General features: G+C 39.5%; 18 protein-coding genes across 39 annotated transcripts; 9 read left to right on the forward strand and 9 right to left on the reverse strand.

Annotated features, from left to right (window-relative positions):
- Positions 1–108,365: 108,365 nt before the first annotated feature.
- Positions 108,366–231,581, reverse strand: fstl4 (follistatin-like 4). The gene is made up of 14 exons (XM_072375608.1): positions 231,509–231,581; positions 229,618–229,860; positions 180,216–180,406; positions 175,762–175,882; positions 140,931–141,097; positions 135,476–135,596; positions 131,205–131,366; positions 127,141–127,275; positions 125,932–125,958; positions 124,655–124,773; positions 123,274–123,423; positions 117,138–117,245; positions 112,333–112,442; positions 108,366–112,135 (listed from the first exon to the last, which is right to left on the reverse strand). The coding sequence occupies exons 1-14, from the start codon at positions 231,579–231,581 to the stop codon at positions 111,433–111,435; spliced, it is 2,430 nt and encodes an 809-aa protein (XP_072231709.1). The 3' UTR covers positions 108,366–111,432.
- Positions 197,279–716,710, reverse strand: cdkn2aipnl (CDKN2A interacting protein N-terminal like). Of its 2 annotated transcripts, XR_011909376.1 has the most exons (4): positions 716,454–716,710; positions 715,810–715,915; positions 715,651–715,728; positions 197,279–197,297 (listed from the first exon to the last, which is right to left on the reverse strand). XR_011909376.1 is itself a non-coding variant. In XM_072375212.1 (3 exons), exons 1-3 carry the CDS (start codon positions 716,663–716,665, stop codon positions 715,720–715,722), a joined length of 327 nt encoding a protein of 108 aa, XP_072231313.1. In that variant the 5' UTR covers positions 716,666–716,710; the 3' UTR covers positions 715,404–715,719. The 2 variants fall into 2 exon arrangements, 1 of the variants encoding a protein (XP_072231313.1); XM_072375212.1 differs by lacking the exon at positions 197,279–197,297 and having other exon boundaries at positions 715,404–715,728.
- Positions 566,689–574,633, reverse strand: cunh5orf15 (chromosome unknown C5orf15 homolog). The gene is made up of 4 exons (XM_072374537.1): positions 574,495–574,633; positions 571,310–571,519; positions 568,880–569,712; positions 566,689–568,349 (listed from the first exon to the last, which is right to left on the reverse strand). Exons 1-4 carry the CDS (start codon positions 574,613–574,615, stop codon positions 568,215–568,217), a joined length of 1,299 nt encoding a protein of 432 aa, XP_072230638.1. The 5' UTR covers positions 574,616–574,633; the 3' UTR covers positions 566,689–568,214.
- On the reverse strand, positions 577,949–586,179 carry vdac1 (voltage-dependent anion channel 1). Its single transcript, XM_072374393.1, has 9 exons — positions 586,101–586,179; positions 583,932–584,001; positions 582,816–582,865; positions 582,236–582,388; positions 581,992–582,044; positions 581,583–581,810; positions 580,616–580,766; positions 579,284–579,341; positions 577,949–579,064 (listed from the first exon to the last, which is right to left on the reverse strand). Exons 2-9 carry the CDS (start codon positions 583,996–583,998, stop codon positions 578,973–578,975), a joined length of 852 nt encoding a protein of 283 aa, XP_072230494.1. The 5' UTR covers positions 583,999–584,001; positions 586,101–586,179; the 3' UTR covers positions 577,949–578,972.
- Positions 618,301–679,447, forward strand: tcf7 (transcription factor 7). Of its 9 annotated transcripts, XM_072375202.1 has the most exons (13): positions 618,301–618,791; positions 619,124–619,193; positions 620,537–620,643; positions 654,403–654,529; positions 663,614–663,701; positions 666,740–666,829; positions 668,768–668,887; positions 669,118–669,280; positions 669,600–669,707; positions 670,534–670,581; positions 672,434–672,482; positions 674,339–674,411; positions 677,402–679,447. In XM_072375202.1, the coding sequence occupies exons 1-13, from the start codon at positions 618,609–618,611 to the stop codon at positions 677,775–677,777; spliced, it is 1,602 nt and encodes a 533-aa protein (XP_072231303.1). In that variant the 5' UTR covers positions 618,301–618,608; the 3' UTR covers positions 677,778–679,447. The 9 variants fall into 9 exon arrangements, with proteins under 9 accessions (XP_072231303.1, XP_072231305.1, XP_072231307.1 ...); XM_072375204.1 differs by lacking the exon at positions 666,740–666,829; XM_072375206.1 differs by lacking the exon at positions 674,339–674,411 and having other exon boundaries at positions 677,402–677,562.
- On the reverse strand, positions 679,532–684,913 carry skp1 (S-phase kinase-associated protein 1). The gene is made up of 6 exons (XM_072375211.1): positions 684,789–684,913; positions 684,031–684,130; positions 683,814–683,887; positions 682,494–682,637; positions 680,374–680,514; positions 679,532–680,218 (listed from the first exon to the last, which is right to left on the reverse strand). The coding sequence occupies exons 2-6, from the start codon at positions 684,125–684,127 to the stop codon at positions 680,183–680,185; spliced, it is 492 nt and encodes a 163-aa protein (XP_072231312.1). The 5' UTR covers positions 684,128–684,130; positions 684,789–684,913; the 3' UTR covers positions 679,532–680,182.
- On the reverse strand, positions 686,815–695,025 carry ppp2cab (protein phosphatase 2 catalytic subunit alpha b). Its single transcript, XM_072375009.1, has 7 exons — positions 694,727–695,025; positions 689,034–689,243; positions 688,745–688,918; positions 688,506–688,595; positions 688,194–688,355; positions 687,712–687,830; positions 686,815–687,553 (listed from the first exon to the last, which is right to left on the reverse strand). Exons 1-7 carry the CDS (start codon positions 694,826–694,828, stop codon positions 687,481–687,483), a joined length of 930 nt encoding a protein of 309 aa, XP_072231110.1. The 5' UTR covers positions 694,829–695,025; the 3' UTR covers positions 686,815–687,480.
- ube2b (ubiquitin-conjugating enzyme E2B (RAD6 homolog)) lies at positions 706,548–714,484 on the forward strand. The gene is made up of 6 exons (XM_072374764.1): positions 706,548–706,737; positions 710,559–710,639; positions 711,346–711,371; positions 711,958–712,047; positions 712,664–712,752; positions 712,939–714,484. The coding sequence occupies exons 1-6, from the start codon at positions 706,694–706,696 to the stop codon at positions 713,065–713,067; spliced, it is 459 nt and encodes a 152-aa protein (XP_072230865.1). The 5' UTR covers positions 706,548–706,693; the 3' UTR covers positions 713,068–714,484.
- Positions 716,711–725,757: 9,047 nt separating the features above from the next.
- Positions 725,758–901,236, forward strand: jade2 (jade family PHD finger 2). 2 transcript variants are annotated; one of them, XM_072375200.1, is made up of 14 exons: positions 725,758–726,661; positions 748,139–748,202; positions 753,686–753,771; positions 778,529–778,686; positions 819,963–820,111; positions 824,271–824,482; positions 827,745–827,912; positions 830,503–830,619; positions 835,682–836,173; positions 837,108–837,272; positions 871,829–871,946; positions 882,858–882,980; positions 893,625–893,770; positions 893,971–901,236. In XM_072375200.1, exons 2-14 carry the CDS (start codon positions 748,139–748,141, stop codon positions 894,748–894,750), a joined length of 2,778 nt encoding a protein of 925 aa, XP_072231301.1. In that variant the 5' UTR covers positions 725,758–726,661; the 3' UTR covers positions 894,751–901,236. The 2 variants fall into 2 exon arrangements, with proteins under 2 accessions (XP_072231301.1, XP_072231302.1); XM_072375201.1 differs by lacking the exon at positions 882,858–882,980.
- Positions 901,237–920,690: 19,454 nt separating this feature from the next.
- Positions 920,691–928,995, reverse strand: sar1b (secretion associated, Ras related GTPase 1B). Of its 3 annotated transcripts, none has more exons than XM_072375773.1 (7): positions 928,833–928,995; positions 925,324–925,399; positions 923,894–924,013; positions 923,655–923,720; positions 923,409–923,512; positions 922,914–923,045; positions 920,691–922,363 (listed from the first exon to the last, which is right to left on the reverse strand). In XM_072375773.1, the coding sequence occupies exons 2-7, from the start codon at positions 925,379–925,381 to the stop codon at positions 922,247–922,249; spliced, it is 597 nt and encodes a 198-aa protein (XP_072231874.1). In that variant the 5' UTR covers positions 925,382–925,399; positions 928,833–928,995; the 3' UTR covers positions 920,691–922,246. The 3 variants fall into 3 exon arrangements, with proteins under 3 accessions (XP_072231874.1, XP_072231876.1, XP_072231875.1); XM_072375775.1 differs by having other exon boundaries at positions 928,941–928,963; XM_072375774.1 differs by lacking the exon at positions 928,833–928,995 and adding an exon at positions 927,677–927,770.
- A 1,579-nt stretch (positions 928,996–930,574) lies between these two features.
- sec24a (SEC24 homolog A, COPII coat complex component) lies at positions 930,575–949,821 on the forward strand. 4 transcript variants are annotated; one of them, XM_072374303.1, is made up of 24 exons: positions 930,575–930,929; positions 933,483–934,079; positions 935,680–935,841; positions 937,807–937,884; positions 938,411–938,473; positions 939,051–939,214; positions 939,504–939,691; positions 939,904–940,018; positions 941,291–941,417; positions 941,696–941,805; positions 942,459–942,571; positions 942,731–942,849; positions 943,036–943,091; positions 943,294–943,500; positions 943,861–943,984; positions 944,242–944,400; positions 944,673–944,846; positions 944,938–945,048; positions 946,385–946,560; positions 946,812–946,949; positions 947,232–947,336; positions 947,677–947,769; positions 947,851–947,954; positions 948,556–949,821. In XM_072374303.1, exons 1-24 carry the CDS (start codon positions 930,869–930,871, stop codon positions 948,668–948,670), a joined length of 3,459 nt encoding a protein of 1,152 aa, XP_072230404.1. In that variant the 5' UTR covers positions 930,575–930,868; the 3' UTR covers positions 948,671–949,821. The 4 variants fall into 4 exon arrangements, with proteins under 4 accessions (XP_072230404.1, XP_072230405.1, XP_072230406.1 ...); XM_072374304.1 differs by having other exon boundaries at positions 939,904–940,006; XM_072374305.1 differs by lacking the exon at positions 937,807–937,884.
- A 2,398-nt stretch (positions 949,822–952,219) lies between these two features.
- camlg (calcium modulating ligand) lies at positions 952,220–957,146 on the forward strand. The gene is made up of 4 exons (XM_072375167.1): positions 952,220–952,536; positions 953,424–953,887; positions 954,057–954,122; positions 954,530–957,146. The coding sequence occupies exons 1-4, from the start codon at positions 952,395–952,397 to the stop codon at positions 954,740–954,742; spliced, it is 885 nt and encodes a 294-aa protein (XP_072231268.1). The 5' UTR covers positions 952,220–952,394; the 3' UTR covers positions 954,743–957,146.
- A 460-nt stretch (positions 957,147–957,606) lies between these two features.
- ddx46 (DEAD (Asp-Glu-Ala-Asp) box polypeptide 46) lies at positions 957,607–968,056 on the forward strand. 2 transcript variants are annotated; one of them, XM_072375436.1, is made up of 23 exons: positions 957,607–957,749; positions 957,937–958,101; positions 958,188–958,310; positions 958,564–958,651; positions 958,913–959,081; positions 959,286–959,527; positions 959,792–959,902; positions 960,010–960,175; positions 960,537–960,657; positions 960,820–960,995; positions 961,230–961,351; positions 962,135–962,213; positions 963,160–963,242; positions 963,606–963,770; positions 963,927–964,089; positions 964,542–964,735; positions 965,078–965,215; positions 965,543–965,692; positions 965,825–966,052; positions 966,318–966,536; positions 967,099–967,243; positions 967,466–967,539; positions 967,661–968,056. In XM_072375436.1, exons 1-23 carry the CDS (start codon positions 957,715–957,717, stop codon positions 967,706–967,708), a joined length of 3,204 nt encoding a protein of 1,067 aa, XP_072231537.1. In that variant the 5' UTR covers positions 957,607–957,714; the 3' UTR covers positions 967,709–968,056. The 2 variants fall into 2 exon arrangements, with proteins under 2 accessions (XP_072231537.1, XP_072231538.1); XM_072375437.1 differs by having other exon boundaries at positions 957,607–957,731.
- Positions 968,057–968,119: 63 nt separating this feature from the next.
- On the forward strand, positions 968,120–975,595 carry cunh5orf24 (chromosome unknown C5orf24 homolog). 3 transcript variants are annotated; one of them, XM_072375440.1, is made up of 2 exons: positions 968,120–968,725; positions 970,652–975,595. In XM_072375440.1, the coding sequence occupies exon 2, from the start codon at positions 970,671–970,673 to the stop codon at positions 971,286–971,288; it is 618 nt and encodes a 205-aa protein (XP_072231541.1). In that variant the 5' UTR covers positions 968,120–968,725; positions 970,652–970,670; the 3' UTR covers positions 971,289–975,595. The 3 variants fall into 3 exon arrangements, with proteins under 3 accessions (XP_072231541.1, XP_072231542.1, XP_072231543.1); XM_072375441.1 differs by having other exon boundaries at positions 970,665–975,595; XM_072375442.1 differs by having other exon boundaries at positions 970,668–975,595.
- A 1,008-nt stretch (positions 975,596–976,603) lies between these two features.
- On the reverse strand, positions 976,604–978,347 carry LOC140279816 (tripartite motif-containing protein 16-like). Its single transcript, XM_072375012.1, has one exon. It carries the CDS (start codon positions 978,345–978,347, stop codon positions 976,683–976,685), a length of 1,665 nt encoding a protein of 554 aa, XP_072231113.1. The 3' UTR covers positions 976,604–976,682.
- Positions 978,348–978,947: 600 nt separating this feature from the next.
- txndc15 (thioredoxin domain containing 15) lies at positions 978,948–982,942 on the forward strand. Its single transcript, XM_072375244.1, has 6 exons — positions 978,948–979,146; positions 980,147–980,466; positions 980,781–980,927; positions 981,474–981,637; positions 982,157–982,287; positions 982,638–982,942. The coding sequence occupies exons 1-6, from the start codon at positions 979,050–979,052 to the stop codon at positions 982,832–982,834; spliced, it is 1,056 nt and encodes a 351-aa protein (XP_072231345.1). The 5' UTR covers positions 978,948–979,049; the 3' UTR covers positions 982,835–982,942.
- Positions 982,943–983,463: 521 nt separating this feature from the next.
- LOC140279769 (pterin-4-alpha-carbinolamine dehydratase 2-like) lies at positions 983,464–1,004,924 on the forward strand. 2 transcript variants are annotated; one of them, XM_072374936.1, is made up of 4 exons: positions 983,464–983,732; positions 984,445–984,576; positions 995,714–995,794; positions 1,000,720–1,004,922. In XM_072374936.1, exons 1-4 carry the CDS (start codon positions 983,619–983,621, stop codon positions 1,000,813–1,000,815), a joined length of 423 nt encoding a protein of 140 aa, XP_072231037.1. In that variant the 5' UTR covers positions 983,464–983,618; the 3' UTR covers positions 1,000,816–1,004,922. The 2 variants fall into 2 exon arrangements, with proteins under 2 accessions (XP_072231037.1, XP_072231038.1); XM_072374937.1 differs by lacking the exons at positions 983,464–983,732; positions 984,445–984,576 and adding an exon at positions 987,223–987,495 and having other exon boundaries at positions 1,000,720–1,004,924.
- Positions 1,004,925–1,016,006: 11,082 nt separating this feature from the next.
- On the reverse strand, positions 1,016,007–1,027,348 carry pitx1 (paired-like homeodomain 1). 3 transcript variants are annotated; one of them, XM_072374647.1, is made up of 5 exons: positions 1,027,209–1,027,348; positions 1,026,185–1,026,239; positions 1,021,264–1,021,413; positions 1,020,016–1,020,218; positions 1,016,007–1,017,332 (listed from the first exon to the last, which is right to left on the reverse strand). In XM_072374647.1, the coding sequence occupies exons 2-5, from the start codon at positions 1,026,228–1,026,230 to the stop codon at positions 1,016,784–1,016,786; spliced, it is 948 nt and encodes a 315-aa protein (XP_072230748.1). In that variant the 5' UTR covers positions 1,026,231–1,026,239; positions 1,027,209–1,027,348; the 3' UTR covers positions 1,016,007–1,016,783. The 3 variants fall into 3 exon arrangements, with proteins under 3 accessions (XP_072230748.1, XP_072230750.1, XP_072230749.1); XM_072374649.1 differs by lacking the exon at positions 1,021,264–1,021,413; XM_072374648.1 differs by lacking the exons at positions 1,026,185–1,026,239; positions 1,027,209–1,027,348 and adding an exon at positions 1,021,522–1,021,540.
- Positions 1,027,349–1,137,755: the final 110,407 nt, after the last annotated feature.

The raw sequence follows: 1,137,755 nt of genomic DNA on the forward strand, positions 1-1,137,755 counted from the left end.
CTAAATCTAACAAAGAGAACGATTCATCAAACTCTCGCCTGATTTTAGAGATTTTTCAGTCTGGAAGGACTAAACTTCTAACGTTTTGACCTGGACAAATTCAGTTAACAGTAGTATTTTGGGTGTAGTTTCCACTTTCTTATGCTTTCATATGCTGAAGCTTCACATAAAAGAGGAGGAGCCTAATCTCTGCATGTATCGTTTAGATGTCTTTGCCGTATTTCTGCCTTCTGCTGCGATCAGCACTTTATCAGATCTGATCGGAGCTGGAGAGCATCACACGGAGCTCAAGGTCAGCCTGCTTTTATTACTCATTAAAGGTTTACTGTCACATGGGGAAGCAGGCTGGTTGACCTCCCTCTGTGTGCGTGTGTGTGTGTGTGTGTAGGCACCACAGGCTGTGCTGTTCAGCGCATTTCCAGTGTTGACAAATGTGCGCAGGCTGAACCGAACATAACAACTGTACGACTGCATCTGAACAACCGCAGGCTTGTGACCGTTCTCAGACCATCACTCACTACGTTTGTGTGCACATAATCATTTCTAACTTTCCTGTAAAGTGTTATAAAAACACACAGACTGTATATATAAGATGAACATAGCCACATTGACACCACTCATTGGTGTGTGGACTATAGTTTAAAGCCTTTAGATTTGCATTTCCTCATTTTGGGCTTTAGCTGCCAGAAGTAGAAGAGGATGGATTAGAGAAAGGACACTGAGCAACCCATTTGTCATTGATAAAGAAGCCAGACAGGATGGTGTATAAGATTAAGTTTAAACATAATTTAAATGGTTGACAGCAGCAGGCCAATTGCACTGCACCTCTTTTTTAGACGAGACAGGCTGCATCTGAATAAAAGGGTTCCAACTCCTTAGCAGTCATCACTCAGTTCACCATCCAGTCTCAGCACAGTGACTGAATATTAACATTGTACACGTGTCTCTGCCTCTCCCCCAACCCAAGGATCCTTCAACTAGCGCCCCCTACAGTTTGCATGCTGTCACACCTCTGCTGCCTCGTCTTTCCGGTCAAACTGTCAGCTCTGGGAGAGCTCCCAGGAACACCCATATAGAAATCCTCCCTTCCATGGCTATAAACTCCTCTCCCACAGATTACGTCTACATCCCAGTACATTGGTATCCTCCATTTCTCCCAGCAAACATGAATATATTGCAGGGTGGGATGGGGGCTGACAATTAGTTTGCTTCACTAAGCAGCTGTGACCGGCGCATACACCAACAAGCCAGATGTTTACGTCCTGTCCCTCACCAGTCAGATGGTAGGAACCCTGACCTATCGCCATCTATCCGGACTGAACTACTCGGTGTTCGCTCCGTTACAAACAAATCTTTCACATTTAATGAACTGTTTACCCGGGAGAGTATGGATTTTATGTTCCTTACTGAAACACGGCAACAGAAAAGAGATTTTGTACATTTTAATGAACTGTGCCCTACCGATTGCTCCATTATTGACGCGCTGAATCTATCTTTTCGTGGTGGAGGTTTTGCTATGGTTTTTTTGAGACGAGCTGAGTGTGTCATACTTTCATTTTTTGGTATTTATAGTGAAGCCCTTTGTGATTGTTTTCTGAGAAAGGTGCGATATAAATAAACTTTACTAACTCACTTCACTTACTTAATCTGAGGAAATATTTTTACCACAAAAGAAGCTCAGTTAGGCGTGGAAATTGAGTTGGTGAAAGTAAACACAACTTTGAATATACATCACAGAGGGGCCCCACTGGATGGCAGGAGAGAAAATATGGAAAAGCAGGAACACTTGGATATTCTAATGTGAGGGACCTGAAGGCACGTGTGTGTGTGTGTGTATTCAACACCTCTAGCCTGTTTTGACTTTGAAGTTGTGACTTTGTCAGGAGCAGAAGCCAAGAGCAGGAGGTGGGAAAACGGAAACCTTGCCACCTGAGGGTTGTGCACACATGGGGGGGGGTGGCTTTTAACATATTCTTGTCTAAATGAAAATTTGTGAGGCAAAACAGTTTGAAATATATTCTGTCACCTGTACAATCTTAGCAGTTCTGCCCTTGAACAGTGTCTGGGAGTGTTCATTTCCTCTGACAAACATTAATGCAAAAATAAGTTGGTTTTATGTCATTCACCTTTTATGTCTTATTTTCTGCGTCATCGTGCACAGAAGTCATACGAGTACATCAAACTTTTGTTTAAGTATCTCTATCTTGAGGAAGCCATTAATGCAATTAAGTCCATTTTCATGGATTTAAGGAAGAAATAATTCTCCAGACATTCCACATTCTTTAACCTCCCAAAGTATTATGTGTTTTTTTCTTCACAAGTTTACACACTTTCCTGAGGTCTTCATAAAACCTTAATAAAAAATAAAATAACACAGAAAGACTATGTTTGTTGTTGCCTCTATCTCCTGTTTTCCTCCTATGTGGTGTTCCTGCTTCCGTGTGGGGGGGACAGATGGTGTCGCCTTGATTGCCCATTTTACCTACCAGTGGCTGACCCTGCTGTGTCTGTTAAAAGCGCCGATCTCCTTTCCTCTCATTGCCAGTTTGTTCAACCAAGCTAGACAGATCTGGCCTAAGATCATGTAAATCAAGTTCAGTAAAGTTTGTGTAAAGCTCGTTCCGGAATTACCTTTTGTCTGCCTTTCAGGAAAACATCCATCCAGACCTTTCAATCCAACCACAACGCCTACCAATAAATTTGCCACTCTGCACTGGAAATCTCTTTAGGAACTCTTATCACCACGAGAACCAATATCTCTACTCCCAGAGACCCAAGCTGCCATCCAGGATGATTCCTTTCCATCCTCTTCTAGTATGTTGCTGTCTGCCACCAGGCTCCTGTGTTTAACCAAACGTTTTACTTACCTGCCTCTCTCTGCTTTTCTGGGCACATCCGTGAACGAACCTTAACAGAGATACAACTTTTCCCTTTTAAATCATGCATTCACACCTATATTTATTACGACTGGTTTGAGCATGGTGTGTGTCTTAATTGAAAAGTCCCACAGCTATGAACGACAATGCAAACTTAAATTGGACACAAATTGCAGTAAGTGACTCTTAAAGCATATCATTACCATATTAGTAGCTAGTCTGAGAGCTAACACTTTCAAACCCGGCTCTCACTTTCACACACCAAAGTGTCAGAAATACTAGACTGGCAGTTTTATTCTTTAATCCATTTCCTTTAACCACTGACAGTTGGTATATATCCCCCCTAATACAAAATATCACAATGTGTTGCACTCGTTCAAATAGGCTGAAGTCATGTACCAGTCAGCAGTCAACTTTAATACTAATATGGGCTACTTTTAACCCTGACTCCCTGAATGACATATTCTCACACTTAGGGGCCCCCAAACAAAGTGACAGTGCTGTCTGTTTTACGTTAGCAGGGATTTCAGACACCCAAATATATGCTCTGAAGCACAGAACAGTGTTTTTTTTTGTCTCCTTTAAAACTCTTAGTCTTTCACCACTCGAGATTTTGCAGTGGTTGGGGTTACGCCCCCCTCCCCCATCACTATACACAACTGATGTAAAGCATTTGGCATATAATTGACACAAACACACAAATGCACAAGCATTCATTCAATTACATGCTTACCCCGCTATTACAATGTGACCTTTGGCTTTAATGATAATCAGTAACTACAGTGGCTTTCCTTCTCATATACTTACTGCTGGTGATGTCGTTTCTGTTTGTTTGCTACGGTTTCTCTCCATTTTTGTTTCTGCAGGTGCTCCTTACGATCCTGTGATGGCCGCAGTTTGCTTTCTTTTCTCTCCACTGATGCAGCTGTTGGTTACCTTTTTTTTTCAAGGTCTGTCCTTTCCTCATTCTTCACTCCCCCTCCTTTTTTAATTAATCCTTTCAAGTATTATTATGGGGGGAAAGGAGAAAAAAAAAGAACAATTGTGCTGCAAACTCTGATGAGAACACTAGCACTGTGGGCTTCGGCTTTGCTGATGCCTGTGCCTCTGAGTGCAGCAAGAAAAGAATAAAAAGTATAGCACCATGCAATCAAACTGCTGCTTTGTCCAGTGGGTGTCTCTTTTAGTTAAGCTTTTGTAATGTCAGGCCTACTATAGAGAAACAGAGGAGACAGGGTAGGCTATTTTTATCTGATGGTGGGCAGAGATGTGGGTGGCACCAGATTAGCATATTCATAGATCCTGATTCAGTGAATTAGGAAAAGATATGTCATACCTCGCTATTTTGAGTTGTTTTTTTTTTTTCCTTAAGCAAGGTACCATTTCAAGAAGCACATACACGTTTTTGGGGTATAACCATTTTACTGACTGCTGCAGAGAGACTTTAACAGTAAACAAGTGCAACTCATTTTGGTCTTGGATTTATTTACACCAATCTGCTGTTGCAATTAACAGAAATTAACCCAAAATTATGACACTGTGTGCACAAGTATATGCTTTATTTCTACTTCTCCAAAAAAGGTGAGATTCCTGTTAATTAACAGCTTCAGTTGACTGTGAGGTTTCAAATTGAAAATGTCAACAAGGTCTCACAACTAAAGTTTTGTGTTATTTTGAGAAGCAGATGCTCCGTTTGTTAGTTTGTCAGCAGTGCTGGTGAAGTGTTGGTTTTCATTTTTGAAAATCGAAGCCAAAAGCACAACATAAATCACAATATCTTTACAGGTAAAATTTGAAAACAAATTTTAAGTGACAGTACGACAAGCTGACTAAAAAATGGTGTTTAGATGCTGGATATGTAATTGTGTTTGTGTCCAGGCTCATCTTCAGCCATTTTCAAAGCCCATAGAAATATTGATTTATTGCATGAATGTATTACTTAAAATTCTCAGCATGTAGGAGCAGACAGAAGAAAAAACCGACATCTGAAGCCAACAGAATATCAAAAGCAAACATGTTGTGGTCAAGAAAGGAAAGCATTCAAATGTGCCACACGGGGTCCCATGGATCAATTGAGTGGTCCTCGTATGTTGAGAGAAACTCCAGCACAAGAACAGCACTGCTGTGACTGTTATTACTCATTATAAGTCATTTTTGCTTTCTCGTTTTTTTCCAAATACAATTATCATAGATCTTCCCTTTTATCGCAATAAGGATGAATTTAAAGGCTCAAATCAACAGCGAAGGCTCGGATGGCAAAGCGTGTTGCGGCTGTTCCACTAACAATCATAAGGGGGCAGCGCTGCATCATATGAAACACTGCCTGCAGAAAAGCTCAACCTCTGCATCTCTGTCCCCTGTATCCTTTAGGCAAGCTTTGTGAAAGAAGAGTATTTGAGGAGCACCCCCCCACCCCACGCCAGAGGCTGACCATCTGATTAAGGTGCAAATTACAGACACGTTGTCCATGTTGGAACAATGCAAATCCGGCTTTGTGGCGGTGATTATTACATCTCCCTCTATTGTCTTTGCCCTCTAAATAAAAAGTCTCCCCTAATCCTGTAACTCATAAATGCTGGTTCCTGAAGGGGTCTGCTGCTCCTCCATACAGGGTTGTAATTTTTGTTTTTAATGGGTAGGCACATATGTGTGAGGAGACTGCATTAATGACTTAATGTGGGTGTTTGCAGAGTTTTGTGGGTGCATAAATTAATGTCATACTATGTGTGTCATTATCTCTGTGTGCTTGCCAAAGTATGGCTGTGTGAAAGAGGAATCATTAGGGAGTGTTATCTGTCCTCCCAAACTAGAGAAGGAGTGGAGGTGGCTGCACATAGGTGCCTCATCATCAGCAGCATCACCATCATCAGTACATCATTAACTTTAACCAGCATAATGAGATGCCTTTGAAGAAGAAGGTCCCATATTCTAGTTAAAAAGAGTCACAAATTCAATCTTTCAAGTACAAGCAGAAACCTCCGTTCATTGTCTTTGTTCACAAAACTGATTTCATTCTCATTTAAAATTGTGCTCACTCACCACCGCCTTTCCTAAACACACTCTCACACACAAAAGAATGAGAGGTTTAGATTACAGTAGAATGAGAGGTAAGATACACTTCACATCCCGTGTTCTTTTTAAGCTAAGCTGACAAAGGATCCCACCAAAAAAGTGTGTGTGTTAGCGAGTATTTAAGTGTGATTCTGAGCCTACCAGGAGAAAGGCCTAATCCCAATTCCTCCCACTGGCCTTACTACTGGGCCCTATCCCTCTGTGTTCCAGATGTGTGGTTCCCCTTTTCTTTTAGGGATCGAGAGTAGTAGCCATCCAGCCCTTCAGCTGGAGTGTTGGTGGCGTTAAGTCGACTCATTTAAACAAATAAGACATTTATACATAATATGTCTGACTGTGGATTGGTGGAAACAAATTATAGATGATTTTGTAACCATTGCTAGCAGTACGAGCAAAGCCAACTTCTTTTCCTGGTCATCAAAGCTCAGCTTTGGGTGTGCTGTGATATATTTTGAGAAACTTGTGCAGGTAACATGTTGATAGATCTCAGTGCTTTAGATAAAACAGGGCAGTCAATTCCACCTGATAGACATGACAATGATTGAGAACACCTGACTCCAGTTTCATCTTTAAATCAACTGCTAATCCAAGAAGCGTACATACTTTTGTCCTTCATGGACTGCTAACTCCTAAATTATTAGATAACTAATGTTTCTGTCCCCCTCGTTTATTAGAGTTCTCTTTAATAATTATTGGGCTGGTACACTGTTGGATTAGAAAATCGACTTATATTTTAATTTTCAAGTGACCTGGTATATTTCTTTATATTCTTATATATCCACTAACACTAACTTTGCACATCTCATGTGTTTGTGAGAGTATGTAGATGATGCATTTTCTTGACTTTCTCCTCAGTGATCTGCTCTATCAGCCATAGCTCCTTCCACTGTGTGAGAAACTGTTGGAGATGTTTCTACCTATTTTCTTACCCTTTAAGCTCTCTGTAGAGATGAGGCTAGCGTTTTGACATACCAAAGAAGAGATTTTCAAAAACTAGGAATCCCACTGGAAACTGAGATCAGCTACTCTGGCATTTAAAATGTGGATAAAGAAAATGAATTTGAGCAGACCAAAGAATGTCTTAGCTATCCTGTCATATATAGCTATTATCCTTTTTTTTGCAATTTAAAGAGTATATATTACTCTTTTTTGGTTTTCCCGTATCCTTCAGCTTGTTGGGCTAAGAGGCTTTTGCAAGTTATACAGCCCAAAATCCACAGCAAAGATAGTTATTACTGCTCCAAAACTGTCAGAAACGCAGTAGTCCAGCCTTTTTAAAAAAGATTTACATTACTCATTAACATCACCATGTAACACACTTGCATACTGCCTTCTTTGTGTCTGTTTTGGCAAGCCTCAAACAAAGATGGATCATCTGCCTCATAATCCAGCGCCTTTGACCCATGGGAGTAGACTGAGAGAGGAGAACACAGATCTAGTGCTGCAGTTATATTCAGCAGGAAAAAAACATGTCTCTTAAACATTAGAGCACGTAGACCTCACTGAAATATTATACTGAAGCTGTAAATTAGCAAATATATTGTTGGTAGTGATAAGAATTGAAAAATCGCGTGATGGCGTTGATACACACATGATCGTTTTTAACACACTGACAAACTTTTTGGATTCAGTCAGCTTTGAGTGGATACTGTCATGAGCCATGGGTTTTTGTGTATTGCTTTTTCTATGTTCTGGTTTTGTTGGATCACTCTTTATTTGCTCACTTTCTTTGCCTGACTGAGTTCAGCATTCTTTTTAGTTTTTTAGTCCTTGTTTTAGTCAGTTTCACCATTTATGCATCGCTATCACAGATGTTCTCAGCTGCCTCTTATCACTTAATCACCTGTGGGTCATCTTTGTAACTCACCTTTCTCCAGACTACGTCTATGTAAACATTCAACGAAGTTGGTCTTTTTTAGTTAAATTTTTATGGGGTCTTTTCACCATGTTCTGATGGGAGTTTGTTTAACATATTGTACCCCCACCAAGAGCATCAGCTCAATGTTGTACAGTTGCAACTGATGACAAAAACAAACAAAAATACTTTTAGTTTAAAGAAATACAAAAGTAAATATCTCAAAATTAACAAAAGTTCCAGCAAATTAAGGGTTACTGAAAGTGAGAGTGAAGGAGCCCAGTAAGAGATGAAGAAAGAAAAGGAGAGATGGAGAGGGTGTCAGAAGGAACATCTATGAAACCCCCCACTGAGGAAACTGGGGAGAAGGCACAGAGAAATAGATGAGAGAGGTGAAGGAGGGGGGTATGCTTGGTGGGAGGCCCCTTCCTTTGAACTACATGTCAGGAGAGAGAAAGAGGGACCAAGAAGAGAGGGATGGAGGCATCTCAGAGCATATCAGATTGTAGCAGAGCACATTAAAGACGTAGAGATCACAACAGTTACAGATGGTGAGAGGGAGTAACTAGAGAGTAGAACTTCTGCAACTCTAGCAAAATAGGAGAGGAGAGCTTTAACAAGTCCTTTGATAACAAAAACAACTTAATTACAATACAATAAGAAAATATCTTCAGAAACTCAGTGTTTTATGTCTTACTGTAAGTAAAACTTTTCCATCCAGCCAAACAGAGACAAACTGATTTAAATCGACGATGATATAACAAACAAACTCAACTTTAAGACGAGGGACAACCAGACCTTTAAAACTTATGCTGCAAATTTGATTATAATGATCCTTTAATTTAGTTCCTTCTTGTAAGCAAGAGTGCCATTGTTGCTTGACCTATAAGAAAATGATTCAGACAAACACACTTACAACCCTGCCAAGAGTTCTTTGCACACTGACAGTTGAACATTCTGGACTGAATAAGTGGTTTAAAGAGCCGAGGCTTTGCCCCCATGCTATCACATAGTCCAGAGCAGTCTCTTTTAAAGGCTAAAACAGTTTTCCATGCCATTGGGACAGCCTGATAAAAAGGTGTAGTTATCTGCAACCATGCCGGATGATCCCAGAAGAAACAGGTGTTTGTCATAGCCAAGATCCACTCTGCATAACAAAACAGAAGCTATTTCAGTCCACATCTGTGACTTATGGTAAAGGAAATGCTAAACTATCTGTAAACAAAGTGCTGTAACCTATTTGCAGAGGTTCCCCAACCCGTCTGCCCTCAGTCACAGGCAGGAACAGAACTGCAGACCTGACCCACTGGTATCCTACCCAGAATAAGTTGCCCAGTCTCTTCAGTATTTCTGTAGTGAGTGGAGCTAGAGATTCCACAACAGTGCCAGAGCATCGAGGCAGCCAGGTTATTCACAACCAAACAGGTCCATCTGGACTATCTAGCATCAACCTTCTTTACCAGACCTTGTGAAAGTCATCCCTTCCCTGAAAAACACACCTAATCCCTTCTCTGCTCCAGTGCTGGTTGCTGTCTGTTTTTCCACCTGCCTAATAAATAACCCCCCACACTTTTAACAGTTTTCATCCAAAATATGGATGTCATTTTGACTGGAGACAAACACAGTGACATCGTCAGCTGACAAGCTATCTGATGTATGTGTGTGAAAGAAAAGTTCAACCAGTGAGACTCTGCCCAACCTGGTTCAGGAGGGGTTTAATGGTAGCAGTATAAAGCTTCCAGATAAAGGCCAACCCTGCCTGATGCCTCACCGTACATGGACTGGTTTGCTAAGTCCACGAAGCATGGCCACAGTTGAGCTGCCAGACATCTCCAGAAGAGAATGGCTTCGCCTGCACTGAAGTTTATTCCAAAAAGGTCCCCTATTCAGTTAATTTCCAGGTCAATTCTATTGCTATCCATGCAGTGTGTTTTCTGTAGGAACAGCATATCTATATGTTTATTTCTGACTAACTCTGCCACCATCCCTCTGTCAACCATGTCCAAGAGGAAAACATCCATAGTTTGTCACCCATGTTTTATTTCTTGCTGTTAGTGGGCTCTTCCCTCACTTCTCCTGTCTTACTTTAATCAGCATTTTATTCAACTGAAATTGCTTTTGCTTGCTGAGGTTTTTGTATCCTGCTGTTCTTTCAACCTCACAACTGAGCTTATAAATCAACTTATAAATAAGCTCTGTAGAGGCAGAACCTGTAGCCTCGACTGCCACATTGTCACTTGCCTCAGTTAGCTCATTGTCTCCCATTTCTTGTGCCGTTTGTCCGTTGTCATTGTTCCCACTATTTTCACTGTTCATGCTATTAGCATGAGTTCAGATGACCTTGGGGGTTTTAGGTTACGATTTGTCAGGAAGGGGAGCGGACCATCCACCGCAGTCTCCTACTCCGCTCTGAGGCGGTCTCTGGCGGTGTTTCTTGTCAGCCGCTGTTCACCTGAGCTACTCCCTGCTAACTCATCTTTATGTAGGCATGAGGAACGTTTATGGCCAACATCACCACACTCAAAGCATTTCGTGCTACCAGAGCTGGCGTAAAGTGTGTCGAAACCCTTTTCATACTTAATTTTAAACAACATGTCCACAGTTTGCGTATGGCCTGTCAAATACATAAACGGCCTGGACGGACAGTTTTTAATCCGCTGTAAAATTTACTAAAACGGGTTAACTCCTTTTCGATGAGCTTACTGGGGATGAAAGGTGGCACACCTGATACAGTAACCCATGTTGAGGGCACAAACACCAGGGAGACATGAGTAAACATGTCATCTAATATCAGGCCTTTCTCCACCAATGCATCTTTACAAAGGATACAACGGCCTTATTCATGTGAGAGCTGTAAACAACGTTCTCATAGCCAATCTGTTTCCCAAAGGAAAGGAGAACCTGCTCCGAGGCGTACTGAGGGTCAACCACAACTCCAACACCATGTCTGATAAACAGCGGAGTCGAATCCTTAGCCGGGAGGGAAGCTGTGACAATCAAGGAAAAACAGTTCTGTATTTTTCTTTTAGAAATAATGAACTACCGGTAAATGTTCCTTACCTTCAAATATTATTGGAAATCAGTTTGAGAGGGAATAATCCCCAAAAAACTCCATGCACTCATCTATCACCTCCACGTACTCACTCACGCAAACTCCCAGCATGAAGTGCAGAGGAGAGGAGAAGGTTTAACCTCAACTTGTGCTGCAGCCAGACCATTGATGCTGCATTTCTCTTAAGTCCACTGTAGGAGACTAGTACCAGACCCAGTCTGATGCCCTGAAATAAGGATCCATTCCAGAGTTTGTCAGACACATGAATTATTATTCAGACAATTAAATCTGAGGGTTTTCAATTCTGCCATGACAGCAGGACACTCAGCTTTCCTCTAGAATGGGGATTCATTCCGATTCGATGCCAAGTAAAACCAAAGATGATTCAGTCGATACCGATACCTTTTACAAAAACTTGCACATGTGTTAAAAGATGGGAATTTAAAAAAAAAATTGTGTTTCAAAGTCTAGCCACCCAGTGACACCAAAACAGATAATCTTTCTTATTCTTTATTCATAGAGCATTTTCAGTTGTAATAAAGATAAGAAATGATTACTGCAGAAATTAAAACAAAATGATCTGCTGAGAAAGTAGCTGTTGACATGAAATTAGTGCAGGTTTGTGAAAGTATCAATACTTTTAAGAAAGTATCGATCCTAAAATGGACATGTTTGTGATCGCAAATATCAATATTTAAATGCCGATCTGCACAACTCTAACAGGGATGCTGTTCTGTGCTGGCACGCCCAATGTTGACTTTAAAATTGTTTCCTGCCTTGAAGATGGTATTTATTATTTATGCAAGTCGTGTACGTTTTTTTTGGCTAGTGAAAGAGAAACTTGATTTAACAAGGGGGACAAAGCCTATAATTTGCAACTTCCGCTTTCTCCGCTCAACAGAATTTATTCAATTTATAGTAAATCAAAATTAAGAAATGTGACACATAAAAATTCAAGTTGGAAATCAGAAGTTCAGTCATTTGATTAAAAATTTAAATAGGATATACTGGAAGAGATGTTGCCAGTGGCAATAACGCACACAGCAGATTCTTGTATTTAGACCTTGCTTTCATGAAGATGTTTAATTCAATTATTTGATATTCCTCTCTAAACTACTTTTTCTCTTTTTCCCTTGAAGGGGAAAAGGATGTGTGACTTTGGGCTGATGGATGACACCTTTGTCCAGAGGCAACCAAGTGTGTCTGTTTTCAATCCAGCACTCATACAGTTTTGAAGAAGAGAACCCTTCATCCACAGAGTGATGGTGATGGACTTTAATCTTAGTTTCAGCAGTAGTTTTTACCACTGCACTGCACTGATTGCACCTCCCAGGTAGACAGTGACTGTAATGTGTGTGTGTCCAACTAAATTAGTCTCAATCATGGTCCCCTCCCTGGGAAAAGAATTATATTGTCAGTCATGCAGCCTGTGCTGTTAAGATGCAGCACAGGTGCTTGTCTTATACACCATAGGGTTGCAGAAGAGGTCATCTCTAATTTGGAAGAACTCCTTGACTTCTTCAGAATGCTACTCATACCTTAATCACTTGTGTGCGATAGAGACCGTGTCAGGTTTCTTTGCGTCTGTATGCATTATTTACTTTTGTTTTGGAAACTGACAGGAGGGAGGGAGTGGGGGGGGTCATGGTTCAAACCTGGGAACCTTTCTGTGTGGAATACAGTAGGCCTTGTTTTGCCTCTTATTCAGGGTGTACCATGTATTTCACTCAAGAGGAGTGACATTCAGTTGAAATTAGTTTTGAGTTTTAGTGACATAAACAGAGCTCCAGGGTGGAACCAATTCTGTGTCTAACTGTGTTTCTTGGTTGCACTGGAGAAACTAACTTGCATGCATATCCTGTGACGAAAATTATCAAATGCAAACAACTGTGATCAGAACCTGTAGAGAGTACATGAAACAAATGTGCACAGCGCAGGGTATTTCTTGTTAAAAGTTCTTCCAAACAGTTGGTGATGGTTATTTGCACTTCTGTTTCTTCTCTTGCTCTTGCTTAGTGTGTGTGCTCGTATGTGAGATCTTTGAGGGGCAAGTGAAGGTGAACGATCACCTCTCACTGTTCTGTTTAATCCGATCGAGACTATATGCCTTAGGCTAAAACAGCTCTCTGTTACACACAATTACTGCACGCACACACACGCACACACACACACACACGTGCACGAACGCACACATACAATGCCTGAGAGTAGTTTCAGTGGCGTAGTCACTTTCTTTTCTTTAGTGCAAACAGTTCTTTCTTGCAAAAATGAGTGAATTACCAAGAAACTATCATACACTTTGATCAATTCATAAGGAAGAAATAACTCATTTTGAGAGCCACCTTCTTTGTGATTTATGTGGAAATATGTAAAAAAAAAATCAATTGGCACCACATTGCAATTAATCAATCAACGACGCTTTGCCTTCTGTTATTTAAAAAACAAAGAAAAAAACATGATCTTATTCCAGCCGCATATTTTGGAAGAAGTTGCTGATTCATTATCATTTCTTAAAACATGTTTTACATAGTTTTAATGCGGTATACATATTTTCTTCTATTTTACTGTACAAATAATCTAAAATAATCTAAAAAACAAATCAGTACAACAAATAATTGGTTGCTGCTGCCCTAGAAATTCAACATTTCTGGATTTGGCACCATGACATTTATGATAATTTATCAACGGTATAACACAGCAAAATTACATTTAATGGATTAACCCACAATGAAATAGATCATTAGGTGCATCTCATTCTGAGATAAAACGATTGACATGTCACAGTAAGAAAAGCACAGGATTAAATAATTTAATTAATGGCGGTCTTGTTCCTCCTGGGTCACATTCACACTGTCAGGTCTCACTGCAACACCTGAATTTAATGGAGCCATCATCAGTGTTATTAGTAACACCTGTGCTCTCTTCATGACAAGTCACAGTGGCCTCTTCTTGACCTTGGAGACTTGGAAACAGCTTTTAACACAATTCTCCACACACCATCCAAACATATTCTGCACCTTTCTAAGTGCAGATTTCTTGATGTTATTGAGAAAATGTCTGTTTTTGTCAACATATGAGCTCAAAATGGAATTGTAGTTGTGTCATAACAGGTAGTTCTACAGTAATCATAAATAAATGTTTAGGGAGGATGATCTGACGTTGGATGGTTTCCCTGAGTGCCTTCGAGGTGCAAATTGACTTGCTTGACCTCTTCCAAACTGATGTTGAGCTGGTGTTGTGGAGTTTATTGTTAATGGTACAAAACATGCAAGAAATGATTAGATTTTGTAATTTAAAAAGAGCTCTAGGACTGAGCTAATTAAAATGCAAACTTTGTTAAATTTGATATATTTGTGATCCTGTGGAACATGGAGCAGGTGTAAGAACTGAGTTTTTAAAGGCATATGGCTTATGGAGTGTGTGTGTGTGTGTGTGTGTCCACATGCATGCCCATTCCTTCCTCTGCTTGTTTTTAGGGGTACTGTGTAACAGAGTTCGAGTGATCATTAAATGCACAATTACCAAGGATCCATTGGGAAACTTGTGCTGCTGCTGTGTTTGTGTGTGTGTGTGGAGGAGTTTAGGTTTTACAGTGTGTTTAAAATGTTCCTCCCTGTGATACCAATGCACCGATTCACGTCTACTTCACTTGCTCCTGTTATTGTAAGATTTTTCATCACAGTGTTTTTTTCATGCTCATAAATCTGACATTGGTGAACTGTGGGATCAAAGCAAGATTCTTCTACACCCCTACTGCTTTATTTGCTAGACAGTAACTGACCTTAACCCACAGGAGAGTCAAGGCTGAGCTCTTAAGGCTTTAACTTTGCTTCAGATGACCTACATCAGATGAATAACCTCAACTGAAGTTCCTTTAAGGGTTTATACTGTACATTCAAGAGCTCTGCCAGTTTATCTGTATACTTTTAAATATAGCTTGAAGTCATAAAAATAATAAATAAAAATACAGTACTATATTGTGGTGTAAACGACATCAGAGCTCAAGGTCCTCTGCGCTCACAGGCTCTGACGTCTACTGGTCTTATGTGACATTTTCAAACAATCAATATTTGTTTGTGTGTGACATTTGCAAGAACTTTATAATTTGGTCTGGCTGCAGATTTAATAGTTTTGCTCAGAGGTTGAACCAGTGATCCGGACTCTGCTCATGACATGTGCTGATTACACCCCATATAAGTTTCTACTCGCTTCAAAAAACTGTTTGCAGCCATTTAAGATGGAGTCATGAAGCAAATACCACGAGGCTCATGGGGTTGTGGAAAAAAGGAAATTATTTCATGACCTTGAGTTCTAACAGTTTGAGCATTGTCAGGCTTGTCATCTTTTGCAGGGGTGTGGGGTCGCAATCTTGTTATAAATGGATCATAGATGTATTTACAATTACAGGGTTTTTTATGTCAAACCGTAGGATGGGTCTTTATTAGATCAATTATTTTGTTTGACAATAGCTTTTAAAGAGCATTGGCATGTCTCAAACTGAGGAAGATAAATCCTCTGTTCTTCATTCCTTTTCTCTTACAATTGCTGGTTCTTACGTTACAAATATGTCAAAACACAGAAACTTTATCCCCAGTCTTCGCTATAAAAGTTATTCAATATGTTTTGATTCATTTAAATCAATGTCTCCTTTTATAGAGCAATCAGTGCTACTATCTCCTGGCATTATTTGATAGCCTGTGTGCATTTCCTTGAGCAGAGACAACACTTAGCGGGGTTCCAAGTTTCTTAGATTTTCCTGAATCAAACTTTAATTGGGAGATTATGAAATGTGCCATATGTATCAGACTGCTAGAAATTCTGACGCTGTAGAGAAGGCTTCTTGGAACTTGAACTCTTGTGCATGATGAAGACTGCAGTGGCACATGTGTGTATTTTATGAGGAAATGTTGCAATATGACCTTTGCTGGAAAATATCCACATCACAAATTAGATTCCTGGAGGTGCTGTCAGTCAGATTTGTTGTTACTTTGATTAATTACTTCATGGTGTGTAGGTGGTTGGGTCAGACTGTACTGCTCAGGGTTGCAGCACCTTAGTTTTACCAATTAGGAGACAGTGGGTTAAGGTTTTAGAAAAGAAAGCAAGTGAATGGAAAAGAGGCAAGACCAACTGAGAAAGAATGTGAGGGAAGGAGAATAAGTTTTTGGTGGGTAATATTTCAATAGTGCCACGGGCAAGAAGTATCATGGCTGAACTGAAATTGTGGTTTTATTGAATCTCGTATGTTGGGGGTTGTTACTTAATGGCCACAGAAGGTGCCCTCTCTCCCTACTCAGACCGTTTTTTCTTTTTTTTTTTTAACCAAGCAAATCGAAGCTGTAACTACAATGACACATTATTCACAAATGCACACATGCATTATAAGATGAGAATACTAGAGTTCATCTCCCCCTGCAGTGCCTACAAGCCCTGTATTGCCTGTATTATTGGAATATGTCTGACTCTGTCAAAGTAGGGAGCAGATGGCAGGCCAAGATCAAATGGCAGTAAGTGTGACAGAGACAGCAGGAGATCCTGTCGAACTGCAGTGACCTAGTTTGCAGTCGGGCTGTGAAATTTACTTTGGGCAACAGTTGTCGAGGTAAAGGGAAAAAAAGTGAACTGAAAGTTACTCATTTTTAAGTAAACTCTATGGAAGTGTTTTTTTGCCAGGTTAAAAGGGCCCAGACAATTGATCAGCTCATTTCCACACAGTCCATTGTAGAAAGTGACTTTTTTAGGAAGCTAAAAATGGAAATGGGTATCATGGCGTTTAAAAAATCTAAAGAGAGTTTAGTGACACATTTCAGGTTGGCTTTTTATGGTACCTTTTCTACAGAGTTGCTTAGATAAAGTCTAAAGAAGAAGATAAAATCTTTTGAACTATCAGGGAAAATGCCACGATGAAGCCATGTCTGTGCATTTGAGGGTTATGACATGAGGATAACAATAGAAAGTGTTCATATTGTGGTATGATTGATAAAAGGAATATTGACTAAAGTCTCAATCAGAATATTACCAGAATGACCTCTTTTGGCAGTTCTAGCACTTTTGGAATAAATACCCCACATTAAACAGAACCTGCTCCCTTTTCTTGTGTAATATAATTACTGTGTAATCTTTAATTCCTTGTGCCTGTAGGTGTTTTCCTAGGTTGTTGTGAAATAGCTGGATTTACATTGCTTATGTAGTAGAATATAATTGCCAAAGGATGTTTGCTCTGGTAATTCTGGTTGGCATTTACGTAGTACTGCGTTCAGTCTATTATGTCATAGTAGTAGTATTAGTCATACTTTGTGAACTGAGGTAGGGGCTACCACCTAAAAATTTTTACTGAGGTCATTCCAAACTGGAATATTGGGTGTTAACAGGCTGAAAATAGCATATTTATTTAAAGTATATATATATTGCTGTGAAGTGTTATCTTTTTATTTAACTCTAAATCAGCCACACCAAGGATTTTATGGTTTATGGCTGTGGTCTCTTGGTTTCCAGTGTCGGAATTCAGTTTCACGTTCTTCATATAATATTAATAATTAACATTATGGTGCTCAATTTGTGATGGAATATTGAGTTTTATGCCTCACACATTTCAATAAAAGAAAAACAATACGGATATCTAATTTTACTGTTGGTGCTGCTGCATAAATAAGATCAATTTTCATTTTCCTAAGGCCTCTGTTGAAAATTAATTTATAGTATTTTATTTCACTTTCAGCTGCAGCTGTTGAAGAGACTTTGTGCCACAGACAATACAGGAATGACGGTCCCTTATTTCTGTGGGACTGTAAGTCATAGGTGTACATCGGATATTCAAAACAGTAAATCAATACACTCTGATACTCCTAAATTAATACACATCCATACAATGATTATCAGAATCAGAAATACTGAAATAAGATGAACTATAATCTTACCGTAGCAGCACAATCATGTACACAATTGCAGGTTGGTGGTTTTATTTGTGTCATGTGATGTCAAATGATAAATACGTGTTGTGTTGATTTGAAAAGATTAGCAAATACATACATTTGTTTGGTTATGCTTTAATGTGTATTCATGTAGAGCTAACTGCATAAACTCATGGACTCATGCCATACCAATGTTAGCTTGATAGCACATATCATTAAACAAACTGAACATCAGAGCTCCAGAAAAGTTTTTCCACAGAAACGCCAGGCAATCTTTATGACTTCTTACTCATGTATGACTGTGTGCACTTTTGAGTACAAATGTATGTCAATTTTGACAGTCTCCCGTATAATGTTGGTCTAGTGACGAGCAGAAAGGACAAGATGATCAAATTTGGGATGTGAGAGACCTTAATTTCTTCTCCATTGCCTCAGTGATGCCAACACAGTGACTTTGTTTTCAGCCTGGCAGGTGACCGCAGCTGTTCACCTTGCAGACTGCTGTCATCACACACAGGTTTGGAAGGTGCGAGTATAGGCGGGAAGAAAGACAAAAGTGTTAAGAAAGAAAAATGAAGTGGAGCAGGAAAACTGAGTGGCAAGCTGTTAATAAGAGATGAGTGATGCAGAGAGGCCAAGTTTTATTAGAAAAAAACAGAGGACAAGATAAAGCTTTGCCATCAGACCAGAAAGAAAAACAGACTGAAAGAAAAGTAAAGAGAACAATGGGTGGAATGTGATAACATGAATTTGGTGGGGTTATGATACGATGAGTAAACTTGATGTTTTGGCAGAGGGATTCCTTTATGACAGCTATGCTACAAATGACAAACACATCATTCACAGATGATGTGTTTTTTTTACTGATCAATTTATTCTAAATTATGTCATGTCAAACTTTTTATAAAGATTCAGTTGGCACATGAATAAAAAGAGAAAAGACTTGAGCAGCAGGTAGAGATGTCCAAAGAAAGTGGGAAGCGGCTGATAGAGAGTGACAGAGCTGTCTTCTCCTTGTCTTTGGCTTTATCAGCCCCTGCCAAGTTCTCACTAGACACACTGTACTGTACGCGACTGTCTTTTGATTTTTAAGAATTAATTTTCCAGCATCAGTTACTGTCAGCACCGTATTCTTTCTTGCTTAAGCACATAAACTCACTCATACTCTTTTATGTGACAGATATCCTCTCTTCTGGTTTTCTTCCCACATTTCATCTTGGTGACATTTTCACTGACACCAGAGCACAAGACACACCTGAGACCTCCTCTCTGTTGTCACACTCATCCTTCATCTCAGTGGGGCTTTGAGGGCACAGTTCTTTGTTACAGTGTGCTCTGCAGAGGAAGAGTGAGAGGTAGAGTACAAAGGTGAAGTGTGGAGGCTAGCTCATTAACCATAGCTAGAAGATGAGGTACAAGCTTGCCTAGGTGTGCTAAAGGTCCCCGAAAAAGCCAAAGCCAAAATGTCAGTTGGAACCCCATAATAGATAAACTCAGTTAAATTATTGTAGAAGCAATATTATCCAATTTTGAATCCAAGTTCTACCTTTTCCTCTGTGGTTTTGTGTGTGTGTGTGTGTGCGTGTGTGTGTCTGTGTTTCATGTCATAGTGCAAAATCAGGCTTGTTGGATTTATTGGTGATTGTAAATTAACTTATATATGAGCATGGACGGTTATCCATCTCTATGCTTGCCTTGTGTTGAACTGGCAGCCGGTCCAGCGTGAACCCTGCCTTTTGTATGATGACAGCTGAGAAAGACTTTGACCCACCGTGACCATGAAATGGATAAAGTTACTTTGAAAATAATTTTTCCTCAGTTAAGGCTGCTGTCCAGTCTGTTGATTTATGTTGCTAGCTATGTCTGCAATGCCCTTAAAGACTACCATAGCCCAAATATTTGGTCTTACAATATAAATTCATCAGTTTAACCCCTCTGCCCTTCAATGAGCATATGGGGAGCACCTGAGGCAGGGAAAGCAGCGGCAAAGACCCCCACCTATAATACGGAACACAGCAGCCATCAGTAACTACAGACGTGACATTAATTAAATCAGAAACAGCATTTAGAGTAAAAGTGGGTTCCAGAGGAGGCAGCTGGGGTTGTACAGACTAAAGAAACTTCAGTGGTGTGTCCTGAGTCAACTTGGCAACTTTGTTTTTCACAAAAAGGCAACTGGTTTTGGATATAGTGACATATTTTACAAACCTCAGCTAACTTCTGTGAAAGCGTGTCACCTAAACAGGTCCATGAGTGCTAACCACATTGCATGTTCTTTTGCCCCCTCATCATTCTGAGCACAGCTACAGCTTCCAGGTGCACAAGTAAACTAACATTCTGAGAGTCATCTAAGTATGCAAGTACAAGTACAACTGAGAAAAACCCCAATGCTGTTAAAAGACCAGACGAGGTGATACTTGTGATACTTGAGTGTAAGCCTATCCGAGCTATCGCTGGGTGAGAGGCGGGGTACACCCTGTACAGACCGCCAATCTATCATAGGGCCACACAGAGACAAACAAGACCGCCAATCATACACACCAGGCTCAACTGAGACACCAATTGATCTAACATGCATGTTTTTTGGACCAAGTACCTGGAGAGAAAACCAGAACATACACATGGAGAACATACGAACTCCACACAGAAAGGCCACAGCCTGGATTCGAACCAGAAACCCTCTTGCTGTTATCATGTAAACATACAGTATATCATACAGCTGTAGAATTGCAAACTGGGAAGGGATATTCTTCTTCTTCTGCACATGTTTGTTTGCACCGATGCACTTTGTTGAGCAGGATATCATATTGGTAGCACTGACATAAAAATAAACATTTAGCCTAATTTGTAGAAAACATCAGCATACATCAACAGTCAGCCTAGAAATACATGTATAGGAATAAGCTCCCATGAGCTCATGCACAGTTTTGCAGCTGCTGCATGCAAGATTTGGTAATTAATCAGCCAGCGTTCTTACAAAAATTGATCCCCTTTACAATCTACATCCCTTTTTCCGCCTAATTGTAAAACTTCCAAATATTTGTCTTTTCATACAGTGGGTTCTCAGTTGCATTGATGAGGATTTGCTTTGCTTTTGTTCTTTTCAAGCTTGTTTAAATATATGTTTGACATTTGATAACAGTGAGTAGATCTTTGCTGAGATAGGACTTAAAGGTTAGTCTTTCAGCGTGTACCTAAAATCTCAATCCCTAAGGTTACTGTGTAGTATCTCTTGCATACAAAATTCTTTTAAACTGTTGCAGTGCAGTGCAGATGCAGTGGCAAACATGTAAGCAAGATGTTTATTTTTCAATGTCATGCTGAGTAAGATCCAAACAACCCTACTTCATGATAGAATTGCATCCTTTTTCAGTTTCTTCCTCAAAATATTCCCGGAGGGAGGTAGCCAAAGGACATCTCTGTGTTTACTCAGATTTAACTGGTTTCTTTTCAGTATAAAAGACCAGTGGCTTCATATCAAGGTTCTGCAAAATCACTTAGCTCAATCGCTCCATCAAATAGAATGAGACTAGCCACTATGCGGAAAAATATCTTGGCTGCTTGTCTGTGAAATCATTCTTTCAGTCACTGCCAAAAGCCAAAAAGCCCATACGTGAGTGGGTTCAACAATTTGGCCAGTGAATTGCAGCCAGAGTTTCTAACCAGCAGTCAGTTGTGATATTTTTTTCCTCACATCTCAGTAAGATGCCTTAAACTGAATTTTATTCACTGATATGATTTTAACCTTGACTGATTTTTCCATATATAAAGTTTATTGCTGTGTCAGTTGTTGCTCTCCTACTTGCCTTTAGCCTACATCTGCATTAAAATGATGAGAAAGACGGTGGTGATTACTTCTCATGTCTGCTATGGTATGATGGGATTCCTTTTCAAAGGTTTTTTTTTTAATCTGAATGTGTTCTATATAATTTTCGAGGGTTACCTGAAAGACCTGCAGTTGATTATATCAGCGAACTCTGCCTATTGACTAAGAAAATAGGTACAGAGGTTGAACCTGCTTTTATACATTAGGTGTGTATCAAAAGCACTTCCAGTGAATGCCAGATCTAATAAGTAACCAGCTGGTGCTTGGAAACCAAATGCCTGAAGCCTTGTCAGGGAGCCTGCAGTCACAGTCTAGTACCTGGTATAAAACAAATTTCTGGTGACAGCATGACACAGGCTCAAAACTGAGAGAACCACAGCACCTCACTTCTGTCCTCTATTAATTAGCAATAGTTGTGTCGGTGCCAGAAGAGGGGATGGCTGACAAAAAGTGCGAGCACCTGCACATTATTAGTTTTTCACTGAGGTAAGGAGAAATGTCAAGCATTGGCAAGCATCCGTCATAACACTCCTGTTACCGTACAAAGCAGTACCCAAGAAGTCAGATTTAAAGTCACTGCCATACCTCTCATTTTATTGATAAGAAAATATAATTAGCCTGACTTTAATTTATCACATCACTATCAATAGATAGTGAAATAATTTATATAATTTGCATAAATTATTTGATATTATGTTGAGAATATATCTATAACAATCCAACCTTGGTTCACATCAGTATATGTAATGTTTACTTTTGCTCACATTGCAAAATATTTTGTGATACAATAAAGACTGCACAATTGTGAGATGCATACATTTTGGTTGTTTAGTTGTGTGTGTGTCTGTTTAAAACCAAGCCTTTTTCTAAACCAGAGTAGTTTCGTTGCCTTAAGAAAAAAAAGACATAATAGAGCTTTCAAGAAAAATTATAACAAAGAAAAAGTATGGGTCAAATGTACCATTAAAAACAAAGGCTTCAGATGACACACAAACCCCTGTCTCTCGTTTTAAAGTCCTGATGCTGACTCATACTACCACCTCCTACCCCCGTGGCAGATTTCTGTAATTTTATTTGTCTGCATACAACAGGGTGCTAAAGTTGATGCATGATTATGCACGGATAACTCTTGGGTTTGCTTTCAAGCAGAGCTGGGTGACATTTGTGTGAGAATTGTGATACTTTGAATTGTCTTAAACCTTTATTTCACAGGATTATTATCAAGTTATCTTGTGATTTTGAAACAACCTTACATTGACCAGAGCAGTAGTAGCATCATGACCATCTGCATAATATTTCATTGGTCCCCCTTTTTGTTGCCATAACTGCTCTGGCGAGTTAGGGCATGGAAAAATAAATCTAACAGTGTCCTGGATAATTGTAATAGATTATTTAGGCCCTGTGGGTTGTTTCGTGGGGTCTTTGTGGACTTGGATTGCTTCCCACAGATGCCATTGGATCCCTATTAGTATCTGTAGAGTTATGAGGCTGGATGAACACCTCAGACTTTGTTGTGTTGTCAGATTCTTTCATCAGCAGTTTTTGAGGGGCCAACTACTGACCTGCTGGGAGAAGCAGTTACTTTAGAAGAGGGCTATTGCCATAAGAGAGAGATGTGAGTGGCTCTGCAAAAATATTTGTTGGTGGCAAGTGTCATAGCTATATCAATGTGAACGCCAGGATGCAGATTTTCCAGATGGAACCTTGTATTATGAGTAGTAGAAGAGATTAGCATTGCTACTTACATTATGTGTCAGTGGTAAGGTTATTGACGTACATATTGACTGGAAAAAGTTGGTGTTCTGTTATTGTATTTTGTTAGCATGCTTTTAAGTATCCAATTCAATTCAATCCAGTTTCATTTTTTAGCAATGGCCGTTTAAGAGAAACAGGAAGTGGAGACACATGTCAGTAACACAGCTAGTTCAGTTGCATGTTTCCATCTAAAGACATCTGCCTACATCTCATGCCTTATGAAGCATCGTCGGTACGTAATCTTATAATATGTTCTTTGGTCGAATTATAATGAGTTATTTGTTGTTTTAAGACTTGTTTGGTGCATCTGAAGACAATATTATTTCTGTGAATATTGGTGCGTAAAATGGGTACTTAGCTAATTCACAGATTCATTTACAGTTTAAATTATGTTTATTAAACAGTAAACAGTATGAGTGAGAACACATTTAAACTCAGCAGGTTACTTTGTTGATAGATTTACACAATAAGTAAGCAGTTCATATATAAGCAGGAAGGAATTAAAAGTTAAAGAAGGAATAATTTGATTTCTGTTTAAAGTATGCTACAGTGTATTAACCAGACAACATATTGTATAAGAAACACATTTTGTAAGCATGTTTCTTTTTTGTCTGTTCTCAGTTTCACCCTTTTTTACTCAATAAACCTGTGGACAAACTGATGACTGTCTTCAGAGTTTTGATGAACGAAAGGTGTTTATCTTACTGCCGAGTTGTATTCGGAACATATAACGGTGGCGGCACAGTTGGTCCCCTTAAGCTACCATGAAAAAAGTGTTAGCCCACAGCAGAAGGCTTCTTCCAACATGTTGCAATGCCTCATCCATCCTTGGAGATTTAAGTCTTTTGATAAGCTCAAGCTTGCTCTGGGGCGACACAGTGGTGTGGTGCTTTGAATGGTCTCCCTGCACATGTGTGGGTTCTGTCCGAGCACTCCGGCTTCTTCCCAAAGTCCTAAGACATGAGTGGAATAAGCATAGGATTAAACGAGTATTAAAAATGAAGAGATGGAGACCAATCTGGCATATGATGAGAACTGCAGTGAAAAGTCAAGATGGATGATTAACAATGCTGTTACCTCTGTAGTGCCACAGGGACAAATATTGACAATACTGAAAACAATCACCATATCATTATGTACATGTTACATTACCAACGTTTTTCTTAACAATCATACTAAACCTATATTTTGATATCCATTTATAATCTTTGTTGTATTGTAAGTAATGTTTAATTGAAAACTAGGTTGGTTGTTTTTATGTAATGAATGTGTTACAGGATGTTTTTAACATAGCACTGACGCTAGATTGGATTCTTACATGAATGTTATGTTTCTTCTCTTTCTACAATGGCATAGATAATACTATGTTATCTGTAATATTTTCTCGTTGCCTTCAGCATATGATGGAGATGAATGTGTGAAAGTGCTCCAGTTATATGTATATGAAAAATATCAGGGAAGCATTATACTTTGAATCATGCAACACATCATGAAAATCCAGATATTCAAAAGGTGTATTCATCTCTAAAAAGCACATCAACATTCTGTGAAGCTAACGTGAGGAGCCTAAACTTTCCTGACCTCAGTGTAGCCAAATTATATATCGCCGGCACACAATGCACCAACAATATATATTTATAGCGGACACACGTAGCGTGATGTGATAAGATATAAGGATTTATCCGAAAGTTCTCACTATCTGAATAAGCCTTATTTAACCTCGTTTTAGGGCACCACCTTCAATCGAAGGAAAAAGACAGAATCTTACGATTCTGGTATGTTGAATTAATAATCAATGATTAATTAATAACTAATAAATTCCAGTCTCATATTGTCGCTACTCGTGAATTCTCGTTTTGTTGGACTCACACATACGTAAAGAACACATACACAAAAACCGGTTGATTTTATATATGTATATATATATGAACCATTTATTACAATGATATGACCAAAGACATGAACCTTAAGACAACAGGAGAAATGCTTTGAATATGGATGATTATATAAGAAACACTTAGTGAATTGAAAAGAACTAAGGGGAGGGGATGGATGGATACCGGAATCATTCAAATAGTCGAGCTTTGTTACTATTTGAATTTAAAGGCTATCAACTTGGGTTAGTTTATCATTTTAACAGCAAATTCTCTCGACACCCACCGCATACCGTCTGAAATGTAAGAACAGGGCAGACCTTACGGTCAGGTCAGCTCCGAACCACAGGTGATCGCAGGCGGGTCCCACTGGGTCTCTCTCGGTTCTGTGTCTCGCGGCCTTCGTTGTGGTTGACTTTCAGGGACTGGACCGGTCACTTTCCTGCGCCGGAAGATGGCTTCCTTCTGGTAGCTCGGAAGACGAACGGGGTGGTGTGTCGGAATTCGCCTCAAATAATGATAAAACTGTCCAAGGGTCGAGTTGGTTTTGGTTGCTGACCAACTCTGATGAGGTGAACTTAAATTCACCAAAGATTGACAAAAAGGTTGACAAGCTTAACGCTGGCTCCTTTTTCTGATAAAAAAAATAGGTGAGGAGGCTGCAGCAGCAGAGTTTAAAACGTGCTATAGAGAGGAGACAGGATGACGGACGAACAAAAACGCAAAATGTATCTTTCTACTACATTCTTCTCTTTCTGTCTTTGTTTGGACCATCTTCTTCCATCTCATCTTCCTCTCCTGCCATTATCAAAGACTCTCCGCCAGACTCTCATTCCATCAGTTAGAGCTCTCTGCTCTTCATCTTCTCTACTGATCTGGACCTTCAATATACTCTTTCAATATTCCGTCCATGTTCTATTTAAGAACTTATGCAAACTGGGCAATAACTCTTATGCCATTAACCGGACAATAACTAACTTTTCCTTGCGGGTTCCGGAGTTTGATTCGCGGAGGCGGGGCATGACGTAGACCTACGCTACACTTTCAGCCCATGGTATGCCTGAAACTGTTGTGACATCTGCCTGGACGTATTTTGTAAGGCGACCTGCAAAGAGGTTTGCCTCAAAGCAATTCGACTCCTGCATTCCTCCGTCTCATAAACATTTGTTCAGAGGATTCTAAAACACCATAACTTGTTAAGATATAAAGTGAAAGATATAGCATAAACTTAGGATATAAAGACATAAAAACAACATAACATAACATAACATGATGGTTATGAGTCTCAAAATTCAGATGGATATCTGTAAAGTTATGACGTATGAATAACGAACCAACCAATGTTATTTTCCTGTGTTAAACACAGAATACAATAAGAAACAGCTGAAGAATTGGTTAATAGTTGCATTATTTCATATAAATGTCACATGTCATATGCAAGTTGTTGACTTACTTTTGGGTTTAACTATTCAGTTCTACGGACCACTAGGGGGCAATGTGGCTCCATAAGCTGATTAGTCATTTTCCAAAATAATATCTCCCGTATCGTTCCACGTACGATCATGAAAAAGATATTAAAATGCAGCTTGTGATGTCACTGAGAACATGAAAGAACTTGTACAAAGATACAAAGCACATTTAATACAGTTTCAAGATTCAGCTAAAAGTGATTCTGGGTGAGATCCTTTTGAGAGGTCCGTGCTGCGACTGTCTCTGTTTTGAGTCAAAGTCAGGGCAAACTGTCACCATTGTTTACTTTGAACCATATAGGGTCGTAAGGGTCCTGTTCTGGTTTTCCCCAATACTCTCCCGAAAGGGTCCGTTGTTTGTTCAGCTTCGTTAGCACTAAGCTGTTAATGCATCTACCTAAATTTATGGCACAGGTCTGTGGAAAGAGGGGCTGAGAAAACTCCCCCAAAATGCTTTTGTGGGCAAAGGTGGTTGTAAATTTCTCTTCTTTGATGTAGAGATCCCCCATCTGGTATTTCCACACTGACCATCCCCACAAAAGAATGTTGCAGTCATTTAAAATCTTAAGTTTGTATTAAATTCCACACTTGAGTTCGCTACATCAGATTGGACTTTACAGTGCTTCTGCAAGTGTGTTTTTACTTTCCTCAAACTACCAGCCTCAAAATCTCAAACTAATAAAACCCTTTCTTATCTTTCTTCATGAATTTTAATACAGACACACAGATTACATTTCTGTAGATGCTGCAAAACCAGAGGAAAAGAAATTGCCAAGATCTAGATTGCATGCATTCTAAAAAACACTCATTGTTTTCCATGAATATGTCAGGAAGTCTAGAGATGAATAAAGCAAAATTAAATTCCTCCTCTAAAGATTAAGGGATAAAAATGTTTTTTCCCTTTTTTTCCTAGATTCAAGGAACATCATAAATCGATTTCCAAACTTTCACACCTCTATGTGATCTATGTGTAATGTTTCTAACAAAAAGAATCATAATTACATTTGTCTAATTTTCACGTTATTGTAAAGTTTACTCTATCATTGTCTATTTTTGTGTTAAAACTTCTTAAAAACTCTCAGACCATTGAACATACAGTCACTCTGTTATCCAAATGTCAGACTTAATATGCGTATGTGTGTGCACCTTTTAGTGTACAGTATGACATCCAAAAATTCTTGCCCATAATGTCCTTTGGTGGCAACAGCTGCAGACTGCATCAAAAACTCCTCTTTGTTGCCATGCATTTAAGATGATGCCTGTTTGTCTCGTTTAATATTCCCAGAAGATCATATGCTCTCAATTTTCCTTTTTTTTTTGTGTGTCAATGGCAAGGGGTCATCTTGTCCTTGAAGATAAAATCAAGTTGCACTTAGCCACCAAGCTGCAGTGGTGTCAGGAGATGCTCTGTTCTACTTTTGGAAACCAGCTCAGGGACCGGTGAGAGCATCTTTACTAACACAACCATAAATGACAAGGGAAATGACTGCCGATCTGCACTCAAATGCAACATATACACTCTTTGTTTTTGAGCAAACATAGAAGACATAAAAGATTGTGACTGGCGCTGTCATCTGTTCCCTGTTGGCTTTTTCTAGCTCATATATAACTGAGAAAAAGGGTCCTTAAACTTTGTTTCAACTAGTGGCAATTTTTGGAATTTCCAGTGCTCAATTACTGACCCCTGAGAGAAAAGGATGGAAGATTGCAAGGAAAGGCAGTAACCCGTCCCCCATCTCAGTGGAGGTTCAACTAATTTTCGACAGTTTCCCCCCCTTTGGAGTAATGGTGTTCTCTGGAAAGGCCCATATGCCACAATGGGTGTGTGATGATATGATTTGCCATGTGAGTGTATGTGTGTGTCGCGTGCTACCACTGCTGCTCAGCACACCATTTAGATTACTTTCACCTCATCAGCCCACATACACTCGGCTAAGACCTTAGGGACGTTCTCTCATGAGGATAGATGTTTTTGCTGCACCACACGAATATGTGCCTCACTGTGTAGGTTTTGTCTGCATGACGTGAGATAAGGAAAGAGGAAGAGAGTAAAAGGGACACTGAGGGTAAGGAGGAAAGAAATAAGTGACTTAGAGATATGGAGGATACTGCGTAAACACAGAAAATTGTGGGCATGTAGTGTTCCTGTGTCTCACTTTTTTCTTACAGTGGAAGTGTATACAAATTTGCTAATCTGACGTTGGGGGTCTTTCACAAAACTTAAAAGATACATAAATAAACTGGAGCTCCAGCACTGCCCAGTGACCATGAGAATCACCAGTTACATGAATAACATTTTAAAGAGAAGATTACAAGTCAATGCTTGTTTATGAAGTAGCTACCAGCCCTAATCTGAGCATTTGTCGCCTAAATTCTTGTGCATGAAAAGGTCACAATTGACAAATAAATTAATATGAATAAACAAATTCGATAGAACTTAAAGTCAATAAAGTAAATAGAATTTTATCAGGCAGACTTCTGTTGTAGTGTGGCCATGCAAATGAGGGCAGTTTGAGTTTCCTCTTTGGTTGATGCGTCATAAAAGCTGTGGCAGTTTATGCACGGCAGCTGTGACAGTTTGAATTTCTCTTACCTACTTAACATCACATAACCTGTATTGTAATTATTGTGCATGTGCACACTGCAGTGTCACTGCTAAAACAATATGTCGTATGGCCCCAATTATAATTGAAGCCATTTTTTTCTAAGACAAATAGCCCACAAGTAATTTCTGGTCTTTTTTTCCCTCTCAGCGAAACATTGACAGTTCAAACATCTTAAATAGTTTGGATGCCTTATCATTCTTATTCTACCATGCTCAGGACTGGAGATTAAAACAAATTGTTAAGAATTGACATTTCCTATGTACTGCTATTCTAATTTGGACAAAACTGCATTGATTTGGATTAAATTGATTGAATTAGACTGTATTTGATTAGACTTGAATAAAACTTGTTTACTTTTCTTTGTAAATTTTGTTGTGAAATTGCACTACTCAGATAAATCTAATTGTTCTGAATTAAATTGTTTGCTCTACATTACAGTAAACAGTTATACATAATGAATACATGAATAAAACACAACAATTTCTACAGAATCTTTCCAATAAATTATTAAATTCTAATCAGCTCAATTAGTCATAAGGAATGTTGACAGATGTAGTCCTGGCAAGGACAACAAAGGAGTTTGAAACAAGCCAGAACTTTTTCATACTTTTTTCTATTGCAGGCATCAGGGAGACTCTACAAAACATGTTTTTTTTTTTTTCTTCATTTATAAGGTGTCATTTTACTAATATTTAGTCAATCAGTACAGTCTATATCCCAGAGGTATCATATGTCTCTTAGTTTATGTGAATAAATTGTATCTAATCTGAAACAAAGCACGGTCAAACCAGGACCTGCGTCAGTATGGTGCTTGACTACAGTTTCTCGCTCACACAAAGTACTAACTTTATTCTAAGCACCAGTCCTCCAAGGTCAAAAGCAGAGCCATTCGAGGCTGTCTCTCATATCATATCCATTAAATAAAAGTAATCTTTTCTGTTGCGAGCTCATGCTGCTCTCACCTCTAAATGACACTGAGCCCCTTAGTGGCTGTCCACTGCACGCACAGAAGAGATAGCTGATTATTAGACGTATTAGACATTTCGAGCATTTGCATGCATTGTTGCTTCACTTCCCCTCATTATGTGTATTAATTCAACCTGAAGGGAAAGACATTTTAGATGTATCAAAAGACGGGTTAACAGGCTGAACACACGTCATACGCTGAGCAGCTCAAACAGTTTTTATGTTCAGTCATATAATCCAGAAAACACTTTATAGTTGGCAATAAACAGGAGGATCCCTAATGACCTTTTCTTGTTTACAGCTAAGCAGGTTAATTTATATCCAGAAATGCATCAAGCTCAAATGTTTTCAGATTCATTCAACATTTACCGTTTCTTTGGCTGATTTGTAAAGGATAACACGGAGTGTGATTGTTATCAGAACTTATTAACTGATTTCACTTTTGAGCAATTGATTTTATCGATAATGAAATAGGAAAACAGATTCACCCTTAGCCTTACGCGAACCAATGAACCACTTCATGTCTGCTTTTTTTTAGAAAACACATTCATGTCTGCTTTTTTTTGTTTGTATTTTCTGTAAGAATATTTCCAAAGACTTTATCAGACCAAGTACATTTAGCAAGCCCTTTAGATATTTGTTTAGGATTTGCTGTTGACCTTTTTAGCTTCTCTTCTTTCAAAAAAGAAGCCTTTCAAACAAACTTCAGTTTTTTTTGTGGAAGGTAAAGAAAAAGAAGACCTCATATTGGTGCATCCCCATAATGATGAGAATATGTTGTGTGCTCCTCCTAATCATTTGACCAAGCTGATGTGACGGCTTACTTTACAGCAGTCTGTTCTGTCAGAGGCTGAGAAGACACAGAGCAGTGTGATAGTGAGCACAATCCAGTCTCATGGCAAAGCATAAAATAAACACAGAAAAACATAATCTTTTGATTTGTGATTTGCTGACTTGTGTAGCATCCATATTAACTTTCGTAAATTTCATCAGCCCAAAGCTGGCTGCTTCACGTTTTTCTGTGATAACAGGGCTTGCTGACAAAGGTGGAAATATAAATGAGAAGGAAAATTTGGAAATTATTGACATTAACAGTGTGCACCTTAACATCTTGTTGCATGTCTGTCCATCGCATACAAGAAGGGACATTTTGCACAACCCTCAAGCTATATGTTCTGAAGCTCACGTCACTCTAAAAATGCAATATGCAATATCATCTAACTGATATATTCAGTGAAAAGGATATACAATAGTTTGTTGTATCAGATAATGCTGCTGGGTGGAAGCTTGCTAAAGAACGATCCTTTGTATCTTCTTACAATTCTATTGCAGCAAGTAGCTTACTGATAGTTTTGCCAAATGGAAGTCCAGGAATATTTTCCATGTAAAATGTTGTATACCTTTTATAGAGCTTTCCCATGCTCTAGAAAAACCTAGTAGTGAAGACATGTTGATGATATACTGGGTTTGACATACTCTTAAAGGTCTGAGTCCATTAAAAACCATCTGTTGCCCCAGCTTCTTTCAGGAAATCTTACGTTCCATCTCTCAATCTTTCCCACCCTCTTATATGCATCCCTTTTATCCACTCTTTCAGCAACTCAGGGGAATCTATGGCCACAGCCAACCTCATTAAACTACAACCATCAAGATAAAACTCAATTACTGTGAACCTCTGGACTGGCATCCAAGATCAATATTGAAGTAAAAAAAGAGGGACATCTAATAGTGTGATGTGCATAATTAATACAGTGAAGGGAGTGAGAACGGGTAAAATGAAGAAACCAGTCTTCCAAGCCTCTTCATAACATAGCACTCTGGTTTCTTATAGTGTGTCTAGGTGATGGCTCAGCCACATGCATGTTTTCTTTATCCGGCTTGGAAAGGTTTTACTTTGAACAAGACTGGGCTTTGAGAGATGCTTGACTATTCAGTCAAGTGGTGGGAGTATTTCCGTACAAGAAGAATATCTTTATTTCTTCTATGTGCTTTTATGTGTGTGTGTAAGTAAGTAAAAAACAGCAGGCAAGATTTTAAAAAAGGAGTGCTATGTGTTAATTGTTCTAACCACACCACAATACCGTCTATATAAAAAAAATACAGATATGAAATATAACAGCAAAAAATGTTTCAGTATGTCAGGCACCCTGGTGACTTTAGTCTCATCCATTTTTAGTTATGCAACATCTGTTTGTAGTGTATATTTTCTCTTTCTTTCATTGCTTTGATACTCCTATTTAAATAGGATTTGCTATAAGCGTTACAAGGAATGATTTTTTTTTTGTCATGCCACTAGCAGTTAACAAATATTCTATATCCATTTATAGTTTGCTTTCAAGAAGTATAAACTTCTGAGTGGTACATACTTCTGGATCAGAGTCACCTCTCTGGTATTTTCAATAATGCCACAGATCAACCAAGATGCATAATTAGCAAGCTAATTGCTCTCCATACTGCAGTAGTGTTGAATATAAATTTACATGCAGTGTTTCACATCGGTGTGTTTGCTGGATCATGTGCATGTTCAGAAATCAGAGTTTTATTTCTAACATGATTACAGGTTACTGAAGGTTAGGGAGGCAGACATGCTTCGGGTTTCGGCAGGAAGGCACTGTTATCAGCTGAAGAGAAACGAAGTAATGAGGACACAGATATATTAATGAAATGGAAGTCAGATATTGTACAGTGTGCAAAGTCAGACAGAAGGTGAGGTTAAGAGTGAACAAGTGAGCATAAAAACTAAACTTTTTTTAGTTCGTTCTCATCCAACAGGATGGATGGATGTTAGTTGCATGCAAATGTTGGTTAAGAGATGTTGAAAAGAAAAACACAAGATGATGACTTTGATAGTGGGATTACAAAAAAACCTTCAAAGGCATGAGCTGTGGGTGGTGCCATGGTCCTCACAGTCCACCATCCTAAATGTCATTGTAAAATCTTTGGATAGATCTCAAAGGAGCAGATAATCCAAGAAAGTCCAGTGATGTCACAGAATGAGAAGCCTTTGTAAGCAAAGCTTGGCAAAAAGGAATAAATGAAAAAAACCCAACAAATTTGATTTGAAAGAAAAGTACAATTATAAGGTGTGATACTTTCCAAAGGGGTTGTTGTTCAGCATTCATCATGCAATCTGCCAAAACCTTTGTTTTAGACCCATTTCCCTTTTTACAGAAATTTTCAAAATATGCAAATGCAAAGTATCTTTGGGATAAAGATATGTGTCATCAGAAATGCCATTTTTTCACACAGCTGTTTACACAAGACTGAAGATTTGCATTCTGCTGTATGTATTTGACTATGGGAGCCAGGAGTCTTTTCGTTAAGTGTTATGGGTTGTACTCACATTATGTTAAGCATAAGATTAAATTAAACAGAATCAATGACAGGAAAGAAACACTCATTTTTGTTATCGGTTCCATCCTTATCAGGAGTTTATAGGCTCACCCAGTCATAAAAAGACAAAAGAAAAATGCACTTGATCGATGATTTGAGGAGACAAGTAATTGCGACTATGTGCTGATAAAAAGAAATGACAACATGAACCATGATTACTGAACGAAATGGCCTACTTATGGCATTCAAACAATGTAAATGACTCAAAGAATGCCAGTGAGCTAGAATGTGCCAAATGACATCCAAAACTGTGTTATAACCAGTTGAAAGCTGTGAAGTCTGGCTGAGTTTCAGTAAATCCCTCTTCTGGAATGTCATTTATTTTCTTGATGTTTTTATATATGTGTTTCATTTTTCAGAAGTAATTAATCTCTTGGTGGCACTGCAGGTATCAAAGTATGCCAGTCATTTAACTGCACAATATGTGTGCTGACTGAAGTGACAAATTGTGACTGCTCTGAGGCTCTGCTCAAGCAGTGCAGATTTGAACATTAAAGTAATTTAGTTTGACTTTTTATATTTTGTTATAATTTTCTTTAGGCAGGAGGAAAAAAATATTTCTTTCTGACCTCTGCACATGGAAAAATGGACCCAAATACAGGACACCATTAACAAAAGTCCAAACCTTTACTCCAGGGTAGAAAAAGGTAGATGGATAACTGGCACAAAGGTGAAATTAAAACTGAATCCAACATGTCCAAATAATCAGGAGCAAAACAAGATAGTAAGGAATAAAGCGTGTACAGGGAAAGGTAATCAACTAACAAAAAATGCCTATTTTCTGAAGAGCCCTTTCGGATGAGAGGTTAAATGTCATCATGAAACAAGAAAAAAGAAATCAATTTTTCTTTCTACTTCAGCTCTGAGGCCTACCATGACCTGGACGACTGAGAATCTACAATCAGCCAATCGAATGCAGGTTTAGAACAAAACATTGGCAGGAAGCAGAACTCAAAAGAATGCAAAAGATGAAACATTTAGTAAATAAAAGAGAAAATGACAAGTCCCCACACCAAGAAACTGTATCTGCTGTCTGCACAAGCAAACAGTGGTGGTACGGCAGGACCAATTCAAGATGTGACACAACATAATGTCAGTCATGTGAAACAAAATCAGAATTAAGACTTCAGATATATTTATCATGCTGATGCATGTCCTCATACTAAAAAGATCAATTGGGAAAACTCAGAAGAATGGTAAAAACATTCCACGGCCTTTAATGTGAGGTAGTGTATTGCTTGACTCTCTAAGGTCTCCCAAGTGTACACAATGGCAATTACAGGGTCCTTATGCGACAGCAAGGTGAGAGCAAATGACACTTTTGGCTCATCAGAAAATGGGAGGGCGGCCTGAGTGAAACGGGACCCTCTGATTATTTAGTTCACAAGCTGTTTGTGCGATGGCTTTTTAATCGTTGCTAATGGAGTTCCCACTAACATAAGCACCCTGTGGGAGTTGAGAGAGTGACTTTGGTCCACTCCTACCCCACAGTCTCTCAGTGCATCTATCACTTAATGATATCGTGCCTCACATCTTCCTTTTTTTCTTGTCTCCCTTTTTTCCCTTTCACTTCTCTCCCCCCTTGGACAGCAATTATGTTGTGGAAAAGGAGTGGTTGTTATTTTTAATGTGGTGCCAAATCTCTCGCCTTTTAAAAGCAAACACAATATAGCACTCAGCAGCAGCCAGACTCCCCCCAGGGCAATGTATTAGCTGCTGAAGTGGCTATTTAGAGTGAGAGTAAATGAGTTGAGGGATGACAGGTGAGCTAAATGTTTTGAGTTTGTAACCACCAAGGACACTTCACTCCCCACAGATCCTTCTTACTTGTGCTATAGAAAGTCAGACAGGATGATTGTGTTCTCCTTTGCTAGTAAACTTTTTTTTTCGAAATCTGACTTTTTCCTGCTCTGATACTCTCTACAACAGGAGTCTGCCATTGTGAAGGGCATCCTGCTGTGTGACTGCCTTTCCTGCCCGCCCTCCCCTGTTGGTTCCCTCCACCTTTCCACTTGCGAGCGCTGACAGTGAGTAGAAGCACATGAGAACTAAAAAGAATTTGTGTTAGAAAATTGCAGTGCATTTTGTGCTGCCCCACCCACACCCAAATCACTCCCGCTGTGCTCCAGGTTCAGCAGACCTTATATAAATAAAACCAGGTTAGGAGCAAAGAAATGTTTAAAAAATCATCGAGGTAAAACATCTTTTATTGAACAGAGACGGGAGAAACAGAAAGTCTACTCCAGCATTTCTCCTACTTGTTTTCCTGTTGTTGTAAAATCCTTCCTACACAGCCTCACCTGGCTCAAACTTCCTTGGCAGAGTTTTACCAACGAAGCCTTTGACTCGTGGCTCTCAAGTGTGTCACCATTCACCATTGTAGAATGCAGTGGAAATATACGGCTTCTGTTTGGCAGTGCTAAGTCAAAAACAAATCTGCTTTCTAAGAACTTGAATTGTTTTATAATTTGAAAAATATATGGAGAGGGACATGAAGTTAGAATCCCAAATGTTTGGGAGCAGCGAAGTCTGAATTCCAGCTTTGTTACAAAAGCAGTAATGTTTCTTATGAAGCATATTTGGAAACCGTTAAAGTAGGAATAGCTAAAGTTATCCTTTGAACCATAAACTGAGGTGAGTTTATTTTTGGAAACCATTAGATGCTATTTTGTTTCTCTGCTTCAAAACGACCTGCTCCACAGCAGACTACAAAGGTAGGCATTTATATGAAAAGCTGACACAGTTCCACTTATATCACGATCAGCCTGTGCTGTTTCTAAGAGTTAACATTTCTGCGCAAACATGTCAAAAGACATTTTTAAGGTAATCTAAAATAACATATGCTTTTTTTCCCCACTGAAGAGCAATAACAAAGCAATAGTCCTCATTGGCACATTATTTTTTCAAAATGGCCATATAAAGGGATCCTTGCCATGAACCTTTATGTGAGTGAGTGACCACCATCCTATTATGAAACTTGCATATTAATTTAAACATTTATAAAGAAGTCGACAGCTTGCACAACTATATTTATGAATCCCAAAGCCAAATAACATTATAGTGAACAACTTGTTAAATTCTATATCTTGGTTTTCCACTTAATTTGCCCCACATCTGTAGGCTGTATGAACACTATAAACACTGTTCCATAAAACCAACAATTCATCAGTGGTCTGTTGTTCACCTAACTGCTGAAGCACAGAGGGCACTGCTGCTTCTGCTCACACGATCATGAGTTTACCAACAAATGCAAAATGGTGTGCATTCACACTGAAAGGTGACTTTTTTTTTTTTTTTTTTACAAATGCTGTCCATCTAACCTCAGACAAACCTGGCTTCAATGCTCTTCTACTGACTCAGCACTATGTTTTATATGCCTCAGTGAGCCTTTCTCCCATGACGCCACAAACATTTGACCACAAAACAAAGTCCACCTAGGGCAGTTTGAACTTATGCACCATCACGTGCACTTCAACCAGTTTGTGCTAGTTTGTGTGTTTTCGGGGACATAGCCACAGCTTTAACAGCTTCCTGCAGCCTTCAGGAGTGGCAAAGTTGACATATTGGCAGATTAGAGGTGAAACTGTTTTCATGTAATTTGTTTACAGATCAGGCGCTGCAATGCATTTTGAGATGCCTGTGTGGTGGCTAATAAATAATGGTAATGAACAAAGTCATTTATTTTCCACAGTACAATAATTATACTGATGAATATAACCTTTGGGGTGCATTGTCCACTTTATTGTGGAGAATGGCTTCATGTTCATGTTTCCTGGGAGTTGTGTTGTTGGGGTCATTAGCTCCTGATAGCCTCCCAATGCAAATGGTTCCCAGCTGACCAATTCAAACATTATCATGGGGAGATCCATCTTGTCCACATGTTGAGAAACATGCAGCCAAGTCTGGGAAGAGAGTAATGTCTGATGTTCACTTGTATCCAGGAGATTGGGCCGGGCTCAGCCTGCAAAAAACTGTTTAAGACTTCCACAGTGTGGCCCAACTGCCAAGCTGGAATATGTGTACAGATCTTGTGCATTTGCTTGCAACACAGCCCTGGCGTTTAGTCTTTGATGTTGAACTGGAGCCAGGTCTGAAGAAAATTAGGCCATGTCAGGCTTTTATTTCCTTTGTGCATTATAACACAGTGACAACAAACAGACAATAGCCAAATGTAGACATGACAGTGTAAAATTCAGGTCCAGTTAATGTAGCTGGAATCTCTCCTTTTTGTGTCTTGCTGTTTAAAGGGAAAAACGTGATGCTTAGCCACATTGCTTGTGATGAGTTCTGACAATCTGGTAGCTTAATGAAAATAGTAATTTGTCTTGTATTGTGTGTTGCATCTTATTGAATTTGGCGTTGTGACTTTATCTTGAATTTTCCTGCTTGTAAACTGTGGCCTCTTAAATTCTGACTTGTTACCTGCTACAATTAACGCTTCAAATCAGAAGTCCTGAATGCTCTTATCATTTCTTTTCTAACCACTTTATCCGTCTGGGGACTCTATTGTCCTATGATTGTAGGGGCAATTTTCAGTACAACTTGGAACGCAAAATGATAACTGTGAGAGCATCTCACTGAACCAGGTGGAACACTCTATTTCTCTTTCTTTTCTCTTTAATAGTCCTGAACAATGGCACTGCACCCCTAAGTAACCCCAGCTGTACTTTTAAAGTTGTATAATTCAAGATATATGCTGTAATCTATTTTAATAATCCACCCAAATGTCTCATGGCAGCCATATTGAATATCTTCAAGGAATATACTTGATATGTGCTCAGAGTCCATATCTGTTACATCATCTTGACTGCTGTACCGAGATATTAGAAATCCATACACTCAAAATATGATGTATGACTCAGCTGCTATGAAATTGAGGGGGGCTTTGGTGTGCTGGAGTTTTCTTTCCTATAGAGGAGAAAAGAAGAGGAAAAAATAACAGCCCACAAAATCATGAATAATTGACACATTCCATATGGTGAAAAAGGTCAGACCTATAAGGCAGCTTAAGAAAAAGACTATTACTCTTGATGAGAGCAGGTAATTAGTATTTGTGGGCCACATATGGAAGTTAAGAGGCTCAGATGGTGGTGATGTGGCATGTCTGAAGTCAATTTGGCAAAATTTTTATCATGTATATGTCACCATCCCTTCACAGCTGGAAGGAGTTCCTCGGGTCCTATTACTGTCATCCGAGTAAATTAGCCACAATAGAGCACATTGATGAGGGCCATACACCTGGGGTTTATTTGATCTTTTTCATCCCTTGATACTAAAGATGTAATTTCCCCCAATAGAGTCTAAACAGTGATCATCAATCTGGCTGAAAGAGGCAGAAAATAATTGTAAAGGATGATGGACAGACATTTACTGAAATTTGTGTGACAAAACCCTTGATGTACCAAATATAAATTCAGGTTATTATTGCATATACTAGCAAACTTTTTTAAGCAAACTGCAAAAAGAATCGTGATTAATGTATTTAGAATTTACCACAAAAAATTTAGTTGTAGAGTTGTATTTGTCTGTATCCCTCAGTACTAAAGCAAAGCTCTGTGCTTAAATCCCCTTTGGAAACACTTTGGGAACTGTTGCAGTTGGTTGTATAGCTACACACTAATGTTTTATTTTGAGTAAACCATTTCCCTGTGGCGCAGTCTTTTTTCAAAAAATATATTGTTTATTTTCAGTGTTGAGTTGGTTAAGAGATCTCAATCTCCATGAAACATTTTTCAGCAGACGAGGTCCAGCAAAAAGGAATAAAAAGGAATCAACAAACAAACAAAAACAAGAAAACCCTTAAAATAAACCTATAAATACTAAACGTTAATTATTTGGTCATGACAATGAATTCAGCATTTTGTTATGTAATGACACTGAATGGGACAGTCTATGTGACCCATTTTTCTGGAACATGCTTCTGTGTCTTCATCTCTCATCTCTTGCTGGCACCATGTCTCAGTAATTGTTGTGTAATGCATGCGAGAAAAATAAGTTCTGTGTGTATATTACCAATGACATTCAATATAGCTGTAGCGTTGAGAAATAGTTTAAATCAGTACTATCTGTATCCATATGCTAATTAGCCAAGTGCTTATTAATTTATGATGAATATCTGTTTCAAGATTCAGGTTGTATGTTTAAAATCTTTGTGGGATCTGATCTCTTTAATGATGATGAAAACACACACGAAACAATAGAAAATTCATCTCGGCACATTTCCAAGCAGGGGAAAAAAAGCCCTGCTAGAATTTAAGGCACTTTTATCCTTCCAGACTGCTCAAACTTAGGCGAAGGCTTGTCTGTTGATCACAAGAACTTCTATTATTTGAACAGGGAAGTAGATGTCAGTTTAGATTTGAAATACTGTGCCAACATCCTCTAGATCAGCTTATGAGACTGTATGTGAGTTTGTGTATGTGTGCAGTTTTAGAGTGTGTAGACGAGATTACTTCATTGTTTTACTGCCCATCCCAAGATAGACATTAGTGGAGGCCATCCAGTAACTGCTGCATATGCCTTCCTAATCTGTTTCCCCTGCTGTGCCAGGTGTGCCAGCAGGAGGCACTTCTGCAAGGACAGCCAACTATGTGTAAACTCTGCACTCAAGGTAGAGCTTGGGGATGGTGGTGGCATAAATCTTTTTGTAATTATGTCATAAACATAGATAGAACAATAAAAGTTTGTTTAGACTTGTGATGAAACAGAGTGGGAGGCTTAATCCTGCACAAATCGCTTTATACTGGACTGCTGGCTTCCTTTCTCTGCACATTATTTTACTGGATGTGAAAATGATTGAATGCTGGTAGTAGTTGTTGCTATGTGACAGATTGGTCCAGGACCCTCTATCAGTTGTCCATTCAACCTAACCAGCTGGAGTATAGTAAGTGACCACCACTGTTTGTCACCCAATATTTAAGAAAATACGACCTTGAGACAATTGTAGTTTTAAAAATCTTATTTTAAGGATAAAAAACACAAAAGCTGCATGTTGTTGTGGTCATTGCTTAAATATGCCACATTACTCCACAACATTGCTGCCCAGTTGAAAGCTTTGTGAAGCTGCTTAAATAAGTATCTTCAGTAATGTGCAATAACTAAATAATGTTTGCACTTTCCTTTTACTTAAATTGTATAACATTTTTTCAATCGATTTTTTTTAATGTGTGCCCTTTTTAATTTGAAGTGTAAATTATCCTTTGAAATACCCTTTAGTATACATCTAATACAAATCTGCTGAGAATGCTCTATAATAATCCACTTATCACCTAAACATCAGGCAAAACTCTCCTCACTTTTCACAGAAACCAGTCATCTTTTCCTGCTTTCAGTAGCATTCAGGCTGTAGGGGGTCATCTAATTTGGGTTTCTTCCACACTGACCTCCTGTTATAGATACCATTCAAGAAAAGGATGGAATACAGTTCTCAGAATTCATAGATCTCAGCTTTGAGATCTCCACTTTTTTTGATACACGGTTTTGATACACTTTTAGGCTCTCTTGTTGATTATCTCCCCAAGATTGTGTCTCTTTATTTTGCTGTCATGCCTTCTGAAGTGACCAAAGAGCTTTCTAATGTAAACACTGTGACTCTGTGCCGTTATCTGACACATCTATTACAAATAGTCACCTTCCTCTATAAGATAAAGCTTTGACTTTGATCTGATCTAGGCTGAGTCTATAGATCCAAACAGTGGTGCTTACATACAAACAGGCACTTGTAAAGACATGTGCTTGCAGATTCAACTTGTTTAATATTAGATATTTTTCTATCTATCATGCTTCCACTTCACACTGAACAAACAACATCTGTGGACCTACAGACGTAATTGATACCGTGTATGTTGGTCCAGGCCATGACTGGAACATCTGTTGATGGTCAGAAATAATCAATAGACTGAGAAACACTGAGAAAAGCTGTTCAGACAGGCCAGCTTTGTGTACATTGATATCTGGAATTGGTCCAAAAAAATGTTCTAACTGGTCAGAACTGGTTATCCATTGACAGAAGAATTTGTTCTTCTTTTTGACTTATGTTGCATGTTGATGACTTTTTTGGCATAGTTTATTTCCATTTCCCTGCAATAGTTCTGGAGGTTATGCTTACAGTGTCTTAATTGTTTTTGTTGTTTTGTGTCAGCTACTGGAAGTTTCGATATGTACAAGTACATGTATATGACCTCAAGCTGTATTGCATGATTGAACAAGAGATTGACTCTCTGACATCAATTCCACCTCATCTGGATATACAGCAATGACATGCGAATGTTATTTAGACTGCATAAATACGGACGAATGGTTTTAGAAAAAGGCAAGATGATCACAGCTGAAGGGATTGAATTACTAGGGCAGTTACAAATACCTTGGGGTCCTACAGGAAAATGGCAACCATGAAGAGGCAGCAAGGAAGTCAGCCACAACCAGTACCCACAGAGGTCCAGAGTTCTGAAAAGTCACCTCAATGGGAAGAACAAAATCCAAGCCATCAACATAAATGCCTTGCGAGTTATCAGACATCCTGCTAGTATTATAACCTGGCCAAAGTTGGAGATAGAAGCCACTAATTAAAACAAAAAAGCCCTTCACAGTGCATGAAGAGTTTCACACCAAGCCCTGCTCCCTGAGACAGTACACTAGGCGGAAGGAGGAAGGCCGGGGGCTTGTGAGTGTCAGAGCCACCATCCAGGATGAAAAAACAAAGATCCAGGAATAGATCAGGGATAGGCCCTCCAGTAATGAACTGCTAAGCTATTGTCTCATGGAACTGAAACAAAGCAAGGGAGAGGGAGAAGTAGAGAACCATTTTTGAAAGAAAAAGAGATTAATGCAATGTGTTTTCTAGTATCAGGCTGTTCATATTCATAGCAAGTGAATTTCCAGTTTCCCTCATTGAATAAACCACATCCTCTTGGGGAAAAAGGGAAAAAAAACCTCCCAGGAAGCTGGTGGTAATACCAGTGGTGACCATACTGTTTTTCCTAAGAGATCTAGGACTACAAGTTGGTTTCTTTAATGGGTTTGGCTCAGATTGTTTTAGTCTCAGAATTTGTTGTTCTAGCACAACACCCTGTTTTTAAATGAACAAATTGGAATTACCTTGTTGACAAAGCAGAATGGCTGTAATTAGTGGTCATATCTACCACTGTAAGGTAGGTCAGGTTTTCTCCAAATATGCTTTTTCATATGTGAACATAAAAAAACAATGATCCTTAACATTTCTACAGTAAGGCGACATTCACTGAAATGCTATACTTTGTTAATTCATTTGTGCCTCTCTTGATATGGCTATTTTCCATATTAGGGCAGTAACATTATTTACAACTGCAGCCATCTCAACCTGAAAGCTGAGGTTCTTTCTATGGGTGCTGTTAGGCTCAGAAACAAGTGTCTGTGTGCAGTAAAGTGATTCAGAGCCTTTCTCCCCTTCTTGGAGTTACTGGAGGGAAGCTAATGGGCCCAATGCAAATTATAGTTGGCATTTGGTTCTTCTCGGTAGACCTGAAAGGTGAAGTGAAAGGGTCAAGAGGAGGGGTGACCATTATCACGACTCACACGAAGACCACATCTACATCAATCTTCTTCACATTTTTTGGCCTTACTGCACAAAGAGGTTAAGGAGCAGCAAAAGGAGAGAAATCAAGAGTAACGATGTGTGATGATGAGAACTTGAGAAATTGCGAGAAAGAATTGGAAGAGCCAGGAGTGAAAATAAGAGAGCTGAAAGACAAGATGGAGCAAAGAGGAAAGAAGGCAAATCATTAGTCTGTCCTTGCTATTAGTCACTCAGTCACAGCTCTCTGGCTTTATGGCGAGTTTCCTGTCATGGTGCTGCTTTCTAATTGACATTAAAGAGCACTGACCGGTATGACGGTGTTCTCCCTCTGCCTCTATATAGTCTCACTCCTCCTTCCATTCTCTATCTCTTTAACACTCCATGCCTGACTGATGTGGGCTGTCATTTACATACAGTGCGGTGTGACAGAAGGCATCCTTTCGTCACATCTCTCCCGTAGCTGTGATGACCAGCGGTTCCTTCCTGTCAGAACAGTTAAGCCTTTAAAACCTTGTTCTGTATTCTCTATCTGAGGGATCTGCTTCTGTGTGTCAGTGTCATATTCCATGGCCTTGTCGTGTGCGGAAAAAAACTTTCCCCATGCCAAGAGAACAAGCCTTCCAATAGGAATGTGGTGCTGGCTCCCATGGGTGCAGATGAGTTCTCAGATGCTGAGAAGGGGAAGAATATAAAGAGTAATACCCTTTAAGGTTACTGGGATGAAGAAATATGAAATGGAAAGTTTGTGAGAATAAGAAGGAGTTAACGCCTTGCACAAGCAATGGAGGCTTACTGTGAAGAACTGCACCCTATTAAGATCCAAAGATCTGTTTGAAGTGGGAAAATGCAAGATCCGTTTTTCCTTCCTCTATAACAATAATATTCAAGGTATTTGTTTATCAGTTTATTTGCACTTGCTCAGGCACTATCTGTGTCAATCTGAATCAGGCCTGCCAAAAACATATTCCTGTACTCGACATGCATTAGTTATTTTTAGAACCAAGGAGAGTCAGACCACATCCGACGATAATTGAAACCCAGCCTGAAACATGGGAAAGCCTAAATGAAACCAACAAAAAAAATAGTGGGGGTAAATGGCAATGTACTTCATCCTTTTTTCTTCCACCTGACAGTTAACATTTTCCACTGCTAAACAATATTCTCTTTCCTTGTGAGAATAGTGACATACCACATGATCAGAGCTGATGGTGAGTCAGCCATCACCATCTCAGATATAGGAAAAGCTATGTCCAGACATCATGAGATGTAGTTTAATCTGCCTACGGCTAACCTCAGGTTTCAGATCAACTTGACCAGTTTGGAGAAAAAAAAAAGGATGCGAGTGCCTTCAGTACGGCACGTAGTTCCTCTCTTATCATTTTTCTGTGCTCTTTTTAGTTGGGTGCTCATATTTGTGAGGCATGTTTAGTATATTGAACAGAGTTTACATTGAATGGGCACACCCTAGCATTTTACCTTTTCTTCCCTTCTGCTCCACCTCCTAAAGTTACTGAAGTGATAAACTAAGAGGACAGGGTCCCTTTCCTAGAAGAAAAAAATATATGCATATATAAAAGTGTATTTTTAATGTGCACGTGTTAATGTGTAAGGATTTGTGCAACTGGTTGGGCTGAATGTGATCCTGAATATAGGGGTCATGTGTTTCTGTGGCTTTGATATAATCATGTGTTTGCATTTGAAATAGGTTATTAGTCAAGTGAATGTTTCTGTATGAGTGTGAGTGTGGTTGTGTGTTTGTGTACTGAGAAGACTGATTAGTGAAAAGTTTGTAGAGGTCAGTAAGTGCAGAAACTTCAACGGATTGTTGTTAATGGAGAGAAACAGAGAGATCAGGAGAAAGATGAATAGAGGGAAGGACAGAAGGAGACAATCGAGGATAAAAGAGGTGACATGGGCAAATATATAGTAATAGAGAGCAAGATGACACAAGGAGAGTGTGTGTAGGTATCATACATTTCAGCCAGTAAGTCAAAGCCATTTCAAGGATACATCAGTCCTTCTGGCCGTCCTGCCGGTGGCAGAGATGCTTCTGGAGCCAAAGTTCACAGGTTCAAGATTTCTGCTCTGCTCCGACTCACCTGCTCATGCTTTGTCTCGATGACTCATGCTAAACACATCTTTCTCTCAGTCCATCAACAAAAACACACAACTACAAGGAACATGCATTCACAATCACACATACATGATGACACAAAAGCTGAAACATGCTTATGTTCCACCATCTGTCTCTATGCAGACCTACCTGTTTGCTCAGTCTAGGTGATTTGCTGGTTTCTTGATGCTTACAGCAGTCTGAGCCAAAATCATAGACAGGTTTTGGCAGTTGGCTCCCCATGCTCTTAATGATGATGATAATGGCCACGGCTGAACATTAATTAAGAAAAACTTCCTCTGCAGCTGTGCCCCACAACACATGTGAGCCTGATTTGACGGATGTTTTACCGAGTAGTGTCAAAAAAGACTACATGACCTTCAGTCTAATTTGTTCTGCATTTTAAAATACCTTACAAATACTTTTTGTACAGCAGTGCCAACTTGAATTCAATAATGGCTTCCAGATCCTTTAAAAGTCGTTTTCAATCACACAGGAATCTTTTAAAAGCAGGTAAGGATAAAGATTGTTTTCAAACATATCATTCATTCTATTTTGTTGATATCAAATTTTAAAAACCAATATGCTGATGCCTTCTCGATCTGATTATATTTGTGCTCTCACCTGAGTTTGAATATTGCAGCTAAGATACAAGTGAATTTCTTTGGATGTTGATATACATTTTAATGTGCTAAACACAGTGTTGAGATTAGATCTGGGTAGATTTTTCCATTTGGTGAGAGAAACTAGAAGCTGTCTGACCGACCCTGCTCTGCCTGTGATTGTCTCAAACCCAAACGTTATAGTCAAAACTTGACCATATTACCATCTAGCTTAACAAAACTCCAACCCAACACAAATACTAACCAGTTAGAAGCAGAGGCTCGTCTTTAGATAACAGAAAGCAAAGGAGATTTTACTTAGTTAAGATGACAAAGCACCCAAAAGGTTTACAAAATCTTCAAATTTGTTCTTAAATTTGATCTTTGGATACTTTTATTGGGGAAAACAACTGAAAATTTGAGATTAAGACCAACATTTTTCCAGACTGTGAACTTTTTACAACAATTTTGCTTTAAATTTTCCTCTTCTTTAAATTTGTACTCAAGATAACGCCTTATTATTTCAGTGAGACGAACTCAAACGACATACAGGGCTCGGAAAGTCAAGTATTTATTTTGTACAGTTGAAAAATATGCTACTGATGATGTTTGCCAGTGAGTCAGAAAGTTAATATTCATCTCTGGTGGACTCCCCACTAACACAGTATGGATTACTTTTAACTTCATGTGACAATGCAGTATCACTCCAGAATATATTGCTTTTCCGTGTCCACAGTGAAGAGCATATCTCTTTCATTTTGATTTAATTTAATTTATTTTTCCTCACTATCACTCGTGATTGAGCTATTTAAAACACATGCCTGGGGAAAAAAATTAAAAGGAAGGTTTTATAGTTCACTATCACGTGGCATCACGTAACCAGCATAAAAGTTTGCCATCTTGCAGTTTCTGAGCCTTTGTTGTGATACTATTACCCATTGTGTAGTGAGTCTTGGCTGCACACACTCAGGACTGAAAGCCTAATCATCCCCTAAACTAAGCCCTGCATGTTTACATTTGAGAAGGCAAACTTGTGAAAATATGCTAAAAGAACAGTTTATATGATGAAATAGTAGCTTTAGGATATGACCACCAAATTTGTACTTTGACAACCGCCATTTTTTTTTATGCCATTAAAGGCTTGAGTTGAAGGGTTTCTATGTTTCAATCACATAATGCACTGCACTACTACTGCTTCTGAAATGCTCTTGCATAGATATTTACTCTGTGCCAAATATCCAGATTAGTTTAAGAATATTCTGTGTGTTGGCAGATGTATCCTTTTTAATGGTAAAATCATATATATACCAGTTGGTTTATTGGATTGTTCAGATGAGCTTAAAACCCCTTCAGGTTTTTCTTTTTTTTTTACCATTATTTTTTTCAACATAACTATTTAGCCAGCATCATTGTTCACATTGATATTGATCCAATGCAGTTTTTTTTCTCTGCAGCACTCATAACAGGCCCTGGTGTCAAAGCTAAACACCCACTTCATTGTTTGAATAGTTTTAACGCTTCCACTAGCTAAGTGGGTGAAGCTGGAAAGCTACAAAGCTTTTTAAATAAGTCAAGTGCATATTTGAATAGATTTTCAGATATGCTGCATGTTTTTATAGATGGACAAGTGTTTTTTTTTTTTTACCCCATACACAGGAGTCAGAAAAAGCCTTGGGTCTGTGTGGGTGATGATGATATTGAAATACTGAATTGATGTAGAATTTTTCTAAGGTAAAAAAATTGTGAGTTTGATATTAACATATTGCATCATATCATATATCTGTCCTGTCCCAATCAATTTTAGAGCTAGATAATAGATTGATTTATAAAGAAATATAAAACAGTTTATTTATTGCATAATTAAAGTAATAATTAAAGTAATTAAAGTAGTGTCTTCAAACAGATCAGAACATCCTTTTCAAACCAAATGAAAAGGGGTTTTGACAACTGGGGAAACAGGCAGATTAGTTATTGTCTTAAATGCTTCAAGACAAATAACTAGTTTGAAAAAAAAAAGTTTGTTTATAATCTAAGAGGTTCAAATCCAAGTATCACCTTAGTCTTGATGTTGTCGTAGTTGTTCCACCTTGATATCCCATCAGAATTTCAGCTCTGTCAGGAGTTTGTGCTGTTTCTCTGGGGACTGGAGGCTGATTATATGGTGCAGCGGAAACTGTATTTTGTTGATGCCAGCATATAATTGGCTTTGTGCAATAATCTGTCACTTGTTGGCTCATGCACACTCACACACATGCACACTTTGGCAACTTCATTGTTTTATGATTTGAGCAACCAGCCCTGCAAAAGCAATAATCTGTGACATTTTCAGATAAATTCCTTCCAGTTTTGTTTATATCCTCTGTCACCTATTGATAAGACACAGTTGTGATTGAACTTTCAAAGGTTTATACATTTATTGTTCTCAATATCATACATGATTTTTGTCTTTGGAAATATCCTTGTTTGTTTTTCTGTACTTCCAAGAAATAAGAGAATTCTTGAATGAGTGCATCTACTGTACAAACTGCTGACTGATGTGTTTTCTATTAAAACTGTATACCTCACAGACATGTTCACTCTTGACAATAAGACCAGCAAGCTTATGCAGGGTCCTGAATCAAATAGCATGCAGTGCAGATGGCCTGAATGAGCAAATTCCATATATGGAGCCACAAAAAACAAACAAACAAAAAACCCCACTGTAGATGAGACAGTTCTGTTGCACTGTGTCGGCGTTTACACGCTGATTTATGCACCGATTTACTCAGTGTTTGGAAAGAAATGATGTATCATTTTACCTATGATGTTTGTATATTGCATTTATCAAAGGAATTATGACTGCTGAACCTCTATATTTTCAGCCTGAAATACACTGAATACCTCAGCTGTGATGATGAGCTTGCTGAACCCCAAGCTGATTCACTTTCAAAGAAATAAATTCAGGAGAATGGAAGCAAAATTTTGGACAGGCAAAGGACATGCTGCTGCACCCCGACTGGCAAAATAAGCTGTTGTATCCAGGTTGCTCTCTCATTCAGCACTTATGTCCTTCTCGACACCATTATGAAAAAAACCTTGACAGGATCTTGGAAAACACCACACCTGACATCCCACCCCAAGCCAGAGGTATGCAAGCTTAATATTTCTCAAAGTTGTTTATGAATCCATCCATGAGTTGGACATGTTTTTTTTTCTTGGGGGTGTTTGGTCACCAATCAATAACTGAAGATTGAAACATTCGTGTCACATTAGTATTTTTGGTTGAATTAGAGATATCAGTTCAAGACGATAGATTGAATTTATTCATATTCATACATCACAAAGATTGTGTAACAAAAATGGAAACCTTGTCTCTCTGTGTGATATGAAAGAGCAATCGTGTCACAAAGAATAAACTAAGACTAAAAACTACTGTAAATGATAGCATCTATCAGCTGAAAGAAAGTTAGGAGAAGCACAGCAATGTGTCCTGATGCACCAAAATGAGGATGTGAGAGGGCTCTGAAGCTTCCAGAAATTTCCTGAATTCGTCTTCCTCTGGTGGGATTGTCAACATGCAGATGGAATTTAAGCACAGCACTTTTTTTGTTCTTCTTTAAAAATCACCAGCAACAATAAAAATACAAAAACAATCCTGCCAATGACCTCAGAACTCCTGGCATGCCTTTTTATAATTTATATCAGGAGGAATACGAACAGCAGGAGACACACTGATGGACTGACATTACAAAAACAACATTGTTGTGTCTTGTCTCAATTGATAAAACCTACATATGTTTGGACATGAAGGTATTTTAAATCACACAGCATATGTTATTAATATTGTAATCTAACAATTAGAGTAATTAGCGGTGCATGTGTTCCAGCTGCTGATGTATTCATTGTAACCTTTTTTGGTATAAGAGCAGTAAAAAAGGGAACTTAATGCAGTCCATCTATATGGATCTACTCAAATGAAGAAAGCATGATTTAATCTGACAAAGGGCAATCAAATTCCATTGTTTTGATTTCTGGTCCAGAACAAAACCTTTGACACTTTCTCTTCTGCCTTACTTTTTTTTTTTTTTAGCTTTTTCATGTCTTTTTCACCTCCAGTCCTTTCTAATTCATTGTCATCTCTCCTTCCTTCCATTCTCTTTTGTATTTAATCTATCATATTTTGCCCTCAGAGGTGCTGCCAGTGTCATTCTCTTTGTTCCCTCTTGCTGCAAAGATGATTTTAAAGCTTGTTTGTACTTGCCTACCCCAGCTTTGCTTCATTTCAGCTTCCCTCTGTAGTGTGTTGATAGCCCCTGGTAATTGGCAAATATGACATTTGCTGAGATGTCAGATTATGTGTTTGTGTGGTCGGACAAACATTAATTTACACATCACTGCAGAATTTGCTTATCCATTATACTTTTTCACACTATACATTGATATTTATTCTTCTTCTTCAAGATAAAGTAACATTTTCTTGTAATAAAGCCCTGTTTGTGACTCATAAATTGCATAGTTTTTTTGTAATTAGATTTTTTTTTCTCTAAGGCTTTAAAAACAAAGCCATATTAAGACTTTTTAATGTCACATCCATATAACCTAAGCCATCATTATTCTAATAAGGGGTTCCCAATAATAATTATTAAACCAAATAAAAAAGCTTTGTAATTTGTGAAAAAAACTGAATGCGAGTTCCGTCCTATCTCGTCTTTTTGCTGCTTGTACTTGTGATTTAGCTGTTTAAACCACCTTCTAATTTTAACAGTTCTTTTCTCTCCTCTCAACCTTCCCAGTCTGCACTGTTGTCAACACGTTCAAATACAGCCCGAGGAGGTGCCACTTGATAATGAGTCTCGCTTGCCCCTTCCTGCCATAATGCTCCACATCACCCAACATTATTTTCACCTTTACTCATGCCTCCTATCGTTTAATACCACCTTCCCATTTCTTGTGATGCCATGGTTGTTGGCGATGGGGATTGTTAGAAATGCTGAGAAATGCGATAATAACAATTAGTGATATTTGTGTTTTTTGTCAATTTGATAGATCAGTCTAAGAGAATAGACTGGATAGATGTTCAAGAAACCATCAACTGTCCCCCATGAATTTTCAATAATGCAAAGCACAATGCTGGATGACCTTTTCTGGAGAGTTTAATCGGCACGTTTGAGTTCTCACATTGAAAAAAGATTTTTGCGTGCTAATTGGCCTCAGTGGAAATCCTCATTAACAATCAGACCTGTATAATCTCACTGTAGAAAGGTGAGAATGGATTCAACTGATGAACAGAGCCTTTTGGCAGCACCCACTGACCTTTTACTTTCATTGATCTACATCAGGAGCTACAGCACTAATAGAAGGGACATCTTCCTACACATACAAAAGGACCTCCTCACACCGGGTCAGCTTACTAATTGAAGAGTAGGTCAGTCTGTTGAGCTGTAGAAAGATTTCATGCTGAGAGGAGAATTAACCCTGGTGTTGATGCATCATAGCTGGATGGATGCTTCCCTCATTTGGATGTGGCTGCACATACAAGATGAAAAAAAAAGACAACAAGATTTTATTACACTGAAAGCAGTAGTACTTTGATGTCTTTTAATATGTAGCAAAATTATAATCTGTGATGGTGTATGTAAAAAGACTTTGATCTGTATAATATAACAAGGTCAAGTAAAGGGCGTTGAGTAAACACAGATTTCAGCAATTTAACAGAATCTTCCTCTAACTGAATGAATACTGAGGACACTTTGTTGCAAGAAATAGGTTTTTAAAAGCTTTTGCATCTGTATTGTCTTTTGTAAGAGTCTTAAAAAAACTGACAGACACAAAATGTGAAGACATTAAATAAAGTTGTTATTGGCAGGTTGTCTAAAAGCTGCCTGTTTATTTCTTAGACTACATGAAGAACCATTAGCATTTAGGAATGGTAGAAATACTACAAATTTTCAAATATTCATATTCATATTCAAATTCCAAGAAATTGAAAAAAGATATGACTATTATCTTGATATAAGACTGTCTGAGACTCCTCCCCAAAATGTGCCCAGGGTCATATGTTTATGCAGGTAGATACACCCTAAAGTTTGTGAGCTTAGAAACCAATGGTGTCCAAATCAGAGGAACCTGCAAAGCCAAATACCACAGCCGTTAAAACTTTCTTTATGAAACTCCTTTAAAAAAATTAATTAAGATAAATACAAGCACAAACTCTACCAGGTAAAGCTAGCATAAGTCGACCACAACTATGCACTTTTGTGTAAGAGCAAAACATGCTGTAAACATTTTTCCTCATGGTATGAATGAGTGTTTTGTTATACTCACAGATTTAGCTCTATACTATATAGCCTTGCATCACTCAAGAAAGTGATAGCAAGATACGATAAATGCAGATCCCTGTTTGTCTTTTGCAGTTGTGTTTCTAATAGACATTCAGTTTGCTCTTGTCATGTATCTATAGAATGAGGTTTTTAATTCTTGATTAGTCTACTTTGCAATGAAAGTGATCAGTATGACCCAAAATAATAAATTGGAAGGGTCTGAAAAGGGGCCGCTGGGATAGGCTCCACACCTCAGCGACCCGACCGACAGATTAAGCCGGTACAGAAAATGGATGGATGGATGGATGGATGGATGGATGGATGGATGGATGGATGGGTCTGAAAAGCTCAAATCTGCAGAGCAAGGTCTTGGTTTTCTGTGGGCAGCTATTTGAACACACATATTCATTTGTGTCAAGAAAAATTGATTACTGCAGTAGTAAGGTTAGGATGAGGTTTCATCACTCTCCACAGTACATGAAAAATAAAGTGGCAGTCTTAAGCCCCTCTGCATACCCACTGGCACTGCAGTGTCAGTACAAGAAACAGTAGATACTATAATTGGACTTGGAAGCCATTGCCCTTGGTGAAACCTTTCCCCTACAGGTAAAACTCATCAAACCACAATCCCTTTCTAGATCTTTCTCGTCAAAGTGCTTCAGTGAAGAAGCATGACTTCTCTCCCACAGTTTCTGCATAATGATTAGTATTTTAGGATGATGCTTATGTTTAAAATATTATATACACCGGGCGGTCTAATCAAAGTGAAACCACTTGGGAATAATTGCTCAGACAACCATAAACTTAATGGAGGTGTGCCACAAGGGCATAGAGTCATAGCTTTTTGTCACGTAAATGAAATCTTTAACCTAGTATGTAGCAACCTCGGTGGGAGGACAGAGAAAGTTTCTGTGCTGTAGGTACACAGCAGTGCACAGCTATTAGGCAAAGCAAAGTTGCAAAGTACCACCCACATGTTCACATTCAGCCCGAAATATTCTTAACTCTATTTAACATAAATCAATAAACCTTTTCCTTTGCCTTTGACATCTATAGCTATGTGGACCTGCATGTATTTACATATATCTAATGTAGGGTTCCAGCAATATATCAGTTTCATACTTAAAATTGACAATATTGGTGTGTATTTGCTTATTTAAAACATTTGGTAAAGATTCTTTCCTTCTTGTGTTGCACACATCATCTTGAGCCAAAATAAAAAAAACTCCAAGTTCCATTTATGTGACTTTCTTCCAAAACAATCAAACAAACAAAAAGCCTCTGTTGTTTTTCCTTTAAGTGCCATTGTCCATCCATCCATTTTCTATACCCGCGTAATACAACTCAGGATTGGAGGGGGGGCTGGAGCCTATCCCAGCTGTCATTGGGTGAGAGGCAGGGTACACCCTGGACAGGTCGCCGGCCCATCACAGGGCCACACAGAGACAAGGGTCATTGTGACTGTTTCTAATAACAATAATTGCATATTGGCATATGCCATGCTAATATGTATAATTTCTGAAATGGTTATTGTACTGTAAAAATGTCATATCTCTGCAATCCTAACCTTGTTATGAAAAGTCCCTATTCAATTTAATTAAATTCAGTTTTATTTTTATAGAGCCAAATCACAACACATGGCATCTCAAGGCACAATGACATGTTACACCTACAGTATCTCAGATAAGTTCTATCTAAAGTCTAGTCTCACCAGGTATGAATGCCGCCTCCCATGACCGTCGGAGGTGTAACCAGTTAAAGTGGTTTAGGGTGTGCCTTGTTCATTCTCACTGTCACTAATGACTGGTGGGGGTGTAGAGGGTCATTTAATTTGTTGACCAATATATTAAATCAATACAAAGTTCTTCAAAGCTTATTTGACGTTACAAAAAGCTTTGGTCAAGGCTCTGTGTAAGTGCTTATTGAAGATGGCCCCGGTTTGAGTTCCAGCCTGTGGCCTGCATGTCACCCACCTTCTCCCTGTTTCTTCTTGTCTTGCTACGCTCAAAAAAAAATGCCACTTGTGCCAGAAAAATAAACATTTTGACACTCTTGTTTGTGAAGGACTTACAATTACTACTATTTGCTCTGCTTCCTGTTTGATTTTTTAGTATGTTTGTTTAACTGTGTTGTATTTAGTTGTTTCCTTATTGTTCTCAGTTCTGTCATCAGTCAGTTTTTTGCCAGTTCCACTGTAGTTTTCCAATTGTCCAACTAGCTGCTTGGTCTATTAGTTGCACATATGTCCATGTATGTCCACACAGAACCTATAAATAGGGTATCTGGTAAATGTCGCTGTGACATGTAAAAATCCATCATGGAAAATAAAAAGAACACATAAATATCTTTTTAATACCCCAAGATCTTACTTTATTTATAGTATGTTTTTGCTGTGTAAGGGCTTTCAAAAGTTTTTAATTTGAATCCAGATAACATCAGGCACTGAAGATAAAATGACAGTTGAAATGTTCAACGATTGGATTTTCTTAATCTACATTCCTTTTTTATCATTTCAACATGTTTGCAGTTACTTTATCATCATTAGTTCTTAAATGTCTAAACAGTTTGTGTTCATGTGTATTTTGCCATTTTTCTGCTTGTACAAGGTCAAAAAAAGAAAGTAAATTAATAACAAGTAGTGCAGAAAGGATCAGTGAGTTAAACAAAAGCTCTTTCGAAAAGATAAGTTTGAACTTAGTCTTAAAAGGGTTGTTGGCGTTTTGTACCCTCACTGGCAGCTGGATCCACAGGAGAGGAGCCTGAAAACTGAATGTGCTGCTTCCCATATTGGACCTGGAAATTCTGAGAACCCCATGTAAGCCTGTACTTGCAGAGCAAAGAGTTTTTGTGGGGTTATAGGAAACTAGATTATCTTTAACATAAGATGAAGCAATTCCATTTAGAGATGTATATGTGATAAGGATGTGATAAGGAGGATTGTGTACTTTGGCACTGGTCAGTGCCCCAGCTGCAGTGTTTTGAAACGGCTGAAAGATTTTCAGGAAATTATTTGAACCAGCTCAAATGGCATTGTAGTTCAATGCAGTCACCTGCCTAGATGAGATAATTGCATGAACCTCTCATTATCAATTTGAGAAAGGATATTCCTGATTTTGGTTATGTGCAAAGGAAAGAAAGCCACTCTATATACTTGTTTAATACACATATTAGGACAAATTCCTGGCTGAAAATTACTCCAGGGTTCCTCATAGTAGAACTGGCAGACAAAGTAACGCCATTCTGAGTAACTATATGGTTTGAAAGTGTAGTGAACAAATACAAAAGCGCATCATGACTTTCCGATGCAGTCCTGTAGGTATTCTCGTTTCGATAAGGGAGAGCAGTTGTGTGCTGACCAAGCAGACCTGGGCAGCCCACAGAGAGAAAATGTTTGGTTCAGTGACCTCACATACATCACTGAACAGTCAGCATATGAGTAAGCACAGACAGTACAGTGTTTGTGTGTCTCAGTGTGGGTGGATATAGATTTCTGTATGGTCACTGTAAAACAAATGCTGAGCAAGACATACTGTGCTTCCACTTGTGTGAGCAGGAAAAAGTATCTGGATTTTTCTCTGTGTGCAGCATGTAGTGTTGGTGCTGCAGCTGTTGTTGCACTGTTTAAGTGTAATGATAGTGGTTTTAACAACCCTGTAAGAACAAAAATTAGGTTAGGCTAAGTGCTGGTGGAACACTTTCAAATTTGCAGCACCACAGACACACAATCGATGACATTCTACTTTAAAAGTACTAAATACATGAGATTATGACACATAGCGCAATGCTAAGTTGAAACAGTGGCTGGTTTCATTCTTGCAGTATACTGCCAGGCAAATTCTTTCTTGAATGGACATTATTGTGGGTCGTAAACCTTGAGTTAAACAAATAAAAATGGTTATTTGCTTGTCATCCCAAAATTATTTTATGATGTGACTTATTGATAAATAAGTCACAATAAAGACAACTAAACAAACATGATTTTTATAGTTTTTATTTTTTTCATTGGGTGGATTTTATTCACCATGTCTCTTCTGGTTTACTTACTGATTAGAATAGAAGTTATATTCTTGTATTTTTTTCAAACATCATATGAAACTATAAAAGAGTTAAGTAAAGGTGTGCTCTCTGTAGATTTATTTCTTCAAAGCAGAATAAAAGCAATAAGTAAAGGAAACTTTCACTTTTGCTGCCCTTGCATCAGCTCCACTCAGACTGTGAAATGTTTCGATATACAAATGAAAAAGTAAAAGTTTGGTGGTGAAAAAGATGAGCTATGTGACACATATATGAAAAAACAGTGCTTTTTATTAAAGAAAAAAATCTCAAGATTTAAATAAATGATCAATAAGTGATATGCCTCGGGGTTGAGATTGTGTGTTTTAAACATGAGGTGTTCCAAAGGGGCCATGAGGCAATGCAGAGTAACTGCTGCAGCATGCATGTGAGACTTCTCCATGTGTATGTTGGTGTAGAGCTTCTCCCTACTGAACTGACCTCACATGCCAGCTGGACAAACTTTCATTGGAATCATTATGTCAGTAGGATATGTTATGAGCCACAACTGAATTACAGCAGGGCATGTATTTTTAAGCATATTTAAGTATTCTGCTCAGTTTCATGTTTTTTTTTTACTTTGAATATTATTCATATTTTCTTTGAATATATTTCATGCTTTAACATCTGAAACCATGACCACATACTGTGTTCAATTTCTTACTTCTCACCTGCAAATATGTTGAAAGGGATCGCAGTTGATACGTATGTTCATAGTCTTAAAATTATGCAGGCACAATATTCACCTTTAAAAAAGACTCGGTAGGCTCTTTTTAAGAAGCTGATGTCCTGATGTCTGTCACATGTCTGGTCAAATTAACACAGACTGTACTGAAGCCACTTTTTCATCCATCAATCTACACCTCTTTTCAAGTGGATCATTTTAGTGACTTGCGGTGACCCACTCAACTTCACTCCGCCCCGTTCCTCCTCAAGGTTTTTTATATTGATATTACTTAATAGCCCTTGGAGAACATTATTATGGTAAAAGTGAACGTAAAATGAACGGCCTGAGAGCGCAGACCACACATCAAACTGACAGAAAAATACTTTGACAGTTTTATTCTCAATATTTCCTTGTCTGCATTTGGATCATGGACAGCTGGCCACCGATCTCTTTTTCAGGTACAGTCTCATCGCAAGTTGTGTGTAGAAATGGCCAAAGTTGTTAAAACAAAAACTGCAGAATACAACTGCTACTGGCCAGTTAATGATACCAGTGAGAATTTATGTCATAATTGCTCCATCGTATATCCTCTTCATAAAACCTGAACTTTCCTGTCTCTCCATTCCTCTGTGTTTTGAGGTTTTAAGTGGCCAACATTTCACAGATGCTTGTTTTTACAGTATAACAACGACAACAAGAGTATAATTTCACTCAAGCAAATGATTCATTTCTTTGTATTTTTGATTTGATGGTTTTCTTAGTAAGGACGCCCCTGGAAACCAGACAGGTTACAATATTCAAAGTTTGTTAAATTGTGAGGATGGGGTTGAGCTCAAGGAGGTAGTAAAGCAAATAAAAGAACAAATCAGGCAAGGAGCAGGGTAAAAAGAACAATAAGCCCCGAAACTACTGAAGGAAACCAGAAAAACAAAAACGCGCTCAGGTATCACAAGGAATAAGGAGTGATGTTCTGCATATTCATGTAAATATTCAAATAATCATGTAGATGTTGAAAATGACAGCCTAAATATTAACTTTAATTCTATATTAGACTCTATTGGATTTGCTCAAAGTGTTCACAAACCTACTCACTGCCTTAATCATACCCTTGACCTTGTGCTGACTTATGGCATTGAGAGTGAACAGTTAACAGTGTTCCCTCATAACCCTGTCTTGTCTGACCATTTTTTAATAACTTTTGAATTTACATTACTTGACTATACGGCTTCTGAGAAGAATTTTACATATAGAGGGTGTCTGTCAGGGAATGCTGTAACCAGATTTAAAGAGTTGATTTCATCATCCTTTTCTTCACTGCCATGTACAGATATGACAGAGGACGGCTACCTAAATTTTACTCCAGTAGAACTTGACTTTCTTGTTGACAGCACTATAGCTTCAATACGTACAACACTGGACAATGTTGCCCCTCTGAAAAGGAAGGTAATCAGTCAGAAGAGGTTGGCTCCTTGGTATAATTCACAGCTGCGTGCATTAAAGCAGACTGCAAGAAAGCTGAAGAGACAGTGGCGTTCCTCTAATTTAGAAGAGTCTCAATTAGTCTGGAAAGATAGTTTAATAACGTATAAGAAAGCACTTCGTAAAGCTAGAACTGCTTATTATTCATTATTGATAGAAGAGAATAAGAATAATCCCAGGTTTCTTTTCAGCACTGTTGCCAGGCTGATAAAGAGTGTTGAGCCATGTATTCCTTTAACTCTCAGAAGTGATGATTTCATGAGATTCTTCATCAATAAAATTGTTTCTATCAGAGAGAAGATTAATGGAATCCTTCCCACTATTATCACTGATGTATCATCAAGTAGAGCAGCTTTAGAAGTATCTTTCGAACCTGAATTGTATTTAGACAGCTTCTGCCCAGTTGATCTTTCTGAGCTAACAACAGCAATAGTCTCTTCTAAACCATCAACTTGTATGTTAGACCCAATCCCAACCAGACTGTTCAAGGAGGTTTTCCCCTTAATTGACACTTCCATATTGGATTTGATCAATCGATCTTTGTTGATAGGATGTGTACCTCAGACTTTTAAGGTTGCTGTAATTAAACCTTTACTTAAAAAACCTACTCTTGATTCAGAAGTGTTGGCTAATTATCGACCTATATACAATCTTCCTTTTTTGTCTGAAGTTCTTGATAAAATAGTTGCAGCTCAACTTTGTGATCATTTACATAGAAATAATCTGTTGAGTTTCAGTCAGGATTCAGAGTGCATCATAGCACAGAAACAGCACTGGTGAAAGTTACCAATGATCTCCTCTTAGCCTCTGATAGCGGACTTGTTTCTGTGCTTGTCCTGTTGGATCTCAGTGCTGCATTTGATACGATCGATCACAGCATTCTGTTACAGAGACTTGAACATGTTATTCGGATTAAAGGAACTGCATTAGGCTGGTTTAAGTCATATTTATCTGATAGATTCCAGTTTGTTCTTGTAAATGAAGAATCTTCCTCACACGTTGGAGTAAGTCATGGAGTTCCTCAGGGTTCTGTGCTTGGACCGATTCTTTTTACTTTATACATGCTTCCATTAGGTAACATTATCAGACAGCATGGCATAAATTTCCATTGTTATGCTGATGATACTCAGCTGTACTTATCTATGAAACCAGATGAAACCAATAGGTTGGTCAGACTACAAGCCTGTCTTAAAGACATAAAGACCTGGATGACTCAGAACTGTCTGCTTTTAAATTCAGACAAAACTGAAGTTGTTCTCTTTGGACCTGAGCGCTTCAGGGAGAAATTGTCTAGTTATAAAGTTACTCTAGATGGTATTTCCTTGGCTTCTAGTTCTACAGTGAGTTCTACAGTTATTTTTTTTACCAGAATTTATCATTTGATGCACATGTAAAACTGGAGAATAAAGGACTGCCTTCTTTCACCTTCGTAATATTGCTAAAATCAGGAACATCCTGTCTCAGAGTGATGCAGAGAAACTAGTTCATGCATTTGTTACTTCAAGATTGGACTACTACTTTATTATTGGTCTGTCCCACATATTTTCTGAAAAGCCTCCAGCTGATCCAAAATGCTGCAGCCAGAGTTCTGATGAGAACTAACAGGAGAGATCATGTTTCTCCAGTTTTAGCTTCTCTTCATTGGCTCCCTGTTAAATTCAGAATAGAATTTAAGATTCTTCTCCTCACATATAAAGCTCTTAATGACCGAGCTCCATCATATCTTAAAGATCTCATTGTAAAATATTTTCCTAACAGAGCACTTCGCTCCCAAACTGCAGGTTTACTTGTTGTTCCCAGAGTTTCTAAAAGTAGAATGGGAGGTAGAGCCTTCAGTTATCAGGCCCCTCTCTTGTGGAATAAGCTGCCAGTAAATGTCCGGGAAGCAGACACCCTTTCCACTTTTAAGATTAGGCTTAAAACTTTCCTTTTTGATAAAGCTTATAGTTAGGGATGGCTCAGGTAATCCTGAAACATCCTATAGTTAAGCTGCTATAGGCTTAGACTGCTGGGGGACCTCATCTGTCACACCTTTCCTCACTTTGCTCTCTTTTTCCCCCTGTTTAATTTCACAATTGATTTTATGTACATGTGACATTATTGTGGTTATTAACTTGTGTTTCCCTGTTCCAACAGATATCCTTTGAATGGCGTTATGGTGTTTTTCCCCCCTCTTTTCCCTCTTTTCTGTCTTCTCAAACCCCAGCTGGTCGAGGCGGATGGCCACCCTTCCTGAGTCTGGTTCTGCCAGAGGTTTCTTCCTGTTAAAAGGGAGTCGTTCCTTTCCACAGTCGCCTCAGACACACTCAGGACGGGAGATTGGACTGAAGACAAGTTTCGGTGCAATCTGTTGGTTTCCTTAGCTAGGATATTAATTTTTTAATTGGCTCTATATGAATTAATTGGATTATGATTACAATTAATTGAATTCCAATTGGCTTGAATTGGACTATATTACTTAAGTGCCTTGAGATGACAATTGTTGTAATCTGGCGCTATATAAATAAAATTGAATTGAATTGAATTGAATGTGTAAAATCGACATAATAGTATGAAGACAATCCTTGGGCCTGTACTACAAAGGAGGATTAGTGGCATAGAGAGGCAACTTCAGTTTCAGCTCAGGATTTTCAGGGTTATAAAGCTTGTTTGCTTCTTACCAGGTTGTACCACCCTGAGAAGTTGCACTGGAGACCTGTCATGGAGCAGTTTAGGTTCTGAAGTAAGAGATCAACACCACCTCCTGATCAATCACTCCTTTTAGAAAATTTTAAATAAAAAAAACAAAAAACACAGACATCAGTGAGAGTCTCTGTCCAACTCTGACTGGAGTCAAAGACCGAACTGGCTCAGACTTTAATGTAGAAGCATCTTTATTGGAAATGTATCTGCCAAAATGCATGTTTATGCAGCCTAAAACAGCGATTGATTACTCTAGAGCTTGTTCCTTTTAAAGATTTGGAACTAACATTCATGACTTTATTAATTAAAATCATCATTAAAATATTAAAGATTTCCATACCTTTTTACCATGAGTGTGCAGTGAATCAAATTTGCAAAATTGCATCAATTGATATCTGCACATTCATACTAACGTCCACAAACATCTTACTAAGTGTATTAATTAAACGTTAATTAAAATCATTAGACAACTGAAAGCCCTTCTTTTTTTCTTCGTTTTCTGTTGACTCACTTTTCTGTCTGATCACAGATTGAGATTGGTCAGCTGATGCCAGCTCCACCCGTTTTACACAAATACGCAGATATTCAGAGTTTGACCAGCGTCGTAGTACCACTCAGCGAAATCTCCATTGTTAGGGTTAGTTAAGCAAGATCCCATAACGATACTCTGAATATTTTGGGCCTGCTTCATAGTACAGGCCCCAGCAAAGAAAGTCATGGGGTGGAGTAATCAACTGTACACAAGGGGGAAAAGAAATGTCAGAAACCAAAACTAACTGGGAAAAACATTTCAAAATAAAACAGGCATGGACAGTAAAACATGTTGATTTTGAAGTTGTTTCAAATCACTGAATGGTTAACATAATGTTTTATACTGTTGGTTAGCTTCTTCAACAATAAAATGAGAATGTTTAATTATGTTATAGCTTTCATTATGGAATTAAATCTGCGCAAAATGACCTAAATAGTTCTGCAGTTGTTTTTGAAGAAAGAGCAACACATACAGGCCAGTTTCCAATCAAAAATCTTTCAGTGTGTGTCGGTCAGCATGCCGTTTAGTTGTGAGAGATGTTTCTTTTTGGGCTGTAACCCAATAAATTTCTAAAAATTATAAAAATGTTATAAAACGTGGGGATATTTTTCAAAGAGCTTATGTAAATCCAAACCACAATCTTTTCATAAATTTAACCAAATGTCTCAAAAACATAAGCAAACAGCAAGTAAAAATAGTAGAAAACCATGGGAAATCTAAAAATGAAGTGAAATTAAGTCTTAAAATAAATAAAAAAATACAATTTTGCCATAGCAACTGAAAAAATTACTAAATTACTGAAAACATGATTAAAAAGTGTTTCGTGCACAGTTTGAATTGCACTGCATTCTGCAGGGTTCATCACTTTATTTATAGGCTTCATGGACAGCAGGGCAGGGCTTTCTGAGAGGTTTTGTCGTGGTGAAGGTAGGACCCAGATGCAGTTCTTTCAAAAATAACGTGATTTATTAACAAAAAACGAGGAGCAAGAACAAAAGGCGCAGCTGAGCAAGATAATCAAAAATTCTTAACTATGAAGAGACAAAACAAAACAAGACTATGGCATAGAAGCAAAAACAAGACTATGATTAAACAAGACTATGGTACTGTGGTTAACAAGGCTGTGAGGCAAAACCTGACTTGACATTCAGTGGCTGTGGCATGAAGGGTAGGTGAGGATTCCGCAATGAACATGAGTGAACCAGAAAACTAAATACTGAGGAGGGTGATTAATGAGTGAGTGCTGCTGATGAAAATGAAACAGGTGACATGAGTGAGATTAAGTGACAGGGGGAAAAACATGACCAGAAACTTGAAAACATGACAAAAGACCTGAAACAAGATCATCAAAACATAAACTGTGACAGGTTTCCCATCATGGATACAGTTTTTCATCCAAGCTCTTAGTGCCAATGCAAGCTTGTGTCATTATTTTGCTAAAAAAAAAAAAAAAAAACTTCATCGTGCTAGACATTTAATAAGTGAGAAAAATATTTATCTGCCTCTTGAAAGCAGTTCTGGGGTTATTCCACAGCGACCCCTCCAACCTCCAGACAGCAGCCAAACGTCATTGGGTTTTCTTTCTGCAAAGTGAAAATAATGTGAATGTAACATCACCTCAATCTGAAGGTTGCTAGTTTAACTGAAAACTTCCCAAGCTAACATGTTGCCCCCACTCTGCCCCCACACAAGTTCTGATGAAGATGAAGAACTTGATGAAGATGTTTTCTTTTGGCGCAGAATATCCATCTCAGTTCTGTCAAAGCTTGCTCTGAAGGGGGTTGATGGTGTTATTGATCAATACCAATCACTGAACAGATACTTGTTAGAGGATGGAACAGCTGGGGGTCTCTGCTAGAGGCATCTCTGCTTTTCTAATTCCAAGTCCTTTTCTCTGAGCTGTAGAGGTCATGTACAATCTATTTATTTCATTCTAAATTAAACCACATGGTGTGGTGTCGAAATTGATGACTCAAGAAAATAAAAAATAAAGTTTAGTTAATCGGAAATCCATTAATGAAAGACGCATAGAGGAGGAACAGCATTACTAGTCCAATACAGCTTTTCTGTCACAGTAAATGCTTTTCAAGTCTCTTTCTCCACTCTCTTCATCCTTCCCACTCATTTTTTCTATTTATGTGCATCTTTATTTCCTTTCATTCCACTGTTTTTCAGGTCCTATGAATGTTATAGAGACAATCATAAAAGACTGGAGTGGTGTGGGGTGTCAGCAGAAGATGCATCATCAACCCAATGCTGAAGTTTAGCTGTTAATGACAATGAAAGCGTAATCTAAATATCACGTCATTACACTAAAACCCAGTGTCCGTAAAATAGACAAAACGCCAGAAAACAAGCAATATTTAATACACTGCAGAAGCATAGACAAACATACACATTTAATCATATCCATAGAAATACACATATATAATATACATATATAATATACATACGTTCACATACACACATTTATTTTGATGGCTGTGAGAACAGGAACAACAAGAGACTTTTCAGTTTAGTGTTGAATGTAGATACAGATGTAACCAGTCTTAGCTCAGCAAACAGATTGTTACAGAGAAGGGGACCATAAAACTGAGACACTCTCAGCAGACTTAGATTTATTCGGGGAAGAACTAACAGACCTGCATCTAATGACCTGAGAAAACTGATTGGGTGATCGGCAGTGCGCAATTCAGATATGTACTGGAGGGCCAAACTATAAAGTGCTTTATGGACTACAAAGTGGATTTTATTGGTAATCTATGTTGAATAAAGTGGCTTCTGTGGAAGAAAGATAGCAGAGATTTGTAGAAAGGAGTTCTGGTGATATCGGTAATGTGATTATCAAAACTGAGATTGTTGACCAAACTGATTCCAGGATTTCTAACTAAACACACTTTCTCTGTGTTTCAGAGACAGTAATGATGATGTCCAAACAGATTTTCTGTTTCTGAGTATGCTGAAAACCAAACAGTATTTCAGTTTTATGTGAGTCACTGTTTATCTTAAGATCATTGAATACTTTGAGTAGAGCTGTTTTTAGGTGATCAGTGGACTCACAAACCAACTGATAAATATCAGAAATACTGGTGTTTAAAAGAAATTCATCCAGTTGTTTATGGACAATTCTCTCAGGTTATTTTATTTTATTGAGGAAAAGGAAGACTGAATCTTGTTCTAAAGTCATTAATTGCAGATGAATCAAACTCTATTTTCTTCAGAGGAGGTGTGATTACAGCATGGTTGAGAGATACTAGGAGGGATCTTTTGTAAGAGCTTTTGATTATATTTTCTAGCTTAACTTAAAGAACAGTGAAATACATATTTTAACTCTGTAGTAGGCATATGATCAAGTAAACATGTGCAGGTCTAGGTGAGGAATAACATCTACTAGCTCTCTGGAATTTACAGATGAGAATTAAGGCACTAAGCTTGAAGCAGGGATTTGGTATGACTATGAATCATTGCTCGATGGGTTACTATGGAAGATGTACAAAAACAAACTTATTACATTTGTTTTTAGAGAGAAATTCAGCCAGTGTCCAACTTGAGGGATTCAGCTTTTGAACAGAGGAAGAAAGAAAATAAGAGGCAGAATTACACTGATTATTGTTAATCAGTTGGGAGATGTAAGATTGTTTGGCTGATTTCATTTCTATTTTGTATGAACAGAGCTAATTTTTTATATGTGACAAAATTAATTCTGACTTCTTTTTCTTTATACCTCCAAATATTCTTACAGCTATTCTATCCTAATCTTTTTACTGTTTTCCAAGGGACTTTTGGTGGACCATGTGTGTTGACAATTGAATACGCTTTTACTAGCTCTTTTGAATGTGTGTCTGCTGGAGACAGAGCATTTGTGTTTATCATTTTATCTGCTGTGTCTGACTTATGAATTGTGTAAGATTTTTCAAAACAACCAGGGTTAAATCAAACAAGGCCCAGCAGGAGAGAATCCCACCTGATTCAAAGGCCTGGGACTTGCTTCCTTGAATAAATTGTTTGAACAAGTGACAAATACGGTCGTTGAGGTTGGAGGCCATGTCAGTTTAATCTAGGAGGTAATGGTTAAAAAAGGTCAAACAGTCTTTTTTACATACTCAGGTGCGACAGCCATATAGAAGTTTAGTGTTTATGTAAACCTTGATTAATCAAATGAGATCAGGAGCTGCTTCCAAATAGATAAGATCATATGCTCCTCTGTTGGTATTTTCAGTTTTTTTTTTAATTTTAGGTAACATAATAAATTGCTTAGAACCTCTACTAAACACATAGCAGTCTTTAAACGTTGAAGAAGAAAACAGCGAAAAAGAGAACAAAACTGGACACAATAAGACAAAAAAAATATATGGTCTTACCATGTCTTACAATGAGGTAAATACGACTTCAAATGACATTTTTCATGCAACAAAAACAGCCAAAATTCAGAAGCAGTGTGTGAAAAACAAAAAAGCAGCCCATGGTTCAATTGCATAGAAAACTGCCTTAACAGAAATAACTTGAACTAACTGTTTTCGCATGAAATATAAATCAATCAGGTTACTGTGTAGGGATTTTGGTCCACTCTTCTTTACAAAAATTGCTTCAGTTCCCTAAGTTTTACAGACACTGGTTTATGCTCTTAAAGTCCCACCACAGCAGGCTGATGTCTGGACTTTGACTGCACCATTGCAACACCTTGAATCTTTTTTTTTTTTTGAAAGTTTGAAGGCTTTGAACTTAAATATATTAACTGAAACCTGAAGAGTCTGGTACAGTCTGAACCGTGATGTCACATACTGCTTCTGCATGTCGACTAAGTCATTGTTAAAGAAATAAATGTCATGTATTGTTGTTAATCCTATTTTTTATTTACCTCATGGAAATACAATATCAGATTCTTTCTTTTGACTGTAGTTCTGAGGAAGTACTTTCAACACACATATAATGAGAAGAAGAAATTCCACTGTGGCGGCGTTTATCCATGTACATCTGAGCCTGAGTGTGTGTAACAAAATAATGAAGTCGGAGATTGACTTCCCTCCCATAACTGCAGACCAAAGCATCATGGTGGATTGGACACAAATCCATTGTCCCCGACCTCAGCCCCCGTTCTCTATCCCATTCTTTGTCTTTCCAAATCCCTCTTTGTTGTGTGAATATGCCTCAAGAACACAGCGTCATCTCAAACAAAAACAGACAATGACAATCGCCTCAAGGGAAAACTTAGTGTTAACACAAAACAGGAAAAATGGAGCTGGAAGTCAAGAGGAAAAAAATCTGAGTGACGAGCTTGCCATGTTTAGATTAAGAGGGGTGGGTCGAGGTGGGAGTGAACTCTTTGAGATGATGCAAGTTGAGAGGAGAGAAATGTTTTCTTCTTACAGTTTTAAAGAAACTATTGAATACTATTGAATTTGTTTAATTTCTTTAAGTACACAATCAGTGTGTATCGAGTTGGGTCATTTTAATCCTCTTCAAGAATCAGTCTTGTGTAGCCTGCTGTTGAGGGGAAAAAATAGTGCTATTCAAAAAGTTTTTTTTTTATTTACATCAGTCTACTGACTGCACATGTTTTTAGAGAAGTAAAATGAATGCTTGTTTTTGTATTGTGTGTTCTGCATTGTAAATCCCTTAAAACAGGCTGTCTCTATATGCTGCAGTATGTGTGGCCCATTTCTGAACATTTCTACCCATGATTATAGCGTGTATAGGTGTGCAAGTCTATTGTTTTGTGTTTGAATTCACAGCCGTCCACAGAGGTGCAAGGTGTGATGTTGTAATTATTCTTGTTCTAGAGGAAACGTGAAAAGATCAACAGTAAATTAAAAGCTACTAAAATATGTATTGGCAACGCTAGCCTCAGTCAGATTTGTAATCAGTAAACTCAACACAAAGAAATTTAAACTACAGACACATTTCAAATAAATATTGATAACACAGCTACAAAAAACAAACAACAACAAAAAATATATATCACCAGAGGCAGTTAAGTGGTAGAGGGGAAAGTTGCTTGTCAATATTTGTTGAGTCACAGTTCTGAGGAAAAGCTAAATATCACAAGGTCAATTAAACAGTAATTGCTCTGTGTGGCTACAGGGCTTGCTATAGCAAAGGAATAATGTTAAAGGACACTAACTGCTGGAAGCATAATAATTATGACAGAGGAGAAGCTTTGGAGGCAGCACTCTTGGTTTGAAGCAGCTCTAGGATTAAGTTTTTATGGGAATTAGGATTTTGACATAAAAAAATCAAAGCAGTAAAACACAGATGAAGTTTATCATAGCTGAACTGGCCTCCCATTCACAACTGCTGATTCTAGTATAGGAAACAGCTTAATTCCTTCAAAGCTTCACCAGAACCTCTGCATCCAATTACAGCCTATGCTCACATCCAGCCTGTCTATATTTAAAGTCTATCCATCTGTCTCTGTTTTCCCCTTCATCCTCTGTATTATTTGGGTTGATTTGCCTTATGTAACCCTTCAAATGATAAGCATCAGTGTCTCTTGATGTAATATGAATGGCTGGCATTGTGTCTGGGGAAGGGGGTGCTGGTGGTCACAAAGCACCCTGAGAAGACATGAAACTAGACAGTAAAAATCAAAGTATAACGCAGGGGAAAAAAAAGATAACAAGGGGGGCGGGCAGGGTTGTTCGAGATTGAAGGAGAAGGGAAAATGAAGGGAGAGCAACAGTGAGAAGAAGTAAGAAGTAAGAGTGAGACAGCTGGAGACATGTGACTGAGTGTGACAAAGCTGAAGGGAATTCATTTTTAAAGTAGACACGAGCCACTTGTGATTTAATCTTTTTCACTGGAGATCTTGTGTTCGTTGTCTGACTTCCAGTCATCACCAAAGAATGAACCTATTGAGTTGATGACAGCGTATACACGTGTTGACATAAGAATGAAGCCAACACACACTTAACCTGTCAGACAAGTACACAGTGAGACAACAGTGAAATTGTCTGTGGGAAAATGCATTTACTTTTCATTAACCACTAATTTGTGCTCTGAAAACCATAATACTGAGTAAGGGAAGTCCTCTGGATTATGTAGATACTTTGCAGTCAAATATGAATCAAAGTGGACAAAAGAGAATAACATTAGAATTGAGGTTTTGCAGGGTTTCTTTTTGCAAATCTTTTCTTGGAAATTAAGAATTTGATGCCATCTGCTTAACTCAAATACAACTAAACATTTCTCTTATACCGCACATTTCTGTCTTATTTTATAGAATATATGTGAGCAATAGGGAACATTTTCGCATTGGATGGTGGTCTGCCCAGTCTTATTGTCTTATTCTGACAATAAGTCTTATTCTTGCTGGGTTTGCTTAGGTATCACATTGTATTATTTGCTGTTGGTCCCTGTTGAAACAATTTTACACTTTAAAACCGATGCATCATTGTGGACTGTGTGTACATCTGAACAAGCTAAGAATCATTGGAGAGAAGTTGAAGTCAAGTCACAGCACACACAAAAGGTCAGCTTAATTTCAGTTCAGCAAAATTCTATTATCCCAAAAGGGCAATTCAGTTTGATTGCCTTCCCATCTTATACTGTTGAACGGAGCACAGCACCCACAAGACTACTTATGATGAGAAGTTTATCTGCTACTTTCTTTTCATGTACTCACAGTTTACTTTCTTTGGAGAGATTTATTAACCAAAAGTACTTGGTTATGTTCAGGAAATGATAGTGAAGTTTAAAATATTGCTACGGTGAATCCACAGTGTGGTAATGGAAAATAAGAAAATGCACTGTTAAATCAGCAGTGTTGAAAAGTGGTCCTAAAGGCCGTCTTCTCCTTTGGTATGAGGTTTTTTTGCTGATATATTGTGATTGTTTTTTCCATAATTACTGCACATTATGGCAAAACATCTTCACTTTAGTCTCATCTGTCCAAAAAGAAGTTTTGAAGTTTTATGGTTTGTTAGTTGTTAGTTTTGAAATCTGTCTTGAAATATTTCTCATTTTGCAGCAAATTTCCTGGCAGCAAAGTTGATTTTAGTGAAGCTGATTGACTTCAAATGTTGATTGACTTCAAAACCTTTTAAAAGAGACTATCGATCTTTTTATCCATCCAGTTTTTGTAATTTGTCCCATTGGTTAATTCTTAAAATGAAAGATTCTCCACATGACTTTAATACATCCCCCAACCTTTTAATATCAGATACCCTCTTTATTCTTCCTCACACATCTGTTGCCTCACCTCCTCCCCAGCTTTCATGGATTGTATGAAATAAATAAATAAACCCACATTATCATCTCCATCACTTTGACAACATGTTTACCTGCAATAAAAAAGTACCCACAACAAATCAATAGTTCCATTATGAAATGCTTATTCTTGCTTGACTGTCTCCAAGGTGGCATGGAGAAAAGTTTCACTTGCACGCCTTTGACAGGCGGAATAGGTAGAAATATACTGTTGATAGAGGGATGGATGGAAAGATGAGTAGAATAGATCAAAAGATCCACAGGGAAGGTGGATAGTGATTTCTCCCTGTGGATTGGTTACTCGTTTTTGTTTCAAGTTTGTCTTGATCTTATCATCCATTTGGGACAGAGACATTCACTGGCATTGTTCTTACTGTAAAGCGTGTTTGGAACTCTGAAGTTAACAGCTGACAGACTGTTTTAAAGTGCTGCTTCAGTGTGAAATGTTTTCAGCTTTTTTTCCTGAAGGAGATTTATAGTGCTTTATTCAACCCCCATTTTTGCTATCTAGCTGTCTTATGACCTGCAATTTAAAGGTATATGTGGGGCGATATTACATATTGGACTTAGATGAAACGTTGCTGTTATGCACAGAGGTGTGCTTGTGCATTTTACAAAAAAATAAACAAAAGGATAAACTAATTATTGAAATGACACAATCTACACCTGTAAACACAACAACATTTTCCACAGTGGATGAAACAATCCAGTGGCAGATATTCAGAAAGATGAGCATGCTTTGGTTGTAAATTAAGTCTGATTTTACAGATGTTGATGCCTATTTGTAAACAGACTAATGGATGTTGGACCTCTGCATCTCCAGTGTAGATAATGCAGAAAACCTTTGATCTCTCGTGCAAAGTTGGGGAGGATTCCCTCTGTTCTTATGCAGATGAAATCAGATCAGTCTTTTTCCTCTATGTCTGTAATCAAAGTCATGCACACAGCTAATGTTGAGTGGGAAACACTGAATGTATCTATCATAAGTATAACAGTATAATAACCAGGAGGAGTTCAATCGGGGGTCAATCCTAGTTGTTCAATAAGTTCAATAAGCCACAGTACCCAGAGCTCCTGTTGCAACAAACCATCTCTAGATACTAGCATTGTTCATTAAAAAATGAGTAGTCCTTTATGTAATGATGGTGAAAAGTCTTCATTTTCAGTTAAAGAAGGAAAAAAGGTTCTTTTTTCACGTATTTAGGACATTTGGACAGAAAGTAACACTGCTTATCATAAACAAAACAAGGACAGTGTGCAGTGACTTGTGCAGTCCTCTCATTGAACTGCTTGTTTTTTACAGCTGGACAAAATGAAACTCTCTTCTGACCATGTTAGGCCTTTATTAATCCAACTTGACATTTTTAAAAACAGGATTTTAGAGAAAAGCTGGATTACGTTTTCATTCTTTAGCTGTCTTGTAGCTTGTCTTCCATTGACTGCAGCTCCTTCTTCCTTGTATTTAGAGAAACCCCCTCCCTGGACTAAACAGTGCTCTGTGGGAGAGAGCATTAACATTTATATAGAAACATGAGGCAATTGTTTGACGTGCGATAAATGGAGTATTTTCCTAACTCTGTTTCAGATGGAACAATGGGGACAGAACTTGGCAAAACATTGTCCACTAGCAAACAGTAACCCTGCCTAATGGCTACATACATCAACACAATTGCCTTTATTAGTCTGTCTCGCAGAATTCATTGTTGGATTGTTTGTATGTTGGAGTTTGTGAGGCTGCGAGGGGGGTGAGGCATGTTTTAGCGAGGATTCTGATGAGAGTAGAGTATGGATGTGTGGGGTGGGTATGTGTCAAGTCTGCTTAAGGGGCTCAAAGTTGAAGGCAGCAGCAATTTAAAAGTTGCACACATGATAAATACAATGTGAGAGGACTGCGAATGGGAAAAAGCACAAAATCCCAGAGCAGGGACAATGCAATAAATCATATGAACAAATCCGCCAGATGACCACTAGGGAGCACTAATAATCTGAACCCAACATGCCCCCTCTCTTGCTCTCTGTTTTCTGCATGCCTCAAACTGTTTTTTATTTCTTTAATTTTTGTATGTACTTTGTCCCTGTTCCTCCTTCTCTTTTGCCATCTCCTCCCTTTTCTACTGTTTTTCTCTGTATTCCCCTGCTCGGCTCCACACACATTACACACAAACACTGGCCCTGGGATGAATTAATCAGAGCTGGGGCAGCTGTGTATTTGAACAATGCCACCCTGAGAAGTTGGTGTAACTTTGTTGAACAAGCTGCAGCCGTTGTCGTGATATTAAATTCTTTTCTCTTAGTGTTTTTTTTACAGTTCGATATAACAGCAGTTCTTGTGTTTTGACCTGAAGACCCTTACAAGTAGAGGTCAATGGGAAACCAAAGGTGCATTAAGACAAATTTGCTGCCTTTTTGTTCTCCATTAAAGGAAGAACCACTTTACACCTTTCCAAACCACATCTACAGACATAAATCTAATTTGCTTTCCAGCACCCTGCCTTTGCAGCTGTATCCACATCATCACTATTTTATTCCATTTAACACGTGGGAATACAGTGTTTTTGTGTTAGTGTGACCTGAATACATCCTGTACTTATATGGAGCATTGAAGCTGCAGCTGCTGTTTGAGCTATCATTTACTTTATTGCAACCTGTCCAATGTGGGGAAGTGGCTCAACCATTCTGTCTTGATGTTCCAAGCAAATGGTAGAGACACAGAATAATGTTCTTCCATTAGGGCAGTGACAGAGTCTACTCTACTTTTTTAGATTATGATCTGATTCCAATATCTAGATTTGAATATATCCTGCTACTATTAATTTCCAATTGCAAACCATTTACCACATTTGTGATTATTTTTGGTGGTGGTGGTATTATGTTAGGTTGCATCAGGCTTTAGGTTCAAGTTTGTCTTGATCTTATGAGAAAAAAAACAAAAACTAATGAAATTGTTTTGTATTCCAAACTAATTTATCTATTAAAAACCCTCAAAAGTGTGAGATTATATATATTATCTATACAAATAATATATAAAATGGAATTAACACAAGCAAAGGAGAACTGAGGCAACAATCTGATCAAATGCTAAAATGAAATAAGAATGTAAGTTTTTAAGTTTTTGTCTCCCCTCCATAATTTGTTCAGGTTCAAAACACATACATCTTCGCAATCTCTTGTTTAAGGCTATTCTTGTCATCTTTGACAGTCTTTTCTCCTATAAAGTATCTACAATAAAAAAAAAATAAAACACAGCAGCATCAGCCTATAAAAATCAACACATTTACTCTAATATCACTAATTCCCAGAATCATCTTTATTTTTTTTTATTACGCCTTCCTCCCCCTCCTCTTCTTGTTCTTCTTTGTTCAAGCTCTCACTCTTCTCAGTCTTTCATGCTCCTCCCTCACTTAGAATAATTGCTTAAAAATGAACATGTATAGTACAAAAAACAAACAAACCATTAAACTGTTATAACAATGAGACCAAAACCTAGTAAGGTAAAGAAAAAAGTACACTGGAATATGAAGGAGGAATTTTGGCCAAGGAGACAGGCACACATTCGCTTCCAAATTATTGTACAATAGTTTGTCAAGTTTTGGCTAGAAATCCACATATTTTTTTCTGTAGAGGAAGTTGCTGAGCTGATATTCTGAGTTAATTCCTCGGATACTTCCAACCCTATCACATCTTTTTCTAACGAGGCCCAATGGCTGACGCTCTTGCAGGCTTAGTGTTGTCCACAGTGTAAGCACAGACGGCACGTTTCCGTTGAAGAAGGTTTTGTTCATGTTGAAACAGCTGTTCTATTTTGTCTGGCACTTGCTATGCAGTTGATGAATGTGAATGTTTAAAACGCTCCATGATTTTCCACATATTTGTTAGAGCATCGCTAACGCTGCAGTGTGAAAGAAGCCCTTGTGCACAACAAGCTGTAAGGTATGGGCAAAAAAACAAACTAGGAGCTGTTATGTCTTCAATTGTCTTTTTCACGTTAGCCACATTGTCACGTGAACTTTAGCCAGCAGCACTTTCCAGTCATCTTGCATTCCTTTAAGTGAGGCTGCAATGTGATCGCGTTGTTGGGTATATGTACAGTGACATTTAATTGAGACATTGGGCTCTCATCAAAGGTTCAAATATCTGTTGTGCACCCCATGCTGCTAACTGGGATGATACTCTAAGATATAATGAGAAAATAATTTTCATGGTAATCTATATCATGATTTTAACTGCTCCAGCAGGCTGTAAAATGGATCTCATTCAATATTCAGGGTGATTCATTGGAACAAATTCTCTATAATCTTTAGCCTACATCTCTAGCCTGTTTTGCTGTAACTTTATCATGGCTATAAAATGATGCCCTACCTGTGAATGACATCAGTATCAGAGCTCAACAGTGATATTGGATCAGATCTGTTCTGACATGACTTGGGGTTTGATCTCATATGTACACAGTTCTGGGAATCTGTTTAAATAACCCAACTAGACCAATACTGTAACCTCCCTTTGGTTCACAGCTTGGATCAATCTGCTACTTTTGCTGCAAGTCATTTATTGAACGTGTAACTTACCTAAAAAATAGATTTTCAAAATAGTAGTTCAACTTGGTTCATGATCGTTTTGTGCACTGTACCAAAACTGTTTATGTGTTATGATTGATATGAAACCACTTGTGCTTCACAACAGAAATTCACTCATCACTAATACCTGCAAAAGAAAAAAGCTATTTATTTATTCCCTTTCATTTGCCTTAAAAATTCCACCCAACAAGTATAAGGAAGGATTATCCATTGAATGAAAGTGGGAAGCAGATTTCTTCTCTGTGCACTCACTACACGATCATGGTTACTTAGTTATCTCTCACCTTGCTCTTGTCCTGGTCTGATCCATGGCTTGCTAGCCTGAAAGGTGTATCAGACTCTAGCTTCAGATCTCCCCACCGTTGCTTGGGTTTCTTCGTCAAAGGCTGTTCTTTCCCACATTTTATTGAACCGGGTTGGTGAGGAGGATTTCTCAGATAAGTTATCAGATGCCATAATCACATGGAGAAACCATCAAGCGATGAAATAAGCTGTCTGACTTAGAGTCAGGATGTGGGTGCAGCACGAGGAGTGGAGATGAGTGAAATACCAGCTCTCAGAATTAATAAACTCACTTAAATAGACACATTAACATCCACTTTGAAGACATTGTGAAGCAACACAATTAATTGTACTGTTTGTACAGATGTGTAAATATATAAGCTGGGGCAATTTTTTTTTTCACATGATTATTGTTTCATCTATAAACACGGACAGGCACGTATTATCGCAGAAGCTCGGTGTTGAGATGCAAAATCAATGTTTGTGGTTTTAACCAACACATTGATTTTCACCACTTCAGATGAAATTATAAAGAATTTGATTGATCACTGTGAAATACAGAGGCCTTAATAGCTTTATGTTTGCAGATGGCATATCTTAAAAATCAGACAAAGATATCCCCCACTGTTGTTTCCAAATGTGAACTTACCACGTACATTTGTTTAATCCTGCATTTTTCATGACATCCCTGTCAGTCTCAGCTGTTCCTTGCTTGCTGTATATTGCACAATTAGAAGAGGAAATTCTACCAGCAGTTCAAGGACATATACTTGAACACATTTATGACAATTTCCTTTAATTACGGTTCCATGTCCTTGTTTTGTTTAGCATAGATGTGTAGTTGTACTAATGAACATTTGTTCAGTTCAAACGCTGTGCAGGGATTTAGTTTTTGAGGCATGTAGTCTATTTTAGTAAACTCGACGTGATGTTGCTTTATGTTTTTACATTGTTTTTGTAAAGACTTTGTTTTTCTTATCATTTCTTGGCTCCTTACAGAGGCACGCACAGGTCAGTCAACCAGAAAAACACCTTATTTTCCAGATGGCCAATTTGCACGTTACAAACACATACACTCATCAGAAACACTGAAAAAGGGAAATTTATGTCACACATGGTGCTTGACACACAAACAGAAGAATCACAGCTCCAATAAAGCCAGTAACAGTCACACAAAAGCTATATGAAATGAGTCTCTCCCTTCTCTTAACACATACATTGATATTTAACCCATTGCACTATAGGTATTTGCTATAAACATTCATTTCTCTGGCATTGTACAGACAGAGAAGTTATTATTTAGTAGTATAGTTAATATGTGCATATTAATCAAATAACAGTTGAATATTTGGTAGTTGGTTACTTAGGTATTGTATCAACATTTGTAAATAAACTATCCCATGTAATGTCCCATGTAATGTAATTGTTTATCAAGCTACTGGAGTCTTGACATCAATTTGAAAATACCAGACTTTCAACATATACCTTAGCCCACCCAAATTCTACTCCCTGTCCTTATACTCCCAAAAATTCCAAATGAGTGTATTTTTACTTTTAATGGATACAATAAATCAGACAAAAACATGTTAATTAGTGACTTGTTGTGCTATTTAAGAAGGTTTTGGACCCAGGCTGGCTTGCTGGTTCCTGTCTTTGAGCTGTGTTAATCTTTTTTTTGTAAAATAATGACTATATTAGATGTTTGGCAAAGTATCACTAGTCGCTGTAATTACAGTGTTTAATGACAAAATGCGTTGACTAAATTTGACCAAAATCTGCAGACTTTTTTGGGCAAATATGCTTTTTCAGATTGACTCTAGCAGATTTGGATTAAATGGGACGATTGTCTTCTAGTTCTAGTTCTAAATTCTAGCTGAGTCTCTTTATGGACGTAAAGAGTCCTTCAAAAAATGAGGTTTTCTTTGAAGATTTACATATTTCTTACAATCTTGTGAGTAGAATTGGTTCTGATAAGGTTAGAATAAGATGAGACACAGTGACTATACTCTCATTCCCCCATACCATCACCAGCTCCCCCTCTTGTTTGCCCCTCATCTTCTCTTTGCAGTGTAAGCACCCCACCAGGCCTTTAAGGAATGAGAAATAGAATAAAAATATAATATAAATAGCATAATTCAAGAGAAAGCTCCACAACTCCAGGCTGCTGGACTATAGCAAGCTTATTTTTTATTTTTGTAATCTGGCTTCAGATGAATGTGTAACTACACAGCAGTATGGCCACAAAAATGAAAAACAAAGGAGAGACAGTAAGAAAAAAAGCTGGTGGGAAAGACAAACAGATAATACATAAGCAAACAGCTAGAGAGAAAGAGAAAACTAGTTTGTGTAAGTTGAGATGAAAAAAATAAACATTGGTTTGATTGAATAAGCTTTAGCTTGGTTGTTGTACCAAAAACACTTTCTACTCTTACCTTGTCTGTAACATTTTCCTTTAAGGGACCTCATGATGAATGAAAGACTATTAAAGAAGGGCAGTTGCTTATTTCCCCACCCCCACCTCTTTTATACTGAGAGGTAAACAGAAAATAATGAAATGAAAACACACTGATATAGGTTTTGGGTGTAGGCATTGTAAAAGTGTGCTGGAAGAAGAAACCAATGCTGAATTCATGTTATATTTGCAGCCACTCTGGTAATCACGTCACAAGTGCAACACAATTCTGCCTCTACAATAGTTGATTTGTAAGTCAGTGACATACCCGTGTTCTTTAAATTGTGTTCATACAAAATTTCACTTGCAAAAGGCAATTAATCACCTGGGGTGACATTGTTAGCTGCTATTTAGTCCCAGCTGTTAAACACACTGCAACATCTCACCTTTATTGTGAAAGGATTTAGCAGAAAAACTGGAGCACATACCAGACATCATGAAAAAGCCTTTCAATCACCAACTATTAAATGTTGTAAGCTGACAGAAGAGAGCAAACATAGTCGGAGCCTGCAAAAAATGTTTGGAAAATTATACATTTTTATCATCAGTGAAGCTGTTTTTTCAGAATTTTACTTTACTTGTCCACATTTCAGTTACTATTTAAAGTTATAGAGAGCATCCTACCCATTGCTGTTAAATCATCACCTTTCTCATGGTTTTCCACAGCTTTGTAACATTTTATCTGTGTTTGTAGAGTGATCCATAATGCTTCCTGCTGTCATCTCTTGAATCAGAAAACAATTTTAAGAATCAATTGCAAACTAAATGACCGATGATGGACATTTTCGTGCCATACACTGATTCAGCAGGTTGGTTTTTTTTCGGTATGAAGTGATCCCCCATCGACTACTTCTGTACAGACCTTATCATACGTGCTAATTTGACATTTCCTCTTAAAAGGCCACAGATAGATCATTATTTGTGGACTGAATGCAGGATGATTGCTATATAAAGAGTAATGAGCCTTGCTGTAATGGAACCAGCCATTCTGTTTCTGATCTTGTGTCTCTTGTACTAAATAATATTTGTGATATAATACATTAATATTTTTATATTAAAGGTACATCAGTAAAGTAAAAGTACATCTCAAACCTAAAGATTTCAAGCAAGCGTTATATCATGGACTTTAACACTGTGTCAGTTTTGCATCAAACAGTTGTCAATACATTTATCTGGTGCAAAAAAATTGCTTCTGTTCTGAGTAGCTGTTAGCTTGGCTTGCGTGCCATTAATACTTTGGTTTTCTTCAAACAGTTAGCTCTCTGACCACTGCCTCATACAGGTAAAACACTGATGTCTCTTAAATACTTCACATACAATCTTAATTCAAAGAGATCCAACTAAACACCAAAAATTTCAGTTTCAGGACATTAAGTTTGGTTTTAATCTAACCCTGCTCCTTGAGAGCAGACCATGGAGCAATCCTGGAAACATACGTATTATGATTATCAGTGATAATAAGTGATTGTAATTTTAAGATAAGCTACTCACAATGTGAAAGACAATTTATTTTTATCATATTGGAAGCATTATTGTGCACAGTAGGAAAGGTTATGAAGCCTACAGAGAATTTGTTCAATTTGCTCAATTCAGGCAGCTCCAATCTCAGAGACTGCAATCTCAACTATATTGAGCGTCTTATCTGAAGGGTTAAAAGGAAATAATTGAAGGAAAATAACTAAAACAGCGCAATAGAGCTCTGTTTAAGTTCCAGGCAAAGATTAACCATGGCAGGGTTGTTGGTAGAATTCTTTTTTCAAACCATTTCCTTCAAATCATCCTGTCAGTGTAATTTGATAGGTTTTTAGATTGCTTACCATCCACAGATGCACATCTCCACAAGTGTGTTGACCTTGGCTCCTCTGTAGTGTGCTCGTACTCATGGATAAGTGTGTTTGCGTGTGTGATATAGAAGGTAGAGTGGGGGAGTAATGATGGGAAAACTGTGACGGTCAGTGAGTGTAAAAATAGTGAAACACATTATTATTATTATTCAAGACAATTTGATTCAACCAAATGTGCAACTCAAGCACGTGAAAAGAATATGTTGCTAAGCAGTTCAATATGGTACTGATAGCAAATCAGAAATGAACCTAAATGGTTAATTTGACTTTATTTCGCTTTACTTTTACCATTTCTACGACAGTTAGATCCAGAAATACCTGGACACATCTGTTTGTACATTAGTTTTGAGAGACTGTTATTGTAAACCTACAATATAGTCTTTAAGGGCTCTTAATGCAAGTGAAAGAGGCCATCCTTAAGCTGCAACAACCAAACAACAGGAGGTACATAAAGATCAGCAAACAGTTTGGCACCTACCAAGAAAAAGAACATACTGGCTGGCTTGTCACCATTAAAAGGTGTGGACAACCACTGAAGACAGCAGTGGCGGATGACTGTAGGATCCTTAGCAAAGTATAACCCTTCACCTAATCTATCCAAGAGAAAACACTCTCTAGGATGTAACATTATCATTACCTAAGTTTACCATAAAGAGAAGACTTTACCAGAGCAAACACTGAGGATTTTCTTTTTTTATTTGAAAATTAAAGATGAGAGTCTGAATGTTAAAGTAACAGTGTGTAACAACTTCTGACAACTAGTGGTCAAACTAGAGATGGCAACCATGCCACAATCTGCTCACCTGCTATCTAACAACTTTGAAAACAAGCAGTTTTGGCATCACTCTGAGAACTTTTGTTCTTCATCAGTGATAACCATTTGGGAAAACAACACTAATGTTTGTCCTTGTATTCTTCCTTTGGTTGTCCAGAATTGGCTTCACTTCAGCACTTCTCATCTGCCAGGTAATAGAAATGTAATTCATTTATATAAGGAATTCAATTTGAACTGAAACCATTTCAAATAATCAGGTAGTTTTTATTTTCCTCAGAAACATTATTATTACACTGTTACTTTAACAACATGTGTTGATAAAAATATTTCTAAATCTAACTAATAACTTTAATATTTTTGTGTTGTTAAAGTTAAAGTTAAACTAAGTCTGGGTCTGGCATGAAATACATCCTTTTTCCTCTTTTCTGTCTCAGTCACTGATTTACACCATCACACACATATAACAGTTCACCTCAATTTACAACAATTTAGTGATGCTCAGAACTGAAATGAAGCATTGTGCAATGTGCTGTAATTACTGCCAGTAAATGACGTGCTTTAGTAGCAATGTGCACAATACGCTGTGGTGCTGTTTCTATATGAACACAGAATATTGAGAGACAAAATTTGCAATATGTTGCTTGCCAGTCTTATTGCTTGAGGCTCTTCTTGGTCAAGTCAAAGCTGAATTCAAGTGGGAGGCAGACACCACCATGCTCTGCGCTGTGTTTCCGCCTTATGTAAGTATCAATGTTTGTTGAAGTGTCTGTGTACATTATTGTGGCATGGCATATTGCATGTTTCTTGTCAAATTGTCTGTCGCTTGGAAAATCTAAAGTCTTGCCAAATATTTAGTTAATCCTCTCAATATATTACCCGTGACTCTCCCTGTCAGAGGGACTTGAGGCCCAACGCATAACACTAAGCCAAGAGATTTTGAGAATGGCCCCTGATAGCAGCTTGGATACGTGAGCATGCCTGGGAGAGGAGAAACCATGCTAAATGTAAAGTTTTTGATCACATCTCTAAATGAAAAAGGCACAAAGCTTCTACTAATAATTGTTTATAAATTAATCAGCTGCGATTTCAGCTGCGATCCATCTTTAGTGAACCATGACTTGTATCATTGGTAAGTCGCTTTGGATGAAAGCGTCTGCTAAATGCATAAACATAAACATATATGGTACACACTTTTTTCAGCTAAGGGGACATAGCAAAATTTTGTTGAGTTTGAAAAAGTTGTGCTTTTTACTATTTTCCAAATCCATAACAAGTTGTTGGATGCCTAGACAAGGAATACTGAGCTAGAGCAGAAGTGTTTAGTTTAAAAACAAAAAAGAAGTCTCACACTAAATTAAAACTTGGGTAACTTATTACATTAACACTCTTGAAGTCCCCAAATGTAATTTTTTTTCACTGGTTAACAAGGCCAATGTGTTACAATAAAAAATAAATACAGTAAAACAAAGAACATAAATGCACATCCACATAATTTTAAAGCTGTGCCCACTTAGGAGACCGAAAGTAGATACCATTCCACACCATTAGCTCCGCCTGAAAAATGTAATCTTAGCTTTTGAGGATCTTTGGCTGCACAGAAATTTGAGAAAATAATTTCACTGGATGCAAACTTAACATAAGCCACCAAGTACCAAATGACTCATGAACATTCTGAAACAGTTTTCCCAGAAATGACAAATTCCAAAATTCCATTAACAATAATGGCATAATGAATTTTGATAGACCAGGTACTGATGTATTAGCTTCGTATAGTACAAGACCAATGATGTTCAAACATTTAAACATACGTTTGATTTCGTGGCAACTTCAACTATCAGCATCATGAATGAAGAAGTAGCTTTGTTACAGTACCTTCATTCTGATCACCTCTCTATTTGTTACCCATGACTGCTCTCATTTTCTTCTCTCCTTTATCTCTCCTTTTTGCATCAGTTTACAGCAATGCATGGGCTAGTGATGTGTTAGTACCTTGATTTGCCTATTTCCAGAAGTAGGCTGCTCATTTCTAAAGGACAGCCATGTGATGGGTTGAAATGTGGCTGAATTCAAACAATAAGTCATGAAGCTGTCATGTTGTCATGTCATTTTATCATGTCCTTCAATCATCTCATTATGATGTCATGTAAAGTACCGCTTCTACAAGCAACAACAAGAAAAAGAGGATTTCTACACTAGAGGAGACATCATCATCAAATCTTGCATTTAAAAGCCACAAAGTTCTCATCAGGAAGAGGGAGGGTGGACTTTACAGTTAAGCCATGGGCCTCTGTGAGACATGAAACTGAGACCAGTATGCCCTCCAACACACTTCTAGAATATCTATATAACTTACTGTTTGGGTTTAGAAAGGAAAAATACTTCAGCAGGATTAGAAAACAACAATCAATTTGACTAAAATATTGTAATTTTTCAATGCAACTCACTGTCAAGGACGGTATTTACCAATTGCATTGGTTACATGTAAACGGAACACATTACCTTGAAAATTTGTCATATCCTGGTTAGCTTTGGAAAATAACATCACTTGGTTAGGATTGATAAACAATAAGGTTTTTGGCTAAAAATCAATCTTTTTACAATACAATCATCAACATGATGGTTTTTCCTTTTTTATACATCATATGTAGTTGCTTCACTGGATTTTAAGTGTTCTTTGAAACCTAATTATCTGCTTTCATAAACAAATGCCAAATGGCCACATTTGGGGAGCAGGACAGTATCAATTCCTGTGATGTGATTAATTTTTATTCTTATAATTAGCATTTTATCATTGGATCCTTGTGGTTTGTTATATGGTAATGTGCTGAATGAATGAATTAATGAATCACTAATGGAAACTGCAGCTGGACAGCAAACAGAAAATATCCATTATAGCATTAATGTGTTGTCTCATAAGCATTCAATTGTTGCCTAAATTTATTGTGATCAATGTGGAACCACCTGCCAAAAAAGGTTGCGAGCCCCTAAAGGGACCCATGCCGAGGTCCGTATGGAGGCAGACTTGGCCCTGTGACTCAGAATGAACTCCAAAGCCCTCACATGCACACAGACACAGAAAGCTTGGCACACAGCAAGGTCCTGGCACAAAGTGAGGTTTGCTTCTTGCAAGTTCACCTCCCCCTCTCTCCATTCTGTCTGACTCTCTGCTGTCGTGACCATGCAGCTAAGGCTAAGAAACAGGTGTAAAGAAGGAGGGAAAGACAAGTGCATCATTACGAGGGAACTAAAAGGTCAGAGGAGGAGAAAGGATGAAAAATTATACAGGAGAGGGAACCATGGAGGGAGATGAAGTGGCAGAAGAAGAGGGAAAGCTGTCAGTTTGGCTTAATTGGAGAGAATGAGGGATTTGGGGTTTGGAAAATTTGGAGAGGATATGGACATGTACAACATCAGGTCCCTGTTAGGCCTCTAAATCATACTTTATTCAGACAGACTTCAACCCTTCTACTTGATAAAATAAACCAACCTAGAAAATGTGCTCAGATTTTTGCCTACTTACAGCACAAGCTGTAGTGGAGATCTGTTCTTCACATGCCTCTGGAGACCTCCAACTTTGGTATGGTATCTATATTTATACAGTTGATATAGTGTTATAGCAGTATTCCAATTAAGGCTGTGCTTGTGAGCATACCAGTGATAATAAGGAAGACAGTTTCCCTAACCCTGTTGTGTTCATCCATGTGATTTGCCCCCGAGGCATCACACAGGCATTCTGTGATTGTAACGGAAAACCTCTCAATCAATCCATCTTGTTCTTTTTGTTATTATCCTTTGAGTTGACAAAATGGCCCCATTCAAGACACGTCATTTAACAGTATGATATTCACCTGCAGTGTAATAAAACAGTGTAATTGTACCCTTCACCTTTTAAATAATGAATTAATTAGATATGGAATGCAGATATATGGAAGTTTCCATGTAGCTTTTATATATAACTTATCGTAATTTTGATTATGCAGCTGAAAATGTCACACAACACGTTTTCCTGTTTTAAATTGGAGGCTTTTCTTTTTTTGCACCATTTTGAGATGTCCTTTGACAATATATATCCACAATTTATCCAAAGAATGCATCTAAATGCCCTTCAGTGTTTTGCATCTTTTTATTATTATTATCTAACTCCACTCGCTTTAACTATTAAATACAAACAGTCAGATGAGCCTGAACTTTTTTTGTCATTTAAAAGTCAAGCAAAAGAAAAGTGTATCATCCCACCTCAGCACTGTATGTAACGTTTGTTACAAGTCACTCCTTTGATGTCTGCAAATCACATGTAGGCTCAACCAGCTTTACTTGACTTTTATTTCACGTTATTCACGTTTGCATCATGATGCATCACGGACACGCCTGTGCACATTCCTTCCAGTGACACTGATAAGTTGCTTTGGATCAAAGTGTCAGCCAAATTAATCAATATAAATTTATTTTTGGATGTTGGACAGTTTGAACAAGACAAACTATTGTACTGAAAATGATGCTCTGCAGAATCCATTTGTGATTTGTCTTACTAAATATATAAAAAAGCTTTTCTAGAGCTAGATACTATGGTTCCTGTGTCTGTCCACTGGTTACATTTTGGTATGACTGCTTTGAAAATTAAAAAGTAACTTTGTAAAGTCTGATCAATAGCTGTTCAGATCTATGTTCAACAGCAGGCACATTCGAAGATAACAATGGTGGAATTCATCGACCTCAAATTGTGAAAGAGTGATTCAGGGAGCACAAGGAATCGTTTTAATACGTGTCCTGGCCACAGAGTACAGCCCTTAATCCCAATGAGAATCTTTGGAATTTTTTGAAGAAAACTTAGCACAGCTGTCTGAGTCTCCCATCATCAATTAAATAACTTGGTGAAAATCAATGCAACTCTGTATGGAAATAAAATTGGTAATATGATGAATGGGTGCGGCAATCAAAAGGGAATTTGTAGTGTGTGAATTTTTTTCTCTTTTTACATCGAAGTCAAAGTCAGGAATTTATTTCCCTGCACAATTTTTTTTCTATAAAAGACTTCTCGCTGTACATTTCTCATTTGTAATTGAAAAAGACAAAAAAAAATGGCAGAAAAGGAAATTGTCATCAGCAAGAATTAAGTAGAATTGAATGATGTCCAAATTTCAGTCAATTTCATCATGGAAGAACTGGGTCAACATTATGACATATAGAAAAAACCAATGGCGACATCTATTAAGATGTTGGTTGGAAGCCAGCCAATATCACCCTTACAGCTGATGTTATCTTATTTGTCGCTGGAATGAATATTTGCACAGTGGCAGCCACAGACACTAATAAATAAAAAAGGCAAACTAGAGCATAGCACTAGAAACAGAAAATCCTCTTTAGGTTTTTCCCCTGTTCTGTGATAAATGGATTTGGCTGAGTCTGTGATAAAGCTATCTCTAAGCTAACCCTTGATAGAGCTACGGTATATTTGTGGTCACAGTCAAGAGAAAATGGGTGAAAGGTAATTTCGTCTGCTATGTTTGTTTTTAAATGATCCTGGAAATGTGCTGTTGTTCTTTTAAAATCCGTACAAATCTCCTGAATTTTGCATATTTAGCTCATGTTGATTAGCTGGCATTAGGTTGGAGATGATGTATAGTGCACACAGAGAATTTGGAATTATATAAATTTCTAGAATTGTTCTTTATTTCTCAAGGGCAATATCTAGTATGTATAATACTGTTACTGGTATTATATGGTTGCATTCTGCACTGTAGTAGCTTTGTCTGTACTTACCTTTGACATTCACAGGTCGTAATATTAGTTTTTTTAGCAATTGTACAGGACAAGGAACATGATTTGTTTGTTTTAAGATGTAGCTTTTCTTCTTTTTATCTTATCAGCACCGATCAAAGCCCATGTGGATCCCTAAGCGACACATCACTGTCACCACATAAAATCAAAAACTGCTATTAAAGTTAGGTAATAAACAGGGTAGGCTACCACACTGGATATCATAAGGGATCTTTAAACAAAGATATGAGTATTAGCAGGCATCTATGAAATAACTATGTACATAATATTTATGTGGTTGTTGCAATTTTTGATATTATGCATTTATAAAGACAAATGTTATTGCATTAAAACTACAATAATTTGTAATATTCCTACATGGTCACGGGATATTGAAATACCACTGGAAAAAATTAGTGATACAGATTATCTATGTAAAAAAATATAAGCCATCATCTGGCATGGAAAATGTTGCAGTTACAGCCTACCAACCACATTTCATTACTCTGGTGCTGTAGCTTCCAACTGCATTTGAATCTTCTTTGTAAAAAGTATCTTTTTCATCTGCTTAGGAGACTCAAACTATTTTGATTGTACAATAGGTATCAGATTTACAGGCGATGTATAAAGTTACCACCTGTCAACTGCCAGTCAGATTAAAGAGTGTCAAGTTATTTACCCTACATGACTATGAAGTAAACATTTTCTTGTCTGTTTTTATATCATGCTTTACAACAGCAGAGAGATGACACATTTCCTTTTTAACATGAACAAAGTACTGTATTTTACCGCATTCAGGTGAGTGATATTTCACAAAATCTGTGCTTGTGACGCTAATACACACTTGCACTGACACATCCATCTGTCTGTGTGCATTTTAAAATATTTGCCACTTCATCTGTGATGTGCAGTAGATTGATTCTTCCCCGTTGTCTTTTGCTTTTGATAACTAAATTGCCTCCTCCATGTTCTCCCAGCATTAGCTTGACAACACTCCGAGCGGTGGCAGGGATTGTTGGAAGGCTGTCGTGACATACATCATTCAGTAAACCCGCTAAAGACACCAAAAATCGACAGGGGAGGGAAATCGGATAAAAGGCAGAGAACTGCATTCATCATTCAGACCCTAGACAAAGCAAATGACACCTGTACTTATTCTCTGGATCCTTTTTTTCTTGTCTAAATTTTCTGATTTTCCTGTAAAAAAATAGACTTCCTTGTGGATAACATAGGATGAAACTGCTGTTTTTCAGTGTTCATTTTATTGTCTACAGATGCCTTGTGGAGTGAGAAAAACACAATATGAATAAAAAACATTACATTATGCATGCATCCAAAACCTGATTTTACCTTTGTATTACAGTTGCTCTGTTTCTTCCTATTCAAAAACAAATAGCTGAGCTCAGCAGTTGAAGTGCAATGTGAAATGTTTGTACATGAGGAAGAATATGGGTCCAGTTTATTTAAAAGCAGCTCCAGAGACCAGCGGTTGAGATCATTTCACACTCTTAAACCTTTAAGACATAGGCCTTGTGCATTATATGGAAGAGGGCATGTGTTGTTAACACTGTTTCTACTGTTATACTCAGCATTTACAAAGTTTATTTAAAGGATGTGGGATTGTCTGAACCAAATGCTATTCACATTTTTTAACCCCATAAAAAGTTTCTGAGCAGCAAGTACAAGTTAAAATGTTCAAGTTGAGTTTATCCTGGTTTGTCTCATCTTGTGGGATCACTGTAGAGGTTTGTTAATACCCCCAGAACATTCTTTTGTTTTGGGTTTTGTTCCTTCTTCATCGAAATATTACTAACATTTGAACAACATAATGTACAAACGTTGAAAAAGAAAATGGGTTGTTCTCTAAAATGTTTCAGTTTGAAGTATCTCTGTTAGGAGCTACCTGGCAGTGGGATCTCTGCTGGGTGTGTTGTAAAAAATCATCTCAAAGGAAAAACCCTGAGAGCTGACTGCTCCTGACTGGATCTTTTGTTGTCAAACAGTACAAGTGAGTCCTTAAGGGAAGTTTACATGCTCCCTCAATGCTGTCTGTATGTCAGATGTAGCAGCGTTTTTATACTGTATTTAAAGATGCACAAAATGACACATGAGTTATATTATTTGATGGTCACTGCGCTGAGTGCCAATCAGTTCTATTACTAATCTGCACATATGATGAATCTATTGACTGTTTTATAATAGAATCCATCTGCTCCAGTTTGTTTTATCTGACAAAACGTATCCTAACTCAGATATACTATAGGCAACATAATTAATTTAAAGAAAGAAATAACAAACAGTGTTAGTTTGAGATGTGATCTTGATAAAAACAACCCTAAAGGGCTTATTGAAAGAGTGGCAAAGGAGGTGTGAAAACATAGAGCAGACCGAGAGGAGATGTTTTATAATTTCCTTTGTAGGATGCATAACAAAGGAAAAACCTTTAACCTGTGAACTACCACTAAAGGTAGTTATTTCACGCTTTAGTTTAATTGAAAATGTCTGAATGATTTATGTTTTTCACCAAAACAAAACATTTTCTGCACTCTGGTATAAAGATGTACTGATTACAGGTGTCTTGGCCAATGCCCATGCCTGTTTTTTAATTCTGAAAACAGTTTTAAATTCTTTTTTAAGAATTGACCTGCTGATTCCGATTTTGGCCTGGCACAATTTTCTTTCCAAAAACTGTAACTGACAGTGTGTAAAATAGTTTGGTTTTTTTTAAATGGAAAATTCAGCAGTGTTCATAATCAAACACTGACTATAATTATCTGTCATGGTTTCTATATTTAATATGTAACAAGTTATAGAATCTTCTCTTTCTGTTACTCAAAATCTCAACCTCAAATTTCAGTAATCTGTGCTTCAGGTTACTGCAGATATATCAGAGATATTTGTACAAATAAGGTTTCTGAAAAGGAATTATCCTATATCCCCTAAATGTCTGTTGTAAGACTGACAAGGGCTTTTGGAGTAGCGTGTTGTGTGACACCAAATGGGATCATACCATTCTAGTTCACCCTGCAACTGAGAAGAATCTCCTGCTAAATACGGCCTATTCTGGACTCAGGTGATGCATCAAATGTCATGTTACTGACATACACTACATAGTAATTCCAACAAAGCTGTTTTTATTAACATTCATTTCTATTGTTAGACAACATCTCAAATATAACAATGGGACTGAAAAGAGAGCCGTTAAGAGACTATGTTACCCCACAGTCATTTTCTGATTGCTGGCACTGCTCTGATAAAGACATTTTTCACCACAGCATCATCTGAGAAAATTCCCATCCACTTAAGTGAAAAACAATGACTGTGCTGTGATTTCAGTCACAATTAGATTTACAATAATCACTGGGAGAGAAAGGTGGAAGTGACAGAATACCTCAGCTTCTTAACAAACCAATAGGGCGATGTTGAATGTGTGCCTCTGATGTTCTCAGAGAGGAAGCAGGAAGAGGTGTTACTGCAGCAGGAGAGAGACGTGACTCTCTTGGGACAGTACAGGTGATGTTAGGAGTAAAAAGTTGCTAATTAGTATGTTTTTTTAAAGTTACAGAGCAGGTCTGAAAAAGGGCCAACCTTAGCAGCAAACTTTGCCTGCCTGTCAAGCTGCACATAGTCTGATGAGCCAAGCAATCAGTGCATTAGTACTCTGCGATTTGATGTATGATGTCAATCTTTACCTTTGAATATTTTGTCTACATACAGAGCAGCAGCTGCAAGATCATGTGAGGATTGCACTTGGTTTCTCATGTGTGGCTAGATGTATCTAGTTTGTTGTCTGGGACAGTGTGTAATTATGTTTGAGGGTAAGGAGTGTGTCAGTTTGAAAGGATGCGCAGCTGTTCTCCTGTTCACAGCTGACTGCCTGTTTGCATTTGTTTGCCGTCACTGCTGATGAGTTATTGACTGCTGCATTCAAACCCATATAAGCTGACACATCCTCTCTCTGGAAAGCATCCAACATCATAAGCTATTGTAATTACAAAGCAGGGAGGACAATATGGATTGTCTTTGTTCTAATTAAATTACAGAGGTCAAATCTGGAGAAAAAGGGCAATAAGCAGTGCCAGTACTATTGTGTAGTCCACTCATAGCCTTGTGATCTGAGCACTCTTGTTCTGTTTGGGAATCTTTTTGACTGCCTGTCTTCACTTCAATAAACCAATGTCACTATGGTCAGTGTAAAGTCTCTCACACCTCCTAACAGCAACCACACCATTCCACACACACTTTGTATAAGCAGTGCAGATGGTGAGACCATAATGCCAGGAAGGAGACACTTTACATGGGCAAAATGTTATCAGTAACTGAAAATATGCAAAGTCAGACGTTAATAGAGCTGCCTTCAAGCAAACTGTAAAACAGTGTGGCACAAGAGCTAAGTGCATTACAGTAAACACACAAGAAAAAGGATTATATAATGTCAAAGGCAGAGTTGACTATCCCTTGCAGTCTTTCACTCTCGACATCATGCTATGCCACCCTATCCAACTCGTCGTCTGAAGCACTCAGTGAGGAGGTTAAACTGGATGCAAAAACTGTTGTCATTACTCAGGTTTAATGATTCTCACAGTCAGTGTGATTTCTTGATTTGTCACAGCCATCTCCTTAGGCTCTAGATTCTCTGCCTGGTCACTTCATCTAGTGACACATTCAATCTATCCTCAACACAGCACAGATGCAGCTACCCAGTACTCTGGCCTATCTATTTATCCTGTCAGCACACATTCTTCACCTTCCTCTTACTGGCTTGCCTTCATCCTGCCCTCACTCCATCACAGCACCTTCTTGGCATGATATTCCCCTCTTGTTTACCCACTTTGCAGTGATTATGACTGTTGTCATGCTTCATGGTAATGGCTCTCCCCTGATAGGCCCTCAGCTTTACCAATGTGCTCGGGCTGGCTGTCTCAGCTTCATTGCATTCTCTTCATTTTTGATAATTCCCCCTTTTTTTAGGAAGGGAAATTACCAAAAACAATGAAGATGGATGAATCTCTAGTTAAAGCAGGTGGTGCTAAAATGCAGGATTGAAAATTATTACAAATAGCATGAAATAATGAAAATGCATAATAAGTAAAAAAGATGATTGATAATAAGTGATGCAGTTAAATCTCATCTAACTCAAACAGCGATATTAGGATAAGATACATCTAACTTAAGGGTGGGTTGATAATTATGGACAGATATTCTTCCTAATTTATATGCTTTATGGTCGCTGAACAGGCTGTGTATAAGGGCAGATTGTCTATTATTGTCATTATTATTTTAAATGGAGAAGTGAGAACCATCTCAAGCAAAGCCCGTTAGCGGGCAACCTGAATCCTCAGAACCCCAGTTAAGTCAAGTAACTATTATCCATCTTGGTGGTGTGGTGGTTAGATGTGACCTCATTGAAAGACGGTTTCTGGATCGAATCTTGGCTGGGGCCTTTTGGTGTGGAGTTGTGTGGATTCCATGTTCTCCACTGTGCATGCAGGCTTTCTCAAAAACATGCCTGTTAATTGTCGTTTATTTGGTTAATTGGTGTTTTTGAATTGACATTTTATCCCGCCTTTCACTCTATGGCAGCCGGGAATAGGCACCATCCCCATTCCCACACCGTATTAGATTTTTTCTGAAAAAAATGGATGGATGGATGGTTGGATGGATGAAAGATATTGAGGCTTTATATCCAGGTTAGATCTCACAGACACACATTAGTAAATAGCATAAACAAACATCACTACAAGTCCTTGTGTTACAACAAGTGATATAACCTTTCCAAACAAATATTAATCCGTCTAAGACAGCGATGGTCACGTTGAGCCTATGTTTGACAGTAGGGGTCTATTACTTTTTAGTTAACACACTCAACCTGAATTTGGGAAAGACACTGAACGCAAAGTAACTAGCACATGAATAATTAGCATATGGACACAAGCACTATCACCATCCATCCATCCATCCATCCATTTTCTATACCGTCAATCCGTTAATCGGGTAGCGGGTGGGCTGGAGCCTATCCCAGCAGTCATCGGGCGAAAGGCGGGGTACACCCTGGACAGGTCGCCAGTCCATCACAGGGCCACATAGAGACAAACGAGACAAACAACCATACACACTCACACTCACTCCTACGGACAATTTGGAGTGCACTATCACCAAATCTTTATGAAACAAATGCAATACATTTGTATAAAACAAATGCAAATTGTCAATATTGCTGAATCACTGGGGCATGGTACCATCAAGAAGTGATAGACAATGACACAACAGCATGTTCCAGCATAATGGGTCAGAAACTATACAAACTATACTACTTTGGTAGCGAGCATGACCTTGAAAGAGCAATCGCCCACATGGGGGCATGTGTGGAGAAATCAACTATATGTTAGTAAATTATGTTACATTATAAACAAAGGCTCTCCATGTGATCAATAGTTGACATAGGCTGATTTTGTGCACCGCAATCTGTGAACGGCTCCAGAAGTCCTAACACTAACTCTAAAGAAATCATGACAACATTGAATGACGTTCTTTATTGGCAGATATGTCACGCTGTCAATCAGTTGAAGAGGAAAACAAAAACAGCAGTGTATACCAACTTGAACATGTCCCATTGATACATCTGCCTACCTGTGAATGAAGAACCATCGAATAACAGGTTGATTTACAGACACACAAATGCCTCTTCAGCACATCTCTTGAGCAAACAGAGTACAGACTAATTAACTGTCAGTGGATATAAACTCGCAACATAACATTTTAAGCAATTATAATCAACTGGCAGTGATGGCTCACAGTCGCTATAAGAACCAAACCCTGCAAGAGGGGAAAATGAGACCCATTATTATTACTGTTGTATTCCAATTAGCTTCTGTCCTCAGTGCACAAATACATGCCTATCTACTATTAATAATACAGCCAGCAGCATCATGACACAGGAAGAAGGCAGTTTTCACCCACACCAGTTAGCTCTTCTTGTCAACTTGTTTAGCAGCCACATATTGTCGCATCCAGAATTTTTCTTTTTTTTTTTTCTATTTCAAAGCATTCTGTATGTCTTAACCAGTTTGAAACAAAGTGATAAGATTGATTTGCTGTCATTTTCAAGGCTTTAAATGCATGGACGAGCTGGCAGGAAGAGTTTCATTCTCTGGCAGATGAAGTGATGTCCAGTCAAGACACGTTTGTCTTCTGTAACACAGCAAAGGAGCGTGAGTCTGTAATTAATAAACCAATTATTCTTTGCTTTGGGATTTATCTATTAATGAACATGTACATTATATATTCTGTTTTAAAGATATATCATCTTTACTGAATTAAACAAACTCAATTTAACCCAATGAGCTATCTAACTCCCACTTAATACCACAACAAATATGTAGCTGTCACAGCTTTGCAGAAAGGAGCTAAAAATGAAGTTTAATTAGTTTGCTCAGTTGCTCAAAATAGTCTTCTTAAACAGAAAACTTAAGCCAAAAGCTTGAAAGCTTGAAGTCATACTTTTCACTTTCTTTTAACTTGCTGGCATGTTATTGCACTTACAGGTGTAATTGCAACCTTTGAAGATTTCCACCTGCTTGTGCTGAGTTGTCTGAACAGAAACATGTGGATGGGATCATTCTGACAGGGTCACCATTTTTCTCAGTTGCTACACAGCCATCAACCAAACATTCCTGCTGGGAGTGCCTTTGTGGAAGAGCTCCTGACAAATTCAGGAGTATGTGATCACCACTTCATCCTCACTTTTTAGATGTGGCTCATCCAGCTGCTGTTAAGAGTTCCTGTCTAGAGACAACATCATCATCAGTTATCAAAATAAAACAAAAGATTTCACCAAAACTTTGACAACTCCGCACATCCTGGAAAGATGAAAAGAACAGCAGTGAAGTCTTTGGGTGTTTGATGCTTGATTTCCATTGTTCAAGCTTGTTGAGGGTTGTACATTTTCCCAGATTCTTACTGTATCCTTTTGAGAATCTTGATGCTGAGTGTGGATTTTTTTTAAGGAAATGCTTTAGTGATACATATCTAAAAAAAAACTCCATTTTCTTATACACAATTAAGTGATCACATCTTTTTTTCTTCTGTGTAGTTTCAGTACATCCTCGTTTAAGTTTAATCCCTGTAATTCCACATGTTGTTAAATGTACAATATATAAGTCTCTTTTGTTTCCTCTCTTGACAGCCCTCACACATAACTTCAATTATTGAGACCTCCAAAGCATGTCTAGGTCACTGTTTTCAATTTTTCTGCAGACCCTCTGAGCTTACCTGAATTACTGTGCTCAAGCAAAGTCTTTGGGGACGTCTAAGTGGTGCGCCTCAGTGTGCCCCAAATACAATTCTTTTCACAAAATCCATTAGAGGACATCGCTCTCTCTTCCTCCCTCCTCTCAGATGTCTATTTCTTTTTCTTCTGTCTTGTTCCTCTGTCAGAACCACTGAGATTAGATCTGAAAATGCATTTTACTGTTTCTGTAACCGTCAGTATGTGGCAGACAGCTGGTATTTGCCGGGGCTGTGACTGATAATTCTATGATGCAGGTTATTTCTGACGCAATTAACTTATTTCTGGTTGGTGCACTTATCCCAACATTTATTTTCTCTGGTGTTTTATCTGTTTGCAGTTACTCCTACTTCATACACCTTGTTTAATCTCTCTGTGTGACTGCTCCATAACAGTGTTTATCTCTCCTTCATTAGATGCACAAATAAGTATTTAGTTCTTTGGGATAGGAAATGATTGAATGCTGATGCATTCTTACAGAAAACTGTTCAGTGTAAATGGATTCCTTTTGATGCTTGGTTGCCTGACAAGTAAGGGCAATGACAACACTTTTTTGTAAAAAAATGTTTTATATTTTTTATGCAAAGCACTGCATACAAGTGCTGGAGCGCTCAGAAATAGGGAGTAGCGTGCAGCAGACATACAGCTCATAACTGGGAACAGTTAGCCAGCGTTATATATCCTTTTAATCTTAATGTTTCTCCTTGTGGTCTTGTACATCTGTACTATTTATGATGAGATTGTAGTTTGACTGAATATCAGATTGTGTAAAATCCAAAATAATTCCAAACTATTGACTCTCAAAACATTTGGTATTTTTTATTTTTTAGCAAAATAAGTACACAAGTTTAGCTTTTCTACTTTATGTTAATGGGGAACATATTTGGTCAAGCTAATGCTAGAACCACTGCTGCGTCTCTCACAGTCTGATTCATCAGTGTATACAGCCTGTGGTCTGAAGCAGGGTTTGTGGATTTTGGTGGAATTTTGGATTGGTTTTGGTCTTTATTTGTGATTTTGTTTACCAGGTCATTAGTCTTGTTTTCCTTTAATTCATGTAGGTTCTTGTTCATGGTTCTCTCTCATAGTCTCCTCAGTTTTCATGTCTGTTCATTAGTTCCACTCATTTCACCTGTGTCCAATTGTTTCAGCTGCTGCTCAGTCACTCTCCCCTGTGTTTAAGCTCCCTGGTTGTTTCAGTCATCGTCAGATCCTTGTCGCTATTACTATCCATGGTTTTCTCTTCTTGCTTCATGAACATGTTCATGGTTATAGTTTGTTTTTGCTTCAAATAAATCAAATTCAGTTCCTCTTCATCCTCCTGCCTATCTGAGTCTGCATTTGGATCCTCTCACCACCTCACACTAACCCCAACAATTCCTCATTACTTATGGATTACATCACCATTTCTTTAGCCTGCTGTTTATCAGTGCTGTAAAGTGAAACATCATACAGATTAGTTATTCAGTAAATCCTTATTACCATTATAATAAGTTTATGTATACCTTGAAGTTGAGAGAAACATCATGTGGACATGACAGCAGAACTTTCTTGCCTCTCCTTTTATTCTACTTTGCCACAAACAGCAGTAGCCACCAAAAATCCATCAAAAGCTTCGATTACATCCTGCTTCATGAGGATGGGGCATTGATGGTTTTATAACAACTGTTTATAGAATGTTTTAGGAAGAGGTTGTGCTTAGTGGTTTGGTATCCATAAGGATCTAACTTGCGACTAAAGTATAGTGCTTTGTTAATGATGCTGGCAATTCTAATTAGGTATTAGATATTTCCTAAACTTTATCATTTCTCATCATAAGAGCCATTTATCTGCCTTTGCTTGCATGAATATATGTTGCCAGACATATCTCGTCCCCTTCTGTTCTCTAATCCCACGAGACCAGCAAGGGGTACAGCTTGGAGACTGCCATGCTGTCAGCACGTTGATGAAAACATAACTTTCATTAGGGCTCATTATATCACCACAGACATCCTTGTTGAAATTTCATTCGCTAATTCCTTTCAGTGCTAATTTCCACCCAGCGGTCCCGGCAAGATTAACATGTCATTTATTGGGATGCGAGAGAAAACAAACCCAAAGCTGTTTAGTAATAAGAAAATAAAGAAAGAGAGCAGGGTTGAGAGTGGTATAGTTTGATTGCTGAGCACATGTATTTTTAGCAGGTCTGTCAATACAGGAGACACAAAATTGCCTGTTTTTGGTGTATTCCTAATATGCTTGAAGCACAACCTTCTTCCTACATGAAACAATCCTGGAGTCACTATTCTGCAGCAAAGTTACAAAACATACAGTTCTGCTCTACAAATAAGATCTTCCTACTAAATAGGACTAAAAGAAATTCTTAATTTACGAGTTTGAAGACAGCTAGTGGCTCTGTCTGTCTGAGGCTGTCTGAGCACATTTGTGCTACATAATCACTGCAATGATGCAATGTGCTGATGTTCAGCAGGTGCAGCAGTCATTGTGTTTACCTTCATAGTTTAGCATGTTTATGCTTATAAATAAAAGTATTTGACAAGATGATGGCGCTGGGCAAAAAGTCAATGTATCTTGAATTAAAAGAACCCAAGTGTGAGCCTAATGTTGGTACTTGAGAGAAATTCAAAGGGCCATTCAAGACACATGAACATACCAGCAATTTCTCAGATAAAAGCCAACTTTGATTTCTGGAATGGAACATTGTGGAAACCACTTATGATTTGTGTCACAAAAAGGAAAAAAAACTGCTATTTTTTTAATTATGTAGAAGGGATGGTTCACAGACATGCAGCTTTGATTGCAAAGAAGCTTTCCGGGAGAAATTTTGAAGATTTTTAGACTTTAAAAATACTACACACAGATGAAGCCCAGATTTGAAATGAAGGGAGAACTATTTATTGCACAAAAGTCTTTTGTACTTAGTTGCACTTGAACTAAGTACTATGTTAAGAAAGGCACCATATAATCAGCACTATTAATACATTCTTTAAATTTACAGAGGATTAGATTAGTCTGTTCTGGGTTTCAGGATGCTTCTTGTGGCTACACAGGTTTTTCAAGTATCTGTGTTTGTATGTATTAAATCCTGCGTGCCCACCAGTGACACACACAGTAGACTGCCTGCTTTCTGGATGGCTGCCTACTGAAGAGGGATAAGCCTGAAGCCTCAGTGGTTCCAAATCGGTTTGGGCCATTGCCAAGAGTAGAGCACATTTCACTGTCTGCAGGAGCCTTCAGTGTACTGTTACTGCTAGTTTTTCTGCCTCGAGTTTTACCCTAAACAGAGAAACCAAGACTGAAGAACATTTTACATCATCTGCTGTCAATTTGGAAATAATTCTTTTTTTTATTTGCTTACACTAATAACCCATAGATTATATATATATATACTCATATAATACACCATACCACATGCCTAATCCATAAAAGTCATGATAACCCTTGACAATAGATTTGAAATATAGTCATAAAATATAAAGATAAAGTAAAACAATAACATGAAACAATAGGATCAAATGAGGACAAAATGCTGGGTCAGGGAAACAAAAGAATGGGAAAGTTCAGTTATGTTAAAGAAAATAAAAAAGGTCGGCTTGTTCAATGTCTCACACCTAATTAGGTCAACTGACAACAGGTTCGTAACATGATAAATTATGTAAATTCTAAAAATGATAACAATTACAGAATATGGTTTATCAATGTATAATGGTAAAAATCTGAGTTTCCATTATGTGCTTGTACATGATTCTATAGTCTTAGAAAGATTTTAAAAAAATCTTTGAACACATGACGAGACTAAAAAGACCAATCTGGAATTCATTAAAAACAACACAAACAGCTGATATCCTTCCTATTTTATTGTTTGGAGAAAGTTTTATTTTTCTGTGTTCAGACATTTGCTTTTGATGAGATATTAGAGATCATTAGAGATCATTTTCATTGTGAGTGTTTTTGTTTTTTAAATATTCAGAACTGTCAAATTTGAATTAGATTTAGCACATTCTATACTTGAAGAGGAATGTATTTTTTTTTACCATTAGAGATTATTACAGTTCTTGTTTGTATAATGTGACTCAGACTCAGAAGTTGCAGTTGTAACAAAGCTTAAAGTTTTCTGGAAATTTGCTGAACTTTTCATGTACTTGATGCCCTGTTTATAGACATTTAGTTTTTTTTCAACAATGCATCATTACTTCACCTCACTTAGTTAGATTTACAAAAAACATACAGTTTGGGGAGCCTTCTGCAAAAATAGTCCCTGGTTCATGTTAGTACAGGTTAACATCAGATGAGAGCTGTGACTCCTGAGATGAAACATCTGAGAATAACTATCGGTGCTAACCTCGTGGACATTGTCTGATCATATATGTCTCATGGCCTGAATGAGAATTTTGTGGTAATGCGCATACAGTTAAATGATAAAATAAATGAAAGATTACATAGTAAAAGAAAACAATCTTTTATGTCCACAGACAGTTCTATAATGCGCTTAACACCATCTTATAATGTGTAAAGAGGCAGAACAAATGAACATGATTACATTTTGTATAATACATTATGCCCTTTATAGAAATGCCTCAGACTCACATATATATAATATGTGGATACGTAGATACTGTAACATTGCTTACTACTAAATTGTGTCAGTTGGGTATTTTTCCTCTAGTTGTTATAGTAAAAATATTTGTTGTACTTGTTATGTTGTGAGGGATAAGTGATGCAGCTTAGTTTTATTTTAGATACATGTCCAAAAAGTATTTTAAAAAAAAAAGTCATCACAACCTCGCATCTCACATTCTTTAAGTGCTCAAGTGTGCAGTTTAATCACCTGGGTTACTGTGAAACAGAATCAACAGGCTGAACTTGACAAACAACTTTCTTGTTGAGGAATAGTAAAAAAATAAAATAATGCTCCCATGTCCTGTGATTTAACAGCTGTTAGTTATCTTTGTCTGTGAAGGAAGACCGAAAGATAAACATAATGCAGCATTCCACTGGTCCATTAAAAACATGTCTTGTAGTGAAGAGAGATTGCAGTCTCGGTGGTTGCTCAGGTTGGGTGCAAATTTTACTTATAGTGCCTTTACTCACCTTTAGAAGCCAGCGTTAGGAGGTCCGCTCCGTCCTTTAGCTACTGCTGAATGATTTTTAACTGAACTGCAGAGTTGCATGTCTTCATGTGGAGATTTACATAGCAGCGGAAGACAGCATATCAATTATTCCAGTCCCATTCTGGAGGTTCGGATATCAGAAACTGATTGGTGTCCAGAAGAGGGGGTGGGGGTGGGAGGTGTTCTTTAAAGAGGGGATGGGCTGGAATACTTGCAAATAAGATCTTCACCTTATTCTCACCTTTAAAAGTCACAATAAATAAATATTTAATTTTTGTGAGATATATAACCTGTTCTGACTTGTGAGCATATTGCCAGAAATAAAAGATATTCTAAGCAGTTACAGGTTCAGTCTCTGTCCCTTCTCCCCTCTGCTGCAGTGTAACAACTGAGTGAGCACAGTCTCTCTTTCACAGAATGACTGAGACAGTGATCTGAAGTGTTTGCTATATTTCCTCACATATAAGTCCTCACATCAGCAAATTGTCATTGTCTCCTGTCCACCCACTCTCTGCTGAAAGGTTGCAGACCTAAAAACAAATTGAACAAAGCAAAATAAGAAGAAACAAGGGGAACATTCTTTCTCTACTGGGAAATCCATTATTTCCCACATCGATTGGTGCAGAAGACACGACTGAGAGGGAGATATGTGATGCTGGATAGTTAACCTACACACACTTTTATGTGTTTTTGAGTAAAAACTCTACTATGATAAAGTATTCATTAAAATTTAAAAAAAATTATAAGAAAACTGTGTAGAGACTGCACTACTATGTGCATTGGGGATTTTGTGCTTTTTTTCCCAGATGAATTATGCTCCTGTTGTGGTCGTGGTTGCTTGATTGACAAGACCCATCAGCTAACATCTGCTTACATAGCCTTTGCAAGCATTGAGCAATGTTTCTGGGCTTGTGATACTGCCAGCAGATATCTGGGTGACAGATTTTTTTTGGCCCACACTTCCTGTGCATTCATTATATTAATGAAGATAAATGTAGTTAAAGAAAAGTCTGTTTTGGCAGACAGGTTTTATTCTCTTTTGCACTTCACATGATGCTTACCTTCATGCAGGTAAAGCTTATTTCTGAAGTACAGAAGACGTACAGAAGAAGTACAGAAGAAGTCCAGAAGAAGTCCAGAAGACGTCCAGAAGAAGTACAAGTGTAAGTGTGCAGATTCACTTGGACCATTTGGGATCACTTTGAGCCTACGGGCCTCTCTGAGCAAGTTTATAATATATGTTTGCAGCATGACAAACCATAGAATACCATAACTCAATTATAAATACAACAACATCACATGATGAGTTCCGAACTACTTAATGAAACATCAGCAGCCTTAGTGATTTAAACAAAATCAATTCTGTGTTTTTTTTATTTTTTATCCAAAACATCTAAAACGATGGCGGGTTTGGTGTCAGGTCACATCAACACAGATGCATGCTCCAAGCTTTGAGAAATTTCATGATCAATCATGAGAACAGAAACATTTAAGATCAGCTTGATTGTTAATCATTTCAGAGATAAAGTCCTTACAGGAAAATGTGTGCAGAATCAAATATAGTAATTTCCGATAAGCTGGAGGACTACACCAACTCATAGTCTTTGGCTTGTCAGTGTTGTGGAAGTATTTATTTTCTCTCTCATGAATAATATATGTTTGGCACATTAGTTGCTCAGCACACCTTGATTTCTGACACTCTCTTTACCATAACCATCATCAGATAGACCACTAATACCCCTCATTATCATTACTTACAACTCTCCTGCAATGATTTGCTCACGCTGTCAAAGAGAGGCCAAGTTCGGTATTATTCCATATCTATGGCCATGGTTACTATTATTATTATTATTATCATCATCATCATCATCATCATCATCATCATCATATTTTTGCTTTAGCTCTAAAGGCTGACATTCTGTTGAAAAGTGCCTGTTTGTTTTTTACTCTGTCATTCATCACCAACCCCATGATGAAGGTGCATCGGCTGTGCTGGTGATCTGGCTTTGTGTAACATCAGCAAGAAAAGACAACTTTGCCTCTAGCAAATCATGTCTTGAAATGGTATTTTCTATTGCCTGCCAAAATACTTTTTGGTTGGCTTTGTTACATCAACAGCATCTACTATGACCCAGCATGTGTTTGCCCCACGGCATTAAAAGATGTCAGTGAAGATGTTTTCAGGATGCAGGTCCCACATTAGACAAGGGTGAAAGGAAGGCTTTGAATACTTACAGCACAGGTCGGGCAGCAGGTTATGTCAGCAGCAGTGGAGCACCTTTTTTTGCTGCCAGTGTTGGAGAGGACCTTTCATGACAATTTCATGGAGCACATAAACATTAAAATGCCCACGTCACAGGGAAGTTATTGCCTTGGCAGTGGTTGCCCAACCATCAAAACCACATAAAAAGTTGTCCTGAAAATGATCTTGAAGTGAATAATGGCGCTTCGAAGCTGATTATATTACATCCAAGTCTATTTCATATGCATTAAACTAATGGCTTTATCAGTCTGTTTAAGCAACAGCATCTTGTCATTCAGACATTGGACACATATATGTTAATGTTTCCCATATGTCAGTCAGACATGAGGCGATTCTGCAAGATTTGACAGCATACCAGTTTAGATTTGAAGATTTGAAGCCCAAGTCCAGTTTTCTTACATGTTGCCTAAACAACTCATGTTAGTATGACACATGGTAGTGATTGAAAATGTTGCTTCTCCAAGTTTAAGCTTTTTTGTTGCTTCTTGGCTGCACCTGGATTGTCATCACATTTTATGACGATGTGGCACACCAGTTAAAACACAGATGCTTGCTTATTAGATGATGAAAGGCTTTCTGTATTTTCTCTTTTAGATCTGTTTAGCTCCTGAGAGATATTTGGTTCTTGAATTGTGAAATGTTCCACCCATTAGTTAGTTACTGTGTCTGTTTGCTATTTGTTGAGCTAGTTATAGGTATTTTCTAAATGCCTGCTTTGGCTGAATAGGTACAGTTGGTATTAAATAGAAACAGATGAGCTAACGGTTCAACAACAAGCTCAAACTGGCTATTAATTTAAGCAGAGGAGCAGATTTGAGTGATAATTCTGTTGCTGTTCCCCAATTGAATTGTTTACATTTTGTGGTTTGATGCTTTGTTATATACAGTAGCTATATATTGAATACATCAGTTTGGATTAAAATTTAAATCCCCAAAAAATATTTGCAAAACGCCTACTAGCTGTTATACACTCAATTTTTTTTTTGTTTTGTTGCCTGAATTTCTAATGTATTGTGAGCAGATGCCGAAAAGAAGATCTTGTACCTTGATATTTGGCACTCAGTGAGTTGAATCCGTGCTGGTAAATCTCTCCTCCTGCTGCTGACATCTGTTACCGTATCTGTGCCCTAATCATCACTGTTCTGCCTGAGAATGTTGTATCAGCCATGAAGCAAAGAGGATGGTTCTATAGGGCCTCGTTGTATCTACTTCTAGTCATCACAGTGGTTTTCTATTCTAGTAGCAATGAATGATGATCTAATGATAGATTTCTCGCAGAACATGCCTTGATTTCTAATGCAGCACAGTGACAAGCAGCCCTAATGATGAACACATTGTTCTTGTCTCCCTCTTTTAGTGTTTACAATGTGTCCGCATGCTGAAGCATTAATGCACAGAAACTGACAGTGAAACAGCTCTGTGTCATTGCATGTTATCTGTAATGAGTGATATGTGACAGGTGAGCAGTGTGGTGTTCACCACAATCAGCCTGAAATACCAAAGTTGTTGCTGACAGCACTTTCTGCTGCATCTTTATAAAAGATCTCAACAACTACTGGATAGATTACCATGAAATTTAGTAAAAGCACCCAGAGGATGAATTTTTCTGCACAACACGTTGTTATGATTGTGGCCTCTTTCTTTTTGTGAATGTCTGACAGTGTGCCAACAGGGCACGCACAGCCCTGCTGCACAATAAATTTTTCTTCTGCTCAGGGAGGATTGACTTTAGCACGCTCTGGAGTTGTTCTGTGTCAAATCACAATTCTTTTTTCTCCCTGGTGTTTATAATGGAGCATTATCTTCCTTGTTGTTCATCCTTCACTATTTTTGCCATTTCATAGACAAAATGAGTCATCTATTAACTGCGAATATATTTGGTAGATAAATGTATGACGAAAAATATTATCTATGCATCTAAATTACTGTCCAACTTTAAAGCATATATACTATTAAAAAAAGAAAATGAATGAGGAAAAAGAATTGTTGACTCAGGTCTCCTTTCAACAGACAACCAAGGCCGTTATCTTAATAAACTTTTGAATGTCTGTAAAGCAGTGGGCATTAAACACATTACACTTACTATATCCACATGGGGTTTGCAACGTTGATACCGTTATTATTATATGAACAGCTACGCAGATTTGATGTTTTCTAATATTTGTGTCACTAATTTGAGCTATAAACTCAGTCTCTACCAGTAATAGTTCACTTTCAAGCTTCTATTTATTCTGAAGAAGGAAGTGCTGATTTGGTTTAAATTACATTGCTGTAGTTGGCACATGAATAGAAAGAAAATTACTACTTTCCTGAGGCTCATATGAAACAATAAAACCTGGTGGGAACAGATGCAGCCTTTGTGCTGAGCTCAGGCTCTCTGCCATCCCAACATGGACTGTTTCCCAGATTATTCAGCTCAATCTTTTCCCTTTTCCACACGCTGATTACCAAGGCTCACAGGCAACGGTCACATTGCAGAATGTGGTCACACCCGAATTTCTGAATTATGACTTTGAATAATGTGATTTTTTTTAAACACTGTATTAACTGAGTCAGATCTTGGTTACACAACCTTTCATGGGCACAGTGAATGGAAGGTTAGTTGGTTCACTCATCTGATCCAGGCTCTCGGCTCATGTTTTTGATGGATTTCTGGGAAGTTGTGTACATGTCATCCTCAAGATAAATGCTTTTAACTGTGGTGACACCCAGACTTTTCATTCAGTGCCACCATCAGGTCAAGACAGATGGACTGAGCTGGACATGAACACTGCTAAGTTCTGATAGGCTGGTTGGTGTTAAACACTTTACTGTATCCCCTCTTTGCAAATAGGTCCCTCTAACTGCAAGTAAACATAAAAACAAGTAAAATAGAAATAAGATAAACTTTATAACCAGATTTTGACTTTGTATCCTCCCGTAGTCTAATTCAGTGTTCCTTAATGTAGAAACAATGTGCTTTATATACCTGGTATCATTTTCAAAAGAAAAATATCTGTCATTTCCCTTTCTCCTTTTGTATCACTCACTTTTGTAATTATGCTCAAGAAGTGTTCAGACAGATTAAAATCTGCTCGCTTAGCGTGACTCACCTTAAACTGTCAAGGAAAGCCATAGCCTCTAGCCAGCTGAAGAGAAGGTGTAAATGCATCAGTCTCCTCAGGCACAAATGCGATGTTTATCAAAAGGCCATCCACACATAGCATTTTTATGTGAGTCAAGTCACTGAACAGACAAATGTTTCATATTTTTAATGTTGCCCCATTTACACACTGATTAATTCTTATTTTAAGTGTGATTGGAAAGAATTGACATGTGGTCATTCATTCTTTGAGTAACAATGCCATACTCACATATCTGTGAGTGACAAAAATATGTGAACATTGTCTTTCAGTGTCCAGTTCATTAGTTTGGAGAGATTTCCTGACATTCCTCTGCTAAAAGCAGCATAATATCCATGATATCTTCCTCCCTTGAACTGCTTTCTGCAAGTCCTTCAACAGCTAATTTCTCACTTTGCCTGACATTTCAAAACATTACCTTCACTTTTCTTTAACCTTTCACCGGTGAAACGTTGCGTCTTTAGGGTAATTTTACTTCATGACTCACTTTCAGTTCACGAATCAATATCCCAACATATTTCTTTACAAAAAACTGCTATAATTACGAATTAATTTCTGCTCCTTGCTATAGTGCAGTGTTTCTCTTTCTTCTTCTCAGTTAAAATCAGATTTCTTCTTTTATTCAGTCCACAACTTTTTTTTATTCCAAAAGCTCTCTGGTTTGTTGTGATCATTATTAAAGAAGCAGCAATGATTATTTCGAAAGTCTTTCATCTCGTTAAGCTTCTACTCTTGGAGCTTTGAGCCAGTGGGACAGAAGTAGTAACTTATACCACCCTGATTTTCTCTGTTACTTCTCTTACTATTACACACCTTACTCATGGACTAATCTATTGATTAAGCTCTCCTGAAGAGGCATTAATGGTCTTGAATTTACACCTATCTGACTTTGGACTGGTGGTGGTGGTTTTCTAAACATTTCACAACCTGAGTGTCAGCTTTTATTGGTTTTAGATAATAAATTCACGCATAACTGACTCGTTTAGCTGCTTTAGGTGGAGCCCAGGACATAATGCCTCGAGGCCTGAATCACGTTGTGGCCTTAGTTAGATAACAGATGGAGGCTTCCTTTGTGTTCTGAGTCGTATGGAATTGAAGCAGCCATGAACAGGATGGTAATTGTCTGTGTGATCAGGCTCTTCTACCTCACTGATGTTTGGCTTCAGGAAGCCTTTTGTTCTCCTTCACCCTTCTCGGTCACTCTGACACTGATTGAGGCTGTATTGACAGCACCTCTTGGTATCAACGTGTTGTAAGTAATGGTCATGGATTGTTGGAGCATGTTGAGCCCGGGAAGACAATAGGTTTCATTAACTTCTACAGGAGTGAAGGCTAGCTCATCAGCTGGCTGTGGCCATAAAGGCGGACAGGGACGAGGGCTGGATGTCACGAGGAAGATGGGAACTCATTACAAATATCTAGCCTAGATGCTAAAATTGTCACTATGCGACCTTGTCGGCTACAGTATTTTTCAGGTTAGACTGCCAAGTGTGGCTTGAGTCTGTACTCTTTTTGCAAGTTTCTTTAAATGCTCTGGACAAGAGCCATGTAATTATGGTTTTGATGTTGCAATTGATCACTGTATGAGAAATAAAGTCCCAGAAATATTTAAACGGAGCAAGACTTTTCCTGTACCAAATTATATACTGTGAATATTTCTAAGGAAGTATCAGGATATTTTCTCTGTGGGTGTAAAAAGCATTGTTGCAACAACTAGTGATTTGCATAAATTAACTGTGTATATAAAATTACCTGTCAGGGCACCTGTGATGTCTTGAAACTACTTGTGTAAAATACCTAAAATGCTGCTCCTTTTTAAAGATTAAAAACATAGGCAAAGGAGCAACTCTCACATGAAAGAAACCAGAACCTACAAAATTATTAGAATCATGCAATGGATCAGTTAGACAACCTATAAAGTTGCCCTCAAGTCAGAGAAATTAGAGTCTGGTTTTTGTCAGCATACCTGAAAAGATCAAGTCAAGATTGAATAATCATTTCAGATCTCTTCAAGCAGCAAAGCCACAAAGTCTGTTTAAACATTGCATGCCTTCCTTATATATTTCAATGACATCAACCGATCATTATTGGGAAATTGAATAGAATGCCTTGTTGCAGCTTTGGGCATCAATAAAAGACTCTTTAACACACTGAAAACTGATTTTTACAATATATTTAATTCCATTTTTTTCTTACAAAACAATTCCCTCATAAACCAGAACACACAAAATGCATAAAGAAAACTGTACAGTCAGTTTTGTCATGTCTGAACGTGTTCTAAACATGAACAATGTTATCTACAACAGTGGTTCCTATCAAGGTCTATCAAACCAAGCAGTTCAGCTCTGCAGCTCCTTACTTCAGGGTGAAAGGAGAAGTTCAGAAATAGTCATGTGACACCGAGGGTAGATCCACACAAACAACATGAGCTAGCCAATATTATCAGCAAGCACAGGTGCAGTGTCTTTGCTCTTGCTCTCCTTGGCTCTAGTAGCGATGTTTTACTGCTGCAAATGTGTGACGAAAAGAGGGCAAAAAAAGTGATTTTTTTTCACAAGCAACTGTAAACTGTGAGTGACTGTGAGAGATCACTGGGAGGTCAGTGGTAGTCATGTTGAAGATCGGTTTTCATTACATGCATGTCTCGGCACTGGCCGATAAGGTAGGATACTCATTCAGAGTCACAAGGGTGCGATTTTGAATGGAGTTGTGATTTTAGGAAGCCTCGGGGACCGAATCTTTTCTATCAAAACAAGATTAACGGCTCAATATTTTCTCCCAGGTAGCATTAATGTATGTCAGATATATATATATATATATCTCCTCAGTGCAACAGTGGTCTAAGAAATACTATCAACAATGCTGTCTCAATACCCTCAAAAAGCTCATCAGACAAAGTTTCAAACCAGAAAGGTTTTCATGGCAGATTAGCAGCAAATACTAAAGTCACAAACAAGAACGACAAATCTGCTTCACTCCCGTGTTTACTTTTCTTACACCTTGGTTTCTACCCTACACATTGCATCGTGTTGTGGAGCTACTGGCACAATCACGCATTAGGAAACAATGATTAATATTAATTTGGGTTGTTGTTTGTGAAAGGGGGTGACCACGCACTAGCAGATACAGTACACTCCAAACTAAACACTCTAAAGCTGAACTTTGACATCTTATTCTGTAGAGATAAATATGTCATTTATCTCTCTACTTTCAAACATATTCGGCCCGCCAGAACCAGCCAGCAAAAATCTCAAAGGCTGTGAGTATTTGTGCTCTCATTTAGTTTTCTGCATATCATAATTAATAAGCTTTGTTTCTGGAGCACTGCGATTTATAGAACAAGTTCACACTGGGCTTCATGCAAGGCTGTTTTCATTCGAAGCCGGATTCACCTCAACTCTCAACTACACGCTGCAAATGACTTGTTCTACGTCTCAATGAGGTGTCATTACCTAAGAAAGTTATATTCATAAATGTTACCAGATTGTAAAAAAAAAAAAAAAAAAAAAAAAAAAAAGCTTCACACAGTTAGAAGAAACCTGCTAATGTAATTTGCAGTGTTTTAAATCATCAAGAAGTAATTGTGCATCTGTCAATGATGGAATATTAAAGCAGCAGGAATGTCAGAGAATGAGCCGAAGTGAGAAAATAAAAAACTGTTTTTATAAAATAAAATTGTCTTTGACTTTTGAAAGAGAAGTTGATTTAAAACATGATCTCATCTCCTACTTCACTGCACTAATTAAATTCTCGTGAGGTTCTGACCTGTCATACAAATTAGGTAGACAATTTTGTTCTGATATCACAGAATGCCTTAATCTGCTTGAATTTGTAGTTTGAATTTATTAAAACCAAAAGACTGATCAAAGATGAACTTAATGTTAAAAGCTCTTATCACTTGGCCATAAAATCATCCTGGCTAAACACTATTACCTCTTGTATTTGTGAGAGAAACAGTTGCGGCTGTGTGTACAAGAAGCGACGACATCAGCTGTCAATCACCGTCAAAGTAAAGCCAATGCCAATGTGCCTCTAAGTACAGCCGGTGCTGTCTCACAAAATACAACATTTGTATGACCATAACAAGTCATTATAATGCCATTAACTAGATTTTTCTCTTCCTGCGCAGTAAATTGGTGCTAATTTTTTAGAACAGTTCCATAGAAGTTCGTGGACGACACCACTCTCATCGGACTTATCTCTGATGGTGACGAGTCCACCTACAGGTGGGAGGATGACCATCTGGCGACCTGGTGCAGGGACATCATCTTTTAGAGCGTCAAGCAGGAGCTTGACGCTCTAAAAGACAATGGAGATGGTTGTGGACTTCAGGAAGAACTCAGCCTCACCTACATCACCCTCCACAATTGACACTGTGGAGTCTTTCTGCTTCCTGGGAACTATCATCTCCCAGGACCTCAGAGGATGTACTTCCTGAGGCAGCTGAAGAAATTCAACCTGCCAAGGACAGTGATGGTGCACTTCTCCTCCTCCATCAATGAGTCCATCCTCACCTTTTCCATCACCATCTGGTACGCTGCTGCCACCGCCAAGGACAAAGGCAGACTGCAGCGTGTCATTCGGTCCACAGAGAATGGGATTGACTGCAATCTTACATCTCTCCAGGACCTGCACACCTCCAGGACTCTGAAGCGGACAGGGAATATTGTGGCTGATCCCTCACACCCCAGTCACAAACTCTTTCAGACACTCCCCTCTGTCAGGAGGCTGCGGTCCATCAGGACCAAAACCTCACGCTACAAGAACAGTTTCTTTCCATCCGCTACTAGCCTTATCAACAAGCCCCGGAGCACCCCTTGACACAGACTCTCTCCCTCTCCCCTTCCAGACCTACAAGCTACATTACGTAGCATCTTTAGACCTTCTGCGTTACATTAACGCACAGTCTCTATTTGTACATACATTTAGATTCTGTATATATATCTATATGGTCTGCACCAACTACACCAGGTCAAATTCCTTGTAAGTGCAAACCTACTTGGCAATAAACTTGATTCTGATTCTGATTAGTGAGCGGCTTTTATGTCTGAAAAGGGAGGTATATTTTTTTACTCAGTCAGGTTTAACTAGTCACTGTCCAGCTCCTCCCTGTTGTCAAAATATTGGTCAATTCTGGTTTAAGAAAGACCATGATGACAACAGCTGTATGCTGAATTTCAGGCATCAAATCATCTGTTAACACACAAACGGGTGACGTCATGCTGGGCTGGACCCTGTTCTTAAAGACAGTCTGTGGTTCCATAATGAAATCACTGTTGATACGACTAGTCTTTGCTTGTGGCCCATTGTGTTGGTCTCAAAAGTCTTTGTATACTTTTTTGGTTCTCATCTTTTTTGCTGGTGAGGTGAAACTCAACTGAATATAGCATCGTAAAGGCTGGCTGTTGTTAAAAGCCAGCAAATGTTAGAAATTAAACGAGTTATTTGCGAATATAGCTTTAAACATGTTCTTTCTCAATTCCTACCCAGGAAAAGTCAAGCAGCTGAACATTTTAGGATCTTCTCACAACTAGAATCAGCATGTTTGCAAATCTTACAGCTCCCTTTTTTTTCTTCTTTTTTTTTTGGAGCAAGAATAGAAAGAAAAGGCCATTACCCCCAAACCAGTAAAAGCTTCTGTGTGTCGTCCAAGCTAAGCATTCATGTGTAGACGAGCACTATTGTCAAGAGGCAGAAGTGCTTAGAGAGACATTATGGTTCCAGTCATTATAACAACTGCACAGAAGCTGCAGTGCTGTCTTGCTGCTAATGGCTCATCATTGTGATGATTAGTGCCAGTGGAAAAACACAATTACAGTGAGAACGATGCAGTTCAACCACAGAAAGAAAACATGTGCTATTCCAGTAGTTGAAAAGTTGCTGGTGTTAATTCAGTTATTGTCTTGAGACAGTTTTTCTGTATGTACACACTTTCAGAATGATTAAAAAAAAAAAAGAAAAACTTGGACACTTGTTTATATTATCTGACAATTAGCAGCCCACTACATATTACCTATGACTAAATGAACAAATATAAATAAACTAAACTCATAACTAGTTTTGAAACAGCTTCTAAGCTTCTAAAATTTCTTATTAATTACCACATGTCACGTCTACCTGACTTGAACGTTTGATATTGATGCGCGGCTCTCAGAGAGGGTGCACAAATGCTCACAGCCCGCCAAATAGTGGAGTTGATGCTGCTTTGGCTCGGCCTTGGCATATGGGTCAGTATAAACCAAAGTCATTACCCTGAGGGAATCTGCTAAGTGGTATAAGTGGCATTTTTCAGGCTTCGCAGCACAGAGCTGTGCTGCAGGTTCAGGCTAAATGTGAGAGACAGCAAGGGAACATTATACTGTTACAAGAGACCAGAGGATGGACTTTTCATTTTGTCAGTGTCCGAAACATCCATTGTCAACGGCTAATGGACCAATTGGGCTCTTTGGATAGATAACGTAAATAGAGGGTTTTACACATGTGCATAAAGCCAACCTCTGCTGGTAAGAGGAGAGTGAAAGCTTTCAGGAGGAGAGTACATTACAATACCATGACAAAGGCGAGTAAACATATGGTGTTGGGAGCTTTTTAAAAAGACTCAGAACACATATACACTAACGGCAGACAGGACAGACAGTTTGTGGTGATTATATGCAGCACTGGTGAAAACGACAAACATTGTTGAAACAAATAAAAACTTGAAAGCTTTTAATTCTAAAAAAAGTGAGCATTGTGCATAGTTCGTAGTTCGTTAATAACCCCTCTTCAGGTACCTATTTGCTGTGATAACATGGAAGGAAGTGCAATAATGTACAATTCTGTATAGTTAAGTGCACATAGATCACTGTTGCACTGAACGGTATTGACACTTTCTCCCAATAGGAATATCACAACAGGGTCTCCTAATATTTTCTCAATTACTCTATTTTTAAGTGTACTTTTGTTACAGCAAACCCAGGCATGTTTCCCTCTCACTCTCCCAGGGTTGAGTCCACAACGTATGTTCACATAATATATCTTAATATTAGGTCATTTGGCCTGATCTCCCCTCTTCATTTTTTATTCATTTACTTCTTTCACTAATTCTAAGTCACTTTTTTTTTCTTTTTCCCCCCTTTTTTCACCTCATACCTCGCCGACCCAGACAACTGTGTTTCCTCTATTGATATCTGATACCTCGCAGTGCGGCGTTCTCTGTTTTCCGTTCAGGACAAAGAGGGACTCGACTGATGGAGTCACCAGGTACTGTCCAAACAAGCCACTGGAAACCACCACTCTCTTAGGGCCTGCCCATGGCCAGGCTTGTGGGGCCAGGGGCTCCTTGAGGCTCCGGAGTACCTCTGTGCGGCCCGAGGACAGATCAGCAAACAGCAGGTCCGTGCCTGAGCCTGAGGTGGCTACAACTACATGCTGGTTGGACTCAGTGAAGGAGGGCTGAAAAACCAGATCAGAGACATCTACAGGCTCATCTACTTCCTGGTTCAGACCCAGCTCTCCCTGGAATGACACTGTCTGTACTATCAGCTTTGAGCTCTGCGGGTCAGGTGTCACAACGTAGCGGCCATCTGGTGACACGTAAGCTTGACCTGTGATGTTCAGGTTTGGACCAATCACGGTGTCGGTCACGCTGTCAATGAGGAGCTGCGGTGGAGGGTGCAGAAGGCTCTTGCTCTGACACTGGATGAAGTAGAAGCCGCTCAGGTGTGTGTAGGCCATGCTGAGCGGTATGCAGCTGTAGTTCTTCAGACTGATGGTCTTGATGCGGTGGAAGGTCTCCAGATCAATCTTGTGTACGGCAGGTTCATTTTTGAGGAAGACAAAGGCAAACCTACATTGACAAAGTTCAAAAGAGAGGTTAATTGCCTTTCAAGGTTTTTTTGGGAAGAGATTAATACACATGTAGATTCTCATTAGAATTCTCATTTGCTCTTTTCTCCTTTACTTTAGAAGGACAGTTGTGATGAGCGAGCATTAAGGCTGCTGGTGATTTTAAGGCCAGAGGTGACGTAATGTGGGCTGCTTTACCTCACATGAGTGATGATGAGGTTAGTTGGAGGGATGAAGAAGTCGTTCACCCTTTGGAAAGTTGTGCGGATAACACGATGAACTTCCCCAACGCTGGCTTGGAGAATTACCTGTTAAAGAAAGCGAAGGACAACGACATTATTAAGCACTGACATACAAACATTTGATTATCACTGGGATGTACATTTTTGATGCTTTGGATTTAATTCCTTAAAGATAAAAAATGATGGGGCTCAAAACAGATGTTGGTGGCAAGTGTCTTGCCTGTCACAACACAAAGTTTGGAGTTCAAAATTAAATTTAATATATTGATGTCTTTGCTGCTCCTCATCACCATATTTTAGTGATGTTCTTCCAGCATGAAAAAACAAAGCCATTTCTTCCTGAAGTATAGGTGAATCATCCATTAATCTAGAGATGGCTTTATCAAAGACTATATATCTATCTATTGATGATAGATTACAAAACCCACCCATGTCCAGGTCTGTCATCCTGTAGTTGAGAAGCTACTCCTTCAGGATTTCAACAGCTTGTCCTTCATTTGTAATCCCATTTTCCTCTTGTTATCAAGTGCTTTTAATAGAGCTCAAGGCCCTCTGTGAATACAGATACATTTTTCAGTGGCATGTTTGAAAGAAACTTGTCTGTTGTGTATTTTTTTATCCATACTCAAATGATTTATCTACAGAACTCTACACCTGTAATTATCCACTACAGAGAACTGGTAAGTTTAAACGTTTGAACAATACTATATTTTGAAATATCAGCCTCAAAAATCCAGTCATGATCTGGTGTTGTACTGTAATGCTCAAAGTTGCGTCTGATTCGAGAAGCAACCAGCCTCATCAGCATGCCATGCAGATAGTTTCTGTTCACAGATTTGAAGGCTCATATGTCAGGTCCTAACCACCAGAGCTTGTTCAGGTGACAGCCCCATATATCCCAAAACAGATAAACATCTGCAGTGTATGACCTGAGCTGATGATATGTAGCTCTGTTTCAGTTCTCTGTACACCATCTCACTCAGAAATGGTTGTCTAAGAAGCACAAACAACAGTAAAAGCCTCATTTCTCATGTCACAGTTCTGGCACTGAATCAGCATCTATATGAAGTGCAGGGGGGGGGGTTCATCCACTCTGTGAATCTTTACCCTGTTAGTGACACACTCTTCATCACGGAGGCCTTCATGATCAGATCTGAGTCAAGGACGAGTGAGATGTTTGATGGGACTTAATTTATTCAAAGCAAAAAAACCAACTTCTGCCCTGTAATAGCATCAGCGTTTGAGCAGTGACACGCCAAATCAAGTAGTTCTGAAATTTCAGCTTTAATTTTACCAAGTGAAGCTGCTGGATTCTCATAACATTCCTGATCATGAAAGAATTCCTGCTGCCAGGCTCCAAGCTGTCTGTTTTTCTGGCAAAACAAACATTTGGTTAAATCTGTTAGCTAGGAGCGGGTTTTTGGTGTAACGACAATACAACTGAATTGAATTGAATTGAATTTTCTTTATCTTTTATTTTCAAAATAGCCTATTACCACTTACCATTGAAAGACAGAGGAATTATTTCAAACAGTTGCAGAATGCAAAGATAGGAGGTAATGAGGCTCAATGTATAGTCTCTCATGTATTATAAGACCACAGCCTTATAATACATGCTGTGATCTTCCGGGCTGCAGATGCTCCCCACTTAATGCCAAAGGGTTCCCTTTGTTATTTCACATCCTTGAATTTCATATCCAAACCTTCAGCAATGAGGCCCAATTGAGTTTTTCTCTGCTCCTGCCTCATTGCACAACCTAATACCAGAGGGAGGTCTGGCTCTGATTGTGTAGTTTCTCTCTTTCAGTATTATTCACTCTACAGAAGAACTGAGTAGGATGTTTTCTGAAGCTTGAATACATCTAAAAAGATGGAATTCTTTAAATGATCCCATGTATTTGTGTCATTTTAAGAAATCAAATATATCTTACAATGTATTTTAATATTGCCTCTGGTATTGCATGTTAAACTAAATGTTTGAATTAGTCATTTTGTCATGCCTGGTGAGCAATACAGTTTAAAAAGGATTCTTTCTAAACTCAGACTCAGAGGCTCAAAGTCAGTGCTTGATGCAGAATTTACCAGCTTAAATGAATATTTCTTCTCCCTGAGGCGTGTATCACACAATTGTAAATGAACGCTCATTTGCAGATCAGATATTTGTATGACCTGTGATGTGTCAGTGATGCCCTGACTACTGTGTGTGCTGTCGATGCTATCATGCAGCCCTAGTGTGTGCATGCACAGGGAAACAGCAACATGCCTGGGAGCTGCATATCTTCCTGTCAGGCTGATGCAGATTGGACTGACAATCTGAAAGGCCAAGTCTCTCTCTGTCTGGCAGATTCCTCCATTTGTCTTTCCTAATGAATTGACAATCACACTCCCTCGGATATTTACACAGAACTACTGCACCTTCCTTAAACCCACACTCAGAGGAATGCACACCTACACACATTTACATCCAACGAGTGCTCGGAGAACCACACTCATACACATGTATGATCCGCTGAAGCGAAGCGGTGCCTCTGGTAGCGACAGGCTGCTGCTGAACAGGTCAATTACTTTCACTCCAAATGATAATGACATTATCAGACCATTTATTTGCGGTGTGATCCACGTGGCCTCCAATTCATTATGCGGCTTCCCTGCAATTGCATTTTTGATAGATTCATGCCCTTCTCACTAATTATTCATTACTTCTGAACCAATGCAGGAAAGAGACGAAATTAATAAAATGGAAAATTTCTGCAAAGCCGCTCTCTGCGCTCGGTTCAGATTATAGGAGCAGAACATTGTTTTGTCTCCAATTAAAAACATCCTTTAATAGAATTTTCTGCTTTATTTAAGATTACAACTGGCTTAGGTGTAAAACAACCTCATTGTAATCACTATGAGCTGTGACAACTAAATAGAAACAAATCTTGCTGGTACACATTTTGTGAAGAAAAGGTGTAAAACAGAGGAACAGGGAAACTGAAGCCTGTTTTGCCCCGCAGATTGGAAATCAGCAGAAAACTGTTAAAACCCACACACAGATGGCTGTTTTCACTAGTTATTGTTGCCAATTTATAGTGGCACCTTTTCTGATCCAAAACAATTTTCAACCAGTAAGTATATATCTTACATTGTACCTTAAATAAGTATGAATATGTGCCACTTTTAAAGCTATTTGTCACAGGATGGCAGGATATTTAACTGCTAAAAAACTGCTGATTTAAAAGAATATCTAACCAGTATTGCTCAAAACCAACAACTGCACTGGGAAAAAAATCACTTGCAGTCACTTGAGTCATTTAGCTCAAAACATTCTTTCAAAAACAGAACAATAATAAACTACTGTGTATTATCCCTCTGCAGTCTTTGTAATGAACAGGCACAGCATGTCCCCAAACCATAAAGACTGAACACAACATCTCACATGATTGTAATGGGACCCAGCAAAACAATACACATGTTTGTGTCTATTTCAGAGATTACAATGACATCCCTCGGTGGGGCTTTACTCATGGAAGCATCCTATGCCACTACACAAACAGGAACGCACAAGCTTTTTCCACTTTAAAAACAGCATCACACCTCTCCCAGAGGTACCAGTTCTGGTCCCTTTCCTCTCCCCTCCAACTCCTCAACACTCTTTACATCCTTATCTCTTCTCCCTCATCTCGCCTACTCCCCTGAGGAGGATTAAATAAAACCACACCTGTGATCATTTCTCATTTGTGAAGCCTCCAATACCAGTGGTCCAAAGGGAAGCGGACAACATTGCAGCTGTGAATTGCTGTTTTGCTGGCTTGGTAAATGCTCTAAAACATACATAGATTAGATTCTGCCACACAACATACTTGAATTACATATACAGGGATATAGGTGCACAAATAAGCTCAATTAGTTATGAGGCAGTTTTCCGCACTTGGCGAACAGCTTAAATAGATTATATCCTCCAAGGTATATAATTGTTCATCAGTGTTAGCAAATATACACAGTGCAGAAGTCTGTGTAGAAAGAAGACAGTGACAAAAGAGAGCTATTTTATAGTTTTATAGCTGCTCTAAGATGGATTTATGTGGCATAATCACCTGCTTAATTTTAAAGATTACACTACAAGAGTGCATCAGCACCCAGTCAAACATGTTTGTGTTCAGCTGTCCCATGGAAATATCTATATCGCATATATTTTTTGCATCTGAACTGACTACCAGCTAAAAAAAACTCATAACACATAACACAACTCTGTCACTTTGTTTGGGGCTGCCCACATAACTCTTTCAGTGAAAGAGTTTTATATTTTTATATTTGCAAGGTAATGTTATGTTACAGTAGCAGCTTAGAATATAAATATACAGCCTCCTTATCCCCCATCTCAACTTCAAATCAAGCTGCATTCACTCCACCAACAAAATCGCATCAACATTTGGTGTTTGTGCTAGTATGAGCTGTCAGCCAGGTACTGTACGCTTACTTATAAGCTAATATTTATCCTTTAAGAGTCACTAAGTGTAACTTAATTCCAAATCTATGTTTGAATGGCTTTAGGACAGATGTATAAAGAGAAAAGTTTCAGAAAAAAAGGTGGGTCTGAGAGGAGTTTGAGTGGTTTTCTCCACCTCTTAAAATGAGCTGCTGTGAACGCAGGTGTAAAGACATGGTTGAAAAGGGTGCAGTGGTGATGTCTCTCTGTGGTGTTTTGACCAAAGCAATTCACCGGATTTAGAGGTAATTTGTAATAAAATGAACATAAAATTTTCACTTTCCACTTACCTGAAGTGTTGGATGTGTTTTGTCCATGTCTCCCCATGTTAAAATCCACACCTGGTCATGTGATTTGTCATAGAGCACCTTCACTGGAAAAGGATCTGTTGCTACTACCTGAACGACATAAAGAGAGTGTGGGACAAAGTTTGAATTAACTAAGCTTTAAATGAACACATCACATCATGCTCACATCATGATAGTGAAAACTCACAATAGTTTAACAGAAACTGGAAAAGCTCCAGGTATGTCTAATGTTTCTGATATCTCTGAACAAATTACATCATTACCCAGTTTGTCCATTAATGGGCAATTGTCCTGAATAAGTATTTACATTTATCCGCAGGTGGTGAAAACATACCACAAAAAGCATCAATGCTCCAGAAAAGTGAGTGTAGAGAAAGAAAAAGAAACACATGGGAACGGCTGTAAACAATGTAAAATACTTAAAAGCTGGCCTTAAACATTTCAGAAAGAAAATGCTATACTATACTCGCCCAAAATAACGTGAAGTGCCTACAATATGAAGCTGGATTTGACGCTTCGTGAAGGATTCATGTTTAATTCAGAGACTGTCTCATGAGTTAGAGAATGTCTTTCTTTCCGAGCATCTGTCAACGACAGAGAACACTGAAACCTGTTTACCAAATACTTTGATTAAAAAAAGTGTTTTCCTTTTATCAGAATTACTGGGCTAAAAAGGAATCCCTCTCTGCTCACTCAGCATCAGTTTGGCACTGCTTTAAAACAATGTTGGTGACTGTTCTCTAAGTCATGCGAGTTCTTTTAAACTTTTAATTCACAAATTTGACTCTGTAGGCCAGATGTCACAGAAAATTAACTTCTACAGACATTTTCTTACAAGCATGCAGGTTTGAATTGTTTTTTTTTTTTTTTGCTCCCAAGACTGTTTACAACTGCCAGGGCAGCAGTGAAAAAAATGATATGGCACAAACAGTCTTACCTGCCTTAAGAATATACCTTCAGTCCATAATTTTTATGGAATACAGTTGCTGTGCATCATAACAAACAATGGAATAATAAGCAGAGAATGTGTAGAATTGGAAGTGTGTTGCCTGCATTTCTACAGTGTTGCTGTAGGAGAGGTTTTAATGAAGTTATCTGGCAATAAGAGAACAAAAAGAATAGGCGATAATCTACAGACATACAGTAGAGAGGACGGTGGGTGAGAATGGAGAAGTGGGGAATACACTCAGCCTCAGATCTGCTGCAGTGTCAACAACAAGGAATAACACAATCCATTACCCTGCTTCTGGCTGAGTGGACGGGGAGCTGCTGACACCCTCACCAGTGGAGCGAGACCACAAACTCTGTGTTCAGTAATGGGAGGTCCAGCCCTCTGCTCTGCACCGGTCAGCCAAGTGTCAACTCAGCATGTGCCTATGTGTGGTTCGAGGAGATGGTGAACTGTGTGTTTGTGTGCGTTTTCCACATGATGGGAGCAGAGGTAAAGCTGAGGCTTGGCCCTTAGTGCTACAGCAGGGGAGCCAGCGGACCTTTAAAAGTCCAACACACTGAAAATGTTTGAAGGAATTCAGGAACCCTTTGTACAAAGAAATGTTTAAGCAAACTTTTTTTTTGTATTTTGGGGAGAGTTATAATAAAAGTTTGTTTAAGTTTAAGTTTTGATCTCACTTCAGATTGGCAAAACAAGAACTAAGCTATGGTGCTAAGAATGTAGTCAAAGGTGTTTTCTTTCTCCTCGCCCACTTTATGATCATGGAACGACATGTAAAAACATCTTTTTTTTTTGTCCTGATTGTTGTTTTAAGTGTTTATGATGAACATCATTTGTGGCAGACTGCCTCAGCTGTAAGTTACAAATGAATTGACTGGCTGTTGTCTGGTTAACTACAGGCTTGCCAAGGAAAAGGAACATCATGTCAATCTGCGACTGCAAGTGTTTTTCTAATTTAACATGACTAACATAGCAATTATTCTTGACTACATTTGATTTTTATGTCAGGCTCAGTTAACAAAAGTGTCATTTTATTGCACTGTCAGTTCTTACCTTTCTGTTCCTAGTGCCTGTAAAATTACTTGGGATCTTTTAGGTTGTTTTTTCTCATCAGGTATTAACATTTGTCCACAGTCATTTGATGGATTGAGGACAGATTCAGATCTGAACTCCCAAATAACATCTGGAGGTAGTGTAAGGGAGGGAGGGAATTCTGTGTAAAGCAAACATCAAATGCATGCGATGGTACGATCATTTACAGAAAATACAAAGCTTTTTCATGTTTGCTGAAGTACTGAATGATGACACGTAAAAAAAGAGAAAGAAAGCTGCATTAATCACAGCGCCTGGGTCACAGTGGTGACCCTGAAGCTGAGCTGCAGCCCCGTGTGGCAGTTAAAACTGCTCCCGCTGGACTTCTGACCATTACTACCCGCCCTCATTAGGTTTGCATTAGGTCACATGGTCCATGTGGGATCTTGATCCTGATGCAACGTTACAGTCTACCAAGAATCACACTACTGTTTATAGCAGCAAAATGCTGCAGCAATAACGAAAGGCACCAAACTGTTAAGAAATCGTCATTTAGATAATTGAGTTGTGTTACACCTCAGCATGAAGACTCATTTTTTTTGGATTAATGAATCACAAGCAAGAAACAGCAATCAATAAAGGGTGAAAAGTAAGTACAAGTAAAACTTGCTGTTAATTTGTTAAAACCACTGATTGTAAACCAACTCCTAATATTGCATAACTTCTTTAACAAACCCAAATAAAACAAAACTGAATGAGTGGAAACAAACCCAACACTTTGACAGATTCACCTTGGTTTGAGTTTGTACTGAAGTACTGCTGTAACCTTCCTCTCAGCTTGATCTAATTCCAACTCTGTGATTAAAGCTAGCTCAGTAGCGGAGTCGTTGTCAGTGCTGGACCCAAATTATTTATCTGACCACCCACGAAATAAATGCAGCAATGCGATGTTACAACTGCACACTCCTGGAAGATTTGCTACCCAGTGCAGCCCTCTACACTGAGCTCTGCAGCATCACAAACAGATCCCGTTACACTTGTTTTCTCTCTCATTTTACATATATTACAGAACAAAGCCTATAGAAGTAAGCCAGAATATAGCTATTAATATGAATCAGGTGAATTTAAAACATGGAAACGTCTCAGCCTGTAGAAAAGTTCAGGTCACTGAAGGTTTTCATTAGAATATAGAGGGAGGAAGTAACATGTAATCACACGTGGTAAGTTTGAGACGGATGTGGAGACCCACTGTAATAGCAGGTGTAAACTGACATATTTCAGTCACAAAGTTACATGTTAATTTCAGGTGTTAATATGATTTTTTTTTTGTACTGGCTTAAATGTGTCAAAGACAAAATGTGATAACATTGTATAACAGATCTGACTGCAGTAACTAGATTCAGATAAAGGAAATAAAACAGCATCCTGGGTCTGAGAGGAGTACCCTGAGGTAAACAGATTATATCATAAAGATCTTAAGCTGCAGACACACAATAGAAATTCTGAGGTGAGAGATATTGCAATAATGGATGTGGAGTCTGTGGGAGATGAGCTCCTTGAGGTCACCTAAGATTATCCATTGCCAAAACAGAATTAGAAATGCAAATGTGTGCCATGTAGGGCGACTTTTATCCTTCGGGAAACCAGCAGGTTTCCAAATGCTTGTAAAAAAACAACAAAAAACTGCCTATTTTGGCTCCTAAAAGAGAAAGAATGACTGAATCCAAAACATCATCTGTGGGGTTAATTTCTGATTTACTGCATCCTCAAAATGAAGCACCACATAGAAGTTAAAGTAACTATATAACCAGAGGTTTTTGCCATCTGGCTTTCTTTTTAATTAGCTGAAGTGCAGTTTGTTTTCAGACCCAGTCGGAGGCTTTGTCAGCACAGGTCTGACACATCAGAGACAAGGTTAGATCCCACTGTTGGGAAAAATAACAAAGGTGCTATTTCATTGTGTGGAACACTATGAAAATGTTTTATTGTTAAAGTTTTTTCATGCACTTATAGCTTACAGTGTCTTTGGAAAGTAAGATTTCACCTGAACACAAGAATGAATGTAAAACAAATAATCAACGTCATGAGAAAAAAAAAAAACAATCTCAACATTTATTTTTCCTGGATTTAAAGGACAACTTCAAGCTACTTTTTGTTTCTGGACTCACTCAAATAAATGTTGTTCATTGTGTTTTACTGTGAGTATTTCTAGTTCCAGCTTGTGCTTGGACTAATAATCTGGATATCGTTCTCATCTAGAAAGTATTGCTCATGTATTCTATTACTTATTTGAAAAGTGGTGTTATCTTTCTCAAATATGTGGTCATCGAATAATTCTATATATTTTCATTGACTTATTATATATTCTAATATCTATGTTTTTCACAATTAAATATGGAGATCAATATATGGCGGTTTAAAGTGGTTTAAAGTGTTAGCTTGAGTAAAGGTGACAGGTGGTGACATTACATCAGATGGTATCAATAGTATAGCTACATATTGTCAAAACATCTTACTGCACATATAAGCCACCTCAACGTTTTGTTCTTCCATTGTGTGGCCTTAAAAAAAAAAAATATGGCACACAACAACAGAAATTTGATGACACTGAATTGGATAAAACTTCTGAATGAGACACGAAACAACTGAGCAGATACAAAATTATCAAAGAAGATGTAAGATGACATGAATGCCACACAAAATGGCCCCAAATAGAAGGGCTACAATGACCAGAAGAGGAGAAACTTTAAAAATACAGTAAAAGAAACAGTGGCTACAGACACACGTAGGACAAATATGACCACAAAGAGATAGTAACAGAGAAGAGACTCAAAATGCCTCAAATATCTACAAAATACATCTTGAAGATGCAGAATAATCACACTTTGCAGTTTCATTGTTTGTGGTTGTTCTGTATTTCTCTGCCTGGATCACCTTCTGGAGGACATGTAGGGGGTCTTCTACGTGTCTTAGCCCAAAGCTCATCATTTTATAATTCCTCCAAGCATTAAGTCCCATTTTCCTACCTGGATAACAAGGTCAAGTAACAGGTTTATAATGACATTTTGGTTCTGCTATCTGCTCACTGTGCTGTCTCTATCTGTCACATTCTCCACTTAGACTTTCCCCCCCTTCTCTCTCTAGCCTCCTTCTCCTTGAGTTAGGCCTATTTCCTCTCATCCTGCACCTCAGTATAAATGATGCTGACCATGGGAGGGGCCCTGAGGGATTCAGTCTCTAAACAGCCGTTACAGGCAAGATAAATGGCAAGGCAGCCAGCACCCACCTGGGCACCATATTGTTTCTAATGCTTCAGGTGCTTTTGATTTATTTTACCTTGCATACGGCTTCTTGGATAGGTGGCAGCCCGAACTGAGTGCATCTCAGAGTGTTTATATCTGACACGAAGCCTAACAATGGCTACAACTGACGAGATGACAAGATGCAATTGTTTAATGTGTTTAGTTTAGTCCCCCCCCCCCATGACTTTTGACTTGAAGTTTAGTTCAGCCAAAAAAAAAGCTTTACATGAGGTAAAAGGTAAAACTGCACTAGGCAAGATGCTGGTGTAAAAACATGCAACAATTTTAAACATCCTATATCATAAAAATGGATCTGCATCAGTTCCATCTAAATGATCCACATCTAACTAAACCGTTGTAGCTGCTCAGAGCTTTTGCAGTGTCACAGAACATAGTATGAGGGTTAGTAGGAAGTAAAACGGGTCCATGTGTGCTCTGTAAGTTCAGTTTAGAAGTTGTACCTGCAATTTAATTCAACCCTTCATATACAAATTGTTAAAGTGATTTGATGCAATCTTCATACCTGTCATAAAACATCCAAAATGTGGGATTGTAGGCCATGTATGGTTTCTCTTTTTCTGTACACTACCAGGCCAATGTCCCAGTTATCACCTCTAGCTTTTGTCAGAAGGAAGAAAAGACATAAGCTTACTCTTCCCCTCATTTGTCATTATTAGTGTTGAGCTTTTGCACATGCTCAACATTACCAAAATGCAGAGTTCTCAACAAGAGCTTTAAAAAGTCCGTCTCTAACTTTAAAATGAACTATGTCTGATGCCACTGCTGCATTCTCATGTTTTGACAGGCCCGCCTGGTAACCTGTTCCACCCACCTGAACCACCTTCTGTGCTTGAATATCGACAACCAGCAGCCGGCTCTGTAGGGGCTGGGTCACGTAGATGTACTTATCCCTGACGTTGACTGCTGAGGACCACACGCAGCGCTGAGATGACGCCCCCTCACCTTTCGGGCACATCTCCTCCTGAGAAGAACCCACAAGCAACAAAGGGGATGATAGGAGGAGAAGAGCAGTCATAAGGTGTTGCTATGAACTCTTACATACACTGCCAATATCTGTGTTTTATTTTCTTATGTGCATTTCTTTAATATTAATACAAATTGCCTAATTGACTAGTGATATATCAATCAACTAATAGTTGCAATATGATCTACTTAAATCAGTTTGGAAAGCATATGATCACATTAGTTACCAGTGCTACTGGTACACACAGGCCCTGTAGCCTGCTGCATTTGCTGAGATAGCCTGATCCTAAAACAATTGTAATGCTATCCTCAGAGCCAACTTTTGGCCTTTCCAGCAGCACTTGAAATATGTTGGTTTCACCTTATTTGGGGCCAATAAAATCATGAGAACCCCACAAGTATAGAAAAACAGGACCACACACACACAGACTATGTTTCAAGTGTGTCCACCTCCACTCCGCCTCAGTAAAGTGGAGAAACTGCTGTTTATAGCAAGAATTGGCTAACACATGGCTTATTGAGTTTGTATTGATCTCTAATACAATTACACCCTCCTGTAAAACCCAAATCCCTCAAACAAACAAGCAACTTCTACCATCTAAAGCCCCTTACTGTTGGGGATGGATGTTCTCCAGTGGATTAAAAACCCCAAGGTCTGTGGTATAGACTTATACACTCTATTGTTGTGAGCTGTTGAATAATGGACACAAGTAATCCCATTACATTTACTGAGTTGAAGAGTCAAAACGTGACATCAGGAGGGAGGAAGAGGAGGACAGATGGGCTTGATTTTGGGGACAATTTTCCCTTTTCACTCTGCCCAGGGCTGGGATGAATATAATACAGTATATTTACACACATCTGGCAGAACAGATAAATCTTGAAGATTGTAAAGGCTGGAAGATTCACTCTCTGTGATTAATGTTCTAAGGTTTAACAAAGTCTTGCAATTTTACTGGATAAATATTTTCTTCTCTTTGACTTACATAACAGTCTGTATCTTAAAGTCCTTTGTGTTGTGGTACAACAGCCTGAATAAAAACTTTAACTAACTCAAGAGTGGGATGCTCCAACCAGAGAAGCACATGAGACAATGCATGCCATAAGTGCATGCCATGGTTAACATAAAAGCATACACTTAGTGGCCTCTTTATCTTTCATCTTTCTCTTTTTTTAAACACTTTATTTGTATTTTAATATAGTGATTTAATAAAACAGCATGCACTTACATAGGTAGCGACGATCCTCTCTGTCTGCTTCATGTGTCTGCGTATTTCACATTCACTGGGCTGAAGAACAGTGATGCCCTCATCAGAAAACACATAGAACATGTTGCCCACACTCAGCCCTAAATGACAAGAGAGGAAAAAGTTGACAAAAAATGCCACTTGGAAAGGAACAAATACAAATTGAAAACAGCATTAAGTCTAACTCCCGTCTTATCTGATGGACATTTCCATTTCAGTTCCTGCCAGAGGGGACAGAGCCAGGCATCCGTTCGTATGTGTTCATGTTAGCAGGGTTCGTTAGTGTGCGGCTGCCAGGCGCTTTGATGACGCCTACAAAGGGCCCTGTCAACAGGTCCACAGCCTACTGTAACAACAGGCATCAAATTATCAGCTCTGTCTGCACATCTGCTTGGTGTAAGCGGCTGATGTGACTTGACTGAAAGCATCACATGATTGGAGATAAGCACAAACTCACACTTGCGGTTTACATAACCATTTAGAGTGCACACAATAACTCTGGAGGTGATTGATCTGTCAGGCTGTTAAGTCTTTATTTTGCACTGCTATATTGTCAGATAATGTTGGAGTAGGTGGTCAACAATCTGAAGCTTGCTATCAAGCCAATATGCAAAATGTACAACCATGCAATCCCTAACAAAACACTGACAAATGTATGCATACACACAGAGGAGCCCCTCTGCTCTCACACAGTTAATTAGGTAGCATTGTTTTCAAGGGTATATAAACACCAAAAATGCTCAGCATGTTTACACTGTAGCATAAACTGCTTTGGCTTATTTAGCTCAGTATTAAACCTACTATGCATACGTATAGAAAACAGCTTTCATTTCTCTTGGTCTCCAAACTGCAGTGGTTTTGCAGTGCAGTGGTAAAACTGGTCTCGTGGTAAAAACTATTCACAGCATAAAGAAAGGATAGATTTTTAAACTGCTGAAAACCACAAAGATGTTTTTTTTTTGCAAAACACATCAAGTTCCTGTTTATGTGTGACTCTTTTCTCCCTTTGGTGATACAAAAAACGGATTAGAAAGCACAAAAGGATGAAACATCCTGGGCACGCAAGGGAGGAGAGCAAGACTTGAAGAAAAGCTGCTGGAGAGTAAACAACTTTGTGGTTCTTCCGGACAGCAAAGCAAACAACTTGGGAAGTGGTACAGCAAACATCCAGCTGCAGGCTCTGAATGCTACAAAACATGCTTGATAGAATTTTCTTATAATAAGAATATAAAAGCTTTTTGAGAACTCTTATGTATTACCTTCTTCTCTCCAAAGAATGTTTGCAACTGCAGAGTCAGTGGTGGAGCAGTAGAGAGAGAAAAAAAGAGGGGTGGAAGAAAAATGTTAACGTTAATTCATTCATTCATTCAAGATAAAACATATGTTGCAGCTACAAAACATTCCTCATTGGTGAGGACATTCCAAAATTTCCTCCGACATCAAGACATCACTCTTTTCTTATGGTGTGATAAGATACTGAAATTTCATATCCATCACATGTTTAAGTAAATCTTTCTCTAAATCTTTCTAGGTAGTGATCATTATCTCCTCAAAATGATTTCATCTTTTGAAAGACCAGATAACAAAGAAACATAAATATATGATGAATACTGATGAAGAATCTTTATTTTTGGGTAATATCATTAATAATATTGAAGAGTAGATTAAAATATATAATGTTCCACTTAGGTGGTGATCAAGTGGGGACTTGTTAAATTTAGATCTTTAAAAAAAACTAATTGTGTTCTAATGCACAGCTCTGCTGTGTGGGACAGATATATGGATGTTAAAAATGGTCTCAGATGCCACTGCTGACTCAAAATATGTATTTAAAACAAAAGAAAAGAGAAAAGAAAAGAAAGAAAAAGGGATGAATCTTGGCCTTGCGTAAAATCGTATTGCAGCCGCTGTGTACATGTTTGGCTAGGACATGACAGAGAGGGTGTTGTGTGCTGTGATCTCAGCGTTACTATTGAAGACGCCAGGCTTTAAAAAGTGTCTTTGCTGCCTCACTGATGGTCTAATTATCAACGCCTGCCTGAGCTGTTTAAATTTCCCTAATTTTTCTGACATCTGAGGGCAGAAAAAAATCAATTCACTGTCACTTGATATAAAGCCGTTTTTGTGCTTATTTGCTTGAGTACTTACTGGATTAAAAATGCAGGAGATCCATGGAACATTTTCAAGACCTCATCCACACAGAAGCCATCTCATTCATGCATTATGTTGAATATTCCAAACAATACAGCAGTATATTTATTCAGATTTTATATGATTAACCACAATGATTGGAGCACATTCAACCAAAAACAAAACCTGTCAGTTATGAACTGTAATGACTTTGTGTATAAATGGATACATTCCTGAAGCTGCTGCTTTGCTTGGGTTCCATCCTCATCGCTGTCATCTTCATCACTTACAACAATCAAATTTGTACAGTAAAAAAAGGTAAGTACTGTGAGACTTACGGGTCTTCTTTGCTGAATCTTCAACAAAGAGAGAGGAGATATCCTCATCCACTCCCACCTCATTCTTGGCGATGCAGGTGTAAGCTCCGGTGTCCTCGTACCGGACGCTGCCGATATAAAGCTCACTACCATTCGCTACAGAGAGAGTTAAGTATAAGACGTATTAAAAATGTGTTCTTGCTAACTTATTTGACTGTTTATATCTCACAGACAGACTTCTTTAGTTCAGTGTGGTTGAGAGAGATTGTCAACCTTGGACCGTCCTATTTTCTCGACTAGATTAACTGAAAATTGAATGTTGAAAAAGATACATATGTATACACAGACATTTAAATTCAGTGTACTATTTCAGTACTGTGGTTAAAACATTTCTGGTTGAGCCCTAAATGTGGACAATTCTTATTAGGTCCTGCGGAATGAATGGTATAAACAATAAGAGGGGCACGTTAATAAACTGTGCTTTGCTAAAGTCTGTAATATGCACCACCGGATGTCACATAAGTGCCCCGATGTCTTTGTTTGAAACAAACCAAAGTGCACATAAACTGAAACCTATCTTGGAGTTGTTTAATAACTTGTAAGTCTCACCATCGTCGATGGAGCAGGCCAACACTGACTCTAAAAAAATCTATAAATTCAAATGCAGCTGCATGACCTCATGAGAGGAGACCACAAGCACCAACGTGCACACATAGCTGCAACAACATCTGGGAGAGAAGCTCAGATTACAACTCAACAGTTTACGACTATGACACCATCACTCATCTGTCTCTTACATGGCAAAAAGTTGTTTACGGTGAGTTGAAATGTTAAATTCTTTAATACTGAACCATTAAGGTTATGATACTTGTGTCCTTTTTTTCTTTTTTTACAATGCTGCATTGTTTTACTGCAGTTGCTGGCTGTGCTGGCAGGTGATGCTGAACATCAAAGGTGAGCTCTCTGCTGTTAGCTGTAGCATCCAGCTCAATGATGTACTGTTCAGCTGCACTCTGATCTGTCCTGTAGATCACATGATGTGTTTGAGCCACAGTGGAGCACTCACGAGTCATGTTGTGTTACAAAAACATTAAAGACAGTCTTAGCTCTCATCCCCTTCTGATGAAAGTGATGATAGCAACAATGAACCTCTGTAACATCCATCACTGACTATACCCTCCTCTCAGTGTCTTTTATGTTGGATTTCTTCTTCTTTTATGTTCTACCAATTCTACCCATAGACTGTTTGTGATTCTCCTATAGAGCAAGGATTTTTTAAGTCCCATCTTCCTGCAGAAAAAAAGATTAAGCAAACCGTTCTAAAGCACTCTTTTGGAAAACAAGCCGCATTCAATTTGTACACCAAAAAACACCAAAAAAATTAAATATTTCTTGCATTCTCCTGATAGTTTTATTTTATCAGGGAGAACTATTGCAATGCTTTTGAAGTGAAAGCTATAGGACTTTATAGACGAACACACTACAATGACTGCTTCTAAATCAGAGTTATGTCCTCATCAGATCTCCTGAAAAACCAGAGAATCAACCACTCCTTTAATTAGTCTTTATATCTGTGTGGCTCTTTGTGGAGACGGATACTTTGACCGTTTTTTAAATTGAATAAAATTAAATCTGCAAAAATTGTTCCCCCAAAGATGGATTACTGAAGAATCGAAGTGGACAACAGCTCCTGTTGGATCTGGTGAGAGTTTGCTCCTCAGCCCACAAATGAAAAAAAAAACAATCAAAGGCTTAGATACGATACACAGAGGATCCATACAACCACAAATGCAGCTTTGAAGGGAAATCATAATTTTCAAGGTTCAAACAAGAATCATCAAATGTTCACACAAATCACACAAGTCATAAACCAAGACTTTCAATGCCCACATAAAGGCCTACATGAAGTCAGTCTACAACACCCTGTTAAAGGCTCCATTTTAAAATTCTCCTTCTGCCTTATACAGCACCAAAATGTCTTTTGTTTAAACACAAATGTGATCTACTTGTACTTTAGAGGAACCCATAACCCTTAGGTCCTCTTTTAACTTGGTTAACTGAATGTGGATCAAAAATAAGTAAGCCGAAGCAGCTGTTAGCTAATCATACTTTCCACCTGTGGAAAGAACTTCCTGAAAACCCTGAGGACTACAGCTGTCAGTTTATCTAAATCAGGGCTTAATAGAATTTTGTGGCTTTGAAGTTATTTGGACATATATTCTCCTTGGAATGCTGATGACATTTCCACACTTAAATCTGAAACTACTGTCTTTTAAAGGAAATGTTTTACCTTGTAACTACAGTATTTTTCAGTTATCTTATTCTTTTATGTCCACTTTTAGTTTGTTCACTTTTTATGCTTTTTGTCTTTAGTTTTTATGCTGAAGTAAGGTCATTTTTATATCCAAAGCATATCAAATTTGTCCATCTGTCAATTGTCTGTACACCTTATCCATCTAAGGGTTGGGGAAGCTTGACTTTATCCAAGCTACATTTGGGCGAGAAGCAGCATACTCTTTGGACAGCTCAGCAGTCCATCATAGAGACAAATGAAAAGAAATATACAGCAGACTCACATTCAAAAGTACAGTAACTTTTGAATCACAATCGACCTAAAATGCATGTTTTTGGATGGTGTGAGGCTGTTGGAGAGAACCTATGTAACCACAGGGAGGCAATCAAGATGAGCAACATTTTTTCATGGAAAGTTCAAATGTCTCACTTTCTTCATTTGATACGTGTATTATGTCCTGTTGTCTCCATCACTGAATCACCTGTTAAAGTGACCAAGAAAAAAGTTGAGGAGTGCTGTTAATTTCTGCGTATTGAAATGTTTCCTGTGAAAACAGAAACCAGAAGTCCACATCAGCTCTTCCAGTGTTTATGTTTCATTCTTGAATCTGGGGAGGGGACTATGAAATTACTGCATGAATTAGGAGTTATGAACCTTTGTCCCCAGGAAAATGACCACTATCAAACAGCATTAAGTGTAGTCACATAATAACATAACACAATATCTGTTGAATAAAACTGTTTGAAATTAATTTGATAAGCAAAAAATAAGCTTTGTTTAGCAAACTAAACTACAGGAAATATCGAGTCGAGTTCTCCAACAGGCTTAAGTGGTTTCAGCACAATGGTCAGCTCAACATGGTCTCGTTCACTCTGCTACGAAAAGCTGTTTTTGTTTGCTTTTTTCTATCGCACTCTCCACTGACTGTCAGCACTGCATGTTATTCAGACTACAGAAATCTGAGATCCAAACGTAAACAGCCTGTGCATTATACTCCCCGTGTGAGACATGTAAATGAGATAGCGAACTACATCTCTGTAGTTTAATCCCTCTCATGGTAAGAAAAAGTGAAAATCTGCTAAATGTACTTTATTGGCTTTTCACAATGTTTTTTTTTCCACTTTCATGATACTGATTATTTCTTTGACTCATCCCTTCTTCACATCAGTTGGTTAAATCTGAAGCTGTGGCCATCGCAGTATTTATGTGATGGTAAACCTCACGGAACCTCCCAAGTTTGAGTGGCTATTACAATAGGTAATGATCCACACTCTGTCAATAAACTCTCCCTTAATGAGAAGTTGGCCATAAAAGGAGAAGATGCTCTCCATTCTGCTCCTTCCTGATCTGCATCTTTACATAAAAAAATAAATAAATCCTCTAATTTAGATAAGTAACTTCTGTTTTTCTCACACTGCATATTTATTTTTCATCTCTCTTGATCTGTTATCTCATTTACTTCACGGAATTAATATGTGAATGTTGTCCGTGGAACAAAATGAAGACAGGGCAACAACAATCTTTTTTTTAGTTGCCCTGGTTTAGAATGCAAATTCTTGGGAAGCACAGCAAAAATATTACTGCTGAAAAGCGAGTTCCATAAAAGAAAAAAAATATCATTCTTTAAAAGAGCACCAGCTTTGTTCTCATTGCTCTCAAGCACCATCTTGGTTTATAAAGATTTATGCAGCCCTGCTGCAGTCCTATACGATTTAGAAACTCTGCATCGGAGAGAGGTGACACACTGCATCTGCTGAGACACAAAATCTTCCTGGAGTCAAGAACTCCTCACCTATCAGAGAGAGCTGTTTTGAGGAACTGGGCTGCAGATCCATGCCATTCTTCAGCCAGAGGAGTTTGGGATTTGGGATGCCGTCGGCATGGCAGTGGAGGCTGGCAGATACACCGGGCTCCTGGGCCTGCGTCTCTGGGTAGACCAGGATTACTGGAGGGACTGGACACACAAACACAAAGGCGAAGACGCAAACAGGGAGAAAGGAGAGGGACAAGTGAAAACATAATTATGCACTGGTTCATGGTACACCGTAACTCCTGGGGGGACAGAACACAAACACCCACACATGCAGTGGGCAGAGAGGAATTTGTCTCAGCCCAGCATGGAATATTTTCACAAATAACAGGCATCCAAGAGCTCTGGGGGTGCTTTATTGCAGCTCTAGTCCTGCATGAAATAGATGTTGGACGTATGTGCCACTTACTGCCTCCTCTGGGGAGAGTAACGTAAATGCTGGGAATATAGAGGGGGAAATGAAACGTGAGGTAATAGTTTACACGACCAGGTAAGGTGTAGTTTACGGATTTTGATGCTGGGCAACCTTGGAGCAGCTGCAACATACTAACTTCCCCACTTTGTAACCATACCCCTCAATAACTATACAATATCTTATTGTTGCTCCCTGCATCTGTGTCTTTTTTTCCCTTTCTCTAGAATCCCTTTATTGCCCTAATATGACTGGTTAAAATGTTTTCAATTACTTGCTATTAGTAAAGGAAAGTATAGGTAAGCATACAGTATTAAAAAAAATCTGAAGTCTTTACATTTTGTTTCAAAGCAGCCAGACTTTCTTGTCATCTTTTAAAGCAACACTAGATATGTTTGTGAACCGTAAAACTATTAATGAATCTAGTATGCATTAAAAGCGTACTTAACTCAAGGCATGAACAACTGTTGTGTCTAAAAAATAGACAATTTAGCAAAGAATACATTTTAACTTGTATCTTTAGATATTCTTGTCACAAGTAGTCTTTTGCAAAGACACATAATATGTTCCTTCCCTTTTGGTTGCTCCTACAAAACAAAAAGGCATCTTTATTACATCTTTACAGACATGAAATATCATTTTTGTACCAAAAATGTGCTGATAGCCAAAATCTTGGCATATCTCAGCACAAAAAAATGAAGTGGCAGGTCTAAAAAACTATCCACTGCAGATGAACAGTATCTGAAAGCAATGTCCTTAAGAAATAGAGAGAAAGAAAAATCCTGCAAAGACCTGACACAGGACCTGAGAGATGCATGTGGCCCTTCAGCTGTTCCACTTTAGTGTTCACTGAAGCCTCATCAGAAATGGTCTCCATGGAAGGGTGGCTGTCAAGAAGCCATTCTTAAAGAAAGGGAAACAGGGGGAAAAGGCTGGGCTATGCCAAATGAGACAAGAAGTGGACTGAAAATCAGTGGCAACAGGTCTTATGGAGGGATGAAGCCTCCCCAGAGCCCGGACCTCAACATTATTGTAGCAGTGTGTCATCTTGACAGAGAACGGAACAAAAGGCAGCAGACATCCAAAGAAGAGGTTTGGATTGTCCTTCAAGAAGCCTGGAGAACTATTCCTGGAGACTACTTAAAGAAATGACAAAACAACTCGTCCTAGAGGGTTCAGGTTGTGTTGCAGAATAAAGGTGGTCACACAAAATATTGACTTTCAGATTCATTAAAATTAGACAAATTCATTTTTCCCCACATATAATGTACTTTCACTTATGTTTGCACAAGTTTTCATAAAGCGCAGCACCTATTTCCTGTTTTATATGATACATTAAAAATATATATAGAACGACTTTTGCATGGTGGGGTATTTACTAAAGAACTGTACTTTCCATTCTATCTCTCTTTATATTTGCTTTTCATTTTCAGAAGAATATCTTGTAATATTCATTCTGCTAAATTTACAGTACCCCAGAGCCTTTCTAACTATCATCCAACAGAAAAGACAATGCACTGTCATGGAATAAAGCACTGATTTGTAACTTTTTTTCTCTTAACTATTGCATTATTGCATTTGGGACTTCTTGTTATTCTTCTAGTTTCTGCATATAGATAGATAATCTATAGCTTAAACACGGAAATGCAGCATGTGTCTCTTTATGAAAGAACTGTTACAGCAACTATTCTGTTTGGGAATAAAAAACCCTTTCTTCCATTACTTTCAGGTACTTACTTTGTATTGCCGACACATTTTTGAACAGCATTGACATCTTACACCAGGGTACTACAATACCATAGACAAGAGTGTTATATTGCAACTATGGGTTCTTTGTGATTTCTATCAGCACGGCATAGAAAAGATGCTGTTGCTTTAATAGCACAATGGGATGCAAACCTCCCACTTGTATAATGTGGTCCTTGCCTCGACTCCATTCAACCTTATCTAACTTTGTCTTGTCTGATTTGAAATACCATGAATACCAAAAACAAACATTTGGCAATTTCCTTGTACTAATATTTGGCCCCTACAGGCTTCTCTCTGTCTTCATGACTTCTGTCACATCACTACCTCTCCTTTTTCAGTTTAAGACCTTTTAATTAGTTATGCAGAAAAGCCAGACAATCACGCCTTCATTGAAAGAGATTTAATCGATTTTGATTCCTTATGCTTAAAGGCTATGGTAGGATTAAAATGATTTTATTTTCTTTTAAAAGGTTTCCTGTTAGTGCTCACAAATCTAAAGAAACCAGAGTTGAGCGATCCAATTCAGAGGATTACTACGAACAAATCAGTGCTTTGAGTTCAGCTTGTAAAAATCTGTGCCAGCTTGCGTGTGTAGTTTTTATCAACTGCAAAGAATCAACTAAATATGCTACATGCAGTCATATTTAAGATTCAGTTTATGTGATGATGCTGTTTGCAACGGGAAGGGACTTTAATTCTGTGACAGCCCTGATCCTATAAAATACTGGTATGAACAACACTACTTAGTTATTGGTCATTTCCATTGGGGAAACTATTTCTTAAGTCTTTTAAAGCAGCACTGCAGACATTATTTTCTCTATAACTGTATGTTATAGAACATCTGCACAAGTGTGATAAAATGATCAACGACTGACAGAATTTTGTCATGAAATAAATTAATTTGGGTGTTTAATGCTTGCTCAATCATTTTTTCAAACAGCTTGTAAACTTGATACTAATTTATTCCAGAAATAGTGGGGAGATTAATCAATGACAAACTCAGACAGTGATAAAAACAGACCAAGAGAAGTGAACTGATGATTAAACAACTGAACCACTCACTTAATCAACATGTAATTTGGTCTTTAGAAATTCTGCAATCAAAATTTTATGTAACAGCTTTATATAATGTATCATATGCACAGCCTTTACAATTAAAGTTACAGCTAGTCTTGGGAACATGTGACAGGGGAAAATCTGCACAACTGGTGGAACCCCATGGTTAAATCCCACTCTGTGCAATATATGAGCTCAGAAAAAGACTTTGTACTCTTCTGCAGAAGAAGTCCAAATTGGGGCCAAAAACAAAGTTGAAACCAACTCAGAGACCTGCAAGCACATTGATCTTTAAATCTCATCCTTAGGCTGTGTTTGCGTAACCCTCTTCCTCCCCTTCTCCACCTCTACATGATGTCGAAGAGCCACCTCAACTATCCTCCACTTGCAAACTTGGCAAATCCACTACTGACATCTAGAGAGGATCAGTGAGATGATCCATCGTGTCTAATCGCCAAACAAAAATGTTTTAAATTAATCCATCAATAAATTGTGCTCTTTTGTTTTACTTCATCTCACCATATTGATCAGAGTTTATTGATAGGAAGGAAATCTAAAACTTCTGCCATGATAAGCTGCACAGCAGGGACTCCTATGCACCAGAATGCTGCAGCCGCCACAATATAAAACACAGCTGCCTGACGCATGGCTCGCACCCAGGGAGAGCTGCAGGATCTCCTTGTAGATGTTGGTGTTGCAGATCATTCTTTATGACCCGGAGTCTACTTTCCATGTTCAAACTGCAGAAAAAAAATCAGCTCCACACTTCTCTAACAGCTATATATGATTAAAGCAGTTGCAGTTATGCATTTGAGTATATCACCAAATAGAATCCAATACAACTTTGCTTCCAACTTTTTCCAACTCAACCAAAAGGCTGAATATGTGCAGACCTGCCAATTGATGTGTTCTTCATTTTAAGCACAGCAGACAACAAGAAGAAACATTTTACTGAGGAATCAAAGAGTGGAACAAATAAAGAAAAAGCATTTCTAACATTTCTTCTTCTGTATGTAAGAAATTAACCATTACTGACCATTCACCTGCAGCACATGTGTCTGATAGAGCTCTTCATAGCCATAGGCATGGCAACTGTAGTTCCCCATATGGATTGTTGTCACCTTGGTGATGTACAGGGAGCCATCGTCCCCAAAGTCCTGTATCACAGGGAAGAGATGGAAGAGGAGCATTATGTAAAGAGAGAAGAGGCAGTGGTGGCAAGAAAGGAAGAGAAGAGAAGATGAAGAAGAAAAGAGGAACAAGAGGTGTTGCAGTGGAAATAGTGGTGCAGAATGTGGTGCAGAAAGCATCCCCAGGGATTGAGAATAAAATGGAGGTAGCTTGATAGAATACATAACGATGCTTGAGAGAAAACAGAGAGAGGAGGACACGCAGCAGCAGGGAATGATGGGATAAGACAGGAGAGAAAAAGAGTGATGGGAAAAGGAGGCGAGACCATGAATCAAAGGTCTCCCTGTTGAGCTGAAGCAGGCGTTGGGGAATTTGATCCTCCTCTCTCCCCTCACCACACTGCCTCAGCCTGATAAATGGCAAGGGTTAAAAATATAAAGCCCATTAGGTTGATGAATGGAGCCGGTTGTTGTTGGTGCAGCATGCGGCAATCACAGGGGGGGTTCCAGACACAGCTTAGGGTGGATTAAAGCATTAAATAGTTGCTGTCCCACCAAGTGGCAGAGCTCAAGTCCTGATGCAGCTTTGTCATGACATTTAAACCACAAAAACGGCAGCTTTGTTTCCTGAAGGCTCAAGAAATTAATGTGACCCAACGGGGAGTCACTTTGTGACGGGGAAAATGCAAAATTATTTTCTTTAAAGATAGACGAGGGAGCTTAGGCAGTCAAAGTTCAGAATGTACAATTAACATGATAGATGCATCTACACAGGCAAGGACAATTAAAACTGAATGGGTTATTTGGACTACACCTGGCACTAAAATGTGAGCGCAATTCGTAAAAAATAAGATTTGTTATGTGGCCTGTGCGGCTGCTTCGATGATGATCAAGACTGACAGTGGTGGGACTGGGCAGAAACCATGATCTCATCCGTATATCATCTTTTTCATCAGGTCATATTTATTGGAAATAGACAATGTTGGAAAACCTAAAATAGTAGGATGAAGATTTTGGCCTGATAAACCATCTTTTAGTTTGTGAAATATACTGATGATGATGATAATAATGATGATAGAACATTAAGATGGAAAAATCCCTGGCAAATGATAGGCTTCTCTACTGGAAAGGAAACAGTGGAAACAATTATACATGAGACTTAAATCACCCATTGAAGTCCTTCTTTTCAGACATAAAACTAAATCACTTTCCCGGCCAGCACATTTTTTCCAATAATAATCATTGTTTTTTCATCTTACACAGAATAGTTATGACGGAGTAAACATCTACTTGCACATTTAAACAAGTGAGCAATTCAAAGAGGCATGATGAAAGCACTACAGTGGAGAACAAGGTGAGCTGGAAGAGAGTGATTAAAATGGATGAGGTTCAGTCCTCGGGATTGGGGTGGAGGTGGTTGTGCGCGGAGACCTCAGTCAGTTTCAAACAAAACTTCAGCAAACAATCCTGTTTCCATTAAGCTCAGTTCAACCGAAGAAAACAGTACTCTGAAAGGACTTTGACAGGACAATAATGACCCCTCCTTCGTCTTACTCCGTCACCTCTCTGATCTACAGTGTTCCAAGTGAACTTGTATAAAAAAAAATAAAAAATGTTTTCTTCTCACTGAGAAGAAGGAAAAGGAAACACACTCTTATTCACCTTATGCTGCTGCAGTTTTGCTGTCTTATACGAGTCTTAGAGCTGAGTTTATTGGAACATCGTCAGACAGCATCTTATCTGCTGATTGGTTAACCTTTAGTTACATATTTAAGACATTTATGTGCTCTGGATTATATACAGAGACATTAACAATAATTATACCCACACGGTTGACTTATGTACTTCAGTTATATAAAAATATTATTTTGCGTTACAAACGGAATGTTCACTGTAAGTGGTCACGTAAAATTTAATTTCTGCAGTTAGCGCCATAGATAAACTTAGTTAAGTTACTATTTACATTAAACTTGTGTAATATAACTGGAAAAAAGTAAATTCCATTACATTAAAAACATAATTACATTTTCTCAGTGCACATCATGTGCCACGTACAATACTCATGATGAAAATTAAACTAATTAAATATTCACTGTATCAATATGAAGCACAATCCGAGGATTACTTTGGTGTTTATCTTTGGCCCTGCAATGAGCTCATTTATTTGGACATCTAATTATTGTATGGTTTATTAATTTTCATATTTTCTCAATTAGTTACTGAACATATGGAGTCTTTTGTACAAGATAAAGCTGTCCAACCTCACCAAATCGACGACCTTGTTACAAAAACTTTGCGTATTGCTGTAAATGACCTGCATTTTCCTGTTCTTGCCATTGAAATCTTGTGCACACAGGAAAGCACTGAGGCTATCTCTGTCATTAATTCAGTCGTTTCTTAGTCTCTTTGATTTATCAGAATGAAAAGAAAGTCAAACACAGCAGGTACTCCTCTCTCCCTCCTCTGTACAGATCACTGAGTTCTGTGAAAATCCATTATGTGCGGTCAAGAGCCTGAGGGACCTCTGATGCCATCACCTCTCCTCCAGTCTCCACCTTAACACTTGACATTGTTTATCAGCTCATCACCACAGCAGATCAACAAGGCTGCTCATTAACATGCAATTAGTGATTTGTGATCTGGCATTGGATAAAAACTAAGACTCGCAATGTGCTGTCACCTGTTCAGATGTGTCTAAACAGGAGACTCATTGCATAGGTCATTAAGCACTGAGCAAATATTAATTGTACTGTTTCACAGAGGGTGCTACAGAGGCATTGTTCCTCAGCTTTAATCTTTCTTTGGCTAGTTCTAATCTTGTGACTCGTCTCCAGCCACTGGGCCTTCCTCTAGCCCTCTCCTACATATTTTGTTCTCGACTGATCACTGAGTTTGAAAAGTGAAAGGGTCCTTTATATACAAGTACAGCAATGAAAGTGCAGACAAAAGAAATAAAAAAATGTTCTAAAAACTTTCTCAGAAATAAACTGAGAACCATGCAGAGCGCTTAACTCTACGTAGAAATGTAATTTTCAGCTTTCAAAAAAGGTGCTAAAAGACTTTTGGTTTTAAATCAATGTGAAAAGCCCCCCACTGTTCCTCCTTGCTGCTCAAATTTGGCAAGTATTAAAAAGACAGCAAACTGTGATTAGAAAGAGGTTTTACTTGCAGTCACAACAAATTACTATTTTCACTGCAGGAAGTACAAACCCTTTTATTCCAAGGTTTTCAGTGTCAAGACATGATCAAAATGAAGTGTTTATATAGCTGTCTTAAAATTTGGTCTTCACATAGACAACAACAGACATACTGTTCCACATCATTAAATATTCAATCCAAACTAAGCCAAAATGCAGAAGCATTGTATGAAAAACTAAGAACATCACACGATTCAGCAGCTTGTCGAACCACCTTTTACAACAATAACTTGAAGTAAAGGTTGTTTGTCATTCATGTTGTTCTGGTCCACCTCTTGCTTAGTTTATTCAGTTTATTGAAGCCTGCAGGTATTTGCTAATGCACATCTTTCTTAAGGTCCTGCCAGAGCATTTAATTTGGGATGACATCAGGACTTTGACTGGACCATTGTGACACCCTGATTATTTTGCTTTTCAGCCCTTCTGTTGCTGCTGTGTTTGGGATCATTGTCCTGATGTGTGACATAATTCAAGGCATAGGGTGTCCAGGTCCTGTGGATGCAAAACAAGCCCAAATCATCATGGAAATTGCCCTATAATCCTTCTGAGATAGATGGGCAGCAACTATTGCTTCTCCAGGATAATTGCAGATGTCTTTCCTCCTTGTTATTGCGTTAACACAAGCCTGAATGCTGCAGAAAAGCAAATAGACGAAACTTTTGCAGGTGCTCACACTTGCTGATGATCAACCAATTTAGTGTATTTAATCAGCAGCACCTGGCTGTTACTTGTTAACCATCTTAATTCTTAAATGTAGCACTTCATACACGGCTTCTGCATGTAGGTTTAGTTTCTGTTAAATTCAACAGTCACAGTATTTTTCATTATGTGTTGTTGTTCATTTGAGGTTGTATTTATTTAATTTTTAGACTTTATAAGGACCGAATAAGGATTATTTTGTGTGACCAGATGTCTCTCTCTGTGATTATCTGTCTATCTCTATATTTATAATGAAAATGCACATATTAAACTCTTTATTTATAGTTTAAATCGATCTAATTGTCATTATTCATCAATAGTGACAAAAAAAAATCACACATTCACTACGACAGCTTAAATGTGTCAGAGTTGTGTGTCTAAAGTCTATGTTTCTGCATCATGGACCCCTACGCCGTAGCCTGACGTGCACCTCCAAAAAATTCTAAGTACGTGTCGACTTGACACGGACCACAAGGGTTGTGATTGGTCCGCTCAGAACGTAATTCCCGGCAGTTGCTTTTTCCGGTCTTAATGGCTGTATACAGCGAAGAAGCTCGTCAAATCGGCATGTTGACAGTTGAAAGTATCGAAAGTCCAATGAACCAGTGCTGTAAAGCCTCGACTGGTTTAGTGGTCGTACAGACCACCTCCGCTTCAACATTTGCAATTTAAGCACTTGTTCTTCAATATTGATGAGCTCCAACAGCAAATACAGCTGCTCCACTTCAGTTGCCATTGTTTACTGTTGTTAACTGTGACTGGAAGAAAAAGCAAGGCTCCGGCTATAACCCCTGAAATCACACAAACACACAGCCACACACCCCTAGCAGCGTGGTGAATTGCAGAGCAACGCGTTCCCTCCAGAAGAACTTTGAACGCTCAATGACGACGTCACGTCCTACGCTGTCGACGTGACGCAGGAGAGGTGTGTGTGTAGAATTACCTCCGTTTGCTCTCCTACAGCCGCAAGTAGCCACATAACAGCAGCTATGAGCTAACAGAGCAATAGTACACGTTCATTCGTCCTAAAGTATTGGTGAAATAAAGACAGATAATGCCTTATTTAGAGGCTGCATCGTCTTTGCCTCGTTCACTCCGCTATTTGGATCGCGAGTTATCTAAATAGCTTCCGAAGGACGCCGACTTTCGCCAAACTGTTCTCGTCAGTAGATAAACATATTTCATGCCAGAAATAAGGTCTAGGTTTAAAAATACCGGAGTTCCCCTTTAACAGTTTGTTTTTTGCTACTTTTTTGCCATAATTCAAACATTATGGCATTAATAGAGGTTTAAGATGACTGGACTTAAGTAATAATGCTGATGTAATCAGAGGCTCTCAATGGGTTCCTTTGATTTTATCCTTTAAAGCACAATCAACCAATGGGGAAAAAAAAATCAAAAATAAATAAACATAGTTTAATGTAATAAGTAACAAACAACCTGTATATGTAGGTTTTGCACTCACGTTAATATCCTCCAGATCCAGGAAGTTTAATATGATGCCATTCCTCTTCCAGATGATTGGTGGACGCAGCGTCCCCTGGATGGCACAGGTGAGGACAGCACTGAGGCCCACTGTTACCGTGGAGATGCTGATTTGCTGGTCCTCTGTGAGGCTCAGCTGGACAACCTCTGTCAGTGTGAAAGTATGGAGAGAAATGATTGGTGGTGTAGTAAGGGAACAGGACAGAGGCAAAGAAAGAGGCAGTTGTGTGAGAAAAAGATTGAGGAAAAATGAGAAGATGGAGAAAGAGGGATAAAAAAGGTGTCAGTGAAAAACACAGATCTAAATGAGTGTGCTGATGTAGTGGAACTGTAGCCAAGCTTAAAACATTTCTAAGCATCGGACTCATTACTGGTGGAGCGTAGAGGATAAACAGCTGTCCGGGAGTGAAGGATAATCAGTATGAAAAAGACACACAGCAAGGCAAATATCATTTCTCTCATTGAAGGAAATTTATGTTAATTGAAATGGCCATTCAGTTCAATTCACCTTTACTGGAAAAACAAGAATTATTCTTCCCTGGTTCTTGTTGGCGCCATAAATAGTCTCTGTGGCAAAGATGTGTGGTCAGCCACCAGATCTACACAGCCAGAATTATGGTCTGAAAACTTTCTCAGGCACTGTTCCTTTTCTTATAGGTCTTTCCACATCTTTATTTGGGAAGTAAAAGTTTAACTGAGATTAAAAATGTCATTTACGAATATATACTGGGTTCTGTAGTTAAAGTAGGCGTGAAAAAAGCAGACCACGTAATACGCAACTTTATGTACAGTAGCTATGACATGTATTCTCACTGCTAAATCTTTCTCACGACCTTTTATGGCACAACACCCAATCCTTCCTCTTTCTAACATTTTTCATCTGTTTCTCTCTGTAGACACTGTTTGCTCACACAAAGGTGACATTTCTGTGTCAAACTGAAACTGCATGCTGATGTCAGTGTGAGGCCACTTGCCACTGACAAGATATATGTCAGTGTTTAACCCTTTGTCAAAGCAGTCTAGTGGCTGAGGATATATTCGGCATATAAATAAATAAAGAAACTGATAGAACTCTGTATCTGTATTGTGTTGCAGCAGTCTGAGTCAGGACACTCTTGTACGAAATAATCTTTTCTCTAAAGAATACTTTTCCTGGTTAAATAAAGGTTATAATGAGAACAATAAAAATCTAAATGGAACTTGACAAATGCATTGTCACTCGAAAAGTCTTATAACAATCTTATTTTTTAAACTAAAGTGAATATTGGTTTACATATCGAATATTTTTACTTGTTCTCTCAGTGAAAAAAGCTCTGACTTTATGGCCACAGTTCACACTTCTTAGTTATCCTAGAGCATTTTCTTATGAGAAAATGACAATGTCCTCAAAAGGAGAGGAGGGGAACTGTGGAAAGATCACAATGATCAGAAACACAAGAAAACCTTCCACTGCCTTGTTTACCAAGTCACGTACTGTTTAAGCATGAAAAAGCACAATTTCCTGGTTGGTTAAGTTTAGGAAAAGATCACGGTTGGTTTAATAATACACTGCTTTAGGATGTTAATTGGGCCATTCGGATAATATAAAAAATGACAGATCTCCTACATCAACTCTAAATATTGAAAATCGCTGCTAAAAGTCTCCCTGAGTTGATTTGGGATATACAAAAAGGCATCATCATTCAGGAAAGAAGCGGTCCTGAATGTGATGCCGTCAGAGTTAGATTAGTATTTTCTCCCTCTGTACTTCAGTGACTTTAAACCTAGTCAAGCATTGCTTTGTCCACAAGTATGTTTTGAAAACCTTCGTTCACTCTGACCTACCTTAAAGACTGACAGATATAGATTGACCTCAGCCGTGAGCTGACAACAGTTTTGAGCCTGTATGGCATGCTGCTGATGCTGTTGTGGGAAAACACAACAGACCTGTAACTGGAAGAGCAGCGAGGAGCAGATCTCTGAGTGTTCTCAGGAAATGTTTTAATACTAATAACACGTTTAATAGTAATCATGAAAAAAACGGTTATTCAAGTTATGCATGCTTTGCATGAAAAGTGATGACAGGCCTGAATGCAAGATCAGCATTGTCCACAGAAAGAAATTAGGATCTGAAAGGGAACTGACATTATGTATGGAATAGGGTATTAAAAAAAAAGAAAAAGAAAATAACCTTATTAATCATCCTGAATGTCATTTTGTCAACTGGCAATCTTCATTCTGTCAGACTTTAAACCTGCACCTGCTCACTTTAATGTTATCTCCTCCAGCCTCTGAAATGATAAAAGCAGCAAAAATGTGAAAACTCTGGCGTAACGTAACATTTCTCCAAGGTACCTGATAAAGTATCTGAGTTGATGAAGAATAGACAACACTTACTCTCTTGGTATATTTTTCATGAATCTTACAAGATTCTACTACTGTCAGCCAAATTTTTTTATTTTTTTGAACTACCTCAGTTCAACCTATCGTAATTAACAAATTAAAGACAAAAAATTATTTTATGAAGCTTATGGTTTATGACTCGAAGACGGTGATATAGTCAATATCACAATTGATCTTCATTTCAACAGCCACAGGAGACAATTCTTTTTTGTCCAAACAGACTTTAAGTAAACTGTGAACAGACTGAAATGGTCCCGTCTCGACGCAGACTTTGACATACGCTGTTGTAAAAGACTCCAGGATATTAGCTGTCTGTTTCACAAAGCTCTCTTGGTGATAGATATATCTGTGTTGACAGCCTGGTCTGCCAGTGATTTTTCGGAATGCCTTGGGTACAGTACACTGCCAGGGCCAACAAAGTTATAATTCAGCACATCAGTAATTTGGATGGCAGAGCAGACTTTGAGTGCCATGTGGACAGATGAGAGATGAAGTGCATTGATCTGACATGGCTTGGGGGGCAGTTTTAGGTGGCACTGTGAATTTCAACGAGACTGCTATTCACGTTGAATTTAATACAGCGCATGGAAGCAAGACCTCTGCGCTTCGCAAAGTCAGCAGCAGTTGACTGTTCAGATGGGCACCCAACACCACTTTGTATTGATTCCTTTAAGGGAGAGGAGGAAGACTACAGCTTAAAAGTTTTCAAGTGAGGAAAATCACTTCAAAGTTCACTCTGTGCAGATCTGCAATTAATAGATTGTGGAGGATAAACCAATGAGAGGGAGAGAGGTTATTTAAACAGAGGCAGCTGCTACATGCAAGTATGTACTGATGCAATGGAGTCTCATCTTCATTGCAAAACTGAAGCTTGTTAATAACAAACTAGAATCTAATTGAATTCTAAAGAAGATTATTGCTGGAAAACTAATCATTTGAAAAGAAAAAGAAACCTATGTTTATTTGTATTTTGAACTATTATATAAATTTCACCTTTTTTGTAAATCGGTACCTATTGCAGTGAAAAAGATAACCTTGAGTTTATAGCTTATGATGCACTACCATAAACACTGCTATGTACACCCTATACCAAGCTGAAAATGAGCCATCCATCCAAAGTCAGCAGATGTGTTTAATAATTATACCAAGGCATCAGATGAGGTCAGCTTATACTTTGTGACCTCGTGTGATGATCATTACAATAAAGTCAGACCAGTTGTGAAAGGAATCCTGAAATTAAGGATTACAGCTGTGAGACCAACAGAAGACAGAGAAACATATTCTGCCTCTTTAATGGAATAAAAACTAGCTGGAAACGAATGACATAATTTGGTGGTAACTGTGAATGTCTTTTTTTTCTTTTCAGCAAACTTAGCACACTTTTTTAACTGTTAAATACTTAAAATGTTCAATATGGACAACTACTGTAAATGTCACACCTTACTGGATCTATGAAAGTAGAAGAACTGCGCCTCAATAATGATTCTGACATTAATTTGGAAAAGTTTGCTGATCAGAAATGAGAACTAGAGCTACAAGGTGTTCCTTATGGCCAATTTTAGACTGGTGTTTTCAGTGAGGGGACTGACCTCAATTAGCTCAGCCGACAGGGAGGGCTGTGACAGGAATAAATACAAAAACAGAAATCCAGGTTGTTGGCCCCTTACCTAGTTCAGTCAACAATTTAGATTTTCGACTGAAGGTTTTTTGATTTGGAAACCTTAAGAAAAAAATGTGTAAGCACATATTTTACATAGAGACTGTCCTCCTCAAAGTGTGCCCATTGTTCATGCAAACAGAAACACAACAGCCTATAATCACGTTTGAGTGGTTACGAGATCAACTGCATATGAAGGATAAAAATGGTGTCCATCACAGTGCTGTTGTGCTGTGAAAATGATTTCTTCTAGCTCTAAACATGATTAAATTCTAACCTTGCCTAATTCTTTTTAATTTCTAACCCAACCCAAGTACAGCCTAGCGCCAACCAGGAAGTGACAAAGTTTTATCATGTGTTGTGTTTACATGTAACAAAGGCAGTCAATGACAGTGAAGGCTGCATTGGAAAAAGAATGTATTTTAGCTGAAAGCATAACACAGTAATATCTTTGTCTAAACCCAACCACGAAGTGACAAAGGTGTTTTCGTCACTGAACATAATTAAACACAAAAATATTTTTTTCAAATCTGCGCCTTGATCTCACATCACACAAAGTATCATGTTTTTCATTGAGCACTGCATATATAGATCGCTTGTTTACATTCAACCAACCTGCAAAAAGTGTGGGATAATCCAGTTTTATACTTTTTTTGTGGAATGGAATGGAAAAGTGTTTTATGTTTTTCTGTAAAGAGCATTTCTAAAATGATTCTTTGCTTGCAAGAGACAAAAAACACCCTTTCAGAATATAATAAACTTTTAAACTGAATGACTTTAAATAAATGTGCTGAAAAAGAAAAGTCGCTGTGTGAGATGCGCTCTCACAACTGGAAATACTCTGGTGTGCAAGTCATAATGACAAACGCACACCGCCGAATCCGAGTTGCTTACAGCACAATAAAAGATGAGCCTCCATACTTCCTCAGAATGATGGCTCCCCCTGTTTCAGTACTGATGAACTAATGGAAAGTTGCGTTCACACATAGCATCTGATGCAGACGTTTGTGTTTACATGTTGGAAAACGTTGAAGTATCTGACCCCACATTTACTGCAGTCTTAAAAAGTGCTCGATTACAACCCTGTTAGATACATTCATGCTCACCCTCCATGAACCTCTTCCAACATCCTCCGTGTTCTGTCTTGCTCTCAGCTGACCCAGACAAATTGCATATCCACAGCCTGGCTGGGGAAGGTTGTCATGACATTAGCTGCTTAATGAATCCTACAGTTTCCTAACTTCTTCTAAAATAGTTCTTATGTGTAAGTTAGTAATTGACTCTCGGAAGAATTCGGGAGGTCTACTAATTGATCAGCCCTACTGACTGAGCTATGGAATGGCTGACAGGGTCGACAGGGAGGTTTCCCGTCGCTAGCTCTAAAGTTACACAGGATGAGTAACATAAAGACCAGGAAAGAAAATGGGCTAGAGTTAGCGAATGAAAAAGAAAAATAAGGCCAATGAACTAAACTATTGTGGAAGAAAGATGAAAACATCAGAGACCATTAGAGAAAGAAAAGATCTGAAAATACAAGCAAAAAATGTGTCCAAAAAAGAATGAGAGAATGAAAGAGAAATATACGGACAGATGGACTGACAAAAACAAGAATTAAAAGAGGGAGTAAAACATGTGTGTCCATGATTCAGGAAAAGATATTAGATGCAGAACACGTAGAAGATCCTGCTGTGAAAAACTAATGTGGCGGGCTCCAGACAGCAGCTCAGAGAGTTGTCCTTCTACCTGCTTGTATCATACCACCACTCATACCATGAGTTACAGTAAGACATCAAGCCTGAATGCAGAGGCTTTTTAGAGGGTGAGGCAGATAACATCCTATAGCCTCTAGACCAGAAAAAGAATGAAGAGTGGTGGTAAGGGCCAGAGCAAGAGGGTGGAGAGACCAGAAAAAGGGGTTAAAGGTGGAGTAGTGGGATGTGAGGAGCCGTGTGAGTAGGGCAAAGAACCAAGAAAACAAGCTGAACTGCCGGCACGAAGCAAAGATCTGCTTAGATTTCTTGATCTGTAGGTCAACCAAGCATCATCTTAACCCTTTAAGCACTGAACATCCTTTGCAAACTTCACCAACAAAGCTAGCAAAGCTACCAACAAAGCTCCTAAATTCTAGGTGCAAACTGAAAAACCTCAGTTGATATGGTGTCAGAGACACATGGGATGATTCTCAAGTTAAATAAGAATCCTTATCTTCATCAGCCTGCCAGAGGGACATCTGAAAAACTTACTCTTTCTGCAAATTAAGTCTTCCCTGCCATGGGCTGTAACACTCTCAGCACTCCAGACTTGAAAGCCAAAGTGATTCCTCTCTTTCTCACTGCGCACAGGCTGTGGAAGGTGGTGGTGTTCGTACTCTGCTCTTCCTGTATCTTGTATGCTCAGCACACTGTCATTCATATTTGACTGTCGTGAAAAAAAGTGTCCTCATTCAATCTAATTTGGCATGTAAATACTGAGGCATTAATCATTAAGCCCATCGCTGAGTGAAAAGCAGCTGCTACAGCAAGTGGGCTTGTATTTGCCAGCTTTCACACTTCCTACATGCTGCCAAAGCTGCCAAACTGGCAACAGATCTGTAGGATTCAGAGTATTCAAAGAGTAAGGATAACCCCTCTCCTAAAATCTAATCTTTAAAATAGATGTTTTCATGTTAATTGTTGCTATATAAGAGTATTGACATCTTAAGAACAGGCAATCTTGGACCACCAGGCAATGCATCGCAGTAGGTTTATGTCTGAAACACATGCTCTTCATGTGCTTCTCATCATATGCACACGTCTACAGGAGTTTGTTATCATACTGTATTAGAAAAAAAATGCATGGAATCAGTTAGACGTACACACAAATCCTTGATGTGTGCAGAATATAAAGAAATATGGTGTACTGAGAAAATAAGAACAAGGCAGCAACTACAACTATTTCGAATATCAATGTTGGTTATTACATGAATAACTGAATAGAAGTTTGATGGAAACAAAGACTAAATCAAATTAATTGTACTTGTACAAGTCTCTTTCAAACACCCAAAAGAATACTGTGTTGTTTCAGCTAATGTTTACTGATGTACTGTGTAAAAGGAAAGTAAAGAACAGACTGCAGTTAAAATCAAAGATATAAATTGGCAGTGGAGAAGCAATGACGCACTGGCATCAAGAGGCAGGGATAACAATAATTCAGCAAATTTGACCAGATACTGCTTATGTTTCTCTTCTGAGAAAATAAAGAATCATTTTAGACCTTTTCAGATTATCAGCATGACTCCTAAAACTCTACTTCGTTGTTCACTCAGGTCAGGGTTTTATCATGTGATCTGCTCACTGCTTTCACTGTATTAGATGTTGCCACACTGCTTGCAATGCATCATGACACACAGTCACATACTTAAATAATCCCTGATGAAGTTTTTTGTCACAAGTTAACTGAATGAATTTTAAGCATTTGACTTCGGTAGTTGTTACAGCCTCCAATTTTAATCCTAAATTCTAAAGCATGTACATTTGAACTGAATACCTGACATGCCACATAGAATGTCTCTAAGTTCAAGCTACCGGTAATATGGGTAATCTTAAGATAAATGGGCAGCACTTACATGGTGCGCTTCTACCTGAATGGACACTCAGTTTAATATTTTTCTCTCTCAGCCATGTACATACACACACAAACACATGAATGCAAATACACGACAGCGATGGTCGAAAATGCCTTGAAAGATGCGGTCCTGCCTGTTGGGAGGACTGTGGGGCTCAAGGAAATGCTTGTGACTAAAGGAAGATCTGTTCTAGCTCCTGATTCACAGCTTTGGATTTACTGTGTCATCAAATTTAAGTTCATTCTGTGAAATAAAATGATTAATGTATATATAGATATACATATCAAGTTTCTTCATAGCAATTTACCAATCTCTGAGACTATCAGATATTAAAAAGACCTCAGCATCAACAATAATGTTTTTTTAACCTAATGACAGCAGCAGGTTTGTATAACACGTGAGGAGACAGAACTTCCACTGGGAGCCCACAGCATGCATAAAATTGTCTCGATGTGTCACTGTGCATTTGTCATGAGGGCTGCTCTCTGCAGGTGGGCTGTTGCTATCAGTAAATATATCAATATTTCAAACACACTGACACTCTAAATTTATGTCAGGTTGTAGTCAGTCAGTGAATAACAACATACACTGTCAGTTAATTCTATGCATACAGTGTATATGTTGTACATACAAGCTGATCATTTACTGACTTTCATGCACACACTTGCTCTTCTGCATCTCTTTTGAACACACAAGCACTTATTCTTTCTCTCACACACACACAAAGAAATTCATGCTTTCTCTTTGAGAGTGCTAGCGTGGTGATTATTCATGGAGGGATGGGGGGGGATGAGCAATCAGCGACCAACTCATTAATCACACTGGCTACAGACCCTTAATCTCCTCCACAGGTACAGAGGAATTCTCCACTGCCACTCCTCATTGCTCCTCTACCCCCCCCCCCCTAGTTTTTTCTCTATCTATCTAACTGTGCTTCCCTCTCTCTTCCACCCACCATCTCATTTTCTCCCTGATGCTGTGTTTGCATCTTTGGCCATTCCTCTCGCTCTTTGTCCTTCACAGAGCCTCTCACCCTTTTGATATCTCCGTGACTGTGACTGCCCGTCTGTCTTCCTTTCTATCTCACCTTCTTTTGTCTTTCTCTGTGGTTTAAATTTGCTTCTCTCCTTCTCCTGTTGTTCGGCTTGATGTGCTTCCTTGTCTGGCTGTCTCTCAACTTGCTAGCGAAGCCACAGTGGTGCTTATTTTCTAGTAGCTAGACAGCAAACAAGCCTCATTAGGATCACACACATAAAAAAAAGAAAAGGCACGTATATAGAAGTATTAGACATATATAGTTTTAGTCATGCATGCAGTATTTCAAGACATGTTGCACTGTATCAGTAAACCAACTCTAGCAGTATGGTGGGAGCTATCGCTCTGACTGGAGTTCCTCTGCAGCTGCAGAAGCTTTGGACAAAATATCAGAACTTTTGGTCTGTAAGTGCATGACAACTTAGTAGAAAAAAGTGAACAAGTATGAAGAGGTCTTTCCCCAGTACTTGAGAAAGACTCTTTGAGTTACATATGAATGAATAGGCCTGCTAATATTGTTTTAATTGGCTTTGTTCTTAGACATTATGTATTCATATTCTGTATTTTACTAAATAACTAACTAACTGCACAATAAATTACCTTAAAGAGTCCAAGACTTTAGGATGACATAGCAAGACAAAACTACTGCGTCAGACAAAACAGCTCTATTGGAGTAGATAGGTGTGGTACATTATTGTCAGGCCTAAAACAGCACTCACAAACACACACATTGTTTATCACATCCAAAGAATCGCTTAGCCCACTAAAAACTTGCCAATTATACTCTGTCAAGTGTGAGTACAACCTCTGTGAGATCAAACTGAATATAAATATGGAATGCTTCCAGATATCGGGACTCAGTCTGACGGATTTCCTGCGAGAACCCCGAGTCCAGCGCTGCAATATACTTCACATGTGATCACTAATAAATATTTTGTTTAATAAAATATTTCTCCAGCTTGTTCTTGGGCTTCCAATGAAAGAATCGGGCTAGCAATATTAATAGAGTTTTTCTAGTTATCTACCATAGTCCCTCTACAGCCTCACCCCCTCCAGGCCTATTGTCACCCCCACATTATTCAATGACCATTTTAACAGAGCATGCTGTTAATAACAGATCCCATTTCTATGTGGTCGTTGCTAAGTACCTGTGCACACTGAAAGGCGACAGGAGATATCCAGGGGAGGAAACCCAATAATGGCCTGACATCAGTGTGCTAATGACAGGGCAGAAATCTTTTATTTTTTCTTATCTTTTTAACTGTTGTCCATAAGGCAGTAGTACTCAAACATTTTCAGGCAAATCACTGAGAAAGATAGGGGAAGCAAAGATGAGGAACGATCCAAGTTCACTTTTAGTAAAATAAAGTTCTGCACATTAGTATCTTCACTCCTTGATTACTGGATCGTGTTCAACTCCGTGTTACTCTTCTGTGTCGGATAAATTAGTCTTGACCAGTCCCTGTCTGTGATTGGTTGATTTTCTTATCTCCAACCTGCCAATCATCTTTGCTGACTGGACCAGTTATCCATTTCCATTATCCATTCAGGATGTCAGCTGCTCTTCACTGCAACTGCCATAAAACACAACCAAGCTATCATTCAGAGGGACTGTGGTCTAGCATGAGCAGCTGGCCCCCATGCCTCTGGTTTTGTGTGAAATGGTGGTGGAGATAACTCAGAACTGGTTCTGTTTTACTGTACCTGAAGTCTCTGCATTCCATTGTGGGCTTATCAGTAAAATATAAACCAGTGTTCTGTTACTTTTTGCAGTTTTGTACAAAATACCTTGTCTGGAAAAGCATCTCCGGGTACAAGTTCTGTTGCTTATCTGCAAACTCAACAGCTTTGTTGTTTGTGTTTGAAATACTAGAAGTAAGAGTTCCGTTTCCTTTTTATTGTTAGACTCGTTCAGTTTTTGTTTAGAGTTTCTTCAGAGCACCCACAACCCTCTTTCCTCTCTTTTGTTGTAAGTTCCCTTAATTTTCTTATTTTCTTTTTCTTATTCTGGGAGTAATCTTATCATTACTCCCCACGTCTCAATATCTTAGCTGAGCTGGTTCAAAAATGCAATTAAAGACTTAAAGTCTGGCTTTTATCAGTTTGCACTGATTGGGATGAATGATTGACAGCTGCCATGTTTCATGATGTCATAGTCCATTTTCTGTCGGAAAAAAAAGACCCTTTAAGGTTGTTCAATCCTGAATTTTCATATTCTGTAACTAAATAAAAAAAAAATTATTTAATCTACGTGAAAATTCAGCAGAACACGGAAAACAATCAAATCAATTTTAAAGCTTGTACCTGCTAAAGTATGAGTAAGTTTATCTACCCTTTTCATTTTCATTTGCTTTCATTTGCTCATAAAGGGGCTTGTATAATATTCTGTTCCATCAGTTTAAAAAAAGTGAGATGCTAAAAGAAAGAGAAAAGATATGAAGAATTCTAAGAAAAAAAAGTTGATATAATACGGCTTGGAAAACAGCTTATCTTTATACTCTATGGTTTGATATAACTGAGAACACTTTAAGTCTCAGAGGCCAAAAAATTCATCCTGCTCTGAGAGGCTTAGAGGAAACAAGCTGACAGTCTGGAGCTAATCTCCCATACTTCATTTGGCCAGATGAGACCCAATTCATTAAAGCTATACTCTCATCTGATAGCAGTGTCAGATCTCTGACAATCTTGGTAATCTTTCATCTTATGGAAAGAAAGACCCCCTCCTTCTCTTCCCCAGCTATGTCTCTTACTGTAAACTGCTAAGGCATCTTATGACAGGGCTGGCTAAGTGGTGTTTCTAGTTTCAAACCCTTTCAGCCTTGTAGAAGAGAGATTAGTGGCCTGCAGCACAACCCTGCTCTGCAGGAGTCACAGTTTGACCTGACCCGAGGGCCCACTTACACTGAGACAGAATGCACAATGAGATGCACTGAGAGCTGTATGTGTGAGTAGGGGCGCGTGCATGAGCACAGAGTAGTATGTTTGTAAATGTGCAGGCATGCGTCTTCAGTGATACGCAGTCTGCGTGAGTTTCCTATGAATGTCAACACTTGCAAGCATTTACCAACAATATTCTGATTAGAGCTGCAGGGCAGAGGAACACAAAGACCAATAATTTGCTCCCAAGAGAGCATCTTGCCAGAGAAAGTACTCCAGGATTAAAGAGGTCAGTGGTTTCGTAAGTTCACACTGGTGAGGAGCACAACACTGTGTGCTGTATTTTTTGTTTGATTAAATACAGTACAATTTGGAGAGGTTACTTATACATACGGTTTTCTTCAGAGGGAAATGAAGAGGTCTGTATTTGATGAGAGAAAAGAAAAAAAGGTTGAGCCTAATAATGCATCTATAGAGACAAAGAAAACTGTCAGAAAAGAGCACAACTTCTCATTAATTCATCTTTTCTGCTCATATAATAAAGTAATGGCACCCACTTACTGTCTATATTCTATGTAAGCAATATTAAGCGATAAGTAAGTATATGTACAAAAGTAAAACTAATTAATAGCTTACATGTAAGTTTATGTCAAATTGTTGTGTTTAAAACCCCAACGATTAGAGAGAAGTATTATAATCTGTGTTCAGCCATGTGGCCATTCCATTCAAATTCAATGTCCCAGATCAGAAAGTAGCATGTCGGCGCCCTACAAATCGTAGCTCAGTGGATTTCTTAGAAAGATTAGTAAACTCCCCGTGTGCTAAAGTGTGCCATACCCAAATGAAGGACTCAGGAAACACAATGAATCTGAGGACACCCTTAACAAGATGTCATCCTGATGTATAGGCAAGAGAAAGGCAAACAGCTAAGGTTAAATCAGAACAAAACAAAAAGAGTCAAAACCAAAAAGTTCCCTGATGTGAAACCCTTCAAATAGCTTTTAGATCTCTCTGTCTCAGATTTGATCCCAGTCTTTACTAAGAATTGACAATGATTTTAGAATTGAAGAGTTTATGGGGGTATCGTATTGCTGTGGATGTATTCTGATTTAAACAACAGCTGGTAATAATTCATTACTATCACCACAAGCATGTGATTTGCAATGTATTCTCATGAAAGGGTTCGTGTGGAAACGTACAAAAAGTTATGTACTGATTTTCGTGCATTATCCTACGAATATCCAATGACACGATTGATTAAATAGCTGTAGCTCAGGAGGAAGAGCAGTCGCCCACCAATCGCCAATCGGAAGGTCAGTGGTTCGACTCTGGCTTCCCCAGGCTACATGTCGAAGCGTCCTTGGGCAAGACACTGAACCCCACTTTGCCTCCCAGTGTATCACTGGGGTATGAATGTGTGTATGAATGATTAGAAAAAAAAAGCACGTAGTTAAGAATCTTAAGACGTGCTGTATGAATGTGTGTGAGTGGGGTGAATGCGGCATGTAGTGAAGTGTAGTTAGACTAGAAAAGCGCTATACAAGTACAAGTCCATTTACCATTTACCAGTGCGCATGCGCAGTTCCCTGCAGTCAAAAATGGCTTCCATTCGTTTCAGCTATTGAACACGCCCCTTTCCGTCGGCAAAACAGAGTGGTAGGAATCAAAATTAGCATTTGATTTTTTATTTTCATAACATAGCTTTAATCACACCATGAACGTACATTTTAGGATTATACTTTTTCAGTTGAAGAATATGTCTTTTAAACCCTAATTTCGCAAACCCTGACCCTAACCCGGAAGCACGATGTAAAAACTACAATTTGTACTAAATTGCCCTACACAGTGGTGGGAAGCGTCATGTGTTTTGTAGTTCGAATACGTTTCCTCTAATATGGGAAATTGTGGCCAGGGAACTTTCAGATTTATAATAGGTTTTGGGGTTGATAAGCACATCTGTTTGGTCAGATTTGATTTTGCTTATAGTTAAAGGGGGGGAAATCACGTTTTTTCTGGGTTTTGACCCTACTTAGTGGAGCCCCCTACAGGTCTCCCACAGGTGATGTAGTATAGGTCAAGAGCTTTCCAAAACTGTTTACAACTGGTCTGTGGCCCATTTTGTTGCTGCTCTGTAAGCCTTCAAAAGTGTCTCAGGTTCAAGGTTCAAAGGTCACATCTGAGGAGCAGGAGCTGCCCACAATTTTCATACGGACATATGTTACTCCCTAGGTTAAGACCTTTCCAGTGATGTCTTCACTTTTGTCCTATACCAAAGTTTAATTTTCATCTTGCTCCAAGGCAAGGCCGTTTGAGGTGTGCTTTCTCAGACCCTTATTAAGTCCAAGCTGGATGAAAAAAAATATATTGATGCCTGCTTAATACGCTGTCAGACTTTTAAATGTGAACCAGTGTAGACCCGGTTTTCCCCATAATTTACAATGAGTTTCACATTATATTTTCTAATGACCTAATATGGCCAATTATACCTACTGTATCCCTTTACCCAAGCTGACAGGATGGTCCTAGATGACCACAGTATATTGTAGTGCCAATACGTATCTGGATATACAGTTTTAACTTTTGCATACATAGCTTTACAATGGTTGTTTATTAGCGATGATGTGAATATCATGAAGGGATTTCCGTACTCTTACAATGTTTCTTAACATTTCGATCTTGCAGTAAACTCAGCCAGCCTGGGTCCCATTTTATTCCACCCTGTCCAAACTGTGTTAGTTTAGTTCAAAACGGAACTGCTACGGGTGTGTGGTGTCTGTAGCTGTTTATTTGTTAGAGCACCTATTTAATGATAATTTTTATTCTCTTTTATTCCGGACCATTTTTATCTGTTTTCATTTATTTATTCATGTTTGCTTATTCATTGTTGAAATTAACTACACTGATCTCCAAATGGTGGATGTGTGAAACACAATTTAGTTTTTATGTGACGCATAAGAATGACAAATAAAACCTTTATTTTATTTGTCTATATATTATCTGTCCGTGAATACATCCTCCTGTAAATATAATTATTCTGGGTCTCTCCATTTGCCTCGGCGCTCTGATTCGATGCAGGAGATGTCAGTGGGCAGTGATCTTTCAGAGTGCGCTGTTGTTCATCTAAAACAAAGTTATTTCTCCGTTGCCTGCGTGTAATTTCTTTATAGCGTGTTTCAGCAGCAAAGCCGGAATAAAAGCAAATTAAAACAAACAAACAAAAAAGTTGCCTATGGTGATTAACGTGACGTTCACTGAAGCTACAGCGATAGTAGCGTCCTTAGTAACCACCATAGCAACGTTCGAAACAAAAATACATTTTACAGGTTAATAACTAACAAACTCTCATGCTTGCATACATTCCCTGAAGGAAGATTTTAAATATAAAAAGTTAAATTTTCACTTTCAACAATGTATTTAAAATGTTTATATTCCTCTGTGAATGAAAGGCATGTCCGCCCTGACTTCAGGCTTTGCGCAGGTGCACTGGCGCTCGTGTTGATGGAAATTCGTAGGATTATGCACGAAAATCTGTGCATAACTTTTCGTATGTTTTTGTCACGATTTAAGTTTTGATTCATGTCTTGTCCAATCATTTCCTGTTTTATTTTGAAAGCACTAACCTGCCTCTCGTTCCAGGTACCTGCCCTTCTTCCTGTGTCAAGTGTGTGATTGTCTTCCCTGATTCCCAAAGTCTTTCCACCTGTTCCCCTTGGTTCCTCATGTGCTCAAATAGTCTGCGTCTCCCTGGTATTGTGCCAGTGTGTTGTTTCTGTTATGAGCTTCATTACTCGCGTCTTGTTCCACAGTTTCCACGTCCCTAGTTTCCACAGCCACAGAATCCTCGAGCCTCCAGTGAGCGAACCTCCTGCAGAGCATATCCTTTTGTTGTAATTCATTCTTTAAGCCATAGCTTTAGTTTTCACCACGGTAAGTTTCATAGCCTGGTTTTGTTCCTCTCGTTGGAGAGATTTTGAGTTTTTAATAGAATAGTTTTCATAGAAACCTCCGCTAGTAGAGCGATTATTTGTGTTATATTCTTAAAGATCTTTGTGCCACCGTTATAGGTGTGCTTATTGATAATTGTTAAGGTTTCATAGTGTCTCGGTTTTTGTTTAAGTCCGCCTCACTAGGAGAGTGTGAGTTTATTTTGTTATCTTTAATAGCCTTTTGTTTCTCTCTTAGAGTGGAGAGGTTTTGTTTGATCATTTTTCATAGCCGCACCATCCTCAGACACACTGAGGAGAGTGCTCAGGTGTTCACAGCCTCTTCTTTTGCTCTGTGTGGAGATCCTCAACCAACCTGCTGTTTATATGAATAAACATTTTTGACATTGAACTGACCCTACATCTGTGTCTTGAGGCCGTGACAGTATTCATAAAAACTGTGGGTGAGAGCAGCCTGGTGGTTTGCCGACTGTCATGAAAACAACAGAAGAGCGCTTTAAAAATTGCTAAGTTCTGTTACAATGTATCTGGCATTGTGAGCTCAGATATTAATGGTGCTCCATCAAGAGGAAACATGCAACAGGAAGAATGGTGTCCAGAACAAACTCTTCCAGCTAAAGCTAGCATGTCTTAAGTTTACTGCAGCACCTCACTCACAATTATTCTTTTCTTTTTCTTACCAATGCAAAACACTGTATGTGATAAGTATGACAACATTTGTATTATATTGATTATAGCATTGCATCACTTAAAAATGTGATTGTCCAGAAAAATATTGAAAAGGAAAAAAAAAAATTTTGGTGCAATTCTAGCTTTTTTTTTTCTTCTAATTGAAGAACATGGCTTAGTAAGTTGAGGAAAAACCCTAAACCCAGCTGGGTCTGACAGGTTGTCTCATACAAACAAGCGCACAAGGCCGGACAAGCTTGATTAAAAAGAAAAGCTACTGCTATGGTAATAACTGCTATGGTAATAGCAAGCCAGAGAGCTAATATTAGCCCAAACTGTACAAACGCAGTTGATAGAGCACACACCAAACAGTTTTATCCTTAGATCTTTACATTTCCCTCATCAACCACAGACAGTTGTATCCTTCTGTTAGGCACAATGGCTCAACAAATGATACATTGTCAGACCTACGAGGATCCAAACAAAGTGATAGGGTTGTGTTTCTTCTAAGGTTTTGAGATGGAAGTGGCCACAGACACCTAAATATAGGCTATTTTTTTCATAATATGTCCCCTAATTCCTCCGCTCAGATTGCACATGAAGTAGTGCATGATGCTAGAAGATAAAGTAAAAGATTTAAAGCATGTGGTAAGGTATATAGATATTAAAATATGGTATATTTCCTTTTTTCCACAGTATCACAATATACTGCAATATCATAACAGCAGATCCTTGCCAACACACAACCCTTTTAGCACAGTATTCAATTTGAATTTATGCTGATTGACAGTGATACAAATTGGAAATGCCTATCTGAATTATAGTAGGCTACCTTATAGACGACAGGTTTTTATTATTTAACTAAGCTGCTTTGATACACTCTACAATTTTGGATACCCCTTTGAACCCAATATGAAATTAGCACACCAGACTCCAGCTACATGTATCTATCAACTGGCATCTTGGTAGCTAAGTATCTTGGTCAGGAACATCCCCATAATCTGTTTATATTTAAGTTGAAGACTTGGAAGATCTTTAAATAGGCAAAAAGTTGAATCACATCTGAATTGCCCCAACAACATGTCCAAGGTTACTTTCCACTTAGAAACTCTCAAAACTCTTATCTGCTTTCAACTAGAGTGTAAACTGTTACACATCCTCAGACCTTGAGATCACTTTTAATAAAAAAACTGTATTATTTATTTAGCCAAATTACTGCTCTGACAAACCTCATTTCCCAATTCTAAATAAATACATTTATATTCCTGCGTCAGACCCTTTAGTGAAGACAAGCCACAGCATTTACATTTCATGTATTTGCCCTTCATAACATATTCTAAAAAGGTTTGACAGGCTTTGTGATTAATGGTCACAGTAGTGACGGTGTGAGTTAGATGTTCTCAAAATAAATTCTCAATATTAAGAAAAATTACTTTAAATAAAGTGTCAAGGGGCTATTTTTACAATGAGAAATGCCAGCAAAATACAAGGCTGAATCATGCATCATTGATCTATTTTGACAGAGCAATTTAGGTGAGAAATGGAGAGGGTTCAAGCGTTGTCAATAAAAATAACAAAAAGCACATGTGTTACAAATGCAAAGCAGCAAGAAGCGGGAGGTGGGATTTTTTCAATACTTAAAGCCTGACCTTTGTTTTTTTTTTTTGTTTGTTTTTTTTAATTATAGATGCAAAAAGGTTTGGTGAACATACATTATATTTAAACATCATAATTTGCTGCAAGCTGAGTTACTGCACTGTCTATGTTGAGTCTGAACGTTTTGCTAAACAGGATTTTGTCTGAATTCACATCCAGTCATATCCAGAGATATGACAAAAAGCTTTGAGAAAAACTAACAGCTTCTGATGTTGCATCCCCTAAAACCTTTGTAGACGTGATGATATGTTCCGTCAGATATAAAGTCGTCAGCCGTCTCATTGTTTAAGCAATTGCTGGGATTTATTTGGCTGTTATGGGTAATGTTGCAATATTTCATTTGTCAACAACAACTCAGACGTTTTTTGCTGGACTCTCCCTGCTTCTTAAGGACTTGCATCCTTCCGACTGTGTGGCTGAAACACATGTATTCAAGCCGAGATACTCCATTTAAATGACACTTGAATTATTCTAAGCAAAGGTCATACAGCACATTATATCTTCCTAAAGGCTGAGTAGTCTATATGAAACCTGGTGTTGTGTCTCTTTGCTTAATCCATCCATCCATTATCTGCCGCTTCTCCGGGGGTCGGGTCGTGGGGGCAGCAGCTTGAGCAGAGAAGCCCAGACGTCCCTGTCCCCGGCCACTTCCTCCAGCTCTTCCGGGGGACGCCAAGGCGTTCCCAGGCCAGCCGAGAGACATAGTCTCTCCAACGTGTCCGTGGAGAGCCTGAGCCACCTCATCTGGCTCCTCTCAATGTGGAGTAGCAGCGGTTCTACTCCGAGCCCCTCCCGGATGTCTGAGCTTCTCACCCTATCTCTAAGGGAGAGCCCAGACACACTGCAGAGGAAGCCCATTTCGGCCTCTTGTATTCACGATCTCGTTCTTTCGGTCTCATTCCCGACCTGGAGAGAGCATTCCACCCTTCTGCTTGAATTATGAGTAAATAAAAAATAAACCCTTCCAGCATGAGCCAAGCAGCAGCTACACATTACAAAAAAGAGGAACAATTCTCACTAATACTAATAGGATATGAAAATGCCTCCTTGGCTCAGGATGGGGTCTCTCAATCATCTGATGACAGTGGATTCACTCAATAGAATTATAACATTTGTAGAATAATACTGCTGAGTACTGGTTCATGTTTGCTGCATTTTTCAGTTTTAGGAATCATGCCCACTGTTTTTCTCAACTTCAAACTCTACTAGAGGGGTTTTTTTGGACTGTATAATTACTCTATACAAAAAGACTCTGAATAGATGTAACATTATGTTTATCACGTGTCTCTGAACTGGACACTTGTCCTTGTTATCTATGTTCTTGGTTGAACTGGTTTACCCTATCATCTAAATCTTTGACAAAAGTGGGCTAATTAATGAGGCAAAAAGTTAACTAAACAGGCACTGCAATATTGCTCCTTCATAACCACTAAAAAGGTTTTTAAAAGCTGCTGATGAGTTGATGAAGTTGATTAACTGCTGCATAAAATTAGCCCCAGAGAACTCTACCTCCCTCTCTCTATCATCTAATGAATTAGGAGAGAGTAAACTTTGTGTACAGCTTGTGTATACCACCCTACTAAATTATTATGGATCTTCCAAGCGTGACAGTGGTCTTGCAAATAACTACGAGAGTTTCAGACTAAATTCCTGCATGCTTACTGATTAAATTATATGTAAGTAGCACAGCAGCTGGAGGGTAAAAGTGTCTACTCAAAGTGAGAATGACACGGGTATGATCCCCAAGAGGACTTTTGCTCCAAGAACCCGACCTATAGTGGCCTGTGTGTGTTTACAGAAGATAGTATGGTAATTTTTGCACACACTGACTGTCACATTAACCAAGCAGGTGACCAAAGGCATATGCTGAAAAGTGATTATGGTGTAGAGGCTAAGCTTATGCGGATTCAGATCTCTTGTGATGGCAATTTAGAAATCAGTCTATTGTGACATTTTAAACAATTAGGCATGGCTTCTATAAATTTGTCCAGATTTCCTGCGAAGCTTCATTGTACAATAAATATACAAAAAAAATTCTGTGAACAGAATACTTAATATGGTCCCAGGCTGTCCCCTCAGGAACTCTACTGTCTCCTAGATGTGTGTAAAACTGTCAAACATTAGTGCCTCTAAAAACTATGTATGGGATATGATTCTAATATGTGTTTTTATCTTTGAGATGCTTTGAGCCTGCTAACACAACAATCTAGACATTAAAGCATTAAGCCAGAAAGATTCTTCTTGTTGGAGCTTTATTTGTAGTACATCACCTCATTAAAGTGGTCTGTGTGTGTGGCTTGTGACTAGGGTATGGTATAGAAATATATAAACAACTAGAATAAAAATTAAAAATGTTTTAACCCCCGAGCAACCTCAGCAAATATCGTTTCAGTAGATTGGGTTGAATGGCAGCTTGTTATCACAGGAGATGCTGTGTAGTAACACTTTGTGCCAGAGAATCACAATGCACTCCTGAGAATAAAGACTTTGGAGATTTGGGATTACCTTCTCCCCTATCATCCACCTCTCTCTCTGTACTGTACTCTCACGCTTCAAAACGTTTGACTGCTTCAGCTTCCTGAACCTGTCAAAGCAGCATTTTCAAGGTCGACTGAATAAAAACTCTGGCTTTAGAAAATCTTTGAAAACCACTAAATGGTATTGGCAGCTTGTATGTGTGCTCAACAGAAGAACTGTAATTCCTTTTAACAGTTAAGGAAAGGCTCGGGCTCACTGAAAGAAAAGTTCTCTGAAGAAAGCGTTTCCCTCAAATCACCTTCCACTGAACCACATGAGGTCATAAACAGTGCTTTGCAACTGCTCTGTCATATGTGTAAGAAATCTCAGTCTACAGTACTTTAGTTAAGCTGTATTTGGTGTCATATAACAAAACTACAAATAAAGAAATCTGCTTTCAATCAGCTACTATTTGAGTGTTTTTAAAAAAAAAATATGATGCTTATTGTTTACCTTTTTTAACCTAAACAGAATGGTGAATATGCTACCTTTAACAATGATTTTCTTCTAAAAGTTCTTCTAAAATGAGGAAAGACTAATAATTTATAAAGCTTTGCCAACAAATATGACCCATGACTGTAGTGTGAAATACACATTTCAGCCATCCACAGCTCATTTCATATTGCAGCTCTCAGTACAGGATTGTGTCAGGCTCATTTTCTTTCTAGCATTAACACTTTACTTACAGAAAGAAAAGAGACAAAACTACTGAAGAACAAAACAAACAAAAAAAAAACCCAACCCAGCCCCAAAGAGGACAAGAAAACACGACTCAGCTCGAAGCTTAACACGCACTGACAGACTATGTCATGACTATTCAGTCTGGCACAGGCATGATGGGAAATGAAGGCTGTCACAACAGCCTACACTTATTACACAACTGACCTACTGTGTCAAACTGCAGCTCACTCACAGGCTACTGTCAGGTCAGGAGTGACAACCTGTGGAAAGCTACTGGTTGGATGGTATCCCGCTTCACCTCACCCCACCACATATGTCAAATAAATTAAATTCCTTGGCATGCCGCCAACAAGCAGAGAAAAGTACATTTTAGGGAAAATTATTGTTTTTCTGTAATCTATTGTACCTCAGCAGCAAACAAGTAAAATCTGTGTTAGACCAAAGCTTTGATGTCATGTGCTTATTATGATAAGTTATTCACAGCCTCCATTCTTAACTCACATGTTTATCATCTATGATGTATAGTCTTTTGATTGTGTCAGAGTAATAAAAACTGTGTGCAGTTTATGCATGTGATCCCAAAAGAGTGTGTGCTGCTGGTTCTGACAGCCGCACCAGACAGCAGGCGAGGATGTTGTTCATATTATTCTGCATAATTTTGACATTTTATAATTTATAGCCTCATGGAATATAGCTAGAAACAAATCGGCCAACAACATCAAAGTTACAGGCCAGTTCAAGTCATTTGTGCCTCGGAGAACTACGACTTTTACAATTCAAATTCTGTCTACTCATAAAAGCATCATTAAAAACACTGGGTGTAAAGCACAGCTGTGTTTTCTCCTCCCTATATATATTATGTGTTTGGATACCTTCTGCATTCCACACACATTGAAATATAAGCTGCTAGCTTCCAATACTGCATCTGGACACTTTGTCATTAGGATAAACTTGACTGAGCGCATTTCTGAGCGAAACCTGTAAACATCCAGCTGTTGACAAAATATTCTACTGCTAGTTACAAAACTCAATTGCAGCTCAACACTTGTTATTCCTCCAGTCAAGGTGGTTTGCGGCTCACTTCCTTCAGACCTCCTGTCTCCCTGTATGTGAGTAAGATTGTACAAAAATAAAAGATGTATCTTATCTTCTATGTCTGTATCGTAGTGTTCCATTTTCTTCAGCAGTCTTCATTGCTGCCCCACATTTTTTAAGCATGTTCTGTAAACTTTACCTCTCTCCTCACACTGTTTCTCTTTTTGTCCACATGATCCCTGACCGACACCGGTCTCAGAGATACAAAATCATCATGACTTCCTAACGCTACATTATCTGGCTGGTGGAGGCAGGCAAATGTGTTAAAATGAGGGAGACAATGTGGAAAACAATGAGAATAAGTGTGTGTTTCTGTAAGTATGAGTTTTTCCCATTTTTTTAGTAAGCCAGCGAGTATATTTGGACGGGGTCAACATACTCTATTAGGGTTGATTCAACTTATTTTCTGGGTTTGAGTGAACACATCTAATGTTAGTTATTAAATTAAACAGCATTGCTTTTGTCAGTTTTAACACAACTGACATGAATAACATAGGCCAATCACTCACAAATACAAATAAATTTTTTGCCTTCCCTAGTTGAAAACAGAAATGGTGATAAATTCTTGTTTTGTGGCAAAAAACCACACTTTTACAAACGCTAACCAAGTAGTTTTGTTTCCCAGCCCTAGCCTAACTGAAAATGAACCAACAACAGTGTAAATAACAAAGAATAGAGCAAGGGAGGAGCAATTCACCTCACAAATTAAACCAGCATCAGTCATAGTGGAGGTCACGCTTGGTATCTGACTAAAGAAGAAGAAAAAAAAAGAAAATGGGAATGAGGCTTGGCACACAGAGAGAAGCAACACACATATGGAATGAAGATAAACTGGCAGTGAACAAAGCTTTGAGAAAATTACACATAAACAACAGGTGTGGCACAGTCAGCAAAGTAAGACCATACTAAACAGAATAAACTAGGGACACTTTGAAAAAAAACAAAAAACAGGAAGTAGAGGCTAATGAATGAGCAACAGACTCGCAAAGATACTGAAAACCCTAAAATCGAAAGACAAGGTCACTCTAAAACAAGGAAAGAGAGAAAAACCCAACATGTCATGATACAAAGAACATAAAACCCACAGCCCATGACAGCATCTCTTGAATAAATTAATTTGTGGGTATTTACACTTCCTGATTTTAGCGAGATGAACCTTGTGTCCACTGCAACAACTTGAGAATTAATTTTTCTGTCACAACAAAACAGCTTTTTTTTTTTTGCACACCACCACAAAACCATTAGATTTCACGTCATTTCAACATCACATGCCACCACCACATATTACACTGTGATTTCTCATATTGCTATGAGAACAGGTTGCACTGAACACACCTTTCCATGCAGCTCTTGCTCTTTATCACTGAGCTGTTCGAACATGTGAAAACATATAATCATGCAGCACATACATTTCTAAATACTTGCTATCTTTCCGTTCCTCTTCTACTTAATCATTTGTAGCTTCCCTCAAGATCCTATAATCTCCTAGCTCCCAGCTTATTATAAGTAGACAGACGCATCGTTCTGCAGTCTTTGTTAGCCTTTGAATATGGAGGAGCTGACATAAAAGGACGTTAAGGTGTTTGTTTGAGTCTGTGATGTCTGCATTTTGTGCCTTGCACTTTCATTCGTCTCCTACTGATTCCACTCTCTTGTGGAACAAAGCGTTTGTTGTTCTGCTTGTCCAGTTCAGCTTGGTAATGTCAGGGTTGGCCTCCACAATACAAGCTCAGAAGAAATGATCATTAAACGAAACCTTCCTGGTGATTTACTTTGCCCATTTCTGTTTCTACCATCTTCTGAAAGAACATTTCTTAAGCCAAATATGGTGGATGCTGGAGGTGATTTTGTTGAGGAGATGCGAAGAGTAAAAAAGAAAAAGAGAACCTCCATATAAGGATGCAGTAACAGTGTGGCAGACTCACACCCATACAGATTCACACTTGTTTGAAATTGAAGAGGGGTGTTAAAATAAGAGGAAGAAGGGGGTGGGGTGGGAGGGGGGTATTCCACAGCAAAACCGAGAGAAGGACCAAATCAATGGAGACATGATAATGAATTATATCCTTGCCAGAGAGGAGTTAGAGGAGAGAGATAAAAGCAGACCACATGCTGTGCCACTAACAGCCTGAAGGCTGCTGCTTCTGAATTATGGTGTGCTGGAATACACTTGCTACCCTCGGGACCCATTGGTTGCAAACAAAAGAGAAAGGAAAAAAAATAGAAGTAACAAAGTCGCAGAGAGAGGAGGCGACTAGAAAATAGATGTTGGTGAGGGTAACGGGTGAAACCAAAGCCCCTTGTGGTTCTGCAAAGCATGGATTTACATCTCTTTGGTTAATTAGAGACATAACAGTAAAATTAAAGAGGTGGAAATAAAAAGACAGATGGATAGAGGAGGGATTCTGTGAAACAGGGGCAGTGCTGAATGGGATTCATCAGTAAGTGTAAATGTCTGGTAAAACATTGAGAGTAAACAATAAGAAGTCATGACTTAATGATTCTTAAATGATGCTTTGGCTGTACTGTGAAATTTTAGCATGAGAATTTGTCCCCCAACAGCAATATTATCTCTACTCAGAAGCCCAGGATTACTAAACAACTGTGAGCGGCAGAGATTCACACCACTTTTTCAGCAAACATTAGTCTAACTGCTCTCTTTGTTCTTCCTCAACAAAAACATCCTGCTGAGATGGTTGCAGTTTAGGAACCTGATTTAGATGAGCCTTTTCACATAGAAATGTTAAATGGACTGCATTTATTAAGTACCTTTCTACAATTGTTGACTAAAGTTATTTTCAGTGCGAGCCAGACTCAAACACTCACACATCCAGCACTTTTTTATTCAACAAATGGAGCACAGTTCTCTGTTATACACACTCATGCCGATGAATGCATCGGGGATCGCAGTATCAAGACACTTTGTATTTAATGTTCTTTTAGATTTACTCAGCAGACAGTTTTATACAAAGCAACTTACTACTGCGGAGCACATTTTGGGGTATTGTGTGGTTCAGTCTAAACGCCTCAAACTGAAGCACAACTACCTCACCTACAGAGATACGGCCACCCCAGGAGCACTCAGATTGGACAACCAACTTCTAGATCAGTGATGACTCTTTCTAACTCCTGAGCCACAGTTGCCCCAGATGTGAGCAAAGTGCATCAATATACTCAAAATATTGCAAAATGATTAATATAAATCCAAATATGGGATAAAGCTTAATTTTTAAGCCGCAGGCTGCTGGTGGCTTATTATCCTTAATGCACATGCGGCACAATGGTAACCTTAACCACACTTGTTATTTAATTAATGTCATTTTTAATCGTAACATGTGTCTGCGAATCTTACACTTTTATACATCATCCATCTCTGATGTTAACCTACTTACTTTTTGCTTTGTAATTTAGATTTTGAGAGTACAGAGTACAGAGCCCCCCCCCATCTCCATTAATTTACTAATTCATAACATTTCCTAAGATTACTTGCATCCCCCACAGAACAAGTTAGATTTCTCACATTCAACAGTCTTTCTGTGACTGTGTGAGAAAAATAAAGTTAACAGTTTAGGTGACTGAGTGAGTTTTGACCAGTTGAGCAAATTAAAGCTGCAACGGCCCCTCATTTCTGAAAATGTAACACATCTTACATCATATTTAGTTTTTCTAGCTTGAAGCCAAAACTCAAAAGCTTTCGCTTTAGCTTAAATGTACTTTCTGCAGTGGAAGCCTTCATACAGTTTCCTCTATGTAAACTGGCCTTGTAACCAGAGAAAAAAGGGGAAAAAAGAAATCAAATGAAAGAAAAATAAACCCTTCACAAACATGTTTGTGCATTTCACTGTGATAGTATGGTGTGAGATACTGTCTTCAGCTTTGGCTTGTGTCATTGCAGTTTTTATCCTAGAAAACATGTCATGGTGCAAGATTCACAACTGCTAATGATGACATGGAACACTTAAAGTTACCATGAACAACAGCAGCATGGTGTAAAGCTAAAATCTGAGGCATTAACTGGCTATGTGCGTCTATATCAGACCTAACTCAGAGTACTTGGTGCATTTCTTCATGAAACTGATGTCCTGTTAGCCTAAGCAAAAGCATTGCCATCATTAGCAACATCATAAATATTTTCACGTGTCCCTCCAAGTGTGGTCTCTGCTTTACAATTCTGCTGGTGAACATGTTAAAAAAGATGCTCATAAGTGAACTTTTGTAGGTCTAGTATCAGGATTTTAAATCATTATTATCATTCTTTATTTAGACAATGCCCAGCCGCCTGTTTCCTAGCTTCTGGTTTTAAAAATAAACTGGCCTAATCCCCACATGGGTATGGCTCTGAGACATGATAGCTGCATTGATCGTCTCTAACTCTCTAAAAGCAAGAGGAATGTTTGTAATGCTATATTTGTGCAGTAGTTTGGGCTCTTTTATTTTGAAATTTTATTTTTTTTATTTTATTTTGAAAAATTGAAACATTTTACACCCAGAAGCCCTCAGGAGTCTCCACAATCTGGAGTTTTCAGGACTGTACTGTATAAATTTCCTCTTTGACGAATGGAGCTATACCAGAGAGGTGAAATGCCGAGTACAGAAAAGACCATCACACTCCACTCGCATATAAAGACAAGGAGTGTGCATTTCTTCTGTTATTAAAAGACTCCAATAAAGTTAGCCTTTCTCTTTTAAACGTGTGATTTCACCCAGAAGTACAGCGATGAAAATACTGTACAGTGTACGTCAGTCTGACAGAGCTGAGGGTTTCACTGAAGAGTGCTACACAGGACCTCGGACGCCGTTCGCTTAAAGTACATTTGTAATATCATAAAGCAAGCAGATGGCCCACTGGCTCAATTTACCCTTTGAGCACACACCTCATGTTGTTTTGCCTTGATGCACACAGTACGTCTGCGCTTGTTGTGAAGGAGCTCAACAGACACTTTCAGAATGTCCTCTTATGTTTCATTGTTGGCGCTCCCTCTGCTCATCTCTCGTTCTGCTTGTCCCATTGTTAAAGACGTCCACCTGTCTGCAGTGTTTACACTTGGGGATAAAGCAGTCCTGAATCTCAAACCACACGCAACTTTAATCCTTAATTGTTGAACGTGTGGAGAGTTCAAATTGTCTAATTTACTGTACGTCTGGCTGTATGTTCCTCTGCTGTTTTACCTTCTGCTCTGCGGGGAATTAGCTGCATCGGGGAAGTGTTGCACTAAATAAATGATTCAGAGATTAAACAGACAGCCACAGTTTCCATGGCAACAAACAGAGCATCTCTTGCTATTGTCAGGATACTGCTAGGTGACCACTGGCTGTGAGGGGTTATTGAAGCATTTGTGAGCATTTCAGAGTATGTGAGGTGCATATTTATTTGTGCATACGTGAGTACACGAGTGCCTGTATTTGTGAGGTAGTTATACGGACTGAAGAATTAACTGGCTGCTTGCCATGTTGCTTTATGCCAGAAAGATATATTACATTCCTTGTTTCCACTGTTTTACAAAACCTTTTCTAAACTTTTTCTGTATTATATTTGTAGCGGGATGTGATAAGATATAAGGATTTATCTGAAAGTTCTCACTATCTATAAAAGTCTTATTTAACCTAATTTTTGGGCACCACCTTCAATTGAAGGAAAAAGACAGAATCTTACGATTCTGGTATGTTAAATTAATAATTAATTAATTCCAGTCTCATAGTTGCTACTCATGAATTCTCGTTTGGTTGGTCTGACAAATATTGAATATCTGATCCAATATTCTCAGAAAGAGGGTTGTTTGTTGGTTCAGCTTAGTTAGCACTCATTAAGTCATTAATGCATCCACCTCAGTTTATGGCACAGGTCTGTGAAAGAGGGACTGAGAAACTCCCCCAAAATGTTTTCATGGGCCAAAGGTTGGTGTAAATTTCTCTTCCTTGGTGTAGAAATCCCCCATCTGATATTCCCACACTGACCATCCCACAAAAGAATGTTGGAGTCATTTAAAGTCTTAAGTTTGTATTAAATTCCATACTTGAGTTCGCTACATATAGAGCAACCATCTGACGACCAACAAAAGTTTCTCAACTATGGGATAGAAATAGCTAGGGTTTAATTTAGAGTCACCAATCAACCTAACATGCATGTTTTTGGACAGTACGAGAAGGCCACAGTACCCAGAAAGAACCAATGCATACACGACGCAGTAAGGCCCCAGCCGGGAGCCGACGGTGCTAACCACCACACCACTGTGTAGCCCAACTTAATACTGCTGTTAGCTAAATATGGCTAAAGGTTTACAGATTGCAAAGTAACTGAATGACTTGTTAGATAAATAGTTTTCCAACTTACTGGTACACAGAGAAGTCTTTCCAAAATTCAGACCAAAAGTTTGGTACCCAATGCAAAAGTTCACACTAGGACAAATGTAACGGAGATGATGGTTCCACAAAGGAATGAGTAGAAAATCAGGAAAGAGACATCAAAGGAAGCAGCTAAGAAAGTAAGTGATGAAGTTGCAAGTTATGTAGGAATACATAATCAAATAACACTCTAATATCATCCTGCATGATATATCTGTGAGGTCACTGTAAAGAGTGCATGTAGTGCTCTTTTACAAGACTTTACAGCATACAGGACTGGCTATAAAAGAGGTTCTCTCAGTGCAACATGTAAAAAAGTTGGATCAAAGCCTTTAAAGTCCCTTACCTGTGACTGGAACTAGTGGACAATGGGTAATTATCCAGGAATAGACAAGGCACTTGGAAGGCACCAAAACCCTTTAGACACACTAGCAATTAGCTGTTAAGGTCCACTGAGCAGTAATGATGAATTAGAAATAAACTAGGGGTGGGAAGGGAAGGTAAGGGACAGGAAAGGAAAGGTGTGCAAAAGAAGAGGAAAACACAAACAGGACGAGAGGAGATAAGATAATGATATTGTTGAGATAATATGGACAGGAAACAATAGAAAGCAGAGTAGAGAAAAAAGGTGCAGGGGATGTTTTGTAGAGGAATGCAAAGGAAAACTCAAAGACCTCCACTTCAAAGTCACTTCTGGGTTGACAGGTTCGCTGGAGGTTTCTCACCCACTTGGCTGTCAAAGGAAAACAGGCTCCCCTTGTAAAAGTGATATCTGATCTCAGCAAGATCATTTGTGCAGATTAAGGACAAACTTGAGCAACATAAAAGATCAAACCTTGTCAGGAGCTGCTGGGCAGCAACCAAGAGATATTATCTTGCAATACAGGTATCAGGACTCTCTTTGAGCCTCTATGTACAGACAAGACAACATGGAGAAAGGGATGAATATAATCATGGTCTACAGATATAGATGATACACATTAACTGGAAACAACAAAAGAACATGTTTATACAGAAGATGTCGAAGATTTTGATATCTCAGTTCCACACCGTGATTGAATGGCAGAACAGGTCTTACATTTTGAACACAGTTACACAAATGCAACCACAAACTGGTTGCTACTCTGAGTTAACACATCTGACAAGTTGTTTTAGCAAAATAAAGGCAACACTTTGTGCTATCTTTCCTGACACAAGTTTTGTTTACAGAAGAGTCACGTTCTGACTTTGTCCCCATTACTTTTAAGAAGGAAAATATTCGAAGATACTAAATAATAACTAATACTACTCAATACTAACACTAACTAATACTAACTTTTAGAAATGTCTATTTCCACAGTAGGAAAACATGCCATGCACTATAAATACAGAATGAATACATTTGTATTGTCTGAATAAAGGAAGAGGGAGACACAATTAATCATCACTGACTTATGAACTCTTATGACTTATGAAACTCTTTCCTCCAGTGATTAAAAACTGTGCGGCTTCAACACACCAAAGGAGTTTATCCTTCTCTGCACATATAGGTATTGGAGCAATTGCATTCTCCAATCTTAATTTTACCACTTAACAAATTCAATGCTGTCAAACGGTCCAAATGTGATATCACTGCAGGACTTAGATGATGCTGCAGCAGTGGGTGTGAGTTTTTTACTATTGTTGACTCCATAGTAACCCAGGCTGCGCCTTTTCGATGCACTGTCAAGCAATTTTTCCTGCTGTCATTACCGGTTCCTCTACACATGAGAAAAATCTCATTGGTAGAAAGATGATTGCACTTTTTTGCCTTTGAGCCTTATAACTTTTATATGACTCATAACTCATAACTTTTATATGAATTAAATATTGTTCTGGTTTATCAATGGCAAGGTATGTAACTTTTAATTAAACCCTTAAAGCCTCTCCTCAGTTTAACATGCTGCTACCTACAAAGCATTTCTATGTAACTAAGAACCCAGACACAATGCAGCTTGAATTCAAACTGTTTTCATTTCAAGTTTTCTTTTTCTTCCTCTTACTGTTATCACTTAACCCTTCTACATTATGTGCAGCAAAAAAATATGACATGGAAACATTGGTCAAATGGTCTGAAATCCTTTCCACAAAGTATTTAAGACACTGATCATCAAATACAAACACATCCAAAAACCTCTGAAACCTCTCACCCAGAGACGAATTACATCTCTATCCAGTGAGGAATTATAGCTATATCAGTTTTCCCTCCATTTCCACTTTTTATCACATCTCCAGCAGGCCTCTTCCCCCAGAAAAGAGGTGCCTTTCTCACCTTCCTTAAAAAGCACTTTACTGATCTTCCTTCCAACTCCCTTCTCATGATTCCCTCCTCCCCTTCCCCTTGATAGGCCTCTTTCTCTTCTACCTCCATCTCATCCTCCTCTCATTCTCTTCCTCCCTCACCATCTCTACTTAACTCTCTTGATTAATTAGTGAGAACTGCTGAGAGGCAGAGCTAGCACAGCTCAGGATCTCCATATCATTCCTCTCCTTATGAATCATGGAAAATAAAAACTCACAGCAGAGGATAAGCTTAGACTTGAAGATCTGCATGTGGGAGAGAGATCTTCGGAGAAGGAAAATCAGGAAAACTGTCCTGGTCCTAATTAGAGGCTCACTCTCTGTGTTATTCTGCAAAAAAAAAAAAAAAAAAAAACATCTAACCACTAGCTTACTGCACTTCAGTTTGACAACTAATGGGTTGACAGCACATGTATCTTATTCTCACCCACACTTAGCTTCTAATTCTCTCTCTCTGGTGCTACCCCGCTGCTTTATTCTAACATCTTGTCTTTTTTCCTGGTAGTTTCCCCCTTCACTCCTGAGATGCTCTCTGGATGATCCACAGTCCGTCATGAAGATTTTATGAAACAAGCAGGCTTACACGAGCTCAGCAGTATTTGCCACAATCAGACCTTTCTGCTGCAGGTCTCTGCAGGATCTGGAGGCCCTCCAACATTCTCAAAGCCTTTATATCATCTTTAAATTGGTCACAGTCCTGATGTGTGTAGATCCTGATGTGTTGTGAAGTTCCCTTATGGCTTTCGTCTTTGACAGAGTTAACAGATAAATCTCCTACCCATTTATCTATAGAGCCTCTACAAGTCGACGGTGCCTTTAATGTTACACCAGCATCATCTGGGACAAATGTAAGCGCCCTCTTGACAAGCTACGACAAAATGTTCATCCCACGGGCTGGGCATGCTGTGGTGTGTGTCAACTTTTCCTATTTTTTAATGAAATTATATTGTTACACAACTGGATTTCCTTATTTGAGAGCAACATATCACCACAATATAATACAATAAAGTCTGAATAATACTAAGGTATAATTCAGCGCAAATTTTCCAAAGCTATCTTTGTATTCTACCCAGCTACCTTGTGAAAAGATATATTGACTCATACCATGCTGAGGACCAGGCACAGTAGTGAAGCTAGTATTTTAGAATCTAGTACAGATATCTCAGACTGAATTAAAGCTCACGCATTCTACATGATGCACATGCAGCCCATGTGATACAACAGGGCAGTTTTATATATTACACATGTAGCAACAGAGGAGCTCTGACCTTCTCTGACCATATACATTACATCTGTACCTGACAGATATCCCTCAGTAAGCGTGCTCACTTATCAGCTCTAATGCTAATGCACTGTAGCCTTTTGACGAACAGTTACTGTGATCAGGCATCAGTGGTCGTGTCCGTGAGGGAAATTCCTATACATTTACTAGTGTATAATTACAGTGGCTCTAATTCAGAAACAAAGGGCACATGTACAAGGCATCCTCTCCTGCCCAATGTTGACTCTGTAACAGAGGTAACCCTGTGAAACCGCACACCATTAGCACACCTTAGAGCTAATTTAAAGCTATTACGTTGTTATCTCTACTTTGAAATGTGCTCTATGGGAATGCTGATTCCCCAGTTGGACTGAACAATAACTCAATTCTTTTTTTCCCTTTTGCGCCGGCTTTCAGATAAAAAAAAAACAAAACACAGAATTATTGGTGTAAACTGCAATACAGGCGACTGTACAGAAGTGCAGCCTAGTGCTGAACCCCAAATTGTTGTTGACAGACAGATTCGGTGATAATTAATTACTTGTTTAAGTAATTCATGAAAACATCCCCTTTCACTTGGTCTTGACACGAATAATCCCAAGGGATAAAATGTTTCTAAAAAATGCTCTGTATCAGTAAATCTTCACTATAAGTCTCCCCAGCTATTTGTAATAATAACCACATCATAAACTCATGTAGTACTACCTACATGTATGTATATATATATATATATATATGAATTATTAATGTATAAAAAAATCCCTGCACTGCTTGAAATAAACCTAATTCTGAATGTCTGACACACAAACGTAAACAAGATTGGCGTCTGCCATTAATTATCAGTAATCTATTTGAATACATCATTACAATTCAGTTCAAAGCCATATGCTTAAAGAAAAAAATAAGGTGTTTAAGTGGAATCCACTTAAGAGAGGTGACATGGAGGCAGACAAGTAATGTGATAAAAAAAAGAAAGTCAACAAACACAACCGGCTTGGCTTGTAAAATGTAAAATAAGAGGGACTGGATCGATAAAAATGTAATCAGGTGCAGTCTCTGACTGTATTGTTTTCTATTCAATTTGTTAGAAAAAAAAATAAGAGATGTACAAGGCAACGGAACATAGCTTTGTAAAGTTATGTGCCTGTCAAGGTTTATACGTTAAATAACGAAATAATAGGCCAATATTTTTAGTATGAGATGAACAGTGAAGCTGAGTTGTCCTCTTGGGAAACTGGTTGGGACTCCTTTATCAAAGCTACAGCACAGAATGATGGCATCGTCAGAAGGGAACCATGAGAACTAAAGGAGGATTGCTGAGAATGCTCTTTCACATTTGTGTGCTGAGTTATAAGATCCCCACAATACACGATGCGGCCATAGCCGGTGATTTAAATGTTCACCTGAAATCAGGCATTTGGCTTGAAAAAAGGATATCAACCAGGGAAACATATCATCATTTAGGTCCATTATTGGTATTCTCTATTCCAAGCTTTTATCCATATTGTGAATTTCCACTCTGCTAAGCACACCTGTGATTCCTGGCTGCTCTGTTTCCCAGACCACTCACTGGAGAGAGCACTGACTGCATCCCAGGATACAAACACACACACACATACACGCTCACACAGTTATGCTAAGGCACACAATTCAAAGCCATTAACACTATCCAGAACACCAGATGTGCCACTCAAACATAATTACTCCCCCTTGGTGTTGCCTTTTTGCAGTCCAACGGTTAACCTTGAGCTTCATCTGATCAATAGCTTGTTATTGCTCCCAACCCACCTCTTCAGCTGCTTGTCAAACATAAAAACATTGACAAATGCAACTTAAAACCCGTCAGGCAAATCTGTAGGTAGATAAATACCTTGCAATGTCTGCACACTGCCCATCTGGAGGGTGAAACGAGAGTAACTGAATAATGGCGGGATGGTTTCTATTAAAACCAGTCATTAGGAGGCTGAATTACTGGTGAGGCTTAATAGACCTGAACAAGCTAAAAGCAAAGCTTTGGAAATGGCCAGCTGCCATTGCTAACTGCTATATTGATAAATTCTGTCAGTCTTTATTGCCTGGTTGGGTTCAGTCCTCAGTTACTTCACTGCCAGTTAAGGAAACATGTGGAGGACAAAAAGACAGGAAGAAAATGAAAAAAAAAAAGGGATTTTAAAAATGACAGTGGGTCGCCTTGGCACATAGCGATTTTCATGCCAGTTCTAGGGTTACCCTAGTGGTGATGGAACTGATTATTGCTCTTAATAGGGGAGAACCTGTATTGGCTCTTAGCCACCTGCCGGCTTAAACCTCAAAGGCTATTGCAGCAGTTCCAGGAGCTATAATCAAGGCTGGCTCTGGACACACAGATTAGTGCACAATTATTAATGCATCTGTTTCTGAAACACTTTTATCCTGTTGGCTGCAACGGAGAGGATCAGAGCTCACCGGGTTCTAAATGCTGGTGACAGTAATCTGTGTTTTAAAGATGTGCGTGACATTTGTATTGCACTGTATGTCAACTAAGTGGAAATAATAATCTTGTGTTGGCAGAACGGGTTGATAGGCATTAATAATTCTAAATTCATTTACAGGAAAAGCTCAAAACTTTATAGCCTCATTAAAAAAATATTTTATGTCTAATAGATACGATTTTTTACTGCAAACCATTTTCTCAGCTCTTTTTCATCCTTGGATTCTGACAGAAATGGGGCAGGAAAACCTGCCAAAACAAGAGAAGGAAGCCGTTTAAAAACGAAGTGAAATAAAACTTACGAAAAGCTGTGTAGAATTCGTGTAGGCTGAGGTGTCCATCGTTGTTGTAGTCATCATAACGCAACAGGTCTTGCATGGTGCACTCCAACAGGCTGTCCTCCAGATGCTCCTTCATTGAGATCTGATGCCCACAAACAAACAGAATGCACTGAATCATAAAGCAAAGGGCGGGTGGGGGGTTCAGTCTGGAGAGCATGAGAAAAAGCTCAATACATAGCTCCAGAATTTTAATTATTGTGTCTCTCTCAAGTTGATCTTTTTTGATTCTGTGTTATCTGCTGCAAGATTATGCACATTCAGTATAAATTAGAATAATTGTTTTAATCCTTTTTTAAAGCAGATACCATACAGTTTAATTAGATTAGTCCAGGCAGGAATCACAGATTCTTCCATTTAATTCAAATAGCACAATCGTACTCTTAGCATTTGACATGAGTCATTGTATTCTATATTGATCAATGAAATCACTTGCCTGAATACACTTAGCACTGTGAGTTTGATTGTTGAGAGTGTGCCTTTGTATCCAGTAATAATTAGGATAAGATTTCCTTTGAAGGAAAATGTCCTACTGAGTATACAAAAAAAAAAAAACTAGAACCAGCTCAAATGAACTGATTTAGTTTGTAACAAGCAAACAAATTTAGTTTATCCAAAGGGACAGAGGGTAATTTTCAAGTTGAATGAATCCACAAAAGTACACTGTCATCACTCTACTTTGTATGAACTATGTCTAAAAGCTGGTTTTACAGAGATGAGTGAATATATTAGGGGGGAGTAAAACAATGATTTTTAAATCACCTCAGTTCTGTTTCAGGCAAAGCTCTCTATGTTTGTCCTGTGAGGTGTAAATATTTAATCTCATACTATGGATTATCATACTTTGTGCTGGTCCTTCTTCCACTCTTGTAAAATGGTTCAGGTCTTCCTTAATTGATTATTTTTGGTCATGGAAGAACTGGGTCCTTGATAAGGTTTTTGCAGCATCTGATTTCCTTCAAGGTTTTACCTTAGGTCAACTAATTTTCAGTCGAAATTAGAAGAGATCATAACATCGGTTTCCATAATTGAGCACATTCAGTATAAAGGCGTAGATGACTGAGCTCAGGTAACAACAGCTCTAATAACAGCTTGAGTGAATGCCTCTATAAAAAACTGAAAACAGCTTAACTCTAACCTAAAGTTTCAGGGTCACACTGGTGTCTTTCTGTGACTTAAAAATCTGCCAGAGTCAGACTATATTCTCTCCCAGGCAGACACAGAATAGTTGATACATCCTTTGATCTGAAGCGAGCTGGACTACTGTAAAAATCTATTGTCTGGTGTGTCTATCTGAAGGTTATCTGTCACACACGGCTCCAGCAGAGCAACAGAGCATGTTCTGAAGAAAACCAGGCTGGTCTGTAGCAGAGTCAATTAAATTGGGAATAAATTCTCACTGTGGTTAAGGTAGTGGACACATTGTACATATGCTTGATAGGTACCTTTGATTGTTTGGCTCAGTCTTCTTGGGGCTCAAAATCTGGGGACTCTTTCAAATTTTGATACTATGAACCTTCTTTTTAAAGATTCTTCTTTCATAAAATGTTTATACTCTTTGGTTGATTTATTTTCTTAAGTCCTATTTATTTTATTTTCCTAGATTTTATTTCTGCTTCTAATCATATCTGCTGAGATAGTTTTTATACCTTTTATGAGGATATTGTGTCATATATATATATATATATATATATATACAAACAAAGTTCATGGTTATATTGTTTTGCCATTTTCGGGGTTTTTCCTGGTGCATTTCACCAGTAACACTATACCTACTCTGTAAATTCCCAAGATGTTCCTCTGGGAAGACACTCCAGCTATTCTCCATTGTTTGTCAGTAAAGCACTGTGCCTTTCTCAGGGGAAGCATCATTGAATAGATGATGTTAAGCATTTTCATGGAGATAAACACAAGGTCAAGCCTGTGTTCAGTATCTGCAGTTGCTTTATTTTCTCTCAAAGCTGGCTCTTCTCTACAAAAGAATAGCAGTCACTAATAAAAGTGCCTCTCATTGCAAGTCTATCTCCATCAAAGGGCTGCTCATGCTGGAAATGTGGATTATTTCTCGAGTGCTTGTGAAGAATTTAAACTACACAGACCTCACTAGAATTTTTCTGTTAGCTCCCACATTTATAGTGTAAACAAACACGAATACCAATGCATCGAGGTAGTCTAAAATAACTCTAAAAATAAACATCTCTATTCTGCCCCTTAGCTTGTAACATTACTCTGCTTTGCCATCTGGTTGATTCAGTAGCACATAACAGACTGCAAATAAAAACTCAACAAATATATCTTATTTAAATGCAATTTTTCCCAGTTCTCTCATGTAAGAAAACATAGTAAGCGTTGGGCTTTTCATAGGACCTCTCAAGTTAACACTCCTGGCTGTGTACAATTAAATAGAATAGACAGTCAGGACTACAATTGTTCTTTCAATTATAGTGCTTTAATAAGGGTATGGCTTTCCTGTATTTTCTCTAACTTTACCAGACTCGCCTATATAGTTTCCCAGTCTTTGTTGTAGCTGCATTTTCTTTTCTTAGTTGTAAGAGTCGCGCTTTCCTTCCTTTCCGACCATATCTCGTGCTGCATGTCGGTGCCGATCTGAACTGATTTGCATTGTTTTTTGTTGATGGGCGCGCCCTTAACCTGCATCCGCGTTCCTGTTTGATTGACGATGTCAAACAGCCGGCCCCGCCCCCTGATGGAAGCCCTCCCTGCTTTCTCAATACAGCCATTTGATAAACGCCAGATTATAAAACATGCAGGGAGGGAAAATACACAAGTACAATAATCAAGAGTCAGAGGAAGATCCATGCAGAGAAAATTTACATGCAAAGTATTTTATAAATTAAAAAAAAAATTAAATAAACAAAAAAAAGCAGATTAATATTAAATTTAACTTAACAAGCATGAGCTCAAAGGCAGTTAGATCCACCTAAACCCAAGAGATACATGGTACCAAGCCACATAGCTACTTTTTGACTTATTTATCTTATCTATAGATTTTATGGTTTTTTAGAAAAACAATTTGATATTACAGTGGGATGCAAATACATAGCAACCACAGATTTGTGTTGCTGTTCACTCCAAAAAGCTAAATAAAGATGACAGATTCATTCTGAGCTGTGGTATGCAGCTGTATTTCTGTTCTTTAATGTAAAATGTGTTTTTAGCTCAACATGCCACCAGATTGTTACAATTATTATCATTATTTTACATGCTTTATTGGACTAGACTGGAGTCTAAAAGTATAACCGCACTTCTTGTTCGTCTCCAGCTGATACTGTATGGAGCTGCACATGTGACATGGCAGATTAAAGGATGTGACAAACTTTTTTTTACAAGTTGCTGCCTGCAGCTGACTGCAACCATATGCTCACTGTCAGACAGTTCTGCCCGTGGGCATTTGAATAAAACATTTTCAAAACCTAAGAACGGGGCTTTACCCGCTAAGCTTATCTGTGACAATAGACGGATCCCAAAGTGAAGACAGTCCAGATGAATGACTGGAGTTCCTTTAGATTCTTAAAAGCATAATCTGTGTGAAACAGAATTTATAAATTCCTCCAGAGTAAGAAGTCTTATCTTTAGATTTGTCATTGACATGCCAGCTTTGTTAAATCTTTTAATACTGCTCTACCATAAAAGGCCAAAGTCACTCAATCTTTTTTTTATTTCAAAAGAGGACAAAACTTGTCAGAATTTACAAGCAGGATAAGCTAACAAAAGATAACAGTTCTGACAGTTACTGTGGGACTTTTGACAGTATATTTAGTAGCACTTATAAATGTTCAGCTTCGAGTGAGCTTATTTTTTTTAGTTACATCATGCAATGTCTCAGTTTCTACATAACAACCAAGAGCTATACAGTCAACTCAAAATGTCAGACATTAAGAAGCCAAAATCCTGTATATGACATTTTAGTCCTGTTGCAGTCTGCTCTCAGCAGTGACATGGTTCACAGCACCCTGGCAGACTGACAGTTACTGAAATTTCAGGCATGACTGGGAGGAAATGAATTAACATCTCTGATGCTCATTTCCTGATACCAGATGATGCTTGCAATGATCCTATTTCCTCACCATAAAAATGTCAATGCCAGTTCTTTCTATGTTTTCTCCTATTTGTCCCTTCAGACACAGGTTGGAGATAACCTTTGTGAACATTTTTCATTATCTAACAAGTTAACTAAATGTTTAAGCTAGATGACATTGAATCCACTCTATAGTTAGGGTCAATAACATGATTGGGTACAAAAAGATCACCCTAGAGGTTTTTTTTAGGAATCTGTAATTTTGTAATTGTTGGATGATAAATATACCCTCTTTTCTGCAGTCATGTCATCTGTGTATACTTTTTCATGAAATTGCTCTGATACAGTAATAATCATGCTGTTTCAGCTTGAGACCCACCTTCTCCAGTTCGTCACTGACCAGCCGGCCATCCTGGTTCACATCCAGGTAATTAAACATGGTGTCCACCAGCACTCTCTTTGCCTCCATGTCCCTCTGCTGGTTCTGCTCTCCGGTCTTCAGCACTTTTGGCTGCATATCCAGCAGCATGCTCTTCAGCTTGTTGTACTCTGACATGGTACATGAACTACCTGCAAGGGTAAACACACAGATATGGAAGAAAATACATTGGATATATTTCAATTACACGAGCCTTTGGATTGTAGCTGTACATTGGATTTAATTTAATTTGCTGTTTAACAGTGGCATGAGAGGAAAAAGAGGGTTAGGGTTATCATGTTTGTATTTGTGCTTGTATGTGTGACTTTGAGCATCTACTCATTTAAGAATATCAAGTTTTTTTGTTTTCGTATTACATCTTACAGTTTTCTGGTACACAGGCTCAACATTATTACAAGTAACTCATCAGTTTACATGAAAACAAAAAGCCCATTAAGCTCAGGGTCTAAATCATGTTAGGTCTCTTATTCATGATTCTCTGCAAGTCTGTCTGATGAAGATGTGCAGAGTGAATAAGATAACTCAAATTAACCAGGTGAAACACTACATTTATTCCTTACACTTAAAAATAAATAATGATGCATGCACATATGTGATATGTGCTGAAACAACTAATTAATATTGGAGATTAGGTTGCAAATAAGCAACAGAAATGGTGAGGGTTCAGACACAGGTTTCTTTTTCTTTTCTTGAGTTCATCTTTTGGATTCATACCACAGTGTCCTGTCTGATGGCAGCATGAGAGATGCTGACAAGAGTTTGAGTGGAGGAAAGACATGTGAGCATGTCAGAAACATTGAGACAAGAGCAAAAATTAGGGAAGGAAAAATGAGAAAAACTAATATTAATGAATAAATCATTAGGTGACATTCCACCCAGAGCAGAGCAGGAGACCCCCATCTGACATCACATGTGAGAGGATCTCACTGTCAAAAGTTCTCAACAACCATGAAAACTAACCAAAACAAAATTTTAATGTTGGAAAACTCGGGAGCTTTACGTTGGAAAATAATAGATGAATACTTCTATCCTAATATCCCTTTTGGATTCCACACTAGTGGCATGATTCACTGCTGTCAAAGTATATCTAATACTGATAAGATGTCCCTACACCAGCACCAACAAAGGTCCAGCAGGGCTACAGCAGAGAGACAGCCTCCTCCTGTTTAACTCCATGTGCGAGTGTACATCAAAGATGCACATACTCCGGTTCTTATGCATATGTACACATGCATATGTGTAAATGCTTCCTGGTGAGCGAAATGTCTTTTCATATCAAGAAAAGCTCAGGGTCACCCATGATTAAGTGCTTAACAACCTCAGAGACAACATGCTCTCCTTTAATCTTGAGGACTTTTTCCTCAGTATTTTACTGGCTTCAGTGAAGAAAAATAATAAATCACCTCTTAATATATCCATGTGTGTTATGAACATTGGAATTCAAATTGAGGATTAAAAAAGAAAAAAGAAACTGTTGTCCCAAGCTTAAGAATGGAATAACAAAGCTGTTGCCTGTCATCAAAGACAAATTTGAATTTCAGTGGCTACAGTTTATTAATTCACTTACACATGCTTGCAATGCTGTCTTACGCTTATAATTGAATTGGTCCTTTAAAGGAGCAGTGTTTCAAATCCCACTCTGCCAGTTATTAATACCTTTAAAAAGCTCATCCGTGTTGCTAATAACTGTACAGTTCAAAGTTCTGGGCAAAAATTTAATTTAGTTTAGTTTAAGCTAAAGTCTGTTCAACACTTCCTCTGTTCTATTGGTAAATCAGCTGTAAACGTCTAAACCAGAGAGCGATTCTCAAGAAAAGGAAGCTACTTTATACAAAGTCACATACAAGTGGAAGCATCAGAATCTATTAGAAAAGGTGCATAGGAAACTCAAAGGGAGGTTTTTTTTTAGTTTTTGTATACTCAAATTACAGGTCACAAAATATCCAGGCCTGAATCAGGAGTTAGATTTTACTGCATTTCTTTTAAACTGTTATCATATTGGTTTGGTATCATACAGTTTTTTTAAGTGATTTTTTTATGAATGTTCTTAAAATAAAAATGATTATTTCTTACTTTATTGACTATTATGGACACAATGATGTTATCTCCGGTAATCAAATACATCTGTCAAAGTGTTTTATGTAAAGGTGATGATCAAATAAGAAAAAAGAAAGTTTTAAAAAGGAAGTAACCAGTCTAATGAATCCTGTTACATACTGTTTACCTCCTGTTTATTTCCCGGAGGCCCACATTAAGTGCAACAGGCACTCAGTCACAGAGGAATGCATATGCAGAAACAAAGCTAAATGAAACACACACACCTAAACAAATCACTGGTGACCCCTCTACTGATTACTACCTGAAGACTCACATCTGGCCAGGAAAGACATGTGAACTCCTCTTAACAAGCAGACAGTCAAGTCAAGGTCTTGGCTAAATCCCTGTTCAATGTTATTCCTGCAAGGGGAATGAGGCGTGAGATGGCTCAGACATGAGGGATCATCACCTGACCATTGTCTCTGTCCCTGCTCTGAAAGGGCAGATATTAATTCCCTCCCAAGTATTTACACCACAGCATGGAAAGAGCAATCCTCCTATTTAGACTTACTCAATCTCCACAAGTTTCTGTGTTGCAGATAGCAAGAACATTTGTAAGGAAAACGTTGCACATGTTGAAAAAGACCCAACATATCTTATGTTTGAGACAGAGGTGGATTAGAGGAACAAATTATCGTCACGACCTAAAGACCTTCATGTCCCTAAACAGAGACTAAATTTTACACCTGAACGTTACCGTGAATCCTAATCTCTTTCTTTGCTGCATACAGCTTGTCCTTTGATTCAGTCTCCCTCATTCTGCTGAGCTCAGCAGCTGCAGCACTGGCAGAGAAATATCTGTCTGTATTACAGCGCATCCACCCCTGACTCTGTTTTATTGTACTAGAGGGACTAGGACTCTCTTTATTGCCCGTTTGAAATGTTAGCTGCTTAAGCGAGTGATCCGAAGCTGCTCGCTGCGTGGACGCCCAATGTCCCGGAGACGGAGCTAAACTGCGCTCTTCAAAACATCCTCCAAGCTCCAAATTCATAAATGCCAGGCAGAGAGAAACAAACAGGGATGGAAATTAAATTCTCTGCCACGCTAAAGGGAAAAGGATGGTATGCAAGGACAAACAGCCACAGAAAATTAAAAAAAAGGAAATTAAGGAAGGCTTGAAAGACAAGTTAGACAAAACAACAACAACAAAAAATGGAATTGCAATGAACCTGCTGGTGCATCACTGCCTGGAGAGCAGATTATTTACACTTGCCTTCATTCAGTGCAGTGTGATCAAAGTTGGAGGTCACAGATTGTCTTGGATTTCCTCTAATAAATTAATAATGATGTGTCTTTGCCATGTGTTCCTTTGGCACACCAAACAAATAACATAAGAAGAAATTCTCTTCCCCTGACCTAACACTCTCTGCCTCCTGCAGCACCACCTCCCATCAAGCCCAAAATCTGAAACATGTTTTTTTCCCTGCTGTAAATAATGGTGCAATCTGCAGTAGGTTGTCTCACACACATGTTGATGAGTCACATCGCAGGATTCATTTGAATACACTTTCCCCCCGAAATTTGGGCACTGCAAAGAAAACCTTATATAAAAATCCTTGCAATGGTAGTTTTGTTCAACAATAAAACAGACAGAATTGAGGAAGGTTCTGTAGAAACGACCCTAAAATCACTGTAACATAAGTGTGTGTACAGTCTATCAGAGTGGGAGATTCTGCCAGGTAAAATATGGAATCTTTTCATAAAATTAATCCCAATCTGCACTATAGTTTAATGTGTTCTTCCACTGCCCACACTGCAGTTTTCAACATGACAGACTTTGTGTTTTTTTGTGTAAGTTGCTAACAAACAAACAGCAGTCACAAACCTTTTTTAAGATGCAACAAGCAGCTCATTTGCACGTCCTCCACATTTTTTTACACACCTTAATTTGCAAGAATCATTTTCTCAGCTTTGCACTTTGCAAGAGGTCCTAATTACAATCTGTCCAAAAGGCAGATTAAAGCATATTATTTTCTTTCTTAAATGTAAAAGGAATCAAAGCCTTATTTCTTTTATAAAAAATTATTCAAGGCCAAGAAATGCTGAGGAGAGTTGTGCTTTTTTTGTGCTTTTTTGCTGGTTCGATTTCAAATACACTGAACAATTAGTGGAGAATTTCAATGGAGAGAAATAAACAGGCCACATCAGTCATACAGTTGATGCTAGCTAGATGTGTATGAACAAGAGAAAAAAAAGCAACTCAAAAACTTCTGTACTTATTGGAGTTCTGTGGCGAAAAGATGTAGAGAGGGACGGGAAATCCAATGCATGATTCCTTCTGATGATGAAACCTCCCTACAATGCCCTGCAGCATGTAAAACTGCTCTGTGTTAAATTTATGTCTGCCTGACCTCCTCTGGCTGAGATGATGGGATTATTTACTGCTGTGCTGCCAGTGTTCTGCGAAGATGCAATAGTGATGGACCTCCCTTCCAGATAATTATGGATATGACGGACACTCTCTGCTCCAGAGGGCAGCAAGGTCTGTGAGAGCGGAGCCAATCTCGGAAGGGTGACACAAGTCACAGAAGAGCCTCATAATGCATAATCACAGTTGGCAGCTGTTTAAATTGGCTTACTGTGAGCTCCCGAGTTTATCCAACATTTCTTCGGTGACTGTTGTGACAGAAAATACTTTAACCTTTAATGTTCTTCAGTTGGATATTCATCATTGTTGGCTTTTTTAAGTTAGTAGTTTTTCTTATAGAGACTTGTCGTACAAATTTGAGACAGAAATACTAATCTACTATACATAAAATGTCTTAAGTTAAAAGATTAATCAAAATTACATTTGTAAGCTTCTGAAGTGTGACAAATTTTATCTGTGCTTTGGTGCCACTACAAATTGAACATCTTTTGAACTTTAGACCAGTTGCTGGACATGGAAATATATATAGAATGGAATTGAGTTTGGCTTTTTGTCAATATAATCCCTGAAAAAACTGGCTACTTAAAAACGCAGATTTATGCAGCTACTGCTATTTCATTGCTAAAGGTTGGCTCACCAAGATAAGCAGTAGGCGGTGCTAATTGTCTCACCTGAGTCTCAGGAGAAGATGGTGCAACGAGTTGATGCAATTAAAATAAATAAACAAATAAAAACATTTCTTTCATTTGCTCGCATTTATCTTAGCAGTTTGTGAAAGCTTGATAGTTCTTATGAACTCTTTTCCAATTTCTCAATCTTCAAATGCCTACGACAACACCTGGAGATATAACTAGTATGTGTATATCGTTTGGATTTCAGGAATTTGAAACTTTGCAGATAAAACACATCACTAAGTAGCTCAAAAGCAACAAAAATTTTGAGATAAGAAAAAAATCTTGTGCTTTGGTGAAATAATTTCAGCTTGACTGAAGAACTGTAAAGGAAGAAAGAATAATAACTTGCTGAGTCATTAGTTGGGTTTAGGTAGTCAGTTAGAGAAGTACTTACAGTATGAGACAAAAGCCAACCTCTCATAGATCAAGGAAATGATGCTTATCCTCTAACCACAGCGACACCAATGTGAGAAGGGAAAGGAAATCCAAGGCATGGTTCCTTCTGATGAACCCTCCCTACAATGCCCTGCAGCACGTAAAGCCGCTCTGTGTTAAATTTATGTCTGCCTGACTACCTCTGGCAGAGATGGTGGGATTATTTACTGCTGTGCTGTAAACAAATTGTTGATTTAACAGCTGGTTCTCAATTGTTTCTCAAAGTCAAGTTGAGGCAGATCAACAGAAGTAAACTTGAGGAATCATTTAGTGACTAAAATAAAAATATCTAAATATGTATAAAGCTTTGCACTAATGAGGAAACAGACCTCTGGGCAAAGTCTGAACTAGACAAAAGATTTGTAGGGGCACTGCATCCAAGCCTGTGGGGAATCTTGCGTTAGCTTTATGAACAATGTATAATATAGAGTTATACAATAGTTTAATATCAGCCAGTGCTTTGTATTTCCACTCAACATGCTGTTGTCAGCTAAAAAGTTTGCTTTTCTTCTTTGGTCTGTGGCTATTCCTGACTAAATTTACACTCACGCTGCCATAACTTGACGAGGAAACACAACACAGATGCTGACACATTTGTTGAACCTGGGTTTTCGAGATCACAGGGACGGCAACATGATAAAGATGACGATGCATGCATTTACGACAGTATCAGTTGTCATCGCTACCATTTGGTAGAGCACATTCTTTACTGACTATACTCTGTGTCATTAAAGACTAGTGAAAGTGAACCCACCTAAATCATTTAAAGATTGGCTAAAGAGCAAGTATGTATTATGACGTGACTTTTTCATGTCACAATGTCATACTTTCATCATAAAGTACCACCCCAACCTTTTATGAAAAAAGTTTTGTTTCTGATTATTATTCCTCCAAGGAAATGAAAAAATGCAAAGAAACTTTTGGAGGAAATTTGGATATACAACTACAAATTATTTGTTCATTCAATTATCCATCGTCATATATTATGAAATACTAGGAGGTGGTATATGACCGGAGAGTTAACGTGGGCCTGTCTCAACAACACCATAACCACACTGGTGGGGACAACTAAAATGATGTAGGTCATCATCTATCTCCCTTCACTCAAAACCTTTGAACAACCATGCAGCCCTGTGAGGGTTCCTATGAGAATAGGATATGGAATCGGCCAGAAAAGTTCTCTTCCATCTGACGTCAAAAAGTAAAGATATGGCACCGAAAGGAATGCCGCGCAGTTCATGGAACATTGTTGCCGTGGCCGAACATCTGCGGGCATAACTTGTGCGCCAACTTAAACACAAACCTGAAAAAAACTCCTGTAGTGCAACAACAGGATGACACAGCAGATCTGTCTGTATAATTTAAGGGGAAGGAATCAAGTAATCGGTCTGTAGAAGGGACTGAAATGACAATAAAATTCAGCTGAGCCAACTACATTGTAAAGGAAGAGCTGACAAGCATGTGTAAGACTCTCAGAAACAGCACAACGTGTGTGTGTGTGCATTTATGTGGAAGTGACACTGATGTGTTAACTAAGTAATTATGCATCCCTCTGTGAACATAAAAAACACTTTAAAATGATAGATTTCTTAACTTATATATATATATATATATATATATATATATATATGTGTGTGTGTGTGTGTGTGTGTGTGTATAGAGAGATATATAGATTTTGAATTCTTTCTGAACTATTTTTCTGAATTATTTTTTGCTTTATTCTGTGACATTTTCCTTTTAAAATCCAACTGAAATTTGGCAGTTGTTATATGTGATGAAATTATTAATTTACTCGTAATACAGTTAAGATTAAGAAAGCTTGAGCAGAACAGCCATTTGTGCATCGTTCCCCAGTGGTGTTGACCACGCTATAGTAAAATTACGACCACGCTATAGTCGACTAAGCAAAATTAATACAGTCAATTAAACTTTTTTTCTCTTTCTGTAAATTAAGCCCCGGAACAACACGAACTGCACCTCTAAAGTCAGATAACTGAGTGTGAACCCAGTTAACTAGCATCTTGGTGCCAGATGCCACTCAGATGTACTGTTGATGCCTTAGCAGGACGGAGATGTAAGGCATGCAGGTAACCCACAGCATAACAGGGATGTTAAAAATGTTTATGTTTAAAAAGGTGTTGAAGTTTACTATTCTTACATATTAGATATCTTTGATAGAGAGAAATCTGCTCAGTGATGCTCACCAGATAAAGCCAAACAGCAAACACAACATTAGCTATTCTCTAGAAACAGCTTGCAGTGCATTTACGTGCGCTAAACAGAAAGAGGAGTGTGACAGTGGGGGTGATTTTATGGTGACCTGGGTCAACAACAACAGCAGCATGAGTGACTGAAAGAGAACCTCAGAATATGAGCTTTAAAGTTATGAACATGTCACCGACTGCTTGAATGTGATTGTGGACTGAAGGAGTCAGCTGATGAGCTGAGAGCCATCATATCTGACTAATGAGGAACATCATATCTAAGTGATCGACAACACAACATTTCTAATTTCTGTATCAATATCTCTTACAAAATTGCAATTGATAGTGTGATCAATAATCCCATATCGAACCAACAGAAAGTGGCCATTTATAGTATAAACTGGCACATTTCTGAGATAAGACAGAACTCACATATGACTAAATAAAATGACACCCCTAGATTTCCAAAGTACGGGCAAGATGTCTGCGTGTTTGCCTTCCCATACATTCAGCAGAGTGGATCAGTATGTGCTCAGGAAGTCTTATCAGAGTCTGTGCAGCTTGGCGCTGACTAAATGAGAAATCTATTGCAAGACCAAAGTTATTGGTATAGCTTTAAAGGAGAACTAGTATAGGAGCGTGCACCACCTGCTTGCCTGCCTGCCTGTCTGCAAGATATCTAAAACTAGCTTCTCAAATTGCACATCATTTCTATACACATCCGCCCTGTATCTCTGTGTCACAGGGAATTCCATTAGTCTGAAGTCAAGTATGACTTGGACAGCCACACATGGGTTCAAATGCTTTTTATCATTTTAGCGCTTTACATCAGTTAAATAATTAACATGGTAAATACTACAAATATTTTCTTCTTTTTTGGTTCTGATGTTGCTGTTTTTTCAATATTTAGTTCTATAAAAAGCATCCTGAGCCACTGTTTTACAACATTCTGCAGCGTAACGCACTTCTCTTCTTGTCTGAACTAAGCAGGTACAGCTGTAATTCTCACATTTTCTAAAATTAAGGTTATGAGAGTGCTCTCTGGGATTGCAACAGCATACTTCTTTATTGTCTGTTGAAACTGTCTTTTCAAAAATGTGATTATATACAGTATCGCGGGGCTAATGAATATATTCCAACACAGTATGCTGCATATCGTTTACTGATAGCGTCTGCCGATATAGCTGCAAAGCAGCAGAAAACAACTGAGACATTAGAACTGAATTATCAGCAACACACACGGGTATACTAAGGCATTTTATTTCCAGGTGAGTCACTGCCTGTGGTTTGTGTGTAGTATTATATTTCTGGATTTAGAACCAAGCTCTGTACTTATGAAATGTGCGATCATGTGCCCCCATGAAAGTGTTCAGAGTAACTGACCAACTTTGATCTATGAAACTCTTCATTGGATGTTTTATTTGATTATGTACATCATTGTCAGAACCCCAAAGGGAAAAGATATCCTCACACACATTAGTTGGTCATTGTTTACACATTTAGCGCTTATCAACAATTCAGTATTTTAGCATGAACCCTCAACTTTTTAACAATGAAGGTAGCATTCTGCTATATGGATCACTAATAGGTAGGTACAGTGTTTTTTTATGTACTGATTGTAGACAAGCATATAAATCTGACCAACATTCAAAATACTTCCATTTGTAATGATAATGTAGAAAGAATAATCAGAATCCCAGCAGCACGGGTTCATTCTAAATACAGTAGCACCCTCAGCCCCGGTGAAGAGGATTTACCCAAAGAAAATAATTACAAAGCTCCTGCTCCTGCTAATAGATTAAGAATGGGAACAAGCTCCGGTGTTGATTACATTTTCAGCGTCCTCCCTCTTCTTTCCCTCTCACCTACAGTAATCTCCAGGCCTTTCATACTTCTTGCTGAGGCCTGCAAGCTGCTGCCTGATGATCCCACGAGTATACATTTTAAATTGCCTGGATGAGGGGACTGGAGGAAATGGCTGCCTCTGGCTCTATGGAGCCCTTTGACAACAGAGAGCCCAGAACTAACTTATCATTTTCCCCCTCGCAAACAATGCAGTGACCTTGTAGGGAGAGTTTTAGAGACAGAAACAGGTGAAGGAGAGGTATGATAAAAGTATATTAAAAAATTTAACTATTTATTTCCATTTCCATTTGTGGTGTTCTTTTAGTTTGATGTGTAATCTACAAGTTTTTTTTCTAGTAGTACTATATACATGATTTAAATGTTTTTCTTAAGTACATAAAGGCCTGGATGGTGTGTAAGTTTCTGTTTTAACATTCTAAAATCCTTTAATATGTTCTACCTGAATTATCTCTATTATTATTATCATCGCTGCAGCATAGATAATTGTGAATAAAAATGCGGTAGATAACTAAATGAAATGAAATAAAAATTGGCTGACACACTTGGGATGTTTAAGAGTAGCAGAGAGTGGTATGACTGAAATCTTCAGAGATCACCCTGAGTGGATTGCATTTTTTTTGTAGCACAGGTGAACTCTCGTGACAATCCCGCCTCCTGTACTTTTACCCCTCTGTCTGCAGTCTTTTGCGCGTGTGCTCTTAAAGCTGGGTAAAGACGAGTCATTACAAATACTACGTATTTTTTTTGTAGAGAAACTTTGTAACCCTGCAGTTATTCAAGGTAACGTTAAATTAGCTTCCACTACTATAATAAGGAAGAGTTGATTTTGACTCCTCTATTTCTCTCTCACACACACACAAAAAAAATTAGCCCCTGCGCTTGTTACCTCTAGGCTTGATTTTTGTATTTTCTTACTTTCAGGACATCCTAATGCCTCAGCTGATCCAAAATGCTGCAGAGAGATTTCTGACAACAACTACCTGGGGAGATCATGTTTTTACAGTTTTAACTTCTTTTTAAAGGCCCCTTGTTTAATCCAGAGCAGAATTTAAAATGTTCTTTTCAAACAAATTCAAAACTCAAATCATAACAAAAAATGTGATTGTATGACTTTCTAAATTTCTGATGTTTAAAACAGGATCTGTGTACCTGCACTAAGGAATTTTAGACGGTGCATTTGTTTCATTGAAGCACAGCTTGCGTTCCTTTCTGTGGTGCTAGCTGTGACATCTTGTGCTCACTTGCTAATCCATCCAAGGACGTATAAAGCTGCATTTGAAGGTTATACTTATCAAGGATGAAGTCTGAGGTTTATCGTCTATACATCATCTTCACTACTTGATCATCAGATAATTGCAAATAGGATCATTATGTCAGATAACATGACTGCTAACACAGCAGATTGTGTCATTACAGTGAAAGCCATCATGAAATGTCTCATTTTGAGATGACCACACATCACATAGAGAAGAGCAAGCGGTTTCAATGGAGTTGAAACTATAGGACACTTTTAAAAGATAGCTCATGATTCAAAAGTCGCTGGGAGTATCAAGCAGAAAATAATGAGAATGCATCTCGTCTTCACCGTTTCATCAAGTATGCAGATGGCAGGTGTGAGTATTTTTTTCCACATCTGTTAGCGCACATCAGTGGTGCATAATGCTGACACCTAAAAAAAGACAACAAAAAGGAACAAGAGAAAGAGAAATGTAAGCCTAGAGCAGTCAAGAAGAAAATGATTTATTCCTTTTATCTGAGTTTTTCCTTTCATCTGAATTCTGTCAGTGAATGCATGACTTGAGAGGAATTCATCTTTCACACTTTTTTCTTTTTTCTGTTCAGTACACAACAGGTCAAAACTCTGCGTCAGTGGCAAACGTTAAAGTACTGTGTGTGGGAGTCTCTTGACAAGATATTCAGTCTCTTTTTTCCCCCTTATGAACGTAGCAGCATCAACTACTGCTGCCAAAAGTACTATGATGACATTTTTTTAGATCCATAGTTCATCAGATTTCCATTTTCTTTGTCACAGAGAGGAAAAAGTTTTCATAGGTCACTCTATCTTCATTGTGAGTCAACAAGGAAACTAAATAATGGTTTAAATACTGGTATACATTCGATTCACCATAGTCATTGTCTTTATTATCATCTCAGGCGAATACATGAAGGAAATTAAATTAGTTTGTTATGTTTTTCCAGGAGGAAAGAGGAAGTGGTCAGCAACGTTGGAGTCTGCACAATCGTGCAATAACAACAGTGTTTTCATTACCGTCAAATGAAGCAAACATGGAGCTCATTTCAACTTTTATGACATCCCTCAATTAAGGAGCACAGTTTCCCCTGAGTTAACAACAAGAGACGCTGTAAATCAGCTCATAATCTAGCCCTTTATTTTCCTCCCTGAAATCACAGCACAGTCATTTGCTTATTGTTGCATTTAAGTAAAGGTACTCTTTAAATTCTCTGGGTTTATTACTTGATCACTGGGGAAAGCTGACTAGATATTCAGCTGTATCTCGGATTGAAAACTTCTCATTCTTAGGAAGCACTAATTGAAAAGAATGCGAGAGTGGCTTACATGCATGTAAAATGTATGAAAGGTGTGCAGAGAGTCTCACATTCATTTTGGTTTTTACTTAGGTTAAAAAAAAGTATTTGCTTTTGTGTTTAAAGTGAATCAAAAATATCCTTTGAATTTAGAATATGTAAGTGGAAAATGGTCCTTCAATCACTATAAATGTAATTTTGAACACTTAAATGTAATATCGACTTGTATTTTTCATAAAACCAGCAATGACCATGTTTAAAATTTGACCTATTTTGTCAATCTGATGTGCACAGCCATTCACACACAGCAGTGAGTCAGTGAAATGGCTCTGTGACCAGCGGCAGACTGATGGCGACCTGTCCAGAGTGTACCTTGCCTTTTGCCCGTTGACTGCTGGGATAGGCTCCAATATTTGAAATAATACACTATTTAAAAATGAATGGATGGATGGATATGGGGCTTGGCTCTATCCCTTGTTCCTAAGTGCGTGCTTAAACACATTTTGTGGATCGGGACGAGAGAACATATGAGGAGTGGGACCTTTAAATCTCCTCTCCCTGTCTGGTTCTGGTCAAAAGGCCAATTCATGAGCACATGTGTCTCATCTGTGTGGCTGAACATTTAGTTTGTATGCATGACCCCGTCTATGTGGACACCTGTGGAGACCTGTCCACAGGTCCCAAAGAACAAGCCCACCTGACCTTCATCCCAGCAGGTCAGTTTAATAAGAGAGAGAAATATACTTCTGAGGGATGGACACTGCATCTATATACTTGTAAATCTCCTTCTTGCTGACTCTCTGCTCACTTCAGCCCTGATCCTCCTACTTGTTGCTGACATATGTGTCGCAAAGCTCATGTGACATTTTCATCATAGCTCGAACCATTTCCTATTCCAAGCTGTTCCCCAATAATCTGCTACAGCCTTTTTTTATATTACGCCTCCCTGTATCTGTTGGTCTTAAAGTGTTTTGGGCTGAGAAACTAAGTAAATCAATTAGTCGGATGCCATGTTGGTTCGTGTAAAGTCGTTCTGAGTGGTAGTATATAGCCTGTTTTGAAAACTTTAATGATGGGCAAACGCTTCAGAACCCCTCTGAATATGAATGACATCATTTGACATTGTTTTTGTAAGTGTGACATAATCAGATTAAAAAATACAGACTGGGTATGCAAAGGTCTTAATACCAGGGACCAAATGCATAAAAGTATGTCAACACAAAAGACAGGCAGAGTTTTTCCTACAGAAAGGTTGACAAAGACTGTACGGTGAGAATACGAACATCCTTCAGACCATTATTATACGCACATTTTTTAACAGCAATTTGAGTTTTATTTGGTGATGTAAAAAAAGAAAAAGAAGCAATATATTTTAATATAAAATAACACACAATCTCACAGAGCCGTTCCCTTATTGCGTTTTTTTTTACTACCAGGCTTCCTCTAAGGCTCTTCCTGTGTCTGCACTTTCTCCCTGAGGTAAATGAAAATGATTTGCAGACCAAAGACCCATGTTTGTCCATATCCGGTTGAATGGAAGTGTTTTACTGAAGAAAAACATTGCGATAAAGGATACAGAAACTCTTATTTTCTTCATAACTGTGATAAAAGAATCCAATCTCTCGAGTTTTTATGTGAAGTAGCAAAGGTAGAAAAGGTTCAGTTTGCACTAAGTAAAGTTCAAATCTAAATAAATTAAGTCAACATGAGGCTGCTGTGTCAAAGTATGGACAGGAACTCAGGAATAAAACTTATCCAGGTGGAGGGCAACAGAGAGATAATGCAACATGTGAGTCACTTTAGTACCAAATATCACTCATCAGGTTACACTCTGATTGCTGACGTTTAGTTCTAACCATGTTGTGTTCAGTGTTCCTTTTTAGAGAGAAGAAATACAAAAAAATTAGCAGATAAAAAGAGCAAACTCTCAAAGTGCATTTGACTGCAGTGCATCCCCAATTGTTTGCCCCAAGGTGCACCAGCAGCAATGGACTGTTATTGACTCATTAGAGGTTTACAGCTGGCATCCTGCTCTCTGCCAGCAGGTAGAAATAGTAGCAGAACAGGCCATTAACCAGAAAACAGAACTAATGAAGGGAGAAATTAAGAAAAGACAAATAACACATTTTTTTCCCCTGAAATTCCTGCCTGGGTTATGTTGATATAGCTTTCCTTTTTGCATACTGCCTCCTCTCTTTATTGTTTGAGAATATCTGGGTCACACATCTGCCACCACTTGGGGAAGTTGTCAAAAGCAAAAGCAATGGACAAAAAGACAAAATAGATATATGGATAAATAAATTAAAAAGAACGTGTGTTGTAAAAGTTGTAAAATGCCATTAAAAATAAGGTGACCTGAATTGACAGAGTTATTCAGACATTTCTGCCCAAGACTATTAATGGAAATGACCAGTGTGCGGAACAAGTAAATATATCATTGGGGTTAGGCAGTTAAAAAACATTTACCCCAATTCAATTCAGTCTCTTTGGAGAACACATTCTAAAATCGGAAATGTTTACTCTAGTTGGAATATTTCCTTCATTCAACCCCTTTCATACTGTCTTGACCATCAGGAATTAACTATCTGACCTGACAGTTTTAGAACAATGGGGAGCTCGTCCTTCAGTCTGCCACTTGTCAACTGGAATGACACGTTTCAGAGCCTGGTATCCTGACTTATCTATGTTCCTTTTGGCTCTGCGGCCTCTCTGGATCCCGGGCCAAGCCTCCGTATCTCTCCTCTTATGTCCAAGAGTGTCACTCACCACAGGCATAAGGGATGAGCTGCGTCTGACCTACCATGTGATGACTTATTTTATGTCATGCCATGCCATGTAGTTCTCAGATATATTTTCTCTCCGGTCAAGAAATAGTCTTTTTTTTTTTCTTTAACAGAATACATCAAGGAGTCAAAATGAAAGTGGTTTAAGTTTTGTTTGTGGTGCAAGAAAATGTGGTACAGGCCTTAATATTCAGTGTTACCAAATATTAATACTCCAATAGCTACAATATGCCTGAAATGTAAAGTAAAAGTAGACATGGGCCTGTTTCCAGTTTAAAATTCATGGTTTCAAAATCGCTCAAATTTTCCATCGTTCCATCTTGTGGTATAAGCTATTTTTCTGTTACTCTAAAGAAAGGCCAGAGTGTTAACTCTCCCCCTCTTCCTCCAGTGAGTACAAGCTGTCAGTCAGCTGTGAATGATGGCTGAAGCAGGTGTACATCCAAACTTTCCACCCACTGGAAAATACTACGTTGGATATTTTGGGAATTTTTAGGTTACTGAAAAAACACAGATGGGTGTGGCTTAGAGGAATAACGTAACTGATGTGTTTGCAGAGAGACAGGTGCCGTTGAAATGAACGTTTAAAACTAGCCCCGACAGTTAGTGTCCATCATTGGCTAATAAATAGCAAATCACAGATTTGCTAATGAAGCAGATAACATGGCTAATTAACCATATTGCAAATGTCAGCTATATACCGTGGTGAAGTTGCTCAACAGAGCAGAGAAAACACAGTTAGTTTATGGAAAATAAGTATGTTTACTTCAGTACTAGCTGCTATCACTTCTATATTTCCGTGTCAGTCTTTAACATTTTGTTGAAAATCACTTTTTTAAAAGCAGCCTTCTGGCTCTTTTGTGTCTTTGCATGTCGGAGAGAGCTCCAATGTGTGTGTGTGTTTGTGTGTACGTGTGTGTGTGTATGTCTGTAAAGTAAACACATGTTAGCGCTCTGTGTTTGTGTGCATCAACACTGAAATAACAGAATCAATACCAAATCATAACAAAGACTGAAAAAGAAATGTATAGAAAAGTGAGCATCTCTCCAAAAGCCTTGTGGAGTTGCAGGTTTAAACTCACTTAAATGTGGAAGTGTCCGTTTTAACATAAGTAATAAACGATTCACGTTTTGAGGTCATGTTATGCTCGTATTTTGATATGAACATTGTTTCGCCTTTAATAAAATGACATTCATTTAGAAAAAATCTCAAATTTTTCCTGTTATAACTTAACATACTGCACGTTTACTAATGTTGTTAAGAATACCTTTGAATACCTTCAGATTGTCATACCAACTCATTCTTAATCTAAGTATATACATGTCACAGGCTTTTATGTTTCAGGAAAAAACAAGATTTATTTGATTTTCCAGTTTCCAAAACCATGGCAAACGACATACTCAGGGCTAATGTACGACAGACAACCCAACCTTCACTGTGTTAATACCTGAATGAATACTTAAAGAAGGAATGGAGAACAGAGTATAATAAAATATATGGAGGAAGTTGAGTAGATTTTAGGCCAGTTGGTCACATGCACAGTACAGTATGCTGTAGCACTTTACCCTGGAGTCCTGCTTGTTGAAGTGACTAATTGTAGAGCATTAGAGAAAATTGGTTCATCACTGTACTTTCTTTTAATTACCCCTGCGCATGATGAATTATGTAGTGTCATCTAAACTTCTCTTGAATAATGTCGGAGCAGTAGGGAAAGTTAAAGTGACAAACATGAAGATTTTTGTGGTTTATATGTGTGAGCGAGATGTCTTTATAGCCCACGGAAATGAAACACGTCAGGGTATCTGAAAATATGAGAGAAGGGTGTTTCTTTCTAATCATTTAAGAATTGGTGAAATTGTTGTAAAACCAAACTGGAGGTTTTACAACATTGTTGCTGTGATCATGATGTGCAAAGTTACCAGATTCATTCGCAAGGAAAAGGGTCAACATTTTTTGACACCAATAATAATCTGTACACTAAATATAAGGCTACGATTAGCAGCTGGTAATCTTAAATTAGCAGATACACTGTAAAACCGTCAAAATCTTCCAGCCAGCACCACCAAAGTCTCCATCAAATCATGTTTTATATGCGTTTACTGTTACTTTAGAATTCATAGCTTCCTGAACAACATTTAGAAATGTTTATTTTTTTGTTCAATTAAATGCTTTCTCGAATTCTGAAATTCCACAGAGCTGACGTGTCATTATGGGCGGTGCTTGCTCTGCCCACTGGAGCTGGTCAATCAGAACATACAAAGCTCTTTTGGAGGGCCAGCCTTCTTAGACTCCTTTTACAAAAAACACTAAATATGTACGAGGAAAAAACCCTTCACTGGCCTTGTAATTGGAGCTCTGAAGCTCACAAATTGCATCTCATTTGTTTGTTCCATTTAAAAAAATGTAAAGTAAAAACAGCAAATTGATAAAATGGATCCAACAGTAATTATACCAAGTACACCAAATGTAGAGTTTTCACAAAGTGATTATTTTACTAAAGCAAAATGCATCTATAAATCAATTAATTGCTCAAAGCCAAATAGAAGACATTTAAACGAGCTAGTTCACTTTCTTGCACATGGTGTGGTCTCTTTCCACAACCCATCACAAAAGCATTTCCAGCATCTTCCAGGCAAATTCTGTGAGGGGAGAAAAAGTGGCAGCGTTGTTTTGCACACTTGTCCTGATTATAGAGCTCCCCATAGGAATGAATGGATTTACGCTCGAGTTGCATATGAACACACAGGCACGTGAAAACAGGAGCGAGTGTTAATGTGCACCATTGCAAATTTCTTTTCGAGGCATTTAAAAAGGCATTGTAGAAAAATATGTCAAGTCACACTAACGACAATAAGAGTTTGAAATAAAGGCCTTGCACCCTGAACTGTTGAAGTAAATAAAAACCTCGGCCTCTATTTGAGGAATTAAAGTTATCAAACTAATGGTTTGCAGGAGTCTTCTGTTACTTTTCACTTTCTTTCGTTCATCATTTCTTATTCCTCAATCTTATCCTTTCTTCTTTCACTCTTTTTAACTGACATGAAAGCTGCAAAACACCGACACACTTTTAAGCTTCACTTATTTCACACACCAACAAACATTTTGTGGTTTACTATTATGTTTATATTATGTGCTTGAATAGAATTCCTATTTTTTTATGATATTTCACCCCTTCATCGGACTACCTTCTTTTTGAACATTTAGGATTACCATAACTTGAATGACCGAGAGTCTACACATATCAGATTATGATTACTTTTGCATTATCAAAGCTTTCACCATCGGGCATTCCTTAGAGCTCTACCACTTTTTGGACAAGTTCAGTACTCGTTATAGGTTATAGATAAAGATGAGATATAAATACAGTAAAAGATTATTATTCCATAAATTCAGCTCTGTCCCAACCTACAGTATAACTGCAGGGCCATAAAAATCCACAAACAGAGGCCTTGTTAAACACGGTTTTTGTGGCATATTGTACTTTCAGCAGCTCTCGCAGCAGCAGCGCGAAGCATCCTTCGTTTTAGGAACTGCTTTGGCATCAGTTTACACAGATATGACGTGCAGTTGGAACAAACTCTTGTGTCTCTGGAGATTTTTCATTATCTGCTATAATTAATCAACAGGGAATAATTAGTGATTAATCAGCAAAGAAAATGTAAGCAATTACGAGCCCAAACAGTGGATTAACTGCCATTGTCTCCCAGGAGCAGAGGACAGGAAAGCATATCAATAAAAGCTTCAATGAGGAGTTGAAACATTTAGAAAACGTAAATGTTGGTGGACTTTTGTTTCTCTCTTAGTTAATATCATTTTTGTTCTTGACTTCAGCAGCGTCTGTCTTCATATTGCATTAAGGGCCAAAAATTGCATTAAAGCCTCACTGCAAATTTGATCTAATTTCCACAGTATCCAGTAAATATATTCCTAAATCACATTACACAAACAATGTCAACTATTGATTCTCAGCATCTCTGATAAAATCCAGTTAATTGGACAAATCTTTGTGGCAGGATCAATAAAAATCAGAGGCATGCTCGTTTTTCAGCTTTTTATTTTGAATAGTGTTGTTCAAAGATGAATGTTTCATACTTGCTGACAAACTGATGAACAAAATGATGCAACAATGCCATTTTTTTTACTGAAGATCCATTGTTTAGTTAATCATGTTCACCTCAGATTTTTAAAAGCTAAATCAAAACAAGCAGGTCCACAGTTGGACAGATATTATTTTTGGTAGTACATGTGGCACAGAAAGTGAGAGAAAAAAGTTATGGAGTTCGACAAAGTGAGAAAATCTTATTGCTTTAGATCATTAAAAATCTTGCTGACAGCAGTTAAAACCTAACTAGCAGTTCTGTGCCTCCTGACTCATATTTCACATGAAACGGGAAGTCAGATTTGTAATTTTTGGTGCATATAAATTTTGCCCCGTTCTGAGAAACCTTCCATCCCAATGGATATGTTAATAGTAGCTAAAGGAAAAGCACAGCAACCACATCATTCAGGACATGCTGCTTCCCTTATCACATAGAAAGTGGCATGACAAGGATCTTTTAGACTGGCAGTGATAAAATTAATAGGGGATTTATGAATAGCTAATCTGCCTCACCAGCGGATGACACTGCCCTTTCCTGTTTCTTTTACTACCAAGAAACACGGCTTGAGTGTGGGGATTGTGAATAAAACAAGGACAAAACAAATTAAGAACATAAAGCTAACAGCTGATGAACAGGCCATTTTGTATCAGCAGCATCGCTCAAATAAATGGTTGGAATTTGGTAAAGTTTAGGGACAAAACCCAGCTATTTTGGGAAGAATTAGCTCAGAAAATAATAATGCACACCTGTGTCCCTTCTGGTACATTTGATAGGACTTCTCTGACTATCGAAGAAGGTTTACAGAATCTAATTCCATGCCATCACATTACAGAACACGTCAGCTCTGCCATCTTTGCAACAAAATACACTGAGTAGCTTTTCCTCTTCACTTCTATTGTCCTCTTCTCTTCGCTTGTGCTACTTCTTCTGAGATCTTGCCAGCTTCTCATTTCACCAGTTTCTCCCAGCAAATTCAAATGAGTGAAAGCTTCGCCTAGCAAGTAGTTCATCCAGACTTTACGCAGAACACAAGTGCTGTCTCATCTTTCTGTTTTGACTGCTGGTGGTGCTTGGCAGGTTTAATGCAGAAATCCAAAGCCTGTCAATTGATACCTTCGCCCTTGTATCATGTAACAAATTAGAAACATCTTATGAGCACCAAGGTGAAAAACTTGATTTAAAGTGGGACTTAGAGAAAAAAAATTGCTTTTATCCAGGGAACTAATGTGTTTAGGTCACAGAATGTATTGAGCAGTGCGTCCATCAAGCCGACGTCAAAAAACAACTTTTACTTTTTGAAAACATGTGAAACTCAACACTGATGCAAACAAAGGACATTTGACTGACAGTTTAAGAATTAAGGACACAGACGAACTGCCACCTACAGCACTTTGTTGCTCTGCAGTAAACACCAAACTCCCTTACGTCACAACGACCTTGAAGGCACCAACAAGGACAGTTTGATTACAACGGGATCAAAGACTGGACCTTAAACACCTGTTGCAATTTTCAGCATCTCACAGGAATTACAGCTCCCTCCCTATAGCCAGGGGGAAGGTAAACATGTGTCTGGTTAAATTGTATCATAAGTGGTGGGGCCTCTTGCACTGCTGTGATGAGAAGCAGCATTAGTGGAGGTGAGGCGGAGTGATTCGGTCTGAAAAGCACCTTGTTTTTTTTGTATTTTTAAACAGAGTGACCAAACACGGTCACAGTGGCAGAGTAATGACAGTTATAAAAATGAACCTGTAGGCTGCGGGTGCAAATCCTCAGGCTGGCTGGGAAATTCTGGACAGGGGAGCAAATGAGAAACAGGATTGTGATGAGATGGTTGTTTAGTTCAAATCCTCTAGAGAGAGCAGGAAAGATTGGTTGGTTGCAGAACATAATGAGTAATACCTCCCACCGTTTCTTCAACCAGTGCTGTCAAGGTGTCCTTGTGTGAGGAGGTTACCCCACCTGTTCCACAAGATCTGTTAAGTGGATATGAAGGAGGTTGTGCTGAGCAGCAGTTCATGTTCAACATGCCACAAAGTCTGAAGCAAATTAACTGTGCATGCATCAAAGTTGTGTCTGCTATCACTTGACATCCATTTTCTACCAGACCAATTTCGGGCTAAATGACCAACCAAAGCACAACAATATTCTTGAGATTTGCCAACAGCATTTTGCACTAAACCAGAGTTTAATTACCACAAAAAGTCAGGATCTGTTCAACAAAAGTATCTTCTGATAAATGTGGAATCAAAATGGAAATGTGCTGCAGTTTTCGGGATGTGTGCATAATGAGATAAAGAGTCAATCAGCTTTTGGTTGTTTTGTTTTTTGTGGGTGAGGCACTTTAACTGTTGAGAGCTTGAAGAAATCAGGACTATAAAAACACACACATTTCTTTCACACAATCTGTCTATTGATCTGTCTCTTTCCCACCTCTAATTTCCCCCTCCACGGCATGTGTGATTTCTTTCTCCTTGGAGTGCTGCAGTGCTCGACTGTGATTGGGCATAGGGCTTCGACTGCTGATTCTCCTGCAGCCACTTCATGATTTAATCAGAATGAGAGACGCTTTGACTTTGTCATTGTTTATCTGTCTGGTCTGCTGCTTTCTTTCCTGTACATCCCTCCTTCACTCCCCCTGTATTACTCGGTGCTGTTGCTCCTCTCCGAAATTTCATCAGTGTGTTTCGGTACGTAGGCTGATGACAGATCCTTTACCACTGGCTCCTTATAAATAATGCAGGTAACTCACATTCACATCACTGTACTCAAGCACAGACAGGCACTCATGCAGATTCTAATGCAGGCAGAAGAACACACATATACACTTAGCTAACCCCTTAAGGGAATCTCACAGATGTCTTAGCACCTGGTGATCCATACCAAGATATTCTTCATGCCCAAGACCTAGTTTACAGCCCAGGTAAACAGTGTTTGTTGGGGAAACGGAGACCAATCTTGGGTAAATTGTATGCAGCGTGTTTTTGTGCTGAAGGCTCAAAAACAACATAACCGAAACCTGAAATATCATTCTGCTTGTGATGATAATGTGATGACTAACTGCAACAGATGTGCAACATTTAATGAGGTACTTTAAATGTGTTTAAAGCCTTAGTTTGGCATCATATGTAAGCTGATTTAGGTAGTGGGAACTTCCATTATACTATATCACCAAATTGGAACAAGATCCAAGATGAAACTGTCTATCAGAACCCATCCCTGTACTGCCAATGTATTTCCTTTTTAGAAAATGTATCTCTTTTTCATGGTTGACCGTATTCACTCAAGCTAACTAAATGAAAGGCCAAAGCACAGGAAAGTTCCAGTTTTCACTATTTCCATAACGACTGGCTCTTCATTAGATCAGCTATAGGGCCTCTACATTTCAATTATGTCTCAATAGAGAAAATTTCAGCCGTTGACAAATGGAGATTTTGGACAAGAGTTGCACTAAACAGTACATCTTGAATAGCAACAGGTGTTGAATCCCCAAATTGTGTATTTGAGTAAACTCGGGATACGCCCAGCTTAATCTTTGCTTGTATAGACAGCTGTGCAATGTGTAAGTAAGCCATCTGAGTCACGCACTCTGCAACAGTGCAAGGATCTCAATGTTAAACCTGGCATTGTGGTGGATGAGTAGTGTTCGTGAATACAAACCATATAATTGACATTAATATGTAGCTTGATCTACCTGAGAATCACACATGTAACAACTTCCAAGAAAATAAATGTATTTAATGTCATAAAATGTTGCTTTACAGCTAATTCCCCATTCTCATTTCAAGTTCAAGACTATCAGTGCAGAGGGGGCACCTTTTGGCCCGGGGGCAACATGCAGATGCCAATAATTCTGAGTGGAAGATGGTGACAAAAAGAACAGTTTTTGGCAAGTTTGTGGGATATTCTTAAGGAGTTGGACGGTGGAATATAGTGAATGGGAGTGTAACTTCCAGAAAATAAGGGATTGTGAATCACTTTGAGAGATAGATTAAGAGACTCCAGTTTATTATTTATTCTATTTTGTAATTACTGTGCTTCATCTTACTAAGAGTCTTTTTAATGTTACTTGTGAGTTTGTCACATTTGCATTCCATTCTGCACATATCATGTACTTTAGAATTACAGAGGCTTTGAGTAAAGTAACTGTAGCAGGAAACGACCTTGATCAGAAAATGTGATCCTGGCATCAGTATCTCTTACAATGGCTTTATTTAAATAATGACAAAAAAATTAAGATTTTATGTAACGCAAAACATTTATAAGGGCAAAAATTTAGGTGTGACTACATTATCAATGATGGCAAGCCAAAGTGCTTTAATAGACAACACATTGTCATTTGACCTTGGAGGACACCAAATGATTATGTTGAGTCAGTAAAACCTTTAGTTTGGTCCTGTTCCAATCCAACACAATTCAGGGAGCAAATGTGCTGCAAATATGGACAAAATTGCTTTCAGAAAAACATTAGCCTGGGGAAAACTTAAAGTTTCGACCATTAGAGCAAAGAGTCCTAGCAGTATCTAATTATACCATACCTCTTTCACGGCAATTCAGATAAAAAAACTTTTATATTAAAGTCAGGAAGGACAAAGAGACTTTGTACATCCTGAGTGTTTGTGAGAGCAGCCATCAGTCTTTGAATTGAGCTAACATCTAATGAGTAAGGGAAAACAATTTCTAAAATAGCTTCACTTATAAGCTATTGAAGCTACAGACTGAATATGGCTCTAACTGTAACTTTTTATCAATGTGGTCACTGTAAAGTGTCATTGTTTCATGAATGAAAGTCTTTTTTCACACTGGCAACACCTTGAAATCAAGGTTGAGAAAGTGCGACATAAAAAAGAGGATAAGTGTGAAGTGACTAAATTACTAACATCAAAGCCAGCCATTTTCATTAATAACATAACATTAACAGTGTAATCAGATCTCAGACAGAACAATACCAAAGAAAGAGGACAAGATGGTTTTAATATCTCGTGAACACACGAACACACTTCTTCACACAAAAGGCTTACAACATCAAAGTTGTGTCTCAGTGTTTTCATCATGTGGAGAGCCAGCCGCTACCCTATAACACCACCACGGTTCTTTCTTTGTTGAGATGGGGGAGATACTGGGAGGAATATTAAGACAACAGTGTCCTTCAAAAATAACCTGTCTAAACAAGTCATTTTTGATATGCTGGCCAGAAAGAATCCAGCAGTTTTCCTCTGGAAAAAAAAAAGACGTGGCAATTCCCTGTTGATCTGAGATTTAGTCCTCCCACAGGTCTGTCTCGTTGCAAAGACCCTAATGAGTAAATAAATCCTTCCAAACAAGAAACACTAAAACACAAACATAGGCATTTAAAATTCAGATGAAAAATGCTCAGTAGAAACCATCAGTTGCCATCAGTGAATCACTTTGAGTTAAGTTACTTGTCATAAAAATGACCTCAAGAAAGGCATTGCTGTTTTAGATTTAAGATAAGATGTAGAAACAACTGGATGATAAACATATAAGCATGCTCAGTTTTTAAATCCCAAAAGTCTAATTATAAGAAATTGCTGTGGACTTGGAAATATCTGCTATTTTAATGTGAAAACTTTCATTATTATTAAGAGTGTTTAGCATTATTAAGAAAACTATGCTAAGCTATTCAATTCCTGTCAATGTAATTTAATTCTGTGAGTACATATGAAAAGTCTGATGTTATCTCACCAATATTCACCTAACTGCCTAAGAAAATAAATCCTATTTTCACAAATATAGAAAGATTGCAGTTTAAACTGTAAAAACACACTTGATAAGAATCAAAACCATAATCCAGAAACTAGTTCTTTGTAAAACAATGAAGCTGGAGAATACAACTAGTTTGTGTAAAAGATGTAGGAGAAACAAAAAAAGAAGCCACTGCAGCATCTTCTCTGCCGAGCTCGTCCTCGGTGGAGCCAAACAGCAACACAAACAACAGCAATGCATACAACAGTCCGCTGGGATACACACACATACTGGATCATGTGCATACGCAAACTAGCCCCCTCTGTCTCTCTCAAACCCATATGACTACCCAGAGTAATGCTTTCCAAATATTACCAGTGCTCTATCTGCTTGCCAAGGGCTCTATCATGATGAACGGTGTTTGCCTGGTTGGAGCCCATCATCAGATACCTGGGGAAGTGTTCCGAGCTCTGAGAGGCTGTGTCCTCGAGTCCCACCTGCTCTTTGAAAAGGAACATCCTAAGGCGGAAATCACCACCGCCTCCTCTTGCAACCAAGCGGAAACCTATTCATCAGCTGATATAATGAGGCACGGCCATGCCTGCTTTACGTGTGGACCACTACACACACACACACACACACACACACACAAGCGTGTGTAGGCACACATGCACTTCCAAGCAGACCATTGCTAAATCCAAAGTGAAGCTGCATTCAACTCAAAGCGGGAGAGCTATCAGTGTGGTTTCTGGCACTGTAAAATGTGGCACAGATGAGCTTTTGGCAGTTCGCTGCAAAAGATTTTTTGTTTTCCAACAAAATTTAGTTTTGTGGCAAAGAAAACAGAGGAGAAAAAAGCTTTTAAGGACTTGACGGCCATGGATAACATTCTGAAAAAAAAAAAATCTGATTTGATTCGATTTGAATGAGGAACATGGTTCAGAAATGTCTCACTTGATCACCAGCAACAATAAAACAACATCCAGTTATTTATTTGTGTGACTGCTGATGATTTCATACAGAGCCCGGATGAATCTCCATCTGGAAGAATGTAATCAGTAGCAACAACAGACATCAAAGTACTTCTTTTCAAACGAAAGAAGTAAATTTTTTGGTCTCTTCTCGTGTACCCCCTTATAATACCTGACAAATGCCTGTGTAGAAATAGAAATTTACAATGATTGTTTGATTACAATATGTTTCTTTATTAGTAAAACTATATGGCGACGTTGCAACTGATGTATTGCAATATCAAAAGAATGTCACAAAGGAGGGAATGAATGGGTACGAGACTGGGTGATATATACCACTATCATATATTTTTGGCTGAATGGTGTTATACAAGCTATCTTGGTAGGGTTAAATGTTCACTTGTAGTGCAAACAACAAATCTCAGCCATTTTTAAAGCATTTGGATTCTTATTCCCACGAATGTATGAGCATACAGAGCAGAATACGGCCTGCTCTAAACAGAAACTATATTGTAGCCTGTATATCTAGGAAACCGATGTACCCTTCACAGTTAACAGCTGTAACTACAACATCGATGCTCCATATTAATCCAGTAGCCTAATACTTGTGAGAACTACAGCCGTCAATTAATCAGACCAGGTCAACTCAAAGTTAATCTCTCCACGTAACCGTGTACATTCCCACATCCATGCGCTTTCCTGTAATGTACATATAGTGAAGAATTCTGTTCAAATTTTCTTTTTGGAATATCTGCTTTACTCAAACACACACTCCCCCTTTTGTCAGCGAGTCATGTGTCTGTCTAGAGCAGTTAAATAAATGTTTGCTGTTTTATCTGAATTTGTCGTGCTGGGTGAGCTCTACAGACGTGTAAGCATCTTAATGATTAAAAGAACCTTTACATGACATGTATGTAAATGTAGGGCAGAGAATACGTATGTAAGGATACAGGATACACATCCACAAGGATGTGGCAGGTGGAGCTTAAAGTATGCTGGACAGGTTAACGCTGTAAGCTGCGAGCTGTGCCTCACAGGGGACAGCAACAATAATCCTTCATGAGCAAAGCGCAAAAAAGATAAGAATTATCCAGAGACTTCACATTATTCAGTCTGGAAATCGATCTTCAAAGAACATCACTCCATGCTAGGAGGCCCCAGGTCACTATTTCATAGTGGGTTTTTTTTGCGTTAAGCAGGGCTCCGTGAGAGCCACAGAGTTTTTGAGGCCCCACCATCATCCTCCCAAGCAAATGGGACAGACAGACACACCGTCCCTGCATGGCTGGCTTTATGGGTTGGAAGAGAACCTCGAGCGGTCCAAAGTTCTATAGGACTGAATTCTTAATGGATTCTTTTTATTTCCTGCCACTTACTCTCAGCTGGGTTCAGTTTACAAAGAGATTCCCTCAAGATGAAAAAAAAAGCAAAACACTGGATCAAAATAGTTTAAAGCGTTTTTTTTTTTTTTTTACTGTTATTACCATTTTTTTCTCCATTTGAAACTCCACAGCAACCTTAAACGACCTGCAGCACAGGGGCTGACTGACATTAAAACCTTCCATCTTGGGACTCCTGAATCTGAACATGACAAAGCTGATGCCACATATGAAGACTTGACCTCATTTGAGACCCATAAAGTTGACTGAAAACTGAGCACTGCAAAGTGAATAAAAGTCAAGTTAATGTCATCAGTTCTTGGTTTCTCTTTAATACACCTTTTTTTTATATTTATATTTTGATTTTAGAGAGTCTCAAGAAAAGCATTCTTTTTTTCACCTGCTCAGCTTATTTATATTTCATCTACAAGGCTGCTTAGCAAGTTTGGCTTTTTGCAGTGGTCTTTGCAGGAGTTGTTAGGCCTCTATCATGTCTCACTTTTTGGTTTGACATCATTATAAATGGACGATAATGTAATAGTGAAACACGCTACACAGGTCATTTGTGGTTTGTATCTCATTGATCTACACGCAGAAGCAAAGACAGGAAAGATTTGGATTGCTAGCAAGTAAACATGCATGTTATGTAACGTTGCAAATAATTTATAAGAATAGAAAGGCATTAAGCACTTTTATTGGGCCTTGAAGATACACAATGTTTTCTTATACCGTTTAAGGTAAACCTAAAATAAAAAAAAACTCCATAGGACACCTTTAAGCGCTCAATATCAAATTTTTAAAACCAAATTTTTTCTGTCTGAAACATTGCAAATTAATAGAGAGAAAAATAAATGAGCAAAAAAATGAGTAAAAATGAGTATGGTTCCCCTCCTTACATACCGAGCACCTTTACACATCAGCGCATCAGATTTTTCCTCCATGCAAAGGAACGTGACACAAACTGTATGTTAAATTTGTTCTCTGTCTTTACTCATGTCCCACACAGCAGGTATACAGGAGCCTTGAGCCTGTATCTGGAATGCTTTAAAGAACAGGCAAAGTATTCCTTCTCTGGTGTATTTGCATCTGTTCTCATGTCAACAACCTCATACTAACAAAACACAAGGTCAGCAGATAGATATTCTTACAATCCCAATTTTATTGTTAGCAGTCAACTGTATCAACTGTATCTACAAATAGCCATAAATTCAATTTAATGACACTACAGCTGGAACTTCACATTGATCTCTGGTGATGTAGTGAGTGTGATTTTAAAATCTATTGTTCTACACGTGTCACCCACTGTTTGCTTTTTATTGAACTGTCTGCATGAAAACCACTTATCCTACACTGTTCCTGGATTAAGCTTGAATACAAATTTCCGCCTGAAGCTGCAGCCACATCGTCAGCGTCTGGATAAATATTGATGATGATATTGACACACTTACAACACCAGCTCACATCATCCAGATTCATTTTACAGTGTAACTCTCTGGAAAGGGTGGGAATGAATAAAATTAAGCATTGCTGTGAAAATCATAAACCCACATGTCAGGACTGGTATCCATATTAGCTTTAATTCTAATCCTGATGCGGGAGTTCTGGAACCTCCAGGCAGAAGGTCTATGGTTCACACCAGCAGGGGAGTCACACCATGAGGCCGGGCTTCTCCTAAAGGCAGTTCAATGATAGTCAATGGTTGGGCTCTAGGATGCTTATGGTGTAGTGGATCAAAGATGTGGAGCTGAAGGGGCTCTGCAGGTCCCCTGCAGGGGCTGTGATGGGTTAGTAGAAAGGATTTGGGGTCCCAATCAATGAAATACCACATTGCTTTTATAGCTCCAATGAAAGCAGAGCATTTTCTCATGAAACTACTTTTTCTTCTAATGTTCCTTCTAATGTTTGGTATAGTCTTGAATATTGAATATTTTCTTTTATGTTGTTATTGGCTTGTCTTAATACAACGCTTTTATTACATTCTGTGAGAAGGTTGATTTCACAACTTTATGAAATGCCGAATGGCGTGAAAATGAAACTAAAAGTTGACTAAAAGCTGAATAAATAAATCGTTATTTGATTAATCTTAGTGTTGCTTCAAACAGTGATATGTAGACAGCTGGAAAACATTTGTTAATAGTACATTCACTCTTTAAGGCCTGGATGCAAGGTGCTCAGGAGCACTTCCTGCTTACCTTTCCTGAAAAAGGTGCCATGACCCAGCACTTTTGCTAATGTTTCAATGACAAGAATATCTCAAAAGCACATTTCTACTTTGACCACTGTTTTTATATAAATCAGCTTTACCCCCTTACCTCTGTATTACCTATTGTCAGTCTACTACTTGTGTGACATTGTTTTCCCACCATGAGCACCAAATAGGACACTTGCCCTCATGTTGTCAATGGATGAGCCTGTCGCAACTTTTTCTGATAGCCATACTGCAGAAAGAGGTCGGTGTACGACACAGTCTGTCAGTACAAGGAATATTACAGTCTTGTGAAGGCGCTACTATCAGAGGATGCCGAGTGCGAGACCGGTTTTCTCCTTTCAGGAGGTTCAGGGAGACGATTTGCCCAGCAAAGCTTCTGAGTAATCTGTGGAACTGTCTGTGGGAGGTTTTCATTCTATCAGACTGCCTGAGCTGTCCCATTATTCACATAATCACAATCAACATTTAGTGCCTGGCCGATCTGTTCATTCAAATGGGCTTTCCTGTCTTTGCCCTGATCATTCCTGTTTGACACATCATAGCCTACAGCTCAGGAAAGAGCAGCATTTTTAACTTCAAGCACTGGGTGCAGCACTTTTCTTCTAGGCTGCCGCGTACACTTTCCTCTCATTGAGAACAATTGAAAAAAATAAAATAAAATGCTGGTGTAGATTTATGTTGGCACAAGCCTAGACTCAAGTACTGTTTCATAATATTCTGCTAATCAAACATACCGTCCTGCTGTGCTTGCCAAATGTTTGCCAACACTACAAATGCCGGAGCCAGTCTTCCACAGTCAGCCTCAATGTTTTCTCGTCTCTCATTCAACGATCAACATAATAATAAATTACACTCTAATAACGTTAAAGCTGTTGCATTATCATACAAACACTAACCAACACCAAGCAGTCTAGAGTAATGGAGATGGAAATACAAACATGGGAAACTATGAGAAAACCTTTGTGAACACAGGGAGAAATAGCCATACTATTCTGAGATTTTAGGAGTTATCCTGCTGTATCCGTGAAGCCACTGTGCTGTCTCACAGCCGTCATATTGAATATACCTTGACATAGAGCCTGGAGGGCACTTAGATTTAGTTCTATTAGCTGTTTAGCTTAAGAGAGGCTGACTTGCAGGCTGTCAGGCAGAGCTGCACCTCCCACATGTATAAATCTGACAAATGTCAGTCGTAGTTTACTGCCGTTATGTTGTCAGGTGGCTCTGCTTACTGGGAGATTTGCATATATGGGTTTTATGTAGGTTGGAGATTTAACAGAGAAAAGAGTTGGCTTCTGTATTTCATCTCCTTGCAGAGCAATTGGTTTAGAAAATGAGTTTGTCCACAGCCTAGGTTTAATTGGAATTAAACATAAATGAAATGGTGAACCTGTCTTACTGTTAGATCAACTGAATTTATAAAAGTCTGTCAAGGTAATCATATTTAAAAAAAAGGTGTCATGTCTATGTAAATGTGCAAAATGGCTGATGTGTAGATGTGTGCAAAAGTCCGTTGCTGCTGGCTGTAAAAAAAACCTGTATGTGCACATCTGCTTAAATTCACTCATTCTGCAGAAGGTCTGTGCAAACATGTAATTAGCTTTAGGACAGAGGACATCATCACCTCATTTTTCACCATACCTGTTGCTGTCTGGAATTATCTTTCACATATGCCCTCTTAAGAGAGGCATGGAATGTATTATCTCTTAATGCAATATCGTTTGCTCACGCAAATGACCTCAGTCACAAACCAGAAAGTAGATAAAAGTCATTGTTCAAGGAAGACGTGATAAATTAATTGCACCAGGTGCTCACATTTATTTCTGATGTCCCTGCATTCTTGTAAATCTCTAATTAACACTGTTGATCCCTGTGCGTTGCTGAATTAAATCAGAAGATCTAAGGGACGATTCCTAGCCTGTTATTGATAATGGGCTTCAATTAATTGAGTGCTCTTGAAGCATCAATCTTGCCTCGGTGGCAAACACCTGTGAGTAATTAAGCATCTTGTGCTTTCAGTCAGAAGTATGGCTCCCCTGCTGACATATTCAAAGATCAGAAATACATACTGTAGAAAAAATACTGAGAGGACAAAGCTTTAACACAGTTTCTGCAACAAAGATTCATTATGCGATCGTGCATCACGTCTGAATATCAGCTATTCGTATGATAATCAGTTGAAAAGGAATTAAACATCTCGATGTCTAAATACGTGTATATGTACTTTATGTAAAAGACTGAACAAAACTTAGCAAGATACTATTCAATGCAAAATATGCCAAAAGAAACATTAAAGAATGTCTGCATCTATTTTGATAGGAGCCATGATATTTTTCTGTCCTTGACGAAGAGCAAGCCATGCCCCATATTTCAAATGGTCATATTCTATGTCAGCTTCACTACAGTTTGTTTCGAACATCATGAACCATGATTCTTCATAACATTCTAAACCACACCTAAGGCTGAGCAATATGTCCAGTATTTCAGACAGGGTGGCAGTATTCAGGATATACTGGTGTTTTATGTGTAGGCTGGTGTTTTATATCAATATTCACAAGGACTATAGAATACACGGGATCTGTATTCTACCCCCTATCACACCATCTCTGGGCTAAAATGATTTTTCTTACTAATAAACATTTACTTTACTTTTCTGTTACTGTTGTTAGTCAACAAAATGAGTCAAAAATATTAACTAAAACGGTACCGGTTAAGACGATATCAACCAGCAATCACTGTTTGAGTTTTTGATCGTTAATGCGTGTTAGATGAGAATATCAATTCACATGCGCAGTTCACAGAGAACTCACCCCCCATCACCCCTGCAGCTGCAGCAGAGCTCGTGGGGCTGTTCTGGTGACAGTCTTCCATGGAATTTAGCAACCATTTGTCCAACAAAAGACTACGAAGAATGCTATTTGCTTTTGTAAGAAGAATATGCAGACAGAGTCACTAAACTGGCAGAAACAAGGAGGAATTGTGAGCATGTGCAGCTCAGCTTGTTGCTCACAAACACAGGAGGAAAGGTGAACCATGATTATGAAGAAATAAACACACTGACACAGCTTTAACGGGGGAAAATTAGTGTGAAATTACAATAGTATAAACAGTATTGTCTGATTTCATATCTCATAAGAAAATAGTGATATTGAAAAAAAAAAAGAAAAAATGAATAAACTGCCCAGCCCTAACTTCACCCATCTTGAAAAAAGAATATTGAACAGAGGTCTAAAGTGAGGTACGAGCTGTGAGCCCCTTGGTGTCGCTTATACAGGCACTATAGATGGGACTATGACCATTATCCAACTCTTTTTCATTTTAATACCAAGTACAGAATTCCACAGGCAGACATCCTGCTTAAGTGCTTAAAATGACCTTTGAGGTAGTTTCTGCAGTGTGCTTCTAGATTCACATTTTACCATTATAACAGCAACATAAACCGATCCTGAAAGAATAGAAAACATGCTGTTTCTTATCCACTCGACAGTATCACCATACAATGTTTGTTGATATAATTTCATAACAAATAATGTACTTTTAATCCATGAAAAAGATTAAACAAATCAAAATGTCTTTGTAGCATATTGTGCCATTAGAAATGTATCTGTAACGTGTAGCTGATCACTTTCCAGAGCCACAGGCCTCATTTCTACTCCTGATCATTGGCTAGAAAATTAAAGTCCTAAAAGCTGACTTCCATAAAGGTATACTCAAACAGAGACATGTCAATCCACTTTTCTCTGCAGCTGGGAATCATTTGAAGAAGCAATGCAGTGGCCTGAATCACCACCACAAACCCCAGGAGATGGAGTGTCTCTTTGAGTTAGGCAGATTATTGTACACTGGTTGAGAGATGGATTGGGAGGAACAGTCATATTAAGCCATGGTAGAGGTTTGGGGAAGGAGGGAGCACTCAAAGCACCAAATGACGTGACAGGGTTCGCTTTCAGGACGGCAGGAGAAGACAAAAGGATACTGAGGGATAGAAAACAGTATAGCCAGAACAGAAAATGGAAAAGGACAGAAAAGTACAGCAGGATAACAGTATAAAGTTTAAAAAAAATCTAATTTAACACAAGACCTACATGAAGAAGTGAATCAATTGAAAGGACATCTAGAGAGAGTATTACATTTTAGAAATACAAACTTTTTTGATGGGGAAACCGCTTTGAAAACAGATAGAGTTTCAATTGGTGTCAAGAGAAATTAGTTTTTTCCTGAATGAGTTATTTCAGATTTAGGCCTGATTAAAAAGGCACATATTAATGACAGGCAGAGCATGTGATTCACTTCCCTGAGGTGTCACATGAGGTGTGACAAAGTGTAATGAAACAAAAAGCTTGGTAGGAAGGTAGACTGAGGAGATGTGCGATTTTTTAAATAATGCAGGCTTTTACAGTGGAAAAAAAGATTCAGATGTCAATTATCCTATTCTGCATTGTAAGATTTGTTTACATTGGCACACAATGAATAACATACAGACTGTTGGGCCCTAGTAGAAACAAGACAAGTGGGGTGAATTTGTCCAAAAGAAATGAAAATGAGAGGACACGAATGAGCAGCATAGGAGCTAAGGGATGGAGAATGAAGCGGATGAGTGAATAACTAGTGAGGGCAGAAGGAGGGAGGAGAGGGAAGACAGGGAGACAAAGCAGAGGAGCAGAGGGGGAAAAGGAGAAGAACATGCAGATGGCTTGGAGAGCTAGGTTGAGGCTCCGGGGACACAGTAGAGAACGGGCTGGGAGAGGTACTGTGTAGCTGCAGGGATGGTTGCTCCATTGCACAAGAGATGGAAGTCACTTTGTGCGCTCTGAGGCCTAAAATCCAGTGTGTGTGTCAGTTGGGGAAGGAAGAGTGTATATTCCCAGTCACTGAAGAGACCCTGGCCAAACACTGGTGAGAGGATCCATGGCAAATGACCCGGCAGGAAAGAGCTGCGTTTGAATATGGTCTCCCAGCATGTTCATTTTTGCAAGTGTGTGTGGTTTCTTTTTTTTCTTTTTTTTGCATAATACCACTGTAGCTGCTCTTCTGAAGCAATTACCGAAGCTCAAACAAGCAGTGTTTGTTTACCATGAAAGTGACCTGTCACTCAGGATTTCAATTATCATCCTCTCTCCCAGTGAACCTGAGCTCACACACTGAAGAACAGCACCCTGTGCCTCACACAGATAAGGCAGCAGACGTCACCGGCTCCGGCCACAATGGATATGACTACTTCAAACTAGATAAGACGAGCATTAAACATACGATACCGCAAGAGTTGCTGTTATCTGTCAGGGGAGTTGACATCTTTATACCAGGTAACAAAAACAGAAAATAATCAGAACAATGAGTAAAGAAGTTTGATATATGTGACAGTATTATCTTCATAACTCACGTCACTGTCTGTAACTCTATTATTGGTCTATCTATGTGTACTGTCCCTCTTTTTTTCAAGTTCAAGCTTTGCGTTTTGGCTCATTACAAGGGATTTTGAGACAAATTTTTAATGTCAGGCAATTTCAATTTATCTCAGCCAGCACTGACAGTTTACTGCTTAACTCTGTTAACATGCTTGAAACATTTACATAGACGGGGTGGAGCATGTACTCGGATCCTGAATTAAAGTAAAAAACATTATTTTATCTCTGTAAAAAATACTCCGTTACAAGTAAAAGTCTTGCATGAAAAATAAGGACATGGGTATTAAGAGCAAAATATAGTGTAATTCTAAAAGTAAAAGCACCGATTCTTTCCCAAACAAAAATAGATGAATAATTTGTAGTCCACATGGTTTCTCAGAAGTTAAAGCTACCTCATGATGGACAGTGTTGGTTGCTAAAAGCACATCAGCTTTTGTTAGTTTCACTATGGAAACTCACTTTATGGGGAGCATGCTGCTGAAGTCAAACTTGGTAGATTGTTTGTCATCTAGACATAGGGGTTAAGTTTATCCAAGTCAGCCCAATATCTTGGGATGTGTGTGCACTCTCATTCTGTGTGAACCCAAACATAACCAAGTCCGTTCCGTGTCCTCAGCTGTTGAGCATTCTGCGGCCAGCTGCACCATAGTCACCATTTTATATATACAGCATTTTTCAGGGTGTGATAATTGATCATGAAGATTTGCATTCCCCCCAAAATGTCAGTTATTTTAGTTTTTTTATATAATTACACTGTTTCTAAATTACACTGTCAGATTATTGCATTAACTTTTATTTTATAGGTGGAATTGGTAAAGGTGACTTTAAGTTTTGGATAATTACATGCAAGGACGGTAGCAATTTTTTCTTAACCTTTCCATCCCCCACCTCTTGGGAAGAGAGAAGAGGACAAAGATCTTGGAGTCACAGTTTGGCCCTGTTCTAACGCCGGTGATAAAGTGAAGGAATACAGAACAACAAGAGATCAAAAACTCACTAAGTCTTTCTTAAGTCAGATAATTACACCAGGGCCATGCATAGTGCATCAGAAGGGTAGGATCTCAAGGTTAAAAAACAAATGGCCGTAGGGAATAAGACTTTAAAATGCAATATCTCAGTATCTCCCTCTTTCACTCCTTGGTGGGTCTCCATCTCCCCATCTGACCATTCACTTGCCCCTCCCTCTTCATTTGGAGAATATAAAAAATATTCTAAATTTGAGAAACAAATACTAACAACCCCTGTACCTTGTTACCAATACAGCAGACATGTCGTAAAAAAGAGAAGTAAAATTAGGCTATAGAAAACATTAACTTGAGCTTACTTTTGTGCAAATTAGCAAAATTTGCCAACTTTGTATTGCAAAAAACATAAGTGCACATAATACTGTGGTAATCCAGTAATAATAATCTCACTGACAAGTAAAAGTCCCTTCTTTGGGAAGTTAAAGAATTTATGGCATACTGTTTGAACCGCAACAACCCAGATGTGAGTGTCAGGAATGATGAAGCACATCACGGATGCCGCCAGGTGACAGGTCATCAAGCCGCATAAAATCACTGATGGCAGGCAGGTGAATTTATTTTTAGACTGTATTTAAAGCAAAATTATAGTTAAACCTAAGTGTATGCCATCATATCAAAAGGAACCAATGAACAGCAAAGCTTACCAATAAATACAGTGGAGTAGAAAAATGCATAATTACTTTTTAAAAAGAAAGAGGAGTGGAAGCACAAGATGCAAGTCCTTAGTAAAGTTTCAAACTTTAGCTTATTGGACAATAGGTCACAAACTGCACAAATACATCGTTTTCAGTATACCACGATGTGTGAAGAATTCTACCAACATGCAATGTGAATTTCAGAAAGCTATACCCATGTCAAGGGAGTGAGAAGAGGTTTACTTGTTTTGTGATGAGCTCCTCATTAAAACTGAGGACTACCACCAGCTGCCTGTGAAACACTAAAGAAGTAGGCTTCATTTTCAAGAAACGTGTCAATGCCAATTAGCAGTGTAGCTATAATTTGTACATACACACACAAACATATTCAAGGACAAATTAAGTAGAACCGAGTTAAGTCCTAACTGCAGTTCCACTGCAAGCAAACAGTTTAGCAGCGTTAAGTCATTAGTAAGTAATTTTCTTCACAGCGAGGTCGCATGTTGACCATTTTAGAAGACAAATGCTCCATAAAGTGGCCTTTAGTGCGAGATTCTAATCACTTGCCCAGACAAACGCTTACCGTGTAGGAAATGACTGCAGATGAGTGAGCAGCAAAAGGGGCGAAACAAACAAACGGCAGAATTACCAACATGAGCAATAAGCAACCCGCGCCTTCCAACCAGCTGTAAGTAATTCACTTGAAGAGCAGTGACTAATTCACACAAAACGGTATCCATCGCTGAGATCTTACACTGCTATGCAGCACACTTGAATAATTTGACTGTTTTGCATGAAAATGACTGAGCCCAGAGAATGCAAGACAATCTCCCACAAACTACATATTGAGTGTTAGATAAAAATGTAAATGATTTGGATTAAATGGCGTGGATGTAATCACCACATCAGTCTCATCTAAAGCAGGTCAACTCAAGCAAAACACACTCTTGTAATCCACCTCCGCTTTTTATAATACAAACATTATTTCACACAAGAAGCTGTTCTTTTGGTCTCTACAATAAATTCAAATTGGAAGGCATCTGCGTCTTTACACAATTAGCCGATGGATTCCTTATACATTAAAACTAGATATTTCATGAACACATTCAGTCTTCAGGTGGAAGTAAGCCACTTATCAAGAGAATAATGACTGTTGGTCCCCTACATTTCCATCCTCAATGGCATGGAATGCCTGAGCTGTGAAGATCACATCACTCACTTTCAGCTGATCTTTTTTTGTTTCAAGAAAAACAGGCTATTCAGCACCATTCAGCACAACATCTCTGTCAGGGACAGTCGTGAGCACCTTGTAACAACAAAAACAAAAGCTGGCAACAAGCTGTCACAAACATTACACCTGACATTTCGTCCCCATCCAGAAGTATGGCTTTTAACTTTAAAAAAAAAAACGAAAAGTGCGGCCAGTTGTTCTGGAAAGGGGTGCCAATAAATACGTGGAGATCATTCTTTCAGTGAGCACACACCTGGCTGCCTGTGGGGGCTTGACAAATGGGGAATAAAAGACTGGACACATACCAAATGCATCAAAAGTTAATTTTCTGATATGCTGGTGAGGTTGATCATAGCTGTGGGATTACTCTGAGATGCTAAAAAGTGGCAAGCAGCGGTGGAGTCTTCAAGTAGCAGTACGAAAGAGCAACACAATGAGCGCAGTTCAAAGATGCCATCTGTAATGTGAACAAAAATGCTTTTGCAGAGAGTATATGTGAAAAACATTAGCTTTTCATGTGATGCTGTGATCGCGAGAGTGGGACAGATGGAGGACAACCTGAGAACATAACGTCTCTTGTGTGTGATGGCTGCAGAGCTATAAAACCCCAGCCCCAAGATACAAACAATCTATTTAAAGAGAAAATTGTAAATAACAGTAACAGAACTGGCAGCATTGCTATGCATCATGCCAGCAGGCGTTGGAACAGCGCTGGGACCAGATGGAGTCTCAGATCAAGAGAAAGCTCTGGGTCCCTGCTAGCATCAGTGACACCTGTAACGTAGGTGCTAAAACAAAAAGGTCAGCAGCATCCATCCATCCGCACTGTTCTGGTTCTCCGTGGAAATCTTGTGGGATGAGTTTGAAAACAATAACACGGCTGATAACTTCCCCGAAGCAGCTGTTAGGGTCGTTACTCCCTTTGGATGTTAGAATTAAAGCATTCTCCATAGTCAGCGACTTATGGTAGAATGGTGACTCAATGATGCAAATAGGTCCTGTTGTGCTGAGATGCTAATCATGAATGCCAAGGGCACCGTGTCACTCAATAAATCCAAGCTACAGGAGCTCCTTTTTGTTTTGATGGTATGAAATGACCATGGAACATTAGAGGGAAAAATGCTTGTTTCTCTCAAAGGAATATATCATGTGAAGGACATCTTGCTTTTTTAACCAGTATGTATATTTCCTTCACTGTTGCTGATGTTGTTAAAAAAAAGAAAAAATTTAAACGTCAGCAATTCAGAACTGCAGTTTATAGTTCACAGCACAAAGATGTTTACACTGTAGATTGTCACTTACAGCAAGTCTTTTCAGGGGCACTATGCACCAATAGCAATTAAATTGCCCACTCTTGCTTGGAGACGGATATTTGTCAGATAAAAGGAAATGCTATTTAGAGCCATTTATATAAAAAACTGATAAGTATATCTCATAGATCTGAGCTGAAACCAGTCGGTAATATGAAACAAAGACATCAGATCAGTCTCAGATCACATAAAAGTTTCCTCATTTCTGAAATCCGAACAAAAAAACTTGAATCTTAATTGGGTAAAAAAATAAATCTGCCAATCGCTTTGCCCTGGCATAAAGCAAACTAATGTCCTTGAAATTGACAAGGCTTTGAATAATACCAGGTTATTGAGAAGCCATTTCTCGTTAAGCTGCTAGCAAACCTTGAGGATTTATGACTAGATAAAGAAAGAGAAGATGTGATATCTCACAATAAAGCATATGATGCAAAGTGCATTTTGTGACTTCATGTTTTCTGGTGAGAACAGTGATCAGAGGGTGAGCAGCTCGTGTGCCTCGGTCAAACAGACGGCTGCGAGAGAGGCTGGACTGTCATTCAGCCGATCATTCAGTCAGACAGAAAGCTGGCAGCACACTGTGTTGTGCTAGCTGTCGATCTGAGCTCATTCTTCACCCTCTGGTCAAACAGTTGAGCTGACAGAGTGGAAATGTATAATCTGACAACTCGCATGACACAGGACAGAGAAGGGGCTGCTCGGCTATCTAATCTCAGTAAGAGAATAGTAGCAGAAAGAAAAGATGGTCTGAGCGGAGTAAGAGAACATGAAAAATGTAGCCTGTCCATAGAAAGTTTGCATGAGTGACTCAGCATCATTTAACTTGTGTGATTAATCAACAGTCAGGCATAGAAGCATGGGTATAGAAAGAAGATGATTCACACTGAGCATTTAAAGTGCCAGTTGCTATTTAACGTCACATTACCATCCAAATTAAGCAGTGATTACTGCATATACACAAAGAGTCCGGCTTAAATCTAATTAATGGGATGGTTCTAATTATGAAATTGCTTGGCTGATTATATGGTACTTATATTATCATTAGTTTATTCTTTTCTGAGGTGTCTTTGCTGGTAGTGGTGATATGAAAAGTCCAATTTGATGTAGAGATAAAGTTTCTCAGAGAATCTTCCTGAGTCATAGCTAAAGCATATTTTCGGATCTGTTTTGTAACAGGTATATTTATTTTTTCAATCTGGTGACAATTAATCAGTTTCCTGCTGTGTTTACTTCTCCTTTTCACTCACTTAGGCCTCTTGTTAAGATTAACCTATTAAAACAACTTAGTTAGGGTCTGGAAAACATTCCGACTCATCTCAAAATTGATGATCCCACGACGTCTACTTCTCGTTGGAAATCTTTTCAAGTTTACAGGGTGTGAAAGATATGAAACAGTGTGCGGGCACAAAGAAATCTCTAAATGAAAACCAATTACCGCATCCATCTGCCCAAACAAAGACTTTGTTGTGTGCCTATACCACGATTTACCACACTGGAGGCTTTATCAGGACTATGGCATTCAATTAGTTTAAAAACAAATGAAATGCCATTAAATGAGTAGCTAAGAGTGGATATGAAGGGTGAAGTGTGCAATATTACAGCCATGTACTCGTGGAGCTACATTTGCAATTTTCATGAACAATGCTCAGAAATATAATTTGGTGGGCATGACGTGCAAAAAACTCTAGCATGCAATGACTGTTTTACTTGGTGTCCTCATTTCCAGGACCCTTGGTGTAACACAAGGAACAGGGCACCACTTTGCTTCATTTCATCTCAGTAGTTGAGGTGCCAAAGCCAAACCAAGAAAATTAGGTAACTAAATACAATAAACTGTGGAACCAAAACCTAAGAGTGTGTAAGACTACGTGAACTAACCCGCCCTTACCTCCTGAAACATGCTTTGAAACCCCTTTATGCTGCCAAATTCTTTGCTCTTAGTGTAGCCAAAGTCACGGCACCAACGCCAAAGGACACGTGTGAGAGAAGCTGTGGTATTTGATGCCCTGGGAACAAGAACAGACTGAGACCACACACAGTGACACATTAATTTTCTTTTTACTTTCAGCTTATGAATGTGTGTCTGTGTTTGAGTATACCAGGAACATAGCCGAGAGTATATGTGACTTTTTTTTTCTACTCAGGGTCACTTTGCCTGAAGATGTTTGTATTTTTATTTTATTATTTTTCTTCCAGGCTCAAACTCTACTTAGGCTCTGAACCAATTTAACACAGATCAGCAACATAGAGAGGAGCTTGACAGAGTCACTCAAATCCCTGTCTGCACTATATTGGGGACAGTGAGAGAAAAATTAGGGTGAAAGATGGAGAAGAGGAAAGCAGTTTGTGAGGAGGGAGTGAGAGGTATGGGGGGGGGGGGGGGGGGGCAGGACTGAGGGTGAGCAATGTGCTCCTACCTTTTCTGGAAAGGGGTGCCAAGAAAAAAGTAGATACATTTTTTTGTTGCTATTTGAAATATATCCACAGTGAAATCATTCATGATCTCACCTGTTAGCAACTGGAATCCATCTTTGAGAAAAACATATTGGATCAGTGAAGTTCTTAAAGTTAAAGCCAGAAGCATTGGCAGCCACATGTGCTATATTTTCCTATCATGCACCCATTAAGCTAATGAAGTGATTGCATAATAAAGTGGATGGACCAAATGACTCAATTTGTCACCGGTCGATTTTTTTCAGTTCTTCAGATGCCTTTGCCAACAGCTTTTTAAAAAAGTTAACAGTACTAACCTCAACAGTGTGAATAATGAGCACCAAAAAAAATGCTGTGACATGTGTTAACTCCACATGAGATGAGCGAGAGTTCAAAAAGGAACCTTAGATGTTTATTAATTACTTGAATAACAGGGAAGAGAGATCAAGTTTGTTCATTTTCGGGGTAGAATGAGAAGAGGCTGAATCCTAAGCCGTTTTGTCATTTTCCATTATCAATACAGCCGGATGCGTCAGACGGGCAAACATACATCAAAGGCTAAAGATCCAAGAGGCTTACTGTGGCGCCACAGAGTACAGCTCATCGCTGAAAAGGCAAAGTGATAGGCAATGCCAGTGTTTTGACAAGCATGTCAAAATCTCTTATTCAAGAATAAGCATCCTCTTTCAGAAGATATTACTTTGTTTGTGTCCAGACAGAATTGTGAGTGTTCTTTCCCGTTAATGTATGTACGTCTGTTTGTTCAGATCCGATTGTTTGGTTTTTTGTGTGTTTAAAAGTCCTCTAAATAGATGTGTGGGTGGTCTGATAGTGAGGTGAAGTGGCAGAGAACAAAAACCAGACCAGTGAGAGATTAAGCCTTTTCTATGAAATTCAAAATGGAATCACATATGCAGGATACTGCAAATACAAACGATAATCTAAAGTCTATTCTATCCTTCTAAACAATAGTCTGACACAGTCTCACTACAGCTCCACAAAAGCGGGGGGGTGGGGGGTGGGGGGTGGGTGTGGCAGTGGCCAAAGAGAAAACTGATGTTTATGAGGTGCCGGACCGGAGCGGGACCAGGGCGGGACATCTCTATCTGGGACAGGGCATCCATTTCATACAGAAAATACATCCAAAGTAATGAATGTGTAGGGAGGAAATCAACTTAATGAGGGAAGACCCACGTGACCACTGAAAGGGAAAATGAGTAAGAAGGTGTTGGGGGAAAAAAAAAAAAGAGAAACTGGAGTAGTAGTAGTGCTCGTTAATAAGCCCAGTGTAACAAATAAAGGGCTGTCAGGGGAAGTCTGGAGGATGTTAAGAGTGTGTTTGTGTGTGTGAGCGGATGTGTCACACCTGGCAATCCAGCCTGGCTTTAGTTCTTGTTAACCTAACAGAGAGTTGGATGCCAACTTCTGAACCAGTGATGCGTTATATGACCCGAAATACTTTACAACCTTGCTGAACCGGTTCAGTTCAACTGTGTGTTTTCTTAAATGTATCAGTGTCGTATGAAGCTGATTTGTGTTCCTTAAAAGAAGAATAATTACAAAATGTCGGTCCACATTAAATTAACACACACGCAACCTCTTCTATGATTTTACTCCAAGGATGTGGCATTGTAGAAATACAAGAGTTTCATGAGCTCAAATGAAGGAATAATTGTCACACCATCACAACACCAAACAGTCACCTAAATTCTGAGGGAATGAAATTTAAAACAAAATTATATATTTTTTCCTTGAGGTTTTGCCCCCCAAAAAAGAGAACGACTCAAAGACAGAGATCATCAACACTCAGGCAGGCACAAACACATGTTTGATCTCTCTAAAAGCATCTTGCTGCGAGTCCATACTGTACAACCCCTGCGTGAACTCAAGTCAAAAGTTGATCTTCCTTGTAAGTGCCATGTGTTTGTGTGACCGAGTTAATGGCTGCAGTCACAGGAGGGAGCAGAGTGTTAGCAAGCAATAAGATGGACGGTAGAGGGTCAGCGCAGCCAAGCTCTACTCACACAGAGTACTGCAGAGACAAAGGCAAGAGGGGCAGAACTGATGGCTAAAGCAATAACCACAGCTGCCACACAAAGAGTAATCTGACTGGCTGAGGCAGCTCTTAGAGGGAGAAACAACAAACATAGAAGTTGAAATGATGGATGGCAAAAAGCGATAGATAGAAAGGAAAAGACAAAGGAATGCATTTCAATCCTGATTCATCTTTCTTTCCTTTTTTAATCGAGCAAAAAATATAACGTTTTGATTATGTTTTATCATGTTTTTTCCCCTGTCACTTAGTTTCACTCAAGTCACCTGTTTCTGTTCCACAGCTGCATGTCATCACTAATCACTTCCCCACAGTATTTAGTTTCCAGGTTTCCCTCACTCGTTGCTGAATCTTCACCTTACTCCCATGGTTCTTGTTCATGTTTGTCAGGTCAGGTTTTGCCTCTTGTTTCGTTCCATAGTCTTTGTCTAGTCTTGTTTATTCATTTGTTCACAGTTTAGTGTTTCTTGTATCTGGCTCAGCCGCACTTTTTGTTCCGTGTTTTGTTAATCTTTTGTAAATCTTGTTCATCGAAGTTCTGCATCTGGGTCCTCCCTTCCGCACCACGAACCATGACAAAAAAATAAATAAAAAATTGTTTGCATTCATTCAGGAAATAATGATACTTTATGATTTTAGATGGCTTGTCACAGTCAATAAAAACAGAGACTGTGACCATTTTGTATGTTTGTTAAAAATGTTTTTATTCACCTGCATGAGACAAGATGTCATATTGGTCTCTTCTGCTTGCAGTCCTGTCACCTGCATTGTTTTAATGACACCAGATGTAAATATTGAGGCCTATAACTTGTAATATTCAACTGAATATACTTAGTTGAGCAACAGTTGACGTCAGCGTCGAAGCCAAGCAACACAGCCCAACTGTGGGCACGTTTTAGTTTTTAAAAAAAATAAATTAAATAATTCAATACACTCTGCAAAAATCTTCTGCGCACCAAACTGGTTGCCACTGGTAGAGAAAGTGGAAGAAGAAGAATAAAGTTGGCTTTGTTTTAAGAAGAAATTGGATTAATAGAGGAACAGCCCAACAGATGGATGGATAAATCTGTACCCTGCTTCACCTGGAACATGGCTCAACATGAACCTGAGGGACTTCCAATTCATTTCTCTTTGAGTGCAGAAAGACTGCCAATCTGAGCTGAAGGTCGGTGGGCCCTTAACCTAATATCACCAGTAAGATGCTCGTACCTAATTAAGTGGTTATACCTGGAGTAACCAAAGACCCCCCTGCCGAGTGCCCTGCACAACCCAGTGGGAACAAAAGTCTCTCTACTGCCTGTGCTGTGAGCTTGCTATTCATCAAGACGATGAAAGCAATTAATCAGCCGTGTTAGTTCTTTTTTGGAATGGTTCTAGAGGAAAGGGTTTGTAATCAAAGGCGGGATCAGAAGCTTGGATGTGCCCCGCACTCACCACAGGAGAAAAGACGGAAAACATCTGTGATTATGATGCTAATTTTACAAATTAGCACCCTGATTGCTAAAAGTAATGAGATTTTTAAATCTGTAAATGGAATCTTTTACAAACACCATGTCCCTCTTGAAATGGTTAGGTGAAAACTACGTGGAAAAAAAAGTAATTTAATTTTATGAAATTAGGGCTGTGTTATTGCAGGTTTCAACATGTTTCTGATTCTGCATTATCTCCTTTGTCTCACTTGTTAAAAAAATTAATAGAAACTCGTAAATAACACTGTGTAATAAAAAAATTTAAAAAATGGGGCGCTGTGGGGCACAGGAGATATCCTCAAAACCTGTCGAATGATGACTTTTGATACTTACAATCTTTATATTGCGAGGTTCAGGAGCAGTCAGTATTTTAATCCTATTTACTGAAAAGGTGGCTCTACAGAAGCCATTTGAATTAGAAAAAAACAAGCTTCAATTGTGAAGCTTATCATCAATTTTCAAGTTCACCAAACACACATCCTGTGTGAGTTAAGTCATCTGTTGCTTTTTTGTGTCTTCTTTAGCAGCTTCAGCAAGGTTAGAGTCATCTTAAAAGCGCTGCAGTAAAAACAGAATTTAGCTTATTGAGACCATGCACAATGGAAATCCTACTATCCTCTTTTGGTTCCATTTTACTTGTATGCAGTATTTATCCATTTATTGCACATGTGGCATTTTATACTCCCACTGTTATACTAATATCATTCCCCTCTAATTATTTTTACATGAAATGGACCATGGATTAAAGCACCAGATGAAGAGACTGTAAACACAAAGAAGCCGGTCAGAGGAGTGAACAAAGGCCCCATTCCAAGGTATATACCCTTCATCTCACTTCATTCTCAACCCATCGCCTCTCCTGTCTGTCACAAATCTTAAGTTCTCAAGTGATGCAGAGTCAGAGGGAGGCTAAAGGCTTCATTTAGCATCAAAGAGAATATTTGGTTGCCCTCAGATGGCCGAGTAACTCCTTCATCTCTGCATCTATGTTTACCTTAGCAGGTCTGGTTTAAAGCCTCCATACGTTTCATCCCCCCACGAACTGAGAAGAAAAATAGAACAACATTTTTTTAAATAAATAAACTAAAGGTTTCTCTATGAAAAAAAAAGTCGACTTTGTCCTTTTGTCTGATGCTACACAACACATATAGTACACAGAAAATACAAATGAGAAAAAGAATAAAAAATAAATCACCACTTGGACATGATGTATCAAATGTGGGTCATCCTTTATGTGCCTATAAAAATGGTGCCAGAATGACCAGGTTTCTCTGGCAATAGTTGTTTTGTTTTTTTTCCGGCCAAATTCCAAAATGAAAATATTTGGATTCATAAGGCTTGAATTTAGAAATAGCAGTTCAGAGAGCATTGCACATCCTTTTTCATACACTGAGTGCTCATCACAGAGTCCAAACTGTAACACTTCCCCGCTCCCCTTTAAGTATTAAAGAACATTGAGAAAAGAGTCGTGACATACATTCTGCCCCGAGTTTCATCCCAGAGAACATGAACTAAAGAACATATTGAAGAAGGCAGCCGGTGACCCATCTCTGGTGCTACTGGTTAACTTACCATATCTGCTAAATATGGTGATTGGCTACTGACGCGATGTGTCATAAATATTAAAAATAACTTGTTCTATCAGATAAGTGTTAAAGACAGCTATCATTCTGCAGCCTTACTGTTCACTATTTTCTCTGATAGTTGAACTGTGACAAAGTAAGTTGTAAAAACGTGCAGACCCACTGACAGCTTTACACATAAAACTAAATCTTTGATCAGCTCTTTAGGTGGGAGCCAGTAAAGAAGGCTCATACCACAGAAATGTCATCTTTCCCCAGAGGGGAGCATCATGGACAGGCTGTGCTGAGAGAATCACAATAATCCTGATATGATGAAACGAAACTGCATAACTACTTGCCACATTTTACACTGTGACTGTGGGCCATGGCCCTGAGCTGAAGGAAATAAGCTTTCATAGCTCAGCTTTTAGCTTTATCAAATGAATTTTAAAGTAAATCTGCCCCTGAAATTTTTTTTTTTTACCATGTGACTTTAAACGCAGCTCTTGGGATGCGTGACATCTGTTTGTAGCTATGAAGTTCTTGGTTTCAGTTTAGGATACTTTTTTCAAAGCCCTCAAAAATTCTGTTCTAAAATGATATAATCAACAAATGTGTTGCGAGATATGGCTATAAAAAGGAGCAAAAAAAAAGAAATACTCCTCAGTCACTAACACATACATGTATATTGTTCTTGTTTTACCATGCAAAACCTATAAGAGTAAAATATTGACACAAACAGAGTAAAGCAGAGTTTGGACGAGCTACAAAGACAAAGTCAAATTTTCAAATTGTAAAAGAAAGTGGGAGAATGAAACCCTGTACACAAAATTAAGCTGTAGATGAACATGTGAAAGTGAAAACCTAAAAAACGCATCTTCTTTCCATTTTCTGTGCCGTTTATACCAACAAGAGGGATTGTGAACAGGCACAGCTGCGCCTGCCAATGACGTCTCCGTTGCAATAACTACTTGCTATTTACAAGTAGTTATTGCTTGAATCACATTTGAGTGATTCCCAACGTTTTCCATATCTTGCTGGTTTGCTTTCAAACATCAAGTTTAAGCCTAATGTGCTGACTGAATATCCCTAATGTGGATTAGCTATGCATGGTGGTATCTGCCAGCAATCCTTCCCTCCCTAATGTTACGCGACAAAAAGTGCTGCCAGTTTTGTTCTAGTATGTAAGCGTCTGTGTTTTTTGGGTCGCGCTGACTTGAAATCAATCTCCACGAATAACTATAGCTTTACTTTCCATTTGAACATCTACACTATCATAGATTATACAAATCTGTTTGATACTAGTATGACCCAGAAACAGCATTTGGAAAAGAGGATGTGTCAACATTGTACAATTTTAGCATTTTAGTATGTGCATGAATACATTGAATAAGTAAAAATTCCAATCAAGGCCTGGTATCTGTGAATCAAAATTATGATGAATTGCTGATGAGTTAGTCAAGGAGTGACGGTTACAATTATTTATTGTAGAAAGCTGCTGATCCTCAGTAAACTAGTGGTGAATGAGCAGAAGTAGTAGAGGGAGGAATATACAGTATGTGGACATACTGGGTATTTAAAGTCATTGATGAAATCACAAATACAAAGCTGTTGATGGTGTTTACACTTTAGCCTAATTATGTTGTATGATGCAATCTCTCCTTTAACATTCTACAACATTTGTGGTGCTTAAATACTGATTGAGATGTCACTGTTTGAGTGAGAGCTGTGACCAGCATCTGATAAAGATACCGCCTGCCATACGGTTGAGGTACTATAGGTAGCTTAGCTGCCACTTCCCAGACAAACTTGACCCGGTTCCAGAGTCTTCAGCATCAAACGACAGCGGACCCCATTCTTCAGGCAGCTGACAGAAACTGCGTGGTTTTCCCAGTGACTGATGCTTGTGACTGCAGCTCGACAGCTGACAACACGGTACAAAACAATAGCTTTTCACGTCAGCACAACTCTTTCTGTTTAAATGGTTCAACATCACACTGAAGCCAAAGCCCCAGTTTAGCCTTGAAAATTGTTCACATATGTGCCTCTGAGGTATCGCAGCATAATTTGAGGGCAATTCTCACTCAAATTGCATCAAAAGCATCAACATGTATCATACTCAGTGATGCAGTGAGACATCAAAGATGCAGCTGCTGTGCAACACCACTGTGCTGTTCCTGAAGACAGTGAAATTGTTACTGTAACAACCGAGATGATGTCTTTTTTTAAAGGCATGTTAAAGAAGAATACTGTAATCGATTATTTGACTAAATATCACTTACTCTCAGATTCAACATGATAGGGATGATTTATTTATTTATTATTTATTTTTCTTAGCTACGATGAAGAACACTTTAGTAGTGGCGGTTGTACCAGACATTAAGAGATTAACACGTGATTTTTGTTTTCGTCTTGAAAAATATTTCACAGTCAACTAGAGTGAGTTTAATCATTGCCAAAAAAATTACTGCCACCTAACTGGAACATTGACAGCATTCCTAAAAGTTAACCCAAAGAAAAACAACGCTTCTAGAGCTCTCCAGTAACAGATGGGTGAGCAAATGAAGGACAGTCTGGAGAAAACAAGATTAATTTAAACACACAGGATGAAATGCCAGGGAGTGCTCACAGCAGCATGCTGTTTGTCATCAAACTTTGTGGGAACCGTCTTAATTTTGACAACCACCTGCAGTAATCACTGCAGGGCATGAGATGAGCATTTCCTATATGTCATTTATCTTAATAAAGACAAATTACACACACAAACTGGTCTTATTTTGATTTCAAAAACTTTGCTAAACTTTACTAAACTAACTCCTGAAACTTTTTTCCATTTCCTGAAGCAGATTTGTGCCATGTGAGAGTACCGCACAAGACTTACCTTTGAAGAAGCAGTCCTTGCTGTGTACCACGTAGATCCGTCTCCTTTCTAGGCAGGCAGTGCGGTAAACCTCACAGTGGTTCTCGTAGAACCTGCCATCTGAGCCACAGACCGGCACAAAGGAGGGTCGACATTTTTCCTGACAGATGCACTCCGCGCGCCCAGTTTCTGCCATCAGCACACACTGTCTGCCCCGTCCACAGTAAGTCCTCCGACACGGGCCTCCATCTGGATCAGAACGGGCTGGAAGGAAGAGAAAGAATATTGCGTGCGATTTTAGGAAGGGTGCCAGAGGAAACAAGTAGGTTTGTAAACCTTCATTGACTGGGTATGGCCATGAGGAAGGAGACAAGGATCCACAACAGCTACAATATTTCCTTAAATAAAAACCAAGATTCAATTAAAAGCAGGGCCTCATCTAATGACCAGGAGGGAAGCTGATGCACACAAATAAAGGCCAGGCATCTAATACAGAGTGGGAGAGAGTAAAGAAAACAAAATCATATATGTCATTACAAAGCATGTAGCCAAGATGAAAAATGTCAGGCTATACCTAATCAATTCAGTGAAAAAAAACATGGTGATGGTATTACATTTTATTGTTCTGGATTTAGCTTCTGTCAAAATAATTCCTCACTTTTAAAGTTGCTAATATCTTCGAACAAAAGCCATGCTCAGAGCTGGGCTGTTTTCTATCCCATTCATTTTCACCTGTAATTTCAGTTTTATAGAAGTTTTAAAGGTGTAGTCACACCTTGTCAAGCTAATAGTTTGTTAGCCAGCGTGCCACTTAGTTTATTCAACATTTCTGGCGCACAGTGCGGCATCTTTCTCTGCAAACTTTTTCAAAGCATCCACAGCAAATTCTAGAGGGAAAATTAACAACAGTAGTATTTTCCACAGACTCCTCCTGATTACGGAGCTCCCCCTTAGATATTAATTGATTTTCCAGTGACTCGCATTTACCTGTACTACTCCAGATTTAGTCATTAAGGAATAAAGATAAGGTATTTTAGCACAATGTTCTAAGCAATACTAATAACAATGGTAATATGAAATAAAGGCTTGCCTCTTTTGAAGGTCTGGTACCCTGTTGCAGTAAATACAGACCTCAGCATTTATTTGAGGAACACTAGTATCGTCATTAGCAGGAAAACCTGGCACATGACTGAAAGTACAAAATGCCAGAGGGACCTTTCTGTCAAAATAATACTGGAATCCACAAAAGAAAATCTTTAATACACTACTAAGGAGGAAAATATAGACTGTAGAAGACATTTGAATTACTTTGAGGAGCACCAGAACTGTATTGTAAGAACCGTATCCGTCTTCTTTAAATGATGTCAAATGAGTTTGTTTTTTAATATAATAAAACAAGGAAAATTGTATGATTCATACGGTGTGCACTAAAATTAGAAACAGTATAAACTCAAGCCTAACACCTACAACCCTCGCTGCAGTTTTAAGACCTTCCTAACAAGGAGAAACTTTTTAAAACACAGCCTTTACTAATCAAAGAGCAAGGTGTCCTTATTAACACCTTTCTGAATCATTCGCACAAACGTGCACATGTACACAAATACGAAGAAATTTTCATGCCGTGAACTCGAAAAAACTGAGGCAGAGCTTACACTTCTGCTTTTCTTTTTTATAGCTCTTAACACACACACACACACACCCACACACAAAAAAGTGCACATGGGAGCAAAGGGCACACAGAATTCTCTATCTTCATAAATACAGTCTGTGCCAGCCTTTGCTTCACATACACACACGAATGAGTGTCCAAGAGTATCACTGTCACCACCTCTGACTGCCTACGACACCTTGTTTTTCCCCCCTGTTTCAATCTATAAGAGCTCAAAATCAGTCAAAAAGCTGCTGATCCAACCAGATGCTCCACCTTGGACTGAACTTTCCTGTTTGACCAGCTCCCTGCTATCATGCTGTGATCTGAGGCCCATCTGTGCCCCGGGGTTACAGCAGCAAAAATCAAACTCTCATAAATGTACAATTAAAGAATTTGCTGCCTCTAACCCATTTCATGCAAATGTCTGTGTTAATACATCAAACACTGCTCAGACATTACTCCTAAAAGTGAAAAGGCACAATCGTTGTTAGAAAATACGAAACAGGGATTCACTGGCAAAGAGTCAACTCCAGAGTTTACACGCTATGATATGATGAATATTAAATACAGTGGTGTACTCCTTTATTACATTTTACAACATAAACTAAAATTATATGTATTACTGCACTGTGCTTTTTTGTATGGAGACCAGAAAAGTCCCAATTAGAGTCGATTAGAAACTCTCAGATAGGGCTGGAGCCGAACCCAAATACAGTATTTGGAAAGGCACGAATAGTGTTTTTGTTTTTTATATAATTATTTCATACAAATATTTTTCTAAATTATTTGTATTCAAGAAGAAGAAAAACATTAAAAACATGTTGTGGCTCAGTTGGTAAGCTGCGGGGCATCTGAAATGATTGACTATGGTCTACGTCACAGCCAGTTAAGCTTTTGTTCATATGGATTTGTTTCTATACTAACAGAGTCATCCTAATACTTGATCCCGCTGTTGATAGAGATCAGTAGCCAATGCACCTTCAAATTATTTTAGCTTTGTGGTAAAGATAAAATATATATATATATTTTCATACACTTTCAAACATGGTATCGAATTGGCCTGTAAAGTTTTTGATGCACTTCTACATAGTAAGTATGGGTGGACTCCTGGAAATTTGTAGGTTAAAATTTTATTGGATGAATTATCTACCGAATATAAATCCTTGATGGATGGTTTGTGCAGCTGCTATGCTTTGGCTTTTATTTGCTCTGTAATTTATTTATTCTGCTCAAGGGCTCCATAGAGGGAGCTACTTTATAAGAGCTGAACAGGAAATAGTCATTTTGAAACTGTGATTCAATGGCTCATTTTTTGATGTTCTGTACTAGCAGAAAAAAGACCTCCAACACGTTTTGTGTGGTGACCCACCAGTCTGCTCCTGGTTACAATGCTATTTCACTAGCTGTGCTCAGAGCTGCGTGCTAACAGTTGTGTACATCAGACGAAAAAAGTAGATCCAGTTTTAAACTTACTGGTTGCTCAGTTTATGAAAAACACGAACCAATATTATATTTAAGTAATCAAAATCACTTTCATAGTTATATTGAAGGAGAATTGTACACCTACGTATCCTGAATTTGAAGTGTAGTGAAAGCAAAAACTTAATTTGAAGACAATTTTCAATTCTATTTGAATAAAAATGCAAATGCAATCTCTTGCCTCAATAAATACAATTACAAATACTGTGTGTCCTGCACACCCCTACCCCAGACATTCTCTCAAATGTCAAAAACTGGTTGAACCGTCGAGCTCTGTAGCCATAGAAATGCCTGTGGCTGAGTATTTATCCTGTAAAATCTTCTGTTTTAGGATCAATTACGAGACTAACGTTTTAGAGTCAAGTCAAAGTATCCCTCTTATTGACCCTGTTGAGTTGAAGCCCTGTTTCTTCTTTTAAAATTTCAAGTGTTCCTATCTTGTCTTTGATGTTAACAAGCTATGTTATTTGCCATGGAAACTAGGGAAAACATAAAGGAAATGACTGCTGGCTGCATCACACTGTGAGAACCAAATTGCACAGCATGAAAAACTGGGTGGAAAAGGAAAACAGCGTTTGAAAATGGTGAAAATGAAACCATGATTTTAGAACCTAAAAGAAAAATACATGCACAACGACATCTAATATCGCTGCTCGTAACGTTTCATTGCAGTTATGAGACACTGAAGGATGCACGACAATTACAGGGAAATAAACACACTTCCCAGAGGGGCTTTGTGGCCATTGTGTTGGTCCTGCTTTGAGGTAGAGTTAGTTAAGATGCTGAGACAGGGTGAGCGCTATTATCCCTTTATGGAATGAGGCTAAAAACCATACTGGCTTAAAAAGAAAAAAAAAAGAAAAATAAACACTCAGTCCATGCTTTTATAATCAAACTGCTGAAAACAGAAATTGAATTTGCCTGGACTAAAATCATATCTCAACTCTCAGTATATTCAGAGGTAATACGCTGCTGTTGGAGGACAAAAGACCTGTAATTGCATTAAGGTGATTTAAGGGCCGATGCAAAGGGACCCACTGCAGCACACACACATTAGTTCTGTTGTACCCTCCAAACTCACTTAAGGGTGTCAGTATGCAGGTAAGCATGTCTAATACACATCATCAGGCACATTGCCAAAAGCAAACGCATACTGTATATTGTGTCGAAATGATTAGTCCATCATTCAACAGACATACTGATCAATTTACAAAACCTTCGATGACCGTCAGCTACCTCTGAAGACATTTTCCTGACTTTTACATGTGATACACTAAACCTTTAACCAATTAATATCAATAACGGGTGGGAAAATAATTATAGAGGATAATCGATAACTACAGCTCAACACAGCCTGGAGGTATGTGGGGTCTGACCAGACGTGGCAGCTCTGACTACTTTATCATAATTAGGTATCAAGAATCAAAAGAAGCCGTGGTTTGGGGGTGTGCCAGGTAACTACCCCGATGGGAGCACGAGTGAGACAAGGAGGATGCTGAGACTAAGACAGACTCAATTCCTTTTTATCCAGTTTACTAATTGCTGTGCGTGTCTCGGCAAAGCATCTGTGGGAAATGCAAAACAGCCCAGCTCCCTCGCCACCTCACTGTTCATGTCAAGGTCGGGGACGATTACAAGATCGTTTGTATTCTCCAAGCATGAGAGATTAAACGCTTAGCAACAACCATCCAGCGGCTGTTACCCACCGGTGGTGGTGCTTACTTCCTCTTCCTTCTCTTGCTTTGTCCCAAACTGTCTCTGCCTTCACTCTGACAGTCCCTCTTGCCCTCTTGCCTTTTGCTCAGAGAAAAGAGTACATGAACAGCAGCCACTCAAACAACAGCAACAATAGCGCATAGAAGTTACATTTACAATGCACAAGCTGCCTGACATTTAGCTAAGTCTCTGTGCTCACATTTATCTGCAGAGAGTCCTTTGTCTTCCACTCTCTTGGACCATATTGGCTGCAATTTAGGCTTACTTAAGAGGCTAAAAGTGCTGTCTGATAATCCTTACTGTCTAAGCTGCTGGCACAGCTCTTTGAATGGCATCCAGTGGTGCCAAGACAATGTCAAGCTGACCCTACAGAGTCAAGTGTGCGTCCTGCCGCTCTAAATCTTTCTCCTTATTCTTCCCTTTCTTTTGTGTACTGTTCATGTTATTGTTTGGACTGAAGAGAAATTTTGACCAGAAATGGTCCACTGTTATCCCAGATGTCTGGCTTTGTAAGACGCAGTGCCGATAACTACACAGAACATAAGGGACCAGTACAAAGCGTTTTGGCTCACGTCATGTCATTTTTTTGACATAAGTCAAACTTTTCATACTCTGCCGAAGTAGAGAAGAGCATAACTAGAGGCACAGCAATCCTGACTGTCTTTTCCTTTGTCAGAGGGAGCTACAATCATGTCGCTTTCAGCTCTCACTGAGTCATTGTGATGAAGCAATTGAAAATTCGACTCCAGAATGAGGCATACAATGAATCTGCACTGCACACTGTCACCTATACCTATACTGTCACATATTGGTACGGTCGCACAAGAACACAACACAGATTGACTCAGGATATGTCGCTTTCCTCTGGAAGTAAAGCGCTTATGTCTGAACACCTAACTCTATCTTGGAAATTTAATATACCTTTACATATTTATACCTAAGGCTAGACTCTTGAGCTGCATTAAAATCCATTTAACATTTTAAGGTAGTCATGAGAGGCCTTATCTGTTTTGTTTTACCAGGCTCCACAGATGTAGTAGTTTATCGTTCCTGATAGATTTTCCTCAGAGAAACCTGAGGACAACGCTGAGCTTCTTACTAATTAGACTGGAAGAACATTTGCCCTGCTGATGTGGGACTCTCAGCCTGAAGCATCGCCATGTTATTAATCTCCCTGATCCATAGAAATGAAGAGCACGCAGTCACAAGCCTTTCAGGATGTCAGAATGTGACATTTTGTGAAATAGCGTTTTTTTTTTTTCTTCCTTTGCCAGAAGATAGCTATTGTTATGTGTGGTGTGTTTTTTTTCATTTCACATCCTGTACAGTCAGGCAGCGAGCGTGTGAAGGGCACGTGCATCCTCTGTGTATGTGTTCTCCAGCCTGAGAACAGCTCAGTCACGTCTGCATATCCTACAGATCATTTTATTTGCTCTATAGCAGCTGTGGATAATTAAATATTGAGACACGCCGTCAAACACTGTCTTCCCTGAGCTGCACAGTTGGACAAAGCACTTCTGACATGCACACTGAGCTGGAATATCAATGGACACCAACGTCTCTCAGTGCTAGGTGTGATATGCCAGGGCATACACACACAGATAAGGACAAACTGTCATTGTATACCAAATAATGTTATTTTTCTGAGTAAACAGAGGAAAGATACTGGAATACAAACGACCAATGGCAGAATAAGGTGCGAGTCTTTTTTTTTAATACTTTGGCTCTGTTTAATACTTGAAAATGATACCCTCTGATCTAGCAGTAAAGACACTAGGAATTGATTTTTACCAACCAGAATAACAGCAAAGACAATTAAGTGAGTGAGTGAGTGAGTGAGTGAGTGAGTGAGTGAGTGAGTGAGTGAGTGAGTGAGTGAGAGAGAGAGAGAGAGAGAGAGCGAGAGAAAGGACACTCACAAACAACAGAGGCGCAGATTCAAGCACACACACCAAAATAAAGATATCAAATGACGCTGTGTGACAGGAGGGGCCAGGATTTGTCTGCTGTCTAAATGAGAGCTCCAACAACGTTGCAAAACTTTTCCATGTCTGATGCAAGAGGAAGATGCTAAATTTGAATGCAACAGTGTGCACACTGCTGTCCACTTCTACTTTGTGTTCCTGCCATCGTATGCAATGTAGACTATTTCCAGGCATCATAATTTGAAATGTAATGACAGCTACTGGAACAGAAGGCAGTTTAAGCTCTATTCTTTGATTTATCCAGGACACCAAATGCTTCAGACAAACAAACAACACATTATCAGAAAAGGAGAAGATACAGCCATTTGAGTTTGGGCTGGATTTTTTGTTGCCACAAAAATACTAATTGATAAAATCAAGAATTTATGGCTGTTTTCCTTAAGAAGAGAAGACAGCCTTCAAAAAAACTGAAACTGTCAAGTGTGCTGACAGGTATTGATGTAACAATTTGTTTAGACAGTGAGGACTGCATGTTAATTATTGTGCTCACAATAACAACACACTGATGTTTAGCATGTTCCTTCAAATTAGAGATGTCCCTGTAATTATCTGGGTTTATTTTAATTTGTTGGGTCTACTATGGTAGTTTGATGTAACATTGTTATAGCTCATCATTTTAATCAGACCACACATGCAAAACTGTGATCATGAGAAATTCAATTTAAGATTAAAAAATGGATTTGCTCTATATGGCTGCAACTAGTCATTTGTTTCATTGCAATTAATTGCTTATAGTATTGGTATCAAATCCCTGTTTAGTATAATCCAAAAGCAGCTCATTTCATTTCAAAGGTTTGGAATGTCTGGAAAAGGAGGAGAACTGAACCTCTGAATTGATTGTAGGTTTCATGCTGAGAAAGAGATAAGTATGCAACATTTCATCTCAATCAACCAAGCATTTGATATGTTTGATAAGCTGTTCATATGTTTCAATCTGGACCAAAGAGATAGAAAGGGAGCTACAATAACAGTGATATGTGACGCATCATGTAAAGGTGGATTAGATTTATCATTAACTTGCTACCAGAGACATCTCTCTCCATCAAAATGTGACAAATGACCCGTTACTTCCATGACCTCCTCCGTAGCGGCAGGATAGCCATAACCTTTGTGACCCTTATATAGGACTCAGTGGATGGATGCTGGAGTCATCTCATTCAAACAACTTAGATGAAATTGTTTAAACGTTATTGGTGAATAGACTGAATGCACCAGTGATGACTGGTGACTGAGCTTGGACCCGTCTGGTCTGTGCAGAAAATGTAAGCAACTCAGATAAAAACTGCAAACACACCAAGAAAGCTAGAAACTTGTATCAGAGTAAATCCTGTAAAGATTAAAGGTACTGTGGACCTTAATGGTAAAAAAGACCCAACAAAGCTGACAATTATCCCCCTTTTTCCTCTCAAGTAGTGAACTAGTACTAGTCCTAGTCCTAGTAACAACCTCAAGATATAGTATCAAAATTGGGCCGATTGCTTTTATATTATAAAACGCTTACAGTGGAGAAACTTTTACTGATTACTGAGGCCACATTGCTGATGAACATGCAACAGAAAGTAGTCATAGCTGATTAATTGCACTTGTCAAGTCCCTTATTAAGACGTGCTGACTATGCTTTCTTCTCTGTCTTGATGTTTGTGTTGCTCTCTGTCTCTTCTTCAAATTATCGATTGAGAAAGATGCAAATGAAAGAGGTAATCAAATGAAAAGACGGGCAGGCTGCTGCCAGTGTTTCTATAGTTTTGCTGCCTCTTGGGACACATGTAATGCAGTTACTTCTTTAGCGATGAAAGAAAAAGATGTCATTTAATTTGAATAGATGTCAAATTCTTATTTGTTTTCTCAGCTATGAAGAGCTACTTTTCCCATATGTATCAGTCTTATCTGTGGACACTGTCACATTAAATTTGATTTGGACATGAGATAAAGCACTTGAGCTTCAAAAATAATCGGTAGGAACGTTATAATTGAGTGATGAAGCATTCTAGCAGACAGTAATGGTGCTAGGAGGAGAGAAAGGTTGACTTTCCATCCATAGAGCAGGTATATCGAGTCTGTACCTCACAAAATGTCACAGGGCTTATCTGGCTGGTTCAGCTGATGGGTCTATCTTCATCCTCTGATCCCCATGTATGGGCGGCTGCTCCCAGGAGAGCTTCAGATCTCACGAAAGAGCGACCTCAGAGAGCCAAGCAGCAACTGCCACTGCTACCTATACCTGGGGCTCCAACGAGATCCTTTACAGACCAGAGAGTAAAGGATTTCATATGGATTTGATGGTAATTGTTTGTTCATTGCAGACTTGTGAGATAAAATATGATGGTCTACTGCTATCGTTTCTTTATTTTTTTGAGAATCCATATGTTTTACTGGACCAGCTTCTATAGTTGCATTATCAGCAGAGATGTGGCTTTATCTTACAAATCTTGAAACTCCATTAAGTGAACATCTTCAGGTCATTCCAGCATTGTCCTGTGGAACTTTGGGATACTGGACCAGGTCTAAGATCTCACTATTTCCTTTATTCCTGGTGATTAGATATTTCATATAACCCAATATCTATGATGTGACGATGCGTCAATAACACACACTGATAGTGCTGATAGTTAAAAAGGAAATCAACTTCGAACAATCTAAAAATAAACGTCATTGTTCAAATATATTCACATATTCATATATGACGTGCTGCAGGGGGAGGACGGATGATGCTGTGGGGAAGGCATTGGTGGATAGGGCCTGAGTTGCCACTTTGAATGGTTTCAGTCAGTCTTTTAGTTGCTCAATCACCGACCACTCAGAGGTGCCGAGGCAAATGCCGAGCTCCAAATGAGATTAAAAAATGACTGCTTCCACTGCTGTTTGTTGCTCGGATGCACGACATATCCTGTCATAGGTGGTATTCTACCTGGTGACACAGTCATTAATCAGTCTCTGATTTTTTTGTAATCCGAGGAGCTCCTTCCTTGCTTGCTTTTCCTCCAGCAGGCAGGTGTCGGACGGAGACCTCACAAAATGAGCTGCAGTTTGCTTTAGTCTGGAAAGCGCCGTGTCAACAGCTTTGGCATCAAGACTCTTTCACACGGCCAGGTTCAGTGTGTGGTCCAAACAGGGTACATTAACAAGCCCCAAAATGTGCGCAGCGTTGACGTAGTTCAGGGCATTATCCGTGGTGATGGCTACAGCAACCTCGCGGGAGATTTTAAAATCATTCAGGGTGCTGATGCTCTCTGCAACGTGAACGGCTGTGTGGCTTCCTCTCAGTTCTTTAGTGCAGAAAACATAATTGTCAAGTTCCCATGAGTCTGACATACAGTGAGCTGTGACTGTCATAAGCTTGTGTGGCTGATGACGTCCACCCGTCCGTTGTAAGAGCAAGTTTTTTATCCTGTAATATAGCCTTTATATTTTCACGTGTGGTGTCATACAGCCACACTATATTTTTCAGAGAGTGTGGTGCGGCTGGTGATTTTATATCGTGGCTCCAGTTCCATCATTAGATCCCGAAACCCCTCTTCTGAGACAATATTTATGGGGCACATATCCTTGCAAATAAACCTCGTTGTCTTATCGGTGATGGCCTTTTTAAGAGCCTCTGGCATTGGGCCCCTTGTGGTCGAGTGTGCTGAATAATATACCGTCAATCAAAGCTGTGCATTTGGTGCTGCTTTGCTGGTCTGTGGTGCCTCTGCCTCCGCTGCCTCGGTGGGATGATAAGCTAGCAGGTTTGCCCATAGATTTGTTGTTGTTGAAGGTAAAATAGCTGCTTTTTGCTTATTATTATTGTCCATTTGGCAAATAGCAGATGAGCTTACCACTGCGAGGGTCCAGGTCAAAAGCGCGGTTAAAAAAGCAAGGCCCTTATAATAGGTCAATATGATAGTAGCACCATCTACCGGAATACAATGCTCTACTACTTCAAATGGTGTGATGTGCCTAAGGAGAGCCTACATTTCAAATGGGTAATTACAATTCGAATACGAACTTTTCACTCCTCATTCGAACCATGTTCGAACATCGAATAAAAACTGACAGCCTTACACGCTTCTCATGAATAACTCAACATTTTTCAAAAATACTTGATAAACAATTTGCTACTTTAAGTTCACGCTGTGGACTGAAGACAACATTCTCCATCTTTGAGTCTTAATTATGACGAAGTGGTGACAATGCGTTTCTCTGGGAAACATTGGGTATTACTGGCGTTTAAATAAGAACAGAAAAAATAAAGTTATGGTAAAACTGAGGAAGAATAAGACAGATCATGTAAATTCGTAAGAGCAAAGTGAGCTGCAATTCACACCTGGTGACCATGAGTCACATGACCACACTGGTTAAAGCCTGACTGGTATCTGTTTCTCACTCCGTGGGCTGCTCACTGCAGAGGACTGGAAATGATTAGTGAGAGTGGCGGGGCTTTGTCATGTGAAATAATAACTTTCTGATGCAGCCTCTGAACCTTCACTTGTAATTAAATAGTAGCAAAAGCCGAGAGAGGGCAAAAAATAATAAGAGTTCTGTATAACAGCTCGACAAACATGGGTGAACTCAAGTCAGGTGTAGTCATATGTCTGCTAAACAAGCTTTTGCAATTTGGCTTTGGAAACCAAGAGAGTTTAGGTTTTTTCATTTAAGTCTAATATGAAATTGTTTATTTTTAAATTCAATAAGTTTTGAATTCCATTGGCAAACTCTCTCATTTTAATAAAGCAACTTAACAAGATTCAACAGGATCAAATTATATGTTAGATTGTATGTAAAAGTATATTTTAGCATCCATTCACAGAAACATTCATACAGCAGAATACCACACTGAATACAAACTAGCCTGAGTGTCACGCTTTGTTCAGAAAATAAGTGACAATTTTAGACACGTGCACATCACACCATCTGTCCCAGAGGCCTCAGAGTCGTGCTACAAATATGCTGCAAAGTTTCAAACAAGTGGATAAATGTCAAAACCCCAAGCTTCACAATTCATTAAAACTAGCTTTTTACTGTTTTGTGTCTTTTAGCATTCATTTCTGTATGTGGTCAGCTGCACAGCATGCCCACAAACTCAAACTGACTCTTCTTGGTAAGTGTATGCACATATTCTGTTGTATGGTGATGGCAGAATGACATTTCTTGTGCTTTGTGACCTGTGGCGCAGCAGATTTTTTCTAGAGTCAGCATTTTAGCACATTTTCATCACATACTTTTATTAGCAGAGAAATATAAAATGTACATACAGCATGCAATAAAAAGACTAAATCCACATTTTTAATCAAATAATAAGCAGGAAATGAGCATAAAATTTTTAAACTTTTGTCGCCGTATAGCCTCATATTTTAGATCAGATTCAGACTCAAACACGAGATACGTGCAAGCGGATTAGAAGAAGTGCTTTAAATGTCCATGTGCATACTGTAGAAACGTACTCTTAAAGAGGGCTCGTAAAGGCCCGATTGATTGAGCTTTGAGACTTAAAGAGGCAGATTTCTTTTACTGCTGCAACTACAGGGGAAATTACAGTAGTATAATGTAGGTCTGAACATTAGTCCTCTTCAGCTGCCATTCTCATACTTAAGTATTGACAGCAAGACCATCATGGATTAATAAGCTCTCAAATGTATTTTACTAAAGTAGATTTAAACCTACATGTGAGTGTGGAAGGTATAATCTCTGCTGTTAAAGAAAAAAAAAGCTGTACATGTCAGGCGTCTGAATGGAAAATGTTTTAAAAGAGGAAACATGCCTCCTGCGTTCTTTACCCGGAGAACCATGTGTTCTCAAACTTCAATACCTGAATTAGATTTTTCATCTCCGTGTTTGTGTTTGTAGATGCACATGTGGAGGTGTGGAGCAGAAAATTAAGTGATTTTCTCTCCTATGTGTGCAAAAACATTTGTTTCTCCTGGATAAAAATACTGTTGTCTCCCATAGCTCGGGAGCTTCCTCCTGGTATGCTCCCTCTCCACCCCACCCCTTTATTATCAACATCATCTTAATCTCTTTGATCTAACTTCAGTCTCATCTTGCTTGCCCCTCTCACCATTTATCTCTGTATTTATATGTCTCTACAATATAGACTGTATTTCTGCTGACACCACACCTGCACCTCCCTCGCTGCAGGGCTCTGGGAGAACAGAGACCAACGAGTCACAATGGACTCGCTCCCAGAGCCAAGATGACTAATAACCCCTGCAGGACAAGAGGCTGCAGAGCTAAGGCACAAAGGTACCTCCTCTGTTGGGTGGGCTGTGGACATGTGCCTGATACTGTCTCCACACAGAGATAGCTGTGTGAAATAAATGTGCTGTGTCCATTTAGTGGGAGGGTGAACATTTCTGGCAAGTACAGGATTCCAAACAAAGAGCTACTTGCTCACTGGATGAGGAGAAATGATTCCTTTAACTCATATAAAGAAGGGTTGGATCATTGTTCTATACATGGTTTAGTGATTGGCTGAATTTGAATGTCAAAGTTTAACATGGCACAACACAACTGAAAATCCTTACATCAAAATCCTAAGAATTCAACACGTAAAAAATGTTGCTCTGCTTGTGTTTAGTATTACAGATACACGGTCAAACAGCTTGGGCCACTGTGTTTTCAGTGGAAGAATGAAAGAAACAGCAAAAATCTGCATTAAGCAGTTGGTAAGAGCAATGCACATAGTTCTGTGCTGATATCCGGCTGTCTGTTATCACGAGAACATATTTGAAAATAGACGTTTTCAGCTGAAACTCTTTAGTTCTTTTGCCTCTTGAAAAAATTGCCAGAGACTTTCTTAGAACCCACACCAGATAGATCCGGCGAAATGAATAATGAATAAATTTGGTTCTCCAAAGCTGCCACCGAACACCTTCATTGTTTGGCTGATCTTGTGTAAAGATTAAAGAGGATGAATGCAGTGCAGAAAAGCACTACATGCAGCCCTGCTGGGATTTAGCAGTTTTCGTGTTCTGCAGCTTTTTGCATGACTGCCTCACCCACCTCAGCAGCCTCTTAAAACCTCAACTGTCACAGTACACATACAGTAGCTGCCTGATTACTATCCCAACAGTGCACACGCAATTCAAACCCAAGTGAGGGGGTCAGAGGTAACTGAAAGGTTGTGCATGTCTGCTTGTCTGTGTATTTCTTGAATAAACATATTAATGTTCCGACGCTGCAGGCCCAAGCTGACAACCTCTGTTGACAGCCAGAGAATGATGTAAACTCCTTTTATCATGTTATGAATACAAAAATCAGACTGCTGGACCAACTCAGCCCGTTTTCAAAGTGGATTCACTGACACTGATTCTGGATCCTTGAAGGTTTTAAGATGGAACATTTTCATGTTCTCTCAATGCAGCTTATTTCAAAGATACACGAGTGACATTCAGACAGTAGCATGTACTGTATTTATTTAACAACTTTAGATAGCATGTAACCAATTTTTTTTTCATCAATATGTTTTTAGATTGTTGCGAGTCTGAAGTTGAGGAATAGTCGCCATAGAACTCATCTCGTAATGTCTTCATTCTCACCCTATTATCCTCTTTAGCAGACGGTGAAAGGGGCTTTAGTCAACTAAAGTTAGCCCCATCTCACATCTGACATCAGATTAGCAAAGGCCAAAATTCATGGAGAGAAAGAGGAACCCTGACGACTGGAAAGTGACATACTGGAATTGTAATGGAAGTTTTTTGGTCAGTCCATGATTTGAATTTATAGAGAGAAGAATCAGTATTTTCCCTTAAGTTTGAATATTTACTCTCCTTAATTATCAGGATTTTAGTCCAGACATGTGGCTGGAAGAAGATAGAGCAACTGTGAGATTTTCCAACCATGGTTTGCACTGAAGGCTTTTTACGGCACAAAGATGTGAATATCCTTAATTTTTGCTAAGATAAAACATAAAGTAAGAATAGAAGAGGTGTTATTATTTTTTTTTTCAAATCTTGGCAGACACAGAAGAATAAATATATTAACAATATATTGTCCACTACTATTGTCTGCTGTGCTTAAAGTTATATATTTAACTTCACAAACACAAATGTACCTCATCAGGTTGTGCATGTTTTAATCACTGAGGCTTAAGATAGGTACAGTCGTGCGCTGCCATCCAACAGGATTCTAATAAAAATTAGTGCACAGCATCATTGATGTATAGACGCAGCAGCATTATGTTTGAACAAACTGTATTTGTTGAAGATGAAGCAACGAAATGCAAACTAAGGGGAAAACTGAGGCAACGTTATTCTGACAATAACGGTATTGTTATGGTATAAGTATGTTAACAAGCAGGACTTGTTTGGAATTATTTTGCTTGTGTATTCTTGCAGTTATTTTGAGCCACAAAATACTCCATCGCCTGCAGATTTACACTGTGAAGCACTAATCTTAAGCACCAATTTCTTGTATGCCTTATTGAAGTGTCTATCAGCAGCAATGTTGTGACCTTCGACTTTCCCATCAAGACTTGTTGTGTAACACACAATGTAAAATAATGTGCTGCCAGTGTTTGTGTGTTTAACTGTGTGGTAATGGACACAAAATAGTTTGGTTGTGTAAAATATGTTGCGATGTGAAGTGAAGACAATAAGTTTCAGGAGTTTTACACTTTACCTGAATAATTTTAAAGGCACCGGGGTTTTGAAAGAGTTCTCAGTGAGGGTTTGTTGAAAATAAATAGCTGCAGATATGTGCTTTTTGTCTTAATGAAACTGGAGATGGTAAACATACAGAGAGAGAAAAAAAAGAGAGAAAGACATAGAAGATCAAAGCTGAAAGATCTAAACTTGGTATTATTTTCCATTTATCCAGGTCAAATCAGGCGACTGTTCAGATTTATTCCAAGTCTCATGGCATGTTTGTCACAGTAGGCTTTCTTTTTTATCTGTGCATATTTTGTGGCTGATGAGATACTTTTTCAGTATCACACAATAATGGAACAATGTTTGCAACGGCCAAAGTAAATTTGTACAGCTAAATCAGCTTCTCAGTGTTACTGTCTTTGATAAAGAGCTTCAAGCTGTTTAAATACGTAAAAAAAAAGTAAAAGATGGCGTTGGATTGCAGTCACTTGTCACACACATTAGGCAAGTATGGGACATATGGCTCAAAACACCATTATTGTCTTGGCTCATTTTGAAGTGTGGCACTCGATCGTGAATTCTCAGCGCAGAACTGACGTGGTGCATGCGCCAATGACTAAGTAGTGAGACAATTTATTCTGTTCACACGCTTCCTGAAGGAGGTTGCAGGTTGCCAGGCTTGTTTGACAGATGGGCTGAAATTGAAAATTGAAATTGTATGGAGGGCAAGCATTGCGTGTGCAGATATGGACTTACAGATGATCTGACAATCTGTGTTTTCAAACTAATTAAAAAACTTTACACACATTTTTCATGGGAAAGTTGGAGACTATGTAACTACGTAAATGCAGGGTCCCAAGATATTACCTTTCTAAATGGGAGGCACCCTGAAAAAGGGAGTGCTTGTGGGTGAGCTCCCTGGGAGTATAGCAGCTGCTGGAGACACAGGGTTGTCTCCTTGCTGAGATATTTGACGCTGAAAACCGTAATATGCATTACTAGAAAGGAGGGCTATTGGATGTAATATTGGGTATTTTCATTTTGGAAATCATACTTTCCTTTCAATAAACGCTGTGATTCCTTTATGATATCACTGTTTTGATAGGTTTACCTTCGCTTGCTGTTTGGTTTAGACGGCAAAACTACTTTGCCTGAAGTTGGGTATCGTGGTTTGGCCTTCCATTAGGTTCCATCAAAATATTAGCCTTGCATTTTGAAAGAAGACACTTTTTATAGTCTGATGAATGAAAAGGACCCTCGGTGAAGAGACTGGTCTCAACGAATCAAGAAGCAATGGAGAAAGGGGGCTAAACTTGTAAATAAAAGACATTCAGAACAGGGAGAATCTGTCAGGGCATTCAAGGCTTAATAGACTCTCTGACATAAAACAGGATCTGAAAAAAAGACCATGACTCACAGTGCTAAAAGCTTGGGTTTAAAAGCACTGCTCTCTAAGCCTTTCAACACTGAGGACCATGTAAGGACACAGGCATCTGCTAACTGATCACAATGTTCGTTATTGAACAGCTGATCTTCAACGGAATAAAGAGTTTTGTGAGGTTAGCAAGCTCAAGACAAATTACTGATTGTATTTCAGAAAGTGCACACCGCAGCTTGGACACTGAAAATAGATTGAAGGATTCAAACATAAAATCTATTAATGATGTGACAAGTGCAAGCAATCCAATGGAAGGAGAGAAAGTAAAGAAATACATTTTTATTTTATTTACCGCCAAATAAATATTAATTAGAGGAATGATGCTCAGAGCATGGAAACATTTTATGATGGTTTATTTCCTTGGCTTATCTTACTCCTTTTAAAATCAGTAATAGATTTTTTTTTGGACATGATTCAGTTCTCACAAATCTACCAAGGCACTGGTTAAAAATGAAAGTCCCTGAAGATGCAAAAACTTTAATTCTACACGTATATTAATATGCTGTTCATACCTGATGCTTTCAAAGCGAACACCACATTCATGTCATGGAATTACCTCAGTAGACACTTGCTACAGACAATATTGCAGCAGGTTGAAAAAAGGCAAAGTCTTAACAGAACAGGACAAATTTTGAAGCTCTGAATAATTAATACTTATTCCACCTTTTAGGTCTCAGGTTAAAATGATGATTTTCCTCAAGATACCCAAGAGACATCACAGAGAAAACAGTCATTCGTGTACATTTATATATTTGAAATATGTGGACAGAAACAAAGCATGAGTTAAGGTTAAGGAGGAGTCAGATATGCACACATGAATAGACGCACGTAAATCAACACACAAGACACAACCTAAGCTCAAAACAGAAACTTATGAATAAATAAAGAAAAAGCGACATCTGAAGTAGCTCTGACTGAACTTGACCGGCGGGGGACATTCTGTGAGTGAGCTCATCAGTGCTGCTGTCCGATCTGTTTGGTGGTCAGGAGAGCCGGCATGGTGTTGACAGCTGGCTGTCACGGTGCCAGGACCGAGGAGAGGGAGAGGGACAGGAGGGAAAGACGGGAGAACAAAGAAAGAGTGCCAGGAAAGAGGTGAAAAAGAAGGAGAGAGAGGCGGAGGAGGAAGCGGACAAAGACAACAGAGAAATGTAAAGTGACCCCTTGGCCTTGATGTACTTGGGCCTCTAGCCTAACTCCTTGATGATGTGTTATCAATTCAGCTTCTCATCTCTCTAAATAATAGCATGTCACATATGTCTCGTCTGTTAAAGTTCCAAATTTAGCTTCATAATGGGTTCACTGAGTGAGCCAGTGTTTAACAGATTTTCGTTGATTAAAAATTTTCAGGTGCAGATCAATATTTATAAAATTGACTGATAATGTCTTTTACATTATTTATTTCTAATAATCTGGTAAGCCACATTCTATAGATGTGTCTCTAGTTTTAAGATGAAAAGGGTAATATTAAACGGTGCACTTTTGATTCATAAACTCATCTTGTTCTAATCATTTTTTTGTTTTCATAAACTGCTTCATTGTTTAAATTGTGAATTCTATGCTTTTATTGCCATTACACCCAAACAACAGCTCTTAAGTATGATTGTCTGTATATAAGTTCTCTGTTCTATATGGAAAAACGTGTGTCTTTTATTAAATCATTACTACATATTAATTAGGTATACTGGGTTCAACACTGGCAGCAACTACCGTACTAATCTTTGTCTCTACAGGATAGGTCCATTTAAACTGGTTTGACTCCTGCAGGCAGGAGCATCACGCAGAATTTTCCACATCATAAAAAGAGAAGGAGAAAACAAGGAAGGGAGACGTGGAGGACACATGGTTGGGGCTGCTTTAGAGTTAGATGAGTGACACAGGTAAGAGATGCGGGAAAGCTGAATTAAAATCCAAGACTAAATGATCACACAAAGTGACTCGTAGAAACGTGGGAGGCATGAAGGTGGCAGGAGCAGAGAGGAAGATGGAGAACAGGCAGGTAGGCAAGGTCAAGGGGTGGTGAAATGAATGAAGGTCAAGTCTCTGAGGGACTACCATTGAGTGGTCAGTGTGGGTCTGTGCTGTTGTTCTGACCGTGTGTGTATGAGGCACAATCTGGCAACTGAAAGAGTTAGTGGGTAGGAACAAAAGTTTAAGAGTGGGGGCAAGACGAGGTGGATCTAGCCCAGTATAATCAGAATTAGGGTTTCAGGGCATTTTGTTTACATGAACCAAAAAATATACCACTTGCCTAAAGATGTAGATATTGTCTGAATCCAATCTGGATTTAGATTAAGGTGTGAAATAGAGAACAAAGTTAACACAAGCAGCTAAAGACATTTTGGTAGAAATGCTCAGGGCATTGTTTGTGCTAACATAAAGCTCAGCACACGAGTGTGACTGAGCTCCCAGAGTTTTAATCCACAAAAAAAAACAGGATAGTTTGTTTTTTTGTTTGTAGTGAAGCCGCACACACATTTACCAGTGAAAAGGTTTGTCAAGTAGAACACAAGACGGCAGAAAGCAACAATAGAAGTTATAGATCCAACACACTGGCTTTAGGTTTGTTGGTTTTAAGAGAACAAAATGAGTTCAGCTTCTCTAAAAACCCAGTGTTGGCTGGTGAGTTCACACAGGGGCCAAGATGGGAACACTCAGCTTCAATCAGATCACAATCCATAATAGATGGGCATGTAAATATCTTATGAGGAGAGCAATGGAGAAAATGACTTGTACCCAGGAACACACACATACATGCAGACACACGAACACACAAAGAACCACAAGTGCAGACAGCAGAACCACAAAGAGTAGACATCTCTCTCTGCAATGGAAAAAAAAAAGTGTAATAGAGTGTATTTATCTAATATTCATGCATGATCTTAATGGATCTTTTGTGTGAATGTATTCTTGTTTTTTAAGTTGTCTGAGAGCTTGCTCAACACAGACAAGACTGTGGAAAACTATGGCTCCTACATACATCTAAATAAGAAATAAAACTGTCCACTGGGTCTACCTTCAACTGTGTTATGAAGCTAAATGCAGTGAAAGGTAAATTTTGTTTACAAGAAAGAAACCGTTACATATAACTGTACGAACTCAGCATACTGTGTAATATCGGCGTAATATAAATAATAGAAAACTTGAATGTACACCAACACAAATAGTCTGGCATCATCCTGGACTAGGTTGCCTTGTTGAAACTAATATCTGCGTGCAAAACGAGCGCCAACTACTTTTTGGTCAGCGATTTGCAAAGCTGAGAGTGTGAGCCTCCTTTAAGAGAAAGTCAACAATGAATATATAGAATATGTCTTTCCTAAGGCATTTACCAGGCTTATGACTATGGAAAGGTTTGGAGAAACACAAACTTGACTTTGCTGTCAACTTTTAATAGTTAATGTAAAGAGTTACAGAGGCTCTATGGAAGCCCCCACATAACCTCATTATCGTGTCATATTAATGCAGAAATGAATAAGATCCTAAAAGATTTGCAAACCTTTTTAAAACAGTTATGGATTGGTGCAGGAAAAATGGCTATCATTAAATCAGCTAGTTTTACAGTAATACTTGTAATACTAAAATTTATGAAGTGAAGATACTAAAGTGTTTAAAGCACTGTGTATTAACACCATAGAGACTGAAAATTAGGTTTAGATTATTTATAGATTAATTTATAGATTAGCAGCAGTTAAATACTGTAGCTGAAACAAACAAAAGAAAAATATAGGAAAAATAAAAAATTTAGTAAAGTTATCAACCCATATTAACATGCAACCATACAAACACCCAAATTGAAAAAAAAATAAAAATAAACTGAGAAGATGTTCCATCTTCCCTCAATTGAAAATGATTCAAGGCGCTACTTAAATCTACTCTTCCAATCCTTTTAGTTCCAAAACAGAGGATTAAACTTGACTGACAAAATGCGCTTAAAAAATAAAATAAATAAAAGCTTGTACAAGCATGAAAAAAATCTAAATTTAGATGCATGAATGGCATCATGCACAATCTCAGTATTAATTAGCACATCCATTAACTTGGTAACATGGAAGTTTGGCTGCTTCTGAGAGTATGTTCTGTGCCGTCTAGGTGATGATGATATTATGAGTGCAGATGTTGTGCTAAGCCCTGCAGTCCCCCACAGGGGAGCACTAAAAGCCAACCCTCGCCCTGTTGACCATCAATAATTCAGTAGAAATCAGGGTTAGAGTAAGTGCATCACCAAACGACACATCATTTCTACAGCTTGCAGAAGAGCCAACAGTCTCAGGCATCATAAAGTTTGCATAAGGCCCAAGCTTCTCTGTTAGCTGTCCACATTAGCTCCATTACGATGAAAAAGGGATTGATGGGTGGAAAGTGTGAGGAGAAAGAGATGGTGAATCATCGACTGTGTTGGGTCTCCACAGAGATTCGCATGGCTTGTGGAAAAGCTGGACACTGCCATAGTGGATGTAGGAGAGTCCTGCTGAGAATACTGTCAGCCATGTTAACTTGAAGCTAAACTAAGAGATGAGTCTGACAGCAGTTGAGTTTATATCAAAACCATATATCAAAACCATCAAATATTTGGAGAGTTCACTCTTGAGTTCCAAAATAATACCTAAAGACATAGTGTAGCACAAATTCCATAGAACAGAGAGTCTTCTTGTGCTAACATCACAGCAGGGTAACTGTGTATTACCCTATATTGTAGAAATTCAGCAAACAGCACTTTGATATAATGATTACTGGTTCAGTTTAGCTGGTTAATTCTGTGTCTACTCAGCGTTACAGAAGAGAGCCCATTTGAAATGAGACACCATGAGAAGTCGAGACTGTGTGGCCTTTTCAGCTATGCATCTTTTAAACATTTGTGTTAACACTGCAAACTAGTGCAAAAATGTTAATATAAAAAAAAAAAGCAGTTTTTGCGTGAAGAGGTTTAAATCAAACTGGATTCAAGTTTGGCTCTGTGGTAATTTGCATTAAACAGGTGACTGAGATTTGCATTTTTATCGAGTTCCTGTGGCCTTCTCTTGCCCTTAACTCTCTCTGAACAGGCGAAGAAGGAGATAGGGATGTTAATTATGGACCAAAAGCACCACAATGGGAATGATCTCAATGGCTTTATTGTGCTATCCCAGATAGGATTTAATTGAATTATGGTTCCGGACGGTGGGAAACGGAGTGGAGGGGAATGCTAAACACAGCGGTCCTTCTAAACAGTCAAATTAACCCAGAACAGGGCAGTGATTTCAGATTTATATACAGTATGAAATCTTTTGTGTGGCTAAAACAGAGACAATGCAGTCACCCGTCAAGATTAGGGACATTTCTTACCATCAGAATAAAACACCAAAAAAAAAGAGTTTTCTCTTTAATTGTTACTTGATTTTGGACAGCTCAACAACAACAACAACAAAAAAATCATCATGGCACCTAAAACATTTAGTCATATCCCATTTTCACTATGTATCAGTAACTATTACAAATACTAAACTTTATTTAACTTCAAAACTAACATGAGTAATTCCACCTCCCTGCTTCCATTTATTTTAAAGCCTTCATCTAATATTCCTCTTAAGTTTCATGGAACAGTTTTTTGTACTTATTCTATTGTACTTATTTTATTCTTATTCTATCCATCAAACCATTTTCTATATCACTTAGTCTGTCGGTTAGGTCGCGGGGGGGCTGGAGTCTATCACAGCAGTCATCGGGCAAGAGGCGGTGTACACCCTGGACAGGTCGCCAGTTCTTCACAGGGCCACACAGAGACAAGCGAGACAAACAATCATGTACGCTCACACTCATTCCTAAGGACAATTTTAGAGACACCAATTAACCTAACATGCATGTTTTTGGACGGTGGGAGGAAGCCAGAGTACCCGGAGAGAACCCACGCATACACGGCGAGAACATGCAAACTCCACACAGAAAGGCCCCAGCTGGGAGTTGAATCTGGAACCGTCTCGCTGTGAGGGGACAGTGCTAACCACCACACCATCGTGCAGTCCCTATTCTTATTCTATTCTGTCCTCAAAGGATACGGGACAATAGTGTTAGTTGATGATAAAGTGTGATGGCACCAAGTCAGGGAAGGCATCGAAGCTGAAACTGGATGTGAGATGACATTGCTTTCTATATTTTCCTGGTAAGCAACCACAAAATGACAAAAATATGGAAATAAAATATATAGATTACAGCGGCTTGAATGTGAGTGCACTAGACAGATCCTAGAGGACCCGTACACCAACTTCATCACATTTGTGGTATGTAAAGCACAGTGCAGGTTTTCAGCCAATGAGCTAGTGTTTCAAATTCATTAACTTTACACAAAATGCAGTTAAAACAAAATGGAAGCCATCTTTTACCATCAAGAAAGCAGAAACTCTCTACAGTAAACTTGCTCAGATAAATAAGCAAAAATAACACAAAAGCAGCCACATCCACAGGCGCTCATAAGCATAAGGATAACCCCTAAGTCCCTGCAGTAACAGTGGAACGAGGACTCACACAGGATGGCAGTGGGTGCAGAGGAAATGGAATATCGAAGTAAACAACACGATGGTATGACACAAAGTAATGTCCATTTCCACTTTCTTTCTCAGTGTCTAGAATTTCTTTTTCATTCTCAGCTGTATCCATTTCCATCCATCCACTTTCCACCTTTCTGTCTTCACTCTACTATTGGCACAGTCATCCATGGAACGTATTCATGCATGGATAAAAACGTTAATTGTTTTGTCTCTCTTCGTCAACAGTTGACAACGCTAGCAGCATGAGAAAGGCATGACTTATGGATATGAAAACATGATTCAGCCCCTTGAATAAAATCAAAGTGACACAATACTCTGCTGGAATCAGAAGTTGAAAGCAACCATAGCTGCTTATTGAAGATGACAGTCTCATGCTACCACGGGCGGTGCAACAGATAAGAAAAATTGGCAAAGCAAGAATGAAATGTCAAATACTGCTCAACCATGTTGGCATTATTTGTCTTTATTTATGTATGAATTTATTTATTTGAGGCAAGTCTGCCTTAAGAGAGGAGAAAACTAAAAAGTAAAGTCAGTATGTTCCTGTCAAACACAGTTTGACAGTTAATTAAAGAGGCAATAGTTACAAAGAGGGTCATGACTCATCAGCTGTCCCAGGTAGATATAGGAGCTGTAACTTTAGAATCTCCCCTTTCCCACAGCAGCTGTGCACTCGTTGCCTTTATTGTTTGAATGCTCTAATTAAGCTCATTCCACGCCAGTCCAATGTGGTTGAGGTTGAGTGATGAAGGTGACCACAACATGACTGGCAGCACACTATCGTTCGTTTTCTTCTTCAGGTGGTTTCTGTGCAGCCGAGAGGTGTGCCATGGTCATTATCGCACTGCAGGAAAATGTTTGGGCCAATCAAACAAGTTTCTGAAGTCATGGCCTGACACAGAAAGCTGGAGTGATGGACGTGTTGGTCAAGTTGGATTTTATAAAGCTCAACAACTTTGCCTGAAACACACACACACACTAAAAAAAAAACCTTTACTGATCCTTCTCTGTGGTGACACTTCTAAAAATGCACCTCAGTGTCTCCCATTCCTAAAATCACTTTTGTTACCAAACTTAGCTAGTTTTCCTTTGATAAACAGGATTAGTGATAGTGATGATAAATATGAATTCTCTCATAATTAGGTACTTTCAAAAATCAGACAGTTATTTTAATATAAGAAGTGTTTACAGTATCAGAGGGACCAAACGCAGCTGTCTTTTTCATGTTTTGTCACAATAAAAAAAAATAAAAAATCAGGTGCTTGTAAAGTCCATAAATCACATGCACATTTTACCAATCTAACATACTTAAATGCCGTCACTTAAGACAAGGACTTGCATGTTAGTGGTACAGGTAGTGCGAAGGCATTCAGTTGCGTGTGTGATGTGAGTATAAAGATAACCGTGAATGTTGCTGAAACTGAATTAATTCAATTGCAGAGTGAGTTCCTTCTGAACTATACCTAATGACGCTAAGAGATTTTTGACAGTTCTATAGATTTGTTAATTTTGCCACAAAACTGTAATTGACTGTCTCGCTTCTCAGAGAAGTTCTTTTTGTTTCTTCATTTCTTTGAAATGATGTTTGAAAGTCTGGCCCTAAAAGTCTTGGAAATAGCTTTTGCACAATGACAGAATATGAGAGACCGTTGACTCTGACCCTTTTGAAGCTGTTAAATCATCTTTCGTGTTCAAATGCAAGAACTGTTAAGACCTCAAAAGATGCAACAGTGTCTGTAATATTAAACCTTGGGTGGTTCTCTATGTAATGTTAAGAATATGTGCTTTAGAAATCCTTGAGTGTACATCGATAAAACAGACGTGTTCAGGTGTATTCCTACTTTTTAAAGGTACTGTACCAATCAATATTTCTGTAGGGACGTTGTAATCTTGCTTCACATATCAGTATAATCAATCATAAATCACATAATTTGTCAAATATGTCTTTTTTGACAAAAAAGGCAGCATTATAACAATAAAATACACCTTCTTTAGTCATGTCAACCATCAAGTACTCTGAAACACACAAACTTAAAACAACTTGTCTGTTGTGTCCCATTTTAAATAAATTTCAACAACACAGTGAGAGCAGAAAAATCACTTGCTTTTGTCATCTTGGCAAAACATTTTACACACCTCTCTGTTTCACAAGCTAATACTGGAAGTAACGTTCACACATTTACTTTGGAACTCATTCACCTTGAACTGCCCTTTGTGTAGAGATTACAATTAACCATAGTGTCAGACACTTTGCTCCGAGTAGTATGTCCTTACAGCAGAGTTAAGTCAGTCTTGACATTGGTATATGAAGGTTTTTCCACAACAACAGAGGAGATAATGTTCAACTGCCGACACTTCAACAGAACTGAAGTCATACAGGGCAAATAATAAATGTAACGATATCTCGTTAAAATTCAAGTTCATCCTCTGCATCATTTTTTCAAGTGGCTCTGCAAGAAGGGACGAGATGTGAACCATTACACACTTTTAAATACTCCAAATAAACAATGGCATGGAGTTAAACACAGTTAATGCCACTTAGAATAACTAATTTAAAAAGGCTTATACAAAGACTTAACATGTGTGAGTAGGTACTCCAACCGGTGAACAGCACAACAAGCTTTTTGGGAAACTTGTACAACAACACGAGTTCTTATAATTATCGAGTTCTGATAATTATCATTGTTTATATAGACTTACCCAGTGGTTGTTGTACAGCAGACTGCATTACATATGAACTTTTTCCCCGATTTCTTTCTCTTTTTTTTCGTCCACTCTGTTCACTCTCTTTTTTTTAATCATCTATGTGAAAATGTCTGTAACCTTCATGGAACGCCTTAAAATCCCTCAGACTTGAGACAAAAACTTTTTTGCCAGTTTATGAAGGCTTATCTAAAATCTTTATTTAGATAAACTTTATTATTATTATTATTTTGTTTGCATTGTTTCTGCAAGTGCATCTACTCCGCACTCTGTCAGCTGTGCATTTATTCAGAACAAAGATAAGCATCAACTGAGTCAATATTCACTGTTAAGTAAATATTCAATTTTCAGTGTCAAAAGCATTGCTCTGTGACAATCACAGTAACAAGGTTGCAGAGCACTGCAGAAACAACCAACAAGTGATGCAGGCAAATCATTGGCTAAAATAATTGACAGACCAATTAAGTGTCTTCTCTAATTTGTACTTGGTGGCGTCAATGTTTTCCATCTCTGTGTGATGCCAGAAGAGGACGTTTTTCACTCCCTGGAGGCAGTTACAGCTTGCAGTGACTTAACTTGTTGCATACTTCATAGCTTCATCTTACTCCATGTGTCTGGATAATACATCTGTCAGTTAACAATTTAAATGCACAGATCATTTTTGCAATATTTGGCAACATTTTGCTGATAGCATTTGAACTTCTTTGTTTATTGTTTGGTATTCAGATGGTAAGGAATGCCCCCCTTATGATATAGGCTTCTTATACATTGTGAAGACCAATACTTCAAACCAAATGTGTGTGATCATAGTTCTATAGTTATAATTTTATAAATCACCTGTGTTATTCTTGGCATGCCCTGTGAAGCCTCACATATGAAGACAAACACAGGGTTTAAGAGTGGAACATGATCCATGAAATGCTCCATCATTATTCACACTGAAACTTCAGAATCAGTATCATGCGTACAGCTGTGAAACAGAATTATGTTCCAACATGGCTGAAAATTAATTGATTAAAAAGAACTCCACGTGCATAATCACACTTCTTTTAAATGAAGTTGCCCTGCAAAGTTATGTGATCACTAAAGTTTAATAAAATCATATGAAACTACCAACACTTTATTATTCCTCTGCGGCTTTTCATTAACCCGCAAAGCCACACTTGCAGGAAAATATAATTAGAATGTTCAATTACTGAAAACACAGTGCACACACATGCAGTCTGTGCTCATAGCTTCACCAGCAGTTTCATCTATTTTACTAGCTAACTTGTACTCTGTGATACACTGGCCCCAGCATCCACAGAGCATAATTACGTGACTCCCAGCACTTTTGCTCCTCATAATAGCTAATCTAAAGATCATTAGTAACAGTATACGCTTGACTTGTATTATTTATTAAGCTGTTCTGTTTCATATTAAAAACTCTGGCAAGAACTTGATTGATGCCAAGGTACCTCCATGCAAGTGTGTGTCCAGACCTGCTGCTAACAGGTGGCATGTATGACTGTATGACGCCAGTCTGGGTTCTCACTCACAAATTAACTGCTTTTACGCAGATATTATATTTGGTGAATTTTGAAACCTCGAGGTTGACTTTCAGCCATTAAAGGGAAACACATTTTCTCTTGGTGACTACAAAACTACAGTGCTGTGAAAGACATGCTTTGCAATTATGGCACCTTAATAATTCCTGTGCAAGCTTTGTTGTCTTTCACCTTAATGCAGGCAGTTCATACATTTTCAAAAGAACAGTGTTTTCACCACTGAACAAACATAGCTCTTCCATTTATTTTGATTTTAAAATGTAGTTGACATTCTGTCTTAAGGGATTTAAGGACCGTAAGGCTGAGGGCATAAGAGAGAAATGGAAGGTCAAGGTAGGCTCTCTAGAACTATTCTTCTCTGTGGTAGTAGCTATGAGACAAAGAGGACGTTTTCCATGATTTCTTAAAGTGCATGATAGGATTAATAAGACCTCATAATTCAGTGAAAATTACATTCCCACATGCTGATTTGGGTAGAGGAGGCTATGTAATAACTTCAGAATAACAGGCTAGTCTTTAATTAAAAAAGAAAATAATAATAATTTCACCCTTAAACACCACTTGAGACAAATTATTTTAAAAGTGTCTGCCTGCAGGGAAGTAAACCGTTTGATGTTGTCTGGCTCATAAATCAAACAGCACGGTCAAAATGATGGAACATGTAAGCATTACAGTGAAACAGATTTAAATTAAAAAAGATATATATACATCTTTCTGTTATTAAAAGAAGACCTTGTTTAACAGATATGTCTGCTGAAGAAAACAGAATTCCATGAATGAATCAATGAAGTGGGTGAACTAACCTTACTCTCTAAGGTTAGTTCATCCACTTCTTTGATTCACCAGCTTTGGACCTCTCTGTCAATGATTGGTGAATCATTGTACAAGCATGACCAGTCCATTAATGTTGCAGCCTTTGTTGCTGCCGACACCAAATGAAGGAAACATATTGTTTTAGATTGTTTCTAGTGCATATGTAATTTTACATTTTTATGAAACAAGATCACATAATTAAGAATTGTGATAGTAATTATAGACACATAATCGTCACATTACTGAGGTCTTGCTGCGATGTCCTTTCAAGAAATCATACCAAATGATGCGAAAAAAAACTGTAAATGTCAAAAAATAAAAGAGAAACACATGCAATTATCTTCTCAACTCAACTTCAGTGGGGGGTTTTTTCGTTTCTACTCCATTTTCTTGTCTGCAGAAAAGCACTTCACTTGCGGTATTTCAACAGTCCCATTGCAGTGGAAGGGGACACCGAGAAAGAATCTACAATAACAGCAGCAATTCTCCAAAAGGTAAATGACCAACCAAATCACCCTGACATTTCACACTGATACTCTTTTCCCTGATCCACAGAGCTGCCTACTGTATGAAAGCCAATGGAGATGGATGGGTCTGCCTGTCCCTGAACAATATGGGATGCAGTCAACCATACAAGTAGTGATAAAAGCCGACGTTATCACCCTCTAGACTTCTCCCCTGGGTGAAGCTTCACATTGCTGACTTCTTTCTCCATGAATAGGAGCCCCTCAATATGCTATTGCCTGTAATATTCTCTGAAAAGCCAAACACTTTTTTCAGAAATGTAGGCTTGAATGATGATGACATGGGCAAAAAGTCGATGGGTTGAAGCAGTTTGCCAATTTCTTGTTGCCAGATAAAGAGTCACTTCAACTACACCCAGAATATATATGTCTCACCTCCAATTATTCTTTCACAGTATATTTGTTTAGAGTTGAACGTATCTATTCCTTTAGTTTGTTTGGCTTTATCCTCAGCTCAGAGTAAGTCTTACTACTACAGTAAGGGCTTACTTTGACAATGTTAGACTATACTGATGCCACAAATCAAGTAAGAGGCAGAGTCATTAGGCCTTTTCATATATGCCTTTCAAGTTGGGATTGATGCACCTTTGTCACACATCGGCGTCCTGTGAAAGTACCAAGTTGGCAAAAGGGACAGGGGGCAAAAATAATCCACAGCCTCTGCAGGGAAAGTGGAAAATGTGTGTAAGGGCAAGCCGGCGTTGATGAACATTCTAACCAACAACACTGTCGTCACTCAGCTGATTCCACTATGCTGACTTGATGTGTGTGAGGAACACTAATCCAGGGCTGAGCTACCAGTCTCTGTCTGGTATGTATAAATTAGCAAAGCAGAACATCTGTGAGTTAACGAGGATGTCGCTTTTGTACCGAAAAAGCTAAAACTGATGTGTAAGAAGGGTTATTTTTTCATACATATCTAAGTAGTTGCTGATGGTCACTGATTGACTGCAGGATTTAAGGCTTTGCTTTTGACTTACTTTTTCAGATGGGATTATTCACAATATAAGGAGAATAAAAGCTGACTATGTCTCTTGTCTGTGCGTGGCAGCAGCTGTTTAAGTTTTTAAAACCACCGTCAAGTCTGCAAGTATTTCTTAATTAAAGCATATACTGTATCTGAGTATTGTTTGATCAATGATTTAACTACAATTAACTTAACCAAACTACCAGAAGGTAAATTAGTGTAAATCTTGGTTACATTCTTCTTCTTGAAATGTTCAGATTGCATTATTGACTAGTTTAAACGGTCTTCTTATTTATCCATCTATGCAGTACAGAATGTGTTCTTCGTGTCCTCGTCTCGGTCTTTACTGTTGGTAGGGTGTGATTTCTATCATTGGCATCTCATCACCTTTAAATAAACTGATGCACTGCATTACAAAAGAGCTCTGCTTTTTCATTTGTCCATAGAATATTATTCAAGAACAACTGTTGCTTCTCTTAGATCTTTTTACTGACCGTTAGTACCTTTGCTTCTTCAGTGGCATCCTGCTTATACCTGCCTAACTGGTTCAGTGTGCAGCATTTTGAGTTTCTTCTTAACATCATGTCCGGGAGGCATCTTTTTGAATGTAAAACGTCTTGATAACTGCCTTTACAATTATATAAATACATGTTTTTTAAATTGTATTTGTAATATTCATGACAGCTGTCTTGTTTGTGAAAAATATACTGAAAACAGTAAGCTCCTTTTTATCCAGTAAAACCATCATTCACTGCTGAAACCAGATCATGTTCTCACTGACAATTAAGCACAGATCCTTTTTTTTATTATTATTATTATTATTGTTAAATTGATTTTAGAAATTAATTTAAACTCATCAAAAAGTCGCCCCATTATATCCACTGACCATTCCTGTTTATTTTCTGTGTATTTTTTACTTCTGTCTTAAATAAAGCCTTTCATCAAGTTTTTATTGCTGTTTGATAACTTTGGGAATAGATTAAAATGTTCAGATTTTACTGAATTCATATATTTCCATTTATCCCTGATGAGATCAAAAATGTAAACCCATGAAGCAGAGGTGTTGATGATTCTAGTACAGTGACTCATGAAGCTCGTTGAGAGAATGCCAAGCGTTTGCAAAGTAGTAATCAAAGCAAAAGATGGCTATTTTGAAGACTGATATATAAAAGGGTTATATAAGGGTTATTTCACTTTTTTGTTCACTACATAATTTCATATGTGTTCATTCATAGTTTTGATGCCTTTAGTGAGAATCTACAATGAAAATAGGTATGAAAATAAGGAAAAAACATAAAATGAGAAGGTGTGCCCAAACTTTAGACTGGTAGTGTATATGCTGTACAATTTCACACTCTTGATTAGTTGTTGATTTAATCTTTATTCAAATAATGAAGTAAAGGAAACTGCAGTCATTCTTTTGGGAAAATGAGAGTCCAAATTCCAGAGTGAGTAAAACAACAAATACCATCAGATTTATTTGGAAAAAACCTTCACTTTCTTTGGATTCTTCTGTAGTTAAAGTGGAACAGGAACAGATGACAACATCTCATTGTTTCAGTGACTTCAGGTTTTGCAGATGATCAAAGGTGAACCACCAGCACAGTGGCATCACCCAAACCCCCCAAATTATTATTAGACCCTCTGTCATCAGGATTTGACCATCATTCCACGCTATCCATTATCTTCAATCAAACCTTCTGATTGTTGCTGATTAGAGGTAAGGTCAGCCAATCAGTTACTCTCTGAAATCAAGGTGGCCAAGATGGCTTAAGCATCCCTTACTTTTAAAGAAAACAAAAGTTGAATTCCTTTGCGAAAATGTATCCTCTAGTATTCACACAGAGTATGTTCCAGAGGAGTGATAACAGCAGTTAGCCACATATTTGTCCTTCAAGCCTGATCTGAAGAGAGGAGCTCTCATTTGAGAGAAGGACAGTAACAACGAAAGCAATTAATGAAAACGAAGCCCTCAGTCCTGGATGCCTTTGAATCGTTCACTTTCCTGATATGCTCCTGCATTTCTATGCTGTGCGTGCGCTCCCCAGCTGCCATCAAGGCTATAAATATCACTTATCACACTAACTGACTTCTCTCTTGAGAGGCAGTGTGTGTGTGTGTGTGTGTGTGTGTGTGTGAGAGAGAGAGAGGGTGAGAGAGAGAGAGAGAGAGAGAGAGAGAGAGAGAGAGAGAGAGTGAGAGAGAGAATGAATGAATGAAGGCAACCAAAAATACTGGCACAGGTATGATTGCTTGCCAAGACAAATGGCATCCATCAACTTTAGCTGAGCTCCATATTCATCCACAATTGGAATCCAGCCATGCAGATACAGGGATGGGAGGAGGATGATGATAGTTGGGCTGGTCTGCTTTACTCATATGTCCTCTGCATGCCTTCTGCAGACATCTATGAGTCCAGTAAAGGACTTTCTATGCTGGTCAGTATTGATTTTCTGGTCACAATCTCTCCTATTTTCTCATAAGCAGTTAGAAAGTTGTTTTTACACTCATAAAGGAAAACTTAACAATAACACTTAGAAATATTAGAATATTTTTCAAGTTTCAGAATGTTGTGGAGTTATACGAACACTGGCAGGCTGGTCTTTTTAACACTCAAAAGTTAAATCAACATTGACGATTTTGCTGTGCAGCAGTGCCCTTGCTGTGCTAATCAATGCAAGCAGTGAGAGAACCAGGGGCGCAATTGGGGTGGTTTCGTATGTGAGAGAGGCTTTGCCCTTCGACACACAAAACTCACGTGAGCCTGCACATACAAACGGAGTGCATTGTGCATCGTTTTATGTACTGTATGTCACTAAACTAACTGCAGATAAAGAGCAGTTCTCAGTTCCTGGCTTGTTTCCCAGAGAGAACAAAGTCTCCCTGCACAGACACCTCCCTGCCCCATCCATGGTGGCTCAGCAGAATCTGGCAACACTGCTGGGTCCATAAAAGTAGGCGTACCTCTGCATGAGCCCAGCGATAAGCCAAGCTGTAAATCTGGCCTCTGGATCACAGGATGACATCTGTGTGGGTTCTGCCTTCCCCCTCTGCTTTAGCTGAACCACTTTGATACAAGTAAAAAAATATTCAGGAATACTTGCTCTATGGATTGACCGCATCCCACGCATAAATTAATCTCTGCACACTCTGGCTTTCCTCATGTCACGAGTCAGTCAGTCGGTAGCACAGAAAAGTAAAGAACAAATTAATGTTTACGTTTGAGTGAAAGACAAATCAAGCCAAAATATTGACTTTTTAATAACAGGAATTGATACAACTCAAAAGAAAGAAGTAATTCTGCTGTATAAGATCAGTAAGTATACTACCGACATACTTCACAAAGAGTTCAGCCCAACAGAGTTTATTAACACAAATGTTAGTAGAGATATTTGACAGTTAAACAACCTTAAGAGCGAAAAATAGCAACAAAAATATGCTTTAAGAAAGAATGATGAGCATCTGAAATAATCAACTATTAGATTATAGGGTAACTGTCAGTATTACAGTGATGTTATTCTGCTATGTTTTGACTGCTTACATAGCTTTGAAAAATCACACTGAGCCAGTATCTGTCTGTTTTTTGCTAGATTTACTACCTGTACACCCTGCATAGAAGAAGTCTCATGAGGAGTAATAGGGAAAATAAAAGGAAAAAAACATGGAGTCAGTGCTGTGGAAGTAGTGCAGTGTGATTTAGCTAGGCTGAGGTTACCTTTGGGTACTGAATGAACCATAGCACAATTCATTCTCCTTGCCTGAAAGAGTCACTATAAACTTCAGAGAGTCTTTTAGCAGCCTTTGGGGGTTAACTTCAGGGTGAGGTGAGAGTATGCTGTGGACCAAATCCAATAGAGATCAATACAGCTTAGAGATACAGCTGAAGCAAGCAGTGAGCCACTTTCTGCGGCCAAGTTACCACTATCAACACTGAAACAATGGAAGTTTTTCAAGTACCTCCGACAACATCATTTCCCAACATATTATGGAAACAATGAACACGCTAATGACCCTGTAATATATTGACTTCATATTTCATGAGAGACATTGATGAATGGGACTCTGTTGGATCAAGTGTAGATTTTTTTAGAGTAGTCTTAAGGTTTCTGAAGCAAAATTTACAGTGTGCTTTCATTTTTGTGATAAGTTTAAATGTTGATATGAAATGTGCACAAAGCCAGGTCTTCACAACAACAGAATGTAAATGACCTGGCAAAGAGCATTGGCCTTAATTTCAACTCCTTTGAAATGAGCTGAAACACCAGCTTGACTTTGTGGGCCAATGGGTGTACCAGTCTCTCCAGTGCTCTTGTGGCTGTATCTGATGAATCCAACTTCTACATTAATGTAGAGATCTTTCTAAGAATGATGGCCTTTTTGCTCTCCATTTAACATTCTTAAATGCCATTATAATAGTGTTAGAAAAATTCTCTCAAAATTAGGCTCAGAGTCGCTGGATACAATTAACACAAAACATTTATTTCTTGCAAGAAAGAGACAAGTCCGCACAAATTCACACAACCTGTCGGGAAGATCGCTCAGAGTTGTCTCCCCGACAAAATGGTGCTCCAGCTATTTATGTTGTTTATGCTTGCTGATCACACAATGTTATGAGAAAAGGCGCTTTTCTCACCATTCATTATTATGGGAAGGAACATTCAATGTTATGGGAAAAGGTGCTTCTCCATGTGTCTGCATGTGAAACACAATTTAACACATTGTTTGTACTTTGTTTGACTCCTCTTTTGTTAGTGGTGCCTGTAAAAACATACTTTTTTATAAATGTTAATTGTTGTAATAAAGGCGTTTCAAATAAACTTGCATGGAAGCTATTTTTGGTATGGATGCCACAGACCAGGTTTCACCAGAAGAAAAATGTCTGATCTTGTGAGAGCTATATGCAGCCTTAAGTTTTCATCTGAGTAACTGCAAATGCTTAATGTACCATTGCAGTATACAATATTAAGCTTTGTACTGAACAATTTTCTGCGCTTCGAGTTTCTCGATTTCCTTTCAATCTCATCTTTAAAATGTGTGACAGACCAAAGAACCAAGACACATGTAAGAAGGCTCTATACTGATGTTTCTGAGAAAAATAAGGAAAAGCCACAAGACAGACAGTGTAATGTTTAAGATGGGCTCCATTCCATACTAATGCTCACAGGTTACAGTTTTTATAGTGAGTCCAGAAAGCCTTCATGAATACAAAGTATGAAGTCAGAGCAGATCTGAATGAAGACGTGTCCCCTAACCCTTTATAAGAACGGTTTTGTCAGAATGGAAAAATTTTTCTCTCAAAAGCTAATAATGGAAGATGACAAATGTCATTCTCGTATCTACCACAGCTTAGTGTGTCATATCTACTTTCTTAAGGCAAATATCTTCAGCATCTCCAACTTTATTGAAAGATTATGTGTGTTAATCACGCGGAAGCCCCTGGTGAAATATGCAGTGGCGTGCTACTACACAATTCTTCGTTCCACATCAAAATAACAGCAAGATATATATTTTTAACAATACAAGAATGCAATTACATTTCTCACAGTATTGATGCCAAACATGCTAAATGAATGGGGATATAATTTATAAGAACACTGCAGGCATTAATCGGCTTCATCCATGAAGAAAAAAACAACTTCTATTTTGTAAAGAGGCAATGTTATTGCTTCAAGTTAATACAAAAGTGGTGAAAATAAAGGACTTCAGATGCATCGTGGTGGTGATTAATACAGGTCAACATTTAATGGGTTTCTCCAATGCAGGAAAAAAACAAAAAGCAGGGATCATTACGTTGTTTTTTACGGAGGTACAGATGTGTATCCAAACCTGAATGGTTTTGAATTTAATTGATTCTTTTTTCTTTCTTTATAAGACTGTGATAAAAGAGTAGCCAACAGACCAACAAATGTCAAAAAGCAGTATGATATAAACCAGTGTTTTCCAGTCCTGGTCCTCAAGGCACAACGCCCTGCATGTTTTCCATGTTTCCCTGCTCCAGCACACCTGATTCAAATGCATGGGTCATCCTCAGCCTTCTGCAGAGCTTAAAGACCTGACCCAGCATCAGCAATTCATCTTCATCAACAAATGAACAATAAACCTTTATACATCACATACATAAACTTTTATTCCTTTGTTTTTAAAACATTTCACTGCTAATCAAAGTGGTTCACATCATTTTGCCAATACCATATGATGTAAAATTAGACTGGTCTTCGAAAAATAATTAATTATCAAGTATAATATACAATTCTAATCATTTCAAGTGGGTCATCATTTGGGCATGTGTGAAAGTCTGATGATGCTTTTTGTGTTATTTTATAAAATTCACAGGGCTTACAAGAGTTCCAAACTTTCAAGCACCACTGAGTGCTATTTATGCTCTTTCACAAGAGAGAACAAAAGAAAATGTCAAACAAAGAGGGAAATTAGGGAAAGGTAGAAGACCACAGACAATAAAATATGTAACAGACACTATGTGGTTACGATGTCCCACTTTATTCATCAGTAATGTCACTTGACAATATTGCTCATAAAGATGGGTGTATCTCAGTAAGGACACAATACAGATTCATATATTTTAAATCAGTTCAACCACATGAGAGCAGAGTGGGGTGGAGTGTGTGTGTGTGTGTGTATATAGTTGGCCATTGTGATGTCCATTTATAATACATGTTACAAATTAGATTGTATGTCTGTGCAGGTTCAGGTTCAGGTTAGAAACTTAGAAATACTACTTGTGTAAGTCTACTGGCCATTGCTTCAAACTAATGTTTAGCCTTTGAGAAAGCAGGGAAACTTAAAACTGACTTGCATTTTGCCAACACAGCAGAACCAAAACGTAAAACTTTGCAGTTCACAGTGCAGGTTTAGTGTTTCCATTAGGAGTGCGTTTGTGTTTTCAAAATATCTAAAGGGCACATGGTCAATATATATAATATTCAATATTCATAATAATTACTATTATTAAGGTCATAATTGTAAATTAAATTAAAATTCTACTTAACTGCAAAGCCCTAATCTACATATTCATAAACAGGGACTTACAGGCCTGTATACACACCAACAATAGGACTCAACTCACTGTAATAAATAACTAAGCATCTGCCTCATTTTGAGCTCAGTGTTCTTCCATAGCCACTGTGCTGCTGCTGTCAGCCATTTCTCTTTTGCAAAGAGGGCGGAGCACCATCTTTTAGGTTTCTGAATAAAAATACCCACATTTTGGATGATTTTTCTTCGAAGACTTTTCAAATAAAATTTTTGCACCAAGTTTTTGCACATCTGGAAGCAGGAGCCACCATTATTGGGGATGGACATAACCAGAGCAGTGCTTTGACATGTGCTACGCATATAAACAATACAACGTAATCAATAATGGTAACGCGTTGCTGCAGACAGGCCTGTCTTGGTCACCTTTCAGACTTTGTTACAGTGACAGTACACCTCCAGTTACTTAGACTTATGTGAATTAATTTTTATTGATGAGCTTGGACTTGGTAGCTTTTTACAATTGGCTCCTTTTCTTAATTTTCTGACGTTTAATTTGTAATTAACAGGCGGCTGTAGCTCAGGAGGAAGAGCAGTCGCCCACCAATCGGAAGGTTGGTGGTTCGACTCTGGCTTCCCCAGGATACATGTCGAAGCAAGACACTGAACCCCACGTTGCCTCCCAGTGTATCACTGGGGTATGAATGTGTGTGAATTATTAGAAAGCACGTAGTTATGTGTATCTTAAGACGTGCTGTACCAGTGTGTGTGAGTGGGGTGAAGTACAAGTCCATCTACCATTATCTTCCACATATCAGCACTGACCATAGTGGCCAACCCCTTTTTATAACGTTATTAGCTATAGACAATCATAATCCCTGACAATAAATTAAGAGGCCCGGATCATTGTTTGCAACTATTATGATTACTGATTTTATAATGTTTGGGTATTTTATCAAAAACTTCATTTCATTATCTATCTATTTTAACTGTGAGAAAACTAGAACTTTAGAAAACTGAAAATAAACCAAATCTCCACCCATAAAAGAACAATCATTGAATGAATAATGTTGCCACAAACTGTAAAACTCTTATTGGAACCCTAGGACCTCTAAAACATGAAGGTACACAAACTTTAAAAATCTTATACAATCTTATACAATCTCACAACAGTATTTTGAATTTTCCTCTTGGGAAAACAAACAAGCAAACAACAAAATAATATATAGTGGATGCAAGTTAGATGAATCGCATAGTTTTTCTGTCAGTGTTAAAAGGAAGCAAAATGGGGGGTGATTATTCTGACTTTTGTCCAACCATAAGAGAAATTTGCTACAATCTCCTCCCACTCAGAATGACAGCTGAATTATCACTTAGCTTGCTGAGAGACAGCTCATTCTAACACGTCAAAACAATCACTCTAGCCACAGCCAGCACTATCTGATTTCACACAATACTTGCTGCTCCTGCTTAGTATGGCAAGTAGCAGTTTCAATATGAGGCTCTCTCTCCATCTCCCTCGCTTTCTTCTCACTGATGTCCTTAACCAATGACACCCTAATTCATTCGCTGCCCTATTTCCATGGTCCTGGGCTTTCATTGCTGATGCATTTGGGGTAAAGAGCCTCTCCCGTAGGTCCAAGCCGTAGCACACACACCTGGGATTCTGCCCCACTGCTACACTTGCTATTTGCACAAATTGCTCCATTTGTGTTTGAACATGACAAGCATTTCCAAAAGATGAAGACAGCATCTATTCCCTGCTGAAGCAGCAGATATGTGTTGATGATATTCTAATATTTCATTCTTAAGTGAGATTGCCTCTTTATATCATACATGTCATTAGCTGTTAGGGAAGTTTGAAGAATTTCGTGCAAAAAGTCCAGTTGCTGATTTAAGGTATTTCTCAGTGAAATTCTATTGTTCTTGTGTAAGTGGTAGGAAAACAGTGAATCCTTTGAAAATCATTTGTGAGCATACAAAGCACTTAAATTGATGACACAGGCCATAATAAAGTCTGTAAATAATATATTATGTTGAGAATACTTAACTGAATACTCTGTTTTTACAGGTGTAGTTAACTGTGGTCAGTAACTGTATATGAATGAATTATGATAAAAATAATGATGTGACTTAAATATTCTAATACTTAGTATGGGCCCCTTACTTTTAAAGTGAAGTGAGTCCAGAGAGAAGGTACCATTTTTTGCACAAACAGGGTATTTCTATTCATCAGATATGATAAAAAAAAATAAAAATATAAAATCAATCGTTCTTCTTCCTCAATAGGGTATAATGCTAAAAGGGTGAATAATGTAAGAGGCATGACTTAGAACAGTAGGAGCACAGGCAGACCCTCAGCAGGTTGGACTGTAAAATTGTGAGATAACTCAAGAAATGCAGGTGAGAAACAGCTGCAAGAATAGCCTCAGAGATCAACAGTAATTACGAGATACAACTCAAATCAGACACTATGTGAAAAAGGGATCTAAGTGCATGCCTACAGATGGAGTGTTACAGCAGAAACCATTTACAAGTTCAAAGCAGAAGACCGCTCTGATTAAATTAGCAAAAGAGCATGCACAGGGAGACATTTGGAGTTAGAATTCAGGCTACATGCTTCTGTTAGAAAGTTTGTGTGGAAAAATTGGGAAGAAGAATTCAATCAAGACTGAAATAAGGCATTGAGTTAGGGTTGTGATGTTGGTGGACTTACTTTTTGTTGATGCAACTGTGCAAAGAGGAGCTGTGAAAACCTAAATAGGCCAAATAATTATTCAATAGACAGATTAGATCCTTAAGCATTTTTTTCTTTTTGTTTTTAAGAGTAAAAGTGCCTTCTGCAACCTAAAACCCAAAGAGCACATAAAGGATGCCACGAAGGAGGAAATGTTAGACTTTATAATAACACAAAACTCTTTTATTAACACTATTTGATTCCATCCCTACGCACTGCTCCCTTGAGAAAGCTAAATATGAGATTTAGTGGAACAAGTGTTGAGTGTCACAGTGGTGCTGATTTTACAGGCGCTGGGCTGAAGCTCTCACCTTCATGTGCCAAGTTACAGTGTAAATGGGCTGGCTCCACCCTATTCAGAATAACTTTTATGTCATTAAACTTCACCTAGAGGATGGAGGTCAATGAATCACATGCTTTTAGATGTTCCAAGATCCAGTTACAAAAACAGAGGTGGTTGTGCCAGCTGATCAGTGCTTAGAAATGTGAAAGAGACTCCTGGAGACCCACCTCTTCTCTTCACCAGCTCTCATTTTAGATAGAGCTTGTCATCTTGATTCTATCTATTGTGTTTTATCCTCAGTCCTCTCCAAGCTACAAATGTCCTTTGGCAACATAATGAGGCCCTAATTTCTCCCCAATGTGGTGTTTGTGTGATGTATATGGACTCAAAAAGCATGCTATGAATGTGTGGGTGAAAATTAGAAACGGTCTGTCCATCTGGTGTTCCTGATTGATCAGTGACTTTTGCCTGGTCTTCGATTCCATCTGAACCCATGACCTTATCACATTGGTTATGCATGATTCTTGTCACTTCAATAGACATTAGAAACATCCTTCACTCTTTAGCAGGGAGAAAATTCCCTCCTGTTAGGTTTATCATTATTGCACATGCTATACTACTCTCTCGGTAGCCGGCTGCCATTCTATATTTAAATTTGTTGAATGATAAATAATTCAGTGAAATAATTCAAAAGAAAGTGGCAAACATTTTTGAGAACAAGCGACCCGCCTGTCTAGCCACCGGTGCCATTCTCTCACGGACATGTTTCTGAATTACACAGAAGATAGGTGTCTTTATAATGTGTATGCCTTGTAATAGGATTCAGTGATCACAGACATCTTTTAAAAATAGAGCCGTGTCACTTATTAGACAATCTCATGATTGTTTGACGTTATTTCTGGAAGCTGTGTATACTACGAGTATACAGTAGTTTGCTGAGATCACAACGTCTGTGACAACTGCTGCACTGCTAATATGTGTAGTCTGTCACGGACAAAAAAAATAGTGGATGTGGAGAGAGGGCTTCAGACAAAATATCAAATTGCATGTTGTATTCTAAAAGAACGTCCTCAAAGATGGAATCTTGGCAAGACTTCCCACTCCTGCTGCCAAAACCTCAACAATGGTAACTGCTTTTCATATTTGGGAGATTTATGTAAGAAATTCAAATACCTCATTAAAAGGTTTTCTAAATTCCATTCAAGCCAATTCAATTAAGTTTAAGCTCACTTTATCCTGGCAAGGTGTGCTATTGTGTTAATCCCTCATAGACTCATTGTTTTTAATGTTGTGTCATCTGCTTTCCTTGCACCAAGCTTTTAGTGGTGCTACCCAGGTATCTCAAACAGTGCTAAAGTTAGTTTTGTGGAAAACTACTGTACTTGTTGCTCAGCCAACTTTTACTGTTGTTTTTTAGTTGTTCTCATGCAATCCCTGTCCATTATTTGCTGATATTAAAGAACATCTGTCAAAAAACATCTTGAATCTTAAAATTACCAAGCAAATGTGCTTCCTGGTGACACTTCCCTTTACTGTACACTTGGAAGGAGGCTGAAAAACTACAGGGATTTTCACTGGATTACTTGGGTATAGTTTTTTTTGGGGGAAGAATCATTTGCATTTTCTGCTAACCAGCCTTTAACTCAATATAATCGAGAGGTTCCTCTCTTTGAGGAGCCATAATTATTGCTTACTTATTGCTTCTTCTTAAGTAAACACTCCAGGAGGAGGTCGGCTGAATTTGTGTCAACATCCAATTGTAGCGGTTGTTGGGTCAGGGCACCTTTTGCACATTGTAGAAACTCCCACAGGCTTTGTTGTTTTCTTTGCACCCAAATATTCTTAACAATACCTCCAACTCTTGGTTACGTATATATTTGTATACCTTGTCTGTTCTGTTTTTATTGAGTAATTTCCTCAGTATTGATAAATATATTGAAGGTTGATTGACTATGTTAAATTACATTATGAGCAGGTGAGTCAGGTCCGAGTCTCATTTCTCACCAAACATTTTTTAAACCGGATTAAGCCACCTGTTGTCTGAGTCGCACGGAAGGTTCTGTGCTAACAGCCTGTTAGGTCTTACACAACACTCATCTAATAGGAAAGATGGGAGATAAACTTTATCTCATGCAAAAAAAAATAATAAAAAATAAGAATAATAATCTATCCTGACGGGACTAATCTCTTCAGGATGACAATGCTCCTATACATAGGGCACGAGGCATGAATGGATGTTTTAATGAAAAATGTAATTGGTGTCAGTTTCAGGCTGTGGCTTTCACAGTTGCCAGATCTTAACCCAAATGAACACATATGAGTCATTTTAGATGGTGCTCTCCTCCACAATTTCCAGAGCAGCATATGAGGGAATATCTCGTGGAGGTATGGCATTCCATCTGTCCAGCAGAGCAACAGAGACTTGTAGAACTAATATCAAGTCATATTAAAATGGTTTTGCTGACATCTTAAAGCTTTCTAGGCACTTTATGCTGACTTTTCACCTTAATTTGTTACCCATTTGCATAGGCACAGCTCTAGATATGAATATATAGACAGAGGCAGAAGCAGAGAGACGGAGCTCCAGGAAACGATAAAGCTGAGCACAGAGGCATGTAATCTGAATTCAAAAGCAATCATTTTTGTTCTCAGCTCATAAAGCCGTCTATGGTTGATGTGTAAGGCTGTAAAAATCAGGAGGATGAAGGTAAGGAAAAGATCTGAAGGGCTTGCAGTGATGCTTGAACTCTGGGATCATTCAGTCTTTGACCTCCACTTAGACAAATGTAAACAAGCAGGGAAGCACTCACTTATGGTAATTATATGACATAAAATATAATTAATGCATGATTTGATTTGTCCACATTAAAACATCCTCTTAATAAACAAGTAAGAAATAGTATGTCGGACTGAGATTTGTTTTGACACAAGCTCTCAAAAGATTAGATGAATAATGCATAGAAGATAGTGGACAGTAAAAAACCTGCATGGGAAAATTCACTTCACTTCACAAAAAAAAAAACTATCACCAAAGAACATATCATCTATTCAATTGATGATCATTGGTTCATCATTATCTATGAAAATACTTATCAGTTGGACAAGATTCCGAGCTTAGCAGGGTCAAATAACAGCACCGGTGCTGTGGGAGTGCTTAACAACTGAAATGGGTGTTTTTCCATGACATGAAATGGTACAGATTGTTACACTTCAACTCAGCACGGCTCTTCCATGCCTCATTTTCCAATACAAACAGTACCCCCCCTACACACACACACACACACACACACACTGTGGGTGGGATCAGCTGTTTATCATGGCAGCATGTGTGAAGCTATGGCAACACAAACAAAACACACAATTTTGATGTGTGTGTGTGTCTGCATGCACTTATTACACTACAATGACTTATACAAATTATTATTTTATACAAAATCAACATCCAAGTGAGGAGTATAGAGTACTTCTTGCCCTGGAAAAGTTTGCAGCTGGCTTTTAGTTCAGAAGAGTTTGAATGTCTTTTGGGAGTGATGGTGAAGACCGAGTGCGACAAAGCTCAGTTCATCAGAACGGAAACAAAGGTCAATAGTCCATTGTCACGGTTAAAAACATGCTAGTGTATTCATTGGTCATGTACAGAATATGTGATCCATGCACAAAAAAGAAAGAGACTTCCAATCATTTGTGTTATAAATTGTCTGCTGGACTTTCAAATACGTTCAAAAAGCAAGGAAGTGTGCGCATAGCTGCAAAGAGCTGATGTGTTTAGAGATCCTAATTTAAATGATTATTTTAAAAAGGGCGCATTACCACAGTTTTACCAAGTATGATACAATTCAGGGTTAAACAAAAATGACCTGTGAAACATGAGTCATGTCTTAGGTTCACTCTTTAGACGTGCAAATACTGGCCCCACTGGTTGTCTTTTCATGTTCCACATAATGCAACGATACGTCTCAACCTCATTAAATGCGCTGTAAAGGGGATCTCTAAGAAAAGTTCACAGGTCTCCAAATAAGTGCCTACCCTTTGCTTGCTGATTCACTCAATATGTCTGCAGTCACATAACCTAAGTCTGTTTTCAGTAAATCTGTCTGCACACCAGAAGGTGTGTTTGTGTGCATCCAAATGGACCCACTGCTGCAGCTTGTCCCAGTCAGATTAAAGTGCTATTCAGAGTGCCACTGTCAGTCCCTCTTACTCCCCTGAGAGGCTGAATGCCCTCCTTAAGCCCTTCATAGTTATCTGCTGGCACGCTCAACATGGAGCCAGTGTCGTCTCTACGATACCCTTTTGTCTTTGACTTTCACACTTTCTGGTAATAATTATGATACCATGGAACTTTGCCTGTGAATTGGATCAAAGAGCCCCAGCCTGATCAAATTTATCTTCATGAGCATGTGAAAATTGTGAGATTTATGGTCATAACTTTACCTGAAGGTATTCTAATTTTGTATCCGTGTCTATAAAGGGTGGGTCGGATTTTTAGCAAAGCCTGTTTCATTTTAGAATTTTGATTAAGTCCTCCGTGACTCAATGAACTATTCGCTAAGTAATTTTTATTGGTTTACAGCTAAATTAAATCGTATTTTGCAGAGAATTAAATGTGAGTAAGATAATGACTGACGACTTACAATAGGAAAAGTTCTTTTTCTGCAAGTTTTGATTGCCTAGGATGATGCTGGGAGAGAAAAATATATGTAACACTATCGTAATACAACATGTAGGAGTGTTTTTGTGTAGAAATTTATCTTCAAGCATGAACATTAAGGCTGATGTGACCAAAAATAGCATAATGATATTTCTTTCTATATTGAGTTATAACAATTTGTTAACAAGAGGGAGGATGGACATGCTTGATGTGTGTCATGGAGTGAAGGATACACACAATGTGTCCTGGTGCGGAAAACTGAATGTAAAGGAAAATTAAAAAAATAAAGGTTGTAATCTACTGCCCTATGACAGGTTGAGTATGTCCTAGCTCCCCATGACCCTGAATAATGTGAAGCAGCTATATTAAAAAAAAAAGGGATAGCATGCTCTAATCTATTTATAATGTTTTAATCAATGACTTATTTCTCTCTGCCGCCCAACACGGTCTAACATTTAAGTTACATTATGGCAACAGTAGCAAGGCAGTTAAATGAAGCAAATAATGTTCTTGTTTGTTATGATATCTCACAAACTAGTAAACAAGTATTATGTACTGAGATGGCTGTCCAATCTTATTTTCTCATAATCTTACCAACATTGCTTTACAAAGTCGTGCCAAATTGAAAGTGTTGTGTACAAGTGATACAAGAAAAAAAAAATTTTCAAGGAAGGCATTTTCAATCAGCGATTACTTACAGCAAAAGTTACAGATTAAATGGATTTCTTGAAAATGTATGAAAAGGCCGGAAAAAAAGCCATTCAAAGCACTAACTTGTGGGATCTCGATAAATGCAAACATTTAAGAACCTACAATTAGCTTTTTCTTCAGCAACTTCTCAGCAAAAGGCATTTATTTCTGAATGAAACAACATTGATGAGTTTACTTTTAGTACTTGACAACAAACTGTCATAACTGCTGCCAATGCAGCAAATTTTGGAGGTTATTTATCAGAACTATGCAAGGGTTTCTCAGGGGATATGGTTTCTTTACAAGGCAACTTTCTTTTAGTTGAAATGAAGTGGTTTTGCATCCTGACCTTGAAAACCATGATTTCCTTTCAGTTTTATCAGGTGTTTTCCATTACTTTTCGACAGACAAGTTGAACCATATACAGCTTCTATGTCTGCGAAACAAACCAGAATCAGATTTACATCACCAGCTGCCAAAGGAAGGTTATGTTCTATTGAATATGTTAGCCATTAACTCACAGCAGCATCCATCAACATCATTGGCCCGATTTATCGTATTAGTGAGAATTTACTCCACTTCTCCATGGACAGGGTCATTATTAATTGCTTATAGCAAAGATTCATGTCAAGTTCTTAATTTCATATGTCTAAGGTTTACATGAAATATGGCTGGTAAATGTCTGCAGTGAGACAGCAGAGGGAATTTTAAGCAGTTAAACTGCAAGAATTATGCTGCACCCCATTAAACTGACGGTCAACTTTGTTGACCAAGGACATAAAGTTGGAAAGTCAAGGTACAAATGTTACAAGTCACAGTGAGGGAAATTAATTAGTGTAAATCTCAAATTTCAATTGACAAAAAGGGACAAATGTCAGGTTTTGTGCCATGTTAAGGTTAGTGTGTAGCTAGTCCTCTTGTCTTCATCTTTTCAGTTTTGGTCAAGTTTACTTTTGCCTTTGATTCCCCTTCTCGACAGTTAAACAGACACAAGGAGAGTGTACGTGTCATTATGACAATGAGTCAGAGCATGGTAAATAAAAGACACTAAACTCTACACATGTTAACTGGCTGAATAAGTAAACCAGGAGATGATTCTGAATCTGTCACATTTTCTTTTCCTTACCCCTCCCTTATCCCAGATTCTCTCCGCTTCCTCCCCCGTCCTCTCTCCTTGTCTCCTCCCATCTTCTTCCCAAGTCATTTGCTGCTTATTAGAGTCTCTCTGCAACCTTGTCCCATCTAATTCTCACCCAATTACAATCTAAATGAACCACAGGACTGCTTAACTTGCTTTGCCTCTTTCCATTGTTTAATTTGTGACGGTAACAAACTCTGATTAGGCCTCGGCAAAGGTTCATAAATTAAGCACTCAAGAACGAATTAATCACTATTCCCTGGGAAGATAAATGGCTAGTATTCAATTTTTCCGTATGGATCCCACTTACAAGAATAACACCATGTGAAAAGAATATTCAATGACAATGGCTGTGTATTTTCCAGGCAGTGACATTTTGACTGGGAATGGCTCACCAGCCAGCTGACCCTCATATGCAATGTATGCACAGAAGCAGGTTTCACTCGTGGCATGTGACATCCACAGGTAAAACTGGGCCAATTTGATTAATGTCATCGTCTCAACATGAGGTTTGTAGACACCACTATTAAAGCTTTGGCAAAGAGTGAAATGATGGGTGGAAAGAAAAGTTAAAATAAGGTAAGGAAAAAATAGAAATTGAGCCTTGAGGTGGTTAAAAAGAGATTCAGGATAAAAGCAAGAGGGGAAGAAAAAAAAAGTAATTGTGTGACATCCCGATAAATTGAAAACGAGAGAAGCTACTTGGCAATGACAGTAAAATCCGACAATCCCAAAGAGCTCTGCTGATAATCATCCAAGAAAAAGGAGAACAAAACAAGAAAATGAAGTGCAATAGCAACAGTGGATCTATTTTAGAATACAAACAGGCAGCAGATAATTAGTCTCAGGGGGAAAATCAGGGAGGGAAAGAAAGCTCAAAAATATTGAGGAGCCAGTCTTTAAATGACATGACATTACAGGCCTGTCAGAAAGTTTTCCGCTTCCCTCTTTTAACTACTGCAAGTTTTGTATGTGACATATACAGTTCACAGTTCAGAAAAGATTCACAATTTATGGCTCCAAGTGGCTTACTTTATTTTGTTGTCTCACACAAGGCGCAGGCCTACATTTAAACCATATAACTCTACTTTTTTTCAACATGTAGCAGGAGCTGTGACACCACAGCTACCCACCCTGTTGACTTGATATGTGGGACCTAGTGTTTTAACAGCTTCGACTGTATGAGACGGATTCATCCACGTAAGAAAAAGTGCAGGTGCTTAGCAAAAAGAAAGGTTATCTAGAAAAATACAAAGATCAGAAATATGTGGGGTTACATTTTTCTGAGTAAAAAAGCGACTAACTGTGCAAAGAAAAGATTGTCACCATTAATCCAGTTTTGTTTCCTGTAGCAAGCTGAAGCTAAAATCCTTTTTAAACCTGTTAGGTCATCTACTCATTAAAGTGTGATTATTAACTTTTTTTGGGATGCATTCTAAAATGTATCTCCTTCTGTAATTCTTTAATAAAATCACTTTGTTTTAATGGTTTAGAAATAATCTATTTACAAAGATGCATACGTATAAATACCATGGAATACTGCAAAATGGAGCTGCTTTTATGTTGGATATTCAGCTCACTAATTATATCTGGTGTGAAAACAAAGGCTGTTCACCTCACCATGGGAAACAACCTCTACAGACAACATTATAATGTCTTCATTGATAGCTGCTAGTTAATGAATCCTGCTCAGGTAATGCGTTGTGTACAAGAAGGAGTGCTGACTCGAGCTATCAAATGTTGGGTATTAGAGCGACACCCCATTGCATCTTGGTACTTGTAAATGTAATGCTTGTGAATATCAGTATCTTGTTTAAGCAATTCACTGAACCTTCTGCTTTTTTGTCCACACTGATGGTGTCGAGACAAACACAGACAAGAAAATAATCTAAATATTCCTGAAGAGGCAGGTGCTTATACATACTGTAGATACTGTAATTGGATTTGATATAGATGCTGTCCATCTATCAATCTATCTATCTACTACACAGAGGTGGCAACAAGTCACTGTTTTGCAAGTCACAAATAAGTCTCAAGTTTTTCCAATCAAGTCTTGAGTCAAGTCCCAATTAAAGACATGTGAGTCCCAAGTCGAGTCCAAAGTCAAGATGTGGAAGTCCAGAATAAGGTCTAAGTCCTAAACAATGAGTCCTTATCAAGTCATCAGACCAAATATCTAATTCAAATGCGGAACAATAATAGATGATTTCCAAAAATAATAATTGTCTCTTAAAAGCTGCATTTAAAATAAACAGCTAGTGCAACTGAACTTGATCAAAAGTAAAAAGTTCTGGGGTTGCATCTAACAACAAATTATAACCCAGGAACTAGAAATCACGCTTAGCCATTAAGCTAACGTTAACTAGCCACTAATCACCATGACAGCCTTGACTTACCGCTCTCTATGTAGCTTCAAATGTGGAACGAAGTTGGATGTTGTTGCCTCCACGACTGTAATTGTTGACCTGCAAGTTTTGCATACTGTAGTTTGCTTCTTGGTAACCACTTGGTCATTTGTGCAAGGCAGAGATGTCCAAAGTCGATCCTCGAGAGCTTCTGTCCTGCAGGTTCTAGATGATTCCCTGCTTCAGCACACCTGATTCAGATCAAGGCATCATTAGCAGGCTTGTGCAGAACTTAACAATCTTTTGAAGAGACCCATTTCATCTGAATCAGGTGTGTTGAAACATCTAAAACCTGCAGGACAGCGGCCCTCGAGGACCGGCTTTGGACATCGCTGGTGTAAGCAAACAAAATGACCTTAGATATCCTTTTTTCCAACTAGGACCCAGTAACGTCACAGTAAATCTTCGTAAATCCCTTCTGTCACTTCACTGTATGTTGTGTGGGCTCTGGGAATTCTGGGTAGACAGTGAAAATTAATAAAATTTATTGATTTGAGGGCTGCTTGGTGGTGTGGTGGTTAGCACCATCGCCTCACAGCCCCACCTGGGGCCTTTCTGTGTGGAGTTTGCATGTTCTCCCTGTGTATGCGTGGGTTCTCTCTAGGTACTCTGGCTTCCTCCCACTGTCCAAAAACATGCATGTCAGTTTAATTAGTGTCTCTAAAATTGTCCTTGTAAGTGTGTATGTGGTTGTTTGTCTTGTTTGTCTCTGTGTGGCCCTGTGATGGACTGGTGACCTGTCCAGGGAGTATCCCGCCTCTCGCTGGATGACTGCTGGGATAGGCTCCAGCCCCCCCGCGTCCCAGTCGACGGATTAAGCGGGTATAGAAGATGGGTGAATTGATTTAATTTTTTAGTTAATTTGAATAAGGCATTAGAAACTTTTTTAAAAAAAACGACACATAAAGTACGGAGCCCGGCAAGTGCTGTCAGAAAAGAAAAACCCAGTAGCTATCTGTGCGCATGGATTATTAAACTGTTTTCCACCGTTTTTTTTTTCTTTTTTCCCTGGTGGCACTTACCTGGCTCTGTAGTAAAGCTTGTTGTTTGCTGTGAAAGTCAAAAGACTCAAGTGTAAGTTAAGTCGCAAGTCATTGATGTTAAAATCTGAGTCGAGTTGAAAGTCCTTTATGACTAGCAAGTCAAATTTGAGTCTGACTCGAATTTGAGTCCACACCTCTGCTAATCCATCCATCTTTTATAGTGTGAGTCATACATGTAGGTGCGGGCTGAGAAAATCATTGACAATCACAGTAAACAAACTTGTAGACACAGAGAATCAACTTTCAGCCAGTCTCCTCTATGCACTTATGTCAGCATTAACATCTGTGAAAACACATAGAGAGCAAGATACTATGTTTATGTGAATGTTATTTCTAAAGAAAGAAAACGAACTGTGTGCTCCATGATGAGAATTGTAAGAGGCATTTGAGTAGTGTAAATGCAGCCAGAGAAGCAATTCTTGTGTAAGAAATTGCAATGCTTCACTTGGCAAAATGTTATAAAGAAATCAACCCACAAACATCCAGAGGTTAAAAAAATGAAAAGAGGAAGAGAAAAAGTGCTTGACTGCAAAAACTAACCATGTACAAAAGAAATCCTCTGGGTAGTGCTTGGGTCGGATTGAGGCAGGCACAGAGAACTCAGACTGCAAGCAGAAATACTGAACTTTGGAGATGAAGACAACACATCATAATGGGCCTTGTGCTTACAGCTTAAGTCACTTGTCAAGTAGGAAGCAGTCTGCTCTGGAAAAATTGCCGCTACAGTAACTTCCCAAAAGCTGCTCAGTCTCTCTGTCTCAGTGGCAGTCTCATCGAGCCCTACAATAAAAAAAACTGCAGTCCAAGAAAAGCTTGTGAATATTAAGCCATATGTAACACTTCATAAAGACTTCATCTTCATTAGCACTTCTAATGCAGCTACAATCATCCTAATAAGAAGAACACTTGCAAACATTCCTCTTACAACAATTCAGCTGGCAAGTCAAATTGAAAACAGTAAAGCCATCAGGAGTGGGAAAGCTGAATAAGTCTGTAAAACAAACATTGACTGGCTATTACAAATAAAAAGCATATTCTCAAACAGCTGCTTGAAGCAAAGCTTGTGAGTCTCTGACATCTTTAATCTTTACAAACAGTGATATTTATTAATCTTCATTCATTCATCTGACAACAGAGAGGTTTTTGACTGAATGACTCATTTCAGATGTCTCTTTGTCTGTTGAGTTGCACTCCTGATCTTACCAAATCTAAACTACACTTTTCATTTTCAAATGGTGTTTGATGCAATAAAGTGATGCCTGCAAGTCCCACCACGAGTTGATATATTATCTCTTGGCACGCACCCACTGAAATGTTTCCCAAACTTAAACTTTAATCAGATACACCTTCCCAAAAAGTCGAAGGACTGTGGAGAAATAAATGCTACATGGTAGCAACTGGGATTTCTTATTTTTGTCGCACTTTATCATTATTAGAGCTTTCCCCGTGGTCCATTTTATGGGAGCCATTTGGAGTTAAATTACTTGCTTTGAGCATTTCCCGGTAATCAGATGACCAAAGCGTATGCCAGACTAACAGCAGAAGGGGAAAAAAAATAGTAATGGAGCACAACATGGCATATCTTGAAAAATGCTGTTTGGTTTGAACACAGTAAGTGTACTCACATTGATCGATGTTCCTGTCTGCTTTTCCCTTTTCCTGCAAACAGAGAACACACACAAAAGTGGTTATTGCACAAGCTTGGGAGTGAGGAGGAAAACATAAAAGAAAACAACCCTTTTTGCAGCTTTTCAAAGACCATTAGCTACTCAGGCTTTTCCTCTTTTCTGGACAAAAAGACAGACGATGGCAGAAAACTAAACTAAGCAGATGGATACAGTGTTAAAACAAAAAACAATCATGTAGGAGAAAATAAATAGTTGGTGAATGACAGAATATAAATAAGAGAACTTCTGCAAAAGAACAGGTTCCAGAGTCAATTCAATCATCCTGATGGGAAATACACTCGTCAACATCCTACAAGATGCCAGTTGTCACTATATTGTCCTGGAATGTTTATCAAGATGTCAGCCAAGTGATCCCAGTAGGATAAACTGTGAGTCATATTCTGTTCTATCTGTAAGTAGGATATTGACATGAAGTTTCAAACTAATGTCACATCACTGTCATCCATGGACCCCCAAATATTTACATAATAGCTGGTATATGATTGATGGAATGGATGACATGCAGGGTAGATACGTAATATTCAAAATTCACAGTAAAGTGAAATGGAGGGAGCAGAAGCTGGAGGTTAACTTTTCTTAGGCATAATTGCAGTGTTCGAGATAAAACTGATAATGTGCAAGAACATGATGGTCCCACCTTCATAACAAGATATCACAGGTAATGAAGACTTCAAGTGACAAGCAACACGAGTGTGTAGCAGTAAATATGTGGTACTAAATAAGTGAAATTTGCAAAAACCATCTGGTTTGTGAATATGAATTTAAAAAAAAAACGTTGCAGACATCTTCTGTAGTTTCAATCAGTAGCAGCTGACTAGTTTATGTGTAGTGCCTATCTGTTTTTTTATGCACAGGGTATAATCGTTTTGATGTACACTGTGTACTCATTAGTGCCTGTAACACCATAAGGACTTGCATAAATGTATGTCAACTGTAGCTGCAATTTATTAACATAGACAGGGAAAACAAGCAATCGCCATGCTGTCTAAAAATAGAAAAAAAGATGGCTATTCAGTCCAACACCACTTTTAAAGAAGCCAATATGTGGCGGCATTGAAGTGTTGTGACATTTTGCATTCTCGTCCCTCTGTGTGGATGCCAACGGTAATGAGGCTCAGTGATAAAACATGTACGCGTTTGCGAGGCCCCCTTTGGCTTCCCAGGAGACCAAGTCTCATAAGACACGCAGAGGTTTTAATGCTCCCTGTCATCGCTCCATCTTTGCGTCTACATCTCTCTTCACTCCCTCTGCCGTCTGTCCATCTTAATTGCAGACATACTTCCTCATGATGGCAGGATAAAACAGAGTGTGCTCATCAGCACCGTCTTCCATCATCTTGAGTGCCGCTGTTTGATCAATTGATTAAAGAATCAAACCAACCATTGAGGTGAAGAAAGGCTATGTGCTTCTCTCTAAAAATACTTTCCGTTCTGTTCTACGACTTAAAAGAGTCATTTTTCATTGTAATTCAGGCACTAATATTTAGGGGATCTTCGTGGCACAAAATATTTGTTTAGCTCTATTTCATGGCAGCCACTGCATTGTGCATAGATATCAGGAGGCTGTTTGTATGTTTTTCCTTCCTGTAAGAGCTGCAGTGTTGCTCTCAGAGGATGGAAAAATTTAAATAGTTCCCTCCAGAATTTCATCAGAGCAAATAGGACAAACCCACTGGGTTTCTATAAGGGTCTTATGTTTTCCTCTCCCATATTTTCTCCTTGTGACAAAGGGTGACAAGTTCTTTCTTACGTAACTCTTGCAAGTTACTTTTTCTTTACAATCATATATGCACAATAGGAAAGATTCAAGATTCAATACCTTTTAACCTCTGCAGTCTGAGGCTATTTGCATGACTTGAACTGCTTTTAGTTCAGGGTTTGTCATGGTCTGATATTACAGAAACACATTAAATGAGCACAGCCTCTTAACACTGTGTAATTCAGTGAGCCTTTTTAATGTGCTAATGTTACGTGTCAGTACCACAAAAAGTGACAAGCTACTTCTCCCCTGACTTGGTTAGCAGGGTGATAAGTCCCGCCTGAGGCAGCTGAGACGACACCATTTCTGAAAAGGTCAGAGATTTGTTGAGCTCTGTTGTTGTACATACATAGGACAAAGGATTTTGACCATGTTATTTGTCAGTTCAGGATCATTGGGAGGGAGAGAGAAGTCTTTTTATATTCAGAGGCTACACATTTACTTTTCCACAACATTAGATCTTCTTTTTAAGTACTAAATACTCTTTTGTAGCCTGTTTCTAGTGACTCCTTCTGAGATGCCACTACAACAGTAGTGTGTTGCCAACCACACCCTATCTGCATTTAATTTGAAAGCAATGTAACATGTTTTTCTACTTGTACTGGTGCCCAGTAGATACTATATCCCAAAAATGTATCTGAACCAAAGAGAAATTCAGTCCCACAAAAAAGAGTTACAACCGAAACAGCAAGTCTATTGAAAAAAAAATGCAAGGAAAATCCCTTTGACCACTTTGTAAGAGCCTGGCAGGAGAGAGTCTGAGGATGTGATTAAAAAGAACAAGCTACAAAAAATGTAGGTTTTACATGCTATCCTTTTACAAAGGAAGGGCGTCTGTTCTAACTGCATTCTATGTTAACATATTCAACATTAACAGACTTTTGAATGAGCTGAGGCAGAAATAACTTTCTTAACTTCTGAGCAACAACTCATATGCCTGGAGGGAAAAATGTGCAAACTGAAAAAGTGAATGTTTAACTACGAGACAGTGAGACTAAAAGACAATAAAATATTGAGTATTTTGGCCTTCATATTATAGTCACCCACGATAAGAATAAGCCTGGGCCATTCATTTTTCTTGTCACCCAGAAAAAAAAAATAAGCTCCACAGTTTCACAAAGTCAAAGGTTCCTTCTTTATGAATAAAACTGCAAATATAAATGTTCTTAGATACAGTTTTGCACACTAACAACAGCAATCATTTCAACACTTTCCTTCTTATAATAACTTTTTGGAGACATTGAGGTATTTTTGTTTTTAATATCAGTTTGCTTCTGCTGCACATAATTTGTGGGAGTTCACTGTTGAGTAGTTTGGTATTTTCAAAGCAATTGTTTACTATAATAAACAATCCAAAACAATCAAACAATTTATCCTTAAACTAACTGGTGTGCCACAGCACTACAGAGCCAATCAGAAGATAATATTATTTGGCTTGGCAAGAATTGGAGAACTTGGCCCGTTATAAATTAAGATTTTCATCTTTACCGTTGCTTCACATACTGAAGAATGAATTATCAAACTGTGAGCAGATTAAAATGAAAACATACTCCAAATGTCATGATATTGTAGTGCTACCGAAGTCACGGTCTACTTCAGATTCGACTTTTTTAATAGCTTAGGCAGCAACAGAGTTTAAGTGTACAACCTCAATAAGTTGGTTACAACCTTTTGAAAAACTACTACAAATAAATCTCTGAATGCTACATGCTTCCATCCTGGATGCCATTTGAACACCTACATGAAACAAGACTCTGACTCTGTCTCCTCAGAAAGTGACATTTTGTGTGAAAGCAATTTGAACAACCACAATTCAAGCCAAGCTGTGTCACTTACGAAATGTGCCTGAAAATGCTCACTCTTAAATGTGTCGCTATGCAGACACCTTTCTTTCATAGACCAATACGGCTGCATATGCCCACCTACTCTCTGTACATCTCCCTCTAACTCTTAAGTCTATAAGCAATAACAAGATGATCTGCTAAAATAAGATACCTATATGCCAACTAGAACTGTGATTTGAATAAACAGCCACGGTTACAGTATAGTCCAGGACAAAGAGCATATTGATGCTTGGTAATTTAGAAACAATGGTCAAAGCAAGAAAGGAAGGTCAGATAAGTGTCTGTGTTTTCACAAGATGCATCTATCTACATGTGACACTGGCATTAATGTCTGCAGCGTAGGAGAAAGAGATCTGTCTTATCTAACAGCAATTCACCAAGGCACTGAGAAGCTACTTAATGAGCTAAATGAAATGGACAAAAATTAGAAGAAAAAAAAGGTAACACATGAAATATTCTCTTGGGTTTAAGTTTGATGATCTTGAAATAAACCTACAGTCTGACAAAACCTTAAAAAAACTGAATCTGGAATAGTTTATTATTCAAATGACAGTATTCTGTCCCAAACGCATATTTTTCCCTATCTTTGAAATGCAGTCATGAGCTAAAGTTCCAGCAAGTTTTAAATATCTTACATGCTACCAGATGTAGCACTTGGTAATTAACATGCTCACTACCTCCCTACAGATAATGCACCAGAACAGGTGGAATCCATTTGCCGCTGCAATGCATCCACAACTTCTTTTATGAAAAAACTCCAAACCAATAATAGCAAATCACTGCCACAAAAAATCAGAGATCCTGAAGTTAAACGGAGCAATAGATTTAATGGGAACAAAAACTCTGAAATAACAAGAAAACCATTCACTGCATTATATTTATTGTATTTGGCTAGTTCTTTTATGGGCTGCATGGTTGTGTGGTGGTTAGCACCGTCACTCACATCATCTCACAACAAGAATCCCAGGTGGATGGTTCTTTTAAGCCCATACATTATACATTGTATTATACTTGGGAATTAGTTGGGAATTGTGGACAAAGCTATGGAAAAAAAAGTTACGTAACCCTTTCCTTGATTTGAGTTTATAACAGTTTAATAAATTATCATGACAATTACAATCTATATGTTATTGAGATCTTTATTATTGGAATCTCGACACTAAGAAGTTTTTTAAAGTTAAAAATTTAACATAAAAAACATGATGATGCAGAGATAACTGAAGGAACTGTGTGATTAATTTTAAAATGATAGGCTTCCAAGTAGGGCCAAGGGTCTTCTTTTCAATCATCCCCAATAAGGAGCGCATACATGTAGCCAGCAAGACATAAGACAAAAATGTGTGTGTGTGTGTGTGTGTGGCCAATCTTGTCAGAGTTCTAGACTATGTGTTTCAGGTGGGGCGGAGCAGGTAATAGTATCAGGCGTCGTTTGTGGAGCTCCTGCAGCACACCTGTTGCTAATCTACCATCATCAGTCACTGGCTTTATAAGGACCGGTTAGAGCCATAGATGACACCGGATTGTCTCACTACCTTTGTGGTAAATCAGATCAACGGCAAATCTTTGCAGCTAAAGTATTTGTTGCTTATTAGCTTATGCCTTCCGTTTCAGTTTACTCTCCGTTGAAATCCTTGTTCCTGGAACCCTGTTGGATTAATACGCCATTGCCGATTCACTATTCAAAGACCGTTCCTGCTGCCTTCATTTACCTGCTTGCCCTGCCTACGCCTCGGAACAGCTTCACAGCCATCTACAACTCCCGGTACCCCTCCTGTGCCAAACCGCTCCTGGAAATCGGTAAGCCTCTCGTCTATATCACATTACGGATTCTCCTTGGACTCGACTGACAAACACACTCGGTGACCCACCGGACCCATCTCCTGGAACCTCCTTACCATCTAATCGTTATAAATAAACTATTCTCCGTCTTACGCTGTCTCTGTCTGCTGTTGGGTTCAACCTTGCTTGTGTGCGTGGCTACCAGCGGCCATGACAAAAATGACCCTTTTAACTTAAATCTCTAAACTTCTGGTGTCATCACCATCTCTTCTTGGCAGACAGCCAAATGGAAAGAACTCATCACCCTGGTAACCAAAAAAAAAAATATGAAAAAAGAAGCGCTGGTCGTGTCTGTTTATCCCCAGACTAACTTGTATGAAATTTGGCACAAAAAATATTACAGCAAAAATAGTTCCTTTTTGGGAAAAGCTTGACCAGATTCTGAATACTGCTGCTAAAAGTTGTACATTTATCATTGTATGCTTTTATGGATTTTAGGGCGGCTCAAAATCCTACACAAAACTTTTACGGTGCACCGCAAACACACAAATGCACACCATGAGCAACAATTTCCTATGTCCACATTTGTCGTTCCCCGCTTAAACACTTCTGTGTCAGCCTCAGCAAACGCTAAGGGTGATCCAATCACCCTCCTTTTCTATTTACAGGAGTTATCTATGAGCTCCTCTACAAACACGTTCAATAAATGTTCAGCTGTGTTAATCCATCTAAAACGAGCAGACCGACAGTCAGTGAACCTAAATCGGGAGACATAAGGTAAAGTAACCAGCACATGGCTAATTAAAGACAAGATGCAGCTATTTCTTATTCATTATATATGCAAGGCTTCGATAACATACACATAGCTCTTATTTTTCTTGGCTGAATAAGATGACAGTAACTTGCTGATAGGGGACACGGTACAATTGAGAGGATGAGACAATTCTACAGCTCCATGTTCTAGTTCCAAACAATGCATTTTGTGCATATCATTGGGAAATAAAATGCTATATTCAGTGGAAAATCTCATTGTTAACGTGCTTTTTTTTTTTTCTTTTGTTAATTACAAAGCTTTAATTCGCAATGATTTTGTTTTAAACACTAATGAAGTATACTAAAGGTTAATTTGGCATTTTGTGGACCGTGTTGTCTATGGAGATTTGACAGATGCTGAGCCTAGTGTTTTTTTTTTTTTTTTTTTGTCCTTAATTGTAAACCACTGATAAATGAAACTAACATATGAACATGAGTTCTTGCCCACTCAAATACTGAAAACAGAATCAAGATTTGATTTTCAAACATTTTAAGGAAAATTATTACAAAAGGAAAACAAAAAAAAGGAAATGTGAATTAAATTAACAACCTTGATAAACTTTGGGTCACACTCAGTATTTTTCTAATTTGCAGTATCCCTTTGTTTCTAATCAGTATTAAGCAGCAGCCTTTTGAAATGAGTAAATAATGTACATACAACAAATGCACCATGTAACTGGTGAGTGGAACACCCTTGACAAACATCAGATACAATCGTGTAACAAATTGTCTTGTGACAGAAGCTACATACACAAAATGACTGATATATTATAGAACTGTGAGGAGCTAAGCCAGCATCCCCTACAACTACAATTATAGTAGAGAAGACTATTACTGCTTCAAATAATGGCGGCCACTGCAAATGTTCAGTCTGCCTTCAAGGTTTTTCTTCAGCTTCTAGTGGAAATTATGGCAAAAAACCCTGAAAAAAATGTGAACTTACCGCCTGGGGACTGCAACAAAATAAAAAGTAAAGCTTTTATGGGTTCAAGTAATATTCAAAATGTAAATGCAGTGGGGATAGCCCCACAACTGAAAATGAAAATACAAGAGAGGAATCTGCCATCAACAGGGGGCTATTTTCTTTCTTTTTGTTTTCATTGTTCACACAATCTGTCTCCGTTCATCCAATGCAATAACCCTTTTACTCTTAAGCCTTTAATCCAATGAGGACAATACCATATTTTCCTATGCTTTTTGCAAAATCACTTAACTACTCTTCTCTTTAAACAAAGGCTGCTCCAAAACAAAAATCCTAATCTTCCTTTCAATTATGTGGCATATAAAAATCCCACATGCTCAACATTTCTTCATAGAATATCACAGGAATGCAGGACCAGGCACCAACACAGCGGTATCTTCCTGAAATCTTAACACTCAAAGCTGCAACAAGCCTAATATGGATTTCAGGAAACTTGATTGGTGATGCATGTATCCACATATATGAAAAGAAGCTAAAATCAGAAATCCGCAATGCTTTGTTTGATTATTCACGCTTTTGTTTTGTTTTTTTTGCAATGTTTTGGGGGCAAATTTGTAATAGAAAAAAGCTGTCACTATTCATTAATTCCCAAAGGCTTTGCGAATGCATCATCCATAATGTGGATTCATGGATTCATATGAGTCACCTCGGGGTGACTTTAAATTCTGGCACCAGTTGAGTTCCAGCTCTGGACAGATAAACAGATGGTGAAATGCATAGAAATTTGTTTGTTGTATCAGGGGATTTAAGGGGACAAAATGGCATTCAACAGCAGACTGCCAACTTGGCAAAGCCCAAAGTAGCCAGACATGGAACAAAATAGGCGGTATAGATGGCTCATTTTACACATAATTAGGATGACTGGGAAGCTGTGTGGTGTGGCTTTGACTGTCTGTGCATAAGTCTTTTTTTGACCACTTATTAGGGTTTTATGTTTCTGTTATGCACAGAAAATTATTCAAAATGTTCATTCATGCTGGCAAGGACCAGTTTGCCCACAGGGCTAGTCTTTTTCTCCCCTTTATTTTTGAATTCATAAATCTAATGTATGCCAGATGAAACCTGGCAGATATATTTGGAAACATGCCAGTGAGTGTTCAAGTAATTATCTCAAAACTGTTGAAAATAGATGTGCAAACAATAGCTGGGTTTAAAAATTGAATGCAGACAGAAAACGTTTTTGGGTTTTTTTATGTTTAAAGTTAGCACACATTTATCCAACATTGTCCTTTAATTAATCTGACTGTTGAAACTAACCCTATGATTCCCAAATGGGAACCAGACTGATCACTGACAACTTAGAACATCTTTTCCAGTAGTGATCATCACTCAGTTAGCACAAATATTTAAGTAACCTCACTTGTCCGGCACTCCTGGCAGAGCAATCTGACAAATATTTACATCACTATTCTCTTGATTGTTGTTGATGACTGGTCCATTTTAACCAGACTTACAGCTGAAATTCAATTGTAAATATAACAAATTACAATAAGTTATTGACTGTTGGATTCCTTAGGATTTATTTTAACATCTGACTGGTTTGCTGTCTCGATTAGTATGGCGGTCAAGTGTCAGATAACTGTGTAGCCTTCAAGTGGACAAGATTTTAAACACTTATCCTGTCTTACATAAAAACATTATTAAAACTGCCACCTACTATTGCTTAGACTCTAATACATTTGTCTAATGACATTACAAATCGATATCACATCTGACACGTGTCAATGTTTCTGTGACTTTCTGTACCCAATGAAAATAACAGGAAAAGTTCCTCTTTGATTTGACCTGTTACCTTCCCTCCTACTGAATGGGAAGGCAGACGGTTCAACGGCTGAAAATGATAATGTTGGATTTTGTTAGCTAAATAAGTAAACATTTAATATCTAATGTTCCAGTTCATAAATTGATGCTATAAAGCTCCACACAGAGGTTAAACAGTTAAAAAATTAAAATCATAACATTTCGTTGGTCTTTATTTTTCTTTGCAAACTTGATTTGATCCAAGATGGGATTTGTTTACCGTGTTTCACCTTAAGTGTTTCCCATGTGTGATAGAAAGAAAGAGGGTGGTGGCTGAAGTGGGACCGTTTGTGTGCATCTGTGTGGGGGTCACAAAGGATATTTACCATTGAGTGTGGTTCCTGGGAGGAGGTACGTGACATGCTTCCTGCATCCACGCTGCTTCCCCTGCTGCTCCTGTGCCCTTCAGTCAGCCAGCACCCTGACATTCCCAGCAGAGTGGCCACAGCCACGGCCCAAATACCCAGGCTGCCCATGAGTGTTTATCTGAGTAGAGAGTGGAAACACAATGCAGATAAGTCTTCAACAACCAAGAACAGAAGTCCTGTCGGATCACCATGACCTATATTGTCTAAGAATCTACATCAAAGATGGTAATGCTTACACCCAGAATTTGTGGCACAAATACTATTCATTTGCAAGCTTGTGCACACAGAAACAGACACATACACACACACACACACACACACAGCATACTGAAGCTTTGTAAACATCACAGGCCCAAACTGATGGGGACAATTATCTGTATTACAAAGGACAAAAAAAATCTTTTGATGTCTACAAAGACAACCCTCTAAAAGCACGAATGGAGGAGTTGCTTGGGAGTTCAAGCTATAAACTCAGGATCAGTTTGACTGCCGTGACACGTACACACTTACTCCTACACACCTACACAGATGGACACATAAAACCTAAGTAAAAAAGGTACACCAGGACTTGCAACAGTGTTGTTACACTTGAAGTATTTAGTATTTCTTACAGTAAAACAGTCAAGCATGCATTCAGTAAGTCTAAGTAAGTGAGTTTAAAATGCGTTTTAAATATTAGTGCTTTGGTGGACATACCGGTAATCTTAAGAGTGAAGGAATGAGAAGTGTTTAATTTAAATTAGAATCATATCATTAAATGATGTACAGAGGGGGGAAACGCTGTAATTATAGGGTGCTCCAAAAATAAAATATAATACGGAACACTACTGCAGACAGATTGAATAGCAACGAAAATTAATTCCAGCTTTGGCGACATTCATATTATCTTATAATAATAGTGTTCATGTTAGTATTGTAATGCACTTATGTGTCTGTTATTGTGTCCACCCAGTGGGGAAACTGTTCCACTTTGCCACTGTTCAAAGTATCTCATTCTGTCTTATCAGCTGATGTGGCTCTTAAAAGCAGCACAGCGGCGTGTTTATGTGTATTTTGCTACTTTCAGGTAATGTGTTTATTGCTTTTATCGTGGCCTTATACTTCATAACGTTATTTCATTGGGAATTTTATAGCAGAACCTGCCTGAAAAACAAATCTCCCTTATGGGGCCATAAAGTTCTGCACTCAAATTGCAACGCAGGTGAAAAAGCACATGCATCTCAATCAGTGCAGGTGTTTATGGTGTTAAATGTCTGCAGCTGCTCTTCTCTGGAATACTGATTACTGCAGAGTAGTTGTGACTCACCTTGACCTTTAATTCCATTGTGCTGAGGGCCAAAAGTTTACTCTGTTTGAGATACTTTAGCTGTAAATAAATAAATAACCAAACCTTTTTAAACTTCTATGCAAAAATCTATTTTTCTACTTGAAACAAAAAACATACTGAGTTTATAATCAAAGTACATCCCAGTGGCATGAAAATTAAAGCTTTGTGACTTTTTGTGAAGCACAGTTGTGTATTATGCATTATAGTTGAGCCCAGTCATTTATGGGTTTATTTTCTCTGCCTCTTGCCCAATGATATCTGGGAAAGGCTTCAGCCTTTGCTTGATTAAAATTTAAGGGTTTTCGATAAGGCTAAAAAAGGCTTTCATTGTCACCATTGGGATGATCGACTACTGCATGTGCACACATGCACACTTACAGGATATCCATGTCTTATATTTTGCTATCCATGTCTGAACACTTGTCCAGTGTCACACAGAACAAGAAATTGTGACAATGTGTGCACAACATTGCTGATGCTGTTGTTATGCTCACAGGGGTGGATCGTCTCTGAACAGCAGTGGTCTGCATTGTTTTATGTCACCTTTTAGAATGGATTCACCTTGACTTGAACCTCAGCTGAGACAATAATAGTATTAAAAGTGTCTATTACAGGTACCATAATAGAAAGAAAAAGTTTAGAGCAATAGCAGCTCTTAACAATGGAAATTATTAAGATTTTGCTCATATGTAATTCTCAGTAAGATATAACTGACAGGTAGAATAAATGTTCACTATATTTCCTGCAAAGAGAACTACCCCATCAGCCTAAATAAGAACATTATAATCTCCTATGTTTCCTATGTCAATGTCTTTGTCTCAGTGGATGGAACAAAATTAGGTTGAAAGGAAGTGAAATATGCATGAATGATCCAAAAAAGTGAGGCCAATGGAATTGTCATTATATGGTCATACATATTTCCAGAGGAATAGCTGTAAAAACACACTTCACTTACTGCTAACTCCACACAAACTGTGGCCCCAAATAAGCCTTGTCATTGTAGACATCACTTGGAGAAATCACGGGCATTATTCAGCTAGCCCACCAGCCAGGGGCTAATGGGCCTTCATAGATGAGAGCTCGCCCCAGCGAAATTAAACACCAAATGAGATCTGCCAGTCACTGTCTTAATGTGCTGCCTCGGCCCCCTGGCATTGGCCCACATGCTGCCACACACATTCAAAATGAGTACATTTGAGCACAGACATATAAGCAGAGCGCTGTTGTGGAAACTGAATGGTCTTTTTTTTAATTCATCAGAAGGTAGAAAATCTAGGTGGCAACTGTTATTTATCCAAATTAAAAAAGCCTGAAGAAGGAGAGAGAAAAATAAACCGTGCAACCTTCAGGAGCTCATATATTCCTTGTTCACCATGGCACATACTATGCACAGTCGTTGTGCGCTGAAAGTTAATAACATCTATTTCTATCCCAGCCCTCCACATCTTGTTTTTGAGTGTTTTCCCGAGACAAAAGTAAAGACCTGAAACGTCCCACAACTAACAACTGAATATGTCCTTATTCAGTTATTTTTTCATTTTTAAAGAAATTTGATTCGAAGCTTTTTCAATTATAAACAACCACAAGAATTTAGTTAAACCACAAGCTAGAGAGACATCTAGACAAATTTAAAAGAGAAAAATATGAAAATACAGTGTGATTTCCCTACTCCCTAAAATGTTGCTCATTTTGCAGTGCAATTTTTGTCTGGAAGAGATAAATCTGCATGATAACTATAGCAACCAGAAACTGTCTGAAAGTACATTTGCACATACTATTAAGATAGGGACTACTCTTTTGATTAGTAGGACCATTTTAGTTTGTTAAAAAGAAATATAAACATATTTACTAGAACTGAATTTAGATTTCAGTGGCTATTAGTGATGCTTCCAGGTCAGGAGCTGGCACTTTCTTTCTGTTGTGTATATAAATGACTGAAGGAATGTCCCGCTTTAAGTCCATAATGAGAACTTGCTGGGGTAAATATCCTCCTATCTGCTGCATTCAGAGGAATATCTCAAATGCCTTTGAGATGCATCAAGTTTGTTCAACAAGAAGCTGCTTTATTCTGGGTTGAGGTGAAAATATTTATTTTCACTCACTGATTAATTCTGAATGGCTTCAAAGGCATCTAAATGCAAGGATGATCATGTCATAAAATGTACATAAACATATCAAAGGCTCAAGTCCAAAGCAAAACCTGATCTCATGAAGCCAGTATAGGATGTTAAAGACTTGGCATGGCCTGGGAGATTTAACATTTAAAATGGACCATAATTAACCATAATAATGGTTAATCGTGTTGTTGTGTTTCTTGCTACATTGTTCAATATAAGTAATAATGTTTTGTTTTAACTGCCTCAATTTGAAAACAAAAAAACCCCTCTCAGCTTGCTTAGGATGAAATCAGGTGTTTCATTTAAATATACACTATATATGAAAATGTTTCTCTACAATTCAAATCCATTGTGCCTCATAAGTTTTGGGCTATCAAAATGTGAAAAGTTTTACTTGTTCATCTTCTCTCCTCAGCAGTTTTAGTAAAAAAAATAAATAAATAAAAGAAAATTAACAACCAACAGACATAAAGAACAGTAACTACAGGATCTAAGACTATATAAAGTTTTACTACAATGATGCTGAGTAATGCTGTTTTAGTGCTAGTTTTTAATATTAAGTATGAATGTAGGGGGTCAGGTTCATTCACAAGTTTTTCATTTTCTACTTGATCTATTTTCATATTCACTAATGTTATTCAGAATATTGGAGCAGCACTGATAACAAGAGTATAATTCCCTGCAGGTGTGCTCAGTCAATACATTTGAGTCCATCTTATACAGTGAAAATATGGGAACCCTAAAGTCAACATTTCTGCTGCTCAATACTTCAGAGAGAAGAGGAACTGATTTCCAAAAACCTACATGTCCTGAAAATCCTCAAAAGATATAGATGAAACATTGTCTTCAGTATTTTGAGCAAGATGAGCCTTTTATTTTAGCTTTGTAGAACTTTAGACAGACAGGAGCAGCATAACTGCTCAGAGAACCTAAGCAGCTGTAGCTCAGGTGGAAGCTCAGTCATCTGTCAATCGAAAGGTCAGTGGTTCAATTCCCAGCTTCTCTGGACAATATGTCATAGTGCCCATGGGCAAGACACTGAATCTCACATTGTCTCCACCAAGGAGAAAATGTACTGTGAAGCCTTTAATTCAGTTTAGGCTAAGAATTGTTGTGGGTCAAATAGCTTCTAGTATAAAAGTGATTAACTAGGCTAAAAAAAGTACAAATACAGTACCTTCATCCTATGAGAAATGGGCTGCCATGCAACTTATACCAAGTTTCCTGGCTTTTTTGGACTTGTGTGTCCACTTGTGTGAGCTTGGAGCAACTAGTTGCAAAAGCCCCATTTCACTGGGAAAGGGGAAGAATGAACTCAGTTAAAAAACAGCTATTCAAGAAACAAACATAGCATCTATAAAATAGCTGACGAAGGATGATGAAAAACTATTTCAACATGATAATGTTCCAAAACACACTTTCAAATACCCAATGGGCCACTTCAGCAGGCACAAGCTGAAGTTTTCTACATGGTTCTCACAGTTACCTGACCTAAACATTATTTTAAAACCTTAAAAGAGCAATGCATGCAAGACAGCCCAAACAGTTAACTAATCTAGGAGCTTTTTGCGGTAACAATGGATGAAAATTCTCAGGCATCTTAACATGCAATTAATGATCAGTGGCTTTCTAACCTTTGATTCACAATATTTCACAAGCAGGCTGCATTGCATAAAAGAACACCTGGCACGGCAGTTTAAAGTGGCCCAAATGAGCTCATGGTTGACCGATAAAACATTCCAGCAGCTGTGGTAACTATGACAAAAGTTAAGGAGGCAGTCAGATCAATTCCTGACATTGTTACTTTAGACAGCAGTATATTCACAAAACTCAATATAATCCTTAAAAAATCGGACTGACTAAAGTAGCATGTAGTCAAACTCCAAACTTCCATGCAAATCAGCCCTGCCTGCAGCCATACAGCCTCTCTGTTTGTCTCCGTAATGCCAGTGGGAGAGAGGCCTTTCTGAGCTATGAGGTGATCAGGCTGAGTTCTCCTTCCTGCTCTCTGTCCCAGCTCTGCAGCACTCCAGGTAGGTTTGCTGTCACAGTTACAAATGACACATGCAGTTCCAGTGCGACAGTCATTCCCCAGTCGGCATGCGTCTTTCCTCCATGCAAGTTGCTGAGTATTTAAAAAGGATTGCAGTGACAGAAAAAGTAACACCTGCGAATGCTGGAACTGTATGATATGTCTCTCACCAGCCTCAAGTAAGATGTTTTGCATATGAAGCCTCGCTTTAGACTACGTTTGCTGCACAGATGTAATTTCAACATTTTTACTCGTGCATGTCAAAATATCGTTCTCAGTAATTGAGGTGATGTTCTTCAGCTATTCAGTGTGTCAGAATGGTTAACCTACTACCTAATGAAAGTAGGATATAAAGAGGAAATGGCTTCCGTCAATCACTGTAACAAAGTAGGTGTCACATTTTTCCTGAGTGGTGCATGGCCCATTTTGGAACAAATCTCTTTGCACGCTGTTGCTCTGAGTGCTGCCACAAACTGATGCTCATCTTCTGTAAAATCTCTGTTATCAACCCGCGTCTGCCATCATGTCTGCCCACTCTCAGCTTTCAAACAACCCCCTCCACAGATGACTGTCTATGTAGCATGAAATAGAGCCACCAAGAGTATCGCCTGTGCCCAAACTGTTTTCTCAATTCCCTCGTCTACATTTCATTCTCCTTCCTGTGTGGTTGGAGAAGATACTGACAGTGTCAGTCTGTCAGCCAGCTGTGCATCAAGTTCTAACCACGGTTGTTTTTGACACACTGGCTGAACAGGATCCCCTTTATTATTATTATTATTAGTCTTTTATTTCCCAATTTGATATAAGTCAGGATAGTCTGCAGTGGTGTTTTCCAGAAAGCACTTATTTAACACAGTACCCTGGTTGGGCTCAGGAGGAAGAGCAGTCGCCCACCAATCGGAAGGTCGGTGGTTCGACTCTGGCTTCCCCGGGCTACATGTTGAAGAGTCCTTGGGGCAAGACACTGAACCCCACGTTGCCTCCCAGTGTATCACTGTATCACTGGGGTATGAATGTGTGTGTGAATGATTAGAAAAAGCACGTAGTTAAGTATCTTAAGACGTGCTGTATGAATGTGTGTGAGTGGGGTGAATGTGGCATGTAGTGAAGCGCTTTGAGTGGTCAGTTAGACTAGAAAAACGCTATACAAGTACAAGTCCATTTACCATAAATAGTTACTCATCATAAACTGAGAGGCCTATAAGCACTGCCTCTTGAATCTTTATCAGTCCAGCAGCCAGACACCTCAGTTCAAGAGATCTGAATGGAATAGAAAAGTTGGAAGCAATTATGAAAGAAATTATACAATTACATATGATTCCTCATTTGTAACAAGGGAGGGAATAATTGGATTTTTTTTCACTTTTATCTCTCTGCTAAAGTTAAACTTATTACAGCAATCGTCCTCTTCTCTGCCTGATCGCAGCCCGCAGGCAGTGCCTTTAAGCCCTCAGCACTGACCATACAGCTATCTCCAACCTTTAGTTATGAACTTGGTTTTCCCATAGTTTCAATCTAAACAAAAAAATGTTTTTGTTTGTTGTTTTTTACTTTTTTCACTGTTAGAAATGAATAATTTGGCCATGCACTTTTCCCTGAATGCAGTTCCCTTCAGCTCTATTGAAGTGGTCCCAGTGGAGTGCCTGTGTAGAAATCCCTCCATTAGCTCTCCTATAGCCGCAAGTAGCCACATAACAGCACCTATGCGCTAACAGAGCTATAGTACACGTTCGTTCATTCATTCGTCTAAAATTATTGGTGAAATAAAGACAGATAATGCCTTATTTAGAGGCTGCATCGTCCCTGCCCCGTTCACTCTGTTAAATGGATATACGCTGATCGCGAGTTTTCTAAATAGCTTCCGAAGGACGCCGACTTTCGCCAAACTGTTCTCAGTGAGAAGATAAACTTATTTCATGCCAGAAATAAGGTCTAGGTTGTCTTTAAGATTTTTTTTTTTAATAATTTGTTGTCATGGACGAAGGAGTTTTAGACTTGAAGTCTGGATTGTGAACTATAGTGTATTGAACATGTGGACAAACATCCAGTCACTGGCATTTGATTCCATGTCCCTTTTCTACACTTGTTTGTCTTTTAATGTCACTTTATGCATTTCTGCATTGTTATGTAAATGAGGGGGGTCTGGCTTTCATAGTGGTATGGGTTCAAATTCTCACCCTTTATTTGGAAATCAGGGTAGACAGATCTTGTTCCTCCAAAATTTGAAAGTTTTTTTTATAAAGATGGAACAAAAAGCTACACTGCTTTGCGGCTATTTCAACTTGCAGTCACAAAATGGCCTCAAACGGTTTTTGCCTTGTCCAATTCTGGTCTCTGTGGCTGTGTTGCAAAACAGACTTCCCATGACACACTCTGAACAGCCGCTCCTGTTATTTGCATTTGGGATATGTAAAAAGAAAACATTGACATAAATGGGCTTGGGCTGAGAAATGTAAAGAGAAAATTATAGAGACATGCTATTGAGAAAAATTCCCAATGATTTATTTTCCGTCACATATGTCAATGATTACATTAATTTATATTTTTTGTCTCTGTGTGGCCCTGTGGTGGACTGGTGACCTGTCCACGGTATATCCCGCCTCTCGCCCAATGACCGCAAGGATAAGGTCCAGCCCCAATGCAACCCGACAGTTGGATTAAGCGGGTATAGAAAATGGTTGGATAGATGGATATTCTGACATATTCTGAATAGTCACAACATTAAAACCAAACAGATGAGGTCAATAACAATGATGAATATTCAGCTTGCAAATATTGGCTTCTGCTACTCATGTGGATGATATTTTGACACTGACAGTTCAACTAAAAAGCTTGTCAAAGTACATCCTGTCATGGGAACTGCACCCCCCAGTGACAGCAGCCTCCTTCAGCAAGAAGCTTCACCTGCCACAACACAAAAAGTGAAGCTCAATAAATTGACCCTACCTCCAAACTCTTTAGATCCTAATCCGACTGAGCAATTATGGGATACTCACACCACAGAACTCAAAGGGTCCTTTGTCAACATCTTGATGCCAAGACACCACAAAACATGCCCAAGTGTCCCTTTACATGCCCTGATCAGTCAGCAGCATTTTGATGACATGACAACTTGAGCTTTTAAACAAATGTTAATCAAACAGAGGGTAATGGTATATTTGTTGGGGATTACAGCCACACATTTCGAGTTATTATTTCACTATGGGGAGGTCTTACTGTAAGTGGTACTGACTACAAATATACTAGAATGCCATGTTCCTAAACTCATAGTAAAGAAGAGACTGTGTCACTGATAGCTGGGGAAAAAGTCTACATTTTAAGCACAGGCAAATAAGCTGAAAAAGACATTTGGTTCACAGAGGAATAGCACCTTTATGTGTCTTGTAACTTCATGCAACAATGTATATTTCAAGTAAAACAGAAGTTTTAAAAAGTTCAAAACGTGCCAGTTGCCAGTTTTCGTACTGTATTGTAATGAATGGAGAAATAATGGTTGGCTTTTGCTCGCACAGTGTAAAGGAGAGTATATTTAACTGGGTTAAAACATAGATATTGCCCTTTAATTTAAGCAAACAAGAAGAAGGAAACATAAATCTTGTATTCAATATCTTCATATGACCATAAGTTGTTCCATGTAACTCCACCAAATAAATCAGACAAACAAACAAAAAAGTGAGAAAAAAGCAATTTTTTGAAAAGTGCAACAGTTGTCCCGAAAAGGCAGAGATCTCAGAGTTAATGCAAAGCAGATTGTGGTGCTTTAAATCCAGATACCCTTATCAGCTTCCAGAGCTTCCAAATTAGCCAATGTCTGACACCTTCTCTTTACCACTTTCTTTCTCTGTAAAAGAGACAGAGCCCCAGGCTGTTCGATGGCAATAAGATCCAATCTTGACACAAGAGAGACAAAAAGAATGAACAGCGACTTCTTCTTCTGGATCATATTCTATTCTCTTCCTGCCTCACATTGCTTTTCTAATATCGACTTTTCCCCTGACAAGTTTCCGTGACCAGATTGGCAGCCCCTGGGTGTTAAAGCCCACATCCTGTTTGTCAGGTGTGTCTGAAAGACACACAAACCGAGAGTGACTTGTTAAATCTATAAATCCCCTACAGGCTGTATGACAAAGCTATAAGAGCAAATCGGATATCGGGGGAATCTGCTGTGCCACAACAGGGTGGCCTGCCTGGCCAAAAGGACTGCATCTGCCAATTATACGGCAGCAACAATGTGCAAGCAAACCTCATGAGAGAGGTTGGCATTGGAAAAATCATAAATGGCATCTCTAAGGCACTTTGTGGTCTGTATACATAATCATGGCTAAATAAAGAGTAAGTAGATCGCTATGTGTTGTCATTTGAAACTTCATGCATCACTGAAGCAACCAGAAAATGATGCATGTGAAGAGGCAGAAGATTCCTCCCAAATATCAATATCCCTACATACATCATTGACAAATTTAACAATTCATTTATCAGTGCCTTTCATACTCACTAGATGCTGCCTGCATGAAATTACAATTGCCTTCATGTTATACATTTTCTCCATTAACCAAGAATTAAGGGATTTTATCCTCAAACTGAGATTTTAAGGGGCTTCACATACATTATTGACAGGCAGTAATGCTCATCTCAAGTTAGTACAAGCATGGGCTTGTACTGTTGCAGCTCCAATGCTTCACAATTCAGAATGTGACATTTTTAGCCTAAAATAACAGCAAAGATAACTGAAAAAACAAATTAGCAAACTAAAAAACCTTCCTTTATCGTACCATTGGTCGGATTTAAAACTTTCATTAACTTTGTTCCAAAAGATCAACCTTGTTTCATCAAAATCAAGTGATACCCTTCTTCTAATAAACTCACTGTAGCACAGGTTGTGAAATACAGTGTAGAATCACAGCAACAACCATTCTAAATCTTTTAAGAAAATTGCATCCTTATTGATTATATCCTAAGCAACTGATCTCTAACAATAGTGGTCATTGCTGAGGTGTAAAGAAGATCTTTATCAGCTTTAGTTAAACCTTAAATGAAACACAGTTGCTAAAACAAAACTACCATTTAAAACTACAATTGTTAGAAGATCTTTTTACTGCTAATGGTCAGCATGAGATCCGGCCACACTTGAATCCTTCAATAATTCTATTTAATGAAAAACTGATCACAAAAGAAGTTCAGTGAGTAGAACTAATTGGGCAATGACTTACCCACCTTTCCAAAACAGAGGATGTGCTGTTTGGGAGTTTTAAAAAGGTGAGTGAGGAATAACTGCAGAAAGGACTCGGCAGCTGCCTGACTAAAGTCGATGCTGAGAAGGGATACGCCAGGTGACCTTTCTGTAACCCTTCCACACATTCCTCCTTTTCTGCTGACTTTTCCATCGGTTTGCTCCATTCAGGCAGAGGAAGCACTGAGCTCTGTTTGGTCAGAGCTGCTCTGCTCGTGCTCTGTGCTCTTATGGGATGCAGCAGCAAAAGGTCATTTCTAGAAGTTCAACACTGGTGATCGGAATTTCAAGTGAACTGTGTTGCCTACAGTTTGCTGCCCTGCACTCAATGGGGAGTGCAGGGGACTTATGAGGACAGACGACAGGCACAGTAATGGGTTGTGGAATGAAACTGTGCAGAATGTAATGGAGCAAGTTACCAGCCTACCTCAGTTTCAGAGTCATTCTTCTTAAGTGCTTTTCATTGTCATGGGCCTCATGTTAATCAGTATAGGTATGAGTATGTACCCTTTAAATCCATGGGGAAAGTTTTAATCAGTTCAATTGAAAGCTAATCTTGTAAGCCCCATCTCAATATGAGCACAGACTACAGCTCTCATCTTGACATGCATTTGGACCTTTGTTTTGGAGTATGGCTCATTACACTATTATATTTCTTAGAAATTTGGAACGTAAAGCCATGGGATATATAAATGAAGGGACAAAACATTTATATGGCTAAACGAAGGGGATAACTTTGTTGAGGGGAAATAAACTCCTCGCTATTGATCAGGCAACTTTTGCATCGTGCTCTGATAATGTGATGTCGTTTTTAGAGTGGTGAATTAAAATAATTTTGAGAATATTACTTTATCCTCATGAAATGTTAATGAAATCCTCATCAACAGCTATTCCTGTGTGATTGTTTAGAGACTGAAGTTCCAACTTATCAAAAAAGGACTATTTTATGCCTACTCAGTATATGGCACCGACAAGATAATAAAACAAAACCTGCCCACAACTCATAACCTCCACCAGCAGCATGTAACTTTAGCATGTTCTGCCATAATAAATGTTATCCATGTGTGGTGGGAGTTTAAAATATAGTTTCCGTGATGGCGGGGACATTCTATCTGCATAGAAGACTTTTAGTAATGAGAACTTTTTGCTTTGACTACTTGACCAGCTGCTGCATGATATGAAATACTATGAAAATGAAGTACAGAATCAGATTCTGGAACCATGAAAATCTTTGTCCTACAGCCAGCTAACATTCTGTCCAAAAGACCAAAATCAACACAAAGTAAATCACTTTGATCTTTTTGAGGAACTCTTTAAACTAAAGAATATAAAAAAAAGTTATTTGCAGAAAGAACATTATAACACAGGCTTCCCTCTTTTTCATTATTTCGAAATATGAACAGGTGATCAGTCAGGTAGAGAAAGATTAATTTTTAATCAGAACCACCATAACTCAAATTCATGTGTCAGCTGCATATTGAAAAAGAGCCCAGAGCAACTGACACTAAACTCCAAAGTTCTGTTCTGTTGTTGAGTGTAAACTCTGACCATTTCCAAGCTAGTATTACTAGTATTACTAGACCGGATCAATTACATGTTCCTTGTATAATTATACTGATTCCTAATAGAACTGGACATTGGTTTCTTGGTTACCTAATGTACAAACTATATTTGTTAAAGCAACTCGAAATCAAATCAGCCCATAACTGCAAAGCAACATAACAATTGTCACTGTGTAGCCATTTACCGGAGAAGGAAAGCTCACTGTAGCATTCATTTGGTCACTATCACTCAAAAGGTCAATTACGATGATGATGATGCTTATACGATGCTTATGATGATGTATTTAAATGCGGTCCGGAAGCCTGGATAAATAAGCTACCAGGTGCATAGCAATATCATACAAAAACTGTAGAAGCATGTAAAAGCTCTGCATGCACAAAAGCGTATTATACCTCTTCTGTTATCCTTGAGATTCATTAATAATCCCCACGATTTATAGCACACATGCATTCACTGCATGCACGTATGCTGCTTTAAGCTGCTTTTGGTTTTGCAGAGTTTAATTGGTTATCAGCTGAGCCCTCCAGAAGCCTAATTCAACTCTAATGATTGGATTGTTATTGTGGGGATTTGTTTGTGTGCACGTGGGTGTGTTTGTGTGTGTGTGGATGCTGCGGTGTATCTTCATTGTCAGTGTGTGAGTCATCCCACTATTAAGCCGTCTCTGAAGCAACAACCAGCTATAATCTGCCGGACTCTCGGTAATGGCTCTCTGTAAGACAGCCAATAAGTTACACACCAGATTACAAACTACAATATGCCTGACTGAGTCTCTCTTCTGGGTTACATCTTTATTTTTCAAGCTGACTTGATTACTTGTTTAATGACGGGTGGTTAGAAGTGGTTTTATCCCAGTTCTCGTGCCACTTTAATGGTCTTATTTGCTCTCACCAAGTCTTTACTGATTTAACATACACATCCTAACTGAGTTGCTTGTTTCTTTTCCCCACCTTCAAAGAACAACAAAACGTAAATCTAAGCGCTGCATGTAGCGCACGCAGAATCGACTAAGACCATTATCATTCGCTCCTCACTCAGGAGCGAGATATTGACCCAGGTCTCAGCATAGTTTACACGTGTGTTTACTGTTCATGCACCTGGGTATATGTTCCAGGTGGGAACGACATCGGGAGGGGAAGGTAAAAGGCAGGGAATGGGAGTCTGGAGCGTTTTCAGCACCGCGGAGAGCTCCTGCGCTGTACACGCTGTATCACGGCAGTGTGCGCGCTGAGCAATCCTTATTTCCCACTCCGCTGGCCGTCACGGAGGTTTACTGCTGCTCTGTCGGATCCCTGGTGACACTGATAGGATTTTCCCATAAGAGAGTGCCGAAGCAGCTCATTTAACACTATCAGATACGGAAATCTCCTTAAGGCGTTCCTTCCCTTTCACTCTTAAGAGTTTTGCGTGCTAGTGAGCCAATGTGCCTCAATTAGATGAAGTCTTGCCAGCGTCCTGCCAAATGAAGTGACCGACAGGAGAGAGCGTGGGAGGTGAGGGGGTGATGCGACCGGGAATCCAAGCCAGAGTGTCCAGCGAGGGATGCGCGAGTCCCAGTGTTATCATTCAGTTCTTCTGCTGCTTGAGGGAACCTGGCGCATCCGGACAGTGAAGTCCAGTCGGAGCCATTTATCGAACACCGTCATGTTGTTTTCGAGCAGGTAGAGCCGCTGCACGGTTATGCGAGGGTACCAAAACTGGCATCTGGTCATATTAAATGATTAATCACAGTCCGGTTTGCGCCAGACACAAGGCGACTAACCAGGCAGTGTAGTTAAACACTGTCACAGATTGTCATTGACATCGCCCTGCGCTAGAAGGTTGCACCTCACATCCCTCTCAGGCTGGAATTTCTGGCAGTCTCTATTATTGATGGCATTGTCCTCAGATAAAACTAACTCAAATTTAAAGCCACTCTCTTCCGTTCCCTCACACTACAATTGCAATGCAACAACATGCATACGAAACAAGCAAACTTGTGAGGAAATAATAAAATCGCCGTTGTAAAGACAGCTTCCTCCTTACCTGTGATATTCCGAGGCAAGAGAAAGAAACGAAAATCATGCAAAAACGCTACAGGCTTCCACGCAGCGACTCGTCCAAACTGTGCTCAGTAGTTCCACCCCTCTCCTCCCGCTCCGATCAATTATGGGCTGGTGTATGAGTAGCAGCTGCGTTAGTGGCGACGGGTAGCGCGTCTCAACTCTTAGCAGCAGCTTGTCATCCTCCGGCTCCACTGGCTGGTTTCCTCTCAGCGCTCGGCTCCTGCTCTGCCCTATTTCAACTCCTCTCGCTCCGCTCCGCTCCTGACGTCAGCCGCTGTACGCCAAACGAGCTGCGGCTGCAGATTCATCTCACAGGAAAGCGACACCTGTGTGTGCGTGAGTGTACATGTTTGTCTGTGTGCTCTAACATCCGTGCAGACAAGACACCTTGACAGGGATAAAGAAAAGAGTAAAAAACAGCAAATTGGAGGATTCTGTTGAAGGAGTTTTTGTTTAATTTCAGGATCGGTTTAAGTTGAAGCTAAGCATAAATATGACATAGTTTCAAGGTACCCTAAAGTTTAAGAAAATGTAAAAAACTTGTGTGATAGGAGTCAAAATAGAACGTTTGTTGCAGTGTCATGTTAGGATTATGCGCTATGTAATAGCCTTTGGTAAGCACTGAAAACATTTAACACCACTCGGCGGTTGAACATCAGAACGTGAACATGATAATTTAGACAGGAATATAAACACAATGAAAACAAGGTGACGGATGATAGGGATGTTGCTGCACCTCAATCCATCAAGTGAGAGCGTCCGGTAGATATTGTTAAAGATATAATATGCATTTTTAAAAGTATTTTTTCTCTCTGACCCTGTAAGGCTGTTTTTCAGCTGTGACAAACAATTGCAACATCACTGACTGATCAACAACAGATGTTAGAAGCTTCAAGATAGACGGACCAGAACGGGAAAAAAATACGTTGTTGTTGAAAAAAAGCAGTTGTTTTATTGAAAAACACAACTGCTTCTAAATTTCACATTCATAACAGCTCATACCAACTTCTGCGGGTTGATTGATTAGATTTTAAAACACAGAGTTAAGAATACTGATGTCACATGGTACGAAAGACTGTCCTCTCTTCACCTTTTTCCGTTCAAGTGGAAGGGAAGAAGGATTAACTGCGCATGGCACAATTAGTCCTACATACTGTATTCTAAAGAGACACTGGAATGGTGGCGCCCCCATCAAAATTGCATGTGGCGCTGAAACATTTATGCACGATGTAACATTTATCAAGACAACGACAAAAAAGAAGAGGAGGGGAAGCAAGAATCAAAGGAAAATAATGAAGGCGGGATGAGGAATAAAGTAAAGAAGGAGAGTCGGTCATGAAACTGCAATGCTCTTGATATTCTTACAGTATGGTGCTGTAAACTGAAAAAAGAAAGACACTATTGTTTCTCATGTTGCTTCTTTTACAATTAAGCAGCAAATAAAAACACACCTGTGTCCCTCAAGTGTATTCTAACAATGGAAAAATACTGGGCACTTGCTTCAGGTCTTAATTGGTTAAATGTTCTTATACCATTTGAACTCATCTGGCAATGAACAGAGATTTGCGGGAAAGTGGACGGATGAAAGTCAATTAAAAGGCTGTTGTTGATGTGGGCCAATTAGAGAAAAAGGCAGCTATCTGAAGTGAGAGTCACACAAAAACAGAAATCGGAAGTAATTTTCTCAAATACAAAACAGTAAGTAGTTCACTCTATTGTTACTTAAAAGTACTTTTTTAAAACGTGAAAGACACCACCAAGCAGAGTAATGGTAAACCTCAAAATCTCCTGAAATCGCGGGTGAAATTGTTTTGTTTTTTTTGTGGTTCAGGGAAGGATGATTTTGTTTGGCAGTTTCCATGTGGCAGGTCAGAATGTCTACAGTTGGTTTTGTTGGTTTCAAGGTTACCATTTGATTGACTGTCAGCACCAAATAACTTCCATACATGACAGAACTATTTTTATTTTAGAAAAAGTGTTTAGCAAAAGACGGAAAAAAGAAGACATAGACAATAACTGTAATTGCAAATTATCTGCAGGATTTTGTGAAAGATGTGTTGAAATTCTGACTCAATCTGCTGGAGGGAAAAAAGATCTGGAGAAGCCTAAAATAATCATAGGTGCAAGAAGGGTCCTGGTTTAAAAACAATTATGAATAGAAAAAGTATTTTGAGACAAATGTTGGGATTTTACCAGGTCCTAAGGCCAACAAAAGATTTAACTTGAATTTTCTTAGAGAAGATCCAAGGTTAGGTGTCATTGACGGAGACTCATGTGGAGTTGGAACAGTGCAGACAGCTCTGGGTGTCAGCACCACGGACAGAGATATAATGAGAAAGCAAGCAATTGGTAAATCTGTCCACATGTGTAACAATGTCTTACTAAAAGTTGTAAGATGGCCTGGTTGGTAAAAATGTATACTTTTATAACCTTGAGTAAGAATATTTACCAGTTTACCCAAACTATATATGGGCAAGATCAAAGTAGAAAAATACAGTATCCTGTGAGGGGTAAGTAAACCAGCAATCTCTTGCATGAACATCAGTAGAGAAACATTATCTACCACCCTTCACCCTTTTTATAAGTGAGAAAAATCAATGTCTATAGTATTTGTGCATTGTCAGGTAGCAAGACATTGCAGACAAACAATGTCATCATGAAGCAACAGTAAATGTGGGTGGATGTTATACATCTCCATTATCACATACGCGTGTATGTCCATATAGATGAAGCAAAATGAAAGTGGAAAAAGTAGTCCTGGTTCAATTTTAGAACTTTTTTTTGTAAGATAGATCATTTAGCAGGTGGACTAACACAAAACAGATACAAATTAGCCTTGCTCTTGGCATAAAAAAATGTTTTGCTACTTATTTATGAACTTTACTTACGAATATAGTTGGTTAACTTTATTTATTTGTAAGAGTCCAAGTCCAGTAAAGCAAAACACAGGAAGCTCCTGACTCTGGCTTCAAAATTGTTAAACTAGAGCTTGATTTGTTATACCTTTAGTATGGTGTAGAGGGCTGCATTGGGATTGGGTCCAGCGGGACCCGGCAGGACCCAACTCAAATCTCGCGGCAGCGGGCGGTATGAACTTTGCTGCGGGCGGGAGCGGGCGGTTAAAAAAAACAAAACACTGCGGGATCGGGATGCAGTGTAGCCAAGTGTACGATAATTGTCGTATTTGTATGATAATTTTGCCCTGTGTACGATGTACGATTAATAATCCCAAAAAAGGCCACATATATGATCATTTGACCATTCTGTGAATGCGTGGTTGTAATCGGTTGTAATCAGCCTGTCGCAACTGTCCGTCAGATTTTTTTTGTGAACCCTGAAGGCATTTCCATTTCCATGTGACAAGTTTCAAGCCAGTCATGCTTTTATATGTAAGCTACAAGTGACGTGCATGCTTTTACGTCAGAAGTTCCTCAGGGTAGATGGACTCTAGGCCTCATGATTTGGCTCATTAGTTCCCGCTCGTTATTGTTTTCGGGGACATTTAGCCGAACGCAACTGTTGGGTTGCTGATGCCGTGAGTGCCTATTTGTTGCAATTCAACACTAGAGTGACTATAGCGCATCAATAGACTTGTTATTTTGGTCATGACGGTGTACAATAATTTCCCTCAAAATACGATCATTTTATGTCTCTGGTACAATAATACTACATTTCCCACCTGGCAACATTGTCGGGATGTAGCCTAGCGACAGGATGTCAATAAATGTTGTGGAAATGAAGCTCAAATAAGGTCTTTTCAGCACAAAGACAAAGCAAGACAAGTTTGACATTTGGAGAAGTGACTCAATTCCATGAATCTCTTTATTAATAGCCTATAAAATGACGTCTTTTCTTCTGCGGGACGGGAGAAGACACAAAATCAATGCATTTCTATTATTGTGCGGGCATAAATTCTCAAAGTTTTGCGGATGCAGGCGGGAGTGGACATACACGTTGTGGGTGCGGGCGGTAATGGTAAGAAATTCACCGGGAGCGGGATGAAGAAAACAGTCCCGCGCAGGGCTCTCGTATGGTGTACAGTTCTACAATAGGTGCATCATACTGCTATTTACTCTACTATGTAATCCATTTAATTAAAAATCTTTTCTGCAAAAAAACTTTTCTTTTCATATTGACAAACAACCTAACAATAAACAAAGTACTGACACTTTTTTATATATATGAGGACATTGTTTATACCCCCCTGCTTTTCCAAGGAACACCCTGAGAAAACACACAGACACGTACAAGTTGTGCACGTACACGCATTCCTCAACCCATCTCCATTTCACTGAAGTGGAAGTGTTTGAATCCATATTATTGACAAATGCAAACCAGATCTATTCATAAAACCAAAAGGTCTCTGGGTACAGCAGAGACGAATGCAGTCTGCAGTAAGCGTCGCCTGAGTGCCTTATCAATCACACCTAAATGCTCCAAATACAAATTAACCCTCAAGGGGCTCTTATAGACCACAGCCTATGCATGGAATTGTAAATGGATCATCAAGCGTATATTACCCACAACTAAACCCATGTCTAGGCAAACTTGGTTTTAGACTAGCATGTGTCCCTGGAGCAGCCATCATTATCTCTGTCATCATTTGCTCTGAGTGTTTGTGCTCGCAACCATACATCACAAACATAATATCTCCCTCCCTCAACCTTGCAGGCGATCAGGCATGTGTCAGCACTAAAAGGTCTGTCTCACATAGGTGCTCCCTCTGAGACAGAAACACAGGGAGATAGAGCCTTGACTCTTCTTTATGTGCCTTTCCTTTGTCTAACCTCTGCTACAATTGATGCAATTCACACACATACAGTATTCTGTACACAGAATGTCTGGATCATTTACTGCACGAGAGACTCCATGTAACAGTTTTCAAAAAGTGCCACTTAATATATTTCATTAAGTAAAGATTTTTGAATCTAGAAATTAAGTGAAAAAACTTGCAATATATTGCTCCCTGAGGAGTCTACCATTAATTTTATCTGGGAAGTTGGGAGCATTTTCCTAGTCAACATCAACAGCCATTCAGGGTGTGTGTGTGTGTGGTTGGGGGTGGGGGTCTCTCCTTTCTTAGGCCTGCAATGTTTTGCAGTACTGCACATGCAGCAATAGCATCAACCTGTCCGGGGATTGGACTAGCTCAAAAGACTCTGGAGTCATGCACTGAGCCAGGCCAGCATCACAGATCGTCTGAAACTTTAAATTGTAACTTGATCAAATTAGAAACTAATAGTTGCACATTGAAATTGAGTTTACCTGCAATCTTGTAAAACTCCTCCTTGATGTAGAGGTCTTCTGTGGCGAGAGAAGGTGATGAATATGTTGCTGAATGACTTCAGCACCAGACAAATGCATCTTTTTGCGCGGCAAATGGTTACTTTGAGGTTCTCTGCATCCCCAACATAATAAAGGAAGCTCCCACTTGCAAACCATCTCAATGTAACACAGACCATCTGTGGTATCGTGAGAGCATGGCTTTGCGTCGTCTGGTGCTGTATTTTTGGACCCAGCAGCATACATAAATATCTTAGTCCGTCACCTGAGAATCTGTATCTCTCAATAGTCATCTCCAAAGGCCAATAGGTCTGACCTGTCTTGGAAGACTCTTTCATGCCTAAATGCTCATCTGAGAATTAAGGTTTCCTCATCCAGTACATCCTCCAAAAAAAGGCAAACCATTATGAAATGGGAACAGGTGACTGAGAGGAATGACTTTTATATACGATATTGCCTCGTCACAGATTTAATTAAAAACACCTTTCCAACTTCATCAGCTGTGTTTTCAGCTCAATTACTGCAAAAAAACATATTTATGAAACCTCTGACAGCAATTTGACAAGCAGTCTTCATTATCATATCAATATAACACTTGGCCTGAGTAATAATACTACCACTTGCATCAATATAAAAAGACTGCTGCAATTACAAACAGCCAACAGATTTAAATGAAATGAGAAACTACTATATATGTAATATTTTGCAGGATAATTAAGATAATGCAACATACTTAGTAAGACAATGGACATGCTGTAAAACACATTAATTCCTCAGAGGATTGATGGTAGAAATACAGGTTAATCACTAGGATTAATCTTAGCCTAGCTGTTAGCCTGGCCTGGAGCAGGTTAAGTTTGAGCTGCTTTCACGCAACCGACTTGAGGCTAAACTCAGTCAGGTTAACCAACATATCCCGGCTTAATCCCATATCTTGAGTTTGTGCAATACCCCTCAGTACTTGACATAAACAGAATAATCAGAAGACTTACGATAGCGATTGTACCACAGAGGTACTTCAACGATCTAGCACTAGGTGGAGGTGAGACCAGAGTAGATATACAGTGAGATTAATGAGCTTGATGGAAGACAGCAGTACTGGGAGAACCTGCTAGAGTACAGAGGAAGCCACATCCACTCTACACAGACACTCACACTACAATTCAGCAGGAGGGAAAGGGGAAAGTGACACAAAGGGGAAAAACACCTGAACATGGAGAGTCATGACATACAGCCATTTCAATGGAGGTTTTGAGGATGACCTAGGATTTACTGGAGGTAAATCTCAAATGATCACCCAGGAGGAATTTTTTGGAGATTGGACAGCCTGGATGTATCTTTTCATACTGCAGCTTGCTATTATGAAAATGAATTAGAGTAAGAGTTTGGAAAATGGATAAAACTGGACACAACCAATTCAGTTAAATTAATTTCAATTAAATTATTTTCATCTCAGTTCAGTTTAGTTCAATTCAATGGTACTTAATAATCCCAAAATAAAAATGATTATACTGATGCAGTGTAAATCATTAAATATATGCTATTGTTATATATAGATAACACAATTAGATAAAAGAGAAATCAGCTGACAAACATTTAGAAAGTTGAAATGTAGATAGATGTGTGGTAAAAGATACCAGTGTCTTCATAGTGTTTTTGAAGATACCAGTGTTTTTATAGTTTAGCAACAATTAGCTGGGGAGTGCACATAGTGCTGGCAAGTAACTCAGGCAAACTCTCTCTGTAAACAATGTTGAAAGGAACCCATGTGCAACAGCTCAACATCCATGATGAAGAGATGCTCCTTCTTAGTGCCATGTCCAGGCTAACACAATCTATTTTTAACAAGTACTGTAAACCCTCCTCCTTGAGTTGCTCCTGCAGTCAAGTCTTGGTGAGAGAAAAATAGAATTGCCTACTTGATATTCATGTTGCATCCCTATCAGGGCTCCAATTTTATCTATCTTATCAGCCAGTGATCTTACACTTCCCATGATGATGAGGGAAAGATATGCTTTAAAGTTACTCCTCCTTTTTTTACCGTTTTGTTCCTCTGAATGAATGAATGAAGGAATTTATTTCAGACAAATAAAAGTGATTGGTAAACAGTTGTTACAAAAAGAAGACCAAACAAAATATACATATTCACCAGTATTAACTCAACATTGCACGACTACATATTCATATATAAATTTGAACAAAAATAGAAACTAATAATATAAACCACATTTCCAATTGAATAAACTTGTAACTATATACACTTCAGATATGACATTAATTAATGCAAATTGTCTCAAAAGCGGTAGGCACCTTAGACGTTGCGTCTTCAACTCATCGAGATTTGAGGTCTTATTCCAGGCATTGCTTGGGCCTCGGAAAGTTCAATCAGCTGCATCCACATGCAAACAACTTTCCCTTTGCCATGGTTATGCATCAAAAGAGATGTGAAAAAAGGGCCAGAGTTACCATCTGAAGAAACTCCAGCAGCACAACATCAAAACCAGGATAGAAAAATGTTGTAAAAAGTGGTGATTTTGACACCGGTGACATACAAAGACATTAAAATCTTTTCTTCATACTGCACTCTGCTGAGTGAAGCTGCCGGGGCATCCTGCACTGTTTCAGCTGTTGTGCTGCTGCTCAGTGAAACAACTTGCTGCTGGAAAGCAGGAGGCAGTGCAGACAAAGTGTTGTGTTCGGTTCTCTTTGTGGCCTGCAGTCATATAGCTTCTTATGGACCAACCAGGGCTTTTGATTTCTTATGCTGCCTCTCTCACTCGTGTGTGCTAATGCGCACACTGAGAAATGCATGTGTGTACCCTTGTGCCCAGAAACACACTGTGGCACTTGCATAGAACTATATTTCTCACTCTTGCTTCCACGTCTGTGCCAGCACATACACACACTCGCCTTGTATAATAGTCTTTGTTTCCTCCCTCCTGCCCTGCTCCAATTTGATGGCAGTATGGCCGCCAGGTTCCCCAGATGACCATTGAGATAGAGCTAACAGATGAAAGCAGCAGTAAGACGCTGGCGGTAATGGCGCTACAGCTCCGGATTACAGCCCATATTTCTCAGTGATGACTGTGCTGCCCTGCCTCCCTCTGACACCTACAGGAGAGAGCTTCTTGGAAGAGTTGTTAGAATTAGAGAGGTGGAGACATGTAATAAAAACAGAGGCCTGTATGAAACATTCACGCATGCAGGAAAATACTTGTGGGTTTTGATGTGAAAAGACATTTGACCGGTTTTACCTCTCCTTATCTTCTGTACTTGAATAGCTGATGCGCTTTCATTTTATTGGATTTCTCATTTTCATTGTTTGTAAAGTAAGTGAGCAGCTCAGCATGTACAATAGGATATGCTGAGGTGATGATAAGGCCAAAATTTATTCTGACTAGATTAATGCAATGCCAGGTTAAATTAAAGTACCAGAACAGATAGGATCCCTTTAGTCACATTGGCTATCTGGTAATGTTAATCATTTCAAAATTGTAATGGCAAAGATAATAAAGGGAAAGGTTATTTATTTGTTTTTTTTACACCTTTGAGATTTTATTTAAGTCAAAATATTTAATCAATAAAAAGGCATGATTAGGCAAAAGTAACTCTGGCTTCCTCCCACTGTCCAAAAACATGCATGTTAGGTTAATTAGTGTCTCTAAAATCGTCCTTAGGAGTGAGTGTGAGCGTGTGTGTAGTTGTTCATCTCATTTGTCTCTATGTGGCCCTGTGATGGACTGGCGACTTGTCCAGAGTGTACCCTGCCTCTCGCCCAATGACCGCTGGGATAGGCTCCAGCCCCCTCGCGACCTGACAGTTGGATTAAACGGGAAATGGATTGATGGATGGATGGATGGGCAAAAGTAGAGAAACAACAATTACATTTTCTTTCCCAAAGCTTGTATTTCCTTCCTCATCATAATCTGGACCTATAAGTCATTTTTAAGAAACACAACAGTTGTGGATCTTTGTGAGTATTAGCATTTTTACTAATGATTTTTTTTTTTTAGTATATAATATTGGATCAAGCCATAGAAGCCCCCACTTTTACTTTTTTTGTTTATGGCATTTTTCACCTCCTATTTCCTCTTGACAGTCAACGCCATCTAAAACCACTTTTACTAACCCTAAGCATGTTCCGTTGTGCTCAATCTGGAAACCCATCACTTACAGGCTGGTGACTTAGCCTCCGAGGGCAACGGCCAATATTTCTGGGTCATCAGATGTCCAAATAATGGATATCAAGGCCAGATGACTGACAGTAGTTTAGGATTGTATTTCGTCAAATCCAAAAATATTATCCTTTGCCTACAGATTCTGCTTATTCAAATGAAGATTGATTTATACAGGTTATTTTCCCGAAACACAGTAGTGACACGTGAGAAAATAGATTAGGTTTAAAGAGGTTTAAACAATTAGAATTTGGAACAGCTCTGATGAATCTACCTTTGTCTCTAGTTAAGTTGTTATAGATGACTCTTACAGTCTCATCTAATATACAGGATATATAGGATTTGTAGATCCTGTGTGTGTATCAGGCCATAATCATTTATATTATACAGATTAGGCAACAGCCAGATGCAATATCTGATGTCCTGCTGAAATATAATTGCTGATAAAAAATCATATTTGGTTAGAATGAAAAACATTATAGGGCTTGAGCACCTCAGCAGAGGTGTTACTGCACAGTCAGCTACATGGACAATATTTGTTAATATTAGGTTAATCCTAGGTGCTAGGAGAGGAAAGCAACTGGACTCTTTTTTTTTTTTTTGGTTCTTGAACATGTTTGACCTCTCATCCAAAAGTTCTGACTGAGTGGTGGGGAGTTTGATAGACTTCCATCAAAGTTCCTCTGTCTTTCAAACCATAGTCGTATTTTTTTTCTCCAGGCGACATTACTACCAACGTTCATTGTTAAGTTGTACTTGAAACTTGAAAAATTTCTACAATTAATTGTCACTTATTCTTGGCCTTTTTCCGCACATCCATCCATTTTCTATATGCATGGATGTAGAGATGGATGGGGGGCAGGTAACACCCTGGAAGGGTTGTCAGTCCATCACATGGCCAAACTGAAACAAACAACCATGCACACTCATACTCACACTCACTACTAGGGTCAATTTAGAATGCCATGAAACACGATTTTGTCTAATCACTTTGATAATCTTTTTAGCTGACATTTAATGACATAACATAAGCTATATAAGGACATAATTTCAGAAATCATGTTTGAAATAAAATGTCAGGTTTTTTTCCCTCCAGAAATAGAAGTCTTTTGAACAAAAAACATTTATTTTTAGATGGTAAACAAAAGAAAGAGAAGAGGTGGGTTGCATTGTTCAACATGCATAAAAAAGTGTAAAAGGATGTGTCCTCCCACAAATCACAATGTTCTATAAAACCAAACAGACTAGTGAAAGATCGTAGAAGAAAAACAAATAAAAAAGTAAGATGAAAGAAAAAGAAATGAAGAAGAGAAGATCAAAGAAAAGAAGGAAGAAACAGACCAAAACAAAATGAAAAAAAATATGTCCATGCAGGCAGATACCTTATGACCTTGAACTATGTTAAAAAATGTCACCCCTCGTTGGACTCCATGTAAATTGTAAAAATGGCTTCATATTTTAGCTCTAATATCATTTTCCTAAACCTAATCTAGTAACTTTATCACCTATACCTTACCAGGAAGAGATAAAAGTGTTTTTAGTGTTAGTTGCTCCAGATCTTGTGTCACATAAAGGCATATGGCTCAAAGCTCTGCTCTTAACTGTGCCATCCACAGGCCTTCCTCACTCCATATAACGTCATCAACAATTTAATTGAGAATGATATATGCTTTAGTATGGAAACATTCATTTAAGTTGTGTTTCCCGTCGCCACTTGTGGCGTTGGTACTTTACAGGATGCTGCAATGGGTCATTTTCAAGGGGATGAGCAAATGACTTACTTCTGCACCAGCTCCAGGTATCTTTGCTGGATGTCCTGGAATTGCATCATTTAACACTTCATAAACCTCTAAAACTCTTAACTGGGCAAGATGCAAATGGTCTTTAAAAATTATGTTACAGTGTTCAAATGTGGCCAAGGGCTTCTGACCAAGTGTCAAAATGTGAAGAGTTGGGAATGGAAGCGTTGGCAGGAATTCACAGTAAATTAAATACATTTTATTGACAATGTGACATTTGCTCCATTAACATATTCGAATTTTAATAAGAGTACAACATTTAGACTTTTATTTAATAATGGATGAGCGTGATAAAATTCCTCAGCTGCTTGTTTGGCTTACAAATAAAACATTATCCTATCAGAAATGAGTTTTATCATTGCTGTGTCAATACGAATCCTCCTCTGTCAGTATAGTTTCTTTCTAAACATTTCTTTCTCTTGTCAGCTGTTTTCTGACTTACAAGTGTCCACCACGACAATATTAAAGAGAATGAGGTCATATGTTTGAGCATGTTTACCCAGATACAACTAATTTGCAGCAATACTGAAACACAGTTTATACTGCATATGATACCACGCAAGAGTAGTTTCATCTTTCTAAACAAGTATCAGGAGGTCTGACCAGTTCTCACACACATTACCCTTGTCAGAGAATGGCAGGACACAGGTCACACTTGCAGGATAGGTTTCAAAGTAAGATAGTTCATCTCCGTTCAGTGAAACAAACACTGTGAAACGATCTATGACACTGAACTCTATAATTAAAGCAGAGACAGTTGTCTACATAAAACTTTATCAAAAATAACTAAAAAAATAATAAATCAACTCTACTCAGGGAGGAAAACGAAAAATCTTATAAAATGTAATACTTAAATTTACGCTCTTTTCTATAGAGGCAACAAAGAAAACTCTCTGTCAAAAGGAGGAACTAGAATTGTAAACTTCAAAAACTCTCCCCAAATGTAGGTACTATAAACAATTACAAAATAAACTCTCCGAAAGGAGGAAACCAAAATCAGGCTTTAGAAATTTATCCAAGGTAACTAGATGTACTGAAAAAACATTAACAAAGCAAAACACTGAAGGAGTAACGCTAGACTTCAGGACTGAATACCAGATTCAAAACTTGGAATTTCACAAGGTCGGAATTTAGAACACAAAGGATCTAATAAGGTTTTCGGAGGCTAGTAATGTAGACTGTAACGTACAACACACTGGCAACGAGACAGGGGGAAGACACAGACTATATACACATGAGGATGCAGGGAATTCAGGTGGAAACACTTGGGTAATCAGGGAAGACACGAAGGACACGGGAGGAAGGGCAAGTTAGCTGAAACGAGAGGGGAAGTTAGTATACAAAAAACCGGAAGTGACAAGACAATGTGCAAAAACCAAAAGTAACCATGGGCTATGACAACCCTGTTTATGCATTTAAGTGCATCCCTCATTAATCCAGATAGGCTGTGCATCGTCATGTATAATCTTTCCTCTTTTTTTCCATGTTTTCTGTTATTCTATCTCTGTGCAAAGCTAATACTATTCACCTCTGAGGTCAAGTTGTGAATCTGTTTCCCTTTCTACATGTAGCTCATAAGATATATTCTCTTCATGGTTTTAATCATACAATTTGGCTCATGTCTACATTCAACACTGTACTTACAATTGAAAACTGACACACAAACTGACTGGGCAGACGTTTATCATTGATGTTAAGAGCTAAAATAACCAAGAGAGGCCTCAAATCACTGTGGCCTGTGTGAGACCCCATCATGCAATCAGGCAATACTGGCAAGGGACAGTATTGCTGTTTGCCTTTCTGCAAAAGTAAGAACAACCATTCAGCTTTATTCACAATTCACAATTTCCTATACGTTTTCATTTCAGTGCATTCATTTCCATATTTTGGCTGTTGAATTTCTGTACTAAAAGACAACATTTGAATAATCTGGACAATTACTGCTGGAAAATCAATGCATTGGTGTGAGAGACCACCACATGCTGAGTATTAGAATAGATTTCTGAGCCAAATACATTTTAAAAAGAAATAAAACACCCCAGCCCTCATAGATATCGACCACAGCCGTTTCTCTAATAAGATTATGAGTCCTTATGGCATTTGACTGTGTTCCCAACATTTAGAACCATAATTCCCCGACTGAAATAGTTTGTCTGAGGGGATTTTCCATATGAAAAAAAATGGTTTCCAGACAGCAAGGCCAGAGCATGGCAGAGGGTATAAACACAGATAATAGACAGGCCGAGCCCAGGGCTGACGGTGAGAAAGACAATCAGTGGTCCCCATGGGGGCTTGTTTTAAGTCCACTAAAATTCCTCAAAGCTTTTGTGCTGGACTGATCAACAATTGCCTGAAACATTTAATTGCAGTTACTGTTGTATATATAGGTTATAAATACAACCTCAGATGGATAACAACATATAACATATTTAAGTTTTAAGTTTTTGCTCCTAAAGGTGGTTCTACAAGCTGTTGAATCATGGACTGTACTTAGTTTTTACATACTGCCTCTGCAGTTTCTTGAATAAATGACTTTATTGAGTCCTAATGAGTCCTAATGAGTTCTGAACAGCACACACAGCACACCTCTCACGAGTTCAAACACAAAATACTAAAATAACCTGATATTTCCATCTAAATTACTGCAATCTCTGATATTTTGTTTATGAAATCTTCATAATTCATGATGGCAGCATGTAACGTATGGGGCGGAGCGAGACTATGGGTAGGGTTTTCAAGAAATCAGAAAGCTAATCTGTGGATTGCACAGGGACACCTTCAAAGCTAAATCAAAGCTTGGTATAAGGCTATAGCATCAGTGGGGAAATTAAGTATATAGCAAAACATTAAAAGAGTAATGACATGGTAAATGAGTAATCTCCGCCACAGGCAAAACAAACAGAATAAAGAGCTGACAATAAAACATAGATTTAAATTAAGAAGGGTTGAGAGTCAATAGGACTCATAAGTGATCCAGCTTCAGAGAGATAACTAGAGGCTAGCCCATGTGGAGCCTTGAAGAGGTCAATAAATTGATAAAATCAGTTTTTCAGTAATTCTTTGGGCCCTTTTTCTTTCTGCTTAAGTGTTTAGCAGGCTTGTGAATAATGATGAATGAGACAAGAAACAATGCCTTTGTTTCTGTCAATGTTTATTTTTAAAACCTTATTCAATGTAGTGCAGAAACTGCCTGAGAATAGGTTTAGCTCAAAGCCAGAACATTCAGCCAACATCAGGCTTAATGCCATGTGCATTAAAGTTATACATTGAAAAACAAAATAATCTTTCAGGGCTGCCATAATGACAGAAAACCAACAATCAACTGTCATTAGATAGAAATGAGAGCTAAATTAAATCAACACAAAACAATCACTTTATCTGAGCTGCACACTAACAAAGATGGTGGATAATGACTAAATGATGACACATTCCAGAAATCATTTGCAGAAGCACCAACAAAGAGCCAAATATTTGTGTCGAAATGTTTTTAGTTTGTGCTCATTGATATTACACGTTTACTCCGACACTTACTACAGTTTGAGTTGGAAGCGCAGCCTATGTTCTCCTACAAGACAAATTTACGAGAAGAGTAATTAGTATAGTGAGTGAAAATGCAAATGTCATTCTAATAAGCTGTGTAACAGGGAGAAGAAGAATAATGCGTGTTATGAGCAGTGTGATTTTTGTGTAAATGACAGCTGCCAGTATTTCTCTAAATAGGCTAAACAGAATCTTTGTTTTGCTGTGCAACAAATTTTTCCAATTGTAATTCTCAACCCGATTAACAAATTCTACTACAAATCCCAGAAAGAGTACAGTGGAGCGGACAATTTTTATTCCCTGAGAAATGAAACAGTTCCACTATTTTGTGTTTGGTTTTTAACAGATAAACCTCTTTTAACAGAAGCGTAATGTTATAGCAATGATGGGTTCATAATTCTGAGAGGCTCAAGCGATTTAACAAAGAGGAGGGAGAAGCTTGCAGTAGCATCTGAGAGGGATTATAAATGACTGGTGGTTCAGACAAAACCCGGATCCCAATCAATACTGTAGATGTGATCTTAGTCACTATGGCTAAAAAGAGAGCCAGTCTGGCACAGAGAAATTGGTTTCTGCAATGTTGCTGCCTTTGTGTAATTAATATGCTCAAATCAAAAGTGACTGCTCTGCCTTCACTTGTTGTTTTAATATAATTTGCAAGATACAATGAAAAAGGTCAAATTAATCTGGACCTCTTCAAATTGAGAAATGACTCAAACACCTGTTACATATTAGGGGTCATTTATTTAAGGTAACGTAAACAATTTGGTTTTGCAAATGAAAAAAAGTATGAAAACAAATGCAGCAATAAAATCAAGTTGTTGGCTTGATGTGTGAAAGAGTGAAAGTATGAAGTATGAAATAGATCTTTCTCTTGAAACTGAGATAGAGGTTGGTGGATTTCAGCTTCTCAACTCACCAACCTGGTGCAAGACATGGGTATAGCAGTTCCCATGGTTGGAGGGCACCACAAATTGAAGTTAATCCCTTATTTTTAAGGGCCCTTTTATTCTTGCACAAAGGTATCCATTTGTGAGGACTGAGGGCAATGCAATTGGATAATTGCTGCCCTCTGTAAAGCTAACACTGTACTGGCTTTGGAGATGACGCGACATACTGATCTAACATGAACTGCCTGAAAGTTAGCTCACGTAAAGTGGAGCCAAAAACAACTGATTTCATAACAAAGAGGATGAAGCACCAAAAAGCATGATGCCAGAGAAACAGGAGAAAAGCATAAAGAAGATTTGTGTACTTTGACTTCTGTCTTTTCTAAAGCAGAGCAAAGCTAGGACCAACAGCCTTAAGCAGCCCAGAGGCCAGACTGCAAATTTCTGATACTGACCCCAAGTGACAGCAAAATGCTATGACATGTAGCTTTACATTTGCGAGACAACAACTCAGAGAGTATGTATGCCCAAAGCTTGAGTCTGGGTGCCAGGGATCGATGGAGAGGTAGGACCCAGATGCAGCTCTTTAGGTTAAAAAAAGGTTTATTCACAAAAAGACAAGGAGCAAAAACAAAGCACGGCAGAGCCGGATCAAAAATACTTAACTATGAAAACAAAACAAGACTATGACTGTGAATAAATAACTGTGAACAGGACTATGACAAAACAAGGAAACGTGACTATGGCTATGAGGCAAAACCAGACTTATCTCTGTGGCAAAGCATGAAGGGATAGTGAGGATTCTGCAGTGACTGAAAGGAAACCAGGAGGCTAAATACTGTGGAGGGAGTGATCAGTGAATGAGGTGCAGCTGTGAACAATGAAACAGGTGACATGAGTGAACCAAACGTGACAGGGGAAAAACATGACTAGAACATAACCTGAAAACAAGATGATTAAACATAAACTGTGCCATTAAACCTAAACTGTGAGAACATAGACTGTGACACTAGGGTTCAAAACATTGCTGACAAAATGCAGCTCGCAGCTTGGACTCAGCTCAAGACGTTGCATTAGAAGAAAAAAAAATCATATTATATATTATATTTTTATTTATGATATAAATGCTTGAATTAATGATAGCTGAAATTTTCCTTGCTTCGTTCATTTCATTGTCTAGATACTGTGGATCTTAACTCATGGGCACATGGTCAGAGTATGGTGGGACATATGTAGCTATCCTTAACTTTGTAAAAAAATAAAGGTATTTCCAAGTGTGAGAAAAAAAAAACAGTATGATAAAAGTCTTGGGAAACCTGTACTTTTGATGGCTCTTGGTCATACCTCTATCAACACACATATCAGTGGAGGATATGGATGAAAATCAAGAGAGGAGCTTTTTTTTTTTCCCCACAGTGTCAGGCCAGATGTTTGAGCCCTTTGTAGAAGTAACAGGCAGCCTCCAAGATATGTGCATCCAGGTGTTTTCAATCACTCTGGCTGAGTACACATCCGGTCTAGAATGAAGTTGCACGGAGCTTTAATGGGAAACTCTATATACTAATAAGAACCAGGTTTTTGTAGGGTAAAAGCCATCATTTGCCACTCACATGTTTAAAGTACTTTATTTCAGAGGCCACAGAGTTTTTAGGGGTATTTGTAGCAAATTTGGATGATTGATGCCACTGTATGAAAAAAAGACACTGCTTTGTCTCCTTTAGCACTGGTACTTTTTATTCTCCAAGCACACTCACAGTGCTCACAGTCTCCAAAGTACAGCTACAGTACATGCAGTACAACATGAATATCTGGATGGTATGCTCATAGTCGTCAAAAGTTTAGTGAGAACTGTATAGTTCTCCACCTCAAAGGATTCACCATTCAAGACAATATCAATGTTAAAGCTAGTTAGCAAGCAAACAGAGTTTTATCAGAGAGAAGTTACAAATATCATGATGTTGTTTGTGTTTCAGCTTGTAAAACTGTTGTATTCACTGTGGAATTAGATCTGTGGTCAATTCAAATTTTCAGAAACTGCGGCAGTCAGTGCCACCACAGAGGTCAAGTGTTGTTATCTGTATAAATGTACAACTTATTGCATGTAATTTGAGATGATTTCATGTAAAAGTTTGCATTAGCCAAGTAAGTAGTGGACAAAGTTTACAGCATGGAACTGTTTTAACAACAAATTCCCATTTCCTACTAGTTAGTGACACCTGGACAAGAACCCTTTACATTAATTTTCAATACATTTGGAACATTTCAGTCACTTTCTGATAAACAAGGACTGCTGGATGTGGCCAGTTTTCCTTCTGTAGGTGTAAGTTATGCCCCTGCTGCATCACTTCTAAATGCAGAGCTTTTGTCTTTTATTCCAGTCTTTATTTTTAATTTCCTTCCCTTCAATACATATCCAAAGTCTTTAATAAGGTTCCCAAAACTGAAACTTTAAATGTTAAATTACATAAAACAATACATTTTAATGCATAAAGCTTCGTACCAGTCATCTATCAGTCAGTTTGATTTTTGGATGCACCCACTTTTCTTTTCCCAGTCACTATTTCTGAAACGAAGAATAACTTCCTTGAAAGAAGAAGCGGAAGTGACACGGAATAAGGGAGTCAGAGGAAAAAACTGTGCATATGTACAACATGCCTTTGTGTCCTTGTTTACACATCTTCTTATTTGGTGTTCGACCCATCTTGAATTTATAAACAAGGTTATACCTTTATCATAGCCCCTCTATCTCTGCATAAGCAGACCTTGAAATGGCATCCAGCGCGTTCATCTGACACTTTCGGTTATAATGTCAAAATGATTGTCCTGTGTCATCCATCATTTTTGCTGCTTGCTATCATACACTCAAGGTAACCAACCAAGTCACAACACTGACCCTGAAACTATTGACCATTGTACATTTAATTAGCAATAATCTCAGGATTCTCGTCATTTCTTTGTAACATTTTAGGAATTCTTTACAGCACCCGATGAGCGATTATCTTTATTTTGGCACTCACATTCTCTTCAATAATCAGTAAATCTACCCATATATATCCATCAGCAGAATATATCCTGTCAAAAGTGTCCTTGAGCTTTCTGCCCTCCAACTAAAAACTGAAAAATTCCAGAAAAGGTAGATAAGAATCACAGAATCTTCTGAAAAAGCCATTTCAGAGTTATATCAGACAGAAAGGGCCTTTAAATCACTTCTCCACTTCATTTATATCTCTCCCTCCATTAATGGAGCACATTTAATCAGTTGATTTAATAAAGGATCAGCACTTTCACTCACATTGTAATGGTCATTCTATTACCTGAAGGGAGCAGGTGTGTAGTCAATGTATTATCCACCATGCTGTAAAATTAAGGATTTTCATCAAATACCACTGATTGCTCGTCCTCTGAAAGTGACCCCTTCTTCCTATTTTGGCGGATTAGTGGATTTTTTTAGTGGGCGGGGGGGTCTGAAGAACTGAAAAGCTGTCAACACCTTTGTCATACACAGACAAAAAGATACTCACTTAATAGATTGCCAGCAGCTGCAACAATTTCCAAATCATCAGGATTATGTGGAACGTCTGGCTTTGTTCCTGAGAGGATTTCAGTCTTTCACAGAATCTATGATCACAGGAAACATAATGCATCAAGCCATAATGCACAGAAGCACAGACACCACAGGACACACGAAAAAGGCCAAATATATGAAGAAAAAAACACTTTATTTTGTGATAATGATAACCTTGCAAATAAACTGTTAGGACTTTTTGTTTTAAGTCAGTCATCCACCACTCCCTTTAGAATGTGGTTATTAATTTTTTTCACCTTTTGGTGACTGTTGTAAATACATGAGATTGTGTGCTCAGACAAACATATAGCCCACCTCACACATGTCCAATCTGAGCAGGGGCAGACAGCAATGCTTTTGTAGCGCAGTGGCAGATGAGAGGCCATCTTCCACATTGTGTCTTCCTCCATCATTGAAAGTGTACAATCCAATCTTGCAATGGGGACTGTAGGTTTATAACACACCATCAGAATGGACTGTGCTTGTATTTCAGCTACTTGTCTCACTTCTCCCCTCCGGGGAGGAAAGAAGAGCAGAGGGCAACAGAGACAAGGCGGCTCTTTAAATGCAACACCAGTTATTTGGAATGGACAAAAGCTTGTCTGGAAGATATCTCTGTCACCTGTCTTGCTCTCAGCTGAGTACTGTGTCATATAAAAATGGAACAAGGAGGAAAATGTTTTTTTTGGAAATACAACTAAATTCTGGCACATTTTGTGATGAAAATTCAATTGTTATTGTTATGTTTTTCCACTCCCCATTTGTCTCTAAAGAGACAGAAAATGAAATGATGTGCTAATATTTCATTCAAGAAGAATAATGTACTCAAGTAACCTAATGTTTGACAAAGTGCTTGTTATGAGGGAATACAGGAATGCTACAAGGAAGATACATGACTATATACCAGCCTATCAGTGTTCATTTAGGATGACAAAAATGATTTGGGTATGTCGACAAAGCAACCTGTCAAGATGATGTCTCATGTCAAATGTCATGAGACATCATCATGGTTAATTTTAAGTTACTAAAATTTTATCCTTCTGACCATCAGATTGTATTTGAACTTCACAGTTATAACACAGACCTTGGGAAATCATAACCTTGAAATTATGTCGCACAACAGTTATCATTACTTTATTTGTAAACACAGGCAGGTTAATAGTAATACTTTGAATTTCTAACCTCTAAAAACATCTGACTCTTGAGCTTTTTCTGTAAAATGCAGTTGCTAACTTTGATTTGCCGGTGCATGTAATGTACACCAAATAAATCCAAACTTTTTACATAAAAATCTGTCTGTTACAGGGTTTACATAATTTCTGAGAGCGCTGGATTTTCACGAGAGGGCAGAGAACTGATATAACAGCAATATACAGTAGACACTATTTGCTGAAATATGGATAAAGGGGGAAAAAAGACCACTTATACCAATCTTTCTTTAAGACAGACATGAATCATGATTGCTTTATACAAAATTATATGACAGCAATCAATGTCACTTTGCTGATGGATAACTGGACTGAAAGAGGAAACTCTCATCTCCAGAAGGCAATAACATTAAGTCGTTACACTGTGATGAATGACAAGAACAGTGAAACGCTCAGAAAAGTCTTCATGTGCCAGCTCTCCTACCTCTCACATCATTCCCCACAGTAGTTTGGTTTATTTGCAGAGTAAAGCAGCCAGCTGGCTCTCTCGATACGGCTCTAAACCTGTGTCAGCTACAGAGTCGACATAAATCTCTGTGGCCACTCCATGAGGTAATAGAAACCAGAGACTAGTCCAACAGGTGAAACAGTGAGAGACTGATCCACAGTGAGTTGTTTTCTAGCTGGCAGTAAACACAGACTCACAGGGGATGAGAGCAGAAAAGATAACAAAACCACTGCTCATGACTGCAAGAAAGGAAACATGTAAATAAAGGGAAGTTTGAGAGTGGAGGTAAAAGTTTTTAAAAAAGGACAAAAGAAATAGTTTGTGTTTTAAAAGTGATTAAGAGCACAATTTTAGAAAGTGGGAGTTGTTGTTTTTTTCTTTTCAACCAGATGGAAAAAATCAGAGATTAGAATGGATATACAGAAAAATTAGGTACATCTAAATATTTGTGTGTTTAAAAACGTGACATTCAGTTTTCCTCCTGCGGATCATTAACCTTTTTAAGCTAAAAATAACAAAAAGCTTGGAAACACTGAGCTCATTAGACTCAGACAAAAAGCAAAATTAACTGTGGCCGCAAAATAACATTAAGTCATGTCACATTAAGTCACGACATGCAAAGTGCATGCAAGTGTCCAAGTGAGACAGAAATCTCTGTGAAAATAGTCATTTTAATTCCAAATAATACCCAATACACAAATGATTTGCTTTGTTGACATCACCAGAAGCGAGAATCAGTTGATTTCTTTTATGAATGAATGACAGTGATCTGATGATCAATAGAGGACTAAAGAGCTGTCTGTGGGATCCTTTAACAGCTGTCATTTACCAAGATAGGACTGAGAAAAGCAGGCTTAGAGAAAACCAAATTAAGTTGCAGAACTTCCAGGTAGATTTTAAAAATGTGTTTCAGTGCATTTACCATGGACCGACTTAGCACCAGTGTTACCTAAGTCAGTTAGTTAGCTTATTGGCAGAATTACAGTTTGCTGGACAAATGCAGCCATGTTAAATATGTAAATACATGACTATTCTCTGGTCTGTATGTTTACTTACTGAGGAGTGCTTTTCTGCATCTGCTATCTTCTGGTAATGACCAAATCACTGGCAAATTTTTCTGTTGTGACATACTGCAAAAACATTCCAGTTGGGTGAATTTGTGTGAGAAGAGCAAAAATTTTTGCTTCACATTCAGTCTGAATGCACCATAACAGTGACAGTTTTGAGCAGTACATGATGATTTAACAGGTATGCACCTCTTAGAAACCACCATTTTACCACAGAGTAAGAAAATATTGTTGCTGGGAACTTAAATAGTTTACACAATGTGATATTGAGGCTGTGAAATTTTAAATAACGTATAGTTTGTGGGATATAATTCAGAAAGAGTCGATGACATTGTGTGTCACAGCCTGTTTTGAGGGTTCTTGTTGAAATAATCTGACTCGCCATAAAGCAACTCTTTTTATAAGTCTGCCCCTGGCGGAAAATTTCAGATGCGCCTCCACTATAAATATGTCAACATCTAAATCAGTAAAAGGAACAGCAACCTCTGAGCCATCGGCACAGTACTCTGAAAATATCAAGCTCTCATCTTGTCCTTTGTATTTTGATTTATTTATTCAGTCTTGTTTTCCATTCTAACTTGTGTGTCGCTGGTAGTTTTAGTTCTTCCCCCTGTTTTATTCCTTTCTCCTTGATGTGTTTCACCTGTAGCTTTTTAGCCTTTCTAGTTTATTTAGTCTATGTCAGAACATCTACAAAAATTATTTGGTATTGAGACAGTCTGTGTTCCCGATTTTCTGTTTGCAATGTTTGCTGTCTGATAGCAGTCCTTTTACTATTGGTATTTTCTCTCTCCTGACCTTTTTTCCCCTCTCTCCTCCTTGAATGCCTTGGAAATATGACAAGCTATGCAGTATTAAAGTTAGCACGAAGTAAAAGATAGAATGTAGCCCACTGCAGAATGAAGAGGTACATTGGATAAACATTTTAAAGCACAAACTTACACTGTGTCACAGTTCAATTACTTCCATTATATGTAGTAGACTGTACGCATTATGTACTTACTTGTTAGTTGCATTCTCAGTGTCATAGAGTAAGCACAAAAGCTGTGCTCTGCAATCGATTTGGCAGGCAGCAGAAGTCAGAATACAGGTTTCATGGAGTTTTTTTATTAGTAATGAAGGAATTGATAAATTTGTTTTTTTCAGCAATTCACAAGAGAGAACCAATTAAGACATTGCTGACAGACGGCAAACCTAAAGCTAACTGAAGTTGTGTGGCTAATAAAATGCAAGAGGTCAGTCACGGTGTTAAGATGCATAAATCTAATGCACTAGTTTACTAGCTAGACATTCCCGTCCGTATATGACCCCCCTCGAGCATTAATAGGAAAAAGTGCATTCAGCTCAGTTTAGGATGACAGACGTAAGAAGCTTTTGTAATAGTTGGAGTTAGACCAACAAAACAAGCTCCCCATCAGTAAGCTGCTGTACTAATGCAGTTCAAGACAATCCTCTTACTGCTAGTATCTTAAAATATTAACATTTTCCTAACTTTTTTTTACTTAACAGAAAAGAGGAAAATCATACTTTTAAAAGTCTACCACTCCATCAGTTCTATATCTTTTTCACCAAAAAAAGTTACGAATTTTGTTTTGGATGGAATTATTTTCACTATGGATATATGATATTTATGATACTCACAGTGATGTAGCATTTTGTTCAGCACAGGTTCTGCTTTTTGTTGAAACAACAGTATTGCTTTTTTCCCCCCAACATTTAACCTTGTGTTTTTATGTATTTTATTTGGGTATTTATAAATACCCAAATATTTGAAGACTAGTCTTCAAAAAGAAAATTGGAATCTTATTTTGTACACAGTTGATATAGTTAGGTCTACTTATAGAAAGATTATAAACTTAGGTTGGAGTTCTTGGTTCCAGGCAAGGTAAGAAGAGCCCCCATTTAAGTATTGCCTTTAGGTCCAGCTATTTCCAGAGCTGGCCTCTGGATATAATGTGTATGCATGAGCCTGTCAGAACATTTGGTGTAAGATTTGTTATTATTGTTATTTTGTGAGTTATCTTTCTTGACTTTCTATGGCTTATCTTGGATTGTACTAGAATTAATTCACCTCATAGGCTTCACAAACATTAGGATGTTTTAAAAATCAGCAAATTTATGAAAAATATTTCTGTAGGACAAAGGAGGCTACAGATGTGTCAGACAAAGTACAGACAAGCACTGCTTATAAAAATTAGCTGTGTTCAATTCAGCTCATTTGGATATTTGTATTCTCACATACAGCTTCTGCATATAAAGTCAAGAAAATGTCAGGTCGACAGTGCACAGCTCAACACTGAGGTCACATTTGCTCCAATCAGTCCATTAATATTCAGATGAGGGAGTTTCTAGCGTAGCAGCTGGAGACTGAAAGAAAAGCCCACTGATTGTGTTGGGAACAACAGCTATACTTTGTTGGCAAAATTAGATGTAAGGTCACTTTGGAGTGCCAAACACTCAGTGGTTGTGGGAGTTTCTCATGGAAAGGAGAGAATGGTTAAGGACACCAGCTGAGGTAAGATGGGTACCATCCCAACTCCCAACTCATTGGTGCAGAGGAAATGATGTGATACCATCCATCCCAAGGTCATCCCATGGTACAGTGATTCTCACAAACAGTTTCCAGCATCAGCAATGCCCTGTTGCATTGCGAATCAGAGAGCTGATGATTTCATCCAGTCAAGCTGTGGCCATTTCAAGCCATAATTACATCATTTTTTTGGTTGAAGGAATAATTGAGGGTAATATGTCTAGATACTGGTAGAGCATTTCTCACAGTTTTCAAATTACTCTCAAGTTTAACTCCACTCCTTGTTTTTATTTAGACATTTTTAGTATAAATGCTTTTTTTTGCGTTTCCAAATTCTCAACTTGCCTCAATCCCCGGTGTTGCTTTTCCCATTTGGTTACAAAATTGCGTTGTCTCTCCAAACAGCTGTAACTGTTCATCTTCCTTAGCTTGTTTGCATATATGCCATATATCAGAAAGGGTCTGAAAACTACCTTCCCCACACTCTGAGAATAGCTTCGTTCATTTATTCATAAGCAGCTGTTTTCTTCCCTGTTTCCACAGTTTTACTGTGATGGATTGAAATCCCAAAAGGTCGAGAATGAAATCCCAACCAGAGCAAAGATCCAAGCATCCCAACAATTTCTGGAGGTGGGCAATGACACAGTTGGACTTGTTAAGAACAGAGAGCGAGGCAACGCATGTCAAATCTACACACATAAGTAACATAAACATAGTTTTCTTTATGCTTTTCACTGTATCTGATACATCAAACACACAGCAGGCAGCTTATGTTATCAGGGTGTAGGCAGACAGTGAGACAGTGAGCTGAGCTACTTACTCTAGATTTGAAAAGATGTAAACATTATGAAGATATAATGTATATGGCATTTATGCTGCAGGTGTTTAAAATTTACCCGGATAATAATACTCTAATAATACGATAATAATACTACTTTTTATCTGAAAGTCACCCTGTTAGATTATCAGCAGTCATTAAACAAAACATTTAATGTGTTTTTTTAAACTTATCTAAACTTGATCGTATCTAATGGAATTAGATATTGTAAGTCGAAAACACCTGTTTTCCTGTATGACATTAGCAGCCAATTTATAGAAATTTCTGAAAAATGTATAACTTTTAAAAGATAGTAAGTGTATTATTTTCATCACGTTGTTGAATCTCTAGAGCTACTTTTGTCAATAAAAACAAAATGGATCAGATGTGTTGTACAGGTGCAGTTTTACAATAAATTAATGAATAAATAAACATCTGTCTAAAATCATGACGGTGCCTTGCAAAAGGAGTCTATCACTGCTGCCAATGGGTGAGAGATACACCCTGTCTCCAGTCATCACAGGGCTAACACGACAAACAGACTTACTCCCACACTCACTTAACTGTAATCAATTAAGAATCACAGCTAAACCAAACATGCATGTTTTTGGACAATGGTGGATAGCTAAAGTACCCAGAGAAAACCCACACATGCACGGAGAAAACATGCTTTCTCCAAACAGAAAGGCAGAACTTCAACCAAGAGCTGTGATGAGACAGTGCTGACCACCACACGACTGTGCAGCCCGATATGGATGGTTCAGTTGATTCAGCATGTTGAATTGGCATTAGGTCTATCAGTGAAGGATATCATTCTGATTGGGTATTGAGTGTAATCCACAAGGATTGCCAGCACCACTCCAGTAACTATGTGCACACCACTAATTGATTAGTCAATTAGTCAGAACGACACACGCAGTCGATAACTTTATATTTTAAGTGTTGACTACTTTTTGTTTGGGGCAGGAGGTGACTTCTTTTTCTCTATACAGAAACAAGGAAATAATGTTTACGATGCTGTTTCTGCCGGTGTTTGTACCTATAGCGGAAGCAACATGTCGGAGCAGATGTCGGCAAAGGCAAAAAACAAAATGAAGCATGGCAGCATTTCACTCAACTGAACAACAAAGTCAAATGTACATGTAGCTAGCTTACCATGGTTCTACCTGCTCGATGAAGATTCACTTACTAAACTGTCACAATAATGTTGCACTTCAGGAGCAAAATGACCATCAAAATATGATTGGTTTTGTTGTAGTTAAACACTCGTGTGGCAGCAAACACAGGAACAAATACCTGCTTTGCTGATTAATTCTAGTTGAATAATTATGTCACAATGACACAGAAACTAAACAACATTAATAGCTGGGATACTAGATACTAGGAGCTGACATACTCCAGCTCCCAGTATCTAGTCTAGTAGAAGATTTTAAATGTACTAAAGTTACGACAGAGCTCCTGTTACCTGAGAGTAAAGATGTGATAGTTAGTAAGGTGGTTCCAAACCCAACCAAGGGAAGGAAATGGAATCCAAGAATGGCAGCTTAGGAGGCAGAAGCAGGTCTTAAACATACAGAGATTGTGGGTAATGTTCAAATAAGCTGGAGAGGTTTGGGACTTTGCCCAGGCATACCGGTGTGGAGTAGAGCAGGTCCCAAGAAGAAGAATAAGCAAGTCGTTGAGCAGGTTCGTAGACAGGAGGAAATGTTAAGGGATACAAACGCAGTGGCTAAGCAGGGACAGAATTGGGAAGGTGCAGAGAAGAAAAAGTTTAGTTGGAAAGAGCTGTGGAGTATGGAGGAAAGGACTATTAGATTGTTGATAGGGGAAATATCTGATGTATTGCCAATTCCCCAGAACCTAAAAAATGGAGACCCGCTATGTTCGTTATGTTCAGGTATTGCAACTCTAAGGCATATTTTGTCAGGCTGTAAGGGTTAGTCTGTCTAAGGCTGGTATACGTGGCAACATAACCAAGTATTAAGAAGCTTAGCTGCAGGTATTGAAGATAAATGAAGGCAGGTAAATTTAGGAGGGTCTAAGGCAACAAAAGTGGCAATTCAGTTTGTTCAAGAGGGGGAGAAAGTTAATAAGGCAATAAGGAGGCAAGGCAGCTTAGAGGATGCTTGTGATTGGGAGATGCATGTAGATTTAGGAGGAAAGCTTGTTGTTCCCCAGGAAATAGTGTCTACAAATCTAAGGCCCAACATAGTCTTGTGGTCTAGGAGTACAGTGAGAATCTATTTCATAGCGCTGACTGTTCCTTGGGAGGACTTAGTAGTAGAAGCATATGAAAGGAAAAAGCTTATATATGTTAGGAGCAGAAGCAGAGCAGCGAGGATGGAAAGTTAGGATCTGTCAAGTGGAAGTAGGATGTAGAGGATTTGTTGCAAAATATGTTGTCTCATTGTTGAGGGAGTTGGGTGCAAGTAGAAAATAGTGAAGGAAGTGTCAGATGAGGCAGTAAGGGATTTTGACTGCTTCATCTGACTTGGAGTCAGTTAGTAGATTTGGATTAGAAAAGCAATAGTAGCTGGGGGGGGGGGGGGGGGGGGGGGGGCAGCAGGGGGAGCACTTAGGGTAAACAGACTCTTTGGAGAAGCAAGGAAGAAATCCAGGATATATTTAAGTGGAGGGTGTGGCCCATGTGAGCCTTTTGAAACCAGGTGGCCATTTCAGGTGAAATGGTCTGTATGGCCTTGTATTAGCTTTCATTCTTAGTGACTGTAGGACTGTTTAGGTGAGTTTGCCTGCTGAATCTGCTAATGTGTCTTGTCCTGCCTCCACCTCTAGCACCCACTTTACTTTCATTACCCCCTACCCGAACCAGGGTTTGTATCCCCGCTCTGCTATGACTGGTGTGCAGTTGGTGAGAGGCTGGGGTAGGTTGTGGAAGAAAAGATGATTGTTGTGGTGTGAGGAGCAGTGATGTCTGGCATTAGGGGAGTGACTCTGGGATGCCAGTGATCACTGTCTACCCTCCTGGAGGTGTCGTGGGCCCAACTAAACGAAACACAGATGAAAGGAGGTTCCCACTTGATGACCCCAATGACATGCTGGCCAGCACTGCTCACTGGTCTATATAGGGATTATAGGGAATTATTCACTGAGACTGGTCCATTTTTTTTCTTTAGCACAAGTTTCTTGTGTTTACCTTGAATTGGTGTATAGGAGCCTTCTGAGTGACAGACGCCAAATCCAGATAGCCAGGCTTCAACATGCTATATCATTACCTTAAGGCTAGATGTTTTCCTCAGAAAGTATATTCCCCCCCCCAGATTTTTTATTTAGTTCACTTTTGTCCTCTGTAGTCATTTGCAATAAGCTGCCAGTACACACCTGCACTTAGAAACTGCTTAATGCACTGGCATCTTGCTTCAGTAATCTCCTCTTCCAACACCTGTCTGAATGTCAGAATGAGCCTTGTTTGATGATTTCTGTGACTATCCAAATGCAACAGGCACACATTCACACCCACTACATGCAGGTTTTTTACAGCTGTGTAGAGAAACGGAAGAAACCAGTCTGTGAACTACCTTTGCCAGTTTTTTTCTTCTTTTTGGGTGGTTCTTGCCAGTTATTTGTGTGACTTTTCACTTGAATAAGTGACAGCTAAACTACTGTGCTTTCCAAGAAAAACAAGAAACCTGTGCACTTTAAGCCTCACATTTGAATAACTGATGGAATGATCTGTTTCCTCTCTGTGATTGTTGCCTTTTTGCTGTTTTTGAACATGAAAGTTGACATCAGGTATAAATAATGACAAACTAGTTCTAGTAAAACATTAACCAAGCCTTACCACTATTTACTTTCCATAAAAAAGCACAGTGCAGGATGGATTTTTTTAATCTATTTAAATTGGTAAGAGCACACTCCAATAAATTGCAGGCCTAGGAGTTAGATAAGATTAAACAGCCCATTGACTTTCTAATTCAGAACTTCGGACAAAATAGCTACAGTTGTAGGAGAGGATCGATATCTGAATCACATGAAGAATCACTTTATTCACAGACAGTGGGGAAGCGGCCTGGATTTGTCTTGGTAACATTAATGCAGGAACACTTTGACAACTTGTGCTGTAAGATGAATATGTAAAGACACACCAGATATGCATGTTCTCTGATCGACTGCAGAGGTGCAATACATAAGTCATGCATTCCACAACGTGCAGGTATAAAAGTACATGTTTCAAGACCCTGGATCCAAGTATATTTTGATTTCAGCAACAAAGCAGTGTTACACTAAATAAAACAGAGTAAGCATGAAATTATAAACACCCAATAACATTTTAGCCTGAGATCAGACAGAATCACACAGACTTTTAGAGTCTGATTCTTCCTTGTGGCAAGCCCCCCTATTGGAGCAGTCTGGTCTCAGGGCCACTTAGCTCTAATTACTGCACTCAAATGCCAAGGCCAATCACTTGCAGGTTAATTGTTTGATCTCTGCCATATGTACAGCCTGCCGTCATGTTAATCCACCTCTCCACACATACAGGAGCCTATCATGCAGAATCCCACATGACCCAGCTGCTCCTGTCAGAGGAACAGTCTGTCTTGGTACTGAGCACTGAAAAGTGTCAAGGAGAGTTCAGATGGGAGGTCAAATCGCACTCAGGAATCAAAGCATGGAATGTATGGGTAAGTGCAGCAGATGGCATGGGATGCAACAGCATTAGCTGTAAAATCTGGAGCGTCTCCACCACCATACTGACTACAGAGGATGTTTTGCAGCCTTGTCTGGTTCAAAGTTTACAGCAGATGCACGAAGAACACCATTTATATGTCTTGTTCTTGTACAACGTGTGCCCACTGCTTTGTGCTGAGCGTAGCGGTTTATTAAAGACTTTAATTAAAACAACTACCTGATGCATCTCAAAACAATGCTGATGAGAGCACTGAGCATGACCCGAAACAATAAAGTTGCAGGCTTTAAAAGCAAATCAATGGGTTGGAAGATGATCAGAGGAGCTGCAGCAGAGTGATAATGTGGATTTGTCATTGCAAGAGACCCCTTTTAAAAGCACAAATATGTTTGGTAGATTGTTCAAATATAAACATTGATAAGAGCACCTTTGGATAGCTGAATTTTGTTTTATTTATTTAGTTTGTTTTGGTTTAGTTTATTTTCATCTATTCATTTATTTTTTTTAAATATCTGTCTTTTAATTATTTGATTAGGGCTGCATGGTGGTGTGGTTAACATTGTCGCCTCACAGCAAGAGGGTTCCAGGTTCAACTCCCGGCTGAGGCCTTTCTGTGTGGATTTTGCATGTTCTCCCCGCGTATGCGTGGGTTCTCTTTGGATACTCCGGCTTCCTCCCACCGTCCAAAACCATGCATGTTAGGTGAATTGGTGTCTCTAAAATTGTTCTTAGGAGTGAATGTGAGTGTGTGTGTGGTTGCTTGTCTCTGTGTGGCCCTGTGATGGACTGGCGACCTGTCCAAGGTGTACCCTGGCTCTTGCCTGATGACTGCTGGGATAGGCTCCAGTCCCCCCACCACCCTACCGACGGATTAAACTTGTATAGAAAATGGATGGATGGATGGATAGATAGATTATTTGATTATTTTCTTATCATATAGTTATTTATCCAGTGTTTTTGGGGGGGTTATGTGTCTGGGTGGTTGTCAGTGTGATGTTGTGTGTGAAAAATAGAGTGTGATCAGATGTCACACACTTATCTAAATTTAGACAAGTGTGTGACATTTAAACTTAGATAAGTGTGTTTATGTATGTATTGATTTTACTATGTAAAACACTTTGTGCTGCTTTTGTATAAAATGTGCTATATAAATAAAGTTAGATTTGATTGGAATAGTTTTAAATGAGCCCAGCAAAAATTTGTTGAAAAGACATTGAAAAGACGTCATGATATGCGTCCAAACAACATCTACATGTGGTTGAAAGGGGAAAAGCCGTCATTTTCAGGTTGTTGAAAATACATTTGAAGACGTCATTTCAACAACGGGGTAAACACAACCCAATTTTCAACAATTATTCTTGGACTAAATTTGGACAAGATCGGACAGACCAAACACAGCCCAATTTTCAATGATCTAATCACAGTGGCAGCTCAATTAAGAGAACAGCAGCACGTTTCAAAAAAGTGTTATTGATGGGATGTTATAACCCTGATAATGTAAGCAGATACAGATCACATGTTTATACCAGGTATAAGACAAAAATGGTAAAAAATATATGCAACGATTTAAGGAATTGTTCTTCTGTTTGGAGCTTAAAAAGAGTATGTACTTTTGTCTCCAAATTGTGTTGTTGTTTCAGAGGGTCATTCATATAATTTGAACACTAGATCACATATGCACGCACACACACACACACACACACACACACACACGCACATACACACACATATTCACAGGCCTCAAACAGTATCCAAATGGCAGTGCCTTGATGGAAAACAGCACATCCGGGGGGAAAGGACAGATATTACACGGATCATTAGTTGCAAATATAAGAAGGGAGCATCACAGCAGCCTAATGACGCTTTGATAAGCCCTGTTCTGGAAGTAAACATAATCTGTTGACTTTCAATTCTTTTGTCACACCACCAATGATAGTTGAGGCAGAATGAAGCATTCTGCTGTAAATCGGTTGCTGTCGTGCAGAGCGAGGAAATGTGGGACCCTCTGGAAAAGATAAAAGGAACTGGCGGAAGAAAACGTGTAAATACCTTTTTTCACGTTGCATTTTCTAGCTGAAGAATTCAGCCAAATGTTTTCAGCTGTTTCTCATCACATTTGGCATAAATGCCTGCAGTCTCCCAGTCTTTCCATTAACATTGAGTAACTGTGACTTATAACGCCTTCTGGTAGGATCAACATTATTTATCAGTCAGAATCTCAATTTACCTACAAATTACTACTACATTACTCTCAGTAGATGTGTTCTTCTTGAGAATGAACATGCTGAAGAAAAAAGACATGTGGATATGCAGATCTCTTGGTACATGTCAGTATATGGTGAAAGCAGTGTGTCATGTGGATTATATTCACCAAAATTTATGTACATTTTCCTTCCTTTACAAGTCCAAAATATTATCAAAAAACCTGTGCATGTTTAACCTGCTCATTGCATTTGAGTTATTAATGAGTCAAGGTGCTTCAATGATACAGTCCAATTAAAGTTCCAATTCAGTGTAATCATAATACAATCAAATTCAATTCATTAAGTTCAAAATGAGTCCAATTAATACGTACAGAGCCAATTTAAAAACAATTTTCTAGCTAAGGAAACCAACAGATCGCCCCAAAACTTATCTTCGGTCCAATCCCCCGTCCTTAGCATGCATGAGATGTGTGGAAAGGAAAGACTCCCTTTTAACAGGAATAAACCCATGGCAGAACCAGAGTCAGGAAGGGTGGCCATCCGCCTCGACCAGCTGGGGTTTGTGAAGACAGAAAAGAGGGGACAACCAACACCATATGATAATAATGCCCCCCCCACACACACACACAGTCTAGGCCTACAGCAGCTTAACTATGGAATGTTTCAGGGTCACCTTAGCCATCCCTAACTATAAGCGTGATGTAAAAAAGTAAAGTTTTAAGCCCCTCATCTTAAATTTAGAGAGGGTGTCTGCTTCCTAGACAGACTGGCAGCTGGTTCCACGAGATGGGGAATCTGATAGCTGAAGTCTCTGCCTCTACTTTTAGAAACTCTGGGAACAACACGTAAACCTGCAGTTTGAGAGGAAAGTGCTCTGTTGGGAAGATATATAACAATGAGATCATTAAGATATTATTAACCTTGGTCATTAAGTGATTTATATGTGAAGAGAAGAATTTTAAATTATAATCTCAATTTAACAGGGAGCCAATGAAGAAAAGCTAAGACTGGAGAAACACGATCTCTCTTGTTAGTTCTCTTCAGAACTCTAGCTGCAGCATTTTGGATCAGCTGGAGGCTTTTCAAAGACTATGTGGGACAGCCCAATAATAAAGAATTACAGTAGTCCAATCTTGAAGTAACAAATGCATGGAGCAGTTTTTCTGTATCACTCTGATGCAGAATGTTACTAAGTTTGGCAATATTACAGAGGTGAAATCTGTTTTATGTGAGTCAAATGATAAATTCTGGTTAAAAAAAAAAAAAAATTGTCCAAGGAAATGCCATTCTTGAACCTAAATGCAAATCAGGCTCTAAAGATATTTCTAAAGCTGCTGTACTTGATGATACTTTAGTGATAATAGTAGGAAGGGTCCCATTAATCTTCTCTCTAATAGAAACATGAAAGTATAAACTAGAACCAATGAAACAATTAAAACCTGACTGCAACGATGACATTGAACCAGAACTGACAGAGAAAACACGAGGTGGTAACGGCGAGGATCTGGCAATGACCGAGCGAAAACGGGGTGCTTAAATTCCAAAGGTGAGCTGATTAGTGAGTGTCAGGGTCTAAAGATAGTAGACAGGTGAATTCAAACGAAGATACAATGCAAGACAAGGCTGGGAGTACATATTTGGCTGGTTTACATATGAGCTACCATTTCATGTAGTTTCAGGGTGCTACTTTCAGTTGGATACTGCTTGACTTCAAGTTTGCACAAATTTAGTTAATATATTTAATAGTTATTATGTATACAGTATATATATTTAAATTTAACATAGATTCACATAGATTGTGCATAACCTGCAAACTACCTTTACTTTATTTTCTTCATTCTATATTTGTGTATTTGTATATCTGTACATTTGACAGCTCTAATAATCTATTAAAAAAAATAAAAATAAACTAAAAAAAGTCCTTGTGTAGTGTTTTTCCTCATCTCTTGTCAATTCTCTCTCGGGATAAGAGTTCCCAATCTAACCAAAGGCCTGATAAGATAAAGATGAAAAAAAATATTGTTTGATCATGGAGTGAAGGGTTCACAGAAGCTACTCTCTAATGTTACGGGTATAAGAAGTGGTTGTTCCTGTAACATTAGAGCAGGGATGTCCACATCCGGTCCTCGAGGGCCACTGTCCTGCAGGTTTTAGGTGTTTCCCTGCTTCAGCAGACCTGATTCAGATCAATGCATCATTAGCAGGCTTGTGCAGAACTTAATCTTTTGAAGAGAGCCATTTAATCTGAATCAGGTGTCTTGAAGCAGGGAAACATCCAAAACCTGCATATATGCCAGAATATGATGCCGTTGGACTGAGAAGTCTTAAATGGGATGTGAGGATTGCTAGATAATATTGCTGAAGGTTTTTTTTATTTATTTTTTTTTATTGAAAATGGTTTACTTTAAAAAAAAATTTACTTATGGTTATAGATTAGTAGACATATTCCAACTGTCTTCTGAACAAATCTATACTGTACTATTATACAAATTGACATTCCTTTTGTTAAATAGTTGGACAGGAGGTGTCGTGTGCAACACTTCTCAAGCTTCTTCATTTCATGCTTGACTTATACCATAATCTATATTATTTCAAGTATTACAACTCTTTAATTCTTTCTCTCAGTTGAATATCGCCTACAGTGCAGACAATTTATGATCATGAACTCCATTGGTCCTTTGATCAGGAAATAATGCAAGATGGCTTTTTAATCTACAGAAAGGGAGGGAATCATTTAATTTACATTATTATTACCAATCAGAATTATCAGATGGAGAGTCAAATAAAATAGATAAGCAGTCAGTTAAGATTGTAATGATTAAACTTCACCTGCTCTTACAAAACTGGACATGAAACAATAGTTTGTTTGGGGCTTCATAGTTCATAATCTTCAAAATACTTTAATACTTATGCAGCATTATGAATCTTTTAGACAGTTTGCTACTCTGATTAATTACAGGAGCTGAAGTGATGTTGAGCAAAAACTCTAGTTGATACTGAGTAACCAGCAGTAGAATGCTGTAGCCATAGTGCCTCACCCTGGTCTGTTACTGAATGAGTGAGAAGTAGAGAGCTGCCTAACAAACAGACAAAACAAAGCTCCTTAGACCAGCTACCCAAACTGGAGATGTGTTACTGGTAATTGATCACTGAGAATTGAGGTCATAAGGCATCAACAACATTACTTGTAGGGCAGAATGTTTTCAGAATTTATTTATCTCTGTCTTATGATTCATAAAATAAAAACTTTTGAAAGGAGCTCTCGACTCGTCCCCACACGTTAATTGTTGTGCCTTCCAATCATATAATACTGTATATTTCCTAAATCCACTTCACCTTATTACTCAGTGACAATTATCCCCAGAATAATTTAAATGCATCAGGAAAATTGCCTTGTGGTGAAAGGATGCTTACATTAAGAGAGGGTCAACTAAGGCCTCTCTAGTTTCTTTATACAAATTTCCTGTATATTCGCTCAAATCCTCAACAGCTTTTGGAGACAATCCTTGCCCACAGCGGTGTTTACTTTGAACACAATCTAGAGAGTCTGGTGAGAAGAGAGGAGGTGCAAAAATACTGCTTCATCTTAAATTCTCTCTTTGCCTTTGAAGAGGCCTCACAAATACTGGTATAGTGAGTTTTGAGAGAGTCTATACACTGCAAACTGAGTAACATATTCTGTTAGAGTAGGATTAATATCGTATGTATTAACTTGTCCAATTGCTAGTAAAACATATGTGGTCTTAGCTCTAAAAAACCCTCTTTAGAGTATTCACACTTTAAAATGTATAATTCAAGGCAAATAGATTCTTCTGCAGTGACACACAAGACTATGTTAGGTTGAGATGCATGACCGACATACTTATTTATTGATTCATCGTCATTGTTTTTTTTTGCTTGGATGAGATACAGTTTAGCTACCATAGCAGCGTTCTGTGATTAAGTGATCCAAGGTATAAATATTTTATTGTGCATGTGCATGCATACAACTGAGACACACATGGTTTAGCACATGATTGTCTCAAAGGGTTTGTCACTGTGTTAATGGGATTTTGCATACTGACAGTCATAGATTGCATATAGTGAAGGATGAAGCCACTTTGATGTCACCCAGTAGTTTATTGGCTGTTGTTTCTAAGCTTTGAGTTTGGCATTTATTCATCACCATCTTGGGTATCTAACGCCAGACTTGACACGAAAGGGTGGATGTGGGTGAGAACATCAGCTGAGTACTACACCATGCATGACCATTTTGTAATTCACCACTGTCATTTCATCCCATTCTCACTCACAATACTGGTACACTGACTCCTGTTCTGGAGCCCTTTGTGTACACACAAATAAAGGCCATATGTCATGTTTTGACTTGTAGGGTATTTCCCAAGACAACTTTAAAAATGTTGGGGACACTTTCCGTAGAAAAATTCAGTTTTAAATGCCTAACAGGAATGTTTTTCTTCCCCTCACAATTGAATTTTAATGACTAACACCGAACAGACTCATTAAATGTATAGAAAATCAAAATACTAAAAAGAGATAGGTGAAAACCAAGATCAAATTAATGTAAAGAACGAAGTGGAAAACAACGGGCCCAAAATTGATACTGAGCTCAAGTACAGTGTTTGCAGTTCCTGTGTCTTTTGTTTATCCCCAGTCAAACTTCCTTACAAGTAATGTATTAAACTAAGCAATCTCTGTAGATTTAAATTTTCAGTATTTCCCCATGGCATTTATATTTGGTGCAACCATTACAACAGTTTTTGGCACGAAAGGACTCCTGGCAAAATGCAGCCATAGAGCAGTTCCTTTTGCATATATATAATTAAAAAAAAGGGTGACCAAGGTCACCCAGTGCAATGAAAAGTGACAGATAGTGTTCTATGAATGGTAAATGGTAAATGGACTTGTACTTGTATAGCGCTTTTCTAGTCTAACTGACCACTCAAAGCGCTTATGAACATAAGTTATCAAACAAATTCACCAGCTTCACAGTTGTCATAGATAAAGATCTTAGTTACAGAAACAAACAATTTCACAACAGGCTGGATATAGAAAATGGATGGATAGATGGAAGGAGGGTCTATTTGAAATTGATACAGATATCACAAAGTGGCCATTTCAGGTATTGCAGTTTTTGGCCCTTTCACTATCTCTTTGTGTTTCTTTCATTAGGGTTGCTGCCACGCCCGGCTGGAAAACCAGAACGCATAACAAATAGAGACTCCCTCGCTTTCCTTGATCCCTGGGAAGACCAGTGTCACATCAGTCTCTGCAGTAGCTCAGCAATATTTCATTGTACATTGTAGATTTAATCTTCAGGGTGAACATGGTCAAAACAACAACAAAAAAACTAGTTAAAGTTTAAATAAAAACTGTCTTATCTGAAACATAAGAAAAATTAAGTGAAAATACTGGGATCTGGGAACATAAACAGGAGAAAACATTTAAAAAAGAAATCAGCTTCTCACCCCTACCACTAACCAGGCTGCTCTCCTTGTTAATATATTACATGCTCACTTTCAACTCTGGTTTAAACGCCAGCAGCGTCAGCATAGCATTGCCCATCTGTCACAATGATCTCTGCAGGGTCTGGTTTGGATCCCAGGGTCATGATTGCAAAATCAAAGTCAGATTGGGCTAGTTATACTTAACAACAAGCCACTGAATGTGCAGATTTAAACTCTGAATGCACATATTCAACAATATTTCGTCACATCCCCAAAATACATTTACCAAAGACGGAAACCAAGAAAGTATGAAGGTTATACAGGTTAAAGGCTATCAGCTATCACTGATTCACATAGCCTCAGGAGACAACAGTTGATATTTCAAGTCTTGCAGTGCTGTCAGCTGATATGTGGATAACAACAATATCCATGACATGACTTTTTTAGTGTTATAGCCATTGTGCTCTGCTTCCACACTTGGTTTACATCCATACAACAAAAGCCCACTCAAATATGATTGGTCAATGCATCTTGGACAACAAACAAATTAGAAAACATCCAGTATCCAAATGGTCTCTCTCACTTACAGATTATTTTCAAATACCAATACGAAAATTTAAAGGCTGGTTAATAGGCCTCGCTATGAACTACAAATCTTCACATGTGCAGTTGGGTTCAGGTATCCTGATCCTGGATCAACTTTGTTTAATCACACATCTTTTAAGTTCCTTCCTTTTAAAAATAAATAAAAAAGCAACCCAAGAAACATGTTGAGTAACCAGTTTTCACAGAAACTACTTTAACATAAATGACATTAAGACCGCCTACCTAATGATTTATAGGTCCCTCTTGTGCTGCTGAAACACTGATGATCCTATGGGACCTGAAAAAAGAGATGCTGGCAGCAGATCCTTTGCGTTCTATGGGCTTCAGACTGTGGTCTCCAAGGACTAGGTTTGTTCCAGTGAGCCCTGTAATTGAACAATGACATTGGGATATTGGAATTTAGAGGCCGAGTCAGACACTTGAGCTCTTTATTGTGTTCCCTGAGCTGGTCCTTTACAGTGAGGCAGGGTACATTGTGCTGCTGGGAGAAGGTGCTGTCATTAGTGAATGCCATTGCCATGGTGGGATTTATTTGGTCTGCAGCAATATTTAGTTGAGTGGTACTTTGAAAAATATCTACCAGCTCCCAAGACTAGCCTCTGGCTGCAACCTGTAGGAAGGTGGAGCTGGATGTGGGCAGAGTTGGATCAGTCAAGGTTTGACATTTATTATGACAATTTGATACTAACGCAATATTTGTAACACATGTATAAGCATGAGAGTCCATTGAACCTACATTTTGTCTTTATGCACAGGTCACACACTTACATTTTCTAAACGTAGCGCATTGAGCACTCGTGTTAAATATTCATTTAATGGAAATTTATTGAAGCAGAAACCTTAAACATCAAATGTCTGTGATACTAAGTGATAAACATGAATTCCACTAGATTCATGCTAAATTTTGTTATTTGAACTGACTTTGTTATTAGTTAAGTATAACCATCTCTATGCATGACATATAAATGAGTGAAATGGTGTAGGAAGGTAAAGTAGGATGTTTCATTCACTACATTTCCGTCCAAAGTCAAACTTGTAACACGGCGCCGCCTCACAGCTCAGAGTTTGCCTCTGTTAACCTGTGCTGTGTTGTACACGCCCTGAGGCATACTGTCAGAAAACCTTGCCTGATGACAACCTGACAACTCCATCCATCTTATTTACCCGCTGGACAGCACAGATCTGCTGCAGCAATCAATAACACTCACAATTAGTTTCCCTCCTGGGTGCAGGCAGAGGGAGGTACACATCGGGGGAGGAGGAGGGAGGGTTTCTGGGTTGGCTGGTTATCCCCAGCACAGCTGGACAGTGTTTATGTGGCCCAGGTCCATGCCAGCCACATGTCCTGACATTAGCAAACATCTCTTGGGAGGTGCTGACATTTCCATATGTCCACCAGAGAAGATGGAAAGGTGTGACACAATTCGTCCATGAGCATTTGTGTGTGTGTGTGTGTGTTTTTCTGTGTGACGATTCATGCAGTTTTTTTTGTTTGTTTTTTCACCTTGGCTTGCTGACCTGGAAAATCTGTGGGGGGAATCTCCGGAGGTTGCTGCTGGATCTATATCAAGCTGTGAAAATAGATAAGTGTCATTCATCATCGGGGTGTCTGAAAGTTAACCCTGACCAATAAGGCTTAACCACACAGAGCAGCCACAAAGCATACAAGTCCCAGCATGCCTTTATGTCATTTGGATGCCCTTAGCAACCTGCAATGGCTGTAGACAGGTGATGATTCCAGGTTTCCTCTTTGTGATTATATCTTTATGAGATGAAATAGATTAAATCAGGAACAATATAAGGAGAAAAAAAATTATAAGAGAGATTTATTGTCCGAATCCCAGTGATTTATTAATCTGAACAGGTGATAGATGAAAACTATGCCCCATCATCAATGAAAGATAAGATGTCCCTTCTTGTTCTTGTAGCTGAGGGCAAGTCAGCACTGTTAGATTGGGATGTGTTAAACAATGCTAAAACTTTACATTATGTCCCTAAATCGCAATTTTGATAGAATAATTCTAACTCCAGAATTACAATGATCCCCTTGGTAATGAATGATATTTACCAAGTGGCATATATGTATATTTTTAAATCAGTTGTTGTCATATCTTGCCGTCAAATTTTAAATTAATTAAGATTATTGACTTCAACAGCTTTTAAATTGTTGCATTTTAAATGTACAACTAAAGAGTTTTATTTAATTTGTAATCAAAAATACATAACTTTTTTCTCTTATCTCTCTTCCTTTTATCATGGGCTCAGTAACCATCATGACAAGTTCCCTAGAAACAATATATCTTTTTTCGACCTCTTCTAGTAGCAATTACACTTCTAAACTCATCCAAATACTCATCTAACAAAAGTACTTGTGACGCAAAAAAAAAAGAAAAAAAAAAAGAAATGTGACTTTTTCTCTTTCATGTTTTAAAAAATTATTAATGTTGCTCCATCCTTGTAAAATCCTACGGGAATAGCAAATACATATTCGATTTTCCCTGGAGGGCAGTGAAGAGATTCTGCACAGGCAAGATGTTCATTGGGAATACTGCAGAGCTGTGAAAAATGTATTACCTCAGCATTATAAAAAGCTAAACAAATAAGAGATGTACACCCCTTTAATAAATTAGGCTTTAGCAATTAGAAGGAAATGCCTACTCAAGACAGAGACAATACTCCAGGCTGGAAGAACAATGTGCTGCTTTGCAGTACTTAAGAGAGAATAATTTATCCATGTTCATTATGAAATAAAGTCTATTGGTTGTAATTAGAAATAATAAATATTTCCATCTTCAGTGTTCAGTTCAAGAAGGAAAAAGGTGAAATAATACATACACATCTGACAAATAACATTAAAACCAAGTAAGTTCAAATGTACAACTCATATGTTTCATTAACCTAGATCTCTTTGAAGGTTAAAGGGCTCTCAGCAGCCTGTGGCGCCATTAAATCACTTTGTGTCAGCGTTAAACTTTGATCATGACAAATAATGGTGTTTTCATGTGAGCCCACGCATTGGACATCAATAAAGCCTAATGGTGTGTCAGACCTATTAATGGATTACTGCACAGAGCTCATAAAAACACAATATCCCATCAAGTCTAAAGGCTCTAATGATCCTGCAGTGTCTAGTAAAGTCACTGTAGGTCCCATCCCCTGATGGATATCTGCTCTTAGTTCATTTTATCTTACTGCTGGTTAACAGAATAGAGGATGTAAAGAAAGAACAAGCCAGCATAATTACCTGCTGAAGTATGCAAGATGGGATACTCCAAGTGTAGTCTTGAGTGCAATTCAAAATTGTACTGAACTGGCTGCAGGAAAGATAAAAAAAAAAATTGTTGGTGTAGGGAAGAGAGAGTACCCTTTAAGTGGGTGGAATTTTGTAGTGTTGAGGAAAAAGAGCTTCCTAAGAGTCTGTATGTTCTCTGTGAGCCCATGTGTGTTTTGTCTGGGTGCTCCAGTTCCCTACAACAGCCTTAAAACATGAATGTTAGGTAAGTAGGAGATAGTGATGTCACACAGAGCTCCATAACCATTTACAGCTGTGCTTGAGACACACTGGACTCACTGCAGTCTTCATCCAAGCTAGTAACATTATAGAGAAAATAACACCACCACACCACAGAAATAGCAATCAAACAAGTTTTACAGGAAGTTCATTATGCATATACCACCAGTAGCTCCCAAGAAGGCAGAGCCTTCTCTGAAATATAAAAAAAAAGAAAAGAATATGAAAATAAATGTAAACATTTAGGTTGTTTATGTAAATTTATTAAATAAAGAATTATTATTTCGCTCACGCTGCAGGTGTCGTACAGCTGATACAAATCAAGAATGATGGAAAACCAACTCCTTTCATGAACATAATCCAGAAGGTTACAAATTCAAATTGGCGCTGCTTCAGCAACAGAAGCAACTGCTCTTCCGGATTTGGTCTGCATTTTCCTTTCTTCACTAAAATAAAAACAACTCATATCTGTGTTGGACCCCTTTGATCAGTCACTGTGATTATCAACTGGACCAGGTTGTATTCTTGCTTGTGCGCATTGGTTGGGCAAATACACGAGCTGTATGATCTTTATTCCACTGTGTAAACTAGCTGAGGTCCATGTATGAATGTTTGAGATTAATATTCTCTTTCCAATTCTTGACATCAAGCCGATGAAATATTAAAGTTCTTTGACATAATACTTTTGCGTGGAATCACATTGTCATATACCAACCAGATATAATCAAACATTTGATCATTGAGTTGATTTCAGTTGATTTGTTCATTTACTTTTATGATTTAATTATTCATGTGCCATAATTATGTTGAATCTAATCTCCAAAGATTTGTCTTGCTGCTCTTCACAGAGGAGAAGAGTGTGCAACTGGTTTGTGAACACACAGACATACCCTCCCAAAGACATCTCACCTTTCATTCAGATAAAACTACGGATTTTCTTATCTGTTCATGTCAGAAACTAGTCAAGTGTTTTCAAGTCTAGTAAAGCATGCCTATCTTTCTGGTAATCAGCCACATCATGTAGCCTCATTCAGTTTCCCTACTTTGATATCGAGCCAGTTCCTCATGAGAGAATTTAAGTTATTTCATGTTGTAGTTTACTTCCAAAGTTGTAGAATGTGTTTGTAAGGAACCAGAGTGTCTGATCAAATGTGATATAATAAAATACCCTTTATTTGATTGAATAATTAGTGCTACTCTATTCCTGTACCAAGTGTCTCTGCCGTGAGGTTTGTCTATTGATTCCAATCACTTAAAACTTTCTTGTGCAACAAAGCAGATAGAAAGGATAGTCATAATAGTAATGAGAAAAATTATGAATCAGGAAAAAATTACTGTAGAGTCAGTTTTGATAAAGGGGTTAGAGTAAAAAAGGAGGGTGGACTTCTACAAGTAACTAGTGAGTCAGAATAATTTTTTTTCTACCCATTTAGCCACTTTCAGTGGCAATGCCTTTCTTAGTCAAAGACTGGACAGTTTCAAGCCAATTTCAGCCAAAGACCTTGAGAATCAGCTGGAAAGTCGATGGCCCATGCATAAAGCAGCAAGCCACCATAAGTGGCTCTATCTGCACATTACAATGGTCTGCTGCTGCTTGATGCGTTACTTTTCTTTAACATGTTCAGAGAACAATGAGAGGTTTAATTGTGAGAGGTTTCTTTGTTACATAATCCATCATTTGGATTTTTATTTTGGTTATTTTTGGCTTTTATTGACAATTATCCTTTAAATTGCTGAGGCCAGATGTATGTGTGTTAAGTGTGTGGGTCTGAGTTGTACAAGAATTGTTTTGAAAATTATCTAGAACCTGTTAACATTAAATTGAGCCTCCAATCATTTTTATCCTGTTGTGGGACGCACTTATTAGAATTCAATTCAATTCAGTTTTATTTATATAGCGACAAATTACAACAAATGTCATCTCAAGGCACTTAAATAATATAGTCCAGTTCAAGCCAATTGGAATTCAATTAATTGTAATCATAATCCAATTAAATCCATTTAATTAATTTAAAAATAATCCAATTAATTCATATAGAGCCAATTCAAAAAACAATATCCTAGCTAAGGAAACCAACAGATTGCACCGAAACTTGTCTTAAATCCAACCTCCCGTCCTGAGCGTGCCTGTGGCGACTGTGGAAAGGAACGACTCCATTTTAACAGGAAGAAACCTCTGGCAGAACCAGACTCAGAAAAGGGAAGCCATCCGCCTCAACCAGCTGGGGTTTGAGAAGACAGAAAAGAGGGGGGGAAAACACCGTAACACCATTCAAAGGATACCTGTTGGAACAGGGAAACACAAGTTAATAACCATTATCATTTGAGAAATTAAACAGGGGGGAAAAGAGAGCAAAGTGAGGAAAGGAAACTGTTTGAATGTCAATGCGTGCATGCAACACATTATGCATACTCTTCTCAGTTATAATAGCCATCAACTTCTACTTATAGACACAAATGTAACTACACAGTTTGAACTCTTCTGTTTTCATTTAAGCAGAATGTGATGTTTTTGTGGAATTTGCAATTCTACAAGCATGCATAATAATCTTTTTTGGTTTTGATGGGTTGTACAGATGTCTTACAAGATATGAAAACCTACACATGAAGTTCGTGGTGACAAAATGAAGTTGGAAAAAAGAGAAGAAAGATAAGTTACAATAAACATAGTCCCAGCATGTGAATATAATCTATATTAGAGCAAAGATATTAAGTGTGTGTGTGTGTGTGTCACCTTTCAAAAGAGGGAGGGTTGTGCAAAATTTTGTCATCATTCTATCTGGCAGGTCATATTCACATTTTCCTGTGAATATCTCCAAGCCTAAAATGACTGTTCAGAAATCTGTTCCAGTGATGAATACACATCTCACTACAGACCTTTGATATAGAGCTTATTGAATAACAGTTATGTCAACTTTTGAAGTGATAAGACAGAAAATTTGGTGTTTGGCCATCAGTTTTTGTTTAGTTTTCACACATCCATGGTTGTTTAAAGATAAATCCATAAGCACTGAACAAGCTTGAAGGTTCTAGATTTAATTTGATTTAGTTTAATCCCTTTCTCACTGTGCAGAAGTCATCCTCTCAGGATTAGTCTCAGGATTAGTCTCACTCATAGTCACGCAGATTGATAAGTGGCTCCATGACCACTTGAGTATCCAATCTAAAAGTGTCTCCAATGACAGGCAAATGCAACGTTAATATCAGTAATAACACACTCTAGCAAGCAATCTACTACATTAGCTACATGAGGCTGTTGATTGGTAAGCCATGTAAACATTATTCAGGTTTATCATCAGAACACACATCACAAGCTGCAGCCATGATTCTCTTTTTTCATTCTTCTATTTCCAGACATTTTTCCTCATTACAGCATATTCAGGGGGCAAAACAACTGGTAAGCCAGCTCTCTAGACAATGTATTTATCAGGGAGTCTTGGTCTATGGATTAATTTCTGCAAGTACAAAACATAACGAGATGAGCCATTTTTTTTTTTAAAGATTTTGAAAAAAAAAAATGTCTATCTTTTTTTCAGGTAAAGTAATCACCTCACCTGAGCCCTGGAGCAGAACAAAAACAAATGATAGAACACATAGAGGGTTAATTCAATTCAAATCAGTTCAGGTCAATTCAATTAACTTCAGTCCCATAATACTTAATTAATCCTTGAAGAGAAATTATACTGCTGCTTTATTAATTTTATGAAAGATATGTTATTGTTATAGGTGGATAACAAAATAGAAATATAAATCAGCTGACAAACATTTAGAAAGTTCAAGTGTAGCAGAGAGGAAAGTGTGGTAGAAATCCTCAGAGGTTGCCATCATTTGGGTTGGGTGGTGTTTTTGTAGCCTGGCAAAACATAGCTGATGAGTGCACATGCAGCATTGGCAGGTAACAGAGGTGATCTCTCTCAGTAGACAGCATGGACAGGAACTCACAGCAAACATCTTGGGTGCAGAGATGATGACAGTGACATGCCCAGGATTATACCATCTGTTATTAACCAAAACTATTACCTCTCTGCAGCCATGCCTTGATGAAAAAAAATAACATTGCCTTCCTGAAATTCCTGCTGTGTCCTCATCAGGAGTCCAAGCTTGTTCATTTCATCTGCCAGTGATCTCACACTTCTCATGATGATCAAGGGAAGAAATTGTTTAACCCATTTTCACCTTTCTCTCCACTCTGTTCATGTCCAAGATGTCTCCCATTCAACTTTCTTGATTTGAGGTCTTATTCCAGGCTTTACTTGGGCTTTGGAAAGCTCAGTTAGCGTCTCCAACAGGTTAACAACTTTCCTGTTGCCATGGTTATATATCATAACAGATTGCCAGAGTTACCAACAGAAGTCCTTCCAGAAGCACAGCATCCTAGCCATCATAAAAAACAGCTCAGTAAAAAAATCTCAAGAGCTTGCAAAGAAAGATACAGCACGTATCGTCTAATATCATCATAGATCCAGTAAAATTGAGTCAGCTAAACATAAAAGGAAATGAGAAAAAGAAATTAAGAAAAGAAAAGAAAAGGTAAAATGACAAATAGGATCACAAACTACTGTTTGAACTCCTATTTTGATACCACGTGGTTATCAAGGCCCACTGGGAAAAGTGGTGATGGTGTAATGAAATTATGTTACCTGACTCAAATCAACTTATTATCCAGTAGGAGCTGTAAAAGATAAAGCAATACAATAACAGTCTCAGGCTTCTGGGAATATACATAATGACTACTTCATTCTGTGTGCACCGTACAACCTTTTTAGATACACAGTCCCTCTCATTTGTGTTGATGTCACAGAAAATGCATCAAACTACCATTTTTTTTACTTTTTCGGCTAGGTAATTACAGCTTTAGAATTATAGCCTTTGATGGGTTGATCTTTCCTATAGAGGCAAAAGTAGAAGGCATCATTTTATCATCTGAGCTATTCGCTGGTGATTGTTTATTCTCTATTTGTTATTTTTTCATCAGTGTACCTTAATCACTGAGAATATTCTACATCATCAGCTTCTGGAGTGATTGATGATACTGGAGGACACAAATACTCTGTTAATTGTCATTGTTTGGTTGAACATCTTTGGTTTCTTGAAAAGGGGTCAAGAAAGGTCTGGAAAGCATACTTTGATGTATTTATGAAGTACTCCTCGTAAACTCCTTGTAAATGGTAAACTACATTATGAAATCTAATGTTTCTACATGGTAGTCTACAAAAGTATTTGATGTCAGGAGGATGGCATGACAAATAATTAATGTAATACCATGAAAATCCCTCGGTCATGCTACTTCACTCATTACAAGTGCTGCTATTTTTTCTTATGTCTTAAATCTGAAAGATGACTTTGTAAATTACCAGACTTTTTTTCACATTTGCTTGTTTATCCTGCCTTTTGTGGTTTTGCTTTTTGTGAAGTGGCCTTGATGTGTCTTTTGTGAATTGAATATGGATACTTACTAAAACAATAATTGATTCCACAGTGCACCTGCATTGATCTTTCACCATGGTGTAATTGGCATGTTCAGCTAAACTCCCCAGACATTAAATCCCTTCATCGCTATGATTACAACCTTATCTGATCATTATTAATTTAGTACAAAAACCCTACTTGCCTCATCCCCTCAGGTGTCCCTGCCACTGTTGCTGCCACCCTCCTGCTGTTCCATCTCATGTAAAGAACCCAACCGGGGATTTAAACTCATGTCTGTAAATGTTAGCCTAAATGAAATTAGTGTTGTTCAGATGGTGTCTGTGGAGCCTTCACACGTGGGCATCTAGCCACAGTGGTAAACATGTGTTATGATAACTTCCCTTGTGCTTGTCTCTCAGTGAGAGGAACTGGGGATGCCGTTTCGTTCAGCCACCAGTATCAGCTAATTATTTCTGGCTCCCTGCTGTTCAACATGCTCAGTTTCTCCACGTCCAGCCCTCCTGCCGGGCAGCACTCCGAGGCATCCCCCGAATCACTCACATTAGAGGCCATGGATATGCTCGTCTTTGTGTTTGTCTCTTGAGCTCTCTTTCTCCAAGATGTTTTTATTTCTTAAAATCTGTTTGTTACTCTTTTATTTTTTATGAAGAGCTTCTCTGAACAGTTCATTTTGCACTCTTGCCACAAGAAAACCCAAATTCAGTAAGAATTGTAAAGACAAGCCTTACTAATGCCTTCACTGACACTCATTCTCATTACATTACACAGGACAGAATTTCTATGTGCATACAGATCCAATGCAGTTGCCTACACATACACAAACCTTTATTAATGTGCATGCGAAAACACAAGTCTTCAAGGTGAAATGCAGAATGAGCAATTCTCGTTGAATATCACCTGCATATTTCCTACTGTGGCTTTATGAAAGACATCACATGTTTACAGTGTTGTTTACGCTCAATAATACAGCAACATCTTGTGCTTCAACATTAATAATTCTCCACAGGCTAATTTAAAAGGCTCATTAATATTGTTGTTGCTCTGCTCTACCAATCATTTTCCTCCTATAAGCTCATTAATGAAAAGTTTGTCTTTAGTTTATTAATGAAGTAGCAATGCAAAATCAATATTCTTAGGATTGTTTGGTAATCTAAGTACTTTGTGTAATAAGGAGAGGGATGCACAATATGCTAAGGGTTTTTGCATAATAAATATAACACTGCCTGTAGCTAAAGTCCTGGGGCTTTATCTGTTTCTTAGAATTTATCCTTTTTAGAGGTTTCACATATTCACCCACTTCCATTCTAGATGACAGGAAGGCATTTGTTGAATGTCTACCTGGTAGACAACAACAACAAAGCTACTAAATGAGTTTCCATTGACATTGTTTCCATGCTGCTGACTGTTATGTAATCAGATAAGGTAGATTTTTTTGGTTGTTGGGAAAAAAAAGCTAAAATAACTTTGTAAATGAATGTAAAACGTTCAATACTTTCTAACTTTTTAATATAAAACTTTGATTTTTTTTCCATATATATATCTAATCTCATGAAAAAAAAAAACATTTTTATACAGCCCTTGATCAAAGACAAAGACTTTAATGGAAAAGTTACAAGTCCGTCTACAATGTAATAATAAATGTAAGAAAGGAACCAGGAATGATAGTAAGAAGCAAATATCAGAAATGTCAAATGTCTTGTTAACCACAACTGTCACGACACAGCAGGACAAAGAAGCAGGGTTATCAAAAAGAAAATTAACTTAATTCTCCAAGAAAGAGAAATAAATATGGTCTATCAAAATTATCTCTAACACACATCTTATAGTAAATAAAGAGGAAGAAGTGTGGCTATAAAAATCAATCAAAACAATAATCACTCCACTCTAGGAGGAAAACAAAAATATTAATAAACTTTATCAATAGTGGGTAAGCACTCTCTCTACGGAGGGAACATCAGATAAAAAAAAAAACACTCCTGAAAACTGGAGGCACTATCACATGTAACCAAACAAAAAGTCACTCCTAACGGAGGAAACAAAAGACTATGAAAAATTCTTAGCAACTAACTAAAATCTATAATACAAAACTTACAAATAAAAATCTCTCTCTTGAAGGAATTAATGGAACAGAACAGAAATGACTATGGTTTCAAGGCTTGGAATTACTGTGGCAAGGCTGGAGTGAACGCTTGGATGGTAACGAACACACTGGCACAGGACAAAGAGAAACACAGACTATAAGTACACATGGAGGGAAGTGGGGAACAGGTGGAGACAATCGGGAATCAGGGAAGACAATCAGACTGGTGACACATGAGGAAGAGCAAATGACCTGAAATGAGAGGAGAGTTACTATTTCAAAATAAAACAGGAAATGACAAGACAAAATAAAACAAACGCAGATGACCTCACCGCGGCATCACAACATTCATATTCAAAACGTTTAACATTTATATTTATCACCTGTGGAATTTAAATTTGTAATAGTCACACTGAAGAGTCCATCTAATTCATAAGCATTTGTTCCGTCTTGGGAATGACTTCTGAATGAATGGTGCTCCATTAGATAAAATACTGCTATAGAGATAGTTTGTACTTGGGACTTAAAGGTAAAGTAAAGGCAATATTGTATTTCTTATCATTCAGCAATATAAATCTTTTCAGCTACATTACACATTTAATATCCACTGCTGTAACTTTCAGCCCAAGAAAAGCATTTTATTGCAAAGATAATGCAACACTTCGTTTCAACACACTTATACTCAGAAGTCTCTCCATGCAGTTGCCAAAGTTTTTTAAAGTCAAACTAAACACTTGCTAAACACAGTTTATAAAGTTTTCCTTACTTATGAATTCATTTAATATCCAGGTAATTTCATTCATTTGGCAGCCTTTCCTTTGTTCAGTAACTACCCTTGCATGGTGATTCTGCATATGGTTATTTATGAAAGACAAAACCAAAGCGTGATCAAAGATTCTTATCAATCATCCACAAAACTACTCCTGTATGTAGAGCCTATGTCGGTATTACAAGACAATTAAATTTTTCCTCAAAAGCCGAGATATATATGAATGATATACTGTACATTTTCAAAGTAACATCATCATGGCACAGTCAAAAGTATTTTGGGGGAATTTGATTGATAGATATTGTAAAATACCCTGAGATACTTGTGAATAATATATGTCCTCTAACTATTGGGGGTTCCATAACTATAAAAGCAGTTACTCAGACACTTTGGACTGTATCGATCTATGCCAATTTGTCCATTTGTTTCTTGCTGATAACAATAGCTGGAGGAAGGTGATAGCAATGAGCAGCTCAGAGGTATGTTTAGCACTGAGCAAATGTAGCTAAGCCCCTTTGGTGGTAGCAATTTGTAATTTCACCACTAGATTTCAGTAAATACTACACACTGTCTATTTTATACTGTGAGGGTTACACACCAGGGCTTTCTTTCACATCTCACAAATGAGAGAAAATGTACATCTAAACGCATTGCACACTGTACTGCTGCTATACACTGTGCTGCTATGCCCCCAACTTAAAAGTGAAAAGAATACCAACCTTTGTTCTGCACATTCCCTAGGACTGCCCAAGAGTAAGTTGGGGTTGAGATACTAATACTCACAAATTTGGCTTTTAGCCGGGCTTGTCACTTTTTTACTTTACAGTACCACATAACACACAAGCAATTAGGTAACAACACACTATTGCCATAAAAAATAAAGTAAAAATGACACCTTGTAATGTCACCATTGTCATTACAAGTGAAGAAGTCTCAAGTGAGAAATTAGATAAATGTAAAACGACAAGAAAAAACAGACAGAATTTAACTGTTGGAAAGAGCTAACAGGATCACAGCTGCAGAGTAAGTTCAATTGGTTTGTGATAACTAATTGATTATTAAGAAAACTACCTTTATCATCTCTCCCTCTGCTTTGTGTAGACTGTAAATCAGAGGAGAGTGAAACTGATGTTGATTCCTCTAATTAAACATGTTTATTTGCTCCAAACATTTATTCTAGTACTCTGTATAATGACTAACATGAAATACACTACACTGCAACAGCAGTCTACATAACCTTAGAATGAGTTCTTGTAAAATTGTACATCTAAACATAAATTTTTGCCGATTTTCCACCAAAAGCTTAGAAGTTTTCAGCCTTTCCAAAGGTTCTCTGTTATCTTACAATAGATTGCACTGTAATATATACAGAAAATGGCACATAGGTTGATTTCACACATGTGCCACATTCAAATCCATCAAAAACGTAAATCAGAAAAAGAAAACTGTTACAGATAAACAAAAAGAAAAGTTTTTTTGTTTTGTAGTTTCTGCAGGTGTTTTTTGACATCCTGCAAAATAAAAAAATCATATCACAACATGGGATAGGCAGCAATAAGCTTCTCTCCCCCAGTCTATATCCCATACCCCTCTCCCTTCTGGCTCTTGTACACAGCACACACTCACACATGTAGGGTTTTGGGGGCGTGTGTGTTCTGTGTGTAATCTGCAGTTCTCCGCCCTTTTTTTAATTACACCTTAGACATTACTACTTATCACACACACACACACATTAGATCTTGTGGGGTGGTTGCACTGAGTGGCATCTGGTGGGCGGGGCTCTTTGGGTATGTAGGCTGCCCAAAATATTGCAGAACCAGAGGGGTGAGGAGAGGCTCTTCCCACACCCCTGTTGTCTGGTTGCTGCCTGGGGCGGGCGGGGCCAGGAGGATGAGTTATTCTGCTGGTTCGGGGTCTGTGGTGGCTGGGGGGCTGCTGGCCCCCAGGTGTGCCCACTGCACCACAGACCCCAGCGGAGTTGAGAGAGGGGGGACATGTGCGGATGTATGGGACGTGCAAGTGTTTGTAGTGATGATTGGGCCTGGGTCTGGGACTTGCTGTCCTCTGGCCTGCTTGTGCTGTTCCTGATTGCGGGGTCGGTGAGCTGTTGCCCCTGGTTCCCGGGGGGCCTCTGCCCTATGCTTATGGGGGCTCTGTCCGGGGGCTTCCTCTGCAGTCTTCTGGGTGGATGCGTGGTTGTCCCTGCGGTGGGCTTCCTGGGTTCTGTGCTCTGTGGGGGCTGCTGGTGGCCTGGGTCTTGTGGCCCTCTCTGCCTGCTTCTGATTGCTGGGGGGGAGCTGTGGATTGTGGCCCTGTACACTTATACACTCATAACTAAGCATGGTTAGCATGTAGGTCCTGTGCCATGGGTGTTGCATGTTCTTACGCACACACACACACATTTATTAGCCCAGTAGCATGCTCGCTAAGCAGTTGATGTGTTATCCTGTGGTTTCAGGTCATCTATATTGACAGTTGTGTTGTATGCGATTGCCGCTTCTTGTGCTTGTTTTTGTTTGTTTGTGTGTTTGTTTTTTCACTGCTTGTCTGCTTTCAGGTGGTCCTGGTGGCGCTAAGGCTGGGTTCACAAAGAGGCCGTGGATTGTCCTCTGTTTTGTTTTTACAGGTGTAGCAGCTGGTTGTCTGGTTTTTCTTTATATTTTTGTTCTGTTTCTTCTTCTTTGCTCTTCCTCTTTCCCTGTCCCCCGGTCCGGTTCGGCACTATTACATGTTAAATATTGTAACAAAAATAAATAAATGGGCAGTTAAAAAAAAACAAAAAACAAAGACTGCTTCAGGTATAACCCACCTGTCATTCTTCAAACACCCTCTCTGACTCACCTTTATTAGAGCCATAGGGGTCTTTGCTATGTTTAATGTGAATAAATGCTTGATTTAGTCCAGATGCAATTTTTTGCAGCACAGATAACTGTCTGCAGGCATTCTTAAAATCTGATAGTTCATCATTGCATGGCCTTTTATGACACAACATATTCCACAGGACAAAACAAGATGTGCATTTAGTGAGTGGGCCATATTTAGCACCATCATCTAAAAAACAACTTTTTATATTAATTGAGGATAAATAAATGTCTGCTCTCTTAGACAGCTGCGGTTTCTCAAACAGTAAATACAGAGCAAAGAAGAATGTTTTTTGGAAATTGTATAAATACCCTTATTAAACCCTTATTAAACCCCTGTGATCGCTACATTATCATATCTTTTATTTCATGCCAGATCAAAACACCATTCCAATTGTTCATGTTTATGTTGGAGGGTTTGTGAATCTTGCATTTGCAACACAGAGTAACTTCAAATTCCTCTCTTTGCCACAAGATGTTTACATTTAAAAATCTATCTATTGTGATGTGATTATGCAAAAATGAGTGAGAACATGGGCAGTACTTAAAGAAGCATGTTAACTTGGTGGCAGAAAGCTTCATTAAGCCCTTACTGTCATGTCAGGAGAACGTAAAGTGCTGCCGTATGTGCATCATGAATCAAATTTTGAAGTATCTTTTCCTTTCTTCCATCAACCAAAAAAGACAGAGGGGCGTAGTGACTGCAGTTCAGACAATGATAATAACATAATTTTCCACCACATATTTCTTTTTACTCCCTGTTTGGTTATTCTCCAGCTTAAAAAAAAAGACTTAGAATATTAACTATTTGAGTGAGAAAACATACTAAATCCATCTTGTTTCTTTTTTCTATTTTCTGTTTTTCTTTTTTTTTTTTGCAAATGTCCTGTAATTTCGTACAGGAAAGAGAAGGAAAGAAATATCTCACTGAAATACATTACTACACTAATAAATACATAAACACGCAATCTGCATGACTCTTGATTTGAAACTTGGTTTTAAGTGTTGGGGGACTTCAACTACTGCTGTAAATCAGCAGAACTTAAATCTTAAAGCAGTTCTTCCCTGAAGAATATATATAGACCCTTAAACATATCTCTACGTATATTGTGTACAATTGATATTTTGCACTTTCTAAGTGGTTGGACAAAATTGTGAATCAATACTAATACCCCAAGAATCTTTTTGATTGTAGGCCACGAAGGGACAAAGTAGGGTGAAAAAAAGACTTGTAAGCACTATTTGTAGGATCTTGATGTTTGAAATAACAAATGACAACATATTCCAAAGGTAAGGCTCACTACCACAGTGTGTGCCAGAATATGCTTGCAATATTGATGTGTCCTTCTCTGGGATGTGTAATAGGGTATGCTATAGTCCATTCAATTTCCAAATTGCTCTATTCCTCAAGTAAAGAAGATTTACATCGGTTGACAAAGTCTAGAAAATCACAATGCAGATCAGAGAATGTTGAGATGGGTTTTATGGTAAGTGGTAAGTGGGAACTGATATTTCAAAGGGTGGAAAATAAAAAGCTCAGAAGTAGATGATATGAAATGGATCACAGGGTGAAAGATTTTCCTTACACATCCCAACTCATATTTTAGAAACCGTGCCCTGAAGTGCCACAATCTAAAAGTATAGCGTTGATGCATAAAACATGAAACTACACACGACACAAGCATTTTTGTCATTGTATGGCAGAGGGCAAAAACACAAAGGAAAAATGCTGATAGTATAGAACATGAGAGACAAAGTGAGAAAACGAGAAAACATTTAAAAGCCTCAGAGCATGTGAAGAAGGGAGTGCAGTGTCTCAAATACACTAAGTGCATTAGAGTCTGGAATGACATGCATCTCTAGCTCTGATTTCTGCCACCAGTGTTTGTCACTAACAGGCTTCGGCTCTGCAGTGTGAAACACTCACAGCCAGAAGAGCAAAAAAACAGCAACAGAGTCAGACAGGCTAAAACAAATCACACGCATAGAAGCGCATTAGGATAAGTGCACACACACATACACACAAAGGCAAAGGACAGCCTGTGATAGTTTTGATTGGAGTATGTGCACTCTTACACACTCTCACACATGTGCACAGACAGTCTTTAAGTGCTAAGTGACTCAGACAGTCTGTGTAACAGCCTGCCTGCCTGCTCTCAGCCAGGGCTCATCTTGCCCGAGCTGCTTGCTCACCTCTAAATGAGGGCTGTCAAGCAGAGCCATAGTGACGCCTGCCACCTCTAATTGGCAGTGCATTAACAATCAAATCAGACTAATTAGCCAGAGCATGGCAGCGAGGAATAATAATCTCAGTGTATGCTATTGTGGCACATGGCTACTCTGCTGCCACTGTCCCATTTTGCATATTCTCATTTCCAAGGAACAATTGGGGTAAATGAAAAGACTGGAAGAGTAGAAAAGATCTGAAAGTGACGGGAAGTGAGACAGAGAAAGCTCAGCTGAGATAGAATATTTGAGCAAAAGTTGGAGCACGTTTGTTTTTTTTTGCATGTTAAACCAGTCATGTTTCTTGGAATAACAGCAAATGACCAATGAATTATGGTGTCCTTACCGTGGAAGAAAGACACATTTGGTTATATGTTGTTGTGGTTGATCTCGAGACCTCAATGCACAATATGTAACATTAAGCAGACGTTTCCTCAATTATATACACACAAACAACCACCCTCTATCCCACAGCATCTCATATCAGGTTCCCCACAAAGAAAATGAATCTCAATTGCTCCTGCTTTCACTGTAGCTACATCGTCAATTTGGACCCCTCCGCCGTAGCCTGACATGCACTTCCAACTACATGTCGCGTAGACGCGGGCTGTAAGGGCTGTGATTGGTCTGTTCAGAATGTAATTTCCGGCAGTTGCCTTTTCCGGTCTTAATGGCTGTATACGGCGAACAAACTCGTTGACATTCGAAATTATCGAAAGTGCATTTGTTTATCCAGGTTGTAAAATCACTCCAGTGAATTCACAACCAGTGTTGTAAATTTACCCGTTCCCAGCCTCGGTCGGTCGTACAGACCACGTCTTCTCTGTCGCCTGCGCTTCAACATTTGCAATTTAAGCATTTGTTCTTCAATATTGATGAGCTCCAACTGCAAATACAACTGCTCCACCTCGGTTTCCATTGTTTACTGTTGTTAACTGTGACCGGAAGAAAAAGCAAGGATTCGGCTATAACATCTGAAACCACATACAGCCACACCTCCCTACTGGCATGGTGCATTGCACAGTAACGTGTTCCCTTGACGCAGAACTTCAAATGCTCAATGACGACATCACGACGACATCGTCAACGTTCTGGAAGAGTATAAATTAAGCTTAAGGATCTGCAGGAGCAACCAGTCTTCGCCAGATTGTCTCACTACTTCAATGGTAATTAACACTAGCAGGCCCAGAGATTTTCACTTCCGCTGCATGCGCCTTCTCCTCTGCAAAAATTGTGTATTCCTCTCAAGGTGCTAACTATCTCCATTGTATCGTGAACAGCCACTCCACCCCCCACTGAGGTTTCTACCTGAAATGACAAAGGCCAAACTGTTATTTGAATGAGCAAAAAAATCTCAAACTTTGTGGTGGAACCACACAGAGCCATCTGTCGCCTTCTCTGTGGATCCAGGTGTTATGCCCACATCTGCAAATTTTTGTTTTTTATTACAAGGGGGGTTGACATGCATTGTGTCTTCCTCCTCGTCTGATGTGGCCTCTGTGTCTGAATTGTCCTGCTCAATCACATACTTGACCACCCGTCTCCTGATGCGTCTTTGTAGGGGAGGATTTACTGGTGCAAGAGCAGTCGCATCCTCATCACTTGACGAATCGGTGACAATGCTTTCATTCTGAAATGCGATGTCCACATCTCCACCCTCAGATTCACAGTCTGATATGCACTGTAGAATTACTAAAGCCTCCTGAGCACTGATCCTTCTTGGTTGACTTGGTTGTGACATTGTGAATTCTGGGTCTGCGTGCCAGGCATTCCATATTTATGGTTGTTTCTTGCCCATAACATTCATAGCTTTTACGACACTCCCTTCCCCCTCCCTTCCTTCATCGAATCTGAATTGTATGATGCCCATTGAGTCTTACAAAAAGGCACATCAGCTATAATCAAACCAACATAGTCAACTTGAAAGAGGCTATTTCTCAGGTAACACAATTTGTCTTATGCCCTGGTCAGATGCCAGCACGGTTTCTGTTACGAATCTTATAGTGGAAAAATGGCTAATATTTTGGTTATATGCCTTTTATGGCCAGTGATTCTTACAGAAGGGCACATTGGAGTTGCTGGCCTGCAGAATATCTTGTGTGTGGAGGTGGGGTACTTGCAGGGACACAGCTCAATAGTTAGGCTTCTTTACACAACAATGGGAGGCAGGTAATGGTATGTTAGACTTATTCACACATTTGGGGGGGATTTCATTGCACTTTGGGACTTCTAGTGTTAGGCTGATTCCTGTGATTCTTCAAGATTATTACGTTCGAGTACCGTATTTTCCGCACCGTGAGGTGCACCTAAAAGCCTTAAATATTCTCAAAAAACTGCTGTGCGCCATATAATCCGGTGCGCTTTATGTAAAATCTGTAACGGATACCGCCATTTTGAATTTACCGCAGGTAGCGCCGAGCATTCATCGGGGCATTAATCCCCCTCCGCATCACTCACCGTTCTCCCTTCGCGCAGCTCACCGCCATGTTCACTTTTGCCGTGCCTCTTCGCTCTCGTACATCGGAAAAAAATGGCAACTGGCCACTTCCGTCGCTTGCTTTGCATTCAGTGTGAATCCAGGGTTAGGCGGATCCCAGCCATTCACTCTGAATTGGGTGAAGATTGTATCGAGCTTGTACGTAGCGATTGAATCGTGTCATCATTAATGCTTTTGCCCATGTCCCAGTGAGTGCTTGTTCTTCAGTCTGAGATGCGAGAGGCAGACCAATGTGAAGTTTATAAGTGTAAAAACGACCAACGATTGTCCTTGACCATCAGACGATTTCCCGCTGACACAGGGACGTAATACATACACTCTACGTTTGCTGGCAGCGATAAACCAATCAGAGAACATTAGGTAATAAGTGTGCCTTATAATCAGGTGCGCCTTATAGTGCGCAAAATACGGTACTTACCTTGCCTTCCTGTGGTCCTCGGTGCCGTTTCCTTCCTCACTCTGGATTCCCAAGTTAAAGTCTTAGCATTGTAGCAAACTCAAGTGTGGATTTAATATGAAACTTAACCTTTGGGAGGCCCCAGCAACATTTCTGTGTGGTAATGTTTGTGCAAAGACACAGATGGGGGATTTCCACACCAGGAAGAAACAGACATCTACTTATTTACCACAACCTTTTGTCTTTTGGAGATGATTTGGGAGATTCTCTCCCACCAGACCTGCCCCATAACTTAGTTATGGGTAAAGCATTAACACCCTGATGCTAACTAGCCTGAACAAACAAAGAACCCTTTAAGATGATGACTGGAGAGGCCAGAACAACTGTTGCCTACTTCTAATCTAGACAATGCAAATCAAAGGTCTGCTTTGATCTGCTTTGATCAGGCAAAGACAAGAAACAGATGTCTCACACTTATACAAACTGCTTTCTTCAGACTCCCTTTCAGTTGAATTAATTTTCAATTAAACTGTGTTAAATGTGTGATATATCTTTCTACATTTTCTTTAAGGTTGTCAGTGATATCACAAGCTGTATTTTTGGTAACTTTTTCACGATAGTACTTGGTATAATAAGGAAGAAATCATTATCTACGATCTAAATGAATTCAGTAACTAGACATTTATATGAAGTAATGCAACTGTTAACCGATATTTCCTGCTGTTTCTTAACACAGGATGGTTAACACAGGAAATTAACATTTTGTTCTTTATTCATATGTCATAACTTTACAGATATCCATCTGAATTTGAGAGGTATTCAAGATCCACAACCGTTATCTATGTTATGTTATGTTGTTTTTTATTTCACATGTTTATTTCATGTCTTTACTATCTTAACAAAGTGTGATGTTTTCCGAATCCTCTGAACAAATGTTTGTTAAGACAAAAGAATGGAGAAGTTGAGTTTTCTTATCTTATCAAACTCTTAATACTAGCATTAAAACTTCTACTTTACACGCCCAGGCGAACACCATAATGGTTTCAGGCATATCATTGGCTGAAAGTGGAGCGTAAGCCTGCGTCATGCCCTGCCTCCGTGAATCAAACTCAGGAGACCCGCGAGAAGAAAGAAAAGGAGAAGTAGGAAGAAGAAAGAAGCAAAGACAGATGAAAAGATGAAAGGATAGAGAGATTAGGAAAAATGGAAAAGAACAGGAAAGAGAACCGAAAGAAAGCAGAATGAAGTAATAGAAAGATATGCATTATTTGTTTGTCCATTGTTATCTCGTCTCCATGCCTGTTTTTCGTCACACATTTTAACCTCCGCTGCTGCATAAGTTATCACACAGTAATAGTTTTTCCTACAATGAAAGCCAGCGTAAGCTTGTCAACTTTTTGTTAATATTTTTGTGAACTGAAGTCACCTCACCAGAGTAGGTTATTTGACCAAGCAAGCAAGCCAACTCCAACACTCAGGTGAACATCTGCAGTTGTGTCATTTTTGACGGTGAAGTCTTGATATCAGCCTCCTTATCAACGAGAAGCCTCCGGTGGAAGAGATAGACCTTTCCAGGTAACTTGAAAGTCCGCAGAAATTCACTCACAACCAGCTGACTATGGAGAAAGGCCCAGAGACAGCGGAACCGAAAAAGAGCTACTTGGATCGGGGATTGTGGGCTGCCGTCTGCCTGATCTGGACTCTGTTTACACCTCCAGAGTCCAGAGGAGGACTGGACACATTGCTAAGGATCCCACCCACCCGAGCAACAGACTGTTTGTACTGCTGCCATCAGGAAAGCGGTACAGGAACAGTCAAACAGGCACTACAAGGCTCAGGAACAGCTTCTTCCTCAGAACTGTGAAAGCCATCAGCCCCCTGTAGAGACACACATCCCCCTGCAAAACACTCACTCAAGCCCCCTCCCCACTTCAGTCACAAACATCCTCCCAGACTCACACCCCCCTGCTCACTATCTCACACTCACTTCCACCCCCAAACTGGGACTCGCACTAAGGGCACTTTATTCCTCTTTATTCCTCTTTATTCTATTTTATGTGTACAGTTTTTTACTTTAGTGTACAGTGTTTTACTTTTGTGTGCAGTTTTTTATTTTAAAGTTGACTTTAAGCCGTGAGTTTGAAGAAAATTTCGTAATCTTGTATAATGACAATAAAGACTCTTGATTCTTGGACACCACTGGCCATCAACTTGGTGTGTTCAAAGCTGACTAAAGGGCCCAGTATGGTCGCTGCAATGGCTCGCACGAGCAGTGTTGATGACGTCACGGTGTCGTGCCGGCCATATATAGTGGCACGAGTCGATGCACCAGTAGTTGCAATCTTCTCCGTCACAGAGGTGTCGCTGCTACGTGAAGGTTATCGCAAACTACTCTACAATGACGAAAGTGGAGAAGAAAACAATGCCCCCGTCAAGAGCAGGAGGAGTAGCACTGTCATCAATGATCAGCATTCTCACCTCTGCTTACATAATAGCTGATGAGCCTGCAGAAATTGAAATTTCAATAGGTCTGTTATCACCATTATAGTCTGATATAGTACTTAGAATATTTTTATAGGACTTTTAAGTGTATTATGTTACCTTTTATTTGTTTGTTTGTTATGAAATAGAGCGCTTCAACACACTTGGGAATTACTGTTGCCTTTCAGGCTTTTATGTATCTGTCCCGTAGCTTCTTCCAAGCACTCTTACAGAACTCTCTCCCTCTTTCCCCAAAGTTCTACCAAGCTCTGTCCACAAGTTATGGGAATTGACGTGGCCCTTATGCTGTTTCAGTGCAGTCATACTGGTGCCTGTACAGACACACTTCCTCGCTGAGTCTGTTTTCGAATTGGTCCATCCGGTTTGTCGTTCTCGGTGCACGGCAAGTTACCAATTTTCAGTGTGCTGCGCCGCTTTTTCAGGCGGAAATACGTCATTTTGACGTCATGCGCCGTGAGCGATGGGTAAACTATAAAACGAGCTTAACTGGGCTAAGTGCCAACCAAAGTAAGGTCTGCCATCTTCTTCTCCTTTTCAGACGGTACATTGGTGTCGAGAGAATTCATTGCTAAAAATGATAAATGATTCTGAAGGTATTAGCCTTTAACTGTAAATAATAACTAAAATTAAGACAATTTTAGCAATTCAGGTACATTTCTCCATTCTCCATTCCAGAGCAGCACTTTGAGACTGATTAATTTTAACATACCAGAATCGTAAGATTCTGTCTTTTTTCCTTCTTTTTAAGGTGGTACACACATATATAGAGGTAATTAAGGTTTATTTAAATAGTGAGAAAACTATTTGTAAACCGTTTATATTCTGTCAGGTAATACTACATCAATCACTGGTGGATTCCGTGACACCTTCCTGCTTCACCTACCGGCCTGCTCGCCCCTACACTGACTCAGAACCACTACACCACAGCCAGCATCCTCCTCTCCACTCTGGAAACCTACCTGGACTCAGTAAGATCAGGTCATTACCTTTTCCTGGATAAATCCCTCTCTCTGATCCACACTAACAGTCTGCCTCTTCTTTGAGTTTCCCGATTACCCGAATCCTCCCTCTGGCTTCCCACATCACCTACCTGTAGATAAACTAGAGACTAATTAGAGAAATTAGGGACTAAAAATCTCTAGCAAAGTACCAAGAAAATAGTGGCGTACAGGGCAGAGTGATCTGCTAACAGAACACAGGTAGAGCAGTATTGAGCTTATCTGAAACCAGTGAATGCAAGTGTAGGATGTGAAACTGGCACAATGTAGAATAATTTCCAAATAAAACAGGCTGTATATTTAAATTTTACTTAGAATAAGGTGAAAGTATTTCAAGCTGTGTTGTATGATGTTATGGTAGCGTCGTCCTTGGAGGGACACTTTTCATTAATTGTTAATGATGTCTTTGTTATCTTTGTTACGTATCTTTTGTTTTAGTTTGGCTAAAAAAAAACTGATCGAAATCAGTTGAAATAAAGAATGAACAAGTTTGAGATAAAAGGAACTACATAAACAACATGGATCGATACACAGGACTGGATTACTGACCCAGAGCCAGAAACTGCTGTTATAGGGCCTTTTAATAAACAAGCCAGTTATAAAAACATTTGGATGCTTACTATACCATGAACGTATGCAAATACTCACTTGATCAGTCATTTGCATTTGAAAATAAACTCTGCAAAACTAACGAGCAGAATGATGAAAGCAACAATAAAGAAGAAGTGCAGTTTTACCAAATGGACACTGCGATATTCATAAGTGAAGTAGAGAAAATGAAATCCTTTCATGTGCTGTCTTAGCTTTGGAATCTTGCATAGAACAGTTACTGAATGAAAACAAGAAATATAATCATATCTGTAATGTCAGAGGAAAATAAATGGTCGGATTATAAATTAGAGTAAAAGGGCATTAGGTCACAAAAGGACAGCATCAGGGCTATAGACAGAGGAAGAACTTCTTCTTAGTCAGCAACTGATATAGGCACTGGCTGTACAGTATACAGCTATGGGTAAAGACGATCAGGAGCAAGAGACAAATGTAGCGATGGATCATAGTGTGTTGGCTGTTTTCTTATAAAGTCTTGGGACATCAAAAAACAGAGCATGAACCACTCATGAGTACTCTCCTTCTTTGTAAAATCTCATTTGCGAGATTTTCCTTGTCCGATATGTAAAACAGCATCCTATGGCTGCAGAAATGAATAGCTCTGATTAGCTAACAGTATACAGTAAAAAAAAAAAAAAAAACATTACCATTATATTCTGGTGAAATTGTACTTCTCTAAATTATGCCAGCTCTTTTTCCACTTCCTCTTATCAGGATTTAGATGCTCTAAAAATATCTTTAAGCATGGTGTGTTATGTACACACATTCTAACCAATCTTCCTTTATAAATGTCAGGTTTTGTGTCGCAAATACATGCTTTTTGTGTGTTAAATGCATCTGGCCCCAGATATTGCGTCAAATAAGCAACAAATTATTTACCAGCTAAACTGAGCTCTTTCATGGGTTTCTTTTTGCAATAGCTCCTTCAAATTTAAAGGTCAGTTTACCCAAATACACAAAAGACAATTCAAGGGACAAAAGGTGTGAAACTATTGAGTTAATATCAAAACTTCCTGTCTACGTTACCGGCAATGCAGTCTGGAAACACTATACTCAAACAGCTGAGAGAGAGAATACAGAGATCTGGTAAAAATCACTCCCTCCGGAGACCTTTAGCACATATAGAGTTGTTCTCCCCATAAGCACCTGTAGCAACAGTAGAGTTCCTGTTTAAAATGACGTATTAAAATAGACTGTGTTTGTGATGGACAGATGTGTGCGTCTTCTCAGGGACAAATGCAGTGATGTAAATGTTGATGCTACTTTTCACCACTGCAACCCTAATGCATTTACCTGGCATTAGTTATACTACAGTGTGTGATTCATACTATACACACACACAAACACAAATTCTCAAAACATTTAAAATGAGACAAAAAATGGACACACACTAGCACCAAATCCAACACTTACCTAAAGCACAGAGACACTCACAAAAACACTATGACGGAGTGACCCCGTCCCTCATTTCCCAGGACCTGATCTGTAGTCTGCAGGCTATCAGGGGTGCACACCTACTAGTCTGTGGGTTTGGGGTTGGATCAGTACAGTATGGAGACTGGGACATCACTGGCACTGATGGGTGCTAATCTAAAATCTGTTATGTTGGTGGTTGTGTATGAGTATTTTTGTGTATTGGGGGAATCTATGTCGGCTGCAGGTGATAAGGAGCACCTGTTACCCGGAGGTTGATGATTATGGGGGAGGAGTTTAATTAAGAGAGGGAGCCCTTTAAATGGAGAAAAGACGAGTGGAGAAGGGAGCGAAAAATGGCTGGGAATGATGTAAAAGCTGGAGCTGATGTGGGCTTGATTGGTAAAAAAGATATGTACAGACTGTAGTAATTTGGGGACTGAACACACATGTGGGGAGCAAAGGGGGCACAATAAATAGCTCCACCAAGAAACCAGCAAGGAAAAGTCTGTGAGTTATTCCGGAGACACTGAACCCGGTCACCGGGAGGTGGAGTGGCGGACAGCAAACACCTGGGCCCGTGATGAAGAGGGCGATCGCCATTCGCACCTCATAACAAACACTCACAAGTTTACTACTCTATAGTATATTGCTTATTCTCACATGCATGCATATACACAGGTATATCAAATGTCTCAAAGTGCTAAAGATGGATGAGATGTTTGCACTTATGGTTGTTTTGTGCGACATTCCCCTATTCTTATTTATGTTTGGCGCATAGACTTTGGGAAGCTGTTTTTTCAAAAGAGTAATTAGAGAGCTTTGAGCTTTGTTTCCTCCTAAAGTGCCTGATAAAGAACTGAGAGAGAAAAAAGAGTCAAGGTGGAATCAAGGTGATAGACAGATCTTGGTCAGGTGAAGGTATCAGCTATCAATGTGAAAATAATGGAGCCAGATGACAGACGAAGATCAATGTTTCAATGAAAAGGTAATAAAAAAAAACATTACCATATATCAAGGTTAGTTTTTAAAATTTGTTAGCCAAAAAGTCAAAAGAATTCTAAAATCTCAAAGAAAAGTATGTGCGAGTGAAGCAGATACCCTTGATGGACCAAGTAAGACCTCATTTGGCAGATTCATAGCTCGTAAACAAGTTTTTGTAACCAAGGTTCTTGTCTGTCAATTCATCAAGAAAAATTCTTTAGTTTTGTGAGGTTCATGTGCATTCTTGGGTGCTCTGATGTGTGTGGGATTGTGTGAGAACCACCTACAAGAAGTCTAGTCAACTAGTGACCCATGACTAAGTCCATTTTAGGTATTTGAAGAAACCATCCACTCTTTATTTAAAAAATGTGAAGATTGCCTTCTGTCTAATTTAATCAATTCTCTCATGTAGTAGCCAAGTAAAGTCAAGTTTATTTGTATAGCACATTTCATGTACAAAACAATTCAAAGTGCTTTACATAAAATAAAAGCAGGGAGTGGAAGAAGCATTAAGAATACCTAAAATAATATAAAGAGAAACAAATAATATAATTACAATGATTAAAGACAAGCAACAGTCTAGATAAGTTAAAAGATACCATGCGGATTTCATGCATAGACACATGAGAACATTTTTTTTTTTTAACCTGGATTTACAAATGTCTACATTTGGTGAAAGTCTAGTGGTGAAATACTGTATATCCCTGTGTCATGCTTTGCTATCTTCTCACTTTTCTTCTCTTCCTCTTTGTGGACACTGGTTACTCTAATGTTCAAAGCGCTTAGCAGCTTCTTAGAGCAACTGTTAAAGCAAATGTTGAAGATTTTAGGAGTCAAAGTAATTGAACAGCTTTGAAAATTGCATTACAAAGGATTTCTTAACTATAATTGCTAACAAAGTTCACCAGCTAAATCCCCCTTAGATAAAAGTAAATGTTACATCTTTAGCTTTTGCCTTTTGGAGATCAGTTCATCTTCTCGTAATTACTCGCACTCCAGAAACTTTCACAATGGGGCCTAAACATATATGTTTGCATGACACTACGTTTTCCATGTAAGTGGATTAATTATTGCAGACAACCTTCTGGTTTATAATCCCAGATTTATACCACATACTGCAGAGAAATATACTTTTAGGCTATTACAAGACAGATTATCAAAACTATACATGATGTTTCTGAACCTAATTGAACTGTAATCGGAACATGATGAGGCTATCTACAGAGACAGTTCTAACTTCGCAAATTTAACACCTCACACACACTCAGACCATACACAGCAGGCAATGCTGAGGATAAGTAAACAAACTATCATTTAGCTGATGGCCATCCTTGGCTGAACTTCACCGTACACTGTGCTCTAAATCAAAGTCTTGTTTCCTTCAGTTTAGAACGTAAAAGATCATATTTCTCATTGTCACATTATGCACCAAGCATGCCGTTCTCAGAAACAACAGTATTAATTAGGCTGTCAAAATATTTTCAAGACAGTCCAGACCTTTTCCAATCAAAGCAGCCATGCATTACAATAATGACAACAATGAGTCCACTTTTTTGACAAGTACAAGAAAAAATTATAGTACATAGTAAGAAAGAAGTGTCACATTACATAATGCATATATAAATACATTTGAGAATCACCTTGGTGATGCAAACATACCATTTCATACCTGTCCAGTTGTGTTATTGTTGATATTTTTCCCTTTACACATCTAAAGAAATAGGGAAAAAATTATGCGTCTTTGCTGCATGCTGCTGGTAACAGAAAAATGACCAGGTTAAATGATTGGCTAAATCCAACCTGAAAGTAGCAAACTTTCATTGTAATGAGTATTCTTCATATGTAAGCACAGCAACAAGTAAATTGTGTCTATGAGGGTTATGTCATGTTTTAATCTTATCATGTTTTTAACCCTAAGTAGTTGTTCTTGTCTGAAGAAGTGACAAATGCTTTAGTAAAGGGTTGTTGATCAGAACTCAGAATGGAAAAGCTCATTATCATAGTTAGTCTTGAACTTGTATCATGAATTACTGCACCATCCAAACCCCCTTTCCACCTCCTTATGAGGATTTTCTTTCTTCCTTCAAGGACAAGCTTGAGAATGAAACTGCTCTGACGTGATATGTGTCATATTTCCCCTCTGCTACTTGTAGGGGCTGTTATAAGTCATATATAAGGCTATGAACCAGTGACTTGTATGATTATATCAACTGAAGGACTAGGTGGGCTTAACATTTGTGGGTTTTTATATATCGTCTTTGAGGTCATGCATTGCATTTCCTAAAAGCTCTACCTTGGTTCCTTTTGTTCATAGTAGCCAGACATATTGATCTCAATGTCAAACATTTATCTTGCCTTTGTGTTTTTGCATGTGGCATGAAAAACTGAATACATTTGAATTTTTTCACTACCAATTACTGCGATAAATCTGCTCATTTATACATACCAGCACACACACACACCTTACCTACTTTAATTTGCTCACGCTTTACCCTGACATACAAATTGACAAATCTGTTTACCATCATTACCAAAGCTCGCCTGTGCCTCTGTATGCCCATCAGCACAATTAGCGACAGGAGAGTAATCACAGCTCTTTACCTCACCCAGCACAGCTGTGAGCGAATAGAACACCAAACAGAATTAACAAGTCCTAAATCCAATTAGCAAACAATGAAAGGTAACACTACCTGATGGTGCTAGTTAAACCGCAGATGAGTAAGCTGCTGACGACATGTTGGAAGAGAGAAGATGAACGAAAATAAGGGCAGAGGTGTAAAAAGGACTACCTGGAGGAGGATGCAGGATTGGTTATTTATCAAGATTTTGTCAAAATACACATCCTGTAAACCTGAAACTTCTGCTGCTTGATAGTTAACAAACAAGGGATTTTGGTCCTCCAGCTTCTTTCCAATTATCCCTAATGTGTAAATAAAATTCTGATTATTGGTTCATCAACCTGAGGATCCTAGGAACCTTGGATAAAATTAGATGTGTGCACCACTTTGAAGTTGGAAGGTAAAATTCCCAGTTGAAAATATATGATTTTGCCCTACACTCCACTCCAAAAGGAGACCAGTATATTTTACACCTTTGTGCAACTTAATGTTTCCACTTTTAACTGACCATCTTTTACACCTCTCCCCACAGTTAACTACTAAACAAAACTCACTGACTATTAGAGCTGCTGATGTGAAAAAAGTGCACATTCTAAAAGTTACACAAGCTCTAATCCCATGGGGTAATCTCAAAGTAAGAACTCTGTACTCCATATTTTTGATTACAGGAGGCAAGTATCTGATTAAAATTTGCATAGATCTTACTTATTGCCATCCATGATGTTGAGGGTTAGGGTAGGTTTAAATGATCAAGTATTTTTGTTCCAATGTGTAGGAGTGAGGAGGACATTTTTAAAACCATATATTCATTGCAGTAGAAGTATGTGAATATAGGAAGTTTTTGTCACCTTTTAACGATTCATTTTTTTCTACAGACACTACTGGGTCTCTCACAGAAAGTTAAGCTTTCACTTCTTTTTTTCTTTTTTTGTTAAATAAGCAGCCACTGTACTTTCTTTAAAGTATAATGAAGGCAAGGATTAGGTGAAGGTTATTCAGTTTATTGCATTATTGTCAATGGATAGCTGGTCCTTCAAATTAGACTGGTGAAGGCTCTGCTCCCAGTTCCCCACTGAAAGTAAAGAATTTGTCATGATAACTGGCACAAGACTTAAAATACAATGTCAGGGACACCAGACGAATAGCCTGGCCCCAAAGGAACTTTTAACAAAAGGATCACACACTTTCACAGATATCAGATGAGTGAGTGGAGAGAAAGAAAACTTACTGTCCGTGCCAAGATTTTAATGTGATAATGTGATGATTTGATAGTTAGATGGTGCAGTGGTCAGGTGTGGGACCGCAAAAACATAGGCATAGGGAGAGGATGGATGTGACAAAGATTAGAGAGGTGGAATTACACTGTAGGGGAAGATAAAGGTCTAGGGAAAGAATGTGAGGTGATTAAAGAGGATATGACTTGAAAAAGAGTAATGTAGGAGGTGAGAATACAAGAGGATAAGAGTGGCATTGATCAAGAAATGTGGACAGGTGATAAGCTTAGAAGAGCGAAATTCAGAGATATAATGGAAGAGGAGAGGAGAGTTTAAAGGGACCGAAAGGGTTTCGTGTTTAATGAGCCATAGATAGTCAAGTAGTTCTTTTAATATTCATCTAGAGATGATTCTTTTGAATGGTTAAACTCTGCTCAGACGAAAGACATTTTCAGTGAGAGAAATTTTAAATATTCTTGGCAGAAATCCTTTCTTTTTTAGACAAAAGCAGGGTCTGAAAACTACAAGACTCAAACATGCTCTGATATGTTAAGTTTAAGCGCAAAGATTCATTGTTTGCTATGAGTGTAATGTCACAATGTGAGGCTTTTATCATTTCTATAATTATATCTAAAACAGAAGAAAAGACTGTGAAATATAATCACAGGGTAACAATGAAGTAGTGGGAACACAAAGTCAAAAAAGAAATTTTGTTGACGCTATATTATCAAGTTGTCACACACACAGATCAACACCAACAGTTATTTGAAGTTCTGTCAGATAACTCGGTGTCTCTCCAAGTCCAATATCCACACTCCTTTTAAGTTCTCTAAGATTAAGTAAAAATCAGGCTCTTTGCCTGCTAAATACACCAGATTCTACACCAGGTTCTAGACTCACAGGTATACTTTTAAGTCAAAAATAAATATCCTGGAATAAATATCACACATAATACCACAGAAATCCTCTCAGTCCTGTCCATTTCTCTGCAGAAGCGCTTTACTTTCTTGGTAAACACCACCCAATGACTGCATGCAGATGTGAGACTATGATGAAATCAGTTCATGTTGCTCTTTTTGTGTGTCTGTGAATGCTTTATAACATAAATAATGTTAAACAATTGTTAAAAATCCTTTCATTTCACTAGTTTACTGCTTAATTCTGTAGTTGGCAGCAGTCTCTTCCTCTTTCTGAACAATGCTGCTGCCAGGTTTGAATGTCGCATTTACAAAATTATCACTTATAATGATTTTAAATTGACTATCCTGCCTTTCACTTTTCAGCTGAATGCAGCTGGGAAAGGCACTGAAGGCAAAAATCACAACATGGGACTTAATTGCCAATTGTGCATGCACATTAAGTTTTTTCTTTTTTCTTAGTGAATCAAGCATCAGCGGTACACATACAAATATAACAGCAAGACTGTGTGATTTTTAAAAAGGAATAGAAAAAAGAACACTGATATGGTTAAATTAAGGTTAAAGAGATGTACATATTTATATATGTGCAGATGATAATGCAACTGAAGAGTATGTAATAAGTATAGGCAATATGAATACATTTAGAAGAACTGAAGTTATATTATATTTGACAGTGTGAATATTGCATTAAGAGGCCCGTTCAATAGTTTATGAGAGAAATAGCCTATGGGGAAAAAGTTGCTCTTGTGCCAAGACGTTCTGGATGCGAATGGTCTGAAATGATTTATTCCCTGTTCCTCATTTTGGAATCGAACAAGAACCAAACTAGACAGTTACTGAAGTGCCTAGACTAAACTACAACCTCTGCAGATTGCAACTCCTTCATAATTAACTTAGATGAATGTTGCTGCAGAAACTGCGTTAGGTTTAATAGCAGGAGGTTTGGGATTGTGGCGTCAAATGACAAACTGAAATCCACACACAGTATCCTGAGACAGCAATGCTCCAGTAATCTGTGCAAAAAACTGGTTTACACAGACTTTTGGACAGGTTAAATTTGTCTTGATCTCTTGATCAGCCATTTTGTGTTTCTCTGCAAAGCAAAGATATCTTGGTGACATGTAGTCTTACAGAGGTTGCAAGGGTGGTCACCCTCATTCCTACAATTTGACTGGTCACTCCAGTTGTAAGTACAATAATTAAACAGGAAAGTTGTAAAAAAAAAAAGAAAGTAGTCAGAGCCACCAGTAAAGGAAAGTGACAGTTCATTATTGATCTGTTGAGAGCTGCAGCTGTCATCTCAAGGTGAATTTAGAACTGCTCCATTTGCATTGAAGCTATCCACTCTGTATTTAAACCAAGTTAAAATGTGCTTAACATACAATAAACATGACTGTTCATCTCAAAATGAGACCTGGAGAAGAATGTTGTTGTCTGTGGAGCTTATTTTAGTAAATATCAGAGTGCAGCATTGATAGAAAGTTGTAGGTTCAGCGTTTAACACAGGATGCAACTTTATTGTCAAAACTAGAAATATACGTCACATTGTATGGTTAAAAAGAGCCAAATACAAGAAGCATCCAGATAAAGAACAAAAAGATAAAAAAGGCACTGCAGGGCAGGAACTCCAAGGGAACAAAGTTCACAAAACTTGAATCCGAAACAACCACACAGGCTACAACAGATTGAAACTAAGCAGATGGCACAGACCAAAGAAAAGCAGTAGGTATCTATACTTACCCAATGAAGGTCATTTAATTTCAGTGTAAAACAAGTTTTTCTGGTATGTTAAATAGGTTCCAGAGGGAACATACATAACCTCACAGAAAGTGATGTTGAATATCATTAGTGAGCTTGTGCAAGTCCTTGACTACATTTCAAAAGACTAAGTCACTTTAGTTAAATCAGGTTTGTAGCTAATATTTTCCTTCATAGTTCCACCTCCCAACAGTCCTGACTTCAAACTTCGCAGATTTAAGTTTTTGCTTGTAGGTGAGCAGGGTACTGATCAGAGATCACCAGGAAGCACATCAACATGATTCTTTATTCTTGTGTGACAATGGACAAGTTTAGTCTGTGAGTGATGGGACATGTAGTCTTTATTCAAACAGTTCACATGTGAGATTTGCACCGTTAAAATCTCAAAGAACAGTCATGAAGTGTGATTCCTGTGTGTTCTTATGTGTCTACAATTTGAGTAGTAAATTGTTGTATCTCCACAGTTGTGCAGGCTTCTAAAAGGATGCAAACACTCACCAGAGTAGATGAGGAGAATTCTTGCACGGATTAAAAAGGCTTGTAAAGCATAAGGAGTGTTTCTTAACTAAGAGAACACATCTTTCACACTCTAATCTGTGCCCCAACCTTTATTTAAATGACAACATCATTTTTCACCTCTTGTGTGCCCTAATGCTACTACAAGGGGATCAACACGGAACAGCTGGAAACCGAGCAGGTATAATACTCTACAACACATTTTTTTTTACCCTTGTGTTTATGATACATAAAGCCCCTGAGTTAGAAAAGTCCCTGTTTTTCAAACAAGTATCAGAATGCCTTAAAAAGAACAGCTGTGAATCTACAGTGATGTTACTGTTTTTCATAATAATTTGTAAATTAATAGTTACTGCCATTAGTTAGCCATAACAGGAAATAACAGTAATCAAACAGCATAAAACGGTAGTTACTGGCAAACAGATTCTGTCCAAACTCATAATGAGACAATCAGACAATGTTTGACAATGTGGGTTAATGACAATCTATGCTGTAACTGAAATTAGTACTTTGATGATAATAAAGAGCCAACGAGTAGGTCTGTATACTGTTTGAGAAAAGCCAATTTAATCTATTATAGATTTAAAGTAGAAATGCTCTATTCTCAAAAGAGAAGCTCTGTTCAAACTAAGAACAATAACAATAGCTATAATGCTAACGATGCATGAGAGTATCCACGCTACTGAGTGGTAAAGGTGACACCAAGAACGAGATGTACGGTCCAGCTCTACCCAGCTCACAAAATTACTGATGACTTATTGATAACTGTTAATCACAGATTTAAAAAAAAAAAAAGAATGTTGTGGATTAAGACAATTCTACAAAGACAAGAAAGTATTTTCATACTTTTCATACTGTCAATATGATTTTGTTGATAAACTGTCAATGTCCAAAGAGGATATCAGTGAGAAAACAAACTTGAGAGGCTCCTGAAAATTTGAGCCCATTTTGACTTAGATTGGTGAGTGTTTATTGCACAGCTCAGAAAGTAAAGTTTCAAGTGACAGAGACAACTTGTAAGCAGAGAAACACCCATCCATCAATCTTCCCTGGTCACACTGAGAGGTCATTAGTTATGAATCTGTTTTTCACTCATTAGAAAAGTGACTTGAAGCATGAGAGATTGTGAAATGGGTCAAATCCATTTCACGGTCAATATGTGAGAGCTGGCAGCTCTGTCAGTTGCCAAATTGCATGTAAAGGAGCTGTCTGGTTAATTTACTTTGCAAATGTCCGATTTCCACCGCCAAACCCTGTCTGACCAGCACGCAAACGTTTGGTGGCTGAGCTGACAAAGCTAGCAAAGGTTAATTATTCAGTTTAGCATAGCTGCGACAGTACAGTCATTCTTTTTAGCGCAGACGTTTGTTTGGAGGCAATTGGCCATGAGCCAACCAACTCTAACTTATCTTTTTCTATTTTCAGACAGTCAACACAGTTTAGCTAAATATGTTTTAAAATATGTTTGATTTCTGTAGAAACAAAAAGGTGTTGAAACAATCAGTTGGCTCCCCTTGCTTCCATAATGGAGATGCATTTGTTCACTGGCTCAGGCACCTATGCCCCAACATTAAATATTTCATCAATATTAAGTGATAAATCAGTGAAACTTTTTAGTATCTTACTACATACTGGAGTTCTCTTCCACGCTGTACAGTCTTTGTACAGCCGGGGGATAAAATAGCAGCTTGAGCCTGTCAAACACAAACAAACAGACAGAAATCCGCTCACTTAACACGCCATGTCATGCTGGTTCTTCATCTTTCCATGCTCCAATGATATTGTTATGGCTCCTGCTGTGTATAAACAGAATGACGTATCTAATCCTGTTTAAAGTTTAGATACAGTGTATCTGATGTGTTATATTTTAATAGCAATACATGCTGTTACCACCGGAACATCAACTTGTAAACAGACCTGTTTCTCCATCCTCAGCCACAGGCTCTGCTCACTAATCATATTTCCAGAGAAAAGACACTGGAACGGGAGGAGCATTAATCTGCAGCAGGTGTCTGATTAATACTGCAGCCTGCTTGTTGTTGTTTGGGGGGGGGGGGGGGGGGGGGGGGGGGGCAAAATAAAATGTGAATACTGCTGACTAAGAAATGCAAATATCAAGTAAAAAGACATTTAATTCTGAGTCTGGCTGGAGAGCTTAACTGTCTGATGACACGAGAAAATGCAAAACCGTTATGTTTGTCCATGGTTCAAAATATTGCAGTGATGACATACCTTTGACGTCCACTCTTGTTCTCACTATGCAATACTGTACTCACACCTGTCACTGCATAATGATTTTTTCACTTGTGGTGTCTTGCTATGTTACAAAATGTGCACGTTCCACTTTGCTAATTGATCAAAAGGACCACAGAATCCAGACTAAAACTACACTCTCAATTGCTGATGGTTATGGTTAGAGGTTAAAATCTCAGAAAACTAAATATGCGCATGGGTTATTTGTTTATTATTCATGAATTATGATCATGTGTGCACATGTGTATAAAACTTTCATGACATGTTTCCGCCAGTTTGAATATATTTTGATTGATATAATATAATTATCACATAATATAATTTCTCTTTGGGAAAAAAGGTAATTTTTCAATTAATCTAATTTAGTTCCATTTTCAAATAAAATGTGAATAAATGTATTTCATACCAAGATTATGGGAAAACTGAAGTGAATAGTAAGTGAATAAACAGAATTTGAGCACCATGAATAGATTAATAATTATGGCATCAAAAATATGTCAGAATGAAATGAATATGTTACAGTGCCCTGTGGGGGATGTGCTGGGAGGTCTCCTATCTTTAACAAACTGTATTTTCTTTGAAGCATCATCATTATTCCATCCATCCATCCATTTTCTATACCCGCTTAATCCAACTCAGGGTCACGGGGGCGCTGGAGCCTATCTCAGCTGTCGTTGGGCAAGAGGTGGGGTACACCCTGGACAGGTCGACAGTCCATCACAGGGCCATGCAGAGACAAATAAGTCAAGCAACCATGCACGCTCACACTTACTCCTAGTGGTCAATTTAGTCATCAATTAACCTCACATGCATGTTCTTGGGTCGTGGGAGGAAGCCCACCACTGGGATCTTTACTGGGATCAATGATGATGATAGGCTGGAGATGGTGTGTAGCCTATCATCATCATTGATCCCAGTAAATTTTCCCAAGCAAAAGGTTTTGTTTTGAAGACAATGGCGAGCATCTTATTTTGTAATTTAGGGGGGGATTATCTGTTTATCCACTTGCATTTCACAAAATATTTGTCTGTAGAATTAGGTTAATCTTGGAGTGTGTTTCTCTGTAACTCCTATGAGTTACAGAGAAAACACTGTAAGACTTACATTCAGACCAGGCAATGTTGTCAACACATAGTTAGCATGAAGCTGACTCAGTAATTGTTTCTGTACCATCAAGGTCACAAGAGTAATAAGCATGACAGTGTGCAGTGGTGTGTGTTAAAGAGGCAGGCAATTACAAGCTTGGTGGCAAAATAGTGAGATTACAAGCACAAATACTGGGACTGAATTGTAAAGTTATTGGAGTGAATATGTGGGGGGTAAATAAAGAGAATTAGGAGAAAACTGGAAAAGAAAAAACATGCAGGAACAAAATAAATCTTAAACTGACTGAGAGAATGAGGGGAAAATTTTTTAAAAAATGTTAAGAGTTGGCTTTAAGGGACAGAGTCTGTCACATAATTTAATGGCCATCTATAGCAAGAGTGAATTAGAGAGTTTATTCAACAAGCAGATGTTATCTAAATCTCATCCAGATGGAGGCAAGTCTTTACTGCATCTGCAAAGACCAGCATGAGGTCTGCTGGGAGAAGGGGAGATGCAATGAAGGGAGAATTAAAAAAGAGACACACAAAAACAAGAATAAAAAAGAAAACATAGGTGAATAGGATTGGTGGGGTGACAGGGAAAATAAAAAATCTTTCTCTGTAGTTTAACTTTGACATTGACGATATAACTTAATAATAACTGATTTTACGGTAATTTCAGCACTTTTGTGTGGCTGCTCTCAAATAACAGCTTGACAACTTTTTGCTGTCTCGTCTACTGTGAGCAGAAATTGCATATTCACTTGAAGTTTGCAGATTTTTGTTTTCGTTTTGGCTTAGATGTAATGTATCACACTTATCAATGAGTACAGCCATCACCATTGTTGACCTTATGACTAAATGTGAGTTTAGGAATCAATGAATGTACAAACACCAATTTAAAACATTCAATTCAATTCAATTTTATCTATATAGCGCCAAATTACAACAATTGTCTTCTCAAGGCACTTATATAATATAGTCCAATTCAAGCCAATTGGAATTCAATTCATTGTAATCATAATCCAAGTCATTCATATAGAGCCAATTGAAAAAATAATATCCTAGCTAAGGAAACCAACAGATTGCACCGAAACTTGTCTTCAGTCCAATCTCCTGTATAGCAACTGCCTGTCATTTGTAGAAACACAGATCACTTAAATTCAAAGGTTCGGGGTCTGCTTACTTTTTTTTCTCTTTCCTCTCAGGTTGCCCAGACATCCAGTGCTGGTTCTGACTATCTTTGTTTCTACTGTATGCTCATTCCATTTCCATAGTCTTTACAAAAGTGGCCTTTACAGTTAATAGCTTGAAAGAGAATTATATTTCCCTCTTTTGTGTTCTTTTAATATGCTTCCACATAGACAATAAGATGGTGCTCTTAGTCACCATTAAGTATAAGAAAAGTGTTTTTTCATCGTATGTTGTATGTGGCCATATTTTGAATCATCACCTAAAGTCCTTATGACACGAGCACTCATCTGTTAAACTGCACACAGTCAATGCATTTACAGTCAATTAAATAACTGGGTTTATGTCAGATTTCTCCAGTAGGCTGATGTATTTCAGACTACACATAATGAGTCTGATGATATGATGTAGAGAGACCTCTCATTAGTTTATCCTCAACAATGCATCATAAAGGACAAACAGAGATACAGTTTTGTTACAGAATCATTACCACTATGCCATACAAAGCATGGAGCTCTGGTTATAATATTCATTCATGTTAAAAAGGAAGTACACCCTATTTTATTTCCAGGGTTTTAAATATTGAATCATTTAAAAAAATCATCTGGTTCTTACCAAGTCTTAACATTAGGTAATAAACAACCCAAGAGACCATCTGACTCGGGAATACTTTGGTATACAGAGGAGTTCATGGACGCTTCAATGTCCAGGTCCTGTGGCTGCAAAACAAACCCAAATCATCACATCCACCATTATGCTTGACAGTTGGCATGAGGTGTTTGTGCTAATATGTTGTTTCAAAACCCGGTAAAGACCTGATTATCTATCATTATGTCCCAAACCCTAAAAGAATTGAAATAAGATGTACTTTCTTTTTCACAGAACTATAAACACATCAAATACAATGTGCAGATTTTGACATATTATTACACAATAGTTTGTATAGTGCATTAAGAAAAGGGAATTTTTATTTCAGAACTTGCATGTCACAGACTTGCAAGGTTGCCACTGAATTCAGAATGCACATATTTATGAATTATGTATAAATCATTTTTTTGATGCAAGAACAAAGAATCAAAGGTATGGTTTATTAATGCATGAAGTTTACTACTGTCTCCTACATGTCTCTACTGTGTGAAAACTGGAATGGAAATTTATCAAAATCCTTTCTGTTTGCCCTTTTAATGGAAATAATGCATTCCGCTGAATACAGCTTCATGTATTTATTTATAACCGTATTGAAAATGGACATTTTACCACAAGTTTAGCACCATGTATCCTGAACCTTCATTTAAAGTTTATCACATGTGGGCTTGATATATTTTCAGTGAATATCTCTCTAAAGAAATGTAAGATCAGAAAATTATAAAATCTGCAGAGGATTAAAATCCAACATGTCAGCAAGTTAACAATGTGCACAAAATGTATGCATTTCTGATATGAACCTGCTCCTGTGATGTTATTTTCTTTCCTAATGACACTGAAAAATATGTCTTCAGAAGTAACTTGAAAAAAAAAGTAATGCACAAGAAACATTTTGTTTCTTTCTTGCTGGAAAAGCTGTACAGTAAGTACACAGTGGAGCGCTGATTAAGAGTCTCTTTGACCCAGATGGGGCAGGCAGACAGGCCTTTAAAGCAAGAATCAGCCTTTTGTTCAACAATTGGACCATGCTCTCCAGAGTTACAGTACATTCAGTGACCCTTTCTTTTTGTGTGGCCTTAATGAGGCCAACAATTTACTTTCTGGATATGACTTTTAAAGATGTTATTGGACAGCCTGAGGAGCTGGTCCGGGTTCAGAGTAAAATGCTGGAGGTGTAACCAGTGCAGAGAAGTAAAACATTCTGTTAGTCTTGAATGCAAACTGGGCTGTTTTCTTGTTTTTTTTTTTCAGTTGGAATCTTCAGAATTTCCATTATGAGGGATTTGGTGATGTCTGTAGTAACTGGTGGTAAGAGCATCAACAGTTTAATAATGCAGGGGCCTGTTCCACTTTCCTTGTTTAAAAGGTCTGTGATCAATTTGATGATTCAGGACCTGTAGGGCATGGTTACACTTATGTTGTTTGTTTGGATGAGTCTGCATGAGTCTGACTAGAGTTGGATTTCATTATCCAAAAAGATTTTGGGTATTAACAAGGCTCTATCTATTCAAACTCTAAACCATAATGAGCAACACCACAAATTTCAATCCATATGAATGTAAAATGTACATATTTCTGCTACTACTTGCAAATAATTTTATTTCTATAGTCTCAATTTACAACAGTAAGCTTATATTAGTAACCTAATATATTAACGCTTTTATTTTCAGTCGTATTATACAACAGAAAATTCCACAGTGACGTTCATTTAGGAAGGGACTCAGTCATGATCCAACTGTCCATATAAGTCGGGTGTACTAAAATAATCAATTTCTAACTGTCTACCTGTTCACTAGCTTTTTTGCACTTTTAATTGACTGCTACTTAAAATGCCATTCAAGCAGTCAGCCATGTACAAAATACTAGAGTCACAGCAGCTTGTAAGGTAAGGTAAGGTAAGGTTAGGTAAGGTTTTGACAGGCTGCTGGACAGAACATCTCATGACTTTACAGTTTGTCACATCATCACTTACATATGATATGTGTGTCTACAAAGATGTTTTGTGTAAAGATGGCATGTCAGTTTTCATTTATCTTGGGTACTGTAGTCCTTTTTTTTGTTAAAAACTACTACTAATAATGATACAAATGTCATGCTCAGTGAAAAAGAAGGTCAGTGTTGTGGAAATGTGTGTACATTATACATATCATGGCAATCGCCCGTGTCATCTTCTTAACCTCAAACATAGAACTCCAATACAATACTAATGCAAAAATAAAAGTTTTAACCTTTCAAGTATGGACAAAAGTCATTGTATTCCCTTTGAGGTAAACATCCACATTGTGCTTCCCTCAACCCCACTCCCCCCATGTGTACACACAACACATAATTTCATGGTCAGTGACTACTCCTCACAAACTGTTCCACAACTTTTTAATATTTTATCATTTCAATTTTTCATCTGTACTGACATTTTTATATGAAGTTTTTCCAGATGCCAGAGACCTACTTCTCTTCAAGCCAATATACACTAATTTTTAATCCAAAATGCAACAGCCTAACATAAGTACAGGGGGGTTAAAGTGGAACTTACACAACTCTACAATAACCTGCTCTGTTCTAGCACATGGGGCATAATCAGCAGCATGTCAGCTGCACTATTTAAATTAACTGCAAAATGAATAAATGAATAATTAAACAATTGATCCAGCTAGACCATTCTTGATAGGCAGCAAGAATTATGATATTGGAAAAATATTATTTTTGCTTTTCATTTTTATTACCCTGCTGACAATTTAAAGTTTGATGGAATAAAATTGTGTATAGAACTTAACCATGGCTAGAAAAAAAATAGAAAAAAACTGGGTCATCCAAGTCCAAGTGGAATAAAGCACTTCATGAATCATGTAGATACTGTAGAGTTGTGCACTGCCATACATGCCATACAATGTGTGACAGTAATTAAGTATGCCTGGAGGCAGTCTTGTAGGGGCTTAAAAAATAAAAAATAACTGCAAATGCACAGAGGGTGATCTACAAATATGCCTTGAGTTGCATACGTGTTTTGCTATCCACAAATACAAATTTCCTAATTGTAACTTATATGTATTTGTAAATATATATATGTGCTGCCTTAAGAAATAAAATGTTAAGTTAAGTAAGTTAATAATTGAGCAGGTTAAAAGTCTCAAAAAGTCTATATTCTTTGGTTTATGGAAACCGCGTCAGGGTGAGCGCTCTGTTCTTAAATTACAAGCTATGTTGTGTTTTTTCCTGCATGTGCATACAGAGTAGAGCTCAGAGGAGCTAAGCAGACAGCTTGAAGTTTTGACGCTTTTGCTTTGGGAAACAATTATCTGTAAGTATTACTGCATGTACAGATAGTTGTTAAATGCTTGTGTATTTTTGTGAGCAATGTGTGATGGTAATTTAATACATTCATGTATGTTAATAATTCATACATGTTGACGAAATGTCTTCTCCGCCAGCTTTCAGCAGATGCTGACGCTTTTCATTTTTATTGATTATGAATGCTAATTGAAATGTGCTTATACAGTGCTTTGTACAATGTTTAACAGATGTATTTCTATCTGTAGTCATTTTCATTTTTAAATATGGGACGATTCTGCCAAATGAATGGACTTCAATGAAGGAAATCCCGTGAAGTTGTTATTGCATTGAAATGCATGGCAGTTTAGCCTTTCATGGCATTATCAATTCAAATAATTGTTTTGTTGTTAGTGAAAAACAATATTATCCTTGTATTTGACAATTGAGCCACATATAAGAAACAATACTAAAATCAAAAGCCGGAAAAGTCCATTCACTCGGCGATCGACTGTTGGACTACAAAGATGGCAGAGAGCAGAAACTCTGACAGCGAGAAGTGAGTTGTTTAAAACTTTTATTTCGATAGACTTTTTGTACACAAAAATGTTACCCACATTTGGGTTTGCGTGTAGAGACCCAGGTCTTTACATATGGGGAAAGTTTTGTGTTGTGTCGAGCCTCCGAGTGTTTTAAAAGTAGCAAGTTTGACACTTGAGAGTACTCTATAATGTCCCAGGCAATTGCACCCCAAAAACGTATATGCTTGATCTCACAAATGGTGCTTCCATCATAATTATGCTTTTAAATAGAATGTTTGACTCGCGTACATTCAATTGAGCGCACATGTTGGAATACCCCACCCCTCCCTGTACACGCCTCATCTAAATATGCAATGAGCCCTGCACCTGAGATTCCCCTCTCTGTACGATCAGAACATTTAAAAGAATGAGTAAGTAAGATGATGGGGGGAGGTAGGAGAGCCTGTGTGAGGCTGTTAATGATGTGGGGTCAGAGAAGTGCACACAAGGAGAAGGGACAAAATAAGTGGTCCAATATTAAGGTGGATGTGAAGCGGAGACGGGCTGCCCAACGCCAAGGTGTGGCCAAAACAGGTGGGGGGACAGGAGAAGAGGGGCCCATACTGTTTGAACAGAGAGTCAGCGCAATTACGGGTGACACTGGTCTCTCAGGTCAAGGTCAAGGTTTCTTTATCTGTCGCCATTGGTGAAATTTGTCTTGAATAAAAGAGCAGTGCTGGGGTGGTGGGAGCACATGTGGGTGACTCCGATTACCCCCGAGGTAAATACCTTCAGATTTACACAGAGATTCCTGATGAATGATGCAGTGAAGGAAAATAACATCCTGGTCAGGGTTTTCCTCTCTCATTTTATCCTGGATTCTTTTCAGCAGCCCAATGTTTTTTCCAGTTAAATTTGTTGACCCATCCGTGGTGACATTGGCAAGTTTACTCCAAGGCAAAGGCACAAATGCACAATCTTGGAAAAAGGATCAACAATGGTAAGAATGATGGTGTTACCTGCAGATAGAGGTAAACTGGTGACAAAATCCACTGTGATGTGACACCATGGTCTAGTGGGGATGGGGAGAGGGTTCAGCAAACCGGCAGGACATTGGTGAGAGGCTTTTCGTCAGGCACAGACAGAGCAAGCTGCCGCAAACTGACTGCTGTCACGGGCCAGCATCGGCCAACAGAATCGCGTTCCTCCAAGTTGGAGGAATGACCCCACTGTAACACCTGAGACCTAACACCCTCTGTGACAAACATTTAATTAGGGGGTCCATTATCACGGGAGAGGACCTCCTTAACCTGTTACTCGACCTCCCAATCGGCTGCCCTCACAAAACAGCTAGCAGGGAGAACAGATCCAGACTGGGTATTGATGGGCTGGCTCTGTTTAGTGGGAGAGAGCATCAGGCTTGAGATTATGGAAGCCGGGCCCGTAAGAAAGGGTAAAGTTGAATTGGTCAAGAAAAGTGCTCATCTGGCCTGTCGAGAATTAAGTCTTTTAGTACTCTGAAGGTAAGCTAAATTCTTGTGGTCAGTCCAAACAACAAAGGGAGTTTCTGCTCCCTCTAGCCAGGATCTCTACTCCCCCAATGCCAGGATGACTCCCAACAGATCCTGGTTACCCACAGCATAACTGTGCTCTGCTGGGGAGAGATGATAAGAAAAATAAGCACATGTGTAATTTCTGGTTAGTGTATTGAGAGAGCACCACTCCCACTCCACTGTCAGAGGCATCCACGTCCACAATGAATTGTTAGGTGGTGTCCGGGTGGATGAGGACAGGCATGGAGGAAAGCAGATTCTTAAGTCTCATGAATGCCTGTGCGGCCTTAGTAGACTAAGGGAACGGGCAACAGGTAAAGGTGAGTTAGGTGAGTGGCGCTAATAAAGCGCTGATAGATATTAGCAAAACCAAGAAAATGTTGGAGCTGTCTGCGGTTCTCAGGTACTGGCCATTCAACCACTCTGATCTGTCCTTGCTCAATGATAAACCACAACAATGAAACAGACTGAGCATGAAACTCTGCTTTGACAAAGAGTCTGTTTTCGAGCAATATCTAGAAAACTAGCCTGATGTATGCAATGTTCCTCTATGATTGTGAGAAAAAAAATGCTGTCCAGATAAACAAAAACAGAATGGTTTAGCATATCACAGAGCATGTCATCAACTAGACTGAAAAACTGCAGGGGCGTTAGTCAAACGAAAGGACATAACTAAATACTCAAAATGGCCAAGAAGGGTATTGAATGCTGTTTTCCACTCATGACATTGGGATGCGAATCCTGCCACTTGCTTCGGGTTTGAAGAGTGGAGAGATATTCTTGCCTCCATCTTTCCCAAAAGGCATTTGCCAAGTGCTCAACGCGTTTCCACTGCTGACGATAAAGATCTGCATTTACAAAAGATCCTGGAGGAGGAAGAGGGGTGCAGACTTTCTGCGTCATCATCATTGTTGGAACCAGAAGACAAGGTGAGTCTGCATCCTTCGAGATGGGTATGAGAGGTCTTGCTTTTAGAATTGCAGAAACCTCAGCCATGAAGGTTGAAAGCACTTTGTGAGTGAGATGTGAACAACTGATTTGAGACAGCATAGAGTTGAGGATCCGTCTCAAAATTCCAATCATCCTCTCCCATACTCCTCCCATGTGGGAAGAGTGGGGTGGGTCAAACAACCATGTGCATCCTTCCTCAATAAGATACTTTGAAATGTCACTCTCATCTTGTAGGAGGATTTCCGGCTCTTTGCAGGCTCCTTTAAAGTTTGTGCCGCAGTCAGACCGAATCACCTTTACAGGACCATGCACAGCAAAGAAGCATCATAGAGCATTAAAGCTTGATGTGTCCATTGACCCTATAAGCTCAATATGCGCAGTACGTATGCTAAGGCATGTAAAAAGTACCACCCAACTTTTACTGTTCACTGCCCCTCCTTGGGTACGACAAGTGGAGATGGTCCAGTGGCCGAACACGCCCAGGCTTACGTTTGTAAAAGGGGGTTCCATGCTGAGACAATCAAATGGTGGATCTGCCATCTGCTGTTCTGATTGCTTGCTAAAAAGTCTGTTGCATGTGAAACACTTGCGCGGAATGCTAGTGATGCATTTCCTGACAGCTGTGCGAAGGGCTCCCTCAGTGAAAACTCTTGACTCTTTCATGGTCGTGGTTTATGAGTTAAGCAGCAACATGGCTGTGGCCAGGAATGACGAGCGGATGTTTTACTTCTTCTATGCATGTTGGAATCGACCCCCTATCTGTAGGAGTTGTACTTTGTCAAGGATAGTGCTGAGCTTTCTCAAGGAGCTGTTTTTAGGAATGACTTCTCCTTTCTCTTCAGTTTGGTATGCTTCTTTTTGCACACATCCAATGATGACAGCCTTTGCTTGTCAGCTGTATGAGGCTTGGTACGATGATGCCAACCTCTGCATTCTTGTTTTTTGTATTTTTCTGACCCAAAGGACTGAACAACATGGATGAGAGAGGCCATACCTCTGAGAAGAGATTTCCATGTGGGAAATCTTTTAAAACAATGCAAACCGAGGCCTCTGTGAGATTCTATAGCTGTGGTTGAGTGACCCAGACCACTGTCTGGGTCTATGAGGTCACAGGCATCCTCAGTGGTGTTGGTCTCTACAGAACGTGTCAGAAGCACCGGACCTGTGAGGCAGATGGTGTCTGTGAGTCAAGCTGCAGGTACTGTTACTCTGCAGGGTTCTGGGTGGTCAGGACATAATGTCACTGCTCTGGACGTGTGGATTTCCTTATTCGTTCAGCTCTGTTGCTGACATGCACATAGAACCTTCTGGTTACATTGTAGATATATCCCAACACTACCTTGCTGTCAGTATAGAATTGAAGATTGTTGGGGTCGATGTCCAGCTCACTCACAATAAATTCAGCAATCTCCACTGCCAGAACGGCAGCACCTAACTCAAGCCTGGGAAAAGTATGGGCCGATGTTGGGGCCAACTTGACTTTCCCTATGATGAAACCTATGTGGCACCTTCCTTCACCTTCAGTCACCTTGAGATATGCCACGCTGCAATGGCCTTAACAAAGGCATCTGAAAAGACGTGGACTTCTGTATGTTGAGCAGAAGAGAGGCAGGCTTAATCCAAGACTGCATTGCACAGGAGGTGAGTTGGTGTCCAAATCAAATCAAGGTCTCTCAAAACCATGTCATGGTCTGTTGATGGGAATGCCTACATGACAGTTGGGCAGTTTGATGCTATTTTATGGAGTCTCAGATTGGAGATGGCAAGCATGTCTTGGCCTGTTTTTATTAGATCAATGGCTGCACTTGCAGATGGCAGTGACTTGAGTCCATCGTCAATGTAAAAACCTCTGTATATGAACTGCTTCGTATCTTCACAAAACTTGTCCTCCCCATGTAGAGCCGCTCAGCGTAGCCCATAGATAGCGACAGCCGGAGAAAGATTTTTGCAGAACACATGGACTCTCATTCTATATTCCACAACTTCTTTGGTGGTATCGTTGTCTTTGAACCACAGGAGGAAGTTCCGATGATCCTCCCTGACAACGAAACTGTGGTACATTTGTTCAATATCTGTCATGATGGCTATCTGCTTGCTCCTAAACCTCATTAGCACTGTCAGCAAGCTGTTGTTTAAGTCTGGACCGGTCAGCAGTTCATTGTTAAGTGAGACACCTTGATGTGAAGCGCTGTAGTCGAACACGACTCGGTTTTGGTCGGGCTTGCGTGGGTGATACATGCCAAAACTGGGAAGGTACAAGCAGAGGTGGCACTAATTCAGCAGGATCTTGGTCCAGAATTTTCTGCATAAGAGCCAGAAAATGACTCTTGTCGGGCTTTCTTGCAAGAGTGTGGCAAAGGCTGGTGAAGTGGATGAGAGCTGGTTATCTGTTGTTGGGGAGTCATGGCCTTGGTGTGCGAAAGAGAAGTGGAGCCACCCAACTGTTAGCACAAACACTGATGTAAGGAGGTTCCCACCTGGTGACCCCAATGACATGTTGGTCAGCACTGCTCACTGGTCTAGATACGGAATATAGGGAATTATTCACTGAGTCTGGTCCATTTTTTTAGCACAAGTTTCTTCTGTTTACTTTGAATTCAGATTCAGATTTATTGTCATTCAACACAACATCAGAGATGCACTGCATAACAAAATTACGAAGCATTTTGGCCACGACAAAACAGTTGAATAAATATTATAAGGGAATATAAATAATAGAAAATAAAGATATAGATTGAAAATAAAAAGGTGTAGGTGTCAGCTACATGGACTTGATGTGTGGGACAATCTCCACAGCACTGTCTTCGATGTAGAGCAGGGTGTGCACAGGCCATTTCCTCCTGAAGTCGATCACCAGGGGCCTCATGTAGAAAGACTTGCATGGATTTCCTACTGAAACATGGTGTACACTCAAACCAAAATGCCCTCCAACGTATGAAAAAATCCAAATGTATCAATGTGTGCGCACGCATGAATCCAAGCACATTTCGTTTGTACCTCCCAATCAACGTGGAATTGAGCGTACATGTCAGAGTACCCGACCCCTCCCTTTCAACGCCCCTATTTGAATATGCAAATCATATTTAAATGAACCCTGCACCTGCGATTCCCCTCTCTGCATGATCAGAAACGAATGAGTAAGATAGGAAAAAAGAAAAAAGTGAGATGGAGGTGCTACTTTCTGAAGTGGAGGCCTGCAAAAATGTGCTCTTTGGCATTCTGTTCTCCGACATAAGCACAAACTTAAGAGGAGTGGGTGGGAGAGTGTGTGCGAGGCTGTCAATGCTGTGGGGTTTGAGAAGCAGAGGTGAAAAAGAAGTTGTCCGACATAAAGGTGGATGTGTGGCCAAAACAGGGGGGGTTATTAACATTTGCACACAGAGACAATCAGGGGCTTGTTAGAAAGATCGTAAACTGTAGTTTAACCAGCAAAAAACAGCAAGTTACTAACTTTAACCTCCAACTAGTAATGATTCTGTGAAGACGGGATAGAAACTGGAGGCGCACATGCTCAATGCACGTCACGGGGAATAATATTAGGACAATTACATGAATAAAGTTACTCACCAAGAAGCCACCCATTGCGCAAAGTGCCACCTTGCACTCTGTTCCCAATAATGCTGTTACTCAGAATGTATGAATCGTGCATTGAACCAGGCCACCTCACCACATGTTGGTTAATGCATTTACACATCACATATGATCAGTACATTGATGGAATGAAAATGTTTCCTATTGATATATACAAATTCATCATGTGATGGCTCTTTTATAGCAATGTGTATGAAGGGGATAGCTCCGATTACATTAGGAAAACTGGCTCTCACTTCAAATTGCGCTTTAATTGTGGCCTGTTCAACTGCTTTGTGGAAATTTGATATACCTGGCTGAGATGCGGATAATTCTTTCCCACTCTGCTGGCATGACTCGGCTCCGGGTCAACTGTCCCAAACTTTTGACCAGTTCCCTCTGGAATGCTCCGGTTGCTAAGAACCCCAGTGTGCACATCACCTGTGGCACAAGCAGGGCATGGCTCCTCGCTTTTGCGCTCCAGCGCCGGCCGCAGCTCTGTACACAGTTTCAGGAGGATTGCCCTCAAAACGGCTGATGAGCCAGTTGCCATCATGTGCCAGCAAATCCTCTCTGTGTCTGAACACATGCTTTCTTCCAATTGCACAATTTGCAATGTCTTCCAATACCACTAAAGCAGCCATTGTTTTTAATAGTATTAACACCCATTTTCATGGGTATGTTAATTGTTTATGTCTCAAATGTGCACATCACTCAATCTGGGGACAGATTGTGTTCACATTTTCCCAACATCACCTCTAAGTGTCGCCAAAGAATCAATAGCTGAGTGTAAAGTAGAGGGCTGAGAACACACCCCTGTGGAGAGCCTGTGCTCAGTGTGATAGTGTCTGACCCGTTATTCCCTCTCCGTACATAATGAGACCTGTTTGTTAAAAAGTCCAGTATCTAATTTTGCAGGGGAGTGTTCAGCCCAAGTGGGCCCATTTTGTTGGTCAGATGCTTTTGGATTATGGTATTGAAGGCCGTGTATTCTTATTTTCCAGGTGTTCCATGGACAGGTGGAGTGCAGTGAATATGGCATCCTCGTTGGAGCAGTTACGGTGATATGCAAATTGAAGTGGGTCGAGTGAAGGGTGGAGGTGATGTGACCTTTGATCAGCCTTTCAAACCACTTCATGATTATGGGTGTGAGTGCTACTGGGTGATAGTCTTTTAAAGTTGTTACTGTGGGTGTTTTAGGAACCAGGATGATTGCTGAGGCTTTGTAGCAGGATGGCACAATAGCTTGGCACAGGGAGATGTTGAATATGTCTGTAAGGACATGTGTCAGCTCTTCTGCATACTCCCTGGCCAAACAGCCTGGTATCTGATCAGGACCAGCAGATTTTCCTGGATTAATCCTCCTTAGAGTCCGGCAGACTCTAGAGGGCTCTAGAGGGGCACAAATATAAAACACTGCGGGATCGGGATGCAGTGTTCCCAGGTGTACTATAATTGTCGTATTTGTATTATAATTTTGCCCTGTGTACGGTGTACGATCAATAATCCCAAAAAAGGCCACATATATGATAATTTGACCATTCTGTGAATGCGTGGTTGTAATCGGTTGTAATCAGCCTGTCGCAACTGTCCGTCAGATTTTTTTTTGTGAACCCTGAAGGCATTTCCATTTCCATGTGACAAGTTTCAAGCCAATCGTGCTTTTCTATGTAAGCTACAAGTGACGTGCATGCTTTTGCGCCAGAAGTTCCTAACAGTAGATGGACTCTAGGCCTCATGATTTGGCTCATTAGTTCCCACTCGTCATTGTTTACGGGGACATTTAGCCTAATGCAATTGTGGGGTTGCTGATGCAAAGCCATGAGTGCTTGTTAGACGCTATTCAACACTAGAGTGACTATAGCGCATCAATAGACTTGTTATTTTGGTTATGACGGGTGTACGATAATTTCCCTCAAAATACGATCATTTTATGTCTCTGGTACAATAATACTACATTTCCCAACTGGCAACATTGTCGGGATGTAGCCTAGCGACAGGATGTCAATAAATGATGTGGAAAGGAAGCTCAAATAAGGTCTTTACAGAACAAAGACAAAGCAAGGCAGGTCTGACATTTGGAGAAGTTTCTCAATTGTACATGAATCTCTTTATTAATAGCCTATAATATTATGTGTTTTAACACACACATTGCGGGTGCATGCGGTAATGGTCAGAAATTCAGCGGGAGCAGGATGAAGAAAACAGTCCTGTGCAGGGATCTACCTCAAACAGTCCAAAATAATTGTTGAGTTGGTTCAGAAGTTGGTGTTCACATCACAGGATTGGGGAGTGGTCTTATAGTCTGTGACAGATTGAATTCCCTGCCAGTCTCCTGCTGTTCCTGTGGTCCTGAAAATGGTCTTGGATTTTGTGTCCATAGGCCCTTTTAGCCAGTCTGACTGCTTTATTCAGTCTGGCTCTTGCTGTTCTGAGGGCAGCTGTGTCTCCAGATTTGAAACCAGAGTTTCTTGATCTCAGCAGGGCTCGCACCTCCGTAGTCATCCACGGTTTCTCATTTGCCCTTACTGTGATGCGTCTTGTAGCATGGACATCTTCGGTGCATTTCTGAATGTAGCACGATACAGTCACAGTATACTTCTCAATATCAACCTCCTCGTCCTTGGTGGCAGCCTCTCTGAACACGGACCAGTCAGTGCATTCGAAGCTGCCCTGCAGTGCTGTCATGGCTCCCTCTGACTATACACTCACCAGTTTTGAGGAGGGCCTTGTTCTGGTGAGTAGAGGTCTGTATGACCGAGCTTGACAGAGATGCGGTCTGATGAGCCTAGGTGTGGGCAGGGGGCTGCTTTGATGTTTGTGTATGCGTGGTCCAGTATTTTGTCACCTCTGGTCACAAAGTCGACATGTTGGTAAAAATGATGGAGAACTTTTCTTATGTTGGCCTGGTTGAAATCCACAGCAGCAATGAAAACTCCCTCAGGATAGATGCTTTGCAGATCATTGATGTGGTGATAGAGGATATGCAGGGCAGCTTTTTTGTCTGCGTCAGGGGGGAATACAAATTATGAATATGACTGAGAATTCCCGTGGAAGGTAGAAAGAGTGGCATTTGACTGCCAAAACCTCAATGTCCGGTGAACAGTATGAGAAGTCTTTTTTTGTGTCCTTGCACCATCTATTATTGATGTAGATGCATAAACCTCCCCCCCGCGTCTTGCCACTGAGAGTGCTGCTCCAATCAGCCCAGTGTGTTGTTAGCCCTGCTATGCAAATAACGTCTTCAGTAACTGTGTTGTTCAGCCAGGTCTCCGTGAAAACTATAGCGCAACAGTCTCTCACCTCCCTTTTTGATGTAATGTCCAGCCTAATGTAGTCCAGTTTGTTCACTAGTGAGCGGGTATTTGATAACAGAATTGATGGAAATGGCGTTCTGCAAGGGTTAGCGTCCCGCTAAGTGCTTCCCACTTCTGCTTTCGCATACACCCCTGTCTTTGTCTCCTCTGGAAGCGGGCAGCACTGGTGGAAGGTGCCGGCGTTGAGCAGGCCTCACCCTGTGTGCGTAGAAGTCCAAGAGTTTCCAGTAAATCTATTTCATGCATAGAAATGGTGTGTTTATTGCTGTTTTTGTCTGTTTTTATCTCATGCAGCCGCAGCCAACACGGGCCCCGCCATCTTCTTAGGAATCGAACACTGTCTGTTCAGTTCGCTGTCCAGGTTGCTGCTGGGGGTCTCTACAGATTTGGTGGTCGGAATTGGTGTTATCTCTGTTTTGTGTGATGACACTTGGCCTCAAGATGTAGCATACCTCTTCACAGGGCTGTCTGTTTTCACTGATGCAGTGCTAGATGAGCTAAGTGTTTATTAAAATGTAACAGGATTGGCCATAATAAGTGCACATCCTCCCCTGAAACCTGTGCTGGCGCTCCGCTGGGGTTAACCTGGCCCCTGGACAACGGCCTTCGTCTAGAGTGGAGACCGCTGCCTGTTGGACAGATGCTGCACCTGGAAACGGGGTGAGGCCAGAAGTGATGCAGCTCAGGTCAATTTCCCGGTGTTTCTCCCATATGCGTGCGAGGGCAATAAACTCAGCGAGGGACTGGAACTCATCCCGAGCCGCTAGTCCATCTTTTAAGCCCTCATTCAAGGAGTGTAGGAATATTGAATGAATGTATGTGGATGAAGTCGTCCCAGTAGTGGTGTGTGTAGAATTCCCTCCGTTAGCTCTCCTCGAGCTGCAAGTAGCCACATAACAGTAGCTATGCGCTAACAAAGCAATAGTACGCTTTCTTTCATTCATTCGTCTTAAAGTATTGGTGAAATAAAGACAGATAATGCCTTATTTAGAGGCTGCATCGTTATTGCCCCGTTCACTCCGTTATATGGATATACGCAGATCGCGAGTTATCTAAATAGCTTCCGAGGGATGCCGACTTTCGCCAAACTATTCTCGGTGAGTAGATAAACATATTTCATGCCAGAAATAAGGTCTAGGTTTAAAAATACCAGAGTTCCCCTTTAAACTTATGTATACTGAATACTTTTATGCTTATCTGTCATCATAAAATACAGGAATAGGCCATAACTATAGACAGATGATGAAGATGTGGCACACATCGTATTTAAATGATGTTACCATACAATGACTGCCCCGAATTAAGAATGACAAATATTGTTAGATGCTTTTTGCCTCAACTTCTGATGTGTTATCCTTGGCTCTTCCTCAAGCATTGGACCCGGAAGGGACTTCAACATGTCAAAAGAAGGCAAGAAAATTAATCAGGGATGTACAGTACAAGCTAAGTGATGGCATCATGATACACAGTGAGGTCTGCTGGCAGCAAACAAAGGCTTCAGAGAATTCCTGCACCAGAAAATATCATCCAAGAAGCTGCTGCATAAAACAATTTGAGTCTGGAGTTGCTATTTAGTGGGCTTTCATATTTGCAACCACCTGTTTTCCAGTCTTTTACTTCAATAACATATGCTGATTTTACCTTTGACATAAGACTTGAAGAATTTGATATTGCTGCCAAAATGGAGAACAGGTTTGTGCACTATAATTTATTTTATATTCATAGACATTTTACTCATTACCTTCAGAAAAAATAAGGCATGTTGGTGTAATCTGTGCTGCTTATTTGTAATGCTTGGTCATAAATTCTTGTTTGATTAAAAAAAGAAACGTAGTCAGTTAGACATTGTCAAAAGCTCAGAAAAGGTGTGGGCTGATTTTGAGAAAAATTTATTAAACTACAGCCTCCTGACTAATTCCTCCTCGTTTTTCTTTTTTTTTGTCATATCCCAAAAATAGACAGAGACAACATTTAGCATGCAGAATCAAGCTTTTGGTCAGGTTTAATTCTACAGACCGATAAGGAAATAGATTGGATATTTTTTAGCACAATAAAACCTTCAGGAGTGACCCATGTCCCATATGGGAGAAACTGTAAAGCCTTTGTCCTCAAACTGTATCAAGGTATATCCTGACATGAGGGGTGGTTCAAATTTATTCATGAATTTCTGGTATACATCTGCAGAGGTTAAATCCCATCCGTCTGTTCTTCCTGTTATCTTTCAGACAGTCCTGGGAGGCTGCACTGAGACGGATGTATCGAGGCATGAACAGAAGTCTCTAGAGTTGTGACATAACAAAGATGTTAAGATTACAATCACACTTCATCCCCCCTGCGTTAGAGAAGGGCAAGGGAATTCAGCTTCATGGTTGTAGCTTGTAGCGAAGGGGGGGGTTATCATGCAAACAGTTTTCCTTGTAAAAAACAAATTCATGTTTTCAAATCATTGCTACTCATCTAATTAACCTCTGCCATTCCGTCAGAAGTGTCTAACAATGTAATTAAGCCTCTCCGTATGTCCATGCTGTGACTGACAGATTGCTGACTGCTTCACAGAGAAATGTAGCAAATAAAAACAGGAGACGTGAGCTTTGATAACAGTGGCCTAATTATCCAAGATCAGCACAAGCTGTTTGTGTAATTTAACTAATTTCAGAAAGATTCTTGCAGAATTTTATGATGGCTCAATACCTGAGAAGTGTCATGTTCCTGTCATGTTTGGAGTCTTATGTTTTGCATTTTTTGTCATGTTCTGTGTACAGTTCCACTTGAAAATTTCAGCACCCCTGAAATGTAGAAACATTACTCTAATGGCATGTTGAATGCCATTAAAGTGCTTTTATGACTTTCTGTCAAATGAACACAAATGATGTATACTGCACTTTTATATTTCATAACTTGAATACCTTTAAACCAGGGATGTCCAAAGTCGGTCCTCGAGGACCGCTGTCCTGCAGGTTTTAGGTGTTTCCCTGTTTCAAGACACCTGATTCACATTAAAAGGACTTTGGACATCCCTGCTCTAAACACTCCTGCACAATATTTCTTATTTTAAAAAAGTACATAGATGTTCTTTGGATACACTACATATTCTACTCTTTTTGTAATATGTCTTTTATACTTTTGTCTGACTGTTGTCATTATGTGTATTATTGTCTGACACTAGCACACAGTACCAATAGAAACTGGTTGGCAAATACTGAAACAGAAACAGATGACTCTTAATGTGTCTAAATAAAACTGATTTGGTACTATGAAAGATTATTGTGCCTGTGAGGATAACTTCTTTTCTTTTTTTTTTTTTATTTAGTAGATGATCACTCAAGGAATTTAGAGGTCTGTTCTTGTAAATTAATCTGTTCTTGCTCGATCACTCCTTTTTTATTTAAGTAATATTTGTTCCTAAAAATTGTATGTTTTAAAGTTGTTATTTTACACAACATAACCTCTAATACCCTTAACACTGAATGACGCATGACTCTCCAACTTATTCCTCATTCAGTGAATGGGATTTGTGAATATGCTACTCTGGTTCCGCTCATGTCTCAGCCTTTTAGGACTTCCTTAAAGTCTCCTCAAACTCTGCAAAATTCACTCTGCTATGCTAATATTGGACACTAATTTGAAAAAACAGGGATCAGGGCTGTTAACTCTCTTACATTGTGTGCAAGAACTGCAGGCTAGTGATTTCCCATAAGCAGTAGTGACAGGATGTTTTCATTTCATATTCAGCAGCACGTCGGCAGAGCTGCTCTGGAAAAGAGACTGTTTCTGTCTTGGGCTCATTGCAAGAGAGGCAGCTGAATGTATTTTTGTTCTGGAGAAACAACTTATGGCCTGGCCAGGCAGAGCTGGTAGACTCCTGGTCGAGCTGTCATGACTTGTTCCCTGGGCAGCGGTTTTACTAGGTGGCAAGAATTGAAAACAAGAGCAAAGAAGAAAAAAAACAAATAAAAAAAACAAGCGTACAGATATAACATCTCATACAACTTGCAGTATCTCTTGGATAAATACTGGGAAAAATATTAGTCTTCATAATCAGTTTAGTAGCAAAAGTTTTTTGGGTCAAATTTGAGAACAGGTGAAAGAGTGAGACTGCAGAAAAGTGGTCTCCCAGCAGGGGCTGAGACTGTCTTCCCCACAGCAAGACACCCCTCTACCTCTCCTTCCACTGCTCAGCCAGATCCATCAGACCCATCATTACAGAACGAGCATAGCAGTCAGTTATTGGGAACTTTCTTAGGGTTCAGTGGTGGACAGTAATCAGGGGACTCACAGCTTGAGTGCAGGAAGTGCAAATGAGAATTGGACACAGAGAAAACACAATAAAAAAATAAACAGTTGAAGGATATGCCCACTCACAGCTTGCTGAATCTATCACGTAAGACTGAGCCTCGTTGCCTCAGTGTGTGCCCAAGCTTCTTGACAGAAAACACATGGGAAGAAATTAATTTACTATTAACAGATAAAGGTCTGTTTGTAATTAAATTGTTTCCTGAAAAAAATGCTGAAACGTCACACTTTATAATTACTTGCAAAACCCATATTTTCATGGGCCAAATTGTAAAGCAATGTTCTGACAAAGACTACAGACCGATTTTTCTCCAAATAAATCAGATCCACTTCTGTTGTAGTTTAACATCACTGGATAAACCACAGAGGCTTATAAAATCTGACCTGTTCCAACCACTAAAGCAGGTATCCTCAGCCAGCGTTGAAGGCTGTTTTTGCTCATATGTCTTGTAACACAAAAAATATCATACATATTAACAACATGAAAAACTTTTTATGCGGCAACACTCAATGACTGTCTGCATTTTGGTGTGTCTATGTGTACATGTCTATGGATATGTGTATTTGAGTATGTGTATGCATTAATGTATATACACTCTATTGCTTATGCTCTCATGTTTTTCTGATGTTAAGCATATTGAGTTTACAGGTGCTATATAAAAAGGTGAATTGCTATTGATTTTTAGTGGAGGAGGACAATAATTCAAATATGAAAATACAGCTTCTATTTTATGTTAATTTTATCAACACTCCTTAATGATACAAGGATGTTTTTGCCTTTAGTTAACATTTACAATTAAAGCAGCGTGATTTCTGAACAGAAATCCAATCCACAGGCATTAGGACGAGATAAGAGTCCAACTGTCCACCTTGTTTTACTGTCACAGATCCGGTTAGTTCTGCTGCAAGTGAGCTTGGCAGCAGCCCAGATCATTATCTAACTATCCATTGAGCAGTGTCACAGTCTTATTTAAACAAATGGCCCTCAATGAACCGTTGGCTTTTCTCCAGTTTACTTGTGTGGAGTCAATCTCTGTAGAAAGAAAGCAGTTGCTTTTATAATTGCATTCTGATTTCGGAAATGTCCAACAAATAAATTTTCAAAACTTGACACTTAACAAAGAAATCAACAGAGCAGCAAAGAGAGTTTATATTCTATGAGCAAGAACAGATAGAACAGTCTATCTTCGAGAGACTCTTGAAGACCCAGCTCTTCAGAGAGCATCTCCTATCATAGCACTTACCCTGTACTTCCCTATCCCATCTACTGCCCTTTCTCTTTCTGTACTTCCCTCTATGCCTGCACTCTATCTGTACACTGTCACCTCTGACAGAGTCTCACTCGTGGTTTCCCTCTACGTAGCTTATTGTTAGCTTGGATGTTAGCTGTAATGTTATATCCTCATCTGTAAGCCAGATAGATACAAGTGATAGAACTCAATATAAAAAAGTGCTGCTTATACAATTCTTAAAAACACTTTTTTTCCATGAGAAGAACTTCAGTATGTGGTGGCCCCAAGTGGTAGTGGGAGATGTTGGAACTATTGGGAGATTTCATTACAGAATACTTAGACATAAAATCTGTGTTTTTAGTAGTTGTGATGACAGTTTGCTTCTTTTATTTTCTGTTTTTGCATCAAAAAAGAGCTTGAAAGAGTGCCATCTTTACTTGTCATTTTTAGGCTAAAGTCAAAAGCAACATTCCTGATGAAAATTTCTATTAGATGTTTAGCTCATTCACTTTGCATTATGGTCTTTGAGGTCTTTTTTAAAACAAGTATCTCAAAAATGCCTCCTTATGTCCAGGTTTCTTGCAAACAGTTGCTGGTGTTACTAACTAAAACTTCTGTAGTTTGTCACTTGCATGTTGACTTTAAATTGTCCCTTGGCGTGAGCGTGCTTGGTTGTGTGGCCCTGAGATGAACTGGCGACCTGTCGTACATTTCCTCCTGCCCAATGACAGCTGGGATAGGCTCCAGACCCTCACGCTAACCCTAAATTGGATTAGGTAGGTATAGAAAACGGATGGATGGAATTAAGGTAGATTCCCAATGTCCTTTTTTTTTCTTTTTTTTGTCCTTTTTTTTCATAGAGATGAATAAATTAAAGAATTAATGTAGATAAATTTACTGGTGCAAATGTATACAGTTTAAGCCTTGTGTTTTAGTGATATTCACAGACAGTGATAACTCTTCAAGACCTAATGTGGCCTCAAGAATCAGTATGTGTTGCCTCAGGTCTTCATTGGTTAAGTAAAATGCCATGTGATGGATCTGGGAGTATGTTTTATGTGTAGCATGAGGAAAGCTCTTTCATTTAAGCACCAAAAAATAAAACCCACATCAGATAATCTCCCTAATATCCTCTTAATTTGTATTGGATCCTGAAATACAATGTTGTTGTTCAAGCACCCTGAATGTTGACCAAATCCTCTTTCACCTCCAAAGTGACTCATTAAGTTAGTATTGATTGGGCCCTGTTGAGATGACTGTGAGCCATGTTCTGCTATCAGAAATCAGTGAGATAAGAGAGAAGCAGACAGAGAGACATGTAGAGAGAGGTGAGAGGAAATGAAAGTGATACAACAAAAGATACACAGAAAAATAAAAAAAACAACAAGACTAACTGAGGATGACTTGCATCTCTTAGCTAACAACAATATGCTTTGACTTGCACTTAGTTGAATAATTAAATTATTGTCTTGGGAAAGATATTTAGAGGGGTAATATCTCACTGAGCAAGTAAGGATATTGTGGCAACAGTTTGGGGACACATGATCAAAATTTGTTCCCATTTATAGCAAACTGAGCGAAAGTTGACATATTTTCCGAAGGCATAACTTAAAATTTAAACATACTAAATACAATAGTCACTGTGTCCTTACAAGCTGGCATCAGCTGAGTGACAACAGCACCATTGGTCACAATAATGAGTTCCACAAAGCCAGCGCAATGTGTATAATCACACACGAGATGGGCCCGTTTCGCCTCTTTTACCACTACCCTGGCTGGATTAGAAGCGTATCAGCAGTGGATCACCCTCAACCTTGTGTTCCACCTCTATACTTTTACACATGATTCGATTCACAACAGAAGCACATCTGCCCCTGCTTAAAAAAAGTATATGTGTAAGAGGCTAGTGTTTACCTTTGAAAAGAATCTCATACACTTTTACAAAGAAATCGAAAAAATTCAAAGATATTCATCGATCTATCCATCCAACCATCCAACCAGGCATTTTTTAAATCTGGTATCCAAGTAAGGGTCGCTTGGGGGCTGGACCCCTTCCAGCCACTATTGGGTGAGAGGCAACACAGGGCCAACACAGAGACAAAAAACAAAACAAACGACCATGCACAGTCACTGCTATAGCCAGTTTAGACTTCTAACCCTAATGATAAGTAGGTTGGAGCAAAGCAGAAACATAAGTAATTGAAATAAAGAAGTGAAAGGAAATTTCAAACATTGTGCAGTTTGAGACTTGAACCACTGATCTCATGCTTGAAAGCCAAGGGGTTTATTACTACCCACTAACCCTTCCCTCTTCCTTCTGTGAAATTCTACATGTAATGAGGTAATTATGTGGTAAATGTTGCGAGTGTCAACGTCATGACGTTGCGACAGGAGTGAAAACTTAAGTACAGCAACAGGAGCTGTATGGTAGTCGAGAACTGACAAAGAAATCATTGTACAATTTTCTTAACCTATGTCATAAAATCATTTCACATTTTTTCGTTGACAAACATATAATATATTACCATATGTCAGGAAATTGTGTTAAAAAAGAAAAACTTTGTGACTCAAAAATCCAACTGTCACATCTACAAAACATGCATCTAATTTCCTCATCCTCCACCATTTCCACCTACTCCCTCATACAAATGCACACAAGCACTTGTTCTCGCTCTGTATCGCACGCTCCTAACAATAGGAAGGACAAATTTGTCTGTTTGTTTGCTCCTCATCTCCTCCACATTCTTTATTATTGCAGCCTTTTGCTCAAGTGGCTGTGCAGACACTCTGGATTGGCTTCAGCCCTAAACCTCACAGGTCCAATATCCCCTGCATGATTGGATTGGCCAAGCCTTATCTCCACTCGGTCAATATCATACACCTGCCGGTGCTAAGCGATTGCTCTTCTCCCCATGTAGATGCTTGTCAAATTGAATGAAAGCCTGAGTGTATTGATTGGGTGATAACAGAGGTGGCAATTGAGGGATTGGATGAATTCTGATTCATCAGGGTGATCCTGGGGGCTTCATTGAGTCCTTTAGCAGCAGAGAGTCCTTGTATTCATGAATATTTGGAAGTCATGTGATTAATTATGCCTATGTTTTTATGTGAAAAGAAATATTCATTCTTGTATTGCACAGCTCCCTTTTCAACTTTTGAGGTCCAAATACAGTTGCTGATTCTGGGCTGGTCTTCAAGATATAATTTTTAAAACCAATTACACCCATTATACAGTTCCAAATAGCCCCAAGATCACTAAAATAGTATTCTCACCTCTTCTACGTGCCCATGTGTTTATCAGTCACTAGGTTTGCAGTTATGGCTTTACAAAAAAGCTAAAAAAAACTTCTAGAGTCACACATATGCAGCGTTAGTGGAAAAAAACAATTCAAACATTTATACTGGCAACATATTGTAAAAAAAATTAATAGAATACAAATTGAAAATTTGTATCCCTAATACAGAGAAGATTGTTAGCTCCCATTTAACATGAAGCCAGTAAATATTTTAATTGATCTTTGATTGGCTTCAATTTACTTAGAAGCCTGCTTTTTGTCTCCTTGTCAGCTTCTACTAGCAGGAATATTGCAGTTACTAGTATTCACAGTTAACAGTGACTTTAAATGTTCTTTTGATGGTTGTCGTCACAATGAAAAAATGCTCAATGCAAAAGAAAATGTAAAGAAAAAAGTTTCTTAATGTTAGATTTCCTTTAATTTGCTCCTACTATCCCTTGGAACAGCATGATATCCAGCACCACATCTGGAACAGCGCATCCACAAACAGCTTTGTAATGGAAAGCAAATAAACAAGTGTGCTGTATAGGTATAACCAGTCCAATCTTTAGCCACACGGCCTGTATATTTTTATAAATCAGTGAACACTTGATAAAGAAGTGTTTGCTCTCCCCTTTAATGCAACAGGAAACTACACAAACATGAAAAATGTATCCTGTTTATAGACAAACCAGTTGCTTAGTTTGATGGTAAAAGTGCTGAAATTCATGTTTCACATAACAGAGCAAAGGTGACCATTTCTTAGAGTTTCTTGGCACATTTAAGAGGCGTCTTAATAGAGTTGATGCACTGACATAATTCCTTTCACTGACACACCAATATTTTTTTTTCCTTCAAGAATGCACAAACATTCTCTCTGAACTTATTGCCAGTCCCTTCAGCTGCAAAAAATACATTTTCATGCCACAGCCTTTTCCTCAGCATGTACATGAGCTCATCTGTATATAGAAGCTCAGGAAACAGCATGGTCTCCATCTGCTGCCAAAAACCAGAACGTTGTTGTGGCAAATATTTGCAGCAGTAGAGAGTAGGCCTCTGTTAGCCCGATTCTTTCATTGGAAGCCCAAGAACAAGCTGGAGAAATCGTTTATTAAATAAAGTATTTATGATACCCACAAAATAAGTGTTTTTGTTGAGATATTGTTTAATTTCCTCTGAGAGTCACTTTTTAGTTTATTGCTATTGTATTATTTTATTATAGTCTGTCCAATTCAGAATTCAGAATAAGAAGTCATCCAGAGAAACACACAATAACATGCTGTTGCATGAAATGGACACTAGTTGGCAGCACTTACCAGCAGCGTCACCTGGGCTCTTTGAAATGCTTCGCTAGTGAGGCTCCGATGAATGGAGAATGAGCAACAGTTGTCCTGCTTCGCTGATTTCTGCCTGATATTTCCAGGTTGGTTACTCATCTTTTCTGTGACTAAAGATGTTTATAATCTAATATGAATCCCTGGTGATGTGTGGTCCATAAGCTAAAAGATCGCTAAGTGTGTAAATAAAGTAAAGTGTCGCGGTACGTGATGATTGCATTGGAGCAAATGGCGTCCGACGCCGTAGCCAAACGGTTACTTTCTTTTGTTTCTCCTGAGCATTTGTGGGTTATTATTGTAAGTGTGTAAATTAGTTGTGTGTGTGGTACATTGCTCGGAATGTTGAAATAAATGCTAATGTGAAGTTAAATACCAGCTACGACTGTATTCTTGATGGAGAGCGCGCAGCTAAAATGGGAAACCATGATAGAGTTCGAGTTCACGGTTAAAGCGGCAAGCTATGAGCCAGCCATGTTTATTATTTTAGTTTGTGTTCATATAGAGTAAATGTGAAATAGTTTAGCTGCAAGAGAGATTCATTCTGTTATATTAAGTGAGCGCTTAATGTACTTTGCGTACTTTATGTACAGTTATATAAAGAGAACACTCTTTTAAGGAGAGGACAAAGAGGATGTGTGTAAGGGTGAAGTGCATACATGGTTGACGATAGACTGATGACATGATTAAAAGGGAAAATGTTTGTTTGGTGTAAAACTAATTTTGATAAGTCTATTTTGTAGAAATATGTAAAAGTAGACATTTAATGTGAATGTGATCTAAAATGGTTAATCCTAATGCTGTAATGCAGACAAAATAACAGAAATAATTCATGATTGCAGTGAACAAGTAAAAATGAATGTGAGAATAAATATAATCCGATGAATAGAGAATGAACAACAGTTGTCCTGCTTGGCTGATTTCTGCCTGATATTTCCAGAAAACTCCTATCAGAGGGTTATCTATATATCTGTCAGTGGGGACCAAGCCGGCACCCGCTACAGTCACATGTAAAGTATATTGCAGCGCTGGACTCGGAGTGCCAGAGCTCTCGCAGGAAATCCGTCAGGCCGAGCCCCGATATCCGGAAACATTTCATATTTATATTCAGCTTTATCTCACAGAGGTCGTACTCACACTTGTCAGAGTAAAATTGGCCAGGTTTTAGTGGCATGAGCAGGCCAACCACTGTCCTCGTTGTGTTCTTTGGTTGTGATAAACAATGTGTGTATGTGTGAGTGCTGTTTTAGGCGTGGATCTAATGTACCAGACCTATCTGCTCCAACAGAGATGTTTTGTCTGACCCAGTTGTTTATGTCATTCTAAGGTCTTGGACAATTTTAAGGTCATCGATTGTGCAGTATGAGCAGAGTGGAAAAGTACCAGGTAGGAACATAGGTTATTTAGGAAAATACAGAATATGAATACATAATGTCTAAGAACAAAGCCAATTATAACACCTCTCACAAGGTACCTCACCTCCTAAAATGAACCTACTAAAAAATAAAAAAATAAACTATTACATTAATCTCACGAGGAATTAAAATTATAAATATTAGCCTGGGTTTCACATTGCAAGCAAATTCATTGTATGGTACATTCAGTGGCTGCGGCCTTGAGTGTTGTCCCATTGCATTTGTATCATGTTATCATTGCCTGTAGCTACTCAAGTTTAAAAGTGCTCTTTGAAGAAAAGAAAAAAATCTTAATCATAAAAAATTTAACTTTACCTAAAAAGCAATATTTACAATATTATTTTGAAAAATGTGAATGTACTACACAGCTAAAATACTTTATGGAAGGGCTTGAAAGTTATATAATACCACTTGGTGGGAAGTAAGTCACCATAGAGTATTTCCCGTCGCCAACAGAAAAAGATTAAAGAAATGTTTTTGTCATGTGCTAGGAGAAGGCTTTTTTTCATTACAATAAAATTATTGCTTTACTTTTTTCCTTTACACCTGTCATGCATGAAGATTTTGGGGGGGGGGGGTACACATAATAAAGAGAAATAAAAGAGATCAGTAAAAAAATACAATTTTAAGAAAAGAAGTAGTCCTGATTTGTTTAAAGTGCTTTGTGCAACAGTCAGTGGGAGTGGGGGGGCAGGGTAATTGGTGCTCTATTCAGAAGTCTGATGGCCTGTGGGAAAAAGCTTTTTGTGAACCTTAATGTCGGTGATTTCACACTTCTATAACGTCTCCCTGACGGTAGAAGTGTTAAGAGACAGTGTTGTGAATGTGTGCTGTCTTTGATAATATTTTGGGCCCTCTTGACGATAGTTGATGTGGTAAGTGTCTTGTAAAGCTGGAAAGATATTTCCACAGATGTATGGGGCAGTCTTTATCACCTGTTTGAGAGCCTTTCTGTCCTTAGCACTACAGTTTCCACACCAAACTGTAATGAAGCTGGCGATGACGCGCTCCACTGTACAGTACAGTCTCTACTGTGCCATCTTCTAAAGCTCTCAAGTGTTTTTGGCCTAGGTGAAATCCTTGCTGATATCCCAAGAAATTTGAAGGTTTTCACCCTCTCCACCTCTGTCCCATAAATGTGTAATAGGGTGTGGTGCTCTTTCCTCTTCCTAGGATCAATAATCATCTCCTTGGTCTTCTCTGTGTTCAAGGGGAGATTGTTTTCCTGGCACCAGGCCACCAGTGCTGCCACCTCGCTTCTGTAAGTGATCTCACCACTTTTGATCAGACCTATGACTGTAGTGTCATCTGCAAACTTTACGATGCTGGTGTTGCTCTCTAAAGCCACACAGTCTTAGGTGCTAAGGGTCAGTAAGCAGTCAGTAAAACGTCAGCCAGCTCTGATACGCACACCCTCAGTATCCACCTAAGGATATGATCTGGTGTTTTATCTGACTCATGTGTACTTCCATTGCTGTCACAGAGAGGGGTGTATCCGGTCTTCCCTCTGTGGACAAAGTCCTGGTGTTATGGTTGGCGGGCCTCAAAGCGAGCATAGAACTTGTTCTGAGAATGTTCTTGAGCTGCTTATGACACCTTGACTCTTCTGCCTATATTCTGTTATGTGTTGCAATCCTTGCCACATGCCAGGGGATCTGCAGTGGTGTAGTATCCCTCCAACCTCATTCTGTAGTCCTTTTATGCCTGCTTGATCTGTTGTATCTGGCCCTCTTATATTCCTCAGCATGTGGATTAGAGTGGAGTGGGTGCGTAGCATGGACTCGACCTCCCCGTTGAACCATGGTTTGTTATTTGGGTAGGAGCTGTAGTGCTTTGTTGGAATGATGCTATCAGTGCATGTGCTTTCTTGAGGGATTGTTTGTAGACAGGCTACAGAAATAGTGAATTGTGGTCTGACTGTCTGTGTGGCCTAGACACAGCTTTGTAGGATATCCTCACATTGCTGTACACCTGGTCAAGAGTGTTGTTGTCTCTTGATGAAGAAGAGGAAGCAGTGGCTAGTACTGGCAAAAACAGACAAACGTGGCTGTGCTCGTCTCATTTTTAGTCTGATTTTTTTAATTATTATTATTTAGTACAAATCAAAGGAGCCAGTAGTAATCAATAGTCAACATAGTTTATGAGTGTTTCCCCCTTTTGTTAGCATCCAGTTGGCAAATAAATAGTAAGGTTAATACATCTCATCTGGTAAAACTTTGACCCTTGTGGTGATTGTGTCCAGATCGAAGTTGCGAAGGGAGGACCCAGATGCAGACTTCAAAAAACTCAAAAGGCAAAAACAGAGGACGCTGAGCCAGTTATCAAAAATACTTGACTATGAAAAGGCAAAACAAAACAAGGCTTTGGCATGGAATCATTAAATAACCAGGACTATGAATAAACAAGACTATGGAGCTATGGCTCTAAGGTGAAATGTGACTTCAAACATGGAAAGGTTGAGTAAGGATTTGTGGGGAGGTGATTTGTGATGAGGTGCAGCTGTGGAACAGAAAGCAGGTGACTTGAGTGTAGCTAAGTGACGGGGGAAAAAAACATGACAAGGAAACAAGACAAAAAAATGATTTTAAAAAAAAAAACTGAAAACAACAAATGACCTGAAAACAAGATTAATCAAAACATAAAACGTGACAGATTGTTTTTAAAATCTTATAGCAATATTTCTTTCAATTAGGTTAAAACCGGAGGGGAAAATGGGGTAAATTGTTACACTGTTCATTTCTACTCAAAATAGGTGCCATCTCAAAACTCGAATATCTGTTTTAGATTACTATGTTCTATGACCTTCCTGTTTATATGAGGAATTATATATTTGTACTGAGTAAACAAACCGGTTGTCCTCTAAAAAGTTAACCCTGAGTTATAGCTAATGATCTTAAAAGAAAGAAGCCAGTTGGAATAAAGAGAGAAATCTAAAACAAGTCAATATCTCACCGTGGGGGGTGGTTCTGTCCCATCTGTGTCTGAGGAATTCTCAAACATCTACATGAAAGAAGGTGCTATTTATATGTAAGCAGTTGTTTGTATTTGTTAATAACCAATAGGATGACTTATTTGATGTGGTGTGGCAGATTACCCAATGATGGGGAAAGTTGTCACAAGTGAGCACACTGTGTTTAACTGTCCACAGCTACGTGCTAAAACTAGACGTGATAATATAATGAATACAAAATTAGAACCAAATTCTTTAATTTGGTGTGACTATTCTATTGCCATTTGTACAACTGAGACATACCCAGTATATGTAAGAAAGAATGAGAGGAGTGACAGCCTACCCCTCTCTCCCTAAACTCACTTGTCTACTAAATAAAATTGCTGTTATGAAAGAACATGGCAATATTATTGACTTTTGGGATATAGAGCACTCAGAAAAAATGGCAAGTTGTGAACAAAACAAGAGTTAAAATGATCCTAATCACTTTATCTTGAGCTAAAATGTACTGTGAGTCGCAAACCTTTAGCTGTGAATAAGCCCAAAATGTCCAGGAAAATTATACGCAAATGACATGCAGTACCAAAACAGAATGTGATATCCAGGCATGGCTTTTATGCAAGTAATTTTTACTGAATAAAAAGCAGAAAACAAGACTGGACATTAGCTTCCTTAAATAAATGAATGGAAAAGTTAGGATAGATGGCTTGTGGCTGATTTTTGTTTAGTTTTTTTCAGCACCAGAAAAATGGACAAGTAAAAGGTCTTTGCGCCAGCTGGTTGGGTTATTTTCGCACAAAGAGTGACCAGTTTAATTAAAATCTCCTCCCACTCGTCCATCATGTTCAGTTTGAAAAAAGCACTTAATTGCAAACAATTAACTTTCTGCCAGTAATTTCATGAAAATGCCTTTGGATGCCATATTTTAGTGTCCACTGGTCTCTTTGGGATATGATCAAAAACAGATGGTAATAGCTTTCTGTACAAAACAAGCCACTTGTGTGTCTTCCCTATAGGCCAGCTGAAAGATGCCACTGACCATACATACAAGATAATTCCCGATAATTCACAATAATAAACTACACCTTGTCACTTAAGAAGAAGCAGCAATACAAGAATGGCAAAAATAGCTAAAACCCCAAATCAATATGTCAGCAATTAGTAAAGTATTCATCCAAGTGTAATAACTGTTTCGTCAGCTAAGTGTGGAAATATGTCCTTACTACACAGATAAAAAATGTTTGAAATAATAAACTTGGACACATTTTCAGGGCATTGATTGGTGGCTGAACATTAAAGCTGTTCTGATTGGCCAAGTTATATTTTCTTGAGTTGTCTGCAGCGTTTAACCCTTAGATGCATGAGTGACAGGACCCTACACTCTTCCATAAGTGGGTCATCAATGTGTTTTTATGCTATTTTTGTCATTTTGGTTTAGAATAATCATTTGTAATATATTTTTCATTATAATTTGGTCCTCACAAGGATGATTTCATATTTGAAATAATTTTATTTTTTAACGTTTTTAAAACACGTGAAACATTTTTAAAATTGGAAAAGAAAATTGCACAACAGCAATAGACCAATATCAATATCCATTTTGTATGTGTGTATGTGAGACAGTATTCGTGTGTCTTGTACCCTCACTGTATGCATTTGTGGCAGAATACTTTGGTTCTGGCTGTGACCATTGCACACAGGTACACTGCATTTCCCACACTGACTGTTGACCTTATGGTCTTTGTTACTTGGGCAGATCTGACACCTCTTTCTCTTTGGTCGGCCCTGTCTTTCCTGTGGCTGAGTTGTGGCTCTTGTCACCCCACACCTTCCCACTGCTTCAATGATCGGGGTTTGCAGCTGGGGGCAACTTTCCACTCAACTTCTCACATGTGGTGTGACGAGCTCCTTTGAGAGCTCAGTGAGGAAGGGCTACCATGCATTGGTGATACCAACACCAATTCAATACAGGGTGCTGAGTTGTGAAAAAGGTTTATGTCAAGGATGCTGTACCACAGCACCATGGGCCACCTCTGCGTTTAACGCTTGCAGGTGTAGGTGCCAACGATCTGCTCCAGGGTGTCGACACCTCCTTTGGTCTTGTTGTAGTATATGATGATTTCAGTTTTGTTCTTTCTGCTATTTTCTTCCATCACTGTACTTTTATGTTTTGTGCTCAGGAGCACAACAGCCATTCATTTTTGACCATGGTAAGGCTGCCATTAAATCCGAATTCTGTACTGGGAACCTCCCTGTATTTGGAAGCCTTCATCAGAAGAGTCTGACTTGTTTTACCATAGAGCCCTAACAATAGTGAGATCCTTCTACAGGAGGTGCTATGCAAGAGGCACACTGGTAAAAAAGTTTGGTGATGTTGCATCCTGCTGTGTTTCTGAATGCTCTGCACAATAAGTTTTCTCCCAGATTCTTCTGAATTTCCTCCCCTGGTTGTCTCCCCATGTAAGCTATTTCATCTATTGCATAGGTGATACATGTGTCACAAACCCAGAGTATCTTTAGGCTATACTTGGCAGGCTTGTTTGGCATGCACTGTGGAAACTTGCACCTCCCCCTGAATGGCAAAAGTTGTTTGTCTACAGTAAGACAATCACCGGGGATGAATCGCTGTCTGCAGTTGACCAGGAACAGGTCCCATGTAGCTGAAGGCTGCCATGTGGTCCGTTTCCAGTGGAACGGTTCTGGTCCTCTTGTCATCAAAGTGCAAGACACGGCGAATAACTTCAAATCGTCCAGCAGCCATGTTTGCCTTATACATGGGATTATGTAAATGGAATTATGTAAAGAAAGAAAGAAACAGTTAACAGACTGATATTTCCCAGTTCTTGTATCACATTCTTCATGTATCAAATGTTGCTGTGTACAATAGTCTTTAGATGTGACACTTGTGATATAGTCTGTGTGGTCCATAATATATATATATTGCTATCAGTCACAGTTGATCAGAATCAGATGTTCCACTGAAATTCCATAGGAAATTAATGTGGGTCATTTTTGTATAGCTTGGCAAAAATTGTTGGACCCGGATGCAGATATTGGTAAAGAAAACTTGATTTATTTAAACACAAACAAACAAAAAGTGCGGCTGAGACGGAATACCAAAATACTTAATAAAAACAACAAGACCTTAAATGAACTATGAAAATAAAATGAACAATTACTTGACTAGACCAACCTGACAACATGAATGGTGGTGAACTGTGGTAAGGATCTGGCAATGACATGAGGAAACCTGGAAACTAAATACTGTGGTGATTGAGTGCAGCTGTGAACTAAAACAGGTGACAAGGATCAACCTAATGATGTGCAAGCGTGACTGGGGAAAACGTGGCAAGAACTAAATACTAAACAGAAACCCGATAAACCTAAAGCCATAACAGAAATCAGACACAAAAAACCCACAGATGTGACAAATGAAGAAAAAAAAATCACAATAAATAATTCAGTTAGCAAAGCAATTACATAAATATAGTTTTAGTAATATAATTATTTCTCACTAATGCATCTATGTTATTCTTATACACTGAAATAATCACTTTGCAGATCAATGGCAAAGTAGACTGATTAAAATAGTTCAGACCTTCAAATCAAACCACAGTCGACAGTCCACTTCACGTTATTGTAAAAACACATCCAACATGGAATTTCAAAATTTTCTCTAAAGGTCCAAATAAGAATTTTAGCATGGAGCAAGTGTAAAACCCTTCTGAAATACACACAAAAGAGAACGTGAATAAAATGATTATGATCTATAAGTTTCACTTTCCTGGATGTTCGACTTATGTATAAATTTCTTCGGTTCGGCCCAAAGTTTAAAATCTCCAAGGCTTCAGCTAAAAGAAAAGTGATTACCGTAAGTCTCAAATGGCATAGAAATATTTATTTATATCTTATATAATTCTAAATATTTAAAATAATTATTATTATAATTACCGGTACTTCAATTTAGGGGCAGTGATACTTACTTATTTCTTTTGGAGATACAGTGATCCAAATTGTTCTCCAAATGATCACGACAAGCTTTGTAAATATCATTCAATTTAGGTAAATTTGAAAAATCATCAAGAGACCTTTAAAAGTAATTCCACGAACATATAACAATACTTGGCATTGAGACAGCTTTAGAGACCACGGGGGTGTTGACCACAGTTGGTCTCAACACCCCGGCTGTTGGCATCTGTCCATGTTGTTAACTGAGAGAGTTTAGCAGTGTTACCTACCAACATCTCACTCTGCTACACATCAACTTTCCAAAAGTTTGTAAGAAAAAACAAAAAAAATGTTTTATTTCAATTTTTTTTCTTAGCTATTTATCAAGTTATTTTTCTTCCATTCTTTTTTTTAATATTCATATTCTAGAAATGTAATTTCCTCTCAGGAAGAGATAAAGTACCATTGTGTTGAATTGTGTGGCGTTTGCATGTTCTCTCCAATGAAGAACTGAAACTGTCATAATCCAAAACACAAATAGAAGCATGTCTAAATAAACAAAATTATACAATAAAAAATCGGTAACAAAATAATTTATACTTAAATAATCTAACAGAATATGAAATAAATGTAATTTTCTCCTCTAATTTTTCAGAACGGTCTAAGTGCATACAGTTGCAGAGTTTACATTTTTGTTCAAACTTTATAAACAACTGCTATATCTTTAGCAAACCCAGTCAATGACTTGGAGAATACAAACTATCTCAGTCTTTCATTTAACAACCTATCTGTTTCATAGCATCAATACCAGAAATACAGTTTCGCGATTTTTAAGAACAATCTTTCAAAACACGATCTGTGCAGCCCAATAATCAACCAATAGGTGAGCAGCTAAGCCCATGACAGATTTTGAAAGTCCACCCCCTAATTTGCCTGATAGGTCATGAATGCTGACGGAAATGTAAAATCAAAGATAGGGAAATGTAAAAAAAAAACCTTGAAAATAGATAGGCTTGGGGAAATAAATACAGGGAGAAAATGCACTTGGTAAATAACAGGGAAGTAAGTACATCTATCAAGTCAAAGTAAATAAAAGAAATAACATTTTTATGTAAATAGATCCAATGTAAGGGAAACTAATACAGAAATGAATATAGGAAGACAAAGAAAGAAATTGAATTAATTCCAATTGAAATAATAAATAAATTTTAAATTGAGTGGCAAAATAAAAAAAAAAAACTAACTTAACAGCTTAAACTTAAGTAATTTAATACAGTTTAAAATTAAAGCAGAAAAATGTATTGTCACATTCTATTCTTTCAGTCCTCCATACTCCCCGTGCATGAATGGGTTCTCTCCGTACTCTGGCTTCCTCCTGTCATCCAAAAACATGCATGTCAGGTTCATTGATTATTTTAAATTGTCCCTAGGAGTGAGTGTGGGCATGCATAGTTGTTTGTCTTCTTTGTCTCTGTATGGCCCTGTGATGGACTGATGACACACCCAGGGTTTACCCAGCCTCTCACCCAATGGCAGCTGTGATAGGAAAATTGATTGATGATTGCTAAATGATCACCAGGAGGTGATCAGGAGCAAATTTTATCTGGCTTTGATTAGGAAATTGTTTAAGAGAGGAAACAAGGCCAAGCTTTGTTCACACCATTTTGCATGACTAGGAGCTCATGTGGTCTTAGGAAGCATTTTCCAACAAATCAGATCAAAGGACTCTTGAAAAAGTTTTTTAAAAAAAAGAAGTGATTGGACTAAGAGAAAGTCATGTCATGTCTACAGTTATTTAAAGTAAGACAAACAAAAACATTTTAATTTAATATAGAAAATACAAATTAATTTAAATATTTCTTATGCAGTTCGTGAGCTTCAACTGATATGAAAAGTGAACAAAAAAAAATCTTGATTATAGAAAAATTCTATCTTGCCTGGAGGGGATTTAGGATGTTTGAATTGTTTGTCTTGTGTGTTATGAAGTATGTGTGACGTACACATACTCCACATAATCTAAACGGATCTAAAGATCCCCTCCTGTTGTTCTCCGGCAGAGAGAAGCTGAATTAATTCAGGGTTTGTTGAAACATATGGAGTATTTGGCATCTTTACAGTGAAGGGCAAGTATAGACACTGTGATTTAAATTAGTGTTTTTGCTACTGATTAGTTCACATGACAAGATAAAGCCTAGGAACAGATTGTATATTCATAATTACCAGTTTTTAATTTCCTCTTTGTGAAAACATGTCAAAATGATAAGAGAACAAAGACAATTTAGCTCACCATTCTGCTGCTTGTATCCATTTTTGTAAGTCTCAGTGAACTATGACAGAGTGTATCTTTTCATGGAGATTCAAAGAGTCCAATAATGTCCCTGCCATTACTGAGACAAAATATTGAAGAGCATTAACTGCCTGTCAAGAAACTACAATTTCAGCATCAGAGGATCAGTGCACATTGTCCTTTTATGGCTATTCTAGAGGAAGAAACCAATAATACTATTCCTCTGCTGCATTATTATTCCACGTTGCTGGTCAATTTCTCTCTAAATCAAAACACTCTCTGCAGATTGTGACAATGCAGGCATTTATTCAAATGCTTCTATGGGCAATAACATTTTTATTTTCTTGTCAGGGATAAGCACGACATCTTTATTTAATTTAGTACTCCATCTTAAAGGTGACGCTGATTGATTTTCTGTCCTTTATATTGCACTTGAAGCATTGGTCCAGAATCGGCCCTTTTTTTTAAATTCATTTTTGTGCCTCATGAAGCTCATAAAGGCTCCTTTTTTCTGTTTTACTTGTCTATTACCTGCTTTCAGACTGTTCAAAATATTACCAGAGAGAAATACAGTGCTAACGATGTAAGGAAAGGATGAAAGATACAAATATGTGGCTCTAAAAGTGTCAGGTATGAGGTGAAAAGGGTTATTTGAGATGGTAACTAGGGGAAAAGGGAGGCAGAAAGAGCAGGAAAAAAAACAAGTAACAACAATGAGAAAAAGAGAGTGAAAGGAAAGACGTGAAAAAGAAAGGGTAGAAGAGCAATTGAGAGATGAGAGACCGCTTCCAGGGTTAATGGAGAGGCTTCGGTGTAAATGACTGCGCGTTGCTGGGGCAGCTACCTGAAAACGAGAACTGGTAGAAAAGAAAAGGGAAAAAGGAGGTGAATCAATGTAACAAACAGGGTGAAGGAAGGAGCCATGAACTATTAATGAGAACCCATTTTGCCTGATGGGGGTAGAGACAGGATATAAAGGTCAGTGAATTGCCAGGCTGAGATGGTCTGGAGCTGAAACATATCAGAACACTGATGAGAATCGTACTAGTGGGAACATTGACTAAACTACCCTGTGGGCTTATCCAAGCTAGCACTGTGCTAGCTGTACGGAAATGATGGCATAGGAGGATACACAGACTGGCAGGGAGAGACAGAAGTGAACAAGGACGTATGGGTCAGTGCATCAGCAGATGTCTGAACTTGTGCTTTTGTTGGCCCCCTTTTCAGTGTAGGGATTGACAAATGACTGTGCAAAGATGCAGAAGAGTGTAAAAAAACTCATCCATCTCAAAGTTATCCTTTAAAGAAATGAGGCAAATCACCTGACATATGATTTCTACAAACGTGAAAGAAATGACCGAGACTACACTGCAGCAAATTGAAGACAATAAGCAACTTTACTCAGATAGATTTTTAGTTTCAGAGAACAAAACCAAAACAGAAAACACAATATTGCAGAATATGCAACATTTCAGACAACAAAACCAAAAACTTGTTTCAGAAAAAAGTAATTTTTTATTGAGTTACCTTTTATATTTATTAATCTTTAGAAACTCACAGAACACAACATGGTTAAACCAAAGCATGTGAACATATGAGAATATTTATCAGACCTAACAGACCTAAAGGAATGTAAATGTAACTCAGACTTGTCAAATAGCCCAACAAGACTCCAGTTGCCCAGATTTAGAATAAATTAATGAATAAATACAATTTAATTTCTCCTTGTGGGCCAAATGAAGGTCTTATCTTATCTTATCTTGGTTTATCCTAAAATAACTCCCCTTCATTACACAAATAAATAACCACATGTACTTCTTGTGCAAAATGTTGATAGCTGGTGATATCTGGTGACACTATAGTATTAACTGACATTTGAATTTACCTCCACAGTTTATGATATGAATCATACGGACACAATAGCCATTGTTTTGACTGAATTCAAGTTTTCGGACAAGTTCATGGAAATGGCATTTAAGCCTTGACCATTTTAGGAGAGTCAAAACTGAGAGGCTGTGTTGCTAGGAGACAAGCTGTCAACTTCTGTTGTATCTTGAGCAGCAGACTGTAATTTAGCCGACTGATGAAAGGCTTTAGTTTTTTTGTTTTGCATCAATAAAACACCATTAATAAACCTTGATAAAACCTTTGAGGCGTTAGTCAGTTTTTATGGGAATAGCATCTTTTAGAGAGTTTAGTCAAATTCAAGCACAATGAGAATGAGAAATATCAATGGTGGGAAAGCAGAGATGATGACACTAACACTTTTAAGATAGTTCAGGCAATATTTTCAGAGTATAAAAACTACAAACTTCTCAGCCAAAAGTTACTCTTTTATTTTTGGCTATTTAAAAAAAAAAAGAAACTTAAGAGGACCTAAAGAACCCACAGTCCAGGAGAACTGTCATTGCTCATAGACTGGAAGCATGTCAGTGATGTTGTAAAATAGTAAAATCAATACAGACGCTGACAGGTTACCAAATAAAAATCCAAGATAATGAGATTAATGTGATTTCTTCCTCTGGTCCTTGACAGCACTCAGGCATCAGAGTTCTGAATCAATGGTAACTGATTTATATATTTTTTGGTTGGCCAGATATGAAGATATTAAAATAGTGTGGTCTGCTTGATATGAAGGCCTGCGATGGTGCCTCTGAGACGGAAATGTCAGCTTATATTGTTGATCAGAAAAAAAACTAATTTGAGTTTGTTAATAATCCCAAAGGGAAATTATAATGTTGCAGTACACAGATACCTCAGCTGTCTGTTATGGTATTCAAGTTTTTGTGTTTAGGTTTGACTTTATCTTTTGCTTTCTTGATTTTTTTGTCTTCTAGTTCAGTCTTCTTCAGTTTTATTCTTACACTTTAGTTACCTTGATTTCTGCTTTGTGTTGTATGGTTTGCACTCGTGTGTATTCTGCATTCGCCTCTTGAGTCACACCAGGTTTTCTGTTACTGATTCCCACATTTGCTCCATGTCTGTAATCATCTCCATCAGTATACATTCTCCAGGTTTTCCTTTCTTAAGTAATGCTTAAAGTCTACTTCGAGTCACAAATTGCCCAACTTTTTTTTTTTTTTTTGCAATTCTAAATAACTTGGGCTACGTCCTGGAGAATAAAATTTTGTGCCTAATTTTCCACACTGACCTTTTTAACCTGAAACTGTTTTCTTAATCCGAGTTGGACTATTAGTGTTTTTATGATGTCCAAGCATTTATGAGTAAAATGCACCCAAAAAGACCATTGGTCCAAGCTGAATTCTGTCCAAGGAGACATTTAGATTCAAATTAAAAATACTTTTATCAACTACAGTAATTCAAAATTTTCCCAGAAAAGTTATTGAGTTATGTCACATGTTGTGTTTTCGAACAAATGAATAAATTACTACATTTCTATTTTGCTAGTTTTTAACTGTAACCTGTTGACAGGCATTTAGGATAAATTGTAAAAAAACATTTTATTCTTAGACACTAAACAGCTTGCGCTTGATGTAAAAATTTAAAGGAAATAGCACTTTTAAAAGGTAAAGTGTGTAGGATTTAGTGACATCTAGTGGCAAAGTTAAAAACTGTCACCAAATGAATACCTCCATACACACCTCAACCTCCTTTTTCAGGTGAGAAAGAAAAAAATAAAGTTTTATGTTTCTCCGGAGAGAATTGACAAAATGTAACCACATACACTTCAGAGAGAACTTGCCAGTTCATATCATCCTGTCACTGAAGCGTTTAAAAGGATTCCCACCTGTAATTGAGGAGGTATCTCATGGGTTTGAAGGTGGTTCATCTCCTCTGGTCATGTTTCCTTTTTCATTTGCTCTAGATCTTATGTTCACAGGAGACAGTTTATAAAAGGCCAAAAACCTTTGGTGTGAAGGTTCATTTGAATAGATCCCTGAGATAAGGTCAAGGAATGATTGCAAGGATTGTAAGTTGTTATCCAACCTTGTTTTTACTGATGATAACACAAAGAGAAAAGAGGCTAAAAAGAACCCCAGCTCCTTGTCAGCAGTGATGGAGAAAAATGTGGCTTTATGATGCTGCTGGTTTTCCTGAAAATTAAATATTGGGATTGTCTGGGGAGTTAAAGGACTTGTTCTGAATGGATAATCCTGTTTTTAAGCCAAGAGAAAAGGAAAGCTTTTAATACTATATCATATCTTACAATGGATCCACCCAGGGTATTATGTGATACATGAGTAGGATTGCAGAGACTTGAAAGATTTCTCTATGTGGGTGAAATGTAAAGGAACGAAATTGCGATTCTCTTCTGCCAGTCCTCTCATATTCAATAAGACCATTTCTGGTGAATGAGATGTGAAATTGCGAGCTATCAATATCAGGCCCCTTGGTAAAAGGCATTTTTCAAACCTTTCTGTATAGTCTTATTCTACCATTCATTTTTGGTCCCAAAGTTAATGACCATTATGAATGCAGAGCTAGCCGGGCAGCGACCATGACTTCAGTGGTGTTTAATAGGCCTGCAGGGAGAGCCAAGTAAGTAATCCAGGACTATCCATGTGAAAGAAATGTTTCTGTTTGATCCCTTTAGAGAGTTTCAAAGAGTGATAGGAAAGGACAGAGGAAAACATGGAGTGAGCTGCAGGCAAACTGACTTTTTTCCAAATATCAGATTATTGATTGTTTCTCTGAAATTGTTTGGTGGAATTATCATAATAAAATGTAAAAAATTATCATGTCAGATGTAAAGTTCTTTGTTTTTGGTGAAATATTCTTTAATGCAATGTTTTACTGACTGTCAAGAGGTCAACAGGTGTCTCAACGATGCCTTGTTGGATCAGCCATTTATCCCGACCTGCTCCAAATGCTAAATTGATGTTCTATGATAACATCACTCTACATTTTTTTTATTTATTTACATCATCATTACAACAGCTGTAGCAGTATTTAATCACTTTCACATAAACATTGCATGTTGTGTTATGGTATTTTCTCAAACACCAGATAATGTCATTTTTCTGTGTTTTAATTTTTCCTTTAATTTTTTAAATCACAATTTCAAGCCATTCTGGGGATTTCCCCATATAAATTATACTAAATTTACAATAGAATTTACAAGTTCCTTTCTTTTCCCACAATCAGGCAACTGCATCCAAATACATGTGATATACCTTTTTGAATTTCTGAAATTTAAAGTTTGTTGTTTGTCCTAGTTTTACTAAATATGATGTTTCAAATAAGTGTTATTTATTGACATGTTTCTATGAAATCTCATCAGAGATGGTGGCGCAACTAGAAAGCTAAAAGGTGCGCTTTTTTGGTATGTCCAGCAGATCGTGATAGAGGTAACAGTTATCTTTTCAAAATAATGTTCACCCCACCTGCATGTCTCTGAAGGCTGAGTCTGCCTTTGACTTCTAACCCAACACACACTTTGACAGATCTGGTTATTCATAAATATTGCCAGCCTAAACTTGACATTTTTATGGTAAAACTCAGCACCATGATACAGTGTATTTTGCCTGGTTGGTTACAACCTAGAAACTGGGTCATATGAAATTGTACTACAGTACATGTCTCTCCTCTTTCTGTACATAAAAGTAAAAGTTCATTTCTCAGAGTTTGCAATGACAATCTCTCACTAGACATTTTTAAATATTAATCTGTATAAATAAAGGCCAAAAACTAATTTCATCTGTTGTTTTCTGTGTTTTGCATCTTCAAACATGGTGTCAAATTTCCAGGCATCAGCTGTGCTTGGCCCTTTATTGAACTGATATCTGTTTGCAGTCATATGTGCACATAGTAGTGCATAGTGACTGGGGAACTGCCTGATAGTTGATATGATGGAAACTCACTTCTGGTGATGTGAAAATTGTGACTTCTGAGGCTCGTAGAACTCCCTCAGGTTTGCTTGCATGTCAGTGACGTGAAATTAAGGCATTATTTTAAAAGAGAGAGCCTTGGAATTTTTTTTACATGTCTGCTACATAACAGCAGCAGCCATTTTCATACATGGTATCAAGCCAGTCAATTTCATCTCATATTCTTCTTTGTTTCAAATCATTATCCCCTATTGCCTGTTGATCATTGCATGTTTTAAAAGAATATCACTGTCTTGCACTGAGGTGCAATATGTCACAGAAAAGGATTTGTGCAAAAAACAACAATCGGCAACTTTAGAGAGATGAATACCCAGGAAACACATAATGAAATCATTAAACAAAGGCAGCTGACAAACAACTGCAGGAAATATAAAAAAAACTGAAAAAAAATTCAGAAACCGAGATAAGAAAGGGTTCGTTTCTAAAAGAAAATAATCTTTTTAAGTTTATACGTTGCAAGTTAAATATTGACAGAGGGGGATGATTATTTCTCATTATTGCCTTGGGCTTACTTCTAGATAAACAAGACAATAAAAAGGAGGATGTCAAATTGAGATCAGTCCATTATTTGTTGACCACAAGGCCTGAGATGAAAGTAGGTGCCACCCCAGCTAATAAATGTTTAAAAAAGATAAACATTAGCACAAAGAAATCTTGATTACTTGATTAAACTAGCAAGGCAAAGTCATTATGTCTGTAGTTGCAAGTAAAAGTCATGAGTGACATGTTGAAGTCACATAGCGGTCATATACCTTCCTCCATAATTTGATTAAACCACGCTTCTCCTGCAATGTGTCGGTTATGTCTGTGTTGGTGAGGAACTATATATGTTCAGACTGCCATGTGTATTCCTCTGTATCCTTGTGCCACTTATGATGGAGGGTCAGTGCTTTATGCTGCTGTTGCTGAGGAGCCTTATTTGAGTTTGACTGAGTTACATGTCTGCTGGAGGTGGCAGCATTTATCTGTCAGCATGACAACACCACTTGCTCTAGTATTCCACACAGCTCTGCAGATTGATTTGCCTCAGTTCTTCCTAGCTTTGGCTTCTTCTCAAACTGCATTGATTTCGATAAGCAAATCCATTTTTATGCATTACTCAAGAGTCTATTCAGGTGCATCATCCAAACGCAAACTGAGGGAAAATGCCATTTAATCGCATCTGCCAAGTTATATAATCACTTTTTCATAAGTTTTCAAGCACTTTATCTACCATTTTGTGGTTGGCATTTTAAAATGACAAAGATAAAAATCATAGCTTATATGTTCCCCCCAGAGCAATGTCATTATTTTTACCTACGTCAGATGATGGTACTTGTTGCAGATGCTTTTTAAATTGCAGCCTAAAGTGGCTCCATAAACTCCTTTTATACTTAAAGAGAAGAAGTAGGTTTTTTCAAAAATAAACCTTGTCATTCTGAAAAGTCATTCAGTCTCATGTTAGGTTTCAGAGAACAAAACAAAACATTACAAAACAAAAAATCCAATTATGTAAAATAAACTGTAGTAACTCCCTTGTAAGAAAGGCTAGTAATTTTATACTTTACCTTGTGTAGTCATGAATGTATGATACTTGGGTGGGGTCAATCCAGAAATGTGGATTAGCGTTACATGACTTGGACTTGAGTCATAATTTTGATGACTTTAGACTTGACAAAATTGAAGAAGAATCTGCCCGATTTGGGCTTTAAGACTAGTGACTTGAGACTTCTCTTGGACTTGGGCCTAGTGACTCAAAAGTCCTTGATACCATAGGCCCAGCAGTCCTCAACCAACAGGCCAAGGGTCAGTTGTTGGTCTCAAGTGGTAAGAAAATAGATACATTATTAAATACCTTGAATATTAAGCATATGACAATAGATGCTAATTGTGCTTCATGCAGAATCTTCGCATAACTGTATCTTCTGGGTTAACTAGCTATCAAGTAGCTTCAGTGCCCACAGAATGTGTCATCCCAACCACAAGAGATCCAAGAGGAGCAAGGGAATCAATAAATTATCTTTTTGTGATCAGGAAGATCCTTGCAACTGATGGCGGACAGAAAAGTTTGTTTGAAACATCTCTGCCAGAGTTCTAGATCAAAGACAACCCTGACTATTGAGACAGACATAAGACGACTAGAAAACTTCATCTGTTTGCAACAACATATTTCTGTGAAGCAGGGTTTTGTGCATTGATTGAAACTAAACTGCCTGATAGACGTACGGAACGTGCAACAGGCATTGCTGTCTGCCTTAATGGGAGCAGCTAACTGGAGGGACATATGCACAGTGCTTCGACTTGATATTGATGAGTTGTAATGTTTTCATTCATCGGAGAAAATATGTGTTGTTTGTATGTATCAAACACCACTTGAAGTTTATGATGATTAGTTGATATGAATATATAGCTATGTTGATCACCTTACTGTGTGCTTTTATCTTTCAATTTTACTGTTAATGCACATCAGGACACATAAGGTTGAAGCTTATCAATTCCCAGTATTTTTTTATTTTTCATGTATCTATTTGTATCAAAAGCTTAAAAATAAAGGTACTAGGGAACAATACAAATTCTGTCAAATTTTCAGACAACCTGAAGGTTTTAGGAAGTCATTTTAAAAAAAATGCTTAGTTTTTAGATTCTTTCTTTTTTGACAGCTGCATTCAGATGGATGTCAGTAGGATAGAGAGGACTGAGTCAAGCTTAGCAGCCTGTCATGCAAAATTTGTAGATTTCCTCCTGATGAGTCTTGAATCTACCCTCAGGTTCCTACAGGTAAGGTAGTTTTTTTCTATTAAGCTGTTTCTTGAATTAAACCACCAACTTAGTGTGCATAAGAAGGATGTGGATTTACCTCTAATATGAAACCACTGCTGTTGTTGTTGGGTTTTTTTTTTGTCTTTTTCTTTTCAGTTTCAGTTACACTTACACTGTTTGATTATTGGGTTGCTCTATGTTGCCCTCACCAAAATGACTTATTTAGGGTCAGGAGAGCATCATTGATAGGGCCTTTCAGTGTGTAGCACATTGAAAAATTACACCAAAGGATACCCAGACCCTTACTATGTAATGGCAAGGGGTCATGACATAGCAGAGGTGTGTGACTTAGACATAAACTACTGAAATGTTTAACTTTTTCTCTGGCTCACGAAAAGACTTTAAAAAAATAAACTGCTTTTATCTAGAGATACTTTTGATCATCATATTTATAGAGATTCATGTTGGGTGTGAAACTTGCTAAGGCGTTACACCTTTAATTTTAGTGCTACATTAATGCTAATTTACCTCACACATACTACATCTGTTTTGCACTTTCACCCTCTGAAGCAATTTATGTAAAGTTGGAAAGACTTAACTGGTTGCGAAACCTAATGGTGGATTGAGTTAAGATTAAAGAACAGAAGGGAGAGTATAAAACAGAAAAACAAAGAGCGAGAAGCAATAAGAAAGTTTAATAAGAGAAAAGTGGGTGAAATAATCATCAATGGACAAGAAAAAGGGACAAAACAGCAGGATTAGAAAAGATAGAAGACACAAAAAATGAGGAAATTAAGAAGGAGGAACAACTAGGTAAAAGTAAGGGAAGCATGAGGAGAAAGTGAGGAGGAGAAGAATATGTGAAGATTAATAGGAGAAGAGAAAAGGAGATAACAAAAGTGGAATGTCACTAAAGACAGGCTCTATGCAGACAGACAGGGACAGGAGAGTGTGATAGCTTGGTATAGAGAAGGGAGAGATGGAGTAAGACAAAGAGAAAGTGTTATACTGAGGTCACCATTTCTCCCAGTTTGAAAGAACCATTAGTGGTGTCTGCCTCAGATTTGTGCCTATTCCCATTACCATCACTGCTGGAGGCATCCAAGTGTGAGACCCGACTCAATCTGAGCAGCTACTTCTCTTCTGCTGTCCTTGCTAACACAACCTCACACATTTAGGGAAAATATACACAGTGTATAAGATATTTTTCACTTGCCTTTGATGCTCATTCAGTTTTATTTTATACTTCATGTCAAACATAAGAGGCAAATATCTCTGGGGTTAAACCCAGGTTGGGTGCTGACTCCTGTGCTGCTTAACACTTCCTGCTCTGTCAAGTACAATGTCTTATTAAATGACATGCCAGTGAAAAGGAAAATGTAAAATAGAGGCCAGAAACAGAGTCTACCCTCAAAGCTGTGCTTTGCCATTGGTGTGTCACACAGCCAACTGCATTATGAATGATTTGCAACTTCTCAATTATTGACGAAGCTTCAGAGATCTGATGAGGTGCTCGGAGCCACTCAGTGGGACGTTAACTGGTGGGTGGAATAGTTTCCAGAAACCTAACAGTTGCATGTGTGATTCCAGCACATGCACAAATGTTTCCCCTTGGTGTGGCAGATGCATGACGAAACCACAGCTAGCAGTGGAATGCGATGAAAGTGTGCTAATATGCGTATGTGTAAATCAACTACTCCAGGGTATAGAATATATCTCAAAGCAAATGGATTGTATCACTCTACCAAATGTAATAATAAAGAAGTTATTTGCATACGATTAGGATCAAGATGTGTGTTTTTGCATAGAGATCATTATGATCATGCTGTGCCTCAACTGTTCTACATAAAGTTATCTAATTGGTTTACATCAGTACCTGTGGGTTTGAACTCTGCGTCCCATGTGTCTGTGAAGTGTGAATTCTGCTAATGAATGATGAGAGGTGCCTCAGTTCAATTACCTTTAAGGGCTATTATATATTTGCCAGCTTTGATGTTTTACAACTATTCTGCATTTTTTTTACTAGACAAACCAACTGCAGTAAAAATGACATCCAGTGATCCCCCTCTGCCACTTAAAGAGGTTCAAATGTTGTGGTGAAGACAAGGGAGGGGAGAAAGAGTGGGAGAGGTTGAAGAAAAAAGGAATTTAAAGAAAGGAGAGAAAAGTGAAAGTCATACAGAGAAATGCTTTTTAGTTGCCAAATGGCAAATGCTTGAGACAGAATAATGAAAGTGGAAAGTGCCAGGAAGAGATAAGAGAAGAAGCAATATTACATTGTGACAATATTGAGCACCTAACACTGCAACTTAATTCTTCCTTTCACACTACTAGCCTAATCCTCTTTAAGTACTCGTTAAAAAAAAATAAATAAATCACTGTAACCCCTATCACATTTGACAAGGGGAAAAAAAAGTGGCTTTTGTCTTTAGTGGGTACAAGTACATTAGCATTCATCCCAATAACTTTTGCTACTCAGGTACAAATCTCCAACACAATCTGCATCCATCTCCATTCAAGCTGCATTTGCAGATCTTTTGGTGGGCACTAAGTTTTTAAGAGACTGAAATTAATAAGATAAATCATTATCTGTTTTCTAGGTTTATTGGGGTCACGGTTCGATAGGATTTTGTTACAAAGCTCAGTCTGTGATCTGTTTCTGCCTCATTCCACTAATTGCATTCTGGTAATGCCATTGTAAATGACTCAGCAAGGGCAGCTCGTGTTACCTCCTATGAACCCAAATTTAGCAGAACAATTGTATAAAGTTTGAGCTTGGCTAATGTGACTAATGATGTAAGCATAAGCACTGCCAAAATGTTCAGTGTTTAAGATGCTCTATCTAAAAATATGACAGGACACCTGTAAAGAAGAAAATTATAATGGTCATTTGTTCAGTTATATTACTTGTAATTTGAAGTTGACATTGACATGACTGCGCTATGACAGTTTGACAATCAAGACAACTTCATGAACATCATAAATATGACATAACAAGTCCATCACTGACCTCAGTTAATTAATGTCAACCCTTAATGTAAAGTTGTTCCCACCATACATCATTGCAGTGACAAGAGCCCAGCATTAGCTCTGCATTCACTGACAGAGAGATACATTGCACACGTGCATATATAAGCACCGAAATAAAGAAAAAATCTCTACATCCACCCTGAGTGAAGAACTAGTCATAGGCATTTTTAAAAAGTTTTCCAGAGAATCACAGACACTGACATACCATCAAGAACACTTAGAAATGAACAGTAGTGTCAGACAGATCACAAAACAAACTGTAGATAAGACATATTTCTTTTGCTCTGTTTTAAATGTGCCTTTCATGGAACAAAATCTTAGAAAGTGATCGTATTTATTCAATTCAATCTGCATAATCCCTGAAATAGTGGCCAGCAGGTTCACTTGGGGTGGGAAGTAAGCTTTTAGCTATTTGTGCCATGTTCGAGGGTGATTATGGACCCAAAACCGTGGCTCAGTAGGCAGCAGATAAGCAATTGATGAGCTAAAACTTCAATTAAAAAAAAAAAAAAAGCCAATGCTAACACACAAAATCCAAGTAAGGAAACTCAAAACAGATAATAATCAGAACAGAGGTGAAAACACAAGACTGACTGACTTGAGGGAGGTACAACAGGGATCGAGCACTGAATGAAGAAAACAGTGTGTAAAGAGGGAGTTATTAACAATCTATGAGCAGGTGTAGCAAGTGGCAAAAATAATCCATGTGTGCAAAGAGAGCAGAAAGCGAGGCTGAGGGGAAATACCTACATGGGTATCCTTAAAAAGGGGTTTTTTCTCTCCTGTGATTCCTGTGTTAAGAATCAAGTCCACATACCATCTTTTACAAAAATGATTCTGTTCACTTGAAAATGCATTGACAGAATGAGGCTAAATAGTACAGAGTGGATCTTTTTTTTACCAGACTGACACATGCTCACATTATAATTTCCTGCCCTTCAATGCATGGGTGAAGCAACTTAGACACATGCAACAGCAATGTTCAGAATATATGAGAATTCTCTTGCCAGTCTTCAGTAAAAACCACCTTATTCTCAAAGTTGTCCGACGTTCTTGAGGTTGGATTGGGGGTGGTCTGAAACCACCAACATTTTCATTGGGTTCTGTGTTGCTGGAGTGTTGATTTTGCATATCAGTGTACTCTGTAAGCTGTGCCTCGATTCATTAATATAGTCGACTTGTTACCAAATATTTAAGTGCAAACCCATAAAAGCTAAACCTATTAGCAAGGTCAACTAAGGAGAAAAACTGACACTGCAAGCCCAAAACTCCCCGGTTATCCAATCTACACTTGAACGTTATGTCAGAGCGAAAATATTTTCCTTCAGGGGTATTTCCCAAAAAGTGAAAGGACATGAAACAAAACAGAAAACCTAACATAATCTTAACCAAGCTAACACAGGAAACATGTAAATTAGAATGACTGCCACATGGCCGTGGCAGTCAGTTGCCTGTGTGTGTAGGATGTGGACACGCTTTAAGACTAAATCTAAAAACCTTTTCTCTTCAACACAGCCTATATTTCATTGACTAATCTTTTGTGCACCTGTTTTTATATACTCTTTTACTATTTTTATGCAATTTTAACTTTCGTTGCTTGTGTTGCAATTTGACCAAAAAAATTTTTATTGAAGTTTTGAGCTTCAAAAATACTATATGAATGAAGTTAGGTTGAAAAACAACTCAGAACTGAAGAGAGTTTTTAAACAGCTTCAGCAACAGATTACTGCAAAACAGTCCAGGAACTACTCACCGACAAATGAGTCCAGAAGACGCCGAGAAGACGATCAAACTTGACTATCTAGAGGAAGTAAAAGTCGTAACAAGGTTTCTGTAAGTGAACCTGCGGAAGGATCATTAACGTGCTTGCCTGTAATACCGAACTTCCACCTCTATGTTCCATTATTATAAATGTCATCATCCGTTAATGATTACAAGCCTTTGTATCTACATGTGGCAAAAACAAAATTGATTCAAATCTACGTACATTAAAGAAAAGTGTATAAGTGTAATACAATTGTAACCCTATGTGCATTTGCTCTCCTGATCAGCTTTGGTACAAATCTAACTTCAAACCAAATGAACAGTAGTGATAGAGATACATTTAATATATTTGATGCATGTAATCAGAACATTATCGTCTCTGGGAGATTGCAAATGAAATGTAAATTACCAAAAAGCTAGAAACGGTTGCCTCTGTAAGACCTAATGTGTGTTCTAAATTACAAAATGCTTGTTTGAAAATGTACTACTTTCCTCAAATGTCCTCGAAACCCAGATACAGTTTTTAAGCTCAGTTGGCTGATCCATTCTTTTTTACCCTTGATCTTTGGGCAAAAGTTAGTAAAACAGAAAATTTTCAGTTTGATAAGACAGCCTGCAGAATGAGACAGAAAAACAAAACCGAGAGAAAGTGACAAATAGCAAGAGAGTTGCCTCAGTTTACCAACCAGAGACCCAGCTGGGGCAGAGCTGCCCTGCAGGATTAGCTCAAGCAGGCGTTCTCACCCCAGCAGGCCTGCCGAGAGCCAAGTGTGACTCTTGCCAGAGCCCAGCGCCCTGTCCCTGACAAATAAACGTCATAGTGGAACTCTATTGGCCTCGAAGAGGGAACATTCTTTTCCATTACTGCAGGTCTATCTGTCCCCACATTCTGTAGAGCCACAGTGCAGGAGTGTCCTCGAGAAGCAGATCAGAAGAGGGGTGAAGAAAAAGGCCACAAGTAAAATTTAGAGAGGGGGTGAAGAAGTGGACAGACAGGTAAGGGGTACAGGCTCATCCCTCAACAAGTATTTTCTCTGTTAAAGCTGTTTTCCACTCCACGTGTGATATTCATCTTAATCACAGGACAGAAAAGCATAATTCCATTTTTTGGGTCAGGCAGATGGTACCTTTGTTGAGGAGATTAATTACCATGCTGCACAGCATTAATAAAAGCAAATATTTGAAGGGAAAATGCAATTTGCCCTGAGTGCAAGGCTAGTGTAAATAGGTGAGTCAGGGCCAGAGAAGGCTGATAGCCTGTGGGTGGATCATAATTTATTCTCTCTGTACGCCTGTTGAGCCTGAAGCTGGCAGAGTAGAGAAGACAGGGAGACTAATGGGCATTCAACCACCTGGCAGCAAGCTGGGGATCACAGAATACACAAAGAGAGGCTTCTCTACGTTCATTACTTTTCCTTCTTGTTTTTTTTTTCAATTTATTTTCTTGTTTATATCTTGAAAGATGTTTTTAAGTTGTCAGATCCAGTGTATTGAGCACATTTATGTTCACATCTTTACTGTGTGGTAGTTGTATTTGTGAACATTGGAGTATTAATGGTAGAGTCTAATAAAATAGATTAAATAGATTACAACAAAGGGAATGTGCTCCGACGTTTTGCTTCCATAAAGTTTTCCTTTGCAAAAAAAAAAAACAACTTTAAAACATTTCTTAAGTATTTACATTTTTAAAGATCCTGACAAGACACTGGAAGCAAACATAGCAAAAGATATCTGAAGATGATTTATTTAATTAATTATTTAGGTGTGCAGATTTAATGGAGACTTTTGGCCCTATGGTGTTTAAGGCTTATCACCACAGATAGTTGTAGCAACTGAGGTATAGTTTTCAATTCATATTCAAGATTAAAGATTGATGTAGTTGTCATTTCCATAGATATCTGCATGAATCTAAAAAAGTTAGGACTGTCAATTATTCAGCTTTTTTTTTATCACAGTTAACTTCTGATTAATCACAAAATAGTCACTTTTTTATATAGGTTCTAAACGAACCTGATTATTCTTATTTTTTAAATTTTCTCATTGACATACAAGCAAACAAATAAGTTTTCTTTATGCAAATGCATATCATTATTCATTCTTGCAGGATCCAGAGCAAATTATCTTGACAAATACTGACCAGAACATTCTTACATTAAATTGGCTTGCAATTAAATTTTCAGTTTAATCTATTTAGGGTCCAATCACATCTCACAGCACTTCATTGTAATATAATCATAATCCAATCAAATCAATACACAGCCAATAAAAAATTAAAAAAAAGTTACCAAAGGATATTAACAGATTGCATCAAAACGTTCTTCAGTCCAATCCCACATTCTGAGCATGCATGAGTCAACAGTGGAAAGCAAGAACTCCCTTTTTAAAAGGTAGAACCAGACTCAGGGAGGGTGGACATCCACCTCGACCAGCTGGGGGTTGAGAGGACAGAAAAGAGGGGACAACAAGCGTCACAACACCAGGGATACCTATTGAGAAAGAGTTGGTTAATGACAACAATAATGTCATATATACAAGGAGAGTAAAGAAAGCAGAGTGAGGAGAGGTGCATAATGGGATGTACCCCAGCAGTCTGAGCCATCCCTAACTATAAGCTTTACCAAAAAGGAAAGTTTTAAGCCTAATCTTAAAGGTAACCTTTAGCCACCCATTTAGCAATCGCTAATGAAAGTTGACTGCACTTAAAAATTGTCCAGGTGTCCATTGCAAACAATTCAGTGTGGTCTGCCTTTAGCGAGAGGGAGTGGGGATTTAATCATCGACTGTGTGTTTTTCTGACAAGTGATATTTAAGATTCAACACACTCTGGTGATGACTCAATTTACAATCGACAGTAACAACCGATAATTTTGGTCTTGTCAAAAGAACCATCTGACAGGGTTTTTGAAGACAAACTTGCCATTCAAAAGACCCTTTTCTTTATCAATTTTAGCTCACCAGCTACAAGATTAGACTACATTATGTCATGTTTGTCAGTTTTGTTATGTTTCAAGTTTCTGGTTTAGTCTTTAGTTTTGCCATGTTTTCTTTAGTTTCTCTTGCCCTGTCATCAGCTTCATCCATGTCACCTGTGTTTCTCCCCTCAGCTGCACTCCATCACCAATCACCCTCCTCAGTATTTGGTTTCCAGGTTTCCTCATGCACTTTGCCAGATCCTCACTGTCACTGAAGTCACAGTTACTCATGTGACGTAAGGTTTGGTCTCGTCATGTTTACTCCCATGTTTTTGATAGTCGCAGTCAGGATTTGTTTTGCCAAGAGTTCTTTTCCATAGTTTAGGTTTTTTTGTATTCCGGCTCAGCTGTGACTTTTTGTTGGATTGTGTGAATAAATCAAGTTTTTCTTTTGAAATATCTGCATCTGGGTCCTACCTTCATCACTCCACCACCAACCAACACAACACATTCCTTCTCAATATCCCAAACTACAGAGCGCAATAATAAAAAATTATTATGCAATACAAAATCATTATGAAAATTCTTCTGGGGGGATGGGGACATAGTCACTGACTTAGAAAGTTGCTTACACAATTTTGAGACTGTAATAAAAATTCACTGGTCAAAATGTAAATGAAGTAGCAAATAAAACTGTTCCTACAAAATATAGGTAAGGTTTTCAGCAATGCAAGTTTGGACATAATGAGCTGTGTGAAGAAGATTTGTGTGTGCAATCTGACGTCTATATTGTTTATTTCAGTGACTCATATCTCATATAGTGGTATTACTACAGAAAATGTGATCCATCCCCAAGTACGTCAACTACATTTCTCACTAGGTTAGTACATAAATGTCTTTTAATATGAAGCCATAGTGTTTTTTTTTCCAATTTTTTTTACATTTGTAGTTGAACTTTTGATGTTTTAAACTTTTTTTCTACATAAATCACTTTTAAAGAGCCATCTCAATCACATTGTTCTCTTTTTCAGTAGATGGGAAGTCAGTAGTGCAGCTTTTTATGGATCAAGGAGTTACAAATGAATAACATGAAATTCCACCGAAGTCGTCTTTTTTGATGTCCTCACTTCATAGATGTCAACCCAAGAGCCAGACAGCATCAGCAAGCAGATCACGAGTGCTTGCCATGAAATCATACCAGGCATATCATGGCAGCAGGACAGGTGGTAATTTCCCTGAAATTTGAAAAATATCAGAGAAATGAAAAAAGAATAGAAGCACCTGAGCAGCACCAAAGGCACAGTTGCTTCAAAGAGTCCATTCAGATCATGATATATGGAGAGAGTCGACAGGGCAAAACAATCTGCGCATCTGTGTGATTATAAAAAGGATTGTAAATGTCAAAATGTGAACATTGAATGGAATCAGAAGTCTGCATATATTTGTCTTTGTCTGAGCTTAGACATGCCAAAATGTAGAATCTTTCATGTATGCATTAGTAACAATATCATTGTGGACAAATACTTTTTGCTTTAGTGCAATAGAATTAAGATAAAGAATATACTTGAAATATCAATCATAACAGGACTTATCATGTAAAATGACAATTTCTGAAAGTTAACAATTCTAATATTTCTTTATATTGTAATGACTTAAGCATAATCAAGATATTATCAATTGGTAAAGGTTTGGGTAATTTTTGTTACTTTATATGCTGCTTGGGTAGCTTGTAAATTCCTCAGAGTGCTTTCTTTCCTCAACCTACTGTATGATAACATGCCACAACATAACCTTGTAAGTTTCAACTTACTACAATAAGTTGAAAGCTGTGGAATATTTCAGTACTGTTTACTGAAAGTTATGTTTATCCATGTAGTACTTCAACAGTATGTGCCCTTACAGGTGACAAAATAAGAAACTACAATTTTGCTGTCAATACTCTACTATTACTAAATAAAGAAACTCAAATGATCAAATTCAATCTAAAAATGTCTTAATGTAGGCTCAACCCTGAGTTGGATTAAGTGGGTATAGAAAATGGATGGATGTAAATTCTTAATATAATATATTTTTGTGTCCAAGCCAGAACATTTTTTCAATTTCATACTTTTACAACATACTGTGTAAAAACAAAAAGTAAGCATTAGAATTTTGAGCTAATATTACTTCACTCTCATTTTTCATCTCAAAGTAAAAAGACTTAACTTTTTTTTCTAATAGTTTTCTTATTCAAATGATTGAATAAATTCGAATGTTTGAATTTGGACATCTACCTGCTCCCTCTGCACATTGTGTACCTCCAGTCTTCTTTATTCATATGTTTTCTAAAATGTTTTTTTAATTAAGTTTCTGTCCCTAGTTTCCTTCTCAGCTGCCAGTTCTTTAGATTTGTCCTTTGGAAAGATTGAAGATATAAGTTAACCTAAATTAGATCTTACAAGCTTTATTTTTTGTTTGTTTTCATTGTCTTTGTTTAAGAACCTAGAGTTCCTGCCACAGAGCTTAATTTTGACAGCTTAGGGTCTCTCCTTACACTTTGATTGCATCTTTATGGAACATTTTTTCACTCTGGATCTGAATCAAGATCTTTTGAAAATCAGAATATGTTGAATGTAATTGGATGGCTTTGGCTTAGGATATAAAGCAGCCATCCACCACTCAGTCCTCGACTTCCCCTCTAAATTTGCTGAGGTATTCTTGAGAAAATCATCAAACCCCACTGCTGTGTATGTATGTTTATATGAATATGGACTCATTACATAGCTTAGAAAAGCTTCTGTGACTGTATAGGTGAACGTGGTTGTACCCGCAGTGTGGATAAGGTGTGTTTTCAACACAACACCGGTCCTCTCGTCACTCACGTTGTGTCATGTTTTGCATTTTTTGTCATGTTTCTGTCTCATCTTTAGTTCCCTCTGGTCTGGTCATCAGTTCCACTCCCTTCACCTGTGTTCATTATCATCAGCTGCACTCACTCACCAATCACCCTCCACAGTATTTAGTCTCCCGGTTGTCATTCACTCACTGTCACCTATGCTTCCTAGTCAGGTTTGTTACTGTTCATGGTCATCATTCAAGTCAAGTTATTTTTCATCATCTTAGTCAGGTTTTTGTCTGTTATTAGGGTTTTTGTTTTGTCAGTTTAGGTTTGCTACATAAAATGCTGTGTACCGCCCTCGGTGTATTAACATTACATTATGGGCTGTTACGGCCCTGGCCACTATATATATTTTTCTTGGTTATGTGTGTGTTTATTGGCTGTGTGAGATAGTCTTTTTAGCAGGATCTTTGGAAGCTTACTGCATATTAAGGAGTGATTAGAGAATGTTCTACGCCCTAAATGGGAAGTAATATTGGTATGTTTCTGATGAAATTGTTGATCTTCTAGTACAATTATTTAATGATGTTGATATATACAAAATGTTTCAAATAAACAAAGGAACACATGCATTAAAAGTTACACAATGTACATCTTGGTCCATCATTGCTGAGAAAGCATTGGTTACTAGCATCTAGCGAACTTGCAGCTACACAACTAAACTATTTCCTTCTTGGATCAATAGAGTAACTATATATAGAGCCAGAGTGGTTTGGTGCCGCTGGAGGAATGGCTTCATTATGACTGCTGAGTAGCTGCTGGCCTCACCAGAAGTGGGGAGTGTGGGCAGGGTGAACATTTGCTCTTTCTCCACCTCTTCAAAGAGACTGTTCTCAGAGAGGATACCTTGTAAGGCCAAAAAAAAAAAAAAAAACATCTAATAAACACGTGAAAAGTGGTTTTAGTTGAGGGTGGTGAATGTGGAGTTAAACAGGTTTTCAAGTGTTGGCTGATTGCCTTCGTGTAGACATAGATGACATTGTAAAGGGTTATTGTTTCAGAACAAAGTCCATGTTTCCACTCTCCTTGGAATACTAAGAAAGAATGCTTTGGTAGTCATGACTCGTTTGCTGCTTTCTTGGATTTCCTCAGTGACATAAAAAGATTCTTTTAAATCTTCTTTTAACCGATTGCTGTGGCAGTCAAGTGTCAATGAGAGTTTTCAACAAATTAAAGAGTCAGACTGTGTAAGGTCTAAATAAAATGTAGATGTCCCCTTCTACAGAGGCAATCTCACCACAGGGTCTGTTACCAGCTGAGTCATTACCCACAATCCTCCTCCAGCAACAATAATCGTGCCGTTGTCAATCAGGAATGAACAAAAGAGTGGACATTAGCTGTTAATGTCTAGTTTCTTATCTACAGTCATCACATTTATTTTTCCATGAGCACAATTATTCTTAACCTTAAGTGGTTATTTCTGTTACCTCACAGATGAAGGTGCTGCACTAAGTGGCAATTTAAAACCAATCTTTCTAAAGCTTAATCACAGTGTTGTCAATGGGGTAAAACTTTTTACTTTTGGAAGGGAAAATAAGCACTTATTCCCTCAATAGAGGCATCGAAGAAAAGATGAGGGAAAGAAAGGCCATGTCCATTTTTGGGGTACTCCATCATATGCACCTTATTTAAATCTAATTCAAAAGGGATTGTTTCGTGGAAACATTACTCGACAACCATGTTGGAATTGGAATATTTTACTTTTGAAATAACTAACTAATCAGTTTTTTGTACACTTTGGTTTAAAGTCCTAGTACACCTGGCTTTGCATGCGCTAATTCAAACTCATTGCACAGCCTATGTTGGATAGTCTGAAATAGAACATCTCTCCATTTGATATTGGAAGTATATTCTAGCAACAGCCTCATTAATTTCCTGCAGCCTCAGCCAAACTGAAAGAGGAAAGCCTTTAAAGAATTTTGAGGTGGGGGGGGGGGGTATAACACTGCAGCAGCTTCCTCTAATCTGAAATCCAGTTCTCTGCGGACTGTCAGTTATTATCATCTAGACATACTGTGAATCTCACTGATGCTGATCTTTCCATTTTCACAAAACAATTTCAAAATAATGCACTAACTTCCACGATGTAGATGCTGTCTCTCTTGTTACAAGGTAGCAAGTTACATGGTAACTGAGATGCTGCAACTTCAGTCTTTCTACACACGTGTTGCTTGGAGGGAAAGACTGACCTTGCAAAACTAAAACTGCAGAACATCTCATTGAATGTGAGTTGTAATCATTGTCTGCTTCTTCAACACCTGCGCTGAATTAGATTTTTTACCTCATTTCAGGGCTGACAGCTCATCAAGATGGGTACCCAATATGTATTGTCTACCTCAACACACAAGAGACATGGTTTCTTTCATTCAAAACATCTAAAGTTGAGATGTAAGAGATTAAAATGTTGTATTTATATTTAGAGTGGGATGAATCGGAAACAAAATACATTTTACATTTAAAGTCTGTGCTGTAGTTTTAAGTTTTGGATAAATGGAGCCTTTTCAGCAGTACAGTAGCTCATGATGAAGGAATCTGGTCAATTTTTTGTTATTCATTCGGAAAGTAAGTAAAATATGTATCACCGGACTGGTAGAAGTCACGCAAACTAGACATTTTATCGCCATTGTTTGAGAGGGGTCAAAGAACATTGCCTAAAGATCAACATCTGCATTAGAAGTACACACAGCTCTAAAAATACTAGATGACGAGAAAGTATTTTTCAAAGTAAGTGGGTGCTCTCTGATGGTCCCCACCAAAGTTCACTGGACTAAATTGTTCTATATAACATTCATTGATTGCAGTTGTTGAGGCAGAGGAAGATGAAAGGATGATGTGATTAAATGAATATCTGTCTTCACCTGTTGCATTTGTACAGGTCTGTTAGTGATTGCTTCAAAGAATACAAGCCAGATTGAAACCGTGGTTCAATTTGAGTTGATTATTTGCGGGTGTATTTTCAGTCGAATGCCTCCCCCTGTGGTCTTCAAAAGAAAAAGATTGCAACTTCACAGAAAAAATTCATGAAAAATCAGCTAGATGTTCCAATATAATTTGTCACTGTGAAAAAAGACACACTGCATTAACTACCACAGTGTTGTTCAAGCATGTGTTCTGGCAAGTGTTTCTTGAAATATTTTGTCAATTAAACTGTGCATACATACATTATAGGCCATACATACAGTGTAGGCCTTGTTAACAAGCATACATATAAATATATATGTATGTATGTATGTCGTAGTATGAGTCTTTTATGTTAAAAGGTTGTCTTTAAAGGGCACATATTGTGGAAAAATCCCTTTTTCCGTTCTTATCTGAGAGTGACAACACAGAAAAAAATTAAAAGAAAAAAGACTTTGGTTTCGGGCCCTCTGGAACATTTAGATTTGCAAGCTAAACTCATGTGACTATACAAGCTTGTCCAGCCTCTTTCCTCTGTATCTCCTAACTTCAACTACAGTTTATGCTGCATTTGCTGTACCTCAGAGGTGGAAAGCTGAAACTCTTTTACTCTTGCTTTTGCTTTAACATTAACATCAAATCTCATCATTAGTTATATAGTTACTTTAAATAAAGAAAAAAATGAGCTAACAATGTTGTGTCAGTAGGGCAAACATTGACAAAGTAATTGTAATAATGTCATTTTTAATGTGTTTTCTTCTTTAATTTCAGGGTCCAACTGGGATCTCCAAGTTCAGGGCAGTCAAGGCCTAGACCTTTATTTCAAGAGGGGAATGAGAGGATTTCTCTTCACAAAGTTTCTGTCCAGATACATTGTTCATGCAAATGTTTGTATAATGTCAATATTTTAAAAATTGTTAGTTGTTTTAAGACAACAGTTAGCCTAATGTCTCCTCTACTACTATTGATTTGTGGCGGGCCTGAGTAGTTGTAGTAGTCAGAGTGGTTTGGTACATCATGGTACTTGTTCACCAATTGTCTTGAATAAATAATTGTTAACAAATTTTTCTGTAGTAATTTTCTGTAGTTAATTGAAATATTTTAGAATATGGATAATTCTTTTGATGATGAGTAATACTATATCACAGTGACACAGTATTTAAATTACAGTGAGAAACTGAATTTACAGTGATCAACTGTTACCTACTGTTAATAGTATTGTATTACCTACCATATATAATACCACAAAAAATAACGATGCTTAACTGTTTTTATTTGTACAGTAAACCAGTAACTGAAATCACAGTAATTAATTGGTATTTACTTTACAGTTAAACATTTGATACTGTAAAAGCAACTTTTTTATTTTACAGTAAATAAACAAATACTGTGAATGGAAGTACAGTATGTCTACTGTAAAACATATTTACAGTAACTTACTGGCCAATTGTTGCCAGTAAGTTACTGTAAATTTTAAGGTAATTTTGTTAGTGTACTTTAATTTATTGTTTTATGTTCCAAAAAAATAATTCTGAATTATAATTTGGCATTCTTTTTTTTTCTTGCCAGTCAGAAGATATAGATTTGTCATTAAATGCTCCATCAGTATGGTATTGGTAACAGCCATTAAAAAAAGCTAAAAATACAAACAAAAAAGGGAAATGGAGCAGCTGTCCAGAATTAATAGAGCTGATATGTAATGGAGGAATTATGACGTGATTGTGGGTTGTGTTACTTTACATTCTGCAGCACAGGTTTTCTTAAGGTTAAGAGTGATCAGTAGCCTATCAGTTGTTTGTGGCTGAACTTCAATAGAATAGAACAAAGGTACCATCTAGAGGTACCTACGATTGAGAATTTAAAGACAATTCTTAAGAAAATGATCATGCCATGTCCACTGGCGGATGAAAACAGTCATTATTTGACTTTGTTTCAAGAAAATTTGAAAATATCACAGAATAGAATTTTACAGCTAATCAACAGTTTTTGAGCTACCGCTTGTCAAATTTTAATGGTCAACAAGGTAGAGTAAAAAGAGACTTTAAAGTTTATTGATATTGTGTTGCACAAATAATAAAAAATGCAGGACATGCATATAAAATCCTTTTCACAGTTTGATTTGACACACTTGAGTCTAGAGTGGTTTTGGATTTGTTACCTCATATCTTTCAGCAGACAGCATTCTCTCATCCGCATTGATTAACTCGTCAGACTGGCCAGCTGTGTTTCGCCAGAGATAATGTTTTAATTAAAGGACTTCAATATCTAATTAAGATTAGATGTAGATGTTTTATAGGGGTCATTTAAATGAAGGTAGACAGGCCAGTAGGGGAAGGTCTGGACTGATGATTGGATCAATATGCTGCCATGGGGGAGTACCTGCCTGTGGTCCTGAGCGGCTTTGAAGGGAGCAGTTCACTGCCATGTTTTAGCGAAGCCTCTAAATCAGGATGAGTACACATAAAGCTACACTCCTATACCCAACTTTAAGGGCACTTCACTTGTGTTCATCAGATATACAGACTCAATCATGATATTTAAAAAGTTTTAGTTCATTATTAGTATTCCTGTAGGTTTGTTGATAATTGGGACAGTAAAATGTATCAATAAAATGTCGATAGAGTTTCCCATAAACAAGTCCAACCTAAAGCCATTTTGGTTTACCTTTAGTTTACCTTTTAGTTTTTTTAGATTTGTCATAGTTCGGTTGGATTTATATATAAAACTGCCGGGGTAAGTTTAGAAAAACAATGTGGTTTGGGGGTTAATAGACCCTTTCCCAATGTCAACCCCTCCAACAAGCCTCTTATGGCATACTCCTGTGCTCCTCATGTTGACTTAGTCACTTGTTTGTTAGGCATTATCAGCTCCAAGAATATAACATTACAGAAGATGGTAAGACAACTAGGTCTTGAAATAAAAGAACAAAGCAGAACGCAGACTTCAAGTAGCATTTCTCGGACAACAACAATTACATTGCATCAGCATGTTAACAGAGATAAATGAAGATCACTGTAAGCTATGTTAATTCTATTCCCATAGCTAAATCTTTTTTCTGCTTTTCACCTCAACAGTTTTAATCAACAGAAAGTAGTTTCTCTAATATTCTTTGTAAGGCCATGTGTAGGCCTAGGTGTACTGGACCAAGACAGAGTTGGTTCATAATGGATACAGCTGAACTGTTATTTCATCTTACTTAACAAACGTGAACATCATATATCTTCCTGTATAAGTATGCATATTGTATGTTCTCCTCGTGTATGCGTGGGTTCTCTCCGGGTACACCAGCTTTCTCCCACCATCCAAAACCATGCATGTCAGGTTAATTGTCAGGTGATTAAAAAAACAACCCTAGGAGCGAGTGTAAGCGTGTGTGTGGTCGTTTGTCTCTGTGTGGCCCTGTGATGGACTGGCGACCTGTCCAGGATGTATCCTGCCTCTCCCCCAGTGACAGCTGGGATAGGCTCCAGCCCCCCCTCGACTCTAAACTGGATTAAGCGGGTATAGAAGATGGATGGATTACATATACTTTACATATTTATATAGCATAATATTTATGCAGCCAATTTTTCTTAGTGTATCATTTAATTTTATTACAACTTCATATCAACATGCTTAGTCATTTGGTCATTGTTAGGTCAGTAAGAAACACCTAATGGCCACACCTTCTCATCACTGTCTAAATAATAGACTGTCACTCTTGACTTGAAAAAGTCTTGTTTGCTATTTGTATGCTTTGCAACTATGCAGATTTACAGCCAAGAATAAAGCTACAAAATAACTCAATAGATGGTTCTCATCGACCTGGTTTGTTCATTTCTGGAGCAATGGGAGAATTGTATCTTGGAGACGAGAGGGTAAAGGCCATTCTTTCTGCCTAATGAGTGGTCAGACCTCCACAAGGTGACTTTGATTCATCACCATTAGACTTCACTCCACTTTTTCTTATTTTACTTTCTCTGTCATCATGTCCTCCATGCCTTTCCTGAAAAGGATAGTTGCAGTCTTTCTTCAACTAGCAAATCTTTAAAGCAGAGTTCTAATTAAAGCCAATGTTTAAATACCTTGGCTGATCCATACACCATTGTAGTGTATTAAGACTCCCATAATTGATTGGACAGGGTGATTCAAAGAGCCAGGAAAGGCAAACTCATTAGAGGAGATTTGAAAGATGCCCTTTGTTGATGGCTTCAGATGGATCTTTACCTTGTTTGTTTATTTGACTGGAAATACAATTTTCTAAATGGCTGATAAATACAGGTGATGTTGCAGATGGTGGATCATCAGACAGACAAGTGTGCCATACCCTCTGTGTATATTCTGATTAGTGTCATCAGCTCTGAGAAATAACAGCTTCCAAATGAAGTGGCTGCAACTGATACAAGGATAGTGCAAATAAAAATAGTTACTATGGAAATTAAGAACTGTGATTGTTTTCCTGGTCAGGCTGGACCGAAACATCTTAAATTCAAGGAAAGTTTAGCAAGCACAGCCTCACAGAGCTTCTGGGATGGTAGCTAACTCTTGATATTGAATATTTGTTCTGGTTTCCTCCCACAGGCCAAAGACATACTTGCTAGGTTAAGTGAGGATTCTAAAATGACCACCAGACATAATATGATTGTCTGTTTCTGTGTATTGGTCCCAGATGGACCTCTCGCCCAGCAGCTGGGATAGCCGCCAGCCCACCTATGACCCATAGAAGGTAAATGTAGGTATAGCGAATGGCTGGAAGTATAGTCGAGAAATTTTGGTACACCTCCAATCTGTTCTAATTCCCTGGAGTCAAGTGCTCCTCTAACACTACCAAACAGGAAATAGTACAATAATGGAGACTTAAGGCAAGACTCACTGGTGACATTACATCTCTTGGCTGGCTTGGGAGCACCTCCATGTTGTCCAAGAGGAGCTGCAGTCTTCACCACCTAAAATTGCACAACAATTTACTGTTCTGCTTTGTCTATTCTGTGAGCTGAATTGAGACAGTTAAAGGTGTTTTTTGTAATCTTTGTCCACATCAAAACAAAAAAGAATTGGTTTTGGTAGATCCATCACACATCTTCTAAGGTACAGAAATCAGAAGGAATAAAAGAAACTATTGCCCCATGCAGAGAAAGAAAGGAAAAATGTCTTAGTCTCTGATTCCCCTGTGTGGTCATTGATCTGCAAGCTCTGATTCAAGTTCAGTATTAAATCACCCTTGGGTCCAGAGCCAACTTGTTCTCCTTACTCTTTTGTTCAGACAAGAACCAAAGATAATAGAAAGTGTTTTGCACCATGGGTGCTATGGGGCCCCAATCTTGCCTCTAGCTTTCATCCCATCTTTCCTATAACTTTTCCTGCAACCCTTTCCTCACCTTTTGTTTCTCTTTGGCTTTTTCCTTTTTATTCTTAAATCTCAGTCTTCTTCCTATACCGCATTGTAGAGAGATCTTTTGTATGTCTTTGATGGAAGGACCACTCTCAAACAAAGACAGCTCACATTGTGGAACAGGGACAACAAATAGGATCTTTTGTGGTCAGTCTGGAGGTGCTCTTTCATTACAAACAGACAGAGAAAGGCAAAAAAAGGAAGACAGCAGTGAAAAAGGGTGAGTTTCAGAAATGTATCCATAACGAAACCTATAGCTTTCAAAGAAAAATTGGATATGGGTTCTAAAGAGCTTGTGAAGTTTCACATCTGGATTACTGTGATTACACACTGCATGTCAGCTTAGGTTGGCTTTATTACTGTTAGACCATAGGCTTTAGTAACAAACAGCATAAACTCCTTATTTCCTAACTAGTTTATCTGCCATTTAGTATCATGTCATTCATTTAAACAGTTCATCAATTTCTTAAAGGGAGAGACGTTGCTTTGACACAAATTAATGGCAAACGATCTGTCAATCCCAAATTAGATTGAAAGGCTGTTTTTTGTTTTTTTTTCTGTGGCACAGAATAATTTTTCAGGGCATAATAGAGTGGATTGACTTGCAAATATTTAAATTAGACACTTAGCAGATGAATACAATTGCAGTTAATGAGGAATGTTTAAATGGTCACGACCTTGAACGTTTTCATTGTAAAATACATCTGCGTACCCAGATTAAAATGTGTGATACCATTTTAATAAATGCTTTCTATATATCATTCCAATCTATTTTAAGACATTTGTCCCAAAAGCCATTATTTACCTATTCCAGAGAAACTAACAAGAATCAGCTGCACCTAAAAGCCACCTGCCTGATATTGTGAGCATCCCCTCTTGCCGCAGAAACAGCTCTGACAAGTTGAGTCATGAGGATCTCAGAGGGAGTTCTGTGATGTCTGGCACTGAGATGTTGGATTGCTTGGGTCCTGTGAGTCTCAGTATGGGGCTTTGTTCTGGGACATCCTGTTGATACTGAAATGGATTAAGATTTTCATAATCTAGGGTCAAGGTCATGGGTGTTTTCTCACATTCCTCAAACCATTCCTGAACAATTTTTTCAGCACAGGGTTACAGTTATCGTGAATGATGTACTTGTCTCCAAAAGTATTTAATTAGAGTAAGTTGTACAAGTCAAAGTGACATCTAAAATGGGCCGGCTATGGCTTAGGATGTAAAGCGGTCATCTGACAAAAGAAAGGTGGGTGGTTTGACTGGTGGCTTTTCTTGTCCACATGTGAAAGTGACCTTGGGTAAGACCCTGAACCCCACACAGCCCCTGTTGTGTTTATCGATATGTGAGTGTGACAGAGTAAAGAACTGCATAGGCTTGAAAAGTGTATTATATTATATTGTAACGGGATTGTGCACATTTCATTTTTTAGAATGTTGTTAAGACCTTGTCACATTATGGGCTGCAAATAAGTTCCAAAGGGTTAGACATTTTCTTTAAAGTTCAGATTGTTTTAAGAATGATTTTAGCTCAAGCAAAGGTAACATCTGGTGCGTAAAAACCAATAGAAAAATGTGCCATACCAATATATTTTTTTGTTTGCTTATTTTTGCTATTTCCTATTTGTTTCAGCTTTTAACAAAATCGGTTTTGTCCCCAGCTTGACCCATCCAGGCGACTGTACATTGAGTTATTTTCTTGTCATGTGATGGCATGTTTTCTGGCATAGTCTTGTTGCTGTGATAATGGATGAGGAGAAATCCATTCCTAAGGTTTAAAAATATCTCAAACCCTACTAGCTAGTTTTCTGCTGAGAATACAGGTGATGTTTGCTATTCAGGTGGAGTTAAAGTTAACCACAATGTCTGAATCCAGAGTAGGGCTCTAGGGTCGAAAGTAACATTTCTTTTTAAACTTTATTTATTATGTTTTGTTTTCCAGTTGACATGCTTCTTTTTCCTTTTTTTCCCCAAAGTTGGGGTAGGTATGATTGCATGGTACTTTCTAAGCGTCCCTATATGGGTGTTTGTGTGTTTAGATTGCAGGCAGGTCTCAGAGCAAAAGTGTAAATCTTAACTCCTAACAACAAGCAGTGCCCCATAAATCATGTTGACAGGTTTGTTGTTGATAATTGCAGCTTTTCTTCACTCTGCTGTTTCGTTTCTGAACCTTCAACTGACCAGTAGCACCTTGCTTGTCCAGGTTGTGCTTCACATGGGAGTGCCGCGCTCTGCGACTAACTGCGTGTACAATACTATCAAATTTGAGTGAATGCACTGCGCTTAAACAAGTAGACAATAACAATACATACATGGGAGTGTTAATGAATTCAGTAAATTCCAAAGAAGTTGTGACAGGAGTTTGTCATTCACTAGTATATCATCAAATATATCATCAAATTGTCCATCTGTATTGACAATTAAGACTGGTAAGGAAAATACATCGGACGTATATGTAATATATTTCTATCAGTGTGTTGCTGAACATATTTCCTGAGAGATATTCAGTTTTAGTCAAACTACATGTTAGCGGTGAAGTGGTAAGTGTACTTGTCTCTAATGGTCATAGAGAAATTACAGAGCAGAGCCCGCTATCTGTAGAACACAATACGAGGACTGATGCACATGATACAGAGTCATAGTATACTGAAGTTGCGCCTGGAACCCTTTCTTATCTGTCTTTATTTCTACAAAGTTAGAAAGTTTTGGCAATGTTCAAAACTCAGCTAGTCAGAATGAAAAACATTGCTTATTTGCTTAACTGAAACACTCAAGAGGGGCCACTGACGGACACAACTCCAATTCCCAAAAAAAAAAAAAGCCAAGGAGCTTTGTAATATATAAATTAAAAGCAGAATTGAACATAGACAACATACCAAACGTTGAAAGTGACACATTTTACTCTTTCATGACAGCTTTTAACTCGTTGATTTTGATACACCTCAAAAAAGTTGAGATGGGGGCGAAAAAAGGCTGGAAAAGCGGTACTAAAAAGAAACAGCTTAAGAAACATGTTTCAGCTAATTAGGTTAATATGCACAAGACAAGGAACATGTCTGGCTTTTTTACAAAAAGCACCTTAGAGTGGCAGAGTCAAGATGGGCAAAGGCTAAACAATCTGCAGAAAATTTAAATGCAGAAAACAAATAAGAATAGTGTTCATTAATGTAAAATTTTTCAGATTTGAAAAATGCCATCATCTAAATTATATCATAAAAAGATTTGGAAACTTTGGATCCACCTCTGCACAAGAGACAAAATGGAAATACTTTCATCCATGATCTTTGAGCCCTCAGGCAGCTCTTCATTAAAAACAGATAAGATTCTGTCCTGGAGATCACTGCATGGGTTCAGGGATCATCAAATCATCGTCTGCAAACACAGTTCAGTGTGCCATCCACAAATGCAGGTTAAAGCTGTTGGTTGCTATCATGTAAAGAACAACCCAAAGAAGAAGAAGTACTGGACTGACCTTCCTGCAGTATGGACGTTTCACAAATTGAAAATATTTGATGCATCATGATGAGCACAATGTATATCAGACAAGAATGAAACAACGTTCCTCTCCCAAAGGTCCAACAACTTGCCTCCTCAGTTCCCAGATGTTTGCAGGCTATTGTTAGAAGAAGTGGAGATGCTTGATAAACATGGTCTTAACTTTTCTGAGACATGTTGCTGCCATCAAATTCAAGATGAGCTAATATTTTCCATGACATAGAGATAGAACTGTCTCACTCTCAATATTTTGTATGTTGTCTATGTTCTATTGTGAGTAAAGTGCTGGTCTATGAGATTTGCAAGTCATTGTGTTCTGTTTTTATATACATTTTACACAGCGCCAACATTTTTGGGAAGCTGTATATTTGGAGGTCAAGATCTACTCAAGTGCCATATACCCCAAGGTATGGAGAGTGGTGAGGACGGAGAGGGTGTTTATTATGCTTTACTGCTGATTTCCCGCATGATCAGTAATAAATAGAAATGCATGGCATATCATCAATATCTTAGAGACCCTAATGGCATAGGGATATTCATCACAGCAAAAATGTGACAAGAGAAGAAAAATAGTAGAAAACAGTGTAGAAAATAACAAATTTAAGCGTATGGTCAAACGACTGGAGTTCCTACAGTGGGCTTTCATAGTACATATGCATTTTAGTCTGTCATCATTTGATGTATTATCCCTGTGGGACAGAGTGGTCACTTCACCACAAGGATATTTCCGGTTTGAACTGACTCCTTTGTGTTCCTGTGAGGGGTTTCAATTGGAAGCCCTTTCATGGACTGGCAATATGTTCAGGGTGTAGGTTGTCACTCACCCAATGACAGCTGGGGTGAAGCTGCTATATAAGACGGATGGATGAATGGATGGGTGGACATTATACCTGCTGTGTAAGAATAAGCTGAGGAAACAGTTCAGGAATTATCAACTGCATTGGCAGTTTCTCCCTCCACCAATGGATGGACTTCCATGGCTTCAGAGAGCTAGCCTGGAGTACTGTGCACAGATCAGAGCTGGTATTAATGATATTTTTACTCATATTCTATATGCCAACCTCAGAGTGCCTTAACTGCCATATCCTTGATATTGGATAGAAGGTACTTTTGCAATTTTCTGTATTTTTTTTATGTACCAAAAGTGTACTGACTGTGACTTCAGTACCAAGGTATGTAACAACTTTGAATTTTGTGTACTGTACAACTCGAATAATCATATAGCATAATATATAGAATAATCATTCAGCAGTGATAGAAACACAACAGAAATGAACAAAGAATGAAAGACACACTGGACAAATATACAAAGACCTTTTTCAGAGACTGAATAATATTATCAGTCATGAAAAAATAAATGTAAATGTGTGGTTTAAACATTTGACTTAGTTGTACACCACTTTCAGCCACTTAACCTTGAAAAAAAATTCCTCTGATTCATTGAGCTTCTAAGATTTAATCAACTGGCTTACTCGAGCTATTAAGCAAAACTTTAGTTTTCAGTATATCTTTAATTGTTATTCGGTATTTTTTGGCTTTTAAATACAGTTAAAAGGAAGGGATTTTCTTTCTTTTTGGTTTGGTCTTGTATCTAAGAAAATTAAATCTAATGTAACAAATAACGTCATATTACCTCACTGGTCTAAAAAGGGATATCTCTCTTTTTATGTGCTAACACAAATGATTGCCATGGTAACAAAGAGTAGGTTTGACAGTACAGAAAACACTCCTCAAGCAAGTGCTGGGTGCATGCCTTATTTTCAAGTAGTTTCTAATGCACAGAATGGGAATTCCAATTTTTAAGAACCTACCAATGCAAACCAAAACTACTTTACAGTAAGAAAAAGAGAAGACATGAATACATCAGGAGGGTGTTGTAGAAATAAATGCACAAATGTTGAGAAAAATGGTCTCTGGTTATGCAAAAAAATGTAATTATGTCTTTAAAAGATTATGTTGGAAATAGCCTGAGATATAGCAGATGCTATATATATATATACATATATGTATATAATTGGCATGCCGTTCAGGAAATTAATCTTTGAATATATGGAATGAAACTTTGAATATATTGAATGAACCTTGAAACTCTGAATATATGGAATGAAACTCTGAATATATTGAATGAAACTCTGAATATATTGAATGAACCTTGAATATATGGAATGAAACTTTGAATATATTGAATGAAACTTGAATATATATATATGTATATATATATATATATATATATGGTGCAGTGTGAATGTATTTTGAAATCAAATGCTTCACATTAAATTCCACTATGATCAAACTGTTGGGATCCCATCAAACCAATGAGTTGGATTCAATGACAGTACTTATATATGTTTCTTCTCTGATTGTATGAGACGGATAGCACCCTATTTTCAAAGCAAAGCCTAGTACCGTAGCATGTGAGTGAAGATGCTTGATTTTGTGTGTGCGCGTGAGAGCAGATCTGTGTGCATGTCAGGGAAATAGAGCTTTGTTTTGACAATCTATCAGTGCGATAATCATGAAGGTCAAAGTGCTGTAACTTGTAGAAATCACAGTTTCACAAGGAATGGTTGTAAGTGTTTCTATCACAGCCTCAGCAGCATGCCTGCTGCTACTCCTTTGAACGTTGCTGCCAGATCACATGGTGGAATAGAAGGAGAAGCTTGACTATTTTACACCTCCACCCTGAACACAGACCATTTTCACCTTTTAATTTTCTGTAGTCTTTTCTCTCTCTCTTCATCTATAAATCTGTCATTGGCTTTGCCACCCCGCTGAGCAGATGTAACTCTAAACAAATACAGCTTCCTTTTAAAATGGCCATCCACTGCACATATAAACATCTGCATCCACATATGCAGTGCAAGAGCGTTCCGGTGTGTGTCCACAGAAACACTAGGTGAGTGGCAGTCTATCAGGACAACACTGACAGAAACAGACGGTTCTCTCTGCAGTGTGTGGATTTGATGTTTGACTCTGTGATTGATGCTCAATATTTGTTGTTGTAAAAGAAAGAGTTGAGCAGATGAATCATTTTAAATTTACTTTTAAGGAAATTCTTTGACAACCAGCAACATACTGTAGGGACACTGAAAAAGAAACATAAACAGCTGGATATTTAAAATATTAGTTTAATGTTTTTTGTTTAATGACAGATTGTCAAAACATGCTCATTTCTGTAGTCATAAAAGATCAAAGATTTATTTAAAAATGCATCAACTCTGGTTGGGGGACAGGAACAGATTCAGATTCAGTCTCTCTCCTGTGAACAGGAAGAATTACAGAAGGCTCCAAGTTTTCTCTGGTACTTGTGTGTCAGCTTAGCCTCTTACTCATCTAAAAACACACCAGGAAGTCCAGTTCATCCTGTCATGTCCCTCCAGTCTCTCTCTCTCTTCCTCACATGCCCATACATTTATGAAACAGATGCATAAAGCCCTGGGGACATGAATGAGATTATCCCTCAAGCTGATGCAGTTTTTTCTTACTCAAGTATGTACAAAACAAGAATCAGCATCTGTATCTGCATCTGTATCAATAAATATCTCCATGGTTTTCAGGGGTCCGTCAATACATTTTTTAACAAATATGTAATGCAATGTATAATACAGCTAAGCTACATTTAAGTACAGGTATCTTGGATTTTACCTTAACATAATAGTTTCAAAGTAATTCTGTTGGAAAACATACTGCTAATTGGAGAATGCGAACCGCTTCATTCCTAGTCAGTGCCCGGTTGCCTGTTCTGATTGTACATAAAGCAGATTATGCAAGCACTACAAAACCTTTGTGTCAGAGGTACAAAGACCAAAGAAAGTGTTGAGGAAAGATCCGAAAAAGTGAGATTAAATGAGTAAGAGGTCACCAAGAGTCAGTCCTGGACAAGCTTTAACTCACTGGTAAGAGCTTCATGACATAAAGGCTGTTACTATGACACCAAATTGTCCTTCCTGCACTTAGATTGGTAAGTAATACTGTAATTGTAAATTTGGTGGTTTGCTGTGTCTTTCACTGTTGCTTCTGTGTCAAGCTTGTGTTAGCAAAGGTTTCAAACCAGTAGCTTTGATAGGTCAACGTAGCCCATTTAAGACAATATTCAGTTGCAATCTAGATAGTGAGAAAACTTGTGATGCAACATGGTCTAATATTGGTGTAGGTATATTTGCTGCAACACAGCCCATATCATGTTACAAACATAATTTTATTCTATGGTCTTTGTGCTGTACATTCAACTTCACACAATGACCTATGACAGTGGTTTCAAACTTTTTTCCCTGCACTTGCATTCTAAAAAATTAAATCTCCTAAATGTTATTTACACGTTTCCTTGCATAAAAAAATCAACAGCAATCTTGAGCTTGCATACATCTGTCCAGGAATGAGAGGTCTGATGTGACGTTTGTGACAGTATGAGGTGAGCATTTATTTTTATTATCACAGGGTGCTGAAGGCTGTCACTTACAGGTAGGTTACATTGTGATGAATGATGCTGACTAACTTGAAACTGCATGTTTGGCCAGTCTGGGAGCAACAGCATGTTCTTTGACAATCCTTAAAATTTTATATGAGTTTTCCTGGAAATATTTCTTTAGACATTGAATCAGCTTGAAGGTGACCTAACTTATCTCCACACCCAAGATATTCCACAGCCTCAAGGCTGTAAATGTTTAAGTCATAAAGTCATGATTCTTTTACAAATACATCTCAGCATCAGTAAAACATGTCTTGACTCTGTTGAACTTATAGTACTGTTCAATCTCAGTTTGTGAAAATGTTGCTCCAGTGTTACTATTCACAAAATAAATTTGTGTAATGTGCTGTTGTCAGTTGATAATTATAACATGAACTGGTCAATAAGCAAAGTCAACTGGTTTCCAACCTGCAACTAAAACTCATTCAAGTTCCAACTTCCAGTAAAACTGGAATATGGAGGCCAGATTGGCTGCGTCAAAACATAATTTACAGACTAGGAGGTAAATAAAATGAGAGAGAACTGCTTAGTGACAACATAATTACCCCCCCACATCTTCACAGAGCTGTACTAAAGTTTGACATCACATATTTAAATTTTACATCAAGAAGTGTTAGTGAAATTTTTCTTATTTTCCAAAGCTCTCTGATGATTAGTGTTGCTGAGATATGATCACAGTCTGTGTTTGACACCTTTGAACAGATTTTGATTAGCTTGAATGAATGACCACATTTTCTAAAAGATCAAGTCCATAAGATGGCTTTCGGAAGTCATGGTTTGAAGAAAAAAGAAAAATGTTTTGAGCTTTCCAACTGAATTCAATATGACAAACAAACAATATCTTATAAATCAACACAGTAGGTTGTTTTAAACTGAACTTGATCGAAGGAATGAAACATTACCCCATTTTTGTGAATCAGTTTAAAGGTAACATATCCTGCCCTTATTAATAATTTGGTTTTATTGACATGTATGAGTCAGACTTTGGTCAAAATACCATCCATCCATCCATCATCTGCCGCTTATCCAGGGGTCGGGTCACGGGGGCAGCAGCTTGAGCAGAGAAACCCAGATGTCTCTGTCCCCGGCCACTTCCTCCAGCTCTTCCGGGGGAACCCCGAGTCGTTCCCAGGCCAGCTGAGAGACATAGTCTCTCCAACGTGTCCTGGGTCTCCCCCGGGGTCTCCTCCCAGTGTGACGTGCCCGGAACACCTCCCCAGGGAGGCGCCCAGGGGGCATCCTAACCAGATGCCCGAGCCACCTCATCTGACTCCTCTCAATGCGGAGGAGCAGCGGTTCTACTCCGAGCCCCTCCCGGATGACTGAGCTTCTCACCCTATCTCTAAGGGAGAGCCCAGACACCCTGCGGAGGAAACCCATTTCGGCCGCTTGTATTCGTGATCTCGTTCTTTCGGTCACTACCCACAACTCGTGACCATAGGTGAGGATGGGAACGTAGATTGACCAGTAAGTAGAGAGCTTCGCCTTCTGGCTCAGCTCCCTCTTCACAACGACGGGTCGGTGCAGAGCCTGCAACACTGCAGGCGCCGCACCGATCCGCCCGTCAATCTCCCGCTCCATTCGTCCCTCACTCGTGAACAAGACCCCGAGATACTTGAACTCCTCCACTTGGGGAAGGATCTCATTCCCGACCCGGAGAGAGCATTCCACCCTTTTCCGGCTGAGAACCATAGTCTCGGATTTGGAGGCGCTGATTCTCATCCCAGTCGCTTCACACTCGGCTGCGAATCGCTCCAGTGAGAGCTGAAGGTCACGGCCTGATGACGCTAACAGAACCACATCATCTGCAAAAAGCAGAGACCCGATTCTGAGGTCGCCAAATCGGACACCCTCAACGCCCTGGCTCCGCCTAGAAATTCTGTCCATAAAAGTTAGGAACAGAATCGGTGACAAAGGGCAGCCCTGACATTTGTGTGGCACACAAAATACCTGTTGGTTTAACACAGTGGCCTTTCTCTCAGCCTGTTTTCACACTGCTCCTGTAAATATGACAGTGAGCAAGCCCTACTGACAAAGTTTATATCTGTTATCTGTCATCAAAACCTGGGCATCTATTGTGTAGTTTAATACTCTAAATGCAACATAATGAATCTACCCCTCTAGTTATGCCAAAAACAATCTAGCTCTATATATAGATAGTTACTTTATTGATCCAAGAGCGTAATTGTTAAGCAATGTAGCTGTAGATGCTAGAAAACAATTTCAATTCAATTCAATTCAATTCAATTTTATTTATATAGCGCCAGATTACAACAATTGTCATCTCAAGGCACTTAAGTAATATAGTCCAATTCAAGCCAATTGGAATTCAATTCATTGTAATCATAATCCAATTAATTCATATAGAGCTAATTCAAAAAATTAATATCCTAGCTAAGGAAACCAACAGATTGCACCGAAATGTGTCTTCAGTCCAATCTCCCGTCCTGAGCGTGCCTGTGGCAACTGTGGAAAGGAACGACTCCCTTTTAACAGGAAGAAACCTCTGGCAGAACCAGACTCAGGAAGGGTGGCCATCCGCCTCGACCAGCTGGGGTTTGAGAAGACAGAAAAGAGGGAAAAGAGGGGGGAAAAACACCATAACGCCATTCAAAGGATATCTGTTGGAACAGGGAAACATAGGTTAATAACCACAATAATGTCACATGTACATAAAATCAATTTTGAAATTAAACAGGGGGAAAAAGAGAGCAAAGTGAGGAAAGGTGTGACAGATGAGGTCCCCCAGCAGTCTAAGCCTATAGCAGCTTAACTATGGGATGTTTCAGGATTACCTGAGCCATCCCTAACTGTAAGCTTTATCGAAAAGGAAAGTTTTAAGCCTAATCTTAAAAGTGGAAAGGGTGTCTGCTTCCCGGACATTTACTGGCAGCTTATTCCACAAGAGAGGGGCCTGATAACTGAAGGCTCTACCTCCCATTCTACTTTTAGAAACTCTGGGAACAACAAGTAAACCTGCAGTTTGGGAGCGAAGTGCTCTGTTAGGAAAATATCTTACAATTAAATCTTTAAGATATGATGGAGCTCGGTCATTAAGAACTTTATATGTCAGAAGAAGAATCTTAAATTCTATTCTGAATTTAACAGGGAGCCAATGAAGAGAAGCTAAAACTGGAGAAACATGATCTCTCCTGTTAGTTCTCATCAGAACTCTGGCTGCAGCATTTTGGATCAGCTGGAGGCTTTTCAGAGAATATGTGGGACAGCCCAATAATAAGGAATTACAGTAGTCCAATCTTGAAGTAACAAATGCATGAACTAGTTTCTCTGCATCACCCTGAGACAGGATGTTCCTGATTTTAGCAATATTACGAAGGTGAAAGAAGGCAGTCCTAGAAACCAGTTTTATATGTGCGTCAAATGATAAATTCTGGTCAAAAATAACTCCAAGGTTCCTCACTGTAGAACTAGAAGCCAAGGAAATACCATCTAGAGTAACTATATAACTAGACAATTTCTCCCTGAAGCGCTCAGGTCCAAAGAGAACAACTTCAGTTTTGTCTGAATTTAAAAGCAGACAGTTCTGAGTCATCCAGGTCTTTATGTCTTTAAGACAGGCTTGTAGCCTGACCAACCTGTAGGTTTCATCTGGTTTCATAGATAAGTACAGCTGAGTATCATCAGCATAACAATGGAAATTTATGCCATGCTGTCTGATAATGTTACCTAATGGAAGCATGTATAAAGTAAAAAGAATCGGTCCAAGCACAGAACCCTGAGGAACTCCATGACTTACTCCAACGTGTGAGGAAGATTCCTCATTTACAAGAACAAACTGGAATCTATCAGATAAATATGACTTAAACCAGCCTAATGCAGTTCCTTTAATCCCAATAACATGTTCAAGTCTCTGTAACAGAATGCTGTGATCGATCGTATCAAATGCAGCACTGAGATCCAACAGGACAAGCACAGAAACAAGTCCGCTATCAGAGGCTAACAGGAGATCATTGGTAACTTTCACCAGTGCTGTTTCTGTGCTATGATGCACTCTGAATCCTGACTGAAACTCTTCAAACAGATTATTTCTATGTAAATGATCACAAAGTTGAACTGCAACTATTTTTTCAAGAACTTTGGACAAAAAAGGGAGATTGGATATAGGTCGATAATTAGCCAACACTTCTGAATCAAGAGTAGGTTTTTTAAGTAAAGGTTTAATTACAGCAACCTTAAAAGTCTGAGGTACATATCCTGTCAACAAAGACCGATTGATCAAATCCAATATGGAAGTGTCAATTAAGGGGAAAACCTCCTTGAACAGTCTGGTTGGGATTGGGTCTAACATACAAGTTGATGGTTTAGAAGAGACTATTGCTGTTGTTAGCTCAGAAAGATCAACTGGACAGAAGCTGTCTAAATACAATTCAGGTTCGAAAGATACTTCTAAAGCTGCTCTACTTGATGATACATCAGTGATAATAATGGGAAGGATTCCATTAATCTTCTCTCTGATAGAAACAATTTTATTGATGAAGAATCTCATGAAATCATCACTGCTGAGAGTTAAAGGAATACATGGCTCAACAGAGCTCGGACTCTTTGTCAGCCTGGCAACAGTGCTGAAAAGAAACCTGGGATTATTCTTATTCTCTTCTATCAATAATGAATAATACGCAGTTCTAGCTTTACGAAGTGCTTTCTTATACGTTATTAAACTATCTTTCCAGACTAATTGAGACTCTTCTAAATTAGAGGAACGCCACTGTCTCTCCAGCTTTCTTGCAGTCTGCTTTAACGCACGCAGCTGTGAATTATACCAAGGAGCCAACCTCTTCTGACTGATTACCTTCCTTTTCAGAGGGGCAACATTGTCCAGTGTTGTACGCATTGAAGCTGTAGTGCTGTCAACAAGAGAGTCAAGTTCTACTGGAGTAAAATTTAGGTAGCCATCCTGTGTCATATCAGCACATGGCAGTGAAGAAAAGGATGATGAAATCAACTCTTTAAATCTGGTTACAGCATTCTCTGACAGACACCTTCTATATGTAGAATTCTTCTCAGAAACCGTGTAGTCAAGTAATGTAAATTCAAAAGTTATTAAAAAATGGTCAGACAAGACAGGGTTATGAGGGAACACTGTTAACTGTTCACTCTCAATGCCATAAGTCAGCACAAGGTCAAGGGTATGATTAAGGCAGTGAGTAGGTCTGTGAACACTTTGAGAAAATCCAATAGAGTCTAATATAGAATTAAAGTTAATATTTAGGCTGTCATTTTCAACATCTACATGAATATTAAAGTCACCCACTACAATGACTTTATCTGTACTCACCACTAACTGGGATAAAAACTCTGAGAATTCAGACAGAAACTCAGAATAAGGGCCAGGCGATATATCAATATGATGATCACAAATCAAATCATTCACTAACAGAGACTTCAAAGGGAGAGATCTAATATTCAGCAAACCACATTTAATAGTTTGATGTTTTTGTTCAGTTAAAGTTTTTGTTTTAATTTTTTTTTGCACAAGAGGATTTGCTCCTTTTGTGTTTTTTGATTGAGGGGGGGGGCAGCATCAGGTGGGAAGCCGCAGAGAAGTGTGTAAGACTACAACTCTGCATCCTGGTCTCAACCCTGGGATGTCATGTTTTTGGATGACTAATAAATTCGTCCATATTTCTAGAAATGAGAGCCGCTCCTTCCAAAGTGGGATGGATGCCGTCTCTCCTCATCAGACCAGGTTTTCTCCAGAAAGATTGCCAATTATCTATGTAGCCCACGTTGTTTGCTGGACACCATCTAGACAACCAGCGATTGAATGAGGACATGCGGCTAAATATGTCATCACTGGTCAGATTTGGCAGGGGTCCAGAGAAAACTACGGAGTCCGACATTGTTTTGGCAAAATTACACACCGATGCAACATTAATTTTAGTGACCTCCGATTGGCGTAACCGGGTGTCATTACCGCCGACGTGAATAACTATTTTACCGTATTTACGTTTATCCTTAGCCAGCAGTTTTAAATAGGATTCTATGTCGCCCGCTCTGGCCCCTGGAATGCATTTGACTATGGTCGCTGGTGTCTCTAATGCCACGTTTCTGACTATAGAGCTGCCAATTACCAGGGTTTTGTCCTCAGCGGGTGTGTCGCTGAGTGGAGAAAATCTATTAGAAACGTGGACAGGTTGATGGTGAACCACGGGCTTGACTTTAGGACTATGACTCCTCTTCCTGACAGTCACCCAGCCACTCTTAAGTCCCGGCTGCTCGGGATCTGCTCGGGGACGACTAACAGAGCTAGCTACGCTAGGTGGCTCCGCACTGACTAAAGGGGCCTGGCTCGCTATCGGGTGGTTTTCAACAGTGCAGAGCCGAGCTTCCAATTCAGATAACCTTGCCTCCAAAACTACAAAAAGACTACATTTGTTACATGTACCATTACCACTAAAGGAGGCAGAGGAGTAACTAAACATCTGACACAAGGAGCAGGTGAAAGCAGGAGATAGAGGAAGAGAACTGGTAGCCATGCTAAGCTAGAGAACCAGACACAACGCTAAAAAGTGAAAAATAAAAACTAAAGATCTGTAAGAGTGAGCGTTAGAATATAACAAGTATGGGATAGAGTTAACTATGCAAGATGTGTAAATTATAGGGAGAAATAAGGTGATTATTAGTAGTTCAAGAAGAGCGAGAACTGTCACAGTGCACACACACAAAGCAACAGGAAGTGATGCAATACGTCTTACCGCAAAGCAAAGCCGTCAGACCGTCAGCATACCTAAAACATAAAACATATGCTTTCACATCAACAGTAATGGACCAAGCTGAAGATGCACACAGCCTAACTTGCAGTCTTCAATTATGTAACCTTAATTACTGCATCTAAATGTTTTCTATTTAACATAATTAAACAATTGAACTGGAAGAACTACATATGTCATGAATTACGGAGGAACAAACCAAATACAAAGTTAAAGGAGAGACAATGGCAGATGATCTGGAAGGTCCGTAATTAATCCAAAAACACAGAGAAAATTAAAATCCACTGAAAGATAACATAGGAGGCTCGAAACAAGAACATGAACATAATAGTAGGAGGAAAGCCACAACATAGGAAAACCCAAAACGCATGACGATAACACAAATCACGATAACACCTTTACCAGAAACATGCTGATGATATTAACACACACAGAGAGCGGTACACATAGTTCATTGCAGAAAACAGAGAGAGACTTTTTATGCCAAAAACACACCTTTTCCACAAAACATTAACATTCAATTAGAAAGCATTCATTTTGAAAAGTAATGGTGTAACAGTAAGGTTAATGTTTCAAAAAGTAACAGCAATAACTCCTTAGAAGTTGGTGTACATCATCTTCATTGTCATCATCGTTGATGGTGTTGGCTACTGCTTCATGAATAATCAAATAAAAGATTATTCGGAGGTTGACGCTTAGCAGAGGACCGAACTTGAGGAGTGACATAATTTTGAAGTGAAAGTCAGAATGGCTTGTTAAATGAGGTACGTACAAACAAAAGGGCCTTGAAAAATGCTCCCAGGAACAGAAAAAAGGTATTTTTCCATAATATGTCCCCCGTAAATTAGCCACAAAAATGAGTGCACCACTAACATGATATTAAGCAGTGGCATTGGCACAAAAGACATTATCAGTGAAAAAGGTGGCAGGAGTGAGAGAAAGCCACAAGAGAGAGCAAAGAAGGAGTGTTTGTGTGTGTTTGAGCAAAAAGGTCTAAGATAAAAGAAAGTATGAGACCAAAAATGAGACATGTCTGAAGATGCAGGAGAGCAACTTAAAAGATTTAGACAAAGATAAAACTGTAGAATAAATGAGTGAGTTAGAAGCCGAAAACGAAAGATGATGCGATTAAAGGGAAAGGTCAGTGAGTGGATTGTGTCTTCAGTAGAATTTATGAGCAGTGTTAATACCCATCTCTGGCATCATACAAATGCTGACTGTGTAGGTCAATGTAATGTGGTGTCTGACCTTAGTTGACTTCAAAGAAGTTTTCTTTTCCTTATTCCATGTTGTTTCCATGCATCCTTTGTGCTCGATTTTATTGTTGTTTTTTATTAATCTAATGTGTATTCTTATCTAATAAGACAAATGTTGTTGTTACCACTATATCCCCCATACTAACAGCTCTGTTGCAGCATTGAACTGCATGTATTTGGTCTTTACAAAGCTCCTCCCACACTTTCAGTTTTTCTTGATGCCATAGAAGGTGGTAATAATATTTTAAAGTGTGCCAGAAAATGTGTCCACCTCATTGAGAACTCAGTAATTTGAACAAACACCACCTTTTTAAACTATTTAAGCAAAAATTGAAAATGCTGAGGCAAACATTAAAACTTAAAACCAAACTAAAGTTTTCAGTTACACTGCCAAATTGCAATGCTAAATCATAACTCTGAATTTTCTCCCTAACTTTAACCAACCTTTGAATCTTACTTAATAGTAACAGCAAATACAACTCCAGTTGGCTATTAGACACACTGAGGCTTGAGCAACCTCTGAAGGCCCGTCCTTGGGTGTGGGTGTCAAGTGATAATGGACAATACACCCTGGGATACTTAACACCCTTAACAGATATTGGGCTACATAAGGTGGTAGGACTCTGAGTGACATGTGCCAGCCTGTGCATGGCCTTTCATCCCCATACTCCAAACTGTTTTGTTTATTGAACTGATTCAGGGGAGTCATCAAGATAGATTCAAAGCGTTAAGCTGGAGGGAGGTAGAAAAGTGCAAGTACGATAGTAAACATGGTGCAGGGCGAGACAGGAACAAGTACGAAGGCATGAGGGGCTTCTGCCGTCCCCTACCTTGCTCTTATTCATTTGTGTCTGTTAAAGCCCCCCTGAAGATGTTTTGCAGTAAACCAGGGATTTGATTTATCCTTTCTAGCATTTCCACATGTATTTCTCTCAAAAGGTTTCTTGGTTTTCCAATTTACCTTCTTCTTACAGTCATCTCTTTTGTCAGCATCAATAATTCCACTTGTCAGAGTGCAGCTACTTAGATGAGCACATGGCTGTTGATTATGGGATGAGGTTTAAGTAGTCTTGGAGTTTTCATCACCTGGCCTTTCTATAAAATGTCTGTTAGGTAAGGCAAGCTAATAATAATAGGGTAGAAGACATGTCTACTTGCAAAAACTCAACACATGGAAGGAGCTTCCATAGCAGGTACATCTTCCCAGAGAACCATGTGTAAAAGCTAAAAGACAGCAGTTTGATGCAAAACTTGTAACTAAAAGTTATACTCAACAGGAAGTGTCTCAAACCAATTGACACATTTCCTGTGAGTGCCTCTGAATTTGTTGCACATAAGAACAGTAGCAACATCAGGACCGAAAATCATTAACAGCTTCAACAGAAACCGACTAGGAAATCGATTATGACTATACTTTATTGTTCTAAATTGTCTTAAAAAACAGAGCATCCATACAATTTTTTTGCTTATGATGTCATAGCCTATGACAAAAAAAACAATCTGAGTATTTACAACATTTGTTCACAACAAAAATGAGATTTCACATAAGGATGATATGTGTAATTTGCATATTTTACACATATAAGGAATAAGTTCTCCTCAGACAGACAAAACGTAAATACTAAAGTCTGAGAAATAGCTTTTGACAACATATAATGCAAACTAATGTCAAAGCTGCAAATTCCATCTATCCATCATTAATAGTCACTTTATCTTGCAGATAGCTGTGGAAGCTTGAGTGAAGACAGGAAATATAATCCACATACACATTGCCTACCTCATTACAATCACCATTTAATCTACCATGAATGTCTTTGTCCTTTGGGAGGAGAAATCCTATGCAGGCAAACAGAGTACATTCAAGTTCCAAACGAAAAGGATCCAGCTGACTGAGAACCTTGTTGTGAAATGTGAACCGCTGCACTGCTCTGGCATCAGAAGGTGCAAAGTGTTTGGTAGTTTTCTTAAGGGATGTGGCACGCTTTACAAACATTTAAAGTTTCATATTTATTGAACAGAATGAGTGAATGTCCCAGTTTTTTGGGTTTTTTTATACCTGTATTTGCATTTGCTCCTGTTTCATTTAAAAGTTTCTAATATAAAGTATTCTACACACTGTGCTCCTGATGTTGTCATTCAAAGACTCATCAAAATAATGCAGTTTTTACTCCAAAACTAGTGTGTTTAAAAGTGTTTTTAAAAATGTTGGTACAGCCACTAAAACAAGCTGATTAAAGTCGCTACTGTTGCATACATTAGCAGGTTTAGCATCATCTGTGAGTTAAAAACTGGCAGTCCAGTATGTTTCTGCCTTCTAGGGGAAGAGATTCCTTACAACAACATGAAGGGATGGCATAATACTGAACCCTGCTGTGTATTCATGATTATTTATTATAACTATGACTCTGAGAAAATCAAACTAATTTACTACTTTTGACCCAACTGCGAATATCAGCAACCACAAGGGGGACAGAGCATAAGTTTCAAGTTGTCTTGACGACAGGTAAAAAAGAAAGAAAGAAAAAGGTAAACCATATATAGCTTTTTTTGTCCGTGAGTTGTTACTGTCAGTGTAAGAGCCTCCATGAGAAACATGGTATCAGCAGATGAGTGTTTCTGCAAAGAAAAAGATAGTTCTACCCATTTATTTTGCCTTGACTGAAGTATCCTCAGTGAATATGAGCATGGACCTCCGGGTGTTGCACCAAAGCCAAGTTGAGCTGGAGCAAATAAGACCAACACCTACAGAGAGTCATTAGACGTGGGATTATAGGGGCGGAACCCTTTTGTATAGTACCCAAAAGCCAGATGTTAGCAGGTCATTGAGGTATTTTTGACCAGTGTAAAATGGACTCAACTGACCACATGTATGCCTCAAGTATGACCAACTACTTAGACCTCTAAAAGAAATACAAATTTGAATATTACCAGTTAATCTACAATTCATATCATTGCAAATGCTATCTACATATAACAATTTGAAACATTCTGCTTTGCCAGTATAAATTCTGTTTATACTGTTTGTTGTTGAACGCCTGTTAATGATTCCGGAAATCCACTCGTTACCTGGTGACAGTTACAATTAAACACAGGCAGTCACTTTCTTTTTAGTAGCAAGCCTCAGGAGAAACTATTGCTTTTTATAGCCAAACCAGGTGTCGTAAAGAAGGTGTTGTTTGTGTGGTATGAGAGTAAGCTTTGGTAAGAGAGGTGGGGTGATGAGTTACAGTAAGGGTAGTATAAAAGGGGGGAGGGAGAGAGAGGAAAGAGGTGGATCAAGATATAGTTTTGATATATTTGAATAGGATGGGATGAAATAGATTTACCCTTAGTTAGACTTAGGTTATTGACATAATGTGCATGTAGAATTGGATGAGAGTAGACTTGAAAGACTAGTCAAGGATAGATGTGCCTTTATAGTGGACATCATTAGAATTAGTTTTATATAATACGCTGTCAAATTTAATTAAAATGATGAAATGAAACATTTCTAAGTTACATAGATTGTAGCTATTTTTTGTGAGCTTTTCAGTTAGAGGTCTCCTTTGTCCCTATCACATTTGTGCATTCTACATTAGGGGCTGGACCTGATAAGCTTCAAACAGAAACACAAGATTTCTAACATGCACTTGATTTACTGCAAGTCATCCTGGTGTGTGAGTGAAATTTTAACTTTTTAATCACATTTCAGACATTGAAAAAACAATGAAAATTTTTTTTACTTTATTTAGCCTACCTTTACGCTAGACGTTAAATCAAATCTAGAAGGTACCAAGTTGAATGAGGAAAAAACAGTTTCTTTAAAGACAGTTGTGCATAACTCTGCATAACCACACCCTCCGTTTTTTACCATGTAAAACTGGCAATAAATTCTTCTGTGATATTTTCACAAATTTACCATAAAACATCACTCCTTAATATAGATATTTACATGTTGGCTTCATGCCAATGTTTTAGCAGACAAGCTGGTCTTATGGATAACCTTGGAGAGACAAAGTTGCTGTGAAAGGTGAGTGCAATGTTATCAGAAATGTTATCAGTTGCTTTTTTAAAGTGTTTACTGACAAAAGCTTTTATACCATATTCACAGCCTCAGAAGTGCAAAAAAAAGTTAGCGCCTTCGAGCTAGGCTAGGCTAAAGACAGGTCGGAAGAAATGGTTTGAAGCCAGGGGTCAGTAAATGTATAACTTAATATCGTTACAAGTAATCGGGCCAGGAAAAGATAATTTGCTGAAGGTTGAGGTATCCATTTTTTCATCCATGTATTGTAAGACTAATCCTTTCCAACACTGTCCCACACTTAGGTTTGTAAAGCTGTCGCAAAATTTATTAATCGATTTACCTCCCAGACCATCCCTTTTTTTTTCTTTGTAAATGGACACAAAAATAACTACATATAGGAAAAATCTGACTGCATTTTATACAAATGAGGTATATAGAAGTAATTGAAACTAACTCTTTATGTAATTTCCGTAAACATTTAATTTAGAAGACTAGTCACTGCCAGTTTGATTTTGATCTAGCCATGACAAAGTTTTTCAATCTTTGCCAGCCACTGCTGTTTACACTTAGACAGTTTTCATTGTGTGGTGCACAAGTGGAAACCACACCTACATGGCTTTGTGGGACAGGTGTAGGAGTGCAACAGAAAAAAAACATTGTGTTTTGGCAGGAAGTTTCTGGCCTTCACTGACAGACAAAGGATGAACAAAAGAATAGGGGTGGGAAACCAATTTTGTTTCCACATTTCACATTTCAGGAGTGATGAGCAGAACAAAAAGTATTTACTTCTTCTATGACACATGGGTAAACCATTTTCCAAAAGTAACTGAAATATGTGAATAAACTATATTATGCAGACTCTGAGATGTCCCGCTAAGTAACAGATAAACAAGCACACAAATAGGAGACAAAATACCTTTGGCAGATGTACCAAACAACACTTTGTTTTGTCTCTCTTCCGCTGAGGAACACAGGTATATGGACACACAGGATCACTTTCTCTCTCTAACAGCACCACACATACACCAATCAAGCTATTCCAGGAAGCCAGAGAAGACAGGGGAGATAGGCAGTCCTGCTCTCAGATCCAGGCCTGCCAAGGAAAAACTGTTAGCTGCTGCCAAGGTTGCACACACACATTACCTTCTAATGGAAAACGAATGGAGAAGCAGACACTGCACATTGTCTGTAACTCTATCAAATGATTCCTTTGTCTTTCCCTGCATAGCAACTCTGACAGTGTCTGGCAGTGACAGACTTGACTTTATGTGTGCACCTGTCTATGCAGTGTGTCATCAAATAGTTGTTGGAGCAGCTGTTGATTACTGATAAAGAAAATAAACAGTATGAACACGGGTGATGCCTGTAATGGATCCATCCGCCCTGAAATCTCATCTAAGGCTCTTAAAGAAAACATACATTTGTCAGAGAGGGGGAAATTACCCAAAAATTGCAGCATTTCACACAAAATTGCATTCTTATCATTCCATATAATCTGTTTGAATGGTTTTATGTTTAGTCAGTTCAATAAATCCTAGATAAAATTTAGATGTCTTAAGTCAGAGAGTTCATTGAACATAACCTGGATTTAACAGAGATTATTTGTTTATTGAACTGTGAAATTATTTGATGAAGCGTAGTGCGTTTTTCTGCCTCATAAGAACATTCACACGTGACTGCTGCCGAGTTCATTTACAGATTTACACCTACTCTTCGCGGGGAGCAGCCTGAGGTCAAGTGTTTTTTTTCTCACAGGGTTCTTACACCTTCCCAAAGTCAAAGTATCTTTCTTTTTTGTCAGCAGCTGATTAAAGATCTTTTTTTTAGCCAAAATGTCAAACCATAGCCTCCTGAAGCTTATGGATTTGCATGTACTTAAACAGTTTGTATATATTCAAAATGATAACACATACTTCAAATCAAAATTAAATTTCAATCAAATGAGAATCAGCCTTTTGTGCCATAGATAACCAAGATTGTGTCACGACAGCAAGAAGAACACACTGGGTAGTTAATGATAGCTCTTTGAAAAACTACAAACTAACTTGAGTTGGTGCTATGTCCTTCTTTTTTCCACTGAAATCAAAAAATGCATTTTTTGCCAGTGCAAAATGGCAAAGAATGGCAAAGAGGCAGTGCCAGTTACTACTGGTTACTAGGGGGCTAAACAATCTGGTCCAATTCTTTATCTAAAACAAACTATTGAATTTATTATTAGTTTATTATGAAAGCAATGCAATTACACATACAAACACTTTTCAATGATTTCAATATGTATGTTGTCCCCCTGTGCAGTCAGCTGGTTTGGCTGGAAAACTGAGGTCTTAATGAAAGATTAATATCACAGACGCAATAGTTAATTTAATCTAATAATAATTCAAACAGGGATGACAAAGATTAATATTTCAAAAATAAAGAAGATCACATTAGTTTTGTGACATAATGTAATTCACATATGATACAAGCTGATAACTTCAAATACCTCTGGTTTGCATTGCAGGACTGTAGACAGCACTGGGAGAGGTTGAGTTATTGGGAATGGTTTACCCTCAGGCCTTTCGGGCAGGTTTCAACACTGAAAAGCCAAGTTCAAATCCTCTAGTTGTTTCACCTTAAACCAAATGTAAATGTTCACCCTTAAGTATGTATCACAGTCTCCTGGCTTGTAGTCCTGCTTTTGAGCAAGTAGTCTAATGTACTCTGCTTCACACGTGTAGTCTACCTCATTTCAGGTCCTATTTTTTTTCCATTCCTGGTCCATTCTGGTCCATTCTTCCAGCAACGCCTCAGGTTTGTTAGCATAGCAAACTTTTCTTTATGTCATCTCTCTTTGTGGACATGATTTTCACAATGCGTACAAACTTGCACTTGGGTCTGATTAGACCTACTCTTAACAAGCTGTGCCTGATGTTCGTAAATGACTTACCTGCTTGTTTGAGACTTGTTTGCTTTGTTCATTATTGAATGAGTTGGTTGCACCTGCGTTTGTAGATCACTTGCAGTTTTGGGGTGTCACTCGCAAAACTGAACACTCTCATAGGCACCTTTTCTGATTTGCACCCAGCCCAAGATTGCCACAGATAGTAAATCTGCTCCATAGAAATTATGGAGGGCTATGAAGTAGTGGAACATGGGCCCATGGGCATCTGAGCAGGTACATGCACATCTCTGCATTTATTTGTTTTATTGTTGACTATCAAGATACTAAAAATTAAATTTTGATTGAAAAATGAATCATGTTTTCAGTGCAGTCTACTTTTTTTTCACTGTTATCACACACAAACGAAAGCATATTATGATATTGATGGAACTTAAAAACATCCATCAACAACACGTAAAATTCCTAAAAGACACTAAGAAAACAGAACATGTGTGATGCAATCTAACATGGGAATACTACCTCAGACAAAATCATACAACTCATACAATCAACTGAATTCAGTTTTATTTATATAGCTCCAAATGACAACAAATGTCATCTCAAGGCATTTTAAAGATACCAATTACAATCCAATAATACATCTCTCAGATTCAGCTGGCAACGTCATAGTTTCATATCACTCTTTGCTCTCTTGTCTTTTTCAACTGTAGCAGGCAGCTCAGCACCTACACCTACGAAACAGACACTGAAAGCAATTACCTGGTAAACAGGAGCATTTAGCAGCTAAAGAGCCAGATATTGACTCTAGGAGTTGGTGGGGGAAAAAAAGCTTGTGGAGGAATGAATAGGATTTACATTTATGTCATGGCTTGATACACTACTTCATGAATCATAATATTGCTCTACAATTGCTGAATATGAGTACGAATAGTGGGTATTTTTGTGTTTTATGTTGAATGCTGATCAAAAGCCATGGGGAAAAAAGAGCGAAAAAAAGAGAGCTAAACAGCTTAGACAGGTTTCAAACAGTGTGGAACCTGAATCCTAAACTTTTATAAAGTTCATCCATACGAACCTTTGACAGCCATTTAAACTTATGATAGTTCTGAAAATTGAACAGTCGAGAAATCCTCTGTATATTCTTCTTAAGAGTTGATATATATATATATTTTTTTAAATCCTCAAATGTCACCATAACATGCAAACTTGGCAGCAACAACAAACAAAACCCTGTACATCACCATGACACAATTGTGAACAACAGAGAAATTAAAACAATCATCATCAGGGGACTGGACTGCTGTGAGTAATCTCCAGTTTCATTGTCTGTTCAACTTCACCAACAATGTCTGGATAAATAGAAAATGTATTTCAAGGTACTCTTTGTCTTGTTTTTCTTATTGTCTTCACATATAATTTCTTTGTATCTCTGTCTCGTTTCCCTTTCTCTTTCTTTGCTTTTCACTTGTCCCCCCATCAGGTTTGGCATTAATATGTATAAAGTATTTGAACAAAAATAAATAAATAAGCAGTACTTTGTCATCAAGAGGAGTTTTATATTCATACAGTCTTCCTTGGTATAGTAAATGTGTTTGGCACAACATGATATTCAGAAAACAATTTTGCTTGCCATGATGCTGAACAGGACAAGGAGGAAAAAAAAAAAAACAATATATCTGACTCCAAACCAAATCAGTGTGAAAAGTTGGAAGCGAGAGTAGGTTGGCTCTGTGGAAAGATAAGATTACAAGGATAGCAAAAGCTTAATTTTGAACTAAATGCAATAGTTTTATCCCCAGAGATTTATGTTCAAGGAAGTAAAAAGATGCCCAGTTGTGCGTTTCCATTGCAGTCTAGAAAGTACCAGGAAGGTTTGGCAATAGTGACACCATCCTACAGGGTTGTGCTGAGGTGTAGGGATTCTTTATTTGTGTTAAAGAGTGATAATGATAAACAATCAGAAATTAACATTTTATTTCTCTAAGGGCAAAGGGTGCCTTTGATTAGGATGAGGACCTTTCTTACTGAAATATTCCATTAGGTCAGAAGTTGACTAAAGTGAACTGGAGGTAGAGCTATGGCATTTTACAGACCAGATTGCTGTCTGTCTTTGCTGGTTAAGCAGCTTGCTTGCAAAATATCAAACAAGAAATCACAAAAGAAAGCATTGCAGTTAGTACAGGTATTTTCTTAAGTCTATCTCAACCACAGCAAGACCATTTCTCAGATTTTTCAAAGTTGAATACAAAATGATCAACTTCCATCACAATTATCCCTCATTCTGTACAGCTCAGTTCAAACAGTGCCTTGTATATTTAGCTTCAGTTAATCCAAGAGAAAAGAAAATAACATTTTTGTATTGTTGTTGTAATATTTGCTGTGAGAAGCCATTTAATTTAAGGACTACAGAAGGTACTGTCCTTGTCTTTACAAGTCAAGCTGAAATAGGCTTGAGGTCATATTGAACGTGCATTATAAACATTAGACATAGTTCTTACATCCCTTCGAACTGCTGGATTACCTTTTACATTGACACTTGGTACCCAATTGAGTTCTTTAATCAGCTGCTGACAAGTGCTATGCTATTAGTATCCTTTCATCTCAGTCTCATTTTCAAGGTATGTGTGTGCAAATGAGTGCAAATACTGACATGTGAGTCTTAGTGTCACTGGTGGTGTGAATTAGTCTACTTTGAAGAGACAAGGCTCAAAAATGTGATGACATTTAAAAAGACATTTTAAAAAAGTTTTCATTTCCAGTTCCACTGCTTATATATATTAGGCAAGGCACTGATTAATGAGGACTGCGTTTGTGCTCTTCCTCTTGCATGATGCTGACAGAAGACAGATTTGTAACAGAACGGTTAGCACCGTCACCTCACAACAAGAGGGTTCCTGGTTCAGTTCCCAGCTGGGGCCTTTCTGTGTTTGCGTGTTCTCCCTGTGTATGCGTGGGTTCTCTCCGGGTACTCAGCTTCCTCCCACTGTCCAGAATCAAGCATAATAGGTTAATTTGTGTCTCTAAAGAGTGAGCATGTGTGTGGTTGTTTGTCTCTGTGTGACCCTATGATGGACTGGTGACCTGTTCAGGGTGTACCCCGCCTCTCGCCCCCAGTGACTGCTGGAATAGGCTCCAGCTCCCCCACGACCCGACAGTTGGCGACTAAATTCCATAAGAGTGAGTCTTAGTGTGCATGGTTGTGTGTCTCATTTGCCTCGTGATGAACTGGCAACCTGTCCAAGATGTACCCTACCCCCTGCCCAATGACAGTTGGGATAGGTTCCAGCCCCCCCACGACCCTATTGGATTACAGGTATAGAAAATGAATGAATGGATTAAATATGTTTTGAACTGAAAGTCCCACAATGTGCCAAACACGTCTCATGTTCACACACTACAAATAGGCAGCGGCAAATGATAGCGGCTGAAATGAGGCAGCAGTCTCAGGGGTAGACTTGTGCTGACCAGGCGGTCAGCAGTCACCACAGCTGGTGTAAGGCAGAGCAAGTAGATTGCACATCCATATATATGTAGTGTTCTTGTCTAGATGTGTACTTGTGTAACGCATGTACAAGTTAAATCCATTATTTAACAGACACAAGCACAAACTAAAAGGATTGGTATCCCCACAGATCCCAGCTGTCTCTAGCTTTTAAAAAGTATGACATCCATCATAAAAAGTGTGATATAGTCTGTGTGATTAGGTGAAAGAGAAACTGGAACCTAAACAGGGTTTATTTGGACCATTATAAATATATGCATACTTGTAATTTTGTAATTGCACTGTATCAACCTAACTGAACATTAACTGCAGTTTCTATCCAATATATGTATATAAATATACAGTGTTGTTCACGAACACATTCAAAAGAACGTGTTCACTGAACACGTTGAACTGAATGTAATGTATCTGCAAATAAAGAATTTGAACGTGAACTCGTTCAGATTATGTGAGGTCCTGCAATAGCATATCGTTGTCACTGATTGATTTTCCTGGCGCACACCTAGTTCACACTATGTTACAGATGATGCATTGCGCACACTAGAGTAACAAACCAGCAACGCTCCGTGGCAACGCGCCGTGGCAACGCCAGTGCAGTCCTTCTCTATAATGGCATATGAAGGTGAAAGGAGGGAAGCTGCAGATGCAGCTTGTACATCAGATGCCTCGTCTACTTATGATTATTCACGGGAATTTTAAGTACTGTCAGCAAAAGATTCCAGCCGTGAAAACCTAACATCTCTGTGCAAATTATGTCCGCCTATGCTTAAAAAACAAGTCAGAATATCAGCCTCGTCAACTTCCCATTTGAAAAGACGTGACGTTGAAGCATCCGTCCAGTATGAGAAAATATCTGCAAGTCCTTGACAATCAAAAAAAGCAATTAGGAAAGGGCAAGACCCCCTGCCAACAGCCCCCAACCACCCAGAACACACTGCTCGCAGTCGTCAGGGTGTGATTTCCCAGCAACAGGTAAAAAGACCAATAATAGAATACATTGTTGGAGAATAAGTTCCTTAAACAAATAAAACGAAAATTTTAAAAGATTATTAAGATCTGTTCTTTGTGCATATCTATTTTAAGGTCTAGTATAATTGATTTAATTGCAAGACACAACACTATAATTTCTTACCTTTCTCAAGTTCAGTCTTTCTTTCTCACTTCTAAACTTTAAAGATTTAAATGAACTGAACTTTGAACTAGTTCATAAGAAGCATGAACTTCCACAATACTATATACATACACATACAGTATATGAAACAATCCACTTTGTGGTAGAGTGGTTTGAAAAGTACTACTTGCTCATGAATCTCAAAAGGGAGCGATATCACAATAACAAGGTGCAATCACTGTCATGAGTTAGCAGGATCTAGCATAAGCATGCTTTAAAAACCAGCTCAAGGGCACAGCGCAAGATGGCTGATTTCAACCCATGTATTATACAACTTATAGTACACTGAGGCACATGTGCAGGTTTTGTCAGAGCATCTGTTACTCATATTGGGCAACAACTGACATCAGTTATGGTTATTTCTGTGTTGTTGTCAAGTTGCCTTTGTGTTCCTCACTGTTGCTCTTTGGAGAAATCAATCATTAATTAGCTGTGCTCTTATCTGTTTGTTTGGCTGACGAGGTAAAGTCTTGTGCAAGCTTTATGAATTGATGCATGAGAGGACCAGTTGCTGAACATACAGCAACATGAAGTTTCTTGCTGGTGTTTGCTGGTTTGGGGGTGTAACTCCCCAAAAAAGAAGTGACCTTGGGTATACTGCTTAGTTAAAGTCTAGGCTAGGCTAGCAAATCTCTTAGGTAGACGCAGTGGCTGACTGTCAAAAACTGAAACGGCTGATTCCCTCTGCTGTGCTGTTCAGTAATGTTGTACATGTATGTACCAATATGAGTGCATATATATTTGGACCCAGATGCAGAGAACTGATTACCCTCTGCAGGCCTATGCTGCCATTAAAATTGTTACTGTTCTGAAATAGTTTATATCATCATCAGGTGTAACAAAAAAAATAAATAAATTGTAGCGTGCAGCTACCCAAATTATATATCACATCTCTTCCTGAGATTAGAATGAAACCCTCATATTTGAATGCAGTTACATAAACAAATACTGAAAGAAAAACAAAAGAAAATTACCGACTCATTACCTGTGTTTTTATCCTTCATGGTTTATTTGACTAATCCATCACGAGCCAGCTAGATATTCTGTTCTTGCAGACTTTTGAAGAGTTTTAGAGCACTTTATCCATCTTGGACATTTAAAGTACACTTCATTATAAAACAACCTATCCATTTATCTAGGGTCTTTCTCCAACAAATGCTGTTGGACAGCAAGGATAATCTTGAATCTGATTTTTAAGTGTTTTCATGCTGAACACAAAAAATATTTCTCATCTTGGCTCTTCTATAAAGGTATTTGATCTTTGTAAAGGGATTCCAATAACTTTGGAGGGCACATTGCAACTTGACTCACCTCTGTAATTCATGCTCACCATCCAGTTGGGTACTCTCTCGATGACAAGCTCAGGCTGTGCCAGCCTCTTCCCCCTTGGGCCAGACCTGAATGGAGGAGTGAATGGTAGTGCAGATGAGAGCCTAAGGGGAGAAAAAAGGTTAATTGGTTTTGTTGACCATCTGTCTATGAAGGAGGAACCAAGTAACAATGGCGCACTTCAGGCTGAAAAGAATGGACTAGGATCTACCGGCACAAATCTTTCAGTCACCAGTGTGACTACTTATCCTATTAATAGAACAGCTTCAAATGTTTGACTTTTTCACTTTCCGTTTTTATTTTTCATACTAATTTGCACAAGCTGCATTTTCAGTTCTTTGTACGCTTTAACAAAGAATCTTCCCGACTTGCTTTCCTTCCATTTATCTCTGTGCCATAAGCTCTGGACAAGGTGAATGAGCCATAGGTATCCCACTGACAAAGAAGAAGTAGCTGAGTGGTGCATTTGTTGAAAGTTATTGCTAGGGCTGATTCCCCCAGGGGCAAGATTTACCTGTGAACGACTGGGAATCTCTACTGGTAGTTGAGTTACAAGGGGGTATTTCTATCAAATAAGATTTCCCACTCACAGAGACACAGAGTGAGACGAATGTACGGAAACAATGAGAGACAACCATCACTTACTATAACTGCCTGTAATTTATGTGCAAGCTGGGAAATGAACAAGTCACTTCAATTTGGTCAATTGTGGTTACTTTTGTCAGGCAATTGTAAATAAATTCTGTTAAGGGCAGCACAAGCAATGTCATAAATGAAATGGGAATTACAGAGCACCAGGATAACAGCTTTTGGCTGCTGAATTTTTGTTGTGAATGAAAGCATTTTGTTGCAATCCAAATAAAGGGGATTGTCTGGTTGTTTAGAACTGGTTGCAATCACCTTAAAGGTCCCATGGCAAGCTCTCCAAGTGTTTTTTGGGTCATCTGCAATATTGAAATTTTGTTTTCTCAACTTCAATGTCACTCAAAATTACAAAATGAGGTATACTCATATTCTATGCTTAAGGAACTGGTTTTATCCAGTAATCTCAAACTCTCACTCGCAAGACTTTTTCCTTGAGCTTTTTCTCTTACATGTCACAGTGAGTAAAAAGCAGGATTGGTAGAATTCTCTGGTTAGTATGTGGCAATGGGAGCTTGAACATGCACAACTTATCACACCACAAGGACTGAGTGATCCGCTCGCCCTTTTCAGAGCATGTTACTGGGTTTTTGCTTCAGAGATGTCAATTTTTAAAAATGTTGTTTCTAATTGTAAGGGCAAGTTGGACCCTTTTCAGCTTCCCCAAAGATCAAGCTGTCTTGGATCAGATAATGAGGTTTGTATTTCCTGGCCAGCAATACAGTCGGGAAAAAGTTTGGATTTGTTCAATGCACTTCACAGACAACAGATTTATGAACAAGACACAGTACACTGCTGGCTTTGCAGGGAAACAACCTAAAAGTCAAGGATGTTTCAACACAAAAAGGGCACAAATGTGAACCACGGGCAATGAGGGAAACTGTCTCAAATGTCTGCGTTGTGTTGTTGTCTGTTTCGTACAAACATCATGGTTACACTGAGTAAAAAGGCACCTAAGAGGGGCTAACAGTACTTTATGTAATTGAATTTATATACAATACAACTAAAGGTGTCTCAGGAACCCGAAGCTTCTCACATAAGCAGGTACTGAGTGTGTTTACCAAACTGGGATGTTCTGTGGTAATTTTCATTTTGACAGTTTGTCATGTTGCTCACTTTGATATTTTGAATCCACTTCTGGCTTCACCATGTACATCTGGATCTAATGTGTTGTCATTCTTGAAAACTAAGCCTGTTTTCTTGTAGTGGTGTTGTAGCTTCTTAGCAGTCAACTTAAGTAGTGTGAGCTCACATCTCACCATCATCCCTTTCTCTGCTCATTTGGCAAACCTTCAGAAAATCTACCAGTCAGAAGACACTTAAGCCAGGTTCTGTCCTTCGAAGGAGGAAGTGTCCCCCAGGAAAAAGCTGTCCTTGTTTTCAACTAATTACAAATTATTTGGAGATATGAAATGTGTGAAGTCATTTAAGAATGAAATTACTAGAAATGATCATGCCATTCTTTAAGGCCCCTGATTTAAGGTTGAAATGAAGCACTCGCTGTACAGCTGAGAGTGTAAAGCAAGTGAGCTAAAGTCAGTCAAAGCAAGTGTAGTTCAGCCTTAGTGCAGAGAGACCCAGCTGGTGACTGTCAAAAATCAACACCTTTGACTCCTTATGCTGTGCTGTTCAGTGATGTAGGCCCAAGACCAAAACACAGGTAGCACTGCATAGATTAGACTTAGATATATCATTCTGAAGACTTTTATAAACATACCTTGGCTCTGGAAATTCACAGATTTGGACCCAACTGCAGAGAACTCTTGTACCCGCTAACACCTATGCTGCTATGATATTTGGGAACATTTTAACCCCCAATGAATCAATTTCAAGGCGCAAGGAGACACTCAACATGAAAGGGAAGGGGTAACGCTAAGAAATGGGATTGGGCCCACACATACACGCACTGAATGGTATTGAAACACAGGTGGAAATGATCACAAGAGTGATCTAAGGGCTAAAACATGATAGAGACTGCACATATAACAAATGCGTTCTTTCAAAATACACAAACCCACACAAAGAGTAATCAAAACTCTAAACTGAAACTCTAAATCAATGCAGGTTTTCACTGCACCATCATAGTTTACCAATTTATAAACCATTTCATTTTGATTTATCGTATTCCCGTATTCATCTTCGTCCAGGTAAAAATGGTGAATCTGAACATTTGTCAGTGAAATAATGTTAACTTATTTTTCTAATCCACAGTTTCAAAAAATTTTAGTTTTTTTCTGTAATACAAGATGATAAGTTCAACATGCTGTACATGTCATGCATGTCTGCACTGTTCATGTTCTTGCTCCAAGTCCATGAAATGCCTTCATTGTAATGACACACTGTGTGACACAGCAATCAAGACAAAATATTGAAAATAATACTGATGAAGTGATGTAATTTTGACTATAGCTTAATGCTCAAATGAGTTGATCAAATCAGTGTCGAACATGAGAGGCTATATATTCATACAGAATGTAGTTGGATTCAGACACATTTGGATGGAGACTACAGCTTTGTTAATCTTGTCATTTAAATAAAATTTTCGTTTTAACAATTATACAATGAGTGTGGACTTAAGGTGCAGACTGACAGCTTTAATTTGATAGTATTCTCATCTAAATTCAATAAGGGGTTTATGAACATTAGATAATTAATATATGTATGAAGCTCTAATTTTTGGACTAATATGCCTTTGAACAATCTGGGGTTGCTTTTCCAGTATGTTTTGGTTGCATTTGGCTGAGTCGGAACAGACATCATTTCCCTGTACACCTCAAAATTTATCTGACTGCTTTTGTTTTGTTTGTCACATTGTCAATAAACACTAGTGACCCAGTTCCATTGGCAGTCATGCATGCTGTTGCAATGGCAACTCCACCTGTTTCACAGCCCTCTCCACATTTTTTCTTCCTGCCATTCTAGAGAAGGTTGATCTTAGTTTCACCTTTCTTTTCAAGATGTTTTAGTGTAAAATGTTCTGGCCTTTTTCTTTTTGAGGCTCATCAATAGTTTGTATCTTGTGTTTTGTATTTTTTCTCATAAATTCTTCTCTTAATGTGTCTCTCAGCGTCCGGGACTTGGATAATGATATGTCTGCCTCCTGGAAAGTGATCATGTGGCTGAAAGTTATTGTGTTCTGTCTTCTGACTCATTTGATTTCTCTAGATTAAGAACCCCTTTGTCCGTGTGCTGTGGATGAACAGCAACATGCAAATGCCACACTTAGAATCAACTAATGTCAACAATTTCTACTATTGTAGAAATTCAGGGAAACCACAGGGAATCACATGAGTTATATCAAGCAAGGTGGGAAACTCATATATTGAGTTGTTGTGTTTTTACTTAAGGAAAAAATTGCTACCATACGACACCTTAACCCACATAAGTCGGACAAGTAATTAATCTTAGTATCCATATTCGCTGACCTTTTGGCTGATTAAAAGATTTCTAAAAGAGGAAAAAGTTTCAAACATAATTCACTGTGCATGGTCAATGTAAACTGACAAATCTGCTGGTATAGAATTTTGTTTTCAAGTATTTTCCACCTCGCACGCAATTGATCAAAATAGATTGTACTTGTTTTATTTTACCTAGTCGCAAAAGCAAAAATGGAAGTCACGTAAATTTAATATAATAATTAATCTCCACAGCAACAATGTTTAATTTGGGCTACTGAATACAAACATAACTATAGAGTAACTCATTGTCACAGCATTTGACTAAATTGTCACTGTTGTGTCACATTCAATGAGCCACAAAGTCTGCATTTGGAGGGTGGAGGGGATGGAGGATGGTGGTACACATCCAACTCCCAAGTGTCTTAAAATCCTGTTACTCTGAAGTGTCCAGGCTGTATTCAGCTGCTGTTGCTTTTGAGAATTAGGTTTGGATTATGTTGTTTTTGCATACTTTTGATACTTTTTTATCAGTGTTTCACACAAGACTCCTTAACTAACGGTAGGTATTAAAACCAAGATGGTCAGGGTTAGGTGTTCGAATTCACATTGTTATTATGGTTGGGTATCAGAATATACTTGGTTATGGCTAGGTATTCAAAACGACATGGTTAAGGTTAGGAAAACATCACGGCTTGCATTACAGTTTATCCTGTAATAATGTATCACAGTTAGCACCGTCGCTTCACAGCGAGAGGATTTCCGGTTCACTTCCTGGCTGGGGCCTTTCTGTGTGGAGTTTACATGTTCTCCCCGTGTATGCATGGTTTCTCTCCATGGTACTCCGGCTTCCTCCCACCATCCAAAAACATGCATGCATGTTAGGTTAATTGGTGTCTCTAAAATTGTCCTTAGGAGTGAGTGAATGTATCACATCAAAATATTCTTTTCCTGGATTACTGACTGCTGTGTCCTACCTCCTTGGCTAAACACACAAGACGTGTTGGACATAATTCACCTTAACTGAATCTGTATTTCCTTTTTTCTTTTAAATATGACCAGGTCAACAGACCAATCTTAGCATAATAAATACTATCTGTTCTCTCGTGTATTTATATTTTGAATCTGTAAAAACTTCAGAGTATTAAATTTGTCTCTGAGGATTGCTTGCATTCTGGTACAGGACTGTGATAATTAGGAAAACTACAGAGCATCTCATGGGTATTCAGTTCAATAGAAATAATGGAAGGCCTTTTCTGTTTAATAGCATTTTTTATATTCTTAAAGAACAATTGCTTTCCCTGCTCAATCATGTTATAAAAGGGCATTGAGGCATTGTGGTTCATAAGAAAATGAGAAAACCAAAGTTAAATTGCATAAATGAATTACTGTACTTTTGGTAATACACTAATTCACTCTGAGCACTTGCTTTGACATACCATAGAAGACTAAAAAGAAGGAGGATAGGTTAAATATCCATCCATCCTCAATTGGGTTGTGGGGTGGCTGAAGCCTATCCCAGCTGTCATTACCAGCTGTGCACCCTAGAAAGGTCGCCAGTCCATCACAGGGCTACACAGAGAAAACAAGACACATGACCATACACGCTCACACTCACTTCTAGTCACCAATTAACCAAACATGCATATTTTTGCAAGCCGGAGAAGCCACGCATAGAAGGAGAGAACATGCAAACTCAACACAAAAAGGCCTCAGCCGGGATTTGAACCAGGAACCTTGTTGTTACAAGGTGATGGTGCTAAACATCGCACAGCCCCCTAGTTTGAATATTGAAAAGGTAAATGTTTCCTTCAGGGATGGAAATGCAAAAGCAGCAATTAATCTTCCTTCAAAATGCAAATCAGCAAAGCATATCTAGTAGTGTGCAGCAAAATAAATAAGCAGTCTATACATTTTTGATGTTTTATTGAGGCCAAAATTGACTTAAATGAAAGTCTTAAAAAATAAATAATAAAGTCAATTTTATTCAAGAGGATTACCAGCCAAAAAAAATAAATGGAATGGATTCTCATTAATCAGCTTTTGCTTCATGGCTGACTTAATACCTAACAAAGTTAGCTTTTGAAGTAAAATAAACTATTCATGCAAGTTTCCAACACAATATTTATGGCACGATTCTATAAAAAGACATACAAGGAAAATAATTTGGCTTTAACAGACTGGGAGGCTATCAAACTTGAAACACTTGAACCCCCACCCACACACATACCTAGATATATTTCGTTATGACCACTGGTGAGAAATATGTTCTTATATCAGACTATTTTTTTGCTCTCAGATGAAAAGAACCTCTTGCCACCACCGATGATTAAATTTTAATAATCCTGACTAAATAGCAGATAGAGTGGTGAGCATTTGATTTCCAACTCTAGACAGTGACTGGGGATTTAACAACTCCTTATCACACATAAATAATGATATGCTGCCATTAAACAGCATGTATGATTTAGATCGATGTGCCTATTAAAGAGTAGCTTAATCGAGTGACTCTTTCTATTCTCCTAAAGGTTCAGCAATAAAATAAAATGAGAGTCCATTTCTTTTCATTTATAACAATAAATTATTAATTTACTTTCTCTCCTTCTTCTTCAAGAATCAAATGCACTTTTAGAGGATCATTAAAGCAACGAGAAGTCTATGTTGAGTCTGAGACCATCATCCAGACTTGCATTTATTGTGTTTCCATTTAGACGTTTGATTACTTGTTTTCAACAGTGGTGATTCATTAGTGTTGCTGCAACTGTCAATAGCTCTGACTAAATTTCCTCCATCAGTCAGTATGACCTTCTGCGCCTTATTAGATATGTTTTTGATTTGTCTGAGATTATGTTTCCATTGAAGTTTACTTTTCTGCAGCCTGAACTCCTGGAAAGATGTAGAAATTAAGAGTGAATTGAACAGCTTTACAGCTCTATGATTTTGTAGATTCCATTTCAATTCAGTTTTATTTATATGGTGCTAATTCACAACAAAAGTAATCTCAAGGAACTTTACAGCTACAGTGCAGATATAATCTAATCCAATCCAATTCATTTTAATCTAGATTAATCAAATTAAATAAAATCCTGATTATTATAATTCATATGTTAATTGCTAAAAAGTTGCAGAGCTAAAAAAATCAGTTGCATCAGATCATCTCTTCAATTGAATCCCCTGTCCTGAGGCACGGTGAAGAGAAAAATTCCCATTTAACATGAAGAATTCTAGCAGAACCAGAGTCAGGAAGGACGGCCATCTACCTCAACAAGGTTATCAAGTGCCATAACACAGACTAGGTATACCTGCTGAGAAAGAGAAACACAAGTTGATGACAACAATTCAATTCTACCCAGAGAAAGCGTGTAGAGTGAGGGAAGGTGCATGATGGGAGGTCCCCAAGCAGTTTAGACCTATCAGTGTAAGTAAAGGGATTGTTCAACATGACCTGAGCCATCCCTAACTCTGAGTTTTATCAAAAGTCAAAGTTTTATCCTAAAGTTAGAGAGGGTGTTTGCCTCCCAAACCCATACTGGCAACTGGTTCCATAAGCGAGGAACCCGGTAACTTAAGGTTCTGCCTCCTATTATACTTTTAGAATCTCCAGTAACTACAAGTAAATCTGCCATATGATAGCAATGTGCTGAGTTGGGAAAATACCAAACTATGAGATCTGTCATATGAAGCTTGGTTATTAAGGGGTTTATATGTAAGTAGTAGAAATCAAAATCTATTCTGAGTTTAATAGGGAGCCAATGAGTTTAAACCAAAGTTGGAGAAATATAATCTCTCTATGAACTCCAGCATTGTTGATCAGCCAGAAGCTTTTCAGAGAATTTTTTCGGACAGCCCAATAATAAAGATTTGCTGAACTCCAATCTTTAACAAATGCGTGAATTGGTTATGCGAGACGGGATGTTCGTTATTTTGGCAAGATGGGACTTCAAAAAGCCTGTTTTATATGAGAGTCAAAAGACATCCTGGTCATACATAACTGAAAAGTATTGGTCCAAGCACAGAACCACTCGTACGAACAGATTTGTTCTTAAATGGTGCGTAGGAGTGATTTAAGAGAACTTGTGCAGTCACCAATTTTTTTCGTGATTTGAGTTTTCTTTCAGGTACGGACAGAATTTACAAGTGATCCAGACCTGCCATAGGAGTCATGCAAAATAGTCCACTGTTATTTGAATCAAGTTTGTTTGGATAATGGATTGTATATTTAATTACTTTGAAGATATAAATAAATATATACATTATACCCCATAATTATGCTGACATTATTCTGTTTTACTTAAATTATGTACTAATTGAAGGTTAATTTGACTGTAAGGTCAATGGGGAGTGTAACCAGCGGCTGACTTGCTACTTTTGGATTCCTTAGTGCGTCAAGCTCTTGGAAGAGAGTATGTGTTCAGAGACCGTGTAGAGACAGACGAGTGGCTGACATTGCAATTTAGATTGCCAAGGACTGTGCTGCTGAAAATATGCAGCTTGCTAGAGCCACAACTCCAGAGAGAATTTTTGGCCATTTGGCCACGGGAACCTTTCAGAGGGAGATTGGAGACAGATCAGGTGTGTCTCAGTCCTCTGTGAGTTGTGCGCTCCCCTTGGTCTTCAAAGCTCTCATCAGTTTATCACCCATGGTACATCAAATTCCCATACACCGCTGTCGAACAAGTACAAATTAAGAGGGACTTTCATGCCATGACTGGACTGCCAAACATAATCGGAGCAATACACTTCACACATATAAGCATCAAAGCACCCGTGCCGTTATGGAGCGCACTTGGTGTCCTGAAGGTCAGGTGGATGTTTCTCGATACAGCAGGAAACTGCTATATGACCCAGAGAAGGCATGCCAAATTGCTGCGTTTTGCACAATATTGCCATGAACGAGGGTCTCCCACTACCTGAACCAGTCCAGACAGACAACATGCCAGAAGACCCCCCTTATGGACCGCCGCATCAAAGTGCCATCATGACGAGGCAACAACTGATTGCACGGCTTTAGTTGCAGTCATCAAGTGCCTGGCCATGGCAAGAAGCTTTTTTTTTTTAAAGCCATTTTCATATCAAACCTTTTCTTCTTCATTTCAGTGACATTACAAACTACAGGTGACACAGAACTAACAGCACTCGCAATTGCTTCCCATTTTTTCGTTACAGATTTTCGTTTTTGGATCTCTGAAAGCAGAACTTCAATCTCAGAGTAAAGTCTTTTTGCGCCTTGAAGCCATTCTCATGACTCAACACGCAACACTTCCTGGCACAGAAGACAGGAAGCATAGCCTTATATGGTATTATTTTGGGCGTGGAGTATGCAAATTTACTATCCTGTGCATGAGCACTTAAATACGCTCTGTTTGACACCTTCATACGAAAACAGTGAGAGAAATTTAGAATAAGAATACGAAAATGTTCTTGCATGAGGCCCATTGCTTACATGAGCGCCTGGAATTTTTTGATAAATATGCAGTTCCTAGAATCCCAATAACATAATCAAGGCTCTGTAACAGAATGTTTTGATCGTATTAAATGCAGCTTTGACCTTCAACAGGACACACAAGTCTACCATCAGAGGCTAAGAGGAGATCATTAGTATTTTTCTATGCAATTTTGTGTTATGATGTGCTCTGAATTCTGACTGTAACTCTTCAGATTATTGCTATGTAAATGATCACAAAGTTTAGCTTAACATTTTTCTCAACTTTAGCGATATAAGAGAGGTTGGCTATATAGGACTATAATTAGCTAACATGTCAGAACCAAGAGAATTTTTTTTAAATTAAAGGTTTGTTACAACAATATTAAAAACCTGTGGTACATAACCTGTCAACAAAAATAGTTTGCTCTTATCAAATAAGTACTGTCTGCTTTTGTGGTTATGTTCTGTTGCTCCCAACTTCTTCTCTTCTGTTACTTTAGAAATGTGAAGCATGCTCAAACTCCTTGGCCAATTCAAGTCTACTTGCATGACAGATGCATCTCTCAACCGCATTGTCTCGGTTAGTCCTACTTTGAGAAATTCAATTTAGTAACATTTCATTCTGACTAACATGTTTACATATTTTTTTTAAGTCTGGTTTTATTCAGACTAACACCATCATTTGATTTGTTCTAGCCTGTTTAAGAACATAATGATACTACGGATATTTCAAATGATGGCTAAAACCAGAGAGAGAAAGGCCTTAGCAGAGATAGCTGTGAGCAGGAAAAAGTACAAAGATACAACAGGATATAAAAATGCAGATTTGAGACAAGCATGTAAAACGATGTTCTCTGGTGCCAATTAATACTTTAGCATTCGGTTTCACAGTGCATAATTTCTACTCAATTACTTTTCTTTTCTGTATCAGGGAAAGAAATAACATCAGAAACAAGAGTAGCCTCCATTTTAAGTAGTTCTATATACGGTATTTTGTGCACTATAAGGCTCACCTGATTATGAAGCGCACCCTCAATTAATAGGGTCCATTTCTATACTTAACCCATAAATAAGGCGCACCTGATTATAAGGCATAGTTTTACCTAATGTTCCCTGATTGGTTTATCGCTGCCAGGACACCTAGTGTATGTATGGTTAGCGGGAAATGGTCTGATGGTCAAGGACAACATCGTCGGCCATCTTTACACCGCACATTTGTCTGCATCACCCATCTCAGACTGAAGAACAGGCACTCACTGGGACATGGGCAAAAGCATTAATGATGACACGAAGTACGAGCTTGATACAATCTTCGCCCCATTCAGAGTGAATGGCTGGGATCCACCTGACCCTGGATTCACACCAAACACAAAGCGAGGGACGGAAGTGGCCAGTTGCCATTCTTTTCCAATATACTAGAGCGAAGAGGCGCGGCAAAAGTGAACATGGCGGTGAGCGGTGCGAAGGGAGAGTGGTGAGTGATGCGGAGGGAGATTAATGCCCCCATGAATGGTCAATTAAAAATGGCAGTATCCGTGACAGATTTGGAATCCGGTGCGCTTTATGTGTGCATTATATGGCGCACAGCCGTTTTTTGTGAAAATTTATGGCTTTTAGGTGCGCCTTATGGTGCAGAAAATACGGTATTTATTACTGTTCTATCTTGTGGGCGAAACATGTTAATGTCGGATTTTTGGAGTTAAATGTCAAATTTATACAGGTCCTCTCACAGACCACCTTGTATTTTAATAAAATTAGTAATCATTCATATGGTAAGCCTACATTCTTATAGGCTGTCATTGTTAATCTAAAAAATGTTGTTTGACTAAACCATGTTGTCCAAAATGAGTAATGTCAGAAACTAATAAATTAGCAAATATGCAGTGCATGCAATTTAGTGTGTATCACTGTCAGCATTGGTTTGCTAAATGTGATAAATTTACTGCCTGAAATAACAGAAGGTGTTTTGTCTGGTATTTGATTTGTTTGGTGGCTAAAGGACATGCATGGATATATCCATCCATCATCTGCCGCTTATCCGGGGGTCGGGTCGCGGGGGCAGCAGCTTGAGCAGAGAAACCCAGACGTCTCTGTCCCCGGCCACTTCTTCCAGCTCTTCCGGGGGGAACCCGAGGCGTTCCCAGGCCAGCCGAGAGACATAGTCTCTCCAGCGTGTCCTGGGTCTTCCCCGGGGTCTCCTCCCAGTGGGACGTGCCCGGAACACCTCCCCAGGGAGGCGCCCAGGGGGCATCCTAACCAGATGCCCGAGCCACCTCATCTGACTCCTCTCAATGCGGAGGAGCAGCGGTTCTACTCCGAGCCCCTCCCGGATGACTGAGCTTCTCACCCTATCTCTAAGGGAGAGCCCAGACACCCTGCGGAGGAAACCCATTTCGGCCGCTTGTATTCGCGATCTTGTTCTTTCGGTCACTACCCACAACTCGTGACCATAGGTGAGGATGGGAACGTAGATTGACCAGTAAGTAGAGAGCTTCGCCTTCTGGCTCAGCTCCCTCTTCACAACGACGGGTCGGTGCAGAGCCCGCAACACTGCAGACGCCGCACCGATCCGCCCGTCAATCTCCCGCTCCATTCGTCCCTCACTCGTGAACAAGACCCCGAGATACTTGAACTCCTCCACTTGGGGAGTTATATATATATATAATCAACAGAAATTTAGCACATAATTTAACAGGTTTTTCCCTGCATTAGTTAATAGTAATCTTCTAAACTTTTCCAGATTTCTATAATCAACCATTAATGTACTCACTCCCAGTTGGGCCTTCCTATTTAGTTATTGACTTAAGCTTTGCCTTTTTTGAAAACTAATTTCATGACAATTATTTTGTTGTTTCTTGCTTTTCCCAGTAATTATCGTGTCCTGATTCCTGCTCTGCTTGCCTTAGATCCTAATCATGTCCACCTGTGCCTTGCAATCACTCTCATGCTACTCACCTGCCTTCCTGTATCTAAGCCTCTTCTTGCCATTCCTCCAGTGCCAGATTGTCTGTTGCCATTAGCTCAGTGATCCAGCGGGTGCTGCTGCCATCTAACCACAGAGTGTTTGACCTTGTTTTCTGCCTCACAGATTTGTTTCGGATCTCTGCCTTAACGTTGACAACCCTTGCCTTGCCTAGAACTATAAGTCCAGATTCCTGTTTTTCACCTAAAGAGATACTGACCCTTGCCGGTACCTTTGTTCCACCTGTTGGATTATTGTTCACTGACCACCTTGTTGCTGACCCTGGAGTTTATATTGGCTATCGAATTATGTCACTCATCCTGTCGCTTGGTTGTGATGTCTTCACTAGCCTTTCCAAGCTCGTCTACCTCTCACCTCAGACCCACCTCTTCCAACGCTGGAAATCGCTACCTTTTGAAGTCGAATCTACAGCTGTGAATTTTTTTGGTTTTACTTCAGAGCCAGAAGACGAGACCCAAAAAAACAGTTTACACATTTCCCCTTTCTATAAACAAAACTTAACTCTTCATTCTGAGTGTGGTGGTAAATGAAGTCTGAGGTTTTCTGACCATAACAGTCATGGTACTTTTGATATTTTAAAGTAATGAAAATAGTTTCAGTGAGTATAGAATAAGTCCAACCAGCTACAGCCATCTGCTGGTCAGTAATCTGTATCGAAAAACTTTTTTTTTTTGCTTCTTTTGAGATGAGGGGGGCACCTACATCAAAGCTGCTTAATAACATTACACAGTTAAAGCTTTTGGGAGGAAAAATCTTTGATACTCTTCTTGTGAGAGTAGTCACCATCACTGCACACAGTCATAACCTCTTGTTCTAAAACGTCCTCTCTCTGAAAACATCTTCGACGGAAGAAATACATAAAGCAGTAACCCAAAGCCATGTCATTTTAACACCCAAAACCGAACATGTAAAACTCCTTGACGTCCTGCCAGCAGGATGTTGCATATTTCACAACAACTCAGCCTCCCTTTCTGTGTATCTACACATGTTATACCCCATTGAGATTCTAATGGTTTATGCCATTTCAGGATACAATCATAACTGTAAACACTTATGTGAAACCAGTCACAAATACAAAAAAATATGCAACTCACCTATGAAGCTTCACAGTATTCCAAGAACAGATACAACTCAGCAAAAATGGTCCTGTTACGTTGGCAAGTTAATGTATTCTAGTAAAACGGTTCACAACAAGTCTTGCATCCCTAAAGATACAGTCGGCTGCAAACTTTCTAAATTTTTGTCAGACCATACCTCTACTCCATATGGTTCAAGGACAGCTTTAAATTTGCTTTAGGTATGACTATTTTTAGGTGAAAATTGCAGAAATTTTAAGGGAATGATTTCATCAAGCGCTACAATGCAGGGTGGGGGATCATTTTACTGACTAATACGCAACTAAAACTTGAGCTTTAAACAAATCTGAACTAAGAGAATCTACTGTAGGATTAAGCTGTATGTGTCGTCCAACTTCACCATTGCCAAAGCTTTCGAATTTTCTCAAGACAGTGTTACTTCTCTGGTGCAAGAATATGCAGTATCTAAGACATTTAGACACTCGCATACAAACACGCTTACATTACAAAAGCAACTTTAGACCACTGGCTCATTAGGCATTACATTGGAGGAAACTTGATGTATATCATGACACAAGAGTCATGCTCATGTACCTAAATTTATAAAAAAGCCTGATATGTTCACATATATAGTCAATGGCTAGGATACATTAAAACTCTTAAACGGTTTGTCATTGGCGGTGTAATCTAAATTCAAACACTCTGACAGCATAAAAACATAACTGTATTTACAATGCTGATAACACAAAGTAGGACTGCAATAACAAAAGACCCCAAAGAAGATCTCCTATCTGAGCCTTATTGGAGGAAAGCATCTTCCTAGCAGTGTTAAGCACATTTTCACCATGTCAGGGATTTCTGGACAGAAAAAAAAAATAGCCTTTTGCTCCTCAAGAGCACAGCAGTTAACTTTATCTGTCAGAAACACAAGACCGAGGGGAAGTTGAGAGCTTGATCCTGGACTAAAACGGAAGCGGAGACAGATTTTTCAGCTGATGAAAGGGAATGCTTTAATACCTGATGGTGCTAACTCTCTGTAATTGACCCCTTATGACAGCCCTCTAAGAGGATGGTCTTCGGTAAATTGTAAGTGCTAACTTTTCTTGAGAGAAATGTCGAGCAGCAGAACTTAACTTGAGAGGAAATTGTGTGTGAGTAAAGAGAGAGTTTAGGAACTTATGGTTTCCTCTATAAGAGTATCAGTCTCTGTCTGTAATGTACACACAAAAAAAATCACTTTGTACTTTTCTGTGTGTACATAGTAGTCAGTAATTCAGGAACTGTTTTTTTAAAAAATCATAACATTTATTTTGTGAGAATGAACATATGTCATGTGGAAAAGCCAGTAGAACCAATATATAAATTCTAAAGTTTTAGATATCAGGACATTATTAACAAGGATGATTTAAAAAAAAAAATCAATAATGATGATAATAATAATAATACACTGCATGGTCCTTAACAGGTCTTAAATTTTGGTAAATATAAATATGATACAAAAGTAATACACCCTATGATCCAATCACCTGGACAACCACCTTTAGCAGAAACATCTTGAAGTAATTATTTTCTGCATGTTATCAGTCTCTCACATTGTTGTGGAGAAACTTCAGGTCGTGTGGCTGCAAAACAAGCCCAAATCATCAGCCCTCAACCATTGCCCTTGACATTTGGTATGAGGTGTTTGTGCTGATGTGTGATTTGTGTTTTGTTTTCCTAATAAGCTTATTATAGAGATCATATCTCCCTGTCTGGTGCTCATTTAATTCCCGTAAATTTTACTAATCAGTCAGTTCAAATTAAATTAGGATTTAAATGGGCTTGTATGAAATTACTTATTGTGTATTGGAGAAAAAGAGAACGAGTCTGAGAAATGTACCCTTCATAGCTAACTTTGCATTGTAAATTGCTACTAAAATATGTGATTTATTTATATTTTCATAATGTAGAGCTGTGTTGTCAGTAGTAGCTCTTTCCCATGAAGTCCGCTTATCTGGCTACAGTTAGGGTTCATGTTTTAGTTGTAAACATCAGCATAAGTGCAAGTGATCTAGTTAAAACTGTATTTTTTAAATTGGGGATATCTGAATGAGACACATTTCCTTGGAGCAGGAGGATCAGGTCACCACTACTGTACTCACTGTCAGAAGCAAAGGGCTTTGATTTCAGATCAAAAGAAGCTTACATAAAAAAGGGGGCCCCTAGCTGACTGACTCATCTAAATAAACACTAACTACATATCTAATTGAACTGAACATTATCCAACAGAAACAAACTGGCATTTATTACAGGAGGCAATGCAAAGACAGAACTAAGGTATACTCAGTAAATTACAAGCCTGATATTTGTGCAAATTTCTTTGAGCTTAAAAAGAAAAAGATGAGAATATATCATCTTCGCCACAAAAAAATTGACAGGTATACTTTTCTCCATTCTCTCTAAATAAATAGTTTTAGTGATTTCTTGCCTGTTTCCTCGCAGATTCTAGACTACACACATTGATGCATAACTGCTGTGTTGGCTTCCAGCTCATGATTTCTTAACTAGTGGTTATGTCCGGATTCTCAGTGCTGTCCCGCTTACCATTTGTCTCTGTATTTCCATATCAACTTGTTACTTCTTCCAGCTAGAGCTTTTTCTGAAATCAGTCCAGTCCAGCTTGGGAGAGAAAGGTTGAATGTCATGCCTCTCATCTCTGTAACAAAATGTGATATGAAGCTACACTGTAAGAAGATTGTATAACCTTAATCTCTTAATTTACACTGACTGTGGGATCAATTAACTTTTTGATAATTGCTACATATACTCTTATGGACCATTCAAACTGAATTTGTAAATGTCAACTCAATACGCCTTGTCATTGCTCAGCTCTGTAACAAAAACTAGGCAAGACGCCTTCAACAGGTTGTCAGCAGATGATAAAGATGGAAATATTTTTAACAAGCCACCATATTTCAGCAGAGAACGTATTATTTCAACCTCACTAAGCAACATGTATGTACTTAATCAGAAAGTCAAGGCAGTTCTGTGTTGGTTGTCTGCAATTACTTATTTACAGTTCAATAAAGCAATGAGGCAATGAACTGGCTTTGTGTTAATCCAAGATTAAGTCTAATGAATAGTAGATCAAGAAGGGGGATTTCATACTGCAGAGATAATAATAATGATGTATTCACTCGAGATGAATCACCCACAAAACTCATGAAGGGGCTCTGTGTGGCTGATCTCCATGTGTAGCATGCCGTTGTTATTGTAGCTCCTGTCAGTCATGCAGATTATATGGCTTCTTAAATATTTTCCTTGGTAGAAGTACTGTATGATGTTGGTCTTGAGAGATTGCAACCATCAAAGAATACAAATTGAAAGTTTTAGTTCAAAGAGGAAGTAGAGAGAGAAAGAAAGAAAATGATCAAATAGACAAAGTGTGTCCTGTGACACCGTTTGGTGATTTATCCTGTTCCCACCACACTCCCAACTAACCACATCACACTCACAGCCTTCCTGTGCGAGATCATCATCACATAATTGGTTTTAAATCAAGAGGAAGAGCCCGCTGCCCAGCATGGGCCAGGATCAATCATGGGAATCAATGACAAAACACTGAGCTAATGCTTCCCAAATCACATTTCTCAGCCAGGACGGGAGCCTGAGGAGCCAACCTCCACGAACCTGGGACAGAGGAAGGTGCTTTCGCTGTCATAAGCCCTAATTGCTTTATGTGTGATTTACTGAAGTGGTTATTTATTACATTCTCTACTGTAATATAACTCTCTGTATAAACAAACGAGAGGGTGTTATGGTAGACAAAACATTTATGCCATTATGTATGAGAGTGATGTAATCGGGGAAAAAACAGACAAGTCAGCGTTTATGTTGTGTATATACAGCCAGAATTTTTATTGTTCTTGTGATGACATTGCAAAGTAAATCCACCAAAACACAACTTCTGCTTCTGTTCCAATTGATAAAATAACATAAAATCAACATAAAACCTGCCTGAGACCTTCATCTTGTCTAAAACACATCATCATCCTGCATATACCTAAAAACTATTTGGCCAAAATGTTGCACTGTTGTTTATCCTGCATCATCATAGAGGGAAAATGTGGGAATTTTTCCATTCCCCATTCCAAAGTTTATTCCTCTCACTCTAAACTACTCTGAGGGTGTGTAAAGTAATAACACTGCAGAAAATCCTGAAGGAAATTTAGGAATCTGTGAAATTAAAATGTAGCTACTTTATATTACTTTGATCATGTATGTACTCTGTTTTAAAATACAGCACGCATAAGGACGGATAGTTAAACTCATTATCAGTGTTAATTGGGATTTGCATGCCTGTATTGTCAGCAGGTTTTTATTTTACCCAAAAGATTTACAATAGCCTGAGTTTGTCCAACCTAAATAATGCTGACCCTTGTCCTACTAACAAAGAAGAGTTACCCACACGTTTAAATTTTCTTAACCTGACCCCAACAAGCATGGATTAAGTATTAAATCACATTCATATAAAAACATTGTAAACTCTTGGAACAGCTGCTTTTTTAAATGACCAATTGATATACACATGTTCATCCACTGAAGGGAAGTTTCATCATTTCTTCACAACTTGTGTTCACTTTTGTGAAATGAACCTAACAATGTACACTTGTTTAAGTGGGAGCTGCCCCTCACTAAAAGAAAAGTCATTGCACACAAGAGTGACACTTGAACGAAAGGGTGAAGGCTGAAATTTGGCAGTGGGAAAAGGATATTTCTTTTTTGTATGAGGTTGTATTTATGAGTAGTCAGTTTTACCTGCACAAGGCAGCGGTCATAGTTCTTTCAGTTTAGAAGATCACAAAGCCATGAGAAAAGCTCATTTTTCACCATCTAAAAACTCAGAAAAAGCAAATGTTATATTGTGGATGCTCTTACTTTATACTGTGTCACTTCTGCATCAAACAGTTACAGTTACTGTTTAACATGGTCTTTGTTTTCTCGCAGTGTTGCAACCTGGACTACAATCGAACATACTGCGAACTGTGTTAAGATACAGACGTAGAGAAAATGTTTCATTTATCCAAAGATTTCCATTTCTAGTGAACTTTACAGACAAATTCAATAGTAGGTGGAATGTGTGAAATGAGTTACAAGTCTTTCAACAGTAAACTGGTCAAGCATAAATAATTAGCTTTCATATCCTAATTACCTTGAATTAAAGATGCATCCTGTTACTCAAGCCAGGACAAGACTTTAACACTTTTTTCTAAATGGCCCTTTCTTGCTCCAAAAACCCCAGAGAAGGTGAAAGTCTGGTAATTCTGCCACAGGTTCTGAAATGACCTGCCTCTTTCATTTTGCAAGTGTCTCGAATGTCTAGTCGGCTTGGGGAAGAAGGAAGAGACTAACTCTTTTTGAAACTACATCTAGTTTATTCATATTTTTCTTTAGCTGCATGGCCAAATAACCCAACCAGCAGAGAAATATTGACTCCATAAACATTTGGTTGCATTGGGTGCAAGCAGAGTAACAAAGGCCATTCCAGTAAAATGTTTAATGGGAAGCTATACAACTTACTACTTATGTCAGCCCAGTCACCACGCTGGCTCCTGCTGTATAGCTATAACTGCATCAAACAATTTCCTTTTTTTTCTTTCATTAGGTAAAATTCAAAATAATTGAAAGCACTCTTGGACTCCCCACTTCTTTGGCTTCCAGAATTCCACAATCAGGACAAGAAACAAAACAACAAGTGTAACCTAATTCTGCTCAGACATTGACATGTATAACTTTACTAATTGATATAAATATGTTATCACTGAAACAGACCTTACAGTCCTCAGTGGTAATGTGTGGGAATAGAAGTAGAGGTTTCATCTCTAAACATTTAGCTTAATGTACAACCTACCGTACATTCGACCCTGAATCTTTTCCCAATGGCCCTTAAAAAGGACTGTTCCACCTTGACAAGAGAAAGGTGAGAAAAACAAGTAACTCTTTACAATGGTCAGTTGTGACATGAGGTGACATTGATTTTGTCCTTTAAATGGGTCAAAAACCAACTGTAGGTCTTAAGTCACCAAACAACAGAGGAAAAAAAATCACTGTGAAGCATCCAGGTGTATAATTTCATCTGTCCTTGTTCTGTCAGTGGTCCCAGCTGAGGGTGATACTGGTCAGAATGTCCTGTCCTAATTACTAGTCTAGCAGGGAGGACCTCAGGCTCAGATGCACTAGTACTCTCCAAGAGCGTAAAAGAAAAAGTCCCAAGTCGCTATCTGCCCAGAAACTCGCAAACACTAACACAGTTCTAGTGTATGTACACACATACAAGCAAGGTCGTCATTCAGCAGTTTGATAAAGGTATAAATGTGAAGCGTGTGGATAAACCAAGAGCTGAACATGGATACACACACGTAAACACATATTCACAAATGCATGCAGGCCCATATGTACTGGGACTGTGAATCCTTCCAGGTCATTAGCCCCTGACTGTCAGAGTGAGGTGAGAAAGCTGGGGTGACACATTGTCTCTAGTTGTGCCAGATGTGCTGCTGACACTGCTGACGGACAAAATCAAACCCCAAATTGTTACTGTGATTTTCCTTATATTATATTTAAGCGCAAGCTTTTTGTAGAAGAGTGTATCTCTCCATGAAAGAGAGTAAATGGATATATCAGGAAAATGTAACTGCTGAAATTATGGTTATAAAATATTTTCTTGCCTCTTGCTGTGTTGAATGGCTTCATTGCCAGCAATTGTTGCATTAGCATTAAATGCTTTAAAGATCACTCATGCATAACATGATTCATTACTTTTAGCTAATTTAGATCTGTATCGCTCAGTTCCTGTTCTCCTTCACTCCCTTTTTTGTCCTGTAGCAGCCATTTGCATTTTGCAGAGTCTCGACTGTTAAATTTCATTCTGAATGACTAAAGTCAGCACTGTTCAGTGTTTATGTGCGTTCACACCCTTCAAAATTTTAATAGTTTTCAGCAGCTGAACCCTGCAGCATTTACAGTTATTCTGGAGAAGAAACAACACTCCAATTCACACTTGTCATCTCCAAACCATTGATAGTGAAAAAAAAAAACTGTTAATGACAATTAAACATCTTTAGCATTTGATAATAAGTTATGCTGTGAGAATGAGTCTACGAGTCTTTTTTCCAGTCACAAACAAAAACCTAAATCAATATTTTGGCCACTATTTGAAATCTTTTCATAAAGGTTGCATCATACACATGCATCGCAGCCAAACTTCCAATTCCATTTCCAAAATTCATCCAAAGTTCCAACACTTTATCATTTCCCAATAAAAGTGCATCTAACCACAACCCTAACAACAGTTCTATTTCAGAAATCATATTCTGTCATCCTTAACACGCTAAAAAAGGACAACCTGGATGATCACATAAGTGATGGAATGTTCGCCATGATGGCTGAAGGATTTTTAATACAAGTTATATTTAGTGCTCAAAGCTAGGTTAACATGAGTGATTATGACTCTTTTAAACAATGATAATGCAGTAAATAGTATGTACTACATGAAGGATGCAAAAGAGACATATTTACTTCATGTCGTATTTGTTGTCCAGTTTGTAAGAACAAACACTTTGTCGATCACATTTCAACACAAAGAATTCTGAGCAGTGCCAGCCTATCCTGCGGTGTCATCTACTGAGACGCACAGCCTCATAAAATCAAATTTATCCCAGCAGGTGTGAATGCAGAACGATATTTCCAAGGTGACTTCATTAGCATCAAAATGAAGAGGGGAAAAGCCAATAAAGACAGCAGGAAGGAGGAAAATAGGTGGAAGCAAGACAAAGGTACCATCTATTCTGACATTTAGCAAAATGTCAGAAGATATGAAGTAAGCTTTTCGCTTATTTTTTTGCTTTGTGATTTACTTGATTGTCTTATGTGTTGCCAACACTCACACATATTCTTTTTCAATTCAACAGGTTGTGTTCATGGGCTGCACGGTGGTGTGGCAGTTAGCACCATCACCTCACAGTTCCTGGTTCGCATCCCAGCTGGGCCTTTCTGTGTGGAGTTTGCATGTTCTCCCCATGTATGTGTGGGTTCTCTCCAGGTACTTTGGCTTCCTCCCATCCCCCCAAAACATGCATGTTTGGTTAATTTACGCTAATTTAACCGGGAATCAAATCTGGAACCCTCTTGCTTTGTCATGTCATTAGTTAATATCTTTCTGTTTAATTTTTAGTGCCTAACATTGTCTTATTTTATGGGCAATATTTCACAAATGTTTGTTTTTGTAACAGCGCTATCAATGCTGTACTGATGCCACATTGAATTAAAATCTGGAATGAGAAATTCTAACTCCTGACTGGTATAAAAATTAAGAACACAAATTAAAAGTCAGATTTCCTTTGGTATAAAACGTTAAAACCATCGTTAGCACCTTATTTCTTAAGTGAAATATGTAACTAATGGCATAATTTGATGTTAATAAAGAAAAAATGAAGGTCAAAAGAGTTTCACCTTCTCACTTCTGAGGTAGAGGAGAATATCTTAGAAAAAGATCATGAAAAAAGGGGTTGGATAACACTGTAAACTGTCATAACTTTACCCTGAAATGACTGAAAATAAATTTTCAGATGTTTTTTTCAAAGTTTTTGAGTTGGCTGTGACCTCCAACATCAATATGATCTTTTTTCATAATATTCTCCCTTTAAGCATGTATTATACTATATATATATATACATATACAATTGGTGTACAACCAAGCAAAGTTAGTCAAATGTGCAACTGCTGGTGACTACAAAACCAATACTGCAGTGCATTCAGAAAAAAAAAAGCCTTATGGACCAAAAAGTTGGCTTGGTCCTGATGCAGGACAGTGCAGGAAATGAGGGGAGTCTGCAAGGGGAAAACAGGGCCACCGGTGGAGGAAATTTGGCAAAGTTGCACTCTGAGCTTCAAGCTGCCTCCTCTGCTCTGGAGCTAAATTGGCTGGTATGAGAGGAAGGACAGCCAATTCCCCTAACCCTGAACAAATATGTCCAGCTAACTGCACTATGCTGCAAAAAGAGTCAATTTACTTTTAAAACCCTGTTAATTGTAAATAAAAGCAGAATAATTGTTTCATATATCATCTCAGCAGTCTATTTAGACTCATTGAAACAGATCTTAACTAAATAAAAAGAAGGACCATAACCTCAATCATCTGTCCTGCTCAGTTCAGGTGCTTTTTTAGAGGCTGTATTACAATGCAACTTAACCTCTTAAGAGAAAGATTGAATTACTTGTGATGCAAATTCCTAGATCGGCAGATGGGGCAGTTGAGTGACAGAGCAGAAATGCTTATGAATAGCCTGTAACCTCTATATAACAGCTTGACTTTGGTGTCATTTAATGCTTGTTAGTATCTGTGTTACTTCTCTGACATTTTAATTGATTTAGTGTGAACAGACACAAAAGTGGCGCCTGTTTTTTACACTTTCAGGTTTATCAGGTTTGGAACCAGATAAACATCTGTTCACAAGACACATGTGTAATAACATGTGTATGGCAGCTGTGGCAACACCACCTTAAAAACTGGATTTGTAACTAAATGTATTTGTGAAAATATTCTGAGAAGAGGTACAGTGACCCCTCACAGCACCATGTGTGGCTGTAAAGACAATTATAAATCCATGAAACGTTCCAAAGATGGTCATCACTTGAACACAAAGTTAGCACAAACCCTTTTCCTGTCTGCAACAGGGAGGGCTGCAAGCTGCAGGGCTGGCCGACCCTTCCTCACAATATCATGAGTGCCCATAAATTTGTTACAAAATCTAGCTGTTCAGTCATTCAAAAATAGCAAAGGTTGGTAAATACGCCAAAACCTAAAGAGTTACAGCTGAGAGAATACGTCTGATACAGCAAACTCAAAATCTGTCTGATAATATCATATGGCATCAGACAACATGTCTCCGTTTCTTACAATAGCAGAGGGGATTCGGTTGAGCTTCTAAAAGCCTTTTACTTTGCACAAGTAAAAAAAAAATCTGATTGGAGGGACACTATCAGTAAAGCAGCAATATAATGCTTTGGGAAATATAAACAAACTGTATCAAAATTAAATGGAGTTCATTTTTTTATTAACCCAGAGAAGGCATTGCTGCCCCTAACGGCCCATCTGAGGATACCAGTGGCTTTTGGTATCTCTTTACAGTATACTTTATTCTCTCTGAAACAATAAATTTGTGATTTTGGTTGTAAGAACTTCTTCACACCCATCTCTCACCTCCCAAAAAACAATCAACAGCGACCCTCCTGAGAAACACTTACTTAGTGTATTACTCCACACTGACATGTGGAGTTATACACAAACCAGTGAGGTGTGTGTCTTTCTCTCTGGCATTTGTCAGGTGGAATTAAAGAGCAAACTGCTCACTAGAGGGATTGATGACACATGAGGATGTTTAATTAATTTTTGAAAGCAGCTAAGCATAGCAGTGTGGCAGGATGGGCCAGGCTGCTGGAGCAACAGGGGAAGGAGCAAAAAAGAAGTGAAAAGAAGGGGACTGGAGTGACTGATTTGAAGGTATTGAAGCTTTTTTTGCCACAGAACAACAACATCATTTATTTGGAGTGTCTCTGGTCGTCTGATGCATAGGGCCTACATTCCAATATTCACTCTACTTTTAGCTCTGGTTTGGTTTCAACTTGTACCTGTGGGAAATATACTGAACAGTATCATCCAACATTTAAGAGTGGATACAGCTAAGAGACCACTAAAAAACCCTATTGATTTTCTACTGAGAATTTGGACTTAAATGTCTTTTCTATTTCATTTTCCTGGTGGGAATTTTCAGCTTCAGTGAATGCAACGAAAAGGAAGGTGAGGAAAATCCAAGCATGCAGTGAGAGATTGAAGGAAACGAGGGAAAGAGAAAAAGGAAGCACGGACATTTGCTTCAATGAGAAATCAAGAAAAAAGGGGGGAGTGATGAAACAAAAAGAAAAAGAATGTAAAAATCCCTCATGACCAGCAGAACTGACTCTGTGGTGTGGCAAATGATTTTTTTCTGCAGGAAGCATTTTCATTTGTGTGCACACACAGCATAAAACTACTGCAGGGGAGTTGGAACCGTTTTCGTGTCTATGTGTGTAGATATGCTGGCTTGTTGGCTTGTGAGGACAAATTTGTATATGTGTGTAACCTTTTGCAGTATAAACACTGACCATGTCAGGAGCAAAATTCCTTATAGGGACCAAAAAATGCTCATTATGATGTAAAACATGATTGTTGGAGCCCTGGTTATGGTTTGGATGCGAATAAAGATTAATTTCAGGTTGGGCATACATGGTTAAGATTAGCATTACACTGTCCAAAATTAATGGAATTAGGTGCAAAGTCCTCATCAGCATAGCTGCACAAGTTGGTGTGTGTGCTGCAGTGCTGGCTTGCAGTCCCAGAAAAGGGGGTGCAACAAATACAAGCGAAAATGAATCCAGTGTTTTCTAAGAGAAGTTTTTAGAAGAAAAGATTTTGCCACATGCTATTACACACATTGTTATAGTACGTATTGTCCAATAAATAACCAGTAAGCATTTGTCAGAGCCGCTATTATATTTTTACCAAAACATAACTGCTAAAACTGTTCAACAGTACATAAACTTCATTCTCTTCAGGCTGATATTTTCAAAATGTGTCTTGATTTAGTTAAAAACATGAGAATAGACACATGGGACCCAGGTTAGTGGAAAAGAAAAGGTTACAGAAGCCTTTAAAGCTAGAGCACAATAAAACACAAAATCATTGGATATCAGAGCAAGCGCCGCTCAAGTTCATAAGGTAAAAGCATAACAGAGCACAACATTCAGCGGGTGGGAAAAACTAGTCTTTTCTTAATAATTTTTTCTTGACCTTGCTTCAAAACACCGATGAGAATCCAAATATCCTTAACACTGAGCTGTGTCTGCAGAAAAAAACCCATTAATGTGGCCCTAGCACACTGTTTCACAGAGGCTATATTATACATGTAAGTATAATTAAATATAAAGTACTATTTAATCATCAAGGTTAGTGATTAAAAAATGGGAAGAAAAAAAACACAAAATGAAATTATACTGTTCACACATTCTGCTTACTCTCACCCTCCTGTCCTCATGTAATTTACACAAATCACAGTTAGTGAAATTATGTGAAATGCTAAGGAAGACAATAAAGGAAATACTCCAGCTCCTTTCCTTAGCATTTAGAGAATTTAACCAGCTCTTATCATGGCTGCTACTTAGATCATGTCACTCATTTAGGAATCTTCCTAAGCAAAAAAGAATATTTGAAGATATTTGGGGTTAATTTCAATAGCTTTTTTTATTCCTTGCGAACCTTCCTGACTGAGTGAAATGACTCGGAAGTATTGAACTGGCAGCTGAGATAAGACCCATTCCAATTTCCTAAAGACTAAGGGAGGGAGCTTCAGTTCTTTTCTTGGACATAATAGTAGCTCGCTTGTTTGAGGGTACAAGATAAGGGTACAAGAAGTTCCTTTTGCATAAAAAAGCTATAACATCCATATATATATCTTTTTTAAGCTCTGGGAGACATTTAAGGTGATAATAAATTGTTTAAACAGTGCAAGAAAAATGTATAAAAAAAACATGCCTTGAGCACTTTAATAAGGAGAAATAATTAAGCCTAAGAACAAAACAAAAGACCATCCCAGCATAAACTTATATATTATTGGTAATGAATCAAATAGATGCATCACTTGTCTTAACCACCATTTTAGCAATAAATTCTCCAATAACACGCCTCATCTCCAACAAATCATTGTTTATTTGTAAATTAATTAGTTTTACAGCAAAATGACGGAGAAGATTATGGCAGTTCAATATACAATATGCACTGCAGAAAAAAGGCGCATTTGGACAGAGAGTTCTAAGAACGTAGTCCTAAGAACTGTCCACCTTGAATTTAGTTTTGCATTTGCACACAAGACGGGGACCTTGGTCGGGACTGATGTGACGCAACCGTCTGCGACAGTGACGCGTTACTGTAGCGCCACATTCAACAACAAAACCCGCAAAAAGTAAGGAGAGAGGAAAACAAAACAACAGCACCAAGAAGCTAACATGGTGAGCGAGGAGGCCACCGTGTTTATGGTCTACATGACGGCAATATTAATCATGGACGATCACATCAGGCGTCTAACATCGAGGCTGGAAGAGCAAACAGCGAGAGTCAGGAGACGAAGAATCGAGCAGCGGGCGATACTTCTTCGTTTCATGAAGGAAAGAAGGAGAGCAGAGCACCGCAGACAAAGGAGACGACGTGTAAGATTAACTTATTAAACATGTGCCGGTTGTGTCCGTGTCGTATGAGTAAATATTTCAGACAAGGGGCGTAGCTACAATCCACCAAACATCTATGTCATATGTGTTCCTATGGAACCCAGAAAAGACCCCGCCTCGGAGAAGGAGCTAAAATGGTGATAGGAACTGAGGGCCGCGGTCCCGAGTTCCTATATGTCCGAATGCGCAAAAAACGGCCTAGTTCCTGAAAAGGTTATAGGAACTGCAAAAGGTTCCTAAAGTGGGAACGCGCCTATTGTGAACATTTCTTGAAGTTTTGCACTTCAGTGTCACTATTTGTGCATTATGCTTCACTTGCTGTACAGCAGTAAGTGATCCTATTAATGTGATTTAATCTCATCACTTTTTGATACTTGCATAAGAAAAAACACCAAGAAAAGTAGATTTTTTTTTAATAAGGTAAGGGATAGGGGGTCTGATATGAACACTGAGCCTGGTCTCTGCCTCAGGCCTTTAACCTGAACAATGATGATTAAAATGTGAAAGAGCCATTGATATATATTTCATTGAGTCTTTCTTTGCTCATCATATAAACTGTTAAGAGCCGTGTATACCTATTAAAAAAAATAAGTATATTATCTTTGAGTTTCACCTCTCTAGGAAACTAATTCACTGGATTTTAGTGATAAGTTCCAATCTCTAACTATGTTCTTCCACATGCAGAGCTCTTATGAAAGAAGAATATCTTTGTTATTCATTAAAATGATGGATCTTCTGTTTTGTTTGTGATATTCCATAAATAGTACTTATGCTATACACTCCCCACATACTTAAGATGTGGAACATGGACCATGGACCACGCGTACACACAAACACTTACACACACAGGAACACACAGTTGGCAGCTCTGCCAGGAGGCTTCGAATCGCTCCATCCTCCTGTATAGCTTTATTTGTTTTGTCATGAAAGCAAATTTCTGAAAATTGACACTTGCCGTAACGAGCATCTGTTTTCACCATCTGTGAGTTATGCAAATGAAGCCAATGAATATTCAGACAGGACTCAGTTTAGAGGCACAAGTCCTCAGGCTTGCTTACAGTTGATGGAGAGAATCGGGTGGACCAGCGGGACAGGTGGGTGGAAAAAAAGGAAATAAATCTCTCTACGGCCTCTCTTCACTACCCATCCTTTCACTTTCAGTTAAAGCAGACATATGCTGAATGAAAGCTCTGCTAATTTGGAACAATTTATCAACTGACAGACATGTCTGCTTTATTACTACATAGCTGGGGACATCTGATATACCTGTACTGCGTATTGAACAATTTATACCCATTTCTTTCCAATTTTATTTCTGTTCTCTTTTTCTGCCCATTTCCTATTTCTCTCTTTACTCTCAAAATTGTCTCTTCCCCTTGCTTTACTCTTAATTTTCAATTTCTTCTCTGTGTTTTGCTTTGGTAATTTACATCCTTTTTTAAACAATAAAAATGTCTCTGTTTTCCTCGTTTTTTAATCACCTTTAATTCAGTCTCTGCATCTTTCTTCTTTTTACCCTTTCACTTGATTTCCATTTTTCCACCTATCCTCCTCTTCATTTTCTCCCTACAGCGAGGGCATTCCATGAATAATTCAAAGACATCGCAGGATGATAATAGGAAATTAGAGTTGAGACTGTGCAGAGCTTGTGTGTGTGTGTGTGTCAGATTAGTGGATTCACTCTGGCCAGGAGGCAACTGTAAAGGGCTCTTTATCCATATAAATTATGTCAATAAAGTGACAGTTATGTTTGAAGTTGCAAAGTAAGGACAAGTGACAGTTGATTCAGTTCAATCTTCGGATGATAAAGTAATGATTACAATTCAGTTGTTATATCAACATTATCTTCGCCCACCATTAGAGCCATCAGTCAAAACTCATTTCAACAAGAAAGAGACGCCCTCTGTTGCCTTCTGGTGTCAGCAGATAGCAGTTTCACCTGAGAAGCCGCGTCATACCAATTCAATTCATGCTGCAGAATAAGAACGGCTCACCTTAAGCCAAGTTCATGCTGCTGTTCATGCTTGTTCGGACAACACGACGTATCTTTTAACACGACTGATTTGTGCAAGGGGTTTTTCAGCAGAAACCCCTGATTTGTCTGATATTTAAAGCAGTTTGATATTTAAAGCAGTTCCAGCTGTCATGCAGACAAGTCTTTCTCTCATCAGTAATGTTACACTGTACACATAACAAGCCACTGCTGGTTATTCAGTCTTCAGTCAAGAGGTTTTCACAAGACAACTGTCTCTATGTTTCCTCCTTCTTGGGTCTTTTATAGTACTGCATATGGATGTTCTCGCCAAAGTTTAACAAAATATCTCTTCAGTTTCCTGAGCAGCTTGTAGTTTCATCACCATTGTCCCCGTCATATCAAAGCCAAAAATGGCCATGCCTGAACAGATTTTTAAATGTCATTATCTCAAAGTAGCAACCCTATAATCAGTCATCTCTTAATAATTGATAATCAGTTGACTACAACATTATGTCGAGATAACAAGGATTGTTTTGTTGAGAAAATTAATTATCATATTTAGTTGCTTCAGCTTATTAAAGTTTTATGCATAACTTAGAATTACACATGCATGCATTGACATAGTGTCATACATCCTCCCAACTGTCATGGCAGCAATACTGAACAAGGAAATTAGGTGATAACACAGGAGCCACTCGTTTTACAGCTCACTTTAATCCCTTTGTGATCTTGATGAAACAAAGCTTGTTTTCCTGTGATAACAACTTAGTATATGTTGTGGTTTAGAGAAACGTAAAAGTCAGATTTTGAGAAAAGGAGATAAATTTAATTGTGACATGAAAACGAGCTCTGTTGTTTCAAGATAACAGAATAAACAACTAGTGGTCTCGAGATAACTGCATCAGAATCAATTACTGCGGGCAAGACTGCTCGTGGTTTTCGCACCATCATTTTTAATAAATGTCTGTTTTCCCGGTTTCACCGTGACTTTTGCTCTTTCGTTGACTGTAGCTTCTCGCTCTCTCACTCGACACTCCTCCTCCTCAAACGCACTTTAGTTGGAGATAGCGACCCTCACAAATGATGTTATGTCTACATACCTTTGTAGCTTTCACACACAGCGATTGATGTCTGATCACACATCAGATCTGAATGGTGATCTTGACTTAAACCAGAACTTTCTATCATGAAGATTATAAGTACAGTAAAATTTAAATCGCAAAATCTGTGTCTGTTTACGCCCTCTTCTCATCCAATTGGCATATATATTCTGGGATGCAACTATAGGTCTAAATATTCACAACCAGGAGCTTTGAAAGGAGTAAAATGACACTGGCTGAAGTTGACTGTACAGGAAGGTATGGAGATTAATAGATCTAGGAAAATGCTTGACTGAACCAAAATCTACAAAGGCACTGGGGCAGGACACAGGGTCCCAATCTCACCAAAACATTTGTAACTGGTATATTAGGTCAAGCTTGCAGTGATATGACAATCAATAGTTAGACATTGTGTGATTGCAACAGCGTTAACCTGACAATGATAAGGACCATGACCTATAAATAGTATCATGTGGAATGCTAACTATGTACTTTATAACGTTAAAAAAAAAAATCAACAAAAGTGTACATTGACATGTATCGAGAAGTTAAACGCTGACGTGATAGAGACTTTGAGCATTTAATGTGAGATGTAAACTGTGTCTGCATTCAGAAATGAGTCAAGAAATCTGAGTTATTTTACAATTTTTGAGCCTCTGTTTTGAAAAAAGGATTTTTATGCTGTGGATTAATGTAGATATTCTGCGTTCTGCTGTGAGATCAGGTTGAAACCATCTTTTTGAGAGTCAGTGGTTGGAACTAGCATTGATAGGTTCATCTCTACAGACATAAAACAGTACAGAGTGTTCACACGGGAATCCTTTTGTACACTTCTCATTCTGCACATATGAGCTGTCGTGATTCTATGTGTGCCCTTAGAAGGTCAGTGTTGTATTTTTAAGCCACATTTCATCTCGAGCTCTGCTCTTATTTCCCTGCACCCAAAAAAGGGTGGAACGTCAAACCTCATTCAGCTAGTCCCTCTGCAATGCTGATCCAGCACTTTCTTTATGGCTCTGAAGTAATCTTGGGTCACATCAATCCCTCTTTCTGAGGCTTTTTTCTACGCCTGTGAAAACATGTCGTAAACTGTGTCTTTGAGGTGAAAACAGGGCTGACTTAGGTCTTGGTCAAAATAATGATTCAGTCCAACACCGAGACCTGCATAGCTGCTCAGGCCTTTTAGCTCACTTTTTATCACTGACTGTTGCATTTGACACTTTTTGACACAGTTTCCTAAGGCCTTAACTACACGTAGATTCAAAAGGTTGACATTTCCAAAAAAAATAAATAAATACAAACAAATCGTGCTACTTCTGTGGAGATTCATAGTTTATTTTTTAAAACTTACACACAGATGATTTGGAACAACTGGTGAGCAATGGCTTCTGCTAAAGCTGCAGAAAAAAATAAAGAGACCGTTATAAGATGGCTAAGGTTTTTTTAACACTCAGTCATACAAAGCTTGCAGAGTGGAGTCCTAAAATAGAAATATAGTCAGAAAGAGCATTATAAATCCTCTTTAAATAGTGGAAGTGTAGAAGCACTCTCTGCATGTCATGCGGTTCTTGCTCTGAAAGTAAAAGCAGCCTTTACAGCAAGGAATGTTTTTTGTTTGGTTGCACAAGGGAGAGAAAAAAAATTGTAAGCTTCAAACAATGTGCCAGATTTTTTAATGTCACAATTATGTATATTTTAAACAGGCAAATTCAGTGATTCTTTTTAATTGTTTTTCAAAAAATAAAAGGGAAAATAATTCCCTAAACTTCTTCAATAGATGTTACTGAAAAGGTTTTACTTGTTAATCAGATTCATCATATATATTTACACCTCCCAGGCTCTGTTCTTTCAGCACCTCAGTTGACACATTCGAATGCGCGTGCCCAGAGACTTCGTTATACTTTGCTGTTTTTGTTCTCCATTATCCCACTCATTACACAGACATGGTATGACCTAAAGCAGTGAGCATGAACATTTTATGCAAGTCCCATCACACTGTGACCCTGTGCCACGACTGACAACAGTCAAGAGAAGATCCCTCAATTTTAATTGCTTTTCTGAAGTGCTATCGTTGAAAGCGTTTGTTTCGTTGTGCTTTAAGGTCCCATCGCTGTGCTCCCCTGCTCCTGCATTATGGTGACAGCAGAAAGTATCTGTTTTTACTCTCAAAACGGAAAAGAAGTTTACTCCGTTGGCTCTGTTTGAGAGCTATGGGCATGCTCAGTTACACTCCTTCAGGGCTTCATTTAACTAATTTACAGTCAAAGTTGCGCAAATCCATCCAGCTGGAGGAATCAGCAGCGCTAGCAGCTGTCAGCTGCAAGCTGGCCTTCATCCTGCGGAATCCCAGAGAAGCAGCAGCAGTGACAAGAGAGAAAGTGTGACGGAGAAACTGACAACGAGGGCACTGACACTGAAAGGTAACCCTCTGTACTTTATCATTTCCTATTTTAAGGTAGTGGTGGTGCATAAATGGAGAAATAGGAAAAGATCAGTATTTTTATTGCTGATAGCAAGAAACTAGAAACACTGACAGTTTGAATTATTAAAAGCTGCTGAATCTCTTGATTCACACAGGGCAGACATGAAGAAGTAATGATTTCATTACTGCAAAATTGATTTATTTCTTTATTTTTTATTTCAGTAGATTGACCAGAAATGTAAAGGTTTTCAGTGCAAAAATAAAAGCGAACTAAAATATAGATTATAACCTATTTATAATATATAAGCAACTCTGGACAATTTCATACCTACTGTGCACCTTTATGACAACCTGACAAGCCAGATGGTTGTTTATGTAGAACCATATGGGAAGTCTTCTGTAGAAACCATTTAGAAAACTGCAGACACTTTCACTTTAAATACTTAATCTGTGACTTGATAAAGCAATCATTACCTTCAATTATGAGTTTAGAACCAATCAGGTCATTCGCCTCAGAATGTGTAATAGCCAAAGAAAGTTTGTCCACAGCACAAAAACCTAGCAGTGTCACAGTTAAAGCGCTAACACTGAGAGACTGCAATGCTTTATTTTACCTATTGCTTCACGTAGGGTGGCATTCACATGACCTGATGGCAAACACAACAAGTTTTTTTTCTTTTAATTTCTAACTCTAACCTGTACTTTCAAATGCCTAAACCCAACTAATCCCAAGTGAGAAAGAATCAGAAAAGTGATACAACTAGGAGGATTTTGGGTCAGATGCAGCTCAACCCCAGTCTACAAAGTAATGCTGCCAGCTACCCTGTCCTAGCTATCTATAAGTGGTTTTCAGCATCTTAAACTGGCAAACACGATTTTCACAACAGTTTGAGTTAATATAAAACAAAGGCAGGTCACAAGTTCCTAAAAAGGATGTTTTGGCTCTTGTGGCCTCTAAGGATAGCTTGACAGGAGAGGGATCGGAGAAAGAGGAGAACAACACGCAGCAAAGGGCCACGAGCCATAACTCAAACCTGGACGGCTATATCGACAAGCTGCAGTCTATGTACATGGGGCACTCGCTTAACAAGTTGAGCTATCTGGCGCCCCCATGTTTTGATTTTAAAAGGGAAATGTAGATATACAACAATTTTGGACAAGTCAATATCAGGCAGCGTAGAGGCAAATGTTACTAGATCTCAAATGTATCTTATTATTTTCCAGTATTGTTATTATTATCATTATCGTCATCATCATTACTATCATTACTATTATTCACTATTGCAAGACTGTCCTGAAAAAGACATCTGTAATGCCAAGACTGATGCTTTTTCAGCCATAATCTTAAAATTAACCTACTACCGACAACCTTTTTTTTATCAATTTACAACCTGAAAATCTTTAAGGTCTTTAAGGTTTGACTTTCCTTTACTGCCCTAGTGGAATCCTTCAGTACGTGACATAGTAAAAAGTGTATAAACTATTAACGACGAGCAACAGAGCTGGTTGTCTACACAAGTGCAAAGTGAAAATGCTGGAATTTTCTCACGCTAAGAGAAATCCCTTAATGCATCTGAAATATTTGTGATTTATCTTGGAAAATATTCTAATGTAAAAATATGTTAAAGGTAATATTTCAGTATCCATAACAGGCATAACTGTTAAAATGACTGCAGACAGCAAACACTAAGGAGTGAAGCTTAAACATTTTATTTGCATGGTTGCTTGAATGAGCAGTTTGTGGTGTCACTGTAAGAAAAATACAACATACCTGTGAATTCAAATGTGTCTTACAGAATGTTGAAATAGCTCCTCGTTGGGTGAAGTGCAACAATCTACAGCGTGTCTCCAAATGGACATGTGTACCTGGAAATCAAAGATGCCCTGTCATCACACAAGACCATGAATTCTGACAAGCGGCTCATAACTGTCATGTTTCTCTTCACTGCTTTTCTTTTAGTTTTCTTTTTACTTTGATGCCTCCGCTAAGCCCTGAGAGAACCAAACACCGTCTCAGGATGATGACATCACAGTGAAGCATGTTAGAGACATCTGTCAGAAAACAAGGTTTTGGCTTCAGGGTAAGAACACACACGCACACACACACACACACAAAAACACGGTCGGTCGAGACTTCAGGTAAAGGAAAGAGCAATTCTTCCTACTTCAGAGCCAGTGTCTCACCTTTTTTTTCCGTACACACACACTCAAGGCATTTTCTCTTTTTTTCTCTAATTCTAAATTTCACTCAGCTTTACGTCCTCAGGGAAAGGAAGTTATATGATGCCCATAACAAACCCTGCATGAGTCTCTCATGTCTGCATATCTACCTCTGTCTCATAAAGCTCTGGACAGCACTGATAGAGAGATGGGAGTCACTGCAGACCTGCTGGCTGCACTCATAAAGAAAGCTGGCAGCACAACCTCCTCACAGTCACAAAGCTATAATTTAAACACATTTGTCTCAAACCTGCAGTACTGCACTGCTATCACAAGTACAAGCTAAATTAACATCAGCAGAGAAGTGTAAAGAGATCAAATACCAAATGTATAAAAAGGTTGATTTCATGTCATTATTTTTGGGGTAGATCACAGCTGCCAGTGTTGTTGTGGGGTACTAGAAAGTGGCAAAAATGGACGAATCGTTAACAAAGGGGAAATGCCATGGCTAAAACTGCATCTTAACAGTAGCTTTTGCATTTTACTTTTAATGTCAGCTAGGTTTACTCTGTGGTAAGACCTTAAGAGGGTTCCTCTATTTAAAACTATGCCTCCATCCTTGAGTTATGCTGTGATTTGTTTAGCAATTTGTTTCAGTTGTTCAAAATTCAAATGAATTCACTCCAATGTAAACAAAAAGGGTGAGGAATAAAATGTCACAGTTTTTTGTTTTTTTTAAAGCAGTGAGCAAATAAACTAAGCTGTGATTACGACTTTTGCTGCAGGCATTTTATGCCTGCAAGAAAAAAACTCATTCACGGTGGCTTCATTTTGTTAAAGTATTGTAGTAACCAAGCATTTAGTTGAAACAATAAAAAATATGAATATATTTAAAAACCCTTCATTGATTTTATCTCTGATCAGTGAAAAAGAGCAAGGAAACTGTCTCAGGACGTGGTGGTAACCTTTGTGAAAAAAACATTTGTTCTCTGGGACATGACTCTCTGGAAAAATACACGACAGTCCATCACAAGACTCACATCTGAACATTTTATTACACTAGACTGTGTTAATGTTTGGTATTAACATCTTTTGGTGGTTTTGGTGTTAGAAATACATTATGGTTTCCCTTGAAATGATGCATGCATTCAGGCATGAAGGAAGCATTTAAATGGTAGAACATAAATTTGAAGGTTGAGCTTGGAGTCCATATATATGTTGATTTAGTTTCATATCTAGCTCTTGTTTTACATGAGATTTGGGCTGTGATCTGTATTGCTGCAAAGCTTTTTTCTGTCAGTTGGGAAGGACAGCCAGCTTTATGTGTCCTGTCTCTGAACACATATCCTTCTGAACTACATAGAAACACAAATGCTATAAATGATAAGCTTCCACAGTGTCACTCAGGCTGGCTGCATACATTAAAGCTTGAGTTCTGTGAAACAGAGGAGAGTGGAGCTGATGTGGGGGGAAAAAATTAACCCACACTACAATAGTATTCACTGCCTGGTACTGCAATCATTGCAATTCATATTTACAGTGATCCTCCTTGGTTCCATCCATCTTTTAGCATTCATGTACCAAAGCTTTCAAAGTGCATCAGTACTGACCTCTGAGCCAGACATGGGAACATGCGACAGAGAGCTCCAGAAAGTGAATTCATTCTTATTTTCTCTCTTCTGCAGTCATGATTTAAACATAAAACCACCATGAGGATATTTCTGTACCAGAAAAGAGCTGAATATTCATGCATCCTTGGTCTGTCTGTCGAGGGGGAGCTCATCAAAAATGTGTCAGTAATTAATCTAATAAGCTGAAACATGATTTTACTGGACTGTACATTAAGTCTTTCCTCTCCTTTTTTTCAATATGAGTGTAGCAGAGGCAAGGGGCCTGCTTATTATTATTCAAAGCAATATTATTCATAATTTTAAATCATTAAAGCTATTAGATGAATATAGATGAGACCCATGTGAAACTGCAGACAAAAGCTGCACATCTTGGCAGGAATGAAATACACTGGGAAAAAAATATATTTATACTGGTACTGTACTTTGGATCAGCATGAAACATTTGCTAAGACAGACCCACCCTGAATCAAACTTACTTTGTAACTTAAAGCAGGAGCAATCCAGAAGCAGCTGGTAGGGTTTATTTCTAACTCTGCTCATATTTCTTGTTTGATTTAACCAAGTGTCCCTGTAATGATGCAGAAATGAGACTTGTGTCTTGCAATTTTCTTTTACAATTCTGCAGAAAATATGTCTCATTGAAGCATAAAGGTGTATTATTAAAACATGTCTGCAGTGTAGTGCTACTTTTCCCACCTGCTCGAGTTCACTGTATGTCTCACATTTCCCTCTTCATATTTTTGCTAATGTATTAAATATCATCAGCACAGTGGTGTTTAAATAAAAAGCTTCGCCCCAGGCCTACACTGAAATTAGACAAATATCCACAGTCAGCTCCTGAAGGTATTCATTATTTTGTTCTTTAATTATTCTCTTTCTTCTGACTTTTTGCTCCTTTCCCATCTTTTGCTTCCCTGTTACAGTAAAACATAATTGGACTGAAAGAATTAAACAATGTTTCATCTTTTTTTGTAAAAGCTAAGATCATTCAAACAATATTATTGGAAATATCTAATATTTTATGAATGTTTCATAAAAAAAAAAACTTGACTTGTGTATTACCATAAACCACTTGTTTATCATTTGTGTTTAAAGCAAGACTTGAACCTTAAAACTATGTGCTTCTGACTGATTTTGATGTACACTAATGTTTGTTATGCAGTCCTGCAGACTGAGATACCGCAGTTCACAACTTTTGTTTCCTGCCCTGCACAACAGTATTTTGCTTCATGGTCCCACATCACACAATAACAGTTAAATAAAAACACACTTTAGCCATGATGAATTAATCAAAATAAATTTAAAAAGAAACAACAACAAAAAAGAAGGACATTGTCACCATTACAGATAAAGTTGAAGAGAAGTAATAACTGATTAGTTCTCTTGTTCTGACAGTGAAGTTGCCAACATGCCGGTTAATGATTGTGAAAAGAGTCATGATCATTTCAGCGCTCTGGACACCTAGACCAGCCACCATGTTATTGTATGAAAAGCTGTAGGGCAGGTCTGTGACCGTGACAGAGACAAGTAGGACGTATGATAACTTTTGTGCCACAAAATAATAAACAGAATATTGAAATTTCTACCACATTATATTATCCAGAGGGTGTCCGAGTTTCTGTGCATGCACCATTTAAAAATTCACTCTTACATGTATTGTAAAAGTAAAGAAACATTTTCCTGTTTAGTTTTTCCATAATGACAGTATTAAAGGGTTAAAGTAATGTCAATACTCTCTTGACATAAAACGTTTCTTGTATAGAAAAAGGCCTTATTTTTTCTCCTATAGCCTGTAGGCAAAATGATACAACCACATATTCGATACTCTCTACATATACATATTTACCTGCAAAAAAGTCAGAGAGAAATTAGAACAGGGCAAATGCATCAGGGATACAGGAACAGGCGGATATAATATAAGACTAATTTAACAATAGTGGGGTGTATTTATAAAAGCAACTGATGAGAAATTGCAAAACTAACTGTGTCAAACCTAAACACTCTCAAACTGAATTCTTGGCAACCGAATCTGCAAACAAATCAGGACTCTAACCCAGCTTTTCATTTAATGGTTAAAAAGAATGCTTCTAATCTTTCATTGAAGCAATGTGAAAACAGTCATTCTGCTGTAAAAATCACAGCGTAAATTTTGGGCCACCTGTGGCCAAGTCGTCGGAGGGTCGCAGATTGGTGCAGATGACAAAATTTACCTCACACAGTGCTTGGGCAAAAGCATCGTATTTTTCTCTCAATTGAAGCTTCTGGACTGAATTTCATGACAGAAATTTTACAGAAAATTTACAACACAAATGTATTTATGCTTGTTGCTGTTATGGAAGTTTTTCACGCTTCCTTCCTACTACCTCTGATGAGCAGTGAAATAGAAAACTTTTCTTTTTCTGCCAGGGGGGATGCAGGATGTGGTCTTGATGATAATTAAGAAACAGGAGGTTAAAACAATTATCTTGTCTGGGTGTTAATTAATAGATAAATAGTTTTTAAAAATTAGCATGTCTGGGTGATACAAATGGTTAATGGGGATAGGAGAGTTTGTTAGTTCTGAGACATAAAATTTACCATCACATTGCTGAGCAACGTTTAACTGATGCTTTACAAACAACTTTATAAATCACTGAAAGGCCATATCAGTAGGATTATAATTCCTTCAGAAGATGGGATCTTTAATTATGAGCAGGCTGCTAGGGTTAAGACAGAACAGGTGCATGATTATCGGAAGTTTTATGTTCACCAATAAGACAGCAGGTGCTCTAGTAGTTATACACAGCTGAAAGTTAGAGACATGGTTTCAATATATGGCTAAAGACCTTTGTCTGTACATCTGTGGTAGGAATTAATGCAGAGCTGGGGCTGAGAGTAATAGACAGAGTAGAAAAGTGAGAAAGAATTTACTGAGATGACAGTTTTAGTTCAAGATTCACAAGTATTTTTTTGCAGATCTCAGCTCAGATCTTAAATCTGACAGGAGATTGACATGTACACAGAAGGCACACCAGAATAGCACCGTGTTGGAGTAAGGCTATTTTCTGACTGGAAGAAATTATTTCTGGGTATATTTTGTGTTTCCTTGTATCCGTGTCATATCAGGCAGTCATTAATACAGTCCCATATTATGAAAATGAAAAAAACAAAACTACCATGAAGGTTAATATTCACTTCCCTTTCATCGCACACATGTTGAATATGATTGGGAGCGCTCTGTATGTTTGCTCTGACATGAAAATGGCCACAAACTTTTCAATAAAAAAATTATGTGACAAAGAGCTGCGCTTGACATTACTTTCAAACTCACATATTAGAGCTGGTGAGCAAATTTGTTTATTGCTTGTAACTGAATTTCAGTTAGAATTCTAATAAGTTTGATGGCCACTAATAAACAGGCTTTATCAATTCTAAGCATTTCAAACTTGAAGTGGTTCAAAATATTTTACAGTGCGGTTCATTTTCTCGCCTCGCTCCTATTTATATTTACAGCAGGACTCCAGCAGCTCCATTACTGCAGGTCAAGGCACTGTGCTGGGAAATGGAGATTAACTCCAGCAATTAGAAAAGTGAAAATTCCCTGGCAATGTTTATTATCCTGCCCTCAGTCTTGTTCTGGGGATCAGCCGGTGAAATATGGATGTACATTCAATATTTAACGTAGGGACATCAAAGTGGGCGATAGCCTCAGTACAGGGAAAAAAGAGGAGGCGTCTTTATCCAACAATGTGAACCAACATTACTCTTGTGAGCACCAAAACTACGCAATTTCATATGCATTACGGTCATTGTATTGTCTTTTCTCAGGCCATCAAATTTATTTAACATTTGTAAATCATGATCTGGTTTTCAATCTGCATACTATCTGAGAGTAATAAAAACCCAGCAGATAAGAGACTTTCCTTGAGAAACTGCCAACCTGTTGAAGACAACAAATTTCATACAAAGAGATGTTCAATACAAAAGGACTAATTATGTACCTTTGGTAGGAACTGTTTTGCCAGTTAATATTGAATGTTACAACCCTTTCTTAAATAGTTTTCCATAAAATTTGTTTTCTCAGGAAATTCCATAATGTGTTGCTGGCTGGATTATGGGTTTTTTTGTGCTACATGTATGTAGCTCACAGATTTGTGCCTGACACCTGTGTCTGGTTGGGTCATGATATTGCCATTATGGAGAATTCCAACTGGTAAGATAAAATTGTTTGTGTCTGTGGCTCCTGATCGGTTAAATAAGGTTTGTTGTAAATTGTTAAATGTGGGAGGAACCATGTGTTGATGGTTTAGTTTCATATGCAAGTTAAATTTGCATTAAAAGGCTGCCCTCAAAATAAGTTATTTATAGTACAAAAATTTTCAATACGGTTTAGTCTTTTTGACTGCCTTTAATAAATCTCAGACTGAAGAGCGACTTTTAGAAATAACTTTGATAAGTGAACTCATCTGCGACCAAAAACTTCTAAAGATAAAATGGACACAGCTCTCACGAGTACTAGGCTGTGTTTTTAGAAGTTACTTTTAGCTACAGGAGATTTTGTCGGTAAAGATTTAAATAATCTTCTCTCCTGATGTAGATTATCATGATTCAAGGTGCTTTGGAAAAGTGCATGAAAAAAAAAGGCAGAAAAATTCTATAAAATGACAAATTTTGAGGATTTTCTCATTCACATCACAAACTAAAGATGTGAAATGTGGCCCCCAGCAGTGCAGATTCTTTAAAATTACAGTTTTGATGAATGGACGTTCTATATCCTGATGTGTGGCAACAATTTGTGGTTTGTATAATGTTGCTCTGTATATTTGTGGATTACACTACAGAGGTTAACGAGTTTCTCTTTATTTCTGGTTTGGTGTTCCTCCCCCTCCATCATATTCCATTTTTCTGCATTTACTAACATCCTTTGAAAGTACAGTGATAAAACAGTTCCACATATTCCTGGAGGAGTGATAACTTGAAAGGAAATGCTTTAAGGCACACAATACTCTCACAGTTTTGTTTTATTCCAGTGTGAAAGATAAACTCAATTCTAAAATGCATTTGATTTTTTTTTTTTTCCACATTCTTATTTATTGATCAAATTTTGCCTCTGTTTACATTTCCTTTACTTTTTCATATTCAGGGCAGAATTTTTTTCAACCCCGACTATAAATACAAGCTTCCAAACTTATATGAGCAGTCTTTTTTGTGTCACTTCGTACTTTTACATTCATTCATTTGACAAGTGCTTTTATACAAAGTCACAGTTCACTATACATGCAAAAAAACTAAGGTTTCCTTTACTTACTAAAGCAAATCTCAAGTGACTTTTTTAAAAGCCACAAAAGATTAAATATGAATCAAACAAGTTTCCATGACCAATCAGATGGCCGCAGCTGAGGCTACCGTACTCATAATATATTGCCCAAACACTAAACAAACCAGCAGAAAAATACAAGAACTGCAGTGAACATCAACAAGAGGAAAAGGGAAAGCTCTGCTTTAGGAATTACTCTCAAGTCTGGGAATATCTGGGATAACATATGATTCCATTTGTTTCAGTTCACCCTCACAGAGCAGCAGATATTTGCAACAGAAATCCAACTAATGAGAAGCAACATTCAAGCTTCAGACTACTTCAGTGACAGTGAACAAAGAGAACTGATAACCTGCCAAGTAAGTGCTGGGTTTTCATGGTGTTCAGAGAAGAGGTGTTCTCAGCAAAGAGAGGACAACACTTTCTACCTTTGAGCCCTTTTTATTGCAGGAACAGCCGAGCCAAATTAGAACCAACAAAATCAATTCTGGTTGAGTTCTGTTCGGGTGTTTTAATTAACCTGAATGCCTTTATTATCAGCACCTGTGTTTGGGAAGTCGAGATGTCATTTGAGGCTAAATGTGTAAAAGGCAAGCTATTTTCCACTGCAAAGCACTCTTGAATAACATTTTTATGAAAAGATATGGTAAATAAACTTCAGTTTGTCAAAATCGACCCCCTAGATCATCTACTGCACTTTTCACTAATCTCTCATGGCTCAAAGGCTCTTTTTTTGTGATGGTTGATATCTTGCTCATCTGGTTTAATTGTGTTAGTTTGTGTGTCAGTCACTTTGAACAAGATCAAATTCCAAAATTTTGTAATGAAAAGTAATGGAATGTATTTGAATGTCTGTATCTCTGAAGAAATGGGATCTATGTAAATAACCTTATATAGAGATGCATGTTACCTTAATTTGATTGGTTGTCATAATAATCAATATTTCAGCATGTTAGAGAGTTCTGTGGTGCTCAAAACATCTGCAGCTACTGTTGTCATCAGCTCCGTGTGTGTGTGTGTGTGTGTGTGTGTGTGTGTGTGTGTGTGTGTGTGTGTGTGTGTGTGTGTGTGTGTGTGTGTGTGTGTGTGTGTGTGTGTGGTAGGGTGGCAGATCCAGGCCCTATCACCCAGCTACAGCAAGCAAAACATGAAATCAGTTTTCTCAATTACTTCTTTCCAGTTTCTCTGCTCAAGCATCCACAAAATGTGAGGCATCCTGACAGTTTAAACAACCTGCAGTCAGCTGCAACAGTCATGCTAGAGTCTGCATCAGTGTCACTGCAGGTGTCACTTTTTTTTCTCAAGACAGAGGAGCAAAAAGCAATTAACACCGCCTTACACCTGCAAAGTATCCAAAAATGCAGACCAATCTAGAAGGGTACTCACGAAAAGTGTTTGGTAAAGGGCAGGGATTAAAAACAAAGACATTTGGCAGTTTATTGGATGAAACACTTGTCCTTCATCATATATCACAAGTTAACTTAAACTTATCAGATCAGCAAGTAGAAGCAGTAGTTTTTTGCTATAACACCTACAGCCGATTCCTCTGAAATTTAAAAGCTTTTATGTTTCAATCATAAAGAAATTGTTCAAGTCAGATCAAATTGGATTTTCTCCTGAAGATGAGTCTCACAGGAATCAAGTTTCCTCGCAAAGTAATGCTGATGTAACATGTTTGCATCCAAATATCTGTTTCTTGAGATTAAGGCAGTACTGATTTACCATTCAACTTATTGCATATATATACATACTGGTGTCTATATACATACTGATTAAGCTACATACAGCGAGGGAGTTCATGTCATTTTGTACATATACATTTCAGCTAATGATCGTTATTCTAATAGTTCAAAAAGAAAGAAAATGTGGGTCCGCTCCATTTGCATAATAAACTGTTTTATTGGACAACAGTGGCCAACAGCACAGAAGAAGAATTGAAGAAAAAAATGGTAAAATCATTTCAGTAGCTCTTAAGGAACTCAGCTGTTAGCTACAGCATATATACAGCTTCTCAGTAGGTTTAATTAGATTCCTTGTATTGCACCATACAACATAGTATTGTTTATTTTGTTTTAAACTTTACTTTTTTTTTCATTCTTATCTTATATTTAGGTGCCTAAACCACCTTGTTAGCCAAAGAATATACTTGTTTTTTTAACTTGTGCTCACAGGCAACCAGCTCTGTTGTTGGTTTAATTAATCATATACTGTATACCTGTCTGTGTACTCTGCTTCTTACTGGGGTTCATAAAGGGGCAAACTAGTAAACTCAGACCAAACAGAAATTTACAGGATGATAACCAGGAGAATGGGGACAGTGATCAAGGTTCGAATTTAGTTCATGCCAAGATGACAGTTAAAAAAAGGAAAGAAAGAAAAAGAAAAGGACAGCTGCATTATTGCATCTGTCCTTTTTTTTGTATTGAAGCCACTTAATTAAGGATGTTAGACATCTGCTCACGTTTACCCACAAACTGCCTTGACCGGTCACCTCCATATTGCAACTTATGCATGCATAGCTTTCAATTCTGAGGACATACAGCCAACACAAATCAAATGCAAGATACCATCATTACCATACAAGCCTCCAATAAAAGTAGACCTCTGCTATTTGAGTTAGGTATTACAAAGTACTTGTTAGATTTAGGGAAATAGTCAGAGCCATCTTAAAATAGGCACAACCACAGTATCTTCTGAATGCCTGAAAACCTGGTCATTCAGTATATTCAGGTAGTCAGCTCACCTTATTTTTTGGGCACATAATGTTGCTGAACAGAGACCTTAACAACCCCTGATCATAACACTGCCACCACAGACATGTACAAACAGAGTGTACTCGTCATGGGAGCAGCACTTCATCTGCTGTTCTTCTTACCCAGATGCAGTTTTAGAAGTTTTATTTGTTTGATGCTGAACAAGAAAGTTACTCTTCTGAAACAAAGTAACATCACTTCAATGACCACAGACTGGGTCTTTGGACAGACAGTGATTATATTTTACAAAGAAATCTGAAATAGATGGCAAAACTCGGTCTCCTAGTTTATTTCACCTAATTAATTCTTCTGTAACTGCAACCTCAGAATACAGCCTTTGTTCGCCCTTTCCTGTCAGTTTGTTACATTTCAAAGAGTTTTCAAAGGAAGAGTTTGAACTCAATGCTATTTTTCTTTTTCTATTTTTACCTTTACATACACGAACAGACACATCTCAGGACACAAATCAGTAGATTTTCTTTAATACAGTCACCATAAATGATGAAGCATATTTTTGACAATGTGTCTGTTCTGTGTTGACTCTGTTCTACTTAGTGAATCAATCCTATTCAAACATAAAGAACACAAAAGAGGCAGCTTAAGCAGTTCACAGTATTTTTCATTAAAAATGTCCCATAAACAGGCTGTTGCTGCCCAGTGCAAACATTATTTTCCAGAAATGTACTATTTTAGGTTGTCATCTCCATATCAATATAATGTTCCTTCTTTCACTGCCAGTTTAATCTCTTTAGCTCTGTGAACTTCTTACCCACTGAAACAGATCATTTCTTGTCTCCAACATGTAAGCCACATGAAGCAGCACACTATCTGCCCATAGCTGTGTAAGCTTATATAGTCATCCGTGGCAGGTGCCCCACGCTGTTTGCCCCATAAAGATGAAATTACCCAGACAGCCATGGAGCGCCTCAAAATCATGGAAAAGGCAAGTTTTAATACTGTTTACATCAAAACCATGCTGTGGCCACTGCGGCAGCCTCACCGTGGCACAGATTAATTTAATCTCATGTCAGAAGTGCAGTGGAAATGTCACTTACAGAAAGCTAATTCTGACAGAGGATTTTTTTTTTCTTCTTCTTCTTTTTTTGAAAAGGGAGGAAAATTAGGAGAAAAACAGCTTCTAAGTACACCTCAGTCAAGGGAAAAGTGCATTCCCTTCATAAAGAAAGAAGCATGTAGATAAGGTTGTTTCGAGGCTTTGATAATCTGTATGTATCTTTTTGTGTGCACCTGCATCAGTCTCTCTCGGCATTTATTTCATTCAGTGAAGTTGTATTGCCATTGTGAGGACACCCTGTTTCCAGACAGTGAATAATGAAACATTTCTTCACTGGCCTCTGCTTGTCCACTATAGTTCTTCTCCCTGACCTATTCTGGTTCTTTTTGCCTTGTGTTTTTGTTGTAGCACCAACTTTTTCTTTTCCTTCATTTTCTCTAAAGTTTGCATCCATTTCTCCACCCAGTTTTGTGTCTTTTTAATAAAGAAAAAAATGCCTCTGCTGTTTACCTTCATCCATTTCTCTTTCTACATTGTATCCTAATAGATCCGTCAGCTGTATTTTCCATCATGACAAAATGCACCTCTTTCACCACTTTCCATCTTTGCCATCACCTTGCTGGACAAATCTCTTAGCAGAAAACTAATGAAAACTCTTCTCCCAAGTGTCCTTTCCCACCTGTGATTCCTGTTCACCTTTTACCAAACTCCAGGACATCGAAAGCCAGCCATTTATCACCGCTGCAAAGCTGCACCACGTGAACCAAAAGTATTGAGGCAGTCGTAAATCTGCAACGCATGGGGGGCATGTTTCACTCTGTGCAAGAAAGGGTCAGGAAACATTGAGCATTATGTATGTCATGACATGACTGCAGATGACAGAGGTCTGCCTTAAATCCAGAGCCAGTTATTAGGGTGTGGCTATAAGGAAAGCATAAGCACAATGCTGATCCCAGCTATTCATGGTAAACAAATATTATCTTGAGAAGTAGACTGTGCACTGATATAAATAAATGTTTCACTTACATTAAAGTATACTGGAGTTTTTGAATGCTAGGATTTTTAATGTGCACACTTTTGGTGGTGTTCTGCTTGTCAAAGTTTAAAGCAAAATAAAGTGTAAAAAATTGTGTTTGTTTGATGGCAGTCAGAGTTCAACTCCGCTGACAAAAATCTCCAACCTCAGAATGTGGACTTTATTTACCTCACAGTATTACTAAAAGATCCGTTACTGTATTCCTTTTTGTGTTGGACTGAGAATGAGCCTCCAGCTGTCTTGCATGGAGATAAAAATCGATCTGCAGCTATTTCTCTGTGAGTTGTTGCTGTCAGTTTTAAAGCCTCTACATTAGATGTTATAGTCCGTCAGTGTGTTTTTCTAAAGAAAGAATTAGCAGTGCTCAGGAGTCATTTGACGCAAGCATAAATGGCAATTAAACACTTTCCCATTGCATGCCAAAGCCAGATGTTTCTTTGTTTGTTTTTACCAGTGTAAAAAGGGTTGTTGTGTCACGTTCAACATAGCCAGCCACAGTTCCTCTGGCTGGCTTCTAAGAAACCATTTTAATATCTTAAACAGAAGCCCGAAGACTGGTCAAATATTTCTGCTGGTGACATGACAATAGCAACTAGAAAAATGGGGGAGATGCTTGTTGACAGATTGTCAAAGGGTGTGTTTTAACCCTTTAACAACTCCACAGAGAAAAAAAGCTAGCGAAACATTTTTTGCTTGCAAATTTTTATTGCCTTGGGTGAGTAATAACCACAACCATTTTTTTTTTCCAATGGACCCTTTAGTTTCTAAAATATGGAAATCTACCAAATAGCCAAGATGTCAGTGGACCGTAGAGTAAAATAAAATGAAATCATATTTTCAAAGAAATTGATAATAAGAAAAATATCCAGAGCATTGGATACACTTTATTTCTGGTAGTATGCCACAAATTGCTGGTTTCCATTTCAGCAATGGAAAAAATTGCATCAAACAATTTTTTATTTTGTCTAAACTGCATTTTAGAGTGCATGATGCATTTTTTTAGGTGCAACAGCACATCATTCTTACTTTTAGTCCACTTCTGATGAAATGCTACTGTGCAAAACATTTGTTTTTGCATTCAAAAACTAAAAAAGGAAACATTTGCATTTACCTACTACGTACCTCATCTGTGGTGGTGCAACAGCACTGTTTTTTTAGGCTCAATATCCATATTTATTGTTGGATTCATTTAACTAGTATTATTGGTTTTCATTTAAGCTTTGAAAAAGCAAAGTAAAGCTTTGCCTAGCAAATGAAAATATATGTCTGACCTCACCTCAACACACCTCATCTGTGTAACGCTGGAATGCTTTTTGAGCATTAGATCTACTTTACTTCCTGTGATGTACCAAAAAGCATTCCTAGTTTGTGCTCAAACACAGGTGAACATTGCATTTCTGACATTACCACCTTGACACACCCTTTGAACAGAGGTTGCATCTCCCGCTTGTCACATTAAAGAGGCCAGTATCCATAATTGTCATAGCGCACATCTGGTTGTGGTTTTGCTCGTGAGGGTCTTGGGGTGTAGTCCTTCTTCTGAATGATGGTTGGCCAGCTCCGGATGCTGGCATATTGACTTGATTCAAACTGGGCCACAGCCGGATGAAACCGTCTGAGGGTCATCGGTTTCTGGTTCGATAGGTCCCAATCCCTCTTGTAGACCAGCCAGGAATTTGCAATGCACAGGTCAGAGATGTATCCGTACAGGGGAATATACCATCTTCTTGACTTGTCAGAAAGATCAATTCCCTCCTGTATACTCATTGTCGGCAAGAATGAGTGATGGGTATGGGATGGCGATCTTTGTGGTGAACTCTTTGCTCCATTTGACAGCTGAAAGAAGCATGATCCCACAGGCATTGCTCAGATGGTTAACATTTGTTGTCAAACCATTTTACTGCAATCACCCCTTCAGCAGACCTGTAAGCAGAGGCTCCACGGCCCCTCTTCATCCTCTTTAAATTTTACTCACATCGCATTTTCCGAGTTTTTAAGTCATTGAAGCTGTGATGCTGTCGTTGTTGATTAGAGGACAGAAAACTGCTGTATGATCAGAATACTATATCTCGTAATTTTCACAGAACATAAAGATTACATTTACTTCATAAATCACTGCTAACCAGTTATTTGAAGGTAATTTTTCAAAATATATTGTAATTTTCTGGAAGTTTTATATTCGGTACAATCGCTCCTGAATTAACTCATGAATGAACAGATACTCGTGTTTAGCATTCCAAATAACATACTATGATTTTGACAAATGGGTTTATGAGTAGTTACACCCCTTGTGGTCAATTGTGTAATGTGGATATGACTTTGAGCATCAGGGCAGTGTGTGATCATCATTAATCAAGTGAGCCAGAGTCATCCTTGTTGCCCATGTGCCCTTGAAAGCAGTATCTGAGTACCTGCTAACCTCAGAGTTTCAGCTCTTTGTCTATGACAGCGACCTCTGCTGAAGGAGTAAAGGTAAAACTGATCAGCAACCGCTCAACTTCATCAGTGTTGAAGTTTTCACTGTTTCCACAAAAGGCCTTATGTAGAACAATCCACACATGCCATAAACCAAGATATATTGTACTTTGTTCATTTTTTTACTTGTTTACTGGTCACGCCAAACAGCTCGTTCAGAACAGCTTTAACCATGAAGGAATATTTAAAAACTCAGACTGCTGGTGTCAAAGGCTAAACTTGAGACGATTATTCATGCTTTGATTTCTTCTCATTTGGATTACTGCAACAGTCTTTTTACTTGTTTTAACAAATCAGCTGTCAGATTGCTTACAGAACGCTGTGGCAAGAATTTTAACTGGCACTATCAGAGGATCATCACATCACTCCAGTTTAGCTTTTTCTTCACTGGTTTCCAGTAAATTTTAGATTAATTTTAAAATTTTTGTTTAAACTTTTAGGGCCCTACATAGACAAACTCCCCGGTATATATCTGACCTGCTGAAACCTCATCCTTCTCTCCGAGCTCTTACGTCATCAGGTCAGAGGTTGCTACTGGCCCCACTGACTTGGATAAAAACTTGTGGGGATCGGGCTTTTCAGGCTGTGGCACCAAGGTTGTAGAGTTCTCTTCGGCTGCCTTCATGCTGTACAGATTCCATTGACTCTTAAAAAGCAGCTAAAGACATTTTTATGTTTTATTCCCTTGTGTTTTACAATGTTATGACATGTTATTCTTTCATTTCTTGGATTTTGTTGTGAATCACTTGGTGATTTTTATCTATGAAAGTGCCACATAAATACAGTTTACTTAACTAGTTACTTATTTACATATATTGAAATGATGATCTTTATTTTTAAAACAGAATATTGAATTGCTTGTAGTGATGGGCCACACTCAAAACACTGACATTAAGGTGTAGATAACACAAACTACCTTGTTCAAATGCAATGTCATCCTTGAAACCTTGAAAAAAGTCAGGGCATGTGACCATCTATGCAAACAAACTAAGCATCCCACCTCCCATGGCAGCAGCACTCCCAACTGACAGTGGCTTTACCACAGTACAATAGGATGTACCACAACGCAAAAACTACTACTAGGATGTCTAAAATAATATGAGAAGACCAATAGGCATTGACGTGGCCTCCACATTCCCTAAATCCCAGTCCAATCAAACATCTGTTTCAGATCAAGCCTGCTCCACAGAGGCTCCATACCACAACCCACAAGACCCAAAGTCTCTGCACAGAGACCATAGAAGGTTCAAAGTACATATCTTGACAGATCAAAGCTGTTTAGGCAGCTTGATCAGGACTTACAAAATTTAAGCAGGTATTTTTTTTGCTGTTGTTGTTGCTGATCAGTTTATGTGATATTAAACTGTTTAAGATCAAGAAAGTGGATCATATAACTCCAGTCCTCAGATCTTCACACTGGCTTCCTGAACTGATTTTAAAATACAGCCATATAGTCTACAAAGCAGTGAATGGTTTAGGGCCAAAATGCATTCTGGATCTTCAGGTTTATTATGAACCAACCAGAGTCCTCAGGTCATCAGGATCAAGTGTACTTTCTGTTCCCAGAGACAGGACTAAACATGGAGAGGCAGCATTCAGTTTTTATGCACCTCACATGTGGAACAAACCGCAGCAATCCCAAGTCTGCTGAAACTCTTAGCCGTTTTAAATCAAGGTTAAAAACATTTCCTTTTATCAAAACAATTGTTAATTCTTCAAACTCTAACTTTCATTTCTTGCATTTTATCTGTCTTTTTCTGTTTTTTATTCAAGTTCTTTTTTCCCTTTTATCGTTGCCTTCATTTGTGCGGTCAGTGTGTGGTAATTTGTATAATGCACATTGGTGGAAAGGGGTACTGATGAAGCATTTTTAATTAGCATACCAGTGATGTCAGTATCCGCATTTCTGCCACTTGACCTTGAGGGTCCCCACCTAAATACTATTTCAGTTTGTTGGCTTTATTTAAGTAAGATAATCATAAATAGTTGCCTTAGCTCACTGTAAAGTTAAAACAAGTAATGTTTATGGTACATAGGCAGCAGCTGAAAGGGTCTAAAACTTAACCAACAGGTTAGGTTTAGACACCAAAACTAAACAGCAATGGCATTTACGAGATAACAGCTCCAAAACTTGAACCTTAAACTCTTGAGTGAAAGTCCAGCAAAGTACTTTCTTCCAAAGCTTCTTTTTTTTCCTCAAATTTGCACCATACTGCATCTATGTGTAATGCGTATATTCATGCTTGTAAATGTTGTTTTCTGTATTGCCAAAGTCTATTTTAAACGGTCACCATGGCAATACACTGGAACATGGGGAGCATGGTAAATTGAAGGTACTATGAAACACTTTATGTCAGTTCTATGGATGGAAACTTTTCCATTGCAGCTCTCCATCTACTGTGTGTACATACCATGAGCACTAAAGCAGGAGTGAGAGCTCCCACATTACACTAAAGGAACCGAAATGAGTCAGCAGCTGAATGCAAACCACTGGATTAAAGATGAAAATGGTGTAAGAGGTTGGACCAGCATCTGAAGTGCTGATGGTCATTAGACCAAGTGAGTAGTTAGTATGCTGGTATACTCCCCTGATGAAAGTGAAATGCATACATTGTACAGTGTGTTCTCATTATCTTAATGAAAAGTAACATCTCATTTGAGCTTGTTTCAGTACCTTCTTTGTTGTCAGACATTTCTTACAAGTGACAGACACATGGATTTATTTGGTCAAATCGTATTTGAAGGACTGCACGTTTGTGTGTGCACATCCATCGCGCTTGCTAAGCCGGCTCAATACAAACAGTTGGCATCATTCTCAGCAAGCCTTCGCCTGCCAGCTATTGTTGGTGTACACTTTTGCCTTAGTTGTGCAAACGATTAGGAAGTGAGGGCTTTTCGAATGGTGAGTTTGCAGAAGAAACTAACTAATCAGGTGCCAGGGACTGCTTAATGCCATGCAAAGCTTTTGTTTGAGCTCACTGAAGTTGCAGACTGAGAGAATGTGACTGGAATCAGGAAGAAAGGTTTTTCTGAAGGGAAAGTTCTGTTCTTCTTGATCAGCATATATTCACAAAAGAAATCCTGTTTTATAAATATTTTGAAATGAAAGTACATATGAAGTTTGTGCAACTGAATTTTGGGCAGTTGGTTTATTGCCTATTTTGTAAGGATCCAGCTTGCACTGAGGCAATGACCAGTAACTTTATATTTATCATGCACTTTAATGCAGACTGTAAAATATGCCTCCGATATCACTTCTTTTTTTGTCAAAAATGTTGTCAAAAATGTTGCATGCACACTAAATGTCTGCGAGTTTTTGTGAACATGATTTTTTGTTTTTGTTTTTGAGGAACGAAGGAAAACATGTTTTATGTGTACTTGGCCTGAACTGACCTTTTTCATCAAAAGATTATTTTTTCCTTCCATGGATAACACAGGCACATTCTAAGATGACAATGGTAGGATTCATCTGGCTCAAACCGTCCAAAAGTGGTTGAAGTAGCATGACATTTCCACACATGGATTGTCCTCCTTATACAGAGACTTTAACCCCATTGAGAATCTATGGGTATGTGTTGGAGAAGACTTCACACAGCGGTCCAACTTTCCCATCATCAATATAAGATCCTGACGAAAAATGTATGCAGCGATGTGGCATAATCAAAGCTAAAGGTGGAGTGTGAGACTTTTTTTGTTTGTTTGTTTCCACGTAAGCAATGTTTCATCTGTTTAAATGGATAAGCTGTCTTTGGTATATATCAAACACCAATTGAATATAACTATTAATAAAGGTTACATTTAGTACTTTTAAAAAATGCTGCAACAAGATATAATGATAAGACAATGAGGCCATAAGCAGAAACTGTAATTATCCATTCATCTCAGAAGATCTGTAACAGTTAAAGATGACTTGAAAAAATTTCAGTCTACATATTACTTTATGACAGCTACACAATGTCTTAAAGTCTGGTCCACCTCTAACTGTCCCTCGACAGCGATGTAACGGTGCATTGACACATCGTACATTACTACACAGTATTACTGATGAAGATCCAGCTATTCTCTTAGGGTGAAAATAAGGGAACCTAACATAAACATTAAAATCTACAATTGTTTCCTTTTTGTTGGCCACATTCAAGAAGAGATGATTGTTTCCTCACCATGCAAAGCAGTTAACCAGTTTCCTGTACTCAGCTTCCAGTCCACTGACTCACCTCATAACTGCATCTGAGTGACCTGAGTTTTTCTACAGATGACGGGACTCTGAATTGTACTGAAAGTCTGAACTAGAAATGTATCCAGAAGGTTGCAGAGGCATTCACCTGTATTTTTTGGAACTTATCACATAATGGTGCAGGCTGAATGGTGTTAAACACGCTGTAAAAATCAGATGATCCTCACAGCGTTGCCTTTTAAGTCCAGATAAGAGCAGGCTTGCTGAAGCAGTTCGGTAAATGGCATATTTAACTCCAAGCACAGTTTAAAATATGCCACTGTATTAAATATGCCAAAGTTTCAAACTAAAGTTTCAAACTAAAGTATTGGATCTCCTGGGTCAGGTGGGAGACAACTGGGCCTCTGTGTAGATCAGAGTTTTAGCATTCTAAATTCTTCTTTTGTTTTAGGCAACAAAATCACTTTGGTACTAGGTAGGGGAAGAGTAATTAAGGCCTATAAGTGAATAAAAATGCCAGTAAATAAGTGCTTGAAAGGGATAGGCGTGCCCTGATTGACACACTGTCATAATAGGCACCTCCCCAGTAGGTTGGCACTGGGGAGGTTTTCAAAAGTAAGCAGACCATTAGTGTATTTTCTCTTGACCTGTCAATAGGGAAAATAAAGTGGCGATCTTAAATTCTTATAAAGGTATGTAATGGAAAAATAATTGCTGGCTGGATTATGATCAGAGATACTTAATTATCTCACAGTGAAGGGGCATATCATTTATAAACTACATCCATCTTTTGTTTTCACACTTAAGACCTGGGGTCAGATGCATAGAATTGTAAAACCAAAGGTAAAGATATACATTCTTTTTTTTTTTTTTGACAGGATTATAAAGCCATAATTATGGTATGCATGTTTTCTTGTTTGTTTGTTTTTTAAACATCCCTATCTAAGCTAATAAGACAATATTAAGATGATGATTAGAGTAATGAAGGATTTATTTTCATAACAAACAAAGCACAGCAATAGCAGAAGATCCAACAAACTTAAAACAAACAGCAAATATGTAGGACGGGCTGACATTGGGAAGTATAAGGATCTGGTGATGGACAAAGTAAACCAAACGACTAACATCAGGCAGGTGGATGTGATTAGCTAAATTAATACAGGTGTAAAACAAGAACAGGAAGTAACCTTATCAGAAAACGGGGCCAGGTACTACAAAACCAAACAGATATCGTTTTGTGTTAAACATGCCGCGACTTGTGGGATTATTCCTATTTATGAGCTGCAAAAACATAACATTTTAGAATGCTTGAGTCACTTCAAATGAATTAAGATGATATTTAAGAATAAAAAAAAAGATTGGTAATAGCAACATTTTCTTAATGTAAAATAATGTCTCATTCAAAACATATTTGCTGTTGTTTGGTTGAGAGAGTTAGTATATACCAGGAAAAGAGAATGAAACTAGCTTCTCATTAAAAAGAACATTATACTGACACATAAATATGGTTCAGGAGGCATAGTGTTTGACTCATAACACTCCTGTCTTGTTAAACTCAAACTATATCAAGGTTATTTCTAGGGAAGAACATAGCCAGAATACATGCAGACACACATGCACAGATATGGATAGAAATGAGGTTGCAGTCACACTCGCTGCACACAAACCACACACACGCCAGACAGTATAGTCACAGCTACAGCTGTTATCTCCTGCTTTTCTCTGTGCAGCCCCAGCAGGGTTTGACAACAGCAGACTGGAACATGGAAACAAGCGCTTACCTGGTGTTTTATACCACAGAGAGCTCACACTGGCACACATGCATTCACACTTCATTTTCATCCAGTACTGTTTTCTGTATTGGGATGTATTCAGTCATTTTCTTTCCAGTTTCCTTCCAGCCATATTGCTCTCCATTGAGACATTTTTATAGGTGCTTGACAGTCAACCTCTTTCTTATTTTCCGTTCTTGTTCCTTCCCTGTCTGTCTTCCTCATTTCTTGTTTGTCTTAACAAGCTCATCTACACGGTCACTGACTGACTGGATATACTAAAAATGGTGAGAAATGTCACAGATTTAATTTTGATTGAATTCCAGGGGATTTACTACAGCTCTTATCATCATCACCTGCCCATGCTACTGCGTATAACAAAACATATTTGGCAGAGATTAGGGATTCAATAAAAAAATAAAAAATAAAAAAAAGCGATTTCTAAGTGATAAAAATCAGTGGCCCTGACCCGAGTCAGAGAACTTGGGTTATTGTTGTATTTAACCTTGGTGCCCTTGTAGGTCAATCCAATTCACAACCACAAACAAGATGAGAGAGCAGTCTAATGTCTTATCATAATCACTATTTATCCAAATGAGTTTATTACTTATGTTCAATAATGCATTAATTTAAAATACCATAATGATTTCACATGGATACTCAGTAACATTTAATGGATTTATTTGAACTGTTTTTGCATGATTTAATATGAACATCCATCCATCCATCATCTGCCGCTTATCCGAGGGTCGGGTCGTGGGGGCAGCAGCTTTAACAGAGAAACCCAGACGTCCCTGTCCCCGGCCACTTCCTCCAGTTCTTCCGGGGGGACCCCGAGGCGTTCCCAGGCCAGCCGAGAGACAGTCTCTCCAACGTGTCCTGGGTCTTCCCCGGGGTCTCCTCCCAGTGGGATGTGCCCGGAACACCTCCCCAGGGAGGTGTCCAGGGGGCATCCTAACCAGATGTCCGAGCCACCTCATCTGACTCCTCTCAATGCGGAGGAGCAGCGGTTCTACTCCGAGCCCCTCCCGGATGACTGAGCTTCTCACCCTATCTCTAAGGGAGAGCCCAGACACCCTGCGGAGGAAACCCATTTCGGCCGCTTGTATTCGCGATCTTGTTCTTTCGGTCACTACCCACAACTCGTGACCATAGGTGAGGATGGGAACGTAGATTGACTAGTAAATAGAGAGCTTCGCCTTCTGGCTCAGTTCCTTCTTCACAACGACGGGTCGGTGCAGAGCCCGCAACACTGCAGACACCGCACCGATCCGCCCGTCAATCTCCCGCTCCATTCGTCCCTCACTCGTTAACAAGACTCCGAGATACTTGAACTCCTCCACTTGTGGAAGGATCTCATTCCCGACCCTGAGAGAGCATTCCACCCTCTTCCGACTGAGAACCATAGTCTCGGATTTGGAGGCGCTGATTCTCATCCCAGTGAGAGCAGAAGGTCACGGCCTGACGACGCTAACAGAACCACATCATCCGCAAAAAGCAGAGACCCGATTCTGAGGTGGCGAAATCGGACACCCTCAACGCCCTGGCTCCGCCTAGAAATTCTGTCCATAAAAGTTAGGAACAGAATCAGTGACAAAGGGCAGCCCTGGCGGAGTCCAACCTTCACCGGAAACGTACGGCAGGACGGCACGAGGGACACGGTCAAACGCTTTCTCCAATTCCACAAAACACATGTAGACTGGTTGGGCGAACTCCCATGCACCCTCCAGGATCCTGCCGAGGGTATAGAGCTGGTCCACTGTTCCACGGCCAGGACAAAAACCACACTGCACCTCCTGAATCCGAAGCTCGACTATCGGACGGATCCTCCTCTCCAGTACCCCCAAATAGACCTTACCAGGGAGGCTGAGGAGTGTGATACGCCTATAGTTGGAACACACCCCCCGGTCCCTCTTTTTAAAGAGGGGGACCACCACCCCGATCTGCCAGTCCAGAGACACTGTCCCCAATGTCCACATGATGCTGCAGAGGCGTGTCAGCCAAGACAGCCCTACAACATCCAGAGCCCTGAGAAAAGCTCCGTCCCCACCATACACAGTGTTGACTGTAAGCCGACAGCATAGCGAGGTTCATGTGCTTTGATTTCTCCAGTAAATATAATACAATTTAGCTTGCACTGTTTTGTAAGAAGCTCCAGAATATACAAGTGGATGCACCCCCCCAATAATCACCTGGATTATTGACTACCCTACAAACACGCAACAGTTTGTGTGAGTTAAGAATTTTGTGTCTGAGAAGGTGCAAGCAGTCAGCACCACAGGCGACTGTACTCTCACAGTTTCTCTTCACTCTGTACCCCTCAGACTTCCAGTATCACTCAGAGTCCTGTCATCTGCAGTTGTCAGCTGTATTAGATGGACAAGAGGCTGAGTACAGGGATCTGTTAAATCGCTTTGTGGCAAGGTGTGGGAATAATCATCTCATCTTGACTGCAAGAAAGACAAAAAAAAAAGATTATTTTAGATTTCAGGAGGATAAACAAGTCAAACCATTTTAATTCTGGGAGAAGAGGTGGAAGTGGTGAAGGGCTGCAGATAGCTTGTTGTTCACCTAGACAACAGATTGAACTGAAAATGCAATAATGAGGCTGTCAACAAAAAGAGAGAGCGGACTCTACTTCTTAAGGAAGCGAAGGTTGTTCAGTGTTTGCAACAAGATGTTGCATATCTTCTACAAGTCTGTTGTGGAGAGTACAATCCGCTTTGCAGCCATCTGTTGGGGCAGCAGCATCAGAGCCAGTGACTCAATAAAACCAAAACTGATGAAAATGGGTGGCATTGTGCTGCAGACTTCAGTCAATGTTTCCTCAGCTTTGCTACAAAGAACGATACAAGAGGTCATTCCTCAACATGCGTAACAAAGTAACGACCAGTTCAGAGGCATAAAAAATTCTAATTAATGATCGTACTGTTAAAAATATATTACATACAAATGTTGTCCTGCCATCTGCTATTTTAAAAAAGGTGTCATATTTTTATGGTTCTGTTTTTGTTCTCAGGGACGTCTGGGTTTCTCTGCTCAAGCTGCTGCCCCCGCGACCCGACCCCCGGATAAGTGGTAGATGGATGTTTTTGCTCTTTTTAAAAACAATTTAACTTTCACAATTTCACTCAAATGTGAAACGTTTAGAAAATAAAAAAAAATCTGTTCAAAATTAATTCCAGCTGAACTAGAAAAAAAAACTATAGTGCAGATGGAGAAAAGGCAAATCCTGAAGATCTAGTTAGATTGACAAATTAGCTCACAACAACACCCACACTGGCTGCATTATCACAAACCTCAAACCTCCTCATCACAGAAATGTCTTTCATCAAATTAAGGATTGTTTGTTGAATTGTTTTGGTCTTAAAAAGGTTAAACTGGTGAGATTTACTTTCTCTTAAGATGAATAAAAACTGCCAGGGTTTACAACATTTTTTTTATTTGTTAATTTAATATTTAGGATTCCAAATTCTGGATAACTTGCAGTCACTGGAGAAAGTCAAATTTGTGTTTCCACCTGCTTTTAAACTGTCCTCGTATTTAGAAAAATATTTGGCTATATGTGTGGCCCAGTCCCTGAGGCCCAAACACATGGCAGCTCTAATAAGCAATAACACATTAATAGCTCAATTTTAATCCTCTGTCTGAACACATTTACAGGCTGCCATTTTAACTGGCGGCACCTAACATACCCGTTCTCATGAAGCCAATGCCTGGCTCTATTCCTGCCAGTGACCTGCCTCAGGTGACTGCCTTCATATAGCTCCTAAAATGTCAACCCCTCCCTCCTGCTACTTATTTTCCTTATAAGCATCTGTTGATTACCAGTCACAAGCAATCCTGCTGCCACATATGATGCCACCTTAACAGCTGCCATGTTAAAGCGGACACCAGAAGCAGTCAGACTCTCAGAGGGCTTGGCATGCCCTCTATCCGACACCAACTTCTCTGCTGTTGCTTTTAAAATGTCTTCCAGAAATCACAGCTGGCTCTATGACAAAGATTATCCGAAGAGCTGGAGTTCAATAATGACAAAATGCCACAAAAAGTGATATTAAGGCAAGGGGTTGAATTCAAAGAACTTTATTTTTCTTTTCCAATTAGCCATTTAACCAGACAGCTTAAAGGGGAACTCCGGTATTTTTAAACCTAGACCTTATTTCTGGCATGAAATATGTTTATCTACTCACCGAGAACAGTTTGGTAAAAGTCGGTGTCCTTCGGAAACTATTTAGTTTAGAAAACTCGCGATCGGCCTATATCCATATAAAGGAGTGAACAGGGCAGGGACGATGCAGCCTCTAAATAAGGCATTATCTGTCTTTATTTCACCAATACTTTAAGACGAATGAATGAATGAACATGTACTATTGCACTGTTGGCTCATAGCTGCTGTGTTGTTGTTATTGGCGGCTATCGGGGGGCTTATAGAGGGCTTTCTACACACTCGTCTACTGAGATGACGTCATCGACATGCACTGCTGCAGCACAGCTTATTTACTCCGTGCTCTGTGACAGTCGGCTAACTTCACATGTAGTTTGCTACTGATAGTTTTGTGCAACGTGGCAAGATATTTATCAGATTTTGACAACAACTTTGAGTACGATGGACGTCCTTACCGGAGTGAATAAGCTGTGCTGCGGCGGCAGGCATCGATGACATCAATAGTGCATTCGTTCGTTCATTCATTCATTCGTCCTAAAATATTGGTGAAACAAAGACAGATAATGCCTTATTTAGAGGCTGCATCGTCTAAGCCCCGTTCACTCCCTTATATGGATCTCAAGGAATCTAAATATCTTCCAAAGGACGCCGACTTTCACCAAACTGCTCTCGGTGAGTAGATGAACTTCTTTCATGCCAGAAATGAGGTCCAGGTTTAAAAATACCGGAGTTCCCCTTTAAAAATCCAAGCCAACTTTATTTATAATACACTTTAAAAACAGCAGCAACTGACCAAAGTGCTGAACAAATAGTACACAAAGCATTAAAAACACAAATAGACAATTCAAACACAAGACACAAAAGACAAAACAAATAAAATGATCTCGCTCATGCTGGATCAAAGGCCAATGAAAAAAGATGAGTTTTAAGAACAGATTTAAAAATACAGTGAAGAGGCCTGTTTAATGTGCAGTGGCAGCGAGTTCCAAAGCCGAGGTGCTGTCACAGAAAGAAAAAAAACTGTCCCCACTGAGCCTCTGGCACATCCTCGGCACATTCAGGAGAAGCTGGTCTGCTGAGCTACCAGGAAGGGTAATACAATTGTAAAAGCAATGGCAAGACCATTTAAAGACAAATAAAAGAATCTTAAGATCAACCCTAAAATTAACAGGAAGCCAGTGCAGTGAGGAGACAGGAGTTATGTGTTCGGGGCGTCTGTAGCTCAGGAGGAAGAGCAGTCACCAATCGGAAGGTCGGTGGTTCGACTCTGGCTTCGCTACATGTCAATATTTGACACTGAACCCCACGTTGCCCCCAGTGTATCATTGGGGTATGAATGATTAGAAAAGTGTATGTATCTTAAGACGTGCTGTATGAGTGGTCAGTTAGACTAGAAAAGCGCTATACATAAAAGATGTGCAGCTGCATTCTTCACCAGGTATGCTGGGATTGCTGGGAGACACCAAAGTACAGAGAGTTACAGTAATCCAGGCACGTTGTAATAAATAATATTTTTAACCTTAGCCAGTTGTCTCAGCTGATAAAAACTGGATTGATCTGCCTATCAAAATAAAAGTAAAAATCACTGTCCATTTTTATCCCGATGTCAGGGACAATGGGTTTTATGTACTGTGCCAGAGGGCCCAGGTCTACAGAGGAGGACCCACGGGAAACCCCAGGACTAAAAAAAAACATGTCTGTCAATAAAATTAGGAAAATGAAGAGCCATCCAGGCTCTTACTTCTTTTAAAAAGTCCAACAATGACTGTATGGAGTAGGAGTCCTCTCGTTTAAGGGGCAAATAAACCTGACAGTCGTCACCATAAAAATGAAAAGCACCTGTGCTTTCTAAAAAATGGAGCCCAAGAGAGGCAGATACAATGATATAAAGCAAAGGCCCAAGAACTGAGCCCTGTGGGACCCTACATGAAAGAGGAGGAGAGGAAGATTTAAAATTGGCAAGGCTGACACAGAATGTCCTTTCTGTCAAACAGGACCTGAGATCCTGTATCAAAATGTTGTGATCCAGTGTCAAATGCAGCTGTTTAATCTAAAAACTCAAGCAAATATATAGTATATAGATCATTTTCTCCAGTATTTTTCTAAAGAAAAGGAAGTTTGAAGATTGGTCTAAAAATCAGACAGTACAGTTGGATCGGAGCCCTTACATTAGCCACCTTATCCACAAAAAAAAGTTCAGAAACTCTTAAAAGAGAAGGTTCAATACACACAGTTTCAGGAACATTAAGAATTGTACTGAAAAATATGCGAGGTTTGTGGCAGGTCGACAGAATAATATTTGACAAATGTTTTCTTTTAGCCTCTTTCACAGATGCCTGATAGTGATGCAAACAATCTTAAGATTTGAAAAGACACTTGAAGCTTATCCTTCCTCCACTGGGATGACAGTGGAAAAGTTAATGATATGAGCTTGCTGAACAGGAGTGCAATATTTAAAATGTTATCATGAAAGACATTATCAAACAACACAGGCATATGGTCTGAAAACAACAACACTTTGACGACACCCTGGCCAGTAAAATTATGATTGAAGGCGCCTGAGGGTCTTGGTGACTCCGAAGTGGCCTGCGCCCACCTAGCCATGAACAAGCTGGAGCACCTGAGATCAAAGTTTGTGGGGCACCAGAAACTGGAAAGTGTCACGGGTGCCAACAGGAATCTTCCAGCAGCAACGGAGAAGGCCATCACAGCTAATGAGGCTAGACCACTGTAAGTAGAGGGCCTTGGTCTCAACGTCCAACAGTTGGCCATGCTGGACACCAGCCTGCCACCAAACGCCCTCAGATGCAACTTAAGACCAGGTCATTTACTCCGTTTGTGCCCGAGTTGCTCTGGGTCAATGTCCTCGAGGCCAGGGCTTCCAGATGACACCTGGAGGTCAGCCACACTGGTGTCTGGGGGACCAGCATTGACTGGACTGCAGGGCTGCCACTACTGGAGTCACTACATCCAGTTCCTCCATCTGCTGGTAGTATTGATGCTCTTCCACCTTACAGGCCGGGACAGTGTATCTGTATTGGTAGGATGGTGGCTGGCCCGGTGGCATTCTTTGAAGTTGAGGAGCCAAGTGAGGGAGGCGTGGTCTGTGCACAGGAGAAACCTCTTCCCATAGAGGTAGGGGCACAAGTGACAGGACAACAGCCAGCAGCTCCCGACAGGGTAGGCAATGACCTGTTCTGCTTGCTCTTCCTCCTGGGACAGCACTGCGCAGAAACCCACATCACTGACGTCTGTGTCCACAATGAAGGGTCACTGAAGATTAGGGTAAGCCAGCTGGGTGGATAGCAAGGAAGATATTCCTCAGGTTGTCCAGTTCATGCTGGAAGTCTGTTGCATGGACAAGGAGGTCATCCAAATAGACCACACAGCAGCTCCACAGTGGAACCAGTGTCCACTAAGAACCTGCATTGGGTGTCATTGATGTCACAGTCCATGAGCTCAGCTCAGATCGCCAAGTTGTAGTCGTGACATGGACAGGGAGGTTGATGTAGTCTTGGGTGACAGTTCTCTCAGTGTGTCACCCCATCTTAGTTTAACTGTGGCTAGAGAGCTGGACTTCTTGACACTGGTGATGGGCAGTGGAGTGCAATGTGGCTTGGTTTGCCACACCAGTACCATGGACTGTCAGTCAGCTCTCCGTCGTGGTGTTTGCAGAGGTGCATCAGGGGTTTTTCTTTGTCGCCATTCTCCTGATAATCTGCATGGCAGACTTTGTGACTTGCACTGAGGGTGTGCTCAGGCTTTCTCCACCTCCCCTACAGAGGCTGAACAGCTCGTTGCGGACACCAGCATAGGTGCAGCAGCCAAAATGTTGCTGTGGTGCTCCCTCTACAGCCTGCCAGTCATATCGCTCGTGTGGTTGGATGTCTGTCATGATCTGCAATGCTATGTTTTCCAAAGCGAGGGCAACTTGGACCGCTGTCTCCTCTGCTGACCACCGGTTCAACTGGGCTGCACCTGCTTGAGATCTTTGGAGGCTCTTTGCGATAATGTGGCAACTTCATCTTTCCTCTATGACAGCACTCTGGCATTGCTGGAGCCGGTGAAGATGTATCTACAAGGGTATAGCAGCTGGTTGTCGTAGCTGGTAGAGTCACACTGTCTCCTTCAGTTTCCCCCTGAAACTGTAGGTGTAGCTCTTGTGCTGATGACCAGGGTTCGCTGTTGCCTCCTGTATCCTCTTGGGACTATTAGCAATGATTGTGCACTACTGACTGAGGTTCATTGGCTCCATCAGGGTGCCTGGCTGATCTCTAACTGGCATGCACTCTGCTCTTTCTTAGCCTGGCACCCTCTAACCTTGTGATGACTTCCTCAACTTCTCTTAGCACTGTTTCCAACTCTTTGTCCCATTTCTGACTCTGGTATGGTGATCTCAGGTTGAGATGGACAGCTAAGAAACAAGGGACAGTGTTTTCTGGGAATCAGTGCTCTTATATTGATATGAATTAATCAAGTACAGAATTCAGGCAGAACGGGGTCCTTATGAAAATTAATATGACACTTGCTCATGGTGCTATCCTCATGATGTCAAAAAGGAACTGCTATCTAACTAAAAGGCACATGGACAGAACAACTATAATTACTGTACTGAACTAAATATCAAGTTATAGCATTTTAGAACGTAATTAAAAGGAAATTATTGCACAACAATATGCAATGCATCATGGGAACTGCATCCATCCATTCCTCAATACACTACAATACTTAGGCATGACTTCAGATAAGTTAAAAAGAAAAAAATTTAAAAAGTCCATATGGTATTTGGGTGTTTGGTAAATTACAGCGCACAGTATTGAAATAAAAGAAATGCTAAGCTCGAGAATGATAACAGAGAAGTCCGTATACCTTTTTTTTTTATAAACATCCTTAAAAATAGTTGCTATTCCTCCTCATCGTCCAACATTCACAGGGAGTTAAAACAACAGCAATCTAGCAGCAACAATTCAGAAAAAGAGCTAGTCTCACCGTCATTCATTCAGATCTCCATCACGCTGAGAAAATCCTAGCCACTTGAGGTAAATTAATCCTTAAGGATGAAAGTCTTGTTAGATACTGACCTAGTGTTCACCAATCCAAACCTGACAGCAGCTGGCATAGCCAAGGCACTGACAGCCCGAGGAGCCTGGCAGAGTTTACCTCCGACGGCAAGGAGGGGGCAAAGTTTTCCAAGCATCTTTATAAAACCCTACAACATTTTTTGATCCAGTAGAATAAAGCGATCGGCCACCAACAGGGAGTTGCCATTGTAAATAAGTGTTGACAGGAACGACACAAACAGTTTTCCATGACCGACGGCAGGCCCCACACACCGGCTCCATCTTGACCGAACAGACAAGAGATGCAAAGGTCACACCAAAACAAAAAAAGAAAAAAAAGATACTTAAATCCAAACATGCACAGCTTTATATTGCAACTGAACGCTGTGTGTGAATAATTACCTTATTACTCTTCAGAAATAATTTTGCTGCAGGCACATACTGTAGCGGTGAGTTAGTATGATAATTGGTTAGCCATTCAGAGGAATCCAACAGATCAAATCAATAAATAAAAAGACAGAACAGTAAACACAATGTTGCATGTTTACTAACTTGATATTACTTTTTTTTTTTTTTTTTTTTTTTAATGGCAAAACAGGTCATTAGAAAACTAATTCTAGAAGGACTTAAAGTCTTATGGGGTACTGCAACTTCTCATCTGAGAATCGGCAGTGATGGCAAGGACATGGAGTCCTCAGGCGAAGTAAACATTATATTACTCTCCAACACCGACTGTTCAATGGGATTAAACAGGTAGAAAATCTATATTTTCAGCTGCCTCAGTCCACCACTGTCGTGCTTTGCACTAGTGCTTGGCAATAGAATATGAAGTGCTATGACGACATGTTTAGTGAAAAGAAAAATAGACTCTATAAAGATCTCCTTTAATGTTCTAACAAATATCACTTGCACACCATGGTTCTCTTCAAAACTTCCACAGGGCTGTCTAAATGAAGTGTATGACTAATGTCTGAATTACATATCAAAGTTGAATTTTCTGCTCCATTATTTATTCATTTTATTTTTTTAAATAAATTCATATACGAGTTAGTCATAGATACACATGTAATCATTGCAGGCATACCATTTTTCACAATTACCATGACAAACTATAAACTTACTCTGTTCACTTGAGTAATTCAGATAACATCTGTTTAAGATAGGTTTGAGATGAGACTGATCTTTTGATTTAGAAATGTAAAATCAAATCTAGACATGTACGGTGCCAATAACTTGTTCAAGCAACCGGACAGGCCACAAGATATTTTATCTAAAAATAAATGTTATACATGACAATTTACAAAGATATGGAATGTTCTATATAAACTTAAAATGATAAAGAAGGCTGGCTCTGTGCTCGGGACCGCTCCGGAGCCCCGGGAGCTGAATGTGCAAAGAGGAATGCTGCACAAGTTAACGAACATAATGGACCCAATACTCTCCACCTTCCAGGTAACATGGGGTTGAAACAGTGTAATGTGTTCAGTCAGACTTCTTCTGCCAGCAGCAATAGCTATACACAATGATTAATGAAAAAACAACACTTCTTTAGATTAATACTCCAACATAGTCATTTTTACTTTGGGATAAATAAAGTATTTTTGATTTAATCCAACAGTCCAGTGTGGTAGAATTAACCGAGAGGCTTTAACATTAATGATCCTCTCAGCTTGGTTCAGATGACTCACTTAGTTTTAAACAGTAGGCTATGATGTAATTTTTTATTAACCCTATTGCCACAATAGAGTATAAATAGTAATCATTCTGAAAATCATGAATTTCAATGTTTTAAAAATGTAAATCTTTCTCATCTGTGCATGGGGAGACAAATATAGGGTTAAAATGGGAAAACAAGGACACCAACACTGAACTTATTCAGACTCATTGAATATGTGCAATTTTCTGTATTCTTAGTCAATGCATGCTTTTCTGTAAACGGCACTGATGTAAAAAAAAAGTTTTAATTGATTTAGAGTAATTTAATATGCGTTGTTAGAAGTGGTGGAAGAGGGGAGCTGGTAATTGACTATCAACATTTTTGTCTGGTGGATCATTCAGTGTCGTACTATTCCTAGTTTTTTATATTGATTTAATAAATTATTCACAAAAGTGTCAAAACATTAAATGTGTTGTTCATCAGCAAAGCTAGATGAGTCAGGAGGAGTCGGAGACAAGCCTGCGTCGGTTCTTGAGGATCAGTGCCTCCACATGTCATGACTGGCGACCTGGCCAGGGTGTATCCTGCCTCTCTCCCAATGACAGCTGGGATAGGGCTGCTGCAGGAGCATTCATAGTCAGCCATTAAAGTTAATCTGGTTGGGTTAAAAACAAATCATTTTAAAAAAGGCCACTCTGTCTATCATTATGCAAATTAATCTGCTCAGTATTTATACATTTTACTGTCTACAGTTATTGTGCATTGTAATAAATCATATGTATATAATGAATGTTGACTGAAACAACAAAGTCTGGCTTCCCAAGTTTTAATTTTATTTTCATTTACATACAATATATGAATTAAAAGCTTTTAGAAAACAGTTAAATGGACAGTACAAGGATGAGAGTGGAGGCTGAAAATCTCAGTTATCTCAAATAATGGCCACAGTAGCACATTGGATTACAGCCTTGCCGGAGCAGCTCATGCGTTTTGTGGCTGGTGCCGTCGCCTAGGTGTTCATTTTGTTCTTGACTCACTTTTAATAGAATTTAGTTTTCAGCTGATGGAAACTTAACTCACTGGTTTAATGAGTTTTAAGTTACTTCTTGATCTATATTGCAGCCAGCTGTAAGCATTCCCTGGCATATTTCCAGCATTGCCTTGAATAAAGTAAAGATCAGAATTGTATACATTAATTTGCATTAACATCATTCTTTTACTTTTAAAAGGCATTAGTCAGATTTAATTTAAACTTCAAACACACACAATTTTGACAGCACTGCTTCTTACATCTAAGAAGTGTCTATGAAGTTTATCAGACTAAAAATCCTTAGTCTAATTTCAGGCTTTTGGTAGTGAATTGCAATTAGGTATCCAATTAAACTGAGAATCAAAACTTCTATACAGAGTTGTAAATTAACTGTAAGAAATAGATTCTGCATAACCAGCATTTTATGCCTGATAAAGTACATTAATTGCCATTCCAAGTGAACAAGCAAATGGGGGGAATACAGAGAAAACAAATAACCCTTTGTTCTGGTTTTGTTTCCTGAAAGACATTGCTACTTATTGAAAAAACAATTGTTTCGACAATGAGTAGCAACTTTGGCTGTTACTGAGCTACTTCATTTGCCGTTATTTAAAAATAAATTGCTGCCAGAGAGAGTCAGTGGAAGACAAAGGACACATCATATTGGCGAGTGTTTCAATCTGGCTTGTACACAGCAAATTGAAGTAGGAACTGAATTGAGTCTGACAAATATAGGTTTACGGTGTAAAGAAAATAGAAGTTATCAAAGTTTTAAGAATAAAAAAATGTAAGGAAAACTAATCAAAAACAAGGCAAGTCTCACCAGGCTAGCCCTATGTCCACACCTTTACAGATGCAGCCAGTCAAGACCATCAGTACACTGTAGGTCTTTCACCAACAGTGAGGATGCAGAGGGCAATAAAACCTCCCTCCTGGAAATAATTCCTGAAAGACAAAAAATAAAGAAGGGGGCATGGAGGGAAAGAATATGAAGTATTAAAGTCACAGATCAGAGGGTCTACTTCGTGAAGATTTTGATTGAAGAACTGTTCCAGTGTCACATTACACCATTACTTCAATTTCAGTGTCTGTGCAATAATCGCAGCAAGCAAAAGCAGCAGGGGAGCATCCCTGCAGCAGATCGTCCAACTGCTCGCTGTTTAATTTTCCCTTCTCACATGAAGTCATCTGAATCGTAGCCGTCCTCATTCATGTTCATATTTTCACTTGTGGTGTATTGGGGATGGTTGCCTTCAAACAGCCTGTGTGTAGATGATGCAGGAAGAACTCTGCTGACGCAGACATGGTCGAATACAGAAACCTTTGTCAACCAGGTCCGTATCAGAATTACAGATTGATGCATCAAGTCTGGAGAGATGTCTCAAGCGCGGATTCCCCAAAATCTCTGACTTACTGAGGGTGCGGTCTTCGTTAAGTAGAATCTGCCTGTTCTTAGTGACCTTGAAGATGTTGCATGTTCCCATCACTAAGCACAAAGCCCGAACATGGTGTGTGCGTAAAATTGAGCTTATTCTTGGACAAACTTACTGGGGAGTATGTAGCGGCTCCCGGCTTGGTCCCCACTGACAGATATATAGATAACCCTCCGATAGGAGTTTTCTGGAAATATCAGGCAGAAATCAGCCAAGCAGGACAACTGTTGCTCATTCTCCATTAATCGGATGTTTATTCTCACATCCATTTTTACTTTTTCACTGCAATCATGAATTATTTCTGTTATTTTGTCTGCATTACAGCATTAGGATTAACCATTTTAGATCACAGTCACATTAAATGTCTACTTTTACACATTTATACAAAATAGACTTATCAAAATTAGTTTTACACCAAACAAACATTTTCCCTTTTAATCATGTCATCAGTCTATCGTCAACCATGTATGCACTTCACCCTTACACACATCCTCTTTATCCTCTCCTTAAAAGAGTGTTCTCTTTATATAACTGTACATAAAGTACGCAAAGTACATTAAGCGCTCACTTAATATAACAGAATGAATCTCTCTTGCAGTTAAACTATTTCACATTTAGTCTATATGAACACAAACTAAAATAATAAACATGGCTGGCTCATAGCTTGCCGCTTTAACCGTGAACTCGAACTCTATCATTGTTTCCCATTTTAGCTGCGCGCTCTCCATCAAGAATACAGCCGTAGCTGGTATTTAACTTCACATTAGCATTCATTTCAACATTCCGAGCAATGTACCACACACACACACAACTAATTTACACACATACAATAATAACCCACAAATGCCCAGGAGCCGAAAGAAACAAAAGAAAGTAACCGTTTGGCTACGGCGTCGGACGCCATTTGCTCCAATGCAATCATCACGTACCGCGACACTTTACTTTATTTACACACTGAGCGATCTTTTAACTTATGGACCACACATCACCGGGGGTTCATATTAGATTATAAACATCTTTAGTCACAGAAAAGATGAGTAACCAACCTGGAAATATCAGGCAGAAATCAGCGAAGCAGGACAACTGTTGCTCATTATCCATTCATCGGATTATGAGCCTCACTCGCGAAGCATTTCAAAGAGCCCAGGTGACGCTGCTGGTAAGTGCTGCCAACTAGTGTCCATTTCATGCAACAGCATGTTATTGTGTGTTTCTCTGGATGACTTCTTATTCTGAATAGGACAGACTATAAAATAATACAATAGCAATAAACTAAAAAGTGACTCTCAGAGGAAATTAAACAACATCTCAACAAAAACACTTATTTTGTGGGTATCACAAGTATGTTATTCTCAAAATGTCCTGATTTATACCCATGACCCCCCTTACACAGCTGGGAATTAACTTACTTCTTATCATTTTCCCAAAACCACTTTGCACAAGTGGTAAACATCAGACACTACACACTCTTCATTAGTGCAGAATAGCTCCTGAGTTTCTCCATCCAAAATAATTTTGGCTTAGTTTTGTTTTTTTATTTGATTCAAAGCCAAATTTAAGAAGAAATGTGTGGACAAACATCCACCGTTTCTGCTTCCATAGAAATTAAGGAGCTAAGCAGCAGGCAGATGCTGCTAATCAAACACACTTCATTAGTTGAACATCAGCTATTGTGAGCACGTCTATAAAAGAAGTTTTGACAGTTTGTTGGTTTGGTGTATTCAGGTGTGTATAAAGCACAATACCAAGAAGGAAAGACATCAGTAATGTTCTTGGAAAAGCAATTGTTGCTGCCCATCATGGGAGGGTTTATAACTTATAAGGTCATTTCCAAACAATTTTGAGTCTGTCGTTCTATTGTGAGAAAGATTATTCGCAAGTGGAAAACATGTAAGACAGTCAACCATCCTTCTGGGAGTGCAAGTTCAAGGAAGTTTACTCCAAGGTTAGACAGTGAAACTGCAAAAAACCCAAACGGACAAACACCTTATATCAACTGTCAAGCACAAGGCCTGATGATTTGGGCTTGTTTTGCAGTCACAGGACCTGGGCACCTTGCAGTCACTGAGTGGACTATGAACTCCTCTTTTTACACCAAAGTATTGTAGAGTCAAATGTGAGGCCATCTGTCTGACAGTTGAAATTTATATGAAATTGGTTCATGAAACAGGACAATGATCCTAAGCACAGTAGCAAATCTACAACAGAATGTCTGAAAAAGAAAAGAATCAAAGCTTTGCAATGGTCCAGTCCAAGTCCAGACCTCAATCTGCTTGAAATGCTGTGTCAGAACCTTAGGAAAGTTGTGAATAAACAAAAGCCCACAAACTTCAATAAAGTGAAGCAATGTTTAGAAGAGATCAAATTTCACCACAGTAATGTCATCTTGTTGTGTATCTTCTGCTACAGCCTAAGTCTCCTAATCAACCAAAGGGGGGAAACAGCATGGAGTGATGCTAGCATGGAGTCATGCTGGTCAGCATGTCTTGCAATCAGAACTAAGCTGATCAGTGTAGACAGAAGCCAAATCAAATGAAAGTAACTTGTGGAATTCAAACCAAGAAGCAAATCAAGTTGAGCTGTTGCAGCAGAAGTCTTGACAGCACAATACCTCTTCCAGCTCAAACCATTACCGGACAGCATAGAGGGAAATACAAGATTAAACAAAACTTTTCGTAAGTAGCAAACCATTGAACATATTAAGCATCAGTGAATACATTAGTCATTTTTCAGTCTGTCAGTTCATAAAACTATAGTTGCAGCCAACTACAGTTCAATAGGTATCATCATCATTATACAGCCTGCATGCAAATCAAACATGATGTTGCAGCCATAATCATCACTGGCTTGTTGCACAGAGTTGCTTGCAGTGAACTTGCATCTAAAATCATATCTTTTGTGTTTTTCCTTTCTGAATCCTCACTGTCCTTGCAGTTGTAGAGCAACAATCTTTGGATGTAGCATGGATTTAATTGTTATAATTTTCTTCTTTGGCTGTACCCGTGAAGGCATGCATGCCTGATGTGGCTTGCAGGGAGGTCATCACTCCTATTGCTTGTCATGTTTGTCTTATAGTTTAAATACTTGCTCTGATTGTTAAAATAAACTCCAAACTTTTAAGTCTCAACTTTATTTTGCAGCCCAGCAAGCCAGGTTCTTAATAGTCAGTTTTGCTGTTGGTGCCTTTTCAGTTCATAAACCGCAATTGGATTTTAATGAATTAGACTGCACACAACTGGACTCTGACTTTCTCTGTCAAATCTCCCAAGATGACTTCTAATGCGAATTGGTGGCCTTATAGCCACACCTTCACAGGTGCATCACCCAACCACTCCTGCACTGTTTTTCTGGTGAAACAGTTGCACAGGTTGCACAATATGTATTTGTTTAAGTCTTTTCACATGTGTTACTCTGTATGTCCAAGAGTTTGATTATAGCTTTGTGGCGCAGAGCAAACCTGTAACTCACTACTCAAAACAGATGGAGAGTCAATATTCAGAGGAGTCAGCTGATCTCATGAAGTTGTGTGCAAATATCTTTGTGAATTTAACACGCTTTTAGTTTACAAAAACATGCTAACTTCAAAATTGACATGGTTTATTCAAGAAAGCAGTCGCATTATACTGCCTGAGTCCTGTGTACTTTAACAGCAAGCCATGCCACTGCCATGCCACTGTCTCTTTGACTCTGCAGATATTTCCACCGTCGGGTCAGAGGCCCATTGACCTCAAACTCCCCCATTGCACATCTATACCACACAGGTGAGCAACAATGCAAAACAAAGGTACATGAGTTCTGCCTTGAACAGGAAGCGAGGAAGAAATGAATCAGGAAAAGTCAGCAGATGCCCTCACAATCCTGAGAAAAGTTTTAATTGGACGAAATAAATGTGTGAAAAAAATGTGTATTAAGTCTCAAACTACATCAACATATAAACTCTAGAAAAGACCAACAATGACCATGAATCAGATACATTTGTGGTTATTCATGCCCATGTGGGCCTGCAGAGAAGCAGCAATGTTTTCACATCAGGTCGTTTTGTCCATCACAGCTTAAATGTAAGCTCACTTCAGCAAGCAAATATCTTTATTTGTTCCCTTTAAAGTATCATTAAGATGGATATTCTGTAGGAATTCACCCCTTCTATTATGTAGAGTGACAACAAGAGGGAATACTACAAGCCAAACACTTCTCCTATGAGCTGGACAGAATAATGAGAGTGATTTTAGAGCTTAACCACACTCAGGTCATGTAGGATGTAATCACAGGAAAAGGGAATGATCGATCTTTTAAAAAAATCAATGTTAACACAAAACTTCTCCAAGAAAGGTTCTCTAAGAAAATAGCTAATTATCTATTAAACACCACAAAAGGTTCTAAAGAAAAAAGATCAGGATGTGAGATCAGTTACAGTGATATGAGAACAGTAAAAATGCAAAGTTACAGTCCTATTCAATGCCTGGAAAGGCTGACTGAGACTGGAAGCAGATTACCGAAACATTAACTTCTTCCCTGGGGCAATTTATCTTGCAGCACAAGTAAAGAACACATTGTGATTAAGTCAGCAGTCACATAAGCAATCAGAGCAATCTGGGATGGTGCCGAATCAAAGTGCCTAAACTCTGATATATATTCTGATACATTGCAATAAAGGATGGATAATAGGCAGAATGTTCAGAGTCAGACTCCATGTGAACAGAAAAGACGACTGTTCTCATTCTAACAGCACCTCTCTCTTATACTGGGCTATATTGTGATGTTGTTGTGTTTTCTCCCTCGCAGCACAGCGGCACAGGATAATAGATGTCCAGAGAGTGAATTCACAATGATCCTGAGTAACCAAGCTGCCTGGAAGAAGATGCTAAATCCCTGCTGCACTGCAAGATCTCTGTCCGTTTGTTCTGCCAACACACTGAGTTAACCTTTCTGTGACGTGTCTTTATCGAGAGACTCAATACCAGACAGGGAGGAAGTTTTCAGTTTTCCTGACTGGGAGTCATTTAAAGAGAAAAGTTACAAGTTTAAAGAAGAAAACTGTCATCAGTGTCATATCTGTATGGAGAGAGTCTGTGGATATACAGTATTGAAACTCATTTGACTGGACATTATAGTATGTAGACTACTCATTTTGACCTCTTATTGTTATGTACAAAGCCTAATTCTTCTGACTTTTATCAGTAAACGGAGAAAATGTTACCTGTAAAGTAATTGAATATACATAAACAGATCAGGCAGTAGCTGCATAGCATTCCACAGTGAACCTACAGCTACTCTCTACAGAGAATGTGAGAATGCACGAAACAAAGCGGCATTTGGTGAGGAATGCACTCCCTTTGCATTGCTTATGACCAATGTTGACAGGTTGCCTACTAGTTAGACGCTTCCGTGTCGAAAGACTATTCGAGCATACAATAACGAGAGACAATAACGTGCTTGGGACCCAGATATCAATGTCAGATGACTACCTTCAAGGACAGCAGAATTTTTGAAATAGGAGAAGAGATGAGGCTTGACAAATTTCTTTTGGCAACTAAAGTTTGCTCAGCTTAAAACAGACGAAACAGAAGATCTGTCACAAAGTCTTAAAATGTCCAACCTCTATGTGGTCACAGCAGCACCACATACGTTTTCAAGCATGGTCATGCACAGCATATTTATACAGTAAACAAAATGAACCTAAGCTTTCTCAGCTTGAGTATGAGTAGCTCTACAGAGAGTAATGGCAGCTGATAGGTCCACCACCCCAGTGCAAACTGAAATATCCCAACAACTACTAAATGGATTGTTGTGGAAAGTGATACAGACATCTGCAGTCCACTGAGCATGAATCCTAATGATGCTTTCCATCCTGCTAATTTATGCTCCCTCCCGTCCTCGTCCCTTCATCTTAAGGCTGTGGCAGAGAAACCAATCACTTCACCATCATGAAGGATGTTCCAATCCCTTAAATGTGAGACCAGCTCAGAGAGACAAGCTGATGGAGAGGATTTACAGGTGTGTGGTATGCAGACGTGTTTTTTTTGTTGCTTTCTTCAACTTTCATTTTCACTGGACAGCAACACTCCTACGTATTACCAATCAGTCAGTAAATATTTTATTTTTCCTTTTCTAGTTTCCAATTTCCAAGATTATCTTGGCTCTTCCAGCTAAAGTAGACAGCGGGGTCGGTGGGCTGTTGCCCCTGGCTCCCGGGGGGCCTCTGCCCTATGCTTATGGGGGCTCTGTCCAGGGGCTTCCTCTGCAGTCTTCTGGGTGGATGCGTGGTTGTCCCTGCGGTGGGCTTCCTGGGTTCTGTGCTCCGTGGGGGCTGCTGGTGGCCTGGGTCTTGTGGCCCTCTCTGCCTGCTTCTGATTGCTGGGGGAGCTGTGGATTGTGGCTCTGTACACTTACACACTCATAACTAAGCATGGTTAGCATGTAGGACCTGTGTCATGGGTGTTGCATGTTCTCACACACACACATTTATTAGCCCAGTAGCATGGTCGCTAAGCAGTTGATGTATTATCATGTCGTCTCAGGTCATGTATATCCACAGCTGTGTTGTATGCGATTACCGCTTCTTGTGCTTGTTTTTGTTTGTTTGTGTGTTTGTTTTTTCTCTGCTTGTCTGCTTTCAGGTGCTCCTGGTGGCGCTAAGGCTGGATTCCCCTCAGAGGCCATGGATTGTTGTCTGTTTTGTTTTTTACAGGTGTAGCAGCTGGTTTCTATTTTTGTTCTGTTTCCTCTTCTTTCCTCTTCTTCTTTCCTTGTCCCCCGGTCCGGTTCAGTTCTATTACATGTCATATATTGTAAACAGAAATAAATAAATGGGCATCAAGGGGAGCTTTACATTTATAAAACTTCCCTTGGCAAAGCAAATCTGTTTGGCATCAAAGGTATTCAGACTACAATTCTGCTGCCATAATGCTGAACAGGACAAGGGGGAAAAAATAAATAAATAAATAAATAAAAAATGACTCATTTAACTAGATTTTGTTGCATTTTTAGGAGCAAGGCTGGAGAGTAGAAAAGAATTGTTACACAACAAGAGCAGAAACTCTGAGATAAAAGTTAGCTCATTTAAAAACTTTAACAAAGAGTAAACAATATAATTTAGCTCCGACTTGTTCTAAGAAAAAAGAAAAAAAAAGAAGAAAAAAAAAGAAAAAAGAAATAAATAAATAAAGTAGACAGCTCTCATCATTCTAATTGTACCTGAGGTCTCTCACCAGTATTATAGATTTTAATCAGTACATTTAAAGCTATTTTCATTTTACTCAGTTATTTCAGTCAAAACTAAAGGTAATTGTCTATTTGTATTACAGTGCATATTCCTAGTTGTATTCTGCAAGACAAGAATGTCCCCGTTGGTGAATTAAATTATTCTATCCTCGGGCTTCTTTCTATCATTTGTCTCTCTGTCTCATTTGCGAGGAACAAAGACAACAACGCAGTGCAATCACTTTATTTTTCTTATAGTACCACCATGATAACAACATTTAAGTCTTGAATTAGTTTTTTATGGCCAAACACCTGCACACAATATACTAAAAAAGTTTATATACCTACTCACATAGAAATGCGACTTAAACAGACAAAGCAGGTTATGAGATATTTGTGCAAGACGTATTTAACAAGGGGGGATCTAAAGTTATTCTGAAATGTGCAGCTACAGAAAAGCTGCCAAATGTTATCCAGTGGGCAATAAATATTTTAGTTTAGTCAAAGTACTAATGTGAATGTTAGAAATCTTAAAGCAGCATTCATCCTACTGTATGTGCCTGTGTGTTGGAGGGAGAAGGAAAATGTAAAGAATAGGCATGATCACATCACATCATAACTGTCTGCAGAAAAAGTAGTATTCAATAAGTTGTGGACTTATCCAGTCAAATGATGCAGCTGAAGTCTTTTAATGAGTCCTTGAAAATTAAAAGAGAGGACATTGTGTGTGTGTGTGTGTGTGTGTGTGTGTGTGTGTGTTTGAAAAAAACTTATGTATGAAGGAAGATGATGCATACATATGTATGAGTGAGAAAGAAAGAGAAAAGATAGACATGTTTTTTTTTATCAGATTATCACTGTTTTCCAGATAAAGTGCTGAATAAATTGTAAACCCACTAAGACAAAAGAAGACCAGTGAACTCCTTGCACAAATCCTTAAAAATCAATAGGTCATCCTGTATGTGTGAGACAGGTAGAGAGAAAGTAGCCTAGATAAGATCAATTATTGATAAGAGGATCAGTGAGTGCCTTTGTCATTACGTTAACTGTGACATTAAAAGGAATGAACTCCTCCTATAATGAATAAGTGATGGTACCCTGTGTGTAAGGGCGAGAGAGAGAGAAAGAAAGCAAGAAAATAGACATGAATAGTTGATCAGATTATCACTTTTTTTCCCCCAGTAACACAGATAAACTGTAAACTCACTTAGTCTCTCCATTTCGATTCTGACAGATGTCTGCATCCACCAGCCCAGCCCCAAAAGGCGTTGAAAGATCAGATTGGGCCAGCCCCATGTCAGTTAAGAAAAGAAACCAGTGGGCCGCCATTCTACACGTTTTATGGGCCAGTCAGACCAAAACTGTGTCAGCCCAAATAGCACATAAGCCCACTGGTAAAATGCCCAGTGTGCCCAATGGCCACTCCATCCCTGGTCGAATCACAACCATTGAATTTCACTTTGAAATGTCATTTTATGATTCATTTGCAGTTTTACCCATTAAAAACTAGTTCATTAGGTTTCTGCATTCAAAAATAATTAATTGTTATTAAAAACGACTTGTTTAAGGTTAGAAAACATTGTGACATACAATAAAAAGTCAACTTTTCATGTTTTACTGGCTACTACCACCTTCTACCACTGCTAAAAGCATATAGGACACACAAACCAGACTTCCTACTGAAATGTGTTTTTTTTTAAAGTCCTTCTGGGTGGTATAAAAATAAACAAGAAAATGTATCATTTCTTTTTAACAGCACCAACAGAAAGCATTCTTAGTTTTAAAGTGTGAGTTGAGTCAAAGTATGGTAAGATTTAGGACAAGGCATCAACATTATCAAAAGTAATATTACTGACTGCAGTCAAACTGGCCTCATTCATTTTATATTATATTGTCTTACATCATTACGTTGTTAGTTCTTAGGTATCAGTTTAAAACATGTATGTTACTGATGCAGTTACACGTATGTAGCTCCAGGCTATCTGTGTCAGTCTGACCCCTGGTAGCTTACTATACAGACACATCTTTATTAGCTTTGCAGTTGTTATTTTTTTGTCCATCCAACATTGGAAACCTCTATATGATCAAGACTATAGACAGAAACGCAGCAAACCTTCACATTAAAAAAGACTGATGCCGAAATGTTGATAAATGATCAATCAACCAATCATTTCAGTTATTCTTCTACATACATTATAACCTATAACAAAGTATTTTGCATTATAAACTCCTCATAGATTTTATGTATTCAAATTTTAAAGTGCGTGGTAATCAGGGCCTTAAGTCAGCTAATTGTAAAATGTATAATACTTTCCAAAACAACTAATATGGTCCCTTAGGAAGGAGAACTGAGTTACCCAATTCTCTACTGAAGTGCTGTGCTTCAGTAAAAATTGCTCTTTAGTTACACTGTATAACTGATTGTGTTTTATGCTATCCATTAACACAATTGTCACTTAGTGAGCCATGCATGCCTCTGGCGAAGAAAACATCAAGTGAAACCAATTCATATGACAAGCTTGTTCTCAAGAATAAAACAAAGAAGGCAGATTGTCATACGTGTCTGAATCTTTCAGCACCACTGTAGATAGACAGCTGCAGCCACGTGCACTGTCTCTGTGAATGTCTTTCTTTCAGTTGAAATAGGCTTTTAAAAAAGACCCAGTCGACTGTACTATACGTACCGGTACTATACTGTACTATAAGTTGACGGTTCAGAATACCTCAGACAGATAGGTGCTGAGTTCTGGGGGCTTACTTTCCAAAAGCTTCTTACCATCGTGATGCCCTTCAGTGTTGATAGGATGAGCAAAATCAGAGCTAACAGAGGTCAGAGAAGCAACATATACATTCAGATTTTCCTTCTTTCACTCTGAATGCACCCAATTTTTCTGTCGTTCAGTTTGACCTCTGATTTGGGCTAAAAAACGATCAGTTGATGTTACTTTGACTCTGTAGCTTTTTCAGTCAGACATGCAATATTCAGCCGATCTGTGACTGAACATCAGTGTCTGTTGGTCTGTCACTCAGGAACAGGCGTGGAGTCTCTGTTGTGTATTTTAAACTCAATTTTTCTGGTGTAAAGCTCTTTTGCTTATTTCACCTGCATGCCTCAAACGTGCTTGTGTGGACTTTGGCAGTCGTTTTCAACCTGGATAAGCTCCTATTAGTCATTTTGTAAACACTAAGACAGCCTATGTGAAGACAAACAACCAATGCGATCATTTGGAAGAACTGGCTTACCATTATAGACCATTATAGTGGAAGTGTGCAGAATCCCTTATTTTCACTAAGTCTTACTGAAAAGATGAGTTTAATTGTATTACACATACATGAGGTACAAAGGCACTTGAAAGTGTTTTGCATAATACGAGACTTTAATTAAATGCTGAAAATGTCTTTAACTTGTTTGAGCTAATCTGAAACTTGAAAGTAAAAACCTTGAAGATTGATTTCCTGACAAAAATACCATAAAGAAATGTACTAAATATACATAAAATGCATAAACATATAAGACTGTCACTGCTTGGCAGGCCACTGCTTTAATTTTTAGAGTAACATGAAAGCAGTTAGCACAGCTTTAATAACAAAAAATATTTTACCTTCAAATAAAAAAGGAGAAAAACTCATCATCTGTATATCTACCCCTCAGTGGAGCAAAGTCGAAGTACAAACAAAGCAGGAAAAAGAGGTTCATTTAGGCACAGAGATCCAATTGGCCACACTGTCGTTTTTCCAATAGAGTTGGCTAACCACTGCTTTGAGTTATTATAGATTTATTTATCTGTGCTTCCTCTTCACCTCTTCACACATCACAGACTCTTGCTATATGTTTCCCTTCGGGAATGAATCAAGGGAAGTTGACAAATTGTGCTGATGTGCAGGGGGTGTTTTAATGATCTCTGTAAGCACAGACAACTGGGAGTTACTGGATCATGTCCAATGGTTGACCACCATTATGTTTATGTCAATAATGCTGTTTAATATTTTCATATCTTTAATGTAAAGTCTGTTGAAACCAGATAGCATAATGGGTATTAAATATCTTTAGTTCAGTTGAGACATGGTAAGAATGAGCACAATCTATTACAGACATGGGGCTTATGCAAAAAAAAACTAATGAGCAAAATAGAAAGTAAGTACAACTTCATCTTAAAGTGAAAGGCAAGTGCTGCAATCAAAGTCATATGATATATCATAGTTACACTAATGCTTTTTATATAAATCAACAGATAAGTATGTGTACTCTGAAAGGTAAGAAATGAACAAAAGAATTCTCATTCAACCCTGAGTAAGTATTCCTCAAATTTATTTCTTACTTCCTGTCTCTCTCACCATTTTAGTGTCTTGAAGCCCTTAGTTTTGGTTTACAATAGCCTCTGAAATAGCACTCTTTAATACCTGCCCTGCACCAAACAGGTGGCACAATATCAGAGACTAATAGTTAAAGAATGTAAAATATCAATCAACTTAACTACCTGTAGTTTCCACTAGTTTACTTTTTTGTAGACTTTCAATGAATGAAACTTCATCCCAAATCATTTGATACCTTAAAAATATCAAACTTTATTGTGACTTTTTCACCAGCTCATATTCAGAGCCAGCAGATCCAGAAAGGATGCTTCTGTCTCTACACACACCTTTAGAATAACAACTCTTACATCAGAACAATATCTATTGATCTCAGGTCAGCATTCAATGCTATCTCCCACACTAAACTGGAAAACCACACTCAGCTATTGAATATTGTATCTCCTCACAAACAAACCCAAGACATTTCATATTGGCTAAACCTCCTCCATTCTACCCAACACTTCTGCCCTACAGCCCTACTGTTCACCACAACTGCAGATCCAAGTATAAAGAGAACCCTCAACATCGGTCAATTTAGAAACAAAGATGGTTCATGTAGGGATATTGGGTGTGTGTTCAGGGCTGAGGGAGGGGGTATCTCCAATTCAACAAAACCAAGAAACTGACTGATCAAGTTCAGCAAAAGTAGACATCTGAGGAGCTTATGTGGAGTGAACAGTTTATTTTCAAAGAAATCTGTCTGTCATGGTTAAACATTTTGCTGTCTTTGCTTAAAAAAGAAACATAAAAAGTATTTGTTATGTGAAGAAGTAGTAGAGAAAAAGCTTCCTCAAAAGAGAAAGAAGAGATTCTGCCTCTGGCTTTGTTGTAGTCCAAGCTTCTCAGACCAGCAGCAGCAGGTCCTGCTACAAGTGTAGATTAGAGCAAGAAAAGTCCCCTCCCGTAGTCCAGGGCAGGCTAACCTCTGTATTTTACTAGTGCAAATAAAACTCGCTCTTTGAATAAAAAGTTGGATAAATCCAGAGCAGTCCTGCTCTCTTTCCTGAGAAAGAGAACCCTCCAAGCTACATGAAGAAAGCATTCAGTTTTGGTTCATTGATTTGTTTTAGACCAAGAAGTCCTTCAAAGAGACATTTTGTTTATACTCTGACCGTTCACCCTGTTCACCCTGCTGACTTTTGTCAAGTAAAACAGCTTTTTTCTGTCCCACCAGACCCAACAGTGAGACTACTGAACTGATTTTCCACAGTTATTTATGAAAAAGTGTGTCTTTTTTTTTCTTTATTCAATCATTCTTTGACTAATTTTGGGTTTTTTTTACGGGCCACACAAAGGGGATACATCTGTCATGTTGTTAGACAGTCCTCTGTCGCATAACAATTCAATTCAATCTTGAATGAATATCTTGGTGTAATAGAAGTTTATTTCAGCTGTTATACAATTTGGAATGACTTATTCTATCTATAATGAAGAAAGGTGATTTTAGAGGTCAGAAATTAAATGATAACAGCGTCGGTTTAGAGAATATAATAAAATAGATAAAATGTATGTTGCTATTTGAACTTGAAGGTAATTAAGGGTATAAAGATTCCCATATCAGATGCAAATATAACACTAAACAAAGGCAGCCCTCTTTTTTACCTCACTGCATTTTTACTGCAGCAGAAGACTTGACCCTCCCTCTGCTCCTTCAGCGCGTCCCCACCATTATGAAAATTACGCCACCACCCCCAGCGCTTATCCCAGTCTCTTCCACTATTCCCCTCCACTATTGGCTTCTCTCATAATTCCTCTTGCTATATGGCTGCTGTCAAGTGATGAAATGGTTTCCTTGACCAGAGCAGTGCCTGGCAGTTGTTTTAGTGTTTGGATTTTAGCAGAGCAATAAAGCATGCTGGCTAACCCCAGCTGACAGAGAGCTATATCTAATAGGCCTGTCGTTTTTGTGCCAGATCCCTTACTGCATTTCTATTAAGGCCTCTTCAGGAGAGAAAACAGCAATAGTAAATTAAGTGTATGTGCATTAGCATTAATACATGCATGTACGCAGACTCACATGATGTATTGGTTTTAAGAGGAAAAATGAAAAGAAGCGACGTAGAAAAGTTGAAGATGTTGGCATTATATTCTTTGCACATGTACATGCGCACTATTACTATGACTTCAGGGTTAAAGCCCATTTAATGGTCCCTGGTCCATGTCTGTTTGCTTACCTCATAGCCCTCACAGAGTAAAGGATTGTGGGAAATCATTCAGCACCAAAGCTGAATGATTTCATATAGGTGATTTTACCACCTATTCGTGATGTTTTCCTAACATTTTGATGAGCAAGAAAATAGTCGAACAGAATAGCATAGAAAGTCAAAATAAAAGTCAAAAAAAGGAAATGAAAAAAAAATAATAGATTTAAGGTTGGACTTGAACACAAGTCCTTTACTTAGAATCCGGGTGACCAACACTGATGAAGCATGTGCAGCAAGATGTATGAAACATCGTGCACAGATATTCTACACAAAAAGTAAGTTATTTTAACATAAAATTGTTAATCAAAGTCCATAAATTACTATGACTAGAATTAAAATTTCAGAACAGGACCAAACTGCTCTCATGAATCTCTCTTGCACGGATGTTGCATTTCCTATCTACTGCATACATAATACTGGTATTATATTACCATGGACCTTTTCCTGTTCATTTTCACAGCCTAACAAATGCCTTATACTCTGACACCACCCACTGGGCAGTTTAAGCTTCTCTGACCAGCACTGATAGGATTAAAAAAAGACACTTTAAAACTACCTCATGATTTTACTTTCTCTTCTTAGTTGTCTTCTTAGTATTTATTTTCCACATCAGTAGCTCTCTCTCTATTTCCCTCTCCTTCTTCCTCTCTGCTTCATGTTGGCTTCTTTGTCTCTCTTCTCATGCTCTGAAAAAACCTTATCCTTTGTACCTTCTGTTCTATTGTGCAGTAACGCTGCCCTCATCAAAGTAAAGGAAAAAGGTGAGGAGAGGGTTCAGACTGCACTTCAGAGAACAGACAACAGTGTTTGTGTGTGTGGGGGTGTGCATGTGTGTGTGTGTGATTCATTATTGCAACAATGAGGGTGGCTTATTGAGACTTTCTTTGTTTTCCTTGACGCAGTCAGCCTTATTTATAATCATAATAAGCTTTATGCAAATTGTGCTATTTTCAACAAAGTGTTTAAAACCTTAATGTGGAATAAAAAACAACAATCGTATCAATAAAAAAGCTGAAGAAATGCATACAGTAAAAATTAGAAATAAGAGCAAGGTGGATGGAAAAGTACAAAAAGCACAGATGTGAAATATTCATCTTTCATTATTGGAAATTAGAGCCCTAATATTGACGTAACAATGATGAACAGACAGTAAGTAACTTTGGAGCATCTGATACTGCGGAGGTTTGAATAAAAGGATTATGTTCAGCATGCCAGTTTGAGCAGTAACCTTTTGATAGGGGATAATACGTCTTAATTTGCAGTTCGTACTTGAGGGTTAGGGTTAGATTTCCCCCAATATGAAAAGCACTGACAGGTGTAGTTTATCTTGTCACAATGCAATGTTCTGCTAACAAGTCTAAACTTTGCTACAGACCAACTGTAGTATTTCATCGTAAAATATTGTGTGGGTCCTTGAGATTTGGAACATGTGAAGTTAGGGCCATTTTCAGTACTTAGTTTTACTTCAGCGACTACATTGTTCAACTTCATCTTAAGTCCTGTACAAAAAGAAAACAGAACATTTTTCTTGGAATACATAAAGCAGAGTATATACCTTCTGTACCTACTGTGTATGTTAGCACCCTGTTTTCTGAATCCCGCCTCCACTCGCCTCCACTACCACCAGCTACTTCACATTCTAAATATTCACTTCAAGTTTAATTGATTTGGGGCCTTTTTTTCTTTCTGGTTTATGTGCTAAACCTATTTGTAATGGTCCAGATGTGAGACTTACATAGCTTTTAAAATCCTGCTTTCTTCTAAACACCATTTTCTTGACTGCATCACTGTGGTTAAAGCTAGCTAAGTTCTGGAACTGATGTCACACCTGGAACTACACGAGTCTGACTGCTGCAACGTTACAAACGGCCACTACTACAAGATTATTGTCAGTTCCGGTTTTACCTGTGGAATCCCAGTACAGCCCTCTAGGGTATGCATAAATTTGGGAGGGATGTGCACTGACATCTACAGATAGATACAGCAACATCACAGACTAATCCGATCATGAGTATACAACTTACATTTTAATTTTAAAATTTTGATTTTTTTTAATAGGATGTAATTGCTATGCCTTTGTCCAGTTAATTCCCTCTTAAGTTATCTTCCCTTTCTCTGTTGGTGGAAAGAGTAAATAAACAACACAGAAAGGTTTAATGACTGTAAAGTGGGACTTCAACACTGTAGTGACGAGATAATTTCCTGCTTCAGAATCAATTAACTCCAGGTGATGCAAACACAGTGAGTCGAATAGAAATGTTTAGAGGAGAAAAGAAGGACAGCTTGTCAGTGAGGATGCTTTCTGTGGAATGTTTAGCTTTATGATCTTTTAAAGTCTTTGTAAATTTATGTGGTTATATAGAATCAAAGGCTGCAGAGAGCTAAAGCAACACAGCCATTGTTACTGATTAATTTTGTTTGCATTCTAAGTTCACCACGGCTTATTAAATGAGCATTGTTTTTTTGCATTTCCTTTCTCAGTTGTTTTTTTATTTATATTTTGCCACCTACATACACTTTATACTCAGTCACAGGACCATTCTTGATCACATGCTTACGTTTGACCCATAATAACATATGTTGACATGAAAACCATCCTTAAGCAGGTTTTATGCATTCTAGACCTGTCATTGACATAAATGGTGAATACTAAACAATTACACTGTGTAGCACCTCTTTAATCTTTACAATCATTCACTGATGAGCAGATTGTGGACAATGTGGGGCGTTCAGTGTCTTTTAAGGAGACAATAGTGTCTTATAAACCAAGCCTTGTCAGAAAGTTCGGGCAGAGTTGACGACAACTTAGAAGTGCATGTGTCAAACTGCAACTTGCAGGGGGGCCAAACTGCAATAGTTCTATATCATATCAAGAAAATCACTTCAATTAAGGCTTTACTTTTCTCAGCTTAGTGCTAAGATGTAAGATTATTGTCATGTATAAGTAAGGTTTTATAAAAACAAGTCAGGTTTTCTTAAAAGTGAAACCTCAGAAATCCCCTGTTTGTCACCTCAGAAAGCAAACAGCCAAAATCAAATATAAGAACTGAGCCAAAAGGCCAAACTGGCCTGTATGGACTCAGGTTTGCTCGCTCCAACAGAAACTTGCTTGGTGTGCATGGTCCTGACTATCAAAACAAAGAGATCATCATACGTCTATTTTCAGAAATGACGTCCTTGAATGTCAGCTGTTCCTTAAAACCACACTCAGCTGATCAACAAAACTAAACAAAAACAGTGACAAATCCCTCACCATGATAGGACTTGATATAATTTGTATTTACAATATGAGGTTTAGTCCAGATAAAAGCAGAAATGTTAGCAGAAGGGTTGTTGTGTGTCTGGAGTATCTCAACCACAGCACACTGAGCAGATCAGCAGCTGCTCATACTGTATATCTTGCATCACTAACATTTTTGAAAGGGTTTTATTGCCAAATCCACTACAAATAATCCAAAGAAAAAGTACACAAGTAGCCATTGTTGGGAGGAATAACTAGTGTAAAGTGTGTGAGTATACAATAAAAACATGAATATTCTTCCTTTCCTAAGCAGAGACTCAGTCACAGACTACTTTCTTTCTCTGTGTGTACAAAAAAATTGGGATCAGTATTACAGAAGCCTCCGGGCAGAGCAGTCAAAGGATAACAGGAGAAGAATATTTCCTCCAACCTCAAGAAATGCTGTGGAGAGCAAGCCAAATACAAGGGGGCTAATTAATGCAAAGGAGACATACCTAAAATACACATGGACTTTCACACACCACAGGCTGCTTATCAGAAGCTTGGAGAGGGAGATCAAAGAAGCTGGAGAAAAGCATAGAGAAGCAGAGTGTGAGATGGAGACAAAGCTGAAAAGTAAGATGCATGAGGCAAAGAAGAGGAGAGGAATAATAACAACATGGATTGGAAAGAGGCAAAATAACAAATAAGACTGAAAGTAAATGCACTGCTCCAGACTGTCTGAGAAGAAGATGAACACTGTCAGATATTTAAAAGCAGGAGTATTTAGAATCCTTATTTGATCAGTAAAAAAAATAAACACTCGTTGAGTTGGGAAAAGATGTGGATTTTTTTTCAAAAAGGCAAACAACAAGGGTTATTAAATGTTTGCAGTGCAGGAAGAAGGAACATTTGGGGGAAAAAAGAGGAAATGTGAGTTACAGCTGACATACTGAAGGATCGCATGTGAAGGGACAAATTGAGACATCATAAAGCACATTTGCATTGATTGCTCGAGAAGGTGAAACATATTTTTTCTTGATGTATTGTGTTGGCCTGTCCAGTGCTTTTTTTAAACAAAGCCCAGACATCTACACATCTTTAAAGTACCCCATCGTGTCCGGAGGACACAGCACACAACACAATGAAGCCTAATTGCAGTTTGGCTAGAAAAACCCCATTTTTGTTGCTGGGTGGAGCAAACAACGGTTTACATTGTATTTCTTTGAGTTTTTCTCTTGAAAACAACTGTCTGATGTTGCTGGACACAAGGTGTCTTTTGCAACAGTATTTGAAAGCGAAAAAGTCCAAATGCAACAAAGGAAGACTGTGTCTTGTTTTGAAACATTTGCCATTTTTGTGATCCGACAGCTTCAGTGTCTGCTTCGGTTTCTAAATTACCTTGATTATTCCTTGATTTTCTCTCTTTATTTTTTCTGAAAAGGAATACACAACTTCTGTTTAAAAAATGTGAATAGGTTCTGTTTTGTTGCTTTTCTGGTTAGCAAGAAGGCACACAATGAATTTACCACAAATATTAATCACATAAAATCAACCTGAGGCACCCTAACCATGGTAAATGCACCTTAGTCAGACACTGTAGTTGAATGGGGGATAGATCAATATGATTTATGAATTGACCAACAAATTAATGTTGATTCAACACTATTTTCCGTGTCTCTTTCAACTCAGTCAGCTGATATGAAAGATATTTTCCTGATACCAAATGTCCCCACCTCAAATGATTACCTTTAATTGGAGAAAAAAAAAATTATTCTTCTGTTGGTGAACCCAAATCGCAAAATAATATCCACCTCTATCCAAAATAAGGTACACCGATATTAGAATAAATGGTAATTATCATACATTATATAGTGTTCTCAACTTTTCAATTGCAACACGAAACTAGGTATGTCCGATGCATTCAGAATCATGGAGCAGAAGTGTCCAAAATGCATCTGCACCTGTCTGCCTCTATCCTCAACTGATTGAGAGTCTTTTTTATGGTGTTTGCTATATAGTGAGTGCATGAGTAAATGAGTGCACAATCAGGGCACAGACAAGGTGATTAAACAGGCCAGCTCTGATACTCTGAAGGCCCAGGTGTACCACACCAGCTTGCGATCCTCCAGAGTTAGCCAATTATCCACAGAGGTTGGCCAGGACAGACTCAGTGGAAGGGCATCACATATGTGCAGCAAAGTGTGTTGTTTCACAGAACCTCTGCAAGTTTTAAAGCAGACTTTGTTGTCTCTTGCTCCTTTAGGCATTTCTTTGCCTTTCTGTCATGCCACTGAGCCTCTTCCCCCTCAAACCATCAATGGCTCCTGTGTTCTTATTCAGAGCAGAGAGAGAAAACAAGAGGCTTCTCTCTTAATGCCTGCCAAGAAAATAAAGTACAACCTTTGTGCATGAATAGACAACTCTTGGATAAGTATAAAACAGGAATGAGCCAGTCTATGCCTGGACTGTTGATATAATGAGCTGTTCTCTTTTATAACCAAATAGGTGGGAAATTGAATAAAATATTCCAAAGTAACCCAAGCAAACAAAAGTAAAGAGGTAGAAATGTATACTGTCTATGCTTGTTCTTCTGTCACACATGTCTGTGGTCATTAGTTCACAATGCTGCCTGAGCTACTTCCAAATATCCATCTATTCATTCATATTTCAAACTGCTGCATCCAATTCAAAGTTGCAGTCACAGTAGGGGAACAGAGAGTCCAGGTTTTCCTGTTTCCAGCCGCTTCCTCTGGTTCCTCATAGTGGCTCCCCTGCTGCCCCAGCCAGCTGGGAAATATGATTCTTCCGGTCAATCCTGGATGTGCCCAGAGCCCTCCAAACAGCTACCTGTATGCTTCTAAAGTGAAGTCCCCTGAAGGCATCATTAACTGGTGCCCAATCCACCTCCATCAACTACTCGCAGTGTGCAGGAGCAACAGGTCTATCTTATCTTTATTGGATTTCTAAACTTCTCTCTCGATATTGGAGAGAAAGCCCTGCCGCCCTTCAGAGAAAACTCCTATTTCTGCTCAATTAAATTCCAAGCTGATTTATATTTTTAAACAGATTGGTCTTCTTAACCCCAGCATTTATTTATCCCAAAAAACTCATCTGTCATCATGATGATTTTGACAAAAATAAAAAAGACTCTCGTGTTCTTTAAATTATATGTGGTATAAATCTGCATCTTCTTCCTTATTCAGAAAATGAGGATCTTTAAATAACAGCAACACCTGCTTTTATTCAGTTAATTTTCAGCAAGACATTGGTAGAGCTGCCCTGGTCTCACTAACTAGGGCGAAAAGGCCTCTGCCAAGAGTCATTCAACATGTTTATACTAACTAGTCAAAAGCAATAGAATCTCAGGGCTAGGTCCAAATCCCTTTGATTCTGTTGATCATATTTTATCATGAGAATGGAGTATGCCTTTGCAATTCAAGTAAGGGCACGAGGCAAGTTTAAATCATCCTTACAAGATAGACTCCAGTTTGTTCATTGGAAATCAAACCAAACTCCAAAGGAATACAACAGAGGGAGACTGGAAATCCAGCCCTTGTCTTGTTGCGTGTTTATTTGAGCATTAATCTTGTGAGGGAACATTTTATCCCTACCAAAGCCTTATAGTGAGAAGAGCTTAAGATTGAATTGATTAATTTAGTCATGGAGTTCCACAGGGTTCTGTTCTTGGACCGATACTTTTCACTTTTCTATTAGCTAATACTGTTTTGTGATAAACTTCCCTTTCTTTACAGATGACACCGATCTTTACTTATCAATCAAAACACACTAAATCAATCAATTAGTTAAACTATGAGCATGTCTTAAAGACACAAAAGCTTGGATGACAAGCAATTGTGCTTTTGAATTCAGACACAAGAGGTTTTATAAAAATAAAACTGCACCAAGACTTCGGTGCAGGCTGACTTGCAGGCCCTGGAGTTTCCAAAAGGGAAATGGAGGCGTTTAGCTATCTCCCATTTTGAGTTGGAGGCAGACACACTGAACTTTTACAATTAGACCAGAAACGTATTGATGAAGCTTAAAGACAATGCGAGATCAGGTGACCCTGAGCATTCAGGGTACTTATATATGCCTATACAAACTTAGGCTCAATCTCCATTTACACTATTTGTATGCGATTATTGCATATCCGGTATTTTGTGTTTTTCTTCACTTGTATCTCTCTGCAGATATCTCTGGTCTCTCAGCTGCATGTTCCTAATATCACTACCTGTGCAACCAAGCTATCCAGTGTTTGACATTTTCTCTCCCTCTTGTTGCTCTTTCCTAATTGTTTTTTCTTTCCTTTGTAGAGTTTCACCAATATACAAAAGTGTCTTAATTGGTGTAATACAACAAAAAAACTAAATCCAAAAGAATTCTAAAAAAATCTGTAAACCTAAATGAATCTCTGTGTTTATTAAGCAAACGGAAACTTCTGCCTTCAAACTAAACATACATTGCCACCAACAGGGTCCAAAACTGTGAGATGGGCCATATGCCTTGGGAGTAGGTCCACTGGGAAGCATATAACCTTGCTTATGCTTGTTTTTCATTTTGATACCCAATACAAGTACTGTGAATCTACAGTTTTTCATATGACGTGGTTGCTGAGGTATATAGAGAGAGACTTACAGGTATGAGCGCAGACTGTTTAATAAATGCTATAAAAAAATAAAATAAATAAAGCTGTCGGTTGGGATGGAAGCTTTTACATCCTTTTGTTCCAAGAAAATTCTAACTCACCACAACACAAACACCTGTAAGTCCTTGACTCAGGTAACACTGTGCCCTGGGTGTTAATACAGGTTATTGCAAAATCAGAACTTCAGCTCTTTAGAAGTTTAGAAGCATTTTTATGAGACACGTTTCAGTCCAGTGGGGCTGAAATAGATCATTGTTTCATTATTAGATTGCTGGAGTTTTGATCCATCCAGACTGTTTCTGCTCTTCGTGCACGTTTCAGGCAGGTGAAGTGAAGCCCCATTTTCGCACATATTTTAGTATAGTTCAAGTATGAGAAGAGAATAGTTTGCAGTGTTTGGACACACATACATGTTGTTGTTTTTTTAGTTTATGTAGACACATTAGACTTAAAGTTATCATGAATATAAACTTTAAGTGCAAACTTTCATCCTCAATTTGAGAATATTCACATCCAATGTGGAGTAGGGGCTTAGGAATTACAGCAATTTATTATGTAGAACCCTTCTCAGAGGCCAGAAGTAGTTGGACAAAGTAGTTTAATCATAAATACAATATATATATATATATAGATATATATATATATATCTATATATATATATATATATATAATACATTTTCTGTAAGTCTGGATGTCATACATCCCATTCTCTCTTTATATCTCTCTAAACATCTCTCTTTTTTTTCCCCTTTCAGAATGTGCCAAAACATCTCTCTTGGCCACTCTCTGTTCCCATTATCTCTTACATGGTAGTGTTTTGTTTTGCAGCCTAAGAATGTCCAGTTTCTGTCATTTTTTATTTTTTTTACTTTTCTCTGCCTTTCTCCCTATTTCTTATGTGTTGTTTGTCTGTCTTGTATTGTGGCTGTGGGACTTTTTCTTTCTGCTCCTTAGTAAAGACCTCCTGGTACACCTGCAGATCATCACTCAATGTAGCTTCAGCCGTATTTCTACTCCGGCAAATTTGTTCCTTCACTTGCGGGAACAGATGTGTTCTTTCCCATTTAAGCTGAGAGGCAGTGCTTTGAACCACTGTTAATGTGTTATATATATAAAAAAAATCTTACTCTGCGCAATTCAGTTTCATCTGCCCAGAAGGCAGTTCTATTTTTTTATTATTATTATTATTATGATTAACCTGGTTAAAAAAGACACTTTTAAAAGGTATGTTTATTCAAAAGATTGTCAAAATAACATAATTTATCCTAACCAGAATCACTAAGTCAGACTTTGAATTTTCAAATAGTTCTTGAATATATCATGGGTTCCCTCAGGTCAAACAACAAAATCTAAGGTTTGAAAATATAATATTTCCTCAAACTTATTTTACTCTAGAAACCGAGAGGAGAATGGATTTATAGAATCTACCTGGCAAACACATACCTCCACTCACACACAGCTGGCAGCCGTATACTGTAACCTGTGCATTTGAGCCCAGAAGCTTAAGTAGGATCAGTAGGGGTTCAAGGGCATCTATATTTTAGCTAATGAGCGTAAGGTAATTAAGTACGTAAAGTATTTCAATGAAAAAAATTTCTTATAGTAATCATTTCAAAATAACTTCCTGTTTTCTCAAACAGGTTTTTTTGAAAAAAATATATCTTGTGCACAGCCATGTGCACTAAATCAAACTCAACAGCATCATCTGATAATTGGTCTTGACTGATAACTTTTCAGTTTCCACAGGGGTGTGTAAAAATATATTTAGCAACATGTGATGTGCAGAGGGTTGTAGCTGAAATGCAAAGCTGCGGAAAAACTTTCTCTAGCAGGACTCTTCTGTGTTTGTGTTTTCCCTTGACCTCTGCCATTGAGTAGGTAGCTAATAGGCCAGACCACACGATCTAATCACGACAGCATGTGCTTTGATAAGGTCTGGCTTCAAACCCAACTGTTTTATCTGCTGCACCTCCAGGTCTCCTGCTGCTCGATATATTGATGTCTCAGTAAAAGATAAAAAAGGGATACCTGCTGGAATGGAGTTATAAAAAGCAGGCCGACCTACTCCAGCAAATGCTGAAGATACAGAAATTATTACAGAGATGCCAAATTGTTCGATATCCCTGAACTGTCCTTGATGGGTAGTTTCACAGAAGCAGCCTGATTTGGGGGAAAAAAAGTGTTTTCCATCTTTGTGAATTATTCCCGTAAAGCCAGCTATGCCATAAGTTGCTTTGATTGCTGTTCCAGTTACTGAGCCCTTTCAGGCTGTAAATCTACTGCCTGCTGTTACAGATAAGCTACTGGAGTTATGACTTGATTAGTGATGTCCATATCTGCCAGCATGATCACCTGTAGCTGCATTATTATCATAATAAAGCACTCTCTTAAGACAGTTTTGCTGTGATTAATTAAAGCGAAAGCTGGGGTTTTATCATGGCTGCTAGTGTGGAATAATCTGAAACATAGGTAGATGTTAGATATTCAATCATCCCCTCGGTATGAGACAAGAACAATAATGGGAATGCTCAGTTAGTTTCAGATGATTCTTTTCTTTGATCTATTGATAGTGTCAGTAAGAGGACCCACTTCTGTGTATTTCTGCCAGAGCATGATAACGTAAGAAATAATCATTTGACATCAATGACTGGTGTACACAAGCTGCTGGGTTTTTTCAAGGATTATTGTTGAGCAATTTTAGTTTGTGTGTGTGTATCATTATGTTAGATATTATCACAACATATACGCATTTTGACAGCAACAACATACCGTTCTTGGCCAGGTCTCTCTTGCAATCTCTTGGATCTCAATGGGACAAACCTGGTTAAATAAAGGTTATAATAATAATAATTAAGAAGATAAAGACAAGATTATCCATTTAGAGCTATATTTGATTTTGCAAGTATACATTGTAACAAATCAATCTTTAAAAATAATTTTTAGGAACTTCAGCTCAAGTATGTTCTCGAGAAAGTACTTGTAAAAGTTAAGAAAAGCCTTTTAAAAAACATTGACAAGATTTTTTTTATCCACTGGAGATCAAGAGTTGTTTAGAGATTTTCTGGCTGGTAGATTACATTTGCACCTGTCTTTCGATACATTTACCCAGCAGAATGTTGCACACGTTTTCACAAAGTCTTGTTATCTTATCTGCTGATGAAATACACCCAGAAGCCCATCACTTCTTGCTTTTTTTTTTAATCTGCACGTTTTACATCTCAGGTACCCGACAGATGCTTGTATGCAGCAAGACTTGCAGTGGATAAGGTTCGAGTTCGGTGGCTTGAAATGTGACCTTTCACACACCTCACATGCAGAGACAGCGATGACACTGTAAAAAGAAGCGTTCATATGCATACTAATTATGCGTCAACACAGACACAATACTTATTCAGAATGATCCAATATGTAATTGGGAAAAGTATGGATGGATTAGCAGTGATTATTTAGATGAAATTGATGTCAGGAGTTTTCAGTCATTGGGATGAAAATCAGGTGTGTGTCACAACACAGCTGTGGAACTGTATCATGGTACGAACAAAGAGGACTTCAACTGAAGCTCATCAGGCTGGAAAATGTGGTAAAACCATCTCTAAAGAGCTTGGACTTCTGCAATACACTCTCAAGCAGTGAAATGGGGGAAATTCAAGACCACTATTACCCTCTGCAGGGAAATTTAATCAACAAAAAGTCCCTCTAAGAGCAAAGTGTCAGGCAAGAGACCCATTTTCGATCTGTAAAACACTGCGGCGATAGCACCATGGTTTGGTTCAGATTTGCTGCATCTGGACCAGGATGACTTCTAAATCATACCAGTTAATACTGAGTAAGACAATTATACCTAATTATGCTATACCGATGAAAGGTTAAGGAAAATGAATCTTTTAGAATGTATGGTGGTTCTGTATGGAGGAAAATTCCTAAAAGTAGATGGGCAGGACTGATCAATAGTTAGCAGGAACTTTTAAGCTCCAGTAATTGCTGGGGTCGTGACAAATACTAGAAGCTAAAACTTCACATACTTTGTCAGTCACAGACATATGATATTGGATCACTCATTTCTTATAATCAGATTCAGTTCTCTTTATTTCCTTCTTAGGAGTACAGAAATATAGAAAATTTCAAGAGGAATTAAGCTTCTGTTAAATTTGTGATATTGTTCAGTATGTAGATGGATAAGCCTTTGTGGAAACAAAGTAGTCTTGTTTTAATGAGAAACATCCTTACTTCGTCATGTGTTGTAGAATACTTTCACATTCGATGAGTCCCCCTTTTGAGTCCCACTAAAATTGTGCCCTTCCAAAATAACTCCAACTGCAGGAGGAGATGAATTTATGTTTTTTAAACAACACAAGTCGTTTGAGGTGATAAGCATTTTCTGGGAGTACATTTTCTTTGTGTTGTGCTACAGCTGAAATTACAGTTGGATGATTTAAGAGGGATTTGTTGGTATCCGACCAGGAAAAGTGTTTCCTTTTGTGCCTTTGGTGCATTAGAACCAATCCTGCTGGAGAACGGACTGCGGCGGCCATTCATCAAAACATATAAACATTAAACTTTGGATTTCTGTCTCTTTCTTACAGTCTATCACTATCTGCTGTTTTAGAAGAAAGCCATGCCACATTTAAACGTCTTCAAACTATGTAGTTAGTTAGTTTGGAAAATCCATCCAAAAAGTGTTGTCAACGTCTCTGAACGCCAGAAACTGTTGGTGATTCTGTTAGCTCCTGGTTAATCAAGGCTCAAATGGCTTTCAGCATACATCACTGGGAGAGAATGAATTCTCCTTCATTCCGCTGACATGTTACTTGTACTACACTGAGGTGGACCAAAGTGGAAAACCACTTGTTCAAAAATACACTCAGATTTGCTCCTGAGTCAGTCACTGCCCTGCCACGGTCTAAGGACAGATCAGAGAAATTAAACTGTTTCATTCATCTATTTGTGGGGACATACTGCCTCCTGGTGGTTATTTTATTTCTAGCAGCTAATACCAAACTCTGCTACTATACGCTGGTCACATTAATGACAAGCAACAAACCGACGCTCCACAAACCCACTGAGCAGCAAATGCTTTTATTTCATGTTTGTGAATGATAATTCAAGCAACACTTTGTGTTTTAAAATGTAATCTTGAAGCTCTACTTTAAGCTCTGTGCACAAGAGATTGCTTTTAACCTAATTTTGGCTCAAAGTGTGAAAGAATACAACCTCTAAGCCTATTAAGATCAAAGTGAATGTACTGCAAGCCACTGTCCAGTCTTGTTAGTGAGTTGAAGCACAACGAAGCTGGGCAGATTTACCACAGGAAAGGCTGGATCACAAGAACTCCATAATCCGATTCCAAAAAGAATCTGTCATAAGAGCGTCTACACTTCAACACTGGTGCGGCAACAAATAAATTACAAGAGGAGGATTTATACAATTTGTGCTTTATTGACAAAAGAAAGATTGTACCGTTTCTACTTTTGATTGCAAGAGCAGTGTTGATCATCGGGGCATCTTTCCCCTCGTATTCTAGCGAGCATCACTGAGCAGCACAGTGCAAATCTACCCACCCATTGTAGACCTTGAATAAGGACATGACAGCTGAAAACATCAAACTGAGGGCATCAAGTGACTGATAACATATGTGGACTCGTGTCAGTTATGGCATCGCGGCTGAAGGCATGGCATGGCAACACAAATGTGGCTGTGGTGAACAGAAGGAAGGAGGGGAGAAAATTAGGTGTTTTACAATGTGGACAGCAGGTCATACGGAGGATGCAAAATTACTAATGATGAAGGTCAAAGGTCCCCCAACTCACAGAGACAAAAGGCAAATATAATTAAACGTTCTGTGTGAGCATAAAGGAAGGATTACGTGCTGACAGGGACTTCATCGAAGTCATAAAACAAAGAAGACCAGCCGCAGGATTTCTGCATAGCAAAATCAGGCCAGCAGATGCAGAAGAAAAGACACCCTTTAAGTTAAATACAAAGTGATGAACAAAAAGAAAAAAGCTTTTCCCATATATTATATTAGTACATTCTACTCTGACAAATGGAGCAACCATCTGCATCTAAATGGCTTAATAATTGAGATTACCCATCACCAGAAGATCAGGATTAGTCACCCTACCTGACTGAATGCTTTATGTGTAGCTTAACCTGCCAACACTTAATAAGATTTTACATCACTTACATAAAGTAGAATAAAATATGCAACCGTGCTTTTTCCTCTAAAGGTGTCATCTGAAACGTACGTAGTCTCCAAACAACTAAAAAAATAGCCCTACTGGCATAAATGAAAATCTGCTTCTTGGTTCTCAGAACCCGTCTTTTTCTATCTAGGATGTAGTTTCAAGGAAGAGCAGTTAAGTTTTTCAGATATGTGTGCAGGTTTAGCTTCAGTTAGATGCTTGCTTTGCTAGTTTACATGTGATTTTACATATATGTATGACACAAAAAGTGCTGTGTGTGACAGTTACTTCTTTCTTGATTAGCTGCTGCAGCGGGAGATTTGTTTTTGATTTCAAGGCAAATATTAAACTTTTAATTATTGAGAATGACGACCAAAAACTAACATTAACGTGTATTTCTCTCTACCCTTCCACAGGGCCTTAAAAACATTAGGACATCTCATGGACCAATGCGCCAGAAATTCTTTAAAGGAGAAAAATACACCTCTGATAAATCAAAAGTATCAAATCCCAGGAAGGTATTAATCTTTATATATATATAATAAAAAAAAGCAATTAACATTAAAATAATATAAAGAATAAGAATGATGGAGAAATCCATATGCAAGAAATTAACAAGTCAGAATAAACAGAATTCTATTCCAAAGACTGCTTTCCAGTTGGTCTGTCAAAGCGTCAACAACAAAACACAGCATCTCAACAATGCAAATGAGCAGCTGGCACTGTGCAGGGCTCAACACGTTAATCTTCAGAACATGGATCAGAAAATGTAGTCTCGGGTCATCTTGAGGGACGGCATGGCCTCGTTGACGTTTTGGTCCAGACGGTGATACTCCACCGTGTTGCGAGAACATAAATCGTCTTTCCACCGCCTGCTCTGTACCAGCAGGAGGATCTGATATGGGGGACAGAAAAGAGTGGATTTTGGTGGGTGGGCAAAATGCAGAGACATCTAATTAATCTGTTTCATGTACATGTGCTGATGAAGTGAAATCATTCTTGGGAGATGGAATGGCAGAAAAGATGAGAAGACTGCATAATCAGAATCCCTGCATCAGCAGAAAAATCTGAACTCACATAGTAGCAAAATGTGTAATGTTGGGCCTTCCTCTACAGACGTGATGGAGAAGATTAATCATAACATACTGTGATCATACATGATCATATTCACTTCTTTAATATCAGGTATAATCACAGTATATTATGAGCCATCTGAGGATATCTAATGTTTTCTCACCAAGAAAAAAAATGTTATTAGTAGATCAAAGGATCCTGTTTTAATCCCCAACTCTAGACTTTAATAGATTCATAATGAGTCTAATAAACATGTGACAGACACATCCAGAATCCCTCATGATAACTAAACCGATATCACAATGTTTGGTCTGTAAACAGCGGCTCAGCTGTTGTCATGCCAACACTCACCTTCCTCTTGTTGTGATACGTGATGTAGACGATGGCTACCAGGAAGGCCAGGATGACCAGATGAAAGAAGAAATGAGAGTCCTCGTCCTCTGAGTTGTAGGTGTCTGCTCCCTTAGAACCAATCACATCCACGTCATCAACATGCTGCCTATTGTCAATCTGGTCTTTGCTGTCGTCGATTCTTTCACGCTTTTCGTCATTGTCAATGCTGTCCAAGTAGCTGACTTCACCGTCGTCGTCCTCTTCTTCTTCTTCATCATCATCAGAATATGGGTTAGGATCCAGGTCGTTGGGGGGTTCTGGTGTCTTCTCCGTAGTCTGCAGCAGGTCTGAATCGGTGCTCTGCACCGTGACCAGGTTCAATGTGTTTGTGTCTTTGTGGTCCGTGTCGGGTACTTTAGGCTCAACTGCTTGGGATTTCTTTGTTGGTGTGAGCAGTATGACATGGGTGGTGGGGGCTTCTGCAGCAAGATGCTGAGATGTTTCTGGATGAGTGATTTGGGAAGAAGCTGCTTCATTTGATGCTTTACCGATATCTCCTTTTATGGTGTCATTGCTGGCAGGAGCTTGTGTCTGGGTGTCACTAGAGGAGCTCATTATGATGACTGAAGATTTTTTCATACTCTCTGGAGTAGTTTTCGGTTCACTGACTGTTGTGTTGCTGTTTTTTACAGCTTTGGGTTCTGAGGATTCATGGGCATCAGCTGACGGTGGGTCCTTTGAAACTGCTTTAGCTGCTGTTCTCTGTCCAGCTGGAGCTTGATCTGTCTGACCTGCTGCTTGGATCAAAGTAGTCGAATTCTGAGATGCGTCTCCCAACACTTCTTCTGGTTCTGTTAGGCAGAGGTAACAACAAAGAAAAATATATCAAGTTAGCAAAATATGTCAGACAAAGTCCATCATAACATGAAATATTTGCAGTAACTGAACAACTCTTAGATCACAGAGAACAGATGAAGAACAAAACTATCATATGTCACACACTCACAGCTTTCACATATTGCAAAGAAAGAGTGTCATGGAAAGGTCACAGTGTGACCCACATTTGAGTGGAAACCAAATACCAAAGATTCCGGACTATAGAGCGCACCCGAATATAAGCCGAACGCTCTAATTTTAAAAAGAAAATCCATTTTGTGCTTGTACATGCCGCACCGGATTATAAACCGCAGGTGTCCACATTGTTGTATGAGATATCTACACAGAGAGATGTTACACGTGAGGATTTTTAAACTTTTAATTAAATGCGAATGGTAACATAAAGAAATACATACTGAAAATGCTCCTTTCCCAAACAGTGCCTGTAACACTGATGGTAAGAAAACAAAAAACAGTAGCCTACCAGAAAAAAACTCATTGATCGCCTTCTTCATCTTCCTCCTGCGCACTAAAACCCATCAAAGTCACTTTCTTCAGTGTCTGAATTGAACAGCCTCAGAACTTCATCACTCACTTCAGTCTCTTCGTTGTCGCTCTCACAATCTCATCTCAGATTGATCGCCTTTCATTTAAAAGCTGCAACATATCCATTTCTTCGTTTGTTTTCCATGTTGAAGGTGAGTACAAATGACCGATTTACAATAATCTAGTAGTGGAAGTGTGTTTGATTTATCGTACAATTTCATTGGACGACTACTATTCGTTAATTTTATTGGTCTAATGTTACAAGTCAGAGTGTTTTTGGTGGCATGAAAAAATTTGAAAAAAAACATATTAGCCAGCCGCAGTGCTGACAGCCTGGGAAAAAAGTAGCGGCTTATAGTCCGGAATTTACGGTAGTCAGTCTGCAGAGGAAGAACAATAAAGTTCAATACATCCAACTAGGTTGTGAAGGAACATTCATTGGACATTTTGAAAGGAAAAAAGCAAAGAAATGGGAGTTTAGATCATGTAAAGAGCAAGGCTCATAGTTTAGCAGTGTGTATACATGCATGAATAAATCAAATATCTGGGTGTGTTAGTCCGCTTAGGAGAAGCTTCATTTTGTAAGATTTCAGTTGAACTAACATCATTTATTTTCTTCTAGTGCCATCTAAATATGCTTAATAAGAGGGTGTGCTTCGAGGCAGCCCGTTTGATTCAAGTATTGTTACATGGTTTGCACTTATATAGCATATAGGTTCTACAAAGCCCTTCTTCTGACACGTGGACTGGCTGGGAAACAAACCACTGAGCAGATAACCACTTTAATACCTGAGCCATAGTCCCCAAGTCACAGTGCAAATTATAACGCAAAGCATTCGTCTTCCCATGAAATACACTGTTGTAATTCACTGCATCGTGTTCTTAAAATGACAGATCTTAAACAGGAAATTTGTAAAAGTGTGATCCCTGGCCAGGTTTTCCCTTTTTTAAAGATCAGCTTCAAAATAGGAAAACCTTGCCAGGGTTAGAGGAGTCTATTATGATTATTGAAGATTTTTTTCTTACTCTCTGGAGTAGTTTTCGGTTCACTGACTGTTGTGTTGCTGTTTTTTACAGCTTTGGGTTCTGAGGATTCATGGCCATCAGCTGACGGTGGGTCCTTTGAAACTGCTTTAGCTGCTGTTCTCTGTCCAGCTGGAGCTTGATCTGTCTGACCTGCTGCTTGGATCAAAGTAGTCGAATTCTGAGATGCGTCTCCCAACACTTCTTCTGGTTCTGTTAGGCAGAGGTAACAACAAAGAAAAATATATCAAGTTACCAAAATATGTCAGACAAAGTCCATCATAACATGAAATATTTGCAGTAACTGAAATAAGTTTTTCAGTCTAAGAAGAACACGTTTCTAATCACTTTAATTATGAGGCAATTATTCCAAAATTCAATCATATTTTTGTAAGCAAATCATTTCAAGAACAACTCTTAGATCACAGAGAACAAATTAAATAAACCTGAGCCATAGCCCCCAAGTGCATATTATATCATAAAGCATTTGTCTTTCCCTTAAATACACTGTAGTAATTCCCTGCATCAAGGCATGTTAATGTTATTAAAATGATAGATCTTAACAGTTAACTTGAAAAAATGTGATCCCTGGCAAGTTTTCTTATTTTGAAGCTGATTTAGCCTTAAAAAGTTGCAGTATGAAAGACTTAAAGGAGAACTCCGTTATTTTTAAACCTAGACCTTATCTATGGCCTGAAATACGTTTATCTACTCACCGAGAATAGTTTGGCGAAAGTCGGCGTCCTTCGGGAGCTATTTAGATAACTCGCGATAGGCGTATATCCATATAAAGGAGTGAACAGGGCATGGACGATGCAGCCTCTAAATAAGGCATTATCTGTCTTTATGTCACCAATACTTTAAGATGAATGGATGAACGCGTACTTTTGCTCTGTTAGCACATAGCAACTGTTATGTGGCTACTTGCAGCTCGAGGAGAGCTAACGGAGGGAATTCTACACACACCTCTACTGGGTGTCTGATGGACGCCGACTTTAGCCAAACTGTTCTCGGTGAGTAGAACAGTTTTTTTAACGTATTTCATGCCGGAAATAAGGTCTAGGTTTAAAAATAACGGAGTTCCCCTTTAATATTTTGAATATCCTAAACAGTACTTCTTTTTTAAATTTTTTTCTTAAATATCTAAATATATAAGTTCTTGACTGTCTTTAAATGGAGTTGGACTTCTGCATTTGGCTAGCCTTACTGCCTCAAGGACACCATTTAACCAACAAGTGTCCCATTTAATCCGCCGAGACGATGAGGCGTTGCCTTGGACGGAAAAGGAAGAGAACACTAGAGACCCGAATGACGAAGTAAAACATCCCCAAGAGAAGAAAGGACCTATTCATAAGCATAAGCTGTAGCCAGCATAAATAATCACAGAACAGGAGTCCTTTGTGGCTGCGACAGTCACAGCCTTTACTGCTTTTACCAGCGTGAGAGAAATTCAGTCTGTAAGGTTTTGGGTTTGTTCCACAATATCACATCGAAAGCTAAGTCATTTCTGTGTGCATAAGCAGAAAGTTTGAGGACGAAAGAAAACTGTGGGGAGCAGACAGTTGTCCAGAGACGAGACAACACAGTCAACATTGCTGTGCTATATCAATACTGTACAAAGTCCATCACCGAGTCACTCCGTGCCAACTCAACTCACCCTGAACTGCTCACTCTGCCATGAAACATCCAGCATCTCCACTTTGGGGGTGTTCTCAAAAGCATTTTTAATCATCTACTATCTACCTGTAAATAGGCTGGACCTGAATAAAATACCTAAACTAGACTTACCACTCACAGCAACTGAAACTAAAAGCTTCAGTAATGGCTGTTATGGCTAACCTGTCGAACTGGATTGCATGAGATTTCTTGGGTGTGACTGAAAGGATATGTATCACAAAGAGATAGAAAATCTAAGTTTGCTCAATACAAATAAATCTCTTTGAAACAAAACTACCAAATGTCACTTGCCAACTGGCAGAATTTGCAGTCAGATATTCATGCAAGACCAAACAGCTTCATGAGAGGATAGAAGTATGATAATACTAGGCCAAAGTCAAACTTGGTTCAAAGAAAGTACAAACTAGTACAGATAATCATCGTTCTATATCATTTTTGTATGTTTTGATTCTTAGCTGTGGCAGAAAATGATTGCATTGCCTTAAAACACTCAAACCCTTTAATTAAAAATATCTCCAGGGTTCTGTGAATGCTAAGTAAAGTTTCAACCCAACCCAGTGAAAACTAAGCAATAGATGAGGTGTGAGGAGAAAACTTCCACTACTTTAAGATTCTTTTCATGAACATGAACTGGGAAGCTTGGGTGAGCTGACATGGAATGACCCTGCAGTGGACCAATTCCTGGTAGCAACTCACCAGCCGTTACTGCGACCCCAGTTCAATTAGAGTGAACCTCAAAGGGTTTTTTCTTTAATGATTCACTGACAGGGGGTTAATTAACTGCGCAGATATACGGCACAGTCACCTGGACTCTGTCAACTTATCGGACCGCTACAAATCATTGCTGCTCGAGAGCTTTAAGAAGGTTTAGAGGCCCGCGGGGTATCTAAACCTTTCCAAAACAATGTGATATCCACCGTAATCATAAATAAGACTTGGAAGTCGACAAGCCAGATTACATATGGTTTATCTAATGTATTATATGTTCGTGGTGGTTGTTGGGTCAGTTTAGAGTGGAGACTTCCTGTTTTGATAGCTTCGATGGTTGATTGTAACCGTCATCTGTTCAAAGACTACATATAGTAATTCAGAGTATATTAAATGGGCATATTGTGGTGACACTTACATGGAAGCCGTCATGCAAATTTTACAAGTAAAGAAAACGTATAAACAAGAGTACCTTCGATAGTGTTTCTGCTAAAACATTGTGTCAACTCCAGTTTCAACTGGACATTCCTCTTACAGGACACTTTCTGCGAGGAATTACTTTACTGCACTTTACTTCCGTGTGCTGATAATAACTACATTTAAAAAGCACGTTGTTTGCAATAATTCTGAAACAGATAGAGACTGTCAGTGCGCCTGTCTCACCTGAAACCAGCGGTGCTAACATGTCGTGCTAGCATGCTAGCGACGGTCCGGCTAACGTCACCTAGCTAACTCGTTAGCCCTGTGTTTACAAGTTGAAAACAAACTGTCACCACCCCAGATACCTCACACAAGTGTCATACCGTTTGGCGCTTTGTTGACTGGAAGTGAAAAGCAGCCATTGGCTAACAGCTGAAGGAACATAACCAGACAAAAAGTAGAAATAAATGTCCTGCTTCGCCCCGTATTTCCGTACGTCGCCATGTTGATGCGGGAGGCGTAGTTTGGAGAGACCAAAATTCCAGAGAGGGCGTGGCTGCGTGGGCCACGATGTTTCCGAGTGATTTAGGAAACGTGGATGCATGACATCTTTTATAATCTACTTGGCTCTTGATATTGGGTCACCTGCTAAACCCCCGACATACTTGTTTACAAACTAGCGTGTAATCAAAGTTTCTATCGTTGTTTCTAATAAACTAAATTGTTTAGTGTCTGACACTACAGCAGCATTATCTACAATAACAATATTTAATCTAATCTTAAAATCAAATATAACTACATATTAAAACACACTCTCACAAACGGGGTTTTTGATTAAACTGTATCTTTGTCCATGGAGCATCACAATTTCCCGGCAGATTATTGTCATTATTCATTCACTTAGAGGCATTCTGTCCATGTGCCAAAGTAGCATTATTTTTGTCACAAATAGGCTTTAAAAACTATAAACACCATTGTATCAAAAGAAGAAGAGGCTTAACTTTTGTCTTTTACTGACCAGGCTACGCATTATAAAATATATATTCCCCTTTGTTACCGAAGTTTGAAACACAAGGAATCCCAATCACACACATCTCAACACTGACGCATCTTTAAATAATTCTCCCAACAATCTAACCCCATTAATCAAAATGCCAAAGTTAAAAAAAATACTCAAAAATAGTACAAATAAATAGCATCTATGTCACCCCAATTCTTACATTCTTTTAACAGGGTATATAATATCACCTGCTTTAAAAAGACTATTCCATAGACATAGCGTAGAGACATATTGGCTCAGTGTATCACCATGACCCTGACTGTAGAGGACAAGGAAGCATGTTTTACTTCTATATGTCGTGTGTCTGATTGTCTGAGAACACCACACTGATAAGTTACCTCAGAACCTTGGCTCTTGACAGTGCTATTCAATTTTTCAGAGCAGTGAAAACAGATTTCCTCACATTCATTAAAAATCCAAACCAGACACATCACACACACCAAAATATTACTGCTTTTTGATGTGTGATTTTATTACCTTTGAAAGGTTTCCATCTGCAACAAATGTCAGGACAAATACCAAGTCTGCTGGGGCCTGTTCTGTTGCCCCTGGACCTGATTGCTAAAAGAAGAATGCCGCCCAAATTAATGAATGTAAAGGACAACACTGCCTGCCCTCTACATAGCATCATGAAAACAATGGAATGTGACCAGTATGAAGCTTCTTCGGCTACAAAGTAACACAGAGAGTGTAGAAAGTCATTCTTGCTAGCACCAATAACAATGCATAATGCAAGCTTATAATTATTAAGAAAAAATATGTTGATTTACCTTCTTGGCAAACAGCATAACCAAGTAAGAAGGACTCAGATCAGGCAGGTGGCCAATAACACACCAATCACCTGAAAATTATTTGTGAAGTCCTACACAGTTGAAAAAACTATCAGATGGACTACTATTTCCGCAGCACATTATCAGTCAGGCCTATGTGGTGGCTCAGCCTGACCAAGTCCCTTTTGAGACTGCTTAACCTGTGAAACTTAAGGACTCTGAGAGGAAAAATGTAGTAATGAAACAAACATTTAACTCTCTTGACAGGGCTCCAAGTGTGATGTCTAGCAACCAGCAGGCACCGTCCACGACCTAGCAAAAAGCATCACTGCAGTGAAAGCCAGGGGTGGATTGGCCATAGGGAGTACCGGGAGTTTTCCCGGTGGGCCGGTCAGTAACGGGCCGGCAGTTGCTGACCTTAGGGCCCAGTGGCTCTGTGAGGGGCCCAGTAGACCCGCCCACGCATTTTCCAGACCCCCCACCTCGTCCAATCACCTTTAATGAAAAGAAAAAGCTCTCGCAACTGATGCTGCTAAGAGCAGAAATATATTAAACATGTTTGCTGCTGCCAGCGCCGGGCCGGCGGCGGCGGTGGCGTGGCCCCGGTCCGGGGCTTTGGCTGCCGGGACCGGCCCGGCGGGTCCCTCTCAGCTGATGTCGTCGGACAGTGAAAGCGAGGCTCCCGCTGCCATGGTGGTACAGGAGGGGGAGGAGGAGATTGGCGGTGATGATAGCAGGTGTGTGTGCCAGCTAACATGCTGTGGATAAACACTCACACTAAATGTTCACAAACGTTTTGTGAACTTTACTTTACTTGACATAATGTGTGGTGTAAATCTAGTTCTAAAGTGTTGGAAAATGATATACTATCCTGATTAATTAACCGCTATTTTATGGTAGTGTGGTTTGAGCATGCAGATCTGCTTTTTCACAATTTTTATAGTTACATATCAGGTCATCAGAGTTAAAGTGTTTTCAGTATCAATACACTGTCTTCAAGCCCACTGTCCAGTTTGTTCAAATATGCTTTACCTATTTTTTTTCTGTCGGTGTTTATGGTTTATTGTCGTTGCTTTTCTTAACCATCACCCTCAACAATCAACAAGTAACCCCACTTTCATAAAGTCAGGGACACCACGCACTGTTTTGCTTCGTTTGCATGGCATTTGCCAAGTCCACTGAATCCTTCTCCAGCATCCTTCTCAAGAGCAAGTGAGCAACATACTGTGCAGTCATTTATTTGATTCAATGCTGCAGAATATCAAGGGATATTATTCAGTATAGCAGTGTTATTACAGGCTTGTGTGATTATATGTACAGTACATCAACGGACCGAGTTGGCACAGTATCTGTGCGTGGATTGTGGTGGGCCAGTCTGGACCAAAAAGTCCAGGCCTGGTGAAAGCATGGCAGTGGCAGTAGCAGGCTGTGGGTTTCTGAACAAGTTGGCGACTGACTCTGAGGGGCCCAGCAAAAGTTTGGCATTGGATCTACAGCACATCTGTAGAAAGAGTGAGATAAACTGCTGGAAAACAGAAGAACACACTGCATGTTCTTGAGACTTACCTAAGGAGATTTCAAGTTGCTGCCTCAGGGTCTTCTGCATGGTTCTGAATGAAGTCTGAAAGCCTTTGTAAATAAGGGATTTAATTTCCCCTGCATAGGAGCAAAGTCAGTCAATTAAGGCTGAAAGTTTACGTCTCTGCTGTGGGTATCATTTCATGCTTTGAGTGTTTTCAGGGGCTCGACCATATGAGGTTTCAGTGGACAGTTGGGTCATGAAATATTCATCTCAACTAAAACCAAACATGTCCTCTGGGAAGTGAGAGAAGGGTGAATGTAACAGATTTGAAGGGACGGGTTTCGATGTGACTAAAGTAATACATTTGTTCTTTGTCAGTCATCAAGAAAAAGTGGGATTTTGACTGCTTACTAAACAAAGACCATCATCTGTAATAAAAAAAATAAATAAAAAAGATTTTAAAAGGACACAAGAATGAACTCAAATGGTTCAAGATGTTCTTTATTTAGTTCAGGCAATGACAGAACTGTCAAGTAAAATAAGCATGATTTCCATAACCAGTTGTGGAAGACAACCATCTCCTGAACTGTTTTTATTCTTTTGCTCCTCCTTCCAAAGAGCACAAACTTTTATCGACAGATGTTCGGTTATGTGCGTTAGACTTCCTGTTGTTCTTTTTTTCTCAACCCAGGCGGAATTACATGCGTTTGCCATCGTAAGACTTCTCAAGTGGATTAAACTATGCAAGACCCTCAATAAAATAATATTCTTTCTTTGCTATATGTAACAAAAAACATGAGTCACATCAAATGCACAGACACAAAAGACAAGTGAGACAAAAACACAGAATGTACACATCGGGTTGTAGTGTCTCTGAGAGCTACTGACAGCTGCTTACATCTGGGACAACTAACCCTTCCCATGGAATAATATGTCAAGACAGACAAGAGCTCAGTGCAGAAGTGTTTGAATAAAACTTGTTTCACCACTACACCTTCTGAGTGAGGAGTGTATACTACAGCTAGGCAACAGCACCATCTGGTGGAGTAACTACACAACTGTATGGTAACGGTGTCCAGCCCTTCCTGCATCTTGGGCTGATCTGGTTTAGACTTTCCCTTTTAACCACGTTGGTATGTAGAGACACAAATTAAAGCATTGTGTATTGAAAAGAAAAAGCTAGGCCAACATGAATTCAATCAAGCTACTTTTCCCTTGCAAGCCACATAATTTAGCATCAAACTTCCAATTCACTGATTGCAGTTTTGTTCTAAACTGGGCTCTCGGACTTTAAAATATTATTTTCCCTTAAGTGGTCCTTTAAAAAAAATGGGACATCGTTGCAAGAATGATTTGACCTTTACGCCGTCTTGTTTCCACCTGTAACATGTCAAGGGGAAAGTGGGGTTTGTGAGGGGTGGGGTAATCAACAGAGGTTTTAGATTCTTTATTTTTTTGGTGAGGGAATGGGTGTGCTGGTAGGACTGGAAGGGCGTCGGCCTCTTCCTTCTATGCCTGGAACTCAAGACCAAGACCGAGCTTGTGGCCACCAGCGTTGATGTTCTTGCCATCAAGGAGAGCAGAAAGTGTCAGCTTGATGCCTACAAAACAGACATTTATACATAATTTTACATTTATGTAATTACATTTGAAATTAAAAGGCTTACTGCATTATTTTTTTCCTGACTGACTAAAGATTTTCTAGGAATAGGATCTTATTAACTAAACTATCCTCATTCATTTTTTTTAAGCAACGTTTTATAAAGCGTTCAGAGTCCTCTGAGCACACGATTCTTAAGTTACATTCAGACCACACTCACCTGGCTTCAGTGTCTGAGTATAGCCAAGACCCACGAGGCTGGAGTTGTTCACCTTGGCCTGTGAGGGAACCACAGAGCAAAAGAGTTTTAAATGAAACCTACAAACTCAGAACAGTTACATACACAATAGCTGTTTAATTGGACCACCATCGTTGCACCAGTTTAGTTTTGACTGCATGTATGTCTGATGCTGTAAAGCTGTGAAATGTGAGTAAACACTAAGAACTATTCAGCCTAACAGCTTAAAATAACTAAACCTGTGCCGATGTCTAAATAAATATGAATCCAACTAGGTACTCCTGCAACCATTCACACTAATCTGCTACAAGTGGGATTTAAGGACTAATGTGATAGAAGGGACTAAATTAGCTCAGGCCTGTCTGTGACAGACAGGCGCACAGAGACTGATGTTCGCCATTTTGACTTGAATTAGATTGTCCTAGTCTAATTTAAATGTTATACTGACGTATTTGGATGTACAGCCATTTTGCCAAGTTGGTCAGTGCAGTCAGCAGAGACTGTGACAGATGACATAACAACTGGTGGCGCAAAGTACTGTGAAAGGGTTATGAAAGGGCAGCAGGTGCAACTTTCTATCTTTCCTCCAGAAAGTAATAAGGGAGCTATGGTCTGAGTTTGATGTGGACATTTAATTGGAATAATCCCATGTCACAACATGCATACAAAGAAGGGGAATCAAGATATATACATTTTTTAGAGAGAATTCTGGAATGTGTGCAGAGCAACTAAGCCAGGTTGAGTTTGGCTGCACATACCAATCCCCAACCACTTTATTTTGGATGTTATTCCAGCTTTCTGAGCTTTGATTTCACACAATTTTGCTTGGACTGACATATTTAAATGCATTTAAAATGCCTGGTTTGGGTCAGGCTAACGGTAATTCTGTATTGTCTAGTTTTGTGTAACCATGTAGACTGTCATTACTCAGGGGTAAACTTTACTGCTCCTAACCTAAAAACAAACTCAGAGTCTCTGCAGGTTTCAAATTTAAGATGTTTTTAAGACCATAATGAATACAATTTCACAACCATTGTGAAACCATACTGGCAAAAAAGTACAAAAGGCATGAAAGAAACTCGGAGGCCCGGAATCACTTGCAAAGTATAGGATTTTTTTTAATTAATTTTTATTTTTTTTTTAAACATAGGGTTCCCCCGGGGTCTTAAAAGCATTAATTAAAAGCAATAAAAATTGTATTTAGAATATTTTATGAAATTTTAAGATCATTTTAGACATTTTATGGCCTTCATTTCAAATTATTGGATTTTAGACGTATTAAGACTTTTTAACACCCTGAAACTGGCTACTCACAGAGAAAGATGCATCAGGATCAATCTGATATTTGGCAGCGATGCCAAAGCGGGTGTTGCTGTTCCCGGCAGTCCAGGCCAGGTTGACGGCTGTCTCCAGTTTGTCATTTACCTTCTGGTAGATGGAACCACCAAACTCAGTGCCATCATTTCTGAGGAAACACAGAAAAAAATACAATATATTTGATGTAACTGGAACACAATATTGTCTTCCAGGTATTGAAAAGGGGAGTTGCTTTTGTTTTAAAGGAATAATTGGAATGTCTAATGGATTCTTGCGTGTCTGTTAATCTCACGTCAGTGACAGTGCACCCAAACGAGATGCGCCATCACTGATGTAACGCCAACATTACCCTTTGTCTGACCTCGCATAACCACTTCAGCTGCAGACTGGAACAGACAGGCTATTCCAGGGGGCACAACAGGAACTAGACTAACACTGTGGCCCGTCTGTCCCTCCCTCACCCTTCACTGTCTGACGCTGCCCAGATCTGCCTTTTCACTGGGCCTGCCAACCACACCATCTCACTACTACAGTAAATCTCATCACCTATAAATAGCTGAATGGCACTTGTCGGCTTAGCTGAAAAGCTCAAATTGCAAGAACACCACAAGACAGAAACAAAAACCTAATATCAGGATATTTTATGCATAGCATAACATGCCTGGTGTATAATAAAGGTTGTATGGTGCAACATGCTTTTATTCATGTTTTAACACTGCCTGTCATAGATACACCCCAGCTGTTTTAATCATTTGCTCACATTCTCCTCATCCTCCCTTCTATGATGAATCTGAATCTCCAAAAAATGTTTTTTTTACAATGCATCAATTCAAAGGCTCAACAGTGAAATAGCTCATGTGTAGTTGAAGAGAAGCCTTATTGGTGTTTTTAAAGGATCTATATGCAGCGAAATGGAAGAACACATTAGCTTATTCCTCTCATGTGCTGCTTCTTGTCATCTTACACATTTGTATGGAGCTGGAACTCATCAGTCATGAATCCAACTGCAAAGTTGCTTTGAGTGATCTTGTTCCTCCCAGCCTCAAAGGTCATCTGGTAGCCGGCGAGCCAGCCCTCGTAGCCCACCACTGCTGCGCCATGAATGGCCGTACCATTGATGTCATAGTTGACATCGCAGCCGAGGTTTATGTGGTCACACTTGTAGCCCGTCTTGATCTTTCCACCTTTTTTGCTGGCAGGATGTTAGGAGGGAAAAAAAACAGAAAAGACAGAATTAATGTCACGCCATTGTAAGAAACATCTAGTTCCTGCGGCACAAAACTAGAAGAAATGGAGTTTGTTATTAACAAGTGCTCCAAACTATCATGGTCAGACTTTGTCACAGTGAAAGAATCTCAATCAGCTGTCCTTACCCAGTGTTTGGAGAGAAGGACGAATCAAATGTGAGCTTCAGACCCTTAGCCAGCTGTGGAAACAGCAGCAGACCACATTACAACACAGACCACAGTGAAAAAGAAAAATAATAACATTGTTTGGAAGCACTACAGGATTGTATATCAAATGTCTGCACAAGTCAGCCTTAAACTCCCTTCAGATGGCAAACAGCACCCCAAGAATGTAAGCCCACTATCAGTTTATTTCTTCACATCACTTCACCTGGTCTTCAAGGGTGATCTCAGTCCCAAGGGTGTTGTCAGTGTTCCATTTCTCTGTGAAGGTCAATCCGTGCTCCGCCCACTTGTATTTAGTTTCCAACGATCCAGCAACCTTGCTGGTTTCAGTGTTGGCAGAGCCTGTGCTGGTGAACTCCTGCAGGCGATAGAATCAGTCATGGTCATATAGAAATATCAATTAGCCAAGAACTCTTCAGATTAAACCTAACTGTAAAAAAGGAAGTAACTGCCTAGAAATAAACTAAAATAAATTAAGGAGTTTAGAAGCATGCAGGCTGATTTTTCAGGTTTAGTCACATATTCAGTGCTGATGCCAACCTGGAACATGTACTTGACCCAATGTCCTCAATGTGCATCAAACCACGTCAAGAGTATATTGGATTATTTTATTTTATTTTATTTTATTTTGTCTTGTCTTATTTTAATTTATCAAAGGCTAAAGCATCCAGGCAGCTTTCTGAGGATCAGGACACTTCACAGACAGCCAAGACTTTCTTAAGCTATGATAGGACTCCTGGAGTCTGGCAGCTCCGATAATCTGATAATGACTGGTGACAACTTACAAGTCCGTTCTCAGACTTTGTCTTCAAGTCCAGCTTGATGAGCCCGAAGCCTGAAACAGACAAAATTCAACAGTGTATGAATGGCAATGCGAACAATTAATAAGTAAAGCGGTTCATCTTATTTACAAAAATAACCTTTTAATGCAAAGCACACAAAGTGCAAACCAGGCAGCATTTTTTAATAAGTACACATTCAGAGTCCCCTTTGAAATGTCAAAACTTATTGAATGAAATCACTGATAAGTATCTGTGAAATATCCATTCATCAGCGTCAGAGTGGGTTGATCTAATGTAGACCCTGCGATAAAACAACGGTGTGCTTTTATCTTTAAGTCAGAACGATGGAAGGGTGAGAAGTACAGCAGTCATGTTAGAGAGGAAAAAAGGGATACCAACACAGCCAGGGAAACACTTTGCATGTACATCAAATCAAAGCTACCAACCGGAATAAAACTTTAGCAGCAACTAACTGTTTTTGTTTCAGATGAACACCTCGGCCTCACACTCAATATCTCTGACATATCCAAAAGAATTAGAACAACTGCACGTCTCTCCTCCACCTGCACTGAAACACTCTCCTGAGGTTTGAATCATCTACGCATAAGGAGTATAGTAGCTCAGTTTTCACTTAAAATCTCAAAGGCTGGATCAAATGTGCTTTGCAAACCCAAGACAGGCTGTGAAATCACAGAACTTAAAGCTATAGTTCTGATTCAGCTCGTGTATTCTACACGCACATGGCCATGAGTGTTGGTCAGGAAAGGTTTTTTTCTTAAAATAAATATGCTGTCTTTTTTCTTTGGTCTGTCACTGCATCAGTTTTGAATGTTCTTTTTGAATGATTGAAGTTTTTTGTAGCCATTGAGATCGTCCTCCAATATGGGCCAGATCACATAGATTACTGGGTCAATCCGTTAGTAACAACTTAAAGTCACCGTTATGAATGCTTAATGGTACATATAAATCAGATCGCTAGAGAGATGCAAATTCCTCCAATATTAAACAGCCGACAGATGGGCAACACGTCATTCCCGGGTTTCATTTTGAGTCAAACTCTTTTTCTCTAAATCATGCTGCTGTGTGAGCAGACTCAATTATTAGCTACTTTGTACTTACCGTATCCTTTTGTAAAAACATCCCTGGAAGACTTCCCAAGGTCAACATAGGTCGGAGGTACAGCCATTATCTGAAAAGCAAAAAAAAGGAAAATGAGAACTTAAAGCAACCAAAGCGAAGTGGAGCAGCAGAACTGACGGCACACATGGCTGTTACAAGGCCCATCTGACCTCCATTTAACACTGCCAGCAGTTCATTTCGAGCATTTGACTTTCAATTAATCAAAATAGGATTTGTCCCCACGACACATAAATGTTTTAGGCTTTACAAGGAGGCTACTCTCCTTTTAACCATTTCACATATTGGAGAAAACAATGGCCATGTAGGCAAAGCAGCACATTTCCTAAATCAAAACTTATCAGAAAGTGGAGGTGGTCGAGTTCAGAAAGGACAAAAGGGGCCACGGGGTGAAGCACAAACAGACTCTTTGCTAACCCTCCGAGTGGTTGCTCTCGTGCATGTGAGCAACTCTTTGTCTTCCTGGCTCATGAACACCCACTTGTGCAACATGTTTCATCATTAGAGCAGGTTTCATTTTAAACAGCACAACAGTTACCACGGTACAGGAGTTGGGCACCGGTGTTGATAGCATGCCTGCTAATATTGATAGTAGATAGGACATGAATTTCAACAGTTACCAGATGAATAGCAACCTCCGTATACACAACCTCTATGTGAACATTTCTTAAATCCCAATAACTATAAGGGACCCTATGAAAATGACTAATCAGTAAAGAACGTGTGATGGACAGAATAATCCATCCATATTTGAATAATCCATCACTAATAATATGAAGTTAGAAGGTTTACCCACCAGATTATAGATTTTAAAATGAAACTCATTTTTTTTAAGAGATGAAACCTGCAGTCGGGTGTCACTTTTACAGCCCCCCTAAAAAGTGTTTTCTCCCTCTTCACTTGGTATTCGCATCAGTAAATCTCCAACATCTCTGAAAATATCACCGAACAACTTATCAGATTGATCTAGTGTCCTAGTATGTACAACTCTGTTCAAATCAGCTTAGATACTGGTGCTTTGGTGCAAGTCACAACAATATCAAATAAGTTTTCCTGCTTTTCTTTCTCAACTTTTTTGAAGTATGATCTAATAGGCAGGGAACGGGACTGGATACATGCTCAACAAAGAAATTCAGGATAGACAGCTTCAGACAGCTCTCTAAAGCAGTTCCACCTTGACTGTACTGAAGGCGAAGCACTCTCACTAAACTGACAAATATCCTGTATCTGTAGTCCATATCACCCCAAGCAAGTGCTTTGCTTAATAGGCCACTCAGCCCCGTATGCAGTGCTTAAACTGTGAGTGGCTCCATGGCCCCCACACATGGCTACACGCAGAAATGTCACAGGGCGTAGAGGACGTCGGGCTGGGTCAGACCCGTGTGTGTTTTAGCTTAACAGAACTCCCGAACAACTCGTTCTGGGTCCCGTAAAAACCTAAACGACTCTCGGTTCAAGAGGGTAAATATTCATATACACAAAATTACTTTGAAATAATAATCGCATGGCGAGAACCATTCGTGAAATATTGCACTTGTCTTCACATCTAGATTACTGACTGCCCTTCAGTGCCATTTTACTTTTAGTCTTCATCCGTGGGAGAGGGAGAGCAAAAAAACAGCTGTGAAAAGAGGAATATAGCTTATTTGAAAAGTCTACTGTGCCTGTAAACGCCACTACACTGACAAATTGCCTCAGACAAAGAGGAACGCAGCATCCTTGTGTCCTCCCTTGCTAACAAATTAGCATTAGCTCGCTATCAAGGTGGTGGTCAGCGGGCAAGGGTATCTCTGATGAGCAGATTGTTGCGGCTTGCAAACCTGGACGGCCATAATGTGTCAAGAGAGTAACGCCCTATGGGTGCCAAACTTCTTAATTACAAGCAACATGCACAACTGCCTACCACTTTTCCATTCAAATGACCGCACCGTAAGACATTACCCAACAAGCTAGCAGCAGATGGCTTATAAAAACAGCAGGCCTAGCATCTCTGCTGCACGCCGTCTTATAACCTACTCCAGTTATAATGGTTGGACAGAGGAGTAGCTCTAGACTCCAGGATGACCATTCACCCACAGACGACTGTGAGAGAGCTATGAGGCAAAGACACACTTAGCTGTGTTGTATTTCAGGAAAAGACACAAAACGTACCTCTATGTGTTTCAGTCCTAGCCGAGAAGGAGCTTGTCAACTGCACAAAGGGAGGAGATAGGAGGGAGGTGGGGCGGCGTCACATACGACATAAGTTACGCAAGCAGCAGCTTGTCATTATCAAAGATGCAACATTCCGTCAAAGAGTAAGATAGTTCACTCCAAATTCCAACATTGCAGTCGAAGTGGCATCGGTAAGGAAAGGGATCATGATTAACAGCGTGAACATGTCGACAGTTTATGGACTTTGTAAGGGAATCGTTGTAAGGGAAAATATGTTCTCTTTCTATATTATGTAGCTTATTGTGACATTGAACATATTATTTTTTGTCCAAAAGGTTTAGACGGCACATGCATTTTGAATGTTAGGACACTGCAATCCCAGTACCATAAAAAACTTGGGTTCTCCCCCTCGACGGACTACGGTTTAATGGAGGAATGACACGAAACGGAAATAGCAAAGAGTGAGCATCTTCATCTGGTATTCAGCAGCGTATTACCTCAACGCAGGCGCAACTCCCACAGCATCGCCCTTAGCAGCTGACGAGGGGATTAGATTTATTCACCTTAACCACATATCACACTCCCTCGTGTGTAAAACGCAAACTGTCCCGGGACGATATAGATGAGACCTTGAGTGGCTCATGGATGACGTCAGCTGTTATAAGACCAACTGCGACTGTTAAAAAGCATCTTCAATTATTAGTCAACCCCATTTTATCTAACCTATTTTTAAAATAGAATAGAATAGAATATACAGTATATTTTTTATGCAAAATAGTTATATTTTGCAAAAAAATTATCATATTTCCTTATGTTTTAGTAAAATGTATAAAACCGCAATAATGATATTGATAATAACATTGATAATAATTATCATTATTATGTCAACCTGATGGGATTGCGGTCGTTTGGTTGTGTTGATTCATGAATTATTTCAGATAATCTGACTATCTGTACAAGTACACAGAACTTGCAGGTTCTTGCACTGTCTACGTGCTCCATGCAAAGATGTATTTATTGATTTTATTTCTATAGTACATTTAGTACACAATTGTAATCGGATAAGCTTTGTAATAATAGGAGTGAGAATCAGTTTAAAAACTTTAAAATGAGAGGAAAATCATAAGAAGCCAGCACATAATGCATCCAAATATGTTTATAAAAACTGCATCAAACTGCAGATCAAATGGACGGCAGTAAAAACTACAGTGATACAGGGAAAAGCACAGACAATAATAAAAGTATCAGCTAGTTTAGTTGGGAAACTATGAGGTGAACTAAAACAGTTAATCAGTTAAAAGTATCAAACTTATTTTTCTAAAATGGCTGCAGACTGAGCCAACGTCAGTCTGAAGGGGGGATGATTCCAGCCATAGAAAGCACAATGAACTCGATGCCATTACCAGTGCTATTCACCTTAATGCAGTTGCAACTTGCACATTAGTTAAGAGATGTGCAATTCAAATTTTTCACCAAGGAAAGTGAAGTTGCCTCATCCCCCTCTGATTGTGCAAAGCAGAGCTGCGAACAGCTTTGCACTTTTAATTTTGTGTGCAGAATTTCACAGAAACGCAGCCGTGTGGTTGAGTCAATGGAACTCTGCCAAAACCCTGAGGTGCTTCCTTTGTAACAGGTACAGCTGGCAGCAGAGACCTCACAACGATACGCCTCCTGCTATGAACAATTTGAATGTTCACAACTTTCTGTAGGTATTTATTCAAGATTTTTTTTATTTTTTTTGTTAAATCAAATAAAAGGAAGAAAAACAGAACAACTGTCAGATAAAACTTTCCCAGCCTTATAAAAGAGAGAACCCTGAATTCCCCTTATATGAAAGCAAGTGAAGGTGATTTTATCAGTCGATCAGGGAATTACCATCAGCCAAACACTTTAGCCACACTATCGATCTGTCTGTGGCTGGTTTTTGCTCTTTCCCCTTTCACAATTGTAGGTGTAAACAGCCACCACAGTAACTTCTCTGCCCTTTAACAGTAGAAACCGTCGACCAGCTGCTGAGCTGCCGCCTGCAGTTAAACATTCAGCCAGTGGATGTCCCTGTTGGTAACAGTTATGTAAAACTTTAATTCGGCGTTTTCGATCACATCTGAGTATTTCAGAGAAATGACCTCTGTCTCACTGTCTCACTCAATAAGCTTTGTGAGAAGTTTCCGCAACATTTTAAACTTTTGTCGTTCTTTATCTTAAAAGCAATTTGTTCATTCAAATCATTTGCCAAATCGTTTCTTTTTTTTTTACTGTCAAAACATCTCCTTTTTGACACATTTGTGGGAAATATGTGTTCCTATTTGTTTCTTTATTTTTTCCAATAAATTGACTCAGCTTTTGCCTTGTCATTTTTTTTATTACAACTTCACCGGATACATACACTCTGAGTACTGTACATTTATCAGAATAGGCATTCAAAGGTTTCCCTCACTTACCCTTTGGCTTTACCTATATATTTCTAGTTTGAGGGATTTGATTAGTTAAACACAAGTAGAGGAAAAATCTCCTTCTCACATGAAAAGTCTGCAGTTATGTTACTCTTAATTATACAGGATTAATATGCAAAATATTTACTCCACCAGATTAAGTTAGGGAGCCAAAAACATCTTATCACTTGCCAGGAGGATATTATATTGAAGCTGTGTTCATCAATCTATTTTTTGAGCAGTTTAAATATCAGGTACGGATTAGAGCATTTCATCTGCCAATAACTGACCGACTTCATAAACTTTCAGATGAGACAAGCTGCAGCAGACGGATTGATCAGATTACTAAAACCAGACAAGAGATGTCTTAGATAATTCATCAAATAATTCCCACTGGCGTATCCTTCTTTTTTTCTTTTTTTATTGCAACGTCATTCTAAAATGTTTTGATGAATTTAATCTGTCCAAGAGATACTGATGGGAAACCATGATTAATAGCATTAATTTGAGTCCCAATTGCAAACAGGGTGGCTCATAAATAAAGGGAGCTGTCTGAGGATGGATGAGAAGAGATTGTCCCTTCTTTACTCATTCACCAGAGTCCACAGCTTGTTGTCATTAAACAAACATATTTAACTCATTTCCTGGTGTGTGTTTAGGAGTTCCCTTCTCTGTTCTGCGTTCTTGCATCACTGAGTCCCAAGTAACATTTAATCAACAACTGGGAACATGTTTGTCGCCTGTCGGTCGCCTTCAGAGGCAGCCAAAAATTCATTTCTAGATTATCCTCGAGTCATATCTGGATGCTCTGCTTTCATCCCCCAAGCTTCAAAGCCAGCGCTGTGCTCACTTCAAACAGCCGTCCCCGAGTGCCAGTCAAAGCCCACTCCAGAAGACAACAAACACTGAAGAAAATGTTAATCAACCCGGGCCGAGCATCACCAAAGTAAATAAAATAAACTGTAAACAGATGGCATAATTTGCAACATATGGATAAATAAGGCAGTCTGTCATCTTTCTTTTTACTTTTAATTCAGTGGTTCACACAGAGTCCAAACTACTCTTCCTCTTCCCTTCATCCTTCCCAAACCCTCTCTCATGAGTCGGTTACTTCACTGCATGCTGCTGCTTTTTCCAGCCCAGAGTGGAAGTCCATAACCCAGGGTTTGGTTAATACAAGGGCATAAATCACTTTGCTCATGTTCAAACAATCCAAGAGCTGTAACCTTTTTACCTTCATCTCTGTGGGATCAGATGCAACCTTCAGCACGAGTAAAAAAGGTTTCTGTAGACCATTTAATGGCTCAGAGTTTCCACTGCTTCGTACTTGGAGGAACCAAACGGGACGGTGAGGTTCGAATGGGAGGATAAAATCATTCATTCAGTGAATAGATCCAATCCAAAAGTATCAAAATGAAAACAACTGATGCAAAGCAAGAGAGGTTTTCATTTCAAGACAATACTTGCATAGATCAGGACTCATAAATTAGTGTGGCAACATCTACCTGCCGTCACTGAGACAACTAATGAAAGAAATACATTGAAATTACAGCTTTTGTATTGACTTTAAAGCTGAATAAACCATACATGCTTCACTCCATTGACTGAGAGAGTAAACTATGTTATTCTCGTGATAAATTAATTTATCAAGTACAAATAGAAGTATAAGTAAGTATAAATAAGCAGTCACAACTTGTTCTGGGACAAACACATGTCATGTCACACTGATGTCATGTCTGAACAAAGGAACAATGAGAGTGTGTTTCATCAAACAATGGTGTTAACTTCTCATTGTTGAGAGTTGTATCAGTTTTTCATTGCTCTTAATGAGTGAAAATATGTGACCTATCATATGGAAGTATTGGGAAACAATTACACAATCACTTTAATGTGGAAGAGCAAAGTGGAAATGAGCAGTTTGTCAACCAGCTTAAGATAAAAATCCCTCCATTTGTTTGCTTAATTTTGTTTTGATCAGCATCACTGCTAACAAGTGGGTGGCAAGATAGGAAAAGTGAGAGATGCGTCTTTCCTGTCTGAACTTTGGTAAATACACTTGGAGGCATGAGAAAATGTCAGGGCTCAACTGTGGTCAGAGCGCTGCAAGGGCACAGTGACTCATTCTCAGTGTGACTTTATGCGTGCATGTATGCATGTGAGAAAGAGAGAGTGATGTGCTGTTAGTGTGTGGCACTCTGTACATACAGCAGATGCTGCGATCATTATCTCTCATTCATGGCGTCCAAGGAAATGTAGCGTAAGCCGGTTAACAGTCAGTTTCTCAGTATCTGCCTGAGACAGATGAGCTGATAGTCACTGCTCATGTGTCGCTCATGCAGCCACCTGCTGCCTTGTTCTGTGGAAACTGAGGTAATGCTATAGCATTGCCCAATAGTGCATAGGTTGCCCTGCTTCTTCATTGATTGCTTTTTAAATGTTGCAAATTTCTCTGCAGGAGCAGTGTTACCCTATAGGCATGCAGTGCAAAATGAGCTGCTTTCATCTCTCTTTCTTAATGTAGAAAATATATCTGCACACATCTAATTTACAAACGGGTTGTTTTACGAACAGGTTAACAGCACTTTAAAATGACAAAAAGAACTTTGTTTTAACTTCTGTTACAAATTTTGGGCTCTTGTTGAACTGGGTCTAAAGGCAACAGTTGATTTTTATTCATGATGCCACTCACCACCATCTTAAAAGTGTTGTTTTTCTTTCAGAGCTTTCTTTTCTGCCTGTGACGCATTCTGTGTCTCTTGCAGATGATGTAAGACTCATCATCCTCAGTAATCTAGAAACTGGGACATGTCGACATCTGAGGAGTATCTATTTTGAGTCACGACATATTCACTAACCCAAACTGCAAATGAAAAAAGTACCAAAAAAAAAACTTCCCCGGCCAATAATGGGCTTGTTTATCACACCTCCACTCGTCCGACCTAAGCACACTGACTTACATACAACTATTTCACACATTGCCATAAGACTGTATTGTATGCAGAGACCTTCACTATCTACCCTGTAACTGAATGTTGCCTTAAAAGATTTCAAACCTTATCCGGCTCTGTTGAATAAACAGTGGTATAGTGCTAGTTGTGGCTCTCGTGGAGTTAAATGAACACTAGCAGGTTGCAGCTAAGCCTTTATTAAAGATGGCACTTGAAAGAAACACCTCTGGTAATGACAGAGCTTCACGGAGAGGGGGGCTGAACCACCACCCATGGCTGTTTTAAGGCACTTTGTATAAAAGCGTTCACCAACTGATACACAATACTCCAAATCACTCCAAGTAAAGTTGATACTTTTGGCTACATTGATCAAGAAAAGCTTATAGCTTATAGTTTGATTCACATCTGCTGCTGATAACCACAATATGAAACCACAGACTTGGCAGCAGGAGCAGAGCTCTGCGCCTGCCAGCACTTTTACCACAAACTATCAAACTGCCACGCCGAGCCTCCCGCTGTACGCTGCATCCAGGATCAATGTGTGTACTGAATACTGGATTTTGTAATCAACACATTCTCCATATTCTCCCCCTCAGGTGCCCCGCTAACATCAAAGGAGGTAAAGGATGGTGTGGTATCTCTGTGCGCCTGTGCCTTCCACTGTATAAAACAGCCCGGCTTTCAGCCCCAAGACACAGGCGGGGAGCAGCCGAAGAAATTTGATTTCATGACGATCACGTTGCTACCTGGCAGGTAGGGCTGTGGTTTGTGCGTTTTGCAGGTTGTGTCTGCACCTGGTTACAAGCTGATCACACCAAATGCCTCTTTAAACCACAAGATCTGATATGAATATCCAAGCGCCCAAGATTCGAGTTTTATGAGTCTGCACACAGCAATAGCAGGTGACGCACAAAGAGGTGAGGTACAAAGAAGTCGCTCAATAAGATGTTCTGTGGAAAAAAGTGTTCACACATTTCCCCCAAAATAAAACATATACAAGTTACAGCATATTCTTTTGATTCACAGTCCTACAGAATTGAGTGAATTTTTCAAAATGAGATCATGCGCATCTTAGATGACTCACAACTGAACAGCGACATTTTGGAAATGTACACTTTTAGTCTGACGTTCTCGTGGAAAGATGTACTGTACCGAATATCTTTCACCTGAGCTAAACATACAAAACCAAAAAACACTATTTTTTTTAGCTGTACATCCTCCAAAAGCTCCTTCCTTTCAGCCTCGAAACCCAAGACATTAAAGACAAAACAAGTAAAAATAGTTCATTTTCACGATAGATGTTTGGGATCTTTTGCTTCCATCAGACATCTTCTATCAGACAAGTGAGAAGGGAAAAAAATTAAATACACACTGGGTGTTCATTTTACTGCATTTTGCATTATGATCCTTGTGTAAAAAAGTGCATATGTATTTAGATCATTCATAATTTGCATACATAAACCTAAAACTTTTCAAAACATGCTATAATGCAAATAGAAGTTGCATTTGTTTAAGTAATAATGTAGTGGAGATGTCTTTGATTTTGCAGTCAAAATGTGGGGAATTTAAAAAGGTTATAATCCTGAAAATAATTATTTTTAGCACTCTATATTCCGGAGGCAGCAAAGGGGTTTCTTCGTACATCGTTTATGGTCTAATTCATTGAACATTTTATTCATATTTCATTTGGCGGTTAATTATATTTACTGTATTATGAAGTAATAGAAAGAAATATTCAAAATTCCCTCTGCGAAAGCATTCAATACGTGTATTATATCTAATATATCAACAAAAGCAATATGAATTTTGAACACTGATTCCTCCAATATTCAGATTTTTCTAGTACTATAACTGATACCCAGTGGCTTGTTCAAAGGTAAATTTTCAGGGGGGAAAGTGTAATGCAAAGAAATAATTACTTATTGAAAGTAATAATTTGGCAGAAGTTTTAGTGTTATCTTTAAGTTCAAGTTCTTGGTCTATTTGTGCAGTGTCTCTTCTTAAATGTATGATTTATTGAGCATATCTTCTGCATCAGGTTGGTTCCAGTTTAATGTTATTTGGTTTTCTTACATGTAAGAAGTGTATCATCCTTTTGTTTTTGCAGACATTTCATTTACTCATACAGAAAGTGTTTGACATCACTCTGTAGATGAGATCAAGGTGTTGAGCTTACGAATCGAAAGGACACCATCAGTTTGTGCTCAATAATAGGAAGACAACTTCATTTATCCAGTGAGTTTTGAGCTTCCCATCAATCTGATTAACTGCATAATGTTGGTTCTTTGGCTCTTTTACTCAAACATTAAGACCTCGGTTGATAACTGGAACAGAGAGGCTGTGTACCAACTGAAAATCCCTGGCACTGATCATCAAGCCCCGAGTTACTAACCCTGGTGTGCTTTTTGATCTCGACTTGAATTTCACAACATAAAAATCAACTAAATTGGCTTTTATCTTCTCAGGTGTTCAGCCAGATACTTTAAGGTAAACGAATGCTTTTATCACCACCAGACTTGACTACTGCACTTTTTCTTTTCTGTAAAATCCTGGATAAACTGCAAATACAAAACAGAAGCAGATGTATCGTTGGTTGCCATTAGTTCTAGATTTGAATGTTTTCTTATTGGTTTAAAATCCCTCTAGTGCCTTTATGCAACCTGCCCCTGCTTCTAGCTAAAATTCCCTCTACGTCCAGTGTTTGAACAAGTGATTGAGTCGTCCTTTTTTATTCATTTTTTCATTCTATAACATCAAGACTTAACTTGAGTTTTGCTCAAAGGTATTCATATGACTGGACTTAAAGTGACTTTTTCATGTTCTTGCATGGGTACACAAGCAGAAAATCCAAATACTTAACTCCCATTTTGATTTTATGTAACTAATCATTCCACCTTAAAGAGTCAGAATAAAAGCTTTTCCTTTTCAAGGTTATTTGTAAGTACAGTATATGTTGTTTATTGACCTTAAGAATCATTTTCTAAAAGTAAATACATGTAGATTTAGCTTTATGATACATTTTTACGGTGTCATCTAAGAGTAATGTCTAAATTTTACTAGTTTATCATGCAATGCTTTGGCAATATATTATGTTGCATCTCTACTGTGATTTTAAATGACCCTGAAAGTTAATTCCATTCACAGAGCACAGCTACCTGAGACTGGGTTACAGTTTTGTTTTTGTAGTACAAAGTACAAAGAATTTTCCACATAGGCGTCTGATCAGCACCGAGATCTTTCAGTGGTTGTGTAATTTGATCTGTCCTTAAAAAGCACGCCTCAGTGTCTTCACAAAGCCTTTACTGTAGATGTGAGAAGCTCTGTCAACTTAAAGAGGTGTGAAGAAATCAGACTGTTGTCTGTGTGTAAATAAGTTGTTTGTTGAGATGCTGACGGTTATGTCTAAATGCCAGGCGTATTTCAAGCATCTAACACACAGACAACCACACGTACAATCACCCACCCATAGACAAGCCGCATATACACAAAGACATAAAAACATGCTTTCTAACTGCTGTTACTCTCTCAGTACCAGGAAGTTTTTCACAAGACTTTAAAACGTGTGTTTTTCAGATATCTGTGTTGGTCACAAGACAAATCAGTCGATTATAAAACAATAAAACTGAGTGGATCAAGTCAATATTTTTTAGACTTCATCTGCTTTATTAGGAGCAAGAATGCAAGAGACAAAAAAAAGCTTTTTAAAGCTTACTTTCTTTGCCCAAAACAAAGTCTGCAGGTACTCTTGGTGTAATAATGCAGATTCAGGACTACAGTTACACACTTGCACTTGGAAGCTGTACGTCCACATCTAATCGTCTAGAAAATCAGGTTATGGTGCAAAAACCCTGTTGTCAGTACAAAAAGCAGGAGTAAGAGATGTGTTTTCATCTTCCTTCTGCTTCACCTTTTTCTACATTAGAGGCTCCTGTACTGGGTCTGGCTTTAGAGGTTAAAAAAACACCACCAGTGCCGATTTTTCGAAGGTTTCCATGCATGGAACATTCACTGAAGAGCATGAGCAAAACTGATCCTGTGGCAAAAATGGATTTTGTAAAGTTGCACCTGATCATTTTTCAGAAAGGTTTCAGTGGTTTTGAAGATGTCTCTACAGTTTTAATTGGAAATAAGTAAAGACGTTTGTTTTTGCTGGAGAAGTCTCCCTCTGGCCTAATGATCATTGCCACTGTCTATAAGAGCAGCTGCTGGATCTGAGTCCCACTTCTAAAATATCACTTCAATACATCAGTGTCAACAAGCTGATAGCTACAGATACCTACTTGTTCAGGTTCAGCTCAACTACAGACCGAATGAGTAAATGTAACTTTGAGATATTTCTACTAAATGTGTGTATTTACTAAGCTTGTGGCGTGTACAGTTTCCATAGCACAATTTCCAATGGTGAACTTTATGAATAAACAAAGAGGTGATCTGCTTTGCACTTAATTTGATCATGTTTTACAGCCATTTTTTTAAGGATAATAATATATTGATAAATATTAATAAAAACATTGTCATTTTTTTGCAGATGAAGTAGAGGAAAACATCAGAAATCACTTTGTCATATGCAAGCACAACTATCCTCCAAAATGATTCCATCCTTTTTCTTTCATACTAATTGTAAACTCACAATAAAAATGATGACAGGGAAATCAGTGAACAAAAACAATGAAATACACTTGATAGAAGGAAATAAATACTGTTCCAATAAAATCTAAAAACAACAAAGGAAGACTTGAGGGGCACTTGTGGTTCAAACATATCAGACAAACTGCTGGACTCACATTCACATTTTCAAATAGGAATTCTTGTATCAAATCAGCTGTTTCTTGACTTTTCAAGTCTTAAACCCTCGGTCAGGATTTGACAGTTCCCTGATGCCGAAGAGGAGCCTGAGCATGGCTGACATGTAAGCAGGAAATATCGCTCTGTGTGGGGTTGAGGCCTGTCTAAACTTTTCCATCCCTTATTTATTTGTCCTCACAAACGTCCCACATCCAGAGACAGCCTTCTTTAAGGCAAGTCTTAATGAAAAAAATATCTCGTTTATACAGCATGTTCTTCAAAGAGTCTTCTTAAATGCACTGAAAACAAGAAAGCTACAAGAAAGGCAGCAAATTAGATAAAAGAGTTTCTAAAATGCATGCAAAATCATTTCAATTAAAACAAAGCCTGCTATAAGTTCTGAAATCTTCCCACAGTTAAAACAAAGACAGTTACTGTATTTATCTTTTTTTAATGATGGTTAAAAAAATATGTCAGAGCAAAGTGTTACGTAATTACTTGTTATGACAAATGTAATTCATACAGACTCTGTTCAGTCAGGCTTGGTTAGCTGAGACGTGGTACATAGTTGTCTTTCGGCTCATTGAATGGGAAAAGACCAGCCCTGCTTTTTTCCTTTATCCTGGCTTAATCTTTAATGAAGTGATCCCAAACCTCAGTTACTCTTCTCAGAGAAATGAGAATCGCATATCTGGTCAATCGCATATCAAGGTGGCTTGAACCACAAACCCTAAATAAATGTGTGTTAGACACAAAATGCTAAATTCTTCAACAGCTACATCACCACAGTATTCACATTAGTGTCACATCATCTCAGTCTCACCAGAAGTCTGGTATCAAGATCAGCCTCTGATTGTTTTTGTGTGTTTATGACAACCAAGAGACAGAAAAGGATGTGCGGTGACACATTTGTCGCCATAGCATTAAGGCCCTATAATCTTCCCAGTCAGGAAGGCCAGAACAAATTAAGTTGTGCAGTGGTTCCAGTGTGCCATCGCTATAAATCACGACCCTGAACATGTACAACAAGCACACTATGAAACAACAAGGGCCTGTGAGAATAATGTCTGTTCCCAAGCTTGGTCCACAAGTATGGGGTGATATACTGTGAGAAGAGTCCCATTCACATGTACTTCTCACACACACTTATTGTATGTTGGAGCAAAAGTATTTCCCAACTATAGGTTTGGGTTTGGCCCTGATCCCTCTTCATTACAGGGTTTGCTGGCTGTGAACAAACATCAGGCGTGTTACTGTGATTGTTTACTGTCACTGTGTGAATGCACGAGAAACAGTGCATCAGAAATATCAAACAGAGGCTCGTCACATGGACGACAAATAATATTTACAAATGTTTCTCACAGGCCTAACAGGGTGAAGGACAACCAAGCCAGTTGCCCCAGGAGCTCGAGAGACATACATATAAAATGCATGTTAAGTTAATTCTGTTACTTGATTAATCCTCTCTGCAGATTTAAAAAAAAAATTATATTTGGTTGGTTTCGTGCTGTGGGCATTTGAAGAATCTAATGTTAGCGTGCTTCACTCGTTCAGCAACCAGCTTTTATATGCGTTTGGGATCACCATGAAGTTGGAACATCAAAGTTTACACTGTTTAGAATTCTGAGGTAGTTTTTCTTCAGCATTATTCCATCCACTTTGTGAAACCTACAAGTTTTACTAGCAGCCCCAGACCATGATGGTGACACCACTATGCCTAACGCAATTTGTTCACGTGTTTGAATGTCTCACCTTTACTCCTCCAAATTTATGCAAACTGCAATGTGAAGTTAAATAGAAGGCAACTGGACTTGCTTTGTTTTTGTTTCAGTCTTGTTTAAGCCATGGGACACTTAGAGAGTGGTTGAGTTGTTGAAGTCTCACTGCCCATTTAAGTCCAGTTGAGCATACAAATACATAGTTGATTCAAACCCCATTGTCTGAGCGTCTTACTCTGGTTTTCAGAGCTTTGGCTTTGTCCAATTTTGGTTTGACTAAAACTAATAATTTTTTTCCGTCTCATATAAATATGCAGTGTGAACGTATCGAAGACAGCCTAGAAGCCTGAAACTCCGATGGAGTCAGATGGAACAGCAAAAATCTTTTGACTGAGAGGAGAAATGGGAATTTCAGATGCTTTCTGGTTATACCATGACTGGATGCCTGAAGATCAACGCCAACAATCGTACCTCTGGTTATTGTGATCAAATATCATCTTTGTCTCATTTGACCATCATGTTTTCCTCCAAAAGCCTTTTTCGTCCTCCTTGTCATCAATCTGAAATTTTAGACAGAATAGTGGAACTCGAGTGTCTTCCTGGATGGTCTATCAGAGCATGACTATATATATATATATATATATGCATATGCATATGCCTCTCATCAATGACAGCTCTGATAGGCTCCATCCCCCTGCAACCCTAAATTGGATCAAGCGGATATAGAAAATGAACGGGTGAAAGTCCTAAAAATATCGGTGGCCATCAGGGGAGACTTTATAAAGACTGATGTCAGTTGTTGCTAAGACCTTTAACTCAAAATAACAAATGCCAGACTGAAACAAATTTCTCCCAGTGAGAAACTCTGCCATTCACAAAGCGATTTATTGAAGCTACTAGCATGGAAACAATCAAGTAGTTCTACTCATATTCAGCTGTTTAAAGATGCCAATAAAAAGACTCAAAAAGAATAGGGAAGAGAGGTTGAGGGTTTTGTGGTTGAAAATAGAAAAGGGTAATGACAGAATTCCATAATCTCTGGATTAGTGTCCAGTCTGTCTTTCATGAGTAACCAGATGAATGGCATAAGAAAATATTTAATTTTCTGTTAAGTCATACTGTTTTAGATCACTTGTTTCTTCAAATGTTATTTAAAAAAGGCAAAAATATGAGCTTTCAGATGGACCTTGGAAAAAAGCAAACCTAAAACCTGAGAGAGCAGGATGAGGAAATAAAGAACGAAAGAAACAGAGAAAGCAAGAGGGCGACAAAAAGAGCAGAAACAAATACTCTGAGGGAGAGAGAGATCCAGATACGACCAGTTCAGCTCCAGTTGGATATCCAATCTGTGTTTTCAGCCTCTGAGTCAAGTAAAAACCATCAAAGCCTGAGGTTTGGGGACTCAAAAGTCAGTTCAATCTCCAACCATTTCCCACAGCCTTTCAAGGCCTGCCAAACATTTATTTGTTTTAGATTAATGTAATTACCCCCCCCCCCCCTTTTTTTCCCCCCAGTGTCACACAGAAGAAGCGAGTCACAGTGAAAGGATTACAAGGCCTCTGCTTCTCGTACTTGCAGCCCAGCACAGTGGCTCCCTGATTTCATATCAGTGGGATGAAATTTGCCTTCAGCTTGAAGTGTAATCCCCTTCTGACAGTTCTCACGAAGACATCAGCAAACACTTTACAGTCCGTGCAGCAAAAGAGATACACTGTGGCCGAGTAGTGAAGAACACGTGTGCAATATGTGTGCTTTTTTGGCCACTTGAGAGTGACTTGTTTTTTCCAGTGTTGCTGTTTTAACAAGACGTTATAATTGATAGACTTTGGTTTGAGGGATTCTTTTTTATTCCACTACGGCTGAAAAGTTCAACATTAGTAGAAACAGTTTTGTTCACCTTTAGTCCAATTTAACTGCCTGTAAAGGTAGATTTTATATGCTCTTAATACATTTTATCTGTCATCCCAAAAGCTGCAAAAGACAAGTAGTACTTTGAAAAGTTGAATATATGAGCAACCAACTTAACTTGAAGGTGATTATTTACTACCCTATTCAAATATAAAAGACAAATATATATTGTGCGATCTAAACTTTTCTCTCTGATGAATACATGTGAAGACATCAGCTCATTACTGCTCAAAAAATCAGTTCATCACATAGTGATAAGTCATGAGAAGCTCTTAAATCTAACATTCAAAAACTTAGAAACCCCTGAGGACTTTTGTGAATGATGCTAATGCAAATTTTGGAATCATGCAGTGTGTTTTAAGTGGCTTTTTAAGGCCTTTGGTTTGGATCATAAAACATACTGAGTCAATAATGGTCTGTTCAAAACTTCATTCAGAGTCTAAGCCAGATTTTCACAACCCAACTCATCAGCCTCTCCAAGCAGCCCAGAGTCATAACTCGTCTGGCGTCGATAATTTTTCATACGACAGAAGTCACAGTAAAAAAGATGTGTAAGTATGTAATACGTTAGCTTTCCAGCTGCAGTAAAATGTCCCATAAATCCAGGGGTTTTCTGTTTCATGCGCCACATCTCCCATCATGGGCAGAGGAAGAAAAAGAATATGAAAAGTATTGTGAAGATTGGGTGATCAAACCCAGATGGGATAAAATCCCTTTTCAAAGTCTGTTGCAATGAATGATATTCAGTTAGAATAATGACTTTTTTTGTTTGTTTATTTTTTTTCTCTTAATTAAGGCTGATGTAGGATACAATTTAAGATTTGGCCATTTATAAAACAAATCATTTATAAAAGTGCAAGAAAAAAAACTAGATTTCTCCAATAGAAATCATATAATTTCACATTGTATTCTTCATGTCTTCATCCAGTATCACTGTTTTCCTTAACTCGCTCAAATCGGTTGTTTTGTTATAAATTAGGTAGCATTTAACATAATTAACGTATAAGTGTTTTAAAAAATAAACTAAGATGCCTATCCTTTAATGCAGAGTCGAGGTGACATGACACAGCTTTCACACCTTCAGCCTTTAATTCCCATCTTGTACCTCAAGAGGTCAGTCTAGCTCCCTCTGCCAGCAGCAGCTGGTCACCTGAACTGGTGACCAGCGGTAAATCTTCATGAAGAGGTAGTTTTCATCGGCAGAAATCACAAACCCAACTTACAAGTGACAAAAATGTCATTACATGTGATGAAGTGAATAAAGTGGGAATTGGATCTCTGCAAATACTCCACTTCCTCTTTACAACCGCAGTTCCAAAAAAGTTGGGATGCTGTGTAAAACGCAAATAAAGATAGAATGCAATGATTTGCAAGTCACATAAACCAATATTTTATTCTCAATAGAAGATGTAACAGACATTTTCATGTATCATCAAAAATATTAGCTCCTTAAAAGGTTGGGGAAAAGGCTGGAAAGGTTAGTGGTACTAAAAAGTAACAGCTGGAGAAACATGTTGCAACTAATTACGTTAACTATAACATGTCAGTAATATGACTGAGTATCAAAAAGAGCACCTTTGAGAGGCAGAGTCTCTCAGAAGTAAATAATGGGCAGAAGTTCATCAATCTGCTAAAACTGTGTTTACAAATTGTAAAGGATTTTCAGAATAATGTTCCTAAACAAATCTGTGAAGACTCTGAAGATTCCATCTTTTACAGACATCAATCTTTGGACCCTCAGGTTGCACTGCATTAAAAACAGCCATGGTTCTGCCCTGGAAATCACTGCATGAGCTCAGGAACACAGAAGTCATTGTCTGTGAACACAGTTCTCTGTGCCACATCCATCTCATCCACAAATGCAGAGTAAAGCTCAATTATGCAAAGAAGAAGCTATGTGTGAAGATGATCCATAAATGCTGCTGTCCTATCTGAGACAAAGCTCATTTCAAAAGTATCTGATGTCGACAGACAAATCAACATTTGATGCTCAGTTCAAAAGCTTGCATCTCTGACGGTATGGGGGCACAATAGTGCCTGTGGAACTAACAATTGTGCACATTTGAAAAGTTACCATCAATGCTAAGAGGTATATACAGGTTTAAGAGCAACATATGCTCCCAATCAGATGATGTCCTACATGAGGGAATTCCTCATCTACATTCAACAAGACAATGCTAAACCACAATCTGCATCTATTACAACAGCATGGCTTCAGAGTAGAAGAATCCGGGTGCTGGGTCTTGTCTGCACTCCATAATTTTCACCAAACTGAAAACATTTGGCGCATCATGAAATACAAAATATGACTGTTGAGCAGCTAGAATCCTATATCAGCCAAGATATTCAGTGAACTGTGGTCCAACTGCTTCACTAAACAACATGATTAAACACGATTCCCTCTATTGCAGATCCTCGAGGCTCTATCAACCTTCAAAAGAGATTTCTGTTGATGAGTAAAATCAACTTACAGGATGGTCACTGTTTGAAAGTATGTAAAAAAGTCTATTTTGGATTCAAGATGGAATCTTTGGTTGCTTTTCTTAAGATAAAGCCAGTAAGCTTATCTTAAAAGAAGTTAATATGGCTGCTGCCAGTTTTCCCGGTACCACACTCCCAACATTTGACCTTGGATTTAGATGAGGCAATGTGGACACTTAGTGTTGCTTAGAAATTTAACAATATCAGCCAGAGCTGGGAAATGACCTGTCTATCACAAAAATGTTGCTACACAGAGAGCAGGATTTTCACTTTTCCCTTTTTGAGACTGACATTGAAACTTTTACCTTATTTGAATAATTTCATGCAAAACTGTGATCACATAACATATCCCAGAGAGCTTGAGCCTGAATTTCAAGTGACTCTCAGCAGCATGCATCCTCCTTCTCCTTACCTTCGCTGTTTGAAGTCTCACGTAAACCAGAGTAAAAACAGCAGCAGCTTCCATTCTTGGCTTTAAACAGCAGGATCATCTCTTTGGTTGTTTGTTTTTTTCATACAGTCACTCTTCAGACTGGTCAAAGTTTTAACTCAAGTGATCACAGCTCTGAAAAGTTTTTTCATGTCAGCTGCTCCGAAAAAGCGACAAACACAAGGACTTTTCTTGCTCGTGACACTTTTTGCTGCATGTTGAAAGATGTAAAAATGCATTTCTACAAGCCACCATTTGTATTTGTTGTCACAATCAACCCGAGTTAGCACTTCAATATACCATATACGACAACGATGTTAATGAATGTGAATTCTTTTTGACAGATGAAGCACCTCGTTACCAGACCACCCAGTGTTAAAATGACCATTATTGGGATATTCTTTGAACTTCATGTCAAGCATTCCTATCTTTGCTTCTCTGTTTGGTGCTCGACTGCTTTTAACTTAATCTGTTCGTATTTCCTAGCTGAGTACCAAACCCTTTTTTGGCCTGATGAAGGATTACCTTCAAACCATTTATCTCAACTCAAGGTTGAGCATTTGAATCTTCCCTATTTGGACCCAGTAATAATTACAATGAGCATGGAACTTCACCCATCTTGACAGTGCAGTACACACACAGGAGTCGATGACAAACAGGTAAAAAGGCTGCAGATTTGTGTCAAAAGCTTTATCCTTCTTTGTCCAAAGCCACTTAAATCAGTTTGATTTTCTTCTGCATCTCCTCCCACAGTATGCATGTCTTTCATTTCTATCTAAGCGCTATGGTTGAATTAGCCACAGCTTTGTCAGTGGCTGTCATTTTTTTGTATAGACACTTCAGGCTAACTTTGCTTCCCCACCTGCTTTCAGCGTAAACCCAGACATAAACAATGTTATGGTTTTCATTACACCCAAGGTGTACACTTTCATGAATATTATATGTTTTAAAAAGCAGGCATTGATTTCTGAAATATGACTTGCACGTCAGATTTTTTTTTCCAGAAGTCTTAAGAGATTTTTAATAGCTTCAGACACTGGTCAGATTAACTCCATTATCGAATATGGAGCTTTGTAGTATTAAATGGACAGGACATGTGAGATGTATAGCAAAGATCGCTATCTCAGCATATAATCATTTGGGCTGAGGGTGTAGAGCTTTTTCCTACTTTTTCCACTAATTAATTCTTTCATCCTATACCTAAGTGAGGAGTGTGGAGGGTGGGAAATGTGTGTACATGCTCAAATGCGTGGTGTTCACGTTGTTACACAAGCTTAATGCTTCCATACAAAAGTTTGTTTTCATACTTGTACGCACTATGTACAATATGGCTGATCACGAATCCTTGATCTCCTGCTGCATGAACCGGAGTGGAAACACTTACACACACACACACACACACACACACACACACACACACACACACCCACTCCCCAAACCTAAACAATGATCCATCACAGGAATCCACATCCTCCTCTGGGCCACATCAGTCTCTTTGCTGCGGAAAAACTGATCCCAGAATCGGCTGCTAACTGTCAACTGCAGGACTCCAAGCCGCCCACTTACCACTAGAAAGAGACCACTGTGGACGCACGCATTTAATAGGCCTGCCATCACAGTAAATGGAGGCTTAGTTTGCGAGCGCTCTGATCTCTCACAGGATTTGTGACATGTTTTGTTTTTTGTTTTTTTAAAAAGAAGAAAGAAACCAAGGAGGGCAAACACAATGGCGGATTTGTTGAGGGTGTAATTGTGATTTTAGTTTTAGTTTTGTTCCTTGTCATTGTAGGTGAATTATCCGGCATGTCACGGCTGTCATTGAGGTTTGTGTGTGGCGTCTGCATTTAAAAAGTGTGTGTGTGCTTTCATGTAGGTCTCTGCTCCCTCCCACTCGACACATGCAGTCATTTGAGCTGGCTGCTGGTACACATTTGGTGACTTTTGTTTCTACCATTTACCGTATGAAAAACTAAACAACCAGGCTGATGACTGAATGCTGAAAAATAAGAACGAATGTGATTTGATATGATTAACGTCACTACATTATCTCAGGACTGATAATTTAGACACACATGGTCACGGTTACTCAATGAATCCAGTGTGTGTGCGTGCATGTGAGTCTGTGTGTAGTCATCATTAACCCACCACGCTCCTGGTGTTCGCCCGCTGCACCAGTATGAACATGACCACCCACACTCTCTGTCCCACCCGAACATTTATATCAAAGTCCGCATGATGGACCATCTGTGGACTCTGCACGACAAACTCATTAGCATCGCCACAAGTTCCTCTCTGCACGGGTTGAAAAACGACTTTTCATTTTTGCCATTTTCCACTCTCTTGGCAGCTAAGTGGACGGATACATAAAAGTGGACACAGCAGAGATAAATGTTGAGATTTGGTTCAGTGACAGTTTTAAACATCATGGTTTTCTTAGATAAACTACATAATAAACTACACTAAGAAAACAAAACGTGTAAAAGGTGGTGATCTTAAAGGCTACAGGAGCCACTATCCAACCTTGAAATACAGTTTTCAGTCTGCAAGGACATTCAGTTCTCTTACATCAAATGAAACGAAGCCGAAGGATACTTTATGTTCAAACAAAACTGGAAAAGAAAAAAGCAATCTCATTATAAACCGAGTCACCACCATTGAAAATTTGTTAAATTTGAAAAGGCTCTTTTTAAAATTAGAAGCAGGTGATTGTGTGCTTTGTATCTATTTCCTAAGTTTATCAAAGACGTGAATTAAAACTGTGACATTTTGCAGATGCAATACAATAGATACACATTACAAAATGAATACAGTCCAAAAGGGGGGAAAAAAGAGTGAGACCAAAGAAAAGCTGAAAAGCTCTGATGAAGTTTTGGGCAGAACCCTCATCAGACAGAACCAGGCCTCTTTGACTGTGGTGAACGTACTAACCACTAATATCAGGTTAGTTCGGCAAAGGAGAACAACAGCACGGCCACACTAACCAGACAGCTGCAGCTATCTGCATCACAACATACAAGAAGAGAAATTAGCCACTCAAACAGCACAACGACAAGAACAACACTAATGAGAGTACAGGTGCTAATCATCTATGTGCTAAGGATATTCAAATATTCGACGCACTCATATAGGCATTTCCATCACATTTACCTTCTCCGGGAACTAGGGTCTGTTAGGGGGTCATTTCCTTGGCCCTCCTCTGTTTCAACCACAGGAACCAGGGACTAAAACGAATTCCAGGGGAATTTCACGCCCAAAAAGAGAAGTGAGGTAGTACTTATGAGACTACCCCGAACCGTTGGGGTGGGGATTGCAAGGCTGAACATGATTGGTCAAGTTATATTTCCACCTTTCTGTCTCAGTTTTCACAGGTTTACAGCTCTCAAAATCTGGTAACTTTAAGTTATACCACCAAACACCCCAAAACAAACAGAAATATGTAACAGGATTTTAAGCTCATACAGCTGAAGCTGACTTCCGGGTTTTACTTTAGGCTAAGTAATGCAGGGCTGACACAGATAGGGTGGAGCAGCCCTCTTAAGCAGACCTAATTATCCTGATCAACCCTGAACCTTTGACCTCAAAGGAAATGCACCAAACCTAGAGCTAAAAGAATCTTACAGCTCTGGGAGTAAAAAAACTTTAAGCTGACAAGCTGACACCGGAGGACGATTCTTTTGAAGCACCTACACTAACAGCGTCCGCATGAATCAATTGTACTCGGTGGTGAACGAAGTCGTGATAATAGGATCATGACCTGTGCATGTTTAAACCAGTAAAGTCCTATCTGTGTAAGACCTAATTTGTATTCTCACAAGGTGGAGAAACTAAACTGGCAGTGGGAGCTGATGTCACAATCAAGAGGTGAGAACGTGTGATAGGAAAAAAAGTTGTTTCGACAGAGCCAATATGCAGCTCTGTGGTTCATCAGCATGTGAGCGTGTTCATTGTTGGTTGATTCAAATCTTATACTAAAGCTTTGAATAGCAGGCTCGCTGCCACAGCTCAGCAGATTACTCTCTCTTTGCACCGTTTTCTTTCATTCTGTGGTAAAGAGCGCATGTGCACGTCTGTATGTGCACACATATGCATGTTTCTGTCGTTCTGCAAGAGTGTGTGTGTGTGTGTGTGTGTGTGTGTGTAAGGAGTGTGGAGTGAATGGCTTGGCTGCACATCAAAGGCCCCTGCGAGTCTCTGCATTAACGAGGCCCTTTGTTTCCTGCCTCCCAGATTACAGCACGTCTCTCCCCCGTGCTGCCAGTGTATGCGTGTGTGTGTGTGTGTGTGTGAGTGAGTGTGTGGAGGGCACAGTAACCTGTACACCAAGGGCCAAGGTCTGATCCTCCTCATTTTCTTCATCAAAGCCAACTACAGTTTCTCAATTTGATGCTGAAATGTTGATTCAAGACAATTATATGTTGAAGTTTTTCCACGTATTTCATAATTCTGGCATTGCATGGTAACAGTAGCAAGAATGTATTAGTAGCAGGTTGTCAATCCCAGCTACTTTGGCACAAAATAGCTCAACTTTAAGGGGAAAATAACATTTCCTCAAAAGTTTTACAAGTTTGAAATAAAATGAAGAAAAGACAGTCCTCTCTTTATTCTGAAACCTTTTTTCGAAATGGAAACTCACCGCATATAACTGCTCACTTGGAAGTCTGCTCAACATGCACATTGTGGCATAAAAATCACATAAAATGCTTTCCTCGCTCACATGTAGGCAACAGCAGTGTGATGAAATGTAAAATTGAACCAGCTTGGGAAACCCTGCACATCCAAAAGAGACACTTTGGGGGTACCGTCTGCGCTGAGAACGAACACTGCAGCCCATTGACTGTCAGGAAGGGAAAAATTGGCTCGTTGCATCAAACCCATTCCTGTGCATTTTGGCCTTGGGACACACGCAAATTCAGATTTAAGTAACAGAAGATGGATTTTCTCCTTCATGGGTGAAGATATGCAGAAACTGTATTTGTAGTCTTGCCCCATAGACATTATGTCTTTGTTTGATCCATCTCTCCTGTATGACTGATGTCTGCCTGTCACCTAGTGACATCCTGGTGATCTCCAGGCATTAGGCATTCAAATACAAAGTAGAACAGCTTTTATTGAAAAACGCTTTCCTGACCTTTTCCATGGCTGTGATGACACGTCCTGTGACTGCTACATTACCAGTCTGAGAAACCTCGCACATCCAAAAGTGACAGTTTGCCAGTTTTCTCTTGTTCGACTGAGTGTCGCTATGTTGGAAGTGAGAACGGGTTGATTTGGATGTATGTTGGTTTAGATAAATATCTTTTCTAGAAAAGCACCAAACTGTCTGAATAAAGAATGTTTTCATTGCTAAACATTGTTTTCAGCTGCTTAAATATGTCGGACGGACTTCAGAAGTATCAACGTAAGTGCTTTAAAAATTTGAATAAAAAAAAAAATTGAAACTAAAACAGTTAACAAGTATTTAAGCAGGTAGCAAGAAAATGCTTCCTCCTTACCACACAGAGTTAAACTGAGAGGTGTGTGTATACACGGTGCAAAGTTCTTTTGCTGCTATTTCCAGTCACTTTCAGACCTTCTTTTGTAAGCTGGGGCCTGATTTTTTAATGCACATCTACTAAAAAAAGCTCATGAACAGCAGCCGAGTAAAGATGGAGCGTTTCCAACCACAGCTTCCCTGGTTTTTTTCCCTCTGAACTCTCGAAGAGAGGAAAGCAGGTTGCATCCAGACTTTTGAAGGGTGTGTTATTCCAAACAGAGGTGTAGAATAAATTGTATTGATATTTTACTTTTAATTGCAGGTTTTACCTGCTATCAATTGCGATCAATATGGCTCCTCAAAAGATGCTTCTTTATAATGAATGAATTAGGAATGGAGATGATTTTTTTTTTGTTACGTGATCCAGATTAGCGGTGTTTTACAATAAAACTAAATGCTGTGCCCTCAGCGAGTTGTGTCATTTTCTCAGTTGCTGATTCTACTGCTGGACTTTTTTTCTACTTGCTCAGGATGAGATCAAATGTACACGTGTCACATTTTAGATTTTGCATCAGACTCAAAGTCAAACGTAAACTGTTTGCATTTTCTTCCGCTGATCATCTCCAGAAGACCAGCGATGTGTTTTCAAAGCTCTTTTCCCTCTGTTGTTTATGTTTGTTGATTTCATCCCCAAAGCCCTCCTCAGATCTATGAAATCAACTCATAAATGTTTGATAAGGAGTTAACGAAGAGGTAAAGGGACCGTACTCTGCTAAATCAAAAGAGACGGATTTAAATCAGTAAACACTCAGCAAACCAGTTCTTGAACAAGCCTCGTTATCCTCCACACGACACTGAGCTCTGACTGTTTTTTTCCCAAGTACTTTTTTTGCTGAGCTAATATTCTCTCTTCTCAACACACTCACTCAGCTTCATGAGAGCTAAAACCAACCCTGCATTGCTGTATTCCTGTTACAAGCAGAACGGCAGAAGAGGCAAACTGACCTCTGGTTGAGGACTTCTTGATTCGAACTGCTGGAGGAAAACACATCTTTTTTTCCTCTGTTTTCTCTCTCACTTCCAAACTGATCACCTTCGTTTTAAGATGGCTTCTGTAACCTTTATTCTTGGAGGTGTTGCTGCCGGTTCTCATGTTTCCACCTCTGACTGTTCAACTTCCTAAATAAGTGTTTGAGATTTTGAGATGATTCAAAGGTTTCTCAACCTCCTACACATATTAAACCCACCTTTGCATGAGTTTTGTGTCATCCTGTCGGTGAACTATGTAATCAGAAAGGCACGAATGAACAAACTGAGAGTGGTTTTGGCATTTCAAACACAGGCTGTCACTGAGAACTCTGACTGTTTATAATAGGATGATAAATAAACGCTAAACCTTTCGCATGCGGATTGCAGGTCAGCTTGCTCCACATATTTGAAAACAAATAAGTCATCATTTCAAACCTCAACAAAACCACGTTAACGTGGAATATTTGGCTCTTGGGTTGACAAGTTCACTGTTTCTTTGCAGCGATTTGGACGCAAAATGAAAAAGATTTGTTGAGGTTCCACATTGCCGGCTGGATCTTGCCTTTAAAGAGATGGTTTCGATTGTAGGAAAACTACCAATAAAAAGCACACAAGTGGTTCCAGTTAAGAGCTGTTCACTTGGATGTGGCTTAACCCCAATGAAAGGACATGATTTAATTACTCTGCAGCTTTAATGCGCCTGATGTTTCTTTAGAACGCACAGTGTGTAATCTTTTTTTTAACCAACTGTGATTCATCTTTGAAGAAAAAAAAAAAAACACGTTGGAGAAAGAACATTTCCAGCACCACTGATTAAGCAATGGAAAGGGTGTCACTGAGATGATCTACTCGTATCAAATGGGTGCTTCACACACTGACACGAGAGCTGTAGTTTGTGAGAAGTGAAGTTTATTTGAACTTTCCTTTAAAACAAAGTGTCCCAGTTGGAGGGTAAGCATGACTGTATCCTGTTAGCCTCTGTGTTGCCCTCTGTTCAGATTGTGATGCCTGAAGTTGAAATGAAATTCACTTGCGCTTCCTTCTTGTTACCAGTTGTTGTATTTGGGCTACTTGTTTTATTTAATAAAAATAAAAAAAGACAGATTATGTTTTGAAGATATTCCTCACTAAAAGAAGTCGTTCCTCGTGATACTCCTCTTGAACTGCCCCTTTTCATGTCCGATGACATGACGAAACATTGAAGATATTTGGCCCCATCCATCTTCTACCACACATGTAAGTATAGCCCAGCTCACTGCAACGTCGACGTTGTCGCTTTGTTTTGTTTGCAGCATGTCAAGATAATTGGGGTTGGCCCCTTGATAACTGTTTTATATCACTACCACATGCCTTTGAATGTATCCACAACAGCAACAAGAAAGTGGTGAGAACTATGCAGCTAATCCGAAAAGCATATCAAACAGAGACTCTTACCAGCACTGGAAGATTAACTACTAGATTCCCATATTATTTCACTTATGGACAACCTTATGGACATTTCCACAAGCAGACCACAGAGAACGCTGCGAACATTTTCGTTCTCGCATGTCAACATTTTCATGTATGTAAACCCTATAACTGTAATGGCTTGCTCGTTATAAACTAGGGTGGCACAGATACATCTGCCTAGTGTCGGTATTGACTATTATTGAGTTTCTTAACTGTAATTGGTTTAGTGGCAAATAGAACAAGATCAACCAGTGGCAGTGGCCGATCATTTTCTGGCATGTCTTGGTTGCACTGACAAGGTTTTATTTACATCTAATGTTCTTGAGCAGAAAATCTTGTTGGATCCTCTCGGCATCGAAAAGTTATTGAAGTGGTAACAGTTAACAGGTTAAAAAGTCTTGTGAAAACTGCTCAGATGTTTATTTTTTAAAATGTATACTTGATTGTTTCCTGGGCAACACATTTTTTTTTTTTAACATTAATGGGAATTGGAATCGGCCAATCATAAATCATGAGCATGATCTTTGAATGAGCACATGTCAAATATTTGGCCAATCAGCTGATCAATCGTTGCAGACTGGGTCCTTTGGAGGGGGGCCTTAAGCAGACAGGAGCCGAAACAAAATCTTCCTACAGGAGGTGACAAGAGATGGTACAACAATGCACAGTAAAAGAAAAATGAGGGGACCTCCAAAACTGAACTTGTCAATTAACAATTAGCATCATATGTACTCTTTAAGGTTTAGAGTTTAAGATGACACAATTATACAGTGCTATACGAGAAAAAGCAAAGAAAAAAGGGGAATAGATTGTATGTTTCCGCCCACTGACCCCTTGATTTAGGCTTTTTTGCCAAGTTTGATGGTCTTCTACAGCAAAATATAGTTGTTTTTTTTGTAACCGTATACTTTTGAGCTGTGTACTTACATAAATATAAAACATATATTCTGGCTGTGAATTTCTGTCTTCAAATAAGAAGAAATATGCATCAAATCAGATATGTTTTGCTCAACTAGCCCTAGCTATAAATAAATACAAAGACCCTCTCATCAAACATGTTTCCTTTATCAGATCAACCTCAGATATGGTCTTTTTCAGACATAGAAGACTTACTGTATCCGTGCCTGCATGTGAAAAGCTTGCCTTGTTGGGTCACAGCAGCTATGTGTCTTTTGGGTTTTCTGTGTAGGCTGCTTATCACATCTATCTGCTCATGTTTCCTTTTTTGGGCTTTCCTGTCAACAGACTCTGTCTGATGTCACATACAACACCCATTAAAGTGTGAGATAAAAGATAATGATGAGGATGCGGAGGGTGTGCGTGTGTCACAAACCCCTGGACTGATAAAAAAAAGGTTATCTGAAGTGACAATACAACTGTGACCTGACAAAAATAATCAAACCGCTCAATGTGAAACAAAAAAAAGAGGATGAACGAAAGACTTAAAAAGCAGAGAGGGTTTGTAGGTCAGTGCTCCTTTAAGAACTTCAAGACAGACAGTTTGCATATAGAAAGCGTGCTCATCTCAGGATTTCTGTTTCGATAAGGCTGACTATAGGCCTGCATAGCCTGAGGTGAACCTGTGCACCCATGTGATGAATGTGTGTAACTCACAGCGCAGATATTCATGGGAACTGTGTTAAGATCAGAGTGTGGCACGCTCACGAGGCAGCGTGGCCCATGTAAGACAAGTGCTGTCTCTCTGGAAAAACAGCTGTCTATATTTAATCAAGGCGAATAAACAAGGAGTTTAAACAACTCATTTATAATTTAGATTTGCATACATTAAAACTGCTCATTTTAATCTTTTTATTAATATGCATCAACGATATTGTATAAATATGCAGTTTTATGCAAATATCAGGCCCATTTTCTGTTTGTATTTAATTCTGTTCCCCAGCTGTGGATCATCATTTTCATTCAAGGCAACCGACTCAGATTAAGTCGAATATTAAGTCACAGCATGGGAGTGTATAAATATTTCTCAATTAAAAACTCTGAAGACCAGCTAGGCTACTGTATCAACATTAAAAATGCATTGGCGTTGGGAGGAAAATGAGGCAAGGCAAGCTACAAGTTTGATAAGACATCAGAACTTTGAGTCTACATCTTTGAACTGTGTTTTTTTTCATCTTTCCCTCCTCCAATCAAGTAGTTGCAACAGCCAGCAGTTTTTTGCTGTTTTGGAAACTGTTACAAAATCTGGGGGATGTAAGGACCAGCCAAAACATGCTGTGCCTCTGTTATTGATGAGTGTGCCTCTGATGTTTTTCACAGAATGTCCTACATTTAGCTGTTTCTTGCATGAGCTGCCACTTTGCTGTTGATGCAAAGACGTGTCGTTCCACAACGTGAAAACTGCCTCGTGTACCAGCAGCTGCTGCAACAGAACCCTGTTAATGTGTGATATCTTTGATATTTTAAAGAATACAAACATAGCCGCATTTTTGGAAAAGTCTGAAATGTGTTGGTTATTCTTCTCTTTGGTGCCACACACAGCATGCTCAGGACAGGGGATTGAATCCCACTAAAGATTTGTTGCAACTTGTTTGTTCCCTGAGCTACGTTACTTTCATGAACTAGCATTTCATGAATACAGTTATAATGCATTGGAATGTATTATATTGAATAGGCTCTAAATGAATAAACTAAATGCACTGAAATTTAACTGAATTAAAGAAGTAAGAGTCAATAGAGAGAATGCCCATGATGTCATCAGACGTGTGTCTGTGCTCTTCTTCAGCCCACTTTTACTCACTGACTGGCAAAAAGACAGCTGGCTCAATGGCAGTGGACTGTTTGACAAGGTGGAAAACACTACAATGCTGAAGAGGTGTTTGTGCAGTCTTCTTTTGTCCAAATTTTAAAAAAGTAAAGAGCAGAGATATGTGGATATGAAGTGAAGAATAAAAACTTTTTAATGTACAAACCGTGGATGTTATAAGCTATTTAGCGTCTTCCCTTTATAATCAGTGAGACAGCATCAAAAGGTTTGCAATTGATGAAAAAACCCATGTAACATTGTGAGGAACCCTAACGGGGTCTATTCTGCCAGTGAAATGTGTTTTATGAGGTGACATAATGTTTAAAGTTAGCTCCAAATATGTTCAAATTAAGTTAGTTGTCGACGTTTCGATGGATGTTTAGATTGAACCCTTAACTTGATGCCCAGGTTTACAAGTGAAATGTCTTTTTTGATGCAACAGGAAAAAGCTCATTAGAGAGCGCCATGAAGTAGCAAAACGTGTGCCCCCAAAACACTTAAGTGTCTAATGATTCACAAGACAAATCCTCCCTTTGAAGTACAACCAGTCATCCAGACTTTTATATGCTTTTAGGCTTTGCTTGGTGGAATTTTTCCAGTGAAGAAATTAGATACATATAAACATTAGGATTTCTGGCCAGATGGTAATGTCCATGGTCCACAGATTCTTGGAAGGTCTCACAGAACCCAGTCAAGAGCCTTTAATTTAAGATGATATTCCCTTGTTGAATGTTTTGCCACCCAGGGACTGTGACCGTGGAACACTGATTTAAGTGCATGCCCTCTTTTTTGAGCTGCATTGCTCATGAAAAGGCACACGTTCTCTGTGAACCAATCACAAGAAGCGAAGGACGGGTTTCAGTTTCCACTCCAGTTTCAAACACCACAACCAGCCTCTGAGCTTCTGTTCAAGCTTTGCTTCAGGATCACAGCTTATCTCCAAAGTAATGAGTCACCGACTGGCTATCACTTCAACACTCAAAAGTGGAAAGAGAATTTTAATTCAATCAAGTGAATGATGAAACACTAACAGATGCAACTATTTTGACTCACAAAAGAGGATGTATTCAGTTCTTTAGATTCTCAAATTTTATGTAAATATAAATAAACATCACAATGTCAAAGAGAGTAAAACTGCATTAATTACAGTTTCAGGGTTTAAGTTTCATAGTTGGTCCTTGTGGAACTAATTCACACCTTTTGGATAAAGTTATTTTTGCACACAAACAGCTTCTAAGTAAAGAAAAACAACTACACCTATCAGACAACACAGCTGAGTTGTCATGAAAAAAAGCCAGTTAAAACAGAAAAAGACCACGTTTACTTCAAGGTGATAAATGTGGGCATTCTAGTTTTTAAAAATGTTGGAAAAAAGACACAAAAACGACAGTAGGAAGTGAAAAAAAACCCTGATGTTCAGTCACAGAGATTCTTTCAGAAGTATAAATGCTAACAAGCCTGCTAAGCTAAGCTTAAAATTTACATCACATATTAGGATTGTGCTCGTGTCAGAGAGTACACAGTTTTCCAGGGTACATTTTCCAATTAGAATATATATTTCAAAGTATATTTAGTCTGTATTTGTATTTAGTATATATTTAGTTTAGGAAATTTATCTTATATTTATTGTTCTTAAAAAAGAAAAACAACCAATTCCATGTCCAATCCACAGCCTGAACAGCATCTCCAGCATTCACGTCAAATCTGTTTCCATCCTTACTTTGGTCAGTTTAAATATCATGGAATTAGATAGCAACATAAATTTGGTTCGGGTTTATTAATATATCTTCAATTGGCTTTGCTTATTAACATAGTTGTTGTTTTTGTTGTGTTTTTACTTCTAAAAGTTGTTTTTTGTGGGGTTTTTTTCGTATGACTTTTAGCTGTCAGCCCTTTAGAATCTTTTAAAACCAGACCTGAGGAGATCTGCAGGCTGAGCTGATTGGCCCATCCTGTTATGAAATACTGTTTTGATCACCGCTGCATCCAGTCTGAGCTCAGTCCAACACGAGAGGATAAAGTAGCACTTATTCTGGCTATGACCTTGTTTAGACATGTTAAACTGATTTTAGCATAGTTAATGACAACACATATCTGACCAAGAGAACAGCCCAAATGCCATTGATTTATGATTTTACTGCGGCTTTTTTGCTTTCCACTATGGTCTTGCCAAAAACTTGAGCTAAGCGGGCTATAACGTAAAGTAAAGGCTGAAGCCACATGTTAAGATTAAAAGGTAGCAGTGCCATCATGTCTGGCTCTCTGACAGGGATTCTTCATACTGTTGAGTTTCTGGAAGGACTGCAGGATACTTCACTGACTCCTACAGATGGATCGTTGATGGTATCCTGACTGGCAGGATCACCGCACCTTGCAGCAGGTGCACTACTCCTCTTTATGGGGCAGTGAAGTCAACCGATTGGTAGGACTGAGCTACCAGCGCAGTCATTTAAACTGACACACACTGCAATAACATAATGGCATGAGTGCAAAACCACTAAAATCTTTGTGCTTTTTTAAAAATTATTTCTTCTTTACTTCTTTTTTTTTCATCATTTAAATTCTATAATTGTCTCAGTGCTTTTATTTGAATTATTCTACTTAATAAATTAGGCTGAGTTGGCTTTATGATCAAGAATCTTATAACTATTTATTTCACTGAATCAACTAGGGATGTCATGATATTCAGTTTTCACGGTCATCACAGTCTTAAGCACTCACAGTGACCTTATTACTCTGAATTTTTCTTGGTTTGTGAAAAACATATGGCTATCGAGATGACACATGATCAAAAACAAAGTACAGTGTTAGTCTGATCAAAACAATTTTTTCTATTAGTTTGACTGAAATCGCACAAAATGGACCTTTTAAAAACTGGAATTATATAACCAGATTGTGGGTATTGAATCACTCCTGCTCGTATACACTCAGATAGACTCAAATGGGCGAAGGCACTCTGAACATACTCCAAAGCTCCATCTTTATGCATCTTTTTTAAAACAATAAATTTATATAAATACAGCTGACATCACATAAAGCACATTTTTCAGATTTTTTTCAGTCAGATGGCTAAACACATAAAAAATAGGTCTAGTAAGACTATCAGCTTGGGGTCAGAGCATTTTCAGACTGTCTCTCTGCTCTAATAAAATGCTGATTTTATAACCATTGCATCAGCTGACACCATTCAAGTAACTTATAGTCAATGTCTGTGCAGTGGATTCAGCTAGTTCTAATTATATGTATGATGGTCTCCTAATGAGAACATAAGTGTGTTGAATGTTTTTACACACTCCACAGTGTGTAATATACATTGGTTTACAGAGTCTGACATAAGTCAGCAACTTGATTCCAGTCCTGCGTATGTATACTGTAACAAGGAAGGTAGTCCAGTCAAGCTGTAACAGTAGTTCAACTCAACTCTGCATGTAACCATGCTGACTGAGTTTCTCTGAAAGTTGCTCGGGTTTTATAAAATCTTTACTTTGGTATTTTTGCTATATGTCAAGGACAGAAAACGTTGGACTGAATATAGACTTAATAGTCGCTGTGTTTCCATTTGTTCTATGTGCAATTACAGCAGTAGAATAGGTTTATGAAAACTACAAAATTTGAAAGAATAATTGCTTCCCCTATGTTGAGATGTTATTCTGAAGTAGTGAATCAAAGCTTTTACTACAGATTAATTTGACAAATACTAGCTGATGTGGAAGCATGATTAGTATGTGCCCAATTAAAAGAAATGATTAAAGACCTGTCATTTTTCCCTCTCCTATATGGACAACTTACAGTCAACTAAAGTTTTGATTGGATTTGATTTTTTCCTTCTCCTTCAAAGGTTTAGTTTATTGGTTAATGTCAACTAGCAACCAGTTAATGGCATTGTAACATTTTATGTTTTTCTTAAATTTCGGAAGTTTGCTTTCGATTTGATCAACAGCTTCATGGAAACATGGCTACTGACTCATCATTGCCATTGGCTCGTATAAGTGTAGTTGAGCGTTTACACGCAGGGGTAAATCAAGCTTGTACCATTGGCACAATTACAGTCGGATTACCATGTTTACATGCATTTTAAAAGTCCGGTTTCGGTTGGACTAAGACAGTAAATAGTTTTTCTCGTGCTTACCACAAAGCACTTTTCAAAATCCCACTGCAAATAAAACTAAAATATTCCTTTACACTTAAACATAACGTCTGGAGTTAAATTCCACAGTTAGCTTAACATACACCTATCATTTTTGTAATTTCTTCCCAATTTTAGAATTTGTTCAGTATTTTTCCTATGTATTTACATGACATATTTCCATATATCACGTTCATATCTTTCATCTAAATGCTACTTTGTAATATATATATATGTATATATATATAGCATGTTGTTTTGCCTTGTTTAAGCGACACCTGAGGTGTTTTTTTCAGATTTTTTTTTAACTGTAACCAGCCATTTCCTGTGTATATGACAAACTTTTGAAAGTTTCGTGGGTATTTTGAGCACGGTTTTAAGCTAACTTTTCCTGAGAAAAAAAAAAAAAAGACACTGAAGCGCAATAAAACTATTTTCGTCTTCGGAACACCGGAACACACAATGAAATCAGCAACCCCGAGCACAGCCTTTAAGTTTTGGTGGCAGCCGGAGGACAGTGAATGGTGTGAACGTTTCCCCCGAAGTCATGAATAATGCCTGTTGAGCCGAGCACAGGGAAGTAATGTCTCTTTAAGAGGCTCAACCCTCCGTCGAAACAATCGTACAACCCCCCAACAAGTCATCGGACCTGTCAATCATCCGGTCGGTGCCCTTTGATGTCGGGACTCCTCGCCTTGTCTTCGGCTCAAATGAGCTGTTTGCTGTTGTAGTGAAACATTAGTCCTCTACCAACCAGCCAGCCGGGGAAACGCCACATCTAAACTTTTTTCTCTTTTTGCGCTGGGGGTTTCTCTACTTTGGAGGCGCCCCAGACTGAGGACTTTTAACAGAGAAGTCACTTTATTCTTTTATTTTATACTTTTAGTTATTGTTTCTTTCTTTCTTTTTTTAATTTTTCCTTTGAAACGAAAGTGTATAACATCGCAGGGGGGAAAGTAGACATGCCTCAGCTCAGCAGCGGCGGAGGGGACGACCTGGGAGCGAATGATGAGATGATATCGTTCAAAGACGAAGGAGAGCAAGAGGAGAAAATCCAAGAAAACGCGTTCACGGAGAGAGACCTGGCCGACCTCAAGTCCTCTCTGGTGAACGAGTCGGAAATTAATCAGAGCCCGAACTCAGCGGTAGGTGCCACGGAGTGTGTACGAGTGTATGATACAGATAGATAGAGGGAGTGTGTGGAAGCTTGTTTTATTTTACACGCTGCTGACAAGCGGTGAATGAAGCCAAAACGCGCAGTGAATCGCCTTCAGGGTTCCCAGGCTGTCCGAGGTTAGCGGCGGGACAGGGGGATGCTGCGTCAGAAACGACTCAAAACACACAATAAAGCGTGATAAGCTCGGTATAAACTCACTCCCACCGTTGCGACACTTGCGTGGCAGCGGTTTTGTCGCTTTGTCTATACTTCTGTGGAGTGTCTCACCTCATTCCGTGTTTTGTTGTCGGGTCCTTCCAGGCGGTCAGACGCGGACAGCAGGGAGAGCAGAGGGGCTTCCCGGACAAACACCGAGAGCACCTCGAAGGTGGTAAGAAGAAAACTACAAAAACACTCACGCACTCGCTCGCATCCGACCTGAGTGGCCAGTACTCGCTCGGAGAGCGATTAAACCTCCCACTGTGTCAAAGTAAGAAATACTTTGGGGACGGGGGGCACGTGCTGCCGCTTTAAAATCAACTTCAAAGACTTGTTTTTTTTTATTGTACACAACAAAAGGTGTCCACCATGTCATCTGCTATGTAGTTTATCTCTCACATCTGCCACTGGGTCAGGATAGTTGGAGATGCTGTAAATGTCCAACGAGACAGGTTTTCATTTCAAAGTGGCCTTTTGTGATAGCTACAAATGTCTGGCTTTTCTTTAATTTAAACAACATTTTCTCTTTTTTTTTCTTTTTCTTTCTTCTTTTTTTTTTGGAGTGTAGTTTACGTGACTTTGCCAAAAGTTTGGGTCAACCAGAAGGGGTTTATCTTGGCTTTCTTGTCTTTACCACCCAAAAAGAACAGAGCCGCTTTCCTCCCTATATTTAGACACAATTCGAGAATCTATAGTTCACATGACAGCTTTAATTATAGGCTGCAGTAAGTTGTGTTGCTCTTTTCAGTCTTCACGAAAAGGAAAACGTGTTCTCACATTGTGATCCTTAGAGCAAAAACCCCTCACCAGGTTCTATTTAAGGGGTCGCCATGCAAAAAAAAAGGAAAATCTGCTAAATTCTGCATTTGCAAGCCTTAGTGTTGCAGATCACTTCACATTCTTTCCCTCAGCTTCAAGAAAAAGCTCAGTGATGACAACTGTGGCCTCCGCTTGTCTTGCAGTTTAATTCTTAGCAGGTATAACCTAGTTATAGCTGACCCACAGAGAGGCCTCCACTGCTGAATATGGGTGGTGGTGTCAAGAAAGTAACACACAAAGTCGAGGAGTTCACGCCTCTCAGGCTGTAGGTGACGGCTGTAACGGTTTTGTCTCGAGTCTGTGATCATGCAGGGATATAGCATGATGTAACCACTTGTTAGTAGCTTATCTGCTTTGCGTGCACGTTCATTTTGGATGTCTGCTTTTTCCTTCTGTTAAACCTTTTAGCAGCGTTGTGGGAGCAAGTATGATATTTCATTTCATTCACATCCAAAGTTTCAGGCACAGCTTTTATTACTTCCTTAGCAACTTTCTATGTATTTATTTATGTTTTTCAAGTAAAATTCGAAATGATCCCTTACTGATGGTTAGGTGTCAGACCACAGCTTGATTTTTTTGATTAAGAAACAAAGACAACTTTGACAAACAGGCAGTGTAAATGCTCCCATTCAAACATTTTGAGTTGGATTTATTGACTCGTCGAACTCTTATTTGTTGTTTTTTTCATGCCCTCAGTGTCGAAGCAACAAGATGGAGGCATGTACAAGTCGCCGGCGTATCCAGGGTATCCGTTCCTGATGCTGCCAGACCCCTACCTCCCCAACAGCTCGGTTTCTCCATCTGTAAGTCCACATCTGTTTTAATGCTGCTGCTGGCTGCTGTGCACTGCTCACTGAAGCTGAGCTCTCTATCGGCCCATGTTGTGTCCTGCTATGGAATCGAGTTTTCGGCAGATCATGTCCAAACTCTGGGGCCACAGCGTCGTGCTGACAAACTTTTAGCAGTACTTCATATTGTTGGAGATCCTTTTGGGATAGTAGCTCAAAAGACGCACGGATAGAAATGTTTTGAGGCCGATGACCACTGGCTTGGGTTTTAAAATTGAGATTTCTCTCTTTTTTTTCATGCTGAAGCTGCATTCAGTATGAACTGATTTTATTTCTTTTTTTCTTCTTCCTCATAACTTCTAACATATTTAATACATATAATGAACATTGGACAAAAATAATATATATGTATATATATATATATTTCCCTCTGTTAGTTGCAGTCAGCACACTGCTTCTGTAGCTAACATCTCTGAAGCATTTTCTAAGATTATACGGAATTTTTAATGGCTTTTCTTTCATCTGCAGCTATTTCAGGTTACATTTACTTTTTTTTCAGTTACTGATTTTGTCTGTATAGCTATGTGAGTTACATCAATAACACATGGGGTACACATACCTTTCAAATCACAAAGCAGAACCTGACAGGTTGTTGTACTTTAATGCACAAACGTGTCTTTTCTGGTGAAGTGAAGGCTTAAAGGTTCAGAAGAGACAAGCAAAGAAAAAGGGAAAAAAAAGCAAAAGGCTCTGTCACACTAAGACGACTGTCGCCTCACTCCAAATCAATCACAAACTTTACATGTGTTCTGACTTGTGCTGCTCACCCCCTGGCTGCCGTATGAAATAAAGCTGGATTCGAAAACACAGCGAAATGAAATCAAAGTGCCGCAGCCTCGTGAGGTGAAGCAGCGAGGGAGCTTGTTTTTTGTTCACGCCTTTGCTGAGGTTGGAATAAAACTGGTGTCGTCATCGTCGACCGCTTTGCATGACGTTTTCCGTCTCTTCGAGTGTGGATGACGAGAGGTTTGGCTCGGCCTTAATGGCAGCTCAGAGTATTAAACTGCTAAAACAAGCATCAGACAGACTCGTGGGGGGGTTTGAAGTGTGCAGTATGGCTCACCCCGCTCAACCCTTGCAAAATTGATCCCAAAATCCCTTCAAGTCTCCCGTAAGAACTGATATCCGTGGTTGTGTTGCGTAACTGCGCCAAACATGAGCAGTTGTGCCCAATTCATCATTCACATTCTGTGTAATCCTGTTGCCTGAATTAACCCCCCGCCGGAGCAGACAAGATGCTGCTGAACTGCTTCGATGCCGGTTTGTGTGATCTCACAGACTGTGAAGCCGCTTTATCACTAAATCTGATTTGTTGCCAGAAAACAGGATTCTTTGATGACACCTTGAAGTTTCTGTGCGAGTGGTTGCAGGGGGGGTCATAAAAGTGGACAGTTATCACAGCCTCTCCCAGTTTGATTGTTTGTCTTCCTGCGCTGTTAAGATTCAATTTTTACCTCTGAATGTTGCGGGATCTGTAAAAGTTGTGTCATCAAGTTTTGTCAAGTATTGCTTAAAAAAAGAGAAAATGCTGAAAAGATGTGCATGCTGGACTGTGGGCTGCAGTTTACTGCCTGTTTACTGGCTTTACACTGAAAGATGTCTGTTCTTGAGACGAGTGCATGTATGTACGCCGTTAAAATCCTGTTTTCCCCGACTCTGATATTCACAAACCAGCGCTGTGATTGATTGGAACTGAATGAGCTCGGAGACAGTGTCCTCGCTTCTTCCTTAAACATTTTTCTACGTGTTGTCGCACAGCTCGGCACATCCGGCATTGTGTTCGAACAGCACGCCGAGCGAGTGTGTTGTATCTGTCGCTCTCTTCTCTTCCTTTCCTCCAGTCCTGGTGTGCCGACCGCAGAAGCCTCTCCGAGATTGTTCGTGTTGAGGGTGGGAAGGAGGGGTGGGGGGGCTTAATGGTGCTGGCGCGATAAAGAGCACTTTCTTTCTGTGCGCATCTTTGAGACTCCACACAATGCTCTCTTGTTGCTGCTTCCCTTGTAATTAGCCCGCTGGTTGTGAGGCGGTAGCTGCGTTTTGGGCCCCCTCTACCTGCCACTTGAAAGAGCCGAGTGTAGTGGTTTAGTGGTGGGGGGGGGGGCTGTGATGATTGCGGATGGAAGAGATGGATGAAAAACTGTGGGTCTGGGTGTCCGACAGGGAAAAGAAGTGTTGTAGCGTTAATATGAGACGAGGTGACACATGTACATCCATGTCTGACTGCTGTCCTGGGTTCTCTGCGTTAGCTGTTCAAGAAAGTGAGGAAGCCTCTCCATGGATTTACTTTGAGTGTTAGTCTCTGACTGCTAAATACTGGCGATGCCTCATGTATCTGATTAGCAGCAGAAAACTCATTCAGTGTAGTCGGGAGGCAGGATGCAGCATATGCAATCAAGGAGATGTAAGCATGTTTATCAGAAGTGTTGATGCTCTTTCTGGAAATTGTAATATTTTACGGGGGCTTTCTTCATCAACTTGTCTGCTTAGTGACTCCAAATCGTTCACGCTTCATGCAGTTATTTAAAAAAGTTACTTCATCATAGGTTTCACCATAAGGTCGGATGTTGATATATTCAGACTGTGCTGCACAGAGATTTGTAGGTGGTTTAGAGCACAGAAAGATAGTTGATGGCTTAATGCAAGAATAAGGCGAATTCATTAAATCCTAAATTCTAAAGCAATCACCAATTACATTCTGTTTTCTGTCATTTAGTCTGTTTCATAACATTGTAATATGATAACCAGAACCAGATGTTTCTCTGCAAAAGCGCAAGGAGGAATCAAATGTTTTACAGGCCAAATTTAAAAAAAAAAAAATGTAAAGTCCTGAAATGATAAATAAAGCAATCATTCATTGCAGCCTTTGCTTTATTTGCATCCAGAAACTGTAAACCTAAATCATATACCAGCTATGTTTCGTAAATTAAAAAAAAATTTTAAAAAACATTCTCAAAAACCTTTGTGTGTTCCCGTAAACTGCGTTAAACTGCTGAACTCATTGTGAGAGCATCAGCGAAATGACTAAAAGTCAGACATTGAGCGTAGAATGTGTGTGTGTGTGTGTGTGTGTCTTTCCCTCCCCTCCCCTGGGTAAAGCGTGTGGGTTTGTTTTCATTGAGCAGATCCAGTGTAGTTTTTAAACTGGGGCTGTTGGTGCATTTTGACTGTATTTAGTAAAGCTGCAGAGTGAAAGCTTGACTGAGAACGGACAACCCGGACTGTCGGAGGTTACGTTACATTATGCGGAATAAGGGGCAGAAAAAACTCCCAACTGAAACACAATGTCTGAGATAAACACAAAGACAGATACTTTGCACGTCCTCCTCACATCCAACGTAAAGACGCCTCTAATCTCTGTTGATAAGTCATTTTCTACAAAGCGGCTGCACACTGGAGAGGCTGCTGCACAGTGTATTCTCTCTTTATTCCATTCTGCAATAATGCTCCTATTACAGCACTTCAGGGGACATTTTCCCCGTCAGCACATTAATGGAGATATCAGCCGTCCTTTCAGGGGCCAAAGAAGGAGATTTGTGGGATTTAGAGATACAACTGAACTCCCGCAGTTTGTTGTCTTTGGATAAAGCTTTATTTGGAGTGTATAAGACATATTATGCTTGTGTGTGTGTGCATGGTCTCTGTGTAAGTTCATTACACTAAGTATGTATCTAAGACTTTGGCTTTCTTCATTTGCATGTTTTCTCCTCAAGTTTGTTGCCTTATGCTTGCACTTGTATCCAGACTTCATAGCGAGTTTTGGGTGCTAATGTTTGCGTGTGTGAGAGTGTGTGTGAGTATGTTTTAGGGCTGTGGAGGTGCAGTATTTGTGTTAAACAGTGCAGTGCAAGCAGTCAGTGTTTTTGAAGGGATGACGAGTCTTTGTCGTCTCAGATAGTCGCACTCGAGCAGAGGGACGAGCGTTTTCTTCCCTCTGCATCCATCCATCCATCTCCCAACTGCCTTTTTGCTCTTTTGTTTTCCACTTTTTTATCTCTGCCCTTGTCCATGCTGTCTGCTTCACCTGATCGTGTTCGATGCATCTGTCCTCTTCGGTTCAACTTTCTTTCGCTGTTCTCTTGCTCTTTGAGTGAGTTTTATGGTACTTGAGACCAAAAGGGTTTAAAAGAAGGGAGAAACAACAAAGCTCACGAGTCCCTTTAATTCAGAGTTATATCTCTGAGAAGTTTCAGAACATCACAATCAAGTCTGAGATCTCTCTTGTCAGAAAGCAGTCAACCTGATTAAAAGTTTTCTAAATTGCTGGATGTGGAAATCATGGGATCAAGTATCAAGTCAAGTTACTGCTGGTTAGTTAGTAGCCGGTGATGACAGTTTGTAAAGGTGTTGTCATAAAAAGTGGACCGAGGACTGATCAAATAAATAGGAAAATCTTGGAGAAAGAGAGCTGAAGAATGAAGTCTAACATCTCTGCATTGTGCAGTGTTTTGGTTGAGGAGTTCCGTTGCTGTGCTGTGTTTAACGTAATGTCAGCCTACAGTTAATTTTGTTAACATTTCGTGTCTTTAGGAGTTTTACGTTGACACAGATAAGCGCTGTTTTCTCCTGAAAATCGTTATGTTAGTAGGCAGCAGGGATTATTATCTAATATTTCGGGCAGAAAGTAGGAAGAAGCGTGTCTGTATCTTGATGAAGACCACTGTTAACCAAACACTGATTTAACATCTGGTGGATCAACTCCATTAACCAAGCTGCACTTCCTGCCAGTGCTTCACAATAAAAGTCTTATCACGCATCAGGGAGCAGCGAACCCGTCCGTGTCTGATAGAGGAGCGGAAATGAAGTATTAGAAGAAGTGACGGCTGAGCTCGTTTGCATGGTTCAAGGTGACGAAGCTCTCGGTGGAGTCACCGGGAGCTCTCTGCGCAGACTGGGTCGGCTTACCCTGTCTGCAGGTCGTTATGTGAATGTTGAAACTAATATCTGATATTCGGCGGCAGTTTCACTCGCTGTCAGAGAGGCTGTAAAACTCTGTGTGATGTGGAAGCTGTGGTCACACAAAGACGTCAGCAAGCTCTGAAGACAGCACACTGCTCTGAAACGCTTTCCCGCTCAGAGTACCTGGACACCCACTGTAAATGGCTAACTATATTAACCGCTTTCTTTGGGATAACAGTAAATGTTTGATTTGGTGGTTGTTTGACAGTATGCAGTCAGTCAGGGAATTTACAGGCTCACTGTGCTCTGTTGTTGTCTCATTTGGGGGAATTTCCTGCTCATTTGACACTTCATTTCACAGACCAAAATTGAAAATTGACAGGAAGACTACTGAGAGGCAGTTTACATGTTTGGGAAAGGGAAACACTGTCATTTCTAAGACACTGAAAGGCTCAGCTCAGACGTTTGTTTTTTAAAAGTGTCCCAGCCCTCAAAATGCCCCTTCATGGTTTTCTCTTGAAAGGGTTTTTTTTCTGTGTTTGTTTTCAGTTTGTCTTTAGCACATAAACTTTTTCTTCCTCTTCTTCCTCGTGTCCATTCAGAAATCAGCTGCTTTGGCTGACAAGCTCCCCTCCCCATCTCCGTTCTCCTCCTCCTCCTCCTCCTATCGCCCAAATAATACGAGGTCGATCCTCCAGATCAAGGGGATGGCATGTGTGTGTGTGCAAGTCTCTAGGATTTTGCCACTTCCTTGTTTCCCATTGTACTGTGGTGTTGACAGGGGGGTTGTTCAGTCTTCTTCTAGTCCCTTTGTAAACAATAGCAGCAACATAGGCTGAGACCTCCCTAATCCCCCCCCACCCCACCCCATACAGACCCAGGGACTGGAATGAGCGGCACTGGGGCCTCCCTGCCTCTGACTGGCTCCGATAAGGACCCCGAACACTTGGATTTAAGAGGCCTAAAAGAAAAGCAGCTTTCACTAGCATGCAGCAGAAGCTGAGAGTCTGCGTGGAAAGCTTGCATCTCGTCTGTTTTTAAGAGTTCTTTCCTTGAATATTAACAAACACTAATTTTAAAGTGACGTCCATGTCATGTTCGCCTATTCAAGCTGTCCTTGTGACAGTTTCTAAAGAAGATTTAGTTTGCAATGTGCAACAGAACTTTGGGGTGAAGGATCTGGCACAGTCCCAATTCCCCATTGTTGTCAAGTGTGTAACTGCAAGATTATGGTTGTATAAAGTCTTAGGATTATTGACTGAAATGTGGCTGTTCCTGCCCAAAATGAAAGAGATCTTCATTTGTCTACATTAACATGACATGAGATCCACTCTTGATAGCAACGAAATTAGGAAGGCATGAGCAACCTGCACTTTCAAAGCTGTTCTTCCTAAAGAATGGAGTGAGATTCACCGGTTTCCTGACCGACAGAGATCAGAAGTACGGATGCATCTTGGAATGGTTTCAATTAGGAGTTTATTTGCAGATTTTCTGATTTAATCAACTGTTTCCTTTTCTGAATAGAATATCAATAAAGGGTTCAGTTTGCCTATAACAAGTTCCCAAATATATTGAATAAAAACTGTCCTAGAAAAGAAACAAAAAATAAAAGATTCCCCTATTTACATTTCGGATTCATTTCTGCATGATAGAAGAAGCTTTTGATGTCCACCAATGCAAATGTTCAGTCAGTCCAAGGTAGACCAAAGCCTCCGCTGCTTCCAAGACCGGAAATATGAGCAAAAGATCAAACTAGGTGAGGACGGAGACAGATAAATAGATTTTAAAGGGGGGAGAGCTACAGAAGTAAAAGAGAGCGTTATAGAGGGAGGGGAAGAGGAGGGAGGAAGATTAAAATACAAATGACCATAAGAGCCTCCTCATCGCCCTGCTGGCTTTGAAGTAGCGGGGCTGTGAAGGCACCTGAAGAGAAACTGTTCAGAAGAGTCTTTCAAGAGGCGGAAGTGTTTGAAAGAATATCAGGAGAAGAAAAAAGCCTTTGGATGGCCCCGAGGTGTTTATACCTGTAATTATTCATCCACTTATTTCTTTCCGGCACGGAGCGAAGGTGGGGCGGGGGAAGTGGTGGAGCAGTAAAAGACAGGTGTTAGCAAAGGAAGTGTTGGTTTGTTTGATTATTATTAACTCTGTCTTTTCTCTTTTCTACATATTCAGACTTGTGAATACAGACAAAACGGCACGTGTCGGCTCAGTTGTTTACACAGAGCATCTCGGAGCTGCCTGTCAGACTCACCGTGATGCTCTGCTCTGCTGCAGTTAGTACAAAATGCAAATGAGAACGAGAGGTTCTAATGGTTTGTTTCCTCGTGCGCTGCGTTTTTTAAACGAAGACCATATTTTCCGTCATTCCTCCCACACTTCCTGTCACCAAGAGGATGCTCGAGGTCAAACACCTTGAAAGATTTTTTTTCCACCAGTCAGTCAGTTCCCATCTTTTCTGCTGTGAAATAACCAGCCATTGAGCAGCATCCAAAGTGATAAAACAGCTCAGATCTGGTCAAATTCAAATGGAATTCTCTGTTTGTGATGCGTGTTGTTTTAGGTTTCTGTTTTTGTGCTGTGAGTCAGTCATTTCATTTGACGGGAGACGTTGTCGAGAGGATACGTGATGTCTTGAAAGTTGAGTCTCAGGCGCCCTCTGGTTTGAAAGTACATTCATGGTTTCAGAGAAAATGGCAATAAATGCCAAATGTTTAGATAAAGGGATGCTAGTTCAGATTCAGCGGCATGGAAGCAAGGAGACTGAAACAAAGAAACCCAACAAGAAGTCTCAAACAGCAGCTCTTTGCCTGGGCCCCTCTGTTTGAGTGGTCTCCAAAAGGTGAGTGTGTGTGTTGCAGGATGTTGCACCCAGGTGAGTCACTGGCCTGTGGAGCGAAACCTTGCAAAGTTGCTCCTGAGCTGAGTTGTTGTTTACAGAGTGAGCTGCCCAGACCTCCCAGATATGTGTTCTCAGCTTGGAGTTAATCAGTGACAGCGCTGTCCCTGCAAACACCCGCGGATGTGAAAACACACGTGTTTCTGCTCAGTCATGCTGCACCTATAGTTGGCAGATGGGAAAAATAGCATATCTAATGGTGAATTTTTGAGATACCTCTGGGTTCTGTGTTCCAACTGTTTGGCAAGGATTTGTAGATCTAAAAAGGAATCCCGAGAGCAAAGCTTGGACCTGTCTTGGTCTGCGGCATCCAGCTGTGGTGGCAATACAGCAAAAAAGGGACAGATCACCTAATGTTCTGGCTCAGGGACAACTTATTGTACTGTGGTCAGCTGGTGTTAAACCACCATTAGAGCTGCACGGTGGTGTGGTGGTTAGCACCACTGCCTCACAGCAAGAGGTTTCAGGTTTAATTCCCAGCCTGTGTATGTGAGAGTTCTCTCCAGGTGCTGTGGCTTCCTCCCATTGTCCGAAAAGGTTAACTGGTGACTCTAAATCATCAGATTTGTTTGTTTGTCTCAGCGTGGCCCTGTGATGGGCCGCTGATGTCCAGGGTTTACCCTGCCTCTTGCCCAATGACAGCTGGGATAAGCTCCAGTCCCCCCTAAATTGGATTAAGCAGGTATAGAAAATAGATGGATGGAAACCACAATCAGTTTGTGTGTTAAGCAGCTTCCCAGAACGAGTGACAAGCCTCTATACACACAGACCCTGATTGAAAAGTTTGTGGGTTAGTTGGCCAAACACAACCAGGCCGAACCCCTCCTGTGTCCTGGCTCAGTGAGGGGCGTCCAGAAAACGGCTTTCACCCTGTTTGGACTGATACACACACAGTTTTTTCAAGAATTGACATACATCATAAAGCCTTCTAGCAACTTTGTTGTTCTTTTCTTCCAGCCCGAGTGTTTGAAAATATTTAGGATTTGAATCGAAGCAAAATGGGGAGAAAAAAAATTCACAAAAACATCAAACATGGAGGTCGGCTTTTTATAGCCATCGGTGTTTTGGTAAATCAGGTGATGTTCAGGTGATCGTACTGTACACTGTGTTTATGTATGTGTGAAAGAAAATGATTTTTTTCTGACATCACATGAGTGATGGGAATTAAAGTCTTGTTTCATTTCCTCTTCATTACTGTCAATAATCAGGCAGTTTCACTTAGCAGATTAGGTGGATGCTCCTCGTATCGTAGGTTGCTCACATTCATTCAATCAACTCGTACTTTCCAAGAAAAGAAACAAAGGAAGCCCAATCGTGTGCAACACCTGTTCTTTTCTTTTCTTTGTCTTTAACAGGATTCAGAATGAGTTTCATGTCACATTCAAGTGATGTGAAATTTAAATGAGCTACAGATGTTCTTCCCTCCTGATTTAAATGAATAAATCCTGGGGAGTAATGTTGTGGGCTTCACTCTGCGCTTGTTGATGAACAGGTGAGGCCCTGGTAGATTTATAAGATAACTATTTGCATGTAATGCTAAATGCTGAAGTGCTTAATGTTTTTATTGAAGTCAAAATAAAGTTAAAAACCGAAGCATTGCAATGCTAACCCTGCTGGGTCTGGCTTGATCATATGCTGAATCTTTAGAAACTCTCAGGCTTTTCTGCCAGCCAATCAGTTGACGAGTCAGTTTTGAATTGATCTACAGAAATTAAAGGAGATGCCACCTTAATTGACCTTGGACAGGGAAGCCTGCCTAATCCCTTTTAGTTAATAATCTGGTGACCTGATCAATGACTCACAAACAAATGATTTGACTGATAAAGTGTCATCACTGTGGGTGTTTCAAAGTGAACAAACGTCCTGTAGTTAGTGTGTTGATGTTGGCAGCTGATAATGTCCTGTAATGACTTTCCATCCTTCAGACCTCAGCCTCCACAGCTGGCCTTTATCATCATTTTAATATGCACGTTATTAAAATAGTGTTGGTAAAAATAGTCGAGTAAATGAAACTCAAACCCCATCCTCCTCCACCCCTCTCCACACCGGGCCCGTGGCTGTGCCCAGACCAGCTGGAGCCTCCACAGCCGCATGAGGCAGCCCAGCACACATGGCTGTGATCTAAAACACACACACACTCACACACACTGGAGCACACATCTAATCGTCCCTCATATGAGGATCAGATTTGGTAGAAAGGAAGTAGACAACGCTTTAATTTAAATGTATACACATACGACACATACTTGCTGTTGCTGACACTTTGGTTACAATGCAGATAAATGCACCCATGCAGTAAATAACTCAAATCTCATACACACTTGTAGTATAGATTGTGCTGCGTGTCTTCACATGTTTCTTCCTCCTTATTTACACAGACACACGAATGTAAAGGATCCGCCCCTTTAAACTGTGATGGTGCGCTTTGGCCTCGCTTGTTCAATTTTTAAGCCATCGAATAGCTTATGATTCCTTTTTCTTAAACTGTTCTGTAGTCTGTTCATGCAGAAAGAAACAGCAAATGCAGATCCCTGTAGAGGTTTTGAAGTGGCATATTAGAGAGCACTCACAACCACCGTCATCCAAAATGCCAAACGAGGGATTATTTTCGGAAGCATGTTGTTTGTCGCTCCAGTAGATTTCAAGCCTGCGGTGAAACAAAACCAAAAGCTGCTAATAAAATAAACATGCATGGTTATTTACTTACTTATGGTAACATTGCCCTCTGCTGCTCTGCATAGTTTCCTCAGAGTTGTCATAAAACCTCTTTAAATCTGTAACAGCTGCAGGTCACATCTTCTGCCCTTCCAAACAAATGTACATCTGATTCTGAAGGGGGACGAATAGAACAATGAGTTGTTGTACACCTGCCAGCCTGGAAGCATGGTCCGGCAGACCAAAGTTAGGCCGTACGATCGCTTTGTAACACACGAACAATGTTCAGGGCACTTTAAATAGATCAAACTGTTCTGAGGTCTGATTGTTTTACAATTTACAGCTACAGAGCCAGTCAGCTGATATGTCATGTGACTGCCACGCCCCTCAAACGAGTCCTTTAGTGCATTTTTGTGTTGCATCTGGAGGACTGTAGCAGCAGCATCAACCCAGCACGCCGGGAGAATCACCTGGACTTAAGACATTTACAACATCCGCTACTGGTTCCCACGAAAAACCTCTGAGCAGGATCTTAAGGGCACTCGACGTTTGTAACAAGTTGTCATTTGGTCGAAGTGTGATGTTCTGCATTAGATCTAAATCAGGCCTTCAGGGCATCCTCCGAATAACGTTGCTTTTTCTTCGCCGCCCTCGTCGGGGACATCAGCACTTCTTTGATGTTCCTTGAACTCGGCGTTGTGTGTTTGCATGTTTGAGCAGATGTACAATGAAATCCTGAAGACAAAGCTGTTCCCCACATAAATGGTGGTGAGTCTAGCTCAGTGAGGTATGCATTTGAGTATGTCACAGGAGAACTGGGTTCAGTCCTTGGTTGCACATATATCCTGAAAGTTGGCTTGTGGTTATCCTTCAACATCCCAAATGTTCCAGTGTCTCTGAAATGTTGCCTTCTAGCTAAAAGGGACATTTTGTGGATGTCCGTGGGACTCTGATGGTGCTTAGCACGAAGCATCACCACTGCAAACACAGAGTCCTCCCTTATACACCAAGTCAACAGTTGATTTAGCTTTAAAAAAGCTAAACTTTGTCAGTGTTATTAAGTTCAGCTGTGAGTAATCTGTGATGTCTTCGCATTTGACCATCAGCTGACCATCAACATGTGACCTGAGTGCCCGTTCCAGTCATTCACAGCAAGAAACGTATCAGTTGGCTGTGTAGCGCGCTCCACAAGGAAACAACTTTTAAAGCTGCTGGGGTGCACTTTGTTCTTCTGACGTCCCGTTGTTAGAGATGATGAAGCTGCCCCGTTGTGAACAGAAGAGAAAAAACAGAATGAGCCAAATAAAGACTTACTTCTTTAGCTCTTATGTCACACTCCTGTGTCCATGTGTTAATTTCTTACTTTTACAAGCCAGAAAAGGGAGGAATTCCCTCTTCAACGGGCTTCCTCATAAGGAGCTCATTCATGCGTCAAATTGATTTCCTACCTTTGTTTGGCCCTGTTTTGTCAAGTATGCAGAGATACCCATCCCCATGTTTTGTGGGCATGGCAGGCTTTTCCTTTGGTCTACAGAGAAAAAGCCCGGAGGCCATAAAGCGAGGCAACATCACGCACATACACAGATGAGCACGCGATGGGGGCTTATTTGTGCTGTCAGCATTCACCCTGTGATGGAGAATAAGTCAGCTGTACTTTGAATAACTGTGTTAGGATTTCAGAGTTGGTAGAATAAGAGGTTAAGGAACAGGAATAAGCTCCTCCCCCCCGGGGGTGGGGGTGGGGCATTAAAAAGGAGAAGCTTTAATGTCAACAAAGTTGATGTCTATGACAGCTTTCTGTGTATCAGGAAGTAATGGTGCTCATAAAGCGTTTTTATTCAGTGTTTTGGGTGTGTGGGGGAGTGTGTCAGAAGGTGTTGTGGTAAATCAGCTTGTGTGAACGTTTTTCAGGGCCAAACAAAAACTGGAGCAACTGTGATATGTAGTGCACTGTGGTCCGTGTGTGTGTGTGTGTGTGGGCGTGTGTGGGCGTGCGTGACTGTAGGTGTTGCACGTCGTACAGGACGTGTGTGTGGGAAACACTGTATGCACACCAAGGACAGATGAAAGGGAGGAGGTGGGTGGGCAGGAAGTGAACAACAAAAGAAACATCTGATTTATCAGATGGGTGCAGATTGAGCTGATCGGAAGGAGGAGAAAGACGATGGAGAGGGAAGAGAGAGTGGCTGCAGTGGAGTCTGAGAGAAATTGAAACAGGCAGAGAGAGTGATGGAGAGAGCAAAAGAGAACAATGACGGAAAGAGATAACTGCAGTAGCGGAAGGGAGTTAGCAGTAAACAATGAGAAGCCGGTAACCGCGCTGTGCACCTGGTACAACAAAACCACAGCCCCAGTTGAAACAGACACAGACATCTTAAGAACACCTTTAACCGTTTCACCACCGCACTCAAGGAAAAGAAGCACATATCCAGGGCTAATTTGACTCTCGAAAGTCAGTTTTTACTTTCAACAGTAGGAAGTGGACCTGTTTGAAGTAACCAAAGAGGGCCGCGGGGTTGCCACAGACAAAATGATGGAGGATCTGTGATTTTTATTTCCCCGCCCGCATTGAGAGACAGAAAAGTTCAGTGCAGTAGTTTTTATTCACCACACTGTTAAATATTAAGCTTTTTGGAAACATCAGCGGCAACTGCGAGAATTTTATCTTCACTGATACACGAGAATCACAATCTTGCTGATGGTTGTCTTGTTCTTAAACCAGATGTTTCCTTGCCACACAAATAGATTGAGATCACCACATTCCTCTTTCTTTTTTATTTGATTTGATATGAACACCAAAAATGCTAAATCTGACTCAGGATTATTACTCCCTTTGCACCTGGCAAAGAGCTGATTTGAGCCAAAAACATTATCGGCGAACATCTCCTGCACTGTGGTCACACTCAGTGGTTTTCTATGGTCATATAATGCACTCTCAATTATTCAACATTGTTGCACTCGAGGGTGACAGATTAATTTCAGGAGAGATGGCGGTCAAAAAGTAGAAATGTAAGACTTAACATGAAGGTTATTATATTGCTACCTGCAGCTGCTAACGACTGGCACTGAAACTGTACAACTGAGCTAAGCCAGCTATGAAGTCTGTCTCACATAACGCAGGAAGTTTAAATGCATTAAAATGGCACGTGAAATGCTCTTAAAAGTGGTGTCCCATGATTTGAAAATGGTTCTTCTTGAGCTAATGATGCTGACATTTAAACCCGGACCAGCAGCTCTGCTAGTCCTCTTGCATTTAGAAGAGATAAAAGATGAAGAGTTTGTTGCTGTCGTTGGTGCTGCAACAGAGCACCCGCTCCACTCAAAGGGGGAAAAAAAGTCCAATTTAGATGCAAACCATAATGACTTTCAGTTTCAGTTAAAGAGAATATCAGCAGCACTCATACAGATCAATTCATAGTTTTTTTCTTTACAGAGAAACAAGTTTTCCTTTGCTTGAATTTGACGAGCATATTGAAGAAAGCTGTTTATTTGGCAGGAATTCAAGCTCAGTTTTATAATAAAACTCATCTAAATCATTTAGATATTTAGATCTGATTGAAATGAAGAACTACGTATTTTCAACAATCTCAGTTTACAGGTTCTGTTTGGTCAGATGAACCCTGAGCTGACTGCTGAATCCTCGTTTGATCAGGCAGATGTCATATTGCGACATGTTTTTTATTTTTTTGCATTTCAGGCTCAGTTCTGACAGACAGACATGCAGTCAGTCAGACAAACAGTCTCCATCAATGATGTTTTTATGGTCCCCATGCCGAATCATCCTCCAGACAGGAGCAGATTTACAGCAGGCAAAGGCACAGTCAGCCCATTGTCAGGACCCCAGAGGACTTGTTGGCTCCTCCACTGAGCTGCAGGGCTAGGCGACCCTCATTCCGTCACGCTTCTTTGTCTTGCATTTGTTCTTTTGCTCTTAGTCTTACTTCTGCAGTGCATCTCCCGCTCTAATTTCTTTTCTCTTTTGCTTTTCAAATGGTCCCCGGGGCCTAATTCAGCCAATTAAAGGCAGTCAGAACTCTGACACTGTCTCCAACAGGCGGCGCAGCTTGAGTGCCATCCAGGCTCCAGTTGCTCCCCTGCAGAGTCGCAGTAGTCCCAGGCCAGCTGAGGACACACTGGCTTCAATTAGGCATCCATTAGCAAAATATCAAGTCAGCGGTATGTTGTTGTGATTGAGCGAGGAAGAAGACTGTTGATCTTATTGTCTCCATCTCTTTTTCTTTCATGACGTCTCTGAAGGCATTTGGGAACATTTCAATCATTTTAAACTCATCATGACAAAATTGTATGGATGTACTTGCTTAACTGTCCAAAATTGTGGAAGGAGTTATACTAAAAAAAGCCTGATCGAGCCTGGCTGCTGGAGACGTGTTTTACATGTTTCAGCATGTTTCCGCTCAGAGGTTTCGGAACAAAGTTTATGGATTTGTTGACAGAACTTTTGGATTTGCAACATTTTTTTTAAAGATTCTACATGCAGTGGAATTATTCTGTTTGGCTTGATCATAAAGAAGTAAAAGTAACAGGAATTGTGGAGTGTACAGGTGGGTGGATTACTGTCGGGTAAAATAGACACAGTTAAATAACAGTGATGAGATCACAGACGAGCATGAACACATACCAGCGTTGACACGCTTGCAGATTTAAATGCTCATTTTTAGCTAACAAACATAGGAAGTATTGTATGTTCTTTTACTAGTGACGAAGTCTTCCTAAAAGTGGCCCATCTTCCTAAAAACAAGCACTTATTCTGTTGTCGTTATATCGATTTAAAAAAGGAAGCTAGTTCAGCTGTGTGACTTCTACAGTAAACCTAACATTTCATGTGTTTTACCGTGTTTTCTGTATTTTCTCAAACAGATGCGTGTTTTTTCTGGACAACACCTCCTCTGTGCAGAGCATATGAGCAGAATTTGACAGCTGCAGACCTTGTTTTCTCTAATGGCTGCCGTACTAATGCTCCCAGCCTCAGCAGAGGAGTAAGACTTCCATTTTACATTTGCTATAAAACCGTACTCGGGGCTAAACTTCACTGCGTTCAGGCTAAACAACTCTCTGATATGCAGGTCTCTCTTGCTCTGTGTGTGTGTGTGTGTGCATGGAAGTGCATTTTGACTTTGTATATGTGTTTGTGTGTGTTTTTGTGTCAGTGTGAGAGCGCTTGTGTTTGTTGTGTACAGTTCAGCAAGGTTGTGGTTTACCATGGAAAATAAAGGCCTCGAGTGTCATTGTCACCTGAACAGCACACACACACACACACACACACACACAGAGGGCTCCTCCCTAACTGTGTGCGTCTGTTGTGTGTTGGTGGAAAATTTTAAAGGTTTGCTTGCTCAACTGCATCTCCTTTTTCCCTCGTACCACTTTAGAAGGAGGAGAAGTTACAGACCTACAATGGAAAATTGTTTATAACTGAAGAAGATAAGTAGAAACGGTACGTTGTTGAAAGCGATGTCGTTGCACTACTGTTATGAAAGAAATGACTACTCCACCCTGAAGCTGCTTTTTGAGGGAAAACCTGATAAAGATGCAAAAGTATTCACATGCAGCTCTCTCCTCAAGCCTTAATGGAGGATACAACTTTTTAAAAAGCCATCAAGTCAACAGTTATCATGGAAAAATGTCATATTTAAGCTCACATCCAGGTGCTCAACAGCAAGCCTCTGCAATCGAAAATGTTGCATGAAAATATCTTTAAACACGCTGGCTGGTGCCGGATGAGCCACTCAGTCATAAGCCAGTTTTGGAAATATGCAATTGGTTGAAGGCTTTGCAGCAGCACGAACGGGATCGGAGCGACCAAGCTATTCCGACCTCTGGTTTATGTAACTGAGAACGGCATGCAGAAAGAGAAAGGTCCTAAGAGCAAAGAAGTGCTGAGATGCAGACAGTTAGTATCAGTTGGAACTTTTTACCCTTGTGGGGAAATTTAAAGAATAAAAAGAAAGGGTCGGATGATTAATCAATGGAATTGTTTCGCTGTTAACTTGGATTCAGGTTAAAAAAAAAAAATCTTCCCTTTTGGACTGAAACAGCGACACAAAAGAAATGTTATGAAGCGGTGCGTGTCTTCTCTTCTGATAAGGCCAACGGAGCCATTTCCCTTCACCAGTATTTTCCCGAGTCCATAAATCATGTTTGTGTAGTGTTGTACGTGCTGTGCGCTGCATGTTCAGACCATCAGCTCACATCGCAGAGCAGTTCGAGCCCGGAGGCGAAGCGGGCCTGCTGTCGGTTAGCCACTTGGCTCTGGTGGACCGGTGCTGAGAGGGGAGAGGCCCGGGAACAATTATGGCTTGGTAGGAGTGACGGAGCTGAGCCAGGCAGCTGCTGGTTGTTCTCTGAATATACAGGGTTCGTGTGTGTTCAGGGGGCGTCGAGAGGGAGCGATGCTCTCATACACGACCGCATATTTACATTACAAATCCTGGCAAAACAATTCAGCGGACCACAGACGCAAACATCAGGCGCTTTTATCGACAGGATGGATAAGAATGAGGGAGAGATGGGCAAAAGAATGCAGGGACGAGGGCACAAATAGAAAGAGTCTAAATTTGTGGATGGATGGATGAGTGACAGGAATAAAGCAGTTGACTCTTAAAGGACCCCACCACTCCGTGGTATCAATTTATTTTTGGATATGACAAAAATCAGTTTGCAGCTTTAAAGCTGAATAGTGTAGGCTGCATTCATTTTAGAACTGATTTTAAGATGTTGTTTAGTGTATGAAGCTGTTAGAGTCCACAGCCCAAGGAGACTCCTTGAACTTGTTGTTACATTTAAAAGAATCTCAAAAAGTGTTGAATATGAATTCTCAATTAAGCCATCAATGCATTTTCATTATTTCCGCTCTGTAATTAGGTTTAAGGGTTGATTTGTGTGAAGTGTATGCAGAGCAACACTTGAGACTTTACCCTGTGCCCACCCCACCACCACCACCACCTTACAGAGAGCTGCAGGAGCATCTGACACAAAAAAGCCTTCACAGCTGCAGTTCCTACATGGTGCCCGGAGGGAAAATTATCCGAGGATTTGCACTTCAGGATTTATAGTATTAGCTGTTACGTGAGAGGAGACAGTAACCGTGTAGGGGTGAGCTGATGACCAAATCTAATTTGAAGGCAGAGATCATCTAGTACAGCCAGCCACTTTATTTTGGGGTGATAATTGTACAGTGTGGGCAAGCCAGCATGTTATTTATACTGATGATCGATAGGAGAATATCTACTGCAGCCATGTTGGCCAACCGGGTAGTTTGGCAGACATTCTATAAAACACAGGCTTCTTGGGACCCTCACACACATGGACAAAAACATACAAAGAAACACACACACATTCAGTATTCCAGTGAAAATGTGGGTGCACACACATACACACGAACAAGCGCATGTGGTGCACACACACAGAGCTGGTGACAGGCGGCCTCTGTGATGCTGCTGCACAGCGAGGCCTCCTGGGCCTCTGCATGCAGCTCTGCGGTGAAACGCACCAGTGCTGGCTCTCGCAGGGTTTTGGACAAGCTCCACATGTGGTCAGCTGGATGGTAGCGCCCTCGCTTCATGCGCCTCACATGACTCCCTGTGGAGCAGTGCTGTGTCGAAATCACGTTAAAAGAATGAGAGAAAACTCCTTTTCTCCTCTCAGTAGTAGAACATCGAATTCAAACAAAGGAGTAGTGACGAAGAGCTGCTGGTCGTGTGTGAGGGGACGTTTGTTCAATCTTTAAAGTAATGACGGCTTTGTGTGGTCACTTTGGAGGTCTTTTGTAACAAGTCGCTGCTGTAAATTTACAAGAAATGGCAAAGTTCTAGATACACAGTGAAATATGATCACAGTCAGTACATGATCTCTCAATGCGCACCCCCCAGGTTAAAGTCAGTCTTGCAGAATAAAAACCCGAGTCTGCACGGTCAGGCCTGGTGGGGGTGCATCTCTTCTCCCCAGCACCTCTTTGAGTTCCTCGAGATAAAAGCAGCTTGTTCAACATCAAATCGATGGGCCCATCAATGGTAACATCTCCGGAAGATTAAAGAGAAGCTCACACAGGCGGCGAGGGAAGCTGGGGTGCTAATACGGTACAAGACCTGGCCAATGCAGAGGGGTTTAATTGATGTGCAGAAGGGAGATGGATAAAAAGGTGGGAGGTGACGATGCTGTAATGGGGTGGGGTGTGTCGAGGTTCCTTTTGTAATGTCTTATTTCTTTTTATTCCTCCATTAGGAGGAGACTCATTTGTCTATGTATGTGTTGCGCATGCCATCCTCCTTTTATAGCCGTGCACTCAGACCAGCGCCTACCTGTGTCCTTGTACATTAATAATTCTAACTTTGTAGTTTTTTTGTTTTTTTTTGCTCCAGTTCTTGTTCAGTGGCTTTCATTATGCTGTTCATCTGCTTTTTAAATTCTCTGTTTGAAGCATCAAAAGGCATAAAGAATGCTTCTCCTGAACAACATTATGTGCAGACACAGTGAGGGGGTCAGCGAGGACTTCTCCGGATGTCGTTTAATGCTCAGTACGAACATAACGTGGAGGAGAGTCGGGATTAGTTGGTTGCTTCATTTCATTCTAACTTACGGGAATTTTTGTTAGTAGTCATGTGTAGATGTAAAACTACAATTTTACAATAAATTTAAATGCTAGACCTATTTTCATTTCCGGGTGCTTAAGTAGGACTGCCGTTCTGCTCTGATATGGATCATTTCCTCTCACTTGTTCCCAACTCCTACCAGAACCCATCAGAGCCCCTGGGTCCAAAACAGAAACCCGACGAAACTCAGCTTGCACCCTTTCAGCCACTTTGCACTCGCTCAGATATGTATTTAAAAAACCTTGTAAATGAGAGCAGCATGTTGGGTGGGGGGTATAGTTAGGGAATGTACAAGGCACTGAGAAGTATTCTTTCATATGGAGGAGGAGACCACAGGATGGAGCCTGCACTGAGCTGGTCTGTGTGGTTGTGGGCCGGGGTTTGTACGCTCTCTATCTGAAGCCACATCAGAGCCCTGAGCCATGTGTAATGTGATCTGGATGGGCAGAGGAGGGTCCCTCCCCACCACTGGATTCAGAAGAACCGCCGCTGAGGTGCAGCGCCGGGACGGGTGGTCAGTGATGTAAGACGGCTCATGGTGGCAAACAATTATGGCGGCTTTTTTTTCTCCCCAAATCTATTCATATTCCTGATTCTGTCTTCTTAAATCTCTCTTAACCTTTCCTTATTGCTCCATTGTCCCGTGTGTGAAACTAGCTTTTTGTTCCGCTGTGGACAACCGCGCATGTGTTTTCTTTTTTCTTTCTTTCTTTTTTAGCTGAGCAAGTAAAAGACGACACGATCTACAAGAGCAAAAAAGCTATTGCTTTTTATTTCCATTTCTTCATTTGATTTGAGAATTCTTCAGCTGTCTTGCATGTTCTGCTCTTCTGGGGCCTATCTGAAGGTGATGCTAATAGTTCTGGGCTGGTAAAACATTGCTCCTGTTGAGGCATGAAAGGGATGGAATTCTGTGTCCTTTGCCCATCGTGGCCATAATAAAAGTGCGATGTTAACATATCAGTCCACAGGACTTCAGCTTTAAAGCTGCAAACTGATTTTTGCCACAGGAAATGCCTGGGCTTGTGTAAATGTTCATTTTCAAACTTCTGATGCAGAATGCTGGGGTGAGGACACAGGAAGTTGACACTTTCTTTTGTCGACACCTCCACGATGGTCGCACTTGAGCAGTTGCACAAGTCCAAAGGGGGCTTTGATTAGTCTTTCCTCACTGGGACTCTCCAACCAGCTCTCTTGGAAAGTTTATTTGCTTTATTTAAGGTCAACTTAATCTCCACTTCTCCTGCTGACTGTTGTTTCATTTACAAACTGAGTGAAGGCTTTGCTTTTCCTGTTTTGTGGGCATCAGTTACTTACATTTTCAGAATGCCTGCCACCTGCTCTGAAGACATGCTGACTGTTTTGAGCATGTCTGAAGATTCAAGAGTATTTTTAAAGCGTTAGTGACAACTTTGAGCGAGCCATAAGCCCTAAAAAGCTACTTAAGATGCGGGAGCTCACAAAACTCGGCGCCCATCTTGGTTAGAATGTGGACAATGATGTTTTTATCTGTAACGATACATCATTTGAGAGTTAAAGACACTTAACTAGTCACAGTGAGTGGAATTGATCTGTTCCATGTCCCCATGTTTCCACAGTTTACAGAAGGCCTCTGCAGGACTGGAGCTCAGCGTCGACAGTGCTCAGCATGCTGTCATGGATTCAGTTTCTTCTCCGTCGTTTCTGCCTTTTCTTCCTCTTGTCTCCCATGCAGTCGCCCTGCTTCTTTCTTTCGCCTTTTATCCCCTCCATTCTTATTCATCCTCCACTCCGCGTCCCTCTGCACTCTCATCTCTCCCTCTTGTTCCTTTAGCGTTCCCTCTGCTTACTCAGAGTCTTGAACAAACAAACAAGCAGCGGGTGACTTGCGTCTCCCATCTATAATTCAAGCCAGTCAAACTACAGCGAGGAATGTTTGCCAAACACATGAAGTGCATCTCTCACAGAGAGAGAGAAAAGTATGTTTTATCATCATGGCTTGGACTCGGTACACAGAGAGCTTTCCAGCACTGGACTGAGAGATTACAATTATGTTTGTGGCATTTCTGCTTTGTTTTGATGGAAAACACAATGACGAAAGACGTATTATCAGCAGATGAAACTGTACCCTTTAACTGAAAAAGAACAAGACATTCTCCTGCTCTTAAATAAAAGCTGTTTAGTCCCTGAAAGAACAACCTGAAGAATATAAACTGAATATGTAAGACTATACTTTGAATTTTTTTAAAAAAGAGGATATTGATGGATTTATTTATTTATTTCCAGCCTCTTGTGACTGAACTTAAGGACGCTGATGCAGCTGTGTTACAGTTATCCATCACAGAGAAAGCAGCGTATCCCCCTGAGACCCAGCCAAACCACTTGTGGTAACAACAACTTAGAACGATAAGCGAGAGTCGAGAGGAAAACCAGAGCTGTTTTTCCAGGTGTTTGGATGCAACTCCTGGGTAGAGTTTTTGAAATCCAACAGAGAACTGTTCGCTTTGACGTTCAGTTTTTTTATTCCTTTCAAGCCACGACTCCACAGAGGCCCACTGACTCACAGCCCCGGTCCTCTGGTCGCACATTTGAATGCAAGGCTGAAAATACGCCTCAATGTGCGCAGGCTTTTTCTCGACTGGTAAACTGATTCATTTTAAAGGGTTAAAAGTGGAAAGTAATTGTTTTTATTGTCTCTCTGGTGAATGGACCTCCATCCATGTGTTTTTTTCTTGTTGTTTCTGTCTGTACATACCGAAGACGGGGAGCAGCAGATCTAGAGATTAAATGCCGGGACTTTTTGCTGCCCGCAGTGGAAGCAGTGTTACGGTTGCCGTGGTTACGGCATGCCTCCTCTCTTTCCTCGCTGCTGTGTGTAGAGGGGACCGGCCCAGCAGGTGGGCCTGAGAGGGGCACAGAGGTACAGTAGAAAGAGGGAGCGGGGAGGTGGAGCTCGCTGCACATCCAGAGGAATCCCTGCAGCCGCTGGGGTTAAAGGAATTAATCAGACAGAATAAATTACAACATGAAAGGAGAGCAGGAGAGACAGAGCGATATCCAACCCTCCCTCTGGACTCATCTATCACTCTATCCATTTCTTCTTCTTGTCTCTCTTTTGTTCCTCAGTCTAGAAAGGAAACTTAGAAAATTATTCAGCACCTTTCTGTCACATAACTCCTTACAGTCATTAGATGACCCACAGACCAGCTCAGTCATTCTTCTCCTCCTTCTTTCTCCTACTAGTGATCCCATCCTCTGGTCTATTGAAATTCAAATGGGCTTTATTCGCAGAAAAACTACAGATTCTCAAAGTGAAACCAACTCACGGTACTGAGTAGTTTCAGCAAGGCAGTAAGAACATGTGCAAACAGAGCTCTGCTATCACAGTATGAATGTGCCTGAAGATGAAGCTTTTTGTTTTAATTTATCAGCAAGTGTTTAGATGGATTTATTGTTGAAGTCATCATTCAAAAGGCTGTTTTCGGGTCGCCGACATATGGGCAATTATCGGAAACGGCCACTTTTCTCTTGGATCGGCTCTGACCATTGATCTGACCACCACAGTCTTTTTTCCTGATTTGATTAGTAAATGCACCTGGCTCAAAGCTCTGAAGAATCCGATTTTTTTTACCAGTCTGTAAAGGCACCACTCACACATGGACGCTACAGACACTTGTGTTTTGTATTTGAAATGAGAGGAAAAAGTTTAAGGATCTGTAAACAGATGCCTAAAAGTGGATTTATTGGGTATATTTTTTTGAAGAAAAGCCTCTGGTCGGGAAATTGGAGCCCTTGGAAAAGAACTTGTAGTTTGGTGCAGTTTTGGAGAAGAAGTACGGTAGTCATGTTAGCAGAACAACAAGGACTGTATTGTAATTCTTAAAAAGACATTTGAAATCGCTCGGAATCAGAATTGGCAGATCAGACGAGGAAATTTCAGTTGGTGCATCGCCAATAAAAGTGCGGTTGATCAGGATGTCAACCCCCATGGAACTCCATGTTAAAATGTTCAATCTTTGCAGCCGTGGTAGTCTTAATTTCCTTGTTTCTAACGAGCGAACAGGGTCTGAGTTATTTTCTAACTCTACCGTTCACATTGTTTTAAGGTACAGTTCAGGGCTGGCGCCGCTTCCCCAGCATTGTGTGTCTTGGGGTCACGTCACACCACTTCTGTTTTGTGTCTGAATGAAGGCGTGATGTAAAAGCTGCCTATTCGTCAGTTTTACAGACGGATGAAGCTCTGCATCACATCTGAGAAGCGCTTCTTTGCCATGTCACTGACACAAATGAAGCTGGATAAAGAACGAACGTCCTTGCAGTCAAATAATGCTGCAGCCAATAAAAGCAGCCTCCCTGGGTGTAAGAGCTGACTTCAGACTGGACAGGGTACTTCTCATAGTTTCTCAACAAAGATTCAGATGCAGAAGAAAGTGCAGACAACAACAGCTTCAAAGTATCCTTGGAAAGAGCTTGGAAATGTAGATACATAGTGGCCCACATATACGTTTTTCATTTAATGTTTCATTTTCTTCAGAAGAGTGATGGAAATTGCACAAATTGAATTTGTGCATTAAAAAAACCCATCAAACTTATCTGAAAGCGCATATCCTTTCATATCTATTCAAGCACCATACGGCATATGTGTGCATACAAATGAAAGAATCTACAGAGAATATTTCTGTTTGGGGGTCTTAAGGCCATTCAGCGCACTCTGCCCGCCAGTCACTTCTTTTCCATGGCCTTCAACACTTCCCTAACACAAACGCCCTGGGATGAGATTATTTTGATACAAAACATCAAAGCAGCAGATCAGACAGAAAGCACGGTGCTCATCAAGTCAACGGCTGACCCACGGGGCAGAAAGCATGCGAGCTGATTGAGTTGTCTGCTTCCCCAAAAACTTGTTGGTCTACATGTAGAGTCAGCCATGTACGACCACCTCGTCAACGCCCATCACCACGGAAACACACGCAGCTCATGAGTGGTGGAAAAACATTTCCTTGCCTTTACATGGTAAAGTGAGTTTTAATCAGATGGGCTGTTAAAAATAAATCATAGAAACGCTCCCATCAGCCGACGCGGTTATCAAAGTTTCCTTCTACTTTCTTTGAACTGTTTTTGTGTGGCTGCCAGCAGGCGTGAGGCCGTAGTGGCGAGTCGGCGCTGCGCTCAAGTTGGAAGTAAAACAAGGAAGTTCGTAACCAGCTGTAAATATCTTTCTCTGTTTTTCAGATTTACAAATCAGTTGTTGCTCTTTTTGAAAAGTCCACTAAACTATGTTTAACACGGTTTGGTGAGCCCAAAGGCTTAGATTTTTTGAAAATCTGTGAATATCTGGACAGTTTGGTAATGGATATCGGCGAGGAGAGCAGACCCTCCGGTTTAATTGGAATGAATTCAGATCCAAACTTGGAACTAGAGCTTTTTAATGTGTGGAATTCAGAGATGAGCTCATTATTCTGTAAGAATCACAGGGAGAAGAAAAACTCCGGTCAGAATCATACCAATAAGGATGATAAGAAGAAAGAAAGTCATTAGTCTAATTAAATAAAGTATTTTTCTATTCTAGTCTGTAATGGTTTGAGTTGATCACCTGATCTGAACCCAGTCAAACTGCTTTTCTTTTGCTTGCTATGATTTATTCATGCTTTTTATTTCTTCTGTTTTAATGTCTCTGTAAAGCACTTTGAATCACTGAATTGTGCTATACAAATAAACTTTGTATATACAACTTTGTATATACAAATAACTTTTAGACAAAACTAAAAGCAAAAAGACACAAAAGAAGGAAAACATTGTTTGGTGACGTTCCAGTTTTTAAGCGATTGTTTCCCACAAAAGATTACTGATGGTATTTTATTATTGTATTAGTCTGGGTTTGTTGATCTGCCCAATTACATTTGAGGCCTTGAATAAGAAGGTTGTAAATCTGAATACCCCTTTAATTAAAGCCTAGATTCTGCGCTTTAAGACCATTTTCACTCGTGTCATTTGAATATGTTTAGATAGATCAAAAGTGTCTGGATATTTCTGGACCCAACGTTATCTGGAATTCCACTTCTTCAGTGTAAGCCCCGGTTTAAACTTTAAACTTTAAACTTTTTGATTTTCATTTCAGCGCTTTTGACCTTGTGTCCTCAAATAAACATGAGGGTAAGTTTTCCCCTCAGATGGATGGAGTAGCGTTCTTTTTCTTGACAGCAACAAAAAAATGTATTTATTTATTTATTTTTAAAAAGGGGAAAAATCAAACTGTGTTTTTTTTTGTTTTTTTTGCAGGTCCTCTGAACTTATGCATTCATCTAAAAAGAAATGACAAAAAAAAGTACTTTCACTATGACCACTGCAAAGCTTTTGTTGTGGTATTCTGTGGTGATATTTGTGCAATTAACACATACTGGCACACAGGAAGCGCGTCACCAGAGGGGTTTTTTAATGTGTGGCGGCATTTCCCATTTGGGCACATGGTCTGGTATTTAGGCACAGCTAGTTAGTGAAAGCAGTGCTCAGCAGCCATAGAGGAAAGGTTTCATAATGAGTGAGTGATAGACATTAGCTCAGTCAGCTCGGCAGGGGATGGGAGCACATAACATGCGAACAGGATTGCAGTCACACTGGGGATCTTTGAGAAGAGAAACCAAAGCTCATCAGTGTGTTGTTTCCTTCCCTCAAACAGTACAGTAGGTAGGAAATTCACCAAAAGGTCACTTTATTATTATTTTTTTTCAAAGGTCTTGATGATTGGATAAAATCGTCATCCCTGACCACAGCCTCCAGATAAATCAGGTTGGATAAACACAGTCATTGAAGGTTGACATTTAGCACTGGAAACAATCCCAGCCGGCTCGTCTGAGAATAAATGCAAACACTGACGCCTTTCCCTCCACGGCGAGCCCTTTGTGTCTTTGACAATGCTGTTATCAAACCACCACATTTTTTTTGTTGTTGTTGTTGCTTCTGCTAACAGGCTCCCACAAGACAGACAAATATGGCTGTGGCCTCAAGTAGCTGCACTATCCATTGTTTGAATGCACCAAACCCTGGAGGAAGTGCGCCTCAAAGAGGATTTATGTCCTGTGCGGTCGCCTCGTTTCCTGCTGTCTCCGTGTGTCAATATTTTTGTTGCAAACGATCGCCCAAATGTCACAAACAAGTTGTTTATTGCGGAACGCTCTGGTGGAAATAAACAAGTACACCATTAATTAGCTCTCTTTAGGACCAATCATTAGAGGTCATTTCTGCAGAGTGACGCTGTCACCGCAGTCTAGGAAAGAAAGTTGCCTGCGAGTCTGTCTCCGTCCACTCATTAAGAAAGTGATAACTCATCTGTAAATGCCATCGCAATGGCTGGATCTCATTTTGCACGCTGTCGTATCCACGAGCCAGGAGCCGGCTGCAGCTCTGAGCTCTCCTCACTGCATCGGGCCTGAGCTGCCATGTCAGATTAACTGAATACTCCCTGAGTTCTGGTCAAATCTCCAGCTTCTGTTGCTTCTGCTGCAGCCGCACTCGCTGCAGTGGATTTAGGAGCAAGTTCAGGTGGTACTGCCCCATGAAAACGTGGTACTTTGCAGGAGAGAAAATCCTGAATGTTCAGTCAGAGGATGGAAAAGCGCAGGTCAGCATCGGTACACTTGGTTTGCAGAGGAAACAAATACAGACTATTCCTGCTACTGCTACTAACAACAATACGTTTTATGCTACCATCCTACATATAACTCAGGCGCTTTTTGAAAATTGTTACTATCAGTGGTGGAAGTTCTGTAGTTTCAGGGTCTTTTAGGAAGAAGTTCCAACTACAAAAGCCAAGATTATTAACCTGAGATAACAAAGCTTGTTTTGCTTGTTAGCAGTGACATTTATGTTGTTCTCGGAGGTGGAACGTGGTTAATGTGCTCTTTGCTTATTATTGGACAGAAGTTTACAGCCATTTGCTTTAATTAAACAATCACACAAATAAAACTTCACACGTTTGCTTGATTTGCTGCTCAGGTCCACATTCTCCACGATTATCTTGATTATTCTGCACAGTCCACTTCTCCAGGTCCCCAGCAGAGGCTTGTAGAGATGTCGTCACCGTTATCAGAACACACGCTTCACTGGCATTCATGTGGACTAGTAAGAATGTGACTAAATGAAAACAAAAGAGATAAAAACTGCACTTGATCCAATATTTGTTGTCAACATTATTTCCCTGGAAGCCAGAATCGGCTTGAAGTAGATTTCTGGAAAAACTGACAACGTTAGCAGTTTCAGCCTGTGCAACAATAAATGAAGGAGTTGTGATTTCATCAGAAGAAGAAGAAAAACACTTCCCTATCAATGTGAAATTTTATTTCAACACAAAAAAAAGCAGTAAAGAAATGACAAATAGTTCCACCGCTCAGATGCTTCTTAACGCTCCAAATCTGGGATGAAGCCTCCGAGCTGGCAGGAGGGAAAGCTGGACTCATCACTCTGTGAACGTTTCAGTGTGGTATGCATAGTAATGTGCAGACACACACAAAGCATTTCATTTCTGCTGGTTACAAGTCGTGGTCACTGATTCATCATGGCCGTGGCCCAGATGTTCCAGTGGTGTGTGGCAGCAGTGGACGACGGTGCACTGGTGTGTGTACTGGGCGTGTCCTCGCACACATGCATTCATGCATGTATATGAGCAGTGTGTGTGTGAGTGTGTGTGTGTGCAATTGGGGCAGTGGGCAGGCTTGTTGGGGGTGTGTTTGGGCCTTTTTTTAAACATAGCTGCGTTGTTATGGTTGCCTGGGCTTTCATGTTGCCCAAACCTCCAACTAAGAGGCTCTCATTTTCGGCTCCTAACTCTGGAGAAGGCAATGACTTCCAGATTGGGGGACCGACTCACCACTCAAGACAGACTGGTGGGGTGGGACGGGCTGTGGGGGGTCACGATAGGCAGGGGAGGTCACCCCGATGGCACTCAGTGTCACCAGTTCTGGATGTAATGAAACACCTTATGAGTGTGTTCAGTTGCATTTCTTACAAGACTTATTGACTAATGCGAATCAGTTGAATACCAAACTTTAAGTCTTGGGAGTCTGTGTATTAGATGGAAGGAGTAGAAAAATCATGCAAAGATTTGACTGAAACAACATTCCATGTGTGAAGATGGAACTCCATTAAATCAAAAGTTAAAATGATACATTTTGTATGTACATTTCCATAAAATAATACCATTTCTCCTCAGCAAAGATAGAAACTTTTTCTTGACAAAATCAATCATTCATAACATTTTCTTAGTCATACAGGGCACTTTCAGAATGATTCCCCTCAATGTGCAGCAGTTCCAGTATTTCATACAGCTGTGTGTTTTCACTTTACGTTCCTGTCGGTTCGTGTCGAATCAGCGTGATCTAGGACAGGACTTTCCATGGATCAAATGAACACAAACCGTCAGACCTCTAATGAGCAGTTGTCACCTCACATTCTCCTCCTGCTCGGCTGTTGATTTTTTCCCTTTCTTTATCCTCTTCTTATCTCTGGTTCTTTCTTTTGCACTTTCTCTCAGCACGCAGGTGTGGGGAATTTTACCGCACGTTAGACTCGGGGGTTGATTTTTTTCTTTTTTTTTCTTGGTTTGTTTTCCACTCGTCTTCATCCTTAAAACACAAAACCATCTCTACATTCTCTGTGTGTTTGAACGCACACAAATCTGACCCTGACCTCTCAGAGGACACAAGCAAACAAGGAAAAATCAAAGATAAAGCAGGTTTTCTGTCTACTTAAAACAGTCTCCACGGCTCCTTGCTTATTCTAAAATCCTTACCTCCTTTTCAAGATGCTCTGTAACGATGGCATCATGCATCAGCACAACTGGCTTTGTCATCCAGATGGTGAATGTCATATTATAATAACATGTTATCATCAGAAACACAGAGATACGTCTCGGCAGTTAAAACTTTGTGGGTGGTCTGGGAAGCAGAAATGACACCAGTAGCTTAGATGTGAAGACTGACGACATGATTGCTTGATTCACACATCTGGCTTGATTCATCGACTTGGACTCGATATTTGAATGATTGTTTTGTTCTGTCTTTGACTTAAGCCTTATTTAGTGCAGGCTCAATTCATTTGATGAGAAAACATGCCACGAGATGTGTTTGGGAGACAAGTTTCTTGCTTTATCGCTGCCACTGACAGCCAGGGTGAATTGACCACTAATGAGTGTTCAGTTTTTTTATTTGTCCTTTATCTCCGCTATGCCGGGGTGAGGATGATTGCAAAAAGAAACGGGGGAATGAGTGTTTTTAATGTGCCATCTCCGTGAAATGCGAGATTAAAGATGTTAGACTCAAAAGCACTCTGAGGCAGAGAGAGGGCGCTTTAATTTCCTCTTCAAATATAAAAAGAGACGGATGCACTGAGAGCGTCACCTGAAAACTAAAGAATACATTACAGTGTTTTATCGGCGTAAGGTCTTCTGAGCGAAGGTGAATGTGTGGGGGCGTGTGTGTGTGTGTGTGTGTGTGCTCGTAGCCACGCGCGCGGTTTCTTTGCGCACATGTGTGCCAGGGTCAAGGTGGAGGGCTGTCATTACAAACAAGTGATGTCTGAAATCCCATTAACTCTTGTATTCAGCAGCAGATTTCTGTTCAAATAGAGTGGAGATAAAAGGCAGCAACAATATGCTGAGAAATCAAAGGCCTTTCAAGTGAAATGAGACTACAGAGAGGGCCACAGTTCCGATTTCCTGACGCACTTTAAAAGGTGTTGATCTCTAATTGTAATTTTTAAAGTAATCGCCTCTTTGAAGTAATTACATCTTTGATGTAATCAACAAATAGGAGGCTTATTATTCAGCGTCCGACACCAATATTCTTTTTGTGCGTGGCTGCTTGATGTTGATTGAAATCCGGTGACATCGTCCTGAAGGCCCCACCAGCTCAACCAAAGCATCCCGGCCGTCACTGAGAGCGTTTCAAGAAATGTCCCCAACTTACTCCTGAGTGGCAATGAAGACATAAACGACGGCACACAGTGAATGTAGATATTTGGAACCAGATTGACAGCCCTTGGAGCATCTTTTCTGCTGATTATCACACTGTAATACACTGTAAACTGCACCGATAGTGAGAACAGACAACGCAGAAATCGGTCATTTAGTGTGGAAAGCTCCAGCTGCAGGCACCTGGCCAGAGAGGACGAAATTGACTTTTCAGGGAAGGATCCTCCGTCTGAGCATCTGAAGAAACATTTCTGTCCTGTCCAAACAGCCTACTGACAGATCACTTATTGGCTTGAGTCATAAGCAGTATGTCCCACAAGCGCATGGGCCCCCATGCATGTTATTTGCCTGTTAAAGAAAGAAGTCAAGTTTCAGTTGCCCACTGTTACAAAAACCCTGTATTTTCTATTGATTTGTACCATGACTTTATACCCTGGTGATTTACGCCAGCCTGCAAGGGAGGGTAATTCATCTGCTGAAAATTAAAGGGTGAGTGAGTGATTCCCTCATCTGTGTGTGTGTGTGTGTGTGTTTGGCTGTGCGTGTGTGTGCCTGTACCTGAACATATGTGTAAACATTCTATTTCTTTTTTAATACTTAAAACTTCAGGTTCAGGATTCTTAGATGGTGTAAGTGTTTTGCGTGTGTGTCCCACATGTGCATGCATGCACTTGTCCGTTTCAACAAAGGTAATTATGTGTAAGTTATGTGTGTATATGTGTGGTGGAGGGGTTGAAGGAGGGGGATTTTCTTCTTCTTCTTCTCCTTCTTCTTAAACACAGAGGGGTTGATAATTATGGGTTAAATGAGTGCTCTCAGTCAGCCTCCCTGAGTGTGTGTAAAAAAAGGAAGGCACAGCGAAAGCCACTTCAAGGCCGACTAATTACCCCGAGGAAGAGAGGAAACATAAATGGACGATTTTGCGGCTATAATGTTACAGCAAAACGGCTACATCAACCTCAGCACGTGAAACGGAGCCACAGCTACTTCTGAGGGCAGCGAGCAGTCCCGCTCAGATGTGTGCTCACATTTGCATGTGTGCGTGCGCACGTCTGTGCATGTACTGCGTGTGATTTGTGTGAAAATCGCTCACACTCGTTTCTGTCCTGTGTGTCTCTGAATGCTGATGTTTTCGCAGCATCTCTTTCCCAGTCAGCATGCAGGCCGTCGTAATGAGAACGTTCATTTGAATATTTGTCGACTGCTCTGATTGTGTTTAATGTCGCGTAACCTTTACACAGGATCATTCTGCTGCTGTTCACTGCAGTTTTGGGATTTTCCCTGCAAAATGTCAAAGCCTCTGCTGAAAATATAAAACAGCAAATCCTTCTCCCTGGATAGCGCTGTGTGATTGTTACACGAGTGATTGGGAAACCTTTGCAAATATCGGCGCTATCTGTGTCAGGTCATGGTGAACCTGACAGGAGGAAAAGTGCCATTTCAGTGTCACAGTCACAAAGACTTGATAGAGTGGGACCCCAGTGAGGAAATCAACACAAAGCAAAACAACTACTTTAGAAAACGTATTTAATTACTATAGAATAGAAGAAAAAAATTCATCCTGAAACAACAGGGAAAACATTTCTTGTTTGAAGCCATTTTGTGTGTTTTGTGTAGTTTTTTTCAGGTGAATATTGTTTTCTGAGCACCCACTTGTGCATTCAAGGAGGGCAAATTGAAAAGGGACAGACTGGCCTCTAAAACGTCAGAGTTCAGCATCATTGTAATCCTTTCCGTGTCACGTCTGTGCAGCCTAATCACACCAAATCCCGTCCCTTATTCTCATGAAATCCAGCTTCTTGGCTCCTGTGAGAGCACACAAACATAAAAACCTTGAGTTATTTTCCTAGCAGATCTGAAGGCAAATTAAAGTCCATTTTATTGGATGTATGAACGGGTATTTTTTGTTCAAATATCCAAAGACCACATATCCTTATTTCTTACTTATTTGAGTTTTGTGAGGCGATGGCTCTCGGGTTGCCTGTCATTAACCTCGTGACATCAGTTTGTTGATGTAACACCCCGACAGATGAACAGAGCCGTATCTGTTTTAATGACTAAAGTAATGATGTGCCTCGCAGGGAATCACCTTTAACCCTACTTAATGTACAGTAAAGTGTTACCATGACAACATGCATGGGCCGACACCGTGATTTTGCACCGTTTGTTTTCACCCTGGAAGATGACGAGCCGGACATTCCCTCAGAATCTCTCTATCGTCTTTGAACTGTGAGACTCTTGTTTCATCTGTGAGCACTTCTTCAGATTGTTATGAGCAGACCAGCTTCTCGAATCCTCGCCACCTCCTCCGCCCTTCTCCTGCACATCACCTCCTCCCTCCTCGACAGCGCGTTTTGTTGTCCTGTGGCTCGACGTAAGTTTAGCAGTTTGATCTGGGCTCCACTGCTCGTCGTGTAGCGCACACCTCTGCGTTTGTGTGTTTGGTCAGACTTTAAGATGCTGATGGATACGAATAGAGCTGTTGAAAGTGCGTGAATGTTAATGCATTACTGTGGAGTGTGGCGTGTGGAAGCTCTGCCTTTAAGTGATAAGGTATTCACTTTGTAACTCAGCAGGGGGCCCAGCAGGCTGCACCAGTCTGCCACTCTGTTGTGCTGATGTTACTCACATCATACACACAGACAATAGTAGAAATGGACCCCCCCCCCCCACACACACACACACAAACACACACACCCATTTGAGCATAACATTTTACAAAATAAGAAGTTTTAGAAAAAGAAGAAAATTCAGCCTTTAGCCTTTTAGCTCGCAGAAACTAAACACAGCTTGCTGACACGCTCACACACAAATCCAGTCCCTAACAAACACACATTCACATTCTCACACAAGGATGCCACACAAGCAACGACGTGCCCAGTCCACACATGCACACACACACGCACGAGGCCAAGCTTAAACTCTCTCCATGCCGCCTGGTTAGCTGCCTCCAACTTAGCAAACCACTGCGACGTATCGTATGTCAGCCAGCATGCTGTGAGCATTAGCAGAAACTGGATTTCACCAAAGTTTTTGAGAGCCATTTGTAAACAGGAACATGAAAGCAAACAAGCTCGCACGCAGCCTCACTTGATCATCAAAGGCTTATCGATCAAATGGTCCTCCTCCGTCTTCTCCTCCTCCTCCTCACTGCTCCACTGAAAACCAATAGGAGAAAAGTACAGCCCATCTGCTTTGTTCCAAAACATGTTCAGAATGTCCAGCTTTATTCCTCTCCTTTAGTTTTGTGTGTGTGTAAGAGTTGAAATGCAAATGTTCCCACATGTGTAGGTAAATTCGGAACAAATTCTAAGACTCTTAGATTTACATTTTTGCTCGTGGATTTTCCATCTGTGACTCAGCGAAGAGAAGAAAACAAAGACAGAGCTGAGATTTTCCTGAATCTCTTCATGTCCGTGTCTTCTGAGATCAAGTACAATCTCGTCAGCGCAAATGAGCGAAAAGAAGATCACGTTCAGCAATGGAGCTGTTGAAATGTAGTTGCAAAGCCTCATTAGTGATTACAACAATCATTACGACACAAAGTCTGACACCTAGTTTTAACTCTGCTGTGTGTCACTTACAGCATGGAGATGGGTGAAAAATAAAGGTGAAAAATAAAGCTGTGCCCCGCAACTGGGGACTCGATGCTGCCTTCCTGAATCTGACTGATTCTACCTGAAATACATTTTGGTGCTTTTGTGTCTCTACAGTCCAACAAAGTCTCGGTGGTACAGCAGTCGCACGGGATGCATCCGCTGACCTCCCTGCTGCCCTACAGCAACGATCACTTCAGCCCGAGTCCTCCACACCTGCCGACAGACATGAGCCAGAAGACAGGTGAGAACACACTCAGCGTGCACTTAAGCACGCACACACACACACATGCAGGCGTCACGATCTGAGACACATTTCAGAAGTGTTTCTCTGGCACTCACAAACAAACACAGACAGCTGCTGAGTTGTTGCTGATGTTCTCGTCGACACACACATTCTGTCTGTGCAGCTTATCCATCACACACACATACGCCCAACTGTTGTGTCCCTTTACCAGATGTGCGCACACACACATAAGGAATGTAATATAACAAATGCAATATATTCATGTGTCCCCCCCTCCCTCACACATGAATTAACACACTGGCACGCACACAGCGTGTGAAGTGGCAGGCACCGGCTCCGTCAGCCTGTGGCGGTCTCACAGCGGCTCTGAAGTGGCCTTCTCTCCTGAAGGGACCGCCAACCACACGCACACACACACACACAAAGATGGAAACAATTAGGATGACAATCGCAAAAACCATCACAGCAGCTCACACAAGGTTCTCCTTAGCAAGCACTGCATACAAACACACACTGTTCTGTGCTTGGAAGTCACAAACAAACACACCCTGACATTTAGACGCTGCAGGAGTCCTGCCTTGCTGGAGGCGGAGCCTGAAGGGTGGCAGACCTGCCTGCCTGTGTCACAGTCCTCCTACTGTCCATCTCACTCCAGAAACTTTGAACTGCTTTTGTAAATGTTGTAATGGCCCTTCTTCGAGTGCAAATCTAAGGATTAACTTTAAATTAGTCGCTCCTTGGTATTCGAAGTTAGTTTGTAATATTTTGCTCAAACTTAGTAATCGTCGCCATCTACTGCGTGAAAAAATATTAACATTGGCATTGTGATGTCAGCCAGACACTACGTATGTATTTTTGGTATTGCAACGTTTGCTTTGCATTTTGAATCAATAAACCCGACAAACTGCGAGTGACAGCGCAACAGTTCTACCATGACAGCTGACAGATTGATGCCACCAGCCATTAACCATCTCCTCCCTGATACGTTTGATGCTTTTTCTTTGTTGTTGTGTTATTTAGAAAGTGGTAAGTATGAATTATGACAATTTCACATCAAACACTGCACACTTTCTGAAGGCATGTCGCCATCTTTCAACCGTAGTCATTGTACAACTTTTGAGCCTTTGTTGGAAACTTTTTCTTGTCTTGACTCATGTACGTTCCAAGTGAGGCTGCTCAGAAATTCTACTAATTTAGCTTATGACGCTGTAATGTCTTGTGGGCAAATTTGTCGACTTAATGAGTTTGTCGTGAGTGGTTTGTTGAAGTCAGAAGGTTTTTGGAAACAACCCCTCGTGGTAACAGGCCCCTTTACGTCCCCATCTTTCACATTTGAGCTACAGGCAGCTCTCACCACACATGACAATTAAACTCAGTTACATCACTGACGTGAACGTAGATCGATTAAAAAGAGACAGAATCAGAAAAAAGGAAGACAAACCGGAGGAGAAGCAAAGGAAGCGCACACATGGTGGTTATTGAGTGATTGAAGTGTGGGTGTATGTTTTCAGAGAAATGAAAGTTATTATTTGATGTAATTGTGTGGTTTCTAAGTAAACTGCATTAAATGCGCTGCAGACGGGAGTTTCAACAACCCGAGTCTCAGATGAATGGGCCGAACATGCGTTTGTGAAAGGCCGTAAGAACCCTTAATCATTTGTGCGGGCTGTTAGTATCATTTAGAGAACAGTGAAGCTTTAGAGATAAGTTTTGTTTATGGATAAAAATAATCAAAAGGTGCTGAGTAAACACACACATTGACAATGATAATGGTGCTCAGTGGTGTAACGTGAGGGATTATGGGCACGATTTAGTCCAAATTATTACAACTTTATTTCAGACACTGGAGTGAATGTGCTGCCACCAAAACATGCGCAGGCAGAGGTCGGCTGTAGATTTATCCTGTGCTGTCGGAGCGAAATTCACAGGTTCTCTTAACGCAGCGTGGATTTTCCTCCGGAGCTTCTCCGTTTAAAACCTTTTAAATGAGATCACTGAAATACTTTGACGGTGATGACAACGAAGCAAGTGTTTATTCGAGAGAAAAGGCGAAAAGAGGTTAAGAGCGAGACAATAGAGTGACAGATAATAGACAAAAGAAGAATGAATGCATTGTGCTGTTGTGATGAGCTATTAAACAGAGACCTCAGGCAATCTCCTGCCTGCTCCGGCTGGAAATCCCCGTCTTCTTCCAAACACATGCTCCTTGTCTTGTCTAGACTCCCTGGGTGTGTGTGTGTGTGTGTGCGTGTGCCCACGGCTGACACCAGCACAGTGACTCAGCCTGTAATGACAGACTGAGCCACCTGCTTCTAACTCACACGCACACATCACTAACACCTGGCTGCAGCACAGACCTTCTCTCAGAGCATCTCACCTGAAGTCTGTTTCCACTCAGGAACATCATGGAACACACACACACGCACACACACACACCACCCTCCCTCACGCCTGTCATTGGACAGCTGATCACAAATGTTGGTTGCATCATCGATTATGTCATTTTTCCCCGCCTCTTTCTATTTTCATGGATTAATATCTTCTTATAACCTGTTGACAGAAGTTCAGAGGATTATGGCTGAAGTGTGGAGAGTCAATCTGAGGCACTTCATGCCTTTAAACACGAACTCTTGAGTGCAGTACGAGAGCTGAAAAGACGAGCAAAAACAGAAACGTGATTGAAAGATTTTTTGATTAGATTTTATGGAAATACTCCCAGGGTGTTTGTGAGTTTAGCATCTTCAGTTCCTAATCTTTTTGGGCTCATGAGTCCTCATCACTCGCTGCATGCGTCTGTCATTCATTACCAGTCGAAGCAAGCTTTGCTTCATGGAGGTGTGCCTCTGCCTTGATTGGGTCCTTACAAGCTGTAACTTGTCCCACACGGACAAAGTATGAGAAGAGAGAAAAAAAACGTTCAGATGTGGCATTTAGAAAGCTGACTGCTGATTTCTGTGTGGCGAGGCCAAAATGGCTTTTACTTGACTTGAGCAAAATCTAGTTCCTTTCTGGACAATTCAATTAATCATCAGCTTTTTTTTTACCATTTTCTTCAACCAGTCTCGGCAGGTTTGTTTCCGTAAAAGCACTTTTGGATTTCATTTGGTCCACATATCTTCCTGCCTCCTAAAAACACTGAACTAGCTCAGTGTCTGATAACAGTTTGACCTTTTTGTGCATATTTTTGGTGTTTAAGTCAAACAATGTGAGATCACTGTTTATGTACATTAAGCCGTGCACACAGTTTCTATCCAGTACTTATTAAACAGACTTTAGTCAAGTGGACACTGTTATGTTAACCAATAACTCTGTTTGTTTTTACGAGGAGCGTGAATCAGACCTTTTAATGTCAGCATGGTGTTATATATTATATAAGGGAAGGCTGACCGGGCTCGCTCTCTGAAATGACTGCATTTCCTCACCCATAGCTGGTGGACACAAAAAGCAGCCTTCTGCTATCATGCTGTATCTGCTATTTGCTTTTCTAAAGCATCCCAGCATCATTTGGAGTTTCTGTATTACAAACATAAAAAATGGCGTTCCCTTAAGAATGCTGAATGTTGTTACAGAGGATTTGCTATCCAGCTCTTCCCATACGGTATACAGCTAAAGTCTTTAGTCATTTCCTTGTGTTTTGCTCCAAGCAGCCAGGCTTTCTTGTGATCTTTTAAAGTGGTCTTGAGCAATAGTTCTGAAGGTCTTTCAAAGTGTTTTTGTCTTTGGACATTTGCTGATCTTTCACTCGTTTCCAGTCCTGTTTTTTTGCTGGACAGTTTTAGAAGAATGTGTTTAGTTTTTTCCCCACAAATCATTCAAGCATTGAAAAAAAAAGCATCTAACTCGAGAAATGAACCAGTGTTGTGTCTACACATAAAAAACTATCTACAGCAGACGAACAGTATCTGAAAGTGATGTCCTTAAGAAAGAGGAAAAAGTTCAGCAGAGACCTGAGAGATGCATCTGGCTCTTCAGCTGATCCATCTACTGTTCACTGAAGCCTCATCAGAAATGGTCTCCATGGAAGGGTGGCTGTCCAGAAGCCATTGTTAAGGAAGGGAAACAGGGAGAAAAGGCTGAGCTATGCCAAATGACACAAGAAGTGGACTGAAAATCAGTGGCAACAGGTCTTATGGAGGGATGAATCCTCCCCAGTGCCCGGACCTCAACATTATTGAAGCAGTGTGGGATCATCTGACAGAGAACGGAACAAAAGGCAGCCGACATCCAAAGAAGAGCTTTGGGATGTCCTTCAAGAAGCCTGGAGAACTATTCCTGAAGACTCCTTAAAGAAATGACAGAAAGCTTGTCTCAGAGGGTTCAGGCTGTGTTGGAGAATAAAGGAGCTCAGACCAGATACTGACTTTCAAGCTCATTAGAATACACAAGCTCTGTTTTTGCCTTTTATACTGTATTTCTGTTGGGTTTTTTTCTTTTTTTCAGCGAATCGCTGCACCTTTCCCCAGTCTCTTGGTGATATACAAAGAAACGAGGGCAGAGTACACTGTGTCAAACGTGACTTCAATGTAAAAGATAAAAGGAAATCAGAATGGTGATTTCCACTTTTGTTTTGTATCTGTTTAAAATGCTTGTATCTTCCAACCATCCCTGCACTCTGGTCCCGTCTTATCTGAGTCGCCACACAGCAGATGTGTGGAAGTTGATCGCTCCGGCTCTGAATACTGTAACATCATGTAAGTGGCAGCCAGCAGAACGTTCCTGTGAAGGCATCTCTGTCAGATTTGTGCTTGAATTCTGCTCTGCGTCGACACGCTTCTGCCTTTAACCTCCTGTACTGTGCGTTTGGTTCACAGTTCACTTCCTGTGTTATTTCCATCACCACCCACTGTCTGTTTCAGTGCAGCCTAAAATGTGACTTTACCCTCAGTCACTTTTAACTGAGCAAGCCCCCCCACCCTGCATTTTCCCCTCATGTGCCTCTTGTCAGGGCTCTACACGTCTGTTTTTAGCATCAACTGCACTGCAGTGTGTTGCAGTCGATTTATTGAACACGTTAGAACATATCAGGGTTAAGCTTTGCTGGCATCGGATGAAAATATGAAGGATTTGCAGAAACCTTAGTGACACAAAGACCTACCTGATGTCAGGTCTAAAATTGGCTGCAGTGCAGTCTCAGCACACGGCAGTAAGAATGTCACATCTAAGCCCAGCTTTACGTCGTCGCCTCCTTCCGATGCAGCGAAAGACTTAAACTTACTGTGACAGTTTCCAAGGTTGCCAAAGAGCTTGTTAAACCTGGTTTTGTGTCCTTATGCAGCCATAGTAGTTGGACCACCGCCCTAAAGACACATTCAATTGTCAGTTTGTCAGGCAGCACCTACGAAATAGTTGGCTGGATGAAGCCTGAAGAAACTGAAGAAGCCTTTCAGATGAGAGGTGAGGCGTCTTCAGGATCCAAGAAGTCCAGTTGCCCTTGTTCAAGCGCTTGTGCTTACCATGGCCTGGATGACTGAGGATCTAGTCATTTCAAATTTTCTCACTTTCAACATGAGATTATTTGTTTAAGATGATTGATTTGAATTTGGAAAATCACAGGCTGCTCAGCAACAGTTTTTTTTTTTCTTGTAGATTGACAGATGTCAGATTGGGGATCCGAGGCTGCGGTGACCTCTCCGTCGGGTCGTGTTTGACTCGGTGCGACCCAGCTGGTCAGCCCAGTCACTTCAGTCATTTCTGCAATCAGCCATAACACCGCGTGTGATTCAAAACTCGAGACTCTTCCCACTTGATTGAGCGCCATCACACCGCGTTGTGTTTCAGTTATGACTGTTGGCCGGACATTAGATTATAAATTACAACACGAAAAAGCAGAAGTGAAACAAGCCTGTGCTTGTAGTGCGGTTCTGTGTCTTAGTGCTGAATGATGCTGCCTTTTGGGGTATTTCTGAATTGTTAATTAAGTTATGTTATTTATTATCAAAGCCCTTGAAGGGACCTTATCCAACAATCAAATGAGCCGATCCTTCTAGCAAGTGTTGTCTGCACAGTTAAAGCCTGATGTCACTGGTTTAAAAACTAACAGTTTGGAGTCGGTGTACTGTGATTGCTTCTGTAAATTTGTACATTTAACATTTACTAAAACCTTTAGTGCCCTGTTTTAGGAATGATCTTCCAGTCTTTTAAAACCTTTCTTTTAAATGTTTAGGTCCACAATAAGAAACTAAATGAGAGCACCCAATCTGAGACAAACAAACATTCCTTGTTTGATTTGTTGCCAGTAAATTATATGTGTTAGTTTCTGTTTTTAACATTTAATTTATGAGCTTGACAGCTTTAAAGGTCTTTAAATTTAGTTCTTGCATTATAATTCTTTAGGTAGATGAAACTTGTTAAGACTCTTTTAATGCTTTTCTGTTTTTCTTTATTAGTCCATTTATTTGTCTCTTTAGGGTCACAAATTGCACAAAATGGATACAAAGTAACGACGAGCAACGAAACTGCGACAAAAAAATACATAAAAAAGTTCTATTTGGGTCCTGACTGTCTATTTGTGTTTGTGATTCCTTGATTTGCATGTTTGAATTGATAGCGAGAGAGTGAGTCATGCTGCCTATAAACAAAATGAGAGATGTGAAACTGTGTATTAGAAATGAAATACGATGAATAAGATCACAAAATCAAACGAATCCATCTGCAGCCCCACACTGTTCAAAAACAAACTTTTATTATTACTGCAGCTTTCGATCTTTGTTCCTTGAAAAAGTATCCGTTTCTGTAGTTGAGTAGAAATTTGTCAGCACTCATTACCGTCCTTACTGTAACAAAACACTAAAAACTTTCTTCTGGTCTTGGGCGCTTTTATGTACACCACACAGGCTGTTTGTCAACTCATTTAAAGGCTCAGAAGATGCAGCGCTTTCACTCTCAGTGGTTATAACCACCGCGGCGCATTATCAGCGCAGGAATACTATTTTCAGCTCCTCAACTCTCACTTTAACGTGCACGTGTTCTGACACCGAGCTCACGCAGAGCCAGTTTGACTCAAATAGTTCCCCTTTGAAGTGTTTCCCGAGACGCTGACATGGAGACCGTGAGATAGTCGCTGTAGTTGTTGCTCGACGGCCGCATTAAAAGGGGCATTCCAAAGAAAACTGCCCCATTACTGTTGCTAATTTTCCCCCTTCAGATTTCCCAAAAGTTGACAGGGCTGCTAGTGGTGGAGCTGAGGCAGAACTGTGATGTACAGAAACCAGCTTCATGTTTCCATCACACAGAAGCGTGACCGGTTAACCGCTGAAATAGAGTTGCCTTTAGGATTTCGGTTTTGATGTTTGCCAGAAAGTTACTTTGGGGAAAACGCGTGATTTCGAAAAAGGATGTCAAGTTCATATTAATATTTGCCAAAAGCCACATCCAGACTTCTCATAGCGATAATTACTTTCTCTGTTTCGTCTCTAGCTAAACTAAACTTGCTGCACGCTGGAGAAGGGAAAATTGCTTTTTTTGGCACAGTGATTTGTTCTACGACCCTCGGACCCTGTAGTCATGGAGAGGAATGCAGCTGAAGGGGCAGAGCTGAGCGATAAAGAACGAAACTTCTCCAATTGATGACAAGATTCGCTGCGACAGTTGATTAACTCCTGCAGACATGTTTCTCTCTTTTCCACATTTGAGTTTCCGGCTGGGTGCATCTCTGCCTGGTGAGCTACTGTCTCAGTCTTTATGTATGCAGATCTTTTTTTTTACCAATAGAGCGCAGGTAGCTCTGATGACTCAAGTGTTTGTCCAGTCAAACCAAAAAAACTCCCACTGTGAGCCACTGAGTGTTGTTTATTTGGAAAAAATTAATGGTTTTATTGACTTTGCTTCTCCCTGGGCACGCAGTGTTCTTTCCCATGTGTTTGCTGACTCAAATGATCGTGCACTTTGCTGCGAAGCCTCCTAATCCACACTCCCTTTGTTATGCTGTTGTTTGCGTGAGTGTGTGTGTTCGTGTGCTCTTGTCAGTCTCCACGCAGCCTGAGTGTAAACCGTTTCTTTCCAATAGATTGAATTTACTCTGATTAAGACCTGTATCTGCATGCTGAACTTTGGCCATGTGAGCTCTGACAGTGCTAAAGAAGAGATATTTAGCATATTATGCACTGCAGATTTCAGCTGGTTATCTTTGTCTGATGAACATGATCCAGGTGGTATTTATCAATTGAAATAAAAGTTAAACTAAACTCTCTGATTGGTAAAGTTTATACTTCTCACAAGTCTCATGAAGGATAGGGTTCACTAATGAGAAAGTGTTGGACAACGCACATGTTTAAAGTAACATGGGTAAAGCAGTGGATTTGTGCTCGGGGATGGATGAAGAAGAAGATGAGAGAGGAACAACAAGAGCTGGGGTCTGTAATAAAGGAAGGTCAAAGGTAAAGGAGGGGTGAGAATGAGGGCAGAAACCAGGAGTCTGGACGGTGGAGGTTAGTGACAAAAGATGAGGGAGGAGACAAGAGGGGAAGATGGGTGTGGAGCGAGCGGAGGGATTGGAGCGGTGAGACAGGTCGGCTGACTCAGTCACATTCCTGTCATCCAGATTTATAGCAGCTCGAGGTCCTGAGACAGGCCCGGAGCCACGGCCAAATTACAGTCATCTGCAGCATTCCTCTGCTGCAAACACAGGTTAGCAGCCTGGCCACGCTAAGTGCTAGGTGCTGCCCGTTGACAAATGACTTCCTTTGAAGGGCACAAAGAGAGAGACAGGCGGAGAGAGGCTGCGTGTTTACAGTGTGAGGGCAGAGAGTCCCACAGTCTGTTTCTTTTGTTGGAAAGCATTTTTGAATGTTTGGATGCATGTCTTTACAATGTGGGCACTTTTACCACAGCCAGCTCCCAGTGGGGGTCCTCTCACAGACACACAGTGAGGAGTGTGTGACCTGTGTGAGGAGCACCTCTGCCTTTAATACCAGGTTCCCAGGCAGCTAATGGTGCTAATAGCACATCAAACCCAGGCCTGGCCGTTTGGTCGTTATAGGCAGTTCCCACATTTATGAAGGTGACATCGTCTCGTGATATCGAGAGCGAAGTTATGCAAATGAAAAACTGTGATAAATGTTTGTGCCTCTGTGTTTTCTCCAGGCGTTCACAGGCACCAGTCCCAGGACCTCTCGGGGTATTATTCCCTCCCTCCAGGCGGCGTCGGCCAAATCACTCCATCCATGAGCTGGTGAGCTGCACACGCTCAAACACATTGTTTGATAACTAAAATGTTCTAAAAAGTCACTTTAATCTCCTCGTGTGTAGATTTCTTTTGGTTTACTGACGTTTCTGTGAAGAATTCTGGACTTTTGGACTTTTGTTTCATCTCATAGACCAAATAATTAATGAATTTAGGGAACATTTTGCTGATAAGCCAATGAATATGAACATTAACTGCAGCTATCTGGGACCGGCACCACTCAGGAGTTAAAAAAGTTGAGTTTTCCGTCCGTTTGAATGTGAATACTTCTGTTTTTTATCTGTTGTAGAGGGGACAGTTTTTGGTTTTTGGCTGTTTAGTGCATCAAAGAATTTTAATGAATTTGAAATTACAAGTCGCAGCCATACAAATATGACTTTTACCATTTAACTAACGTAAGCCTCAACCCACAAATATTTACTTTGCAGCAAACGGGAGAGACTTTTCTTGTTAAGTTCCTGAACTCCATCATCCTCTCTTAGCAGCAGCACCCACTGTATGCACTCTGACCCGGGTCAGGGCAGCATACATCACCAGCTCACCTGCTGTCAGGGTAGTGAACTCAAAATCCCGTTGTCACGGTAACCATCCTGTTTGATCCTGTTTGTTTCCAGACTCCGGACCCTGGTCAATACAAAAGGAATGTTCACGACTGCAAAACTGAAATGAAATTCCAAGCAGAATGATGATGTATTCGTCTGTTATACAGTAACTATGATTTGATTTTGAGTTGGCTGATGCTGCCATGAGAACATCTTGTAAAGGAGCAATAGGAGACAGCACAACTCATGCAATACCCCGAACTTGTTTAATTCATTGGATATGAAACTTTGTGGCCTGAGGTGGATTCTGGGAAATATTGGCACATTTGTTTAGATTCTGGCCTTTTAGGACACTCCCAAAGACTATAAATCAGAATGTGTTTGTTTCTGGCCTTTATCCACGGCAGTGTTTTGGTGACACAACTCCTTTTAGTTAGTTTCTGCTGGCCTCGAAGCAGCTGCAGAAACTCTGCAGTGACGGAGCCTAAAACACACGTGTTCCACGCGCTCTCATTTCACTTCAGGTTTCAGAGCTGATTGTGAGTTGATGTCATGCCGGTTGATTGTGAACTTATAAATTCAGACGTCCGTGGCTGAATGGATCAACACAAATCCATTTATTGCAGCCTACTGTGGCCAGACGAGTCCCCTGCAGGAACAGTTAAAGGCTTACATGAAATGTCACAGAGATTTGGGAGGAACGCTTTAAAAGTTTGTGTGTGCTCTTGCTTACATGTATAGGACACGCTGCCGTCCGTCCCCAGACGTTTCTCAAGTCTGTGATTCACAGGCCTGTTATCTTTTTCAGACACCAACACTTCACTATGGATTTTCACAAGTATTATTAACAGATAATCTCCTTTAACCCAGATTATGTGCTCATTTTGGCCCCTTGGAGTGAGCTCCTTTGTTGAAGGAGGAGCAGGGGAGAACATGGAGAATGAGCTTTTAAAATGTCAAACTGTTGTTTCCTGCTGTTTTGACTTGCATCGAGGGAGTTACGTCCCTCCATGACCACCTCCGCATGTCCCCTCTGGAGTGTTGGATTACCGGTTAGTCGCCTCGCACCGGGAGGATGTGAGGAACCATCGGAGACATGCTTTGTCTTGTTTTGTTATTTCCAGCTTTGCCGTTGTGATTGCCGTGGTGTGAACATGAAGCTCACAATAAGTGTACGACAAGAGACTCTTTGTTGTCCATCGACCAAAGACAGAAACATTCAAAATTGCAACTTTAAAACGTTGCCAGTTAGAACAAGCAGATATAATGCATTAAAGTGCAAAAGATGGCTGGCTCATGGTGAACCTGCATCTTCTCTGTAACTTTTTTCTTTTCTTTTGACAACAAGGTGCAAAGCAGCCCCAGCAGAGTGGGTTGTGTAGCTGTGCATGTCATTCCCAGCATACCTCTGTTCAGTCACGCCTCTCACAAACCGTAGGAGGGGTTTTTCTGTTTGACTGACGTCACTCAGGAGCTGCCGTCAAAAAAAAAAGAGATTAACTCTGATTGATGGATTGTTTGTTATGTTCAGAGTGTGTTCTAGTGTGAGTGAGAGTGAAAAAGAATAAAGTGGGCTGCCTTTAACTGAACAACACTTGATCAGTGTGACCTGACTGGAACTGGGGCCAGTTAAACCTGGAGCTCTTCCCTGCTGCTGCTGCTGCTGCTGCTGGGCTCTGCTGCAGCGCTACATCCTGGTGCTTTAGAGCAGATGCAGCTGAGGCGACGAGAAGTGGAAGTAAGCCTGATGATTATGATGATTTTAAAGGTAGTCTAAATGATAGATGCGGATTGAAGCGTGTGTGTTTGCATTCACTGAAACACAAGGATGAATTAGCTGAGGGGGATGGTTGTGCTGGCTCCCAGGAGGTGCAGTTTTCTACATATCAAAGGCTCTGTCTTACACTCCATCCCCACCCTCGACCTCCCACGGTGTGTGTGTTTGTGTTTGTGCTCCCACTACGTAAGCCCACAGCTTTCAGCAGTGCTGATCCGGGCTTTTCATTGTGCATCTCAGCATCAGGAGAAGAATTAAGCCTTTTGAATTAAACTCGGGTTTTTACTTTAAATGTATTTATTCTATTTGTTGGTGCATTGAAATGTTGACGTGTAAAATACACGGAGATGAGTTTGACACATTTATACAAAGAAAACCAAAACATAGCTAAGAAGAAGAAGACATACATTTAACTTAGGGATAAGGAATGGAAGAAAGAACTTAAAGGACAGTAAATAAGAGAGAAAAGGGAACCAAGTGTCATTCCAGCGACCAAGTAGCAACACTGGAAATATGAAGTAAATGTTTTCTGTATGACAGTTGTCATTTTAAGAGCTTTTTAGATCCGAGTTCAATCAGAAGATGTTTTTAAGTTGAGATTAAAGTAGATTCAAGTTTTCCTTGAAATTGAAAGACTCACAAACTTTTACCTGTGAAGCTAAAAGCCACAACCTGCTGCCGTCTCTCTCTCCGCTGTGCTGTGGCAGGCAGAGCCAGCCAGTCTATCCTGCCCTGTCCCCCTGTGGATTCAGGCAGCCCTACTCCTCCAATCTCCCCAGCGCCTCGTCCTACTCCAGGTACCGCAGCCGGCTGGCTGGACCGAGCCGGGAAAAAAGACACAAAAGCGATGCCACGCATCTTCGTCAAACTCCTGTTTATAGCACATTTCACATGCCTGAGCAGGAGTTTTCCATTCGCTGTGGCAAACTCATGTTCGGCCCCTCCGGCAGATAAAAGTCCAGTTGGAGCCAGTGTGCTATAAACAGGACAAACAAGCTGAGTCGAGCCAAACCGAGCTGAGCCGAGCTAAAAGCTGCTACACACCATTAGGACAAGTGCTATTCTCTGTACTGCCGCCTTTAAGCTTTGTTTTCTTTGTTTGTTTGTGTGTTCCTGAGCATCGACCATCACAGGGAAACGAAAATTGAAAAAATACACAAAATATTAAGGATCTGCCAGTGGGTTTGAGAGCTACGACCTTTACTCTTCTTTTCTTTTCTTCTTTAAAATACATTTGACTCATTGGAACCTGAACGTCTGTTCAAGATCCCCGTGCACACGCAGACGCACACACACAGACGCACAGACGCAGACGCACACAGGCAGACGCACACACGCAGACGCACACACGCAGACACACACACGCAGACGCACACACGTAGACACACAGACGCAGACACGCACAGACGCACACACGCAGACACGCAGACGCACACACGTAGACACACAGACGCAGACACGCACAGACGCACACACGCAGACACGCAGACGCACACACGCAGACACACAGACGCAGACACACACAGACGCACACACGCAGACACACACAGACGCACACACGCAGACGCACACACGCAGACGCACACGCACACAGACTCACACACGCAGACGCACACAGGCAGACGCACACACGCAGACGCACAGATGCACAGACGCACACACACACAGACGCGCAGACGCACACACAGACGCGCAGACGCACACACACAGACGCACACACAAAGTGTAAGTCGCTGCTTGCAACACGTGAATGCTTTCTCCTCGTCAACCATTTATCCAACCTTTCATATGGTTTGTTTTAGACTGATAAGTGGGGTTTCTGCACAGCAAATGCCAAAATGTTTCAATTTGAAGCTAATGTTAACCCAAAAAAAATCCAACATGAAAAACTGGGGTTTAACCTGCATTCAGCTGGGAACATCTGCATCTGTAGTCTCTCGTTTCAGAGCTGGATGCATCACCCAACCTGCATGTCTCTATTATTGCCTTTTTTGGTGGCACCTGAGCTGTCAACTGCACTAAATCCCACTTTGTAAGTGCTGACCGCACGTGAAAGCTAAAACAAACAATGTGCTGAGATTGGATGTTCATTCAGCTGCTGGAAGCTACCGGTGAGCTGATGCTCACGGCTGCTTCCTTGTCAGTCTGTTTCGACACTCTTATCCTCAACACACATAAAGCATCTGAGAAGCTGATGGACAAAAGAAGAAAAATCCTCCAGTGGGTAACGAGTGCACTGACTGGGATGTAAAGAAAGTTTTCTTTAAATTCCAACTCTCTCTTGGTAATTCTTGGGCTCCCTCTAGTGGTGACAAATTGTAACATCACTGCTGAACACAAAACGTTTTAATCTCAGTGACTGTCGTGAACACCAGCCAACAGTCTTATGTTCTTTCGTTTAAGCTTTTCTCGTCTCAGTCACTCATCCTATCTGTCCACTAAGGCTTACATTCAGTATTTAGTCTTGTTAAATTGCTGTTGGAAGTTTGATTTTCATCAGTTTGAACACAACAGAAAACAGCTTTGTTCTCTGTGACCAAGTGACGTAAAATCCCTTTTAGACATCAGATGTTCATCCAGTAGGCTTTTCATGCTTTCAGGCTAATTGCTTACCCAGATCTCACGCTCCTGCTTTGTCGCTAACCGTCCACTCTGCTGCTGACTCAGTGCGTCTCTCTAAATTCCCTCCTTTGTCACTGTCTCCTCTTTCTCTTTGTATTTTTTCCCTCCACCAGGTTCCCTCACTCTCTGATGCTCGGACCATCAGGCATGCATCCTACAGGGATCCCCCACCCAGCTATTGTGCCTCCTTCAGGCAAACAGGAGCACGAACAGTATGACAGGGGCATGTACGTGTAAGTATCCTCCACCCTTCGTGCCGTGCTTGCTTTCATCACAGCCTTGGAGCTCAATCCAGTTTCGTTTCTGCATTAAACCTGTTTGAATCTTCACCCTTATGGCAGTAAATATCAGCATTTTTATTGTTGAACTTCAGGACAGTGAAAAGCTAAAAAGAAAGATCTCGTACCATGTCAGGTGGACATTAAGGGATATTGCTACACCCGTCCTCTTCTTCCTCCTTCAGGAAGCCGCAGGTGGAGGCGAAGCGGGAGAAGGAGCCCAAGAAACCGGTCATCAAGAAACCCCTGAACGCTTTCATGCTGTACATGAAGGAAATGAGGGCGAAGGTCATCGCCGAGTGCACGTTAAAGGAGAGCGCTGCCATCAATCAGATTCTGGGACGAAGGGTGAGGGATGCACGCTTGCTTGCATGCTGAAACTAATCCTGTTTCCAGGTCAGCCTGTCGTTTCACACATGAGCAACATGAGAGGAGCGTGGTGAGGTGAACCAAAGCTACTGAGATCACCCCAATCTGGCCCGTAGGAGCGGGTTCCGAAAACTAAACCGTCTCTTGTCTCTGTCTTTTCTTTAAAAGAGAGTGTAAAGACAACTGAGTTGAACTGAGGCATCAGGTTTTATTTCTCCTGGAGCACGTCGCGCTGCTTTAGTGATGAATATGTGTATAAGTGTTGATGAGGTTTTCCCTGCTGTCTGTGTGTGTGCAGTGGCATGCTCTGACCCGGGAGGAACAGGCCAAGTACTACGAGTTGGCCAGAAAGGAAAGACAACTGCACATGCAGCTCTACCCAACATGGTCTGCTCGGGACAACTACGTAAGTTCTCCTCTCCCTCCTCCCCTTCGTCTCCTCCTTTTTTTCCCCATGCTCCAAACAGCTACGATATGAATGTTTTCAAAATGAGGAGCTGGTTACAGAAGCATTATCAGGAAAATGTTAAAGACGCTTCCACATTGCAACCTAAAGTCATGCATTTAATATCTGTGGGCTGTGGTCGAAACGATCGCTAGATCTCTTGAGTAAAAGACGTCACTTGGTTGCTACGGTTACAGTGAGCTTGTAGCAACAAACAAATCTTATCTAGTAGAAGATTGTTACGTATTAGTGTTGTGTGATGTTGCTATTACTTTATGAAATGTGTTTGATTTGAATTTTTCAGTATACTTAAATAAAAGCAGGTTTCCCCCAAAATAAAGAATAAGATATTATTGAGAGCTGTTTATACTTTGGCAAGTTATTCGATTATCTTGTACAATATTTATGACAGTGACTTTAAGTAGCTCCTGTAAGCTAAGAGCTACATTTGAAAAAGTTCTGAAAGCTGTGAAATATCGTTGAAACTATTTGATGAAATAAACATCTGGTGTGATTCCCTGTAAATAAAACCAGGGTGAAAAGAAAAGAAATAAAAGCACATTTTCAGTTTTTCTCGCCTCAGAGCTGAATAAATTTCTTACTCATTGACTAATATGTCAACAAGCAGCATGATTACCGGCTCCCAGGCCTGTTAATGAAAAGTGATAGAACGTTAGGACACACAAACCCGTGTGGTGCATGCGTTTTAGTCGAATGTTTTGGGGATGTGCTCAATCTAGGCTGCTGTGTGCCTCTCACTTCTCAGTTTGCTGTTGAACTCTTGCAGGAGGCGGGCCTTAGCGGGGTCGCAGGGGAAAAGAGTAAAGCTGATTGGGTAGGGATACGTCTTATGGTGGATTTATACCTCTGTGGTGGAAAAAATGAGTGTGTGAGGAGCTGCATGAAAGGGGTTGTGGGTATCTCTGTGCAAAGTTTTGCATGCACCTTCCAAAAAAAATCTTAATGACTCACACGCTCCAAGCCTCACGAACAGCATGTAAGCAGCGGCCGCCGCACGAGCAGATCCAATTGGTCAGTTATGGAGACATTTCACAGAGTCTTGAACTTATTCGCCATTAAACACTGCATTACACAGAGGTATAAATCAGCCCGTTTTGCTCAACTAACAGAGAGCAGGGCTGCATGGCTGGCCTCACTGCCTCAGTTTATCTACCTGGTATCCCTTTAAAAACACTTCTTTTCTTGTATTGGTAAAGCAAAACAACTTTACCACATAGTTTATGAGGAAAGATATGGTGGTAAATAGTCATCATGAGCTTAAGGCTGAGATAGAGGATGCTGTGTAGTTGATTGATAACCTGTTTATGCTTTTCTCTGTTGCATTATTTACTCCTCTTTATGTGACTGAGCTGAACTACATATGCAGGCAGGCATGGACTGTGGTTTATAACACACACAAAACACCTGAAGAATGCACACCGCTCCGGTTTTTTTCTGTTTTACACCAAGCTCGAGGTGAACTTCGTCACCAAAGTTCGTTGCTAAGAGAGCAAAATAGGAGATAATCAAAGAGCCCGTGTAATGCTGATATTTACACCTGCATTCAGGGTGTCAGGGCTGGACGTGAAATGTCGTCTGGTGCAGTTGAAGAAGGCTCTACATCACTGCTCAACCTCCTTTGATTTAAGAAAAGAAAAAAAAGGCGGTGGACCTACAAGCATAACAGGAAGAGAGGCTCCTCGTCTCGCCCCCGCACCTGGAGAGGGTTTCTCCTCCAAGTCACTGAATAAAATAAAACCTGCATATAGGCTAGTGTATGCATACACACACACACACACTCACACACATACCCACAGACAAGAGAAGCTTCATTTGCAAGAGGAGTTGTTGTAACCACATAGACAATGCTGACAGCGAGCCGAGGAGGGCAGACATTGAAGCGTAGGCGGCAGATTTCTGTACCCACATCCTTCATCTCACCCAAATATGAGGGCTCAGTTCACCATCACCGGATCTGTGTGTACAGCTCTGATGTTTACCTCAACAGTTGCACATTACAATCAGCCTGCAGACACTGCGACACATGGACAGAAATATGAAAACAAGATTTTTTTTTGGATGTGAGGTGAACCAAAAGCCTTTTGAAAGAGGTTTTTTTGGACCATCTCAGATTTCCTTTTTTAACAGTTAACATTCACGGGAGTGTGCTCAAGGTTTTGCATGAACAGAGTGTACAGAGACTGAATTAATACAGAGTATTTTTTCTTGTTTCTCTTTCCTGCTTTTGTCTTGCTTTATTAAGGCATCGCCTGACCTGGTTGCTGTTTACTTCCAACTTTTCATATTTCAATCTCTTGGTTTTGAAAATGGATTTACATGTCAGAAACCTCAAAAAGTGCAAATTTTCTGTTGAATACAGACAACAGTTTGGGACTTTTCATTACGCACAATGTCAGTTCTAGAGAGTCATTTTGCCAGCCAGTCAAGATATTTGACATATGTATATGTATGAGAGAGCAGCTATGCTAGCAAAGTCCCATTATTTATACCAAAAGGACTAATCTGAGTGTGTTACCCAGCTGGAAACAAACCAAATTAACTGGATTTATCAGCAAAAATCTGATCATTTCCAGCCCCGGTGGAGAATTGATGACAGAGTAGTTATTTCCACAGCTGAGCCAGACTCATTTCATTGAGTTGGGGCTGTTTGTTTGTTTCTCCCACAGGGCAAGAAGAAGAGGAGAAAAAGGGAGAAGCAGCAGGACTCCAACACAGGTAAACATACAAGTATCTGTCTGCAGACAAATGGCCGATGGATGCCAAACCCCTTGTGTTTCAAAGAATTCAGTTGAGTTCAAAATTTGCGTTGGCGCTCTGAGGCAGCGGCAGTGTCTTTGAGGCAGGATGTGCCTCTAACGTCAAACCTTCCACCCACTCTGCTTTCCATATAACCTGAATTGTAGACGTTGTAATCCCACTGTGCAAAAAATGTGCTGCTCCAAGTTTAAGGTGTCAGATCATCGCGGCAGAGTCTTAGAGGCTTTATGTGCTCATATCTGTCTGTGTTTGATGGAACGTTTTTCTCAGACTGTCTGAAACACTTTTGTTGGTTGTCCAGGTTATTTAAGTCACTCATTGGCACAATAGCAGCCCAGTGGCTGGTTTGACTTTTGTCAAACAGCAGATGAGCAGCGACCTCGCACTCCTTCATTCATCCGACCTGTTAGAGAGGACAGGGCCTTAAAGAGACAGCAGCTAAAACAGACAGAGGTGCTTCAGCTGTAAAAGAGAGGAAAATGCTGCACATTAACGTTACCAAGTGTAAGCCTGAAATGAGTGACTGAATAAGAACAATATGGGCTCTTTAATTACCAGCTGAATTTTGAAAATGTATTTCTGGATTCTCTCCGTGCAAAACTTTCTCCAACCCCAATTCCAAAAAAGCTGGGACGTGACGTGAAATGAAGGTAAAAACCGAATGCAGTGCGGAGCAAACATCGTAAGCCGATATTTTATTCCCACGAGAGCAAAGAAAACAAACGTGAGACTTTTCGTGCTTTCATGAAAGATAGTCAGCGGGTCAGTAACGTGATGCTATAAAAAGAGCACCTCAGAGAGGGACAAATTCTGAATGATAGACCTCAACATGAAATTGGGAAGACTTTGAATATTCCATCATCTACAGAACATAACGTCATGAAAAGATTCAGAGAATTCAGTATGTTCTGTAGTCTCTGTAATCATTGGTGCCTCATTCTTCGGACTAAAGAGGAGAGAGACCCTCCGGCTGGTTGTCAACGCTCACTTCAAAAGCCTGCATCTCTGATGGTACGGGTGCATCAGTGCCTGTAACTGTCAACTGGCACATCTGGAAAGATGTTTCAGAGCGACATATGTTCCCAATCAGATGACGTCCTTTGTCAGGGAAGTCTTTGCACATTTCAGCAAGACCACTCACTGCATCTGTCACAGCAGTATGGCTCATAGTAGAAGACTCCGGGAACTGGGCCGGCCTGCCTGCGGTCCAGGCCTTTCCATTAGTGAAAGCAAATCATGTTGAGCTGCCAGAATCCTCTATCAGGCAAGAATGGGACAGCTTTGCTCTCCCTAAGGTCCGGCAGCTGCGCTCCTCAGTTCCCAGATGTTTACAGATGTTGTTAGAAGAAGAGGGGATGTTACACACTGCCATCCAGTTCAAGATGAGCGAATATTGTTTCCCGACATAGTAAAATCATTGGGCTCTACTGTCAGGGACATATATTCCTCTGATTGATGTTTCTTTAATCGCTGCATTTAGTTTCGGCCTACATTTTACTCGGCATCCTGACTTTGCTGGAATTGTGGTTGCGTTTCACAGCACGGCTGCCCTCTCGCTCTGTATTTCTCTGTCTCGGCGGCCTTTCTGCTGGTTGTTGACGGGGCATTGTGCAGTAACATTCCACTAACGTTTTACCTGATGCCTCTCTCTGATCAGACAGCTCAGCTGGTGCTTTTTCCTGCCCTGACGAGCTCTCGTTTCTCTCTTCTTCTGTCCGTGTCCTGCTCCTCTAACCTTTGTCCTCTGCCTCTGCTCCTGTCTGTTTTTGCTTCTCCTCCTTCCTGTTTTTGTGCATGCTGCGCACCGGGCTCAGACCCGGGCTCTCCTAAGAAATGCCGGGCTCGCTTCGGCCTCAACCAACAAACGGACTGGTGCGGTCCCTGCAGGTGTGTACCGAACATCCACCCCACCCACCTCACTGAACCGCGCTGCTGCTGCTGCTGCTGTCGCTGCTGTCCCACAACTCATTGTCTCCCCCGTTTAACTGTCTGCTCATCAGTGCATCACTTCTGTCTGATCCGCTCTTACTTATTCATCACCTCTCAAAGCTGTCAGGGAGCTTGTTATCATCTCTTCAGCCTTCAAGCCCACAAGACACTCCAACTTTAGCTTCTGCCTCTTTTCTTTTGTCATGACTCACTGATTGAGCTCACAAAGCAAAGTCTGTCTCCAAAGATCATGTCCTGAGCTCTGCATGCCCCACTGTCACTAACCTGCTGCTTCGCAGATCGAAGCTTTAAACCCGTACGGTATGCGGTTGTGTAGCGGCAGAAACGGGAATTCAGCTTTTGTAGAAGTTACAAAGGAAGGGAGGAAGTAAAACATGGGGAACAGGGAATACCACTCAACCCCAAAGCTTTAGTGCCTGTCAGAGAGACATACCCACATGTCAGAGGAGTGCTTTTAAATGTCATTCAGACACTGAACCTTTCGTTTCTCCACACGTGTTCTGTCTGCTGAAACCTACAGCTACTCCCTGTGATCGCCTCATACATAGGAAGTGAGACGTGAACCTCCTCGGCATTTTTTTGGTGTGAGTGGGGAACGACGTTTGCTTTTTACAGCAAACACACGCAGCCGTGGTGTAGAATAGCTAAAAATCCTCTGAGGGTACCTTAAAGTCTAATATTTCATCTTTTCAAGTGAAGATCACTGTAGCGTTGCGTGTGTCAGCTGTCTTGAGTTGAAAATAAAGCACAGCATAAGTTTTTGTTTTTGGTTGTTTTGTTCAGTTCTCAGATATTAAAGGAAAGCAGATTGTTTTAGATTTGTTTAGTGATCGCTTGCTCTTGCTTTGTGTCATATGTGAAATCTGCACCTTATTTAGGATTTGTCTTTTGTTTCTTGATGACGCTGAAAAAGCCTGTTGCCTGAGTTTAGATCCCTTTAGATGTTCTCCGTGGCCCTTGGAAGAGAGTGAAGTTCTCCTCAGCAGAAGCTGGGAACACTTACTGCAGCTCATTTCCTGCCACAGCACTAATCCACATGGGTTTTTTTCTTCACGTTGTCTCACTTCTGCGTCAGCCTCAGTCTTCCCTCTCTGAGGGAAGCAGGAGAAGTGGTAACAGCATTGTGTCAGCCTCTCCGTTTCACTCACAGCAGGATCTACAGTACGCGACAGTCGAGGCTTCGCTGCAGGAGTCAGGAATCTGTGCGGTTCTGCAGAAAAAAAAAGCTTCTGCCACCACAGCCCTGCAGCAACCCCGCCGTCTTCCCCACTATCACGTCATGGAAATCTAAGTGTGTGAGTGTGTGAGTGTGTGTCGGTTTGAGAGAACAAAGGGGGCTGAATGTGGTTTAAATCCTTATCACCACAGCCCTACACACACACATATGCTCCCTGCTGCACTGCATTTTGACGGCGTTCTCATGCCCATCTGCTTTCAACTTTCTCCATTCATGCGATGTGGTAACGGGCGCCTTTTGATGGTGAACTCTGACATTTAGAAATCACTTTCTATTGCACTCTTCCTCCCTTTCTCTCCCTCTGTCTAAATATGGCCTCGCGCCTTTCCTTGCGGTTAAACCTGGTGACTCATATCATATTCTGGTAATGATCATGGGATCCTGTTAACTACTTTGATGCTGCACTCAGCGGCACACAGCTCTGCTTTTAAGTGTAACACCTCAGAGAGCACAGCAGGCCACCGCTGCTGCCCCATTAGAGCCTGTGTTGGCTCCTCCGAACAGGGGGCAGTTAAAGCTGCGTTCGTGGTGCTTTTCTTGTGGGAAACTCTGAGGCTCTTTGTGTTGAGTGGTCTCACGTTAAGGTGTTGAGCGCCGATGGCACAGGATTAAAAACACAAAGTTTAAAGATGATGTAATCTTCTAAACTCGTGAAACTAAAGCTGATGTATTTTTGATGATATAAATTCGATTTTCTGATTGTGCCGCTGCTCGTGGACACTTTTTGAAGCAGTGGGGAGTTTTTTTCATCCCATTTGTCCTGCAGACGCGTCCGGTTTGCTTTTCACCCTCAGCTTTTTTATGTCTTCAGCAGAATTAGCTGGTGCTTGACTGAACGAATCCTTCCTTCTGCCGGTGAAATGCTTCCTGTCTGAGAAAGCAACACAAGCCCACAGCATGATCAGTCCAGTCCCCTGCTTAACAACTGGGGAGAGGTTCAGAGCCCTTTTTTTCTCTCCAGACACACTTTTGACTTGTCTTGAAAATGCATCAGGCTTGCTCTGACGTTCATTTGGAAACTTGATTTTGAAGTTTACGTCTGAATACTGTATCTCAGGCATATGTGTTTCCTTTCTAACAATTCTGTGAGCAGCTCGCAGAATGTTTTCTTTTTTTGTTGTTATTTTATTCCTTTGAGAAGTTCATCGTGTTTTCACGTTGGTGGAAAAAGATTAAGAAGTAAAAAGGATTTGCAAAGCTTGGCATCTTATGGTGTTCTTAGATAAAGACTGAAAACAAACCATAGTTCTAGGAATCTGGTTGAGTCCTGATAGGTTGGTAGAAATGATCCCAGGGGTGCCCAGACTTCCTCAACCAAAATTACTGGTGCATTGGTTTTGCAGGTGAGCGGTATTCCCAGCCCTCAGCTAATACTTTATCAATAGTTAGCTTAGCTGAGCATGATGGCAGTAAGTTGGGTTAAACAAAGTTTCCTTTAAGCGGTCTAGTGTTCGTTATTTTCCGGTTCTTGCACAGATTTAGCACAGAAGCAGTAATACGGAGGATTTGTTAAGAGCAGAGGAGTTTCTGTTCATATCCAGGTGTGCCCAGCTTGACTCTAACACTCCTGTTTGTGACCATTTGTTTCCATGTTCATTGAACTCACTGTGAATGTTGCATCTTCACTGACGCCTGCTGACGTTTACCATCCACACTTTATTCACAGATAACTCTCTCTGACTGTTCCTAGGAGGAAAAAGAAGTGCATTCGCTACCTTCAAGGAGGAGGCTGCCCCAGCCCAACTTCTTCAGATCTAAGTGCTATAGACTCTCCCCCCTCCCCTTCTCCTGCCCACCACCACATCTACCAGCACCCACCCTCCCGGGGCTGCTCCCCACCACCCATTTCCCCCTTAACACGCCTTCCCTTGTCTCCACACACGCGCTCACACACACGCTTCCCCCCGGAGCAGTCTGCCGGCAAGCGCGGCGACCTCCACCAGCCCGCGGCCAAACACGCCCACACACACCTGGAACTGGCCGGCAAGCAGACGCACTGCTCGACGGCGCTGTCGGCCGCCAAGGTGGCAGGACTGTCTCTCAAAGTGCTAACAGAGACTCAGTGATCGCTGTGGTCTGTTCACGTCACTTCCTCCAGAGCCATGAAGATCATCTCCATCACCTGCCTTCAGTCGCATATTTTAAATTGTTAAATGTTGTTCCTCTGTTTAATATTATGGTAGTCCACGTTGCTTCTCTCTTCCAAAGGCTGGATCCTCCAAAAGTCTTCATTTCTGCTCCAGATCCATCATCAACAAAATATCTTTCTTCCTCACAACCATCCTTAAACAAGCCTCATGTCTCAAAAGTGTTGCACCAGGTCATATTTAACAGATTACCATTAGCTCCTGATGTGTTTTGGAGGAGGACATGAGGTCCTCTGAAGGATCCAGCCTCTGAAAACCAGTCAGCTCCACCACGCCACACAGTCCTGATTACAGGAAGTAAAAGTAATGCACACAACAAAGTAATCTGTGCTTCTTTGGCTCTGACGGCTCGAACTCGACTGCACTGATCAGTTCCTGCCTCGGGGATAGTTCTGCCTTTACAGCGTTTTTTTTTACCGTTTTTACAGCCAACTCCATGACAATCAGCTGTAGCTCTTACTGAAACCAAGCAAATCAACACATTTCTGAGAAGAGGCACAGATCAGTTTTGTATCCTCTGTCCACTTTTCCTCCCATTTCAGTGTCCATGACAACCCACAGGCTCTTCCTCCTTTAAATAGGAGCTTGCAGCTTTCATCCGTCGCTGTAACTCAGACCCAACCATTCAATCATGTGGGGGGGGGGCCTCAGATTCCAAGAGGGATGGTTTGTTTTTGGGTTTTTTTTGTTTATTTCTTTCAGCTGTCATTTCACAAATAGCCTGACTTCAGTTTCATTTCACTTTTTTTTTTCATAACTACCTGTGCAGCTTATTTGAAAAGAAGAATTATATATATTTACAACAGGTAAAGAGAATTTACTTCTTTTAGGCACTTGCGGGCTGTCAAACTCCAGCTTCAACCCTTACTGTTACATTTCCTGTATGGTTCTCATGTCATTTTTAAGGTCAGACGTTTTGCTCACAGAGGAAAAAAAGAGCGTGTTTTTGTTTGTTTTGTTTTTTTAAAGTCTCTCGGCATTTATTCCTTTTGACAAATCTGCAGATCTGCAAACTAAATCTACGACCAAATAGGTACTATTATTATATTACATTGTAAAGTTTTATATTATAATTGAACTTTTGTATGTTTTTATGAAAAACTGAAAATAACTATGACTTAAAAACAAAAAAAAACCTTATTTTTGTTCCCAGTGTTTCTGAAAGCAGCATTTTGTGTTTGTCCTTTTTGTGCAGAAGTGTCACTGCGGCAGCATTCAAACTATATCTTGTGCTCATCAGTCTGTGCATGTTCCAACCTAAATGTAACATTTTGAGTTAAAAAGAAAAGAAAAAAGGCGGCTTTCATTAATCTGCAGCTCCCAGCTTCAATCTCCGCTTATGGCTGTGGATAATGTCGGCTGGCTGCATGTACCGTCTCCCTCCAGCGGGGGGAGCTCTTGTGCTAGAAATATCTTGTTTTCGCCGGATGTTCGAGTCAGCGAGAGAAACACCTCGAAGGTATCTGTATTTTTACGCCTTGAACTCCTGATGTATTACTCGTGTTTTTTTTTTTCTTTTCTATTTCTATGCCTTGAACTCCTGGTGTATTTCTCGTGTTTTTGTTTGATGTAATAAAGTGTTTGGAATATCTCGTCTATGCAAATCTGATAGATCAAATGACCCTGAGGAGGTCCTGCAGCTGGCAGCGTCAGAGCAGAAATGACACACACCGTCCGTTCAATAGGTTTTATTTATTCCTTCAGTGGGTTTGATCATCCCAAAAACCAGCGCCAGAGCTCAGCTAATAGAAGTTTCCAATTCAACACATGAATTAGGAATGAGTTGCCCGAGGCTGTGTGGCGGGACATTAAGCAAAAAACATGTTTCCACCTCAAACTTCACTTTACCCCCATTAACAGCTCCTCCTCAAAATGGTTTCACAAAACTGATGCATTTACAGATCAAAAATAACATTCACCCTTGCTTTTCAATAGTCAAAAAAGTCATTTTATTTCATTCATTTAACCTAAAAGAAAACAAACATGTCCAGTAAAAAAAGACAACCAGAGCAATTAATGACAGGGGGGAACCTGAAGGGACTGTTTTCAATTTGTTTCTAAGGTCACAAAGCCATGAAACCGGAACTATTTGATGCCAATACAAGAGTGAAAAGAGTCGCAAGCATCTTAGCTTTAAATTAATGACACCACACAGGCAAGTTAAAATGTTCATGCTATTATTGGTATACAGAAATAAGGGGGGTGGGGGTCGGGGGCCCTAAATATACTAAATGTAAATATAAACAAGTATGAACAATGCCAGTGCAACCAGTTAAGAGGGGACAATCCTTTTCAGTGTGGTAGTGTTGGCAGGATCTTCCCCTTTATTTCTCTTCACACCACTGGTTCTCTTTGCGTACCTGTGGACAAAATATGTTGTAAACTAGTTACCCAACAAACTGATAAGTTCAAGTTAACTCTGAAAAAAGGTTTCATTTTACCTTTAGCATCCCCCACAAGCAATATATTATTATGTGATATCTTAAATAAGACAGGTGATGGATGGAATAAATACCTGGGCTTCCTCCTCCTCTGTGAAATCATTTTTGATGTTGAAAGTCTTCCTGATCTCCTCTGGGGTTTTGCCTTTGATCATGTTGGCCACGGTCTTGCAGGTGACATCTAACAGTCCTTTGATGTCCAAATAGTTGGCAGCCTAAACAGAAAAACAGTGGCATAATGGGAGGGATGGGGCGAGAGAGTGCATGGACTAACTAGATCCCTTAGAAACCCCTGCATGACTAATTAAGGCCAACTACATGATGGGTCCCATCAGTGTTAATTCTAAGGGACTGCAGGAGAAAGAACATCCCCGGTTCTGCAACTTGCATCTAAATAAACGTCAACACAAGACCAAAGCTGAGCGGTTTGGTCACAATGCACAGACCAAACACAGCATATCAGCACAAACACCTCACACCAACTGTCAAGCACCATGGTGGAGGCTGATGCTATCTGGGCTCGTTCTGCAGCCACACAGCCTGGACACCTGACTGTCACCGAGTCCACCACGAACTCCTCTGGATACCAAAGTATTCTAGAGTCAAATGTGAGGCCATCTGTCCCACAGCTAAAGCTTGAAACAGGACAGTGATCCCCAAATGAAGGGCTACTGCAGGGCCTTAAGAGAGCTGCAAACCTCAATGAACTGAAGCAACAGTGAGAAGAAGTTCCTCCACACTGACAACGAGACTTTTTCCATTACCAGAAGCTGCTGCTGAAGGTGCTTCTACGAGCTGTTGGCTCGTGGGATGGTCACTTAGTTTTTTGTTAAATAAATAATGATGCAGTGCAACGTGTCAGTGTTGTTTGACTATCAAATAGGATTCTGCAAAATAATCATAATGTAGTGACTGATTTAAACTGTACAGGAGACTCCAAACCCAGATCCTGTCATTTGCTGATCATCTTGTGTTCCTTCTCATTTAGCACATGCAGCACCTGCTGAGCTTATCTGAAACCCCCCCACCTTTCCAGCATCCTCTAGTTTTATGCTCGTAAACAAATTACAACAGTCGGGAGTGGGGTTAATCATCTCAAGTTATTGACACCGACTTGTGTTTCACATCCTGGAAGCCCACACATGTACCAACACCAGCACTGCTCGGGTTACCACTCACATGACCTGCCTGGTTTACCTTCACATCCTGCCTAATTCCATTCAAGTATGGGGGTCGCTGTTGTTTCACACCTCCAGAACAGTCTTTGCAAATCCCTGTCACTTTAATATGAGCCACCCAAACCACAAACCTTCCAGCTGTTGCTAAGCAACATTTGTGTTGCTGTTAACCAAAATGCAAACACTCTGTGCTTCAGCCACTCGGGGACATAAACAGACCACAGGAAAGGAAAGTCGCAGAACAAAGGCATGCTAAGCTTTCCGAGTTTATGACTAAATGTACCCAAGAGAGAACACCTGGACTGACAGCTCCAGATGACGGCGAAAGAAAGAATTCTAATTATAGAATACAACAAGGAATGTGTTTATGTTCGGCAAGTTAGCAACTCCTTGCACTCCCTTGGATACATAGTTAACAAGCTAATGAGTTCATTTTGGATCTCAAGTCTTCAGAGCCAGTTCTACAACAACAAGCAACAGCAGACATCCCCAAAAAACATCTGTGAGAACTATCTGCAAGATGAGTGGACAAAACACTTTAAATGGTCAGCTTATTGTCTTTATGTGGCAGCGGAGGTGAGCAAAGGTATAAAAAGGTTCCTGTATTCAGAGTATAATAGCTCTGGTTTGTGTTTCCATGCAGCACTGAGGCACCCGAGAGACTTATCGCTTTAAAAAGCTGTGAATGAAATGGAAGTGCACGGGCTAGTTTCTCTACAGATCAATCAGAAGACAATACACTTTAACATTTGAACTCTCACTCTGTTTTTAAGGACAAACAGCTCTGTAGGATGTCTACCAAATAACCAAATGTAGATCGTAGGGTTAATTAACCATCTTCATTGTTGTTAAAGGCTTGATGACATTAAGAACAACGTTATACAGTTTGTTTTGTACTTTAAGGAAGTTGAGGTTTGGTATGCAACACTCGCTTAAGGTTAGTGCCAACCTCCATGGAACTGATGCAACCAAAAGCATAGTAAATATGAGGAACGACTACATTAACATGTATTTACCAGAATGAGTTCAAACAAGGTGCCTTGGTCCACTTTGAGGAACTCCTGGTCCCATACAGGAATGTCATCCGTCCTCTTCTCCTTGTTCTCATCGTCCTCAGGAGGAGGAGGGTCATCTTTGTGATGAGTGCACCACTGGATCACCTGAAGGAAAGCACATGCAACACTTCAGCAGAGGTAGCCAAGTACCTGTAGCATATAAACCTTATGTCCCCTTTAAGAGAGTCCACGTTTTTGCTAATTATCCTGCAGGTTGTGTTGTCCCCCACAAAATATACACAACGAAGTATAGCTGGTGTGAAGAAGTAATCCACTAAGAAGGTAATCTGTAACTGACTGCTATACTTGATTGAACGTTTTTAATCGACACAGGACCTCTTACATTTATGGCTTTGTTGACTTTCAGTAGTATGCTATGATGCATAGAGAGTTTCCCAGACACAGAAATACACAAACACAGCTGCTGTGACGTCACACAAGGACATCAAGGTTTCATGACTAGATCCTTGGTCAGGGATTGGAACGGAGCCAAAAAGTAAATGAATAATAAAAACAAGTCCTCAAACGGGTCCTCGCAGCCTTCTGCTCATACACACAAACAGAAGAATACAGTAGGGGCAAAAGGAAACAAATAAGTTTGACTTCACTCATTTAGATGATGGAGCATGAAACCTTAACTCAATTAGATGGTTTTCAATAAGTTGACCATTTTTGGGTTATGGTCTGATTTTGGCATCTTATTCAGCTTTTTTTTTCCAATGAAAACAGTCCATTGAGCTTCTTCAATAGTGGACTGAAACTGAGATGCAGTTCAAAAGAGACACCACGGCAGCTGCAGCTTATTCTCAGATCCCCAGTCAAATATTAAAAATTCAGAAAGCTGTACTTATGAGAAATTATGATATACTGCAATGTTGTTCTTTCCTACTGAAGTATCTTACAGGGTTGTCATCTGGGACAAAACAGAACTTACTGGATGTAACTCGAGTTTTAGGAGTACACTCTGCCACAGGATTTAATCACTATGAATTGGGGGGTGTACCCGGTTCACAATATCGGCATCTACATGCTTATCTAAATGTAAAAAAGTATTACAAAAATAGTAAAACCTATACATAATTTGTATGTGACAAATTTCATTTTGAAGATTTTTTTTTCCTTCTGAAAATACAGTAAATAATGTAAATCGACATCCTAACCTTCCTTGCTAAAGAAAGCAGATGAACACCCTGGCAACTGCAGTAAGATTCAAGAAAAAGGTAGCATCATTACAACGGTCACCTGAGACTTAGGTTTATCAAGTTAGCATTTAAGCTGTACCTTCTTGAGGATTGCAGCGTTCACATTAGGGAGGGGAACCGGGTCATCGTCACCTTCATCATCCATGCCCAAATCTGTCAAATAATGATTTAAGATTCAGCACCACAAGACATTGCATGTATTTATCAAAAAAATATTTAGATTCAATTGCATTAGGATCCTTGAAAACAGACGTTGAGCGGGTTCCAAAAAGTTTGGTATGATTTGAAAGTTGTACCTTCCAACATGGTCTTGATGGTGACGGACTGTTTGGCTATCTCAACGTCAACCTCGAAGATTTCCCCATCAGAGCTCTGTAGTTTTATCGTGGGCATTATCTGTAATAAACAACACAATTCATGTTACACATTGACGGGTAGTTCCAGGTCAACAAAGAGAACACACGCATTACCAACTCACTTGTTATGCTACGTTGGGTAGCAAACAAGAAGCTAATTTTGGCTAATACTGACGTAGTAGCTACCGGCGGTTGGATTACCTGTTACAGTCCCTGTCTACAGTACATGTCATTAACAGAAGTCTAAGACAGTAACAGTAAAGATGTGCAAATCTAAACGTTGTCTGTGTGTACAAACTATGTGGTCTGTGACATTTCCTACCTGCATCACTTTGCTAGACAAGCGATAATGTTACATCCAGGCTAACTATGACACGGGCAAAACGACGACAATAAGGTCAAGTAGCTAGCTTGCAATTTTCTCCTTAATGTATAGAATACATAAGAAATGTTTTTTTCAAGACAGTTCGATTGTATTGTGGAATGCTAATCACTATTCCAGTACACAATGCTTAGCTACCATTGCCCCGTTCTAGCATCGCAGCTAACGTTACTATAGCGCTGTGCTATGTCCGCGAGGCCTTTTAGCATCCACTTCGAGGCAACCGAATTTAGCATTAAATCGAAATGCAAGTCTAAAGACGTATAAATGTGAACTAAAATTTCAAAAAGTATTCTAGCAGTGCAAAGCTACGTACCGTTAATGTTTTGACGCAAATCCAGAGGTAAATTTCCTCTGTAGTTAGCAGCAAGGCCTGACAGACGTGTGGATCCCGACAGCGACTGGAAGTCTCTGGATCAACCTCCTGGTGAGCCTACTGCCGCCCTCAGGTTGATGGGCGTATTGTTCGTTACTGAGGAAGGGAGGGGATCGTAGCTCTCCCTGTTTATCTAACCTTTTCTTATCTTTTAATCTCATAAACTTAAATTCGTTTGAGATGCATGCATAGTATAGTAGCCTGCGTGTAATTGTTTTTTTTCCCTTGACATTTTGGTCGTTTAGTGACATTTATTATTGTTTGAAACGAATGCATGAAGAGGAATTCAGTACTTTTTTGGAATTTGGATTTTTTTCTTCTCTTTTGCTTTCACCACATGCATTACTTTTGTCCTAAAAATGCCTTTAGTTTTTTTTTTATATCAAAATATTAACAACAGGGTAAGTTTCTTAGTGACGTGATTCTTTTCATAAAATTCTAATGAATACCACTGAAGACCTTTCTCACAAAGCAACATCTTTTCATACCAAGTCAGAACTCCACTCCTGTTGCTCTTATAGACCAGTGATCAGAATTTTCCACCTGTTACACTTAACATGAAAAAAAGATGGATTTGAAATTCCAGACTGGACCCAGGCAGCTATTCACCTACTGTTTCATACCTTAACAGATCATGTCAAAAGATGATTGTAATCATGATTTGATGCAAACGCAGCCAGCATCCATGAAAGGCTATGTGTTTTAGGAGGCCTGTCCAGAGGCAGCACAGATGTCTCTGGGCCTGGAGGGATCTGAGATGGACATTTGCACAGACCCATGAGTATTCATTCATCATCGTTCCTAATACAAAATGTGTGCAGGATTGTGAAACAAAAAATGTGACAGCAAAATCATACTGTCACACTCCGAGTCCATTTCATTTGCTAGCAATCTCACATTCCCCATGATGATCAAGGGAAGAAATGGTTCATGCTTCCTCCAGCTTCCTCTCACCCTTCTTTCATGGCATTTCCTCTACAACTTGTTGGGGACTTGGGGTCTTATTCGGAGCATTAGTTCGGTTTTGAAAAGCTCAGTCAGCTGCTCCCATTTGTAAATAACTTATATCTTGGCATGGTAACTCATAATATATATTAAACCACTCGCGCAGCACAGCTTCCAAACAAGCAGAGAAAAAATGTCTAAAAAATGTGTTCTTTGGTGAAAAAAACATTTATTATTGTCAAATAATTGAATTGCTGAATATTCAATTGATTAAATGATAAAATAGTGTCTTAGTCTAGTTTATTTACAACCCCAAATGAAAAGGTTGGGACATTATAGAAAATGCAAATAATTCTTACATAAAATTAAACTTTAATTTCATTACAGACAGCATGAACCCAAGAGAATTAATTTTCTCATGAACTTCATTGCATTCTTGCATTTCAGATTAGCAACATATTCCAAAAAAAGGGGCAATTGAGTGATAAAGACCAGGAAAAAGTGTTACAAAACCATAAGGTGGCATGTTTCCTGTTGTGCATCCTTTCCATCAGAGTCCACGGTGCATTCAAATGCAATGATCAGAACTTTCAAAGAATCAATGCCTCCTAAATTTCCCATTTTATTTTATGTTTATCTACAGTGTTGGGAACTGCTCAGCAGCACAGCCTGTTTGAAATAATCTGTACAAAAAAATGTGTTTATAAGGCAACAATATAAACATTTATAGTTCCAAGTGAATGCTCACTAAAATCTTAACATCCTTTGCAAAATGTAACATGGTGGTACATTTAGGATATAATCTCATGCTAAAAGGACCTTTCAGACAATGATTCAGTCTCCTGGAGCAGAGATTTCTGTGTGCAAACCTCTTCAAAATATACAACCACGACCAGTTTCTCACTCACAGCACCATCAGAGAACCTGGGGTTCCAAAGCTGAGCCACTCGCTGGTTCGCAAACGTCCATTTAACGGGACATTTCAAGCTTTCAGCTGCGTAATTCAAATAAAAACAGAACATTCACCACAAGAAGCCACCTTTGTCTTTATTATAGTTTGGTTAATACAGAGTCTGTAGTTCAGAGGGAGGCAGTGAGTTGATGAGGATGAACACTCCATCATCTATCATATAGACCAAGCTGTGTTACGGGTTATCTGCAATAGTTACACAAGACAAAGAAACTGTAAAGCCTGCCTGATGGGGGCTTTATTTGCAACTTCGAAAAAGGAAGAAAAAACAAAAAACATCTGAAGTGTGAAATCTTTTGACATAAGTTACATTTCTTTAAATTTACAAAAGTGCAAACAGATCGTGTTTAGATCTCCTTAATACAAGCCATTGCCTTTGGGACAGCCGCTTTTTAAATAGCAAATATTTAATGTCGGACCTCAGAGGCATCAGTCCAGCTACATGTGCAGAATATAAACATCAGTGGTGATTTAAATATTTGGGGAGGGGGGGTTTCATAACAAGTCCTCAGCAATGAATATTGTAATGATTATGGCACACAACTTTTTGGTCATTGTTTTTGCAAAATGCTTAAATAGGTCTTTGTGTGGATATACAATGTGCACTGCTGTGAAGCCCCCAGAGTTTCCCCAACATCCCATTCATCATTCGTAATCGATTCAAAGTCATATCATGGCAATACTGGACTTGACTGTACAAGCATCAAAGGTCAGAGTTTACAGGAAGTAGTCTGGGGTGCGGCGGGTAACATGAGGCTCCCCTCTGCGAGGCGCGGGATCAAACTGCAAGCTGCAGGAGTCGAGAAGAAAGAGAGATCATCAAAACATTGTGTTTAAGTCATCTATATTGTCAGCAGAATAAAATTAGCATTAATATTCAATCATTTATACAGAATTTGAGCAAAGACACACTTTTCAAAGGCCCAAACTTCTCATTGCTGTACTTACAAGGAGTATTTGAGGGTGTCGTCCAGTTCCATGATAGCTGCCTGGTTGCCACAGCGGTAGCAGTAGTTGGGAGCACTAAATATTGTCACCACGTTCCTCTCATGGCACCAGTTGTAACCCTAAAGGGGAAGCAGAAGTATTATTCACTGAAAATGCCTCATTCACGAAGAAGTGCAGCTACAATGCAGACTGAACATGCTTTTGAGCTCAGAGTGCTAAATGACGATGGAAGCGGTTGTCTTTTTGTTTTCTGCCGCAGCAGCCTTACTTTTGCCCTAAATGTGTTCAGTTACCACACATTTCTTGGCTGGAGATTTATTTGAACTGCAACAGCCGTAAAATGAGTTTATATCAGCCTTTATTAGATTACAGACATTTATATTGACTGTTCAAATCAAGATGTATCTGTGGTCAGTTGACGCGATTCTCTGTTTTGAAACTAAATCATCTTCAGCAGTTATATGACACACACACACACACACCTCCATAACCAGCTGGTGAGCTCGTGAAACCAGCGTGAGGCGGTTGGCGTGGTTGAAAGTCTCAGAAATGTCCTGACCAAACGTGTAGCCGGCTCCTCGAGGAGAAATGCCCCAGCCGCCACGGTCGTCAGGGTCTGACCACAGCAGGTCACACATGGGGCCCTGCAGGAGGAGGACAAGCAGGTCATCAACAAGTTACTTTCACTTCTCTGTTGCACTCAGTTTTCTGCTACACTTAACATTCTGCTCCAAGCCATGAGGCCCACAATGCGTCTTTTTAAAATGATAAACTCATTTTAATATCATCTTTACCTCGTGTGGAACTTCCTGTAAGCGGTCCAAAGCCCTAATATGATCCAATGTATCTATAGATGGTGACAAACCCCCATGAAGGCAGAAAATCTGAAGGGAAAAAAAGAACAATTTGAGCACTTAACTTATCATTAGTTTCTGAATGACCATATTCTTACCCTCAAACAAATGTTCTCAAATAAATAGAGCATCAACTGAAAATTCTTCCAACTGTATAACAAACTATAGTGCAGCCTCACCTGAGAGTCTACCAAGGCAGTGAGGGGGAGGTAATCGAACAGGTCTGTGAAATACTTCCAAACGTTGGCGTTGCCATATTTCCTTAAGCACTCGTCATAAAAGCCGTAGACTTGCGTGATCTGTCTACTCTCGTGGTTCCCCCTGAGGATAGTGATGCGCTCCCGGTAGCGTACCTAGAACACGAGCAGAACACAACTCAGTACCCTGGCGTTTCATTCTTCTGTTAAACACAGTGGTAGGTTTCCTTTTTTAAACTCTAACGTGTGATGACTTCTTCCATACACTCACCTTAAGTGCTACAAGTAAAGTGACTGTTTCTACAGAGTAGTACCCTCTGTCCACATAGTCTCCCATGAACAGATAGTTTGTGTCTGGAGATTTCCCTCCGATCTTGAACAGCTCCATGAGGTCATGGAACTGGCCGTGCACGTCACCGCACACCGTCACCGGACATCTCACCTCCTGGACGTTTGACTCTTTTGTCAGGATCTCCTTTGCCTGGACAGAGAACATAAGTTTTATTGTTTTTGCAATGAAAAAAAACTAAAAACAGCAGATGACACAAACTAGAGAGAGTTTAAATACATCTCAGTTAGGAGATCGATTAAGAAAAAATTTGAAGCCTATTACGTACATTTCTCCAATCCTTTAACACCAGTCTCACTGCACAACAACAGCCTACATGAAGTCTCATTTAGATCCTGCCCTCTGTGTGTGTGTGTGTGTGTGTGTGTGTGTGTGTGTGTGTATATATAGTGTGTGCCCTGCAGTTCTCAGACAGGCACCTCTGGCTGCACTGCAACATTCCCTAAAAATCAATTGGCTTTGCTGCCCCATTTTTGGACGAAACACTCATTTATTCTGATTACTCATTCAAGATGACTCAACTGTTCAGATATGCTGCAGAAACAATGGCCAACAACTACATTTAAAAGTAGAAGATTTATTCTTGGACACAGTTCATTCTACCCATAATTCCAAACAGCAGTATATGACTCAGTATGCATCTCTAAGTGGGGGGGGGGTGTCGGTGAGCTGGATGAGCTCTTTTAAGAAGCTTTGAAGCAAACAAATATTGAAATATTCCGAGCTAAACGACCACCACACACGGCTGACGGGATGAAGCAAGAGGAAAGACATTCCAGAAAGCAAATGGGCTTCAAAGTACGAGTTGTTGTACCCTGCTCCTAATCTACTTTGAGCAAACTGATCCCATCAAATCTGTTCCCATCAAAACCTGTAGTGTTTGTCCGTGGTACAATGTGCATCTGTATCAGTACAGTTCCCTTCAAACAAGGTGAGAGAAAGAGGGTGCTGGGGGTGGTGTGCAGCCAGCTGAGGGCACAGAGACAGACAAACCCACAGCAGCCAGGACAGGGCTGCACAATGCTGACCCTCCACATGCTCATACTGCCATGTGGCAGGTGATCTTGGTCACTGGATGGCAGATTGACCACAGCTTCTACTTCTAAAGCTATAGAGTCGCTAAGCCTGAGAGAATATTCTACATATCTGTATTAAAGTGGAACAGCGGTAGTATACCGTAGTATTAAATCTTCTATCTGAGTGAGATTAAAGAAAATAAATAAGTGGGCCAGGTCAGTCTGTCTGGGATACTTTTTACTGCATGCTGCTCTGGACTTTTAATTACCTTTAGTTACAGTTGTCCAATACTTTCTTTTTTGTTTTGAACTAAAAAAAGATGAATCGGACACCGACTGAAGAATGAAAACATTCACTTCATTCTGCCACACTTTAACCTTTGGTCAAAACTCAACAGTGACCTCATCCCTGTCCTGGTTGCCGTCAGCAGCTCCAGGCACAATGCGTCGATTCTTAATATTTCCACTGTCATTGGCTGTGACCTCAGTTGCTCTTATCCAGACGAAAAACCGTCCACATCGATTACACGATTTCATTTTACGATGACGTATCCTAGCAATGCAACGCAATATGCCAAATAACCACACAGGATTAGGAGCCATCTAATCAAATATTATATAAACCTGGATTAACTAAACTGGTTCAATGTGACCTGCTGATGTTGGCACCGGGGCAGCTTTTCATTACTCACAGTCTGAGCTTGGATTGGGAAAAAAAGAACAAATATCAAGAGAGGACAGGTACCAGCACTAATGAGAGACGACTGTCCAACTGTGAAAGCAAAACATGACAGCAGCGCTTACATAAGCAGCAAAGTTTGGACCGCACCTGAGGCAGCTGGGAGGGGCATCCTGCCCAGATTACAGCTATTCCCGAGATGTCAGACGCCACACAGTCCACAAAGCTGCTTGGGCAAGCATCAAGAAATGAAGTCAGCATTTCCCCGGCCGCCACAAATAATCCCATTAAAGTGACTTAAACACGGCTATGGGTCCTGCAGCAGACAATTTCTGGCAAATTAAGCTTAAAGCCAAGGCAAAAATTACAACTGCAAGCGATGACCTCACTCAAGATGTTTATGGTAGTTGAGAAATAAGCATCAGGCGAGCATCACCGCCAAAACCACAGTGCAAATAACCACCAGTCAAATGATGACCGACCAGCATTTCTACTATGACAGCATCTGAATTTTGCTGAGATGCATTTACTGTCCTTTTGGTTTTATTTAGCTTAGAGTAGATTTAGAGGAATAACTGAGTCGTCTTTAATCTGGTATTCATGTGTACTGTTTTGATGAAACCATGAACTAAGAATTAATTTCTGCAATAGGAATAAGCAATCCTTTAAAAATAGCTCTTGTGATGGACTTATTCTTCTGAGTAACAATGACCTCAGCAGTCATACAAAGCTCGACTCTGTTCTGCTTCAAACTGGTTTCAGCAGAAAGAGGTCACGCAGAAGCCCTCAGCTCGAAAAGGTGGGGCACATTACATCATTCTCACACACTTTAGGCCATGTCATCTGAAATCAATTATTTAAGACGGACTCAAATGACAGTTTCCCTTTATTCTAATAAGAGGGCACTTGCCATATATTCATGTGGATAAAGTCTACCCTCTTCTACCATTAACTTCCATTATAAAGCATGTTGTGTCCAAAGCAATAATATCTCCATGAAAATGATTCACTTAAAGCAAGATGGATCAGATGGTTTATAAATGGGCATCTTGAGGGAATCAAAGGAACAGTGAATGATGTAAATAAAACTGGACATAGGTAACATAAAGGGTTTACATTCGAACAGAGAGAGAAAAAAAAAGACGAGTCTCTGTCTGAGGCACGTGTTCCACGCTTAATCACATTTTCTCCATATAACCGACAGGGACATAAATCCAATTTTTAACAAACACAGGACCGTCTGCTGCAGCCACAGACTTTTAAACTAGATTAAACATTGTTAAATGACTAAGCAGACCTCCCCACTCCATAAACAAGCAACATTTAAAAACGCATCCAGAGCTTGAGCACAACTCAATGCTAAAGAAATTTTTTAAAAACACGACCGCAAAGTATTTAAATATTCCATCATCTCTACACTCGAGGCACCAGCACCTCTGGTATGTTCTACCTTTTTTCTGAGATGGCAGCAAAGCAGAAAGAAAGACTGAGAACAGATTACACAGCACATCTAATTCCTCCACACCCCTGACACATCCAAAAACAGAGACGACAGCTCCCTGAGTCACAATGAACCGTGTTATCCTCAGTCACACTCTCTGATCCCCTTAGCAACAAAGGCTTTGATAGTGCTGGTGATGCAACTCGCAATCAATCATATCCTCTGCTATTTTTAAACGAGGGAGGTTTTGTGGGTGTGATGGGCTGAAAATATAAACGATAATCACAGAGGAGCGGATGCACAGACAGATGCATGTGCACATCTGAAGCTGGTGCTTGCAGCATCAGGGTGAGGAAACTGGAGCATTGCTTTCTCCTCTCGGCCACTTTCATGGCATCTTTGCTCCATCGGGGGGGGGGAACAGAGAAACATTTGTGCTGTTCCTGCATCTACTTGTTCCGCAATCAGATGTCTACCAACCGTTCACACTGACAACCTGTTTTCAAAACAAACACAGGCTAAAAGCTGTGAAACCAAGAAAAGTTACAGGTGTTTTTGATGCAAAGGCAACACAAAGTAATATCTGCATGTTCCCAAGCTCCCTGTTCGGAGAATGGTGTGGCAAAATAATAATGTCAGTTGCATGCAGGCCCTCTGTGTAAAGGGTCACTATTCATTTAGAGATCTCAGTCCACAGTCAAACACGGATAAATAATGCATTCTAAGCTGCTGGGCTGAATGTCAGAGCCAAGCAAAAAATGAAAAATGGCAGAATTAACGAGCCACTTGAGAAAACTGCAACCTTAACCTTCAGCTCACAGCACTCCAAACATGGAAATGAGCCTTGTTCTTGTGTCCTTTTTAAGAGTCAAGACAGACCGACACTGGTGCTGTAGAATCACACACAAATCTGGAAAAGAAGCTATACAAAAAAATAAACATCTGTCCAACTTTAGTTTAAAGAAAGCCAGGATAGTGGAACACAAAACCACCACAAAGTGGCTTCAGTCAGGAGCTTTGATGACGACTATGCTGTCATAAAGGCACCAGCAATATCTGGCATGCGCTGGTAAGGGCCGTAGAACCTGCTGGAAAAAAACCCCACAAATCTTAAACAGACGTAAAAAAATATTTTTTTAAAAAAAAGGCCAAGTCTGAATGCATTAATGCAAAAAAAGGCCACAAACGTGAATCAATCATAAGGGTCTAATAACGAGTAAATGGTTTTATTTGTTTAAGCCCAGACATCAGGAGCTGGAAATCAGCACAGATGATGCTGGAGAGATCTGGGTTAAGCTGCAGCTCAGACCACTAAAGTGAGCCGACTCTGTTGGCCGTTTAGCAGCCAAAGCAGAAGCATATGTGCACGTTTGCCCCGCTGTGTGAAGCAACTGTTGAGTTCACGGATCACAACGAGGTGGCCATCGGAAAACTCAATAGAAAGGTCAAAGCGCTGTGCTGAGAATGCATCAGCATCTGGGGGGGGCACCAAGTCAATCATCTTCAGTGTTAAAACATGACGTAAACAAGGTGCTGGACCAAAGTATGAAACAAAAGGTCAGAGGTGCAGCTTTTAACCCAGTGAATCATGCTTTGGTTTGAAAACTGACAACCATATTACCTTATAAACAAGTAATCCTCACTATTCATTGACTACAAAAGTAAATGAGAAGCTCAGTGAGGGACAGATGTCACAGATCACAATTCTATACTCCCTGTGACTAATGCAGTGAAACCATGTTCAACATTGAGTGTGAGTGGGTGTGTGGGTGTGTGTGTGTGTGTGTGTGTGTGTGTGTGTGTGTGTGAAGGGGGGGGGGGTATCATCATATGTGGATGTGTTGTGTTTTCGTAGGGATGGTTTTCATGTTTACTTCGGAGGCTGCCAGTGTGTTCTGCTTTTCGAATTGCAATCCATTTACACAGACATAAGTTGTGCAAGACTGGCTAACAGCAACACAAACTACAGCCTCTCTGATGACTGTGCAGTTCCTACAGACTGACAACAAAAAGGAGGCCACACACACACACACACATTTCTTTTCTAAAACTAGCAGGCGGCAAAGACAATTCCTTCATTTTGCTTAAGTAATGAAGCAGTTCTGTCCCAGCCTGGGTCTCACTGACACAGCTAGCTAACAGAGATGCGACAGTCCCACTGACAGCATGAATGAAGAAGGCTGTAAATATGGTATGCGACTTGTGTGGGGGACACCCCGTCTGCCTGGTAAGACCTCAGAAACGGTATTAACCGCCCATGAAACGTCTTTTCTCGCTATTTCCAAAAGGCAGCCGCTCAAACGGCCTCTCAATAAGTGACTGACCACAAAAAATGATATAAAAACATACGCACCGCACAGTAAAATCTACACTATAGACGCCATTTTAAGAATGTCTGGAAGGCGGCGAGGAGGACAGACAAGACGTGGGCAGTAACTTGAGGTTCAAGGAGTGAAATTTAAAAAAATATATATCTTACCTTCTCACATAGTGTCTTCACTTGTCCCTCAGACAGCTGCTTGCATTCGTTGAGCTGCTCGATCCACTGATCAAGTTCCTTCGTGAACGCCTTTTCGTCCATTTCTGCGTGTTTAACTTCAGTTCCTCCGCCGAGACGCTAACTGATTCTGTTAAGAGGCGGGTCACTCAGACCAGCCCGTCTTTTCCTTCGAAGCTTAAAACGCCACCAGAGCAGAGGCTAATTGCTCCCCTGTTAACAGAAGCATGTGCTTCCAGCTGCCAGGTCACTATGATTAGACTAAACCGACACAGAAGAGGAGGAGGGAGAGGAGTCAGTCGGCGACCCACCCTAGAAACGAGTTGTTGTCGACGCGCTCCATCAAATGCCACAGTTCCGGTTGAGACCTTCAAAATAAAAGCACAGTTGATGGCGACGAAGCCACTTGACGTGAAGGGCTCAGGATAAATTAAATAGGGACAGGAGGAAGAAAGAACAATATTTTAGAGACTGTACTATGTGGCCAATGAAAGCATAGTTATAATCAAAAATGTTTTCGGTAGGTCATCTGATGTGATAATGAGACCTTTTTTAAAATCTCAGCTGTATAGCCTCATTCAGCCAGTTGTATAGCTTTCCACGTCTCACATTTTTCAAAAGTAAAAGCCAGCTTATTCGAGAAATTACATGGAACCAAAGGAAGCACCTGGAAAAAATATTTAGGTATGCATAGTTTCCAAATCTGTTTTGAATCTGTATCTCTAACCCAAGAAATAAGTCCCAAAGTCTCAAGCTGATTTAGACTCTGATCAGTTTCCACATTAAAAGAAAAATAACTGATAACACATGCAGGATATTGCTTCTTCTGCGGATGTTTTAAAGTATCCAAGACTTTGGAGGGTAAAAAGAGATCAACGTGCCAAATGAAAACATTTGTGCCTTCTTCAAAGTAAACTTACTAACACAAACAGCTCAGTGACTATTTATGAAGTGAGTATTTCTTTAGAAAAACAAGTGCTCTAAACGTTATACTTCATATTTCAGTAATGTTTGAGTTCGCTTCCCCCCCCCCCCCCCCCCCCCCCCCCCCTCCTGTTTAAAACACTAAAACACTTCCGGTCTTTCTCTGGTTGATTATGTCCAACTTGACTAAAGCAGCTGAGCTCGAGACATAAATAGAAGCAGAGACCGACGACGGCTCCTCTGTCATTGGTTTGCTGCTCTGCTTCCTCTGAATTTTCATTGGCTCGCCGTTTAAAGTTATCAACGCCCATTCAAGAGAATACGTCAACGACCCCGAAGCATGATGTGAATTTTATGGCGTAACCATGATGTCATTGTTTTATAGAAGGCCGCACCAAGCAAAGAAAATGATAACAATTAAAGCGTTACCTCTACGTTGTGTCCAAACGTTTCACGTACTCAGTCACAAAGAGCATGGAATTGAATCAGAATAAATTAAGATTGTCAGTGTTGTTTCGAGGGCAAACCTATCGTTTGACCCTGTTTTCTGTCTGATACAGAAATAAGCTATATCAGGCTTTCTCTAACACATAAATAATTCTGTTCCGTAGCTCTAAAGAGCGGTGAGTCACGCCTTTGCACCTGGGGACATGTTTCCTCATTGTGATGAACATGGGAGCAGTAGTTTTTATTGGTGTCATTTCACACACACACACACACACACACACTGCTTTTGTCACAGCACCAAAGATCTATAAATGAACACTAAAGCTTGTTCATGAAATTCAACTATTTTGCATGTTCTTGAAAGGCATATGTAAAAAAAAAAATACAAAGACCATTTTTTTCCTCTTTTTTTGGAATTTAAAGTATTCTGTTTATTAAATTATATATTCGTGACCAATTTTAAGGCATGCATATTGTCAGTACTGGCACAGGGTGAAAACAAAAGACAAAACAGGAAAAGGGTGAATAGACTTATTTTTATTGATTCTTGAAGACGCAAAATGCATCTTAACCGAAAAGCTTCTTCAGGTCTAAACTAGTTGGTGGAGACTATCAGCATATCATGGTAGAAAGGTTTTTTCCCACTTGGCGGATCGTTAGGGTGTGTTACTGAGCCACCTGACCAATGTGTGGGTCGTTCAGGTCATTCTCACCAGTCAGTTGTCTACCTTTCGGAAAGAGCACGTTTTTTTCACAGGATTCAAGGTGTGAAACTACCTGGGGCCTCATGTACAATGGGTGCGTACGCACAGAAAAGTGGCGTACACACTTTTTCACGTCAATGATCAAGAGCGAAATGACCGTGGAAATGTGCGGTGTCCTCACGCCCACTTCAGGGCTGTCGTATGCACTTTTCTACAGCTGTTGATTCTGTGGTAACACTTAGAGGTGATGTTGGGAAACTGTAATAATAAATGAATGTGAACACAATTTGTCCTCAGATTGAGTGATTTGAGACACATGAACGATCAACACACATGTGTCTGCAATTACACAATTGGATAGAAAAGCATGCGCAAAGTGGCGCAATGCATATTATTAAAAACAATGGCTGCTTTAGCTGTATTAGAAGACATTGCAAATGGTGCAATTCGAAGAGAGCGTGATAGCTGTTCAGAGACAGAGAGGATTTGCTGGCACATGATGACAACTGGCTCCTCAGCCGTTTTGAGGGCAATCCTCCTGGAACTGTGCGCAGAGCTGCAGCCGGCGTTGGTGCACAACAGCGAGGAGCCATGCGCTGCTTGTGCCACAGGTGATGTGCACACTGGGGTACCAAGCAACTGGGGCATCCCAGAAGGAGCTGGCCAGCCGATTGGGACCGTGCCAGTCGACCCTGAGCTGAGCCATGCCAGCGGAGTGGGACAGAATTATCCGCATCTCAGCAGGTATATCAAATTCCCATCATGCAGTTGGACAGCCCAACATTAAAGTGCAATTTGAAGCGAGAGCCGGTTTTCTTAATGTAATCAGAGCTATCGACTGCACACACATTGCTATAAAAGCGCCATCACATGATGAATTTGTATATGTCAACTAGTAACATTTTCATTTGATCAATGCTCGTTTGTGATTATGATTAATTATGATTCAGGCAGCATTATGATTACAATTAACCAACATTGTGGTGAGGTGGCCTGGTTCAACGCACCATTCATACATTCCGAGTAACAGCATTGTTGGGAACATACTACAAGGTGACACTGTGCGCGATGGGTGGCTTCTTGGTGAGTAATTTTATCCGTGTAATTGTCCTAATATTATTCCCTGTGATGTGCATTGAGCATCTGCGTCCCCAATTTCTATTCCGTCTTCACAACATCATTACTAGTTGGTGGTTAAAGTTAACTTGTTTTTTTTGCTGGTTAAACCACAGCTTAAGATCTTTTTAACAAGCCACATGTGCTCCCACCCATAGCTGTGCCATAGCTGTGCCATAGCTGTGCCATAGCTGTGCCATAGCTGTGCCATAGCTGTGCCATAGCTGTGCCATAGCTGTGCCATAGCTGTGCCATAGCTGTGCCATAGCTGTGCCATAGCTGTGCCATAGCTGTGCCATAGCTGTGCCATAGCTGTGCCATAGCTGTGCCATAGCTGTGCCATAGCTGTTCAAACAAAAACATATGTTTTCAGTAGGAAATCCACGCAAGTCTTCGTACATGAGGCCCCATGTCTGTTTGGTCCACCACTGAAAATGCAAACCTCAGCATCTACCACAAAAAAAAAAAAACATCAAACAATAAGAGATCAAAGGCTGAATCTGATCTTCTTTTCGGGGCCGCCCGCTGACGCTCTGGAACACGAACAAGAATCACATCAATTAACAGTCATTGTAAATTAAAATCAAACCTGCTGTGCTCCTTTGTAAAGACAATAACACCTGGCGACATGAACCTGGGTCCCCCTCTGCTGACACACACTTTTGAAAGGAATTTGGGCAACATGCAGGTCAAGAAATAAAAATATGATCAAAACCGTTTATATATTTCCGTTTTTGTTAGACACCAAGCTTGTTTTGGTTGTTTTGAATTCATGGAAACTTAACAGCAGCTGGGGTGTCACAGCACTGCAGTAAAGATGCCACAGGCTATGACAAAACACCTATGTTTGATCCCTGGGTATGAGAACAGGGTGATAATAGCTGTGCTGGTGTACAGGACATGGAAGTTTTACAATAAAGGAAATAAAGTAGTAGTTTTGATGCCTAATCTTGACCAATTATAGATTATTATGTGATGCCTATGTTTCTGTTGACTCACTGATTTCAAAGTTCCCAGTTTGAATCTTGACTTGAGACTTTTTGAGGAGTTTGCCTGTTCTCTTGCGTTTTCTGGCTTCTTCCCACCGTCCAAAAACATGCATGTTAGGTTATTTGGTGTTTCCAAACTGAGCATGCACGTTTGTTTGTGTTGTTCGTCTCTGTGTAGGTTACATCCTGTCTGGTATGTTATGTTTACTTTCATCTTTGAACTGCTGTCCTTTGGTTTCCAGTCAATGTTCGGTTAAGTTCACGCAGCATTCTTACAACATACAAATGGAATGTAGGCTTAAGATCCCAATCATCCATGACTGTTTCTCAAAGTTTAGGATGACATATCCAACCACAAATTTGCCCCCCAAAAAAAATTCAGCATCTCACAGTGTTAGTATTTGGGGTTTTTTTTGCAAAATTTCAGTGTTTTGTTCTTTTAAAAATGTGCTCTTATTCTGCCTTCTTCCCCCAGGCAGATGTGTGCCTGCATTATGCTTTATCTATGTTTGAGAGGAACACAGCCTAACACTAAACAACCGAATGCCAGATATCAATTTGAAAAATGTAAAGAAAAAGTAAAAAAGCAATTTCACCCGAAGGATTGCATTACACTATTAGAATACATGCATGTGTCAGTAATGACAGAGTGTGCTTCAATTTGTTTTGAGATGTAGTAACGATCATCTGTTATTACCTGATCTGTCATTATTCCATAAAGAGGCTCTGCTCCACTCTCCCTGCCAGGGGTTAGGATCGTTCTCCCGGTAAACTATTCTGCCTTCTGTCTCCGGCCATGATCTCTGTCTTTTCCCTTACTGGTGTTTGCCTGCTGGTGTGGCGTTGTGCTGCTACTCTGCTGGATTGCATCAACTTGCTGGACTTGTACGAGAGGTTTGACATCTCAAGAGACTCTGTGCATAAGCCTGTCTTTGGACTGCATACATATTGCTTGTTTGCTGCAAAGACAATTCAAGAAGAGATTAAAGACTCTTTATTAAACAATCCTGTGGTCTTGGGTTACTGCAATTGGGTCCTCGCACACCCGTTACAGCTTGATCCATAACTAGATGTAACATTGTGGCAGGATGAAGCCAGTGTGAGCTCTGGGATACAGAATACTTTTACCACCATCAATCACACAGAACAAGGTTTATCACTGGGCTTTAGTCTCTCTTTTTGTTCCACTTGGGATATTGAAGCTGGCTGGGTACCTGGTACAGTTCAGTCTCTATATTTAAATTCTTTGTGGGTGCCAAGGAGGTCTGAACAAAAGTCCAGGGAGCGGATGCAGGATGCATATTTGAATCCAGCGTCAAGCTGTCCGTGGGATAAAGGGACAGAAGCCCCTGCTAAACAGCACTATTACATACATGTGCTTGTGTGTGATGTGGCAGAGGAATAGACTGTGAAGTGGTTGTTCTGAAAAGTTGGAAGATGATACTGATTGCAGTATCAGAGAAGAGGAGGACCCTGTGGGACGATGGGGCATGCAGACACCATGCCCCCTCTGAAAGATCAGCTACTGCTTGTGCAACAATAGCTTATCAGGCGTACGTAACATTACATCAGTGGTGCATTGTGAAGTCGTGATGAAGGCAGACTGCAAGAGACGGAAACAGAGACGAAGTTGTCAGTTTATTCACAGTTTTGGATAAATACAAACTGTCTGCCCAGTACAGATCCATATTTAAAGCATAGTTCAAGTCATTCAGTCCAGTGAGAGGCAGAAATCAATACATAAAAAGGTGAAAACATTAATTACAACAGAATCATCCTGATAAGGTTTCCTTTGTGTAGCTTAGCTCAGATGTCTTTTTCAACTGACTGCTGGAGACTTTCTCACATGTTGGACTAAATATAGAGAAGCACACAAAAACACAGAGGGATTCAGAACCTGTACCCCTCTCTATTTCTCTTTCCGCCAATTAGCATCCAGTATTGTCTCTCCAAGGATACCTGAAACCATGACAACAGCAGGGTGCCTACCACATGTCTGAGATGGAGCTCCATCTGCTGTTGATGAAGAGAAAGTCCAGGCTGCTCCATCCTTTCACTGAAGAAAAATCCCTTTTTCTTTGCAGAAGACTTTTCAGAAAGACTCAGTTACAGTTGATTAGGTGTGTGTTATGTTTGAATGTAATAGCTCTGATGAAAGTTGGGTTTATTTATTTTTTTTCTTTAAAAAAAAATCCCATAAACAGGAATTAATGGAACTAATAAGTTTACAAAAAAAAAAAACTGGATAGTTTGACCAGATTATCAAAGTGAACTCTCAACCTCTTTCTCCATCTTTCAGCACCATCTCACATCTTCTCTGGGAAATCAAATTTGTTTACTTTCAAGGTCAAAGAACAACATCTGAAAATACAAATACATTTGTTGTATTTATGGAGAGCAGAGGGCTTGCAGCAAGTCATTGCAGAACTTTGAGTGTTTTACAGTCTCTTTTGCGCTTTCTGGGTTCATTTTGTAATTTCAGCGAATCAGATAATGAGGGTGCTCCATCTCATACATCCTCAGTATTCCACCACCTCACATTTTAATGATGAGTCGGGCAAACAAAGCAGCCTGTTCATGAGAACAACAAAAATCCAAGCCTTGCTGGAAGTGGAGAGCCCACAGTCTCGATTTAGACTTCAATATGAACCTAAAGAAATGCAGGTAATGCACCCATACAGTTTGCATTTGTGGTTAGAAAACAGGAAATATTATACTTGTGTGATAACATTCGATATTATGCATTGCTTTTGATACCTCAATGCTGCCCAGGATTGGGATGAATCTCCTGTTTTAATTGGCCAGAAACCCATACTGAGGGAATGTGTTACTACGAAAACCCCCCTTGTTGCATCAGAAATGAATAATAAATTGTGGCTCACTGTAATCCAGAGCGTGGACTTGCATTTAGTGACGGTCATCTTCAAAGCAGCACATGCTCTGAAAATATCCAGATCAAGAAAAGCTTTTATGAGAAAGGTGACACAAAAACAAGAGCACACACGTTCCAAAAACAAATGAGCGAAAACAAGTCTCACACCCATATGTCGGTACTTTTCTTAATGGTTGGAAGAATGGCAATTTCCGTTTTTTATTTATTTTTAAACATCAAAATCCATGCACACAGTAGAGACTCTATGATATGTACCACTGGAAGCTTGTTATGTTCAAACACCTACTGGCTTCTTCTAGTTATTTGTCAATTAAAATGAGAATTGCGTTTGTCCTTCTTAAATCATCAGTTTCTTCATGGTTTCTTTAACCCAAAGAAATTAGACTTCATATTTATCTAACCACGTGTCTGAATGAAACATAATATTCCTCTCTGGAAGGTGCCAAATTAAGACATCCTGCTCAGTATAGCTAATTGTAAAATGATACAAAGACTCAGAGTCTGCAGCCACAATAGTGCCTCCTTGAGGCTATACCTTGACATAGTGAGTCTTATGCTATCAGCAGTGCTGATGTTTGGAACATATATATTACTAGACAGTAAATAATGTGTCAGCGTCATAATACATGCCATCTATCACTGAGTTAAAAATGCAATAAATATCGCCAATGAATGTGTCTTTGGCCTGTATAGCAAATTTGATGAGAATATGCAATATTTTGCATAGTACTATAGTAGTATAATAGTACAGTACTATTGTTTTGTTTGTCTACTTTCCAATAGTCATCAGTTATTTAGTTTTGTTTATCAGTGGAACATGATTCATTTTGTAAATTGGAACAAGACAATGGGACAATTTGCAAGGCAGCAAAATGTTAGGATATATGATCACTGCACAAAACTGCAGCTGCCTCAAGGACCTGTTTATTTGTGAATGTTAAGTGTTGGTTTACTGAAAGGCACATTAGCCTCTCGTGATCTTAAATCTTACTAAATCACTTAGATCGGTAGTTCTAGTTTTTCAACCAAAAATCGTCAGATATCATGTGGCGTTTGTTTTGATATTTTCTGCTTTGTTAGAGGACAGTTGCAACTACTTGCAACTTTACAGGAGTTACTGAGGTTCATAGGTTTAAGCTCACGGCTTTTAAAAAACATCATCATAAACTGGACATAAACTAAAGGAAGGTTTGACTTAAAAGCAGCTAATAAAAGCTCCAAAACTTTTATATGGTTTTGTTTAAAGATTATTGTCAAGTGACACTCAGATCTTATATTTTTTATCCATTTAAATTTTCAACACTACCTCTGAAAGCCCCACTGCTCCTTTACTATTCCTAAAATCTGACCGTGATACTCCAGCAGGCAACGGGCAGGGCCGACTGTCCAATCGCTCACCCAGCTCGGTCAGCTGTGTGATTTGATTACCACCATCGCCCATGCAGATGTAACATGACATTGCAGCTCTAATGAGACAATTAGCTTGTACCATCTTAAAGTTTTGCCCCTCATTAGTCCTGATGGCAGCCGCACATGTTGACGGCTCCGCCCCGACACTCCCACCGCCACAGAGTTCTGGCTGCCTGCAGCAGGTTTCTGTGGAGACCTAATGAGTCATTAGGGTGAGACTGGTGAGTAGAATATGACGGACTGAGCGATTTCTCTGTCCACAGATCATGAGGATGAGGGCTGCAGAAAACCAAATATTTATATCACTTATTCATAAGTTTTCAATATTTCTGTAAAGCAGCAAATAATAAGGCAAACAAGCGTGGAAACTTCAACCTTCCGAATCCAAATAAAGCACACTAATAAAAGCACTGAACAGTTCAAATAATGGTTTAAAAAACCCTTTGTTTTCATTGACATGGTGGTGTGAGAGAGAGTGTTAAAGAGAAACACCGCCGTCTCTCTGGCTGTGTTGGTGAGAGTGAGAAAGCAAAGCAAGCATTTAGCATTTCTTTGCCCTTTCTATTAAAAGCACCAGAGCTCAGCAGTGGTACTCTCTCCCTGCCTATTTTGGCTGGGCCCAGGCTTTTGTCCGGCCGCTAACATACACTCACAGGGTCACTTTTTAGTCCACCTAGAAGCAAGAATGCCTTTCAGAAGACTAACTATTTCTTTGTTAAGAAGAGTGACTGATAAAGTGTCCCAGAGCTGATTCAAAAGGCCTCAAAGTTTTCATGATTTGCTCCAGATAAACACTCCATCTTTACAAGTTGATTAAATCAGCTTTTTGTTTTCTTACAGATATTTAAATCTTATAGATAAATTAGTCTCCTCCACCAAAGATCCCAAATAGGAATACGTGATATAAATGTGTCATGCTGAACATTATGATTTTGATTCCTGGCTGTCGGAAGGAGCTATGTTTGCTTTCTGTATGACCTACATTCTCACAGTAGTAAAACGAGCCGACGGGGCTTTAGGCCTATTGATAGCTGCAATCTGGACCCTCTCAATAGAATTTTCAAGAGAATGATTAAGCTTGATTAAACAGTCAGTAATATTTGCTGGGGCTATGAGTGAGATTTAAGTGATTTGTGTTACTCACAGTACTGAGCTGTGTCAGTTTCTGCCATTTTCAAGTCCAACATTTTCTTTTTTTCCTGACAATGAGAAGAAATGCCCAGCAGTTGACAGTAATTGTACCAGATACTTCACATGAACAACATGTGCAAATATTGAAATCCTGTCAGGACCTGTTAGGACCACAGTTGCTGCTTCACTTTATGTTGAATAATCTGCAGAATATTTTCTCCAACTACTGATTTAACAATTTCAAAGAAAGGTTGCTCTGTTTTGAAATGAACTGAAATGAAAAGATACTTTATGTATTCCAAAGGGAAATTCTATGGTGGGACATCTTCATGTGGCATGTTTAAAATTCAAAGTTTACAGCTGAAACCTGGGCAGATTTCTACTTTTTCTTTAAAAGAGCTTGGACACTCTTCAAATGAGAGAAAAAGAGCAGAGGATCTATCTAATAAAAAGCTTTCACTTGTTATGCTGCCCCCACAATGGTCAGTAGTGAGCCAGTTGAGGCCCAGGGTCCAGTGACATGGTCTCCTTCTTCAGTGAGATTGTGTTTTTGAACAACAATCCGTTTAATTTTAACTTCCCCATAAACTTCCCTATGTACTTTATTTTCATACAGTGACTCCCTGCTCTTCCACTATTGACTGCCTATCTAAAAGTCAGTCCATAATTTGCTGATTTGATGCTAATCACTTTACAGGCAGCACCACACAGGCAGTGTGCAGTACTCAAGATGGATTATGCTGATAATAAGGTAAGCCACTTAGCCCTGAGTAGATAATGAGACTGATGCACATGAATTTTCCTTTCCACCTATCATCCATCCATAAGTCTAAGAGGGAATAAGTCTGGTGGATTACATTCTACATGTTGTGAAAGAGAGATACACCATTCTCAGGCCACATCAACAAACAGACAACAGCCATGACCTGTAGTCCAAATCCAAATCAATGTAAATATATGGGTTATTCACCTCGCAAAAAGGCAAGATAGCAGCAGGCAACAAGCATTTAGGGAGGCGAACAAAATGTTGAAGCTGCGTGAGCATTCTAAACATTATGAGATGAATTACACTGTTACCATGACAACAGACAAAGTTGATCACTGTGCACAACAGATACATAGACTAAACCTAACCCATAGATAGATAGATCAATCCTCCCCCTGTCTGGGACTTGTTCATGAGTGGGGGGGGGTATGTAAAACTGTTGATTTACCAGTCAATCCATGTTCCAAAACTCAGCTGTGGTCATAATCGGTGTGTGGCGGCTGAAAGACTGAGTTTGCAAATACAAGTGGCCGAAATGAGCTTCTTCTCTCGGAACTCGGTCATTTGGAAACGGCTCAAAGTACAGTTGCTTCTCCACTGCAAAGGATGGGGCTTTTTATGTGGTTTGGGCATCTGGTCAAGATGCATTCTGAAGGGCTAAATGCCTTGAGACGGACCCAGGATTTGCTTTAAATTGGTGTAGACTCCCAGTCATCCAGGTAATGGCAATCCCAAAAGCTCGAAAGTCAGCAACTGACTTCTTTTTCTTGGTCATTTAAGATGTCACAAACAGTCAACCAAAGTCGTCAACAAAACTCCCCACAAACAAGTTAGAACTGAAGAAGCCTTTTGGATGAGAGGTAATATGTCCTTAAGAACCAAGTAAAAAAAAGTCCAGTTGCCCTTAATAAAGCTCTTATAAATATATCTCATATATATCTCAAATATATGGTGTCCTTCCCAGAAGAGCTGAAGGATCTCTGCTCACACCGTTGGACCCATGTGCTAGTCCCAGATTAATGGCAGAAACTGGATGGATGGATGGATTGATTGATTGATGGACAGATTTAAAAATGAAACACAATGGCAATTATGCCATTGTCCCAACTTATATGAAATGTCTATGGGGCAAACCATTTAAAACTGAGCATACATATAAAAATAAACAAATGAATACATTAAATTTGCCATTTTAAACGTTTTTATACATCTAGGGTAAAGGCTATCTTTTTAGGAAATAGAAAATACTCGCCTGAATTCTATTGTAACAGTCTATTGTCTTAAGTTGTCATCATATTATATACCCCCAGAAATATAGTTAGCTTTTAGTTGGGGGGCGGTGTATTTAACATTTTGACACAGACATGGTGTAAGGGGGCTGTACCACTCTTGTCCACAGCACCGCAAGCAACCGACGTCACCATAAATAGCGAGCTAGCCAGTTGTTTTGGGAGAAGAAGAACAGAGCTGCAAGCGGAAGAAATACCGGATCTGGTTTTGGGTCGCCTTCGTTTTATGCTTCTGGTTTAGTTTTTTTTCAAAGACATTTTTTAAAATACCCTTTGAATAATGTCTACACCGGCAAGGAGACGGCTTATGAGAGATTTTAAAAGGTAAAGCAACGACGTAGCAGCCAATTGTGTTTGCGTTAGTAGCTAGCAACGTTAGCCGATGAAGCTGTCGCTAGCACTCTTAGCTTTGCTTTAGCCTCTGGTGCAAACAATACCGTCTGTGAAGTCACACAGGCAAGAGTTATTATGAAACAAACCCACTTATATTGGCTAATTTTCCTGACTTTCCTGCCTTCTCAAGGATAAAGACACAGTGTGATGCTTTGAGTGTTATTGTCTATATCCGAAAGAGGGGTGATTGCTGAATGCAGTATTTTGTTCAGGGGAATAACGTCAGTTTGTTTTTCATTTTAGTGGTCACTTTGTCAGCTCATATAGATTCATTTTCGGTTAGCAAAGATAAGAGAAGTACATGAATTTAAAATACTTTTGGACGATACAGTCATTTATTTCGCATTACGGCCATGATCGTTGGTTATAAGAGACAAATCTTATGACTCCGGGCTATCTGTGGGTTTAAAACCTCTAGTTGTCAAGGATGCATTTTTGGTCAGGAAGAGCCCCCATAAGCATAGCTTGATAAGTTCTTGGCACTTTCAAGCATTAGTATTGCACACATACATGATGTCTTATTTTCTCATTAACAATTAACACCAGAATCATGCTGTGAAGACAAAACCAATATGTTTCGGATTTCTGGGTGGCTCTCACCCGACCAGACTCTGCTTGTAATACCTGCTATCCCCAATCTGTTGGCTGGCTCCATATGGTGTCCTCCAGTGTGAGTTAGTTATTCAGGCACACACCTGCCAGTGGAAAAAAAAAGATGCTTAGAGCAACCATTGAAGCAGGGCAGATAAGGTGTCACTGTAACTCTACTCTGTTGTGACAGTCTCCAGGTGGTAAACTGTAACACCAGGGCAGGGAAAGCACTATTGCTCATGCCTGAATCGGCCTGTGTGTCTACATCCAGCACAAACTGATTGAACTTAGTCTTGCATGGTATTACTTGACCTCAGTTGTTTGATCTGAAAGTCAAAATGTTTGCATAGAATGCTTCTTTTAGCTGAGCCGTTTACTTTGGCAGCGACATGTGTGATGTCTGAGCTCAAGCTACGGCTCCTGTTTGGGACAGAATTTCTTTCATATTCAGTTAAGCTCACTTTTTTTTCTTTCTTTTCCATCTGCCGCTCATTGCGTTTTAGTCTAGTTTTGTTTCGTTCAGGATGAAAATGGTAAATAAAAGCAGGAGTTGTGCAAGGTTTCCTCAAAAGTCACACTGGGGTTGTTATGAGCAGCTAAGATGGCAGTTAGTGGTTGACTATCTTCACAACGATCAGTTGTTTGATATGTAAATTGAAAGGAAAATTATAATTAAGCAAACTTAAATACAGATGTCAGTTTATTTTCTAATAGTTGTCTGCCCCCGTTCCATAATACTGTGCCATTCTCTCCATGAATCTGCAGGCTTGTCAATAATCCAGAGTTTCCAATAAAATAAAGTAACTGTCAGTGTATACTAGTCTACAAGCTGAGTGGTGCATCCTTCTACCAGTGGAGAGCTCAGGCAGATTAATGCAAAGCAGGTTAATTGCCGTGAGTCCGGCCACAGCAGGGGACTTAGACATGGCTCTGCACTCACAGTCAGATGCACAAATCCGCCTTGCTTTGTAGCTGTAAGCTCTTATTTGACCAGCTTTTATTGAAGGCATGGGGTTGTAGTTCTGAATAGTCTGTGGTGGTTCCTGGACTTGATCTACATGCACTGATTATCTAAAGCAAGAGCTTTTAATGTGAGTAAACTGTAATAGTTAATTTTGGGGGCTCGTGTCAGCACACTGGCCTTATTTGCCACGTCAGATCAGCCCACCCTGAAGCCTGTTTAAGAGCCGAGGCTGACCCATAGTTTAACCGGGCCTGCTGGGGGAGTCTTTGTTGACCAGGGTCACTTGCAAAACCTGTATTTTGATTTGTTCACGCCTTTGTTTCTAGGTAGTCTAAATGGTGGCATTTTGCACTAAATGTGACCGAGATCATCTGTCAGTCAAGTAGCTCTGGGCAGTTTTCTCTGTGGAATCTTTTTTTAATGTTTTGTTTTTTAAAGTTAATGATTTCTTTTGGTTATCAGATCAGTTGCTTTGATACGTAAACTTTCCCCTAAAAAAGAATGAACACATTAAGATATCAAAGAACGAATGATTTTGCAGCTCATCTCTGGTGAGTAATCGTAGACGTCACGAGTTCGGTTCATGGATTGTTGTTCACACAAAGTAACGCTCACCTCAGGCTCTGATTTATTGGGTGAAAAAAAAATGTAAATGAAAAAGAATAGATAAATTGATTAAGTTTCACACCCTTCTTCTGAGAATCTAATCTTCTAACAATGAATCCCTTCAAAGAGGAGTCTTTGGCAGCTTTGGGTGCCTTTTTATGGTCCGTGTGAGTTGTTGATGAGAAAAACTGCTGCCAGGTTGGACTTACTGTACTTGAATGAACTGTGTAATCTTATGAGAATATCTGTTATAGCAACAATTCGAGAACCATAAATATTATCCAACTGGCAGCGTGCTGGGGTGGAAAGGCTTGAAAAGAATGCTAAAACTTAGGATCCTCAACCACATAAATCATTTTCTAGTAACGGTACAGCGACCCTTGAGTTTAACTTGCAACTCTCTTGCTGGAAATGAAAAGTTCAGTTCAGTAGAAAATCATCTTTCTTGTTGTCGAGACCAAATGAGCTTCGGTACGACAACAGGATATAACTTATGTGGAGTTCCAAGCTTAAAAAAGATAAATAAACAGATAAAAATCACATTGTGCTTGTCTGTGAAGCCCTGAGTCAGTCGGGATAAAGTTGCGTTGTCCCAGATGTGGATCCCAGTCAGTGCAGCTGGAGGAAAGCAGCAGCAGCCCCCGACCTGTCCTGACTGCAGCCACCTTGCTGCGTTGCGCTTTTAATGTCGCTGTGGCGTTCTGTTCTGCAGGGCCAACAAAGTCCGATAAAGCTGATGACCAGCTGCTGCTTGAGGACCGTCATGTATCGTCAGTGCTGTGCCACGCCACGCCACATCAGCCCAACCCGCGCTTTCTGTTCATGACAGACACACGCATGTTGCTGCTGTTGGATATATGCAGCGTAACTTTCTGTGCCAGACCTGACCTGCGCTTTTGTGAGCTGCACTTTATCTTTGTCATGAATGGATCCTTCAGATCGGTGATTGAGAGAACATGCATGCATTTATTGAAGCACCTCATTAGGGTTTACGATGGCATGCAGAGGTATGGCTAAACATTTTGTTTCTGTGAATGGCTAAATGAGGCGATGCAGTTCTCCCACAGACTGTGGGATGAGACGGCCACAGAATGGGGCTTTTTGATTTAATCTCTTCCCTCGCTTAACGTTTGACAATAGAAATGTCGACCAAACTTTTGCATCCCACTGTATATATTTTTGTGCTTTATCCAGATGGATCATGGCGGCATTAGCGGGAGGTTATCTGTGGTGAAGTTCGACTCGGTGGCTCAGCAACAACACTAGCGGGGCTTTGATGCTCACTGAGCATGCAGTGGCAGTACAGAAGAGTTTCTGACTGTTCACAGTAGCTTATGTTAACTGACATGTGGCAGCAAGATGGGCAGTGTGCAGCTGATCCTGCAAGCCTGGCTGTCTGAATGTTGATAGAGCAGTTTGTGTTTTGACTGATAATTACACAGCAGGTGTGGTGTTAATTAAACTCCTCAGCTTCTCACTGGCTCTTATTTCTACCTCTGGTTTTCCCATCTATTTCTGCTGCTTTTGCTCTCATTTTTCTGTGTCCCACTCTATTGTCTTTCCATAATGTCTATTTGTCTCTGTTACTCAGGCTACAAGAAGATCCTCCCACTGGCGTGAGCGGAGCGCCATCAGAGAACAACATCATGCTTTGGAACGCTGTTATTTTTGGGTGAGTCATGTTCTAAATCCAACTCCGCCCTGCTGTCTTTACTGTTCCTTTGTGATGCACAGATTCTGCAGCCCACTCATGCCATAGCATTGTCTTTCCCCCTGCCATCCTGCTTCCTCAAAGGAGAAGAAATTCAGCCCTGATTTTTGCCCAGAGCAGTCTGGAAAGGGCATGTACAGTCACAGTGGGTGTTTGGTTTAAAAAAAAAAAAAAAAAAAAAAAACAGAAACACATATATATATATATTATATTTGTGTATTTTTATTTTTTCTCAGATACACTTGTGATCTTTCTGTAGATGCATAATTTGACATGCAACTGGAAGGAGAATTAATAAAGAATATGCCTTTTTTGGGTGGGATAACATGCAAATCAGAAGAAGAATGAATAAAATGTCGAAACACAAGCGAAACAATTGGTTTCCCAAAAGTCACCCAAACCCTGAGAGGCAGCAGCTAGGTGAAACAACAACAAACTGGAGAATTCACGGGGCTTGTAAAAATAGACTTGCTGATAGTTGCACACCTAATTCTAAGGAGGGAAGCTGCCAGAAATGAAAAATGTGAGGGCAGCTGTTTTAATTGCTCCACTAGCAGATATGAATGTGTGGAACTGAGTAAATAAAGACTGAGTGTGCGGAGCATGCGGTCCTTGAAGGACGGTCTGGAATCTGGAAATGATTTTATTCTCCGTGTGCTCTCTGCAGGCCCGTGGGAACACCATTCGAAGATGGTAAGTTATAGATTTTGGCTTTATTATGTGCATAAAAAGCAGGTTTACATTGTTGATCTGGATTTGATCGAACTTGGCCTCGCGCTGTCGTTGGAGGAAACTGGAGCCGTGTCTGTAAGATTTGAGATTTTGACTTTTCTTTTTTTTAAACTGGTTTTCACCTGGTCTGGATTTAAACTCACTGAAATGAATGCTGTAGTTCTGTTGTTTGTCCCACACTAATCTAGGATTGATGTCAACTAAATAATGACCAAACGCAGAATGTTCAGGGTTGGCTGGTATCTCAGTTGCACAAGTTTAGCTCTTGGTGTTTCTAGATCTCCATTAGTTAAGTGGCACAGTAAATGTAATGTGATGTAGTGCGTTTAAATGCAGCTCATCAGTGTTCAGGTCTGAGCTGAACACTCGGGGTTTGTTGTCATGCTGGTCATATCCTGTCCATGGTCTTCTTAGCTTGCAGAATCAACATATCTGCCTCAGTGAGGGACTAAGCTCTCCTTCCAGTGGAGCTGATGATTTTTTTTCTTTTGCTCCTTTTCATTCTCTTTTTGCCATTTGCTCTACCTCCCCCCACCCATATCTTCAGGAACATTTAAGCTGCTGATAGAGTTTTCAGAGGAGTACCCAAACAAGCCCCCCACAGTTCGGTTTGTCTCCAGAATGTTTCATCCAAATGGTAAGTGGTGCTGCGGTCCAAATTCATTCAAACTGCGATCGATCGTCTATGCCTGAGGACGGGAGGTTGATGTTGTACATTTTGAGATGTTAAAGTGATAAAGTATTTGGACTTTAAATCTTCTTTAGTCCTTTTTTCTTTTTATTTTATGCCTCCCATTATCTCAGGTTCAAGCTCCTCCTTTCCTTCCATTCAGGCAGTTTCCTCTGACTCATCTCCTCTCAGTCCATTATCCAAATTAATTTACTATGTTAAAGCTGACAATGTCCACCAGACGAAGTTTAAAAAAAAAAAAAAAAATAAAATTTTATGGTGTTTGTATTGGCATCATAAGATTCCAACTTAAAGGAAATATTTGTAACTTTGACAATTTCTGTTTTACCTTTTATCTGCTTTTGGTTTTATCTTCACTTTTCACAGTGGATAGCTGCATTACTGCTATTGGCTGTAATGTGGGACAGCAAATTCCTCCCTGCTTTGATCATGCTGCACTCTTGATTAGAAATGATTTAACCAGCATACAAAGCTTCGGGGGCTTTTGCTGTTGTCAGCCTTTCACTGAATGCATACATGGTGACTTGTGTTGTTTGTAAAGCTTTTGTTTTCTGTTTACCAGTTTACGCAGATGGCAGTATATGTTTAGACATTCTTCAGAATCGCTGGAGCCCTACATATGATGTGTCGTCCATACTCACCTCCATCCAGGTATTTCAGTTTGACTCCCTTTTTGTTTTGGTTTAATTCACTGAGAATACAGACTGATTACATGGAAACGGTGACTACACAGGTGTGTTATCCAATCTCGACCCTCCTCAGAACATCTGTTTTGCTGCCAACTCACGGGCTGTTTATGATTTAAGGATAATAATTTGCTCGTTTATCCTCCCGCAGTCTTTGTTGGATGAGCCAAACCCCAACAGCCCAGCCAACAGTCAGGCCGCACAGCTCTATCAGGAAAACAAGAGGGAGTACGAAAAGAGGGTGACGGCCATCGTGGAGCAGAGCTGGGTGGACGTCTGAGCTCCTCTCGCTCTATAGTATTCTCTTTATCACCCTCTCGTCATCATCCCAGTACTCCAGTCTCTCATTTTCCTCATCAAGAAAAAAAAAAAGGAAAAAAATACAGCAACTATATCAAAACTCAAGTGCCACCCTGAAAAGAAAAAGAACAACCAAACCTGAATGGACATTAACTTGCTTGCCAATGCATTTTAGGAAGTAGAGAGGGGGGGGTTAATCTTGTTTGTGTTTCTTGTCTTTAATTTTACTTTTTATTTTATTTTATTTTTTTTATTGCATGATGTGAGGTAAGTTATTGCTAACAAAATTTGTAATATATCATTGGCTGGCTGGATTGATGCTGTTAGTGCTCGAGTTTTACAGACTTGCTTTTCTTTCTTTCCCTCCTTTTCCTCTTTTTGAAAAAGAGCCTTTGTTTCTTTTATCAGCTGGTGTGCACACAGCTTGGCTGTTTGGCAAAGACACACTGATGACCAAGTCAGCAAACCGGTCTGTTGAAAGTTTTGGAAAAAAGGAGAAAAGGCCTTCTTGAGCTCGTAGCATCGTTATTCCTCAAGTCAACCACAAATGCAGCTGATAAAGGACAATTCCTGGTCTGTTCCAGTATATCGGTTTATTTTAGGAGATGCTGTAGGTTTGGGCTCTCGCGCACCACAGGCAGCAACATCGCTAATGAATCATGACTTTATGGCTGGCCATGACACAGCTTTTATTGTAATAATTTCCACCGCAAGGTAAAGATAATTCTTGGACTGGGGATTTCTAATTTACTTACTGTCATTCCTTGTTAAATGATAGAACACTGGTGCCTCTGAGCCATGAAATGCATGGGTGCAGGTACTGTGTGGGGGGTGTAGCTGTGGCACACTCCCCTTCTGATTCGCCTTGTTGCAGAAAGTAAACGACTTTGCGATACTTTATTGCCTGCGACGTGTTTCAGCACTTTCTATCCTTCTTTTAAAATGAGCCAGCTGACATAAATTGACAAACGAGCAGGAGGTAAAAGCAGCGTGGTCCAGTGTGCGTTTTTTTTTTTTTTAAGTTTTAGAGGATTGACGAGGCAGACTCCTGCAAAGAGTCGCTCAAGTGCAGTTTGACCCTTGTTGCAAGAGTGTGATATCAGGTGTTTTCTCTGCAGGCTCAAGTTGCTTTCATGCCTGCACTTATCTCTTAGTTATTCTTGCCACCCAATTAAAATTCCTCTTGAGCGCAAACTTTCAATTTAATCCTGTCCAACTGCAGCTTAGTCGGTCACCATGAAACCGAATTCCTCTTTTCTTAAATATTGAAGGTCATATTGTGGCTCGTGACTTCTTTCACCTAATAAGCAGAAGGGATATATTATACAATTTTGAGAATCAAACATGTATTCTTAAACCAATATGCTGTATAAACATAATAAAACACATTTTTCAGACTTTGACAAAAGTTTTTGATTTTGTTTTGCTGTGTGTGTGTGTGTGGGGGGGGGTGTATATAAATAACCCTGCCATGCTGGGTGGAAACGTGGCCTTTGGAGCAAAAGTTTATGTCAGAATTTATAACCCCTGGCAAAAAAATTATAAAACCACTTCTTTTGGAGGATGTTCATTACGCTGTTTTTCTATTTAGTATAGGAAAAATATGGCATTGACATAATTAGTAGTTCTAAAGTATCTCTACAAGTTTGAATATGCAAATTAGTCTGCAGTTAAATATGAAGATGAGCGCTTGCAGATGGTGAACTGCTCCGCTGGGCTTGTTGTCAGAAAACATGACCCCAAAAAAGGATTTAATCCTAAAATTTGGAGCGAGTACAAACAAAATGGGAAGGTTGTGAAAGGTCAAAACATACAGGTCAACCAAGCAATATGTCTGCGAATATTAAAAATAAAATAAATGTACAACAGAAGAAATGGGCAGAAACAGGAGTCGGTGGTTGTGACCGAACTCTTAACAATCTGGCTGAAGGAAATCAGATTTCCATCCAGAAAAGCCAAACTGAACATCACCAACACCCGAACAGAAGAAAACAAGCTCCTGCAAAGTGAGATCCACGTCTCAAAGAATTAAAGCTATCGTAAAAGCCAGCAGAGGTGCAACTAACCAGCTGAATTTTCATTTATTTCCCATGAAATAAACGAGTCCAAGCCACACGTGTTTTCAGGTTGTTTTACGCCACATTGTTCAGCTGTCGGCTGGAACAGTTTGGGTCGTATCTGTTTTCTTTATCTTTGACAAAATAAAACAACCATAACTCAGCCCTCAAATGTCAGAAAAGGACCATTTTGTTCCATTTTCATCCAACACTAACCAAGAAATGACAAGTTCTCAAAGTAGACGGAATCTTTCAGTGATTAGAAAACAAAAATCCTTTATTATGCATTGGACAAACATTAGGACAAGATCCAGTGTTGTCTGTCATGTGAATTTGACTATTAAGCAATTAAAAGAATTACACTAAAAATCGTGGTTAAAAATGAACAGCTTTGTCTGTTTCTGTACAAATGCTTAACATCTGTGAGCAGTTTTTCCTGCTTTTAATGGGGGAAAAAAGCAGGTTTAGACTCATAAAATCCATAAAAACTACAGGGACTGTAAAACGGGTGCTTTCTGGATGATTCCAGCACATCCTGAACTCCAATGCGGTTGATCCAAAATAAGTGGCCCCCGTCACCGACCCTGTGATAGAGCAGAGCAATACATGAACAAATTGAATCTGTCGACATGTGAACCTGCGACTGTGTTTGCCCACAGACGGACCTTTTGGTCCTTCATAATCTCATCTCTTGTCTTGAAGACTGGTGCGTCCTCCACCACGATGCCATCAGCCATTTCCTTTACCTTTTCCAGGAGGTCCGTGCTGTACCTGCCCATAGTGAAGAGATGTATTCAGTCAATATAATGAACTTCACACATGACACTTTTATGTAAGAAAAAAAAAGCACTTTTTTTCTAAAATTAAAACGGTGTGTTCACAGTTTGAGCTACCATACAGAGGTATTAACAAAAAGAGGGAATTATGTGTGATGGACTGATTTCTGAATTTCCGAGCTCCTTGTTGCGTCGGTGTAAGGAAAGCAGGGGGCAGCAGTGAGCCCAGGTGCGGGCTGAACGTCAAACGAAGAAGCCTCTGCGCTTGAAAACATTGGTGAGTAAACTGTATGTATAACACAATTGCACTTTCGAAAGAGTTGGGAAAAAAAACTAAGTTGTTTTGAGTGGATGGAAAGTCTAGAAAAAGCGTGCTGGTTAAAGCTGAACTTAAGCGCCAAGCCTCTAAAATAACCGCAGCACGACTTTCGTCAACGAGAAGCAGTTAAATCTCAACCGACTTCGAAAAGGCGTGACCGAAAACGTGTCGCACTGTATACACTGCAGACATGGAAGCATGCTTTTTTACGCACCGGCAGCCGAGGAAGACATTGTTGGCCCAGACCATGGACAGGGAGAGCAGGTTGTCCAGCTGCTCGTCTTCAAAGTCGTTCAAATTCCGCAGGATGAACTCTCTCCTGGGCTCCCAGTGTTTGTTACTCTCCCAGTAACCCCGAAACGTCTCAACCTGGCTGGCTACAGCTCTGTTTTGCTGAATAAAATCCTCCACGTCCAGCTTAGACATCTTGCTCTCAGACAAACGAGTCAACGAAGGCAACTTCCCATCCCTGTCAAGAGGGAGGCGGTCGCTCGTTGTAGCTGTGCCTGTTTTAAACAGCGCCATACATTGGCGGAGCTGCGAAACTGCAACCCGTAAAAGCAGCGTTTCAAATCAGGGCAGGAGAGAGAATTACAAGCTGCATAATGGGTTTGACAGTCTCGGTTGTTGCAGGTATCAAACAGTATCATCTTTTGCATTTTGTGCTCCAGAGATACCAGCCTACCCTGAAACTGATATATAAAGACTAAAAATTGCATTAGTACATGAATACACATGAATCTTTTTTTACTGAATTATCTTTCCTCATTGTTCACTTTTAAAATAGATTTCAGATGATGCATTGAGGAAATATCTGCGTAAAAAATAATGAATTTGTGGTGTTTGAATTGTTTTTCTCGCTACTGATGACCCTTTTCCACGAGCCATTTTGACTTTGAAAGCAAGAGATTTCTGTTAACGATGACTCTCTGTGCCATGTTAAGAGTTAATACTTGGACCCTGATGAACTGGAATAAAAGTCGGCCATTTTTTAAAATGTTATTCACAACAGTGCCTTTCCCTCAGACTGTCAATGTGAGCTGTGAAGACGGCCGAGATGTTATAGTAGGTGAGGGACGCAGATTGGTGAGCCAGCACAGCTTTACAATCCTTGCCAGAGGATGTAAAATTCATAGAGCAGAGGAACAGGCAGGGTTGGGTTCAATCTCTCCAATAAACACACGCGTGCGCGCACACACACACATGTATACACTAATACCACACTCACCTGCTTTGATGTTTCTGACTTCATCTCACTTGATAAAAATCTGGCTTTGCACTTAACAAGCCTGCTTGGAATCAGACAGAAACCCTGAACTTTTAACCTCCAGTCCACTGTATGGAAAGAGGCTTATGTGCAGTTATTCGGCCTCACAGATATACCCAAATCTTATACAGGCAGCCCTTTCTTCTCCCTTCACAGAAGTGTGTGCCCGGGAAACCCTCTTTTGTGTCTCTCACGTTCACACACACTGGAAGATTTGGGGCTTGTGTTGACACGAAGCCACTGATATCCAGAGCGATTCCAAAGGAAGCCTAGATGAGGTCAGACAGCCAAACAGAGCTCCCCCCACTGTGTCACTGATCTTGTTTTTCATCCGCAAATAAGAGCAACAGAATAAAGAACACATGCTTTAATTGTGAGAGGGTAGTTTTTACAGAGTGAGAATCGCACCTTGTTTTTCACTACGGTTATTCTTGCGGTGATTCTAAATGTAAATGAATTATAGTAGAAACACAAAGATACATTGCTTTATTGTATCTTTTTGTAGTTATTCAAACATCTGAACATCATATTTTTCGCAGCTGTTTTAAAGAACAAGCGGAGGCTCAACTAAAGACAGACTGAGCAGAAAAGATGAAATAAGGTCTGGTAATATCTTGACAGGAGTTTTGTTTCAGGACAGCTGAGAGTTGATAAAGCATGTCTTACCTTTAGAAATCCGCTGCAGTTTTCCTCCACATGTAAAGCCACATCTGGAAACCAAACTACATCTGGAACCAAACTTCAGGCTGGACTTGTGAAGTGGTTTCGCTGGTGTCAGTTTGAGTTACTTTGTGAATGTAAAGAATCTTCTGCTGGGTTAGTTAACCTCGATGAACCGAAAACGTCGAGCTGCTTTTATTTTCTTTGTCTGTTAATATCTTCTGGCGGAGTTAAAAGCACCTCTTTGGTTTGTAAAAATAATTAGAAGTACAACAAAAACACATGTGCCAGTGTGCAACATTGGATGGTTCTGCTAGCTTTGTCTTTTTTTAGTTTGAAAAATAGAATTAGACATTCTCCTTTGCCTTTAAAACATCTCACAGATGTTCCATGAAGCTGAAATCCAGGCAGTGCAGGTTTTTACTACAAGTGGTTAGAAAACTTCTCCCAGCGCTTTTAAGAGTGTTTCACACATAATCAAGACAGAGCAGGGAGGTTGCATCAAGCAACACTGTGTCTTTCTTATTCCTGAACACATGCACATAGCTCAGCACTTATGTTGGACTTTCAGCTCCGGGTGCTAAACTCTAAACTCGTTTATGTAAGTGTGTTTTCCAAAATGTTTTCACCTAAGACAGTTTTTCTGTCATTTGTTTATTCCCCTTATAGCTAAATCCCAGAAAGTCAAGAGGACTCATAAACATCCACGCGCACCCTCACCTCCTCTCAAATTTCTTCAGAACAAACCACCAGCATCACTTCTGGTTATGGTATATTTTGGCCAACTTCCAAGTCATACAAGTCACTGCTTTATTGAGTGAACTAACCCATTAAGTTTATGGCCTCCACTTTCAGCCTGAAATATATACTGATGCTGAAATAATACACTCTGTTCCAGCCAGCTCTGGCAGACAGTAGTTCTTGATGAGTCACCTAATGTATGCTTACTCAGGAGAAAACTGTAATTGGGGAAACATGCAGACAACAGGTAGCCTGTTCAGCCGGAGTCCTGGGAGAGCTACAGTGGGAAAGGATGAACCCAGTCAAGCAGTGTGAAGAGGAGGGCAGGGAAGGTAGGTGCTTGATCATTATAAACCAAGCAAATACAAGTGGAGAGTCGCCCTTCAAAAGCTGTGCTCCGTTGAGGCACTTTTTTATTCGAAGGTCATTGAATTTTTTTACTCAGCTTCGAGCATTAGCTCATGGATTGTTCATTTTTCTGATGCATCTACCACTCCACTAAGTGGTTAGAAACTCGGACTCCATCTTTTTTTGTGGATTTTTCTTCTGTTCATATTTTTGGAGGTTTGTTGAATGGTGTATTTGTCAAAAGAATATCTCCCCTAAACCACCACCAGCAGCAGCTGAAAATGACATCTGTTTAGCAAAAACACAGGAAATCTATGTTTGTCAATCTATAGGGAGAGAGGGAAAATGACAGAGTTGAGACACGGATAGATAAGACTGCACATATCATTGTGGTTGCAGGGGGTGAACAAGTATAAAGTAGAAACTTACTTCCGAAAAAGAGTTGAAACTTTCTTTCAAATGATACAGATCACCTCCTGTTTTGTAGTATGAATTTATACATTAAACATATCTCCTGTATGCACCCACAACGTGGCAAATTAGTGTAAATATTTCTCTCACTTTGAAAGAGAACTGCTTTTTAATCTTGTTTATTTTTCAAAAATAGTGAAGCGCAAAGATTTTTTTTTATAGTCTCTTGGTAAAAGTTCACTTGGAAAACTGGATCCATACACGCATGGTCGATCAGAATCTTCAGAAGGAGCTATTCTGCACGTGTGAGCCACAAATCAAGTCTGCAAAGTCAGCAAATTAGACGAGACATGATTCAACAAGTAGCTGGCTTGCCTTCCAAGTTGAACGAGTAGTTGCTTTTTGATTCACCATCACCAGTCACTTATTTACCAGTGCCTGCTTATCATTGATCAGATCAGTAGCTGTCTTCAGGTATATGATATAGAAGCATAGCCACTTCTGAGGGCCCAGTAGTCTTCATTGTGGTCCTTTTCCTGCTCCATGATAAATCCCAGGGTTTCTACCATGCACATCTGTGTGTGGATGAGGCTCCGGGGGGGGGGTCCAGATGATGTACCGTCATCAGGTCGTGCTCGAGGCTTTCTGCAAATGACCTCGCAAAATTGTCGTGGCCAACTCATTGTGCGCTGCGCATCCGTGGAATATCTTTCTGTTGATGCAGATTTGCTGGGATGTAGTGTTCCAAGTCGCCACTTTAGGCTGATGATGGCATTTACTCCTCATGGACTTCACCGGACTTTTGTGAATAGGCACAGTGTAAAAGCACCTCTAAAAGAGAGTTTCTCTCTTACCTGGAGCATAAGAAACTTGTGTCAGACACCTGCCACAAACACCAGATTTAAGTATTTACATTTAATAGTAAGTTGGTGCTGGCAGGCTTAATTAGCTATGTGTGACCTTGTTTGGAAAGGGCTTGAATATAGCAGATGTATTTGGAAAAAATCCTTTGGAGTAGCTTAAACTGTGGCTGTAGCTAAAAGCATAAAAGATAGCCGGGTGAAGGAAATAATAGAAACCAAACAAGGACATTCAACAAACCTGTATTGAAGTGCCCCTTTTCCCTCTGTCTTTCTTGGTCGGTTTTTCATCAAATATCCATACTTCACCATGGCCACTCATCCACATTAACACTACCGACTCCACTGACTGGCATACTGTACACTTTGTCACATTTTACATGATATTTGGTAATTATAATGATTAATATTTATATTTTGCATAATTTCCATCTGGTCAGAATCCTCGAGCCACGTTGTGACATCAGTAGATGGAAACCTGTGAGATTCACACTTTCCTTTTTTCAGATTTGCTTTGTAAGTAAATAAAACCCAACCATCGCCTGCCCAGTTTCTGCCTTGTTTGTATAATTCAGGTGTATATGTTTGAACCAGAGCAATTCTTATCAGAATGTATTGACTTTCTGTCACTTTCAGCAATATTAGCAGTTGAGCTCAGGCGGCAGGCTGAGAGCCAAAGCCCTGCGCTGCTTTGACTGTCTTCCCCTGGCTTGCTCTAACTTCCCATCTAACTCCTGATTGCACATGAAAATCAGCATTAAAATTAGCTTTAGCATCTAGCACTTTTTCATCTTTACATTGAGGTCTTTATGACTGCACTTGGTGGACGAACGCTTTACTAAGACACTTTATGTTGTCTTTTTCTTTCAGTTTCAAGAGGTGCCTGGAGCATCTCTGAAACTTGTTTAAACTTTGGAGCAGTACTACCAGAATTAGGCTACATTTGACTTTGCATTGACTTTAGTTCCCTGCCAAGGAGGGGTACTTTAGGATTTTAGGCTTGGGACCTGAGTGATAAATGCAGTCTGTCACCCTGGGAACCAGACTAATTAAAAACTAGTGCTCTTGACATGCTGGAACAGTTGGGCCTGTCAGCTATTTCACGTCCTCAATCCCTATCCAAAGTTAAAAAAATCAGGATATAATGCAGATGACATGGATACTAGAGCCATGATGCCTTTACAATGAGGTCTTTATGACTAGAGGCATGTCTTCAGTATCCCAACATGTGCTCCATTGTGATGCCAAAAGCAGCTTTTTGATAAAAAAAAAGGGACATATTTGTAATCACTTATAGCTCTTGTTTGTTGAAATGTGGTGTTATAAAAATCAAATGTGACCTATCTCATAGAAAAAGAGCATAATGTTGACTCATTCGGTGCACGTATACTGTGTGTGTGTCTGTTGTTCCTGTTTGTAATTATTGTATAATGTGTGGGTGTTCACAAGCGATATTACCAGTGAGCTGCACTGATTTATTTTATTGAAGACTATGACACGAGTAACAAAAAGAAACGGCATGAAAAGCACATAAAACTCCACACTGGAGTATACCGTAGCAGACAGACTCGGCTTCCGCAGGGAGCACAGATAATGAAACGGAATGTTTTTTTGGGGGGGGGGTCTCCTTTGTGACAAGTCTATGGTTGCTGCTGTCCTCACGTTGACAAATCCTTTTTTTGGACTGGTAAGAAATACAAATCTGCCTCAGAAATATAGTGAATCAGGAGAATAAAGTAAAAAATCAATAAAATAAAGTCACTTTACAGGTACCCGAATCAGGTACACTTCTGTTTGTATTAACGGCTTCTCTTCTTTGTTTGGTTTGAATTGGATGTTAACGTGAGAAACACCCAGAGACGCTAACATTCTGAATGCAGCGCACAGATATACAAGGCTCTCTGATGGTGTGCTGATATACAGCCACGCCACACACTGCACATTATCACAGCTTCGACACGTAAAAGTATGAACATTTTTTTTATTGTAGCAGTCTAAACTGACTTTATATAAAGTATAAACACTGTCTTCAAAATTTTACACGAACAGGCTCAAAGCTTGGTACGGAACAGCAGGAGGAAGGCATACTTTGTGAGCAAAATAATTGGGCACATCTGCTCAGATTGCCATGTTTGTGCACCTTAAGGGCCATTTAGTTTGGAACAGAGAAAACAAACCACTCAACTTCATTACTGCGCCCTTGACACAACATTATGTTGCTGCAACGTCTGAAACTGTGGTGGTGAGCGAAGGTGATTCATAATGTCGTCAATTTCAGGAGAGAGTCTGTCCATACTGTGATGTTAGGAGTAGAATATTGTTTGGAAAACATCTTGAAAAGAAGTTTCACAGCCATAATGTAGCCAAAGCTACCTTGAAAACTCGAAAGCCTATTATCCACAAGGCGGGGCAATAGTTAAAGATTTCAGCTTGAATATGTCAGCTGAAGGACAATGTAAACAACAGCATTGCTCTGTAGTAAGAGTCTGGGTTGAAAACAAGCCCACCTGCAGGCTGAAAACATTATCTGTATTTTCAATTGAAGAATATGCCTCTGAATGCCATTTCTGTCAATGTTATATAACCAGATAAATATTTATATGAGCAAATATAGCATGAAGAAAGTCTTGATATAAAATAGATGAAGCAATTACAGATGAGTTGCTTTAGTTTGACGAATGAATATTTCTTAAATACACTTAATACTAATACTAAATATTATTTCTATTCAAATGACTCAGAGGAGGCAACAACATCAGGCAAACGTGTCCATGAGAAAAATATTAGTCCCATATTTCCACCTCACTGTGTGCGAGATAAAATTCGGTTGGTCGACAAGATCACAAAATGAACATGAAAAAGATGCAGTCAACCGTTCACACAGTATTTTTCCATAAACATCAAACTAAGGACATATTTAAAGGACATCAGTGAATGTGCACGAGACAGTGTGATATTAAGTGTCTTCCTCATGAACACAGCAGGATGGTGCTATGCTGTGTCTGACTCAGTCGCATGATCACGCCTCCTCATTTGAATTAAAAATGTGTCATAACATGTTGAATTATAGGATCATTTTAAAACATTTATATGTATTTCATTGATCTATTTCAAGATCTGTTTCTTGGGCATATCTATTTCTATTTCATCATCGTGTTTCAGTTTCTAATTGAATATTTACTGGTGTTATAATATATATAAACAGTTCATCATGAACTGTTGAAGTAAAGAATGATTTAGTGTTAGTGAGTTTAGAAGAAAGTGCCACAAAAAAGAATACTTCTATATGATAAGAAAAAAAATCACACAAAGAGGAATAAATGAAACAATTATCAATCATGATCTTTTTTCCAATTATAGGATTCCTTTTCTCTTTCACAGATTTACATATTTTAGATATTATTTGTTTTTTTCCCCAAGTATGTATATTTAAAAAAAAAAGATAAGTTATTTTTCAAATATGTTTTTATTCTTTCATCTTTCATTGTTCTTTTTCCCTTTACTTTTCCTTTCTCTATTTCCCAGCTGCTCTTTCTGTAAAAATAATAATAAGAAGAAATAGCAGATGTGCAATAAGGTTTAAATGATTTGAAAAATTGCTGCACTTCAGGTGCTGCCCTGATGGAATTGCATGTCTTATATAATTTTCTTCAAAGTATTAAAGCCTCCTAAAGCTTCCTAAACCTTTCTGAAGCCTGGTGTTAACTCATTTGTTCTTAATACTGACCTCCTTCACTTGAAACCCCAGCCATGCGGTTCACCCAGCAGATTAAACAAACTACAATTACCATTTGACCTAGATCTGCATGAATCTCGCCTCCTAAATAAACAAGGTGCGTATGTCATCAGCTAGGAAATTACATTAGTGCACATTAAAAGGACCGTGGAGACGGTCACAGGCTGTTTCCTCGGGGGACTGGCTACCTGCATTATGTGGAGAAGAAGGAGGGGAAGAAAAAATGGTGGGATGCTGCCGTTGCATCTGAATGCTTGCCAGAGAAATCCCTCCTGTGTCCTTCACCGCCTCATTTCACTTTGAGCAAAACAGCATGGCACACTCTTTTCCACTCTCTCTCCGTCTCCCCACTGCCTGCGTGACACCTGATACGGCTGAAACGGGCACTCGTGCACCTGACGTGCTCGCTTTTGTGCACGTAGGTGAGCTGGAAGGCCTGTGTGTGTTTGATGAAAGTTGAATTGTTCCAGCAGCTCATCCTTGTGACCTTAATTTCAGTGTGGCTCCTGGCTCTGCGTCTCCATGCACTGAACAGACAATTTCAGCTTCACAGGCAGAGCCGAGACGAACTGCAGAGGTGTACAGTTCAAAGCTGCACATGCTGACTGATGAGGAGATGAGGAGGGGTGTGGCTCTGCTAACTTCAGCCTGAAGAAAAAGTTGTAGAGAATGTAGTCCTTCCTGATAACAGGCAGAGGACATTGATTTAGACACAGTGGAAGGTAGTAGATTACTCCCTGATTTTACACCCTGCTTCCCCTTTAAATATAGATTTTAGAGAAAATGTGAAAGTAGGTAAATTACTTGCCAGCCATTCCCTTTGGATCACTCTGTGCAAATCAGTCACAGCTGGAGCGATATCATCACTTACACTTAAGTGCAGCTGCAGGCCCTCTCCTTAAACTGAAGCTGTTTTGATGGCAGTTAGTGGTGATGGCAGGCATCAAACGCTGCTGAGGGGCTGCAAGTCAAGCTGAAGTCCGACTGTGAATCTGAAAATACAGGATCAGCTTGTAAGCAAAAACTCTTTTTCACAAAAACAAGTTTGCTCACACTCAAGTCTCAGGATGCAAATCACAGACAAAGGCTTTCCCCCTATGGTTGAACCTTTTAATGTACAGTCACTGGTTCAGGTGATTTTAAGATGGCCCCACCTTTCAGAAAACAGCACACTGTCCATTTCTTTTTGCACCACTTTGTGCAGACGTTTGACAAACCTATATTTAGTGTGGACATGAGTTCACCATACTTTCAGCTAAAATATATTTTTATGAATAATCCAAAGGATCAAACAGGATCAAAAGATTTGAAAAGTGATGTACTGTCAATTGAAGTACCGTCTAAATGAAGTTATACTCATTATTCCATTTCCACAGCTGAAGCCATAAACTGTGGCAGGTGAGGCTTCAATGCCCATCCTCTCCTCTCCGAGGCGCAGTAATCTTGCATTTGACAGACTAGGAAGTGCAGTTTTCGCTAACAGTGAATTGAAACTACGCCATAAATATGGCGCCAAAAGAGTTTTCAAGCTGATGATAAGAGCTCATTTTTCCCCGTCTCTCCGTGTTGTCTTTTTTTTTGCGGAGGTGGGGGTGAGGGGGTGAGGTTGCAAGACTAAACCCGCCTGTGCATTTGTGCAGAGCGGTGTGCACGTACAGAGGAGTGGAGGCAAAGCAAAGCAAAGCACAGCAAAGCGAGGGAGCAAGTGGAGACGAGGAGAGCTCTGTGTTTTATTTCTGAAGGAGGGACGTTGCGAAACTGGCTTGCAATCTTTTCTGACTCATCGTTTGGAAATATAGCAACCTTTTCTTTTCTTTTTTTTTTTTTTTTTTAAATTACCCCTCCTCCCTCCTCTAAGTCCCCCCCCCCTCTACTGTCCCGCTGGCACCGGGGAGGAAAACAGTCGGATTTTGACACCACGTTTGGGCTGCTTTTGCAAAATGCGACATGCTTTCCTGTGAGCAGTGTGCTGCGCGCACCTCGCAGCTCTGCTACACGGTAAAGAGGAGCTGGACCAGCGGCGGCACCCCTGTGTTTATATTTCACTTGTGAGGACTGTATCCCTGTCTGGCTGCCACTTTTTTTTTTTTTTTGGATTTTATTTCGGATTCGCACTCGCTCGTCCGTCTTTGCGGAGCTGACGCGCTGTCAACACGCACCGTGAGGGGAGGAGGAGACGGGAAGGGACAGTCCTGTCACCCTGCGTGGTTCAAGTGTCGGGGCTGTTTAGCAGCACTGCTAGCAGCCTGCCTGGGCACCGAGTGGGCAAACTGAATTGGTCCTCACCCCTCCGCTGTTAAACTACATGTGCCCCGCTCCCAATGATCTCCTAATCTCTGGGAATCGCCCGCCGTCCAGGACTGAGGACGTCTGTGTATCCAAAGCTGACCGCTGCCAAGGTAAAAACAATAATAATACTAAGATATGGAGGAAAATGTCGTAGTGGAGAGGGAGAAGTGCTGGAGCCGGGACTCTTAAAGCCACTTTGCTGCTGTTGCTAGTGCTACATCAGTGCTAGGCTAGCAGCAGGGCAGCAGCTCTGTACGCACTTTTGCAGGCAGCGGGCTTGTCAGTCACAGTCAGCAGCGAGGGGCGATTACAGAGAGCCGTGCATGTGAGCCGAGGCGGGGACATGCGTGTTGCATGAGGGGAGAAGGGGCACGAAAGCCTAACAATAATTCTAAAAGCACGGCATGTGCATGCAGATGCATTAAACAAACCTGGGAAACTTGGCCATGTTGTGCTGCAAACGTGAACGAGCCCCGGTGGGAATTAAGTGTGCGCGCTGGTAGTTGGAGAGTGTCCAAGTGTGCGTGTGTGTGTGTGTCTTCAACGCGTAATTGCAACAAATAGGCTCATTTTCAGCACCGTAGCGAAGAATGCGAGTTTTAAGTTGCGGGCGCGTGTGGAAACGGGACAGCTGGAGACGGACGCACGCGCGTCTAGACGCATGTACATGTGCGTGATGTGTGATGAAGTTGCGCGTAGAGCAGGAGGTTTTGGGTGTAGGCTGGTGGCACCAAACATCTCCAGCTCTGAGGAATTTTCAGGTTTTTATATTCCTCAGTTTAAAAAAAAAAAGAAGCGGTGCTGCTTTTAGGAAGGCTGAGCACGCAAGCTCACACATGCACACATCAAGGAATTAGAGCAACTCCTCTCTGTCTCCATCACCCTCTCCTCCTCCTCCCCCTCCTGCTTCGTGCTGTGCAGATCTAGTTGGCTTAAGAAGAGGGGGGAGTGGCTGTTGTTTACCTCCTCAAAGTCAAGGCTCTGTCTGTGCGACCGACTTGGATGAGTGTTGCTGTTGCATCCCAACCTAGGGGGAAGAAAAAAATGGACTCCAAATAAACTGCTACTTGAGATTTGGATGCAGGTGGTGATACTGCAGATGTGAGCAGGATTAATGGGGGCTTAAGTGGGGCATTGGTGGTCGCATACTATATTATATTCTGTTAGAATATATTATCCGTCTGTCTGTTGGTTGCCTATCATTAAGGGGTGGTGCAGTTAAACCATGTTTTTTAAGCTTAAGGTGGTGTTAGCCTTGGATCAATTAAACTTGAATGTCTGGGGATTTGTTTAATGTTCCCAGCTGTGACAGTGGCCCTTCTCACACACACACACACACACACACACGCCGCGCGCATCATTGCCACGCACGAGCACGCCTTGCAAGCCTGCACACCAGAAAATGTGTCTGCCTCTTATGCTCTCTTAAGTCATGCTGAAGTGACAGAGCTGTAGTGTGTGTGTGCTCTTCAAACTGTCTCTCTCAGACAGTCACACACACACACACACAGCCCTCCTCCCACTGGGTTTGAAACCAGAGATGAGTCATGGTGTGTGGGGGCATAACAACCCCTCAGTCCCTCTATCCCCCTTCTTGGTCTTTCACATCTCTCCTGATGAAGTGCTGCCTTGCTCGCACTCGTCATCTTCCCCCCTTCTTCTCTCCACCTCTTCCACCCTTGGGTTCTTTGCCTGATGAGAATTCTTGTTTACTAAGCAGATGAACTGGAATGAGAGCTGTTGGAATTTTGAATCCTTTTCCATTTTGATGGCAGCCCTCTAGCCAAACATCCTTGTTTCAGTCCATCCTTCCTGTCCACATTTTCGTCTATCCCTCCATCATTCTCTTAATCAAGATTCTCCCATCATCTGGTTCAGGAGCACAGCCGGGGGGAATGTCTCAACTCTTCCCACCTTCTACGTCTCGTGTAACTCGAGCATGCGGACCTGTTAAGCCTCACATGTGTCCATGTGCACGTGTGTGTTTGTGTGTGTGTTGTGTCTGCTGTGCTAAGCGCTGAGGTCTGATTGGCTAGAAATGGGGGTAAGGACCCCCACGTGGTGTGTTGTATCGCATTAGCAGCTGCGTAGTGAAGACAGGGGGGGGGGGGGGGGGGTGTGTGTTCATGAATGGACGTCTGACGTCACGCAAACTGTAACTTCAATCCTTCTCTTCCGCACACAGACGAGCACATGCATGTACTTACACACATGGATAAAGAGGGCCACAGGGCAGAGCGTGTGTGTGATTCAGAAGTCCTTGTCATGTAAGAAGGATGGGAACCCACCCAGAGGAGGGATTTATGTGGGGAGGGGTGTGTGTGGCTGCCTGCAGGCATGTTGGCTGGTTGACAGGTTGCCATATCTCTGCTCTCTAACTAACTAAGTAGCATGTTGTCTACAAGAGTGTTGATACTGGCTGAGCTGATATTTGGGAGTGCTTGCAGGAGGCGTGTAGCAGGGACACTTGTATGCTTTGAACATCCTGATGCTGGACTCCTCTGATCCGGGGTAATGCCAACTTCTAATAATCAGCAGCTCATATGTCTCATTTTGTAACTTTTCTTTCTTTCTTTTTTTTTTTTTTTGATGCTCTAAAGCACAGAGAGAAGGCAGAATAAGCAACATTTAAGACAAATATTTAGTTTGACTTTGATAAAAATGTAAGCTGAACTGTGTTAGAGCTGGAAATCTCATGAAACAAGTGGATTAAAAGTTTTTTTGTTACTCATGTAGGTGTTGCTAAGTCGTGGTTTAACTTTAGAATATCGGCTGATAAATGTTAGTCAGTTCATGTTTTCACGTCTGTGCGACGTGTTTTTATTCCTTTATTTGCATTAGCATGGCGTGTTTTGTCAGTGCATGCTCTCAGTTGATGACCCTGCTGTGCCCCGGAGCCTCCTGTGCGTGTGGGCACATGTCAACCCGCTGTTCGGTGGGCAGGAGGTGACGTCACAGCCAACTGGCTGAGGGGGTGTTTTAATTTATACGTGTGCCCACCCCCCCTTTACTTCTGTCAATGTGACTCAGCCTGGTTGATAAAGGATCATTGCAAAGTCTGCGCTCATAACATTTCATGAAGTGAAGCAGAAGTGAGTGTTGTACACCCTATGTCAAATGAATCCTTTTTTAAATTTATTTTTTGTCATGGTTTAAGGTCTGATCTGCACAGATACATTAGGACATATCTCACCACGCCCATATTTGGTTTCCTTTATTTGTATTTGGTCTAACATTTAATGTCCTGCTGTCTCTTCTAGCTTTATAAAGATTATTTGAACAGTTTATGTGGTTATTTCTAGCCTTTACACTATAAACTCTAGTATCCACTGTGATGTCACCTGCTAATTTGTGAAGTGCCTCCCCATTTGTTGCCATCTTTGAATTTTTGGATCCAGATGTGACCATGGCTGTGCCCAAAATCACAAGCTTCCTCACTAATCCTTTCAGACAATGTAGAGGACTGAATTCTGTACTCATGATGATGAAAGAATGCTTTTGGACACTACTCGGGTCATTTATTATTATTTTTTTTTTATGTTTTTAAAATCGCACGTGCCGTGACCGGCAGTTGAATTCTTTTTCCATCACATGAAGAAATATTAAATGCTTTGAGCCCTTTGTTCACAATAATCACGATACATTTAATGTGTTTTTGCCATAACGCACTATTTGTCTTGTGCCTGCAGTTGAAAGGAAAGCCAAACTTCTAACTCTATCATATTACACAGGGTAACTCCTACTCCTATAAAGCATTGTTGCAGTAACAGTCTGTTTACTTTGATGAGAAATTGTTAAAAAGAAAACCAAATATCTTGAAAATGTATGCAGAAAAGGGTTCCATGATGGCTTCTGCTGCAGGCCTGTTCATATGGGCTGTATTGTTAGCCTTTTTTCCTTCAGAGTAACGCTCTATGATACAAATTTGCTCATTATATATTTGTACAGCACTTCAGAGTGGAGAGTTCACTGCGTAGTCCATTAAGAGGCGGGTGAGCGGTGAGTGACTTTGGACACACAGCCCATATCTGGACTTGACAGTGGAGCTGGAGAGTGATCCTTACTTTAATTGGTCACCATACCTCAGGTTGAGATGATATACTTTCTTAATTATTATGGATTTTTTTTTTCAAAATGACCACCAGCACACTGGCCAGGAGTTGATTTAGAGGATAGAACTATAATTACGTGTTGGGGTAAATTTACAGACTTTGTATTTAATCACACTTTGTCTAACCTGAGCCTCTCGTGGTCATAATTGTTGTCGTACATTAAGGCGCACATTAAGGTCTCTGTTTGTCATATCGCTGCATATGCTTTTTTATTCATGCTAAAACATGCGCTGGCCCACTCCCAGGTATCGGGCCAAAATGCCTCTGACTGAAAGATAAAACTAGAATAAATGTGCTGTAAATATTTATATTTTTACAAAAGCATTTGATACTTTATCCTGTTTCTTCCTGATTGCCGGATCATTCTCTCTGTCTGCCTGCTGTCTCCTACTCTTATTTCCATAAAAATAAATTCTGAGGGATGTAAGCACGTCGATGGACGAGCTGGCAGATGCTGCCTGAGCTCCTGATGGGATGAATTTCAGAAGTATGTATATATGTGCAATCAGGTTGAGTAAACAACAGACAGAAACAGTATGTTATAGTGTTTGAATACCAAAAGAATCCAAGAGGGAAATATGCCTTTTATCGATGGTGCCATGCTTGAGTGTTGTTTTTGTGCTTAATTTGGATTTAGTCAAATGTTAGATATGTATTTTTAATGATCCAATGTGTCAAAAGGAGTAAAATAAGCGTGGAGGGGAAGTTATTGGAGTTTGGTTGACAGAAGAACAGGCAGTCAAGAAGGGAAGAAAAGCATAATATAGGAGAGGGTGAGGAAGAAAAATGTTCCTTAGGAATAGAGATGGATGGAGAGAGGAAGAGAAACCTATCAAAGGGGAAGAAAAAGGAAGGTAAAGCCAACTGAGACGACAGGAAAGGAGACAGATGACAGGGGAAGAGGGAGTGCCCAATGACAGACGACAGGAGATGTGGAGGTCGGGGGGTGCTGGTCGTTAAACATGGAGCTGGTAGTTAAGGTCACTAGGGGTGAAGGGCAGTGAAGTGCTCATCCTCCTTGTCCTCATCCTTTCCATCCCTCTGACACTCCCTTCCAAAGCTAATGAACTCCTGATGGCAGTGGAGACAGTAACTGTGGATCAGTCCTCCATCACTCTGTGTGCTCCTTTCACTCTTTCTCCTTCCACCTGTCCTCTTTTTTTGCTCTTCCTCCTCCTGTCTTGGCAGAGCCCCAGCCTCCCTGGCTCCGACTCTCCCCCTTCATTGTTCGTCAGCAGATTTCAGGAGATGGAGCGGGAGGCTTAGTTAGGAAAATAATTTGGACCTCGGCTTCTGCTTTTTTTTCTTCTTTTTACTCATTTCTTCTCTCTCTCTCTCTCATATCTTTCTGTTTTCCGCTCACTCATTCCTGCTCCCAGAATGCAGCGGCAGCAGGAGCAGTGGCAGTATCAATAAATATTGTGTTAATGTTCTGGTGGCTGGAGCCAGCAAGGTGATAAAGGAAATCTATTTGATTCCTGGGGCTCGTTTGTTTGGCCCATCGCCTCTACGGTTGGTGTGTGTGTGCGTGCGTGTGTGTGTGTGCATACTGTACATATGGTGCTTCAGCTTAGTCTATTGATGTGTGCGGGTTAGGGAACAGAGTGTTTCTGCCGTTATACTTTTACTTTCTTATTCAGAGATAACATGACTAAGCACCTTTCTCTCTTTCACTCATGCTCTCCCACTTTATTGCTTCCTCCTGTTTTCCTTAATTTCATTCCTGAGTTGCTTACACTGTTATATTGAGACAAATTCTCTTGAGGGCGAATATGGAATAACATTGCAAGTTAACTACTGTATAATTTATTTTCTGATTTGTTTTCATGTCACACAAGGAAGCTACTTGAAGCAGCAGCAGGCATGAAGCGAGCTTCCTCGCGTGGCACAAATAGCCAGTCGGTGCATAAAGTTGGTGCGACTGTTACAGAACAAGCCTGCGTCGGTCGCTGGATATGTTGACATGCTAATCCTGTTTGCTCTGGTTGATTCGATTGCCTGTATCAAGACTTACAAAAAGTCAGTTTGTGAGTTTGGTTTTATTTGTTTTGCCACGTTCCTCTGAGAAAATTGGAAGAAAATTCCACAATGACAGCCTTCAGAAATGTACTGTTATTACCGTACTGTCCTCTCATTGGAGCGTGTTGATAAAAGAAACTACAGCAACTCCTTCTTCTTCGTTCAGTTGGATCATTTGAGGATTGTGAAGTGACCCAGCCGATTACAGTCTGCCCTACGCTTCCTCAAGGTCTGCCTCTTTGGAGTTCCATAGTACTTGATAACCCTTGAAGCACGTCGTTACAGTATGAGAGAACATCCAGTAAATAGCCTCAGAGCGGAGATCATACACCAAACTGATAGACATGACCGGCAGCTTTATTCTCAAATACTTAGATTTAATTTGTCTGCAGTTGGATCCTTGACAGCTCATGGGTTACTTATCCCTTTTGTAGGTACAACCTTGTCTAGAGTCATGTATTGAACTGGCTCAAGTGGTTAACTCCAACTGTCTGCACAAGATAGCGGCTGCTGGCTGGTTAATAACACCACTGAGAACTTGCATCGTAATTCTTCTGTCACATATTGGCTCCATAAACTCTGGACTTCACTGTCACACTATTCCTCTATGTTTTTATAAGCTAAAATGAGGAACTGTTGCTCATGTGAGCGATATTTCACCAATGTCTGCTTTTATAACGGCAGTAACCAGTGCTATGAAAATGCCCTTCAGTAACATTTGGAGCTGTATTCGCAGCAATTTCATATCCCCCTAAAAGGTGTTAAAATGATGAGTCGGACAGGCATCGAGAAATTACGCCCCTTGTAGAGAATTAATTTGTGGTTTGAGTAGAACCAGTGAAAAACGCTTACGTTGGTGAGTTAGCTACAATAGCTAATGATTGCTAACTTTGTTTTCACAAGTTTGCCTTCACTTACTAATATTACAAAATGAGATGTAATGTTTTGCTGTTGAGCATCTAACAGCCTCGGAACAGCTGATGCGTTATTAGCTACATTACACAGTGTATACCAAAGCCTTTTCCGAAAGAAAGAAAAAGGCTTTCAGTGTGTGAATGGGATATTCTGAGGACTCGTATACAGGTGTCCTGGCAGCCTGATGCTGATAGAGACGTACTGCATGGAGGGAAGCGCTATCTGCTATCAATGTCACGTCTTTCTACCAGCCTCTGCATCCCAGCTGAGCACCACACACGGTCCCATTTGTTGTTACTGAGGCGTAAGTGAAATCCTGTTCTTCACTTGCACAAAAGTCACCCACAAAAAAGCTGACAGGAAAGCTAACTCAGTTTCTGTCTGGAAAACTCTGCATGAACACAGCAATTCATCACAACTTCTAAACCTTACTATCATCTGTACAACACAGGCTAAATAGGAGCCACTACCCGACGATATGTAAAATAACGCCTGGTGTTTTAGGAGCACTGCTTAGAATGGCAACTTTTTCTTCTGGTTTTCTGCTCTTGTGACTCTTTAAGATGCGTTCAATTAAGAGTATTATTGAGAGTACTATTCAAACCCATTTTTCCATAAAATATTATTTTTATATTTTAACACAATCTTAAATGAACTGCTTGTACATAGTTCTATTTACATGGCACTTTTAGGAGTTGAGTCTGTTTTTCTGACTGCTTGACATTAGGAACGAGCTTCCTTCCATTCATCTGATCCCTGTGGAGTATTCAGCGGGGATCCTCGAGGGAGATGGTTGATGGGAATGGTGATGGTGATTTAAGCGTCAGAGGGTGACTCATGGATGCTTTTAAGTGGTGCTGTGCCTTCCAGTCAGTCACGAGATGTTGGTGTGTGTTAGTAAGGGAGGACAGTATTAAAACTCCTAGCTGAGAAGTTAAGCTGAGCTGTATGCTATGGTTTTGTCTTTTCACTCTGGGCTTATTTGTGGGGTTTTTTCACCTTTGGGTTACAGCTCTCACTGTATTAGTGGGTTCTGGTCTTTGCAGAAGATTATTATTTTTTTTTTAAGTTATTTTGATCGTGCCATTATTGTTAGTGTAATTACCTCCAGGTGCATACAGTTTCAAATTTTTCAGCATCAGCAGAGATGTAGAAAACTCAGTTGGGTCGGATGAAATGAGTTAATTTATTACACATTATTACAGTCTTGACTAAATGGACTTTCAAATCTCTACAGCCCCTTGTGCAAAGACTTCCCCCTTAAATCCTTTTGGTTTAAAAAGGACAAAAAAGTAGGAACCTCGGGAAGAGAAGCTAAAGGGAGATCTTCCCTCCAAGACAGACAGACATGTAATGGATATAGTGTCCACAAAAAGTAGCAGGTTGGATTTACAGCGTAGGCCATGAGTACAGTTGCAGATTCTAAACATATGAAGCAGGTATCGCGCTGGATGTAATGCTACTTCCAGGTGTTGCATTACCGTGTGGACCTCAGCTTCGTGACTTCCTCGCCACATAAAAATCTGGAAAGAAGGAAGTCTACATAAAGACAGTTTGGTGCAACTCAAGCAAATCATTCATACATTTAAAAGACAGAGGAAGAGAAATGGGGAGAATGTGAACACGTGTGTGAGAGAGGAGGATAAGAATCTAGTTCTTTGTCATTTTTCATGCAGGATGCGTTTGGTCATATTTTATCAAGTGTAGGTCACCGAAGGGAGTGAAGCGTGAGTTATTATGCTGCCTGCAGAGGCATGTGTATTGATTAAAGTAGCAGCATATCTGTTGCATCAAACGTATGTGCGATGGACAAATGAGAAACATGCCTGAAATGCCTCATGTGCTGACAAGCTGTGACGGCCCACTCTGCAGCCTTGCTCGCTGTTCATTGGGGCTGAGTGCACACACAGTCACGCTTTACATGGTTAGTATTTGCACTTATATCAAAGTATTAAACAAATTCTCATTTTGAGCTGATGATGACATTGGATGATACCTTACTTACCCTGAATTTCTTTATCTATTCACTGTAACATGTGCAAACATATGGAAATACAATATCTATATGGCAGAAACAGATTTGCACTATTCAAACAAGCTTGAACGTCAATATTTGGTATAAGCACCTTAATTCTTCAACACAGCATAGTGTAGATGGCTTTTTTTACTTTTAGGTGTGCTGCTTTTTGCTCCACATGTCCAGTTGTTTCAAGTTTTTAAGGACACACTGCAAACCATGGTGAGATATGCCACATTTTCAGCTATTAGCTCTTTGTGAATCACCTTGTTGGTTCAAAATAGTATTCATGTCTCAAACTGTTATCTTCTGCATTTTTCATAGATGCAGCTAAGTAAATGGGAACAAATTATGTGTCTTCCAGGCAAGCTGCTTGTAGAAAAGTGCATACAAATTTTAAATTGGTTATTTGCTAAGTTGTCTGTTGTGTATAGACACAACACTGGTTCATCCCTTGAATGAGTTGCCTTTTTTATGCTTGAATGATTAGCTACTTAGAGTTAAGTGGCTTAAATAAAGAAAACACATTTCCCTGAAAATGGACAGATATAAGGACGAAACTGAAAATGAGTGGGGGGAAAAAAGCAGCCAATGCCTTTAAAAGACCTTCAGGAAGTCCAGATAGCTACTGCTCAATACCATTTTACACAAAAGTCTCAGTGGAAGCAAAGTGACTCAGGAGGGTAGCACGATGTGAGTAAGGTATCACCAGATTGAGAATAAAGCTGAAAGTATCGTCATGCTGTAGGCTAATGAGGGAAAGACAAAGAATCACCAGAGTCACCAGGCTGATCCTCTCACAGTGGTGCAACACACTGCCTGAATTCCACCCCCAAAATATGAAATTTATACTCTGAATTTAATCAAGTCGATGAACTGGGGTTGGTCAGCTGCCCAAAAACATGCGGTGACTACCCAAGTGACCAGGTTGTTCCATCAAGTTTTTTCTTCACTGGCGGCATGCCTATATTCTGAGATGGCAATGTCAGGATTCATCGGGCTCAAAGTGTGAAAGTGTGGTGGTACAGCAACCACGGCGCATCATGTTTACACGGAGCACCACAGAGTCCAGACCATAACCCCTTTTAGAATCTTTGGGACACGCGGGAAAAAAGCATTTTACACAGCAGCCCGACTCTCTCATCATCAGGACAAGAGCTCGGTGAAAAGCTGATGGAAATGAATGTTGTGACATGGTATAAGCTGGTTGAAACCGTGCCACAGCGGATGCATGTGGTAATCAAAGCTAAAGGTGGTTCAGCAAAATATTGGTGTGGGAATTTTTGTGCTAGGCAGTGAACTGTTTTAAATGAAATTCTTTGGTCAAGACCAAAGTGCTGGACTGGCCAACGTGCTGAAACCACGCAGTAGAGACAGCCAGCTAAACCTTTCAATAGAGATTCAGTGCACCAGAAGGGAAGAAATGGAAGAAAATAAAAAGAGAGGAAAAATATGAACCTCTCGAAATGTCATTGTGTTTAAAGGTGGGTTTTGGCTCATTTAATTCATGGACTGAGCAACAGAAATGTGTGTGTGCTTTGCTTTCATGTCTGGATGTGGTAGCTGCACACCTGTTAGCGTGGCCCTGATGGGCATGTTTGATGTATGTGGTGGTGTGTCAAATGTTTTTTCTTTCTTCTTTTTTTCCCATTTTGTGCTGTTGTTGGCAAACACGTGCGTCTTTACTCTGAACACTGGCGTGTCTGTGCGTGTGCACTTGTGTTTGATGTTGAGGTAAATACTTGATACCCAACATCACACATTTTCTCTCCGTCTCTAACACACACACCTTGACATTTTGATTCTTTCAGCTCATTCATAACAGTTGCCCTGTTTCTCAATCTCTGTTTCTCTCTGGCTTTTTCTCTATTTGTCTCTTGTCTTTTCTTTCTCTGCTCTGAACCTTGCCTTTTAAATCTGTGGGATTTTTCTCCTTGGGTTCGCTCTCTCCCTTTACCTGTCAAATTCATCAGTGTGAGCCTCTCTCTTTTGCCTCCCTTCTCTCTAGTGATTCATTCCCAAAATAGCTCATCTCTGTGTGTGTGGGAGAAGGTTGTGCAGGGTGAAAATAGATTTGGGCTTGTATGTCTATGTGTTGCGGTCTCCCCTGCATGTTCTCGAGTTGTTGCTGTCCTGCTTGCACACCCAGCATAAGCAATGAACTGGCAAGTGATGCATGCAAACACACAGTATTCATTCATTGATTCCTGCCCATCGCTTTTCATCTTGCCTTGTTTTTTTCCCTGTGAAGGAAAGACAAAATTGAGAGTTGACAAGAACAAACAAGGTGTTGAAGAGTGGAGGGAAGGTGAGAGGGTCAGGCAGAGATTGATGGAAGGAGGGGTGGAGGAAGGATTAACAGATTATAAAGTAGCAGCATGGGAGGGTATCTGTTCGGTATTGGAGATGAATGCAATAAGGCACAACATGTGCAGCTGAAGGTGGGAAGTGGAAGAGAACAAGAAAGAACAGGAATTAAAAGGACAAGGCAGTTGTGCATGTCCCTTGTTTGGGTTTTGCCAAAAGGCTTTTAAGACCTTTTTAGGCTTTTTTGCTCCCCATGCAGGCATGTCCTGCTCTGCTCAGTCAACCCACACACAGCATTAGGAATGAAAGAGATGCACACACTTTAAATTCATAAACACACAAATCTCCTCCCTGGACATGCAAACACTCATTTATGTATACACACACACACACACACACACACACAGCTCTGCCTCAGAGAAATGCCTTGTTATGAAGCAATTTATATGCAAGGATTCTTTATCAGACTGACTGACCTCTGGCATCTCAAGGAGTGCTGATAGTGTGTGTGTGTGTGTGTGTGTGTGTGTTCTGATTGTACATCTAGAGATTGTTGATGCTTGTGCCATCTGACAGTGTTGGGTTCTGTGTACAACCATTCACTGCAGCCACGGAACGCCTTCATTATCTGCAAGTTTCACTTACTAAATAAAAAACAAACATACAGTTTATCTTAGTCTCTCTTTGCATGTTTGACTGCCATCTCATCTCTTCAGAAGATTGTGTGTGTGTGTGTGTGTTGCATGCTGAATTTGGCTTTGCAGCTACAGTCTTTTAATAATAGATAACATTAACCATTATTGTGCTGATTGTAAGTGCTGCAAAGTGCTAAAAAGGACAGAAGCCCTCACCAGTGTTTCTGTTGTGGCAAATGCACCGTCATCTCCAGGGCTGGCTGGGAGATGACAGACAGACAGCCAAGCACAGGAGTGACATACTTGCAGACAGACAAACAGATGGCAGGCAAATGGGTAGATGGGCAAAGCAAAGAGTCAAGCAGTCAGACAGACAGAAAGACAGATGGCAAGCTTATAGGAAGACAGACGGATGGACAGAGCGACAAATGGGATGCAGCCAGTCAGACAGATCTGGATGCTCAAGGACAGACAGACAAAGTCCAGTGAACATTCTGTCATTTTGTTTGGAGTAGGCCAAAAGGACAACTTGATATGTTGAGATCAGGGCTGGTGACATTTTGAAATACTCGCTGGTGATTATTTGTGAATAATTGGGATGAATAATTGAATGGTCTTTCCTTGGTTATTTGTATGCACTATAAAAAGTCCTCTAATCATTTCAGACTTTTGTATCAAATTGATGAAGGAACATAAATGAAAAAAGAAAACTATCTGTTTGCCTCTAAGGTTCCATAGCAAAACTGCACATGGTAGATATGGCATGTTCAAAGTAGAGGTGTTTCATACAGGTGAAAAGAGGGTTTTTTGACGACTGTGCAGTAGGGCTGTCATTTTTCCTTCACTCATGCTCTCCCTGAGGGCAAATATGTTATTTTTGCAATGTTGCCAAGAAACTTAAGGAAACTACTAAGCAAAACCACCTTAATTGGACGGTCTCAATACCAAATAATCTGAGAATTGGTGTTTTACGCTGAAATTTTACACTGTAAATGATATCGGAACGAACAAAGATGGGCCCCTTTGTTCACCTGGTACAAAGCATCCGTCTGACTCTAAAACAGCAACAAATCTGCAGACTCGCCTGTTTGCTTGCCAGTCAGTGAGAAGTGGAGAAGCCCAAATAAGCGTGTCAATGTCAGGCGTTCAATGAATGTATACATTAAATTTCTACATGTATACATACACGTGTGTCCATTTGAATACATTTAAAGAATTGTGTGTTCTTTCAAATTTTATTTGTGAAAAAGTGACAGTCACAATGTTTTTTTTTTTTTTAGCTTTTGCTGCTTTTAGCTGTTTTAAAGACTTGTTCTCAGTATCTAAACATTATGCATTTTCCAGCAGCAGCGCGTTTTATTTATTTCTTGTTTCTTGTTTGATGAAATGCAAATTTTCAGATAGCTAGGTTAGTTCATGTATGAACAAAATCGATACTGCTCGAACTGAAGCTCAAACAGTCAATAAAGACACAATTTTTTTGTTGCTGAAAGCCAGTGGTTAATTAGGCCCAAATGATTTTATCAACCCACCCTCTGTAAGTTCCAATTTGCCGATCACTTTCTTTTGAAGTCTTGAAAATGCGAGCAAACAAAGATTTGAGCGTGGGTACTGCTGCCCAAAGCTGACTGCGCCAATAAACCACCAGCGCCTCTTCTGTTTAGGGTCGTTTCTTTATGGCCTGAAACCTTGTGCTGATGGCTTGAGCAGCCTTTCAGCTGCTTGTCATGAACAAAACAAGACTTGACTTGTCATTGACTGAGTAGAGGATGAAATGTCTGGATTTTGAAGTGCAGTTTCCCTAAGCCTTCCTTCACCTGCTCAAATGAGCAAACCTTAAAGGAAGAAATGTTACCAAGTGCAAATGAGCTGCTATAAACTTGCTGGCAGTGAAAGCACACCCTGAAACAGTCCTGTATCAAGTACAGGCTATTAGTCCTTGAGCATTAACAGCTGCTCTCACCTGACTTTCTCCTCCAACGCACATGCTTTGTTTCTATAAAACCTGCCGTACTTTATTGGCGCGGGGCGGCGTTACAGAGCTTGAACTGATAAAGTAGCTGACACATGGTTTTCCTTCCCACCTGCGGTCCCGTGTCCACATATAGCCGTTTTCTTTCAGGCATGATCTGTTGCACATTTCAGGGAACGGCCCCTTTTTAAGAATTCAGTCAGACATGGTGCTCTCGGCGGTATCATAGTCAGCCAATTAATTAGCTCCCCAGGCGATTGGCTTTCCCAGCGTGCATTAGTCAACCTTCTCGCTGTAAATGTTTTTGGCTGACTCAAAGCTATGCACAGAAATTGTGGCGTACACCAGATGATATATTTCAAATGAGATCAGGGGGTGGTCGTCTAAACCCAATGGAATAATAATAATATGTTATTCTGTATGTTTTTTTTTTTTGAGCTGGCAGTAGTTTCTGTCTGTTGAATGTAATCAGCATGTGATTGAAAATAGAGTAGTATGTGTTGATTGATATAAGTGATATAGACTGGATTAGATAAAAAGGACGATATATTTAGATTAATGTGGGCTGTCTTTTCTAACACCAAAAGGGATGGCATTCTTGTTGAGTGTTTACACTTTCACCAACTCAGTAAAGTGGCTGTAAAAAGTCTGCTCAGTTTGTCATTATGGTAGATTTATAGGTAGATTGGAACTTTTCCCTCCCATTTGTAGTAATACAACATTCTGCCACAGCCACTGTTCTTTTGGTGATTTGGTGCCATTATGAAGTCACGGTGAAAAAGTCTCACCAGACATCAGGCATTGATTATATCAGAACTTTGATATTTTCTGGTAGGTTTTGGCCCCAGTGACCACCCTGACCCTGCTTTAGATGAGGTGGGCATGGAAAACGGATGGATGGAGTTTAGTTGGCCGTGGATGTTTTTCATCATGAGAAAAGGCTCGGTCTATAGCCCGGTCACATAAAGAATACATGAGATTGTTGCCACATGTTATGAGCCACCAGAGAGCCCTCTTGGCAGCTTTTCATTGCAGTCTCATCATCTTTGCAGCTATCTCCTTTTCTTTATCACATCACTGTTGTTTCATATTATTTTGCAAGTCTTTCATCACCAATGGATTTCGACAGCAAGATGTCGTTTATGATTGAGCGCTCCGTGACTCCAGTTCTGCAGCTGAAGGCAACCATGAAGTTTTGATTAGTTGATGCTGGATAGTTTATTTTTTTGATTATTTCTTTTTACCTTTTTGTGTAGAAGCTGCAACTTGCAAAACAATGATGTAGGAAACGCTCTGACTCCCTGAAATCTACCATTTTAACAGGGATGTGCACTGTACTTTAAGACCAGTCTCTTGTTTATTGGCGTGTGTGTGCATGTGTGTGTACACATGCAGAAATGTCTGGCTGCCATTCATTGCTCTTGGCTGATGTGCATCATGCATAAAAAGGAAGCCACATCCCAGTCACATAGCTCTTTACTTGTATGCCACTTAGCTACAGGGCAGTGGGTTGCATGCCAACAGTTACTGTGTTTCAGTTCTAGATGTCTGTTTGCTTGATTCTGCTGTTTTCTGGAACGTACCTCTGATAGTGTAAGCCCATAGGATTGCATAATGAGGACATTGTCTGAAGTCATATTATACCGTTCCCCGTGGAAAACCTTGAACACCAGATTTAGTTGAAACTGTTTTTCTTTGGACCTGTCCAGGGTGTACCCCGCCTTTCGCCCGATGACTGCTGGGATAGGCTCCAGCCCACCCGCTACCCGATTAATGGATTGACGGTATAGAAAATGGATGGATGTTTTTCTTTGTTGCTAAAGGACACGTATGTCTTATTGACATTGTTAGCTTATTATGTGAATGAATGAGCTCATTATCAAAACCTTTTCACTTTAAAACAGCAGCAGGATATAAGAAATTTAAAGTTTTTACTGCTGAGATTATTAATTTTGTTATGCATTAGTGCAGGTGTGGCGGTTAGCACCGTTGCCTCACAGCAAGAGGGTCCCTGGTTTGAATCCCGACTGGGCCTTTCTGTGTGGAGTTTGCACGTTCTCCCGGTGTATGCGTGGGTTCTCTCCGGGTACTCTGGCTTCCTCACGTCATCCAAAAACATACATGTCGGGTTAATTGGTGTCTCTAAATTGCTGATGGATATGTTTGTGCCTATTTTCAAATTTCAGTTGTGTTATTACACAAGCATAACTGAAATTTGAAAATAGGCGTGTGTTGAAATGTACATTTGTGTGGGTCAGAAGCTTGTCACTTTGTGTCTCTAACTCCACTTCCTGCTGTCTATTTGGACTGTTTGCCTTTGTTATGTTTTGCAGCTTCTGTTTTGTTTGTCAGTCTAATTGTCATTTTCCATCTGCCTCCATTTTCCTCACATATCATTATTTTTATCCTTCTATTAGTTAGGGTTAGTCAGGAGGAAGAGCAGTTGCCCACCAATCGGAAGGTCGGTGGTTCGACTCTGGCTTCCCCGGGCTACATGTCGAAGCGTCCTTGGGCAAGACACTGAACCCCACGTTGCCTCCTGATGTATCCATCAGGGTATGAATGTGTATGAATGATTAGAAAGCAGGTAGTTATGTGTATCTTAAGACGTGCTGTATGAGTGTGTGTGTGAGTGGGTGAATGTGGCGTGTGGTGTTAGAAGCGCTTTGAGTGGTCAGTTTGACTAGAAAAGCCCTATACAAGTACAAGTCCATTTACCATATTAAACAGCTAGGTGCTCCCACTTTCTTATTGATCTTGAATTTCTGATAATCCTTTTCCTTCTCTGTACTCTCCAAGTTTTATATCTAAACTCGTGTTTCTTTTTGTGACCGTGCAAGTTTAGTGCAAGTCCTCGGGGACACTGCATACGGAATTCGGAGGTACACTCTTACACACTAGCACCTACAGTGAAAGAAATCATTGAATACGTTTCAAGAAGTTGAAAATAAATGCAGTTCTTTGGGGGAGCTGAAACATCAGAAGATGAGATCCTAACATGAGCTCAGAACATCGATCATTATTTCTGAACAAAAAAATCTTGAGCAGCCACTCTTCACGGGCACCTCTTCCATGTGGGGTTACCTTCCTCTAAGCCACAGCTGCCTATGTTTTCTGCTTTTCTGAGTAACCAATGTCATGTTTTCAGTGGGGTGAACTTTCGGGGGTTCACCTCCCTCAGCCACCATGCACGGCTGACTGACAGCTCGCACCGACTGGAGAGGAAGAGGGAGTGTTACTCTACGCTGCACATGCCTGAGGGATTCTCACACTTTCTCTCCTTGACAGTCATAAAAAAAGAAAACAGCCCATAACACTGGAATGGTACGATGGAGAATTTTATTGGTTTTGAAACTGTGACTTTTCAAAACCATGGCATACCTGGGAACCTGAAACCGGCACATGCTTAGAACATATATGAGATTTGTAATTAGATGCTGGTGTTTAATACCAGCCATACACCTAAATCAAGCTTCTTTAACGGCAGCTGTCATTAAACGGTGGAGGTACTGACCAATGAAATAGTGACCAGGAGGAGGACGGATAAAAACTAGAAAAGAAAAGCTGTAATGCAGGGGAGTAAGAGGAAAGCTTCTCTCTGGGCAAACAAAATCTTCAGCACTTTTTGTCACTGGTGAAACCAAAAGTTGATTTTAAGATGGATTAAATGAAAGCTAAAAATGTGCAGTATCCTGGCTGCAGAGATACCAGCGCAGTGAACCATCTGTTGGAGCTGTTTGGCAGGCCAGCGCGCTGCCACGTTCTCTCTTGTTTTCTCTTTTTTTGTTGCCTTTTTGTTCAGGAAGTAACCCGGGACAGACATGAAGTCTGGTTCACTGGACTGATTGAGATGAAGCTGTACTTTTGTGACTCTTTCCTGTCTCCCATTTCTACTTCACCCTCTTGGCCTCTCTGGAAAACACAAAATATCTCAATCTTCGGTCAGGGTTGCGGTTCACTGCACTGATTGAAGACAGGATCGTGTGCGCTGCATGAAGGAAAGAGGACAGAGAGACATGGAAAGTTCGGATGAGATACTGAGCTGAAGGAGAAGAAAGGGTGTCGGGTGTAGATAAAGAAAAGATGAGAGAGTTCTGGAATATTTGAGGACATTTGGTTACCATCAGTCTAGTTAGTTCACAGTCGCAGGTTCATGCCCCTTGATGGCTTTATGTCGTAGTGTCACTGGAGATACCAGCAGCTGTGAACCGGTTAAGAATCTTTTTACTCAGTGAAATAGTAGATTTGAGTTAACTGCTAGTGTTCTGAAAGTGGCCGGTGCATTTTACATTTTGCTGGTCGATGACCTGTGGCTGCTCTGAAAAAGAAGCCGTTCCGTAATGAGTGAAACCCGTCTGAATGATCAGGCACGTGTTTGGCCTCTGCATTAATGGGCTGTTTTGGTCACAACCCAAAGCTTCTTTTAGCACAAGTAGCCACTCGGCCTCCAACTGCTGCTGCAGCAGAAATGTTAGTCACTATGGATTGTTTTCACACAGCTGGAAATGTGTTTCTGGATCTTTGCACTTCACCATGTAAAGGTTTGTTCGCTTCATTAGCGGGCCAAATGAACTCCAAATGTCAGAGGCTCGCGGCAGGTTCACTGTATGTCCCTTTTTGCCGAGGCTTTTCCTGGCTGAATGAATATTTGTTTTCAAACTGAACTGTCAGCCGCTTCTGAAATGAAGAACCTGCTGTGAAATAAGTGACATAAATACTTTATTCGCATGCTCCTTTCAAGTGACATCTGCTACCTTGAGAGATAAAAATAATGTTTTGTCTCAGATGATTGCATTTTCTGCGAGTGGTGTTTTGAAAATAAACACTCCAGATGCAAAAGTTGGCAACTAAATCAATTCATGTTTTGGTCCTTTGTGTGAGGTGGTTTATGAAATGGATTTCTGTTTGCTCTGTCCAGACCTCAGAATCCATCCACTGCATAGAGTTTAGATTAATCTTGCACTGGACTACTCAACATTTTCTGGACTGCATGAGAAATGATCCAGTGGGCACCACAGGAGCGCTAACATTCAGCTAGTCACTGCTACAGGTAGAACTAATGCTGTTGTCGAGGTTTAGGGTGCAACACGGGTATTTTTGCACTGCAATTTTGTGGCCCTCCAGAGCAATACTGAACAGTCAACAGAGTATGATGTCAAACTGTTTTTAGTCTACAAAAAGGTCCATAGCCGCATAGCCACTTTGCAGAAGCAATAAGCAAAAACATAGGTAGCCAGGACAGGGTTTAAGTGGGTCGTCTGAGAGCTTAATAGGCGAGGGGAAACCCCGAGATGGATCCAATTGTGCCGATTAAAGTTAGACTTAACATAGCTGGAGGAAGGCAGCCTTGCACTTAACTGCTCTCATCAAAGTCAGAAAGATGAGGTAGAGCTAGACAGATGGAGAGAATAACAAGAGAGGCTGAGGAAGTCAATAATGTACTTAACCTTACGCCACAGCCCCCCCCCCATCCTGTGTCCCTGTTATTGTAAAGCATGGAAGTTGGTAAAGGTGAGGACGAGGGGAGAGAGAAAATGGCAACACTCTGGAATGGAAATAGTCCGCCACAGCAAAGGAGTGGCGTGTATTTTTTTGTCAGCATAAATGTCAGAGCTGTTAAGTGTGTGCAGGGCGGGCAGGGAGGCTGAGGTACAGGAAGAGGACCATATAAGAGGGAATAGCCCTGTTTTACTGCCACATAAATCTCTGCTCTCCACAGTGAAGTTTGGAACGCGCCTCCTCTCTTGGCCTTCCTGCCTGGATCTGGCAGTGTGCTCAAGCCTCTTTTTGATTTCTTGACTTTTGTCTGCTCCCGTCTCTTTTGTTTCATTTCTCTCAGACAGACTCTCTTAACCTCTGCTCTGCTTTTTTCTTTTTTTTGGCACATTTTTGCCTTTGACCCTCAACCAAAAGGGCAAGAGCTTCAACATGTTTTTAGGTTGCTTTTGGCTTCAGAATGACTTGTTTGCAGGTGAGACATTATTATTGCTTTACTGCCTACAAATGCCACCTGATCTTCTTGAGTAGCTGGACCTGGACTTAACCTATCACAGTAATTTATGGAAAGCTCATTAGGTAATGAATTAAGTCGACACAGATGTAACAATGGGATGTTTTGGTCCACTGTGAGCCAAACCTGCGAGTACTTCCTGACATATTGCAGACTGATTAAATCTTGACAGGAACAAGGAACATCTCTCTTCCAAAAGATATTCCCTTTGGTGCTTTGAAGGCGGTCATAAAGGGTTAGTGATTCAGACCCTCTGAAGGCTCCTTGAAGTGTTTAGTTGTCTGGAGGTCTTGTGGCTGTGTAGGCTGTAACGGATGATTCACATTGTTTTCATACTCATGATTCCATTCATTTATCCATTTTATCTACGGATGTGTCGACATTCTTTCTTTCACTACTTATTTACACAGAAATTTCCTTTTGCTGATGTATTTCAGACTTAAAATGGGCTGGCAAAATGAAAATGAATGTGTGCATATTTGAGCCTTTCCCGCATCAGTGTGTCAAAAACACACTTTGTCACACACGCAGCTTTGTTTTATGCATTTTATTTCATTATGGAGAGTATATGACAGCTTTTGTCTGATTTATATCTGTCCTTTTTGCTCTCATTCTTTTCTCCGAAACTCATATTCTTGTCCCATTTTCTCTATTTACTGGGGCTTAACATTTCTCTTTTTCCTCTTCCTCTGCTCTTTCCTCCCCTTGTTTCGTTTTGTCATTTGTTGCCCTAAATGTAGTTTGTCTAATAAGCAGAAGAGAACCACCTCGACATGTTCCACTAAATCATTGGACTGTGTGTTAATTGTGTCAGGCCTGATGTAGGACTGCCAAAGTGCAACTTCATTTACTGCAAAAGAAAAAGTGATTTCTTTATTTATTTATTTTTAAAAATAGAAATAAAAAATTTATGGTTGAAAAGAGCTAGCTGTGCACTGTGGAGCGCTTCATCACATTGTCTTTGCTCTCAGCTCTCAGCTCTCAAGTTGCAACTGGTTGTGAAACGAGCACAACATTTACCAGCAAAGTTCCGTGTCTGGGGAGTCTAACCCAGCAAGTGGGACTTTCTGTCTTTGTTGGGATCATGTCTTTCTGATTGTCTTATTACTGGGTTACCAGTGGGACAGAAAAGAGGCAACACTGATTTCCTTCTGGAAACTTCACGAGGGGTTCGTGTGGAAGCTCATTCACATCAGATCGGGCATCCATATTGATTTATCTTTTTCTTTTCCGTTGCCTCACGCTCGGTTTAATGTGAACAAACGGTGGTTTCCTTTCATTGTTCCTATCTTCGATAACATGTTTTATGCATTTTGCTCCTCACAACACATCAAATCCTGCTCTGTTTACACGCATATTTGCAAGCTCCTCTGAAACCTAACAACTGCATCAATGGGAAGTTCCCAGTTAATGTGTAACGGTGATCAAGTCCGTTTATTCTGGCAGGAGGCCCACTGGAGGCTCTGACAGGTTAATGCCATCGGTCTATTATTTAATTTACACCTGTGTTTTCATGGTGAACATCTTCTTACTCGTCATTTTCCTCTCTGTCTCTCTTCTTCCTCCCCCTCCTCCTCCCCGCCTGACACCCCCCTGACAGATGGAGAGCGAAAAGAAGAGGAGAAAATACTCCACGAGCAGCAACGACTCTGACACCACTGACAGTAAGTTTGACAAAGGACCATATATATGTGTGTGTGTGTGTGTGTGAATTAGGAGCTGTCTGGTTCCATTCAGCTCCTGCAGAGTATTTCTTGTATTTACTCTCCATGCAGACTTTCCTTTTGTCTGACTGTTTTCTTTCCACCTCTCATTAAGACTGCCCAGATTTGACTACAGCTTCAATGGAAATAAGTAACCATTAGATATTACAAATAAAACCATTTGGGATAGTTGGGACAGGGCCATGTTTACCCTGTGTAGCATCCCCTCTTCTTTTAGCAAACGTTGCTAAACATCTGGGAACTGAGGTGACCATGGCCTCTGTCCATTTTAAGTGAGCTTTGGCCCAGTTGAATCATGTTCACATATGGCATGACAGAGCTTTAAACTGCATTTGAGGATGGCACAGTGAGCTGTGTTCACAGACCATGATTTGTGGAAGTGTTCCTGAGCCAATGCAGTGATTTCCACGACAGAGTCATGTCTGTTTTTAAGGCAGTGCTCCCTGAAGGCCCGGAGATCATGGTCGTTGAATGTTGGTTGTTTACTGTGGCCCTTATGCACAGAGATATCTGCTGAGTCTCTGAAAATGTTGGTGATATTATGAACTGTAGATGATGGAAGGTTCCGTCTTCCCAGTTTTACATTGAGGGACATTATTCTGAAATTGCTCCGGAGTTTGTTGACGCAGTTTTTGCTGATTGTTGAACCTTTGTCCTTCTTTACACATTAGAGAGACTCTGCCTCTCTTATGTGCTCTTTTTGTACTCAGTCATGTTACTTGTTACATTTAACCTAATTGGTTCCAACATGTTCTTTCGGCTGCTTACTTTTCTTGCCAGTTGTTGCCCCGGCCCAACGTTTGTGAGCTGTGTTGCTGCCATCACATTCAAGATGATGTTCATTTGAGAATAAAATGGTGTCGAGTGAGATTAGCAAATCAGTGCATTTTGTTTTTGACATTTTACGCAGCTTTTTAGGGTTGTATTTTTCCGATTTCCGCCGAAACCTGCTCAACGAAATGCTGCTCCTGCTGCGTTCTCCTCTCAAAACTGCAGTGGGATTGAAATCTGTGCGGGACTGTAGGGCGAGTCGCATCATCCCCACCAACAGTTCTCTCCAAGCCGCTGTACTCCTGAGAGGTGTACTGTTAAGCAAGTCCTATGCAGCCAGGCTTTCTTTGTGTCAGCCAGCGTGAGAAAACTGCTAAGTTGATTCAGAGAGAACGATGGCTGTAATCTTTGTTAATTCAGCTTGTCTTTTATAGCCACATAAAAGGAGCCTTTTACCTGCCATTTGACGCCTCTTCTGCACACAATACATCAATCACCCAACACATTCATTCATAAGAGGAGCGGGCTGGATGAGTAGACGGATGCAAAGAATATAAAAATCATTGCAACAAAAAGCAGCGTTGGTGCTATTAAGGCAGGAAAGGACTGACATTACAAAACTGTTGACTGTGCAAAGTAGTCCGTTCATACTGTGTATGCCTGCTGTTTGTGGCTAACTTCACATACTGCTCTTAAAAAATTCAAGTTGATAGCCTGCACAAGAAGTATATTAGCTCTGACTGTACCGTAATAATGTGGAAATCGCCTCAGTCCCCGACCAGACCCGAGTGAAAAGGATTTTATTCATTCTGTATTTTCAGATATGTCAACTTTATGTCCTTTGTCAGTCAATATTAGCGTGTAAAAGCTACTTGTTGGCAAATCAGGATAAAATATAAAAAGATATCACGTTCTACATCAACTGTAACTGCAACGCTTCTTTGGCACCTCGCTCACACACCTCAACAGCTTTCATACTGTATTCAATGTGTTTAATTAGCTGAACATCATCACAACATTATCAATTCATCGCTGAGATCTGGTCAAAACGGTTGTTTTTTTTGTTTTTTTAGCTCAGGTTAATAGATATTTCATGGGTTACGGTTAAATTTGACACTTCAAAAAGCTGTAATTCTGCAGCAGTCAAGTGCTTTCAAATGAGTTGTTTTGTCAGGCTTTGGCAAAGATTAAATTGAAATGTTTCAAACTGAATTTTGATGTCTCTGATGCCATCAGGACAGAATTGCGTTTTACGAACTGTGAAGTTTGTATGTAGCCAACGTCACCCAGGTGTTATGGCCAGGTTAAAAGAAATCCGCTGAAAACTCCATCAACATTCGTCTCGCCTTCCAGCACATCCCTCTGCTCTCGACATCTCTTTATAAATCAGATCCTGGATCACCAATATGATCATTAAATCAGAGACGTCTCATCTTCAGATTCCCACAGGTGGAACTGCACTATTCTCACACATCTATTTTGGAAGTCTGGTTTTAAGCACTTTGAAAACAGACATTGGCACATGAACAACCACTTAGGCAGCTTAAATTTTGGTTCTGTGTTGCCAAAACCTGCCACCTCCATGATCTTCTAGTTATTTACTATATACATAGTTTTTTTTTTTTTTCAATTGACAAAATCTAACTGGTTATGTGTATAACATGGGAAACCAAACGATAAGTTCCCCTGCCAGTGGCCGTGTGTGGAGTTGAAAATAAGAATGTTTCACTCGGGATCATCTTTCTCTGAAATGTGTGTAAAATGTACTCTCTCCCATTACAGTTTCATGGAAACATCAATAAGGTGTTATTCCAGTTAAAGAAGGGAATCTTCTCTTTTTATGCTCTTTTATCTGACATAGCCAATGCCGAGGCGCTGACTTTGTCTCTTAACATTGAAGGCTGGAAGGAGGAATTCCCTCAAGCTTTTCATCAAAAATAAAGACGTAAGACTTCTCGTTGAATTTGAAGCTTAGATCTCCAAGGCAGTTAATTGTGGATAATCTGCTGTAGCTGTTCAAACGTGAAATCCAGCTCTTTCCACCACAGGTTGACATGATCTCTGGCAGGTTGAACAGTCATGTGGTCACAGGTCTGCATGTAAAATGTATTTTACAGCAGGTTTAAAAGGCTGTTTTTCAGACTAACTGAGCCTCCCTGTGTTCAAGGCCGTGCTGTCTGCTTTACAATCAGCCTGTGGCTCTTAGCTCCTCCTGACCGCTGCAGCATGGACTCCAGCTGCATCTGTTCACTGGAGGTTATCAGGTTTTATAATTGAAGGATGCCCATGATAATTTTGGCCGCTGCGCACCGAGCATGGCTTTTAATTAACACACAGCCATGATGGTAACCTCCGCTGTGGCCCGTTTGGTTATCTGGCCACACTGATGGTGCCGTGCAGCTGCTGTTTGTTAGGGTAGTATGTAGATGCAACCTGCATGGACGCACGCACATGCGCGCTCTCTTGGGGAATGCAAATGCATGAATACAATAAAAAATGCCCTGCATATAGCTACACAGCACTTAAATAACATAACCCTCCAAGGGAGATGAGCACAAGTCAGCAACGGTGTCTCAGTGTTTGCTTGTGTGATGATGCTGGTGGAGATTGCAGCTGTCTCGCATGCCCTGCCAATATCGGGGTGTTGCTGATTTTGGTTTTATAGCAACAGCAGTACTAGAAGAAGAGTTCCCAAGTGTGATTCCAGCAGGAAAAACTCCGGAGCATTGACTGCTTCGTGCTCTTTTCTACTGACCTGTGTGTTGCTTTCCAACCACTCAACAATATCGTGGATATGTCCATGTGTGAGGTATTTTTATTTTTTTTATCAACACTAAAGTAGCCACCGGGGAGACTCATCCGCTCTTCTTGAGGGGCTGTAAACAGCACACGACTTTAATGTTTATGCGTGAAAAGAGCTTATGATTTACCAGTATTCCCTTAGTGCTTCACATGCTGCAGATCTGTTACAGTGACAGCTACACACTGTAATATCAGCACTTTGAAAAGAGGACAGCTTTGAGGGAGATGCATTCACTGAATGGTGTATGTATGGTGTGTGTTGCTGTAAATTAACACAAAAATACAAGATGAGCCAAAGCTAATCACCTAAAGCTAAGCAGTTTGTCTGCATTCCAGCATCTCTGACAGGTTGTGAATTAGATTTTTTTGAATATTATTTGCAGATGTTCCCTAAGTGCCTCACATGCAGGCAGTTGGTAATTGTATATGGATAAGAGAAAACATTTCCTTCCCAAAATGTATCAAAGCGCGCTGTATCTGCGATTTGTGAGGTTTTTGGTGTCGGACCCTGCACACACCAACTCAAATTCTGCAATGATTCCTAAAGGAATTCATGGACTGCCAGCTGATTTGCATGTGTGTACAAAGCAATGTGGAAAAAACTCTGTTTAAGTTTATGAAAAGTTCACTTTATTCAATTTAAAATGAATTCCTTTTCACGTTAATCCTGCAATGACTTGGAAATGTCACGTCAGTGATTTATGATGTTCTGAAAACTGCCTGTGATTTGTTGTGCCAAGTGGTCCTGATGAGACTGCAGCATATAAAGATGGATTGGAATGAGAATGGCCGCTCATCCTTGGAGATCCATGGATCTATCAGTTACACGAGGAGGCTGAACACACAGATACAGTGTGTATTAGGTCCCACTACAGTCTGTGAGGTGGCAGCAGCAACCAGAGCAGCTAAATGGAGGATTCATCTCAAAACCAGCTCATCAAAATCAAAGCTGCCAAAGCACGTGTGTGTGTGCGGGTTTGATAAGTGATCAGTTAAACCGATGAGATGAAAACATCCACCAAGCGTGTCACGATGCTACACAAACGTCTTAGTGTGTTTTCTTATGTGTGCATATTTGTATGAGAGGTTTGACCTCTCGTGTCACAAAGTCATCGACGTGGCAGCGCTGCGGTGATGTGTGACATGTGAATATTCTTTCGCATGTGCTTTGCATTGTTTTTATGTTTTAGAAAAGTGAAAAAGAGTAGATGTACACAGAACAACACACACGGCGTTGCTGATTAAAGCGGTGGGTGGTATTCTGGCTTCAGTGTCTGATTAATTGTAATTAGGTTGTGTATTAATGAGCTTGTAAAGGACCTCACCGGACTAACAGCTTAACAAGATGTTGTTTATTTTGTCATTACTTATTAAACCTCCTCATGGATCATCATCAGTCTGCTTCCATCAGTGTAAATAATGGAATCTTAACCCCCATCTCATGTTCCTTTTAGAAATTTTGTTGAGTAACTTTCTGCTCTCTTAATAAGTAAACCATTTCCTGCCGCCTCATGATTGCTAGACCTGCTTTTATTATGTCTGTATTGTTTCTGCAGAACAAATTTCTCCAATGGGACAATAAACTTTGGAGTGAATTTGGGCACATGCCACGTTTGTAAAGTCAGTCCTACAGCCAAGGACCTGTTTCTCATTCTCTGCTTTAAAATCGACACTCGTTAAGCATTCTTGACAAATCAAACACAGATCAAGTCTCCTGCTCCACATGAGTGAAGACTTTAAATGCTGAGAAGGGAAGGTCAGAAAAGCTCATCATAAGAGCACATGGGGGACGGGGAAGCTTGTTAGTCTCAATGATGCTGATCACGACCCGTCTTTTCTTGCTGCTTCAGGTCAAGTGACGTCATGGTCCAAATCATCCAAGAATACAGGCACCAGCAGCACATGGGTCCGCCACCAGCACAAGAAACCATCAGAGGTAAGATACTGTGGCAGCTTGGATGTGGGACTCTCGCATGCACATTACACAAAACTGTGTGCAATGGCATGCAGTGAAGGAGTTTATAGGGCTGATCGCGGGAAACGGGTTTAGCCGATGTTCACGGGGTCCATTTACAGATGTTTACTAATGCAGTTGTTTCACATGTGCATCACATTCCACGATCTCTAAGCGGATAGCTTAGACCTTCTTATTAAGTAGCATTGTATGACATAAGAATTAGAATTAGAATGAAAGTTAACAACCTATCATACTCGGTAATAAAGGTTTTTCCTGTTGGATTTTTGTTTCTATGATTCCTGTTATTCCTGCTTTGTCTTTGAAATGAACAATTTTTGAGGACAAGCGGCTTCTAGCATTTTCAGACATTTAACCGACTGCTCAAATGATTTTAAATCAAACACCGGCTGATGGCAAACTATTGCTAAATGATTTGAGCAGCCCAACTGAGAAGTCTCTGGGATCCTTACAAACTGTCAAACATGATCAGATTATGTTGCAGAATACTTGAAGGATTGCACCTTTTTATGGTCTTTCTTTATGATCTGTATCACTGAAAAGGTTCAAAACCAACAGATGAAACCATGCAGTCCTGGAAGCACAAACAAATGCAGAAACAAGGTTATTCTTCTGTTAAAATTTAGTCTCTTTGCCACCAAGAAATTTGCAACCTATCGTGAGACGCGCACTTCTGTCTAATGTGAATACAGCCATCTCCGTCCCCACAGCTAAATCAACCAAACACATGGATGGCACAAATTGGTTGGCTGAAACACTGGGTAGGAATCATCCATATGGCCATGATGAATGATCCCGAGCGCTTTCAAATGACCACCGTCAGGAAGAAACTGGCATAATCCAGTTGGAAAATGATGCACTCTACCAGTTGTGGCCAGGCATTGCCTGCCACAATCACACATTCCTCCTACTCTGTCAGAGGATTGGGTTCAACTCTGTTTAAGGAGATCTCCATATTTGCTGTTGGATTTTGTCTCCGGGAATAACTCTCGTGCCATTTGGAAATTTGCATTTTGAAATAAAGGACAGGAGGCAGCAGCCTCTGGTGCTTCCTCAACTTCTCTAAATATTCATTGACCGAGATCTCAGCTGAACAATTTTAGAACGTCATCTGCTCACAACTCAGCTGCGATTCTCTCCATCATGCCTCCAAAAATTTTGAATAAAACTGGTTGTAAAAAAATTTTTTTTTTAGCAACTTTTTAAAATAGATTTGGGGGGTCAGAAAAAAAGAAACAAACTGCACACGCATGAAGTAGAAGTCATCAGCAGAGCATCTGTCAGGGTTGTGCATTTGAAGTATCCTCCCCCTCTGCTCCATCCAGTTAACCACAGGCTGTTGGAAGGTCCTGTCAGCAATCAGTCCCTCGGTAATTACTACTGTAGCTCTCTGCTCTGACCCGGGCCTCCGCTGAGGAGCCAGGGGCCACGTTCCCTTTCATAATGCTGCCTCCTTGCTCTGGGGCATACTGCTCTTTCAAAAGGAATGATGATTTGCTGTGATTTTTCATTTTTTTTCTCTGAAGCAGTGAGTGATGGGAAAGGTCAAACAAACAGAGAGGGCGGGGTTCAACTGTAAAATATCCAAGTCTGAGTTGCAGGTGGATCTGAGTTGATGTTGGAAATGTTTGAATCTTTGAAAATTAAAAATGTATTCCCGCTACTTGTCTCGGTTCTGCTGAAGAGACACTATTCACATGTCATATTGTTCTCTCTTACGCTGTCATTTTGATCTTCTTGGAGTTTTCGGGGACTCTCTTAATTGCTGTTTCAAATCAAGAAACTGGAACACATTATGTATTCTTATTTAGCTAATTAGCCTGATTTAAACAAAAAAAATAGTTGTCTTTTACATTTAGTTGCAACAGCTCTGCTAGAGGAGAACTGTAGCTTTCAGAGTATTCATGCTTATTGCCTCAGTCTATTTGAATGGAGTGGCCTTTGGATGAAACATCGTCTGACCCATATTTCCAACTCAGGAATAGGCTGTTTGCATCCTACTATTGTCTGACTTTCCGTAAACAGACATCCAACAATCATGTGCACTGTACGCGGAGATCGACCAGCTGTTAAAGTTGGTATGACTTAAACTCCTCTCTCAAACTCTTTGTTTTCATTGTCAACATTTTCTCCTCCACATGTAATTGCCACCATGGATGCATTTAAGGGCACCCTGCCTCAAAGTGTTCAGTGTTGTGTTCCTCGCTCATCTGAAGCACGCTGAAGGCATTTGGTCCTTAGAAATTCTTTGACTCAGAGCTTGAATTTGAGTATAATGCATAATTTCACAGAATCCCACTAATTTATACCTCACAATCTGGGAAATTCCCACACAGATATACAGAAATGTCATTATATAATGCTCAGAAAAAGTATGCGGTGGTGGGGAATGCAGGAAGAGAGCTCTTAAGCCAGAGATAGCTGGAACTTCTGTCGGTGTGTGAAGTGCCCCGAGGCCATAGGAACAATGTTGTGTGTTTTACATGTTAAGGTCATGGCCCTGATGAAATGATATCCCTGTTTTACCAGTAATACTGAAGAGGAAGCAGACCTTTGAGGTCACGTTCCTCATTTATTTAGATGGTATGCAGTTCACTACTCTTGAGCTTCACAGTCCTGAGTGTCACTTCATTTTCTTTTGTGCAGCAACGTTGCAAGAAAATCTGTTATGTTCTGAAATTATAGGCCGATATCGCTATCAGTCTCCATGTATTCAACCTCCTGTACATGAAAGCATTGGTATCTCTGATATGAATTTCGTATTTTTTTTTTCCAAGAGAAATGCCAGACCAAAGCAAAATGCTGTTTAGAAGTTTGAAAAAAGAAAAGAGTAATATTTTTAGTAAGTGCAACATCTTCACCACTGCATCCCTACTGAGAAGAAAACTGAACAGTGGCTCACATTGCAGACAAGTTTATGAGATGATGCTCACCCTTGGTTAAAGGAGGTGTGGCGACTGGTAAACACAACGAACATGTAATAACAACGTAGCTCTTTGCTAAAAATGAGCCGTATCTATTTGCGCCTTTGCAAGTCTTTCACTGCAGCTCTGGCTTTTCTTAGAAGTGGTTTAGATGGTTTCACTTGGTGGAAGGAGGACACAGTCAAAGTCTCTTTTTTTCTGCTTTACAGTTGTTTTTATCTCACTTTAGAGGAGCCCACAGATTGAAGATTTTGAACATTTGGTAGACAAACAGGAAGTCATTATGACATGCAGTACATGCACACATAAAGTGCATATTTGGTTTAGTGATTAATGGTTATAGGCAACAATTTAGGGCAAGAAAAACACACTCTCATTTTTACATGCATCCTAGAAGAAACTTCCTATTTACAAAATGCCCTACAGTGTAATGTCGCTGCAGTGGTTCAGAGTGAGGGACTCTCCCTTTAGTTGCTTCAGGTTGCACCTCCTGTGACAAAAAAGCAAAGACTTCCCTTCACAAAGATTCCCTGCTCTTTTTCTTCTTCTGTTTTTTTTTTTGTGTGTTTGGTCATCTGTCTTCACATCAAACAAAACAATATTCACAAAATTATGGTGTAAACATAATTTTTTTTCTTTTCTTCTTGACAGAAGAGAACTGGGACATCTAAAACATAAACATCTAAAAGAAAACCTTTGAAACAGTCATAATCGATACCAAATGGAAGTTCTGTAACGACATCGAACGCAGCATGTCAGGGCTATGTGCTTCACTGGAATATGTTACTGTGTCATCTGTCTCTTATTATCCCTCCTGAGACTGTCTCCCATTCCCATCCCATCTCTTATTCAGTGATATTGGTTGTGGAAGTTTAATTTATGCAGCAAAAATAAGCTTTGTGTTTACATTATCAGTAATATTTAAATCCATCTACAGTGGTTGAGAAATAGTTATGGTGATGCCTGTCTGTATGGAAATGCTAATTAGCCATGTGCTCAATACCTTGCATTGGGTGCAGCTTACGCCCATGTTTAAGATTAGTGATTGGGAGTTGATGTGAACTTGGAGATCTGATATGGTTAATTAAAAAATGCCTTGATTGGGACCCCCCCTGCTCTTAAATGAATGGCTAAACCAATGTTCGGATAAACAGAATACCTAGAAAACATATCTACATTTAGCTGCAGTGATGAAGCAATTGCCGTCTTTCTCTTGCTGTGGCTGTCGTATAATCCTTGTTGTGTCTGGATCTGGATCTGTTGCAGTTAATGTTTTCCACTTCAGTTTTTTGCAGTGCTACAAGCCACAGACAGATTCACAGACTTCTCACATAAGGTAAAAGATTCACAAGCTGTCAGACTGTTCAGAAACAAGATAGCCCACCCACCTCTTGTCTAGTCTTTCATGAATATGTAAGCACAGATTCAGACTGATTCTGAATTTGAATTTTTTTAAACCAGAGAATTTCAGAACCCGGGTGAAAATTAACTCCCGTTTGAGGCCCATCTGTATGGAGAGAAAATCGACTCAAAACGTCTGTGCGTGCGTAGTACTTGACTTGTGTATGCGTACTATCGGATTTGTGCGTACTACTATATTTGTGCGTGTGTAGCACTTGACTTGTGTATGCGTACTATCTGATTTGTGCGTACCTGACTCCTGCTAACCACAATTATTCACAATTTGTTACAAGTTTAGAGGGAGCTAAGTATTGAGGGAAATAACTCTTGACTCAGATGAAATTCCAGATGACCCAGCTTTCCACCAGTACTTAAATGCACCATGCACGGACAAATCTCTGAGGCTTCCTGGTGGCGTGAAAACAGTCTCAAAACCCTTCGTGCTGATCTATAGCTTTGTGTGTGTGTGAATGTGTATCAGGCGATTCGTGCGTGCATATTTAACAATTTGTATTTGTAGGAGACTTTTTGAATTCCTAATTATTGCTTTGTCCGTAACTTCGAGCAAGTTAAAACACACAAATCAAGTAGTACGCACAAATCAAGTAGTACGCACACACAAACCTAGTAGTACGTACAAAGATGTTTTGAGTCGATTTTTCTCTCCATATATCTGTGTCCCACCAACATAAGCAAAAGGTTTTACTAAATCAGTACATCTCCGCAGAAGCTTGAATTATATTGCCAAACGAGCACAAACAAGCTGTGAAAAATCAGTCTTGATCCTGGATTAGAAGTCTAATAATCAGCAGTAATTTATCAGCTCTGATTTATGACTTTATAAAGTTCGGCTGGCATTTTGCAAATAGCTGTGACTTCCAATCAGGAGGAGTGTAAAATGCCCATATTTACAACTGGGAAAGGGCGTGAGTGGGTGTTCAGTGCCTGGCAAATGCTGTTGAGTAAAAGGCACTCATTCATTTCTTTTCCCCTTTTTTCCAAATGTTTGGTATGAGTCTTCTGATACCTTTATTTACTGTATTTCTTACAAACTGTGTTTGCTTTGTTTCCTGACATGACGGTCTGAAATCTCAATATGGTGGAAGGGGGGGTGACTTGACAAAAAATTGGATCAGATGTCATTGTTTCAAAGCCAGGAACAAACCTAAGGAGGCTTATTTACCAAAATAAACGCTATCAGAAAAGAATTTACTGGTATTTTTCAGCCTAGAAGAGTTTGTAGAACAGGAAGTGATAGTTAGAGTCCCTCCCAGTGCACCATGGGAGGAAGGAAGTGGTATCCGTGGGGGTTGCCAAAAACGGTGGAGCAGGTGTGAATTGCTGTCAGTCGCATTGTCTACTTGTACATAGATGAGTATACCGTAGGTATAAGGTCATGCAGTACAGTATGTGTTTGTGCAACTTCATGTGTTGTAACTAGACAGTAAAGATGTGGAGAAAGTGACCAGGCAAGTTAATTTACCAGAGCCTTTGAAAGTAAACCGGCATCCCATACAGTAATGAAGTGTAAATGGATGTCATACTGTTTTTGTGTAATATGTACAAACTCTAGCCAGCAGAAATGAAATGACCTCCCTAGTTTTATTATGATCACATTTAGTTTGAGATCAGTTGCTGTATTGTATTATGGGTGTGAAATGGGTGCTGCACCCTGTGTTCGGTAGACGTCTCACCAATCTAGGGCCAGTCCAGAGTATTGTCCTGCAGTAACATTCAGATTAATATGTTGTGGAATACGTTGACTAGATAAATGTTTGATATGTTCAGCTGTCATATGCTCATTTGTGATTTACATTTTTTTTGTAACCAGTATTTATAACTATAGCGTTTTTTTAATGGAAAAAAGAAGCAGTTACTACCGAAACGCTGTCAAAATACTAATAATTGTCTGGCTTTACTTTAGGTGGAGAATAGAAGCTTTAATGTTGGATAACATTCAAATCCCATTCCAGCGGTCATTAATCCCTTTTAAAAGCTTATCTGTTACCCAAACTTCTAAGTTTTTGCCACCAAATACAAATAACTCTGCTGGTCTAGAGTTGGCTTTGGGGCTGACTCTTCACCTTTTATCCTCAGTCAGTGATTGGGGATCGATGAATATGCAAACCAGCCTTGTCCACGTTGCTGCCTGCTAACAGATGACACACAGGCCTTCTCATGGTTTAGCGCTTGTTGTGTTCAGCACTTCAAATATTTGGGCAATTTAGCTGTAAATGTTTGAGAGCTACCTTGGTTAACTCCCAAACTCGTGACCAAGCAACCTTACCGTTAGTTCTTGTACGAACGTGTAACTTCCAAGCTCTTGGTATCGTTTCTACTTTTTTTCCCCCTGCTAGCTTGTGCTAACTCCTCACAGCTTGATCAGGATTTGTAGAACGTTACATGCAATCTGACCACAACTTTTTTTGAGGATACAGGTGGTCCTTTGGAAACTGAGAGAAGAAATCTTCAACTATGTTGAAATGAAATGAAATGAGAAAAAAAGGGCTTAAGGTTGCCTTGTTACACATAAAAACACATTATACATATGTTAACAAGGTTAAAAACCCTTTTTTTTTTATTTGACAAAAAAAAATCTATTTATGAACAAGAGATATTTGGTGAATGAGGAAATTGTTTGAATAATTTGGGAGCTTGCTGCTACACATGGGTGCAGGTTGATGAATAAGAGTTTCCACTAATTAAATAAGGACTGTGGCCAAGTGATGGGGAACGTTGTATCGCCGATGAATAACACCTGATGCTTACTTGTACTTTTACCCTTTCCCAGGCGTTTAGGTAACTTGTGTGTTAAGATTGGAATGAGTAATTTCTTCAAGGGCCAGTTAAATATGCGCACACCACATTTGTTCTTGTCCATTCAGATTTAACGGCGACATTTACATCGGGAACACCCTTTCAAGGATCCGTCTTCTTTATTGAGATGTGCAGGTGTTAAAGATGAATCCACATCAAAGTTGTAAAACTAAAATTTTTGGATTAATTTGTTTTGATTCCATTAATCTCTTTTACTCTTTTAAAGATCTTTGGGGTCTTTTTGCCTTTACTTGAGTAGCACAGTCAGTAACGATACAGCAGAAAATAAAATATAAGATCTCTCAAAGAGATTCAACAAATGCACACAGATCTATTAACAGAACTCTTCTCTTGGTGTTTGCTTTTTCAATACTCTGTTCCATTATGCATGTTCTCTCTGCCACGAGGCTTTCCATCATGGCAGCTCTCATTCATTGCCAACATCTGCTTATATTGATGAGCCCAACTCTAACAATAACATTACAGCAGTGGCTAGAGATGCTAATAAAGGAACGTTATATCATGCAGATTTATAATGCGCTTTGATGTAAACTCAGTTACTGTCTTTGAAGCCAGTAATATGTCAAGACATCACACGTTGCAATGCTCAGGAATGCCATATTTATGAACCGTCGACGAGCCATGTGTGCAGATACAAGCATGCACTGTATGTAAATGTGTTTGTGTGTGTTTGCATGTGTGCCTGTCTAAGCTAGCAGCTGCTGGAGCATATTGGGTTATGATAGAAACAGCTGTGAAACTCCATGGCAACCAGATGTAAACGGCTCTGAGTTGATGTTCATTTCTTCCTGTGTCTGTCTCTCTCTCAATCACACACACATTCTCACTTTATTTGCCAAGCCCAGCGAATGGATGAGCTGCCTGGATGGATGGCGAAGAGCTTCACTTGTGGACCCATACCAGCCAGGAGGCGAGTGCTAACAAACATGCACACGCTGTCATGTTCTCACACAGCGACCCAGTAAAGCCACTGTATTTAACTGACCGTATTGCTCCTTTTGCGCAACCAACCAACCAAGCAACCAGGTACTAAAATTTAGGAAACAAAACAAAAACTCAGTTTTTTAAGTTTTTCTCTCGCTTTAAAGATGGCAAAGAAACAGAAGATGTGTCGAAAGTTTGACAGTCAGAAGCTGGTGATGGAGGTCTTTTAATAGAAGATGTTGTTGACGTTTTAGTTGGACACAATCTGTTACAACCCAACTGAAAATGTTTCCCTCCTTTAGTTGTTAACTATTGATACTTTTCAACCTCGAATTCTCTTATGTTCAAACATGATATAGCACAATATTTTGGTCATCTGTTCCCGATGAAACAGGATTGAACATTGGGAGAGTTACTTGGAATGTGGCCCTTGGGGCTTATAAAATTAGATTTTTATTTATTTTTCTGTTGCTGTTGTGTTTCCATCTTGAAGCGCTAATGTTTGTGGTTGATACATAAACTAACAGCACTGGCCAGAAGACATCTCGCCAAAACACAAACAGATGGAGTGTATTTTGTCTGGAGGGGAAGGTGGTAAAGCAGTTGCTTTATTTTTGCATGTGCCATTTGTCTTCTTTATATGTTGTTTCTGGTGAACTATCATAACTTTAGTGTGTGTTTGGCTTTTGTGGATAAAGTGGCCCATATTTCTTCTTCCCGTCATGTGTGATGGTCTCATGGCAGAACATCAGAGGGCTCAGTATTGTCTCTGAAAGGATGCAAAAGTTTACAGAGAGAGAATTCACAATTTAAAGATAAGAAACTGTACTGGTTTGATATTGAGAAAAAGTCTTTGATGCTCCATCTGGGTCTGCACAGGAGGCATTCAGGCATGCCCGCTGAGTTGTAGGTCACCCACGTTTTGGAAGGACTCGGTGTGTAATTGCTGCAGCTGGAAGCGTAAAAAGCATGGAAATAGTTGAACCAGTGTACATCCTAAGTAACACTGAAAACTTGTTAGATGCACTGTGACTGGGGCCTTAAACCAGTGCCATCACAATGTTTGCTTGACAACAAAAATGTCAATCCTGTCATTCATATGCTAATAACCTAATAGAAATACTTTTGGCAAATGCAAATTTACAATTCTTATCTTCTGATTCCCACAGAAAACTGACTGTTGTAAATGTCAGGTTTTGATGTCAAACTGTCAGTATCGGAGGGTGAAAGCTTCTTTTTGGACGTCACTATCCACAGCCCTTGTGCTGGACTGACATTCGGCATGAAAACTGAGACGAAATCACATTAAAACCAGCATGAGACTCATCCACGGGAAACTAGCTGTATATCACCGTTCAGTACGGGAAATCTCTCACCTTAAATACTCATTATTTATGCCAGTTGTTGTGAATTGCAGATTTAAGCAAAAGTCAGAAGTCATGGCATTTACTTTGGCCTGCTCCCAGCAGCAGATGAGTGGAGTGCATCATGAGTGTGTGAAGGGTAATTAAGGAATGGCGGAAACAGGATATAAAACTCTGGCCAAAGCAGTGAGGACCCAAATGCAGATACCGGTGGAGACCGGCATTAAAAAGCTTAATATCAGTCTGGGTAATACTGTCCAAAGCAGCTAATAAAGCCAGGGGAGCTAGATGAGCAGGTAGGTCAACAGCAAGGTGCTGGGATGGGTAATGGTATGAGAAGACATGGAAGAGGATGGTTAGACCCCAGTGAGGAGGTAGCAACACAGGATACAGTAACAGCACTGACACCAGGATCAGTGAGAACATTTCTATTGAAAATGCATCGTAATTGCAATATGAAATTGCACAATATCAATACTGCAAGATATTTGAACCTGAAGTAGGACAGAGAGGTGTCTTAACGAGGGCTGCATTCCACTTAAAGGAAGGTTGTACAATAACATGCATGCACCGGTCCAGAAGTGAGATTAGTGCCTGAGATTAGTGCTGTATATTGAAGCATTTCTTTGTACATTTCAAGTCATAACATCATTGCAACGTTAAACAGAAATATAGCATATTACGTGTTTTCCTCACATCTTACAGCCCTACTAACAATCACCATAAGTGTGGATAACAACCCCTGTGGAACTGCTGATGTCATCAGAAGACCAACCACAGTTATGGATGGAGAGCGGAGCAAACTTTTTTTTCTCAAATAAAGTGAGGAATTTAAAAGTCAAGCATGTAAGCTCCTCCTCATCTTCGTGGCATGAAACTTATTGTCAAGGCAGCAGACTGATGGCACTCTTGGTTGGGATTCAGTGCAAATCAATTAATAGTAATTGGTTGGCGCATTCTGGCTCAGAAACCATGATTCAGCCTTCCTTTGTGTGCCTTTTAAGTAAGAGTTTTACAACCAAACATGTTTTAATTCTATTAGGCAGAAAACAAAGTCGCTGACGGAAAAAAGTCAACTATACCATACTAAACTTTGATTGGAATTTGTGATTAATAGCAAAGCAAAAAGTTCTCACATTTGAAGTACAGTGAATGCAGCATCGTTTTAAATTGGATGCTGCCTGAAGATCCAACCTGAAGATGCGGAGGCTGGATGAATCCGCTTTGAGCTGGGAGTGTGTCGCAGAAGTTTCCAGGTGCCAAATCTCAACTCAAAACCGAATATTAAAAAATAAATGAATACCACTAGTGGTATTCATTTATTTTTTTCTCCCCATACTATGACCCCTAAAAGGCACAAGCAGATCTGACTGTAATTGCGGTCCCTATTAAAGTGTGTATTTTCATGGTAAATAAGACAATTATATCTTTTGCTTTCAGCTGCCACTGTGGCGTCATTAAGCATACAGTAAATAGCAAACGCAACACACTTCAAACCAGGATTGTGGGATTACAGGCACTACGCTGAAGCTCATCTATTTTTCTGTGAAACCCACACTTACAGTTGTGAGACACAATCAGTTGAATAGAAACCTGTCCTAGGATAGAAGAATTCACTGATCAGGAATCTTTGCTTTTATACATGTGACTTCTCCACAGCAGGTTACCGTGGCCATGTAACCCATTAGGATGTGTACCACTGTGATGACAGGAAACGCAGGGTTATGCCTAAGGTTTACATCCCTCAGCAGCAAAGCTTACTTTGCAGTTCGGGCCCTTGGAGGACTGGTTGAGAACAGCAGGTGTAGAAAGTTCTTTGCTCAGTCTGAAGAAAGTCAACAGAGCCAGCCGACATGACTGAAAAATCATGTTCGGTGCAGCAGATGCCACCCATTTGGCACCACATGTGGAATAAAGCAAGCAATAGATCTGTCAAATGGTATTTAGGCTTTTGGTCTCTATCCGGGGTGTTTTCTTGACATTCGGTTCAGAAAGCTGCTCTTTTAAGTAAATAGGCTGAGCTTTGTAAGAGCAGCCGCGGGTTGGCTTTTATTTAAATGACTTTGTTGTTCCTGGTTAGTAAATTCTGCTTCTGAAAAGCTTGACAACTGACTCAAGTTGCATTTGGGCACAGATGTGTGAAGCAGCATTAATCATGTAGTTGTTTTGGTTGTTTTCCGCCACATGTCTCCAAAACTGGGTCACACGCCCCCCCCAGCTTTCACTTGCCATTTTACCATATCGTGTGCCTGAGCTGCCATAAGAAGAATGGTATTTGCATCGGACTCCACTGGGGAAAATTGGCTTATGCTTCTTAGTCTCCTTCACTCTTTCTTGTCAGTGACCCAGTTTTTTAACCTTTATTCACTGAGGGAAGTTTTTCTGAGCACATTCATCCTCTCTCATTTCTTCTCTCAGAATCTGCTTCATATTCATGGTTTTACACACATTCACACCTGGGAGCTGCAGAGTACAAGCACAACCCCTACTGGGCAGATCTACTGGAGTGGTTAGGGGTTTGCATGCCTTGTTGAAGCCAGTCAGTGTGTTAAATGATCTACATTTAAAAAAAAAAATTTTTATTATGTGAAATTATATCATGGATTATCTTTCAACACTATTCAGATTTGAAAATTTATCCTGTTTTTCCTTATTATCCTTACTTTATATCATTCAGCACCTTCAAACTGCCTCGTGCAGTTTCTACCTGGGACATATGAGCGCTTACTGGCTTTAGTGAAGCAGTTTGGAGGTTGGATTTCATTATTTAAAGACTATCAGGGCAAAATAGCTTTTTCTTTAGCACACTCCCGTCCAAGTAAAGCAGCATCTGGTTCCAAATTCAACCTGCTTAAGCTTTCAGCTCTAACCTTTCAATAGAAATTTAAATTTGCGGACAAGCTGCACTGATAGCCTACTCTGCCTTTATGTTTCTTGTTCGGGATCCTTCTATCTCTGATGTATTTTTTTTTAAAGTCGTGATTGTGAACGTAAACAAAGGGCAGAATTTTTAGCTCACAAGAGGCCAAAAATCACATCTGTTCAAACCGGGGAGTGCAGTCAGTCTCTCAAAGCCTTATTGAAGCGGGAACAAAGCCTAATTGCGTGACCTTTGAGTGAAGCCTTGGCAATCAGCCTGCCCTTGGCGTGGAGGGGAGTGCCGTCGCTCCGCGAATCATTCAGGCCAGGGGCTTGTGATGAGGAGCCGCCGTTCAGACAAATCTCAAAAGGACTTGTTCACTGTCTCGTCTCATGCTAATGAGGGGCATAGATTGTAGGTTGGGTGTCTTTTCAGAGCTCGGCACTACGAAGCTAGGCTAATAGCTACGGATGTGACATTTCAGATCTAAGTGGAGAGAAGGGACTGTTGAAAGAGCACAAGGAAATCCTTTTCACATTCATATCAAGTCTTTTTATTTGTAAAGTGTCAAGCCAGTAAAAGCTGTTGATGAGAGTTGTTTCTGTATAATAACTTAAAGACTCCCTTCACTTTTGCCTTTATGCATCTTTCCTGCGTCTCATCCGTCCTGACATGGAGCGGTGTGTAAAAAGAAAGAAAAAAGGCTGAAAGCTGCCTTCCGGCCTGCGTGCTCAGTGCCCTGCATGGTGCCTTATCTGCAGCGCCAACACAAAGAACAAGCTGAACTCTGTCTGATGCCATTAATGGAGAAAAAGTGAATAAACATTTTCTGAATGGCACCTGAACACTCAGCTATAGAAGTCACAGGTGGGTTACCAGTCTTTGCTTTTACATGAAGATGTGTGGTGATAAAAGTTTCTGCAAATGGGATATTTTTGACTTTAGTTTCATATTCAGATGGTCAGTGATTAACCACTTTGGGTTACAAAAATTTGAGCACCGTGGGCTGCATCTGGCCTTGAATTCAATCTCTGGGAAGCTAATTTGCAGATTTGGGAGCATTTCTTTGTCTTGTGTCATCATAGTTTGATTACATTTTCTTTTCCTCTCTGACCGATTTGTCCACTGTCAAAACTCAACATAGTTTCCCATCTGTTTAAAGGGAGGAACAAAAAAGAAAAGCTAAGAGCCAAATTAAAAGCTGGCTGCTGGAAGAACACCAGGAAAAGATTCAAGCCAGTTGAAAATGAACTTTACTTTTCTCTTTTGCTCTTTCTCGTACCATCCTTTTCTTCCCTCTCTGCCTGTTGCCTCTGTTCTCCTGGAAAGGTTTCAGATGAGTCAAATCCTCCCTTTCTGTCCGGTTTGTCGAGCGGGGAGAAAAGCTGGAGAGAAGCAGCCACTATTCAGAGGCCTTGTAAAACCAAAAACATCAGAAAACATTGCTGCTGCAGTAGAGCACAACCATGAGGAAGTGTGAAGAACACAGTAGGGAGAGACAGAAGTGTGTACTAGAAGATGCCACTGTTTGTGGAAAACCAAAATTGGCCGCCTGTGAGTCTACTACTGAGTCTACTAGCTGGTGAGTGATATGGTCCAGTTTTTAACTTGACTAGCCATGACCGGTGGCTGTGTAGTCAGGCGATCATATAAGATCCTTTATTGATCAGATTAACACGCGTGAACCACATGATGGTTCACATCACGTGTGGGTCAACGTATACCGTAAAATCGATGCCATAAGTTCTGTAAGTTCCTCATTGGGTTATTTTGATACAAATCTGCAATTTCGTCATTGTTTTGGTCAGTCAGTGCACGTGAGAAAGGATGAGTGTACATACGGAGTGTGCACAGTTCCACAGCAGAAAGAGCAGCAGCCTCTGCTGTCTGTCTTATTAAAGTGTGCAATATGTTGCAGTTAGTTTTGAGTCGGATTTTATTTGCACGGACAAAGCTGTGTGCCTTGTGACTGATTCTTCTGCTGCATAGTTACCAACATACACAATGCATCTGTTTGTCAAAAGCCAAATATTTTATCATATGATATCATAATCGACCTTCTCAGACTAATAAATCAAGATCAATGTAAATTTGGCCAAAACTTCTTCTTGTCTCTCCAGAAGACTCACGATAGTCATATCTCTCAGCAAAAGAAAACCAAAAATCCCTGATGCGTCATGTGATGCTCATACTGATCTACTGTCTTGCATCCACACAGTGTTCCCAGCTATTCTCACTCAGGAGATCCAGTGTTTATCATTATATGTGCGTTTAAAGGAAAAAGATCAAAGCTGTAATTTGTTGAATTTATTCCATACTGAGAGTATTGACAGGTTTCTCTTTGTGCATGTAAGAGGGTGTGCTTTGGTTTGCTGAAATCACTGAGTCACTGTACTAATGCACTGATCTCTCTCTCTCTCACACACACACACACACACACGCTCCCCTCTTTTCTCTCTCATTCTGCCACTCTCATCATCCCCTTTCTCTCCTTCCCCGTCTTTTTCTCACTCTTAATCACCCACTCACCACTCACACACATACATGCACACACTTCTTCCTGAGTCCTGTGGACCTTCCAAGCAGCCAATCATTGGAGCCCGTGCTGTGATGTGGCTGCTAAAATTATCCTGCTCTCTCTGTGAGCTGACATCTGCCATGACGCACTGTAGAGAGCCAGGTAGCCATGATGCCCAGAGGAGAAAACAACTCTTCTTTTCCTCTCTCCTCCCATCCTCTCACCTCTCTTTCCCCCTAATCTTTCCTTTCTTTTCATTATGCTTCTTTATCAGTTTGTGTCAGTTATTCTTAGCAGGGACTTCTGTTGATTTCATTCCACTGAATTAAAAGTCAAATTGTTTGTGGTTTGACTCACTGTAGGTTACGATTAGTTCTGCTTGGTGAAAATACAGACCATTACCAGCTTTGTTCACCTCTGTCCATCACAAGGCTGCGATGAGTGAGCCGAGACCTTTTATAGGCCTAAAAAACAAAGTTTAGCACCCTGAAGCATTTCAGACCAGTTTATTATTTGGAGGCTGGGATCTGGGCTCGAGTGGGAGGAAAACGGAACAGACCTGAATGGCAAAACTTGAACAGCCATTTGCCACTAATGAATTATTAATATTTTACAAGTTGTCAAACAAATGTGTGTCTTACCTAAACCTACATCAGTATCCTTCCCCCTGGTGTCTGGCGGTGACGCCTGTAATACCCAGTTGGTAAAATACATCCAGGTTTTCTCTTCTTCCTCTCTTGCTGTTCAGACCTATCTAAGAGCTATCTTATCTGCTTTCTTAAATGATTGCATGACTCAGGTTCTGGTAGTAGAGTGTAGGGAATGCTTTGTGAGGACATCTCTGGGATGGGATGGTGTATCTTGGCTCAGAAGTGTGCAACAAAGCATAAAAGCCCTGCTTCTCAGGGTGAATATGGCTGCGAATATTTGGCAGTAAAATTTGTGATCGAGTTTGTAATCCGTTTGGCCCTTTTCAAATTTTTTTTTTTTTTCATGGAAACTTTGACATCACTTTCTTGACGGTAATGTGGTTTCTCATGTTTGCTGTGTTTCTACAGTATTTAAGTTCAGCTTCATAGACACTTGCATGTGGGCACTTCAGTTACACTCACGCAATCTCCTCCTATTGCACCCTGTAAACATTATCTTACAAATGAACATATAGAAAATTGATCTCTGACATTTGTGAATCTATCATCCGCATCTCGATACATCTAAGATTTGAGTTCCCCTCCCCCTAATATCCTAATCTACCTAAAAAGGAAGTCCATTCATTCCTGCGAGAGTTGCTGTAATCTCCATGTTTTCTCCTCTGGAATTAGCCTAGATTAAGTTGAAATAATTCAACTTTTGCGATGGATTTCGGAAGGATACTGCACAGTGTGCCAGGAAGTCTGCTAAAGGAAGCTTTACAGTCAAACTGAACACTGTGTTTTCATGTCAGGTGATTCCTATTTATATATTCAAATAATGGGAAGCTGTGTTAGGTGTGGTGTTCATGTGTGTGGTTCATACATGGCGTCATTCACAGGAAAAGAAAGATTATAGCCAGCTGGATGAATCTCTCCTATCTTACCTTTCTGCTTGTGTTGGAAGTGTCATTCTGCCGTGGTATTTCCATGGACATATTCCGTTAAACTTAAAGCCCATTTCCGAATGTTGAACACAAAGAGGCATATTAAGGACCTAAACCACACAACGAGGTGTTACAATAACAGCTGGATTAGAAGCTCGGGGCGAAGCTGCCGCTGCTCTCACCCCTTTCAAAGTCACACGTGAACAAGGCCGACTTTGTTCAGTGTTACAGCGCGTTAAATAATTGTCATCCGGCCTTTAAAAAACACTTTGTTGCTGTGCTTTAAGGAAAGTGGCTCAGAAGCTTCATAATAACAAGGTCTGTTTTGTGGGTGGAGGCTCCGTGTGCTCCACCTGTATGTTTACTCTGCGTGTATGACCTTGTATTTACCCATGAATGCCTGCGTCTGTTTCTTCACCTGTGTGGGTGTGCTCAGTAACAGCAGTTCTGTGTATCCGTGTGCATTTATGTCTGTGTTGTGAATGTGTCCTTATCGGACTGACTGGATGTGTGTTTCCTGGTTTGAAATGTCAGCTTTCAGCAGTCGTCCTCAGTGGTTTCTGCTCTGTTCAGCTCCAGAGGAGGAACACGGTGCTAATCTATCGCCGCTCTTTAGATGGTCCGACATGCAAGTCGATCCACAGAATAAGACAGGACGGGAGACTGCTTGGTGCTGCGCCCCGACGAGCTGAATCCGAAGTGGAAAAGGCTCGTAGTTTGTAAAACAGGATGCCTCAGTACTCACGCTGCGTTGAAAATGTCTGATAGATTTTGCTGTGTCGGTACTTTTTCTCACTAAATCAACATTGATGTGTAGAAATAGAAATCCCATGAAATATTTACTCGTAGAAATAGGAAAAGGTTAGTGTGCTGAGCTGTTGTGTCCAAAATAAACACGGCAACAGTCAGGAGGGTGTTGGTGTTGGTGGCAGGCTGAGTTGTTGGGGTGTGATAGGTCACATGATTAATTATTGGGGTCACAATATTAGATTAAGATGATTGAATATAAAAGAGTACCAGTTTCAGTCTTAAATTCACTGCGTGCGAAGAACACAGGAGTAAGCTTGAAAGCAGAGCAAAGTTTGCAGAAGTTTATGGATTTTTTTATCAATAAAAAAGTTTAAATCAACTGATTACAGCACAAATATTAAGAGATTAGTTAAATGAGTTGTTTTAGGTTTTTACCTTTGTAAGACTGAGGTCTAGCTTTGTCTGTAAAAAGATGACATGGAGATACGGATTGCTTTGGATCATATGTTTTATCAGTTTTAGGTCTTTTTTTAATCTACACTGTGTGGACGGAGTTCCTTTAAGATGAAACAGGTGATATTTGGGGGTTCAGAGTGTGCTGTGAATTTGAATAGATTTGTCATCTGCTCAACTAGCTCAGCTTCCTCTGATGACAGATGATGGCGGTTATCTGTCATCGATGGATTTCCTAAACTCGTCCTCCTCCCATGTAGCCCTGTTTTTTTTTTTCTTAGGGGGATTAATAATGTCTTTTCCAAGGTATCACATGCCTCTGAGCCGTATCAATTCTTCTGGTTGTAAATCGGCAACATTGTACACACGATGCTCTCACGTTTGCATTGAATGTAAGACTTAGAGATCACACTTTTCACAGACTGTCACAGCACAAATTCCTTTTTCTTTCACAGTTTAAAAAAAACAAAAAAAACTTTACATTAGCAAAAAAGGATGTCGTGGTGTAAAAAAGGCGATAAACATGGTTTGCTTTGCCAACTTGGCTCTTTCTACACCCGTGAGAGCGAAATGTCTCGCCGCAGCAGAAACGCTTCTGTCTGCCTCTGCCCCGCTGCCCGGTGAACGGTAGCTGTGCCTGTGAGCTTCTTCAGCAGCGTTGTGCTTGCAGAGCGTTTCTAGGAGGTTGTGAACTGTGTGAGAGACAATCTGTTGCTTCCAGCTTTCTCTCTGGGACATCATGGCTCATGTAAATATGGTCGAGATCACTGCACAGATGCTGCTGTTAATCAGATATATTCCACCTCACGATAAATTTAGCACCCTGGTTAGCACTTTGACGAAGAAAAGCTAAATGAAAACGATCTTATCCCATTTTTTCCTTTTTAGATGTTGCTAGAGCTAACATTAGCTGCTGCCAGCTTCCTTCACATGTGCTGCCAAAGTGATGCCCTCTAATAAATGTTGAAGAAATGTTTCTGTGTAGCGTTGTATGAGCAGCTGGATCTATTCAATGAGAAGTCATCGGTTATGCTGCACTGTGTGATCAGATGGCTTGTGATGGAAGCCAGTAATAATGGCTTACATCAATAAGGATTAATGATGACGTCTAAATGTATTAAAGGAGTTGGCTTTAAAATGGACGCATTCTAGCCTTTTTTCACAAGTTGAAACACTTTCCCAAGGTCTTACTGAAATTTCTGAGACATGTCTTTTCAAAATACGACAGAGAGACAGTGCAGAGACTCCTTTTAAAACTATGATTTTACACCTCTCGTCATTTTAGGGTGTGGAGGGAGCATCTGGACTCCACCACTCCTCCCCACGTCCGTGGGATGTATCATAATGGAGATCTATCTTTCAGAACCTAAATTGGTCACAAATTGCACTCCGTACCACTTGAAGCACATTATTACCACATTAGTAGCTATCCCGAGAGCTAATATTAGCACAAACTGCACACCTCCACATAGCAAACAGACTTTTCTTCCATTTTCTTCTGTAGTTTAACCACAGACAGGTGGTATCCTTACTTTAGGCCATGATTTGAATTTGAACGTGGGTTGAGCCAAAAACTAGGCGGCTGACTTTTTGTATTTTGAGTTAGGAGTGGGGTGGGCTGGGTTGGGCATCATCTCAGTGCTTTAATTAGCGAATTGTGATTTATCAGATTTGGAAGTCTCTGAGGAAATGGCAAAATGCAGTCGCATGTCCTCAGTTTAAAGTTATTATGTTTTGATCGATGTGGAAAATGCTTTCCAGCCACAAATAAATCAAGTGATAAATGGAAAAAGTAATGCACTTTTTGATTAATTACTGACAGAGTTTCCATTGTTTTTCCAGCCTCATTACACAACAGTCGCTGTCTGCTTAAAAAAAAAAAACAGTCAGAAATGACATTTGTTTCGTCACATGACTCTTCATTAGTTGCTCAGTTACAATAGAGCCAAATACATTTCTTTGTTTTGTCTCTGCATGGAGCACAGACATTAACTGACTCTCTGCAAGATAAACTAGTTACACAAATCTAATCAGCTCTTGAAGGGTTTTCCATTTTTCCGTTGGATTTGTTCTGCGACTCTGTGACCGCCGAGCTGAATGCGCCTCATTTGGATTTGAACATTTCACGTGAAATTTGCCTAACAGTTTAGAAACAGCGACTGTTTTTCGTCACTCGCCCTGCTTGTCTTCTTGTGATGTTCCCTTTCTATCTGCCTGTCATCCTTCACTGAGGGCTGGGTGACTTCCAGCTGTCTGTCACGAAAAACGATGAAGAGGGCAGGAGGTGGAGGAGAGGGAGAGCTGGAGGGAGACGGGCGGCGGCAGAAAAGAAACGCAGCAGAATATAAAAGTGCAGTAGCTTGTAACAGTGTTTCCTAGACATTAATTAGCCACAGCCATTCCTGTACAAACACCCAGTAGTAAAAGTGATATACTGAGGGCCTCTCCTCCTCTGTCCTATCCTTCCCCTCCTCACCTTTGTCTTGCGCCTGCTCTCCTCTTTCCTCATTACTTCCTCTCTTTTCCCATCTCTTCTCCCCCACGCTCCCTACCTCTCCAAATTTCATCGCCTTATTTTCTTTTCCCAAACCCTTCTACTCTAATCTACTCTCTCATCCCCCTTTTCCTTCCTCTCTTCTTTTCCTCTTATTCCTCCATTCTCCCCATCGGTGATAAAGATATGAAAACAGAGCAGGAAACTGACAAATGGGGGAGGTGAATGAAAGGGAGAAAAGAGGGGAGATTAAGGAGGAGCAGATCACCCTCAGTCTCTGACTGTCCTCCCCTCTTATTGCTCAAAGGGAAGACGTGATCCATCCTGACCTTGGTTTACTGTCGAACACACACACACACACACACACACACACACACACGGAAGATCCTGCAGTTACGTAGCTACACGAACCCTGACAGTCACATGGTTTGAACGAATCGCCGTACACTCCGTTAAACACAGGTAAAAACACAGTCATGTTTGTGCACGTGCTCACACACAGACACACGCCTCCTCTTCTTCCATTGCATTATTTATTTGTGCTGGCTGGCAGTCATCTGAGGCGGCCAAGCAGCAGAAGCAAGCATGCAGCTTTTTAGCCACGGCCTTTTCATATACTACACTGTGATGCACACACACATAGCAGCCTCATCCTCCTCTGTCCTTGTCTTTCATCTCTCTTTTCACCTAAATTAATTTCAATTCTTTCTTTCTTCTTTTATTCCCTTTACTGTCTTTACACATAAATCACTTGTTCCTCTGTCCTCTCCTTGCATCACTGTAGTTCCTCCCCTCTCCCTCTCACTCTACTGAAACATAAACTAGAAGCGTTCCCAAAATGTTGCATACTTGAAGCTCACAGATGATGAATCCCAATTCAGGCTTGAGTGAAATGTCTTGACAGCTATTGGATGGACTATGACGAAAGCCCGTGCACACCTTGTTGCCCGTAAGAAGAATTGTAGCATGTTTGGTTAACAAATCAGTCTCTGTTTCTCATGAAATCATGGCAAACGAGGGAAATAATAATCACCCGCTTTTGTAATTTCATAATTTGATTTCCTCTTGCCTGTTTGTTTTGCGAGCTGGAGTTGTATAACACACCCCTTAAGGCATCATCACAAACTCATTATGGAGCACATGTGCAGGGTTGTCAGTCATCATGCCAGTATTTTCATTTGTTTTACACTTTTGGTTAATGTCCCAATAGCTTCGAGTTAATGTCATTTCAATGAGCCCCAGGAGTGTATAAAGCACACCACACTTACTTTAAACACAGCTCACCTTTTAGTGCACTGCATTAGTGCTACTTGGTAAATGTCAGCACTCTGCTCCACTAAAGCCCGATATTAAACATAGTTGCTTGGCATCAGCGTGATACCATCATCCCTCATTCCGCTTCCACTACTGCTACACAGTATCTATTGTTTTCCCCCAAATGTGTTTGTGCTCTTTGTCGCACATCAGTGATGAGGGAAGTGACGCTTCCCACTTGGATTCCTCCTGCTGCTCCTCAGATTGAACCTGAAACCTTTCAGTCAAGGGTCTGTTATATCATGAGACCATCACCAAAATAACATTGCATCATAATGTACTGGGAAAATATGATGCAACATGAAACTTTAGAAAGAAAGAAAGTGTTTTTTAATTGATCAAAAATGATCTTGGCTATGATTACTTCATACAGTACTGCCTGAAAATAAACTGAGCACTTATAACATGCTTTGTGATTTCTTTCACATACTCCTGAACAACCAGTCTGAAAATCACATTTGCACATGGGGATGGTTGCCTTGGTATGTTAGTTTGATAGATAAAGCAAAATAAAACTGTTATCATTACCCTCAGTTGGCTCGTTAAACTCTGATGACTTAAAAAAAAAAAAAAGCCTCTCACAAGATCAGTTATCCTTTGTTGGACCTAAGTTTGAAAGCAATCTAACAATCTAATGTATGATAATTTGCTTTGCTGCTTCTCCTTAAAGTCTTTTCCCCCTAAACGTGCCTGCTGGTGAGAAGAGTCGAGTTCTTCAGGCTTCCTGGTGTTTGCAGTGTTGTAGGGGAAAAAAAACGCAAAAACTTCCAGATTTCGATTCGTGCATCTGCTTTCTTGACAAGTCGTGGGCGTTTGTGAGAGCACTTGCATTTTGGCCGTGTCTCGTCGCATGTGAAGCAGCGAGCGCTGCAGTGAGCAGCGGGGAGAAATGCCTGCCAAATGTGCCTGCAAGGAATTGAAGCAGAGTGCTGCACAAATAAACTGTCCCGCTGTGGCACATTGACTTGAATCATAGGAAATAGGAAATGGTCGTTTTTAAAGTATCACCACTCGTGAAAAGAGAATAGTAGCTCTGTAAATGGTAAGGTATTGTAATACCTCTCTTGTATCTGTGCACGGCGCGACACCAGCTGTTCTATAGAAAATGAGTCTGGAACTTTCCTTCCATCCCTGTTAGTCTCTGTTTATCATTTTATCCCAGACCCTCACTCAAACTTTCCCTTTGTGCTATCTCTCTTTCCCCTTCTTCATGTGTCCGTTTTCTCTCTTTGTTCCATCTCTTTTTTTCTCTGTTTTTTTTAAGGTCAAAATAAAGAATAAAATTGAGGATGCAGTAGGCAGAGATGGGGGTGAGGGGTGTGTTTGGAGCTGGGTGAAGGAGAAGGGCTCATAAATCGAGGTTTAGAAAGTAATGATAAAATGTAAAGCTGTTCGGTTGATTTGGCTCCGCACTGTGTGTATTGCTCTTTTCTCTTGTGGGCCGGTGTGTTTATATGTGTGTATTTTTTACTGATGTCCTTGACTTTATGACTGATAATATCATTGCTTCAGGTCCCTGTTGGAGCAGACTGAGGCTTTATGTGTGTGTTCACATTATGTGTGAGAGTGATTGTCTCTGTTTGAATCCTCCCACTCCCTCAGGTCCTCTAAACACTGCATCACACTCCAGCTCACCTTGTTTATTTATAGAATCCTCCTACATACATCATTTTAATGCCTCTATATTTACTCTGTATACACTTACTGTAGTTTGTGTTGACCTTTTAAGGTCTCGAGGTCGTTGTCAACACTTGACTGTAATTGTTAGCATAAACACATCTGCCCTCCCCTCCTCCTTCCTTTTTTTTCAAACCTCTGCTGTCAGTTTGTGCCTCTCATTTATCTAAATTCCCTCACTTTGACCTATTCCTTACGTTTTAGTCTCTATTATGTACTGTAAGATGTGTGAAAGAAATGTGATTAATGAGACATTTAATAGACGTGAACCCCTTCCGACCACAATGAGATTTGCATTCCTCCATCTCAACAACATTTAAAGCAGCAAGAGTTGCCATATAGGGTTTATCAGTCAGTCGTCAGCTGCTCCGAGCAGGATCTGTTGAGTTAAGTGTATTACTACTATTGATAAGAGACTACAGGGCCTATGAAGGATTACCCGAGTAATCCACAGACATGGATGTTGTCAGCGCTACATGAATATACTTCACAAGGCAAATGCATCCCGATGCCCTCGTGCATCAGTGCCTGCTTTTCTGGTGTGTTCAGTGTCAACAGAAATGTTAAAAGAGTGTAGTTTTGGGGCCACAGGAGCTTGATGGTCAGGCTGAACTGTGGAGTCACACAGGAGCCTGACAGTTTGGTTTAATCACGATCCATCAAAGCCTACAGGCTGTGAGGGCTTGTGAGGATCGCATAAGACTGCCTGAGGTTCTGCTGCGCTGGAGGTCGTGATAGAAAGAATGGTTAGCATTGGCTCCAACTTTGTGAGCAGGGCCTGTTTTTAGACCAGGGGACAAATGTATCAATGATGTGAACACAAATTAAAGGCGTACACATGGTTTTATGGCGTTGTATCCAGTATTTTTTGCTCCTCATCAACATCATTTTAGCAGAATACATGGTAATTCACGGTAACTGTGGCTGCTATGACTAACTGCAGCCGTGTGTCTTGTTTAAGGGCAGTGGAAGATCTCTCTAATGAGACCTTAAAAAGAAAATAAATATTTCAATTTGTTCTCATTTTTGCTGGCAGTTGATTTTTCTGAAAGGCCTCCAGAAGGCAGCTGAAGAAAACAACAATGCATACCATGATCCATCTGTACATAGCAGCCTGTACAGTTCAGACTGCGCGTTGATCAATTATTGGTAGTATGAGAAGATGTTCTTTTTAGTGTCCCCTACAAGACAACATGGACTGCAGAAGCTATCTTTTTGTGGTTTGTCCAGCGGCATTGTGGTTAAGGAGAATACTGTAAAGGCAAAGTTGACCGTTTCATCCTCCAGAGAAATGCCATCACTTTAATTTTACAGTTCCAGCTGACACAAAGGGGATGGAATGATTTTGTTGGCAACTGTAATTTATAAAAATACAATTGAAATGTATTTTTGCTGCAATGAAGGAGAGATCTATGGTCCAAAGTTCCTTAATACTCTAGTTTGAATTAATAATGAAAATAATCTTTATGAATGATAAGCCACAAAGAGCCAGGTCAATAATTAAGTATCCCCGTCTCCATCCTCCACCTTTTCTGCTTCCCTGCGAACACCTCATCCATCTTCTTGAGCCAATCACCAACTTTTTTTTCTTCCTCTCTCCTCTTTCTACCCGTCTTTCCATGCAGGTGTTCCGTACCGACTTCATCACGGCCATGAAGCTGCCGGACTCAGCCCAGCTCGGCCCGGACGACTTCTATGTGCTGTCGGACCCCTGGAGACTAGAGTGGGAGAAGGGAGTGCAGGTGCCTGCCAACCTGGAGGCCATACCAGAGCCTGTGGTCAGGTAGGCCAAACTCCCACATAAAGCTCTTTTGGACCATAAAGTTCTGCTGACTTTCTCCCCAATGGGGAACTACCCAAAGGGCTTTTATTTTGCATTTGCCAGCAGTCCTTATAAGGCATGAAGGAAGACATGTTTTTTTTTGTGGCAATTATTGCTACCCAGAAGATACAGCTGCCTGTCATCTGAGACTTCTTTGATATATCTGGATGTTGACGAGAAGGATGCCCGTCTATCTTTTTGACAGGATCTTTCAGCTGCCAACATCCACAAAGAACGGGTTTACAACATTTGTGTGGATGTTATTGCATGTTTCCCATCAGTTCAGAAAAGAATATCCCCCTGGAAGCAATTTACCGGGTGCACTGTCTCAGCATTGTGTGATTGGCATCTTGGAATATTATGTAACCTGGACTTTTTCACGTTTTCTTTAATAGTTCTTTGGCAGGGTTACCAAATTGTCGCTGAACTTGTGGGGAAACAAATGTGCAAACTAAGTTGAAACGATGTCACAAATTCAGTTTTTGCAGATAATTTGAACAGATCTGACTTAAAGACCACTGAGATACCAGATCCAAAATGTTTTTGGTGAGAATATTTAAACACACAAAAAACAAAACAAAGAAAGAACGCATGCTCAGGGAGAGCTTGGTGTTGAACTGTAGGAGCAGGTGTGGGAACCCATTACGTAATTACACTACATGTAATTAAGCTGAATAGCAAAATGTTTGATATGGAAAACATGCACAGTGCGCACAGAACTCTACAAGGACATAAACTAAGACCCTTCAACTTTTTATTCGCTTAGGAACTCGTACACATACACGCGCAAGGGGAAGCAAGTTTGACTGCACGTGCATTCAATAAAACACACACACACACACACACACACCAAGCTGGTGGGCAGATGTGCGCAGGCATGCACTTGGACCCTCGTTCTCCACTCTCTGCCGCAGTCGGCTCCGCAGCTCTTTAGTACTACTGCAGCTGCTTCACATACCCATGTGGTTTTTTTGGCATTCGAGGAACTAATGAAAATGCTCAGACTGAATGGTAATGCCTGTTACACAGACATGTCATAGTGGGAGGCAAAACACACACACAAGCTTTCAGTCTGTTTTTGGAAGCCACATTAATAAATTAATTAGAGATTTGGTCAAAAGTTCTGTATCCTTGAGTGTTTCTTTTTCTTAGATAGAGGACTTGTGAAAGGTTAGTAAAAAAAAACAGAGTTTTCATTGTAAAATGATATTTTTGTAGGATTGGAATCACCTTTAGCTTCTGAAGGTGTCAGTTGCAGCTCACTTTTCCTTTGTCTTTACCTCTGATGTTCTTTGTGTTCCCTTTCCCCTCCAGTTGCTCAATTCAAGCACGAGAATGAAAAAGAGCTGCTTGTTTCTGCAAGTTTTAGGAGTGGGTTTTGGGTAACAGCGGGTGTCCACAGGGCTGATCCCGAGCTGCTTCTCTTGTACATCGTGAGGTGTCTTTTCTCCTGATTCGGTGGATGTGTAAATGAGTTGAAAGAGAGGCAATTTGTAAGGCAGCAAATGAACGCAGCCTTTTACCATTTAGCAACTCCATTTAAAAAAGACAAAGGGTCATAGGGTCACGACAGAAGCAAGGGCACAACTTTAACCGGGCAATTAAAAGAAAAATGAAAATCTTGGCAGTTCTAATGAAATGAACACTTTAGAGGGAAAAATGAGCAAAATGTGAATCAAGTTTCCAAAAGGAGCCTAACGAGGAAAGCCTGTGCAATGCCTCAGAATTATTCACTGATTGGAAAGTGAATCTGCTGGCACAAATAGTGTTGCTCGAAGACAAATCGAGGCTTTAGAACAAATGAAGGCTGAAGACCAACATTATAAAGAACAGGAAGGAAATCTGAAAGTGGATTTGAAGGGATTAACACGTCACTGATGCCGTTTACCTTTCTCACCGGAGAAATATATATCGGCAGATATGTGAAATGCAGTAAATTTATTCAGTGTGCCAGCAGACTTTACAGGGCCTGAAGGCAGATAGATAGGTGAGCGTATAAGGAGGAAAAGACAAATGCATAAAGAAGGATAGATGGATGGATGGAGACTTATCTGTTATCTCATGTGTTAGAATGATGAAGAGATTTACAGTGAAGCTGAGATGGAATGATGATGGGCAGATGGTGAGATAGAGGAGGAGAGGGTCGAGTGTAAGTGTGACTGAGCTGATGGTCTCTGTCAGTCTCCGTTCATCTTTTTCTCCTGTGTCAAGACAAACGTTTTTTTTATACTTGTGAGTTCCCTGGCTTTACCCATGCTCTAGCTCCTGTGGCCTGGCAGTATCAGTAGTAGGAAAGCTTGTTTCACTTAAGCAAGTGATGACTTCTTGGCTTTCCTTTTAGGTAAAAGGTCTATAAACTAGGGATGGGAACACAAGGGAGTAAGGATACCTCTTTAAGCCCTGCTGAGTTAATACAACACCAGAGATCTTTTCTATAAAACGGTTGGCCAATAGGAGCCAATATACTGCTCATGTGAGTTTATCAGATGGCTCTCATACTGGGATATTTTTTTTTTAAGGTCAGTTACAAGTTGTTTTTGCAGACCTTCACGTGCAGCTGCCATCTTTTTGCTTGATGACTGAAAGGTCACCGGCATCACATACTGATGCTTTACGTTTTAATGTGCTGAATAGCCCTTTCATGTCATTTTTTGCCTGCATTTGGAGGTTGACTGGGTGGTGGGGGGTTAGATTTAAACTTGTTGTTTAGCTGATACTGATTCAACAAGCCTGTACTGCATTTTCTGGGTAACTATGGTGACTTGACCTTTACTGAACTCTGCTGACTACACTTTGAAAACTGACTCCAAGAGGTCATGACCAGGTGTCTGTCTGTAATGTGATGGGAGTGAGAAGGGGTTGGCAGGAGCTGCCTCATATAGAGATTAAAAGGACGTTATTGCTTCCACTAACATTCTACGCCGCGTTTTTTTCTCTATTTGTTTGTGGGTAAGTTTGTGTGCCAGTTTGAAATGTTTTCTCTGGGCAGCTGCCACTTGACATGATGCCAGCCTTACTGCTATTGGAGTAACTAATAGCGTACGGGGGTGTAGGTAAGCTAAGCTAACCATAAGGATGACTCAGCTCAACAAGAGAAAAATCTCTTAAGCTGGAATGGGGGTAACATTTTTTTAACTTTCAAACCCGGGAGCCAAGCAAAAGTAAAGTAAAGTTAGCTCAAGGACAAACTTAGCTGTCCCTTGCTCTGGTTTGCTCCATATTGATAGATTATATAACCTGTGTGAATTTGTTGCACAAAACAAAATAATTTCTCTAACTTTGAACTATTGCGATGTTTGGACAATAAGTCCCAAAATGATTCTGTTGCCCTCATTCTCATTCCCATCATATCCTCATCCATATTAAGTGTAGCTACACTGTTATTTTCTCTATCACAACAGTTGAGGAAAGGAGAAACAACAGAAAATGGAGCTTGTCATATCTGTGGGGTTAGATTTGATGCCATAGCCAGCAGCCTTTTAGCTTCAGCAGGTAACAGGATGCTGGCTGACCAGAGCAGAGGGAAACAGCCACAGTTTGTCAAATATTATCAGAATCTGTTTACCTGCAGTTCGTAAGCTCAGATCTTTTTTTTCTAAATTTTAAACTTAAAAATTTTAGAATAAATATATATATATATATATATTGATGAGGAGAAATACTGTAATTCTTTCTTCTTTTTCTTTTTTTTCCCCTTGTCCTGTTCAGCATTATGGCAGCAGAATTGTAGTCTGAATACCTTTGATGCCAAACAGATTTGCTTTGCCAAGGGAAGTTTTATAAATGTAAAGCTCCCCTTGATGCCCATTTATTTATTTCTGTTTACAATATATGACATGTAATAGAACTGAACCGGACCGGGGGACAAGGAAAGAAGAAGAGGAAAGAAGAGGAAACAGAACAAAAATAGAAACACCTGTAAAAAAACAAAACTGTAATTCTTTCTTAACACCCAAAAAGAATGTTTCGTCCTCTGTGTTTCTATCCCTTTTCATTAATGTGTCTACAATGTCTCTATCTCTACATCTCTCCCTGCCTTCCCTCCTTTGACTCCCACCTTCCACTCTTCCCTTTGCTCTGGTTGTGCCAGAGGCACTGACACATTTTTTTTTTTTTAATGAATAATGACATCATCTCTAAAAATTGTAAGAGAGCGCAAAGAGCTGCAGGCCCTGTCTGGCTTTGACAGAACTCCTCTTTCACAATTCTCTCTCTCTCTGCTTGCCCCATATTTGGTTGGCTTGGCATGATTTTTGGTAACACTGTGGATGCTGAACAGGTCTTTATGGTTGGTGTTGCACCTTGTTTTGTAAATCAAAACACTGCAGAGAGAGAGCAAAAGAAACAGGAAGATTCTCCTTGATTCGCTGTTTCCCTGTCCTTCTCCACACCTTTTTTCTGTCCCTTACTGTCTATCCTCTTTTGCTTTTCTCTCTTTTCTTCCTCTGCTCTTTGGCTCCGAGTCCACACTCTTCCCTTCAACTCCATCTATAATCTCTCTCTTGCCTCTGCTCATTTTCCTCTTGCTCGTCCACCTCTCTGGCCGTTATTCGTCTATTTTATCGCCCCCCTCCCCTTCCCTCTTCTCTGTCTTCTTCTCTATCTTTCCATGGTTTTGTTGGGGCTGCGTGGAAATGATTAGCTGTTTCGTAACACTGCCTATGTGCAGACACTGAATTAGGCTTTGGCAGTGACTGGATGGCGTTGTCCCCGGGGACCAACGCCGAACCAGAGAAGGAAATAATTACACCTACGCACGAGAAGATATGCGCTGTTTCTCAAAATTAAAGAAATGGGATAGTGGTTTTGTTATTTATTGCTTCGTTTTTGCCCCTCGTGCTGGTGGCCGAGCTGGTGAATGTGAACCCGTTGTTTGTGGTTTGGCCAAACATGGTCTGGCTTTTAGAACAACATGTCAAGCTGCGGCCATTTAAAACATCACATGGAGAGACTCCTTCCTCACCACAGCGGTTTATGGATTGCATGATCAAGATCTATTATACAGATTTTTAAACATTTAGATTGAGTCACTAACTTCACGAATGCTCAGAGTTCATGAGGTTTGAAGCTTAAATCCAGGGCGGTGGGATGAGGCTTTTGGTGGAATATCTGTCGGTCAGCTTTCTGGCAGCTGTAATTGTATGCAAAACTCGGGTCAGACGGGAAATGTACGAGTCTGCAGAGTTTCTTTGATGCCTGCAGGGATGCTTGCTAAGAAAATACAGAAAACTCTGTTACATGCAACTGAAAGACGGGTGCAGACAGAAAATCAATTTTGATTAACACTGATTGAGTTGGAACGGGGCTTCAGAGGGGGAGCGCCTGGGTCAAGTATCTGTGTCAGGCTTTGCATTCATGTGCACTCACAGAAGGAACTGTCAGCCAGCACAGTTTGAATAGATGCATTCCAGCTGAGGATCATGCTGTATGTAAAACCAGGAGTGGTGACTGCTTAAGCTGCTGTTCGTGTACAGAAATATACAATATTAGTTTGAGCACAGATAAGTGCACCCTCTTTTCTGAATAAGTCAAGCAATGTAACAGTGGGTCAGAGGGCTGATAGGCTATTAATAACTCAGTTATACACACACACACTCACAGAATGGATGGAAGAGAGCTTGAGGGCAGTAAGGTGGACAGATAGATGGAGAGCAGGACAAATTATTGGACACAAAGATGGAGGACAGCCTAAATGTCATGTCTTGCAGAGCTTCAGCTATGTTTAAAGTTGAAGAAGAGTGCCTTGACATTTGCAGTCATTGCTGGTTATTTTCCTCCCCCCCAACGCTGGTGTCATACTGTGAATTGGATCAAGTTTACACATTTGCTTTTTTGCCCGAAATAGAATTTTGTTTTCGAATTGTTAATATTTTCCATTAAAATCATGGGACGCCGTGAGCCACCAGTTAGCTCATTACTGTGCTGCTGTGGTTTTAGTGAGGAATGCAACAGAATCGTATCCTATGCTCAGTATTTGGATAGAGAAGGCTTTCTGAGAACTTTCAGTGTAATCCTAACTATGTGAGCCTTGTGAAGGACTTTTGAATGCCTACCATTTTGCTTTTTCATCAGAGAAGTGAATTAGTTCAACTTTTCCTGTCTGCAAGAAAGGAATTTTGCAACACCTTGTTTTCCCTCTTCAGTGTAACTGATGAAGAGAAATGTCCGCCTCGAGGTCATGACAGAAGCACTGATGCAAATGTACTAATCAGATGCATAAAACAAAAGGAAAACGAGGAGGGAAGGAGAAAGAATTTTGGTTGGATGACTAAAAATCCCCTTGGGGATTTGAACTGCCTGGCCCTGCTGCAGCCAACAATGTGAATCCTCACTTTCATAAACACACAAGCTCTAATTCGCTAAATTCATCTAAGTGTCTGTATGTATCAAAATAAAAGCCACAATAACCATCTGGAAAATCCCCCACGATACAGTCTGCACTTTCCAAAACAGCTCTTTGTCAGATTAGAAGATGAGTAAGAGCGGCATCATCAGTCTCGTCATGCTCAGGGTCGATGAGTGCATGTGAATTAATAGATTCCATGCACACAACACCGATGTTTGTTGGTAGTGTTTTGCTGCAATACTCTTGATTCATGTCTGACAGCAGTTTGATGGATGAATGAACATCTAACAGGCTGGTTTGTACATATGTGTGCTATGTGTTGCTCTGGGAATTGCTGCCTACACGGATGACCTGCAAACTGAATAGATATGTGAAGGAACAGATGTTTCAGATGAATGGAAGACTGTTCAGTGTGCATGTACTGATGGTTTACTATTTGCCTGAAGGAACCATCCTTACAGCAGCAGCTGCATCGGAAGCTTGCGTCATGCCTATTGCACCTGAATGTAGCCTGAAAGTGTTCGGCATACAGTAGGTCATCGCCATACTGTCTAAGACACAGATTGAATGCTAGAACCTCATACAACCAGAAATATAAATCTCTTTATGTTCTTTAGTTGATTCTGTTTGTCCTGTTCTGCTGAAGAACTAATGCAAAGTATGTTTCGCTTGCGCTATAATTGAGCAGCAGGGCTCTTCGATCAAATCAGAAATCAGCAGCAACAATTTATGTGATTTTAAGTCATTTCAAACAGTGGATTTCCTCATAAAATGATAATATAAGATAGTCTGTTGATTAATTGGACCAATTATTAGTCATTTTAAGTTAACCAGCATCAACTTCAGATTATTATCTAAAATGAATCTCCTCCAAGCTGAGTGTAAAATAGACAAGCAGACAGAGAGAATTCAGACATGAAACGTGTTTTTAGAATTTTCTTTAAATCAGAGTTGCTGTAAAGGGAATGAGGTGCTCTGGATGCATAATGCCGACAACAAAATGATGAAACACAGTGTGGGACAATAATGTGTTTTTCTTTCCCATGAAAGATTTATCCCAGCTCTACTGTCCACGTACACTTACAATAAAAACAGGAGACGGGATTCAAGCTGTCACATAAAATGCTGTGAAATGGGGCTGCATTAGGGGCTGATATTAGGAAAACTTGTAATTCCTTATATCGCTGTTAGATATTGTTATGACAAAATTAACTGCAATATGTAATCAAATATTTGAGTTGCATTAATGATTCTTAATGCATTCCACCCCTGCACATGTGCATGTTGGCTGCTTGTAGAACTACACAAAAGCATTCTGTGCTTGTCCTATTTTAAGTCGGACTGGCTTTAGTAATAGTGCATGCTAATACTGCAGTAAGGATGCATTTTGTGCAGCCCCACTGGAAAAGAAATAAAAGTGCGCTGTGTAGTAACTGCAGGGTGATTACAGACAGCAGCGTGTGTGTTTGTGAGGTCAAACTCGCCGACATGGGAGTAAGATGGGAAAGAGTTCCTCTCCTAAAGCTCTTGCTAAACTGCTGTTTGACTGATGGGATAATCTAGTGACTTGATGACTTTATAATGGCAAAATAAAGTCCTTGTTGCCTTGTTCATCAGACCGAATGAACTGCAGAGTGAATGAATTTGTGGGCTTTTTGCTGGACGGGTAAAGAACTGATGGCTTTCTAACCAGACTTGGATGGATCACTTAATTGACTTTTTTATGGATAGCCAGGGTTGCAACAAAAGCCAAATTCCTCCACATTAACTCATCACCACATTGCTATGAGGGGTCAGCTGGTGTCTTTCTGACCACAGGCTGATTTGGTTGCTTTTGGCTTTCGGATGGGTTCGCGAATATGAGAAGTGCACTTCTTTAAGTATAGCCTTCGGAGCCAAATTGGGCCTTTGCTCTCTGTATCTGGAAGGTCCCCATGACAAAAGTAATAACATGTTATAGTGAGAAATGCCTCTTGATCTCTTTCATGGGGAGAGGGTTTAATAAACTTCCCACTGAGGCTGGAGGGGAACTGTGATGGCAAATAAAGCTGCATAATAATAAACGCTCATTTCAGGCTGAGTTCACAGAGTCATTGGGTACATCTGAATGGAGGCTGCTAATCTGACTGAACCTTGCCTGGTTGAATGACTGACTGTCTTAGAGACTGACCAGGCTGTTAGCTGACAGGTATACTGACTGATTCATGGGCTGATCGATTTCTGTCTGCTTGCTACTTGACTAATTAATCTTCCCCTTTTTTCTCTTGGACTTACTGAATAACTGCACAGCGGTGAGGTGACTGTGTAGTCATCTCCATTATCAGAGCACCATTTTTAGCCTTTTCACCACTTGACTGTGTCATTGAGGCAGACTCTTACCGCTTTTCATTTGCTCAGCCTGGCTGACTGAACAGTCACTTTGTTGACTGATTGAATGGATGAGTACACGCTCAATGAGTGGGTTGCATGTAAACAAGAACAAAAATTCTGTGCTCTCTCATCAGGTCAGTATGTGGCTAGGTCACTGGATTCGACTTGATTGCAGTGTTTCTGTGTTTTAGGTAATTTTTTTGTATATTTGGCCATTATCCAACAAATAAAATCACAATGACTGTCCGAAAAGTCCATCTTTGACTTTCGTTTGACGACAACTGACTGGTTGAAATGACAGAGCTGGCCGAATGACTGGTTTCCTGTATGCTCTGACTGCAGTGACCAGTTCTGATTCTAGCGGGTGAGTCAGTCTCCATCTAAACCCATTCACCTCTGGCAGCCTGTGTGCAGAAACTGGCTTCAATCGGGGGAATTTAAATATTTCACTTCTAAACAATAGGTTTAATTTCTGAAGTGTGTGTGTGTGTGTGTGTTTTGGAGCTGGTTAAGTAGCCTGCCAAAACCTAAATACGCCCGCATGTGCCTCCTCTGTGTTCCCCACTCAGAGATTTTGATCTATTTAACCTCTATTTAACCAGGGCACTGCTGTCAAGTACAACTGAGAAAAAAAATACTCATTTGGATGCTTGACCAACAAAAGCAATAACCAGCTGATGCTGGAATAGGAAAAAAGTATGAAGAGGAGAATTGGTTTGGGTTGATAAATGAATGCAGTCTTTCTTCCATCGGGAGAATAACACTTCTTGTGTATGTGTGGGTGTGTGCGTGCTTGTGTGTGTTAAAGCAGTTCACAACCCATCATGTGTGGCTGGTGATGGTTACTGCAGCAGAGTGTGGGTTGATTATGTCTGTGTGTGCATGTATGCATGTTGCTCCCCGCATGGATGTCACGTGTCATGTGATAAATCCGGAGAGCCATGTGTGGGAGTCTGGACTGTGTGCGTCGAGGCGCCTGAGTTTGTGCGTGCATCTCTGTGTGGTACATCTGAGTTGTCCCTTGGGTGTTTTCTCATAACACTGATGCTTCTCACATGGGAATAGCATCCATCTCTTCTCTCGTCGGGCTACTCCAATCTTTCTCTTTCATTTAGACATACACACTTTTTTTTTTTTAATAAAGGAGTGCAACTTTATCCAGTGGCAGTATTTCCTTTGTAGTATGGCAGATCAAAGCCCTTTGCCTTGTGCACTGTGGGTTCAGCAACATCTGGACCATGCTATCTGCCTCCTACCCTTCTACCATCTGCTAGCTTCACTTCACTGCTGTTTGTGTGGAAAAAAAAGTGATGAAAAGATAGCAAGATAAACTAGACGATAGGAGATAATTAAGCAACCTTCTTATTGTTTTTCTGCTTATTAGTGGATCTCAGTATTATGTTAAATGATATCTTTGCAGTGCAGTGTTGTTGTAAGTACTAATTTATTTAAGTTCTATCCGTCCATCTCTAGATCTTACTCTCCGTGCAGCAGCATCTTCAGCTTGGTTGTTAAGGTGAGGCTGGTGGCTTTAACAGTCACATCAGGGAGCCTGCTGCACCCTGGGATGGCCACTTAAACCCAACCGCCTCCAGGAGAGTGAACACTGTAACTGCTACTTTGTCTCCCTGTGGAGGTCTCAAACCAAATATTATTGATTTGGATGGAAAGAAAAGGTGGAAGATAAACTAACAAATAGAGATTAATAAACATTTTTAGTTGTTTATCTGGTTATATGACTTTTATGCCTTTAAGTAAGGCTTCTGGTGAGTTAGTGAATGTGTTCTTCTAGCAAACATGGTTTAAATCCAGTCAGGGTTTCGGCTCTGAAATGAGCAGCAGACCTAAACATTTTATTCTGCTCCATTAACAAGCAGCCAATTTTTTAATTTAGCACAGTGCAGCAAAGGAGGAACAGCAGCAGCTAGTTCCAGTAACAGAACTTGATATACTTAGCAAAAGAATCTGCAACATGTTGTATTGTGAATCTTGGTTTCGGAAAAAATGGCTTTTCACTCCTGTTGGGCTAAAAGGGAACAGATGTGATGAAAGTGGTAACTATTGCGGCATGTAGAAACTTTTCATGACCACAACTTCCTCAACTTGCAGATTTTAATGAGCATACTTGTCCTCCTCATGCACCCTCAATTATTTCAGAGGAAGGAAAACAAAGATAAGGTCTAAGATTGGTATGACCTGGATTGCAGGCTGCAAAATGAAGTGGAGACTGATGATGGAGTTTAGAAAAAGAAGGGTTTGTATTTTGAAAAAAAACAACAACAAAAGTTAAAGGTTTAGGGGCTGCAGTGCAAAAGATACAGTATTTCTGATATAAACCCCTCCCCTGCCCTCTCTGCTGTGCTTTAGCTTCAACATTCATGCTAGTTCTTGAAGTATATACAAAGGGTTTGACTTGGGAATCAGTGAGCATTTAATATTATGCATCCACCGTGACAGCAGTTCGATGAAACACCTGTTTTTCAATTGGTAATAAACCCAGACATCATAAATGCAACTCATTGCCTTCTCTCTCCTCTTCAGCTTCCTGTATTTATCAGTAGCCATTTTAGATTATGACCGTCTTAATATCCTCCCACCGTCTCACTCTCAGTAGGTGTTAATGAAAAAAGAATAGAGGATGCACTAATAGGGATAGAGTGGATTATGAAATGCATGAATAGGGAAACCAAAGAGGAGACAAAATGAAGGGATGCAGGAGTGAATCATCCAGAGAAAGAGGGAAAGAGACCCTGCAGAGGAGGGATGTTGATGGTGCAGGAAGTGAGAGAATAAGTAAACAAACAGGTAGATGAGACGGTTGAGTGGAGCGGTACAGTGGATGTAGATCTGCTGGGAATGACAACGAGAAGGGAAAGAAGAGATCAACACACCACAAAGCTTTGCCTTTGCTTCACTAAATAACAATAGTGCCCTCATTTGTTCCTTCTCTTCTCTCCCTTCTGTTTCCTCTCTGCTGTTTTCTGTGTCTTTAATTGAAGCATTTAGGTACAGAAACAAAGCAACTGTGGATCTGTCTCAAAGGAGCAGACTAGAAGCCCTGCTAAATTGAAACAAAGCTCATCAAAAAGGCCCAACAGCAGGCTGGGAGAATTTTTAAAGCTCCATCTAAATACGTCCTGAATGGATACTCATCAGCAGATAGGGTAGCTCTAATCTATTTTTTCAGCATCTGTAATTGTTTCCTGTTGATACATAATCACTGAATCAATCAAACCTATATTGGCTGAGGAATTATTGAAGTGTTTACTCAAAGAGAAGAAACTATTTTTCTAAGCAAATATAATTTGAATGGTAAATGCTGTTGCTTTAGTGGTATTGACATGCAATCCAAATCCAGCTGCAGATTTAGCTGCACCTGTGGCCCGCTTCCCCAAACGAGAAACTTGTGTTTGTGCTTTTTTTTTTTTCTTTTTTAATGTGTGTGACAGGGCTGAGCATGTTTTTAGCAGGCGCTTTCGTCTGGAGGGTCGGTGGTGGTGAGCTGTTTTTGAAGTGCTGGTGGGCTTACTGGAAGTGTGTCAGACAGGAGAGGAATGCAGGAAGAGGGTGGGAGCGTGTGTGTGTGTGTGTGTGTGTGTGTGTGTGTTAGTGAGATGTACAGAGACAGGGCAAGTGAAGCCCCTCACTCTTTATGTGTATATAATGTATGTTTAGTGTGTGTTTGGACGTGCCTGTATGTGTGTGTGTGTGCATGCACAAAGCTTAATTGCTTTAGCCCATTAATCCACCCTCCCCTTGTTTTTATTTTACCCTCATAGGGGTTTCCCACAGAGTCTCTGGTAATAAAGTTTATGTTAAAGTCGTGGGCTTGGTGCCTCGATAGAGCTGTGTTTTCAGTAAATAAGAACAAGCTCAGCTATGAATTTTGGAGCCCCTGAGCAAATAGAATACAGTTGCTGAGATGGCCAAAGTATCTCCCAGGTTTCTGTTAGAATTAATTTGAAAAACTTGAACGGTGTAAGTTTTCTCATGACAACAGCGATTAAAATAAGATTCGTCCTTTAAACTCCCTCCAGACAGAGCAGATTAGTTTCGAGTATACAGGAAGAAAAGGAAGGCATACAATAACAAACACACTGAAAAATACTGATGTCATGGTATGTAAACATCCCTAACTGCAAAGAAAAAAGGAAAACGCTAAAATGATAAATTGTGAGTCAATATTTGTTCTACAAAAAAGCAAATAAACTCCAGCATTCAGTGGTTCAGATTTGAATCGGCCTGTAAGCACCACAGTGGGGTTAAGGTATCGCAGAATGAAAGCTGCTTCAGCTCTTTAACAGATTGTTCCTCGGATGACGCGCTCTCCTCTCTGCTGTCATAGCATACAGGCATGTTGGTGGACTGTTCTTCAAAGCTGCTGCATGCTCACGTCGAAACGTTGCAGCAGGCTGTATCAGTTTAAAGCCTGCAGGTCTGTTGGAAAGTAGCGGTCAAAAAATATGTGTCAAGAGATTAGTTGTGAGTGTCGAGGCCAAAAATAAACGCTACGCAGCCTCGTCTCACCACAAAGCTGCCTGACGGTCGCTTGCAAAAAGCCTCAGTGGTTTAGGTGTTTCAGTTTTTTCATTTCGTGCTGTGTTACGGCGCAGCACCACTTCTCTTTCCTCTTGTGTTTCACCGAAGACGGACTGAAAATGGAATGGCTTGAAATTTTTAGGTACAAAGTGACACCGTGCGAATGTACGGGCTAGTGCTAGCTGATCAGCGGGCCGACCTCTTTGTCTGTAAGGAGCACATTTACATCCCTGTCGTTACGTCATCGTTGTTCACATTCTGCTGAAAAGCTTTTAAAGATTTAAAACTGCTTTTAAACCAGCAGCCTTACAAATGACACTTTTAGCTGAAGTCCAGATGTGTGCACGTGTGTTTGTACGCTGCCAGCTGCAGAGAGAGTGGTGAGGCACAAACAGAAAACTGCCACCCCTTCACACATCTGGCTGTGGCTCTGCTGTGGTTTCTTTTCAAATTAACAAGAGAAGAAGGTTAATGAGCAACTGACATGAAAAAAGACACCAAATTAAAGTACAAAGAAAAGACACAATGTGTTTTTTTCCTCTCGCTCTTTTTTGGGCGGGATCGATGTGCCAGCATGTTCAGAAATGCATAAACAAAAGAGGTTGTTGGAACATAAACAATGCAGACTTCAGGCTGTAGAACAGAATTGCCTTTACAGATGTTTGTATGAGGAGAAGTGTAATCATTGCTCTTGTGAGACCTCCAGGGTGCAGTTTTTCTTTTGATTTTAGCGACTTAGCTAGCCAGCTTTACAGAAATCCCAATGAGTTTTACCTAGTGACAGAAACAGATTTTTAGCAGACACCACTGTCTTCAGATGGCTCATCAGCTGATCTCTTTAAATCACTGAAAAGTCAGCGACGCAGACAGCATGTCGGGCTAATTGATTGCCGTGTCACTGCGTTATTTCAGCGCCTGCACTTGTTCACACTTCCTGTTTTGTACACTAAAGCAGTCATTCAGATTTGTGTCTGTGTCGAGGCTACCGTAAATCTTTGTTTATGGTAATTCGACTAATCTGTCCAAGTGAATATGCCAATGAATAACACATCTTAAAAATGCCATCCGTAGCACCTTGAATAACCAGATTGCAGATTTGGGCTGTATTTGCTTGAGAAATGTTGATTTAGCAAAAGAAAGATGGGGGAAAATACCCTGCGTTGGCAAAAAGACAAATTGCCAGCAGTGTTGCTGGAGGCTCTGCAGTGAAGCAGCTCTCAGCATCAGGCTGCTGAATGAGCAGAGGTAGAAAGTTGGCCTATTAGCTCTCGTCTCTGGGTGACACAGAGAAGCAGACATGGGGGGAGCTGTGAGTAAGTGTTCTCACTTTCTGTCCGTTTTAATCACCCCTTCCTCTCTCTCTTTTCAGTTTCACCCTCAATCGTTTTCTTTATTATTTTAATGCTCAGACTTCTTTCCCCATCTGCGTTCCCCAGCCTTTTGGATTTAACCTCTCATGGGATCGTTTAGCCGACAGATGAAGCTTATTCAGTTAAGGTTCAATGTGAGATCAAGTCAGCTTGTGAGAATGAACTTGGCAGTGACCTTGTCACAATCATGCTGTGACAGTGTTAATGCCGCGCTGCGTTGAAGTGCTATAACCACATCTTGAGCCAGGCCTGTCCATATCAAGGGTGTGACTTGGGTCTCCAAAGTTTCAGAGCTGTTTGTCATTAATAGTGATGGACTTACAGTTTTGCTCTCCTTTTTTTATCCATTTGAAAAGCCTAGCCTATGTGACGGCACCCATCTATAGACACTTGAGTTCAGTGACTGGGATGTCACGTATTCGTTCTTTTGAAATCAAAAGTAATGAGGGAACAGAGGATCTGATGGAGAACCGTGGGAACTTTCATTGGGTCGCAGCTCATCATATCTCTGCCCTATTGTGTCCCTTGCATTGTCATATGTTCTACTCTAATTTCATCCATAATTCACAAAATGGACAGAATCCTCTACTTGATAACAAACTAGGGATTAAGATAATAAACGTATTAAAAAATGTTAACCGAGGTCACAAATCAAATTATTAGTTAGTTGTTAAATTTTTGTATAAATTCTATGCAGAATTCTTCTTTTGCGACCACCAGTCGCCTGCTGCTGGCCGTTAGGTAGGTTTAAGGCACCTCTGCATCGACTTCCTATTAGAACATCTTTTCATACGGTCTATGCTGGGCACGAAGACCGTACGTTCATATGGGATCATTTAAAAAGTTAATTCCAGAAACCGCACAAATTCTTGCTGCTGTAACAGCACAGACGGTCCTGGAAAGGCTCTCTGCATGCCAGCTGCAGAGATTTGCCTTCATTCAGATACAAGAGCATCGATGAGGTTGTCCCACTGATGTTTTCCGATGAGTACCTGGCTCACAGTCAGCGTTTCCATTCAGTGTTACAAGTTTCTGTGAGATTGAGGTCAGCGTTCTTTGCAGGCCGGACCGAATTGGAAAAGCTATTCTTTTTGGCCGTTGCTTTGTGCGCCGAGGACATTGTCATGCTGAAACAGGAAAAGACCTTCCCTGAACTTTGGCCACAAAATTACAAGCATGCTATTGTCCGGAATATCATTGTGTGCTGTAGAACAAAGACGCAGACCAGATGAACACAAAAGAATACGGATATCGGTGTACTTTTTTGGGCCACATTGTGTCCAGATAAACAAACAATAGTATTCCGTGATGATAGCCTCCGTTGTTGATGTGCAGTTTCATCCAGGTCATCATGTGGCTTCTTGTGATTTCTTGCTTTCTCTCTGATATTCTTCTAACCCTGACACTCACTCCATCACTTACTCTTTACTCTCCTCACCTTCCCTCAGACAAGCTGATTGATTATGCTGTGTGCCTGGATCTGTGTGTGCTTTGCAGCGTCTTTTGGTGTGTGTGCTCAGTGTGGCACGTCAAGCTGAGAGGTTATTTATCTACTGATTAGCTCCATGGGTGTGTGTTAAAATGCAGTGCTCATGACTCTTCCACTCCTCCACTTGTTAAGAGTGTTGACAATGAACCAGTTCAGGACAGTTTATTGCAGCTAATTGGTTGTATACTCCTTCGCAGGCACTCTCCCTACACACACATACACAAACACTCTTCCCTTTTGCTTGACGACATGACAGCAAACGCACATATCTCTCAGCCACCAACTGGTTTGTGTTAATATTCATGACCCGTATATGTTCCACAGAGCTGAAAACACTTGACTGTCTGCTCCCATCATTTTCTCCTGCTGTGTGTGGTGTTGAAAGCACCAAGGGAGTGACAGTTCTTCATTCTGTATTTATGCTCATTTTTTTTCCCCCTCCTTTTCTCCCGGCACACTAAACTTTGATTGAGAAAAAGAGTAAGCAAGGAGAGTCCTCTGGATGTTGTTCTGCAATGGAAGATGGTCGTGTTATGAATCCCAGATGAAATTGGATTAGATTTGATTGGATTAAGTTTGATTAAATCATCCCTCTGGGTTAAATCTGGTCATTACAGTTGCAGATAGCATCCTGCAGCAGAAATCAAAGCAAAAATAGAAGCATGCAAATGAAAAGAGTGCAAATATATGATGGATCATAAGACAGCCAGACTTGTCTTTAGTGTTTCCCGAAAGATAATTGTTATTTTGCTTCTGTTTGCTGGTAACAGTGAAGATGCGAAAAAACCAAGACAGCAGAATTCAACCTGGGGCATTGTGGCCACATGGCATGCATCTTAACCACGAGGTCACCAGGATGCTTCAGGCTTCTCTCTTCAGTCAGAGCAGGCAGGTTCTTTTGCTGGCTAAATGATTGTGAGAAAAAAACTGCTGCCATCTGATTGGATCAGACATACCTGATTGTTTTTATTGCCTGAAGTAATTTGCCAAAAGGCTAAAGTAAAACTTCTGGGTGTTGTTTCTCTGCAGCCTCACGTCTGTATAAAGTAAAGTAATGTGTACCAAGAGCTAGCTGAAAAAGTGCATGCCCTCTTTCCCACATTTTTTGGGTTGACAGGTACTGAAAGATAAGATCAGATCAGCAAACTCAGATTATTTTCCCCACATGTGTCGGGGGAAAAAAACAACTATTAACTGTGTCATTGCAATTATTTATTACATCTTCATTCATTTGTATGAAAACAGCTGTTTCCTCATAAATCAACATTTAAGATGGTGGGCAAAAAAATCTGTTGCATGTCTGCGCAAAGATTCCATCGTAACCTTTTTTTTTTTTTTTTAGTGTGTGTGTGTTTTGTAATCCCACTGGTCTGATGGGAAGCTAGCTAACGCCATACAGGTCTTTTCAGAGGGGAGAATGTTCCTGTTGGCCGTTCAGCAGATGCATTCCTTTTACCTTCAAATTATTGAAAATGTTATTCTTTGATCCGAATAGTTGCTCACTATTAGCAACAATTTGGGGATTTATCATAGGAGAGTCTGACGGGGAATTCATTGGCAGTTTTCACACAGACAGTTGTAGGTGGGACTGTTGCATCTTCATTTGTGTGTGTGTGTGTAAGCTAAGTTTAGAAGACACCGTAGCCGTTGTCACGTAGTAGTGAGTCCACTATTTGAAAGCTGTTTGACCCACGTGAACAAGTAAATACCAAGGACTATCCTCATTGACATTATATCACAATCTCTGTTCCAAGTCAGCTGTTACTCTCCGAAGCCGCTAACTGCATTTCCCGTCATACATGAATGTGCTGCAGGGGTTAGCTAGCATGCGTACAAACCTGCTAGCATGCGTACGAACCTGCTCGCACACTCCTCCGGTTTTTCAGATGCGGGCCATGGCAGAAGGTCATCTCATTCCCAGGTTTTAAAGTCTTTCAGCATTTATTAGATCTCCTAATGTGTACTATTTCTGATTGTGAGGCAAACAATTACCGCTTACAAATTTATGTTAAAACCATGTATTTTTTTTATTTGAACCTTGACAAATGTTATTTCAGTGACAGGAAAAAAACTGGGTTTAGATGGAATAAAATACTATTTCATCTAATTCCAACCGTGAGATGACCACAGGTGTAATGCCTAACTGATGGGCCGTGAGGCAGAGATGATGAAGTGTGTGTGTGTGTGTGTGTGTGTGTGTGTGTAAAATAAAGGCTGACAGAAAGATAATCCTTGCGACTGAGTGAGTGTAAAAAAGGCTTAGAGTTGTCTGTTTATACTGTAAAGAAGCACACACACACTGTTCCACATTGCATTTGCTCTTAGAGAAAAGTGAGTCATCTTTATCCCACAGCAGGTGAAAAGCATAAAAGCAATTTACACACACACACACACACACACTAACACACAGAGAGCATGTCCAGTAAGCTTCATGACATCATCCAAAGCAGGACAGCATGTGGGGGGTGAAACGACTGCCTTTTTTCTTGGTGACCTCCGCTCTTTTTTTCTCTCGCTTTATTGTCTGGCCTTTACTTTTTTCCCCACTTTTATCTCCCATCTCATCGCTCTGCCTTCTCCGTTCCTCCTTCTCTCTCCCTCTCGCTCTGCAGCCCCCTATCTGTTTTCTCTCACTCTCTGGTCTCTTATCTTTTAAGGGAGCTTTTTAGAACAACTCCCACACAATTACTCTGATCTGTCTTACAAAAGCACAGGAGCAAAACACATGTGCACACTCATACAGGCACGCTTTTAGAAATTTGCCTCATGCATGTAATGAGGGCCTGAGCCCTCGAACATAATGGCGTTTTTATCGTACATACACACAAACACAAACACCCACACTGCCGACGCACTTAATTTCTACAGAAACTTGCATAAGCGCTGACACCATCTCATATTCATAAATGGCACAGGAGAACAGAGACGAGGCAGTGCTATCAGACTCAAAGGCTGTCAACATGTTTTTCCACAAGACCTTTTATTTGCTCCGCAGTCTATTTTTCTGCAGTGATTTATTGGATGTGAATGAGGTGACACATTTTAAAACCCCAGGCTGCAGCTTCAGAACAAACCAAGGGGCAGCTGGAGCTGTCAGAATGTGGCTCAGCAGTCTTCTTGTTTTCATCATCCTCCCATTGATCTGGGGGCTTTACTACAGCTTCAGATATGATGGTACAGTTAAGTTTTTTTTGTTTTAAATGTAATGTCCAGCAGGAAAACCTCTATGATTAAAATCCGCACATGCAGTTTCAGTCGAGGGGAATGATGGACGACTATATAAAGTTCTGTTTTCATTTTCCACAGAGAACCTTTCAGTGAGTTTCAGAGGTTGTATTCGCCATGAGTCAATATGGCCACAATATAAAATGCATGAGGCTGCTGCTTTGACAATTTCAGTGTGTGTTAGCAATATGGGGTGTCGCTGGGGTGGTGAAAATCTATTTGAAGCATGAACTGCTGGTTGATGGTGAATTACAGCCTTCTGTTTTGGAGCTATGCCTCCTTCCTGCTGTCACCCAGCCGGCCTGGCTTCCAGGGTACTCTGGACCTGCTGGGAGCCTACGGGAGCTACGCTGAGTGGGGGCCTTGACTTGGGCTGTCACAGTGGCACAATTTGGGATTTTGGCTGGCACAACAGTGTGGTATACGGTATCGCTGTTATAGTCCACGACAATAGTACACTTGGATGACAAGGATAGCTGTAAGGTGAAAAAAGAGGAAGGACACGCAAAACGTCTGTATAACTAACTTTACATCAGATTCTGCTGAACATGCCCGACTGAACAAAGCTAACAAAGGCAAAGCGACTGAATATAAATCTAGCAAGAACACACACGCAGCCACAAGTCAGCAGCCTCTTTTATCTTTCACTGGTATCAGCTATAAGAGAAGTTAAGCACTTACGAGGAAAATGGCTCTGGATCACCAGCCAAAAATACACAAGGCCGAGGAGGTGGTGCTTCTGAGAAGATGTGTCACCAGAATTGCTGAATCCTGTTTTAATGCCACACACCCAATCTGCCAGGAGCTAATCTCCGAGTAGCAGTCAGACATTACAGGAAAACAGGGCAGTTTTACTTTGAATTTATTTGTACAAACACCTCAGGCCACTAACCTGGACCGCTTTTTAAAAAAAAAAAAAAAAAATTTTGTTTTAAGATTGCAGGTGACAGATCAGAAGGGCCTGATACCCGGTGCAGCTTTGGAGAAAACATTATTCATTGTCTGTGTTTTTCTAATGAAAACAGTCACATTTTCAGTGATGAATAATATTTCTTATGCTGCCAATTACGGCTTTCAGAAAAAAAGACTGAATCAGCCAAGAAACTAGAAATCTGTGAAGTTTTTAACCAATTTCTCGCAATCTCTGTGCAAAGAATGAGTGTATTTAGGGTAAGCTAAGCTGCGCAGGCTCAACATAGTTACTGCATTAGAGATATCACTGTCGGATATATCAGCCACACGACATCAACACTGAAACTGGCCTCTGGACTCAACTTGATGGAACACAGCCTCTCAGCTCAACACACACACACACACACACACACCTCCACACTTCAAATGTGGCGGATGTGCTTGCATTGTTTTGAACTGGAGCCTGGTCCTCGTGAACTCTTTCTCGGGGCTTTGATTAAACCTCTAAAAAACTGATCTCTGGTTGTTAGTATTACATATTAATCCTCAAATTAAACCATCCTCTTCCCATGCAGCTGCCAGGGAGCTTATCAGCTGCTCCACTGAGTTGCTCCTTTGAGCGTTCAGGTCTGCTTTGGTTGATTCCACACATGACTGCGTAGTGTTAAAAGGAACGGCTCACTCAGCAGTTATTATAAAAAATTACACACACGATTTTAGGTAAATAATACATGTATTCCAAAGGATGAAATACAGAAACATCAGCAATCTCTGTGTTGCAGAGAGAGAGAGAGAGAGAAAAAAAGAACTCCTATTGTATGAATATTAGCTGGAGCACTGTTTTTTTTAGGTTTGGATTTTAAATGAGCCGGCGTCTCTGCTCAGCAGTGAGCTGAATAAGGTAGCAGCTTCTGTTGAAAGAGCTGCGCAATAAGTGTTCCCCGTTCATTGTGTCCGTGTGTGTGAATCAGTGGATACAGACTGTTGGTGTCAGTTTGTGTTGACTTGCATCTGTATTTCGTGTCTGTCTGGGTCTGTGCGTGGTTGTCTGTGTTTGTTTTCCTGCTTTTTAACCTGTTTTTCTGTGGGAATTAGTGTATGTTCGTCTGTTTTGCGTGTGTCAGCCCATTACGCCCCCTTCCCAGCACACACGCACCCAATGCCTTGTGAACTGACTGAGTGCTGTGTAATAATTTCTATAAAGAGGTATTAGTGTTTCCTCCTAAAAGGAACATAGGGAACATTGTGGCTCAGCTCGGGGGCATTTGCAGAAATCTTGTAAAAGCTGTTGGTTCTCAAGATGTGTTCACATCACAGTTGTCCACATTTATCTTTACATAACAAAGTACAGTTTGTTTGGTATTTTTCCCCTCTTGGATCCTTCATTTTTGAGATGCTTGGGGGATGTTTGAAGTGGAGACTATTCAGATTCTCTGATTGTACTAACTTATATGTAATGACATCAAAGTGTTGTAATGTGTTCCTGATTTTCATTCTTACAACCCTCAGAAGGAACATTTAGTCCCAGAATGACATTTTTACTTCCTAAAACAGTTGCAAGTCAGTCAAAATTCTTGTACCCTCCGTGCAGACGAAGTATGTGGACACTTTTTCCTAAATCTGAGAAGAATAGGAGTCTGGTTCCAAAAGTCTAATTTCCCTTGTATCTGTAATATCTCTTGCACAGCTTGTGCAGCAACCAAGCACCTGGCAGCCAGTGTTTTACTAGTTAACTGATAAAACTACTTATTTATCATCTTCTTTTAGGAGATTTGGTTGAAGTTTTTCTGAAGTGTCAAAGAGAGTTATGTTGACTTATTTTTACAATTTAGTGTCTGGCATCTAAACAACATGATGGAACGTTGTGTTGTACTGTAATTGAACAGTTTACGAGGTTTTTAACTTGCATCCTGATATGTGATCAACATTTCATGCCTTCCTACATTTTGCTATGTTGTGACATTCATCCTCCGAATGTCACCACATCCACTTTCCATGTCTCCGCTCCCCATTAAAAGCTGTTGATTTGGCCACTTTTATTTGAAGGAATGACGGCATGGCGGAAGAGGCTAATTAGGGGTGGGTGGTACACAGACCTTGTGATGAGTTAGTACTTTTTTTCAGGCGAGATATAAAAATCAGACAGCTCTGTTTATACCGATATGATCTGTTTCCCCTGTAATGCCATGCCAGTGTTTATATTTCTCCTCACTCGTGGTCCAGCCCCACCCCCACCTTTCCCCACAGCATTTGTCAGCATCAAGCTGAGCTGCACTTGGTTACATCTTCTCCTCACTGTTGCCAACTTTGTCCGATGGTTTATTTATTTTTAAAGCAACTAGTGTTGAATGTTGAGACGTTGGACAAACTGTGGCTAAATTCTTTTAAGGAGTGTCAACAGAACAGCCCTGTGAACACAAGCACTCACTTCTCCTCGTCCACGTTGGTGTGCCCTACAGGGCTGCAGTCAGACTCTTATGTGGACTAATATTCTCAGTCTTATTACATGCAAGTTGAGCCGAAATGAAAACCGACCTTGTGATGGGGCGATTGTAGCAGACGATTTGTAAAATCAGTGACTGCTGTTTAACGTGTAGTCCTAATGAGTGTTCTGACTCATGGTGCTGACTGAAAAATTTAAATAAGGTTGGCTTTGATAGCAGAATGCGAAATACTTCAGTGTTCTATAGTACTGAGATCAATATTACAGCAGAGAATATTTAGAGAAAATACTGATATATGACAGAGAACACAGACTTCCACAGAAGTTTGAGGCCCATCCTTACACCTTTTAATTAAAACAATTATTTTTTTTTTTTTACCAATCATGCATATGAATACCAGCTATGAACAAGCATACAGTATATTGTAGACTGCAGATCATTGACTGTAGCTAATTAATTGTGGGAGTACCTTCACAACTGACATTTATCTAATTGGTTGATAAGCTCACGACAGCTTTTCCACATGATTATGATTTCATGTACCTAAACTGGAATATTGGAAATAAACTGAAATGTTATCTTTTGCTTTCCTAAATTCTAGTCATTAGGTCCTGTCATCTCTGCAGTTACAAGGTCTGAACACTGATTAGTCCACCCTTCGAACCTCAGTATGTTTCTATATCTGAAGACTAAACTGAATCCGAGTTGTTGTTTTTTTTTTTTCACATTAGCTGCTTCCAGATGTTGAAAGCTGAGCGTTCTTAGATTCACAAGGATTCAGAGTAGATGCATGATTCAGATTTGCTTAACACGCTTTTGAGTCCCAACCGTAGAACAGGTGGATGGAGGGAGAAGAAGTCGGAGCAGGAAAAAATATGCTATAAAACATGAGAAATGTCTCCTTTCTGCTCTCACTTGCACTTTTTTCTGTCTCTCGCCCCTCAAGCTGTCTGCCTCTCTCTTCGTGCCTCTCTGGCTCCTAACTAACTGGGTGGAAAATATGAATGAAAGCATTCCCCCGTCTTGTTTTCCCATACTGTGCTCCAGGCACAAACACACCACCAATCCCCTCTTTGTCTTTCTTCTGTCTCCCTTCCCCACTGACTACATCTCTTTTCCTCCTTTTTTTTTTACGAGCCTTGTGTCTTTTGTGTAACATTGTTCACTGTTTGCACATTTCTGAGAGAAGGTGTTGGGGGGTAGTTTTGGTTTTTCTTTTTCTTTTTTTTACTGTTTGTGTTAGAGCTGTGGGAGTTTGGAGAGAGGGGAGGGAAGGCAAACAGGGCGACACACCAAGAATGATGTGTGTCTTTCTGTGGGTGTGTGTACCGTTGTGCGTTTGTGCTAGTATCTATTTAGGAGTGTGTGCAGTCATATGTTTGATTATGCAAGTGTGTATGTGCCTATGAGTATATGTTTAGGCATTTTCCTGTGTCTGGGTGCAAATATGGCGTTTGTCGTATGTGTGCAGGAGCCTGCAGTGGTGTTAATAAGTCTGAATCATATCCATGACAACAGGCAGACCGTACTGGCATCTGAACCGCAGAGCAAAATAGCAGCTCACTGTAAAACACATTGCGACACTGGCTTCCTGTGTACAAACAGTCCCTGGAAACGGCTCCTTACCCCCCATGACTTAAGAGATAAACTCAAAAGTAAACTTATTGTCCTCAAAAAGACAGCGTTCAGTGGTTAAGTTCACAGATTCTGTCCTGTCCAATACTATCATTTATCAATTTTTTTTTCTTATTTGTGACACAGCATGCAGCTGTTGTCAGTTAGTTTAAAAAAATGCTTATGTTCATTCTTTGTTCAGCACAGGGCAGTTGGTAACCAGCTGGTGATGGCTAAAGCCAGCTAAAAACAGAGCAGAACAGAACTTGGGTTCAATACCTTTACCAGTTGATTAAGGCTATTGATTGTTCATTTATTAGTATGTAGTAATATTAGCAGGTGATGCAGATTTCAAATCCATAGAAACATCCTTAAACCTCGTCCCAACAATCAGCAGCTGTGGGCTCCCTTAAAGTTCCTCTTAGCTCTCTAGAAATTCAAATAATCAGTTCCTTCAAAGCAGGACAATGCTAAAAGGAGATAAAAATCCCACATGATAATGTGAATTTCTTGATGGTAAATGGACTTGTACTTGTATAGCACTTTTCTAGTCTAACTGACCACTCAAAGCGCTTCTAACACTACATGCCACATTCACCACATTGATCTAATAGCGATAGCAGTTAAAAATGAACTGGTGCTCAGGCTGGAAAAGAGTGGAGTCGCTGCTTCAAGCGAAGTTTGGATATTTTGACATCACGAGATTGTGGCACAATCTGCAGTTATTGGGATGGTGGAGAGGTCTGGGGAACTCTGCTCAGGCTGTTGTCCCCACAACGCTCTCAATGTTAATGGGAAAAAATGGCTGGCTGGATGGACAGTTTACGCAACTGGTGAAAGTCGAGTTTTGATGTGGAAGATATAGAAAATCTCTGAGCAAGTCTCTTATTGTACTGCTAGAAAGGAACCCCTGCATGAATGTGACCTTTATGAAGAAGTCATCAGAAGAAAATCTTTGGTGCAAACTCACCCTAAGATTCAGCTTTAGAAGTTTGCACAAACTAATGCAAAATTAGATGAAAAGAGATGCAGAATCTCAGGACAAGAGCTCCTCTCCAGTTGTTAAGCACTTTAAGGTTTGTGTGGCAACCAGTGGCACGGGAGACATTTAACTTGTAGGAGGGAAAGTTACGATGAAAAGAGGAACTTAAACACACCACAAAATCCACAATGGACAACCTCAAGAGCTGCAAGCTGCAGGCTTTGCCTTGGTGCTCAATGTCGCTCAGCCTAAACATAATAAAAGAGCAGCCCATACAGGACAGCCCAAGAAAGTCGCTGAGCTCACTCCCAGCTCTTCACAGGAAGAAAACTAACTGGCTACAAAAAGCTTTTACAGGCTTTTGTACTTCTCAAACAACTAAACGTGATGGGAACCCAAATCCTTGCTTTGGGACAAAAATCAGCACTTTAACATGATCTTTTACATGTAGAAACTCAATGATGGTGGGAAAGGCCAAGAGAGAATCTTTTTGTACTACTTGTTTTAGGTGTGCTTGTCATTAAATAGCAGGTATGATATTTTTCCTTGTGATGTTTTACAGTTGAGGATCTGGGGAGAGAAGAATGACGAAGAGACTCTAATGATACTGCATTTTCCATTCCTGAGCTCCTATTTGAAGTGTTACTTCTCTCTATAACTATTCTTACTTATTCTCTGTCTTTGGTGCTCAGCACTTATTGTGGTGGCGTTTCTACGCTGAATCATCTGTCAGTCAGTCACAGTGTTTCTTGGTGTAGCTTTTTTTCCTCTTTTTTTCAGCAAGCATACTTTCTGCTCCTAGAAAAGCAGCACTTTTATGTATCTCAGTTATCAGTATTTACTGCCTATTCAGTCTTCTTGTGGTTGATTTTATTAACCACGGGGATGATTCATTTGTGATCAAATGAGATAATCAGATCTGATAACAGATGTATGGAGCATCCTAAAGTTTGAAAGAGAATAGATTTTTGAACTAATGCAAGAAGCATGCGTTCAGATAGTCATGCTCTAAAGATAAGGCTAATTATTATTATCATGTAAGAGTGGATTGTGAGGGAGTTGTGCTTGGTGAACATGTGTGTGTTATACACTAGCTGATTGCTGTGGAAGCAGCACAGGGGTGAGTCATCTCTAAAAGGTCACTGTGTAAATGATGTTTGTGAGTTTGGGGCGATGATTGATTTCACTGACATGAATATGACATGAAGGTGACTCACTGCTCCCAAGGAGAACTGTGCAACAATTTCTGTGTGTGTGTGTTGGAGATGCACTTACATTATTCATTTCACAGAAATATAGCAAAGATGACTCTATGCTAATTGTGGCCTGTGTGTCTGTTGTTTTCCGTATGAATATGACATGAAGATGACTCACTTCCTTAAAGCAGCACTGTAATATCCGAGGAAGGTGCTTGTGTGTGTCTTTGTGAGTTCCTACATGTGTCAGACTCTCTGTCTAATTTCTCCTACTCTCTCTTCGAGTCAGTGCGTGCATGTGTCAGCACAGTAGACATATATATGATTTATATGTTGACAGGAAAACCAAAGAAGCTGTCAGTTTCAAATCCAGGAAGATGGATAAAAACTTGTTTTTTTCCTTCCAGTATCTGTCATTATAACCGGCTTCACTGTCTTTTTAGGAGCCTTGATCATTTCCACATTCACTCAGGTATTCTGTCTCCGAGAGCTGAACAGCTTTCTGACCACAACAAACCCACAAATCTATGCGTGTTAAACCGAAAGTGGCTGTAATCAACATTGTTATATAAGCAACGTGCTACAAGAAGATAACCAACTCAAAGCTCAGCTGAGAAAAAAGCTGAAAAAAAAAAAAAGATTATGAGTCTTAAGAGTCTGATATTTCCTTCAAAGCCAGAGCTAAAATAAAAGTAAAATTGTGGTCTCATATTTATTAGATGGTCACAGACACCACTAAAGGCTACTGATGTTCAGTGTTTGCTCAGTGTGCAGCTGTTTTCTAAAAGCAGGGACCTGGTACTGCAAGACCCAGGGAGATGTTTTAGCCAGAAAAAGGCAGCTGTGGCCAGGAGGTAGTGCTTTAAGAGCCCTGCTACCTTTGGGCTGGGGGCTTGCAACGTTTCAGCCTGAGTTCTCACTCGTCTTTTCTCTACTGGAAACAGAAAAAAGTGCAAGCTGCAGTGGTCAATGGAGCTTGTGAGTGTATGAAAGATTTCCCAAGGACTCGAAGTGCTAGTTAAATTAGGTTTTGAAACGTAGCCATTGTTGTCCACGTAGCTTGTTTCTTCTGCTGCAGAATATGAAAGGATCAGTTATGAGTGAGGGTTGCGGTTGCTTTGATGATCTATGTGATCAAATGGAGGCAGACCAGGTGAAGAAGCTCATAAAATACTGTTCACTTCATACTAAAGAGTGTTGGGGACCTCCCAACTGATATCATTCATCTGTGGAGGAAACTGGATTTTACTCTGAAAGTCCTTGGCTTCCTTTCCAGGTAGCCACTCCCCCTGATCAAGTCACTAAAAACCCCTGAGACTGCTTGCCCACTCTATTTCCTGCCAGACCTCTGAGGACAGAGGTCACACACTCTTTTTTTTTTTTTTTCCTGCCAGACCTCTGAGGACAGAGGTCTCCCAGCTCCTTCTCCTGCGGCCCCCCCTCCATGCGGTTGGACAACAAAGATCTGCCACCCTCAGCTCAATTTGCTCTCACAACCTACAGGATCAGGGCAGCCTGCCAGTGGCCCGATCCTTTTCTGTCTCTCTCTCTCTTGCAGCACACAAAGCCTGCATGGACCCCTTCTCAGCTGACCAAGCCAAGATGGGTGAACAGCTGCGAAAACACTGAGCGATAACCCAAAGTTAGCTTAAGCGCTAACTCCAACAGGACCAGAAGAAGTGACTGGAAGAAGCGACCAGAGTTATTCTTCTAGTGAGCACAAGGTATTTACATGTAACTGGACCTCAACTGGACACAGGACCATTTCCAGCTCTTTTCTTCAGAGACTGAACATTTTTTCACATGCTGGCAAACATGCGCACACAAAGACCAGAAACCTCCAGGTAACACATTGGCTACACATCCCCATAGTTGTAGTTTCTCTGGCTAACACATGACTTACTGAGCACATGGTCACAGCCGCCATCCTGTGTCCTCGCCATCACATGATCAAGGCTGCCATTTTGTCTGTGTCCTCCCCTCTTCTCCCATACACATGTCCACGCACAGACACACACACAAACAGACTAATGGTCTTTCTCCCATTGCTTATTTATTTTGTACACAGGATTAGCTTAGTAGACAATAGTGTTTATTAATGAAAGTATCATTGATTGAATCATTGTGCCAACTTTAATAAATTTTATAGCACTATTTTTAAAGGGAAGGTGTTTTGTGGTCATTGTGTGTGTTTCACTGTGAGAACTGCTGGTTGCGAATGTCAGTGCTTGGATCTATAGCCTTCATTTATGCTCTGTATGTGTCATATCTGTTCTAGACGGACATGCATAGACCAACATACATTATATTGCCAAAGTATTCACACACCCATCCAAATAATTACATTCAGGTGTTCCCATCACTTCCATGACCACAGGTGTATAAATTCAAGCACCTAGGCATGCAGACTGCTTCTACAAACATTTATGAAACAATGGGTCGCTCTCAGGAGCTCAGTGAATTCCAGCGTGGTACCATGACAGGACGCCACCTGTGCAACAAGTCCAGTCGTGAAATTTCCTCGCTAATAGATATTCCACAGTCAACTGTCAGTGGTGTTATAACAAAGTGGAAGCGACTGGGTACGGCAGCAACTCAGCCACAAAGTGGTAGGCCACGTAAAATGACAGAGCGGGGTCAGCGGATGCTGAGGCACATGGTGTGCAGAGGTCACCAACTTTCTCCAGAGTCAATCGCTACAGACCTCCAAACTTCATGTGGCCTTCAGATTAGCTCAAGAACAGAGCTTCACGGAATGGGTTTCCATGGCCGAGCAGCTGCATCCAAGCCATGCATCACCAAGTGCAATGCAAAGCGTCAGATGCAGTGGTGTAAAGCATGCTGCCAATGGACTCTAGAGCAGTGGAGACGCGTTCTCTGGAGTGACGCGTCATGCTTCTCCATCTGGCAATCTGATGGAGGAGTCTGGGTTTGGCGGTTGCCAGGAGAACGGTACTTGTCTAACTGTATTGGGCCAAGTGTAAAGTTTGGTGGAGGGGGGATTATGGTGTGGGATTGTTCTTCAGGTGCTGGGCTTGGCCCCAGTGAAAGGAAATCTGAATGCTTCAGCTTACCAAGAGATTTTGGACAATTTCATGCTCCCCACATTGTGGAAACAGTTTGGGGACGGCCTCTTCCTGGTCCAACATGACTGCACACCAGTGCACAAAGCAAGGTCCATAAGGACATGGATGAGCAGGTTTGGTGTGGAAGAACTTGACTGGCCTGTACAGAGTCCTGACCTCAACCTGATGGAGCACCTTTGGGATGAATTAGAGACTGCGAGCCAGGCCTTCTAAGAAGGTCCAACGTCAGTGTCTGACCTCACAAATGGAAGATTGGTCAAAAATTCCCATAAACACACAACTAAACCTTGTGGAAAGCTTGTCCAGAAGAGTTGAAACTGTTATAGCTGCAAAGGATGGGCCGACGTCACATTAAACCGTATGGATTAAGAATGTGATGTCACTTAAGTTCATATGCATGTAAAGGCAGATGAGCCAGTACTTTTGGCAATATAGTGTATTTTGAGACTGATACTGGGTTTCAGTTTTTAGCTTCTGAGAGAGATCAGTAGTGCCCCAAAGGTAATAATTTCCATCAATATATGTACTGAATATTAATAAGTGTCCTTGGACACTTATTAACATTTGCTTGTAACTAATCCAGCTCCTGTTTGATCCCCAACAAGAGGGAGGAAAATAATGTACTTTTACCTTTACAAGACTTGTTTTAGTTACTTAAGTATTTTCAAATTTAGATTTCAGTCCACAAGATGTATGTGCAGCTTCAGAGATATTGTTTCATGTTTTATAATGGATCAGATTGTTTATAGAAAGTGATGAAAGAAAAGGAAAAAGTAGATATCAATATTTCTATTTTTCTATATTAAAAATGTGAGACAGGAATTTCTACTTGTAAGTTAACCCTGTTTTTACAGATATGCACACACAGACACACACACACACACACACACACACACTCCAGTGCCACACAGGGTTGCCCCTGGATCCTGAGGTGGGTAACCCCGTGCAGGTTGGATGCTGACCTGATTGTCCCGCTCCAGTCTGTGCAGATATGAGCCTGTGTTTTTTTTTGAGGAGGGGGATTTGTGGAGGTTGGCCAAGGACAGGGGGCTGTTGGCACAACACGCTGTCTCCCTTGCACTCTCTCACACACAAGCACACACACACTCGTACACACAGTCTGGTGTGAAACTAGGGAAAGAAAGAGGGGGATTACAGGGAAGAAAAGTGAATAGCCAGTTTTCTCAGCCGTACTGTGACAGTGAGGTATTTGAAGAATGAGATTATTTCGAACGCACACACAGACCCAGTGTGTACACACTGGAAATGATTGTTTGCATCTAACAAGAATGGCATGTCTGGAGAAGTGGTTTAATCTTCTCTTTTTGTTTTTAGTTTTTGGGGCCAGCTGATTTGTTACAGATTTATATTTGGAGTGAATTAAATGTATTCCTCTGTGATGTTGTGCTTTGCAGCTTCATTATCAGCTTCGACTGTGCATTCTAGAGTTGTCACCATACCAAAATAAGTAATCACGATACTATACCAGACAAAGTATCAGGGTTCCGGGTATTATCGCGATACTACGGCCTTTTTTTTATTAATATTATTTTTATGAACTGCAATGTATTTGTACAAGTTATAAATACTTATTAATCACGTATGTGGTTATGAAAAATCTATTTGACAATAATGCTTCTCCTCCAACATAATAAAACAGAGGACAAAATACAATAAAACGGAACTGATTCCCTGTGAAAACTATAGTTTTATGTATTTTCTAGGTCCTTTAACATCTTTTAACTCTTCATTCTTCAGCCTGTACACGGGGCATATAGCCTAATATTAGCCAATTAGAAAATAAACTGGAAATACTAACCCGGTATTCGACATGTAAATGTGGGTGACGACACTGCAGGTGTTTTATGAGGTTGGATGTGTTGCCTCCTTTGGCTCCCATAGCTTGGTGGCAGCGCCTGCTCAGTGGACGGCCATCTCTATTGCTTTACCATCTGTGTCTTGTTTAAACCCAAAATAGTTCCAAATGTGGCTTTTGGAGTTTGTTTTTAGTGGTGCCACTAGCACGCTGCGGCAGACTCGCCGCACCGTTAGTATAGTAATCCACGGTAGTACCGTTGTGTAGAATTTCTAGTATAGTAGGGACCGTAATGATTTGGCACCACGGGGCACCGTGGGTACCGTGCAACTCTACTGCATTCAGTTTATTTAAAAAAAACAACACTTTATTGCATCTGGATATTGAAATGGAAGGGAAGTGAGCAACAGAATTTTAACTTTAAATGAAGTGATCTTGAAAAGCATCCTTCCATCCCTTCTTTCTTGTTTCTTTCACCATCTTTGATCAGATGTTTGACTTGTTTTTTTTTCTCATCCTCATCTTTCCTGCCTTCACTTTTTCAGATGTATCTTTGTGTTGTCTTTTTTTCTCTTTCTTTCCCACTTTAAAAGCTGATGAATTGTTTCATCGTAGAAAGTGTCAGACTCTCTTGGGTAAAATGTTTCGGACAGTTTATCATCGGGCTGCTGACAGTGCAGCAGCAAGTTTCATTCTCCCACAGCCTGGCTTGATTTTGACTGACTGGGTTGTTTGTCTCTGAAGGTTCTTTTTTGTAAAAACAGTTTTGCTGTGTGTCCTGAAATGAGGGTGCATTGCTCTTGATTTGGTACACCAACAAAAATGTAATTGATTAGCCACTCACTTGCTGAGCCGACTCACTTTTCTGTGTGGCTAAATGGTCTTTGCTTTGTAACTTACTGCTAGTCCTCTTATTTCCCTATTTTCTTCAAAGCTCAAACATTTAATTGCGGTTCAAGCAATAATATTTTACGTTTTTGCACCTTGTTCCTTCCGCATCAGACAGTCGTCTACACAACAAGATCTAGTCTGCGTTGCAGCCTGGACCATTTTACCACACACGGCTAACCGTGTTACTACAAGTAATTATAGATTATTTTACCCAAAAAAAAGACATTATAGTGACATGGTAAAACGCCTATCTGATGAATAAGTGACAGTGTTTACAAATCTGCCCGAACTGCTGTGAAATTTTAGTGTTTGAGTTGTTTTCCTCCTCTGAACCCCCCTATTATTAAGCAAGCTGTCTGCTTGTTTTGCAGAGTTGAAAGTTAGTGAGTACTGCAGCAGGAATGACTGGGAAATGAATGTGCTTTATTTAATTAAATGTTTTTCTTGTGAGTTGGTTTAACAAAAGAAACTCTGTCAGAGAGGTATGTGAAGCACGAATAAAGGATAAGTGGCAGAAACTTTCTTTCTTTCATGCTTTCATTCATCTCAGTTGCCTTTATTTCTATCTTGTTGCATTCTCTATCCGTGCCCTCCCTCTTTCTTTCCACTTAACCTTATACACGTTTCCAGCCTCAGAACGACTTCCTGTTCTGCTTGAGTGATATGTCAGGAGTTGGTGTCTGTTTAAACTAGACGTGTCCTGTGTGGGCAGGGAGTCTGACTGAGAACTCGGCTCAGCCACTGTCATTCTGCCCACACTGGAAATGTCTTATGTAAACACCATCCACTTCATCCCTCCTTGAGAAAACATTATTATTGATGTTTTATGAAGGGGAGGGAAGTGAGATTCACAGATTGGTGAGGAACATATGGGAGTTGGGAGAGAGTGGCAGTGGCAGGCCTTACTCTTAGCCTCTAACTTTCTTATATCCCTTTTAAGGATGATGGGTAAGGAATTGAAGGGTTTCTTTTAAATCCAGAGTCACCTCAGCATGTACACTGAATGCACCTGAAGTAGGAAGCATTAGTACCCCAACTGTAACACATTATTTTTTAGTAGTGAATGATAGTGAAATTATTCTGAGGATGACATATGCATGTGGCTATGAACCAAACAGGTAAATAAAGGATGAACATGATGGGAATGAGAGATACTTTGAGCATGTGTCTGTTCTTTTCAATCTAAGATGTTAAAAAAAAGTTTATTGGCAGCAGCAAAATGCTGTCAGACATGTAGATTTTAATTTACAAAAGCACCTGTGTCACAGCAGCAATGTGAAACTTGCAGAAAAGAAAAAAAACCCAGTGGTTGGTTGGGGGGGGTGTCTGTACTTCCAGTGATGCATTGTTTTACATCAGAAAGGGGATTTCAGGGCACTGAGGAGATGTTCAGTGGACAAAATCTGAAGAAAAGTGCTGACAGAGAATGAGAATTTGCATTTCTGTGGTTTATTGACTTTAACTGTGAGATCTGTTGAAGTTCAGAGAAAGTGGCATAAAACGTTAAAGTTCCCCTTCGCCAATAATCAACTTTTCACCTTTCAAATTCTTTGTTAATTCAAATTTGACCCTTTAACGTAGGTCAGTGTTAAACCACTGAACACTGACATGTGAAAGCATAAGAAAGGCACCTAACTCAAGGGATAAAGCAGGGTTGTTTCTACACATAACAGGCAACTTAGCAAGTGAATGAATTGTATCTTTAGGTACTTTGTTACTAGCAGCCCGTCACAAATGTCTGCAACATTTGTCCCCGTCTTCTTGCAGAGATTTTCCACCCAGCTACCTATTAAGTTCTCTGGAACATCAGAGGATGAGAGGATGAGACAACATATGAATGTCAGCAAATATTTTCAAAATGTTTTTGTCTGAAAGTGATGTCCTTAAGAAATAGGAAACATATCCAGCAAAGACCTGACCCAGGACCTGAGAGATGCATCTGGACCTTCAGCTGATCCATCTACCGTTGGCCCAAGCCTCATCAGAAATGGTCTCCATGGAAGGGTGGCTGTCAAGAAGCCATTCTAAAGGAAGGGAATCAGGGAGAAAAGGCTGAGCTATGCCAAATGACACAAGAAGTGGACTGAAAATCAGTGGCAACAGGTCTTATGGAGGGATGAATCCTCCCCAGAGCCCGGACCTCAACATTATTGAAGCAGTGTGGGATCATCTGACAGAGAACGGAACAAAAGGCAGCCGACATCCAAAGAAGAGCTTTGGGATGTCCTTAAAGAAGCCTGGAGAACTATTCCTGAAGACTGCTTAAAGAAATGACAGAAAGCTTGTCTCAGAGGGTTCAGGCTGTGTTGAAGAATGAAGCTTGTTTTGAAATTAGAATTTCAAGCTTGTCAGAATTGTCCAAACTCTATGCTCTATACTGTGTTTCCATAGGTTTTTGAATGTTTTGAAAAAATGCTGCACATGTTTCTCATTTCCTTGGCAACATATGAAGAAATGAGAGATGGTTCAAGATTTTCAAACGGTACAGTCAGTAGGATTTTTCTCCTGGAGAGTCAAGAAGAACTTGGATGACCAAATTACTTTCAAGTATTTTATAAGAATCACTCTATTGGTCTTGGTACATATTAGGTTAATAAATTAAGGGGAGTACAAGCTGCTTTATACTTGTTTTTTATGTAATGCGTAAATGCTAAGTGTCCTCAATGTTCATTTGCATTGGAAATGTTTTAAAAAGGCTCTTTCGTTTATAAATTGAGAGCCAGAGAGTGAAGACTTTTGTTGTTGCAAGAATCAAACTTTTAAACAATTTTGAGGTAATGTCTCACATTAACATGCGATGATTTTGACCAGAAAGTCAGCTGAAATCTTGCTTTATTCCACTGAGGCAAATGTGGGGGAATGATTTGCATCAGTTGTTTGACTCTTTTGCACACCAGATTGCATGTAAATCTCCTCTCCGCCCTGCCCAAGCTCATATAACATCCTGTTCAATAATGTTACACCACAAGATATACTTTTACAGTTCCCACTCCTCTGCTCCCTCGAGCCTCATCACATGCTGCAAACCAGCTACACTCCTGCTCAGGGGCTCCAAGCTGAAGAGAGTTCAAGGAGGTGCAGTGTTTGGTTTTCATTGTTTTAGGAATCAGAGCCCCACCGTGTGTAGTTCCTCCTGAATATTTCATGACACACACCACAAAGATCAAAGCAAAATCAGCTGTCCTATTGTTACGGCTCCAAGGAGAGAACATATAAATAGTCGCCCTCTCCTACTCCTCTCATTAGGCCAACTCGAATGTAAACACGAGGGATTTTCTTTATCATTGTGTGTATCTACCATGGTGAATAGTTTGAAAATGGGGGAAGAAAAAAAGAAATCTGAAAATAAGGGGACTGCCACAAAAAGATTTCAGATTATATTATTTACAGTCTATTTAAAGCTTTAGAGAGCGCTTCCGATATTGACCTATAACGTTATCTCCACCTTTGTTATGATCAAACTGGACAATGGGAGAGCTTGTGCACATGCTTTTGTTTACCTATGTTATATAACGTGTGTGCGTGTGTATGTGTGTGTGTGGTTAGCATCCATGTGACTGCAGGATACTTGATACTTATCAGTAGAGGAACACTTTGTACTCTGACCCTACTAACTCACTTCCTCTTTGATGAGGTGACTTGGCATTATTATAAGGCAGTGTTTTTTTATCGCGTCATTCTCTGTTTTCTGTTCCCTTTATCTTACAAGCCCCATGCTCACCACATAGGTCACCGGACTACCGGTGAAAGAAGGAAATTCTTCTGTGTCGCGTTTAAGACATTGAACGTTTGTTTCAGCTGGTCATTACTCATATTTAAAAGACTCGCACTCTGTTAAACTCGATCAAATAAAGTAGGCCGTGTGCCAAGAACAGGTTGATTTTGAGTGTGTAATAAAATGGATGAATGAAGAATCTGCTCAGATGTCTGTGGTGCCCAGGCTCCGGTTATACCAGTTAATTTTTTCCCTAACACTTTCTTATTTAAGTGTCTGTATCGCTTGTGTTTTCTCTTCTCTCTTTTTGCCTCTCACTTTTGGCTGGAGCCCAAATAAACACCATTTGGGTCGTAAAACAAAATGTAATGAAGCCCATATTAGAATAAACATGAAGAGTATCATAAAGGCCAAACCGCACTCTGCTGATAGCATCTCAGTGTTTTACAGCGCTGACTGGTTATCACATAATGAGCTGGATAATCAGTTTTTGCCAGAGCAGAAAATAAAGGCAGAAAGAGTATGATGCGCATTTTTTTCTTTGCTGCCAAAAACTGATTATGGTTATTCCTCTGGGAAAGTCTCAGTGAACACTGATCTGCTGTCGATATTAGTCATCAGAACAAGAAATTGGTATTAAGCTGTAGATAGAAACGTACCAGAACGTAACCTTTAGGGTGATTCTCACCATGAATGTCGTCGGAGTGTCGTAGGTTGTTGTCTACTGGCAATTGTATGCTATTCAATTGAAATTTCACTGAACTTCAGTTCGATTTATAGAGCCCTGATGCACAACAACAAATAATTACTTAACATGGAGAGAAACCCAGGAGATTTGAGCAGCACTCAGGAACAGTGGGGAGAAAAAACGGCCTGTTATCAGCCATTATTATCTAGTATTATCCTGTTATCCCTTTAAACAGACTCGGGGAAGGTGGCCGTCCGCCTTGACCTGTCAGGATGAGGGCGCACTGTTACAATCCTTTAATCCCAATACCATGTTCCAGTTTAGCTGCCAGCTGTCAGGTCAGCTTAGTGTGTTTTCTTATTAACAAAATACGTTTGAGAGCCTTACCTATTACAGTTTGAATGAAGACTAAACTAATGCCTGTATGATACATTTTGTCTACAGGGAACTCCTATGAGTCACTTTACATCTTTAGTTGGAAGCGAGGACAAACTAAAGAGGAGGCTGGACTACTGTCCCTTCATTCTTTTGTATTTTCATTGTTCTGAAGAGCAAATTTATAGATTGACAGCGGCATTATACTTAAATAATGGAACACCAGCGGCCACTGTTATGAAACACTTGTTGCATTTAAAGTTGCATAACAGAAACAGTCAGCTCAGTGTCCCCAGTATAAAAGCCATTCTCCCTCCCCATGTGCATGTTGCTGTCTTTCTCTCCTTTCTCCTTTGCCACTTGACTGGCCAATCCTGTTTGTGCAGTATCAGATATCAGCCTGATGGCAGGCCAAAATAGGCTTCAGATTCCTGCTATTCTGGCCTTACATAAATATATTAGAGTCTGGATTCATTAATCGTTACACATTAGCACGTTGATTCTGCAGTTATGGTCAAAATTGGCCATTTGCAGACAAAAGTGGGTCAGATCTGTGCCTTTTATTAGATTAACCGATGCAGCGTCTGCAGTGAAAATGCTGCTGATCACTGATGGACAATTACGGTACCAGGATGGTAGCATCGATTGGAGCAGGAAATTTAAGTATCCCTGAGTAGTCTGGGCATCTTCACGTAAGCATTAAAAAGCTGAAGAAAGCCACGCCCAGAGTATATGTGAGCGCACATCTGCAGTTTTATATTCTTTTTGTGCAAAGCGAGCTCTGTCGGTTCACTAACAGGCAAACATTGAAGAAAGCATAATTAGAAGGAACAGTAAGAAGAGGTGAATGTGGAAATAATGTGTGAAAAGCGATGAAGCGGAAGTGACAGAGTGTGTGAACAAAAATTAGGCAAGATAGTGTTAGTGAAGTGAATTTAATTGAATAATACGCCATCAATTCCAAAGAGGTTTAATGAAAATGATTTTTGCAGCATAAAGAACAGTTACTAGACAAACAATAAGGGACGAACCTGGTTTGAATTAAAAGGAAGAAGGGTGGCGAAAACTGATAATTCTCTGTCTTCATTGTCCTGTGTGTAACTGCGCCAGTTAACATATTTATTGTATACTGCAATAACCACACCACTAATTTAGCCCCGTCAGTTACAGTGAAATCGCACCGGTGTTAACTCATTATTAGAGGATATATAATTCATGACCTGTTTTAGTCTATTTTTAACTTTTAATTTATGGTTCCTGTTATCTTTATTTTGAGCTTAACGTTATTCTTGTGAGGACACAGAGTTCATTTGGGGCAGCTGTTTTCTGATGATGACTGCTGTAGCGCTGATGTCAATGATGAGGATGAGCATAGTGCTGCTCGATGTGCGGGTGACGGCAGTGACGATGGTAAGCGAGTGCTGTGATAATGAGGCGTTGAACACAGGAGCTAAATCGAGAGATAAAGGTTGCGTTGTGTTTGTGGTTGTGATCATTGACGCACTTCAACTTTTCACACAAAGGTCACAACCTCACCAGGCAAGATAATAGGGATGTGCCATGTGATCAGCTGTTATAGACAAACTCTGCCATTGTGTGTGTGTGTGTGTGAGATCTTTACAGTGTTTTGTTTCTTCCTCCCTGTATGCCAGCATGGGTTTTTTTTCCACATACCTCTGCCAGTGAGTGTCCACATGTAGTATGTGGCCCTGTATGAGTGCGTATATGAGCGTGTTGGAGTCTTTACTGGTTCCCAGTGGGTGAAGCAGAGTTCCTGACCCCATTTCCTGCTGTTGTTGACAGAGACATTCAGCCCTGAGGCTCTGGAGACTAGACACTGCGTGTTGGAGCTTCCTGTCACTGCACCCTATCACCACTTGATTTTTCATTGTTTCAGTAACGTTTCTTTTCCCTTCATATCAGTGAAACTCTGATTTAATCTCTCTGGACCATGAGGTCAGGATATGTCTGTAAGGGAGAGCTCCAGACATGAAAATTACCTCCCAATAATTACTGTTGACATAAGCAGTCCAGTGTGTCATGGGGCACTCACAGTGTTAGGAATATCCTCACAGTTTTGTGCAAGCAGCTTTGATAGACTTAATTTCATAAACACTTATCATTGATGACCTTAAACTGACTTCAACCACTGGGAGAGATAAATAGCAAGAACTAGATAGATGTGTATAAAGGCTGTAAAAATAAAACTTTAATATAGGCAATTATTCATTTAAACTCTACGGCAACAAGAATGTTTTCTATAAGTGGGAGCAGCTGATGGAGCTAACCACAGCCCAAGTAATGCCTGGAATAAGACCCCAAATCCAGACAAGTTAAAGAGGAGACCAAACTAAGAGCAACAGAAGCTGCTGACAAGGAGGCGTGAGTAGAGAACGGGGATTGTGATGCTCGTTGGCAGCAGATGTATTGCTTGGGTGGAGTGTCTACTCCTTGGATGTTAGGCTGTTGGCTGTGGGTTTCCATCTGTGTTTTCTGCCAAGGGAATTCACCTGTTTCCTGCTGATGCTGCATGTGGAGTCAACAGCTCAGTTGACCCCACTTATAGCAATATCTGGAGATTTCAGCAACGTCTCTCAATGGAACAGTTCAACTTTCAGTCATTTTGTCAGTTTCATTCATCCATTCATTTGTTCATTCGTTAGGTTTTCTTCAGTAATCTTACTGCAACAATATAAGTTACCTTTAGGGATTGATAAAGTGTATCTCAATTCCATTCAGTCTAATTCTATTCATTTCACCGCGGCACCGTTTTGATAAGCTTTTGCCATGTGTAGCACTTGTGTTGGAAATTTCAACCAGTTTATGCTACTAAGGCCTAGACCTAAGAGTAATAAAGAACCTGGTTAGTAGTAAACAACTGACAGATTTTTTGCTTCAACAGACACAAAAAATAGATATATTTATATATAAATTCAAGAAACAGGGAATAAATTGCTTCCAAACCCTAGTTCTTATTGTACTAGTAAGTGTTCTTTGGGTTTTCTTGTGCTGGTTCGTGTCTCTGGTGTACACTACATGGGTAGGTATTAGTGTATATGTATTTCCTTAGCTGGGAAATCTTGGGTCTCCAAGATGATTTCACTGTGAATCCCTGTAGCAACTGGCCAGTCTACTGGCAGGAATCTTCAGAGCATCGTCCGTGGGTCTGGCAAGACTTCACTCACTCAATCAAAGGGTCTCAAAAAAACAGTTTACACATTTGTGTAGAGCAACAAATAAAAGGACTTAATTACTTCAACACATACTAAATCTCCATAAATGAAATTTCAGGTAGCCGGCTCACCTAATTTTTTATGAAGCTGAAGCAACCCCAGATCATAACACTACCACTACAGGCTTGTAGAGTTAGCACCAGTCACGATGGGTGCAGCCCCTCTTCTTACCCTGATGCAGCCATCACTCTGAATCAGGGTGAATCTGGACTCAAACCACATGAACTTTTTGCATTGCACCAAATTGTAATCATTATACTCCCTATCAAACTGGAGCCTCCGTTTATTTATCAGTTCTACAGTTTACAGTTTACAGTTCTTAACCCAGTTTTAGGAGTTTCAGCTGTCTTCTTTGTTGTTTTGTTGGCTTGATACAGACCAGTAATTTGACCGTTCAGAAACCAAACTACTACAGGATGTGTACTCCAAAGGTTGTTTCAGGAATGAGAATCTCCCCATTGCATCAGTTAGGGTTAAATGACTTGTTACCATATTAATCCCAGCAGTACTTTCAAGTCCAATGGGAGGCTCTTACGTATTTCTTTGATTTGATCCAGGTGGATTAATTGTTAATTGTTTGGGTGTTTTTGTTAGGACATGCAGTGTATAGCTTTTATGTTAAAGGAGAATCACTGTGTTTTTTGTGAATGTGATTTGATGTCTTGTTCTCTACCGAAGATGGAAAGTATGAAAGATATCTGTAATATATAGAGGAAATGAGCATTGATTTTTTTTAAATTTATTTTTTTATATGATAACATTCAGAATTATCAGGAACATCACGTTTAATACATTAAATGCATTAACATACTTCAGCATCTAGCAAAGGACAGAAGAACTAATATATATATATCGCTTAAAAAAAAAACCTAACTGCCCGCAGGTGCCTAGTGTTATTGTTTTGTGTTTTCTGGACCACTAAAAAACGTCTTTGTTTTTGTTTCAGGTCTCTGCCAGAGTCGACAGGTGGCCTGTTCAACAACGAGAAGGAGGGAGATGCTCAGCCTCCCCGCACCCAGCTCTACAGCTGCTATGACCTAGATGACCTGGATGTTGCCTGGTTGCAGCTGGTCAATCAGGAGTTCAGACAGATGGGTGAGTGTTCAGACACTTCCGGTATAGTTTTATAATAACAGACAGAGAATATCACTTGTGTAAAATGACAGAACTTCAGTTCTCTGCACTGTGTGAAATGTGTCGGGATGCAAATATGAAATTGTTTAATTTTCTAATGAAACCCTCAATTGTTATATCTTCAAAGTGTGTGTTGTTAGGTTTTAAATTGTACTTGAGATTTCTTCTTTTACTTGGTTTTATACGTCTGTGCTGACGACAGCTTTGGCTGCAGTTTATTATGCCTTCAGGCCGTCTGTGCTTCTCTTTGCATTTACCAGCCATTTACAGTCTTATTTATGTGATATCCTAAGGGAAATTTAAAATTTGGCACAAACATCCTTTTCTCTCAATTTTCAAAATAGAAAAATCCTTCAAAGACATTAATCCTAACCCCTTAAAAACCTTAACCTTTTGTTTCTAAAACATTCACATGTGCTAAAGCTGTTTGACTTTAACTGTGCAACCCCTAGTCTCTCCTTTTCCAGCTCTCATTATTTCTCCCTTCTGCTTTATCATTACCTCCTTCCTGCATCTCTTCTTCTGCAGTTTTCTGTCACTCTCTCTCTCCTCTGCTTTGCTATTCTCAGTTTCTCCATGGTGACAAATGCTGACCCCGAGCATCTCCCTCATCTCCACCATTTTACTCAATATCTGATCGGCCCCTTCTTAGATAAAGCATAGTAATTGTATTTATACATCCCCGCTGGGGTTTCAGGCCTTATTTCTGGTACACATCGTCCTTAAATCAAACACAGACTCACACACACTGGCTCTCACTGAAGCAGAATGGAATTGTTTCTCATAACCTTCGACAATACATCAAACAAACAGAACAGAATATTTTATTGGTCGTCATGTCTCATGTTGCAACATTTTCTGTTTCAACTGTATGTAAGTGTGATCAGAATGTGTACTTCATGAACCTACATAGATTTGGTTCTTCAAACCGTTTTTCAGTTGTAATAAAAGAGATTGAATTAATTCGCACTTCACGTCATTCAGCTTGGAGTAAACCTGTTTTCATGCAGAGCAGTTTATCAAAAACACCAAAAAAGATAAATCAGTAGTTACAGAGTTAACAGTAAGTATTTAAGTTCAGGCTTTATAGCGTAGTAACGCATAAAACAGATTCATTCAAATAAAATCAGTGAAATAAAAGCACAGAAAATCTTCACATGGAAGTTGTGGGAAAGAAAGGCGGAAAAGGCATATTGATAAAATGAAATTAAATGCATGAATAAGGAGAAGAATAACAAACACTCACTATTGATAGAATAGTCATTCTAAACTGTCATTGTGTTAGGTTATCGCTGTGGGAATGAATGACCTTCTTTACTGGTCCTTGGTGACGAAGATGAAGAAGCCTCTAGCTGAGGACTCCTGTTTAATCTCCATGTTGTTTAGACAGTGTGCAGTGTTGTCCATTATGTTGAGCAGCTTAGGCAGCTTTCTTCTTTGCATAATCAGCTCCAGGGACTCCAGAATAGTCCCTAGCACAGAGCTTTTTAAAAAATAATTTTTATCAACTTCTTTGAGTCACTGGCTCTGACACTGCTGCCTCAACAGATGGCTGCAAAGCAGATTGCACTCTGCACCACAGACTAATAGAAGATATGAAACATCTTTGTGCAAACCTGGACCTAAGCCTCCTCAAGTTATAGTTTGTTCTGTCTCTTCTTGTAGACGGCCTCTGGCTGTATCAATATACACTTGCATTTTCCTGTTTTGACAAGTAATGCAAAAAGATGGAACTTGGGAATGTCTGCAGAGCGCCGAGGCCTATCTGAGTCGAGTTGAATGAATACACGCAGGAGTATTTTGATCGCCAGCTGCATCAACTGGGTGTGTTAGTTTTGAGAAGGTCAATTTTGTAAAGTTCAAGTTTACATGCATTTTAAAAGTCTGGTTTTGGTTAGACTGACACAATAATTAGTTTATTTTTTTCTAGGATCATGAAAACAAGCTTACCGACTCTCTACAACTGCACAGTCTTCTAAATGCTTCTGTAGTTTACAGGACTTTGAGTTTTACTGGATGTCTGAGGTATTCAAGGTAAAGAGAAGTGGTACGAGTGCAGTCCCCTTTGGTGCTCCTGTGCTGCTGACCTGCTCAGAAACACAACCCTTCAGTCTCAAACTGCTCTGTTTGGTTGTAACAATCCAGGTGGAGTTTTAAATCCGTAAGAGTGAGCAAGAAGTTTTATGTGTTGTGTGTGTGACATGCAATACAGCAGATATATAAGTCGAAAATGAGTCCACTGCACAAACGTTACACCCACACGATTTGTGAATTACAGCATTGCTTCCTTTGTTGCATCCATGTGTTAGTTTATAATGTAAAAACAGGTTAATATCTCACTACTTCCCCTTCTAAGCTGCATCAGAGGCAGATGCTAAATCTACAACAGTCACACGGTTTTGTTCTTGTGGCCACCTGTATTCAACACCTATATGTGGCTTAAAAGTTTTCATCTTCAGCAGTGCATTCTGACTTCATATTGAAGTAATTTTTTTTTTGTCTCTTTCATAACATCGCAGTTGGGAGAGTATGTGAAACTTCACATTAGGCTGTGCATGAACCCTGTTGGCAATAAGAGGCTCAAGAATAAATAGATAAAGTTGTTATTTATTTATTTTTGGGTGGGAAGAGATTGAATGACATAAATAAAAGATGAAGACCCAGGATTTTTTGCTCTTGTTAAAGAACCTCCCAGCTGAGTGCTGAATCCTTGAGATAAATCAATACGTAGTCCTCAGCTGCAGACTCCGGTTCCTTTATTGCATCTCGGAGGACTGGTGAGGCTGGCTTTAGAGTGGCAGTGTGATAAAAAATGTATATTGATTACTATATTTATTGATGTTGAAGGTTTCTCTCAAAATACCATTTAAAAAAAAAAGATCCAGAGATTGTGGCTGGTCTAATGATTTACTTCACACATGGTCATGATCTGGTGTGTGTGAGCAACTTGTGCTGTAAATATTTCCCATTTTGCTTAATCAGTATGATCACATTGCAGCAAGCAAGACAATAATAATCCACATCGTTTTGCTGCCATCCTGGAAACCAGACTGTTTTTTCTTCTCCTGCTATCACAAATGCTTTTATTTTTTTATGAGGTCAAAAATTTGCATTTGCCAGTTAAATCAGCTTCCATCAACTATTAATCAGCCTTAGAGGAACGCTTTACTTTGAGATGCAAGAGAACAAACGCTCATATCAACACGTATTGGCAGGATGAACCGAGCTGTGGGCAACAAAGCCTTCATAGGAACTGTAGTTATTTTTGTCATGATTACAAATGGGCGCATGTAGCATTTCTAGCAAAGAGTTAACTGCAACTCCACATACCCATACTGGGCTCATTTTTAGCACATTGCTTGAGAATCTAGCCCAAAGAAAACAGAAATTAATCTTGTGAGATAAACATGCATAGGGAAACTGTGTGCATTTCCAATTAAAGTGTGAAACAAAGTGTTTTAGCCAAAAACAGCTTCAGTAAATTTTCTTCCTCATTTTGAGTTTTGTACAAGCTGTTTCTCATTACTGTTATGCTTGTAGATAACAAGAATGAAAAGAAAACTGCATGTTGACAGTGTAGCTCTACTCTTACTGCTAATTTGTCCCTTCTTCCAGCTGAAATGTCTCAATCCTTGCTTCCTTTTTCAAGGTTACATATTAGAGCTTTCGAGGATTAAGATAGTTGCAAAAAACCTTTTTTTTTTTTAAGATGTTGTGGAGTCGAAGTGTCCTTACCATGGAACAAAGGCACACTCTCTCTGTGTGTGAGCTTCTCAGCGGATGCATGTGGGGATGCGAGTCCCTACTGTGAAGTCCTCCGCATAAAAGTGGAGGCAACATTCCAGTTTTTCACCAGTGACAAGGCAATGCCATTTGCTTTAGTATTCATCCTAAATGGAGAGGGATAAAACCAGTGTAAACAGGGATCTGGTTTTTAAAGAGCTCCAATTATGAGTCTTGGTTCTGTGTGCTTTGGTTTGACATGTTGATACTGATGCGTAATGTCTGAAACTACAAAAAGAACTTTACAGCAGCAAATATCTCAGTCTTACTAAAAATCAGTGATAGGTTTATGTCTCCTAGTAAAAACCCATGTTTGACTGTGTTTTCTCACCACCAGCCTTACCGGAGATGGATGAGCTGACAATGGAGTGTGTTCTGGTCGAGCTGGAGAGCGTGTGTGGGGAGAAGATGCAGCAGGCTATTGAGACAGAGGAAGGCCTGGGCATCGAGTACGATGAAGACGTGGTGTGTGATGTCTGCCGCTCGCCAGAGGGAGAGGACGGCAACGAGATGGTGTTCTGTGACAAGTGCAATGTCTGTGTTCATCAGGTAAGCAATCATAGGAAGGATTTATATCTCTGCTGGTCATTCGTTTGTGGAAGTCTCAGTGTCTCACAGCTTTTCTGGAATGTTTTTGTGGTTCATCTGCTGAAAACACTAATGCAAAAGACTCAGTCAAAGTGCACACAGGGCAGCAGTTACACGAATGGAGCCTGTGAGCCCGGAGCATGGTTCTGCTGTGTTTGCCACGCAGTGACACCGTATTAATTATTGTGTCAGCCTCATTTGTACGAACACACCTTCAGTGTCCTCAGAGTGGCCCCGCTTACCTGCTGCTATACTTCCCTGACAAATTCTATCTGGGGCTGTCACGTAAAGTTCAACTGACACTGAGGAAACCAATGCTGCAGGCACTGACTGTGGGGAAGTCTTACCTGTTGTATCTAACCAGAGCCTTCTTTTCTCTTAGTCTTCAAGCTCTATTTTCTGAACATGAAATGAAGGCTGATAACTTTAGAAAGAAGGAAGATGCGTTTTATCAAATACTTTCACCAGATCGTCCCGTATCGACTCTATGTTAATGAGGTGCATCCACAGATTGAATACATTCTTTCAATTCTTCTTCTTTTTCCATTGCAAACAAATGCAGTTTGGTTCAAGTCTGCCACTTTTATTGGTCTGTTAAGTTGGCAGAAATGTGTGTTACATCACCTCTTCCCAGCATGCAAACCCCTGGAGCACATGTTCGTAGAACACAAGGTACAAATATTTTGGGGATGGGCTCATCGAAACATAACACGGTAGTACCTCGGCCGGTCCAAAACTCGTAGGGTTCTTTCTGTGTTTTCCCATTTTTGAGCTACGTGCCAAACACTGCAGTTTTACAAAGACGAAATGTAACAAGCAGTCAAAGAATGGTTGCTCCCTGGAGTATTAAGCAATATGAATGCTTTTAAAGAGTAAGCACATGCAGCACTATCTGGTCTCTCTAAGCTTCAGCAGGTGAAACACCGGCCCTCCGTACTGAGCTGCTTCGTTTGATCAGTAAAACTCTTTGATCAATAAAGTGCTTCCTTCAAGTGCTTTTGAAGAAGACAGAGACTTTAATGTCTTATTTAGTTTACCCCCCATTCTACTGTCACTAACAGCAGCCCGTCATTGGGTAGATTATTTCCTTTTTTCCCCCCTTTTCTTGTCATTTTATCATCTCCTGCTTCCCTCATCATGCTCAGGGGTTTCGGGAAGCAGAATTTTATTTTCGCTTCAGCTAAATATAAGAGTGACATTTTTTTCTTGGCTTATCAAAAATTCCATTCTATAGATCAGACTTAAACGAGTTAGTAACAGTCACAGAGAAAAGAGGTGTTCGGTTCATGACCGACTTTCCACATTTTGTAGAGGCGCTTTCAGACAACACAATAAAATCTAGGATCCTGATCCTATCAGATCTGAATAAGGCCGCTATTATGCAGGCAAGAAAAACTTCCATGGCATTCCTGAGAGACTGGCGGAAGGAGAGTTGGGTGGAACACTAACGATACAAGAACCGCCTGTACTTTTGAAACAAAACCAAGTGGCTTTTCATAAATGTGCTGCTTCCTCACCATGAGCTGATGTAATTCCAACTGAACAAAAAGTTTTCAATGAACAATGATTTTGGAAGCGGGGTTATTTGTGCTGCAGGACCAGCAGTCAGCATAACTTTAAGGAGCTTTGAGATGGGAGAAAAAAGGATGTTCATGTTAAATTTTGTAAATGTCCTAATTCTACATGACAGATAAAACAAGCTGTAAATCCTTTTTTTTTTAGTTTTTGGTTTAGACACAGCAACCACTAAATAGATGCTGCTTCCAAAAACGAGAAGCAATAAGATTCTAACAAACAAGATAATGGGGTGGCCTTGTGGCGTAGCTGCTAAAAATGATGCCTGGTTTCAAATGGGCTCGGAAATGATTGTTCCCTCTGCCCTTCACTTTCATTCGTCTGCTGCTTCATTATGAAGCTCGGAAAAGTGAGAAACAAAACAGCTATGTCACATCTCCAAGGGGTGCATGCAATCATGAAAGTTATTTAGATTTTAAATTCTATGCCAACAGCAGATTGTATGTATGGAAATTTTAGAAATATTGGATTATTATTTTTTCTAGTTAAGCCAATTTCTGGCTTCTGCATGTCTGGATCAATCAGAACATTGTTGATGCTCGCATGATTCCAAACAGTCTACAATTTAAGCACCGGTCCATCTGTAACAGTGCATTGCACACATTTGTATTGGGATGAAAAAGGACAACTTCACAACAACAAGAGGAGAAGCTGCTGTTTGTGTTTTCATTTATGGTGGAACAGCAAGATGGACTAATACCATCTGTGAGCCATTATCGATCTGCTCTTTGAATGATAAATAAGAAACAAATGATAGACTATAGGAAACTGTGAATCCCCTCTGAACCCATCTCATCAAATCAGGCCATGTATCTACTCGTAAAACTGCAGTTACATCTAGTAAAAAATGCTTTTTGTTTTCCTGCGTCTTCATCTGATCTGCGGTGCATGCAGTGTGCACAGACACTAACTTTTGGCTGCACGCAGTCTTCCACAGAGTCTGAACAGAGGCCCGCTAAAAGATTGCTCCATCAAATGGTTTGTGATGACTAGCAGCTGATCAAACTCACATTAGCTTTGGGTTTTAATTCCAACTTCTGATGGCTTGGCTGGTAAATGCAAAGAGAAACCTGCTTCAAGTACAAAATAATGCTTGATAAAGAAAATAAATAACTGTATCTAGTAGATATAACTATATTTACAAGTCTAAAAGGTTGTGTTTCTAAGGCTCATTTCCTCTATCTGCAAGTCAATTTTGATACTGGCTCATAAACTGTGATTTATATTGACTGGGATTAATAGTTAATGTGCTTCAGCTTGAAAGGATCTTTTAATGTTTAATGCTTTATTTGCCAATTCAACCTGCCATAAGAAAAAATGTTCCATTTTGTTTAAGCAAACTACAGTAAATTAAAGATGTATTTGCTCTATTTGCTTTCCTGTCAACATGCAGATGAGAGGATTGATACAGAAGCGCTGTCTTATTTATTCACTAAATGTGGAAGTTACAGCTGGCATCAGGGAGTTTCAGCATTGGCATAATCTGCGTAAAGGTGACATTTCCTTACCAGTGCGGAAAGGAACAGTTGTGCTGTGTTACCCGAAGTGTCGGGTTTCACCTCAACATTTAACATCAAACATGTCAAAATGTAGTTTTATGAAGTTAGAAAATGTCTTCACAAAGAATAAATATCTTTCCCCGTCACAGGCGTGTTACGGCATCCTGAAGGTACCACAGGGGAACTGGCTGTGTCGGACCTGCGCTCTGGGGGTCCAGCCAAAATGTCTGCTCTGCCCCAAGAGAGGGGGGGCCCTCAAGCCCACCCGCAGTGGAACCAAGTGGGTCCACGTCAGCTGTGCCTTATGGATCCCTGAGGTGAGACTCGATGAGAAGGGTTAAAGATGTCTGTCTGTAGTAGCCAGTGTGCACTCAGAGTCAGCCCCAGGAGTTGGTGTGCTTTTATGGGTCCTTTCCTGCATGCTGGAGTGTGACATATCGGCACTTGCACCTGTATTTTCAAGTTTGCAATCCCAGTCACATAAGCACACTCAGGAATAAAAATGTTTTGGAGCTCCACTTGACTGAACAGTTAATTGTTTTTTTTTCTATCTTAGAGTGTTGAGCATTGCTTCAATGACAGCTGTTCCATTCATTTTGTATTAGCTGAGTTGTATGAGAGTCATCAAACACAGAAACATGACAGATGTGATTGTCACATAAGATTTCACAGGAGGAGTTTGTAGATTTTGCATGCAACATTTCACATTCTTTGTCAGCAGGTTGGACGATATGTCCATTGGAGCGGTGGCTGTGTGACTTTATGTCCTTACAGTCGGTGTGGACAGGAGGGATCATTACTGCAAACCCATAACTCTTTGAGCTTGTGTATGACTACAAAAATGTTGAGAAACATTTGCACCTGTTACTTGATTTTCTTGTTGATAGTAAATGCCTGAAATGCTTCATGCTGCTCCTTCAGTCATTCTGCAGAGGGCAGGGACAACGTAAAATGATTCATGGTGAAACCATTTGTCGAGGCAGCCAAGCAGCCTCTCGTTTTGACTTCGTGTGTCTTGATGAAATCTTTTGGAAACATTCGAAAGCTCCAAATGGAGCTGCTGATTTCGGAGATTCGGGTCGTGCTTCACACCTTGTACACCTTTCAAGCGTTTGCGCAGTCACTTGTGTGTTTTCAGTCTATTCAGCGACACACTCCACTGGCACATTTCTCAATAATGGAGTGGCTTTTTTGGCACCTCAAACCTTTTACTTCTAATTGCCTTCTGTCACCCTTGATTGGGCTAATTGTTTTCGTTGCTCTGTTCGCTTTTGTTTTCTCTTCCAACTGTGGAGGGAAAAAAAGATCATTTGCATGTATTTGCGTCTGTGTGTCTGTGCACGTGTCCTCACATGAGCTAAAGAGGTGTTAATAGCAGTCCTCTGCACAGAAGATTGATACAGCTTGCCACACATATTCTTCTGCTGCGTTGTGGATTTTAGCTACCATGTAGCATCAGAATATGTTATGTGGTTGTTATAATGTGAAGGCTTTTAAGTGATGTGTATGTGGTCTAACTGTCTTTGTAAGGACTAGTTTTAAACCTTCAGACTGAGGAGCTTTTAGCTGTTTGAGAGCTTAGACTTGGTTTTCAGATAAAGCTTTAAATGAGGCATAGTTTTGGGTAATGTTTGGAGTTCACTGAGTCGAATGGTTCAGGTTTGGGAAATGATTGGTTATGAAAATATGTCAAGGATATCCTCATGAAGACAGCCATAGAAATGTGTGTGTGTCTAAAAACACACAGTCCAGCCTTCAAATTGTACACTCCACCTGCTCTTTTGTGTGAAGCTGCTTTTTGCCCTCTGTCTTTATCCCCTGTTAGAGAGGTCTTTCTATAAACAGCTTTCAGCACGCACACTCACACACACACGCACCCAAAGACACAGAGCCCCTCTTATAAGACGCCTTTTATATTCAGTACTATGATTTCCAACCATTTCCACTAAAGTGATTTCTAATTTTGTCAGTTTTTCATCTGCCAGCTTTGAAATTTGAAGTAATTGGGGCTTGAAAATCAGCAAATGAATATGTTAAAGGGCTGCACTTGCACGCACGCACGCAGACACACACGCTTGATTTTCCAGTATTTAGAGTTGTGACAAACAAAGAGGAGAAGGTGGAACATGGTTGAGAACAATCCAATTAATTAACCGTACATGAACTGGAAATCCTTTTGCATTTAGCTGGAGTGTGATGTACAAAAGATGCTAATAATAGCAGCAAAGGCGGAGGCCGCAGGCTTGTTATATGGATGAGAGGATGAGAGGAGAAAACGACACTGATCGGACAAGAGGATGAAAAGAAAGAAGAGCGTGACCTGTGTAAATTTGTCATCAGCTTGTTAATGCAGGCATGAAGGACAAGAAAGAGAGGGCCATGACTCAGATATGAGAATAATTGAATGTGAAGCAGTGGAATGGTGTTTGGAAAGAAATAGGCGGTGGAGGAAGGAAGGAAAGAGGGAAGAAGTGGCACTTCTGTGATAAGTGCTTTCGACTGTGTTCTGGATGGGTAGTTGGCACCAGTCAATGACTTTTTTGGTTGTGTTTGGTGAGTGGAGGTCCAGGGCCAAAGCTGCTCTGAATGGACCGCTCAGAGAAAGTTAGTCACATTGGACCTTACAAGACCGTTTTTCTAAGGAATGCATGTGAATACACGGGAAGCTTTCTTTTTTGTTTAAATCTGGGGTCTTGGCTTGAAATTGGAAGACACTGGAGCGGTTATCATTGAATCCAGAGCAGCCTTCCTGGAGGCAAATGAACATTTCCTTCCTTAATAAGCTAATTGGTTAATTAAAACCAAATAAGTTCAAACCAGACAAAAACAATATATCCACACCTGCTATTCACAAATGTTGTTTTGCATCAAATAAATGTGTTCCTGCCTGTTATTTGCTCCGTGTAGGTGAGTATAGGCTGTCCAGAGAAGATGGAGCCCATTACCAAGGTGTCCCATATCCCCGCCAGCCGCTGGGCTCTGTCCTGCAGTCTGTGTCGAGAACACACAGGAACCTGCATCCAGGTATGTTAGATAAGTACTCATCACTGCAAGCTGCCGGCTTTAGTATTCAAAGTGACCTGAAACATTTAAACATCTTTTTTCTTTTTTTAATGATGGTATGACGGTAAACTCAACAGTGGCTGTCGTCATTTAATTCCTCTTTAATGTGTCGTCATCATGCTCACACGGCCTCAGTCGAAGGTGCTGTAAAAGTTGGGGAAAGTTTCTGTTGGGAAATATTAGATTTCATATTTAAAATCGCCGACATTCCGCATCGGTTCTTGCTTTCAGAAACAGTTACACTCACACAGCGGTATACCTACTAACACACTCACATTGGCTTCAAAGTGCATGCAGAAATGTAAATTCCAACCAGCAGCTCCTCTCAGTTTTCGTACAGATTGTCATGGTTGCTAGAGCCTAACGGATGAGCATTGTGTAAGACGCACGATGCGCCCTGGATAGCTCGCCAATCCATCTCCGGGTTAACGTTCACCATGTTTTCATTTGATAACAAAATAAGAGAAAATGTCAAACATTTTCATTTCTTGGTTTGGAGGGAATAGACTAAAATGTGGACTATAAACAGAAGACAGCGGCATAGGCTACATTACATGTGGCTGTAATAAACAGAGTAGAACAAAACCTTGAGGATGAAAAGGGAAGATGTCTTGAGGATTTTTTTTTCCTTTCCTCTTGGGCATGTTATGGGAATCCTGTCATGTCTGCATGATTCTTCTCTAGAAGTGGAAAAACTGACAACTCATGTGATCAATTATCTGTCACTCAGTGGAGATGGCAACCATCTCCGATGCATTCCACTAATTATCTACCAACAGCTTGCATCTGCATCTGAAGGCTGAATTACAAGCCACTGAGAAAACTTGTAGCTTTGGCGTCTCTCTGAAGACCTTCATCACAGATTACCACCAGGGAAAACCCAGCCAGTGTTTTTTTGTTTTCTGCTTTCCTCAGTCTCAGATTTTCCTTGCCTCTTTTTGTTTTCTCTTCTTTAATGAAGATGATCCAAGCGCAGTTGCCTGCTTTTTAAATATTGCGTAAAAGGTATGATCCTCCACTTATCACATACGTAACCTTAAACTGATCACAAAAAAGAGTCCACAACCAGTTTTACATTGTAACTTTAAGAGACAGAAAACCTTGCTTCCTTACACCCGTGTCGAACTGAGAGTCACCAGTAAACCTAGAATCCATGTATGAGGACTTCAGGATGAAATCTGAGAATCTGGAGCAAACTCGTCGCAGAAAGGCTCCAGCTGATCAGCTTGTTCAAACTCCGAGCCTTCGTGCTGTGAGGAAACAGTGCTAACCACTGCTTTACTGGGCTTAAACACGATGGAAATCTTAGATCTGTAACATTCTTGCACACACAAAATCACAAATTTCTCGAAACACAAATCATTTTAGATCTTTGACTCCTACTCGACAGGAAACCGGCGCAACTTCAACTTGTTGCTGAGTAAGCAAACAAAACCCCACTGACACGCTTACTAACCCACCTCACAGCTGTAAACCTGTGTGCTATTTATCCATAAAAGTGCCCTGAAGGCAGACTTGATTCCTAAAGCCCTACGCCGCATATGTGTATGAACACTTATACACGTGCATAGTGGACGCGCATTCTGTGAACATGCTTGTTTGTGCAGCCGTGGGAGTGTTTGCTTTGACAGTATTGATGCTGTAGATTAACCATGAGCCTTTGAGCCAGAGTAGCCCCTAGGGAGAGAGTCTCACTCTCAAGTTTCAATAGCTGGAGGCATGCGGCTGTACAAACACACTTACTGATCAGCTGCAGCCTCACACGGAAGGTAAAGATGCTCCACAGCAGCCTCAGCAGCAGGAGTCCTCTGTAAGAAAAGTATTTTCTGCCTATCAAAGTTTTTTCTGTGGAGACATTAAGAAACATACTTAAATGTTTGGGTTTTTTTTAGCTCATGGATAAATATATTAAGTGTATCATCTAAAGTCACATTTATACACTTAAAATAACCAATTTATAGTTCTGTATATGTGTCGGTGTGTGGGAAGTCGGCTCTGCTCTGAGTTTTCCCTTCAACACCACGTTTGATGGTGAAAGCCACTTTGTTGCATTATACTCACAGAGGTGTGCCTAATGACATCTCATTGTGTCTCTTTATATGAGCAGCTAATGACTGTTGAGTATGTCAGTGTTCATAATAAAATGTTTGGATTTAACAACCCCTTTACCAACAGAAGGTGTTGTGAAAAGGTCAACTTGTCTTCTGTATTTGTAAAAAGCCTACAGAGAGTCAGTCTTCAGTCATGAGGCGATCCGCTCAGCAAATTAATTTGTGGCTAAAACAAAATGAGTCATACTTAAAGCCAAACAATGACCAGGCAGTGGGTCAGTTCTCAAGCTACAAGCCAATGCTGTGCAGCCAATCACTGTTCTACATTTTTGTCACACCACAGAAAAATGTATGCTTAAACACAGCCAACTACAAACGATCAAAACAGTTAAGTAAATAGCAAAGTAAATGAAATTAGCTTTCAAAATCCTAAGAAAATGAGCAGTGCTCTGTTCTGAGACACTGGGGATGTGTCTGCTGAAGACCTCATTAACTGAGGCAAACTGCTTAGACATGAAATTACAAATTCACTCCGGAGATATCAAATATTTCAGTCACTTTCAAGCTGCAAATAAAGTTATCAACATGATGAAATCATGCCACTGACGTTCCCATAAGTTTCATAAAGCTCAGACTCCTGCAGGGCTTCCAGTCTGAAGGTTTTTTAAAATGACTAAATGAAGTATAGTAATAGTAAGCCAATACCCTGTTTCAGTGGGTTGTCAAGGAAAATGGCTCTTTGTGTTTGATAAACCATCTCCTTTAAGTTTGCAGTTTGCAGTTGTTTTGTTGGACAGCACAAAGATATTGAGAGTAGGAATTATTCACAGTAAATAGGTCTCAGTCCTTATTTCAGTATGACTTAGAGGATTGTAGAAAAGTAGAGAAACAAGCTCTCGACAGATCACATAGACATTATCAATAAGAAGGAATACCCACTGACATCAGGATTTATTCTGTCTTGTCAGTTTTCTCACAAACCTTAGAGGGCAGAGAGGATGACAACGATTAACTGGGAACATAAAGAGGAGTTTCTAATAGGTGCAGACAGTGAAAGACACAAAAATGAAAATATTGTCAAGAACAGTAACATTTTTTTCCCTGTTACAAGATGCAAAGGTTTGAAGACTCCTGCAGTCAAACAAACATGTTGTGCACAAGCTAGCGGAGGCTCAGATGCAGTGTGGGCACTGATCAAACATAATCAGCGAACGCCTGCCAGAACAGAGCAGGTGCACTCGGGAAGGCCAGATGAGTGTTTTTTGCAGTGACGTGGTTCGCACCAAACAACACATCTCACCGGCTCCATGCTGTGTTCAACCTTTTGCCTTTTGACACCAAATAAGTGAGAGCAGCTGCAGCAGGCTCTGCTTGACATTTGCTTGGTAATAAAAGTGGGCCTGCGGTGTAGAACCTTTACACTAACTTCACGTTTTAACAAGATGATGTGTCTTTATTAGTGTCTTACACAGGTCAGATATGTGATTATTGAATAGCCTTCTGCTCCTTCATCAGTGACTTTGTTTGCCCCTGATTTAGCAGAGACACGACCCAGCTTAAGTGACCGATGAAGTCTCAAGTGGAAGAGCGGGTCTAACATTAGTCTGTTCGCGTTTGTCAGGGATTTATACGCTTTACAGTTTATAGTTATGTGGGTATGATATCTCTGTTCATCTGGCCACATGAATCTTCATCTCTGTGTCGAGGCCAGTTTGGGTTCGATGAAGCTGAGAAAAGTAGGTGATATTCAGTGCGGAAAGCTAAGAATTGGAAATGCAAGAATTCAATCTTTTTTCTCATACACCAATTTGGTAGATTTTCAAAAAGAAATTTGTGGAAAAAACTTATTGGGGATATATAACTTGTATAAAGATATTCGGGACAGTCGTACATCAAGCAGCCACACATTTCAGTGAGGAAGTGCCACTGTTTGGTCTGCCATATTGTGTCCTACTGTGCCACAGATCGCCTTTGAATTGCCTGTAGATGTGAGCAGGGATACTGCTGTATCTGCTTTTTAGTTCACCTAACTCAGACATGAAAGTAGTTACCACACGCCTCTTTACCACCTTGAGAATAGTTTCCCTCACACCTATTTTAGTTCAGAATTAGTTTGTTTTTTCTTGGGGTCATGACTGGGAGTGATGGGGAAAATTGGAGCTCAGACTATGACAAATTCCTAGTCGAGTTATAGCAAGAATGAGATATTTCCACCATTTCAGGTTATGTAAGTTCTTGGCTCAGTATATAAGACATATTAGGAAATATTCAGAAGCCCAGTACCTGTCAGGACTGGACTGTTTCTTTGATATTAAGTCCCAATTAAAACTTTTGAAAGCCTTTGTGATCATTCTTATAAAGCAAAAGTAGAAAGGATAAGAGCTGGCTAAGTTTAACTGTTTATTCTAAGTGTTATGTGTTAAATCAGAGAGAGGATGAGAGAGAGACGGTTGTCTCGTGGAAGACGAGTTGTTTTCCAGATGGTGGAGTCAAAAGGAACAGGCAGGTTTTTGTCCCTCTGCTCATATACAAACACTCTGCAGAACCCTCCTGCTGAATGTTGAACTCCTCTGACAACTACAAGTATCAACCTGCACCCACACTTAGCCGCACACGCATGTACAACTGTGCATGTACAACTGTGCATGTACAACTGTGCATGTACGTGCACACAGTGACAGCGGCACGTACAGCCACAAGGGCTCATACAGATAAAATCACACCAAGCCTGAGGGGACTTAGAAGAAGGTCGCCTCTTTATATGACCTGTAATGGATAGTGCTGAGAAACACACACACACACATACACACACTGAAACACATCCCAAGTTACATAAACTGTCAGCGGAGATGTTGGATCTATGTTTGTTGTGACTTGGCTTGTCTTTCTGCTTTGCTGCACTTGTTTTGGAACCTTGACAGCACTGTAAATGGACAGAAAAATCACACTTAAAATCTCTCCTCTGCTCCCAGTGCTCCATGCCCTCCTGCATTGTGGCCTTCCATGTGACGTGCGCCTTTGACCACGGCCTGGAGATGAAGACCATCCTGGCCGAGAACGACGAAGTGCGTTTTAAGTCCTTTTGCCTGGAGCACAGCTGCTCTACCAGCAACACCAGTACATCTGCCAACAACACATCCAGTTCGACTTGTGTGAGCAACGGCAGCCTCAGCGCCGCCTCCACCACCAACGGAGCGCACGGCGCAGACAGACCTGACTGGACCACCGCTGGTGTCCACCCTGAGCGTCGGTCGGACCAGCAACACGAGCCAAATGGCAGCAGTGACCTGGAGCAGAGGTCTGTATCGCACCTGGTTTCGGCATCAGAGCGAGCTGAGCGGGACCAGCTGGAGAGGGAGAAGGTGAGCCAGAGGAAACAGAAGCTCCAGGAGCTGGAGGATGAGTTTTACCGACTGGTGGACCCCAGGGAGGTGGCCGAAAACCTGGGGCTGCCCCTCTCACAGGTATGTTAAACTGTAGCATTCAGAGGTACACTTCCACATGTATCGAAAATACCTTCCTCCACCAGACAGTGACTCAAGCTTAAGTACAGCATAATCACCATGTTTAAAGACACGGTCAACAAGTTGAGTGGATGAAATGACTCAACTATTAGATGTCAGAATAGCAACACTATTGCCATACCAGGCACACAGTATTTGCATACCTTCCGCCTAAGAGGTAAGAGGCAGGAGGTATGCAAATACTTTGTGCCTGGTATGGCAGCGACGTGCAGCAGAGCATTCCAGCACACAGTCTTCAGCGAGGAACAAAAGGCTCCAAGGCTTCTGTGACTGACCTCATCAGCTAAACAGTTCGGCGTGCAGCTAATTCTCTAACAGCACTGACAGTTGATCTCATTACAGTTGTCTTCCTCTTAATGAGCGGAAGAATCAGCTCATTCGAAGAAATTACTTATTCTACAGCAGCAACCACTTCTTTCTCAAAGTCGTCCCATCAGGTGCAACGTAAAACCGGCGATGTACGTTCATTAGATTTTCATGCTGTTATTGAAGTATTTGTTTGTATGAAAGTGCTGGTGTCAGTACATTAAAGATAAAAGTGCACCCTCTTTAGAAGTAAACTGCATGCAGAGTAACAAGCATGTGTGTAGAACATGCTCTTGTTTTTCTGTACAGATATAAAGTGAATGGCTTCTTAAAACATGTTATTCCCAGTCTGCTTTTGAAATCAAAGTGTTTTCAGGAGTCGCGTACACAGCAGCAGATCTTTTGGCATTCTTGGTGCTGTTGTCACCACCCAGCTTCACACACAAGATGAAAATGCAGCATAGTAAAGATGCAATAAGCCATTTACTTCTCTGTGCTGTTATTTCTTGCTTCATGTCTCATTGGGAGCATCTTATTATGTTATTTTATCGCCACTTTCTTTCTTCAGGTGGACTTCTTATATCAGTTCTGGAAGTTGAAGAGGAAGGCTAACCTTAATCAGCCTCTGGTGACTTTAAAGAGGGACGAGGTTGACAACCTGGCCCAGCAGGAGCAGGACGTCCTCTACAGACGGCTCAAACTCTTCACACACCTTCGACAGGACTTGGAGAGGGTGAGTAAGACAGCCGAAAAGTTTGCGTCTTGTGCCCAGCACCAAACTGCGGGTTTTATTGTGTGCACACATTTCTTCACTTGTGTCAGTGCTTGGTCTTTACAGTAATGTGGATATAGTTGAAGAAATCATTTACAATTTTCAGAATGTTAATTAAGAGAGTCACTGACAGAATGATATAAAGTGGATCTTTACTCCCATGAATATTAATGTTAAATGAATGAATAGCTCATAGGATGAAAGCTTAATGAAATGTCTCAGTGATATAATGAGTGACTGACTGATAACTCAGTAAATGGAAAAAGTCCACCTGCCACAGAGAAGTCATTTGGATTGTCCTTGTTGCTGTTACACATTAGTATTGTTATCCAGAACTGAGCAGACAACTCATTGAATTTTGACTGACTTGTCTTCAGGAGGTTTTTCTTTGATGTGCCCCTGAGTTTGGGACCAAGTTGGCCAATGACCCAGACAACAGAAAAAACACATATGTTAGTGTGGGAGCTGTAGTGGCACCATCTCTTATATCTTTTCTGAGAGCTCCATGTTTAGCAACAATGCTAAACTGTTCCCCAGAGAAAAAGATTGTGACCGACTGTCCAAGGAGATGCGTTGATTTGGAGTATGTAGGTGGGTCCAAGAAACAGTGCCATCGTTCTGGTGAGGGCCTCTTAGGAGTTTATTTATTCCGAGCTGTGTAAGTCTTAGCCTGTCCACAAGCACCACCTCATTCAAACATGTTCCCATCAAACTAAGATTCTTTTGTTTGAGTAGAATATCAGGACATGTTTTGCCAAATGGAAATTCAATATATTTTTCTAATGGATGACAAAAGGAGCAAAGTTGCCAGTTTTGTCTCCAGCTGTTGGTGAGTTCAGGTTGATCAGGTGGTGATAGGCTGAGCCTGCAGTTTAAGGTAACTGAGGACATCGAGTAAGGGTCCCTGTCTGTGTTATCTTCAACTGCATCTGCAGGGAATAGACAGATCCAAGTCCCACTGAGGTTTGTTTGAACCTCCTTTCTAGATATGTAGCTTCGACTTGTGGCTCTCTCTCTGACGCTCAATCCACCATACATAATCAGAGTAACAGAGAACGGCTCACAGCCAAAATATCTTCTGCAACCTGAGCACAGTAGGATACAGCAAACTGTGGTTTGGAGAGCTGGGCCGTTGTATGGCTTTTAAATACAGACCAATATTTTATATCACTGTCACAGTCTAAAAAAACATGGTATCTTCTGGTTTTTACTTTCCGTTACTAAAGCTATTACAAGTTACGCTCAGAAACCTTTGAATAGTTTCTGAGACCATACACCAAAACAGTCTGGTGTCCCTTTAATACTCCTTCCTTCATTTCTTTGGCATATGATTTGATACGGTGTAATTGGACTGCCGTTCCTTCGTTCAGTTTGGCAAGGATGATTATTTTGGCTCGCTTTTGAACAACCTTCAGGTAATTAGGCGGCTGAATATCAGCCAAGTGACCTAAAGTTCTGCACCAAACTGAAAGAATGAAATACAAACACAGGTCGTAATTGGAGGCCATTCTTTATTTGCTCCCTGGTTTTCTGCATGGGTCTGAGCTGGAAGGACAAGTTGTGTAGTCCAGCATCACCACAGGGTAATTTGGCTTTTAAAGAGTAATTCCTCACCTCTTAACTTGAAATAGTAGAGTGAAAAATTCCCACCGGGACAGGTTGTTACTACTTACCGGTTGGTTTTTGGAGTAGACAAAGTTCTGTTGGTGTTTTCATTATGTGCTGCTTTGTGAGGCACTCACATTCACACATTCAGTTGAGAGTTTATAGCTGTTTAAATTACTCTCAGTGGAACGTGTTTCTTTGTTTTCTATAGACATATGTAACTGTAGCTATAGCGGTGGTCTCCAGTGGTCTGGGTTTATTGATTGTTGCTCGCCTTGCTAACCTCCAGACCAGTCAGTGTATCCATCGCCTCCCGAACTCATCTCCCTCCAGACTGCCAATTATTGATGTGCGTGTTGTGAAATGAACTATACCACTTCAAAGAACGCATAAATGTTTGGGAACGCTCAGTTTTGCGCTCTCACTGTAAGTGTGTGTGCAGACGCCTCTGAGTAGCAAGCAAGTGTGGTCTATGTGTGTGGAAATAAAAGACAAACAAATGTTGCACAAACTGACACACAAATAATTGTAACTCATTAAATTTGGGTTGTGCACAGCCTCAAACCATATAAAAGATGTTATTCTTGATGAAGAGGATAATATCACATTTGCAGTTATGACTCCCACGTGCTTTACGGCTTGATTCTTGGAATCATTCTTTCCAGTCGCTTAGTGTGTGTTTTGCCCTGTTTTGTGACTATAGCTGTGATACTGTGATGGTTGCTGCAGATACTGATCAAAACGTAGTTGTTCGGTTTTTTTGCTAATGGTCTCACAGGGGGATTGTGTCATCTAAGTGTGACATGGGGCACGTTAAAGTGAAGTTGTTGAATCTGAGGCTGCTCCAAATCGAGCCACGTACCTCTTTTAGTTGCTCCAAAGGTCTGACAGGGAGAGCAGAATTGATTATGTTTGCTGCTGGCAGGTCACCTATGAGGAAGATTGATCTCCATTTGGTCAAGCATTGACCAAGCGAGTGTTGACAGCTCACTGCTACTGATCCTAGAAGCTGTGGATATACTTTACAAGCTCCCTTTTACTGTATCTGTTTTCTTCACTTTCACTCTACCACCTTCTACTTTTGTCTCTTAATCTTTTCCTACTTTTGGGTCTCACCTGCACCACCTGCAAGGATCAGCCATATCTTTCATTTTTGACCCATATCTTTAACCTGTTTTCCTGAAATTTGGTTCCATTTACCTCTGTGGGCAAATGTTCCGCCTGTTTTGGTCTGTACCTGCGTAACTTAAAGTGTGAGGTCTTTCCTCTGGAGATGGGTGTGTATTGTGTGTGTAGTATTGTGTTTGTGTGTCGAAGGCATGTGCAAAAGTGAGCTCCAATCATTTCAGATTTTCTGGCAAATTGAAAAATCCCCTCCATCCTTCCATTCCAATCTCCCTAGACCCCAACCCAATCAGACCACAAGACCGAACCCTCTGGCTTGGTGCTTTTGTGAATAAACGCGCGTGTGTGCGTGCATGTTTGTGGTGGTTCTGGAAGATTCAGGGGGCTAATGTTGGGGTGGATTATCCCCCTCCTCTTCCTCTTTGAAGTGCTGCCAATGGAACGAATTGCACCGTGCTGTCCCTAATGCACTGGTGAGCTTTCTCCATTTCTGTTTTCCTCTCCTGAGTGCTGCTCAACTCCCCCCCACTCGCACACATCACTCATCCAATCAGCGCCTGACATGTCGGAGCAATGTGTGTCACGGTGATTGGATATTGTAAGTTAGCTGTTAAATGTTGCATTGATTTTTGACTGGTGGTTTGTGATTTTGGAGGTGTATCTTTCACCGTAGTTCACACAGGGGCAGATTTATACCTTAGACTGGATATGATCAAATCAGCCGAGAAGTGAGTTAGAAAACATATTGGAAATGTTTATCTTGTTGAAGCTTTCTCGCCAACAAAGTAACTTACTCAATAAGCTAAAGTCTTTCTCCATCTAAAACCATGAAACATGTAAAATGCTGGGGATTAGAGGTGTTGGTACCTTGAGATACAGCCAGGCCAGCTTCCCCCTGTGGCCTGCAATCCATTGCCAATGCTTATCCAACAGACATTAGAGTGGTATCGATTTTTTTTTTCCTCTAATTTTCAGCAAGAAGGGGAGCAAGATCACTTCCAAAATGTCATACTTCTCCTCTAACATAACAATGTGAATGATAGCTGCAAAACTGGCAAGCATCAGTTTACATATGATTTATTTTTTCATTACATATACTGTTGATATAATGGAGAACCCTTTCTCCTTAACATATATATTGACATTTGTGGGAAGAGTAAAGTACTAAAAACTGTGCTGAGAGGTGTATTGACTCTGGTTTAATTTCCAAGCAAACCCAACCTTAGTTCCAACCAGAAGATATCCTGTGAAGAAGTGAAACCAATACGTTTACTCAAATGCTGTACTTTAGTACAAATTAAAGGAACAAAAGTCAAAAAGAAGAGGCTGCGCTTCAGTAACAGAGAGTCTTTAGTGGAGTGCTGTACCCGAAGTCCAACATGTATTCCAAAAAGTGCAAATAAAGGCCAGCGCATCTCAAGTTAAAGAGGACAGAAGGACTCACTTTTGACCTGTTGATCCAGCTCACATCACAGTAAGAGCACTATGATGAGTACTATGAGTACTAAAGGTATCATCAATGAAGGTGTTCACACACAGAATGTGTTTTTAATGAATTAGGCAACCAAAGAGTTTACAGAGGTACAGCTGAAGCAATGAGTTCATTGACAGAAAATTGGCAGCAATTTTAAACATCATTTAGAGCGATCACGGTGGAACTTTTTTCTATTTTTGGAGTATTTACAAACCAAACAGTCAAGTGGGTAATGGAGAAATGTTGGGCCATCATGAAAATAACTGCACTTTGAAAGAAATATAGTTCAAAATGTTCTCCAGCATGAACAATGATAAGCTGATTATACAGCATTGTTCTTGTAAAAGTCACAGAGGGAAAATAATTACTTTTACTTTCAATACCTCAGCTTTAATGAGGTAACAATTGTGATGATACTGAGATACTTTAGTAGAAGAATTTTTACATTGTGGTTTAAGCACTTGGGTAAAGGATGTGACTTCTGCCTCCACCATTGGATACCCATTGAAGCGTGGTGACTGGAACTAAATGGAAAGGAATATACAAAGTTCATTAAACTTTACTTCATTCATTGACTAACTTGCAAACTGGAATTTGAACGTTTTGAACAGTGTCACTTACTAACAGATCCTCCACAAAGTACGAGCCAGCTGACAAAGGTGATTGGATTATCAGGCGTGTTTGAGATTAATTTAAGTCCTTGTGCAAAGAGTTGGGCCTTTAGCAAGAGAAGTCTGCATAATCTGAGTCAAGGAAGGAGAGAGCTGATAGATAACAGGTTATATAGAGGAGTGCAGGGTGGAGGCTCGGGATCTGGAAGCATGAAAAGAAAGGAGCAAGATAAAAGGATAAAGGCTGGAGGCGATGAGCTGACTTGGTCAGGAACCTGAATCAGGGGGAGCGCTGGAGGTGATGGAGGGAAAACAGGTGTGAAAGAGTATCTTTTCATTTCTCATTTCCTCCTGTATGTTTTCATATTTAAAACTACTTGAGTGAAACAGTTGCAGTCAGTCTTTTCCCCCTCCTTGGTACACTGGTACTGCAGCCAAGGCTGGCAGAGCGTCTGATGGCACAGTGCCGTTCTGTGTCCTGCCCTCTGCTCTCCCTCACTCTCTCACAGTAAAGACTTGGCAGCACACTCAGCCCAGCAGGTCAGCGGTTCCACACCCAGGAGGCCCTCCGAGCAGAACAGAAAAGTACACTTATGAAACAGTCTACTTAAGGAGGGGAGAGCAAGGGAAAGTTTTGATTATGAGTAGCTGACATATGTTTTATATAACTTCCTCTTCCATTGCATGAGCAGTCATTATTAAGCTCTCACAAGGTTGAAGTGCAGACAGAGAAGAGGAATTTGACTTAAAGAAGAGAAATTTATGGAATAGAGAGGAAAAGAAAGTGAGAAGACAGGGATTCGGACATCAGTTTTTGGACCGTCCTGCTGCAGGTGATAGAAGGCATTAGTAGCAGCAAGCTTTAGGCTGTGGGTTTGGAAGAGGCAGGTATTAGGCAAACTGTATCAGTATACTGTGTGCAGCAAGGAGGAGGAACGCTAGTTTTCTTTGGCTACGGGGTACGGTTTCATTGTTTGTTTTCTTTCCACAAACCCTCTTTGGTTTCTCATTGTGTTTGAAAAGAGCAGAGGGGAAGTTCTGCAGCAAAGCAAAGAATGATGGGAAAATATACGTATGCACACACATGACATTTACTTAGATGACTTAGATTCACTGTTCAGTTGAACAGTTGATAGGAAATGGTTAAAGAGAACACAAAGATTTTCTTTATCTTTGTCATCTCAAGCAGCCGGCATCTGTGGATTTACGACTAATCTAACTGGCTGTGCTGACACACATCCACTCATCACAAATGGCAAGATTCACATGAGCCACCGGGGAAATCTTCAGACCCACAAAAAGACTAATCTTTGTTCTATGATATGAATGTACTTGTTGTTTCTGATTTTGATTGACGTTTTGATGTTCCACATTTCAATAGAAAATGTTTTTCTTATCATAATCTTAATAAAAACTCCTCAAGGGGAGATGCAAGAAATTCAAGAATTTTTTTGTTTTTGTTTTTGTAAGTAAGAATGTTTCTTGGATGTATTATATTGTAGTTTGAGCAAAGCCTGTAACTGAAATGTGCTACTTTTGCCCAATTATGACAGAAATTAGAAGAAAAAAAGTCTCCCATAAGTTTACTTGTTTGCTAGATGCACTTGAATGCACCATAAAGCCTCACAGAAAGCCACTCCAGATATCGGATATAAAGAGATGCACCTGTGGTGAGACATGAGCCTCCCTGTTCTAACTTTGGCTGGCTTTTCAAAACGATGTCGGCACGAATAATTAAGTGTTAACATTTATTAATGGATCTGGTGAAGACTTGTGGGTGAAAGCTTGGGAAGAACTCGGAGGAGGGTGTTTGTGTGCAGCTTGGGGAAATGACTGTGAGTAAGTATGAGTTTTATTGTTGTCGAACACCACAAAGAAATTATTTGGGGAAACACTGCGTTTAACTGACTTTGTCAACAAGTTGCAGGCGAGTTGTTGTCTTGCACCGTTTTTCTAAGATACACTATCAGCAATAGCAATCGATACTGTGGTCAATGTGGGTTGGAGCCTGGAGGTCAGGCAAAGACCTCAGACTGTTCTTTAAAGTCTTCCTGAAAAGCTTTTTAGGGCCTGACTGGTCTCCTGCTGGGGGAGGCTGCTGCTGTTTGTTTGGGGGGGTGGTAACTGGTTTATACTGTTATAATGTTATAAAGTATAAATGGAATATCTTTGGAAGTAACATTCATGTGAATGACCAGATGCAGGTTTTCCAAGCAGAACACTGCACTGTAACAAAGTTTACTTTAAAATGACTTTTCCTCGCAGTGGTATTTAAATGTGTGTGCTCGCTTGTTTTTGAGGTGCAAAATGGAATGAATGCAGCCTTGCATCTGAGGTGTTTGTGTGTACAGTACACCGTATATGTCCGGTATGACTTTTCCCTGTTCCTGCAGCCTGTCCTCGAACTGATTTCTCTTTTCAGTATCCAGCACACTTGAAGAAACAGCAGGTGGTACAGGACGGCTCATTTGGCTCACCTTTTTGGCTTCATTTTCGGTTCATTACATTCATCTGATTGATGTGAATGTAACCTCTCGCACCCCTCAGAACCCCCTCTCTCCCCCTCATCCATCCAGCCACTCATCTTTATGTAGGGTCAGGGGGAGGACAGAGGCATGGAAAGAGCGACGCACACTCTGATGCTCTGCCACTCTGTTTTTATGATTGCTCAATTTCTCTAGCAAACACAAATGAAATGCACTCAAACACGGACATTAACTTTATAAGCTTCAGTACTGCGTACACGTGCAGATACAGTGCAAACTAATCTCCTGCATACATACCAGCTGAGGTGAGCATTGCCTACACACTTAATTTTATACACATAGCTGAAAGGGTTTATGGGGGGGGGGGGGGGGGGGGGTTCTCGCTGTGGGCCAGACGGACCGAGTCATGCAGCAGACAGACGCGCCCTGTTGGATCAGCATCAACCTGGCTCCCAACACACAGCTCTGCTCCAAACCTAATACTGGCTCACTACACACAGTCCCTTTTTCTTAGGCAGCTCGCTGTTTTCCAAGATCCTTCAAGTTACTAAAAGGGGTCCAAGACAAGGACTTTTTCTCTGTACCATCAGCAGTTACTGTTATAGTACCACTTTCAACAGACACTTGAAGTGTTCTACCAGCCCTCCAGGTCACTGTTGTACATTTAGGACTGACCTGGAAGTCAATTCAGACTTTCACCACAGGGGAAGGTTGGAGTGATGTGGGCTCCATAGGGGAGCAGTAAATTTGAATACCTTCTATATGTTGAGGTGCTAAATAAATAAACTTGCACTCTATGTGAGTCTACAATCTTTCTGCTGCAGGTTTTTGGCCAACATTAATGCTTACTGATGGATTTTCCAGAGAGATTTCCTGTTCACTGAAAAACCTTGGATTGATGGGATTACAATGTATGCAGGTTTGAGAAATGATCAGACACAGAACATAGCTCCATGGGTCTGGGAAAATTAAATTGAGATGTATAAATTGCTGATTTATCAACATATTTTGCTCTGAGGTTTATTTCACACGATAAATGAGAAACTTCTGGTTAGAATCGTCAGAGCAACTTTATATTTTGGAAAGATGTGATTATCGATAGGATATGCTTTTGCAGCTGAAAATAACATCCAGTTGCATTGATTTTTATCTACAAACATGGACCAATTATTCTTTGTAGAAACTCTTAGAGTCTTGAGCAAGGTCATAAGCAGTGATGACTTGCAGAAAGTTCTGCTGCTGAAAGTGAACGCACTCGCCTGTAAACTTCAGTCTGGTTCTTTAGGTTCAAGTGATGAGTGTAAAAGCTCACAAATATACGACTATAGCCGGCGTCAATCTGGAGTTTAGAAGGTTAAACTTCACATCAATTGAAAAATTCATTCTAAATGTGAAAATGCTCCTTTTCTCCCCTCTTTGATCTGCTTATAAGCCTTGCTGCATCATTCTGTCTGAGCTGAGGGCGAGAACAGGCTTTACACCTTCACGTAGCCTCAAGCTCCATTCACTCTGCGAGAAAGCGCCTGTTGAGATCCACTGCTGTTTAAAATGCTGCATGCCAAGCTTGACTGTGTAACTCAGCCCTAAGGCGTCAAAGTGCACAGAGAGCGGCTCCTTTGGTTGTAGCCTTTGATAACGCTATGCCACAAGGTCACAGAGCTGCCTTCCAGGGTACAAGAAGAGATCAGAAACACTTAATTAGGTCAACTACATGCACTGAAAGAATGCACATCGAGAATTGGTCTATTACATATGTATATTTATTGCAAACTGAGCCTCAACTCTCTTTTGTTGTCTGTTTTCAGGTCACTACTGCATATGTGAAGGTATCTATTGATATTTTGGACTGAGGGAAACTATGGGGCTACATCTAAGAGAAGAAATTAAAGCTCATGTTGAACTGAGTAAAAGTTCCATTAATCGAATTTTGAAACAAATGACTCAATCCTCATTGACCTCCAGGTTTACGAGCTGCCTAACTGCTAATTGTGAACTACTGTTTTGAAGCCTGGAGTTAATCATTTGGTCATTTTGGTCCCAGTCTTTTATGGAGTCAGAGGTGACCATATTTGCACAGGCAGGTGGAGCGAGAAAGCGATACTTGAAAGCTGGTTTGACAATAATTTCTTTCTTTGAGGACTAATATTTACCGGATCTGAGAATCATTTTCAGAAATAAAACAGACACATTGATCAGAAGGAGGGATTCTACCTCATGACTCCATAGATTTTACAATTGTAGTCTAATGGAGCTAGAGATACTTTGGCTTTTGCACATCCGCATTGGCCTCACATGTGACATTGGATGACTGTCCTTATCTTTCGTACACGGATCAGCTGGAGCAGCTCACCTAATTTTGGTTAGGTCGCAAAAAGAGCTGAATGAGTCAGGTTATGGGCAAGGAACGTCTGACACTGTCCTTGACTGTCTGGTACTGGGACGTTGTCCATAGATCCTTTGAGCCCTGTGGGTTGTATGGTGAAGTCTTTGTGGTTTGGGCTTACTGCCCAGAGAAACCATCAGATTGGTATCTGAGTGTGGCCGCATGAAAACCTCAGCCTCTCTTTCATGTTCTTTGAGCTCTTCCTAAGGATTGGTTTTCTGTCCTGCTGGGGGAGAGTGCTACTGTAGGGGAGTGCTGTTGCCATGTTGGGGGGTCTGCAGTTGTTTAGGTCGGTGGCAAGTGTCAAAGAAACATCCGTATGAAAGCCGGAGCGCAGGTTTTTTTCTGCAGAACATTGCTTTGTTACGAGATGAGCAGTGCTATTCACTTTACATGTCAGTGGGTTCAATGTTTTGGCTGATGGGTGTCCGTATGTCGATGAAACTTCAGTTTTTACAGTCTGGCTTACTTATCCCCTCATGACAATTGTGAAGAATTGTGCTTATAATTTACCCACCTTTAATTCTATCAAGAAAATATGCATTATTATGGATGGAGAACATTTAACTGACAGGTGGGTTATTCAAGTCATTCCTCAGATCTATACCTATACGTCACATCTGGCCACAGAAACCCAAAGAGCCCAATGCTTCAGGCTAACAGTCCTCATACCAATTGTTGACGTCACAGTGTCTAAATCGATCTTCTCTGTAAAGTCTCTGCTCTCTCTTCATCTCATCCTGAGGCGAGCAGCATGAGGTTAGCATAACTCCTCTGAAGCTCTGACCAAACTGCCGGCATTCAAGTAGCATTGAGAGGATTTAAGACATGAGTGCAAACACAAAACACAGTGTTCAACTTGAATTCCTCCCGCAGATGAACAGCCACAAAAGCTGACTGTTTGACTTCAAGGTTGAGCTACTGGATCATTTGAAATATACTGTTTTTGATTCCCTCTCTTTCGCTGTGTTTTATGTGCTGCATTATGTACCAGCACAAGAGTCTTAGGAAACGATATGAAACTTTTTCTTCAGCTCTGGGGAAACCAGACATCTCCTGATGGTCTCCATTTCTATCTTTATTCTAAAAGTCACAGTGATATTTTCTCTGACATTTCCTGCCTGGCTGTTCCAGCCCAGCGGCAGGTCTTGTCCAGTTGGTGGAAAAAGCCAGAATACATTGTAGAGCAGCTTCAGTTGTGCACCTCAGTGTCTACAGTTTAGATTGCTCAGTGGGAGCAATAATGACACCTGAGCGACTTCAACTCTCCTTCCGCCATTTGTCACTCAGCCTCGAATCTTTTTGTTTTGATGTTCTTTTAATGAACTTTGTCTTTCCACTGTTACCACCTCATGTTTTATTCAAGTTTTACCTTCTCTCTTTTTAGCTCCATCTATATTTATAAAATAACTTCAGAATAACATCTCAGAATTTCTCAGATCCTGTCTCCCTATTTCTTTCTCCTTCATCACTCTATTTCTCTCCATCACCTCCTCCTCTCTCTGGATATCCTCACCATCCTGCTGCCCCTCTGATATGAGCTTTGCTGGATGAAATAAATATGAGGCAGGAGAGGTATAAATATTTATAGCTGCTTCGGCTGTATAATTCTGCACGTCAGTGTGTTGTTGTACTGTGTGTGTGTGTGTGTGTGCATGCATACATACGTGTAAGGTGTGTGTGGTACATATTTTCAGACCCTTGGCCGGTGCAGGTGCCAAGGCTGCTGCAGAGATAAATAATTCACTGGGAGTTAAACCTTGACTTCACATCACTTTGAGAAGACAATCACCATATCAACATATATCCCCTCTTACATGCAGGACTGAATGCATACTTGCACCTACACATGTTTTACACAGATTGTTTGTCACACACTATTCATGCATGAAAACACGCAAACACTGATATGCATGAAATTAAATACACACATTGGCACACGTTGATAAGCTTACGTGCGCGCAGGCTTACTTATACAGCCATACAGCCGTGGTGTGCTCTTTGCATTACTAATCAAGGTAACGGCTTCACCATCCGCTGCGTTTCTGGTTGTGTGCAGGAACGCGTTTCTACTTTTGTGCATGCTCACGCTAACCATCTTGGCTCAGTCTCTCACATCTCACTCACTCAATCCTACAGGCTCAATAGCTAAGTTACACACACACAGACAGGGGCGCATCAATAAGTAATGGGGGAGATATCAGGGCCCCCCAGTTGACCCAGGTCTTTAATATTTTACAGTGGGGTACAGTCTGAAACGGGACCAGCCAACACACAGCCACGGCTCTCTCTTCACTGGACTCGACGTCAAGCACCGCCCCCTGAGGTCCAATTTAATAACATCCTTCATGAGCCTGTCAGTGCAGTCAACTCAAATAATGCTTTGAAGAACTAAAAAAGGGGGGAAAAAACAAAACACTGTCACTCTGTGAAACCTTAAAAGCTACTCTGCTGGATTTTACATGAAGTCAGATTAATTTACTCACTACTGCATGAGACAGTTGTATTACATTTTCTCTGCTTTTGACTACTTGTAGTCTTCTCTCTTTTTAAACTGCCATCACAGAGAAGCATGAGAGTAAAGTGATCATTGCAAAGCTGTTTTTTTATGTTTGTGTCAGCCTGTGTTTCCCTCACCCACGCAGAGTAAAAAATTATAGGAACTCAACCAGCGCAGACTGACTTTTTTTCCAAAAAAGTTCCGCTTGTCATGCGGCAAGCCGAGGTTGATGTCCATTGTTTTTGATTATTTTCAAATCCACCATCTCGCTAAAGAAAGCTGCAACCGGTAGATGTGTACCTTCACAGCTGCGCACTGCACCGACGCAGAGTGGACGAACAAGCGCCAGGTAGTTTACGGCCTGTGGGCACACATCAGCGATGACTCGTGTCTTTGAGTAACAAGGGATGGTGCCAGTGTGTGCAGTTCACTTCCACCTGATGATGTTCTTCAGGGTTAAAGCGAAGTTGAGCCATACCATTGAGTGGAAAACCCCACAAAACCAGCTGATAATACCAGAGAGGAAATGATGCCCCAAAAACGCTTTGTGACCCCGTTGACTTGAAACGTTGAGTTTATTTGATAGAAATGAACTAAAAGGGCGGAATGAAAACATGTTTCATACAGTGTTCAATGTGCAATTCATTTAATTCTGACAGGCATGCTTGTGGCAACTTTTCTTCTTCTTGTTTAGACAGTGGCAGCTAATCAAAGATAAGTGTGACTTATTTTCATCAGGAAAGGTTTTCACAAGTGTAAATGCTGCATTTAGAATGGATCAGCTCCACAGGCATCACATCAGGTTTGGTTTGGAGTATTTTGACCCGCAGTCAAACAGCAAACTGTCCACTGCAGCCAGAAGGCATCCAGCACTTTTTGTCTCAAGAATTTTACTCCCAGAAATATTGATTTATCTAAGCGTTGGTGGTAGTTTGCACTTTGGTGTGTGTTTTATGGTTTTTTTTGTCTCCTACAGGCTCAAACTGGAAACAGAGTTCCCAGTGATGATTGGCATTTGGACGTTTAATCAATTTCTTTCTTTTTTTTTTTTTTTACTTTTCTCAAGAAAAGTATTTAATGACAATCTTAGACCATATTTGTTCAGCCTTGGAATCAACCTCAGATGCCCACTTCAGATCCCATAAACAAAGTCAGACTGCTCCGAACATCAAAAGCAAGATGCAATAAAGATGAAGACTTTTTTTTAAAATAACAGGCATTAAGTGTTTACCATCATCGCTAAGTGCAACTGTCTCCAGCTGAAATACTGAAGGCTTAAATTACATTGCCAGCAAGCTTTAATGATGTTATCGTGGTGGCTTCAGGCACATTTGAGCAGTTTTATGATCTGTATTGTAAACAGTCTCTTGACTGGACATTTCTTGGATGCTGAGGTTTATTTGCTGGAATACGGAGCGCTTAAAGGTTGCTTAAGAAAGCATTTATAAGAGAGATAACTATATTTATTGTAAGAACATTTTTCTCAGTGTGTCATTGGACTTTGCCAAATAAAGCAGATTAGGCTTGCTCTTTTTCATTAAAGTAAGAATGTGGTTTCTGGTGACCTGGTACTTGTTTGTATATTGTCAGGTTGATTTGTGCCTCCACTGACAATGCATTAATGGATGAAAACCAAAAAAAAACCATCTTCTCAGCTGAAATGTTGTTGCATTAGGACGGTCTGAGTGAGAGTCTTCTTAGACTTCAGTTGTGTGTCATGAAAATGTCACAAACGTCCTGCCGATTCTTGATGAACGAGAGCAATATATTTAAAGTAGCTGGAGACCATTTCCATATGTCGCTAGAGAAGTATTAGTTTGTCGGTTATTTATGATGTTCTGTTATTTTCACATAACTTTTTCAGACCAACCATCCTGGTACGATAACAAGCACCACACAGTGTCGGATATCTGCACCAATGTGAAACGACACTTTTACTATGGCTCTTTTCAGCTCTTCTCGTCAGTTTACAGTCATGAAAATCCTTTTGTCGGGTCAAATACATTAAAAAATCTTCTTAATTGAAAGCGTTTGAAACATGATAAAGCGGCAGAGGAGTTGCTCCTCTGACACATGGACACTGCACTTTGAGACTTCCTTTAGAGTGAACTTTTCTTCATTATTTGTGTATATATTTTAGTTTAACACTGTATTTGTGTGTTTGAGTCTGTGTTGAGTCAGTTTTTAACTGCATCACACCGAAATGGCTGCAAACCACAAACACAAGCATAAATGTTTATTCCTTACTCTTTCTGTGGTTTAAGGAAGCAAGTCAGTAAATTTAATTTCCGAATTCAGCGATAGCTACTTTGGATTTATTGTTGTGTCAGAAATCAACTTACATGACTCTTTCAGACTAGTTTGAGCATGACCACCAGCCTAACTTGGTTTTATGGTGAGAACAGACCAAACTAAGTGCCCGATTATCTTGCAGCAGGGAAGCTTGTCTTCAGATTGTAAACCCAAAGTACAATAAATTGAAGCTAATTGGAAGGATACAAAGATTATAGTCAGCTGGGTCTGCACTGTTAGTTCCAAAAATCCATCGCTTCCCAAATGGTGGTTCACCCCGAAGCTCTAAGCACAATTTTGATGATTTCATGCTATAATTTTATCTCATCTGGCCTCTCAGGCCATTATGTAATAAAGCTCCCCTGCAGAGCACATTGCAGCATCTGCAAACACATTCCTCAGACATCCACTTACCCCTGACTGGTCAGGTAATAAAACACAGCCAATTAGGCTTTACACCTAGCTGTGTGAAGCCCTTCTGCTGCCGAGTGTGATTTGAGTCTGAATAACTTCCTCTCTAACTTCCCCTCCTGAGAAGAGGTGGATGGAGAGGAAGCTTTAGCTGACAAAGTGTGTGAAACTTCTGCAGAGAAGGTGCCACATCTGTTCATTAGTGCTGCATCCGCCTCATCCTCTGTTCTGTGTGGATGTCAGACCTTTATCAAACATCCTTGTTAGAGAACCAGATAAAATGAATGACATAAAAACAATATTTGCTCCTTTATTTGTTGAGGAAAATCCTTCAGCATTATCTGTGAGTGGAAAGTGTGCGAGTTACTGAGATTAGGACTGTGAGTAAACTCAGATTGGGCCATTCAGTATTCCCGTGTTGTTTTAAAGATCACGGATCAAACTAAATCTGATAATCACAACACATGTTTCTGGAAGTGTTAGGCTACAACACCATCTCTATAAAGAGTTTCAACTCCACCCAGTATACGGCATTTTTTTCTTTTTTTGTCTTTTATTCGGGTGACATATGTCATTGTTTCACTTCTACTGTGGACTGGGCTTCATGGGTAATTAAAGGAGAAGCGCCCTGGAAACTGAATTGTCACAATGCATGACCACAGAACTGCATCATCGCTGCTTCAGTTCGAGACGAAGACCTTTTTGATTTCTTCTCATAAACAATTTTCCAGTCTGTTACTTCAGTTTCAGCTAAAACAAGGCAGACTATGCAGAAAAATAACCCCCAAACAATTTTCAAACAATTAAGCTGCTTTGGTAGTATTTTAATGTCACTAAAATGGATCAGATCGTGGAGCTAGAAGCTCAAATTTAGTTCCAGTATATTTCATCTTTGCTACGATGTTTGTTTTTTGAATTTTTCTTTATGGTTTTCTGCGGGGAAAAGATAAACGTGGTATGTCATATCTCTTCAACACTGTGAAAATGTTACATATAAACTGTAGACAGCGACAACTTGTGGTTGAAAGAGGAGGCATTAAATACTGCAAAATGCTTTGGCTTATGTGATGCAACTGTGATGCAAAAATGGGAAATGGCCTGTTTTTATGGAGCGTTTTTCCGGTTTAGTTGACCATTCAAAGCGCTTTTACATAATAAGCCACGTTCACCCATTCCCACAATTATACAGCATTGTTTCAGAATACACACTGCTTGTTCTCCATCACACACACTAGACACTGACCGGTGTAACGGAGGTAACGTTGTCCTTGGGCAAGCTTTGACGTGAGATCCAGTGAAGCCGGGATCAAACCACCGACCTGTCAGACGACCGCTCCTCCTCCTGAGCAAAACTATTATTAGATAGCCACTTTGAGTACAATGGATTTTCTAATAGATCTATAGGTGTCTGTTGCACAGGATGTTATTCCCGCGCGCTCTTTATTTTAATCAAGAACAACTCTAAAGAAGGCTTTGTTCTTTACTTTGACATTCAACTTCGGCACACATTTGTATGTGAAATAACATCGATTTGGTGTCTCCATCTCGGACATACAGGCTGGAGAACTAAAAGAAGTGGGTAACATAGAACCATGTTGCTTCATGATTTCCGTAACCTGGCAGCACCCAATATTGCATGTTGCGATGCCCTGATTTCTTTATGGCAATGCCGTTTATAACAACACAAGTTAATTGTCAGTACCTGCTGCTGCTGACACGTAGAATGCTATATTTACTTTGTGCACAACACGAGGATTCTTTAAGGAACTGTGTCTTAAAATTTCCAAAAGCTCACATCAGTCTCTAGTTTAATCCTGTCGGGGCTTATGCATGCTGCATGCAAGACAGCCAATCCATGGAGTCCGGATGCATTGTCAAGTGAGATTTCTGAGACAATTTAATCCCTCCCTAAATCCTGTTTTGTTTGCTGACATGAAACAGTTTGTCCAATAAAACCTCAATCCAATGGAGATGAGGTCTTTGGAGTAATAAGGTTTCCATCACTGGGATTTGATCTTTAAATATTTGCCATTAGTCATGGTGTGGTGTGTACACACTTTCCTCTCATTTTAATTAAACTATATGTGTGAATTCTTGTTTGTTACTCCATCTATTTTCTTCCTTCGATTTATCTCTTCACGGACAGTGCATGAAGACTCTGTGAAAGAGAGGAGGCAGGGAAATAAAAGACATGAGAAAGGTAAAAGAGACGCTGGGGTGGGGGGTTCAGATAACCTGACAGAGGGGCCTGAGAATGAGCAGGATGGAAAAGAGGGAATAGGTAGCCAGGAAAGATACGATAGAAATAGATTGAAGAAAGAAGCTTGATGATTAATGTACATGGAGAAAGAAAATGATATGAAGGAGCATGTGATTGTAGTGGAATGAAAAGGGATAGAAGAGCAGTGTGTCTGTGCGACGAGGTTTATATAGAGTTTATTGTTTTGGCAGAGCTCCAGACTTCCTCCCCATTTTCCTTCCAGCAGTCATGGCTGTGTGTGCGCTTCATGACACATTCCTGTAAGTGTCTGAGTGTGGGCTTGCACACTTTGATATGAACACACACACAAGAGAAGAAAAGTGTGTTTAAGAAAAAATGTTTAAGGCCCAGAAATGTGAGGAGATGCATGTGAAGGAAAGATACTGGAAACAGGCAAAAGCTGAACATCTGTGCTCTGATTGGTTAATGATGTTGCCATGGATCCCTGTGGTGGGTGTGGCTACGGTGCCAGTGACTGACTCGCAGGAGCTAATAAATCATGTAGTTTGTGTGTAAGTGATAGACTTTGGCGTGTGTGCTTGATTATTGTGTGTTTCTGTGTGTCTGGCAGCTGTGTGTACCACACGTCAGGGAGGGTTTCACAAAGCCTCAGTCTCCCAATTCCAGAAGCAGCCTTCACTGTCTGCTCATCTGACCCAATTTCTCTTCTTTCCTTCTTTTTTTCTTCTTTTGTTACCTTTCTTTATCCTTTTTTCATCCCTCCAGTCCAGTCGTCCTACCTTCCCTCCTCCCTTTATCATTCAGCATTTCTTTTAGTCCCCGCTGCCCTCCTTTTGTAATTTTTCCAGATCCTTTCTTCACACATCTTTGAGTGTGTCCTGTAATAGACTAAACTGTTTCTCTTACAATTGCCTCAACATCTGTGAAGAAGCCACATCTCATCCTTTTATCGTCTTTTCTTCATATCCTTTCATTTTTATCCCTGCATTTTCTACCTTCTCTGCTGCTGGTTTATTCCTGCTCTGTACTGTCTGCCTTTCTGAAAATCTCCCCGACTGCCGGCTGATCTGTCTTAGCCTGCTGCATGTGAACTTTCTCATATGCTATTAAACACCTATCCAGTCCAATTTTCTTCAAATATCATCAGCTCAAGTTTTATCCAAATTCAGTCTGACTTTTGGCTCTATTTCCAACAAAAACTCGTGCTGTTGATGCAGGGACACATGAGTAGCAGGCCGTTTAGATGCCTACTGATAGTTATATGCTGCTGTACTGGAGGTCAATAAAGTTGTCCAGCCGTTGCAAGTGCAGCTGTTTGTTTAACCTTAAACCTGATCTTACAGAGTTTAGGAGGAGTTGTCAAAGTTCAGTTATAAAACTGACTTTTTCTGGACAGATGCCAAACAAAAACACTGGAGAAAAAAAAAAACTGTCTTCGTGGAAAAGTAGAAGCTCCAAATAACATTACTGGAAACAAAAGCACAGAAAAAGACAGGTCTAAGTGGTTTTTGGAAGCATTTCAGAAGTGAATTCTGTTTATTCATTTTTTATCTCCCCTACTCAGATTAAAATGTTCTTGTACACAAGAAGTTATTTCCAGACGAATGTCTATAAAACACCTGCCGAAAAAGGACAAGAATTTGGTGACAGAAGCTCTTCTGGCTTGTTGTCTCTTTGTACCCATATCAGTATTTTCTATCTAGTTTTGTTTTCTTTGTTTTTTTTAACGATACATTCTTTACCTCAAAAGGCCTATTAAATAAGACATCATAGCAACACACTGACGTCAGAAATTAAAGTGTGAATAAAGGGAATACACCCTGCGTATATCACAGCGATTAAAACCCAGGAGACAAACAAACTGTAAAACAAGCTCGGATCCAGATTTACATACACACACAGACTCAAACAGAAGTTAACCAGCGTTTTGAGTTAGCTTTTGAACGTATAAACAGCTGTGATGGGCCTCAGAACAACAGGGTGACTGAAAACACCTTCACCAGGTTTGGATCGTTATTGGGCCACAGCTGAAGCACCTTCGCCTCATGACCGGAGAGCCTAGAAGCCCTCAGCCTATCAGACATGTACTGGGGCGTTTTTGGAGCATTAACCAAGTTTTCTGCATTGTACAGGCAGCCTGTACCATGACTTCTTGGCAGAACAATCTGCTTTCAAGACACACACACGGGTCTAAAATTATGCGCACACACAAACTTCTGCTCATGAGAAGGAAGAGGTCAGACAGTATCGCGAAAAGCCCAGAGAGGCAGGGGATTCCACTGCCAAAGTATGCAGCTTATGACGTTAACCTCAAAGTGTACTGGGTGAAAGAAGGTGTGTTATCCATGTATTATTTACACTGTCTTTGTGGTAACTTGGCACGCTCTTACAACATCTGACCGTGCTTATACGGTCAAAGACACTTTGGCGACCGTTTTAAACCCTACAAGTGTAGTATGTTTGCATTAAAACATTACAGGTGGAAGCATTTTATAGATCAAGTGAAGTCAAAGGAAGGTGTATTACAAAGATAGGACCAGATGAACGTGTGATATGTTTAATGAATTAAACAGGGTTTGCTTTTTCCACTGTATGATGCGCAGATGGTATCAGGGTGATATGTTCAACTGTGTGTTCATGGAAGAACTTTGGTTACTGCATTTTGAATTAGCTGGAGTCACCCTGCTGATTATTTCAATAATCCTGCCAATAGAGGGTCACAGTAGTCTGATCTGCTGTGGTGAATGGATGGACCAATTTCTGAGAGTCACTTTGAGATGAAGCACACTGGCCAGAGTTCCCCACTGTTGAATGTAATTGCTCTGACAGTTTCAGTGGGTGAAATCGAGTCACCGACTGTTTAAGTATCCTCTGACGGACACTACTGAGGAAAGGTAATATTCACACTACTGTATCCTTGGGGTTGCTGATATTATCTGAAGGTCTTTACGATTCATAACAGGTATTTGTGCGCCTACTGCCAAGATCTGTTTATATGAAAGCTATTATTTCAGTTTACAGTGTGTTTGCTTTTATGCATGCAGTTTGTTTACAGGGAGACCTTCTGAGGCTATGGAAGAGCAAGCTTTTTAATTTAGTACGTTATTAGAAACAAAGATGTTTCGAGGAGCTTTACATACAGCACAACACAACTAGAGCTGAACGATTAATTGCATTTGCGATAAAATCGCGATTTAAAATTTGATTTTCTAATCGCATACATTGCGTTTTAAGTCATGTGACTTTCAACACGCAAAGGCTCCCAAAAAAAGAATGTCCAGATGGAGATGGAGATGGCTTCAGGCACAACCACGACAGCAGCCGGCACTAAAGAAACGTCAGTGTCTAAGAGGAGGAGTACTTCAGTTGTGTGGAATTATTGTGCTTTTAAAAAAGTGGATGCTGCACAGCACCAGGTATTGTGCAAAACATGTCTGGCTGCTGTTGCTACCTCGCGAGGCAACCCGACAAACTTGTTTCAACATTTAAAAAAACACCATTAAGCCTTATGTGATAACCGCATGGCTCAAATGGCGACTAGCTGCGTATCACATCATCAACACAGCACCCGACAGGACTTGTTAACCGAAATGTTTGAAAGCATGACTCGCATGAAATTACTCGCGCAATAATGGAGTTTTGACATGATGTCCATCACCACGGTGACCAAGCCTAGGTTGACAGCCTTCATTAATGCACTGAATAAGCGGTACAGCATGCATATGTTTTAGCCAGGTTGCTATACCGGAGCTGTATAAAGAATGCAAGCAAAGAGGGACTGCAGAGCTGAAAACAGCTGAGTTTGTCTACTATAACAGAAAGATGCAATTTCTATTTGTTGAAAAATACAAAAGACAATGAACTTAAAAAAGAATCGCTTATTAAATCGCAATTAGATTATTTTTCCATATCGTTCAGCACTAAACACAACCCAAAATCAAAGTAAGAAGAAAGAGAGAATTAAACTCCAATGAAAAGCTAAGACCCGATCCATTAAAGCTGTGTCTGACAGGAAGGTGTTTATCTTTGATTTAAGAGTTTATACTTTAGAGCAGAGCTCACTTCCGTATTTAAAAAAAAAAAAAACGAAGTCTGCTTTTCTCTATTTTCTTTTAACCTTCGAAGCAGCAACCAAACCAGGCCTTTGGAGAAGTTAACAACAAAATCAGAGATGTTTTTAAGCTCTAAACAACTGAGTGGTTCTTCAACAATCAATGCCATCTTAAAATCAATCCTCTCACACGCGAGAGGCCAGTGCTAAAGAAGTGGCGGGCTGTAGTCCTCTGACAGCGGTCTAATGTACACCTTACCATGTCTTCTTAGGTATTAATCTTTAAGTGTTCATGATATTTTATAGGAAATGTTCAACAATTTGTAAATATGCTTAGACCAGACAGAAATCCCCTTGTTTGGGTAGGTTTGGCCCTTTCTGAAGCAGATCAGTACCTGAGGCATGTTTAAATGCAATAGTACACTGACTTCACTTATGTAGTTAGTCTACTTTTATCGATTATTCCCAGGGTTTCCCAGTACCAGCTGTATTCCTCCATTACCATAGTCTAGCGGGCTGGAGAAGCTGGGGATCAAACCACAGACTTTCCAGTTGGCCAGCAACCACTCCTCCTGAGCAACAGCTGCCCCCAAACATGGCTTGCGGTCCACATATTTAACAACCGTGAGCTAAACTTCATTTTTTGGTCTGACGCAACAGCAGTAGATTCCCCAAATTTACATCTCTCAGACAGGTTTTGTACGTTCAGTCGTAAGTTTGTGATGTTTTAACAGATGATGATGCTGCTAGAAGTGAGAGTTCTCCAACTGTCCCCTGTAGGATCGTGAAATGGATTTATGGCGTGTTGCACAGACCCTTTGCTGTGACTGTGCAGGTCACTGGGGTGTGATATGTTTGATACAAGATCTGCTTTACATTTATTTTTGGAATGTTCTCTCAAGTTAATTGACATGATTCTTTGTTTGTGTCCTGGGTGTTTTGCTTGGAAAGCTTTTACGGACCAATCTACAGACTGAACAGTTTATGATATATCAACCTCCAGGAGATTTTTGGTGGGAATAAAAATGTGTGAAGCTGTATTCTTCTCTTGACTGTTGCTATCATTTCTGAACGTTATTTGGTTATTTTTTTTCCCACCTAACTGAACAATGACTAAGTGTTTTCTGTAGTGAGATATAGTTATTGTAATGATGGCTCTCTGGCAGATACAGACGTGAAAAGTCTTCTTAAATATACTGATTTACTGTGCTAGATATAAAACTAATTAGCCTGATTTATAAAACACGGCACGTTTGTTCTCATGTAACATTTTCACACAAATGTGTGAAGGTCCTCATTCTTTAACGAGCTTATGCTCTCCCTGAAACAATCCTGACAGTTGCCACAAAGAGGGAAACTTTGACTGTTCTCGCTGTCAGTGTTCAGTTTTGTCTGATGGAGATATTTAATTGCAAAGCCTTTATTTCCTTACACGATTGTGTGCAGATCTGTTGGGTTTTTTTCACCATTAGCGGCCCCATTTTTTCCATGGTTCAATTTGCACCAACTGTCAATCTTGAAGCGGGGAGCTGAAAATATGCGGCGGCCTGTATTTGCATGAGCCTCTAATGACATTGGTGTCTTGTATTTAGCCATACATCCCAACATCACATGGACACATTTTGAGAGCCCAATAACTCAGAGGAGATCTGTTGGATTTACAGCAAATGTTTGCAGTCTAAAACTAATGGTAGCATCAATTGTGCAGAAAAAGACAAATCGTTCATTGTTTGTGGGACTGTTGTCAAGATTTGATGGTCATGATTTACACAAGTCTTACGAAAGTCTCAAATAAAAGTCACAGAATGAGTATTTTATTAGTGCAGTATGAACAGGCACAGACACTTTCCTTTTCTTTATCCATGTTTAACATTTTTAGAACATAAATGGCCCTCTGTGTAGTAATCCCAGCAGTATAGCCCATACACTTGAGCAGAATTTACAAATTGATGAACTGTTTGCTGTTGTGGTCAGAGCTGAGCTCTATCTATAACACACAGTCTACATTTAATGCACATTCCAGATGAATTATTCCAGTTGGGATTGTCTTGTTAGTAATTAACCTAGGCTGTCCATATTGGTTTGGGGGTGATATTGGGCCAATTAAAGATCAATAATTCTGATCTTTAACAGGCTGCTTCCTCACAGTGGTGTCTGTCTATTTCAGGGTGAGTGAGCATTCGATGGAGCTCGTTAGCAAGCAGCACAGGCTTTCAGTCAATATACTGGCACCTGAGACGGTCGGATCAATATATATCTTAGCTGGAAGTTAGTTTGGAAGAGTGCAGGTAGAAAGATATGTTCAGTCTTTGCTTCTTGGATTACTCCTACTGTTTCATTAGTTTTTATCTTACCTTCGTGTAACAGCTGTTGAGCAGAGGTAGAACTCAGGTAAAATTCAACAAAAGCAGAAAGACAAACAATTAGAATAAATTGGCTACATGAGTGAAAACTGTTTTTGTCTCTTCCTCTTAGGAAATGGTATGCCTTATATCACTAAGAGTTAAATCATTTTATTTTTTCATAAAAATCAGACATTCCTTATTCTGTGTGACACATAAACTCACCCCAACATAGAGGTGCATACTGTTGTTTTCTTCATGGCACACGTGTGCATTATCTCTCCGGTTTCACTGGGTTTTCAGTCTCTATCTCAGAGATCAGTTTGGGAGTTAGTTCAGGCTCAAATAGGTCTTTACTTTCTGCCCGGGCAGCATGCACATGGACACGATAGAACTGACTGATAAGCTGAGCAAACAAAAAACTCACCTGCACACCAACTCCAACCGAGAGAAATAGCAACCCCCATTAACTACTTCATGTTTTCATCTTTCTGAAACTACACTTTTAAACCATCTGAGCTGAAATAGTGTAAATGGCACAAAAAACTAAATATCACAGTGCTAACTGTTGACTTAAGTAGAAACATTTTAAAGGGAGAATTAAATGAATGCTGCCAGAGTGATTTTCTTTTTATGAATACAATCTCAGCCCCCCCCCCCCCCCCCCCCCCCCCAAACCTACGTCAGCTTTTTATCTACTTTTTTGTTGTTTAGTTTTGGTTTCTTTCAGACAAAAAAAAACCTGCAAATGTTGTGCTTTTATTTTAACAGTAACATTAATAAGATAGATGCTTGTGTCCCTTTTAAAGTGTGCCGAAAATAATGAAAGAAAGGTGGGGAAAAGAAGCAACAACCGCTTCAGCAAGCCTTCTACAAACTGTTTCCTAATTTCCTGCTGGCTAATTTTCACATTTTGAACATTTTCCTTTGAACATGGACAGATCTCACACAGTGAACCTTCAAAGTCACCTTAAAAGATAAATAAAAGTCCCTCCACTCGGAAAAAGGAAATCTCTTTTTGATAACTGCTTTGTAAATACGAATTTAACATTTTTTTCTTCTTTTTTTTTTAAATGTAACGCTTTTTCCTAAAATTGATGTTTTTTCCATTTTTAAACATGACTGATTAAAGTTATGTCCACCCGTCATCGCTCTCCTCTGGGCTTTAGTTCATCTCCTGAAGCGCTTGGCTGTGTATTGATATAATCGGCGCGTTCCAGCCTAACAATGTAATCAGTTCCAGCCTCTGTTCCAGACTGTGTCAGTGTCATTATTTATCTAAGTGAGTAGTTACAGAGCCCGAAAAACATCACTGAGACTGTTTTTGCAGAGAAAAATGAAATAATGATAATAAAAAATCTGCATGGATGTGAATCCCAATGCTTATTTTCATGTTCTCTGCGTAGTTAGGACACGGGAAAAGAGTTTTATATTTTGAGTGAGGGCGTTAACACTTTGAGGCTCATGGGATTTTGGTCCGCTCTTTTTCTGGCCTGGATCCACAGTCTTCTGCTCTTGGCAGCAGGTTGTGATCCCCTTGGAATTTTTAACAATCTCCATCCATCTTTTTAGGCCATTGGTAAAGTTTACCAGCTGGTTACGTCTGTTTTCTCTGCGTAAACAAACTGGGTTGAGTGCAGCGTTCTGCCTCCTAGTTGTGTGCTGTTTACTCAAAAGGAGTCAGTATCACAGAGTAAACCGCTGTTTAGAGTAAACTTAGAAATAAAAAAGAATAAGACCCACGTGCACACACAGACTGAAAGGAATCCGAGAGGCTGTTCCCTGTGGCCCATGGAACTCCAAGGTGTTTGTAACTGTCCTGATCTGCCATGTTGCCTTCTTGTAACTGAACGCCTTTAGTTCTGATTATCTCTTTGAAATTATCTAGTCCAAGTTCCATCCGCATTTGACTGTTGTTGATTATAAATTCATAAACTCACCATAATTGCTGGTCCCATGTCTTTTGACTGAATTTAGTTCTAAAAGACACAGAAAGACGGTGTAACTTGTAGAATTGTTTCAGAGAAATCGGACTAGAATACCCACGATGAGGCACCATCTGAGATTAAGATTAGGCCTGTCTGAACAGATTTTCCCATCATTTTTTGACTAATTTTGGCTGTCAATACACATTCAAATAATGGCCTGGACCACCAGACATGATATGATCCATTTCCATACTCCACTCTATGAAGTTTTTAGTTAAGATATTTCCCCATTTTTTTACCTCCTTATATCACAAAGCATGGTACCCTCTTCTCAGACATGTTTTAGTCTTATTAGTGCCTGACATCTCAAATCTCCCATTTTTAAGTAAGATCATTGAAAAAGCGTTTTTTTCAACAGCTTAATTACTTCTTAACACAAAGTAACTGCTATGATACCTTCCAGTCAGGCTTTAGACAGCACCACAGTACTGAGACTGCTCTGTCCAAAGTGTTTAATGACATATGTCTGAAAACAGACGGTGGAAAAATGTCAGTCCTACTTTTACTGGATCTCAGTGCTGCTTTTGATACAGTTGACCACAATATATTACTCAAACGACTGGAGAACTGGGCGGGTCTTTTCGGAACTGTACTAAACTGGTTCAAAACATACTTAGAGAACAGGAAGTACTTTGTGTCAATAGGTAACTTTACATCTGAGCAGACAAGAATCACATGTGGAGTTCCCCAAGGTTCCATCCTGGGACCTCTTCTGTTTAACATCTACATGTTCCCACTGGCACAGATTATAAAAAACAACAAAATAAACTACCATAGCTATGCAGATGACATGCAGATATATATTACAATGTCACCAGGAGACCGAGGCCCTGTACAGGCCCTTAAATGCATTGAGGAGATTAATGACTGGATGTGCCACAACTTTCTCCAGCTAAACAAAAACAAAACTGTGGTAATTGTCTTTGGAGCCAAAGAGAAACGATTGCAGGTCACCACAGCGCTTCAATGTATACACCTAAAAACTACCAACCAGGCCAGAAATCGGGGTGTAGTGATGGACTCAGAGCTAAATTTGGAAAAACACTTTAAGGCAATAACAAAGTCAGCCTACTATCACCTTAAGAATATATCAAGGTTAAAAGATCTGATGTCTCAGCAGGACCTGGAAAAACTAGTCCATGCGTTCATCTTTAGTAGGCTTGATTATTGTAACAGCATCTTTACAGGTCTACCTAAAAAGTCAGTTAGACAACTGCAGCTCATCCAGAACTCAGCTGCTCGAGTCCTCACTAAGACCACATCAAAAGTCCACATCAGTCCAGCTCTGAAGTCTTTACACTGGCTGCCTGTCCATCAGAGGATAGACTTTGAAGTTCTGATGCTGGTCTATAAAGCTCCAAATGGTCTAGGACCAAAATACATCAGTGACCTCCTGACCCAGTATGAACCTCCCAGACCCCTCAGGTCATCTGGATCCGTTTTTTTTATCAGTTCCCAGAGTCAGAACCAGACATGGAGAAGCTGCATTCAGCTTCTCTGCTCCACATGTCTGGAACAAACTCTCAGAAAGCCTCAGATCAGCTGAAACACTGTATTTAAGTGTATTTAAGTCCAGGTTGAAGACATTTTAACTACTGATTTTATCTTTCATGTATATATAATTTTATTACATTTTTATTCAATCTTATCTTTATTGTTCTGATTTGATCTATTGTTCTTATTTCTTTCTTTTTGTTTAAATTTGAAATCATGCTTTTTATTTCTACTGTTTTAATGTCTCTGTTAAGCACTTTGAATCACCTTGTCGTTGAATTGTGCTATAGAAATAAACTTGCCTTGCCTTGCCTTGATAACTGCCAGTTTGTGTGGTTGAGAAAGAGACCTGGGCAGAAAGCAAATAATTTTGTATGATCTTTTATGTGAGTGTGCACATCTGGACAGGACAGACATGGAGAGAGTAGAGAGCCGTCACAAAGGATTCAGACGAGTCTTCCAGTGTTACTTAGAGAGTTGGAGATACGGACTGGATGGTATGGGAGGTGTTGGCTTTTCTCAGCACAGTTAATAAACTTGTAATGCTGATAATCTGCAGCCTGTCATGTCATGGATTGGAGGTGGGTTTAGTTGTCAAAGGAATTAAGGGTAGGAGGATGGATGAACCAGCACAAGGACAGGTGGTTGGAGTGAGAAAAGGGATTTCAGCTGTTTACTGGTTTCCAGAAATGTCAGTGATTTATTGTATGAGTCTCGATTATGTAACGCTGAATGCCGCAGGAACTAACTGGATACTGATGGGAGGTTTTTTGAGTTTTTTTTTTTTTTACCGCTTGTGCCTCCATTAGTGTTTTAGATCACCTATCTTGTGCACCTGCTGGAAAGCAAATTATCTGTCAGGTTTGATCTTCCTTAGCTAAATGAATTAATGTCCAGTGTCATTACCAATAACCACTCATAAAACCTGACCAGTCAAACTGACACTGATAATGATATTAAAAAAGCTGAAATAGATTTGTGATCTGCATAGATGGATTATTATTATTATTTATTTATTTATTTATATTAATGTAGGGAATCCAGGGAAAATAGAATTCATTATCATTTTCTGACATAGTTATTGAAATAACATGAGCTTAAACCATCTCTGTCTTCAGATAAAAACCTCTCAGCATAGACAAGGACATGTTGTTTGTATCACTGTGTGCTGTGAAGCTCCCCAAAGGCAAGCTGTCCTCCCTGATAACTAGTCTTATGAATAAAAATATTGTTATAAAGTGTAACCACATCGCATCTCTTTTTATCAGTGGGATAAGGCTTCTCCATCCTGTTGCAAGGCTGTTTGATTTGATGTCATTGGCTCACTGTCAGAGAAGGAGCATATTTAGTCAGCTTTTGCTCTTGGAGTGTTGCATTAATGACAAACCAATTGTACCATTTTAGGTGCTACAAAAACAAACGAAGCTCAGAATGTCCTCTCAGGATTGTGTCTGTAGGTTGGAAACATCTGTGTGAAACAGAAACAGATGAAGCTAGAGGTTTAAAAGCTGGCCTGAAGCACATTACACTCACTACATTACACTACACCACAGTACTGTACAGTAGAACAAGGACTGACATAGGATAGAATTGGTAAAGTGCAGGAGGCTAAATAGAGAAGTCAGAAAAGGTCAGAGGTTACTTCATCTCAGCTCAGCTCACATCACTTGTGTAAGTGAAAGGCTCTGCTCTGTTTACTATCTGAAACACACACACACAGCCTGTTGAGAGTATTGTAGAGCTTTTTGAATTGTCCCATCATTTCACAACAGTTTTCTAAGAGACAGATGTATTTCCTATTTTCAAAAAAAAACTTTATGCACTCGCAGAAGAACTTTAACTTTATAATCTCAGTATTTACCTGCAGTCAATAAACCTCTTTAGACTAAATTCATGATACATTTTTAACACCATGCGTTGCCCTGAGCAGCATAACTCTGTGAAAGCTCACAGAATATGTTAAAAAAAACGGTCCTGCTTTTAGCAAACTGTTGATGTATAAACTTGACTCCAAATAAGTTTCTCAAAGTCTATTTTGCACATGTGAAGATTGAACAAAAGCAATCTGTCTGCGGATTGTTTGTCGGTCACAGTTGGCCCACATGTTGTCAAAGGAGACATGTATTGATGCCCTGAAATCAAATGTCCGTTACGTCAAAGCTTATGCATTTTGAGATCGGCGGCACAGCTTTGTGCTGCCATGCAAATGTAAAATTGAACACAAATTACACTCAATATATATTTTAGTTTTTTCTAAGATACTTAGATTTCCCTCGTCTGACATGTGGACAGTGGCTACTGATCCCTCTTAAACACAGTCGCCTCACATGTTATGCATTGAACTAGCCCAGGTTGGTAAAATGGTCCAATGAGAAGTGGTGGACACACAAAGAATGTAAATATTCTGCCATGCTGCCTCGCGTATCTTGCATTTGTATGGTGCATCGCTTGTGTCTGTCCCCAGAAATCAATGTTACGCATCTGCATGCTGCAATATGTAGGGGGGAGTGTAGAGCTTGTTTTTAATGCTTTGATGTTTTTCAGTTTCTCTCATTGGCAGAACGACTGATACATACTTGCAAATGTCGCTTGGTGCTTGGTTTAGGGGCCTCAAATATCGTCTACGATATTGCCGCTGTCGCTTTCTCTATCACGATCGTAAAATCAACAAAATGCTAACCTCTTGAGTAGACACCATGTTTACCGTTGACCAGGGTGCTTGTTAACGTCTTTTTAATCCGGGTTAATCAAGTGTGCCCCCTTGCGGAATCCTCCGGTAACAAGAATACTACATAGGCAAGTATGTGAGCAGTTCCACGAAGAACGGAGACGGTTGCTTACCCGTGAGGTGAAACAGCAAGTGTGTTTCCAGCCTTACAGGGTTTGGCTAAGTGCTGTTGCCCTTCAAAGTAAAGCCACTGGACGCTTACATCCTCTGAGGCTAGGGTCAGAGTGACAGCGGGTGCAGATGACATTAGAACGGTTTGCTTTTGAAGCTTGCCTCATGATCGTAGCCTCTTTCTACTGAGCCCCCGAGGGGACACGGGAAAAAAAGGGAAGGACTTTTGCGAGATCTCGAGAAACTTTCTCGTGTTTCACAAGATCATATGAGATCTCGCGAGGTCGCTTTTAGGACATTGTACATCCGGGTCAGTTGAGCCCATAGGAACGAAAACAAACACAGACACAAACATGGAGTGGGATAAATTTATTGGATTTTATTTTGAAATGGGCTTAAAATACAACGAGATAAAAACTGTGCTCAGCAGTAGACCCGGCTGTGTCTGCTCCCACTGACCCGGATCTACATTGTCCTAAATACGACCTTGCAAGATCATATGAGATCTTCGTGAGAAAGATCTCGAGAAAGTTTTGCGAGATCTCGCAAAAGTCCATCCTTTTTTCTTTTTTCTTTTCATCCATCATTTTTTCCCCCTTGGGGGCTCGATATATTTCTAACAGATGCTTGTAAGAAAAAAAATGTATGGTGGATCTTAGTGGGTGGTTGTTAAGCTGTGGATGGAGATAAAGGGTTGGATGGAGAGGGCAGATAATTCTAATCTGAGCCCCTGCTGTGATGTCTGAGCTGGCTACAAATGTAAACAGCTCACTGAAAAACATTTGAATTATGATGTTTCTGAAGTGCTGGTCATTCAGATACCCAAATATGTGCAAGCATAGAAAAAGGTTTTGTTTTTTCCCCCGTAATGTGTCCCCTTTAAAACTATGTGTTTTATGTTGATATTACACCATCACGTTATTCTTTCTCTTTTTTATTCCCGCCAACTTCAGCTGTCCCTGTTGTACCTCGAGGCCATCGAGCCCAACAGCTTTCAAACAAGTATCTCACCTAATTAATCAAAAATGACTCGGGTCGGCCTCACTGTGACATCATTGTGAAACGGTAGTGATTGTGAAGATCTTTCATGCTGCTAGTTTCTAGATGTCTGTGCAGCATCCACATTTTCAAACTTCTGTGCCGCTGCATCCATGTTTCAAGACGTGTGTTGTCATGGCTACAACTTTGTTTTCTCTCAGTCAGCTTTATTGGCCAAATTTAGATAGATTTAATGAAATTCATTCAAAGTTTCCAGTGCCTTCGTGAGTGGCGAGACAGAGAGAGTTTTGAGGAGTGAGACAAAACAAATGATTGACATGGAGATGAAGGAGAAGAACGAAAAGAGAAAGTAAACAGACAGAACAGTTTGACTGACTCAGTCTACTTCAAATTCTTTTCCTTGTTCTTCACCTTCTTCACCCCCCTCTCCTGCTCCCCCTTCCTCTATCATGTTTGCAGGCAGAGGTAGTTGTTTTTGAAAACACACACACACACACTCGATGTCCTAATCAAAGCCAGGCTCTGCACATTGTGTCCCAGTTGAGCAGCTATTTTTATCTGCAGTGCTCTAACACAGGGATGGAATGGGTCAGATAGGCCAGGCTGACGAATCCATCAAGACCAGCAGATAAACAGTCTGCCTGCAGGACTGCCAGCACACACACACACACACACCTACACTGTTTAAGTAAACAAATAAGCCCAATCATCTGGATCAAAGATCCCTCTTTATCATGAATGCAAACTCATACACTGCAGCCCTTGTTCTCTTTCTGTCTTTTTATCTCACACTTGCTGATACAGACACACAGAAGTGCAGGTTCCAGTCTGCAGTAGGATGTGGTTTCATATCTTGATCACGCCAGTGTACTATTTTGGTATTCATATCTGTATTCCACTGTTTGTTCTAGCTATTTAATAACTGAATCCATGGCTCTCTACCTCTCATTTACAACTATCCTGTTCCCATTAGCCCCACTGTAAATCAGCCTTACACACTCATGATGCCGACACACAAGCACGCACAGATAGCGAGTGGTTAGAGATTCATGATTACTGCTTCGCCGTTGTGGCAGAAATCCAGTTTCTGGCTTGTTAGTTTGGGATTCAAGTGTTCTGGCTTGGACCCAATTAGTTTCTCTCCCTTCTTCCCTCTCTATCCACTTACTTTGTTGTCATGACGGAGTGCTGGATGTCCGCAGCTTTGCACGTACTGGAAATCATCACAAACCACAACATGCTCAGTACATTCAAACACAACCATGATGTCGAATCATTTCTTCTGCACACACTAAATGTCCGGGTCAGAGTATCTGTGGGCGCAAAGAAAATCGATAGAAACCTGCAGAATGAATAATGAAATAAAAATGAGTAACTGTCAGTTGATAATAATAACTTTGTTGTTGATTACTACTTAGAAAGTAAATGAGCTCCATGCAAAGTACGAGCAGGAAGGTTGATTCATTTCTGAAAACCATTCATGCCTTTCTGACATCAGAACTGGTATTGAACAAGCTCTGATCATTTTTAATCTTTCTGTAAACCGACAACCCAGGAACCATCCCGTCATGAAGGGATAATCCAGATTTGTGGAGGTGAGAATATGTCAGCATTTATACTTTTAACTTAAGCTATTTATGGTGCTTTTTTAAGATGTTCAACCATGTGCACCACCACTACGAATACCTCCTTCTCTATGATGGTTTGTCACTCACTCCTCCAAGCGTTGTAGTTCAAGGTAGACCTTTGCTCCTTCTAACATGGTCCAACAGGGAGACGCTACAAGAATAAGTTCTGATGGGAGAAAGGGCAGCGCTCCTGCCTCCTATACTCATTTCTTGCGAATTATTTCCTAAATTAAGTCAGTCTTACCCCATTTGCTCAAATTAGTCCAACTTGAATGTCTTTCAAGCAAACCAGACCATCTTGATTTATAACTGGAGGTACATCTCACTCCATAGCTCAGTTAAATAAATTAGTAAAATACACATGAGCTTTCTGTCTTGGTTCTCTTTAACGAGTCATGCTAATTTTATCAGTAAGCAAAATGATTGTGATTTCATTTACTGTAAGGAAAAAAAGGCAACTTTAAGAAGACCCCACACTTCACATTTCAGCAGAGTTCGCCTTCGTCCCAGCAGGCTCTCTGAATTTTTCCACCTCCGTTTGCCAGCTAGACTAATTCTCATCCGTTTCACTCGCTTTCTTCTGTGTCTCCTTCTCTCTCACACATAGCCAATACAAAACAGTAACACATGCGTTCGCAAACACAGGTTTTTTTTTAGCATCCATATGTGCTTAACATAAACATGCAGCCTCAATCATTCATCGCACAGCTCTGTTCTCCATCCACATACATATGCAGTCATAAACCGCTCACAGGGCCATATGATAGTAATTTGTCAGTATGGAGAAGCAGGGGGCTCAGCTGGAGCTCGTGCTGAAGTGGAAGAAGAGTCTGCAATCCAGTTTATTGGCATGGAACAAGATGTCACCTCTTGACTCACCTTCTTTCAGTCTCATTATGGAATGCATACCATATAAACTCGCTGCTGCTATATTTTTACCTTTATTGTTTATCTAGAGAGAGAAAAGATCCGTGAAGTAACATGATGGATTATTTTCATTGCGATTAAAAGATCCTTTATTCTTTACATAAGTAAAGTAAGTAAGTGGGACTTATGATTGGTATTACTGTGGCTATATGACATTTTTGTCACCGAGGTAAGGAAGAAAAACTCCAGTGAGCTGGAAATACCGTGCCTTTCATATATCTCCCTGTAAAGTTGTTTTGGCTCACTGTGATGTGCTGTTGGACATTAGTATACGCTGAGTGGGTCTGAAAAACTCTCAGCTCAGAGAAAAAATAATAATGTTCTCATCTGTATTCGATACATCCTTATTATAATCATTATTTATGAAAAAGATTGTGTTACATAAGGCTATACTTCATCTCAGTCCTGGTTATTGGTGCACAATGTCAAAGTGAACTTAAACTGATGTTTTGTTTTTAAAAGGAAAATGCAAAGAGGAACTGTAAAGAAAAAAAAATCAAAAAATCAAAAATGGAATAAAGAAGCAAGAAAAAGTCAAGCTGGTTGCTAAGCAACAACTTAAGGAAGGAAGTATTGTGAGACACACCAACAGTTTTTCCTTCCTGTGAGAAGTTTGGGAAGTGGTCCGTAGTGCCACAACCAAACAGAAAGTTAAGGGATGATGATGATGATGATGATGATGATGTTACGGTCGTGATGAAGACACGGAAGCTGTTACTGACAGCAAGGAATGTAGTTTAACTCAATATCAGGTCAGAAACAACAGTTGGAAAATGTTGGCTGTATATGACAATATGATAACTTGGTTTTCTTTGTGATACTTATTATCTGTTAGTTTGATGCCTGGATGCAACGCACAGTAGTCAGGTAGAGGCAGTGCAGCCACCCACCCTCACCTCAGCTGTGAAATCTGCCTGTCAGCATGTATGCATTGATCAAACAGATGAGTCAGTGGAGTTCTCATGACTTTTTGATTCTGAAGGGAAGTTTACAGTTTGAAATGGCTCTGATCAACATTTAATGATCACATGAGAATCAGATGAAACGGTGCAGGCGGTTTGGAGAAACAGCAACACCAATGGACAGAATGTGTTTCTGTATCCTCACCATCATAGCAACGTTTCCTGTCTTTTAACTTCAGGTACGTAACCTGTGCTACATGGTGACACGGAGGGAGAAAATGAAGCACACCCTGTGTGACCTCCAGGAGAAGATCTTCCACCTGCAGATCCAATTACTGGAAGAGGACATGGCTGGAGGTAAGAGAGACATAATACAAGTGTGTGTCTGTAATGCAGCCATCCAAACAGGGATGTTTCACCCACTCAACAACACCAGAGCCAAGGCCGCCGACTCACACTCTTTCAACCCCCTCCAAAAAAAGAACTATTTGGAACGCTCAAGTGTATAACGGTTACGTCCAAATCCTTGTTGGCTGAGTGTTGTGGGTGGACAGTTTTGGAAATGGCCCGTCATCATTTTTGCACAGCAGGTCACACTTGACACTTGCACAGCAGAGGCCACTGAATAATGGTTCAGCGACATATTGTGACACACACCATCCACACAAATGCAGCTCGATTTTCATTCTGCTTCACACACATGACTGACCTTCATGCATTTTGTGCTTTCAATCGAAAGCAGGAAGGATGAGGAATCGACTGTAAAGTTTCTGCTACCGTGTCAGTAAAATATCTGCTCAGAGTCTTCGCAGGTTCACCAGGTTATGAGGAGTTTTTGTTTTTCAACTGTTTTTGCCAACTCAGTTTCTGCTTAATGTAAATTCCCCCAAATAACTCCACACCCTGTGACACCAGTCCAGACGTTGGTGAAACTGAACCGTCTGAACACTTAAGACCAGTCTGGGATCAACATATCAGGTCAGTAGTTCAGCAATATAAACAGAAACCAGAGCACAAAAAGTAATAAAATATTCAAGATCTGTCCAGAAACTGATGTAAGGCGGCAACGACACCTCGTATACTTTTTTTTCTTTACTAGAAAAGAAAGGCAACCATCGAGTTATCAAAATAAGAGGGTGAAAATCTGATTTACCATAAATTCCAGACTATAGCGCACACCTGAATATATGCCGCTCCCTCTCATTTTAAAAAGAAAATCCATTTTATGCTTGTATAAACCGCACCGGATCATAAGCTGTAGATATTTACACAGAAAGATGTTACATGTGAGGATTTTTAAACTTTTAATTTAATGCATATGATAACATAAATAAATACATGCTGCAAATGCTTTTTTTCTGAACAGTGCCTGTAACATCAATAGTTTTAACTTAAACACCAATCAGTAACACACAAATAGTGGCGTAAATGCTTTTTTTTCTAACAGTGCCTGTAACATCGATGGTTTTAACTTAAACACCTATCCATAACGGACAAATACGTGGCGTAAATGCTTTTTTTTTCAAACAGTGCCTGTAACACGGCTGGTAACAAGAAAAAAAGAAAAAACATACATTAGCCGCACCAAATTATAAGCCGCGGTGCTCAAAGCCTGGGAAAAAAATAGCAGCTTATCGGCCGGAATTTACGGTATTTTAAATTTTTTTAATCAAGCTGAGGAATAAATCAAATAAAACAGCTCAAGTTTCATTGAACATAACATCTTTTGAAGCTCTGTAAGTTGTTGTCAAGGAGAAATAAGTTGATTTAGATGATCCAGATGTTCATCATATCCAGAATATTATAGGTACATTAAATGAGATCTTTTCTTTAACAGATCTGAACCATATCAAACATTGTAGCCTTTAGTCTACAAATAAGAAAAGAGTTGCAATTGCAATACTTTGTTTTTCACAAAGTAATTAAGGTAATGATTTAATTTATTTTGAGTTCATCTGCCTTGTCTTGGAGGTACATAGTACTGTGTGCAGGCTTTAGGCACAACTTTAGAAAAATAATGCAACAAATTGTTTTCACCACTTTGCTTCAGACAAAACAGATTGAATGGAAGACAAGAAAATATATATATATATATATATATATATATATTTGGTGTCGTCCCTTCTAACTAGAAGCTGTGTCCAAGATACAGTCTTTAAACAGTTTAAACTCCCTGGACAGGTAGGTTTCTCTTGGCTCTCTTCTTCTCTGGTTTTAGTGTTCTTCTTGCTTCTTCTGGTAATCCCAGCTTGACTCCACATTGTTGGGATCAATGCTCTGTGGGTGCCAGACCATCTGGTGCAAGACTCCTTGTCCTGATGGCACCGTATGACGGACAAGAATGTAAACTACCAAAAACGGTCACATGGATGTCAGCTGAATGAAGCAAGACGGAACAGTTCCTGAATCTGATCATTAAAGTTTCGGATCGCGTTGAACAACAAGTCCAAAATTCTCACATCTTCATTAGCTGCCAGATTTCCCAGCTGTTGTTGGTGCTGCACGATGGCTGTGATTTGCACGATGTGAAGCCTTTTTAGTTTAGAATCGTGACCTGCACATGACATGGCCATGACAGTGAGAGCTTGTTGTCATGGTAATACCAGTAGTGTCTTGCTGGCATGTTAATGAAACGTCTATTAGTCTGCTCTTGTGGCTGTGTTATGGTGTGGGTGTGTGTATCGGTGTGCGTGGGTGAGTGTGTGTGTGTGTGTGTGTGTGTGTGTGTGTGGGGGGGGGGGGGGGGGGGGGGGGGGGACTCAAAATTGCATGGGTCTTCATTCTCGGGGAATGCAACACACACTGTAGGCACTCGGTAAATCGAATGTGAACACTTTCACTACCTATTGTGTGTTTCCTGTAAGCACACTTTTAGAAACGTGTATACACACACACACACACACACACACACACACACACACACACACACACACACACACACACACACAGTGCAGGGCTGCTGACTCAGCAGACTGCTGTCGTCAGGTACCAGGAGCTGTGCTGCTGGCACTAAACAGCCATATCTATTCACAGTGCCGCACAAGTTAGATTAGAGAGGGTAGTCGTGTGTGTGTGTGTGTGTGTGTGTGTGTGTGTGTGTGTGTGTGTGTGTGTGTGTGAGGCGAAGCAGCAGAGAGTGAAGGATGAGGTTGTCTGCCATAATGATTTGTCGTGTCCCTCACTATCTCTCTCTTCAGTTTTCCACTCTGTTTCTCTCTGTCCTCTTCTTTAATCATTTTTCTCCTCCATCTGTTGCTCTTACTTCATCTCATTTGCTGTGTCCTCAGTCTTTTTTTCTCTCAGCCATTTAATTTTGGTTGTCCTACCTGACGTCCTATTTCAGACAGTTTTTGTCAGTTGGTGTGTTCTTTCACACAGACTGATTTTGCCATAATGTGGGACACGAAAGTGAGAATTAAACCAGTGCTTAGTTGCTGCTTCTTTATTCAGATGTCACCATCAAACTGCTCAGATGCTTATATCGGTCAAAGCAGAGTGATGTTAGAAATATGACAAATAAATGATATGTAATAGTTCAACTGAGCAGTTTTTCCAGTCGATCGGAAACGGGTGTGTCGGTCTTGTTTTTCACTCCTTCATTATATTGCCTCTCAACTAAAAAATAGTTAAAATTGGACCAGCACCCGTTCTGGACTTCACAGAAGCGTTTCTACCTATAACATTTCCATTTCCAGAGCTGCTGATGAGTTTTCCCACCATGCCATCCTTCTCCTCTGTAACTCCCTGTGAACTTGTTTCCATGTGGAAAATTCTCACATCTCTCCCCTTACTTGCCTAAATCAGAAGCACCAACCACTGTCCACCCGACTGTCTCTCATAGTGCTTCATCTATCATCCACACTCTGTCAGCCAGCCAGTCTGTCTGACTGTCATGTAGGGGGCTGCATGAGTCATGCTATGTGAATACACTGCATTGTACTATCAAGTTAGACAGGTGGGTAAAAAAAAACCTCCCGTAGTCCCATCTCCAGATAGACAATCTACATGATTTAACTAAAAAGTATAATACTGCAACCAGAATATTGTTATGGTTATTGTTGTTTATGTATCACACACACACACACAAACACACACACACACACATGTTAATCATAATAAAATATACATAGCTCTAATAAAAGATCAGCAAAATGCTTCAAAACATCACCGAGGCCAAATGAATATATTAAATATCATCAAGTCTTTAGTCTAAAAAAATGTCTTAACTTCAAACATGTTTTATATCACTGTTTTCTAAAACTTCAGGCTTCTAACTGCTGAATTTGCTCGATTATAGATGTTAATAAATGAAAATAATGGATCTGGAGTACTGTGTGGCTATGAATCTGTTGCTACGGCAGTTGCTGAATATACTGTAGAAGATGGAATAGGAATTTTATTTTGGATGGTCAATATCTAAGTTAGACCAAAATGACTTTTTATGATGGGTGAAAACATGACTGTGCTGAGTGATTTACACGATGTGAAAATCACATCGTGTAAATCCATGACACCAATGTTTACATCCCAGCGTTTCCACTGTGTGATGGTCTGTGGGAGTTGTGGACTACAGACCTGCCTGCAGTCCTGACCTGTCCCCAAAAGAGCATGTGTGAACATTTTTTCACAGGAGGAGTGTGACAAAATTACACCTGAAACACTCCATCACTCGATATCCTTGGAGCCGGAACATCTCAAGTGTTTCGAGACGAAAAAAAAAGCTTTGCTGTGTTGCAGGATGCAAACTTTTTCACATTTAGGGTTGTGGTGTTCTTTCTTTACATGGATCATATTCACCCTATGACGCTGGTTTCTCAGAAGTTTTGCAAGATAAACAACCATGAGACAATTAATTTTGCTTCGAGTTATTCGTTTTGTGGTCTATATTTGCAGTCCTGGCAGCTATTGGCTGGTTTCAGGTGTGATAACTGTCAACAATCGCTGCTCCTACAAAACCAATGATATCGGAAAGGAAGAACAACACTGAAGGCTCTTTTAAATAAAACTAAAAAATAATCTAGCACCTCTGGTGGTCCTTTGTTGATCTGATTGATTAGATAGAATCTGCATATTATTTTATTTTATTCCGTTAGTCTGAGAATAAAACCGTCTTTCGAAATGTATGTAGACATGAAATTTTTACTCAGGTTTCTCAAAATCAGACTAACTCATCCTCATGATGCAGTTGTAAATCAGTTGCCATCGGCTGACTTGTTGGTCACTTGTTTTAATCTGTGACATAACAGGTCACCCCCAGAAAAAGCGCAGTACTAATGAGCTTAAAGGGGGCATATCAGCAGTTTCATAGCAGAGTCAGACATACAATAAATTGATCCCCCTTGCTTGTGTAGACGAACAAGAACAGTAGTCCTATTAAATGGACGAATAGAGAGACAATCATAGTTAAACTTAACTGTGCGATGATGATTCATACAGTCACCTCCAAGTTATTCTTTGCAAATCCTGTCCTCGATTTCTCAGGTTGTTCTGTGTAATAAACCATCGGAAAGGCTGGTTAATGCACACGAAAAAGCCTAAATGTGTGGGCTCTTTTTTTTAATACATGCAGAGACACATGGTGTTTTTGGTATTCAGAAAGAGCACTACATTTATATTCCAGCTCAGACCCAACCGTGACAAGCTGACAGCAGTTAGTATTGGCCTCTCTGATCTGCTTTCAGCAAGTGTGTGAGCGTGTATGTGTGTTAGAGTTTGTGAAGACAGAGAAAATAAGGACGGAGGAAGAGGTGGATGGGAAGGGACAAGAAAGTAATGAGAAGAAAGGAAGAGAGGAAGAAGAGAGGGAAACAGAGTGAGAGACGGTGAGAAAGAGTGAAGGTGGAGAGAGGGAAAAAAAACTTTCAGCAGCTAATGAGCTCAGGTAAGAAATGGGACACATTGACTATACACAGCGACTCAGGCTGCAGTTCACTGCACCTTGCAAGAGAGAAAATTAATCACACACTTCAAAAAGATGAGTCCCCTGCTGCTGTTGAACCTTCTGAACAGGAGAAGGAAGGAGATTTGGAGGGAAGGATCATGTTGCAGAGATGGAGTGAAAGGACAAGACAGAATGTAGAGACAAAGGAGGGAAGAAAAGCACAGACAAAAATAACATGTTGAAGGTTTCCACTGCTGATACCTGCAGGAGGAAACTTTCCACACATTCATGCACAACCTGTAGGCGTCCTTGAAAGCCCAGAGACAAGTCTTCCTTCTTTTCCAAGCTGTGCAACGTATGAAAGACAAGATCAGATTAGAGGGGGAGAAAAGGTAAAAATGTTGAAAAATGGTCCCTGGGAGATTACAGGATAAGATGGCGCCCCTGTAAAAACAGAAAAAATGAAAGAAATGACAATTTAGAAGGCGTGTAGAGAAGCGTTCCCTCTGGGAGATCCGTCAGAGATTCCCTGAAGTTAATGGGCTCTGCAATTTCAGGAACGGCTATAAAATAAATTGGAAAAAGCGGGCGAGACATCTGTTAGATTAACTGCAAAAACAGGAAGAAACAATTCACACTGTTACACAATACACCTCCAACCACATATCCTTGAACCAAGAGTTGGCAACCACTCCAAACGTTACATATGGATGAGCAAAAGAAAGATTGATGGGAAAAGCAGAAAGATGCCTCAGAAAGACTAAATGTGGGTTGAATGCTAACACGGACAAGTATTTTTTGTTTGACAGTTTAATGAACTTAGTTGGGATCTGTTTTTAATTTTAGTGTTTCAGGTTTAAAGAGGAAAAACAAAAGTGTCGTGGCCGTCGATGAAAGAGCTCACTCTGATTGGCTGCTGGGAGGCAGTGATGAAAGAAAGCTAATGCCTAATATGACAGGTCAAAGGCAAATTATTTCAATTCCCATCTTCTTTTGCTCTAATAAGTCGGGAAATTTTATCAAATTAAGCCGTTTCTACTGCGTGTAACTTTTAACAAGAACAAAATTTCAAGCGTCCTTGTAGCCATCTGTGCGTGGAGGTAGATCTAAAGCTGCTCATTTTTCACAGCCTTTACCCTCCCATCACATCTACACGATCGGCATGAGCACTGTGCGTTTCCCGAATGTCTTTGCATCTTTAATTCTTCCTTTTAAACTCACATTTTATTTCTGAAAAGCTGGCACAGCAAGAAACTTATTGAGACCGTGAATGAACATGAATGCATCAACAAAAGTGGCCACTTTAAACTTCCATCCCCTTCAGTGTATACACAGCACGTCTTCAAGAGCCAAGAAAAAGTCCAGTTGCCCTTATTCAAGCTCCTATGTCACACGAACACTTTGTACATACAAATGCTCTGTCTTTTGTGTTTCTTTCTTGCCTAATTTACAGTATTGTATTGTCATTGAAGTATAGTCTCACACTCTCCTCACAGCTCTCCCTTGCACAGACACACACACACACACACACACACACACACACACACACACACAGAGGGGCAGAGGGGTCGTCACAGTGTGAAATCTCTCTGTGGTTTCCCTCAGCTCCATTCATGCATGTCCTGCTCCTCCACGCCAAAGTAAGCATGAGGACAGCCCACTGCTGGATATGACAGCCACACTCGCACACAAAACACAGGCGTCTTTTCCTAGAACACACTGGGTGCAACAGAGCTGCTCTATTTCACAAATTTTTCCATTGAAATTAAGCAGACTTAGAGTAGTTGTACTAGATTCTGTGCAAAAATTCATGATTTCCTCACGATAAAGACGACAGACTTTTTATATCCCCAGACTGAATTAATCACGGTACACTTAGTTCCACTTTGGGTTTTATGCTGAAACATCTGGTGGTGAGGACAGCTGTTTCTACTAATACAGACTTAGGAGAGGACAAGAGATATGCATGAGCTACTTGCACGATTAAAAGGTGTGTAATGCATATATATATATATATATATATATATATATATATGTGTGTGTGTGTGTGTGTATTCTAAGCGTAGAAAGAGGAGGGAAGTTTGTAAATACTTTTAACAGGCAGTCACTTACAAACTGTAGCTGTCAGATCCTCCACGCTAACTAATTCACCGTACAACACACAAACAAATCAAATCAGCCTCTGCTTTATGAAACCCCACGATAGCTGCAGTGTCCCTGTTGGTCCCACCTGCTGCAGCGATGCATGCAAGCACACACACACTCTATATGTTATATACTCTCAGCAGCAGGAGAGTTGGTGAGGCATGTGGTCAGGACTGTTTGGGTAAACAGCAGGAGCCTGTTACAACAAGACATCGCAACAATAAGGGCTTCCTGTGTCAGAGAATGAGGGCGAAAGAGAAAAAGATCATCACTGTGCTCTGTATGTGAGACCCACTGGAGTTTGACTTCATGTGTCTGCATTGTTTCGTCGCACGCTGTGTGTGCAGACGTGTGTTAAGTGTGCATGTGTTGGTAGCTGTTCAATGTGGAGCTCAGCAAGTCAGTTATTTCCCCATCAACAGTACAGTCCTGTCAATATTAACAATGAAGCTGAAATGTAGCTTTAACTTAAGCTGTTAGCCACTTAATTAATTAATTAGAAGAAAATGAACACGCTGAGGTTTTGGATCGTTGCATTCTTTCAAGCAAACACGTGGGTACTGCCCTGCTTGGTGCACAATCCAACAACCAATAAATTGTCACATTGCATTGGAACTTGTAGCAGGCAGTTTTTAACGTGTGATGTTTTATAGACAAAGCAATTAACAGGTTAACTGAAAATGAGTTGCTTGTTGCAGCCACAGCTGAGTGACTGTAAAAACTTGACTGCATAGTAGCACCAGGCAGTCAGAGTATTCACTGTGCATATTGAGAAGTTAAGAATGTACATTGAAATGCTCTGTAGATCATTTGTTCTTTTTTTTAAACTTTAATTATATTTGTACCAGTTTTCATCATATTTTCTGTAAGACTGATATATAACTCTGTATCATACCATCAGGTGTTATTATCCTGCATCAGTGTTTGTTGTGTTACCCGTTTCTTTCGAAGCAGGAGACAGTGACCAAGGCCTCCTGTAGTGAGTGGACAGCTCTCAGCGGGGAGGTGCTCTGCAGGGCTCTGTTGTATGACATACAGTATGTGTCAGAACGCTCACCAACCTGAGGGCTAATACACATCTGAGCTGTGTTTTCTGTGCACGAGCAAGTCCTCCTGAAAGGTCGGCTTGACCGTTAGGTTTCCACGTTGTGTCACGCGCAAATTTGAAATGATTTTTAGATCAGGCAAGTTCCCACGGCCTGGTTTGGAGTGAATAAACCAGACTGCATATTGTTGTCACACGGTGGTGTTATAGGTTAATTTACGCATGACTGTAATAAACATGTAATGAATATATAAAATTATAATCTTGGCCACCTGTGACTGAAAGAGATCTTGAGTTTTCAGATGTATTTATTCATCATCTCAGCGAGCAGTAGCTGTATATCATCACTTAAGCAGCTCTGTTCAGTCTCATGCTGCCTATCATCACATATAGAAATGTAGACCAATTTACAGATAAGGGTTCTTTGGAGGTGAGTCACATTGGGCCACACTGATAAACAGCTTCCATCGGGTCTTAGTGCTGTTAAATCCAGCAACCACACCGTGTCACTGCAGCTGCATGGGAATAAAACTAATTACGGACTGAAAAAGTCTATCAACATTTTTCACAAAAATTATCACAAGGTTTTCTGACAGGGTAGTTGAAATAGTCCTCTCTGATGGACAATTTCAAAAAATGTCCAACTTGTTTTTTGGCATTCATGCAGGAAGAATCTTTTTTAAAGGTCATTTTATTTTTCAGGGTGAATTTTCTGGCTGTTTGGACTTGCTGACTCCAATGTTAATTTATTCATTTATACATGTATTTGTATGTTCCTTTTTTAAAAATATCTTTATTTCTTGTATGTACACATTTCTTTCTCATTTTAATTTCTTGTAATGCATTGTTTTTATCCACACTTTGGTTGCTATTCCTTATAGCTTTCGCTCTAGGCCAGTCAGGCTTGAGACACAGTCAAACGCCAGCCCCCAGTGCTCTAAGCCAATCAGATATGAGCGCAAGGTGTCTGCTTCCTCTTTATTAACTTTGTTTAATAAAAAGGCTACTTCATCTACTGCATGTTTCACATTAACTGTACCAGAATATGTTACAGTACACATTTGAGGGAAGAAATTAACAATACAATAACTGAATATTCTTTCATATTACAGAACTAGTAGTTTTTTACTTTGTTAGGAGCTTGTTTTATGAGTTGCTCATTGTAACCTCTCTCTGAGTGGTCAAATTCTTCTAAAAATAGATCTGCAAATTGCTCATTCTTCTCATCCTCGGCATTTGGCTAGATAGAAGATTATTATTCAGGCTTGGGTAAAAATGTGAAAGATATATTTATTTTGGTCGTCAGGTTTTTTTCACAGGTCTCTTCAAATTTATCATAACTTCATAAATTTGAAGATTCTTTTCATCTACAGTTCAAAGGAGTTAGTATGTGAAGTGCATGCTCAGCTAACTACGCAAACATATTTATGGGGAAATTCTTCCTCCTTCTATTGGTTGTGTCATTAAAGATTTTCCCTTTTTTTGCAAACAAGCGAGCTAAAAATTTAGGAGACTCACTCGTTACGACTGACTGTTCATTTTTTTAACTCCCCTTGTTCTAACTGTGCTCAGTGCGACGTCGTGATTTAAGGTGGTATTTTTCTACACCCCCAATTTGCACGTTAAAACCAGAGTATCTCACAGGACTTGATTTGAAGTTTATTTACTGGAATGCCCATGTCTTGGTGTAAACTGGAAATATTAAGCAAGCTAAAAATCAGGATCTCTGAACAGAAAAGTAATATTAAAAATAAGGATGAAAGATCCCCAGTAGCTGGATATTTCCAAACAGTTGGCCATGGTGTTTGCTCCTTGAAACTGACAGAAATGATGACATTGCAAATACAAGTTGACGCTGTGATGAACTGGCGACCTGCCCAGCGTGTACCCCACTTCTAGCCCGGTGGCAGCTGGGATGGATGGATCGATTAATCATCATGAACTATGTATACAATCCAGAATCAATCATAGATGTCAACAAATAATCGAAAACAAAACAGCATTAAACTTCTTAAAATTCACAGCATTTGGTGAAATTACACTGAGTGAAAAGGCAACAAAAAACAACGACGACTCAGATGTCACCCAAAAAGAAGTAGCTCCTCATGTTCAGAGGCATCTTCCAGCTAAATCAACCTTTAATTGAGATAATCAACTAAATCCCTAACCTGAGCCTGTCCCCTGTGTCTCCCTGCAGATAAGGGAGAAAAGAGGAAGCAGAATGGAGTGAAGGATAAAGGGAAGGAGAGAAGGAAGAATAGTCCTGAGAAGAAAAAGGAGAGATGGAAGTCAGAGAACGGCTCCCTGCTTAAAGAGCTAGGTACTGTGTGTGTGTGTGTGTGTGTGTGTGTGTGTGTGCATGTACTCCCTGCAGTGTTTGCAGTGTTCCCAAATGATCAAAAGCTCCTCATTCCTTGAACGCATGCTTGTGTGTGTCTGTTTTCTTCTCAATGTTGCAGTGCATTAGTAGCCTTGATGCATTGCTAACATATTCACTAATTTAATCTCACGAGCACATAATGCAAAAACAACACACAGAGATGATACCACAACTGTTTAGTCACTGATGGGACCTTCTACCATTGTTAGCATCCTTTACATGCTGTTTGTTATTGCTTTTACTTCTTTCACCAACATAATGCCTTCACCATCCACACTATCTTGCATTCTCAGTTATTGCTATAGCTCCAGCAAATCGACCACAGCTTCAATCTTGTGAGAGTGTATCATCAGTCACAGTCACATTCCTCTCTCAGATTTTCTGCTCATAAATCACCTTGTTTTAACCTGTGGACATAAAGTAGATTTTCACCTATATAAAGTACAACATCATTAGGTTTACTGAGACGAAGGGAAGCTTTTGAATTTCCAGATGCATTACTTCACAAGGTTCTTTCAGAACTACGTGTAGTGTTTGATTTAAAAACAAATAGACTTTACTATTACAAACAGTAGCTGAATTTGTCCCTATGGTGAATTTAAGATGTGATACTGAACTGGAGGTACTTTGAATTAGTGTTTCTCTGTATTTTTCAAACATATGTAGTGTGTGTGTGTATAGATATGAAAAAGTTTCCAAAAAAAGCGTCTTTGTGCTGCATGTTGTCTGAACCAGGACCTTGCGTCAGCTTGTTGCTCCCATTGCAGAGAGTGAATGTGTCCATGAGCTACCAGTTTAAAACACATCAGTCCAAACAGCTGAAGTTTGCACCATTTCAAGAAGCATTCTTATTTTTTTTCCTGTGTTTTCCTAAAATGCACAAGCACTTGTCCACACCTCTGTGTACTTCATCCTCACAGACTTCTGATGAACCAGTAAACCCATTAAGATTTTGTTCATGCACAAATTGAATTTGGACAATCTCTGTGGAGCGAAAACCTTGCGCACCCCCTGAACCGCTGTTTTACATTTTCTGTGTTACCCATGTGTAATGAGCTTTACACCTAAGATACGACCCCGACAGTCAGTCATTCAGCACGCTGCAATAAAGTGACTGCGATCTGACGTGTTGATAGAAAGCAAGTAGTTTTAAAACCGATTATTTTCATCTAAAAAGCAAAATCATGGGACGTTCACAATGATGTCGAGTTACTCTACTTCTAATTCTAAATGTGTTGTGCTCAGTAATATGTCAGTGTTACGTGATTTATTTGCATGCCTGTATATGAGCGTGGGACTCACTGCTATAAGTGATGTCATCCTTTCATGCTGTTATAGCTACAGGCTTGTCTCTTAGGAAGTAGCGGTAGTTTCTGGACAGGTTCTGTTTAAACATGCTGCTTTGTGACCGGTGTCACAGTGAAAGAACAAGTTTACCTGTGGGTTGAGATTGGGAGACCAGGTGCGTAAGAACGAGGCTCAGCAGCTCACCAACCTGCGACGCAGTTTTAAAAAACCGCAGCAGCAGTGGTCGTTGAGGGAAACAAGGGCAGAGGATAATGTATAAAGAAATATCAAACAGCAGTCAGCACAGAGACCACCCAGGAAACCGTGGCTCTGTCAGTGGACAGGTTTTTTTCTTTTTATTGGCCATTGATATTTACTGCCTCTAATGCATTTTGCTTGCTAAACCATGAAATGATTCAACAAAAGTCAGTGTCTGAGGCACAAAATGCAAGCTGCAGCTGGTTTCTTTTAAACTAAAGCTTCATAGAAGGATACTGGCTTTGTGTACATTGATCTTTAGTCATACAGGATTCTGACATGTCTGTTATGATGCCTGCACTGAATTTTATTCAGCAGCATATCTTCATTTTGGCTTCGTTATAGGCTCATGGCAGTCAAAATGTCTGCACTTAAACAGCTAAACCTTTACCATTACAGGTCATTTACACTTGATTGAATTTGCTTCTCCCTTTTTAGGACAAGCAAGTGCACTTTGTAGTTTACTGTGACGGGCCGTTACCTATTCATGTTTGTTTGTGATTGGTACTTTATGTGAATAGCTGCTCACCTTTTGTGTGCTGTGATGTGCAATTCCATCTATACGTTTGACCGTGTGCTTCCTTTATTGTCCCTGTTGGTTGTGCATGTGAACATCTTGTACAATTATGCGATTGCTCACCGTTGCTGTGTGTTAATATCACATCCACCCACTCTGGGACTGAGAGCCTGTTAGCTGATGTTTACAATGATGCTGTATGTTGTGGACGGGTAAGTTATAGGGCGGATACATTCGTGTAAGTAGTCCCACAATCAAAATACAGAGGTTTCTGGCTCTGTGTTTGGCAAACACATGGTAGTTTTCACTCCTAGTGACCCAATAGTCTAACTGCTAGATAGAAGAAGGGAGCCACTCTGCTTGTTTTCTTCATTAGAGACGAGGTTGGGTGGGTAATAGCTGTCAATTATGTGGATTCCTCTCTATTTAGAATCATTACAACTACATATGATGCTCAGAGGACAGATGTTAAATAGAGCTTATATGTATGCAGATATATGATAGATATTCATCTGGCCACCCTATGAGAGTGAGCAGAAAGAGGCTCAGTGTCTTGCTTGAGGGGAGTTGAGCAACATTTGATTGACAGAGTGGCAGCTGTGATGATTGATTTTTAAAGCTTTTACATTGTCAACAAGAGACAAGCCACCTGTCTGGCTGTTTAGGAGAAAATTAACATTTCAATGCGCTGGCATCCTCATAAAAGTCTAAAAGATACTCTTCTCTGAAGCACTTGATTCATCACAAAGCAGCAGAAGGGGTTTGTTTGGTTGTTTTTCCATTAAGACGAAGCTTGGAGAAGAACATTTATGTAGCTTGAGTTTTTCAGGAAACAATCCAGGTTTGTGGTGGAAATTTGTTGACTGATGTGTTAAATCAAGGGAGAAGATTAAAGAAAAGCAAGTGTTCAGAAAAAGTGAAGTTTCAGATTTTAAATGAAGTATTTGTCCATCTGTTCAGGTCCCTCTTTTATCTCTGTTTGGGTGGAAAATTGACATTCTCCCACATGTCTGCAGCCTGTAAAGTCGTTTTTCCTGACATGCTGAAAACATCATCTGTGTATTTTTTCTCAGACGCAGCTGCTTCATGGGACAGTAGAGCAGTGACAGTTTGATGAAAGGTGGTGCTGTCGGTCCTGGCAGAACCTGAGCACGCTTTCAGGATCAGTGTTTACGCCTTTCAGATAGTTTCTTTCAGATTGCTTTTATTTTGGAAACATTTCACTCCAAAGTTATGTAACCATTGGAAACCATTTAAAAAAGGTGGAGGCACTTAAAATGCTGCCAATGAAACTATATATTTAAAGAGCTTAAGTTGAAGATAATAAAACTACTACGTAATAACAAGCTGGCTTCCTCTTGAAACAAGCTCCTCTGCAGTAAGAAGACTCTTGAAGTAGGATGATTTGTAATCTTGCATAATATTTGTTTTTGTTTAGTTTTTTATCCTGATCTAATAATGAAGAATCCTCTGCATTCTGTTAGGTGTTGTGGGCTGTGCATGATTAATATCTGAGAGCCTTAATGAAAGTGAATTCTGATGACTAATTGCGCAGTCTAATTCCATTTATCCTTTCATAACAGACAAACAGAACACATAAGACACTAAAAAAGCATGAAGAATCCCTAAACGGGACATCTCAACCCAGTGACAGCAGCACATGAAACTCAGAGAGCTTTGTTGCTGTGATCTCAGAAAATGTACGTGACAGAAAGTTGCTAAAAGCTACTAAAACCAAAAAGACAAAGAGCTACCTGCTGTTATCAAAGGATTGAACCTGAAGCTGCTGGGCTGATAACAAAGCATACCGTGACTGTGAGGGATTATTCTGCAGCGATTTGCAGGAGTCGTCTGCAGCTAAGCTTAACTTTGCTGCGTTATTAATGTTTCTGTAGGGTAAAATCCATAAATGCTTGCAGGAGTTTGGAGTTTTGCCTTTAATTCTTTGGTGCTGTGCAATCCTGCAGTCTACTGAGTCGCAGATGACGGTTGATTATGGATTCAATAAACAGAAATACTATTTAGACTATTTTAAGGCTTCACAACTGAGCCGTTATTCGCACACTTTCAGTCCACTGAATCTGGTCAACATTGTCCAATGAAATATGACAGAGATAATTGTTTGAAGGTTTTGTTTTGGGCTTTAGGGGCCTTTTTTTTTTAATAGTCGCTTGACAGAAAAGGGGTCAGAGTGGGGGGAACACGGGCCAGCTGCATCATGGAGCTTCAGCCTCAGTACATGGGTCTCCCACTCAGCCAGTGGTGCCCTTTAAGCTTTTCAATTAAACTTCTAAAAAGGCATTAGTTTGGGAGCATGCCAGTTCTGTGCAAGAATGAGAACAATAACATCCACTTATACAAAACAACATTTTCTTCATGCGAGTGCTTTAAGGTGACCACTCCACTTTGCTGGAGCATACCAAAGAACCAAACCTTCATCCTTGGTTTGCAGGTGCCAAAGTGTTGAAGTAAACAGTGTAACAAAAACAAAGATCTATAGGAAAAACTACATTATCAATGGCGATGTAAAATGAGTTGTTTCCTGTTTTATCACCAGGCTAAGTAGCTGTAGCATGATGAATTTGAAAAAATGTGCCCTCCTTAACTTTGCATGTCCTGTGATGTAACAATTGCACATGCATTCATTGCATGTTGTTGCATTCGTGCAGCTGTAGATGCTCAACTTCATCCGCCAGTTGGCTGCTTTTTCCGTCTTTAAAACAAAATACAGGGCTGCGCGGTGGTGTGGTGGTTAGGACAGCATTAGGGTTCCAGGTTCGAGTCGTGGAGTTTGCACGTTGTGTGGCCCTGTGATGGACTGCTGACCTGTCCAGGGTGTACCCTGCCTCTCACCCAATGACAGCTGGGATAGGCTCCAGCCCTAAATTTTATTAAGCTGGTATAGAAAATGGATGGCTGGATGGATGGGTGAGTGTTTCACCCACACACAGTGACGATAGGCAATAAAGCAGGAATTTCTACCTTATACTAATGTTCCAGAGCCAACAGTGTTTTCCTTTGGAAGTGAATATGATCAGTAAACAGGTACATGATAACACAGGACGGGAGGATGGTTTGGCTGTGCCTCACTTACTCCCTGCTTTGATATCATCTCCCACTCTTCTTTTTTTTGTCTGTCCCCGCTCATCTGTTTGTGTCTTTTTTTCAAGTAAATCCATCCCTCATATCTGTCCGTCTGTCTCTCTGTTATGAAACTCCCTCTCTCTGTTTTTCTTTCCTTCTCTCTTTGTCTGCTGAAGGATAAGTACTGCAACTTCATGTTGTATACATGCTGGGAAATCATCCAACAAAATATATTTCCATTACAAACAAGTTCTTTATGTGTCCATGTATGCTATCCATTGTTGGTGTTATATATAGAATCCTGTTCCCTGTCTCAGTGTGTCATCTCTCTGTTTGTCTATGCATGCAGTATGCGTTCATTTTTCACTGTCTCGATGTGTGTGTTTGTGTCAGACCATCTGTTCTCTGTCGGGTCTGGTCCTGACTCTCAGAGCTTTTTTTTTCCTCTTGGTGTACTTGGATCAAGAAGACAAAGATGCAAGATAAATCTTTCTGATATACTGTCCTCTGTCCACACTGTTAGTTGGCTGTGCCCAAATTCACATCATGATTTAGGTGAAAAGAAAAGGGTTTTGAATATATCCTGGTGTTACCTCCAATACCCAATAAAGACTTTTGTCTATAAAAAAATCTACAAATAACTTCCCTCTGTCTCTGAAACCTCATACATCCTTTTTTTAACCCTCAAATACATGGCTCTTTTAGATGTGTAATGACCCTGAAAGTTTTTAAAGAGTTTCGTAGCGTTTAGTTAAACTTTATATTATGGGAAAGACATTTTTCAGGTGGTCAAAAAGACAATGAGGCCTAATTAAACATCAGAATAATGTGCGATCATTTACTTTTTGATAATACAATAACAGAAAAAAAAAGTTTTAATTTCTCGGACCTTTAATATTAGATAAATACAATTTAAGATGAACAACAACACATAACAAATAACGCCATGTCATTGTTGACAAAAACTACAGCCAGAATTAAGAAACATTGTGGAGAAAGTAAGTCCACCCTTACTGCTTCCGTAGGAATTAAGAGGCTAAGTAGCAGCCAGGTGCTGCTAATCGAATGCACTTGATTGATTGATCATAATCAAGTGTGAGCACCTCTATAAAACCTCTATAAAACTGCTGGTTTGGTGGATTCAGGTGTGTGTTAACACAATGCCAAGGAGGAAATACATCAGCAATTATCTCAAAGAGGCAATTGTTGCTGCCGATCAATGTAAGGCCATTTCCAGAGTGAAAGATTATAAGTGGAAAACATTCAAGACAGTTGTCAAACTTCCCAGAAATGGATGTCCCACCAAGTTCATCACAAAGTCAAAGTTTTGCTCGGAGAAACTGCAAAAGGCAGATCATACAGGCCCCACTGCAGAAAGCCTCTTCTCTTTAAAAAGAAATATGCTTAGGTTTGCAAAGTTGCATCTGAACAGACCACAAGACTTCTGGAACAATATCTCTTGGACAGATGAGACCAAAATGGATGTCTCTGGTCATAATGCACTGCAGCATGTTAAGCAAAAAAATTTAAGACAGCAGATCGGCACAAACCCCTCATAGCAACTGTCCAGCATGGTGATGGGGGGGTGATGATTTGGGCTTGTCTTGCAGCTACAAGACCAGGGTACCTTCCAGTCACTGAGTCCACCATGAACTCTGTATAACAAAGTATTCCAAAGTCAAATGTTACTCTGTCTGACAGCCAAAGCTTGGCTGAAACTGGGTCATGAAATAGGACAGTGATCTCCAACAGAGCAGCAAATCTACAACAGAATGTCTGAAAAAGAAAAGACAGACCCTAAGACAGCTATGCATAGAAATTATGCCCACAAGCCTCAATGAACTGTAGCAACATTGTAAAGAGGAGTGGACCAGCGTTCCTCCTCAACAATGTGAGAGACTCACAATATCACATAGAAAGTGATTATATGGAGTTATTGCTGCTAAAGGTGCTTCTACAAGTTGAATTGTGGGGTGTACTTACTTTTTCCTCACACTGCTCCTGCATTTTTGCTTAGTGTTTGTTAGATAAATAATGCGACAGTGGATTATGTCGTGTGTTGTTGTTCATTTGAGTTTTTATTTGCCTACGGTAATTTATTTATTTTTTTTTTATTACATCCTGATATGTAATACTTTAGAACTGTAAGAGGGTGTATTGTCTTTTTCACACGACAGTGCATTAAAAAAAAATACCGCCTTGAGATCGTGGTGAAATATGATAGAAACACAATCAAATAAGATAAAACCCAAAATTTAGTCGTATTAATACATGAAACGGTATCATTTAAGGAAAATGAGAGAAATATTTAGCAAATCTCTATAAGCTGTGAAATATATATGATGTTTGTATTCTTTTGTAGAAAAATCATTTATGAGCTGTCAGCGTCAAAAACTAAAAGAGGGATGTTGATAAATACTTTTAATAGCTTTTTATTCCTGAGATAACTTTGATCTTTCCAAGGCTCTATGTCTTCATATATCATATAGACATAGCAAAATACTACAATGTAATATGTTTAGGTTTCTCTTCTGTCTCCATCTCTCTGAACTCTGCTCTCATTTCCTTTATCCGGCCCCCATCATCTTCACACCTCTTCACTATCTGTTTTTTCCCCTTTGTCACCTATTCCCTCCCTCAGAGCTCTCCTGATTCCTGCAGAGGCACGCTGCGTCATGGAAACAACCGGCTTACTGTGTGCATGTGTGGGTTAGCTGTTGTTAAACGCACCCTAACAGCACCTCCTGCTGTCCTACTTGGCATATTATTATGGGCAGTGAAGGTTTACGAGGAGCTGGGGCTGGAGAGTAAGAATAGGTTTTGTCAAAACTCGAGACATTTATGCTGATATTTATTTGGGCACTAAGGATTACAAGGGGGCAGCTATTCCCCAAAGAAAATGCATCGTCTCCTTGTGTTCTTCAGATTCATTGCAATCCTTGGCTAAATACCAAGACGAAATTTCATTATTTTCCCATTCACTAAATGATTCACGCTCTTCTGAAAAAGGTCACGGTGGGACTGTTTCTGTTTTGCTTCACAATAACATCTGCTTCTCCTCTAACTTAGAGAAAAGCTAAGCTGTGTTATGATACAGCATCATGTATTATTGTAGCTGGTTGTAGCTAAAATGCGATGGTACCCTCAGCTGTGGCTGGTCTGCACCACTGTGGTTAGAAAGAAAGCCACAGGAGCTGGTTCATCCACCAACCAGTGCTGACACAGACTGAAGCTCCCTGATTCTATGATTGTGTTTTAGTTGTTACAATTCCAGTAACACGTTCTTTTTTAAAAGAGATCTTATGCCACAGTGTGCATGCAGTGAGGGTTTAGCTGAGTGTTTTATTGAGACTTTTGTAGACCTGGTTCCCTTCAGTGGATGGCAAACATGTTGGTCACAAATACACACTATATAACCACAGAACCATAGTCTGAACATCAGCAGCTAAAGAACTAAACAATAACTATACTAAGCCACCACTTCACCCACCGTAAGCAGGCACAGCAGATATGTTTACAACAAGCAGTTGATTAATGAGCACTAAATGCATCATGCAAACCCTTACATTATCCCTTCAATAAGCTGGATCTCTTTTTTTCCACTTGTAACTGCTGTGTTTCTCTTAACTAATAATGTATGTTGTTGGAACAGAACAATCGACCTCAAAACTTAATGTGACAGAACCCTTATAAGTCTTATTGAGGGATAACGCGAAAGTGATCTTGATATAAGTTCCCCACCATGATATTTTGGGGATTCTTTTCTATTAAGCTTTGAAGATAGCACTGTTTAATGGCAGAAATGCCCCTTCATATGATTTTGAAACAGAGGAAATACTTTGGACTTTTCCTTGTTGACTCTTGTACTGATGCTGGCCACATACTTTTTGTAAGAAACTACCTGCATAGATTAACATTGATTTAATGTTCCAACATAAAAAATAGCTTGGAAAGATTTGTCATCTATATCTGCCACATAAATTCTCAGCTTGCTTGTATTCAAATTGTGTAGGTTATTTATCTAAATATCAATCATGTAATCTATTCAGCAAAATATTTTAGCCTTTTATTAGTGAGTTATTTATATTATTTGGGTATTTAGTTATTTTTGCTCCTATAAATGCATAACAAGTGAATTGTTTTTTATAAAACAAATAAACCAACATAAGATGGACTGGAAGTATAGCACAACACAAATCGGATGGGCATGCCACATAGACGGATCAGCCCCGCATCATTGTGTGCTTACCAATGTTTTGGTATCAGCTGAGTAACAACAACATTGTTGAGTAGAGTGACTTGTTCCATGATGCCGGCTTGCCTTCCACACACCGTTTCGCTTCTGTTACTACCTCCCTTTTCAGCTTAAAGACATATCAGTCCTGCCCCCCATGCCGCCCGGCTCTGTACTCGTCGCACATGACACCAATCCTAAACAAAGGCACATCAGTCTCGGCTCGAAAGGCATATGTGAAAAGGCCGGATTTAATATTTTAAAAGAAAAAAATGAAAAAGGAGCCGTGAAAATTATACAGACACACAAGCAAACACTTAGAAGCATTGAGTGTTGTCTGCAGCCTCCCACATGTACACTGAATACACTTCATTGTGCACTTCAACATAATGCTTAACATTGACAGTTTTTTTTTTTTTATTATTGTTTGTTGTCTTTTCTTTTTTTACTGTTTTTGACGTGGCTCTTTGTTTTTTACATTTTGGTCATCAATATCAGAGATCTAACCTTCACTTTCCTTTAAATGTTGTGGTCATTCAGTGTAGAATCAGTAACCTTAGTTTAGGACAGAAATCTGCATGCTGTTTGGATACATAATGCTCATTTTACTGTTTGTACATTTAGATGTGATTATATCCAGAAGACTGGGTGGGTTTTTATACACCAACTGACAATCTTGGAAAAGGTTGGTGAGACTTAGTGGCTTGTTTTCAGTATTCAGCTATTTGGACTGTGCTTTATGCCCTGTTAGTACTATTTGTATTAAATTCTCACCTTGAAAAATGGGATGAGTTGAAGTCAAATTTGTACATGAGTGAATTGATGGATTCAAATAGAATTAGGTCATTAAAAGACAGTTGATGGAACTTGAAAATTTCAATGCATATAGCATACAGGTTCACCCCCCTCCCTCTCTGCTATGCTTCATCTCTTGCCCTTAAGCCCCTGCCCACAGTGCACAGAGGAACCTGATATTTTTTTTTCTTCCACAGATTGTCTCATGCATTACTTTCAGGCAAACAGCAACTAGTTTCAGCAAACAGCAACTTTTTATGTATTTTCTGATTTAAACATTTCAACGGCACAACTCACGTATTTTGTTTTTCTCCTCCTTTTCTCTGTCATATTCCCCTTATTCTTAATTTCATCTTTTCCTGTCTGCAACCTCCACTCTCCCTTTATATTCCTCTTCTCCTTCCTTCAGGTTTGTCAAAGTCCTTCCCACTGGACAACTCTTTGTTCGACAGCTGGCTCGCCCAGTCTGTTCAGATCACCGCTGACGACATGCTGAGCCAGTGGGCTCTGGGTGACCAGCATCATGACAAAAGCGGCAGTCTGCTCTCTGACCAGGTAGGGCTTCAGCTGCAGGAGGCCTAAAAGATGATGGCTGTTGATAAATTATGATAAATAAAAGAAATGCTTCTTCATAATGCAGCAATAGATTTAATTCAAACGTGGGTCTTGCTTGTTGAGCGTTCCCCAGTTCTGGTCTCATGTCTGTGGTATCTTCACTTTCACTGCAGACCTGTTTTTTTCCTCTTTTCACTCAGCTCCTGCAGGGTGAGGAGAGTCTGCTAAACCTCATGATGGAGAACTCCATGCAGTCCGCCTGGAAAACACCCCAGCTGGGCCGCAAACCCCGAGGGGGCAACAAGCCCCGTGCCAGAGGACAAGCCGTTTCTCCCACCCAGCCTCAGACGCCCCTGCCTGGAGCGGCTACATCTGCCACCAGCAGCCCCTCCACCACAAAAAGCCTCTGGGCGAGTGTGACAGAGGAAAAGTCCAGTCCTGTAGGCCGGAAAGGGGAAAGGTCTAGGGGCTCCTCCAAGAACCTGCACCACCATGTTCATTACCACCAGACCAGGGGCTCTGACCTTCACAGGGACCCACCACCACAACCTCCAATCTCCAAAATGGATTCCTGCCACATCTCTGAGGACCGTGGCCCATGGGACAGCATGCATATGGGGAATGGTGTTGCATCGGGGGCTGGACCTGGTTTCACGGCAAGCTCATCTCCACCCCTAGCCTCCAGTCTGAGTATCATGTCACCTGACGCTGGGGTGATTCTCCGTGGTGGGACCCCACGGACACGTCTTGCTCGCCAGGGTAAGTCGAGGGCGAGAGGATCCGTAGGGGGGCTGGAGTCCACGAACCTGCCTCTTACAGGGAGGGACGCATCCCTGTTGGATGCTGCTGAGACTGATGGGTACTTCACTGATGGTGAGCAGAGTGATTCAGACACACGCTCTGGCGGACGCAAACTCCGACTGCCACAGTTGCATTCTGGGAACGAGGACCTGCTGAGGAGAAGTGTGCTGGCATCCTAAAGAACAGAGACATGGACATTACACACATAAAGGCAGTAATCCAAGCAGAGTACTGCGGGCTAGTTGTCTTTTTTTTCCCATCTGTGCCCAGTATAAAGTCTACAAACCATGACTGGATGGCTTTGTTCAACCAAATCCCTGTCGAATCCATAAGTGGAGAATTTCTTCAGCTCTTAAACTGCTTTGTTTTTGGGGGACTTTGAATGTAGCTGTATATTATACAGTAACGCTTCTCCACTGGACCGCAGTTTATTGTTAGCTCATCATATGACCAGATACATTTAACAAATAGAAAACAAACCTATAGTATATTCTGTTTTTGTATATTTCAAATTCAATTTGTTTCTGGGCATTGAAGTCCCCAGTTCTGGCCTCATGTCTGTGGTATCTGCCAGACTTGGGAGCAAACACTTTGGGGCATTATTATTATTATTATTATTATTATTACTCAAGCTGGTTTCAGGGTATGCTACATTCTTAGTCTTTATGGCCCAAGTTGCATCCAATGAGTCTTTGTTTTCTTGAATATGTTCGATGGAAAGATTTCACACCAGAGTTGGTCTGAATATGTGCAGAGGGTGGCATGGGACAGCATGTATTCAGCCTTCAAAAGCACAACTAGCTAGCCATAAGAGCTGTAATGTAAGCATTCGAGTGTATAATAGATGCTCGATCGGGGTTGGGGTCAATTTCTTTTTGATTTACTCTGTTGAAAAATGTACACTGAAACCTTCATTCTCAAATCTGTTTTCATGTCCTAAAAAACAGATCTCCAGCTTGTTCGTGTTTTTTAAATTAGCAAACAGATTGACCCCAACCCTGGTGCTCTGTCAGTCACAAACACAGACATACTCACATACAAACTAGCATAGAAAATCCCTTTGCTTACATCTAAGCTGTTGTAGAAATTTTCGATCAGACCCTTGTCAGCTGCTGTCAAATTCTCCTTCAATACACTCCCTCCCCCACACACATACACACAAGTCTTTGAAGAAAAATCATTGCAAAAACTTTGTGCCTTCTGTCGTTTGCCCTTACTACCCTGTAACCCCTCCCCAGACTACTAAATCAGCCAAACAATCAATGAGTATATCAATCAGTCGTTTCTCAATCGGATTTGTTACAATCAAAGCAAAAGGAAACCGTGGTGGATCGGTTACAAAGCGTAACCAGCACTGGGCTCCTTGTCACCTTAACAATTGAATAGTGCCTAAACATTGGATGTAAATGCAGCATTTGCCATTTATCAACAAAGCATCTGCAGCATTTTGCGAAGCAGAGCTACACCATGCTATCAGTACTAAGAGCTGCCTACTGATCAGAGTCCCCCGCCCCCCAGTTGCATCACTGCAGTCCAGAGCCATCAAAACAGAGTTTGGCCAGGTTACACTGTGAGCACTATGTTGTTGCCTCTTTGACAGAGTGACCCCAACAAAAGAGTAATTATACAAGTTTCATGTGTAAAATAAAAAAGAAAACAACCCCCACCAGCACCAAAAATAGAATTTCTGATCAGTGTGTTAAAGCACCTTCTTCCTGAAGGTGTGTGAAGCGTTACAAGGAAAAATTACAAGGAAATTTGAGCCTTTTTCGTATGTTTGTTTATGACAACCAGGCAAATTTGGTGTTCTGAGTGAAATACTCCAAAAATCTGATTGGGAGTTTGTGAGTCAAAATCTGATCTATGTGAAAAACTGATGGCAATACCCAGCCCTAACTGATGCAAGTTCACACAGGTGCCTCTTTACAACCTCTCAAATTACTGCACCTTGTGCCCAGTTGACATTCTGTGAGCTGGTGAGTTCAGCAGCTCATTTTCTGATCATTCACACAGACCTAACTGGCTCACTCAGACGTCATTGCATGAACTAGAAAGACATCTTTTTATGAGCCTCTTAAAAATGACTCCTTAAAACCATAGTTTCCTCCCCCAAAAAAGCATTTGTCCCTTTTATATGAAACAGTATCCGTCTTGTGTTTCCATTTGAATCCTTTGTGCAGCTGATCCACATCAGTGGATGATTTCTCCAAACACCAATCTTCAACATCAAAGTTTATTCTGATTGCAGTACTTTCAGGCAACAAGTGTTAAAAGAATTTGGTTACCTCAGATCGTGCAGGTGTATCTATGCAGTTTGTAGTGTTGGTGCAATAAGATATTTTTAAGCAGGTTTCATGGCACCAGCATGGCTGCCACTCAAGTTTGACGTGACCAAGCTCCTGTAACTGATGGCTCACTGCATGCAACCTTCGCAAACAAAGGAAGACGATGAATAACCCGTTTCTGAGGCCTGCACTTTTGAGTTGTCTAATTGAAATTTGTTTATTTGTTTGTTTTGTTAAAAAAAAAACAGATTTACAGACTTCTTGTTGCTCTCTCATAGAGTTGTATTTTGTAAGCAGTCCGTGGTATTCTCAGGGGTAAAAAAAAAAAGAAAAGAAGAAAAAAAAGAAAAAACTTTTAAAAAGAATGAATAAGTTAAAAAGTGTATGGAAAGAGCAACATAAGACATAGATATATATACACATATTTTATATCATACACAGTATACATGAATATATATATGTATATATACATATATATACATACACACATATATATATATATATATATATGTATGTATGTATATAGATATGAAGTGAGGTGTGTATGTCTGGAAAATTTCTTATTTGGCGAGCTTCATTGTTTGAACTCCAACACGACTACTACTGAGCATGCTTCTTCTCTCAGTGTGCCCATCAGCCCTGGGTTCAACAGTCCCAACAAGGTGTGTCGGTTACCAGATGAGATGGGACAGTTCATATATTCTTAGCTGGGTGGTCAAACACAAAGTCAAGATTCTCTTTACCCTCAGCCCACACATCTGGGCTCAAAGTGGGGTGAAATAAAGCATCACAACTTAAAGGGCTGCTTGACCCAGCACTGATGAACAGACATTTAAAGTAGAGGTACAAGTTCACTCTTCTTTCTCTGTGCTGTCTGTACGGACAGCCTCTAACTGGTCTTTTAGGAGCGACCACGCCAAAGAACAGATCTTCATATCAAGGCAGCATATTTACATCTGACCTACACAAACACACATACACGTACTCTGTCTCTTGATTTTTAAGATGAAGAATGTTAGAGAAGGTGTCAGACGACTCGATGTTCAGGTCAGCTTGGATTAATCCAATTCAGTCAAATGTGGTAAGCTCAGGCTCGGTGCCGTGGTGTTATGTGCCCCTCTCTGATACAGGGAGTGTTATCTCTACCACAACACCAACAATACCCCCAACCTGGATTCTCGCAGATTCACACACACACACACACAGGGATTCACACAGGAAATGCCTGCTGTCAAAGCAACGAGCTGGTGATGGTTACTAAACACAGATTCACACATATTTACCCCTTCACAAAAAGCCAAATGCTGCTTAAATGAACTCACAACACAGCTTGTCTCTCTTATACACACACACACACACAGATAGAGTACAAACACCAGAGCTGGTATAACAGGGTTATAATGTACAAGATGAATAGTTTTTTTATGTATATGTGGTTCTGACTGCATCAGGAAGCATGAGCTCACTCAGAGTGAAACACCCCCTAACAGCAGGAAAGTATTATCACAGGTGACAGCGGCTGCATCTGTCTCCGTTGTCCTTCAGGTGTAGCCACCGTAGAAGATTCACATTGTTTTGTTAGACTGTGCAAAGCTTTGTCTTACGCAGTTGCAGAATTGATTTGACAGCCTGGATACAGAGCAGGTGGGGGATTTTTGACTTCTACGTTGGCTATTACAACTGACCATACGGACATACACAACAACGACAAAACTGTTTCAAAGCGAGGATGTGGTGAAATATCCGTACGACCCACAAGATCCTCCTCCAGGTGGTTGTTACTGTTCGTGTGTTGCTAAGACAGAAAAATGTTATCTTGGTTTCAATATTCAATGTTCAGAGTAGCCTGACGTAGTAGACAGTGATATTAGAAAAGGCCTCACATGTACGGCCTTAACATGTAGTAGCAAATGCTAAGGCTTCACAGTGGTGACGGAAAAAAGAAAAAAAAGTATTTTATTGTTTTTTTTAAAGCACCTCTTTTGGCCTAATCCTCCTCTGACGGGAATTGTAGATGTAGTTTTTTCTTTTGGTTTTCCCAGATTCAGTCAAATGTGAAATCAACATCATAGAGTCTTATAAGGCAAATTACCATGCTGGTAATAGCAGTTTGGATCTTTTTTCCTATATGCTGTGCAGCCTTAGCAAACACAAACTGGTTATTCTATATTTACAGTGTGGCTTCAATGCCCTCTCCTTCCGCTTACTGTAGACTGGAGTCTTTTGCTTTTTCTTTTTTTTTTAAATCAATATCCTCTAGAACACAACTTCAAAGTCCTCTGTGTGGTATGTTGGTGTGGGTGTTGGCTCACAGCCCACATTGTGCTCTGATGTTCTTTGAATTTTGCAACTCTGTCAGCTCCTATTTTTTACATGATGTAAGGTCCAGATTTGAACGTTTTTTTTTTTGTGGGTTTGATCTATGATACTAGTCACAGTTTGGACATTTTAACCGCAGAAAGGACCGTAAGTGTCAGCAAAAGATCTGCTGGAATAGTACTTTTTTCAAACGGAACAGTTAAAGTGCATAGTTACAGCAATCTGTGCAGTGGATACTGCGCAGCACTGTATCACAGCTTTGCACATACTGAACAGGAGCATGTGTGAGAAAAATTCTCCTCCAGGTGTTGTCATGAAAGCTAAACCACAGAAATAAGCTGCCAGGCATGAAGCACACAATGGTAGGTCAGAAACACACCTACAGACAGCGAGGCATTCCACGAGACACGAGATGAAAAAGCTGTAGGTAATTGGAAGCTGGCCTGCAATTCAGAAAGCTGCCATTTACTGTACTGACTGTTGTAAAACTCAAAGAAAGACATCACTGCACCAGCGGGGCTGAGTTCTTCAGAGCCCCCTCAGCTGGACAACGGTCATGATTATAATTTTTTATTAGCAAGTGAATTTATGCTCGACCTGACAAAAGAAATGGCGGGCTTTATATTTCAGGAACTGCACCAGGATGACATATGTGCTGAGGTGGTTTTAGGGAACGAGAGGAACATTGGGACACTGTTCGTATAATGTCTCTCTTCCATTAGCTGTTGCTCCTTTACTGATTGAGAACGTTGTTTCAGGCTGACTTGGGATCAGTGAAAACAGGATTAATGATTGATTTGCTCTGTAACACAAAAATAACCTGATGGGCTCAACTGAACGCATTGTTGCTGTAACAAAGGTCAGTGTAAATGTAAATGAAAGATTTGTTGCAGATGATGCACCAAGGATTCTTGAGATTTTTTTCTTGGACTGAAATCTCATCCAAAATGTGATGCTGGGCTGAAAATTAAAGCAAATGACAGGAACTGCTTAGAGTTGCCTGTTTGTTTAGTTCCTGTTTAGCTGTCCTCTGTCAGCCATACAACCCACCAACCTACCACTGGACTTCATACACATCAACAATAATGTATTATACTGTTCAACAACTACTACTAGACATTTTCAGTGTTTTTTAAAAAGCATTTGCAAGCTGTTTTTTTTTTTTTTTTAAGGCTTAGCTGGCCGCTGTGGCTCGTATCAAACTAGAAGGTTGACTCATTATCTGCTTCCACTGTTTTTACTAGCACTTTGCTTTCTTCTCTGTTACAGCAAAGTTATGACTTGCAAGATTTTAACATCCACAAACCAGACACACTGCACAGATGGGAGGCTTAGTGAGACAAACAGAGCTACCATGGAGGAACAAATTGTGTTCTGAAGTAAAACCCAAACCATTGGAGTCAATGGTTTGATTCACAGATTTGACAAAAATTGCTCGACTTATCAGAAGTCATATAGTCAGCAACTAATCTCTCTCGTATGGAAAAAACACCCCCAGATCTAAAATGGTAAACAATCCCAAGTTCCAGTTTCTCTGCCTTGAGGGTTCATTGCCTTTTTTCTTATGGTACTGAACTCAAACACTGTTGGTTTGATAGACATAGCACCAACGCACGTAATGGATCCGAGTCGTATGGATTCACGTCTCAGACGACTGATTTCACTATCACAGAGAGGCTGCAACTGATTGTTTTTGTCATTCAAATGTGTTGACTACTTTTCAGTAGATTTTTTCATGCGATCATTTGACATGTGAAATATGAGAAAATTACAAAAACCGTAAACAAACCTTGACTGACAGTACAAGTTTGTCACCTTATTGGTTTACATCACTCATTGCATCGCTCTGTTTAGCATGCAAAGGTTTTCAAGAAGGGGGAAGACCGTCTCTGATGCTGGGGGGACATTTAGCTCTATCTCCAGTACAGCATAACTTGAAGGAGAAGCCAAACAGTGCTTGCTTCACTCACTATATCTCAACCAAACCATTTCTGCTTCCAGGGTAGCTCAAAGTGTTTATCGGCTAAATCTCCCATCTGCAAAAAAAAAAAAAAGGGGAAACTATCAAAAAACAGTGCACCTTACTCTGCATCCACCATCCAATCTTCCTCCTCCCGCCACATGCAAAGTCCGCTCTTCTGCTCCATCCTGACTCCCTATACCCCCCAATCCGCACCCCCAGCGCTCCCGTCTCCCTGTCCGGTTATCAGCCTCCTCAGCAGGCACGTGGCTTTTTCAAATCGCTTTTGAAGCACATGATGATCAAGAAAGGAAAAAAAAAAAAGACCTCTGTAGCTGCAAGGACAAATAATGACAGACGTGAGGAGGAAAAGATATACCACTCAGCTCTGCTTTACTTACTCTTGAGGAGAGAAAATGTGAGAGAAGAGATGTTAAAAAAATGCAGAGGGGAAGGAACTGCAGAAAGAAAGAGTACAACTTGTTCTTTCCTCTGCATTCTGTTTGCAGCCTGTCTGCACGGTCAGGTTAACAGGCAGCTGTTATAAACAACACAGACCCTCCTCTTCCCTAGCTCTGTCTTTCTTTGTACCTTCTCTGCTCTAACGTTCTCCCCTCACATAGCCAGGTCTCTATCCAAGGTTTCTCCTTACAAAGTATAACAATCACATCAGAAAAGCAGAATGGAAACTGGAAAATAATACATGAAATGGCAGAAACAGCCTGAGAAACAATTCAGCTTTATTACAAGACATTTTAGTACTGACCACCACGTCCAAGAAACATTTGGTTTGCTTGGACAGTTGTAAAGCTGTTGGACTTCTATAACCCTGGTATTTTATTTATCTATTTACACTCAGACTTAGTTTTGAGAATTAAAACATATGGTCAACACTAACCAATAAAAATCTACTTCTTCATACATCTCATCTGATACCTGGATGGAAAGTTCCTTAAGGGTTTCTGAGAATGAACCATTTATTTAACTTCCGTTAACATCTGGCATCTGGTTTTACCATTCTGCTCCTGGGAGGTTCAGGTTCTGCTCAAACATGCATCACTGCAGACAAATGAAGGTGTAAATACAAGCAGCGCTCGCTGAAGATCCATTTGGCTAAAGTTACTATCTCCCACGGCGACATCAGGTCGCATTAATTATAGGTTTTGCCTGGAACCTCACACAAAGTGAAAATTTCACAGGAGCGAAAGTGATTTCAGAACTACTTCCAGGTGTAAATGTAATCTTAATAAATCACGTCGAGACACAAACTTGATTTCCAGTGTAGGTTGACATCATTCGTCTGGCCCTCTGGGCTGTTTCTGTCATTGCTTCTCTCTCTTGGTCTGCTTTATTTCTTTCCCTGATTTCTTATTTTGTACATTTCCTCACAGTTTCCTCCATTTTTATTTCTGTTACCTGACTTCTTTCATTCTGAAGCTAACAACAGAGGATAGGTGGGCTAGTTTATTTTCTGTGGCTCAGCAGCTGGAACCTCTTCCTCTGTGCCCTTCTTTCTCCTCTTTAACATTTAAACTGACTTAATCAATACACACAGTTTAATAACATGAGTGTGTATTGTGTGTGATCGAATATACCAACATTTAAAACCACAATTGCATAGAATAAATAGCAGGACAAAGCCCTCACTTTAACACCTGACCACAGTAAAACAGACACTCATCCACTTTATCACTGCTGCTGAGAACTTTAGTTTTGGTTTAGTTAGAATGATGAGCCAAAGTATGTGCAGTCAGTCTCATTTTATTGCCGTCTTTAACTTTATTTTCTTCCTCCTGCATCCCTTCATTTATTTTCCCTGCCTTTGACATTCTTTCTTGGTATCTTTTCAGAGTAAATGACACTTTCTGACACAGAAACACTCTCCTTAACTGGAAATTCAAATACTTTTTTCATTACATAAACACAAAATTAAAAAAACAGTTTTTCCAAATTTTCAACAACTTTTAAGCACTTATGAATATCTAATTGTTTTGTGTTGATCTGTTAATGTAAGTACTTAGTATGTCCTTGTTTGCTGAAGTTAATTCTTAATCTGATACTCGTTCAATTAGTTTCACTCCTTTCTTTCTGCTCTCTCGTGGGATTTTTAGACATGGTCATTCTGCACCTTATCGGTTGTCTTTAGATACTATGAGTGCCAGCCATCTATTCAAAGCAGAGCTGGAAACGACCTGTTCCTCCTCCTACTGTCTTATTTGTCCTTACAAAGATGTTAAAAATCTCTGCTGTCGCCCAGTTTCTCCTCCATTCTACATCGGTTCTTCAATACAATAATATGAATGTTGCAGGAGTTTATCCTTCTGTATTCTTTGTTTCAAAGAATGTTGTGCCATTTGTTAATAGAAAAGAGAACTATTGAACATATATGAAAAAGAAGAGCTATTTTAAATTATTTTTTGGCTTTTTTTGCTATATTTATTTTCTTGTATTAGAATCTTCTTTGTAGGAGGGGAAAAAAATCAAAAAATGTATTTTTCATTAGTGCGAAAAACCTATTTTCTTCCTTTTTGTACAATTTCGATGTTTTAAGCGAGACTTTGAAAAGCAATATGATGATCACGATGTTTTCTGTGACTGTATCTGCATGCTGTTTGTGTTGCCTTAATGATGGCTGCATCCCACTTAGCCCCACCCAGTCCCAAGCTGTTTGGTATCTTCCTCCCCCCCAACTCTGACCTCCCCCTTTACCCCCAAAGGCCCACTTCATCTAATGGAGTTCCAATCCCATCTGATCCAGTCCAGAACAATCCAATCCAATCCAATCCAGTCCAGTCCAGTGCAGTCAATAAAGCAGTGCTTTCTGTGTACACAAAACTCTCTGCCTCTCAGTTCATCACACACACACACACACACACACACAAACAGAGGTCTCACTGTTGTCCTACAACTTATTCAAAGTGTAATACACCCATCAACATTGTCTTTGTAACTATAGTAACAGTGTTTAGCTACGTTTTCACAAAGCACCGGGTTGGCTAAGAATTCTGAAAGATGAACACTTTTATCCACTTCCAAACAAAACTATGAAAACTATTTTCTAAAGATTTTTTTCAAACTTAAAGAAGCCTAGATGCGACAGGGATGTTCATTAAAATCTCGTTAGGAGGGAAACCAATTTGCATTGGCTTAGCTGCTGCGAGCTGCAGTCTACTGTGTAATGCAACACTGGATTTAACGGATGATATTTTGTGGATAGAACTTCATTTTAACCAAGCTGTTACCAACACTCATCTTCAGTAAATCATGTCGGCTTTGGGGCAAAACAGGTTGAAATAATTAATGCACTTAAGTTTAATCCTTGTAAAAAATTAAAAAAAGACGAGTTTTTATATGAGGGTGGTGGGGAAGAGGGTGTCAGGCTACTATTTTAACAACAAATTAGAGATTAATTTTATGTCAACGTGTACTTTTCCTTTTGTTGATTGATCCGTCTCTCATTAGACAGTGAAAAAACATTTATAACCATTTCAGTAAGAACTGAAAAAGAATTAATAATGATGCCAACCATAACAACTCAAATGTCCCTAAAGTTATCTCTGTTTTCCTTTTTTTCTTCTAAAGAAAAACAATGCATGAGACATCACCTCTGATGATCACTGCAGCTGCGTTCCCTCTGGAGTTTCAGCATGGTGGTGAATTTTCAAGTGTGAGGAAACTGATTCTTAGCAAAATGGACAGGACAAACATTATTTGGTCATATTGATACATCAGTAATATTACACCTTTCACTGGTATTTCAGTATAAAAGCAACATGTTACATACCTTAAAAATACAATTTACCTGTTATGATGATTGATAATGAATGATTTTCAGTTTATTTTAGTAGCTGCTCTAAAGCTACCACTGAGCAACTTTTGTGTCATGGATTACACAAAACTGTGTACTGTGATCATTACAAAAGGCATCTCCGTGTTTAAAAACAGCTGTGCAGGCAGTTGCTACACCACAACAGTGAGGTTGGTAGTGTGGATACATAAAGTATGTAGGCACATTACCGTGCCATCATATGCCCGGTGACAGTGTTAACATTTGCTTGTTTGCTCTAACATCAATGTAAAGCTGGTGAGAATACCATCGGTGTTGCAGGTACTTGGTAATAAGTTTTACCAAGTTTTTTCAAAGTCCTGGTCTTGTTGAAATTTGGATCCATGATGGCACCAGAGGGAAGAATAGTCTTTTTCCATTTTCAAACATACTTAAATTCAGGATCGCAGGGGGACAAACAACCATGCACACCCACTCTCAAAGTCTTTTTTTTTTTTTAGAACTTTCACACAAAAAAACGTGTGAATGTAATGGTGGAGCTACAGTAAAGATTGGTGACCACTGACTTAGTATTAAACATAGAGATCCAAGAATGTCTCTACACATTCTAGGACAACACTCGGAAACTAATTCCATGGTTTATGTAGAGCTGTCAGACTTTAACTGAAACTAAACTAATTATTTGTTATGTAAATGATTGCAAATGATCATTTATATTTCTCTGTTCACTGTTATTTAACATATAAAGTACAAACCTAGTGATAACATAATTCTTCCATTGCTTATGAGATATATCAAACTGGAAATGAATAGACAAAAATATATACAGCTGATTGCAGTTTACGCTTGCTAAATTAAATTTATGACACAATTACAGCAGACAGAGGCACAAGATTATATCAGTCAACTTTACCAAAGGGTGTGAAACAATGTGGAAATATGACCTTTCTGTGCCTTTCATCCAGCTGTTACACGTTATACTTGCATGTTACTAAAGATGCTTGGAATATTTAAACAGACATGATATCTCCTAATTTAAATTATAAAACTGTTCATTGTGACAAGTCTTGTTGCAAATTGATCAGCCACTACATAAACTACAGGCAGATGAAATGAATAAAACTAATCATTTTGTTACAGTCAAACTTTGGGTCGTGTCAGTCCTACTTAGACATGTACCACCCAACTACAGATTGCTGCTAACTGAACACACACCCACTCTGATAAGTGCAGCCTTCCACGTGGGATAAAGCGCACGCCATACTGCAAAAACTGCTCTGGAACGACTTGAGGAACACAACAGATACCAAGATGTCAATGTATCCTCTAAACTCCCCATGTCCAAATCAATCAAGTACAAGATGCTTTGGTAACAACCCAACTCATTCTAGTCATAAAATGGTTAAAAATGGGAAATTTCTACTATTTTATTGCCCTTATTCTAAGGTGATATCTCAGGCCTGATTGTTGTTATATTCCACCTACTAGAATGAAGGACTATGAAAACCCTTGAATATTTCAGTTTAATACTTCTGCTTGAACCTGTGAACTTTTGGCACTTTCACTCAAAACAAAATTTTGCTTAATCATTTTTACAACATTGCATGATGTTTTCGCGCCATATTATAATTTAGGTTTAGAGCAGATCATGAAATTAAAGTTATTAAATTAAAGGACTTGTTAACAGGCAAACAGCAAAAAAGAGACATTAAATCAAAAGCACCAAATTCAATTAGGCTGGAATAAAATGCAAAAAAGAAAAAAATTGAATAAAAATTAGGACCTTTCATAAATTCTGAAGCTAACATGGCAGCAGTCTGAAGTCTGTTAAAAAGCTTTTGAAAAACTTGTGACATAAAGCTTCTTTAATGATTCAGCATAAAAATGATATTATGCAGTTAAGTACATTATAAAATACTTTAACTGTAGTACAAAGTGTTATATCTGCTGGAAACGAGCAAAGCTTAATCCTCAGGACATCAATACCTCCCTGCACAACAGTGCATCATCAAACATGGCCAGAGGATGGGAAGACTTGGCCAGAGGTCCAAAGGAACAATGCATGGATCCAAACACAGCAAAATCTCAAGAACAGCATGTGTCTAACTGCCAGGGGGCTCTGGTTAGGGCCAGCAAATTCTCCTCCAACAGGACTGAATCATGCTGCCAATTCACTGAAGTGGCTTTATAAGAAAAATTTAAAAGTGCTACAATGGCCTGAAAGCCAAGACTTGAATCCCACTGAAAATCTGTGGAATGGCTAAGAAAGAGCCAAACAAATCAAAATGTGCCAAGAACTCATGAAGGCATTTCCAAGAGGCAGTGAAGGGGAAATGATGGAACAACAAGTATCATCCCAAGCCTAAACGTTAACGCTACATTATACGTTCTCTTTATATTAACGAAAGCTTAAACTATTCCATGCAATATGAGAGGGAGTGCGTTAAGTGAAGAACCAGGGTAAAAGTGTTGTGTTTAATGATCAAAAGTGAAAGGAAATCCACTGCATCTCAGACCCAGATCAAAGTATAACTATTCAAGTCAAGCAAGCCAAAGTGAGGGTGCACACACGACTGAAGCCATGAAGTTACCTTAAACTGAGGTTAGAGATTGCAGATATTTAAAGCACATTTTAGCAAATTGTAATTCCCACTTAGGTATCCTCTTGGGCTGCATTCAAAAAATATTTTTATACTCCAAGATATTCAAATTTAGATAGATTAGAATATAAATCCCTTCTGAACTCGAGCTGCTGCAAATGCAGCTGCCAACGCTTTGTTTTCCACTGAGTCTTTGACAAATGATCAGAATATTTCTCTGCAAGCACAAAAGACTGTTAAACGAGTGCTTTGACATTTTGAATTTTCATCTGTTATTTTTCGTTGCCAGACCCTTTTCAAGTCGCAGAAAAAACTATGTGCTACGTTGTATCACTTGGAATAAGGCAACGCAAACCGTGTGTTTTCAAAGAGAAAATAATGCGCTGATTACCAAGTATTACCAAATACTTCGCATTCCTCACTGATACATGGGAAGACCGTTAGCTAAAAGACTACAGGAAATATAGGAGCTGGGTTTTACTGTTACTTTCAATAGTCCAAAGGTAACGTGAGCTACCATATGTGGGGAGTCTAAATTTAAACCCAAACAGAGCTCAAACGATCAGTCAAAATAAATAATTTGTTTTTCTTATTCAGCCACATTTCTACTTCTCCATTGTGGTCATTAGATGTTTGTTTTAATCTTACATCACTGTAAACTGACTGTAAACATCTGGACTGAATCATTTTCATGATGGAACAAGCTATTGTAAAAAGGTGATCTGTGCTCTGGGAATTTGTGACAAGCAATTTTCTTACATTGGGCACATTGATTATTACCTTAGTAATAGTAAAAAAATCACAGATTCATGAATACAAACATTTACTTTTAGATGAGTCTTAAATCCAAGCATCCATCATCTTCAGAGCCTGTTTTTTCATCTCAGTCTTTAGCTATCAGCCAGTGTTCCCGGTGGATTTCTTTTGTGTTTTCAGTCTATCAGGCTTAGATTCTAGCTCTGTGGGAGTAAGGGATCAGTCAGCAGACTGTGTGAGAGCTGCCCTTTGCTAAATTAACATTTCTTATACATTACTTTCTGTTGCCATATTTTCCCATCTCATAAACCGTTTTGATTAAAATACAAACAACTAAAAATCAGCAGTTTTGGTGTTTCAAAAAATTAAACTTGTTTAATTTATTTAACAGAATTAAATTAAGAATAATTAAATACAGATTTGGGTTTCATTACAGATGTGTCATATTTTGAATCCACTCTAAAGGGAATGAAATTACATTTGTGGTGCTGACAAAATTGGGAAGAAATCCCTCTGACCTTACAGTTACAGCAACCCTAAGATCTACTTTTTAAAAAATAAAGTATACTTCAATTGGTCCTCCATCCTAGTAATTTCAATCTTCCATAGATAAACTAACAGCATAATTTGCAGACTCACATGGATAAATATTTCAAAGTAGTTGTTCTCCCTGAAGATGCTATGTTAAAACAGATTTTCTTTCATCAAAACGTTTGGGTGAACTGAAAATGTAGTTTTGTAAGTTGTCAATGCTCTGTGATTGATTATTTAATCATGCAACTGATAAAGTTTTTTAGTGCTTTTCTAGTCTAGTTTACCTCAAAGCACTTTTCCACCCATTCACACTCACTTTTTTGCCCTCTATGTTCCCTCTACCATGACATGTAGTCCGGGATAGCAGGTTATTGAACCACAGACCTTCTGATGGTCAGATGACGCTCTTTCTCTTGAACTAGAGAGGCCCTTAATAAAACCAGAGAGGGACATCAGCAGTGGTTTAGAGACTGCTCACATCTCTCCTTAAACCATCAAAGTCACATTAACCCCCATCACTGGGTTTCTCTAGCTTATGAAAGTGAAGGCTAAAGATACACAATCCACCAAACTGTCCCCTTCTTTGAATAGGCTTGCTGAGTCAGACTGGACGAACAAAGGAATGTCCATCCCACAGACCTGCCTGGCTCATAACAATGTCAACAATCATGCCATGGTGAGTCACTGGGATCTCACCCCCCCACACTCTGAGAGTTACTGTAGCTCCTGTGTGCATTCAGCCAGATGTACACTTTGGGACTATTCCAAAAGAAAAATGACCATCAGAAAGCTATAAAAATATGGCAGTGATTTTGATTGTGGCTCCAAAATGTATGTAATCCTGCATTGTACTGTGGGCTGCCAGGAACAGAATTGGGATATGTCCGAAATTCAGGATGACCCTAGTCCAACATAGCTACAGCCAATGCACTTATTGTCTGTGTTAATTGTTAAAACTTTTGATGAAAATTGATCAGTCAAATTATCAGTCGTCCTTGACTGACCTGTGTGGACTGTCTGTGCTAAGAGCCTACAGGTGCAGGCAGCATCTGTTAATACAAGACAAATAAAAGGGATGCCACGATATTTGTTTATGCTCTTTCGTTTTGATTTAGACCATACATGTGCTCATTCATATAAAAACTTGTCTACCAAAGCTTGATTTAGTGCATCTAGTAAAAATGCCAAGCTTTGTGGCAGGTGCATGCCCATGATTGTCCATCTCTGCCAAGCACCATCTGAGGATAATGAACTGGATGGTAGAAACAGGGATAAAGTCCCAATTTGTATGCAAAGCCCTCTTTCAAGGTCCCTTAAGTTTCTGTGGAATCAAAGGTTAGTTATGTAACTATACAGCCGAGCTAGTTATGCCCTCACAATAACTTGGGATAACAACATTTAGATTCCAAAACAAAATTATTTTAAAAGGCTTCCCAGAGGAAAGTAATGAAAATGAGAGCTTTGTGATGAAAGCAATGTGCATGAAATCTCTCCAAGTGTCTTTGCTTTGAGCACCTAAATTCATTTCCGTTATTATGAAATGTTGGTATGTTTTGCTTGCTTCCAAGTTGTGTTTATGTGAGACAGATGCAAGAGCTGGAGTCCTTTCAATCCCAAAGGATGAGCTCAGATTGTATGGTAGATAGAAGTGAGATGGAAAACAGCTGGAAGAGGTGGTCAGATCGTGACAGAGGAAAAATAGACGAGAGGTTGTGCAAAATAAGACATCACTAATAGAAAGAATGAGTGGTAGATTATTTAACTCTTGTTTCTTGCTCCAAGCCTCTGAAATAAACCCACATGTACAATCTTCTGATTTTACTATGAGCATTCCAGCTTGTGAAAAATAAAACTGCAGAAGCTTCAGTAAATCCAACAAACATTAGATAAAAGAGGAGAGCTTCTGTGTAAGGTTTAACAAATTCTAATACAGTGACAACATATACTGGGCACACCAGAGCAATATTTGAACAACTGTCCAGTACAACAGCAGGCCGAGATGTCAGCAGACCACTGGGACTTAGTGTGTTGCTCTGATGAGTTCTAAGCCATTAAGTTCCACTTAAAGCAATAAACAATGAACTTGGCTTTAAAAGGACAAGGGAGTTTGGGGGGGGCTGTGGACATGAAAGACGGATTGTTTTTGGTTTTGCTCCAAGCTCCACTGCAGCGAGTGACGCAGGGATTCCCATACAAGAGCCTTTCTACATTTGTAGAGACTCAGTCTGATACGTCCTGTCACAACGTCAGTTTGGTTTAAGGTAACAATATTAATGTCCTTTTAAACAACTAATATGATACAACCTTGTTTCCAAAAAAGATGGGACACTGTAGAATATACATGAAATTATTGTCTTAACTATTGCATACTTCTAATGGGTTGGTGAGACATGACTGACTTGGATAGTAGTATTGATACTGCTTGCAGTTTATTAGTTCATCTCAGATTAGTACAAATAGTTCAGAACTATTCTCATTCATGTCATGGTTTATGCTTTGATTCTCTTGTTTTCAGGTTATTTGTTATGGTTTCAGGTTCTTTTTCAGGTTCCATGTCATTTTCTTGCCATGTTTTTTCCCCCGTCACTTAGTTCACTCAAGTCACCTGTTTTCTGTTCCACAGCTGCACCTCATCACGAATCACCTCCCTACAGTATATAGTTTCCAGGTTACCTTCAGTCATTGCAAAATCCTCACTCTATCTTTCATGATCATGTCTTGTTAAGTCAGGTTTTTGCCACCATAGTTTCATAGTTCCACAGTCTTGTTATTTATCCTATAGTCTTGTTTTGTTAATTCATAGTCTCGTTATTCGGTCTCGTTAATCCATAGTCTAATATTTAGTTTAATATTTTGATACCCGGCTCAGCCAAGTTTTCTGTTCTTTGCCTTTGGAATAAGCCTTTTGTTTTTGAAGTCTGCATCTGGGTCCTCCCTTCTCGCACCAAAGTCTGACAATTCATTATGTCATTCACTGATTCTCATTCGGAATAGGCAATGATTTTTGAGTTTTGATTTTGACTATTTACAGTTATTTGCAGGTGAATAATTTGAAAAATGTACATTTGACTTAAAAAGCACATCCCTAATTTTCACTTCCATTAAATTTCTGTAATTTCATTTAGAACATTACTTTCGTGACTTGTTTCAAGGTCACATTATTTAATAGCCACTTATTGATCTGTATTATATCTAATTCTGGTCGGCAGATAATGAATAGGGTGTGCAGAATAGAACCAGTTTATCCTTTGCATTGAAAACCAGGCAAATCCTCTTCAAACACACTCACAGTGCAAGTAAACCCTCACAGAAAATATGAGCACACACAGAAATATGCTTGCTTGATCTTCATTGTGTTGGTATTTGTGGCATAAAAGCAAAAATAGCCATAAGTATATTCCTGTCTGTGATTGTGGGTAATCAGCTGCACAAAGCCAGCCTAAACAAGTCGAGATGTGATAACAGACAAAATGCCTACATTTTCTCCCCATGTTGTCATATTTTTAAACAAAAGTAACATGATTCCCTGCTCATATGATGTGTTTTGTTCCTTCCCTTTCTCCAACAGGAATAATGCTGACTGAAGAATCTAAATCCAAACTGCTTTCACAAAGCCCATTCCAGCAGTCCTGATAAAAGAGAACAAACGCAGCTTTATCAAACAATTAGAATTGAATCCGGAAAATTACTTTTTTCTCAAGTGAGTTGAGAGCGCTATAGTGTGTTTGTATTACTATAATGTTGCATTAAAACAACAGAAGGACTGACATAACCAAATCAAAACCCCAACAGACTTTGTTGAAGGAGATCCGAGTGACTACAGTACAAGGAGAGCTGATGTGCAAAAACCATAGAAATCATTTTAGCTAGAAACCAATAAGGAAATGAATAAGATAGTAAAGTCATTTTTAATATAAAACAATCACTTTAGAATATGACAAGACATGAAATTCTCACTGTGAAAACCATTTAACATCAGAAAAGTTCAAATTAAATTGTTCGAGTTAAGAGTCGAATACAGAGAAGAACAATTCTGGCTGGAAATCAACGGATCACAACTTTATCTTTCCACCACAATGTTTCCCAACTAAAGTTTTTACATATTTTCATACTTCTGCCTTTAAAGAGCTGAAGACATATTCCATTCCAAATATATCATTCCAGAATACGTCATATATATGCTGAACGTGCACGTGTGGGAATGAAAACACTTTCAGTTTAGCAGCTCAGCACAGACGATCCTGCCGTAGCTTTGGAACAAGGAGAAGCAGTCGGACCACTGCTTAGCAAAATATTTATTTCTTATTTATATACCACATCATATCAATATCATGACACAAGTAATTACAAGGTGAGAACAAATAGCCAGTCTATCAAAGTATTTGTGTGAGAGAAGCCTACACTGACTCAAAGTCAGTCTTAAGTTAGTATTGATCAGCAGGATTTGTCCAAGAGGTTTTAAGATTATATAATTTTGGGCCGCGTGCTTAAAAAGTCCATTAAGTTCAAAAATAAAATCCATATTGTGATCAGTGAGGTGGCTCAACAATGCCTAATGAAGGCTGTTACATCACCTCATCTCAAAGTACAGTGATTCATGTGGATTAATTCTGTTTAGCATTCCTCTGCCCATGTGGGGTAAAGACACACTGCTATTTTTTTTTTTAAATTTTATATAAGAACTTCCTGATGGAGATGGTGACAGTGACCGCAGCTGTCCGCCTGTGCTGCCCTCTGCTGGGCCGATATAGTTCTACTTCCACCACTGAGTCATGAGCAAACATTTCCCCCAAATGCAATAACACCAAATCATTTATCTTAATATAGAGTTATTACACACACAATGCCAGGCATACAATTAGTAGCATATTTGCACTCAACCCTTTATTCTCTTTGTGGTCTAACTGCAAAGTACTGTTAACCCAATTCACAAAATAGAATTAGAGACACTACTAGCTGTTCATTTTGGAGTATGTATGTCTATTAATAAATCATTACTGTCAAATACTTTTCACATCATCATTACAAGGACATTTTTTTTCAGTATTTTGAAACAGATTTAGTTTTTCAAATTTATTTGTATTTATTTTTTGGTGCATTTTGTGACAGCTACAATTTCCAAAATACAAAACAAAGATTCGGGCTGCTGTGGTGGTTAGCGCCGTCGACTGCCAGCAACAGGGGTGCTAGTTCAAATGCCAGCAGGGGCGTTTCTGTGTGGAGTTTGCACGTTCTTCTGGTGCATAATTGCGTTCTCTGCAGGTACTCTTACTTCCTCCTACTATCCAAAAACATGTTACATCAATGAATAATTCTAAATTGACCCTAGAAATGAGCGTGCATGGCTGTTTGTGATGGACTGGCACCCTCTCCAGGGTGTACCCTGCCTCTTGCCCATTGGCAGCTGGCTCCAGCACCCCCACAACCCTGAATTGGATTAAGCAGGTCTTCTTCACACGTAGCCAAACCAAGTCTCACAAGGTCAAGATTACTTAAACTCTGTGACTCTAGTCACTGTTTATAGACTTAACAACAAATGTAATACAGAGGTGGACACTCTGGATTATAAACTATAAGATGTGTTTTGATGTTTAAAATTGTGGCTGCATATTGATGTGGTGGTTAGCTCTGTCACCTCACTGGCTCCAGTCTTGATGGGGGCCTTTCTGTGTGCGGTTTCTTGTTCTCCTCTCAGTCCAAAACCATGTTTGTTGTGTTAATTAGAGATTCTAAATTGACCACAGGAGTGGGAGTTAGCGATAGCGCGGCTGTTGGCCATATATGTTGGCCCTTTGATGGACTAGTGAACTGCTTGTACCAGCTGCTGTCAGGTGAGATGTTTTACACTGATACTCAGCCTCATTGCTTTTTATATTTCAGCCCCATGTTCCCTCTAAACTCCAATAATAACATTCTGTTTGTAAAAATAAAAAAAAATAAAAATGTATCCTTTTATGGAATTTAAAAAGACTTGAAGTGCTGGCATTGATTTTGTGGTTGCACCTGCTGTATGTGTCAACCTGTACAGATTTCCATACACATGTTTTTATGTACATGTATGAGTCTGTATCTAACACATCTTTATTTACAACAGGTTCTATGTCTTTGTACAGTCTGGCACGCAGCATTTTTTACAGCAGGGGAGAAGGACACATCTCAGTAGCCCAAGTAGACCTCCAGCTCGCTGGCTTCTACTATAAAAAGTTTACAATGCTTTTGCAGTGTGCATGCATGCATTATCCTTACTTTCAGAGGTATTTACTTGACACTTTGTTAGGGGAAACGAGGAGGAAAGAACCAGAAGGATACCAGAGGGAATAGTATTCTTAAGGATTCATTGATGTTTAGTGATGTGAATAAAATTTCGTAAAAAAAAAAAAAGCAATAAAAAGCCTTGGTTAGCACTCAATGAATAAAATGTATATTTGAGTGACATGTTGGAAAGTCTCTTGATCATCATGCATTGCATCACTGGTGCGAGTGGTACAAACTAGTTCCTGCAGGAGCTAAATCAACACCTCAGAAGAGTGGATCAAGCTGAAAAAAGTAATTTCATCACTCTATGAAAGGAGCTGCCATAAATCTGTAGGTCTATGAAATACACACATTACTGTACTACTTAATCAATTCTATTAATTATTAGGTTAACACCTTATTTCACAAATTAAAAGCTATTTTGTTTGAGTTTAATAATGAGTATGCAGATGAATATTGTGTTAATCTGACATCCTATGCTCATGAAACAAGGGGTCTTGTGAATAAACTTAATTTAATATATTTGGCGTGATAAGGCAGATACAAGTGTGCTTTAGCATTCTGGGTAGCCGAAAAAGAAAGCCTGCAGAGAATGTAGTGGGCAACACAGGACAGTGACACACTACCAGTTGTCACAACTGTTTAGTTTTCAGATGAATGAGCTGCTTCTGTCTGAGTACTTAATTGCCTCATTTTTTTCTTTGCTTTGGCCATTTTGTGATACACTGCACAGTGACTTTAAAGTGTTTAAGTTAAGCAGGGTAGCGTTTATTTCATATAAACTTCTTAAAGAAATGTTTGTGACATTTTACTTCTGGATTATGTTTAATTTATACAAAATCACTGACTCACAAGATAGCTGTATTAAAGGATATGTGGCTGGGGTGCAAGAGAATAAAAAACACTGGACTTGTTGATCCAGCAGTGAGTCCAATGTTGGAACCCATCATTAGAAAAGAAAAAGAAAAACCAAACACCAGTGAAACATCACTATGTATCGTTACAAAATTGTCCAGCAGAATGGATGTCATACTTTACAACAGCCTGTTCGCAGTACATTTAACAGAGTGCACGTCACAGCTGAGCAGCTCCATAAAGCCATCATTTCTTCTCATATAACTCTACTACATTTTATGCATAAATCTGTACTTATAAAGAATGTATCTGCATCCACATCCACCACCGAAAAAAAGAAGAAAAATCATTTGATAGACACTGTCAAAAGTTTACATGATCAAAACTATTAAATGACCTTATCAGTTTGTTAATGTCACATAAAAGGAGTGAAATTAGAGCTGCAAATATTAGTTGATTAACTGCCAAAAAGAAATTGAATCAAGCAATCAGTTTCACTGAATGGTACTTGGATTGTTTGCTGCTATTGTTTTTAAGGTCCAAACCTGGCAACATGACTGTCACCTTGTGTTTAAAGATATTCTGACAATTGCACTCAGCATTCTGAGTGTTTGATGATGCTTCAAAGAGAAAGTAATTGTTGTATTGTTGGAGAAAGATAAGGGGCAGAATAATCAGCACTGATATTTAATGTTAGGTACAGCCCCCTGGTATTCACACTATTCACATCAAAGGGTATGCACGCATGTGTCAAACACATGACTTACACTTTGTTACTTTGATGATTTTAGCTGCTTTAATATATCTAAAAGATCAAATACTATGCCGTCACAAACATTTATTTCACTGCTAAGTATCGCACATGTACAAACAACATTGCAGAAAGGCTACTGCACAGCTTCAGAGAAACGGCGGGAAATTCAACAAGAGTTAAACCACGAAATCATCGGGGGCGTATGAAGAATTTAATCTACCCTGCCCGAAAGTGAAAACTTGTTATTTCTTTAACAGCGGGGACATTGGAGTTTCCCCACACATTTGCATAAATGTTAGGCTTTTAAATTTGCGTATGCTCAGCTACACTGGAAACCAAGCTATCTACTGAAAAACAAGCCTGTTATGTTTCTCAATTTCCATTTTTAAGTGTTTTGAGAGGAGGGAAAGACAAAAAAAACTCTTCCAATCCTGCACACACTTGGATGGCAACAAAATCCATTTACTCGTGTATTCTGGTGGTTTTGTTATATAAAAAAAACTTTTAAGAAGTTCTTTTGAAAAAAAATAGATGAAATAAATTACATATCACCTATACAGTACAAAAAAGCTCTTTAGAACACACAGTTGGAATGCTTAATTGTTTACACACAGACAAGAGACTGTTATAACTTGAAAAAGAAAGGTGATTAAGGGCGGTGACTACTTTCCCAGGAATTAAAAGGGTTTTTGTGAAAAACAAAAAAAGCAGGCTCCTATATGTCTTTTATTTCTGTTATTATCAAGAACTTGATCCTCACAAGTACTGCTTTACCGACTTCCACTTCGACTGATTTTACCTATAAAACCGCCATCCATCCATTCGTCCATTTATCGATTTTCTACCATCTATCAGGATCCAGGTCTCTGGGGCGGTTTCGTCAAGATGAGTGACATCTCCTCAGTGTGTCCTGCTTCTGTACTGGTGGAGGCTCACCTTGGAGGCTGTGGGTTTGGGGGCTTGCATCTGCTGTTTCTTGTGTTCATTTTAGCTGTTCTGTTCTTGTTTACCCATATTACTCTTCCTATCTCTCTTTGCATAGCTGTCCCCCAGTTTTCAGCTACAACTGTGTTCAATCCCCTCATTAGTCATATTTGTATTTATGCTTTAGTCGTGTTCACTTGCCAGCTCATCTTAGCACTCTTGAGTCACCACTCTGTGTGTTCTTGGTTTCTTGGTTCATGTGTTGGGATGGTTTATAATGACCCTTTTGCCTGCCCCTTGCCAGTTTTGTTTGCTTCACTGACTGCATCCTTATTTACAGTTGTTCCTCGTTCCTTGATTAAGATTTCTCTTCTTTTTGGGGGAGTTTTACATTTGAGTGTCATCCCTAAGTTGTCACAGGTAACTTTTGTAGGTTCAAGTACCATGAATTAAGTGCTGATGTAGATTTCCGCTTACTCACATCTAAAAGAGCATTTTTCCAAGGTATGAGGATTTCCCACAGGTACATTGTAGTCACACATTGAAAAGATTCAAACTAAGAGTGATTCTTTTGAAAATGGTAATTCTGTATCTTTAACATGTTTTAAAATGAGAAAGTTGTTTGGTCAGAGTATTTGTCATGCCCTCTTTTACTTATTCACATCTGTTACTCAGTTTTTATGTTCTGAAAAGCTTATAATTGAAAGATGGCATATCTATGTGTGTGGCAGACCGTGGCTTTTTTTCTGTGGAATTTTAAGATAAAAATCATAGAATCAAAGTTCTCACGAAAACTTCCCCATCTTATCTCAGACATCTCACCTTGCTCTTTTTTTTTTGCTAACAAAGCAAATTGATGACACGAAGTTCTTCCTGTTACTGTGGGTATGAGAGTACATGTCCTACATGTATTCAGAGAAGTGTTGTGATCTTACTTTCAGCAGTATTAGCAGTTGCAAGCTGTGTTTTGGTCTGGAAAGGAAAGAACTTAATGAATGTGAGGCAGCAAACATGCAGGAATGTTAAAACAAAACACAAAGCCCTCTATTTCATCATGTAATAAATCATGTTTGAGTCCAAACTTGGACACCCTTATCAGGAACCCAAAGCATTTAAATCAAATGTAAGTCGCAAATGTGCTCTTGATTATTATTCTCCAGCATTTCATGTATTGTTTAGAGGGATATTACAACATCAGTTTACTGTACAAAGCAATAGGAAACACTTCAGACATGCATATCAAGGTAGTACAATAAACCAACATCTAGTACAATGCATTCACTGCCTTCTAATTCAGAAGGCAAATCATTCTATGAGTATTACATAAGTTCATTTATTTTGTCAACCTTGTCTTTCTTCTTCTGAAAATTTCCGGAACAATAGTCCCTTTTTCACAAAAAAAGATGTATCACAACAATCCAAGCAGTTCATGGTCTTCATCTCATACTTCTGCATCATGCAAAGTCTGTCTCCACTTCTGAACTCAACTATTTTCTCCAAACACACCCCTGGCGTGTCACTGAGGCCAGGAAGCCCCATGTTTGAGTGTTCAAGCTTCCATCTCAAAACCATTAACTCCACCCAGCAACCAAGTTTCCCTGTCTCAGCTGTTGCTCAACCAATTTGTTCCCACACCCAACACCAACCAGTCCCCACAGTGAGCACAGCCCTGGAGGAGAGGGGGAGCGGGGGGCATCAACGTGTATCAAAGAAGCCTGCGTATAAAACCGCAATCATTTATTTCTATGGCAAACATAGCTTTATGTTTGTTGTTCACTTCTGTGCAAAAATACAATCTTCAAGAGACTTTGATGCTCTCCATTAAAGAGGAAATATTGCTGTATATATATTACCATATTATATTATATTAATATTACTGCTGGAACTGCAGTCCTGTGGTGCATTGAAGGAGCCTCCAACTTGGTTGTTCACAGTGAACTGCACTCACATGTTTTTCGAGTGGAAACACAATACTGGAAGAAACAACATACATACTTACAATATGTAAAAATGTGATTCATTTGCACTGTTCCGCAAATCATTCTCAGTTTAATTGAACTGCAGCAGAGTTATTTTTAAAGCTATAACTCCTTATGTTACCCTTTGGCTCACTGGGTCAACATGCACGAGATGTGTTGGAAAACATGACATCATTAATGATTTACTCAGATAAGATCCATGACAATGTTACATCTTAATCTGTATGTGAATTTTCTTTCATCTGCATTGGCATAACAAAAATACACCCTTTGTGGAGTGCACCACCTAGTGGCTTACAAAGTAGGGCTTAGGTTGAAGCTAAATTACATAACTGCACAGTTAAACATACGTACTGTTATGTAATCCTCCCTGAATGGTTAGTTTCAGCTGTCAAATAAAAAGAATAGCAGATGATCCTCTCATCCAAAGGTGGAAACACTTTCCGTTTCAACTGCATAACAATCTCGGGACGTACGAGCACATTTACTCCATTTCATTATTCATCCACTCCTGCTAAAAAAGTAATGCCCGTATAAACACTGCAGCTTACAGTGACAGCTCCCAGACAGTTAGCAATATCAAGTCTGACCAAACAGATGCTTTAAGTTTCGGAGCAAGTCAACACAGCAGAATCTGTGTGAAACGTTTTGTTCATAGGTTTAAGTTGTTTTTTTCTTTACATCCACATCATCTCCTGCTAAACTCTTTTCAGTGTTAAGTTCAAACAGAGCACCTCCAAACTTTCCTTGTTTGTCTGTCTGAGTTAAAGTTTCTCGAAAGGAAACGCAAAGCAAAGCATGGCAGACCTCTGTGCGTAACATCATCCCAAGCTGTCCCTTCTTTTTTGGCATTTGCATTTTACACGGTGCGCTTTACAGTTAGATACATGCTGCTTTGTCCAATTAACAGCCTAAATCTCAGCGACAGCACCTCCTACTTTCTCAAACTGCTTCTGTTTAAGAGTAAAATGTCAAGCTCTCCAATATTTCTCAAGAAACATACCAAGAGCTTACTTGAGTGAAGCAGGTTCAAGCACTGACATAATTAATTTTAAAAAAATGCAATGAGGGGGAAAAAAAAAAGAATAAAACAATCAGTCTGCACTGGGGATCATTGTTAAAGCCCATTATTCATTGCAAACATTTATTACATTTTCTTATGATGCAAACAACAGCAAGTCCCATCCATGTTGGAACAGCTCATCACTTAGTAATGAGGGAATGAAAGAGACAGAGGGACAGGGACAGAAAAAGTATATTATGCGCAACTCCATTGTTTCTTTTAAAAAGACATGACAATCATCTCTCATTGTAAATTTTGGCATCTTCTTCCCTCCCACTGAGTGATGGTCATTAAAAAAACAAACAAAAAGAAATCAAAAGATCAAGGCATGCATAATAGTTTCTGGTAATGCACATAGATCAACGGATACCACTTATAAATACAAAATCCATGTACGATGTTCATGTACATTTCATACATATGGTCCCTTAGAGCTGTCTTAGGCCTATATATCTGTTCCCACTGTGGGACTGTGTTCCTTGTTTTCAATTGGTCACTAGATTCTCCCTGGGAAAAGATCTGAGCTTGAAAACACACCTGCAGTATGGACTTTTCATATTGACGACTACTAGATGTTACAACTGTCTGTTTATTCCTCCCATCATCTCTCACCACATGTAATGATCAGGCTATTAAATGGCAAAGTTTTATTTAATTTAAATAGTTGTCTTTGCATCAACTGACCATTGTGTCATCTACAGAATGTCATCAAACCTTGCCAGAGTTATAGCCTATTTAAGGAAAAAAAACAAAAAAAAACAGTAACACTACCACCCCATGCTTCTGTTTAAAAAGGGAGCCCACTGACTATTCGGATCCACTCAGAGCTACTCTTCCTAAAAGACAGAAATCTGGAGCAAAAGTATTCTATCTTTCACAAAAGATTGGGTCAAGTTTATGATATACTACGATAAATGCACTGGTCCATTTATAGAAATGGATGAAACAGCCACATATCTACATTGAGGGCTGTGTACGTGGCCGCATCCATCATTTACTGAAATGATATTTAAAAAACAAAATAAGAAAAGGGAAAAAAAACAGGTCAAACCAAAACACTGATTAAATACAATGTTGAATTAATTTCTTTACTGTTAAAAAAGTGTAATGCAATGTATATAATTATGTTGCTCACTCTCATTTGCTCAAGATGTGTTGAAGAGGGGGAAGAGGCTTTAAGGATTGCTGATATACCAATGGAATCATATACAGATTTACACTTATATGCATCTATCATCACACTCAACAGATGGAGGGAAGGAGGGACAGACACAAAATAGAAAAGATTAATCCGTTTGAATGTGAATACCCTTTGCTGTGGAGCTAATGCTATGTTACTCTCTTAAAAAATGAGAGAGATGACTATGGTTATGAGTGCGCACAGGTATGAATTCTGTAAGTGCAGAACCAAATGTTCGACCAATAAAAGTCTATTGGGATTGAGTTGTACTGGTTTCTCTGAAGGTGGAGGCAGACTCGATTAACCGAACATGGGGCTGATTATGATGGTACTGGTGGCAATGGTGGGCGCTTTGAGTGGTTGGATTTAGCGCCTTCTTTATGATGGTGGTGGGGATTTCGGTGCATTATGGGGCTTGGCTCCTTTAGTCGATGTACTGGGAGAGCCAGCGGAAACCCTCGCCGTAGCCTTGCCTCTTCAACACGCTGCACATGAACACCTCCAGTGGTCTTGTGTTCAGCTCCTTCATGGGAATGTTGCCCTGAGGAAAGAGCAGGGAAAAGGTCACACCAAATCAGACAAAATATATGTGTACGTGTCTGTGTGCAAGGTTACATTATTTCCAAGGATAAGACAAATATGTCCACTAAAAAGAACTTTAAAAACAGAACAAGATTTGTGAAAGGCAATATGAAAAACAAAACTCAAGCGGCCAATTTATCAGTCTCATAAGGAATAAAACGATGGTCAGTTGAAGGACACATGGACTAATTACCTTTAGCAGCAGAACATCTGGTTCCATTCCCAGTTCAGCCTAAACTTCACTGAGTGGTATTACATTGCATTTTGCCCCCAAAAAGAAAAAGCTGTTCACGAGAACTGCGGGGATGCAGTAGCTTTTGTCACGTTACTTAACCTTTCTTCATTGATTCATTGTGCTGGAGGCTGAAGTCTTCGCTCTGGTCTAGTTTCAGCTCCGTGTTCGGAAATGCTTTACTTCTTGTTTTATCTACTCATCCAACCATTTCTTAGAACAACATACCAGAAGAAAAACAAAGGTGGAAAACAGAGAGGGAGCTGTGCGTACTCACCTTGCCTGTCGTCTGTCCATACAATCCAAAAATTTCCCTCAGCTTCTCCTCACTGATGGCTTCTTGTCTGTCGATCTTGTTGCCCAGGATTAGGATAGGCACGTTTCCAATGGTCTCGTCTGTCATTAATGCCTAGGGAAGTTGATGAAGTGTTACTATGTGGATACAATTATCATACTATGATACTACAATATACATACTCTTGACTATGTGATATTTGAGTAATGTTTAGCTCCTCCTGTGAATGACTGGGAAACCTGTAATTGACCTCTTACCACAACAGACATTTCAAAAAGGGTCCAAACTAAAATAACTCATTTAAAGTGGATCTTTCTTTGCACAATTACTGAATATTTGTCCCTAAGGGAGGACTGCTTTGTTTCATACTATGTGGGGAAAAAAAACAAGGATTTTGAGAGTTTATGGTTCTTCTCAATGCAGACCAAGAAAATGCTCAGCCGTGCGAGTTTGACCAAGAAGGTAGAAGATACTTACATCAAGTTCTGCTTTTGATTCACCCAGTCTCACGTTGTCTGCACAATCCACAAGGAAGACGATGCCATTGATGGCAGGGAGGTAGTTTTTCCACACTCTGCGGGCTGGGTGCACCAATAAACAAAGTGAGTTTTGTTAATAAAGTTAAATTGTAGGACATCATTTCTTATGGGCTACACAAACGATACACAAATTATATCTTAATCGTATAAAAACAAAGATCACTTAAAAAACATTTGAACACACCTTGTGTGTGGCCTCCAAGGTCAAAGGTGGTGAAAGTCATGCCAGCAATTGTCAGCTCTTCTGAGGCTGGAGGAGAGGATTCACACATTAAGCACCAATGGAGGCATGATCAAATATTACACGTTACAATTCATACCAACAATAATCTGCCTGAATTTTCCTGCAATCATAGTCTTTGAACCCATAACTGAGTGAGCATGAGTGGACACGCATGTGTGACAGAGTTGCAGCAGACTCACTTGGGTGTAAGGTTGGCACATGTTGTCCCAATCTGTCATCTTTGAGCATGTGCAATAGCGTTGTTTTGCCAGCATTGTCCAGGCCAAGAAATACTAACTTGCCGGATTTCTTGTACAGTCCTAAAATTAAAAACAGAAGCATTTCACAGCATTATATTTGTCTTCATCAAACAATTTGGGAGGAACAAAATAAACATCTTTAAACTGTGAAATTGAAGAGAACTGGGAAGCACAGACTTGTTTATTCTCAGGAGTTAAATTCCTAAAGATAAAAAATACGAATGAGAAGAACGTGCACAAATTGCAAAGCTCAAAGTGTGTCATTGTTCATTATCTATGTCGCAATGTGAATATTAATTGAAAGACGACAAAAAAAGGAGCCTCTTTGACCCAAATCTGTTTTATTGCATCACAAAAACAGTAAAAAAACCAACAATTTTTTCCTGTTACTTTTTTCTTTATTTTCATTTTATGCTTTTTATTTTCATAAATTCACCACTGCTTGGAAAATGTATATGAGAGCGCGGATGTCTGAATCAGGTGGAACAAACACACAAGATGTGGGTAACTTCTGAATGAGCAGATTTGTGGACAGAGTAACAAACAGTCTGAGAATTCACAGCGAGCGTGCGCATACAGATGAGGTTTGCTGCTTTGTACTTGTCTCGGCTTGCGTGTTTATTACTCCCTATTCCTTTATTAGAATGTGCAATCATGACCCGAGTCTGATGTCTGTGTGGAGCTCATGCGAGAAAAGAGCTTGAATTACAGACGCAGTGAATATCCAAACATGGGATGAAATGTGCAAATTATGGCCGCGCCTTGCTCAATGTTCTTGATGAACTCTATGTTTGCCACTCTGAGTCAGCACAGTGATACAAAGTAGATTTGTAAAATTTCTGACTGAGTCAGCTCTGCTGCACGTCATCATTACTCACAGCAGCGCCACGCAACCAGCCGAGCAGGGAGAACAGGAACGGCTGCTACGTACAAATTTAAGACAGAAACTAGAACAGCGCACACTGGGGACAAGAGCTTCTGGTACACATTTCATTTTTTTTATCAGCTTTCAAACAGACACACCCTTTACAGATTAATTTAACAAGCTCAGGTGAAAACACGTGTCATGTTTCTTAGAAACATCAACTTTGTGCAGCTTCAGTGTTTACACATCATATAAAAATAGGCTGATGTTGTTAGCTGAGCCACTTTAGACAAACACAAGCTGCTTGTGTGGTCCCAAATGGGAGGAACTTCTTCCATAGACAAGATTTCTAGGCACAAAACTTAGTGTTGTACACAAGTCATAGTCCACTTAAAACTATGAGAGAAATCAGTCAGCCATTTTGATTCATTCCAAAATAAGCAGTTTTCAAATCTTCCGCACTTATATTTGTTACAAGATAATGTGTTGAATCATCAGTACTCACCTAAAAACTGTAGTACGCTATTGAAACCGCTATAAATCCAATCAAATAGGAATGACATATCCGGAGCTGTTGAATCCTGAAAAACCAAGAACATGGGACAAAACAGAAGTAAGAAAATATGCATGTGAAAGGAATGTGAAACCAAAATAACTACAATTCCTAAAGCAGTTGAATATCATACAAAGTGAGCAATCTGTTGTTGTGCATCTTTGCAGTCATTTTATCATATATCAATAACATACAGTGGCTGGCTACTCTATCCACACAGATGAAGTAGCGTTTAATTAACAAGAAAAACAGCAGCAAAACAAAACCAAAAACACTGATTGAGGAGTACCCACCGGCCAAAAGCTTCAACGCTGTAAATATTTTCAGTTGGGCAGTTTTTTGGATCACGTAGCTCAAAGTTTTTTTCTGGTTCCCTTAGCTTTAATGTTTATTCTGAGCATTGAAATGGCAGCATTTACAAACAACAAATTTAAGCAACATCCTTGCTTTCAGTTAAAGTAAATGTGAACGACAGAGTCTGAGCATCATTGTGTCTCCACCCCTCGTGTTTACACCAGAGTTCATAGCCACTGCTGACAGTCTATTAACTCTGTCTATGAGGCCACGGTGAAGGCAGAGCTCATCTGTCGCATAAAGTGAAAGTTCAGTCAGTCAGATCAGTTAAAAAAAAAAAAAAAATTATTCACTGGTGTAAATGATGGAGGAAGAACGCAACATGTCAGCCTGAAACTTCATCATCAATTCAGTCACCGTTATTCTAAAGTGATTAATTCAGGATATCGAAAAATAATCTCTGAGCCCAGAGACCCCATCACAGCAGTTGCTTTGCCCAAACCTTCCACCAGGAATCTTCATTAAAGGGCTTTTTATGAAAATTAAATCATAGCCCCTCGGCACCTCTGATATCAGGGTTCACAGTTTTATCTTTTATATTCTGCTTCAAGTACCAGCAGCTGATGTTCCTCTTCTGAACAAAAAGAGGAAAGCGTCAGCAGAAAACTATTGTGGCGAAGATCTGGAAACATTCTTTAACCAAAAAAAAAAAAAAATCTTCAAATATCTTTCCCTAAACACATAAAATGCTTGCATGGCACTCCTGGGCAGTTATTTTTACCAAACAGACTTAACACGCAACAGAATTCTAATGGTGACAACAATTCACCGTATAACATTCAGACCTAATTTTTTTTCACCACGGTGTCTCATTGGTGGAATAAAACATTGTTTAAGATTTTGGTTTCATTAAAGACTAAAAAGCTAAAAAGACTACAGGTAAAAACTAAACAGCAGAGACACAGAAAGAAAAATAGAAACCAATCCCCACCAATCTCATGAAAGTGATGCCAATAATCCCCAAGACTGTGGAGTCTGTTTAAACGTATCAGAGAGATACCAGCAACTGGCGATAAGAACAATGAATGGCTTTCTACAACCAGTGATTAGCTTGTAGTAGCAGGAGTCTTCGTACAGCACAACAGGAGACTCTGAACCTTGATCATAGAACATCTGACAGTTCATGACAGGCAATGTGCATGCTTTACGTTTCATTTGAAAGGCTCTTAGAAATGGAGCCCAGACTTAGTCTTTCAAGATAAGCTGGTCAGATGCATTTTAAATAGAAGAGAGGACACAAGCCTCCCTTTTCCATAAACCGAGAAGAAGCTTTTGCCCTACAAAGACATGTATTTTGCTTCCGGTTTCATCTGATTTTCCTTACCATTACCCTTCTTTACTATTCCTACTCTTTCATTTATGATACACAGAAACATCAGCACAAGGTAAGCTGGCGTCGACCTCTGGCCCCAATTATGTAACATGCAAACAACTCAAGGCTAAAGTGGAAGGCTGACAAAGGTCAAGACCAGGCAAATACAGAAAAATGCAGTCAAACCCCATATCAGCTGATGTCACTCTCTGGACCCACATGTTCCAATCCCTGCCTCAACACAGTGGGCTGGAATTACAGGCAGGTGGCCATGTATGTGGCGTGATGTAGCAGCAAATGTGAAACAAATGTGAGATGGTTTGAGAAGCACACCAGGTTCCCCCATAAGAGCCCCTTAGAGCTTAAATCACCATCACTGAGGCATCTGTTATTAAATAAATTCATCAGACAAGTTAGTTGTGGTTTTATAATCTGAATACGGGTGCATATGCTCAGAAGTACATTCTAACAATTTGCCCGTAGTAACAGGATCTACTTTTTAATACAATTAACAACTGTTCTGGTCTCTTAGTGCTGTGGTCAGAAAGAATGGTAAGTAGTAATATAAAAATAGTAAGAGTCCAACACAATACTAATATGTGTCCCCTGCCTTTGGTATTGGCACCCAAAATTACAAACCTAAAGTATGAAAAATGTAACACTTTAAAATGAAGTGGGTGCTGCAGAGACGAGATTCCTGGGAATGCCCACTTAATTTAAGATTTTGGACAGTTGTAAATTCACAAAATGCAATTAAGAACATGTGAATTCATAATACTGTTAATACATTGGATGTGGATTGAACCGACAAACGCATCCAGTAAATAAAATCAATAAATGCACCGTCTAAGGAGGATGTTAACAATCCTGTACCTATTATCAGAGTAATAACAAATCAAGTTTAGACAATCTCGTCAAGTAGGATTTAAAATAAGGAGAGACTGGTGTAATTCCAAATTCGGTGACATGTTTGGGATGTTCAGCTAATTGAATGATTTAAGTATTACATATTCATAGAATTTGACAGCTGCTTCCAAACGAGGTGGAACAACAGTGTTTATATGGACTCACAAATGTTAATATCGGTGATTTGTTGGCCTTCCAACTTAGTTAGATTGACAATTGTGTGGTAAAGCTGCTATTTTGTTGTCAGCTGAGTACTTAGTACCGCAATGAGAAACTCATACGTTACGGTCTCCGTGCTTCACGTCACCAGATATTTCACGGACATAATTCGTGTAACCAGCTATCGCAAATAGGGAATACCTTTAAACTTAATGGGGCGGTATTTTTGCAAACATTCGACGTGGTTAAAAAAGAAGGAATGAGAAAAAAGAACAGATAAGCAAAGCAATACAACTTAGATTATTAAAAATTTTAGAGCAGATTTACATAAACTAACGAGTGACAGGTTTCAGACTTCCACCGGCTAATGTAACGGCTAGCAGGAAGCCACTAGCTACGTGTCATATTCTGTAGGAGACGTTGCATCAAGGGTTACTAGCTGCGTTTGCTAATCAGTAGTTAGCTGGATAAATACTAGACATCAACATTTGTGCTGGTGTGTTTTTTTTCATCCTATAATAAACACCGCTGCTAAAGTACACACAATAGTCGGTAAAGTGAAGTTTACATCCAGCACGAGGCAAGCTGAAAATAAGAGTTAGCCAACTTAGAGTTAGCAGTGCTAATGTAGCATCGTTAGCAGCCGGGGTAACTTGCTAGCTGAGAAGCCGAACGCTCACGTAATACTCACTTTTAGATGATTACTTAGAAAGTGTATCAAAAAACTTACCCGTTATTTAGGTGTAGACTGGTTTACCGAGTGTGTTTGCTCTAAAAGTCATGTAAATTAGTCTCTCGGTTAGAAAAGAGAGCCTGTGAGATGCCAGGTCTTCCTCACCTCTTTCGTGTTTTGTTACTGAGCCACGACACTGCAATGGCTGTCCAACAACTCCCCAAAACTCTGCCCAGCCGCTTCCTGTTTATGTTTCACAGTCATCTTTCCGACAGGATAACTGAATTAGTCTAAGAATCTTATTTAACAAATTTCTTACACATCAAGTTGATAACAACATTTTTCATACCAACAACAAATTTGGATTTATTAAGAATTTTGATTTGACCAGTAAGTTTCTTGTTTGTTTGACCGGTAGGTTTCTTGTGGCCGGGCCACTCCTCTTCTACAACAAATTTTCTTCCTTCGAGTATTTCAGGCTTCCATGCCATCAATCTAGTCTTCACAAGTTCCCTTGACATAGTCTGCATGATATTAAAGTCTATTCAGAGTGTTGATAATGTTTTTCCTTGACAAATTCTCGACAGTTTTTTAAAATATGTTTCAGATCACTGTCTCCCGACACAGTGGCTTTTTGCTTTTCTTTTTTGTTGATGTAGTCTTCTTTTTCAAGCATCACCCAGTGTTCAAGAACAACCACCAAAGTTATACAGAGAAAATGGACAATTTTTGTCCCAAGATCTCAACATGCACTGCAGCACAGATTGGACAAGCCAGGACTCCATTGACCCTGGCTAAGAATGTCTTCACTTCTCTAAGACAAAAGCACTAAGATTTATGCGTTTTTGTGTTCTTGGATGAGATTACATTTACAAGAACCCATAGAACCCATGATGTAATACATTTTTCTAGTTTGTTAGTTTTCTTTGTTTGACTGTTTTCAGCAAGTATTCCTTATCAAAGTCAGGGCAACTTCCGACAAGAGAATAGTCAAATAAATGAAAAATCAAACAAAAGTGGTCAACAGGTGAGTCCACTCTTGAGTCCCATACGGAATCTTTGAAGGGAACTAAAGATCAGTACGATGACATCATCACACGTCAGATCATCACAAACGAGGAATAATCTAAACTCATAGTGGTTGCACATGGTTTTGAGTAATTATAAGGGCCACTGGAGTGCTGACAAGGCAAATAAAGGCTTTATTAGTAACTACCGAGAAAGATTGTGAATATTAGATAACTTACTTTTGTTAACAATGTTTAAAAAAAGTTCAATGAAAAAATATGGAAACAGTTGTCATTTACCGTGGTGTTTTAATTGTTTTTGTCGTTTATGCAATCCCTAACTCAAAGGCGTCCCCATAAATCAAGACTCTAATGAAAACATTGACTTTCATTCGGCGTGAATAGATTATTTGGCAAATGGAAATATAATTATACAACTGAATGGTTTACATATCGTGAAAAACAATCACAAAAAAACTTGGCTAGTTAGTTTGTAGATATTCAATTGGCAAAACCATGACAAGTGTCAGTTCTTCTAGAGGTTGCAATTACTGTGACGATATTTTTCAAATCTGGGTTTAGTTGTTACGTTACATGTTTCTTTATCCTCGTTATAACAAGTAGATGGTAGAAATGACAGAAACTAACAAAAAATAAAGAAATTTCTGCTATAGCTTACATTACTCATTTTGTTTCTAGTACACTTGAAAATCCTGCGCACAGGAGGAAATGCCACGTGTACACACTGCGCATGCGTTTTTTTTTACGTTGATCCTGTTGGGTGATCCCAACTTCCGGTGAAACGGGAGAAGCGTCTCACACGATTACTCTGACCAGGCCCATCGTTACATACCCCTACGTAGTTGAACGGGGTTTTTGGTTATAGTCATGGCTTTGTAATTTAAAATAAGTCACCTCGACTTTATTAAAAGAAATTAGGAGACTTTGCTATAGACGCCGTTTTGACTCAACGCCACATCGTCAGAGCGACAGTTAAACGTTACCCAGCTAGTTGGCTAGTTAAAGACATAGCTAGCTACTCACCAACCAAGAACCTCTAAATTAGATCCTGGTGTCTATTTCAAGATGTCAACAGCGGGGTTCAACTCTCAGAATGGGACTGGGACGGGACAAGCTTACGCGAATGGTGAGTAGCATTTAAGTATAAGGAAAGCGGGATCAATGCTAAGTAGCTTACATTAGCTAACGTTCAGGTACCAGGCGAACACTAGCGACAGTTAATTGTGTCTTTGGCTATATGCTATCTGTTAGCTAACTGGTTTGCTTAGTAAGGTTAACGTAAGGTAGCCAGTTAGGGTGAGCTGTCAAGTATTGTTACGCTACAGCTAATCTTGACCCGTGTAACCTCACTGTTTTAAGATGACAGTAATAGTTGCTATTGTTGTGGTGCCCTAACTGCACTCGTTGGCTAACTAATGAAATGTAGACTGTGTTTGCTTCTGTTGGTTTGTCGAATTAACAAACCAACAAGTTGATCGAATACTCAACAGGTATCATAATAGGATTAAGATATGTCATGGCATGTTAAGACTTATCAGAAAACATAACGGATACGGAGCGATCTCCCTGTGAAATCGCCCTTTAATCTTTACCCTCGCGATTCTCGGATAGCTTGAACTTTCTTTTCACGTTGAAACAACTTACGGACTTTCGTCTGTCTTTTTCTCCCGTGTCTCCTGTTTTTTTTCTGTGCAGTTTATAAGCCAGCTAAATATTCTATCTGTATGATTACTCTGTTCGCTGTTGAGCAATACGGATTTGATCTGGTTTAGTAGCTCTGACTTGTTTTCGCTCTGTGTTTCACTGTATATGTGGCACATTGGGTATGATCCAGATTTGTTAGAACACAGATTTCTCTAGCCTGAGCCACTATTCACACATCTATATTCACGTAAACAACTACAGAAAATAATCTCAACAAAATCGAGCATTTATTTGCTTTTCTTAATGGTGCATGTGAAATATTTCACACTTCTTGTGCTGTGCATACTGACAGCATCATTGGTTTATGATGCCCCGGATGATTAGGTCAAGCTGTATATAGTCATGTTTTCTTGAATTGTATCTTAGAGTTTATTTTAATCTTAATGCTTGTCACTCTTAAAAGTTATTGATCTGGAATTTGTTCCCCAAGCTCCCATCAGTCTGAAAGCAACACATTCTTTTTTTTTTATACTTACTTTGTATCACATGTAGTTATTTTAAAAAAGATGAGATTGCAGTAATAACACGGCTGTAAAAATCATGTTTAAAGAAAACTAAATGTACTTAAAGAGAACACACCAACTTTGAACTTCTTATAAACTTGCAGTTGATTCAACAGTGCTTATTTCTTGACAGGCTGTAATTTTTTCCCACGTAATGATTTCGCGCACTTTTTTGATCACATATATAACTTCACCAGGCAGGACTGGATCATCCTGCATCATCATTCAGTATTCTCAAGTCATCTTAAAGTGTTTGATAGTAGAAAAAATTGTACAGCTTTAACGATAGTATGCAATTAAAATTATTAAAAACTTTTGGGAGTAACTGAATTGCACTGTTTGAATTTGAATTGTCTGTTTTTTGGAGTTGGAGTTAAATCCCTCCATTGACACCATTTCAAATCTTTCTTTCAGTAACGGTTCATAAACGGCTTCAGTGATAATTTAGTCTTTAAATGTCCTTTGTTTATATGTTAGAGGTTTTTATACAGCCATGTTATTTTATATACTGTCCTCCTTTGCATTTCACCCTTTATTGCCCTTTGTGATTAGGTAAGAACTGTGACCATCTTGGAGTTTTAGGTCAGTAAGAACATAGAACGATATGAGGTGGATTATGTTCCTTCATATGTCTTTGCTCATTGAAAAGAGGTGTTTTCTAATTCCTTTTCACTTTGCTGACTAAGCTCAGCCGCTGGTTGTTTAGTGAAGCTTTAAATGGATTGTAGGGAAACTGTTTGTATTGTGGAAACAGTTCAGCTTCTAACAGCAACCCGTTGATGCTGCTTTTTATGCACAGTTTACAGACAGATAGTTCAGTCGGTTACATTTATTGATTTTGAATTTACAAATTTACGGTGATTGAGCCCATTTTCTCCTACAACTACATATTTTAGATGATTCCTGCTCTTGACAAGATCTTGCATCACCTGCTGTTAAAATACTTAATATTCTGGAAATTATGAAATGAGTAGCTGTTAATAAAAAATTACTCAAAGCCTGCACTCACTCACGGCAGATCATGTTTAATTAAATCTAAATTTAAAAAAAATCTAGACCCTTTGCTGTCATTTTATTGATCATTTGGGGAATTACTTTATATAAATGATTCTTTTAAATAGAAGATACTACATGACTTTATTCATCTCCAGGGGAAATTTATGTGATACAGCAGCATCTAGAGTCTGGCCTTGAATGTTTGTTTAAATTTTTTTTAATGGGATTGCAAGATTGCATCTGTTGCGTCTCTGGTCTTATTTTTCTGGGAAGGTACTGACATTGCATGTTGTGGTTTTGCCTTTTAGAAATATTTCATGATAACTTAGAGCAACTTAGAGAACTGCAATTTTTGTGAAGATCTTGGCACTATCGTTTGAAAGAAAGAGGAGTGTACAACACAATGTTGATATTTAAAAAAAAGACGGGACTGTCATACATTTAACATGCCTGCATTTTCTCCCTCTGTTTACCAGGTCCATCACAGAATCCAGTTGCCCTGCAGCAGCTGCCAGGAGTCAGCTATGGCATGACTCACCAACCAGCCTACAATCCAATGCAGCCCAAAGCTACCACATCCCCTGCCCCAGGACTCTACCCTTCTGGGCCATACCAGCCTGTTCCTCCAGTTAACTCCTATCAGCCAGGCCCACAGCTCTCTTCTTACCCTTCCTCTCCAGGCCAGCCTCTGTTGTCCAGGCCTCTGATGGGAGGTCCTCCACCCCACACACCCCCCCAGTCTGCCAGCCCCAGCCCTGGTCCCAGGCTGCCCCCAGCACAAGCCACACCACCTCCTCCTGCTGTGTCTACTACTAGCTACTACCCAAGCCCTCAACAGCCCATGGCTCCAGCATGGCAGTACAACACAGCTACCCCACCAATGGGGCCCGCCACTTCTATGAGCACGCATCCCAGAGGCCCTGTGGCAAATCACATGAATCCAGCTGCAAGCTTGGCTGCACCACCACCACCGTCATCTGCAGCTTACAGATCTGCACCAACACCACACAGCACCACCCAACTCTCAGGCCCCGGAATCCCACCCACCTCTATGCATGGATACACTCAGCCAGGTAGGAAAACAAAGGCTCTACTAAAACTTCTAAGACTCACTCGAACATCCAAGTGCACAACACAGTTTCACTTTGAGGTCAAGAAATAATTACGTGGAAGTGAGGCAACAATTTTCAATTACAGCAGGTGACGCAGTCATGATGCAGGCGGTCTGTGGGTCAAGTCACGAAAAAGATTAAGCATTCCGTTTCGGTTGCAGAATGTTAGTTTTCTAATGTACTGGGGGTTGAATAATTTTGCTGACTACTGCACATTGTTTGACAAAATATCCATCTCCGTCTCTTTCCAATGGGTTGATAACATGATTGCTGTGATGTTGTCTTTCTTGCACTTGTCTTCCTTCTTTGACATGTACTCTAGATATGCATATCGCGAGTACTGATATGTTGGAACTGGACATTGCCCTCTGCTCCTACGTTGAACATGTTGGCTGGCTTCTGCTGCCTCTGGCTCCCTCCCAAGCACAGACTCATTTACTCTGGATTTGTACAAAGTTTATATAAGACTTTTATTGTTACTGTGCAATGCTTATGCATTGGTATGACAAAACTTTCGGAAGAAACCACATATTTTGATTTCTTTGTCTGGTGCATGTTGTGTTGCTGAAATGAGTATTCACAAGATGTTGGTGACATTAACCAAATGAATGAGTTAAAGTGTTGCATCGTCACAAAAAAAACCCCAAACAGAGCTTCTCAGTAACATTTTCAACCAACGGGAAGTGGCTGTGTAACATGAAATCTGCATCATAAAGGGGTTGCGTAATTTGTTCAAACCACAGTGTCTGAAGGCTTTGCTAAAAAATGCTGCGATTTCACCTTTTAGTGCCTCAGTCTGTTTCTAGAATATCACTCTGTCTTACAAAAACTGCATAATCGAGGCATATCTGCCAACTACCATAGTGACAGTGAATTTAAGGGCTCACTGAAGAAATGATGAGGTCTTTGTTGAGATTTTACCTTGTTCTGTGATTACTTGATTAAAACCACAAAAGTATATTGGTATTCTATTCAGTGACATGTGGAAGTTGCCACTGTGGTATTGGTTCATGTGGTGAGTGAAGTCTCTGTCTCAGTATAAAAGTAAAATGGCAGTGCTCCTATGTAAATCAGCTCTGAGGACAATGTGTAGTGAAATGATGGTTCATATCATATCAGCAGCCTCAGCTCAGTTTTATTTTAACAAGCTATATATTGCCACGATTTTCTAGATTACTCCCTCAGAGATTCTTCATTTTCCCTTCCTCACTCCTTCAGTTGCTCCCTAGTTGGTTTGTCAGTGGGGATGGAGGCATTGGTGCTTTGACATTTGCTTGCTCTGGCTTAGAAGGGGCACCACCTGGTGTCGCCTCCACTCAGAGCTTATGTTACAGCACCTCTGTGATGTCTTATATCGGTCTTGCACAGGATATCAGCCGACAGAGCAGAGCTGTTTTACATGGCATGGTGACGTTTACATAATTCTGACTGAGATAACTCTAAAGTGTGTCTCCTGTAGGGAGGTTTCTTGAAATGAAAGTATTCAACAGCAACTTTGATCTCTAATTTTACAAGACTGTCGTTTATCCAAAACATTCATAATACTATGGTCTTTCATCAGGCACTGCACCACCACCAATGAATCTCATGGCTCCCCAAACATACCAACCGAGCAGACCTGCCTATGGGCCTCCACCTACAGGACCACCACCAGCCATGAAACCCACACCACCTCCCACTGGACCCCCAATGGCAAATGCCACACCACCACCGAAGACAGATGGTGAATACTTAATATTTACTTTATCTTGGATATGTCAGCTGCCCTGTTTTTAGGTGGGCATACTGAGATTACAAACTTTGTAAAGCTTTGGCACTGGAGTAAACCTTAGAGAAAGGCATGGAAATGGAACCAGATTTTCCTTGAAGACCAAGAAATTTAATAGAAAGTGTTGTTCCCAAGAGTTTATGTATTATTTTAAGACCTTTTTTGTGCACTCTCTCTAGACAGAAATCTGTGAACTTTTCAGAGAGGTGCCTATGTTGTAATGGTGACCCTTTTTTTCAGACAACCAGTGATCTGGACAGAAATCGTAACCCGAGAACCAGGAAACTAAATATAAGCTTGTTCTCACCTTGTCTGTTGATCCCAAGCTGTAGGCTATGACATATCAAACAGGAATGATCAGAACAAAGAAGTCCATATCAGTTTGTAGGAATTTCATAGTGATTAAACAAATAATGTGATTGTGGTGAAGCTCTAACAGTCTGAAAAAATGAAGCTGCCCCGTGGATGATGGCAGATCAACCAGAAGATCTTCTGAATATTTTGACCAGCATTGCCTGTCATTACTTTCCACGCACAATATATTGTAGTTTGATGATGATGATGTAAAGATTACTGGCCAGCGGTAAAGATATCGATTCAGTGTCACGTGGTGCTGCTGTTGGTTGTGGTTTCCCATTGATTGGCAACAGGAGAAACAGCTTTCCTAGATTACAGAAAGGGCAAAGACGGCTTCATAGACACCTGCAGCCATGTTTTCACCCTGTCTTCCCCGATTCATTTGACAACTTTAACTAGTGCTAACGGGAGAGTGATCACAAGTGTTGCTTGCTTTAGTAGGAGACAATAAATAAACATTGTAATATAATATTGTTCCTTTTCCTTTCTGAGTGCCCTTGATAAGACAAATGAGCTCATCTTCTCTGAGGGTTTAACTCAAATAGAGGCTTTTTTGTCTTGTGCCTCAGCAATGCTATCACTGTGACGTCGCTATTTTCGCTATACAGTGAACCCTACATGGGCTGACCACACTCCTTTCCCCAAATGCTGACTGAGTTTAACTGTTTCTCACAGAGGCCTCAGATGTGGTTGGTCATTGTTAAACACTATCCTCAGCCATTCAAGGCTAGAAAACTACAGCAGTTAAAGTTTAAGCACAACAAAACTGAACCACAGTTGCGTGACAAATTAGGAAATTGGCCTCGTGTTAACAGTGCCACGAGTCTGAACTAACCAGCATGCACCTATCCTCAGGCAAAGTCATCACTTCCCTTTAGCTAGCTTTAATATCTTAACAATATCCCTGAGTGATATCTTTAATATTTTAACATCAAAGAACAGATGAGAGAAATATGACCTCCTTCACGAGCATTGAAAGGCAGCTGTTGCACAGACGTCATAGAGGTTGCTCCACTCTTGTCTTATCACCTATTGGATCTTATTTATCTTGATGTACATTTCTACAGAGGCCTTCAGCTTTCTTTTCACTTCTTTTGCCCTGCTCAGGTTCACATTCAACAGGCCGAATGATAGCCACATTTATCCAAGGACCAACACTATTCCAGTTCCCCAGACATTTTATATCACGACTGCCCATAATGGATTGCAAAGAAAAATGATGGCCTATGAGTGAAAGGATTGTCTCTTACTATAAAAAGAAGTACACATTGAGTCTTTGATTTATCCATATCGCTAAAGGCAATGTTAATCTATTAAGAGTCATACGAGTCATATTAGTCAGGGTTCCATCTGAGGAGAACTGGTATTCCAGTTGCAGATGGTCAGACGGCTATATTCATTATGTGATGTATGTACAACTCTTCCTGTGCTGGCTTAGGATTGTGATTGTGTCTTTTTGCACATGTATGTCAATCTGTAAACCAACCATTTTTGTTCTGACCCCCCCCCCCCCCCCCCCCCCACTGCTGTTTCCTTCCCTTCCCTCCTTCTTATACATGCTAGCTCAGTGTGGGGGTGTTGTCAACAACACGCTTTCTCCCACTGAGCCCAACTGCCAGGAGGGGGATATTGAATGTCCAGGTGTGACAAAATTATTCTCTGTGTGGTGTCATTACCTGTTAGATGTCGTGTCAGTGCTGTGGTGCCGATCCGTTGGTTGTTTTTCATCGTTTCCCATGAAAGCACTCATCATTTTTTAATCCCACACATATGGATAGCAGTCTTAAAACTCTACAGAATCAGCACTTACTGCGTTCTGATTAGTTACTTTTATAGAAAAACGCATACAATTATAATATTAGTGAAGTTTAAAGATGATGTGCTTTAAACTGTACTTTTGATTGTGATATTTGGTGGGTTTTTAAAAAGAAATTTTATAGCACTGAATACTTAAATATTTTCTTTTGGGAGTTTTCACTCCTCTTTGTCTTCTAGCTTCATCACATTTCATGTAACTGATAGATATCTAAGTACAAATTCCATTAATTTCTGTAATTGGCATCATCATTGCCATATTTCAGTACTCCTGTTGTGTCCATCTATCCTTTGCGTTGTGGGCTTAGTCACAAATAGCAAAGTGTCTAAAATGATCTTTGTTTCCATACAGGAGCTGTAGCTGGCAATGGCCCAGAAGCATCAAACAGCTATAATCATGTTGACAACAAAATGGGTGAGGGCCTTTCCTGTCGCGTATGGTCTGTTTTTCATGCCAACCACGTGGGCTGTCTGGGTTTACACAGATAGTCTGTCTCCTTATGTTTTTTATTTTTATTTACAACCTTCATCTATAAATCCTGTCATCATGACTGTTGTAATAATAAAAAAATCGGCACCTGCTGCAGGGATTGTTCTGGAGAAACCTTTGAGTGACGACCAGTTCTGCCGGCTGTAACCAGCTACAGGCTTTACGTTGAAAAGATGACCCTTGGATTACATAATTAGCTTTTTTTTTAACAGCTATTGTCTGTGCCACAGACCTGCTGTAAACATTCATCAACATTTTCTAAACAAAATGCACCATTCACAACTCAGATTTTAGTAACTTCATAGCCAGAGTGGATTTGGCCCAAGGCAGTGCCTTTGTGTACACTTCTGCCAGGAAAAGCAGAATTGCAGTCTTTGTTTCGGTCTTTTCGAATTGCCTCACAGTTTCATTCGTCACTGTTTCATTGTATGCTTGATTTCTCATATACATTGACCCTTTTCATCTATTATCCTATTAACCTTTTACCCCTTTTCACTTGCAGCTGGCCTGACTCAGCCCGGCCCACCTGGTCGCCACTTGGGCCATTACCCTTCCCTGCCCCCTGGATACCAGAACACCTCAGCTTCCCACACAACACCCCCCATGCACCCTGCCATGCAAGCTGCCACACAGCCTTTCACACAAGCACCTCAGCCATACCAGCAGGTGAGAGGAAAGTCAGGGCGTTGCACTGTCTTTGTAGTGTTAGAAGAGTTTGTTTGCACTTTTAGCTCTTTATTATGTGCAAGTTCACACATGCAAACCCCCACCCCCCCGGGTGTACTGGCTGCATATGGGTGTTTGTTTTATTGTTATAGTGAATGTTCACTTTTTTTTTTTCACTGTTTAGACTAGTCATTCGTGCAGGAGTAGTCATCCACACTTTATTAAGTAATAAGTTAGCAGTTTTTAGTACATTTCTAACCATTATATCTTTCTGTTCTAACTCATCTAGCTGCCCGGTGGCCCAGGGGCAGCCCAGCTGAGCCCATCATTGGCAGCCATGAGTCTCCAGTCCAGTACCCCAGAGGCCCTGAGGGCAGTCAACCTGTTGCAGGAGAGGAATCTGCTGCCACCAACCCCAGTTCCTGCACCTACACCCTGCCTCCCACAGGACCTGCAGAAGATCAACTGCAACCCAGAGTAAGCTGTGATAAACCCCTACTGCATGTGTTTATATGGACTATGCAGTTATTATTGTTTGAAACTGATGTCGGTGTGATTGATGTTTTTAGATTATAAAGGAATTATTTATACAATTTCATCACAGAGAAATTGACAACGTCAGCTGCAGTTAGGTTTCCATCTGTGCACACATCGTTTACCTGAATCTTTACCCGTTTTTCTTTCTGCAGGGTTTTCCGTTGTACACTGACCAGCATCCCTCAGACCCAGTCTCTGCTCAATAAAGCGAAGATGCCGCTGGGCCTGCTGCTACACCCCTTCAAAGACCTCTCGGTAGCTATTGAGGTTCATATTTACAATATTTTTTGAAACATGGCTTTGGGTTTACTTTGTTTTCTGGCTCTGTATGTTCTTAATCTTGCTCCCCACTGGTTCTGGCACATAAATGAAGAAGATAAACTATCCCTGTTACAGCTGCTTTAGGGGGTCAGAGGAAATGTGCTGTTCTTCCTCAAAACTGATTAAGCAGCATGTTTAGTCACGACCCATTTTGTTAACCTTGAAGTCAGGGAAAGCTATGTTTAGCTGCTATGAAGACGGATCATTTCAGCACACTTTAATTGGGTTAGTGAATGCAGTAAGCAACTCCGTTTGCCTCACCGGCTCACTGACAGGTTCTCTCTCCTTGTGTTTGTCTCTCTGTGCTCTCCACTGTTGCCATTTACACAATCAATTCTCAGATGCACAGCAGAGCTCATTTATTGAATGTCAGATAACAAGCCAATGACCAACTGGGATTTTGATGTTTTTCTGAGGCATTTTGCCATTTTTGTTATTCAAATATTCAACATGATTCATCATATTTCCAGCTGAGTTGATGTAACATTGTTACTATAGCTTTATTATATAGACGATACTGTGAATAATTTTGCTGCTGAAAACACTTGACTAAACATAGTTTAAGAGTTTCAAGTGTTATAGTATTTAGCATTTATTCTGAGTGAATGACAGAATAAAATGTAACGGGGCCTTTTATTTTTTAGCTCAGTTAAAACACACTGTTGCGATGTTGCACACTGAGAGTTGTCCCCTCTGTTAAATGGAGGCTGTGTTCTTTATCATGGCTATGGTCGCTATGGTGAATTATAGTATTCTTGTTTAAATGATTACGTGATTATTTCGAAGTGAAAAGGGTTGTTGAAACAAAACTTCTCGGCTAGTTGACCTCAGGTAACAGTTTTTTTTCTATTGCTTTTCTGCAGTCGGACTTAATTCTTCCGTTTTCTTTTTGTATGTTTGCACTGAGAGTAAGTTGTTAGTGAGAACTTAGGCAATCAAATCCTTGCATAAAAGAATTCGAATCTATAAAAATGCATTGAATACCTCCTTTACTGTTGACAGCAAAAGATGCTTTTAGAATAAGGCACTCCAGACTCATTTACCTGGTCGTAGTCATTCGGTCTACGCTCCTACATTAATTGAGGACACAAACAGCAGAGGCGTTACACAACTTGGACAGCAATAAGAACTTCTTTATTCAAGTGGCAGCTACAATGAGATGCAAACTAGGAAAGCTAGTTTTTCTGACAGAGGTTGTTTCTGTTCTCTTCATTGCAGCAACTTCCTGTGGTGACATCTAGTACCATCGTCAGGTGTCGGTCCTGCAGAACTTACATCAACCCCTTTGTCTCTTTCTTGGACCAGAGAAGGTGGAAGTGCAACCTCTGTTATCGAGTCAATGACGGTAAAAAGCAAGAGAGATAAGTGAGAAAGGAGGACCTGAAAGAGCTACTGTCTGTTAGAATGTTAGAGGCACTTAACAGTGTGTTAGACTAATGCAGCCGAGCCACAAAATGTTGTTTATAGAGAGTGAATATTTACCCACCCTGTGGATGTCTTCGTTGATTTTAATGTCTGGCTCATATGAAGAAAAAAGACAAATCTACTAAATGTTGTATGATGATGGGAAGAAAAAGAATGCTTAATAAGAAACCTCTTTGGATGTTGTGTCTGTCTGTGTAGTTCCAGAAGAGTTCATGTACAATCCAGTCAGCAGATCATATGGAGAACCACACAAAAGACCCGAGGTCCAGAATGCCACTATTGAGTTCATTGCTCCTTCAGAGTACATGGTAAGTTTTAGCAGCTTTATTAATCTTGTACCTTTTAAAGCATCATGACACAAACTGTGTATTGTAATGCTACAGGACCGATAAGGATTTATACTATATGTGATTAAAGAAAAAGACAAAACAAACAAAGTAAATGTTGTTGATTATCTTTCTCTTCTGCCTCACTTCCTCTGACAGCGTTGTCTTTGGTCTCTTTGCTGCTTCTGCCACAGTTCAGATATATATATATATATATTGTTTTTCCTTTTATTTCAAACAAGTGTTTTTCTTTTCTACATGTTTTTTTTAATTATTATTATTTGTCATGGGAACAGTGTGTGGTGAACTAGTTGTTGTTGTGGGACGTGGTGCTGTGCAGGAAAGCAAAGCCCTGAAGTGCAGTATCTCAGCCCCTGGCTCGCTCCAGGGCAGTTTCAGGTCTGGGAACATGCATAATAAAGGTTGTTCAGAACCAGTCACAGGCAGGTAGTTTTAAGGTTCACACGTCTCTTGTGTTACCCGTAAACGATGTGTGCACTTGCCTGGATACTTCTGTAAAGTAATGTTACATGTTGTAGATGAACTAGGACAGACAGATGTATGTATGTGTTTGTAATTTTGTCTTTTTATTTATTTCACTTGAAATAACTTGTATTTGCCTGGATTTCGTGCAGTTGAGGCCACCGCAGCCTGCTGTTTATCTCTTTGTTTTGGACGTATCTCACAACGCAGTAGAGACCGGGTACCTGAATGTGTTCTGTCAGTCACTGCTGGACAACATCAATGCGTATGTACAACATTCTCTTTTGAGTTAGTTCAGATTATGTGAACTATATTAAAATATATTTTTACATGGAAATGGGATAAAACCATCAACCTAAGAAGATCATCCCTGTCATATAAATCTAATGCTTTATCTACGAATGTGTGTGTGTGTGTTCCCAAGGCTTCCTGGAGACTCGCGGACAAAGATAGGCTTCATAACTTTTGACAGCACCATCCACTTCTACAACCTCCAGGAGGGACTCTCCCAGCCGCAGATGCTTATCGTATCTGACATTGAAGGTGAGACACAGCTGACAGCAAAGGCCACGCCTCATCATTGCATCTGTCTGCAAACCTACTGCAGGAATATTAACACACATTATCCTTCTCAAACAGTCTGAGCACATTTCTGATTGTTATTCTTAAAATGGATATAAATATCAGAGCTGGCTGTTTTTTTAAGTTATGATATTTTGTGTTCCACAGATATTTTTTTACCAACACCAGACAGCCTTCTAGTAAACCTCAACGAATGCAAAGAGGTAAGAATTGTAACTCGATTAATGCCAAGTTATGAAATGTGAAAACATTCAGTAGGAAGTAACATTGGTTATTACAGTTCATTTAAGATGTCACGCCTGTTATAACACGCCAGCTTGGGTTCCCACTGGTAGATTGAAGAAGTAAGACAGGGCTTCACAGACTGGGTATTCGTTTATTTAATCTTTTTTTTTTTTTTTTCAGCTAGTGCAGGATCTGCTGAAGAGCCTGCCAAATTTATTTCAGAAGACAATGGAGACCCAATCTGCTCTGGGTTCAGCTCTGCAGGCAGCCTTCAAGTTGTTGTCACCCACCGGGGGGCGCATGTCTGTCTTTCAGACCCAGTTACCTAACCTTGGTGTGGGGGCTCTCCAGTCCAGAGAGGACCCCAACCAGCGGGCATCTGCCAAGGTATAAATTTATAATGACGACGTTTCTAAAGGATCTCAATGAGGAGCGCATTGAAAATCAGAAAAAGAATGTATAATCTGATTCAAGATCCACACTTTATTCCAGCTGATGGTGATTGTGTAGCAAATCAAGAATAAGAAATGTTTACCAAGTCAGTAAGTTTAGTTTCCACCTCAGGAAATTTAGCCAACAAGCTGACATACCAGCAAGCGTAAAGCTAACACCATAAATGCTGGTGATGAGGAACAGACTACGCTCCCGTGTCCTTATAATGTACGGTCCAGAATCTGCGTGAGTCTTTACTGACGCCTGCCTGCCAGCGGCTAGCTTGGGTTTTACCCTGATGTGTTTTCCTTTCAGGACATCCAGCACTTATCCCCGGCGACAGACTTCTACAAGAAGCTGGCCCTGGACTGCTCTGGCCAGCAGGTGGCTGTTGATCTGTTCCTGCTCAGCGCTCAGTACTGTGACCTGGCGTCGCTCGGTGAGTAGCAGGCTGATTGATTAGAGGGGGAAAATAGAGAAAGATTTTAGTAAAATAAAACAGCATGTGGTGGAGTTCGGTGGTGTGGATGCTGTTCAAGGCCACAAGTTCAGTAAATGTATTAATTGTGCTCAGCGCAGTAGTCTCTATCTGACCTTCTGTTTCCAAAAATATGTACATTTTGGCAAAGGAAGAATTCTGGTTAGATCGTCTGATTGTTTATGTATTTCCCTTGTTCTGGTCTTTCTCTGTCCCAGGCTGCATATCCAGGTTCTCGGCAGGGAGCGTTTACTACTATCCCTCCTACCACCACCAGCACAACCCAGCTCAGGTGGAGCGCTTCCAGAAGGATTTGAAGAGATATATAACAAGAAAGATTGGCTTTGAGGCTGTTATGAGGATACGTTGCACCAAAGGTCTGTTGGCACTAAAGCTCAGGGCACGTTTGAGTGTTGAAAATACATTAAGAGTATGTTCCCAGATCCGAGTTTTTAATCTTTCGTTTATCTTAGATTTTTAAATCTTATTTATTAGTGTAGTGATAAGACATAAACTCATTGTGTTTGTGGTTTGCAGTAAGTTTGTGCGACTCCTCGTGCCACCGTAGCTCAATGGGTTATGCTGTATATCCGGTGACAAGAAGTGATTATTGATAATTGATCTTGTTTCTCTCTCCATCCCTCTGCAGGTATGTCCATCCACACGTTCCACGGAAACTTCTTTGTGCGCTCCACAGATCTGTTGTCCCTCCCCAACGTCAACCCGGATGCTGGCTTTGCAGTTCAGATGTCCATCGAGGAAAACCTGGACGACATGCAGGTCGTTTCTTTCCAGGCAGCGCTGCTCTACACCTCAAGCAAAGGTACACACAAGCAGACAGAGGCGGTCGTGTATTCTAAATTCAGACCCTACATCTTCGACTCTGTGTATTGATAACGAGTTTCCTCTCACAGGAGAGAGGAGGATCCGCGTGCACACGCTGTGTCTTCCTGTTGTCAATTCTCTGTCAGATATCTTTGCGGGTGCTGATGTTCAAGCGATCACTGGACTTTTGGCTTGTATGGGTAAGTGTCTTCCCACAGTTCAGTGCTCAGATGCTTACATTGAAACAAGAACGACTTTTCTCCTTGGAGGATAATTTACTCTGTGTGCAGAGTAACTCCAGATCAAACAACAGAAACTAGGATGCAATAAAAACTATTTAAGAGGTCAAACCATCCATCATCTACCGCTTATCCGGGGGTCGGGTCGCAGGGGCAGCAGCTTTAACAGAGGTCAAACCTTTTTGTTTCTCTCATGTCTGTTAACATCATTTAAAAACACAATTATTTGCCTTGAAAAGGCTTAAAAATAATGTACATGTTGCCTCAGGTCGTTACAGGTAAAGATTTGTGCTGCATGCGGCCGTTTTTCCCCTTTTTTTTCTTTTCTAAAAGCTGGTGGATGATTTAGATTTTTGTGCATATAAAGTAACTTATTCCTTATTTTATTCAGTGAATTCAGAAGCTGAGTGGAGGCTTGTAGACTCTTAAAAAGCTGTGTGTATATGGTCAACTTGTCGACAAAGTTGTTTATACAGTAAAAGCCCAGAATTATTCTTAGCCTGATTCTTAACTCTTTTTTTTTTTTTAAAGCCAGTAGGTTTCTTCTGATTTGGAAAAAAAAAACTACTTTGTCTTTGAGAAGTTAACGATGAATATCAGTTCATTTCTATACAGATTATACTAAAAGCGTGTGACGTCCTGCCCACACTCTGCCTCACTCATCATCAAACACATCTTAGCATTACTAACAAGCTTTTTGCATGTCTCCACCGGGGATTAGGTTAGCTTCATCTGCTTTACTGTTATTAACTCTGACAGATGGCGATGAGTGGTGACAGCTGTGGTTGCCTAGCGACCATCACATATTGAGCAGTCATGTCTGTTTCCTATGAAATATGACACAGATGAGTTTATTTCAGCTGGAAGGGAAGATGGTGTAAATTATAGAGACATAAAGCCATTTAACGTAGTGCTGTAAGACAAAAAGAATTCTGTATTTCTGTTGCGGTCAAATCTGTACTGTTACAGATTATTTTGCTGACTCATTGCCACTTTTAGTGGCATCAAAAGCGACTTCAAAGCTTTGACAACTTGTCTGTTTTGATGATGCTTCTCTACCTATGGTAACATGGTTGGATTTATTAATTTATTCAGATTGGATTAGGAAAACTACAAATATTTTGGTTTCTACTCTAAACTTCCCGGCAGCCAAGTTTTTGGACTCCTCTTGACACTCCCCTCCATTGAAGGACACCAAGTCCTTGTTTCTTCCAAATTCTAAATCCCTCACACAGCTGCTGACAGAAAGCCTTCTCAGTCCTTCTCCTGATAACTTCGACTGTGTCCCTCTCTCCAGCTGTGGACCGCTCGGTGACTGCCAGTCTGAGTGATGCCAGAGATGCGATGACCAACGCTGCCATCGACTCGCTGACGTCTTACCGGCAGTCGGTGTTGACCATCCAGCAGCCAGGCCTGCTGGCTCCGGCCTGCCTCAGACTCTTCCCTCTCTACATCCTAGCCCTGCTCAAACAGGTCATCTTTTTTTAACCTAATACAATAATTGGAGAGCAACCATACTGTCAGCTAATTATTTTTTTTGCTATAAAAACCTTTCACTTTTGCCTTGACTTGAACCTCGATTCGTTAGATGAGGATAACCTACTATGTCATCTTTGCTTGATTAACACAGACTAAAACCAGAATATATCATGTCAAGAAACTGCTTCTGCTTCCATTGAGTCATTTCTGATCCTGTTTGGTGTGTTTGTGTGTGAACACTGTAGAAAGCCTTCAGGACAGGCACCAGCACCCGGTTGGATGACCGAGTTTCTGCCATGTACCAGCTGAAGTACCAGCCCCTGACCTACTCCATGCTGATGATCCACCCCGCTCTGTACCGTGTCGATGATCTGTCAGATGAGGTGAGGATGAAGTTTGACTACTGGAGGCAGACCAGGGCCGCCGCTGCTTTCAAAGACACCTGACTTTTTCTCTGAAGTCCATGTGTTTTTGACAATATGATTGGAAAAGAAAGCAAAAACTGTTTTTATGTTGTGTATAAATAAGTGGAAGAATTTTGTTTTTTCTTCCTGTTAAGACTATATTAAGTGTTGAAGCCAAATAGTAAATCCACTATTTTCCAGGTGTTTTGAAGTATCACTATGCGACTTAGTAATCTTCCTATGTCGTCCCCATTTTCTCAGGGGGCTCTGAACGTCAATGAGCGGACCATCCCTCAGCCTAAAGTGCTGCAGCTGTCTGTGGAGAAGCTCAGCAGGGAGGGAGCTTTCCTCATGGATGCTGGAATCGTAAGTTTTCAAATAAAGACTCGTAACAAGCTGGCAAAGCCACAGCTGGGATTTCCCTCACTGTGATGTAATGATTCGCTGCCTACGGTTTTTTTTTTTAATTACTCTAAAGATGCTTTGGATGCAGCATCTCTATAATTGTGGGTCACAGTTTGTGGAAAAAAGGAGCTTGGAGAGAAATGTCTTCAGAAGAAAAAGTAATATGTAAATGTAATGTCAATGCATTTTGGGCCAATAAAGGGGTCTGCCAGTCTCTTTTACCCACATACATCTTTGTAATAAAACCTCGAGCTGACGAGTTAAAACATCTGCTTTTTTTTCTTCTTCTTCTTAATAAAAGGTGATGTATCTGTGGATCGGACGCAACTGCCACCCCAACTTCCTCACACAAGTCCTGGGAGTTCCGAATTACGCTGCCGTGCCTGAGAACTTGGTAGGAAAAGTCATGGTGCAGTTTTCACCCTCCACTGAAATGTATATTTGTGCTCAAACTTGATTGTTGTGTTCTTCTCAGTATCTCCTCCCAGAACTGGACACTGCAGAGTCACAGAGAACCAGAGCTTTGATCGGGTGGCTCAGGGATCAGAGGCCGTTCTTCCCCTCCCTGCATATCATCAGGTGGGCGACAGGCCTCGTTGGGCATTAGAAGGGCACAAAATATCACCTGGTATCAGAAATGAGGACTTTTTACACTCAGTTTCCAGCTTCAGTCTGACATTTCCTCCACAGTGATTGATTTCCTTGGATGAGGGCAATTTCTCTCCTTAGTTACTAGACCCAGACAGATGTGGTTGAGTTTAGAATTACAAGTTAGTCACAAGGAACAGTTCATATGTAATTTATAAGGAAGATTTAAAGCTTCTCGTAAGAATTGTGAGATTTCACAGTGGCAACATGGTGCATACGCATGCCGATGATTTGTAAAGGTGGACGTAAAGCACCATATTGTGCTGGTAAAGGCAGGGGAAGAGGGAGATTGCTAGTTGGCAAACAAATGTGTGTTGGATGAATATGTTACAGCAGTTGGCTTTAAATGTGTTGTATAGAAGAAGAAGCTCTTGATATCTCTGACAGGGAAAGGTAATGGGAAAATAAAAGCCTCTGAATCCAAAGAAACTCTAAGCTTTAAACAAAGTGATCAATTCATTGTTTTCCAGCCAAAACCAAACTTGAACTGACATTTTGACATGTTTCTCCCTGTATTTGATGACCTCCTCAGGGACGAGAGCCAGCTGAAACCACACTTTATGCAGAACATGATCGAGGACCGAACAGAGTCGGCCCTGTCGTACTACGAGTTCCTCCTCCACCTCCAACAGCAAATCTCCAAATAATCCTCTGTGAGATTGTTGAGACGAGGAGACCTCCGATCAAGGACATGCATCATGTGTATGTGTGTGCGTATATATGTGTGTGTATATGAGTGTGTGTGTGTGTGTGTTAAAGCAGTGAGATGCACACTCAAGGATGCCTCCTGCTCCACCTGCAGCTGTGGTCCACCATTATCTCGGAGAAGAACCCGAGCTTGATGTGAGGCGATCATCTGAATCAAGTTGTGCAACGGAGAGACGCGCGGACGTGACTAAGACTTGATTCTTATGTAATCTGGCACTTTTCTTACCAGCTGAAGCAATGTGTCGGACGAATACTAAAGCAATGATGATGATTATTATAATGTCAGTGATTGAATGAATCAGTGTTTATTCTCATAGAACAATGCTGTCAAACGGGTATCGTTCAGATACAGTACAGGCAAATGGATGTGTTCAAGTGTTTTTGTTCTAAAAGCACACTCGTCTTTACTAACACAAATCAAACGCGTACGTATGCAAGTATGAATGCTTTAGTTTAGCTTTATGAGGAAGGTTAGTGCTCAAAGACTGTTCTTGGATATCACCTCGAGTATTTGTGTACACAACACCTGAGCTCTAACGACTTTAACATTGTACCTGAAGGACGAAGTGTGTGCTTTTTTTTCTTTTTTTTTATTTGACGGTCATTATAATCGTGTGTTGAACAAATGCGTAGACTCTGATGTTGAGGGCAGATGGACATTCGCTGCCTGGGACGTGTAGGCCGGCAGTGGGACGTTGTCTCGTGAGTCTGAGCTGTTCATCTTTTCTGTCTGTGGACATCCGAACACTCTGACAACATCACTCTTCTGTTTATTCCTTTTTTTTCTGATTGTTTAATTTATGAGACTCCTAATCTGATTAAATTCTATAATTGCCTTGTATGGGAACTCACTTTTTATTTTTAAACCTCCGTTTAAATACAGACTATATACAAAATATTTTAATATAATAGATATGGGAAATTCTTTAACACAGACATAACAAAGCCATTGTGATCTTTTAATCGTGCTTATTGATACTTGTATATTGAAAATACTGCATTATATGTAGGTGGAGAAATGCTGATGATTTTAGTATAAACATGAAGCTGAAATGACGCGAAGAAAATAAAATATTTGGGACTTTTTAAACGCAGTTTGTGTTTTGGTGGGTGAACGCTGTTAACTTTGAAGACCAACTCATGAACCAGTTAGTCCAAGTTTCTCAAGTGTGAGCTGGAATGAAGGCTTCTGATTTGGGCCGACTGCACACAGTTTGTGGTCTGTTTATCATAGAAGATAAATGTATTTAGAAGCATTTGTTTAGTCCACGTGCAGAAAGACTGAAAATTGAAAATGGTCTCGTTTTGTGTCGAGTAAGTTGCACGACGTGTGCTGTCGTCATACTCAAGTCTGAAGACTTCACCGAGTAAGAAGAAGGGCTTGAGGAGGTGTCGGCGACCCCGTCTGAACCCAAGAGAGTGAATGGATTACATGAAGAAACAGAAAAAATCTTACCTGAACTCTTTTGAGAAAAAAAAAAGAAAAAAAAGCCAAATCTGTCTTACAGTTGCTGCTGCAGTTTCATTGGTCAGTTAGTGGCATCTGACCACTCCAGGAAAGAAACTCGATGGTAATGAATAAGCTGTTTAAAGCTGGCCTGTCAGTTAACTTTCCATTGCTGTGGTCAAATGAAAATGGCCTTAAAGGGCAGTCTGTGGTCTGTGTTCAACATGCACTGAAACCATCTCCACTCTTTAGAAATGTTGATGTCGGCTGCGGTGTGGCTCTCTGTGAAAGCTAAGCAGAACCGGTTCTGTTCTTTTTTTGTTTTCAGTCTTATTTTAAAAATTTCAAATCTGTTGATTTCACCTGGCGTTAGAAAAACAAAAGCATTTAATTTAACAGCCGAACATTCTGTGTTCGTAAAACAAGAATCATGAAGAGGGAAGGAAAAAAAGATACAATCTTAAAAAACATTACCGAACGATTGATGGGATATTTCCTTCTAAATGTCAGTGTCCACCTGTGCTTTTCCTGTAGAGGTAACGGCAGCCATCTGCCCCAGTACTTTCCCTGTCATCAAACCCACATCATCAACATTTGTGGAAATGTTCTTGCTTTCTTCAGGCAGTCATCTTTCTGTGTTTCATTGGATCTGCACCAAACTAAAGTTTCAGCATCATCTCCCTGTTCGATGCAGATTGGCGAGTCATCGCTGAGTCTTACCTTCATCCAACCATCCACAGTGCATGGCTGCTTCTCCTCAGCCCACTGTGATCTTGTTTTATCTTTAGGTGTTAGTGGTGGTTAACGTTTGGCTTCTCTGGGTGGAAATCCCATTTCCTTAAGCCGGTTTCTTACATTTCAGTCACAGATAATGCCTCCTGTTACTGTAAACTTGTATTTCATTTCCTTTAATGACATATTGCTTTGAGTTTTCTATCCATACGCTTTGACATCTTTACGTGGCTGACCTGCATGTTTCCCTTTTATAAGGTTCTCATTTTGTTAGTACTTGGTCCAATTTTTACACACATCTGACTGAGAACAACCATCACCTTTAGCCACAGTCAAAGTTGACTTTACCTTCTGAAAGGAGTGTTATAATCCCTGTTACTGTGGCCACTGACAGCTCTCGTTTCCTGTCGATCAGTCAGGAGAAACTGCTCATTAATGTCTGCAAGCACTTACTTTTAACTGCAGACACATTTGAATATTCAAACTTGTACAGGTGATTGTTTTAGAAATACAATTTACAGTGACTGCAGTTTACAAGTGACTTGATCAGTTTTTTTCCTGGTACCTGATCTGTAAATTTCCATTAAACACAACATCTTTCTTCCTTTCATTCATTTTTTTTAGTATATCTAAGAGTGACAATTCCATATTTTCAGTGTTTTTTTTTTTTTTGCCAGAGTCCATTCATTTACAACGGCATTTCATTCTTATGAACCCCAATGTAAACTGTTAATTTTTTTTATTTTTTTTCAAATGAAACTTCGTAAATCAACTCAGTGAGAATCCTTAAATAGTAACGCAATTAGAACACTATTGATTCCTGTAGGGAAAACGCTTTATTACTACTGCACAACTCATGTTAATATTAATGGAAATACTAATAAAAACAGAACTTTATGCACATCAGTTGTGAAATTGTGTGCATAAAAGTCTTAACTCCAGTTTTTGTTAGCAGTGTAGCATTTTATTTGACATATTAAGAGTATGGGTTGAACTGAAACTGCTAATAGTCAATATAAATTACACAAAGGAGGAGAAAAGTTTGTCACCTACAAATTTAGTAAACTGAATATTTGGGGGAAAATTCATGTAATTAATATGTACTTAGTTGATTAATCTAAAGACATTAGTTTCAGCTCTTGTTATGGCAAGTGTCTCTTCCTTTTGAATAGATTGTGTGTTGTAAAAAGGCTTATGGATTTTAAGAAGATATTTCAGTGGAACCAGAACCTCGTCAAACAGATTAGCTTCCTGTGAGGCAGCGTTCAGGGCTAAAAATCCCGCTAAAGCACTTTGTCATTCTCGAAGGAAACGTCATCACTGCGCGTCCTATAATCAGACAGCGCTCACGCCATTCCGTCATGTTTAGCGTCTAATTCAGCACCCTGAGGCCTTTGTGTCGTCCACAGTGAGCTGTTGAGTCGCAGAGTTTATGTGCTGTGGTTCCATCTTTCAGCCAACGTTATTTCACTGAACTCATAAACATGGAGTCCAGCGAGGAGAGGACGGGCTCGGTGTCGGCGGCGCAGCGGAGAGCAGAGATGCGGAGGAGAAAACTGCTCATGAATTCAGAGGACAGGATGAACAGAATAGTGGGCTACTCCAAAAACGACCCTGAAAATAACGGTAGGCGTGATCACTGATGCAAGGTACATCGTTTTGCTGCCGGGTGGCGCTTTCGTGTTGAACCGCGTTGCCTCGCCCAGTGCCGCTGTTTGACATGCTCCCACAATCTGGAAGAGCGATCCAGTGTTACAGTGGTCAGTATTAAAAAGAAATAGAAATGAATAAGAGGGTTAACAGAATTAGGAAAGTGTCATACCTCCTCGTTTGGCATTCAGACCGGTTGCTGCATAGTCGAATGTAAATGTCCAGACTACAGACAAAAGGCTCTATTGGAGCAGATGATCCGAGTCACTCAAGAAAAGAACACATAAGATGCATGTAAACATCGTAGCTCCTACAAAAGTCTCAGCAATGCCGATCATGAGCTGACTCATCCTCTGTATCTCTGTGTTCCATTTTCTCTTTTTTTTTTTTTGGCCTTTTTTAAACCAAATAATTAACTGATTAATGCATCCTTTGCCCCATGCCTCTAAATGTTTGAACCACAGGAACCTGCAGCGGGAGAGAAGACCACTGACTCTCAACCTAACTTTCACCTTTTGTCCTACAGCAGGGATGTCCTTATTTCTTCCAAATGTCCTGCAGTTTTCAGATGTTTCCCTGCTCTAACACACCTGATTCAGAGCAATGCATCATTAGCAGGCTTGTGTAGAACTTAACACTCTTTTGAAGAGATCCATTTCATCTGAATCAGGTGTGTGGAAGCAGGGAAACATCTAAAACCTGCAGGAAAGCGGCCCTCGAGGACCGACTTTGGACATCCCTGTCCTACAGTGTTGACATCCTCAGTTGATTGTATTTCAGTTTTAATCATTCCCATCTATAGGATATGTTCAGGCTGAATGTAGTTGAATAGGATTTCACTGATGTTATCTTCCACTGTGCAGGAGCCTCCCGGCGTCCAACAGAACCCCGCTTTCACCTTGATCTCGACAGGACAGAGCCGTGGTCCTTGTCCTCAACTTCGCAGAGATCATCTCCCTTCCTGCCGGAGGCTTCGGGACACGGCAGCCACTCCCGCACTGCCACCCCAGAAAGAAGGGGCTCCCCCCTGCCAGACACCAGCGAGCCACCCGGAGTGTCCCTGGAAGACGACATTGGAGGTCTCCGACAAAGGCCGAAGGGGGAGCGGGGTACATCGGACGACCTCAGCGGCTCCCCACGTCGAGGCCTCCAAAAGTACCTGTCTCGCTTTGATGACGCCATGAAACTTCGAAGTCAGCTGGCCAATGAGAAGCCAGCTCAGGACGGAGGGCCCGACTCAGAGGAGTTTGATCCCTTCACGGCCTTCAGGCTCGTCGGCAGCTTCCTCCTCGCTGTGTTCGTCAGGGTTTTTGTCTGCAAGTATCTGGTGGGTCCACCTGCTGTAAAAAATGAGATTGCAGACACTTGTTTGGGTGCATGGATAGATTACATGACCTGAGATGCAGAAAGAAAGTATTCGGAACAGATTAAGAGTTTGTGTTTTGATGCTGTAAGTCGTGCTGATGTGTCTCCTTTCATTGACTCTTTCATTCTAGTCAATATTTGCTCCATTTCTGACTCTTGAACTGGCCTACATGGGATTGTCCAAATACTTTCCAAAGGTGAGTTTCCTCTCTATTTTTCTTTTTTTTTCAGTTTGTACATAGTGTTTATTTGCTTGTACACAGTATAAAGTGGGAAGCAGTGCGGTGGTCCACACAAACGGCTACTTTTTAGGTGTTTGTACAGAAAATGTAAAGCAGCAACCTGCATAATCTTTTATTTTTTAATGCTTTGTGGTTGTGTTTCTCAGTATTTCAGATAGTGACAGCTTTGGGGTCCTTTGGGTGTGACCCCCTGACCCAGCACCATGACTTTAAAATAATCCATTGGGCTTTTTGACGTGTTTGCTGTTGTTTGTTTTGTGCGTCCTGTCTGTCATTAGTATTTTTTTACGATCGATCAACCGATAATTAGATGATGAGAAACGGCTACATGTAATGGACCCTGTGTACTGCTGTTCTTGCAGGTAGAGAAGAAGACCGGGACCACCGTGCTGACTGCTGCCCTGCTGCTGTCTGGCATCCCTGCTGAGGTCATCAACCGCTCCATGGAGACCTACAGGAGGATGGGGGATGTCTTCTCGGATCTCTGCGTCTACTTTTTCACCTTCATCCTCTCTCATGAGATCTTGTTGCTCACTGGCTCGGATGCTCCTGACGGACAGGGAGGACCTCAGTAACCTTGCCCTGCCTCTTGTTTTCCTTCCCTCCCTTTGTCGCCCTCTGGAGCTTCTTTGTTGTCGACAGTCTTGAAGTGAATCGCCTGCTGCCTTCTGATCAGGGCCGCTCACCACCTGGGTCTGCAGGCTGCAAGCTGCAGGTGACCGCAGAGTCCAGAGCTTGTTACAGACCTGCAGGTTGTTTTTACAGAGGGACAGTGTGTGTGTGTGTGTGTGTGTGTGTGTGTGTGTGAGGAATGTACCGTCATTGCTCTTATCGATATTTATTCGTAAAGTTTTGAACATAAACAGGAGTACACAACAATATGTCAACACTAATCTGACCTCACACTGGACTGCCACAAAGTCAGAAAGAGACACATTGGAGTCTGTTTAAGGTCTGTGAAACATCTGGGAAACGGACATCTGCTGCTGTACATGACGACCGTGCGCTACATCACATGAACTGATAAAACCAAGTTAAGTGTGAGAACTCAGAAAGAAAGAAATATTTCTCAGACCAAGCAAGGCCCTCTGTAGCCGTTGAGTTATTCTTTAAAACTCCAATTAAAAATGTAATAAATTGTTCAAAGTTTTGGAACGTTTGCTTAACAGTTTGCAAACTGGCTCCGTGTCTGATATGATGTCAGTCAGAGCAGTTGACTGTAGCTGAAAAAAAACCCGACAAATATATTTTATTCTAAACGAATGGAATAGTCTTGATTTGAGTAACAGGATTTGCTCCTCTGCTCGGTTGATGTTCATTTGAAGCTCAGCTTTGAGTCATTCTGCTTCCTGATCAGCTCCTGACGATGATGCAAACACAGGGCAGGCTGACATATGCGCCGATGACACAAAACTGGCTCCTCAGCAGATGTCTGCAGACAGAAAGATGAAAACTGCTGGAGCGGTTTGGAGCTCTGTACGACACTGTAATGGTTTAGACAGCTTGTTATTGGCTTATCAGGGCCACTTTCACTTAAATAAACACAGCAGCACATGACCGTTTCTTATGTTGATTCCTGAGATCGTGACCTGCTTGAAGTCCCTTCAGTTAGTTAGTTTACACTTTTAGTTTTTGTTACAATTGTTTTAAACTGAGATTCTGCTTTTCTAGTAGTTTACTGTGGTCATGTATTGGAACTTTAGGACAACAATGACTATTTAGGTTAAAGCTTTTTGCTCAGAATTTAAGTGGATAGTTGAAAAATGAAAAAATGTCCTTGCATTAACCTACATAGAAGGTTTGAAGCCTCTCGAGCTGAACTCAGCAGAAACATCATCAGCTTTTCTTTTCTTTTTTTTTTTCCACTGACACAGAAAAGCTTCTTTTGTGGTCCTCGAACCTAATTTCAAACGGTTCTCAGAATTTAGATTGAAAACCGATTTGGTTCGGAAGCTGACACGTTGGTTTCCAGCTGGAAAAAGAACCATCGTGTGCAAACATCAGGTTGGAAAGAGGAGGAAGTTCATGACCTCCTGTTGATGAAGCATCGTTGATTACGGTGGCTGCCCTCAAAACAGTTGAGCTCGTGGTTCCAATATTCCTGAACAGAACTGATTGAATATTCAGAGTATATTAAGATGATAGATTCTGATGTCTGCACCTCTGTGCTTGGACTTTATAAACTTTTCAGGTTCTGAACAAACTGATTTTGAGTGAAATGCTAAACCATAACAGAACCTTTTCTGTGCTGTTGGAAAAGAGATGATGAGGACTTTACAGTTGTGTCACGAATGGAAACCCTGATGGAGGTCAAAAGAAGTTTGCTGTCTCATAAAAGTGTGAAAATATTACAGCAGAGCTTCGGGGCCTTTTTAAAAGATGTTCACTTTCAAGTGTTTTATTTCTGGTTTTATTCTCATCGATGAATTGGTTCTTTTTTTCTGTCAAAACTGTGATAATCTCAGAGATTTGACTCTGTGGAGGCTTAAAGGAAATGAATATGGGAACAGGCAGCAATACTTTATCATCCAGGCTCCACCTACTCTACGAACAAGTCAGAGGAAGCATTTAATCCCGTATGAAGGTATTATTCTAAGCGCCTGCGAATGTTCCTGGTTTGTACTGGACTGTATAGTTTTGTGTGACGCAGTATAAGATGTGATGTAATGTGACCTGCTTTGCTTTGTTCGAACCTCATTCACGCAGACTTTGTATTCACTATGCTCTCTTCCTCCCTGCTGTCACCTCCTCGCTTTTCATCTGAATTAATTTATGAATGTACATGTTTATTTCTTTGTAAATGAATCGGTGCGATTCATCCTACAACTTGTCAGGTTTACTTGATTTGTTTTCTTTATTTGATAAATGAATTTACAGAAGAGCTTTTTAACGACTCTCTTACAGTATCGCAACGATGATGTTGACCTGATGTAAACTGTCTCTGCTCCATAATCAGTTCATACCAAATAAAATGCCTCGTGTGACGTACTCTCTTCTCATTTCCTTGACTTCTCCTCATTTCATGGTTTATTTTACAAAGATGGAGCTACACATCCCATGATATTCAACCACCATTTTTAGGTTGTACTTCAACACAAGCTTTAGGCTTTTTAAAAAAAAAAATTTCAGAATGGGATTATCATCAGAGGAGGAAAAGTTGATTTTCATGAATTTCATGATTTTCAAAATTGGATACATGAAGAAATGGTAGCCAAAACATTGTTGAAAATGTAAATGATTTCGGTTGACTTAACTTTCTTTTAAATAGAGATGAGATGAAAACATAAATTCAAAGACAACATCTGTGCTTGTAGGTAAATATACTGTATGTAGCACCATTACGCATAAGAATATTTTTTACTTGCCCTTCTGGCCTCCCACCGCAGGGCGGCGCACTGTGCTGTTCGTACTACCAGTTTGAAGCTTAATCCGTCGCAGTTTTGTGACGTGCAGATTGAAAGACACAAACAACCCTTCAACGCTTGAAATTATTTACTTTCTGCAAAATAAATTTAACTTTTACGTGACCAAACCTCGTAGGGTCGGAATGGGTCGTGAGTCGAGGTATGTCCAACTGAAAAGGTCAATGGTCATTTTTTTTATCACTCATACAATTCATTAGAACTAATTTAATCTGTTTGGCTAACATTAGCATGTTAGCTAAAGATGATGCCGTCGCACGTTTCCTTACAGTGCAGTTGCGGCGTATGATTTGAAGAAGAGATTTCCACTGACGGTTAACGTTACTGTTTTTATCTACTTGATGCAGACATTATAGGAAACGCTCGGCTTCTCGGGGGCGGTCAGGCAGCCGATCAAACAGTCGTTCCCCGGACAAACGCTCCAAGAAAGACGACCGAGACCGAAACAGGAGAGACAGGTCGCGGAGCCGGGACCGCCGGAGGTCCCGATCCAGAGACAGAAAACGAGCTAGGTATGTACTAAAAGCAAAGTTATACTATAATAGCCTTCCCATGTCCCTTTTATTTACCTTTACAGTTGTCGTTTTTTGTCGTTCAGGCGCTCTAGGAGCAGAGAGAGGAGGAGATCCAGGAGCCGTGAGAGGAAGAGATCGGGCAGCAGGAGCCGAGCCCGCAGGTCCCGATCAGGCAGTCCTGGAAAGAGCAAGAAAACTGATGAGAAGTTAGTATTTCTCTCATAATGTACCTGCCGCCGTTGGTTACCAAAAACCCTCCGTCATTTCATGTAGTTACACAACTAAACGAGCATTTTGGAGCTAACTTTCAGAAGTACAGGGTGATCAATTTAAAGTTCTTAGTTATTGTTCAAGTTGAAACAGCTTGACAAAAAGTCACCCTGTCTTGTGTGATCAGATGATGTGAACATTGGACAGGTCGGAGTTTCTCAGTAACTCTTTTCATTATCTTACTTGCAGGGCAAAGAGCAAAGAGAAAGACAACCTCGACCCCGTATCTGACAAGAAAAAGGTTAAAGAGGAGAAAGAAGATGAGAAGGTTGAAGATGTAAGTTCCATGGATTTTCACGAATTTTCACGTCATATTTTATTTGCCATGGCAACAGACTTAGAATTGCCTGCTGATATTAGAAGGAGAATATCTCTTATTTAGCCTTGAGACTGACTGACAGCCTGCCCAGGATGTAACCCACCTTTTCACCAGTGGTAACTGCAATAGGTTCTATCCTCCTCCCACGACCCTAAATGGGATAATGTGGGTGTAGAGAATGAATTAATATCTCTTGTTTTTTGGTTTGTTTCTCTGCAGCAAGACTTTGACCAGAACAAACTGGAGGAGGAGATGAGGAAGAGGAAGGAGCGGGTGGAGAAGTGGAGAGAGGAGCAGAGGAAGAAGGCTATCGAAAACATTGGAGAGATCAAGAAAGAGCTGGAGGAGATGAAGCAGGGCAAGAAATGGAGCCTTGAGGATGATGATGGTGAGGAAGCTAACAGGAATGTCTCTATATGAAAAAGGAAATTCCCGAAAATCAGCTAGGATATCTTCCTCTGCAAAATTACTTTAATTGCCACTTGAAAAGTTTTCAATTATTTCCGATCACAAGATCTCTTCCTTAGTTTGCTTTAAAATTAATAATTGAGTCTCTTTTTTAAAACCAGCTCTTACCAACTCTTCATTTCAGATGATGATGAGGAGGGTTCAGCTGTGATGGAGGTAGACGATGACGAAGATGGGGATGTGAAGGGGGAGGGCACAGCGAAGGATATAAAGGAGGAGCAGAAAGAGGAGGGCGAGAAGGAGACAGAGACTCCCATGGAGCAGCAGGCAGAGGAGGATGAAGTGGATCCTCTGGACGCCTACATGGAGGAGGTCAAACAGGAGGTGAAGAAGTTCAACATAGGAGCCATGAAAGGAAATGATAAGGTGAGAATAAAAACAACACCCTGCGTCACTTTAAAAGTAGAAGTCTTAATCATTTAAAACCTAGCCTTTGCTATAAAAACGTTCCTGTTTAGTTTGTGAAAAGACTGGACACTGCTCATTGTCAGTATTTTTTCCTTATGTGCTTTTCATTGTCTCCCATCAGTTCTCATCATCTGTTTTATCTGTTTATGTTGAACCAGATGTAATCTTTGTGTGTGGTTCATCCTCTGCTGCTCAATGATACGCATGTTTTCTCATCCACAGAAAGGAGCGATGACAGTAACCAAAGTGGTGACAGTTGTTAAAACCAAAAAAGGACCCCACACACACAAGAAGAAGGGCGAACTGATGGAAAATGACCAGGATGCTATGGAGGTGTGTCTGGGAGGGTTAATAGTTTTCTTCTCTCTTTGCTCGCAAGCTACATGAAAAACGTATGTGAATGAAAATCTCTTACTCACTGTGCTGGTGATATTTGGCAGTACTCATCAGAGGAGGAGGAGGTGGACCTGCAGACAGCTCTGACGGGCTTCCAGACCAAACAGAGGAAGATCCTGGAGCCCGTTGACCACGGGAAGATCCAGTATGAGTCGTACCGCAAGAACTTTTATGTGGAAGTGCCTGAGCTGGCCAAGATGACAACAGAGGGTCAGTGAACAGAACTGTTTTTGTACTAAAACAGCATCTATCTATACATACTAATGCATTATATAAATGAATACAATATACAGGTATTTGAAATTATTTTGTTAAATTGATTACTTATTAAGAATTTTTGCATTTACGGTGATGTTTCTGCTGGTTTAATCTTAATTATTAATTCATTATTATTTATTGATATCATGCTTATTATTAATTACGCTTGTTTCCGGTTATTAATCCGTTTAGTCTTCAACATTCAAATGATTAGCAGCATTGTTCTATTCTGAATATTCTTCCATCAGATGCAAATCTAACACATGTCTGTTGGACTGGTCTTTTTTTCTTTTTTTAACAAACAAAAATACAGAGGTGAACGCGTACAGGCTGGAACTGGAAGGTATTACCGTCAAAGGAAAGGGGTGCCCCAAACCCATCAAGACCTGGGTGCAGTGTGGGGTGTCGATGAAGATCCTCAACGCCCTGAAGAAGTGAGTTTACAGATAACCACTATTTTTGTGACAGATTAGGCAACTATTAGGGTGCAGTGTTGTAAGTATCAATGTCCATGCCTTGCAATGAAAACAGTGTGACTTATGAAAAGATAATATAGGTGTAAGCCTTATTTTTTAATCTTTTTTAAATGTAACCAGGCATGGCTATGAGAAGCCCACGCCTATCCAGGCTCAGGCCATCCCTGCCATCATGTCGGGCCGGGACCTCATTGGGATCGCTAAGACTGGCAGCGGGAAAACTATAGCTTTCCTGCTGCCCATGTTCCGACACATCATGGATCAAAGGCCACTGGAGGAGTCGGAGGGACCCATCTGTAAGGATCAGATAAGTTTATACTTCCTGTAGCAAGAATGAAGGATGAAACCTCTCAGTACATGACTCAAAGGTTGATGAAATGATTTTCTCTGTATAGTGATAACAGCTCACTGGCATTTAATGCCTCCCCAGTATAAGCTATCATAAGTCCACTGTATCAGACTACATAAATGTTGGGCTAAGAATGACAACAGATGGAATACGTATTGTGTTTTTTTTCTCTCTGAAACAGCTGTAATCATGACCCCGACCAGGGAACTGGCTCTGCAGATCACAAAGGAGTGCAAGAAGTTCTCCAAACCGCTGGGACTCAGGGTGGTGTGTGTTTATGGAGGCACAGGCATCAGCGAACAGGTAAAAACACTCCCATTGATGCTGCCCGAGCCTTTTATTTCCAGGGGGTTTGTATCACCTCACAGTTATCTGGTTGTTCACGAATCTATTCATTACATTCTGCGTGCAGTGCTGATGAATTTTGTCATAAAGTTATTATTCTTCATCTCAGACTGTCTTTTATGCCATGGCCTTCTTTTATCCATAAAATTTCCCCAAACCTTTTGAATTATTTATTGACTGAGGTTGTACTAATTCTGCTATGCACAACAGACTTGTTGATGCAATGATAATAACTTAAAATCTTAAAATAAAGACTAACATGACACTTAAAACCTGCTGATCTGCTATGTTTCAAGCTTTTTAAACAAATGCGTATGTGACTAAATTCACTCTTTTTTTGTGCAAACGGACTTGAACGGATGAAACTCATTTATGTCTTTCTGTACACACTGAAACATCCAACAATAGGCTGCCGGTAAATCCACTCCTGCGTGTTTCCTGTCCTTCCTGCACTGTATTCATTATCAGCTGTTACAATGGAGCGCCTGCACTTTAAGTGTAGAGCTTCTGTATGGTACAGTTCCCTCAAAAAGTCCAGCAATGGAACATAAATGTGTGTGTGCATATCGGTTCAGTGGTACTGAATGCTGATCTGAATGCCCCAGCAACACAAACTGTCTGATGCATCTGAAACGGAAGGATTATTTAATTAATTAGAAAGTTAAGTTAGAGTGCAGATTGAAATTATGATAAGTGATGATCATGATTGTTTAAAATCTTTTCATTAATCCTGGATTGTAGATTGCCGAACTGAAGAGAGGAGCTGAGATCATCGTCTGCACTCCAGGACGAATGATCGACATGCTGGGGGCCAACAGCGGTGAGTTTATCCCACCACCCTGTGACAATGTGTGTAATGATCCTAGTAACAAGTACCATTTACTAAACTGTTGACATTATTTGACTGCTTTTGGGATCAGTCATATCTACAAGACAGTGGTGTGTTTCCTGAAGATCAGGGCAAGTACAGGTAGGTGGACCTGGTGCTGCCTCCATGGTTCCTTAATCTCCCAGCTGAGAACAGTCATACTGCTTGATAAGTATCATACCAGGGATGTTGGAAGGTTAGGTTCTGTGATTTGTATTGTTTAATAAGAGAAGCTTTAATGCTCACCCAGGAGTCTACATTGCTGCTTGTTTTAAATGTTTCAGAAGTCCAATTTAATCTCTTTTCACACATCACATACCTGTAATACTTTGCCTCACTCATTTCTTTTTAAGATGGAGCTCTTGTGTTTGTATAACGGTCAACCTTTGCACACAAATGTGAATAAAAACTAGAAATGTGTTGAGAAAGTAACTGTTACATTTGCTGGTACTTTCCTGAGAGGCTTTTATGAATGAAGGTTGTTGTTTTTTTCCGTTGTTTCCACACATGCGGGGTAATCTGTAATATGTTTCCCTTGTAGGTGAAAAGGCGCTCGATCAGATAATGCTTGATGGGGCTCCATCTCTTAATGTATCTTGAGGCTGTTTTCTGAGTTTTACAGGTCCCTCGTGCCCCTGAGATGGTACGCAAGACCAGAGACAAGCAAAGAAATAAACTGTCTGAAATGGCAATAACATAAAACCCCGGCCCTAAGAAAATTGTTCTATAATAAGAAGACGTTGTTAAGTACCTTTAAGTAGTTGTATCCTGAAAAAAGGTTTTCTGTGTTTGCCAGATTAGTTTAATGTTTTTTTTGAAGAAGGCAGACTGCTTGTTAGAGCCCGACTCCTCTCACAGTTGACTGATTTTTCTCGTCCTCTCCTTCCTTGGTGTGTAGGCCGGGTGACCAACCTGCGCAGGGTTACATATGTGGTTTTGGATGAAGCAGACAGGATGTTTGACATGGGCTTCGAGCCCCAGGTGGGTGCACATGAAACTGTGGAAGCAGGAACTGTTCTGTGTTTCTTCTTCTTTTTCACTTTCGCTTTAAGGGGGTCTTGCCTTAGGACCTCTACTGGAGGTAGTACCTTTCATGCAGGGGATTTGAACACAGGTCCCCCACATAAAAGGTGGCAATCTTACAACTACACTATCCAGGCCTTCTTGCAAACATATGATTCAAATACTGAACACGGGCACAAATGAGGAGGAAAATAATCTTGGGGCACTACCGGTTTTAAAGCTTTGAATTTTTTATCCAATAAAGCGTAGAGGAACAGGGTGAAAAACAAATGAAAATTCAACTGTCTGTTGCACTTTCACATAGTCCGTTTCTCCCACTAGGTGATGCGCATTGTGGATAATATTCGTCCAGACCGTCAGACGGTCATGTTCTCAGCCACCTTCCCCAGAGCCATGGAGGCGCTGGCTCGCAGGATCCTTTCAAAACCCATCGAGGTGCAGGTGGGAGGCCGCAGCGTCGTCTGCTCAGACGTGGAGCAACACGTGGTAAAGGCTTTTTATGTCCACTTAGATCAGCTCCACTTCTAATTTACCAGTGTTCTAGTTTAGATGTATTCTGTTTGAGATCGTCCTTTTTTCCACCCGGTAAAATCAGACCCTTATTTTTTCCTTCCTTTTTTTTGCTTTCTTTTTTTCCTGCAGTTGGTGATCGACGAGGACAAGAAATTCTTGAAGCTGCTGGAGATTTTGGGTCACTACCAGGAGAAAGGTTCTGTCATCATTTTTGTGGACAAACAGGAGCACGCAGACGGACTCCTTAAAGACCTGATGAAAGCCTCATATCCCTGCCTGTCTTTACACGGAGGTACGAACCACAGCTTGATTCGTGACACACTTGTTCGTAGTTGGGAATTTTCTGGGCGTTAGTTTTCTGCAGTTCGCAGGAATTTGGTGCATGCATTAAGGAATGCCTTGACCCAGATACTGTAGTGCTTAAATATGAGGAAAAAATCCAGTGTTGCAAATGAGATCAACATGAGATCTGTTTTTGAGGGAATGGCTGTCGGTTTTTTTTTTTTTTTGTTTGTTTCTTTTTTTAAACCACTGACAAAATCAAACGTCACCTCGGATGTTGGAAATAAGGATTTGAAGTCACTGGCCTTTGATCAAGAATGATATGAAAATGAGTCCGTTAAGACTTATTGGATGATTTCAGCGTTCCACCATGAAACATCTGGAACCACTTACATCAGGTAGTAAGTAGCAATCCCCCATATGTCATCTTTTGAGACATAGTTTTTTTGTTGTTCTCTTTAGGAATTGATCAGTACGACAGAGACAGCATCATCAACGATTTCAAGACGGGAGTATGTCGTCTGATGGTGGCCACCTCTGTGGCAGCCAGAGGCCTGGACGTCAAACAGCTGATCCTGGTGGTCAACTACAACTGTCCCAACCACTATGAGGACTACGTCCACAGAGCAGGACGCACAGGCAGAGCTGGCAACAAGGTCAGTCGCTTTCCATTTTACGCATCAAAATCTGGTCTCCATTCTCATCTGTTTGAGGCTAGCTGTTAACTATTATATCACATAACCCCTTTCGAACTGTCTGCGATTAATTTGCATCGTAGGTCATTTAGGCTCCAGGTTTAGACAAGGAGGGGATGATGCCTGAGACAGGAGGATAAAAAAGAACACATGGTTGTTTTTGCCATTGCACGATATATATTTGGTAGAAGGGGTTTACTAAACTGAATTGGACTTTTTTGTTTTCGGTGGTTATTTATGAGAATAACTAGAAACAGAATTTAAGTCACAGTGGATGTTCTCTACATCTTTTTTCTTCTGTAGGGCTACGCCTACACCTTCATCACTGATGATCAGGTTCGCTACGCTGGTGACATCATCAAGGCTTTGGAGCTGTCAGGCTCTCCGGTCCCTCCAGAACTGGAACAGCTTTGGGCCTCCTTTAAAGACCAACAGAAAGCGGTAAGATAAAGCTGCTGCCAACATTTTACCAGCACACAGTGGCACTGGTTGTTTGGATTACTGAAATCCAGATTCTTAAGAACTTTGATGCCAGGGTTTTACACTGTTCTGGCTCATTTGTTACCTCCATAGTTTAGCCTTTTTTACACTTAGTGCTGCTGGCTTGATGTTCTGTATTACATATATTACTCAGAGTAAATGGGCTTAATTTAAAAGATAGAAAAGAGACTCGTAAAGTAGTGATACTGCCTTTTACTGTTTTTCAAAGTGAAAATCAAATCTACTATTTTTTTCCTCTTTCTGTTTATTTTCACTCCTTCCATGCAGGAGGGTAAGACCATTAAGAGCAGTAGTGGCTTCTCAGGCAAAGGGTTCAAGTTTGATGAAACGGAGCATGCTTTGGCTAATGAGAGAAAGAAACTGCAGAAAGCTGCTCTCGGGTTGCAGGACTCTGATGATGAAGATGGAGCTCTGGATGTGAGTGACCTTTTAATGTTTCTTAATGACCTCTTCCTCGATTAACTTTGTAACATAAGAATGTTGTGCCCTGCATCACATTAATGCAGTAGCAGTTTACAGGATCATCACATAATTTCCTTCCTTCCTTAGATTGAGGAGCAAATCGAAAGCATGTTTAATTCTAAGAAGAGGGTGAAGGATCTGTCTGCACCTGGGTCTGCTGCAGGTCCAGCCGGAACTGTCACAGCCACAGCAGCCACTCCTGGAGGACTGCCAGGCGTCGCACCAGCGTCTGCTGGAAACATCCAGAAACTGGAGATGGCCAAAAGGCTGGCTCTCAAGATCAACGCTCAGAAGAACTTGGGGGCTGAGGCTCAGGTACAACTTCTAGTGCCATCGTGATGTTGATGATGGGACTTGATTTTACACAGCTCTCTGTCTCTGTCCTCTGGTTCTTGGTCTTTAAACCAAAAAAAAAACAAACCAGGAGGTTTTGTTTGTTTCACTGGCAGGAAAACAGCCCAAATTCTCCAGCTAATATTTCCTGTCTTTTTTCTTTTTCTGACATTCTTTTAGTATTTTTTTTTCAGATATATTCATTCCACTCATTGAGCACATAAACTTCCTTTGTCTCTGTGTGCAGGACGTAATGCAGCAGGCCACTAACGCCATCCTGCGCGGTGGACCCATCATGACACCCTCTGTGTCAGCCAAGACCATCGCAGAGCAGCTGGCTGAGAAGATCAATGCGAAGCTGAACTACACACCTGTGGAGAAGCTGGAGGAGGAGCGTCAGGCAGCCGAACAGGCCGAGACTGTCAGGAGATATGAAGAGGAGCTGGAGATCAACGACTTCCCTCAGGTCAGCATCACACAGTGAACGGCAGTTCTAACATATTCATCAGGTTCCCGTTTTATTCTTGGTCTTTACTTTCTGATGATCCCTCAGCCAGGTTTTTTTTAGTGGATGTGGGGAGTAATAGTAGTGGCAGTTTAGATCAGTCACAGCGGTTACAGAGCAAAAGTCTGCCCTTTTCATTAAATGCTCCTATTCCGCAATACTACATCAAGTATTTATCTCTGATTGTTCCTGATTCCTTTGTTGTAACTGGATCTTGAAACTTTGAACCAGAGTAAAATGAAGTCTTTCAGCTTGCTGTGAAGTTATAAAGTTTAATTATCCATTATCTTACAACAAAAACTTGGGAATAAAAGCATTTGAAATGCACAGGCTGCAAGAGGGAGATTAATGTTTGGAAGCCTCTTTTTTTCATTACAGTTGAGCATCACAGCCTTTAAACAACCCCTTCTTCACAGAATTTACACATTAGTCATGTCACTCAGACTACTTTTCTACCTTATAGTGAAAAGTATGAGGTGAGGAAAGAAATTCTCATACAGTATTCCTTTCCTGTTCTCAACAGACGGCCCGGTGGAAGGTGACCTCTAAAGAGGCTTTACAGAGGATCGGTGAATATTCTGAAGCTGCCATCACCATCAGGGGAACCTATTTCCCTCCAGGCAAAGAGCCCAAAGAGGGAGAACGCAAGATCTATCTGGCTATTGAGAGTACGTATCAAAGAAAAAATGTGAAATGTCTGAACTCGCACGATCATGTCACCTGCCACACGCTATGCTGGATATGTTGTTATGGCAGCATCTGATGGTTGTGGCTGCTGGACAAAAATAGACTGAAATCCTCAAAGAGAGGGTTTGCGCACTCCTGCTGTACTCCTATGTTTTCTTTTGTGTAATAAAGCCACATATCGAATGTCGATGTTTGTTTTCTAGGTGCAAATGAACTGGCTGTGCAGAAAGCCAAAACCGAGATTACCCGGCTAATCAAAGAAGAGCTCATCAGATTAGTAAGTATCTTCTACATCTGGATATCAGTATTTTCCCACCACTGTATAACGAATGAGGACCCATGACAGGCTGTAGCACAAATCTTTAAAATATCTTTTTTCTTCTTCTCTCCTTTCATAGCAAAACTCCTACCAGCCGACAAGCAAAGGCCGGTACAAAGTGTTGTAGAGGACGAACCAAGGCTCAACAGAGGAGTTGCCATCAGTCACCATCCTTTTACCTTTACAGTTTCACCAACATTGCTGAGAAACATTTTAATCTATATTTTGATAATGTTCTGTTCAATTATACCAGTTTAGTTTATATTTTTCTTTTGAGCGTCACTTGTCTGTCCAGTGATTTTCTTTTTTTTAAATACTTACAAATAACAAATTGTCATATACCACCAGTGTCCAGCACACCAGCAGAATTCTCCAATGAGCTATTTGTAATATGTCTTTAAATAGAAGACAGATTTTTCTTTAAAGTTGTGTTTTGATTAGATTTATTAAAGACCATTGTCTTCATTAAGAAACCCACAGATGAAATCTGTTTTTATTTTTCCTCCCAAAAAACAAAACAACACCTTGCTTAGGAAATAAGCTTGATGTGCCCAGCTCTTTGGGTTCATCAAACCTTTTCAGATACTGTGCTTTGTAAGGGCTAATAATGTCAATTATTCAACAGCTTTTCGTTTCTATATCATTTATCAGTGGCTAAGGGGTGTTGTTTGGAAAGCATGAACACTGGAGTGTGGCTCGACATGAGGACAACAGCGTGAGAAACAAAGCAGCCTTTTCAGCTTCGTTTGACTGAGTCAACTGAGAATTTTCTCTACTTTGCTGTGACAACATCGTTTGCATGTGAAAGTGGTTCAAGAGGAATATAAGCTGAAAAAACCCACTACCTCTGTTTACTGTTCTGCGCATGCTCAGACTGCGCTGCCTGTCTTATTAATTTTTAATGGAAAATGGCTGCGTTCCTTATCCAAACCGCTGGAGCTGGGAAATAAAAAGCCTCCTGAACTGAACAGTCTTGCGTCTCATCGTCGTTCCATCCGCTACAATTCGATGTGGTGATTACCTGCTAGCAAGCCGACGTCCTGTGGTGCGAAAAAACGGGAAAATGGACCGACTCGCGCTTTGAGGGATGAAAGATCATTTTTCTCCTTAACCCTTTCTGCTCCCAGATCTGCGAACAATCGAGGTACAGTGACCTTAGTTATAAAGCTGGTGGTCGGGGTGTATTACAAGTAATTACACCGCTTAAATGTTAGCATTTAAATGAAGTAAATGCGCAGTTTTCGCGGCACGGTCGCGGTTTAAACCCCCCGGAAGGTTTAAACCGTTACTCGGGGCCAGAGCGAAGCTAAATGTAGCCATTACTGTTAACGGGGCAACGGACGTTTTTGTTGTCTGGACTCAAAGATGCGGAATCCATGTGCATATTTTTGTGAATGGATATTACTACCGACAGTATAGTGTTTGTGGTAGTAACGTCCACACCTCTCGCCGTCCTGTCTCTTCTGCAGGAGAGAAAGACGGATTCGTCTGCAGCAGTCACTCCTTTAGCTTTTTAAAGTATTTATAGCTTCTTTCTGTTTTGGACGCCTGGCACCGTAAACTGAAGCTGTACAGACATAAACATGTTAAATGTATTTCTGTGTCATGGGGTTTATCATAATGAAAGAGTTAATTGTTTCCTCCACAGAGAAGTCTTGCTCAAAGGCACTACTACAGCACTTACCTTGTCCTCAAGGTAAATTTTAAAATGATTCTCTCCCGTCATGAAATAAGCTGCACTCTTGTGTAAAATATCTAAAAGCGTCATGCAACAACTTGCGAGTCATTTAAATCCTGCATTTTATGGGTAATAAGTCAAAGAGAACAAATAAAATGTTGATTGGGCGAAGTTTTATGTTGGGGAAGAACTGGCAACTACCAAAGTTCACAGGCAACAGATGAGCAGCAGGATTGGTTTAAAAACAGCTTCCTGTTTCAGAGGTAAGGATGGTCAGGGACCATTTGGCTCATGATCAGTGCTCAGTTTGAAAGCAAGTTTCATCAGGGGGTGTGTTAGTGGACATGTCCCGGGTAACACATCTGCGACGGCACCATTAGTGCTACTGGATATAGGTCGACTATTGTTTAGGCTTCAGACTTGTGCTGTTTGGTTCTACATGAAGACAGTGGCCTCACTTTCTTAATTGTTTGCAAAAAAGGGGCATTTCATTATTCCATTAGAATCCATCCATTTTCTACACCTGCTTAATCCAATTCAGAGTTGCACAGGTTCAGGGAATACCCTGCTTCTCCCCCAGCTGCCACTGAACAGGAGGTGGGGTACACACCGGACAGGTCTGTCGCACTCTGAAAACTCTGGAAGACTGAAACAGGCTTTCCTTAAGACTTTCTCAGTATTTAGTACCACCCATCTTTCCTTCAGTTGTGACCAGTTTTCCAGTCCCTTCTGCTGGAAAACATCCCCGCAGCATGATGCCGGCATCGCCATGCTTCACTGTGGGGGCAGGGGGTGGTTTTGAGGTGATGAAAGGTGTTGAGTTTGCACCAGACACTTGATTATCAAAAAGTTCAGTTTTAGTCTCACTTGACGAGATGATCTTCTTCCCTATGTTTGGGGAGTTTCCCACATTTTTTTATGGAAAACTTGGATAGATGCAACAGTCTCCTCTGTGGAGCTTCCCGGCTCCTTCAGGATTACCTTTGGTCTGGTTATTTCCTCTCTGATTAATGTCCTCCTTGCCTGGTCTGTCAGATTTTGGTGCACAATTCTTGGGCCTTTTAGAACAGGTATGTGTATTATATACCGTAATCATGTAACACTTACATTGCACATAGGTGGACTTTACTTAAGGTTCATATAGGTGGACATTAAATCATTTGTGACTTTGGAAGTTTATTAGTAGCACTAGATCTTATTTAGGGGCTTCATATCAATCCATTTGAATTACAGGCTACGGTTGTAACATAAAAAAATAGGAACTACATTTTTGTATCATCCTAATTCTTGTTTTTTATGTATGTATCTTATTCTTATTTTTTACCTAGTATTGTATTTTTCAGGCAACATCACTGACTCTTAACTTACTGTCTTTATGTGATAACTCATTAGTTCCAACCCCCAGCAGAAGATGATGCGCCAGGTGACAAGCAGTGACTTCTGCATGAGTAGCAGGCCATCATGCCTCGCAGAGGACGGCCACCACCCCACCTCCCACTTTGACCTGTGCACCTCACAGTCCAACAAGTTCTACCCACCTCCTCCTCCAACGTCCCTCCAGATGACACTGGCTCCTATGGCTTTACCCACCCAGAGCCACAAGCCCATGGTGTGCCAGAGACAAGATGTTCTCGGGGGTGACCCGCGCTCACCAGGAAAAAGCATGAAAGGTACCGAGCAAGTACCGGATGACGCAAAGAAAAAAAGCAAGGGTGTCGGGAAGTCAGGCAGACGGGGGCGGCCTTTGGGAACCACCAAGCTAGCCGGATACAGAACCAGCACCGGGCGACCCCTAGGCACCACCAGAGCCGCTGGGTTTAAGACAAGCCCAGGGAGGCCACTTGGTACAACCAGAGCTGCAGGTTATAAAGTCAGCCCTGGGCGGCCTCCGGGCAGCATTAAAGGCCTATCTCGCCTCAACAAACTGGCTTACAGTAGCACCTGCAGTGGAGCAGCTTTCCCCTATCCACTGCCACATAAAGACATCCTCTGTGAACCTCCCTGCAAAGAGAAGACGGCTAATGAGTAAAGATGCACTGTTTCTACTTCACCTTTAACTGCTGGAATAATAGACACAGGCAGGTTTCCTGCTGTATATTAGGGGCGATTGTAATTTTTCCCAATGTCATGTGAGGCTGAGAGGGGGATTTTTTTTAAAAAATCTTCGTGTTGTTGTCATTTGTGTGCCTGCCATCTGATATAATTCCAGTTAGTTTTTCAGTGCTATTTCTGGAGACCTATAGTGTGTTAACAGTTTCTCTACACATTGCTGTATTTCTTGGTTACAAAAACATTGACCAAGAGGCTTTTATCTAACAACTGCAGTGGACGCTTGATTTCTAGTGTTACATGTAGCATTTTAATACCAATGAAACATTCATTTTAAAATATTATTTGCATTTTAACTGCTGCCAAGACATTGCTGAGAGGACTGATGGCCACAGTTATGTAAAATCTGCCACGCTGCCACAAAACAAGGAGAGAATGTATTTTTTAATGTTCATCACACTACAGCTTACAATCTGAATTAGCTGATATTGTTGCATTTTCACTTTTACTGTTCAAACAAAGAATTTAAAAGATCAAGAAAGGATAGATGAGAAAGCTTTACTCATCTCTATGATTAACACTAGAAAAGTGACTTCTCTGGGCAATGGGGTAGTCTTCACTCTAAACATCACCTCGAAACATCTCTGTGTATTATTTGCATGCAGATATCACCAAAATAACTGACTCAGCTTACTGAATGTGAGAAGTAAGGCTGTTTTCTTTTCTTTTCTTTGTTTGTAATGTGGGTGTCCTTTGTATGTTTGTTTTTTGAAACCAGACATGCATATGCCCAGTGCTCTCCCTGTTTCATTGGAAACTGTGGATACTGTGTTCGTCTTCACAGGGAAGCTACAAACATTAGGATGAACAGTGTTTATCCTGCAGGTTCTGCCTGGGACTGGACCAATTTCCATGACAGTAAAGTCTTAGATCACTTATTTTGGCCAATAGAAAATTCATGGAATGACAAATTTGTTTTCTTGATTCTGATTTTTGTCAGCCTGTTCAAACTGCTGAATGTTATAGTGCTGATACCCAAATTATGCATTTTGTGAGGCACTTCTTCTACTTATCATTCACGTACAGTTTTGCCTCCAATATAGCAACAGCTGAGGACCTAAAATCTTAAACCAGAAACATACGCTTTTGAAATCTGAAAAGATCTGAAGAGAATAAGTAAGACTGAAAATGTGATCATGCTTTCTGTTCCAATCTTGTCCTACCGCTTTATTCTGTGGTTATTGTCTTTACAGTCCCAACTGTTACAATGAAATGTGGTCTAATGTAAACTTGTGACAGATATACACAAATCTAGAAAGACTACATTGCTTTTTTTTTTTTATAAGGGATCATTGTCTCATTCTGGTTTAGTTTGTCACCCAAAGCACTACTTTATGTTTTGGTTGCTGTTTTGTAAACAGTGATACAAATGGGGTTACTAATTAAACTAATTAATGTCATAATTGTGTATGCAAATGCACTGACTGTAAATGGTAGAGCAGTTACAGTGTAATAGTGTAATGAGATTTTTTTTTTTTTTTTTACAAAATTTCGTATTACACATGATAATTTTGAAAGCATCTTTTTTTGGCATTCAAGATGAATGTGTCAGTTTGCATTTCGATGATAAATTGTAAAGAAGTCAGATCATCGCTGACAAGACTGCAGTTTCTTCACCATAGAATAATGTATGTTTAATCCATTTTCTTTATTCTAACAATGGCACGCTCCATACATGTCGGTTTTTAATGTTGCTATTTATTATATGTTTGTATTTTAAAGGTACATTTTCATAATCGTGTAAAACACTTGAAACCGTTGGGAAACTGGTGTTTTTGTGAAATGCTAATATCAAATAATTTAGAAATGAAGAGATTCATTAGTTATATTGGTTTATCATTTGTTATTTCAAAACACTTGCTCTGTAAATACAGTACAGATCACATATAGTCACATATATCCTATTCAAGTTAGCTCACTTAGCAGGCTTCATTTTTTGTACAACCTCCCATATTGAACATTGATGTTTTTTTCTTTTTATTAATATATATAGCAACTAAAATCCAGAGGAAAATGGCTTGTTTGAATTGCTCTTCTCAGATACAATTTAGAATTGTTAAATTTGGTGCAATAATATGTCGTATGTATTGTAGGCTACTGTGGAAACTTTGATACTATCACCTTTTTTTATTGTTGAATTTTTTTAAACTTGCATAAATGGCCTTTTTGTCTCTTTTTTTGATGATTTGAGTAGCGTGAAGAAACGTATTGAAAATTGTCATCTTTTGGACCATACTTAACCAAAGAATGTGAACAGACAACAGACATTTTTGCTATTTGTCTCACAAATGCACCAACATCTCACAAACTAACCTCACCAGAAAAGTTACTCTATAAAATGAAAAAAGCACTCACAGAGCACTATTCCATAAACAATACTACTATTACTTTGACTAAAACCCATAAACAGTTGCATCTGATGCTCAAATAATGAAAACATGCCAGTTTCATTAATGCATTTTAGACATCTATGTAAACTTCCTTATGTTAGCTGTTTTTATATTCATCTTTTATTCTGCTTTAAAAGTAGTCCTTTTTATATGAAGATTCTATGTAGCCATGTTTGATATTTAACTGATACTTTTTTTTGTCAAGGTTGTGGCTGACATGGTGATTGGTTGTCTCTCTTTATGATTTTTTTGAGTTTGTGGCAGGTAATGAAGTTGCTTGGTTGTAATCTTAATTGGATAAACTCACTTACAGGGTACACTGTTAGCTACGTTGTGGTTTATAACTGCAGACAGTTTGATAGGACAGTACAAAAAGCATAAATAACTGCGTTTATGATGGCTGTTGGCGAGGTGGCTCCTCGTCACATCCTCATGACTTACTGGGACAGCTGAATCGATGTTTATCTGTGAATCCCCATCTATGAGTGCCATTTATCTTTTCATTTCTACCTTAAAGGCAACTTCTGTTCGACTAGCGTGGTGCAATCTTATGAGCACTTCTGGCTGGGAAGCTGTCACTCGTGTTTCCACATGATTAACTAGTTCAATTAAGTCTTGTCCTGGAAAGCTCCTTCTCTTTTTCCAAGCCAAAAGTTGTTTTACTTTCAACAGCTTCAGTGAGGCTATGCAACAGGTCAGCTAGCTTGTTCAGAGTTCATAGCTAGCTAAAACTTACATTGGTTTTGGGTTTGGTTAAAACTGTTTAAAACAAAAATAATTAATGGATAGATACATGGAATAAAAATGAGATGAACAGTCTTTATTTACGTTGAGGCCATTAATGTTGAGAAAGTTAGACTGCGACAAGACCTCTGAGTCACTACCCTCATGTCAAATTTCTTTAGCAATACAGGTGTATATTTTTTTCTAATTCAGAGAACTTGATTCTGAAGAGTTTTTTTCAAATTTTATTTTGTTTGAGGTTTTCAGACTTGTGGCACACAACACGTATATTTGTTGTGTAATTTTGACTCTCTGACATATATCATCAAATACTAACTCTTGTAGGAGTCTTGCAGTAAGCTCACCTTCCAGTACAGTGGTTGATCAAAATATGGAAAGAGAACCCCAGCAACAGGTTTCAGCTCTTTAGAGAGACGTATACAGTAGGAAAGTTTGACCTCAACCTGGCATAGTCATCTTGAGACGTGGCTAAGCTCGAGATGAAATGCTAAAACTTGTTTGAGATGTAGGAATTTAGTCAGAACTTTGCAACACAATGCCTGTGTCACATTCTACTAAACAATGGATCGCTATTTAGAACAGATTAGGTATAAATGATTAAAAAAGGCTGTGGTATAATAACAGTTAGATTACCCCAAGTAATCTCAACTCAATACATTTTACACGTACTTAATGTAGCTTCAGTTATTTTGTAAAATACACAGCTTAATGGAAGGACAATGTGTTACATCTAAGGGGGACTTTTCAGAAAAGATATGAATTATGGGATTGTTAAAGAAAATTTTAAATTTTAAAAACAGTTTTGAGAATTAATAATCTATAAACTTCAATGTATTTTTAAATTAAAAATATGCTGACACAGTTCACAGTCATACTTTTTTTTTGTTGATGTTCTCTGGCCTTTTTGTCCTTCACCACCCTCAGCATTGCTCAACATTACCTCACATTTGTGCTTTGAGAAGTGAAGACCAGTTATTCATGAAGTGTGATTGGCGAAGCCTGTAAACCTTTGTATATTGCCCATTTAATTCTTGCATGATTGTTGTGGAATGTTCAAAAGTTGTGTAATAAACCTGAAAGTAACATCCTCCGATGGAGCGTCTGAAATTCTTCTTCTTTAAAAGAAAGAATTTTGAGCATTTGAGTGTGAGACACGAGATGAAAAACATTTTTCAAAATCTCCACTTCAGTAGTACGTATATACACCAAACGTTTTTTTGTTCCTGTTTATATTGCCACATATACATGTTTGTCCGTATCTCATTCATATCTAAGCCATAGTCAATATATTGTACTTTTAAATATTAATAAATTAATAAATGATAACTTAAAAAAGTATCATTTTTGGGTGTTAATATATTCTGATTTGTGAAGGGATGAGGACAGACATATCAAGTAAAATCTTCTACTCTAAAGTAATAACAATTAACACATTTATGGATGATAACTTGATGATAATTGTAATCACTTGTTCGTTAGTTGGATATTGGACTGCTTATGTATTTTATTAATGAATATTTCCAAAAAATCTTTCATTTTTACAGATATTTAAATTCCAAGTTAATTTCCAGCATCTTTACTTGACCTTTAGGGAATGTGTATCCTTTATGCTCACAGGACAAGAAAAGTAGTCTATGTAAATTACAATTAAGTTAATATTTAACTGTATATAGTAGATCATTTATGATACAACTAGAATTATATTTTCACATATGGTAAAGTCATTCGATCAGATGATTGTTTCTAAAGCAACAAACCAAATCCAGATTAATATACATTTATACATTACCAGATTCAGTTCTATGATCTAACAATTGAATTTTTGTTTATACAACATTTTATAAACATTTGAATAAACAACAATAATAATATATTATTGATTAATTAATTAATGTTAATTTATTTTTCATTCTACTCTTTCACTGAAGTACTGAAGATAGGTCTGGCTACATGTGAATACTGTGACATCCGTCCATCCATGTTCTACACCTGCTTATTCCAACTCAGGGTTGCGAGTGGGGGGGCACCACTGCCTTACAGCAAGAAGCCGTGCAGCGTGCAGCCCCCATACTGTGACCTGACAAAAGAAAGTCGCATTCACAGTGTTTGACCTCTGCAGTGCAGTCACACTGCATCACATCCTGTACTAGAGCCCAACAACACAGATCAATCCCTCTTTTCTATTTCAAGTCACACAGCTCAACAGTGTCTCCAGCATGACGTGGAATCCAGAATCCAGGATAGAGAGGCTTAGTGAACCTGGTCTGGACTCTGTGGAGGAGAGTCATGGTTTCAGAGATGCTGTAGAAAGACAGAGTGCCAGCCTTGTGATCCAAATACACGCCCACTCTGGAGGACAGAGGGCCTGAGATGGGAGTGAAAATCTTGTTATGGCTGAATTCATATCCAGTGGTTGAACATATCAACGCCCATGATTTATCATTTAGTCCAAATCCACATTCCTCCCTGGTCCCAGTACGACTGATCTCCTTGTATGTGACTGCAACTACAACTTTCCCACTCCATGTCACCTCCCAGTAGCAACGTCCAGTCAGACCCTGTGTACTCAGGACCTGCCACCTCTCAACAAATCTGTCTGTGTGACTTGTATATAACTGATCTTCCCTTATTAATGTTGCTTTTCTGTTTCCATCAGTCAGTGATATACGTGAGTTTGCTGTTTTTGGATCCAGTGTGATTTGACAAGAATATTTAAAAAATTCATCTCTGGTTTTGGGCTCTTCTTGAGGCAATAAAACATCCATGTTGGTCACTGGGTCTGACATTTTTGAGCATTCTTCGCTCAGAGTTGTCTGCAGTTTATCTCTGGCCGCTGACACAGCTGCAGCTACTTCCTCAAAGCATCGAAGAGTTTGCTTAGACCTGGGTGAGTCTGTAGAGTCACTCAGATGTGACAGAGTGGGGTAGTTGTTTAGAAAATAGAGATGATCCTCTGTTGACGAGAGCTGCTCAAGTTCATTATCTTTCTTCCTCAGCTCAGTGATCTTCTGCTGCACCTTATTCTTAAGTTCGATAACTCGACTCACCTCAATTTTCTGCTGGGATCTGATCTTCTGCTTCATTTCATAGCTTCTTTTCTCAATGAGACTGATCAAATCTTTGAAGAGCTTCTTGCTCTCACTTACAGCTTTATCAGCAGAGAAATTGATGGCCTCCACCTCTTGTTGAAGTACTTTCACATCTGTCTCTCTGTCCCGGAGCCTCTTTTGGATTTTTTGTCGCGTCACACCAAGCTCTCCCTGCTGTTTAGCCCTTTCCGTTACGATTAAGACTGTGTCATGGCCTTTGTGATCATCCATAGAGCAGAGATAACAGATAGCCCTCTGATCATTGCGGCAGAAAATCTTCATTACCTCGTCATGGCGAGGGCAGATGTTCTCCTGAAGCTTTAAAGTGGCTTTGATCAGCTTGTGCTTCTTTAATGGAGCTACGTTGTAGTGAGGTTGCAGGTGCTGCTCACAGTAAGAGGCCACACACATCAGACAGGCCTTGATGGCTGTCAACTTCCTCCCAGCACAGAAATCACAGGCCACATCTCCAGGTCCAGCATAGGACTGGTCAAAAGAAGCGGCTTGAACCCCAGCTTTCTTTAGTTCATCCACAAACTCTGCTAACATGGTGTTTTTGACCAGGACAGGCCTCGGTGTGAAGCTTTGCCTGCACTGAGGGCAGCTGTGTGATTTCTTCTCTTCATCCCAGTAGTTTTTAATGCAGCTCATGCAGTAGCTGTGACCACAGGGAATAGTGACCGGATCGTTTAGCAGATCTAAACAGATTGAGCAGCTCAATTTTTCTCGATCCAACTGAATCACTTGCTGTACCATTTCTCCTCTGAATGAGTGAATGTTAAGTTTCACTGTTACCAGACAAAAAGCTCCACATTTCCTGGATACATATTTACGGAGGGGAGTGGTGACAGAACTGTTTATTCCAGGATGATTAGTGGTTTATTGTCCCACTGTGTTTTAAACCTCTCTTGATAATAAAGTTGATACTCTTTTAAAATAGTTACAACTGATAAAAAAAAAGTACAACTGATAAACATTGTGACCCAATTCTTCTACCAATTATAACAATTTTACATAAAATAATAAAAACTGAACTTATGAAGAACTTTTATCCAGCAATGCTAATTATTAGCTATAATTCGTACATTTTAGCTGTTATTCAGAAATATTCAGCAACTATATTTAACACGAAGAGTAAACAGAAAATAATTTAATCTGTACAGATTCCCCCAATCACCACTCTTTTTGCCTGAAATATAGTACTGGACTATATGATGAAATATCTAACACCATGCTGCCAATTATCATCTCTTTTTTTTACACCTATTTTTTATAATTAAAATATAAAAAACGTGATTCCATCCTCCCGGAAGCAGAATTTAGCAGTGCATCATTTATTTTCTTCCGCCACACCGGTAGTTATTTGTTCCTAAGGACCAGGCAACAGCATTGCCTCACATCTCAACATGTCGTGGCAGTCGCATATTTGTCTCTTGTTGTTGTATTAGAAAATAAATTATGTCGGGAATATTATATAACCTTCCCCTAACGGTTGTTTTGATATTTATGTTGCATAGCTCTAACGTGTTGAGGCTTTCGTCTGTGAGAGCAGAAGGTAAGACACTGACTGTCACCGCTAGTTAGCCAAACAGTGCAAACCAGTGTTAATGTCTGTTATCTAGGTACACATTTGTGCCAATGTTAGAAAAGCATGTTACGTTAGCTTGCATTTTTCTGTCAGTCAGCTTGTTGCATAATATTACACTTATTGACTGCTCTTTAATTTAAACTAGCTAAGAGGGTTGGGACAGTTAGCTAGCTGTTTTACATGCTAATGATTCAAGATTTTAATTGATAAGCTAGTAATACAGAATAAGACAAAATAACATAACTTGAGTATGAGGGCTGAGCTATCAGAAATGGTTTTGGATTGTGAATAAGATAAGCAAGACGAGCTATGTCCCGTTTACAGTAGAAGATACCAGATTAAACAATAGCATTACATGTATTTCACATCTGCAAAGAACAGTCACAAGTATAGTGAATAAAAAATTCACTTCCATCAAGTCAATAGAAATTCATTGAAATGCAGACTGTTGAATTTTAGATGTCATCCTCTTTGCGAAATACTGGTTGAGGCCCTTAAATTGTATCTAAAGAATGGTCTGCAAACAGTGGAAAAATGTGATTTCTCTGAGTTTCATCTTGCCATTTTTATATAGATTAATGGAAACGGTTCTAACAATTGCAAATTGGTCATGAAATATTTGCGATCTGGCCATGATGTGACAGGCCTGTATGTAGATGCACTAAATTATAAGAGTAGGACTGAAATACATAAAGGATCTTAAACACAATTTTAAAAAGTATTATAGCAGATTTATTAGGTGAATATAAATATAAAAGGAATATATACATAAGTGAATATTTTGGGATTTAATGTCTTTCAGGGTTATTATTGTTATTGCACTGTTTAAGGCTCTGATAGTCTTTTGAAAGAAGGTCTTCTTTATTCTCTCGGTGTCTGACTTGTGACCATGCAGGCACAGCCATGACAGAAATATCTGATATCATGATCACTTTGTCATTTGTGTTGTTTCTTTTTTTCTTTTCAGAGAATGACGAGTCCCTGGAGCTCATCCTATCAGAGGATACAGTGTCTGACTTGGAGAACAATCCCAAGTTTGTGGAGTCTGAAGACCTGGACTCTCTGCCGAAGAGGCAGTTCAAGACCGCTGAGATCGCAGATGCTGTGATGGGAACTGAAATGCCGATCAGTCCGTCAGACATCGAGTCACTCTTTCCCAAGAATGTGAAGGACTTCCAGTCCGGCTTCTCCCCACCTTGCGATGAGAAGAGTGCTCAATGTGTCTCACCTGCTCTGGCTGCTGACGGAACATCACTGGAGGAGACGGGACCAGAACCGTCACAGCAGGTTAGTCACCAGAGGTGCAACAACATGAATTGGAGCTTTTGAAGATTGATCTGGAACAGGAGAGGAAGAAAGGATCTGTGATGTGGAACATTATTTGTATAGATTAAGTATTTTCCATTATATGTGTAATTATTTATACTTAAACGTTGCTAAAATGTGATATGTTGTTGTTTGTGTTGCACTTCAGCTTGAAAAGTTCTATAGAAATAAAGTTGAGTTGAGTCATTGTGAAGTCTGATTTTGTAAATTGAAACGAACACAGAAATAAGTTGAGCAGTGCAGAAGCTGACTACTGCTTTGGTGTTTACTTCCAGGTCACTCTTGACATGGTGCGTACAGACATCCCACCAGCTGAGGAGCAGAACACCACTGAGACCACCAAGACTTACAAGGTGACCTGTGACAAGAGGAACATCACAGGAATGGACAACTTCACTGTGCACATCCTCAATGCTTCACAGGTATCCCTGTAGTTTCCTGAATATATGCATGTCCATCAGTGGGAAGGGATGTCGAGATGAAATCAGCCACCAAGAATCAGAAATCTATTATTGGTGTCTTTTCTCAAACACTGTGCTTATTTTAACAAACCAGACTTAATTTGCAAAGAAAATGTGAACAAGAATCAAGTGTTGAAAAAGGACATTCCCGGTAAATATCTTTAGCTATAATTTATCTTCATAACAGTTTTCTTTTTTTTTTATATAGTCTTGTTCCCTAGTTTGCTCTGACTACACTAATTTACATAGCTGTGGGGTGTCTCTGTGGTTTATAGTGAGATTTAGCACAACTCTTTAGGCAGTTTATACTGTGTTCATAATTGTAATGCCTTCAAGCCTTAATACCTAAGAGAATAATTTTTACTGTAGTCAGCAGTGTGTGTTTTGGTACATTGCTGAATGTTGGTCATTTTAATAGTGAAATAAACAGACTGTTAATTACAAGGTTCTTCTGTTTCATAGCCAGAGAACTAAACCTGTCTGTTGCATTTTCTTCCCCTCTTTCAGGACCTGATGGAGTTCCTCAATGCTAACAGCACAGAGTGTTCTGTGGTGCTGTTCTTCACAGCCTGGTGCCAGTTCTCAACCAACCTGGCACCTCATTTTAATGCCCTGCCTCGTGTTTTTCCTAGCATGCATTTCCTGGCGCTGGATGCCTCACAGCACAGCAGGTGAATGGTCACGTTTTTCTGGTATTTCATGTGCATCCAACTGTGAAAGTTACTGCTTTATAGTGGAATGAATTAATTTATATTTTCTTATTTCGTAAGCCTTTGTGCTCTATGGCTTGGTTATCCTTCTCTGTGCTAGAAGGAGTTTAATCAGTTGATAGTTCATTTGATTAGGGATCCATCAATAATTTTGTTTTGTGCTGAATGTTCTTTAATTATGTGTTTGTACATGTGAGTGCTGTTCTGCATTGATGATCCCACCTAATGTGCATTTTTTTTGTCAAGAGCAACAAATTTCTGCTTTCAGGAAAACATACCAATGGTGGACAGTATGAATTGAAAATAGCTTTTGTCCACATGTTTATTTGAACAAGGACTCAGATTGGCCTCTCAACTGTACGATTTTTATTGCACTTACAATAACAAGCACCAAAGAAAAGAAGACATCTGATCAGAGACTTGGCTGAATATTAAACAATAACATTTGTCTTCCATGTGTCATGCCATCCCCTCCACCAGCCTCTCCACGAGGTTTGGGACTGTGGCTGTTCCCAACATCCTGCTGTTCCAGGGGGCCAAACCCATGGCTCGCTTCAACCACACCGACAGAACGCTGGAGACACTCACCTCTTTCATCACTAACCAGACAGGTACATATATGAGCCCTAAATCATACCGTTTTATGTGTTTCAGACTACAGTATAAAGTGTTCAGTCAGAAATCTGTTTGATTAGTTGGAGAGTTTAGGGTTCACTCATGGAATGTTCACTTGCTGCTGATCTAATTTTTCTACTGTTGTTTTGATTGTCTCTTTACTCTTAGTGACCATATTTGAGGAAGTAGTAATCCTGAAAGTAAAGTTGATCATCTTGTGTAAAAAAAAAAAGAAAGAAGAAAACTATGAAATGAAACAATGAAAACTAATTAAGAATACAAACAAGGCACTCCAAGAAGGTTCTTTAAGCATGCCGTACTTCCTAAAAATCTCTATCCGTTCTAGGGTTTGAAGCTGGCCCTGACAGAAACGTAACAGATATGGACCGCCTAGGACCCCTACCCAGCATCCCCGTAAAGGGTATCGACTGGCTGCTGGTCTTCTCCATCCTTTTCATCACTGGCTTTACTATGTATGCCATCCTACGAGCAGACAGCATCCGCTGGCTCATACCTGGACAGGAGCACGAGCATCAGGACTAAAAACAGACTGCAAGTTAAGAAGGATGCAAACAATTTTCTGTTCATAGAAATTTGTAATTTACTCATATTTAGATGTTGGTTTGAAATAAAGTATTTGAATAGTTGTGATTCCTTTTTAAAATGTTGTGATTTGCTGGGTTTAAGACAACATTTCAGAGCTGAGGGTGTGTTGGAGAGGAGTTAGTTTTCTGTAGTTTTAGTAGATACCATAATCTTTGAGTGCAAAGTACAAACAAGGAGGATCACATGAAGCAAAGGCTGCCTAAGTTAAGCCAGTCACACATTATTCACTTGTTTAACAGAGTTTTGCAGTCCTCAACACAGTGGATAAACTCTGTTAAGGGAATAAATTCAACTGTGTTTACCTGCAAACATATGCGAAAAGGTTTATCTTTTGTTGTTGTTAATGCAATACTATAATATGCATATGAGACCCTGCTTCAATAGACAACAGGTATAGTCAGTCACTCCAATAGAATAGTTCCATAACACATGAATTACGATTTCTGAAAAATTATCATCTTATATATAGTTATCTGTAATTGAGATAAAGTGACCTAAAGTTATCTGTGTTAATCAGTGAGCACAGCTTCTGGCATGCAGCAGGTTGGTCTATGAGTCCCTCATTGGCGTCTGCCCGTTTAGCAAACTCCCTTTGGAACGTGAATCATTTTAATCAGGCAGTGAGCTAAACAGCTATGGCCGATCGGGACAGGGCAATAGAGGACACGCAGGGAACCAAACTAGCTAGTAGAGAACGAGCACAGCTGACCAAAAGCTGGTTATGTTTGGGTTAATGTTTAGCCTCAGGACGGCCAGCTCATGGCCCTGCAGCCGTTTGTCTCGGCTGAGCAGCCTAAGAGGACCTCCGCCTTCCAGGAGCCACTCATCTAAAATGGTGAGTACTGCGATGACAGTCGGACTTTTAACATTACCATTTAAAAGCATGTTGTATACGTGCTCGAAATGAAAGTTTGAATCTCTTATGACAGTGTTTTCTCATTAGATGAACCAGGCACAGACAGTTTCTAGATTGAGACGACAACCGTTAGCGAAAGACACATTGAGCTCGTACCAGCTTACATTTAAAGTAATAATGAAAATGTTAAGAGAGAACTTTTTAAATTGACGCTTAAATTACATTTTTTCCAAACGTTTTGCTGCTACTGTGGTATGCGTTAAGTCTGATTTAGCTTAGAATTAATGTTGTATCGTCTGAATTTGCAAGTTAGACATTTTAAGCAAGTTTGGTATGTTTATTATTATTATTTTTTTCAATGAAAATGGCAAAAACCCAGGAATGACAAAAAATAAAATAATAAAAAGAAATAAAAAAATGAGCTTCAGCTTGGTTAAACTAGCGTTGGTAGGTTTCTAATTTTTAGTAAAACACTGCCACCTTTTGGACGCAGCACAAATAGCACCCAGGTATCTGCGTCAGCGTTATCTGGATGTAAAGGCACATCTTGAGGGCTGTGGTCTCACATTGAATTATATACCAACAGATTATAAAAAAAAGAATCCCAAGAACCACAATCGGTAATGCAAATAGCCAGTTTGAATGATGGGAAAAGATATATCAGTAAATGTGTATTCCTTGTTGTTACCAGTCGTCAGACTCCCATTGGCTCTCCCCTGCAGACCGGGACCAGCTGGTGATGGAGCTCAGGGCCACAGGATGGATGGAAGTGGAGGATCGCGATGCTATCTTTAAGGAGCTGCACTTTAAAACCTTTAATCAGGTTTGTGTATTTGTGTTACATCTAACTTATTTACAGTAAATGTTGGACCTCTGAAGTTTTTGAGATTTTTGTTTTGGTCACTTTCATAAAACATTTTACATAAGCACTGCAATTTGTATATAGGCTGGTCATAGAAGATCATCCACTTATTGCAGGGTTGGTAGTCTGAACCTTCTCTTGTTCAAGTGGTGAAGTGTTCACAGGGAAAACTCAAATCCGATGACGCAGTCTTTGTGAATGGTTAAATGAGTGGTATGATCCTACAACAATGTGCATTTAGCATTTACAAACACCATGTACAAATACATACAAAGTAGGTCATTGTTTTAGGTGGAAGCAGTGTTGGTGTGTACTATTGGAAGATGAGATGTTCACAGAGATGAACACACACTACTATTAAAGCATCAGATGTCACTTGAAATATTTACTCATTGATATCCAGCTTTAATCAGATGTGGGTAGTTCAGGCTCTGGACATTGCCTCTGAGACATGTGCCCTATACATAAAATCTGTGCATCGTTTGCTTGTTATTAATGGGAACTCTGTCTGATGCTTTGCAAATCCACCCAAAGACAATATGTGAGTAATATTTAAATCCGAAACATCCATCCATCCACACATTGATCCTCTGTACTCGCTTGATCCTGTTCAGGGATGCTGGAGGCTGGAGCCTTTACCAGCGAGAGCAACCTGGACAGTCCATCACCGAGTTAGTGCAGATATAAAACAAGCATGCACGCTCAGACCTACAGCCAATTTAGAATCGCAGCTTACTTTTTATGCATGTGTTCGGACTGTGGAAGGAAATCGGAGCAGCTGGAGAAAAACCTCAAAGGCACACAGAGAACATGCAAACTCAAAGCCCAACCTCACCATCAAGTTGGATCAAATAACCGTCTTGCAGGACTTCAGTGCGAACCGCTGCATAACCATACATCTAGATCAGACAGGAATAAATAAGATACATGTTGAATGAGGAGAGCCATACGCACACTTTAAAACTGCACTTAAGGAATGCTTTGGATTGGTTTTCATTCCATGTCATGGTGATGCATTGTGTGAAATTGTAAAAACCTAGAAACAAAGTCTTGCTACAGTATTTTTCATTAGCATGAATTGCACCAGAAGTTATAGTAATTATAATGATAATACCAGCTTCAACTATGTTTTTTTAATTTTTTTTTATAACAAGGCTCTAAACTGAAGATTCACTGTGCTTTTCCAGATCCTTTGAATGTGTCCCACAGCATTCCCCAGTAAGTAGAACTTGCTTAGGTGTCATTGGGATTCTCAAAACATAAGTTCTTAAACCCAGACCGTTATGAATGTGTGTGGTCTGTTGTTAAAGTTGTGTGATATGATATAAAGCTCCAGAAAAAACTAATGAGTGAACCTTGAGATTACACTATTCACCCACAGATATGTACTACATTCTTAGCTTTTTGTTGTCAGTAGTCCTTCATCAGGCTCTACCTTGTCTTTACTGCAAATAGTCTTACAATTATTTTTGTTTTTTTATTTATCCGCATCTCTGGTACGCAGCTTTGCTACTTTAGCTCAAGTAAGTTTGAGCGAAGTAAACTGCAATGTCTCAAGGCCACTTAGCGGACTTCCTCTAATCCTGTCGTTAGTTGTTTTAGCCGCTAAAGCAGTCTGTTTTTACACTTCCCCGTGTTTGAAGTCAGGGGGCGAGCGCCGACCTTCCCCATCTGTACCTCCCGGCTCTAAAGACTCTCCTCTTACCCCAACACGTCAGGCTGCATTACCCAGAGACAAGCCAGGCGGCCAGTTGGCAGCAATTAGGGTTTTGATCAGAATGATTTCCTTCACAAACAATCAAATTGGTTAAAATGTCTCATCTGGTTCACAAACCACTAACAGCCTCATCATTCCCTTTGGTAGATGGGCTTAGCTTTCTTTCTTCTTCTTTTTTTCTTTCTTGCTTGTTGCATTTCTTGTCGCCTCCTTTCCCTATCTTTGCCTTTCAGTCTTTGTCTCTCATTCCTATTCTGTACCCCGTGTTATTGGGATATGAGCTCATGTTGTTCCAGTTTTACATGTTGGCTGCTCTGTGTCTGCCTCTCCGCTCTTCTTTTTCACTCTCTTTTATTCTCTCTCTAGACACCCCACCAATTCTCTGATGTATTTTCACAAACTCTCCTGCTCGTTTTTCATGGTTGTACTTAAAGGGCTTTTACTGAAGGGGAGTGGAGATGAGGAGTGACATGCTGGCTGATTTCCATTTGCCACTTATCTGCAAGTGATGGACTTGAAGAAATCGGATCCCCAAGAGTTTATAATGAGAATAACAAGTCCACCATCTGTGTGTAGGAACACTTCCTCCTATGTCCTCCAGGGGGCGGTAGAGTTGTACCCATTACTGTGTGTAAACCCATGGCAGCAGTCTGAGGTAAAGCTGAGCTGCTAATGAACTAAAAGCAATATGCCTATTGCGCTTGCTTTTTTTGTTGTTTATTTTTCATTGATTACAGTGAATGGAAAGTGTTATGATGTCATAACAAGGTCAGTCATTTATCGGCGGCTTGTGTGTACACTATGTGTTGTTAGTGGTGTTAGTAGTCTTGAGAAGTTATGGCGAGGGATTTTTTTCTTTGTCAAGTCGAGAGTATTTAATCAGATCTGAGAGGCACAATCCTCTATTTAAAGTCATTTAGGTTAGTGCGAATCCCTGCAATCACATGTGGAAACATCTCTGCATATGCTTGTCTTTAATACTGTAAATTCTGGTTTGAATTGTGTGTTTTTAAGTTGCAGTCACTGATGTTGTTTATGCATAAAGCTTTATGCTGTGTATGTTTACAACTGACCATCTGCTAAACATTTTGGTGGATGAAGCTGAAACATTCATGCGACACAAGTGAAACTAGTAGCCTTAAGAGGCGGCATGTAAAGGGAAGGTGAGCTGTGCATGCTCAACTTCTGTGGTATGTTAGCTGAGGTTTACAATGATGGCATTCCTTCTTTCGCCACAAACATTCATTCATGCAACAATGAAAACATCTTTCAAAAGCTGTGTTTTTAAGATAGAAAAATGGCTGGTTATTATTTTCAGTCTAACTTGCAAAGTCAACTAATCTTGTCTTAACTAAAGGAGGGCAACTTGTATATTCAACAGTCTTTAATGAAACATACAGTTTAATGAATATGTGAGATAAATAACTCTTTTTATAAAGGGATGAAAACACTGCACATAAGCGTTATTTGAAATGATTTAGAATTTCTGATATTCAAATGACTTTTTGATTTGAGTTAATTCACTCATTGATTAACAAATTAATTGACAATGAAAACTTAGCTTTATCCTTATTTCTGCTCCTTTTTAATATGTTTACCTAATAAATTTAGGTGAGCTAGAGCTAAACATTACTTAAAAGGCTGAGTTTAAATTTACAACAGTTCAGTTCTGTACAATACATAATATATGAAACATGATGTCATACCAAACCAGTTTGTTGTGTGTTAGCACTGTGCACATGAATATCTCATAATGAAATCACATTAGAAATATATCAACAACATATTCACGTACATAGTGGCAACTTTATACTTTCACACTTTACATACTTGGTAGAGCACTGATGTTGTGGTTAGTATCCGCACCTCACAGAAAGAAGGTTCTCAGTTTGAATTTGTGTGGAGTTTGCATTTTCTCTGCGTGCTTGCGTGGGTTTTTTTCCTAGTTCTCCACTTGAATGTTAGGTTAACTGTTGATTCTAAATTGACCATTGGTATGTGAGCATGCATGGTTATTTGTTTACTGAGTGAGCTCAGCGATGGACTGGTGACCTGTACAGGCTGTACCCTGCCTCTTGCCCTATGACAGCTGGGATATTCTACAGTTACCCCAGGACCCTTAGCATTATAAAGCAGGTATAGAAAATGGATGGATGGATTTGACCTACTCTTGCCTTTATGCAGTTTGCAAAAAATAAAAAAAAATATTGCAAGAGAAGCTGTCATGAGGTCCATATAGGCGGTTATAAATGACAGTGGCCAACATTTTGACTTATTTAGATATTTTGACTTATTTTGGACAAAAAAGGTTCTGATACAAATACTGAAACAACATGCTGAAGCCCCAGTTGACCACAGTCAATAACTGCATTACAAACGGCACAGAACATGAGAGAAGTGCAGTGTTCGGCTGCTCCATTTGCTCCGTTCTTGGAGGCTGATCGTCCCCTCCCCTCATTTTATATTCAGTTGGGGCCTCCCTCTCCTCTAAATCTCCTTCAAGCCTCTGCCTCTCGTTAAGGGCCTTGGTCTGCTTGTGTTGAATAAGTTGTCCTACAACTAAAACTGAGCCCCTGTGTAAACCCAACTCTCAGAGCCATCCTTCTCCTGCTTCGTCCACACACACAGTATGAATGCAGGGTTAGACTCACGGCTTATTGTGCTGACGGTGAGGCTTCCTTGGCATCTAACCAATGAAGCAGATTTTATAAAGAACTTTCTTTCCACAATCAATCAATCAATTTCTTTTATCAGAGTGTGTTGTATGTTTATTTTTTAAATGTTGTGCTCCTAACTTACATCTAAGTTAGTGTTTTGGTGTTCCTGTATGACATACATATATATATATATATAATGATCCAGATATTTGATAACTCGCAAAACTGCCAGCTAAATCTAATGTACACCTTGGTATGTTCACATTTGTATACATGCTAACCCCTGCACAAGTGCTCCGACCATATCCCTTTCTCAGAGTTGGAGGCCAGTTAATCGGCTCAGCGGTGTTCAGTTCCCATCTCTGTCTCCAAAATGGAAGTCTCCCTGGGAACTAGAAGCAGCCTGCATTCATCTCATTCTGTGAAAATGGCTGGAGGGTGTGGCACCCAAGTTGAAGTTGGTTAGATAATCTACCTATCAGACCACGGGTAAGCTAAGATGGCCCTGACGTCTGTTGTCTTTTGACGAGACCAGTGTCTTTTTAAGCCCTGGCTGGTAACCCTGCGTTTAATGAGGGGTTTGCATAAGTTGGCCTTAACCCCATGCCTAAGCATTACATGACACTTGTTACATAAATAGGAGCTGACATGCGTGAAGAGTTGTTACACATGATGTTAGTCACTAAATGTGTGTTCACAATGTGGCAGAGTGCATTTCCTCTTTATTAGAGTTCAAAAGTGAAGCTCTTTGTGTTTCTCAACTGTAAGAATGTTAATTTGAGAAGATTAATACTGCTGATGTTTCAAATGCCCAGCAAAGTCCTGCCTACTACATGAAAGAGTTTTAGAGTTGGAAGTCTTGCCTCATCATTATTTGATACGTTGCTTTAAATTACATGTCAGTTTAGCGGGCAGCCTTGCCCAGCCAGCTGGAAGCTTTTGAAGAGCTGTTTGGGAAAGAAGAGAAATGAGACATAAGAGGCGTGGTCATGATCATGACAATCACCACAACCACTACCATTCAAATTATGTTGTTCTTGCTTTTCGCTGCAGCGGAGCGAAGGTTTTCTAGGAGGCTAACACCAATGTGGGAGATGATGGGGCTCGCGGGGTAATCATCGGGTAGTTGTGGTGGTGTGTAATGGAGGAAAACGGCTTGTCTTCATGTGTTTGCGTATGCTGGTGAAGTTTGCATGTGTGTGTTAGTACATGCCTACAGTGTGAATGTGTCTGTCAGAGGCTAACAAGAGTAGGCACAATCTGCATGCACTTAGTCCTGGCAAGGCAGAGCAGGCATTTCTAAGCCCTTGGACCGCGCGGCGGTGGAAAGCAGATCTGTAAATAACAGACACATGTGTTTGAAACTGAGTCCTGTATTTCAGCCCACAGCTGCATTGAGAGCGAGAACACCACGTCGCTCCAACGTCAAATTGTCTCATCTAGTGTTGTATGACAATCATGCTGTAATAGCACAAAATGGCTACTCAAAGCGGGTGTGTGGTGCGGTGGGGGGGAAGGGGCATAGCACGCTCTGCTGTCGGGTGTTTCTGATTATTTGAGATGGGGGGCCTGTGTAATGTCATGTCAAATTATCTGACTCTGACAGCTACAGCTTGTTGGGCCTGTTGGAGACAACGGCTGGGTGAAAGGATGGATAGCCGACTGGCTGGCTGACCTGTTGGCTTCATGAAGTGTGGCTCATACAATACAAATCGGGTAAACAAAGCAGTTTGAGAAGGAGAGCCCTTGACCTCTCCTGACACATTGCCTGGGAGTGGAGGGGTGGTTTTATTTTCTTTTTAGCCCAAGTGGAGGGTGTTGAGATGACCCACGGGTGACAGATGGGCGTAGCGCTGCCACTTTACCTGCATTGTGTTCTGCTGCTATGCTTACTATCCCGAGGCACCATTACCTATGAGAGACGGCTGATGTAGAGCATGATTTCACTGGAATTTTTAGGTATCAAGGTTTTTTTTTTTTTTTTTGCAGATATTCAACTTAAATTCATTTGTAGTCAGAGATCACTGTTCTCTGTCCCTCTTCCCTCCTGAGACATGTCTTCTTTTCTCAGGGTTTGTGTTACTTAACTGTCATGTTATGTTTCATGTTTCCTTCTGCTACAAATTGCATTTTACTCTGAGACTCTTCTTATGATAAAAACAGTGGAGCGCAGCACTCATAAGTTTGGAAAATAAATGAGAGCTTTGGTTGGGATTTATGCACTGTTAATTCAACAGACTCAAAGCGTATATATAATGTACTTTTATTTATAAAAATGAATTAGCCAATAATTTTTCCTGATTATTGGCTAACTTGATCTTGTCACAAGATGGCTTTGGAAGAAAATCTACTTCTTGCATTCAAACTAAATTGAAGTGACCAGTTATTGGCCCAGTCTAGAAGCTGCCAAGTCTATAAATCTATGAAAACATGTACAGATGTAATGGTGATGTTTGCAGCTGCAGACCTGGCGTAATGTCAGCAAGCATACTCTGTTATTGTGATGTTGATGTCTATTATTGTGACCCGGTTGGCAAACATGAAACGTTAAAGATAACTGTTCCTGCATTGAAGAAGAAAAAAAAAAACACCTGTTAGTCTCACATGTTTGTCTCTAGCAGGAACAAAGTAAACCATTTGCCTATTAATGTCTGTTGTAGGCTAGCGTCAACAAATTGGATCAACATGTGGAGCTAGTTGGCAAATCAAACTCTTGCCAAAGCCACTCAGAGAAAGAGATAAAAACCCTTTTCCAACGAGACAAGCTTTCAGTGTACACCTTTGTCCTTATTTTAATGAAGAAAAACCTAACTCAAGTACCTCAACATAGATAATATAAGCATCTACTCTTACCTTTTTAGGAGCCAGCATTGTTCACTCGTCACACCAAAAAAAAAACAAAAAAAAACTTGCATGTAGCTGCTGCCATAGAAGGCTTTTTCATAGACAACTTCATGTTGTCTACAAATGAACCTTCCTCAGAATTCAGCTGTCATACACTTGAGCTTAAAGCTGTAACTGAAAGAAATGACATGAGAAATGGGGGAGAAAGTACCAGAGCTGTAAGGCTGCCTGGTTGGACAACTGTACAGTGAGCCTAAACCCACTGAAGAGCTCCCTAAAGCTGAGGGAAACTGCTGCTTATTCACATCCCCATTCACATTGTGATGGTACTGGATTTGTGAGGTAGATATCTAGATATCTAGATATTTTAGATCTTTTTACCATAATTCATAAAACAATGTGAATAATTATATTGTTTTTAACAAACATAACAAAAATTGTTTCGGTAATGATGCCTCAAATCTGCTTAGTTGACTTTGTGTTGCTGTTTATAAATTATTCAAGTGTATCATACAGTCACAGAAATAGAAAATACATCCTCTTTCTAGTTTGAAGTTTTATGTATCAGGACATAATTTAAAGGGGAACTCAGTTTTTTTTAAACCTAGACCTTATTTATGGCCTGAAATACGTTTATCTACTCACCGAGAACAGTTTGGCGAAAGTCGGCATCTTTCGGAAGCTATTTAGAAAACTCGCGGTCGGCCTATATCCATATAAAGGAGTGAACAGGGCAGGGACGATGCAGCCTCTAAATAAGGCATTATCTGTCTTTATTTCACCAATACTTTAAGACGAATGAATGAACGAACGCGTACTATTGCTTTGTTAGCACATAGCGACTGTTATGTGGCTACTTGCAGCTATAGGAGAGCTAACGGAGGGAATTCTACACACACCTCTACTGGGACCACTTCATCGAGAAATAAGGTCTAGGTTTAAAAAATATCATATGGTGTGAAAATTGGGTAAATACAACGTCAGATGAACAACAATATGCAACATATTGTGCTGGGCTTTGGGTCATTGCAACACTTTTATTCTTTTTCTGCCATTCTGATGTAGATTTGCTGCTGTTTGGTTTTCTCCAAATGTGCTGTGCACCAGATCCTGTATGTTTTTTGAAGAGAAAAGAAGCTTTCTCCTGGCATCCATTCAAAATCAAGCCAGACTTGTTCTAATTGTGCTGTCACTAACTTTAACATTTAACATGTTTTTTGCAGTTTTTCTGAACATTAAACAGTCTGACCTCGCGGTGAACTTGCTGGAACATCCACTCCTGGGAAGTTTGACAAAGTGTCTTGAATGTTTTCCGCTTGTGAACAATCTTTGTCTATGTAGCATGATGGACTCCAAAGGGTTTAGAAATGGCCTATAACCCTTCCCAGATTGATGGGCAGCAACAATTGCTTCTCTAAGATCATTGCTGATGTCTTTCCTCCTTGGCATTGTGTTAACACACACCTGACCTATAACTATCTATATATATATATATATATATATATATATATATGAACTATGGCCAACGGGTCTTTCATTACTTATATTTTTATTTGTGTTGTTGTTTGTGTTGCTCTGCTCAGACTCATGGGAGACGTGCTTGTTTTCCTTCCCTGTTTCCATAGCGATAGCGGCGTGCCTGAGAAATATATATTATACTTTTTTTTTCAGCGTGAGAAATACCATTTGTGGCGTGTGACTGTGAGAACTCGTTGAAATGCATGTGTCTCACGCTCATTGCGTGAGACACCTACTCCTTTAATGAGAGTCCTGATTAAAGGAGTAGGTGTGTAAGGACACATTTTCTTTTTTGACATGTTCTTGCTGTTCTGCCAGCACAGAATTCATCTTTTTTTGCTGTTTTTAAGTCGCTATTCTGATACTCGGGGGTGGAGTTTGCTGACATCGGAAACTTGTACCTAAATTGTACCACGAATAGGATCACATGTGCATCTGCAAAGTCCCACTCCATCCATACATCGTGACGTAGCATTAACGTTTTGAGAGGAGGGAACATGCTTTTGAACAAGCATCAGTCAAATCTTAAGCTGAAAGGTCCAGTATGCAGATGGACGACAGCACTGAGCATCTAGATATTTGTAGCCTAAGTCTGAGCCAGTTTGGAGTGAGGAAGTGTTGTTCCATAACAGAGTCCAGGGGAGAAAGTGAGTTTCGGAAAAAGTATTGTGCTTTGTAATGGAACAACATGCAGGAGCCTTCAAGTGTTAACACTGAATCATTTTACCTGTCACTCTGTGTTCCCCAGCAGCAGATTAGGTTGAGTTCAGTCCTGAGAGAGGAGACTTGTTTGAACAACACCTTACATGACAGGCTGCTCAGCCATCTCCATTAGAGCCAATGAAAACTGAGAAAAAGCAGACCGCCTTGCTCCCTAAATTGGTGCCTCTGGGGTCAAGTTGCAGGAATATGTCAATTACTTAAATTGATCAGGAGACCGTTTCCTTGATAACCAATTTTATCAAGCTGCCGATCGTGTTACATGCATAGTCCTGCAAGGGAACCAAACGGGTCATCTTAGAAAATGGCTACACTGCACTAAAGACGAAACGCAATTTCCTTTGTGAAAGTAATTGTGTTTCGTCATGTCAGGTGGTAGATGGGGCCGCAGCAGCGGCTGTAAACAATGGTATTTCAGTTGATTTAATTAGGGAGAGAGGAAGCATTTAGGGGCTTAATTGAGATTGCAGTGGGAAATTGCTCTGAAATGGGTCTACCTGATTTTTTTTTCTTTTTTTTTCTTTTTTCCCCCCTCTCCTCACAACCAGTATGACGAGGATTTCACTCTCCTCTTTGTAGATAATTAGAATTATCGTAATCACTACCTGGATGGCCCGTGATTGGAGAAAGCCACATGCCTAACCTGAAATATGACGAGTATTTATGTTTGCCTGACTGTGTGTGTGTGTTGGTTTGGAAGTGTGCACACATACATTTTGGAGTTTTTTTTAAATGCACAGAAGCCTTTTTGTGCTTCTCCTTGCCTCAGATGGCAACATTGCTCTTTTTGCTGTGTGTATTTGTGCTAACATATTTTATTTATGTATTTATTTATTGTTTTTACATCTGAGAACCAACCTTTTAAAACAAGGTTCATCAAGTCTGCAACAAGAACTGCAACAATAAATAAATTCATCATCAAAAAAGTTCAAAATTCACCTTTAAGAAAGCGCTTCTTTTGTTCAGCCTCTACAATGTTAATAGTTTCAGGTTTCTTCCGTAATCTGTGGTTCCAAAGTCAAATGAATGCTGCAACACATTCTCAGGTACATTAGCTTTTGTTATGATAGATTGGCATCATTTTGAAAGATTAATTTCAGGAGGATTTCTTTGAATGTTTGAATTATTTCATAAAATATTTTAATTAGAACAGCTTGTATTTATGCTTTGCATTTTTATGATCAGTCACTGCTGAGACCAGAAGCAATTACATTAAACTACAAAAATATATATATATATTTATGTCTTCTGAAACTGGACCTTGTTCCACTGGCATTTGACCTGAAATCCTATTAAAAATCCTGTTGTGAAAGTTAACAATAACATTATAATCATGTTGCAACGAGATAAATGTTTCCAGGTGTATTTAGCAACTTTCTTGCCACCCACAAGTGGAGGCTGATGTGTAAATGCAAATGATAATATTGTTGAAGTCTTCAGAGATTAACTTATATGAGCGATATAATAACAGTTGTTTCTCTTTGTACAATGTACTTTGTACTTTTAAGCTGTGAATTATATTGTCTAGTATTTTTTTCATCTCCACTTACATTGGGGTTAGATTAGGCAAAAAGCTTGTAAAAGAATAGCAGGAAAAAGTATTCTTATTGTTTTTGATAGAAACTTTTTCTTCCCTCTACAGGCATTTGGCTTCATGTCACGGGTGGCTCTGCAGGCAGAGAAGATGAACCATCACCCAGAGTGGTTCAATGTATATAATAAGGTAATGGGTATCTCTAAATGATAGCTCAAATCCCACTGTGTAATAGAGTTTAAGGAGTTATTTACAGTGCTTCATTTATTTAGTATCAACTACAGATGTACTAACATGTGGAATCAGATTTTTTTATCCAGCTGGTTGTTTGAAATACTGCTGTATTAACAATCCAAGGGTTGGTTTGTAACAAATTATAGACACACTTGGATCGATCAACCCTGGATAAAGTCAGATTTTTTTCATGTAAAACAGTCATTGCTGGTTTTGAGGAGCTCTCCACTCAAAGCCTGAAACACGCCATTAGTCAGGGTGAGGAAAAAAAAAACCCAACAGCTTCACGCTATAATCCCACCATTTTACCAAGTGAAAACTTTTGCAAATATCTCACCAGCACTCGCACACACGCTCTTAAAATCCTCAAGAGTAAAGGAGTGGTTGATATGACAAAGCCAGTCCGTGAAAATCTCTCAGCATTAGGCTGTAGCCACTGAGTTACTGTGTGGTGGACCAGGCCTCTCTGAGAGGAATGCTGCTCCTAATCCACTCTTTATTAAAGTGGCTGCAGAACAGTGCTGCAGGTCTCTGAGCCCCCACAGCACTTTCCACCAGACGCTTGCACACAAATCCCACTCTAACTTAAGTTCAACCCCGACAACATAGTTGCTGTTTACGGAGCTGCTGCTAATATTCTCTAAAATTCAATCACATTCTGCTATGTTTTCTTGGCTATCCTCATCAAGACATGTTTACAAGCTTTCTCTGCAGGGTGTAACCTCATTGGTTGAGTCAAACTTCAGTTGGTGGAACCAACAAACCTTAGATACACACAGTTCTTTACAAATAACAGGACAAGATCTCTCTGTGTGCATTGTAGATATAAAGAAAGACGATTTTGTGAAATATGATTGAGTTTGTGGTTTAAGGGGGAAGTCGTGTGCTGGCAATGTTATGTGGCATCAACAGCCAGGCGCAGTGCGTGTGGGCAGTTTCCTCAAGTCTCTTCACAGAAACCAAAACCAAAACTTGTACTTGCTGGTCGGCCAACCACATCATAACTGGAGGCACAGCACTGTCCTCTCCAATTAAGTTGGCTTGTCAATCAACAGCAAAGGAAGGGGCACAGTTAGGACCATAAAACTAGAGTGAAATTTAGCTTTTTTCAGTGTGTGTACAAGTCTCTGCTGTCTTAGGACAGACTGACAGCGTCATCATTATAGGCACATCGTTACTACTAACAACAAACTGCACTGTTGTTGTGTCCTTTCTGTTCATGGGATTCACTTAAACTCTGTTTATAGGAGCAAACTGGTCTGAATTTGACAGTTGAAGTTAGTATGTGGCCGCCCTTTCTTCACATCGTGGTAGGATGTGTTGAATTGAATTATCCTAATGCGTTCTGTGGGCTGATTAGTACATTTCTCATTACAAATGCTGTAGACAGACTCACCACAGGTGTAGTTTGCTGTTGTGCTGTTGTTGCACAGGATTCATGTTTAAACTTGGTAGTTGAGTTTGAAAACTACCAGCTTTCTCTGCAAATGTTGGACCGCTTGGAGAGTGCTACATAAAACTCTTTTTTTGCAGTATCTTTACATTGTTAACCACGCAAATCTTTCACATTGGGAGGAGACGGTCTTTGAATCGTTCTACATGACATTCCTGGTCCTTTCTTCATCAGAAATTTGGGGTCTATAGCTGCAGTGCAGAGAGTTTCAGTGATTTTATTTTATTTATATATTTTTTAAATTTTATTTTTAAAAATGAACCAATATTTCTATGAGGTGAACAAGAGTGACAGGAACCAAATACAAGTGATAGCTCTGGCCACCCTGCTATACTATGATGAACCTTGTGTTTTTAAGTGGCACTGGTGTGCCTAGTTTCAGTTTAGCACTGTCTCAAAAAATTATCGCAAAATACAATTAAATTATCAGTCTGGAGCCCTGTGGCTGCTGCCAATTATAAAGCTTCCTTTGTAATGACTGACTCGCACTGAACAGTTAGAAATAACTTAACGTCAACTTCCACTAAATCAAAAACTGTATTTCAGTTACCCGATCTTGCTCCTCCAAACTGTAGTGCATCTCACTGTAGCTCGTAGCTGATAAATTATTACCAACTCTGCAGTGAGAAAGCAGAGACAACATTTTAACTTTGCACGGTGAAAAACATTTAAATACCTTGAACATTAAGGAATCCATCTATCCATCCATTTTCATCTGCTTTTCCGAAGTCGCATTGCGGTAGGCAACAGATCAAGGAGAGAAACCCAGACATCCCTCTCCCCAGCGACACTCTCCAGTTTCTCCTTGGGGATGCCAAGGCGTTCACATGCCAGATGGGACATATAATTCCACCAGCGAGTCATGGGTCTCCCACGGCCTCCTCCTATAAGGACGTGCCTAGAAAACCTCGAATGAGGGACGACCAGGAGGCATTCTAACTAGATGCCTGAACCACCTCAGCTGACTCCTTTGGACATGGAGGAGCAGCAGCTCTACTCTGAGTTCCCTCCGAATGGCTGAGCTCCTCACCCTATCTCTGAGTCCAGCCACTCTGTGAAGGAAACCCATTTCAGCTGCTTGTATCCGCAGTCTCGTTCTCTCAGTCACTACCCAGATCTTATGACCTTAATCGAGGGTTGGAACAAAGATGGACCAGTAAGTTGAAAGCTTCACCTTCTGGCTCAGCTCCCTCTTTACCACGATGGACTGGAGCAGAGCCCTCATTTATATTGACGAAGCCCCAATCCGTCTGTCCATCTCTCGCTCCAACCTGCCATCATTCATGAACTAGATAGCCAGATACTTAAACTCCTCTTACTAAGGTAAGGACTCATCCCCAACCCGGAGAGTATTCCACCTTTTTCCGGTTGAGAACCATGGCCTCGGATTTGGAAGAGCTAATCTTCATCCCGACTGCTTCACACTCAGCTGCGAACCGTTCAAGTGTGCACTGAAGGTCCTGGCTTGAAGAAGCCAACAGAACCACATTATCAGCAAAAAGCAGAGATATGATCCAGAGGTTCCCAAACCAGACGCCCTCCTCGCCACGACGACACCTTGAGATCCTGTTCATGAAAATCACAAACAGGATCAGTGACAAGTGGCAGCCCTGGCGGCGTCCAACACGCACTGTAAACAAGTTCGACTCAGAATGCAGAATGCAGACACAGATCTTGCTCTGATTATACAGGGGCCGGATAGCTTGTAAAATCGACTCCGGTACCCCATACTCCCTCAGCCCCCCTCCCCCACAGAATCCTTTGGGGAACACGGTTGTAAGCCTTTTCCAAGTCTACAAAACAAATTTACACTGGATGGTCAAACTCCCTTGGTACCCTCAGTAACTCTGCAAGGGTTAAGATCTGGTCCACTGTTCCACGACCTGGGTGCAAGCCCCACTGCTCCTCTTGAAACTGAAGTTCAACAATCGGTCAGAGCCTTCTCTCCAACACCCTGGAGTAAACTTTCCCAGGGAGGCTTAGTAGTTTGATAACACACTCTCCGGTCCCCTCTCTTAAAAATGGGAACCACCACCCCGGTCTGCCACTCCATAGGCGTTGACCCAGACTTCCATGCAACATTGCAACAGGTAGCCCCACCATGTCCACAGCCTTTAGCATCTTGTGGCAAATCCACCCCTGGAACTTTGCCGCTGGGAAGCTTTTTAACAACCTCAACGACTTCCGCCAAGTCCTCAGACTGCCTCCTCAAAGGAGGACAAGCAAACTCGATTGAGGAGATCCTCAAAAGTGCTTCTTCTACCATTTGACAATATCCTCAGTTTGGGTCAGCAGTAATCCATCCAGGTCAAGCAAAACCCGGGAAGGTCCCTGCGTTCCCTTTCTGAGCTGTCAAATGGTTTGCCAAAACACCCTTGAGACCCCCCCTCCCAAACGGATCCAACTCACCACCAGGTGGTAGTCAGTTGACAGGTACACTTATGAGCCCCTTTATGCTCGAATATGGTGTTTGTAATTGATAATCTATGGCTAGCACAGAAGTCCAAAAGCAAGACACCTCTCGGATTCAGATCAGGGAGACTGTTCTTCCCAATCACACCTCTCCAGGTAAACTCCATCATTGTCCACATGGGAATTGAAGTCCCCCAGAAGAACAGTGGAATCCCCAGGTGACACCAGCCAGAGACTCCAAGAAGGCAGGGTAATCTGAACTGCTTTTTGGTGCATATGCACAAACAACAGTCAGAACCTTCCCTCCTGTGATTTGCAGCCGCAGGGAAGCGATGCTCATGCTCACCAAGAACTCCCAACACGAAGGTGCTCAGTCGGCTTGAGAGTATCCCCACACCCGTCCGACGGCTCTCTCCATGGGCAACTCCAGAGTATGAGAGTGTCCAGCCCTTCTCCGGGAGTTTGGTTCCAGAGCCAACGCTGTGTGTGAAGGTGAGCCCAACTATATCTAGTTGGTATCACTTCACCTCACACACCAGCTCAGGCTCTTTCCCCGCCAGCGAGGTGACATTTCACGTCCCTAGAGCTAGTTTGCAACGCTCGGGATAGACACACCCAGGTCCCTGCAGTCCCAGGTCCCCAAAAAAAGCTAACTACAGTAAAGACAACATGGCATTCGTATTTAAACCAGTATTTCAAATTTTCCCTACTTTATTTATCTATTCATTTATTTGCAGTGGAGGATAAATCTGTATAAAAGTGAAATGCCAAATATTAGAGCCACAGGGGAGTTCCTTATCAAAGTATTTCCACTTTCACAGAACTTAATGAATAAATCTGCCATGGCTCTAATAATTTGGATGTCACCTTCTTTAAGGTTCTTCCAGCATATTTTCCACCAAAGAAAAATTAACAAAATCAAAAATTTGTTGTGTTCTGATCATATTTTCTTTTTTTAAATTAATTTTATTTTCATTGCATTGTGACTGAAAACAGTGTATATATGTCTTCACAGGTCCAGATTACATTGACTACACACGACTGTGGAGGACTGTCTAAACAGGACATCAAAATGGCGAAGTTTATTGACAAAATCGCACTTTCCATGTAACGTTTTGTCTTCAATCTGAAACTTTAATCCAGTTTTTCTAGTTTTCTTAATTTCAGTTCCTGCTCTCTGAAATAATTATTTCATATGTGCACAATATACATCTGTTTTTGTCTAAAAAAATTAAATAAAGTGAAGCCTTTAAAAAAAAAAAAAAAAAAGAAAAATGCATTTTTGTACAGCATACTTTCTACAAGATTTCTGTGAAAATAAAACTTTGATTTTTTTTTTTTTTTACGCTGTTGCGTCTGTACTGACGGTGTAAAAAAGCCTTCCTCCATGTTTGATTTCATTGCTATCAGAAAGACAAGTTTCACTTCTTTGTGTACTGTTTTCCCCCCTTTTTTTGTTTTATTTTTTCTTAGAAATTGAGTAAAGTACTCTTCAGTGTTCTGTCCAGTACATGCTAGTGATGTGGAGGATACTTTTTCTGCAGCGAGTCCCGCACTGGGACATATGTTCTCATTTTGGCTCTGTAGAGTGAAGCAAAACAAGGAAAGAGGTCAAAGTCGGTAGAAGGGGGATTTACTTGATTTACAATTTGTTAAGGCATGAGTCAGATAGAGCTCCTGTGTTTTCCCGACTGGATTGCCAGTAGAAAAAGATGGGCGAATAAGATGAGTGTAAGACCACAACTGTTAAATCAGGAGAAGAACTGTCATAAATGGCCTTTCTGTCCTTTGAGTCATAATTCACACATAATTCATCACTTTTTTGTGATGCAAATCTGACTCTACAAACGGAGAATAATTATGATCATTAGTCTTTCCTGAGTTCATCAATGTGTAAGAAGCCTCCTAAATTCACATTTTTTATTATAAGCCACCTTTAGCTACAGCACCCTCCATCAGATGTTTCCTGCAGCTGAGACTTGTGTGGCTTGCAAGATGAAAGGGGTGATGGGCCATTCCCCTCTACACAACTCTTTCAGTTAATCAGTATTTATGGAATGCCTTCATTGATCAGCTCACTTGAGGTTATGCTTTAGCATTTCAGTTGGTCCATACCATTCTGTTGTTGATTTATTGCTATCTAGCTTTAATGAATCCAAGCTCTCCTCAACCTCAGGTTAAGGTACCATTACACACTCCTGTAAAATATTTGATGAGATTCTGTTTTTTGTTCCCTAACAACTGCAATGCATCCAGACCCCGAGGTAGCAAAGCAGCCCCAAACCATGATGTCCCCTCCACTGTGCTTCACAATTTCATGTTGCCGTCTCTTTTATCCTCAGGTTTAGTGTAATCTTTCAACAGGAAATTTCAGAAGGGTTCAAATACATCCAGAAGTTCTATGCAGCAATGTGTGTTGTTTCAGTAAACTTTGTTTGCTGAAACCGTTAACTTCCTTTGCGTCTTACAAATTAAACTTTAAATAAATTCTTTGCAGGACAGTCCCTCTAATGGAGGGAGTAACGAGTATTGAACAGCCAGGTCTTTAGAAAAAAATCTGTAGTCCTTTCCCAGCTTTAACTTCGTAGTGTTTGCTCTAAGCTTGTGTAAAAGTTGTCACTGAAGACTGTTCGGACCAACTTCTGATTATAGACAACCAGGCTTTTTAGGCCTTTGTTATATGGAGGTAAGAGAATTGACATCACCCTCATGTGTGCATGGTAGATATGGAGTCTTGGCTAGCAGTTTGTTTGCTTAGTTTTGAGCAGAGATTGGAAGCATCTGGAAACATCCAGCATGGCTGTCAATCAATCTACAAGATCAATCTACAAGAAACTCCTGAACTCGCCAATTACCAAATTGTATGATATGTTTAACCTGTACAAAAACTAAAATAGAAAAAGTTACTGCACCAGTAAAACAAATACTTTGATTCTGCCTTGAAGACTATTTTGCCTCTGTTCATTTCAATTTCTCATTAGCTTAACAAGACTCCAAACAATTTGGAGTCTACTGCACATAACCCTAATTTCGATTACAAATATGAAGTAGGTGCAATGATAAAAACAGCATACTCGTAGAAGGGGTGAGAGAGTTTAGACACAAAACTGGTTGTTGCATCAGTTTTCACAAGTTTTCTTCAAATAGCTGCAATTAACTGCTTTATGGGTGTACAGTTGGATAATTGTTTGTTGCATTTATCCCTTTTGTCACACACGATGACGACATGTGACAAGTAAGCAGATTCCAGTCCAGCTAGTGCCAGAGTGTGTCTCCTGCATGTGTATGCAGTATATAAATCGGCTGTCCTTCACTTAAGTGTGCGGATGAAACCTCAACAACAAATAGTGGCAAGCTTGCATGATAACAGTTATCCAGATACTTTGCATTTAAACATTACTAAACGCTGCCTGTTTCCTGCAAAGTACAGCAGGGAACCTTCCCTTTGATGCTTTAGGTAACAAATAAACTTTAAAAAAAAACTCTTTTCTCATATTTTGTTGTGAAACATCAAAGATTGATTAAATTTTTTTTTCTAGAGGATATTACCGGATCACAACATGTTTTCAATTTTATTCGAACCCTTACTTGTCAAAGGAACTGTGTCACGGTCCATGATTTTGTATTAGATTATATAATTTGTCAAATTTGCACGCCTTTTTTGCAGTGAAAGCCATTTAGGCCCACCCATAAGCTGCTGAAGTTATATCACATTCTTACAATCCAACATACTATTGCACAGATGATCTCTTCACCAACCATTCTTTCTTTCGTTTAGTGGAGTTGTGACTGAACGACCGCTGTGTGTGTGAAACTGTACAGCCCTGACCCATGCAGACAGTCCTTTAGTTAACTAAGTCTGGAAGCAATACCAGTGAGTTCATGTGTTTTTAATATTTCCAACACAAGCTGCAATGCCTCTGTTTGCACTTCACTGTGTATCTCATCTGTATTGTTTTAAGTAATCACAAAAGCTCATTTTAACTGTTCCATAAAGAAGTGAGTTTAATCTAGTAGTTGCTGGTCATGAAAATATTAACTGATAGAAAAGATGACAAAACAAAGTTCTGCTACGCAAATCTAAATCAATTATTTAGACTTTAACTTGACATATGTTTAATACAACAGATCTTGTGCTGCGGAGAGGAATTGCCATCTGTTGGTTACATGCCTCCCTACAGCTCCAGCTCAGGCACAGTTACACACAGGCTCTGTCTTTCCTTTTACAAAAAGTTGGGTTGCTATATAGATACAAACAGATTGACTGCAAATCATTTAACACGTTTGGACCTCCTGCAATATTTGTGTGTTTCACCGTTTCAGATCCGGAGTAATGTTTGCATTATAGCTGTCATTACTGACACACACACAAACAATTATTTTATCTTTATTTTTGTTGTTCATAACCAAACCAAACTTTTAGAATTGTGTTTTTTTTATATTTATCGTGTTCTTAAATGCTTAGAATCTGAACCTCCAATCTGAATTTGCTGTGGCAATATGTATCAAAGCATATTTACTGTGTCATATTTCCTCAGTAGTACTCTGCATGGGTTAGCCACAGAGGGGTTAACTGACAAAATTTTAAAGAAAAATGTTCTCCAATCCTTTTCTGATTTAGAATTTCTATTGTTTAAGAGTTTGCCAGTTTTTCATAATGAATAATATGTCCATCAGATAACAAATCTAGATAAATAGGTCAGTCTGACACGTGGATTCTACAGAAGAGCCATACTGCTGTCATATGTGCAGAATGTAGTTTTCGATTGTCTTGCTGAAATAGGCAAGGATGTAATGGCTTAAAGTCTTTCTGAGGCCTGCAGGGATGTCTACTGAATCATGTTTTTACAGTGGTGCTGCCTGAGAGCTTAATAGTCTGTTCACTAATTATACTTTCAGCTTTGTCCTATGTGACCATATTTGTTACCATTTTACAAATCTTTCAATGTTATCATATAATGTATATGGTGAAATAAAAATCTTTTTCATTTCCTACAGAGATACATCATTGAACTTTAACAGAGTGGTGAACTGCTTCTCATCTTTACTTACTATATTTATTAAAGACTTATCTTCTCTAGGATTCGATACTGATCTGAGGTGTTCAACTAGGTGTTGTTTTAGCAGTAAGTTTCTAATCTTTTTCTGTCAGTTCCAACTTTTCTTTTTCAGTGTTGTGGTATCAAATTAAAAAAGAGCATACAGTTCTAAAAGAGAAAGAAAAAGAATTTCTTATCTTTAATGTGTTGTTGATGTATATCAAATGTATCAATACTTAAAAGGTTTAAATAATTCGCAAATCATTGCATTTGGATTTTTATATTAAACACAGCATCTCAGGTTTCCTGGATGTGAGGTTGTTTTTCTGCTTTGCACTTTGTATTTCAATTGTTTTTTTATACTTTTAAGCAATGAAATCCCTGTATCTTTTTTTAAAACTTTAAAACTGTGTGTTATACAGGCTGACAGTGTAGTACAGTACAATATATACTCAGTTTCAAAGTAGAATCTAATGCATTACTGTAGAAAAATAATAAGCTCACTGAAACACATTCCTAAGTAATGTGTTACAACTCTGTTTATGAAGAAATTTAACAATAGGCTATTGCCCTTTGGGAAAATTGTCTTACATGACTGATCAACAGGTCATAAAGAAGAAATGCATAAAATTATAGTTAGTCAGAACCAAAGATGACAACTTTAACTTCCTTGTCTTGTTGAATCAAACATCTGAAACCCAAAGATCTATTATATACAGTCCAATTGTTACATGTGAAAAGCTGGAACCAGTGAAAGATTGCTAATTGTCTCTTTTTACTTTATTTAAAAAATACCAAACTTTTTACTGATTTATATTGATTAACTAACTAAAAAATAAAATAACTGTTACTAGAAGGAATGATACTAACAGAAGGATCTCTTCTAGTATTATTATACTTGAAGGATCTCTCAGTGCTACACCATCCTCCTGCCCCTGAAAAGAGGGAGGAGGAGGACCTTGTTGCAATTCCTACAAGGTCAAGCTGGGCCAGACCAGGCCAGATGTGGACCTACAGATAATTGGCCTCAGCTGATGGCCAGAAGCAGCAAGCAGCCAAGTCAGTCCTCCCATTAGTGAACTCTCTTGTTTCTGGCTTCTTAATCCGTTTTCAGCTTCACCTACTAATTCTGCGCTGCCAGCAGTCCAGCCTGCACAAATACACGAACACACACATACACACCATAAGACAGACAATCAGGAGAACGAATGAGGGAGGGAAAGAAGATGATGGAGGATAAGAGATTGCAGAGGTGGAAGGGAGTAAAGAAGGTGCAGGTTGGGGGTGCCTTTGTTCTTTTCTTGCACGGATGAGATGGAAAAATAATAATTCTCCTCAGTGTAGGTCAAGTGCTCCTGAGAGCAACACAAGGAGAAAGAGAGAGATGGAGTGTTTTTTTTCATCAGGATGAGGAAAAAAAGTACATCCACAACAGAGGCTTTCTGGTCTTTTTCCAAGTAGCTGCTGGGCCTTATAGCAGCCCATATTTCTCCTCATCTGGTGTGCTAACTGCAGTGTCACTTGATGGCTATGTGCTGATGGAGCTGCAGGACCAGTAGTTGCAATTTGATACATGCAGATAAAGATAACAAGTCAGTCAAGTAATTTTAAAGTCAGTCTTGACATAAGTCTGCTTTTGGAGCCTCCAGGGGGAGTGCACAAGTCAGTGTTTAGTACATGGGTCTGTCTGTGAGACTTGCTGGAGACACACTGCTGATAGTAATCACTGTATGCATGCAATGCCAAAAAAGCAACCAGGAGCTTAACATTTGCAGGGACATTTGTTAATAATTTGTTTTTTGATCAAATGCAATCTGTTTTTATATGTTTAGCAGTAACTGGATAATCAGTGACTCATCTGTTCTCATCTGTGTGAACAGAAACATATTGTTGTGTGTTTCGTTGATAAATGGTGCTTTCAAACGGTCTTCTCCCATTTGTTAGACAAGTTGCCAGTAGAGCTGTTTTTGCAAAAGGAAATTATATTTGATCTGGTATATCCTGGACAGCATCAGTGGATATTAGTACAGATACTGTACGTGTATAAACTCCGTCTCTCCAAAACTTCACTTTTTTAATCAGTAAAAACCTTATTTTTAAGCTTGTGACAATACACTGTTAAGGTTTATAGTGTAGTGTAAAGCATAAGTTCAGAGGAATTTTTATGTTCAACATGACGTATAAAGTATAAGAAGATATTCTTATTTTTATCACATTTGATCTTGTAGAACTGGAAGATAAGAGTTCAACATGACTTGACTATATGTCATGACATATACACAAAGATATATATATATAGATTCATGAATATTACACCTTGTCACATTTGCATTAGACAGTTGTACTTTATTACTTTCTCATCCGAAGAACATTAGTGTCGCTCTGAGTCATTGTCTGCAGGGTGACTTCCAAATACCTCCTACAGCTGATTATCTGTGTCTCAAAAGTCTGCTGGTCTAATCTCAAAATAACAACCTGAAGACAATAAAAATGAAGGAAAACATCGGAGAAGCACAAACGTATACCATCTTTTAAAACTTTGAGAAAGTGGTGCCCAGCAGAAAGTTATCCGGCAGATCCTGACGGAATCGGCTGATCAGCAGCAGGATGTATTGTGTAGCCAACATATCCTACTGCTGATCAGCCAACATGCAATGACTCAAGCAAACACACACATCTTTTTGATGAGACAATAGTGACAATGTAATCAACTGCCTGATGTAAATGTGGTGCAATGTAATCTAATAGCTTTAATAACTTTATATGACATTTACTCAAACACCTATGAAGTTTCAGATGTTCAGTTGTTTTATATAGAAAAAATGTGCTCGTTCCTCAGAAGAGTTGACAAACCTTGTGACCACTCCTTAAAGTTGTGTTGTCCAGGACCGCAAGATGACCATATGATAAAAATCTCTCTAACATGTCTGCATAATGTGACAGCTGACCAAACCACAAAGGAACAGAACAAAGTAGACAATGCATAGCCTGGTGAATAATGGTCAGTCAGTTCATGGCTGTGCATCTACAGCAGTGGTATATGAAAACGCTACTAAGGCTACCATTACTACAACTACAACTACTACTCATCAAGATCAACAAATTCTTCTTGCTCCCCTGTGAAACAGATTTCAGGAAAATCCCAAACTACTTTTTCTTCTGTTATAGAAAGGCACGACATACCTGTTACAGTGTCAGCAAGAACTTATGATTGATGAGCGTTCTCAGCCTTCTTGTGTGTGTGTGTGTGTGTGTCTACTGAATTTGGGTATCCTCTCTTAATGTAAATATTGTTTTTTTTTCATGAAATAAAAGTACTTTGAAAACTATACTTAATAATAGAAGAGGTGCACTCATTAATAGATAATAATATATCATTAATGTAATAAATGACTATATCAGATTTTACAGCTCTTTTGCTCTTGTATCTGATCTTCACAGTAGTTATTTCCGTCTATATCTCCATGACTTTTTTCATACAGTATTTCCTATAATAATACCAACACACTATGTGTGAGGTGTATTCACAGATCACAGTATGTAAATACTAATCCCTTTCATCCGTGTTTATAGTGTCTTTTGTAACTTGTATTGAATGTATTCTAACATGTACATCTTCCCCATGGGGATAAAGTTGTAACTTACCTTATCTTAACTGATCGCTGAATGCTATGCTGACTGTGTGCCAGTACTTTTTGCCCAACAGCAGTATTTTACATCACCAATACTCTTGTGGCTGAATGGGAGCAAGTCTCTACAGCCACCCTCCGAAATGTTAACTCTGAGAAACCTTTAACACCAAACATGTTCAAAACCATCTGTATGTATCAGTATCTGAAGTTCACTTTATAAGATGCTGCTTTGCCTAGTTTGCATATAGAAATTTTATTTAATGTCTTACATTTTCTGCAGTTTATCTGTAGTCCCAAACAAATAGATGTTTCAAAAGGAGCTACAGCAGGACCTCAGGAATACTCTTATTTCTTCCATATCCTCTAATTTAACTCTGCAAACACTGCTGTTGATTAGATTGATGAGTTATGAAAGCAGAATGTCTTTAAAACAAATATAGTGTCTTCAGCCAGATCTTTCTATACTGTTGTCATCACATTCTTTGCTCAGCCACCCACAGGTTTCTTTCACTCAAGTCTCAGCAGCTCGACTCAGCAGTCACTAATCCCAAAATAACTGTCATGTGTCAGCTTTGTCAGAATGACTGCAGCACAGAGACAGTCTTGGAGGTAATCACATCATTTTACTCAAGGCATATATAATTATAGTAATTCATGCAGTTGTTCTTGGGCTTGGAACAGCATGCACTTATTGGCCAAACATTCTTTTGACTGTATTGTTGAGTTCAGTCGTCAGCTCCATAAATCAGAGTGTAATTTGCAGCACAGTCCAAATGTTGGATGATTACATCACTTGATGCTAGAATTCCCATGTTCATTACAAGCTACTTAAATCAATTAGTAATCATAAAGATCAAATCAGATCGTGGATATATATACAGCTTATTACATTTAGTTAGTTAATATACAAAAGCAGAAATATTGTATAATTAGCATGTTTCCCTAATCCTATAAGGGATTGCTAGTTCTTTGATTCTCCTGAAAAATGCTGCAGTACTTTTCTACATCTATCCCACATGCAGTTCCCAACTTTTCTGCTGTGCTCACAAATGGTTAGAGTTAGGCATTACATGTACATGGTTAGGGTTAGACTTAATGTAGATAACTAGGTCAACATGTTACAAAACATATGTTTACACAATTACAAGTTTTTTTTGGTGACAGTTTACACATTTTTACAATGATGTGTTGCAATTCCTGTCAAGTCATGTGAATGTTGCCAGACAGAAAACACCCCAGGCAAAGAAGTCCTTCAACTTATGTGACCGAATAGGTGGTTTGTTTGCAACATTATATTTGACCAATAAGAATGTCTAAAATACGTTCTTTGTACTACACTATTCTCACTTTGATGGATGCCCTTATTGCGCTTCATATACATTTGCTCTGAGAACCACTTGAGGTTGATTCTTTGAACGAGGTCGTTGTTGCCTGCATGAGCAAATGACCCATGGGTTATTCTTAGGAAGAAGACAGTCTTGGCCTAGGATACCTCGCCATTTCGCAATTTACAACCATGGATTGTGAAACTACTACATGTTGGAGTAGCGGAAAAATGCAAATAATATATATTTTCTGGTGAGACTGGGCAGATGTTTAAGTGATTCCGTGATTACTTGTGCAATGAAAAATACAGTAATCATAAATGTATAAAGTCATAATCTTAAAAAGGCAAAATCTTTGCCTAAAACAGATAGTAACTGTAGAATATTTTCAGCTGCAGATTAACACACATTTTGTTGGCTGGTAAATTAAGCAAGTATACCAAGATTTTTAAATATAGAATGCATAAAAAGGTAGGTGTTGACATTGTAATGTCATCCTTAGGTTTGTGAACTCTTGTTTTAATTTGTTGAGTTTTAAATTTTTGATGCTGCCATTTTGCTGCTTTTAATCTGGATCATGAGCAAAGGCGAGATACCATAAACTCATCAGGAAATATTAACTGGGGAAGTCAATATAGCTATTGGAATCAGTATAACTTCTACACAATCTGACCTTTTTTTGCAGCCATGGGTGTTCATTCTTGCTTCCCATCAGATAGATTACATGGTTTGAGGTGCTTCTGAATTGGCTTCGTATGTGATAGGTTATGTCTACTCATTCACACCCAACATAGTCTATGTGAATGGGACAAAGAAACCATAGTTTGAAATAATAACTATGAGGGGTTTCCCGTAAACACGTAAAGGGAAACACTAAACATTTAAATCAAACATGAACAAGTTGATTGAATATACAACACATCTCTTACCATTTATTCCATATCATTTTAACTTTTTTTTCTAATGCTTCTATTTGCCAGCACACCTGAATGTTAGAGGAACAATTTCCCCTTTATTCAGAAAGCAGACCCACTTGATTAGTAGAAGTAGCCTACACATCTTAATGTCTGTGAGGAGACGCAGAACCCTTTAACATCTTTTTATTCTTCTTCTGTGTAATGGTGAGTAGTACAGAATCTTCCACAAAAAATGCTTTAATGCTGTTAATGATTTCTCTTATTTGAGGACTCCTGATGGGATTTGTCCCATAGTGTTGGACTATGGCTACATACACTATATAAACCATGAAGTTGAATCCAAATATTGACGAAATGGCTATATTCACCCAACTGGAATTCTTTCACAGCACAGATATTGTCTAAATCTTGAGTTTTCTAATCAATGTAAGAAATATACATGCACACAGAAGCAGCTTCCACGTGTTTATTATCATCTCATTTTGGCTGAGATGCGAGCAGCAGGATTCAGCTTGTAGGTTTACTTTACTATCAAAGTTTGTGTGCATGTGTTTTTTTCAGAGGTGAGTTTTTTAAAAGCTTCTGTGTATATTGGTTGTAGTGTATATAGGGTTTTTTTCCTCCTCCTTTTTTGGTTTTCAATCAGCATTTGTATTTCAAAACGGACTGTATGGCTTTACAAAGCATGAGTGCATGCTATGTACCCTCCAAGTAATTATTTTGGATTAATTTCAGAGTGATATCAAACTCAATCTGCAGAAATTTGAAACATACTTGAAATAGGTCTATATTAAAAAAAATCTTTCCCTGAGTGTCTGCTTTTGTTGTTTTACTGGAAGCTTATTCTTGTTGACAGCAACCGGATGATGAAACCACACAACATGCTCATTGTGATGTTCCCAGCTCTCCAACCCTATTGCTTATTGGTCAGTATGATATTTTGGAGTCGTGCTTCTTTGGGTTGTGCTTCTGAATAAACTGCAGGTTTGGACATGTGGTGTTTGAATGAAAGGTCACAGTATAACCATGATATTGTTGTACAGTGTACTGTGCATTGTTTGAGTTGGTCCCCAGACAGATGTATGTGCACATGGGGAATACCCGAATCCATAAACAATTAAAAGTCCTGCCAATTGTTTTATACTATTCCACAGAGGATATTCCTCTCTTTTCTATAAATGTCAGCAAAGAGAGACACCTTTGGCTTGTAATGATGCATGCAAAAATGCTGTGGATCTGCAAATGTTCCTTGAGACAGGGAATCAATTTACAATATTAGATCATCTTATGGAAACAACATATTCTGGTATTAGTGTACTCACTTTTTTCTTTCTTTCTTTTTCCCCATTTTACAATATAACCCCCTCCGGGCGGTGTTAATGACCAAACTCAGTTTCACTTCCAGATCCCTGAATTTGCATTGTGGAACACAGAGGCTCTTCTGTGAGAACATGACATCTCTAATTTAGCTAAAACAAACCAAACTAAATCAATGGTGCACTGCATTGTATTTACTATATTAATGGTTGATGCCCAAGAAGAACAGGGAAAGAATCTTGGAAAATCTACACTGATTGTTGTTGTAGCTGGTTGTTGCGGTTAATTTTCATGCATGTCTTTCATTGATGTCTATATATGCTGATAATGTCTTCTTACTATTATATTACTTGCTGCAAATAATTTAGTACTTTGTCCATCAAACATTTCTTTGCAGCAGTCAAGACTGATGATCAAGACACTACAAAGGTTTGGCATGTTTTTGTTTGTGGTGCTGCATGTACGAATTACAATTGCACACATATAACCTGTATTCTGGTTAAGATTGAAAAGATCATCCGGAAGTCATGTTCACCACCCTGCGGGTCTAAGGAATTGTGTTTCAACCAGGTGACGTCATTAGCCATACATCATTGTGGAGAATGTTTCAATCAAAGAATACGCGACCCCTAGTGGAAAGGAGCGCTATTGCATGTGAAAGATAAAAAATGGCGGCCATGACGGTAAGGTCGCGTTGTAACAAGAATGTTTTTTCATTTCTAACAAGGATTATTTTCTGGCCCTAACCAAGCGATTTTGACAGCAAAATCTAACCAAATAAGGTTGCTGTCTAAGCCCAAACAGAAGTGTCATGTTATCAACGGACATATACTGGTCTCGGTCACGGAAATGTTCACCGTTTAAAGTACTGCGCTTAGTTGCTCAATCCATTCATTTTAAGGACAGGAAACTTCCAGAGAATAAAGGAGGGTTTGATAACGACATAATTCGATGATATATAATGTATAATATGATATCATGACAATACTATAATTCACAGTCTTTAGGTGTGCAAGCTTAAAAATATTATCTTTGATGAACTTGATACAAAACAAACGTTTAAAAACGAAAAACCATCTATTCCTGCTGTCTTGATAAAGTTGGCACTTTATAGGATAAAAATGGCGGCCATGACGGTACGGTCGCGCACGTAGCACTTTATCTAGCACTTTATCAAGCCACACTTCCTGATGCTGTGGTCTTGGGTGGTGCAGATGTGCTTTTATCCAATTTTTGTTTGTGTATTCGTTTGTTTGTTTGTTCCCCAATTTGACTGCCAGAAAAACAAAAGTACTCCTTACAATTTCTTAGTAAGCACTGTGACTTGACATTTCATGAACTGACAGTCCGGAATGAAGCAGCAAATCTGAACAAGTGAGAAGAACTCGAAAGTATTTGGTCTTTTTTTTCTGAATTATTAACAATAACAATAAAAAAAATTCTCTTTTTTTCTGTTATTTTCTTGTCAGTGTATATCACTGCAATGTGTTAGAAATGATATAACAAACAGTGAGTGCTGATTTAGAGCTAATAGCAGGTATACGTGCACATGTAAGTTAATCCATTTTCAATACATATACAGTAGAGGGGTCACGGGGGCTGGCACTGTGCGAGATGCCGTGGGGCTTCCTGGACAGGTCCCCATTCCACAACTAATAAACTTAAACTGAGTTATCTGACAGTTATTTAAATTGATTTCATTTTGAGTGTTTGGGATAGTGGCGAAATTAATTTTAATTCATTCATTCATTTGTGTTGGCATTTTTCAGATGCGGGCGGCAACTGTGGGCCAGTGAGCCACCGGGACATTACAACAGAGCAAAGTTATGCTATATTTAAGCAAAAGTTGTTGCATATACCGTATACATTGATATGTCCATGATAAATACCTGTTTATATGTTCTATTCTATTCTATTTTGTATGACAGGGACAGTGGGGACCAGAGAAACACGTTAGTTCAAATATTTACCGGCTGTAAAGCGGTGCGTTGAACTTTACCCTCCAGGCCCACCTTGGTTCACCTTGGTTTATAGCTTGATGCAGGTATTAGAGCAATCTTTTACGACAGCTTTCGCGCTTTGTTTTTGTTGCGAATCACCACTCACCTCGAGTGCGCTTCGTTCTCCCGTTAAACATTTTCAAATCAAAGTTGATAGCTGCAGTTACAGCTAACGCGTATCCCCGCCTTGAGTAAACGTTGTGCTCCACGTGCGCGCGGGCGCGCCCAAGAAAAGAATTCGAAGCTGCCCGCGCTGCTGGTGTTTTGACTTGTTTTAAAAATCAATGACAAAAAAACCTTCAGCCAGGCTGTGACATAGCTGTGCCAGTGTTTCTGTCTTACATGGGGGGAGGGGGGGACTTTTCACTGTCACTCAACTGTGGGAAAAATAACCCGATAAAACAAAAAAATGTTGTGTATAAAGGTGACCTTTACTACAAAACGTTGTTAAAAACGTTGCTAAATTAGAATAATAAGCAAGCAAGCATCGGAAATCTGCTCCAGTTCATGGGGAATAATTCAATATGATTATTCAATATTCTATAACTATTTGATTTTGGAATATTGTACAACAAGTCAATATCTTGACTTCTATCCAGCTTGGCAAAAATAGGCATAAAGGGTTAGTGTACAAAGTGTAGAATGGCTAAATTAAGGACGAATATGTGGAGTATTTAAGTGCAAAAAATAGAAAATAAAGATCTCAAGAGGCCCTAGGTCTACTAATAGTGCACCATTTATACGATAAGTATTAAAAGAAAGCAACAGAAGTCAGTGTTGTGCAGCCACACCGTTGCAAACGTTTGGCACGTAACACTGACTGGGGCGCACTTGTGTAGATATGATAATTCTTTTCGTTATCAACCTGCAATAAGAAACATATTCAGCGGTTTATTAAATTGCTGCCTCTAATCCTCCAGCACAGAGCACTATCAGTTTAAGCACACAATCATTGCGGCCACACTCGTGAAGCGCGCTAATATCAGTCTAATGGTGAGTAATATAGATATGGGGATTTCTGCAGGTGTCAGAAAATAAGATACGGTATTGACTGAAATCAACCCACCCACACACCTCCTCTGAAGGTGCGTTTTCTCTCGCTCAAATAAACTACTAAAACAATGTCATCTATTTTAATTTTCCTGCGATTAGAAACCAAAATGCATGGATGTAATCATCCGAAGGTGCATCAGTCTTCCAAGTTTGGTTTAAAGATAATTCAAGATTAGGTGGAATGGTGCGCAATAAAAGACTAAATCACTTTATAAACGCAAACCCGCATTTGTGTCATTCTTTGAAAAGCCCAAAATGTGAACATACAGGCACTGTTTCCGTAAATAGGCTGGATGCGCAATCAAGGCTCAATGTTTCCACATTAGCTCTGCAGGTATGGCCACACTCCTTCCACTCACATTTGAACTGAGCTCAGGAAATTTTGAATTGTAAATCAGCTCTGCCGTCACACAGACCTGCATCAATCTAAAAAGTGAGGCTCACACGTCTAGAAGATTAATACCGATCTAACCACTCTCTTCTTTTTAACAGATTAAACGGAGTAAATCGGTGGGTTCATCGGAAAAAGCGCAGACGTGCCAAAACCTCAGCCTGAGTGGACCCAAATGTGTAAAGGCCACGATGGAAACAAAGTGTGGTAAAAAACAAACAAACAAAACATCAATCTGTTTAAATGGGCTATTCACAGCAACATGAAACATTACCAACGCATTTATTTTCATGACGGGGCGGTGGTTTAAAGGTGTAATCTCACTTACCAAATGCTCAATAATGAGGGAGCCTTCAAAAGCGTGTTATGGTCGTGAGGAAGATGCGTCCAAATTTCAGTGAATATAGAGATAGAGGGAGGTATGGATTATAAAAAAAGAGCGCTAAACTATAGGATAAATCTTCAATCTTAAGACAATAATGTGTAAATATGTCTGCTGTTATTGATAAGTAATCTTTTCAAACTGAATCAATAAGTCTGGTAACACGTTGAACCAAGTTATTTTTTTGCTCCCAACTGGAGCTCAGCGGTTTGTCTTGTCCAACAAAGACTCCTCTACAACATGTACTTGAAATAAACCTCTTTTTTTTCTGGAGTTTATTCAAACAAATATGTTACCATAAACACATAAGGACTTTGAATCACCTTTATACACTTTAGACTAATGAACTTCTGCAAAGTCTTATCGTACAAATGTCAAGTTAAACATGCGTTTTTATTATTATCATTATTATTATTATTATTATTATTCCTCAGCAAACAAAATGAAAAGCATTTCAAACTGGAGTCAAACGGGCCAGTGGCACTCAGCATATGCGGTAAACAGAAAGCACTCAGAAGCGGTATAAAATATGTACAGTGTGGACAGGATATCTTCTTCTTTTTTCCCTAATCGAGTTTGGTTTCATCGTGCACGACATTATTTAATCTATTTATTCATTTTTGTTGCAAATCCTTGTTCTTGTCGAGACCCTCTCTCAGTCTTCTAAAGCAAGCTATAGCACAGAAAAAAATCCCATCGTCTGTTTCATATGTTAGACCTGTATATATTTACATTTAGATATGTACAATGCAGCAATGTAACACGTCTTCATCTTTAAAAAAGAAAAGAAAAAGAAAAAGAAAAACACCTGGACATTTAAACTGCTGTGCAAGTTCACCGCAACAAATGTAACCCGCATAATCCACTTTTCTCTCTCTTTGAAAACTGACTGAAACGATTCCAGTTCAGTTGTTTGCGATTTTTCTCCCATCTGCAGGTAGCCCCGAAGCTCCAACCCCGGCGTCCGTTCATCTCACACATTTAAATTTAGATTTGCAACCGTTAAGCCCCGCGTTTAGCCAGTCAGCTGTTGTACTGACAGGCGTTCAGGCTGGAGCCGGGGCTCTGCAGGCCGCTGTATCCAAATGTTGGATGCTGTTTGGACTTGAGTCTGAGAGTGGCCAGGCTGGAGTTGCAAGTGTCCCTGTAAACGCTGTACGGAGAGCCGGGAGGTCCGTACGGACACGTGGACGACGACATGGCTGAGTTGATTCCAGAAGTTCCGATCCCATTCAAGTTGCTGATGTTGTTGAGACCCGGGGCAGACATGCCCGGAACGGCGGAGTGGCCCATTCCGGAGGCCATGGTCATGGAGGAGATGGAGTTGGGCGCCGAAAACATGGACTGGGAAGTGAGGGGACTCATGGAGTTGAAGAAGGTGAAGTTCTTCGTGGACAGCGGCGCCGGGGTGAGGCCCTTGTTGGTCCAGTTGTTGTAGGTGTAAGCTGGGTACATGTCGTCATACGGCTGCATGAGGCCGCTGAACTGCGGCAGGTAGCTGTTCTTGCACAGGTCCATCTGTTGGTTCCGCTCCCGCTTCCTCCACTTAGCGCGACGGTTTTTGAACCACACCTGCAATAGACACACGCGTTACTACGTGCGTTCAAAACAGCTCAGGAAGTCAGTGTCACATGAGGCGTTACTGGGTGACAGTCCCCTCAAACAGTGCAAAACAACAAAAACTCTGCTGTCTGTTATCCGGTCATAGAAACAGAAAAAAAAAACACTTTGTGTTGCCCTCTTTTCACGTGCACAAACAGAACTCTTGCGCACGCAGAGATCTTTAATTTTTGTGAGAAGAAACTGCAGAAGCCTCCAGAATGTGCTGAAGTTTAGGCCACACACATTTACAACAAAAATACAAACTGATGTTAAAAAGTACAAAGAAAATACAAAGTACAAAGAAAATATCATCTAAATCAGTGATCGTCGTCTTTATCTTTATCTTCGTCGTTAATTTAACTGTGTTGCAAGTTATCTTGAAATAAAACGATTCGGTTGAAAGCTATTTTAGAACTTTGGAGGAGTAATATATTTAAAAAAGAAACACACACACACACACACACACACACAACCAAAACTTAATTTACTCGTAAAAAGTCCTTATTAATTCGATGAAAACTTCATCAATTTATTTGTTTAATCATTTCAGTTGATCTGTGACATGTACTTTCAGCTGATCAAAAGTAACTCAGAGATTGATTTCCCTGTCATCCCTCGAAGAAATTAGCCTTTTTCTTTTATAACTGTTCATACAAAGTGCTTATGTCTTTCAAATAAAAGAAAATACGTGTTTCCTTTCCAGTGAAATCGTGTCTCCAGCCTTTTGAGCGCCTTCTTCTTGACTGATTTGTATCAGAGTTAAAAGAGTTCGGGAACACATTAGCCTGGACTCGATCCCGTAAGTCTTAAATTAAAATCCTCATAGTCTTCCAGCTTTTCTGCGTTTGAAATCTGACTCAAATTACAGGAGCCCTTTCTGATTTTGCTTCTCAAATTCACCCGGTGAAACGACAAAACACTTTTTAAAATTACTGTTACTGTTTTGTGTAAATGTATGTTTGTAAATGGTTATATAACGATATGAATATAATAAAAAGCTTAATGATGTTCATTTTCCTGCCTCGTTCCCAACAGTCAGATGAGAATGATTTTTACGTTAGTAGGTCACACTGTGTAAAACAAACCCAACAGGTTTACCTCACGAGTCATACAGGACACTGTGTGGCCACAGATGAGTCATAAACGCGGCTCTGGATATCTTCACGCCTTATCGAGACCTGGCAAAATCTCCGCGAGGCTGCACTCTGTGAGTAATTTTTTAAAATTCACTGTAGAAACCTTTTTTTTTTTTACAAGTGGAGCCATCAGAACAACCCGCCGGTGCTATGTCTAGCCGTTCGGGGAACAGGCAAAGACGTGAGTGACGTGACAGAGAGCTGTGGAGGAAACACGTGGGACGCATTTCACAGCTTGAAAACAGTACAACTTGAAAAACAGTGTAACTCAAACAGTCTCACGTTGAATTGAATAAGCACTCCGCAGCCGTCTGCAAACATCTAAAAATGTCACACTTTAACAAATGGACGGTGATATTAGGGCTAGTCCTGTCACGCAACGCTCTTTACAATCTTTTCTTTTTATTTCTCTCCAATAAAAGGCAGCACTGTTAGATATCCCCCTCCCTCCCTCTTTAGGCTCCTGACAAGCCCCCCTCCCCCCGGCACTTTAAAAAAGCCATAAGGTTTTTATGCAATTTGAGACTGTGGATTTAGTTGGGGCGCGCTCTCAGGCGCCACTTGCTGTCAGTGAAAACCAGCTGTAACTATGTTGTGTTTAACGCACGCATCTACATTTTTTTCTTTTACTAAAATTAAAACATTATCGCCGGATAAATGTAATCTTTTGCTGGTCTTGTGTTCATTGCACAGCTGCAGATTTACACGAATGGTCACCTGCGAGGTACGACACAAGTGTCCTGTCTGCATGTCATCAAAAGACAAATAACCCACTGGCTCCATCAGCAGCTTGGATGCACCCTCAGTACGGACGTGTTATCATTAAATCCCAAGTCAAAAGCGACTGGCCTTTCTGTTAAAATTTCAACATGATATTTGTTAACGTGTGTGTGAGAACCTGCAGCGTCCCTCATAACGGGAGATTTAGTTTTTGGATGCAGCGCAGCTCACAGTTGCTCACTGCAACCTTTTGCTGTTAACGCACCAAAAAATCTCCCAGTTTCTTGTAAGCAGACCAGCTGGTTTCTACGTTATCTCACATATTTAGTTTTGTGGGTATTTTACACGAATTCTGTTCAGAGGCTGGATTGTGACGTCCGTTAGATCGCTCAAGCCGAGCATACAAATGACGAAAAAGATAAATAAATACACCAGAAAGCGTTTTCACGCTAAAGTCTTTTCTCTCAACAGCTCAACAGAAATACTTAATGACGTTATGGAGAACATGCCATATGAGTAAATATTTTTCTTTAAATGTATATGATACATTTTGCATTAAAATTGCTGGGTTTATTTTTGTCATTTTTTGTTAGCTTTTTAAAAAGACTTCTGAATTAAAATGTAATCTATCTTCTTCTAAGTATTACGCTTATGAATTATACAAGTCACATACTCAAAATTTTACTTTCCTCAAGTGCTTAAATTTCACATTGCTTCGTTTGTGATTAACGGCTTTTCTTTAATCGTCTTTACGCGCACTTTACGCACGGCCTGTAGTCTGCTTGCTGGCATCTTACCCGCACTCTAGCCTCAGTCAGGTTCGTCCACACAGCGATCTCCTCCCTCGTGCTCATGTCCGGGTAGCGGTTCCTCTGGAAGGTGGCTTCCAGCTCCTGCAGCTGCTGGCTGGTGAAGTGAGTCCGCTGCCGTCGCTGCTTCTTCTTCTTGGGGTCGTCAACGTTCCCGTCATCGCTCCTGTGCTCAGCGCTCCTGTCCTTTTCTGTGGATAACATGATGAGGTGAAAAAAACACTCCTTACAAGACTATAATCCATTTTGAAGACGTTAGCATTTGTCCTGAAGAAGTTAGATAATTCAGAGAAGGTTCAAGCTCATCAAAGTGCAAAACAACTAACATTTAGAACTAAGAAAGGCCTTTTAACATGAAATAAGTAAACGCAAGATTAGGCTACATTGAGAGTTTTCTTCATAAAAATGATATTCACAAGACAGAGTACAATTGAAGCCAAATATTAACATAATTAACATGCCGGGAAATTTTGCATTAATTTTTACAAACAAACTGAAATCTGCGCGGTTTTCGCTGACAGAGCTTAACGACCAGGCCTGTCCACTCTTATTTCCCAAGTGCTTTCTTCTATTGACGTCTAAACAAGATTGCCTCACCAAAATTGAGAGTGGTCCACGTGCAAAATTCAGTCTCAAAACTAGAAAAGTATCTTGACCGTTTGACAAAATCATAAAACAGCTGGAAACCCCCATCAGCGAGAGACAAAGAAATCCCATTTTTTTCCTTTCCTGTTCACAGATCCGTAGAAGAAAAGCCTTTGTTTTTCTACATGTGGCAAAGTTGAGGTTAATAAAAACCACCTGGCTTTTAATTTAGAGTGGTGGATGGGCCCAGTATTTATGGTTTATTTTAATGCATTCGCTGACTGCAGGCCAGGCTCTTCCGCACATTTTTCCGTGACAGAGTCCCGGACCCTGCCAAGTGTGACTTTCAGCCAGCGTAATAAACAAAAAAATGGGGTGTAACTGTATATGAACTGGACTCTATCCCATCTGTGGTTCTGTTCATCAAACCAGAAAAGACCTAAGTAAGATTAGCAGCAAATCTGTTTTGGTGCATTAGATGAAAACACAAGCAAACAAACTGGGGCATTAAATATCCTGTTTCCATTTTCTGTACCGACAAACTGTCCGGGAAGTGTGTCTGACATTGAATCCACTGTGAATCTACTTATTAAAGAAAACTGTAGAAGCGCTAAGAACAAGGAATCGAGTAACTAAAAGCACTCAGTGTACCTGCCAACTCTGTGTCTGAAGACTCGCTGCTTGAGTTCTCTAAAGTTTCTCGGCTGCTGTTTGAAGTTCTCTGTAAATGAAACGCGGCGGTCACGTCGCGGGGCGGCGGTGCTCTCACTGCCTCTGCAATTCTGTCCAAATTCATTCCACCTTGAAGAGAAGGATGCGTAAAAAGAAGAAACGGGGTGAGTCCTGGGAAGCACACAGCTGTCCTCAACAGCTACGCTACTAAAGATCCACCCGCTATCAGACACACACCGCGGCATGAGCGGCTGAACCATGCGGGGAGAATTTCCACAGGAGTTTTGTTCTTCCACGGAAAAGCCGATTTGGAGGACGTTAAAACACACACACACACACACGCGCGCGCACAGTCGCGTCCTCCTCGTTTGCAGCAGTGACAGCCCGTTGCGCCCTCCTTCTACACTCTGCAAGGAAGAGCTTCTGCCAGCTCTGACTGAGAAGAAGCTCCCGATCTCACACAAGAGACCCACCCATCTGCTGCGCTTAACCTCCCCAAAACGAGCGAGTCCCACCCACTTAACCTGCCCGCTGCAAGAAATCCACTCAGACAAGATAGTCTGACGTCGAGCTAAAACAAATGAAAGAAGGGCTGCTAATTAATGCAAAGTTTAGGCTGTTTTACTGGTCATGGGCGACGGGAGACGAGCTGTTTCAGATGGACTGAGGCTTTATTGAATTCACCACTTGTTAATTCACTTGTATATCTCTGTATATATTTATATAGGCTATATATTTTTTCAGCGTTCATTTTACGGGGACAGCACAATGCCGCGCTTTCTATCTGGGAGTGAAACGGGTCTTTTATTCGCGGAGGCATGTTTGAAATGTATCAAGCTCTAAGCTGCTGGGTGCGCTTCTTTACACACTCATGCACACAATATCTCGGATATGTACCGAGCTGAATAAACATTTGCCATCTAACACTGGCCTGCCCAGTTACTGTTCACTCTGTGTGAAAGGTGCGATGATGTCGACTTTATTGTGCGTATAAATGAGGAGCGCTGTGAACTGACAAGAACTGCTACAAAGAGACAATCGGTAACTAAAACATGACATATCATGTCTCACATACTTAGCACGAAGTGTTTTGAGCCAGCATTGTGACCAACGCCGCTGTTTCTATCAAACAGATCCAACAATAATAAGGTCTGCAGCATATCTGACTGCGATGCTCTGTGGCCAGACAGGCACTGATTTATGATCAGACATTTTTTAGAAAAAATACATTTAAACTCCAACAAGCGCTCTGATTCTTACTACTGGCTTCCAATCGCACTACGGCTAATGGACCGCAAAAATGCCAGCCGATTACACGTGAATGAGGCTACTGATGGTAACAGATTTGACCTCGGTCCGGTTTGATGGCATTGACGCACAAACGCAAGCCAACAGTGGTCTGGCTCAGGAGCTCCCACATCACGGCCTTTGTACCTCTGCACCAGTATGCAAAGTATGCGGACCATTTATTTAAACCGAATGAACTTCTTTAACCCTGAATACTATCGGGGCTGAATTTGTCATAAAGCGCAGCAGATGAAGGTTTTCAAAAGAAAACCGAAAAGACCCAGTGGGACAAATTAAAAAATGCATATACTGTGCTTTTCTTTTCTGTTACAAAAAACGTGATCGCCAGCATCTATTCACTCTCCAATCAACTGTTTTGATTCAGCAGGAGTTAAATGACGATTTCTGCAGGAATTTCTCAAATTGATCTCCGCTGTTATACCCAAGACGGTCTAATAGAGCGTAATATTCCAGTTCGATCCCAACCGCTGTGGAGTTGTGCTGACTGGATATTTGGATACTTTTCAGGTTTAAAATCACATGGATTAAGCGGTTGATTAGCATATTAACATTTTGATCATACATTCAGTATGTTCTCTGAAGGATGTAAAACCAGTGCATATGCCTGCCTCAGAGAAGAGTTAGATTGACTATAAAGGCTGTGTGCAGAACCACTGAGTTTCGTCCAGATGTTCTGTGATCTTGGTTTGGCTGCCCTGGAGGAAAACATATGACGGTTTCAGAAAAAAAACATATACAACTTTTAAAACGTGCTGTTTGAAAGAGACCAGCCGAGTGCCATCAGGTGAGAGGCCTTATTGGTCCATTTGGACAGTTTCTGGACTCCATCTGGTGATACAAAAAGGTGTGTGTGCCAATAATCGTGATTTTAGCGTAATTTTGGGAAAAATGTACTTATACCTGATTATTGGAATAGTTTCTTCTACATTTACAATTAAACAAGCACTAATTTCCCAACCCACTGACATTATTGACCTCGTGTGGAAAATCAACTCTTGTCGACTGACTCTTAGAAAAACACACCCACGCAGAACATCAGGTGTAAAACATAGATGAGGTCAAGTAAAAACATTTTTCCTGGCTGATTACAGAGTACAAGTGCTTCTGCAATATGAGACTGACCGACCTGCTGACTTTCAGCTCGGTCTATGAGTAGCCTAATCCACGTTTGTTGGGTAAAAGCGCGCGGCTGTAACCGCCTGAAACTTGAAGTGTCACTGGCGCCAGTCGCAAGCTTTTTCGGCCATTGTATGACAGTGACTTCTGACATGGGATCCTAGTATAACAGGAAAACTCCCTTGAAGGCCCTTCAAGACACAGGTTTCGCCTCGAACCATCTACATATGTTCACCCTCTGTGCACGACCTGTTTCAGTGAAAATGATTTCGCTGAGGACCTTTTATTGGCTAAATGTGTGGGTTGGCCAATAAATTATATGAATATAGGCCAAATTCATTTAATAATCTTTTCTTTTTTTTTTTAAAGCTGAACTTTGTCATTTTTCCTTCAGTTCTTGCGTCATAGGGCTTCTGTCCAGCAAACCATTATCCTCTACCTGCCTACTCACAATGACAGCAAAGGCCAGGTACGTAAAATGTTTTTTGAGGAGAATTGCGGCGTAAAAAACAAGTCAACCACGGTAGGTCACACAAAGACGAGAGTGTAAGCGGATGAAGGCTAAAACTGAATAGATCAGACATTAGCAGGTGGTATTTACTATGCAGGTGAACAGCACGTGTGAAAGGAGGTTAATGGGTACGTGTTAATTGTTGAGGACACTTATGGGACAGTACAAGGTGATTTTGAGATTGCACTTGATTCATATGAGGTAAATAACGTCACTACATAACATTTATGAACAGATACTATAGCCTCCACAACTGGCAAAACTCGTAATTCATAAAACAGCTGCAATATATCCGAAGCAGCACAAACATCACAATAAACCCATTGACCTCTCAGATGTCCATTGGAATATTATGGGATTTACAGCGTATGGAGATTTGACACAGCAGAGCTCTGGTGAAGTCTACCTTCCTCTGTCCCCCACAGCAGCCTGATAGATGGGGGTAATCTAAATATCCAGCCTCCTCAGCTTCCATCCCTGCCCGCGTCCTGCTCTTCCTCTGCTCTGGAGGGCACTTGCGTGTGATGGATGAGTTAAAAAGCCTTTCCATCCGGCAGGACAGGTTAAAGGCCAGTTGCAATGCAAACACTCATATTTTTCCTCCAAGAAGTGAAAATAAACTCGGCGAACACCATTAATCACACACCGAACACACACAAAAGTACAGTCTCGGTGTATTTTTTCTCCTTCTGGACAAGCAAGCACAGCAAAGCTAACCACGGGGTCGAAAAACAAAGCATATAGAAAACTGAAGCAGGCGAGCGGATTCAAAGGTAGGACAGCAGCGGAGATGTAACTGGACACGGTGGGTAACTGGAGAAGGACAGAGCTGATTATTGCCTTGGTGATGGTTTCCCTGCTCAGTCCAAGGTCTGTTTGACCAGGAGTCTGACAACCGAAAAAACAACCTACACAGGGAATGCAGGTGTAGCCTATATAAAACAAGCACCGATGACCAGCAGGAATACATGAGAAAAAAAAGTCTTACAGTGTGGCAGTATGTGGGATTTCTTAAAGACTTATTCCTCGCTGAATTTAAGCCAGTTCTCCAAACAATCACTCCTGGAAGTGTGACAATATAAACGCGTATAGAACAAAAAACGTTTTAGGCTTAGAAAGCACCAGAAACTAAGAATGCACCAATAAAAGAATGCAAAAGAGCTGAAATCTAATCAATCCCATAACTATTGATGAAAACTGTTAAATGAATATTGTGACAAGTCTTTTCATAAGATGGAACTATGTGATAGTTTACAGTTATTAAAAAAGAGTTCCACAGAATTAGTTTCAGCCTCCTTAAATGCCCCATATACGACTATTATGGAGTTTTGAGGACAGGATTTTCCGCCTTTGTCTCTTATGATTTGGTCAGTTATTAAACTCAGAAAGCCTGCTTTTAGTTTGAGCTAAAACTAAGTCATATTTCAAGGGAAATATTGCAAGAACTATTCTCCCCTCTTAACAGAAGTTTGTCTCTTGGTCTCCATCTGGCTTCACGTTTTTTTTCTAATTTATTTTTCAGACAAAACATCGCGTCAGGAAATCATCAGAAACCAGCAACACAATATAAAGCAGATTGCTGTGTGAGAGAAACCCCACTTTCAACAATGGGGTACATTGTGAAACTGGTTCTGTCTATTTTTGCTTTATTTCTGCACCTATTTGCAAGTCTCCATTATTCCGCATATCAGCATGCCAGCCCTGTGCATGAACTCTCCACTTATGACACATATAAGCTCTAAAAGCAGATGTTTGAGACAATAGAGCACTGCTGAATTTAACCTATAACAAAATGGGAATTTGGTCCAAACCAAACAGCATCCTGTTGTTTGCAGATTCCCACGATAAAGTTATGTTGTGATTTTGCTCCGATGGACACAGTCGGATTATTTCAAAATTATAATTCTGTCAAACGCCTTTTCAAAAAATTTTTTAATTTTTAAATGAGCAGATTACAAGTCTTACCTGAGTCCCCACAGGAAATTACATTCTTCGACAGATTCAGTTCCATTCCAGTTTCCTGGAAAAACACAGAAGGACATGGTTACTTGAAAAGTAAAAAGGAAAAGTCATTTTTTATTCTTGAAACCAATAATGCTGGGATGATCAGATTTAGCAAATATATATTGAAAGTTAAAAGTTAAAGTTGGTTGAAACCGACAGGGTGTTAAAGTAAGAGTAAACAATAAGCTTTCAGTATCTTTATACGCCGGCGTCCTTATCCGAAACCCTAAACATTGTTTTAGAATAGGTAGGAAAAAACAAAACAAGAGCGAGGCCAATAAAAAGAAGAACAAAACCTGTTAAATGAAAACATTGTTTTTACTGTGTAGCAGCTCTGCATCAAACAGCCTTTCACCAAATGCCATCCCATGATTTACTCAGTCCGTACCCTTCATGCTTAGGGTCCGCAGTGACATCCCTAACCCAGCATAATGGACACAAAGTTTACCTTTGCCATGACATTATACACACACACTCACACAGAACCCCTCTTATCTACAGGAATCCCTTTGCTGCTTTTATGCCCTCAGTAAATCTTCTGTCACCAGCCCTCTGTCCCTTCAGGGCGCGCGCGCACGCTTGCTCTTCACTCCTATTTTCACTTAATTTCACTACGCTGAAGCAGCCTGCATGCTGCATCTGACATCAGTGCTCAGACAAAGCAGAACACTACTCAATCTCAATATATTTATTCAAAAGCGACGTTTCTGTATAAATTCCAGAGATCGCTGCCGTGCGTAAAGCTCCATCCACACGACCTTCAGCCCCTTTACGGTCCTCAGTCTATTTGGCGTCAAACTAACCAACAACATACTCTGCTTAAAGAAGTCAAATCTTTATATTTTCACCTTAAACATGGAGCTATATTTGATTCGTATTTCTAACTTCTGACGCCTAAAACGACGCCAGCGAGATATCAGTTTCTTGTCAGTTTCCAAGAGCCAAAATTCGCGGAGTTGACAGACAAGGTGCGCGTTTTACTCACCAGTTGGTTCCCAGCAGACGAAAGAGAAAAATAAATAAAGCCTCACAGTGTCCCCATGCAGGTGTTCAGTAAGTCCACTTTAGAGTCGCCCGCGCGTAAACGCTGCGTCCGCGGTAATCAGCGCTTTGGATACTTCTGCTTCGCTGTCTTGGTTTTCTTCCACAAAGCTCCGCTGCACGCCTCATGTTGACGTCACACCCCCCCCCCCCCCCCCCCCACCCGACTCGCTACCGACACTTCGCCTCCTCCCCACTGACACACTCTTCATCCTCCTACACCTTCTGTGTCTTCATTTACATTAATCCTCCTTTTTATTTATTTATTTTGTTGAAAAAATGCTTTTATTCAAACTTCTCAAATCGTTTAGTACAACTTAAGCAGGATATACTTTACACGTAATAACGATTAAAATCATTGAAACACATAATGATCACGGATGAAAACGTTAATGAAATGATAATGACTAAAAAACTAATTTAATTTGTGTGATGCGCCTGAACGGAGCAGCCACAGTTGTCTTGGACTTAAAAACCGTCAGTGCTTGAAAAATAGTCTTTTTTCGCTATGGTCCTCTGACTCGTGCAGGCGAAAACCTGTCCCACATCTTCGTTTTGGCACTTTTCTGTACTCGTTTGACTCATCAGATAAATTGTATCACCTAAACACATCATGTTGGCTGTCATTATGTTGAGCGATACGTAGAATTCTCTCTGTTCCTTGTGCAACTTAGAAAGCAATAGTCTTCCCTCACACTAAGCAACAACGTATTTCTGTAAATTTACAGCAGGCTTCATCTTGCTTGGCTGCAGCAAAACACTTTTTACTGTCTTCGATAATTAACCGAATCCACAAAAAAATAAATAAAGATCTAAATTGAAAAAAAATAAAAATAAATCTCTGATCATTGCAGTTAAAGGCCCTAACAGGTGGGCTTTAACGATTAAGTGTTACCACAGTTTTACTTTGTTTTGTCCTGCTAATAAAACAATTTATTTGTACCATATTTCATTTGTTTTGTGGCTTTGATTCAGAAAATATGGCAAATCTGCGGAATAAGTGTTTGCAATCTTTAAAAAAATCAAGTGACGTAACCCGGGAAATAATTAGGCTAATGTTCTCTGAGAAAAGAAGACAGATGAAAACAGGCGAGCCATTGTTTGGGAGCCGTTGCGGAGCTCAGCAGCGGAGAGGCAAGAACGGTAAAAAAAACCCAACAACAACAAAAAAACACGAAGCCAAAAAAAAAGCAAATAAACGAGTGATTTAGATCAGGTAAGCACTGTAGCAATGAACAGATTAATAGACAAAAGCCTAAAAAGGCAAAGTAAGAAAGAAGGCCGCAGGGAGCCCAGACAGAGATTAAAGTATAGTGAGCCGCAGATGGGCCCGCTCCTCCTGAAGACTTCTAATCAAATCGCTGAAGTGAAAATTGAATAAGTAACTAAAATCAGCTTTTAGTAGTCCATATCATCTTTGTTGTAAAGTCAATATTTGAAATAAAATACTCTTTCAGGCCAGATTTTAAACGCCCGCTGGGCAATTTCTGATCGCAGTGTCCGAGTGGAAAAGGATATTTCCACCTTAACGCACGCAGTTTCTTTTGGCCTGTGACATGAGAGAAAGTGTGAAATTTGTCGCACTCTTATACTTTCCTTTTTAACTCCGCCAAGAGCTGCGCACAAAGCAAAGCCCGGCTCTGAGAGAGGGATCCTGAAGGGATTAAAGGGGCGCTGCGGGCCTCCCTCAGTTCTCCTTCCCATGGAGCCTGCCGGAGGCTCCGAAAGCTCTCAACTCTCCTCACGTCAGCTGTTTTCCCCCTTTTAGGAGTATGTCAGCGTACTCCTCAAAAAGAAGAAGCCCATGTTTTTCCTACGCATGTGAGATCGTGATACAACCCAGAGAGACCATCTGAACACTCGTCTTTTACTGCCAGAACGTTCCTACAGTCAGGAGCGGCTCTTGCTTCATATTTATGTCAAAATTGAGACTGCTATTAATTTGAACAGAAGACAACAGTTTTGACGCACTTTAAGAGTAGCATTAACTGCTGAGTATGACCGAATGATGAGTCTTATGTTCATTAAGTCCTGCACCTTTCTTGATTAGAGCCACAAGTACTCACTTGTACTTGGACCCCAGCTAGATGCAACTGTACCCACAAAATAGTTATAATAGTCAGTATCAGCCTGTGTAATTGTCTACCTGTGAGGCCTGCATTGCTAAATAATGAGTCTTTCACCCTCACACACACTAATGCTCACACATGCACACACTATAATTAGGCAGTAGGCAGGAGAATGCTGTGATTACTCAACGAGTGACTTCGAGGAGTTAAGTAGTACCCTGAAGGTGAGGCCGTGGCCTCTTCTCTCCTGTGTAAATAGGTGGAGGGATTATTTAGTCCATTTAGTGTGTGTGTGTGTGTGTGTGAGGCGGGAGGAGGTGTGAGTCTGTGGCCAGGACCTGTCTGATGGTCACCTCTGCCACGTAAATAGTTATTCCTAAATAACAGAGGCTGATAAAAGCTGGGAAGGTGCAAAACAAGCTCACACCCTGCTAAGGGTTGGATTAAGTTCAGAGGAGGTGGATAGTGTAGGTTTGTGTGTGTGTTCACGACATTTAATATACAAGTAGGCTCTATCACATCTTCAGAGTAATGGGTTTTCATATTTCCAGCAGTTTTGCCTTTTTATAATCAAAACCACAAAAACGAGGGCTTCTTTCTTTGAGGTTTTCTCAACTACGGTCTTTCAGTCACTAACTCTGTGCAAGCTCCCCACTGAGGGCCATCACAGTAAAGCAGAGCTGTTGGCATTAGTATGTAAGGCCTGTTTCCGACTGGTAAAGAGCGGAGAAGTGCTTTTCAATTGTGTGTCATCCAGACTCTGCAGAATCAATCAGGAGGGTTTTGTGAGCTCGACACTGGGCAGCTCGACAGCCTTTTGTGACTTCAAATCCGTTTTTCCAACTAAGAGCAAAGCCAGAGACTTCGTCTTCATGTCAACAAGACAAACACCCGAGCCAGCCTGCCTGGATGCTCAGATACACAACAGCCTGTTAGACAGTAATGCAGGGCTATTTATTGCATAAAGTTTCCATTACTATGGATCTATACCCTCTTCAAAACATATGAGCGGAAAAGGATGAAGTCATCCTCATCACTAGAGCTATTGTGAGGAATGGCTGCTTCCCTTTTGAAGGGTCCCCCTTGAAGAGTGTCTAACACAGATGTCATCGTTTCCAATCGGCAATGAAATTAGTGATGTTTTGATTACACGGGACTTGGAGATTACCAAAGTAAACAGGTCTGGAGCATAGATCATCATTTCAAGAGGAGGCATCATCCCTTCTTTCCCACTTTGTCCAAACTCAGCAGCTCTCTTTGGCTTAGTGCTGATGAAAATCGGACATCCAGCTTCCAGTTTTTCTTCAAAGCATAAACATTATGAAGCTTAAAGTGAAACTTCCTTTCTCTACAACAGCTAACCACCAATACTGACAGCTTAGGGAGCTTTTTGTGATTACCACAGTTTGACCAGTTTGTCTAAAAATGTCTTTCCATTACAGTCATCTTCATTAATTTATGTTTTTACAATCCCCACAAATTCAATGTTTTGAGATTCTGATCAGTTCAGAAGGTCCTCAACTTCTGGATGTCAGAGTATCTCTATTTACAGCACCAATCAGCAATGTTAGGATAATGAACCAAAGCAAAGCATCATTTTAAAAGTCACACACAGTCCTAAGCAGTCTTGAAACCCATCAGGTCTGGTTTGACTTTACTTCTAAGGGGAATGGCTGATATGTCCAAAAAACAAGTCTAGCAAAGGCCGGTGATATCCATTAACCATTGCGTGAATTGAGGCAACTACAAAACTGTAGAAAAAGGATCACGGTTCTGCAATAATATGTTTACTCTACATTACAGAGTGCTGCTGTGAATAGAAAGTGGATCTTCATTCATTTCTATAGTGCTTCAAACTTACTGGTGGTTCCAATAAAAAAAAAAAATTCCGGTTACCGGATTTCCCAAAGATACCCAATATATCAAGATAAATTCTAGATAAATTTCCTTATAGCAACACTCACAACTTCTGGATTATCTCCTCTTGATGTTGTACTATTAGTAAATGTATTTTTCTGAACAATATGCGACTAAAATTGCAGAGAGACACATTTACAGCTAGCTCTTGTCTTTTTTCAAACAAGTCAGTAGAATCTAGTTTGTGAATTTATGTGAATCTTTTAGGTCTCATTTGGAGTGAAGTGAGGTCCTGTTTTTTTTTACAGCTGCTGTAAAAAAAAAAAACAATGCTTTATTCCAGCTGTTCCAGTTTGCAGCAGTGAACTCATAATCTATTATGAAAATGTATTTGTGAAACTTGAGTTTTTCACCCTCTTTGGTGAGCTTTGTTTATCGAGCCGACAGAAAGCTGAGAAAGGCGTAACAGCAGCAGGGGCATGCAATCGTGTCCTCCAGGACTTAGTCCCACACCAGCAGGAGTTCATGGCCACAAGCAGAGGCCTTAAACAATAAACCATCACTATGGTCTGCACCTTAAGATTTTAAGCCTTGGATATTTATTCCACAATGAGGCTTCCATATCTGTTTATCCCTTCAATCCACCTGCATCCATAAATGATAAAAGCTAATCCAGAGGAAAAGGCCTGTTTTGTATTCAGGAACACTCTCAGCTACAATGAGCAAATGGTGATAGAATATCCATGTTTTCCCAAGTGGGATTAAAGTCCTGATTTGAATCACTGAGGGAATTTCTCTAGACCCGCGAGTCTACTTGATGCTGTTCTGTCTGAAAATTTGGCTAATCACATAAAATTTTGCCTTTCAATAATAGCTGTATGACAAAAACTCTTAAAAAAAATAATCTCCCCACCCTGCCCTTTTCCAGCTTTGATAGATTGTTTTATTTACCGCCTCTCTCCAACATCTGGATTCTGGCCTTTGGAGCAGCACATAGCACTGAACAAGCTTGGCCATGGAGTAGCTCTCAGATTTATGGTTGAGGCTTATAATACTCTACTGTGTTTGGGATTGGATTGCCCTGCACCGTCCCACCAAGATCACTATGACCCTTCTTTTCCTGCTTCCCCACTTTCAAACTAGACTCTAGCTCATTGAGGTAAACTGTCCACCCCCCTCCCTCATAGTTTGGTCTGCTTCTGTCACCAGCCAGGGACAATAAAAACGATGAAGTCATGTGTCTACTCTGGTTACAAGAGGATTTTGACTGTTTGGTTTGTAGTGAAGTGGCAGAACCATAGGCTGCTTGACTCATCACAAATGGTTGACTTAACTTTTTTTTCATTGATAAGGGTTTCCTTTCTGTAATCTCTTTATATTATTTTTGACAGATTACACCTCCAGTTTGCTTGATCTACTTGGATGCGGTAGAAACTAATTGAACAAAATTTTATCAAAGAAATTGGGCGTTGCAATGATGAGTTTGTTAGAAATACACCCATTATTTACACCTCAAATGGTTATGAATAAATATTTTATTATTTGGAGACATGTTTTTGGGTCTTATGACTTTAACTTATGAATATTGTGCTTTGATGGATTTTTTTTGTACATGGTATTTTAGATAATGGGTTTGATGCTCTTGGAAAGCAACTTAAATTGATTCCCTTTTCTATAATCTTAATCCATCTGGAAACCGCAGACACACACAAAAAAATGTCTCTCAGCAAACGCTCCAGGAGCAGGCATCAATGACAGTTTCATCAACAAGCAAACAAGCCCACATCAGGAAGTAAGAGAGTGATGGTGGCATAAGGTGCAGTACCATCATCTGCCAGCCCCAGGTCGGACTCCTTTGTTTCTTCACCTTGTTTCGCCATGGATACCAGGGTTTCAGAGGTTTGTTCATTGTCACGTTACACCGTTGTTCTTTTTACACTGGTTGTATATGTCATGCAGTGTTATAAAGCAAAAGTGGTGAGATCCCAATCGCTGGCAGGATGCAGCCAGCTGAAGTAAATATGATTTTACCAATCCAAATCAGACACTAATTTAACTGGAAAAAGCACTTAGCTTTGCATGAGGGGTGAAAGACAATTGAATAAACAGTAATGATCGGATAATGAAATGAGAAAAAAATGGTATGCTTGTGCAGACTGCAATATCATCGAAACATCAAAAGTGAAAGTACACATCAATTAGTCACCGACATTTTGCAGATTGCATAAGCGCAACTCTAATTTCTGAGGACGTGCAAAACCTACGCGCCAAACGATCGCAGGTTTTGCGAGGCAGCCATGTGTAAATATACGTGTGTGTAGCTAACAGCTTCTAATTTTTATAATTTTGAGACTGATTTATAAGCTTTATATTTACACGAACGCGAAGTGAAACGGCTATTGTATTGTATTTTAGCCTAACACAAGAAACAGACCAAAAAAATAAATAAATCACAGAAACCCATGGACCAAGCCATCTCATCTTACACTCAAGTCATTTTCATACATTTCAGTTCCACCATGTAGAAATGACTTTTTATACATAGTCCCCCTCATTTCAGGGCAACATAATATATGGGGCAGTTGGCTTCCCAGGTGTTTACTCAGGTGAGATTTGTTGGTTCATTAGTGCAGAGATAAGATGGCTACCTTGCTTCTGCAATTTGCAGACTCTAGTTGCCATTGTTCAAGATGAAGAGAGAAGAAAGATCAAGGAAGCTAATATGATGCTGAAAAAATAAGAAAAAAACACAAGAAAAAACGGTCAAACCTTAGGATTAGCAAAATCAACTGTCTGAAAGATCAATAAGGAAGGACCAAGGAAGACCTCCACTGCTGATGACTGAAGAATCCTCATTGTCAGAAAGAAAAATCCTCAAACGTCTATTCAACAGATCAGAAACAGTCTTCAAGAAGCAGATGTGTCTTTGTCAGAGACCACTATCTGCAGACTTCATGCACAGAAACACAGAGGCTACACTACAAGATGCAAACCACTAGTTAGCCGCAAAAATAGGATAGCTGGATTGCAGTTTGCCAAAAAGTACTGAAAGGAGCCTGTAGAATTCTGGAAAAAGGTGGTAGGGACAGACAAGATGACAATGAACCTGTATAAGAGTGAGGACAAGAAGAAAGTGTATGGACGAAAAGGAACTACCCAAGATCCAAAGCATAGCAGCTCATCTGTTAAACATGGTGGTGTTATGGCTTGGCATGAATGACTGCCACAGGTACTGGCACACATATATTCATTGATGATGTATCCTGATGACAGGAGTACTTCACAAATAATTCTGAGGTGTATGGAAACATCAGCTCTGCTTAAGTTTCAGTAAATGTCTCTAAACTCATTGCAAGAAGATAATTATCCAAAACATACTGCTAAGGCAACATGAGTTTCTCAGTGTTAAAAGAAATGAAAAAACTCTGAATGGTCAAGCCAGTCCTCTGATATAAATCCAAATGAGCATACCTTCTATAGTCTGAAGAAGAAACTTAAAGGGGCACCTGAAACAAGCAGGAGTTGAAGGTGGCTGCCGTAGAGGCTTGGCAGAGCATCACCAGAGAAGATACTCAGCACCTGGTGATGTCATCAATCGCCAACTTCAAGCAGTGATTGCATCTAAGTGATATGTTACTAAGTACTAACTGAAGACTTCTTTAATGCACTTAACCATTACTTTGTCCCAAACATCATGTTGCCCTGACTTTTTACACAAAGTGTTGTTATTTCTACATGGTGGAACTGAAATGTATGAAAATGACTTTCAATTAAGGTCTGGAATGTGTATTCTAATCATGTCTGACTTGTTCAATTAAGAATTTTACATTGAGGAGCAGAGAGGGAACTCAAAGAAAAATGTGACTTGGCCTCAAACATTATGGAAGGCACTGTAGGTTAAGAAAAAGGGTGAATATCCAACTTTAATTTCGTTGAAGCACATTTCTTTCTTTCCTTTTTGTCACCTCATCTTCACAGGAGCTGGCCAAACTATCTACAGAAATTATTTTTGTTTTAGATTTAGATTTAGAAATAATGGCATTGCTCTAGATGAGTTGTCTTTGGCATTGAGACCAAGAACTGTAAGCTTACTCAGCATATAACTGTTGGGATCTTTTAGCACATGACTCCCCTCAGGCTAATAATTGAGTTACTCAGCTAATGGACAGGAAGGCAGATTCAGCTTCTGCAGTGGGCCTGATGCATGTCTATATAAACCCACTGACAGTAGGCTGGAAAACCGACCTCTCTCAGAGTGAGAATGGAAAGTAGGTGGAGAGTTAACAAGGAAGAGAGAGTGTGCGTGACCCGCCCAGGTTTTGACCTATAGCTCTCTTTGTATTCCCTTGACACAAAGATTTATTATGCAAACATTACCGTTCCCAAAAATACATATTGAAACAATTTTTGGACAAACATAGGAGACAAAGTGAGCGTCCTGTGCTGTCATGGGAGTTTGGAACTCAGGGTAGACCAATGAGGCGACGAAGAGAGCAGCAAGTGCATTAGTAGTCTCGCTTCAGGAGCCCTGAAAAGGTAAGCAGGCTGGGGCGGTGAGGTGGGCCGTCACAAAAGGGAAGAACTGTCAAAAGAGAAACAAAAAGAAGGGAGAAATGATTAAGAAGCTGCCACAGACTCCCTGCCTGTTGGTGTACCTACCAGCTCAGTGGAACCAGGCTGAGAAAAGGCTTGAACCCAGAGTGTAAACAGTTATAAACACACTCCCATGTACATGTGCACAGACTGACACACATATACTTACTTGTACAGCTGTATGCTTTCAAAGCACATTGAGTCTCACACACGTCACTGTATGACAGTTTTAAGGTCATTCACTGACTAAGTTATATGCTGAACTGCCTGTCTGAGTTATTCTGGTAGTTGTTCCACAGATACCTTCGATGGTTCTGCCAGTAGGGTGAGTAATTATGATGCAGTTTTTCAAAGACGGGTTTGTCTAGCCATGCAGACAAGAAAAAGACAAGAGGCCAAACAAACTAACCAAAAACAAAGCAAAGAAGTATATACACTTCTCACGAGATACTCAAAGTCATGACTCATTGCAAACCTTTACAGGTCTTTTGCATTACAGGTTTTAATTTTCACCAGACAGGTGAGTGAACTGACGGCTACGAGAATAGCTTCACCCTTTTTGAAATGCTCGGGAATGATCTACCCTCAGTTTGTGTCGGACTGGGTTAATAAGAGAAAATAAAGTATTGGTGTATTGTCTAGACTTCAGCCAACTAGACATTTAGACAACTACTCAGTTAGGTTTTGGCAACACAGTTTCTTGGTTATGTTAAAGCACTGAAGTTACTTGATTTGGTTTAGGAATAAGTAATTGTTGTGCTTAAAAAAAATCATCTTCAAAAAGTTGATTGAGCGTGTTGGAAAAAGTTGTACAAAAACACAATTTCAAATGTACCCAGTGCATTCAAAAGTGACTAAAGCCTACCTTCTGCATTGACTTCTGACACCAAAGAGTCCTGCCAAAATAGTAGAATATGATGCCATCAGAGCAAGAACAAACTGGGAAAGTACCTATATGTATACCCATGTCACAGTTTCTTTTTAAAATCTAACCCCAACTTTTTGGTGACAATTATTTTAAATCAACAGGAATAAACTTGGCAATTTAACATTTCTCAATGTTTCTCATGTTGCTGTTTGTCTTTTCTTGAAACTTCTCTGAAAAATTATGCAAGCGTGAAGCTTATAAAGCATCAAACACAGATCTGGAAGGGGCAGGGTGACAGCAGGGTAACATCAGGAGATCTGTGTTTGACTAAAGTATGAAACATTTGTTGTTTCTCTTTGGGCACTGCAGTCTGGAATGATACATAGTAGTACCACAAAAAAAGAATTAAACTGTTAAAGAATAAGAAAACTCATTAAAAGTAAAAATTAAGGAGGAATTAATAATAGAATATGTAAATAAGAAATTGGGGAAACATAAAGGGATGAGGGTTAATGTTAGCAGAAACCTTTTTATTAATAATTCTTTATACAATGTAAATAACTCATTAATATGATTTTATTTTTGTTTATTTTTACCCTTTTGCTTTTTATTTCTTAATCTCTTTTGTTTTATCTTTAATGCTTTTGATATTTCTCAATAACTTAAGTTATGACCATTTCTGTATAGCTTTTGACTTGTAGTCGACATTATTTGTCAATTGCTTTTGCTTCTCCTTTCTTGGAATTGATAGGGCTATTTCCCCTCTTTACTCCGATAAATTAAAATGCTCTTGGCATCTTCTGGTCTTGAACCTACAACTTCAAGCTTACAAGTCTGTGAAACTAGCTACCACAGGCTAATCCTTCCAGTTGGATGCTAGTTAATGCTAATTGTTAGACGGATATTGGAGAAAGGGGTGGAGGAAAGATGGGGGTACAGTGTACTTTGATAGCTCTTGCTAAAGCCTGGCATCCATCAACAGGAGAGACAAATATTTTAACACATATTACATACATTCATAAGACTGTCTCGCATCCTATTATTCATGTTACCAATCCAAATCCCTTGGCCCTACCCCTCCATTTTGAAAAGGTAAAGTGCCCCTTTTCTCAAGAAGTAGTGATCATATAGCCCTTAAACTTGGATACTGGGGGTGATTTGACGGGACCGATACCCATTTATCCCTAAAATAAAAGGGACCTTACTTCTGAAAAAAAAAAAAGAAGCCAAATGGTGGAATTACGTTTGGTCCAAAATAGGGAAAAAAACAAAACCAATTTGGAGAAGGATAAAGCAAAAGCAGTTAACTAATAAGAAAGGCTAAAGTGACTGAAAAATAGCAAAAGAAAAACCAATACACAGGCAAACACAGTCTATAGGAAAACAAAAGCAATACAAAAATGGTAATTGCAAAACAACTGGCAAATAACAAAAGCAATAGCAAAAACATGAAACAAGCAAAAGCAAACCGTTAAAAAAAAAGAACCGTTAAAGCAACACCAAAGAAGTTTGTTAACCTTAAAACTCTGTGCCTCTGACTAGTTATGAATTACACTGACTTTTGGTATCACAGTTCCAGGCCTAAAACTTCCCTAGAGCACCTGGGGCTGAGATACAGTAGTTCATGACTTTGGTTTCCAGTCCTTTTTAGCTACCGTCGCTTAACATTTTTGTGGGCTTCTGATGGCTCGTTTGTGGCCTCTTTAACATAACAACAAATCTATATACGTGGCTGTGCATTTACAGGGCTCACACTGAGAATTGTTTTCGTGACAGTGGTGTTCCATCTCAAAACTGTAGAGGAAGCCAAAGAACAAAAAAAATGCCAAATTCTCCTGTGTTTCTTTAAAGAGGAATTAAAAATAAAAAAAGAAATTGCAAAATCAATAAAGAAACAGAAAAAGCAAATGCAATGAGTATTGAATAAATAAAATCAATAAATTGATAAAAATATACTCATATTTGAACATGATCTTATTTCAACATTTATTCTTTTGTCAATTGCTCTTTAAATTTATCCATTCATTTTGTTATATATAAATATGTATTCTTTTTAATAAATGCAATTTTCAATTGTATTTTTTTTCTTCTTTTTAGTGGCCCTCCTATCCTCATAGGTCTCTGTAGCTGTGAAACGCTGATGATACACTTTTCGAACAGCTAAACTGCATTGAGTGCTAAACTGAAACTGCTCATGTAATTCTAATATGTTGACTTTGGACTTAAATGTACTGATATATAATTCCTTTTTTGTGTTGCCATGTTCCTGGTATTGCTTTTGGGATGTTTCAAATCTCGTGAAGCTATTTACAGTACAAACCAAGTCTTTGTCATCGTCTCAGACATCATCACATTATTTAACTCGGCTTGGTATAGTGACTTCTTGGGCTTTTCACATAAATAAGCATAGTTTCCTAACATCAAAATATGGATATAAGTAACTTAAGTCATTTGTGTATTTCAGAAATTTATTTTACACATGACGTTGAATTGCTCATGACTATTCCTGCAGAAGTAAAGTAGGTCTGCAATTTATTATTAATGTCTAACATGAGTCTCAGTTCCAGTGATGAGGCCATACAGCTCACTGACTTACACCTTAGCTTTAAGAGAGCTGACAACAAACCCTGAACTGATACTGCTCTATGAAACCACCTGCGGATTCCATTTCTCTTTGCAATGTTAATACATCACAACAGCATCCTGCATGCTCGTGACATGTTCTTGGCAAGGTTTGGACTGCTTTTACAAGTAAGCGTTACATACTGATCAAGAAAAAACACTGAAGTTGAATTAGCCTGCCACATACTTGTGGTGGAACCTCAGCCATGTTTGTCCATCAACAAAAGGTCAACCACATATTTTATTTCTCATAAAGCACTGTGCTCCCTTTGGAGTTATTGGACCTGAGAAAGTCAGGCGCATATTTACATGTGGACATGCTGCATCTCAGACTCACATCCTCCCTTAAAAAAAGAAAAAAAAGAAAAAAGATATATGTGTTTTGCAGAGAGGACGCGTAGGTGAAACTCAACATGCCTCTTTTCTTGTCTCTCTTTCTCAGAATGAAAGGTATTCAAGAGGGAGAGGACAACGTCGCCCCGCTGGACAATTTACTGCCCTTCTCTGGGAATTCCACATGATCCAGGTATGGGAATGGAGAGTGGGAAAAGCTGAAGCAGTGAACTCACCCTGGCAGTTTTATCTTGATTGTCAGATAAAACGGTATCTGCTGCTCTAAAGCTGTGCATGAGAGTCTTTAGCAAGAGGCACTTTAGCTCCTTCTCACGTTCTGGTTTCTGATAAAAATCCCAAAGACACTGTCATTAACAAGGCCAACAAAAGTGCAGAGAGGCTGTAGATTCTTCTGAAGACTTCTTTTAAAGCATCGGCATACTTGTGGAGAAATAAAAACCTTTCTTTCAAGCTCATCAATCAAAAGCTCAAACGCTGAGTGTCTGCCGTGTAAAAGAGACATCAGCTCAGCTCCTCTCTTGCAAAGTGTTTTTAATGTGAGTGATTCATCCCCCAGGGAAGGTCAAAATGTGACCAAAGCATTTAGGATTGAACCAGTTTCTTGAGATTCAGCATTATATTTACACATTGCACACACTGGATTATTTTTGTAACTAACAAGTTAGGTTATGGGAAGAAATGTTAATTAGCATCTTCTATGAAATTCACAGCTTAATGCCACAGGACAGAAATATACTATCTTGTTTATGTTGTTCTCATTCTTTACCATGCTCAGTACCGAGGCAGACACAGGTCTACACTAGCACACATGCATATATCCACACGGACACAGACACATACACACAGTAGCCTGACCCAGCAGGCCAGGTTAAAGAGGAGTTTGGGAGGAGGAGGAGGATGAGCTGGGACTCTGGTTAACTTCAGTCTGTAAAGAGTGTTTTCCCACAGCAGCACACGCAACTTGGCTTCTTGTGTAACACACCGTTCAAATCTTCTGTCTTTATTGCCCCTCCTCTGTCAGTTTTATCTGATGTAGTTTTCAATAAAGATGGTAACCTATGACTTGCTTAATGACATACAGCTGAAAATTTAATATACTTCATGTTTATGTTGTACTTTTATGTTTTTGTTGTTCACTCCTTTGTGACCCTTATCCTCGTTTTTGGTCTGCACCGAATGCTGCAATATGAACTTATCTCAGAAAAGTAATGAGAAGATAGGAATCTGCCCACGTAAAGTTGAAGATATCACTGAAGTATTTATCACTGGATTCTGGTGCAAAACAGACACAATAAAGATTTTTTTTTCTAAAACCTTTCTCTAAATCAGTTTAATAATAATAATAATAATAATAATAATAATAATAAAGGAAGTCACGTGATTTGTTTGTGCTTTTCAACAACAAACTTGGCATTTTCTGATTTAATTACTACCATTGACAGGATATTATTAGTGTTCCTCTAAATAAACAATTATAAATCACTTGATGAAACTTTAAACATGTATTCTGTTAGTTTAATCAGATTAAGGGAAGAGCTCATAATGCTGGTTGAAATTACTTCATTGTCAAGTGCAATGAAAACCAACCGACTTATTATGTGGATTTTATTTCAATATAAATATGATAGGTTTTCTTGTAATGACAAGCATGATATACTTTCAGTCTACTCTTTGAAAGTAAAAAATGCTGTGTCTTGTCTAACTGCAATTCATGAATCTCTACAGTGACATGGTTCTTTTTGCTTTAGCCCAATCACACTGAAGCAGAAAGTTGTTTGGATCAATGCATTACTGTCTAGTGATTCTGACAGGGCATGACTGAGTAGGGTAATCAGTAAGGTGATAGCAGTGAGAGCTATTTTTATTAGAATACAACAAAAACATAAATTGCTGTTCAACTGTAGGGTTTGGGTAGATCAACAAGTAAATTTCACCATTCGCACCTCTCCACGTGGGCCCAAGGTGATTTGGACCCAAAGTCTGAATGCACTGGTTGTGGATAGTGCAGTTTGAATGTGGTTCTGAATATGTCACTGCACAGTGTGTGGATTGTAAGTGCATGGACTATACAGTTAAAAATATTCATAAAGTTTGCGGACTGACTTCGTGATAGCAGGTATTCAACATATAAAGATGGCAAATATTATCCACCATGAAGCCCAGCTCGTATTAAACTTTTTAAAGAATCCTTTATGTGTACAGAGCTGAACAAAGGAACACTTTGCTTATGAATTCTTTCTAGAATAGGGTACTCCAGTCTCACTTTGAATAAACTGTCCAGCCTTTACTGAGGTGAAAGGTGTTGAAGATGTGTTACAACACATGGAAATTGTGTAAACAATTGCTACAAATAAAAGGCAAGCAAACTGTTCCTTACTCCAGTCCATCCCTGATCATATCTTCTCTTTATTCAAACTTCTTTTTTTTTCTTTCTTGTCCCTATGGTCTACATTTTCCATCTGACATCTGCTGTGCAGAATGAACAAACTAGTTCTCAATGTTTAGTTGGAGCGAAAACAGTTGAAACACACTCCAGTGATAAAGCAGGTGTGTGTGGCTTTTGTTAGACTCTTGTCTTACGCTGCAAGACTTCATTTCCAAATGTTTTGAACTGTTTGGAAAATCCGAAGTTGGCGGGGATATGTTGCTTTAGTGTGTGTGTATGTGTGTGTGTGTGTGTATGTGTTCTAAGCACTCTAAGCACTTAAGATAGCTGCATATAATACACAAATCAAACAACATGTCACTGGTCTATCAATATTTGCCAAACTTAAACATGTAGTACCACTGCAATACAACTAATGACTACACGAATATGGATGCGTGATCATGCTGTTTTTTGGACCGAGCTAGTTCTTTGCATCCAGCATGGCAGTGAAAATGTTATTATAGTGAAGGAAGACATCTGAAACAGCATTAACTATGTAAACCCAATGCTCTGTGGTTTTTAGGGCTGCAGTAAATAACCTTTTAACCAGACTATTTTTTTCCGAACAACAATTAGAAATCAACCAGTATGATTTATTGCTATAGTGGAACTCTGCGATAGATGACATGTTTCCCCTATGAAGTTGTGCCTGTGCATTTCTCCTCACTCACATTGTAGCCTCGCCCCAGTTTTCCCTATGTTTCTGAGTGACATGGCGCTTCGCTGACTCGCTAAAATTTTCTCCTCATTGTTGACACCTTTGCAAATTTGTCCTCACGTTTCTTTAAAAAACAAAAGTTCTAGTTTTGAATGTTGCAGTGTGATGGACAAACTGTGGCTACTTCTGTTTCAGAAAGGGTGCCAGAACTGCCTAAACAGTCACTTTTCTTCCAGAGCTGCTTCACCCTGGCAGCACTTGTGAACTGTGCATGTACACAAACTCTCTCAGTTACTTTAGAAGCAAAGATAACTGAAATCATTAAGAAATACACTTAAGTTACCTCAAAATAAAAACAAAAAATCTTGAATGCTAATTCTTGATATATAATCTTGCTTTGAAAGGTGCCAAATGCAAGGGACATTTAATGTACATATTGTAAATTTGTGAATTATTTAAAATAAATAAATTTCATGTTTTGTTGAAATGAAAGTAAGTCAAATTAATTTCTTGTTACTACAGAGTTACTACGATATGTTTTTTGGCCATATCGCCCAGCCCAGTGGTTATGCTGTGGTTACAGTCCAGAATTAAATGAAAAACCTCATTCTGAGAGTGAAGTTGAATAACTACTGACATATATTGACTTTTATCGATAGAACTGAACAAGATTTTACACAAAAAAATCTCACAATCAAATCTCAAATGTAGCTTTTATTAGACCAATCAAAATATTAATTCCAGCTTATTTACCTTTACTACTGCAAAGACTAATTTTCCCCTTACAGGCAAGTTTAATTTGGCTATGACTTTAACCACCTGTCAAGCACGATACAATGTTGGTGGATCTGTTTTACTTAAATAGATTTTCAGGCCTTCAGCTTTAAGATCCAATTATTTCCCCCTGCTATCTGGATTCAAAGCATGGACCTAATGAACCTATATTTTCAGCAAACATAAAAACAACAATTCATACATCTTCTGCTTGTGTTCTGTCATGTCAAACGTGTTTTTGTTGTCTGCTGTTGCTAGTAAGGGAAATGATCTTTGATCAGCAGAATGAACAAAACACCAGCACTGTTATTCTAATCCTTATCATTACCAAAGCCAACCTGTGAGACTGACAAAGAGTGGAGCAACCTCAGATATGGCTGAATTGTAATGACACATCCGCCTTCACCTGATGAGGTGAGTTCAGACTATATGACAGAGAGCGTTAAACGCTGGATGGATGAGGTTTAAGATTTCATTATGCTTGAAGAGGAGATACAGGTTTGGGGGAAAAAAGCTTCAGTCTGGAGCTGGTGATGGTGGGAGGAGCGTGTGTTGGGTGAGGCTGAGAATGGTGAGAGCCTTTCTCAGGTAGGTCTGCCCAAACACGACGGCTTGTTTACCTGTCAGGTTGTTGCTTTTGTCTGGGCCTCCCATGTGAGACAAAAGAAAAGGAGCTTTAGCTCCTCTCCAGGCAGGACCACCAGTGTAGTGTGTGTATTTCCACACTTGTGTGTTGGAGATGCAGAGGAGTGTATTCATTTTGGCATGCATGGGTGTGTTCATTCAAACCACCTCACGTGTTTCTGAGAGTGTAGTGTTGCACATGCATGTATTGTGAATGTTTTAACATAGATGCATGTGTGTTTGCACATGCGTGTGTGACCTTGAGCACGTGTTGGTTGCTGCCTGTGTACAAGTGCAAATACGTGTGACTAATTTGATTTTTGGGAGGAGCAGACAGTTTACGGAGTTTAGGGTGGTCTGATTGTGTTTAGAGTAAGGAGTGTGTGTCTATGTCAATACCTCAGTATACGTGTGTGTTGTAATTTGACCACTGGAATTCAAACAAGCACATTTGTGGTGAAGTCAAGCTATTGACTCACAGTAGCTGACAATATATGGTTTATATATATTCAAATGGAAGGAACGTTGTTAAAACTACATTTTCCTCAGAGATCAACTTATTTTACATTTCTCGGCATAAACCTCCAATGCCATATGCAGGGACATAAGTACTGCATCAAATAACAGCTTCTTGGCTGAAAAACATCGAGGAGTCCATCTTCGAAACTGTAGATGTTATCAGTGTGCGACGACTCAAGTTCTGTTCTTTAGTCAGGAGGTAACAAGCAAATCCGTCTTCTTGAAGTTTCATTTGTCAAAGACAAACCATGGCATGGCTAAAATGTGAATTAACAATGTAAAATGATTAATTAGGCTAAATTGAATGTATTATCTTTTATTATGACAGTTTCATATCAGTTCGTTTTAAGAATGATAGAACTATGTTGGCTTACATGTACTGGAAATATAATGTTGACAGTACAATTGAGCAGATCTTTAAGAATGTGCACACCAAAGTTCAACAAATTGTTATTTTTTTTGCTTTTTGAAAAATATTATCATTAATTCAAACTTAATTACGCTGAATGTACATACCAGTAATTAATTTACATTAAATTTGCTTTAAAGAAACAACTCAGTCTTTTCTTTTTAAATCAAATCAAAACGAAATTTGTTTTACATTATTTTTCTGTTTTTTTTTTAAAAACTTTTTTTACTTGATATCATTTACTGGAAAAAAACTTATCACAAAGTTCCACATTAAGAACTTGATTACCGTGAATTACCTTCAGATGACTTTTTATGTACATAACATTAAATAAAAGCAAGAAGGCCTTTCCCAGTAAACATTTACGGTTAATAGCAGAAAAAATGTCAAGAAAAGCAGAGGGGAAACAAATTCTATCAATTTCATTTTAATACACTCATAAGCAACAGCAGTGAGCCTGCATGCAAAAAATACCAGAACTTAAATAAATCCAGTATTTGTTTGTTAGTTGTTTCTGTTTCAGATATTTTTGTTATTGTCATGTTCAACCTTCTATTTCATGAATTCTTAGCTGTTCGACACTCAATACCGAAACTCAATGCTGAACATTTTTCTTACAACTGACATTAAAAAGTTAATAAATTAAATTAGTAATAATATAGAAATTTCTGAATATCTGAGAGGAATTAGGAAAATTTTAAGATAATTGTGAATTAAACTGGAAATATGAGGAGTCAGCTCCTACTGAATAGTATGTAAAGAATACCACTGATGAGTAAGAATCTAATCTTTCTGAGGATCATAAGTGCGAACACAGCAAAGTCCACATGTTCAGTTACCCTATCCGTCAATTTAAATTCTAATTTGTGGGATCCATCTGTTCTATTGGATCACTATTCTAGCTATAGACCCTGTGTAATATCTTATCAGTTTAACAGAATCCATTTTGACATACCAATATCTTTTTAAAGTTGCCCATACAACATGAAAACAGCATAAAGAGATCACTAAAGGGGCGTAAGGAATATTGCTAAGATTTTGCATCTTTGAAAGTGATATAAAAACTCAAGTAAGAGGCAGATTTTTCCCTTATATTCATAATACCTTAAAAATCTGAATGTGGTTACTTTTTTCTGCTTTTTCTTGCTTTTCTTTTTTCCCAGCAGCAGTTCAAAGCGATTGCAACAGCTCTGGATCCATTTCCACGCAGTCGGCACTTGTCTTTAATTGTGTGTATCTTAAGGTTTTGACCGCTGTCTGCTTGTGTGTGTGTCCTTGTTTGACAGAGTGTCTACCTGTGTGGCAGTAGGTAATCCCAGTAAATCTTTGTTTGTCTCAGTCTGAGAAGTATAATGCCGTGACTCATTCTGAAAACGGGTGTGCTAAAACCCAAAGCATTCTATCTATCATAGAAGTCAACAGTCGCCACTGTAATTTACCAAGCAAAGCTTCAAAAACCAAATTAATATGTTAAGTATAGGTGTGATTAAATTATATGAACGATGCCTGTAGACTCCAAATGTTTAGTTAGTGTTCCATCCATCTGTGGTGAGTGAGGGTGAATTCAGTGTAGTAATCCCAGAAATCTCAGCTTTTTCTTTGATTGAGGACTGAGTGGGCGATGCGGCAGTCAATTTAGTTTTCAAGACATGTATATTGATGAAAGGTTGTGCTGTTCTCTTCCAAGGTTGGATGATTACTGCTTGCTGTGTTGAAACATTTTGTTTGAATTAAAGCATTTGAACTACAACCCTAATTCCCACAAAAGTAATAATGCTGTGTATAGTAAAAACAGAATGATATGCAGATCTCATTCACCAATTAACTAACCAACAATGAAATATAGAAACCATATCAAATGTTCAAAGAGAGACAGTTTGCGATTTCATGAAAAATAGTACCTTATCGTGATTTTGACAGCAGTGAGTTCAGCTCACTTCCTGCACATCTACGCAGTGGTAACAAGATAAAATGCAAAGACAAGTCGAGAAACATAGTTTGTTATCCATATTCCACTGATAATGTTGGCTAAAGTATTTGTTTTCCTCTGGAAAAGGGCCAAATGACAACCTATGAGAAATGAGGGAAGAAAATGCTGTTTAACCCTATTTTAAATGTCAATAGAGTGTTTCTGCTACTGTTTCACATTTAATGACCTTTGTTTCATGTCCCACGTCAGGACATGACAATATGACAATACTTTTACCAAACTGGTTTTGGTGCAGCGAGGATTTGTCATTGATGTGTTTTCTATAAATCATGTTGCTCAGTTTCACTTCAGAGGTATTTAAGAGACAGAACTTATGGTGTTGCTTTGGTATCTACTGACACAATCACTCACCTTCTTTTCTTAGAACTCAAGCAATTATTATAGATCTTATAATTATTACAAATCATTTTGTGGTGTCTTTTGTTTTACGTTTGCAATCCATAGTTAAAATCCTCCAAATACTTGAAGTTGTGATATTTACAATCAGGAGTTTGCACAGGGCGTTGTATTTTGAAACTTTACCAGATTCCCTTTGCTGTTCCCACGTTGGACCTGCAGGTCAGATCATTTGCTCAGCAGTGTATCTAACAGCGCACATCAAGCATTGTCTGAGGCCAACAATATATGCTTGTTAACTTGGACCTGATGTAGGTAACTGGGTCTGTTGTTGGCGTAATAGTTAAAAAACTTATCTCTATACCTATAGTGCATAGGTGTTACCAGAGGTTCCACGTAGGGGTACATCACTAAACTCAGACTGTACAGATTTTCCAGATTTGCAGCATGTAAACAATAAGCATCGAACTATAAAGGAGATGAGTAATTGTTTGGTTGTTTTTTTTATATCATAGCAGAGAAAGTGACAGTTGCAAGATTGCTTGTGTTATTTAAGGCCTGTGAATCAAGAATGGTAGACATGGTCACATTCATCTCTACACTGGTTATCTCCATATAGCATCTTGTGTATGAGTGGCGTTAATTTCTGAGTACAGGAAAAAACTAAAGCATTTCTGAGGACGGGCACTACCAACATTCCAAACAAAGCAGGATACATCAGGTCACCATTAAACTTCTCGTCCAAAGGCTGTGTTCATGTCACAGCTGAAACCTAACACATGCCCTGATGAATTCTGGGGTTACTATATGCCTTGTTACATAAGGGGTCCATTAATTTCTGCATTGGCCCTGTCTGTTAGCTTCAGATGTAAATAATGTGGCTTGGTCTAATATGGCCAGCCATAATTTTTAGGATACTGGGCTCAAATTCATCACAACATCATCCCACATCAACAAATATCATGTGTATATCTTTCCCCCTCTCTGTCCATTGTATTTCTCCCATCTCTATCTCCTACTATTCTGTCACGCTCTTCCATATTTTTTCCACTCCCTGTATCTGTTTCCCCATCTACATCCTTAGCCCTCCACCCCACCCCCAAATCCATCCATCCATCCTTTCCTCTTGTTGTGTAAAACCAGCTGCTTCTCTTTCTCTCTCCTGGGTTGGTGAGCTAAGTGCTGAGGAAGAAGATAATAAATCCAGCTGGACATATTTCATGGAGACAGAAAGAAAGATGCAGAGCTGAAAGGGGGAGAAAAGGGTGAGGAAACACATTAGAGATTCGGGGACAAAGGAAAAGTAGAGTGAGAGGACAAATGCTGAAAAATGAGAAAAAGAGACAAGGAGTTTTGGTCCCAAAGACTAATTTTAGGCTACAGTCTGTGAAAGGTGTCAGACTTTGATCTTTACTACACATTGTGTGTAAGTGTGCATTTCTATGTGTCAAACCCATAAAAGGAACCAAATACTAGAGGCCAGGACTGCAAGATTACTGAGCAACTACCTTCTTATGGAGGAGAAAGCATGAGGAAAAATAGACTTTTTCAAGAGAAAAAGATTCAACTTAAAAATAGAGACTGTATATACAGTATTAAGTTCTTTATAATGATTGATTTAAGCCATTGTGTAATTAAAGGCACATAATATCAATCTTAACTGAACTTATACAGCTCTTTCACGTACTAAGCAGATGCAAACTTCTTATGCCATCAGAAAACATTAAAGAGGGTTTACAACCTTTTTGTGATTGCATGCTCATATGTGTAGCCCACAGCACATGCAAAATGAAAGCTTAAGGGAATTCAGCCAATGCAATTGTGTGCAATACTCCAACATGTCAACAACACGTTGCTTCTGGGTCAGTTGAGTCCTGACTGGTTAAAAGATGACGCAGCAGGAGAACAACTGCACAAGAGTTCACCAAAAAGCGCTAAATAATTTTGGTTATTCTCAGTTTTTTTTTGTCCACAATGATTTCTGTGTTTTCTGTATCAAAGCAAAGCAAGAGATATGAACAAGAGTAGCCTACACCCCAGAATGTGCCCATAGACGATGGATGATAAATAAAGCTAATGCAGAAGTGCCTCAGGCCTGCATTCTAGTGGCCACTGTGGAACAACTGCTATGATTGCAAAAAGAAATTTATTTCTGTAGACGTTTTTTTTTAATTGCTGCAAGATGGCCTGTTCAAAAGTAACTTGCTGTGTCTGTGTCACATAGATGACCTATTCCTTTTAGGGACAGGTCTAGGCCCTGAGTCAATTTATTTCAATTTAATTTCTTCATAGAGACTGCTAGCAGTAGCGTATTGGTATCTGTCTGCATCGCCCTTACTCTCCGCAGAGTGAAGGATTTTGGGTAATTCATAAAGGAGCTTGAAAGCTAACAACATGTCGTCTATGGAGATGACGCTATACTATTACCAAATGTTGATTTGCTGAAGGTTAACTTTCAGACAGAGCAATTGTCTGCTAACTGGAAGGTAGGTGATTTAATTTCCAGTTTCTCTGAACCACATGTTGAAGTGTTCCTGAGCAAGATATATTGCTTCTGAAGAGTCCATTGATGTGTGAATGTGTGTGATAGGGTTTGAGAAGCCTCTAGAGCCTTAACATCTTTGTCCACTTTGACTTTTGTCTTATCCACAGCAGAGCAAATCTTAAGGACCAACAACACAACAGAGAGGAGCCTGCAGCTTATATTAATCCACTTTTCTCTGTTTTTCTCCCCATGTGGCAGCAAAATGCGATAACATGTGCATGTGTGTTTTAGAAGCACCAACACAAAGGGTATTGGGCCCTTTCAATCTGCCTTTCAGTCAGCCTCATTATTATTACTCAAGCTAAAAACAGTATGTGTTATACTGTGCTACCCAAGAATTAACAGATGTTAAGTTTGAGTTTGGGAAGTATACGATCCAGATCCAATTTTCCTGAAATCTTTGTTTACTTTTGAAGAAAACCTCATTCAAAATGCCTTCATGCTACAGGGATGCCTTTTATTTATTTTTTTGGCTTGAAGCTATTGGGTAGAGCTGTGTATCAGCCGTGCCTGACAAAATGTTGAAAATTTAGTGGATAAGGCTGATGTCTATATTTTTAATGTCCCCAAATCCCAGGACAAGACCTACACTAAATCCCCGTCTGTCTTTCTCTAAGTCTTTACAATCCTGCCCTGTCTGTGGCTCTGAGCCTCAAGCCTATTGATTCATATGGAAGATGTAAATCTTCAGAAACATCTCACACCAGCATAGTTTAATTTTTACAAAGATTCTCAGATTTTTTTTAGCAAGTGTAGTTTTCAGCAAAGTTTCAAAAGTAATTACTATAGTTTTAACAATTTTCAGCAGAGCACTATTGGTTATTTGTTTTAATATTTTTTTAATATTACAGCATCTGACAATAATTAAGTTGCAGATTAAAGTGTAATTTGATCTATCATAAAGCAGACTGCCTGTCTGTACTGTCTTTCTGCTGAAGGTTTTCCTCGAGGTGTGCTCTCCTTTCAATGGTCTGCATGGTCAGTGAGCCTAACCTCAGTTCTGGTTTAATCAGGCAGAGTAAGTGCTGCAGTAATCCGCTGTTTGCTCCTATGTTGTGGTAAGATACATGCGAGTGTGTACACCTTCTAGTCAGACTGAGGTCTTGAAGAGATTGGAGTGGCCTTGAGGTCAGAGGTCATATAAACACAGCTGGCACTCTCCTCCTGGCGGCCTCAGAAAAGCTGTTTTCTGCTTTCCCCTCACTCTTTTTCTTTATTCCTCATCTACGTTTGTCCTACTTCTTTCTCTCAATCTTACTCTCCTTTTAGCTCCTCTTTTACTTCACCTTCTTTTTCTGCTCTTTTATTTCTTAGTCATCTCTCTCTTCCCATTTTTTTCCCCATTTACTCTCTTATTAGAATTGGTGGTCGTCCATTACTTCCCCTCACTTTGCAGATTTGAACAGACTCCCCCGTCCATTTCTACTGTCTTCTACTTCTCTAACCACAGCTGTTCTCTTTTTTTTATTTTCGTCTCTGTCTCCTCATCGCATCTGTTCAGGATGGAATGTTCCTTTACATCACCACAATGTTGTCAATAAATCAGTCTCTACTTCTTTCTTTCTATTCTGTGTAACTGGCCTGCCCTTTCATCTGTGACCTTTTCAGAGGTCTATCTACACTATGTGGCACAATGCCCGATTGCTGAACATCTCCTTCAAAGTTCTTGGGTTGTAATGTGGTGCTGCAAACGTTTCCTTTTTTTCTTTGCTTTGTGTAGGGCAGTGCCAGTATTACACGACAGAAGCGTGAAGATTAAAATGAGTATGTTGTAAAATAATGTACTTCTCAAACCCTAATCATATATTTGAAGCATCAAATCCAAACCATGTACTTGCTAATTGAAAAGTTCTGTATTATAAATGCATGTGTGTGGTTGTTTGTCTCGTTTGTCTCTGTGTGGCCCTGTGATGAACTGGCAACCTGTCCAGGGTGTACCCCGCCTCTCGCCCGATGACATTGGGATAGGCTCCAACCCCCCACGACCCGACCGACGGATTAAGCGGGTATAGAAAATGGATGGATGGATGGAAGTACTATAAATGGAATGGGAAGTAGGGAAGTAGAGAAGCAAAAGGACAGTGGAAACCATTGTGGAGGAGGGAACTGGAACTAGCAATCTGTCTTATGAAAGCGATGACTTAACTTGAGACTCAACATCATCACATTCTCACAAAATGATGTGATCACTAAAACCAGAAAACTGCATCACAGTAGGGAAATAAGTCAGCAATGATGAGTCATAGTAATAAAACAATTTTGGAGCTATTTTTTATGAAACTGTAGATATCCCTGTTCAACACATGCAGGTATTCAATGGCTGTGAATTAATGAATATTTTTTTCTGAGTATATGAAACAACAGAGTTATTATTAATACAATAGTTGCTGTGTTATTCCAGCCAGAATCAACAACATCAACCTATTGTTCTCCTTTTGCATTTTGACAGCTCTCATACTGAAACATGTGAGCACCTGGAGTAATACTGGGCAACACTAGACTGCCGAATCTTGCTCTGTGTTCATTTTGGCTCCAACACACGGCTCAAAGTTGGCTTGACTTTTTGTAACTCAGGCTTTATAGTTGCAGAAGTCCTACTCTGCCCACAAACATTTGTTCTCAAGATCTGAAACTGACCCTGTGACAAGTAGTAGAAGCTGACATCTTCAACAACCTTTCAACATGTTCGTTTGAAGGTTTTTAAATGCTGCCTCTTCTTCTTCAATTAAGAAAATGTCAGTGTACAAAATTTGGATCTGTTTCAGTTGACATGTGCATAGACCTGCATAATGAAGATCTACTTTGTGTGCATCAGTGTAGTCTCAGTTATAGTAGAGTATATCAGCTATGTTGGAGTTTTGTAAAGACAGTCCAAGCGTCCCCAATGGTCACTGCATCCTCTGTCATCAGTCGCCTTCTCTGGGTGATGAAAGTGTCTTTACAAAAAATATGAGACAGTGTTCTCTGCATTTTTGTCAGTTGCTTCAAGCCCATCCATCGCTGCCTCCACCTTCAAGAGGAATTTGTAGATCCAGAAGTCTCTGGGAGAGTCTTTGGTAATTTATATACGAGATTATCAGTGAGCAGATTGACATGTTGCTAGAAAAAAGCCAGTTTATTGCAATAATTACTTTTAAAATGCATGTAAAGACGTTCTGTGCAAAATGAAAACTGTAAAATCTGTGCTAACGCACCCCTAACTGTGGTGAGGAATCACATCACTCCTGCATGTACATCCTCAGCTAGACTCAAATGAGCCGAGGTAAGTTCCATTTAAAAAATATATATATTTTTGCTTTCGTTCAAATATTTTTATATTTTGGTTAAAAGCACCAGAAATTGTTACTGAAAAGCAGCCAACCTGTGAATTAGCAGTTGCTTAAAGCTTTTACAGCTCTGCTCAAATAAAATCCTGATTTTAAAGAAATTGGAAAATGGAGCAAGCTCCCAAATGCTTTCAAGAGACAGTATTTTTCCCTTCAGAAACTGAAAACTTATCTCTTCTGAGAGCACTTCATCTCCAAACACTCCTAACTGGCACTAACATTGCATTTCTTTACTTGTTCTCTCTTATCTCTGTCATTGAGATATTGACTGAACATTGTTCCTCTTGTAAACTGCTTTGCACGAAAGCCTCTGCTTAATGATGACAGGTACAAAACAAGAAGGTGGCCCTGAACAAAACCAAAGGTGCAACAAAAGGTTGCCCAATCTGCCAATAAATGTAACCTGAAAAAATATTCTGTTTCATATCGTTGTGGTTTGAATGACTGATGCACATGTGGGTGTTGTAATTGTGTTCAGACAGAGCCACAGTAGGTGTGCACTTTTTTTTTCTTCCTCTGGGCGTTTTCAATATTTGTTGTAATGAATGACTGCTCTTTTGTCAGCTTTCCAAACACAGTTTTTTAAGCATACAGGATGTGTCACTTTTTTTTTTTCCTCAGGAGGTGTGCCGCACCATTTTTCAGATCCGCATCCTATGTTGCTGCCCTTACGTCTTACTTCTGCTTGGGGCATTGTCCTATGCAGATGTCAGCACCATGGTACTCAGATGCATGGTTTGATTAATTCACACTCACTCCTCCCCATGTGCTAAATTTGCACTTCCGCTACTGGTTGTTACCAACCAGCTCTGCCTGCTCAATAGGAACGTTGGGTGGGACATTTGCCCTGCATACAAAGAAATTGGTTGGCTCCTGACATGAGGCCACATCTGCTAAATGAGACCGCTTCATCTTTGTCTTCATGTTGCAAATGGCTGGTAGTGCTGACAGGTGAACTAAATTGACGGGTATATCAAGGAGGGTCAAGCTTACATTTCAAGGTTTCTTTTTTTCTTCTTCTGCTCCTCTTTCGGAAAGTGTATCTTTATTCAAATGTAGAGTTGATGACTTAGACCGTTGGTCTGGTGCATATGTTTTGATACGGTGATTGAATGCAAAGCAAAGAATTTGCATGTAACAGTTTCCTGTGTATACAAGCATCTCCCTCTGCATAACTGGGCCTGCAATATGGAGCTGAATAGATAAGATATGCACACTGGAAGCTACATGAATAAATCAAATAAATACATTAGAAAATAACTGTAAAACAGAATTCATCACATTATTGTGCAACAATGAAAACATCTTCTGAAAACAATCGCAGAAATCACATCTCAGTTTCAACAGTCTTTTTTAAATCCTGAGTTTTTTATTCTGTTGCATAAAAAGGAACAACCAAGGCTTGGAATTGTTTGAGAAAATATAGCACTGCAGTTTGCTAAATTTCTGGCTCATAGAAAATCGGCTCACAAATTTTGTTTTTCAAAACCTGCTTGATTTAAGATAGACAAGTAGTTTGACACAATGTTTTTATGTAAGATATTTAAATTGAAATATACTGGCAACCCGTCCATGGTGTAACCTGCCTCTCACCTAATGACAGCTGGGAGAGTCTCCAGCACATTGCAAGGACCTGGTTCTTTACAATTAATTCTAATATTTTCATTATTTTCAACGAGTGAATAATGTTGTCCTTGCACTAAAAAGAAACACTCGAGGACTGGCAGAAGGTGAACAACTTTCTGAAAGTATCCTTACATTCTCACATTGTGACGTTTTCAAATCCATCGTTGTATGAAGTTTCAGAACATATTTTCGGTTATAGTATTTGCCAGATACCTTTACTAATGAGTATTATATCCAAACTCAGTTTGTTAGGACGCTTGTGGAAAGGGGGCAAGCAGTACATTAAACCCGATTTCCATAAGCCTTGTCCTAAATTGGTGGTGCTTTAAGTAAAACCTTAAGGCCAGAGTGGAGCCAGAGAGATCAGTAAGATATATGGTGGCATCAAAGCTGTTCTTTGCACCTCACAAAACTTCAACAGAATCAGAATATAATAACTGAGAGGGGAAGAGGCTATGGGAAACCTCTGACATGTGTTGCAAACTGTAGAGCTGTAATTGTTAAACCTGTTTGTAATAGGGCTGGTTTGATATGAAAAACAAGCGAGAGAAAGTTTTATCATCATAAGTTTAGAGCAGTTTCAGGGTTGATGTTGCGTTTGAAGAAGACAAACTTCCAACTCAACTATGATTTCTTCATAGCCATGTCTTTTGTCCCATATGACACCACAAATTACCATTTGATAAATTAGAAAATTGTCATCTGGGTCTTTGTAGATCTAACGGATTTAGGTGCCTTTGAATAATGATTACTTAGAACCTGCTCAGTGAACCTGAACTTTGACTTCCTGTACCAACACTGGCAGTTTTTGGTCTTTACAGGCGCTGTTTGCCGCAAGACAGTTATTCCTCACCACACATATAATTAAAACCGATTATATACCGGCATCACCGGCTCTGCCTTTCCCTGTGACTTCTTGCTCTCTTTTGATGTTACACTCTGCAGGCTTTTCAGAAGCATGAGTGTGTGACTTAATCTTGCTTAGGTTAGCTTTTCTCTCCTAAAGAGAAAATTGCCGGTGATTAAAGAGAAATGTCAACACTTGCTGCCAGTTGGCATCTCTGTTCCATAAAGGTACTCCAGTGAAAACAGAAATTATGAAGACTTCCCTACAATAGAAACCATATCTGAAAAGCAACTAAACAACATATCCCTCTATTAGCACTTGAAATTCCCTATCACCAGTTGATTTTAGAGGTGAAACATCAGTTTTGTCATATAATACAGTTTCTTTAAAAGTAAGTAATGAGTTGTAAAAAGTACTACTGAAGTAGATTCTACAAATACCCACTGTATTAATTTTCTGAAAGTTTAGCTTCAGATATGTGTACATAAAAACACTCTACTGTGAGTTCTATTTTGTATGACAAAATTTGGCAAAGGCCTCACAAAATTTTTGGGAATTGAATTGTGCTCATCTGCTATTGCCGCTCAGTGAGCCACGATCAATATGGTATCCTGTGAATATTGGCTTATCTCATCAAAAGCCTGCTGAAACAATTATTATGTTTACATGGTACCAGAGACAAAAAATGATTGTGTTAGTCTGACCAAAATCATACGAAATCAAGGTTGGTTCCCAAAGTCTGACTCACACACCCAGATGATGGAGTATATAATCTAATTACTCCTGCATGTATAAACTGAACTAGACTCAATTTCAGCTGGATTCTTAATAAAGCTGTTTTCACTTCCATAATTTCGTGTTTCTTTTGTCAGACAGCTAAAGAAATTGTGATTGAAAATAAGACGTTTAAGACCAAGTTTCAGTTCACAGTTATTTAAAGCATTTTCAGACTGTCCTTCTGCTCTGATAATTCAGCTATACTTACATGTGCGATGATCTCCCGCAGAGAAAGTTAGCAGCAGCAGAAGATCCTGTACTTTTTATCATACAGTCTGCAGCATTGCAGCATGGGACATATTTTGGTCAATAACTTGATTCCCCTCCTGGGCATGTATATTAGGAAGAAGGAAAGAAGTCCAATTAACAAGTTGTCAACGTAGCTTGACTTATTTTTGCATGCTGACAGATATCAGCTTGGGTACAACATCAGACATGCTCAGCTGTAGATATTTTAGCACCATTGAAACCCAGACACACGAGAGGTCTCTGTGTCAAAACAATTATAAGCAATATTGAAAGATAAGGTTGGTTAGCACCTTTATTGTGTCTATTTGCCTGAAACTGGATGCAGCACATTTTGCAAATGCACTTTGTGGAAGTCAGGGCTTCAGTCTCACATACTGTGCTCGAGACAAACAATTTACACTGTTCACACACGCTCACACCCCACATACATTTTCTCATTCCAGGTTTTGCTATTTTTAAGATGACCTCAGCACCTTTTTTCACAATCCGACAAACAGAAAACTGACTGGTGACTTACCATTTTAATTTGTTGTTATCTGTGATTTATCTTGAACCACTGTACAGATACGCTTCTACATATTTTATGTTGATGCACACAAAATGTTAATCTTTTCTATGATAATAAGCCAGACATTTATTATACTGTGTTTCAAACTGAGGTTTCTTTCATTCTTGTTTCCAAAATGTGACTCTGCTTTCAAATGTGGCAGATATTGTGAGGGGGCAACAATGTTTTAAGTGTGCTAAGATCTTTTCTGAAAAGCATCCAGGCAGTTTAAAGGCCTAAATCTGACCAAGACTTTATGTGCTGAAACCCAAACAGGGAAAGGGAAAATTAAAGTTACGTGTAAATTGTTTAGAAAATAGAATAAAGTGTAAAAATAGAAACATGGTTTAATGTTCAAGTTAATAGTTAAGATTATCACCATGACCTCTCCAAAAATCTAACTTTGATTTTGCTGATCTTTAACATGGAAAATAATTGTATATGTTGATTTTCATAATCATGTATACAAAAGTAATAGCAAAGTTGTTTCCAGGAACAGCAATCAGATTTTCTGATTATCTCCACTAGACTCTTGACTTCTGCGGGTAATGTCAGTGTTCTGGGCATTAAATGGGCACATTTCAGTACAATGAACACACACACATTTGTATTTATATATATGTATGTATATATAGAGAGATAGATAAATAGATAGATATTCTTTGCCTCTTATTTGTTAATAAATTTGGAAATAGTTGAATAATTTTGTCGTAAATCCATGGAGGATACAGGTGTGACAGTGATACCGTTGTTTTGACAGCTGTTTAAAATAAAGTCTTCCCTGAATTATTCAGATGTGACAACTGAAGTAAATACACACAGACCCAGCATGAGCCCTTTGTGAGCTGTCACTGGAAAGAGAGGGGAAACAAAGAATTCATGGAAGAATGCATAAAACAATCGAGAGAAAAGTGTTAGGAATGAAAAAAATCATAAAAAAAACAAAAGAAAAAGAGTAACAGAGCAAGGATTTTATTTGGACTTACCTTAAGTCCTTACCATGTCACTCTGCTATCTAAGCCTAATGCCGACACTTAAGTGGCCCTCATTTAGCCCGTTACGAGCCACCCTAGTCATTATATGTGGGTGAGGTGGAAACAGATACAGTAGACGAGGGGATGTGCTGGTTCAAGTGGGGATTGGCTGGATTCGGTGCAGCACAAATGTAATCCTGTTTCTTTGCGGCTTGAGAGTCGACCTCAGTTTATGGACCTATATGCCGAGATTTGACTTAAGACCTGGAGTTGTTGCATCTTTGAATATGTATCACGAAACGGTGCATTCAGTTTGCTTGAGATGGTGACACAGTTTGTTGCGGAAGAGAGAGTTTACATCCGTCACCCTGATGAATCCTTCTAACCCCTCGTGGGAGATAACCGGTCATTTTGGTTGCTTCACTGCTCAGCTTGAGGTCCTGGCTGTGTGTTTAAAACAGTAGCAGAGATCACATAGCCTCACTGCTTTAGTAACCTTCGAACAAGCTTCACGCACAAAGCACAGACAAAAGTCTAAGCGTACACCTGTAAATGTGCCTCACTGGAGCTGCCTGTTGTAATCCTGTGAGCCTCTACAATCCGCCAGTACAAAGGGAATTGATGATAGGGTATTATGGCAGTATAGTAAATATGGCCCACCCTTAGAAGTGCCTGGGATAATATATGTACACTGTTTCCCTAAATGCGACTGAACCAACACTGAGCTGCTCTTTAGTTTGTAATTAGATGATGGATTTTTAGATCAATGAATGGATGAAACTACAGTGTGATTACCTTTCTTTGTCTAGATTTGAACAGCTTAAAGAATAATTGATGTTTAGTCAGAACTGTTCTAATCCATAATTATCTTGTGGTGTCATTAAGATAACAATGCTTAGCAAAATCTGCATACTTAAAATATACAATGACAATGCCAGTATTAACCAGTGGAACATGCTCATCGTGTCTTTTAAAAACTTTTAAAAACACAGGTTGTGACAACATGACTATTGCAGTCACTGATGTGGATGTATGATGTCCTGATGTAATAACATTAGAACTGTTGTGGTGAATTACAGTGTAATAATGAAAAGAACAGTGACTAAAGCTCAACAACAGCTCCAACTAACAAAGTGATTAGGTACTAATGTAAATGTAGTTTTAAATAATATAATAATTTTCTTTTCTCATAGGTCTATATCGGTACACATTGCAATTATAAAAACAAAATAATGTCAACCAAGTCTATATTTCAGTGGAAGTCTTGAAAACCGAAGTGTGTCTTTTGAAATGTGTTTTAATACCCACCTATGAGTTTATCAGGCTGCTGACATTTAACTCATGTTGCTCCTTGGCTTATGGAAAACTGTTTGAAAGCTGCAAAAAACTGAAACAAGGGTTTCTGTAATGATACCTAATTTTGCCTAAGCCTACACAGCGAACCATATGGAGTATGTTTTCGAAACTATTGATCTCCCACAGAGAAAGGTAGCAGCAGCAGAAGATCCTGTACTTTTTATCATAAAGTCTGCAGCATTGCAGCATGGGACATACTTTGGTCAATAACTCGATTCATAGCTGCGTTTTCAAGCATGTGTGTTTATTACATGTCTGAATGATTTAGTCCAAGTTTCACTTTAGCTCACTCTCTTTTTGCAATGACAGACAGTGACATGTTTACCCTCAGGCCTTGTCCACTTTTAGGACACCTATGTATTTTTAAGAAGAAAATTAATCTGTCAGGATGAGCCCTGTTGCACAATTTCAGAAAAAAAAACTGTCTATGCCAGCATCATAAAATTATTGTCACAAAGCGTTAGATGCCCAGAGAGGGTTCATTGCTTAGACAAGTCGCAAGTGATAGCTTGAGATTATTCTATTTTTTTCTACCTTTGTTCGATGCATAAAGAGGGATGTAAATATGATTGTCTTTGGGTTTTTTTTGTAATTTGTTACTCTATTTAAGGAGAATTTATATTTTTTGATTGGTCAAATTCCTTGCTCCACGGGGCCAAAATACATTTTTGTGCATCACTGGTAGTGATGATCTGAATGTGCTATTTGCTTGATTTTTCATCAACAGATAATGGCTTCTGTCTTCAGCTGTATACCAATTATAACTCTGCTATGCAGCCAGTTGGGTTAAAGACTTTTATGTTTATAGAAAATAATTTTAAGAGTGGATTTATTAAAAATGAACAATCAGAGAGAGAATATACTATTATATAACTCATTGTGTTTTTCCACCAGGGGACAACTTGCCTTATTTTACTAACATTAACAAAAAGGTCACAGACAGTGTCAGATTTTCATTAAATCAAAAGCAATGTCAAACAAATCTATTGACTTTTGTTTGTGTTAACCGAGCTCACATGTAGTCCAATAAAAACAACCCAGCTCATCAGGGAAGTAATAATCTCCCAAACTATTTAGTAGGAGTTCAGTTCCTCTGAATGGTTGTTAAATCCGAGTTGCACAAAAACAATGGAGGATTCACTTAGTGCTATTACAGCCTCAAGTCAAATGTTTCGCCTGTTTATCACAAAGTCACACTGACAACGTCTGGTTTTGAAACACACTGACACACACCACACACAGACAGCATACAATGGCAAACCACAATCACTCAGGTAAAGAGGCATGTGCATTCAAAGAAATGGACCTGACACACACACACACACACGAGCGCACCCACACACTCATCCCACACAATTGGAGTGTCAAAGTGTCAGTGGAGCAATTGAATAGCTGCAGCAATAACATTTAAGGCAGGGCATCAGCGTGATGCAAGACTGACACTCTTAAACTCTCCATCAACACACATGTGCAGGACAACAATTCTCTCACGGCGCTAGTCAAAACAAAGTGTACTGTTCACACACTGTGCACTAGCCAGAAAGGTAAACTCTTTATGCCCAATGTCTGTGTGTTGTGTCCACACAGAGAGCACAAAAACAACATGCTGTTCTCATGAAATCAAAAGACCCCCGAATCCAGGTGAAAGCCCTCATTTCCTATTGATTTCACCTGTTAAATCCACTTCTAACATAATGGGGAAGGAGACAGAAAGAAAGATTTACAAAAGGATTTTCAAGCCCTGAGAAGATTTGGACACTGACGGTGACTAGGCTGCCATTCGATATTGAAAAGATTTTCTTAATAGTTTTTAATTTTACCATAAAGTACAGCAGGGGTTTTCAAAATCTGAACTAAAATCCACAGATGAGTCAGGAGGACATTCAATTTGGCTTTTTAAGCCATTAGTGGCTGTAAAATGTTTATTTATTCTTTTTTTATAAAAAAAACCCCAAACATTTTGAACTCTTCTTAAATGCAAAGAATGCTTGGTTACACGTAATGTTGTGAAATCCAAGTAAACAATCTTTATCAAGCCCCAGATATTTTGAGCTGTTACTACAAAAGCAAAGAACTTGATATAAAAAAGTAGAAACTTCTGGTTTATCTGTTCAGCCCATCCATGTTCTATACCCGCTTAATCCAACTTTAGGGTCACGGTGGGGTGTGGGGGGGCTGGGCTGGGATAGCCTATCCCAGCCCTCATTGGGCAAGAGGCAGGATACACCCTGGACGGGTTAAAAACCAAACTAACTTCAGAGGGATAATTTACATGCTCTTCGTGTCTACTTTATGAAGGAAGGTGTAAATATCACATGGTGGTGAATGTTTTTGGACTGTATATGTTTATGCATTTAGCAGACACTTTTATCCAAAGCAACTTACAGGTAGGCAGATAGGATAAGGGGGTCTTGCCTAAGGAGCTCTACTGGAGGTAGTACCTTTCAAGCAGTGGAGTTGAATCCAGGTCTACCACACGAAAGGTGGCAATCATACCACTACATTATCCAGTGCCCTGGTATGTCCCCTTGTGAGCTGCACGTGTCAAACTACATGTGTGGATGCTACAATGGACGATGATAGCTTGGGCATGTCAGACGAGGGTAATGAGCGTTGGAAAAGTTTTGTACAAAGAAATTACACCAGTAAAATGGGTGTGATTAAATACTATGCTGCAGAATTTAATTGAGGTTGAAAGACCTCCAAAGTCAAACATGTTGACATATGCCTATAATTTGAATAGTTTTTACATGTTGATGCTCTAAAATCTTTAACCGGCATCTTTGACTGTGATGTACTCTGTAAAGCAGTCAAAAGTGTCAGAGCTTCATTAAAAATGGGAGTTAAGTAAATTATAGCTCAAAGTCCATTGTAGTGCTCGAAATAGTTTGCACATGTTATCACAGGATTAGATTACTTGTTTGAGTATTTCAAAGGAATAGTTTGGTTTCTTGTAAGTAGTAGTGTTACCTATAAACAATAGATTGTGACTTACATGTCCTGAGTTCGGAGAAGCAGGTATGATTGCTGGTATGAAAATAAATGTGCCTTGAATTTGGTGGATAGGTTTAGATAAAACTCATGCTTTAAATGTTACAGAACAACACAAATCTAGATTATCTTTGAAACTGTAGTCCAACATAAAAGTCACATTTTGTAAAATAAAATCAAAGATTTTGCTCTGAGAGTCTGTTTGTTTTATACAGAGGACAGGTTGATGTAATGGCTTTCAGTTCCTCACCAGAAAGGGCTTTCTAAAAGCAGTTTAAGGCCTAATCTTAGTTATTGTCCTTGCCTCTACTGATACCACTTAGCCCTACACCCCTATTTCACTTTTTGTCGGGAATCAATGAATTATGGTCATCTAACGCTTCAACCTTTGGAGTTCATTTGGATGACTAGTTGATGACTACACCTTGATCCCCCTAAAAGGGGTCCCTTACCTACCTGTAAGAATAAAAAACGAAGGTGTAGGCCCAAGGGGAGAAACCTGAATTGGGCCAAAGTTTTTGCAACATTTAGACTAGTTTAATCACTTTACATTGCTAACGACTGCTGCAATTTGCGCACTTATGAAAGGCGAACACTTGTGTTTTCATGCTGATTCTATTAACAATAAAGTCACTATTTGGTGTTCTAAACCTAGAGCTTGCCAACTGGTAAAATAATGGCCAATTAGCCTGCTTTAAAGAAACAGAACCATGCCTCTGAGAATGTCTTGTCCGTTTTACAATAAAACATGAAGTTCAGATTTAAATACAAACTCTGGAAGCATCCACAGTGTTCAATAGCTAATCTCAAGCTTTTGCTAATTATCTAATAAGTCAAAATGAAGATTCTAAGCTGACTTGAAATAAAATTTAGAATAATTTAATTTATTGCACTTGTTGTAAGTATATAATAATGTTTTACAATTCTGGGAAGAAAGTAGCCAAACCAACTTTTGGACGCTATTATGGTCAGCGTTAGAATTTCTTTCACACTACAGGTCATTGCCCTTTAGTAATTTAGTACTTAACTACCATTACCTCAGAGAAAATGCTTCCTGCAGAGCGACAGGAATAGTTTTGATCTATATCATGTTGAACATAAGTGGAGGCAATGAAGGTCGGCGTAATTAACAGTGAAGACTTTCCCTCAAGTCCTTCTCACTGTCTCTCTCATTGTCTGTCTTTCCTATCCAAGCATAACAGCATGCTCTGCAGGGCAGACCTGTCAATCACTGCGCATAAACACACAAGTTGGAGCTATGTTATATACAAACATGCACGCCTGATGGTAAGCTTGTTGCACGTGGTGAAGTCAGGGGGACACTGTTACCGCTGATGTGATGCACATATTGAGTTTTTTTTAAGATGACCCACACCTCCACTCCATGACTTTTATTGAACAAATCCTGCACTTTTTTCTTGACTGTGTTTACCCAACATTTTCATGTTCCCGGTTTGTGCAGAGTTTATAAGATATTGTTTATGCATTTATCCAAAGCCATTTACAAATGAGGATACAACAATGCAGCTAACATCAAAGATAACAATAAGCTACATAGAAGGAAATTGTGCGAGGCTTTGTTATAGATTACAAAGAAAAAGTGATTGGTTTTAACTGAATAATGAGAGCCCATTCTTTAATGATCCTTTTCTTCTTTTTTTTTACGTAAAATACCAACGTTTCAGACTTCCACCTCTTCAGATGTGTTAATGTACATTCTAATTAAGTGATTTAGTTCCTTTTTGCTTTGGACAAAGGAAACACAGGGTTTGTTTTTCTTTTTTTACAGAACATAAAGTAATCAGCAGATTAATGGTATAACTTTGTCATTTAATGCATAATATAATAATCTGAATATAACTAATAAAACTCAGAGAATACATATACACTTGCTATAAACTTTAAGAACAATTTACTAATTAAACTTGAAATATACTTCCTTTTACTAAAGTAGCACCTTAGATGCGGGACTTATTAAAGGCTGTGAATACTTCTTCTACCACTGACAAATAGAGACTTGAAGTTGTGATAATAACCAGAAAACCCAGCCCTCAAAGGGGAATTTCCGCTGGCTGTTGACACACTCGACATTCATACTTAAATTGCCCTTTTTCATCTTCGCTCAAAGAACTTATTGCACAAGTACTATGACAAGTAACTTAAAGACCACATCAGTGCCTAATGAAAGTAAGAATCATGCCAAAATCTAAAGTGTTATATTGTCATCTGTCTCATTTGAGTGTGCAGTGACCGAGCATAACTTATTGACGCAATGTTATGTTGGTGATTGAACACTAATTTGTAAAACCGATTGTCAATCATTGCTGGGTTGATGATGTGGAAGAGCATGATAGATTGTATATATTTGAGTGTTTCAAAATATCTATGGTTGTCTATGATATTCCCATGTCTGGCTTCCTGTCATATTCATCTAGTCTATGCATGTTCAGCTTTCATCAAAAATAGATCAGTTACAAATTTTTTGTAGAGCGCGGTGGCGAGCTGCTTCTGGAATGCTTCTGAAACATGCTTTGACAAGTCTGGTGTGAATACACCAGACAAGAAATTATATTCTGTTTATTACTGGATATTGATTTAAATTTATTATGACATGGCAAGTTCTGTGATCCTTGAGAAGTAGAATTTGGTGTGCATACTGATTTATTCATCATTGTTGAACAGTCAGTTCAGTTACAGTACAAGTACGCTTGTGTTGAGCTTTGTCTCGACTGGGCAATTTAACCGAAGCAAAATATGAGAATAAGGGCAGCTTTATTGGAAATCCAACTGTACTGATATAGATTTCTGTATTTACAAAAATTGCTAAAACACATAACTATGGAGCAAATGCAGAGCATCTGGGCCCTTTTCAGTCTTGCTGAGCATATATAAGCAGGAGTGATTCGAATGCCACCCTCACCAGAGAATGTGCTGCACCATAGTGGCAGCAAGTTGCAGCAGCATGGACTTTTTACACCGTATATTAAGTCATATTGACAGGCTGACAGATAAAGTCTTCTAAATGGACTAAATTTGTTTACAGGTTTAACCTGTTTCTGCCTGTGATATGGACAGTAGCTGTTCACATTTGCATTTAGCAGACTGATTCTCGACTGATTCAGACTGATACAGCGGAAAGCTACAACTGCTGACACGCTACCTATGTTGTGTAGTTTAAAGCTCACATGCGGAAGCAAGCAGATTGAGCTCAGTACATCAGACAAAATGTCAATGAGACAACTATTATGTCAAATTTAAAGCCTCATCTATTATATTGTACGTTTGTAGTCTGCGTGTCATCACATGTAAACTTAATGCACTTTGTATTGAAGGGCACAAAAAGTTTAAGAAAGCAACGGAAAATTACAAATAAGAATACTTGTTAATGTTGTTTCCTCACTTGTTATCTGTTCTGATAAAATGTCTGCTCAATGACAACATATAAATATAAATGTAGACAAGTTCCATATCTTGATCCATAGTTAGAGACAGTGTTGTGACTGTCAATCTCATGGTAGCACAGTAGAAAAAGTTGCAGTCACCGTCAAAGGTAGCAACTGTTACACTGTTGGCACAGTCCACAGCCAACAAAGGAATCCTCCCACATTCTTATATGAAATGTTTCGTGACATTCTAAAAGTTTGGCTGGGACGTGCATGACTGAAGTCTGCCGCTCACAACTTCTTAGTGAGTCATAGATCTGTCAGTACACCGCAGCAGACTGACAACCAGTGCCAAATTAATTGTACAGATCAAGTTTCTGAGTTTTATGAGGTTTTTTTTAGTCTGAAGTTTCAGATTTCACTGAATGTCAGCTTGTGGGTTGTTTTATTTTATATTTTTTATTTGTTTGTACAATGACAAAGAACGCTTTTAACATTTTAGTGTCATTAACACTAGCTCTGGTGCTAGCTCCTATCTGTTTTAATAAGTTAAAGATGCAATGGGAGTGTCCATCAATGTTTATATGTTCCTTATACCCAAAATCGATCTTCGTATTTTAGATAGCACAACATAGGTCAGGTCAGGGTCACAGTGTCATCTGAGCCAATAACAGCCTAAATTTCAGACATACACTCAGACAAATTTGGCCTCCTTTAAAACAGCTATGGATTTAACTAATGTGTTTGAAGCTTTTTTTTCTAGTTTTTTAGAAAGATTCTTGAGGCAATATTAAAGTGACCAAATATACTAAGAGCAAGAAACGTACTTTTAAATATTTTGATACAATAAAGCAAAGAAACATGTCCTGTGAATGCTGTTTTTTTAACAGATGTGTTTGAACCTGATTTTTGTTTTTTTAAATCATAGTATGACTGTCAAAATTGAACGTTGTTGTCCAAACACATGGAGGTTCTTAGTCAGCTGTATTTCGACATCCTGAGATGCTGTTTTGAACAACATATGAACTTATGACAGCTTATGGCTGGTGGCTGTGACACCTGTGGGTTTTCAGATATCAAAACACAGTCATTTTAAAGGTGAATCTTGGACATGACTGCCTCGTTTATGTTTGATGTGATGAGGCTTGTCTGTAGTTTTTGTCTTTTATCGCTGCAGCTGTTTTCACCCAACCTGAATCACAATGAAAGCCCATCACATGACACTCATCGTACTTACAGAAATACTAAGAGACATCACCACTCTCTCTAAGCTTTTGAAATGCTGTTTTACATCTGGAGCTTCCAGTTTGGCTGCTCATCAGCACGGCTGTTCTTTTGTGATCATTGTTCCTAAAGCAAGAATTACCCATATGATCACCTTCAATGGTATTTAAGAGCAACGAAATAGACATTTCTTCTACTTTAACGTTTTTTTTAGTAACATTCAATATGCAGGTATATCATCATTACATTAAGCAGTGATTGAGGCTCTGTGAGGTTTGTTCTCATTTGGAAAGGATATGTGGAACAAATTTACGAGGCTGTGAGGCCTCGTAAATTAAAAACTTATATAAGTTTCAGTGTCCAAAATGAAAAGCCCACAATATAGAAAAAAAATGTAAGTAATATTGGTTACTTACAAATGGTCTAACTCCTTTTCAAACCTTGTAAAATGCTATACAAAAGTTTGGTAGAATTTCCTTTCACTGAATAATTCAGTATGCAAAAGATGATCTGATTTTTAAGGCATACAATTAAAGATTAATTCTTATTTCCAGTTTTTACAGTTCTAAAAAAGTTAAACAGATAAAAAAAGTTTGGACAACCTGCATGGGCAGTACTTAACTAACTGTACTAGCTGATATTCAAATGTGAAATGTGCTTTCACCTCATCTGCACCCTCTTTTTTGCAAGCATATCATTGCTCACTGCAAACAAAATGTTCTATTCCAGCTCATGGGACATTTTTCCTCAAAATACGCCAGGTTCACTTAACAACTCACAGCGATAGAAACACTGACTGAACTTGTTCCCCAAACCTTTGCATGGCACTGAGTTTAAAAGTTTCAGAGGACTATGTTTACTTACATTTCTGTCAGTTATATTTTCAGAGTTGAATCAGTAATATTTCACAGTTTCAGTGACACACGTGTGTTATTGATCATGGACATTGTTTTGTTTAGTTTAGAAAGCATGGTCAATTTTAAATACGGAACAGTTGAGATTCAGTTTAAATATCAGTTCTTGCATAAGGGCTGAACACAGTTCTAGTAAAAAAACACTACATCCTGCAGTGACAGGCAGAAAGAACAATACATCCAACCCACATTTTTTTTAACACCTTAAGTTTCGAAATAAGCATAAACTTTGATCTACAAATTGGTTTGTTAACTTCATGGCCCATTATTGGCTTGATGAGCGAGTTTTCCAGAAATCTAATACTAAAACTGAGAAAGAAAAACTTGTAAAAATCTTTTAAAAGAACCAAAGGACTAACAAGTGTCTTCCCCTTTTGGCACTCACCTCAACATGCCTGGTGTCAAACTTTCCCTATAATTTCCTGCAAACCTATGTCTGCATATATGCATCTTTCACCCTTAGAAAAGTTCCAGACTGCTTTAATTGACTTGTCTAACTGATGGGCTGTCATGCCCATTCTCGTAACAGCCACATCCTCAATTCATCCACCAGAGGATAATGGCCAGCTGGAAAGGTGCCTTTAGGTACCTCCGAGCCCTTTCCTTCCTGCTACCTTGGCCTGATTAAAACAGTTGTGGGCGAACACGTAGGGTACTTGACCCAAACGGCCTATCGTAGCAAATTGCTTTTGTTAGGCGCACCTAGTGTTATGTCTGGCCTGCCTATCTGCCCATGTCTAGAGGGGATTTGAGATGCATATACATGAGCAGTGCAGGTTGGGAGGGGAGTCAGGTGGAGTTCTCAAGGCCAATTTAGGTCTGCTGGGAGAAGTGAGGAGGACAAAGAAGAATAGAGAGGAGGGCAGGAGGCGAACCTAATAGAGCCTCCTGCTAACAAGCCCCATCTCTGGGCTTTAAGTCTGATGTCACCCCATCTTCTGCTCCTCTTCCAGCATCACTTAAGGTTTGCCTCTGCATAATGTCCCATGCTCATTTTGTTCCGCTGCGATGCTGCCTTCTTGCCTTTTACACCAATTTAGTTGGGCAGCAGTGAGTTAAAGACTACTTTTTTTTCTGCCTCATTTGTGGAGGCAGAGAATGGGACAGGTTCTGCTGTTTGTTTGCATGTTTGTGTGTGCTTTGTCTGCCTGTTTCTGTCAGACAGGTGCTTTGTTAAGCTGCTGCCAATCATTGTCTGGTTGTCTTCCTCTCTCAAGGGGTTGAGTTTTTCCTTTCCACACACCGTAAGTTTATAAGGGTAACCGAAAAGCAGCAGACAGGTTCAGGGTTTGCTTTTCTTTTTGGTATTTCTCATGCGTCCCACGCTCCAGACAGTCAGAGTTCATTAAGGTGGAGTTCCTCATAGCAGTGCTTCGGGGCATGTAGGTAACAGGTCAAAAAGTTTCCCCTAGGCAGCACCTGCCCATTTAAGTTGCAAAGAGAAAGCTTTCAAGTAGATTTTCTTTCATTAGTTTGATGGAAGCAAAGTCTTGTACTACATGTAAAATATTTTATGTAAACAATAGAGAGGCATACTGTCGTATTTTAGTTTTATAACAGCCTAGTCTTTTATTTAAACCCCATTGTTTCAAGCACCAAATCATCTTTTTTTGCTTAAATTAACTGAATTTTACTGTTCAGCCAGTGAGCTGTAGCCATACATTTAGTAAAATCTTTAAAGTCAATTGCAGCTATCTTTATGTGAATCACTTTCTTTGTCATCTCTTTGTAACAGGCACAGCAGATGTTTTGTGCCTCCACCCATAGGCGTAGGAACTGGGGGGCATTTGTCTCATCCAAAAATTATTTTATATCTGTCAGGTTTCCGATATGTGTCCCCCCCAATGTTAAACTCCTTCCTATGCTCTGACCTCCACTTCATCATTTATTTTATTGATGAACCATAAGTCAGAAGGATTAAATCAAATTCAATTCCTCAAAATAATTGGGAAACAGTGTGAAATGTAAAAGGATACATAAATATATCAAAAGCTGAAACAGAGAAAATGATTCAAATTAATTAAGAAAACAAAATAAAATGTAACTACACTTAAACAAACAACAAAAAAAGAGGAAGAGGCCTATTTACTTCTATGTTGTGCCATCTCTAATTCAAACAAAACTGTATGTTGCTCTGAAACATGTTAATTTTGTTCAGCATTATTGGTGTGTTTATAGTTCTCCATGCAATGTGCACCAATGTACTCCCCAAACATAATGGATGCAAGATTCTGAACTTTGTACTGATAACAAGCCAGATGGTTCCTCTTGTCCCTAGCTCGGTGTGCATGGCCTCCAAGAAGAATTTGAAATCTCGATTTTTAGATCACAGGACAGTTTTTCCACTTTACCTCCATTTATTTTATACCCTTTTTTCCCACCTATAGTAACACGATGAGACGGATATTCTAAAAATGGGTACATGTGCTAAAAAAAGCACATGAAATCCTTTCGCACTGCCAGCAATAACGTGTTTACCTCAGTGCTCTAAGGGCTACAATCAGTCACTACGACAAAATGCAGGGGTGACTACACCATATCCCACAGGCTGTGTTGGTAATCTGCTCAGAATCACACTTCTCTCAGATGATTAGGCTAGTTTATTATTTTCAAAGGGACGACAGACGTCAGCCTCACTAGAGTGAAGCCAGCTGACAGTAAAACTGATTAATCTCATCTCTTTTTGTCTTCTATATGAGACATCACGATATAAATGTAAATGTTCTCAAATCTGTAAAGAAAAAGTGAGCTGTGCCCATTCTCATAGTTCAGACCACAGCATCCTCTGTGAAAATGATGGCGCACCCATCAGTGTTGTGTTGACGTCGAGCTGCCACTGCTGTAGAGGCATTTGATGTATGACTGAATGCTGATTAAACACTTTCACATTGTGATCTAAAGCAGGATGTTAGTGGGTGTTTGTGGGCTTTTGTCTAGTGAAAAAATGGGCTATAGATGAACATAGGGGCTGAGAATACAGCAGAACCTTTAATTCTTGTTTGTAAAAGTTTTCTTCCCTGTATGGTAGTTCTATATATTATTTTTAGCTGTAAGGAATTATGGTAACTGAATTTGGTTTTAGACATTTTCTGGAGTCCAAAGTCAAGATCAAAAAGAATCGTGTATGTTTTTTATGTATTGCCAACTGAAGGCCTGAAGATCACAAACATTTTGTCTTGTTTAATAGAAATGTGTCCAGGTTCCCTGAATCTTTTAATGCATTTTTGTTCCGCAGGTGATGAAAAACCAATATTATTTGTATTTCTGTTTCGAGGATCATCGTTTCTTATATTGCTGAAATATTCCCCATTTGTTCTTCCTAACTTTCAATGAAACAAGGTTGTATTTTGAGATTAAAGTATCCTTCAGTGTGATAGTTGCATCCAAACTGAATTGATTTGATATCTTGTAACTATGTTGGAGCCAAATTTTCTGCATACCTCTTGGGTAGATATTTCTTACATTCACAAAGAAATCTTTCTTTGGAAGCACTGTATAATCTTAAAAAAAACAACCAAAAACTGTGAATTAACTAAGTTGTTCAGATTCTTGCTCTCACAACTTTAATTATCGGTACAAGCTACATTGGCTAATTAGAGTTAATTGGACTTAATATTTCAGGCTTAACTAAAGTGACGCATTGACCAACATCACCTGGCTACCATGATAAAAAAAAATGGCAAAAAAATGTATATGAAAATTCCCTTTGACCCCAGGAAAACCTTCTGTATGTGAACAGCCACTTAAATTGAGTTGTGTTACCACTTTATCATTCAAGAGACGCTCTGTGAGATGTGGTGGGTTAAACTGAGAGCTTGTCTCCTTGTCAATCAAAGCAAAACAAGATGAACATCTCTGTCAAAAATCAGCCCCCACTCTCACCTCCCTTCTCATTTTGATGTCTGTGTTAAACGAGGCCTTTGTCAAATCCTCCCTCTGCAGGCTTAGAGTAGCTACCTGGGGAAATCACAACTGTCTGGATGTGTGATCGTGTATGCATGTGTCATACATATCCATGATGCCACTGCCTCTCAGCCAGCATGTAAGATGGGCATGTGCATGTGTATGTTTGTGGCATCCGGTGTGCTAAGGTTTACTGACTCCTGGGGGTAATTGACAGACTCAGACCCCCTCGTTCATGGTGGTCTCAGGGGGGGCAGTTAGGCTGCCTGTGCTCGTAGCTGCACACCTCCACTCATGGAGAATGCATAAAGCGATCTCTTGTGTATCTGTGGATTAGATGTGACATAGAGGGTGAGGGGCCAAACAAGGCCAACGCAGGTGAGGCTATTCACCATGCTTTACATGTGTATTTGTGTACTGCAATAAATAGTAAAAGTAATGACTGGAATTGTCTGGACAATTTAGTGACTCACTGACATGACTTGAAACTCGGATTAGTTCAAACGCTCTACGGATTTTGATGTGATCTCTTTGCTGAAATTGAGAAAACAATAATCAATTGGTCTTGAATTCACTTTTAAAAATATTTGAACTCCATAAGTTTCTTAACTCGGGTGAGTGTTGAGTGTCAACTTACTCCCAGGTATAGAGCTTTTGGCTGTAGTGTTGGCGATATGAGCAGAAATGCTGTCATTGTAATTACTACCAAAAATGCAACTCAAACTTAAAGAAAGAGATAACCGTGTCTATCCCTGCACGCTGCTTGTCTCTGCTGGTATTATTCCAATGATGCTTCTCTCCCACACACAGTCAGACATGACCCAACCTGTGGCAGCACTGACCTGGTGGTTCTCTGACTGTGGTGGCAGCATTAACAAACACTACCTCTCATCCAGAACATCAAACACAGCACGGTCTTCAAGAAGAATCGTGACAGTACTGAACACTTGTGCCTTCTTAGAAGTGTTTCTTCTCTGTGTTGTCTAAAAAGTACAACCTCCCTGCCAGCGGCATTTTAGGGTGAATTTTTTCCTCTGGAACTCTGTTTAGCTCCTGGTTCCTGCAGTGGAAAAGGAGGGGGCTCAGGAAAGGACCTCCTGATACACCCTGGTTTCTCAAATAGGTTCCTGTGGTTAAAATGCAGCCAAAGACTTCTTGTTTAAGCCTGAGCTTGGAGTCTACTGCAAGTGTTGAAAGTTATTTTCTGTCCACGTGCACCACAAATTACTTAAGCAGTATCACAACAAATTGATGGGTTAAATGCATTTCCATCCAACTCACCCTCTAATGACTATCCACACCCTTTAGACCTGATAGCGCACCTCTCATGCGGAGAGCAACTTGGGTGGTTTGTCTTTTGGTATAATCTTGTGCAAATGGATGTTACCCAGCTGCTGTTTTGAGCAGTTCTTACATATTTTGTATTTTGCAACAATGTTGAGAGATACCAGGGGCTAGGTGCATAAATGATACTCACACACAAAACCATACCTCTTAACTACACAAAAAACTGATATTTACGAAGGAAGAATGTGCACACCTCACGTTTTCTTGTTCCATGCATGCACACATTTTTTAGGGCACCTTAAGTCAGATATGGTGAGGGGCAAATGAAAAAAGAGGCCACGGAATTTAGAATAAAATCAAACAGTGATAGTTAGCGTGATAGTGATTTTTATCCGATTGTGTTTCGCATCTTTATTTATTGATTATTTACATACTTATTTAATTTCTAATGCAATAAATGAATAAATACAGCATGTGTGTCAGCAAAGCTTTATTACAAGATAATGTGAATTTGACATTGAGAAGAAAACAAGTGAGATTGCTTTAATTTTCTGTCACAAGGTGATAGTTGACAACATTTTAGTAGGACTGCTCTTCTTGAGCTGTGTGAGGAACTGTATATGCCGTTGTTCTGATGCTGTCTGTGTGTGAGCTGATGTACTTTTGTTCCACTTGGTTATGATATGAGCTTTCTTTTTTTTTTCTATTTTTATTTTTTTATCTCTGCAGTGTCTGAACTTTCAGTGCACATCTCTTCTGTTACTTTTCTACGTTGCCATTGCTTTTGTTGTCATGTCTATTCCGTTGTGGTGCAAACAATGCTTTTATATAACAAATTAGGGGAGGGACCACATCCATTAATGGATAAAGAAGGGAGTGGAAATCTGGCTCATGTACATTCACATCATTTCACAATGATTGAGATTTATAGTCGAGAATCATGCGTAACTTTCTAAATCCAATGAAAAAATGTGTATGTACATGTTTGCCTTTTTGCATACGCAGCTTTTCTCATGAAACTACATAGTTTTATTCATCTGACCCCAAGTATTAAAATGTAACACTCAAAAATGACGTTCATTATGACCCTGGTGGCTTTCCATATTCATTTTTCTGTCGCGGTTATCATTTTTATGATAACAGCATTCTCAGTTATGGTTGCTCATCTTCCATTTGTACCTTTAACTAAAGGGATCACAATCCACACTGTAATTTAAATAGGTACTTCTGCTGTCCATGCTCCACCATGTTTCTTAAAATTCTGTTGGAATATCAAACTGAATGAATAAAAGAATAGTCGGTTTATCAGAAATTCTGATTTTTGTATATTACCCTGAACGAGTTCAATATAGGTAATATGCATTTCCTTTGTTGTTTGTAACCTTATTGATATATGGTCATATTACACATCCATGTCTGCCATGCCAATGCCCTGTGCAGGCATTGACATGATGATATATAAATGTGAGGTTTTATGGTTGACAGTTTACATTAAATATTAAATCACATTTGATCTAACATTAGTCAGGTAAGAAAAACTTCCTCATCCTCTCCTTTCCCTGACCAGACCTCCCACAGCTCTTTACTACCTTAGAACATGATTATAAATATGACCAAATATGACACATAATGCAATTCACAGATAATCAAAACAACAACTGTGCAGACAAAACCTCACCTTACTAACTGACAGAGCAGGAGAGCAGTGAATCATCAGCACTGTTATCAAAAGGATACATCTCACACTTCACTGGGCTCCACACCTGCTATGAAACGGTACTATTTAATTGTATGAAATGCAGCATGTTGTCAGTGACGTTAACCAGGCAGGCGAGATCACACAGGATATGTTTATTTTTTCTGTCTGATCCTGGCAGTCATGCCTGGCTTTACCTAAACTCTTCAAGCAGAACGTGGCCTCATTAGCTGGTTGTGATAAATTGATGATGATCTGACAGTGTGTGGATCAACAGAACTGTCTAAGAGGAGATTTTGTGGTAGCTGAAGGTTTTTGGTTTGTCTGGGCTTTTATCATACCGTCTTTGGCAACTGAAACAAGGTCTCAGTTTGCTTTACTCAGGTGTGACAGCGCAGATAATCTCCATTAAGCCTTGCAGCGCTGCAGCGCTCAGAACACTATCTAAACACCGACAGAAGCAGCTTTGGAGTTATGATTCCCACTTCTGTTGCAAGCACAGGAGCTTAAAGTGGTGTAATGAACTTTGGATTAAAACTCCTCAACATGCCTCTTTACTTCTAATTTGATATCTATTAAACAAAATTACAAGTTCATGCAGTCTGGTTAGAAATGTTTGAGATACATTATCTACTTAAAATTCTGCTTCTATAGCTGATTCTACATCTGCCCTTCTTGAAAAACAAAGAGAAAGGTCAGCTAGCTTAACACAGGTATGATTTTGGTTGATTGATAAAGATCTTCCTAAACTTCCTGACAGGTAGGGCTACCCTGTACAACCACTGGTTTTCTGTTTGGGCTTGGCTTAACTTTGCACTTTTTATGACGTAAACGAAGACATAATCTCTCCCTGCTCTGCATGTCATTAATCTTCATCATTTGGTTTTAGACTGTGACACTAATGACACATGTTGTGGTGGATTCTGTCAAAGGCCACACACTGGCAAACTCTAAGGTGTGGCTGCCTGGTGTGGTCACCTCCTCTGCAGATGCTGGTTTGGTTCACATGTTGGCAAATTGGGTAGTCTGACTCATAGTTTGGCTCCATCATATGTCAAATTTGCAAGAAGTTTAGCTATGGATAGTTGTCCTGTTTTCATAAACATACATGCATTGGAGAGCTGGTTGCCCTTTACAAGCTGCAAGTATGAGAAAGAAACAAACTGCAGTCAGGTTAAAAATTTTGCTTTTATTCCAAAGAGTGGGTGGGTGAGTGAGTAAAGATAAATGGCTTTATTCAATGTGAACCTTTGTAAAATAGCTACTGGTGTGTCTGGCAAACTCATGAAGATTCCTCAATTTAGAGGTTGTGTGTGGGCTGCCGGGAATATCAGATGTGAATAAAACCATTGTCCAGTGCAGGAGGGGAGATCCTAATGTTTGGAAACCTTAGAAGGCTTTATTTTGCTTCTAAAATTAGCTACATTTGCAGTGTACTATATATGATTTGAACTTATGCTTACTGTGAAATGGTTAAGGTGACAAATTAAGGTTGTCCTTTTGCAACCCATAATGTCTGTTGGACTAATTATGATACCACCTCCCCTGCCACATCAGCAGTTACCTGAAATAAAAATGGAACCATAACCAATTCTTATAATCAGAAAAAGTATTTAAATTGTGAATAACTTGACACTTTTTAATTAATGGTGCGTTTCCTGTGACGCAAAATTAAAATGGAAGAGGAAAATCCCTGCATTCCTTTACAAACACAAACTGTTTTTATTTTACACACAGTATAGGTTTGTTTAGAATATTTACACACTTTAAAATTCCGCCTGCCATCTTTTATCGTTTTTGTGACTACTAGTGTTTAAAAAGCATTTGGCCACACAACTTGATTTGTAGATCAGAACAGCAAATGGATTGCAGGTTGTGCATGTTGTGATGTGCAGATCTCTCACTTGGCCCACCTTGATTACCAACGTAAATCATATTTAGTTGTGTTGTTTGGTTTGTAGGTTGTGCTGCAACACCATGTATCTCCTTTCAGTCATCGTCTCAAGACTGAGAACTTCAAAAGACGAGTGGCACCCGGTGAGGTGAATCACAAAGCCAAACAAAAAACAATACATAATACATAAAGACAAAAAATAATAATACAAAAAGTTTGTCATTTGTAATATATGTCTACACACACACACAGAAGACACACAAGCATCCAGATAATGGTTTATGGTCTGGATGTGTGTTGGCTTGTTTATCCCATCCTCCTGTAGACAGAGAGAATGAGATGAGGAAGAGAGTGCGAGATGGATGTTGTTTAAAAACTGTAATACTCTGCTTGGTTATGAGGTATGTGGCTCTGCTGTGTGTTATAGCTTGAGCTGAAACAAACTATGGCAGCTTCATTAACATTGACCACAAAAGTCTTTTAATTTGAGCAGTTAAGTTGTTTTTTAAGAACTTTATTTGCATGGCTGTTTATTTAGATTTTATGCCTGTAAAATATTGTAACTGAATTGGAGAATGAAAGCAAGAATTGACTGAAACTACACACTCTAAAAAATCTAAAACATTAAATTTAAAAAGTTTCTTCAGAAACAAAACACAAAAGGAGGAAAATTTAAACAACCACAGTAACAGATAATGAACATAGAAACCTTTTGAAAAGAATAAAGTGCTTTTATATGTATAACCGCCCATATGAAAAACAACAACACAGCAACCAAAAGCAAAGTTTTTATGAAATATGTCAACAAACAAAGGGGGGAAAAAACAACACAAAATGGACCGTTTCTGAAAAAACATCAACATTTTGGAAAACAAACAAACAGAAAACAAAAAAATTCAGAAAGCACAAGCTGAAAGAAAGAAAGGAAATACACACACACACACACACACTCACACAAATACGTATATATATGTATATACAGTATATACATATATATATGTATATATAGTTTGTATACCTTATCCTTAGATTAAAGGGAAACATGTTGTTGGGGAAGGGGGGGGGTCATTGATTATCAACAGTGAGATACAAAACATCAAATGTACAAGTTTGAACAGCACAATATGGATTACTAAAGGAATGTCGTATCTATTGCCAGTTTATTTGGCGGTGTATGTTTCCATTTATCAGCACTTTTTTAAGCTTAGAATTTTTTTAAATTTTTAGTCTGTTGACTGATTGAAATAATTGAACGTATTGTTTGCTGATCTGCTGTCTGTCTTGACACTTTTTATACTGTAACACAGGTGTTCCTCAGCAAAAGAGAAAACAAACTCACAATCAGGTATGACTAAGACACATTCTGGTAAGCCTGACTTTCATGGATCATCAGCAGCCTCTTTAGTTGATCCAACATCAGTCATGAAGTTCATGGGTGGGTTGCTGTCAATCGCCACTGTGTAGCTTTACCTGCTCCCATTAGCACAAAAGAGGAGCAAATGTATTTACTGCAGCCCTGGAAAGCTTCATGTGAGATGGGGAATTGTGGTTGGTTTCAGATGGGGTATTTAGACATTTCAATTTAATTTTAAAAAAAACAACACGACCATCCTCTTTATAACATCATGTTGGAATGAGTATGATGAGTGTGAGGCTTCTTCAGCTCCATTACATGACAGAACGATACAGGAGGTCCTTTCTGCCAGCAGCAATAACTGTTTATAATGAAAGCTTATAATGATTGCTTTAAAAAAAAGAATCTGCAGTGATGTAATGTCCCTTTGGAATGAATAATATAATTTTACATTTCATTTTGATTCAGTCTAATTTTGAATTTGATTTAATTTTCATTTCAATCAAAGCAAAATAAACTAAATAAACATTTTATCAAACAAGTGGCATTAGTTTTTGGCAATTTATGACCTTATCAGGTAAAAAGTTTAATACGGGGTTCAATGCAATTTCAGAAGCACATAGCATGCAAAATGAAAACATCTCCAATCAATCAAGGCAATCAGACCATCATAACATTGGCGGGGAAAACATTTGAAGAACAGTGACACCATGAAACCATCTTCAAATGATGCTGTCAAACAATGACGAGTTCCTGTAACAACAAAGTCTGCATTTGTAATTTTTTCACTCACTACATAAATAAAACTCAAATTTTTATCAGATTAAGAAATTGTTAATCGTCCAGGTTAGCAGTACCTGAAAATACAAGAAATATAATGAAACTGTTGGTGCATTTTGTGTTATATAAGTCTGTTTATATGCTTGGTTGCACCACTGTTGTTGCTGAGCAAATCATTCACCCATTAATCTTAGCATTCTCAATCAAGTGTTTGTTCAGACAGAATACAGGATGAAGGCATGTGTACAGTCGTCTGGGTGTTATTTCCTGTCCTTTTGTGTGTTGTCATACAGCGACATGGTGGGAACGTCGCAAACCCTCTCCTGTCTTTTCACAGGACTGTTTGTCTGTGTGTGTCTGCTTTGGTTTCTCACACAAACTAGTATCTGCTTGCCTTACAGCTACATCTAAGGTTAGGAGCGTGTGTTGTGAAATTTGTGCTCTGTGTATGTGTGTGTGGTACGAGGTTTCTCAGCGTCAATCAAGTTTAAATCCAAAGATTAAAGGAAGGGGATGCCCTTCCCTGCCTTTTAATTATCATGTTTGTGGTGAGAGAGTCAGGAAACCCTGATGCAAATGTAGCGTACAGTATTACTGTTCCGCTTACCTAGACAGGTAGACAATACAGTCTACCTGTCTAACTAGGAGCTGTTTTATGCTTAATTAGTCTTTGCACAGCAGGGAGCCAGGGAGAGGTGGCAGAGCTGAAGTGAAGACACAAGATTATAAGAAATGCTGGCGACTTTTTAGTGTCATGGTACCACAGAAACAAATTAAAAAGTAGAAACAAAATGAGCTAAAGATGAAGAAGGTGGTCACCACGGTAACAAAGGTGTAACATATATTGTTTAAGGTAGAAGGGAGAGGCTGGAAGCAGACAGGTTAATCCTCGCCAGGCAACCAATTACAGCTTTCCATCTCCCAACCTTCCTCCCCCGTATATTCTCATTGACTCACCCTCCACTCCCCTTTACCTGACATTTATCCTCCTTCATTTTCTCTAACAGTGCTGCCCAGTAGGCACGGGAATTATGTCTATACTGGATGACTCTGCAACTCATGATTTATGATCTTTTTGTGGCAAGGTGGACAGTGTGGTGAAAGAGTGTGAATCATGCATTAACAGCAACTGTAGTCTTTCCTCACCTAAACAGAATTCAGCTGCCACACAGATACTATCTAAAGGCCTTTAATAATGTTTCCAATGGGTTAAAAAAAAAAGAAGAAAAAACTGCCATTGAAGACAGAGCTGCACACCTTTAAGCTGGTCATATTTTGATCCATCAATCCACCTCAAAGTAGTCCCTATATGATCTGTCAAACTAGAACAACAATCCACCATCTTAAGGTGGAAGATCTAGCCCCTGCAATGCACAGGGCTTTCAATTGTGGGTCGCGCATTCGATACTGGGATACCAGCTGTTTAGCTTCCTCTCTTTTCTGTTTGTTAAACTTGATGTTTCCTCATCTCTAAAATGTTTGTTTGGGTTAGGTAACACATTTCCTGGTTAAATAGTAAAACTACATGGTTTGGGTAATAAATCATAGCTAATTTGTACAGGTCACAAAGATCATTGTTATGACTATACTACATTCAAGTACTGGATCCATCCCAGTATCCACAATGATCCTAATTTTATTTGGACCTAATCTGACATGTACACGTAAATCCCGTAATCTAACATGTAAAAGCAAGCTACACAGTCACTTGATTTTTATTCTAACAACTGTCTTACAGTCCTACACAAAACTTATGACTTAAGAGAGCTGTTGCAGGACTTTGCAAAGGAGTTCTGTTTTTCACTACTTCTCCTGAGACACATCAGCTGAAAGCCCAGTCTGCGACTGTGATGTGCATGGTCTGTGGTTTGAATGATTACACATCAGTACATCCTCAATTATGGTCAGATGCCCCAAGATGCATGTTTGTGCCATAATTTTGTTCTCTAACAAGACAATAAGCTGGTCCCTGACCAATCATAGCTTAGCATCTTTCATAACCTGCATGATGTGATGAAACTAGAATGCTTTTAAAAAAACTGGTTAAAGAAGTCTCTTTGTGACACTGGCTTAAAAAGAGGATAATGACTGAATGAGGGCGACTGCATGGTTACCTTCAACTACGTTGAACTCTTGCCAGCAGCAATATCAATGGTCTATAATATATTATTACACATTAAACAAATTGTACAAGAGCAATCACTTAGTGCCACTGATGTTATATTTATTTTTAAGGTGTAATAGAGTGAACTTATTCTTCACTGTGCCCTAATATCACATAGGACTAACTTCAGGTCAGCTGCTTAAAAGAGTAAAACAAAGTGGGGCAGAGGAGGCGATGTTCAGGAGAAGACAAGATGGTTTGAGACTTTGATCTGTGAGGGATTAGAATTCTATCTAATCCTTTAATGGGTTGATGCTGAGTCGCATGGACTGTCAACACACTAAAAACCATCTGTCACGCTCAGAGTGGGTTTTGAAACCAGGTACAGTATGAACCAAATTATGTTTAACTATGTTTATAATTAGATAAAAGCTAAATAATAGATATATTACCAACCCTCAGCTCAGTATTTTTAGACTAATTTGAAAGTTAAATTTTTTTTCATATTGAGTTGCTGCTTGTCCTTCATGATATCATATCACAACACATAGATTTTTCTGTTGTAGTTAATTATTTCTAATCACATTGCTGAAGCAAGTTTTTTTCCATCTGAGTCATACATATATGTATTTCACCCAACTTTTATTTGAACAAAAGTCTTTATTCTGTCAGTCCTCATGAAGTGCAACCAAAAACAGGCACAAACCCCAAATGCAGCTGTCATTTACTGTGGCAGCAGTCCCTCAGACACCAGTTGTTTCACTTGGAGTTTTATTGTGTACTACTGTCATGGCAGTTTGTGAAATAGTTGCAAAATAGCAATTTATTCATAAAGTAAATTTAGTGAACCAAAAGTTGTTAGTATCAAATTGAATTTTATAACTTTCCATTTCTGTCCCGTCATTCAGTTTCTGCATCATTAACAACGCGAAACACAATTCTGATCTCATAACATGTCACTTCTAAGGACATTTTGTGTGCAGTTTCAGTGGATTTGAGGTTTTTTGTTTAACATTTCTCACTGTTTTGCCCCATTGTTAAAAGATAAGCCTAAATTACCAACACTGATAAGATAAACATCTCAGTTGAGGCATTTGTCCTTTACCTGTTGGAACGGTGGTCAAACATCAACTACAGAGACTGAGGTTCAAGGATCTTTTGAGTCCTTTGTTAGACCCTTATAGTTTTGTTTTTTTTTTCCTTTTTCAGTGTTATTTGGTTTTGGTTAAGGCACCAAAGTTACTTGCTTAGCTTTACACAAATATCATGGGTTCCTGTGTGCAGCAACTCTGTTAGTGTAGAAACATGTGAAATCTGGATTATTCAATATTTCTATTAGAGTTTGCACTCTATCTGTGGACAAGATTTGTGGGTCTTCTGCAGACTGTCATGGTGCACTCTTGTATTTCTACAGTGGGTCTACAGTTCAGTTTATTGTCATAATACAAAGAAGAGCCTATTTAACGAAACTGTAATGGTTATCAAGGCAGCATTGAAGGAATGATAAAAAGATAATAAAAAAAAGCAATAACTTAACATAAAAACATAGGACAAGATAAGAAAAGTGCTATATCTATGGACATAAATAAAGTGGCTGTGCATGAAGTGTCAGTGCATTTAAAGTCTAAATAGGAAAGTGCTTAGAAATTGATGTTAGAGTTCAGTAGAGTTATTGTCCTTGGAAAAAAACTGTTCCTGAATCTTGATGTTTGTGTCTGGAGGCTACGGTATCATTTTGTACTTGGTAGGAGCTGGAACAGTGGATAGCAGGGATGAGTGGGGTTGCAGGTGATGTTATGCGCACGCCACATGCTGTGTTTATGATTAATTTGTTTGATAGCAGATAGTGGTAGTTGTACACCAATGGTGTATTAAGCAGCTCTTACTACTTGCTGTCAGGCCATTTGGTCAGCAACAGTGCAGTTGCCATACCACACTGTAATGTAAGATGTTATTTTGCTTTCCACAGCACAGCAGTAGAAGTTGGTGAGATGTTGATATGACAGCTGGGCTCTTTTCAACCTCCTCAGAAGGTGTAGGAGTTTTTTGGGCCTTTTTAATCAGAGAGGAGGCGTTTCAGGTTCTCATGGATGTCAACACCAAGGAAGGTGAAACTTTGTCTTGTGCTCAACTTCGGCACGGTTGATGAAGATGGGGTTATGTCTGGACTTATTTGACTTCCTGTAGTCCACTATGAGCTCTTTGGTCTTTTTGACATTGAGGTCCAAGTTGTTGTCAGAGCCCCATGTCACCAGATCTTGAATCTCCTTTCTATATGCATTTGAGTCGTTGCCACATATCTGACAAAACACTGTAGAGTTATCTATAAAGCTGCTGCTGATGATGATGTTGGATCTGTCGTATGAAGGCGTTGACTACTATCTTGAGACTTAGTGTCATCATGTCATCATATGAACATAATCACAAATTTACTTATAATCAGAAGTGCAACTAAGGTTGTATCACAATAATTAGCCCTAGATGTTGCTTCTTTTGTTGTAAATTTACAACATTTTGTGGCCTGGACTTACGTAGGTGTTACGGGTTTTCTCATGTGATTCAACATTATTTTACTACATTATTGATTGAAATAATGTAATGGCTGTAAATTTATAGGGAGAGATGTAGAAAAGTAGAAAATGACTGTTGAAAACATTGTGAATGGTGAAAAGCCAGTGATCTTTTGCAAGCTACTCCTCAAAGGTAAATATTTAGTGCCTACTGCCATTCCCTCCAGCATTGAAAAAGAATTTCATTACACAGGAGCACACATGGAGACATAGCATGTTGCTGTACTGATGAATCAAAACTTAAATTGTTTCTGTATAGAGAATAGAGAGTAAGGAAAACAGTCATTTTACCACTTATGAGCCTTTCTTTGTTAAACTGCAACATTTTGCATCAGGTACAAATTTAGCTATTTCATGATCTGTCATGAGTCCCAACGTTCAAATGGAGCCTGATACAGTTGGCTACAATCTGAAGCTCCACCACTAGATGTTGCTAAATCCTTCACACTGCTACTTTAAAATGCACTCTTTGAAAATGCTTACCCTGCATGTTTAAAATTTACACCAAATAATTGATATCATGGTATGGTGCCAAGGAGGTGGTTTTATATTTTACAAATCATTTCTCTGTATTGTATACTAATAACAGTTTTAGCCATCTTTATACTGACCGGTCAAGGGATTTTCCTTTGTGTTTGTAAATGGTAAAATGGACTTATATACCGTTTTTCTAGTCTTGTTGACCATACAAGGCGCTTTTACACTACTCGCTCACATTCACCCATTAACTCACATACGTCTTAGTGTACACAGTGTTACACTCTCCCCAGTGTTTTTTGTCTTTATCACACACATTTACACACTGATGAGAGGCAACATGAGGTTCAGTGTCTTGCCCAAGGATACCTTGACTTGTGGCCCGGGGAAGCCGCTAACTGAACTGCCACCTTCCGAATTGGCAGACAACGGCTATTCCTCCTGAGCTACAGTCATGCCAATAAACAAAAAAATTTAAGAAATTAGTTGAAAATGGATCCAGTAAATCTAACAAACATGTTTGATGAGAATTCAGAAGAACATTTCTCATTGAGGGACTAGCTGGCTTCAGGGCCCCAATTAAACCCTTAATTTAAACCCTGGGCAAGAAAAAGATGACCCACAAAGATTCTTGCTCTTTTTTTCTTTTTGTGTGACAGAGTAGTTGTGGGCTTTGTGGAGGAGGGATGAAGGTAGGTGTGTCTGTCGCTCTGTCTCCTGATGTGATTTTGTGTTTTAAACACTCCCTTCCTGTCTGTCTGCTCACTTTACAGGGGTGTGTGCATGCATCACCTTGCCAGAAGTGAGTCTTTGTGCACAATGCGTTAGAAACTGGCAGACTACTTCACTGAATTCTGTTTGTCTGAAGCAGTTTGTCCGTCTTGGCTTGCATGACATTGCGTATGTTTAAAAAACAAAAACAAAGCATGAGTGATGCTGGTGTTTAGACACTGTAAATCAGGCCCATTCATAAAGCTGCAATTATTACATTCTTCATTAGGGAGTTCAGATCTCCTGTGATTTTCTACATAGCTGTTTTGGACAACAGTGTCTCCAAGGATCAGCACAAAGAGGTCAGCCACCAACACTTCACCGGAAACTAAAAAACGATCACATAAAAAGGACTAAATCAAGAATATTATACTGTACTGGTAGGGCATCTAATTGCACTCAACACAAAAGGCTATCATAAGATGAGAAAAAAATCTTATATTGAAAATTAATTTTTGATTTGTTTTTAGTGCCTGAGTTTGCGCAGTCAATCTAAAGTTTCTGCAGATAAGACATTTTGATCATTTAGATGGTTTTACACAAGAAGTTATGATATAGTAAATCTCTGTCAGGGTAGGGAGCCTGGTTGTTTCAGGCATTTGTGTTCATAAGTTCTGCCTCTGAAAGTCAAATCTGTCTTAATAGAATAGCTGCTTTTTCTAATGTGATATTATGGTATTGAAAAGAAATAGCATGTCACTTTAGTTAGGTTTTCATGTAATTCCCAGGCATTTTACAGGCAAAAAAATTACATACACGTCGGTTTGGGTTATGGTTAAAGTTCAGGGTAGGGTGTCATTCCACAAAAATAAAATGGGTTTAATGATGCATTAAAAAGGGCTGCTTAGACATTTCTTAGCTTCTTTTTTTCCCAATTAATTTTTTTCTCTAAGTCCATAGAACCTCGGACATATGTGCCGTCAACCCTGTATACTATTTTGTCACATTATCTGCACGTCAGACTGCATGCAGGGCATATCTGAAAGGGGTAATTTGTCCATTTATTCTGTTATTTCACATTTCTAGTTTAATCAAAATTTTCCAGGCGGTTTTCGATCTTCCACTCCTCTCAGCCCCTTTGTTCCGGAAAACTGCTAGAGCGAGAGCAGGGCACACACTCACACACATACTTGTGATACTTATTAGGCCCTGGCAAAAAAAAAAAAAACCTAAGTAGCAAAAGCGGGAGAGAAAAAAAAACCCTCCCTGAGGTAGCTTATAAATTGCACTGGAATGCTGACACAGCCAATCAAATTGCAGAAGAGAATGGCAGCGTGGGAGGGGCCGGCGTTCAGCAATGATGATGCTAATACAGCCAATTAGAGCTGGGCGGGCCATGCTCCGTTTTCCCCCTCCACAATGTCAATGGCAACATTTATCCCCCAATAAAACAGACATGATCTCAGGGGCCTGGGCCTTGCCAGGGCTTTCCGTTCCTACAAATTTCAGTTGATTGTACAGTGCTTTGCCTGTAAGCACTCTGAGGGATGATTACTGAGCTTATGTTACATGTTTAAAGGGAGATTTCACTCTGTTTTTAAGAGTTTTTCCCCAAGATAGAATTATCGATTGAAATATTAAGGCTTAAACACAAAGGATCCACAGATGCTGTTGTAACTATAGATCTAGTAGGTCTGTACGTATTTATGTCACGTACATATGTGTATACAAGCACTTGTGTCTCATTCCTTATGTTTTCTTCTGGCTAAAAACAGAAAGAAGGACACAACAACCCAAAACAATTAGCAGCAGTGGGGTGAAATTAGAATTTCTTTAGATTTAAAATGCTGAGTTTGGACCGGCATGGTGGTTGGTGGAAATATCAGATCTGAAGATCTCATGTTCTTTAAACCACCACATGACATTATGCATTTTAGGTAAATTTTAAAGCAAAAATAACACACAAACTTGAGTCTAACTTAAAAAATGTACTACTAAAAATGAACAAAACAGGGCACTCCGTATTTGTGACAGCAACTGGTTAAACGATTCATGAAAACTTCAATAAATTAATCATTTTGGCCCTATAAATCATACCAGCAGGGCATTTATATTCTACAATGTCCTGCCACACTACATCCATGTTAGTACACAAGAATGAATAGTAATATGAAATTTTAAGTGTCTCAGTGATGTTGCTGCTTATGTGAGCTCTACCAGCAGGAAGGTGTGGAGGAGTTGCAGCTTATCTTGTTGGTGCATCTAAACACCATTATGTAGAGATCTCCATCACAATGGTACCTTAATCCTCTAGAAGCCTACTGAATAAACAATGTTGAAGGTGTCAGTGTTACATTAGAACTGTGCATGCCAATTTGAAATGTGTACTTAAGTACTCCTCTCCTGGTTTCATTATTGCATGTAGTTTGCTGTCTCTTTTCAGTGTACTAATGTGTTCAGGAAGTTCTATATATTTTGTTCATGTGGCATACCTGCTCTATGGAAAGTTTCATTCCTAAAACCCAGAAAAAAAGCTTTTTTTAAATTTTTCATGTTCTGCTTTCTTTTGAACTTTTCTAAAATGGATGAATGGAGTCTTCTCATGACTGAAACATACACAATTTAACCTTTTCTGCATAAAAATATGCCAAAACAATGTATTTGATCGGAAAGGTTTACAGTTGTGTTCTCCCCAAAATGGTCATTTTTAGTATTGTTACAAAAGTGACTCTTGAGTTATTTTTGAATAAACTGAAGAATATATTATAATATATATTTGAATATATGTGTAACACCAGAATGTGAATGTCAACAGTGCAAACTGTATCAGTTTCACACTTAAGGCTCAGTGATAGTAAAATGATGAAACTTTCTGGTCTACAAAATTGTTATATGCATAAGTTTTGAATGACAGAAAATGGCCATGTGTGTTCAGAAATAGTAAAGAAGTATGTTTCTAATGCTCCAAAAACATTATATACATACATAATTTTCCCTTTTTGTTTATTGTAACATGCTTAAGTTTTCCATTCATGAAACTAATGAAAAAAAAAAGTTACATTGCAAAGGTTTTAGATTTTTGGGTTGTGGAGTTGAAGAGTAAAGTGGTGTTACAGCACAGACCGTCACACAAGAGAACCAAGTCCAAATTCCAATAATATCCAAAATCTTTTCAATTTCCCACCCAAAAATAAGGCCAGATTTGTGAATTTTTTAATATTGTATTTCTTTTGTATTTTAATTTCACTTTCATTTCACTTAGCTTATGGTCCCGTAAGACAGGGTGTTCGGTGTTATCCAGCAGTAATCTCCACCTCCCCCTTGTCATTAGCTGTGCCACTTAGCAGCTCTGTTATCTTTTTGAGACAATGCTTCATTGCTGGATTAGACTGTAATTGGCTGCATTAGCTGGCTGCCTTCCCCTTCGGCTCTGCAGCAGCTGCGGTCCTAAACACCCCGTCGCCTGGGTCAGACCCAATAAAGACTTCGCCCTGCCTCAAACAGTCTGCAGGTAGGAACAGAAGCATGTTATGAAAGCTGGTGGCTGCAGATAAACTGAATATTTAAAGATCGTCAGCTATCACAAAGCCCAGGCAAAAACTAACTGTATATGTAATTTTACTGAAGGTCTTAAGGGAGACACATTCATTGTTTTATAGGGTTCCTGGAACTTCCTCATAGAAGATAACTGTGAGATTTTATGTGCTGTTTTTTTTTTTTTAACTGTGAAGGAATTTGATCTTTACACCTTTACAGGAAATTAGGAAATCAACTCAAAGTGCACAAACTCATATCTACCCAAACCTGCCTTCCTACCCCCACCTCACCTTTAGACCTGCAACCTGCTGCATCTGTGCAAACACCTCTGCTGATCTTTCAGCTTTTTCATTAATCTCATTAAGACTATCCTGTTCAACGGATAATTGCTGCTTTAATAGTCGACTAATTAAACAATATAAAAGGATCCAGGGTGAGGCTTTGATGCTGTAAGAGATCAGCTCGGCTCAGTCAAGGCCTTGTGTAGGGCCCTGCAGCGCTGACCCCACATCTGCTGCACAAGTCTCTTTATAGAAGCCAGGGAGAGCCTTTGTGAGTGTGTGAGGGGCTTATGGCTCTGCTGGTGCAGCAAACACCCTGCCAGGGTTTATAAGACAGTAAGGACTCCATGATAAAGCATTCAGTCTGCCTGTTTGGAGGTAACAATGCAACCTCGCTTGTGGAAGTCTTTAGATTCCATTTAACCTCTATATTGTACACTTTGAACTCTTTTTTTTGTTTTAGCTTTTTCTTATGAATGATTTATACAGCATTTTCAAAAAGTTGCCTGTTGAAGAAGCTTTTTAACAGCACGTTGTCTCCTGTAAAGATCAGTTTTCTGGCAATCATCAGAGCTGTTTGCAGCCTATCACATGGTGTCTCCTTTTTCATTTTTTTTTATAAAAGCCTGAACAATAAAGTGTTGTGCACACAGTGGAATGTTTTGGATGATTTCATACTCTTGCAGGGTTAACCGTATTTACATCAGACTAATTTGTTTTTCATTATAAATAGATAAATAGCGATATTATTTCAAAATAAAATCAGGACCATATTATATCAGTATGAAACCACAAAACTAAACACTCACTGTATAATGATAGTAGCTTACTATTCATATTTAAAAATGCTTTTTAAAGTGTATAATTTAGGACTTTTCTGATGGCCAAATTGAATCTTTTCCCATGAACTGCTGTAAATGTTCGCGTGCACACCCACACCCTCTCTCTCTCTCACACACACACACACACACACACACAGTGGAGGAGAATGAGGGGATCATTCATGTCTATGAGGCTCTTCAGCTGGAGACTGAGGTCTGAAGGCTGGAAATCGATCCGTGCCCATCAGATCAGGTGACATTATCTTCTTCCATGGCTTCTGTTTGATGATTACTTCTGATACATGTCCTTCTTTTTTTTTATCTTCCTTGTTCTGCAGGCCTCGTATTTTCCCACCGTCTCTCCTTCAGTCTCACCGTGGAAAAAAATAAAAAACGATTTAATCTTTTCCTGCGGCTTTCCCGTCCGTAAACTCTTTTATAATTATTATTACAAACATGCTTATTCTCATTTTGTTTTTGATAATAAAAAACACTAGTGTGTGTGTTTATGTTCTGTGATGCTGGTCAATATCTTTTAGCTTTATGTTACCTAAAGAACGGGGACGTTGCCTTAAATGCAGTTATGAAAACACAGTATTTTTAAATGGAACAATAGATGAAGATATTCATTTTCACATTTCTCTTCCTTTAGGTCACATTTTTGTCCATCGGGAGGTATTTTCCAGTTGCTGCTTTGCTGTGGTCTCTCTTTTACTCCCGTTCAGTTTAAGGAATCAGTCAGTAAATAACACACATTCACACACACTTTATATGGGAAGAGTTTCCTTTTGCATATATTCTGCCTTTAATGTTGAATGAAGTATTCCTTTGTTATCAAAATACATTATCATATTTGAATTTCCAATAACTCCAAGACACTCTCACCCAAAACAATTTAAAATGCCATTCCTTACATGACACGGTGGTAATATATATTGATAATATTGATGGACATGCTATTATGGAATCAGAGTGTTACTCTATTCAAACGCTTATCCCATCCAAAGAGCACCTCGAATCATTCCACTCTGCTAACAAGGAGTCGTCCCACACACACATATGCAACACACTTGAGTTGGAAGACACGCTTTCAGAAGTTTCTTTGCAGCTTGAGTTTGAACAAATGATCAAAGACGTTTTTTTTGTCTGTTCGTGTCATTTTAAACTTTGTATTCTCCCGTTTTTTAATAAGCGGTTTGAATTTATACAAATAACGTTTTTGAAAACCTTTTGCACATGTTTACTCTACAGAATGATCTAGCTCTGTTGAAGAAATCTGTTTGAATGAACCGCAAATAAGGACATTAACTCACTATAAGTGTTCCGTTTGAAATGATAAAATCATGTCTAATTCAAAAGAACGTATTAATCGTTTCATAACGTTGTTTTCTTTCCTTTTTTATCCCACATTAAAGTACTCTAGTCCATCTTTAATCCTTTTTTATCGTTTGACTAAATATATTCTTAACTCCAGGATCGTATCTGGTTAAATATAAAGTGTCTCTGCCCGCATTTAGCAGAATATTAAGTGACCAGGATGTAGTTTAAATATCCGAGAGCTTAATTTAACCCGATTTTTATTTCAAGCAAATTAGCTCCTAATGTTTTAGTTGTTCAACGTCGCTGTTTTCCCCTCCAAGGCGGAAAATTGACATATTGAAATATTAAAGTGGATGAAAAGTCGCTCAGGTTCCAGCTGCTCTAAAAAAAAAAAGCCGAAATAACTGCACTTTGACGACATGTAAGGAAATACACACACCAGTCAATGGCCATAGTCTCCTGCAAATAAAGTTAGAATGAAGTAGAAATCTGTGTGTTATTAACCAACAAGCACAGACATTTTTCCTTTATTTCAAATTTGCAACAATCAGTCGTGCAAAGTTAGAATTAATCATCGGACCTCTGCTCCAGGAAGTTTAAATCTCCTGCAGCTCACTTGACTTTGTTTTCTGCTGCAGATTTGACACACCGAATAGCCCTTATGATATCCTACTCTTTCCACGAACAGAGCCAAGTCCCATTTTCCTTCTAAAACGGTGGTAAATTCTCCTCCCCGCTCTCTTGGCCCTCTCATTTTTTTAACCAAACGGTCTGTTTTTGATTGAGGCATAAAGGTCAGCTTTGGAGTTCTTCTTTAAAAGCATCTCTGACTCCAGAATTGTAGCCAAAAGCTAACAATAAAGCCTTCGACTCCCCTTGAAATAACGGAGATTTTTTTTTTCCAAATCAAGCCTCTGAGCACACCCTTTTTTTTTACTTCAGGGGGCTCAAGTGCTTTCACGTCTGTAATAACTTTGTATACAGGGCATGTATACACACTAAGCTACAACAAGGTGATAATAAAGCAGCTGCTAAGCGCGCATGGTGTGGCGAAAGCTGTGTAGAATTATCACGGCTCCGCCGCACATTTAATAAGAAAAGACATTTGACAGCATGTCAATAGGTTTTGATTTAATGTCACTGTGGTCATTTTAGCCAACAAAACCACACAATTTTAATCAAATTCCTGCGCATGCTGGAGTAAAGCGGAGCAGCAGCCTCACCGCAGTCGTACAGTTTGGGATTTCACTGTCATCAGGGAGAAAAAAGGATCTGATTGATGCAGAGAAGTTAGTTTTTTGAATTATGTCTCACTCTGGTGCTGTATAACCTCAACTGGGTTTATTTATTTTTTCTTCAGTTTTCACTTGTGCTGCTTTTGATGAGCTGAGTGCCCTCAAAAGTCGCATAATGCTCCTTAAACACAGCATCCTTTCACAGCTAAATGTTCAGTATACATTTTTTGATCATCAGTTACCGGTTATTTGGCCAGTCAAACTCATCATCAGCTGAGTGTGTGCATGTGTGTGTGTCTCTCCTCTGAGTCGAGAACTGACAGGGCTGCTGGGATCCATCTCCAGCCCTCAACAGCTTGTGCAAGTGCTTTTTATCAGGCTTTTCATATTGAGCATCACAGATAACATGAAACGCACATATGTGAAGTCCACCGACTGTGAACATCATCTTCTTCTTCTTCTTCTTCTTCATGATTTTGTGATATTTCAGTTCTGTTCTGCCCAATTTTTAAATCAGCTAAGCCCAACTATGAAAATCTATCAGTAAATTGCACGACAGATATTGTACCGCTACAGTAAATCTCCTGATGATAATAACACGCAGAAGAAGACTTTTTGGCTCCAATAGATACTGAATTCTTTTTACAGAATTATTTTCATAACCTGTCTGGAAGTTGTTATTCTCTGCTGTCCAACCTTTCCCTTCTGTTTCCTCTCAGAGGTTAAAAGCAGGCAGCCGTTGAGGAAAAAAAAAGAACATTCGGACAAAATTATAGATTTAAATGAGATTATTTTTCTATACGTGTCTGTCTTTTGTCCTGTTGCAAGTAAATGACAAATAATCCCAGGTCTGCACGTGCAATCTGTTCAATGAGAAACAGATATTTAACATTTTGTCACATGTGAATCATGAAGAATTAATCTACAGTGGCAGGTTTGGACACGACTGGTCAACATTTCATCCCAAAAGACACAAAGATAAAAGGGACTCGTTTTCAACATTTTGAGGAAGGTATTACTGTTGGCTTGCAATATCTTTAATAACTGGACACTTTAAGACATTTGAGCTCTCGGATAGCTTTTATAAAGGTCTCATTCTTCCACTAGCTTGTTCAAAAGGTGCCGGTGACAGATGATGTACAATTTCTATCTTTATAGACTCCTCAGATGTTGTTCAAACAATCAGCAGGTGCAAACCTCCTATAAACATCTGCCTAACACTTCCAATTAAAGCACTTAAAGCAAATGATGGGCACGAAGCCAGAAAAAGCCATTTGGAGATAACAAAGCATTGTGAGGCAACCTGTCTGAAATGTCAGTTTGAATAGATTATTTAGGATTTTTTTTAAAAATCATCATAAAGCATCCCATCTTGAATGTTATCACCATATCTACAGTATATCAAGCATCATGACAAATTAAATAATTTCTTTTCAAGAAATATTAACTCAATGGCAGTTAATGTTTGAGGTCTGAAAGGTGTTGTGGGCTTTAAGAATAAAACTTTCCCAGATAAAACCAGTTATATTGAAAAGGAAGCTCACAACCCCTGTTTTACTGAAAAAAAACATCAGGGATCGAGATGGAGGTGCACTGGGCATCAACACTGGACTCATCAGAAAAAAAAACGCTCCTGCATCTTCAAGACAAAATTTAGAACACGAATGTCAGTAAACACCTGAGCAAGTTATATGGATCGCTAAAGTCATATTAGAAGTTTCAGAACAAAGTTTGTAGAAATATATGTTTGTATTAAGAGAAGGGGCCTGTCCCATTTGAAAAGCACAGGGGTAGGTCGATCATGCTGTGGGTTTGTGCTGCAGTCACAAGATGCATTTCTCTGGTAGAGCAAAAAAACTGAAGTAAATACCAGCTACATCTAAAAGAAAAAGACATGAAAGATGCCCCTGCAACAGGATAATGATCCTTAACTTTGCTTAATTATTCAGCCAGATCTCATGGTAAAATGTAAAAACGTCACAAAACAGAAAATGTTGTATTCATGATGATAGACATGAATCATGCATTTTTTCGTGCCATCCAGTATGACTTTAAAAGTGATTTATTATAGTTGGACGTCTGGTTTGTGTTTCCAGCGTTTTTTTGTGTGTTTACCAGAGGTGTCGGGACTCAGCAGCATACTTTGATGTCTGTTTTTTAACTTAACCGTGCTCTTTCCCTAAGCTTAACCTAGTAGTTTGGAATGTGTAAAACTGTGTTTCAACTGCAATTGAATCCCAAGAAAATACCGGTCCAAGTGAAGTTAGTTTGAAACATCAGTGGTTTAAATGGGACTCCATTCTTTGGACTAACAGTCATGTATGCAGCTCAGTCATCCCACACCTCCACCGGTGACGCAAGGATCAATTTTGTGACAGTTTCACAGAATACGGTGACAATGTGTTCCTCTATGGAGTTTTTTTAGTGATCAGAAGCTCAAGAAAAAAAAAAACATGTTCACAGAAATGAGTATCTTTTAAAACAGGATTTTTCCTTCCTCGGTTCCCAAAAGAAGAGGAAAAAAATACATCCACACAGCACTGTTTTCTCCGACCACATGAAAAAAACACAATTAAGTAATAGTGTTTACTGAACTATTTTTTTTAACAGGACTGATTGCTGATCTGCTCTTCAATGTAAGGAGAAGGTAGCTCAGTCCAATGCAACAGCAATGTCCTGGACATATGATAAAATTCTCTCTATTCTCCAGCAAAAACTTAAAACTGTCCCACCAGCTCAAGGTTTGGTCCAAGACTGGTAACGTAGGTGTTTGAATTTGTGCCTTTGGAGTGTTGCTTTATGAAGCAATGTCCTCCTTAACACCTTCTGATGCTTTCATTCCTCAGCATAGTGGTTGAGTAACTGTACATTTAAGTGCAAACAAATAATAAGTCCTGTTTGTAAGATTAGCACAAGCTCTATCTTTGCCAGATCCACTGTTGCCATATGAACAAAGGTCAGACTGTTGCATATTCTGACGTTTCACCAAGGAGATAGCGTTGCACGAAACCTACAAATACCTGGTTTTACAGTCCAGATGAGCAAAAATCATCACCCTGGAAGGCGTTCTCCTAAAGGTTTGGTTTCAGTGCCCAGCAAGTGGATGATAGAGGCGCTAACTCAGAAAATACCAGTGTTCGTATGCACAAGAGCATAATTTTTCATTATGCTTTGACACTATTGAAAATTCACAATTTAAAACATTAAGAGGGGCAAGCTCAAGATTCTGCTTTGACCCTCACAGTCCCATGACCTAAACATAAATTCAAAACAGACATCAAATGAGAAACGCATGCAAGACGGCCCAAGAATATAACTGGACTACAGACCTTTTGCAGGAAGACTAAGAGAAAATCTCCCAAACAAACACTAAAGACTCTTAGATGCACAGTTTCCAAAGGGATGCTCGCTGACCGTTCTGATCACCCCCAAAACTTTGCTTCATACCTTTTTGATTTTCTATCATTTTGAAACTTTGAAGGTTCGCTCTTTGTCTTGGATTTTCAACTTGATTTGAAATTTCAATTTTTTTCTGTTTTCTGAATGTGTGGAAATCTTCTTTAAGGAAACCATAAAAGTCAAAAACAAGGACATAATATTTTCACAGAAATGTGACATTTTTTGGTTTATCCCAAAATTTCGACCGGGCATGACACGTTGCATATACGTCCACTGATTTTTAGATAGTTCACACGTAAAGTAGGTCAGTTGTAAAAACACAAATCTTACTGTTATTTGATGAGTTAAAGGTACAGCAGTGGGTATTCATTTGTGTGGACTAAAATCGAATAATTAAACAAAGCATTAACTCGTCCAAATATACAAAAGAAAAGCATATATGTATGTAATTTAAAGCAAACAATTACAAGTTGGCTCTTCAAGTTATGTCTTTAACGTCCCCGCTTGAATATGCTTGAATGCTTGTATGTGTAGACGAGTACTTTTCTCTGCGTCTGTCTGCTGTTAGTCATGCAGAGGCCTCCTGTCCTGCCTCCAGCTCAAGCAGACACAGAGGCACTTTCTCAGGGCTACGGCTCAACTCTGCTGTTCCGTGATAATGATAAGGCCTTAAATCCCTCTGTAGATTTGACCTCTGTCCCCCCCATCCCTTCTCTATTTTTAAACTGTCTTCTACATTTGAGAGTTGCGATCTGGCTGGTGCTTCGAGGATTAGGTGTATGTTTGAGCAGAGGTGACTTCAGGAGCCCCCCTCTGTTTAGTTTGGCAACTCAGCAAGCACCACACAGCTGCTGGCAAAACTCTGCTTGATCTACCACATACCCAAAATCATTATATGGTGTTTGTTATGGAGGGAGAAAAGTGAGGAGAACAGAAAAGAGAAGGAAAAAAAGGGAGATTTACTTTTGTTTGAGGAGGACTTTGGGGGTTTGAAGTTTGGTCACTCAGACATCTTACAGATGTCCATTCCAACTTGACAGAAATACTCAGCTATTACCAACAGCCTATTGATCTATATTAAGTTACACTGCATCCCATTTTTAACTTATATTTGTTTAGAAAATAATCAGAAACACACAGCTTGCAAATTAATATGGAAATACCTTCATGAGACCTTTCTATAGAACATTTGGGTAACTGCCAAGCTAGTATGGAAATCCTGGTAAAAACAAGTTTGAACATTGCTCAGACAAGTTTATTCAGTGTAAATATTCTCATGTGCAGAATGCAACATTTTTTTGGGTAGAATTAGACACCAGTGAAGTTATTCAAATAGTTGGGTAAAAATGGCGAGTACAGATACTTATTTACGAGCATCTGTAAATAGCACAAGTTTTTTTTTTTTTTTAAAAGAAGTCATGATCAGAAAATTTTACTTTTGGAAACTTCAATTCAACTTCTCATTTTAACAGGATGTGCTCTTTCCAAATACTATACTAATTATATTATACATTACCAATGATTGTGTAAGGACCATTTTTTCTTGTTGTTGGTAAGAACTCATTCTGACCAATTTAAACTTGTAAGATGATAACCAATAATGGATTTCAAATAAATGCACTGAAAAAAAGAGGAATTAATCTTTTCAAATTTGGCATGAAAGTAATAAAGTATACCCTACAATCCCTCAAAATTAATAATAAATTCATATTTTAGCTTAAACCTGACATGGAAGTGGTGTGCAGTTTCAAATGAATCACTAAGCAACATTTGTTCTGAATAATAACAAAAAAAAACACTGACATGAAAGGTTCTTTGAAAAAACGACAATCTCAAACAAACAGAACCACTTTTCCTCAAACTATCTGAAGCCATCACCTGTATTTCAACACTCCAGCAGTTCATCATTCTTCGACAGACAAACTCGTCCTCCACCTGACAGTTAATGGGTTTGGCCCACTGATTAATTGTGATAAATGGGACCTCATTCATAACCCATTGTGCAGTTGGCCCTATGTGCTGTCAGCGCTGCCTGATGCAAAGGCAGCAACAGAGAGCGAACAATATGTTTTTGCAGGAGAAGGAGGAAAACTACTGCCCCCTGTTGTCTTCAGGAGCTCATTGAAAACTTCATAGACTTTGCTGTAAGGACTATTTGGCCCCATGATGACGAAAGGTAAAATTTACCCTCTGATTGTGATAAGTTCAGAACTGACACACAAAAGAATAGACACACACTAGCCACGATTACATAGAGGATATTTATCTCCTGTGTCAATTTTTGTGGTGGTATGAAAAACACATGAAAAATGTAGCTGCAAGCAGCGATCAGGGGGTTTAAGCCCATATGGGAATGTTAATAATTTAAGGCTGTCAGGGGTCAAGAGCTACATGGGAATGTTGGGAATGTTGAGAGCAGAGTTTCTGGCAATCACCGTCATAATGACCTGAAAATATATCCCTGAAGGAAAAAAAAATGCTTTTATCATTATCATTTATCCAACATTTAATCTGTGTTGTTGTTGTTGTGAATGATTTGTTATGACCTTCATGTTTAAGGAGTAAATCCTGTATGTGATGTATGCTTCAGCAGCAGGACTTTGCGTGCATGACATGTTTGTCCAGGAGTGTATAAATCCACAGTGAGTTATTAAAAGACACACCCAAAGTCACTGAGCTGCACCAGGATACTTGAGCTTCTAGATTTAGATACTTTGTAATTATTAAGGCCAACTTTTTAAAATCATATAAAAGCAGTAAGTCAGTGTGCTCAAAGAGCTTCTTTCCAAAAACTGATGGCATTGCTTCCACTTATTTCCATGACATGCTTCTCGTGACCTTTTCTTACAAAATACAGATCTTCTTGTGTGATACACTTCTTCTTCTTGTGTGATTTTATGTGCTATATGTCAGATAGAAGCTTGTTTTTCTTTAATTCTTTAACTTTAAATGAGCTGCTGCCTCTCATTCATCCTACAGAAACCTAACCTATCATTGTGGACTGTTTAATTTCAAAGTGGATATCAGAGTTACAGAGAATGTAGACTCAGTGATGTCTGTATTATACCTTTAAAGCAGCTATAATGAGATTGTTTTATGTGAACAGTTAATAGTTTGTCTGGCTAAATGATGTCACTTGTATAAGGGAGTATGCACCGCACTGTTCCTTTCAACATCTTTCAGTTTGTTTTTCTGAAGGTTCCACTGTTTTATTGTTCTGTTTCAGTCTCACTGCTGGAATCAGTTTTCTGTTCTTAGCTGTATAGGACTCAAACTGATATTAATACATGAAAAGAAACACATTTTAAGTCCCAACTCAACACAGACTGAAGCTTTGTTGGTGTCATATTTTAAAAGGCCAATCACTAGAGAAAAGGACCAGGGAAATGTGCAGTACTAGTCAAAAGGTTGGGCACGAATACTACACTTATTCAGAATTACTGGGTGTGTATTTGCTCAGTACTAAGACTTTGTGAGGACATTCTTGTAGGCAGGCATTATCATCCATTCTGTTCACTGATATAAAAAATAAGCCAGGTCACACAGGTGATCTTCATAATCATGGATTTAAGGTGGTTTTACAGGTAAAATGTAACCTGTTATAAGCGTTTGGATGGTTCAACTTTGACCCAATATATGATGTTACCCAACTTCTAACAGTCTGGAATCAGCCTTCTGATTGAAAGCCATGCCTAAAAGAGTTGCCTGAACCTAACCCAAATGAAAACATGAAGTGTAAATTGAATGTAAAACAACAGCTGTCAAGGGTTGCTCATGAAAAAAAAATGTCTAATGCAGGTCTTAAACTTGGGTTTTCTTTTGGGGAAAAGTGCTGTGGCTGACTTACACTGCCATCAGCTTCTTTACCTTCAAATGTGAATGTTGTCTGTATACCTATAAGTGATAATAACCTACTGAACCTCCCAAACATTTTCTCCCTGTATATGTGTGTTCTCTACAGGTAAAGCAGCTTCCTCCCGCTGTCCAAAAATGCGTATGTTAGGTTAAATGGTGAATTGGCCCTAGGAGTGAATGCGAGTGAGTATGATTGCTCATCTTGTTTGGCTCTCCAGACAACCAGTCCATGGTGTACCCTGCCTCTCGCTCAATGGCAGCTTGGACAAGATCCTGCCCCCCCTCTGACCCTGAATTGGATTAAGCTTGTATAGAAAATAGATGGATGAGCCCCAGTAGGCTGAGGAGCATATGTTCTAGTCATATCTATCAAAGAGATAAAAGTGACAATTTTAAAATTTAAATTAAATGTACATTATCTGCAATTGGTGCCTATATATACTAATCTGTCAGACTCATTAATGAGAACTAACCTATTCTTCCACAATGACACATACAGTTCGACTAGAATCATTGATAATTCAGTTTCACACAAAAACTAGTACACTAAAACCCATCAACCCAGAGGAGGGTTATTACACCAACATATGTTTTCAGAAGTCAGCACACCCTACGACCCTGTTATATTTTAATGTTGAGTGAAGTGTGTTTTAAAAGGCAATATCTATTTACACAAAGGACACAGTTAGGTGACAAAGTAATTGAGCGACACAGTTAGTCTAGGTAGGAGGGGATGGGGTTCAGTGGAGAGAGCAATATGTTTATCTTTAAAGGGAGACTTTTACCATTCTACCATATTAGACTGATAGTCAACATATATTTTTATGATCATTAACCATTATTTAACCCAGAAAAAGTTCCTCTACCTGTACTTATTTACTTATTCAAATACTTATTTAAGTACTTATTCAATGCAAACCGTAATATCTCCCAACACAGTTGTGTGTCTGTGTGTGTGTCAGCTCTTCTCCATGATATTGTCACATAATCACAACTATATTTACCCTTTTTTTTTTTTAAAGAGTGATTTCTAACAGTTTGTTTATAAAATACAGTATCTACAGGTGCTGGTATGACCTATTGCACGTTGTTTTTCAGACTGAATGACTTATTGGTTCAATCACAGCTGTACTAGACAAAGAGCAGAAAAAACAGCTGCCAATCTTTATGAACAGATTTAGACTCTCCTCTCTTTCTTCTTGTGTTTCTCACTCTCTCAGGTCCACCATACTCTCTGTCTCTCTCTTGCACACACACAAACACACACTCACTATGCAGCTAGACGAGATCTGAGGCCACATATGTGATTTACACTGGCGGGGTCAAAGAGAATGCATTAGGACCTTTTGCAGGAGAGGCGCAGGGAACAACCAAGAGTTCTAAAGTGGTCAGATGGATGCTGACACATGGCCCTTCATAACAATCAGTAGAAGAGTTAGATGCACTGGCCCTGACCTCTTCCTCACCACACTGTGATCTATACACAGCAGCCCCCAGCTCCTACTTCACCCTGCCAAACACACCAACTCCCAGCTCCTGCCTGCAGCATCCTGCCTTAAATATTGGGTTCTTTCTCTCTGCTTTTTCTTCATGTTTTTAATGCTCTTGTGAGCTCAAAATATTTCATCTGTGTAATTTGTTATGAATATATGTCACCTGTTGATATACTACAACCAGCCACATATATATATATATCTTATGTGTGCTTTGCCCTGGCCAGGAAGCAGAGGCCAAGTAACTCCCTTTTTAATGTGTCATCTAAAGGTTTTTATGCCTGTCGTAACAACTCTTTATCTTTATTTGAGCAGATTAAACAGCGAAAGTATTCCCTGATGTGTTTAACGCGTTCTTTTTCTGTAGTAGAACGAAGTAGAAGTTGCATAAGCATTAAAAAGTCCTTTAGAATCATCAAATATTCAGTCAGATGTAGAAGTTTTTTTAGTCTGATGTTTACATGTGTGAACAAAAATTCTGTGAACATCTGTGAGTTTGTGGATTGATTTATCTATTTGGTTTAGTTGTACCAGTTAATGCCTGCTCATTATCTTCAGCCAAGGTACAAACTTTCAAACATTCATACTTACTTTTGATAAATGTAGGAAATCTGAGAAATCACTTAATTCATGTTCATCCCTGGTGTTGTGCCCACATAAAGTTTGTGTAAAAGTAGCAAAAGCGGAAATATGGAATTTGACAGAGATGTTTGAAATATTACTAGATAACTGCAAACATAAGCTGATCTAAATCTAATTCAGGGCATCAATGGCACCATACACTTTATATCTTGATAATGCATCTTACAATAGTTGCATCTAAGTATAAGAAAGAAAATGCCTTTATTTCCATTATGTTGAGCTTTTTTTGTTGGGTACAGAGGAACAGGAAATATAAAAGCTTAAAAACAGATAAATAAGAAGCTTTTCTTATATAAAAGACAGCTCTCTTTCTCCAGGCCTCTTTTTCAATGTTTACATCACTTTTTATAACTCTAGGATGACAGACACAGACCTACTACAGTCCATATACTCCGCATACTACACACACTTGCATACACACACTGTTACACACTTGTGTCTGGACAGTGTCAGGCAACACTTTAAAGTGCAGGATCCCCCTTTTTACAAGCCATATTAGGCTCACATCAAAGCGTTCCCTGCCCTTTTAGACCAGAGTTTTCTGGTCAAATGAACATCTCTGCTTCACAATGTGGTGACAAAGCACCAAAATACAATACATCATCTCTGACCTGAGTTCAGAATACCTGCATGCAGATATCACAACATGGACTCAAACAAAGCTTCCGAGATCTTAGAGTGATTGACATGTATGCAAAAAAAAAAGAAAAGAAGGAAAGAATAGAAAAGAAATTAAATTTCTATTCTGATGGATAGCTTGGTAGGTTTTTGAAGCCAACTTTAATGGCCTGAGAGAAGATACACAAGACATAAGATGAGCAAACTCAACTAAACCAACTAAAGCTGCAAAATCTATTTAATCTAATTTCATATAGTATTCTTTAATATGTATGTTTTTTTAAGTGGGTCACGAGAGGCCCCTTCTAAGTAGTCTTATGTGTCTGTGATGGCTGTGCTAAAGCTAAAGGATGCTATTTCTCCCCATATCGCAACATGGACTTTTTTGCGATGACCCACTCTGTGCTACCATGTGATGCAGAACTGTTGTAGTGTAAATGCCCACAATAAGGCATTTGCTCAAACCCCTCTTTTCAGAGGGATATTATTTTTGACTCGCCCGTCAGGAAAGCCTCTAATTCTCAAAACTGAGAGTGCTGTCCACAGCAGGTATGACTCTGACCACTTATAAGGAGTTGACATGACTCTGCTTAAAAAGAAAAAAAAATATTTTATATCATCCCATGGAGGTGTCCAATCTGTTTAAAAGTACATATTGTACTCTTTTATTCATATTAAACCTGAAACAAAGTTGCACTGTTCACTTTAATCTCATACTCTATCTTTGTGTGACTGTGCTCTTTTTTTTCTATACATACATCATGTCAAAAATCAGTCCAAGCTTTTCTCTTCTCCTTCTGTTGATAATCTTCCGCTGAAAAACACTTCAAAGCATCACGTTGCACCCTGCTCAGGCGATGTTGCTGTAGCGTGTTTAACGCCTGGATTCTCATGACCTGCACGGTCGTGGTGAAACTGGATGTGTCACTGGAGAGAATGACGTTGTCAGAGCACAGAGAAGTTCCGTGCATCAGGGCTATCCAACCGTAGTCATGGTAGCAACCAAATAAATAAGGAAGGTCAACAAGCAGAAGCACTTTGACAAAGAGCAACTATCTGTCTTTTTGACAATAGCCGAGTCCTTTGATAAACAGTGCAGCACCCACGGCTTCTCGCAAATACTGTTCGCTTTGTTCAAAAAACATTTCTACACTCTTCAGTATTGTGTCATTACAGAGAAGTGTACACAATATAGTTTTCATGATTTTTAAGTGGTGGAAATGGTAACTGTGGCCCCTGTGCAAGAATTGATAGTTTTTCTCCCTGCAGTTGCTGCTGTTATCCCAGTTCCATTAAAACTGATTTTTTTAGTCTTTTGTCTTTTGCTTTGGAATTCAGTTATGACTGAAAGGTCAAAACATTGAACCATATTGAGCCTGTTGTGAACTGCCGTGCGACTACTTCTGAGTAGTCCATTACTACCACATGGCCTGAAATGACGGTAAACTTTACCCACAGTAGAAAAAGTCAGACTGCATAGTTCCCTTCACTTTTCACTCGCCACTCCTTCGCACTGCCAAACAGACATGTAGGTCGTCTATTCATCCACATTTGTTTACTCTTTGTTTTAGACCCAGCGTGTTTTTCCAATGAACTGCATTTTGAAGGGAAACTCCCTTCCTACAAGTTGACTTTGTGCAACCGTACCACCCGTCTTGATGCAAAAGTCCCATAATTCATCAGTTGCTCACTGTCAAAGGGCTGCTGTCTTCTGAGGGGCTTCACCCACCAACTCCTCCCCTTCTCCACCTTTTGATTTATGCAGTTGCTCCTCCCAGTTCCAACAGAGGACACACCTATATTGATCTGAGCTATAATTCTTGTGGATTTGAATTTTAGAGAAAAAACATGTTATCAGACTGAAGATTTTTATTGTTAGATATAGATTCAGTCTTATATAAACATAAAAAATAAGAAGATAGCTCACTCGAAGGAATATTTCTGAGGAACAAATAATTTATTTTCAATTCAGCATTTTACAGTGACTGATTCTTCAAGTTTTTATTTCTTCCCGTTTCTTGTCACACCGCCTTGTTGTCATGGTAGAATTCATGAAATGTCTCTTTAAAAAAGTTAAGTCTGGGTCGAATATATGAGCTTGCTATGTTTTAGCAGAAAAAAAGTGATAATTTGTCTTCACTGATACTGAAGATGTAATAATATGAGGTGCAAAATGCAACTTTAGGCAAAAAAGTACACTTCAAAAAGTACACTTCAATCAACACAATCGGACACTTTCTGAGTAAGATACAACAAAGGCCTTAACATCAGCATCAGCACAAGCCCTTGAATTTTAACACCTTGACCTTCAAAGAGTGGCGTGCACTAAACACAGCAAAAATGTTTTATATGTTTCTTGCAGGCAAGAAGAAACCCTCCCCATTTCTTCATCGAGATAGTTGGTCCTGACTTGGATTTTCTGCTTTCTTTCTTTTTTTTTTTTTTCTTCTGGTTGTATGTAGAATTAGTCACTCAAGGCGTTTTCCCTGCAGAGTAAACCGGGCAGAAACTTCCATTCATCAAGCAGGTATGTGTGTTTTGTGTTTGCTCACAGGACTGATGCAGAAGAAAAAAAGTCTGGTGAGTTATTTTAACAGCATTTGGGCTTCCCTCCAAGCACTCATGCAATCCCCAGGCTGTCCTATCTCCCACATTGAGGCCTGGGGCAGCCAGAGGATGGCAGAGTCACTGCAGGATTAACACAAAGTCCTCTAATGGAGCCTGGGGTAGAGAGACCGCTTCACACAGCAACAAAATTTTAAGATCGCCACTTAAGCTTTAGGTACTTAGGTTAGATACTCAGATAGTCTGGCTACTGGTGTTCAGCAGTGTGTTCACCGTTTGTGTATTCTGATGGCTAAGTTGTGATTTTCAATGGAATTCGGCTACGGGAGTTGGCAAGTGGCTGCCAAAGCTTCCTATTGTGTAGATAGAAATACTGTTGTTCTCTGTAATTATCTCATAAATGTGAATGATTTTCTAACCTGATTAGCTGCATAACTCTGAAGCTTGTTTCCTACTAATTGCTAATTCACAATTGACCCTAATTCCCAGTTTAATATTGAATTTGCATCAGGTTGGTTTGCCAGCTGTTCAAGGAGTTGCTGCTATGTTTTATTTTCCAACTGAACATTCATCTCTCACATGTATGCAATACATTTGAAAGTGCCCCTCAACCAACTTCCCAAAACTGCTTGTAACCTATGAGGAAACCATCCTCCACTCTTGTTTGAATAGTGATCCATATCTTCTTGGCAGAACAAAGACGTTAAAAGAGATAGGCCACGTAGACTAGATCCTCCTAGATTCATTCACCCAAACTATCTTCAAGTCATTGGGTATTAACAAGGATCTAATAGGCTAATTGCCATTAGTAATGGTTGTTATCAGTGGGACTTAAGCAGTCTATCGCCCAGTGTGAAGCTTGTGTATGTGTGTGTGTGCGTGTTCTTCGCCCCGAGGACAAGCTCTTGGGTAATCCTGTGTTGACCAGAGGGCTTCGTGGTCCATTACAGGTCATGGCTTGAGACGAAGGGTAAACAAATTCCTAACTAACGAGGGATGAGGAGGGAGGAGGCCAGCCCTCACTCCTCCCCACACACCCTTTCCAGACATAACAAATTACTAATGCCCCAGAGTCAAACTTTGGGTCACCTTGTTTCTTTTGTTTTCCTCTTTCATTTTCTATATTGCACCTTTTGGTTTAGTGACCACCTCACATACATTAAGCACTGGACACCAAACCTTTGAGGGGCCAATTTACAGTTAAATCATGCTGAAATGTGTAGAAATTTTAAATAAAAAGACATAAATGGCACAGTGGATATGTTTTTTCATGGCTTTGAAAATCATCCAGAAGTTATTAATTAAGTATCTTCCTGCTTGTGTTCTGATTTTTTTCTCATCTCACTGGCTGCATTTACTGTCTTCTCACAGGTGACGTGTAATGGGTAGCAAGAACTCAGTAGTAGCACAAAAAAGGACTTTCTCACACAGTTCCAGACTCATGCACAGACCTGCAGGTGCTTACTGTGCTGTTTTAGAGCGCATTTACACAGGATCAGAGAGTAAATTTAACTATTTGAGGAGCAAATGCCACCTGAAAGATCTCTAAACTGGGATAAAGTCATATCAGAGCAGTTTCTGTCTGTGACGTTTTGATCCGTGCCACTAAAGAGTTAAACTCTGATCTCTTGTTTCCTTCAAACTAAGCATCATTTAACTTGTTTAAACATTCAATTAAGTTAAAGACACACATTTAAACTAAACTATAATTTCAGGTGTTTCCAGAAACACTGAGATTACCCTATGATGAAATCACCACTTGAAATTAAATGAAACAAAGAATATAGAGGGGTTTGAAAGATACACATAACAAGAGGTTTTCATTACCCATAATTCTCTTCTCAGGCTCAAACATGTCTTTAACTGCCAGGTGGCCACAAAACAAATTCTCTGAATTTTCAGTCCAGGGCCAAATCTAATGATTGTTTTTCATATCATTTAAAACTGTCATCAACTAAGATAAATATCAATTAACCTGAAGCTCTCACATACTGTCCATCTTAAAGATGTTTATTTGAATGTCATGGGAGACTAAGAATTTTGAAGCTAACAATAAGTTCAAATTTACAATTATTCAGTCTGCCAAAGGCTTGTTGATTAATAAACTGACTGACTACTGAACCAACTTTTCCAGTCATATCAGAAAGGGGATGTAGACTATCGTCATCTTCCCCTCCAGTGGATTCTCCATCCTCTCTTTATCACACCATGAAATGCATAGAAAAACGAGTTCCTGTTCCATATCCTAATGCATTAAATGGAATTGGAAATATTCTGCACTCTCAAATGCAATCTGGAGCATCAGCAGGTGAACTCTACAGAAACCTTTTAGAATAAATTCCAAACACTTTTAAGCGTGTTCTCCACACAAGTTGACACTTCCTCTCATTCTGAGCTCTGAGTCAGGTTTACACAAGCAGCTGCTGACAGTGGATCCATGTTAACATGCAGATCAGATAAGAACAACATATCCTCCCTTGCTAATTCTCTGGAAAACACTCATTCAAAATCCATCCTTTTAGACACTGACAGCAGTGGGAAACTGTGGCGTTCACATCTTCCAGCTCATCTTCACCTCCCTGATGTGTCATCACAACACAGCAGATGCTTCTGTTATGATAATGATTGAAGATGCAGTTTTTGAGAGCTGAGTTTCCAGATATCCAGCAAATAAGCTTTCAATTATTTCAATTATTCAAGCTATTTTTAAAGCTGTAAATTCTAACTGACGCATTCTTTCTGTTTTTGTCCAAAGCTGATTCTTCATCTAACTGACTAAAATCTACTTTATAAGGACAGAAGGAAATCAAAATAAAGATCAAACTTACTCTTTAACAGGTAGTGAGAATTTTCCTCCCTTTAGGGTCACTGAGTGGCTTGTTAGCAATTGTATATGCGACAGTTTTTAAAGTTGCCCCCTGTGGCTGTTATTTGTTTGGGACAAAGTCTTGTTAAAAACTGTCACAAATCAGGGTTAACCAGATGACCTGTGATATCAAATTATTTTTAAGCCCGTTAATGTTTCAGTGCAGCTCACAGAATTAGGAGCCACACAGCAACTTTATCCTCTCGACTGTAAAAAAGCTAATGTCTCACAGACCATTAAACACAGATCCGATCTTCATGCTTGACACACTAGCCTCACGGCCATAAATACTCATTACAACATATCAACTTTGTTTTTTTCATTACTGCACAATATGGACCCTAAAACAGTTTCTCACACACATTTCGACATCTCGTCTGTCACTCTTAAACAACGACACATAACTCGAGCTTTTGCTATTAACTTTTCAGACAGTGCAGCCACCGGACGCCCTGGAGCGTCTCCTCCTGACGCCACTCTTGTCACACCAACATGTCACCTGTGTCAGTTTCTTTTTAACACCTTGGGGAAGATATGGGCGTCAAAGCAGCAGTCCAGCTGACAGATAGTCTCCTCTGACCTGACATTGACTGTTAACCTTCCTGTAGATGCTGTGAGACATGAGCAAAATATTGAGACAACGTGAACACTTGTGAAATTTGTTAACATGTTGATTTTACAATAGCTGTGGGCAGTGATGTGGTGATGTGAAAGCCATCACTCTTCAAAATAAACTTTGCTGTTCAGTCAGCCAAGATGATTGGATATAAAATATGTAACATATTGTGTTGTGCTGGTTGGATTTTGATCGACTGATTTAACATGCTAAACATTTGATGAACATTTGCTGGTTTCAGATGACCAAAATGATTATTTTGTAGTTGTATTTCTGAATTGCTGTAAACTGGCAACTCAGTTTCACTCTACAACGTGTTGTAGTTGCTTTGGTCCACTGTGTAAAACATATTCATTTCACAGCAAATTTCAAGTCTCAAAAAATCATGACATACCTTAGTTTGCCTGAAAAAAACCTAAACCGTGTGTCAAAATTTACATTGTGTGACAAAGTTGCAAAATTCTTGTTGATATTTATAACATCAATCAAAGTACTTCTAAGGAGGGTATGGCAGCTGATATCAGATCAATCTGTAGACAGATGTGTGTCTGAGCCTCATCTGAACACCCATGAAGATCTAACAACCCATGATAAAGGTCACGTATTAAAAAATATACTGTGAGGTTGATTTTGTTGGAGTTTGCTGTTTTTACTGCTATTACTTCATGTAAACGCTGACCTATACAAAACAGTTGCTGTTGAGAAAAAAAGCCCTCTGTGACGCTTTATTTCTTTAACTTGAATGTTTCATTATCTGTGATGCAGGGAAGGTCAGAACGACTTTCTATGCTCCTTAAACTGTAACTTTACATTGCGCCTATCTTGCCTCTGGCCCAAGCTGGTCTTGTTTATTTTATGCACATCTGAAACCATGAAAATCAATATTCATAATGGTATCTTTCATTTCTTTAGTTTTTCTTTATTGTCAGGGTTCACTGGCATTGAAAAGGCTCCCAAAAAAGGTCTGCCCTGAATGAAAAATAGTTGAATTTCCAGTGTCACTTTATTAACTCCCCTTTTAAAATGTTCAGTTTCGATGACAGTTGCTATCTCATCACTTTTTCCACCGTTCTTGTTCCAGCAATGTTATTGTACTGTGGACAAATGTTGTAATTACACTTTCTGGAGTGAAACTGGGCTGGAATTGAGTATTTTGGAATTTCAACAGTGGGAAATAGATTTTATTGAAATGTGCAGGTTTTGTAATTTCTTCAACAAGTGTAGATATCATGTCCTGAGATAGAGTTTAATCAATATGTGACTCATGAAAATCAAATGAATTAATGTACAAATCATGAAATCCTGTATTAGACCATTATGATCATATTATCATGATTTTATGTATTTACAAATCAAAATGTTTTATTATCTTTGTTTTCTCTCATTAGTTGTGGTCAAATTAATTGGATCTTAGTCACAAAAAAATGTTCACACCCTGTTTTTGCTCTTTCTTTCTCACAGCATAACGGTTTGTGTGGTCATATACGCTTGAAGCTGCTTGTTGAAGTCAAACTGATCAACCGTTGCAAGCATTTGCATGAGTACTCTACTTCATAAGGAAACATATCTGTAACTGAAGATCAACGTAGATGATTATCATATATTTTCGATATTAGGAGAGTTTTACGTAAGTCATGCACCATGTGCTTTGAAGGATTACGCTGAGGGTGCCCAGAAGCACCAAAGCTGGACTTTGATACAAAAGGCTGAATTTGTCATCCTGAACTATGGCTGAGAAACACTCTGGCTTTGATTAAATGTTAATAAAGTAAAAAAACCTCCTCACTCTTTCTAGAAGTCACTTCAGTCTTGTGTTTGTTGATTAAAATCCTACAAAGGTAGCATTATGTTCCCATGTGAACATTTCTGCTCTATGACATTTAATTTTTTGTAAAATACAAACCATTAAACTGGCAAAAATGTATGTTAATCTAAGTAAATATCCAGTTACAGATTGATATTTCAATTCAAATCTTGTTTTCTATGAAGAACACTTCTTAAGAAAGTGATAAAAGTGGACATTTTCTTTTTTGACAGGTTGTGTAGGTGCAGGTGAGTTGAGCTTAGCCTGAGTGTGGGATTGTTGGTTTAGAAAATGCAGGGTTTGTTGTATCTTTAATGACAAGCAAACACAGAACATCATCGCTGTCCAAACATGAGAGCAGGTTTCTCACTATGCCGTGAAGAGAGAAAACATCATCTGCCAACACATACACACACATGCACACACCAGATATCAACAAAGATCCTCGTGAAATTACTCTAAAAAGAAAGGCATTTTTTATCATGAGTCATTAATGATTAAAAGCCTCCTTCCTTGACATGAGGTCATTAAATTGATCAATAACCTGCACATATAACCTCTCAGTAAGTGAACAAGTGGTCACTAATGATCACCACAGATTCTTTTCTGAATTGACACCAGAGGCGTTTGTCAGGATGGCCTTCGGTCTGATAAGTGCACAGCTTTGGGACCAGGCCGATGTGGTTCCTGTCGCAACACAACGGCAGGAGGTAACCATTCACTAAGAGTCAACAAGCCCCCCCCCAACAAACAGAACACACGAAAACACACGTATAAAACTACGAGCTGGAATGTCTCCAGCTGTCATCAGATTAAGCCAACCTCTGATAGAAGAACATTGTACTACGTGTTTTCTTTTACACTGAATACATGTACGAAAACTTACTGAAAAACGTACATGTGACTCATAGATGAGTCAACATTTTAGATAGAATTGTTTTTTGTTTTTTTTTGGATGCGGGACTTATCTAGACTTTTTAGTCGTAGCATTACAGTAAGAATTTGGGGCTTCACCGTGGTTAGCACCGTGGTTAGCACAGCAAGAGGGTTCCAGGTTTGCTTGCCAGCTGGGGCCTTTCTGTGTGGAGTTAGCATGTTCTCCCCATGTATGCGTGGGTTCTCTCCGGGTACCCCAGCTTCCTCCCACCCCCAGAAACATGCATGTTAGGTTAATTGGTGATGTGAAATTGTCCCTAGGTGTGAGTGTGAGGGTTCATTCATTTCTTTAGTTTTTCTTTATTGTCAGGTTTCACTGGTGTTGAAAAGGCTCCCAAAAAAGGTCTGCACTGAATGAAAAATAGTTGAATTTCCAGTGTCACTTTATTAACTCCCCTTTTAAAATGTTCAGTTTCGATGACAGTTGCTATCTCATCACTTTTTCCACCGTTCTTGTTCCAGCAATGTTATTGTACTGTGGACAAATGTTGTAATTACACTTTCTGGAGTGAAACTGGGCTGGAATTGAGTATTTTGTGTTTTCAACAGGGAAACAGATTTTTATTGAAATGTGCAGGTTTTATCAGTCACTGGTAACATTTCTTCAACAAGTGTAGATATCGTGTCCTGAGATAGTTTAATCAATATATGACTCATGAAAATCAAATGAATTCATGTACAAATCATGAAATCCTGTATTAAACAATTATGATCATATTATCATGATTTTATGTATTTACAAATCAAAATGTTTTATAATTATTGTTTTCTCTCATTAGTTGTGGTAAAATTAGTTGGATCTCCGTCACAAAAAAATTTTCACGCCCATGTTTTTGCTTTCTCACAGCATAACGGTTTGTGTGGTCATATATGTTTGAAGCTGCTTGTTGAAGTCAAACTGACCAACGGGTGCAAGCATTTGCATGAGCTACTTCATAAGGAAACATATCTGTAACTGAAGATCAACGTAGCTGATATTAGGAGAGTTTTATGGAAGTCATGCACCATGTGCTTTGAAGGATTACGCTGAGGGTGCCCTGAAGCAAAGCTGGGAGTGAGAACGGGCTGGACTTTGATAAAAGAGACTGAATTTGTCATCCTGAGTTGTGGCTGAGAAACACTATGGCTTTGATTAAATGTTAATTAAGTAAAAAACCTCCTCGCTCTTTCTAGAAGTCACTTCAGTCTTGTGTTTGTTGATTAAAATCCTACGAAGGTAGCATTATGTTCCCATGTGAACATTTCTGCTCTTGAAGATTAGTGATCTATGACATTTAATTTTTTTGTAAAATACAAACTATTATACTGGCAAAAATACACATTAATCTAAGTAAATATCCAGTCACAGATTGGTATTTCAATTCAAATCTTGTTTTCTATGAAGTGCGCTTCTTAAGTAAGTGATAAAGTAGACGTCTGTTACTTTCCCTAAATAACCTGTGTTGTTATTGAGAACTCAATGCACATTCAGATGAATACGTGCACAGATAAAGTCATTGCATTTTGCCCTCCTGTGGTGTGTTAGTGTGTGTGTGTGTGTGTGTGCAAACAGAGTCATGGAAATCAAATGGTGAAGATACCACACATGTCTGTAAAGTTCTCCACTTCTGTTTCTGCAGATCCATCAGGGCCTGAAAAGGTTTAAACAAATCTGATAAATGCCATCATTGAGGAAGGGAATGCTCCTTAACATGGTAACTTTAGAGTCTGCCTCTGCTCTGCCAATGTGGACCAGCTGTGCAGACTAATCTGTTACCTTACAGAGGATTTGGGGCGATCAAGTTTAATAGAGCATTAATTACAAACAGGGCAATTTCCCTCAAGATTGGTCTGGTATATGATCAGGGGGACCCTAATTTGGAATTTAATTTTCTCTGTGTTAGTCATTCAGTGATCACAGTTTTATTTTGGTATGTTGAGTATTTAGAATTTTATCTTCAAGCAAGGTCTGCAGACAACAACACTTGTCAATGTGTTAGTCTGCTATGATTTTAGAATTGAAATACCTAATGAAACCTATTTAGCTTGTGTTTTCAGCTAGCAAATATTTGCATGCTAACTCGCTGAATTAACATGGTATTAATTAATTAAATGATTAATTAATCGATTACTGCTGATGTAAGCTCACTTTGATCAATTCAGTGAGCAATAATTAGATGATAATGTTTTCCCAGTCTAACTGCTTTACTTCCGAATAAAAATCAGACGGCATGTTTTAAAGCTTTTTAAAATCTTGTCGTGATTTTATTAGAATATATCAGCAAGAAACAATAAGACATACCACTGGAGACATTTGAGTTTTTATGACAACCGGCATTTAATCACCGTTTATTGAAATCTTGTACATTTTAACTAAAATAATTGTCATATGAACGATTGATCTGCCGATCAAAAAATTAACTGTACGTTTAACAACTGCTGGGTTATTTTAATTATAAGTAAGCCACTGAACCGAGAGGAGAAGTACAAAGTCATTTGCTGTCTTAAAATAGAAATGTGCACTGATGCTCTCATCTCCACCACCATTTTCACACACTTGTCTTTTTCTACTCAATCAACTCAAGTGGATTCATTTATTTAATCTTTACCTTTTCTTTTCTTTTTTACACATGATTTACTTAAGTGGTTAAAATCAAGTTCTATATAAATAATGAAAGATGTACTATAATATGTACTGTAATATGGAATATGTACTGATGAAATAGTTACATTGTATTATGTACTAGTAGCGTTGTAAATAATTTATTTTGTTTATCTATCTATTTGCGTTTAAAATATTGTTCATCCTAATATCAGGCTTTGAGAAAGGTTGGTGATTGCTTAGAGACACCTTACATTTAACCCTCCATTCAACATTTTGAAACAAACTTTGCACACACATACACAAACACTTAAATGTATTCTGACAGAGCTTCATTCAGTTCTTATCAGCCTGTTCTTTTCAGTTGAAGTGTTTGATTCAAATACGCACTTGACCTGGACCCCTGTACATTGTGTGTGTGGGTCTGCTCCCACAAGCTTCGGCATGAGTGTGTGTATTGTGCGTGTTGTATATGGTGTGGAGTGACTCTCTGCATAGCATAAATGTTTCCTACTGACTGCATGTGCTGTATGCATATAATTGTGTTTATGAACCGTTTGAACTGCAGAAGATCATGGACAAATGTGTGTGTGTTTGTATATAATAACAATAGGAAGTAAAAATCTACCTTTTCACCTTTTGGAACATGTTTGGTGTTTATGATGGTGTATATGGTGTTTTTTATGTATTAAATCTATGGCTGAGGATTCCTGCCTTGAATCTGCAGAGCAACACCCTCAGCCTCAGAAAAGGTCAGACAGCTTGAATGTTCTGCGGAGACTATTAGCTAAAATCATCAACCAATCTTGACTACTAGCTGGTTGATGCTCTGGCAAGTTATAGGAGAATCTAACACAAGCGAGATGGAGAAACAAGTCAGTTTGTTACTAAAATGGAAGACATGAAATGTTCTATGACAGCATGAAATCAGATTCTGTGAGGCTTCATGTCTTAACCAAAGACATTAAACTATAGCAGAAGTAAGGACACAGGTCTGACTTAATTCTTGCTTCATTTTTCAGAAAGTTGTTTTACAAATTTGACCCATATACAGCTTGATTTTTCAGCTAAACTATTATAAAATGTGAAACTGTTCCAACCATTTATCTGAGACACACAGCGAGGCGACAGGGCAGACAGTCCTCCATTGGCTGAGGTTCCCTCCTGTGGCCGATGGGTCAGGCTGACCAGGGCGATATAACTAAGGCTATATTTACACTGTAGGTCTTAATGCTCACTTCAGATTCCATTTTCTGTTTATGGTTCTTCACATGATAATTTAAATGCAACTGCCATCAGACTCTAATATGAACAGTCTACAGCCCTGAAGTGACCCAGCTGCGCAGAAGAAGACATGACATCTACATTTAAATATAGATGCTACACATGTCAGTGTGTGTGTATCAGTTCTGAAGTTGTTGTGCAATTGGAGCTGATACAATTATGACGATTTTAATTAAACCCAAAGCCTAACTAGCTCCATCAAGGGTGTCTGCCATTCTTGTGTCATACATTGTTACTATTGATCTTGCTGCATCCCACTGCCTCTGCTGAGTATTTGTGATGTCTGTCTCACTGACAAATCTGATGTGATCCACAAATGGGTGAAAAAGTCAGTTTTGGACCACTTTTTTCCTGCAATGTGAACAAAGCCTAAGAGTGGTGGTTTTTTTGTTGGAGCGATGGCTTTCCCAAATGCAGTGACTCCTTTTTCCATCTCTCTCATCTGACCAATAAATAGCTGGGTTTGCCACTAAATCCATTATGAAGACAACGGAAGTATGTGAAGGTATGTCAGTTAGTTTATTTTTCTAATGTATTTTCTCTCACGTTCCACTCATGCCACCAACGCCTCTGGCTCACCGGCTACAACCTAACTGCATCATGTGTTCTTCATGGCAAAGCTTAGAATTATACTATTATCAGGAAAACAAATGAGTCGCTGTTGTGTCCTCTTCTGTTTCCAGCAGATACTGCAGAACACCATTAAACATGCGAAGATCAATAATTCTACTGTAATGTATATGGAAATGTTCCAGAAATTTGAATACAGCAAGATAATTTTAATCTCAAATTAATGGTGATGCTTCTGTACTGTCCACACAACAAAAGCTACCTTTTGATGCTGGAGTTTTTAGACGGTTGCTCTTTCACTTTCACTAAGTATTGAAGGTGTTTTCAAGACTGAAGGAGTTCAAAATTGGATAGAAACAATTTTTTTTGCATTGTAGCAAATTTTTGTAGTTTTAAAAAATGTTGGACCATCTGTTAATAAAACAGAAGATGAGAGGAAAAGTTAAACAACTTTAAAAATCCATGTCCTTTTCTTTTACTTGTTTTCATTTATTGTTGTATTTTGATACTAAAATCTAAGCAGACTGAACTGACCTGACTTGAAATAGCAAGGAGTTGGGCATAGGAGGATTTGAGGAAATGAGAACTGGATAAATAAATGGAGGAAGGAGGGTAGAATGGGGGTCACTGTCTTTACAGTGTTGGTTTATCTTGACCAGCGCTGAGTGGTTGCTCCCCGAGTCAAATATACACATCTGACCCCAACGCTTTCATCTCCCCTCACAGAGAGAGATGGAGCCATGCTGCTGAAGGAGGATATACAGTGAAAAACAAGCTGTCCTCAGCTAAAACAGGCAGGAATGGCAGGCTGACACGGGAGGGGGAAATGGGAGGGTGTCATAGTGTAAACACATCTCAATCTACTGAAGCCAGGTTTGTCTGAGAGTGGAAGTCAATTCTGGAGGTAGCATGTTGCTGTTACATCTGCTCTGAGGTGTGTGGGGTCCTCATTTTTCAGAGCATCACATACCACCACTTTGTCAGGATCAGACTTTGATACACTAGGTACCTCGTTATTTTTCAAAATGTAGAGTTAACTTTCTGACAGGATTCAAACAGAGGCTTCTGGGACAAAAGAAAGTTCAGTTACAAAAGGATTCAAATCGGATGTCCTGTTATTTAATCCAACTACATTCCTTCTGCCTCTGTATGGTTGTTTGTAAGATATTTGCCTCTTGCTTTCAGTATTTCATTGAGTGTTCTTTTCGGAAGCCAAGAGGCGTTGGTGATTATGACAAAACAGCAGGATTTGACTTCTAAATACTAACTAATGCCTCACCTGAGACTCTGCTCTGAGAAATGTTGCCCAGATTCCTCCATCCAAACTGCTATCATTCCAACTTGTCTCCTACGGACACTTGTTTAGGATTTCTTGATGACACAAGCCCCTTGCATATAGAAGGTTTTTCTCATTGAGGCAGGAAACCAGGAAGAGGAGCTTGTTGTAGATGGAAGAATTGCACCCCTTAGCAATTGTTAACTTTGTCAAAAGATGTATTTTAACCAGTACCATGAACGTTGCCTAATCCTTACCAAGATGCTTTGCTGCCTAAATGTAACCAAACAACAACTGGAAGAGTAAGCACATCTGTTATCATACAATCCCCAGTATCCTGGACAAAAGTCCAAATGCCACGTTTGTCAGTTAATAAATGTCCTCACTCATCAAAATGCTGATGTAGACTGCAAACAATTTACCTTGAAATTTACCAGAAAATGTTTTTTGCAAATGCAATGTGAAATACCGTATGTGATAAGTTGGGGGTTAGAATGTTATGCTTCGTCAGCCACTGCAAAGAACCACGGATCAAATCGCAGTTCATATAACGATCACAGCTGAGTGCTGTGCACATGGCAAATGTAGTTTTCAATAACAAACACAGCAAGTTTTTAGCCGTTTTGAAACAAAGGGTCTTTTAGAGAAAGATTTTCCTTCTCACTGTTTGTCACGAAACATTAATTCTCTTGGCCCCATAGTCAAAGAATTTAGCTTTTTAATGGGGGTGGATTTACCACTCAAAGTTCTAGACTTCAATAATGAAATACAACTGGAACAGCTATTTTATCGATACACCAAAATAACATTACACCAAGTGCTATTTTGTGGCAAATAAATTTACAGCTGAAGTCCATGTACCACTGTGGCTATAAAGTCCTTTACTTTAAAAGAAATTATATTGTAACCCAGACCTCAATGTTTTCCTAACAATGTCTCTTTGAAATGACTTAAATGGTAACAAGACGAAAGAGCAAGACAAGTTTTGGAGGGCACACACAGATTATACATACTCTGGCAGCACTAATGGTGGTATTTTCACTACAACATTTGGCACTGACATTAAGGGGTCCCAAGCACTGATATTTCTCGTGATTTTGTGAGATCCCTTAACTTTTCCTCTGGCACCACTAACTTGTTAAAATGGCAACCTAAAAAAATGAGCATGGTGACCTTAGTGTTCTGCTCCAAGTGGTGGATTTCTAAAGAAAAAATAGATAAACACAGCGCTGCTAAAGTGCTGCGAAATGAGAGTAACTCAAGGATCAAATAAAAAATGACAAAACCTCTAAATAAATACAAACTGTTGGTGTTTACAGTGAACAATGAGCAGTAAAAACTGACTGACCATTTCTAAGGCCAAAGTTAACTCTTGTCTACTCTTAAGATGTCTAAAAACATCCATTTCTTCCCAATTTCTTCCTATTTCTTTTCCCAGTTGGAGCCACTTCAGAATTAGAATTTAGGTTTTCTGAGTTTTAGAGTTTTCTCTCCTCTGTTCGTGGTTTCCTTTTACTTTGCCCAATGATTCAGCCTCCAGGCAGTTTTGTTACAATGCAAAACCTTTTACAAACAGTCATAAATGAATGTGAGCGTGTGGATTTTATAGTGGGTGTATCAGGAAGCCAAGAAGCCTCTTTCTTCATCCTGATGAATCTTATTGGTGCAGGGTCAGTTTTGTTGTTAGTACATGATATAACAGAAGATGACTTTTTCTATCTTTTCTCTCTTTTCTTTCTAAATGTGAACATTTTTGGGGAGGATTTATTTATCTCTTGAGGAGGTTAGAGGCAATAACAGCATTATGTATAACAGTATGAATTCACATCACAAAGTTCACTACTGGCCATGGGATTTATTGTTGTTGTTTTACTTTCTCTGTTTATTCGATTCACCATTTTCCAATCTTAACCCTACAATACCTGTCATTGTTCTAACAACCCTAACCCAAGACAGCATTGTTGTTCTAAAGGATCTTCTCTTTCTCTTTCTTTTTCACTTGGTCACACACTTCCCAGTTCATAGACCTACAAAGTCTAAAGGAGGAGGTAGAGATGTTGGTTGAAAACAAAGGGTGCTTTTCATTAAGTTAATGTGTCTCGATGTGAGAGAGAGGTTCAAGGAAAAAAATCAACAACCACCTTGATCTTGTGAGATTATTGTCCTCTCTGCCTGCATGATGAAAGAGCAAGTTGGAATCAAGAATCAAAACTAAGACACCTTTGGTTTTCCAATATCCTCCTCCTCACTTTTTATTCTTCTTTTACTGTAAAATAAATCCTACTTGTCGCACAGTTGTCATATCTTGTGTCCCGCAGCATGTGGATGAGAGGTTTTGGTTGCAAATTAATGATCGTAGTCTGTAACAGATTCATCTTTACAGAGAAATCCAACAACAAAGCCTGTGGGAGAAAAAAAAGCACTAAAGAGAAATGACGTGTTTCATGGCTGTGAACGGGAATCATTTCACCATGCCTGACTGTCATACCATCCGCTCCATTCGTGCCCTTCCCTCCTCCATCATCCCTCAGTGTCATGTTGTAGATGGAAACAGAGCGCGGGCGTTAAGATGATCTGAGGTCTGTGAGACTTGTGGAAGGGTCGAGACATGGCACACATTCTCTCTGGTCACATGTGGCTTCCTCACCATTTGTTTCTGTTCATCAATATTTTCCCTCTCCGCTGATTCAAAGGAGAGGGAAACATGTTCTACTGTAACTAGATCGCTTGCATTATTGGATACTAAGTGGTTGCATCTTTGAGGTGTAGCAGTAGTTGTCATATGTTACTGAGATGGTACCATCTCCCTGACATGGCACAATTATACCTCATAAACTAGAAAACATTTTTCCTAATTACAACATTCAGCTGCAGCTTTTGATTCAGACACACTAAAGTTACAAGCTCATATTATGTCGCACATCTCACTTGTTCCCCTTTTTGTAAGTGACAAACTCTACTAATTTTCAATTATCCTAGCAGTTGTTTGTGAATTTGAGCTGACTAATTCATTTACTTAGGGAATTTATAAGTAAGAAGTAACTCGCTGCTTCCTCTGCTGCCACCACTAAAATCAGCAACACATCAGCTTGTCTTGACGCAGCAATCTTAGCTCCTGCCTGTTGGTAAACGTCTGTTATTCGCATGTTGGTCCCAATAATGAGTGTTTGTGCTGCTTACAGGGGCGATGGTGGCTCTCTAGTTTCAGATTGATTCCGCTGCATGTTTCTGAGGATTAGAGCCAGTAGCCAGCCAGTCTAGACTGGTCTCCAGTTACAGTGGTCACACACAATGACCGGGATGAAGACAAAGGGGACACCATGGACAATATGTTTAATGGGTGGAGGGGGAAGGGACGTGTGTGTGTGTGTAAATGTATGTGGTATGCAATATCTCTTACGCTGCATGTCATATGTGTTATCATTAAAAATGATACTTATAAGAAGAAAAAGGTGATCCATTTATTACTAGAACAATTAAGCAATTATTTGATTTGTTGATCAAGAGAAACTGAATGAATCATTTGAATCTAAATATGCTGTCACGGTTTGGAGGTGGATGTTAGTCCGATTCTTTCATTGGAAGCCCAAGAACAAGCTGCAGAAATCTTGAGTTAAACAAAGTATTTATTATTGGTCACATAAAGTATGGCAGCGCTGGTCTCAGAGTGACAGAGCAGCTGCAGCCCGTCAGCCTGTCAGCCCGAGCCCCGATATCTGGAAACATTTCATATTTATATTCACTTTATCTCACAGAGGTCGTACTTACACTCGACAGAGTATAATTGGCCAGTTTCTAGTGAAATGAGCAGGCCAACCACCGTCCTCGTCGTGTTCTTTGGATATGATAAACAACGTGTGTGTGTGTGTGTGTGTGTGTGTGAGTGCTGTTTTAGGTATGTATCAGTCTGTCTGACAATACAGAGAAGCTTCATCTGACCCAGTTGTTTAGTCTAGTTATGCTATCTTAAAGTCTTGGACCATTTAAGGTAATCTATTGTGTTTGTAAGAGTAGAGTGAAAAAGTACAAAATAGGAACATGGCTTATTTAGAAAAATACAGAATATGAACACATAATATCTAAGAACAAAGCCAATTATAACATGGAGGCGAAGGAGGACCCAGATGCAGACAGGAGCCAGGAGGAAACTTAAAGTCTGTTTATTTATGAACAAAAAAAATCACAGCAACGCTGGAGTAGCAAAAAGCTAAACTAGGAAAAAAACAAAAACACCATTTATTTATATATATTATATTATATTATATTATATTATATTATATTATATTATATTATATTATATTATATTATATTATATTATATTATATTATATTATATTATATTATATTATATTATTTTACATTATATCATATTATATTATATTATATTATATATACCCTATATATAAGGTGTTTGAAACATTAATGGAGGATCTGACAAAGAATGAAGAGAACTGGGAGACTACTGTGGGGAGAGTGATTAGTGAGAAGGTACAGCTGAGGATAATTAACACAGGTGAAGGGAGTAGAGCTGACGAAGAGCAGAAGGGAACTGAAGAAAGATGAGGAAACAGCAAAGCTAAACTAACTGGAAACTAGAGACTAAAGAGAAAAACGAACACAGATCGTGACATATGTATCATTTCCAGCTTTTAAATTTGAGAACTTGCTGTGTTTCTCCTTTAAACTCACTTTAAATGGAATATTTTTTTAGGGGGGGGGGTGTTAAGGTGTTATCATCTAGCAAATAAGTATTTCAATTGCAATCTCACATTATCTGGACTAATCAACTGGTTAACAAAAAATAAATAAATGGCTGGGTCACGAATCAATCACTAATAAGATGATGGTTCCACTGACCTTTACATTGTACATAAATGATTGACACAGCCGTTGTGAGTTCAGTACTCGCAGGATACAGAAGTGATCATGTTTGGACAAGTTGTCTGACTACGATGGAGACATTCATAATATAGCATCACTTTTCTTGCCTTAAAATCAAACCACATGTCAAATGCACCTTTTCAATCTGTTTTTTTTTTTCAATCTGATGTGCACATTGTCCTGTTTGCTTGGAAATATTAGGATTACTCATATCGGTGGTTTCTAGAAGTGTACATGTTTTTTTACTGAGGGTGTTTTGGATGTGGCAATCTAGGGAGTTTGGCATAATCAACACTTTGTCACGTTCCTTAAACTGTTCTTGAGCAGTTCTTGTGATGTTGTGGTTATGTGCTTTACAGTACTGGGGAAGCCACTTCCGTCTGGGCATGTCTTTAACATGATGGGGAGGTAAATAGTCTGCAGCAGTGTTAATATGGTTGGCACAATTCAAAATAACAACCACATTGATGCCAAACATCAAATTATTCTAATTATATTACATATTTATACAGTGTTATATTACATTATATTTCAATTTTGGTCATCAGTGATTATTAGAGACCTGTTTTGTTTGTCCCGTAAACCAAAAGTTTGGTATCTATGATGTCTAAGATGTAAAAGATAAAGGTTATCACTTTTAATAGTTTTATCATCATCTCATAAGGTCTTTGCATTTAACACATCCCTACATAATTACTCTCAATAACCAAATCAACCCATTTCCCTCCGGATCACCAGGTTTTCCGAAAAGTAATTATGTTAATGGAATTTCATGAGGACTCGTGATCCTTACCACTCCACAGAATGAAAACTCTGAGGAAATCTCCTCTAAGGTAATTATTTCCTTTTTAAAACTTTGTTCCTTTGGCAAAGAACAGAGAGAAGACAAAAAGGCCAACATTAACAGAAAGGAGATAAACACGGAAAGGCTCTGCCTGTCCTCCTCCAGCTGTATTCATCAACCTGGCAGCGAAAGGCCCAGATCCCCTCTGTAATCTCCTAATTGTCTCTCATTGTTCTGCTGGACTTTGAACTCTGAGGGGTTATAGATGACAGCCAGGGCTGCTGTTTCAAGACATGTGTGTGTGCGTGTGTGTGTCTAGGATTGAGGTAAAGCCTCAGGTCCTGAAAGTCCCAAAGGATGAAGCTTAAGGTGTCAAGACCTGACACCCAAAACACACAGACAAAAGCATACATGTGTGGCCCGAGTGAACGTAAAAACACAACAGAGACATACAGGCTCAAGGCTCCTCTGTGAAAATGTGCACACAAACACAAGTACATGCATCTAGAATCACAGTTTCCAGTCTTCCCTGATTTTTTTTTTCACCTCCATCTCAGCTGAAGAAACCCACGTTGTCTCCACCTGTCTTTCTTCCTGGGAAGATTTTCTGAGATTTAATCTGTCTTTAAAGGTGTTCCTACCAAACTGTTGTGCTGGTCTGTGTGAGGAGCCTGACAAATCTGACATATGTTGGCCTTAACAGAAAATATATGTCATAAATATCTTTTCTTTCGGACATTTTCATCAGTAAAAGTTGGTATTTTTAAGAGAAAATCAGTCGAATGCATGACCCTTACGAACTTAGATTTTTTCTTGAGTTACATTTATTACAAATTGGACTGGGTCATTAAGAGGCGAAAAGAGACTCCCACCTTACCACTAACACGAATCCTTATATTATTCTCTTTCTCTGTATGTTTTAAGAAGCCACTTTAGGTTCCTCTTACAGCTTTACATAGAATGCATGTGTTGTTGCATCCAACTACATTACCTTATATTTGACAACTTATATTAAGAAAAAAATAGCTAATTTAGGTTTTTATTGCACTGAAATGACATATTTATTGACATATGAATACAACATTTAAGTCCAGCATTGAAGAAAATATGTTATTCCTGTCTTAACTAGCAAAATGTGTCATGGAGGCAGTTTGTGTGAGGTCTGAGGTCAGTTAAATGGCAGGTCATGACTAAGCGGCATCAGAGCAAAGCCAAGAAGAGATTTTCTGCATTGTAGAAGTCATCTTTACTCATAGGGTTGGATTTATTTTCACACATTGACTGTGTAGATTCAGAAGAGGTATTATCTGTGGAGAAAATCCTCATCCTTGTATTCATTTCTGTTTTTAGTTTTATGCAGCACAATCTAATTAATCTAAGTGCTTCGTTGTGCCCTTTGCATGGATTTTTGATAATAGAGCATGTGTTTGTTTAACTGCACTGTGAGGCTTGTACTTCCATTGCTGCCTTTTGATCAAGTCAGCTCTGTCCAATAAAAAACTTCAGAGCTTAATATTGTTGATAAGGACAAACTAAAAAAGGATGAAATCAACATAACTCCCCTTTGGAACTTAATTCTGAGTAGAGCAAATTTAGAGTTTTGATGGGAGGAATGTTACATGTGTTAGACAGTAGTTGTATGTTACGTGGCTGAAAATGATGTTGTACTGAATGGTCCAGTTGGACCATTAATCCATTTTCTCATAAATTTTCTGTGCAGGATTTTCAGAGATGATTTGTTAGTTTCTCTGAGAAAGCAAAGCTGAAATGCACCACCACAGCAGATCTGACAACACGTCAGTTCAGAGAATCAGATTTATGTTTGGTAGATTGAAAGTTCACGTTAATACCTCTCATACCCTGGTTGTTGGAGGCTTTATGAGCATGTACTTGTGAAGAATCAGCACCGCACTGTGGAGGTTTGAGGACTGTGTACCTACTCAGAGAACCGGTTTCATGAGTGACTACAGTCAATGGATGCTCGCTGGATTGATTTTGTGAAGATCCACTCTGCAGCAGCTATTAGTCTGCTGGCGTGCTCATGCTGAAGCAATACCTCACCTGAATCTTCTGCAGGACATGAGAATGTAAGTTGTGCAATTTAACAATGTTGGTAACTTGTACACCACTGGGAAGTGACAGAAACTTGATATCTGTAGTGTGTGTTTGTGATTTCACATCCAAGCAGTTTGGTTGGGTTAAAACAAACTTCGCTTGTTTGACCATTTAATGTGGTTAATTTGAGCTGATCTGAGATCTGTTAGTCAAGGTCTTCAATGGATACCCTCACAGGGTTTTAGAATAGATTTTCATCAATTTGAAACCTGTTTTTATTTAATCGATGATTGTTTAAATGATCAGTGTTTGGCTGAGAGGTTAAAAACATATTTTCCTTGAACCATTTTAGATCAATTCCTTTCTGCTTTGCATGGACTTTAACGTAACAGTTTCCAATCAGAGCATGTGCTGCTGTCTATTACTGCCAAAGACTCAGGATATTAATGTGTTGGTGCCAGGTTTAACAGCTCTGAATCATGATAAAAGTTGTTATAGATATGGTTGATGCCCTTATTTGATCCATGTGGGGATAAATCTTGCACTGCTTTGGTGCCAGTTGTGTTTTTTTCCATAAAAGTTTCTGTCATTTTGTGCTTGTGGTGATGGTGTAAGACTATAAGCACACGTTTCACGTTGCAGCTCAGAGCTTTGAAACAGGTGTTGTTTAGTCATAAAGATAGTTAATCTATGAGGTGATATAATAATGTAAATTCATTAAACAATCTATCGAGTCAAACAAACCTCATCTGCCAGTTTTATTACATTACAAACCGCACAAGCCACAAAATGTCTGATTACAAGGAAGGAAAAAGTGAGACACATTAATAAAGAAATTAACCACAGGTCCCATGTTTCCCCCTGAGGAATAATGATGTTTTCATGTCTTAACACAGCTCTATAATCTCACAACAAAGGATATATTGCCACTCTTTCTTTATCTTAAATGATTAATACTTAGCTACAAGACAGAACAAGAGAAAAATTTGTTTTCAGAACAGACAAAGCAAGCTGTTGCGTAAGTGGAAAGATATGATTCAATTTAGAAAAATATATTAATGTCTGTCAAAGTCATTATCTAATTTACTGAGATAGTTATAAGGTTAGCATGAGGCGACTGCAGACATTATTTTATAAAGATGTTGTCAGTTTTTACTAACTTTTTATTGACAAAATGACTAAATGAAATTATTTAAAACATAAAGAAGAAATGATTGTGTCCAACCACTCCTGAGTGAAGCAACAGCAGTTTACTTCAATTTACCACCCAACTGTTTCACACGAGTAAGTCACTGGCCTGTGATAGTGTCAGATGGTAGTGGATCACCATTGTGTTACTATTGTTGTAAAAAGAGAACATTTCTCTCAACAGGAGAATTTTGGAGGTGTCTCTGAGGTGCAAGTGGAATATTTTAGGTGACCTGCTGGTGATGAAACTGTACATCCATGTTTATCTTCCATGCCTCCATCTGTCACCAGCTTTTCCATGGCCTCAGGAGACTCAGGAAATCAGCTGGCTAAAGATGGTGGCGTGGCTCAGAGCGGCCTGAGTGGATTTAAGGTTACACCCGGAGTTTGAAATTAACACCAACCAAATGCTGCTAAATGTAATCCACAAATAGTCTGCAGCTTTCGAAAAACTCTACTTGGAAGAGTCCCATTTTTGATACTGTCCGTCTTCTGTCATAAGAAATATTTTGAAGCACGGAAACATGGCTGAATAAATGTTTTAAATCCCTCTCTTATGGAAATTATATTGAAAATGAGAACATTGCTTATGTAAGACATATGCCTATATTATTCCTGTAGTGTTTAGTGACGGAATCAAACAATATTCATAGGAAACAACAACTGAGCTCTTGGAATCCTTCAATAATTATTTGTTGATCTCTGTTTCTCACTGTGTTCACACCCTGTTACACACCCTGCTGGTTACACAATTAGACACACGCAGCATAATACACTCACCTCCTTGTGTTGAAAGTGTACATGCTTCCACATGTATATGCGTGAATACCGAGACAGGTATAACTATACACACACACACACTTCAAGACTGACACAAACACAGGGATGAACCTGAGTCACATTGCCTCATCCTCCCTTCCTCTCTCTCCTCTTCTTGGGTGGGGGGCACCCTGGCGTCACCGGTCTGTCTCAGAAGGTGTCAAAGCTCTGACGTTGGGAGCCCTCTCTCTTCTCTGAAGACGGTTGGGATCCCAATCAGCCGGAGGCCTACCTCTTCCTGCCACACACATGTATCACTGTGATGAAACGTTCCACCGGTGCATCGAGGGGCTACAACAGCCAGTCCTCTTAAATAAATAAAGATAATAGAAACTTTACATTTTTGTGTCCAGTTGTTGAAAGGCCATTGAACTGTCGGTGCTGCCAAGATGTGTTTGTTTCTTCTGATTCATTGTCGTAAATTGGCCCTTTTTCTCTCCAATGCTTCTTCTCCTGGCCTTTTCTTGTCTTCATTCTGGCCCACCCTTCATGCCAAACCTCCACGCTTTGATACACTTCATTTAGCATGTCAGCAGCAATGACATATGCATCCATTCAGCCACCCCTGTCTACTTTGTTAGAAGCGTATTCCAAGTCAAGCAGGAACAAGCACAGTCCTTTGCTTCCCATTCAACATTTTCTGCCCAATAAAGCCTCTAGACATTCAATCGGCTGAATATTTGGCCTTTTCAAAAGGATTCCTTCTTGGAGATCCCTCATACAAAGCCAGAAGAGAATATAATTTGCATGGTGTGTTTTCAGAGAGATCTCATCCTGTCAGCGATGAAGGGTCTTTTATCTCCGGGGGTGTCCTGAGTGGCTCTCTTGTCTGGTTCTAAGCATGCAGAGGCACAAAGATGAGTGACAGAGTAACGTCCCCCTGAGTGTCAGTGGGGTTGACAGCAACGGCTCGGACAAATCCTCCTCTATCTGGCCCAGAATCCTCTGGGGCTACTCAGTGAGCTGCAGTGAATCACCTTGAGCTTAATGATTTGCAGATATACGGAGCAAAGAGGGCTGGAACCTCCAGGGCCGAAGTTTATCTGCTGGACCTGACCCTTTGATGTGGCCCAAAGATTAACCCCACAGACAAAGACAGGGAGCCTGTGTGTGTGTGAGTGTGTGTGTGTGTGTGTGTGCAGAAGAAATGACAAAGATCTTGTGAGCTTATACCGTGTGTGTGAATATGTGTGTTGAGATGTTGGACCGTTGAATAACCTCAGTATAACCTTAAGACCCTGGCGAGACCAATAAAAAGCAGTTTACAACTGACCAGTGACACATTACCTGATCCTGTTGTCCTGTTCCCAGGAAAAAAATCACTGCCATGTTTGTCTGTTGCCCATCATGTAAACATCTTATCTCTATGTCAGCAGACATTCATTTGCAGCAGAGTTTAGGGACGACAGTCCAAGGTACCCACTGATTAATGTCCAGAAATATGTTGTACTGCATCCTAAAAAACGCAACATATCTCAACAAGAGCAAGAAACATTGCCATCTTCTCTGGACCTGAGCTTATCTAGAAAAAATTACTAACTCGAATTTAGAATTGTGACTTGTGATGTGATTAATCAATATTAAATTTCTTTTGTTGTGGTCCTTTTTCCATCGCTCTGATGCTGTTTCTCTAGTTTGTATTCAGACCATTTCTTTCTTGCTTCTGCGGGGTCCTTTATGTTGACTTTACAGAGTTTATTGCTTCTATTCCTTTTTTTTATTCAGCAGTTTTTGTCATGCTTGTGATTTCTCAACTTAGACCATCAAATAAAAAAAAGCTTTTATTTTCACTACTTTACTGCTGTGTCTCGTTATTACCTTTAATATAAGTGTCTCCTCTCTACTGTTGCTTTTAATTCCATGTCTATCTGTTTGTGGTGGGAATTTCTTTTGCTATGAAAATAACTAATAAGAGGGCTAAAAATAAGAGTGGAAATCAGGTTCATATGTGTGTGAAGTTTCACAATGGTTTCTAAATCCCTCTGACTTACACCTTGCACACAGTTTTAGTACTGAAACCGCACAAAGTTTGTATGCATGTGGTCCAGGTGCTGAGCTGGCCTGAGTGCAGTTCAGACCTGTCACCTACTGGAAACATTTGGAAAATCATTCAACAAAAATGCAGCAAATAGGAACCGAGTTCTTGATCAACTGAAACTCTTAATTTAAGCAAGAATGGTAAATGATTTCACATTTAAAACCACAGCAATCAGACTGTAATTATTTTGACGCAGCAACATGTCCCGTCTTCCATCAAATTTAAAGTGAACATATATTTTTCAGACAACAATAAAGTATATAAGTTTAATTACCCTATTTGTTGTCTTTGTCATTTTTTATTCAGGGTTTTTCATTATGGTTTAAAATGACAGTGCTTGTGATAAATGCAAATTAATGCTTATTTCCAAAAACTAACCTGTTGTGACAGTTAGCAGATGAGTGCATTCAGTGGTACTATGACTGCGTTACATGAACATTCACGAATGTTACATGTAATTCATGATTTGTGCCCAAAGTTGGCTTCTGTTGCTCTGTTCCTTTCTGTTTTTCATAAAGCATCTGTTTTTCCATCTTTTTTAGATTTTTTATTTCTGATGTGTATGTTATGTTTTTCATGTTAGAAACATGAATGAAAGCAGGTGGGTTGAAACACGCTGTCAAGTCCAGATTTTGAATTTAAGTGAAATTTTCTTATGTGCTCGGAAACTTGGATTGACGTTAAATTTGTTGCTGTTGTCAATGTTTTCCAAATAATTGAATGAAAGTCCAGACAAGTGCTCTTTCGTGAGCCTCCACATCTCCTTTGAAATTGATACATCATCAGGATAAAGTGTGACTGTGTTGGAAAGAAGATAGATCCGTAGAACGTAGATTCTTGCTGCCCAGAGGATGACCTCTTTTCACTTTTTAAACACAGGATATGTGATAATCATTATTTTTTCATGTACCCTAAATCCTTTCCAATGGTGCCACCTTTGGACTAGATTTAACTGTAGTTTCCAACACTAATGAAGCTCTTCAAGTTGAGCCACATACATGTTGGTTTCAGTCACCATAATTATTTTTCAGGGAGTAACAGAACATTGGTCACACTGCTGGTTTTGTTAAAAACTCAAGTTACTAAAGTATTTGGTGTGTCTAGAAAAAAGGTACTTTACTACAGTAAAAATATAATGGTATTCAGTTGTGTTATATGTGAGTAATACATTACATCTAAATGGGACAGTATGACCTATAATCAGGCCAGGGCAAAAACAGAAATGTTACGTTATTGTAATTTCCTTCAAAGACCCTGAAGAGAGAGACAGTGATGGTGGTAGATTGATTTCAACTGGTGTTGAAGTTTATGATCTTTAGGCTGTCATTAAACGTAAAAGTCCAACTTATTTTGAAATATCTGATTTCAACTGTAGATGAGCAAGTTCTGTGTCGTTTTCCTTCAGGAGGATCAACAATAACCTGTGTGTCTTCATGAACTACATAAATACAGAACATGTTCCTCTTGTTAATAGATATTTGTTCCCTTTGAGATAAGTCAGTATAATTCAAAAATAGTTTTGCTTAGTTTAAAGTTATAGTACTTGACATTCAAACAACAGAAAGCGTGTAATGTGGACATACAAGCACAGAATTCTTTGCTCTAAAACCCAAAGTCTCTTTGTCCCCAGAGGGCAACTTTATTCCACTATAATGAATTTTTATTCCTGTTTGACTACTCACCAAAGTGGGGATGACGGCCACCCACCGCTGCTCATGTATCACACAGGAACAGCTCACCCTCCATGTTTGTCTACTGCTCACAGATGGAGTGAAGCAGGGAGAAAGCAAGAAAGACCCATGTCTTCTCCATAATATAATATAATATATAATATAATATAATATAATATAATATAATATAATATAATATAATATAATATAATATAATATAATATAATATAATATAATATAATATAATATAATCATTTGATAAAACATTTAAGGGTTTAAAGAGATTACTATTACTGTCAGGCTGTTAGGTGATTCGTGGATCTTTGTTTCTTACAAGTGAGACTGAAAACTATTTGTGTTCATTTTCTCTCTCCTTTAAGTCACCTTCTGTTTGTTGGTTTGAATATATTTTTGGTGATTTCTTATCCATCTGTTTTTTGTAATCACTGTGACCTATTTAAAGTCATTTTGAGTCTCTTTGTGGTAGTTTATCATCATTGTGAGTCTTCCTTTAGTTGTTTTTAGTCATCTTGAAGTTGCTTTGGGTCATTTTGAAAAGGTTTTAGTTGTTTGTTATCATTGTGTGTCATCTTTTAGTTGCTGTTGCCCATGTTTAAGCCGTTACGAGGCATTTTGAATTCCTTTTTTTTTTGTCTTTTCAGGCTTACTGTGGTCGTTAGTCATTTTAGGCCTTTTATAAGTTGTTGTTAATTATCTTGAAGCTGTTTTGAGTCTTTTTGAATAGATTTCAAGTTGTTTGTCATTAGTGTAAATCTTTCTTTCATTATTGTTGGTCATCTTGAAGTTGTTTCCATTGTCTTCGAAGTTTGAGGTCATTTTACAAACCTAGACAATTCTTTCATTGTAGATTTACTGTTACTTATGAATTTGTTTTAGGAGATTTTGACTAATTTTGACTGGAGTTTAATAAACTTTGTGACTGTTATCATTTGGAGTGTTTCTTGGTAGTTGTTTTAAGTAATCTTGAAGCTGTTTTTTTTAGTTACTTTGAGTCTCTCTGTAGTTGTTTTCTAGTTCACAGTTCTACTTGATCTCATTGTAAGCTCTGAGATTCCTTTTGTTAAAGAATGTTTAAATGTCAGTTAAACAGTTACTCATTTGACTTTAATACACTGTATAATTTAGAAATGCAATATGTTAACTTGTTAGTGATTCTAAAATCATTAGAACTCATGTTTTTACCCATTTGTCTATTGTCAATTTATTATAATTCAGCGTTATTCAGTTGTAAAGCCAACTTGAAGTACAAAAAAAGCTTTAATTTCATTATCCTTGAAAAGTAGACACAGCACTTCCAGTCAAAAACACAGATTGAATTGACTCACAGATCAGTAGTCTAAACACATATTCTAGGCTTGTCATCCCTCCTTGGCTATAAGACTGGTAGCTCTACTAAAGCCCCTCACACTGCAACGGGACATTTGGGATCAAGAGAGAATATTTTGAACCTCAGACCCTTGAGCCACCTGGTGACACATTTCCAATTCTACCCTTCTTGCATCCACCAGCACTTATAGCCCTTTTCGCCTTACCTGACTCCATGCAGTGACTGACAGCTGCACTGAACCTTCATTATTGCCTCACAAAAGCCATATTCTAAACCATATTTACCATTTTTCACAGCGAGGCAGAGATTGATGGGGGAGGGTTGTGGACAGGGAGAGCAGGAAGGGAGGGAAAAGCTCCCCAGATGAAAATCCTAAATCAGTATGCCCTGCTGCTGCGGCTGAGGCCTAGGCAGGGATTGCATTTAATTTATTCTCTTAAGCCTGGGAATCAGGCCATCAAAAGGAACCAAACTATCAGGTTTCCTGCACTAAATGACCCAACAGTGTGATGTGGCCAGCTTGGGATCCAACTTAACCCTTTCGAGGTGGCAGACGATCGTCAGAGTTTGCAGCCTTTCTTGTCAAGACTAAATTATCCCCTGACAGTGAGAGTGCACCCACAGAGGCGCTTTATGCTCTATGCTTTATGCGACTCATGCTCTGAAGGTGATACAGTGGGAACGGGTTGCGCTCCCTCCTGTGTTTGGTAGATGCTGGTTATCCCTTCTTTAGCTCTGTTTAACGGTGGTGGATCATGGGATTAAGTGACACAGGTTCACAGTAAGCCATATGAGTGGTAACCTATAGGTTATGCTTTTAGCAATAGCATTCTATCAAGGAATTCACTCTGGATGATTTAGAATGACATGCTATGCAGAGTGCCAAGACTCAGTGCCAATGCAGGATGTAATCTGATCTTTATGGGGAGGCAAAAAAGTAAGAACATAGAGGTAGTGAGGGTTGTGGATGGGTATAAAAATATCCCTTAAAACTGCGTTCATATTGGACACAGTCTAGTGTTCAGTGGCATTTTAGCAAAGTGCAAACCAAAGGTGAGAATCCTCTCAGAACTGCACCCTGTCAATGAATGAAAATTTATTTTCTCCTTTTGTATCAACAGTAACTATTATAAGCTTTCCCCAAACTAATCCAAGTGTTTTAGGCTTCTAATTCAGACCGTAGTTTTCTCTATAGGAATAAATCAGTCAAATTTGTGTTAATTGTGTGTTTTGGCTTTCTCTTGCACTCAAAATACAAAATACACTCAAAAAACAAGCAGGGAGAGAGGTGGAGATCGAATGGAGCCACCCATTGTGGCAAAAGCTAACTAGCTATAGTGATTTGTGTAGCTAAAGAGGAATTACCTGTTAAGCATAACCCTGAGCTTGGGTAAATCACCCAATATGGTTGACTTAAATTTTGTGTATCTCCTCTATGATGGAGACTGTCTAATATTTTCCTGACAGACTCACAGTTAATGCTGACTTTTTATCTAAACCACAGAAGGCTTCCCTACCATATCAACCACATGTTTTATTTGCCAAAACTTCACGATTCTTTGTAAGAAGCTTCACTGTCATAAACATGCTGTAGTTTCAGTGTATAAATACTATGGAAGTGACTCCTTTAAAGCATCTGAATATGTATCCTCCATGATAGTTTATTCATTATTTTCATATTTTAGATTGTCATTCCTGGCTGTAAGCACAGATACGAAAATGCATCCTTGCTTACTGCAGTTCTCCTCTATTTGACACATTCTGTTTCACAGCTTCATTTCTGGTCTTGGTTGACTGTGACAGATTTGGTGAATAATTAATAAATACTTTTGTGAATATTGGCAAAATGTGTGGCCTGTTAAAAAATGTTAACATTTTTTTTCTGATACTGAGTGAAGTTTTGTTAGAAGGTTTTTGGCTGCCATATGCTGTTGCAGAGGGAAAAACATGAATATGCACAATAAAAAGAAGCTCAAAAAAGGTCAGTTTTACGAGACCTTTTACATGTTGAAAGATAGTGAGTGCATTTTGATAGCGTTTGGTCAGTTTGATAGGCACTGAACAGCTTCATCGGAAGTAGGTGGATTTGATTTGATTGACAGTGGCATTTTCCTGGCAGCTTGAGCAGCAGCTGCTACCATCGGCTTAGTCACATCTGCCTTTTTCTAACAACTCCCTGCCAGTTCAGCCAACAAATAAACTTTGTGAAAAGAAAAAATACAATCATTAAATTTTTTTATCTGAAATGGCTGCAATTGTTCTAACATTGGCAAAGATTTGTTAGCTCATGTGAATAATAAAAGTTAAGTTAAAAGCTGAATCTCTTTAAGCAGCTGGCAATAGATGTTAAAAATAAGTTTGACTGTGATCCATGTTTTGCAGAAAGAGCCAATATCAATATTCTGGACTGCAAAATAACAAAGATAAAAAATAAAAACAAACAGAGAAACAACCTTTATGCTACAAAAACTCATATTTTTGCGGGTTAGCCAGCAAGCGATCTTAGCTTGGCAACTAGCGGAAACCCAGTAAAAAAGTGCTGTAGATTTACACCAGTTTAGCCAAAGATTTAACCATTGTGTCAGACAGCAGTGGCGGAGAGGAGGGGAAAAGAAAACCTTGTAGACAACTAGGTTTGCAGTTTTTTGACACAAGTGATTTACTCTAGATGAGTCAGGTCTACTTTGAGCCCAGATTCCACAGTTTGTCAAAGTATCTGCGCCACATGAGGTCACATCCAATACCCTTTTTTTCCTAATGTGTAAATCCATCTTCAGTTCTTGGAAATTATCAAATTTCATATTACGCCTTTGTCCTCAACCACATGAAACCTGGCTCTGACCAAAAAAACAACTAAAGGATTTCGATTAGCTGCTGTTGAGAGGCACAAAATGGCAACCATGCTCACAGATATACTTCACAGAGGCTTCGTTTCCTGCACAAGCTTAAATCCAGTTCCACAGCTGACAGTTTGGAGGTTTTTTATCATTTATTTTAACACAAGAGGTGGTTTGGTAAATGGTTTAGGATTCATTGTGCACACGTAAGCTGTGTCCCGGTTACAGAAAACATACTGACTCGAAGCACTTGGAGTATTTATACTGTTAATGTGACCAAAATGAATATAAAGCAACTGCGTTTAATGTATCCTGCTGTTCTGCAAAGGAGAAAGAGCAGCAACTCCCAGCTGGGAATTATTAAAGCTGTAGACAGTGGTGACAGCATCAGGAAGAAAACTAATGAAAAAACCTAAAAGGATCAGAAATGATTGCTCTTGATGAGGCTGTTTTTTTTTTTTTTTTGTTGTTTTTCTTTTAAACAGGCTTCCTTTGTTGGGTTGTTTTTCAAGTATTTCTGGTTTTTCATGCTCTGTATTTTATTCTATATAATTTTTTGTCATTTTACTGGTGTGATGATGCTTATTTTGGAAAATAAATTTAGTTCCTAAGTATGTCCCCTTCTGACTTATGTCTTTTTTCTAAAGTAATAAAAGTAATACAATTTGAGGACAACACAAGTTTAGCCTTTCTTTGTTCTACGATCTCATTGTTAACGCTTTCACTTGACTTGTCTGAAACCAGTAGCAGTTGGACACAGACTGTTGTTGTTATCAGGCTCCAGTCAGGACTCATGGCCATAAAGAACATAATATTGCCTTCTTCTTATGAACACAATGAAAAGCGGAGCAGATCTCTGATGACCAGCTCCTTACCCCTCATCTCCTCTCCTCCTTGATCTTTCCACATTGTTTGCTTTACTTTATTTTCTGTTTTTTCTCCCCCTCCCCCTGTAATTTTTTCGTGCAAAGAATAAAATTTCATCTGCGCGGGCTCTGGGAAAGGCGGCCCTTGGATTGGCCCTTGCCCGTACAGATGCTTTGAATTTACAAGGCTTTTCTGCCTGCTAGTAGAATCATGGAAGGATGGAGGGATGGACAATGAGATGGAGGAAAAGAGATGGGAGGGGTCGGCAAAGGGGGTGAAACCTGGCTGTATTTCCTGGGGATTAGGCATCAGATGGGCGCCCTCAGAGGAGGTCTCAGGTCTCGGCCTCCCTGGATGGCTGGGAAACTGACCCCCATCTGACTCTGTGGTCTTCCCTGTTCCCTACCAGCATATCGCCCCAGGTCAGGACCAGGGCCTGGACTCTGTCCGATAGCTACACAGGCTCACGTCTGCCTGCATGGTAGAACAAACCTGAAAAAGTTGGTTCCTTGTTCTTCTTTGTTACTTAAAGATTAATTCAACTACTTCTGTGGCTCCTTATTCTTTAAATCAGTCCGCAAGAGTTATAATGTAGAGTTAAGGTTATTCCCAACCTATCAGGGGCGGTCACTCTAAGTTTTAAATCCTGAACAGATAATCGGAATACAATAAAGTGTCTACTGATCTAAAGTTATTTAGGCAAAATCAGGTCATTATATAAGATAAAGTTATGGCCAGCAACAACAAAACAGCTGCAATGTAACAGGGCAACAGTCCATATCACCATTGTCCTAAAATGCCTTTCTATATACTGATTTCTGGTTGGCAAAATGACTTTTCCTGTTCAAATATCCTCCACTCTGTTTGACGCTGTTTTTCTCCACTCTTAAAACAGAATTTTTCTTTTTGGAAAAGGTGCTTTGGTGTAGAATGACTTCTGTGATATGGTGGTTAGTTGAGAGCCTTGTCAAAACTGACTCTACAAGCACGATTGTATGCGAGAAGCAACATACGGATCGTAGTGTTTTCAAGCATTTGTGCCGCTTATAGCCACATACAACCTCAGTGTTCCTATCATTCAAAGGTGGTCTATTTTTTTTCTCTTCAAGAAGAGTTTAGTGTCAGGTTGTGGCCATAATTTGGAAATCCACAAACGCAACCCACGGTTTTGTTTTTTGTTCATCTTTTTTCTTTAATAATTAACTACTTCTCTCCACTGTCACTCTGCTTTTCTTATCTTCCTGTACAACCCATCTCTCCCTAGATTTCAATAAAGGGACTTCTTAAGCAAGAACTCTGTTATATGTTAGACACATGTCTATCTGTGGGAGTCTCAGCCATACTGTTGATACTGTCCTCAGTCTCTTGTAATAAAAATCTGAGCCAAACACACACTGAAACATTCATTGTTAATGTTACACAGTGTTAGCTGGATGAGTGAGAGGGAAGCATTTGAACAATTCATTGTATGTCATTTATATGGATCAAGATTGAGAATTATGTATAAGAGAAGCCGACAAAATGAGACAAGCATGAATCACGTCTCCAGTGTTGGTCGCTAAGTAAAAATACCTTTTAAACTACTAAGAAAATATCTTTGAGGAAATATGTAAGCAGAAAAATGTTGTATTAAAAGTCATTTCTCTGAAATAAACTGTGCCTTTAGAATTTTATGTTGTGTTATAATGTATGACATTTCTGGATTGTGAAGGTATAGCACCATTTTTACTGTTATTGCTCATGTGGAGATAATTCTAAACAGTTAGTTAATTTTATCCAGTGGTTCCCAAATTAGGGATCAAGAACCCGCAAGGGGTCCACAGAAAACTAAGTTCTTATATATGTGAGACATGTATGAGACATCAGAGAACACTACTTTGAATTAAACAGGAAGAGAAGCAAAAATAACATATCTAAAAAAACTACAAGTGGTGGTAGCTAATAACTGCACCTGACTAAATAGGTATTAATGTAGTGCTTCTCATCACCCACTAAAAGTGCTTTTACACCACAAGCCACATTCTCACACACTGATGAGACAACACAGCCAGTTTAGGACTATATCTTGCTTGAGGACAATATGAAGGACTGGGGATTGCTCTGTGGCGACCCAATATGGTGAAAAATGATAAGAAACAGAAATATCTAAGTGAAGCTTAAGATCAAAATTGTATTTAAGTACAGGATTTTATTTGCATGACCACAAGTGCCAGCAATGGAACATGAAAATAAACATGGTTTGTTTTAAAGATGAAGGCAATTACTCCCTTTTCTCCAGTTCTCACACTCTTACTAAACAACCATCTTTTCCCTTTCAGAAAAGGGAAACGGGAGTCTTACACCCAGGTAAGTAACCAAGTCATCGGGTAGCATGAGGCCGGCGCCACAAGGAAAACTCAGCCGTGAGGTTTGTGTTATATCAAAGCAATGAATTAGACCAGATATGTTTATCTTGCTCTCTGCTGGATTGCCTCGTAAGTTCATCTAATCACGAGAAGCTGAGTTAGATGACCTTTGCCTTCATGTGTTGACATGGCATCAGGTGTGAGAAACCTTTGCAAAAAAGATATAATCAGTGAGAAAATAAAAAAAAATATATATATATATATATACACACAATAAAAAGAAGACCTGTCACACGCGCTCATATATGTGCAAAAGAAATGTCCT

The sequence above is a fragment of the Leuresthes tenuis genome, unplaced genomic scaffold, assembly GCF_036924035.1.
Source record: "Leuresthes tenuis unplaced genomic scaffold, fLeuTen1.0.hap1 SCAF_21, whole genome shotgun sequence".
NCBI lineage: Eukaryota > Metazoa > Chordata > Actinopteri > Atheriniformes > Atherinopsidae > Leuresthes > Leuresthes tenuis.

Excerpts from the sequence above, each read along its gene's own strand:
- fstl4 (XM_072375608.1), bottom strand. The coding sequence starts at position 231,581 with ATGGGCCTCAGATCACAGCATGATAGCAGGGAGCTGGTCAAACAGGAA. Across the intron at positions 229,861-231,508 it reads AGTCCAAGGTGGAGCATCTG|CCCGTTCTGATCCAGATGGA; the intron begins GTTGGATCAGCA and ends TCTTCCTTCCAG. Across the intron at positions 180,407-229,617 it reads CAAGGACTGCTTCTTCAAAG|GTAGTTCATGTACCATGTCA; the intron begins GTAAGTCTTGTG and ends TTACCCTTGCAG.
- cunh5orf15 (XM_072374537.1), bottom strand. The coding sequence starts at position 574,615 with ATGGCGACGTACGGAAATACGGGGCGAAGCAGGACATTTATTTCTACT. Across the intron at positions 571,520-574,494 it reads AGTCAACAAAGCGCCAAACG|AACCAGAAGAAGTGTTGGGA; the intron begins GTATGACACTTG and ends TCTGCCTAACAG. Across the intron at positions 568,350-568,879 it reads CGTATCACAACAAGAGGAAG|ATCCTCCTGCTGGTACAGAG; the intron begins GTGAGTGTTGGC and ends CCCCCATATCAG.
- vdac1 (XM_072374393.1), bottom strand. The coding sequence starts at position 583,998 with ATGGCTGTACCTCCGACCTATGTTGACCTTGGGAAGTCTTCCAGGGAT. Across the intron at positions 582,045-582,235 it reads AGATCACCCTTGAAGACCAG|CTGGCTAAGGGTCTGAAGCT; the intron begins GTGAAGTGATGT and ends CTGTTTCCACAG. Across the intron at positions 581,811-581,991 it reads TCCTTCTCTCCAAACACTGG|CAAAAAAGGTGGAAAGATCA; the intron begins GTAAGGACAGCT and ends ACATCCTGCCAG.
- tcf7 (XM_072375202.1), top strand. The coding sequence starts at position 618,609 with ATGCCTCAGCTCAGCAGCGGCGGAGGGGACGACCTGGGAGCGAATGAT. Across the intron at positions 619,194-620,536 it reads CCGAGAGCACCTCGAAGGTG|TGTCGAAGCAACAAGATGGA; the intron begins GTAAGAAGAAAA and ends TCATGCCCTCAG. Across the intron at positions 668,888-669,117 it reads TATGACAGGGGCATGTACGT|GAAGCCGCAGGTGGAGGCGA; the intron begins GTAAGTATCCTC and ends TTCCTCCTTCAG.
- skp1 (XM_072375211.1), bottom strand. The coding sequence starts at position 684,127 with ATGCCCACGATAAAACTACAGAGCTCTGATGGGGAAATCTTCGAGGTT. Across the intron at positions 683,888-684,030 it reads CATCAAGACCATGTTGGAAG|ATTTGGGCATGGATGATGAA; the intron begins GTACAACTTTCA and ends ATTATTTGACAG. Across the intron at positions 682,638-683,813 it reads ACGCTGCAATCCTCAAGAAG|GTGATCCAGTGGTGCACTCA; the intron begins GTACAGCTTAAA and ends GCTTTCCTTCAG.
- ppp2cab (XM_072375009.1), bottom strand. The coding sequence starts at position 694,828 with ATGGACGAAAAGGCGTTCACGAAGGAACTTGATCAGTGGATCGAGCAG. Across the intron at positions 688,919-689,033 it reads CTTTACTTGTAGCACTTAAG|GTACGCTACCGGGAGCGCAT; the intron begins GTGAGTGTATGG and ends CTCGTGTTCTAG. Across the intron at positions 688,356-688,505 it reads TACAGGAAGTTCCACACGAG|GGCCCCATGTGTGACCTGCT; the intron begins GTAAAGATGATA and ends CTCCTCCTGCAG.
- ube2b (XM_072374764.1), top strand. The coding sequence starts at position 706,694 with ATGTCTACACCGGCAAGGAGACGGCTTATGAGAGATTTTAAAAG. Across the intron at positions 712,048-712,663 it reads CAGAATGTTTCATCCAAATG|TTTACGCAGATGGCAGTATA; the intron begins GTAAGTGGTGCT and ends TCTGTTTACCAG. Across the intron at positions 712,753-712,938 it reads CCATACTCACCTCCATCCAG|TCTTTGTTGGATGAGCCAAA; the intron begins GTATTTCAGTTT and ends ATCCTCCCGCAG.
- cdkn2aipnl (XM_072375212.1), bottom strand. The coding sequence starts at position 716,665 with ATGTCTAAGCTGGACGTGGAGGATTTTATTCAGCAAAACAGAGCTGTA. Across the intron at positions 715,916-716,453 it reads AATGTCTTCCTCGGCTGCCG|GTACAGCACGGACCTCCTGG; the intron begins GTGCGTAAAAAA and ends CACTATGGGCAG.
- jade2 (XM_072375200.1), top strand. The coding sequence starts at position 748,139 with ATGGAGAGCGAAAAGAAGAGGAGAAAATACTCCACGAGCAGCAACGAC. Across the intron at positions 836,174-837,107 it reads TGGGGCTGCCCCTCTCACAG|GTGGACTTCTTATATCAGTT; the intron begins GTATGTTAAACT and ends TTCTTTCTTCAG. Across the intron at positions 882,981-893,624 it reads CTCCCTGCTTAAAGAGCTAG|GTTTGTCAAAGTCCTTCCCA; the intron begins GTACTGTGTGTG and ends TCCTTCCTTCAG.
- sar1b (XM_072375773.1), bottom strand. The coding sequence starts at position 925,381 with ATGTCATTCCTATTTGATTGGATTTATAGCGGTTTCAATAGCGTACTA. Across the intron at positions 924,014-925,323 it reads TAGCGTACTACAGTTTTTAG|GACTGTACAAGAAATCCGGC; the intron begins GTGAGTACTGAT and ends TTTTAATTTTAG. Across the intron at positions 923,721-923,893 it reads TGTGCCAACCTTACACCCAA|CCTCAGAAGAGCTGACAATT; the intron begins GTGAGTCTGCTG and ends CCTCTCCTCCAG.
- sec24a (XM_072374303.1), top strand. The coding sequence starts at position 930,869 with ATGTCAACAGCGGGGTTCAACTCTCAGAATGGGACTGGGACGGGACAA. Across the intron at positions 934,080-935,679 it reads GCATGGATACACTCAGCCAG|GCACTGCACCACCACCAATG; the intron begins GTAGGAAAACAA and ends GTCTTTCATCAG. Across the intron at positions 945,049-946,384 it reads TGGACTTTTGGCTTGTATGG|CTGTGGACCGCTCGGTGACT; the intron begins GTAAGTGTCTTC and ends CCCTCTCTCCAG.
- camlg (XM_072375167.1), top strand. The coding sequence starts at position 952,395 with ATGGAGTCCAGCGAGGAGAGGACGGGCTCGGTGTCGGCGGCGCAGCGG. Across the intron at positions 952,537-953,423 it reads AAACGACCCTGAAAATAACG|GAGCCTCCCGGCGTCCAACA; the intron begins GTAGGCGTGATC and ends TCCACTGTGCAG. Across the intron at positions 954,123-954,529 it reads TGTCCAAATACTTTCCAAAG|GTAGAGAAGAAGACCGGGAC; the intron begins GTGAGTTTCCTC and ends CTGTTCTTGCAG.
- ddx46 (XM_072375436.1), top strand. The coding sequence starts at position 957,715 with ATGGGTCGTGAGTCGAGGTATGTCCAACTGAAAAG. Across the intron at positions 960,658-960,819 it reads ATCCTCAACGCCCTGAAGAA|GCATGGCTATGAGAAGCCCA; the intron begins GTGAGTTTACAG and ends AAATGTAACCAG. Across the intron at positions 963,771-963,926 it reads CAGACGTGGAGCAACACGTG|TTGGTGATCGACGAGGACAA; the intron begins GTAAAGGCTTTT and ends TTTTTCCTGCAG.
- cunh5orf24 (XM_072375440.1), top strand. The coding sequence starts at position 970,671 with ATGATGCGCCAGGTGACAAGCAGTGACTTCTGCATGAGTAGCAGGCCA.
- LOC140279816 (XM_072375012.1), bottom strand. The coding sequence starts at position 978,347 with ATGGTACAGCAAGTGATTCAGTTGGATCGAGAAAAATTGAGCTGCTCA.
- txndc15 (XM_072375244.1), top strand. The coding sequence starts at position 979,050 with ATGTCGGGAATATTATATAACCTTCCCCTAACGGTTGTTTTGATATTT. Across the intron at positions 980,467-980,780 it reads GACCAGAACCGTCACAGCAG|GTCACTCTTGACATGGTGCG; the intron begins GTTAGTCACCAG and ends GTTTACTTCCAG. Across the intron at positions 980,928-981,473 it reads ACATCCTCAATGCTTCACAG|GACCTGATGGAGTTCCTCAA; the intron begins GTATCCCTGTAG and ends CCCCTCTTTCAG.
- LOC140279769 (XM_072374936.1), top strand. The coding sequence starts at position 983,619 with ATGTTTGGGTTAATGTTTAGCCTCAGGACGGCCAGCTCATGGCCCTGC. Across the intron at positions 984,577-995,713 it reads ACTTTAAAACCTTTAATCAG|GCATTTGGCTTCATGTCACG; the intron begins GTTTGTGTATTT and ends TTCCCTCTACAG. Across the intron at positions 995,795-1,000,719 it reads GGTTCAATGTATATAATAAG|GTCCAGATTACATTGACTAC; the intron begins GTAATGGGTATC and ends ATGTCTTCACAG.
- pitx1 (XM_072374647.1), bottom strand. The coding sequence starts at position 1,026,230 with ATGGAACTGAATCTGTCGAAGAATGTAATTTCCTGTGGGGACTCAG. Across the intron at positions 1,020,219-1,021,263 it reads TTCAGACACAGAGTTGGCAG|AAAAGGACAGGAGCGCTGAG; the intron begins GTACACTGAGTG and ends TGTTATCCACAG. Across the intron at positions 1,017,333-1,020,015 it reads TGACTGAGGCTAGAGTGCGG|GTGTGGTTCAAAAACCGTCG; the intron begins GTAAGATGCCAG and ends TGTCTATTGCAG.